Genomic DNA, 1,150,248 nt, shown 5'->3' with positions numbered 1-1,150,248 from the left:
AGGCCTTCCAGATCAGAGCTTCCCTCCTCCAAAGTGCTGGGTTTTGTTCCTCCCAGGCAGCACTGGGGATGCTGTTTCTTCCCTGCATGTCTGGAAGGAACATCTGAGCCTTTTTGGTCTAGAATTTGTGGATAATTACTAAGGGTCCATGAGAGCCAGTTGAAAATCCCAAATTTGTGTGTGCTGTAGAGCAGTGCATGGATGTGAAAATTCTGTAGATGTCCACTGGCAAGAGGCCACACTTTGCAAAGACTGTAAATTGTCACTTTATTAATCGATAAGGCCCTATTTTTATTTTTTTTCCCAAGATTTCTGGGCAGAAGTGAAGGAATGTGAAATATGCTGAGTTAGGAACGTAATAACCCCTTGCCCTCACATGTGCACTCTGCTACAGACTGAAACTGATCCCACAGTGCTATTTGTATTTTATATGTGTTAGTTTCTTTTATTCTTTTTATGTTGACCGAAAGAAAATCTTTCATGGGAGTACAGCGAATTTATTTTAAATGATGTATTATTTACACAGTGGTAATGGCTTCTTTGTAAAGATGTCTTTTGAAACATTTTAGCATGCATATTATCATTTAAATTCACACACAGAGACTATTTAAAATGTGTATTACACTGTACATGTGTATTTAGAGGCTTGTGTATATTATTTTATCCTAATGGGTAATCCATCTTTTCACTGTGTATTTAGGGACACTTAAATCCATGGATTATTCAGCAGTTGAGCATGCACATTAGCTTTGCAAGCTGAAATTCAGATGAAATGTTACTGTGTTTAAAAAGAAAAAAGGAGGAGTAAACTAGCTTTCCTTGGACTGCTCATGGGGAGGGGGACCCTCTAAGAATCAGTCCATATTTTGTACCAAAAGGTATTGCCTTTATGTCAGGGAAAAAAAAAAAAGAAAAAAAAAAAGAAAAAGTCCTCCCATTAAGAAGTACTGCTCTTACTCCTCTCCTGTCTTGTATTTGCATTCCCTTTGACTTCCAGACAAACAGAGAGGAACTGGAACACTTTTAATTTAAGTAAAAAAATTTCTCTTGATTTTTGGCAGTAGCTCTGCCTGCTAAAGCAGAGTAGTGTTTTCTTTGTCAAACCTGCTTTCATTTGAAGTAGGGGCAATTGGCAGTTTTGGAAAACTCTTCTTTATGGAGACTTAATTTTCAGGCTTCATCCTGGTCATCTCTTGGATGGAGAAAAGCCACTGACAAGCTCAGTTCTGGTCTCATTTTGTATGTGTGTTTTCACTGAGGCCATGAAAAAGCTGGTTAAAGCTGGCTTGCCTTTTTTTTTTTCCTTTTTCTTTTTTTTCCATCACCCTGCAAACCCAGAACTGCTGACACTTGGTGGAAAGCTTTACTGTCTAGAAGAAATAAAAATTCTGCTTTTCTCTCCATTTTGCTTGTTTATTTCCATGAGTGTTAACCTGAAAAGAGAATCTTTCTGGATAATTTGTCATCTTTTGGGCAGTCTTGAGCCACAGATAGCCATCAGTGCTGCTTGTTCTTCAAGGAACACAGAGGAGCAGCGAGCTGAGAACTTGTGCACATTTTAAAAAGCAAATCTTGGGATTTTGGGGTGGATCAGGCTGATGAAACAGGAAAGAAAGCAGACTCCTGTGAGGTTCCTTCCCTTGCTCAGTGATCCCTGGCACGGAGCAGCAGCGTGTCCTCGGGACAGTCTCCCACCTGAGGAGCTGCCTGCTCTGGGCTTTCAGTGGTTTGGGATTTTTTAAAGGATCTTAATCCATGAAAAACCATGGCAGCTGCAGCTGGATAGGTGGCTGTAATCCACTGTTTTGTTTTTTCTTTTTTCTTAAAAGAGCTGTGATTATTTTTGCTCTGAAGTCCCTTCAGAAGTTGTGTGGATGTCCCAAGCAGCTGAAGGAGGTGGGATGTAGGAGCTCCCTGTGTTCAGTGTGGTAGCAGACAGTTTGTGAGCTCTGTGCAGGTGGAGCATCTCACCAGGCTTGGACAGCAGCCTGTGAGCATGCCTGCAATCCTGCTGAAATCAACTCTTTGATATGCAAAAAGGAATTGGGCTCAGCCATCCGAGACCAGGCAGCTCAGGCAGAGAAAGCACAAGCGTGTCCCGAAGAATGAGCCACTTGTACCTGCTGGAGTCAAGCAGGCAGATGTCTTTCTGCTCTTTGTACCCCACGAATATGGTATTTGCTGCTGTATAAGCAGCTATGCAAGCCGGTTGCTGGGAGTATCTTTTCATCAAATGGCACAAAACTGATAATCAGCACAGTTTATTTCAAGGAGGAGGGCATGCAGCAGAAAAAAAAGCCAAGCAGTAGCTTTTACTGAGTCTACAGATGCTGGACGTGACCTCAGCCAAAGTTTGTACTGGCCCCCTGGGGAATTGCAGTTGCTGCCATCTGAAACAGTGGAACTTGGGTCTGTGACTTTTTTTTTCCCCTTATTTTTCTTCCCCTTTCCCCCCTGGAATATTATTTTTATTATCTTCCTGACTATGCAGTTTTCCGGTACTTGGGTGCATGCAGAGTTTCTCTTGGTGACAGCAGAAGGACTGCTATCATAAAAATAGTTTTCAGCTCTAGGCTGGTACCATTAGTCTCCTGTGAAGCGTGGATAGAGCAGCCCAGACCATCAGTCCTGCTGGTGAGAGCAAATGCCATTCCCTGGGAGTCTCTTTTGCTGGAAGTAGCTGAGCTTGGTGAAGGGAACACCCAAACTAAAAGTCACCGTTCTGCTCTTTTGATTTTTGACATAAACACTGTAATTAACTTTTGATCACCATCAATTTTCATGTGCCTAATTCCATGGAAATGTTAATGTACGAAAGGCACAGATATTTATCAGCTCTCAACCAAGTAATGGAGGGGTGTCTGTTCTGCCAAGAGCGTCAGGTTTTTGATACCAGTGTATTATTTACCATTTCCCCAAATATCCCATAAAGCAGTGGTGAGTGAAGAGACAGCAATACCAAAGCATTAAAGTGTGAAGCTTTTGACTGTCTTTAATGGGTCATTTTGAAGGCTTTTCTCAAACCTCAGCTGTTCTAAATTAAGTGCTGTTAGGTAGATGTTACAGAATTTGCCTTCTGCATGAAGAGAGGGGAATTTTTCCACCCCCACTTCTCAGCCTACTATTACTGCTACAAGAGGTTTGTCATCCTACACTTCTTAAGGAAGCCAGATTTTTGGCTTGGGTTCAAACATATGTTTCTCTGCTGCTGCCTTGTGTGCTCTCTGATCTGCCATTGGAAACCAGTTTCAACTGATGCTCTTCCCCAAATTTCCTCCCCCCACTCCTGAAATGTTGCAAGCATCTATGGAGTACAACTGGTGGATTGACAAGGAAATTAATGTCTTCTCAGAAGACTGAACTTTATTATTCCATGGCCACTTTATAGATTTTTCAGTCTCTTTAAAATAAGTATTAAAAAAAATCTATAGCACTGTTATCCCAGACATCAGGAACCTGTATTAAAAGAGAAAGGGACTCTATTTATTAATAGCAGTATTGTTAGTATTGTTTAAATATTTAATGGAGAAATTATAGACTGTTCACTGGCTGCAGTGCAGGAGTTTCAAGGACCTGAATTCCCATGTTAGCAATTTGTCCGGGTCTGTGGTGCTTTCTAGTCTGTGTGGATGTGACCTGCATCTAAATGAAAGCAGCTGGTGGAGGCATGAAGTGCAAAGCATGGTGTTTAAACACATAAAGGCTGCTCCCGTGGGCAGGCAGTGTCCTGGGACCTTTGCCTTCTCAGCTTTTGGGAGTTTTAATAACCAGTCTGGGGGAGTAGCTAAAGCAGCAGATGCTTTGTCCTGTGAGTTTGTAACCAGGCCATCCTCAGATTGTTTCAGCCTGTAATGAAGTGTCAGTGAAAGGATGCTCAGTGGGGTTACTGGATGTGATTTTATAGAGTACTTCTATATGGAGCAAAAAATGTACTCTATATGTAGTAAAGAAAAAGTACTCTATATGGAGTAAAGAAAAGCCCCGGATTTGGGCCATGGCTATGAAAGAGGAGGCTTGAGCTCTGGGAACTCCTGTGCCACCTGGCTGCCAGCCCTGCAAACCTGGCCCTCTGCAGGGAGGGTTTGGTGCTCTTGATCCCAGTGGGGATAAACTCCTCCAGCCCTGTGGGCTCTGCACCTCAGTAATTACAGAGGACTTGATCCACTGAGCTCATGGTGACTCTGCTGAGCCATTTCTCACCCTGAATTTCTCTAGTCCTGAATCTGCACCTTTAATGAGGAAGCAGCAGTCAAACAAAAGCATAAATTCAAGCAAGAGCAAGTTAAAACTCAGCAGGTTTTTATCTAGATTCTCTGAAGTTTGTGGGCTGCAGAGAGGTGTTGGGTCACCTCTGGCAGCTTTTAGTGGGTTTGTTGCAGCAATCAGAAGAACATACCCCTCCTGCTCCAGCACGTGTTTGCCAGTCTGCAGAGCTCCCTGGAGCCCCTGCCTTACCTGTTCTGAGTATCACCTCTCTGCTCCTGCCTGCAAGCTTCCAGCAGCTGCATCACAGCTTCATCTCCCTGTTATGGCTCAAACACCAGGAAACCTCTGCCAAAAAAAGACATTTTCATGTATTTATTTACTCAAGGTTAAGGTTTCCAAGAAGGCTTGTAAAAATGCAATAATGGATGTAGGCACATGGATGCATTTTCATAAAGGCTTCAGAAAGACTTTTTAAAGTAGATGTTGAGTGACAGCTGTTGCTGTGTTTGGAAGTTTTTGAGAAAAGCTGGAAGAAAATATTTAGATCAGGTTTGGTTTTCTGGAGGTTTGTTTGTTTTTTTCAACAGGGGTATGTTTTGTATTTGTCGATTCACAAGGTTTGTTCATTAAGTGATACTTTTTCCACAGTATTTGAAATTCTCACAACAGAGGGAGAAAATCTTCAGTTAGCCCTTTAGCCTTCCATTCAAGTAAACAATAGTGGGCATAGCCAAAAATCTTGCTAACAGGCAAAAGCCTGTTTTTACTGCTGCTGAGACAAACAATGTTAATTACATCAGAGAATCAAGAGTGTACTTTTACTCCAAATCTCTGTTTGAAAGCTCTCAGCCTGTGACTGGAGGTGTTGCTGCAAATGCAGCCCTGCAGTTAAAGGGGTTTCTTTTAATCTCTTTTGACCATCACCTTCCCAACTTTTAATCTTGTTTTGGCTATGGTTCTCTGTGGTGGTAGGGGTGTGTGCATGTGCTTTGTGTGCTTTGATTTAAAGGAGGATTTTTAAGAGGAATAATGATAAATATTTTCCAAATGATGTCAAGATCTGATACATTTTTCGTCAGCGTGACATTTCAGGATAGAAACAGGATGGAAACATCGTGCTTCAATAGGATCATCACAATGATCTGTGTAATGTTATCCTTGCCCTGAAATGCCTCGTGTGCCAGATGATGCACTTGCATGCTTAGATAAATTTTCCAAAACCTTAAATTTTCCTGTTTTGAAGGAAAAGTAGTAACAAATCGATTGGAAAGAACAACAGAAAGAAACACCCATTAAAAAATTCCATGGTCTCTCAGTCCCAGGAGTGAGTGTGGGCAGGGCCTTGGCAGCCCTTTCCTTTGGCAGCACCTTCCCACAAGTGTCCTGGGGCAGTGGCCTGTCAGGGCTCCAGAGCAGCTCTGGCAGGGTCACTGCTCATTGTGCAGGGAAGGAGGTGAGCAGCTTTCAGGTCCCCAGCACTAAGGAGACGTGGTTGTTACTGAGGAAAGCTGTTGGGGTTTCATTTGTGCCTTGGGTTTCAAATTGAGGACTAACTTAAGTGTAGCTTCCAAAAAGTTGAAAGGCGTTGTGGTTGGAAATGTAGATCAGTAGGAAAATGGAAATGACTTGTTCAGGAACCAAAGGTCTTCACTCTGACAAACCCTTGTCTTTTTGTTCCACTGACCCTCTCCAAGACTAAATACTAATGTTTCTTCCAAGTGCTCCTCCTGCCTTGACCTTTCTGCCTATGCTGATGAAACACTGTCCAGGTCCTTCTCATCTCTTGATGCCTTCAAGCCTCTCACTGCTGACCTCTCACAGATTTTATACCTCTTCTTTGTCTGCTCTGCCTGCACGGTTGTTTAAGATGCAATTTAGACATAATCTCTGTCTTATCTCTGACTGTGCCATCCCTGGTGTTGCTGCATTAGTTTAAAATGAGGAAGGGGACCAGCTTCAGAACTGGTGAGTAGTGGACAAGAGGTTTGTCCTAGAAAAGTCTGTGTGCTTGCTGAGTGGGGAGATCCCAGCCAAATCACTTATTTATTCATTCTTCTGTTCCCCAGCCTGCCTTGGCTGCAGGTGTTCTGATATCAAAAAGGCTGGTTACTCTACTGGTGGCAGTACATGTTTGCTTTATCTTTAACCTGACAAGCCATTTGTGCTCCAGGGCATGTGTAAGAAGAATTAAATGCAAACAGTCAGAGTCCTCTGCAGGTTAGAGACAAGAAAGATAGTGCAAAGGGATTAAGGATTAAAGGGAGAACAGCCATAAGCAGGATAGAAGGTTCATTTATGCACTTGGCTCCAACTAGATAAATATTTATGAGCAAGGGGAATGGATGGTTGTAAGAATTTCTGGCGTTTGCATAAGCAGGGCAAATATAAAATTCTTGAAGATTTTGGCACTGTTGACGTTCAGAGATTATTTTCCTAGCAGTTTGAAGGAGTTAGGAGCACAGATCCCATTTAAAGCCCTCATTAGCTAGATATTTATGGCCACTCCAATTCTCTTCAAAAGTTTGAAAATATTGTATTTCTTGGTTGAGCTGTACTTGATCTGCTTTTGGTACTCTTTTCACTTGCTTCTCTTCAGAGTAAGTTTTTTATTCACTGGTTTTCCCTATGATAGGTAGATAATACACTACTCTTGCCATACAGTTTACAATTTTCAATTTATTGTGCAGATTTCAGTTTATCGTGGAACTACACAATAAAGTGGTATGAGGTGAGAGGGACTCTTTACCTGGGTTTTTTGTGCTTTTTTTTCCTTGTTTTGAAATGAATGACCAATGGAAAGACATTGAGAGGAGTGGGAAGTCTGTTGGCAATGGAAATGAAAGGAAGAGTCTTTGAAAATGAAATGATGACACTAGGCCAAACTCCAGCAAAGTTTCAGGGAGACACTTGCAGGGAAATGAGGCTCGTTAATTGTTTGCCTTGAAGTATTAAATGATTAAGAGAGAATGCTTGCCCTTAATGATTTGATGCTTTGGCTACTTGACTGGCAGCAGCCATTTGCTCAGTCTCAAGGGTCTGGGTTGGGCTTAACCTGCCAACTTTTGCTAGACAAGATAAAGGCTTTACTGGCATGGCTAAAAACACTGGCAAGCATTGAGAAAGTTAATTTATATAATTTTTGTGATAATTCTTATGAATATATTCAGAACCTCATTTTGCAGAGATGCCTCAAATCAACAGGAGTGTTCAAACAAAAGCTTAGCATGGAGTTGTGGTGCTTTCAGAGCTGTTACTGCAGCTCAAGGAGCAGACCAGGAGGAGCTTTGCCTGGTCTGATTGCAGACTCACTTCAAGAAGTCCTTGTGGTTGTTCCTGCCAGACAGAATAAGGGGCCTGTCAGCTCTAGTGACACGAAAGCCACTGAAAAATGACGTGGCCAAATTCGCCAAGCGCTTTCCTCGGTGGGCAGAGCATGAGGACAAATCCCTGGTGAGCTTGCAGCTGCTTGCAGAGCTGTGTGGGACTGACAGGACAGGAGGGAGCTCTCAGCTTCTCCTGGGCTGGATGTTGCAGGAAAGCTCCCAGTCCCTGCCTGCCCAGGCTCCCTGCCCTACTCCAGGCTGTTCCTGCCAAGTGCAAGGAGAAGCAGCACTCTCCTTCAGCCCTGGGATGTGCTCAGTGCTGGGAATAAGGAATAAGGTGCTGTTCGGGCTCTCAGTGCTGTGTAATCTGCAGTGTTGCCCATGAAACTGCCATTTTACATTGATTTCCTACACCTCTGCATGAATTTATCATTAACAGCTTTGTCATGCTGTTCTTATGAGAAATTCCAGATTGTCGCCCCTGGGAAGTTTATCCAGGGCTATCTTTGCAGCTCTTTGGGAAGTGGGAAGAGGAATCTAAGCATGGATTTAATTTCTTTAGGTGTGGGGATTTAGAGGCACCTGTTCTGCAGCTAATCTTAGATTTTCTTTGCACTTAAATTTAATTCTATGCCTTTTATTCTCATCCTTAGTCCAGAATCTCAGCACTGACAAGGACCAGAAAGTTCTAACCTCACTATTTTGCAGGTGAAGTTGCTTTTTTTTTATTGGTGTTACTGATTCCTTACAGGACAAACCCCAGAAAGACAAAGGATGTGCCTCACTCCTGAGTCATCTCTGCCTTTGTGTGCAGGTGAGACTTCACAGCAGACCAGAAATCCTTTAAAAGTGTGTCACTAGTGTGGAAATTAGGCATCTTTGTGGCATATGTTTCATATTTTTCCTTGCACTGGCTTTTTGGCAGCATTTGAAGTACGTCATTTCCAGATCTTAGATTTGGAGTGGCTCAAGATCAGGGTAATTTGAGAGATTAAGGTATGTATCGTTTTATGCCATCAGGGCACTTCTTAAAGAATAGAATTGGCTTTGATTGAGAGCAAGCAGTGATGTAGGAGACAAATGGTAGAATTTGGCATTGATTTCTGCACTGTGCAGGTGTGTGGTGCTGCTGGGAGGACAGCAGTAGTGGGCCCTGCTGTCAGGAGGATGAATTGTGTGTTTTAGGCCCAGAGGATTCAGCTGTGTATATTTAGATATTATTTAGATGCATTCCTTGCATCCCTTTTCTCATGCTTGCTAGACTCTCAGGGACTTATCTCCATCAGGGCTTGTAGAAACATGATGTTGGCTGTGGTTGTGGCTTTTCAAAGAGACTGCAGAGCAGCAGAAGAACTTTGCAATTACGGTATTTTGATACAGAGAAATCTATTTTAAGCACAGAATGGGGATGTGAAGTCTGGTTGGTGGCAGGTGGAGGTACTGGCTGGTTTCCTGATATATTGCTTTGTGGAGATGAGGGAGGAGGGGAGTGCATTTCATCACTCACCATCTAGTCTGGATGACCTCCTGTACCAGTTCTCTAGGATTTAGAAGAAACTGTGCAAAACCCCATCAAATAACTTGTAATGTTATGGATCAGCAAGCTCAAATACCTGCTTTTCTTGAAGTGGGGCTGCAGAGCGTGGCTGTCCTGTGCAGCTGCCCTGGGTGGGTGAGGCTGGGAGCTCACGGTGGAGCTGCCTGAGCTCTGGGACTGCTCGTGCTGTGCAAGGCATGGGGCACATCCTGCACAGCCTCCTGCTCCTCTGGAGAGCCTTGTTCTTGTTGCTCTGAAATCTCCTCCCATTGCAGATACTCTGATTCTGTCACGGTGGGATTGGGGACCCCACTGAGGGAGCTGAGGGGAGCAGCTGCTCTGTGCTTCAGAGGCACAGCCCTGGTTTTTCTAATCTCAGAAGGTCACCCTACATATCCCTGAGGAGTTTGCTCTGGGAGCAGGAGTTTTCCCTTCCTCTGCTGGGTGTGCTGCCAGTGCTCCTCCCAGGCCCGTGGCAGGTTTGTGACATCCCAAATGTGCAGCTCTGCTCTCCAGAGGGACACTGCAGGTAGATGAGTGTGGACACTCTTGGACACTGAACAACCTTTAAGCTATTTACGTGGTAGTTGGGAGCTCTGTTTTTCCCGGAGATCTGAAAGCCCCCGGTGCTTGGTTCAATATATTTTGAAGTTGAGGAGATTTGTCCCAGCATTATTATTTGTTAATGCAGATACTGAACAGCAGCAGCATGAGAGCTGCATTCCAAACTGTCCCACTGGAAGGTTTCAAAACCAGGCAGACAAAAGCAGTCTCCAGAAGGTATGTTTGTACTAGGTTCTTAGCATAGCACTATTTAACTTCTTTTAATCAGTGACCTGGAGCAGAAAAAATAAAACCATTACTCATAAAGCTCTCAGATAACACGCAGATTAGGTGGAGTGCAAGATAAGGCAGGGCCTGAGTGACTGGGATCACTCTGTGAACAGTGTGTTCTGATGCAATAAAATGCCATACTCTAGAGACAAAATGAGGGCCCTTCTGGTATAATGAGGAGATGGAGGAGGGATAGCTGTCTCCTGGGAAATGGCTAGCCTGAAAGAGGCTGGCCTGTCAAGGCAGATAACCATCTGAACTGGAGTTTTCCCAGCCTAACTGTGCCCAAGATTGAATATGCAGACAGGGAAGTACTGAGCTGAGTAGGTCCAAGGTGGTTGTAGCCCTGTATTTGGCACTGACACAAGTGTAACCTGAATTCTGTATTCCATCCTGATGCTTGCAGTTCAAGAACATTGGTTAAAATTGGAGAAACTTCAAGAGAAGTGTTGTGAGGAGTGTTAAAGATTCAGAAAATCTCTTTGGCAGGGAAGGACTCCGGGAGCTCTGTCTGTTTTACTGTAGGAGGGCAAGGGGTGACATGACTACAATTTATAACAGCCTGTGCAGGGCAGAGAAATTTGATAATAGAGAGCTCTTCTGTCTGGCAGTCAAAACTGTAAGGAGATCCAGTGGCTGGAAGGCTCTAACACTGATACTTTTAGACAAGAGATAAGCTGCAAAATTTTACTGGGGTGAATAATTAATGACTGCAGCAGTTTACCAAGGGTTGTGATGACTCCATCCCTGGATATCTCTGAACAGAACCTTTCTAAACAAGAGGCTGTGTTTGAGTCTGGGATTAATTCAGATAAGTTGGGTGGCCTGTGTTGCAGCAGTGTGCCTGCAGTTTTGAGGCAGTAATTTTTTCTCTTACAACAGTCTGGGAATTAATTTACACCTGAGGAGACAAAGCTGCTGCCCAGGTATGTGAGTTTTAAGGGTTCTCTGTGCGCTTACCATTTTTGTATGTCGTTCTCAAAGATCTTGAACAGTTCCAACTTGCAGATGCTGCTGCAGCTCTTGCTAAGAAAATTGCATTTTTGAGGTTAGTTGTGCACCAGAGAGAAGTGGATCTCTTTCCCTGTCATGCTTCTGCTTCTCAAGATCCAAAACCATTGGGGGAAGCAATGTTTGCTGTTTTCTCCCTGATACTGCAGTTGTGTTTTGTAACCTGATGAATGCTTGGTTGGAGCTTTTGAAATGGGAGAGATGGGGACACCTGGCACGTTTGATGCATTGGTCCCTTTTGTTTGCAGTGAGGAGGGTCTGCACTGAGCTACACTGATGTTTGTGCTGAAGAGTTACCTCAGTTTTTGCTTTTGACCTCGTTGTAGAGGATCCTGCCTGTCTCCCTTCCTGTCCAGGATTTTGGGGGAATATATTAACAACTGACATTGATGAAACATTGTAATATAGGTGCATTAAAATTGCTGGGGCTCTAAGCACTCTAATCTCTCACTTCTTGATGAGGTTTGTGCTTGTTTTGCTTATGTGTCACCAAGTGGGTCATGACTCAAATTCAGCCAGCGCTGTTAATGCTGGAGCAAGTCTCCAGCGGGCTATTTTTAGCAGCCAGAGCTGTTGTTGAGAGCTGGGAATGCCTTGGAATGGTTTCCCAAGCGATACTCTCTGTGCTGGAATTCGCGCACCAGCTGTCTGTCTTGGGGCCGCTTGATTGTGTTGACACGAATTCCCTGCGATTTGTCATCCCTGCCTCCGCTCCCCGTGGCTGTGACAGGCGCGCTATCGGTGTCTGATGGCAGGAGGGAGGGCTCGGTGACAGCAGCAGCCTCCTCGCTGACAGCTTGGGAGGCGCTGAGGTGGCAGGGGGACCTTGGCCTTGGCTCCTCCCGTGCTGCCCACCTCGCTGCTGGGTGGGAATGGCACTGGGAATGTTTATCTCTCTGCTCTGGGGTGCCCTGACCCCCAGGGGAGCACTGACTCTGACCCTCATTCATGGAGAAAGGTTCCTAGACTTCAGGATAGACTGGAATCCACAAAAGTGTGAAATAGATTATATGGAGTCGTGTATGTGTGTCACTTGGTGAGAAATTTGGGTTTTGGGATTTTTAGTACGTTGCGGATGGAAGCAAGATGGGGAGAGCACAGGGTGTTGTCCTGGGTTTCTTCTTCATGCTTCTTCTTCTTTCTTCTTCATGGGTTTGGGTGGCATTTTGTACATTGGACAGAAAGTCTGCATTGCAGCTCTTTGGGATCAGTTATTGGGTTAAAAGGGAAAATAATCTAGGTGTCAGTTCTTAATTGGATAGTTTAATCTTAAAAGACCCTGTAACAAGAGATTGTTGGCCATTTTGTGCCTTCTAATGAAAAGCTGCCAAAGTCACAGTAGTGAGACTGTTTTACTGACAAGAAATAATAAACACTTGAGTCTAAATATTAACTACTATCTCAAGTGCCTTCAATCCAGACCCAGAAACAAAAACTGGTACCACCACAGCCTTGGAGCTGCTCAGCTGCTTTGCAACATCTCCCTGGTTTTAGTGGGTTCCTCTACTGCTGGGCTTTATTTTGTTGCTGGGGGTGGCCTTCTGTCCTAAGCTGATAGGATAGATGAAATGTAAACCAAATTTTAGAGAATGCCCCAAGGAGCAAGGGTTGATATGGGGTCTTTGCAAATTGTGATTTTGGGTCTGACTTGTCTGCTGATTTCATGTGTAGTCTTTGTGTGGTTCAGTTCTCCCACTGGAAGTTACAGGGTAAAGGAAAGATATGGGGTTTATAAATTAAGTGTTTAAGTTATTAAAATTTGTTACCTAGTGTATGTCTGGGGTAGTTTTTAACCTCCCAAATAAAAAGGAAAAAAGACTTGCTAATATTGGCAAGTGCCCGTGCTCCTATAAACAATACACAGAGATGTGAAACTGCACCTGTGACTATTTTCTAAGTGAAATTACTAGTTCAGTTAGGAAAATAAAAGGGTGTTAATGCTTATCCAGGGATTTCAATGTGTTGTAAGTCCTGGAAATACAGAATCGTGCCATGCCTTTGTGTTTTGTGACTGAGAGGTGAATCAAAGCTGCTGTGATTAAATGATTATGAATTCATTTCAGGACTTTGTTTTATAACAAATCCACTGATGAATGCAAACAGTACAAAACTTTCAATTCACAGACCTTCAAAGCAACCCTTTGCTCTTGTCTTTTGAATCTGAAATATCCTACTGATTTTTTAGTGTTACGCAGATATAGATTTCAAGTAAATCTGAAACTATGCAAGGAAGGCAAACAGGCAGCTAGTGATGCTGTATAATGCTGTAGGATTTTTGCCTCCAGAGACTTTGATGCAAATCTTGGCCTAAGCCTATAAAGGAAATTAGTTTGGTTTTAGACTAATTCTTAGTGGATTTTTGTCCCTGTTACAAATTACGTGTGGCTCGTCTGGCAGTCATAAGCCTTCCCTGAGTAAAGGCTGAATTAGAGAATGTGTTTTAATAAGGCTTAATGGGGAAAAGTGTCTGCATGAAGCTCTGAACAATTTTCCACCACTTGTTTTTATAAACACCAAATTTGGCAGAAATTATTTTAAAAGGTGGGGAGGAGGGGGCAGAAACTGTTAGTGGTGATATATTTATAATTTGCTGTGGAAGAAATCAGCCTCTCATTATGAGCCTGTTAATGGTGTTTGTGCCCTCTTGTTTGATATATGCAGTATTGTATTTCTGTCCTTCAGCTCCTGAGTTTTGCCACGTGGGAGGGGCTGTTCTACCACAGAGGCATCTTTCTGTTTTCTGTTTCTCTGTCAGTCTGAGCCCAGCACTGAGGCACCTGTCCTGAAGGTGAAGCACCAGCAGCAATAAGCAGTGGTTGAAAATCCCAAAGCTGGCAGGTGCCTTGTGTTCTGCTCGCTCTTTCAAGTGAGTGCCTCACCTGAGAGCCTGCTTGGGGCTTCTGTGTGCTTGAAGTGATTTCAGAGGAAGGCATTTGAGTTGTGCCCAAATAATGCGTGCCAGAAAGAGCTTTAGGAACAAGACAAGTGAAACCTGGGGGAGCAGTGATGTCTCCCATTGGGGAGGTTTTGTGAAGGGTGCTCAGCCCCAGTCCCTGCACGGGGGTTTGTGGTTTGACTGCTCAGCAGCAGATTTCTGTAGGGGCAAACTTGCTGGAGAGCCCAGATCCCTTTTCCTAGAGAAAAGTGAGTGCACATGCTGCTTCTAAAACAGTGTTTGCTCTTTAGTTATTGCCATGAATCTCTGAGTTGGTGCTATTAGTTAATCCTTCTAATCTGTTTTAAAGAGATTCAGACATGGAGCTCTGTTTATTGTTCTTTTACCTCCCCCCCTAGCATCTTTCCATTCAGTAAAATCATAAGTCACCATGCCATATTCAGGGCATCAGGAATTTTTAGTTCCTTGTGGAACAAGGAACTTAGAAAAAGGTGCAGTGATAAGAGTTTCTTATTCAGATTTTCAGCCACTTAATGCAACCTCTGTCTGATAAGAGTAGAAATAAAGTATATACATTTTTACTGTAGTGTCCTTAAATACCCTTAACACTTGAGCAAAAGCTTATGAGTTTATTCAAAGAATATTGAGAGCACTTGGATTTGGTGACCTTTTTTTCAGTCAGACACTGGTGGAACTTCATCATCTTCTGAATGAGATGATTTGACCTTTATCAAGAATTTAAAACCTCTGGACCCAGAAGAAGAATCCAAAAGACCTACTTCTTTCAGAGTAATTATAAGCATATGGCTCGATCTAGCAGTGCCATTTCTTTTTTAATTGGAGTAATGTGCTGCACAGGAATATGTGCAGAATATGAGCACTGCTAAAGGAGACTCAAGTGCAAGAAAATTCCTGGGCTGGTTCTTGTTCAAAGTAGTTGCAGAAAATGCAAGTTTTCACAGTATTCCAGTTTTTGGGAGTTATTTTCTTCCTCATTAAAATGCTTCCCTATGGAAGCCAGATGGGGGCAAGCAGCATGGTTATTTACACAAAGAACTTAAAAACATGCATCAGAAAGAAAGGCAGTGTATGGGACATCCAGGACTGTGCTGGATCAATTTTTGCAGGCAAAGATCCACTTTCCCCCATGAAGAAGTTATGAGGGTCTTAAAACAATGAAATGCTGTTTCCTCATTCCTTTGTCAGCCCAAACACAAGGTAAAATCAGATACTTTTGCAAAACTGTTCCTTAGGAGGAGAATGAAATCCACACGTCTGAATGAGTCAAGTCAGCTGGAGTAGATTATTTCCTCTTCCTTTGGTGCACAACAGTGCTTTGCTTGCTTGTTTAAATCTGTAACCCATAATAAATCCTTAATTTTTGTGTGGTTAGCTTGAATTTACAGTTCTCCTTTTTTTTTTTTTTTTAAGTTTCCTTCATCTCTGTAACCAACAAGCTGCATTAATCCTTTCTGTATACACAGATTTATAATCTGTTGTTGAAGGTATTATCCTTTGCTTCTAGGGATCAGATGTCAAAAGCAGAGTGTTTGGAATTCTCTCTTTTTCCTCAGATTGCTGCAACTGTAGGAGTTTTTCTTCAGTGAATGTAGGGTAAACCACTCTCTTCCTTAAGTACTGTCTGAAAACTCTAGCCCAACATAATGGTTTTAACTTGGTAATGAGGGGTTACTCCTCTTTTAATACATAAGAAGCAAGGGCAGAGAGATGAAGGATGTGGGTTCATTGTCCCTGAGGGCTCCTGCTCCAGCAGCTGAAGGTGATTTAACTGTGATCAATTTACAGTTTGCAGTAATCCATCAGGTTATGAACCCCAGGGGCTGTGGGCTGGGTGAGCTCTGTGCTCTCAGAGTGGTAAATTGGAGTGGTAAATCTGCACTTTGGAGTGGTAAATTCCAGCAGGAGGGCAGAGCTCTCCCAGCCACTGTGATGAAATCTAGCCTAGGTCACAGGGACAGGTGCTTTAAGGACACACCTTTGCAGCCATCAGTGCCCAGTGGCTTGCTGGTGGCCGTGGCACCCAGGTCAGGACGCCTGCAGTGCCCCAGGTGTGTCCTGACCCTGTCCCAGTTGTGTGAATTTTGCAGCTTTTGTTGCACAGGTGGAGTTTGGGCAGTGGAAGGAGCTCACTGCACTTGGCAGCCCTGTGGTACCAGCCAGCATGAGCAGCATCACTTGAGCCAGCCGGTAAATTGTCCTGCCCAACCCCAGACTTTGCCCCTGATGTGTCCTGCCTGCCTTTCTGCCAGGTGCTGCTTCTGCCTGGAGCCTTGGGAATGGTTTTCCTTCGATGGGCCTGAAATTTCAATCTCAATTACTTTCAGCTGCACTTCTCTGAGAACTGTGCTTCCACAGTACATGCTAAATTGTTTGGAAGGACTACATATGCCTCAGGATCAAAATGCAACAGGAAACGTCAGCAGCATGTCTAAATAAACATCTCTGTCTCTCTTACAAGAGTGTTTAGCAGCTCCGTTGGCAGATGTTTCTATAAAATGTTAAATACTGTGCTTTCCAATCCTCCAAACTGTTTGTAATGAAGCAAATAGCAAAGGACAGGGAAACCAGCTGAGGAAGGTATGGCTAAGAATGGGAGAACCCTGAAGAATTAGAGGTTCTGTAGAATCAAAAAGCACAAGTCCTGGGAATTAGTGTTTCGTTGATAATGGTGTTGTTTAAAGCCCTTTGTTACTGAAGTGCTTTGGTTTAGATGTGTAAAAGTATAAAAGGCAATAGGTTGGTTTCATGCAAGTAAGGGACTTTGTGACTGATGTCTGATTTTAATGTATTGGGAGTTTTCTACGTGCATTTCTGTATCAGTAGCCTGACGTACCAAGTTTTAGAAGTGTAAACCCTGAACAGAACTTAGTGGTCTGTTTTGTAGGTTGTTTTTGCAGTTGTTATTTTGTTTGGGGATTATTTTTTCCTTGTGCATCCCTTGCATCCTTTTAAAATACTCTTTTTTTCTAATTCTACATTGGTGTGCTCAGGGAACAAGGGACTCTGTCTTTTTCACTTCCTCTGTGTCTCTTCTGTCTCTTCATTCCTTCATCCCACAGTATGTTTCAGCTTAAGCTCAGGATATGATTTTTTTAAGGCCTTGTCCGTGACTTTGCTGGCTGGGGCAGTCACAGACACCTCGTCCCCTGCTTGCCAAGCTCAGCTGTCCCTGCCTGGTGCCAGGGCTGCTGCCTGCTGACCTGGGGCACCAAACTGCTCTGGGTCAGTGCTGCTGCCCAGATGTTTGTGCTGCTGCCCAGATGTTTGTGCTGCTGCAGCGGCAGGGACTGGTAAAGGAATTCTGAGCTGTCCCACGGGTACATCCATCCCCCCTGATAAAGGGAAAGGCTTTCCCAAGGTCGCTCTCAGCAGGTTTGGGCACAGCTGGGATGGGTGGCAGGGATGGGACATTGCCCCAGCACCTCCTCCCTGCCCACAGGGACAATTAGCGCCTTCCTTCTAATCTCCCTGGGTGCTTCTGCAGGCTGTTTTTCTTCCAAATGCTTTAAATGCCAGACCCGCGATACTGTCAAGTGCCAGAAAGTGAGATTAGATAAGGGGAAGTAGCAAGAGTGAGCTGAGAGCCGGTGGAGGTTGCCTGGATGGAGCCTTTGCATGGGGACAGCGCTGGCTGCAGGCTGGGCTCTGTGTCCCCATGTCCCCATTCCTTGGCTCTGGAACCACTTGTCACACTTCAGGTTTAAGGCAAGTGCTGGATCCTGAAAGCCCAGGCCAGGCATTAGGGGCTGGAGCTGGGAGAAGGCTCTGTGCTGGCAGAGGTATCACTGCAAAATTGGGGAAGGGATAATTGGCCTGTTCTGTAAAGCCAGCTGGTCTCTGGGAATGAATGAAAACAGAGCAAGGCTGGACTACTCCGTGTGAAATACTGGGTTTTTAAAGGTGGGTAGGTTGTCTGTATTTCCCTAAACTGTAATAGGCATTTGGTCTGATTACTCAGTGATTCCTGGGGTTTTTTTGAGTTGGCATAAGCTAAGATCATGATTGTTCTCTCTTCTCCACCACTGTGACTTTCCTTGTCTCAGTGGAGTTCACAGCTGCATAAAACCGTGTAGGTGAATGCAGAATTGGATGGTAGATGTGATATGAGACATCCCACTTGTTCTCCTGAACAGATTGCAATTCATGCTGTTACCTAAGTATTCTCACTTCCTTACTGCCAAATCATCCCTGAAATGCTAGAAACTGAAACTAGAACAATCTAGTGCATTGAATCCTGGTAGCAGGAGAGAAGGAAGGAGTGGCCTGTGCCATGGCTGGGAGGCCAAGCTTTAACAAGTTCTAAGCCATGGCAAAACATGTTGGTTTTCTCTGCTGTGTGATGCCAGGAGAACATCATGCAAGAGTGAATGTGAAAATAGAGGTGGAAAAATCAGGCTTTTAAACTTATGGATTAGTTTTGGGGCAGGAGAAGAAATGTGATACCCTCTGCTTTAAACATACTCCAGGAAAAACATTTTGCATTTTTGTTTGGTTTTGTTTGTGGGGTTTGTTTGTTTGTTTTTCACTGCTGGCAATGTTTTCTATAAACAAAACAAATGCTTACCTGGATCTTATCTGCATGAGAAATTCTCAGCCCTTCTATTGCCCTGAAGTCACTTAACTGGCCCCGTGTTTGCAGCATGCTGAGCTGGCTTTGCAGAGGCTGAAGAGATTTGGAGTCTGTGCTGCTGCACTGATATGTCACTTTATCTGTCAGCCAGGAGTCTCTTCTGTCCTCTTTGTACACACATGCCCGTGCTGGCCAGATGGTGCTGGGTTTGGGTGCCATCCAAAGCGCTGCATTGGAAAGGCCAGGTTATGTGTCGTATTTCAAAAGCCAAGAAATGCTGCCAGTTCTGCTCCTCTGGTAAAAAACAGCTTGACTTAATATATTGATCGTGTTGTCCTTGCTATTCTCAAGCTGATTTGATCTAAGACACTCAAAGGGATCTAAGGTTGGAGCTGTACAGACAGCACCTGTTGCCCACTCTGTAGCTAATATCTGCATTTGCACATACTGTGTGTCCTAGAAAAATCTGCTCCCTACCACCACCATGAAACCCTTCCCAGTGCCAGAAGGAGATTTTGACAATGTTTGACTGTTGCTTCTCCTGCAGCACAGTGTGATTAGGAGCTTGGAGATGTAGATTTGCCAGAGAACTGATGTTTGATTTGGGGCGAGCTGCTTTGCATTTGTTAATTTCTCATTCTGTAAAAATAGAGGTCAAAATGCTGATTCCCTTTGTGTTGTGCTTTAAGAATTGCTAATGAGAAAAGCTTGATAAAATCCAAATTGTGATGTTATTTATAAATTATGAAAGAACTTTCCCTCACCTTCTCAGCATGCTTTGTCTTGGTTTTTTTTTTCTTTTTTTTCCTAGAGGCAGACTTTTGCTAATGGGATGTGAAAGCCACAAACCCCATCTGTATCAATAAGAGAGTCATGTGGAGAGAGAGAGATGTGGTGTGGAGAGAGATGGGGAATTAAGTGCCATTAAGCACGTGTTAATTAACATGGCCTGCACTCCCCGGGTTGCTGCCTCCTGTGGGATGGGTGCACACTGAAGCCAGTCTTTCTGGTTCTTAAATCCTTTATTTTGTCAGCCCAGATCTGTAAGGCCTATGAATACACTTGCCTCTGATATATTTGCTGGTGTCTCAGTCACCTGCTTTTACAGATTCTGCTGAAATCTGAGAACTAATGCTTACAATTTTGCTCGGTCACAGTGGGGAACTTGGGAAATCCAGATCCTTCACTGGAAACAAATACCTCAAAACCCCAGTGTTTTTAAACCCCTTTCTGCTTTAGTGAGCACTTCTGTTCTGATGTGTGAAATTTCCCCTTGTGCCCTTCTATCAGCTTTTTGAAACAGAGTACTCCTGATATTATCTTTTATCAGCAGTTTTTTACTATCATAGGGCTCCCTGAATTCCTTGACCAGAGCTGCTTTGCACACAAAAGCTGGATTATCAAAGGCTCCAGGAGGGACCCGTTGGGTGCCGGGTTTGGGGACAGCACTGAGGCACAGGGGGCAGAGCTGGGGGATTTTGCAGGCATCCCGTGGCCCTTGGTCTCTTAGCAACAGCCCCCCGAGATGGAGGTGGCAGAGGGGACACTGGCCTGCTGCACCCCAGCATCCCCTGCTCAGCTCATGCTGAAGTGCTGTGGGCACCAGGAGTCCCTGGGTTACAGCTGTGATGGAGATCTGAGCTTTGTTAACAAACACGAGTTGCAAAAATGCTTTCATGGATCTTTGTCATCTTGGAAGCTCTTTGTGTTGTATGGTTGTGTTCGAGGGTCCCAGGATGAGGGAAGAGATGAGAATCTTGACTCCATGTTTCAGAAGGCTGATTTATTATATTATGATATTATATTCTATTAAAATGCTATACTAAAAAGAATAAAGAAAAAAGATCTATCAGAAAGCTGGAAAAGAAAACAATGAAATGATAACTCGTGACTCTCAGAGAGTCTGACACAGCTGGATCTTTGATTGGTTATTAAGTAGGAACAATCCACATGGACCAATTGAAGATGCACCTGTTGCATTCCACAGGAGCACGTAGTTATTGTTTACATTTCTTTCCTGAGGCTCCTCAGCTTCTCAGGAGAAAATCCTATCAAAAGGATTTTCATAAAATATGTCTGTGACAGTGTTGTTGCACGTTTGAGATGTGCTGAAGCTTTTACCTGATTTTATGAGCAGGTTTTAAAACAACTTTCAGACCAAGTATCTCACACGTGAGGTGTGCTTGTTCTCTGTTGCTTGTGCTGTTGTAGGGTTGTTAGGCTCTGTGTGTGTGTGTACAATGTAACTGCCATGTCAGCTTTTCTGTTTCTGGTTATCTGCATAAGGAAGCAGAGAGCTGGTGGAGATGTCAGCTGTGATGTGGGTTATTAAGAACTACAAGACAGAAGTAATCAGAAGAAACCCTGCTCCCACACAGGCTGTTCCCCAGAGTCTCTGGTGGCATCTGTTCCATCTTAACCTTCTCACATTGACTGGGTATTTTGGTTCTTGCCAAAGGGTTGTGCCTGTTTGAACAAATAAATGCTGTGTGCTGCATCTGTATTTCTCACTCTGTGATGTTTACTGTTGACAAGGTGCTGTGAACAGTAAATGAGAGGCAAAGTTGAACTCTCAGAGATGTACAAGAATCAGATGTTCAAGTGCTCTTAACTAATTTCAATGGGTTAGCAGCGATGAAAGTTGCTGCTCTGTACCATGTTTTAATTCCCTATTGTGTCTCAAAGTTGAGGGCTACCAGAAAATGGAAAAAAATTGCATGAATGCCCCTTTCTCTAGTCTCTCACTGGCAAAGTCTTGTTTCAGAAAGGAAGAAAAATGTCCTATAAGCCAGCCAGCCAGCCTTCAGTTTTGGGTCTGGGAAGTGCAGATGGATGTTTCTGTACCTGAAAGCTAAGCATGAAGAGAAACTTGTAATTTAGCATGGGAATTGAGGAAATGGTTGGAGAGAGATACAGCTTAGCACCTCTTGGCTGGGGGAAGACAGGTCCTCTAAGCTTGCTGGAGAGTGTGAAAGCTGATGAAAACCTGGAGCACTGGCTCTGGCTTTGGGGAGAGAGCGTGGAGTGGGTGACAGTGTGAGCTCTGTCTCTGCAGTGGCTCTTTGTCCTGGCAGCTCTGCCTGCCCCAGGCTGATCTGACACGCTTGGCTGAGTGGATCACATCATTCCCATGCTGCACATGTTCTCCTCCTGCAGCTTGCTGGGTTTGTTTGCTTTTATGCTTTGATTGTCTGCTGTCCTCGGTGGGTGTTTGCTTGGCTACTTCTTCCTTCATGGCAAGTGGGACTGAGCAGGGAGAGTACAGAGGCTCCTTTTGCTCAGGAGCAGTAATGGAAGTGCTGATTTATCTGTTCCTGCTTGCATGGCCTGTTGCAAGCTGATGTAGCCAGGATCTGGTGGTGTCATTTGTCAGTCTCCAGAAGTCTCTCTTCCCATTAGCACTGCACTTGCCCTCCCTTTCTTGCTTTCAATTTCATGTCCCAGAGGAAACCAGGCTGGAAATGAGAATGAAATATGGGTTTCCTTCTTAAAAAGAAAATAAACCAAACCTTAAGGGCTTCCTATTGGAATGTGATGGGATTGGACTCCTATCTCTTATCCTTTGAAAATCCCAGCTGGAATTATTTAATGTCAAAGCCTGGAATTTCCCAGTGTGAAATTCATGGCTGGCTGAGGATGCACTGGGGATTAGAGAGACATCACTTTGCCAGGGTAGCACTGCTGTCACTGCAGGAGACCTCAGCCACACAAAGGGACATTGCTGGTCTGTCCTGCTTCAAAGCTGAGTCTTGGGGATGAGATTCCTCAATTCCCAGTGAGGTTACATGCTGTGTGACTGACAGCTGGATTGGGGCAGAATAAACCAGAGCGAGTTACACTTTGCACTGCCTGGGAATAGAGAGGGGAAAAAAAATGAGGGAGATGAGCAAAACATAATCTGCTGAATTTCTTATGTGGTAAGAGGATAGTTTGCTAGTGCACATCCAAAATTTCCCTGAGACACCAGCTGGGTGATTTTGCTCATTTGGCTGCATGATAAAAGAGTCAGATGATTACAATAATTTCATCTGCTCCAAAATTACAGTAAAATAAAAATCTATGTTATGGGACCCTGATGTCTTGCAAAGCTTTAGTTTAGATAACAGCACTCTCCTTAGGAGAAATCTCTAAGTTTTGGAGGATGTCTTCTCAGTATCAAAGTAGTTGTATAAAGAAAAAACAGCGTATTTAAACACGATACTGGGTAACCACGAAATGCTTTTTTGTTCCCCTGATCAAGGATGAATATTTTAAGTAGGCATCAATGTCTGTATTAGGGATCTATAAAGGACTCAAGTAAAACAGAAGCTGGTGGCTGGATGTGCACTGACTGGTGAGGTGTTAACAAGGTGTTATTTCTGAGACTCATAAATCAGCAGTGCTTTAGGTGATGGGGGAGAGAGAAGAGCAGCTCTAAAAGCATAACCTCGCTGGCCTCTTTTTCTAAACTGTTGATCTATCTCTAAAAGAGGATTTGCCCTGCTGTTCTAATAAGAGTGATAATATATGTGTAATTAGAATTTAATAATTATTTGTGTGACTGGATCTACTGCGTAAGCTGGTTCAAGTGATTGTGTAACCTTTGCATTGTGTTCATTATCTAATGTTAAAATAACAGCTGGAAGTTGAGAGACTGACATGCAGTTTTAAAATTACAGAGCTTGAAATTGCTGCTGTCTGTAAACATATGAAAATCTATTAATGACCTTTGAGCTCTCTGACTGAAAATGTTTTGTAACATAGAACACATTAAAATTGCCTGCTACTATAGTGCTTCCCATTTCTCAGCAATTGCCTAGGATATAAATGAATGTTTTGCCTCTGCCACAGATATCAGACTATTTGAAACTATTCTAGGAAGCCCTGAGGATATATTGAAACATTTGGCTGCTCATTGTTTGCTCAAGCAAACCAGTTATGGAAGAGCTGCTCAGGAGCACGTGCTGTGCTCAGCCCCTGGATGTGGGAGAACATCTCTGCTGGCCACACTGGCAGCTGCACTGCTCAATGCATCTCTCCAGCAGCACAGCAGCAGAGCAGGGGTGGCCAGGGTGGCACAGGTGCTCTGTCCTGGGCTTCTCATTAGCACATCTGACATTTAGGTGGTTAGGAAGGCACCTCTCTCTGCTAGAAGTCATCCTGCTCAGAGCTTTCCCCTTAGGTTGCAGTGATGTGCCGTGGGCAGCTGTTTCTGGAGGAGGTTGGCTTCTGCATATTTCCTCTTGTTGAACCATTTATATTTCTTGTTGTTTGTTTCCCAGCCAGAAGAAAACCACCAGAGGACTAATTGTTGAATACACATTCTAGAGCTCATGACAGCTGAACTGAAAATTGTTGCCTACCACTGAGGGCAACTGCAGAGTTGGTAAAAAAAATGCCTCTAGTGTCATGGTGCTTAAATATAAAGGAATTTATGAAGCAGCCAGCACTGGGGGATGAGGATGTGGCTGTTTTTATTTCTGGAGACTCTCACCCCTAGAGAAGAGTTGGCAGGAGCGAGTTAGTGAGCGCTCGTCTGCCCTGGCTGAGCCCAACTGCAGAGCTCACAGCCCGAGGAGCCTTCACCCCTCTGTTCTGCAGCACCCCTGGGAGCTGCACCTTCCTGCAGGGTGGCAATAAAGAGTGTAGGCTGGGAGCAGAGTCTAAGTGTCTGCAGTTACTGGTAGAGTGAACGTGTTCGAGGCTGTCACTGTGGGAGATTCGTCTGGAGCTTCCATGCTCTAGGTGCTACTGCCTTAAGAGCAGCAGATTTTTCATGGCTGTGTTTTAAAAGTATGTACCATGAAGTGAACATGTGGTGGAATCCTAAAAAATAGGGAAAAACTTGGTATTTAGCAGGTGGAAGCCTTGAATTACTTGAGAAATCGGGCTGAGGTTCTTGAAGTCATGACCAAGCTACGTAAGGTTACAGCTGCAGCTCTTCAGTCTCAGTATGAAGCTACTCACGTGGGAGTCAGGACAGTCATACTGTGGTTGTTGTGTATTTCACACTGTGAAGATCAGCACTTGAAATGCAGGAGCAGAGATGGAGGAGAGCAATTTAGGCCCCTGCCTTTGGTAAATGAGCCATGTGTCCAGTCCATCTGCCCAGCCTCAGCTTGGCTCAACTCCATTTCCAGAGTCCAGCTCATGGAAGCATGACATCCCCCTCAGCAGAGGTAGAAGCAGTCAGGTCTTCTCCTTTTGTTCCTAATTTTAAAGAGAGATGTAGTATTTCTAAGCATTCCTGTCTATAGTAATAAATAGGCTGGAGGCATTTTTACTCAACAATGTGTTTCTGGTTTTATCTGACTAGCTTAGCTGAAAATTGGTAATGATGAATGCATCCAGCTGCTGTACCAGTTTGTCCTGGTAGGATCTCCCTGCCTTTTCCTTTGGCAGCTTAGGGCCAGCTGGGGACTGGGGGTTGTGTTACCTTCCAGGCGAGACTGGAAATGAGGGATGAAATGCCACATCTGGCTTTAGGGAAGGAGCTGCTTCTTCAGGTCCAGATTCTGCCACTTGGTGGGAGCTGTTTGAATTCAAGGAGTGCCTGTTTGAATAATCTGGGGAGAGGAAAATTCGTTCAGATTAAGTGTTTAAAGGCTGCTCTGTCAAGAAGCATGCGTTTGCTGGCTGTCAGCAGTGAGGGCTCAGCAGTGTCCTTGGATATTGGCACACTTGAGGAATGTCTTCCCAAAACACTGGCTCTGGAGTGTGTGCCTGGCTGTGTCACTTTGCTTACTTGCTGGACACCTGTGGAAGTTACTTGAGATGGATGGCCCCAGGTGACATTCTTCAAGATGGGGATGTTTTTGCATAGTCTGTCACTTGTGGTGCTGCTGCCATTCCTGACGGGTCCCTTGGGAAGGAGCTCCTGTGAGGATGGGAGTTTGCAGGAAGGGTGTGCTCAGCACTCACTCCTGGCAGTGCAGCGATCAAATCAGCTGGAGAAGGTGCTGCCTGACAGGCACAAACTCTTTCCAGCTCCTTTGTACACTACATAAACCAGGCAGGCTGAGCTCCCAATCTTGGCTGCGAGCAGCTTCAGCCAAAATGTACTTTTTATCTGCAGTGGAAGCTGGGCAGGGTGGCCTGCTGGTGCATGGGCAGCAGCACCTTTCAGCACTCCTGCAGCCTGTAAAAGCTGGGCAGGCTGCACTTGCAATATGCCTCATTTCACCTACCTGAAAATGGTGCCCCAGCTTCCCTTCAATCATTTAAGCTCCCTTGCTCTCTGACACACTTTCCGCTGACAGTAATTCTGTGAGCGCTCGTCGGGCATTTACTGCCATCACTGGAGGAAATACTGATGGCTTCAAATGGGATCATTTCCTTTCTGATGGACAGCGAGCACCTGTGGGAGCCCTAATAGCTGTGCAGTGTCTGTGAGCAGGCAGCGAGGAGGATGGTGCAGTTCTCTGCAGCGAGGCACCCGCAGGCTCTGGGAGGAAATTGGAGGAGAGGGAGAAAGTCACGCCTGGCTGCCCCTGGAGTGCAGCTTCACACGGGAGATTTTGCGTATCCACCTCCCCCATGGGTGATGGTGGACGAGGGTTTGTACCAAAAACTGGACAGCTCACATTCATGGGGATTTCCTTGGCCCCTTGCTAATCTGAAGGTGTTTGCTGTGTGCATTTTTATTTTTATTGTCCCCCAAATGAGTGTTAAACACTCTGTTTCCAGGTACTTCCTCCTCCTTCTTCCTACTAGGAAGGGGAGGACTTGGTTTTTCCTTGAGTAACTCTAGCTATGATATTTTATGCAAAATCTCTTTTTAGGATTTTTTTTTTTTAGGGATTCAGCTCTCAGGAGGGGAAAAATCCTAGAAAGAGATTTTCCATAAAATATCATAGCTACAAGTAACTGAAAAGGAAGGGAACAGTATCACCCCCTTTCTCCTCAGTATTTAAAAACAATTACTGCTCAGCACTGTATCATTATTTATTCAGGTCATGTGCAAACAAAAAGAGCAATCAAAGCCTTGTAAATTCAACGTGGATTGAAATACGTTTAAAAGAATAGTGAACTGACCTTCCTTTTTGTGATTTTTGACTATGTTTTGTTGAAGTAACATTTGTCCAAGCTTTCTGTACTTAGTACTGTGTCTTTGAGGTTCTAGAAGCAAAAGTCTTAATTCTTGGGAGACATAACAAGTGGGCGTTCAGCAGAGTATGGCAGCTTGCTCTTCAGCTATTCATAGGTGACAGGAACATATCCTCTGGTAATAAATTTGAGTGTTTCAATTACAGTAAGTTTCTTGGTTCATCCACTTGTATTTTTAAGTTAAATCATGTATCATAAACCTGCAAACCAGTGTCAGCTTCAAATGTCTTAACATTTCCAAATCTGTCTTGTCAAAAAGTCATCTTATTCTTGAGCTAAGCTTGTGACAGGGTCAGAGCAAATGTGATGCATTTTAAAAAGCAGGACCTAAACTCATCTGGAATATGTCAGCTGTGAAAGGAGAATTGCAGTCCAAGGTTAAACAAGCAAGGATTTCATTTGCAATCATTTTAATTGATATTGATTGCGCTGCTTGAATGTCGGGTCAAAACAAAAAAGTCACTTCAAATCTTGACTCTTGTTTCTGCCTTTTAAAACAGCTTTAGTGTCTTTGGCTGAGAGGCTGGGGGGGCTTGAGTTATGTTTGCAGTGAAGTTCGCAGTGGGGGAGAAGAGAGAGCTGGAAAGTAAAACAAACAAGTGTGTGTTCTATTACAGGAGAAGTGAGAACTTGCCCATGGGTGGAAATCCAGCTGTGCGGCTGGGCATGCCAGCAGACTGCTTCCCAAAGTGCCCAGGGCTCTGGGACTGTGAGCCTGGGCTGGCATCCTGCCTGGGGGTTCCAGCAAGGAGCCCCAGTGCTGAGCTGTGGGCCAGCCCTGGTTCCACACCCCTGCCCCTGGCTGTCCTCTCTGCCAGCAAACCCTGCCCACAGCTCAGGCTTCTCCCCTCTCCCACTCTTAAATGTGCTGCTACTAATTTTCGAGGTCTCCAGTTGTGTTTGCTGCCTGTTCACCCTTCTGAGTTCAAATTCAGTCACCTTGGTGTGGTCCTACCTGATGCCCTTCAGTGGTCCTTTCTTATCCCTTTTTTCTTTCCTTATTATTCAATCTCATTTCATTTGCCTGTTGGCTATTCATCTCTTCTTGTGCTGGCTCCTGTTCTTGCAGTGGTTTCTCTCTCTCTACAGACCTGTCTTCAAATCCACACTTTAAAGTTAGTCTTTCATGTACTTTTCTCATGTATATCTCCACTATTATCTTTCCATTTGAATTACTGTCTCCTGTGTTCCCTTTATGCAAATAAATGGTAGGTTTGTGTTAGTAGTAGTCCTGTCTGTATTTGTAATGTGCTTTGTCTGCTTAGAAAGCACAAGAACATTGTCAGCAATTGTTTCTGTGGTGCTGTTCTATAAACTGAATATTAGGTCAGTGGGAATAGTTAAAAAATAACCTACTTAAAAATCTGTTTCAGGTCCTTTCTGAGCTGGGATCTCTCCCTGAACTATTAAACAATTGACAACCCTACTGCTAATTGCATGCTGAAGTTGATGCAAGGATAGATGGTGCTCAGATCCTCAGGGGCTTTTCCATTGCAATTTTTTGAGAGAAGCTGGAGGCAGAAACATGGGCAAGCAGGGTCAGTTTCAGAGGCTGTGGTGTTTTTTATTTCCTTTATGTGGATCCTTCTCCTGTTTGATGTTCGGTAGGATATTTCACATTGCTCAACTTAAGGAATAAGTGCTGCAGTGAAGAGCTGTGGAGAGAGAAGCTGGAGGCAGTCTTCCTTCTGGGAAATCAGCCCATATAATCTTGTGCAGTTGGCAGAGGCAGTCTGGCAGGAATGGAGTGTAACCAGTCCTTGGCTGAGCCTCACAGTGTCCGATGGGCCCTGGGGATGGGGGATTGTAATGGACTTGATTTTGCACCAGGGCTGCGTTTTGAACTGACGCTCGAGGGCTAAGGATAGTTATTTTATTATCTGTAGGTGTTATTTTTTACCCTCTGCATCCCAGCAGCAGACTCGAGGGTTTTCATCTGGCTGTGTGGGTTTTGGATGTTTTCTTCAGGTTCTTTAAGTGTTCCCTGTGTATGAAAGGTATTTACAACCACAGCCTTCCCCTGCACGCTTTCTGAGATCTCAGAGCTGTGTAAATTCAGAGGATTAAGGCCGAGTTTGAGCTGGGCTGAGCAAACAGGCAGTGATAACTCCAGCCAGAGGATGGCTGTGGGATGTGAGCTTGTGCCAGGCTCCTCCAGGGCTGACCATTATTTCCTGATCAAACAGAAAACGTGGAGCTCATTGTGCAGAAGTGTCTTGCTGTGGCATTTTAGGGGTAAGAACAGTCTCATTCTGGAGCTGAGGGCTGTGCACCCACATTATTCCCAGCTTTACTTATAAACTGGGCAGTGTGTACCTTGAGTGTCTTTGGAGACTGCAGCTGTGCCTTGCTGACAGAAGAAAAATGGCTTTTCAGGAAGGAGTGTTCCAAGTGATTGAGGGCTCCTGCCAGATCTGCTGCAAGTAGAGATGCAATTGCATAACTAGCTTGGGCTGACTGTGATGGAAAAAGAATCACAAAGGTTTTTATAGTGGACTCCCAAAATCTGTTGGGTTGCCAGCCTTTGCCAGGGTCTTTGTGAGCGACTCTTCACAGCTGCTGCTGTGAGAGGTTTTCCAGGCAGAGCTGGAGGAGGTGCCACAACCCCATCTTCAGCTGAAGTGTTCCTTGGTGTCTGTACATCCAAATAAACAAATAGGGAGATAGAATCCGTGTGTTTCTTGGAGGAACTGCCAGGAAAGAGGCTCTGAAGAAAGGCCTAATTCTTCCTTATCTGTAGCCATGCAGCCAATTAGAACCATCTGCACTCCATCTGCAGCCCCTTGCCTGTCTGGGCTGCAGATGGAGAGGCTGTAGCCTGCCCTGGAAGGTGTCAGAGAAACTCTGAAGTGAGGACAGGTAGGAGACAGTCCTGGAAGCAATGACTAGTAAGGAACAAAACAGTTTTCTGTGTTCTGGAGCAAGATTAAGCAAGATTAAGATTAAGTCTTGTTTCTGGAACTGAGAAGAGAGAATGGGCCTGGACCCACCAGCCTTCCCTGGAGAAGGGGATTTACTGCACTGTCACCTTTGTGACAGCAAAGGTGGTCACATCATTAGGCTCCTGGGCTGGCCAGAAACCACAAGGCTGATGTGAAGACCTATTGACTGTGTGGTCTGACTTCAGATACTGTCACTGTGTGAATCTGCAGGTTTTACCTGATGTGCAGAGGGTGAAAATATCTTCTGCTCTGGGCTTGCCTTGGGGGCAGGCTCCAGTGGGGCAGTTTGTCAGGAGGCCAGTCTCACCTGCAGGCTGGGATTTCTGGATTGAAAGTCCAGTCAATGCACCAGTCAAGGTGCATCAATAAATGTCCCCTCTTGTGATGTACTGTATATTCTGGATGTGCTTAAATTTTCCAGCAATTGCCTGTGCACAAGCACAGATGCACATCCAAAAATAGTAAGCTCTTGTGCTAAGTGAGGTCCCCAACTTGGAGGTCATAAACTTTAGTAAAAGAGCAATCACTGGAAGGCTCTTTTAGTAGAGGAAATAGAAAGGAAACAAAGGAGGCAAGAACAGAAACCCCATTAGCCCCCTCCTGCTCTGTGCCTGAGGCTGCAGAGGTCTGCATTTAGCAGTGCCTGCTGTCACCCTCTGTCAGCAAGGACATGCTGAGTTCAGTGTCCTGCCTTGCCAGGGAAAACTCCTGTGGGCTGTGTCCTCTGCTGAAGCAGGGAGAAAAGGGACTCTGGAGTAGGTTTTCTTGTCACACAAACGTGGCTTTGTCCCTGTGGCTGCCCCAGGTCTCCCTGCACTGTCCCCCCACTGGAGTCAGGAGCAGCCTTGGGGCTTAATTCATGGCTGTTTGGAAAGTGCTTGAGATTCTTGGATGGCACTACAAGTGAATGAATTATTTCCTTGGCTTTGATCCAGCTATAACTGTATTTCATGAATTAATTTTGCTAGTAGCTCAGCGATGAGACAAGCCTTAAATCTCCAGACAAAATAGGGATGAAAAGCTGCATTTCGAAGTAGGGAATTTTGTAGGATTCAGTAAGGAGAAAAACAGAGATTTGCAGACCAGTTCTGTGGTGAAAGGAATCATCTGAAAACCTCCAGTGAATGTGCTGTGGGTACCAAGGGAAGACTTTCCCTAAAGCATTAACAGAGGCCCAACCACCATGTGAAGCCAGATAGAGTTTAAACCAAAAAGGTAATTTATTGGCTTTGAAGGCATCCTTAGAAGTGAATATTGCCCCTCAAGCCAGGAGTGCATGATTTTCTGGTGCTCTCAGGTGGTGGCATTTCCCTGCCCCAAGCTCCTTTCTCCCCCATCAGGGGTCCATGTCACCTCATGCAGCACCTTCCTTGCACCTGCTGCCACATCACAAGCTGCATCTGGCTTTGTGAAGAAGTGCCTGTTTGTGCTGATTCCTGTTTCTAATGTTTTGCTGAACATCAATTAGCAGATGCCATTTCCACGTGACAAGTTTTTGATTAGTTACTGAAGATTAGCGATTTGATTTTTATCTCAGTAGCTTCCCAGTAAACAGCACAATATGACCTTCTTCAATTGGCATCTTGAACTGCTACTTTAAAATGTTATCTTTAAACTAAAAAACAAAGTGAGAAGTTCACAGTGATTTATATTCCTTTATCATTCATAGATAATAATGCCAGACAGGTGTTTTCCTTGCTCTTTCCCTGGTAATGGACTTGGCAAGCTGAGCTGTGCTCTGTGCCTCCATGACAATGCTAGTTATTTTAATTTTGGTGGAAAAGTTGTATCTTTGGGGGTTTTCAACTTGATATATCTGTGTGTTCCCTAAGAGCAGCCTCCAGCCCCACAGGACTCCTGTGCAAGCTGCACTGGGGTTGGGTGCTGGCTGATTCCCTGGGAGCCTGGGCTGGAATTGAAACAGCTGTATTTTATTGCCTTGGTTCTAGTTTCAGTGTGTCTGTGACCCTAAAGTGCCAATGCATCATCTCACTTCCCAGGGAAGGGTAACTCTAAACAAGTGAGTGATTTGGAGTGGAATCAGCATGTTGCACACTGAGGCAGTCAATTCACTAATTAAAGGAGAGGGGGAGGAAGTAATCTGGAGCAATCAGCAGGGCATTTCATTCCAGTTCCTAATTTTCTTTTTTTGTTGGGCTTCGGTTTTTGAGAGACTGGAGAGCTAATGATTTTCATGAGCTCTTTTGCAGCACTGAAGGTGTGTGCATTGATGTGAGCAGTTGTATTGTGATCTCCATTCATGTAAGATACAAATACCTGTCATGTAACTGCTTGAGTCAAAAGCGAGGCATTTAGAAAAATATCTGGGGCTGAGTTTTGGCATAATAAGCAGTGCTTTTAGGGTATTTCCTAATCTATTTACCTCACATTAAAAAATAATTGGAATAGATATCCTCCAAAATGTTCCCATAAGAATTCAGTTTTTGTCCTTGAGTTAATAAAAGACGTAAGGGACAAATGTATCTAGCTGTAGTGACCCAATGTCACAGTGATTTGTCATATTATTTCTCCAACTCCTTTTCCACACGGTGTGCATATAGAGAGAGTTTGGTGCACTGTCACTGGAAGTTCAGCTTCCAGTCCTCAGAGATGCCAGAGATAGCAGAGCAATCCCTTCTCTGATCTCACTTCCAGTGTTAATCATTATGACACGACATACCTGCTTTTAAACTGTGCTTAGATTGTGTGCTACAGCCTGGTTCAGGGCAGACACTTAACACTTCCAAGTGTTCAACCTCTGTTGTGTGTTTGGATCCCATTGATCTCTCTGGCTCAGGGAATTTGTGGTAGGGCTTTAGAAGTGCCTTTCTCCATATGAATGCTGCTGTGAATCTGAGACTGTCAGCCCCAAGGGGGGTCTGATACTTCTCAGATCAGAAACAAAACAAAACTCACCTCTGTTTCAGTTGAACAGTTGAAGGCTTCCCTTCAGGATGCTGATTTGTTCATGTGCTGTTGACTATGGTTTCTGAGTTAATCTGAAGTGAGCTCATTTTCATACCCAGTTTCAGCATCACTGAAATTAATCAAACACATAACCTGGAGAATATTCATCCTACTGTAATCTAAAATTACTGTTTGTGTTGTGCATGCCTAATTATTCATCTTAAGTCATCTCTGCAAGATACATACTGTCTTGTTTGTGGTTTTATTCAGTATTTATACAGCTTAATGCTTAAAGGTAGCTGCAAAGAACATAAAGAACTTACAATTCTCTTTCTTAATCTCCTTTACAGAAGGACATGTCACTAAAGCCTCAGGAGCGGAAGGAGAAATGGGAGAGGCATCCAGGCAAGAAACCTCGAGAATCTGAGAACTGTGTATCTGCTGAGCCAAGTGAGAATGGCCATAACAACGATGCGGGGAGCTCAGAGAGAGAGGCAGACAGAGGCAAGGAGCGGATGAAGAAGAAACTCCCCTTGAAGCTATCCAAACAGGTAGGGAATACTCCTCACCTGAAGAGACTCTCTTGGCCTTGGGCACTGTGAAATGTTGGCCTTGCTGGTAGGTGAGGCTGTCCATGTAATTGGCTTCTCTGGTTACCTGTGCTGGTGAAAACAATGAAGATTTGTGGCCAAGTGCATAAATCCTGTGTTGAGGGCAGGTTCCATAAGCCAGGTGCAGTGAGAAATGCAGGCAGGAGCAGATCTCCCTGGTGCCTGCAGCTTTGAGACAGTGCAGTGGTTCATACAGTAGATTTGTGGCCCTGATGGTCTTGAACACAAGTGGGAATCATCCATCAGATCAGATTGTAACCTCCTTTGGAGGATTTGTGCTGGGCAGTGTGCACCTGGAAGCTGCAGGCTTCTGTGTCCGTCTCATGACTGGAGTTGACTTAGCCCAAAACAGAGTTGAGGAGGAGAGACTGTTTGAGTATTTTAGAAGTGGAAAGTCATTTTGCAGGAAGCTGTGCTCTGGGCAGTCTTTCCTGTGTATTCCTGTGCATTATTAGTTTTCCTTCTAAAATGTGGTAGAGCATTAGTGAAGGAAGAATTGTGATGCTGGAGGGAATTATTCCAGAGACTCCATCTGAGCCACAGCGTGTGCAGGGGGGCAGGTGACAAAGAAAAGGCACTGAGGCTGGCAGGCTCTTTATCACTTAACTGCTGCTCAGCAGGGAGGTTTGTTAGTGACTTAGTGTGCATTCATGGCTGGCAATCCCCGTGGCACAGCAGCATCTCTCCGTGGACACTTTCCCAGTTGTCCTTAACAGGGTGCCAAGTGGCAGCCAGTGGGAGCACCAGTGTACTTGACCTTCCAGCATTTGTTCCGAGCTAGGAAACACACTAAGATGAAAAAGTGGGTTTTATTCTCCATTTCTCCAGCAGAAAAAGAGCTGTTTAACTTGAGCCACCTTCTGTTCTGTGAAACTAATCCTATGTGTGTGCCAGACAGCCAAAGATTGAATTGTCCAGTTACTGGAAACGTTTTTTCAGACTGGCAATGCTTTAAAATTTAAAAAGATGGTGAAGGTTATGTCATGAAACCCTCCCCTATAACTTCTCCACCACACACTCTTTTGTATCAGCATATTGATTTAGAAGGGCTTATCACATGTTAAGTTAGAGATTCTCATGGTCTGGTGAAAGTTGTTTCTTCAGTTCTATTACACTGCAGGAAATCCAGTGCATGGCAGGGTTTTACATAGTTGTGGATGTGTGAGACAGTGGGGAGGTTTCCCCTTCCTTCAGGAGGAAAAGGTTGTTAAAAAAGACATCTTCTACATGAAATTTAAAACTCTGTTTCACATAGCTGTGTCCACTAGGGATTTCATGGCACTTCACTGAAGCCTCTGGGGTAAGAGATTTTGTTCCACTGGCAGACCCTGATTTCTCTCATACTCTGCTGCCTTAGTTTCCCAAATATTTATTTTATTATATTCAGCTTTGAAAAATGAGGACGTTTTAACTTATTTCTTCTGAATAGTATTTGGCTGCCATCAGTGGTTAAATAGGGGATTTGCTGCCACATTCAGAAAAACCTGAATTCAACTTCCATTGCTTACTATTTTTTAAAAAACCTGTAAGGATAAGTAACAAACTCTAAAAAAGAGTGAGGAGCTTGCACAAAGAGTATAAAAGAAAACCTGTGATGAGTGACTCATTAATACCTGGTGCCTCTTTAAATACGTCACACTTAGAATTCCTCTCTTGTGGGAAAGGGAGATTTTTTTGAATACCTGCTATTATCCTAGCTGATACAGTTGTGAAAACCAGACAAGTTTGGAGGTCTGTAAACTTGATGAAAGTAGCAGCAAAATCTAAGGTACATAAACTAGGATATTCTTAGTTCAAACTCATTATGCAAATGATATAGACAAATTCAATAATTTTTCTTTTTAGTAATCAAAAAATTCACACCTAGAATTCTGGCATTTCCTGCCAAGCTGTCTGGACAAATTTTCTGTAATATTAAGTTTCCTGGAATTTGGGGGGTGAATTTTGCATCTCAGGGTTATTAAATATAGATTTATACCTATTTTGGATAACTTACTATAATTAATGCTAATTATATTGAGATGTTGCTTAGAAATTACTGTTCAATTTGAAGCTTCCCTTCTACTCTCATCCCTTCTCTTCACAATGCTACTGAATTGTCATCTTTTCTATGCAGCCTCCTCTAATAAATCAAATTGGGCATTATAATTATGGCATTCTGCTAATCCTTGTAGAGAGGTGCAAAGTGGTAAGCTGATTTCACTGCCAGGTTGTCTGCTTTGTGTAGAAAATTAGATTTATACTTCACTCCATTTGACAAAGCATCCAGATTGCTATTGCTCCTGAATATTTGGTTGTTCTGTACCTCAGGCTATGGGGAGAGGGCTGCAAGAACCAATCTGTCCTTTCCAGCCTATTACTCCCAACTGTGTATAAAAATCATTCAAACACATTTATCTCTTGCTGTAACTAAGCAGAGGGAGAAAAAGGCATTTCAAATGGTCCTTTAGTCCAAGATTTGTCAGAGTTTGGGGCTGCTGTCAACACATGTACAGAGGGAAAGGCGCTGACTTGAAACTGCTGCTCTGCAGTGGGGATCAGCAAAAGCTCTTGCATTCACCAGCATCAGGTATGTCAAAGAGTGAGAGTGTTCAGAGCCGTGGTGTTTTGGTGTAGCCTGCAGTAAATCCAGCCCCTCTGAGGGGCTGTAGCTGCCTCCAGCACAGGAGCATTCCTTGCAGGTCGAGTTCATTGTCTTTTCCAAAGGCCATGTCCAAAGCCAACCCAGTGGGTGAGGGAGAGGAATCCCCACCACAACTGCAGACAGTGCTGGTGGGGGAGAGCAGCCTAACACCCCCTTTAAGGGATTTAAAGGGTTGGATGTATAATTTGATTAAATTAAGAGGTGCATATAAGAGGAAATCCTGTAGTTCCAATGCTCCCTTATGTCTCCTCTGTTGTTCTTCTAGTTTTTGGAGAGTCACTCTTTGAACTTTGAGTCACTCTGATTAGTCTGAGCTGAGCTGTTCTTCTCTTTTCTGGTTTCATTTTTGGAGTTGCTTATTCCTCTGAATGTCTGAGCACTGTGGATGTAGAACAGTTGGGGTTTTGATTTTTTCCCTTTTTTTCTCACCTTTAGGACACGTTGCCCTTTCTGTACAACGACCACCTTCTGAAAAGAGTTGTGGCTAATAGGAAAGAGTTGCTGTTATTTCCAGTCAGCTTAACCTCGAGCTCTCTGTTTAGTCAGCTCGGGAGCATCATGGTGTGTTGAATATATTTAGCTGTTAAATGTGGCTGTAATAACACAGTGTTCTGCAGATAGTCATTTGTCACGAAGATTAGTGTCTTACACCTCCTCCTTCCTTTTCTCACCCACTGTTTAAATCACCCGAGATGAGGGAGAGCCTCAGAGGAGCTGAGGAGAGCAGGGTGGTGCAGCATGTATTTAGTGCTCATAAATAGCCTGCTGGGTTTGGAGCCTGCAGGAGAGGGCAGGGGAGTTAACAGGGTCGTGCTGCTCCGGAGGCGTGACACCTCTGAGACTTCAGCAGAGCTTCCTGGAGAGGGAGGGAAGGCACAGCTCATTCCCGAGCCTCATTCACTCCCCAGCCTTCCCCAAAATGCTGAGTGTATTGGTGATTAATGTATCGTGTTGCTGGACTGGAACTGCTAAATTGCATTAACAAGTTTGATTACCTATTCATGTGGTTTCTCTGTGATGCTCATCATCTCGTTATCCAACATTCATTAATGGCTGTAACACCCTCCCTGCCCCCCAGGAGGGCTGAGCTCTGGGTTACTGCTGATCTGAGCTAAAGGTGATACACTAAGTCATTTTTTCCATCCAGGATGCACGTTGTTTCATCTGATGTCTAGGTGAAAATTGATATCTCCTTTTCAAAGCATTTACGTACCCTTAGCCCCATTTTGTGCCTGGTGGTGGACTGAAAGGCTGTGGGGCCTTTCCCAAGACAGGTCTAGAAACTCATCTGCATAATGAAATACTGTGGAAAATCTCCTTTGGCATCCTACTGCTCATGCTGGCAGTTGGGCAATAGGACTGTGAGGCTGCTTGAGTTTTGCTTGTATTTTTCAGATAATGGTAAACAGTATTTATCATGTTCAGATTTGAAGCCACCGGTGGGCTGGAGGCAGTGTGTGCTCCGTGGTGCACGGTTCAGAGGCTGAAATGTCCCTTTCTTAGCTGAGGTTCAGCAGCCACGTAGGAGAGTGAGTCTGAAAAATAACCTTTGGAGTCTTTGTCTTTAGCCAGAGGACATGGATATGCCTATTCTTCCATGGCTTAATAACGTAGCATTTGGAAGCTGAATTGTGTCTAAGAGGGTCTACATATAATAGTAAGTTATTCTGTTACCTTCAGTATCTCAGCTACTAAAACCCAGTGAATTCTAGGCAGTCAGCTTACAGGGGAAAAAAGAAAAGAAAAAGAAGAAAGGTTGCCTTTAATGTGGGTTTTGGTGATTGGTTTGGTTTGGTATGTGCTGCTTTGGTGTTTGCATTTCACTGCTTTTGAACACTGAAATTATACAAACTAGTTTCTTTTTGTTTCTAATTGATGTTACCCTTTTTGTTAGCAGATATTGTTATTTAAACCTTCTTTGAAACTAAACAACAAAGCAAGAGGAAAAAACGTCCATTTTCTTTTAATCAGCAAAACGTTTCTTAAAAGCAGTATCCTTTTCTACCTTTGTAAGTACAAGAATGTACAATCTGGACATGAAAGCTCTTGCACCGATTTCTTTTTTTAAGCAGGGAGAGCTTAAAAAAAAAAAAAAGTGTTGAATGGGAGAGCAGGGCTGATAAGGCAGTGCCATTACCTGTGTGCAGCTCTGTCCCAGACTCTGGCCAGGCTGTCTGGCCAGGAAAACCAGAGTTTGGCTTCCCCCAGTGCTCTGGCTCCATCCAGAGTGGACGTGGCTGGAGTGGAGGTCACCAGGCTCGGTGAGCTGCGGTGCTGGGCTCCAGCAAAACCTTCCCAAGCACCAACTCCCTCCTCAACCTCTGAGCAGCCTGGCTGCTCCAAAGCTCCTGGGGAGGGTGTAGGGCAGCGTCCTGGCCCCGGGGATTTGGGAGGAGCCCTTGTTCCGGCTGAGCAGATGGCCCTGCCCTGCTCTCTGAGCTAATCTGCAGCTGCAGAGGCTGCACAGCTGCCGGGGAATGCACTGGGGAGCAACGGTGCAAAGCGCTGAAATGGGCAGCACGGCATCCAGGCATTAGGTTTGCTAATCCAAGGCCTGAAATCAGCCTCATTTCAATCAATAGCAATCTGTTTGCACTGTCAGGAACTAATTTAAAAATCTGCTTTAAGTCCTGGTTAGGCACTTGGTATTCTGTTTTTTGGATCAAAGTAGAGGGGAGCAGTGGGCATAGCACAGCAGTGGCAGGAGGAGGAAAAATCCTTTGTAAATAAAAAGTGGATGTTTATTTCCCAAATGAAACCCTGCTATTACAAAGAAGCGCTGTTGTTTTTGCTAAATTTATCCAAGAATTCATCAAGATTCTTGAAGTGGCTGCAGAGCCTGCTCTGCAGCAGAGGGAGAACTTTGCAGTGTGTGCAGTTTGTTTAAAATGCTGTACCAACACTAGACCATTAAAGTCTGCATTATAGCTGTGGCACAGGTAACTTCATCATGGGATTGCAGCCACCTTTAGAGAGCTACAGCACAGCTTCCATAACAGATTTCTGTAACACACTGCTTCAGGAGTAGTGCAAAACAGTGCCATAAACCCTCTGGGAACTGTGACAGGAGGCGGCCTCTGCTCAAGCCAGAAAAAATGTATTTCAAAACCCTCTGCAGTTCTGGTAGGGAAACATAAATGGAAGAGATCTTGCTCATTAGAATTGTGGGGTGTCCAATTATTTTTAGACTAATGCTGAGGCATGAAACATAACAGTATGCTGGATTTTACTACACTGCAAATATTATTTTCTGAACAGTGATGTAAAGCATGTTTTGGCTGCTGGAAGTGTGATATATAAGAGAATGTGGCTTTGTTTTTTTTCACTGAGTGGTGAAACACTTGCTTGTGTGGACCAGTGGGTTCCCCTTTTGTAGCTGACCCTCCTTTACCAGAATGGCTGCTCCATGTGCCCCACTTGTCTCTGCTTTCATAGAGCTCTCCTGATTCTTTCAGAGAGGCTCAGTTGCCTGTGCTGGGTTGGGCAGGGCTGGCTCACCTGGCCAGAATTTCAGTGCCATGGGCTTTTCTTGAGTGGGGATTTGTTCCTGGGTGTCAGAGCAGGCAGGGCTTGGGGCCCGTGGGGATGGGGATGCAGTGCTGCAGTGAGTGCCCTGCACCTTCACTCAGTTCCCTGCTGTGTGTTTAAGGATCAGACTGCTGCTGTTACACATAACCATGCTGTGCTCACAGCTACACCCCAAGGCTTTGCCTGCAGCACTGGATTCTGCTTTCTTTGTCCCTGCTTTTCCTCTGCTCCAAAATTCCCATCTGTCCCCACTCACCTCTCCCACTTGCCAGCATCTGGGCAGCAGCAGGGTGGTCAGGCCTGCAGATGGCTGCTGGCACTTTTAGGACGTGTTGGAGTAGATTTTGGTGATGAAAGCGCTGGATGCTACCAGTGCTGCCTGTGCTGGGCTGTCTGCAGTGACTCCAACCTCCATCTGGGCTCCCCATGCAGCAGAGGCAGGAGCTGCAGCCCCAGTGCAGCCTGGCTGAGCAGGGATCTGGAACTGGAGTTACACATTTTTAGGAATTTCCTGCAGGGGACAATCCAGGGGAAGCAGCTCTCATTAGGCAGGAGTCATCCCCAGCAAACAGGGCTTGCAAACCTGATATTCCTGGTGGTTTCAAAGTTAAGGCAGGTGGGAAAATTCAAGTGGTAGGAGGATAGTTAAGCCACGCTGGTGCAGTGTTAGGAAGTGATGTTACATGTGTGTGGAGAATCAAATCAGTTAAAAGCTCCATGTTTTAAAACTCCTGCTGGTCACCTTTAACTTCTCTGCCTGCATTGAGATGACTGATAAGGACTTTAGGTCACATTTGCTTAAATATAGCCTCAGAGAGGAGCAGAATAAAGGGAAACAAGGCGATCCTCTCTTCTCGATGACAGTCTGTAAGTAGCTGTGAATGAATCTCATTACAGCAGCTTCTTTTGAAAGGGAGAAATAAAAAGGAAATTTCATTGCTAACAACTTATGTGGCATTAGATGCTATAAAAAAGGTTGGTGGTGGTCATTGGTTACATTGTTATAAAAGAAGAGCTAAATGGTCTGTAATTTAGAGAAGGGGATTTAATTACATGAAGTAATTTACAGGAAGCTATAACCACTTGTATCTTTTTCTCTGTTGAATATAATTGGTTGACACAATGCAATAAGTCCTCTCTTTTCCTTCTTCCTTCCTCTCACTTTGTTTTGTGGTTTTTTTGGGGGGGGAAGGTACCAAGATAAAGCACTTCTGTTGGATCTTGTGATTTTAGCAAGTTGAAAAATGGAGTAGTGTGGGATATTTGAATAGATTCAGAGCCCTGGCTGGAGGTTTTTATTGTATATCTCTCCATAGCTGTGAGCCAGGACATGTTCCAGGTGTCCTGGGAGATGTGTAGAGACATTATTCCCAGGTTGAGTATGGATGCTGCAGGAGGAGCTAGGACCCTGAAGGAGCCACAGTCTTTTTGGATGTTGTTTTTCTGATTTGGAGAAGAAGCATCTAAAAGATGACTTCATGTTGATTTAAGCATTAGCTGCCCAATATTTTAGCTAACTTTGCAGGAGAGGCTGGGATCTGTTACCTAATTGTAGCCTCTGTTCCTCTGCTTGCACCACATGTCTGCATGATATCTGGGATGATCACAGGTATTTTTATTGGTGTGAAATAAGCACAATTGATGCAGACAGCCAATATTCTTCTCCTAGCACACTTCTCAGTGTGATGACTAAACCATCTGCGCCACACCAGTCTAAATCAGAGCTGATTTAAAACAAACAAAATGACATCCCAGCGTCACACGTGGTTGAGGCAGGATAAATACCTTTTTCATGAGGTGCTGTTAGTTTCCTCATGCAGAACTTGTCCTTGCTGCCTGCTGGCCGTGGATCTCAGCTTCTGCAGGAGGCTGCAGGGATACCTGGTGTGCCAGGATTGCTTTGGCAGCTGCCAGTCCTCGCCTGAAGTCATCAGTGGCACTGGCCCAGCTGACTTGGCTTTCCTTGTGGAAGCCTCAAAGCTCTGCTGTGTTCCACCTCTCAGTCCTCTCCCTCCCAGGCTGCAGCCTCGGGCAGTGTTACCCACATCCCTCAGCCTCTTTCTGGGTGGATTCTTAAGGGAGAGAATTTTCATCCTCCTGCCTGATGGATGGTTCACACGAGCTGCTGAGAGCATACACAGCTTGAGTGAGTACATCTCTGAAGGCATCTCTTAGGTAAAATAAGCTCTTGCATTTTTCCTTCAAACAAGGTTATTAGTAGCTATTCAGGTGAATGCCATTGCACAACTGGTTTGGCAGAATCAGCCTATTTTCCCTTATGTTTTGTCTTAAAGGAACATCAATATTAACTAAAACCAGCACAGGTTTGTGATAGATTTAAAGCTCTTCCAAACTTACTGGTTGGGAGAGTCCTAAGATGTAGTTGGGTATGTATCTTTTAACTCAAGAGGTGAAATATGTTGTGTCTGTATGGAGGTTTTTCCAGCTATTAGCACTCCAAGTTGATTTGAAATTTTTTCTGAAGTTGAGCCTTGAAATTAATTTATTTTAAAAGAAATTCTAGCAAGGTTTCATGTGTTAATTTTAGGAATTGTACTTGTAAACTCTTGTTATTGTTAAATGCAAAAGTTGGTGGGTTTTTTCTTGTAGCTTTCTTTCAGCTTTGCTTTTTTCTGCAGTTGGAATTGTCGAGATTACAAAGCATTCCTTGGGTAGCTGCTGGATTCTAAACGTTGGTGTCTAAAGTTGTGTAAATAAGTGCAGGTTTTTCAGTTTAAAACCAAATCTTTTATCTTCACGTTTTCTTCCCCATTCTACTTTCTTCTGGTTAAAGGGTTTCAGTTCAGCTCTAGGGAAAGGAGCACAGGCTCAACTCTTCCTTCATCTGCAGATCCATTGCCAGTTGAAGCTGAAGATTAGCAGTGGCTTTCACTTTGCTCTCTGACATTTCCTCTTACAGCTCTGCTTGACTCATTGAACTAAATAGTAAAAACAAGGGAAAAAAAAAAACAACCCTTTCCAGAGGAAATCTTATCCACTGGAATAATGTTGCTAAAAGAATCCAGGGAGGAGGTAATGGATCAAGTAAGGGGTGTTGTCCAGGGCAGCCTGAATAACAGTGCCATGATGAACAGCCCTGTGATGCTCGAACATTGCAGCCTCCTGGAAAGTGGTGCTAGATCTCATGAAGTTGTTTTTCTCTTGGTTCTCAAAGCTTTCGAGTGATCGTAGGGCAATATTTTGTAATTTGACATGACATTTATTGGCTGTAGTGTCAGTCAGAAATCTCTCTTTGGAGTTAGAGCTTCAGTCCTTTTAGGATGGAAGCTGGAGGTAGCTCAGCTGGACATTGTGGAGTACATCTGCAGCTTTAACATGAAAAAAAAATTAATGTTCCAGTTTCCAGTAACTTTTTAGCTCCCGTGGAGCAATTGCAGTGTATAAAGGTGTAAATGGGGATGACAAAAAGAGTCGTATTGTGAGTGTTGCCTGAACTGAGGGCTTTGAACTTGTTCCACATTTGTACATATGCTCCTTTTCTTCCTGATTCAGACTGCCAAAAGCAATGATATAAAAATAAAGCAGTTATCCTTTCCTTACTGCATAGGAGAGAACCATAACAGCTGAGCAAAGCTGAGGTCCTCAAAACCCAAACCCCACCCTGCAGAGCTGGATTTGGTGTTTTCCCACCACGTGTCCATGCCCTCTGTCAGAGGGGCTGGCAGTGTCACCTGCAATGTTCCTGGGCCATGGTGGTGTCGTGCCTGGGAGCCACTGGGGATTGCTTCCCCATTCTCGTCTCTCACTTTCCTTGCCACTGCCTCATTTTGTTCATAAAGCAGCTTGTAATTGAGTGTTTGACAAAGAAGTGTTTACAAGCAGTGTTTCTTGTGCATAACTGCCTAGCTGAGGGGAATAACAATTTGGGTCTGAATTTCAGCCCTCCTTTGTCACTGTCGCATCATCGTCAGTGGCAGGGCTGTCTCTGCTTAAAGAGAAAGATGGATTAAAATTGTTACAGGGCATGGCACCCAAATGGAATTGTGTGGTCTTGGAAGAAGCTGCCAACTTTTCCTTGTGGCCCCTGCTCATCCTTTGTCACCGTCCTGATTTTGAGTGCACGGTGTGTGCTAATTAATTACCGGGTGTGGTGGCTTAGGGTTTTTTGCATGTAGAGTCTGCAATTTTAGGGGGAATTCTATTCTGGCCATATGAAATGTGAAGGTTGGAGTTCTGCCAGATTTTAAATCTTCTCTGGCCATTGTGGTGGGCGAGATGCTGTCCTAATCTGTGTGGGGTTATGGCTGGAGTTCAGTCTTCATGGGTTGAAACTGACAGTGCAGATGGGACCTGTGTAATCAAAATAAAAGCCACGTTTAGCTATCACACAGGAAGAAAGGGGCTCTAGGATTAAGCTTTTTAGTTCAGGCAGCATGTGGGTGTTTCAATTGTCCATGCTAAAACCCTTCTGCAAATTATGCCAAGCGGGCAGGGTGTGAAGGGAATAGAAGCAATGAAGTTATGCATGAGTAAGGAACAGCTCAGGCTTTATTTAGACCCATTATAGGCCATTAGCAAAGGGGTTTTTTTTCTTTAGAGGGGGGTGTCTTTTAAAGGGGCTGTTTGCAGGAATTAACATGTTTGTTCAGGAGTGATGGGAACAAGCAAAGGCAATCCCTAGAATCACCCACAGATAACCAGAGGCACACGGAGTCCAGGCTCACTCCAGGATGGGGGGCTGAGTGGGATGGTTCTCCTTAATGCAGGTGCCAGTCTGTGACTAAAACCCTCACACAGACAGAAAAGAAAAAAATCACAACATAGGAAACAGAAGTCATGCAGTCAGGCATGAGTAAGAGTGGTACTCAGCATTGTGGCCAGCGAGATTAACTCCTTTCCTGCTGCTTGATGCAAGCATGAAGTCATTTCTGTAGCAGGTTTGCCAGGGTCAAATCTGCTTTTCTGGGTAGAGTTATTGCTTTTTGGTTGATACCGGTGTGTTGAGCAAAACCAGACCAACAGTCAGAGCTTTACTGACCAAAGTAGGAGAGGGTTAATGTGATGACTGCCCTGCTCAGAGCATCTGTGAATTAATGCTGTTGCTTGTCAGAGTTATCTGACTGTAGCAATGTACTGAACTGTTAAATTCTGTACGAAGATCACCACACCACTCTCATATCCAGAGTGACTTTTATTTGTCCTCATGCAAAGTACTGCAGGTGTTTTGTTAAGACATCTTCCAAATCCCCATAGTCTTGTTCTGAATCATCCTGCTGCTTTGAGTAGCTCGGTAAATAAACAGTGTGGTTTTATATGCCTGTACAAATGCTGGTCTCTTACAGCTGGGTATTTCCTCCCTGTTTACCTGACTTGTCAAGAGCAGAGGGAGAAGAAAAATGTCTTTGTGACAGCTTTTTTTTTTTTCCTTATAGCGAAGCAAAGGAATAAAGGGATTATTTTTTTCCCCAGACAGTCTACCCACAGCAGCAGCACCAGGGACCTCTGGTAAATTGATCAAGGAACACATTTGACCTTAGGGCTGCTTGTTAGAGAACATTGTTATAGGCACGTTGTAATAGCAGATGTAATAAAGTCTGCATTGTCCCAGAGAAAAAAACAAAACAGCAGAATGTTTTGTGGTGGGTTTTTGTTGGTGGGGTTTTTTTGTCTGTGTGTTATTTAGTAGGAGCTGCATTGTCTGATAACCTTGGGTCACCTCAAATAGGCATAAGCCTAAGGCAGAGCCAGAAGCAGATATTGTGGTAGTTAGTAGAGGCTTCACTGACCCAAGAAACAGGGAAAGAATATTTTTCAGGAATTGGCTATCTTTGTAGTGCTTTGTGTTCATCCAACTATCACGTAGCTTTGTAAATATGATTTCAAAACCCTTTTATATTGCTGCAGCTTTTGAGCCCTAGCTGCTTGAATTGCATATTTTTCTTAACTTTTCTCCAGTTATACAATTACCACCACTCTGGATCTCAGCATTTACTGACCTGCCAGTGTACCTTAAGAATAGGAATTTATTTACAGTCCCATGATAGCTGGTCATCATAAATGATTATTTTTATATGAGAGTGTTTCAGTGGCTTGAAACTTGGTGCTTGTGAAGTCTGAACACATCTTTTGTGTTCTTCCTATGAATTAAAAAACACAGAAGAGGATAAACTTTGCTGGGAGTTTCTTCCCTGTGAGGGTGGGGAGGCTTTGGCTCAGACTGCCCAGAGGAGCTGTGGCTGCCCCATCCCTGGAAGTGTCCAAATCCAGGTGGAGTGGGGCTGAAATTGCCCCCATAAGGATTCAATTAGTTGAGAACATAAATCCCAGTGACTTGTTGATGCAATGTTCCCCTCGTTCACTTCAGCATTTACACAAATCCCACATACCAAGTTTACTCTGATTTCTAATTTCGTGTTCTGACACTAGAATAAATGTCTTTCTTCTAGTTTGACAGATCCAGGCACATAAAACGTACAAGCTGTTTTAAGATGTTTGTTGTGCTCCATTAATGAGACTCAAAATAGGATTTCTCATCATTCCAGAGGTTTCCTTCTGTGGCATCACGTGCTCATTTTCCCGATAGTTATTATTTATTTATTTTGGCAGAATGTCTGTAACTCCCATAGGCAATACCAGGAATTTCTACTGCTTCAGCAGCGTTCATTTGCAGGATGTAGAACAGGAGAGGATTTTTGCAGCCCTCAGCAGCCCGTGGCCCACATTGATCAGGTGTATCCTGCTGTTCAGAGCTGTGGAGATGAAACTGTCATGGCCTCAGGTGGATCTGCTAAACCTGCTAAAAACCTGAAGGGCTTCTTCACTTGCTTCCTGCAGCCAAGGCTGTTAACACAACTAGACAAATGGGAGCCCTTAGTTAACTCCTGGTTAGGTATTGACACACTTGTTGACTGGGAGCTTGTTCTGACAGAATTTGGATTTAATCAGCAAAAGTCAATCTTTTCTTTCTACCTATCCAAAAAGTGAGCTGTTTTCAGTGCTGAACTGTATATGTTACAATAGAAATTAAGCAAGTGATACATTCTTTTTCACTATCAGATAGTGTCTTTCACCTAGTAGTCACTCTGTAAGGAATTAACTTGTACATGATATTTTTATTTCTGTATTGAATATTAATTTTGATCTCTAACATAATGGTACTTGGTGTCTGAGTTGGGTTTTTTTTAATGCTTCCAGACTCTACAGACACATAATTCTAAAACCTCTTCTCTTTGTTCTCCTCAAAAAATAACTCTGTCTGGGAGAGGAGGAGAGGCTGTATTCTTGCCAGTAGTGCTAGCTGGTAAAGTTGTTGAGTTTAAAGGATTTCTGCTACCAAGTTGTGCTGCTAGATTATTGGGCAAGAGGATTAATTGCTTAGCCATCCTTTGTGGGGCTGCTTATCTGTAATGAGGAGAAAATAATTTTTACTTCATTTTTAAAATGGTTGCAATACACAACAGAAAAGTAGCAGGGGACATGATGATTCTTGTATTACCATACAGGAAAATACAATACTCTATTTTCAAGCTTAAGAAGGCAGAGAGGAGGTCATTGCTGTAGGAGTCTGTCTTTCAGGATGCAAGGGACCAGCCTTAAGTTGTGGAACCTCATCATCCACAGACTTGTCTGGATTTGGAAACAGCACTGGCACATCAGCTCAGAGCTGACTCAGAGCACAGCAAGCTGGTTCAGATGGAGGACAGGAGAGAAGTGACTCCATCCAAGTCAGTATTTCTGCATCATGCCAGATGAATGTGCCAGGTCAGGTGCCCAGGATGGATGCCAGCATCAGGTTTCAAGGACTTGCTTAGAGGTGCTGAGCACCATTCAGTGATTTAATCCAGCAAGAACCTTGCAGAAAGCTCTGGCAATTGCTGAGGATGATCTAATGCTGGTATTAATCATCATCTCATGATTGAGAACTAGGTGTGAGTACTGAGGGTGTTTCCACAGTACAAACCCAGGCAAGGATCTTGATAGCAAACTCGCTGAGCCAGTTTTTAAGCCTAACCATTTTCTTTTTCTTAATTATATACCCTCTAAAAGTCTTTTAGGGTGAAGAGCTAGTTAGGAGTACTGAAGGTGTAATTTTGTGGTTTTCTGTTCTTGGTAACTGGCTTCTTGGATAGCTTTAGGAAGGAATAGATCCAGTTAAAGAAGCTTGAAATAGGGCTCAGGTATCTACTGCTCTGAAATAGCCCCACTTGATGATGAGCTTAGAGTATCAGATGTACATAGAGCTGATTGCAGTGATCTAGACAGGCTTGCCAAGAAAAAAACAATCTGCAATTCAGTGTTAATTCATTTATTTTATTCTTCCCAGAAGTGGCGTTTGTTTATGTGTTGCCCTTAGCTCAGAGACCCAGACCTCCACCTCTCATGTGGTCCTCCTGCAGTGAATGCAGGAGCCCTTTGCTTTCTTCACTGGCCTCAGGTGGGAAGTGGCAAAAGGAGTTGTCAAGGTCTAACTGGGTGTGAGGGTGGCAGATCTGTGCTTCAGGGGGTTTGGCATCCAAAAGATTTTTCCTACCAGAAGATGGGAGGGAAATAGCAGCTGCTGGTGGGTTGTGTTGGCACCTCCGGTGTTGGTGGCTTGCATTCTGTTTGCTGAAACTAACTGGAAAACATTCCAAATTCTTAAAATTCTGCCTGCCCAGCAAAATCCATGGGGAGTGTGGCATTCCTAGGCATGGGAATGATTGCCTCATTTAGCAACAAGTAATGACTATTCAGTGGCATGGGCTTCAGCAGAGAGGAGGAGCAGGCATGCAGGCCCATGGGGATCCCAGCGTGTTACCCTGGCTGCCTTGGGCTCTGCTGCCTCATGTGTGCTACCTGGAAGGAAATCCGGGGTGCATTCATCCATGTCACAGCCCAGCCTTGGCTTTGCTTCCTACGTGTTCCCTTGGAGCTGCTCATGTGGAAGTGGGACAGTTGGGCTTTGTGTGGATGTGAGTGCATGTGCACGTCTGTCAGGTTTACTCTTGCAGCTTAACCGTAATTCATTACATAAAGCCTGTTTGTCACACATGACTTTAAATATCCACGGGCCAGTCTCATGTACTAACTGCAGTGTCAGTTGTAAACACAGCGAGGAAAGGAGTGAGTTTACCTCAGATCCAAGCACAGAGGATGAGGTGGCCTGTGATGGGAATCCTGCTCCTGACCCAGTGCTGTACCTGCCTTCACTGAAGCACCAGAGGTTCAACTGACTTGTCAAAGGCTGCAAAGCAAGGGAGCAGCTCCACTGACATTTGATATCAGGAGCCTTCTGCTTCCCAGTGTGCTGCTGATTTACACTTTCATCCTTCAGTACACATAACTGCTGCTTGAATTAAGCCATGACACATCTTCACTTCAGTGTAAAATGATTTCAAGTTAGACCTTGCAAAAGGAGTGTTGTTCCTTCTGCAAACACCACGTAGGTTCATCCCGTTCCCACCTGGTCCGTATGCCAGTTCAGCAGCACCAGCTAATAAATTCCAATTATTGGGGTCTCAATCCATCATGTCTGAGGCATGGTGCTGCCTGTTCCACTGCATTGACTGGAGCCGTTTGCTGGCTGCTAATGTACTGTGGTTTTACTCTGTCTTGTCCCATAATGATGGCATCCCTTGTACCAATTTGAATCCTATTAGATTGCAATTAATTTCTCTCTGCTGCAAACTGAGGCTGAGTCAAGTGCTGTTCAGTGCAGAGCTTACAACACTGATATATCACAAGGGTGAAGTGCTAAGAACCCAGCCTGAACAATTTTTTAATCTGTGCTTCATGTTCCCCAACTTCCCTAATGGCACTAATTAGCAAAGCAAATTCCTTGCTTTGGGAGCACGAGTGTGAGCAAGTGAGGAGCAGAAGGATATAACTGGTTTGAGAGTGAGAATAAGAAAGGGGGGCAATTGCAGAAAGCTGTTCTTGTGGGGGAGGGATCTCTGCCTGCAGGTACAAGAGGTTTTTATTTCACTGCAGTGGGACATTGTGCTACAAGACTTGTTGAGCTGGCTTTGTTTCACAGTGAGTCATTTAATGCATGGAAAGCTCTGCTGCAGGATCCATGAGGAGCCTATTCAGGCATTGCTTTGATGTTCTTGGTAGGAGAGTGCCTGGGCAAGGTTAGTGCTGTGTTAGGATCGATGTTTCTCTGGCAGGGCAGTGCAGGTGTAGCCTCATGGGCACAGTCAATACACAGCTGCATTGAAACTCCTCTCTGAGAGGGAACTCCTCAGGGCCCCAGGAAATCTCGAAGTGGTCTTCCTCAGCTCTGTTTCTGTAAACATCCTGAGAATGCCAACACACAGTGCAGTTACCCGGAGAACAGCTAAAGTAAAGTAGCTCCATGGAGGAAAATTGAGGAAAAAACCCAAAAAACTGTCTTGGGACAAGAACCCCCATCTGTCCTTCTTGGTTGTCAATGCGTGCTGGAGCTGTGCTTTCAGTGCTAAATAAATATGTAAATGTCAGCATGCAGTCATAAAACAGTTTTGTTTTGTTTTGTAGTTCAAGTCCAGATTTTGCAGAAGAAGCTTGATTGCACCATCACAATGCGGTTTCTACTGGATAGATTGATCCTTGGAAGCAAACTAGATTAATACTAGGAGGAGACGGATTTAGAATTCATCCTTCTCTGTGGTTTCTATAAACTGAGCAATACTTCTGGGCTCTTTGTTGCTCTAGCAATTTTCTCTCTGTTGGATGATGACCCTTTCAATAAGTGGTCATCCACATTGAATTTTTCTGACTCAGAGCTTAAAAAACAGGGCTTTTTATTGACTACAGAATTCCCATACTGTAGCTTGACCTCGCTGTCGGCTTTCTTTGGAGACTATACAGAGATTTCAGCTAATGCCAAAAGAAGCTGTTCACCTTTTAAGCTTTCTTTTCCCTGGCTCATAATCTACATCTGAGTGAAATATAAAGTGTTGCTTATCTCCCATCTGCAAAGCTTCAGTAAGCTCTGGGCTAAGAGTGCTGCCTGAAGCTCTGACACTGCTCTGCAGCACCCGAGCTGCCACGGCCCTGGCAGACACAGCTGCAGGGGCAGGCAATTGCTCAGACAAAGTGGGCATATTGCCTTAATTTTTCTTTACTTATGGAACCACTCACATTGGAAAAGACCTTTAGGATCAAGTATTGCATGTAAGCTTTGTGAACTTACTGTCTTTTGGTAACTTATGATTGCTGTCACATGTGACGCTGAGTCCACTCAGCTCCCTTCAGGAAAGGGAATGGATTTCTACTCAGTTTAAATCCAAACAAGAAAAAGAAATGCTGTTACATATTAATATTTGCAGTTTGTATTTGAAATCTGACGTTGTTTTTGTACCAAATTTTTTGTTGGCCTTTCACTGAGAGTTTACAGCTCTCTCGGGATATCAGCACAGAAAATATATTTGGGGTGGGATAGGAAGGAGAAGGAGTGAAGCAGAGGATGCAAAGAAATTAAGAAAGCTTCTACTGAAGTACAATTCTAGTATTGTTTGTCAAGCTGAAATGGTTTTATCTTTAATTTTGAGGCAGGCACTCTGAATTTCATATGCTGCTTTCCTCCTTAATTAAGTAATTTTGTTCTACTGCATATTTATACCGTATCTTACTACTGTAAGTAAGTGGCTACAATATTACCTCTAAGCAAGGCTTCTTGAAATGATTAAAAGTTGATGTTTATGTGTACCTGTAGTTTTGGGGCCTTTCCACTGGAAAGAAATATTTCACCCTGATTTATGCTACATGAAAATCATAATCATAGCTGGAAGAAAGGTGGTTTCTCAAGTGAGGTACAGAAGGTGTATGGGTCATCTCTAGATCCACATATGACCTTCAGCAGGTTATTTAAGGTACTTTGCTCCCAACTGTTCTGTCTAAAGCCAGGCATAACACCTTCCTGTTACACACAGGTGTTGTAGGTTGACATTTGTGACCATTACATATTCCAATATTGCTGAGACTGGGATAGCCTATAAAAAGAACCACTCTAACCTTCCATGTGCTGGGAGTAGGAATTTGACTTTCAGACTCCCTTCAGGACACCCCTAATGTAAAGCTATTAAATCTGCATGTCAGATTACAGAATAGTGTAAATGGTGGATGAAGGGTACAGATGGCAGTCTCTGGACCCTGCCAAAGTGCTATAAAACCAAACTTGGAAAAATGAAGGTTTTGAGAGTACCTTGTTAGGTTTGTGTGGGGATTTCATGCTGGGCTTTTGCTTTGAATTACTTTGTGCTGCTTAGCAGAGAAGTGCTGACTTTCCAACTGCACCCATGGGCTGAATGCAGCCTGTGAGACATGTAGGCTTTTTTCTCTGTACGTGGAAGGTATCCCTGGATGATGGACACTGGATTTGCCCTAAAATAAAAAAAAAATGTAGGAGAGGGTAGGTCCATCAGCTAACCCACACTGATTTGTGCTCTCTCTGGTGAGCGGGAAGGGAAGGGAAGGGAAGGGAAGGGAAGGGAAGGGAAGGGAAGGGAAGGGAAGGGAAGGGAAGGGAAGGGAAGGGAAGGGAAGGGAAGGGAAGGGAAGGGAAGGGAAGGGTGGCACAGATCAGCACGTTGAGGTGGAGCTCCAGGGAAGCAGAGCAGGGCAGGTCTCCATCCCCATTCCTAGCTTGGAATGCCGGATTTCCCCACCATGGCTTCTCCTCCTGAGAGCTGCTTTGCCTTGCAGGCTGCCCCAGTGGCTCCAGTGAGTGCTGGAGACTGACTGTGAGCTGGTTGCAGTCAGAGGAGTTATTTGCACAGTTTGCATTGCCCGAGGGTCTGACCTGTGCTCCCCTCTTTGCAGCTCTCCCTCCTCTCGCCGTGCCAGGGATGTGAAATCCAGAACTTCTCCTAAGGTGCACTTGGCAGTTTGTTCTGTATCTCTGCAGCTGGAAGGGCAGTGGGGGTTGTGTGCATTGATTGCTGACCCTTTGAAATGTTGGCTCTTCCGATTGCTTGAATTTTTAATAAATATTAAGTCTCTGCATAAATGATCTTGTACAACTTGTACAAAGCATAAAAGAGGAGAGGTTAAATTGAAAATGAGGTATATTGGACTTCAGAGCACAAAGATAAATACGTATTTAAGTTGAAGTTTAAATGAATAGTTCCTCTGGATATGTACTAGTGGGTTCAGAGGGTAATTTTTTTTCTTAACCTTAATATGTTCCACTCTAGCCGTGCAGATCTAATTAGTGCAAGCAGCAGTAACAGGGCTGAGGCTCTGTCACTGTGCAGGCAAGCTGGGCAAGGCAGAAGGAAACCAGAGTCAATATTCTGGACTTTCTCCCCATTTGTCATTAAGTTTCATTCATCTCAGTCCCAGCAACTTGCTGATGTTCCCCATCAGTGGCCTGGCCAGGGAGGATATTCCTTGTGCTGCATAACCCTGGATATCACTGGAAAGGGTGGGCACTCCAAATGTACTGCAAGCTAGTAGCTCTTGGATTATTTATCTTTGTTTTGGTTTCTTTCTTTTTTTCTTTGACTTTTCTTGAGCTACTGGTTCTTAGAATAAGTGATGCATGAAGACAGTAAGTGATTGCCAGTCCTGTGTTGTCTTCAGTGGTTTTTAGCTGGTGCACCTTCATGGATGTGACCATCTCTGTTTGTTCCTCTGCCACTGGACATGTCCTCTTTGGCTTCTTACAGAAGTACCAGATTTTGCATAGATCCATCTGAGTTCTTCTTGGGGCCCTGTTTAGTGAACACATTTTCCAGGCAGGAAGTTTTTCAAGAGTACTGCTTTTACAGTAACACAAAGCCCTTGTGAATATCCTCAAACAGCAGAGGTATTTTCAGGTCAGAGAGGGATTAAAAAAGTTTAAAGGACCATTTTATCATGTAAGAATTAGTTGATTGTGATTTCTGCATTATTCTAACATCAATCACACCTGTTGGCAAGTCATCACAATTGTGCAGCTCTAACAAAAAAGGGAGTTAGGCCCATGGCTTTGAGAATTCCTGTGTCTTTGTTTTGTAAGCAGTCATAAACTGTCTTAAAAAGATAAACCAATGAAATATTTGGGTTTTGATCTAGAGATAAGGAAGTCCTGTATGTAGGCTGTTCAGAGTTATCAAACCTAATGTTCAGAATCATAATATTGTCCTCAAAATAGATGATACGTCACCATAAAATATTTAAATCTGTATACTTGGCATTTAGGTGCATAACTTTCAAATCCTGCAGTTATGAGGGCTGATTAAAAGGCTTCATGAAAGGAAGACAATTTAGATTTTCAGATCCCAAGACTCCAGGGTGTTGAATTTGAGAGAAATCTACTAAATATCAGAAGACTGCCAACTCTCTTGAGTTAATGACTGTGTTCTCCTGTCACAATGGTTGTGCTTCATTTTGCATTATAATGTTGTCTAACAGCAAGTGGCACTTCTGATTCTTTTGTAATTTCCAAGCAGAATGCTGTTTGCAAAATAAACATGCTGAGCATTTCCTAAACCTAATGTCATCAGCAGAAGTGAACTGCATAGCTGGGTCAGTCCTTTGGTGGAACAGAGATGGCTGGCTTCTCTTAATAATTCTGCACAGATGTGAGCCCCAAATTGTTTTCTTCCTTCCTTCAGCTTGAGCAGACTGCAGCTGTGCTATGTCAATTTATTGCTGCGCAGTGGAGAATGAAGCAAAACCTTCCTACTTTGCTGCTTTTCAACAGAATTGACAGTAAGACAAAGCAGAATTGCTGTGCTGCGGTTCTTGGAGCACTGCTCTGGTGAAATGGCCCGAGGATGGCTGCCCACCACGGGGTTTGAGCACCAGCTCAGGACAGATCTGGTCAAGGGAACTGAGCCATTTCTCCTTTGTATCAGCCCTCCTTAGGGAAGGGAGAGAGGAAAAACAAAAAAGGTTTTGCTTGACACCTATTGTTGTGGATTGTTCTAGTATTTAATTAATATAATTGTCTAAATAATATAACAAGAATATATTATGTATTCTAAACATAAGAATATATTATGTATTCTAAATTAAATAAATTTATTGTATTCTAAAATATAATAAATGAGGGAGGTGACAGGGTGGGCAGTGATGCAGGGACGTGGTATTTCTTCTCTGCATCTTCTAATGCTAGAACAATTCAGGCTAGAAATTCATGTATCTCTAACTGTGAAGCTTATATAGCAGTGGGCCAACTTAATTGGGATGTGATCAGAGGGATTTTTTGGCCAAGACTGAGTTTCTTCCTCAGAGAAGGCTTCAAATTTTAAGGGTAAATGCCATTAATAAGCATGGTTACTGTCACCTCTTCACATATGCAGTGAAGTTTATCAGCCTTGTGTTTGTGAAATACTGCCCTGGATTAGATGAAACCTTGAAGCTTGAGTGCAGAACATAACTCTCGGTAATAATCAAGAAGCTACAAAATTTACCTTTTGCTGTCAGTTTCTTCTGCAGAAAAGTTCTTATTGCAGTGGTACAGATGGGAAAGTGAGGCAAGGCTTGAGGTGGGGCTGGATTCACCCTGGGTATCCAGCCAGCAGACAGGGGAGGGCTGGGAGCTGTGGTTGTGTTCAAGGGTGCCAGGATGAGGGAAGAGATGAGAATCTTGACTCCATGTTTCAGAAGGCTGATTTATTATATTGTGATATATATTATATTAAAATGATGTACTAAAAACTATACTAAAAGAATAGAGAGAAAAGGTTCATCAGAAGGCTAGAAAGGAGAGGAATGATAACAAAAGCTTGTGACTCTGAGTCGACCAAGCTGCATCTTTGATTGGTTATTAAGTGGAAACAACTCACATGAACCAATCCAAGATGCACCTGTTGGTAAACAATGTCCAGACCACATTCCACAACCATCAGTTAGTTAATTGTTTACATTTCTTTTCTGAGGCTTCTCAGCTAGAATAGGAGAAAAATCCTAGCAAAGGATTTTTCATAAAATACCGTAGCTACAGGAAGCAGCCTCCAGCCCCCTGTGCTCGGCTGCTCTGGTGGACTGCATTTCCTCCCTGCTACCGAGCCTGCATTTGGAGTGGAGATAACTTTGAAGAGCAAAACCACAGGAGAGCAGTCAGGCATGCAGTGGTGTTTGAGTTTGTTCCTCCACGCGGGCGATAGCTGCTGGTAGTTGATAGCACTGGAGGAAAGCTGCGGGTAAACGTTGATTCATGTGTTTGAGGGGATCCGCTGCGGGAGCGGGGGAGGCACTGGAGTTGTCTCTCTGCCTGTGTGTAGGAGGGATATTAAAGATCCAACTTGTCAGGGTGTAAATTCATGCCAGAATGAAGAAAAGAGAACGCTCCAAGTGGAGGCTTGCTGTATGGTTAAATTCCCGTGGTGCATCGGGGGGACAACAAAGGTGATGTAAACCGAGCTCTGAGGTTGGGTGAAGCAGAGGAACTGGAAAGGAAACCACAAACCCCTGCTTTGTGCAAATGAGAGCAGTAATGGCAGTGAGCATTCGTGCCTTCTGAGAAAGCTTCAGTGGTAGGCAGTGTAGAGGGAGTCCTGTCTGCAGGTCAGGGTGCTGGACCTGCTGGGCTGTTGGTAAAATTGAGCTAAAACACAGGAAATATCTTAAAAGTTTGCATGTCATCTACTGAGCTTTCTTGGAGCAGAAGTTGTAGAAAGAAAAGGGAACTAGGACAAAAAGCTAGTCAGTAACCCTGAGAGATTGAGGTTTCTGTTACTCTTGTAGAGCACATCCCACTTAGAATGAGCAAATGGCCTGGGCTCTCCTGTGTGTGATGTCTGCCCCAGCACACACTCCATGGTATCTTTTGGTGACTTAATATTTATGGCATGAGCCACAGGCCATCCAAGCCAGTCAGACCTAGTCTGGGAGAGCTGAAAATATGACAGCCTGAGTAAGTACCATTTGAGAGTATCAAAGAGCTATAATAATGTGGATAGCATTACATTAGAAAACCAAGGTGGGAGGATTACATGAAAGCAAAACACACAGACAGGCCCCAAGGGGAGACCATCCACCACAAAGGATAATTTCCTATGGGATTCAGCCCCAAGAGCACATTCCTCTGAGGCTGCTTTAAAGCATCCAGGCAAGACATCTAAGGAGAGAGAAAAAATTCATAATGCTTTTCTTAAACAACTGTGTGTAGCTGGAGCAGATGCAGCAGTGCCTGGTCTACAGCTCTATCATTCGTCTGGACTCCTACATGTTTTCCTCCCTGTGATCTCCTTTTCAGCCTAAGAAGGATGTTTTTGAGATTTTTTTTTTCCCTTCGGGGAGAGAAGAGGGGAAACATCTTTCATCTGTGTTTTGGTTTTGTTTTTGCTATGTAGGCAGTGCTGCAGCCAGATCCAGGCTGTTCCCTGGGAATTGTTCTGACTTTGCAGGACAGCATGGCAGTGTTACCACAGCGTTTCCCACAAAACAGGAAGGGTTCTCAAAGTACCTTCAGTGCTTAATCCTGGTGGTTGATAACCTAAATCCAATAAGTAGTGATTTTTGTTTCCCCCTCCCAAGTTAGCTGCTGTTCACAGCCTTTCTCCCAGACGTCCTTTGCAGTAACTGAATCGCTCTCAGACTCGTGTGCGTGCTTGTACATGCAGTGTCTGTGTGCATTGCCACAAAACGTTATGAGCAGCCTTGGACAGGGCAGGTTTAGACTCTTTGTAAAGCTGTTGCAGTGCCCTTTGGTGTTTGTGTGAAGGGCCAGGAGGAGAATGCTTGGCTGTGTTTCTCCTTTTCCCCCTCTAGTCCATGATGGTGCTGCAGTTCAGACACAGTGCCCTGGCAGGAGGGTTGGGGTGTGTGGGGCACAGGTTCCTCCTGTGACAGCAGGATCTGCCTGTGCAGAGCAAAGCTGTGGTGCACTTTGTCATTTCAGCTCCAGGCCTCTGGGAACAGAGGGACTTTTATTATGGGGAATGTGCTGGGGAAGGAGCAACAGCATTAAAAAAAAAAAAAAACCTAAAAAACAATCCAGTCCCTCTGTGTGACAGTAAAATATTCAGAGAAATATGTGCTCTTTATCCAGTAGGCATCCTGAAACAAGGCATTGGCACCTCTATAATACAGGAACTGGAGCAAGATGTTTGGAAAAGACAGATAGACAGCTGGTTTGTGCCCAGCTCATGGTTGTATGCAATCCATCACTGCCAGGCCTGAAAACGAGCAGGAGCTCACAGGCACTGACTTCCTGGCACAGTGTCTATTCAGCAAAAGCTCAGTGGTGGCACTGAAGCTTTTCAGGGCTGTGGAGAGATGCAAAATCCCTTCATTCTCCCTTTGCTGGGGAAGCTGCTGGTAGGTGGAAGCAGCTGAAGTTTTTGAGCTGCTGCAGGCCTGGAGGAGCTGAGATCAAATGTGTTTTTCCTTATGATCAGTCTGCACCACTGGCCAGCTGCTGGGATAAGCCAAGTTTTCAGGGAAAAGGAGAACAAAGCAGGAGGATTTGGCTTGGGGAAGAAGGTTGTGTTAGAAGGTTTCCTAAAAACTCTTTTACTGTTCTTGCACAAAATGTGTTGTTGTTATTATCACTCCAGAAGCCTGCACTGTGATAAAGATTCCTTCTGGCCATAGTGCCAATACTGTGCCCTCAGTGGTGATGACAGAAGAGTTTGTGGGACCATGCAGCTGACGGATATGTCTGTATTGAAATATCCATCTTACTGCCATGAGTCTTGGGACCAGTTTTTCCTTGTTACCTCGTTGGCCTGAATTCCATAATTCAGGTATGGACACCAGGCTTTCTTGTAGCTCATTGGATATTCAGCTTAGATATTCATAGTGTGTGTTGTGTGTGCACTGAACTTGGTGGATGTGAGGATTTTCTGGGTGATTTTTGTTTTTGTAAGGACAACAAAACAGTCCAGTGTTTCTTCTGCATCTCCATCAGTACCGTCCATGGTGCTGTGTGGTTCAGAGCATGCTGAAAGCAGCAGAAAAGGTGCCTGTGGACTATGTAGGATTTGGAAGCCAGCCAAACACGACTTTATTGCAGATTTCATGTATTTTTCTTAAGATGATTGCTACTGGATATATGTTCAGGCCTGCTGCTGATTAACAGCCAGCAGGGAAATATCCTCTTTTCCCAAAATTGTTAATGATTTGCAAGCTGGTGCTCACGTTGGGAGAGGTTTTGGTGCTGGGCTTTGTACAGAATGGGATTGATGTGTGGTGTAACTTCAAGTATCTGTTATCAACAGTTACAGCTTCTGTAAAATAATAGAACAGATAATACAGAATCATGTAATTAAATATCCTGTTACAAGCCCTGAAGGCAAAGTATCGAACCAAGGAGAAGGCCTAATTTTTTTTTAAATTTTATTTTATTCTAGAGCCCACACTTTAACTTAGCTGCCTTGTACAGTTCTGCTCTCTGCCCTGCAGAAGCTGAATAATGTGTCTCTTCCCTGCAGCAGGTGAAGAAAATATTTGGGGAATTACTGTGGCTTGGACCTATTGACTTCAGTACAGCTATTGACGTATTTGGGGTTCATTCTTTGTTACTTCAAAAGCAGCAGTCTCTGGGTTTTGGGGTTTGATTCTTTCATACCCCTCCTCCCCAGTCTGCTATTACACAGATATTACACAATCCCTTTGATCTTCAATTGCTTTCTTGCTCTTTATTTAAGCGTGTTTATGACAGCTTCTCCTGGGTTGGAAGGATGGTTGGTAATAACGTACGTTCCAGTAAAACATGACACAAACAAACAAGTGATTCTGCAAGAAGTCCTGCTCAACAAAACACGATGAAAAACACAAAGCCTGTGATACTGTGTCTTTTCCTTTGGCAGTAATTGTTCTGCTCTTTGTATTATCTTACACAACATGACCACACCACCCGCTGCTGTGACTTCTGAAAAAACAAAACTGTTCATCCATGAGCCAAGAGGAACCAGAGTGATTCTAAATTACATAAATCACAGAGGAAATGACTTGTTCAGTTGGGCTGCTTACTACTGAAGGAGCTTCTCTTCATCTGCAGCATGGCATTGACCAACTCCACGGAATTCTGTTACCGTGGGCTCCTCAGAGCTGTTGGAATGGCAGTGTGGAGGCTGCTGGGGTCCAATCCAGGTTCCAGCTCTGCTGAGTTGTTGGTCTCCAGAGCAGTGCCCTGGTAGGCACAGGCACAGGGTTTCCTGGCAGGAAACCCCAGGACAGCACTCCTGGCATCTTTACTGCCCTGTCTGGCCTTCAGTCAGCTGCACGGCGCTGCCAACCTACACCCCACATCCCAGCTGTATGCAGATGAACCAGAATTATGGCAAAACTGTGCAGTGATTGGTTGTCCCAGCGTTTTACCTTGTTGCCCTGTTTTACCTAGAACAGCTGTGTGTGTTAGTTGATTCAGACATTCTTTTTTGTTGTTGTTGTTATTGCTTTTTATTGTAGCAGTTGAAAACATCTCAACTCCCAAGGCTTTTGCTGGAAATTTCTTCCCCACGCACTGTCTTATCACACATCCTCCCTCATTCTCACTTTGCATCCACTGTGAAACGACAGTTTCCCAAAGGGGAATTCACCTTAGTGGTTGCTAAGCTGTTTATTTCACTGGTCCCTAACACCCTGCAATTTCCTGCAGACAGCTGGAGGGTTTAATTTGCGAGATGTCTCTGGTGGGTTGTGTCCTGCCTTTGCAGGGGATGGAGTGTGTAATCTAATAGGTGGTTTGTTTGCTTTCCTTTTCCAAGTGCTATGGTTGTGTTTCTGTTGGAATACCTTTTCAGTTTTTGAGGGTAATGAATGTTAACAAATCACTGGGAGTGAAAATAAAAATAGAGAAGGAAAGTAGGTGAGATTACCACTGCAAGCTTGGCTTGTGCTTCGTGGATCCTTTTTTAATAGCAAAAAAAAGTGACATCAGCTCTACTGCAGGCATGAATTAAAGATGAGAACTTAATAAAACTTGTTGGAGGGGAGAGGGAGGCAGGAAAGTGGAGCTAAAGCAACGATGTCTTTATTTTTAAGCAGACAGCACCACCTCTGCTTCAGCTCTCCGAGATGGCGATGGAGAAGAACAAAAAAGCAGCCTCTGAAGTGGTCTGTGAATCAAAAGTGCCCTCTGCTGGGAAAACCCTGCATGAGGGAGCCTTTCCAGACCATACCCGAAAGCCTAATTACCCTCTTTTGCCGGGGAAGAGGCTGGATGTGGTCCAGGATGCTCTCAGCAGTTGCCTTTGCCATTACATGCCCTGTCGGGATTGCAGTCTGAACATGTCACAGGGTATTGGAGCAGTCTGTGATTTCATTAGGGCTTGACATCACGTGTGTGTGGTTGCTCAGTCACTGCTCTGCTCCTCGTGAGCAGAAAAACAGGGATTTGCATTTGCAATATTGCCACGTGAAGGATAAGAATCTGGATGCCAATCCTGTGCAGATAACATCACCCTTGGCAAATAAAAAAGTGATAAGATGGGATGGAGCTGGGAAGGAGCCTTCAGTAGCCCTGATTTAATTCTTATTTGTTTTATGTGAGCAGCATTGATGAAACACGTGGTGTCTGTGCCAAACTGCACAGCCCTGCAGGGAGCCCTTGTTCTTCTGTGCCTCTGGCACAGCCCTGCCCCAGTCTGAGCCTGCTGGGGGCTTGGCTGTCCCAGCAGGAATATTCATGGGGTCCCTGCTGCCCAGCCCCGTGGTTCTTCTGCATCTCCATCAGCTCCTTCATGGGACTCTGCAGCAAGGGCTCCAAGGGTGAGGATGAAGGGCTGTGGGGAGGACACTGGTGTGAGGTCCATGAAGTGAGTCAGGAGGCAAGAGCTGGGACATTTCCTGTGGGTTTCATGGGGTTCTCTGGGGGTCCAGCCCTGCTGATCTTGCAAAGCTGCATGCAGCCTGCACATCCTTCAGATTTAAGGAGAGTGAAGGCTCCATCTACATGCAGGTCCTGTGGTTCAAAATTGTCATGAAATGAGCTATTTGTTTGCAAAAATACAGCTCTCACAAGTTGAGCTGCTTGCCTTCTCCAGCTGGGTGTTGCTGTTCCAATCTGTAAGTGCACAGAAGCACAGGCAAGAAAAATCAACAGAGAACAATAAAAATCCAATTGAAAAAAATAAACAAAGAACAATAAAAACCCAATTAAAAACATCAACTTAAGTGTACAAGGTTTCAGTGTTAGTACTCTGTTCTGAGCTTCTTTAGCAATTTCAGTGACAAGGGCTGTTTCTTATCTAAAGTAATTTATCTTAACATCTGGAGCAAAAAGGAATTGATCTATCTTGTTATTTGTCATCACAAAAGACTGTTTTAGAAGATGAATAGTCAGAGATATAAAAATAGCAGAAATCAGAGCAAATAGCTAAACTGATTTTAAAAATACGGTTAGTACTGGTGTGCTGTTTGTGCCCCTTGGGAAGAGAAGCTGCTGTATGATGCATCATGTTGATCTTATATAGCAGCAAGGAGTGATATTGATGAATTCTGAAAGAAGAGCTGGCCAGGAAAGGAGGGAAATAATCCTTGTGGCTATGAAACAAGCTTGAAATCCCCTGGGGTCTGTAACGGAAGCCTTTTTTGTCAAAGGAGCTGTGGAGCAAGTGTCCCAGGTTTCACTCTGCTGGCACTGGTTGATTTTGGCAGGCAGGTCTTTTTCCTATAATTGTCCTTGAGAAGCCTTTGATTGTTCTGCCTGCACTCGTGGGTGGGAAGGCAGCTTTATTTAAGGAGGAATAAATATTTATTCTCTTGGAGCGCTTGCCACAGCTGCTGCTTTGCAAGAAGATGGTAGTTTCAGTTAGAAGCGAGTCATGCAAACTCTGTGCTTTTATGAATTTGCACCTGCTGAGCTGTGGTTTGGGTTTGAGTGAATCTAAAATCTCAGAGGTAAAGTTCACCAAAAGTGGTAAGTTTTGACTGTCTAAACCCAGTGAATTATTCATTCCTTTCTCCCAATACCACTGAATTACCACCTTATGCTCCTGCCGGTGCTCTGAGTGGATTTCTGAGTAAATTTGGGTGTTTCAGGTGCACAGCAATGATTTGGCCCGTTTTCAGATTTGATTTCAGAAGAAATGCAGAGCTAAGTCTTGTCATCCAAAATACCTGTGAATTCAGAAACAGGTTTGGTGCCCAACTCAAACAACACATTGAATTGACAGCGTGATCTGTGTCAGTTTACAGCAAGAAATGGTGGTTTTAAACTATGTGAAATGCCTGTTTGGTGTAGAGCTGTTATCTCTGAAACCTGCCACCAGTTGAATGTCATATTGCCTGTTAAGAGTGTGGTGTGTGCTTGGCAAGATGTACTTGAGCAAAACCTGGATTGTACAGGAAGTATTTACACAATACATATGCTCCTAATGCTATTTGGTTTCTTAGTTACTGGGTGTTTGTTGGTCTGTTTTGGCACTTCATCCTGTCATCAGCTTTTGGATCCAGACTTTCAGGAGTGTCCTTTTAGGAGCTGTAGGAATGGAGAAGTGTGCTGCAGAAAAAATACAAGTTCAAATCCCATGATTGTGGGATTTTTCTAATTGGTTTCTTCAGAAGTGGGGGATTTAAGTGACTTTGTAATAGTTACTTCTTAATTCACTCCAGTTTCTTCCTGCTTTTCCATGCACAGTTCTAACACAGAACTTACAGATTGATGCTCCTCTGTGCAGGTAATGAATATAAATCAGAAAACTGAGATAAAAAAAAGGAAAGGTCCCATATTTTAATGATAGATTGCTTATTTCTAAGCACTATTTGGTGCATGTATAAGAGTGGCAGTGATGTTTTCAAAGGGATTAGGTGCTCAGTTCAACCCCAGGCTAGCATTGTCTTGTAATGGAGAGACTTATGCTGGGCTTTTGTAAGAAGGCACCTGCTGCTGAAAGCTCCTCAGGAATGGTGTCCAGCACCACACTGCCCTTCCTCTTCCACTCCGGAATCTCTGGATGCTCCGTGTTGCTGCATGCAAGGCCTGAGTCAGTTCCACCTCCAAAGGGGAGAAGCAGCAGCTGGCAGTGCCCGGGGCAGTGCCAGCCTCATGCCCAGCTCCTGTCCCTCCCAGCAGGAGCAGAGCTTCAGCAGCTCAGTGCCTCAGTTAAGGGTAATTGGGTGTGCCTGGGGAGAGTGCCAAGTGCTGATGGCATGGCACAAACCATGGCACAGAGCGTGCCAGAGGCTGCTGGTGGGTCTGGACAGGGCAGGATTTGGTCTCAGTCCACCCTGGAGTTTTCTGGAAAAGGGGCAGGGGGTGCTTCTGGTCACAGTGAAGGTGTGCACCCAGGGAGGGGGACATGCACAGGGTCTTCTCCTCTGGAGCAGCACATTGCCTTCTTCACACCTCAGCGAGAGGGGATGCATTTCAAGGGATTGACCCAGTGATTTGGAGTATGTGTTAGTCAGCAAATGGAAGGAGCTCAGCTGAGGGAACTGCCTTGCAATCTCAGCATGGGTCATGGAATGAGATCTGTGAAATGACTCCTTGTTAATCTGTCTCATTAGCAAGATGGGGGGATGTATGTGATGCAAAGTGTTCCTTTTCTGTTGTTCCCCACGTTGGTGATTTCTAAGTGTAACAACCAAAATTCTCTGTGCATAAGCAGTCCCTGAAGACAGCTGAGCCTCTGGTGTTTCTCATCTCTGCACCTCACTCCTGTACTTCTGCATGGAGAAACAACTGCTTGTCTCAGTGTAGAAAGAAACAGATTAAAAAGCCACATTTGGTTGCTCTTTTGTCAGTATTTCAGCATGGAATTCCTTCTCAGAGAAGTTCCAAGTTCTGAAATCCCTGAAAGCTGAAGCAGGATGTGCTGCTGTCTCTGCCCCTTGCTGGGGAGAGAGGGCAGCCTGAGCTCCAGGCTGTGCACTTGCTGAGGTCAGACTTTCTTGTCTCTTCCTTCCAGGGCTTTTCATCTTTCCATTTTCTGATGAAATGAGGCCATCCTGATAGAAAGGAATGCCATGTACTCTCGGTGTGTCTGGTTTGTTTGTTTTTTAAAAAGCTTGAGTTTTTTTCATATTTCAGCAGTGCTTTAAGAAGGAAAATAAAAATTCATGCAGCAGTCTTCATTATTTTGATCATGATTCTTTTCAAAGATTTTTCTTTTTCCTAATAAGAACTCCTGCTGTGTACATGTGTACATGATGTTTGATAGTGTTTGGTCATTAAAAATAAACTTTATGAGGAAGTTAAATTTTAGGAATTTCCTCTTACAGTGAAATAACAGATTTTGCTTCTGATAGAGCATTCTGAATACCAGCATGTGAATTGTCACCCCAGCTCATGTCCATTGGTCTGCAGCAAAACATGAAGATGGGGAGGCAGAAAGAAAGGAGATGGAAATGTTTGGTTGCTTTGTTTGACAGGGAGACTGTGAGATAGCATCCTGAAGGCTGTGAGCTTGGTTTGGACATTCAAAGATGAGCAGACACAAAGGTGTTGCAAGATGCACTGTAGGTCTCCTCCTGCTAAGCTGCATCTCTTTGCAGGCACTGCTCTGTCTCTGCTCTCCTGACCCCCTCATGGCTCCCTGTAGCTCATCCCTGCTGCTCTACTCCTTGGGCTCTCCTTTCTCAAGCACTTTGAGCAATGGACACCAGAGGTGTCCACCAGCTGCTCTGCATGAGGCCTTGTAGTCCAGTGCCAGTGGAACAGGAGTTTGAGGGATATGCATAGAAAGCTCACGTTTTGGGGGAATGGTCATCACTTACCCAAAGAATACTGCCAAGTGAAATGAAGAAAGCAGCAAATGTAACACTAAGTTTAAGCATCCTTGAGTGTGAAACCAATTAAGAAACTCAGCCTGAGTTATTTTCTATGCATGAACTGAGCCGGGTGTTTCTGGAATAACATTTAACCTATTGATACCTGTATCGGTGAGCTTTGTTTGAGTGTGAAGTGCTGCTGAGAACCAGTCCAGCTGGGGATCTGGTTTCCTGCTGGTTGAACTGGTATTTGCAAACACTGAAGGATTAACAGTGTTGTGATTTGCAGAGCTTTGCTCTGCAGAGGGGAAAGCTGCTGCCGTGGATTTGCCTGTCCCACACTGGTGAAGTGCTTAAGCACCATCTCAGGCAGATCCTCACTGTCAGGGCAGTGTTAAAACAAGATGCTTAAACCCTTCTAAAGCTGCTGATTATTGAACAGAAACACTGAGCTCAGGAAAACTATTAGTATGCCAAACCAGCCTTGTTTTCTCACTTAATTTTAATGTGAATAACTTTATTTTAAATTGGTGCTGGTAAAATCAGGGAAAGCTTTCTGAGAGAGTTTTTTCCTTGCTGTTAGAATAACCTCATTTCAGGCTGTGCTGTGAGACTTTGTGGCAGCTCCTTTTTGTTGGAAGGTTGCCCCAGGTGACTTATGGTTCATGCACTCTTGTAAGTGCTATTAATTTGTGAGGTTTCAGTGGTTAGACTGAGCTGCTAAGTGGGCTCTGAGCAGATAATGAGGTCAAGCAGGGAAGAGAGGAAAGAATTCTGCAGGTTCCCACTCGGCATTTGTACCCAGGTTGCACATTTTATGGAGATTTTGTCCTAAAAGCGAAGTTCCTGTAAAGTCATCATTTTGCAGAGGTGATTTACAACACTTGTCCAAACCTGAAAACAAGCCTGGTTGTTCATGCTCCGTGGTGCTGCTCTTGAGATCACTGCTGTCACGCTGAAATGCAAATTTACTGCTGTTTGTTTTGGATCATTTTGTGTTGCATTAGAATGAAGAAACTACTCAAATGCTGGTCCTTATTCTCTGAGGGATTTTGTAAGGTAAGTTGCACTGTTAGTAAGGTGGAAAAGCTTAGGACAAAACACAGGTTCTGAAGCATAGGAGGGTGCAAAACTAGCTGTAGAAGGAGCATTATTGTCATGTATTCAGTCACTGGAAAGCCTCAAATACATTAACTGAAGCAGTTTGCAAACAATTGTCTTCTATACTTTACCCTAATCAGCTCCCTGACTTTGAGCTTTTAATAATCTTTGTCTTATATCACAGAGGTCCTAGGTTACACAAGGATTTTGTATCATTTCTGGGATTTGATTATCCATTCCATTCACTCTGAAAGTTTCAGATACAGTCATTCAGCACGTCCAGGGTGGGAGGTAGCTGTAGGTACCTCATGAGAGGCTCTCTTTTTGCATTTTGAGGCGGGTGCATGACCCTACACTCTTCAGAGTTGACACAAATGGAGCCTTTGGTGGATGTTAAGTCAAACCAAGAGTTAAAGGAAAGTCCCAGTGCTTCTGGCACTGCACCAGCAATCCTGTCCATGGAAGCTTTTTTGTGTAGCACTGAATTCTTGCAGAAGTTACTGTTTACCTTTCAGGTGGTATTTCAGTGGGATTACTGATGGTGCATATAGCAAAGTGCTAATGTAGGATCAAGATCATCTTTAAATCTGCTCCTTGCAGGTCCAGATACAAACAGAATGTTCTGCAAAAGGGGACTGGCAGCACTGGTTCTGGCCTAGAGCCAGCTGCTCATTCACCGATGAATCAAAGTCACTTGAAGAAACCAGGTCTTGAAAGGATCTCTCTCTATTTCTGAAAGCATGATATGATTTTTAACAGCTGTCTTATTGACCCAGGCGAGGAAAGCTTCAGTCTTTTTTAATAGAGCAATGAGAACATGCCTGTTCAGTAATACTGCAGATGGCAAATGTTTCTGTGCTATGCAAAGTCTGTTGGGCGAAGGTGACCGTGGTAGTCATAAGACGTTTTCTGTAATAGCACACTGTGGTTTCAAAATGTGCATTTACGCTCCCTTGACACTTATTTTTTCAGTGCTCAGGGTTTCATTAACATTGTAGTGATATCTTCAGTTGGATTTGATTTGCATACAGAATACTTGCTTAAAAAGGGGCTCATGGCTCAGTCTTCTGTTGCTTTTTGGCTGGTGTGTCTTTCCTCCTGAGCTGCAGCTCAGTGAACAGCACAGGAGTTCAGCATTGCACAATTTCACTTGCCATTAATTTCTTTGAGAGAGGAAATTAGCATTGTGGCAACCTCCTGTTCTGTAAGCACAAATACACATGGAATAAATGCATCACTTTGTGACTGTGGGTCTTTTCCAAGACCTACACTGGGTGATCATATAATTTGGGTTTTTGCAATGTGAGCAAGTCCGTGCTGGAAAACACGGGTTGTGGGGAGACTGGGGAGGTGTTGAGAGTCGACAGAAGCTGTTCAGGTTGGTGTGGAGGAGCACTGGCTGAGGCAGTGGCTGAAGGAGGGGTGCTGGGGCCCTGCAGTGACAGGGGCAGTAAATGGCACTGGTGTCCTGGGGCCAAGGGAGTGCTCATGGAAAGAAAAGAGAGGTGTTGGTACAGAGAAGCAGAATGTGTTCTAAAACCACTGTGGTTAAGGAGATACAATGTGTGTTGGCTGTGGACAGGCTGGTGCTGGGGTTCAGTGGCAAGCTGGGATGCAGGAGGCAGAAAGCATTTGGGATGCTGGCGCTGTGTGAGCAGTGTGTGGTACTCCGAGCTGACTTCAGAGTCATCCTTCTGGAGTTACAGGGCACACAGCTCTGCAGAGGCACCATCCAGCTCTCCTGCTTACCTAGGCAAGGCACAAATGTGTCTCTTCTAGCTCAAGTGGTTCGAGTGCCCCATTGAGCTCTGTGAGGAATGTGGCTTTCCCCTCAGAGCCGCTCTGGGAAGAGCTTGGAGAATCACTTGTTCCTGTAAGCATGTCCTTAGGTCTGGATGTTGGAGCATGTGACAACATCTGTACTTTGCTTTGCTCAGGAACCTGCTTGAATAGAGTGGGGATATTGATAATAAGTAAATAAATGTGTAAAAAATACTTCATCCAGCCTGCAACACTCATTACTGTCAGTGTTATTTATAGGTGGTCTTTCAGAATCCCCTGTAAGAGGTGGGAGCTGATGACACTGAGCAAATTGCAGCCTATTCCAGGGGGGGATTTCTTATTTACATAGAGATACTGATGCCTAGAAAATAAAGGAGGTAGCTTAGCTATCATCAGCTGAAGTCACAGTGCTTGTTAATGCCAGGGTTTGGATATCAAAGTGTGCATCAGCAAAGTAAAAATGTGGAAACTTAGTTCTGTGTGCCTCACTTGTTGTCTGTTGCCAAATATTAGTCATAGGCTACCACAGCAGTAAACTCAGCTCCTTCCTTCTAAAAGTATAATCACTTGCTATAACCTTCATAAGTTTTAATTAAAATGAGCATGCAATGATTTTGGGATTCAATCCAATTTCATATGCTGTTTAAATGAAGAAATAAAATTATTTTCATCAGGCTTTTAGTTCAAGGCTTGTGACTGCTGGATCATTTCCTTTTTCATCAGTTTCTGAGTTTTAAAATGGCTTATGAACTTTGGTGAAATCATTTAGAAAGGGATTTTATGTGGAATAGTTAATAAATGGATAGCACAACCATGTAGTGAAATGAATCTTGTTTGCATCTCAAGCAGCACAAATTTAAATAAAATGCAGGGCTTTGCATAACAGCATTTGTTTTTAATGCTGGCAGTATTTTTCAAGCCACCTCCAACGTCCTTCATTTTTCACCAGGATATCTTTGGCAGCAAGGAGGATTTTCAGGGGCTGATTCAAGGTACATAATTGGAGCAGTGAGAGTACACACACAAAGTGTCACTTAATGGATGAGACTGGTTTAACTGCAGGCTGCTCAGAAATAACCCAAGAAATACTTCACTGGTAGCTAATGCAGAGGTGTAATTAGACTTCTACACGAGCGTAATTAGTCTGATTGCATAGAAAGAAAGAGAGTTCATAAGGTTTTTTAAATGTGTGCAGAGACATTTTATCTCAACTGTCTTGTCCCTAAGCTTCTGCTGTATTTGTGTTGAACTTGAGTAAATAAGCACATTGCTCTTTAGCTGACAGTTACCTGTAATCTTCCACCCTTCCACAGTGGGTTTGACATTGTTGTTTATTTTTAAGGAAAGCTCCAGTGCTGCCATGCCCAGGCCAGGGTGAGGCTGTGCCCATGTTCAGCTGTGGGCCTTTAAAGCAGAAGGGATAGAGAGTTCTAGGGAGAAAAAAAGGGAAAGCCTGTTTTTTGAGGAATGGTGTCTAGGTTTATTCTACATTTGTTTAAGCAGTGGTAAAGAGGAGAATGCTTGCAGTAATCTGTAGTTGTTGCCAGTCGTGAGCATACAGAAATCCAGAGGAAAAGCAGCCCTGAATCAGGAGCACAAAACACAGGGCTGTTTCTAGCAGTATCTAACAAGGGAAACAATTTCTACTAAAAAAAAGCAAATGTGCTGCACAGCTGAGGGACACTGAGGAGATGCTGTGGATTTCTTTACATCAGCATGAATAAAAAAGTATAAAGCCTTCCAACTGGTATTGTGTGTTCTCTGGATTTGGCATGACTGATGAATAGAGGTAACATGCAACATGTAGGGCTTATAAGCTGATGTTTTAATGAAAGAAACCCACATTTTAATGAAATATGGGCTATGTCCCCACTCCTGTTCCCAGCATCCCAGTGCATGGCCCAGAACCCCTCTCTGGACTAAGGTTTTAATCTTAGTTTTAGAGAGACTGAACTGGAGATCAATCAATTAATAACTTTCTAAATCAACCAGGCATGAGTTCATCCCTAGTTCAAGTTATTTACTTCCCTGTTGAGAATGGAGTTAGGTGAAGTTTCAGCATCATTTTGCTGTCTGTGTGCTAAGGTAGGTAAGTAACTTCAGTGCAAAATGAGTCTCACAAAGAAGCATCTTAACTTTGCTAGCTTTTATTTCCACACTAGAGCATCTCTGAATGCTTTTGTGGAGTAAATCCCAGCATATGGCTCAGAGCTGATTATAAAATACAGACACTTGTGTGTGGTTATCTGGCTCCATTCTTCCCCCAGCTCGGTAATGGCCATAACTGTTCTGTCTGACAGCTGTGCAGTGACTTACAGAACGAGACAGTGGATCCAGTCCAGCTCCCAGAGTGCCAGCATCTGCACTCCTTGGCTCCAGCTTGCTTTGGCAGTCCTGGCTGAGAAACCACTCATTCATTCAGCAGAGAGAGTGAGGCTGAGTCTGACCCTTAGAAGAGCTGCTGCTGGGTCCGTGGAGACCCACACTGGTGTTTTAGCAAAGTTCACACCTTCAGGTCTCCTGCTGTGCTTTCCTGTGTGTAAATGTGACTTCAGCATCCTGGAGTACCTGTGCAAGAGCAGGGCTGCTGCCTCTGGCACCTCTGGCTGCAGTGGTGCCCTGTATCACAGAGGAAAGGCCCAGGGGTTTGGTCATCTCTAATGCAGGCTTTGTCTTTGCTGCAGAAACAGAAGAAGAGGGAAGAGTTCCCATAACCAAAGTTAGAGAACAAGAAACCAGACTACAGCAAATGGGGAGGTGTAACAGAAGTACATGGTATGGAAGGGACAGAAGCAAATCTCCTGTACCCTCACATTGCTAGTTTTGGATTAAAACCTTGTTGCTGTCTCCTGCTAGTCCAGCTTGCTCCTGTGTGACCCTTAATTTCCAGCCTTTGCCTTCTCCACTCACATTTTTACTTTTTTTCCTGGTTACTGTGGGATGAAAAAAGCAGGATGTCATATGTGCTTTAATACTGGATTACACTCATGACACATGGGCCCAAAAAACAGCTAGGGCCTTTATGGAAATGGTAAATATTTATTTCCTGTCCTGAATTGGTCACATGTCTTAAGCAGAAGATTCCTGACCAAATCCTTAACTTTGGTGGTTTTCAGAAGACCTCCCAGTTGTTTCCTTATCCAAGATAACAGGATAGGATGCAGAAGAGCAGATTCCTGAGTTGCTGTTGCAGGCTGGCACCCTGTAGCTACCTTTAGCTGAGGCTCTTGAGCACAGCGTAGCTTATTTTCTCTAGTTTTGTTAAGTGGTAGCATTTATTATCTGCCAGGTGCTGGTAAGTTGTGTGATTACAGCAGCTTGTTTGTCTTTGCCCTCTAGCTCAGATGGCTCTTGTGGGCCTCCATAAGTGAAGAAACACCATCTGGCTGCTGCTGCAGGATGCTGGGAGATTTCCATCTTTCAGTTCTTTTGAGCTGGAGACTTTTTTTTTTAACATTTTAGAAAGCCTAGGGACACTTCCAGCTCTGTTTTCTCCTTGTTTCTTTCCGAGCTGAAGAATGTCTCATAGCCTCTTATTTACAGCCACTTGCTCCAGGCAGGCATTGTCAGGGAGCATTAAGTGCTGGGAGCTGACAGAGCTTTCCAGGGCTCCTGCCTCCCTGCTCTCCTGGTGGTAGCTGGGTGAAATGCCTGACAGAGAATTGTTTTTCTGAAACGCTGCAGAGGTTGTGGAGCTGAGCAGGGGTGGGTGTTCTGTAATTCCCCCCACACACAGCACCTAGGGCTGTTGTCAAGAGGAAAAACCCATCTTCAATGAGGTGGGTGTGTGTGTGTGTGTGTGTCAAATGAAAAGTTATATAATAGCAACTCAAATCTGAGCAGGCTTTTGGGTCTAAATTAGTGTTTATACCAAGAGGGAGAGAGAGAGAGAAATAGATGTAATGGTTATTGCTCTGCAGAGATAAAGGTAGCTGGGGGAGCAGCAATATTTAAGCAGGTCAATTCTCATCCCTCTACCTCCTCTGCAGCTGCATTAAAGATGTTTTTTAATAAAATACCTATTGTCAATCTAATGAGGTAATGTAATGTATCCATCTCTGTGTATTAGCTGCATAATTACCGGCAGGGTAACTTCAAGAAGGAAATGCAATAAGATAAATGGGAGAATTGCTCAGGACAGGGGGGTTAAGGGTGAGCTCTGTGGGTGGGAAATGTTTGTGCCTTTGCATATGTAATGCTGCCTGAAAACCACCTTCACAGGTTGTTTTTCCCCATCCACCCTTCAGTGGGGAAAACCAGGGTGTTATTTTCTCTTGAGAAATATAAAATGTTTGAGGCTTCCCCCATCTCCTCATGCTAGAGGCTCCTGGTGGCACAGTGTGAGGGAACTGCTTGGAATTGGGCTCCTCCAGCCCTGAGTGTGTCTGTGCCTCTGCCATCAGGCTCCTCCAGGGTGAGGATTAAAGCTGGCTGGGACAATGACAAAGCTGCTTTGTTGCAGCTTCTGAGATTTCAAAGTTTGTTTTGCTTCAATGTTGCAACAAAAGGAAAAGCTTTTGAATGTTGTTTGCAACATAAGAGTGTGTTGAAATACCTAATTTTGGGCAGCATGGGTGAGGATCAGCCATGGAGCTGCCAGATGTAAAATGGCTGGAGACAGCTTTGTGCTGGAAGAGCAGAGGTTGTATTTTATTTGCCTGGCCTTTTTCTTTAACACAGCACTCTTGGCATCAGAGAAAATCACATTCTTGCTTTGTGGGCCAAAAATAGCCACCTAATAGCCACCTCCAGAATGGGTTTTCTCCTTCATGCTATATGGGGGCCACTTGTTGCATCAGTTCTGGAGCAAGGTGTTGTTCAGGCACTGCAAAGCAGCACTGCTGCCTCTTTCCACCTGGCTTCTCCCTGATGCCAGCTGCTCCTTGGGATCACAGTCAGCTGGGTTTTCTCTTAGTGGTTTAGTTTTGGTTTTGTCTTTTTCTTCCATGTTTTGGGGGGTTTTTTTAGCCATACCAGTCTCCTGGTGTCACTATCACCTTTGCTGAGGTGCAGGAGCAGCAGTGAGCCTGAGAAGATCCCACATTGCTGGTCTCTGTAGGGTGGTGTCATTGAAGTCCCTGTAAAATTACCTCCCTGAGGTTGTAGTAGGTACCAATGTTTTACACTCATTAACCTCTTGAAGTTGAGAGATATTTGATATTAATAAGTCTTGGGCAGATAGAGGATTTAGAAGAGAGGAGGATGAATTGCATTTAATAAGATAATACATCTTTCTTTCTCTCCAAGCCCCAGTATTCTGCTTGGAGCTGCCTTCTCCCACCACAATGGTTTACAACAGCTAAAACAATCATAGGTGCAGTGTGATTGCAATGTGAATTGAGCAATTCTCTTCCACTGTGGACAAGACAACCTGCAGTTTTATCAGCACATTACAGAGTTTTTAGTTTTCAGGCAGTACAAGCTATGACAAATCATGATTTTTTTCAATTAAAATCAATAACAATGCAAGCTAAATAAAAGATTTAACAGCAGGTGGGTGGTTCAGCTGGTAAATTGATTTCCTTTGGGTGCAGGTGAATGTGCATCATGGTGCTTCTGTCATTAAATAATTTCTGTGGTGAGAGACACAATCAGCTTTATTAATGTGAGTATTCTTGTGGACATCTAACATAAATCAATGCCTGCTGGAAAACTTTGTGTAATTGGTTAGAGAGATGTCAAAGCAATATATTAGAGAGCAGTTTTCTAATCTTTGAAAAGTGAATTAAAAAGTATGTTGACTGGAGAGGAGTAGTAGATGTTCATGCTGTCCTTTTCAGAGTAAAATCAAAACAAAGTTTACACAGGCTTAAGAAAAAAAAAACCCTACAGGATTTACAGCTCTGTGTTGGTGCTACTGTGGCTTGAATGCATGATCAAAAACAAGATTGTATTGTTTTAGTAGCACAACTGAACAAAGTTCTGGATACTTCACATTTGGTAATAGTTTGCAACTGTGGAAAGATCACAAAGTAACTGGGATATTGTGAATCAAGGTGGTTAATAATACACCAGAAGTGATAAGATATGAGGCTGAAAAGTCCCTGAGTCTTTACCTTCCTTATCTCTTATCACTCTCCTTAATAGTTATAGTTTTAGATTAAGTAACCTCTCATATCATAAAATAATTTACGGTTTATTGGTGCACGATACAATTTTGCTTCCTATTGCCTTTTACTGAGCTTTCAAAAATGTCAAAGGTCAGCTTTTTCATTTTGTCCCTTGTAGCAAGTGCTTTTCAATGCACAAGTAAGAATGTTGTTACTTAAAAGAAACTGATACTCACTTTCCTGATCAAGGTTTGGAGGAGGATGAACCAGAGCAGAGGACTTGCAGTCTAGCAGGAAAGGTTAGAAGCCAGACACATTTTATTCAGGTTGCTGTGCTCTTCTCTGGCTTTAAGAGCTCCTTCCTCACCTCAGTTTCCTCCTCTGCAAAATGGAAAGAAGACTCAACACTTCCCTTACTGTGGCTCTGCTGGTTAAACATTTTTAAAGATTTAGGGGATGGCAAGTGTTCAGGTTAATAATTAACCTGCCTCTCTAACTGTCCTATAGTGTAGCTTTCACTTCTCCAGTTCTACATTTTTCTTTCTCTGCTCATCTTCGTGACTTCCACCATTTCTTGTTTTCACTGCAGTGAAGGACAAACTTTCCCTGGCTCTTGGGACCATGCAGGGTTGTGTCAGCCCAAATGATCAGACCCTGGTGCTGTGGGAGCTTCAGCCAGGCTGGGGCTGGGCAAGGTGGGCTTTCCATGGCAGTCAGGGACAACAGACCTGGGGAACTGAAGGTGGGAGGTAGGAAGGAAATAGTTCTGGTCCTGCCTTTCCCTTCAGTTTCTCTGTTGTGTGGGTGCAGCCAGCATGTTTTGATTTCAGTTTGGTGAGATGATGGAAGATAGAAGTTCTTTTTTTCTTGTTTTTTCTTGTTATTTTCCTTATTTTCCAACTTACATGGTTTTGTTGGGGTGGTAGTTGGTGTACACAACACTATGCTGTACTCTAGAGATCCCAGTTCTGTTTTCAGTCCTTGTTTTTACTAAGAAACATTCTAGTTATCTCACTGGAATGTGAAAATGCAGTGCAGACTGTTCTCATTGCTTGTGGCAGATCTGCACCTGAAGGAGAAGCTTGAACTGCTCAGTGGCAATAGACTCGTGTTCTGATGGGAGATTCTGCACACATTTCCAAATCCTCTATCAGTTTGTGAGTCATATTAGTATTGATTAAAAACTGTTGTGGGGTGCAGAGCACTGAGCAGGGGTTTAGGATGGTGATGGTAGTGTCTGACTCTCTGAATACAAAATTGGTGTTAATGAAAACATTTCTGGAGCCTGTGGAGTTAAGATCACAAAGGGGAACAAGAGTTCTGAGTCTCAGCTGTTCTAACATAGAGCAGATGGTTGGCTTGCCTTCTAAATCTTTGCTAAAATTGAGTAAATTCTCAGGACTATCCATGATCTTTCAACCCATTCCCAATTCTTTTTGCATGCTAGGAAAAGAGTAATTTGCAAACCAGATCCAGGCTGTGGAAAAAGAAGGATTTTGCAACAGTGAGAAAGTGTGAGTCAGAAATAAGACCTCAGGTTCCACTTGCAGCATTTTGCCTGCTGCAGGTTGGTTTCCTGGAAGCTGGGAATTCTGTCCTTGAGGCAGTGTGGAAGTGAATTGTTTAATGCCTCTTCTCTGGTAATCTCAGATGAAGTGCAGTGTAAAAATGCTTAGTCTTGACATTCTTCAAATTATCCCAGCAACACTGTGAGAAATAATGTTATTCTGAGATATTCTTGCTTGTAATATCAGTACTAATTTCAATTTCTCTGAAATTTTCTGTTCTCTAGTCTCTCACAGAACCTTGAGTTTTGTTTCAGCATTTCTCATGCATTTTCTTTTATTTCCTTCATGAAGAATTCAATTTGCTGCAGCAAAATAATCTTAGTACTGAAATAATAGATATATTAAAGTTGGAATTACCTTGGTGGCAATAAAGGACAGGGTTTTATTGCTTGCTTATCAAGGGGGGTTTGTGTTTATGAGTTCTCTGAGAAGTAAGTGCATTACATTAGAACTAAATTTAACCTGGCTTGGTAACAACAGCACGCATAGGTAATCCATAAAGACAGTTCAGATTTATATGGTAATATTTTAAAGAAGTTAAAAAAATAATTCAAGGGCTTTAATGTTTTTTTACTTGATGATGAAGTTGTCAGTAGTATTGATAAAACAGATGAGTAGCTTTTTATAAAGATTTCCACAAAGAAAACCCAAACAACAGCTAATCGATAGGAAAGCTCTTGTAGATGGAAAGCATTCCTAGTCATCCGAGGAGGAGCTCAGGCTGCAGCAATTTGGATAATAATGATTAAAATCCACCTCTGTCTCTTAGGTAGAAATGAATGTTTTTTGTTCCAGACTGTACAGCTCAGCAAAATCAAGTGTTGTCAGCAACAGATTATAGGCCCCAAGTGTTTTATTCTTAGATCTTGTAAAAAGTAGAGGGAAAGAGCAGACCACTTTACAGGGTAATTCCATTTTCCAGGTTAATTTATATCTGATGAGCTAGAGCTTTTAGAAGGAGCAGTCAAATGTCAAGATTAGAAGCTTGGATTGACCAGAACTGTATAGTGTAAAGTGGTGAGTGAGTAGCTGGGCTGCTTCTATTGAATTTTTAAAAAGTCATTATTCACTGTGATAGTACTGACTGCTGCTTTGTAATCTGAAAAACCTGATTTGAATTAAAAAAAAAAAATCAAGAGGGTCGTTTTCCTGAGTTGAGCAACTTCACCAGCCTTGTTCCCTGAAGCAGAGAAGTCTTTGGTTGGTGTGAAGATCATCTTGGCAACTCAGCAGCTCAGCGTCTGAAATTCTTCTGATCCTTTGCAATTTAGGAATTTTCATGTGTGAATGTGTGAAGGCACTTAATAACAATTGTTTCAGGTAACAGCATGAATAACCACTCAAGACACCTGCTCTTCAGTCTCCATCTGGCTGCTGTTTTTGTGGGTGCTTTCCAGTGCCTCTGCTGTCAACTTATGGATGGAAGATGATCTAATAATGATATCAACTGTTAAACAGCAGTTAATTAGAAGATCATTAATTATGTTCGTTTAAGAAAGTTGCATCCAACCTATTCTGTTTGAGGTGAATACAGAATAGTTAATGCTATTGTTGCTTTGCCAGTGAGAGAGTAAGGCTGTGGTTTGGGACAGAGCAACCACAGAAGGAGGAAGAACTCATTTTGTGTGGGGAAGTGTAGCTTCTGAAGGAGCTAATAATTAGTCAAACAAATATACTCATTTTTTCTTGCTTGAGGAATGCCCTTGCTCCTGCAACATGACCTGACATTTTTAGGCAGCTCTCACTAAAGGGAATCTGAGTTCTTTTCTGTTTTGTTACGGGTGTTTCCTTTCATTTGTTAATTCAGTTAACCAAATCACCATCAGCAGCAGTGTTCTGCCTGTGTTCCAGTGGCTGTGCAGACACCTCAGGCTCATTCCTGCTGGCTGTTGACCTTGGTGCTGTCCCTGGGTGCAGGAACAGCCCAGGGGACAGGCAGTCCCCAGTGCCACCACCCGAGCAGGTGGGCACGGCTGAGGCCGGGGTCGATGCTCTCTTTGTCCAGCTCAGCACAGCTGGGTAGGGAATTGTTTCCATGTGCTCTGCTTTAAAGGCAGCCTTTTGCCTTCAAGGGCAGGCAAGGAGGAAGCAAATCTACAAAGTCTGAGCAATGTAGCTTTAATTGGAGTTGTACATCTTGATGGAGCAGAGGTGAAAAGGAGGAGACCGTATGGTGTAACCTTTATTTTTGTTAAGTTCCCTGATAAGCCATTGATTTGATAAGAAATACTGCTCCATTGGCTGAACTTGCAGGGTGCAGTTCTCTGATAAGCATGTGTTTACTGACTGCCATAAATGCCTGAAGTGACAGTTTATGGTGGGCTGGATTGGATGTTTTAAATGCTGAGTGGCTGCATCATAACTGTGCTTTCACAGGAGAGCTTGCTGTGCACTCAGGTTGGCTGAAGAAACAGGTTGAACTCTTGATGTTCATTTCTCCTTGGAGCAGAACAGTTGGACCCAGGGTAATGCACAGCACTTGGAAATATTACACAAAAGGAACTTACTAGAACACAATATCCAGCCCAAATAACCTCCCAAAAAAGCCTTGCAGGAGGAACACAAAGATGATGAGTATTTTGATAAAAACTGCATGTGTTTCATGACTAGATGATCACTTTCTTCGTGTGTGGTAGACACTCATGCTGTCCAGATCTTGATGTCACCCCCTGTAGAGCAATATCCATACACATCCAGATTTTCATACCCAGTGAATCAAACTGGTGGGTTTCCTGGATGTAAGAGACCCAATGCTTTCCCAATCAGAGGTATTCAGGGATGAAAAAAGTATTGGTTTTCACAATGTAAGAGAAGGGAAATAACTCCTCTCTCTTTGGGCCAATGGAGGCTACCATGGTATATTTATGGTTCTGTTCTTACCTGTGCTGGATAGTTTTTCTGGAACTCAGGATATATTCTGATTAAAACTGAAGACACTCTGTTATTTCTTTAACCACATTTAAGTCTTGTAATGTAAACAAATTAGTTTGTATTTCACGTCAGACACTGATTTATAGAGGAAAATGGGAGTTTGCATCCGGTATGTCTCTTGAATCATTAACTTTTGATTGAAGAAAGGTTTTGAAGTAGGGTGTAAAATAATTTTCCATCTTTAGCAAAGGGATTTCTTGGGGTTTACAGAACCTGGTTGGTTTCTTTTCCCCCCTGGTGTGCATACACCAAGAAATCTTGAATTCCCTTTCCTGATTTTCAAGCTCAACCTGAGGGAACTGAGCAATTTCCCTAGTTCGCAGTGTTCACTTTCTGTTCATATGAAGACGACACCCCTGGCACACTCAGTGACAGCACCCCAGAAGGGACCTGGCCCCAGGCTCCTCTGGAGCTCCCCTCTGGTCACTTGGGTGACTTTGGTGGCTCTGCTGCACTTGCAGGTGCTGGGTGTGCCCAGGGCCATTGCACAAGAGCTGAGCTGGCTCCCCAGTCCCGTGGGAGCTGTGGAAAGGCCAGGGTAAACTCCTTTGGTTCTAAAGCTGCTCTGCCCTGCCCTGTGTACATAAACATTATGTGATATAGGCTGCTTAGCGTTGGAGTCATGGCAATGTCCTAGTAGCTTAATATCACTTCTCTGCTCCAGCATAAAGAGAGAAATAATTAGGAATTGTGTCAAGGCAGTGTCTAGTGACCAGAGGAAATTGCATCAGATGGGCTGATGCTTCTGTCCAGTAGAGGCAGTTGGTTTTATTTTGGTTTTGTATGTCGTTTGCCAGCTACATTTAGCATGAATGAGTGTTTTCAGATGTCCCATATAGCAAAGTCTAGCCTGATGTAAAAAGTCTATGGAAAGAAGAAATGTAGAAAGAGACACTGGGTGTTCTGGCCAGTGAAGATGAGCCATTGAGCTAATCCTGCCTTGTGGGTGAGATGTTCTAGGTAGAAATCCCATGGGACTACAAAGAACATATTTCTGCTGTGTTACACCCAGTCACGCCAGGACCGGGGCTGGTCCTGCCTCGTGTTTGCTGCCTTTGATTTCCCTCTCCTCTCCCACACAGCGGCTTGTGACAGATGCAGCCACCACTTTTAACGGGACCTTTGTCAAGCTGGGGAGAATGGCCACTTGAGTTCAGAGGGACAATAATGATCCTTTTGATGAAGCAAGCCGGCGTTGGTGGCTGGGCAGAGCTCAAAGGGCACCTGCCTGTGACAGCAGCCGTGGCAGGAAGTGTGCCTGGCTGCAGGGGAGAAAAACTGGCCTTGTGTTTGGAAAGAACAGAGGAAGAGAGATTAGAGGTTAAACTGGAAAGGGTGTTAAAATATTCTCAGTGTATGATGGCTGTAGCAGTGGATTTAAATTGCTGAAATTACCTTGTCAGGATGCCTTATCAGCTGCTGTTCTAGTGATTGTTTGGTTTAGATAAGAACTGGAGTGCGATAAAACCTTGATAAGAGTTTAGAGATTACAGCTCTTTTGAAACTGCTGGCACTTGCCAGGGGCTCTGAGCTGCAAGAGCTACACTTGGATTTATTCCACTACATTTTTTTTTTCTCCGCCCCCCTTCTCTTCTTTTGTTTCATGTTTTTGTTTAAGTGCTTAAGCTGTTGGTTTAGATCCTCCTTATTTTGAGCCACGCAGCCTCTTCTGAGCGCTCCTGGGGAATGTGCTGGAGGAGGGAGCCGTGCTGAGGAGTGGAGGTGAATGCTGAGGGAGAGAACAACAACAAGGTACTGCTGCCCCTCTTGCCATCCCATCCCACTGCAGGCTCAGGGCAGGGCAGTGTCACTCGCTGTGGGGATCCAAAGGCTGGGAGCTTTCTGCTGGGTACTTCCCCAAAGTTCCTGTAGCAATCTGTTCCTTTACAGCAATGCATTGAATGGGGATGTAAAACAACAGCCCTTAAAAATCTACACTGTGCATGTGGCAGCATGGTTGTGTTCTTCATGTTGTTTTTGGCTGTTTTATCTCTTGGGGTTTGTGATTTTGTGGGGATATTTTTAAATACAGACTAGTAACAAGCCTCCAGTTGAACTGATTCCATCTACATGCAATGAATGGGACAGAAACGGGGTTACAGGAACCAGTGTGGTGTTTTTGTCTAGTTCCTATTGAAGGTGATTTATATGGTATGGCAGTATGGCTGCATTTTGGTTCTGCTTTTTCTTCTAATAAATTAGGCAATCAGCAGCTCTTGCACATCTGAAAGCATATGCTTCTTAGTTTTCCAGAATAATTCCGATTGGTTTGTTTTTTGTGTAAATATAATTTGAAAGGAGGAAGCAGAGGAACTCATAAGTACAACAAGGAAAAATTTGAAGTTGTTAGGGCTATGGTTAACAAATGGAAATTGAGGTTGAATTTTTGTGGTGAAAACCCTTTGTAGTGTTTGCTTTCAGATTTCTGCTTCTGCTTATTAGGATTAATAGTAAAACAGTGTGCCCAGGCATTCCATCTCTACTCATGTGTTTTTAGTCTGTCCAGCCAAAGGATAAAGTTAAAACATTATGAAAAAAGCATGAGGAACAAATACTGCTGCTGTAAGACAGGTATTCATCCTGCTACTGCCGTTGTGTGAACCTGGAGCTGCTCTTGTCCTGTGGTTATGAGGTGTGGCTCTGCCAGGAGCTGTGTTCAGCTACAGCTGAAGTTACAGAGAAGTGAAGGTGTTGGTGCTTCCTGATCTTGGTTGCTTTTACTGTTCATCCAACCAAAGAGTCTTGACATGTCAGGGTGGTTGCAACTCGAGCCTGCTTCTTGTACTGTGCTTGAATTTGGTTTTGCATTTGGTTGTGGTTTGTGTAGCTGGATGATTTTTTTTTCACCTTTAGTAGCAAATGTGGTGTGTCCCCTGTTCCCCTGGTCAGTCAGCCTGATAACACACAAAGTCTGCTCCAGTTGGCTCAGGCACAACATGTTCTACAAAGCTCACAACAAAACTTTGGACCACATAAGTTTGACTATCTGGGGATATGTCAATAATTGCAACACAAAGTACCAGGGGAAGCTGTACTCTGGAATAACCAGACTTTGCTTCATTGTTGGCTTTGGTTTTGCTGGGTTTTTTTCCTTTGTTTTTAAACTGAAATGCTTCTATTTTTCCTATAATATGGGAGGAACTTTTCTGGGAGTTGATTTACTGAATGTATGCTCATGCCTGCCTGCAACTGCTGAACATGTTGTGTAAAAGCACCAGTAAATGAAATTTGAGGGATTGGTCGTTCTCCATATGAGTATATCTCAAAACATCAGTTTTAAAATATCACTGCAGGGTGACCACCTGAATTCCTTTGGGTTGTAAAGGAGGCAGCAGATGAACCACAGCAAAAATACCACTCCAAACTATTTGAGTGATCAAATCTAATCAAATAATAAGAATGAACAAATAAGCTATCCAGCAACCGAGATACTTAATGAGCACTGGTTTAGAGTCTTCTTAATTGTATTCAGGCACTCATGGGCTGTGTTTGCAAGTCTGTGTTTATGACTTGAGACTGTACACTTTGTTTTTTCCTCTTAATGAAAGCTCAACATTTCTTTTGTTCCAGCAAATTTCAGAACTTAGAAGATGATGCCAAATTATCACATGCCTCACTAGAAAACAAAGAGCTGGCAGCATTGCCTTCCTAGGGGAAACTGGAAATATCCCAGGCTTGCTCCTGCCATGTTCCAATTTGAGGTTTAACGCTCTGTTAACATCTGCATCCCTCGAGTAGATGTGGGCTGGGGCTGCAGAGAGCCAGGAGCTCTGCACTGCATGGGATGCTCAGAGCCAGGAGCTCAGAGAGAACTTGCCCGGGGAGAGCAGGGTGGCTTTTACCCCCCAGGCCAAGCTGTGGGTGAGGGTTGCAAAGTGAGCTGCAGTTTGGTCTGTGGTGGGGTGATTGACAGTAAATCATCCATCAGAAGATTGCAGTCACTGGCTTGGCTGAGAGTGGCCCTTGTGGGTCTTCCCTTCAAGATGCAGTTTCACAGAGCTCCTGTGGACACAGTCTCACTGGTTCCTGTGCAAGAAGAAGGTATCAAAGCCAAGGTGTGAGGCATTTCAAAGCGTTCTTTGCAAAACTCAGAAGTTTTGCTTTTTACCTTAAAGTTTCATTTTGAATCTCAGCTCCATTTCAGGTGATGCTGAAAGTGAAACTCAGCCAGCTCTTCTGGGCTGGAACTTACCCACAAAGGTCTTGCAGCTCACAAATGGTTTGCAGTGGGAAAAGGCAAAGGTGATGTCATTCTTCTGGTTCTTAAGAAGCGTCCTAGGGAGAGTTACAGTTCTGCAGCCATGAAATCTGGATGTTCCTGCTCTATCCCCCTGCTGCTCTCTAGATGGTTCAACTAGGACTTCTTACAGAAGGAGATCTCAGCTTACTGCTTCCTTCAGCACATTCTGCTTTGGCAGTTAGGAGGTAAACTCTGAATTACCTCTGGTTGATTTGGTGAAAATAGTGACAAGACAGTGGGGTCCCTTCCTTTAGAGCCTGATTCTGAGTTATGATGATACTATTCTTGAAACTCTTTCCATATCCTACATGCAAGTAATTCTTTTACTGTTCTTTACCACCAAAAAGGCAGTAACTCAAATTGCACAAAGGTTTTAATACCAGTCTCAGTGGTTGCTGTGGGCCCTAGCACCACATCTGTCTGGAGGAAAGGCTGCTGACAGAACTGCATCCCCTCAGTTTGCTTGTCTTCCTCTGTGTGTGTGTGAAAATGGAGCACATTCATGAGGAGGGTCTAACTAGTGAAACCACAGTGCTGTTACGAAATGCATGGAGGCTCAGAAGTTATGCCTCTAAAGATCTGGTTTGTGACCTGCTGGTCACCTTTCTCATGTCTCTTAAGGCATGAACAGTCTTACAGTAAAAACTAAATGCAATTACAGTGCTCAGAACAGCTTCAAAGCGGCCTGGCTAATTTTGGGTTCGAGTTTGACCCCAGAAGCAGGTCAGTTGCATGGGATGGCAGGCTTACATCTTGAAGATTATGACTAAACCACACCAATTTATTTAGCTACAGTGAAGAATTTGAGTTATTCAGGGTTGGTTTTTCTTTTCCTTATAACCTCTCAAGGAAGGCAAACTTTAAGCTACCACACACAGCTGGTGTTTCTAATAAGACACAGATGTGTTTTGGGATCTCTTCCCATCTCCTGCAACATTTAAATGTAGATAAATAGAACTTAATCAGCTATAAATAACAGCGTGTCATGCCTGTGGATCACTAACCTTCTCTGGGACTCCCACAGGACTGGGGTTAAGCTTAATTACTTCAGTCTACTGCAAACAACAGAATAATCTGCTGTTGGTTATTGCATGGGGAAAGGTGGAGGGAGCATAAAAAGCAAGTCAACATCCCTGGCCAGTGACTTGATGCCCCAGTGCTTAGTGCAGGATATTTGAAATGCTTCAAGACCAAGGGGATTCTTTTATTCCCTGTTTTGGTTTCAGTGCACAGGAGGTTTAGTGTCAGTACTACATCTGTGAGTGTTGTTTTAAAAACAAACTCAGGAGGTGCCTATGAACTCTTTTCCCCTCTCCGTAGGGATATCTTCTTCCCCTTAGGGGTAACTGCTCAGACTTGCCATATAAAAAGGTGGTGATTGTGGTTGTTCAGCTCTGTTGTAGATGAAGGCAAGTTATTCCTTTGTGGCCACTGCATATTGCTAATTTGGGAGGGCAGATTGGTATGTCTGGTCTGGAGTGTGGTGGCCGTCAGCCACAGGCAGTTCCAGGCTGGAGGAGCCAATGTCTGTCAGCTCCCAGCACTGGGCTCTGTGTGTCTGGCCAGGCTGGCCTGCATGGGAATGTGTTACAGAGCTGCTGTCTTCTAGCAGCTTTCTGCTGGAGCAAATGTGAGGCAGATGGTGGTGAAACCACTGAGACCAATCGTCCATTGCTGCTGGGCCCTGCTCCTGTCCAGGCCCTGCTCAGCTCTTTGCTCAACACACAGCTTTGTTTCCACACTTTGGAGGGACCAGGGGCATCACTCCTCCAAAGGACAGGCCATGACAAGGGTAACTGTGATGTCCCAAACTGCTCATTGTTGGCATTTGTACTGGTATTTTTGGCTAGTTGCCACTTGTCACAAGAGCACCAGTGAAAATATATTTGCTAGACATTTTTCCCTTCTAGTTTCTGTTCCTGCCTGATGGTTAACAGAAATAGGGCTTGTTATTTCATAACCTTTTCCCAGCTACAGTAAGCTTGAGCCATAGGTTTGGTTTTTTGCAGTAGATTTGATTTACAGCAAAGCTGTTTCTGCCCCGCATACCTGCTGTCCAGTAGCACAAGTGTTGGGCTTTGCTGGGCAAAGCCTCCAGTGATTCAGCCAGGAACTGGGGCAGTCCTGAACAAAAGGGCCTCACAAGGGCTGTCTGCTTGAGGAAAAACTGCAGTGCCTGGCATTCAGGGTGTGATTTGTGGTGTGGATTGCATGCAGTTCAACTGCAGGGACTCTGGGTTGGCTTTGGCTCCACACTCCACGGGTTTCAATGTCTGCTGCTGTCCCTGCCCTGCTTTTCTTCCCAAAGAGAGAGCAGGTATTGGGTGTGCAACTAACACAACATTACCTCTTTGACTTTTTCTCTTTCCTTGTGTCCCTGTAAGCTGTGTTTCCTTGATGGAAAGGTAATTAAAGGTTTTATGAGGGAGGAGAGCCATACCTGGAGGGCTGTGCTGGGGCTGAGCTGGCCCATGGCAGCCCCACCACCCCTTCCCACACGCAGCCCCTGCTTGTTTGATTTCCCCTGCTGCGGGCCAGGCTCAGAAGACAGGGGAATATTTATTTATAAGCTGTCTGTACAGATGTTTTCGTTGTGGTTTGCGGTGCATTGGTGCCACTTAGTGGGAGGAGAATTGAATTGACAGCTTTAACGGTGCAGGGGAAAACAAGGAGAGATGGGTTTCATATTCCAGCCCCCCTCCACCTCCCAGCAGTATTTCTGGGTTTAAAGACAAATCCAAATCTGCTGCTAGCCGCAGAGCTGTGCTGGGTTTGGGAGCTGGCTGGAGGCAGAGTAGTGCAGGCAGGCTGGGCATGCACTGACCCTCATCCCAACAGGAAAGCTGCATGGAAAGCACTGCAGAATATTAGGCTAAATAGGCTTTGCAAATAGAAAAAGCTAATCCAGCCATGCCTTGTGTTTAGCAGGTTTTGGCAGACTTAAAAATCATCCTCTCTCTGTTATGATTTCTGTTATTTTAGGTGTAGCAGGAAGGATGATGGATCAGGATGGTGTTAGCTCTGATTCAGTTTTGGAGGAGCCAATCTATACAAAACGTTAACAGTGTTTATTCAAAATCATTTAACTAGATTTTGTATTGATTTTCCTACAGAAAGGCCTGAGGGAAAAAAAAAGAGAAAACCCTGTGCTGTGATATTTGTAAGCAGTCTATTCTGCTCCCCCAGATAAATGCTTAATGTTAACTAATGGTACCTGGAAGCAGGGTCTATGTCTGCTGTTGGCAGTCATGGCCATCAGCCACATGTCCCCGTGAGCCTGGAGGGTGATGGTGAGGGTGCAGGGGAGCACTTGGCACTCAGAAGCCTTTGCAGCATCCTCTGATGTGTGTGGGGGCTGTTCTACCTTGTGAAGATGCTCAAGGATGTCTTGTCTTTGATTGGGATCTGTGTATTTTTGTCTTGTGTAGGACGGGACACCTCAGGCTGGCTTTACCTTGAGTTGAATTGAATTACTGAATTGGATTTTTGCTGTTTGCTCATGGGCTCCTTATCCTGTTGAGTCATTTCTCTGTGCTCCTCATGCAGTGCTGCATGTCCCTGAGCTCCAGGGACTCTGAGCCTGGTTTGGAACCTCTCCATGTGGAGAACTGCTGCTAATTTTAGCGAAATTCCTGGGCACGGAACAAGTTCCACTTTGAGTCCTTAAGAAAACACGCTGTGCCCAAGGATTGTGCTTACTGGCTTTAGTCATACCTGCTGTGGCTTTCATCTTAGCTGGCCCGTGACCCTCAGCAGGAGAAGCAGCCCTGGAGAGGCTGGCACGTCCCAGCTGTGGAGCTGTTTCCTGGAGCCCTTGGTGCTCCCTGGGTGCTGTGGTGCTGGAGGCTGGGACGGGAGGCAAACCACAGCAGCTGTGGGTGCATGTCCTGGTGTCACCCTGCGAGCTCTGCTCCAGCCTGGCCCTGCTCAGTGCCCCCCGTGCCATTCCTTCCCAGCTGGGCATCGCCATGCCTGGGTGATGCTCCAGGGGCACAAACCCTTGGATCTTGTGCCTGGTTTTGAGCCCGTTTGTGCCTCTGTTGCGCTCTCACCAGAGGGCACTGCGCAACGTGTCGCAGCCTAATAAATAACCTCTTAACCTGCTTAGCTGCTTTATGCTCAGTGGCATGTTTTACAACGTTACCTGGAGTCCTTGAATGCTGGTTCCCATGGCAACTTGATATAGCATTTTTATTCTTTATTACTATCACTGTTTTATTGCTGCCTTGTTCAAATGCGCTGTCATCTTTATTTTGCCTTGGTGTGTGCGTGCGAGCCACAAATCTGTTTCTCAAAATTATATTATTAAACCATTTAGTGAATTTAGAAAAAGGGTGGTGATCTGTCACTGTCGATTTAATATTAAATGGAGAAGCACACCATAAATGGAAACAAGCTAGAAAGAGAAATAAACTGGCAACCCAAATATTGATATAGAGAGCTTAGGATGTTTGATGGAGGTGCAGATAGTTGGGTAAAAGCAAATTAATTGAAGAAATGCAGCTTCTGTAAGGGAATGTAATGGTCCTAATTTGCATGAGAGGGCAAATTGACAGTGTCCAGATGTTCTTAGGAGTGGAGTTTGGCCAAAGATTGTAACAGGAGCAAGGACCTCAACTGTCTTAAGATAAAGGTTAAAACATCCAGAGAAGCTGTATGGACTAATGGGGAGCAGACATTAGGCTGGTAGTGTGGCTCAGGTTGTGGATAACTCATTGTTTGTACCATACTTATACTCCTTTACTCCTATGGCTGATGTCTCCTGCTTCTCTGCAAGGGTCAGGGAGGATTTCTTCTGGGTGATAACTGGGCTTCAGGAGTGGGGCAGGAGACTCAGCTTCACTGGAGGATGAGGTGGAGCTGGAGATGGGGTGCAGGTGCTCCCAGGGATGCTCAATGTGAAGTTGCAAAAGGCAGCCATTGACAGATTTGGTGTTGGGAAGGATGGTGGGATTAACCCAGACCTGGGTAAAGAGTTTGCTTCCTTCTCAGTGCAGTGTTCATCTGCTGGGGGATTGTTTGGGGTAGCTGTGCTTCCTGTGGGGCCAGCCCTGCTGCAGCCTGGCTGGAGGGGGCTCCTTGGGGCTGGTTAATCACAGCTGACAGCAGGAGGGGGTTTTGTGCAGGGCAAAGACTGCGTTTGAGGGAAGGGCAAAGCAAACAGAGTTAAAGGCAGGGTGATGCTGTGCACACAGGAGCCAGCTGGCAAACCCCAGATAACAGATATCTTCCCAAGCACACGTCAGGAGCAGTGCTGTTTTCAATGGCTCCCTTGTACATGCTGTCGTCTTCCCATCCTGCTCGAAGTGTTAGGGGGCTGCTATAAAAATATTTGTTCTTTCTGAGCTCCTCTGCCCAAGTCCCTGTTTCCCATGGGCTGCTGCTGTGAGTGAAGCACGGCTGCAGGATGTGAGTATCCCCTGTGCAGAGATGTTGAGAGGACTGGGGTCAGGGCTGACTCCTCCAGGGTGATCTCCTGTATCTGAGCAATGGAGAGGCATCATTTGGAAAGGTATAAATTATCTAGGACAGCACATAGAATTTTACAGCCTGTACTTAAATCCTTCATTATATCTTCTGCCAGCAGCAAGGCGGATTCTGCAGCCTTTTCTAAGGACACTGAGCTGAAGATTCAGATGCTTTGGAGGATGTGTTGTTTGTCCTTCTAGAAAAATCTGAGAATGTTTTTTTTTAAACCCCCTCCCTTCATTCTTTGCCACTTCCTCTATTTTGGGGCAATGCTTTGTAACAGGACAAATTTGGCTGTAATACTTTGGCAAGAAAATTTCTTTTAAGAGCTTGAAGTACACCTTTGTTCATCTCCAGAACCCAAAGCAGAACAGATGCAAACTGATCTGTAAGTGGAATTCAGTCCTTGGGAAATTTAGGAAATGAGTCCACCTGGGCTGAATAGCCTTTCTAAAACAAAAACATTTCTGGATTGCCAGACTGCTGATTATTAAGAAGGAAAGTAGGCAGAGCAGCATGGGGAAGACAATGGGTTTCGGGGAAGTGGATTTCAGTCAGCTCAGAGCTGCAGTCTTGGCAAGCTGCTCTGAGTGAAGAGGAAGTTTGGGAGAGTTAAAGGTTTCTTAGAGAAGCAAATTCAATGCACAAGTAGAACTCCCTTAATGGAGAGGACAGATGGGAAACATAGCAAAAGATTACTTTAGCTAAATCACAGGGTCTTTAATGACCTGAAACTCAAAAGCAACATAAAAATATTGGAGAGTAGGTAGAACTATTGAGAATAATTTTATCATGAACATGCAAGGAAAATTGAGAAGCCAAGGTCCAAATGAGCCACAATTGGCAAAAGACAAAAAGGGCAGCCAGAGGGGTTTCTATGCATGTGTTTGCAGCAAGAGCTGGGCCAGGGAATGAGTTAGTCCAGTGCTCAGTGGAAAGGAAAAGCTCTCAGAAGATGGAAGTGAGAAAGCAGAAGTACCAAATGACTTTTTTATTCCTTCTGTTCTTCCTCAGAGGGTCAGCTGCAGCCAGCTCTCAGAAAAGAGGGAAGGAATAGGTTTGAATGCTTAGCAGAGCCTGGAGGAATTCAGCTCCCGATAGTTAGAAAACTGGCTTAAGTGATTTCAGTGCCATTAGTGATAATCTTTGAAAATCTGTGGAGGACAAATGAGGCTTGAGAATACTGCAGAAAAGAAAATGTAATGGGATATCTTTCAAAAAGGGAGGAAGGGAGGAGCTGTGGGCTGGGAAGCCTGTAATGCCTAGGGAATATTTTTCAGGAAAGTATGATAAAGATGATGAAGTTGTTTCTAAGCACATGGAAGGCAGCAGTCCCTGGAAGAGGTGGAGCTCTCTCAGCATTCTCCATCTCCATTAACACTTGGAAGACACTCTAGTGATCACAGTTACCCTGCAGGTCATGCCAAGCTGAGACAGGTACAAGCACAGCCAAGTTCAGGACCAGGATCCAGGGGATTTGAAAGAATAGAAAAATAGAATCTGAAATAATCAGAAATAATAGAAAAAGGTGGGTTCCAGCTTAGCAGTGCTAAGCAAAGAAGCAATGAACTGTAAAAGACTAGAAGTGGTCAGGTGCCTCTTTGACCAGAAATGCTAAAATAAAGTGTGAGTGGAGCATTTGGGGAGCTTGATCACTAAATACCCTGGGATCTGCAATGGCATCTTTTTGTAGGGGGAAAAAAATCATCACAAAATAGAAATATGGTTTCCTAGAAAATATTCAAGGCACTTAGTTCCCTTTATTCAGTTCTGGTGGTGGGTGCAGTACGTTTCATTCTGAATATCAGTGTTCAAGGAGGATCCAGGCTGCCAGAAGAGACATGAGGAGAAATTTGCAGCACGAGGGCTGGTTCAGCATAGGGACCAGCTTCCCTGGGGAGGCTGCAGCTGCAGTGAAGCAGGAGGACCCTCAGGTGATATTTCAGCTCAAGATAGGAGTGATTTATTTATTATTTTTTAAATCATTCTTTTACGTCATAGCAGAAAAGCTGAGAGATTTATTCATGCCCAGGGAGTAGTAATGGTAAGTAAATGAAAAGAGAGAATTCCAACCTAATTGGCAAAAAAGGGGCTTTTTTGGGTATGCAAGTTATCAGGTAAGACACAAGCTTTGGGCATCTCATGTAAAGGCTGTGTACCTGGACACTGCTTTTTCCTTTCTTTTTATTTTTACCCCCAGGTAGCCCAGCTGGATAATAATAGTAATAAAGCTCAAACTTCTTGTGACTTTCACTTGCCTGGGATCCTTAAATTGTTACAGTTGAAACATCAACAAAACTGTAAAATGTTTTTGTTGTATTCTTGTACATGAAAGTGGAATTTTCTGATTTTATACTGTGGGTTAGTGAGAGAGTTCCCTGATTTAAATACTGGTTAAATCTCTAGTTTAAATGCTGGTTTGCATTATGAAATGCTGAAGCATGATGCTTGGAAATTCCTTGGTTCATTGTTGATTTTTCATATCTCCTGTCTAGCTCTAAGGGTGCCTGAAGACCTATAAAAACATAAAACCCGAATAGACAGAAATTAATACCAAGTTCTTCAAAAGGGAAATGGAGAATATAAGTGGTGTCTGGGGTGACATCAACATTTGGATTCCCCTCTTTCAGTCTGAAATCAGGCTTAGGATGGAGATGAAATGGCATCCAAGAGTTTTCATGACAGGAAGAGTCTTCAGACATCAGAAGACTCTTTAATTATGGGCAGAGTGATTCATTCAGTGGTCGGCATCTGTATCTCGTTAAAGTCTGAAATCCTTCACTGTTTCTCCTTTAAATATGGAGGTATCCCTGTTTTATCTTTTTTGGCTTAGCAGAGCTATATTTTATGTCAGGTCAGTGCAGTGTACCATTCAAGTGAGCCTGAGTTATGTGCAGATTATTTAATGCTGAAAATGTTGAGCAAATGTAATTCACCTGTGCTGCTTTCTCCAGAATCTTTTCTCCTTCAGCAACCAAGCGCAGCAGAAAAGCAGCTTGAAATTAAATTGGAGGATTCATTTCAAATTATTTGGGGAATGGGAGTTACCAATGAAAATAAAATATTCTTTGTGTTTATTCCTGCTGAGCCCTAATGAACAAGTAAGGATTTTCCTGGAGCAAACTGTCTCAGTGAGCCCAACCCAACTCCTGCTCACATTGATGGAAGAAAAAAATCTCCCATGGACTTCAATGGGAGCAGCCTGCTTTGAACTAACTTTTATTGTGGTGGGGAAATGTGCATTCTGTCTGCAAGAGATTGACCATAAATATCTGTGCAGACGAGCACAGCAGCAGGGAGATGCATGAGGGTCAGGCAAGATAATCACAGGTGGAAGCATTTTGTTACACCTTCCTTTCCCCCATGCCACCAGAAAACTCCAAGGTATATTTTGGATCAATAAAGGAGGATTTCTTAGGCTAAAAAATATAACTTGCCAGAATTTCTCAATTTTTTTTCCACCATCTTGCTGTGATTTTTTTTTTTAGATTTTTGAAAATGAGGTATGTGGACACATACAATTTTACAACCAAGTAGAAGCAAAAATTAGTTTTCTTACATCAGTCGTGATTAGTGCAGAGGCTTTCTACTCTACTGCCTCTTTCCAAAATGCATTAAGGCTGTCAGATATAAATTGGGGGCATCAAAGCACTTTCTGCATAGGGTTATGAGCTGGTCTGTAGTGCAGCTTGCTCTGAATTTTCCCAATGTGTCCAGTGCCAAGCGCAAATTGCATTTTAAAAGCAATGTTTTGTTTGGCCACCATGTATTAATGTAACTGCATTCAGCAGCTGTGTGGTTAAATTCTAGTTTGCCAGTTGGCTTTAGGGTTTAAAAGAGAAACACAGCAGCAACAGGTTTCTCAGCCTCGCCTGTGATAAAGTGGTGCTGGAAGGAGTGGGAGAGGAGAGAGTGTGGAGATGCCTTAATTCATCAAGGGCAAGCACTGAGCCACGCAGGCGTTTGTTGCTCTTTGGTGGGTGTTATGATCTGCCCAGAAATACCAAAAAAGAGGGAGACCTAGGTGGAAAGTTGGGACAAAAATATATAAGGAGCTGGAAAGAGGGCTGACTGCCAAAATCTGTGGTGTTACAGTTGGCCCCCAGCTTTGCTCCTTGCTTGTCTTGGCACTGTAGTTGCAAGACAAATATATTTGTTTTACTGTTGTTCATGAAATCTGGCTGGCTGCGGAGTGATGGTGCTGAGCAGCAGGGAGACTTCATCTCATGAGTCATCTGTGAATGGGGAGCCAGGATGGAGGGTGATGATTTGGGTCATGCAGGCTGGGAGGTGGGGGTTGGATGCTCTCTTTCATAAGCATTTCAGCAATAAGAAATAGCCCCCGGCTGAAGGCTTCTGTCCTGCAGGCTGGAGCAGCAATATCTGCTGGAGTGGGGCTGTCTGGTAAAGGAGAATGTGGGATGAACCAGGAGCAGCTTCCTGCTGTCCCAAGAGGAAGCAGGTGGGGGGAGTGAGGCAGAATCATTCCAGCATCCTGATTCAGGAGATTAAGTCTCCTTGAAGCAGCAAAGAGCTGAATTCAGTCTCCAAGCCCTGTTCTTTATCTGTGCAACAGAAATCACGTCAGTGCCCAGCTCGCCAGAGCACTGTGAGGATAAATCCACTGAGGACTCTGAAGTGCTCAGATAAATACCTATGAGAGCACAGGGAGGCATTTGTGCTTGTATGAGGGATAAGTGCTTTATTAGTAATGACCCAGAAAGGACAGAGCTACTTGCAGGTATAGTAAGCACAAGCAAGTACCTCCTATAGTTGACAGGCTCTTGGTATAAATCATTTGTGGAATAAATGACAAAAGAAAATTCATGCCTCCTAGAGGAGAAGGGAGAAAGTCTCTGCTGAGTTTAATAAAAATGAAAATTTGGTAATGGATAATACAAGTCTAGAGAGGGTCACAGTCTGCTTGACAGGAGCTGTAAGGTCACAGATTAAGTAGGTGCCCAAGTCCGTTGCAGCAATATACAGGAGATTATTGAAGGGAGATGCATCCTGGGAATCTCTCCCACAGAACAGCAAGATCTGGAGTAGCTGTAACCGAGGCTTTGCACAGCAAAAATCAAAGTAATTATTGCAGAAAACAGCTAATTGTCTATTTGCCATCATACCTTCCAAACCACCAGGCTGGGCTCCACCCTCATCCTCCTCTGATCTTTGGAAGATCCCTGTAAAACAGGGCAGGCAGAGCTTGCCCTCTGCTGTGCTTCCAGCTTGGTCTATCTTACAGGGAGAGGGGTCTCCAGCTCCCTGCCTGATGGTTCTGGCCACATGTTCCCTCTCCCTCAGCCAAGTGTTCATAACTGCTGGAGAGAGCTCAACCAGCCAAAAGCTAACATGATGAGAAAAAAAAATTACTTTTTGGGGGGCTAATTTCCTGAATTGTCTCACCACTTAGTCATAAAGGTACGGGTGCAAGAGAGAAGGTGGGAACATATGGCTGGGGGCAAAGAGAAGAGTGGGAATTGGATAGCTTATAACTCACATCACCTAAAGCTGCCATGGGACTGTCACGTCTGGGCTGTTATGGCTCTGTCTCCTTGGAATGGAAGAAGTGCATCAGGCCAGGGTGAGGTGTTCCTTTGGCGTGTGGCAGCCTGGTGCTGCTCTGTCTGACACTCCTGTGTTCTTCCAGGCCTGCTGCAGGGAAGGAGCAGTGGAGGCAGCATCCTCCCAAAAAAAAATGGGTTGGCTGGGGAGTATCAAGCAACTGCTGCTGCTCTGCAGTGGCCAGAGCCTAGGAAAGATACAGAAATGTACCTGGGCAGGTTCCATTTGTGGGAAAGCAGGAATTTTAGCTCATTAAACCAGCAAGGCTCCAAATGTTGTAAAGCTGAGGTCAGGAAGTGGCTGCAAATTGAGTGACTGGAAAGGAAACCCAATTAGCTGCTTGTCGTTGTTCCGGAGCTCCTGCGTGGAGGTCGTGCTGGTGCTCGTCACAGCAAAGGCCTCCAGGTTGGTGCAGTTCATCTCAATCGATAGAGCCTTTCACTCTCCTGCAGTCCTGTTCCCCAGCACTACCTTGAACTGCAGGAAAAAAGTGTTTGAAAGAAGGCTTCTCTTCTACATGGCTGGATTTTCACTGTTACCGTAGTTCAGGCTTCTCCTGTGAGTCTGATTCCTCCTGCTCTCCAGAATTCACATTCTTCAGGCATATAGCAACTCCTACCAGTTATTTCCCCCACAGTGATCACTGTAGAGCCAAGTCATACATCTCATGTTGTAGAAATTTTCTTTTAAAAATACGTTACTTCAGCTCCAGTAATAAGTGTTTGTTAGTTTGGGGTTTGTTTTTTTTTCTTCCAACAACTTTATTAGTGTCTGGAAGACTGGCCAATGTACAGAATTAAGATGCATTTAGGCTGGAGAGGTGCAGCTCTCTCCCTTTTCTGTGCAATGGTGGCTTGTTAGAACCTAGCCAAGATTTTGCTTACCCAGGCACCTCACTTCATCTTGCTGCACAGTCTTGCCTAGATTGCAGTTTTTCCTCACCACCCTGGACAACTCTATGTGCCAGATGCACTCATGGTTCTTGAGACACAAAGCCCAGTGGTGGAGCTAAGCTGGGAAGACGCTGGCTTGGTCACCTCACAGCCAAACCCAGGGGTTTGTAACTCAAGAATGAAACTTTCACTATTACCCTGAAAACAGAAGCATAAAAGGAATCAATTTGGAACGAGCTTAATGTAAAATGTTTATATGCCACCCTGCTGCCAAGATACCTTGCCAGCTGGGTTGTTGTAGCATGGGGCTTAACTTCTCTCTCTGTATGCCAACAGGATGACTTAACCTCTCCTCTTTATCCCTGAACAAAAGAAAAAGCTGATGATTTGAACAGATGTTTTGCAAATGAGGAGCTGGCTGTGATGCAGTAGGGGAGTGGTGTGGTCTTTGAACCAAGCTTTGTCGTTTGCCCCTGGTGCTGTCTGTGCCCCCCACCTTGTGCCTGGCCAGGTCCTTTCCCAAAGGACAGAATTCACAGATTGCCAAAGGGAGAGACCTCCAGGGCAGGAGAAGCTGGCAGCCTGTGCCTGCTCGTGAGCAGCTCTGTTGTGCTGTCAGGAGAAGCAGCAGCACAGCTCTGGGGTGTGGGAGAAGGAGTCTCGGTGCTCGTGGTGGGAAGGCAGCAGCAGAGAGGAGCAAGGGCTGGAGATGTTTGGGACTGGAATTGCACAGTGTGCCTGGACAGGGGGGATATGGCAAGGTTTTGGATGTGCAGTGAAGAGTGGGAGTCTCTGGTTGTGCTGGCTGGAATGGTTCATCCCCCAGGGGAAGCCAGGGCTCTCGAGGCCTCCTTAATCCAAAGAAATGGCAGCAATTTAGCAGCATCATTTTCTGAGTACGTGTAGTTAAAGTGGTGCAGTTCCTTAGCATGAACACTCAAATTGGCTTAGGAGTGGCTGAGATAGATCAAATGTATTGGAACCAGCTAATTTGAGAGTGTCCATGCAACGGGGTTACACCAATTTAACATCATCAATTTCAATGCCTGTAGCTGCATTAGTGCAGTGTTTGCAGGCTAACAGGGACAGCTACTAGGAAATGGCCTGAAGAGGCATTTTTCACTCAAAAAGTGTGCAAAGCTACTAAAATTAATAAAACCTTTGTGGTTTTATTCATAGCAGAAACTTGTGATATGATCTCAAAGGGACTTGATCTTTCTGGGGACAGAAGGGATATTGTTTTCTTAGTTTTTATGGAATGAATAGCGAAGTGCATGATTTCCATATTTTATGTGTGTATCTCCTAAAATCTTTCAGAAACATTCTCCCAGAAATGCAAATTTTAAGACACTGAGAAGTAGATTAGGGTCTGCATGACAGGTGTCCCAGCATGTGGGGTTATAGTCAAAAATGAAAAATTAAGTCTAATTTTTCTGCACATGAGTGGTTGGCATCCCTCGAGGTTGCTATCTTGCCTAACTAAAGTTGGTTCTTTATGCAATGTATTTCTTCCTGCACTTGAGAGATCTCTTCCCATCCTCCCCCTGCTCTGTGGTGTTACTGCGCTTCCCCAACCACAATTAAAATGTTGACACCTGGCTTGGCTCTGCAGATTAGGATTTGATTTTCTGTAATTATATGTTATCGCTCACATTCAGTAGCAATTTTGCCTTCTGTACAGTATGATAACACTTATTAATTCAATAAAAGAAATCAATTCACAGGCAATTTCCAAATGTAACACCTTGGTAACTGAGTACTAACCAATCAGATTATGCATCTGACATTGTGCCTTGTCATTTAATCAGTAATGGGTGATTGCAAAAGCAGATATATGTCAGATGTTAATTACAAGTAACACAGTTTGGGACCATAATGTTAGCAGTGCCTGTTTTGTTATGATGCTGTGCTGAATATAGCTAATATTTGACTTGCACTTAAGTATTATTTACAGTAAATGGAACGATAAGGATATTTATTCTGTTTCTGTGTTCCAACAGATGTATTAAATTTTCTTTTTAATCAGTGGAACACTGAGTGTTAATGGACTGCCACATGGTGCATGTGTATGTGGGATGTGGAGGTGGGTTTGTTTATAGTGAACATGCTCCATCTTATCTTTTAGAAAGTTATACATTGCTTTTCCTGTGGCTTTTAAAATCTTTTTGAAGTGTTTTACTTGGCATCTGCCAATCAACTCTTTCCATCGGATTATTGTTATACTGTGGAAAAACACACGTGAAAGCTGTGGGTATGCACTGCCTCAGGACCTGCCAAGACCCTCCCACCTCCCCCTCCTGCCCCTTGCACCAGCTCCCAGGTGAAATCTGTTCTCCTTCAGTCCTGGAGAGAATTAACTGTGGGCAGGTGGCTGGAATCACCATTCTACCTGGCACTTTACCCCTTTTGCCTTCACTCCTTTTACACCTGATGTTTTCTCCCCTTCAGGATGTCTCCAGGCTCACACATGGTTCACAAGGCTTCCTCTGGGGCTTGTTGCCCTCCTGGCTCTGTTGCTTGTGCATTGTCTGTCCTTACCCTCACTGCTGGATGGGCACTGGGTGCCCCCACTCTGCTCTCACTGGTGATCAAAGACATGCAGGACCTGGCCCTTTAATTTCGTGTCTTCACTTTAAAGACCCATTTGTTCTGTGTGATTAGTACCTATTAGTCCACTTAAATCAAGATGAGAGCAGGTGAAATACGCCTGAAACCGACATTTCAGCCTAGCCAAATGTGATCGTGCTGACAGAACCTTCCTTTCTGCTTGGTAATTAAGTTAGAGACAAGGCCACCAGCTATTAAACTCTACAAAGTAAATATATAAGATGCAAGGAATCTCCAATAAAGTTGTAAACTTCAATTAGATGGCACCAGCCCAGGGTCCAGAGGTTTCATTGGATATTTACCTAATTTTATTATAACAGCAGCATTCTAAATAAGCAGCTCTGGGGCACAGTCTATTAATTTACCACTCTGCATATTCATTAAATCTTACAAACTGGCATCAGTGTTTTGTTTTTAGCAATTTATTTATTGAAAGAGGGAGGCATATTCAACGTTAGATCACTTACATTTTCTGTTCACTAAACCACTATCATTCAGAGTTTGCCTAAAATGAGGAAATTCATACAAGTTGGGGTAAATTTTCCCATTTTAGTGATTTGCTAATGGTTGATAGAGCAACATGGAGCTTGTAAAACCATTTGGTGTGAAATTTCAACACAAGTTTCTCTTCTGCCCCAAGATAGCATTTTCAGAGAGGTGAAAAGATTGCAGATGGAGATGGCAAGACATTTTTCAGCCATAGCCTCTTTCCCCCTCTCTCCATTTTACATACAGACAATGTAATGTTAATTTCTCTATTTTTATTTTATATTAATCATCCTTAGAGAAGAAAAAGGTGCTTCAAAATAATGCTCTTCTATGTAATCCTCTCTGTTGTGATGAAGAGTACTTGTTTTGACTTCTCTTTTCATTACTGTCCCTCTAGAATTGAACCAGTGATGTTAGCAGAGCTCTGACAACTCAGATCCTGATGTGTGAATCTTGGCTTGTTACTTGTGTGGCTCTCTTGAACTTCTGAGGAAGCAGGGTGTTTATTTTAAAGGTGCATGCCAGTAATGAATCAATTCAATATTTAGGAATAATTGATGAGAAGAGTGCCTGAACCTTGTAAATGCAATTTTTGAATTGTCTTGTTGCACAGGAGTTTAGAAAATACCTTGTCCCTTCAAGAGATCTTAATGTGCTAAATATGTATGTCTGCAATGAAAGATAGTGATGGTCTTAATTCTTTTATGAAAAAGAACAACTTAAACTATTTTATCATGAGAATTTGCATTTCTAGTTTGGATCTTCTGCAAGTTTTCTCAGTGTCCTTAAGGCAGTGAAAAAAGGTTTCTTCCTTCCCTGCAGCTGGGCCTGGGGAGCAAAGTGTGACCCTGGTGTTTCCTGGCACAGTGTAACTGATAGATAAATTAATACTGGAAATAATGTGGAACCACTGAAATTAGGTCGAGCTGCTGGTTTGTCTGTGATACAAGAGGCTTCTATTTCTCCTTTAAAAAAAGGATTTATAATGGGATTCTCTGCATGTTTGTGTGTATTGAAGGAGAAGCAGATCATGGGCTGCAGGGTTTGATCAAGCTGGGACAGAGCAGTGATTTTTAAAAGGCAGTGCTGGCAGAAGCAGTGAAAATTTTATGAATGCACAAGTAACCTCATGTCACACAGGGATTATTCCTTTAATGTGTTTATGCCTTTATCAAGGATGGGATGGCTGTGTTGCCTAGCTATATAGCATTAACTCGCTACTATCTGAGAAATAATACCCATTAGTAAGTTCTGACTTAGGTATTTATTTCCCATGTTCCTTATCTGCTATAAGTTGATATAAATCCTTCTCCTGACAAATCAGAACATGGATGAGTTTCCTCTGGCAAAAACTGATATTGCAGCTCGTCCTTTAGCTCTCAGGCCTCACGAGTTTAACATCAGTGGTTTGACCTGCTCCCATTCTGAGGATAGCCTGAGCACTGCTATCTGTGGAGATGCACGATGACAGAGCAATCATACTTGGTGCTGAAGATTACAGTGCTTTTGGCAGTCACAGATAAACTCAGCCTCACAAGCTGAGCATAATGACATTATGTAGAACTGGTTTCTATTTAGGGAAGGGGGAAAAAAAAAAGGAGGGAGGATGATAGTGGAGATGAATGTGCCTGATGTCAGAGCTGGGGTAGAACTTGACTCTGCCTGTTTGCCAGCCACTGTGCTGTCCTGGCTGCTGGACAGACGGCTTGTGTTCTGCTGGATAAGCAGATGTCCTGGAGAATTAGGGATTGCTGTCGCAGCCCTGATGGCAAGAGTCCAATCTGCTCTTTGACATGGAGGCTTTGCCTCTATTATCTCTCCATATGTGTATTTTCCTGCCCAGGGATTTTGTGGCAATGAGTGTTAGACATGGGGATGGGCGAGGCTCCTCAAGGTCACTTTGCTCTGTGAGCAGGTACGTGGCACTGCCACCCACACTGGGCAAATCGAGCCTGCATGGAGCTGTGGTGAAAAACACAGCATCACAGAGCTGAGAGTCTTCCTCCAGCAGGACCTAGACCTTTCAGTGAAACTGGAATGCAGAGGCATTGAAAAAGCACTTTTAAGTACTTACTTTCCTTCCCTATATCTAAATTCCGTTACCACAGTTTTATGTTGGAAGTCTCATAGCCACCGAGAAGGTTCACTGAGGTTGGTTGTACTGATTTAACACATATAACCAGTTACAAAGCAAGTGAAATTTTGACCTGTAATAAGCTCTTCATTTCAACAAAGAGTGTTTCAAGACTTCAGCATTCTCAGATAGATTTGAAAGGATACAATATAGATCTTAAAATGCACGGTTGATTTAGTTTAAGCTGTGATAGTAAAGATGGATAAAAACAGAAATAAGCTCTCACTTCCAAGGTCATTATTTCTCAGTTCTAGGTCATTTGATTTATTTGCCAGCATACTGTAGGCTCTGAGAGCTGAGTAGATGCTTATCCATGGTAACAGTTTTACTTTTCCCTACCCAGTGTTGCTAGTGATTGGTAGAGTAAAACCTGGCTTTCAACCACCATGGAGGGGCACAGAGATGCTCAATGGCAAAGCTGGAATCTCTGCTTTCTGTTGAAGAATGAGGTTTGTCAAAGAATGGTGTATATTTTTACCATGCTGGTTGGAACTGGCTCTTTATCACCTGGTTTTCCTTTGGGAAATCAGAAATCTATGATAGCACCAAAGGACTTCATTTTAAGGCAGTGTGTAGGTCTCTTGAGCAGATGGGAGAAACTTGGATTGAATTAAAACCATATTGTGAAAGGTGATCATTGTACTCCTCTCTGCATTTTCTGAATTTACTTAGGAGGATGTTTAGGAGAAGAGGGAAAGGATTTAAAATACCAAGTTGCCATCCTTGGAGTGTAATCCCTGGGGTGCTTCCTTTTTTAAGGGGATTATACACCAGAATTCAACAAATAATTAAAATTAGTCCTCAGAATGCTGACCATGGCACAACTATTCCTGCCTCAGCCGTGCAAGGAATGTCCCCTGCCTTTCTGCCAGCACCTCTTCTTTCCTTTCACTGCCCCTCCTGTCTGTCCCCTGCTGGGGTCCCACTGCAGTCCCACTTCAGTGAGGCTTTCAGGGCTCCCAGCCAGCATGTGAACCTTGTGCTCTGTGTGCAGCTGTGGCTAATCCCAAAAGCATGTTCCAGGTTGCTGTTCTCATCAGAAACAAGGGAGAAAGCAGGGCTGGGAAGCTGGGAGAGGGCTCAGCATTCCCACACATGACAGCAGCCCTGTGGGGAGGGAAGGAGAGTGCTGGCTTTTGGGAGAGCAGCAGCAAATTTACATCACTTCAGCTCTGCTTAGGGCTGTGGCTAAAACTTCCAGAAGTTAGAAGTTCATGTGACCAATCTGAGAGACTCCCCTGCCAAATTATGTGATAAAAAACAGAGCAGATGAAGTGAAGGCTCCTTACAGATGTCCCTTGTACAGCCACCCTGCTCTTGGACTGATCATAAGGAATTAAAGAGCCTCTGCAGTGGCTGAGCAGGGGTGTGTGCCTTTCACAGCACCACGAGCTGCTTACATGGTTTATGTTCCATGGTATATCAGCAGCAAAGCAGCCCGGGTGCAAAGCCTGTGTGAAAACTGATCCTCAGTGCAATGGGAATTTACAAATGTGGTGTGCTCCTCTCAAAAATAAAATTGAGCTTTACCCGTATTACTATTAAAGTATAAAGCTTTAATTATGCCCTAAATCCACTTCTTTAGCTGGGGGGCTCACATGATTAGCAGCAAGGAAAAAAAAACGGCATCTGGAGAGGCTGTGTGGTGCCATGTTTTCCCATATGTGAAATTTTATACAGTACAAATTATTAAACACCAAACCTCCAGAGAAAGATTGTAATGAAAAATTTAGCACTCCCCCATCAGGCTGCAACTAATTTGCCTTCTGACTAGATCTGAAAGAACAGAGGGCTGTGCTGGTGGTAGCCCTTGATGAGTGGCTGGCAGGAGGAAACAAGCAGTATTATAATATAGTGCAACAGGAGCTGTGGTGTGATGCTTCTGTGGCCAGCCTCTCTGAGACACATTTAAGGTAAACATAAAATAAAAATAAATCACTGTTTTCAGCAAAGGCCTGTGGGAACATATCCTCTTTTTTCTATTTTGATTTTGGCCTCAAGCTCCCAGTTTTCATCCTGCAACACTTGTTTGTAACAGAGATGTGCAGGAAAGAGGAGACCTGGACCAGGTGCTCTCTGGCTCACGTGTTGGGGTGTCCTGTCCTGTTCATTCACCTTCCCCTGCCCTTGTCCTGCTCACACCTGAAACATCCAGCCCTGCACACTCAGGGCCTTCGGATGTGAGAGCAGGAGGAGCTGCTCACTGCTGTCAGGGGCTGTTCCCCAGGAGACAGTGATGGTGCTTATAGAAACAGGCAGCTAATGGTGGACTGTCTCTCTACCTGCTTTACATTTTTTTGCAGAAGAGCATTAGTTAGCATTTTCTTCATGGATAATTTCCCTTTTTTCCCTATCTCTTCTCTCCTCCCACCCCCTTTTTATTTTAAGTTTAGCCCTGAAGAATTTTGAAGGCATGTAACTTGACAGGTAAAGCCAAAAGGATGCTGAAGGTAGCCTGATGTGACTGGAGGCACCCACTGTGTGCTTCTCTGTGATTAACCATTGTTACACTCTGCTAGGTGCTTATTACAATTAAATTCTTCCTTCCAGAGCAGCCTGTGTCATCCTGATTGGCACGGGGGAGAGCTGAAATGTTACAGCAAAAGGTTGGACTCTCCACGAGCCCCTGCTTTTTTTCGGGGCAGTTTTTTCCACCTTTCTTGCTAACAAAGGAAGGCCCTCTGTGACCCCATGGGCAGTTTGTGCTGTCTTGTTACAGCTGGAACACAAATTTAACAACAGGGAAGTAACCTTGTCATGTGCAGTGTGTCCTCTGGCTCAGAAAGCCTCCCAGTTCCTAATTTCCTTGAAGAATTTACCCCACCATTCCTAAGTTCATACTTGCCCCTAAAAGCCAGGGATCCACATTGCCTGGATACTGCAGAAGCAAAGGGCTGTAGGCACAAAAACCCTTCTCCTCACTGAGCCAATCTAAAATCCAGATTTTACAGTCTAAGTCCAAGAAAACTCAGCACCAGCAGATTGCTCTTGGCCCCTGCCTGGCAGGGTGTTGATTAATAATTTGAACCTGCAAATCCTTTTTCAACTTCTGTGAAATCTAAATTGTCCATCTGAGGCTTGCTTCTTTCAAAACAATTCTACTGTGATTTTCACTGCCAGCATAATTCTTTGTAAAATAGATAACCCTGTCAGTGGCAAAGCTGTGCTGCACACCTGGAAGGCAGCACAGCTGCCTGGCTCTGGCAGATGAATGTGGAGAGCTGAGAAGAGCAGAATGGAAAACTGAGCTCAGTTCAGAAATACCCAGCTGCATTCTGCTTCATTTGAGCTGTATCTATATGTTTGTCTGTTTCAGAAGCTTTAATTTTTTTGGTTAAGGCTGAAATTTTGGGGGTAGACCAGGAGAGATTGGAATCCCAGTAGGAGTCAAGTTGTGGTTAGAAAATATCACTTTTAGGACTTGCCAGAAAATAATGGTGCAGCCACTCAAGCAAGTCACAGTTTGAGGCTGCTCCTGCCACTGCATTGTCCCTGGGGCAGATGGAGGTGGTTTAGGGGGATAAAACAACAGAGGTTTCTGTGAGATGAGTTACAGGCTTTTGGAGCGGTGGCCTGGGAGGTGGGAGCATGCTGGTCCTGCTGGGTGAATGGTTTTTAGGAGGGACAACACCAAGCTTTGACAAGTGTGTTGTAGTTTGTGAACTTAATGGAGTTGTGAGATGCTTTCATGTTTTCTGCTTAGCTGTTCTGTTTCCATTTTGGCTCCTTTTTTATAGCTTTGGTAAAATGGTATGATTTTACTCTTGCATCAGTGCAAATCCATAGTAATTCTATTAATGCAAGAAAAAACAACACCTGGTTTTAGAAACCGTGAGAAAAGCAATTGCTGTGGTGTTTTTGAAAAAGGACCTTGTTTGCCCAGTAATTCAATATTGCTCTATCATCTCAATAATGAGAGTTCAGCTCATAATGGCAGCACATTTCAAAAAAAGGCCATACAATTTAAACATGTTGTAAATCCAGCTAATAAGTATAAATTGATTTTTAAGGGGAAAAATGCATAAAACTAGTCTTTTACCATATGTTTCAACTCTACCAGAAACCTTTCTTGAATGGTATTTCAATGTGCTTTACCTATTGTGCTGCAAACTTTTTCAGGCTCTGTCAAGTTGTACTAAAGCTTTTAAAATACAGATGGTGGTAAAATCCCCAGTGGAAAACAGACTTCTATTTCAAACTTCAGCACTGTTTTTTTCTCTTCTAGTTCATAGCAGATTTTGACAGATCAGAAGAAATATTCACAGCTTGATGCAGCTGGATTCTTCTTTGGCATGAGCAGAAACATCTGGCCCCAAAACAGCACATTTTACCAAAGGGCCAAAATACATGCACATGCATCTGTTGTGCTAATATATTTTCCTGTGAACTCAGATGTTAATTGCTTTGTTTTGCTGAGACAACACTGTTGGTTCAGTGAATAAGATTGTTTCCTTTAGCCCTCTGTTAATGGCTTCCTTTAGCAAGTAATCCTGTTTTAAATAGGAAACTGCCAGGTACAGTGTGAGCAGCAGTAAGATGCAAAGTGTTTTGGGCAAGGGTATTTACACTGCAGTGGTACCTGGATGTGGAGTGTTATAAAGAATTTGCGTGTTGACTGAGACAACTATTAGCACAAAAGCTCCATGTGAGACCAGTTTCACATCTCCAGAAGAAATGTTCAATTTCTGCATCAATATTTTAGAGGCTTTGGCCATCCCTGCTTGCTGCTTCTATTGTTCTCTTTCTTCTCATCTGCAGGCAGCAACAAAGGAGCCATAAAATCTGGATAATTACCTGATTATTTAGCTCTACCCATAGAGCCTTCATGAGTTTTGTTGTTTTGGGCTTTGTTCCTTCTCCCACACTTGCTCTTTCAGGAAGAGCTGTGGTTCAGAGAAGTCCTTTTCCTGATTTCTGGTCCCTGGACTGAGCTTTGTTCCCCCTGGTTCGGGGCCCCAGTAAAGATCCCGTGGTGAGACAGACCTTGGTCATTTCCCAGGTCTGTATCCAAGTACTTGGAAGCCTCCTGCCTTGGGCAGCACTCAGACACAGATCTTTGTGCCACAGTAAAACCTCACTGACCCGTGTATCAGGAGCACTCCTGAATCCCACCAAATCTTCCCAGTAGCAAAGGCCCTGCTCCCTTATCCCTTTCTCACAAAACCTGCCTTATCTGGTGGGTTCATTTTTTTCATGCTGTAACTCTGTGTCTCTTTTTACTAAAATATTTCCTGTGGAGGTGTAAGATTTCCATGTAATATCCAAGAAAGCAGCAATTCCTCTTTTTTTGCTTTCTCAGCAATATCTACTCTATTAACATAATGCTTTCATTTTAAGAAATATTTGCTTACATGTCACCCAGGGAGAATCTTGTGGTTAAGATGCAAGATGGTTGCTGTTAAAAGCTGCAGTGCTTTTAGCCATCCTGTTTTCTCTGTAGTTGTAGTCCCAGCCTTATTCCAGGTTCATTGCTTGATGTTCCCAAAGTCATCTGGTCTTTTCATCCCTTCCGAGAAGGGATGATAATACTACCCACTGCACATCCTTGCTATTTAAATTTGATGGGTATTTGCAGAGTATTTGGAGATGCTCTCAGGAAACATTAGTAGGATCATTAATAAATGCATCTTGCTATTACAGCATCCTCTAAGGTGCTGTGCATATAATTCTAGACTTTCCCACTGAACAAGTAGAGAGAGGAGATGCTTATTACTGTTTAAAATACCTTTCTGCACCAAATGTGACAAGGAAGATGAGCATTTCCTGAAGCTAAGACCATCCTTATGGGAAGGACTGCAGCAGGCTCAATTAACTGGGCTGTTACTTTAATTTCATTTTAGAAGCTCCTGTTCCAGTTCAAGTTAAACTGATTGATAACTTATTTAACCTGAACAAAATGAAGGTTTTGGCTTAAAACTTGACAAGCGTTTACAATGCTTTAAATCAACTTCAAATCAGCCTTTTAGTTGAACTAGTGGACTTGTTTACTTTGGGCTTTGGCAAGCCTTTGTGCCCTCTGTGAAAAGTGCAGGTGCAATGGCTCACATTTCTCTGAGCCTGCCTTAGGCAGGCTTCCCCTCCTCTGGACCCAGCTCATCTCCAGGCACAGCCTGACCCCTTTCTGGAAGGCACCAATTAGATTTTTCTCTCCAGAATCGGTGAGGAGAGGCTGTCTAAACTCACAGGGAGCAATTCAGGCCAGCTGGATAACCCTCAGTGTTTGCCTGGTGTCTCCTCTGCAGTTTGCCCTCTCAGCTGTATCAAAGCTACAGTGTCAGCCAGTCCTTTTGTGACAGAAATGGTAAAAAACCACTGTTTTAGGGAATGTGTAGCTACTGCCAAGCCACTCCTGTGCTGCACATCATGACAGTACAGCCAGGGCCAAGAACAAGGATTTTTCTCTACCATAAACTACTGGAATCTGTGGGAGGAAGGCAGGGTAGGATCCCAGTCCATTTGCACTGGGCTTTTGGGGCTGGCTTTAGTTCCTTGCACGTTTGGGAAGTGCCCTGTGTCCCTTGATGGTAGCCAAGTACCAAGCAGGTATTTCAAGGAGCTCTGGGCTCAGCCTGACAGCAGAGCTGCCTTCTAAAGAGCTGCTTCCCCTTCCTCAGCTGTGAGCATTAATCTCAAAGTTCAGTGGTCATTAGCTGAAATAATTGTCACCCCTTTTTAGTTACTCAGGACTGAAAATTAACGAAGGGTTTCACCTTAGTTGCTTAGCCTCTAATTATTCTGAGATTTTTGTTTTCTTCAGGATGTCAATCAGCAAACAGGATGTTCCCTGGGTAGTTGGAGGAAATTGCTTCTGTGTTTCCTTGAGGAACTGGCTGTGCTTGCTCTGGTAGTTGCAACACTTTTCTCAAATCAGAAAACTCGCCCTGGTGGTGTAGGAGCTCATGGCCTTACTGAAAGTTTCCTTGACAACTCCAAAGTGTGACTGGTCATAATGGATGATCACAATGGATGATCACAACCAGACATGCACTGATGTTTCGAGTTGCCTCTGCTTCAAGTCCAGGCCTGCAGAGGTGTGAGGTTTGCTCTGATTTTTGCCAGAGTTGCCTTGGTTCATCTGCTCGTGCAGATTCAAGTGGCTCTGGATCTTGTTGAAGGGAAGCAGCTGTGGTCAGCTCTCCAGTGCCTCTGGGAGAGTAGGGACAGCTGTGGGACAGAGACCTCTGCCAGGGAAAGGATAGATCCCAAAAGCCTAGACAGAGATCAAGGAGAGGCTTTGTAGAGTTTGAATTAGTAATGAAAGGAAATTATAGGTCTGGCTTGAACAAGGTAGGAGCTGGAATAAAGCTGCTCATGGTGTTGTGCATGGGAATTGTCTCTGCTTTGCTAAGTTCCCACTGTGCCAGCCAGCCACCAGTTCCTTCCACACTGAAGTGGTGGCTCTCCTCTTGCCTTCAATGCCAGCAGCTCCCCCAGCTGCTGTGAGGCTGGAGCCTTGCTCCTGGGTTTCAGAGGACTGCCAGCCATAAAAGGGACGTGACAGTGGCTGGTCTGCAGAATAACTGAAAACACACAATGTCAGCCAGATCCTGGGCATGGGGGAGACTCTCTCCAGTGCTTTGAACTGTGCCACTGCAGCTTAACCTCACCCCAGTTCTGGGCAAGAGAACTGGTTTGGGATCCATTTCTACTCCATGGGAATTGCCAGGCTGTGACTGTCCTGCTGGGGGTAGGGACCAGCACGGCTGGGGCTCTGCTCAGCACTGTGATCTTTGACAGCAGTTTCTACAAAATTCATTATTCCCTAGGCAGCCTTTGCATTTATTTATTTACTTTGTTTCTTTTATTTTTTCACTTTGGTTTATTAGTTGCACGTGTGGCTTTATCTGGATAAAAATGCATGCAATTTATGCATGCCTACAGTAGCATATGTTTTATATATTGGGTTTATAGGGATGGTACTGATTCCTGAATTAATTTGAACAGCAAATTGTTGTTGTATCTGCACACAGTATGCCTTTTCTTTTTTTAACATGTATTATATGACACACATCTGGTGGTGTTTTAATTGTGTTATTGTGGTGCCTCAGAGTCCTAGAAAGGAATTTGAAACCCAACTGTACTAAGCACAGCTTTTTCACATGGGACATTTGGAGGGGTTGAGCGAATTGTTGAGCAAGAATGTGGGTGTTTTTTGTCTCTGCCTTGAATTGTGGACAAGAACCCAAAGGAGTTTGCAGGCTGCCTTCACTGTCAGGCAGCTTTTGTGCCCAGTTCTAGGTAAGGAAAGACCTGCAGTGCTCACATCTGGAGAGTTGCTGGCAATTTTTGGTTTTTTATTGGTGGTTCAGTTGGTCTCTGTGATGCCCTTAAGAAGGACTTGGACCAGTTCAGGACAACTCCCCAGGTTTGTCCATGGGTTAGGCTGTACCCACCATGGGTTATGTGTTCAGTAGAGCTGTGCCTTGCTGGTGCACTGGGGAGGCTGAAGACCTTCCAAAATCATTCCTGTCAATGCTGTATCCGAGAGAAAGTGGCCTCTTGCCTTGCTGAGGGGTTGGATTAGTTCCCTTTGGGTGTAGCATTATGCAGGAAGACCATAAGGACACACTGGTCCATGTCACCTCCCAGCCTTTCCCAGCAGGCTCTGTTTGGCAGCACAGCCTCTCCTGCAGGAGCTGCAGGCAGCTGCTCTCATTCCTCATGACCACAGTGCAGCCCTGCTTTGGGAAGTGTTTTTTTTATCCTGAGGTGTGTTTTCCACAGAATTCAAACTGCTGCCTAAAGCTGCCTTCCCCTCCTCTTTCTTTTTCATTCTAAAAAGGTATCATTGGCATCTATGAATTTTATCTGCAGTGGTTTTGATAACATTTTTTCTCAGATATTGATGTGACTATTGAATAGCTTCAAACCTTGTTTAAATCCTTTTACCTTCTGTAGCGAACATTAATGTTTATTTATTGACACTACTTTCTGAGAACTCAGCTGATCTGGTCTCCGCTTAAAATATGCTTTATTGATATTTATATAGCACTAACTTTTATCAGAATGCCTTGTAGTATGAGTGCATCTACAATCCTAAATGTATCACATTTATCCAGTTTCCTTTTCAGCCAAACTTATTGAAGAAATGAAACTAAGCTTATTCAAGAAGATTAATTTTCCAGAAAACCTTGTTGAAATAATTTGAGCCAATTTACTCCAGTTCTGGTTTTCCTTTCTTCTTCTGCTCAGGCCTGGTATCACAGCACTGTGCCTGTAGCAGCCCAGCCAGGCCTGGTTGCTCTTCTGAAATATGTCTCCAATACTTGTCTTTTGACTGTTTTCTCAGTGGATATTCCAAGATCAGCTGAAACATCTGTGTGACGTGATCTCCCCTTCTATTGCTTGTGCCACAGGTCTGGACTTTCTTCTTGGCAAATGTTGTCTAATGTCTTCCTTTAGCTATCAGAAGGCTGAGGAATGTCTGTTTTCTTCCCAAGGTTGAGGCTGAACTGCACTGAATGCCTTGCCTGTCTGACATAATTAGTCATAAGTTTACCTTGCTTTTTAGGATCTTCTTTTATTAAAATCACTTTTGAAGGTTATCATCACCTTTCACATTGAAATCAAAGTCCTCACTTTTGTGGAGTAGCATTACCAGAAGAGAACTATTGTAATATACAGAGATATTTTTCTTGGTGGAATTTCCTAATATATTTTGAAATATTTCCTGCAGCTTTGGACAATTTAATATGTATATTAAATCTACTTTTGCTTTGAACATCACATCTGTTGATATTAGCCTTTAATAGATGGTATCTGTATGCATAGATGGCAGCAATGTTAAAGCTGTCAATTCTGATTGCCTCCTACATGGTGTTTAAAAGCATCATGTAAGCTCAGCCTAATTTAGTCCGTTGGCTCCAGCTGAACACAGCTCTCTCCTTGCTAAGTGGATGCTTAGTCAATCATCCCTCTGTCCTGCTTGGAGCTACTTCCCTTACAGTGATCCTTTTGCTATGGTCCGCTGCACCAGATTGGTAACACTTGATGCATCTGCTCTAAGAGTTCTGAGCTCATCTTCAGTGTATCCATTTCTTTCCCATTACCAAAAAAACCCGTGCCAAATCAATTTTCTATTTGATGCATATTGGATGGCATTTTATAACCGAGAGTCACAGGTCCAAATCATCTTTATGTGAAACTTGAAGCTACAAATCTTATTTTCAAGAGGCACGGAGGCTTTCAGCTCTGAGAGGCTCAGAGGCTTTCAGTTCTCTCATGGGCTATTTACTGGATGCTACTCTTTGAGACCTGTCACCTCGTTATGATCTTCACCACAGGCTCCAGGGCAGCTTCTGCTCTGCTGCCTAGAGCTCAACCTCCTGCACTGATTTGGAGACTGCAGGGCTGTTTATCTCACATATTCTCACTTCTCTCTCTGCTGCTGTGCAGCAGCTTTTCCCCTTCTTAACTGTGTTATTCCAGAGGTGCTGCCACCATTGCTGATGAGCCTGGCTTTGGCCAGCAGTGGATCCCTCTTGCAGCCAGCTGGCATTGTCTCACCGGACATGGGAGAAGCTTCTGGCAGCTTCTCGCAGAAGACACCGTGCCACCAAGACCTTGCCATACAAACCCAACACATGCCCCCTCTGCAGCCAGCCTGAGGGCTGGTAGGTGCCATCTGCGTGCCCTGTTGTGGAAGGCAGCTTTAGTTAAAGGGTTGGGAATGCTGTTCCCCCTCGGCAGTCCCAGTCCCGCTCGCGCTGGCTGCTGTAACCCGAGCAGGCCCACGCTGACACAGTTTGTCACTGACGTATGTCAAACCCAGATTGTCCCAGCTGTCTGCTGCCATCTGCCAAGTGCGGCTGGGGGCATGCAGAGTGCAGTTTGCTATGCAGGCCTGATGGCAGCTGTAAAATCGAGCAGTTTTGCCTGCTTAAGCACCAGCTTTTCTCCAAAATAAGCATTAGCTCTCGCACGGCAGCGAGGCTCCTGATCCTGAGAGCGCAGGCCGCGCTGGGGAAGCGGAGCCGGCTCTGCTCCGCAGCCAGGCCACCTGCCAGCCCAGAAGCTGTGAAAAATCACTGCAGCAGCTCCAGAGCTGCAGAAAAGCCAACCCTGCTGCTCCATACGGCCTCTGTGTGCTGGGCACAGGGGACAAAGGTTTCTCCAGGCCCCCAGGACGCTGGCCTGCTCTCTCCATGGCACCTCACAAGAACCATGAGGTCAGGCAGAGTTCCTCCCCAGGCAGAAGTGCACCAGCTCTGCAGAAGTGTCTCCCAGAGAGCTGAAGCTGAGCTCACTGCAGGATGTTGCCCTGGATAATACAGCATCAGACAGAAGTTCTTCCAAAAACTGCAAAGACAGCTGCCTGTGCCAAAGGAGCTTGGGTTTCATTTGCTCTTAGAAATAGAAGGTGACCCTCATATCTGGTTGCAAGCATTGAGATGTAAAGTCAGGTTGTTAGTGAGTAGTTACATGTTGCTCATGTAGCTGAGAAATTATCAGTGGCTTTTGAATACTTTGGTTTTTCACTGATAATACTTTTTATTAGGAGAAATTATTGTACTTGCCTTGACAAGTACAGCAGCTGACTCAGTCTAAGCTCAGAAATCCTTTGCTAGCATCAATTCAAGTTCTCTGCATCCCAGGGAGGGGTAAAAATGAACCACTGTGCTACAGACTGCTTGACTGCAACACAGGTTATTGATGTAAATTAGCCAAAAGAAACTGGTAAACCAGGAGTAGGGAACCAGTAGTCTGCATAGCAGGTAAATGTGCAAACACTAACCTTGGAAACGTCATGGAACTGAGTGACTGTCAAAAAAAAGGACAGTTTTCCTTCAGTATCATAACACTGCTGCTGTTTGCTTCTTCATCACAGTAAGTAAAAATGGACATGTCCTGTTTAAAATGAGTTATGGCCAAGATAACCCATCACAGTATCCACAACAGCACCACCCAATTAGAAAAACTACTCCAATCCAACCTGATGCTACTGTCATTTTTTTAAAATGAGCCCTACTTCAATCATAAAATACTCAAACCATAACATTGCTTTCTATGCCATATGTCCTTATTTAGAGGGGAGAAAAAATGATTGCACCCTTAATTCAAAGGAAACGTTTCCCTCTGAGCCAGAACTCAATAAAATGTATCAAAAAAAATTGTGGAAAAGGGCAAGCAAAGAAAATCAAATTGTAGCGTGTGAAACGATTTAAGGAGGGACCTAGGGAATACATAATCTCCAAACTGCCAAGTTAGAGCAAGTATAAAATATACAAACAAGCTTGATATTTTTCCCAGTTGATCTCATTATGAGGTATGCTTGGGATAGATAAATTTTGTTAGAATGCATTAAGGCTGGATTTTCAAGGAAACAAATCAGAAGTAATGTGTTTAGCCGATTCCACCTTGTTTTGATACGTGGCTCTTTTCAGGTTTAAAGAAGTACATTTTTAAAGCCAAATGGTTTGTTTTGTTTCAAACATTAAAACCAGAGGCAACTGGGTGACTTCCCCCCCACCACTTTCTGGAAAACAGACGTTTATAATTTCAGCGTGGTCTTTAATCATTGGGGTAGAGCTCTGTGCACTATGTTTCACTGCCACTTATTGTTGCCTGCCTAAAATACACTGAGTTGGCCTTGAGTGCAATCCCTTAACAGACTGTTTCATCCACAAATAGTACTTTTTCCAAGTCTTCAATATATTTTAATTAAATTGTCCATTTGTATTTATTAAGGCAGTTTACTGTCTCCTGCTGCAGAAAGCTGCTATTGCTGATAGTCTACCAGAGAAACATGAGCTTATCTGGGCCTTGATAATAAAATGCAAGCATATGTTAGCAAAAAAGTCCCCCAAAATATTGTTTAAGCATCCTTTTCATCCTTTGTTGGGAAGGGGACAGGCCATACAATTATTTTTTGATAAGTTTTTGGAACAGTTGGTGTTATCAATTCTTGTAGCCATAGGAAATCATGATCTTTGTTCAGTGAAATGTTACCTGCAGGAATTTTTTCTTCAACCCTGTAGAAAGAGTTGAAAAAGGGTGCTTTGGCAGAGCTGATGATAAAGTCATTACCTGCTGATGAGATGTAAAGTGGTGTTCAGCAGCATTAGTTTAGATAGATGAGCATGATAAGGTTGATTCATCCCTGTCTCTGGTGATCTGAAAGCTTGGACCTAAACTCTGGGACTTGGACGCCTCTCAGCTCTACCCACTTATCTCCAAGTGGCTCCTGCCAAAATAGATTTACCATGAAGTCAGTAACATGGAAATCCAAAGGCTGTGTTTGGTCTGTCCTCTCTCTCAAGACAAATGAAAGTGGATCTTGCAGAGTTTTAAAAAGGAATTAAACTTTCTTCTCAAAGTTAATGTGTTCCTGAAAGGTGATAACTTGGCTCAGTGCTGTGTGGAGCTCTTTGCCCTTCTGATCTGGAAGGGCAGCTTTGTTTTCATGGACCATTCCTGGCTCCAGAGTGCAGCACAAAGTCAGTGGGTGCCATTCCTGCTGGTGCCTGTCCACTGGCAGAGGTGACAGGATTAGTGGATTAATAGACCCATCTGAGCCACCAGAACAGGCATGTCTGAGATTAATACCTTCATTATGTCTCTCCCTGAGGCTTCTGCTTTCTGTCTTTCCTTCAGAACTGTGCAGAGAGAGATTGCTGGGAATTTCTTTTCCCACCCTGTGTGTATGCAAGACCCATTTTATACAACACAGATACAAACCCAAGCAACAGCGAGGGGTTTAAAACGAGACTGCTGTGACTTTAAGAGCGAGGGGGAAAAAAAAACTGTTAAGGAAGGAAAATAAAAATCCCACAGCCTGTTGTAGCAGCTGTAGCTTCAGATCGTGTGGAAAATGAAGGCAGATGATTCAATTTGGCCTGTGCCCCGAGTACATTTCCAAATGCTTCTGTGTGTGCGCAAGATAATGAACAAATATATTGAGATGGCACAAGATCAGTCCGAGTTTGCCGCTGCACAGGCCGTGGAGCTCCCAGTAGGAGCACACTAGCTGTGCTGGGTTAATGGGGGTGAGGGTCGGCAAGCCCAGCACCTTTCAGAACAACTTAAGAAAAGAATTTGTCTCCTTTTGCCCCAGGCTCCCCGTGGCACTCAAATGGAGCTTGTGATAAATCGAAGTGTATTTATTAATAATGAGCAGGGGCAGCGTGCCCACGATGTGAAAATAGGTGTGCCAAATAAAAACGTGCTTCCCTCTGACATCGGAAAAGCTTAAGTAAATGGAGAGCAGGCTGATCTATTATGATTAAAAAGCGGGGGCTGAGAGCCAACACAGTGGTAATGAAAAAGCCCTTTTAGGGAAGCAAGGCCCATTCTGCCCATTCATATATTCCTCCACCCCCACCTCACAGGAAGAAGTAGGGAGGGGGAAGTTGGATGGGAGAGATGGAAAGGCAGCAGCCTTCCAGGATAGCAGAGCTGGAGTTATTACCAGGATGAGTTATGGTATTTAATCATGCTACATGATGTCCAACAGCGCAAGGTTCATAATTCTTGGCTCCGAACGTGGCTTGGGACTGTCCATGAGCACCTGCAGGATGCAAATTGATCATGGCCTTACAAACCCTCTGTACCTGCCCTGGTCCTTTCCTGCCTGCAGCCCTGGCCCGCTCCCACCGAGTTGGCAATGTTCTCCTCCACATTCCCAAACTCAAATCTGTCCTTCCTGGTGAAAGCTGACTGCGGAGAGCCAGGATTGCCTGCCACCAACTTTGCTCTGCGGTGTGTGGTGGGTCTGAGGTGTTATTTATCTTGCAGGAGACTGGATTGGTCTGGTTTTTAAGCAGCTCTGGGTTTAATTAATGCTTTTGGAGAATTCCCTACAACAACGAAACAGGCTCTGCTGGAGTAAAACTTCAGCACCTATTCCATGTTTCAGTTCACATGCATGGACATTAATGTCTTGCTGTCTTAGGGTTTGGAAGAGATAAATTAACAAATAGCTTCAGTTGTCCCCATGTACCTTTTTATTTTCTTCCAGTTTTTCTCTCCTGAAATGACACAGTAGTCAGCCTTTGTCTAAGACAAGATTCCCTCCCACCTCCAGCCCTCAGGAAAGGAGGCTGAGGAGCACCTTTCCAAGGCCCTCTCTGCAGAGCTTTGGGCATCGGAGTTATTTTGAAACATTTTGCTTCTCAGATGGCTGCCAAAATACTTTGAGCAGACTTAAGGGCAGCTGTATCAAACACACTCAGGTTTGCCCCACACACTTCCTTCCTCCTGCTGTTCCCCAGTCTCTGTTTTGGCTCTGTTACACTGGCTGGAGCCCTCCAGTTCAAGTTTGGATTAGTCCTGCCTCAAACAGGGCAAACCCATTCACAGGATTGTTTTTGCCCAAGGACCTGGGCACACTCAGTGGGTAGTGCAGAGGGATGGGGACACTCAATGTGGTCTCAAAAGGATTGGATTTCAACAGCCTGTAATGCTGAATTGCAAATGTAATTGTGGTTGCTGAAGGACATTGCCACTGTGTGTAAAGACCCTGGACAGCCAATATGGGCTGCTCAAGTTTTAGCTGGGATATTTGGCTCATCTACCTGAGGTGTTTAATCCCCATGGCTGGTGTTGCATTAATGCCTCTGGAAGTCCCTGGCAATGTGTAGTATGAGAGGGCATAGTGTGTTTTGCCTGTGGATTTGGGGAGCTGGTTTGTTGGGTCTGGGCTGAGCTGGACATGACATCCCCAGGCTGGGAGCAGGGCCAGGAGCCCACTTTGCCTCTGGAACAGTAATGACTTTTTCCGAGGGAGAGGAATACTAGTTTTTATAGTAAAACTCAATCAGGGAACGTGGTCAGGAGGAATTTCCAGAACTCAAGCGAAAACACCCAGAGAAAATCACTAGAAATCAAGCAGCTGAGCCGGTGGCAACTTTGGGAAAGAAGCTTTTGGCCAGTTTGCTAATACCCAGGTCTGCCGAGAGTGCCCCTGAAACCAATGCATCCATTTAGCAGAACAACTTGTCCTCCTCCTTGGGTCCTGCATGTGGCTCATTAGGGTAATTACTGATGAATTAAGGCAGCTTGGCTGAGCGCTGGGGCTGCGGGTGTGCGGGCTCCCCTGCTGGCAGGCAGCAGGTGTAAATGAACAAGATCTGTCAAAAAGGCTGATGACCCTCTTAATTCACAGCAGCAAACTGGGGACAGAGGTAGTGCAGCAAGTTTAATAATTGATATTTACTTGGAAAGGTTAATGGCAGCAGTGATGCTTCTAATTTGCTTGCCTGTGCAAGACCTTGTCAGGTCAAATTGTCTCAATTTGTTACTGTGTGTGTAGGTGTAGTTTTCCTTTAATGAAATTTGGAGAAAAGAAACAGGTGGTGTTTGGAGCTGACTGTAACTCAAGAAAAGCAGCAAAAGGATCCAGTCTGGTAATAGGTTGGGTGAGTCTGTGCTAACTTTAAACAGCTGGCAGTTTAGTCCTTTTGAATTAATTCTAGCAACCATTTGCACTTGGGAAGGTGAAAGGATTTGGAATGGCATAATTTATTTTTCCTTTAATTTGCAGCTGTCTAGGAGTTGTTTAGGTCAGAAGTGTAATAATTTTGACAGGCTTTGATGTGTTCCTAGGTGGGAGGGAGAAGGTTATGGATCAGAAATCAGAAAGCTGCAGAATTCAATGGGCATTTCTGTACTGTATTAGGGAAATTGTAATTCTGCCCTGTAATGGTTAAGTGGTTCCTATTTCAGGGCGAAACAAAGCACCTGCTGTGTCTGGAAGGATTGAATTTGGCAGGTCAGATACTTTACATCCAAGAGTTTCAGAAGAGCTGGCTGATGACTCGAAACCAGTGGAGTTGGGTTTTGAGTAAGTGTAGAAAGACCCAGATGACAGAAAAAAGCTGGAGTGCCAGTGTTATGAAAGGCTGTAATTAATGGGGTATTACCATTTGTCTTATTGGCTTGGCATCAATCCTAGGCAAGATAATGGCATAGCTGAAGTAGTAATTGCTTAATAAAGACCTAAAAAAGAGTAAAATAAGTGAATGACAATCATTTAATGTATTTAGGAAAAAAATCTTACCAAATTTACTTAATTATATGTGGAATTTAAAATTTGATGGCTTATGGCCAATATTGATGTAGTATAGTTAGATTTCTCTTTTTGATGTTGTTGACCTAGTTATTAAGGAAACAGACAATATGGATTGAACATCATGAACTTCAAGTGGATTATTTCTTGCCTTGATACATGGTGTGGATTGTTGGAAATGCTTCTAGCAGATCCCAGCAGGAATTACCTCTCATTGTGCTGTGCTTTTGAACATTTTTACATAGGAACCAAGATGAAATATTGATCTTGATAAAAGTTTTCAGGTGGCCAACATATTTGAAAGGTGGTGGACAAGGAGTGAGACAGAGCACTGCACTGAGAATAGTGGTTGTATGATGAGGTGGCCATGAAAAAGATTTGATTTCTATCACTTAGATGTGTCTAAAAGTCTTATCCTGCAGAAGAAAGTGTATTGGGGAGGTGTAAAGTGGCAGAAAGGCATGCAAAGCAAGGACATTAATTAGAAATTTATTGAGTATATTTTCTTTCTACTTCTTTTACTTCTGGTACCCATGCCCGTAGAGGGCTGTGCATTCTGAATGAGAACTGGAGCTCATTCTCCACACAGAGAACATTTCATTAAAATATTGACAGACTGTGGGGCACTTAGCTGGCAGAACTGTCAAACATCCATGGCGTGCAGTGGTCAGTGCTCCCAGCACTCAGATTGCTGTGCCCACATGGTGACAGCATGTCCAGTGTGCCCAGTGCCACAGGGGCAGGGCTGCAAGGGTCACATCAGCACCAGGAGCAAACCCTGCTGGCTGCTAGCACCACCATGGAACAGGACAGCAAGAAACAAAGGGATTTTATTGCCATTAAAAATACCAATTTGTACAAGCCGACATTTTAAATAGTGTAATTTAAATGGAACCAAACTGATATGAATAGAACCTATTAATAAATTAAACACTTCTTTCCACCCAATATTTCACGAGGGAATTAGCAGAATAATTTGTTAGTAAATGAGCCCAGGAATGAAGCTGTGAATGACATCTATCCTACCCCTCTCCTCCCGCTGTAACACTCTTTGCAGATGTAGAAGGAAGGTTGCTGTGATTTCAAACATTGGCTCTCTCACTTCTGTCCAAACACAAGCACAACTTCAGGTGAAGGGAGTGGGATGATTCAGCAGTCAAAGCACCAGCCTTGGCTGTAAGAGTTAATCCTGATGTACTCTAAATTCTGTGTAGTATCTCAAGCAAGTTGTTTCAGCAAGTGTCCCTCAGTGGCCACCATGACTTCTCTGCAGTTCCTGGGGTGGCCCCAGGGCACATCTCTGGGCGGGTCAGGCAGCCCCAGCTGAGGAGTGCTGGGAGCAGAGTGAAGGGGGTCTGTCTGTCTGTCCATTTCCCCCTCGTGTCAGGCCCTGAGCACTTTGGCACAACCTCGCCTGCTCCCAGGAGTGCCAAAAACACCCTCCCTCCCACGCTGGTGGAAAGGAGCATGGACACACGTGGTCAAGCCCAACTGCAGAGAAGCCCCCTGCATTCCACCCCTTCCACGGTGCCGTGGGCGTAGGAGTGAAACATTGACTAAACTGCTGTCGGCAACCTCGGGAACAGGTGGCAGAGCAGTGCTTGAAAATCTCCTTTCTCCCCCTCCTTCTTCTCCCTCTAGATGAAGGTCCCTACAAGCAGAAGTGGCAGAAATAGCGAGGAAGACAGCATCAGGGAGGCCACAAGCTCTCAGCGGAGCAGCTCAAGGGACCGGCTCAGTGATGTAAGTACCGTTCAGGAGAAAGCGTCGCTTCATTGCAGCAATTCCCGCTGCTGACATGGCTTTTCATAAATCTTGCTGAACAAATGTTGGCATCCAGAGGTCACTGTGTAATAACTTTTTTTTATGTCATGATTGAGTGTTACGGCGTAAGTGGTTGAGCTGCCTTGCAAACACTATAATCATGGTGCAAATAATATGATAAGCGAAAGATCAGAGATGGGAAAACAAAATGGAATTGTTATTCCTTGGGGAAAAATGGCTTGATGGTTTGTTTTGTTTTTTTTTCAAAGAAGTTGTGTTAAAAAGCTTTTTACAGCATCTTTGGGTTTAACTGCTGCACGTAATCACATAGTTTGGGTGCAAAGTTAGTTCATCTAATTTTATGCTTCCTGCCGCCAAGATATGAGAGGGTTTTGGGGGAAAGCTGTCTTTCTCTCAGGAAATTCGATGGTACATTGAGTGAAATGTTATGATAAAACAAAAGCAAATGGTGCCTTAGTGTGTAAACACACAAATGGGCTTTTGAGTCACCAAGAAATCAATGGCAGTGCTGGGATAATTTTATACGAAGGCTTTTTGTGTTAGCAATTAGCATTTCGCCTTCATTAAAACATGATTTTTTACTAATTAGGACCTTTCCCGTTAGGAGAGATTTAAATGAAGAACAATAATCAAACGCTGGCACGAGCATGTCTGAAATATTAAATTTGCCATTTCAATGGCAAGCCACAGAAATCCCAGAGCGAGTGGTTTTCATGTTGAGTTCTATTAATGTAAAATATGCTTCATAACTAAAACCTGTCACAGAAAACGGCTCACACCAGCTAAATTCAATTGGACAGTTAATTTAGCTTTAAAATTGAAAACACTACCTCCGCTTCAGGATGCAAAAGGAAAAGGGGGGGAAAGCCTTTGATAAGTGTAATGTATTTGCTATTAAGGCTTTCAGAGCCCGTTCTACAGGAGGAAAAGGGAGAAAAAGGGGAAAAAAATGGCTCCCACAAATGTGTTTAAAAGCTGAAAGTATTTATTAAAAATGTCAGCAGAAAAGTGCTTTTGGCAGATTAAAGCGGGATTCAGCTTGACAGCTCTGACAGGGAAATGTGACGGGGGAAAATTCTCTCTACATGTTTGGAGTGTGAATGGGGTGCTGTAAACAGCCGACGCAGTGGGAGGAAGAGAAAAATAACATGTCCTGTGATCTGCTTCCAGGATTGCGAGCCCACGCGCCGCCGTGGGGCCAGGCAGCCGGGGGGGCCCCGGGACACATCCCCTTGCTGTGGGACATCTTTGGCTGTGCTTTAGGCAGTAATGGTGGTGATTTTATGTACATGTACACTGATGGGATGTCAGTAACGGTGGTGATTTTATGTACACGCACACCGATGGGATTCTCTGCTTCCCCTCCCCTCAGCCGCTCCTGATGGTGTGTGAGCAGGAGAGCCTGGGAGCTGCACTGTAGCTGTAGAGTGGGGCTGCAGGAAAGGAATAACATATTCCAGCTTAGCCATTAGCTTAGGTCAAAGCGTTAAGTGGTCTTGGAGACTTTTCTTGTTAAGCCGATGCACTTCCAGTATTTCTCCTCCTTTCCCTTTGCCCCCAAAGTTGCAGGCTGAGCCTGTAGGAATTGACTCCAAGTGCCTAATTCCTGCAAAATCTTCAAAGCCTGTTCAGCAGCCAGTGAAATTCAGTGGGAAATAGGCACTCTGTTCTTTTTCTAGTCAGAGGAGATGTTTGGGCAGTGCCTGGAGGCCGGGGCACACTTCAGAGCTTTGCTGAAGCTGCTCTTGTGACCTGGCGACCCCTCGCAAATGAGAATTTTTCAAATTAGTAATTAAACAGTTTGAAAAGTAAGGTTCATGAATCACAGAATGCTCTTCGTTCGTTATTTGATGAGTGCAATTTAGCTTTAATTACATATAACACTGCCTCGTGTACTGGTACACGTTCTGTAGCCTATTTAGTGACTGTCTCAAAGTCTTAGGAAGTCCCACGGGTGCAATCAGATGGTTTTCCCCATTTCTGTGCAATGGGATGAGGAGGCAGACTGGTTCTCTCACTGTAGAGAGGGAGCAGGGAAAGGGAGAGGAGACAACAACACACTACTGAGTGTTGATTCCTGCAGGATTTTCTGTCCAGCCACGCTTGGTCCCTGCTGGCTCTGGAGCTGTGTGTCCCAGCACACAGTTTCAATAGCTGCTGTGCCACTGGAGTGCACAGCTCCTTACATGTCCCCAGGATCAGGAGCACAGGGCAGTCAGGATGTCCTAGGAAGGCAGGGATGGTGTTTCCTTGAGGGTGGTGGTTACAAACTGATGCTCCAGCACCCAGGAATTCCCTGCAGATGGATGCTCTGCAGCAGGAGGCACCTGGGCTGTTTCTCACTCTCCTGCTGTTCCTTGGTGAATTTGGCCTTCATGACTGCTCTCTGTGCTGCCTTTCCCCACTAAGTGGGGTGAACAATGGAGTGAATGAGGCAGGAGGTGACAGGTCTGGCTGCTGCAGGGTAGCACACAGCAGGTGTGGTGGGAAATGTGCCTGTCAAAGTGTCAGCTGCAGTGGTGCCATCTCAGGAGCACTAGATCCTCCCTCCAGCTTCGCTGGTCCCCATTTCAGAGGTGCTATTCTGAGCAGCTTAGCCCCTCTGTGCCATTTGTTTCTTGAGGTGACTTGTTCAGTGAGATGCCAGCAAGTTGTTCTTTATTTACATTAATGCATGTCATTAGTCTCTAATGGACCGTGAAGTCAAGAGGTGGCCTGGTCTGTCGTGAAATAATTGCACTCTAAAGAAAACTGAGGCAAATGATTGATTATATTGTGCACACACACAGACACAAACAGCCATTGGTTCATCCACTACGAAACCCAGAGCATTTTGCTCCTTCCTTGCCACAAGTGAAAATTCTGTGGGGAGAGAATGATACAATTTCATGGTGAGACAGTAATTGTCTGGCTTGTATAGTAAGTCTTTCCAGACATTACACCAAGCACCATTTATTATGGGTCATTGAGGGAAAAAAATGCTTATTATGATCTAGTGAAATAATTTCTGGCTGCATAGATGGTTTGATTTGTTGAGGCTGGGCTCTTCTTTGGGATGATGAAACTTCAGAGTAGAAAAAAAGTGAAGTTTTAGCCCAGGTTTTGTGGTGCAGAGAGGAGATGGGAATCTGCCACTTGTTTATGTTCCCAGTGTTGATGTAAAATTCCCTTAAAAACTACTACAGAGTTGACATCCTTGTTACACATGTACTCTCAGGTCTTCTACAACCAAACAGAGTCAACAGCCTTTCTCCAAAATGGGATTTTCCTCTGCTGCTTTTCAGTGTGAGGTAATTGGAAGTTGCCAGAGAATTAAGAGCCAGATAAGCCATATTGCTATTTTGTTGTGTTGACCCAAGTAAAAGTGGAAAGCTTGGGCATTTTGTTTTGGTTTTCCCCATGTTCCATAATTGTCCTAATCTTTTCTGATGTCCTGAACAGTCCAAAAATCCACACAGAGCCTTGTATAATGGCTTGAAAAAAGGGTTTTTATCTTTTTCTTGACCCATCAGCTTAAGAACTGCCTGCTTTTTAATGGATTTTCTCCCTCACTAAATTGAATGGATCGTCCCTCATTATCATTTAAATAGAAGCCTCACTCCCTGTGAACATGGAAAATTTGAATGTGGTAGTAGAGCTGTGATAATTTGAAATATTCGGAAGGTGGGGGCAAGGAGGGGGAACAGGCGGCAGAGTGCAGAATTGCTGAATGTAATTGTCATGGATTCTCAATTTTGTTGCCACAAGATGGGAAAATAGACTAATAATTGTCTTCCAACCCTAGTAGAATAGTTGCCCTAGTTAGCTGAAGCTAACACTCTAATTGTCATGGGGGCACAGAGATGAATGAGGATGTATGCAGGGCACAGCCAGGGCTAAATTGAGTGATATACTAAGGCAAAGAGCAAATTGGCAATTATTGGCCCAGCTGAAAAGGTTGGCAGGTGTGCTGCTTTCTCAGGAGCCCTTAGGGGGAAATTGGAAATATAAAATATCGACCATAAATACTCGCTGATTAGGAAATATGTTGCAAGAGGTGCTGGCCACTTAAGAGTCAAAACTCTCCTTTTCAAGGGATTGGCTTCAGCTGTGCATAAAACCAGCAAGCACTGCTACTAAGTTGTTGAGAGCCTTTTTCTCTCATCCCCCAGGCTATCTTTTCTAATTTTTCATCATCCTATCCTCATATGTTTGTTTGTTTTTCTTTAAACATAATAAACGAAAAGCAGTCTTTTAGGAAATGCAAAGATTTTCCTCTCTCTAAATGTTCTTTGATAAGTGTTTAGCATATTGTATAGGCTGGATATAAAATTCTCTCTCTGGCAGATGAATACAAAATAACTTCTGTGATTTCTAATTCAGGCAGTTCACTGTGATCTGCTTTTCTTTGTGTGCCATCACAGCACTGTCTCTCCCTTCCCTCCTACTTCTCATACCATGCTTCCCCTCCTGGGCACAGGGATTAGAGCAGCAGCAGGGTACAAAGCTGGAGGTCCCTCCTGTGTGCCTCAGGCTGAAGTACCTTGCCAGAAGCACAATCAGATGAGCCTCTGAAGTGAGAATTGAACCACAGTCACACCACATCTCCACGTTTATCCGCACTGTAAACTTTGGTGCGTGGGGGATGCCTGGTCTTGGCTCCGGCAGGGTGGCAGTAGCACCTCAGAGCCATGGTCAGAGGTGTCACAGAGCACATTGAAGGAGTGTTTGGAAGGCCTGGGGTTGTAACATGTGGGCTGCAAACTCTTTGTGGCAGGTGCTGTTCACTGTTCCCCATGTGTTACACACTGGGATCTGATCTGCAGTTTGAAGAGTGGAGTAAGACCATCCTAGTCAAAAAGAGTAGCAACAGGATAGTTTTAACACCCCTTCCACAAACCATGACTCTTGGGAAACTGGTTTGAATATACATGGAAAGATCATGAAACCTTGTAAATCCCGTTCTTCTGGAGGCAAAAATTCCCATCCCTTCAGCATGCTGTCTACTTTTCTCTGCATCCCACAAAACCCCAAATGCTTGCGTGGAAACGGCTTCAGCAGAAATTTAAGTTCTAATGACTGGCACGAAGTTTCAGTGAGGGATACTCAGGAAGAAAGAAAGTCTGGAGGAGTTTTGTGAAGCTGGCAGAGGTGATGGTTTGAGCAGGAGCAGCACTCCTGTAAGTTCTGTGCATTTCTGTGAGGTCTTTTCCTGTTGTTCCTGGCTGACTGCACTCAGTTTGTTCATTCCTGGTCAGTGGGCATCTTTCCTTCTGCTGTCTGCAGCCATCACCTGTAGGAATAACAGTGTCTTGTGTGGAAGCTGTTCTGTAGCTTTTCAAGCCAGTTACAGATGTTCAGACCTTGTGTAGTTTGATATCTTACCAGACTGGTTTTGCAGTGTTTCTAAGCACAACACTCTCTGTTTATCCAACAGAATAGAGTCAGGGAATTCAAGAAGGAGCACATTCAAGCATTGCACGACATGCAGCTCGTTCATCACGTGTTGTGGTTATCTTGTCAGGTCCGGGTTCTAATCTCAGTGAACATCAGATGCACTGGTGACCTTTGCCATGTCAATTGAACTCATTGTATCAGCAGACAGGAGTGTGGCTATGGAAATTAATTGCATTAAGAGTCTCTGTGTTAAGGTCTGGCATATCTACTGCCCTTGGCTCTTTTTGTCCTCCTCTCCACTTACCCTTCTCATTCCAAGATATTTGAGTTTTAGAAGGGATTTGTTTGGGAAGGAAATATGAGACTTCCCCAGTATTCTAAGCTGAACCCATATTCTGTTGTTGAATGTTCTATAAATGACCAAGGGGAGGGTAAACACATGCAACTCATGGTGCCTCTGCCCTCTTTGACTGGAATTGGGAAAGAGTGGAAGATGGGTGCAGCTGAGGTGAGTGTCCTCCTGAACAAATGCTATAAAACAGAATTCAAAATCAGATCTCTCTGTACATACTATGGATTACCTCTGCTGAGTGCTAACCAAGCAGATCAGGCTTTTGCAGCACTGATGTGATAAGTTTGGGCCTGTGATTTGGCAAGGCAAGATTTGACACTAAATTGGAGCTGGGAATTCTGCCTCAGTTCCCTCCTCTGCTGGGGGCTCCTCAGGTGCCACTGGGCACATTTGACTCTTTCCTGCCTCAGTTTCTACACCACACAAGGATGGCATTAACAGTAGTGGTTGGAGGCTGGTTTTGGGGACTGTCTTGTGCCACCTGGGAATAGCTATTGGCTGAAAACAGCCATTTCCACAGCTGATTTGGAGGTACTTGATACACTCTTGGTTTCAGCCAATGAAATGGCACATGTCATAAAAGCAGGAATGAACTCTTGACATTTCTGGAATATGTTAATTTGTGTCCTTTAGCCAAAGACGATGGAAGGGAGCACTGCAAACGACCTAGTTTTGTGGTTGTGCTGCCATCACCTGCTTTTAACTAATCCCCTTATAGTTAGGTTTTATATCAAGGACACAAAAGATCCAACTTGAAACCTGCCTGACCCATTGAGAGTGGGGAATTGGCTTGAGATGCCCTTTTACCTTGATTATTACTGGATTTTAAAGCCCTTCCTGCTGTCTTTTGAGTTCAATAAGTAACCCAATAGCTTTAAGAAACTGAACAGAGGGTGTCTTAATTTCTTTTGCATCATGAGAATAGTGGAAGGCCATGCTTTTATTTATATAAGGGAAATAACTTTTTCTGTCAATTTAATAGACAATCTTGGAAAACCTGCTGCAGGTTATTGGTGAGATTTTCTCATTATTTTCTTTTCTAAATTGCAGTTGCCATTTTTTTCACAAAGAAAGAAAGAAATCTTTTAAATATAGTTGCAGGTAGCAGTGTAACTCAAGCTCTCAAGGACATCACTGGGGGGGTAGTAGAGTCTTTCAGCAGTAAGATTTTGCCTTTGCTTCCAGAAAGGTGTATTTTTTTTTATATCCAGTGTAATTAACATGAGAGCTATCCCAGGGTAGGAATAATTCACTCTATGAAATGTCTTGTCTGTGCTGTCTGGTTTTGTTTTTAACCTTGGGCTTAAAAGGAACCAAAAATCTTTCGTTGTAAAAGAGCACATCATCTGCAAAATATTATAAGCCATTTATCTTTATGCACAAATGCCACCTAGCAGTGCAGCTCCACTTCTGCATCATTAAATGCACAGACCATACTCATTTTGCCCCTAACTAATAACAGTCTCCCCTAGGAACGCTGGGTATTCCAAACAGCCCTGGAAGAGGCAAAAGTTGGTGCTCAGCAGGCAGAGAGGCTGCTGCCCTCCCTGAGGCTCTGCTCAGGGCTGCTGTGCAGCTGGAGCCAGAGGTCTGGGATTCAGTGTCGGGCTGCAGGGAGCTGCCTGGGTGGGGTCACAGTCCTGCCTTGGAACTGTGTGTTTGTCAGCCCCTTTCCTGCCTGCTGTGGTTTGTCCAGGCAGCGTTTGAGGGTCAGAGCTGTGGGTGCCTGTGTTGCAGCTGGTTTGGGTTTCAGTCTCAGGTGAGCCAGAGGTCCCAGGCAGGTGTTGTGCTGGTGGCAGCAGCACCAACAGGAATGTGGCTGGCTGGGTACCACGGGCATCATCGTCCCCTGCTGCTTGAGGCCCTTGTGACAAGGAGAAAATTGACCAAACCAGCAAATAGCCTCTTTGGAGAGTGAGAGTTGTCTGACAGCCCTCCATGTAAGTGCTGCTGTCCTTGTAGGTAAGAGCCTTGGTAAGTTGTTCCAGCTGAAGGCTTGCCCCAGTAATTACTCCTGCCAGACAAGCACTCATTCACTGCGAAAGGAAGTTTCTTCAGCATTGGGTAGATGCCAAGTTAAACTTCCACTAAGATTTCTTATATTTGCAGCCACAATTGATTACTTTTCTCATTATTTGATCTTGATATAGAGACATACAGACTGAGCCGTGTTTGTATTAACCCCCAAAGATTTTTTCCTTTAGGACCATCCATCACAGTTGCATGCAAACTGTTCTGCTCTGGCACTCGTAGCTGATATTAGCTGGGTTGTTTTTAGAATTGCTACATGTGACAATTGGTATGGATTTGCCTAAAGAGCTGCAGTGTTCCCAGCTAACCAAAAAAGCAATAGTGGTTTGTTAGATGTGCAGAAAAATGCATGCAAACAGCCCTGGAGAGTGTGGGGTATGGTTGTGCATAAACCTAATTGTTGGAAAAGATTTTACGAGTTGACTCCAAAGTATTCACCAGTAACTATTTTATATATGCAAGAAAAATTCTGAGGGAGGGGGAAAACCCCACCCTTTTTCACCACTGATTTTTCAGGAAATTTGATGTTAAAACTTTTAAGAGAGAAGAGGCTCTTGGATGTGAAAAATACCAGAGTCAATTTCCATTCAGTTTTCATTATTTCTGATGTAACACTTTACCCAACAACTGGTTTTATTGTTTTCTACTCAGTGGTTTTAAATCAGTGGTCTGCAGATTCCTGGGGTTCTTGGACAGCTTGGGATGCCTGAAAGTTGTCTTAAGAAAAGCAGGTCTGTTGTTAGTGTGCTTGAGTTTGTTGTCCAAGAGTCTGCTCCACCCCAGGAAAACATTTTGTATGTGCACAAAGCTCAAAGATTGGAAATAACTGTGAGAGTAAAAATGCTCTGAGGCTGTTTCCCTAGAGAGAAGCTTCTAATGAAACCTCTTGTTTCTGTTTTTGGTTATTATTTCCAATTTGTTAGACCTTGTCATTCTTGGTTAAATCTCAGTTGATGGAGGGCTGGAGTGAGAACTTCCACCCTTTTTCCTTTCCTCCTCCCGCTTTTCCAAGCAGGTAATTTGCCTCCTCATCATTCCTGTGTTTACTTTAGGTGAACTGCCTGGTCAAGCCCTCCAAAGTGTCAGAACACATAATTGTGTTCAGCTGTTTGACATACTTATGTAGATAGCAGGATATTGTTATTAACCTTGTTCTATACAAAGCTGAATTCCATGAGTACTTTGGGATATAGAGTATGTGGAGAGAGGGTAAAGTTTAACGTAATTTCTCAAAAATAGAGGTAAATTCCACTGCCCTTCATTTCACTGGTCTGTAGCTTTATTTCTGGGCAGTTTATATTTAGGAGGTTTATAATTAAATCCCAACTTTTTTTTTGTAATGCATGAAGGCAGTGGCCAAATCTGTGTTCAGTATGCAGAAGGTGGGAATTCAGATGCTGTTATCAGTGTTGTTGCTGCCTCAGGCTCCCCTGTGGAAGCTGTCCCTTTCCAGCAGCTCTGGAGCAACAACAGGACAGAGGTGCAGGTGTAGCATGCCAGGGGTGGGGACTGGCACCCAGTCACTCCTTGGCTGCAGACCTATGCGTAAGAGCTGGGTCACACCTTTCCTTCTGCCTGGCACCCTTGTTCTTGTGCCAGCTGGTGAGAGGGTTAACAGGGAGCCCTCCTCCCACAGCCACATAATTCTAGGACTTTGCTCTTGTCTCTTCTTTGCTTTGGGAGCTTTTCTCCAGGGGCACTTGGCTGGAGAATTGCCTGTCTGGTGTCAGAGGCAGGTGCAAGCCAGTGGCACAGAGCTTGCATGGGCAGAGCAAGACAATTGTGTCGTCCACTGAGAGCAGGAGTCTGGAAAAGGTTTCCTGTGTACAGCTATGTATCCTCTGATCAAAAGGCTTTCAAACTGCTACTACAAAGGGACTGTTATCTTGCTGGTGAAAAATTACAAGTATTTGCAATCAGTTTGCATCAATCTCTTTGGGGTATTGTGCTGTGCTGATTTAGTAACGTGATAACTTCTGGCACTGCTGCAAAAAGACAAAATAATCCTCACCATCAGCCTGCAACAATTCGGTATTTTTGGTACCCACTAGAACATCAGTCTTAGAAACAGGACTGCTAAGACTCCCTGGATCTTGTTTAATAAAATCATGTAGTGAGGGCATCATGATTATAAATCACACTTGGAAATTGGCCTGCAGAGTACTTGCTGGGTTATGTGGTGTCGTGTGTTCCTGGCTCCTTTTTAATTTCCGAAAAGAAGGCATATAGCAGCTGGAGCTAGAGGTGGAATTCATTTTGCTGCTTCGAGAAAGCCACTGCCAGCAAAAACCCAGCAGCTCGACAGTCTTTGGTCGTAGAGAGAGGAAAGGGATCCAAGTGACTGGAGCTGGTGTAATGAGAAGGAAAAGAACCAAATGATTTGGCAGCATGTGAAAGAGGTAAGGATGTGGTAGAGAAAGGAGCAGGAGGAGCTGAAATGAAGAGCAGGAGTAAACAATGTAATTTAACTTATTCAAAAGGGACAGAGTGCTTATTAAAGCTCTGAGAGATGATAAATTAGTGCTTTGCTGCTATTGTTATTTCAGATAGAGTTGTCATATGGTAATGCTGCAGCAGTGAAGGCTGGAGGCTCACAGATTCATGGAGGGGAATGGAAAGTGGGATATTTGGTTACATGATTGAGAGTTGGAGTCGATGAGGCAAAATGTGCAAGCCTGGTTCTGGAGAGCATCCTTACATGTGCGTGCTGTTCCCAGGAAGGCGCCGTCGCGTCCTGAGGAGGGATGGTTCAAAGTGTGTGTCCTGCTGCTGTGAAGACGTGTCCCACGCTGAGAGCTTTAACCTTGCTCGGGAGGAGCTGTTGAAGCCCTGCTCTGGCTTATGAAACCCTGCCTGAAATAGCCCCAGAGCCCTCACCTGGAAGTGCTCTCTGCCTGTTACTCCTGTGACAGCACACAGAGTATCAGGAGATCATTTGAGGTTGTGGAGTTTTCCCCCAAGGAATACTGGGCTGGGGGAGGGAATCGCAAAATGATTCTTATCTTACATTACACAGAATCTCTTGCATTACTTACTGTGGCATATTGTTTCCTCCCACAGAGTTCTGCTCAATCGCTTTCAGGAAGAGGCTACTCCGTAAGTCATTTACAGCTAATTCTTTCACTTCTGTTGATGTTGATTGCAGAGGTTTACACTACCTATTGCACAGCCACTGACATGGAAGAAATGCAGAACAGAAACAGGGTGAGAGCACAGGGCTGTCATGCACCTGGCAGGGGACAGCCCTGACATGTGGGAGTGCATTAAGAGCCTGGGCACTTCTTAATTTAATATCATACTTATAGGGAGGAGTTTTTTGGTCAGTTTATGGTGTATTTCAGCTAGATAGTCACCTCTGGAGAATTACAAGTCCTGAGTGGGGAGTTTTCAACACCAGCAGGAGATTATTCCCTCCTCTCCTCCCTCCCCCATACACGTTTTCATTTGTGTATTAAATACAAGAATCAAATACACAATTACTCCCATTTTACAAAGAATTGCAGCCCTCACCATTGTGGCCAACGAGAAAGTCAATATTCTCTTATTTACAAGCCTCTGAGTTACAAAACAAGCTCGCTTGTTTTCAGGGGAGGGTGTTGCTGATGTTTCCTTCACAGGAGTGCCACAATGTTCGAGGGTGGTGTTCAGGGTCAGGACACGTCTGCCTGTGTGTGCAATGTACCAGACATGTTTAATTGTCCTTTTCTGTTCATATGTACCTTATTTGTATGTGCAATAATGACATTTCTTCATATAGAGGTGGGTTAATTGGTTTGTTTTGGGTACATTTTCTGCTCAGCTGTCCAAAAAGGCAGGCACAGACATCACTGAGTAGAGTAATACAGAAATAGGAGAGGGTGTGAGAGGCTTAGCAAAGTCAACATGAAAATTCCTGGAATCACATTATATCTGACTCTCAAAACAAATGTATGGTGGGGAGATATGATACCCTGGTTGTTCAGACAGCAAGTCATGTGGAGTGCAAAGGTTCTAGATGAAGGTATATGCAAATCTGAACGTGGATGTCTCAGTTCAGCAAACAACTCCTGCCTGCACTGATTGACAGTAATTGCTGCTTTCACAACCTCTACCTTGATAAAGTTTTGCCTTCTAGGTGAGTGGTCCCAAACTGTTTCCTACCAAGTGCTAAAGCTGCTCATTCTCTCTAGAACCGGAACAAGGGTGGATTTTATGTGCTTCAGGAAGTTGATGTGGAGGCCTGGAAGACATTTCTTTTACTGTAATCACCAGAATTATTTACTTTCAATAATTTATGTTGTAAGTTTGGGATGATGGAACTTGCTGAGCTTCTATCCTTTGCACAAAGAGAAAAAATTGCCAGGCAGTGCAGAATTTATGGTCTAGTTTCATAGCAACACTGTCCCATGCTATCGTGCATATTATCAGAAATTCATAATACAAGATTAAGTACATTTTCATCATAAAACCATTACAAAATAACATATGACTCGAAAAGCCTCACCGTTTTAATGAAATAATGTCAAAAATTTTTAGACAGTAGTTACATGTTTACTAAGTATCCTCCAGTATCCCAGGTGAGTATCATTGCTTAATTCATTGAGGGATGAGGAATATTTGCTACAGGACCCATTAAGTGCTGCTTTCCGTACATTTGGAGAATCAGATTCACCTAGGCTTGTAAAGGCAGATGCTTTATCTTCTATTTGTCTGTAAAATGCCATGCATGCCCATGGCACCACATAAATAATAATGAATCATCTTCACAGATTTTATGACTGAGGGCCTGGTTTGGGAACTAAACAATTTCCCAGTGGCTGTAACATAGGTTGCAAAATCATAATGGAAAAAGGCCAAAGAATTCTTCTCAGAGTCTCAAGGCCAATAAATCATAGGACTGTTTTCTTCCATTGCTGGCTATTCAGAAATTTACTTTTGTTTCTCTGAGAAATGATTTTGAGAAAATTACCAGCTCCTTCTCTGTGCATGTGTGGGGACAAAGTTCTCTTATTTTGCCAACCCATAACTTCTCAAGGGAGGTAAGGGCTTTCTGCATGCCAGGGCAGTATTTTGAGATCATGAGTAGTGTGAAATGGTGTTGCTTTTCTTTATGGATTGTCATTTTCCCTGTTAAACTGCCTTCTGCCCCACCACGAGCCAGCTCTTGACCTGACTGTTTCCCCCAAGACTCTGACACTGCTCTAAACTGATTTAGCAAAAGTCAGAGACTGCCACTTCCATTGGCCCAAACTCCCATGGGAAGCTGATTCTCTCAGGTGGCGCAGAGATGTTCAAACCACCAGATCCAGACAACTGGCCCCACAGCAGGAGTTGTCCATAGCATCTATAACAGTTCTCATTTTCTCACGAAAACAGCTGTCTGTGAAACATTAAGTCACTGTTTTGGCTCTGCCCCTGTTCCCCAGACATGGTGAAAGCAGTGGTAGCAGGAGGCACGGTGGAGACACTGCTGTGCTGGGTGTTCCTCCTGATAGCTGTGCTGACGGCTTGTGTTGTGGAAGACTTGTGGAATGATGATCTGTATCGTTACTCGGTGAAGTTCTTGTACTGGGTTCCATCAGCAGCTGTTTAAATACCACAAACTATTTTGTGCATGCTCAATTTTAATTACCTCGTTCTGAATCCACACTCTTCTCCATTCACTTGCGTCAGCTGTCCTTGCAGAGATGTTTGATTTCAGAAACGTTTGTAGGAAATGCACATTTTAAGGAAATGAGCATTTGCCAAGAGAGAACTTAAAACCTACAGTAGGAATCTTGCATGAAAAAATCTCAGTCCAAGGTTTGGCTCATGCAGCTGAGCCTTCAAGGCCTGTCCAGGCAGTCAGAGCAGGCTCATTGGTGAAAAACCTCAGCAAAATGCCTTGCCCATGAAGTGCAGACTCTAGAGGCAGGAAGAAAAGTAAATGCAAGTGTCTGAATAACTAACTCCTGAGGGTTGGATATTCCAACTTCCTTGACTTCAGGCTTCCCATGGAACATTAGGTGCATAAATAAGGAGCATGCTTGAAATAGCTGTGAAATTTTGGTCTCATTGAAGTTACATCTGATGAACTCCAGTTGCACCTAGATTTAATTTGAGCCTCGAAACCAGCAGTAACAGTGACCTGGCACATAGTTTGAGTCTCCTGTACATACCACGGACAAAATCTCTTAAAACACTCCCAAAATTAATTTTCAAATGGCGTTTACTTTTACTGGGATAGGTCGAGACATTTCTATGTCTGTACTGCTGCTGCAAGCTCTTTCTCTCCTCAGCAGCATGTGTTTCATATCCTTATCTCGTTAAATGTATACTTCCGCTGTGCTGAGAAATAGAACACGAGTTTGTTTATGGAGGTTAATATCTCATTCCCTCTATGACTTGATGGTTACATTTGTGTGATAAACTACTCCAGCCATTTGTCACATTTCCTGCATGCACAAATGAGATTAGTGATCTTAGTCAGAGAGGTCTGTATGTCTTCTGAGCAGACAAAACAGATTCTCTTTTTGGTTACAGGATGAGAGACCTGTCTACCTGAAAATGCACTGATTTGTTAAAAAGTACACAGAGAATCAGAAATTAGAGTTAGAACTAGTTGAGGTTTCTGTACATCACTGATACATATCCACCCCGTGGATGTTTGTCAAGTTTTTTTTCTGATAGTTAACTTAGAACCAAACAGAGTTATAAAGGAGTTACAATGAATATAATATAATACATACAGTTTGTTATTAATGGCTAAAAAGTTGCAGTTGTTTATAAGGTTGAGCACACTGTAGAAACAAACCCAAGCTGCAGCTGAATTTGACTCAGTTTTGTAGAGAGGATGGAAAAGGATAGAGCTGGGGAATATGTGGTAGCTTAAAAAAATAAACAAAAAACCTCTTCCAATAAATTATGTAGTTTATTTATAGAGCATCTGTGCAGCTGTTCGTCTTCTGAACTGGAAGGGGCTAAAATATGGGAGTGAATGAAAGAATAAACTTGAAAGCATATGGCAAATGGATAGCCAGTGAGCCAACCTGTCTGAGTGTGCCTTGGAACAAAAGTACAGGAGGATGAGACGTCTTTGTTTGGTTTTATTTGTTCTTGAAAGGGTTGGGTTTTTTTTTAAATAAAAACAGTAACATACACTTGGCTACAGCAGCAGCTGATTTTTATTCTGAGCTTCTGTAAAATATCAAAGTCTTTGTAGCCTAGTCAAATCCCTGGCAGCTGATCAAATTCTGTTGATTTTACATCTTCCTTGTTGAGCACAGGAAACCAGTGTCTCAGATAACTCAGGCTGGAGCTCGTGGATAGAGAGAAATGTGCAGAACACCATAAGGCTTGCAGAGACTCTTGGGTCATCCAGAGTCACATCAGTGCTATCTGCAACCTTCATTCCTCTGCTTGGTGATGTAGCATGAGAACAGTTATCTCATCCCCTGGGTGAAGCTGAACCTGAGGTGACTCAGGCAAGGGCTGGGTGGGCTTTGAGCACCCTGAGCCCACTGCACTGTCTGCCTGGACCCCAGTCTGCCCCTTCCTGGCTGTTCTATCAAATGATCTTGTTCATTTTTGGAACTGGCTTTCCTGGCTTTGCTGGCAAAGATCTTTACAGCCATCCAGGACTCCTCTCCTGCGCTGTGTGCTCAGTGTTGCTGTACAGTGGGGCTGTTGCCCAACAGAGCTGCCCACAAGCACCCTGCCCCTGTCAGATCTCTTTGGCTCATGCCCATGAGTGCACTTGCTGGGACAGCCAGTTCTGAGCTGCATTCCCCTGCTATGTAGCACAGAGATAGTGCCAAGCTCAACAACCTCAGCAGGAGGGAGGACAGGTACAAATGGCTGCAAATGCTGGGAAGTCATCAGCAGAGGAGCTGCTGACTCTGCAGGTTTATATCCCCTGTAAAGCTCTTCCCATGGCCTCTCTCAGTTTTGTGCCAGCTCAGTGCAGCTCTGTGAAGCCCTGAAGCAGATGGTGCCTGCTAAGGAGGCTGCTCTCAGGCCAGAAATCCTGGGTGTGAGCCTGGGCAGGTTCGTGCCTTCGGTGCAGTGGTTACAGGGGCTCACTGAAGATCCCACCAGCAGCACTCCCCAGTCCACTCTGTGCTTCAAGGATGTTCTTGTGCTGTTAGGTTGGAATCAAATTATCACTTGGAAAAGTACCTTCAACAGCATCTTTTCTGTACAGACCTTGAGTCAGTACCATTTCCCACATGGATCCCAGGGATGATTGTATACCTTGACATCTTCGAGATGGAGAAACTGATGTCCCAAGAAGGATAAATTTTTATATAAAGATAAAAAAATTATTGCAATGAAGCATGCCATACTTCTGTTTGGGAACTCCTGAGCATGCTTCCCTCATGGTGTGGAAGCATGCTCGGTGACCAGAGGCACATTGGAATTGTGACAAACAGGGCTTTTCCACCTGCAGCTCTGTCACACACTAATGAAAAATATCTTCTGTAGGTGGGTAACATATCTTGGTTGGGCTGGAAAATTCATTGTATTTTAGGGTCTCTGATAAATTAGCATTTTTCTGTGCCAAAAATCAATATTGGAAACAGAACTCTTGTTATGACTCTCAAACTCCTTGAGCTGGAGCCAAACGTAAATGATAAAACTGAATTTAATATGTATTTCCTACAGTAGTGTGCCTGTGGGCTGGCAATGTGAGCAAGACTTTCTGGACAAGATTTATGAATAAAGGAGTATTAATTCCAAAATAAGTATCAATCTTCTTTTGCCATGGTGCCAAGCATAAAAGAGGAACTCTAATTGTCTTTTTCTTCTGGACAAGAAAAAGAATGGCAGATAGGTCCCCTTCAGGTGGAACAATACTCTGTCTTCTTTGAAGGAAAAGGAAAAGGGACTATAAAAAAGTGATGTGGCCTGCAAGTGCAATGACAGCACAAAGGATTTAAAAAGATAGAAAAATAATAATATGGAATAGAAATGTAAAGTATTTTGAAATAAGTTTTCCCTGTAAGATACCAGGAGTTTTAGAGAGCCATGAATAAAATGGTGGGTGTCAGTCCAAAGCATTTAACTTCTGCTGGTTTTCTTTTCCCATGTTCCTAAATAGCCTCACTTCACAAAACTGTCCCCATGCTTGAATTCACCTGGACAAGCTGAGTTCACTGAATAAATAGAGATTTGTTTGCTCTTAGTGCTGTGTGGGATGGAGCCAGGTTGCTGTAAACCAGCTGAGGAGCTGGACCCTTGGCTCCAGGGACTGTCCATAAGCCATGAGCTCAAATTGAGCTGAGTAATTAGTACACATATTATTCCAGATCCGTGGGAGCTCTTTTGAGGGTTTTTGAAACGTCCCATGAAAAGCTTAAGCAGAAGTACAAACATAAATAAACTACATACTTCAGCTTTACAAATACTGAAGTCCATGAACTTCCTTACAACACATTTTCCTTTAGAAGTTCCCTCTTCTGAAAGTCTGTTTCTTCTTAGATGACCTCTGCTTTTAATTAGGATGAAAAGTCCCATGGATTTTCACTCATCTCCACAGCCATAAGCAAGCACAAAGGGCCCTCTCTGTCTGAGTTTCCCCCTGCCTGAGCAGTGGCCTTGGCAGAGGGGCTGCCTCGGAGGCTCAGCAGTGGTGCCCCTTTGTCCCTGTGGCCGGAGCAGGACGGGCTGATCCTGATTTCCATAAACCCCCCAGCTGCAGGAGGCACAGCCAGCTGACACCGGGAGCCCCTCGAGGGACGGGACATATGACTTGTGTGTGATTTTTGCCCGTGTTTTTAATCTCCCTGCCGCTGCCCTGTGCTCGGGGCACCGGGGGGGGAGCAGACCTCTAATCTGACTAGAAAGCCGCTATTGTTAAACAGATGCATCCCCCAAAATTCCCAGTGCTCCTTGGCTTTTGGGCTGGGATAACCTCGCTGTCACCGGCCTTGCACGCTAAAATGAAAAGTTGTCCTAAATCCATCTTGAATTCACCAGCCTGGAAAGGATTACATCCTGCTGAAGAGGGAAAGGCAGAGGATTTTGAGAATATCTGGTCTTTATTTCTGGACCTTTTTGATTAAGACTGTCCTGAAGCAGTTGTGTCATATACGTGCTGGAGCTTTCTTTGTGTAGCAGGGCAGGGTATTTGCTTGTCTGTCTCAGCTGTTTTCACATTGTTGTTTGCTCTCATGACTCTCTTTCCTTAGAATCCATTGCCTTGTTTTAACTCTCTTTCCTTTCCCTTTACCAAAGCCGACAAAAAGATGATTAAAGCAGACAGCTGATTAGGATCAGGGCTCCTTACCTAACTACCACAGTGAGCAGGGGTTAAGTGTGGGGCCTCTTGGGGGATTTGCTTTTGATTTTTGTTTAATTCTCTGATAGTCTTGCGCAGTGAGAATGGGCAGTTCTGGTGTTTTATAATTAGAGAGAGGGTTAAAGTAGTCCATTTCTGAGGGCTGCCCATGCACTGGTGCTTGTTGTGCTGGGTGCTCTGGTGGGTTCCTCAGAGGAAACTCACAGGGGTGGGTGGAAAAGGGGTTCACACTCTCTTGTTTTATCTCAAATTTCACTGCACCCAAAACCATGGCATGTATGGGGAGTAACAGAGGAAATAATAGTGCCACTGAAGGATGTAATTCTAGAAATAAAAGATGAACATGTTTTGTTGGCCTTGATAGTTGGTGAACAAGAAAGATCAAGGAAAAGGGATCGATTGCATCAACTTTGTGGGTGTTATTGGCATTAGAGAACACTGCCTGTCATCTTGAAGAATCATAAATATTTAATTGTGCAGCTCAGTGGAATACCCTGATTGCTATCAGTCCCAAAATGGTTTTCCCTATGTTAAACTGTATTGAAATAAAATAGTCCAGAGAGGGTAAGTTCTTTGGGTGATGGTAAAACTAGTCACTATACATCCAGAGAGTAGGGAAGGGTTCCTGTAAGTTGGTGGGTTTTACTCAATTTCACCACTTGTATTTGTTCCTTGTCACCTTTTTTTTTTAATTGGGATTTGTTATTATAGGCGAGAGAGCTCTTTCGTTTCTTTCCTGTCCTAACAGAAGGCAAAAATGCAACTTTAATTTAGCAAAACAACAGATGCAACCCTAAGTCAGCTCTCACACCAAAGAAAACTTTTGATAACATGCTGAAGGTGTGGGGGCTCTGCTGTGAAAGCTGCAAATGGGTGGAAATCTGCTGTAGGCTGAGGTTTCTCTCCTCACTTCGTGTTTCAGCCTGGATGCAATCGAGCTGGCTGCTAAAATGTGAATATACTGGGCCATGTGGTTCCTCTGCAGTGGGAAGGCAGCTCTCCTCCATTCCTTGTGGGGTGAGAGAACAGAGGGGCTCCGTGCTGGTGTGCCTGTGCAGGTGGCTCAGGCAGGAGCCTGGGCTTCTGGGCTGCCTTTCTGCTGCAACAGCAGAAGAGTTGGTGAAGAGCAATTTTTTAATCTGCAGTGCTTGCATGGCTGGAAGAGGAGCATTCAGATGGAAACCCTGTGAGATGTTTTCTACACAGGGTCAGTGTTTTCACTTCCTGCTGCCTCAGCATTTCAGCATCACAGTTACTCGTGGTCAACACAAGCCCGAGTCACCATGATCTGCTGGCTACCTTTTAGAAGGTGTCTTTTCTCTTTTTTATAGCAAATAAATAAATGGAACTGTAAGAGCCTTCCTGTATGATGCAGAAGGACTAACTGCAGTTCTAGAAAGCCAGGGAATGCAGGGCAAGGACAGAAATGTCAATGAATCCATTGTAACTTGGGTGTGAGATAGGAATCACACCAGGGTGAGAGGTCTTTGCAATACCATTTGGCAAGTAGTAAGGCCAAATACTGTCTGATTGCTCACTGTCTCTTTGTTTTATTAAATACCTTCAGGGAGGCAATGGTCTAATTCTGAAATTCCAGCACTGCTGTATCCTAAATTTGTTTTAAAATCCTTCAATCAATGATACTTAGTTTCATGAAGAAATTTTTAAGTTCCAGTTCAGAATACCTTGTGTTTCAGCATAGTTTTCAGGTGATTGTAACTGTTCTCTCTTTTCTAAGCTCGTCACAGGTCAGAAACTCAAAGGCATTGAGGTTGAGTAAAACAATTGTTCATCACTCTGAGCTCTGCTTTGTTTTTGTGGGAATTGTCTGCTTCTGTAGCACCTTCTGTTGCATTAGTTGTTATAAAGTTTGGTTTACTAACCTGCTCTAGGAACAGATACAACCACCAAAGCTGCTTTTTAATTAGCCCTGTGGCCCATCCGGTGTGGATGTGCTGACGTCCTGGCTGTACAATGTACTTCCAATGAAAGGGAACAGTCTGCCATAGAGTCTTGTGACCTTGAGGTCAGTTTTGTGCTCAAAATTGCTTTTGATTATGGAGTTAGTATGTGTTTCAAAAATATAATAAAAAATCCAGCAAGCACTAGCGATCCATACACAGTGCTGCTGAGTTACACGCTCAAGTGGTATCACATCTAGATTTTAATGGAATTAACAGTTTTATTTATAGATACTTTCCAGATGCCATTCTTCTGGTTGTGAATATTTAGAGGTTTGCATGCAGAACTATGGAAAATTGGCAAACAGTTACATCACTGTGGACATGGCTGCAGTGGTTTCTACAGGAATGCAGCCTGATTCATACCTTTACTGTCTGCATTTCATCTCTGTGCTATATGATGGATAAGACTTTGTGTGTCTGAACACTTACAGCCTAGATGTGTAGTATTATCCTGAGGAATTTTCTTGTCTGATTAATTCACCACATGTGTTCACCAGCAAGCCTCAGGACACTGGCAGTTTTTTGGGAAGATGTTAGATGTAGCTGCTGGGTGCTTACAAACCACAGTTCAGTTTTTTTTAGACTGGTACTTTATCTGTAAACAATAAGAAATTTTGGAGTTGATTAAGAAGCTATTGTGTGGTTCTTGGGTTTTCTGGACATGGGGTTGAAATGGTTCATGCTGCCCTTGAAATCAACTAATCAAAGCAGGACAATTTTTGGACATCCTGTAACAATTAGAGTGCTGTAGATGAGGGATGGTACAGACTGTGTAGTGTGTGCTTTGAACTCATGCAGCAGCATTCTCAGACCAGTTGGTAATCACCAAAGGAAAAAATTGTTGCATTTGAGTTGGGTAAAGTATAGATGTGTTTTACTGGATTGATGAAATTCTGCCATCACCTGCAGGGTAGCAGCAGCATTGAACAGCTGAGAAGCTAAACTTAGTGGGATATTTGTAATGAACCAAAGACTCAAAATTTTATCTCAAAAATCACTTGTCTAAAAGGCTTTCTCTGCAAGCATTCCTTATAACAAAATATGAGAAGGTGTTGACACAAGCAAGGTTATAAGGCTCGTGACCAAAGTTAGATCAAACCAGGTCGCAGAACACGTTTTCCCCATGTATTCATATCTCTTCCAAAGCTGCTTAATAGCATCTAGTAGCATCCTGGTTTAAGAGAAAACGATTCTAGTCACAAAGATTAGGATGTCAAAGTGGAGATGCCCGAGGCTACAGAGCACTGTGTAACTGGCAGGCATCGAGCTGTAACGGGTGCAGGGTGCTCACAGCCTTTACCTAAGTATCCTTCCTTTCCTCTAAAGACTTGTTCTCTGAGGAGCCCTAATTCAGTTCATTTCTAGAAAGCTGGGGAAGAGGGCAGGAGAGAATAATAAATGGTCCCTTGAAAACAAGAGGCAGCAATAGACGCCACACGACAACCCAAACAGCCTATTTAACTGCAGCCAGTTTCCTGCTGAAGATTCATTTCGAAGAGATTGCGAGAGCACTCGAACAGGAAGCTGCAGCTTCACCAAACGGTTTCAGTATCACTGTGTTATCTGTGGTCATTCCCCTCCACAGCTTGCGGCTGGCTTCTGGTTAGCAGAGACAGACACTTTGAGCTGAGCTGGCATCAGTTCCCACCTACTTAATCAGTTAAGTTGTGAGCCCTGTGGTTAACTCGAATCCCCTGGTCGTCTTGTGGATTGCCAGTGACAGGAAGGGGGAGATGCATTGAGTGGTTCCGGCAGGAATAGCTTGGTTATCTGATGGTCACCCCAGAAACTGATAAAATTATGTGAGCTCTTTTCTGAGAAGACATCAAAAAAGCAGAAACTGTTGTCTCTAACCACCTGAAGAGTTTACAACGTCAAGGGAAATTTTGCTTATCTTGAAAGCCTCAAAACTGTTAACCCGCCTTCACCACTGCAGACCACAGCACTGCCTCAGACTCGCAGTGCGCACAGTGAAGTGCAGACCGTCATGTGCAGAGCTGTAAATTCTTACTGAGGAGACATTATCGTTCACATCTTCCAAAACTACTTTGGCACTTCAAATTCAGAGGTGAACAACTTGAAACATACGGGAGAACCGGGCTTTTCTGAGGAAGCGTGCTCTGTATTTTTAGAAAACTTGGCCTCCTTGAGTCTGTCATGTTGTCAGGAGTTTGGGCATGCAAAGTGATGAATCACTTTTCAAAGTGCAGCCTGTTTGATGAGCCTGGATTGATCTGAAGCCAAAGTGATGGTGACTGTGACAAGGGCTTGCAAAGGTTAAACAGAGAAGGTGGTCATATCCCGGGGATGACTTAGGGGACTCGGTTTGTTTTTGGCATGTGTTTGCTGACCAGACTTCAGCATCAGAATGGATTTCAGAGAGAAACCTTAAGTAAATGAGATTTTAAATTAGTACTTTCAAAGAGGCCTTGGGCAGCTTCCTCTGAGCTTCAGTGCCTGAGTGTCTCTAGCCTTAAAATGGCGTAGTGATACTCAGGTCTTTTCTTGAGGTGTGTAGATGGGAGAGTGTTTTACTGAGTATTTACTGAAATAGGCGAGGTAGTTTGGAAGATCCACCTAATTTTCTTGTCTTATGTGCCTAGAATATAAGGGGCTGCTTGTCCCATGTCCCTGTCTGATCACCCCTCTCTTCAAACCAAGCCACTAAGCTTCTGTCCCAGGCCACAGCTTGCAGCCAAGCTCCCCATGCTGCAGGTGCCTGTCCTGGTAGTGGCTGTGCTCCTGCAGATGCTGCTGAGCAAGCATGGGAAAGGCATTGCCTACTGCTGGATGTTTTTTCCATGGGGGAGAGGCTCCTGTGGCTGGTCCAGAGCCCTCATGCCCATCACACCAGCCCTGGGCATTCTGGCCCCTTCCTCACTGCTGGCCATGGAATAAAAGCAAAGGTGGGCATGGCAGCCAGGCTCCATCAGCACAGCCTCACCCTGTTCCTGCACATCTCAAAACTTCACACTGAATTCACACAATACAATGTGTGATTTATAGCTGTAACCGTCACCATGATGAAACCCTGCTCGTCTGCTGCTTTTGTCCAGGTTTTGAAATCAAGGCTGGGTGTTTGTAAGGGTGTGTGTCCATACAGGAGGCATGAGAGATGCTTTAGTCTGCTGATGTTGTTTGGCTCAGCCTCTGTCAACGACAGCCACAGCAATCAGTGCATTTTGGACTCAAAGCTATTTCCTTTCCTGCTGCAGATTATGTCTGGTATGCATAACATGTTAATTTAACAAAGCAGTTCTTTTGATACAGCTTTAATTTTTTAACAACAGCTCGAAGGCAATGATGTACAGATTATATAGTGTCAGTTTCCCAATTAAAGTTTTACAGGAAAATACTCTGGTTTTGCTTTAAGCCTGTTTTGAATTCTTCCTTCTGGCACTTGTGCAAATGGAAACTGCGCTATTGCAAAGCATCCATTTGAAACCTTGAAATATTTATTGAGGCTGCATTGAATACTGAAGCAGGAATCTTCCTGTAGGCTTGTTGATGTCTGTCATATGCATTTATTTTGTAATTAAATGTCTGGAAGCTTGTGTGTGTGCCTGAGTGGTTGGTTTCTTGTGTTTTATTTTTTGCAGGTTTTGTTGTTGTTACACTGGTTTTTCTGATAAATGCTTTTAACTCACCACTTTTAAGAGTTCTATGAAAAATTATCCACAGCCAGACTACATCTTTGATGTATAGCAATGAACCTCCTACTAATTGTTGTGCAGAACACTGAGGAGGTGGCTAAACCGCTGCCCTTCCTAGAACACCAGACCTTGTGAAGCTCATTGCTGCAGCAGAATATGCCTGTTTGAAGGCTGGGGGATGGAGAGCACCTGAAGGGACTAGCTGAGAAGATTTCATTCTTGAAACGTGTGGTTCACAAACTGAACTATTTTATTATTTTTTTCCTTCCCCCTTTTTTCTCTTCTTCCTTGCCCTTTCGCTTGGATAGTATCAGGTCAGTGTTCTTTCCTGTTTATATAGGCTGGCAGCAACAGAGACTGATGGTGTCTGAAATTGCCCCTAGAGTGGGTTCCAAGGTTTGGGACTGTGTGAACCTCAGAGGGCAAGGCACTGGCATTAGACAGACCAGGAGTATCAGCTCTAGTGACAGTAAACCATGCCGCTGTGAAGCTGCACAACCACATGTTCCTTGGCATTTCCCTTGGCCCTGGTGGCTCTCTCCAAGTACTCCCCACTGCTCATCCAGACCCGAGACATATCCCTGCTCCAGGCGTCTTGCTCTCTGGAGATTGTGTGATCTCAAGAGCTAGAGTATCAGACACCTAATTCAGATTAGTTTGCAGCCTGGAGTGGCATGAGTTATTGCCCAGATTTGCAAGGCAGCAGGGTAGTATGAAGGTCTCTGTGGTTGCATTCCAATCCAGCTGCTTTTAAAGGATAGGGAGCATGATCCCTGAACCTGTGCCCACCCAATGGGCTTGGAGCTGGGGCAGGCAGCTTCTCTGCCCTTGGAATGTGCTGAGAGTCTGAAGAATTCCCTGCTGCCAGAGTGCCAAGGAAGCCACCTGGCCCACTTTGAAACCAAATGCTGCCTCTCATGTGTTTATCACTTCCCTTGTTTTCGTTCTTTTTCTGTTTCCAGCTAATCTCTTTGGATTAGTCCTACTGCTGGATAATTATGACTTTCATATCTACATCTATTTCTCAAGCTTGGCTGCATTATTTTTGGACAGCTATTTAAGACTTTGTTTATTTTAAAAAAATATATTGTGTCTGTATTTGCATTTCAGAGCTCACAAACAATGGTACTTCTCACAGTACATCATTCTTCAAATATTTTTCTTAACAAGTAGAACTTTTTCAGGCATGCCAGAATCAGCTTCATTATATGAATTCTATTCATGGATCCTATTTAGAGCATTTGTAGGGAGGGAATTAAATGAGCTGTTCTCATACATACATATATCTGGTCACATGTGAGAAGGAAGGGTAAGAATTAGTTGATATTTCAAGGAAATTACAATAGTTACTGAGAAGAAAGATCCTTCCTTTTTTTTCCCCTTTCCTTTTTTTCCTTCCTTTCTGGAAATAAAGTACACATTTATGTGGGAAATAAAAGCCAAAGCCTTCATTATCAACCCCAAAAGAAATTGATTCTGCAGCAGTGCTTTAGTTCGGTGACTTTATTTGTATAAAGGCCAATGAATGATGTAAAGATAATGGTTTTATCTGAAGGATGTTAGCACAAGCTGACATGTACCTTCTGCAGCACTGATGGGCTGCACCTGGTTGGTGCAGAGAGCACAAGTGTGGGCAGAGTGGTCTGTCAGGGTTCATCCCTCACCTCAGGGGATTTTAAATCATCTTGGGGAAAGGGGGAAGCAGCAGCTCAGCCCAGGGATTTTGGAAAGTGTTTCTGTTGAGTTCCTCAGTTGAATGATGGCCAATGAGCTGTTGGGTTGGCAGAATCAATGTGATAGTTGGCTTTTGGAACTGAATAATGAAATTTGCAAATGTAAAGGAAAATGTAAAGGAAAATGTAAAGGAAATCAGTTCCTCAAAAGTTTCCAGTACTGCTGCAGAGAAATTATCAAAATAATGGAAATTGGTTTAGGCAATGCAGTTTGAATGAAGAGGATGTGTTCAAACATGCACGAACAGCAACGCAAGTGAACTTTAGATTGATCTGGTGTTTAGACAGGAGGAGTTTGGCGTGTTTTTAACTAGAATGTCAGCATGGTTCCCATCTTGTTGGGCCAAAGTGCTCTGACACGCTGCCTCAGTGACTTGTGCTTGTGTTTCTGTTCAGGTCGTTGGGTTACCCATGGAAACAGGCTCAAGGGGAGATCCAAGGGGAAGGCAGGTTCTCCAAGGAGAGACAACAATTAGAAGGACAGTTTCACAATAATTTTCTTCAATGCTATATTGGACAGCCAGGGAAAGAGAGCAGAAGATGGTTGTGTGGAGGTATTGAGTAATGCAAAAACGTGCAGAATCAAAGCTGCTTTGGGGGCTGCCTGGCAGCTCTGAGGTGTGGGGCCCACAGGATGATCATCATGAGGTGTGTGAATGGTTCAGCCTCTGCATAGCACATTTGGCACTACCAACTGGTTTATCTAGTTGGGAGGAAAAGGAAAGCGATTTTAGAGTTTTTTTCCCCTTTGTTTTGCTTGAGAAATGGAGTGTGAAAGAAAGATCCTCAGTAGGACTAGCTTCTGCTTCACATCACGGACGGTTTACACCTGATCTGACCAAAATCTTATCTCTGATCTGTCTGCCTTGAGCAAACATCCTTGTGGGTATTCTGTTCAGGTAGCTCTTTACCTCACTGGCCTTGGACAATGAGTGGGAGAACAGTAGGATTTTCATCTCTGTCAATGACAGCAGTAGAAAATTGCAGGAATCCCAAGAAAACACAATCTGGAGAAGGGAGTGGGTCTTTGTCAGCTCAGCAGGACCACAGCGTGGCTGTGACTTGTGGCTTTACTGAGTGTGGTGTTTTTCACTCACCAGTACCTTCTCAAGTTGATTGATTTTGTCAGAATTTGCTTTAAAAGGAATGAATTCTAATCGGTGGTTGTGAAACTTAAGGCAAACATGTCATTGAAAATAAGCTTACAGTGGTTTGATCAAGATCCCATGATTTGAGGTTTCCAGACATTTAAATGTGTTCAATTGCTGTGAAGCTGGAAGCACAGGTAGGAAAGCACTCTTAATTAAAGTTGCATGGTGAGGAGCCAGATTCAGAACTTCCTGGAGCCTTGCTGATGGCATTTTCTGATTCCAGACTCGTAGTGATGTGTTTATAATATTTATTTGGGTTTCAGTTTGGGTAAAGTCTGTTGCCATTTTACCCAAAACTCTTTTATAATAGTAGGTTTCTCTCATAACTCACTTGGAGTCTTGCTGGTGGTTTTCAACCTCTTCCAATTTGCAAACAACCTAAGAAAATCACCACTAAAGTTGCAGAGCCCTATATTTTGAATGGAAAGCCATCTTGACCACAGGCTTGCTTTTCTTAGCTACCTTTTTACAGCTCATTTAAGAAGTACTCAGCAAAGCTGGAGGTCTCATGTCCCAGGGCTGAAAACCAGTAGCTTAAAGCAGTGGGGCCCCGTTTTTGGTTCCTGGCTCTGCTGTATCGTAAATACAGACTGTGCAAACCATGCTTTACAGAAATTTTGTTCAATAAAAGTTTGTCTTCAGAGTCAGTGCAGACGCTGTCTACCGCAGTGGATTTTCTTCCTTCTGACTGGAGTTGGGGTTGGATTTGTTTGAATATTGTGGTGCCTTCTGACGCCTATTTAATTTTGCTGGAGTGGTATTTTTGTGACACCATGGTGCTGTGAGAGTTGTAAATTATTCTTTTACTCAAGTAGACTTTGTAATTTGGTGGGAAAAATTGCTTTCCAGCAAAACTCAGCCTGAAAGTTAACATGTTCATTAGTCACTGCAGTGGCCCACAGTAGTACAACTTGCGGATTATTTTACAATATGTACTTTTCTGGTTGCTTGCACAAATGTAATACAAAAGTTGCTTTTATATTAATCTTTAAAGTTTCGGCCTTGAATGCTTGTAATTTCTGCATCCTGAATATTAACCAACAAAGGAAGCGAGGTTTTGTGTTCAAAGCCAGGAGGAGGAGACAGGAGGTCTGTGCTGTATTCCCAGCGCTCCCGTAATCTTGCTCTGGGATCTGGGGCGTGCTGTTTGCTGAGCCTCAGTTGAGCTCATGCGTGGGGCAGGGAGACCTTCTGGGTGTGTTCACTGGCCCAGTTGTGTGGAAGCTTTGATGGGATTGCTGGTGGAAAAACGTCATATTGTGTTCAGCGCGCAGGAATCTGCGGGTTTAGAAGTTACCCCAACAGTTCCAAGTGGCATTTCTTCCACTTCTGGCCAGGGCTGGCATCTGCCATGAACACCCCCATCTTCACTGCTATTTTCCCCCTTGTACGTTTTCCACACAGGAGCTTGAGCTGGGCTTTCAGAATCAGTACAACCACGGAAGATGGTTTATCCTTCAGTTCTGTGTGCTGTCCTCCAGTATCCTGGTGTGCAAGGGTGCCTCTCCCCAGAAAGTTCCTGCAGAAGCCTGGCACATTGTGTTACAGCCGGCCCCTTGTTAACTCTGAATTTCCCTAGTTCCTTTGCCTTTCCAGGTTTGAGTTAGACGGCTTGATGTTACTTCAGAGCCGTCCTTTTGATGGCTGGAAACGATAATAGCCTGTGTCATCTGCCCTTTAGAGGGAAGGGTTATGCCTCGTCCTTTATTCCTCGTCTCTCCTGACAAAACCCGTCCCACAATGCGCCCGAGCCGCTCGCAGGTGTTCCCGCCGCTCTGCCCTCTCACATGCACCGCAAATTAGTAACAGAAGCTAATGGCCCAGCATGCGGCCATCAAAGGGCTGACAATTCCAGCCTTTGCAAAGGGCCCTTTATGTCAGAGCCCCCCACGAGAGCTGTCCGGCTGAAAAGGCCGTTTGTGTGTCCCTGTGTGCGGGCCGCTGCCGCGCCCCGCCGGCCGCGGGCCTCACGCTGCGCCCCGGGCCTGTTGCTGCTGGCAACAGATAAAAATCGCTGTTGGCCACAGCGGGGCCCGCAGCACATCAATCATCCGCCCAGATAAAGGCCTCGGGCCTTTGGCCCCATCCCTCGCTTGTTCCTAAATAATTTCCACTGGCTGAGCATGCTATGGTGTAGGCTGGGTAATTCAGTCCAGAAAACTTCATTTCACTAAAAATGCTTTGATTCTTTTTTTTCTTCTTTTTTTTCTTTTCTTTTTTTTTTTTTTTAAAGACTGTTTTTGTTCAAATAGATGTTTGTTTCGAAAGGGGGAATTTAACTGATGAAAGGGATGCCGTGAAAGTTCAGAGTGAGAATAATAAATAGGACTGTGTGGTTAAATGTAAAGTACAACCAAGCGGGAGCAAAAAGAATTAGCATTTACCAGGAGTAACAAAGCACCTTCGCACTTCATGAGACACCTTTCAGCTTTGGCATCATTCAGCTTCCTGAATTTATATATATTTAAATAGAGATTAATCTTTATATATGGATAACATCATTTCCACCACACCTTTATTAAAGAGATTTATAGCCGGGTATCAAATTACACTTTTAATATAGCCTAGTTGATTTTTTGGTAGCAGCAAATCATATTTGTAACTCCGAATAACTAAACAAATTTGACAGTAGCAAATTTTCTCCTTGACACAGCTAATTCTTCATCCTGTCCTAATGTTCTGCTGTAAAGCCATAAGAAATTGTGATGCTTAGAGCCTGACAGTCATAGGTTTTGTTCTTGCCACTTAGCAATCCTTCAAAGAAGAAACCATTGCAATTTAAATTGAGGGACAACGCTCTTTGTAGATAAGCCCTGGTTTGTAATCTTGCTGGCTTGTGCTGTAAGGATAGCGTAGGTGGGATATAGAGGAATATTGAAGGTAAAAATCAAGTGTTAGGTCACAAATAAAATTGCTGTGGAAACGCTAAAAATTAAATCTCAGCCAGCCTGCCCTCTGCACAAGCATCTTTGCATACTAATTGCATAGGTCTTTGTAATATTGTAGATACTAATTACCAGTAGTTCTCAATGGGAATTGGACACCTAATTCTCTAATGCTGCTTTTAACCTCCCAGCTTACAAGCCTTGCATCTCAAGGCACCTAAATCCCGCTGCTGTCTTCCAAGTACAGGCTTGATCCAGCACACAGGCACTGCTGCTGCTTCAGTGATGGAGAATCCTGCAAAATATTGCAGGATTGGCATCATCTCAGGGTTGGATGTGATGATGGACTTCAACAACGGCTGGAAAAGCTGGCTGAGCTGTGATTCCTCTCTGAGTCTGCTGCAGGCACTAGACTGGACTTTACTTTGCCTTGTTGCCTGTATGGGTGTGTTAAAGCTAAAAAGGACAAACAGGAGAGTTAAATTCTCACCTGAATGGTATTCATGGGAGCAGAGCCTTTCCTTTCACCCCAGCAGGACTTCATCTAGAGTGCCCTAACAAAGTGCAGGCTTCTGAAATATGACTTGTTGCTTTGTAGAACCTGGTCTGCATTTCACACTTCACTGGATGGATGTGATTTATATGAAGAATTTGAGAAGTTTTCTGTAGAAACAGGAGAGATATTGGCCTGACAAAGTATGCTTGTGTGCGATGTCCTTCAGTATCTTCTCTAAAAACAAAACATTTTAAGATTGATCCTGTTGGATTTTGAAATAGGTAACAGTGAAATAGTTTCCATCCAGCAAGGTCACTGTAAATGCTGGCATCAGATCTGAATGATGTGCCACTACCCTTTTCCACTTCTGCTTCTTTTTTTTTAAAACTCCTATATAATGCTGCCTAAGAAATATTGCAGGGAATGACAGAGAAGGGTAGGCTTAAATAACCCTGAGGGTGCTTATCTTCCTTGGCATTAACTTCATATCCACATTCATTACATGAATGGGCCAGGGAAACTGTTTCTGTGACAAATTGGAGTGCAGGGTAGGTTGAACAGACTCAGTTCAATTTTGGGTAATGGTATACAATCATCTCTATGGCGATGCGTAATGCATGGTGTAGTTCCTCATTTAGAGAAGTTTGAATGCATAAAGCCCTATAAGAAACACTGAGATAACTCAGCTTCCTATTTTCAGAAGGAGTTGCAGTGTGCACAATTAGCTCCTCCATTCCCTCCCCTTCCTCTTAATGCCACCAGAGAGGAGCTTCCCTTCATCTCTAACACTGCCTTGTCGGGGCTGAGCTTCCATCGCAGCCGCAGTTGTGAGGAAGATGGGGAGCACGTGAGAGATGCTCAGGCAGGAGATGGACAGGCACATTGACACAGCCATTATTATTCCATGGCAGCCAGGATGGGTTACTCTTCCATCGCCCCGCTGCGTGCATACATCAGACAAAAGACAGCTTCAATTTGAATGGGAAGATGAGTGGAGTCGCTGCTTGGGGAGAGCAGCCTCCAGAATCTTAACTAACACGTCTGAGCCTCGCTGTGCAACGGGGCTGGGAGTTTGCTGAAAGGTTGCTTGTGGAAAATGGAACAGCACTTGTTGATAAATGTTCTTCGTGCTAATTGACCGCTGTGTTTGCAGACAGATGCGCTGACCTAGAGCTTCCCACGTGCTCGTGCAGATCCCTAAGATGGGCTAATTAACTTCTCCATCTTCATTTCCGTGGCAAAATCCACTAAACAGAGTTATGCAAAGCAAGTGAAAGAAAACATTGGGCTGTAAGGAGGAGGAGACCTGGGCTACATATATTTTGTGCATTAAGAAAAGGCCAGCACTGGGTATCTTCAGGGCAAGACACAAAATTTCCTCTTTTATGTGTATAAATGAGAATAAGGAATGATCAGGAAGTCAAGAAAATTGTTCTTCCTACCAATTTTTAGATTTGGATGTCATTTTATCAGCCAAATCTAGAACCTTTTTCCTGCTTTTTAAGGCTAGGTACCCCATGGAAGGATTTTAATCACAGTGACGGGGGGAGGTTTGCTTTAATTTTTTTAATTAGGTACAGATCCACTGGTAATATTTTCTTCTATTTGTGTTAGATGGATGCCTGACTTGACCTAAATGGTTCACAACTGTTCCCAGTATTACTGCCTTAGTTTACTGGTGTGCACTGGTTACTGGGTGCTGTACATTACCCTGCTGATGGCACCTGCTCAGCGTTGCTGGTTACACAAGATGGTGAGACAGTGTTGTTGTGCCTGTGATCTGTGCAATATGGGTGTGCTAATGTTTCAGCCTGCCTTGCCATTTCTTTCAACATGGTGTGGATCCCGCCACCTCGTGTGTTTAAATTATTGCTAAATTGCAGTGTTTTGAAGCCACAGGAATATTGCTTAAAGAACTCTTCTCATAAAACAGCTCATTAATATGTGTGATATTCAGGGTTTGCCAAAAGTTTTGCGGTCTGTCTTGCCTCCTCCACTCTTCACTGCTCTCTGCCCTCAAAATGTCTGCAGGAAAGCGTGGGCAAAATTCATTCCCCTGTGGCTGTTTCAAACTACACAGTTCGGGCTCATCCTTTGATCCCTCCTCATGACTTTATTTCATTATCCCTTAAGTATAAGGAGGAAAGTTAATGACATCATAAAAACTAGAACTCTATAAAAGATGTTTCTGCTGATTTACTGCCAATGTACTAGCAGCATGTCATATAACTGCCCATTAAAGATGGTGAGTTGCTCTCCTGCCTGCAGCTTTCCTTATCACCAGCCCTTTTATTTATGACCAGATTATAGGGATTGGGTGTGCACGGTAAAACATAAAACTTATTTTTATCATGCATATAATTAACCCTTTAATTATGGAATTAAGTTGCATCCATCCTTCTTTTTAATTTAAAAAGGAATTATTAAATGTTCCTGTTTTTCTTCAAAGAGCCTAATGTGTTGCTGGGAGAGTGCAGTTCATGTTTCTGGTTATAACTCTCTTTCCCTGTCCAAGCATTACCTAAACAGTTATGATCAGTGAAGAGGACAGGAGGGACAGTAGAAGCTTCATTACTTAAATAAACAAAATCATTTTTTTTCCTGTTCATGGATGTTGAATTTGGCCTGTGGAAACCCTGATCTTCTTGCTTGCCTGCTTCTTAAACTCTAGTTCTTTATACATCCCTCCTCATCCCCTTGGGGTACAGAGTCAGCTTGGTAAGCAGTTATTTGCCATCACAGAATCCTTCGCCACTCTCACTGGGAGATGTGTCTGGTCATGCAGCTCCAGGCTGTTGCTTTGAGCAGCATAACATGAGTGATTTTATAGTACCCTTCCTGTTGCACCCAGTACCTCGTGTTTGCAAGGAAAGCTTCTTGTTTTGGCTACCAGGAACAATTTTGAGTGCCAAACACTCTCTCCCTCTCACCTACAGCTCTAGGTACTTCAAGATAAGCTTCCTACTCTGAAATTAGGGCTTCTCTTAAAGCATCTTGAGTTGTAGACAGGAGTGAGGAAAAGGTTGGGTGTTCTGACATGACTCGTTGCTCCTGAGAACCTTTGTCAGTGAAGTTACTTGTTTAAAATTAATCATGTTCCTTGTGCATCAGGCATCTCTATTAACATGACCATGGTGGTTTGTTTGCTGGATCCGAGGCGTTGGATCTCGGTCTTGGGAGTGCGCTGTGATCGACTTTCTACATTATTAAAAGCTGTTTGTCTTTTTGTCTTTTACCCAGTTAGTTGTTCTGATTTTGTTTTGCTGATTATGAATTGCTGAGAAAGAGCAGACATTCCTCAAGTGAAAAGCCAGAAGAAAGCTTTGCATTCACACCGTCTCTGTTACCCAGGCTTTTTATTAATACTGGCATAGTTCTTGAAAACATCTAAGAACAAATGCTCTCTAATAGCTGTTCTGCTGGGTTTCTCCTTGGCTGTAGTAGGAGTTTAGGATTCCCACGTGCAGAGCTGATAGGCTGTTGTAGGGAGATGATAGTGAGTGGGACACTGTGCTGGCTACACATTTGCCACTTGTCTCAACTGGGAAATTCTCTCTGATTGTTTCAGTTGTTTTGAGCTGGCTTCCTCCCCCTCCTTCCAGGAAGGAGTGGGAAATGTGATGTATGATTGCATAAGATCATTTTTATTCATGTGAGTGATGAAATAGGAGAAGTTCCAAATGAGGAAGTCATAAAGAAAAATAATAAAGGAAGGAAGCAATGAATTCAACTCTCAGTGCTTTGTTGTGTGGCTGTGATTTATAAAGAGGTATTTATTTATTTCTTACATCTCTGCATAGAGTAAGACAAATTATAATAATGCTTAAAAATAAAGTATTTCTGTGTCCATACCGGCTCCTGGCTGCCTGTGATCTGCTCACATTCATTTTATTTAGGATACAGTAGGTACCTCTAAGCTGACAGTAGCACTGATGCTCAAAGCCTAGGCAACAGACAGCGGTTTTCGTTTTTTTAATATCCCCATTTTGTGGGTAGTAAAGAATAGCAAGTACCACACTGTTCTGAGGGAAAGGTATTGAGCATGACCCATTCTTAATTACAAAACTGTTTTAGTTGATCTGGTGGCTTTAAATGATGCAGAACAATGCCATTGCCTTTGAGGCAAACCTAATTGTAGAACTCTGTAATAGGCGGGTGTTCAAATTGAGTGGAGACTCCCAGGTCCCTGGGTGTCTATGCCTAAGACTCAGAACCTGTCAAACAGCAAAAGGAAGCTTTTTGCATGAACCTCCCTTTGCATGCTGGTTTTAAGGGTGGTGGTATCTCAGTTTGTTGGCTTGATGAGGTCTCCTAAATCATAAAGGTCAGATATTCCATGTGTGTGTGTTGGACCAGATATTCCATGAGCTCCCCTCCCCCTCTGGGCTTCCAAAAATCCTGTGCTCACTGAAAGCTTAATTAATTAATAAGTAATCAGTTTTCAGCTCTCAGGTATAAATTTGAAGGAAAATTTTATTTTCAAACCCAAATGTCTTCGACTATTTATATTTTGGAACTACTGTGCATGTTAAAGTCCTATTTAGAAAAGTGTGCAACTCCACTCAAGAGCAGGCAGCCTGAGGAATAAATTAATTTTTACCCATCAATGGATGAGTGTTACAGAGAGCTCTGAATATCAGTGTGCTGGTGAGAAGGAACCTAGTGATTCTCACACCTGAATCAAAATTGGCCAAGTATTTAAAATGCACATTTCATTGCTGCCAGACATTTACCTAGGATGAACATTAATAGGATGAGAGGGAAAAAAATTAGAGGTTCAACAATAATTTGAAGTTCTCTGTTTATAATGTGAGAAATCATCAATTAATTCCATACCTGGAATAAAACATGCCCTAAGGCCTACCATCTGCCCACATTTAAACTTGAAGATAATAGATTTGGAAGAGAAGTTTGTAATTATTTGCTAGGTGGTTCTGATTAATTTACAAGGAAAATTGCTAATACCGATAGTATATTACCCTGGGGCCAAGTGGAAATCACAATATTGCAGAAAGGGATAACAGGTAAATGATGGCTTGTGTGTTATCTGTTAGCCTGATTGGACAGTCTGATTATTTTTTCTTAAGCCACTAATGGATGCATATAAGATTAGAGTGTGCTTTGGACAACATGACTATAATTCTCACCTAACAGGCTGTAGAAAATAAGAAGTAAATATACCCCAGTGACATTCTTAGAAATTAAAAATGCTAAAGGCTAGATTGTGGAATTATAATAGATTTACAGCAGCGTGACTGAGATCAGAATCTTGCCTTGTAGCACTGAAAAATACATTTATGGGGTGATCTATATGAGAAAGAAATTACTACACAGGGAATGCATGGGAGCAGCCTACTCTGGCAAGTGCCTGTGTGCTTTCAAGATGTGCTGAAAAAGCCACTGCAGAGTCTTGTATTGAATTCAAGTTGAAAAAGACTTTGCTGGATTGTAGCCCAGTGAATATGGAAGGAGATAATTTATTTTGAACTCTGAAATATTTAGTTCTGGCTGCTATTTACTCTCTTTGGAGAACACTGTGGACCTTCTGTGCACCATTACAGTTACAGCTGCGCAGCTGCATGATTAGAGACTGACCTTTAAAAAGGGTGTGAATTCCGTGTTGCCAAGGTACAACTGGTGGAGCACAAGGCATGTGTGATGTAGAGGGTCCTGCAGTAACAGCAGAAAATTGGTAAGGTGAGACAGAGAACTCGTCTCCCTGGGTGTTGGCCAGAGCCACTGCCATCAGCTCAGCTGCTTCTCCAGTTCACTCCTGCTCCTGTGTGGGTTGTTTCACTCAGTGATAGCAAAAGCCAAATGGAGAAGATCTCCTAAAACGTTTTGGGTGGGTCTTTAGGTTAGGGTGAAACTGTCTCATCAATTTAAAACAGGAACAAGCCCCAAACAGTACCTCCTTCCCTTTCATAATGTTCTCCCATGTAGCTGGGATCAAGCAGAGCTGTGGGCCCTCAGCAGCTTGTGTGCACATACCCTGGTGCCTGGTGACTTACACGGATCTCCCTCAGTTCCATCAGACCCAGTAACTTATGAGTCTCTCACAGCCTGCTGCATTTTTAGAAGGAAGAGGTATCAGTCATAACAGAGGGGGAAAAACCAGACTGGAATAGCTTTTTGTTTTCCCTTTCTGTTTCCCCATCTTGTGTTTTCTCTCTCATTGTAGAACCTTCCCTTACCTCCTCCCTTCTGCTGGGAGCTCTCCTGGCTGCCACTCATCTCTAAATAGTTGTGATAACTTGCAACATCGGGTTTGTGCTGGTGGATTGTTGCCATACGCCACTGTAAGTTGTCAGTGAGCATCTGAAGCTGTCAGTCGAGCTTTTTCATCATTACTCCTTCCAAGTCCTGCTGCTGTGTGAGCCTGAAAGCCTCCCCAGATGCCCCTGCCTTCCCCCAGGACAGGGCTTTGCCCAGGCTCAGCGTGCTGCTGGGATGCAGCCAGTGACAGGGATAGCTGTGCTGCCATCAGACCTGGCAGGGATCTGGGCAGGAATTTATTTCCATGGTCAAGTGCCTAAGTTAGAGGAAAGCTGGTGCACCAGCAAGAAGAGAGGCTGTGGCAGGTGGCGGAGACAGGCTCCATGGTGTGGGACTGTCCCCATGCCATGGGTCAGTCCATCATCTGCTCTCTGCCGTGGCTGTGGTGCAGGGGAATTGCATCCACCCCTCCTCCCACTCAGGAGAGGAGTGCTGGGAGAGGCTGAGTGTCTGTCTCATTCTGCTTTAAGTTTGGCAGAGTGTTTGGTCATGATCGCCCTGATTTAATTGTTCAGACAACCATCTATTTACCATCATCCTGTAAAGAGCTTTCTTTCAAGCTAAACAGACATATGCTCTTTGTCACTGTCACGGTGTCAGCAAAGTTGCAGGCACTGCATTTCCAATACTTCCTTTTATTGTCCAAAAACTTCTGGAGAAACTGGAAGGAGCTACCTGCATTGTCTTGCCTGGATCTTCTTAGTTACACTTCAGCCCTTCATATTCAGGGAGTTTTATCTGAGAGTAATGTAATTTTTTTCCTCTGGTTACTTTTTAATTAATATCCTGTAACTGCTTCAGACTTGGGAGGAAAGTGGTTTTGGATTTCTCTTTTATCAGGTAACGTTAATTATTCACACCATTGACTTCATTAAGTTAAAACACCTTAAAATTATGTGTGAAATGATGATCTTTAGAACAAGACAAAAAATTATTCCTAATTTTTTGGAAGCAAAATGGCTTAAGTGCCACCAAAGCCACATATCCCTGCTGTGAACAGATGCTACATTACTCGTGCTTTGCTGTGTCCCAGTGGGTGATGCCTGCAGTCTCCCCTCCTCTGCACTGACCCATGGGGTTAAATACAAATTGACATTAAATTAGTTCCTGCTTCTGTTCGTAGTTTTTCATTTCTGTTCCATAGCTTTGAGACTAGACCAAGGAGTTGATAGGCACAAGAGGGGCCATTGGAAGCCAGTGTGGTGACTTTGCTGTGTGATTATTGTTCTTCATCCCGTGACATCCTGAAATGCTAGTCATTAAAAGACTTTTGATTTAGAAAAGCACTTCCAGCTTTCAAACTGAGGCATCTTAATGCAAAAAACTTGAGCCTTAGTTATATCTCACAACATCAAAAATTAAAGTCCTCTAACTGGCAGGATCACAGTCTCCTGCCTTTTGTTGTGAAATTCACATTGTTGGCAATATTGCAAATGAAAACCAGAAAATACGGGGTGAAGGAGCATTGTTCCAGCAACTTCAGTGCTCCCTCAGTTGTATTCATTTAGATGTTGCCTGTGGATTTGGTTATTTTTGTGTTCCTGTTGTTTTTAGCAATTGTGTTGATTGTGGCAGTGTAGAACGACCACACTTGCATGAACTGCTGTGTCCTCTGTTGTTTAGGACTGCATTGTCCTCTTCATTTCTGCTGAACTTCCACTGCTAATCCTGTCATTCCTCAAACTGGCTGCCAAAGACATTAGGATCTTTTAATAATTGTTTGCTTATGGTTAGAGAAGTACCAGGATCTGCTTTTCTTGTGCCAGTGCAGATGGGGCACAGATGAGAAGTTAATATCCGTGTCATCCAGGAACCAAATAACCTCCAGTACACACCACATCTGGTCCAGAAACTATGATCCAGGGCAGTTCTTACAGCCCTCACAGATGGATGTGCACCCACTGAGTGGGCAGCTCCATTTCTGCCAGCAGAGGAAGAGTTGCAGCTGAGGATGGTGTTCCTGTCTAGCTGTGGGTGAGATGTGTGCTGGTGGCAGGGCTCTCCTGCTCCTAAAGCCCTGGACTCACAGCTGGGAAGGCACAGGGTCACAGCCCTGAGTCTGCCAGGCAAAGCCTGCTCCCTTTCTTGTGCAGGAGCCCTCTCTGAGCCTTGTGCTCCCCTTCAGAAAAAGGCATTTTAGTTTAAGTGCACCACCGTATCAATACAAAATTATCCTGTAGCACAGCTATATACTCTCCCAGTTACCTGTTCTGACTAAGTACATTCATTAAAATGTGATGGTGGGAGCTGTCTTTTAAAGGAAAATCAAACTGAGAGCTGCAGGCTGCCCTTTACTCATGTAACAGTCTGGTCTAAGGTGCTGCTGGGTCCTGTGCCCTAAAATCCTTTCTCAACCAGGGCAAGAAAATTAAACTTGCAAGCTAATTTGACATTTAAATATATATAGAGATATAAAACCAGGCAAGTAAGTGTGCCCAAATCAATCCTTGAAAAGTGTGTTTTGAACTACAGAACATTTCTATCCTTGCAGAATGACAGGTAAAACATTGCTGTTAAAGCAGCAAACGGAAATTTCAGTTGCTTGTCAAAACAAGCAGCACTTTCCTTCTGTGGAGCCGAAGATGCTGAACAATAGGCAGCACCTTGCAAAACGGCATCTTCATTATGCAGGCAGGTTTCTAATTCATCCAGGAGCAGTGTATTATTTCTCCATAACGCTTTGTAATAAGTGGACATTAAATTAATGCTACATGACAATGGAATTCCTGCAGAGTTATGTACTACCCTGAGGCAAGTGCCAAAGGGATTTGGTGCGATTAAAAGGAGACAGTGGAAGTGGAAGGAGGAGGGAGGGAACTGATGGCTTACAGCAGGCGCCTCAGCTCAGCTGAGGATAACAGGACTGTTGGAGGGTTTCAGGCCTGAGGGAGGGCTAAAAAAATCCACAAGCCCAAACCTGAATTCAAACCATAAATGTTAGATTTTCTGGCTCAGGTTCTTGGGAAAATGATTAACATCCTTTGCTGCATTCTCACAACTTTAATCATTAAAATCCCTTTGTCTTAAATGTGAGCAGGATGCATATGTGAATTTGGCTCCATGGATCAGAGCCATGGGAAGCTGTAGCTGAGGGGAGAGTTTCACACACTTTGAACTGAAAAGGATGGGAGAGGATCACAGCTGTCTGATGTCCACAGGGAGATCGTGCCAGTTCCTTAGGAGATCTGTGATGGGGCTGTGCCACATGCATGAAACCCTCGTTGGCAAGAGATCTTCTTTCCTCCCATTCCTCCTATCCAGGGTACTGAATTGCAGCATGGTGATTAAAAGTGTTTTTCAGAGGAAATAAGAACCAGGCATGAAAAAGAAAGCAGCAGCATTTGCTGTCTTCTTGACCATGATGGAGTCCCTTGGACTTGATAACTGAAGAGAACACAAGGAAAAACTTGTGTTCATCTCCTCCATACAAAGCTGAATTGCAAGTAACAGGTAGTCCTATATTTCTCCATTCCCATTGTCCATCCAATGTGCTGCCTCTGAAAATATCAATTTGAATCCAAGTGAGAACTCAAGAGCAGCATATTCATGGGAGAAAAAGCGAGTTGTTTTTCTCATGAGTATTTTTACTAGGCAGTGGCAGTCAATAGGCTTTTTCTGTGTGTGCCACAAAGGCATAGCAGACAGTTAGAGAGCAGGCATGCAGGCATGCTGTATCATCATCCCTGCAGAGAACAGAAGTAGCAGGCTGTTTCCTTCCTTCATGGCAGAGAGCCTCTAAATGAAATCTTCTCTCTGAAGACATAGCAGAGGCCAGATGGGAGAGGAAACCTAACCTGGAGTGTAAAAGCAGCGCCCTGCTGCTGACTTCTTGGAGGACAACAAACAGTCGGAGTCAGCCTTTGACCAGCTCGGTTGGTGGTAGGTGCTGATGAATAATTGGGCAGAAGGCAGTGAGAGCTGCTGTTTCATGTCACCAAGACACGTTTCAGTCTGAAGCCGGAGCCATTTTCTCATTGGTACAGCAAGAGCTCTGTATTCCTTCTCTCCTGGGTCTGCAGCAGCACTGACCCCAGGGGAAGCTGCAGGGCCCATCCTTTCCCCTAAAGAAAACGAGACTTGAACAGTTTGGTCCAGGAACTGCAGCCCTGTTTGTGTAAAGGCACGGTGATTTCTGCTCCCAGGTCTGATTTCTCCACAATCTTTACAGGAAGAAACTGTCATTGTACGTCTGTGTAGCCTGAGCACACACTGTGGGAGCAGGTGTATAATTGGTTCCCTGTTTCACTGAGCCGTGACCTTCCAGGAAGAGTCCCTGCATTTGTGCAGCACTTGATAATAGTTCTCATACTCAATCCCAAAATCTCACTTTGGTTTGGAGTAATCACAAAAATGAGTTTCTGTGAAAATAAATAAATAAAGCTTATCCTTGTTAGCAAGTGCTACCTGAGGCTGTCAAATAGCCACGCTGACAGGATGTTCTGTTTCCACAAAGCTGTCTGTATTCACGAGGGTATAATGTGCAATTCACAGGCTTGGCTGCTGCTTTCCAACTTTCCCTAAAAGATCTGCAGTCTCCTCGTGAGCAGATGTTACTAAATCCCAAACCCCTTATAAAGTCTTTTCAGGTAACTCATCCTTCTCTCTCCTGTTTGATGCTCTGAAATATATTTTTTTTAAACAGCCACATTCAGCCAAGAAATACGACAAATAATTCAGATAGCACAGAGCTCTTACTTCTTGGTGCCTTAAAGTTAACAATGCCTGCCAATGGTGTGCTCATGGCAAATAAATATCAGAAATAGGATAGTCTAAAAGGATGTCTCAGAAAAGGAAATAGAGATAGGCAGAGACACAAAGATAAGTTGGAACAAAGAAATGTCACGAGCTAATTATTCTCAGCACATTATCAGAGATGAATGGCACATACGTCATGTGCAGTTACCTTCCTGTGAACCAGAAATTACAGATTAGCAGCAGACCTATCTGGTAGGTCTTGATGGTCTGTTGGGCTGATCAATAGCATCAGTCCTATCTTCCTTTTCTCTAGATAAAAATAATAATAATGCCTTGCAGTTGGGTGGGCACCTTAGCTGCTGTGAGAGCAGGGACAGGGCTCTGAGCCAGTCTCTGTGGATTTTCTTAGACACTTTCCATTACAAGTTTACCTAATTGCTATGGCAGAGTATTACTGGACAAATAGTAGCAACAAGAAACACAACAGACATTATTTGAAAGGGCTTGGATCAGCAGGGGTTTTGTTTTTAACTGCACAGGAGTAAATGCAACATATTGTGAAGGAAAAACTAGAGGTATTTAACACATACCTACGAGTAGATACTTGCTGCATAATCTCATCAAAGGACAGTATGAATGTTTGCCTTGGGAATTACCTTCCCTTTCATGCTAACTTAGAATATTTTTGTTTCATGCTGAAGTCTGAGCTATGTCCATGGAATTTGCCAAGCCTTCTTCCCTCCCCTGCAGCTCAGCTCCAAGCCTGTGTTGGCAGCAGGGCTGCAGGAAACAGAGCCCAGGTCAGTCTCTGACCGTGTCCTTGGCCTGTCCCTTCTCTGCCCTCAGTCCATCAGCGAAGAAGGTGCAGGTCACACCTTCATTGTCTTTTCCATCAAAATGCAGGTGTGTCTCATGCTGGTAGTTGATTTTCTTCCCCCATGCCCTCTCTTTCATTTCTGGTATTCCCATGTCCTGACTTCCATCCTTCTGTCTGGGGATTTCTAGAAAGATGCCTTTGTAACTTCATGCTGAACTGAGTTTGATGATGCAACCTGTGCAAGTGGAGTAAATTAAGAGCACAGGTTCTTCCCCATTGCCTTATTCTGGGCTGTGCTCTCTGGTGTGTGACTTGGAAAGTAAAGGTCAGGATGGTTCATTGCCTCTCTCAATCTTTTTTGCTTGTAAATTTATGCTTTCTTCCTCCAATTCAGCTTAAATTTCAAAAACCAATGGGCCAGACCTTTAGCTGGAGTAAATTGTCATAGCTCCATTGATTTCAACTGAGTGTGGCAGCTTTCACCAGTGAAAAATCGGTCCTGTAAGCCGAAATTATTAACTTACAAAAACATTTGATTATCACATTTGTAGTTTTCTACTGTTTTAATGTACTGTGACAGTCTTTAGAAGGATGGTAGCTCATGATTGAATTATCTTTTTGTCCTTTCTAAAAATGTAACTATTTTCTGTTCTCTTAAGGAGAGAGATGTCTGTGTTCAGAATATTTGTTTTGTAGAGATAATGCTTTTCAGATGCCAGTAAAATCCTAGTCCATGGGAGTTGAGCAGGAGCTTCTCCTTTTTAGTTATTACTTTAAACCTCTGCCGTGAACGATTGGGTTTTGGTTTGCACTGCAGCTGTGCATTATCTGCAAGTTATATGGGAATCCTTGGGAGATTTTGGGCTTTGTGCAGCAGGGCAGGTCAGCAGCTGGGATGACTGAGCTGTCTTGTCTCTGGCTCACACCAGATGAGAGTCTGGACCAACCTATGAAAATGATTGTGGAATAATTTCCATGTAACTAAGTCCTAGCTCTGTGTGAAGAGCACTTGGGCTGATTTGCTGAAGTCTGTGAGCACTGGGTAATCACAGTGAGGATGTTGTTAGTGAGGCTGTGTCTCCTGTCCTCCTGTGCCATGTGCAGCTCCAGCCATTTCTCTGCAGAGCTGAGTACGAGTCAGGAATGACAGAGAAATATAGCTAAGCAACTTAAAATAAAGAAATAGAATAAATAAATAAATAAATAAATAAATGTAAGCAACTTAATGCTTAGATTTCTTGTACACAAGGAAAACCACAGTTTTGCCTGTGCTTAGTGCTTGGAAGAATTAGTTATTCTGATTTTCTGCAATACCTTTCCCCACACCGAGTGACACAGGGCATTCGTCATTTGCCGTTTGACCTGGGTTTTATAGAACATACTTAAATGCAGTTTAATTTCATCAAGATTTATGCACAGTAAATTTCCAATTATTACTCATGTCTTAACGGCTTCGTCCAGAAAGCTTGAAGCTTTTCCCCAGCATATGATCAGATGTTCTTTAGCACTATAAAATTAGTTAGAAAGTAATTTTCTTAATTTGGTTTCTTGCAACCAAATAAATGAAAATCCATCTCCAGCTGAAGCTGCGGGATTTAGGGTTTTCCTTTATTAAAGAGAAATTATAATCTATAAAGCAGGGATGTGGCTGGGGACGAATATTAACTACTAAAAGGCTTATCTGCCATAATATCTTAGAGATGCTTCAGCAACTAGTAATTCCCCATTGACATTTCTTATATATTTTCCTTGCAGCAGGAAATAGGACAACTCTTATGTATCCTAAGGAAAAAAAAATGGAAGATTTGGTTAAGCACTCTTTCTTCTTCATGACTTACATGACATACTGGTATAAAAACAGCAAGGACTCTGATTTAATATAAGTTTGACACCAATTCATGGAAGCATTTAAGCATTTGCTTAAGTACATTCTTATTCAACAAAGCACTTAAAACATTCTTGGCTCCAGGCGCTTTAAGTCCTGTTAATTTTAATGAAATTTAAGCGTGTGCCTAACTTTAAATAGATGCTTAGCAGCTCAGCTGAGTGAAGAGCTGCATTTTAGATACATGACACTGATGTTCTTTTTCTGGTGAGAAGAGAAACAGTAATTCCCTGTGGTTATGGTTACTGAAAGACATGGAGACATGCCATGATTGACTGGAGTAGAGGGAGAAAAATGAGAGTGCAGGTGCTGCTGACAGGACCTGAAGTGAAATTAGGAGCCTGTGATCCCAAACTCCTCCAAAACCTTGGGTATCTTCAAATCCTGCCTCATCAAGGCTGTACTTTGCACTCCCAGCCTCTCTCCCAGTGTCAGTATTCACAGTGTAAACTCCTATTCCTATGGAATAAAGTCTTGTCACTTTCCTCCATCATCTGTCTGTCAATTTTTCCATGTTTTGTTGATTGACAACATTATGTAAGCTGACCTCAAGCCATTTCCATAAGTACAGATGATAATTGGGGCACCCAGCAGCCAACATTAACCATGCCAGCTCCCTGTCTTCTGCAGAGAAATACATAAAATGTGATAATGAGTAAATGAAGTGTGAAGGCTTTCCTTCCTCTGATTTATGTGCAGAAGTGTTTCTAATTTTCCTGATGTTATCTCCCTTTACAGGATATAATTACCTGATTTACTTGATTGCCTTCTGGGAATATTTTTTATAAATTGACTTAAAATTGTTTATACTGTTGCAAACTGATAATTTCATAAAGTGCCTGCTAATCTGCTTGAGTTGTTTGTTGTATTTTATTTTGTATTTTTCCTCTCTGCCCTTCATTACTTCCATTTGTAGTTATTATGGGAAGTTGATATCATGCTTTGGACTAAGCTGGAAGTAGAACAGCTTGTCAAGACTATTCATGTTGTTGCCTCAACATGTTACTAAGAATAGAGCCCCTTACTTCACTTTATCAAACAAAACCAGGGCTTTAACTTTTAATATACATGACAGCACCTCAGGAGGTCTTAGGAGAAGTTCTCCATGTGAAATGTGGTGCGTGAGATCCCTTTTATTCAAACAGATGTTGGCGAGAAACCATCTCGCTTCACTTGTCTCAAATTCCTGAAAAATTGAAGGCTTGGACTAAGCAATAAAACATGTTTCCATGTTTCCATTGTCCTTCAAAGACATTGAGGAAGGGAACATCTGGAGGAACTCTTGGGCTTCCTTGAAGTTTATGACAAGACAATAATGGGCTTTTTTGTTTACAGTCATTACATAGGCACAGGGTAGCGATTTATCCTTTGAAATATGTAAAGCTGGTTTTGGGGACAGAGGAACGAGCCCGTTGAAAAGCACTGAGTATTGGGGTTGTATTTTACATTCCTAAATTGCTTGTAGATGTAGTCCCTATGGATGCCTCAAGGATCTTTGTATTTTCAGAGAGGAAAGCAATTTCAGGAGATGCTTTTTGTGCACTTCATTCTGCAGCCAAGAGCTCAGTGGTCGTGATGCTCCCTGGTACTGTGGCAAATGGGTCATTTGGCCCAGGCTTTCATGGTGACCTGGCTGGCAGTTCTGAGCCATTTCAGCTGTCACCTCTCAGCCACATCTCTGGCTCTCATGTTCATATTCCATCCTATTGCTCAGTGCCCATTACCCCAGTGTGAAGGCACCTGTGCCAAGAACGTGCCAGGAGCAGGGATGCTGTCACCTGTCTCAGGGCCAAGCTTATGCAAATATCCCCACAGATTGTGGTGATGTCTCAGTAACTTTTAGTACCCTTATTTTGGGTTTGCATCTTCAGATGTGTTATGTTTAGAGAAGAGCTAGCAACTGCTTGGTGCTGTTAAAGAGAGGGATAATTATGATTTTATTTAATAGCTTCTCTACCATGCTGCTCTATCTGATTAGCATAAACTGAGCACTAAGCGAAGTGAAGAAGCCTCTCCGTCATTGCACTCGCTGTGTTTATTGTTATTGTGCCGTGTCCCCCCTCTGGAGCCGCCTTGGGTTGATGGCTTGCATTTGTTCAATGATACTTTACCTCCAGCTCTCCCAAAATGGCATCTGTTGCCCGGAGGCCACATGCTCCTCCCGTATAGGCAATTGTGTGATCTGTAAATAGCTATTAGACTGGCATGGCCTAAATTAACTGCAAATTGACAACTCAATTGTAAAACAAAAAATGACCTAGTAATTAACGGGATATTTCCATAACGGCGTAATTACCATTTAGCAGGCCGCTAGTTGTACTTCCCTTTATTCTAATAAAGCCTCTTTTTATTTCATCCTTCTGCCGCAGAAAATATTATTGTTCCAATTTTTATCAATTTTTCAAACTGACTTTAGGAAAATAAATGAGGATGACTAAGTAGTCTGAATCTGTCCTCCCCTTCCCTCTTCTCTGGGGAAGAGTCAAGTTTATTTGTACTAAACAACCTTCCCTTAGTGGGGGTTTGGTTTCTTTGTTTTAACTTGGCGATAGCATCTTAACTCTGCTTCTCAAAGTTAAAGGCCTTTCTCCTTTTGTCACTTACAATCACTGGTATATTGGGCTCTCCCAGCAGCTCTTCCCCACCCCCTCGTCCTTTCTCCTCCCCCAGCCCAGGGAAATAATGGCACTGATGAGCTCTTATCTTTTTGTCACACTCCTGCCAGCAGAGGAGACAAATTGATTTATGTATGTGGCATCCTACTCCTGATAGTGCCATAATTTACCACTAAATATTGCTTTGACACAATAGTTTTGTAACAAATACATAATGCATATTGCTCTACTTTCCCTCCACCTCAATCGGTTTTTGAATTAATGGAGTGAGACTCCCTCAATTCAGAGGAATCTCTTGTCCAACGCCTGCGTGGAGCCTCACAGAATACCAATCTGCTGCCTCTCCTCCTTCTCTGCTTAGTGTCACCTTGAAATGAAGCTGGCTCCCCCATTAGGTTTTTTCCCCTTCCTTGCACTGTCAAATGAGGCGGTTCTTCACTCCTTCACAAGGAGTGATGCTTTACTCAAAAAGGCCTGACTTGATTTATTAGATAAAGAAATAAATTGTGTAAAAGGCTGGAAGGCTTTGCATGTCCTTGCACGGAGCTGAAGTGCTACATGGGAGCTCGCAGCCGCTGGTTTCATTACACTGGAGCAACACACTTGGAAATGCAAAATCCTTTTTGAATAAAAAAGGACAGACACTTTCTGTCTGACTTGATTGATAGACTGTCTCTGCCTCCCCGTCCTCACCACCACAGAGAACAGATCCCACGAAGGGGATTCTTCATCCTCAATAATTATTCAGGCAAGTGAACAGTTCAGTGCTTTTTTTTTTTTTTTAAGCAATACCATCCATAATGATTCTATCACTGAAACCATCCTTGTGTTTCCTTGTCACTTGGTTTAGGAGCAAAGCAAGAGAAGCAAAGGTGAAATTGGGAAGTGGAGGTGTTGAGGGCCTTTCAGAATATGTGGTATAAAACACAGGCTTAAGTTGGAAATGACATAAACAGCTGGTTAACAGCAGCAGGCTGTGATGATTTTCTCTCCCTTCTTTTTTTTACTCCTTTTGAGGGTGCACATCTGATAGAAGTACATCTTTCCTCAGTTAACCTGATGAGTACTTAGAAAAGCCAAAAGAGGACAGAGAAAGATTTCTTTTCCTGTATTATTCTGTAAGTATTTTGAAGAGCAAGGAAGACTGTGCCCCCATGACAACATTTGAAATTACTCTGCATTTGTGTGACGAGCAGTCTGCTGAGGCTGATTGAAACCACATCCCTGCCCTCCAGAGCAGTCTGTGAGATGCCATGGTTCCCAAAGTCTGCACACTCGATAAAAGCCCTGGCATTTTTATGTTTGCAGGTTTTCTCTGCTGCCCCTTTGCTCTCTTTTTGATTTCCCATTTCTTCTTTACCACTCGGGGCATAGAGAACCTGGAGGTGTGGGGGAGAATTGTGAGGAGCAGCTGCTTAGCAAATCCATCAGTGACAGGGCAAGCCTGGCAGGGGCTGAAATGTCATATTTAAAACCAGGTATTTTACACTGGTTCCTGAATTCAGGTGTCCTACCCCACCTCCCTCATCCCCTCGAGCAGTTCAAAGCAGCCATGCTCCTGCTTTGTTGCAATTACCCCACACTTACTGCTACTAATAATGGATGTTTGCTCCCTGCGGGTCTTGTACTAATTTTCAGTCAAGCTCTATTGAAAAAGAGGAACTTCTGAAATGATTATGGGTTGTAAACTCTATCTGGCAAATTACTACATATTTCTAGCACAGTTTCAGTTGTCAAAGATACTTCTCAGCCTGTGTGCTTCCAAACAGTCCTATCAATTATGTTCCTTTTGACGTTTGAGTGGAGCTACTGTCAGCTCACTTAGCAGCAGTTTCTCTTTGCTTTTGCAGTTTTCTTGTGTAACCAAGTACACAAAGCCCAGGGGAGTCTGAATCCTAAAGCAGTCATAAATGAAAAGTTCTGTTTTCTATGATTTTTTATTTTCTAGCTGGGAGAGAGGTTATTTACAGGCAGGTCAGATTTGAATTTCAAATGATGGTGGAAAATAGAGACAGAAAAGACAGTTTGTCTAAGTTTGTCCCATTGCAGGTGATCAGACTGTGCCCAGCTCTGTACATGCAGCCTGGCTGATGGTGGCCAAAGCAGCAGCAACCTTTTTGCATTCCCCTGGGAAAGCTGCTGAACTCCTGCAGTTGCTCTAAATTGTAATTTATCCAATGAATCTTAGTATTCTTCCATTGCAGACAAGCCAGAACAACAGATTTAATGTTTCCCCTCTTTAGGTGTCTATGTTTCAGTATATTGTTGGCTGTAGTTTTTCTTAACAACATACTTCCCCTCCAGCATGGCATTTTTGCATGGCTGTTGCTGTCAAGGCCTTCTCATTCACTTCATTCTGTCATAAGTCATGAAGGGATTGCTTCAGTTCCCAAATTATTTTTGCTGTTTGATTCTCTCCAGTTGAGCAGCATTGTTGTAATTCAGCAGGGTCTGTTGCTGACCGTGGTCTTTGGGCAGTGTCAAAGCTGCTAGACACAAAATGATGGATTCTCTCCTTCTCTGTCATGTAGTGCCTGCTCATACGTCACAGTGATACATCATTGCTGTAAGTTTTTTCAATGTATTGAGCTGAAAATGCATGACCCAGCCAGCTGGTCTTAACCAAGACTGATGTTAATGCTCATGATTTGGCAACAGAAGACAAAAATATTGCAGCATTCCATGCATGTGTCCAACTGTTCTCGATGGGCAAAGGAATAGGATTTTGTGAGGCTGCCACACATGTGTGCTGAAAATATGGGACTGAATATAAACCCTTGAACCCACTTTTACTGCTACCCATTTCCTGCTTTTATTGTCTCCTCTGTTTTGAGGAAAGGTCTCTTGCAGCATCTTTGGTTTTCTATCATTTTATTGCTTGACCTCATGAATTGTCATGTTGTCAGATGCTCATGCATTTTGAGATGGATGCTATTTGATGTGATTCCTTCAACTGTAATTACATATGGCCAAGAAAATTTGTTACCTGAGCCAAACAGCATTCATAGATGTGAGATATTAGTATTTCTTTCAAATTCCACATTTATAAAATGTAGAAAGCCATGCTGATGAAAATTATGTGCAGTGTTTAGCAAAGACAAGGCTGTCAAGTACTGGATTACTGCAGTTTTCTTAAATCTCTTTTCTCCTTCAAAATCACAGCATCAATTTACTATAAACATTGCCTAAGTAACCAACACTGAGCCAACTCTTCCATTTCTCTTTTGTTTGAGAAATCCCTTCTTGAATTGCTCACTAAAATTATAGCATTTAGGAGTGGGAAATAGCTCACAGTCATCAACATTATCTCTTCAATCTTAAGAATACCAGTGTCTTATCACTCAGGCAGTTGTTGAGCAATTCATTTCTCTGCCTCTATGCAAGAGGAAACAAAACAGCTGGGTGCCTATCAGAAACATTCATTATAATGCCAGAGTAATTAAGAGGTTCTCTTAAATGATAACTTTGCTGATCTTTCAGATGATCCTAAAGTAGGATGCTTGCTAAGGCTGCAGTGTAAGGCTCTGTTGTTGGTCACAGTTGGTTAATTACTGTCCTACAAGTCATTAAAGTTTAAAAGAGGAGCAGTGCTAGTTGCCACTGGCTCTGCGTGTGTTTAGTAGTGCAGCATCATGGAAGAGAGCACCAATGGAGGCACTGAGCATTTCATACATTTGGAAGGGTTGATAGGATCTACACTACTTGTAAAATATTGATAAATTACTTCTTTTAAACCTTCTATTTGTCTGTATCTCTTCTTCTCCCCTTTCATGTGTTTCATGTCCAGAAACTATGACTGAGATTTGATCTTGTCAGAAGGAAAAGAGGCGAAGTTGGAAACTGTTGTTTATGAAGTGAATGTTGTAACTCACAAAATTACTGTGTGTGACCACAGGTAATCCCCAGTTAAGGTTTTAGTTGACCTTGTCAACTGCATCCTTAGTTATCCCCAGGAGAGTGATATGGGTGACATTTACCTTTGTCCCATATTCTAGTCTCTCTGCTTTCTCCAATCTTCCCTTTCACATCTTGCTGCTGAAGGAAAGTTTAGATGTTTTTCTACCCACATGGTTGTGCTAATTTTGTGAAAAACTGTAGTCCAGGTCACAAGAATTTGAATTCTAATCAGGACCTTTTAAAATTAAAGCAGCCTTTCCCGTTTCTCACAGTAAAGGTCTCCCTCCTTTGGTATGGGTAAGGCAAATCAGCTTGTTCTTCATAAAATCATCCAGAATTTGTCTCATGTCAGGAAACTGCCAAACCTTCAAAGTATGGACAGTCAACAAGGTATTTGTGCCGTGGTTCATGGCCACCTTAATATTTCCAATCAGGGGTAGTGACAGTTCAAGTACAATGCAGCCAAGTGCACTGTCTAATAAGGTTGTATAATTTTGATGTAACAGCCTAGCTCTGTTGTACTATTAAAGCTTTAAAATATTAATGCTCGTTAATGGTGTCACTCAGCCATTTTATATGATTAGTTTTAAGTCTCTCTTGGGTAGGCAAGAAGGGGAATTTTTAATGAAATGTTCCCTGCTCATCTGACCTGCTGTATTACTGCATGAATGCCATTTTTATGAGGCAGGTTTATGACGTTCATTACTCTGCTCCTTGAGCCACTTCATGGCTGCTGTAATTTTTAAAGAAGAGATAAAAATAAGTCAGTTCTTTCTTTGCAGTCAAGAAGCTCTGCATTCTAGCTTTGACCTTTAAGCTGTCATGCATGGATTAATCACATTTCAGCTGGAGATTGTTTTAGACTTAATACTAGCAGTGGACTGATTAGCTTACTTGTCTTACTGGTGACTTCTTAAAGAGGTTTGTCAATGATTTAGACAAAAAAGACAAATAGCTTTGTTTCTAACCTGCCAGCTTTGTGTGTCTAAGTTCACATAGGTATACTTGCACATGTCAAATCTATGTGGTAATGCATATGTTCTGTATGTAGATAACCTTACTGCTCCAACTACAGGTTCTTAGCATGGAAATTTGTGATTTGAGCAGCCCTGGAACAGGAACCAGAAGTCCAGAGTCTCCCTTAAGAGCTGTAACAAAAGAAGATTTTTCTTTGGGAAAAAGAATTAAACTAAATTTAAAAAAAAAAAAAAGTTGCCCCAAAACATCAGCACTTGAACAGCTGTTTCCAGGTGAAATGGGATCACACTGTTATCTACTGTAAATGGGATCAGAAGTTTAACTGCAGCCAGCAGCTGCATACAGAAATTTGACAGAACAATAGCACAGAGCTGCTGCTGTTATTAGCAGCAGTGTAAGGTTTATGACCTTTGATAAGCAAATCTGGTGGGAACACTACAGTGAAGTACTCAGGACTGGCAGAAATGGTATTTCATGATTCAGTGATCATTTAAAGAAAGTTCTTGAAGTAGGATAAGAAACAAGTGCTGTCTCAGTCAGAATCAAAGTGTGGGAGAGGGAACTCTGCCGTTGGAAGGTGCAAAGACATAAGGAAAGCCTGGATACAACATGCAAAGTGAGAAATTTAAAAATCTGGGGAGTCCTTAACTTTTATAAGGGACTGCTTGTTTTTCTCTTTGGTGTCAGAACATTCCTGTAAGCTCTGGAAAGTACACTTGCTTCCTAAACCAGATGTTCTGAGGACGTAGGTGAGAAATCACATTATAAAATCTTCACTTACACAGTGAGAGCTGTGGCGTTGCACAGTAAGTAGAGTTTTAGCCAATGTGTCAGGCTTGAATGTTTTCTTGTTAAAAAGTTCCAGCACCTCAGTGCAACGCAGCTCTTCATTAGCCAGCTGGGTGAAGACTCTGACTGAAGTCTTCTGTTGGGGACAGGCAAGAAGGGTGAAGTCACTTGGTGACCCTTCGTGCCAAGCATCAAAAAGCAGTCAGCAGGACCATGGCAGGTGTTCACATGGAGAAATGCAGAAATGAGAAGAGAGTCGCAAAGCTCAGCTCCTCGATGGAGGAACAGCACAGCATCCTTGTGCTGTGCTGTAGTGTGAAATAAACAGAGCCTGTAGCTTGTCAAATGGCAGACAAAAGATTCCCTTGTATGGGGTTTTGGGGTGGTAAAATAAATCATGACAGCAGAGGCAAAGCAGTGTGTGCATTCAGCAAGAACCCTGTGATAAAAATAAAGCTGCATAATACATATTTTGTAGATGTACTTTACTGTTTCATACTTGTATATCATTGAAAGGTGAAGATATTTTATTCCAGCTTCAAAATTTCTGTTTTCAAATGACTGGAAGTGCTTTTTCCATGGTGCCATTGCATTCATGTGACCTTCTGTGAGCTCTTTTGTCTCCACCACTGCCTTGCTGCCTCCCTCATATTGCCATGATCTGGGGAGGGGGACTGAAGAAATGCTACTGCAGTATAGTAGCCAATTTTTTCTTCAATATTTAAGAGCTCTAGTTTTCATTTGTGACAGCAGTTTGAGGAATGTTACCGTGTGTTATCACAGTACATGGTATTACTTAGTGAAATGTAAGGCTCTAAAAGACACTATTTTAGAGTCCTGGTTAAGAAACAAATGTATTATGCATGCCTACATCTGCTTTTACTAAAGTGACAGGTACTAACTGTGCTGCTCTCCTCTTCCATTCACCTTTTTAATATGATTATCTGACTGTTTCAACAGAGCATAATTTGAAGAATGGATTATATACTGAGCATTCTTAATAAGACATGATAAAAGAGCAATTCATTTACTCCTCCCTTAAGTTTCACATGAGCTGAGTGAAATTTCTGCCAGTGCTTCTTTTGTGGGAGAACCAAAAAGCATTGGTGCTGGGAGCTGCTCTCAGTCATCCTGGTTTCTTTCTTACCTTTATAGGTAATGAGACAAAACATGCTGCAAGTGTTATCACATCAATTAGATTCAAAGGAGGGCTGATAAGGCTAATCCTGTTTTATGGACAAATAGAGTTGTTATCTCATGTGGCTCATAATTATGAAAAACAGAGTTAAAATAAGGAAGATGTTCAGTGTAGCAGGGATGGCCCTGGTGCAGCTGAGGATGGGGTCAGGGGTATGATACTTCACTCAGAGGACAGACCTGTCACCATCTCTTGATGATAATGTTTAACCACATCTGCTCTTGGATTTGAAGCCCTGCTAGCTTAATCCTGACCTTTTTTTCCCCCCACCTAAAATTGATTGTGCAATTATTTCCTCTAAAAGTCAGTAGCTGTAGCCTTATCCTTTTCTCACTTTGCCTACCATTGAGATGTCAGTAAAAAGCTTTCTCAGGAAAGGTTATGGAAGAGGTGAGGTACCTAGACAATCTTTTATTGGACAAACTGCTGTAGCTGGAGAAAACAGACAAACCCCTCTTTAGGTCTGGAGCAGAAGTGTCAAACTTCCTGCTGAGTGCAGCTTAGGAACAGGTAAATGGGATGAGCTTAGTGTGTTCAAGCACCTCCAGCCTTATTAAAAAAAAATGGAGAAGCAAAAACAAATCCAGCTTAATTTCTCATGTGGGAGCTCACGACACGGCATGTTTTTCCCTTGCTAGGTGGTTCTGTGTTCTCAAAAGGCATTAGGTATTTCACACAAGCACCAGGCAGAACGTGTGCCACGTGGTTCAAAGCTCTCTCAACTTGGCCTCAATCTGTGAGGGCTCAGCTCTTGAGGAAAACAGAATAATTATCCTAGCATGGACAGGGAAGTGGCTTAGTGTTAAGTGACACAGAAAGTACTTGTTATGCATGCTGAAATAGCTATTTTCCAAAAAAAAAAGTCTTTCAATCACACTCCTCCCTGGCCATGATAGCTTCTTCCTCCCCTTATTGCTGGTGTGGGATCTGTACTGGAGCACTGAACCTGATGCAGGTAGCACTCTATTATAATGTACTTAAAGTTGTATAGCTAGATACATAAAGGAATATAAATTTAATTTAATGGAATTATGAAAATCAATAAAGTAAAGTTAAACATGCAAACTCATCAAACACCCAGTCCTGCATACACAGTCTTTATCTTGATGTTCACTTCTGTGTATCCCCAGTTGCAAACACTATAAAATCTTCCCAGTGTGACCTCAGACAGGGTGCTCACCATCTGTGCCTCCTTACCTCCTCTGCACATCCTGACAGTATTTGCAAAGTGCTTTTTGGGGGGAGGGGGGGTGAGTTTTGCAAGGGCAACTTTCTAGCAATTAATTATTTTATGTCAGCCACATGCTTTTCTTTGTACATTGTGCTCTTATGGGCTGAAGATTCCTAAATACTTTGCAGCACATTGTGTTCCCTCTGTGGGCACCACAGGAGGAATGTGGCTGTGCTGAGCTGTGTTGTGTCTGACCCTCCCAAGGGAGCTGGGCAGTGCAGGTCTTTCCAATGGACAGCTCAAGAAAAGAGAGTGATAATCCTGCAGCAGAAAACTGTGTTTTTAGAACAATAAATGCTCATTGCTTTCCCTCCCTTGTCATGCTCTCCAAGGGACTCTCCCTGCTCAGAGGAGCTGCCTGTGTGTGCACCTTATCCTTGCATAGGCTCATAAAATTATTCTAAACACAGACTTTGTTCTCTGTTACTTCCCACTTTCTAAACAGTGCCTATCACCCCTTTCCTCCAATAAAATAATCCTGGAAGCCTAATTGTGGTGGCCTTCCCGTTGAACTGTATATCATGCAGCTGTCTCTGAGACAGCTATAAATTCCAGCATTTATGTACCCTGAGCTTCCAAGTATCTTTAACTTTTATTGAAAAAGACAACATTAAATTACAGAGTTGGAGTAGCTCTCCTCCTCTCCTCCCATCTGGCAAGAGCCTGCCCTGCCTTTCCAAGTGGGCAAAGCTTGCAGGGACCTTTGATAAATTCACTGTTGGCCTCCTGAGGTTGCGTTTTCCTCCACGATGCTGAGCATTTATCAGCCTGTGGGACCTTTTAACATCTCCCCTGTTGTGGCCCTCACAAATAGCCCATATCAGTGTCTCTCTGAAGGGCTGGTCAGGAGCAGGGTGCTCTGTGCAGTCCAGGAGCTCTCACCCAGCTCAGAATGCAGGAGGGTTCTCTTTGTGGTGCCGGCACCTATCAGCACGCTGCTAATTACCTCCACGTTATTTATACCTCACTTCTTGAAGTCTGGAACACAACCCTTCCATTTTAATTTGAAGCCTTATCTTGGAGCTGAAAGATAAAACCAAAACATTACATTTGCATGTAGATATCTGTTAGGAAACAATTTGGGCAACAATTAAGATACAGTCAGAGGGGGGGAAATTCCTCATGCTGTGGGTCTTTAAGGAAGCACCAGAAAAATTTTTTTTTTTTATTTCCAGGGATTTTCTGTGCACTCTGAAATGGCAGAGTTGCAGCAAGCAGGCAGGGCTCATTTCATCAGTGTTTCACTGAAGTCTGTACATTTATGTGCCCTATAGGACTGTACATTGTCCAACTCAAGGGCTTGCCCTCTGCTTTTTGCCCAGTGGTGGAGAAAACCTGCACATAGCAGATGTGGAATTTGGCTTGACCAGTCCTGGGTTTTGGTTTGGGTGATGGTTTTTCTGCCTGTGGTGGTTTTTCCTTAGCTGGAGTCTGCAGTGGGTGTGCTGCTTTCCATGCCTGCCTGCAGAGCCTTGGCTGTGCTGGTGCTGCAGCAGTCCATGCTGTGGGCTGCAGAGGTTTCTGCTTTTCCTGGGATATTGGCAGAAAGGGCTGCAGAATATCCCCACACAAGACTTTGAACCAAACTGGAGCTGGGGGTCAGTCCTGCCTGGGGGTCTAGGCTGGTTGAATGAGCTCCCCTTCTTGCCATGGGCTCCCAGCATTTCAGGAACTCTCTGCCATTTTCTTCCCACAACGTTAAATAGCTCTGCATTTCAATTGTATTGCTAAATCATGTAAACCTTAATAATTAGAGTCTCTGTTGAGCAAGATGTTTGTAGGTCAGCTGCACGTATTAGTAGAGAGTTCCAGTTATAAACATGTTTCATTTGGTGATGTGCAGCTCTGCACTCAACATGCAAGTAAAGATTTCACTGTAGCTGCTTACTAGTAATTATCATCACTTTATAGCCTGTGTTCTCTCTGTTTCATTGTTGCTTCATTAATATATTTGCTCAGAAAAGTGGATGGGCAGAGGAGTAAGAAAATCCTCCTTATCTTCTTTCCCAAATTATATTTTAAAACTAAAAATCATAAGTTAAACTTAAGTTAAACTGCATCTTGTCTTATGGTATTATTTTCCTGTCATGCATGGTGAAGGGGGAATCTTTATTTAAGGGGTTTATAGACAGGTTAATTGACTTCTGACTTAGTAAAAATGCATGTTTCCCTTGGAAGTCTTGGATTCTAAAACTGATCCAATTGTCCTAAATTTGAAGAAAATTGTGCTGTTTTCCCTTTAGAGCTCTCCCATATGCTAATTCTTATTTTATATCATAAATATGCAGCGACAGCACTCGTGGGTTTTCTCTTTTTTCACACCATACATTATGTTACATGTTTGAGAGCAGAATTCATCATTTACACTCTGAGTGACTGGAAGGATGCTCAGTGCTGTGCACAAGTTGTTTGGGTGTCCCTGTCAGATACTGGAGGCAAGGACTGCCTGTGCAGCTCTTGGAGGACCTACTTTATTTCTAGTTTGTGTGTTCTGCTGAGATTTTAAATGAACTTCAATGATTGCATATTTTCCATTTAAAAAAGGAGAGGGGGGAACAATATGATGGCAAACCAATAAACCCAGCAAAATGAAATGAGATCTTGGTCTAAGAAGTCACATCAGGAAGAAGGGAGAAGAAGTGGGACTGACCAATCTGAGCAGTTGCTGTAGCTTCCCTTTTATTTCCAGTACAACAAGCTGTAGGTCTTCCTTGCAAAGCACTTGTTTAATTACAGCTTCAGGAACATAAAGCCTGTTATTATTTTAACAGAAGGAGCTGAGATTGAAATAAAGCTGAGCTGGGCCCATGTCTTTTCCTGGCAACTTGTAATTTCATGGATGGAAAAAACACCTGTTCAGTGGGGAATCCTTATCATTATGTTTTAGATTTCCCCATTAATTTATTTTACAGTCTTTAAGCACATATACAGATGGAAAGCAATCACGTTTAAGGCCTCTCATCACTCTCTCCCTAGGAATTATGGTGAGGATGTCACTTCTTCATTAATTTGCCACAGCAGGCTCAGGATTTACCTGTGCAGTGAGTGCTGGCTGGGGACAGTGGGACACAGGGACATGCCCTGCAGGATGCCAGGTCAGCCCCATCCCTGGGAGGAGCTCAGCAGTTGTCCTGCACCCTTGTCAAGATTAAAACCTTCACCTTCAGCTACCACCACAGTGCTAGGAGTTATAAAAGTATTTTACTGAAATAGCTCAAAAAATCAGACTCAAAAAGGCACCTTTGTGTCCTTGTAAGCAGGATTTAGCAGCATTTGTTTTTTGGAGGTGGCTGCCTTTAGATCCTGACCTCAGGGCAGGGTTTGAGGGTGTGCTGTCCTCCCTTGCTGGCAGAGGCAGGCAGGGTCAGGGCACAAAGGTGAGCTCTGTGGCATCACCACGTGTGACTTGGAGCACAAACAGGAGCATTTCCCAGAGCTGGAGGTTGGAGTCACAGCCATTGGGCTGGGTTTGAATGAAAGCAGCAAATCTATGAAGTGCTGAAAATGCTGATTTGGTGTTCTTTGGTCTTTTTTTCTATAGAGGAATACGTGGTTTTATTTTTTGTGCTGTCAAAGTAGAATAAGGTTTGAACATTGAACTGAAGTGACCCTTTGCAGGACCACAGAGAACACCTGGAGATGAAGGCTGAACTCAGTTTGGCTTGGAGCAATTAGCTTGTATTACAAATGACAAAATGAGATAAGATGATCATGAGGTCTTCCCAGCTCGGGGAACTGCTAGTGCGATGCAGAAATTTCCATTTTCACTGGGCAGCTCAAATCAGAATCAGTTAAAAACTGTAGCTGCCTGATGTCTATTGAACACTTGAAATGAAATGCTGTGGGTGACAGCAGCGTGTGTCCCAGCGGGTGGTTTGTGTTATCCACATACTCTGGCAGTGCCACTGGCCCCAGGGCCACTGGGCTCTGCTCTCTGAACCATTTATTGATACACAGAAGAAACTTGTAATTTCCTGTGAGGGTGCTGAGGCAGTGGAAAAGGTTGCCCGGAGCAGCTGCCTCATCCCTGGAAGTGTCCAAGGCCAGGTTGGATGGGGTATTGAGCAAGGAGCAGCTGTGGTCATCCCCAGCGTGGATGTGGCCACATGGCAGCAAGGGAGCAAGAGCCTCCCGTGGTGTGCAGTGAATTTTGTGCCACTTCTCCAATTTTTTAGCACCACCTCCATAAAGGTACCATGTGGGCAAGAGGCTGTAGGGTGGGCACGCTGCTGGTACCGTTCCTTGAGCAGGGCCTGGGAAGGCAGAGGATGGAGTTTGTCATAGGATGGACTGGAGTCCAGCTGTTCCAGCAATTTGTTGTTAATAAATATGCATAAAGATTGAAGCAAAAGAGTATCAGTGCTACTTCATGATCATTTGACTCCACATAAATTTCGTGACAAAGAGGAAAGTAATCTGTTGTGGGGGAGAGCGGGGAGGCTTCTCTTCTTTCACCCTCCCCTCCTTCATTCCTCTTTTAATAAAGAAAATCACTTTTCTTTGTCACCATTTTAATGATTCCCAGGGCACTTCACAGCACAGACATAAATCTAGAAATCAGCTCTCAGAAAGAATGAGAGATTTCTCTTCTCTAAATCACAAAAGTATGCTGTGCTCTTTGTAAATCCCCACAACAATGTAATTGCGGTTCTCCCATCATTATGTGGAATGTTTTTGGTGGCTTGTTTACAAGCTAAATAAATAGCTGTGCAAAACATCTGGAACCACAGTATGTCTTAAAAAGCTGCTTTTGGTAGGGCTTAGAATCTCAGTTATTACTGGGTTTGAGTCTTTCTGATATGATTGGCATATATTAATAAACTGTATGGAAATATTTGCCTGAAATATGATTAATGCTCTTAATTATTTATAGTGAGAGTTGGAATGATTAGTGTTTTATGGGGAAACGGCATTGATCTTTCTGTATAGTAAAATACCCACAAAACCAAGGCATAACTATGTTGTGACCAGATGGTTCCACTGTCCAGCTGATGTCAATTATTTAGGAGCACAGGGGGTTAGGGCAGAACCAAGAGAGATAGAGGTGTAGGAACTTTCATCAAAATCTCAGGTAAACTCTTGGTATCCCAGGGTTTTGTTGTTGTACTGTGGAGCAGTGTTTGGGTTCCTTTAGCCCTGCAGATACGTTTCTCAAGAAGAGAAGCTAAAATTCTTAAAGTGAAAGCTAATAAAATGAAGGCTTAGCAGATTAGTTTGTGTAAATAATAATAATAATAATAATAATAATAATAATAATAATGAGTGGCAAGCAGTGTGGTCTCCTGAAGTCTTGGCTGAAGTATCAGGAGACCTGCAACTGCATCCATCAGCTCATGGTTTCTCAGCTACTGAACCTTCAGAGCTGATTTTGAAGATCCCCTTACATTACTGGAAGCCTAGCCAAGCAATCTCATTTCAGCAGACTTTTCAAGCAGGGTGGGAAATCTCATAACTAGGTAAACCTTTTCCTCTGGGAGAACACCGTAATTTTTTTGTCTGTGATTCACTCAGTTGCCTTTGTATGGTCCTGTGTTTAACACACTGAGGACATTTGGGATCAGAAGGAGGAAGGGTCTGGAGTGGAGGGGCTTCAGCTGGAGACCTGCACTGGGGATGCCCCTGCACTCTGAGTACACCAAAACAGTTCTCATTTGAGTTCTGCAACATCCAGTGTAAGTTTCAGTTCCAGCACTCGTGTAAGGACTAAGTAAATCACCATGAAATGTATGATAGTTACTGTACTGGTAAATCATGTTGCCTGGGTCATTGCCCACATTAGCCTAACACAGTAGCTCTTGTGATTTGTGTGGGGTTGTCAGTGCAGTGCTGTGCCTGGTACAGGTCTGTGCGTTGTTTTCCGACCCAAAAAAAGAAATTGTGAATAGGCTGGCCCAGAGCAGAAATTCTCCCCTGTGTTTTTGGAAACTGAGCACATGAAAGGCTTTCCAAAGCTTTTGGAAAAAGCAGAGGTGCTGGGGTAGGTCACCATCCTTCCAGCAAAGAGCACAGGAGCCTTGATCCTCCTAAGAGAAAGGAGGAACTAGATGGTCCTGTCCAGAGCTGGGATGCTGGAACGCTACAGGGTGAAGTTCTTCCCAAAAATCCCAGCATATCTGGTCAAAAACCAAAGCTGGGTGGGGAGCCTGGAGTCTGCTACTTCTCACTGTTTGCTTCATTCTTCTAATTTTTTGGGACTTCAGGAAACATTTGGGATTCTTGTCAAAGTTGGATAGTTCTCTACAGTACTCCCTATTTTTTTGAAAAATGAGGTTTTTACCATTGCAGATGAGGATTTCTTTTTTCCCCCAGTACACAAGGGGATAATGGCCTCTGAGAGCAAGTGCTGCAACAGCCAGAAACCTTTGAGACAATAGACCAGCCTTCAGAAGACTTTGTGTGACTGTGGGCCATTTACTGGGGTTACCAAAATGTTGAGAGAAGGGATAATTGGCAGATTCCTGTCCTTGTCACATGCAGGGAAAAAGGATTGACCCAGAAACATTAAGTACTTTTGCCTATCAGGTATTTGGGAATTGCTGTAGCCGGCTCACAGCCCTGTGAAAAAAATTATTAAACTCAATGAAAGCAAAACAACTGATATTAATATGTGATTAAAACAAGCTTTTCTAGGCTTAACACTAGTCCTTGTGCTGGTTATTGAATACAATGGAAATTGCACCGTAAATTTTCCATGCAACATTGAGAAAATAATACTTACAGTATGTTTGATGGTCTTTTACACTGCAATTAGCAGGGAAAGATTGCTTTGGGGAAGGGTTTTCCCTTTTAAATACAACATTTCAGGATGGAATAAGACTTTGTTTACTAGTCTGGCATTGAAATGATTACTTTTAAAGTGTGACTTGAGCAACCCTGATTGCCTCCTGCAATGAAGGGGGAGAGAATGAAATTCCCATTTTCTACCACAGCAAAGTTTCCTTCCTTGTGTCGCTTGAAGGATCTGTGGTGCTCAGCCACATGAATTGAGTCCTATGGATTTCAAAAGTTTTTCTTTTCAAACTTGAGAGGAGCTGCACCAGTTGTAACTTTTATGAGGAAAAATCTGTTATAGAATAAGCCTAAAAGGGAAAAGAAAACACGTCTGTCCAGACTGGCCAACTGGCACGGGCCTGCGTAGTAGTAAAATGGGTAATTTTCAGCCACATGGGCCAGGGAAGATCCAGAGCTTTTTCCCTTCCTTCCTTCTTTCAGAATACTTTGGAGACTTCTAAAATAAACCACAGTTCAGTCCAAAAAAATAGCCACTCTAAAATCACTTCCATCCGTGGCCGGGGGTATGTCATGCTCGAGTTTACTGGAGCGCTGTGGAAAGCCTATGCACTTGTCAAAAAAAACCAACAAAAAAAAGGGAGCAGGGGATCTACCTCATCTCCTTTTTCTTCCAACCACCCCCTCTTTCATGAGCCTTCCCAAATCTGTCATAAAAGGTATCCCAAGGTGGTTGTTAGTGAGCTCCCCTCATGAGAGATGATTAAAGCCAGATGAGTCGGAGCCCCAAAACACAGTCCCTTTGTTAGGGAAAACAAAGGCCTTGGTAATTGGATTCACATTGAGTGAGGCACTTAAAACAGCAAAGTAACAAGAAAAATCTGCCGGGTTATGTCATAACTGCCAGGGTGGGTGTTTTGTTATTTTAAAAGAGCATGACCGTCTCATTTTTTTACTAGCTTAGTCTGGTATATTGAAGTGGAAGATTAAAAAAATATATATATCCCCAATTGTAACATATTTTATACAACCAACAGAGAGAGTTTGGGACATGGGAAGCAGCAGGATCCGGAGCAGGTCACTGTGCTGGTGCAATAGCCATAAAACAAGGAGCTGTTTCCATCTGTTTGCCAACGCTGCGATGTGCTGCAGAGGATATACCCTCCCAGAGCCTTTGGTGGGGCAAAGAGTCAATCCCAGCGTATCACTCATCCTTAAATCTCACTTGTTTGGCTCATGGATAAACTATTCAGCTTCCAGTTGGCCTGTAGAGTCATTTTCCATAGCTTGGGAGCAGGCGTGCACAGATGGGAATTAGTCGTCACCATCTTGTGCTGTATTTGGGGAAAAAGCTAATAAATACCAAATTGAAGGGAGACCTGAGCTGTCTTGGGGATTTACTGCAGGAGTGCGTGTCTTCCAGACCTTTGATCATCGATTTTGCTTGGAGCACTAAGAGCATAAGGAACAGCTGAATGTGCCAGGTTATCAGGCCTCCAAAAAAACAGGTTGGTGTTACTTACAGAGGTGCTAGTGAGATCTTGCAGGAAGGATGTGAAGTGGCTTTCAAGAATTGCTTTTCACTGTGTCATGGCAAACAATTTTAGATTTAATATGCAAATGTCTGCCAAAGAAAAGTATCTGGTTTGGCAAAGACTGATTTATTCCATCATAGGCTCCAGAGTAAAAATAAAAACAACTACAGAAAATAATCTGCTCTGAAGATCCCAGCGCCTATAAAAGATTAGTCTTAAGAAGAGTTAGCAGAGTGTTGAAAAATGTCGTGTCTTGTTTTCCATTGAAACTTGGCTGGCAATCTTGGATGGAAAACCCAGAATCACACAGCCTAACACCCGCAAAGCTCAGCACTTTTCAGCTCAGATTAAAACACTCGTCTGCTTTCTTGTTGCAAAGGCGTGATGCACACAGCTCCTGGGAAGAGCAAACCTTTGATTACCAAGTCAGTCATTAGGTATGGGGTAGTGCTCATTCCTCACTTTGGAGACAGTAGAGATCTTCTTTATTAAAATTTCACAAAGCTCTCGGGGATTAAGGCACCCAGTTTCCATTAATTTGAACTAAGCATCCAGATCCTGCTGGTAGCTTTGTAAAAACAGCTTTTCTTCCTCAGAGTCAGTGTACCTGTAGTTCAGAGGTTTTTTTCTGGATCCCAGCATTCCCAGCAGGAGCTGGGTTCAGTGTGAGGCTACAACAGGTTTTGCACACACAGTCAAGCTCCTTCCCTGTATCAGGCACTGAGGTGATGCACAGCTGAATGACAGGACTGCTTTCCTTTTTCCCTTTGGCTGGGGTTACTCTCCCTTGAAGGAGCTGCAGCATTTGTGCTTCACAGGGTGTCTGTCTTCCTCTCCCCAGCTGCACAGTCACTTGTCTGAGCTCTTGATGTTCTCCATCATCCCTGTTGAGAGCTGAGTTCTTGTGGAGGTCCAGCAGCAGCAGCAGCTTCTCTCTGTGCTGGCCTTTCTTGGTTCTCATTCAGCCTCTGGGTTTGTGCTCCCAGGGAAAGTAAGAGATCTTGCAGGACTAAGGAGTTCCCACTTCATTCTTTACTTAGATGGGAACGAGCCAAAGGGATTTAATTCTCTTTTTGCCCTTGCTGACTCTGAGAACAGAGGGAGAAAGCTACCAAAGCTGCTCTTTGGCTGAGTTGTTGCAGGATTTAGAGCCTAAAGCCATGTCTCATTTCTATAAGGCCCTCATGCTCTGTTGGTAATCTCTGAACTGTTTCTTCAGGGATGAACAAACCTCAGTCACTGAGTCTGAACAGAAAAAAAAGGTACTAGACTGCTGCTGCTTTTCCAGGAGCTGTGAGCACAGGCTGATGTGTTCCACCAGGGAATAGAGTCATTTCCCTCCTACGCATGTGTTGTTACATCTCTGCTCTTGGTCCAGCACAAGCATAATTTCCCAAGACTCTCCTGCAGGGAAGAGTTGTGAATACAGCCCTTAAGTCCCGACTGAGCCCTTGAATCTTAGGCCTTAGTAGGGTTGGTGTGATACAAATTAAGCCTAACCTGTAAATCAATCTGCCAGTTACTCAGAATTGGCTGGGGATAGCAGTTGAAACCCACTTTTACAGCAGCTGCAAATGATGGGGTTGTGGAAGCTCATGCATTTGGGGAGCACACAGGGAGATAGAAGGACTCTCACCTGGGAGAGACCAGGTGGAGGGGCAAAACCAAGAGCCAGCAGTCTTTGGACAGTCTTCCCAGGCTCATTCCCCATGGTTCAGGTGTAGCAGGCAGCTCCTCAGGGTGCTCAAAGCACAGAAGGCTTTGCGCGTCTCCGTACCAGCCTCGCTCAGAAATGGCAATAGCAGGGTAAAAAACAGCTCAGCATCTAGAAGTGTGCTGGGGAGGAGGGAGCCACAGCTCTCCTCATCCCTGCAAACCCATTCCACGTTCGTCTGCAGTCAGGCTTATTGCTCACAGAAACCTGAGCTGCCTGTAATGCACCAGATGTGCAAAAAGAGCAGCCGTTCCTCTTGCTATCATAGGCAGCCACACTTACAACAACAGTGACTTGTGCTTTGATTGCTTGTCTAAAACTAAAATTCAATTATGCAGTGCAGGCAGGCTTTGCTGTGACACAGAGGGTTAGAAATTAATGTTAACACTGTTTCTGGTTAAGACTTTTTGTGTTGATAAATAATTCATAAGGCAGTTAGCTCTTTGAGTCTGACAACACAAGAATATATTAATACAGTAGACTCAGCTAAAGGTCAGCCCTGAACAGTGAAGCATCTGAGCCATCTTTTATTCATTTTCTGACACAGACTCATTAATTATTACCACATTTGAAGGTCTGCACGGGAAAAGTGCTAATGAGAAAAAGGATATTGGGTTTGATATCTGACGCTCACTCTTTGAAATTACTTTAGATTAAAAAAAAGAGAGCAGAGAGAACAATACAAAACAGGCCAGGTAAGACCTTTTCTTTAATAAAAATTAAAATTAAAAAATGAAAGACTAAAGATAAATTGGGAGACATTATTCAATCAAAACCAGATGCTGCTGGGCTGCCAGTTTGAGTGGCTGATGGGTGATGAAGTTTTTAAGAAAGCATTAATAAAGACATGATTAAAATATGTCCCTATTTAGGTGAGATGTAGTTGCTTTGACTCTTATTTGTTGCCCTCTGATTTGTTTTCCATATTTTTCATTTTGGCTGACCGTTTACCTTCCTACGCTGTTTATGATCAGAAAAAAAAAAGGGTTATTCTGGCTTTGTGCTGTTGCTCCTGATGGTTTTCCATACTTTTCCCATGCCATGCTGGTTTTAAATACCTTCCAAAACCTACCTACCTTATATGTACAGCCATCTACCACCAGAGGAGATGGTTGCTTTTCTCATTTAGCCTGGTTTCCTTAAGAAAGCACAATCTGTGCAATCACATGTCCTTGTGTGTGTGTTTGTATTTCCCCATTCTAATAATTTTTTTAATCCCATCAGAGAGTTGGTCTGTCAAATTTGATGGAGCAATAAATATCTCAAACCCAGTAAACTTGCAGTGTTTGTGGGTGAAAAAAAAAAAAGAAAAGAACACATCTTCAGTATTCCCATAGGGAAAATGTTGAAGCTTAAGCTTACTCCTTATTAGATATCAGAGAATTTACACAAGAAGGAACTCTAAGCACAGGCCAAAGGCAGTGGGGCCTTGTTAGCAATTCTGCTTGGGGAAGTGTCTGGGGACAGGATGTGAGCAGAGCTCTGTTTATCCATAGGACAGATGAGGTCTCCTCATGCTTTTGCATTTGTTAGCACAGGTGTGTCTCATATTTATTAACGAACATACAGGAACCAACCTGGGCAGTTGGTGGAATTCAGTGGGACTGTGATGATACCAGCTTGAAGGTTTGACGTGTGTGTGTGTGTGTGCAACTTGAAAAAAATATCTATTTCCAGCTCCTGGACTTCCAAGTATGGGCTTGTCTTTAACATCAGGTTAAAGTCAGGCCACGACTATACCCAATAATCTTTACTGCTTACAGCATGTTTCCATGGAGCTCCTGGGGAAATGCAGCAGCCTGGTAGGGAAATAATGCACTGCTTACATGATTTTGGTCTATGAAACAATCCTTATTTACATAGTGCAGCTTTGAAGTGATACTATGCCTGTGAAAGAGGTGAACTAAGGGTTTTTTGTGTGCTGGTAGATAAATGGAAACCTGTCTCATATGGGCAGAAAGAAATGATCGATCTATTTTGAGTTTCATTTAGTCTCACTCAGAAAAAAAAATTCTTTAGCTGTGATGAAATGGTTGCTTTACAAATAGAGCTTTTCTCCATGCAATCAAAATTGCACTAAAAGATACACCCATTATTGATGTGAAAATTGAACCACACTGAAATACAGATATAATATGGTGGGTTTGATGTAGTCATTGAAGGGAAGAGAGCACGGCAGTTAAGACCAAACTCTTCCTTAGCTTCCATGCCACTGAGCTTTGTGGCTGCTCTGTGTGCTGGAGGGAAGAGTTTGCTTCTAATACTGCACCATCATTCAGGGCTGTTTTGCTTCCTCACAGGTAATCCCATCTGTCTCACAGGAGTTTACAGAAACATCTTGTCTCTGCACGCAGTAAAATGTCCTCATCTTCACAACCCAGCTGCCAACCTAAAACTTTCAGTACAATGTCACCTGCTGCAGAGAACAGCTTAGACTCCTGAAATAAGTGCGATTATTTGTTGAAAATGACTGAACTGTGATTTCTTCCTAAATTAAGGCAAAATTTAAAATCTTATGGTGAATATTACTCACCTTGGTTAAAAGCCACCTGATTTTTCAAGAAGGCTTTGAGGTACAGACATCCACTTCTCATCCATCCCTGGGTTGTAGCTGCTGGTACAACGTGAGAGACCTTCCCTTTGTCAGAGCTTGGCTGAGTAAACTGGCAAACTATTCACTAAACCAGTGAATGATGTTTCAAGGCTGTGAAAATATTAGCATGTAATGTAACATCTCTGGAAATGTAATGTTTGCTACAGCTGTGTATAAATTTGTTTAATGGGTCTCTAACTCACCATCAGACTCATAAAGGCAGCCACTGTACAGGCTATTAGGCTGCAGTAACTTAATTGCTCGTTAATTGGGTAATTAGTGCTTTGTTTTGCTTTAAAGCCTAAACACTCATAAAAAGTGAATTAGCTGAGTAAACAAGAATGGAATTTTCATGATATGCTGTCCCAGTTATTGCACATAATTAATCAACCTTTTATTATCATTCCTTTTTTTTTTTTTTTTCCCTCTTGGTGACTGCCTCAGGTAGGTTGGATAAACATCCCAGTTCAAAGCCCAGGGAAGGAGTCCTCAGTAAATCTCATTAGCTGAGGGTGGTGCCTGTATTCCATGGCTAAGGGGGTTTGTGTAGTGCCCCCAGCAGCAGAGAGGTTCATGGGCAGCTCAGGTGGCTGGGACTTGGTGGAGCCAGTTGGCTCTTAGGTGGGAAGCTGTGCAAGAAAGGACTGATTTACCTCTTCCCATTTCCTGGTATAGTGGTGTTCAGTTCCACAGCTCAGACTAATCTAGCAGAAATGTAAATGAAAACCCAGCAGCCTGGAAAACTGGTTTATTTAACCAAGATGTGCATTAACATGAAAGTATTGCTGTACTATTAGGTATTTGGGCAAGAGATGGGCCTGCAAATGAATGTTCTTAGCAGTAAATGGCCCCCTGGCTTTAACACAGGTAGTTAAACTAAATATTGGGAAAGGAAGAAGTTAATGGAAACCCTGTTTGCACCCAACTGCAGGAAGCTTAATTTGCACTCCCAAAGAGGATCACAGCACCCTCATCCCTGCTAGGGTCGTGCAGTCCTGAATGCCAACAGGATTGCAGTTGCCATGCAGCTTAAACAGTGAACGTCCTTAATTGGGATGACGGCCGCTGCTCTAACGAGCGGCTGCAGTCGTGCTGTAGGTGCTCCATGCTGCCTTCCATTGCTGGGCCTGGCTGTTTAATGATGTCTTAATTGGCTTTGAGAACTCCTCAAGAGGAGGAGAGCCAGAAAGAAAGGAATTGGTGCATTTTTTTATATGTTTGTTCTTGCTTTAGAGAAAATTCTGAAGGGAGGACAGCTGAGGTAGAATAGTGCTCTTGTCGTGTAATATTACACATAGAATTTTATATGTGAAGAACATTTTGCTTCCAATCTAAAGCAATGGAAGTTAATGCTGGATTTCCACATTGAAGGGAAGTTAAGTATTTACTGGTAGATGCAAATGTCAGCTGCCTGAGCGTTGACTGACTAAGGCTAAAAGATTTGGTGCACAAAGAGAGCACGAAACGCAATTAAAGTGAGTCCCAGTAACTTTTATATTTGGCACTTGTGGTCAGATGTTGATACTAAATATAAGCAGAACTGTGCTGTAAAAATTAGACCTCTTTTATTGCAGAGCAATTGAGGTTTTACGAAGAATGGCACCAATCCATGGAGACTTTTTCCTAGTGAGCTGATAAAGGGAACAGCTGCAAAGTTTGACGCGTAGAAAGTTTGAGTTATAAATCTTTGATCTGCTTGAATATATGAAGTTAAACACTTCTTTCATGCTTCACGTTTTCCAGATTCAGCACTGTCTATGGTTGCTTTCTTGGCTGTGCTCTGTACAGGCATCAGTTAGCTGAATGGTCTGTGAAGGGGAGCACCAGTCTCTTCTCTGCAGCATCGTAGGTTGGCTCTGGATGGCCTCCTGGGAGCAGAGTTTCTTGGAGATCTGGTTTGGTGTGTGCTTTTATTTAAAACCCATCTGTCTGTAACATGCAGAAGTTTGCCACGTAGTTGCTGCTGTGTTGTGAGACACTGGAGCATGAAAGGGCTTGGCTGGTGGTGTGGCTGTGGTTTTCTAGTGCTCAGAATCCAGCTGAATGTGGCCTGGTCCTTTTATTGATCATGAGGAGGGCTGGGGCTAAAGGAAGGACTGGCCAGAGTTAGGAACCAGGCGCCTGGAGTTACAATAGCCAGATGAATCCTGTCTTCATTGTCTCTCACAGACCTGGCATTTCTTAAAGTCACTAATTGAGCAATAAACATTCCTTTTCTATGTTGACTGCAGTAACTCCACTAGACCATCACTTATTGTTTTTACTTATTGAGAGATTGTGCCATACCAAACTTATAAAAACTCAGGAAGAGACTTTGCTGTTGTTATAAAAAAAAATTAGAGGAAAGAGTGATCTTAATGAAAAGAATGAAACTATTTGAAATACCTGGCCTTTCTCTAAACTTTTTTTTCATGTATGCTGCAAAATTTCCTACAAAAATGCTGACTAAAAAAACATATGTGAAAGGTGTGTATTTTTTTCCACGTAATCTTATACCCTCACCATTTTTTTAAGTAGCATTCCAGATAAGTTTTAGAGAATTGCAGAAAATGTATTCTGTAATTTGTACTATTCATGTACTTCAAGGGTTTATTTTTCCCTTTTGCAGAGATTTTTCCAGTCTACAAAGAAATATTGGCTCCTCCAAAACTGTGCAGGAATTTTTTAAATTGGCTGAAGGCATAAATGCCGGGAATTAACAGGTTTCAGCCTTTCTTTATGAACACATATTTAGCTATATGTAAAACATATATTTCTCCCAAATAGCAGTTCATCATCTATTAATGCTCAGGCTGCAGTGCCTGGCACGTGCTGGAAGGAGCAGACAGCAGGTTTCCCGTTAACCACTGCTTGGCTCTGCCCATGAAATACCTACAGCCACTTTCGTCCCAAGCAGGGTGCAAATTTGCAAAGCAGACAGACTGCCAAGGCAAGGCAAACGTGATTTATTGTTTCACAGTTGCGTAAGTTCTGCTTGTGTTTCGGAAACTTCACTTGCTCGGTAGCTGCTGAGGAGAGGGGGAAAGGAGGAGACAACCCTGTAAGCACCGGTGCTCAAGAGTTTTCTGTGATGGTCTGTTAGGAGCAGTCAACATCAGTCCAACAAATTGGAACCTCTCATTGAAGGCTCTTCTAAACTGAAGCTCCTTGTGGTTTTTTTGCCTTGCATGCAAGCGCACTATCACATTTATCTAACCAAGTGAAAAGCAGGTTTCACGTTTAACCTCTAATCCATGGCCTAATGAAAACTTCTCTCACTTTTGCTCAGGATCTCCATTTTCTCATTTTTTCAGGATTATATTTTCCGTCTTTCATTTGTGAATCACCTTCCTTGAAAGCACAGTTCATAGTGGAAAAACTTTCTAGCTGGATGCCGTGTGTTCCGTAGCAAAACTGAGCCTGAAAAGCAAAGTGAGCATTGATGGAGCTGGGGGAGGATGTTACCTGGAAGCTGGCACGAACTTCTTGTCAGCTGAGTGCTCTCACGGGAATTGGTGAAGTTCCTGGCAGGCTTGTTATTAGGTGTGGCCAATTAATAGCAAAACAGATCGTAACGGGGTGAAGCATTATCATGGAAGAGTTGTCCTCAGTGAATCCCCCAAATGTCAGAGGGAATTCTTTTTTCCCAAGTGTCTTGCCCCCAACCCTTTGGACCTAACCAAGGAAGCCAGAAGAGAAGCATGGAGACATTTCTTCTCCCTCCCAGATTTTCTGCTGAGATAGAGTGGTTCAGCTAGATGTTATTGTTACTTCTGCTGGTATCATAATAAGGGTGGCAGTTTTGTCAGGGAGGGATACGGCCCTCTGCAGAGCCCCACCCCTGGAAGGCTGTGACATTGTTTGGCATCTGCCTTGATCTCTCTGTTTCAGGGAGTTTTCAGGTGGACTGTAAGGGATGATAAAGGCTGACAGAGAAGATCAAGCTGATAAATAGTCGGAAAATTTTCACATACAAAACCCAGCAAATCTGAAAACAGAGCCACAGCAGCAGAGAGATTTATGTATTATGTATTGAAAAATACAAGCGTGGCATGCTTTATGAATGCTGAATGGCTGGCTCTCCTCAGCTGGGCTTTCCAGTCTATTAAATTACTCTGGGCCATAATCTGTTATAATAAATCGTTTGCATAGCACCTCTGGAGCACACTGCCAAGCAGAGAAAAACAGGAGACTTTTCCTCTGAAAAGCCTGTGGCCTGACCAGGGAGGAGTCACAATGGGGCAGTGGTTCAGGAGAAAGGAGATGGAAAAATTATTAGGAAGGGGGGTGGCAAGGGAGGTTTTCCTGGGAGGGTTGTTTTTTATAGTGGCTGTGTAAAGGATGAGAGTTGGGGCTGAAAGATGAGGAGGGAAGGAGATGCTGGAAAATAAAAGAAGAGAGCAGGATGGGATTTCTATCATTTAGCCTCCATGGGATCAAGTGCATTACTGCTCTGAATAATGCCCTCGTTTAGCTCCATTGTGTGATGGATTTGAAGCTTCAAAACATAAATGAAACTAAGGGCCTAGATAGCCTAATGCTGTTATAAATTTTGAAGACTTGGTTTCAAATATGATTCAGGGGCCTTAGTGAAATGTGTTTGGGGATCTCTGCTCCATCCCTGTTGGGTAATTGTGCACATCACAGAAACATCACATCCTGGCATGATGCTGGTGCTCTGCCAAATGGAGGCTCTGAGGCTGCAATAGCAAGGGCAGCTGCAAGTTGTGATTTAGGAATGTTGGCTGGGAGATGTGGAGGCAAAGTCTACAAAGTTTCTGCCTAGAAAGCATTTTAAAATAAGGAAAGAAAAAAAGAATCTCCAAGTTAATTCTCTTGTGGAAAAAAGCATGTTGGGAAAGAGGCAAGTACTTTGTGAAATTGCCAATGTCCCATTTCCCTGGGTTATAAAACTTCTGGCAAAGACATCAGCTGTATTCCCCTCCCCTTTCAGATTACATGTAGTGTGTTTGAAATAACTTTTTAACAAATCACAACATTAGAAAGGAGGACAAAAGTCTGAATAGTATAGCTCTAGCTAGGTCAAAGATAAAGTGCTGGCCTAATGAACAGCAAAAGTAGCTGCTTCCATTACTGTTGCTATTCTAAAACTCATGGTCACTGGCTGGTTGTGTCCACCACATGGGACTACTATAATTTTTCTCTGTCATCCAAAAACGTAGAAAAACTTAGGCTACAAACATCCTCAGCTCTGTTTGAGTAGCTCTAATTTACATGACTTAGGTAGGCGTAAAAAGTGAGAAATGACCTTTTCAACATGACTTCAGATATTAAAACGATCTTACAATCTTATTATCATGAGAACATTTCGCAGAGTATTAAGCTCAATAAATTACCTTTTCCCCAAGCTGCTAACCCTCGATCCCTCAGGGGCAGCTGCAGCAACGATGTTGGTTCACGGCCTTCTTATTTTAGCTGAATTGCTTAATTGGTATGTGTTCTACATCCCCGATTGAGTATTTGGAGCACAAATGAAGGTTAGAACCTTTGCGCTAGTTATCGACTGGAAGAAAATTGATTCACGCTCAGGAGTGCAGTTGGGAGACAATTCACAATCCTCCCTTGGAAGGAAAGATTCTGCTCTTTTCTCTTCCCCTAGATTTCTTGCAAAGGTCACTCCAGCTGAACACGGTCATATTTTTGGTTTGGTGGTTGCTTTTTACACAGCAAATCACTGTTAGAGAGACGGAGTTTGAGTTTCCTGGATGTGTTTGTAGTTGAACTTGAAATTGAGGTGCTGGGGATGTTGTCCTTCCCTCTCCCTGCCTCCCCCTCGTCTTTGCACTCCTGCATTTTCTGTTCTCCAGAGGAGATGTCCCTGCGTGGGGCATCTGTGAAAAAACAAGTTATAATTCCCCAAGTATTCTCCCCCTTTGTTGGATCCAAGAGAAGGGAGGAAAGGGTTATAAAGAACGTCACTGTTTCAGCTCCTAATCTCAAGATGTATCCCATAAGGTGACTTCCCGAAGACATCTTTCCATTGTGCTGAGCATCTTCAGTTCAGTGAGTGAAAATAAATCCTTAAGTAAAGGTCATTCAAGACAAAGCTCAGAAATGCCAGAAAGCGACAGCAAAATTTACCAAATTGCTGTGCTGAACAAATTTAAACTGAGCACGTGCTTTGTGCTGCCTGATAATTGATCTTTTCTTTGCAATATGATCAAGCCCTTCTGCATCAGCTGCTACAGAAGCCCTTGGTTTTTTTGTGATCTTTGTAGCGGGAACCTGAGCTTTCTTGTGGCCTGTATTAATAGAAACATCAAAATGGCAGAGATTCTGCTTTATTTTTAATGTTCATTAAAGGGCAAACATGTGACTTAGCCGGCCTCAGCAAGATTCCCTGTGGCTCCATGAGCATGCCAAAAAGAGAGGCAAGGCAGCCAAGGCAAGAGGCATTCCTGGACTACAGAGCATGTTGCACATAATCCAGAAGGGAAATGGAAAGAAAAAGCTTAAAAGTCAGACAGGCACGGAGGGGGCAGCAGGATGTCAGCTCAGCATGTTGACATGCCACAATCTGTTAGCTCAGTCTCATTAATACAGAGGCCAGTGAGAGAGGAGATAGACAGGATTGGAGGAGGAAATTTGGCAGCATCAAATAAACCCAGACAGAGTCACTGAGATGCCATGAGATGCTTCGTCTAAGGAACACTGTAAAATTAGAATAGAGCTCTTCAGTTCAGCAGTGAGCAGTGTGCCACCTTGAGTGCTTTGTTCAGTGGGTGGTAACTAATCTGAGCACTGGCAGATCTCCCCCGTTGCTCCAAGGGACAGCAGTACAGTAGAAATGGTGATTTTTGTATAATGCATGACCAGGTACAATGGGAGAGCCCATTTGCTGTGACAGGTTTTGCCTCTGTAACTCACTCACCCCAAGGGCTCTGCAGAGTTCCAGTGGCCATTGGCCACCATCCCAGGGTCTGTGGCTTTCCCAGGCACTGCAGAGGTGGAATGTTTGTGGAAGCTTGAGCAAGTGAGACAGCTGATATCTTAAAGATAACTCCAGTGCTGGCTGTTGTCTGAAGGTACGTAAATGCCATAGTCTGAAGGACCCTGTGGAAAGCTGGGAGTATTTTTATTTGGCCACCTGCCTTTATTTTTTCTATTTTGTGGCATCCTATACTTTATTGGAAGCCTTTGTATGCCACCGAGAGTCTTAAAACTTGTGGTAAGCATTTTGATGGTTTAAATGTGTAAATTCAGATTTGTTCTTCTGGCAGAAGAATAAGTGTTTTAGCTACTTGCATAGGAGATTGAACAGAAAATTAGCCACTGCATGGAATGTAATACAGAAAGATATCACTATTCTAGAAATCTGTAAGGTAAAAATATAAAATATTAACTACGAATCATCATTCAGAGATAGCAACAGTAGTTCTGTGAATGTCTCAGTTTGTTTTTGGATTTACCCAGAGTTGTGTATTATCTTTATTTTAACACAGCTAAGATTTCAGAGCCAAAGACAAATATCAGCATGATCAGTGACTGACCATAAAAATAAGTAAATGGAGCACTCCCCTGATTCTTGGCACTTCTGCAATGTTTTTTCTTGGTATTGTTTGGAAGAGTCTCTTGGGACCTTCAAAATGAAAACGTTTCCTTATGTTTTCTCTTCCATTAAAGCTGACACTGAACTGGAGGTTACTCTTGCTGTCAAACTGTTAGTGTTCAGGGCTTTTATTTTGGCTCCTTTTTTTTTTTTTTTCTGTGGGAAAAGTAAAAAGCTTTTCAGTAATTTATTTTAAATTCTCTTGCATCTCACACAGTTAAAACAAGATAGGCAACAGCTCATGACTTAAGCAGAAGAAGTGGTATTTGCTTTTTGTGTCACAGTACTTACCTCAGTTAGGTTGTTCCAGGTCTCCTGCTGTGCCTGCAGGAGGTGAGAATGTCACTTTTCTCTGTGCAGGAGACTCCCTCCCAGGGAGCAGCAGCAGAAGGGCCAGCAAAGCCACACCAGGGTTTTGCCAAAGGAAATCCAGCAAATGTGAACGTGTTAGGAAAGATGCAGTTGTGTCATGCTGGAAGCAGACGTGGTGACCTGCCCTGTCCCCAGGGAGCATCCCCAGGACAAAACCCTCCTGATGGACCACACGCTCTCCTGAGCTGTCACAGGAAAGAAACTCAGTTCTGATCTTGGGCCTTCAAAGATTATTGTCTGTTTCTCTTTTTCTTCACAAAAGAAATCCACACACACATGGATTTTGTGTGGTCTAAATGTATTTATAACTCTTCTAATAACCCACAGGGTTATCCTGGCTGGGTCTGCCCTACGACACGGCTGCAGCTCATTTTGCCATTCTGATAAAAGCAGCATAGCCCTTAAACCACTTGAGATCTCTGTTGGCTGAAAAGAAATATGTTTGTTATTAGGCTGTGTGGGGGAACGTAAATAATTGTATTGGGAGTGAAATAATATTTGTTGCTTTTATTTATATCGTGAATGCTTGCAGTGAAAGGTCTAAGGAGCAAATGAGCAAATACCTTTTTTTCAGTGTCTGTATCACGCACATTGTCTGCAGATACCAGACATCAATTCCGTAACTTAAAAGTTATAGAAAGCTAACTGTAAATATGTCAACATTTTCTTTGTCATCCCAGAGCACTCAATAATCTCTTAGATAACTTGGATGTAAGCCGGGGAGTGCCGTAGCAATAAGGTCCAAGGCTTTGAACTTGATTCAAAATTGTATGGAAATTTAGTTTAAATCAAAGATTTTTATATTCTTAGAGTAAGTTCTCTTGCCAAAGGGACAAATTCCAATATTTTGTATTACTTAGGATTTTTGAGTCTTCATGCCTAACATGCTGTTGGTTCTGTGAGCTACATGGCAGCATTGAAACTGCAGTCCAGCTTCCCTTCCCTCTTGACCATGTCCTTGGCACTGCCTCGATTCCACCCCACGTTTTTACCTTTTGTGTGTAGATCTTTCATAGGAAGAGAGAGACATTAATGTACAAAGTGTCCAAGTTTTCTGTGTCAGCAAAACCCCCAAAGTGGTGGCAACTTGGAGGTGAAGCAAGGTTCAGGTTTATTTCCACCTTCTTGACATTTATTCAGTGGTGGTGAGTCTTCAACAGCCTCTTCAAGGCAAAAGAACGTGTCCCATCCTCCTTTAACGTGTTTTTCCCTTGTGCCTCTCACTTGGTTAGCTGCTGTCATTGACTGGAATAGCCAAGTACTGAAAAACCAGGAGTCCTGGCCGTGTTCCCCAGGGGAAATGGGGAGGCAGAGACACCCCATGTTCTCAGTGCCATTGCAGCAGTGCCCAGGCCAAGCCGGGGGCACAAGGTCCAAGAGGAGCCGGGATCGGAAGCATCCAATTCTCACCCTGCCAGCTCCGGGCTGGCAAACCTCCCTGCTGGCAGCCAAGCCACTGGGGGCAGCCTCCGATTGAATTTCCCAGCCTGGAAAATGTTCTAAGAAAGGAAAAGGAGTTAAAACAGAAATAGACAAAACATGCCAAATGGCAGCCAGGAAGCCGAGAGCAGGTTCTAGGCCAGGGGCCAAGCGAGGCTGAGCGCAGCGGCGTCTGACAGGACGGGGACAGGGCTGTCACCTTGCAAAGGAGCAGCAGCCACCAGCACTGGTGGCACTGAGGTTTTGGAAAAGGAAACAGCCCTCCAAGTCTCCTTCTAGGAAAACCTCATTCTCGGGGCAGAGGGGATGACTTTTTAAGAAAAACCAGGCAAGCCAGCGCAGCATTTGCAAGCGTGAAGTTCTGGATTCTCAAGCCAGTTTTTAATTATTTCTTTTTGCCATTTTTTCACATCTCGATTTTTCAAGCAAATGTTTAAATTTCGGGACGAAAGTGATCCCTGTGACTCAGGGAGCAGCCGTGGAGGTGTGAAATGTGGGGCTTGTGGGTGTGAGAGCAGGCTGAGCACAGGGAGGGTGCTTGCATGAGTGATGCTGAGCAGCCAGCTCACAGTCAGACTGCAGGTGATCAAATACAGGTGGCCAAGAGCTTTAGGGAGTTTTAAGCCAACATAGTAAAGTACAGAATATTCTTTCATAAAAGAGTAGTTTTCAGGGCCAGATGGAACCAGTTCCTTTCACACTTTATGTATAACCCAAACCAGGTAATTTTATTCCTTCATATTGTGAGTGTGGTAACTTGGGTTTGGCCAGTTCACGTCATGCTCAGCTCTCCTAGGCTGGGTCAGGAGACTCAGAGCAGTGATGAAGCACAGCAGCTAGGCCAGGGAATGGGGCAGGGAGTGTTCTGGGAGGATAGCTGGACAGACACCTCTCGTCTCCTTTCCTGTGCATACTGCATATCACAGCTGCTTCCAGCCTCGTCCTCAGGAGGGTTCAAATCCACTGTTTTTCTTTCTGCTTTTTCATATTGCAGCAGCAGCAGCGGCCCACTATCTTGCACCAGATTTCTGAATTTGTCCAGTTTTACCATCCCACCATTTCTTGTTTAGTTTTCTGTTCATCCAGGAATAAAAACAATTATATTACCAATAAATCTCTTCAAACCCAGTGAAGGAAATTTTGAAACAATAATGATTAGCTTATAATCACTGTGGTCCTAGCTTTGGCTTAAAGCAAAGAAGCCCTTGTGTCCAGCATATGAACAGATACGTAATTCTAGTTTCCATCTTCTGAAGCTCCTGAATCAGCAGTAGGAATTCTGCCCAAATGCAGAGGGCAAGTATGAGCTCAAAAGCTCTGAAATTCTTGGATCTCTCTTTTCCTGGGAAGGGTGGGAGCAAAAAGAAGGCACAGAATGTTCTCATAAGCTTTCACGGGAAAAACAATATGGTAAGATTGAGAAGATACACATGTGGAAGGAATGTACTCTTAAGATCAAGGCACTCCAGAGGGAGATCTTGGGTACATGTGTTTCCTTGATTAATTCTCATTGCCTGCACTTGTGGCAGAGGGAAAAAGGGGAATGACTGTGAGCAAGGTGGGCTTATGTCTTCTCTACTGTGCTCTTCTGGTGCACCTTTTTGTTGTTTTGTTCCTCAGCTCAGACATTTACTGCAGCACGAGGAGATGCCTGGCTTACACCATCACCCAGGCTGCTGTGGGGTGTATTTGTCACTGGTTTTCTCTTGAAGTTGCAGTTTTGCAAAAGCCATTTCTTTTCCATGAGTTGAGCAGGTTTTCTCCTCCTGTTTCTTAGAAGGATAGCAAGAAGCAGCCGATCAGGTTGAAGCAGAAACTGAGAAATGTTTATTAACACTTGCTTTGAATATGTTTTACTGCAAAGAAGCTAAAGAATCAATATATATTTTAATTCTGCTAAGGAGGAATGGGTGACTCACTGACAAAACTCCACTGTCTGTGTTGGGTGGAGTTTTGCAGGTTTATGCTTGTTAACATTAGTATCTTCTAAATTGACAGTTTTAAATAAAAAATCCAACTCTAGTCAGAAATTTTGTTTCTTTAATGCAAAAGAAGTCAAATTTTGCAAAATAGTTTTACCAGTTAAGATCAGGATGTAAGTTTATCAGATAAAAAGTAAAGCATACTTTTCTTTGTTCTTTAATGGAGGGCTGGTTGTTTTGAGCACGTAGCCAGCCCAGGTCACTCAACCACAAAAGTCTTTTCAAAGGTATTTAAATTGACAACACAGCCTAACGCAAAGAACTTGTTTTTGTTTCTGTTTTCATGACAAAGAATTACATTAAATGAGGGAAGTTATCAGGCTGAATCTTTGTTATCCTAAACTTATGTTTGGAATAGAATAAATTACAGGATCAGGTTCTTCTGTAGTTGTTGCTGGATTTAGTGATTGTGTAACTGAATATGAAATTATGACCTAGTTTTTTTGGAAGTGGTCGAATACACAAATACAGCCAAAGATTTCTTTGATGTGGTCTTTTTTTTTTTTTCTTTCTTTTTGTAGTTGTAGTTTTTAAACACACAACTAAGCTTTTCTTAAAAATCCGCAGGACACAGGTGATGATTAGGAACCAAAATGCTTGACCTTGAAAGATGAGTTAGATCCAGATTTGCTCTTACTGATGAGATTTGGAAAAGGAAGAATATTTGGTGATAGCTTTTGATTCTTATGATGTGCATTTAAAACTGGCAAAAGATGCCACATTCACAGAATGTAAATGACAAGTATGTGAAGAGGGGACTGTGCCCCTTATTACAGATATGGTGTCATTCCTCAGACTGCCTGTGTTTTGAATAGGTGGGTTAATTTCTTGTGTTTGGGATGTTATTTGATACCTGGATGATAAGATTTTTTGGGTCTGAGGACTGTGTTTACTCTGGAGGAGCCTAAAGTGGCCAAGAGAGAGAAAAAGAGAGTAAACAGTTAATGTGTTCAGGAAACAGACTTCAAAGTTTGCTGTGAGAGTAACATTCTTCCTCCTGAAAGTTCAAAATGCCAGACTCTAAAAGCCACTCAGTACTTCAAAAGCAAATGTATCACAGTAATGCATAACCTTCTAGATAAGGTGTCTCCTGCCAGCAGGAAAAAAAGAAAGTAAGCCTGAGTGTGTGCGAGACAGACAGAGATGCTGGGTGTGGTGGGCAGGGTCTGGGTTCCAGCTGTGTAGAGATGGTTTTTCTCAGTGAAATCCTGAAGCAGGGCTGGAGACGGAGCCAAGAGCTCCTCAGTGGCACTTGACTTCATCCCATCTCTCTGAATTCCTCATGGCAGGAGGTGTGACAGAGTGGGGAGCCATTAGACCCCACTGTGCAGCTGCTCCTGCTCAGTCCAGCATTTATAATTATCCTCAGAGATTGCATGTGCTCTGTGTCCTCCACATTTCTCAGTATTTCCAGTCCTGTTTCACAAAACCATGTCTGCACCAGTTTCACCAAGAGCACACACAGAGCATTTGGCAAGTGTGCTGCTACATGCAGATTTTTTTGGGAAGCGACTCAAAGTGGGAGTAATGACTTTCATGAATCATTGTGGTAATAGAGAAATTCTCTTTATTGACCTGTGTGGCTGGCACTGATATCAGTCAGTACTCTGTGGGGCTGTGGGAAACCTTATGAACATCATTCATTTAAGCAATAAACAATAAAAAGAAAAAAGGCATCCAGACTGCATATTGTTCCCACTGCAGCCTCTTAGCACAGAATTGTCTCTAGTCCACTGCAACTGTGTAACATTTCATACATATATGCATTATTATTCTTCCCCTACTTTTGCAAAGACATTTTAACTGTTGTTTTCCATAATTAAAGGATTGTTCTCATCCTCCAAAGAGAGCAAAGTACAGAAATCATGGGATTGTTAAGGTACGAAAAGATCTCCAAGATCATCAAGTCCAGCTGTCCATGTAGCACCACCACCAAATGTTTACCACTAAACCATGACCTCAAGTCCATATCCACTCATTTTTTTAACATCTCCAGGGATGGCAATTCCACCACTTCCCGGGGCAAAAAGTGGCTGATGGTCAAGCAGTAGCTGTGTGGCAGCAAACCCTGTACATTTGTTTTTTTACAACAGTAATTTCAGGGAGACCTTTTCCTGCAAGAGCAAAGACAGCTTTGCCCTCTGATGGTGGTTTCCATCCAGGTGCTTCATACACGCTGGGATAAAGCTTCTTTCCATCCCTCTGTACTTGCTCCTGTTGTCCCGTAAAGAATGAAAAGCCATCTCTGAAGCACTGGGCATGAAGTGGTGGTGGTGGTGGGTCTGTTAGAAGAGCAGGACTGAGAGCCTTCAGCTCCACTCCAGAGCTTCTACAACCCTGCACATGGCCATTCCCTGCTGCCTCTTTAGCTTTGGAGCAGCAAATGTCTTTTATGATGTTTTGGTGTGGCACATAGCCAAAGCTTGGGCAAGGGCAAATGATGAAGTATTTTTTCCCACTGTATCACCAGACAGGTAGATGGGTGAGTCAGTAGATAGAAGGATAAGGATGCAACTAAAAGTATTTTCTCTCTTTCAAGATGTAGCAATCAGCCAGTCTTTTTCCACTGATGTGTATAGGTACAGATAGGTACATAAAACCATACAGCTTCTTTTTTCCTTAAAGGCCCCTTCCCACTTGAATATTCTGTCCTGTTTTCAGCAGCAGTGCAGCTGCACCAGGGCTAACAAAATCAAATGCTCGTGTAGACAAGGCCTATCCTCTCAGTGCACTCACAGGATTTTTTCATGGCATTGTAGTAAAAACACCTGAGCCCTGTCTATTTTCAGATGCACAGGGCTGTTGGGGAGTGAGTGTGTTTTGTAGGGTACCAGAGACTTGCTCTATAACAAATACCACTGGAGAACATTAAGCAGCAATTCGCTGTTTCATTGGCAGGAAATAGGATGTTTTTGAAGTGTGACAACGTGTCTGCTTAAATTTTGATGAGACCCAGGTTCACAAAAGGTAATAAGGGTTTGTTAACCATCCTGGAGTGCTTGCTGCAGAGGTGAGTGTCTGTTTTCAGTGTCAGCTGATGAGGAAGGGCTTTAGTCAGCCAGCGTGTGACTCGCTGCTCGTTCACTGAATCTGGTCTCCATGTGCTAAGGAGAGGGACAGAAAAGTGTCACTGGCCACTGAGCATTTCTCACGGCTGACCAGCACCTTGAAATCAAGCTATTCCAACCTGCTGGAGGTATGCACTGGAAAGAGTCCTTAATTAAAACTCACTTGGAATTAGAGCCTAATATGAGCCAGATAGCTGAAGAGCACTGCAAAGGAGTGAAGGCTTCTGGTGTTTTACATATTAATTTGTAAGATATGCTGTAGGGCAAGCCTTGTCCTTTCCTAGGTGTCAGAACTGATGCTTTTATGATCTGGCATGGGATTTCTGTGTACTAATTTCCACCTCCCTTTGTAAGGCTACTATCCTGGTGTTCAGATTGTCCCTTCAGAGCAGATCTGTGCTTCAGGAGCACTGTGGGGTTGTGTGAGTCTTGCTGGGTTATCCCATGAGCTTATTTTCACAAGGTACATGTGAGTTAATAAGGCAGCTCCATTTCAAGTCTTAGGTGGCTTTATCCTCATTTTGTCTTCTGCTGGGATCTGTTAGCAGCATTTACCTTCTTCTTTCTCAGATGTCTGAGATGTACTTTGGACTGTTCCACATTTTTTGTTTGTGTAAAGTACAGTAAAAACTGCAAACAGGAAGGATGTATGTGATTGCCTGCTGGTTATGAAAGCTCCTGTAAGCGCCAGCTTGGAACAAAGGAAGCACTGAAAAAGGCAACTGTAAAGAAGCAAAGGATTAATTTTAATGCAGTTTAGAAATTCCAGCAACTTTTTTCTGAGTGTAGAATAAACATTTTAGTGAATCGAGTGAAACAATCTGGAGGAAACAGGGATTTGTGTTCTTCTTGATGGACCTGATCCAATTTTTAGTGGAAATTATCCTTCAAAGCTTTACTGAGGCCCAGATTTGAAAAAAGCAGCCCTTCCTATCAAGCCTGTTCCGATGAATCATTGTTCACTATTTGTGTTATACATTAATGTGTGGTTGCTTCCATCCAGATAGATGTTCTGCCATATGCAAGCACATATTAGAGACAGACTTTGCCAAGAGCCTTCTCGATAGCTGAGGGGGGAAGCAGGATGGGAGAGGAGGAGGAGGAGGAAGGAGGGTTGGATGACGAACCAAGCGCCAACAGGGAATGTGATTTCCAGAAAAAACCTCCACTGAAAGTCTGCCAATGTAAAACCAAGGTTGCCTCCCCACACATCTTCCTCTAATAGCCCATCATCCATGGACTCCCAAGACATTTGATTGCACCTACCTCCTCCTGGTATGCATTTCCTTAGCTGGGAAATCACACTGTCTCTGAGCATGATTTATTAAGGCTCAAATTGTCATAAATAATGGGAAGTGACTTGGTGGAGCTGTGCTGCTGTCCAGAGCACCAGCATAAAGGTCACAGCACATGCAGAAGAGTGTCACCTTCACAACCCAGCTTCTGAGCTGTTATTCCTGGACCTAACAGTAGCCTTAGGAGGAGAACTAATAAAAACATCATGGCAGAATGGATGTACAGCAGCCTGAGTGCAGCACGTCTTCATTTGATTCTGCATCAAATGCAGTCTATGATTTTTATCTCCATCACCTCAAAGCAAAAATAAATAAATAAAATACAGATTTTCCCACCTGTTATGCATTACTATACTTATCCTGTGCAATTGAATCAAAAAGAGATGAAAAGAGGGTTAATTACCATATGTCAGTGTTTCAGATTCCACAGATTCTGAGGATTATGACACTATTCAAAAATTGCCAAAGATTCAGAGATAAATATTTTTGCTCCTCATCAACACTGCCTGGAAATATCCCATCCCTCCATCCTACAAGATCCTGTACTGGAGCAGTGGCCGGGATCAGGGAAAAAAACATTGGAGTGCAGAGTAATTCCTGTAGGCACATTCCATTCCATAGATTCAGTGGGCCAAGCACATCACTGGATGCTTTGCAGCTGAGGAATAAGACAGCAGAGGTTTTATCCCCTCTCTTCAGAAGGAAGAACCATTTATCAGGACTCCATTCCTGGTTCCTCATGTGCTCCAGGGGGGGCTGCACTCAGCCAAACGTGGAGGGGTGTTGGAGCACTAGAGATAGTTTATCTTTCACTAAAACATCCGATCTTGATTTTCAAGTGTTACAAGGTATTATGGTGTTAGTGATGGACTGCCACATTCAGACCTTCTGAGTCTGGCAAGAGCATGCATCTGCCACATTATCCACACTTCACTTCTTTTTGCTCATATTAAATACTTGAATTTATTCCTAATTTCTGTAGGTAATTATAATTAACTGCATAGTTTTTCCTCTCAATTTTTGCTAGTTATAATTAGATGTCTCAGTGACTGTATGTTATTGTTCTTATAACTTTAGGAAGACGAAAAACAGTGATATAATAGCTTTCATTCCTATAACATTTTCATGCCGGCTTCAGAAAACACAGAAATGGTGAAAGATCTGAAACTCCCTCACTCACCAAGAGGGAAAGAGAGGCACAGCTGAGTTAGGTCACTTGCTCCACTCCCAAGTGGTCATGGCTTGGTTCAGAGCAGAGATTTCACCTCTGCACCTCAGGCTCTCCCAGACAAACTGGGAGAGTGATAGGTACTCTGGGCTCTCACAGGGGTTTTCAAATCTTATTTTTACCTTTCTTTTTTCTGAAGAAAGGTGTAAAATAGGGTTGCTTTCATGAGATGTGCATAAAGAAGGCAGCTGTTACTGAGCTCTGAATAGACCTGATTAATCAGATGTATCCACAGCGGGATGTTGTGTGTCTTGTGTGTAATTTGGAGTTGGATGTTTTTACCTCTAGCACACCTTAAAAACCTCTCTGGATAATTCTCAGTAAGTCTTCCATCGATCATATGGAATTTTTCAGCTGAAATCTGCTTTCCATTTACTTTTCACCTTCAAATTGCAGTTCCCCAAGGTCCTTTATAGAGAACTATAAATTGTAGATAGACGTTTTTGATTCTTTTTATTCAAGCTTAATATCTTGCTCAGTTAGTGAACCCTTAGGAATTGCCGTGTGGCCCCTTATAACCGGGGTGGTAATAAAGTGGCGGATTTGCAGAAACCCTATAAAAATGTGTGCAACGGTAAATTGTATTTAGGCTACTACTGGGGAGAGAGGCATGAATGTACAATTATGAGAAGGATGTCCCTGAAGAGAGATTTCAGTCCGTTGCCATAGTCTAAATCCTCTATCTTGTGGTGCACAAGGTAATTCAGGCATAGAGCAGAGGATTTTTTTTTTCTAAAGAGATTATATTACCCATCTCCTCTGTTGATGGATTTTATTGCACAGGTTCACTGAGAGTTTTATTATTGCATTACTTAATGTGTTTTTGAGGTTCCTGAAACATTTAAAATATAATAATGAGTTCAGCTGTATGCCTGCACTTGGCTCCTCTCAATCTGTGACCAAGGCAGAGCTGTGACCCCGGTGAGCGGCCGGCCCGGCAGCTCCCTGGGGACTCAGTGGCTGTGGTGGATCCCAGAGCCCTGATTCCCTGGAGAACGCCTTGAATGTTAAACAGACTTGTCAGATATCATCTAAATAACAGATTCCAGTCCTCTGCCTTCTTTTGAAACAGGGCAAGGGCGAGTTATGACAAAGATGGAGCGATGGCTACGGGATGTGATTGACAGGCTGCTTCTGCCGCCGGAGTTCCTGGTGCCACATCTCCTTCCCAAAGCCAGCTGCTCAGATAACAAAGTGTTGTTAAGAGCCATGACACTTGTCACACCATTTTAAAGAAGTGTTGTGGTGCTATTAAGAAAAAAAAGCATTCCCATGTGGAAATCGTGGCATAACATCCTTCTTAATAGTGTGATAATGTGGACCACAGTCTTAGTTCTCTTCAAATAGATAAGAAGTTCTTCCTAATTAGAAAGAATGTTTATATTGTGTTGATAGCATGATTTTTGAGACTTAATCCAGAGCATTTAAAAAAAAAAGAAAAAGTGTTTCTTCATTACAGGGTTTTTTCATAGAGAAAACAGAAGATTTTGCCTGCCTAACTGCATTTTTTTCCTGTTATTCTCAAAAGAGTGGGAATAGTAGATCTGTTGGAATAGTTCAGCATTCATACATTGTTTGCTAACCCAATCTAAAAGCAGCCTGGGAATATAGATCTCTATAACAGTGAATTCCCATGGTGCTAATGTCAGAAATGATACAATATTTTGGTAAAAGAGCAACTTCCACTACTAGCAGTAGGAAGGCTCCAGGATGTCAATTATAAGACAAAAATTAACAAAACCACCATGACTGAACCATCTCAGGTGATCTTTTTTAAGGTTTCCTTTGGGCTTTGCTAGGCTGTGGAGTGCTGGGCAAATCCTGCCATGGCTGAGACAAATATCTGGGCAGTCATGTTGGATTTCTTGTTTGACTTTTCCCAAATGGATACATGGTTACCTGCAGCAGCACAAAGGTCTCGCAACAGGAAGAATTTTCTGCACCCTACAGGGCTTAATGAATCCAATTTTCAGCCATTTTTCCATTAATGGGACCCTGAAGTAGTTTAGTAGAATGCACACAAGTGCAGGCTTTTTACAGCCTGGTAAAGTCTCAAATGAGTTTGCCTGAAAGTTTGTATTCATAGCTTAGAGAGCAATGCTTAACATGAGTAAGGCAGTAATACTGGATAGGGTCTCCTATTTAAGTCTTTTTCAGTCTCCTTTCCAGTGAATTATGTGGATCTAGGGTTTAGGTTGTGGCATCTGAATGTGGGGATCAACTGAGGCCATTTAGCTCAGTATGAAGATGATGTAGCATCTGGAGTTTAGAGGAACTATGTCTCTAAACTCCAGAAAGTTGCTTTATTTTTTCAGTATATCGAAAACAAATCTACTTTATTCCCTTTACTGTTATTGCCAAATACACTTTTGTGTTACCTGTGCCTTGCCGTGTTTCTGATGCTGGTGAACAGCAAGTATCTAGTGTTCAAAGGTTCCTTCAGGATTACATTCAGTACACCCAAAGCAGCCCACCTGTGCCTCTGAGCTCTTGTGTCTAGTAGTCTCTATATGTAGCTATAAGCCAGATCTATGAATGAAAAAATCCTGGATAGGCAGCTGGAGACAAGGGAAATGTTCTCCTGTTGCATGGCTGAGGACAGTTAATCTGGCAGCCCTCGTTAGGCGATGCTTAGCTGATAATGAGCCTCAGCAAATGGCCTGCATTCAATACAAACTCCTCTGTGTGTTTGAATGTTTCACCAGTCCACAATATAGTTTAAGCTTTATGCTTCTAATTTTACTCAATGGAAACCAGATGAAATGAAAACAAGAATAGTCAAAAGAAAACACTGTTTGAAATACAGGCCTGTGAGCAAGGAAAAACCCTGAATTCTTTCTTAACCCAGATGAGTCACCAACCCACTGTAAGAGATGCCTCAATCAGTTGAGTACTCTCCATCTTTTATTAAGCTCAGCAGGAAAAGAGCTTAAGCCATGATAAAACTGACCCTGCAGCTGCGTTATTTTCTCAAATCAGCCTGGGATGGAGGACACTGTGATTTCACAGATCAGGATGGTGGAGGTTGGCCACGTTTCACCCAGCAGATTAGTCACTCTTCTGGTGGCTTTGCCTGGTACATTCCCCTCTGCTTAACCATTGGCCACGATCGATTTGGCTGCGTCTGTGTCGAGTTTCCTCTTTGTGGTGGATGTGTAGGAGGCTGAATTTTGGTTCTCATGAAAGCGAGAGAGCGAGCGGTAGCCAAGCATGGGACGTGCAGGTGCTGCTGGGGAGATCAGTCATCACTCAGAGCCTCAGCTGGGACCTGAAACTGCCCCAGCTATTTAGGGTTTAACTGCAGCCACCATGGCCCCAGCGGGACCGAGGTGTCTCGTGTCTTGGGGACGTGGACACGCTTCCCTGGAGATCAATCTGTGATTCTGAATCTTATTTGCATTACTAGTAGAGACAGATCGTTTTTTAAACATAGATCTTTAAAATGTCAAGGTAAGATATCAATGCAGTTTAAACATATTAGTAAGTAATAAACAGAAATAAACCTCTTAGAGGAAGGAAATCTGGGAGCAGACATGCTTTAGATCTTCTCCTCTTTGGTGAAGGATTTGTCTTTTCTATCTCTTCAATCAGACTTTATCTTGTAGATTGGACCCAAACCAGAAAAATAAATGTGCTGGGTAGTAATTTAAAAATACACAAGCAGAGATGTCTGAAGGTATAAGCAGAGACAGACTGTGGTTTGGTACCATGGAAGTTCCCCTTATACCTAAAGTAAATGCCTTTTCCATGGCAAATGATAGGCCAGCTTTAAGTTAGTTCTCTGTTTACTTTTTGAATATGAGTACATTTTAATTTTTTGCAAAGCCATTGCCAGCCATGTTTCAGCTCAAGCTCTCTGTTTCTAGGACTATCTGGGAAAAACATGAGGGATCCACTGTTTTATATACAGTCATTAGGTTTGTCTTCTCCCTTGGAGGTTTAGTTACAGGATGTCTGGTAAAGCAGAAACCAAATTGGTCATGCTGGTAGTACTGGTGACTCACATAGAGATATGTTCTTATTTAAAGCTGGAGCAAAGTGGTGCAGTTGCTGGGTCTGCAGCTCAAGCTTGATGAATGTTTTGGGCCAGCAACAGTGGACAAAACCTGCTCTCATTTGCTCCATTATGTTCTCAGTGAGGAGCTCCAGAGCACAAACCAGCTACAAATTGGTCCAGCTGAGATACTGATATGAAAATCTACAGGACACTTTTCTCTAGTCAGAACTTCTTTGTGCATGAGCTGCTCTGTAATATAAGAGATTTCACCTGCAACATTGTGGTGATCTGAAATGAAAGACAGCACTTGCCACCATGGCAGGAACAGACAGGAGTGCAAGGGAAGAACAGGCAGGGGAAGCGACAGCTTTGTTGGATATAAAACAAACAGAAAAAGAAGGCACTTGGCAGGAGTGAAGACTGAAACAAAATGGTTTGCGAAGGATTCGTGCTCACTGATACTGAAAGTGAGTGGTGGAGCCCAAACACTCATTTCAGAAGGAAGCTGGTCAGGATTTCAGTAACCTCAGAGAGGGAGGAAACTCGGCATCAGTGCAGGATTGACACCTGAACCCTGCTCTGCTGTTCCCCAGTGCAGACTCAGAAATTATTATGGAGGTATATTTATTTTTTCTTTTTCATTTGTGGGTCACCACGGTGTTGCATGATGAAGAGGTGCAAGCTCAGGTCTCAAGAGCAGCAAATAGAAGATTTTGAATTCTCCTGGTTTTTAACAGGCCAGGTGTTTTCTTAGCAGTCACAAAGTACTGTTCTGCTAGTCATGCTGAAATCAGGCTCAGACTGGGACCAGAAACTTCCAAAATGTTCCACACCCAGTGCTGAATTCTGCATGTGTCTACCAAGCACTGAAACAGCCGTATGTGGATGTGATTTGAGAGTGTAGGCTGTCCAAAAGACACAGTGAGTACAGTGTCAGCTTTAGAAAAGCAAAATTAGTAATTTTACATCAGCTGTCTATCCCCACTCGCTGTTCCCAGCAGATTTAGAGTGCAGCTGAGAATCCATCCTCACAATTTTGCCAGGAAGGCAAATCTCTGAAAGACACTTCCTGCAGCAAAAATACGCGTCCCAAGAAGGAGAAGATTGTTTGCTCAGAGGAGTGCAGCCAGGGAGCAAAGCATGGGGAAGAGCAGCTGGGAAGAGCAGTGCTGTGCCTTGCTGCACCCAGAGGAGCTGAGAGGCAGCGGTGCTGGAGAGCTGCGTGCCTGGAGCGGGGTGTGGGAGCTCAGGGCCTGTGGCTGTCACACAGGGCACTGAGAGAGGCATGCTGAGGTTAAATGCACTGCTTCTTTCTTTATCACCCAGCTAAGATACAGAATTGATGAAGCCAGTGTGTTTATTTACTTTGCCTTTGACTTTACATCTCTTGTTTACTGTGTTTCCTCTAAACATCAACAGATTATCTTTCAAAGGCCAGGATGGCACTCATCAGCAACAGTTTATAAGAGAAGAGAAAGAAGCTGCTAGCATTCTTTCCTGTCACTTAATTTTAAAACAAAGACTTAGTATTCTTAATAACGTTTTGCTTTTAGAGTAGAAGTTGAATCCCATTTCTTTTCCGGGGGAGGGACATGATGGCAAGAGTTGAGTAAAATTTTAGCAGATGTGAAGGAGAAAGTATATTGACTGAAGAGTTTGCTGCTTGTAGGTGTTTGTAGTTCTTGGAAACTTAAAACTTCCTGATTTTGGTTGCAGACACTTTTGGGGATTTGACAGCATCGCTCATGAGTGTTCAGAGTCTTCTGCTTTAACTGATGGGCTGCAGCTTTACTCCTACTTCCACAGTACTGGGAAACCTAATCAAGTATTGCCTTCCAATTCCAGTGTCATTATTAGAAAATTCTGATAAGTACCTCTGTGACTGCCAAAACCCTTCTGCATTTAGTGGCACCAACACTAGCAAGAGAAGAACCTCCCAGGCTCTTGAATCACCAGCAGCAATAAGGTGTTACATATGAAACTAAGCCTAACACAGGTACAGGGAACCCCTGCAAACCATTCAGACCAGGAAATTTGGGGTTCTAAGGAAGTCTCATTTCAAAACAGTGCTGTGGGAGAGAATGAGTATACATTTGTGAAGTTTTGGCTCCACTGAGATCTTAAACACACTGCCATGATTATGAGAGGTTTTTCCTTGTTTAGTAATATTTTTATCTGAAGGTTCTTGCCTAAGTTCAGAGACTTAAGCATATGTTAAATCTGTCTACTTGCCAAAAAAGCTTTCTGGGAAGTGAGATTAATTAAGAAATTACCTCAAATTCACAATTAAGGCACCTCTTCTTGCAGCATGTTCCATGCTTCTGGTGTGTGGTGTTTTTGTGAGATCAACACAGACAGAGCTCACAGGCTGTGGTAGGCTGTTGGCTTGCCTTTTCCAATGGTCTGTTCTGGAAGAGGTGGTATGTTGAGAATTTTTATGCAGGAGAATTTTTAAAAGCATGGAAGCACAGATTAGGGAAGTTTTTGATTTGAAGAGTGATTCTTAGTGACTCACCTGAGGGGTTTCTTGTTATTAAACTAACAAGGAAAGAAAACATTGAGCGGTTCAGACTTTGAAGGCCTCGTCAAATTCCTGCTTCTGCTGTGGTGAATTTGATTAGGGAAGGGAAGGAAAAGAGTTTCACATGATCCCAAAAGCTTTTGTGTTACACTTGTTTCTTGTTAGTCCACTAAACAGCCTTGTTCTCCTTACACTTGATCTATGCCTGACCTACATGTCAGCAAACAGCAATTCCTTTTGTAATCTTAAGGAAAAAAACACCTCAGCTGAGTTTTAATAAAGCTGCAGCCAACTTGCAAAGCATTCGTGTGTCTAAAGCCAGTAAGTTGAAAAGAAGGTTTAGATCTTAGAAGCCATGCCAGACATAGAGGGATCTTGCTTCCCATTTAAAAGGTGACATTTTGGACTGTGTAGAGTCCTGATAAATTTTTTTGTGACCGACAAAGTTTCCCTGGAGCCCAATATCTGATTGTCAGCACAAAGGTACATTTGGACCATTTCAGAGCAATATGCAGACATCAGCATTTCATGACACCAGATGAACCATCTTAGTAGCTGTGTTTTGGACAGGTTGGTGTAGTGAGTGCTGTGCCCTTAGCAGAACAGCCATTTCAGTGTTCTCTTTTATTGTAAACGGAGTGAATGATGCTGGAAGACGCCGTTGGCCAGTGAAAATACGTTGACAAGGTCACATGTAGCCTATAAAACTCCTGTTCCTTTTCGATCCAGCTGACAGGCATCCTTTAGACTTGAATATTGCTGTGTAACCTTCCCAAGGACCTCCAGAGCTGAAATATTTGACAAGAAAACTGAAGCTCAACACCAAGGTCTTCCCTGCTCATGAATTTTTCATGTCTTTGTTTGAAAAATGCTAGGCAGTAAAACCCTCTCGTTATCTCTGCTGTAAGGCACGGTAATTAACATTCACACTGGAAAAAAAAAAAACCAAACCAAAACAAAAAGAACTGTCTTGTTTCTGTTGAAGCTTAATTGCTGTGTTGATTTTATCTTTTGGGTTTGTGTGTGTCAGTGAAGCCCCCACTCGTGCTCTCCTCTTTCTCTTCCTCCTTCCTCGCCCACCCTTTCCATTACAGATCCCAATATCAGTCTCATGGCAGCCAACAAAACACACACCATTGTCTGTGATCAGATCAGGATTCAGCCTTGAATCCTGCATCTTCCCATGAAGCAGGATGAGTTAACTATCCCTGCAGGTAGTTGTTGTTATCAATGCCCTCCTTGGCATTTAGGTGCTGCTAAACTCTTTTGTTGTGATGGGTTTAATACAAGCTGTGGTGTCTTGGACCTGGCAGCCGAGACTGGAGCAGCCCTGTTCCATCCTGCTGTGCTCCTCCAGAGTGATACCCTGGGTCACAGCTCATGCCTGCATCTCACACTGGTATCCAAAGAAAAGATTGCCAGCCCGAAAATGTATCCTGGGAAATTGTCTAAATGCCCTTTAAAATATGGAAGAGTATTGTTCCCTGTCCTTTAAGGGAATAATGTTTATCCAGTGAGAGCTTTGGCACATGCCAGGTGTCACTTTTCTCAGGAAAGGAGACCTGATGCTTCCCAGGGCCTTCTCTGATCCATACCCATTAATAAACAGGAACAGAGAGAAGGCATAGCTGGTCTGTGTTCCTCAGGCTTTCTACAGTAGCTGAAATGAACTTTTAGTTTTGCTGATGAACCAAGGTGCTGTACAGAGCCAGTCATGTTCACCTCCAGTACCCATTTTAGGCACTATGGGAAAATATGTGGCTGCAAAATGTTAATGGAAAGATAACAATATAGCCTGACTTAGCTTTTTTTTGGTGCAAAAAACAATATATTGTGATAAATGAGAAACTATTGTGCATTATAAAGTAATATGATGACTTTAACACACTTACTAGTGTGCCTACAGCAGGAGTGTAGGAACAGGTTAACCACTCCTTAGCAAACTTTCTTAACCCCTGATTGTTAGCTGCTTTATCAATGAATACCTGAAAAATCCTTTTTTTAACCAGAAAATCCTGAACTTAGTCTTTATTGCTGCTGAAAGGGAAGGGAGTATGCTGATTTACCTACATGCCAGTCGCTCCATCAATGCAATGTAGTAAAACAATTGTGGCTTGGAAAATTTGCAGTTCATTTGTATTGAGGGTGAAAAAAAAAAATCTTTATTCAAAGATAATTATTGCTTAAGAACTTGCTACAAAAATACCAATGGATTTTTCTTTTTAAATATTGTTTAATATTCATAATATGTTACACAGAAGAAAAGTACATATCCCTACCAATCTGTCAAAGGTAGGACTGGTGAACAATAGATACTGTTCTACATGGGAAGTGCAAAAAGCTTTAGCTAGGATAAGGGTCATTATCATCATTAGTATTATCATTTTACTCCTCCTTAAACTCTGAAATAAATTGAACTAAGACTTTTCAACAGTTAAGAACCTGATGGAGTTTAATTAACCCGTTAAAGAAAATTCCACTACAGAGTTGAAAACTGATGAGGGGAAATTTAAATTAATGTATTTTAGTTGATCAAAGCACAATCCGTGGAACAAAAGCTTCTGAACATAATTTTTTTAGCCTCCCCTAGATGTTGAAGAGCATTAAGCCTGTAAAAATTATCATTAATGTATGTCAACTCCCCCAGTTTCATCTTCTGGTGACTTTGAGCAGATGTAGTTCACATTTATAACCAGCATGATCTTCATCAGAACATTCATGATTTTATGAAACAAGGCCCTTGAGACATAATGTTTTATTCCCTCAGGGTGAGATGTACCCATGAAGTGACTCAGATGGAAAGCTTGTCTCTGTTACACTGACTAAACTTTCTCTCTGTGGTGGCACCAAGACTGTCAAATCAGTGGGCGGCGTGGTGTGATTGGCAGTGCCGTTTTGAAGGTCGTTTTGCTCAATGTATTCAAAGTGAGACAGATGTGGCTTTTTTTTTTTCACTTCTTACTCTGATTAATTGCCTCATTCAATTTCAACTCTATTGCAGTTAAACATTAATTCAGTAGGACTTAATAATGTATTCATTTATGATCTTGCTTGTGCATTAATGACAATGATTTGCTGTTTTTTTAATTATAGGGATCCATGCAATGCGTATTTTACATCCACTTACAGGAAAATGCTATACACTCTTGTTCTTTTATGTCAGATAAATTAAACACTCAAAGAAGTGCTGAAGTACTTTATGAAATATTTCATTCTAAATATTTGCTGCAAAATATGTGTTGCTACAGACTCTAGCTTTAAAAACACTTGGCAAAGATTTGTATATACCTAGGGATTACATCTTTTCATACATTATGTGAGTGATAGTCCTAGACCTCTACAAGAGCCCACTACAGACAAATGTGCATCCTGCATAATAAGAAAGTGCCTTTGTTTCATTTTAACAGTAATTAGGAGGTTTGCTTTGTTTTGTCTTTCTTCTGCCTCAGTTCTTTTCAGTAACTCAGGCACTGGAGAATAAGTGGTTTAATGTGATTTCTGCATCATGTCAGTCTGTCTTCCAGCCATAGGGTATCACTAGGGGACCCACTTTCCCTGGTCCCCAAATACTATTTTTGACATCATCCCACAGAGATTTTGCTAAGCTGGAAGAGCAACTGTGATGCGTCTGTAGTGTTTTAATTCTGCATGGTTTTTGTATTACTGGGACGTTCCTTGGTCACGTTTCTTATTCCATTAAAAAAACCCAGTTTTTGTTCTCTGAGCCTCCATTCTGTTTCTGCATCATAATGGAGTTCAAAAGTAAATATTCACACACTGAGTATTTCCTTGTTTTGTGCCTACTGTTTTGGTAGATTTCATCTTTATTTTATTTCAAACCACGACACACAGCGCCTGCTCCCGCAGATGTGGTTACCCAATCTTGCTCAGTGTTTTTATAGGATTAGAGCCACACGTCTTCCCTGCATTGCACTGGATACAGCTGCCTCCTGGGACCTCAGTCTCCATTCAGACATGGCTGGAGCTGCAGGTACTAGTTTGCCTGGTAATCCTCAGAGGTTACCAGATTGGGCATTAAGAGCCTTCCCGTTGGCCACATTCATACTACTCGTGGTTCCTGCTAGCATAATTACTTAGTGTAGCTTGAAAGGTCTGATCACCTACTGCTAAAATGGCACTTTAATGGGGATTACAGGTTTCCAGCTCGAGTGTTCAGTGGCTTTAATTAAGCAGGAAAAGGCCAGATCAGTAGCAGAGTCAACATCTCTCTGTTGGATGGCATTCTGGTTTGATCCTGGGCTCTGCATTGGTCCCACGAGAGTGATGTATTGGGATGGCCTTTTGGCTGTAAATGATTTTACATATTCTGCCACATACTGTTCCTCTAATGCAGATTTCATTCTCCACCACCTTACTGAAGTCCAGTTTCAAAATTTCTGATGGAAGCTGGGCAGGAATTTCTTCCTTTCTTTTTCTTTTTTTCCACTCTCCATTCTGAGGGTACATCCTTTTTTCCCCTTGTGCATGACAGACTAAATATTTTTTTCATTCTCATTGCTACAGAACAATTTTTGGAAAGATATTTGTTTATGTTCCACTAAGGCCATTAGATTTTTGAAGTTCAGCAAATGTTTACTGATTCCTGAGATATCTCTGTATCTCACAAACCAATGGGAGTATTTCTGGTGATGGTAGAGGGAGGTAAAACAGTGTTTTTGAAATAATTATCAGCCCTATCTTTCTGTCTTAAATATTTTCATCTATCTATCTTAAATATCTTCACTGGGGCATTGAATACGCCTTCTCTCTCCCTTTTATACATTTGTTTATCCACTTGAAATTTAAAGCATTTCTTTACATCTCGTGGCTTCTTCAGTCTTTGGGCAGATAGTTTAAACTTCTGCAGTTTCTTATTTACTGATCTGGATTGCATTGGGACATCAACCAGCCTAAGCCAGAAATTCTAATTAGCACTTTACATCTTCAAAGCATTGTACAAACGTGAACTAATCATATATTAATCATGCTGAATTTTATGTTGGCTTATGTATTCTCTCTCATGTGCTGTGTGTTATAACCATCATACTATGAGCCATGGTGTTGGAGAGATGGATCCAAGCTCCTCAGTGTTGTGTACTTTAGAAGAAAGGCAGTTGTCTCAAAATAGCTCCTACTGCTTTTTCTTCCTTTTCTTTAACATTTGGCACTATCAGTAGTCATTTGAAAAATGACTATCCTTATTTCTATGGATTGTCCAATTATGATTGCTCTAATCTGTTCACTCTGATTTTTGCTTCTGATTGTTGCTTCACTAAGCTGTTTTCTCTCATTATGTGGGTCCTGGAGTTGCTAAGTAGAATGTACCACTGGTTTAATTTTAAAAATACACCATGTAGTGTTTGTGCCCAAATTGATTCTTCTTCCCTAAGCCCATTTAATTAATATGGAATCTCTCTCTTGCTCCTTACTATTTGTCTCTAAATGAAATAGTAAGGAGTTGTTAGGATACCAGTACTGGTGGGTTCAGTGAGAGCATGGCACTGTGCTGGGCTGTCTGTTGCAAATGCAACCCTGTTGTGCAGTGGTTCTGATCACATTTTGTCAGGTGTGGCTTAACTACAAGATCTACCAAAAATAAAAATGCAGCAGATTTCTTTTTAATAGTCACTCCTTGAGTAAAATAAGTGAATTTAATTGTGAGGGAAATTAGCAAGAAAGCATCCAATCAAAGTGTCCTGGTGTCATACTGTGGGTAAATATTTAGAGCCTGGTCCTGTAGCATGTGAGTGCTGTCATTTCCCACCATCCCACCAACCATTTGCTCTTGCAAAAGCTGTGTCCAAATGATTTCCAAGCTTCAGGACAAATCCTTGTGGAGCTGTGCTGAACACCACAGGTTGGTAAGGAGCAGCAGAGCATCTGAGGTGCCAGGATGTTTGGCAGGTGCTTTAGGATCCTGAAGGTTTTCAGGTGACTGGGTGTTATGGAAACTTGTAATTCCTGCTGCCTGTGCTCAGAGGAGTATTTCTGATCTGAACCTCTATTAACTCTAGCATGATGCAATTTGCTTAGACATTACCATGCTAATTACATGTTAACTTTTCATACTTACCATGTACTGTACCTCCCAGAGGAAAATACTGTGTTCAGAACAAAAAAGATTTCGTGTTCATACACTTAAAATAATGCATAAGACTTTGGCAGGAACAGAGTATTGAAGTAATCTATCTTCCTAATAACTAAAATAAGCAGCATTGTGTTGTTGCTGTAGGAATTTTTCAGTCATCCTTGGTTAGTTATTTGAAATATGGTAGGATGATGGTTCCCACTCATATATTTCATTTGTTTGTCATCCTTTTCAGAATGGAAATTTCTGAGAACAGATTGTACTGAAAACTTCTATGAACTGCTTGCACAAAGTACAAAAATTTGTGTGTGGACTAAAGTTACAAATACACTTCAGAGCGAAGTATAACTTTTTGTTGACACTTAATAGTTTAGTACTGCATTTCTGGATATTACATTAAATCAGATCAATACAATAAATGAGGAAATACATCACACTGTGGATTTATCATGTGTGTCATTGTCTTTAGAGGTCATCAGATAAGCAAATAAGAAAGTGCTTTCTCATTTCTTATTTTCAATGAGCAATTACTAGTAATGTTGAAGTATATTATGCATCATTACTTATTTGGTGTCCTTTATTAAAAAAGAAGTGTAGAGGTTTAATGAAAGGTCTTTAGATAACCAGAAAGTTGTAGAAATATAGGGAACTCACTTAAAGCAAATTTTTAATGAAAATTAAATATTATTGCTCTTCTCTTAGCACTGTGTTCTCAAAACAGAACAGTGGGGTGAAAGATGCAATGCTGTTGTCCTCCAAGAGTCAGGAAAATCAAGGTTCAGAACCACTTAGCAAACTGTGGTTCAGGTTAGGAAGTGAATCCAGTTTTTGTTTGCACTCTTGTCTTCTGACCACTTCACTGCTTTCCAGACCTCCACTGTACGAGCAGCAGAGAGAAAGGTGAAGTGGATGTTTCCAGTAACATGAACAGGAATTATTTCATTAACTCTGGCTCAGTACAGGAGAGGCCTCCCTCCATCCCTGGTGGAGGAGCAGCCAGGGAAGGGAGGCAAAGCTGGAGCAAAGGTGGCTGATGTGCAGAGCCATGTCTCACTCTGCTGCACTAATGGTAGCCATGGCAACCCCAGGACATTAACTTATGCACTGATTGCAAGCCATGAGCATCAAAGCAAGTAATTAGGGAGACAAATAGGAAGTCTTGATGGATTCTTCCATCAAGATCAAAGCTTTATATAAGTTTTTCGTTCATTTGGGAACAAGCACTGAGATATTTGTATGTTCTATTAGGCTATCAATGAAAATTGGGACCAAAGTTAGATTGTTTCATAATTTTTCAAGGAAGGGCCACTCAATTGAGCCCAAAACCATTTAATAGCCATGATGTTAAAGCAGGAATTGGACTTGTTGAATCAGGCCATTGGAGTATTCAGCACACACCGTGATATTTTCAGGAGAAAATTGTGCTGAGCTAAGGTTTTCCATGTCATTACCAGGAATGTTAACTGTAACTCAAAAATTTTAGGAATGCAATTTTTAATCCATGACATGTGCGTCTAAAGATTCATATGATTAGGGGATTCACTCTGAGTATCTTCAGATCCAGAGCAGAGGAGAGTTACTGTCTGAAGTGTAATGACTTGTGCTATGTGAATGCTCTGAAGTGATGCTCTGTGTTCCCTTCTGCCTTTATACTTTAACACGTCTTCTGTAATTAAAGACACAGGGCAGCAAAAACCCTGTGGGCAGCATGAGGTCCTCAAACCAGAGGGGAGAACATAAATGGAATGATGCAACAACAACTAATTGTAGCGTAGATCTTTGCACAAACTTTTGGATGGGCAAGTTCTCTCAGTACTGGACATTTAAAGTGAATTTCCAAACACCTTATTTCCTATTTTCCCCCAAGTGCACACATTTCAATAACCATAGGGTCTATTTCTCTTTTTTCAAGATTTGCTTTTCTGAAAGGTAACTTGTCTAAATCAGGCAGGAGTTTTTCAAATCAGAGGAACTTCCACAGCACTCCATTGAGTACAGAGCTTCATGTGGGATGCAGCGATAGTCCCGAGAGCACCAATAACTTCATTTTGCTGGGATTTTAAGGCAGGCATTAATATTTGGGTTGGGCTTTCATTTTTAATTGATGAAGGAAAAGACTATCTGCCTTTCTTTGCTTCTTGATAACGCAAGCTTCTCTTTAGTAACTTCAAACACCCCAATTCCTCAGTTAAAGGCGAATTAAGTTTTCCTGTATTTAAAATTAGCTCTCTGAGGGTGGTATCAGCTCTCTTTCTTTTATGTTTTAAGTCCCAGTTCTTTAATCTGTTTCTAATACATTCTGTTCAGCAATTTTGCATTTCTGTTTTAGTGGAAGCAATGCTGATTAATTCCTTCTTATGACATCTGTGGCTGCATCCTAGATTAAACCTACTCTAATACAGAGCCTATCATTAAGTGTTAAATATTCTTGCAAGGCTACTTAAATTAGATTCAACATCAGTGGATCATTTAGTAGAGAGTCGTTAATTCTCCATCTTATGGCAAGGCCACATTCTGGTGATGCTTTTAATCAGAAGATTATTGAGGTATGATTTGAAAGGGATATGCTGCCCATATTTTGCCTTTGGGCAAATTATGAAAGGTCAAGTTGCCAAGGAAACAAAACTAAGATAACATTACTAATTCCTGACTCCAAGAGTTGTCTTTCCTGATCATATCATTTGCTCACTGTACATGCTTAGAAAAGATACCAGCTGACAATATCTCTGCCATTTAGTTCAACAGAAAATGGCTTTATAATTCTTGCTCCTCTAGATAGTGTTCACAGTGATGACAAGGCTCACCAGAATACTTGGCCTCCATGGAATCCACAGATTGGTTGGTTTGTTCACAGATAAGGTAAATTATTCCTGATTTATGGAAGGGAGAAGAAGGAAGGGAAGGGTTACAATTTACATATTCAAAGATAGCTGCAAAGTTAAGATGTTACCGGTTTTGACAGGCTAATTTACAGCTCTTTAGAGAATCCTGATGTTCATAAAGTGAAGAGCACTTGATAACACAACTTCATTAAGGCCCCTCAAGTTAAACACTCCATTGCTTCTTCTGGTCACTGGTCAGGCCAGTGGGAAAGCCAGGAAGATTTCTCCAACATTTGCTGCTATCCTGGGTGTCATGCTTCCTCTTTTTCTGTCATTTTCTCTTCTCCTTTCCTATTCCAGGTGGGAAGCAACAGTATAGGATTGGCTCTGGTGCAAGAGAGGCTGCATGGAGCAGCAGCATGTTGTGATGAGTCTGTTCCTGCCCCTTTCTCCTCTCCATCCACGTGTGTGTGTGTGTGTATAATATGTGTGTGTGCATGTTTCTGTTCAATTTCTCGCCCTTCCTTTGGAGAACTCATGAGAAAGGAATCATTTAATTCCCTTAAGTATCAACAACTGAGATTGTGGTAGATTCTGTCCTTAAATTTTCACTGGGAGCTGTGCTGTGTCGTAGGGCACTGCATAATGAATACGACCCTGCCAATCAAGACACTCTGTTTTATATCACTTATTACTAAATTGAAAATGGTGTTTTACTACAGCAATAAAGGGCTGGTACAGCATGAGGTACATTTTTATACAACTCTATGAACTTTGTCATTGAAAACATTATAGCCTTGAATTTGAGAGCACAGTGGAAGGCAGTATAATTTGATTACCTATATTAATCAAGTAGAGTACAACATATAAAACCAGTAATGCATAAGTCTGACTGGAGCCAGATAACCCTCTTGTGCATCTTAGAAAGATTTATTTTCTGTAATATAATTCATTTGACATGAAAGTATCATAATTGCAGTTGCTAGGAAGGATTTCTTTCTTTCCTTTTTTAGGGAAAAAAACTATCATGCTTTCAAAAGGAGTTTGTTCTTCTAAAGCTCTGCTTACTGAAAATTGAAAACAAAGATTTGTTTTTGTAATTGTGGCAATTATTCATTAGCCAGCTGAGCTAACACAGTGGTTTGTTTTGAATACTGCTTCTGCTTCATGAACAAGTATTAGGTGTGAATCTAAAAGAATATTTTTTGCTGTACATTGATTATTAGTGCTGTCATTCTCAGCCTGTGCTTCTAAAAACTGCCCAGAAGCTCTTGAGCCTTCAGTTACCTGTGCAAGTACTTTGCATAAGCTCTGAAAAGAACTTCCCCTCACTCACTCCATGAAGAGTCTTTAAGGCATATTTAAAGACACCTGATTGCCCTGCAGTCTGTGAAAACCCCCGTTGTTACTCGATATGCAGTAGGGACACGTACTAATAATAGCTTTATCGTGAGCTGCTGTTTATGCATTTTATTGCTGAGTGTGGCTGCAAACCACACGTGAGCGGGTTGGTGTATCACAGCTGATACAGCAACATTCACAAGTGAAAAAAGAACAACTGACTGTGCCACAGCTTCCCTTGGAGCAGGAAAACTTGCCTGCTTCATAGTGACAGTGCACACAAACTGAGAGAGGTTGAAATATCCTGGTCAAGGTATTTCCAGTCCTTCAAACAGATTTCACATTTGCTTCTGTTCATCATAACTTACTGGAAAATAAAAGGTTTGTATAATTCAGTGTGTTCTGACTCTGTGACAAATACATAATAGCTTGTTCCAGCTAATTATTATTTCCTCATTGTGCTAATGAAAGGTGATAGAGCCCATTCTCAACAGTGTTGGTAGCCCCATCTCATTATTAGTCCACAGAGCAATAAGTTGGTTTTCTCCATTTTTACTCTGTGATGGGGCATAATTCTCTAAGAGTGAATAACCAAGTTGTTATTTTCTTATCAAATTAGCTTGAAGTCTCTGCTATATTCTTTAGATTACATTGAAGATACCCAAATGTATGTCCTAGGCAATACTTGTCCTTCACTTGCAAGACTTACCTACTTTAATATTTCTAAGATCTAAATGGAATGGAAGGAAAAAAACAGACTTAATTTGCATTGTATTAATGCTAATGACAACTGCTGGATATTGGGGGTGTGGGGGTGTGCAGAGGTGGTTTTTAGTTTTCATATTTAAAATCTTTTTTATTTCTCTCTTGGTGAATTTCTTTGTTCCAGAGTAGATCACCTGTGGTGAGTGGGGCAGCATCCCTTAAGGTTTGTTTTAAAAGCAGTGGTTGAAATCTGTAAGCACATGCTCTGGATTTCCTTGGAGGAATAGGCCTTCTGTAGATGTCTCAATTCTTGTGCTAAATATTTTACCAGATTTGAATTTTAATGTTCAATAATGCAAACATTAATGGCAGCTATAGTAAGCTTAATATTTTTTACCCATAACAACATAAACCTTGCTATGAGTTAAATAGCAGTGGAATTAAATAACATTAATTATTACATTAATTATATATAAGTATAGTTAATCTTGTCCCTGACAGCAACAGGGACTTTTAGTGACTAAAGGCATTTGGCAAAACAAAGCAGCTGATTCATATAACCTTCCTATATTCATTAAGTGAAGAATGAGAAAGTTCTTTTCACTGAATTAATGTATTTTGAGAACACAATAGGTGCTTTAGATTGTTTTCCATGTTCAGAATCCCTAATGAAACAGTGCTCTGAAATATTCTATTTACCAGGGTGGTGGTGTGTTTGCAGGTGTGCAGCTGGCCAGCCCAGCCTCGCCCACCTGAACTCAGCCTGGCTTCAGCCACTCCTGCCAGCTCCAGCCTAAGGCACAGCAGAGATTTGCCTTCACACCTGAGTCATGTCAGCTCTGGTTCTAAAATTAGTCCCCTCTTCATCATGTTCATGTTATACATTTTTGGGCCTTCAGCTTGAATTTGAATGCAAAAAGCTGTAATATATCTGTGGGGGAACTTTAGGGTTCTCAGAAGGGTGTCTTCATACATAACCTGGTGTGTTCTCTTGTTGCTGCACCACTTGGACTTAAAGGGAGAAGTAAGGAGGGAAGGAAGTTGGCAGCAGAAAAAGTGTGTGTGTGTGTGTAAATATATACATCAAGAAATTAAATATATAAATGAAAAAAAAAAAAAGAAAGCATTCATGTGAATGAGCTGTAAGAAACCACAGCAAGTTTGATAACCAGAAATCCATCACCCTGATTCCAGAGGGTGGCTGTCATTAAGCAGGATAGGGAGGTATTTGGAAATGCCTTTCCTCCTGAGTTCCATGCTGAAATCCTCTCTAACAGCTTCCTGCAGCTCATAATGGTTCTGCACAGAGGGGAGACAGCCATGCATGCTCTCTACTAAATAAATATGTAAATGGAGCTCCCAAACAGAGTCACATACCATGGAGTCACATAGCTGACAATAACTGAATGCTTTCCATTAGAGGAGGGTACTTTAACAAATTCTGTTGTTTTGTACTGGCCCAATAGTTTTTGGTGACTCCACAGTGATGTGGACATGGCATAGTAATAGACCAGATTTGCAATCCAAATAGAAGAAAACTGATGTTTATAGTAAATGGGGAATTACTAGACAGGTCATTATGGTTAAAGTGGCTTTTGACTATATCCATATTAAGTCCTGAAATCCTTAATTTTAGAGAAAGCTTATAACCCCCTCTCCAAACAGCAGCAGCCGCTCATTGTTATAAATAATGGCTTTAAGCCATTTTTCTTCTGTTGGACATATCATCTAGGCATCCTTGCATTAAACAAAATTAGAGTTGCTCTGTGCAGTGAGCCACTGCAAATCCCATCTAGGTTTCTGTTCCTCTCAGGAGACCATGAGGGACCAAAGCAGCTGGGGCAGGGGTCCAGGTAACTTTGGGCCAGGAGGCTCTGGTAAAGGGGAGACAGCAAGGCAAAATGTCTCTTGCAAGCACTTGGTGTTAGTCATAGCCTAAAACAAGAGAAATAGAAAGTAATGGGTGTTTCTCTGGGTTTTTAGTAAAAACCCATGTACAGCTTCTGTAATGTCTCCAAGAGTGTCTGTCTAATGAAAAGAAATGAGTGACAGGTGACACAATGCCCAAGTGAGGGAAGAGTAAAAAGAGCTTGTGAGCACTTCAGAAGAGAAGCAGACTGCATCCCTTTTCTTGTCAGAGTTACCTCTGTTTTGTAAATTGGTGAAATGCAGTGTCAACCACTCAACTTTGTGTGCACTGTTCTTTCAATTAGCCAAGTGTGGCTGTGGGTGCACCACCAGAGATGGTGTGGAAACAAGGAGAGATAGGAAAGAGGTGAAAAAGCTTCAGTTCATTATTTGTGTGATCCCTGCAAATGCTGGGCTAAATGTAGTCCATAATTCACATTACCCTGTGGTGTACTCATAGACAGTACAAGTGAAAATTACCTCCTGCATTGTCCAGTCACTCTCCTTCTCAGCAAACATGGGCTGAAATTAAGCATAAAATTGTATGCTGGGTTTCCCAAGTTTTCCCAAGGGTGCAGAGATTCTGCAACCGTAGATATAATGAGTCAATCCCAGTCAGTAAATGGACTTCCAGGCAGCTACATCAGCCTACCATTAAATACTTAGAATGAGTCCAGATAGTGAAAGTGAGGGAGACTATATATTGAGAGAAGTGTATTATAGGGGGATGGATGGATGGATGGATGGATGGATGGATGGATGGATGGATGGATGGATGGATGGATGGATGGATCTACTTTTTTCTGCCATTGATTAGAATAGATTGATTCTGGAAAGAGCATCATTAATTCACCCAAAAATTATGGCAAATAATTCTCGTGGTGTATTAAGGCCTGAAGTAGGAGGTATAATATGGTAAACCAGCCAGGAGGCCTCTCCTGAGGGTGGGACCAAACTCTGGTGTATTGATGGCATTGGATGCTAACTTTTCTACTTTTAATCAATGTGTCTTTATTAAGCATTTAGGTAGGAACATTCTGTGTAGGCACCAGGAAAAGACTGCACTATGGAAAGATTTTTCTACCTTTCCTATTGGGGGGAAGGGCGGAGATGTGGGAAATGAAGAGAAATCATGTGGTCTTACAGCTTTTTCAAGATGGGTTGGTCACTCTCTCCCTTGAACTTGGTAATTTTTAGACTTGGCTGGAAAGTAGGGAGCTGTAGATCTTATTTTGTAGATCTCAAGGAATAATTTCTGATTATCCCTTTATCTCCAAAGTGCTTTCCTGTGTATAGGTATAATAATAAAGAAACCATTTTCAGCATAAAAGATGTGCTTGTCAAACCACAGCAATGATTTTCCAGTTCCTGGCTTTTTAGTTGTGCAGCCTTCTAATATTTCTGCTTGAATTCTTTCACGACAGAAGCAAATGAAAATTACACCGTGGTTTTTAGGTCTCTGTTCCCTGATTTTTGCTTGTCATGTCATGAACTTCTTCGAAGCAGTGAAATGGCAGCCCATCTCCCTGAGAGCTCCAGACAGATTTCTAAAGTTGTCTTGTTAACAGCTTGTCAGAAACCTACATTTCAGTCTCGCTGAGTTTATATCATGCAAAAAAAAAAAAAAAAAAAAAAAAAAAGTTGCTGGAAATTATGATTTTTACAGGTTCTGACATTTTTCTAAAGAACTGAAATGCTCAAGGCTGCTGTCTCCCTTAACAGGCTGTGCTGTTTTGGGTAATATTCTGCGTTGCATCAACTGAACATCAGAGCAACATTCAGTTTCTTCCCTTTAACATGTTCTTTGAATTATTTAAGGTGTTTTGATGTTGGCTAGAATTCGTAACAAAGTCCTCCAGCTTTTATCCTAAAATATCAAAAAGGTTGAGATTTTTTCCTTCCCCCTCCTCCCTTTTCTCCCTCTTCCCTAGCCCTTCCTCCCTCCCTCCTCCCGCTTTTAATAGATCCTTGCATGGATCATCAGGGGACTTTCTTTTATGTTGTACAGCATGAAATGACTTAGTCAGGGTCTTCCTGATTAATTTATGAGTGCTATGAAAAAGGGAAGGGGGGAAAAACAGTCCTTGAGGGATTGACCCTAAGCTGCAGCAGATCAACTCAATTTTATGGAATGAAAAGAGACTTAAACAGTATTTTTAGCGTCGGTTTCTCAACCCACAGAGGTGGAGAAGCTCCCTGCATCCAGCAGGCTGGAGCAGGGCAAGAGGTGCCCATCTCTCCGGGTGGCTGATGGAGTGGAGCTCGAGTCTTTGGAGGCACCGAGCACGTTTAGAGTTAAAGCTGTGACAGATTGGTGGATTAATGTGCTCTGCCTCCAAGGGACAAATGCTCTTTTTTTTTTTTCCTTTTCCCCTTTTCCCTTCCCCTTGCTCCCTCCTTCCCCACTCTGGGCTTGCAGATGACAGCTGTTGGTCACTTAACAAAATGTCCTCTTGATTGCTGCTTCACAACAGGGGCCCCCTCAGACCAAACAGCACATAGCCCATACAATGCATCACTGCCCCTCAAAATTAGTTATAGTGCTCTGGGCTATTCTCGGCTGCCATAGCTAATACTCTCTTGCTGTTCTTCTCTCTCCCCCTCGCCCTCCCCCTCTGCAGACAAAGGCTCAGCCTATACATCTGTAGTGCTCATAACCTCCCCCTTCCCCCAGCCAAATGCTGAGGAGAGAAAGGGAAAAAAAAAATTGCTGCCCTGAGGCTCAATCTGTTTCTTACAGCTCTACCCCGGCACTTGGAAGCCTGAGCTGGTCTAGCCATGGGGAGGCCCTGACTCATTTCATCAAGCTGTCAGGGAGGCAGTGGAGCTAAGAGGACTCTGCTGCCTGGGGCAAGTTCAAGTCAACATTCGATTTCCGTCCTCCCCCCGGCCCCCGCCTTTTGCTTGGACACTTTCTGTGCTCTGGATCTAAACTTCTCCCCGAGCTGCAGCAGCTCACAGCTTCTTGCCAGGAGGAAGGACTTGTGGGACCTTATAAAGGACACAGTGGCAAAATTGCTGCAATAAATCAGTGGCCCTCTGACACTTGGCGGTAGCTTAATGTTTTGGCACTTTCTTTCCTGTGTATGCCTCAAGTCCCATTAGCAAGCTTTTCTGTCAGTCTGGCTCATGATAAAACTCTCTCTTCCTATCATCTTAAGCAAGCCCCTGCAGACATGAATCTGATGCCAGGCTTAATAGGAAACAACACCCCCCCCTGCACACTCAAGCGCGCATCCATACGCACCGCCACGGCTCCTGGGAAGTCAGCTCAGAGGGCATGGAGAAGGGAGGGCTCTTAAAAACAGGCTTGATTTGCCTCCTTCCTTTAAAAGAAACATTAACAACCCGGGATTTAAGCTTGGTACTTCCCCAAGCCTTGTTATTAAAAGAAAACTCAGTAACTAAATATGGTTGGAAATAATAAGATAGCGGTAACATGGCTGTGGCGTGGGTGTGCAGCTGCATAGGTGTCTACACTGTTCAGATATTCTGTGCAACTCTCTTCATACATATTCTACCCTGCCAGCTTTCATTGTAATGTTATAGGCAGTATGTTTAACATTTTGTCTCCTCCTCAGCCTTGCACTTCCCCAGACAGTTCTAGTTGCAGATAGACTGGTTGGATTGCATGTCCCTCCGGGCTGGGATGTGTTTTCTCACATGGCTAGCTTAGATGTCTATCACCCTCTGCTTAATCATAATATAAATAATATCTATAGGTATGTGTGTTTATGTGGAGAGGAAAAAAACAAGCCTTTCTCTCTCAGCTGTCTGGGCAGGAACCTGTAACTCCTGTGCTGTGCAGTGTCTGGCACAACGGGGCCCACAGCCTTGGGACTGTGCAGGCACAACCTAAATCAAAAACCACTGGGTTTGAGTGAAGTAGGAGATAATCATCTTTGTGTGGATAATCTGAAGTGACTTCTCAAAAGCTTGGAGGAAGTGGCTCCATTTGAAATAACCATATTTCTCTGCACCGATTGTGACATAACATCAGGTATTGCCAGTCTTGTTGCAATCTTAGGAGACTTGGTTGGTTTTGAAAGCTCTTATTCCTGGTAATACACAGTTTACATGACTATGTGATGTCAGGTTTTTTTTTATGTGAAGAAAAGCTGGATGATGTAGTAGTTAAAACATTGGGGTTAAGAAAAGAGTCGAAGAACATTCTCCTGATTCCTAAACTCACCAGAAAACAACTAGAATCATAGTACAGCTTTAATATAGCTTGTAAGGACCTGAATGCCAATCTAATGGTAAGAGAAGATCCTTTTCCAAATATGCTGTTGCCTGTTTTACAGTAGCCATAAGTCCATCTTCATCCCTCTTGAGGTGGTTTGTAGAAGGAGGTGATGGAGTGCATCACAGCTCATTGCTTGGTTGGAAAGCCATGATGGAGGGGGGTCTTGTAAAGAGAGATTTCATCCCAGGCATCCCAAAACTGAGAAACCACAAGGCCCTGTCTACACACATGGATGCTCCATCTGTGATTCCTGAGTTTTGTGCTGTCCTGCTGAACCTCACCTCATGGGAGGCTTCCTTCCAACGGGAATCTATCACTGCAAGAAATTGTTTCCAAAAAGCTGCGCAATTAGGGGTTGACTTTGCAAACATTCTTGTTGGAATTGAGATACAATTGGCACAACCCAGTGAATAATCCCTTTAGGAGCCTTTATGAACCCTGTACAATGGCTGTTTACAGTCCTGCTTATAGACCAGGAGTGTTAACAGGACTTTAGAAAAATCCAGGTAATTGAAGCTTTTGTCTTTCAATGAGCCCCCGTTGCTTTCAACAGTTGCCATTCTCCACATTTTCTTTAACTTTTTTTTGTTTTGACAAGGGCTTTTGTCCCTCAACAACAGCAGCGTGGGAGGTGAGCCTGGCCGGGTGGTGGCCTCAGCCTTCGCAGCATGGCCTCCTCCTCCTCCTCACACAGGATAAGTTGGCTTTTAAGGCACGGAAAAACCTCTGAGGCCAAACCAGCGTTTCTCCCGTGACTGCATTATTCATTCCAACACCCCAGGGATGCAGGGTCCCTGCCTCAGCCTCTGTGCTGAGCCGGGGCTCTGCGGGGTGAGGAGGAGGCTGGAGGAGAGCAGGCGTGTGAGGCCGAAGGAGTTCCCACAAAAACTGAACCAGCCCCTCGAAACTGGGGCTTTTCCACACACACACCCCGGCCCAGGGGAGGGAGAGGGGTCAGCAGTGGTTCTGCTTTTCACAGCTCTGTCTGGGCCCGTTTGGTTTTGCTGGCGTTGGCTTTTCTGTGCTGTTGCTCGTTCAGCAGCCTCTGGGTTCCTGTTTCTTGGTGCAAGTGTGGGAACCTGTTCCTTTTACATAAAACAAAGAAAACCTGTGGGAATTCTGAAGCTTGGGGCCTTTTCCACCAAAGCTGGTTGTATTTTCTTCAGGGGTTGGTGGGAGGTTGGCATAGATTGGTAGCCATGAGTCTCAAGTTTTTATTTTCTTGTATGTTAAGCAGAAGTCCAAATTTTATAAATATCAATGTGTGAATTCTTCCCCTCATCCTGTAGGCAGTTTGGAACATTCTCACATGGATTAAAATAAATGTTTTGGTGGTTTAAAGCCAGGTAGGAACCAATACAAGGGACAACTCGTGTGCGTGAGTGATCCCACACGGCTGCAGAGGGGGCAGAGGATTTGCTTTCACAAGGCAAACAAGAAATTAGGCAACTCACTGCTACAAATGCAGTTTTTAAACCACTCATCTTGCAGTCACAGCTTCACAGAAGGCTCTGTGTCCACACGGAGCCACATTCACATGTGGATCTGCATCCACAGCCCTTCTGCCTTCTGCAGTTTCCAGACTGATGCAATCATGATTAAAGTAAGGAAGATGTAAGCTAAAATGAAACAAAATTCTTTTCTGTCTTTTCCATTTTAAAAGCAATTAATTATGAAGTCTTTACAGATCCTGAATGGGGAAAAATGTATCCTCAGAGAGCAGATGTTTGCTTCATTCATATGTCTGTTTATAAAATCTAGCATGTGGATTTGATGGTTCACTGGCTTTTTGCAACTTTCACTTATCTACATGAGACAAAGTTGCATATTGGTACAAAGCAAAATTAGGCACCTAAATAAAGCAGTTCTGCACCTTTTAGTAATGTAAACCATCTGTAAGAGGGCTTTATACTCATTATAGGTATACAAATTTTGGAGGTCATCTGTTTTCAACAAGAAAAACCCTCTTGTCTTTTTTTTTACCATCATAAGCAGTAAGAATTATGAAGACAAGTTTTGTTACAAAAACCAGAGAAGACTAAAATGCTACTTTGTATTTGAATAATAATGGTTACCAAAGTTCAAAAAATTGTTTACATCTCAAATATTTTCAAGCTAAATTTGGTAATGTTTACAGTACTGAGGTTTTATTCAACCAGGACTCATAGGCAGAAGTGTCTGAGACTTAGTGATCATTTTGAATGCTTTCTAGTCAATGGATTTCAAAGTTTAATTTATTTGGTTATTTTATTACTGCAGTGTGTAATTTTTAAGCCCCTGTTAGAATTAAAATTTGTGTTGATATTGCCTAAGCATGCAATTTGAAGAAACCCATAGCTGAGTGTGCTAACTTATTTTTATGCCATTCGTGCAATAGATGTAATTCTGCTGTAACATGCTTTAGTCTGAACAATAAATCACAGAGTCAAAATATTCTGCCTCTAAAATATGAACGTTCATGTGAATGAGCACCAAGATTAAAATGGTAACTTAGGATACTTCAGTGTAGACAGGCTTTAAAAAGGAAAATAGCAAGGTCTTTGTGACCCACTCCATTATGCCAATAATTTGGAGGAATGCACAGTCCCTGTAGCATTAGGGCTTGATTTGAACTCCCCCTGGGTGGAGGTGAAAGGCTTCCCTCCACTCAGGCAGTGTTTCTCAGGAGCATGTAAATAATAAGAAGTGGACTGCTGTGACTGCATCTTCCCCCACCCCCAGCTCAGTTTTGATGAATGTGTTGCTCTGTCAGCGTGAATTATTGCTGTCTTGGGCAAGCACAAGTGCAGCAGGTACTGGGGCAGCCTTTGCCCAGCAAACCTGTTTCAGCGTGTCTCAATGTGATGGACAATTAGTCCCATTCCAAGCCCAGAGCAGACACTTGTAATTGTTTGTGGTTGCGTGACACGGGTTTGGGGAAGTCAGCAGATGGCTGCTCATGGTGATTTATCATGATTGAGTTCACTTTTGGTTTGTGGAAAAAAAACTAGAAACTGTGTTTTGTATGATAATTTCCAAAAAGGTCAGTGACAGAATAAAAGTCACAAAAAAGGCAAAAATGGCTTGTGGCAAGGTATTTACTAAAGACATGGCTGTCTGATGTTCTCGCCTACTACAAAGCAATTGGCTGGGACTTTGTACAGTTTGCTGGTATTAACTCTGGTTTTTCCCATAGAACTTGCCCACTCACAGCTCCAGGCCCCTGCAAGGCAGTGTCCTATTACTTCTTCCATTTTTCTTCAGGTTCTTTCTTTTCCAGAATGGTTACACATACAATTAGATCTGTGCACATCCTGCTAAACAGTCAGATTTCTCTGTGAAAAACATGCTGTGGATCATGTGGGGCAGTGTAAAATGGTTTCCTTTTGAAAGAAAAAGAGTTCTCCTTAGTCAAGACTGTAGAAAAACAGATTCCTTAAACCAAGCATTTTCACTGCAGTAAAATGGGAAGAAGGTGTCAGTCGGGAAGCTGAGCACTCTTCACTGCAGAATCACTGAGGGAGATTCCTTCAATATATTGGGGCTGTTTGTGTGCTTTGCGTGTTTCAGAGAATTTGATTAAATATTGTCTCATAAATCAGCAGAAAACTGAGAATGTAACAGCTGAAATTTCTGCTGTGTGACTTGAGGATTAAAGAACGTGACAGGAAAGATTCCCCTGCCCCACTCCAGGAGGAAATCTGGGCAAAATGACCAAACAGATCTATTCCTGTTACATTCATGACACCGAATCAGGTGTGCTCTCATGGACCATTTCCACATTTGGGGTTTGTCACTGCTGGCTTGCAGAGTCCCCTCTTGTTGACCCAGTGAACTCTTTAGGGTGCTGCCAGTTACAGAAACCCACCAGGCCATCCCATCAGCAGCTGGCTGAAGGAGAAAATTCCCATTGGGCACCAAGGCTACAGAACACACTGACCACTTCTGTCAGCATAACAGACACCAAGAGATTTACTGCTGCTCCCAGCTGTAAATCTCTCTGAGCTCCAGCCAGCAAGATGTGCATGTCCTGAAATGTTCAGTGCTCAAGTTATCTTTCCATCATTTGTGCTGTGAAAATAGAGCATTTCATTTTCAGAGCCTGAAAGAGATTGCACTCCAAAACTCCTTAAGTAAACACTTCCTCCTGGGATCGTGATCTCATTCAAACTAAAAAATGTACCAGAATTTATGATGTATTTTAATTACTATTCTTGGTACCACTCATTAAATTAGAAATTGATTTCCAGTTTCACAGTTTCCTTGTTAGATGGCAAAGTGCTTATCAAGGTGAAGCAATGCAAAACTGTTACTATATATTCCATGATTTGGGATGATAAAAAGGCATGCTTTTTGTTGTGGTACTCATGTTACAGTGGTTGTTATAATGCATCACTGAATGTCTTTTTTGTTTAAAGTTTGCTTTCCCCCATCCAAGTAAGAGTACACCATACATTTGTATAAGAGAGGATATGGCTTTCTGTGGTTTATGCTAGCAATGTAAAAGGCATTACTGCTGACATCAGAAGTGTGTTTCATTGAACTGTGAACATCATAAACAGCTATCCTAAAGATTTAAGAGGATGATGCAAAAGATCCCTATACAAAAAGGTGTTTCTCAAAATCTTTTTTCTCTCTCTCTAATCCACAGTGTGACAGCGAGAGCGATATTGACGATAAGGTAAGACTGAATTTTCTTATTTCATGTGCTTGGAAATTCCCTGATAGTCAAAATAAGAATGAATTTGAAAATAACATTTTCCTCCAGTCTTTATGTCAAATTTAAAAATATCTACAATTGAATGAAAAAGCATCAGATCTGCTACTCTGTGATCTTCACTAGCTTCTATTTGCAGAAAAGAGAGTCCTGTTAACATAATAGTCTTTATTGATTATTATGTGAGCATTTTGTGAGACCTGAGTTACAGCATTAGTGCTGTTTCAGAGGAAGTTTCCACTGATAACTTGTCAGGAGCCAATATTGTATATATAGTAACCTTTGAAGATGTCAGCTGTGTAATCAGTTAGAAGATGGGACCTGCCCTCCCAAGGCAGTGTGGTAACTGTCAAGGAGTGTTTTGTCATGATGCATGCATATTTATCACAGAGCAATGATTTTTCTGACCTTCTTTTGAATACAGAGGTTGGTCATTGAAAGGTTGTAGTTTGTGTATGGGGATTTCTTGTTCACCTCTGCAAGGAAAACAGACAAGTTCCACTGTGTAGCACCAGTGGCACCATGCTTTTAAACATCAAATATATAAAAGACTTGAGTATTCCTTGCCAGCTTCTGGCAGATCAAACCTGTCAGTCTCAGGTCAGCTCTTCATCAAACCTTTATTATATTTTGGCTGTCCAGTGTCTTGCATTCATTGATGAGAGGCTGTGGCACAGTTTTCTCCTGGATCAGCATTACACAAGTGCAGGCTGACTTCAGGTAGCCCTGTGTCCCCAGCAGCACACCCAGCTGCATCAGAGGTTACCATGAGTTCAAGAGACTGCTCTGAAAGCTTTTTGTTCGTATTGTTAGAGCTTTAGAAACATTAGGCCTTCTTCAACTTCTTCTTTTAAAAATCCCATCAGATACTAAATATTCTTGGAGTGTGGCAAAAGCTGTGTTTTGAGATGGCGGCTTGATTGAAGAGAAACATTTAAATAGTGTGTTGAATGAAAGATACTGTACATATTTTGGTTTATATTATTTTAAATTTATATAAGCATATATGTATAAAGTCACTCGCTGAAACCACCCCTCTCCCCAAGTTCTGTTTCTTACAAGGTTACACAGCAGCAGAGCTGACAGCAGGGGTGGTGAGGGTGAAATATTGTTCCCTAAAAGCTTAGATACCATGGGGTTAAAACGTTTCTCAGACTGCCCAATCAAAGGAAGTAAAAGCAATCACTTAGAAAACTGTTTAAAGATCTGCCAGTCAAAGCTCAGATGAAGTTGTAAGTGACATGTAGTTTTATTATACAGCTATGCTATTAATGATTATCTAAATTACACTGGTAGACCCAGCTAGAGGCATTACATCTGAGACTGACGTTTGTTAGATTAGGTTTGACTTCACCTTGTAGAGAAGAAATTGAAATCTGAACAACATTGATTAGCTTTCAGAATGTGGGATCTGAGGTTACCTTCAGAGGAAGCTGCATTGTGTTTGGCTGGTAACTTGCTGTCCTTTACAGCAAATGAAAGGCTATTATAGTGTTCCTTACCATTAATATGACATTTCTTTACATTTCTGTAACTGTAATTTGACTTTCTAGGCTCACCTATTTCCCAGCTACCTTTCCTTAAGGTGACTCTGCCTTAATAATAACAACATTTCTTTTCTTCATAAGGAGAGCAGCACAACATCATCATCTTTCTATCTCTTGCCTGATCTGCAGAGATGTGAAACATGACACAGTACTGTTAAATAGGTGTCTGGAATTAAGTGGGGTTGTTTTTCTTGTCAGCAAAGATGTGGGCACATGCACATAAACTCACCAGGGTTGAAGTGAAGTTGCTTCAAACCTTTCATGGGGATAATGTGAGTGCAACATTGCCTTCCAGTTGGGGGAACACAGGGGCAGCCTGACTCGCTCTGCTCATACCTGACATTCTGCACTCCCCTGGAAACTCATTCAGTGTTTGTCTAAAACTTAATCTGACTGATGCAACAAAGAGCTGTAAGAATTTTGGTGTGACTGTCCTGAGGGACTACACTCATTTTCCTCCTCCCTGTGATGGCAGAACGTGTCTCCTGCCAATGCTCCCAGGCTATTGCAGCCAGGTGGAGCATTCAGCACAGTGCCTAGCCCAGCACCAGCCTTCCCAAATTACCTGGTGGGTCGGCTTCTTTCCCCACTGCTGCAGAGCAATGCTGCCTGGTCAGCAAGAACCAGCTTTTTCAAGGTACACCTACACATGCTGGCACCAAGGAAGGGCAGGGCAGGAGTTACTAATGTACTTTTGATTTGCATGACATTTTTTGTTAGTCATAAACAGCAGGTCAGTGTTGCCTGCATAAAACTCACAAGAAAGCAGACAAAAAAAGTTTGTGTTCAAGTACAAACTGAGTCAGCGACTGAGCTAGAAGCAAAACTGAAATTTTCCACCTCCTACTTCTCCCTCTGTACCATGCTAGTAATTATCCACTATTTATTTAGTTCATAGGTGTATGGGCTATTGAGCTCCTAATGTTTTCAAACATAGATGTTGGGGTAAAATTAAGGTTTTACCTTCACTGCATTGTAAAATATAAACATACTCCTGATGGTTTGGTTTTTTCCCTTGTGCAGGGCTCCAGGGGAGAAAAGCAATTGAGCATAGTCAGTCACATGTACAGTGTATCAGAAAGAGGAGCCATTACTTTAGTGCAAGGTACAGTTTCACAGCAGATTGTGAGTGTTTCCAAACATTGCACTGCTGTTTTTAATAATTGGAGAAGAGGAGCTGAAGGCAGGGGACTTGTCAATCCCATCTACTTTCTGAGAACTGTCTCTGGCCAAGTAATAGCCTTTCACTTCTGCATCACTGCTGAAATCTCAGAGGAAGTAAGTGGGATGATACTTTCTCACACCTATCATTCTGTCACCATGTGCTCCTCACAGAACTGTTTGAGGTACCCAAACTAATAAAGTGAGCTGTCCAGCCATTTAATCAAGCGAGAAACTTAGCAAATCATGCGTTCCCCGAGATGGAAATGCAAATCCTGTTTCCTTTACTCTGTGCTCAGTGAAGGACATTGGTCTGGGCTCTGCAGCTGTAAGGAGGATTGCAGTGCTGCTTGCTGAAGCTGGGGAAATGATAGTGTGCTTTTTGAGAGGGAGGAGGGAGAGAAAGGGAGTCAGTCTGATACTTGTATTACACTGTCTCTTCTCTGTGCACTAGCTGAGATGTGGAGCTCACGGTCCATAAACATTGTTACTGAAAATATATACTTCCTTTAATAGCAACAACAGCATTAACAGATAGCAATTACCCTTCATTTTCAGGAACTATAAAGTCTCCATTAATTCAAGATTTATGTAGTTATAGCATTTAGCACAGGAATAACACCACAGAGAATTGGTTTATACACATGTAATGAGAGAGCTTATGGCATACTTTAGTGAACATTAACATAATAGAGTAATATAAACCATCAACAGTTCCACTTATTGTCTCTTACCTGCTTTAGCATCACTGTGAAAAGTGGCTAGCAGCTTGGTAATGTGCTCTGTTAAATGGTATTCTGCAGAAAGCCAAAAGTCAACTTGTGTAAAACAAGGGAATGAGTAATCTCTGCTCGTTACTCCAAAATGTTGCTCTCATTTTTTTAATAACAGTGTTCAAGATTGCATTAAAAAAGGCGCCTGTTTCTTTCTTTAAAAGTAATTCAGTGTTCATGTTCTTTCAGTCTTGGACTTCTGTCTGCTCTGTGTGAAATTGTGGGTTGTCAGCTTAATTACACGGCCCCGCCATGTAAGTGAGCTCTCCAAATCAGGGGTTAGATATCAAGCATTCTTCATTTAATGTGGTACTAAGTAAGTTGTGCAAAAAATGGAACTGTATTTCTAAGTTCAGTCAGTATTTACAGTATATTTGTTCTGTAGTTGATGTTTTAGCTGTAGCAAGCAACTTCTGAGACAGGCAAAGTTAAATCCGAGGTGGAGACAAAAACTCTTGAAGTCATTGTTTTCTCAGGACTTTCTGCAGCAGCCCAGTGAGTTCCTTAGGCTGTGCTTGTGGCAACGTGAATCAGCCTTGCTATGCTTTAATTTGCTAATCCCAGCGTCCCAAGAGGTGCCTGGAAGTCAGCAGCAACAGGAGAGCAGGTGCAGTTTGGCCTGGGATGGATGGGGGGAGCAGCATGGTGGTGCTGTGATCCTCCACCTGGGGCTGGGTTCCCATCCTGCTGCTGTAGGAACACAGAACAGCTCATGGCTTGAGGATGAGATGGGAGAGAAGGGACCCAGGTGAGTGGGGGGACACTTAACAGCTGCACTGATCAGTATGCCAGCAGCCTCCTTGTTGTCCAGCTCTGATTTCATAGGTATTAATCTAAAGAGGGTATTTTTAGGCATTAATGTTTTAGGAGGCATTTGAGAGGGAAAGTCAGGTAGCTTTATGGCTGTGAATGGGAAGTTATTCTCAGTAGCAAAAGGCACAGTGGTGAAAAGTGAGGAGGTGCTCATTTGAAAGTTTACCAAGGGGGTGATTGAATCAGACCAGTGAGAGATGGAGGTTTACAGCAATGCTGAATGTCACTGCTGGGAAGAAGTAAGCTGTGAAAGAGTCAAAACACAAAGAGTGATAGTTTGCCATTCAGGAGGTGAGAAGCTGTGTAGGAAGCAAAGCCACAGACTAGGGAAATGATCTTGCAGCAACTTTTCCTTGGCACAAGGACACAGTTACATCTTCTGTCACCAAAGGGAAGACAAAATGGTAAATGAAGGGTGAGGCAGCTTGACCAAGAATGTAGCTGTGTGGATAAACAGAGGATGCTCCTTATGTTACAGAGAACAAGGATACACAGGACTTAAAACATAAGTTGAATATTTTGATGTCAGGAGTATTGTGAGTCAAAGAGAGTGCTGAGAACTGTGGGTTTGAGTGAGAGATGGAGGTGATAAGAGTAGAAGCAATGAGAAGAATAAGCTGTATGGAAGATCTGGGGGATGAAATTATCACTGTTGTTTCAGCTGTGTTGACCTTGAAAGGATATCCACAAGCCCACAGGAAAAATCATAGTTCAGGCAGCAGGAGAAAGGGATGCAATAATGAAGAGAGGCCTAGGAGTTGCTCTAGCAGGAATGGTCACTCTGTTTGTGTGTGTTTGTGTCTGAGATTACCCAGAAATAAGAAAAGCCCCCTCCAGTGCTATTGCTGGAGGCTTCTCTTCCTTTGCTCGTTATATTTTATCTGGCAATGAAAAGGGTGGCTTCCATCTGATTTGTTTTTGTGAGGCTGGAAGTTTAGTTCCCGCTTCAGGTAATCTGTTATTTGCTGGTTTTGAAGCCTACCCAGACCAAGGTCCCCAAACTGGTTTTGTCCATCATTCAATTGTCCTTTTCTCTGAGAAATTAAACTTGGTACTTTCCCAGAAATTGAGATTCATACTGGTTGCAGCAGAAGGGAAAGATCAAACATGGAATTGAACTGAGGGCTTTCACGTGGCAGTATTTGCACTTCTGTTAGCATTACACTTCAGTCTATGACAGTTCTCAGCTGTGGCTAATAATGAGAAATCTCCATTTGCCAGTTACTTCCCAGCTGGGTTCTCAGACAGAACTGAAGTGGTTTTGCCATAGGATGCTCTGGCTTATGGACAGCAGTGCTGAATGTCCTTGTGGAAGTGTGTGCTGGGCTCTGCTGCAGGCTTGGCATCCTGCAGTACTGTTACATGTATGCATATATACATGCACAGAATCAGTGCTTCTGCAAAAGTTTATTTCTTACAGACAGAAAACCCAGTGATACAGAGTGAAAACTAGTGAGAAAGCTCTCTCCCATACAGTAATAACTGGGTAAAGACTGTTAGTTCTCCTAATGGAAGAAAGCCTCTGTTTTACAGACAATCTGTGTGTTGTTATTAAAAACAGATCTGCTTTTTAAACAATATCAAAATATTGAATTTAAAATAACCTTGTAGCCCTTGAAAGATTTGGGTGCTATAAACAGGCAAATGTAATCTTGTTGCCAGTACAGGAAGACAAAAATTCACCACTCAGTGAATTTGTTTTATTTAAATGTTCTCCATGAATAGATTTACCAGAAAAATAGCATCCTCTAAGCCCACTGCATACCCAGTTCACTCAGTTGTTCTCTGGGAAATGCCAGATGGGGGAGAGACTTGGCATGGCCTGGGCTTCCATCCTTCCACCCACCATGTGCGTGGAGCAGACACAAAGGTTCCCACTGAGACTTGGGGCAGCTGAGTTAAGCCCTGAAAGTTCTTCCAGAGGGAGAGGAGCGTTCCAAGTTGTGCTTCTCAGCTACAGCTCTGGTAAATATTATTAGTAATAATAGCTCTCCTTGACCTTTGTATTTAAATAAAGCAAGAATGCAGTTAAAAAAATGAAGCAGAGTCAATGCTTCAGCACCAATGTCCTCCCCTCCTGCTGAGATTTTGTGGTTTTTTCTTATCCAGACAAAAACTCAAATTTTAAGTACATTAGTCTGTATATAACAAGCTGAGTCATCACAGTCTGTGGTGCCCATATTCATTCTTGAAAATGTAGAAAAGAGTTTTCAGAGCAAACAATGAGAAGAGCCTTCTAGTTTGATGAAAAAAATCCATCATTAATTCACATAAAAGGCTTGAAGAGATCTTATGTAGAGCTTTTGGGCACAACAGGATAATACCAGTTCTGTTGCTGGCAGTCAGCATGTCCCTGGCCCCCTGCTTTCTCCATTGTTTGACATCTCCCTGTTCCAGTTCCCCATCCAGGAGCATTTTCTTATCTTACCAGGGACCTTGTGAAGAATCTTTTCAGATGTGAGGCAACAGAGAAGAGAGCAGTTGTGTACAGCTGTCTGCCCACATCAAGAAAAGCCATTATAACATTGTCAGGTAGTCTGAGTCCAAAGGGCTACCTGTGCAATGGCAGGAACTCCCTGGAAGGTGATCAGATAGAACATAACAGAGTAGGCAGGTGATAGGAATTGGCAACTGAGTTAGGCAATTCAATTAATTAAATCGAATTATATAATTAACTGTAAAGATGCCAAGGAGATGGGAATTCTGGAGGGTGCATACTCCAATAGCCACAATTGCAGGCCCTCATTTGGCTTGCAGAGTTTCTCATTCCTGTATTCCAAAATCATTTGCCAGGCTGGGTAACACAGAAGGGCACAGTGTGCAGCACCGTGTCCCCTGGGCAGGACTAAAGGATACAGCTCAAGTGGGCTCTGTTCCTGCCCTGGCTGCACCTGGAGTGGGAAAATGAACCTTCCTCTGCCCTGCCCACCCTTGATGCTCAAAGCACATGATCTGCAAACTTGGTACTTTACCCTCTGCATGAAATTCAAGTTAGAATGTCACTTCTGATTCCATATTAGTCATTATTGGTTTCTCTGTGTGTGCTGTAAAGATTGTGTAATTCCAGTTAATACTTCATACTTTTTAACGTTTCCTGATGGTCTTTAATACTGAGTTCTACCCAGCTGCATTTTTCTTGAGAAGGAAAATGTTCTCCTTAGCAAATGGCTCACATTTAGTTTTGTGGTATCTGAAAGCTTCACTTGATTCCTGGTACAGCTCTTGGTCTTCCAAAGTTTCTGCATTTTCATGAGTTTGCTCTAATTTTGTTTGATACCTCTATGACTGTTGAGGAGTGTACATTCAGTCAAAGCTGTGCATAAGTTCAAACCAGAGCAGTGGCTTGAATGAAGCTTTTATGAGTTCTTGTCTGCTTAAGGTGAACTCTGCAGGTTGTGCTCTCGGCCAGCACAGCTCCCACCAACCCTGTGTCTGGAGTGTCAGAAGCATCAGCAGGTCTTGATTACACCCACTGATGCCAAGTCTTCCACTCTTGGATGGTCAGTTTGAAATATCTCACATAACAGGCTCAGTTTCCAAGCCTTTCCTCGGCCTTTGCCACACCTGTGTCAAAATTAGTTGGAGATCTTTGCCTAAATCTTTGGCAGCAGCTGACTTAATTTGTGGTTTACTACTCCTGACAGTTTATTGGGGAAGCAAAGCGTGCCTTCATCTCCAATAATAAACAGCCCACCCGCCGACACTTTGACAGACTTAATGGTTTTTTTATACAAAAATGGACAGACTTAATGTTTCAACTGTAGCGATCATCTGTCCTGATCTCCTTAATGAAATTAGATTAAGTGCACCTGGGAAAATGCTGAGACGGCACATTGCCTTCATCACCTTCCTTAATTTAAAACCAATTTGCGGGGAAAATATCCTCTGAAGCTGAGGGAGGCAGAGAGAAGGGGGAGGGAAGGGGATTTTAAAATCTATCTGGATAGCTACTGGCAGTTTTAATTCCTTTCCCTGCTGGCAATGTGAAATATTAACAGCCATAAGAACTGAGAGTTTAAAGACTTACCAACCTTTTTGCCTTTCTTAGGGGAAACAGAAACAAAAAAATATCTTTACCATCAAGATTACATCTAGGAATAAAGTCCAGGATATGCTGGGGCTCAGAGTTGGGGCTGGGCAGGGAAGAGAGGAATGGCTGAAATATGAAAGTGTCTTCTTCCAAGAGCTAGACCATGTTTTCCTAAAATATATTGTAACCCCTAGGTGTTGGTGGTGCTTACTGTCTGCTTTTACCTTGATAATGATTTAGTTGTGCTGAAAAATAGTCATTTGCCCACATAGCTGTGAAATCAGCTGCAATATGTGCAATATAATGTGACCTGAAAACGACTGCAAATGTTCCTTTGGCTCATTCTGAGGAGAGCAAGAAACATGTCTTTTTAATTAAAAAGAAAACGTCGCAAAGAATAACAATAACTTTTCTTTTTCTCCATGAAGGATGATTCCTGTTCTCTCACTGACTCCACTGATTGGAACCATGCTAGCAGTTAGCTCAAGGTCTTCCAGTGCTGAGGTGGTCAGAGAGCACAGCAGTCTGTGATAGGCTGGAAAGTCTCCTTATAGCAGAATTCTAAATGCTTACAGCCTTTGTTATTTGGACTGTTACAGTCCAAGCTCAGCAATGCAGTTGATTTATCTATCTCCTGTCTCTGGTTTCAGTGTTTCAGGAAGAGGAAACTTCACACTTGGAGGTGGTTTTCTTTATTTGCTTAGAATTGGCTTTGCTCTTGGTGAAATCTTTCCCAGCCCAGGCTGGGCAGAGATGTCCACCTCGTGTCTGACTACTTTCAGGATCACTGAACCCACACCAAAAAGGGAAGCCCCATCTAACCCAGAGCTCTAGAAATGTCTGGTGACAGGCTGGGGTTTTGTGGAGGTAATTGATGCACAGTCACTCCTGTTCCTCCAGCTGCTGCTCATCACCCCTCAGGACCTCAGTCATGGTGACCTGTGAAGAAAAAGTCATTCAGAACAACCATGTTGAAAGTCTCAGCTAAATTATATTAATTAGTGGAGGTGGGGCCCTATTTTCAAAGTGCTCCTTACCCTAATCAAAGTCAGCAGTGTCCATGGATGCTCTGTGCATCCCAAAATCTGTTCAGCCATCTTCATCCACTTGACTGGTCTATCAGTGGGACTCCTTCTGTAAGGAGTTTGTATGAGTAGCCCAATTGCTGTCAATGAATAATTTAAATGATTTAAGCCTCAGATGTGCTTCTTAATAATGAGGGAAATCAGCCCCATATGTCCTTGTCCATAAATACTGGAAGATGGGGACAAGTCACTTTTAAATGGGATTCATTTATTTTTAAATGGAATCATGATAAGTGTTTTAAAGGTAATCAAGCATGTGTCGCTATCCTGAATATTATAAATATAAAAGAATATTAGCCTAAAATTGAAGGGGATCCCATTCATATATAAACTCAATTAAGGTATCATGCAAGGATAAAAGCACAGAGTAACCTTAGGTAACCAACAAAGATGTTAAGGTGTCTGTTCTTTTTATTAATTGCCACAAAGGTGGCTGAAGTGACCAACATGTGTTATGCATGTCACTATATATTATGAACACTCAGATCCCAGTTACTGAGTGACTGCAGCCATTTTCAACCCTTTAAATTTGTAGGTAACCTCACCCTGCCTGCAGAAGGTGAAGGAAGTAAGAATTTTTGTACTGTGATTATTGAGCTTGTTCCTATAAAACAACATATATCCTACCAAAAAGGTCTCCTTCCTATCTTTGTATTTTTAGTCTCCCTTTTTTTGGTGAAACATGAGTTTCTTGTCCTTTTCCCATCTCTCAGTTTTTGTCTGACAGCATCAGTGGCACCTCCTCTGCTCTGCCCGTGCTCTTGGCCCTGGGCTGTGAGATGCCAATCTCTTGCTGGTGGTTTTCTCATGAGGCAGGCTGCCTTCAAGGACCAATCTGTGGCTCTTCCCCACAAAACCTAACAAATGTTATGTATAGGATGGTGTGCAGTTAGTGATTGTTTGTATTTCTGGTGTTGCATTTTAGGATCCATAAGACAGAGAATCCACATTGAGACACAGGGAATGGGAGAAATATGCCTGCCAGTTATTTTTAGTAGCACTATAAAGTCAATTAGAACTAAAGCAGATGTGTATTAGAGGTTAATTCATATTAAGAATAGCACTGCACTAGCTACCACTTTCATCTGGAAGCAGGTGCAAGTCTGTCTGTGCTACTTGCTTTTAATGTGATCTAGTGAAAAAAAAAAGGATCTTTTTAAGCCATCTTATTAGCTTCAAAAGTTATTATATCCCACCTTCTTAGTCTGTAAGATCACTGGTGTTGAATTGATTTGTCAGTTCTGCCAGTTTGCATTGCCATGGATGTAAAGGAGGCAGGAGGAAGGACAGTTCTTGCCTGGGCAATCTTACAGTTTCCAGCTGCAATTCTTGGCTGTTCAGCTGGTGGGTATACTTGGTACAGCAGCAGTGTTTGAAAACATTTCTAACAGGCCTGTAAGCCCCAGTGATCATTAAATCCATTCTGTCTTATAATTTCAAACTTTCTTCTCCCTCCCTACCCTGTCTCCCTTTTGTCTTCCCTCTGCCTCGTGGTTCTTTCAAGTTAATGCTGTCCAAGGCAGACAAACAGCACACAAAGGACTGAGTGGAGCTAGGAAAGGTGATGTTGTTGCCTCTCAGTGTTACTCAGCAGAATGACTGAGCAATGCTAATCATGTACCTAAGTCTCCTCTGCATCAGTTTAAATTCTTGAAGAGCTGTGAGAAGTGGATTAAGCCTGTGCCCTGGTGCCCTGCTAAAACCAGATCTGGGTTTTCACTCCCTCCCAAACACACACAGCCCGGGGGCAGTGGGATCCTGTTTGGAGTGGGGGCTGTAGCAGCACAAGAGCCATTTCTTGTGGCTGAGTGCTGAAACTCGCTGTTCTCTGACCTTCAGTTGTGGCTGTGTCTCAGGCTTGTACCTCAGGCAAAATTCCCATTCATCCTGCCATTGTAAAGAGCAAACATTGGGGGGGCAGAATAACTCTGCGGCGAGAACTGGATAATGTAGTTCAAGTCCGTGGCCTAATTCCTCTGATGATGTTGTTTAAAACATTATTTTCTCATTACCCTTTGTGAGCTGAGCTTCAGAGCTCTCCATTAAAAATAACAGCAGTGACTTGAATTAATTGGTTAGAAAACATTTCTTCTCTCAGCCATGTTCCACAACAAAACCTGAGGAAGCCAAGAAAAATGCTGGCCCAGATTTGGAAGAAGTTTTGTTCGAGGCCTGAAGCCTCCACGTTGCTCTGCAGACAAACACACACATCCCTGGGTCTGTTGTAACTGCCTTGGGTTTACAGGAAAAGAAGCCAGGCCGGCTGCAGGGCTCAAAAACAGTTGCTTGCCAGATTCTGATTTATTTGACAGCCTCCATAATAAAGTAACTATTTGTCTAACTCTTCCTGATTAGTCTGAAGAGGTTCTGCCAATCTGAAGAGGATTGACTAGTCAGGAAACCACTGGTATTTTGGCCTTTTTTTTTTTTCTTTAAGGGCTGTGATATTATTTGCAATAATTTCTCCTTTATTAAGTTTGGCATTTCAAAATTATTCACTGCTGCAATGTGAACATTTTCCACATCAACAATAAGTCTATTACGGAGAAATTTACAAAAACAAAATGACTTCATATTGCTTGCAGATGTATTCTGTAAAAGTAATTGTTTTTCACTAGATTTTAATGTTTCTAGGCCTTTGTAAACATAATGCCTAAATACTTTTATTCAATAAACGAGACCCATTCAGTAATTGCTTGCACATTTGAAGTCCAGTAAATAAGGAGCAGATTTCGACCAAAATCTGTGTATCATTTAAGCTGCTTAGGTCACAGCCCTAGGGCAGAAAAGAACTGGTGAGAAACTTGTGTTTTCAGAAGTGGAGAACTGTGACTTCAGAAACCAAGACAAATAAGCCCCATTTCTCTTTAATTAGTGGATTCCTGCTTTCTTTATTCTTCGTTCAGTAAGGCTGGGAATTCAAAGGAGGCTGGAGATGTTAAGCATTCTGTTCTCTGGACTTTCTTTATAGTCTACGGATACCAAAGTCCTTGAGGCTCCATTGGAAATCCCATCACACAAATCCATATTTTTTCCTTGAATGCATTGTTTTCAGGTTGGAGGCACCATTGTGCATAGACAGAGAACATACACGCATGTGGAATGGAAATTGTGGCTGGTATCACTAACTGTGTGCCTTGGTTTTATATGTATTAGGTTTAGTATGTACTATTTTTTAAATGCCAGAAGTATGGGAGACCTCATTGAAGCTAGGAGAACCTCTAGGAAGTATCTTGTCTTCAATTTGGGCAAAATGTCAAAACTTAAAACAAAAAAGGCAGTGCATGAATAACTGGATATTGCTTGTCATGCAAGAAAAATAACTTACAGAGCAAAGTAGAATCCAGAAATAAAATTGAAATAAAAACAAAAACAAACAAATACCACATGTATTGTAATTTTTGTGTGAGACGTGTTTGGTGGAGTCCTTAAATCAAACAGCTTACAGACTGCATTGATGAGCTCTCATCGTGCCTGAGGAAAGTAATACCCAGTGAAGTATTTTCTGTGGTGGTTTGTTTTCCTCTACAGATATTTTACAAGGCACAGGGACCTTTTAATGGAATCAAGGAGGGAAAAGGTCTAAAAGACAATGTGTAGTTTTTCCTTGGACCTTGTTACCTTCTGTTCTCCAGACACTGTATTCTCATGGGTGAATCTCTGGCCTGTTCAAAGGCAGCAGTAAAATCCTGTTTCATTTAAGTATGGCCAAGATTTCAGCTAGTCTCAGCAAGAATGCCCCTCACTGTCCCTTAGGCCATCATGTTCCTTTAACATGGGTGCTCAGGTAAGCAGTAGCAAAGTTGGCTTTTCTCTGGATGAAGGTGTGTGCAGGTAATGAGCAGTCATCTCCTGTGGCACTGGGGATGTGGGGTGCAGCAGGTCCCACTGACCCCCTGCCAGGTGACAAGTCATGAAAAAGCAGACCCTTTGAGAAAAACTGGCTTTGTATATATCAGCCCTTAATCTTTTGCTCGTGTTTATCACGGGGTGTTTCCCTGCCATCACAGGTCATTCCCAGTCAGCTTGCTTCATGTCTGATTCCCTCTCCTTTCCCCCCTCCTATCCAAAGAGCAACAACCCTAAAAGCCCATAAAGCTTTGCAGCTGTTTTCACACATAATTAAATTGTCCTGGGTAATCCTTGCCGGTGGCTTTCGTACGGCGGTGGGGGAATCGCATTGAAGCCGCCGCCGAGATTCGATTACTGGGATTCCTGTCCACATCAGCTGCTCCACGAAGGCCTCTCTGATGTTTCCAGGGCTCAGTAAAGCTTCACACAGGGAAGAGACATTCCTTGTTCCTCACAGCAGCTGCCTCTGCCTGCACAGGGTGAAGGAGACACACAGCAGGGAGAGGAGCTTTAGGCTCTGTACCTGTGGCTGTGGATGTTGCTTGTGAACCCTCCCTGACAGACCTGGACAGGCTGCTGTGGTCTGTTCCGTGTAGAAACTCCCTTAGTGGTTTTGGATTTATCATTTTCATTTGGCCAGAGGTGTGTACCTGCTCTTCCACCTGCACATCTTCCTCTCTTGTGCCTCTAACTTTTGGTTGTTGCTTTATCAGATATTTCATGTTAAAGCATAGTGTGAAAAGCATCGAGTCAAAGGAAATAAAGGGTCATTTGAAGTGACCCTTGAGCATCAAGAATTGCAGTTTTCTTCTGGAATTTGCAAAGGCTGTAGCATTTTTTAGAGCAGGAGTAAGCTGGAAAGTATTCTCTCCGTCAGAAAAGCCAGGAAAATCAGTGTAACAAACAGGGATATACCAAAGCCTCTTCGTCTCACTGGGTATTCTCTCCAGGGAATTATATATGCTGAGTATTGCCATGATACATGCTCTTTATTATGTCTCTCAGCACACAGCACCACTGCTGAAAGTACTTCCATTCACTTGTTATCTAATCTCTGTCATCAGAGGTCAATGGATACAGCCCAAGGTCCTCCCTTGGCTTATTTCCAAGCAAAAGCCCTGCATCCCTTGCAAAAGCCTGTTTCAAATGGAGTATAAACAGGGACTTGCCTCACACACTGGCCAGGAGTCCAGGTTCTTCAGTGTCACCTTCCTGGGTCATGGCAGTCAGTCGTGCAGCTTTGTCACTGATTTCCAAAGATAGCTCTGTGGGTGATGCTGGAAATGAACTGTGTGTTGTATTAAAGCCCCCAGGAGCTCTGGCCAAGCACCACATCCTCACTAGGATATTTGGGTCACCAAAAGGCTGTCCCCCCTACAGGTAGCTCATGCAGCAGGGAGAAGGCAGAGAGTGTGCATGGGCTCCAAAGAGGTCCCATAAGCCAACAAGGTGAGGAGTGGCTCTGTCAGACCTGGAAGGCCTAAGAGCTGTCTGTGGCATTGCCATTAAGGTAAATTTTGAGCAGGATAAGGAGGCAGGTCTGTAGGTGTCAGTGGGAAGCTCCTCCCAGCTGCGAGGGGAGGCTGGAAGAGAGCGTGGTCCAAGAGGTGGGTGCAGGAGACTGGTCTCAACCTGTTCCCACTGTGCTTGGGCATGGAGGAGCTCTCCAGAGAACTGGGAAGTGATGAGAGGAGATGCAGAGGAGGTGCAATGTTGTGTGCAGTAGCTGTGTTTTGTAACAACCTCTGTTATTAGAGGAGCAGAAGCTTGTGTCCCAAGGAAAACACCCAGGCTGATAGGCTATCCTGCAGCCTGACTAGACATTTATACATGAAGGGAGGTCACATCATAGTAATTGGATTACCTAAGAAATAGCTGGATGTGGGCCTGTTACAGACAGGGAAGGCTTGCAGAGCACTCCCACTTCTTTAATTGCTGCTTTAGCCTGCTGGTAGGAATTGGGAGGTGTTGGGAAATGACACAATAGCAGTTTCAGGAGCATTGCTCATGAATCACTGTCTGAGTACATCCTCTGCTCCAGTCTGTCATGCAGCAAGGGGGTTTTATGACTATTTTGTTTGTTCCTATGATTTATTCCTAGTATTCTTCTGAAGCTGCCAAGGCAAGGTAAAAGATGCTTGTCTCTCAGTGTGTTCTTGTAAGTCTAAAGTTCAGGGTTATTTTTTAAAGGCAAAATGAGCATGGAAAATCTTGTCCAATCTCTGCAAATTTTTTTTCCTTGAAGCAGCATTTGTCTCTGTCATGTGCAGCTGACTTCATTCTCTGCTCAAAGCTTCTCACTGGTAAGCTTTGCTGTCATCCTGGATACACAAATTATCCTTGTTTATTTTGGAATAGCTTTGGAGACGTGTTCTCTTCATTCTGCTCAGAGTCACAGAACACAGAGGTCTTTTCCACCCTCCTGTAAACAGGATGGGAAGGAAAGCCAGATGTCAAGGTTACCCTACAATTTATACCATGAAGCCCTGTTTTTACATGCTTACAATCTGTCCAGACTTTGTCATTGTGAATTTCCTTATTGAGAGTCTTCTTCAGACTGAATTATTTGGGTGAATTTCAGCTGAAACACTTCAGCAGAGTGAGATCTTCCACTTAGTTCTCCTTGCTGCCAGCAAAGATCTGGAGCAGCGAATATGGTGGATGGCAAAAGCACATCCGTTTACACTTACAGCTTTTCCTGCTGGCATCCAGCAGTGTGGAAGAAGATGACAGGTGCTGCAGGGTGGAGGCGTGGGCCTGATGTGGTGCTGGGGAACCAGAGCCTGTGAAGGGATTGCTGAGGAAATGTGGGAGCCAGATTTTGAAAACAAAACACAGCTAAAGCATGTGTGCAAAAGGGAGCTAAACTAAGATTGCATGGACAACCCAAAGTATTTTTTCCCCAGATTTTTTGAAATGCTTTACTTTGCATCTTTAAACATTTGCTTTTTTCATGCCTGGTTTTATGGCACTTGAAATAAGTGAGACTATATAAAAAGCAGTGTTACATTTTGTATGAGCTAGAAAGCCATCCTAAAGTGAGAAGCAAGAAAGTGTTTATCAAATGCCTGTGTATGTTGTTGGGTGCAAACAGATGTTCTCTATGTGAAACACAAGTTTAGCAAAGCCTTCTCTCATCTTTTGCTGCTGCTTTTAGGGATGTATCAGCCTTCCAGAGATCAGGTTCTGCAGATGGTACAAACCATTGTTTTTTCTTAACAAGGTTTGCCAAGCTCATCCCTGATTGTAAACCTTTATTTCCTGTAATTTAAACAAATGGTGCATTTCAGAAGTGTCTCAGTTCCTTGAAATAAAGATGTATTTCCACTAGCTGACTAGATGGAGGCCTGGCTCATCTGTACTGCTGCCTTTCCCAAAGCTGCTGCATGGGCCATAATGCTGCATGCAGCTCATCTCAGCTTTGCTCTGAATACTTCCACAAGCTCTTTCATGCCAACCCAAGTCTGAAAGAGTGTTTGGGTAAGTTTACAAACCATCAATGTTTGAGTGGATTGGCAAAAAGCAAGGCAGTTGTTTCTAGAACTCCAGAAGAGCAGGCATGTTTGAGATGATCTCTGGCTTTGTGTCCATGCCAGATTACTCAGAAAAATTAATGCAACTCAACTTAAATGATAAAGCCAAAATCCAAGTGAAGGCATGTCCACATGGAGAATGCCTTTTGTGACATTTCATTACTGAGCTGATCTGTAAAGGTCTAAAGTTGTTTTGAGTTGTATAACTATTTTAACTAATCTGCCTTGTCTTTGAACCTTTGCTTGCCTTCCTTTGCCTTTCTTTACCATACTTCTATTTTGGGTATCATAACACTAGTCTGATGCTCAGAAAGTTCTGAGCATTACCTCTAGTTAGCATTCATTCTTCCTTCTAACCTGTCTTACTTGCTGCCTGATAACTCATTAGGCAATTTTTTTTAATTAGCAAGTTAACTGCTAGTTTGCAGTGCCATGATTAAAAAAAACCCAAACTAAACAAAACTCTTAGCTTCTCGAAAGTGTGGATTAAGTTATTTACAATACTCCTTGTAAACTTCTTAAGTGTATTTATTAAGAATGAGGCACTTTTGTAGCTGGTGGCCTCCTTGTCTTGTCCCGTGTGTTTGGTAAACAGGAAGAAAGAAGACGATGTTTGCTTCTGTTTGAAAAACCCCAAATTGAGCAAATTATTGTCTAGAACAGAGATTTCATCCGATACTTGTGGTCAGCCAGAGAGATTTGCACAGGCCTCAGACACCTGCATAAGGAGAGCTGCAAAACCTGTTGATGGAATGAATGACATGCAGAGACTCTACCAAAACTCTCCTTAGATTTCAGCATAAGTGAAAACAAATGTTCTGCTGTAAATATCCCCCAGGTGAATACATTTTTTCTCTTCACAGCTTTGAAACACGCTTCAGGCCAGAGAGGCTCCCTGGAGAGGGAATTTAGCGCTCAGAGCTAAAGGTCAGGGTCAGGTCACTCTGCTCCATTTGAAATTTGGCACCTAGGTACATATGGCAACTGCATCATCCCAGGGGCTAATTTGCCAAATCAGATTGCATCCTCTTTCATTGCTGTGTGCCAGGCTCTTATGTCAGTCTACTCCCTGCAAAGTTGAATGTCTAGATCCAAGACCTTCTTGTAGCACCAGCCACTTTCAGCAGCTGAGCTCCCTTGGAAGAAAACCAGAGCACACCTACCTGATAATAAGAACAACATTTACATGGTGGTTTTGATTTCAAAACTTTATTAAGCATCAAAGGCAAAGTTGCACTTGACCCTTGGAGGCATTTACAAGCAGCTCTCTTCCTTGCTCACGCACAAGAGCTGTGGGATCAGTGGATGGAATTGCAGCCTCCATAGAGGCGGGTGCAGACCCTGGCTCACACCCTCTCCTGTGAAGCCAGCACCTCCCAGGAGTTCCCCAAGAGCTTATAATGAGGGCACACATGGATGAGAGAAGGAAGCAGAGACACTGGAGTAGGTAAATGGTGAGGATAGGGGTATCCAGGAGCATTTGTTTGGCTGAGTGCAGAATCCACGATGCTCTCGGTGTTATCGCGCTTCAGTCGGAGTCAGGTTATTACAGAGCCCCACTTGGGATGCCATGGTTATCTTTACACTACAAGTTCTAGCAGCTTAATTAGGTTGGTCTGGGGTAGGAGGAGATTGGCAGAAACTCCTGCTGCACGTACAGTTATGCTGAGAAAGAAGTTTTTTTCCCAGTACAGCTTTGCTTTGATAGGTTTTGTTACTGGGATGAGTGTTCCTGGCATTAATACACATGAGTTGTTAAGAGTTTCTAAACATGGATGTCCTTTCTTCAAGACAGAAAAGAGGAGTCATGGAAGTGAAACAATGGAAGAACTGCAGTGAGCTTCTGCCAGTGATTATACTGAGATTTGGGATGGTTTTGTTCCTGCTTCTGTACCCAGGCAGCTATAAAAGGCGTCTCTGTTCTGTCAGTCATCTGGATGCTTTTGCAGAGGCTGGGGCAGGGAGGCCGCAGGGGAGGGCAGAGGAAATGCTGAGATAGAGGGGGAAACTTTGGAAAACCCAGAAGGTGCTGGAGGCTTCAGCTTGCTTCAATTAGTGGAAGTCATTGTGCACCTCCTTCCCTCGCTGCCTCCCTTTGATCTTTCTTAAAGGTGTAATGCTAGAAACAGATTTAATCATGATACCAAAAAAAAGGGAAATGCAGTCTGTAGCTTTTATGATTATTCCCTCAAAAGGGCCTTGGAGAATTTCGCTTTCCTTTTCTTCTGGCCTTGGAGAGAAACATGTTCATATAACCCTGCTGGTTTATCATTCCTATCAGTAACACGCCTGCTGCCAAGATCAGGCATTTCCTGATACAGAGGCTGTGCCTAAAAATTGCCAGCTCTGAGGGGCTTTTGAGGATGATGGTTGTTTTCTCTGCAGACGGGTGTGAACAGAGGTTCTGGAGAGCACATTCCCTGCTGGATAATGCTGCACCCACCCTTTGCCCTCTCTTTCTGCTGAGCAGTCAGTTGCCCTGATTTGTAGTGCTCTCCAATGCCTGTGCTCTTTTTTCCTCCCCCTTTTCCACATGACAAAAGGTTCATGTGTTTAACCTTCAGAGGCGTTATTGTTGGTCTGTGTTCCCCTTGCCAAGAGGATGGGGATGTTTCTGAATAATGAAGTCCAGGAGCGGGATGGGACTTTGGACCAGAGGGTTGTGTTTATCTGCAATGGCATCCTCACCACAGCCATCCAGTTGGGAGGAAAGATAATCTTGTATTTTGAGTGATTGAAGCCTCCTAACAGGAGATAAAAATACCTCTCAGAAAAATAGCTGGCTAAATATCCATTGGTATTATGCTGTGTCCAAAAGTCAGGGAAGAATTTTTAGTCTGTCAAGCTACTGAGAGCAAATGTGAGCCATGTTTTACCCTAATTCAGTAAAAGAAAAAACAAGCCAAAATGTTTTGTAAAAATTAGTCTTTGATCTCTCCTAATGTGCAGCCTGTGTTAGTGGTCACAGCTGTCCAATTCTCTCAGCCTGTTTCTGTTCTCCCTGATGCCATTTTTACATTGGTGCAGTTTCAGTGGCGTCAGTGGAGCGGTTCCAGATTTATACCAGCAGTTTGGCAAACGCCAAATGTTTAAAAAAATCATGCATCAGGATCCAGAAAATAATGTGATTTTTTCTTAAAAATCATTATTTAGAACAACACATTGGATTGGGGGGTATAGTTGTTAATTTTCTTTTGAGTGTTTCTGCTGATGGGTGCAGCAGGTTTTCTTTAACCTATCTAAGGTGTGGAAGATTAGTTTGCAGTTGCTTGTGGAAGCTGTGACTCCTGCTCGAGCACAGCACCCTTTAAAACTTGTAAACTTGGAACTTTTAAAGCAGAACTCTAGTTAGAATTTCTTCTTGCTCTCTGGGCAGCATTTGCAGGGAAGTCTCTTTTCTGGACCATGCTCTGAACTCTAACATGTACATAAGATGTGGTAATTATTCAACACAATTAATAATCCCAATTATAATCAATATAACAGTGATCAGTATTTTATATTAAAATCCTGAGAGCTGTCAGAGTTGCACTTCAGTAAGAACAGAATGCATTGATTCACCTCTCTGTTGACTGATTCTTACCAAGCCTGGAGACAGAGCACAAAGCGTCCTACCCCGAGCAAGTTTGGTTTCAGCTTGGAACCACGACACCAAGAATGCAGCCAAGTGCTGGAGTTCCTAGTGAGCTAATATTTTATACTCCTGGTTGGATTAGTTAAACTGCTCGGCAGGACAGCCTGTGTGTGTGTGCTTGCACGGATCTAAACAAAGCTTCCTCTCACACACACAGGAAGCCAGCCAGCTCCTCCATTGATTGTGGGTTTGTCTTTCTGTTGCCCATGCCTGTGCCTTTTATCATTTATTTGGAAAGTTAATGAAAACAAGCTTAGTACAAGGAAAAGCACCCAGCAGAGCAGCCATCAATGCTGCAGAAGTTTCTTCTTGCCTGCTTATAATTAATGCCTCTTCCAGCAGAGAGAGACTTAATGTGGCAAAGCCAGCCAGCATATGCATCAGTCTGCTGGAACGGTGATTATTGATAGTGGCTGGGAGGGAAAGCTGCCTTAGGTAGAAGGAAGACAGCATGTCTTACCTTGTGTCAAGGAAAGTGTGAAGACCGTAATTCTTTTGAAAAATTATTTTAAAAAATAAATATTTTAGCTGTTACAATGATACCAGCAGCTCTGGAAGGTGTTGGCTTTGCTGTAGAGCTGTTCTGAAAGACCTAACATGGATTAGAAGCCCAGTCTGGCGTGCTGGTGCACAAATGCCACTTGTGTTGCTTAAAAACAGTGAGCCAAATGTATTTTGGAAACAAAAGATGAACCCAGTATGGCATCTCTGGTTAGTGTAAAGCATGGACTGAGTGAACTGGAATTAAATATGCATTGAGATTAATGAGGAAAGTTGTAAGCAAAGCAGAGGAGTGATGGATGATGATCTCTACTGAGGTGGTCATGCACATCTCCTGGAATAAATGTCATTACAATTCATGTGGTTCATAGCACCAGGCTTACCACAGACTCCTGCAGCTCTTGGCCTTGGGCTTTGGAGACACTGCCCCACACAGAAATGCCTTCAGCCATACTCAGACCAGCATTTTCCTGCCGTGGGATTTTAGAATTCTTGTGTAGATGGTGAGTTAATGACCCAGGAAATTAATTGCTTCATGAGGCTGCATTAATAATTGATGTTCTCTTACTCCTTTTCATATTATATACAAACTCTCTGTTCACCATCTGCAACTAAAACAGGCAAAATTACAAAATTGCTTATAATCCCTCACTGAGCATGCTGCTCTGGCAGGATGGGTACTCAGGTACTGCTTTTAGTGCTGTACCAGGGAAATAAATTGTATCAACAGGATCTGAAGTTGCAGGAAAACTTGCTGCCCAAGGGGTAACGAGAGGTCACTATTTCAGATTCTGGGTTATGCCTTTCTTACAGGAAGCTGCATTTTAGTTGATACCTGCCTGGTGTCTGGAGGAAAGAGCTGTGAAAGCTCTGACTAAAATCCACACCAGCAAGAGAGCACATTTAATTGAGAGGCCTTATCTACACAGAGTATTGTAGGCTGTGTGACTTTGTTTTCTCAATACATATTTCTTATTCTTGCAGCTCTACCTTTGAGACCCCCTGATAACAAATCACTGTGTCACTTAATTGTCTGGGACTGTCTCCTTCCTTCAGATTATTAAATGAGGTGGTTTAAACATTAAGAGCAGGAGATCACTGATGGGCCTCTGTTAAGCTACTGTACTACTGGGAGAGATAACTAGAGACACAGAGACGTGTTTTCAGGCAGAAACAAATATTTTTAGGAGGAGGTGGATGTGGTAGTGACTGGTGTTTAACCTGGTGTGAGGTTTGATGGCAGCTGATGCCCCTGAGCATCAGCCATCTTCCCTCTGGCACTACCACCACTCTGTGTTTGTGCCATGAGCTGCTCCAGGAACCTCAGCTAGCTGAAAAGTTGGAGTTTTGGGGTACTTTGTTTGTCTTCTCTTCATCTGGGACAGCTCTGGATGTCTGTGTTATTTCATGAATTCCAGTGCTGGCACTGAAGAGGAGATGGGAACACGCGACACACAATGAGGGAGCCCACGGTGTTTAAAGTTCCTATGCCAGAGCATCTAGGTATCAAAGATGAAGGAAGTTTATTTCTAATCAACCAGTCTTACATTTCAATCAAAGAGTTTAAATTTATACACATAAATAATTCATGCACTTATTATGCTGCACATTCAGAATGCGGAACGCACATTAACTTGTCCTTGTCCCACTCTAACAGATATGCAAGTGTGATCATCCCTGTTTTATTAGGGGAAAATGATACCAAAGGTGAGATCTTGGTGCATTAAAATTCGTACAGACCCCCGCCCTTTGCAACTAGATTTTCTCTTGAAATAACTGAGGTGGCTGACTGTTGCTCTGAGGGTAGTAGTGGCACTTTCTAGCTCCAGTGCAATGATTGTGTCACAGAAAGGATATTAGGGTAGTTATGTAGCAGAAATAAGTGAGCGTGGCATTGCCTCAGTGCTCCCAGGAATTAATAACCCCACAGGGATGTGAATGACTTACCTGCTTTGCCATTTTTAGTCCACGGGGCAATGCCACCTCTCATCTGTAAAACAGAGATAAGTGTGATCACTAATGCTTTATGCTAAGAAAGTATATCCTTGCCACTTATAGAAGGATAAAATTTATTATTAAGCTTGATTGTGTTAAATTTAAAAAATTTGGCTAGTTCCTGAAAAAAATTATTTCATCTGGTATACATGAGTAAGCCTTTGGCTTGGGGAAAAGTGTTGTGCCTTTCCAGTTGCTGCTCAGTTTTGTGGTGCTCTAATTCATTTTCTTTGTTTGATTTTTTTTATCTTGGCAAGATCCTGACTTGTTATTTCGCAGTTTGAGGAACTAACATTTCCTTTTGATTGAAAATATAATTTAATATTATATGTAAACATTGTATTGCAGCAAGTGTCACCTAAAATGTCTAAAGTAGACTCCAAATCCGTATGAATAATGGGTGAGTCTTTCAAGTGTTATGGAGTAACCATGATTGATCCATCTTCCCCTGCTGTAAAGCCCCCCAGTTGTAAAGCTGTGCCTTCTGCACTTCAGCCTCCACAGGTAGCCATCCACTCCCAGCACACACCACAAATCACTGCTCCTGACTCATTCTGAAGAGCTGCCTGGGAGAGGGCACGGAGCTGACACAATGTCCATGCCTTCCTGGCCAGGCTGCAGGTGGAGCTGGAAGCCCAGCCCGATGTGGGGATTGTCTGGCACTTCCCTTGCAGGGCTGTTGACAATTGCCTGTAGCTTTGCCAAACTTTAACCGTCGGAGCTGAAATTTTCCATGTCGTGTGTCTGCCTGCAGCTGATTTCCTTTTCTTTGAGAGTTCAAATAGAAAGATTTGGCTGCCTGAAAAAATAAGGTAGGGAGAAATAAATCGGTTTGGTCATGTTATAAGTGCTTGCAAATAGTTTGCTAGAGAACTTGCACACTTGCATACTTCAAAGCAAGGATGTGAAATTTGGCCAGGACTTAGTCCTGTGGAAGACAGATGCCTTTTGCTATCTCTGCAAAAGTTGCATAATCCTGCCAAATCAGAATACATTCAGAAGGATCAGTTTGCACATTCTAAGAGTTTCAGGAAAACACAGGTAGGCTTTTGAAAGGAAAATACCATTTCCTAAGTAGTTTGCTGGATATTCTATATATGGAGTTTTCCAAAAGACAGCCTCATAAAGACGTCTTCCATCAGGAAAAAAGTGAATGCTCAGAATTGCTTAGCAGCCAAGATCACAAGAAACCCCAAGTGTACTTAAAGGGCACCTGATAAGATCAGTGAAAAAATACCCATTACTGCCTCTTGCACATCATGTAAATCTGTCTGCACTTGCCTTTCACACTTTTAATTGAAACCATAAAGGGGTGGGGGGAGCATTTGAGCAGATTAGCTAATTGATTGATTATTTACAAGGAATCAAAATTAGAGGGACAATGAAGTCTTTTTAGAGAGGCGTCAAGGCAAATTATATGATTATCAAGTTACCCATATGCACAGTTTGCTGTGCACAAGGCTGCAGCATCCGTTTGCACACAGACCATGCACCAGGGGTTTCCCTAGCACATGTTAAGAGAATACAACGTGCCTTTCTCAAAACCACAAAAGCAATGGCATTGTGCATTAAGAATGAGATATTTAAGTCTGGCAGCAAGCGCTCCTCTGCCTCGTGGATGCCAGCAGAGGTTTCAGTGCAGTATTGACCATGGCTTTGCTGAATGCTCGGGGGCCAAATCCCTCTCCTGCTTATTCCTGGGCCAGAGACAGGCTCATGAAGAATGTGTGTTAATGTGCACCATATTCTCAGCCATCTGTTGACCCCATCTGACTTGCTCTTGCCTGTGCCTGTGGGGTTGCTCTCTGGGGAGAGCCAGCAAAGGTCAGGAGGGCACCCAAGCCTTGTTGTAAGCTGCCGAGTGACAGTACCATCTGTAAGACTTTCTTCCTCTGCTTCTGTTCCAAATCTGCCTTTTTGAGGGCGGTGGACAAGTATTTTGATATAATTAGCTAATCCTGAAAAAGCCAGCCCCATCCCTGACAGCCAGCAGTCCCGTCCTGGCTGGAGCAGACCCGCCAAAGGGAGGGACCTGCAAGTTCATTCTGGTTGTGCTGCTTGCTGACAGCCCTCGAAGCCCATGGGGATAGCTTGGCCAGAAGTGATTCCTTGCAATGAATGGTGTGATTTGAGCCAAGTGTTCTGAGACTATCTTTTTTTTTTTTTTTTTTTTTTTAAATATTCATGTATTCAGTACTTTTGTCTGGGCATGGACAGCCTACCATTTTGGCATTTTGAAATTTAAGCACCTTCCTTAGTAGCAAAAGGCAAGCTCTCAAACGTTTCCCCTGGTGACATTCACTCTTGGATGTCTGTTACAATCTTGGCAAGCAAAGATGATGGATCAAGCACAGAACCTGGCCTCCTCTCCAACTTGCCTTGATTTCTTATCTCTGAAGCTGGATTATTTTGCACAGATCTTGCTGTTTCATAGTTTTCACGGTCCTATTTCATTTAATGCCATCCTGGGGACACATGAGCCCAGTGTAAAATGTCATCACAATGTTTGAGAGTGGTTTTGAGAGTCTGTTCTGCACATATTAAAAACTGTGTCAATACATAGTCAGCCTTTTGAAAGTGGTGTTTATAGCACCATAATGACTCTGTATCTAGGTCCTGAATCAGAACAGGGTGTGGGCCCTTTACAATGCGAATACAATAACATGTATTAAATAACATTGAGAACTTACTGCCAGTGCATAGTAGCCAATTTTCCAATGTTAATACCTGAGAACAACAAATCATGAGTGAGGCTGGCCAGGCTGGTGGCCTTGGGCCAGCTTTTCCCCAAGCCAGTCTGTCAAGTCAGCCTGGCTCAAGGTGGGCTCAGTGCTCGGTGGGGCTGAGCTTTGCACCCTGTCCTTGCCCCTGCAAAGGCAGGAACCCTGCCTGGGCTGCCCCTGACCCCTCCCCAGGCTGCCCTTGGATGGCTGGGTGAGGGAGCCAGACTTTAGAGACCCTGTTGTGAAAGTGTTGATCTAGATCCCCAGGAAATCCTGTTAAGCAACAACAGAAGTGCCTGGGGCAGGGGGAAAAAAATAAAAATCTGTCTGCTTTGAGCTGTGGCCCTTTCATTTGCATGCAACATATGTCCTCTTCTTTTGCGTGTCAAAATAACCCTGCCCCAGTTGCCTCAAGCAAAGAGATTAGATCTGGGGAGGAGGCTTGCACCAGGACAACTTTTAACACAACAAGGAAATTCTGAAAGAGTAAAGATAATTAAAAACAAGAGATGAAAGCTAGCTCAGTCAGCTTGCTTGACACAGCCAAGTATCTCCCAATATTTCAAGAAACCTCTCAGTATCCAGAACTGTCCATCATCCACCCTGTTTTCCCCTGCCAGCACGATCTGGCATTTTAAAATTAAAATTGTTGTGCTTGTCCTGCTGACTCATATGTTGTGCATCTCTCTTCTGTCCAGATTTGGGATGAAATCTTGGCCCTGTGCTGTAAGCCTGTGTTATGCAGGAGGTCAGAGCAGTTAATCAAAATGGATCATTCTAGCTTTATAGCATAAAAGTCAGTTAAGTCATTGGCAAAACTCCTGCTGATGCCTATAAATGTGGAATTCAAACTATATAACCCCAAGATATCCAAGTGGCTGGCTGTAAGAATCTGAGCTCAGCTCTTCTGTTTAGAACTCCAGAGCCTCTCTGCTTATTTACTTTCCTTTTTTCACACACGTCCCATGGATTTGAAGTGCTGAGATTTTTGAATGACAAAAGTAACGCCTTGTTTCTTAGGATTAAAATGTGGTTTCAATATATCTTTTTTTAGCAGAAATTAATGACTTGAAAATACCTCTAATCCATTTCTTACCTTTTTCCTTGAGAATTTTTTTGTGCCATTGCAATAAAGCAAATTTATTTTTAATAGGATCGAGGGGAAAAATTCTAGGATCAGTTTGCACCATATTTCTGCCTGCAGCTGAAATCTCAAATCTAACGTATAAACCCTTAAAAACAGTGAGGAGGAAAGGATCATTAATAACCTTAAAACTAGTTTTGAGACTCACCATAAGAACATTGTCTGTAAAGGCTGCATGTTGGTTGCACTGACAGCCATAATAAGCAATAAAAATGAAGCATACTGTAAGGCTGAAACAAGCATGAAAGCCTAAAATGTGAATTTTGGAATGTTCCACAGTGATGTGGTTGACCAGCGCTGCTGTAGTCAGGGTTTCTGCATGAAGATATACCTGCTGTTTAGCACCTTGCCCCCTGCTTTGTCTGGAAGCTCTTGCTCCTGCTTTTCATTGGCCCCATTGCTGGGAAGTGCAGCTGGGGCTGCACCACAGGGGATGTGGTGGTTGATGGACCTGGGGGACACATTTTGCTGTACATAGGTAACCCAGCAGACCTGCAGTTTAGGTGAGTCCTAACCAGAATGAAAACTAGCCTTGGATCAAATGCACAGTTACCTTTGTGTCTTCTCAGGGGGCTGAGAGCTCTCCATGGGGCAGAGAAAGCTGGAGTAAGTTATGCAAACGCTATTGTGTGAGACTTGTGTAAGGGCTAAATCATTTTAGCCTCTGGGCTAAATTGTTTGATTGGATGGAAACCATTTAAGATGAGACTGGGTTTTTTTTTCCTTGAAATAGTTTATTCCCTGACCACATTTTAAGTAGCTAGAATGTTTTGCTTGGTGGAGTGTATGACTGTGGGGGGTAGAGAGCAAGGGAAAGGGAATTGGGATTCATTTTTGTGGATATCCCAAAATAACCCAAATGAAGACAATCCAACCTGAAATGTAAGAATTCCCAGAGGCTGCTTGGTCACAGGATATATTTCCACATTGTATTAAAGCAATTCCCTGAACTGGAGAAGACAGAGGCAGTACTGGCTGACTTGTAGTTTTACTGCCCAATTGTTTATTAGCAATCCTGCTGTGCAAAAGCATTGAAGAAATGGAAGTTATTCAGAGGCGACTCTGAGCCAGACTTGATTGTTAGCAGCTTTAGGGATTTGGCTATTAGCTGGTGCGTTCTGTGGTAATGGAATATTGTAAAAATGTTTATATAAAAAAGTGCAAATGTCAAGGCAGTGTGTATGTGAATAACTCTTCATACAGTAATAGCTCTTAGAAGCAAAATTTACCAGAAGTGTAACAGTAAAAAAAAAAAAAAAAGTTACTCTGACAGATTTGGTTAGTCTTTAATTTACTTTGCTGTAAAACCAAGTCCTTTACCCTAGCCTGCACACTGGGCCCAAATTATAGAGTTTGGAACCCCAGAACTGTCTGACCTGACTACTGATGATCAAGTCAATTCTTTTTATTACTGCCATGAGGTTTGCAGTGGGCTGCAGGGTTGTGCATTGAAAGTACATCAGTGCTTTTAGGGTGAACTGGTGTTTTAGGTCGATCGGTAGGAGATAAATTGGAGCTTTCAGCACCCACTAAAGAGATGGAGGTAATTTTTTTCCTCTTTTTCATCAGCAATTTGCACAGCCATTTCCAGTAATGGGGATAGGGCACATCACAGTTTGGGGGCCAAGGATGACTTCAGCAGCAGAGCACGAATGTGGAGCCCTTCATCTCCAACACAGCAACTCGCATCTGCACCTGACTGCTCTGCTGCTCCTGTCCCCCAAAACTGCCATCCTTTTTGGACAGCCACAGAAGTGTAAATTAATTAAAGCTATCATTACACAGTCAGCCAGTTGTATTCATCTCCAGCCTGTGCTTGGTAGGTTTCTGAATAAATGCCCACTCGTGCTGTCTCAGGGTCACTGTTCCTGCCTGTTTCCAGCCTGGGTAGCTGTGGTTGCGTCAGCTCATGCTCCAAGGTTATCTACCCAACCAGTAGGAGTACAAGGGCAATATATTTCTTAATGAAAATGTTGATTCTGGAGTACAGTTATAGGGTCATTTACATTATTATGCACATAATCTCTTTCAAAGCAGGGGGTCTAGAATGACCTTTTAAGGTCCCTTTCTGTACTGCATTTCTATGATTCTATGAAGCCCTTGCTGAAAACAAATAAATGTTATCAACATTCCTATAAATTATTCATTTTTTAAATCCACTGGTCATTATAAGATGATTGGCATAAGTAATAATCTGTGTTAGGGATGCGAAGGAGAGCAAAACAATAAAAAGCCTCCTTGATGTTCTGCTGCTGTTTGTCATCCTTTTGGGAGAAAGAGGGGTCTGACAGCCCTCCAGCTTTGCCCTCAGAGGACCTGGGCACCAGGCCCTGCACTTCCACTGCTTCTTTTGTGGTCTTGACAAGTCATTAGGGAAAGACTGAAGCAGTGTTTTCAAAGCATCTTAGCTGCACTTCAGCTGGCTGCCCTGCTGCTCCCATCCCCCAGACTGCCCGGCCTGGCAGACTGCATTAATCAAAACTGTCCGGAGACATTCAGCCACTTGTATCCATCTCCAGCCTGTCCTGCTTCTGTTTGGCCCACAAGCAGTTTTTAAACGTGCTTCTTGCCTGTATTTTGATTTTTCCAGGTTTCTGAAAGACCTTTGCTTTGCATTTCTGTTTTCGAACACCGATTGTAAAAAATAGATATTCGGTGTGTAAACACTGTGCCCCAAAATCAGCTTTCTTCTCCTTCTGCTCACTCTCATCTTCCAGGGGAGCTGCTTGCAAGTGGCTCAAACTCATCTGACCAGACACCCAGGGCTGCAGCTTCATTGTGCTGTGCCAGGTCAGTGGAGTCACCACAAATACAGGGCTCCTCACACCCCTGACCAAACTGTTGCAAAGCACAGAACAAGAAATAAAGCTGCTCGTGCTCATTTGGCTGCAATAAATGGGTTTCAACCATAAGTCTTTGGTTTCCTCTGCAGACACTTTCAAACACTATGCCTGTAGTTATTATTTTTAATCCCTATGAACTCACAGCACGGGCTGGATGTTGGTGACCATGGTGGTGTGGGTTACACAGCTCCTCGAAATGTTGATTTTGAATCTCACTTTACCAAATGTTGCTGGTGGGCTCAGATACGTACAATTAGCTCACTTAAAATGATGCCTCCGGTGTGCTAAGACACTTAAAATTAGGACCAGAAGTTAGGCAGTTAATCTGTAAAGCTCAATAAAGCCCCCTGTTTCATCCAAGGGTTGTCAGAAAATTCGTTCCACATCTGTACAGAAAAAAAGCGAGGTGTAAACTGCCAAGAACCATTTTAATGATGGCTGGAGAAAAAAGCAGCCAGATGGCAGGCTCTGCTGTGGCTGCGGTTGGTATTTAACTGCTTTTTTATTGGAAAAATATGGGGTGAAAAATTGTGTGGGACTCATTAGGCAGCCTGCTGCGATTCTGATCAGCTTGCCAATCTGTTCAGTGTGGCAAAGATCCAAACAGCCATAAATTTTTAGCAGAGGCTTATAATCTATGACTTGGAGCTTGTTAAACCTTCTCTGCTCCCCCCACTTTTGTACACTCCTTGGTTTTGGTTTTTTTTTTTTCCTTTTTTATTTTTTAATAAAAGCTTCAGGGCTCAAGCTGTGCTGGGAAAAAAAAAGCGGGGGGGAATCAAATCTCTCACAAAAAAGCTCCAGTGAATAGCACATCTCTTTGCTCCTTCTCAAAGTAAGAGCCCATAACACAAGTTTAATTTTCCTGCATATTAACTAAAAAACTGGGTGTGCAGCAACATCTAAAGCAAGAGAGTGAGTGGTGTTGTCTTTCCACTGGCATAGAGGGGCAGAGGAAATCCTCCTGCCCCTCCTTTGTCATCTTCAGGGGCAGGAAGGCTGTCGGAGGAGAGGGCTGTTTTTGCGGGCAGGCAGCTCCGCGGTGTTTTACCTTTTTCCTGAAACAATCCCAAAGTGAAGAATATGCAAATTTCAGGATTTCATAGCTTGGAGCAAAGTGTTAGGATCACAGCACGGCTGGCGCTCAGGGGAGACGGTAAACTGCTGGCAGGGTTTTAATTTTCCGTCGGAGTGGTGTCTGGATACCGGAGGATTCACAAAGGATCCTAAGAGGAAACTTAAAGCTTCCTTTTTCTTAATATTTGCATATTACAGAAATCAATTTCAGACAAAGGAAAAAGAGGTTTTAGAGGCTGCTGTGACATGTTTCCAAGTAACATACACAGAGCTATTGATCTGGCCACTTTTACGGAGATGGAAAATAAGCAGCCAGCACTCCTTCATGGGAGTATAAATATTGGTTTTGAAAGATTTATGGAAGTAAGAGGCCAGCAGTGGTCTATATGGTCTCTAGTATATCTACTGTTAAAAACACTGAAGTATTTCTCAGAAATTGCCCCAATAAGTGAAATAAAATTATAAGCTATGGAGTTTTGATGCTTAACTGAAGCACTACCCTACTGAAATATTTTTATAATGATAACACTGAACTCACACGTGCATTTATATCTGGGCATGCATGCTGCACGTATGCTGTAGGTTCAAGGTTATTTCAAGGAAATGTTTTAAACAGAGCAGTGAGCCAGTTAAAAAAGATGGGTATGCAAATAGATCAGTGTGCACAATTGCTGTCACAAGCAGCTAAACCAGAGTCCTTCTTGCTTGGACAAGGCAAAGGTGTTAACTTGACTCCTGCAGAAAGTGAGCAGCTGATTAACTTGGATTTTTCGTGCAATTTTAAATATGGCAGGAGCGTTAAAATGAGCATCTGTACAGCCCTAGTGTCAAGGATTGAGATTTCTTTTTATTTGAACTAGCATTTCCAGTAGCACGTCTCTTCTCATTATATTTTGGGACAACAGTGCAACAGAAATAGAGAAGAGCTAGCAGACTTCTTGCAAATGCTACTGAATTTTTTTTAATGCTGGCCAAGCCTTCTCTAGCCAGCTGTCTGCACCAAAATCAGAGCCCACATGGATGGATGTTCTCCTGATTTGTCCAAGTTTACATGTACCTATTTCCCTCACCTTCTACTGAACATGATGGCATTTCTTGCTACTAGTTGATTTCTTCTATCTGTTGTCTTTGTCTAGAGTACATATGTAAATAGGGAAGATAAAAGGTGAGTTCTTTCTTTCACAGAATTTATTATAAAAACAAGAAAAGCACACTATGAAAAAGCCTAGGGATGTTGTCTCATATTTGCTATAAACATAATACAATCAGAAAGTCTGTGTTGTGAAAAGAGGATAAATGAGCAGATAGCAGTAAGAAAATGCAAGGGTGCAGTGATCTACTTGCAGTCTTCCTCCTTTTTTGTGTTCTGCCAGTGGGAATATTTGTATATTCCTGTTCAAAGAAAAACTGTCTGTTTTCTTCCTAAAGTAATAATTTATGATGCACGAAGGACACTTTTTATTCATATTGACTTGTCTGTGTTTAGAGAAAGTTGTGTTTTTCCTTCTCCTGCTGCAGGACTTAGGGGTTTTGGGCTCGGGCTGGTTGTGGGTTTTTTGGGATATTTCTGCCACTTGGAGTGGGTTTTCTTTAAACAAAAAGTTGAATCACGCCTCTGTCTTCCCAGCTGGCCTCAGACTTGCAAAGACAGCCAATTTTTCTTCACTTCCAGGAAACTGGTTTATTCCTTCCCCTCCCCACCTCGACATACACACATTCACAGCACAGCTCCTGCCCATGGAAAGCCTCCCTCACCCTGCAGCACACAGCATCTCCTGAAGGTGTTGAGAGGACTTTACTCTGCCTCGCCGCCTTCTTGTTTCTCTTTATGCCTGTCTGCGGGGTGTGTAGCCATGAAAACAGCCTTATCACAGCCTGTCTAGCAATAAGATCCATGAATACTTTGGCTGTTCCCCAGGATGGTGAGAGCACAGCATGCCTGTCACTCACGGCAGAGCTGCAGGGTGACAGCCGAGTCGCTGAATTTTATTTGGTGTGGGAGGAGGCTGAAGAGGGACTACTGGAGTGTCACCAAATCTTATAATTCTGCTGCAAAATGTATCCTTAAAGGCACAGCTCCTGGAAATCTGCAAAATAAGGAATTTCGGCTTTGCTACAGAAAATGAATTAACCCATGCAGCCACCAAGGAGACTTGGCAATAGGAGTGACCCCACTGCAAAGTCAGCGAGCAAATAGAAGGAATGCTCACTGTATTTATTTAATTAGGTTTTCATCTTCCAAGTTTGAAGCCAATCTTCTGATTTGTTGGGAGAAAGGGAGGAAGGCAAATGGACAAAGATTGATTTGAGTTCTCTACCCTTTGGTGATTCATTGGAAACAAGAATTGCCAACATGCCTCTGGTAGTTCCTACTGGGAAGAGCTTTTCCTCCTTGTTTTGAAAAAGTAAAAAAATGAATGAGGATAGGATCTTCTCACACACCACTAATCTTGCTTCTGTCTCCAGAGGCTTCTATCAAAGGCCAGCTGTGGTTTTGGGAGGTGAATGCTACATATGGGGTGGATCCAGCCTCTTCTCACAGCCTCTTTTCTTCTCACATAAACATCACGTAGAGACTGAACTCAATTTATGTCAGTAACCTAGAAAGGAAGGACCAAGGTCCCCAAAAGTTTTTTCTTATTGCACAGTACAAAGCCTCACATCCTCCTGGCCAGGCTCTTCAGCACAGGGCAGTGTGGCAGGTGATGCCCTCAGAGCTGCTGCGATCAGGGCAGGAGGCTCCCGAGCTCTGTGCTGGGAATGGGCAGCAATGCCAGCTCAGAACAGGTCCCAGCTGGGCACAGCCATGTTCCAGACCAGGTGCTCACCACCATCACCTGCTGCATGTGCTGTGGGTGAGCAGAGCAGCATCTCCAGGACTAGCCTTGGGTTAACAAGTGGACAGGAAAGATCTCTCTGGAGCTGCTATTATTTAACATACAGCATGATTCCAGCTGGCTGTATTTAGTGAGTGTTATTTTTTTCCTGTGCATCAGCAATGTACAGAAAATGTTGTTTGCCTTATTTTAAATGCTGTGTTTCTATACACAGCAGCTTTGTGGGGGTAAAAAAACCCTCACCAAAGCTGGGGTCGGCAGTCCCTTCCCTGTGCCACCTGCATGAGCAAGCTGCTGTAGCAGCCTCACTTTATAAGATGCTCTTTTAAATAAATAAAGACAACTCCCAGCAGGTACTAGCCCTTTACTTGCTAATAACACTCAAGTCCTTTTGGCTCTCCAAAACATCCCTTAAGAGAGGGGATTCTGCATTAAGCAACTTGTTCTGTCAGGAGCGATTCGCTCTGCGACAGGTCTGGCCCGCGGAAGAGACGGTCGTCATCTGTGCAGCCTCTGCCTGGGGAGGAGGAGACACAATAAATGAAACAGATTAGTCATCTACAGGAGGACTTGATCGTCTGTCTTCCCAGATCTCTACGCTTCCAGTGGAAGATCTAATTTTTCAATAAAGATAATTCAATTAGGAGGTTTTAATTAGGGAGTTGAAGCTGATTCCCCCCCACACTCCTTCCTGTAGCTGGCAGCCTCTGCGCGGGAGCATCCGTGCCCCTCCATCCACGCTTCTCTTTTATTCATTTTTTTCAATTCCTAATCATCCTGCTGGAAGAAAGCAGGGAAGGGGGAAAGATGATGAAGGGAGAACAGGGACATAAAAAAACCCCAAAATAAAAAAAGACCCACAGCATGTTGTGTCATTAAAAAGTGCCTTGTATTACCCGGGAGCTTCTCCATCTGCTTTCGGTGGGCATCCCAGGAGGACTTGGCGATTATGAAGGAATTCTCGGAGGCCATTACTGGGAAGAGGAAAAAAGGCTTGCTGCAGACAGCTTAATGGACTAATTTGTAACTGTGAGAGCAGGAGAAATGAGTTGTTGGCCACGTTTTAATTTGACAGCGAGTGGCAGAACGAATGCGAAATGTGATGAGTGAGCAGGCGCGCTCCTTTTCGCAGTGCACTTTGCAGGGGCCCCTTGGCTTTCCCCTGGGGGCTGTCACTATTATTTTTTGCCTTCCCCATCCAAGCGAGGATGGTGGGGGCAAATTGGTGGGAGGTGCAAGGGGTGAGGACAGTTTGGAGGAGGGGAAGCGTGATCAAGCAAACAAGGCTCAGGATCCAATTTTATGCCAGCGTGAGGAAGACAGGAGGGGACAGCTAAAGAAATTACCAGCATGTCTTAATTCTTTGTGTGATGAATGGAAGGAATGTGCCTTACGAAGAGCATTTTCTTTGTACATAATGACTTTGTTGTCATCTGACGTATGTGCAGCCCTGCCTTTAGTGATCCATGTGTCCAAAGGTGATGACCTGCCAAAGCAAAACTTGGTGGTCTAGTCAAGAGAAACTGGAGCTCCTAATTAGGCTCATAAAGCTGATGTGCTGTTGTTGACTTACCCAGAATTTGTGTCCTTGCTACAGCCACTCAGAGGCCCTTACCCTCCAGTGCTTCCCCACCTCCCAGGGACCCCCTCACTGCTGTGACACTGCCCAGTCCTACCTGTGCCCTTTGGGGCATGGCATTAATTCAGGTGGTGTCTGACATGGAGCCAGGAACGTGTGGCAATTGCCACCCCTGCTTGCTGCCCCCGTGACAAGCCCTGATTGTGGTCTGATGGGCAGCTTCAGCACCCAGCAGCCTCCCCTTGCCCTCAGGTGCCTCTGGGCACATCTCTCACCCTTTGGACTGAGGCTTCTGCCTGAGGGCAAAGGCAGAGCATTGCCTTCCCTGCTTCGCAGGCCTCTGTTCCACACTGACATTTTGTCAGATCCGTTGTTCTTTAGTTTGTGATGTTTAAAAATCAATGCTTCCCCACCCAGAGGCTATTGCAGAGCAGCTTGTATGAACTGAGAGATAAATAAGCGTGGTTCTGTCCATGCTACCTTCTTGGCAGCCAATGCTCACCAGAGCTGCCCGTCATATACTGTATTCTTTCTATTACGTGTTCTTTACTGAAACTCATATAAGGGAAAGAAATTCCAATTGGCTGCTGTGTTTTCCACTGGGTTCTCTTCAGCGACCTGTTATGAAGGTGTTTGATTTAAAAAATACTAATTCTGCCAGAAAACACACATGGATTGCTAATAAAATTAATTTTTATATATGAGCTGAATGTTTATGGTTCTCTTCCCATGCTGCACGGTCAAGGTATGATGATATAAATTGCATGAGAGTTTCTTGCGGGACAGCAGGCCAGATATCATCAACCCTTGATGGGTTCTTGGAGTTTCCAGTTCCCTCTCCTGGACTGCTGTTCCTCACAACTATGTGCTGTGTGAAGGGCTCCCCTATGGGCTGGGGGATCCACTGCATGGCCCCTCTGTGTCATGTCCACCTTTAAGTGCCTGTAAAACCTAATAGGAGACATAAATCTTCCTCAGAGCTTTTACTAAGCACCTAGAAGGAATTTGACATTGCTTGAGTTGGATTACAAGAATTTATTTCTATTACTGCTGATGGCAGGTATACAATATCCAACTCGCCTTCATTTTTTAAATGTTTCTTTAAAGATAGATTGACCTTGTTTGAAATCTTCATCTTATTCACCTTAATTATGTGTAGCTCTGGACTTTTAAGTGGGGTGGGAGAAAATCTAAGACAAAAGCCCACACTTGGTCATGGCACAGAGAGAAGATGACAAAGGAGACTATTCTTACAGTACAAACATTGGCTTTGTGCCTCCTTAACTCGTTAAGCCTCAGCTCTTGCTTTGGTGTTTTGATAGAGGGTGACGGGCAAAGGACCTTTTCAGTGCTTGTTTTCATCTCACCTACTTGCCTGTTTCATCTCTATCTCTGGACATGGATCTCCAGAAGAGAAGGCATTGGGATTTCTTCAAGCTGTCACCCAGCCTCAGGATGTGATCAGTCTAGGGCAGCAAGGAAACTAAATATAAGGAAGATAGAGTGTGTATGGCTGTATTTATCAAGAAGACAAAGTGAATGAAATCCATATTGCCTCCAGGACTTCTGTTCACACCTCAACCTGTCCCCTTTGAATCTAGAAACATGGCCCTCTGGTTTCAATCCTGCATGCACAGGCAGATGAATGGAAACTAAAATTCCTAGATAGCAGCAGCCAAGACGTTCATTTACAACAAACATGATCTTATATGTGGGATTCCCACTCCCACTGGGCTGTGAGTCCACTGTAAGCAGACCTGGAGAGCTGGGGGTAGGGAATCTGTAGGCTGTCTCATTCCCAGGTAAAATCTTCCTTTTAAGGCTCATGTAAACTTTTGGGGGTCCTGTGCCCTGGGTCTGTGGCACCCCAAAAAGCAGAGCTGGAGCTCGGTGGCTGTGTGAATTCCTGCCTTGCAGCAGCTTCCCTTCCCAAGGCAGCAGGGCTCCCGCTGCTGCCGTGGCCGCTCGCCCCCCTTTTACCTTCCAGCTCACTGCGTCTGTTCCTGGAGGCCCCGGGAGGCTTTAACAACCACTAGATTGTTAGTGACAGTCAGACACTTTAACACTTAAAGTAGAAGGTTTGATTTAATCGCAAGGCTGTCATTTATTATTTGTCTGCTGTGTTCCGCCGGGGCGCCCGCTGATCAACTGCCTGCTCCCAGGAGGGCTTTTTTTTTTTTGCCTTTTTTTTTCTTTTTTTTCTTTTTTTTTTTTTTTTGTTATGTCTAAATCCTCAATACAAATTGCAGCGCTCCTAGATCTCCCAGCGGGACCCATTACCGCCTGTGGGGCATTAAGGATCATTAATAGTGCTGTCAGCAAGCTAGCCAGTTGGTTAGCTTCTCATAAATAGGAAATTAATCCATCTACTTCATTAATAATGCCGAGTGTAGCTATTTTGTTGCACTTGATGTAAGGGGCCCTGTGTTTGTCTGTAATGCGATAAGACAGGACTCCAAATTAGCATTGAATGTCTGATACAAGAGTGCAGACTCAATTACTTAGTGGAAAGGTTTTTGTTTTGGTTGGGATTTTTTTGTGGTTTGTTGGTTTTTTTTTCCCCCAAACCTCTTTAAAGTTCTTGAGCAGAAATGAAAAATAAAAACAACAACACTGATTTGCTCTATTATTTGATTTTACAGGTTCTGTTTCCATTGCTTGTTTGTGTTTTTAGGAGTAAATTGTTGGGGAGGGAAACCAGTGAGTGAGAAATGGGGCCACACCTGGCAGGAAAAGCAAAATGCATTAATTAAAGACAGAGCTAACTAGCTGTGCTCATCAAGCCTTCTGCACTGAGGGCTTGGGGAGGGGGGTTTGCTTTTTACTTGTGTCTCTAGTTCAGGAATCATTACTCCACTGATGGATATTATATTTCACTTTGGAGGAGGAGGAGAGGAGGAGCAGTAATAGAGCAGGTTAAAGGAGAAAATGATCCATGGTAAGAGTCGTCCAGTTTTTTATGAGAAAATCATTTGCCTACCCAGCAAACGCAGAGTCCCTGATGGGTGGTATTGGAACCACTTAGAGGATATGAAGAATTCAGAGTACATTTATCTGTTGCATTTCTAATTAGTTTTACTTAATAATATCCAAGCACCAGGAACAAAATAGAGAGTTGCATGGCAATTATCCATACAAGTACTTCATCCTATGCTTCTGTACTGTTTGGATCTTCCTGCATTTCCTTCCTTCCTATAACTTTCTCATCGGTGCATGGGAAAATACAAGTAATTTTTCAGCCCTAATTATTAAAGAAAAGCTTTTCAACAGGGGAATGGTTTCCCTCTTGCCCTGGAAAGACTGTACATTTGCCTTTTTGTACTTCAGCCTTGTGAGTTTGTTTTCAGCCAAACAAAAAATTCAGCTCGGGTGACTGGCTCTCACTAGAGCTGGAGTTGCAGTATGGGGAACCACTCAGTTTCATGGGAATTTTATCCAAAGCTTTGGGGAAACTTTGCTGGCAGTCTCCTTTGTGATACTTGAAGAAATTGCTTTCACTGGCTTTTGAGCAATATGCTGTTAAGTAGCATGTAGAGGAGGGATTATAAACATGTAACCATATCAGGTCCCTGCCTCTGTCTGGGGCTCCACTGCACTGCCACAACATAAATAACAATCATTATAACTAATTACTGTTTGGGCATTGGGGAGGGAAAGCACTTGTATTTATTTTTATAATGGGAGGCAAATAAATTTCTGAAATATCAAGAGGAGGGAGGAAAGAGCTTCTATAAAGTGATGTGATAAATAGATTTGGAAACATTCCAGTTCTCAGAAGCCAGTAGTCTGGAATGGATATTTTCTGTTTACAAACTCTTCAAACCATGTGAGCTGTGCTGTATTTATTTACATTAGTTTTGCAGCAGAAATGCATTTTCCAAAAGTGGCATGTGAACGAAGAGGTACAGTACCACAGCAGGGATGATCCTAGAAGGAAAAGATGTGGAGAATTTCCATAGCAGGCAATGGAGAAGTTTGCATTTTTTGTGCTAGATGCACATTGCACAATGGTGCCATCTGAGAAATAGCCCAGAAATGCAAAATATACAAAGAAATACAGAAAGCATAGACCCTCTCTCTAAAAATGCCACTATGGGCACCTTCAAACTTTACAAATATTCATTGTCCAAATTCCAGCGATGGTTCTGGATTTCACAATTGCCCTCTACGACAAGCAAGAGCAAAGCGATAAGCCCAAACAACTTTGAATGTAGATTTGCACTGTGGGGGGAAGGAGGAAGTGTTGGAAATTCATATATAGGAACTGTACAGATTGACTCAATTTCCAAAGCATAATATTTTTTTAGACTGCTGCCTTCTCCTGTTAGGCACTGTTTTGTGGTGTACAGTGAAGTGAGTGGCAATCACAGCAAGCTGTCTGTCTCCACGTCCCCTCACCTATGTATTATTAGCAGCCGTGGTGCCGAGAATCCAGTGGCCGTAAAAAGCCCAGCTGCAGCCAAAATCCTAATGCACTTCCAATTCCCAGTGCATTAAGCTTGGAAGAGTCTGTTGTGTATTATCCCAGGCTCTGTCCAGTTTCTCTAGAGGTTTTCTGGTGCTAAAATCTTTGCAAGCATTTTTGTCAAATGCTTAATGCTTTAAAACTTAACCTCATTACACTCCAGTCTATTTCTGTATTGAAGGAGAAGGGAGCATGGGAAGGATCTTTTCCCTGAAATTAAAAAGTCCAGCCAACATAAGTTAGATGCTTTGGACGTTCTTTTATTGTAAACTACAGGAAAGGACTTTGGCCATGTGTTGAAATTGTTAGATTAAAGCTTTCTCCTCCATCACGCCCCATTCTGCCATTAAAGACCAATGCTGCTGTAAACAATTTATGGCTTTCTTAAAGGAAGTCAGATAATCCTGGCTGATTTGTGGCCATTCCTTTATTGCCTTGCCAAACTCTGCTTTGTCATTTCTGGTTGGAGGAGAAAGCACACACAGCCACATATGTGCAAGTTTCTGACTTCATTTTGAATGTTATGAGAGAGTGAGCAGATGTGTCTTCGGAAAAAAAAAAAAAAGTAGAAGAAAAAATCCTAGAGTAAAAGAAGAATAATTTCTCTAGTAATTATGTTTTTTAAGAAATATGGGGTGTAAAATATACCATTACTGATTTTACAATCACTTGGCCAGTCAGGCAGGCGAGCTGGCTGACCCAGCCTAGCAGAGAGCACCACTCCACATTAGTGTCAAAATGGATGTTTAGTCGTGTGCAGCCATGGTGAAATTGGAAGTGGAAAGGAGCCAATGCTTCTTTCAGTGAGAGGGGAATAAGAAACCCTCCCTCTTGTTTTACAAATCTCTCCAGGGATGATGAAAATGGCTCTCTTCAACATTCATCTCGTCCTTAGTTCTAGATCAACACATGTGGTAGGAAAATGTGCAGATATGTCATGGCTTCAGAGAGACTGTGAAAATAAAAGGGGCACATTTTTCCCCTCTGCAGCCCTCCTCCTCCTTGCATTGTGAATAATTACGTTACCAATTAGTGAATATTTATTGTTATAAGCAGAGCTTGTAGTTGAGCATATAATGATGGTGGCTGGCACGTTTCTCTAGATGCGCTTTGCGGTAGCAGGTGTGCACTGCCTGTGTCTGTCTGGTCTGGAGTGTGGATACACCGTGGGTGGAGATTAAACTACTTACGTTTTAGGATGGCATAGGTGTCTGAACAAAGAATGTAGTGAAAAGCAAGAACTGACAACATACAAAAAGAGATTGATTTTTAGACCTGTCCTCTAAAATACCTGGCGCTAAGATTGTTGAGCACTCGATTCTGCTGTGACCACTGGAGGGATTGCAAGTGCCCAGCTCCTCTCCAAGCTGGGCCAGAGAGGTTTCAAGAAGTATATCCAGAAATTCAGGGTTACTGGACTACTGTGCCATTTTTATTCTTAGAAATTGTGATTCTGAGAGTTGTGTCCAGAGCCATATGGAGAGACTTTGATGGAACCAGACTTTCCACTTCCTGGAGTCTACACTCTTCAAACTTTCTAAAAAGCAAGAATGTTGAGTCTTTTACCATAATGGTGAATTGCTTCATGAAATCTGAATCTGAAAGTATTTTGAAAAGCTGGTAGTGAGGAGATTCTGATTTATATTGCTCAGAAATGGCTGCAGTGGAGAAGGCCTGCACTGGTTTTAATGCCACAGTGCTGCTACAGACTTTTCAGATACCAACTTCATTTCTCTTTCCTTCTGTCCAGTCCAACTGTGCATGAAGCAGCAGACTAGACTGGAGGTAATTGACATAAAACAACTTTTGGCAAACTGTTAAGATCTCTCCTGAACGGAGCATAATCCATGTTTGTGGTGGGGTTGAGCTGATTATGTTTTGAAACAGCATTCGATGCAGAACAAAGTATTGCCACAGCAATCATTTCCAACATCCAGCTCTAACAATAAGTCATCCCCAGATCCCTACCACAGAGGGCCAGGCTCTTTGTTTACAGTCAAAAAGAGAATTGTGAGACTGCAGCCCTGCTTGGCTTAAGCAAGAGCTGTGGCATCTCACCAGTGTTGTATTAATAAGAAAACTGCTAAGACCCTACATGGATGGGTCGTGTCTCCAGCCTGCCATGACCTCTCTCCTGACAGACTTTGTCTGAGTGGGGCTTCTCCTTGGAGAGGATCAGCAGAAGGGAATCTGCTCCTGAGGAAGCAACACCTGGGGAGGGAGAGCTGTGCTGAGCTCTGCCACATCTCAGCACTCGCTGTGAACACACACTTGGAGGTGGTTCCTTTCTCCAGTTTCACTGCTGAATTGGAGTTGCAGGAGCCCAGGGCAATACAGCTGTAGTAACACTTCGGTTTTTTCAGAAAGTCATTGGTACGTGAACTAATCCTTTCAAAACACATGTAACATCTGTAGGTTCTTAACTACTTTCCTTATTAATACAACAATGGTGAATAAAGGGACAATGTTGTTGTAGATTATTAGTAATAAACATGTCACCCCTTGAAGTACATATACTTTATTAGCCTCTTCCTAGCCTGTGCTAGCCTTCCTAGCACAGCCCATTTTTCAACTGGTTATAATTTTTCCTACTTATTCTTTCCTTCATAAATTTTAGAAGACTTACTATGTGCATGCTTGCAGTAGTGAAAATAGCCTTTGAAGATAGCTATGTGCCTTTTTTCAGCCCATTTTTGAAAACTACTTTATTTTGTGTTTAGGAGGAGTGATTTTGTTTTTGGTTTTTGGTTTTTTTTTGTTAAGCAATGAGGACTTTTTTGGTTTTGAAGTCATAATCAATAGCAATTGCAGAGGAACCCAGAGAGCACTCTGGATTTGTAATGCCAGGAAAGCCTAAATAGGATTTTGTGATATGATTCATTGATATCTGGTGATGGTTTAACTCAAATGATAAAGGGATTTTCCCTATCTCCCTGTGTTTCGGTGATGATGTTCCACTTCTTTGCTGGCTTGTATCTGCCAATTTCCACTACCCACAGAAAAGAGAAACAGTAAATGAAACACCAACAAATAGGGGATTTTTCAACAATTTCTTTCAACTACCAGCTTCAGCAGTGGCTGTTAGATCTCTTTAAACTGAACAGTCTCCAGTAGGAGCACATAATAATAAGTGTTTGGTGTCTTCTTCAGCCTCTTGGAACAAAGTTGTTTCACCAGGTCTTGTTTTCTGATGGTGTTTGTGTCCAGTGGTTGTTACTGAGCCCATTTCCCTGCATTTTGGGTTGCACCAATTGAACAATCCCACGCTGCCACTTCTTTATTGATACTCCGGATGCATCAAGCTCATAAAATTTAACTGGATGTGAAATGCTGCAATTAGGCTTCAGTAATATATGTGGTTTTAACACGAAATCATCACTGGTTTAATCCTGTCCATTCCTGCTTTTTCATATCCCAGTGCTTGCTCCTGATCTTTGGAAATGTAGCTCCCTCTGCATGGGGTGGGAGCCATCCCCTCCAGAGCAAACCTGCTGCAGCTGGGTCAGGGCAAACCCCATCTGGCTAATTTATGAGCAGCACTAATGGGTCCTCGAGGGACCCCATCAGGAGCCTCATCCAGGATGCAATGCCCATGACACAAACCTCCAGGGGAGGCTGGGGCTGGTTTTAGGAAGAACCTCAGGATGAGTGAGGGCATGGGGAGCAGGAAAGCACAGGATATCTCTGGGGGATGGAAAAATTATCACCCCCAGAGCTACCGTTGTTCTGTCTCTCGTGATCTCTGAACAAACGTCCCTGCATCATCAGGTCAGAAATCTGCACAAATAAATTCGTGTGACATGTTTTTTCTCTCCTGTGTTTAATGGCTACCCAGTCAATAAATAATTATTAAGCAATGATAGAAGAGCTGCGCTCTCAGAAAATTCAAAATTTAGTTTCAGGAAAATGAATTCATCCAGGAAAAACACCTTTGTGCAATAAAGAGTTGAGAAAGTAAAATGAGATTGAGGGCTTTCTTTCCCCAGGCTTGGATATTGCTTTATCAATACAGTTCTGTCAATAAGCTGTGAACAAACGCAGACCTTGTCAGATTTACTAACTAATCACAGAAAAGTGTTGGCAGGGCTTAAAGGATTGAGTGACCAGACATAGTAACTCATTTTAAGTGTTTCTGCTTGCTGAATTTTTTTTCCTCCTTTTTTTTTTCCCTTTCCTGCTCCTTACTTTTGCTGTTTTAAGTGGATAGGACAGCAAATATCTTCTTCTGGCACATTCTGTCACACAGAAGGGAAAGATGTGCAAACTCCATAGATTTTGCCTGTCTTCAGCCTAGTTCCTGAGCCACAGACACAGAAATATATATGTGCCTAAATACTGTCATTCATTAGGTGCATGCAAATCTTTACAAGCAAATATACATATTACATGTGTGTGCTGCCTGTCTAAGCACATGGTAGATTTTTAATTGAAGGCATTCCATGGCTCTGATGGCTCTGCAGTGATTTCCACCCTCAGCTTTAGTGGAGCTGCTCATTTGGGCTCTTGATAACAGGTTTTCCTTTAGCTGAAAAGACGAAACGAGTACATTGGAAATGTTTTTTCCCTCTTCCTCTCCATAATTTCTGTCATGAATTCCTCTGTTTTTGCTGTTCGTTCCCTGCTGGCAGTTGCCATCTGTAGCAATTTTTCTTCTGCCAGAAGGATTGGCAAGCAACTCCCTCCAGTGCCCACATCAGTGATGCCTGGGCGACAGCCCGGGTGCCAGAGCGCTGCACTACCTGCACCTCTCCCCCCGTTCCCCCACCCACACATTCATGCTCACACAGCCTCAATATGTCACTTTTGGAACAAAGCTGTGCTGCCAGGGCCCCCAGATCTCTGCCAGCCTGCCTGGGGACTCCTGGGGTCCAGCCCTGACGTGCTCTCCTGCAGCCTGAGCACGCCCCAAAGGTAGGGATGCTTTTCCCTCCACCTTTCTCTGCAGGCACGGGAGGATTGTATTTCAGTATTGCTTGCTTGAAAGGCACTGCCTGGCTAAAGCAGCTCCAGCTCACATTTGCTTTCCTTTGGGAGATTCAGACCTAAAGTTAGAGTTAATTAAGTCGATAGCCCCTGTTAGAAATGCCGCAAAGCAATGATGGTGTGAGGAGAATCCTCCCTCAGAAAGGCTGGGGTTTAGATTGGAAGCATTAATCTTTGCAAGAGTGAGGGAAGGAAAGAAAGAAAGAGAAAGAGAAAGGGGGGGGGGGAACTAAGAAAGAAAGAAAGAAAACATTATTCAAGTATGAACGGTTTTTAGATAACAAACAAAAAAAAAAGAATGTGTGCGTACAAGAAGGAGCAGATCCTCCATTTTCTAAAAAATAGGGGGGAAAGGGTTTTATTGCAAGTTTAAAATAGTTTCATGTGTGTGAGGGTTGTGATGGCTATGACCTGCTGGTTGCTGATGTGATTTGAAGGATGGAGCTGGTGTTCTTTGTTCAGAGGCAAATTTGAGATTATTTGCTGTAAAGGGACAGATGTATTTGTGTACACATATATATGAACAAGATACATGTTTCCATGTGGTCTTTCGCTTTGTTTAAAGCACCCATTCTGTACTCCTAATGCCTGAGACTCTGCATCATCTTGAAAGAAGTTCAAACAAAGACAACCCATAATTCAGCACAGAGGTGGAAGGGATCTGGCAGCTGGAAGATGCGTTGGGGTTATCACAGCTGCCATAAATATCCCCGAGACCTGCAAGGAGCCTGATGCAGTAGCTTGGCAGGAGGGGCAGGCAGGAGCCATCTCGTGTTGGATTTTTCTGTCAGAGCCAGGGTGAGCAGGAGTCCTGCTGCAAAAACATCCTGCAGAGGATTGCTGGTGCAGTTTAACAGTGGGCAGTGGTCAGGGCTGGTGTTCATTTCTCTGTGTGTGAGAACATGCATATCAACCTCAGTGTGAGCAAATGTTATTTCCAAAGCTGAAAGAGGAGCGTATCCAGGGAATTCTGAGGCTCTGGTAAACCAGGGCTTCTTGTTTGTGGTGTGGATGAATTTGGCCATGGGACAAGTGGCTGTGGGTCTCACAGGACCTGCATGTATCAAGCCTGGGTGCAGCTCCCTGTGCATGGCTTGAAGGGAAGATCTGGCATCGCAAGCCCCATCTCCCTCAGCTGCTCTCCTCATTTCCAGAACCCCCAGAGCTCTGCCTCTGGCCATGTTTCACAGTCAGGCTTTTCTCCTTGTTTCCCTGGTGGCAGCCCAGAAGGACCTGAACTTGGCTACCTAGCTGCACCTAATGGAGAGAGCAGGGCTCCTGTTTCAGGCAGAGCTGTGCAGCTTTCCCCCAAAGTCTCTGCTGGTGCAAGAGCAGTTTCAGTGGCTCAGGCTCTGGTGGAAAGACTAAGAGCCTCTCTCTCCCCCAGCTGTCAAGGAAACTTGAGGAGGCATTCAAATGAGAGACACATGGATGTTTATAATTCACAGTTTTGCCATTGTTGTCACCAGAGATTTGTTCTTCCTGCTTGGTGAAGGGAAAAAAGGAAGGATAAAATTGGTACCATAACATGGCCAGACATAACTTGTTTGAAAGATGGGCCTCCAATTATTTACTTAAGGAAATAGTGGGAGATTTATTAATAACCTCTGGCGACTTAAATAGCTCTAGTGATTTCCATGTGTGACCTGAGGCCTCAGCCTTCCTGGCTGATTAGACACGAAACTCAACTAAAGAGCTGACCTGGTTGGTTTCAAGCGCTCTGCTGGTTAAGTCCCAGATGTGAGGCCGAGGAAAAACAACGTCTGTCAGAGCCATTACAGAGCACTCTGCTACAACAGATTTAATCTTGCCCCTGATTTCAGAGGAAACTGTGCAGTAGGAGGGCTGAAGCTGTAATGATCTCTTAACACAAAAAACTATTCTCTTCCATGCATCTGAGAGTGAGCAAAAGCCCTCATCTATCACTGCCTGCGCCGGGAAGTCTCCGCTGCCGTTTGTGGATATGTCACTTTTTTCTTCTCGACAAAAAGAAAGATTTCTTTTTAAAATATAAAACCCAGAATAGTATATTTTTTTCCTGGCTATGTGTAGTAGTATTTCCTGGGGCTGGTATCCATATTGCTGCTGGATGGCTTTGCCAGATGTTGTCTATATAAGATAGCTGGTGACCCTGAAATATCTCTTAGGCTTTACGTCACCACAACAGGATCTGCTCATTCTCTTTGTTTCTCTTCTTATGGAAGCTGCCATGGGTTGGAAACAAAACTTCTCTTAAAAAACACCGAACAGCCCTCTTCCTGCTTTCCCATTGCCTCCAAATAAATAGAAGTACCCCATGAGGGGACAAGAAAAAGAAAACCAGAGGGAGAGGTTTGTTGGGGACCACTGCCTCTCCTTGGCTTTTGCTGGGGTCACCACACTGATTTCTGATGCTTTTGAGCACAGGGTGGATAACTTCTTACAGATTCCAGTATGTTCCCAGCTGACGGGGATGAGAAGAAATGTTAATGTCTTACAGATTTTTTGTGGGACTGGAAGACTAAAAGCAAATTAGGGAAAAACAACAAATTAAACCAGCTAGAATTGCATTAGCATAGCATGGCTCTGATTGAAATTAAGGAGGTGTTCAATTACCAAATGGTTGCTGGTATCTGACCTGAAAACAACTAAACCTGATGCAACAAACTGAATAAAACAGCACTGAAAAATAATTTAGATCTACTTAAAGAATATGCTGATGGTGTGGAACTTGGTGCTGTGTTAGCATTCATCTTGATGTCTCTCTTCAAATTGGCTTCCATACTCAGGCCCTGTTCATGCCTTTTCTTTAATTTTGCAAAATTTATGACTAATAGAAACTGAAAGGAACAAATGGTGGTGTTGTTTATAGGTGGTAGCTTTAAAAAAGAAAAAAAGAGGCTTAAGTGTTTTCCTGTGATTTATGAAGATAGCCAAAGGCTGACTAGGGGAGTTAGGGGTTTTGTTTGGTCTGTAAATCTTGGTTTGATCTGTAAATTTTCTGCTAGTCCTGCATTGTCCAGCTGACTCTTAAGGACTTATGGAATCCATGAAATTACATGACCAGGAAGGCTCATCAGATGGAAAGCTTAAAAGAATAAAACAGTTTTACTCAAGGTTTTCAGGCTTTCTACTGCTGAAGATTCTTGTGTGAGAAGTACAGTGGATAAAATCTCTATAGGTATATACATGTATTGTTAAAAAAATGTTTTGGGCCATCTTTGTACAGCACAACAGCACAAAGTAATAATAAAAGCACAAATGAGCCTTTGTTTTTTAAAAAAAATTCTAATAATTACTTTTACAAGTGCTAAGAAGTAAAATACATTCTGACTTTGTCACTGTTTGTATTCACAGTTGTACTAGTCTCTAACTAAGGACATGACTTAAATCATTGAGCTTAAACTATGCAAAACTCAACATGGACTTTCTTCTTCCCTTTTAAACCAGGATTAAATAGATTTGTCTTGATCTTAATTTAAATTTGCCTAGGCTTAAATCAAATTGAATTTGCAACAACTGATCTAAGTTTTGCCATGCATTAGCAAAATTGTTTTTTAAAAGAGTGGAAATTTGTATATAGAGAGGATGTTACTGTGAATTAGGCTATTTAATTAATTAGATGGCTTTGGCTAACTGTTAGCCAAGGATTTTGGATTATGATGTTTTCATTGCGTCTTGCAGCAAACTTATACAGGTTAATTCTAAATCTGGGCTGTGCTTTGTAACTGAGATATGAGACTAAAGAATATGATTAAGAACTTACACCATTTGGGGGTTCAGAGAATATGAAATTTAAGTTACATGTGGGTGCTTGCAATGTGGGACTTGGTTGAGTCTGATAAATAGATTTCAGTCACTTCCTCAAATGTCACGTTTCCCAGAAAATGTTTTGGTTTTAACAGGGAGGTCTTGGTTTTTAAATAAGGTCTTTTTCTCTGCCTTACCCCAGTCTTTGGGTGATGAGGGAATGCATTTAGATCACATTTTTAAGCTTCACAGTGCTAGAAATTTATCATTTTCTGTTTCATTGAACACCAAGATTCCCACAGAATTACACTTAGAGATGGGCTTCAAGAAAAACAACAACAATCATAAGACTTAAGAATTGCATTGTGAATATAAGTCAGAGAAGGAGCTCTAGACCTCAGAATTATGTCCCTGTTCATCTGCACCCTATTGAAGCAAACTCCTCCTGCATAAAATGCCATAATAATGCTACTTTTGGAAGACATTTGGACACAGCATTGTTTAAATTACTTAGAGGAATAAGAGTCAAAAAACTCTGTTGAATATGTTCAGCTGTTTCACCAGAATTTGATCACAGTAATAGAGCAGCTGCACGATACCCATAGGAATAAACAATTTATTCAGTTTAATATCTTATTTGGATCTTCTTTTTGAATTGGAATGGCAAGAAGTGTGAGATATTTTGTCACTGAAATGATTAGTAAAGCTTGTCTTTTATTGAGAACTGTGGAAAACCTGTGAAGAATTTGGGAGAAAAAAAAAAAGGCAGCGTTCTGCATGTGACAAATTTTAGAGCTTTGTTCAGATCCAAACGTTGTGGGGGTCAGAGGAATCACCATATGGGGATGGTTTGTCTAGCACAGAGATCCCTGCTCCACCAGTGGTCTGCAGGAGAGACTTGGGAGGGAGTGTAAGCAGCAGGACTGTGCAGGGTGAACCTTGCCCCAGTCTCGTCCTCGCGTCTGGCAATCGGCACTTCAGGAACTTCCTGAGCCAGAGGTCGTGTCCAGACCATTGTGTTTAATTGCCACTGGTGGACTTATCCCCCGTGAATTTGTCTAATCTTTTTTTTGAACTCATTTATATTTTTGGCCTCTGCAACATCCTGTGGCAGTGAATTCCACAATTTAATGACATGTCAATGTGGAAAAACTGCTTCCTTGTGTTTGCTGTAAAGAAAGGTTTACAGGTTTCATTCAGCAAAACTGATTTCAGCTCAAACATCAGAATTAGCACTTTTCTGAAATGAGGTCTTGATTCAAAGCTCTCTAGAGTCAAGAAGCTCTGCATTATTTTGTTGCAGAATTAAAAACATTTTAAGTTTCCAGACTTGTTTGACACTAGCAACATATTTTTCTGTCAGTCAGGCAAATTATGTGAAAGAATTTGGTCATACCACTCAAAAGATGGATTTCTGTCTCTTACAGCTAATTCAGTTGCTGTTATTGATGGTGTTAGTAGTAAAAACCCACTAATACCCAGCCTGAGCAGAGTGATAGCCAACATATGGTGCTGCCTGAAGTCCCTGTTTCCTCAGAATTTCATTGATAGCAAAAAGCATTCGAGCTGGAATTAGCCAAGTGTTGTTTGTAGTGGAGTATGTTTTACTTCATTTTGACCACTTCAAACAAGTGTTTTCCTTTGGCTTTCTCCAGTTCTTGGTGACATTTCAAGATTTCAGTCAACCAAGAGTTGGCACAAGAAGTGCTTTGGGGCTGGAGAGGGAGCAGATTTGGAGCCTTTCAAGAGAAAGGAGCACACTTCTGTTTCCTACTGTGTCATCCTCCCAGCTCTGCTTCCCTCCTGTCCTGTGAAAAGAGAAAGGAAGCTTGTCTGGGAGTCCTCAGAGAGCTGCTGGCTGCATCCAGAAGCCTGGAGCTGGCAGGCAGAGCGCTCACTTGGAAGTGGTGGGTCCCTGACAGCAGGCATCCTTTCAGAAAGGAAAAGACAGGGAAAACACAAAGAATAACCAAAATAACACAGTGATCCCAAGTGTAAAATGGAGCATCAGCCTCCTTCTTCTTTGATGGGATAGAGCAAGGCAGGATGTGGAGGGAGGCAGAGGGTGCCTGGTGTTCAGCCAGCTGATGGAACTGCAGGAGAAGGACAAGAGTTCTGGCACATGGCACTCACAAAAAGGCCACTGCAGAGGATGGGTGTTCTGTCCAACTATTTAGTACAACAAAATAATTTACTTCTGCCTGTAAACCTCACTCTATGCTTGTGGTGGCACGGAGGGGTTAAAGTGATCAGGAATTGCAGGTCACCCAGCAGCTTCCCTCCATGTTGCCAGCTAGCTGGTGTCTCCACACAAGGCTCTTGTGGCTTTTTCTAAAATCCAAGCGTGACAACTCATGCATCTTTCTCTATTTTTTTCCCTAAATACTCCAGCTCCTAAATATCTTATTATTAATGGTGGAAGTTTTTTTTCTGCAGCTGTTTGACTGGAGTTGCAGAGGGCAGAGCTGTCCCACAGCTGGTCACCTCCCTACCCAGGAGTCCCAGCAGAGCCAGAAAGGGAGCAGGTGTTTCCTAAGCAGGGATTTCATTTTGGGTGTTGGTATCAGCAGGTTTAGTTAAATCTTTGCCTCTACTGTAAATTCATTAGTATAGGTGTAAAAAGCTAAGAACCAAAATCCATTTTTGAGTTTTCAATTTGTCTTGATTTTCAGAGCTCCTTATCTCGTATTGACTTAGGTATCTAATGACCCAATTCATCAAGTAGTTTAAGCATGTCGCTAATTTTAATCAAGTGCGTAATCCCACATTTAGTTAGGCACACGTGTAAGTATCTTTCTAAATGAAAAATGGGTATAAAGCCTAATTTAAGACAAATCCCTGCTTGAACGTGTTGCCTTTGTTCTTCCTGAGGAAAATGAAAGCGGGAGTATTTCTGTAAGATGTTTCCAGGGCAGGTCTGGAGTGAGGAGGCAGAAATGCAGGTGAGCTCTTCCCCAAGGGCCGTGTGTCCCGAGCTCCGCCCCGTGAGCTGACCCTCGCCTCCCTGACATCCATCCCCCTCGCCTAACAATGACAAATGGAGTTATAATATTGGTTGTTGAACCATAAGCTGTAGATAAATGTGCTTCTGAGAACCACCATTAAGTCCCTAAATGGATTATATATATTTGGTTTAGAAACCTAATATTTAATATTAGTGTACTCTCCAGCGGTTGGCTTTATTTCTCTTGATAATCTATTCCCACTCCATTTCCTTTTAGATTTCTAACCTCATTAAACCTTTCATATCACAGTTATTTTCTGTTCTAAACAAAATTAAAGACACACCATCCCCAGGTTTTAAGAGTCTAATTTTACTCCCGAACTGGAGGAAACACAGAGATAAACATTCTTTTCAGTGATGAATTTTAAAACCGCTTTACGAGTCAGCTGAAATTGCTAACCATATTGAGGATTGTAAAAGTCTGTGAAAGGCAGCATAATAAATGATGCTTGAAATGGCATTTGTTGTATGGGAGTTCAGATGCTTACATGCTATCTTCCCCTTTTTGGTTTTGTATAAAATGGGAGGCTGTATCTCACGTCATACAGTACCTTAAGAATTTATAACATTTTGCTTCTGGTCTGATTGTCTGCAAGGAATCTCAGTTACCAGCAGGGGTTCCTTAAATTCACATGGCCAGGAGAAAGCTGTATCTGTGTAATACTCTGCTCCCAGTGTGCACATTAAACTGGTTTTTCTTGATCGAGGACACATTTCTTCCTTATCATCAGGCACTTTGGCACATTGCTTGTTCTGATATATATAAGTATTGCACTCTGCCTTACTAGACACATTAAAATTGTGTTTGACCATTCTTCTTGTTATACAATGCCCTGGCCCCTACAGTGGCTGCTGTAAGAAAAAATGCAATGTATGTGCCATTGAAAAGAAATCTGCAGGCTGGAGGAAGCTCTAAAACATATCCTTTATTTGCTTAAATCCATTTCTCTTTCCCTTGTTTTCCTGTAAGGCCTATAATACCTCTGCTAATTATCAAATTGCATTAATGGCATTAAATCAGGGTTATACACTTCATAGCCTGCCTGCTCCTTCTCTTTCCACTTCCACCAGAGTCCCGTGGCTGAATGATGACATCCCACCAATGTGCAACATTCCCATCACAGCTGATGGGGATCTCACAAGCACAGGATCATAGGGAAGTCTCTGTTGCAGGCCTGTTGTCTGTGGTGTAACAGCAGCTCACATAGTTCTGCTACTTCTAATTCCAGTGCTGAGACCTGTTGTCTGAACTAATAATTAGCACTTTGCATCTTAAAAAAACTTGTCTTCCCTTTGCCTTGTGGCAGACACTGATATTTTCCATCCCTGTTGTGCAGGCAGGGAAGGTTGAGGCAGGGGCAGGGTACCCAGGGTATTATGCTGTGCATCAATAGCCAGAATTACCACCAGCAGCTCCTGGCTCCCTGTCCTTTGCTCATCTGTTAGTCATAAGGTGGGAGCTAACATTTTAGGGATTTAAAATCAGAGACAGGGGGCTCTGCAATTTGCAGAAGCTCTCAACATGCCACTGGAGCAGGCCTGGTGACAATAGGCATTTGTTTGACATTGAAAAAATGATAGTGAAAATTGGCTGAGCAGTTTCTGATCACTGAAGTCCCTGCTGATAGCTTTGTGCTACTCTTGTTCGAATTCACTGTAAGAAACAGCATGGTGCTAATCGCTGAGAAGCTCTGGGAGAAGGCTGGTCAGCAGGGTGCTTATATGAAGAGTGATGTGATGAAATGACAAGGAAATAGGTCTTTACCCTGACCCTTTTCCTTTCCCTTCCAATTGCAAGGAGCAGTTAACGATCACCAGAAACTTCCCTGGCAAACTGACCCGCCAGGTTTACATTTGTTTTCAAGGGTTCAGCATCTTTGATAGGATGCTCTCATCTGGGACTTGGTCGTGACTGTCTATAAGGTTCCTACATTTATGCTTTTTCTTCCACCATACATAACATCATTCAGATGAGGACAATGTCCTTGAGTGCACTGTGATGCAAGCGGATGCATTATTACCACAAGGGCATTTTGAGCCAGTTTCCACCAGGATTATTACACCCTGTGAATTCATCAGGCTCCTGCTCACCTGTTCTTGGAGCATGTGACAGTGTTATCATCCTCCTTTCAGAGGGCAGGAGCAGGCTGCTCAGTTTTAAGCTCTAATGGCTGCTTATTTAATATGCTTTTGTTTTCACCCACCCATAGCAATCATCACCTTAAAAATCACCTCCGTTATATCCATTCTGTTCTCCACTGCTGAACAAATCAATGCACCTCTGACAGTCAGAGGCTGTGTGAGTGTGCGGGAATCCTGAGGAATCAATCGCACCCAGGTGCAGCAGAGAGGATTAGAGGTTTTCCCCGGGGAGAAACAGCTGGTGATAGAGGCCCCCTGTTCTCATGACTCAGCAGCTCCACTCCAATTTCCCATTTCAAACACAGAACAGCAAGCTCTAAATCTTCCATGCCTGAGTGCAGAGTGGAGAGCCCAATACAAAGTTACATTTCAGTTTGCACTGACAGATGGGAAACCGTAATAACGTCCCTTTCTCCATGAGGAGTGATGGGTTCCCACAAGGCAGGAGAGATCCCGAGTGCTGCTGCAGAGGCTCAGGCAGTGCCAGGAGCTGGATGCTCATGTGAGAATCCAACGGATGTTGCGTGGTGTCTCGCCCTAGGTGGGATAGCTGCCATCTGTTCTACAGTGATGCTGCCTCAGACTGTTTGCAAATCTTCTCCAGTACCCCAAAAATGCTGGAGGTTGAAGAAGGCAGGGGGAGTGAAAGTCTTTAAGGGTTGGGATAGATTTCAGGAGGAGATCAGGGGTGGGAAAGCATGTTTCTACTCCACTGCACAAGTGGAGACAAAGGATTTTCGATGTGGGCTTGGTACATCTCACCGATACTATACTTACTCTTAGGGGTTAATATGGGGCATCTGAATCCACCAGCACTCAGCAGGCATCAGGATGAAAGAGACAGATCCTTATGACCATAAAATAGTGATAATCCAGTGCCATAATGTTAATGAGCCTCAGGTTTCCAGGCTTGCCATATGCAACCCCCCGTTGGCTTTAGCAGACACTACCATATGCGTCAGATGTCCAGAATCAGGCTTTTTTCCTCATTTCCCATGTTGGAAGAGATGCCTTTCTGCAGGAAAAAAATCTGCAAGTTTGCCTGTAGGTCAAAATAAAAAGGTTTCTCATCAAAGGAACAAGTTTCCTTCCAGTTTTGCTCACTGGTGCTTTCAGAAGCTCTTCTCATTTACGTCCATCGTGCCAAGTCAACTCTCGGTGTTCCTGTGCAAGAGACACTCAGCCTGCCTCGGACTGACTCTGCGAGTTGGGAGCAGATGTTGGCTCCGTGACAGGTCTGTGTCAGCAACGTGTTTTGATAAGAACAGACTATTCCCAGCTGGTTTCTGAAGAGTTTTTCTCTTTTTCTCTGTTTTCCTTCTCTCTTGCTTTGAGCCCTTCATCAGCCTCAGAGCAGGCATTCTGAAAAGATGTGCCCAGCTCTTTTCTTGATGTTGTTTTATTTTCTGCACATTTTGAGGCCTTTTAAAAAACATTATCCTTCACATGGTTGGGAATCCCCCAAATTCAGCTTTTCCTTTGCTGACTAATTTCCATGGAAGAAAACTCTGTGTGTCTTTCAATCAAGCCAGAACATGAAGACATGCAGTCCCTGTTTAATGTGGCTCTGCCACCAGAAACCAAATAAAACCCCAGATTTAACACAGTTGGCTACATCCTTTCTGGGAGCTCTTGGTGCTGAGCTTTGCTATCACTAATCTGGGCAGGCTGTGGGAGATGGGCACAGCTGAGCCCAGGGAGTGTCAGTGGTGGAGAATCACGTCCAAATGGGAATGCATTCCCTGCCTGCAGCCCAGCAGTACTGTCAGCCAAACCATGGGTTTCTGTCAATGTGTTACTGGCCTCCAAATAAAGACTTGAAGAGGAGGAAGCTTGTGATGTCTCTCTAGATTAAATGTGGGAACCGAAGTTCACCCACCACGCTTCTTATCTTCGATCAGATTCAGTGTTAGATTAGTGTCAGAAGACTGAAGACTGTTGGGATAATTTTTTATTCCACCTCCACCTTCATGCATCTGCTTACCTGGTTAATTGTGGTTGGAAAATCCTGCAATCCCTTATTTTAAATATATATGACATTTCTGTTGCCTCAACAGGGCAGGAGCTCTTGGCTGAGCCCACACTCCTGGAGGATTCCTCAGAAAGAGATCCATTGGCAGAGCCAGTAGCCAATTTCCAGGCTCATTATTGAAGCAGTGTGTGAACAAGTTACTTGTCCTCTTTATGCTGTGAATCTATAAAACCAAGGGGAAAGCAGAACCTCTTGGAGCTCCAGACAATTCACACCCTCTGTGTTCCCTTGGGTTCCAGTAAAACTACACAAGCCACGCTGGCCCAAGTAAATAACTCCCCTTTTTTACCAGGAGTCTGTAAGACCTGGTTGTTCATTCAGCTACTTTCTCCTGGGGTCTCAAACTCCCTGCAGCAGTTTCTAGGTGAACAGCAGGCTTGGGGACTGTGTTGTAATGGGAGACCTCTGTTTCCCTTTTAACCAGGACTTCAACCCTGCAAAACAATCAGCTCTTCCCTTTCCATTGAGAGGCAGCAGTATCTAATCAGGTTTCACTCCTTTGTTGTATCTATTGATCCTCAGCACTGTAAGATGCAAATTGCCATGCCTGACAGGATTCAGGGTGTTTTATCATCAATGGAGAGTAATTATCCTTGGCTGCACCAATATTGGATTGTTAAGCCCCAGGATAATGCACAAGGTAAAGACATTTAGAAGGCAGTCCACCTTGGGGATTTGTGTAAATGTGATGGATAGAGTGAGAGCAGGATAGCTGAATTACAGCCCCAGGGACTGACAGCTGCATGGGGCTGTAGCCTTGATAATCCTTACAGAGAAGCTGGTGCTGCAGTTGGTATTGAGACACAAAGTGTGTCTAAAGCTGTAAGTTTCCCTTTCTGTTTAATCCTTGTAGTGTGTATGTGCTGAAGAAGAATACTTATGCAAGATTTTAAATGGATTCTGTGCTCTTGTGAGAATGGCCAAACAACTACTTCTGTTCATTTATTTATTTAACCATACTTCAAGCTTTTGAATTGAGCATATTGTAGAGGCAAATGGGTGTTCAGGTGCTTATTTCTTTGTGGATTCCAGTTCAATACTAAAAGCAGAATTACAATTTAATAAGTAGGAGATGCTTTTATTTTTTTTTGGAAAATATGCAGTTAACCATTCCAATATTCTGGAGCATAAAGTAGTTAAGCTGTCTTAGCTGTGGGGAGAAAATGTATGTCAACAGAGATGCCATGTTAGCTGACTAATCCTCAGCTGATAGCAGCAAACCTGAAAGTAGTCTCAGGGAAGAAAATCTCTTTTTCCAGAGTTATCCATATGAGCTGAGTCTTATACCTGTCACTTTTTTTCTTTTTTTTTTTTTTTAACCGACCATTTCTGTAGCTGTGAAATAAATAAGAACAGAGATATAAAGAGGAAAATGAGTGTTGGTGCCTGGAAACTGCTGAGATGAATGTTGAGGGTAGTTCCCAAAGACCTTCAGGCTTCAGGTGCAACACTAAACTTGCAAGCTGCGAGTTCTGTGAACATTTTTTAATGTTTTTAGTGGCAGTTCTTTCTTGTCAAGCAACTCCTTGTGTTTGACCAAGGCCATGACTAAGATCAGCCAACTTGCTTGGCATGCAAAGCACGCTTTATTCTTGTTAAAGCTGCTAAGGATACTGCGGAGCAAATGCCAGAAACTTAAGCAAATATTCCATGTTTTACCAGAACTGGGCCAGATTTTGCAGCTCTTTGCAGCCCTATGCTGGCAGCCCGTGCCCTGTGCTGCCACGGAGGCGCTGGGGTTACTGTGCTCCACTGGGATTTTTCTGACATCCTTCACAAGCGCCCCTGGCTGCTTCATTTCACACATTATCATCAAAGTGTGCAACAAGCTCCTTGCAGTGCTCCAGACCTTCAGACAAGTGAGAGAGGGGGTTTGCTCCGCAGTCAGTCCTGACTGCAGTTTGGAAATAGGAGAAAATGGAGAAAGATTAAGAAAATTGTCTCACATACCTATGCCGTTTGTCATGTTTTTAAAAGGGAACAAGCCTCACAGATGTTTTGATTGCCAAGTCAGAAATGCATTGCTCAGGAGGATAGAATCCAGAGAGGTCATGTTGGGGGACAGAATAACCCCCCAAGCTGGGAGGGGGTTCTGCAAACAAAGAAAAACGACGCAGTAGAAGCTGATGCTAGTTGGGCTTCTCCCCCTGCCCTTGGCTGCCCAGAGCTTTTGGGATGCCCTCCAGGGAATGCTGCTGAGGGAAAGCAGCTCCTGCAGCCCCATCTGCCCTGTGCTGCTGAGCTGTGCTGGCCTCGGCCACATCCCTGCAGGTGCTGCTGCTGCCGGCTGTGAGCGCAGCAGCCCCGCAGCCGCTCGGGCAGATGCTGCAGGCGAGCAGCCTGGAGCCTCAGATCCGTAATTGGCTCCCCGCAGCGCTGCAGGCAGCTCCCACCTCGCCCTGTGTTTTCCTGGGAAGCTGCAGCACCACTCTCCCTGGCAGCCCACGGCAGGCTGGGCATGGGACAGCCATGCCCTGAACCCCCCGAGTGTGCCGGACACGCACAGCCTCGAGCAGAAACACTGAAACAAATCCATATTTCAATATCTCCCTGCTGCACGGGAGCACTGGGGCTTCTGCAGGCTGGCCAATTTCTGGAAATGTCAGTGTATGTAGGGCAGTATCTTTGGGGAATTTTGTTGCGTGCTCCCTCTTCCCCACAATCCCTCCTTTTTTCCCCCAGAAGCATCTCAAAGCTGTGCAGTTCTCCAATTGAAATGTGCCACGGCTCATAGAGTTCCTTGGGATGCAGAGAGCAGCTTTGTGGCCAGCTGACAGGGCTAACCACTGTACTCGTTGGGGGGATCCACAAGCAGAGCCATACTGTAGCTTTTAAAGATGAACTGGTGCTAAAATTCCAAACTCCCCAATCCTGGAGTTTGGGGAACTCAAGATCTAGACACCCATTTTGTAGCAGGGCCTGAATCTGACTTTGACCAAGCCAGAAATCGTGTGAGCTGAGAGGTTTGGCCCTCGGAAGGAGGAAGATGCTGGTGCAGAAGCAGAGCTGAGACCTTTTCTGCTCCATGGCATCGTGCCACAGCACAAAGCCTGCAGAATCCCGTAGTCAGTACAGATATTTTAGGTGAAGTATATGTGAGTGGAGGATCAATACCATATGGCATGCGTGTTAAAATAAAAACATGCGTACACTGAGGGCTGGATTTGCTGTATTCCACACGAAAGCAGGGGTTTTTTATTGGGAAAATGGTTAGATTTGATGGCGGTATGTAATTAGTAGTTTGCCAGCAATAATTACAGGGCTGTGCTCCAGAATAAATTATGTAGCATTCCTGTGCATATAATATGGTATACCACAAAATAGGAGTTGGAAAATTGCAACATTGCTGGATCATCATATATCTGACATGTTGAAGGGGTTTTTTTTTGCTCTGATAGTTTATGAAAAATAGTAAGTATGGTGCACTGTGAACCAAAAGGCTTGCTTTGTTAAATTAACCACAATTGCAACCACAAATTATGGCTTCACAAACTATAGATTTAAGACTGGCTTTTCATAAATAGAGCTTCTTTGTGTTACAACAAAACATACATGAAAGAATGGAGCTGTACAGTGATGCCAAAGTAGCACTTTCAAAATCATCAGCCCATTCAAGCCTTTGGAATACAATCATAATATTTGTTTAAAGTTTAATATACAGAAAGGAAATTCATAGAAATCCCATAAGCTTAACACAGTTCTACTGTAATTTTGGTGTGCCTTAATGAAATAATAGCAAGATAGCAACCTTGAAAGATAGGTTTGTATTCATTTGAAAGTTTGTGTACATTTGAAAGTTTCACTTACACGAGTGAATAATTTGACACTAAGTGACTGAGCAAAGTTTCTGCAAAATGAAACAGGATAGATTAATCCTTCTGTGTTTTTTACACATAACATGTCCATATATGCTAAGGACCCAAATCTTTCCAAGTAGAGGGAGTTATGCCAGTTTCTACCAAAGGTAAATGTGCCCAAAAAAGAGTTTTCTCCAATACAGGATGATAGCTGTAGACTTCTCCAAGTTTTAAAATATCCTGCAGATTATTGGCATGCTGATCCCAATTTTGAAAGGCATACTTTTGGCAGCAGCCAACTGAGGAGGGCCATGTGTTAACATCCTGGTTTAGCAATATGTATTCCCACATGCTAAGCTCTCGTACAAATGTAGTTTTTATTGCTGTTGACTTCAAACAAAGATGCTTTGACATCTAAAGTTGTATATGTTACAGATGCGATGCCTAACCATAGCCATGCTGTATATTTTAGGATGAGCTGGCTGTGCTCCCAATTATCCCATGGAGTATAAACACTCCTAGGATGCAGGGCCCCATGGGGAGTGTCGCTTCCCTGTGTTGTGCTGTGTTGTGCTGCACTGCAACATCTTGCCGTGTCTGACGTTTTGTACTCCAGCTCATTTGCACATTGTTGCTTAACACAATGTATAAATAACATATAGAAGCAGGCAACATCTCTTGTAGTCTGCCTTGGAACGTGGAACAAGGATAGCTTGAGTTGCTCCCAAGTCCACAGGGTAGCAGGCTCTCCCTTACTTTCCCATTCCATGTTCTCTCATCCTCACACTAACAGTGAGAAGGAGGATAATAACCCAGTTTGGAAGTGTTTCTAAGGAAAAAAAAAAAAAAGTGTTATTTATTGGCCAAAATCTTTATTCTAAGCAGTTTAAGGCTTGCCATTTTGAAATGGTGTTTGGTGTTGGCTGTTCCTTTGCAGCACTAGGTTGTTTTTCTGGAAAAAAATCCTTTAAAAGTTGAGTAAATAATTATTCCCCTTCCATCACTGTCCTTAGCAGGAAACCAGAGTTCTGCTTTACTTCTGCACCCATCTTTACAAGTAACCTGAGCCCAGAAAGGGCTGGCTGGAGCTGTCTTCTTCTGTCCTTGTGAAAGCTCCAGGTTTTGTCCTAGCTGCCATAAGAGCTGTGCTGGGTCTCCAACGCAGTAAAACGACAACTCATCCACTACCTGTTCTGTTTAGACTCTCCCAGCTGTAGAAATCCTGCCACTCCTTTCATTTGCATCCAGGAGGTAGCTGAGCCAGCACTTTGGAGGTGTGGAAGCACCCCCAGTGTCTCAGGAGCATCCCTTTGGGGATGGTTTGCCAGGAGGGAGTCTGTGAGGGCTGACAGATCCATGGGAGATGGGGAACCCCGGGGGCTGCACCACGCTTGGCAAGAGTCCAAACAAATACAAGTCTCACCCGTCTCCTTGTGGTTTTGTTCTTCAAAGGTAACTGGATTTGCACATAAGGTTTTCACTCCTGTGGCTGGCAGTGTGTGTACAGGAGTTCTTGTAATAATAATTAGCTGTAAATATTTTGCATCTAATTCTGAAAGGTTACTTCAAAGAAACATTTCGTCTTATCGCTCAAGATCTTTTCTGATGTCGAAATACACATTCATGAGTGAAGCACTGCAATTACAAGGATGTTTAGAGAATCACAAAGGTATTTATTCTTGTCCTGGCTAGTTTATAGTAGCAAAAATTGCAAGTGGAAAGGCTAAGAAAATGTATTCTAAAAACAAACGTGTAATTGTTTTGTTGAGAGTTAGAGTCAACAGTGTTTATTCATGAGGCTTAGCTGCCCCAGGCGAGAGCAATCAGACTGGAGGTACCACCTCCTGTATCCTTGTTCTCTTTAATTGGAGCCATAGCCTTGGATGCCCCGAGGCAAAGGGCCGTCTCTAAATGTATTCTGTTCGGTTTATGAACATTTGAAAGTGCAGTGGAAAAAAACATTCTTTTGTTTAGACAGTTTCAGACTTCCCCTCCCTTTGCTGTTCAGCAAGTGAAAATTGTATGTCAAAATTAAGCTCTTGAGCAGCTATAGATTTTGCATGTAATGTGATCCTCCGATGGCTAAATAGTTTTGGAGTGTTGTTGGGCCTGGGAGCGGAGCTGTGCGTCACCAGCAGGCTCTGGGGTGGATGGAGAGCTGCAGTCCTGCTCCAGTGCTGTCTGCACAGCCCCTCCTCACTCCCTCGCCCCGCACACACCGGCTTTGAGGCAAATCAGAGCATATTTTAACAGTTGCACTGCAAATTCCGGTGTAACTTCACTTCTGCTTTAGGCCCTGTGAGGGTACCTAGCACAGCCCCAGCCTGGGAGCAGGCTCAATAACAGATTCAATAAAACTCCTCTCCGGCTGCCTCCCAGCAGAAGCCCAGGTGGGGACACACAATGCAGGAGGCGGCAGCATCTGTTATTGAATCTCGCCCGGAGTTTATCCAAGCTCTTCCTGAGTGTTTTTCTACTCTCTCTGCTGTGTAATCCTGATTTCCTCATGATATCTTTATGCAACACAATGGTTAAGTGCTTTCTCCGTCTGTTGTCAGCACTGCCTGTATCAAGCTGCTTGAAGCTTTTAGCTCCAAAATAAGAAGTGTGCTCTGTCTCGGGGTGAGAGTCTTCCGTGCTCTCTTCAAGCATCAGTCTGGTCTGATGGATCCTGTCTCGAGGGAGAGCTCTCCACTTGAGACAGATATGCTGGTGGAGTGGATGGCTGTGATCCTGCAGCCTTGAGTCAGGCCTGAGTGAAAACAATAGCCCCAGCCTATCTCATCTCATCTCGTCTCATCTCTGAGAACAATCACGCTGGCCCCACACCCTGGCGTCCCAGCACCTTCAAGCCATCAGCACCAGCTCAGTGTGCAGTCCCTCGTGTGGTCTGCTCATGCTGTGTGTGAGGAGTTGGTGGTCAGATAGCATCTTGAAAAGACGAGAAAACAAGAATACACCCCATCTCAGCGTGGCTTTCACATTGCCCTAGCCCGGTGCCTGGCCGTGGTGCTCTGAGAGTTCAAGCAAGCAACACCCAATGTTGTCATCGTGGTTTGCACATTCGAGGGCTGAACCGGGAGCACCAAATGAGCATCTGATGTTGCACCCTGTGTGCACTTAGCCACCAATCCCGCCTCTCTGGAAGGGTGTTAAGTGGTTTCCCCTGCCATTGGTGCTACTTTAGGTTAATTCTGTGCTGCTTCAAACCACCTTTGTCCCCATTGTGTTCTACTGCAGTCAGAAGTAGGCAAGAAGGGAAAGTGGCAGGTGACTGATGGGATCAGTGCATGGCTCCAGAACACTTGTCCTTCACTCATCATGTCTCACTGCCAGTTCTTCTGTAGGTCCATGCAAATAGAGGTTTGGAGCTCTTTAGAACCCTTTCAAGAGAATGGCCTTTCATTTCCCACATCCTCTTAAAACAATGTTACTGAGTGGTTTACCAGATAGCCCAGATTTTCTAGGCTATCACTCCAGTTCTATCTTCACTGCAGCAAATAATGAGGCTTAAAAAGGCACCTGTTTATTTAGTTATTTCATACAACTGGCAAGGCTTAAGTCCTGTCCCTGAATGGTATCAATTCTACTAAGAAGTATGTCATAGCCCTGGAGACTTTATCTAAATAATCACAGCTTTCTGGAGTGCAGTTTTCAGATTTGAGTTATTAGATTTAAACTTCTGGTCTTCTTAGCAAAACACCTTCCCTTCCATCCTGTTTCCTTGCCCCTGATCCAAGGTTGAACTGTCTAGAGGATGGCATAATATTTGCTGCATATTTGCCTTGACAAATGGCTAATTCCCACTTGGATCCATGGGGGTTTGCTGTGCACCAGGGACAGCAGGCTCCTTGGCTTCCTTGCTGAGAATATTTGTTTAAATGCAGCAAGTCCTTTCTCCAATGTTGTCTTTGCAGAATGTGGAGGGGTGAGCCTTTTGATGTTTGTATTTACAGTGTTTTCACATCTGGATGTCATTTGTGACACAGGCTCTCCTCCTTCTTCTATCCCTGTGTCTTCCTGTAAAATACATTTTGAACATACAAGCTCATGTGGCTTTAATGTGTGGTAGTCGGCCAATGCATTTAGCAGGCCTGTAGTAGGCCAATAAAGAGGTACCTTGGGTCATGCTGTGAGCTCTTGTAAATTTATCCCGAATTAACCCTGATTGGCATCCAGCTCCCCTGCTGTAAAGATACAGATGTGCATGCTCTCCAACATCTGCTGCTTCGTGAGGAGCTGTGCCATAAATCCACAACCCCCCCGTGACCTGCAGTCTGGGCTGAGGGTTTGGGGATGCTCGTGCTCCCCAGTCGGGGTGGGTACCTGCAGGAGGCAGGTGGCAGCTCTCCTGACACAAGGGCAGCTCCATCCCTGAGTTTTCACATGAAAACCCTGTTGGTGTTGCAAGAGGGTGTTCTTCCCCCAGAGCAACACCAAGGTACAGCCTCCAGTGTGGATCCTTCTTGTGGCTCCCCGTTTCACGCAAGTGGTTTGAATATCCTGGTCCAACAGGTTTCTTTGGGGCTCGTATTAATTCAGCTTCATCTTTTAAAATGCAAACTTGGGCATGGCAGAGCAGGCTCTTTCTGCTCCTTCACTTGCAGAGGAAAGCCGGGGGATGAGATCAGTCAGAGCAGCCAGAGCGTCGCTGCAGTCCTGCAGCCAGCAAAGGGAAAAACATACCCATCAATTTCTAAATGTCAGCTGAGATCCCCTGGAAATTATTTATTGCGTCTGCTGTCGTATTTAATGATTTAACAATATACTAATAATCATAATATATTAACTTTGTGTAGTGATATACCAATCAATATAAAATAATGAACACATCTAATGGATTTAATAGTATACAGATGTTTACCGCCTTTCTCCCTGAAGATTTTCAGATATTTTCTGCAGGCCAGTTGAAGACCAAGCTTGGGCAGCTCCTTTCCCCTACCCCAGGGGCAGTCACAGTGCTGGGGCCATTTGGGGACAACTCTAAAATCCTGCTGAGTGAGGGCCAGCAGTGCAGACCGTGGTGTTGGGGTGTAGGCTGAGTGAACAGGGGCTGTGGTGGGGTCTCGAGGGAGTGACACCCCCATCCCACAGAGGGAGAGGAGAGCAGGGGCTGGCCCCATCCCGTGAATCACATTTACTGCAGCAGGTGCTAACCAGGCATGTCAGGCAGCGGGATTGCTGGCCCTGTGGCCATTGATTAACCATTTATTAAAGCACCTGTGAATCACGGCAATAGTAATTATATTTTAAATATACCTACTAACAACTGTTTTACAATGGGGAAGGTTAATCACGATTAACATTTCCTTTGCTTTTCTCCTCTCCCTCTGCCCGGAACCAAATCCCCTGGGGGTCCAAATGCATCTCAGGGACACAGGAGGCTGCAACTGACATGGAAAACAGAGGGAAAGCAGCCCAACCTCAGCCCATCCACGGGCTGGTGGGGGGGAGGGAGTGTGCACACACACGCACACCAGGGATGCACAGAGCCGGGCATTCAGAGAGCACTGACACGCTTCATTCACCCTTCAACCCTGCACACACACACACACACACACACACACACACGGGCCATGCACATGCTGGCTGTGCACACAGACACGGCACACGCACTGCATGGAGCCACAGACCATGGACACAGACTGGACACACGGACATAGACTGGACACATGGACACAGACTGTGCACACACAGACACACACTGTACACACGGACACAGACTGGACACAGGGACACAGACAGTGCACACAGGGACACAGACTGTGCACACGGACACATTATACACACACAGACTGTGCACACACGGACACAGACTGTACACGCATGCAGTGCACGCGGGGACAGTGCACACACACGGCTCACGCACACCTGCCGCGCAGACACACCCCGTGCACCTGGACGCGGGCCGTGTCCGCACGGCCCCTGCGCACCTGCGCCCGTGCGCGCGCCCAGGCAGCCCCGGGGCCGGCAGCGGGCGCCGTGCGCGCGCACACGGTGGCTGGCGCTCGCGCCCCGCCGCTGGGCCCGGGCTCCCTCTCGCCCCTCCGGCGTCCCCCGCCCGCGCGCCCCCGCGGCGCGCGCCCCCGCGCCCGGCTGCCCCGACGGCGGGTCCCGCGCGCCCCCGCGGCGGGGCGGGGCCGGGGGCGCGGCGGGCGCGCGCGGCGCGGGGCCGCGGCCGGATTGGCCCCGCGGCGCGGGCGGGCGGGCGCGGGGCGGGGCGCGGCGGCCGCGGCCGCGCGGAGCAGTCGCGCCGCGGAGCGCCCGGGGAGCGGCACCGCCGCCGCGGAGCGGAGCGGGCTCGGCGCGGTGCCTCCCCGTCCGTGCTTGGGAATAATGGCTACCGAGGCGTGAACCACCAAAAGAAAGAAAGAAAGAAAGAAAGAAACCCGCCGCCGGGGGAAGCCCCTGGATGGGGCCGGGCTGGCGCTGCCTGCGGAGCTGAGCGTTCCTCTGCTCCCTTCCTCGGATGCCGGCCGGAGTCGCCGCCTGGGTCTCTTGCTTTTTTTTTTTTTTGCCTTTTTTTTCCCTGTATTTTTGGCTTTTTTTGGTGCGTCCGTGGGCTTTTCACCCCTTGGTGTGTTTTTGGCCCCGCGGGTGATGGACCCGTAGCGCCGTCTGCGCGGCGGCACCGGAGCTGAGTGGGCGCGGGGGCGCAAACTTTGAGCCCCGGGTTCGACCGGGGGGAGCGAGGAGAAAAAAAAAACAACCCAAAAAAACAAACCAAGGGGGGAAAAAAATAAAAACAAGGAAAAAATCGAGGAGACTCTGTGCCTGCAGCCCCAGGAAGAGCGGAGGGAAGGAGCGAGCGGCGGAGCACCGCGGCGGGAGGAGGAGGAGGCGGGGGCCGGCGGGACCCCCGGGGCAGCTCCGGGCCGGGAGCCGCGTTGTGCTGCTGCGGGGGGGCCCCGAGCGGCTCCGCTCCGCGCCGCGCCCGCCCGGCCGCGCCCGGAGGATCATCCCGCGGGGGCCCGGCGGGCCGGCGGGGCTCGCCATGGTCTGCGCGCCGCGCGGTGAGTAGCGGCCGGGAGCCTCCGCGCCGGGGACCCCCCACCCAGCCCTCCCCGAGCCCTGTTCTCTGGCGGGGGAAGTGTTTTCCAGCCGGGGAGCTGGCGGCTTTGCGGTCAGCCGAGGGGAGGAAATCGCCGCGCTTCCCGCCGGGGTGGCGGTGGCTCCGTGCGTGCGGTCTCTGTGTGTTTCTCTTTTTTGTTCTTCCCGTCTTGCGCCGTTTTCGGTGCAGCCGGAGAGGTCGGCTCGGTTTTCCCGGCCCCGCCAGCCCCGGTGGCTTCCCCGGGGCGGCTCGCCCCGCGTTCTCCCGAGCGGGGGTCGGGATGCGGACGGGCAGGAGCCGCTCGTTGCCCATTCCCGGAGGCGAACCGAGGAGCTCTCCGAGCAGCATTACGGAGGGGTTTTTTTGCGGGAGAAACTGGGTGTGTTTAAATAAAACAGAAGACAAGAAAAAGGCGCAGCAGCGCGGAGCTGCTTGGATGCGATGCGCTCCCGAGCTGCCCTTTTTTTTTTTTTTTTTTCCTTTTTTTTTCACCCCATTTCGCACATTCCTCCAGTGCGACCGCATCCCCCTTCCCACCCTGGCGGGGAGCGTGAATAATAAATATTGAAGCTCTGCCTTCTCCGGGCGGCAGCTCCCGAGCCGGGGCAGCGCGGGTGACCCGGGGGACAGGGCTGCTCCCTCCGGCCCCCGCGGGTGGCCGTGCCGGCTCCCCGGGCCTCTCGGTGCCCCCCTCGAGCGGAATATCGCCACTTGGCTCTGCCGGGTGTTGCGGGCTGGCTGGCGCTGTAGCCGGCTGCCGGATGAGGCCGGTGTTGGTCTGGGATTTCTGGCTGTTGAAATCGGTAACAAACTCAAAAATCCGTGCCCGGCGGTTTAACCCCTTCGCTGCGGCCACAACGCCTTTACTCGCAAGGAACAGCGAGTCTGAAAATGGTCGTCGTGGATTTTTTTTTTATTTTTTTTTTTTTCCCCCGTGTGTCTTTTGGCCGGAGGAATCGCCGCCGCTCCCGGGCCGGGCAGGTGGTGCGGGCCAGGCTGGATCGCGGGGTGCGGGGCTCCGCTCCCCTCCCCGCGCCTGCTGCGGGGCCCCTCTGCTTAGCCTGAATGAAAAATTTAATCCAATTAAGAAATTAAACCTTGTATGTTTAAAGTGACAAATTTGAGAAGGGGAGGGGGAGGCGAAATAAGATTTCCAGGTCACTGGTTAACTAAAGATGGTTTGGAGAAAGGGCTCGGGAATAAGGTGAGGGCAGAGGGAAGGAAAGAAGGACCTTTTTAAATGGCAAAGGCTTGTTTTCCTCTCTGGAATTTAAACTGGTTTTTAGGCTTGTAAAATCTTCTTGAAGTTGCGAATTTATCTCAGGAGGCTGCTTGGCAGCTAATCTTCTCAAGGCATGTCCTGATTTTTTGTAACGTTACAGTATCTGAGGTCCTTTTAACCTAATTTTGTAACAAAGATAATTTCTTGTTATGTAAGTTACTGTTCTGAATGATTGCTTTGGGTCTTGGAGAGCGTCCTTAACTGGTCTCCCCTGTGCCGCAGAAAGTGGAATTATTTACTTCGTTATCAATTCTTGAAAGAAAGCCTTGCTCAACTGGAAGAGGCTGCCAAGGTATTACAGGAAAACAGAGTCTTACCATTCTTCTTTCTAGAGAGTTAAATCTTTGGTCATCCCTGATCAGAATTTACTTCAGAGGTTTATGTTTATGTATAAATCCGATTTTCCCCACATACAGACTTACAAGGGTGAGCTGCTTGAATTATATACACGGCATTAACTTCCCACAAGTGGCAGGCTCCTAATGCTCTCTTCAAGAATTTTCTTCTTTGCTGACAGCAGTTCCCTAAAACTGCCCTGTGCTAAAGCCAAAAGGCACCAGCTTGTGATGCCTGATTTTCTTTTCCAGTGGAGATTAATGCTATAAGACAAGGCAGACAGTATTTTGTTTAGCCGGATACCAAGTTTTCACTGATATACAGTGGGTTTTTTTTTTTTTTTTTTTATTTTGTTTGGAAGGTGGGCTATTCTGAGTGAAACCTTAAGCCTTGTTTATCTGAGAGGGGCAGTCTGTTCTCATAAACAAACGAAGGAGTAAAATATATCCCAGTGTTATTCTATCAGGACATGCAGTCATCTGCTGGACCTTGTGGCCTGGGCTGGCTAAATCAAACAGCAGTGTCACACGTAGCTCTGGTATTTTGAAGTTTAAAAAGGGATTGGAGTATGTCTCCGGTTCCAGTGACAAACTACAGATATTTAGCAGTAGTTGATATTTATTTTCCTCTGATTTTCAAGAATGTGCCGTCTTCAAGTGTTAACTTTGAGCAAGGGGTATAAACATTAGTGTTTGCTGTTGCTGCTTTTTAAAGTAAAACCTGGTGGGATGTTTGGTGGTGATGTGTTGACAGAAGTGGCAGTGAAAAGGGCTGCATTCTTCAGCTGGCTGGTCTGTGCAGTGTGGTACTTTTGGGGAGCACAGATGTGTATGTCATTTTCTGCCTTAAATACTTTCTTTTTTTTTTTTTTCTTTTTTATTCCTTGATTCCCTGCATCCTTATGTTGAATGACCCGCAATATCTAGGGCTTGTGGTGTCTCAATACACTGGAATATGAAACAGTCTTTTAAAATCCATTCAAATAAAATTATTTGTATCATCAGGTTAGGAAATGTAAGATGGTTAATTTTAATGACTTAATGAATTTGCAATATCTGAGGTCAGGCAGGTATAAGAATGTGTTACTCCTTGCTTAGTAGCATGTTTGAGGAAAGATTGGCATCATGCATCAGAAATGGAAATTTTAGGATCTCCTGGAAGTTTTTTTTTTTTTTTATCCTTCTGAATAAAGATGGAAATTCTAAACTAGGTAAAGAAACATATGGTTTTACCAGAAATGATTTCCTAGACTGATCAATTACTAGGAGATGTAATGAGAAATATACTCCTTAGGGGGAGGAAGGAGGGATTGCCATTACATAATATCCCTTGGGAGAATTTCCGTATCACATAATGAGGTTGATGATGGAGCATTTGGGGAAAATGCCTATGGATAGGAATTTGTTCTTCAGATTTCCATCAGGAAAACATATTACTGGGAAACAGGCTTGTTAGAAGTAGTACTGATATGTTAGTAGGTGGGTGCTTTGCCTCCATACACATTTCTTTTGTTCTCATAACTACTGTGTAAGAGATTAGGTAACTCCAGGATTGAAACATCCGCAGAATGAGAGATGCTAGTGAATAATTTCCTCATTTACTTAACACCAAGGGTAAACCATTAAGGGCTTATGTTCTGTTCTAGGCTTTGTTACATTATTTCTGTTTGTCTATTTACTTCTAGGAGAAGTAAATCGCTAGCCTTAATGGGAGAAACTCAAATTGCATTACTCTCATGCTGATGAAAATGAAATATATAGAAATAGAAATATATAGGTGATGTGTGGATTCAGCAAAACTTGGTAGCTGGACACATATTTTCAGAGTCTTTGTGATATCCTGAGGATCACCTAGGAGTTGTCTTTGAGATGGAGAAGCGAGCGCTTGTTAAAAGTTACTTAAATAGAGTCTTACTCTTTTAGCAGCAGTTGCCTTAAGGAGGTAAATAATCCATTTCCACACACCTGCCCTTCAGCACTGTTGATGCTCGGAGTCCGGAGAGGCTCCAGGAGCCACAGCCTGGCCCAGAGGTGTTAAAACCAACAGAGGAAAAGATGCACAACCTTCGCACCTCTGTCACTGCTGGGGAATTTGCCTAATTTGAGCCGCTCATTTAAAAGCTCGAGCGCTGGTGACTTTAGCAGTGTTTCGGACGGCTCGGCCGGCTTCTGTCGCTGGAGTTGCAGCTGCGCTCCAGCTTGGGGCGTTCGGGCGCGGTGCCCGCCGCGGTGCGGGGCTGCGGGCCCGGCGGCGCCACCGTGCGGCCACGGGCGGGCACTGCGCCGCCAGCTCGGGCACCGCCAACGGTGTCACTGAGCTGTGCTCAGTGCGACATCCTGCCCCTGCTCGGGCCAGTGTCACTGACCTGTCCTCAGTGCGACATCCTGCCCCAGCTCGGGGCACCGCCACTTGTGTCACTGAGCTGTGCTCAGCCGTGAGATCCTGCCCCAGCTCGGGCACCGCCACTTGTGTCACTGAGCTGTGCTCAGCCGTGAGATCCTGCCCCAGCTCGGGCACCGCCAACGGTGTCACTGAGCTGTCCTCAGTGCGACATCCTGCCCCTGCTCGGGCACTGCCACTTGTGTCACTGATTTGTGCTCAGCCGTGAGATCCTGCCCCTGCTCGGGCACCGCCACTTGTGTCACTGATTTGTGCTCAGCCGTGAGATCCTGCCCCTGCTCGGGCACCGCCACTTGTGTCACTGATTTGTGCTCAGTGCGACATCCTGCCCCAGTTCGGGCACCGCCAACGGTGTCACTGAGCTGTGCTCAGTGCAACATTCTGCCCCTGCTCATGCCAGTGTCACTGAGCTGTGCTCAGTGCGACATTCTGCCCCAGCTCATGCCAAGTGTCACTTGTGTCACTTACCTGTACTCAGTGCGACATCCTGCCCCTGCTCATGCCAGTGTCACTTGTGTCACTTACCTGTGCTCAGCTGCGACATCCTGCCCCAGCTCGGGGCACCGCCACTTGTGTCACTGACCTGTGCTCAGCTGCAACATCCTGCCCCAGCTCATGCCAGTGTCACTGAGCTGTGCTCAGCCGTGATATCCTGCCCCAGCTCAGGCCACTGTCACTTGTGTCACTTACCTGTGCTCGGCTGTGCCATGCTGCCCCAGCTCATGCCAGTGTCACTGAGCTGTGCTCAGCCATGAGATCCTGGTCCATGGAAGCACGAAACACAGTGCTGGCCACTCGCTGCTGATGGGTGTCTTACTGTCCAGGTTTGTTTCAGGGCTTGGCTTTCCAAAAGTTACGAGTGTGGTGCTGGATTTAAGCACTGAGAGTGTGCATGAAGGAATTAGTGATGTTTCTGCACCGTGTAGAAACCATTTCTGCACCGTTGCCATCAAGGAAGTGGAAGATCAGCATGAGCGATACTGGTGTCAGGACTTGATTGCAAGTGGTGATTTTCCTTGCTGCCTGTCCTGTTAGGGCTTCACAGACAGGAACCCCTGCATTGACCATCTCAGAGGCACAGGTAGTGACAGCATTTCTCAAGGTAGCTAATGTAATTTTGAGCACAACCTGTGATTGATTGTTCTTCGAAACTTCAACTAGAATGGTGCTGTTGGCATGGACTTAAAAAACAGGTTCTTGAAAACACCCATTTGTGCCTTATATGGCTGCATGGGAAGGGTTAAAGATAAATGTGTGATCTTGATCACTATAAAAATAAACCTCCTTTTCTGGTGGGTGGTGAGAGAAGAGCTGGAGTTTACCCAAAGCCAGCATTTCAAGGTGGCTGTTGTGTTGTTACCAAAGATATTTCTAGCTTGCTTACAAAATGGGATTTTTCAAAAAATGCTTTTATTTTTGCAAGTACTCAGTCTAGCTTTTGTTCTTGTATAAAACTGTTACAGTTAAATTGCTGTGGAAGGTAGCTGCAAGATTTTTAATATTGAGTTGAAGCAGTCTGGGTACATTGTTTGCCGTAATGTTTCTGTGGGGGGTAAAAAACATCTGTACACGGATGCTGTTCCTGCAGTAACTGCTATTCCAGAGGAGAATCAGGGACAATAATGGATATAAATCTTAGGGTTTTTTTCCTGGAGGAATCGACAATAAAAAGTGTTTAGGCTATTAAGATACCTGCAAGAATATCCTCACTCCAGAGCTGTCTGTTATAAAGTTATAGTGCATTCCGCCTTCAAAATGGTTGGAAATCCGTCATAAATATCTCTTTCCCACATCCCCTCTATCTCCCTGGATGATTGGCTTTCTAGCAAAGCCTTCCGTAGAGGGTGTACTGTAATCCTTTTACGTTACTCCTTCAGTGCAGATTACGCAGCAAGAAATAATTAGGAGATTAATTTTCACCTGTCACTGCCAATAATAGATAACCTTGATACAGTGACAGGGCGAGGAATTTGCAGGGGGGAGCGGAAAAGCGTTTAACCCTCTAGTGCTGGCTGCAGGGACCAGGCAGAAAATGGTTGCCAGAACATGACCTGCCTGCTGGCTGTCACGGGAAGGCAGAGCCCTGTGGGGCTCTGGGCTCCCGTGGACGCTTTGCCGTTATCCGCGAGCGAAGGCGCGCCGCGAAATCCGCGCCGTGCCGCAGTGGTGCCGCACGCGCCTCCTGCTAATCAGCCCCGAGCAGCCGTCGGAGACCTTTGTAGCTCAGTCTTTTAATTCAAATGCAGTTCTGTTGCTTTTCATGATTTCAATTCCCAATCTGACTGGTATTCCTAGGCTGCGAGGGAAAGGAGCAAACTAATGAAGATGGCTTCATTAGGCAGAGCGTGGTTTAGACCTTGCTTCTCTCCAATAAATGCAGCTGGAAAAACATCCCAGAAGTAACTGGGGTTTTGGTCTTCAGAGAAAGCAGAGCTGAGGTGTTTCTGCTCCCTTTCAAAATTAATTACTAGCTCTCATCAGGTGAGCTTAAAAATGCAGCCTGTACTCTAAGGCGCTGAAGGTAAATGGGAAGGAAAAAAAGCCACACACACATACTGTCTTCTTTTTTATTTTTTCTCTCTTTTGTGCTTAAGTTTACAATCTGTTGAAAATGGAATGGGAAACCAGCCTACAGAAAATGCCATTATTCATATCATCGTGAGCTCATTTATTTTATCTGCAATAGTAATGATAAGACAGACTGCTTGGCAATGCTGATAAGCTGAGAAATATCTTAGAGCTATTTGTAAAAGTTAAAGCAGATCTTGGTACTGAGAGATAGGGAAACTGATGAGCCTTTGGGCAATCTGCAGAACTGAAAGCTAATAAAGATTTTAATAGGAAGGCCTCATTAGGATTAGGGAGATCTATTATCTGCGATTTACACAACACAAACAGTGGGGCAACTTCAATTTTTGCTTCTTTGTTCATTAAATACTATTGCTGAATGTGAAGCCTTTTAACTCGGATCTGGATCTCTTCCTCTTCAAGGAGCCATCACCAGTTGATGGTTGAGCAGAGATAAGAGGGGCAGCTGATGAGGGAATGTGTTTGGCATGAGAGCAGTGCCAGCAAGCCCTCATGGTCAGGGACCAGTCGCTCGTTGGAGGTATGGAAATGCAGTTGTTTGTAGGTGCCTGGGTGGCAGAGTTCTCCTTAGTGTCTTTTTTTTTCTCTTATGAACAATATTTGTAAACTTCTGGCCCTGAGCAGCATATTTAGAAAGAAATAAATGCGTTGCTGTGGTGCTGGTTCCCACGTGGTGATGCTGAAATACTGCTGTGGATAGCTTGGCCACCCAGCTCAGCCTGGTGCAGTGGGTCCTTCATTAATCGTGATCACCTCATGGATCTGTTCTAGTAGAGGAGCTGTCTCCAGTGCCATTGGGCTTGCTATGGTAGGAGCATGTGCCGTGGTTTGGTAGTTACACACAGGACTGATTTTAGCACCAGGTGCATTCTTAGACATTTGATGTAGAAAATCTCACTTTTTGAGGTTGTGCAAACACCTCATGGGCTCAATGGCTTTAGTCCTCATACGTAACATGGTGTGTAAGGTGCATGTAAGCTGCTGAAAGAACATTCCTTTACCTGGGTTTACAGATGTATTTAATTTTTTTCCCAAGGACCATTCAGGCATTTTTTATGGTTGAACTGAATTGTAAAGCAGGGGCAGAAGCTGTGCTGGAAAATTCTTTGGTTTGCATTTGAGGTTGTAACCTGATTCTGTTAACCTGCAGGTGAAATCATTTTTACACACCAGTGATGAGATCTAACTGAACCTCTAATGCAGATGAAGGGCTTTGTTAGGTGATATCCATGTTGGATGTGAGAGGCCGCGTGTGACCACAATTGTGTTTGGGAGCTGTCTGCTTTCTTCTCTGTGTGGAGCACACCTGTGTATAAGAGTCTTAGCTTCTCTCTATTTTCACAGCACAGAGCAGCTCCCCTGCTGCTGGCTGGGTCAGATAACCCCAGTGGTACCTACAGTAACATTGCATCCATGGGACAGTAATATCTGGAAAGCTTGTTCTTGTATCTTCAGCTGCCTTTAATATGATGTAGCAACCAAAACCCAGAAAGGACTACAGCACCACCAGTCCCAGAGAAATCTATTCCAGACTGTAGTTTGAGTTCTGCTGGTTCAAACCAGTGCTTCATAGGGCCTACAGAGAACAGTGCAATGATGGATTTAACTCCAAGTATTCCGTCCTCCAAGTGCTCAAGGAACTCAGAGCAGCTGGAGCTGTAATCCCCTCCCTTTGCCATCAGCAGTGTGGAGACATGGGCAGGGCTGGGAGCACCTCCTGCCCAGGACTAGGAGGAGTTCCTCCCAGTGGGTTGGTGTCAGTCTGTTGTACCTTGTGTGTGACTACTCACAGCTTCTGTCAGCCAAGCAGCCTGGCCTCCCAAGGAAGCAGCGCTGTTTGCACCTAACGTGTTGCTCCAGCAGGGCTGCCATTTGAGACGTTTCTAATATTTATGTTTGATATGAATGAAACTTTTTGTTTTGTCTGTAGACCGCAACGGAACTGGAGCTGACTCGTATCAGGAGTGCCTTGATAACAAGCAAGGTATGAGATCAAGTCTCTCCAACATGGGCACTTGGGACTGATTTAGCTTGATTTCTTGCAGCTGAATTGGTTGCTGTCTCTGTCTCTCTCACTCTGTCTCCCTTTTTTTCCCCCTCTTTTTTTTTTCCCCACTGTCTCCAAGCCAATTCACTGTTAACAGTTCCATGTCAGCTAACCTGTTAGCTCAGGGTCTCATTGCACATTCGTGATAAGTCTTCTTGTTTCTAGCACCCCAAACCCTCAGCTATAAATGGAGGAAGTGGGAAGACTGTAAAACAGAAGTAGAATGTGCAGTTGCTGCAGCTGTCTTCTTCCTTGAGGTTTAGTTGCACAGCCAAGCAGAAAAATATTAAAGTTGAGCTAAGGGAAGGCACGTGCTAGGCTGGGTTACCTTAACACCAGACATCCTGTTATAATTTGTGTGCTGACGTGCTGCCTCAGACTTGTCCAGCCTGCTGTCTTCTGCCATGCTCAAGGTGGTAAGAGCTGGAAGCATCTCTTGTGATTTACAAGAGATTGATGTTGGTGAAGGAGGAATCTATTATCCTTTTGCTCTAAACCTGGAAACAAGAGTCACATCAGTAAAAATGAAAATTGTAAAAAGTACCTCGGAAACAGGACTTCAATGGCAAAATCATGGATGTTGGATATAGGAAAAGGGTTGGCGTGTTGTGTTCTGCTCAGATACCTCTCTGAGAACTGCAGTCAGAAGTGCCACTCCATCTCTGTAGCCATGTAGTAAGTGTTGAACCTTCTGGTAATCAGGGAGCATAAGCACCCTTCAGTCCAGAATATCATTTGTCATAAGCTGCAGCAAAGAGATAAGAGGAAATGCTTATCCTAACCAGGTTATAGGCATCAATTACAGGTCAACTTTTACCCTGCTGTTGACCCAGATCTGTGACAATAGCTAGAATGATCATTTCCTGAAATTCTGATCCTTCTTGCATAGATTTCTAAAGTAGGACCAAGAAACATAAAAAACCTGTCCCAGTTTTGGTGCTTGCTTGGGTTTAATTTTCCACAGGTGTCTCTGCTTTCAGTACCCATCAATCAGTGTTACATGTGCTTTAAGTCAAAGCTGCCATGAAGTGCATCTCCCCTTGCTTGTTGTTGGATTTGGGATGGGATTATTTGAGGGGTGGGGGTTGGGGTTTTTTGCTTGTTTTATTTTCCTTCTCTCAAAAAAAAAAAAGAGGTACATTGTTTCTTTGGTGGCCTTTATGGTCATCTTTTACTTCACTATTTTTCTCTACTGACTGTAGTAAATACCTAATCATTGCTAAGCTTTCATTTCAGAAGTTACAACTGGAAGACTAATGTGGAAGAACTGTAATCAATAATGGCAATTCTTATTAGATTGAGTTTAAAAGTCTTGTAGGCCGGTGTAATTCAGGAGGCTCCTTTGATAGATAATTTGTTCTTAGGAAGAACAGTTTTCTCCAGTAACATTTTTCTCGTTGGCTGGGGGAGGCTGATCCACTTGTCATTTTGTAGAAAGCAATCAAGTTTCAGGTTTAAAGAAAAATGAGTATTCTCATTTTTGGAAACTAATTGCAGTCCCTTTGATGTGCCAGTTACCCTGATTTATCTGACAGGTGGTATTAAATGGCGTTGTATCCATTACTTTCATTTGTCTGTTAATACTCCAGATTTTTCTTGTAGTGTGATAGGTTTCTTTGGCTTCACTGTTAACACATGAACAAACTGTGTCATTATAAGTACTTTCAATCCAGTATGAATTTGATCTGGTTTGGGTAATTTACCCTGTCCATGCTCCATCATGGTGTTTAAAGCAACAACCTTTAAGAATGCAGAAGTTTAAAGGAAAAAGTATACACAGTAACTTGCAGTGAGACTCTTACTGACTCCATTACACTTTTTTTGAGCATGCCTTCGAGTTGAATCCACCATTTGCAACAATTTACAAAATATAAAATACATAGCTGACAGTGGGCCCATAATTTTGGCTGTTTCTCTTACGCTCAAAACAAAACACCACCAAAGGCTGGAAGTAGCGGTGGCTTTTTAAAAGTATTAAATCTTCAAGCTACGTGAAATGCTATTGCCATGGATTCCTTTTATAACAGCATGCTTGTCTCCTGGAAATTATGCTATAATGAGGTTTGGTTTATATATTTTACCCCTCTCCTCATTAAAGTGCTGTCTCTCAGAAGAAGCGCTTTGTGTTTTGAAATACTGCGCGGTTAAAACGAAGGCAGGTTTATAACGATTTAATGTACTTGGGAGCCAAGGTTTTGCAGCTTTATGGCAAAGATGTTTTAACAAAGGGCTTTATGGTAAGGGTGTGCTGTATTTTAGTCAGGCAGTTGCTCAGGGGAAAATTTTCAGTGTGAGCACGTCACAACAGCAAGGAGAAATTCAGAGGGAATCAGGCTTCTGAGATCCAGCTTGGCTGATATTAAGGCTTAATTCTTTGCAGTTTCAAGCCCTGGTGTTTGGTTTGGTTTGTTTTGTTTTTTTCTTTCACCTCTTCACTCAAGAAAGACAAAACCTTGTGCCATATAATGTAACATCACAAGCAGGCCATTCATGCTTCCCATTTTTGTGCTTCAAGGTAGGGTGCAGGAGAGCGTGCTGGGAACAGCCACAGGTGGGATTATCACACCCTCTCAAGAATAGAGCTTGCTTTTTCAGCCTTGTAACTCCAATATTCATTATTAAAATTGTACCCTAACAGCAAGGCATTTTCTGAGTGTTTGTGGTTTGGAAGTAGAGAGGGCAGCAGTTCAGAGCAGTTGCCCATCCACTGCAGCAGAAGACGTGTCCTGGATCTGCCTGTTTCTCTGGGATACACTTAATATCCCATGGTTTCCTGAGAGCCAGGGGGTTCTGCCATGGAAAACAGGTATAAAATTACTACCAGACAGTTGTTTCTGGAGCTTCTCAATAGGAACTCGCTGTTATAGTTATTAAAACAGTGCTGATGTAGAGGTTTAGGCAATGAAAACCCTTAGAGAGGGCCCTGGTGGCAGCCAGGAGATGTCACTTCTCATCCTTGCAATGGTGGGTAGAGAAATTGAAACTGATTCCGAGTGTTTCATGTTATCTTGTGTAGCACCTTCTCTTATTAATAGAAAATGGTGTTTTACTTTGCTTGAGCAGTCTTCTCTGTGTCTCTGGTCCCTCAGGTGGGCTGGTAAGGGATATTTTGCCCTAGTGGGCTCCAGCTTTCCAAGCAGAACTCCAGGTTCCTGCTGGAGGAACCCAATACCTTTCACTTTTCCTACTTGTCCTGAGGAGTATTTCCCCACAGATGAACTAGCTGGTATTTTTCCAAGATGAACATGTCTTCATCTTTTTGATGGCATTATTAACTCTTTCTGTTTTTCTTTGGATATGTTACACCACTTCCTGAGTTCTGTGCTGCTTGCTGCTGATGGATTTTGTTAGCTGATCTCAAGAGGGAGGATGAATGTCACTTGGAGCGGTGTTTGGGGGCCAGGAAGAAGGATGGTTAATCTTGGCAGGGATCAAAATGTGGCTGCAGTTGAGCCAATAGCACCTCTTTTTGAGGTGGCAGGGGACTGAGTGCTCCCCTGGGTTTGTGCTGTGAGTGGATCCCAGCTGGACTGCTAAGCATGGGTCGGATGTCTGCATCATCAGGCTTGATTTTGAAGTTGTGGCAATAAACCAAAGACTTTTCATCCTGTTTGCAGTCCCCTGGGCTGTGCAGTCCCAATGTGTGTCATCTTCTATTAGTCTCGATGCAACCAATGACCTTGTTTGTGTGAGCACATTAAGCACAACATTAATAGCTAATTTGACTACTTTGGATTCAGACAGGCTGCAATCCATCACCTGAACTCTCCTGATTGCAAATATGGTTGGATGGGATTAAGGAGAAAGGATAAAATGCCTGCTTGGGCCATAACTCTAGGAAATTAGAAAACTGCTTGTGAGCCTGCATAGCTGATGTAACTGTAGCACTTGGTGGAAGCATGTTCTTCACTGGGAAAAAAAAAACCTGCAAAAGTGAGAAGTGTGTGGTCTCCATAGATGTTTGTTCAGCCCTCTTCCTGCCTGTCAAATACTGGCGTGGTAAATGAGACCACCACGATACAGAGGCATCTTTTAGAAGATGTTATTGGGGTAAGTTCTAACCTGTTCCAGGTTTTGGATCCCTTTTGATCCCTAACAGGATTAGTTTCAGGATGGCAAAGATGAATTATGAAGCAGATAAAAAATGGCAGACTGGCATGTAGCTGGACTGGAAAGTGCGGTCAAAATAGTTCTGTCACTGAAGATGTTATTTCCATTAAATGTTTTAAGATTTAATATTGATTTCAGTGAAATTACCCTTGAAAACAGATTTCCTCCAAACCTTTTTTTTTTAACATATTTGTTTTGGAACGATTTTAGGAGGCAGAAAAATGAAACTCCAGCTTCAAACAGTTTTTATGTTTTGAAATGGGCTTTTTTCACTGTATGAACAATTTTTTAAATATTATTGTTATTTGTATTCCAGTCATGCCTGTGCACTCTAGTTATGGGCTGAACGTCATTTTGCCAACCACAACGCAGACTGGGGGGGATCAGTTTCTGCCTGAAAATGCTCTGGGCGTGTATTTCTGTTGGGCTGCATTGATTGCCAGTGCCTGTTTGAAGAAAAACCCAACAACATTCTCATTTTACAATATGTTGGCTGCCTTTTTGTTTAAAGAATTATAAATAAATCAGCAGATTTTCCACAAAAACACATATGCTTTCTTCCTGATGAGCACGATGATGCACCAAGAATCCTTGCAAGAGGCCTTGAGTTTCCTTCAAGTAGAGGGCAGGGCTGAGGTTGAAACTGAAATTTTTAAATAACTCTTTAAGAAGAATACTGCTGGAACCTTGTTAGCAGAAGAATTGCCATCTTCTGACTAATTTTTTTTTTTTTCCCAGCATGGGAACAAAGAAAGAAAGGAGGAGGCAGAATAAAAGCCTGTGTGAGTGTACATACAGAGGCTGCAGCTCTCTAGACTGGTAATGGTATCTGGAAAGGGTCCAGGCTGTTGTAAATATGAACTTTTGTCAATATTCCCCAAGCTTCTTTGGACTCTAGGGTGGGCTTTATTAGCTGAAGGTCACACCATTGTGCTGTCTCCCTCTCCTGAGACCTCTGATACCTTCCTGAAAGGACAGCCCATTATCCCTGGGCTTAGAAGCCAGCTTTCTCTTCAGTGGCGCTGAAGCTGATAAGCTTAAGAGGCATATTTCATCCCCCCACTGCTGCTTTCAGGAAACAAACAGTGTTTATCATTCCTGATTAATTCCAGTTGAACAAAAAAATAAAATAGAAGGCATGTGTGTCTGCACACGTGCACAGGGACGCAGAGCTGAATTTTTTGGGGTGGCTGTTCTTGTGTAAGGTCAGCTCATGGCACTGGCTACAGCCAGCAGTGTCTGGAGCTTTGCTTTTCCTGGGTGCTGTGTCCAAAGATGGATTTAGTAACATGAGAGGATCCCAGGCTGCAATCAGTGTGAGGAGAAGGGTGGAAACAGGGATGGGGTAGCAGCAGCCTGAGCATCAAGGTTGGAATTGATTTGTGGCAATTAAGCATTAAGGTCTGCGGGAGCAGGCCCACCTGCTGGGAGATTGGCTTTCCATCACCTGGGGAAGATGAATGGCCCCAGGAGAAAAAGGGGCAGGGATTTCGTACTCAGCTACCTGGAAAGAATCATAAAACCCCCATATCTCGCTTCGGCATCTCACAGCCCTTTTTATCACAGCTAAATCCCTTTGCTGGGAGTTGTATGCAAGCGAGTTGGAAGATAAAAATGCTGGTTGCTGCTGCATTTCTGTCTTTGGCTCTGGCTTGAAATTTGCTAGGAAGTCTCTTACCGACTTTATTGTTAGTCCTCTGTCAGTAGAACTGTGTTCCATACGTGGCTCTCAATTTCTTAGGGTTATTTTTCCCCCCTAGTACAGAGATTCAGGGTGTGGAATTAATGACAATGAATGACACAAATAACCTATTGTCCCTCTGTGCTGATGCAGTATGGAAAGTACCCAGGTGGTGTGTCCCAGTGGCCAGGTCACCCACCTGTGCTGTGTGCTCCTCTCCAGCACGCCCTTGATGGGCAAGGCACTCACCTGGCTGTGCATCTTGAGGCTCTTGAGTGGAGAATGGGAATATTTGCACTTCACACAGTCCTGTTTGTTTGGATGAATGTGTAGCTGCTGCCCAGGTCACTTCTTTTGGTCACAGCCCAAGTTGGGACACAGATCATCTAAGTAATGTATGTTGCATCAAATTTTTATTTCAGTTCCAGCATGAGATGTGTTTAAACCAGATTCTTGGTACTGAGGTTACAACTGGCTTCATTTCCTTTGCCAGAACAGAGATGGAACAAAATTTAAAAACAATTTTGCAAAGCTATATTTACTTTTTACCAGTGAGGACCATATTTAAAGACAGATTTTGGTATTATGGCTCCAGTGCTAATGTAAACAGGGTCTTATGGGAAAGGCTGGAAAATAACAGGGCTATTGGTCATGTTTGGGGGAAAAGAAATTTCCATAGTAGATTTCAAACTGGAATAGCTCTGAAGGTTTGGCTGGCCAAACCCAACTAGCATTTGTGATTTAAAATTGCTATGGTAGCATGCAGTGGAGCGGTGGGCCACTAGTAGCATTTTTTCAAAGCCTTTGTGAATTGGGTTAAACTTGTCATTCTTCAGATGAAACAGAACACATTTAAGTTTTAGATGAGAGCCTCCTTAGATATACTGCAGACTCCTTTCTAAGGACAAAGCAGATTTGAGGAAGATAATTATCTAGTAATCTCAGTGAAAGCTGCATATATGGTTCTTTCTCCAGATGGGTTAACGTGGTGGAAAGATTTTTATCAGTCCAGTCGTGCACCACAGACTGCAGTAGCATATGTACTTGCTTGGACCCCGAGTTTAGTGATAAGTGAAATGTTAATATGTGCTTGGCAGAGCAAGCTCTTAATTTCCCTTAAAATGGAGGGGGCAGAAATGATCTCATCGGACAAGATGTCTTTGGGCTACTGCCCACTGTTAGGTATGTCCTAGACAGGGTTTATTTACTTGGTGTAGGCAGATTATTTCCCTTTCCCTCCATAAATCTGGCCTGCGGTAACTGTTAGCAAAAGAGCTTTCCACCTCCTGTATTGCAGGAAGCATTTAAGCTCTTGTTGAAATATGAAGCTCCCTTCCTTTATTAAAATTAAGAACCACTTTCTCACATGGCAAAGTGATAATAAAGACTGAAATTGGATCTATAACTTCATGAAAAGAAGAAGAATTTTTTTAAAGACAAATCATGCATGGTAATGCCTTCATTGTTCTCTGGCTGTGTTCTTTGTATTGCTTAACTCCCTGCGAACAAAGAACCCATAACTGGAATTGTAAAAATAATCCAAGCATTTAAGTCAAAACTCAAAAGGCCCTTGGGAATCTCATGCGAAGGTGTGCCCTTGAAATGGTGGTTTATGAATTGTCTGAACAGGTTTGAGCATCCTGGCCCTGAGGAAATCTCTGGGAATTTTGCTGCTGACTTCAGCGGGGTCAGGATTGCACCCTTGGCGCTTTGTGCCGGGCATTGAGCGGAGCCGCCTTTCAGCCTTTGAGAAAGTCTGACTCCCTCCTCACAGGCAGGCGGGAGATTTTCTACTTGGTTGCACTTGTGAATTCTAGTTAAGGGAATTGCTTTTGGTCCCTCCATCTTTGTCACTTACTTAAACAAACATGCAAACTGGAAACATGCACTTGCTCAAGCTTCAGCAGCGAGTGCCTCCTCGAGATCTCTTGTTACTGATCTAGAACTTAAACTGATTGGGAAAGTGGCTTTAAGATGAGGTTCAGTCATGCTTAAATGAAACCAATTGGGCAGAGAGATGAGAAATCTTACTTGTACTTGCCATTCAGATGTCTGAACCCAGCTAGTTTGAAGGATGAAGGTTTGGTCCCTGAGCTTGAACACAGATCAGTAGGGAGGTTGTAAACTGAAGCAATGAGTATTTCTTCAGCAGTTTATTGCAAAATAATGGGGTTTTGAAAATACAGGGCTGTCCAGGGTCAAAGTCACTGGGAAAGAAAGGTACTTAAATAAACAATGAGGGAATTAGTCTGAAATTTGCATGCAAACTCAGATAACCCATGCCCTTTAAAACCCAATTGAATATAGATTTAGCCCTGTAGAGGAGAAGACCTCTCCCAACCCCTCCTGCTTCAGTGATTCTGATCAGACATCTCATCCCTGCCAGGGTATTCGAGGAAACCAGTGGTTTGTCTGGCTCTGATTGTTATAAACGTGGACATTATCTTCCTCTGTCGTGTCACAGTCCAGGGAGAGGAGGGGGGAGTTACCAGAGTTGGAGGGAATTTCCCCATGTCCCCAGTCTTCTACATTCATGGTGCAGTGGCCAGTGACATCATCTGTTGCTTAAGAACTGCTGTTGATGAAATAAGCTCTGTATTTAATGAAAAACACAACCCAAAGAAACCATATTCCCCAGAAACATGATCCAGGACTCCAAGAAAATTGTTACACTTCAGTTGCCTCATCCTAGTTCTCCACCAAGAGAAAAAGTTCAGGAAAAATTACTAGAGAAAACTTTCTAAGCTTTCAGCAACAATATCCCACAGACTCTTGTTCATCCAGAGTAACCCCACAAAGCTCAACAACCTGGTTTATAGCAAACTTGTTTTTAATTATTGCTAGTAAAATTAGGTCCAAAATGTGGGCTATGTGCACTCGTGTTGCTCTCAGTAGCTGGAAGGGGGAGTTGGAAAGCTACATCCCAGGTATATCACGAGAGCTTACTTAGACTTTCCTGCCGCTCGGGATCGCAGAAATGTTGCAGTGGCAGAAAGATTGGCTGTAACCTTTCTGTGTTTAGCTGTAATGGAACGTGCAAAAGCTTGACAATTTCGGGAAGGTGCCTGCAGAGGCCTGGCCCCTGTGTCAGCAGGAGTATGCGTTGAAAGCTGCTCAAGAGAGGGACATTTCTTAGAATAGTTTGCAAAAAGTAACAATCACTGCCCAGTATGGACAATTAGAGAATATTAGAAGTAAATGGTTAATTTTTCTCTACTTTTCTTGCCCAAAAAATAATCTTGGTTGTTCCTCACTATAGCTGTGTCTTGAGGGCTTTCCTTAATGAGCCATCTCCTTCTGTCCAGTATGGAAAGAAAAACAAAAGAGTTAGAGACCTCCCTTTGTCTCCATGTGATTTTAATCTGATTCATTCATTCCTAATCGTCTTGAAGGATTATAAAAGCAAAACCTGTTAAATCTTGATTCTTACTTCTTTTCTTTCTCTCCCAAACATAATCATTTGTTCTTTTATCATGTTGCGTTTCTTTACCCGTGAATCAGCTGCCTTTTTATTTTTCCTCTCCACAACAGAAGTCGGGCAGGGAGGGAGGGGGCGATGGGAGCGCTGCTTCCTTTGATTCGCTCCACACACAAGTGTTCCTTGGCCTTTCATACTGAGGAGTGGATGCAGCTCTTGAGCAAATTGGACCTACTTGTTTGCTGGCCTAGGCCATCTTGTTATCCAGCCAGCTGTGTTTTGATCTTGGAGGGCCATTTGAAGATTAAATTGAGACATCTTTTGTTACTATTAAGTGCAGTAATTAAATCAGCTCAGTGTTATTTAAGTGTGGAAAATGTCGCTTTGCTGGCCCATGGGTGTCTGAAGTTGCCATTAGACAGCTGTGTTGCTTCCAGTGCTAATGATGAAGAGGTAGGAGAAAAGAGCCAAGTGCTCTCTAAATAATTTTCACCTCTTTCTGGGTTATGCTGGATCCCCTCCCCACCTTTTTGTGTGCCGTTCCTCCTCCGTCTCCTCAATTCATGAAGAACAAGGTTTTTGAGGGGGAGCTCGAGCTTTGTCGGGTGGAGAGCTGGCAGCCAGTGCCCAGTCCTGAGCAGAGGGGTGGAACATGCTGAGCTCTCTGGATGGCAGCTGCTGCCCCATCTCTGAGTTTGCAGTTGTTGGCTCTGTGAACAAAGAGGCTGACCTAGCAGGGTGGATGTAATAAATGAGCAAAGTTGACTGCCTCCCCCCCTTCCTCTGGGGTGGGAGTCTGCCAGTCAAGTCAAGCACGGCGAGTACATTTGTTCCCATGAGGGTCATTGTAATACAATTTGCTGGTGCAGACTGGCTTGCCTGTGAAGTGCTGGCACCTGGGAGATGTGAACTCTGGCTCAGGCCAGGGCTGGTATCGTTCAGAGGTCACCTGGGGCTTACTGGGGCAAGGCAGTTGCCCTTCCCCAGCCCCCTGTGCCTGCTGCTTGCTGAGCAGATTGCTTTGAGAGAGGTGGCTGGAGGTGATGATTGGCAGCAGGGAGCGGAGCAGACAGACGCTGGAAGAGAAAGTGAGAACCTCAGTGGGAAAGGCAGTTCTTCGGAGGTCGAGTATGTTTTAATGCTGGGTTAAGTTGCACAGCAGTATTGGCTCATTGCTACTGGCAGCACTGATCACTTGAGCGTTGCCTTACCCTTCCCTTCGTGCCCTTTAGAGCCCTGTCTCACCTCCTGTGTGCAGATGAACATTCTCCTTGCTGCTCTCGCTCCCTGGCAGGAGCAGCTGCCGGGTTCACTGCGCTGCCCGTGCCCACCGAGGCAGAGCGTGCTGCTCCCTGCAGCCCACGCTGCCAGCCTTCCTCCTCCTGAGCCTGCCTTCCTCCTCCTAGCGTGCCTTCATCCTCCTGAGCCTGCCTTCCTCCTCCTGAGCCTGCCTTCCTCCTCCTGAGCCAGCCTTCCTCCTCCTGAGCCAGCCTTCCTCCTCCTGAGCCAGCCTTCCTCCTCCTGAGCCTGCCTTCCTCCTCCTAGCCTGCCTTCCTCCTCCTGAGCCAGCCTTCCTCCTCCTAGCCTGCCTTCCTCCTCCTGAGCCTGCCTTCCTCCTCCTAGCCTGCCTTCCTCCTCCTGAGCCAGCCTTCCTCCTCCTGAGCCAGCCTTCCTCCTCCTAGCCTGCCTTCCTCCTCCTGAGCCAGCCTTCCTCCTCCTAGCCTGCCTTCCTCCTCCTGAGCCTCCTCGCTAGCCTGGCCTCCCGGATGCACCCGGCTCTGGGCTCCCACCCCCAGTAATTGCCCAGCAACATCTATTTGCATTGCTTTTTACGCCGCCGTGTTTTATGGAGGGGGAAGTGTGTTTGCACTTCGTGAGCGTTTCTGAGCTGTGGCAAGGGCAGAAGAATGGCAGATGGGTGGGGATGAGAGAATCGGGGAGCGTGATGAATCTGTTTTTCTTACCTTGTTTAAAACTGGCTGTTAAAATTCAGCAGCCGCACCTCCGATCAGCCTAATGGTGTCTGCCATGTTGCGAATACACAGTCATTAGTTGGTCCAATTCATGCATGCTGAGGTAGGAGGGTGATGTGAATGCAAAGGAGCTGCAGAGAATGGGAGCTGGGGGGGCAGGGGAAGGAGGGGGAGAAGCTTGGTAATACAGTGACAATGAAACATACGGTAGTCACACTGGAAAACTTTCTCCTTCATTAGCAGGGATCTGTTGAGTTTCTGCTCACATTAGGGTAATTAACACAAGTACAGATTGTTGAACATCTGTGCAGTTTAACTATATGGCCGGTTCCCAGGCTTTAAACAGGGCTGTGAGGAGCCAAATGCAAAGCAGTATGAAAAGCCCACACACTATTCATTTTACTGAAATTAGCATTTCTGGATGAAAGCTGATGTTGCACGTCGGCTATAAATTTTCTCTGGTCTGTTGCCAGGTTGGCTAATGATCTGAGGTTAGTGTTTGTTAAAAAATTTTTAAAATTTGTTACTTTTAATATTCTGGAGGGGAAGTTTCTTAAAAGGCAAAACAAAAAGCAAGCAAAACAAAGCATATGGGTATATTATATGTAATGTTCTTCTAATCTTTTTCCAGTGGAAGCTCAGAAAGGAATTGCTGGTTCAGCCTCTCTCAGAGGCTCTTGGCTCTGTGAAACTACCAAGGGTTTTTTAGTATTTCGGACCAAACTGCAGTTTTAATTTTCTAGCCTTGTAAATGCCTGGGAGGCTCCGCTTACTGTGTGTTGTAGATATGAGCTGTGTAAATGAAATGCAGAGTTCTGTCTGCAGGATGGTGACTACACAGGTATTGCTTCTCCAAGCATCACCATATTTATGGACAGTCTTCTGCAGTGGTTATCCCAGAGGAGAGTTGTGTTGCTGTGGCATCTTGAAGCTTCCTCCTTGCTCTTTTTACCTTGCCCAGCTGAGAGCACACATTTTTTCTACAGGTGGAATTAAGTGTTAAAGGCCAGGCTGGAGGGGCTTTGAACAGTTTAGTGGAAGACATCCCTGCCTATGGCAAAGGGGTTGGAACTAAATGGGATTTCAAGCCCCTTCCAACCCAAACCATTCCATGTTTCTGTGGGTTGCTGTGAGATGGACAGCCCTTATAGCTGGGACAACAATTAGTGTGCCAGGAAATCTTGTCTTAATGGAGAAGATTTTCATGTATGAAGATAAAAAGCCTACCAATGTTTGTAGAAAGAACAATGCTCATTAGCACTATTTTGTTCTTGCTGTTTTCACTAGAGTAAAAAAATTTTGTTCATAGTGGAGTTTTTTTAATATAATCCCTGTTGGCTGATGTGAACAGAGCTGACCTTTGAAACACTATTTAAATTTTAAGAGGTTTGTATATTTTTTTGTTTAATTGGGAGAGGAAGGGGCTTGGTGTCTTGCAGGAAGTGTTATTCTTACCAAGAGTGAGTGATCAGTCAGTTCACCCTCAGCTCCTGCTCTGTAATTGGCTTATGTTCCAGCCCAGAATTTAGTTTGGCAACACTTGAAATTGTTGGTGAAATTGTTGCACTCACCAGCTCCTAAAAAGTCTGCTGGCAAACATCAGAAACTGTCAGAGCTGCATATTCTTTGTGACTAAAAAACCTTTTGGGACCAAAATCCAGTCTTCAGATTCAGTCCTGCAAATGTCTCAGCCTCAGGAGCACCATCACCCTTGTCCCAGTAATTCAGCTTCATAAATGGTTTGTCATTGAAGGATCTCTTTCAGGGGTGAAGGTGTCCACACAAGACAAACTTGCTGAATCATACAAAACTCTGGAAGTTCAGTTAAATATGTGGTTTATTTCTGAAGCACTAATGTAGTTAATCTAGTCCAAAATGAAATTTTGTAATAGCTTTTCAGATAATTATGTGTGTATATGTGCACACAAGTGCACACTGGTTTAGTTGGGAAGGCAAAGACTGAGTGAAATGTTCAGCTACATTAGACTTCTTACCTTCTCCACAAAGGATGTCAGAGGGTGGATGTTGCTTGGTCGGAGAGCATCTGTTACAAGAGGATGACAGAGGGCATTGGCCCTTTCAAAGCAGGGTTGCACTGAACTGAGCATTGAGATTTCCTCTGTGGTGGTCTTGCCAAAAGGGTCCTGACTCCTTGGATAAGAAGTACTTGTTTAAAAATAAATTGGAAGAAAAAAGTATCCTTACTGTTACTGTTTGGTTTTTCCCTGGACTCAGTAACAGGGTTACTTTGAGTACTGGCAGAATAGTGTGACTGAAGTTGATGAGCATGTTCAGTCTTAACCATGCTTAACATCTGTGCTCCATGGATTTGTACCCTCTGTATCTCTGCAGGTATAAAATCTTGGATTTTATTTTATTTTGTCTCATTCAAGGAAAACCCAGCTCTGTGCAAGAGAGTTCAGAAAAAAAAAATCCCAAAGAGTATTTCTGTTAAAATAAACAGACAGACCTGGATTATTTTCACTATTAGGTAAATCAAACTCGCCTATTTGGGTATGTGAAACTGACCATGAAATTAAAGGGCTTTCATATCTACAGATACACAGCCAAAATGAAACAAAATTTTTCTTTGTTAATGCCCCATTCCATTTCAGCCCTCCTTTTTGAGAATATTTTCCACAAACTGGACTTAAAATGCCAGAAAATGGCAGTGGATCCAGAGGAGTGGTTTCGTGATTTTGGTAGATAGGAAAACTGCAGCTGGTGAAACGTGTCTGTCAGCCTTCACTTACATGGCTGTATCTGAGAATGTATCTATAATGATTTTTCTAGCAGAATTTTCCAGTGTGTACTGGAATGCACTGAGGAACTCGAGGACATCATTTTGAAGGCCTCCCAAAGTTTCTTTGGAGTTTTCACTTCATGTATCACTACGCCAGCTTCCGTGAAGCAGCGAGTTCTCTTGTGCTCCTGCTTTGAGCAGGCAGATGTATTTATTGAGATACCTAAAATAAGCTCAGAGAAGTTGACAGTGTTGTTTGTGCAGGCTGCACATCCTCAGGATCTCTCAGACCTTTATCAGACTCCAAACTGAGCGTGTCTCGCTAACTCTGCAGTTGCGTGGTTGGAATTATCTCCATTGTGTAGATGGGAACACTGAAGCAGATTGGAAATTACTTGCCCCAGGCCATCTAGTGCTGACAATAGACCACACAGTCCCTCGGCCTCTTTCTGTGCCAAAACCATTCTCTTGTGCCTGCATATGGAAAAAACAGAGTAGCTCGAGCAGAGAGCGGTATTTGTTGTGATAACAATGTGCACTGGGTCCCCAAAGGCCACCGGACAGTGATGGATACATGGCTGTGAAATTAAAATCACCCAGGGATGCACAGGAGGAAGGGCTGGAGTGGTCTGTGGGCAGGGGAGCAGGCAGGGAGGTGCAGGCAGCAGCGGGTCCGGCAGCCCCTGCGCCAGCAGCACATTTGCATTCTCCTGTCAGGGAGCTGGAAGCTGCCACCGAGCAGTTTATGCTCAGCCTGTGCTGGCCTTGAATTATGCATGACCAATTTATCATGCCCCCAGCTGAAAAACTAATTGTGTCCCTGGGATATATTTACTAGAAATTGTAGTTTGCTGTGCTGGGGTCCCCGGAGTGTCCGGCAGAGCAAACGACTGGGAAGTCGGAGCATGTTCAGAACAGGACTCCTGGCTCCCCTGGAGCCCCCGTGCTGTTGATAGATTTTTCACTTCGATTGCCTTTCCGAGGGTTTTCCCCCTCCTTTCTATTTTTTTACACTGCATTACACTTAATCGGGCTGCAGGAGTCCTTCCAGTAGTCTCCAGCATTAAAAAGCACACGATGTGCCTGAAAAAAGGCAGTTTATCCAGGAAATGCCAGCCAGGTTGGAAGAAGGGGGCTGGTTTCCTCTGTGTGTGGTTTTACTCTTTTTTTTTTTATAAGCACAGTGTGGCTTCATATAATGTCTCCAATTACCGTGAAAGTCCCCTCCCTCTCCAGGTCTAGAGTGATGAGATTCCCTAATTACTGTCATTTGAGCAAGAGGTTCAGGAGGAGAGGATTTCTTTTCCTCATGCAGAGCTTGTGGGGTAGGCTGAAGCTTGCAAACCATTACCACCAGGTCTGTTGAAGGAACATACAATGTCCCGAATGGAGTTTCTCAGTGGTGAAGTGACAACTGCCAAACCTGTAAAACATGAGGCTGTAAACCCCTCATGAGGTGGTGCTAAATCATAAAGATATCAGTGGGGGCGAGGTTTGAAGGGGAAGGAGGCAATTCACTGATAAATTAATCACTGAGTTCAGTCTGTCCTCCCCCACTTGTCACAGAAGGAGGATGTCAAGGAGTTAATCACGGTAAAGGAGTCAACAGTAACAAGATTCAGAGGCAGAAGAGCCCTCTGGAATCTCTTGTTCCCTTTCTGTTCTCCTCCTTGTCTGATCTCATACAGTTCTGCCTGATGCCATCTCCAGGGTCATCAGGAGCCGTGCCAGCTCTGCATGGCTTCACTGCTGGCAGCACAGGCAGGCCTGCTCTTCTGGGAGCCTGGGAGCCCACAAGCCAGGGCATAGGAGACCAGGATTGCTCCCCTGCCCCTCCACATTGGGCAGGAACCTTTTTTCTGACCGTGCTCCATGGCCAGGCTGGGCTCTCCCACTGCTTTGATGGGATTTACTGCATGTCCTCTTGGGAGCAGAGCTGCAGAGAGTGTGAGCTGGGCTGGAAGAAAGGTGCTGGCTGAGGTGCTTTCTTAAATAAATCTAGGATCTGTGAAGTAGTTTATGCAAACTCTTTGTAACATGGGAAGTTGGAAGAAGTGAAGTTGGTTTTACGTAGTTTCTGAATGCCACAGATCTGGATCAGCTTGTAAACATTCAAAAGCTCTCTACAGCTTACCTCTTTGTAGTTCCCCAAATTTGTATTCATCATCAGTTCCCCAGAAAGATCTGGTGAAAAGATTTGTTCAGGTGACTACACGTCTTGCTGCGGAAAAATTAGAGCAGATCTACCACGTGATGAAACCATGCTGCTCTTTGCTGAAATACGTGACACAACCAGCATAAAAGTGGATCTGAAGCTTGTAAGATCATTTCAGAAGGAAGGCATAAACAGGTTTGTCCCTGTATGCTGCCAACCAAAGCAAAACCACTGCAGGTTTCAAGGTTGGCATGAACTGCCAAAGCAGGACTACCCATGGTGTATTTCCTCAAACCCTGGTGAATGAGAAATAGTCACAAGTCAAGAGATGTCCTTGCAGATCCCACACTCTAAGGTTGCCTTGCTCCCTTGAAACTGCTGATTTCCAAAGAGCAGTGGGCTGGTCATGGAGCTCAGTGGTTCAATGAGTCTGTGCAGAGGAACAAAGGAAATTCTTGAGCTGAGCTGTTCAGTGTTTGTTCCAGTCTGGTTTTCTGGAGGATGTTGTAGCACTTATGAAATTACTGTACTTTTTGAACAGTGGGGAGAGCACAAGACAGGCAGATTGGCAGTAGGATGGAGTCCACTTTGATGTAGCAGCATTTGTACTGGTATGGAAAAGGTAGGGTAGCGTGCATCACAGCATCTTTTGTTAGGTTTTTTTTTAGCTGTGGCAACTCAGTGTCTGGATGCCTTTGCCCTTTCATGATTCAGAATGAAACACTTTAGTGAATCCAGGTTATGTTCCTTTTGCTGGTGGTTCTTGTTAGCTTGTTAATGATCTTGCTAGTTTTTAAGTGCCTACAAATGTGAGTTCATGGATAACTTGATTTCAGGGCAGACATCCTTGGCACAGTGTCCTGATTTTTACTATGAAAGTCTTCCATGTTTTGTTCTATTCCAGCCTCTGTTAACTCGTCATTATAAATAGGGGGAAAAAAACACTGACGCTGTGTTGCCTTATGGATATTGCTCTTCCCTGAACCTGCCTCTTATGCTCTTTCCAAGGGAGCTTGTCTGGCAATTCACAGTTTCTGAGTGGCTCTACTGGGGTTTTTTTCCTCAGTTTTGTTATTCAAGCACTTTTGGCTTTGCTGCTTTTTGTCAGTCTGTTGCTGTGCTGTGTTCAAGTTGCCTGAGCTGTTTGGTTTTCTCTCGGTTGCTTTGCTGCTGCAGTGGGATGAGAAGCTGTAGTGTTGCTGGGGAGGGTCAGGTGCAGAGGAACCCACAAACAAGCCATGGCAGCAGCTCAGAAGATGCAAAAAGGTGGTGAAATCGTGGTAAAATAGAAGTCAGTGACTGTTTTATAACAGGCTACATGACACAGACTGACACTCCCCTCACTCTCTTACATTCTTCTCACCCAAAGGTCCTGTCCTCCATCCTTTTCTTCCTCCTCCTCTTTCCTTCCTGTAGCTAGGATACACTGCAGTGTCAATTTTCATTTAGTCCTGTGCCTAAAGTTATGTAAATAGAGAAAAGCAAGTTGTGATCACCAAAGAGAGATGTGATTTTAAGGAGGGGCTTTTTTTTTATTAATGCTAAAGTGTTGAGGGGAATTACACTAACATCAGCTACAACTTGAACACAGTACTTGTTACCACAGTTTCAAGTCAGTGTGAATTTAGCTAAAACACCATTCTAGCTTTGGAATTTCAGTGGGGGGGTTGAATGGAGCCCCATGTTCTGAGCATTTTTAAAGTGTCACCACGTTTCTCCCAGTCAGGGATGAGAACTAACAAAAATAGATGGAGGAAAGGGGGCAATGCATTTTTCTCACAATACAACCATGGAAGCATCTCTGGAGACGTGTGCACACACAGTGGCACATCCACATCCCCGGCTTAGGGAGCTGTGGAGGAATTCTGAGGCAAGGGAGGGGAGGGAGGGTGGCGGGGAGCAGGAGAATAAATCTCGCCGCTCTAAGAAATCCTGAAAATGTCCATCAGAAACGCAGCGAGTATTCGGAGGCTGCTGGAAGCGTTCCAGTACCGGAGTCTTTGTCTCCATCCATCAGAGGCACTGCAATCTTTGTGCCCCCAGCTTCAAACAAGGGCTTCACGCTGTCCTTGCAATCTGCCTTTATGCAGCGGAGTGTGGAGGCTTCTAATTACGAGGCCGAGCGGCGCGGCGGGTGGGGAGCCGTGCTGCGCCCCACAGCCGCGCACCTGATTATCCGTTGCTGAGGTCGTTAGAAGGGTTACTCCTGAGTTTAAGCCTGCTCTGCAAGACCCCTAATTATATGCTGCTCTGCAAGTTGCATTAAAAAGAAATTGTTGAAAAGACAAAGGACAGAATAACATTTCCTCCCTCGTCTTCCCCTCTCTCCCCCCACCACCCCCCCGCGGCACACACAGACACACTCCCCCACCTCTCCCTGCTGGGCCCAGAGCTACTTCTCACGCTTGAGTTGGTGCAAGCTCTGATAAAGCCATTGAAAGATGCAGCAGGGAGACAGAGCGCTCCCAGGGACAGAGGGAAGCAGAAGAGGAAGCCGAAGTAAAATGACCCCCTCCCAGGTAGATACAGCCAGGCGCTGCTTGCTGAAGGAGTTGTCCCACAGAGCAGAATTAGAGAAGAGATTAACCGTCCTTTATTGTTTTGTTTCACTTCCTAGGGAGCAATGTAATGTGGTTTCTTCCATCGTGAAAAACCTGCTTCATCTGGAGCTCCGGGAAGCCTGAATCACTATAGATAAGGCATTCAAAGTGCAGTATCCCTTGCACATGCTGCCAGTTCTCATTTTAATCTCCCCAGACATCAAAAAAATTAAAATGTAAAATTCTAAGCTATGCAGTTGAGTGACATGAAGGCTGCATTCGCTGCAATGCAATTTGCAAATCTGGGACATGCACACATGTGTCCATTCCTGTCAGAGATAACGGGTTTATGTGTGCTTTCCACGAGCCCATGAAGTGTACCACTAGCAGAGATAGAGAATTGAATGGGTTCGTCATTACCACATCTCTGGGCTGCTAATGAAACTAAACCCAGGTTGATAACAGTAGCACTAAATATTTCCAGCACTTCCTGGTGCAATGGTAACATTTTCATTATGGTGGAGATTATTACAGGGGCATCTGTAGTACCAAGGGCAATGTTTTTTTCAAGATTGTTGTTTCAAGGGTAGATGTTTTATAACTCCCTGTGTTATAGTCATACCTGAAGGCCTGAGTGGCAGACCAGGATTTCACCACACTAGGTTCTGTACAAACATGGTAAGGGAGAAAGGATTCTGTGCTGCAGATTGGGTTTTTTTGAGACATGGCTAGGACATTTTTTCATTGCTTCTGTAGCTGTAGAGAAACTCATATTTGAACAGGAATTTCAAAGTCAAAATGTCAAGGTTGGAGTCACTTCTGCACTGGAGTACCTTGCCAACTCTGTCATGTTGTACTGTGCTCTAATCGGTGAGCTTTAAACCTTGCTCAGTCTCTTGGATATCTCAGCAGCAGTGCTCCATTGTATGCTCTGTGTTTCTTACTAGTTTGGCTTCATTTTCTTCTGGTGCACAGCACTGGATTCACTACCCACCCAAGGCACTAACAGCAGGGGAACTTCTGCCCCTCCTGTTTCACGAGGCAGGATAAATTAATCACAGTATTGTTATTTTTTTCCCCACCCGTGTTTTCATGCGTTCAGTTTGTCTCTGTGTAGTGAGGAAGGTCCCTGCAGCAATCTCTGGGGTTCTCATGGCTGAAGAGAGCAGAGGTGCAGCCATGCTGGCAGCACACCACATTGTTCCATGCCTTTGCTGGCATTGCCTCCAGAGCTGTGGCTCAGGCACCAGGGAAGCGTTGAACACACTTCTCATGGGCACCCTGTGCTCACCCACATCACTCCCTCCGAGGCAAGACCCCAAACCATTGAAGGATCACTTCTTGTGTTTGTGTTTAATGTGAACTCACTAGCCTCTCTCTATGCACAATGTGAAATAATCCCAAATCCTGAATCTGATAAACCCAGTTTTTTTCTCTGCATTAACTTGACATACCCCTTTTGCTCTCTCATGCCCTGCTTTTTACTGCTGCCTCTTGAAACATGTCTTAGGTGTGGTTATTGTGGGGCATCATTCTGGCTGCCTACCCAACAGCAGGATGAAGATTGCCCTTACCCCAGCTGCAGTTTTATATGGCTTTTATGTTTTGGCAAGATGGTACAACAAAGCTCCCTAAGGTACTCTAGAGAGCAAAGTCTTTGTTTCAAACGGTGTTTGGAGATCTTAGAGTCATGCCTCGTATTTTCATGACATCTGTGCCTTAAGATAGTTCCAAATCTCTTTGATTTAAAAATGTCATCTCTTTTGGGCTGGAGGTGTAACCTTGTCTTCAGGCCAGGTGCAGGAGTGCTGGTACCTGTTTAGTAGCTGTGGTACTTTCCTTGTCCTGCACACTCTTCAGTGAGCCTCTTGTTGGCTTTTCAGTTTTTGTTCTGTGATATCTCCCTGCTTTAAAAGGTGCAAAGAGCGATCATGGTGTTTTCATGCATGGTTTGTCGTTTTTTCAACCCCAAAGTCCCCAGAGTCTGCAAGTTGAGTCATTTTTCTGCTGCCAGAGCTGTGCACGAGGTTTGCCTCTGGAGACAGCAGAGAGTCTTGAGGCTTCAGCCATGCATTGTTGAACAGTCTCCAGAGTAAGTGTCAGTTTGAAGTAAAAGAACTTGAAATCTAGAAGCAGGGAAGATAAAAGTGTATTTGATTATATTGCTTTTCAACCACATGCATAGGCAAGATAATGAAGCAGGCAGCATGTTCAGCCATAGGTCACTTCACTCATGTTTGATACCATAACCCATGGCCGTGGCTGCTTTTGGAACTCAGCACTCTGACTTCCATCTGCCAAGGAGGGGTGGAAGGAACCTGGTATCTCACTTGAGCCATGACACCTTTAATGTGATCATTTTCCCTGTCTCAGAATCAAAATGTCTACATTCTTACCTGTCATCTCAGAAGTCTGGCTCTGGTTCAGAGGCCACCTAGATATGAACTCAGACAAGCCAGATATGGGTCACTCCCTATAGACTGGGGAAAGGATAGCTTATTATTTTTTCTATTTTACCGTGCTTTTCTTTCCATTGTGTGAAAATGGTTTTGGGAAGCAGATAAGCACTAGCTGAGATCAGGTGTATGTTTGTACTAGTGGAGGTGAACAAAGAGTGCTTTGATAGAGCTGTATTTCTTCATTAATTACTTCCCTGTTATAAAGGCTAGATCTCCTGGCTGTAGCCCAGGTAGATGTGAAATATCCACCACAAAATGCTGCAGTAGCAATGCAAAAGAAGTACATTTAGCTTTATATGAAACAGTGATAAAATGAGCCCTTGAAAACACAATGTGCCTGGTGCAACCCTATAGCTGGTGTTCATACTTGGTGACCTTGCGCACCAGAAGGATTTGCTGCCATGCATTGTGACTCCAGTTCCACCCTGGGTCCTTCATTTCAGCACAAAAGAACTGAATACTTTACAGTGGCTACTGCAGATTTATGTTAGGATGTGTTTGTGGCAATTGTCTGCATCCACTTCAGTTTGTGGTGTGGTGAAGTGTATTGAAAGAACATGGTCTGCAAAGGCTTGGAGAGATCAGGGAGCAAAGGAAGGGATACAGATGAGTCAATGAATGCTGGCAATTATCTGAATTTCAATGGAGTGTCTTAGCTGGGACTTCCAGAACAGTTGTGAATTTTTCTGTTTGAAAAACTCAAGACAAATCTCTTCCACTCTTGTACAGCTAAAGAAAATGTTTATATTTGAAGTGAGGGATGAGCAGGTGAAAGAAAGTGACTCCATTAGTGCCAGCCCTCAGTCTTACTGTAATAGAAAGTGTAAAGTCATAGAGTCAGTGGTCATGATTGAGAGTCAAAAGGTTACAGGGTAAAAAAGAAGTGAAAAAAATAGAGTTCCTTTTTTTTGCCTTCTAGTAGTTGAGTTTTCTGTCTGGCCAGCTGCCACAGCCTTAGGACTGTAAGCAGCCTTGTGTAGGGAAGGTTTTCTTTTCTTTTCCAGTTGATCCCTGAGTTTATCCCTCCCACTCTTTAGGATTGATACTAGGGGAAATATGTTTTAGAAACATTGTCAGTGGCTGCTGCTCTCGCCTTGTCTTCCCCAGCACTTGTGCTGTGGCTGCAGCTGGTGGAGCTGGGATGGATCAGTTCAGCAGAGGTTAATGCCACTGGTGTGCCACAAGAGCCCCATATTAAATCTGAACCTTGCAAAGAGGTCTGGAAGCCAGCAGAGCGGGTGGCTGGAAGATTAACTCTGCACAGGGACACTTTGGGGAGCAGAGAGCCACAATAGCAGTTTCAGTGCCAGCTTTGTCCCAGCTGCCAGAAGGGATTTTGTCAGGGGAGTCCTCTACCATGGCACTGCTCCCCCAGCTGCTGGAACAATTGCTTGAGACCACTGGCATTCAGCATGATTAAAGCAGCCTTCAGGCAGCTTTATTTTACCAGGGCAGCTATCCAGGTCCAAGGGTTGGCTTGGCCTGGAAGGATGCAGAAGGAAGTTTGCTGTGTTGTACCCTTCCACATCTCTTCTTCATCTGTGTTGAAGGGTCAGGCCTGGCTTTGTGGTTCCTCTATAATCACCCCATGTTGAGTCCATTAATGCTCCCAGTATCTCTAGGTATTGACTGATCTGACAGGACAGACTGTTTTTAATTTGTACATAAAGGTGCCATTTAATTGAATTACTTACCTAATCTATTGCTAGATGAACTGGGATTTTAGCTGTATGAATTAATAGTACAAACAAGGAGCACCCTTAAAACTTAAACCCCTTTCCTTTTTCTCAAACTGGGTTGCAGCTGTTAGATCCCATTTACAAACCATAAGTAATGCAACTGCTGATAACACAGTTATCAGTTCTATGTTGGGATTGAACTGCAGGAACCAAACAAGGCTGCTTGCTCAAGCTTCAGTTTCTTCCTTAGACCAGGTAAAGCCTTTCCTTTGTATTTTGAAAAATGGGAGCTAGGAGGTATGTTTACCAAAATGGATTTATGTCCCTATGGGAATAGCCCTCTTTTGCTTTCCTCTGCTTTTTATATGTGAGTATGTAAATATATGTAAATGTATACAGGGGCTTGGATTTACCCTCTTCGTCTCCCCCTCCCATGTATAATGTATGTGTTAAACACGTAATCATTAATCAACTTTGTGGGGAGTGGAGACAAGAAGGGCTCTTTGATGATAGATGTATACTTGTGACTGTGCTTGTATGCCTGTTTATTAGGCAGCACAGTGCTATCAAAAGAAACTCCAGGTCCCCAAGGATAAGAAACAGCACAGGGAACAAATGAAGAGGAAAAAAAATCCAACCCCTCTTACTGTAAAACCCTCTGTCTTCTACCATCTGTCTCCTTTTTTGGAGTGAAATAAATTGGGGAGAGAGCTTTGAATGAGGTGCTTATTTGTAATGCACTGAGACACTCATGAGGAGCAGAAGCAAAGTTATGGTTAATGTTGCCTCTGATGGCTGGGAGTGTTGGAAGCAGGATGACATTTCTTTTGTCTGTACATGCTGGAAGTGGTTTAGAGAAAAAAAGCCTTCAGGATACCATGCACAAGCATAACTATTTCTGAGGTTTTAATATCATATTTGATGTTATGGAAGGCACAAATTAAAGGTGGTCATTGCCCTGAAGTGTTCATAATAAAGACAACAAAACCCACAGTGGTTCTTTGTGAGTATCCAGCTCAGAACATGCTTCAGGCTGCTGTCTGTTGCTGGAGGAGGACTTGGGGCTCTGGAATTACATGTCTGGAGATGAAGGTAGAGGCATAGGGATTGACTTCTTTGCATTACTTGCATGCAGCAGAAAGTCTTGGGACCTCAAAGCTTTGGGCTGGATGTAGAAAACCAAGCATTTCCTTGGTTGTGCTAGAGGGAAGCTCAGTCTGGTAGAATTGTGCTTATGCTCTTGCACAAAATTGTGTTGTCCAAAATGATAAAGTTGCAACAAACATGTTTGGGGGGAAAAATTAAAAATCCAAAGTATTTAGGTGCCTTAGATTATTTTTTGCTGTTCTCATTTAGCTTGTGCATACAAGTGCCTATTTTGAGAAATACCTAGTCAAATAGATATTTTAAGTGAGCTTAAGAAGTGGCTTTGGCTCAGTGGGTGTAGAACTGCTGCACGGTTTGCTTTGTGCTCTTGCAGAGCCGGGCAGGACTCACCAAGGTCTGCTGGACTGTGTAGGCAGCAGCAGTCCCAGCTCCATCAGCCATCTGCTCCCAGTCCAGGAGCCTGCACCAGCCAGGGCACAGGGGAAGGGCTTGCGACTGTGCTCATGGGGAGCAGCAGCAGTGAGACAAATGGGAGGCAAACGGGAAAGCAAAATTCCATTTTCTGCAGTCTGCTCCATGTAGAGAAGCTGATGGATTGGCTGCAGCGTGCCAGGTTTGTCGAGGTGTATCTGGTATTGTTTGAGCAAAGGAAAAAAAACAATAAAATCCCAGGAAGGTTATGCTCAACAACAGAGACATACATCTGCTTTGCACTAAGCTAGGCTTTGTTTATGATAAGATACCCTCATCCATTCTGCTATTTTTCTTTATTTTCTATTTATTTCCTTCTCCAATTTGCCAGAGTCAGCACTTCCAAATTGTTTTACAGATAAGCCGAAAGCCACAAAAATTAAAAAATTTTCTAAACTGTTGACTCAGGTCTACATTTTTGGTTTTTGGAGGTCTTTCCACCATTTTATTTTTCACAGGAGGAATAAACAAAGCTTTGGTTTAGGAAAGTGCTTCAGCTACAGTGAGATTAAGCACATACATGGAGTTAAGCATTTGATCAAGTGCTTTTCTGAATGCACTTTCTAGAAAATTAATGTCCCTTCCACTGCTCTTGCTAAGTTAATCGGGAGATGCTGAGGTCTGATCAGAGCCTTTTGTGCATTTTCAAGATAGTGTCTCTGGAGGATCATTACACACATCCCTCTGCAGAGACTACAAGGAGATTGTCACCAGGAAAGTGTTAGTCACTGTGTATTAACATGCAGGATTATTCTGCCTCTTTCTTCACTGTAAGCTTTTCATCTCCTTACTAAGCAAGCACAGTCATGTCTGGGCTGAAATCACAAAGGTTTCTTACAATGCTCCGTTTGTGCTTCCAGTTCAGAAATAAACTCCGGTGAAATGAGCTGTTAGCGGCTGTGGGGCTTTGGAAGAGAGGCAGGGAAAGGGCAGTGGCTTCAGCCTCTCCTGCCACAAAGAGCCCAAAGGCAGATGGGCCAGGACCAAGGCACAGGAGCCCAGCACTCAGCTCCTGGAGGTGCAGTGGTCCGGGGGGTTTCATGCCCTGACAGCTGAATGGAGTTGTCGATGCCTTGGCCAACGAGCAGATGGTCAGCCAAGGAAGGGTCGAGTACAGCTTGCTCTCCTGTTCCTTCCAAAAGCATCTCCCATGCAAAGTGGGGGTTGAACACACACCAGTGATGTTCCTCCTCCAACTGGACAGCTTTCCTGCCCAGAGCCATGGCCGTGCCTGTGGGAACAGCAAGGCAAGCCATGTCTGTGAGTGTGCTGGAAACTCTCCAGCTGGTGGCTGAGCATGGCAAGCATTAGTCAGTGACTGAAATACATCTGCCCCTCAGACATCACCATGAAGGGAGAAGAGCAAAGCCAGACCAGTGGTGCTCTGCATATTTACAGGTTCATGAGCAAACACAGTAAAGAGTTTTAGAACACAAAACAGACAACTATCTCTCGCCGCAGGCAAATGAAACTTTATGGGTGAAATTGTACTGGTGTATATGGAAAATTAACCTAGTAATTGCCCTGCAATTGTGCTTCATCAAAGCAACTGCTGTTAGTTGGTGTGTCCTGCTACACCACCTTCCCAGTAAGTCACACATCTACACTTACAGCCTTCCATCCTTCTTGAGGACCGCCCGACTCCAAGTGGAGCAGAGCCATGTTTTTGTTGGAAATAGCTGGTTACTGATACAAGCCAATTACTGGAGATGTTTCTTATAGTTTGTGTGTGAGGAAATGACCTGGGTTTCTGGTCAGCAGTTGGCATGGTATGCATTTGACTGCTTTAATAGTTTTTGCAACCCCACCCAAATATTCGCTGTAGTACAAAAGAAATAAATTTGGAAGAGCTGCTTGGGTGTAGCTGATCACATATTCACCCTATTAGCTTCAGCTGGCCCGCAGAGTTCTTGTACTCAGAGCATTAAGAACACACAGCTTTTTGAAATAAAACTAGCTGTTCCCTATGTCAGATCAGTTCATGTCTGTACAGATGGTTTCTCAACTGGAATTGCCAGTAACATCATTGGCAAAGGCTCTGAATGACATTTTTTGTCCATTTAGGTTTGAGGCATTTTTTCGTTTTGTCTCTCTGTATTCATAAAGGAAAAATTGCAAAGAAAAGAGTCAAAGGAAAGTCAAGAGGCATTGTACAAGAAGGAAAAGATTATAGCAGGGAGGCATAATGTATTGGAAGTGAAAGACTGTTCCCATCTATTGGGAATTTTCTCAAGAATGTGAATGTACACATCTACTAGAAGAATGGGGAAAGAAGGGCTGACACTTTGTGGGGTTCAGACAAAAGAATATAGATCCTTTTCCCTTTGCATCAAGTGGTCCATGGAAATTAAATTGTCCTCTAAATGCAGGGGGGAGTTCCTGTCCAGAATGGATCACAGCATGGTGGTGACTGTAAAGAGGGTTTCTCTTCTACTACCCCGCTCCACAGGGCATTTGCTTGAAGAGCATAATTAGGATGTGCATCTGAAAAAACACACCGCCAGACAGAGATACAGTAACACACTGGAGCTCAAGTGTATTTTAGTCTGCTGCAGACGATAGAAAAACTGAGATGAGCACTGGCTAAACTTACTTCCCATGAACTTTCTCTCATCATTTCTTCGCATACTTTGGCTTATTCACATACAGACCTCTTTCTGTAATGGAGAAGGTTGGGTTGTTTAAATGCCATGAAAGAAGTTTGGTTTAAGAGGAAGTTTTAAAAAGAGAATGAAGGCCTGGCTGGTGAGGCCAGGAAAGCTTTTCGTGCTTTGGACAGAGGGCACAAAGAGCCTGGGTAACTCTGCTGGCCCAGGGTTTGCAGTGTGGCTGTTGGTGCCACAGCTGGTTTCTCAGAGCTGGGAGGTGCTGAAGGGAGTTTGTTGTTGGCCAAGTTTGTCTTAGATTGCGGGGGGTGGCGAGATGCAGGAACTGAGAGTCTTTTAGGATATTTGGAGACAAGGATGAGAAGATTGTTTGTGAAAGCAACTGGAATGGGGCATGGAAAAATCCAGGAAGGTTGTTTTACCCACGGGTGAAACTCTCTCTTTGGTTTGGACTATAGCCAGTGGCACAGAGTAACAGAAACTTTTGAATTCATGCATCTGCTGCCTGGCCAGTCCTCGCTGGAGGCTCAAATGGAGCTGCCTGTTCTGGAACCATTTTAGCTGGAATCAGCTCCCAGAAGAAGGTCGTTAATAACTCATGTCTCATCAGCCCTCTCCTCCTTCACTCCACTCCCTACAAACTGGGCTGGGAGACTGCAGGAATTCAGGGTCTCCCGGGCAGGCCAGCAGCAAGGTGACAGGCTGAGGTCATCTGCTAAAGCCATCGCTGCCCTGCAGAGCACAGCCTGCACTTTCTGTCTGTTTTAGTGCTTTAAACAGGGCTGTGCATTCAGCAGTTATTTGTATAAGCATCCTCCAGGCATTTGAAAAAGACTTCTGTTTTCCAGAGAAGAGGAGGAGAGGGGCCAGAAGGAACTACGTGGGGCAGAGTAGGGGAGCAGCCAAAACAGAGGGGTTTGGGTGAGCTCAGGGGGTGGCTGTGGGCAGACACAGTGCTGCACACAGGCTTGATCAGGCTCCCCCACACCTGGTATTAAATCAGAGAAAAGCCTTCCACCTTCTGGTGCTGGGAGTTATGCTTTTTAGAGCCGAGTTCGACAGTTGTTATTGCAATTTTGTGGTGCTCTTTTGATTTACAGCTGTTTTTACGACCATTGAGGCAGCCACAAATCGAGGAAATCTCATAAAACAGAGAGTAAACGTCTCCTTCACAACCCAGGCAGAGTTTTGGCATCCGTGCTTATTCCATAGAGCAGGATGTGTAAACAATATTGTGTCCCCTGAGTGGCTGATATCAGTACAGTTAAGTGGTAACAGCTTGAAAAATGCATTTCTCGTATATTGGTGGTAAAATTCGAAATGGGCCCCCAGGCTAAAGTAAATTGGTGACATTTTGCAGCAGAAAGGGGGGGAAAAAGGGGAAAGAAAAAAAAAAGAAAGGGCAGCAATTGGAAATGCAGAGCCCCAGCTTTGAAAGCAGTGGGACTGGAGCCAAAGTTGGATTTATCTGCATTATTGCAGTATGGAAATAAATGGATCCACCACACTTGTTGCAAAGCATATCTAATTGGAGAAGACAGATTATATGTTGGCTGCAAATGGGGGACTGCCCCATTCACCACCTTCTTATGCAGAAGATGAGGTCAGTTAATGCCATATTTAATCAAGGTACAAGAATGAGAGCTTCTTTCTTGACTTGCTGTATAGCACAGGAGAAAAGCTTGGTGACCCTTTCCAGTAGAAAGTAGGTGAGTGCACTTCACTGCCCTTGAATGAGTGAGGGATAGGAGGCCAGATGCTCTGCAGATGTGAACCATAGGCTTCCTTCCATATTTTCTCCTCTGCAGCCTCCATTTGTAGGGAAATTTATATGCTGTCCTTTTCTAAGGTGTTCCTAATCCCTTCTGTTGGATCTTGAAATATGTGCCCACAGTGGTGTGCCTTCTGTGGAGGGTGAGGGCGTCCACGAGTGGGAACAGAGCTGTGGGGAGCAGCCAATCCAAAGGAGATTTTTTCCCTAAAATGCCAAAACACGAAACCTGAGACAGAAGGAGAAGGGTTGATGGGCAGACTTGATAATGAAGTTAAAAGAGTCAATCTAATAAACACCAGAGAGACAGCTTCTGGAATTTCACCATGTTTTGGGATTACCGCATTCATATTGTTTACCTAATGAATATTTGATGTTTCCTTCATGGATAGAGTTGCTGTTACGTGGTGGGGGTGACAGGAGGTGTAGTAGTCCTGTAGCTTCTCCATCTGATTACCCAGGGTCTGCTGAGCATAATGAGTGGGGGTCCAGTCCAGCTCAAATTAATCTGGTGTCTGTTGGCGAAGGAGAGCCACGAGAAGACCTTGGGCAGCTGTCTGCTTCACAGAACCTGGCAGGGAGTTCTCAAATAAAAAAGCTGTCGTTCCTTTCCTGGACTCATACTCAGCATCTACTTGCCCAGTTCTAATTAACCTAATGGATGGTGTTAAAACTGGGCATCTGCAAGGGTTCACAGACCAATAATCCAGGTGGTTGGGGAAATAGTTTCCTCATTGGATCAAGAGAGGAGGAGAAGGCAGATGATCATTCATTTTTTTTTGATTTTGCTTTCTGGTGCTGTCTGAAAAGAGCTAGTCTGAAGATGTTGAGTTAGGAGGTGGCAGCCTTCTATTTCTGCAATTTCCATGGGCAAAATGGGAATGGCTGTTCCCCAAGATCATGCACACACCCAATGCTGTTGTGCTAAAGCTGTGGTGAATGACACTTTTATCCAGAGGTTATTTGTAAAATTCTTTATTGGTGTGTTAATAGAAAGCACTGGACAGGAGGTGATTGCACTGTTGGCTTATGAATGTCTTCATGTTGGTAACATTTTTATTAAAATGTTCCCTTCTGGAGTCATCTTGCTGCATGGGAATCTCAGCTTCCACACATTTTACACTTCAAAGGAAAAATCCAGCTGTGTGTCTTGGTCTCAAGGATTAAACTTGAAAACTTAAATTTAGAAGTTAATGTTGACAAATGTAGACAGATGTCCAAATTGTCTTCCTTTAAAGTTGTATTAGATTTTAAATCTTTTTAATGTGAATCCCCTTGGTTTTATAATTATTTTGCATTGCCACAGACACAGAACTGGAGGGCTGCAGCAGGTACTAGCACTGAAGCAGAGGAGAGCAATCCCTGAAGCACAGTCCAGTAGAGGCAAATCTCCAAAACTCAGTGTTCTTACAGCAGCTGAGGTGCTCAGAGGGGGCAGGGCCAGCCCTGCTCTGGTGTGGCTCACATGCCTGTAATATTCATCTTGTAATAAGAATCTCTCCTACGCATAATTCTGGTGGGAATGACAATTTCCCAGTAAACCTCTTAGCAAGGCTGCTGAATTAAAAAGAGGAGATACTTCTTAGGTGGTGAAGCCTGCCTGAATCCCACAATCTCTGCAGGAGCTGTGCCTGCCAGTGCTCCCCTGCCCGGGCACATCCTAACGCTGCCTGTCAGCTGCTGCTGGGCCAGTGGCCCCATCCGAGAGCTCTGAGCCTCATGGGATTTGCCTTCACGTTCAGTACGAGCACATCCAGCACGCTGCAGCTGTGGGTGAAGCCAGGGATGTGCTTTGTGTCCGATCTGAGTAATCTCCTGCATGAGAGGGGAGCCCACTGCAGCAGCCCCATCCTCCTGGGCTGCGCAGCTGTGCAAGGAGTGGACCTGGGGAAGAACGGTGCTTTTGTGCAGCACAGTTATGTGTTTAACATAATAAATGTTTATTGTCCTCTGGAGCAAAGGAGCAATAGGCTAAATTATAGCCCGGGGAGGGAAAGCTAGAATCATGAGGTATAGGCTGTTAATTATCTTTTTTTTTTAGCTGTCATAATGTACTGGCGTTTGTCTGCAGCTCCCCCCTCCCACTGCTCCATCACCTCCACCACCACTATCTCTAAAATATCTGCTTCCCCTACCCCTGGGCCCTCCTCCTCTCTGGCCTCCTGCTCTTTCATTTGTAAGGCATCTCTGGCCTCCTGAGAGATTTGTGACTTCTCTCCCAGCAGCCGCTCACGGTGATAAAGGCCCTCAGACTGCCTCTCTCTGATTAATCAGCCCTCGTGCAGCCTCGATAGGGTGTTAATTTGTAAACTCAGTGGACAGGCAACTGTGATAAGCCTCTGCAGCTGCTGTGTGTCTGCCGGGGGGATGGGCAGATAAGGCTTCAGCCCTGGGATGCAGCCAAGAAATATTTTGGAGCAGTGAATTAGAAACAACAACAACAAAAGAGCCTTCTGCAGAGGCACTCCTCTGAGGTTGCTGTGGGTAAGACAGCAAGTTTCAATGGCAGCAGATAAGAGCTGCTTTCCTGATAAGCTCCCTGACCCCCCAGGCGCAGGGAAGGGCCAGGTCAGGATGGCATCCACAGTGGGAAATGGTGTCAGAGGGATGTGCTGTGTCGCATGCCATGGTCTGGGCTAGGAGGACGGTGCCATCTTCCCCGTGCCTCATGTGTCACTGCAGTTAACCTGATGCTTCTCAGAGAATTTGATGCTGGTTTGTCAGGGCTGTCTGGCATGACACGTCACCTGCAAGGAAGGGATGGACACTGAGGGTATACAGAACAGCATCAGTGTCAAATGATTTCTGAGCACCCCTAAATGTTTCCTCTGTGATATGGTTCACATAAAATTCTATATGGCGTTCACTGTGTATCCAGTGTATGGATTAAAAACAAGAATACAGCATTTTCCCTAGACAGCAGACCATGCTGAGTGGTCTAAGACCACAGAACAGTGCTCTGAGAAATAGCAAAGCTGGGGTTTAAGCTCTGGAATAGATTGGAGAAGGCTGTAGTGACGACAGGCATATATTCTGTTTGTCTGCTCAAGGAGATTACGTTGAATGTTTCTGGTGTGCTCATGCAATTTTCCCTTTTTTATTGATTTGATTATGTTTTCTTCAAAAATTGAAAGGAGGAGATATTTCACTGAATTTTTATCAGTGCTTTGGTTCAGCTGAATCCTAATGATCCTGCCATTGTTGGCCTCCCTAATTGTTCTAATATTATCTGACAACATGCAACAGACGATGGAAGCGGTTCCTTCCCTGTCTGCCAATGCAGGTTGTTATTCAGTTCATTTTTGAACTGCAGCAATCCTCAGACAGACAGTGACCTTTTTATGAAATCAAATGTCTTGCAAAACCCTCTTGGTCTCTGAACTGTGATTTATAGCCATTTGTGTTGGAGAAAGCTGCAGGTGGGATTTGGGTGACACATAATTGGTTAAAAGATAAAATAAAATGAAGGTTGCCCTGCTGGTACAGTGATGGCAGGAGCTACAGGAATGAATTGCTTGGCAGTGCAGAGCCTGGCCCTCCTCCTCCCGCCCTCCTCCGTCGCTTGCCAAGTCCTGTCTGGCAGGCCATTACAATGATAAATGCAGGTAGCTGGCAAAGACCACAGCTGAGAGTTTGTTCTAGCATGCCAAGCCCTGCTTGGCATTCCCAGTTGGTGCCAGCATTTGCACTCTTACTCAGTTTGACGGAAACCAGGACATGAGGTGTGAATTTATGTCCGCATCCTTCCAGGAGAGAGTTGGGATAATGAAATGCCAAGGCAGCCCTGGGAGCAGCAGAGTAATTTGGTAGGTACCAAACAACAGTCTGCCACCTGTCATTCGCAGCACAGTCCCTGCTCTCCCCCATCGCTCTTCCTGCAGTGCAGCCTTTGAATTATAAGAAGTTTTAGATAGTTCTGCAAAGAGCACTCGCCGTTCCCTTTGATTTAGTGCAAATAAAAAGCCATATCCCTGCCAAATAGATGGGCTGACTAGATAGGATCAAGCTGTAATGACAATAATACAAACTGCTGTAGCAGTGTGTTACACAGCATTCCCAACCTTTCCTACCTGAAGGTAGGTTTTCCCTTACATTTGTAGCAAAAGATAAATCAAATCTGTGTTTGCCTAAGTGAATGTCTGGGCAATGAAAAAAATTTGACTGTGGAAGTGTAGGCTGAAGTCTGTTTTGGGAGGAGTTCAGCTCTCTGAGAAAGGCATGAGGGCTCTGGAGTTTGGGATGTTTTAAAGCAGACCACACAAAGCTCTTTTCTCAGTGTGTCATGGAAAACTGTGTTTTCCTGACTGTGGTGTGTATCAGTTGCCTTTAACATGGACACATCACTGCCTCCAACTTACACTGAGAGCTGCAGCCTGACCCAGTGGCACATCCAGACTGTCCTCGGGGTGCCATTCCTAACCAGAACACCCAGGAGCATATGAACATGTGTTACGGGGAAATCAGTGCTGATTAAAGTGGAAAATAGCAGGAGTGTAAAGCAAAGGTAGATTTGGTAGTGGTTGGGGAGCTGAGGTTTGAAGAAGGAAGATCCTGAGATAAGGACCAAGTGCACCCTAGTTTAAATTAGGACACACAGGCACACTAACATTAGGCAAGCATTTTGGCTGGTTTTAATGAGGGACAGCTGGAAATTTTATTTTCATGTTGGTGTCTCTGGAAACAACTGAGGAGCCTTCTGCAGCTGTCTGACGAGGTGAGGTCCAGGAACTCCCCAGCTTCCTCCCTTCTCCTCCTTCACTAATTTTTTTTTTCAGTACATGTATCTATTTATTTATTTATTGGAGCTGAGCTGGGAAGGAGAGGGAGTTTGATCTTTTCCTTTGGGAGACAGCAACTGCTCAGAGGAAGATGAATCATAAAGCATCGCTAATGGAGGGGATGGCAAGGGGAGAACTCTGGGCTGCAGCCATTCCCCAGGGGCTGGGGGGACGGTTTGAGGAGGGAGGGAAGAGGAGTTAGCAGGCCTGTGCCCCGAGGCTCTGATGGCAGACATGCTGTAGGTCAGATGTCCCTCTGTGTCAGAGGATTCAGTCACCCTTTGTCACAGGAAGAGGCACATCTGTGCAATAACCACCACAGCAGCGCGTGTTTAAGAATTACTGCTGCTGCTGCTCAATTGAAACTACTTTGTTCAGTCCCACGATGGTTGTAAAATGATGAGGAACATGCTCAGGGTTCAAAACATTGTCAATTTACGCTTACCACTGTCTTGCCAAAAGAGGACCAAAACAAGATGTGGAACTTTGAAGAGCAATGAGCTTGGTTCCTCACTGCCCTGCACTGAGTCAGGCTCCATACAGCGTTTCCTTCGGTGCCTTCCAGTCCTCATCCACTTTGCCTCCCATTCCACTTGCCATTGTGTAAAGTCAGTATAATTCAGCGGTGAATTAGGGCCAGTGATCTCTGCTTCTAGGCTCTCTGTGGCCTAATTCAATCTGTGTTCCGAGACTCCTGCTAGCTCCTCAAAGGGGCTGTTGCAAAAAATCAGTCATGGTTGTATAAACTGCTGAGAGAAATGAGCGTTCTTGGAAGAAAAAGTGACAAAGAGGCGAGTGCATGGTGACAGTCCCTTCCAGGAGCAGAGCAGTACTGAATATGTGTGTGCTAAATGAATGTAGGTGGGAACCTAAACAAGTGTGTTGCTGTATGGAAGTGCAGTCCAACAAACATTTTGTTTCTGGTGAGCATTCTATAGAGTAAACTCATGAAAGATACAGAAGCTACCTCTCAGAGATGGTCTTGAATCATAATTGAACTAGAAGTACCTGTGGCATTTAAGGCATTGCCAAATCAATAAGTAGTTGCTGGTTTGGGGTGTTTGTGCTGTGTGTTTCACTGTGGTGTGTTATGGTGTAACTGAAGGTACAAGTTTATCTTTAGGGTTGCTAGAAAGGTGGAGACTCTTGCTTTGGGAATATTATTTATTATTAGTCCTTATTCGTACTGGAGGTCAAATGACAGAATTTCATAAATGATCACAACTATCAGCTGTAGGCAGATTTTTCAGAACAACCTGGTCACCATTCAGGTTTCTAAATTGATTTTTGGAAATACTCTATACCCAGTAGCTCCAGTCAGGCTGATGCCCCAAAGGCAGCTGCTGAGTGCTGAGCCCTCTTGAAAGCCCAGTCTATAAATTCTGTGGGAAGATAATCACAGTGTGGATTTGTAGAAGTCCTGTTCCCTCTTGCTTAATCCCTCACACAGCTGGGCTGTGCTGTGTCCCAGCCAGCTGTGTACCACAAAGCTGGATATTCCTAGAAGGTTCACAAAAATGACTGAATTGGAGGTCTAACTTTTCTTTTGTCTTCCTAACTGAGCTGTGGTTTCTCACCAAAACTAATGCAGGTTTTGGAAAGACTGTAGGCTACCTTGAAACATCCCCTCACAATGCAGGCAGTGTTACCCACAGGCTGCTTCTATATCCTGAAATGTGTTGAATACTTTGTTGGTCCTAAGGGGGATTTTTACTTTGGGGTTTTGTGTGCATGTGTGCTATTTCTAGGCTTCTCTTGCACCTTTCCATACGTATCAATTTCCATTTCCTACAGAATAATCACAACCCAAACAATACCTTCCTGTTTTAGTTATTGTTCTCATATTACTGGATGAGGGGTCTGGTATGAATGACTTGCAGAGTGAACTGCAAAGTAGTAAAGCAGTACTGACGTGCTGAAATTCTCTGCTGGACAAGTGATCAAGTGGCATTGGAGTGGTTGGTAAAAGCAAGGGATACAGATCAAAGGAAAGAATGAAAATCGATCCAAAATTTTCAGGTAGTGTCCATGCTTTATGCTAAAACTTTCTTGAAGCGTATCCAGCACTTCCAGTTTGGAAATCTCAAATAGAAGGGTTTTCTTGTGAGCTTTTTAGTGCTTGCTAAGTTCAGTAATTGTGCAAACAGTCTTTCTTGAGACTGGCTTTTGGCTGTCTAGTAGATAGGCAGCCATCCAGATCTAAAATATAAACTGTATTTTACTGTCTCCTTCTTCTGCCTACTGTACTGGACTCCCTTGGAGGGAATGCTTGGCTTTTGCCCTGTATGTGACATACATACCAGCTCCCTAACATTGCTTTGCTTGTTCCCTGTGAGCCAGACCTGCAGCCTTATTAGCAGCTTCCCAGTGTCTTTCTGTCAGGCTCCTGGAGTGTCAGGCTTGGATCTGGCATTTGGTGCTCCAGGAGATGGCATGAAGGTCCACAGAGCCTCTGTTGCTGGTGATGAGGAGCAGTTCTGTTCCCTGTTAGCCATTTATAGGCTACGGATGAAGGGGACAAAAAGAAGTAACTGCTGTGAGGCCTGACATAATTTATAGTGCTGTCTTTGTCAGATGATGTTGTTCTGTTATATATAATCATTAAATTATTAATCTGCAAGAGCTTTTGCACCTTTCAGCTGCCTTGGGTTGGTGGGAACCAGGGTGGATGAGGCATGGACTTCATTATGCCTCACTGCTCACCTTCAGAGGAGAGGGTGTGCTACATCCTTTGTGGTTACCACCTCAGATTTGAGGAAAAAGCTGCCTTTGCTGAGCTTTTAGTAGTGAAAATTGAATCAGTGTTTATATGTGCTGGGTTCAAGGGGAGGAAGGGGGAGGGACTGCAGCACCACTCCTCTGCTTGCTCTCCACAAAGCAGAAAAGGGCAGAAATGTTATTTTCCCCTGCAGTGCATTCAGCCTGGTTTTAAGCTGTCACAGAACTGGGGGGAGGCATTTTCCCCTTTAGGTCTGGAGTAGAAAAGAAGGAAAATCAAAAGGTGGTAAAGGATTGGTAACTTCACTGAATAGGCCACAAAGGCGACCTGGGGGGCTTGGTGTCATCAAAAGGGTGCTGGGTCTTAGAGGTTTCAGCAACATGAGGTTACCTCAGAAACTGCTGCTCTGGGGACAGATGTCAGACATGCTTCAGGTGCCACAGTTACAGGGGTGGGACTGTGCAAGCAGCATTTCTGTGAGCACAAGCCTGTGGTGGGTTCTGTGGCCGTGGGCTGTGCTCCGGGGCAAGGGAGATGAGCAGCCACTGAGCAAGGAAGGGTGGAGGTGTCTTCTGTCTGTGAGCTTCAGGCTGGGCAGGTCTCGCTGCCTCACGCAGCAACAAAAAGGAACTTGAGGGGTTTGTGAAATGGTCTTTCAGATGGAGACAGGCAGGAGGCAACGAGAGGGGAGAAAAAGGAAATTTTTAGTTTCATTTTGCAATCAAAGAACATGTGATTTCCTGTGATGGCTTGAACTCTGCATAAAAGACTGGAAATGCCTGGTTTTGTTCACAAGGGAAGAATTTCACTTTATTAATATTATTTTTAAATCCCTTCTTAAACATATGCAAATTATTTGCTTGGAACAGCAGTATTTGGGAGGGGACTTGTTTTAGCAGATGTGTTGGTTTGCTGGATTTTTTCAGTCATTAGTGGGCTCCCTCAGACACATAGGTTTTATTGTACGCTTTCTTTAAAGGGTGACTGATAGGGTTGAATGATGTATTCAGGCTCTTCCTCCCCCAGCTTCCCTCCTGCCTTTACAGCAGCTCGCAGAATATCCTATAGCACAGGCGTTCACTGTTTCAGAATGGTGCTCGTGCCAAAAACTGCTCAGATCTGGAGCTAGAAATCACCAGAAGTGAGAGCAAAAGTTACTGTAAACTCTAGGTGTGAAGGTTTGTGTCTGTGAACTGAAGCTGCGATGTTGAAAACGCTGCTCTGTAAATGTTGACTCTGATTGTGGAAGGCGGTGGCACATGCTGATAGCAGGAGACTGAGCAATAATCCGGGTGTTTTACTTTGTCTTTAAAGTGAATTTTCTGGCTTGACTTCCTTAAGCATTGTTTTTATACAGTCTGGACCTGCAGCGCTGGGACCTTTATCTGCCCGCGGTACCGAGGGAAGGAGTGGGCTGGTGGCTGCCACAAAGTGGGGCTGTGAGCCCGGACTCTCCAGACCTGGGGAAGCACCAAGCTTCTCCAGCTGGGGAGGCTGAGCAGGTCCTGCAGCCGTGGCTGGCTCCCCAGGAAGGGCTCTCCTGAGCAGGCTCCTCTGGAGCTCTGCACACCCCGGCAGCTGGACCCGGCATTTAGGATTTGTGGCTCAGCGGCCGATTTACTGCTGGGGCTTTAGTGCAAGCCACGCCGAGGTTTCATTGCCTGTAAAATGGGGGAATCTTATTTATCCACCTGCCACGTGTCCGAGTGCTTGTGGAGTGCTTTGAGAGTAGGCCCTGGCTCTGTGTGAGCTGTTAGCATGGGTGAGTTCCCAGAGCCTGCAGATGTGTTCTGCGTCCGTGGTGACTTGGTGTTGATTATAAGTGAAAAATCTCCTAACAATGGGTTGTAAATTCAGAGTTGGCTGTCAAACGTTTTATGCACCACTGTTGTTGCTGCTGTGTGACTCTGTTACACTTTCTTTGCAAACCAGCCTAGGCAAAACATTGTTTAATCCTGGTTCTTCCTCTTTTTAATCCATGCAGTGAAGGGATCGTGCAGGTAACTGATTTTCCCTAAGATTTTAGGATCTTTTTGCTGAGCTGTGTAATGATCATACATGCCACAGCTACACGTGCAGCTTTGTCGTGGACATAATTCAGAATTTTTTTCTTATGTGTCTCAGCCTCAACCTATTTTTCATGTTGTTTTCCCTCTCTTTTTTATACATTTGCATTAAGTAAGACATTCAGTGCTTGCAGTGCCACTTTTCTTAGAAGTAACATTAATGGATCACTCTTGCTTCTTACTATATCTCATGCAGAACTTCTTGCATTTTACTATTTGTTTTTTTCCTTCTGAGTCGTCATATATATTTAAAATATATAGCAATGTAATACAATTTGTAGTGCTCTTTATCATGCAAATCTCCCAAGGCACCTTAGAATAAAATCAATAAAATCAAAAACAAAATCAACTTCGTTCAGCCATGTGTTGAATTAATTAATTGTTTTTAAAGCAGAGCCAGGGGAAAAAGGCTTTTTTCACTTTCAGTATCTTTTGCTCGTCAGCTTTGTACTTCACCCATTTTATTCATGCAGCAGTCAGTGCTAACACGTTGATGATACTTTCTTGTAGATGGTAGTAATGTTGATCGTGCTCCTGCTCCCAGACCAGCTTTGATTCTGGAGAGGCTGCTTGCTATTTTATCAGATAGCGAGGAGGAAAAGCTTATGCTGAAATCGGTTGACTGCTTGATATCAGCGGGGGGAGGAAAGGAAGCCATCAAATTAACTCATAAAAGCTTTAGTTACGATGAATGGACTTTTTTCCCTGTCTGTCGTTATCATCTTGTCTGTAACCCAGTGACCCTGATTATCATGAAGCTGTTTACAAGGTTTAGGTTAATTGGATTTCTTTAACTGTTTCCCAGAGCTGTGAGGAGCACAAATACACTGCTGTGAAGTTCAGACAGCATAGTGCAATCCAGTCTGCAAGGATACGGGCTTCTTCCAAGAGGAAGTCGTTTTATTTCATACTCAACTAAGTGCATAGCAGCATGTACCTATCATTTGGCATAATATTGAACAACACCCTCCTTCATACAGATGTGTTCAGTTGCAACTTGTGTTTCCAATACACAAATTACATTTTGCATGTTCAGCAAGAATTGAGCTTATTTTCAGTGAGAGAGCCTTTGAAATGTGTTTTGGTTTCTTTTTTCTTTTTTTTTTTTCCTTCAGCTTGATAGCAGTTTCACTGGTTTTGTTTTTATATGAGGAATCATGGATAAAATAGCTGTGCATTGCATGGCTGCCTAAACAAACGAGACAGGAGGATGTAGTTGGGTGAGATCAGGACAGTCCTCTTGCTTGGCTTTCATCTCCTCAGGATGCATGCTCGTTCTTTAATGGCACAACATTGCACCCTCCAGGTGCAATGCGCAACTGCAGGTCTCCAGATAACCCACTTGTTTTATGAGCTGTGTTTTTGTGAGCAAGCCTTCCGAATTTCTCCTTCACCATTATTCACCCTCTCTTTCTCTTTCCTTTTTCAGGCTTCTGTAGGCTCTGAGAAGCTGTTCTCCCCTGCAGCAAATAAAGGTAAGTGATCTGGAGAAATGCTTTCCTTATCTACAGCGAGAGATTTGGGTTGTGAATCCGTGTCGTGCGAATAGCAGGACATCAGTTTTGCCAGAGCCTGTAGCTTGGCCACACACATTGTCATAAAGATCAGCTTTACAGGCTTGTGATGATTTAAGTTAAAATTTAGAGCTGCATTGTCTCAGTGTGGGGTGGGACTTCTTCCCTCCCAGTAAGATTTGTATTGAGGGTCTTGGAGAGAGGGATTACTGACAAAGAAGAAGTCAGTCCTTACTGTAGGGGATGTGCTTCTCCCTCTAATACAATCAAATCCTCATTTCTTTTAAACAAATCAGTATTTCAGTGCTGTCTGTGTCATCCTGACAAGGTCTTGCACATCCCTCCCCTGCCAGTGCCCACGGAGCATTTGTGCCTGTACACCTCTTTTCTCCAGGACACAGAGGAGGGTGCTCAGCACGGCACAGCTCCACTCCTGCTGTTAATGACAGTAACCTGTGAGAGGCACTGGGTGTTGCTAAGAGACTGCCTCGTTCCACAGCCCCTTGGGGGGCATAGCCTCGGATCTCTAAATACGCCCAGCCCTCCTCTGAGGGCTCGGCACAGCCATAAAACCGGGCTGCTCTGCTTTCGTGTGTTCCCAGGGATAATCTCACTGAGATGGATACCGGGCAGAAATGCCAAAGAAACAGCCTGGGAGAAGGCAAACTGTGGTACACGGTGAAAAACGTTGTGCTGGGAATGGTTTCACCTTGCCATGCTAGGAGGTTTGTGTGGCTCCAAGTTAGTTGCCAGGGCTTGTGGCTGTCTGCAGCATCCTCTGCAGTGAGCTGCAAAATAAAATCAGTTCACAGTAGCAGTGGATGTTAGGGGCATGCAAATACCCCAAAGAGGGGAGATGAGGCCTATCAACAAGAACTGATGAAATAAACTTCTTGCATTATTTCAGTGGGGCCAAGAAAGGAACAATTTGCAGTTGTGTAGGAGTAGGTGCCGGACATGGAAAGGCGTTTTGGTGGCTGTGTGCTCCATCACCTGGATCCAGGCCCGGTTTTTAGCTGGGCTCTTCAGCAGCAGTAACTATTAGGAATTCTCATTCTTTCCAAGCTTTGCAGATTTTCAATGCCAAATGTGGAAACCGATGACAAGCCCATTATGTTATTACATTTGTAGATATTTTTACAAAAGTATGCAGCTTTATCTGGGGGAAAGAGGGAAATTTAAACAAATGGTGGGGAAGAACATTTCTCTTCTCTCACTTGGCTTGCTGATAAGGCAAACCAGATTGCCCATATGGCACTGCCTCGGCAAAACAAAAATCTTGCCATCCTGCATAATGCCTGGCACAGAGATCTGCTGGAGAGGCTTATGTTGAAGCGTTAGCAGCTTTGTTGGCTCCTCCTTGTGCTGAAGCCCAAGATCCCCCACCTCTTCATATCATGGAGCAGCTCAGCAACATGAGTTTTCAAAATACCTCCCTATCAGGAAGTTAAATGTGTGAACGCCTGTGAATTTGCTGTCTTGAAGTTTGTGTTCAATGCTGTTTATATCCCTACAATTTCAGCCTGTTCCTGTTTGCTTTAATGTGGGTGTAGACATTGCCAGCTTTGGGTTCAGACCGTGGGTTTTGTCTCAGGCTTCTCTTTTACCCTGGCCCTCGCTTATGGCATGGCCTGCCACCGTGGGCAAGCTCTCCTGGGGCTACCTCAGCATTTGGCACTTGGCTTGGCAGGTGAGAGAAATTCGCCTCAGCAAAGATTTTGTGCAGAAACCCAAACAGTGCTAAATTTTACCCCTCGCCCTGTTATCACTCCCGCAATGCAAGAGCCAGATTTGTCTCTTGCACATGCAAATGAACGCCGCTCCTACGCGACCAGGCTCGGGGATGCCATATGGCCGGGAGAAAGTGACTTTCAAAGCAGTGCACTTAAATTCCTTTTGTGAGATAAGAGCGTTGATTTAAGGCCGTGTTCTCCGGGGCTGGAGCCCTGGTGGCTCTGTGGGGAGGGGATTAGCTCAGCACGGTTTCCTGATGGGCACACGCTCGTCCTCTCCCGTGGGCATTTGCACTGTGCCCTTCTTTTGTAAACACTGGTGGCCTTTTTGGAGAGATATTAGCTAGCAAACATGCAGTATCCGTGCTGCAGCTTTTATTGAAGGTAACCAGGCTTCTAAAACACATAAAGTGGATTCATTGTCTGGTGCAACTCCCCGTGTTCCGCGTCCATTGTTTGGTGCAACTCCCTCGGTTCCCACAAACTTTCCCTGGGGATGTGTTTGGCCCTGTGTATTTGTTTTATGCCGTCCTAGTTTATCAGCAGCTTAGCAATGCAATTAAGTATTAAGATAGGCGGGTTACGCTTATTTGAGGCTGGAACAGCTGTAAAATGTAACCTTTGACCGCATTTGAGAGCTCCACAAAAGGCCGGAGGAGCAGCGTCTTTTGTCTGGGGCTCTCTGGGTAACGTTTGCCTTTGCCCCCTCCCCGTGGTGGCCGTGCTCCTCCTGCTGACACCAGTTCATCTGCAGCAGCAGATGCACGGCGTGGATGTCCACTTCGGGGACCAGGCACTATTGTGGTGCAGAGAGAGGTGTCCTGACCCGGGGTGACCTCAGTAGTCACAGCTGTGAAATAGGCTGAATGGGGCACTTTGAGCTTCCAGCAGAAGAGGAGATTAAATCCTCTGTGTAAGGAAATAATAATTAAAAGTAAGAGCAGAGAAGGCCTGATCTGCTCTGCTGACAGTCTTTGTTTTTCTGACGCAGAAAAGTGTTTGTTTGGCCAACTTGTCACTGCAGTGCAGAGTTACAAGGGCATTTGCTGCCGAGGGCCGGGTGTTACATCCTCCTGGAGAATAAATCAATAAACAAATAATAAAGGTCTGTTTGCTCTCTCATGCAGCTCCTTTCTCACAGGAATCTGCCAGCCAGCCCTTCCTTTTTCTGAAGGGCAAGTACCAGGAAAGGCAGGGGAAGCCCAGGCAAAAGCCAAATGTGTCCCTCTGTCTCCAGGTAGGAGCATGAGGCAGAGGAGTCATGGTCTGATGAGTTGTGGGGCTGAGGAGGTGAGAGGGACAGTCACCCCTAAGTCACTGCAAGGACCTCCTCCTGCCTGCTGTGATCATATTTTGAAGGGTGTAGGGTAGGATAGTTGGTATTTTCTGGGCTTGAGTGTTGGATCCTCACTGCTGCTCCCTCCAGCTGTGGGCTTCCCTCGTGGGTCTGGCTGGAGGCATTGAGCTTCCTTGCCCCAATCCTTGCTCCAGAGCTACTGTATGCCAGGGAAAGCAGGAGAGGTTTGTACCACAATAGCCTTGCAGCTGCAGCCCAGGTGACCTGCTGGGTCCCCAGTGTCTGAACCCAAGGCCACTGCAGCAGTGAGAGTGAAATGGATGTCTTAAAGGAGGTGTTTCTTTTGCTTGGTTTGATAGGTCAGAAGCTCCAGGGAGGAAAACCTCCATCGAAAATTGGAGCCTGGGCAGCAGCCAGGGTTTCTCCATTCATAACCCCAGACAGGCTGTGGGTGGGGAGGTGTCTGTGAGATGAAAGAGGTGTCCAGGAGCCCATGGGGCATGAGATGCCCATGGAGGAGCCAAAACTGCACAGCCCCGTCTGCCCTGCAGCCCTGGGAGGCACTGGGCAGCACGAGGGGAAAAAGAGCTTTGAAGTGTGTTGAGAACAGTATGTTGCTCCTGTCTTTGGATCCGGATCAAGCTGGGCACGGAGGGAGCAGTGTAATCCATCTGTCTGGTGGCACAGAGTGGCTGGCCAGGACCCAGCCCTGCCCTGGCTGCTGGGGGCTCGCTGAGCTCCACGCCTCAATTTCCCCCTCCTGCAAAATGAAGACTAATTCTTGTCAGCCAAGTGCGCTCAGAGACTTAATTAATGAATGTTTGTCAAGCGATTTATCAAGAGATCCTTTTAATGAGAGATTCCATAAACAGTGCAAGGCTTCATTTTCATGGCAATAATAAATGACAGTGAAAGTAAGTCTTATCCTTCCCCTGCATATGCACCCCCCAGGAAAAAAGATTGCTTACCCTCCGCTCTTACTTCTCCCTGGGTTTCTAGGCAGAGAGCTTTGAAGTGCTATCTTTCATCATGAACTGTACACATCCTCAAAGCTCTAAAGCTCACAGCCTGTGTCTTATCCCTCTGACAAGAGGGAGGCAAGCTTTCTCGGCATGCAGGTCATAATTGTCAGCCATGGGATGTGCCGCAGCCACCCGCCCCAGCGGGCTAATGCAGCTTATGCTTCTTTGAAGTTCCCTCCCTTTATTTTCTGTCCTCTTGACCACAAAACTGTGCCTTGGGCCAGCAAGAGAGATTTCTTGTTCAGAGACGACACTGAGCTCTGACAAGCACATCTGAACCAGAGAAGAACCCTTGTTCCTCTGAGATCACTGCTCCATAATGTTGTTGCCTTAAGGGGACTGTCTCTCCTTTTTCTCTCTGCTTCTTCTCTTCCTTTCTCTTATTCTCTTTTTTTTTTTCCTTTAATTCAGCACTAAACTGTCACACTAAATCATTTTAAAAGCTAGAACTACAAAACCTCCAGTGTAGGACATGCTGTTAAAAACTGATGGTTATTACTGTGAGATGGGGTGAGAGGGGAAAGGAGGGGCAGGGGCAGGACAGGAGAGCAGCAAGTCAGCTCTCCAGGAGGAACCTGTGAGTGCCCAGTGAAGCAGAAAACAACCTGAGTGCAGCTGAGCTCAGAACACCGTGCCTGGCACAGGTTTGCAGCAGCACTGACAGGGGAGTCAGGAGCCCAGTGCTCCCGGGCTTGCTGTGCTGCCTGCCTTGGTCCTGTCCCCCAGCACTCTGTCTCCACTTGGCAGGGTCAGAGACTCCCTGTCTGGGCTGGGACAGCATCTCCAGTAATCAAGTCCACCTCTCCTTCAGGGCTTTACCTTACTGTGCCAGGAGAGAGAGCTTTCCATCACTGCAAGGTCTGCACAGACAGGGCAAACGAGTCTCACCGCACCCGGCCAGGCACTCAGCTGTGTTTTACATGAATGGAGGTCAGGAGAGGTGCCATAAATTTTCCCAGTTTTCTTGTGTGGGGTCCACAGTGGGATCTGAGCTGCATCCTGTCTCTTGATCTCAGTTCTATCCCCATGTTCTGGTTAGATTTTGATGAGGTCACCATCTTGTGCTTGATTACCTGCGCAGCCAGGGAGCTTGAGGGGGATGATAATTTACAGCTGAACCTTTGGACAAGAGTCCACCATGATTACAGGCATGCAAAAATTTCCACAGCAGCATCTGTAATAATAAATAAAATAAGTAATGCATTTATTTAGATAGCAACCATATTGCTGTGATTTATACAGTGCTCAGGATGCTCTGCAGCTGCTCTGCTCCCCATGCTGCATCTCTGGTGATTTTATCACAAGCTTACAAGACTCTGTTTTTTTCATGAAACCCAGGCCCTCAGAGGATTGTACCAAAATCTAAGATTTAATTTCATTATTTAGGCAAGACTTCAGTCTTCCTGACTACAGAGAAGAGCCTAGAATTTTTGATTCTTCTGTGCTTCAGAGCCAGCAGGCAGTCATAAAGAAGCCCAAATACTTTGGTTTCAACCTTGTTTTAAATACAGTTTGTGATCTGTAAATGCTTCTGGGGTTGGCAATACTGGATACCCTGAGTTTAATGATAAATCCAGTGTGTGACCCCATCCCAGCATTCTCTTTTTGGAAAGTTCTATCTAATTTTGCCACCAGAATGGGCAAGTCAGCTTTCTTGCATGTGTATAAACATAATTATACAGTGGTCTGAGAAGGAGGACTTTGATTTTCAAAAAACATGGGCAACCAAGATAATCACCCAAGTCGCAGCCAGTTACCCACATTTCAAATCAAAACTAAACACAGAAAATGGTGCAGTGGGTGCAGTCTTTTAGTGCTGTAGTTTTCTGATTTTGCAGGCTAGGCTCTGGAAAGCTCAGCCTTCTCTTTGGGAATGGGAATGCACTCTCTGTCTCCCCTGTTAGCTATTTTGTGTGTATTTATTAGTCCAGGCTACAGCCATCCCTATCTGCAGCAGCTGTCTGTGAAATGATGATGGACAAGCAAGAGACCATTCACCGTAACCACACTGCCCGGTTAGTTTGGTAAAACTCAGACTGCAAAAGTGGATAATTTATTAACTTTGACACAAACTGAGTGTTGTGTGCCTCCCAGAGTGAGAGCTGCCTCGTGCAGGCTGGCAGGGTCTGCTTGCACCCGTGGCCATATGGTTTGCACAGCCATCTCCAGGCTTCTCCCCTTCCACTGAGCCAGCATAGAGCTTTCTTTGTAGCTTCAGGCTGCAGCCAGGAGAGTTGAAAAGTTGAATTATAAACATTTCCAGGCCTTCTGGTTGGTATCTTGTGTTTTGTTTTGTTACTTTAAGGATGTGGTGGAGTATGCTGCTGCATTCCTGTCAGTGGGATTAGAACGAATAGAAGCAATACTGTAGGAGATAAAATGTGTTTAATTATTTATTTGAGAATTACAGACTGAAATTGCTTTTTGATTTAAAGCTTCCAAGTCATGGATATGTTTTTGGAGTAGAGAGAGACTCACAGAAACATATATATGCACAATTATCTAGGGTAATGTAAGAAGTCTCTTTGCTCAACTGCCCTTCCTCCACAGAATTTGTTAATTTCCTTAAAGATTTTAAATTTCAAATGCGGCTTTGTTAAGTATCACAGAAAGCTAACAGCATGCTGTGCCTTGCCCACCAAAATGTAAATAAAATAAATAAAGTCTTCGTTGTATAAATGTTATGAAGTGGGTGGTTTATTTTCTTTAATTATACTTTTTATTTAAAATAAACTATAAAAGCAAAATATTATTTATCCTGAACGGGCCAGCACAAGCTCATATTGATTGAGTAGGCTTTTCTACATTCTAGCTTTTCTCAGTTCATGTAAAAGTAGATAAAAGGACCATCAAACTGTAAATCAGAAGAAAAAGATAAAAATTCCTTCCAAGTGCCTGTAGTAGTTTACATTGCCTAGGCTTTTAAAGGATGTTTGAAAGATACCATCTTTTTACTCCTTGTTTGTAGTTTGTTTTTCTTTTTTCTTGAGTATCAAAAGCCAATGGGTAATGTCCCAGCTGTGGTCCCTGGTTGCATTTCAGCACAGAAGGATGCTGTAGGGGGGTGATGTTAAGAGCAGCAGTTGCAACCCCCACAAAACTGTTGGGTCTTCTCAATCCTGCTTTTAAAATACCTCAGAGACATGTTTTATTCATGGAAGATTTTGTAAAGCTTCAGTTTCTGAGAAAATTAAACGCTGGGTATAAACCTGATTCCCCCTTCCAAAGGGCGAGCAGTGCAGGATGGTGGGAGGTGTCTGGCACGGGTCTGAGCTGTGCCCAGCACATCCCCAGGATTCAGATCAGCCTTGCTCCGTGGAGAGTCCTTGTTCTCTCCAGCTGCCCAGCCTGACACTCTGCTCAGCCCAGGCTTGTGCTGGTTTTCCCAGCTCTGTGATGCCCCTTTGCGAGCTGCTCTGCAGCCTGGGCTCTGTTTCTGTGCCCATGGAGCAGTTTGGGCTCTGTTTTTGTGCCCGTGGAGCAGTTTGGGCTCTGTTTTTGTGCCCGTGGAGCAGTTTGGGCTCTGTTTTTGTGCCCGTGGAGCAGTTTGGGCTCTGTTTCTGTGCCCGTGGAGCAGTTTGGGCTCTGTTTCTGTGTTCGTGGAGCAGTTTGGGCTCTGTTTTTGTGTTCGTGGAGCAGCCTGGGCTCTGTTTCTGTGCCCATGGAGCAGTTTGACAGGGTACCTGTGGGCAGCTGTGCTGGGCTCTCTAACAGCCCATCAGAGACCCCTGCAGACACAGCAGCCCCTCACAGTGCAGGTCTCCAGCACAGAACAGGCCAGCCTGGCCATCCTCCAGGGATTTGACAGTGCTGGTGCAGGGGGAGCTGGATCTGACCCCGGGGTCAGCTGGTGTTTCCTTCTGGGCAATCCATGGGAGTGATCAATGAGACCAGGGCGTGCTGTTTAATTGCAAATGGATCTGGCTACTCTTTTGTGTGCAATGCTGGCGAGGTCTGTAAGTCCCAGCAAGAGACCTCAGGAAGAGGATGCTGTCAGCATGTCGCTGCTTTTCGTGCTCCTCTCACTGCCCCTCTGGAGACTGACTCCTTCCTCCTGGGACAGGGCTGGAGCTGACAGCAGGACCCTGCTGTCCCGATCAGCCTGCAGCAGTTCATGCTGTTTCTGGTTTGGGCTTGATTTTTCTGTATTAGCTTCATTTGAAATCAGTGCTGTGAGTGATGGAGCTCTGTTCCTGTCCGGTGGGAGGGGAGGAGGGAGGCCGGGTTCGGGGTTTGCTTTCAGCCATGGGGTTCCTGCCGTTTTCTTCTTTAATAACTGTGCACGCATGTGCTCGCTGCTTCCCTCACCTCCGTGCTTCGCTGGCCATCCTTCCTGCTAACAAGGGCTGAACACATTCCCCGTGGAGCCTGTTAATGTTGCTGCCGAGCTGCCTGGGGACTCACAGCATGAGGCTTTCCTTCCATCTCTGCTGCTCCGGGCACTCGGCCCCGGCTCCCGGCCTCGGTTCAGCCAGGTAAAGCCATACTGACTCCATTGACTTCCCTGTATTTATTTGGGTTTACACCAGTGTATAAGAGCAGGACTTGGCAGAGTGTTTGTGTTTGCGTGTCTGTGTTTCTGAAAAGGATACTTGTTCTAGTTTGTTGGGTTTTTTCCCCAAACAGTAAATATTTTCTCGTAAATCGCTGGGAGAGAAAAGTGACTACAGTGCTTTTAGTTCTTGTAGTTGCTTTAAATGGATGGCAAAGACTTGCAGGAGGTAATAGGAAATTAAAATCTTTTAACCGTCCTGCAAAATTTATTGCAGAATTCTATCCCCACTCTGGGATTCTGTCGGACAGTTCAAAAAGCCTTTGGAAAGGTTCTTGTTCGCCATTAAATTTTTAAAGTTATTGAAGTAATTTTATGGAACCCTATTAAGTTTCTGAAGAAACACACTGGTTTCATCACTAATAAATTCTTAAAGGCTTATCGTAAGGGAATAGTCAGAGTTCCAGATCTCTCTCCAGGGAAATGGACATTAACATTTTGCCCTGTTGGAGATAATATTCTTAAAAGTATCAGCAAGGTGAGTGGCAAAGCTGGGAGAGCATGATTGCACCCATGTACATAGTCAAGCACTGTGTTAGGTGCTTTGCCAGTCAACCCTGGTGGAGTTAGTGTGGAGAATTTAGAAAGTGGAAGTTTGCATTAAAAGGTAGGGAAGAAGATTGCAGATACATCTATACAGATAATCCTAGTGTGGTGCTAAACTTAGACCCTGGTATCTGTTTCTGGGCACCATCATGTTCAAGAGAGGTTGCAGCCTTCTCAGAAAGAGACACAGTGAAGCCTGGAAGTGCCTGTGTCTCAGGCACTTGTGGTGCTTTCAAAATAATGCAAAATAATGCGTTCACTGTGCTCTCGCACCGCACCCAGAGAAGCACACAGAAACTTCCTCCCGGTGAAAGCAGAGCACCAAGCTGGCTTTGTGCTTCACTTAGTGCTCACAAGCGCCTTTGGTGAGTGCAGAGCCACCTGATGCACAGCAAACGGGCTAGCAGGGAAATAAAATTGTGTAATTGCCAGTTTCCTTCAATTCCGCTCCCTCTCCCGTTGTGCATAAAGGAGCCTATTTAAGTCTCAGCTGGAGTGAGGCTTGGTAATAAGCAGACATCTATGAACCTGCATCTGCTGCTGCTGTCTGCTAGGTTTGTTCTGTATTTCCATATTTATTGATGATCCAGTTTTGGGAGAGATCTGCCTGAATGCTCTGTGTCCCGTACTGTGAAACCTGTGGAAGATGAGTTTGTCCCTTCAGTCCCATGAGTCCTCATCCTTGGGACATCTTGGGAAGTGCAGGACCAGGCAGCATCACCAAAGCTTACATCAGAGTCTGCAAACCCACCCCAAGCTGCATTGGCTTGCAAAGCCAGAGCTGCTTCCTGGGAAGTTCTGTTCAAAGCAGGGTGGCAGAAAAGGGCCAGCCTTGTTGGATGAAGCAGCTAGCATTTTAATGCTCCTCAGTATTATGTGATTTGGCTTCCAAACAGCTGAGCTGTCCCCAGCCACTTGCTTTTGTACATGGCTGGCCTTCTCTGGGCACAGGAGAGGTGCTCACAGTGCAAGCTCTGCAGAGACAACCTGATTTAATACAGACTTAATGGCTGGAGGAAGAAATTTACAGGGTGAGCATTGAATGTTTATACAATAATGAACATGCCATTATTTTTGTTATTGAACCAGTCCTTGAAACTGAGCTAGGAACATGCAACCAACAACTAGGATGTGTTCATTGCAGTCTGTACTGATTAATTTAGTAACCAAAGTAGAGCAGATTATTTAATGCCTTTCATTGTATGAACAAAAATGTTCTCTGAGCATAATGTACCTTTTGGCCTGAAATATTTTTGTGTTACAGGCCAGTCTCTGGGCTCTTTATGTCATTCTAGCAGTATGTGCTGTAAAGCTGCCTTCAGCAGACATCTGGGGACTCCCCACTGCCTGGCAGCACGCTCAGCCAAGCTTAGTCCTGGGGCCAGGGCAGAAAAGGGCCTGACTCAGTGGTTGTGAGCAGCAGAGCACCCTTTTGCCAGCCACACAAGTGGGAGTAATTCAGAGACCTCTGAAGGTGCTCCAGATGGCTCTGTGAGCTGTTCCAGGAGTTCAGATGCCCCCGAGAGTCCGTGTCAGTCATCTCAAGGCTGCTCCAGTGGGAGGTACTGCCCGGGCTACTCTGCTTGCAGTCTCTCACAGTAACACCATCGCTTCACACTAATAGGCCAGCATGGTACATGAGGAGCCAGAGCCTGAAAACACTGCCAGAGAAGCTCTCTCCTTTTCTCTCATCAATTCTGTCCTCCCAACGATTGAATAGAGCTGGGTCTAGGTTTTTGGCTCAGACCCCTGCCTGCTGCATACATTTCCTCCACCAAATGGACACAACTATAAACCTCTTTCTGCATCATTTCCTGCAGGCCTGTACTAAACATGCCACCCAGGTGTCCCCGTGTAAAGCCACTTCTTGCTGTGTCTGCTTCTGTTGCTGCTGGCAGACTTGCCTTTGCGTGCTCACGGCAGGGCTCCCATCACAGCGTGTTAATTTTAAACAAACAAAGACTGCATTTTGATTTGGAAGGGACTTTCCCATCGGTTTGTGTCAGAGTTTCTTTTAAAAGGAAAGGCTGGATTTTGTTTTGTTTTATTTTCTGTTTTCTTCTCTTTTAATATGATCCCTGCAATTTTGTTTTCACTGAAATATTGACTGGCAGCATTGCAAATTGCCTGCATGCAGTCAGGAGCTTGCCAGCACTTTCTTACTCAGCTAGCCGTCAAGGTTGTGGATTCCACCACAATCGGTGCCAGGAAAGCTGTTGATCAAAAATATTCCTAACATCTGTGAGTCCTCTCCATCCAAATGAGATGTAGTTACATTCTCCTTTTCCCTACGCTCCTTCCAAAGTGTTGCTTCAGACACCTAGAAAGCCCTGGTTGCAAATCATAAGCTGATCTCTGTTTGATTTGCAGCTCCATTTCCAACTCTGTCGAAATCCAATATAAACTTCGTAGTGCCCTTCCCCCAAGCATAATAAGTGAAAAATATCTGCCTCCAAAGGGAGAGCAGATGGGTTTTCTTTGCCCCAAGCATCATTTGATCCAGATGCTGTCCCATGCTGTCTATGGCCGCTGTGGTCACAGGCCAACAAGGAGGGTCTTGTGTGGGTGGGGAGAGAGGACAGGGAGCAGAGGAGGCTGCTAGGCATGCCCAAAGCCTCACACACACACGTGTGTGTGTGTGTGTGTGTGTGCGCACAATTCTGCCAGCGCAAGGAGGGGACTGGGGGCAGGAGGGAAAAGCCTGATTTCCCTTCCCCCCTGTTCCTACCACCACCACCAATTCACAAGCCAACTATTAAATAATTAACGTACCCAGTGGGGCAGGAGGAATCAAAAGCTGTTGTGTTCCCAAGTTTTCTCTGGCTCTGAAAGGCACGTCTCGCTGTGTATTCTGGCACCTCGGAGCGGGTTTTCCTCCCTCCTTCGCCTCCCCCTTATTATCCCGTATGTGTGCTGGAGAGGGAAGTGGCGTTCCCAGCCCAGCGGGGGATGCCTGTTATTTCAGACTAGCAACAGGGGAAAAGGAACAGCCTGTTGCCTGATTGATGTTTGTTTTTTGTGGACAGACACCAAAGGTTCATTAGAGACGGAAGGTTTGGGAGGAGGGGAGCGGCAGCGGGGGAGACGCTCGCTCTTAAGGAACTATTGTACCCCTGTGCACTAACCTGGGCCTGCACTTTCTTTGACTCCTGTGAATGTCTCAGCTGTACCATTTTGGCCCTGGCAACTTTAGGAAAATATACACGCCACAGAGGTTCCAGTGAAAGCTCTGCAGTGAGGGGGGGGTCAGGGGAAAAGGAAGGAGAGGAGAGAACAATGCAGTAGGTTTTGCTGTAATTAATTTCAAATGTGCTGCTCATCTCTTCTCCTCGGGTTTCAAAGGGAACAAGGGGAGCTTGCAGGGCTTTTCCTACCACATCTGCATCTTTCCAGAGGTGGGCTTGGAAAGGCATCTTTCCTTCCATCTGTGGGTTTGACCAGTCTGGCAGTGTGGAATGCCGAGGGCAGCACAAACCGACACTGAAAATGATGTGCTGTCCAGAGGTGGAGGAGAGGGAGAGGAAGGAAGGGTGTGGAGGAGCTTCTCCTGTTACCACACTGGGTGAATGAAGCTGGAGAGACTGAGGAGGTTGGTACTGGGTAAAGCAGATTCCTCTGCAAAGAGTTAGGAGAGCACATTTGCTTAAATAACAAATGTTGCTATATGCTACTGTTGGTCGTGAAATGCTGCCAGGTTTTGGTGCAGGTGAACTGCTACAAAGCTTTTAAAGGTTTGGGTCAAACCCTCAATGTCTTGGTGACTTCAGGCCTTTGAAAAATCTCACTTCCCAATTGGGTGGTAGCTAATAAGTTTAGTGTTAAGCTTTTGGTATTATGGCATCTTGAGTAGAAATAGTTTCTTCTGATTGCTGTGTCTGAAATCTCATCTGTTGGACTGTGCTGTATCACACACAAAATAGGAGCTTGGCATCTACCATAAGGCACTGTCCTTGTGTCCTTTGCCTTCAGGTCTTAGTATCAATGAAGTCACACAATTGCAGCAGTAAAGAGAAGCAAAATGGGCCTGTTAGACTATTGACTTCACTCCTCTCAACAAGATAACCAGATGCTAATTTGATAGCACTATGAATCTTAGCCAGAAAAATCAGTAAAACAGAAACTTAAATTACACTAAATTACTGTTGCTGCTTTAACAGCTCTATTTTCAAATTGCTTCTTGCTTAGAAGCTTGCACTGAACCCTGGTGCTGGTGGATAATGACCTCTTGTTTAAACACGTGGCTACTTTACGACCCTTAGCTCTTAGAAAAACCAACCTCAGTATCGGGCGGTGGATATTTCTGAAGTTTGCCCATAAGGAAAACATTTCTGCAGGGTGATTGAAGAAAGTGTTCTCTTTTCTGGTCAGAAACCAATTCAGTGCAGCCACAACATGCTGAATACCCCAAAGGTACTTGAGGTGGGCGCTTGTTTGTAATACAGTCCTCCCCAGGATGCCAGTGCTGGTGTGTGACAAGTAGAGCGTGACCAGACAGTGATAAATGTTTCTGTGGTTCTTTGCAAGGGATGTAAATACTGCAGTGCTGTTCCAGGCTCTGTAAAGGAGTGTGTTGGGTTTTGTAGCCTCACAAACTAAATGGACTTCCTGGCACTGGTGTGGGGCTGGCTGCTGAAAAGCTGGTCAGTGATGGAGTTTCACCAAGTGTATGTGCAGTGCATGGGGTGGGGTGGGCATCACTTCAGGCTGTGAACAGGCAAAATTGGTATGGAGAACCAAAGATATGGGGAGAAGCCCAGAGCTTCTAAATGTGGCATATCTGTAGAAGACTGCAAGACCTTTTTCTCTATACATTTCTTGTGGAGGAAAGGGAAATCACATTTGGAGAACATTCAAACCCACTGCCACCCCCACCTTGTGGAGAGAAACCCATATGAGAAAGGAGGAGGAGCTGAGTCAAGTCCAGGTTTAATTTCCTGATCTTCCTCCATAGGAAGAAATATCCCTTCCTTTTAACTCTTGAACAAACAACTGCATTGGCCACATCATAGTGAAGTAGCCCTTAGATCACATCCAGATAAACCTGGATTCCAGCATTTGCTCCTGATCATGGATGTTTTTGCACCTTGTGCTTGCCAGCAAATACAGGAAAGAAGCAATATCTGAGGTCTCGGCAGAAAGCACATTTATTCCTCTGCCTCCTTTGCTTGTAGCTGGATTGGAGACCATATCCTAATTCCCTGCACACAGGGAGCAGCCATAACAGCACTTTGGAGCACAGCAGGGGTGCTTTGAATGCTCGCTCTGAGTCTTGGCCATGCCTTTCCAGCTTGTCGCCTCTCCCTTCATCAATTTTGACAATAAGGGAAGGAGAAAGGCGGATGGCAGGGCTGGAGAGAGGAGCTGCTGTCCCGGGGCTGCAGTTCTTTCCAGGAGAGCTGCTGTCTCCAAGTGCCACACAGAGAGCCCAGCCTTTGCCAGCCATGTCCTGGGGGTCCTTTCCAAGTCAGACTTCTTTACCTGTCAAGTATAAGGCAAGAGATTAAGGTATATTGTTCCCCTCCAGTGTATTGTGATGTTTCTCTCCAAGGCTGAAGATCAGAAAGTTACTGTAGAGGGGTTTTGCTAAAGAATAAAAGCAAAGCCCCAAGGAGGGTTTTGCAGGTCTGGCTTTTTGATCTAGCACAAAACTTCGTTCAAACACTGGATGGTTTCTATATGTTTGAAAAGGATAGAGGCTTTTGCTGGTTTTGTGAAGCTAGATCTCAAATCCAGGGCAGAAGACGGGCTCAGCCCTTAGCCTGCCCCATCAGGCTCTGGAGCTGGTGCAGTGCTCCTGAAATGCCCCATAAAGCAGGCAGAGCCACCCTGCTCCCTGGCATCCCGGGAGGCAGGGGTGCAGGGACAGGGATGTTCATCCTGCCTGTCCTGCAGCTGCAGGGCTGGGGTGCCAGGGGGCACAGAGCACACAGGGCAGCAGGATGTGCCTGCCATCCGAGCGACTCCCAGGGGTGCTCAGTAAAACCACAGGAATCGGATTTTTCCTCTCCTTTTATTGGTTACAAATGGTTTTTCTCTGCTTTTGAAGGATTCCTACCACCTGCTCCTGTCAGCCAGCAAGATTTGCTTTAGAAGCTCATCTTAAAAAGGGAGAAGGGAGGGATGGGGTGTGTAGGGAGCCTTGAACCACTGAGAGTTTGCCTTTGGAGATTCACAAGGGAAGAGCACGAATAGGGAATGCTGTAGGGAGGTATTAAATGAGGCCCTTTTGTTTCACTCCTTGTAGAGCATGAAAATGCCCAAGGCGTGAATACTCTGTTAAGATTATTCTTGAACATTTAAATGTCTGTTCTGGTAATTTATAAAATGAAGGGGAGGGAAATGCCTTACACAAGGAAGAAAAGGGAGACCTTTACTGGCATCCAGCACTGGTAACTGGGGAGTTGTTCTCTGCTGCTGTGGGAACAGGGGGAGAAGGTGGATTTATCTTGTGGATGCAGAAAAGCTTTAGTCCCCAGAGATGTGGTGTGGCATTGGAGAGGCTGACTGCTCCCTCGGTGTCTTTTTCCTCCTTTCATAATGGGGAATATCTTTGTTTCCTTCCTGCCACTCATGATTGTGTTCAGCCTTAGAAGAGGACAGGATTTTTCAGAAATATGCAGCACCCAGCATAAGGGGAATCTGGCTTTGGTTTTAACAAATTCATGGGAAGAAGCATGCTCATTCAGAGCAGGTTCTCTGAGCCTCTGGCAGGCTGAGCTCGTTGGGAACAGCCCAGCTCAGAGCCAGCCTGCCTGCAAAACAAAGGGCTGAGGAGAACCCTCTTAAAAACACAGGAGTACTTGCTGTCTGTGAGACATTGTTCCATAATTTCCCCTGCTTCCCATCTCTATATATAAAATAATGGGTGCTCTGCCCCTCCTGGCCTAATTCCTGTTTGTGGAGTGACCATAAGGTAGAATGTGATACCCCAGTCATTGCCATTAGCCATGAGCATAACCTGTAACAAAAGCCCTGTTGCTTGTGTTTTTCTTGTGATGGTTACCCCACTGTGAGGTCCACAAGCCCAGCATGGACCAGTGCTACTATTTTCTGTCTTCTGGGAGCACTGACAGTGCAAAGCAAATATAGGTCACTTCTCTGCTAGGGTGAGGAATCAGGAGGATGGTGTGGATTTTATTACTTTCAGATATTTGGGCTAGAGGCTCTCTTGCTGTCAGAGCTGAATCAACTCTCAGCCAGTTTGCACGCAACATATGTGATAGATTTTGCAAATGAATATGTTAATGTGGGAGGAGGTGGTTTTCCCTGAAACCAACTGCTGGCACTTTGGAGTGTTGTCCTCAAAAACAAAACCATATTGTGTCCTCAAAACCAAAACCAGTGGCACCAGCCCTTGGATTCTGCCCCTTGAGAGATGAAGCATTTCATTTGTAATCGTTGAATTGATTAACCATTTTGAGGTCCATTAGAAGAAATGCATTTCCCCTCCCTGCAAGGATCTATGATGTCATCTCCAGTTAGTTTAATATCAGCAAAAATACCTCAAACCATTGCTGCAGGCTGAGATGAGGAACTGCATCACTGCACTTCCCTGTGATCTTCTTTGGTGCAGAAGCTATGAATTGCTTCTTACTGGGCTAAGATTTCCTATCAGTTGCAAATAGTTCTATTTCTCAGCCCTGCCTCGTGCAGAGGCCAGCACTCCTCCAGCCTGTGGGACCTGGAGTTGATGGGGAGCCAGGTGGCTCTGGGCAGAGATGCAGAGGCTCAATTCTGACTTCACAGAGAACTGCTTGAAAGGAAACACAGATATAATGAGTGAATGATGATATCTGATGTGCTAATGGGGAGTGGAAACTCTCAAGAATTAGCTGAGACCCCACTTTCCTCTCGTAATGTGCCAGAATCTGGGAATACAAGAATTTGCCAAACCCAAGTAGCTGTTTAGTACTGGACTCTAGGCATGTTTATGTGTGTGCAGTTTGGAAAAACTGTGACATGGAGAGGACTTGAAGGAAAAACTTAGAGTGATTTCAGTGGGATTGTTGGTACACATGGCAAACATGTAAAAACAAGATTATGAATTATGCAGCAATTACTGTCTCGGAAAAGTATCTGCAGGCTAAGCCCACATACTTACTTGTCTCTTTCCTTTCACCCAATATTGAAATGAAAATGTGCAGCAGTTTCAGACCAGACTGTTCCTGTGATTATCTTTGCAGAAGCCTGAGCCTGTGCCTGTTTTTTGCCCGGCACAGAGGTTGCATGTGGCAGTGCCTGCCCAGTTCCAGCTCACAGGGTAACGTGGGGATTGTGAGAGTTGTGGCTCTGCCTGGGCAGGGGGAGAGCTCAGGGCTGTGTGCTCTTGGGGCTCCTGCAAAGCCCAGGCACCAAGAAAGACAAATGCCTCAGTCAGTAGGGCAGTGAACACTCTCCTGAACAACTTCCCTCGCTACACTGAGTAGTCTCATGCCTGTCACAATCACAAGGCTTTTCCATGGCCTTGACAACCTGCGGCAGATTCCATCCAGCAGCCTTGTGGAAATTGTTGTGCTTGATGATCTTTGCAGGGCCACTGCAGTGGATGTAAAGGGACCCCAAGGAGTCAGTGGGAAGAGGAGTGTAGAGCTCACTTTGGCTTTGCAAGTGCTGAGTGACTGCTCCAGTCTTTTTGCACATCCAGGCTGGCATTGCAGCAGTTCGTGCTGCCTTGCACCCTCCAGCCTCATAAGACTTTTTTCCACAGCCATAAACCCTCACACAAGAAGAGATTCAAGAGCACCTTTTCATTAATAGGGTGTGATTCCATTGCAATGCACGGCACAGTGTTCCTCTGTTAGGTCTTGCTAGATGCCAGATCATACATTATCCTCCAGCCTATCCAGCACTAAAATATTTCCAGAATTTCTACTGCCCATTGAAGAATTCACACTTCATCAAAGGAGAAAGCTGGAAGGAGCTTTGCAGCTGCACTTCACACACTGAGATCATGCTGGAGGAGTTTGCCTTCTGCAGTGCAGTGAAGTGTTCTTTTCTTTCCCTTATTGCATACCAAACCACTCTTTCCTGTTTAGAAGGAAAAACCAATCCCTCACATTTTCCTTCTTGAGCCTTTTGCAAAGCCATCCCTCAGATGCTGTTGTGTTCTCTCAAGTGTGGTTCCTCTTGAACCAGGTGGGACAGAAAAGATTTTTCAGAAGATGCAACACCTTCCAATGTGAGGTGTGGAAACACTATCACAAAAAATTAAGGATTGAGAACTGAAGTGAAGGAAAGCTCCTCTATTCTAGAACTTTTGTTATCAGTAGTTAATAACTGTGATTCATGTGCAACACAGTCCAGTTTTCTTGATAGTGGGCATGTTTAAAGGTAGAGTGAACCTTTTCAATCTTAAAAAGCAAAAGGCCATCTGTGACTTCCTGATGCTGTTTACAAACTTTTTTTTTTTGCCTGTGCTGTGCTGTCAGTAGCTGGATTTATTCATTTCTTACTCTGTGAATTAAAATGTTGAGGCAGCTCCTGACATGCTTCTTCCAGCATATCCTTTTGGAGTGAATTTTTGGTTGCCATAGGGACCAAATCCAAAGGGCACACACCATTCAAATAAATGTTCCCTGATTAACAACTTGCAGCTTGTCCCTTAAATATTTTAATTATCCATGATGCAACTGGAAATGTTGTTGAATGTATTTAGTCTGTTAGTTTCAATATCTCAATTTTTTCTTAAGATGCCATTCCAGCAGCTCAGGAGCTGGATTTTGACCACGCAAAGAGAAGCCTTAGTGCTTTTAAACTTGCAGGAAAATTCTTCCAATTTCTCTTCATCTTGACCCTACATTCTCAACCAAGTTAATGGAAAGAGGTGTTACTTCACAGCTTCTAGCAGAATGGAGGCAAGTGGGTAACAGCTGAACATGTTGGTTTAGGGCAGTGATGTGCTGCTGCTCAATCCATGGGAGGGGTCTGCCTGAAAGGGGCCTGGGAGTGAAGAGGGACAGTGGGAGAATGCAGGGATGGGGAGCTGCTGGTTGGAAAGCAGTGGCCCCACTCGACAAGCACTCGACCTCAAGTGTTGTTTTCACAAATTATGAGCATATTAGCACTAATGTGACAGCAGCTACTGAGCTGTGAGGGCTGGACATAACAAACAAACAAACAAGATGGGATTTTGCTAATTTGTGCATGGTGGGTCTCTCCTCTTGGCTCCTGCTTAGCAGAGACTCTGTCACCTTGCAGCACAACTTTGCATTCTCGCAGTTCCAACCTCAACTCTCTCTCACTGGGACTGTTTCTAAACAGATCTGTTTGCCGCCCTTTAGGGAGGAAGAAAACTGGTTTTGGGCTCTTTCTGCCTCTGCTGCAGGGGGGAATAGATAATCTCCCTGCCTTCCTTTGGTAAAAGCTGCCTGGTGGTGGGAAGCCATGGTGACACCCCAGCAGTAGCACTGCCCCTCTGCTTGCTGCTTTTCTTGTGGTGCCTGATCTGGTGCATTTTTCCATGCCAGCAACAAGGGGAAGCAAGTGGGCAGGAGCCAGTGCCCACAGGCTGAAGGGTAAGGTATGAACTCATCTTGATTAGCTCTGTGGTGTGGGTCCTTCACCACTTAATTGGCTGCCAATAGCTGCCCTAATGAAGGATGATGGATGGGGCTCCAGGGCTGTGGGAAGAGGCCAGCCTGTCAGAAGCAAGGATGCTCAGGGAAACATATCTCACCTGGAAAGGACGGGGAGCCAAGAGCTTGAGCACGGACAGTTCTTTCCTTGCATCAGGACAGGCATCAGTTGTCTTCCAAGGCAGAGATGGGGATTTCTGTGACCCTGCATATGCTTGGCTGGTTAGGACAATCATCTGTTCCCAGCAGAGATGATCTGGTTTTTCAGAATGTTCTTTCTTGCCATTTTCTGGTTTTGGTTAGCAAGTGTGCTTTCTCAGCCAGACGTTGACTTAACTTCTCCAGGCTGGAAGATCCGAAAGGTCACTGACGCTCCTCCGGAACAGTCTCACTTTCTGATTTTACTTTAAATCATTCCTTGGGAGTTTGGAGCTCTCTGATGTCATTTAAAAAAAAAAAAGAATCAAAACCTTCATAAGACTGTGCAGATGAAACAAAATTGTTGTCTTAGCCCACACAGGGTATTATGCAGCCTGGCAGATCCCTTCCTTGTAGCAATAAGAAAAGGATTTGGCATTTAACCTCTTGAAATTAAACCAGAGTGTGAACTTCAATAGTTCAATCTTATCAGGGCTTTGCTAGAATAACAAATTGTGAAAAAATGTAATCATGTCTCCAATGTGACCTTGGCAGATCTGCCTCTGTGATGTGAGAGATTAGGTAACTCTAAGCAGATGTCTGTTTATTTTGAAAATAATAGTTATAAAATCTTTCTTTCCCCAGTTTGTTTGCACTGCCTGTGAAGGATATGACAGAGAGAATTGTGGTCTGCATGGAGCTCTGTGTTACAAGCTGCTCTATTATGCTGAGCAGTAATTGCTCTTGGAGGTTTGAGTTATCGATCTATTGGTGGGGGTTCAATTTCAGTGTAAAGACCTGTGTTCATGATTTAATTGGAGTGATTAATAACTCACTCGCAGGCTAGATGGGAATCGATATGGATTTCACACACCAAAAGTAGTACATTTTCTCTAGTAATGTAGTAGTTGATGGTTTATTATTTGCCCTTGTTTGCCTAATTAAAATCAAAAGATTCCTTGGTTTATAACAGTTCTGTCTGTTAAAAAGCTTACAGCTGGAGTTGAGGATGTGTGCTTGCTTGCTTTTATATTGGGGGAGTGTCTTATTTGCCTTGTTGCTTGTCTGTCACTCAGATTAGGTGTACAAAAGGCCATCACACGTTAAAAACAGAACAAGACAAACACACCTTTAAGTACACAACTACAAGAAGCTTTAGTAATGTTTTCTGGCCAGGGAGGTAGAGTGGCTCCTACGTCACTGGTCTGTAGGCATTCAGCATCTGCTTAGGAGCATTGCTGAAGAGATTTAACCCATTTGATCCAGCATTATAGCCCTGGATTAAAAAGCCTGTATGAAACTTTCAATCTCATTACAACGCCAGCATCCACAGTAGGTGATTTAGCTGCAAATCCAGTTCCAGCTTTGCATTGAGATATTGCCAGAAGCAGCATTGCTGGGAAAATGCAGTGTGACTTACTTTGGGGGGATTTGAATGGTGATCCTTCTTCTTTATGCTGTGGCCCCAATCCTTGTGTTTGGCACCCATTTTCATTCAGCTCCTGCAGCTTTGGTGTGTCATCATGCATGCTTACAGCTAACATGCCTCGATAGAGCATGGAAAGCTCCCAAATCTCTAGGAATAAAACATCCCATTAAAGAACCATAGAGCAGCAAATAGGCATCAAGTCCACAGATCTTATTGCTGCTGCTCCTCAGTTTCTGCAGGAGGGGGTGAAAGCTTTCTGTGCTTCAAGCTTTCTCAACAAAGGCTCTTATCTACAGAGCTGGCTGAGGAAAACATTCTGTGTAGCGTGTTTGAATTTTCTTTTTGATTTGTAGAGTCCAGTAAGCTTTCTGGTGGATGGCAGATTCCTGTGTTCAAATTAATTCTAGTGATGGCAGACCTTATTGGTTAACATTCACAAACATCTTGGTGTATATGTGAGCTGCAGACTGAAAACACTGATCTGGATGGAAGTGTTTTAATTTTAAATAGGTATTTCTTTAAGGAATCCTTCCTACCTATTCTGAAACAATCAAAGTAAATGTAAATTTGCCATGCTTGAGGTCTTGGTTGGGGGAGAAACTTTAATTATACAGAGAGTGAGGGAATGCAAAGCCTTAGAGGTGGTCGGGGTTCCCTGAAGCCTTGGGTTTCATCAGCATTTCCAGGGTGTTGGTGACCCAGAGCTGGCTCTGGGGAGTGCATGGATGTGTCCATGTGGGTGCAGGAGAGAGGAACTCTCTGCCCAGGTGTGCCCCTAACGTGGAAATCGTGGAGCACATCAGCCCTTCACTGTTGGGAGTTGCTGGCTCTGTGATAAAAAGGAGAGCTGCTTTCCTTGTCGTGACATTATGAAAATGGCTTGAAGATATTTCACTTTTTAAACTTGGGCGCTTCGGAAGGGAGGGAGGGGGAAGATACCCTTGGAAGTTAATTCTGAGGACCAAGCTGACAGCTTTTTGCCACTGTTGCTTTCTTCTAGGTTGAAAAGCTGAAGGCTTGTTACAGCCCCAGCATACAGCAATCTAGCAGGTTAAATGACTTGGGCAACACAGTTTATTAAAACTGGCAAGTGCTCGCTCCAGTTCTCCTCCTGATAGTCAGGGCTGCCTGGGAGAGTAATTGATAGTGGCAGCTGTTGGGAGGTGTTTCAGATTGCAGCAGGCAATGTGACTTGACAGACAGCTCTGTACAAATGAGCTGAGTGATAGGGGGCGAATCCGGGCGGGCTGGGAAGAGCTCCCCACTTGTTCTTGGGATGGGCTCTGGGAGCTGCACTGGGAACAAAGGCCAGCTCCATGGCACACGGGTTCAGAGCCAGCACAAGGGCCTGTGCTCACAGTTTGCTTTCCTCTGTGAGAAAACACTGTAATTTTTCTATAAATTCCACCAGGAGCCCATGATGTTCAGAGGAGCCCGTGGCACAGGAGAACGCAGTTTTGGCACAGCCTGATGTGTAGTACTGCTGTTGTGATGGAAACTTGGCCTTTGCTTCTCAGTAATGTTAAAAATCCTCGTGTTGCACAACCTTGGACCCTTCAAGACAGTAGTTTTATGTGCAAGCCCCACGTCTTTATGTCTTATCTTGAGCTGATTTGCATTAAAATAGGTGGAGGAACTCTGTGCTCCCTTTGTTGGGGAGCTTCTGTGCTGTAGCTCTGCTTGCCTTACCTTTGCAAACAGCCTAATCGCTTAAAGTCTTAAGTAGTGCTACTCTCCTAAAATGCAATGAAAAAGCCATTTATATAAAAGCAAAAGCCATCTAGGGATAAAGAATTAGCACTTAAATATTGATTTTCACTTGTAAGCACTCTACCAGCATCAGTGTTATCGTTGTCAAAGCAAAATGCTTTATTCTCTCTTCTGCTTATTATATGTTCCATATCTACAATACATTATGGAGCAGCCTAAAAGTTCAATTTAATTTTTTTTTTCTAAAAACCCACAAAATGTTTACTGATGTTTATTTAGTTATTTCTTTGTTTTGACCTCCTGCTGAAAGTCCTGCCCTTCTTTACTCTTTCCCCTTGCTGATGTTTCAAAACTCTTCTCTGGGACTCATCAACTCGCTCTGCAATTCTCAGCTTCTTGCCATGTGTAATTCCTGCGGTGCTGCTTTTCCAGTGTTTCTTGCTGGAATATGGAGCAGGGTTCACCATAGCCAGTCTGGCCTGTGTCTGTTTTCAAGGATATGTGCAGGGCGGATAGATGGGCTACAGATGGTGGTTGTTGTGTTTCTTGGGAAATTGCCATTGGTAAAGATGTCATTGATGGATGTAGGAGAGGCATTTCTTTCTCACATCACCCCATCACCCTTGCTGTTTGAATGCAGCAAGGGAGGCTGCAGAAAGACGTCTGAATGACTCCACTTCTCTTTTTTTCAAGAGACAAAGGAAAGGCGTGCAAGCAAGATTAGATTATTTCCAATCACATTGTACGTGTGTTGACAGTCCCCTTTCAGCAGCAACCAGCAGCTTGCAAAGAGCAAGAGGCAGGGCTGGAACTGCTGTTGCCCTAAGTACTGTTTGTATAACACAGTAACTGCTTATTGGAGTTCTCAAAGCAGCCTTTACATGTTTAATCCCTTGCACTTGAGCTACTCTTAATCAGCTTGAAAGCAAATTCCTGTAACAGAAAGGTTTAATTTGTGTCTGGGACTTTCTGTATTGTGCTTAGCCTGCAATGCTGTGTAGTTACACACTGGCAGGCATGTCACCCTCTGCAGCCTTGGGGATGGGCAGTGTTCACTTATTGCAGCCTCAGATCCAGAATTCAGGGAGCTCTCAGATGGGGTCTTGGCTGATGGTCTCTCAGCTTCAGGTAATTCCTCCTGAAGCAAGCTTTATACAGTAATTTAAGCTGTTGTTGACTTCGGGGTTTCCCTTAAACTTCACCTCCGGTTCCTACAGATTTACACAGCAGGAGCTAAAGCTCTCTGGGCTTTTAAAAATTGTTACGTTTTCTTCTTTACCGGTTGAAGTTGGAATTGGATGCAGCCCAAGACGTAGGGAGGTTAACCTTTTGCAACACTCCAAATGAACAAATTAGTCGATCAGGGAGGCAAGAATTACTAATCCCAGGTTGTTGAGGTTTTTTCCTTGTTAGAGCAGTTTCAGCCTTTTCTTCCCTGTCTCTCACACTCAGTCATCATTCATCCCTGTGAGATCAAGACATGTTTCACTGTCTGTTCATTTAAGAAAACCTCTCAATGGAAGAAATCCAAGGTGTTTGGTTAGAAAATAAACAAAAGTTGGCATGCTCAAAAGGGGTAGCGCTGTGCACGGTGGAGAGTGGCAGATGTGATCCAGCCTTCCCGTAGCATGGCTGGAACATGAATCATTACAAATGTCAGATTTCCTGTGAAGGGACAAGCTGAACTGACATGCGTTCAGGTTTAATTAAGGTTGAATTATTGGAGCTGACTGTCAAGTCTTAGGCAAATTGGCTCAGCCTGTTATCATTAAGCATGAAAATTACTCTAGGACTTGGTAAAAATAAACACATTTTTGCCTCTAGAACATTGTGGTGTGGTCGGGTGGGTCTGTGTTTTTGTTGGGGCAGTTGTGCTCAGCTCCCTGGGTCCATCTGCTCAGGAGGGCTGGATTAGCAGCCCAAGAACAGAAATTTCTGAAAGGATCTCAATGCAACCTGATCCAGCTTGCTCAAAAGGGAGTATTTGGTTGCTTTCCTTGGGATATTTCCATATGTGAGCAGCAGTCAGCCTGGTCAGAGCTTGGGCATGCAGGAGTGTAGTTCTCTTCGGAGGGATATTCAAGTATCCTGCAGAGAAACTACAAAGTTCAGGATCCTGATCAGAATGGGCAACATCCCTCACTAAAGTCATTAAGATTAACTTTCTGAGATATTTCAGGAAAGACAGCTGAGAGACTTCCATGTGTGCATTGCAGCCATCAGGAGGAAAAATGACAAAGTCACCAAACACCAGGATTCTCCCCTTCCTGTGTGGTGTCCGAGAAGGCTTGGGGGCTGCTCCCTCAGATGTTTTTCCCCTCTTGCCCATGAATCCACATCATATCTTTCCCTTCTCAGTGCTTCTGCTTTTGTGCAACATGGCTGCAGAAGGAGAGAAGATACTCCCACTCGTGCCTGTAGCTTTTCTGGCGAGGGGGAAACTGGCATGTGGATATTTTCATTGCTGTTGAGAACAAAAGGCAAAAACATTGTGGTACTGCATCCTGAGAGATGGAAGTTGGCAGCAGGAATTAGTCATGTACCCCTAGCACTAGCTAGCACAACCAGGCTTGGCTGGTCAATTCAGTCAGCAAGGGAGACTGAGCTTTTGCTTTGAGAAAATTGCAAATGAGAACTAGTGCTGAAACCACAGGGAATCAATAGTTGCACATAAAACTGGTCAAACAGCTGCTTTTAATGTGGGACTTTATTGATTTGTTTTGGATCTAATTGACTTTTTACTCAACTAACTTTCGTGGTGCCAGTGTGTTTTGAATATACACCATTAGTCTGCATTGCCTATAATTACACAATATGAAGTTTAACTCTGTAGGAGGAGGCCTGTTGGATGCAAAGAGCTAATGGGCTCTGAGGAAACCTATGCTCAGGAATGAAACCCAATTGCTTTTAATGGGTAGCTCCTGAAAAATAGTGGAATCTGCAGCTGTGAACACACTTGCTCCAAAATGCAGTGTGGGGAGCCCTGGCTTGACTAGGCAATGACAATTTTTCAGCTGTTAGCAGTAAAAACTGAGGGAAATTTACAAACATATTATAAAAAATAATGACGCGCAAAAGCATTGAGAATTTTACTTCAAAAATAAAGTCTGAATAGCATTGGAACCAAGTCTAGCTACAGCACACAACCAGGTTACCTGTGGTGCATGAATTCATATTTGATAAAGAAATTCACTGAAATAAGAGGCTTGTTTTTGTTGTAGAGATTAATTTAGGATCTCCAGACATTGTGTCAAACCTGTAAAGATATATAAGGTGCTGGAAAGTACAGTGTTGATAGTACTTGCTGCCAGCCAAAACACTGGTGCTTGGAAAGGCTTCTGTTCCTGTTACTTGTGGGTTTGAGGCCCCAAGACCTCAAGACATTTTCAGCTGATAAATATAGTTCTTTTGTTTCCATTCGTCCTCTTCTTGCATTCTGAATTCATACAGTGATGAGCTGACTGATTGATGGCTGAGGGAAATGGTGCATTGGTGAGAGTGCAGGCAGAGCCAGAAGCAGTGTGGGAAGCTGCCTTTTATCTCAAGGGAGGGGATGCCATCACCACGTGGGCATTCTTGGGTACAGAACATGAGCTGGTGTGCTGCAGGCTCTGATTCACTGCTGTCCTCCTGCCATCTGATGCCAGCTCTCAGGCTGTGGAAGTGGCACTGGGGACTCTGTCCTCGCATGGGCTGGTTCACAAACACTGGCCACAGCTTCTGCACGGCCAGAATTAGCTCACAGGGTGTGCTGTGTGTTATTTCCACACCCTCCTACATCAGGAACTGGCTCAGTCCTTTGATGACATGGGAGAATTTCAAAGGTGGAATTAGTTTGTGAGGGTGTCGGGAGCATGTTAATGAGTGTAGGTAGCATCTCCTGCGTGTCTGCAAGGCAGCCAAATGCCAGCAGCCCCCGGCACGTTTTGGTGGGTAACAAAAGTGTCTCCTAAAAGTCAGAGGTGCTGTGTGTGCACAGTGGGATGTGCGTGAAACACACCACCAACCCTGTAGCCCATGAAGAGCTTTTCTTGTTATTGTGGGTATGTGTGCACTTCAGGATCCACAGATTAGGGTGAAAAGGGAGTTACAGTGGGAGTTGAATTGCTTTCATGTTGGTCTTTTCAGTTGTCTACAACCTTTTGGATACTGCTTGATCTGAAATATCTCTTCTTTCCTCCCTTTTTCCTTTGCAGCCTTTTAACTCTTTGGGATGCTTTGTTTAGCTTAATTATGAAAAATGTCAGGGTTTGGCACCACAGAAGGAGTAATTCCATATGGAATTCTCTCTGTAGGTGCATTTTGCAAGGTTGCAGCCTTCCTGATAGTTTCAGCATGCTGAGCTTACAGATATTTACTGTTTAGGGTGAGCAGGACTAGATTTGGGTGCCCACTGAACTTCTGACTGGATTTTTCCACTGTTCCCCGTTCTGTTCTTAAACACAAGTGTGTGGCCAGGGGACAGCAGCTTCACAGCTTCTCTGCAGAGCTGTCCCCTCCTTTGCTACAGAGATCCCAGGTAGTCTCCATCCTAGAAGACAGATAGGGTTATGATTAAGGATTGATGCTTGGCTCCTGGTGTGTTGGAGCTGGAGTTGAACCTAAATCCGATGTGGGTTACCTTGAAAGGGCATTGAGAAAATGAAATGTCTTAATGATGAGGCCTGTGTCTCATGAACATAAAACTTGCATTGAGCAGGAAATACTGTAGCAGTAACTTGAGACGTGTTCACTCTCCTATTGTACATAACCTCGGGCCCCTGAAGAAGTCACAAAGCTGTGTGTTCTCTGCAGTATGCATTCATTTAATGACAGCTAAGTCTCTTGCACACATGCTGAAAGTACTGTGGACCGGCCAGTCAAGGACAGCGGAAGGACAGACTCAAACACACATCCATCTTGTAGCAGCAGCGCTCCCACGGCGCTCCCACGAGCTGAAACATGACTTGTTTTTTCCCAGGCATATGCTCCACCAAGCAGAGAGAGAAACACAAACCTTTCAGCACGCGCTTTGTTCTTTCTCTTGTCTCTCCATAAGGTCCCACCTTGAATGACAAGCCAGAAGCGAAAGCAGCCAATGTCCCAAAGGTGTCTGGGCTAGAGCGGAGCCGGGAGCTGAGCACCGACGTGCCCTTCGCCCTGCCCATCCCCAGCCCCCAGCCCGTCGCTGCCGTCGTGACTTCCACTTCCTCAGCACCCACGTCAAGTGCCAGAGCAAGCCCCCTGCTGAAGAAGGAGCCAGTGATTTCAGCACCAGCACCACCCAGGCTCACGCCTCAGCCGCAGCCCCGGCCGCAGTCCCAGCCGCAGCCCCGGCCGCAGTCGCAGCCTCAGCTGATCCCCGACCTTCGGAGCCAGCCTCCCAGCCACATCCCTCCGCCTCTCAACTACCAAGTGCATCACCAGGTGGCCCACAACGGACTCAATAACATCAGGTAGGGGGAAGGGATGCTCACGTCATCTTCAGGCTGCTGCGGGGCTAAGGCTTGTTCCCAGTAGGTAGAAATTGTTGGGAGGCAAGGGGAGCGCTCCCCTGGGGTGAGATAGTCCGAGCTTTGGGTATTGGACTTCATGGGCTGACTCCAGGCTGGTTTTTCCAGCTGTGGTGGATCAGTGCATAAATCCACGTGATAAATGAGGGGATAAATGCACACCTTCTGCAGAAAGGCACGTGTTCCTTTCAGTCCAGTTTCAAGGAAAATTTTGCGTGGTCTTGTCTGAGCTGGCTAGTTCTTGACTTAGAAATTTAAGATGGTTTGAGTTTGAGCAACACCTTTGTTCCATATTTAGAAATGCTTCCATTGTTCATGGTTCTCAGGTTTTTTGGCTCACCAGCATCAAAAGAGGGATATCTGTCTTGGACTCTTATCCTTGTGGGTCCCTTCCAGCTCAGAATATCCTGTGATCTGTACTGGAAAATGCTGTGTCCCTGGAGACCAGGGCTCCTGTGTGGGCTGAAAAATCTGCTTCAATCTGACATGTTCAGATCTTGCAGGAGGCTTAGCTCTGCTGTTTAAATTGCCTCCATCCAGTCAGGAGGGTGGGTGAAAATTGTAAATGGATAAAATGTTTCTAGAGAAAAGAGTTTAGTCAGTCAACTGGAACCTGTATAGTCCTTTTGCTGGTACAGAAAACATGACTTGCCTCCTGAGCAAGAGCTAGACTAGTTTAAACAAGATGAGAAAACTGATTTAAAGCATAATATTTGACTGCACAAAGGTCAGAATATGAATACAGAGAGCTGCCATTAATGTGTATTTCACAGTATCCTGCATACTTAGGCTCTGTTGTGGTTTTATCTTGTAAATGCCACCATAGAATAAACGGTGAATAATATTTCAAGCTATTCAAGATCTCTCTGAGGTTTAACTTGCAACAGATATTCAGTATTGTGGGAATTACACAACTAATAACTGCAGTGATAGTGTGTTTCAGCCCACGAAACTTAGATCACTTGCAATGGAGTAATAATAATAATAGAAGAAGATGTAAAATACAAATTACTATGAGAAACATTATTAACATGGTGTGCATTTGCATGCTTGTGTGACTACAGCTGCACAGCACATGTGCAGCAGATCCAGCGGGGTCCCAGTCACTGGTGCTGTGCAGCTCTGCACTCCCAGAGCAGCAGAAAAAGGAATTGGTGTCACTGTGTCCTCTGGTCACAAGGATCCACATGGACACTGCAAGGTCATCAGAGGCTCCATAAAGGTGCAAAATCCAGCTGCCTCTGTGGCCCTCCTCAGTACTTACAGATAGCTCTGAGGATTGCAGCACTGGAGATGTCCCTCCAGAGAGCCCAAGCCCGTTCTGCCCTGTTGGAGACGTTCATTAAGATTCGTTAACTATCTCCACTGCCATTAAGACCAGCAAAAGCATGAGCCTGGGGAGATCAGTGTTCCATAGTTGTGTTGTCTCTGGTAGTGTATTTCTTGCACCGTTTCAGTCGTGTATTGTAACACACTCTTTGTCTGTCTGTCTCTCTCCCCTCCCTCCCATCTCTCTCCCTGCAGCCGGAGCAGCAGTGCTAGCAGTGCAACGAGCATCAGCCTCCCGAAGCACCTGCCCCTGTCTCCCCAGATTCCACCACACCATTCCTCCGGCCCAGCTCTGCCCCTCTCCATCTCTAATCTTGCTACCTCGCACTTCTCTCTCAGATCGCAGACCCAGCACCAGCACCATCCGGCCATGTTCGCCACCCCACCCACGCTGCCACCTCCACCAGCGTTACCCACCAACAGCCTCGTGATACCAGGGCACCCTGCGGGTAGGTCCCTTCTTCTCCAGGGCTAATCGGCCATGCATGCACTGGAGGGTGTTGAGAGATGGGCTGGCTGGTGGGCAGGTGAAATCCCTTGACACAGACCCCTCAGTGTGTGCTGGAGCTGTGGCAGTGCTCATGAAACAGGTGGGGGACCTTGACATGCTTTACCAGATGAGAGATTGTAGACACATCACTTCCTATAGGAAGTCTTCAAAACAAATGCCTAAAAAAAAAGTCCTGTTCAGGGCATGAGTTGTCCAGTATGGCATTCCACAGTCATCAGACATTTTTTAGATTAACAGAGAAGTGATGCACAGTTTGCCATTCTCCCCTTCTCCCTCCCCTCTCCAAAGAAAGCTGCTGATGTTAGAAGTGGTGAGAAAATACTGTTTCTACAACTGTTCTAACCAAGCACTTGAACATCACTGAATCCCCTGCCTGGTCCTTCGACCAGCAGCACATCCTGCTGGCAGAGCAGGATCCTCTGCCTGGAGCAGCACAACTGCTCTGTGCCCATGGCCCCATGGCCTTTCAGTCTGAGTCAGAGACAGCTCAGCTGACAAGCTCTGCTGTTCTGCTCTCACTGTCTTTGCATCCTTTTAAAAAGTTTCCTTTGTTCACCCTGGCCCCCATTCTATTGTCACTTCTGCCCTAAATGCCCTGTTTATAGCTTATCCATTAGCCTACAGCTGTCCCTGGAAGAGACCCTGGCAGCTGGAGACTTCCCAGCAACTTTCACTTGCTGGGGCCTCCTTTTGATCCGGCATTTGAATCCACAACTAACTCAGCAGGGATTAAACAGGACAAGCATTTTGCAGAAAACACACTCTCTGCTTCCTATGAAGTCAGTTAAAGGAATAAGGAAATGACAGATTTGCTGTGGAAAAATCTGATGGTCTTCCATCCCCCTTTTTTGCTTCCAGGAGCTAAATAATGTCTCATTATTTATTACTGCTTCTCTAAGTGAAAAAAATAAAAGTACAAATGGATCCAAAGTGAGCTCTGAGAATGATGGTAGTGCTGTGGGTTCCCTGCCAGAGACAAGACCACATAGCCAAAGCTGGCAGCTGTCACGAGCCCTGGCACCATCTAGAATTTCAACCACATGGCTGGGAAGATGTTGGCAGCACTGTGGGAGACCTATTCATTGCTCCCCTGTTTAAGGCACAGGACTACTGTGATGGAGACTTTGAAAGCATAGCAAAAGGAAATAGCAGAGCTCTCACTAAAAGCATGATATTGCAGTCACTGAAAGCAAGTATGTTTTCACCATTAACTTCAGGAGATGCAAGATCAAGTGACCTATTCACATTCAGCAGCTTGCCAGGAAACAGTAACAGTCTTGCTCCTACTAAAAGGATTTCTCCTGCAATTTAAGTAGGAGAAGCCGAAGTTAGTGGAGGGAAAGGTCTGGGTGTCTAACCCTGCAGACAGTGAAATGTCTCTTGTCTGCACTATATGAAATGCCTGCAAAATGGCACATCATAAAATCAATACAGAGTGCTGCAGAGCCAGGAGCTTCTGTTGTCATTCACATAAAACTTCCTTAAAAGCAAACAATATTGCTGAGCAGCCCTGAAGAGCGAGACAAGAATGTGCTTCTGGTGGCATTTCTCCCTTTTGAAACCTAAAGCTAACAGAAGCAACTTAGCAGCAACGCTTGCTGGGCTTCTGCTGTCTGCTCAAGGGCTGCCCTGATGTGGGATACCCAGAGGAAGCAGTGGTCTGTGTCTCTCCTCTCCTGAATGTGAGGGCACTGTGAGCAGGAGTGACCTTTTTGTGCCTTGCCCAGCTCGTGTGTGCACACAGGACAGTGGTGGCAGGTCCCCAGGGCTGCTCAGCACCCTGCTCCTGCTGTGTGACCGGACCTGACATCACTGGCAGGTGCAAGAACTGAGTTCTGATCCAGACATTGCTCAGAGCCCCTCACAAACTGGGCTGTTCCTTTTCAATTCCTTCCCTACTACAAAGCAGCCACTCCTCCAAGTGCCACTCAGCTTCTCCAAACATCTCCAGGCCTTTTCTTTTCCTCACGGAGGCCAAAGCTGTGGTAGAGGGCTATGGGCTGGAGCCAGCTGCAAATCTATCAGTCTGACTTCCAGTCTCTTAAAGAAATTGGATATCAGAGCGCTTACAACTGCCAACTTGCTTTTATCTCTCCCTCCAGAAAAGTGGATTATCTTGATGCTAACAGAAGGATTCAGTTTCTTTAAGCCATGCCAGATTTAAAAGTGTAAACACACACACACACGTGAAATCATGCTCATATTCTCTAAAGAGGTTAGGTTTTGGACCTAAGTGCTTTCAGCCTATGCTCAATCCAAGGAGAACCCATTATGGACTCTTTTGCTCCAGTGACTTTGGCTTCAGTATCACAAATATTTTCTGGTTTTGTATTAATTATTATATGGATTGTAGCAGTACACAGTACCTGCTCTTAGCAGTACATTTATTACTGAAAAGTAAATTACTTAGGACCCAAAATTTGCTTTCAAATGTGACTTTCAATTGTAGGCTTCTAAGTGGTAGTAGAGACCTTGAAGTTGCCATCAGAGTGCCTGTTTTTAAAGATCCCCATGTCACTTCAGAAAGTGATTGATTTGGACATTTCCAATGTTTCTGTAAAAATTAAAGTGAAAGAAATCCCTGCAGAACATGAAATAAAACTTTAAAGTGCAGGTGTTCTTTTGCCCCTTTATATTCAGAACTGTAGTTTAAAGAGGCTGTTACAGTGAAAGAAGTGGATTCACCTAAATTCAGAAGCAAGTAGATCAGTCAGGACTGGGTGTGTGTCATCCACAGCTGGGGACACAGGTTGGTCTTCGCTTAAAAAATATATAACATGTTGGATGCTAATCCCTGTTTGAAGTTCTTAAGCAAAGCCACAGATAGATTTAATTGTTATACCAGCAGACATTTTGGAGAAGTGGACATTGGTCCTTATTGTCTTCAGTGACATTATTTCTAAAGCACTGGTGTCTTCCCCGCCCTGAACAACATTCACATTCAATGCAAGTTGCTGTTCCAGAGGAAGATGCTGAGAAGAGGCCACGTCATATGGTGGAACATTTTATTTCAGCAGTCATTGCAACCTTGATGAGATCTTGAGCCACTTCAGTGTTTCTCCCCCTCCGCACTGATTCCTCCTCTATATTTTCTCAGAGGACAAAAACCTGGAGGCAACGACAAAAAAACAAGAATTACAGCCCATTACAAACTGAGGAAAGGACTGCTTCCTATTTAAGATCTCAAAAAAAAAAACCTTACTGCAAAGAAGGCCTTGATTTATAGGATAGATGTTTCTGGTTACTGCGTTCATGTCCTGGGGCTGAGAAGGGAGGGATGTCTGAGCAGGCACTTTCCAGCCACCCAAACCCACGGTTAGCTCATTGCACTGCAGATCTTACCAAAATTTTACCTGTGAAGTGTCTCATTGTCAGAGCTTAACACACATCAATTCTCAGTGTATGTGTGTGTGTGCCTCTGACTGTCACACACCCAGAGGACGAAGGTCAGTACTGCTCATTTCAAAGTGAGCTGTTGGCCTCCAGAGTTCTCCCCAGCACCTGGCTGGTGCGGGAAGGTGCAGCTCCCAGGAGGTGAGGCTGGACACCCAAGGTGTGACCCAGAGGTGAGGCTGGATCCCTGAGGTGAGACCCCAGAGATGAGGTTGGATCTCTGAGGTGTGCCCTAGGGGTGAGACTGGATCTCTGAGGTGTGACCCAGAGGTGAGGCTGGATCCCTGAGGTGTGCCCCATGGGTGAAGCTGGATCTCTGAGGTATCACCCAGAGGTGAGCCTGGATCTCTGGGGTGTGACCCAGAGGTGAGCCTGGATCTCAGAGGTGTGACCCAGGGATGACCCTGGACCCCTGAGGTGTCACCCAGAGGTGACCCTGGACCCCTGAGGTGTCACCCAGAGGTGACCCTGGACCCCTGAGGTGTGCCCCAGGGGTGACCCTGGACCCCTGAGGTGTCACCCAGAGGTGAGGCTGGGTCTCTGAGGTGTGCCCCAGACACCCCTGGCTGCAGCAGGTGCCGGGAGGAGCGCCGGGCGGGGCGCGGGCGGGGGCGGGCGGGCGGAGTGCGAGCCCCGATGATGTTTTCTGCTGTGATGACTCATGGTGTTCTCTCTTGTCTTTAGATACCAGCCTGTTGATATCATTCAACCAACCAATCATGTATTGCCAGCCTCATTCGGGGATTCTGATTGGTACTTTGTCACAGGCATCTCTCTTACCTCCACCAATGAGTCCTCACGTAGAAAACCACCACAGCATGACCTGCAGAAACAGGGAATGCCAGGTGAATATTGACTCTTTCTCCTCCGTCTTTGTGGTACTCACAGGCCCACGGGCCTCTGTGTCTTTTTTTTTTCTCTCTCTCTCTCCTCTAGATCACGAACTGCTCAGGCAAGAGCTGAACAACCGGTTTTTGGTTCAGAGTTCGGACCGGGCCGCTGCCTCACTTGGCCCGGTGCCGCTGCTGAGAGCGGAGTTTCACCAGCACCAACACACGCATCAGCACCAACACACCCACCAGCACACATTCACTCCTTTTCCATCCAGCTTGCCCCAGACGCCGCTCATGCCGCCCTCTGCACCTCCCATGGTGCGTACCCCAGCCCAAAATGTGAGGATAAGTAGAGCATCTCTGGTCAAAAAGCCTAACCCGCTCTTGTCAAACAAAACCCAGCCCTCTTCATTTCAGCCAGGTGTGCTGTCCCTGCCCTTCCCACCTGGAGGTCAGCAGTCCCAAAGGGACCCCTTTCCACCCAGAGCCCCCACACCAAGCCTCCTGGTCCCCCGTGCTGCTACCCATGAGCAGATACAGCACCCACGAGACAAGTCCAGAATCCCTTTATTTTCCTTTTTGTGTGTCCTGCTGTGTATTTCTATTCCCCTTTTCCCAGAGCCAGCTGCCTTGACACATCAAAAGATGACACCAGCCAGGATGGGTGGTTTCCAGCCCCAAACACTGTCTCCACAACTGCTGGGTGCAGGGCAGACCTTGCTGGCTTACCCAGAGCTCTCACCACAGTGCAGCATCTCTTCTGATACCAGCTCTGTCCCTCTTCCTCCTAATGCCTGATCTGTATTGATTTAGGCATTTTATTACTTGATTACATCAACAAGCACTAATTTGTGTGTGGCTGGTTCTGCTGGGAGAGATCCTCCTGGCCGTGTAATAAGCATTTGGTCATTGAATTTGCTTGTAGCACAATGGGACTTTGCTGCAGCTGTTACAAAATTGTTAGGGATCTGCTACAAATGGATTTTGTCAGTACTTTAAAATGCACTCTCTCCCCATTTCTGGCAATTACTTTGTGAGATTGAAAGCACAAGATTGAGCTTTTTTTCCCCCTCTCAGTTTCACACTGTGTCCAAAATGCAGAAACAACCCTGTTTAAGACTAGCAAAAGCAGCCTTTGGGAAGAACTACCAAGGACTCAAGGAGCATAATGTTTTCCACTTTTCTTTCCCACTGCTGGCTGCTCAATGGCATTATTGGGTTGTAATCTGCTTAGCAGCAAGACAATTAAAAGCAATATCATCCACCCAAAATCCAGCCCCAGGTGTTTGCTCAGTGTACTTGTGTGTAAACACCTTCCCTTCTTTGCTTGGTCTGTGTAAAACAATCCTGAATCTTTTCTCAGAAGTCTCCTGTGTTATTTAAGAACTGTGATACCCAAGCTTGTGAACAGCTCCCTCTCCTCCCACCCGTGCCCATTGATGACAGCCTTCAGACCAAAAACAACTTGCAAGGCTCTTTTGTTATATTTCACTCACATCTTATATTCCACTAGATCAGGTCTGCTAATCCTAACACCAGAGAAGAGTGTTGAAATTACAGCTGCATGTGTTTGGTAATTTACGGTATTTACACTGGAGGGGACATGGCTCCAGTAATAACTGTAATTAATGAAATTACAAATCTACTCTCCTGCACACAGAGGAGTGTGAAACAGCAGCTGACTTGCCAAATAAGCAGCTTTTCCTGAGGTCCTGCAGCTCCCTTCCCTGCCTTCCTTCCCATTCCCTCCTCCCCAGCAGAATGTACATACTGTTCAGAAATGCAATGTGTGTGTGCTTTGGGTTTTCTTCCAAGATGGTACAGGACAAACAGGGCACAGACTACACACATGGAGGTGTTAAAGCCCCATGCTGGAATAGGAAAAAGTTTACAGTCACCTTTTTTCTGGGGACCTCTCCCTTTTACAGGGGAGGGCAAATATATCAAGATTTGTGTATCTAAATTAATTCAGCCCTTTTCCAAAGAATTTTGGTGTTTACAAGAACCCAGGAAACTGGGAATTGGAATTGGCTGCCCCACAATAGATGTTGGGGTCTTATGGAAAATGTTTCTGACCTGCTAGTCTGTGATCTAGTTCGGCAATCCAGGGGCAGATCCCAGTTGTGGACCTGGAGCTGAACTTCCCTGTGTTTCACTGAGCTGCAGGATCAGGACTGCTCTCTTCCCAGGGCAGGAGCCTGGTCATGCAGTGCCTGAGACAGGTTCTGCAGTGAGCCTTGGCAGTGCCCAGCGTGGCCTGGGGGCTCCTCTCTGTTACCCTGGGGAAATCAGTCATGTCCCCAGTGAGCAAGTATGGAATAACCAGTCAGTTCTGCTCTGTTAAATGCTTACACATGGGCCATGATTATTTGTCTGTGTTGAAATCCTGATGTGTCTGCTCCTGCCAAAACCAAACTCACCTGTTTCCTTTTTTTTTTTCTCTTTTCTTTCCAGTTTGACAAGTACGCTCCCAAATTAGACAACCCTTACTTTCGACATTCCAACGTGAGTGCTCACCTTCCTCCTCGGTTTCTTTGTTAATGGTTCTGCTTGCTCTTCTTTTGCTTGTTTTCAATTGATGAGTAGTGTTTTGATCCATTCATTTCTAAAGCTCTTTTTCCGTCTTGATTTTTTTTATGTTTTTAAGGTACCAAGTTTTCTTTTGGCTCTTTTTATTTTTTTTTTTTTAATTTTATTTTTTTTAAATTCTCTGTCTCCTGCATTTTTGCTGCTGCGGCTCTGTATGGCTGTGCCTGGGATGGCAGGGAATGCGCAGGAATTGCTCAGTCAGTGGTCACTGCAGTACCTTTGCAGCTGGTGCTTCTCCCAGTGCAGCAGCCCGGAGTGCATGGCTCTTTCACAAGGTTTTGCTCAGGTCACAGGAGTAAGTCAGACTGGTGGTTTCTTCCTGGTGCTCCCCACTGCTCCAAAGCACAAAAAACTACATGTTTTGGGACTTGTAAAACTGCTGTGTGTGCTCAGGAGAGGCCTAAGCAAAATTTCACCCAGCCTACACAACTACAAGGTGGTGTGCATGTTGCCTGTGGTTAGAGTGCAGTGCAGCATCTTGTGGTTCCTTTTGCTTTAAAAATTAAAGCAGGTCACATTTCAAAACAGGATCGATTTGTTTGCAACAGCAGAAAAATGCAAAGTTAATGGAAAGTGAACATAAACCCCAAATTATGCTCTGTGCTTCCTGCAATAGTCCACAATTTTTAAAGGCACACTCATTCAGCACTATCTAAAAAATTTATCAGATGAGTGCATTTTTCAAGTTTTGGCTTTGCTCTTAAAAATTTTGAAAGCAAATTTATCATGTACTTTCACTGTGGCACTTGTTCAGCACAGTACTATTTTTGTTTGTGCCAGGCTTGGCACCTACCTCCATTATTGTTCAAGTCATCCTGTGACATAAGCATCTCTTTTTCTTTTGTAGTTCTTTCCAACCTATCCTCCAGCAATGCCTGGAATGCCACCCATGCTTCCACATTCAGGTCCCTTTGGGTCACTTCAGGGAGCATTTCAACCGAAGGTACAAACTTCTTCTTCTGAAGGCTTTGTTCTTTTGCTGGGAGAGAAACTGTGTTCAGAGTCTTGTCTCTGGTGATTTTGCAGCACATGATTTGAATAGCAGAAGTGCAGCACAGGGTTGGAAAGGATCCCCCCGCAGAGCTGTGAGCATCCTCTGCACAAAGCAGCCAACACTTCAGCAGAAATTTTCTCTTGGCACTGCAGATCCTTCCTTGGAAAGGATGTAGTGGTTCACTTGGGAGGTCTGCTGAAACTGGAGGAGAAGCATACAGTGAAGTGCATTATTTTGATTGAAATATTTACAGCTCATAATAGACCGATGAGTCCCAAATCATTTTATAAATCTAATGGTCTGAGATTGCAAAAGATAAACTGTGTTTATTCCCAGAAAAAACAATGAGAATTTGACTGCACAAGTGTGGGAACAATAGGGAGAGACTGCTGGAAATGGGTAGAGCAATTTGAAGGAGCTGAATTTTTATTCCCAGCTCCAATACTGTCTGACCTTGGGCAAGTTGCTTAAACCTTCTGTTCCTCAGCTTCCTCATCTATAAAGTTATCTTGCAGTGGGTTTTATAAGGGTTGATTAATGCCTGCAAGCTTCTTTGAGATAATGTGTTTGAAAGGTGCACTGCAGCTGTGACATGTCATTACAACTAGCACTGATTGGCATTTGGAAATGTTGACATCATAACCCCCATTTTTTGGCAAATTCTGTGGTGTGCACTGCTTTTTTTTCCCCTCCCAGAGGTGTACTTTTTATTAACTATTTTTAAATGTACCAAAACTGTTAAATCTCTCCAAACAAGAAATAATGGATTGTGTCTATATAGCATTTGTTTGAAAATGGAGCACGTACTTCATTTGTAAGGTGACATGTTCAGCTTCCTCATATGCTGTGATTTTAGAGATTTCTTATCTTGAACGGCATTTCCATAGAACTCTGCCACTGTGTAAGAAGGCATGAAAGGAGCAGCACCATAGCCAGGCCATTCCTGTTTGCAATTGGAAGGTGATTTCCATATCCACACCAGGCAGGTCTGAGGGATGTGCTTCCCTCAGCAGTCTCACTGGTGTCAGTGGAAGTCAGTAATTAGCAACTGCAAATAAGGCCTTTTATAACCTTCCCCTTAACTTAATGCTCTTGATGGAAGCCAGAGGATTTCCTCAGTGCCCATCGAATCCTTGACATTATTTTGGTTTAGGAATACATTACAAATAGCAAAGTCTCTAAAATGGCTTTGTTCAGAGGCAGTTTTGTATGTGGTGGCTGCAGGCCTAGAGAAGGAGCAGTTCATGGAAGCAGAGGGAACAAGAGGGGCAGAACATGGCCATCCCTTGGTGGAGTTTGTCTGCCAGTGTTAATTGTTGTTACTCTAGCAAGGGGTGAGGGAGTCCCTACAGACCCTGAGTAGCCAGGCTGTGAACTTGATTTTGCAAGAAAAGGAGCTGCAGGAATAAGGTGGAATTGGACAAATTTTGCTCACGTGCAGCCAGGGCTGTTTTGCCATAAAGCTCCTTCCTGCTCATGAGGAGCTGCTGCTACACCAATGGCACATTCTTCTGCTTTCCATCTCCTCTGTAAAATACCTTTAGGCCAAGGAGCAGTTACATAGTGAGAAGGAAAAAGTGAGCACAGACCCTTTGCATTTTTGAGCAGTTCCTAGTGCTGTTAAAACTACGTTTTAGTTCATTTTGGATACATCCAACATTTGCTAGCTTGAGTTTAAGCAGTGCAGGGTCACACTCTGGTGCTGTGGTTAATCACTGACATCATTTGATCTTTGCACAGTGCAGTATTTACATACAATCTAACGTCTGAAAAAGAGAGGGATAGGTTGAAAAATGTATCTGCTGCTTTGGCACATTACTTTCCAGTTTCCCAGAGGAGGCAGAGCTGAACTCTAGGCAAAGCCACTCCAGTCATCGTTACTGCCTCGGTCTGCCGTGGTCTCTCCCTCCCAAGCTGTGTGACTAAAGCCTGCATAATCACTACAGACCTGATGATTTGGCTTTAGCACTCTGACTCCTGCACTTCTTGCTTTCCAAAGCAGAGATCTTGGTTTTGTTTTTCCCCTTCCCATGTCATTTGCCTACAGCTGTGCGTGTGAGTCCACTGCACATAAATCCAGGCTGACGGTAAATTTCTCAGTGAGTTTCCCGAAGGCCATTTCTCACAAGCTAAGAACTTGAAAAGGTCAGAAGTATTCAGTTTACTTTGCTGGAGGAAGCATTCACGTCTTTCTCCAGGGGACAGAGGGACAGGATGACACCATACTATTAACATGTTGTGATCTTTAAGCTCTTGCCTGTATGAAAGCTGTAACTTATTTGCCACCTTATATCTACCTCAGCTGTCAGAGAAGCCTGAGAGCTCCCATCTGCCTGGGGAGTGCATTGACTTACCTACACACACACGAGAATTCACTTTTTAATGAGTCTGGAAGTTACATAGCCTTAGACAAACTAAAACCTACCTTCCCTCCTACACCCAGGATTATACTCATGCCTTGTACTGTTTGAAATCTGCTATAATTCGACCTAAAACATGAGTGAAATGATCTCTTGGGGAATGAGGTTTAACCCCTCTGCACTCAGCTGTGCAGAGGCACCAGGTGCAGTTGCTGTGGGAGTGGGAGATGGATGAGTGCCGGAGTGAGGAGATGAACGAGTTCTTGGGGATCATTAGGACAGGACAACAGGTGGGATCTGGAGGAGGAGCAGCAGGGATTCGTTCAATGAGGTGTTTAATTCTTGCTGGAAAACGATGGGGTAAACAATGCAAAGCTATAAAAGACCCACAAGCACCTTCTAAGGTTTCTCATTTTTGCCTTGTCGAAGCAGATAGATGGGCTGTTGCTGGTTCAGGCATTGTGTTACCTGGCCCTAGTCAGAGAGGGGCCGTGGTCCAGTGTGTGGAAAATGGGACTGGGATGCTCAGGTTATTCTGTTCCTGTCTGCTGCCTGGAAAATGGAGGGAGTCAGGCCACCTCTCTTGTCCTCTCTCCTGCCTCCTGCCTGTTTTGTCCAAGGAATAGGCTCGGGGGGCAGGGGCTGTCTCTTCCCATGCACATGCACAGCACAAGGGGGTGTGATCTCAGCAGGGCTTAGGGGTGCTACTGGAATACTGTTATTGCTGCTCAATAATAATAAATGACATGGTGGTTAAATGCTGTTGGCTGTCAGTAAGAGATAACATTTAGCACTAATGTAGCAATATGCGTGTTCAAAGCGCAGTGCAAACATGGACTAATTAATGCTGTTAACATCAGATAGAGATGTTAAATGTACCACTGGTGTGATGCAGTATTATTCACGCTCTCTTCTTGTCTTTCAGACTTCAAACCCTATTGATGTAGCAGGTAGACCAGGCACAGTCCACCATACGCTGCTGCAGAAGACTCCAGGGGTAGGCAACAATATATAAACTTCTTTTCAGCTTATCTGGGTGTACAGTAAGCACAGTGATTGCTGATAAAAAAATGAGAGTAGGCTGGTGAGCAAATTGGCCTTCTAGACCAGGAAAATGCAGTGAGGAGAGAAGTTGTCTTTTTCTGGTTAGACAGCAATCTCCACCAGTCATGAATTCAAAGGGATGTATTGGCTTCTTTCAGAAGTCTGAGGAAAATGGGGCAGGAAACCCCTTCAATGTCTTTCCTCTAGGTATTGCTTGGAGAGTACTTTAATGCGCTCCATTTCAGAATAATTACAAGGTTCAGAAAAGCACTGGCACTGTTCAGTTGCTGGCATGAAGCTGCTTTGTTTATCATAAAATTCTGCTGAGTTTGGTTCAAGGAATGAAAGAGAAGTTTTAAGCCTTCTTTAAGCCTTTTAGGTTTCCCATGTCACAGGGGACTTCTCTGGAACGTTGCTTTCTAAATGCTTTCACTTGTTCAGAGGAAGGAAGTTCCCCACCTTTCTGTATATTGGCTAGTTTTAGAAAGACTGATTGTTTTATTTCTGCTTTTTCCATAGGTGTCAGACCCTTATAGGCCTCCAGTAAGAGTAAGTAAGGTTTGTGGGGGATTTTATATACATATTTATACACAGACACTTGGAATATTGTGCATGTGCTTTTGCAATTCAACATGTCCAATTGAAAATCTCATGCTCATCCTTTACTTCAAGCAAAATGTCAGTTAGCTCTCTGCCACTTCTGATTAATAACATTTAGGTTGAATCCCAGCCTTGTTTTGCATCCATTTATGTGCATTAATAGTTCACAGTATGAAATGAGGGTCACAGAAATAAATGACTGTGAGCATGGGCAGACATTCACCAGTGAACAGATCCGTGGTGGCTTAGGTCAATGTGCTGATGTTCCACATAAACAGTGGAACAGTGAGTACCATGGCTCAGCTTAAAATAGGGACTTGTTCAGCTGTGGCACTGCTCATCCTGGGGATTGTTTGTCCCTACCCTTTCTCTCCCCTAAAGCCAGTAGCCATAATAACCACGCATGACTTAGCCTGCAGTGCAGCAGGGGTGAATGAACAGGGCTCTTTTCAGAAACAGAACTCTCAACCATTAGTTGCTTAAGCATGGCATACTGTTCTTTGCTGCCATTCATTTCAGTTTGGGAAGGGGGGAGTGCAAGTAGGAAAGAACAAGGCAGGATCTCAGATGTCCATGAGATGGGGAAGATATCCCACATTCTTCCTGTTTCCTTCTTAATTTAAACATCATCTGCTGCAGTACAGCAGAAAATGTTGATCACCCATTGTGCCGTTTCAGTAATCAGCCTTTCTCATTGCTTAGCTGCCTGGTTGACAGTAAGGGAAATGAAATGTTCTATCTGATGTAGATTGCTAACGTATAAATTAATCTAAATTCTTGTGCTTTCCACTGCAGAAACCCGGGAAGTGGTGTGCGGTTCATGTACAGATCGCCTGGCAGATCTACCATCACCAGCAAAAGATAAAGGTAATTCAGATGGTTTCTGGAACAAAGCCAAGTCTTTTAGCTTACAGATTGTATTTGAGTGAGTAATGGGCAGGAAGCAGTTACTGTGGTGATTCTCAAGCTTGCCTGTATTGATTAACTAATACTTACACTCCTTTAACATTTATTGTAGCAACTGTAAAGTTTATCTGAGGGCAAAGGAGCTGGGTGGAAGGGTGTACAGCCAGAAAGAGGGGAAGAAAGTGAGGGGCAGAGTAATTTCCCCAAGTCAATCTTTTTTTTTTACAAAGCGTGCACATTTAATGTCGCTTCCCTTCTGCATTAGTACCTCCTGTGGAGGAGGTAATGAAATGGCCAATGCAGTGAAGAACATTACAGAGCAGAGAGCAGCAGAGTGGATTGATAACATCGGTGTTAGAGGTTGTGGGGCTTCCTGTGCTGCTGTGATGGTGGGCAGAGGGAGGGGGTTTAACACTCGAGAGGTAACAGGATGTAGGTACCCTGGGGTGCTGCTGCAGGCTTTAAGACTCCCCATGGCAGGTGGAATAGCTGATAAAGGGACTTGTGTAGATTTTATTTTTTCACAGCTCCTAGAGTAGTTTTTTTGTCCCATTAATGCAGGCTATTCTCTGCTTAAGTAGGTGCCTCTGGAAGGGGTGTATGTCCATATTTTTTTTTAGCAAATACATAATCTTTAAGCTATTCATAGGCTTCTATGACTAAGGTGCAGTTCTGGCCGTGCTCACTCTTACAGGGCAAGGATAAAAACGGTCTCTGGAGGAGCCTCATAGCTTCCTTCATCCTTTGCCCCTTGCCTGCACACTGAGCTGTCCTGGCTGCAGGAAGGGCACAGGATGGGCTCATCTCTCTCAAACTGGAGAGGCAGAGCAGAGGAGCCCATCACCCAGCTCTCGAGGCTCCTGCTGGCAGCTTTGTCCCTGCAGAGTATTTTTGTCAGGCTGAGAGCACCGGCTGCTCCCGGGGCGCCAGGCACTCAGTGTGTCCTGTTCCTGCTGCAGCCTGTGCTGCAGGGCCTGAGTGCTCCCTGCAGAGCTCAGCCTGGCATGGGGCAGGCAGCTGAGGGGCTGCAAGGTGGGGTGGCCCTGCAGAGCCTGGCAGGGCACGGCCACGTGAGTGGGGACGCTGCTGTCGCTCTGGCTAACGCTCCCTGCCAGGGCTAAGGGGGAATGAGCCTTAACTCCCTCTCTTGTTTTCCCATAAAAAAGGAAGTGTGTAATGAGATTGGTTTTATATCTTTTGACAGCAAATGCAGCTGGATCCCCACAAGCTAGAGATAGGTGGTAAACTTGACCTGTTCAGCAGACCTCCCGCCCCTGGAGTGTTTCCAGGCTTCCATTATCCACAAGATCTTGCCAGGCCTCTGTTTTCTACCACAGGTAAGGGAAGATCATTCCTTGTTGATTAAAAACAAAACAAAACAAACAAAAAGTCAGTGTATGTCATGCATGACTTTACAGCTACATGTGCCTCAAAAATAGAAGCAAGGTTGGTTCAAGGGGTGCAGAGACTCTACTGTGACCAGGGCTCTGCCACCACCTCCAGTGCAGGATCCTCTGCACATCTCTGAGCTGCAGCAGTTGGCCCACAGTCCTGTGTGTGCAGCTGGTTCTTACGTGCCTGATTAGTAGGCTATAGAGTGATTTTTTTAAACCAATTTGGGCAAAACACTTGAAAGTGTTTCCATTGCACAGGATTGGAAGTGGCCCCGGTCTCTTTCTTGCTTTTATGTTTGCCATGTTATTCTTCTCAGCTCCTCCACTCACCAAGTTTCTGTTTGTTTTCTGAAAACAAGGGTTTTTTTTAAAAGGAAAACTTCAATAACAGCATTCAAAATATCACAGAAGGTGTATTTGTCAAGTGTTTGTTTTTTTAAATAGAAAATTCCTCTATGTGTTACAAAGTTAAGCAAAGTCCAGGGCTCAAAATGATATATTGAATTTACAAAGAGCTCCAAAGAATTAAATACAGTTTACACTGATCGATTGTTTTCCAATCTGTTGGAGAAGTAATTACAATTACACAATTACCAAAGAACAGTAACCTTCACTGTGTTGTTCTGGATGGCTCTGACCATGGGAGACTGCAGCTCTCCCATTCTGGTCTAGGATGCCAGTGTGGATTCGTGTGGACATCTGTCTACCAAATGCTAAATGTTGTTTTTATTCTCAAACTTAACTTTCTTCTCAACATTTTCTGTGTTTGAGATGCCAAAGTCTGCATTCTGAATGAGCTGCATCAATTGACGAGATGTAACCTAGCTCTTTATATATGTAATTAATTGGAAAATAATGTCATTTTCTTCCCTAATGTTAGTCTGGTTTTATGATGCAATATTGCACAATCACTTTAACTCAGTGCAGACATGGTCATATTCAGCCTTGGTTCAACCCTGTGGAAATTAATGACTTTAGGTTTGAACTCAGTCCCAAATATGACAGAAAAGCAACAGATGACAATGAGCTGAAATTTCTGTGAGAATTGAATTTCAAAGGCAGATGCCAAATAGCCTTCAGAAACTCCACCAGTGCTTCAGTTTGTCTTTCTGCTCTGTCTGTGGATGGAAATTCTTAAACATCAAAAGCACACTTCTCCCACATGTCACTTCTCCCAGTCAGTGCTGGCACCAGCTCTACACTGTAGGGTGCTACCCTGCATTTGGTCTCTATAAAGGTGTTTTGACAGTACAAGGTCAAGATACTTACTGCATCTACTTGGATGCATAAGCACTGCTTATTTACAAACCCCTGGCTGTTTTTCTGTGGCAGATGTTTCCTTATCACTGTCCTGTGTTGTCATTACAAGAATCTTGTTTCATATCTGGTTTTGCTACTGTAGGCTGTTCCGGACAGAATTACCCTAACAGACAGAAAAGCACCAGTCCAGTTGATATCTGGAGTTTTTTTCCCTTAAAAGATGCAAGCATGGCTTGCTTTTCATTCGTAAAAGCAAGAGGGAAAATAGTATGAAATAGAAACATTAAAAAAGGCAAACTAATAAAAAACTTTCAGTAGAGAGAAACAACAACTTGTCTGTGAGTATATTAATCACAAGAGCCATCACACAGTAAATCCAGGTAAAGAGTGCTGTCAGTGTGAGCAAACACTGCAGCTGGAATACGTGGAGGAATAAAGCTTTTACTCTGGAATATCTGAGGCATTCTTTTCACCTTACTGAGCACGTGTGCAGTTGGTGTGAATCATTGGTTCTGCTGCATTGCCTGGTTACTGGGGGAGACATAAGTTATCTTAGGGCCACCTGTCTCCAGGAGGGATGCTGGCTGCCTGGCAGACGGTCTATTTAATAACTGCCTGACAGCCTGCAATGCTGCTCCTGGCTTTCTCCAGAGGATTTTTTATTATCAGCCCATGTAGTGGAGTTTGTAAGCCGTCTCCTTTGAAGAAATCTCCCATCCATTATACACCTTCTGAAATCTTAAAGGATTAGAAAGATGACAGTCTCCATCCGTCTTGAAGCACTGGAGCAGTCAGAATGTTTATAGAGAGGTGCTAGATGGGTCTCCTTCCTGTGGTCTCTCTTAAGTTTCTTCAGCTCATTTTCTGGCTGCTTAGGTTTGAGGTGCCCAAGCTGGTGAGGGAAACAGAGCTCTGTCTCCCTCTCAGGTTTCACAGTTTGCTCATGTTCTGGACACATGAGTGTGTTTCACAGCAGCCATCAGGGGTTGGTCTCTGTCTCAAGGAAGGCCAGGTCAGGGGCTGATCAAGTACCCCTGTGACAGGTGACACCAGTGCTTTCACACTGAGGTTGTGAGCCTGTTCAGATTCACATATGCCTGCCTGCAAAGGAAGAAAATCTCTCCTTTTCTGCTCTGAAAGCAGAGCAGAGTTTTCTGCATGAGCCTGGTCTACCTTGAAATACAGGGCAGACCTGCTTGTTTCACCCCTTCCTTCCCATCTCCTCAGCCTCATGTAATCCAGCATGCTCAGCAGTGGTGTTCTTTCCCACAAGAAGTGTGGCACCATGGCAATGAGCAGTGTCTAGGAAAGGGAAAAAATACCAGGGGGGAGCCTGTGGATGCAGAGACAGATGTGAAAGCGTAGCTGGAGCTCTCATGGGAGAAGCATGATGGATGTTCCCTGTGTGCCTGTCATTAACTGGTGTTTCATATAGACTAATCAGTCACTTCTGAGCACCTTCTGGCTGGGCCCATAACCTGGGCTGACCCTTTTTCATGTAAACATGGAGTAATGACTGAAACTGTCAGACAAAGAGCTTGGCTTCCCTGTTACTCCAGGTGAGCAGCAGCTCTGTGCAAGGTCTCCTCCTGCCTCCAGTGCCCTGTTAGACTCCTTGGTAGGGCTCTCAGGGAGATCCATGTTGCTTACTCAACCAAGGTTTGGGGTCTTCCCCTGCCTTTGTTGTTTAAATGTGGCCTTTGCATCCAGCTCTTGAATGTGGTGGCCAGGAGCTCTGTGTATACAAGGAGTCACTTGGCCCTGAACTAAAAAGGGACCTTGTTCTCACAGGTGCGACGCATCCAGCCACCACCCCTTTTGGTCCCTCCCCTCACCACAGCAGTTTCCTGCCTACAAACCACTTGGCAGGTAAGTGTAAGTAGCCCTGCCTTCACCTCTGTACCTCTGCCCCTTCCTGGCTCTCAGTGTGGTCCTGCACTGTGGCACTAGGGGAGGGAAAGGCTTAAACTGCCTGAGGATCCCAAAGCTGGCCAGCTTCTCATCCCTGCCAGCTCCTAGCACATACCCTCACTGTCCCCCAAAGGAGGGGACAGTGCAGAGCTGTCACATCTGTCACTGCTGGGACACTGCACCGGAGCCAAAATGTGACCTGTAGAGTCCTGTGCTCCTGAATGTGCCTGAAGAAATGGGGGAAATTTATGCAAAGATACTTCAGACAAGCTTCAGCTTAAAATGGGCTCCTCCTGTACCATTTTCCACCTATGAAAGGTCTTGACTAGGTTCTTTAAAAGAGTTCAGGGAACAGTTCCTGGCAAGTAGATGTTCTGCACATTTTGCCAGACTTTCAGTTTCCTAATTGGCAGTAAGTAGAGCCTGATTTTGTCAAATTTCCTCATTTTAGAAGCTCACAAGCAGCTCATTGCCAATTAAAGTTCAAGCTCTGTTGATTAATGTTTTAGTAACATTCATCCAATCAGTAAATGTGGCATGCCACATGACCTAGTAGACTTTTTTCTCTCGCAAATACCCAGATTTACATCAATTCCTGAACATTCTGTCAAAATTAACTATCTCTACCGAGTCACTCAGCCACAAGATCAAAGAGGAAGGGCAAGAACTGTTTTAAATAAGTAAATAAGCAAATAGCTGTTTGCTTTAAAATACAGGCTATTTGTGCCATTTGCCTTGATATTTTAAATATCTGTGAGGAAGTGGAGAGCAGCATTACCTCCTGTAACATGGCAAGTTAAGGGCTTGAAGGGGACAGTCAAAAAGCCAGTGGGCAGGAGGAGTTGTTTAGAGATGACCAGTAGGAAAGAAAACAGGTACACTGGTAGGATTTAACCCATAGCTGTCTCTGAGACAGGCTGTGTGCTCTCAGAGAGGAACCTCTTCTGGTGATGGGTGCCTTTACTGGGAAAAAAGTGCAGAAACAAGACAGTCATGTCCTCAATGCTGGCCTAGAGCCCTGCTGAGATTCTTCTTTCAAGGCAATTGCAATGTTTCTACTATTAGTACTGATAAGGAAAGAGAGTTATAGCTCAGCAGCCTCCCTAATTTCAGCTATTAGACCTTAATTTCTAACTCACTTCTGACGCGCATACAAAAGTTTATTACAGCACCTGTTTGCAGAGTGAGCACTGAATCCCTTCTCCATTTTAACATGATGGGAATTTTCTGTGCAAAGAACCTTGCAATGAGAAGGATCAGCTTAAAGTCTGGCCTAATCCTACTTGGATTCAAACCGTTAAGAAGGGGAGGGGTGCGTTTCATTCTCCAACATTCTTGGCTAAATGCCTGCTAAATCCCTGTTTGCCTTTCCAGATCCATTTAGCAGGTCAAGCACCTTCAGCGGCCTTGGGAACTTAGGCAGCAATGCCTTTGGAGGATTAGGCAGTCATGCTCTGAGTAAGTACTGGCTGGGTTACTGCAGACAAACATCCCTTCCAGAAAAGCCACATGCTAATATTTACAGCAGCTGGTGGTAGTTTTTAAAGAAGTTTAATTCCTAACCTCCATTCTCCTATCTGAAAACACTGCACCTAAGATTTCCAGGTCTCTGCGGTGGGAGCTTTTCTGCATGTCACAGAGATCAGTAGCTGTGCTCTGTGCCTCCTCACTGCTGAGGGTTGGTACCTTATGTGCTCAGAGAGGCACTGGAGCTGCAAATCCCCACCGAGCTCTGGGACCCTGTGGGCACCTAAAGTAACACCCTTCACCAGCGAAGATGCACAGTGGAGCAGCTATTGATACTCCTTCCAATTCGTGTAGACATCCTCTGTAACCGTTGGCTGAAGTTTAAATTACCTGTATAAAATAATTCTACTTCAAAAACATGTTACCTGTAGGCGAAACATGCTTGAGAGCCACACATAAGAGAGCATGCTTGTGCATCTCATGGTGCAACAGGAATCAGCTGAAGATGGATGGAGGAAAATCGAGTGACTGTTCTGAAAAGCCTACAGCCAAGCTCTGTGTTTATACACACACATACATACCACCAAATAGTCTGGGTTCTTCAACAAAAAAACGTCCCTGAAGCCTCAGCTGCAGGCAGCTGATTGCTTGTAACTACCCACAAATTAAAGTTTCTGCCAGAGAGAGGAGCTGAGGAAAAATACTGCTTTTGTGCTGGAGCCCTTGCCTGGGGTGGGGGGAGAAGAGAAGCTGGGCATTTTCAGTAGTCTCTGAGTTACTGAAATGTATAAAGCTTCCTCCAACAACAGCCTTTAAAGAGCTGGTGGATCTTACACCCAGTGTTGGAATTATCTGTCTCCACTCTAACTAGTAGCTCCCCCTCACCATTAAAAAGCCTTAAAAAGACAGTTCTGGTTGTGACAGATATTGTGAAAAATGTCTGTATAACGATTGGCTTTGAATTATTTCTAACTCTTCCTCCCCCTGCCATTATTCTAGCTCACAACAACATTTTTACTCACAAAGATGGCCCAAACCTGCAGAATTTCAATAACCCCCACGAGCCATGGAACAGACTGCACCGGACCCCGCCGTCCTTCCCAACCCCTCCCCAGTGGCCCAAGCCCTCGGATTCGGAGCGGAGCTCCTCGGTGACAAACCACGACAGGGACAGAGAGCGGGAGCCCGAGAAGAGGGATCTTTCTCTGAGCAAGGACGACAGAGACAAAGAGAGGTGAGCACTGTGGGCTTCTGGGCCCTCCCTCCCAGGGCTGCTTTTCCTCTGTATTTTTTGTGTTTTCCCTAAAATGTTGCTGATCCTTAAAGCAGCTGATAGGCATTTTGCTCAGATAAGCACAAGTACCAGCAACACCAAAAGCATTCCTCTTTGCCTTTTGGGATTTGTCTTCTGTGGAAATACAGTAAGCCAGTCCCTACTAGTCAATTAACAAAATCACACCAGGCTGAGGAATTGAATGTGTTGCTGTGTTTTCAGTGTACTGAAAACTCGGTTGTTTTCAGTGCAGCTGCTTTAGGATTGCTGTGTGTTCTGAAATTGTGGTGGGTCCTTTGGAGACAGACATAGTTCTCATTAAGGTGCAGATATGCTGATGAGTTCAAATGTTAGCTGGACATTAATGAGATAACAATGCAAATGCCTGTATCTGGAGCAGTGTGCATGAATCCATTAGCAAAACTGATTTTAAAAAATTGCATTATGGGCAAATCCTTATTAAGGATGACAGGCCTGTATCACCTGGGCTATGGTTACTTCATTAGCTCCCAGTTACATGATTTTGAAGATGTGAAGCCCTTTATATTTCAGAGCCCAGTTGTCTCCAACAGGCTACTTCTTTGTAGGCAATAACAGCCTGCAAGTCTTAGATGTGCATGCTTGACTAGTGATAGGGGTTCATAGTTTGCTGGAGTGCTTTTAATGAGATCTTCAAGCAGTACCTGTGAACAAGATTACATGGCAGCAATAGGCTGAAAATCTTCTTGCTTTACATGTTAAATTGTCTGAAATCCTTGCACAGATTTCATTCAGGTAGGGACGGTATCCCTTCTTGGCTCTAATGGAATTCATTTGCAGACCAAGGTTACTTTACTCTCAGGAGTGTTCACACAGGGGTTAACAGCTCTATTACACTTCTATTAATTTAGCTTAAGCTGTCCCCAGCATCCCTGTTTGGCCATGTTTTTAATAAACCACATCCTTGACCAGCAATCAGGAATACCACAGAGGAAGAAAGCTGGGTTAGCAAATGTAATCATAAGGGACAAATACTTACACAGCTCCCCAAAACATCTCCAGCTTTCAGCACTCAGGTATTCAGCTCTCAAAAACAAATACAACATAAAACTTAGGCAAAGTGAGCCTCTCAGCTGCATAATGCAGTTCTCTCAATCACAGGATCATATTTTGCATTTAAAGTGTCTCTCATTCAGAGCAAAGTGCTTTTAGAAGGTGAGCATTATTTATTCCCCTGTTAAAAAGGTGGGATTAACTGTGACTAATTGGCTTGCTCAGAGGCAGAGGTGCAATTGGAAATGTAAACCTTTGTGCCTCTCTTTCTAAACCATGGATGTTGTCATCAGACCCCTTGTTTATCACAGCAGGTCCTCTTGAAACACAGCTCAGTTACTCAGTTTCGTGGCTGATTCAAGGATGTTTCTCCTGAAGCATCTGGCTTACCTGCAAGGACTGCCAACAACAAAAGTCTTGCAGTTCCATAGGAAAATCAGCTTCGCCCTATGGTTGCTTCCAGTCAATGAGGCTGACTTGGGAAGGACCTGCATACATTTCTGTAGTTTTCTGTTTTGTGTGTCTGGATCCATGTTTTAGGAAAGGAACCCAAGTTTTACAGCTGAGAAGGTTGTCTGGCAGCAAGATGTACACATGAACACACATTAAAGAAAAATAAGCGGTCTAGAATTCTTTTTTCCCTATATTTCTCAGTGAAATGGTCTTAGGGTGAATATTACCAGCCACATCCCCAGTTTAGTCTTACACTTGTGAACGTTTAACTTTTTTTGGTCTTTAAAGCATGTAAAGGCAGATTGTGCATATCACTTACAATAGCATTGCAGCTGTAGCTGATGCTTGTAGAACTTTCCAAATCCTTTCCTGAGCAATCTCAAAGTGTACAACTGGGCACAGCACCGTGCATGCCCAGCATCAGGGGTGTGTTTGTTCACACATAACCAAGGATGTACCCTCTGTCTTTTTACAGAGACCTGATGGATAAAAACAGACATTCGAACAGATCCTCGCCGGCATCTGCCCCCGTGACGCACCAGATAAGCAATCTCATCCGCAGCAACAGCCAGAGCTCCAGCGAGCCCATCAGGCAGGTCAGCCTCGGGGACAGGGAGAGGTCCAAGGAGCCCGAGCGAGAGCACCCTGACCGGCTGAGAGAGCCGCCCATAGCTGAACACAAGATCAAAGAGAGCCGTTCCCCAGTGAAGGAAACTCCAAGCCATGATAAGAGACCCTCTGAGGACAACACAAAGCCAGTAATCCAGTCTGTATCCCCATACAGCAAACCTGCACTAAGTGAGAGCCTGAAGCTTACCAATCTAATGAGCAAGGACATGGAGAGAAAGACAGAGCTTCCCAGCGACCTCCAGAAGATTAAGAATGACATCAAAGTCAAGGAGGAGAGGAAGGAAGACAGCGATGTGCTAGTGGTTGGGTCTGAGCCTTCCCAGCACTCCCGGTCAGTGGAGCATCCCCCACCGCCCACTCTCCATGGATTATCATTGCCTCACTCGATGGCTGCCTCCATGCCCATCTCCATGGGCAGCGTGCACCAGATGAACAACATGAATGTCCTGGACCGCAGCAGGATGATGACCCCGCTCATAGGCATGAACCCTTTGTCAGGAAGAGAGAGGCTGCCGCATCCCGGATTTTCCTGGGACCCGATGAGGGACCCCTTGCGAGATGCCTACCGGAGCTTAGACCTGCACCGTCGAATGGACTTCCAGCTCCGGACAGATCCTATCCATAGGTTTCCTACCACCTCTGGCTTTTATGACCATGAGCGTTCCTACAGAGACAGGGAACCACACGACTACAACCACGAGAACCTTCTGGAAGCCCGCCGAGAGCAGGAGCGGTTGCGGCAAGTGGAGGAGCGCGAGCGCTTGCACTTACGGGAAGAACTTGAGCGTGCCAGAATGCACCACTTGCACTCGTCCCCCATCGAAAGCCACCTGGCACACGTGCCATCCTTCATGCCTCATTTGAGCGGGATGCATTACCCCAGACTGAGTCCATCCACTGCCATGCACAACGGGATTTTGAACAGGAACCCGCCGACCGCAGCGCTGAGCGCGCCGCCGCCTCTCGTACCAGCCAGCAGCACCAGACCTGCCTCCCCTCGCAGGACTACTCCACTCACAAACTCAGAGTCCAGGGACTATTCCCCCTCTAGGAACCCCAAAGAAGTAGAGGCACGATAGTCCCCAACATTGAATTTTAAACTCACCTGTACATAAAACAAGCAAGCAAACAAACAAGCAAACAACGAAAAGAAAAAAAAACACAAACAGGAAAAAAAACAACAACAAAAAAAAGAAAACAACAAACCTTTTACAAAATGCACTGCTGTAAACTTTTTTTTTTAATGTAAAATTTGTAGAAGTTAAGCACATTTCCATAAATAACGGGGTTGGGGACTTTCCAACAAGAAGGTTGCTGAGAATGGGAATTTAATATATAGGTATTGATTTTTGGTTTTGTTTTTTGTTTCTGTGCTAAAAAAAAAATGAGTTAAGAATATCAAGTTTGTACATTTTTTCCCAAATGTGAGAAACATTTTTAATGGATTTGTATTTTTTTTAATTTTGTGCTCTTTATTCACTTAAAAAAAGAAGAAATTTTGCTTTTGTTTTTAGTTAAATTTGCATTTTAAAGGCCTCAGATCCTTAAGAAAAAAATACCCAGGGTTTCTTAAAAGTATTATTTATGGAAATACTGTAGTTTTACAGTCCACTGTGAGGTTCCCTTCTGAGGCCAATTGATCACTTACCTTGGTACTTTGGAACCGAAGTTACAGATATATATTAAAATATTAATAATAATAATAATGTACAAAACTGTTTGTTTTTTGCCTTATTATATTATGCAGAAATTTAAGAGGAATTTTTTTTGACTTCTTGTTTTAAACAAAAAAAAAAGAAAACAAACTGTAAATATTCTGTTAATATAAATGTACACCAATATTAAATTCTTAACATAGGTAGACTTTATAAAAATGGTTTCTAGAACCACTCTGGTTATTTGTTAACATGGTTACAACTCATACTCTTGTCACAGTCAGAAATTCACACTCAGAAAGCTCAGTACGGCATATATACTTCAACTATGCAAGAACTCGGAGGCAGGTCTTAGTGGATGTTGGGGGGAGGAAGGTTTTAAAAAAAAAATTAAAAAAAAAAAAACAACCCAAAAACAACCAACTCGCAACTCTGGAGACAGAATGGCAATGGCATGTGAACAGGAAGAAGGATGCTTGTGTTTAACAAAAAAAAAAAAAAGAGAGACTGAATTTTTTTGTACAAACACAAGGGACAGTTCGTCAAGGAAAGAGAAAGACACACGCTCCTGGAAGGGAATTTTGGTTTCCTACTTTTCAAGCTGGCAAAAGCAGATGGAACTGGCACAGTACCATGCGGCAGACCCTTTCCTTATTTTTTTTTCCTTTTTTTTTTCTCTTTTTTTGTGTTGTGGGCAGGATCGCTGGCAAGCAAGGACAATTTTCCGTGGACCCCTTGTGCTAATTGTGCAGTGTTCTTATTGGAATCTGTATACAAGACAAAGTAGAATTTTAGGAGTGCAAAAAAAAAGTCTAATGGTTGATTAAAAAAAAAAAAGAAATTCTGATATATTATCTATAGTACATGAAGACCATAAGCAAATGTTTGTTTCAGTGTGGTTCTGCCTTGAACTGCTTTTTGGCATGATTTATTTTTTATTTCCAATTTTACTTTTCATCCATATGTAAATTTTGCCATGTTTTACTTGCTGTACCATCCCCCCTTCCCTTATTTTATTTTTCAGTGTCCATGTTTTATATATCCTGGGCTTTTTCTCTCTAGTTAATTCAGCCATCCGCTACTATTTTCTTGGCTCTGTAACTCTTGTTTCCCCCCCCTCCCCGTCCTCCCCCCTGCACCCCCTGTAATTTTAAACATTCAGTTTCCTTGTAGATCAATGAAGATAAATACAACATTGATTTTGGATGAAAAAGGCAGTTGAGTGTTTGTGTGTCGTAGCCAGCGCTGTTGACTCGAGGCTAATGGTTTATTGACGGCTGGGAGGAGGCAGCTGGCGGAAGGGGCTGGTGCTGGGACAGGCATTTGCTTCTGCCTGTGAATCCTTCCCAGCAGAAGGAACGCGCTTTGGAGGTCGGGATTTGGGGGTTTGGGGAGGAGAGCAGAGCAGTGTCCCCAGCCCTGCAGCATCTCCACCCCACAGCCCAGGGCTCTGCACCCCTGGGGCTGACCCAGCATCTCCTGCCAGGGCAAAGAAGGACAGCAAAGGAAGCACGGCCTGTGTGCAGCAGCTGCTGTGGAGGGACCCTGCTGCCAGCACCACCACGGGAAGGTTGTCACCTCCAGCGCTGCTCTGCACCTCCCGTTTGCTTCCCCAGGCTCTCCCTGGGCTGAGCTGTCTGCAGGGGGATGGAGCCGTGCCCCGAGCCCCTCGCGGCTGACGGAGCGCGCGGCGACGGGGCTTCAGCAGCATGGTACAGCTTCTGGGTTTAAGTCTGCGTGTGACTAAATTACTGAGCGTGAAAAAATGAAATGAAATAAAATAGCAGGGTCCTTAATCTGATGAAAGGAGGCTTAAAACAAAATAGGCATTAAAAATCAGCACCTGCTCTCCCAGCTGAAGTTGGAGGAACACAGAACACATGGTGGATGTGAAAAGTGTGTTGGACTCAGCATAAAGATTCATAATGCTGGCTCAGGGGGGTTGTAATTCTCCTGGTGCCAGTGTCTAACATGGGATCTTGTTTGACACCATTTCTGACATGGATCTGCATAAATGAGCCCCCCTAACCTCTGTTAAGAGTCCATAGCTGCATGTTCCTAATGCAGGTACATGTGAGCGAGGAGGTTGTTACTGCAAACTTCAGAAAAAAAATGCAAAAGTGGGCCATACCCTTTGGAAGCATTTGGTCTGTGTATGACTTAAAAAGTGAGCATTAAATCAATGCTATGCTCCCCTGGCATTCCTGAAGGATTGCTTATTGCAGCCACCCTGGTGCCAGAAGAATTCATCATGACTGATGTTGTGGTGGTCTGAATATTAAAGGAAAATCAGTGGTTTGCCATTTACTGTATTAGGAGGCATTGCTCTCACGCCTTCGGAGGATGACCCATCAATAATGCTGCACTACAGTGGGATTCCTGTGGAATTACACAGTGTCGAGTATCAGCCTTCTTGCAAAATGGTTCATCATGATTAATGGTATTATTACCTAAACAGAGAAACTAATTAATTCAGCCTTATTCCTTTAAGCCACCCCAGCTGAGCTGCCTTCTGCTAAAAGAACTGGTACAGAAGGACTTCCTGGGTTTTATGCATTTACCACTGTTCAGCTTTCATTTTGTGCCGTTTTCACCATTTTTATTCTACTTTTGGCTGTCTCCCCAAAGATTTCCCTCAGTCACCAAAAAAGGGTGGAATTGAGCAAACAAATGACAGTGGGTGGGAGGGAAAAGATGGGATTTGGAAGGTTCATTGCTTGCCTCAGGCAGCCTGTGTTTAAAAAGATACTCGGGAGGGAGGGAGACCAGTGGTTGCACTTACATTACCTTTTGTCCAAAATGCCACATGCCCATTGGGGCTCCATGGAACCAGCTTCAGTTAATGGGGGTCACTCTTGACCCAGTCAATAAAATAGACAACCAGCATATCAGGGAGTGAGGAGAAAAGCCAGTCTGTAAAGCTGCAACACATCCTCAGATCACTTGTCAAAAATATTAACTGTTCCTTGACAAAAAAGATCTAGTGCTTCCCTAAAAGGCCAGCTTCATTGCCTAAAATAAGCATATGGGAATTGTCCTTTCCAGCCTATGTAGATACCATAAATATGTAGTTAGCTGTTGGTGACCTGGAGTTAGACAAACAGAGGGTTGATGCAGGGGAGCCCAAGGACTCTCTGCACAGGCTGAGCTTCCACGGTCAGGTCTGCAGCACCAGCCCCACCCGGGCCCAGAGGAGGGAAAGCAGAAGGAGCCAACGAGTCAGGAATGCAGTGTCCTGAGAGCCTAGGGAAGAGCGAGACACACCAGCTGTGCTTCGGGCAGCCCAGCAAGAGCCAGAGTGAGAGCAGGGGTAGAGAAATCAGTGGTGTGCAGTGCAGCTCAGGCTGGAGACGAGGAACCGTCAGCAGAGGGGAAAACAAGATGTGTGTTTTCCTTAGCTTGTGCCAAGCAAAAAAAAAAAAAAAAAAAAAAAGAAACCTTTCCCTTGCCTCCCTCAGGAAATTCCTTTTTGCCAAAGTCTTCAGAAAATAGTTGTGTTGCAGTGTTGGGGCATTTTGGTAATGGTCTTGTGAGAGGCCAAACTGGCATTACCCATCACCAAAACCTGGGTGTCCCCATGCCAGCAACCCTTGCAGAGCTCTCCCCAGTGCTTCTTGGTGCCCCTTTGCACAGGCAGTTGGCTTTGGGGAGAAAGCCAACAGCTAAGGAAATAAAGAGAAATGAGGCTTGGGCAAATAAATTCAGCACTTTTGCTCAAATCTTGGGGAGCTGCTAGCCCAGGGCTTGGCTCAGAAGCACGGTGCTTTGGGAAGAGCAGGGCAGGTCACAGGCTCAGCCTCAAGCTGGGCATCACTGTGGGCAAGCAGCATTGTCCAGGGAGCCACTTCTTGTCCACTTGTGTCCAGCAAGATGCCATCCTCCTGCTGAGGCCACGGCTCTTTCACAGCACCAAGATCAATACTTTGTCAGGAAAATGCCTTTCCTAGTAGTGCACTGTATTATGTGAAACCGAATAAAAAGCAAGGAGTGGGGGAAGGCTACACCAGGCCTAAATTACAGGCTCCCGTTTCTGAACATAATGGAGAAAAAGAAAAATCAAATGATGTTTTGAAGTTTAACTCGGAAAATATTTTTCCAAAGCCTTTGAGGGATGTGTGTGTGAAGTAAAAAGGTCGGCTCCCCTCATCCCAGCCCCTGCTGCTGCGGCACAGCTGGAGGCTCCCTGCACAGCGGCTGGGACCTCCTCGCAGGTGTCGGCACGGCAATTCCTTTGTCTTCTCACAAAAAACCTTCTGCTCCATTAAGCTTCCCTAATTGCTGCATTTATCATCAGCCATTTTCTGCTTGTTCTCTTCCTCATTCAGCGAGGATGTGTCAAAATAGAGATCCAGCCGCCGTCCCTCGCAGATGAAGCTGTTGCAGGCAGCGGCTGCTCAATTGGCCGTTCAGCAGAAGGTCCCTCATTACCGGCTCGTGTGTCACACACATCGCAGCAGCCGGGCTCTGCTGGCCGGGTGTCAGGCCCTTTGCACCGAGCCTTGATAAATAGCTGAAAGGAGAAAAATACAGGGCTTCTTTTTTGACTCAAAACCCAGCCAGCTTCGTCCTCCTCCAGCTCCTGATTGGGATTCACGCAGCGAGGTGCAGCTGCCCACAGCAGGGTGAAGCCCTTCATCCCCCCCAGAGCAGGCTGAGGAGCAGAGGATGTGTGTGACACCCAAAGGAGATGGCCCAGCTCACTCCTCACACCCCAGCAGCAGGAGGAACCCTGGAAGAAAACCACAGTGGCTCAGTGGGGCGGGCAGGTCTCTGCAGCTGCTTTCCAGAGGAGTTGCTCTCATATACGAAGTCACAATTAGCTCTTCTGCAGCATTTGCTCACTGTTTTATCAAAAACACTTTTGTTAATATTGTTATTGCAGGAAAAGGAAAAACCAGTCAAGACACCGAAGGAAGTGACCGGCTTTTCAAAAATGCTCAGTTCCCTTCCACAGCCTCCCTTCCCTCCAGCATTTCCAGCTGATGGAGGGCCAGAGCCCAGCGAGGCTGCCCAGACATGCTGGTGGTGGTGGGATCACTCAGAGGAAATTGCAAAGCAGAAGAATTCTGCAAATCCAGATACAAAGTGCTGGCCAGAGAAAAACACAATGGTGAGGAATTAGTTTGGGGAAGCTTTTAGGTTTCAGTATTCGAAAATCTTTCCTTCCTTTTTGAATGCTATTAAAAAGCCTCCTCCTGTGGAGGGAACAAAGGAAAAGGGATTAATTTTATGGGGCTTTTTTTTCAAAACTAAGATGGTTCAGGATTTTTGGTTTGTTAATGGACATCTAAGAAACTACAGAGAGTGAAAAATGTCTGACAAAGAAACCTCATCTGAGGGGTGATTTGCACTAAGCCATTCTGGACAAGGGCAGTGGTAGTACCATAAAACACACTGTTACAGCTTCCATTTAAAAGAAACCCACCTTAACTCCCAGCACATACCTGAAAAGGCCAAAAGCTGTGCTCTGCTGTCATGGGGCTCTGCAGGTTAACCATGTGGCTGCAGCTGGGAAAGCAGGGACCCAAAGCAGCCTAGCTATTGAAGGAATTAATTCAGCTGCTGGGGCTGGCTCTGGAGATCACGCATGGCCAGATTAGCCTTTCCAAGAGCTCAGCATTTTCTGCCATGTCCTGTGGAGCTTCACTTGTCCAACTCTGCAGAATTTAAAGGTTAAGCCTCAGGCACGACGCAGCTGCTTTGCTGTCAGATACAGAATCACCACTTCTCTGGCCAGCACACAGGGGCACTGGGCTGCTAATGGCCCGTGCCCAGGGCACAGCAGAGCCACAGGAGCAAGGACACCCTCTCCCACCTGGGTCTGCAAAGTCCACAGTGGCCTGTTTGGACCATTACTGGCAGATCTTGTGGCAAAGGCACAGTACGGTTTTTCTACACCCTGCCTCCAATGTGTTCACTGGATGACTTCACGCAGCCAGACATGGCCAAAAATGTGCCTCTGTGAACTAATGAATTGGTTTAATTGTCTGCCAAACCTGAGAGCAGCCAAAAGTAACAAATTAAAGTTTACAATCCTGTGGTCTCATTTACAAGGGGATAATACAGCAACTGTTTATTTTGTGAGATGTTGGAGTGAGTCGGGAGAAAATTACAGCCCCTATATAATATTAATAATAATCAACATCATAAAAATACTTTTAATAGGAAACACCGATGGTTGTTTTGCTCCGTTAACTTGCACTATTGTTCCAGTCTGGCTGCCAGCTCGCAGGCCAGGGGGTGTTGATTCCCTGGAGGCCAAGCTGGCTCCACAGCCACAGCAGCTCACAGCAGCTTCACACTCAGAGTTTAATAATCGCTCTGGCTGTAGCACGGCAGCACCCATGGGAGGATCCACAGGGCCAGATGATGCTTCACAGGGCCATGGAAAGAGCTCCAGGGGAGGAGGGAGATGCCAGGATGCCTGGAAGCTCCAGGGAGAATATAGCTGAGGTCCCCAGCCCAGAAGGAGCAGGCTGGGCAGGGAGGTGGGAACAGCAGCTCTGCAGCTTTTGGAAGCTCTGTGAGCCACAGTCTTTGGGGATGGAGGTGCAAGATCAGGCCTGATCACCCCTGTAGCCTTGTTCCAGGCAGGAGGGAGAGCCCAGCAGGCCCAGGGACGCATCCCTGCTGCCCTGGCACATGCCCCAGAACACCCCAAGGGCAGCTGGTGTCAGCCCATGCCATGGCAGTGGCTCTGCTCCTGCTGCTCTCCAGGACAGGGCAGCAGAGCTGTGACACTGCCAGGGCAGGAGCAGGAGCTCCTGGGCTGGAGACAGCCACAAGCCCAGCGCTGTGGACACCAGCACAGGCTCCAACACCACAAAGCAGTGACCAGCTGAAGCAGGTGACAACATCCTAGCACAAGGGAAGCTCAGGCTTTCAGCCTTTTTCAAGCCACTGTATCAGAAGCCCTGGCTGCACCTTCCCTTGGGCACGGATTGCAGAGTGTGGGGTTCCCCTGGGCTCTGGCACCCCGTTCACTCCAGCCACAGGCTCCAGAGAGGTGGGGGCTTGTAAGACAGGCTCTGGGATGAGGGACAGTCCTAAATATGGGAAAATTGCCACAACAGACTTTTTTTCGTGCAGAAGGGATGAGGCCATATGAAGCTCAGCAGCTGGGTGAACGGCTGTGTTGCCAAAGGCAGTTGAACGGGAATGCAAGAGGGGGAAAAATAAATAAATATGTCCGTACATCCCCATGAAATGAATCCCTCCCTATTCAGCCATTTCCCTTTATTTCTTCCTTTTAGAAGCAAGGTTATCGGGTCTAACATCACATCCAAACATTTCAGCACTAGCATTATACGGGATGCTCCAAGGTCAGCGCCTGCAGCTGTAAACTCATTAGTCTTGTCTTTTGTGAGAGAAGAAAGCCTCTTCATTCCTCTCTCACCCCCTTCCCCCCTAATTAAAATTAAAGTATTTCCTGGCCAAAAGTCATTTCTGCATTCATTCATCTCAATTCTTTTCTGTTTGGATAAACCACCCTTTGGTACTCCCAGGGTGTTATGTATACAAACTATAAACTCTTAATGGTCCTGCAGTGTGTTATGACTGGCCTAAAGAGCTAAAGCAGGCTCCGAAAAAGTGGTTCTTGGCAACGCTGTGTATGGAGTTCAGGCTCATCAGTCATATGCAATTAGAGATTAAAAGTGCTTGATGGACTATAGGGGAGACCAGCACAGAGGGAGATTAGGAATGTAGGAGAGAAAAGGCAAACAAAAGCTTTTATCTCAGCACAGCAGTTGCTACTACAAAAGCAGCAATGGAAGGACAGTCCCCATTTTCCAGAGGCACCCATGGCCTTTCCAGCTCGAGGGCCCCAGCATGCCCCATCCCCGTTCTGATGACCACCCACACTCCTGCAGGGCGATGCAAGTCCTGAGGAGCACCAGGGCTGGAGGCTGCTGCCCAGGCAGGGCTCGGGCCAGGCTCTGGAGGAGGCTCATGCTGCAGCCCAGCTTTCCAGATCCTGCTGCCAGCTGCCTGCAGGCACAGTGCCTGGCAAGCCAAACCCCCCCAGGGGCTGGCAAGGACCAGTCTGCCCAGAACAGGGGCACCTGGAGGCATCCGAATCCTGGTGGGTCTGTAGGGATGGAGAGGGAGTAGTAGCTCTTCTTCTTAAAACGAAGGGGTGTTTTCCCCATTAGGGTCCTCGTCCTCGTGCCCTGAAGGGGAGGTGGGTGGATGGCATGTAAATGCTTTTGAAAGGTTTGTGGCCATTTATTTCCTGTTTTGCTGAGTGTGGGAGCCTGCTGCATGCTGAACAGGCTATGGAGTACAGCAGCTCCCTGCTGACCATCCCTGCTGGACGCTCCCAAACACAGGAAGGAGCAGGACACAAGGGTTGGCGGGGACTGTGTTCCCCTCTCCTTCCACATCCTCAGCCTCTCCAGTTTTGGGCAGGCTTAAAACACTGGGTAACATAAGGTACGGGGAGACATAGAAATTATGTTTCTTCCAGCAGAGAAATACTGGGGTTTATAGACTGGAGGCAGTTTGTGCTTTGTGTAGGGGGAAGGTCTGAGCAGCTCTTCAGAGCACAGTGATCACAGTCTGATAAATTGATTGTTACAGTACCAGGAGATGCAGGTGAGATGCATTGTGCCCTTCTTGGTGAGGCTCAGAGTGTCAACCCTGGAAAAGCAGGGAGCCTTCCCTCCTTTCTGTGCCCACAGCACAGTTCTGCTCCCATCCATTTGTTTTTCCTACCCACAGCTAACAAGAGAGCCATGGAAGCACTTGGAATGCCCGGCCCAAAGGAAGGAGCTGACTCTTTATGGAGTTTCATTATAGAAGTCTCAATCAGCCATTAGAGGTTCATTTAAATGGGTTTTCTTGAGCATTAATAGGATATGGTAGTGCATTCATAGCCAGCTTTCCTCAGGTTTTACTGAAAGTGGCATAAGTGGGTTTCTTCAAGTACATGTGATTGCTCATAGCCACTGAAGTTGATTTGAATCACTTGCTACCAGGCTCACCAATTTAGCCTGATAAATTGTGCATTATTAAATGGGGGAAGGGAACAAAGCTGTGTTCTCCCAGAGAAGAAAATGCAGGATTTCTCATCAATGAAGGATGATTCCTCTCATCAGCACAGACTGAAAAATGCCATAATGAACCATTTGCACCTAAGAGCACAAGCCTTCAGTGTACTTCATTCCTGATCCATCCTTGTGCTCTGAGATTCAGAGATGATGGGCTCTGCCCAGAGCCAGCCACGAGGGCAGGTAAATCCGACCAGCCGCTCTCTGTGTTTAGCTAAGAGTGTGCTTGTATCAGTGCTGCCTGGCTGTGCTCATCAGCCATCAGTGTATCCTCTGTACAGATGGCTCTGCCTCTCAGCTCAGGAGCACCCAGGGGATGCAAACTGCCCATGAAAAGGGATTCAACCCCTCACTCCAAGCATTAGTTCTTGATAAAGAAACAAACATATTTGGAAGGCTTTTTTCTTTGTGCTGAATAGGAAGCATCTGCCCTGCAGGAAATCACTGTCTGACTCCGGGGAGCTGGTCTCACCCTCAGCCACACAAGATGCTTGCCAGGGTACTCGTGATCACACAGGAGGTCATGGATTGGGGTTTGGGAAGGGGCTGGTCTCCATTACTGCTGTAATGACAGTATTGTTTTGGGTTGATCTTCTGAAATGCATTTTGGGCGGTTTCAAACCCGACCCCAGCTGCAACAGTGTCTGGGTATGCAAACAACCCAGTCTGCTTGGATGACACTGAATTTAGTGCTTTTAATGCGCTGCGTAAGCACGAGGCTCTCTGGATCCCACTGCTCCATCAAGGCTGGCATCCTGCTTAAGTGTCCCAGCCTGCGTGGGGCTGTGTAATCAGGCACCGGGCTGCACTTCCCCATCTCAGCAGGGCTGTGGAGCTCTCTGTGTGACAGCCCCGTGCCCGGCTGTGCCGCAGCCCCGCGGGGCCCCGTGCGGCTCCGCTCGCACTCGGGGCTGATGGATGGACCCGGGCTAATGAGCTCCGAAGGGAGCCACAGGAGCCCTCCCTGCTGCAGGCACAAGCCTCTGAGGGAGGGAGTTAAAAGGGGGCAAAAAAGAGCAGTAGAGAAAAGGGATAGACTCCAGATAGCTCCTTTGGGGACGTGAGGGTTGTGCTTGATTAAAAGCAGTGCTTTATGAAAATGTTATTTGCTATGCTTGGAAGATGACATTCAGCGCAATAAGAGCGTGCAGCAAACCTAATATGGTCCCTGTGGAAAGGGCTGGGGTGTGGGCCTGGGAATGCATCCTGCCCTCTTGTCTTTGATCACTCCTCTGCAGTAGCTGGGTTTTTCCTCCTGGTGCTGGGAGGTTCCACTTCCTCCCAAACACACAGGCATCCTTACTCTGTGCCAGCGTGCAAGGAATGATGTGGAAAACCTCTTCCATGAGGAGATTCTCACAAGCAGAGGACTGTGACTGCCTCTCTGGGAGACAAGGATGACTGGTACCCAAATCCCAACGCTCCAATCCTGTCCTGAGCTCACAGGGTGTATTTGTTTTGGCCGCTGTCAGCTTGGCTGCACCAGCACAGCTGGAATGAGCCTTTCAGAAGGTGATGCACAGATCTATTTCCAAGTAGTTTGCACTAGACTTTGTCTGGATGTGTTTGGTTTTTAATGCTTTCCCAGAACACTTGTAAATTTTTTATTTCTGCTGAGAGCAGGAGAAACTAGCTGCTGTGCACAGAATAAAGTTGATTGTCTACAAAGTTTAATGCTGTTTTCTTGCTCTATTATTTGGCCGTTCTCTGTTTGTGCAAAACTGGTTTAAAGCTCACTCAGAGCTCCTGGGCTGTGCAAGGAAGAGAAAGGGGAAAAGTTATTTCTCTGCTCTGCCAAAATATACAAAATTTTATGTACCATGATGGAAAGTTAAGGTGAAAAGGGCTGGATCTGAGACAAGAAACATTTCTTTAATTTTCTCTACTTTTTTTAACAGGATTTGCTGTTGCTTTGAAAGCCTCCTGCTATTTTACAGGCAATAAAAAAGAGAGACTGAAAGCATTTATTTCCTGAGACCTGCTTGTTTCTTGAGCTCTGTTAAACCGAGCTTGCCTAGCAAAGGCAGGGAGCAGCGTGAGCCCAGCAGAGCCTTCATCCAGCTGGGGAGAGCAGCCTCTGCCTGCCTGGCCATGACAACTGAAAGCTCTGTCCTGCTTTGCAGCCCTGGTGCTGTGCCCTGTCCCACGCAGCCCTGGGAGCTCCTGAGGATGGGAGCTGCCTCCTGGAGCCAGGTGAGCTCCTGGTGCTGAGGCTGGGTGGGTGAGCAGCTCCCTCCTGTGTGCCTGCATCCTCTCAGGCAGGGCTGGAGGTTTTTCCCAGCCTGAGGCTGCACCAACGCCCCCAGTGCCACAGTGCCCTCCCCGAGGGCTGCAGGGTGCAGCTGGCACAGCCTCAGGTGTCCCATCCCCAGCCTGGGGAGGCACAGGAGCTCCTCCCGTGGCACAGGCTGTGCCAGGCTCCAGCAGGACAGGGACCCTGTGCTTCCTCCAGTGCTGGCACATCCAGGACATGAAGGTCAAACCTGCAGCTGCACTCTAACATTCACAGACCATTTCAGATGCGTGTGCTGTAAATGAGAGGATGTGTGAAATCAAAAATATTTTCACATGATTCTCATACAGTTTAGCCTTCCTTTGACCCACAGCTTTACTTTCACTTACTGCCATTGTTTTTGGCTGAAAATTACAAAGCTGAAAGAGCATCTGTTCCAAATAATGCTGGTCAGGCTTCTGGATAACAGCTTGGCAGCTTCCTGCCAGGAGCAGTTGCTGTGGCTTCTTGATTACTCTTAAGTATTCAATGTTTTGAGGAGGATAAGAAAGTATCATGAGGATATCATTATCCATTCCAAGATATTTATTAGCAAAAATAATAGGAGTATAGCCACAAGTTGTACAAAAGCTAGTATTTTAGCTTTTAAACAGAATAAATAAATAAAAATAAAACCCATTGCTGAGTTTGTGACTTGATCTCTCCAGCAGCAATAGCTGGAGACTGGGAGTTACTGAACCTACAAGCCCAGGGGTTGCTGATGGGATCTTGTGTACACAGATCCTGTGCTAGTCTGCATTCCTGCCAGATGGAAATGCACAGCAGGTTCCTTGTGTTTCTTGGGATGGGGTAGGAAGATCTGGTTTTCTCCTGATTTACTTGCCTCCTGGTTCCTCTGGTATCTTGGATGACTCTTGTTTGTGAACATGCCTGAAATTTTCTCAGCAGTTTTTTTTCTCTGCCTCAGTTCAGATTATTCCCTAGCTCACAGTACTTTTCTATTATCTATTCAGATGGTTAAACTAGAAATTAAATGGAGTAAAAAGTTATTACATTTAAAAAAAAAAGAAACTTATAATTTTTTTGGCTGAATTCCCTTGACTAAATTATATGGGGTTTTTATTTGCTACAGCAGGTCCCCAGGCTCCTGACTAATGGTGCAAAATGTTAGTGGTTTCCCTCACTTTCCTGCACTCTTTCACCCACCCCCTCAAACCAATATCATGGTCTGCCCATCCTGAGTGGGGTTTTTGGTTTGCTTTTAAAATTTTTTTAAAGACTTTACTTCCCCATGGTAACAATGCTAGTGCAAGCACACATGGGCCATGTGGTTACCCCTAGGCTGCCCAAATCTGTACCCTAATCTTTACAGGATGCAGATTATCAAAGAAATTATAAAAGGGAAGTCAGTCAGATTGCCATACTTGTCACAAATTCACACCCATGTGTAAATAAATATTTTCTTGCAGTCATGTTGCTAAGCCTGAAGATAGGCAGCTGTTTTATCTTTCAAGGATAAAACTGATCTTGCAGTGTTGGGCTATGAAGTGAATTCCTGGGATCTCATGGTGGAGCAGGCTGAAGCATGCCAGGAGGCTTTAGCCCGAAGGTTACATCCTCCTCTGGAGTGTTTGGGGTTTGGGAATAAACAGAGCTTCCTTGGCAGAGACCAGCCCTGAGTTAGGGACAGACCCAGGGTGGGAGAGGCTCCAGGAGCCACTTGCCCAGAGCACAGTCCCCCATTAATTACCAGGAAGGTTTCCATGTGCTGCACATTCCAAGAGGCTTTGCTTGGCAGCCCTGTCAATCATTCCCAATGCACTCTGAGAAGGGAAATTTGGGCAGTTTATAATTCTGCTGTGTGTTGAGCACAGACTTTTGCACCTGCCCTGCTGGTGTACCAGGCAAATGCTTTAGTGGAGCTGCTTTGCCTTGGGACAGGGCATGTGAACAGCTGGCAAAGCAGAGTCATATCCCTCCCATTCCTATGTGCTGTAGAGGCCAAAACCTTGCTGAAATGTTCATTTTTCTAACACCCTGCAAGACATGACACAGCCCTGCATTCTGGGGCTGTCATGCACAAACCAGCTGCAGGTGGAGGGAGGGCAGACTACAACAGCATTGTTTTAAATCTTTGTGCTTATTCCCATACCAAAAACCCTACAAATATTTTTTCCCTGGGTTTTCCATGAAATGAAGCTCAATACTTCCAAGGCAGTGAAAAAAAAAAAAAAATATATATATATAATATAAGGGAATTTTTATTCCCCAAACAAGCATTTAAAATGTAGGAACCCACCATTTGAGCCACATTTTAAAGACACTGCTCTAAAAGCCTAAGCAGAGCACAAACAAACAAAAATGTGATTTTATGGGTATGACATCCCCAACAACCTCAACCTGACCCTGCAGTGACCCACAGAATTGTGATTTAGGCTTGATCACTTCAGACTGAGCTTTCCAAGCAATGGAATGGTGGGGGATGTTGTTTTTTGTTTCCTTGACCCTTTTTGGCACTGCTGTGGGCATCTTTGGTGTGAAGCAGCGGGACAAAGTGGACTGGAGGTGCTTTGCAGCTGCAAAACATTTCCACAGGAACATGGAAATCACTGGAGCTAAAGCCAGGAGTTTGCCACCACAGGTCACCCTCTGTGAGCTGTGCAACTCCTGCAGTGCACCTGGTGCTGGGGTAAGGGCACACCTGATGTAACTGGGATGGATTGGTGAATGTGGAGCTGAATTTGGAGCTGGTTCAGTGATTTATAGACTATGCCAGACCCTGTACCAAAGGCTTCAGTGCTTTACAGGGGTTGCATTCCCACTTCAGTTTGTCCCCCTCAGTAGTGCTACCCTAAAGCCAAGGAAAGGGGCAGCCCTTAATGATCAGGTCTGGGGCACTGACATGAACTTAAAAACAGGGGCAGCTGAGCCAGCTCATGTCCCAGAGCATCCCCTTCTGATGGAGCACTGCCTCGTCCCAGGGCCATCCTCCCCTCGCGCAGACCATCAGTCACAGCAAGGTGGTGAGAGGCTGAGTTCTTCTGTCATAATAACTCCACTTTCATTCCTTGAGGTTATTTGTAGCCTATATAATCATAGCAATTACATACAACCACTCTTAGCTGCATAGCTTAATTACAACTAATGCACGTCATTTCAATTAATTTTAATTATACGGAAAATGTGAATAGTCTGTTATTCCATTGTTAAAATCATTTGGGACAAACAAGACTAAAGTGCTAAATTTCATAGAGGACCTAGTTATTAATTTTAACTCACTAATGAATGGATGTATCTCTAAATTCTCTGAAGATAGAGTCTCTACTTGAAGAGTAAGTGCTGTAGATTTATGGATATGCCAGCTTGCACAGAAATATTCAGTCCCAGCTTTAAATGCAAACTACTGCTGTCTCAAGCAATACTACCAAAGTTATTTCATGTTAATTAAAATTAACATCCACTGTTGCTGAAATATCACTGTGTGGACATACTTCTGACAAAATAAATGTAGGCATGACTATTTACTTGGAATAATTTTAGCTTCTAATTAATCCAACAATTTTCTAAGACATTGAAATCTACCTCCTACTAGCTCATTTCTGTTTAGTCTTTGAAAGAAAATGTTTCATGCTCCTCGGGCAAGTTTGGAAAGTCTCATTTATGATATGTACTATTTTTATCTGCTCTTAACAAATACAACTCCCTTAGAAATAAAATGTTTCTGGAGTTTGCTACATTAAAAGGAAAAGAAAACATAGCAGAAACTTTGAGTCCAGTTTTAAAGCATAAAAGGGTTTATCTTATCTAGAGCCACCAGTACAGGATAACCAGTGTTATCTTATCACCACATATTGATGTCAGGGTTTAAAAGGACTTGAGGCTGTTATGCTACACGGAGCAGAACTCCTACACTGATAAACACTGATAAAGCTGCAGTGCTCTAATCTAAACTACACCTTCTTTCTGCCCCAAATACACATGAGAAGAGCCAGAAACATTTTTTCCTTGCACAGCACAATCCTCCCAGTGAGGGTGGGCTCCTTGTCCCACTGGTGCTGCCAGGGAAGGCCCAAGGCTGACAACAGCCTTAAGGAAAAGAAACAAAACCTGTCTCCTGGCTGAGCTTTGCCCATGGGGATTGCTCAGCTCCAGCCTTACAGGAATAACCTGAACCCAAAGCACAGGGTTTGTCAAAGGGTGATGCTCATGTGAGAGGGTAATGAATGGCCCCAAACCCAACTCCCTTCTGTAAGTGGCAGCAGCCTGCACTCTCAGTGTTGACTGCACCAGCTCCAGCCCTTCACCAGCCTGGCTGGAATCGTCTCCAGTTTCTCCAGGAAGGGATGTTCAGCCCTGAGGACCTTGCTTGGAGAAAAAGAGGCACACACAAAGTGAATCAGGTCCTGCAAAGTGAGAGCTTGTCAGGTGTGGGATGCAGGCTGGGACCCCAGGCTGCATAAGTGGTTTCTTCTTGTCTGAGTAACGTGGGTGCCAGTGACTGATGCCAATGCAACCTTCCTGTGTGAGGCCATGCAATCAGCCTTCAAAAGGAGCAACACGGATTCCAATTAATAGAAGGATGTTAATGACTTCAGGGGTCCTGCTTTGCCCTGCACAGCCAGGTGCTGCACTCCAGTGTTGCTCACTCACAATACCAGGCTCTGGACATAGCCTATTGCTGGCCTAAGTTTGCTTCAGGGTTTGCTTCAGGGAAGGGGTAAGGGCATAGGTGTGACACTGATAACTCTGAGGCTGTTGGAGCCAAAAACAAACCAAGTCATGGACTCACCTCTGTCTGCACACAGCCCGTCAGTGGGAGTGGTGCAGTGCAATGAGGCAAAGGGCACGAGGGTGTACAATAGAAATAAGAATGTACAACATCAGTAACCAACATGAAAGCTCATAGCAAGGACCAAAGTACAAGGCAGAGAGAGTCATGCTGCAGATGTTCAAAATGTAGTACATAGGACACCCACACAATCTATGCATGAACTCAGAGCTTGACACCTCTTGCCTGTTCGTGCAATTCCAATTAAATTTGGGTGCATTAATCTCTCTATTCTTAATAGAAACTCACTTGCTTGCTCTCTCTCGCCTCCATTTTCTGCCAACTGCAGATAAAACGCCGTCAGCCCTCTGCTTATTTGATCCTAAGGTGAAGTGATCAAACAGGCTTGCAGCCTCGCTGAAGGATCACACAGAATGAGAAAGTGGCCTGCAAGGCAGATTAGTGAAATCACTTCCATTACAGCTCCAGGCACGGACAGTTGCTGTCTTGGCACGTTTCTTTTATGACAAGCCCAACTTTTCCCACCTTTCCCTTCAGTTCTGCTGTGGTGTTGGTGTCCCTTTCTCTGGGTGCTGAGGTTAAAACCCCACACCTGGGAAGCATGGCAGCCTTGAAGGGCCTGATGTTATACTTTACCATCAGCTGCACCAGCTTCTTTTATTTCAGTAGAGCTGCTGTACCCAGATGTAGGTGTCATGATGCATATGGTACAATATATATCTTCTCTGTGTTACCTTGAGCTGACAGAGTGTGATTCCCAGCCGTGTGGCAGCAGAGCCACTGCTCTACAGTCCTGGGACCAAGATTCTGCTCACTCTTTCCACACTTTTTTACAAACAATATGTGGCAATTTTACCAATTAAGTGTGTGGGGAAGCAGCGAGTTTGGATCAGATGCACACAGCAGCTGCCACAGCATGACTGCGCAGCACAGAGAGGCTGCAAGCACTTAAGCAAGACAGAATTATCATAGCACAAGATTAGTTCAGATATCATAAAGCACTGTTCCAACAGCTCCCCACCAGGAAATCTCCACCCATCCCTGCAGTGAGATGTGTATCCATCTTACAATGTTAATTGTGCTGGCCCTGCCACTTTGCCGTGGTTTCTGTAGGTAACTCAACATAACAAACCTGGACAGTAAGGGCATCCCAGTCCTGGAGTGCACAGTCCAAAAAGGAATAAATGTAAGTCATGTAGTTCTGCTGAACCTGTGGTTTAAAGCTTCTAATTGCTAACTTTCATCTTTTACCAGCATAAATAATAAATGTGGCATGTTCCCCATTTTCCATCACCACCACATTATTAAAGCAATAAAACAATTTCAAAGGTGTGGTTATCATAAGCTAATGGCACCTCTAGGGGATTACTAACACCCCAGGAGACTTCTTAGTCTTAAAAAACCCGATACCCACTGTCAGTCTCCATTAGCTCAGTTGTGTGCCAGCACTGCACAGCGGGCCCTGCCCGTGCGATGCCACTCGGCACGCAGGACAAGCCAAGTGACACAACTGCAGGCATAATTAGGTCAGAAGATGCTTCCAGGCAGACAATTAAATAAAAGAGAGGAGCCCTGCAATCACACACAGTTCAGATGATGCACACACGCAGGTAACCCAGCTGCCTACAAGCCAGCTGCAGCTCCTTCCAACCCAGTTCGGAGCAGAGGGAGAGAATCCCCTTTATGGGGAGAACTGGGGAGCAAGAGCTCCCTTGCAGAGCACTGCAGAGTGAATGCTCTCCTTGCTGCACACCTGAGAGCATCTCCTCAAGAGCAGGCTGGTGGGAAGGGAGTGGGTGACTTTGAGAGAGCCACCCTGCAGGCATTGCTTGGTGGGGTTTTGTTGTGCTGACAGCAGAGCTGTCTGTGAAGATGAGACTCCCGTCTGCCACATCGGGTGATTTGGGAGCACTCCTTACACACCACTGCCTTGTGGATACTCCTCCCGTACCTCCCCACTCTCTGTAATCTTGGGATGACATCATCGGGAATTAGTTAGTTAGTTTTAGTATCTGCTGGGGCGTTAAGCCCAAGCTATTTAGCACATCAAAACAACAGTATTAGCAAACAGACCTTCCTTTAAGGTAATTACGCACCAAGGAGACTGCCTTATCTTTCATCTCCTGTTTATTTTGCTAACAGTCACCCAGATTCTTTAAGTAATACCTTCCCTGCTATCAGTTATCAAAGCAATGATGGAGGTGGAAGACAGCTGAACGCTCTAAGATCTAACAGCAAAAGCCTCGCAGGTGGGAGGAGGAGGAGGAGGAGGAGGAGGAGGAGGAGGAGGAGGAGGAGGAGGGACAGCTGAATAAGGATGAGGGATGAGGACTGTCTGTCTCTGCCTTTGTCTGCATGTCAGCAATGCTAAGCTGGGAGTTCTGATCCTACAGGACTTTGCACAGCCTGGAGCAGGGATGGGATTTGGAGGACATGCCCCACACTCTGTCATGCCACGGAGGCTTTGCATGAACACAGGCTTTTGCAAATTGCTCTTGCAAATGATCACAGCGAACCTTCAGTTTCCACTGTGCCCACACTTCACTATCATCCCAGTGAAAATAAAGGGGGCAAGAGTAGGAGGGTCTAGAGAATGGGCATAAGGCAAAGCACAACGGCCTCAAAGGTCAGGATCAGGCTAAGCAAGGTCTCTAGGTGAGCACTGCCATCCTCCCCTCACGAAGGATGAATTCACTCTCTGTGGAAGGCAGCAGAAGGCACCAGTGTCTTGGCCACGTCATCCAGAATGCATGCTGGCAACTGACCTGCTTGACCCCATGCTCTGCTTAAAAATAATAACGAACAAAGGAAACTTAGGAGCATTTAAAAGTCCTGCAGAAGGGAGTGCAGTGAGTCATGTGTCTCGGTGATATTAAAGCAATGGAGTACTTGAGTTTGGGGAGAAGTATTGCCAACTGTCTTGTGGTTTTCATAGGCCAAAAGGCCAGTTCAAGAGGTAAAAATCCTCTTCCTGTGACTTGTCAGAAGGACACAGTTGCTGTGACTCTCAGTGGAACACAGTACCTGTGTCCTGCCTCTCAAGTGCATTCGAAAGAAAGAGCAGTGAAATGCCTTGAGAGAACAAGACCTTGGAGAAAACCACAGTGCAGTGCTCAAATTGCAAACCTACCAGGAATAAGAGCGAACACGAGAGGTAGGGTCTGTCTCCATTAAGAAAAGAGCAGAGGAAATGGAAGTGGCTCTGGTTGTAAGCAATGCTGGGGCACGAAGCAGGCAGAGATGAGAGCGTGCCCACCAGCAGGGAGCTGGGGGAGTGAGCACTGAGCCAGCTCCCTCTCCTCACTTGGGGCCAAGCAGAGCTGTGCAGACCAGGAACAGGGGCTGGGCTGCACTGGCACTCTGGGCAGCTCTGCCATCTGTGTGCCCTTCAAGGGGAGCTTTCTCCCAGGCTGTCACAACAGGGAGCTCTAGGGGCTGTGGCAGCCCCAGCTGTTGGCACAGCCACAGCCTCCAGCTCTGCTCTCTTTTTTCAAGGCAGGTTGTGTAGAATTTGACCTCAGAGCATGAGCGTTGAAAATAACAGCATATCTGGATGAAATACAGGAATGCTGACAAGAGGAAGTGTGTTTTGGGGACACAGTCTACATATGCTTTCATCCTGAATTCAATACATGGATAAAACAAAGGGCGGAAAAGGTACTCTTGAAATTCACTCACCATCTCATTTCATTCTGTTGTTAGATGTGATTGCTGCCATTCAAAATTTTTCTTTTCTTTTATGGGCCTATTTATAATGTTATATTCATGAATTAAAGGACAAAATAATATTTTCTGCTAGCTACAACTAAGCAATGGACAATTGATATTATACTGGCAGAAAATAGGGCGAAAATTAAATATCCAAACAATTTTCAAACAGGAATCAAAAGTAATCTGGAAGTTACTGTAAGCTTATATTTAGTAAAATAATGCAGATACTAAGAGGAAAATCTTTCAACATTCAAAAGATAATGCAATTATGGCTGATAAGCAGAACAATTGGGGGAGTTATTCTGCTTTTTATGGCTTTTTCATATGTGACTGATGGAAACAGTAATTTAAATCCTTTTGGGTATTGGCACAGTCATGCAGATGACAAAAGCATGAACTGTAAACAAAGGACTGCAGGAAGTGAATGCACTGTGTTAAAGAAGGACATCCAGGAATGTGTGATTCATTCATAGTTGAATACAAAGAGTAAATTGGGATAGCAGAGCACTCTGCTGACTCCACTAAATGGGGAGATTTTTTAATGCACCTGGAGGAATAATAACAAAAAAAGGACCTAGATAGACTAGAAAGCAACAAAATAGGGAGATTTAATGTGGAAAAATGTAAGTAAATCTGTCTAGGGAAAACTAATCCAAAACACAGATGTTTTCCTGGAGAGAGAAATCTTGAAAGCAATCATGTTAAAGCAGACAAGGAATGACAACAGAGTTAATGGTAAGTCCCTGGTGCAACAGGCAGCACAAATTAGGCTGGGGAGTTTGTCTGCATGGACTGACAGCCCAGCGTTCATCCCATACTCCTGCAGAGCACAGGAGTGAAATGCTGCTGTGAAATGCTAATTCTAGCTGTGCCATGGGCATAGACACAATTCAGAGGCGAGGCAACCCTAAGAAGTAAGGGGATAAGACAGGGGATAAGCCCATTAATTCTGAAACTGAAATGTTCCTTGGCATGGCAGATCTAAAAACTAAACAGAAACTAGAAACCCAGTGGCAGATCATGTCTGTGTTGCAGAGTTCAGGGTGTCCTTTATCATTCATCTGAAAATTTCCTCTTAAAAACCTGCCCATGACTGACAGATAAAACTCCATCCAAAGGCAACAATAGAAAAGGCTCCGTCTGTGACTTTTTATTAAGAAAAATGCTTTCCCTTTAAAGAAAAATTCACTGGATTAAGGGTGATTAATAAAATGTCCAGAAACCAACTCTCAGAAATGCTATTCTGGACTCAGGAAAGGAAATGTTAACCCTTTCTGGGCAGAAAATCTGCAGAAGGCAGCTAGTGGTGGCAGTGCCTGGCGGTGCCCAGGCTGGTGTGCCCCAGCACTGCCTGCAGAGCTGCAGATATGTGGCCTGGTGGCAACTGGGGCACAAATGCAATGCTGGCACATGGGTTTTGTGCCCCACAGTGTTTTCCATGGATACCATGGGCCCCAGCAGCAGGCTGGGCTGGGCTGGGCAGTGAGACGCTGCTCCCCTCGGCAGGAACACGGCCAGCACTAACGGGCCCTGCTGCTGGCTGCAGCTTTTATTTCCAGAGATGGATAAAATCGAATTTGGGAAGGGAAGCAGTTGTTGGAGGCACAGCCACCCAAGCCGCATTTCTTTCCACGTTTTGCCTGAGCTCTTGCGGGGGCTCCAGGCGGGATGCAGGGATGCAGGCAGCGTGCAGGGATGCTCAGGGGCGCCCAGGGGAGCTCACCCACCCGGGCTCCCCCAAGGCTGCCGTGGCAGGGCTGCTGAAGAGCCACATTGCCATCTAGCGCCGCCGGAGCACAAGGACAGCCGGCGCACAGGTGGCCCCGGGCCGCTGCCCCGGAGCCCTGGCTCCCCTCGCTGCCGAAGCCAAGGCGGGGCCCTAAATCTTCGGCTGCTCTGCCAAAACTCAGCGAGTCATGTGCAGCCCTGCCGTAGATGCTGCTTTGTCCCACGGACACTGGAGGGCTTAAGAAATGTGCAAATAGCTTGGCTGAAGAGCGAAATATTACAGCTACTGACAGCTCATCCTAACAATGGAGCAACTGAAGTAAGGTTCAGCAGTGTTTGAAGCACTGAATATTTCTGTTTTCACTGAGCTTTACATGCTGGTGTACCTCTTACCTACCCACCCTCAGCCTGGCTGCTGTGGCCCTGCTCTGCCCCGGTGCCAAGCAGGGCTGGGTGGGTGCAGGTTTAGTGCCCAGAGGAGCACCGAGGTGCTGCAGAGGACTTTGGTCAGGTAACAACAAATGGTGACAGTTCTGGTGAGAATTGGGGTGAGCTCTGGTGAGAATTGGGTGTTCACCTCGGTGCCCTCGGCAGGATCCGGCTGCCGTAGCTCAGCTCTGCCAGCCGCGGTTTGCCTGCAGGGAGAAGCGAGGGAAGCAGAGGCTGAGCAGGCTGGGTCCTGCCCTGCTCCTGGAACAGACCCTGTGTGTCTGTCCTGGCAGTGCTGCTGCTGCTGCTCTTGTGCTCTCCACCCAGAGGTGAGCACGTTGCACCGGTAAATCTTTACTTCCAAAAGACAAGGCTGTAATTAGAGTATTTTCTGTGGCATCCTTCCACACCAATCACTTTTATACACAAAAAGGCACATACTAAGTATTTTTCATGGGACTTCCCACCATAAGAGATTGAACTGTAAAGTGTTATTAGGTGTGTTACAAGAACACCTAGAAGCCTCGGGTGAGACAAGGGTTGCAGTGTGCTCAGTAGAGTATGCATGTTTAATAAAACTCAAGGCTTGTCTGTGCAGAGCTGGCAATCTGATTGGGACGGGACAGAGGAGTGAACACGGCACAGTGATTTGTTCCACATCATAAAACAGTTCAGTAGCTGACCCAGGTCTCCCAAGTTTCAGCTTGCCAGCCAGTCTTTTCAGCTAAATGTTGCACATGGTGGAGTTAGTTTATTTTTCAGACTGTAGTCATGCCCTTGTAATAGAGGACTCCCAGAAAAAAAGAGCCCCTCATGGTTTCATGGATTCAGTGATAGAGGAGAGACCCTGCTCACTTGCCTTCCCTTCTCCTGCTGTAACTGGGAACGCTGAGCACCACTTGGCAAAGGCAGAGAGATGTGGCACACTCAGCTGTAAGGACTCCTTAGTGGATCCTGAAAATTGTACCAAGGTACTTCATGACAGAGTGCAGTTTCTACACTTCAGCTGTGAAGTGACAATCTGTGACCAGCAAGAACTCACAGCTTTCCAGCAATGCAGGTACAGCTGATGAGGTGCAGAGCAAGATCAGCCTGCTCTTGTCCCAGGAAGGGTGAAGCTTGAGGGCAAAAGTCCTCCTTGCATATCTTGGTCTTCTTCCAGGAAACCTCATAAAGAAAAAGCCACTCTAAAGCATCAACTGCTTGTGATCAGCTACTCAGCCCTGAGGGGAGTGTATGTGCTCTGAGGGTCACTCACCAGGCAATGGAAGGGAGAAAAGAGTACTCTTTTGGTAGCTGAATGTTTGCAGGTGTTCAAAAGACTGAGGGGAAGAGGGGGCTTAAACTCTTTCCACATTTTGCCTAGGAATCTGTCTAAGGTCTTACAGGTGGGAGACAGAGGGGTATGCAGGGATGAATAGTGATGCTCAGGAGAGTCCAGAGGTACCCACCTCCCCTTAAGTTATTGCTCTCTGGAAAAACATCACTACTGAAGTCCTATGAGCAGAACATCCTTTTATGGAGACAAGCAAACTTTTAGAAATCCAGTCACTGTAAAATCTTTCACCCCTACTATCAATTTTTCACTAAAATCTGTTTATTTTAGGCCTGCTGTGTCATAACAGATCCAAGTGCTGCATTTTCTCTTGGAAAGAGACAATGTTTTGTTTAAAAATATTAACTTTTCGTGACATTCAGTCTCAATGTCTATACAAGCTTTTAAACTCTGTCTCTCTGGTGCAGATGAAGGAACAGCTTCTTCCTCAGTGTAATTCTGCCTAAGCCCATGCATTTACAAGGAGGGGGGGTGAATTTTGTCCATAAGGTTTGTGATTCTCAGGCAGAGGCTTATTGACAGGCAGTGTGCTGAAGATATTTACATTCAGCAAGGCTCATAAGCCACTGAACATCTGTTCTCTCGTTAGCAGCCTCCTCAGCATTTGCCCTGTAGGCAATAATCTACAGGACAAGTTTCCCAGCATCTAAACTACTGTAGGATAATTCTTTAACTAAATGGAAAGCAAAGCCCAAGGCCCTGGGAATTCGCTTTTGTACAATAATCTTTTGTGTGCATACAGTGGAAACCAGAGGATTATGGAGTCAAATCATGAGAATTCAGGTCAAGTGAGATTTGGAGGGGGGAGGAGAAGATGACAGAAGCACCAGTGGGAAGGTAGTGATCCCAGGGGAAGTAACGTGACGCTTGCAGATAAGCCTGTTCTGCTGTCATGGTTTAATTTTACACATCAGTATTAAAATTTCTGAGCATTGCCGAACATCAACTCTCCTTTCCTGCATGAGGTCCCTTTGTGTTGGTTTTTTTCTCCTCTATCAACTGTGTTATTTTGGAGTATCCCTATGTCTGAGTTATTTTCCTGTAGCATGCCTCCATTTTCTAGCTCTTTATTATTTTTTTTCTACCTAAGAATGTGTGTGTTTAAATCTCCTTCCTCCATTCAGCTCTGTGTTATAGTAGATATTTTCACCCCTGACAAAGGAGAGGAATGATGGGGGAGGACTCCATCTTATCAGAAGGCTAATTAATTACTTTATTATACTATATTACTCTATATTATATTACATTACATCTAAACTGAATCTGCCAAGCACTCAACAGCACTCCACTGCCCAGCATCTCGTGACTGTCAGGCGACAGTCCCGGCACACACACACCTGGATCCAATGGGTCAGTGAATCCAAACACTCACACCGGAATCTAATTACCAATTCCCTTCAGGTAAACAATCTTCCATGTCCACCTGTGAGCAACATTGCAGCAGTACATGAGATAACTGTTTTTTCTGTCTCTGAGGTTCAGAGAATGTGAAACCCAAAAATATTCTTGGGAATAATTGTGCTTTGCTTTTCTCTGTGAAGAGAAATGTGGTGACACCCTTATTTTTCTCATTCTTGCTAGATCAAGGGTTTCAAAGATCCTCTAGATACACAAAGCAATTCATTTATCTCCCCTGGACATTTGCTTAATGGAAGGAAGGAAATGTCACTAAAGAAAAGCACTATGAAAAATGTGATGCTGCTTTTTCTCTTTCTGGCAAGGGATTGATGTGGATGTCCAGACCAACACCCAGAAACTCTATTCAAATGCTTCTCTGCTCTTCCCACAATGTAGAAATATCCAGCTGAATCCAATCAAATGCTTAATGTGCTCTTGGCTGGTTTACACTGCTAAGCTGATGGGAGGATGTGCTGTTGGGCAGTGACTGCTGGGAGAACAGTGAAATAGAAAGTGTTAAATTAGACATTGGTGTAAGCAAAGGAAAAAACAGCATTGAGGAAAATTCACAAGACCTCTGCAAAACTGAACAGCTGTACAGCTCATCTGAACGTGAGGATTTCCCTTACCTTAGTAAGAGACAGGCAGTATGGTAGAAAGGTGATGTTCTACCTGTGGCCTAAAATCCTGTCTCACTTGTGAGACCTGGAACAAAATACCTCCTCTACTGCCTTTGTGAAATATAACATGCTAAGCAAGACACTGCAAAAAGCAGCTTTACTTTCTGCTCTGCAGTGGTGGTGGAAGCAAAAGTTTGAGTCTCTAGGTGTTTGGAACCATGAATGTGCTGCAGATTGGGAAATGTAGGGGGAAGGGGTTTGGTTGGTTTTTGTGTTGGTTTTCTTGGGGTTTTTTGGTTTGGTTTTTTTTTTTATGTTTTGTAGGGGTTTTCTGGTTTGTTTGGGGATTTTTTGTTCTGGTTTTATTAGGGGTTTTTTTTGGTCACAGCACTTTTGCACTTCCAAGAAAAGAGTAAATGAACCTATCAGGATGGGATAGACCTAAGGCTGTCCAAAGAATTGTAATTCAGTCTTTGTGTGTTATGATAGACCTGAGCTGCATGCCTACACAGTTTTCCTTAACACCTCTGAGATATTCTGTGTTCTTGCTCTTTTTCCGTTGTGTCCCCTTTTTAGTTGTTTAATTCATATGATCCAAATGAGGACAGACTGCATGCTGGGCCAGGGAGGGAGGCAGGAGGGATAATAGAAGCCTTTGTGGGGAGTAACCCACAGTTTGGATGTCATATATTAAAAGTATGATACAGAGTACAGATGTTATGGGTTGTATTAGCTTGGTCTGCAGGGAATGACATCCTGTATTGGATGAAATGGTTTGACCTCTTCTATTGAAATGCTAATGTTTGACCATTTCCTCCAGCAAAGTGAGTCTCATTATTTCTCATTGTAGCCTACATTTACCCTTCCTCCACTCTGCACCACCCTGACCCCAGAGTTTCTGCTTTTCCAATATGCACTTAAAATTTGTCTGCTATGTGATCGTTTTATGAGGTGATATCATGAAGCATAAGTATGTGTTCCAGCTGTGTTAGTGACCCTGCCCATAAAGCAGGGAGGTTGGCTAAGCACTCTCTTGCCCTCTTGCTTAATGTGACTCGCAACAAGAAGATGCAATGATCCAGACTGCAAATGTGAAAGAGAGTGAAAAATCCAGATTAGACCCTGGAAAAAGGAAACTCTAAGTGAAACTGACTTTTTATCTCTTTGTGTCTTCATGTTGACACTACATTAGGAAGGCTGACATCAGATATCTCCAGAGGCCCAAATCCAATTTTGAATCAAATGTAAAAGACCAGCTTGTAAAGGCCAAGAATGAATTGGTTCTGCCAGAAGAAAAATTAGCACAGAAACAAGCTTATTTCCAGAGAATCTACCGAAATAATGACATGATGCCTTAATAGGGATTGTGCTTGTCTGATTTTTTTTTTAATTAGGGAAAGTTCACCCTTTGAAACGACCAATCTATATAAGGAACATATCCATCTCCAATTTTGTTGCATGCCATAATCTGTATTTAAGATTACTTAGTTAGCATTGAGACAGACTGCCCTTTTTATTCTCTGTGTCTGTTTTAACACTAATCCCTGAACAAATACAAAGGCAAAAAGGATATGTGCCTGTCCTATTCCCTTCCACTTACATCTGTGAGAAACTGCAGCAATTTTGTGCTGCTTAGCTGTCATGCCATTTCTTAGTGCCAAGTTCTCATATTGCTGCAGTTCTAGGCCATTTGCTGTTGCAGGAGAAGATTTAGGTCAGTGGTTTTTCAACCTTTTTTGATTTGTGGACCCCTAAAAAATTTCCAGCAGTAGTGCAAACTCCTTTAGGAATTTCACATATGTAGATTGCTGTCTGGCACATATGAATTTTCTTTTTCTCAATCACTTTTTTTTTTCAGATTATTTAGAAGTTTTTCATGGGCTTGCCAGGCTCTGCAGACCATAAACTGCAAACCAATGACTGAGGTGAGCTCTTGAACGATTGCTTCTCCACAAATACACTGCTGTAAAAGATGAGAATGCCATAAAACGAGTAACAAGACCAATGTTTTGGGATTGTGACTTCCAGTACTTTACAGTCTGTCAAAGCTGAATGCAGGGTATTTAAGTAGCCATGGTTTATATATGAAAAACGACATGGTGATGGTGTGCCAACACCCACGCTGTCCCATGCTCTCAGTGGCTGTGGTGTTGAGCTATGGGTCTTCCAACACCCCCATAAATCACAGCCAGCTGCCTCCAGAGTTAGCCAGCAGATAATATAGGCTTTTTGGCTTCTCAAAGCCTACCCCAAATAATGGCCTCCAATTTGATTTCTTTGGACTGAGATTAGGCTTAGGAGGCAATGTGGAAAAATGGAACAAAAAGCTGATACAGACTGACAATGTGGCAGGTAGGCGGTGAGCTTTGACTCCTAAAAGTTCATTAAAATGATAGGCTGGATAGACTTGGGGCAAAACAGGTCTTGGAAAATTAATAGAATAGCTTTTTCCTTGCTGCACTAAAGAATGGTGAATCAAAGGAGGGTTATAAATAGAAAGTGATTTGGTCAAAGCAGGCCACTGGCTAGGGGATGGGAATGGGGCAAAAAACCAAATGACAAAAACAGAGAGAATAATGTAGCAGTGAAGATGCAAAGCACAGAGAACATAATTACGGATTCCAGCTCCATGGATGGAGAGAAAGCATGTATCTGATTTGGTTTACAGAAAGAAACTGTAAATGTGGGCATCTTTTGACCAGGAGTGCCAAGAACGAGGATGAAGTTGATGTCTTGACCTGCATTTCCTCTTCCTCTCCTTTACTTGGCCTTTGTTGTAAACCTACTATTCTCTAGCCTGACACTGATCTCAAGGTCACTGTTTTCATTCTGCTCTTATCCCTCCTGCCAAGAGGTTTATAGAACTTGGTGTTCTTTATAATGAAAGTATAGTGCCCATCAGCCAATATTTCCAGATTTTCAATTTTCTTTTTGGCCTCCTAAGGCTTTAATATGAAGCCTTCCATCTCACTGTCCATCAGAACTACTGCTCCTGAATTATGGCCGATTTCCTCTTAATATCCACAGCAGGGATTTTTAAGAAATCAAATAACAAATAAAAAATGTTGCCACATCCCCCAGGGTTGACTCCCTGCCAATAATAAGCCAGACAAGATGTTATGGGACCTTTTGTTTCTGTACAGGACACAGAAGACAGAGCCTTCCCTTTCTCAGGGGACAGTTGAGCATAAACCAGGTTAGTTTACAACTTACTGCACCAGTCTGCACCTACAAAGGTAATGCCAAACAAAAATAGAAACGTGTCTCTAGAATATGGCATTGAGAGAAAGTGAGGAATGAAGTAAAATGTTCCATTAATCCCAGTGTCTAATCTGAAGATCATGCTATTTAGGGTAGGGCATGTTATCATTTACCAAAACCATTACTAGACTTCCAGGTATGTACTTCAAGTGATTTTTAATTATTATGTGTTGTCTCTGCTTCAGTGCCTACTACCAGACACAGCTCCCTGCATGGCCACAGTAACCACTCCCAGAACTCAAGGCTTTGGTTCATGAATTCACTGTGCTTCCACAGCAATTCAAAGTCTACACAAGTGATCATATTTTTAGCTGATGCAAAGTTGCCAATCAGTGACTGCACTGGAGCTCCACTGTTATAAGCAGCTGAGAATTGAGTGAAGTGACTTTTTGGAATAACAAGCATCTCTTCTGCATTTCAGTAGGGTGTGAACTGACAGCCCTGGGTCCACTATCACTCTAATAATGGATTAATATAAAATTCAGGTTCTTCTTTCATTCTGACATTGTCCACGCTTACATGATATTATGGATTAATTATGTTGGTTTTCACTGCTAGTGTTGACTGTTGTTGCTAATCTCAAAGTAAGAAAAGTAAAATTGCAAGTGGTCAAATTAAGTATATATCAGAGATTTTGTCTTTTAGTATTGGACTGTCACAGAAATTTTCTCCTTAAATACTTATTCAGCAGAGATCTTACTGTCAAGTAGAAGATAACCAGGCACTCTTTCAGTAGTATTTCTGTGGGAACCAGAATGGCTTGACTGTGTGATTATTTTAGCTGCTGTGTAGATAAAAGAAAAACATGAGCAGTGAAATGTTGAAAAGTTTTTGATATTATTATATGACTTCTCAACAATTTTCTTTTTTTTCTTGCTTCTTTGTCTGGAAATAGTGATTAGATAAATTTCCCTAAGAGTAAAGCAGTTCAAGGCAAAGTTTCTGTTTTAAGTGACAGATTTCTATTTTCTGAGCCAGTGAAACTTCTCCACTGCTCTAATGACATTTACAGACATCCTACTCATAGCTGACATTCCCTGCAGACCTATAGAAAACCTGATGACACTCCTGACCATGTTTTCTCCAGCTTTCCTGGGTCATTTTAGTTCTTGTGTCCAGGTTTCTGTCCTCATTCATAAGCTGGTTGAAGCTGCACACAGCTACCACTGCATTTGTTATTCTTCCTTCCCAAGGTCTCTTTTTTCCAAAGGCTGAGATGGATGTCTTTCTCCACTCAGCCACTCTTAAAGCTCTCTTCTGAGGGATGTAGCCTATCTGAACTCGGCAGAACATGTGTGTGACATTAATTGTAGGACCAGTCAGCAGTTTCTGACTTCAAGAGAGTTTTACAAGTGAACAGCTGAAAAATTTCACTCTGGACACTGGAGCCTTTGGCTCAGGCTGGAGGGGTGCATTATTCACGAGGTACTTTGAAATGTGCTGGATGGACAGTTCTGTCCTTGGTGTGGATAACTCACACATTGTTATTTTCCAGTAGTGTTAATCTGGCACCCCCTGGAGGAAGTATATTTCAAAACACTCAAAGGAAAGAAATATTTTAAAAACTGGCTTTGATACAATCAATTCTGCAACCAGAGTATAAATTTCCCCAATTTTCTATGGATTCTTTGCAGAAATACTAATGTAATTTTTCTGTAGGCAGTTCTTCATGCTGAGATAACACATGCAAATTTTTTATTCCTTAGACTAAACATGTCAATCTAAGATTTACTGATGAAGTGCTCGAGGTCTTCTCAAACTTCATGAATTATCGTGATCAAAAAGAAAACTGGACTGTCACCTATAAATGACAAGAAGAACCATTAAAAAGGTCTGTGTGAATCTGGTCCAAGAAAAGTGAGAGTAAGTCTGTGTCCATATTCTTGTGCCCAGGGTGGGCTCCTGTCAGGTAAGATGGGGGAAGACTTTACTGTAGGGCTAAGCCTGGATCTGCAAAAAAACCCCAAATCCATGTCTCGGAAAACCTAAGGCTATTAGGAATAGTTCTATTTTTCAAATCAAGTGGAATTGCTTTCTTTATTAGACAGAAGAGACCATCTGCTGGGGCTTGAAAGCTACCTATAGAGTTTGATGTTTGTAAACTCAAAAGTGCCAAAGGCAAGAGTTTGAACTGCTTTCCCCCACCAGCCTGGGGGGAAGAAGGGAGTAAATAATGCCAAAAGATGTATTTATACAGCTTTAAAATTCCACTTGAATGTAACAAAATAGTCGTTAGCAATTTCTAAGTGTCAATAAGGTATTGTTGTTGTTGTTGTTGTTGTTGTTATTATTATTATTGTTGTTATTATTATTATTATTATTATTATTATTATTATTATTATTATTATTATTATTATTATTATTATTATTATTATTATTATTATTATTATTATCTCTCTTTGGGAAATACCTGGCTGCATTTACAAAGTGGTTTCAAAGACAGCTGGCAGTGTTGTTGATCAGTGCTGCATCCAATGAAGCTCACTGGGGAAGTGTGAACAGCAGTTGCATTATTTCTGATCTCTGTTTGCTAGTTGGGCACAGATCAGCCTCTCCTCTTTGCTCCTTCTCCCCCAGCAACAAAACTCAGCCGTGCTCCCTGCTGAGAGGATTTTCTCCCTGGGAACTGCATTGCATCCTGTTTCCTGCACTAGCTCCCCTGAGCATGATTTTGGTGTGTTGGTTTTGTTTGCTTTCCTGGAAGGTCCTCTTAATTTCCCAGGGAGTCCTTCCTTTGGAGATACTTAGGCTCATTGCTGCTTAACTTTGTAATTCATGGGTAATTCCATGCTGGTTTTCCCCACTCTGAAAGTGTCCCAAACACTAGCAGTGGTCAGTAATGAATGTCTAGAAAAGGACACAAGTGACACTTTTCTTCTCTCCTTTCCATGTGATGTCTCTGTCTGCCTTCCTTTCTCACCACATAATAAGGAAGAAATCTGACATGGAAAACTCTTCATGTTAATAGTGTATTCTCATTTATAGCATAGCAGGAACATAGATTATCTGCAGGACTGGGCTATCAGTATTTGCAAAAATGCTTGAGTAAAAGCCTGTCCTTGGTATGTTTTCTTCTGCACTACAAAATTGTTTTTTTCTTACCTACAAACAAGCAGCCAGTGGTTGGAAAACACAGCTGAAGATGGCTGTGGGATGGCATTACTCTTGCTGGCTTAGGATGATTTTAAATAATTTATTTTCCATGCAAAGCACAGAGTTATTAGTTTAATAATGAAATATGTTTTCCAAGTTGCTTTTTCCAGATCTGATATTAAGAATTTAATATTGCTTTTTCCAGAGGTGAAAAAAAAAATTGAGGAGAAAATTGAATAGCACCAGTCTTCCTGAATGTTATCTACAGGGTGATAGAGAGTTTCAAACATTGATGCAATACAAATACATTTGAACATTTACAGTAGGATTTGAGTAGCTGCCTTCAGGTCCTTTTCAACTGAACTAATTTTTATATTGCACTTTGTAAGGATGTCCTAAATTTATTTTGCTAGAACCACTATCAGAGGTGACAGTTTCTAGCCTGTACCCCTCCATCCACGATGGGGTATTTTCAAACTGCTGGTCTGTGTATCACTACTTGTAGGGAAAAATGAAGTAATATTTGTAGCTTCTTTTTCTCCTGGTATATGTGTACCTACACAATTCAGAGCCTGAAAACTAATTCCATCTAGAATGAGCTTGAACAGAGGAGGGAGGTATATTGCTAAACAAACATTAACTGAGGGAACAGATGGGAAAGGTGATCTCTAGAAAGAGATCCTCTCCATTCTGCCCAGCTCTGGAGGGTGACAAGTACAAAATGGGGCTGTTGAGAGATGGATTATTTGGGATGTGGTATAAAACTACCCTGAGCTGGGAGGGAAGTGTGGTGAGTGTACATGGAGAGCAGTTACAACAGTCAACTGCACACAGCAGATCAGTACATCTCTAATTATTATTTGTCTGGCTGGCTAAGCAGTGCAGCATTTAAAACCTAATTTGTTGTATAATTTAATTTTAATTGAGTCTCCTATCCACACAGGACTCGTTAAGCTAGCTGTATGTTTCACTTGCTGTCTTTTTACATGGATACTCTGGGAGAGCTGCAGGAGCTGAACCAATCGTGTGCTTCCTCTGTGCTATCACCGAGGTGCAGTAATTCCTTGGTATGATTGCAGAGGGATCTCTTGGCAGGAATATTTGGAAAATACATCTTCTCAATGCCACAATATAACAAAACAACTTCTTCTCTCAGCTAATGCTACAGTTTACACAAAAGATTTGGTTGTTGGGTTGTTAGTTGCATCTCCCATGTACTGGTATTTTCCTCTGCCACTCAGAGATAACAATTACCAGTCACTGTGAGCAGTAATAAAAAACGAAGCACCACGACAATGCTTTTGAGTGATTGTAACTTCCATTGATGTGCCTCTCTTCAAATGTATAAAAGGCTGTATTCCTCAGTGAGGAAGAAGTTGAAAGCAAGCGGGGTATTTTACAGACAAACCCTTGTGGAGAAATGTTTACATTCACGTCTCAAAGAAACATTTTTTTTTCAAAATATAATTACTAAGGAAAGAGTTACAGACTAAGATCAATACCACAAAGCTCTTAAGTACATGCATCAATTTTGACTCATGTGTGCTCATATTTTTTACCTCACCTGGGGCTCATGTGATTGGCACTGTGGAACGCTGCAATGTTAGGCATCAGTTAAAACTGCAGATCCAAACACTGAAGTATTTCAATGTGTTTGCTTATATTTATGGCCACATCCAAATATCTTGTACAGGCTGGAGTTACTGTGAGATACCTGTGGCCAAACAGATTGCAGGGTTTCTAGAAAAGGCAAAAAAGCAAAACCTGAGAGATGAAACCTGTGAACCAAGTGGAAGTATCAATACTAAGAACTCCAAGTGGTTTTGTTTTTTAATGTAACCCTAAACCCACCCCAAGGAACAAGGCTAACCCGAGGCTGAGCAGGAAAAGCAGCCTTGGGCTAAGGCTGGTTCCAAGGAAAAAGATGTGGAGGAAGCCACATTGTAGCAGTTTTTTGTTCCCCTTGGGATGCCTTTTGCAGCTACAGTGTGCCTGGAGCTCTTTGTGGTTTTCAGAACCCTTACCAAACTAATGTGGTTTTTGTTGTTTTTTTCGAGGTTTTTTTCTTCTCATTTAATCCGAACTTTTAAATATTTTAAATGAAGGGGAAAATTGCGTCAGTGCCTCTGTATATATTAGATGACTAATTTATGAAGCAGGGACATCCCGTATAGCTCAGCTTCTTGTTTTTATGAACACAAAACTGTTTGGGGTCCTTCAGATGAATATGATAAAGGGATCTGTCACTAGAAGAATGCTGCGCAAAAAGGACCACAATTCATTTGGCTAGGTAGCCGCTTTATACGTGGTGGTAATTGGTCTAAAAAAATTATGGTGCATGTGGTACAAATGTCCCACGAAAAAGAAACAAGACCTGTATAAACGACCAGATCAACAAGTGCACAGCAGTGACACTGTTTTACACAAAGGACTACCAAGTGAAGGACATGGCAATCAGGTGGTCGATGCGATAAGAAAGAGACAAGGGATGAGTCTCAAAGTTCAGAAAGCTCTGTCCCTTGCTCTTGTCCCCCATACTGCCAGGGTTTACTTTGGAAGAGTCTCCTGAGGAAAACTGGGGCTGCCCCCTCCGTGTGTGGCCCCTCCATCAGCGGACACTGATCCTGCCTCAGGCCGAGCTTCTTTTTTAAAGCCTGGCCCTGGAACAGCAGGGTGTGCTCTTTATTTAGCCGCTGCTGGCAAACCAATGCCTGCTCGACATCCAAGAGTTAAACTACAACAATTTTTTAGTGGACGAGACCGCCGAAATGACCTCAGCCGGCCGCCAGTGAGGTGAGGCGACCGATGTGCCCGTAACAAAGATGGCGACGCCACCCTGTCTCGCCCACACCCAAGGTGTCTGCCCACACCCAAGATGGCCCCCGGGGCGTCGCCGCCACCTCAGCCCTTCAGCAGCCCTGCTTTTCCCTATGGGCGGCGCGCCGCGCGGCCTCACCGGAAGCGGCGGCGCTCCGGCCGGCGCGGCGCGGCTCGGTGGCGGGCGGCGGAAGGCCCGCCCCGCGCGGCGCGCCGGCCAATGGGCGCGCGGGCCCGCCCCGGCCGCATCAGCTGCTGGGGCAATGTCTGTTGACAGGAGCCGCCCGGGCCGCGGCGCTGGGGTGAGGGTCCGGGCCGGGCCGCGGGGCCGCCGCTCCCCGCGCCGCCCGGCCGCGCTTCCCCGCCCCGGGGAAGGCAGCGGACGGACGGAGGCCGCCCCGGCTCGCTCCCCGCGGGGAAGGGGGTGGGCTGGCTGCGGGGGCCGGCGGTGAGGGAGGGTTTGGCGGCGCCGCACAAAAGGGAGCGGCGGGGCCGGGGCAGCGCCGGGGGTGTGGAGGGGCTGCGGGGCAGCGGCGCGCCCGGCCCGGCCCCGGCGGTGCCCGGGAGCGCTGTGCCGCCCCGGGTGCCCTGTGGTGATGGGGCTTGGGTTGGCTTTGTTTGTTTTTGTCAGATGTGAATCCAAATGGAGCGGTCGGAAGGAGGCGAGCAGAGCCAGCAGCAGCCGCAGCCCTGGGGGAAGCTGATCCGGCTGGGTGCTGATGAGGCGGAGCCGCACGTCCTGCTGCTGAAAAGGGAATGGACCATCGGGCGGAGGAAAGGTGGGACAGGGCCGCGCTGCGCTGGCCTGGGCGGTGCTCGGGGGCAGCAGCCATCCCCCTCCGGCCTCTGCAGCGCTGAAACTGCTTGGGTTTGCTGCTTTTAGCTGTTGGGAGGTGCTTGCCAGGCCCCCCTGTGTTCCCAGTGTGAATGAGTAGTTTTGTGCTGACCTTTTCTTTTTCAGTAACTTGTGGCACGTTTTAGAGTCAGTGTGCCTTTTAGGTAGTCAGCGGCAGTTTGCGTAAATAAGGAAAGCCGGTTGTTGATTCAGAAGTTTCTGTGCTTCAGTCTTGTTTGCGTTCTAGTTTCGTTTCTGTGGTTAAAATAAGTTGGAACTGCAATGCAAAATGCTTCTGCTTCTCAGAGAAGAAAACACCCACATAAAAGCCCTTAATTCTTCTGGCCTTATAAAGACTGCCAGCAAGTACTGAAAGTTTCTCTGAGAGTCGATTTGAAAGCTTTATTCCCAGAGTCTAGGACTTGTACTGCTTGCCTTTATTTTAAAGGGTTTCAGGCTCACTGTATTTGAAATAAGGACTGAAGTGTTTTAACTTTCTTTTACACTGCCTTGACAGTGCTAATTTTCTTTTTCCTGTTCAGCAGTTCAAGCTGTTTGGCAGATCAGTCACTTCCTGTAAATAGTTGTGAACAAACACCAGATGCTATAGCTCTATGAGAAAGGCAGACAGTGTCTTGTAGGAAAATTGTTTTCCAAATTTCAATTGGTAACATCTATTGAGATTGCTTGTCATTAAGCTGTGGGTAAATTCTTCAAGCTGATGTTTGTTTGAGTCTTGTCTGGCAGAAAAAAAGGTGAATTCTTTCATTTTCAGTTGCTCTCATAATGGTTTGCTAATGGTTAGTTAAATGGATGGTTACTGGAATACCAAATTGTGACTTTATAAGCAATATGAGGTAGTGGCTGTTGCTTTCCTGCTGGATCTGTTGTTGAGATCAGTTCACCCACAGTGTGAATAGGTGGAGGGGAATCATGGCTGTTAATTATAACTTTGGTGTAAGCTGGTGCTTTGAGTCCTTTGTGAGAGATCAGTGGAGAACTTTGAGTGTTGCTTTGAATATTCAGTGCTAAAGGGAGGTAAAAAGACAAGATTTTCTCAAAGCCCTTGAGTTGGAGGTAGGAAGGTTTTTATCACATCGTCATGACACTTCTCCTGTGTACCCCTAAATCTTAGTCCTGGATTTGTAATTCTCTTCAGCTTTATTGGCATAATAATGTTGTCAACAGAGATGAGGAAATTTTCCCTTTTTAAAAACAAACAAAAGACTGTAGGATGGAACAGTGATAATAATTTATGGAGGTTTTTTTATCAGTTATTGGTTCCTACTACTTCCCCCCTATACCCCAGAATAAAACAGAAGTTAAATCCAATGAAACAGCATTACAATGATGTGGAAAAAGAGCTGAGTGCTGTGGCATGTGTGCCTTTAGGAGTTAAATTGAGCACTTCAGATATGTGTGGATATTCTGTAGCTCTCTAGAACAGAGTAATTGTGATCTGATTTCCATCTTTGAAGGCTAGGATTGAGGGAAAAAGGAACTGAAGCATCTTCAAATGGTTGAAATGGTTATATCAGCACATGGGGCTATCTCACCACTTGTATTTATGTGTCTCAGACTAGGCTGTGTTGCTGCCTGTGTGACAGCAGAAGTTTTGAACTATTGAAGATGTACATGAGTCAGTTTATGTTGCATTTATAGCCATGTACAATGCTGATCTGACTGTGTAATGTGTATTTTTAAGCTTGCTGGAAAATCTTTCTTTTTAAGGCTGTGACTTATCTTTCCCTGGCAACAAGTTGGTGTCTGGAGATCACTGTAAAATCATAGTGGATGAAGAGTCTGGTCAAGTGTCATTGGAAGATACAAGGTTGGTTTCTCAGAATGTTCTTGGAGGGACTTTAGTCAAAAGCTCAGCAGGTATTTAATCCTGAGCTACCATAGTAATGTATTTAATTGCCTTCTGGGTTGAAACAGGGATCCAACATGACATCCTTCAAAACCTCAAATGTGAAACTTTCCTTTTCATGTTTGTACATCATGGGTACATTCCACTGGCCTGCCAAAGTGCCCCTGAAGGCAGCTCTGCCCCTGTTTTGTTGTCATGTGCAAATCTGATGAGAGTGTATTCCCTCTCCCCTTCAAGGTTGTAATTAGAGATAGGTCCAGGATATCCAGGATGGATTCCTGCAGGGTTTGTACTCCCAGAAGCTGTGGGACAGAATGCTGAATTTTTGGAAAAAAAAAATATTAGCTGGGATGTCTTGGAAAGCTTTATAGTTGTCATTCTCCAATATAATCCTAACTTTCAAGATGTTCCAAACAACAAACCAAGCCATGTTTGCCTATCATGGCAGTCTCAGAGTGTAGCTGTAAATCTCACTTGAGAAACTGTCCCTGGCAGAATTGGTTTAGACCAATATTATGACAGAACAAGCCAAATAAATTATACATGATGCAGAAACATTCCTGCTTTTTTTTTCCCCTTACCCGTCCCCTGAGGCAGAAGGTGCAGCCAGCAGAAAGCTAGCAAAGCCAAATTAAAGTTAATTTTGTGTATGATAAATTCATGAAAAGGTGAGGCTTGTTCCAAGGTAGTGCAGCAGAAAGGCTGCACCCGTGGAGCATTGCCAGGGAGCTGCTTGTGCCTGTTACAGTTCCATGTATCTAACAAAGAGTAAATGCCTGGAGTGCTCTCCCTCTTGTGAGTTGAAGTGTGGCTGCCAATTGCTGAATCAAGAAACCAAACAGGTTTGATATGACTGCTTGCAGAAAACTCTTCTGGTTCTTCTGGGTCTTCCAATGTCTGTGCCAAATAGCAGATGAGTCCCAAAAACGAGGCTGAAAGAAGATGGTTCTTGAATGTTTGAGTTGGCAGTACAGATGCTCAGAGTCACAGAAAAATACTGCAAGGTCAGCTTTTTCTTCTCTGAAGTAGAAAATAATTTGGAAACATAGCTGTGGTCAAGCTCAGATTTTTCTGGTGAAGAGGAATGCTTTGGAAGGAGGCAGTGAGTGTGGGACAGTCAAACTGAGTGGACTTTGTTTCTCTGTTGTGTCTAATCCAAAGAATATAATCAAGTGTATATAGACAGCCAACATTTTATCTTCTCATAGCATAATAAATTCTTGAATGTACTTTGAAAGAATTACCCAAAATTTGCAGGTGAAGGAAAATGTGTTAAGCTTTCAAAATTATTGACTAAATAAAAGTTTGGAAGAAACAAAAGCCAAGAGTTAGCAAATAGTAAAATAAAATACTCAGACCCGCCCTCTTTTGGGATATGTTTCTGCTTTATTTTCCAAACCATGCACTAGTTGCTTTGCACTGCTTGAAAGAAAACAAATTGTACAAGCTGACCTAACACAGTGGAGGCAGCAGTTGGATTTCTCCCAGTAAAAGCAGTTGTAAGATTCTCCATTTTAAAAAGAAATTTTAAAGGCAACTAGTGTGCTTTCTTGTTATTTTCTAGGATTTTTCCTTTTTAGATTCTAAGTAGTAGGTGATGTTTCTGATCAGGAAACTATTTAGACAAGGCTGATACTCATATCACAAGTAAGCAGATACTCCCTTTTTGTGGGTACATCAGAGGTTGATGTGCAGTTGGTGCTGGTGTCCCTTCTGCTACTGAATTCTCCTCACCCTCCAGTCAAAACTATGTCCATGAACATTGAAAGAGTGGAGAATTACAGTATAGAAGGGATTCTGTACCTTAGTAGAATTCAGAACTCATTTCACTTTACAGTGTGTTCAGGATTATAAGCACTTTAATATCAGATAACTATTAACCCAGAAGCTTTAACATAAACTACATTCTTTTCCTGGATGGATGCAAATAAATATTAGAAATTATTAGACTGGCATTTTTCTTGGAAGAATATGAAAGTTTCTTACAACACATAAATCATTCATCTACTTCAAAAGTAACCCTGTTCTGAGTGAAGCTGTTCATTTCTATTCTGCACAGCAGATGGGACTGGGAAGTAAACAGAATTTATGGTTCATTGATGAAACTGTGGAGTTATCAGCCACACTGGAATTGAGTCAAGGCCTGATTTTTTTTCCTTCACTGTTTGAAAAAGTGACATTGGAACCTTTTGTGACATAGTTTCACAACACAGACAGTTTATATCTGATAGTACTGTTTTTCTTCTCCCCTTGAAAAATGGTACAGCCAATTGGCATAATTTCAATATCTAGTTCTAATGAATGGCCTTCATATTTTGGATTCTCATTGTACTTTCTACTTATTTTATGGGGAGTTTAATTTGAAACATCAGAGGAATGTACAAATGTCATAATTTATCATGTGTGTCTGGTTAAAAAATACCCAGAGCATTAATCTGGAATGTCACCATATCTGTTAAAAGCCTCATGCTAAAGTCTGGAATTGTAAGTGAAAGGCTGATACAATTATCTGGGATAGCTGAATAATTTTTTTTCCCCTTTGGTTGTTGGCTGAGAGATAAATACAACTGCTTTCATTTACTAATGCATTGAAGAAAAGCTTATGATTTTCTGTGTTAAATGATAGCCATTTATTCCTATTTCATTTGGGTCCATGTGTGCCAAATAATTCATTAGTTAGCTCTTATTGAAGTCTGTGTAACTACAGAACTGAAAAGATTTGGCTGTCTGTGGTCAGTTTGATGAGTAGGGTCTTGCATAGCTATTTCTGCATCTTGTTTTGTGAAACCAAGCCTGAGTGGTTACTAGATGTGTGATATTGTAGGGTTTTTCTTTTCCCCAAAAATACCTTGTGTTATTGTCCCCCAGAATACTCTTGGAACTTGGCAGTCATGACTGAGCTACTTCATAAAATACATTATTGTGACATTTCTCCCCGCCTTGTTTAGTGAAATGTTGGGGCTAGGAATTGCCTGTAGAAGTTAAAATTCAGTAAAAGACAAGTCTTGTTACTTGAATTTAGCTGATTTGTTATAAAAGAAAGTGTAGAACACTTGGGGTAAATGGGAGATGCCTTCTGGAAAACTGAGGAGGTCAAATTTGATGTTTCCTAGTTTTGCTAAATGACATCTCGCAGGTTTCAGAGGTTGGTGTAAACTTATTTATTTGGCAATTGAAGGAGATAAAATTGTTGCTTCAACATAATCTTTTTAAATGTTATCACTACAATCAATATGAAGTAAAAAATCAGTGTTGTTTAACAGACTGACTAAAATTGTTTTCCTCTTAATTGCTAAACTTTGCCAATCATTTAGTGATTCATTCCTCTGTTCTGCTGGTTCTTCAGTGCTTGTGTCTCTCAGCCTAGTCAACATCTGTATGCCTGAGGGGAAGAGGATAAGCTATGAGTGGTTTTCTTGCTTGTAGGAGAAGCTTGAAGTTTCATCAATGTGGCCCAAATTTTTTTTTTCATTTCTTGAAAGTTTAAAGTAGCATCTCATTTATGTTAGATTAGTCAATTCAACCACATAGACAGTGGAGGCAGCTGCAGCAGCAAGACCAAGAGCTAATACCTTGATCACGACTTGCTGTAGTGCTTCCAAAGGACTTGGTTTTCCTTTTGGACTTTTAATTCATGCTTTTGTGTTAGAAAAGAGAACGGGGAAGGTGCTTATTTCCAAGTAACTCCTGCAGTGAGGAACAGTCCCCAGTGCCCTGGGCACGGGCCGTGCCTCCAGGAGGTGGCAGCACAGCTTTGCTGTTCTCTTTTGCAGCTGCTCTGCAGAGGATGGAAAGCAGATATTTTCTGTTCATTCATATTTGGTACCAGTTGCTGAGATTTTGAGTGGCAGAAGCCTGAAATTCAGGGCTGCAGCCCTGAAGGATGCTTACTGCAAGTGAGCTGGAATTATTCAGTACTTGAATAACTTGACTTGGTTATAAAACATTAATGGCTTGTGTATACAACATCACCCGTAGTTAAGGGGATAAAGAAATTAATCAGCAATGCTCTGCATTTTCATTTTCCCTAGTTTAATTTCTTCTACAAGTATTGAATTTTTTATCAATATCAAAATAATTCATTCCAATTCATCTTTCATTATATATCATTTTTATCCACCTTGTTAACTTCTCACTTTCAAGTTACAAACAGTCCAAGTAGCCTCACAATTTTACGTTTTTTCCTTTTTGAAGGAGGAGAGGGGAAAAGTTAACACTGCATGGCATCCCTGACTGTACAGAGGTTCCCTTGTCACAGAACATCTCAGGAGATTTCCAGTATTAAGTAGAAGGCATGGCCTGGAACTTTTTGAACAAAATTCATATTGTCCTTTTGTTTTTATACTTAAGGGGTGGAGACTATTGTACAGAAACAATAATCTAATTATTTGGAGACATTGGCCAAATATCAGGGTCTTTTGTCTGTCAACTGCCATCTCTTTACGAGTAGCTGCAAATGAGCTTTGACGTTCCAATAGTTCTGCATTTCTGTCTTTGGGAGAAATTTTTTGTTTCTAGACTTCCTTTTTTTGAAAAATATTTTTTAGTCCACTTACATTTTTAGGAGGCAGCCAATAGCCTTTCTTCTTTAAACGTATCTTGTGTTTTCCCTTCCTTCTCCCATGTAATTATGAAAACATTTTTGCTAAGTTATCTTTTCTTTCTCTTTACAGTACTAATGGAACAGTAATTAATAAACTGAAAGTGGTTAAGAAGCAGACATACCCATTACAGACTGGGGATGTGATCTATGTTGTTTACAGAAAAAATGAGCCAGAGAACAGTAAGTGAATAATACTTTTTTAAATGGTGTGCTTAGTCATTTTCTTTTGAGTCATGAGGGAAAAGAAATATCAGTATAATAAAATTGAGGAGTTCTGCTTTAAAGAGAAATGTGTTTAAAAACAAGTCTCTAGAGAAGAGGTCATGGATGTGCCAGTTTTTACAGAGACAAATCTGAGCAACTGTCTGAAATTTAAATGTGCCTAGAAGTAATTTTGGTAGAACTAATGCATGGATGGAATGGTAAGTAATGAGGTTCTAATCACATGTCCAGTGCTTCTTTTAGAAGTCAAATTGCTGGGGTAGTTAGTGATACTTTATATATCCCAGTGAAGCAGTTTTTAGCACCAGTAGGAAAGGCTGCAAAAGCTTTTTGTTTTGTGTGTGTGGGTTTTTTGTGTGTGTAGGTTGGCTTTTTTTGTTTTAAAGAGGGAAGAAGCAAAAGTGGGGGGGAAGATGGGGAAAGCTCTACAATGAAAGTAGCATTAGTAAAACTGGAACAATGCTGTATTTACAATTTTCATACAGTAATAAAAATATAAACTGTTAATTTAAAAATTCTAGATACATAGTCACTGTTTAAATACTTCCTTTATGAAATTGCTGTTAATTTATATACAGACAGACAGATTTATGCTGTCTGGTGTAAATGTTACATGAAGCAGTGATAAGCTGTATTTTTCTCTCTGTGGAGTTTATCACACAAATCCTTTCTGAGTTGGCACTATCACACTTGATGCTACTTAGATGAATCACTTGGGTGAATTTTCCAGGCAATGAACTGAATCACTGATTGCCATTTGGGTTAATAAGTAGTTAAATTACCAAACCTCCAGTTTTGCTTTTTCAGCTTTTCCATCTTCAAACACAGAGCAGAATTTAGTTAGGGCATGCCTAACTAATTTAGTTTGGCCATCCTAATTCCTACTGAAGGAGACAATATTTTAACTTTTGATCATATGAAGGATTGCTGTAAACTCTTTGCTTGTAGGTGGTTGGAGATGACAAAAAGGTAGAGGAATTTTTGGAACAATATTAAATTCAAGTAAGATTGAAAAGAAAAGGATATTATCCAGTTGGTTTTATTAATAGATTCTAAATTAGTTTCTGGCTGAAACTTACAGCATGTCTCCATCTGTATTTTTGAGAGTTCATGTATCTCACAAAGAATTGAAATAATATTCATTGAAGAGGTTGAGAAGTGTGCTCAGAAATAATAAGCTTCTTCAAAGAACTTTGATTCAAGTATCAGTAAAAATACAGTCTGTTCTGACAGAGCAGATTTTAGGTTTTAAGAAATGATTAAGCCTCTGGTTCCATGGCTGGCACAAGTTAAACGTCACACAAAAGCTGCTCTGCCTGGTTTCCTGGGAAGAAAAGATCTTGCTGTGCTGCTCCTAATTGCCTCCTAAGTAGGAGTATTAACATGGTGCTATTGAGGTGACCCCTCATTTGCCTCTTCCATTGTCAGACACTTTAGGGATGCAGCCACTTGTGAATAGAAGTTGTTTATGTGGGATTAAGTTCAGTGAATTTTTGTTTAAAGAGCATAATTAATATTTTTAAATCTCTTTCAGATGTTGCTTATCTTTATGAATCCTTAAACACAAAACATGATGCAACTCAAGAACCAGTAGGTAAGGAAGTAATTCAAGATCCATGAAGAGGAGCTAAGCTCCAATGACTAATGTAACCCTCTTGAGAGAGTTTGATTCCTTGGAATTTTGAAGCCATGATGTGGTGACTGTCACAAAGATATTTTTCTTTCCTTTCCCCCCTTCCAACTGTAGAAGTTAATGTAGAAAACCAATGCCATGTGACCAAAGATACCTCAAGTACAGGAAGAAGTAATGATGAGTCCCAAATTACCTCATCACTGTCATCTACTCAGTCTTGCTATGAGGAACCACAGCCATCTACTTCTACATCAAACCTCTTTAATGCTTCTCCTACCTCTCCAGTTGGGTCTGCATCTGTTCAACAGGATAATCCATCTACATCTGGTGAGACTTGGGTCAACTATTTAAAGTTGGATCACACAGTCATAGAATATGTTGAGTTGGAGGGGACCCATCAGGATCATTGAGTCCAGCTCATCAACTTACTCCAGTTTTTAATGTTAGCAGATTAATCTCTTGCCCGTTTCTCAGTCTAGAATTTGCTTTGTAAAGTTCTAGTGAAAATACCAAGTTGGATATATGCATTTTAACTTTCTCTCTGTGGGCAGGCAGGGGAAGTCGTGATGGATGAGTGAAGGAATTGTGAGAATTCCTGTATGCATTTGTCAGCAGTTCATTGGGACCTCACTGGAAACAAAGCTTTCCCTTTGCTGTGATCCCAACCTGTTACGTATGATCAATATTGCATAACCCTGGCCTGGCATCTTTGTCAGGAAGACCTGGTGTGGATAATAGTCTTAAGAATAAGAACTCCCCAATTGAAAGAGGAATGGGGATTTTAAGTAGGGTTACACAACTAATAGGTTGGTTTTCCCCCAGGTTTTCCAATTAGCAGATTGGTTCAGAGTGTTTAGTAAGTAGTTCTGCAGACTTTGCTTTTCTGCTCCACTTTTTCCTATTCAGATGTTTGGATTGATGCATGTCAGGGTTTGAGTACCTTTTGTTTTCACACATCTCACAGCTGCGTGCAGCCATATTCATGTTCTGGTTTTGTTTTATAGGATCACAGTCCTCAGTTGTCACTCCTGTGCCTGCTTTCCCCATCTTAGAATCCATGTGTGTAAGAGCACTGCATGACAAGCATGAAAAGGTGGATGTGAATGCTGAAGCTTCTGCAATTGCTCCAGAAATCACTGACAAAGAAAATGCAGAATCAGATTCTCAAAGAATATGGGATGAGGAAGGTTTGGAACCTGCTAAGAAGAAACTAAAAGGAGGCTAGTATACTATAGTATTCTGCAACCTAACCCTCACCCCTGCCCCTCCAAACTGAATTACAACAGCTGTCTTCAGGCCTTCAGCTTGTTTCTTGTGTCTCACTTACTTGATTTCTGGTCCCATGAAAATATTGATTTCTGGTCCCATGAAAATGTCTTCAATAGCAGAAGCTGTAGTGTGTAAAGCAAGAACCTCTTTTGGGACTGTTGCCAGTGAACAGTGAATCAGTGCAGATCTTTCAGGGATTTTTTAAATACTTGAATAAAAATAAGTTTAAAAAAGCTTTAAAAACTATCTCCTTCTGTCTTTGTAGATGAAGATACTTGTCCAAATCTTTCACCAGCAGCTCCAAGTGAATGTATAATTAAAATTGGCTCTGAAGATGCAAAAACATCAAATGTGAAACCAGATAAGATGGAAGAGACGTTAACTTGCATTATCTGCCAAGAACTGCTGCATGACTGTGTAAGGTATGTAAGAGTGACAAAAGCTTTAATCATGTGGTAATAACGCAAGACATTCAGTGGCAGCTGTTTCAGGAGGTCAGGATAATCAGCATTTTCCCAAGCTCTCTTGGTTTTCCTTTTCCTACCCTATGTAGATAGTCAAGTCAATGCTAAATAGTTTTTCAGGGTTATGGATGTATCTGAAAAAATGAAAAATTTGTATTTTGACTCCATTTCTTTGTTTTCCAGCTTGCAGCCTTGTATGCATACTTTTTGTGCTGCCTGCTACTCAGGATGGATGGAAAGATCTTCTTTGTGTCCAACTTGTCGTTGTCCAGTAGAACGTATTTGTAAAAATCACATATTGAACAACTTGGTTGAAGCTTATCTGATTCAGCATCCAGGCAAGTTGAACGGTGTCTGTGGCAGAATCCAATGGATTTCACCTGCATAACTGATGTCAGAACACACTGTTGTCTGTAAAATACCTGTGTGGTTTTTTTACCCTGCTGTTTTCTCTGATGTGGCTTGTCAGAAAACATGTCCATTTAACATCACATAATAACCTGTGGAAGGTGATTTAAGAATGTGAGTGTGCTAAGAATGCTTCATTTTAATTTGTTACTTAATCATGGGAAGGATGCTTTTGAAAAATATACTTGAATGTAGATTTCATTAAGTTTGATCATGACCTCTTGAAAACAAAACTTAAGTTGCCTGATACTGGACCTCCTTAACAGAGAGGGGACTTTAACAAAGATGATCTACAGCTCTCTCATCCAAAAACAAGTCTTAAGGAAATGAAAGCACAATAATGGTAACTGCATTAAGAAAGGAGAGTGTAGATAAGGGATGTGAGGTGTTGTTTTCTCTTGAAATTTGAATTTGGTTCTCCTGCCAGATAAATGTCGCAATGAAGATGATGTTCGGAGCATGGATGCCAGAAACAAAATTACTCAAGACATGTTGCAGCCTAAGGTGCGGAGATCTTTCTCAGATGAGGAGGGAAGTTCTGAAGATTTACTGGAATTGTCTGATGTAGATAGTGAATCCTCAGATATCAGGTATTCTGTTTTTAAGTTGTGTACCGGGTTAGATGTGCCTGTGTTTGAATGCACAGACCCACAAACGGAGCTACTTTCACAAATGCTGTTATTGCTGATAGTGTTTCTGTGATCATTGCCAGAATCTGTTTGCAGATTAACTTCATTCTTGACAGTAATTAACTTGATAGTTTTGCTGTCCATCCTTTTTGTCATCCTTGAGCAATCAGCAGAAATAAGAACTTCCTAGAAATCCAGCAAAATTCAGTTTGTGACCAACAGTTCTATGTTGAATTGTGCAATAAAAAAAGACAGGTTTCTGGCTAGGATCTTATCAGGAGATAAAGCCATCTATGATCCTGTGAATGTGTTTGCAATTTTTGGCTTTCTTATGTGACTGGAATGCTGCGTTCACTTGGTGTATGGTACCAAAGCAGCTGACTCTAGGAATTCCCAAGTACCAAAAAACCTCCTCTTTCTTTTCAACAGCAAACACACTTTGCTTAGTGTCTACAGAGGAACAGAAGAATTCTTGTAGATAAATATTCCAGCTTTGTTCCTCTCTCTCTTTCAGTCACAATGCTCTTTTTTTTTCCTTTTCCTTTTGTTTAAAACTTCTTGAGGAATACTACAAAACCCAAAGTTTTTCTCTGTCACAACTACAGCAGAGCTAGGTACTGAGATACATAAGCTTTCGTCTGTTACCGACTGAGGAAATGCTAAATTTAAACTTTGAGAGTCTGACCAACCTTGTCTAGCATAGTGACCTAAGTTGTGTTTGCATTTGTTTGCTATAATTTCATATTGTTCTTTCAGTCAACCATATATAGTATGCAGACAGTGCCCAGGGTACCGAAGACACTCTGTTCCAACTGTGCCTGGCACAGGCCAGGAGACAGAGGCAGGAGGAATGCAGGCTCTGGGAGATGCTCCATCAACCTCTGCCAACTTCCCTGCAGGTCAGTGTCACATTGCCCCAGCAGTGCAGCACTAAAATGCTGCAACTCAGACACTCAGGGCAGAGTCACAGAATGGCTGGGGTTGGAAGAGACCCTTGAATATCATCTCCAACTCCCCTGAGCTAAGCAATGAGCTGTGCTACAGCAATGAACTAAGTTAGCCCTAAGCAAGCTCCCTCTCACAGGATTGTGAGAGCAACTCCACACCAATGTCTTTGTCAATACAATGTTTGGCTGTGATTGTCCAAAATGGGTTGCTGATGATTGAAAAGTTCTTAAGCTTTTCTACATATTGAAATATTTTACACACCTGTGCAGTTCAGAAGTCTGAATGCTGTTTTTCTGGTGCTTCATAGAGTCCTTGTAAAAAGATTGCTTGTTACATTGAGATTTTTATGTTGTTAATATTTACTAAGGTTCCTTATCCAAATTGCAGTTGTGTAAATTGTTCAATTTTTTTTTCTTTTTTTCCTTTTTAACTCATCCAGCTGTTCAGGAATATGTGTGTCCTGCTCAAGGAAGCCATGTAATATGCACCTGCTGCTTTCAGCCAATGCCTGACCGTAGAGCAGAGCGTGAGCAGAATCCTCATATTGCTCCTCAGCAATGTGTGTACACTTTTTATTTTATTTTCTGCAGAGCTCTCTCCTTATTTATTATTAAACTTAAATTTACTTGGAAGACTGTTTTTTTGGTATGCATCTTCTTTATTTGGACACTTGTAGTTGACAGCATGAAAGAATCTTCCTTTATAGAATTTATTAGTCCTTTAAAGAATGTATTTTAAATGAGAAAGTTGTACCTTTTTTAAACCAAGTTTATTAGGGTTCTGTTGTTATTGATTTATGAGATGATAACTGTTGAGTTTTGTTGTGTTCAGGTCCTTACAGGGCTTTCTTTGTTATTTTGCAGGCACAGTTTGTCTGCAGCCCTTCTGTCACTTGTACTGGGGCTGCACTCGCATGGCGTGTTTTGGCTGCTTGGCACCATTCTGTGGTATTGTGGAGTAATTTTTTGCTTATCAGCTTGTCACTTTGTAATGATGTTTGTGTTGAACTTTAACTTCAGAGACATAGATTAGTTTGTAGCACAGTCATGCAAGAAGAAGTAAGCCTGTGTCCTCACATCACAAACACAAAAAATTGAAGTGGTGTGTGTCTTAACTTTGAGAGGCTTTAACTTTGTGTCTTCATACAATACTAGAGTGAGAAACTATACTTGCTGAGCACAATTCTTTCCACTATAAAAAACCATGGTCTATTTCAGTCTAGTAAGAGAATCATACAAACCAGTGTAAAAGCACTGAACATCTGATGGTATTGGATTCGAAAAGAGCCTTGCTCTCTTAAACAGGCAGACTTCTGAAACTCAAGGTTTTTTGACATTTAAAAAAAAAAATAGAACAGTTGGAATGTCTTGGTTGCAGTTTGGAGCTAATGGAATATGCTTTACTAGCACTGGTGATTTGTGCAGCTTGGTAGTGTTTGTGGACTGAAGCTGTAATTTTAAAACCTCAGTATCTTGTCTTTGCCACTAGAAGTTACAAATCACATGCATTAGCACATGTTGAATGCAGTCATGTACTTGGTGCTCACATGAGCCTGTGCATGTTATTTCAGGAAACAGAAGAACCTACAGAAAATATGTGAGGGCCACAGAGTTTGGGCAAGAAATAGTAACTTTTCTTCTTCTTGTTCTTCTGATTAGAAATAAATCTTGGTGATAAGTGTTTAGATGGCGTCCTGAATAACAACCACTATGAATCAGATATCCTAAAGGTATGTTTAAAAATCATTGTGTGTGATAATAACAAATGCACAAAGTTTAAGATGTACTCAGTGATGAAACAGAAGTGATGTGCTGCTTAATAGTTACAGTGGCAGCACTGTGTCACTTGTAGAACCTGATTCTAAAAGGCTGATTAAATGAGCTCCAAATGATCATCCAAAAACATGCCAGGAAAGCAATGCTTGTTAAATATTTTGTCCCACACAAGTTAAATGTCACGCTAACTTGTATGGAAAATATTTTGCCCATATTATAACAGGGTTGCCTAAATTAGGTAAACTGGATAAAATCTTAATTTGAGGTAAATGAGAATGTGATGGGAATTAATATATTTACAAACTTTTGGAAAAAGTGGAGGTCTGAAAAAAAGATACTTAGTGGAAGGTTTTATTGGTGGTCTGTATCATGCTAATTAAGTTAGAGGTATTTAATTTTTATTATAATTTTAATATTTTTATTTTCTGAAAATGTTACTGATTTTGAAATATTTGAGAATAAATTGCTTGCTTACTCTTTAAGATTGGAGATTTTTCTAGATTAAACACTTAAATTGCTCTTTTCAGGATTACCTGGCATCCAGGGGTCTGACATGGAAAAATATGTTAAATGAAAGTCTCTTAGCTCTTCAAAGAGGAGTTTTTATGTTGTCAGGTACGTGTTCTGTTCAGTTTGCATGTGCATGACTCCTTTTCTGGATGTTATCAAGAAGTTTGGAGTTCTGTGTACAGAACCAGTGCAGTCCTGGCTCTTTAGTTAAACCTGATTAATTAAGCCTTACATTTTTACAAACTGGTTTTCTCCCCAGATTACAGAATTACTGGGAACACAGTGCTTTGCTACTGTTGTGGCCTTCGCAGCTTTCGAGAACTTGCCTACCAGTACAGGCAGAATATTCCTGTTGCTGAATTGCCAGGTGGGGATTGTTTTGCACAGTAAGGAGGAGAAAAGTAATTTAAGAGTTAACATGAGTTTTATCTTTGTATCAGTGTTCTTTTGGCATTTTTATGTCGCCCAGTGCAAATCTTGTTGCAGGGCTAATGTCTTAACTCCTTTCTTTACTTGTCACTAAGCTTGTGTATTGTTATTTTCAGACTCCCTAATGGAACCTTTTCTTTCAGTATCATTTCTCATCTGTAGAATAGGTATATCTGCAGAGTGAAAAGAGGAACTCAGTAAAATCAGAATATGGTCAACCAATTAGCAATATAGGAACCAATGGCTGTATTTAAATATATTTTCCTGTTTAAAGACATAAAATTATGCATCTTCTGAACAATTTAACATTTTACCAGCTCTCAGCTGGGAACAAGATTGCTTTCATAAATTGATTCTAAATCTTTGCACATACAATTTTAGTATAAAATGGCTCGCAAGCAACTGTTCCTCCTTCAGACCTAAATTTGTTTGGGACAGAAGCTGCTCCAACAGTTTGCTTTTAAATATTACTTCTGTCAACTTAGTTCTTGCTGTTAGCAACAGCTTTCCAGTCTTAAGTTTTTGAGAACTCTGCTTGTGCTGCTGTGCATAATGAGCAAAAATTGTGTACCTGGTTTGCCCTTAGCAAAACCAAAAATGGCTTTTCAGTCAGCTGCTGGACAGCTGAGTTGTAATGTATGTGAAGGTGGGGGAAAGAGCAAACTCTACCCAAATTAAGAATCATTCTTTTGTATGGAAATACATCAAGACAATTGCTGAGTGTCTAATCAAGTCCATCTCTATTAAAATAAATGGTAAAACTTCAGTTGACAGCACTGAGAAGCTGAGAAGCACTTTCATCATAAGTCTGAATTAACATTAAAAACTAATTTTTTGTCCTTCACAGAGTGTTTGGTTTGTTTCCAGAAAGGTGAAACAATATAGTTCTACAGTCATTTCTTGCCAATCATCTGTTGTTTCTGATGACTAACCACCATTAGCAGTGGCTTAATAATCTGGGTCACTTTAATGACTTTGGTAATAAATGCAGCATTTCATTTGCCCTTCTTGTAGTGACTGTCACATCACGTCCTGATTGCTACTGGGGACGCAACTGTCGAACTCAGGTCAAAGCACATCACGCCATGTAAGTTGTACACTTCAGAACGTGGTTTTGCTTTGTGTTCCTTAAAAAAAAAAACAAAAAAAAACAAGCCAACAACAATCTAAATGCAGCCTTTCAAGTGCCAGAACTTGCAGCATAAAGCAGGATTGGGTGAGCATTGGGGAATTTTTTGTCATTTTTGTTCTTAACACAACTTTGAAATGAGCCCTCCGTGCATCTCAAGGGCACTGCCAGCACTTGTAAGTTGATGTAACCCATGGCTGACACTTCTTGAGTCTGTTTTTCCACCCACTGGGTTGGAAGGATTCTTTTAGTGAAGTACAGCTTCCATTGAAGGGATCAGTTGGTGGGAATAATTAGCAACAGGAGCAGCTTGGAGTATGTAACATAATCCACAGCAGGGTCCTGAGGAGTTTCTAGGTCTTACATCTCTGACCCAAGGAATCTGGCATGCCTCAAAAATTAAATACTGAGCCTGAAAAGAGATTAACCCTCTACTTGTCAAGAGTTTTAATACCAGCCTTGGACTCCAGGTACCTGGTGAGAAATGTCCTTCCAAAGTAAATCAAGCTTCTTGAATAAAAACATCAAGGCCTCTGATGACCAATGCAGTTTTATTCTTATAAAAAGATGCACATGTAGTAAAGCAAATTTTAAAGACTCATAAAACAAAACAAAAATTTTCTCCCTAAGAACTAACTGGTTTCAGGGAGGGTTGAAAAATCTTTCTTGCCTTATGAATAATTCTCTAAATTCTCAGTGTAATTTAAGATAGAGGAGCTGTTACCCCTTATTGAGAAATTGCCTTAATGAATAGAAGATTCTGCAGTATCTTTCTAATGTTGCAATGTACATACCCGCTTAGCATAATTCCTTTAATATTTCAGGTACTGTGGGTTGAAAATAACCAGTCTGTGCAGCTCAGGCAAGCAGATCATAAGACAGACTTGTAAAATATTCATCTGCAGTCTCTTACAAATTCAAGAGTTTTACCAAATAGCTTTCAAAAATAATTTTGGATTTAAGTTGCAGATGTAATTTGAAGTACCACTGCTATCTGTAACTTCACATTATAGGACTGTCTGTGTTCCCAAAGGAGATTTTGTTTTGAAATGTTAGCGTTAATTCAATATCAAAGCACTCACCAGTCATCTTTGTTCATGTTGTGGATAATTTAATCTAAAATAAAAATGACTCAGGGTTTTTTTCCTTTTTTTTTTCCTTCTTTCTTTTTTTTTCCCCTAGCATTAGTCCTTCCTAGAACTTTACTGGCTGCTACTCTTAGTTCCTAAAATCCATAAAAGCAAACAATCCTGTCATACCACTCCTTTATGTCCACATAGTATTTTAATTTTTTTAATTGAGCTAAATTGTTCTGCTAAGTAGTTACATTATGTGAGCAAGATTTTTTCTGATCTTTGATCTAATCCAGCTGAGGAGGGAAATGCAGGGTCTCCTTGGCACTATTTCCTCCACATGCAGTGACACACTCAACACCTCAGCTTCTGTTTCAGTTGTGTGTGAGGGGCCACATGGCCCAAGCAAGAGAAAAACAAGGAGTGAACAGTGAAATGTTTTTGAGAAGTGGGAAGAAGTGCTTGGTACTAAATTATGTTATCTGTTCAATCCATGAAGACAGGTTTGCCATTCCCATAAAGCTTACATAATATAGGCTGAGAAAAACCTTTTCTTTCCAGAAGATTCTAAGCCACTAAGAGAATGTGTTTATGTTGAAATGTAAAATTAGCCTAGTTAATTCTAGTTCTTAATGACTTGTGTAATGCTGTCTCCTAAAAGTTACTAATATCTTGCAGGGGAAAATTAAATCACCGATTCCTGTTTTAATTGCCTTCTGGGTTTGAAGTATGCAGAAGTATAGAGGAATGCTTTTTAATAACAGGTTTTCTGTGTGCATAATAAAACTAATGAGGGTTAGGCATGAGAGATGTTGAAAATCCTGTTGCATGTAAAATGACAGTAAAATATGATCTAAACAGGTTCTGAAAAAGAGATTTTAGTCTGTAAATGGTCTGCTTTAGACTATTTAACATTTAAAATACCCTGTGCAAACTGCTGACTTTTGTTGCCTGACTTCTGAGAACTTTGTTACATTTTAATATTCTTATGTTTTTCTTTATTTTAGGAAATTCAATCACATTTGTGAGCAAACAAGATTCAAGAACTGAAAACTTGTAGTCTGTAGAGAGGGGACAAAAGCCTGTTACACTGCTTGTACAGTTTGAGGTTTCAGGGGATCTGCTCAGTTCCCCCATAGCAGGGAATCATAAACTTTTCCATCAGGTAACCTGATGTGAAATTTTTAATTTGTAGAATTTTACAGCTGTACATGAACAAGGTAGATTTTTTTTTTCCAAGGTAGTCCAGCAAGCATTGCATTCCATGCTCATGACTACAGTGACCCTGTGTCACTTCAGTGAAGAACACAAACAAATCACACTCACAAAAACCAGCCATATCTTGGGATGACCTAAGAATAAGGAGTGTATTTGCACTACTTGTGAAGAAACTAAGAAAAATCATTAGACTTAAAATAGAGAAGTTTTGTAAAAGTATCTGATGGGTATTTCAAGAGCCATTAATATTTAAGAGGGATATTGTCAGTGTATATTTGTAACTGCATTTTGCGGTAGTCCAATATTTTGTTGCTACCCATTGCATTTGGGCTGGAAACCACATTAATACTCCTTTTTAAGAAATCCATCCAATAAACAGCTGTTTCAACTTAAAGCTTCTACCATATGTGCAGTGTTACAGTGGAGGTAGTACAGTTTCCTTTCTTGATTTAGACATGTTGATGTTCTTATTCACGTGAAATTACAAAAATAATTGCACAAAAGTTTTAAGATCACGTTTAAAGGTGGGGTAATACTTGAAGCAGAACAGACATCTGCTAATATTACTTCTGTAGTGTTTTATATCAGAAGACCAAACAGTGCTTTTGACATAGAGCAGCCAGTAGGACACACTGGTTCATTCTTTTGTATTTTTTTGGTTTGATACCATGTGCTAAATATGTACCTCTGCAATGCAGCTGTTCTCTAGCATGCATACACTGGTGAAAATGTAGAAAAGGCTATAATTTAAGACAAAATATAGCAGCTTTACTGGAAGGAACAATCTTACAGAAAATGAGTGAATTTGGACAAATTGTAGCAATATGGAGGCATTTCTGGATAGAGATAGGGATCACGAAGGGGCACGCTGGTGTCACTGACATAGGAAATGTAGATTTTATTTTCATGCCTTCTGCAGAGCTCATTCGGGAGATGTCCCAGGTGTCATTAAAAATAAAGAAATCCCAACTTTTCCCCTTCCCTACAAATTGCTATGATCATAATCTGGTTGCTGATGTTGACAAACCTCGACTGGGACCAATTTCGTTCTCAGCCTACCTAGAAGAGTGAAGCATGAGAAGAAAGCATACAAAGTTACCTCTGCAGAGACCATGTTGTTTTTAAGTATGCCTTATTTTATGAGCAGGATTTATACTTGGATGTTAAAGAGTGTACACACAGTATCTTGTGATATAATGGAGCACAAATGATGCAGCACATCGTGTCTACTGGTTGCAGTGAATTAAACAACTATTTCCAGTAATGCACATCTTAATAAGAATGCTAATTAGAATGATGTCTTTCTGTTTAGATTTTTTATTTTTGAAAATAGCTGTTGCAAGGATGGGTCTGTTGACCATACCCTTATGCTATTAAAATACACTTTGGTGTGGACTTCTCTTCCTAATCTCTGGGCATTTTCTCCTGTGAGTAGGATTGAAATTGGATCTGGAATATTACTTGAAACTTCTTTTAACAACAACAGTGTGTTTCTGTCTTTTGGTATTATTAACAATGTTCTGTTGCTTCTGTATTTGTATTTTATGTTTAGATTTTTAAATGGTTATTGTATCTTCTCAGGACAGCCATTCCCAGCTGGTTTTGATCTCATTTCATCTCTGGCTGTGCATGTAGCAAATTGAGTGCAGTTGTGGAGATCAAGCCTTTGCACATTATATGCAGAAATGTGCTTTACATTCTCATTCACCACTCCCACACCCCAGATGGGCTTTCAGCACAGCCTTCTCACTGTGCTGGTGTTCAAGCCTCTTGTGCTGAAGTTGTTTTGTTGGTCAGGAGTAACTTGCACTTACTCAAGTTATGTTTGTGTAGGGGTGTCTTGTGTGACCATAAGAAAAAAAAATGGGGGGAAAAACCCAAACAGCAGAACTTATGTGCTTAACATCTAAAGTACCTGTGCAGTAGATATTCTTCAAATTCTTTTTCTAAACCCCTCTTCCTTCTCCCTGTCACAGGTAATTAATCTGCCTTTCTATGCATATAGGGTTGCAGTAGTGCAATGGAATGAAGGGATTTTTTGTCATTTATATTGTACCAGGAAGAGATCAGAAATTGACTTGCAGATGGGGAGGGTGAATAAATCCTGATCTTTATATGCTCTTAAGTAAATAAGAGTATCTGTCATGGGTATTACATACTCTACATTAGACCTTTTTAAATGTATGGTTACCAGGTGATAGTTAATGTGATAAATGTATGAACTATGCTTGGTGTAATTGTTTAAATACTTTAAAGTTGCAGCATATTTTTAACCTGTCTAAAGCACATCCCCACCTCCTTTATAAGAGATGTTTGAAAGCTGAGCATGAAATGTGGTAGAATAGATGTGGAAACCAAGGTGATTTTGATAGGATTTGACATAGTGGTGAACAAGGTATATAGTCTTTCTCTTTGAGAAAAGTTCTTTTATAAAGAAGGTGGAGAGTAGTTCTTCCAGTTCTCTTTTGTGGTTTATTTTTTTTCCTGAACGAAGAAGTTATTAATTAAAAAAAAAGAGAAAAAAGCTACTGAAGTTGTCTGTGTTTCTTCTCTGGCATGTACTGTCACCGTAGAAATGGATGTATGCAACACTTGCTAATACTCAGTGAAGCTGCTAAATATTTGAATGTTGAGATTTTACAAGCAAATGCCATCCCTGAACTTGTTGTAACTGAAAATTAGATGAGTTTTTTATGTCATTCTCAAACTTCTTAAAAGCATCAGATGATACTGCAAGGAATCATCAGTATCCCTACAGGATGTATAATAAATCATTTGAGCAAAAGATTATTAAATAGAAGTAAGAGGGCTTCAAGATGCTTACAAATTAAAAAGCTCGCTACTTTTAAAAAAGTAGTTACTATTTTAGTTTTTTGCAACACCATAAACACTGAAGTGACAAGTATTTTACCACCTGCTTTAACAGCAGCCTCGATGAAATTACTGTAATACTGTGTTCATCTTTATTACAGTTGTATAAATTACAAGGTTTCAAATGACTACTGTTAGTACAATATTTTCTAAACAAAACCTTAGCCTTGCTGAGTAAGTAGGAGGACTTGCCTGCACCCTGTTGTATCTGAGGTGCAAGACAGCAGTGCCAGAGTTGTTAAGCTTCAAGTTGCAGTTTAGCATCCCAGGATTTTTGTGCTGCTGCCATTTCCATCCTTGAAGCTGGATACCCTTTAATGTTGTAGCTAATCTATGTTGCTGTCCTTAAACCAGCTGTCAGGCTAAATTTAAGTGAAACTCAAACTCGGGTTAAGTATTGTAAAATTGAAAACACGGTCTTGTTCCATGCACCAGAAAGATGAGCTGATAGCCTTTAAAACTGGTAATTTTGGCTGGCCCTGCACTCGCAGTGGTGGATTTAAATGTTTTATACTCCATTATGTCCACAAATGACTTGTAACTAATTTAGTTTGAGGAAGCTGCTGCTTTGGGATTTATGCACTATTGAGAGATCAGGTCTGGCACAGCCAAAGCTCTTCCAAGCACTTTCTCCATAAAGAATAAAGAAAAATGTTGGTGGGACTGAGGGGGAGAAAATGTTTGGCCACTGGCAGCTCCTAGAGCCCTTGGAGTGGCTCAGGTACTTGAACTCTACTGGATAATTTCTGCTTGAACTCTGAAATTGTTTTCATTGTATTTAACAGGAAAAACTTGGTGTTTGACAGTCCAAGGTTAATCATTAGTTCTTTCATTCAGCAAACAAAACACATGCATTTGGTACCAATTTTTGGTCTTCAGTAGAACTGTGTGGGGCAGATGGCTTAGCCTGCAGCAAGAGCTTAGGGAAATAAGTTGATTCAAGTAAAAGGAGTTAGGAATTTGGGAAGTGAATGCTTATTCCAAATTATGCTCTGAAAATCTGGTTTCTTATGGCCCCTTAGAAGTCTGCTGGAAAGGAGCCTTATTTTTTATGGTCTGCCCTCTTAAAAATAAGTCAACAGTCACTGAAAGTTAGGAAAAAAACATCTTGATTTTTAGAACATGTGAGGATTTTGCATTTTTCCACCTATTTTATCTAACATTCTTTCTGCATGATGTTTGGGAGCTGAAATACCACTTATACAATTCCAAGGAATAAGTTCTGAAGAAAACTAATTATACTATTTCCCACAGCAATGCTTAATATGCAAAGATTGCTTCTAAATCTGCTTTCCAGGTCATCCTTCTTTTCTTCACACTTCCATTTTGACTTTCAATGAGGTAATTTCACCCTTAAGCTCATTAGTTTCCATAGGAAATGAATTATAAAAAATGCTAAGTGTGCCATATGAGGTTTAACATCAAAGACATTTCTAGACAGACCATGAATATATGTTGAAGCTGTATTTAGTCTCTGTTGGGTATTCTTTTCAGTGCTGCTGAGTTTCACTTGCTTTCATTAGGTAACTGTTGGCTTAGGACTTACCTTTTCTTTTCCCTTGCAATTCAAATTAATCTTTAATTGTTTAGAATAAAATCTACTGACTGGACTGTTTGAGTCAAATGTGTTTTGTTAGGGCTCATGTGCCACCCTCCTCAGGGGAAAAAAAAAAAAACAACCCAAGACAGTTCTGAGTAGAAAGAGTTGCAACCAACTGCTCTTAACAAAAAGAGTTCTGAAAGGAAACCTCAGTTCATGTTTTGCTACTAAGTTGTAAGTGGATTTTTCTGGCTAAATGGTATTCTAAATCTTCCAAGTTAGGATGCATTACCTGGATGTTAAATCTGTTGTTTTTCCTTTGAGCCTCCATTCCCAACCAGTTCAAGTACCTGACAGTAGAACCTCAGCACACCAGATTCTTGTCAGCTTGTATAGCTTCAGGCTTTTATTTTGGAGCACTGTTTGTACAGTGAAAAAATAGGGACCCACATATTTTTGTCCTGTTTAGTCTACCTAACACATTGGCTAGAGGGTTTGCTAGTATATTCCAGAAAAATTCATTAAAATAAAGGTGAATATTACTCCGTTTTGTTGAAAAGAATACTTCTCTTTGCTAGCTCTATAATATTTTTTTTACATTTCCCCCCCATGCAATTGTGATTGGAATGATTTTCCCCCCCTCTTCAGTGAGTGTTTGGAGTGCTTATCCCATTCACTGCTTGGTTACAGAACACAGAATCACACAGCAAACCCTGCACTGCACAAGGGTAAAACTGAATCCAAGCCCATGCATGAGGGATGAGGTTTTCTGTCATTAAAAGTGGCAGCATAGCTCTCCAAAGTAATAATAGCTGTTAGGACAAAATAAATGCCATAAGTAATACTATTTAAAAACTAATCCTAGTCAATATTTACAGCTGAGAGTATTAAAGTGCTTTATTCCACCCAGAGCTTTCAGAATTTCTTAACTCTGCGCTGTGACTTTTTTGAGGAGTTTAGGTAGAAGCTGTTTGTGTTCCTGGGGGAAAAAGAAAAGAAAATATGAGAACTTCAAAACAGTTGCTTTGGCTCTAAGAGGAGGCAAATATTTTATACATTCTTTGAAAGTACAAAATACAACACAAATACCTTTTTAGCAGTTCATTTTAGTGATCTGCTTAAAAAAAAAAAAACAAAAAAACAAAAAAAACCTAATCAAACAAAAAAAACTTCAAAAGGCAGGTCAGGAACTGAAGTCTCCCCTGGGGTACCTGCAGCACCCACCTGCAGGCACGGGGCTTCAGCATCTTCTAGTGGCATCACCTTTAAATAGTTGGTCAATCAGCCACCTCTGTTCAGAGAATAAGCAGCAGTGTTCAATATTGCATGTTCATCAGGAGCAGGGCCTCTCTCACCACATATATGTGTATATATATGTGTATATATATATATATGTGTGTGTGTGTGTGTGTGTGTAGAGCCCATGCTGCAGCCAGGGTGTCTGGTGCAGTCCCATGAATAATTGCCCATATGCTGCTGCAGCAGGCACTGGTGGATCTGAAAGGAAACACAAACTCCCACAGAAGCCTCCTGTGGCAGCAGTTGACAAACCTGGCGAGCAAAGTCTGGCCTTTGGTTATACAACAGGTAGTGGAGGAGGTCGGTGTAAACAACCACCTCACCTTCAGTCTCAGAGAAATTGGGAAGGATCTGAAAAGGAGTGTTTGCTTTTCTGCTCTTCTGCCACCACTGGGGTACCCCACACGCTCTCCTGGTGCTCTGAGGCACAGCTCAGGCTTTCAGCAAAACAAATTAAGTGTTGTTACACCATAGAAATGAGTGGTTAAACATGCTTTTATTGAAAAAGCCACTTTTTCCAGCCCTTCAAGTGTAACTATTGTCAATAATTGAACACAAGTACTTTTCAAAAGTAGGTTTTAGTATTTCAAACTTTAGAAATGTAATAAGTAACAGAACATTAAATTACAATGTATATGAATTTAATGCAGTGGAAGTTATTGTTAGAGTACTGAAGACTTCTAAATATTTTTAAAACCATAAATATATTAATCTCTTCCCTTTGAATCAAGTAGCATTAATTTAAACAACAACAACATCACAAAAAAAAAAGTACCCACCAAAAAAGAACCAACCAACATGGAGCCAGACTTTGGCACTGAGCACAGTCTGGAAATAATAAATGCAGAGACTTGTTTGCTGTTCATGTTTGAGTCAACTGCTAAAGGGCAAATGTGTTTTTGCTTCCACTGCTACCAGCTGCACAGCTTCTATGTCTAGGTAGACATGTAAACCCACAGAGAAAATATAAGGCAAAACCTACAGTCTTGTGTTGCATATCTCTGACATTAATGGTGGCAAATGGAAGCTGTAACAGCAGGTGAAATCATAAATAATTCAGTTAAATATTTCAGCAATCAGTCTTAAATGCCTTCACAGAGAAGGATTAAGATAACTGGATGCACACTGCAGCTAATACAGGGGAAGACTTGTGCAGAAGATTTCTTTCTGACACCTGTTTTATGACATACTATTGCTTTAAAACAATGTGCTGTCTCAGCTGCAAAATGCAGCTTCAGAGGGAATTGTTTCATTTAAGAAAGGAAAACAATTCTGAATTGTGGGACAAACATGCAGGAGTCTCTTGAAAAGATAGGAAAATGTCCAGGAGGAAATTAAAATACTGATGGGGTTATTAAAGGCAATAGGACTAGCAGACTTCCCTTTGGTTCAGTGTTCCATTGAATGCCCTGGATTTGTACTCAGGGAGGCACAGCCACCTAGGGTTAATTTCTAAAGAAAGTGAGCACTCAAAGTTTGCCCCACCTTAATTTTGTCTTTCAAGTCTTGCCTGCTAAAGGAAGGGGAATAGTTCTCTAGTCAATGTGCGTTACCAGCAATAAATAGCTGGTGAATATAGGATCAGAGCAGCTGCAAATATCCAAGTGTTGGATGCTGAAGACTATTCCTAGTATTTCAGTGTTTTTGTACACATGCTCCTGTTGCCATGAGGAGTCATTTAATGTAGTGGACTGAGGTGTTCTAAGCCTATGTAGACCTAACAAAGATAAAGCTACATCAGACTTTAATAGAACAAGCATCTGGTATTGGGTTGCTCAGCTTGTCTGTACACTTCTCTAAAGAGCTAGGAGATGAGATAATCTTGCTCTTTAATATTAGAGTTGCTAATGCTTGGTAAGCTTTGTGCTAGACTGCAGAAGTTATGAAATACTTAAAATGAAGTTTACAAAACTGTATGCAAACATGCATGATTGAATTCTTACCCTTGGCTTGGCAAGGCTTGGATTGTACAGGCAGAGCTATAAACAGAAGCTAACTCAGAGCTCCCAACAGAAAGACTCAAGTGATGCCACAGGGACAGGGACTGGTTGACATTTCAGATATAAACCATGGTGTAACTTTCACTCCCGTCCCAGAAAAGGGGTTCTGCACTCTGAAGTACCTTTCCAGAGGATGCTTTCTTGTACAAACTACATCCAGGTCTCATGCAGGAGAAGCAAGATGAGGTTAGTGAGCTGAAGGGGAGTTGGCATTTGTGCTGTGGTTTGTGTCCTTGTAATCTCAGTCCCAACGTGTGGGAAGCAAAGGCTGCTCTCAACAAAGCTGCCACATGTGACTGCCACACTCAACTGCTCGGCACAGCTTCTGCTCTGCTCGTGTCCCTGTTCCCTCTGGCTTTGGGAACTGATGTCTCTGTCTCTCCGAGGACATCACTGGGCTGAAGCTTGGCACAGCGTGGGGGCAGCGGGGGTGTTGCAGTTCTGTGAGGGCTCAGCACTGTTGGCATCTCCACCTGCTGAGCTCTGCTGGTCCCTGGAGGAGCTGGGGGCCTTCCCCTGGCCTTTGTATGATGTGGGGGATTTTCCCCAAAGGGAAAGGCTCGAGGTGAAGGGGGCAGAGCTGTTCCTCTCCGCAGTCAGAGCCACCGGCTGCTTCTCTGGCACGGCTGGAGCATACACAGCATTGTGCTCTGACAGGTGATCTCCACACTGACTGAGGTGTTCTGCCAGGACCAGAGGCTGCTGATCATCCCCTTCTTCAGAAATAACAAAAACGGGTTTGTTTTTATCTGTTTCCACCATAAGCTCCTTTGTTTTTGAGCCGTTGACCAAGTTGATTTTCAGTGGGTTGGAGCTCTCTAGAAGATTTTTGGGGCTTTGGCTGTTAGCTGGAGATGCTGCCCCTAGATGTCTTGAGGGATCCAAAGACCTCATATGTTTGCTGTCAGGGGAACTGGCTAAAAATCCAAAATAAGGGTTTCCAAATCTGGATTTCTTCAAATTGCAGGAGGTTAACTTTCGCTGCCTCTGTGCAGACAGAGTGAGGGGATAGGAGGCATTACTGGCAGATGAATCAGAGTAAACAGTCTCTGATGCTCCCTCTATCTCAGTGGCTGAGATTACCTTTCTGGTTGGCACACCTTGGGGTCTTGCAGCTGTAGAAAAACCCTGCACAAAATAGTACAAAATTAGCAGACATGCCATGAAAAGCAGCTCTCTCTTGAAACTTTGATTCCGGGAGAACTAAAAGTTAAAATTCCTGGTTATTTTAGAGGTAAGATGCATTCTTTAGCAAAAAACCTATGTTATTACCTTAAAAAGGAAGAAACATCCTTTATTAGCTTTGTAACAAGCTGTTGGTTTGATGACTACAGTCAGTGAGACCCAGATATCCCTGCCACACCTACGGATTCCTTGCAGTGCAATAATAATACATCAATTATAATAAATTCAAGGCATAACCAGGGGAAAAAGCACATGTCAGAACACTCAATGAGATAATCTTGTCTGAAGGCATTTTTTAATGTTCTTCTGGACTGGGGATAATTTCTTAACCAGGTGCCAACTGCTGGAAAATACAGCTGCTTAATATTGTAGGAAAGCCTGGCTAAATTACAATATAAATAGGCCAGAGACTTTCCCATACACCAAGGAAGGTGGACTGAGACGTGTTTGCACTGCAGGACAGAGAGGTGAGGCCCTGGCCAAGGCACAAATGTGTCCCATCAGTGAACAGTGGGGAAACACTGGAGCTGAGACCCCAACACCCTCCCCTCCCTGCAGGACTCACACTGCTGTCAACCAGCTTTGTGAAGGGGCTGTTGGTGCTCCAGCTGCACCATTTCTTCTGTAGCTGTGGTATTGGAGCCAGGAGGTCGTGGAAGGTGCGGGCGCTCCAGGTGCGCTGCCTGGGACAGGGATGCTCCAGCTGCACGTTCCCCTTCTCAGCAGCCTCTGCTCCTGCAGCTGTGGGGTGGGAGCTCAGCCAGTCAGACACAGAGGCCGGGCTTGTCACGCTTCTTTTCAGGTTTTTGTCCTGAAAAGAGTAAATAAAGATCGTTTGTAGGCATCTTTCATCAAAACATTTTTAAAACAGTGTGGAAACAGGCTGTTGGTGCAAGAGAGTGATTGATTCAGTCGTTCTCAGAGGACTCAGGAATGAAACATCTCTTCATTGTTCTTCCAGTGTGCTGAAGAGCCTGAAGCTCACTGGCTTCCCTGGAGGAAAGTTTTATCTTGCTCCCCCAGTTTCGGGTTTAAAGCTTAAGTGGGAAATTTCAGTTATGTAAGATATAGTCCTACAACCCTCACTAAATATATGAAATATCTACAGCTTAATTTTACTGGAAGTATTTGACAGATCAGAGCCATAAACTTCACTGTGTAAAACAGAATTCTTCTGCTCTGCTTGGTTCTTGGAAGGCTCCAGATGTGTCTGTCTGGGGAAATAAAACTTAAGGGGGATGGAGCCTACTCAAAGAAATCCCAAAGCAAGCAAGAAGAGAATCAGGAGTCTCAAAAATGCACAGTTTGGGAGAAAAGACTGAAGTAAGTGGTGTTCTCTATCCTCTGTAAAGGATGAATTAAAAATAATAAAAAATAAAGAGAAAGGAAATAATCTGTTATCAGCATCTGTGCTGAATAGAACAAGAAGCACAGGAACTGGATTGGAGCCAAGGAGATTTGCATTTCACATAAAAAATGTTGTTCAGGTGGACAACATGCTTTAGGAGTAGAACAAGACATCCAGACAGCTGTAAAATTGGCATCATCAGAAGGTGAGACTACACTAAACTGCTGTCACCAGCCCTGTCAATGAGCAGAGTTGATCAGACATGGGAATGAACTATAGACAAACATCTCTTCCATACTTTATAAGTTCTGATGTTGCATTTGAAATCACAATTTTTTTCCTTAATATTTGATATGAGCTTAGAGCCAGGAAAGTTAGAGAATTCCTGACATTCCTATGAATCTCCTTTCATTCTTACTAACACTTCACCTGTTATTTAAGCCTCCCGTTACACAACTCTGTACATATTTTTAATTTTCAGCTGTGCGAATATGGTTGTCATGAGAAGAATGCAAAATCCCTATTCCTAAAGTTTACACAGTCCTTAAAGACTGTCTGAAATAAATCCCACAGTGTCCTGGATTTCAAAATCCTGAGAAACCAGAAACATGTAATTCGTTATTTCTGAGAATCTGAATCTCCCGAGTTTCTGCAAATCAAAGAAACTATTTAGTGAATGTGTCATATTGGAAATGGATGGGCAGGGAGGCAAGAAATTAGCACTAGATCAGAAAAAGAAACTCAGTGGGAAGCCAGGAGAGGCATTGGGCTCAGGATAAGTTGGTTTCAATATTAAGCTCCTAGTCTAAGATTTTATTAAAGGGACAATCTTTATTTATAAATTTTTAAGCTGCCTGTCTTCTCCTTAGTGGCCCCTTCAAGCTGTCTTGGGATTTATTATTCTAATATTATTATAAATACCTCAAAAGTTATGTAAAAATTAGCCACTGGTATTGAGATAGGTACACTGGAGGTAACTGGGAAGATAAAGAGTGTGTTTTCTAGACTTTGGAAAATGTTTTGGCAATAAATGTTTGTAAAACTTCCATGATCATACCCTTTACTCAAACCTTTGCATCTGAAACTTGCAGTGTCTGATCAGAAAACAGAGATCAGTCATAAGTCAGCCAAAGGGTGAATGATGCCTTAAACCAAAGGGGATTTAGCAAGCCATGACTACTGGAGGACACCTGGAATCTCCCCAAAAGCCATCCCACCCTCCATTTCCTCACACCAATCACAAACAGGTTTTTTTTTGCTCTCCCAGCTCTTCCCTCACAACACAGGACTGGTGTCTTCAAATAGGTTTGAAAAGCTGCAGAGCAAAAGCCACTTAACCACTGGCTCAGGCCCAGCTGAGCTCAGGCTCACACTTGGTGGGAGCACAGAACCAAGCAGCCACACACAATTTCTCAGGGAAGAGGTCAAGATATTTTTTTTTAATGAAAGCTCCTTATAATTTAACAAATTCTAGTCAAGCATTTTGCATGAGGTGAGTCTGCTGGCATTATTTACTGTACTGTGAAGGCTCAGGATTTCACACATGTTTTCACAAGGGGATAACTGCTCAGCTCCTGCCAAGGAACGGGCTGTGCTCCAGCAGATATCTCATCCCACTGCCTGGTGCTGGCCACAAAGCCACACACCACATCCCCTGTGAGCCTGGAGGCTGGCTGGCCAGCAGCATTTCACACCCTAAAAATACACACCTAAAAATTCAACTGTAAACACGTCTGACATCCAGGAGCCCTCAGTATCCAGTGGCCTGATGAGAACCTGTTTGAGGGCAGGTTTGTAATTAGTCTGCTGTGCTCAATTTCTACAGGATGGTCCTCAGCTGTGGGAAAAGACCCAGGGCTTTAAAAAGGCCCTGCCATGCTTCCAGCCTTGGTTCCTTGAGGAATTTGGTTGGGAGTATTGCCTCACTTGTGTGCTGCATGGACATCACTGAGGAGATGCTTTCTGACTTAATAATGTGCTTACTTTTTTTGCTTATTTTCACTGTTTTAGCACTCTTTTATTTTTTTATGTATAAATGCCCTCTGAAGGCTGCTTGCAGAAGCAATATCAGAATAGAAATGGGGTGTGTATGTGTATTTGTTCCTTCTGACTAAAGTGGAGAAAAGGGGCAGGAAAATGGTTTTCCCTGCTGCCTAGAAGCTGGATGTGTGTGGGGTTGCCACCAGGTGAAGCTCTCTGCTTTGGAAAGGACCAGGTTTGTTCAAGGGTGCCCAGTCTGGCTACAACTCCCAGTGCCCTGCTCCACAGAAGGTCAGGTTCAGGCAAGGGAAGGCTCCAGAGCTATTTTCCTTTCTTTCCCCCTCTCTGTTCATCAGGGTGGCCAGCTGGAGGCAAAGCTCAGCACGTGTCTTACACCAGTGTAGGAAAATCCTGACCAGCCTGGCCTCCTGGCTAATTTCCTAATCAAGTGCAGGGATACAGAATGCTTTTGTTTTGTAAACTGTGACAGAAGTATTACACAGCCTGTCCTGGGCATGTGAGTTCCTTGTGCTGGTTGTTTATCCTCTTGTGGGAAAGAGACAGGGCACTGGAGAAGAGAGTATTGACCTGGGAAAGGCTTTGGCAGACACTTGCAGTGGATGTGCTCTGTCTGCACTCACTCGGGGTTGAAGAGGTGACAGCCAGACCTGAGGCTTCTGAGCCATCATCTGTCTCTAAACAAATAAAGGACCAGGAGTCCAGGGGAAAGAGCTAAAATAAGAGAGAACCTGCTGGATCAATTCAGGTTTCTGTCTGTGAATTTGTGAGGGCCTCAGTGCTTTCACTTGAAGTATTTGATTTTTTTTTTTGGAGCCTAAGCTGTTAATTTTCACATCAGCTTGGTGAGAGGCTTTCTGGCAAGCTGAGGAGCTGAGTAACTTCCCTGATCCCTTGGAGTGGGGGGCAGGAGTAGGTCTGAATCTCAGGTCTTTCATTTGCTACAGGTGGTAATTTAATGGAACATCAGCTTTGCCAATTAACACTTCTGCAGGTTGGTCCTACTGTCTGCTGGCAAGCATCTCCATGATTTGCTAGTAGGGTTCTGCATTTGATCTTCCCAAAGCTGGGAAGATATAGACTCAGGGATCACAGCCCACATCATTTGATGACAGCTCAGCTTGAGGGGTAGAACTGCCTGGTTCAGTCCCTGCCTTTCTAGAAAGTGTGAATTAGGCAAAAATGGACAGGTATGACAAGTGCTGTCCAAGAGACACATCCTGCAGCCTGCTAGAGATGCTGGGGAATGTACCTGTATCCTGTAGGTGGTAAAGCTCAGCCCACTGGTGCCAGGTCCAGCAGAAATGATAAACACTTCATCACTCCCAGTCTCAGTGGTCACTGCAGAGATGGAGGAGGGCACATCTGGGTCAGTGTCCTGAGGAGACCGTTCTGTGCTGCCTCTGCAGGAAGTGACTGAGAAAGGAAAAAAATCAATAAAGATTTTTGCTCTGCTTGCAAGTGTCCAAAACATCTGTTTCCAACTCCTCCATAACAAACCCTCATCTCTCCCTCCCTCACCAGACAATCTAGAACAGCCTTTGGCTGGCTGTTGCACCAGCCAGAACAAAATTCAAGTCAACTGTTTGCTCTCCTGAAACTGCAAGCTTTTAAAAACAAAACAAAAGAGAAGAAACACCCTTGGGTGTGCTTTCTAATACAAACAGACATGAACTGAAATTCCTTGTGTTAAACACATGAGGCTGTGCTGCAGATCAAAAACTTGCAAACTTGCTCAACTCATTATTTATTTTTATTTACTCATACCTGCTAATATTGGGAGCTGTGGTTTTTGGTTAAACCCCAGTGAATCTGCTCCTACAGGCAGCCTGATGCTCCAGGGACTGACATGGAGGGGGAATGTGTGTCTGCATGTGTCCCCAAGGCCTGACCTCTTGTCCAGGCAAGGAGAACTCTGGCCACAGCTCCTCAAGAAGGAGATGGGAAGCTGTCATGGCTGGAAGTACAGAATTAGCTTTTTATGGAGGTACCCTTGTGAGAGCTGAGTGTGTACCATCACTGGGAAACTGAAGGTGTGTCACAGCACAGCATAAAGCCACTCCCTGATGGCCTCCACTAACCAAAGGGGCACTGGGACAGTTCATGTGTTGTGACTCAGAACTGCAGCAAGTGACATTCTCTGCAGCTTGGCTGGGATGCTTTTTCCTGGAAGCACACTGTGAGGTAAATGTCACCCAAAGCAGCTCCATCCACACAGACCCACAGAAACAGGGAGCTCTGGGAGCTGGAGTTGGCCAGAGACAATCTGAGCATTCTAAAACCCATCCTTTCTGGACAAAGTTAGGCCCAGGGCAGGTGAAACTCCTCCCCAGTTCGTGGGTCTGTGTAAGCTGTTTGTGGCAGCCTGAACCCAGCACATTTGCTCTGCTAACCCAGTGTCTCTGCAGTGCCATGTGCTGTGACAGCTTGTGTTGGCAGCGCGCTGGAGCCGTGCTTGCGCGAGCTCCTTGCCAGGGGAATTACCCTCCCAGGGAGGGGGAGCAGCAAGGGACAGTGCCCACAACAAAGGCTTTCTGCTGTGGAGCAGCTCTCCAGCTGTGCATGGGCGAGACAGTGGCCAGGGCTGTGGGGAAGGAAGGCTCTGGGGCAGTGCCCAGGGCTGCCCTGACCCGCTCCGGCCCATGCCCGCACTCACCCGCCTGCTCCCGGCTCACAGAGTGGTTGTTGTTTTCATTCTCCCGGCTTGGCACCACCAGCTGGAGCTCATTGATATCGACAGTGGAGCTCTGGATCCTGTTCTACAACTCAGAACATGCCCCAGTAAACATCGTCAGATAAACAGTGCAACAGCCAACATGAAAGAGAGAAAGAGAAATTGCTGAAGCCATGAGCACTAACCTCCTGGTCACTGCATGCGTTGGATGAGCTCCTTTTGGGGCACGTTCTCTGCCTGAAAAGGAGAGACAGCAACAACAACAACAAGCCCTCGAGTGAGTTAAAGATCCACAGCAGGAAAGTTCTCGGCTCTGCTCATCCTGCGAGGGGAACCCAGCAGGTTATGAGCATCCAAAATACTTGCCAAGACTCAAGGCAGCAAGGCCTGTAAACAAGGGGAGAAAATTATATGCTCATGTGGTGGAAAGTCAGCTGAAGAAGAGAAGAAGCTGTCATGTTCTTCCTCTGCTCACTGCAAAAGCAGGAGCAGAGCTCAGACCTCTGCCAAGTCCCACCAGGCTCCCCTGACAGCTGCTCCTTCACATCAGTAACTGAACAGCAGGACTGAGATCCTTCAGTCTGGGCAGTGACATCCCTCCTGTCCTGCTAGACAGAATATTTCATCTGCATAGCTAATACTGCATACTGGGTTATATTTAGCAAGCACAGAGCATCAGATGCTGCTCATTTGTGTGGCTGTTTCAGTAACAGGCAGTGCTGTGGCAGTGATGATGGGATGAACGTGCCTCTTGGCTGAAGGGAGACACACGCATGTTCTTAGCCTTTTTTTCACAATTTTACTAAAACTGAGATTATGAAACAACTAGTGTTATAAACTTTTGGATGGATAAGACTCAAAGATATCACAAAGAAAGGCTGGCACTGGTGATGATGACTGAAACAAGAGTAGTCTGTGCCCAATGGTTCTCCAGGGGACACTGCAGACACGGGCGAGCACTAGGCACTGACTGATGGGATGCAACCCAGGTTATTGCAAAGGGAAATTCTGACCCGAGGTGATGGATGGGCAGCAGGCAGTGACTGGCAGGGCAGCTTGGGTGGGGAGAGATGGCAGCACTGAAGGCTGGATGGAGTCACTGCACACTCAAGGGTTGGGAGGCTATGCAGATGTAAAGCGCAGCTGCAATTCATGGGTTGCAACCATACAGCAAAAGTTTAACTGCATGGGACAGGATTAAAATTAAATAAAATGGATGTATCTGTTGTTCCTGGGGCTTGGGAAAGAAAATAAAAAATCCCCCATTACTCGAGCCAGGCTTCATGGCCAAAAGTAATTAGAATTATTGGCCAACTAACAACTGAAGCTTTCATTCCCTCCCCAAGTAGAAAACAAAAGCTGCAGTGTGGCAGAGACTTGGAGTTTCCCCAGAGAGCTTTGCCCTGCTCAATGCAATGAGCCTGAGCAGATACTGCTGATGACTTGGTGCACTGGAGTGGCAGTGGCTGCCAAGCCCATCCCAGGCCATTTCTACTCCTGGCAAGGCTGAGCCTGCTACTTTTAGCTAAGCAAGAGCAGCAGATAGAAATGGGAAAAAAAAAATCAACAGCTGAACCTGGTACCAGAGGAATAAATAAAGTATGAAGAGAAAAGAAAGTTGAGGGCAAGTTTACAAGGCCAAGAGCTTCCAGGTTCCTCTTGGCATCCCCTGCAGTGCCCAGTCCAGCCAGGACAGTGTCCCTGTGCCTCAGGGGGGTGGTCCCAGCTCTGGGTCTGCTGCACTGGTAAAGCAGCAGCATCCCCCCCCTCAGCCCACCCCGTGCCACCCTGGCATTTTCTGCAGGGAGGACAGACTGTGGCTAATACACATTTGACACCTCATTTCAAGCCCCTATTTAGGACAAGAAGCATAAAATAGAGCTTGATGGGCTCAATCTAAAAGAAGTTTAATGCTTAGTGCTTAATGGTCTCAGCAGTCTTATTCTGAGCTGCATTAAAACCCCACAGCTGTGAGCTGTAGGCGAGCTCCAACCAGTGCCAGAGGTTCTGGGGCCAGACACCAATACCCTTACAGCAAAGAGGGAGAAAAGGCTCTTCCAGTGCAACACAGGTGAGCTAACTCAGCACAGGTCATGGCATCACTTCCACCTGGTCTCACTTAAATGCTCTGACAAAAAACAGAGTGGTGTAATCGAGGCTTCCCAGGAACAGCATGCAGGGAATACAGGAGGCTGGGACAGCAAACACCCTGTCAAGAGGCTAAAGGAGCAGGGGGAGTCTCTATTTACATTATTTACATTCAGTCAATAGCTGGCTGAGGTATAGGTATCATCTTAAAAAAAAGAAAAAATAGTTGCAGAGCAATGAAGAGTAATAAATGCCAGTGTTAAAAGAAGCAAGCCTATTGCTGTGCCATAGGGACCCCTGTAGGATGTATTCCCAGTGACCAGAACACACAAACATTGGTGTGTGGGGCTGAAGCCCTGAGAACTGTTTTTTCTGTTGGTCAGCAAGAGCAGAACATTATTTTGTAAACATCTAACAAGCAAAAAGCCAAACTGTGAATGTGAGCAGCATGGCCTGACTTTCTAAACAGGCTTTGCAGAGGAAACCTCAGCCAGTGGAGCCTCAGATGGCCAGTGCACTTTTTGGGTTGAATAATACTCTGCTTCATGGATTGTTACAGTGAAATTAAATAGGGGTATTGGAGCAAGAACAGCCTACTCAACATGTGTATCAGCCCAGACTGCTGCCATAGCAAAGGGAGCCTGTTTCTGTCTCTTTTGAAGATTGGCAAGGGTATAAAAATAAAGTATTTGGTATCTGGAAGACATTTTCCACCAGACTTTTTCCTTTAGAGCTAGCAAAAAATTGTGGTCTAAATTAGTGCTCTGCAAGCTCTTTAAAAACAAAAAGGTTAGTTAAATGTAATACATGCAAGTTTAACTCTTACAGCTGCAGAAGCTCAGACCCTGAAAGCAGGAATTTCTATATATACAGAACAGAGATGATATTTAAGGTTCACCACTGTGCCCATGTTCTCTGGTGCCCAGTGGGATTGGCCTGCATTTCGTGTTTATTCTGCCAGAGCTGAAATGCAGCCTCCATCAGGACAAGGAAAACCAAATGGCTCTGCCAAACCAGCCCCGGTGTCCAGGGGTGTCTGGGCAATCCTGAGCCTCTGGGGCTGGAGGATTCACACTGGATGAGGCAGGGGATGCAGGAGGGGAGAAACCAGAGCAGCTGCTTGATGGCTCTGGGAAATGAACACTCCTGCCAATACCCAGCCCAGAGTGGAGCCCTGCAAGGGGCACTGCTCGTTTCAGTTTACCTGATGTTTTCATGGAAGTCAAATCATTTGGAAAACGGTGTTTATTTTGACAAAAACCTGGGGAGAATGGGCTCTGTTTTGAATTTGTTGGAAGGGAGAGGAATAAATCACTGTTTCTACAAAAATGTTTTCACTAGGGAGTTGGAAAAATGCAAACATATGCTGGGGGGCGGAGAAGTGTTCCTTGGATAGATATAGAGAAAAGAAATACATAAAAGAAAAGCAATTGACTGGAGAGGCATGCTTGTGTAACTGTTAGCATTTAACTAGTTAGCATCAGGACCTGGAAAAAACCCAGCCTGACCACCAGCTCATTTGACTGGATTGTTTTGGATTGCATTTGGGAACAATGAGAGCTACTGCAGCATGGCTCTGGGCTCTTCCCCAGCATCAAAGGGATGTGCAGATCACACTGAATGCATTGGATTTAGAATTTCTGCACAGTCTCTTGGATAAAATATGCTACAGATGGGAAAATATTTTTAAATCTTAATTCTATGTGGTAATGCTTTGGTTATTATTTACTTTTCTGCAGAGTGCTAGTGATAGTTAGTTGGAGCCAAACTGTGGGATCTCTGTGAAAAGATGCAGTGACTGTCAGCTCAGACTGCTCAGGAGACTCAGGGAAGGATGATCTTTCTCTGCTGATTTTGTCCATCAGCTAAAAGCTGAGGTTTAAAGGCACCACTGCCATTGAAGCAAAAAAATGTCCAGGAAAGTCCTGACTATTCAGGTATTTCTGCAGGAAAAAGAAAATAAATCTGAGGTACAGGAGCTGTAGAAGTAGGAAAAAAACCAGAAGCCATGGGCAGGAGCAGTGAGGGACATTGACTTACTCTGTACCCACTTCACCACATTTGGAGGACAGCAGGAGTTAGCAGAGCAAAGGAAAGGCAACTCTTCTCTGGAAATCTAACTCTTCTCTGGGAATGTAGCTCTTTTCTGGTCATTTCCCTGTGGATAATGTCACACGCTTCCAAGGCTCTGGCATCACCTTACCTGCAAGCTACGCAGAGGGCAGAGAGCAAAGCAAGAGCAAAGACAACAATCCCTGTTCCAATTGCCAGCACCATCATGTTTTCCTTCCTCTCCTGCCTCACAGCATCCACAGTGCTGGGGTCAGTGATGTTCCTGTACTCGAAGAGCATGGCAAAGCCTCGGCCCCGGTCCGTGGTGGTGATCAGCTCCATGATGACCTCCACCATTTCCAGAGAGGAACCAAACACCATGGTCTTGTTCACAGGGGAATTTGGGCCGCAGAAGCGAGAGGAAAATGTGATGAGATCAGAAACGTATAATACATCATGGGGACAGACATCCACTGCTGACTGAGGGCTGGAGGAGACCTCCACGGGCAATGCTGTTGAGGGAAGAGCCCAGGTCTCTGCTGGGACTTCATCTCTCTCACTAGCAGCTAGGTGGGCAAGCAACATCTTCCCTTCCAAATCCTCTCCTGTTTCCAGGCCACTGGTATTTTGCCTCTGCACTGAGGCACCACCAGCCACAGGGAATGGCAGCTCCTCTGGCTGAGCCTTGGTCACTGCTTTGGGTTCCTTCATCTGCTTCCACTGGTTTTCTTCAGATGCTTGTTTGGCTTCATTTTTTTTTGAGATGGTTCCTGGAAGTTCATCCAGGTGACCAGCAAGGTCCTTTGCCTGGTCCCCAGTGCTGCTCAGATCCTGAGCCACCTTTGATGTCGAGGTCCAGAGAGAGGGTTTTGTGGTGTGGACAGAAAAGTCCAGGTTTTCCTCAAGAGAAGGCATGTCCTTATTTTCTGTTGTAGCAGGGGCTGAAAAGCCATCCCAGGGGGTTGGAGTTTCACTAGAGCTCTCAAAAATGTCAAAGTCAAATATTTCCAAGATGAGATGAGTTCTCATGGGAATGAAAAACTGCCAGACACAGTGTGTCCCTGGGTAGTAGTTGTTTGGAAAACCTGGTGACAAAATCAGGCCTCTTTCCATTGATTCCACCACTGCACCACAGGAGTAATACACCTGGGAAATAAAACAAAGAATCTTACATCTTGCCATAGATTATATCCAGAATTCAGTCTGCCAGACCAATGGAAGTTCCAGCTCTTTTCTTTCCCTTCAGAGACTGGTTTAAGATACCCCCAAGACAGAGAAATTCATTAAGCTTGTGCAAATTTTAGCTCCTGCTTTTGTGGAGCATCAATCTAATATGGGAAGGCACTCTTAGAGACTAAGGAAGTGTATATTGGATGGTCAACCTCCAAGAGAAATATCACCCACGTAAGTAATTCACATAATTCTCACTTCCTACTACTGGTAATTTGTGCTGTTGGCAAACATACAACTTTTTGACCACACAAATATGTTGCCCTAAACAGTTGGTTGTGTGAGAAAAATCTTAAGAAGCTAAAGGGAAAATGTGTCACAGCATTTAAAACTCTGTGTTATTTTCATTACAAAAACATTTTCATGTAAAAAAAGAATCTTTGCATTGATGATCACCCATGATTCATCCAACCAACTCATCTTCTGTTTCAAGGGCACTCAGCCTTATTTACTTCAGTAAAATGTAGCTGCTTTTGATTGGACAAATTGTCTCTTTTTCAAATGCAAAGCCTCTCAAAATAGTGACAGCAGATACCAGCTCTCACCAGTAAACCAGCAACCAACATGCATTTTACATAACACAGTGACAGTTCCATGCAAATCTGCTATTTCTTCCTTCTCCGCAAATAGCCTCCAGCCTCCAAGAAGGAAGGAAGTCCATAAATGGTGGCACTAACCCCCATTCTGTGCTCTTCTAAAGGTGCATGAGGCTGCTTTTGCACATCATATTTACAACTACCTTCTCCCAAAGCCACTCTCAGAGCCTTTCCTCAAGATTCTTTCATAAATTTGCAGAGCACAGAGCCCAGTCTGTGCCTTAGGCAATTGTTTTTGAAAAGGGAAAGAAAAAAAAAACAGAAGTGCTTAGGTCACAAGCCTGGTCTAGAAGCATGGGTTTATGAGCATTAATTGGAAAAGAAAGGGAATGCTTTGGGTTTGGTGTGGTTTTTTATTGGAAATTATTAGTTGTCTTGGTCTGTTATCTATTTAAACACAAAGGAACTTGGCAGTAGAACAAACGAAGCTTATGAAGTCCATATAAAGCCACAAAGATCAAAATACTCCAGATTTTTTTTCTCTTGGTCCCTCCCCTTGGCTTATATTGAAATAGAAAGAAAAAAAATGCAACACCAAATGTTAAAAGCTCTAAAATAGAAACAAAAAGCCAGACCTGTTCTACAAGGCACAACCTTTGTTTTCCAGCAGGTGCTGCTCATATTCTGGGGGATTTCAGGGTGGATGCAGGATGGCCACAGAAAAGGACCAAAACAGTAACGTGGGTGGAAACTGTGTTCTGTATTCAACTTGGAATCCAATATTTGACTTGTAAAAGTGTCATCTAAATCAAAGCTTATGTTAATTACAGTGGAATAAACTACAGGCTGCTCATTTAAGGCACCTGGGCTGGATTATGGCTGGAAGTCTCAAGTGGAAAAGAAACCACATTCATTGCCACACACATATTATTCTCTGCCTAATGCCTTAGGAGTCCCACATGTAAAACCAAAACATATTCATAGAAATGTACTAATCTTTTCTCCAAGAGGTAAAATGTTCAGTTTCAGTATGGATTAGTTAATTCATGGGGAATCCAGGGGAAACAAGCAAAACTTTATGTCAATTTAAGAGGCTACAGGTCATAACAGATACATTTACTAATTCACATCAGAATTATAGTTACAGTTGTTGCCACTTGGATTTTACTGAAAACTTGCTGGTTTCCAGTGAATATACTCCTCTTTCCTCAGGGAGAGGATGCCTCTTACACTTGGAAGAAGAATAGAGGGATTTTCTGTTACTTCTCTTGTATTCCTTCCCTTCAACCCAGCATATCAGTGCAGTCTTGCCTTTGTTCCACACTAATCAGCTGAGCTCACTTTTGAACAAGTATTTGCACAGGAATAAACAGTAAACACCACCCAACTTTTGCACTAAAATATGTGCCCAGTTTAGGAGGCAGAATGTGCACCAGAACTGCTGCCCTCGCAGGGCGGCACTCCTGGGTGTGGGAGGATCACAGATTGGCTCAAGCCTCCTTAAATTAGCAGTGATTGAGGGCTGAGATTTTGTTTTGGGGAATAAGTGAACTGATCCAGTTGCCTTTTTTCAGACACTGAGAAGGCGCTTGGAGGCGTTCACAGCCCCTCCTCTACTACCAGGAGACTTTGTTCACACCCCAGAGCTGCAGCCGCCAGATCAGAGGGTCCTGTGGGATTCAGCTCCAGAGTGCTGAATGGGGAAATGCATCCCCCCCAGATCCCTCGCCCCCACCCTCAGGATAAGCTCCTTTCCTGCCTTCACTTTCACTCAGATCTGTCAAACTGTCATCATTTCAGGAGGAATATCTTGCACATTCTGTGTACATCCAAGGAGTCTCAGATGCAAGGTGCCTCTTGAGCCACCAGCTGGTTGCAATAAAAACCCCAAGAGCTGCCCTGCACCCCCAAATCTGGGCAGAGGGGGAAGTGCAATGTGTGAATTCCAGAAGTAGGGCTGAAAGGTTGTGGGGGAATTGTTAATTTATTATGGCTTCTGAGACCAAAAAGATTCGAGACTTGCTCTGAGATCAGGGGAAAAAACCACATGGGACAGAAAATGCAAGATAGATCTGAGGGAAGGGGAGGGGGAAGGATTTCTGATTAGTTTATAATCCCAACTGAATGAATGACAAAATGGTTTTGTTCATTTGAATCACCCATTATGAACCCTGAGTTTTGCCAATTAGACACAGATGTTCCCTTCTGCAGCAAACTGCAGGCTTGTGGGCTTTTGACAGATGCATGCGAAAAAAATTGGCACATTTTTAATCTTTGCAAATGATAGGTTGTTTTCTTTTTAAAAACAACACTTGATATATGCCCACACCAATTAGGTGAATTATGAGCAGGGAGAACCAGATTACCAGTCCTGTTTGTCTGCTTTCCAGTACTTTACTCTCTGGCCAGAGATTCCAAATGTTTCCAACAGTTGTGTTGAACTGAATCTCCAGTCCATCGTGATCAGACAAATCCCATCTGCCTTCTGTGCTGGGGGAACTGGGGAACTGCATTTAGTATGTTTAAAAGTAACTCAAATCTCAGCTACTGCTCCTTGGCCATAGACACAATGGTTGGCTATTTCAGAGCATGCCAAGATGTTGCATTTCCCCCTTTGACACTACACAGCCCTCTCAAAAGCTTAAATCTTGTGCCATTACTAAAAAATGCCCCATTGTCATGTACTTACCTCCTCCTGTGCTGGTGTTTGGATGAGAAGTTAATATTGACATCAGCTTTGAGCTATTTTAGATACACATGTGCAAAGAGTTATAAGGCACCAGGAAACACAGGGCTGAGGAGTACAAGGAGGACCTTGTGCTTGTCCCTCAAAGGTGACAGTGGAAGTGGTGCTCTGGTGGTGCTGAGAGTGCCCTGCTGCCCTCTGAAGAGCACATCTGCAGCAAACCCATGTGTGATGCAGCTGTAGGGAGTTTTTCTTACAAATAAAGCTGGGCTAGAACAGATGTGGCCAGAAGTGACTGCACAACACTGCTCAGGAATCTCACTGCACACACCAGCTCCCAAAGACAGAGGAGCCCCTGCTGTGTTACACAGGGGTGCAGCACAAAGCCAGGGTGTCACAGCTTCAAACTGGATTCTGTACATCAAAGAGCTCTTGAGAAGCAGGAGGCACTGATGAAAAGCAGAATTCCCATGCATAAAAAGGAGAAAATTATTGTTTTGGGCAGATGGGATTTTACCATAAGGCCCACCCAAGAATATGCACTGGGAAGAGTAGTTGTCATCATCTGATATATAACATAACTCTTAACTCTGCTCTCCACTCACACTACACCTACAAATGCAGGCCTGGAGCCTCTGCATTCTTCCTGTAGGAACATTGTCAGGGAATCAACACATTCTAAGGGAATCCTCCTCTCTACATGACTAATTTAATTTAATAATGTAATTATCTCCCTTGAGTCACAATTACTGCCAAAGGCACCAGGCTAGAGCTGGACCAGAGGCATGCTCAGAACAAGCTCCTCACTTTGCCAGGACAGGATAAGTTCTTGCAGCAGCTCAGAGCAACCCCATGCTCAAAACCTGCAGAGTCCTTGCAAAAAGCCAGGAAGGGCAAGTTGTGGCAGCCTCTAGCTGCCCACAGCCTCCTCAGTGATGGGTACCAGCCTTGCCTGAACCACAGGCAGCAGGCACAGCTTGGTTTCACAAGCTTCCCTGTCCTGCCTCTAGGAGAGAAGTGCTGCTGGCCTGAGGTGATGCTGGAACCCAGAGGGAATGTGGAGGATGCTGTGACGTGCAGCTGGGAAGAGAAGGTGACCGTGGCCATGGCTCAGCTTGTAGAGATACAAACCCTGCTGAAGAGAAGTGGAAACAAAGTGATGCAAGGCCCTGGGTAGGGAAATCCTCAGCCCATTTGTGGTCTTAGATTTTGCTTCTCTTTCTCCATTCCTGTTAATGCTGGTAACAAGGAGCTGCTGGTTGCAACATCCTAGAGGACACTGTCTCACTTACATCCCAAAGACTGTTTATTTTTAAAGTGTATTTACTTCAAAGAAGGGGGAGGAGAACATCCTGTCTTGATGTTTGATATTCCTCTGTGAGCACGATCTCAGATTCTCTGGCTTGGGACCTATTCAATGTAGCTTGTTTTCTTTTATAAAATACCCAAGAAATAGCAAGTTCTGTGGTGCATACACAGAGTCAGAGCCCAGCAAAGGAAACTGGAGACACAAAGCTGAGCCACTGAATTTCCACTACATCCTTGGGGCCAAAACGCTCACCTAATAGAGATACCCAGCTGCAGGCTTGCAAGGAAATGATGTGTAAAGTTCATAACCCACTTTGCCCTCATTAATGATTTATGCACATCTCAACTTCTGTGCATTTCTCACATGTATTTTGAGTTTCAGGCAGATTTAAAAATGTCACTTCCACTTCTTTTTAGAAACAAGCGTAGGAATAATCCACTATATTTCAAACTGACTGAACATTAAGAAGTGCTGCATTTATTAGTCTTTTCAAGCACAGATGTGTATTAACTCCTTATCCAAGTAAAAAGGCTTTTTGGTCTTTGCTTGAAGGGGAAAAAAACTAGTATTGGAGTAATTAGTGGAGGTGAGGATAGAAGCTTTTCATGCAGACCTTAGGCCCTTTAAAAATCATTCTGAAGAGAGGATATTTGGTTATGATCCCATGATTTGAATCAGAGGGTTATTTTATGTTTTGTCCCTTCCTGTAAAATAGCCCCACTCCGTAAACATTTCTAAGAGTAGAAAAGAAAGAACTCCTCTACAGATAGATTTTTTTTTTTTTTTTTGCTTAATTTAAAAATCAAAATCCACTGCACAGACCCAGAACAGGGCAGAGTATGAGCATCCCACTGTAGCCCTATCTGGTCAGCCTACAGCTGATTCCACAGAAGCCACAGGGGTAAGCAAACAGTTTCTGCACAGAGATGGATGCAGCCTTAGAATCCAAGTTTGTTCAGCCTGGATGATTAAATTTAACCATCTGAGCTCAACATAGCATCAGTGGGATGAAAATCCAGCAAGCTTTATTTGGGATCACTCACCCCTCCAAAATTAAAAACATCTTATGTGCACACATGCACACACACGTGTGTTTCTTTCAAAGAGCTGGAAATGCTTCAAGGCTCCTCCACCAGCTCCTTCACATTTATCCTGCCCAAGGGACCTCTTTAAAACTCTGGTTACACCAACATCTTTGCTCAAAACACAGAGGGAGAGGTATGGCATCCCAGCTACTTCCCCCCCCTCCCCTCCTAACATAGGAAGTTCATTCCAAGTTAAAGATCACTCGGGCTCCTGAGCACATTTGAACAGAGCCAGCCACCTGGGATGAAATATGAAGTGGCCCAAACATTCAGCCAGAGCAGAGAGAAAATGCTAAACTTGAGGTTTAAAAAGCAAATGAGAAGGAAAAAGGGAAAGTTGTCATTCCATAATCCCAGCTTACAAGGGAAAAACAAAACAAAGACAAGTCTTTACTTGCTGACATGGCTGGAACTCCCTGAAAAGCCACCAGAAATACAATTCTTGTGGTTCCCAGCAAAAGCCCCAAGTTTTCCTCTCACAGTATTTCCAAGCTAGGGAAGTCTGAGCTTTTTGGATGCTCATCAAATACAGGATCTGAGGAAAGACTATCCCAAGAGTGAGATAGAAAACTCCAGTCTGTTGGTTTAAGAAGTGACCACATTTCCTTCACTAGCTGACTGATCTAGAGATCAAAGCTGGTAGGACTTTTTCCAAGCACAGGACAAAGTTAATCAGAGACTTTGGAAAATTAGTGCTCTATTTAATTTTGCATTTTCAGCTCATCATTGCATGCAAGGTTTATTTTCTTCCATTACAATGAACTAGATACAGCTGCAGCACATATAACCTATTTTTTTTTCCACCTGGCAGTACCAGAGTTCCTAGAAATGCCTTGGAATCACCACTTCCCTCTCTGCCAAATTGCCTTTGCTGTTTGAAGCATGAGGCAACAGCAAAAGGAGACTCCCTCATCCCACATTAGGGCAGCTCTTCAGGTGTCTCTGGATGGTTGAAAGTAGCAGAGTTAGCACAAGCAGATCAGACATGGGTTTGACAGACCACAACAAAAATTGCTGATGCTTTGCTTAGTTATTAGCTTCCCCTGTCTCCTTTTTTTAGCCTTTATTTGTAATTATTTTTCAGCTTGATCTCCAAAAGAGTTCCCAATCAATTATGAGAGTACCCTGCTTGCTGAGGGGTCTCCCTTGCCCTCCCCATATCCCTGTCCCAACACAAACCCACCTTCTGCACACACATATGTTCTCCTTGCTCCCTGAGCCCGTTCACACAAACCAGCTCTGAACAGGGTCAGTGTGGGACTCAAGCTGGGCTGAGCACACATTTGCTTTTAATACATTTATGGTACCAGAGCAGTTGCACTCATGTTTTTAAATGAGGACCTAATATTTCTTGAAATGAGTGCAACCTGCTGGATTTAAGCAAAACCAAACCCACATTTTTTAACAGATGCTCTGTTATTTTAGTGGTGGGCAGCAGCAGTTCCACCACATGAAAGTGATTATGGATGTGACATTTCCACTCTGCAAATCCCATTTTCAGGAAACGGACTTGTCTTGTATTCCTTCTTGGCACACATCAGACAGCTTCACAGGGCCCTGTTTTCACATTTATCTTTGAGTTTTCTATTGTTTTTAATAATTTGCAGGACATTTGAAGAGAACAAATATGCAGGTAAGAAGAGAAGGATCCTCTTACTGAAGGAGACAAGGAAAACAAAAATACTGCTAGAAGAGTAGGAGAGGGAAGCAGGAAGGCAGTTCAGCAATTACAGCAAAGAATGCAAAGTCTGAATGAGAATTGAGGACTTGGAGGCCAAATATGCCTCAGACTGCAGACATGCTATTCTCTCTTATTCTTCCCATATGTGACTCTGCTGCAGCTCAAGCATCACAAGAAGATTGCTGGGAAGGCACTGCTTTATTTCACTGGAGAACAGGCAATCTTCTCCTCACTTCCTATGAAAAAAAGAATAATCAGGGAGAAAGGAATGTTTTCATACCCTTGGATGGAGGCAAATAAGCTCTGCTGGGATGGAAAGAGGCTGGCAGGGCTCAGGGTACCCTCACCTGCTCTAGGTCTCCAGGGTCAGCTCCCAGAGCCTGCCTGTGGATGAAGCATTCCCTGCAGCAGCTTTCCAAACCGTTAGGCAGGCATGGCCACAACAAATCCCTGGGAATCAAGGCAGCTGCAGAAGAAGTGGCAGGAGAAGGTCAGTGATCTCATTAGAGCCAGGAGGCCAGGGCCCCCAGCCACAGCGAGGTCCCAGCTCCACAGCTGCACTGTGTTTTGATACCTGGCTCTGGCAGATTGCATAACTGCACCATGAGGTCACCATCCCTCCTCCGTGATCCTCGCTCAGAACAGGAGGTGGGGAAGAGGAAAATCACAAAAAAACAAACACGGGCACTCCGACAACCACCAGGCACAGCGATGCACTCCAGCTCTGTGGAGAACAACAGCCCTCCTCATTTAACTCCAGAGATGCTTGCTCCCAAACAACAAAAAAATGCTTGTTCCCAGGGACACAAGCAGGGGCTGTTTGCTGAACAATCACCCATGGAACAGCCCAGCTTTCCATAGCATGATCAGCAGTATATGCAGCCTGAGCATACATTGACATTTCGTGCTTGCCTTCAGAGCATGCAGAGTAAAGGCAGCAGAATGATCTGCTGCTTTTGGGAGGTTCTGGTGAGGAGGAAAAAACCAATTCATCCTCATTAGGACAGAGATGCCAACCTGCACCACTGCTATGAGCAGTGGGCAGATTTTTCTGCAGCAGCCACAGACCTTTTTGAGTATCTGCTGCAAGATTCCTATATTAGATGAGGAACACCCAGCTCTGAGTGCAAGGAATGCTGGCTAATTTAGCTCATTTCCCTCTGCAGGCAGAAGCCAGGGTTGTTCCCTACAGAGGGAGATTCAGAGCAGTAGTTAGAGGTGGTCTTAACAGCCCTGTTGAAGAGTGTGTCCCCCTCAGCAAAGGTGGGACTGCAGGAGGCTCATTGCTAACTCGGCTTCATAAGGGCTCAGAGGTGAAGTCTCAGAACTGAAAAGTTTACTTCTCCCCTTTCAATTCTCTAATTAGGATGGAGTTGGATTCACCTACAAGATCTCTCACAAGATACAGCTATGATCTATATTTTTAGAGCTAGAAATGCTTATGATTAATAGTTTTTCTCTGGGCTTGGCAGCTCATGGGTACATTTGCTACCTGTCAGATTCTCAGACTGAAGTTATCATTACAGAAGGGATCTTAGCATTCACTGATTACTCAGTAGTTGTTGCATGTCAAGGTGCAGAGATGTTTATAAAGTGGACAAAATGTTGGTAGAGCGTGAAATACAGATAGAAGTGCTCTGGAAGAGACCTAAGCCAAGGCACAGGACATTTTTTCTTTAATTTCCTTTACATCTCGGTGCTTTTACTAGAAACTAAGTGCCAGGTCTTATTCTGAACTTTTCTCTATCCTGACTGCAGTCCCACATTACAATATTAATTTCCTTCTTCTCATTTCAGTCTGAAAGGACAAAAGCCAGACTGTTTTTCTATCAAATGATTTGAAAAATCTATTTAAAATATGCAAATCCAGTGCTTGGAAAGACTCACTTGACTAGGCAGTGTTCCCCCAGGGACTGTAACCATTACACCCATAAAGCAGAACTATTTTAAGTAGAAACCTCTCATAACTGTCTCATAAATTTATTGTGCTATTCACATGCAACAAACATCATCAATGTCCCTAGGAGAGCAGGCTGAACATTGGCTTTCCCCTTTCATCACAATGTCAGCTTTTATGCCCAAGGAAGCATAGAACATATCTGACATAACATCCACCAGGGAGTGCTGGAATTCCCAGCCTTTTCTTGTGGACCTTTCAGACTAATCCTTGCAGGGGGGGAAGAACAAAGCTAACTCTTGTGACTGGACACTCAGCAAACAAATAGAGATTCTCCAACAAAGATGCAAGATCCCCTATCAAATCAGACCCTCCATCTACACAAAGCTGCTATCCATGTTCTAGTTTGTTGGGTTCCTTTTTCAGAAAATACCCTCATTCAAACATACAAAAAAATGTAAAGCCTTAGAAAGAGAAACAAAGGCATCATTTAGAGCGTCTCCTCAGGCAAATAATCCTGAATATGATGGGACCATGGTAAATAAAAGTAAGGCAGTGTAATGAAGAGTTCAAGATGCCATGGCCATTTGCTTCAGGGCTTTAATAGGTCACATAGGTCTATTCTCTACTGGAGCAAGTTCTCATTAAAAAAGTGTACACAACACACCATAGAAAAATTAATAGTAAATGATAGGGCTGGTGGGAACTGGCAGGGGTGATGGGGCAATTTCCAGAAGATCAATCTGGTTTTCATTTTCTATAAATTGAGCAGTTTAAAGCAGCTCAAATTAAAGAGTAGAAAACATGGTCAGATTGTTTTCTACTGCTTGGTAACCAGATGGAATATATAACAAAACAAAAGCTATAGTCCTGCAGTAAAAGTTTGCTTGTGGAGTTCAGTATGAAAATTGAATACCATTGAATAAGTTATATATACCCATAGGAATCTGTAAAACTAATATTCCCAAATTAACTTCATATATATCACCTCCCAAATACATGGCAGAGATTTAAATAATCAAATCCAAATGCACCTTAGGTGCCCAAAAATGCTTTGTTTCATTTTGAAAGGACAAGAAACAGGAGAAAGGAGAATTGAAAGGCAATCCCATGCAAAATTTGCTGGCCACTTCCTGGGAAATAAACATGCATTTTTAAAAGCAAACAAAACACACATATACGTGTAAACTGGCCTGGCAAAAGAAGAGCTGTTTGTGCTTGGACTTCCACCTACGTGACCTTATTGTTTCATTCAGACACTTCAGATGTTTCACATGCTGGAAGCCTATTGTACAAACATATGGAGAAGGAAACATTCCATATGTGAACACCAAACCTGCAAATGTTCTGTGTCACCATTACCCTGCTGCAGAGCTGTTATCCCAGCCTTTTGGGAGCCAGGTTGCTGTGTCACTAAATGTCACTAGCAGGTGGGAGGGCTTGTGCAGAAGACATGGGTAGTGATCTTTCAAATGCAAGCAAAGAAAAGCTCTCTCCCTTTCTTGCAAGATTTTTAGCTGGCCTTCCACATGAGCCAATGCTGCAGCTGGAGCTGCAGGGGTCTGCATCCAGGGGTCTGCTACGGTCTGAGTGCTCATCCTTACTTTTGGATGGTATACAAACAGCAGCACCTCTCTCCACCTTGTTCTCCCAGGATTAGTCTCCTCTTGTGCACTCTGGAAAGGGAAATTTCCAAGACTCTGTCTTTGCCAGGATTTCAGAGACCAGGATGCTTGTAAATTTTACTTTATTGCTTACACATAAGGAGAGACCATGAGGGCACAGCAGGGAGGGCTGGGAGAAAGCTGAAAAAATTATCACAGATACTGCAGACAGAGGAAAAACTTTGCCTGAGTTTGTTGTTACAGGGTCCCAACCAGTGAGCAGTTTGTTTTCCTAAATAAATCTGCTTTGCAGACATCCTTTCTTCCTCCCCATTCAAGTTCCAACCAGGAAACCTGGAATAAGTTACTGTTGATTTTAGAGGCAAATCAAAGTGTTCAGCCTGCTAAGCTCACATTTAAAGGTAGTCTTGATGAGCAGCTCCTTGGGGCCCTTGTATTCAAATAGTGAAGGCTCAGGTTTACCTGAAGTGCCCACCCATGCAGATCTGGAGCACAGGAGGAAGTCAAGGGCATGGGCATCCCAGGCTTTGAGCCTCAGTGCTACCAGTAAAGGTTTCACATTTTCAGTCAAAAAATCCCTTTAATAAAAACTCAGTCTCTAAACAGTGGAATATTTACTAACCAAGACCAGGAGAGAGATGGACTTAAGTAGAATAAATGGATTAGATCTCCCACTGCTAATCCCAAATGAAGCACAGTACAGAGCAGGCACACTGTCCTTGCAAAGGCTGAGTGACCAGCTTTCAGGGATTTGGCTCAGGCTGGACCTTCAGAGGCATGTCATCCCAGAGCTCCTGTACCCAGGAAGCTGTCATTATTTGCCTCCTTGGCACCTGACCCTAGCTAAGTCCTGCTACACCTGAACAGAATAAAGAAATACAAATACTACAAAAACAGATCAGTAAGAGATGGATGAACTTCTGAAATCCCTTCCTAAGAGCTGACAGTAGTTCTGAATGGAGGCTTGTGGAAGCCCATTTTGTTGAGCTCATTTGCTGTTGAAACCTGGCTGCTAATATAAAGAAATGAGAGGAGTAAAACACAGGATGAAAATGAGATGGTGTAGCAGGTTATGGCTTGCATGTGAAAAATTGCTTTTGTTTTGCCACTTTGAACAACACCCACCCCTGCTTTCTATTGAAGCATAATGGTACTGCCTGTACTCCCCCCAGGACCAAGGATTTCACTTAGTTTAATAGTTTCTGTAATTAGACATTTGTGAAACTCTGAAATGCTCTGATGAAAGGTACTGTAAAATTATTACCAACTCTTCCACCATGAAAGGGCTCCACCCAAACCCAAATACAGATGCTGTCCTCAGTGCACATCATTACTAATCCAAGCCAGCAGTACTTATGGCCTGATTTAAATCCTCCTGAAGTCTCAGATGACTTCTGTGAGCTCCAGTAGGGCTCCAAGAACTCTAGAAAGGAAATACAGGCAAATTAGCCTTTGCTCCTCTGAAAATTGGAACCTCCTTTCCATTGGCAATGACATGAGTAAGGATATTCAAAATGAACCATGGGACCATTTGCTGCTGAGAGCTTGTAAGAGGAATGGCAATGTTCTTACACTGAGTTTGAAAACCAAGGCTGACAGTCAGGCTTCTCCCTGCTGCTGTAAAATTGTTACACATATTAATGCAAGTCCCTACAGTGCCCTGTCCCTACTCCACCCTTCTCCTGCCATTATTTTGTACAAGATGACTTTTCTACTTAGTACTTCCCATATTCAAGCAAGCATCTAAACACCAGGCTGAATACTTATCATTTATAGATCTGGGATATCAGTGCATACAAAGAGCAGTGTGCAATGGCAAGAACTGCTTTACCAGACCTGGTCTAGCTACACTACTGCTGGGTAGCAGCAGTACAAAATATGCCATGAGTTCCCTTTTTTTAATGAAGAAAGGGAGGCAGGAAGAAAGAGACCTGAATATTTTACCAGCATTCCTGGTCTGTCACACAAAACATCAGAGGAGAGAATAGTAATAATTGGTTACCACAGGAAAGTTTGATTGCTGGGTCTTTGCAAACCAGTACAACAGGACTATTTGCTCCAACCTCTTAGGTAGTAAGAAAAAAAATTATTTCAGTGTTTTGACCCCAAGGATGGTTGGTATCTCTACCAGCACTACAGTCTTTTAGCTCCTTCTGCACAAAGATTACCCACATAATTCCAGAAATCTTCTGCCACTGGCTTGTTTCTCTTACCTTGGCTGCTTCCATCGCTGGCCTTGGTGAACAAGAGAATTATGGTTCAGCTCTACAAAGAGAGAATCCCCTGTGCTGTGCAGGACTTGAGGCAAGCCTTGTCCATCTTCTCAGCTTTCAGCTTCTCCAGTGCTTCCGTAATTAGAATTATCAGGACTAAAACACTGTGGACATTATTGCTGCTTAGCGTGAAGCTAACAAGCGAGCGCCAGATTTATAACACTCTGGCCAGACAGAATTAAAAAAGAGTTACAAATCATTGCCCAGTTCCAGGGATATGTACTCCAGGATCTTATTTTGCCAGAGACTCCACGTGAACTTTAGCCTCTAGAAGAAATCCGCCTGCAATTTTCTAATTTAAATACCAGTCAGACCAGTGGCGGGATGTAAACTAACATGCATGAAAAATAAGGGTTCAATGACCCAAATCAATTATGTTTTAAGGGCACTGCTCTGGACTCAGTAGGAAATATTTTAAACAGGAAAAAGAACTAAATAGGATCATTCATTGAACTGACTTGGAAATGAGGCAGAAATTTGGTAAATAAGAAGTCCAATGCAAGCCAGCTTTATGAACCAAATTTAGTGAATTAAAAAAAGCCAACAAAACAATAACAAAAAAAAACCCCAAAAAACCAACCAAAACCAAAGCCAGAAAAAATGAACCAAAACAACAAAAAAACACAAGTCCAGATAATTTTTAGACTCAAATAATGTTCCAGGCTCCTGGGTACTAAAGTGAACAATGCAATAAAACAAAGCAATGCTCACGCCTTCCTTGAGCCCGGGCAGTTTAACACTGTTTACTTCCAGACATTAGGGGAAAAAAAATAGTGGTTTATAGAAACCCTGAAACGGCATCTTTATTAAAATAGGACAACCTGCAGGTCTTCTGTATAAAGAAAAATTAATAATTTAAAGAAAAAACAGCTTCTGAAGTTCAGAACCAGCCACTTTGACTGGATTTTAAAGCACATACATAGGGGCTAGGGAAAAACAGCTCTACTGTTTTAGAATATATGAAGATAGCTGCTCCCCAAACTGGCCAAACATCCAAACTCTCTGCACCGTAAACATCTGATCTGCCAAGATACATTGTAAACACAATAGGATGCAGTTATGGCAATTAATCAAGATACAAAGAAAACAGGAAAGACCTATCATTTCTCTGCTCCTCAAGCAAAGAGTACTTTCACAAACAGTGAAGAGAATAATAGATATTAAGTCTACTGCAAACAAAACTTTCAGGTTCTTTGAGGGTGCCTTATTTGTCTTGACTGGCTTCATCTCTTGAGACAGAAAAACAGCCTGGTGTGCATACCCAGTGCTTTACAGTGAGGAATAAAGCAAAAGCTACCTGGACCTAAAAATCCCATTAAAGTGTTACAAAAATAACCCCCACACCTGGTAGCTGCTGGGATTGGAACCAGATGTGCAGTACATCTGGTAAAAAATGGGACTGCTGCTAACAAACACTGAGCTATTTGAGGGACATACTTTTCCAGTCCAGCAAGGGTCCAGAAAGACTTAGTAAAAGTTACTTATTTTGCCCCTACTTTTCTCAAGGCAGATGCTGACCACTGACAGACCTATTGTGTGCCAATTTAAAACCTTTGAGACCTTCCCTACCCTCCTGCCCCAATCAGAAGTGCATATTTTGCTGCTCCAGTTGCATAATTTACTGATTCAGCTGCATGCTTGGTTGATCTGGTAGGAGACTAGTACAGTAGTTGAGATTCTGGATACATTGCCAACTGTGCAGCGTGCTTTGTTGATCAGGGCTGTAGAATTTAATAGCTGAAATTTCATACACTTTACTAATCAGGCCACATTCTTTGCTAATTGAGGTGCATATTTTAGTAGTTGATTTTTTTTTTAATCTTTCACTGATCTTGGGAAGGATCCTGCTCCCTCTGAAACCAGCAGGAATTTTGCCATTGTTCTTGCTGGGTGAAGGACTAAGACTTTCACTAGAGGGTCTAGGATTGCTAAGAAGAAATCTTAAACAGAACAAGAAAGGCTTGATTTTTTTTCTTTAAGCCAGCAAGTGAACAGAAGAATACCAGATGAAGGATGGCACTGGCATAGAGAACTCCTCCACAGCGATTTGATTAAACAGATAATATTTAATGGACATACAGAGACATAATTTTGACTGTGTTACTCTTTCATCAGGCTTACATTCTTCCTTCAGGATAAACAAGCCGCTTATCTGCACATCTTGTTCCATTTGATACAGACACGCAGGAGGAAACATCATGCACCTTATCTTCAAATTTTCTTTCATTTGATCTAACTCCTACTTTTAAATTGCTGTAGTACTTGGTGAAGGATTCCAGAGAGAGCTCTGCTTTGCCACAAAACATGTTGCAAACATCCACGCTACCTTACAACATCACAAATTTTGTCAGCTCTTACTGGCAGAGACCACCTTCCTGGATGAAAAGAACAATTCAGTTCCCTGTACCTCATTCAGACTTCGCCCTTGCCAAGGGAGTTTCTGTTATGTTTTTACATTGCTAACTCTAAGCCAGAAGACAAAAAAATTCTCATAAATCGTTGAATACCTTTTTTCAACTGATAAATTGAACTACATTTGAACCACTAACTTAGAGTGGGATGTATATTTCTTTACTAGCATAGCAACACTATCAGTGTAGCCAAAAAGATAAAAATAGTGACGCCTACGCAGCACAGTGCAGTCCTTGATGAGTGAAGAGCAAGTGCAACTTACTCCAAGAAATAATAAAAACAGGGAGCAAGAGATGTACACACAAGTCTGTTTGGACACAGAATTCCCTGTCACATCGGGGAAGATAAGCAATAGAAAATGCTTTTCACTCTGCAAAAGAAATTGTCCAGTATGTTAAGAGCCTATAAACAACGTGATCAAAAGAATAATTGACACAGCAAGAAGTCAAGTTGGGGAAAGCAGGAAGGAGACTGCTGCTTCTTCATTAAGGAGGCAATTCCTTTTCTACAGTGCTGTTGGTCAATAATTTAGTTCGGTTACTGCCTCGTGTGAAATCAAACACTCCTGATTTCAGAGTTAGAGAACAAATGAAGTTGACTAGGAAACATTAGAGAAAAATTAGCAAAAAATAGAGAGTTTGCTGATGCATTCAGAGTGCCTTTCTCCCCCAAATGCACAGCACAGAGCCGGTACTTGTACAGAACTGTGCAGGCAAAGGCAGAAGAGAAGCAGCACAGGAAGGATGCAATAATTCAGGGAAGAAAGCAAGTTATGTAGTTTAATAAGAGAGGTATGCAACTGGATGAGGGTAAGCTTGCATTCTGCAATGCAATCCTGACTTGAAAGAGAAACAAAATACAAAGCCCCACAACCATACAATTCAATAGATCTGGGTAAAGTTAGTATTTCAGGGCCAGAAATGTGGCTTAATTAAGTTCTCACTGTAGCTATCTTCACTAGGATACCAAAGTGAGATAAAACATCTTCATTTCAAACACAGTCATTGCTGTGTGCTGTGGCAGGGAATTACTTTATCAGGCAGAATTATAATGCCGTTTGCCAGCAGAGAAAGCAACCCCACACCCTTTTTTTTTCTTTATATATACATATATATGTAGCAAGCCATAAATGTATGGAATTATATTTTCTTATACTCTCGTGGATCATGTTTTATAGAATTGAGAATCTCTACTGGAAGTGTCAAGCCGTGGTTCTATCAGGGTCCAAAGGAAAAGTCCCACTGCCTTCAGCAGGACCAGGACTGCTCATCCTTCCCAAAGCTCAGAGCGACTGCCCTGCAGCTGCTCCTGGTTCTGGGGTGCTCCGTGTTTCCTGCTCTGCCTTTCCACCGCAGCTCGGGTGCCGCCCGTGCTCAGCCTCTCTCAGCTCCCCGTGCCCGCTTGCTCTGAGCTCTGCCCGGGTCCCCGCCCTGGAGCCGTACCTGGCACGGGCAGAGTTTACCTGCTCCCCCTGCTCCAGCCGAGGTGCAAAGAGCGGGGGCTGTAACCAGCACGAGGTATTTGGTTTGGACTCCCCAAGCCAGGCTGTGCCCGCGGCAGGGATGCCTGTGGGCAAGCGTTCTCATTTCTGCTGGGAATCCGTAGTGATTGGGCTTTCACCGGATTTCGGGTCCGGCTGTACCCAAGCGGGGGGGTTGATCCGGAGCATCTCTCTGCACGTCTCGCGGTGCCTTTCGCACTCCGAGGCGAGTCCCCGGCCAGCCCTTCACCCCAAACACCGAGAGGCAGGGGCCGAAGGGACCCGCGGCCGCCCCGCTGCATCCTCCCTGCCGGTGTCCGCGGCGCATCCCTCGTCCCGGGAGCACCAGCGCGCCCCTCACCCGGGCTGCCGGCAGCTCTGCCGCACCCCTCGCCCCGGGACTCCCGGTTCCTCCCCTCCTCCCGGCGGGGCTCCCGGGCTCCCCATCCCCGTCGGGCTGGCCGCTGCCCTGCCCGGTGCGGGTGCCGCCGGTGCCGGGGTTACCTTGGCTCCCGCCCCGCCGAGGCAGAGCGCCGCGGCCGCCGCCAGGACGAGCCCCGCGCCGGGGCCGCTGCGGAGCATGGCGCGCCGTGCCGAGCCGTGCCGTGCCGTGCCGTGCCGTGCCGTGCCGTGCCGTGCCGTGCCGTGCCGAGCCGAGCCGTGCCGAGCCGTGCCGTGCTGAGCCGAGCCGAGCCGTGCCGAGCCGAGCCGTGCCGTGCCGTGCCGAGCCGTGCCGTGCCGTGCCGAGCCGAGCCGTGCCGTGCCGTGCCGAGCCGAGCCGTGCCGTGCCGTGCCGTGCCGTGCCGTGCCGAGCCGAGCCAAGCCGTGCCGAGCCGCGCCGCGCTCACCAGCGGAGCTGCCGCGCCGAGCCGTGCCCCGAGCGGCGCCGCTGACAGCGACCCCCCGAGCCCGGCCTCCCCGCCCCTCGCCCCCTCCCCCGGCCCCTGCCCTCCCCCGGGGGTCACCTGCGGCGCGGAGCCCGGCGGGGAGCGCAGGGCGCTGTGGGGAGCGGGGGTGGCCCGGTGCGAGCACCCCTCCCCGGGGTGCTGTGTCCTCGGGGGGCCTGGGAAGCGCCGGGCTGGAGGCAGCTCAGCCCCTGCGAGCAGCGGCGGAGCGGGCTCCTTGCTGCGGGAGAAGTTTCTCCTGCGGGGCCGTGGGAGATGGAGGGGCTGCGGTGCTGGCGCTGAGAGGGCGGCTGCCCTGGGCAGAGCACCCGGCCGCTGCTGCAGACCCCTGCCCGACCCTGGAGCCGTCAGGGGAGTGAACGGTCAGGGGAATGGGAAATAGGAAAAGGGCTCAGGTCTTTCCTAGATAAAAGCACCCCGGCTTCATCTGAAGGGACAGGAAAGGAATATTCACGGGCATCCTGGGGAGCCCAAAGCACAGGACCTGCACTAAAAACAGCGGTCAGGGTACAGCAGCCACTCAACCCTTCTGAGGGTGATGGGAGGACAAGGGACACTCTTGTTTCTGATGCAGCTTTCTGGTTTACACTCTCGTGTACCCCGTGGACTCACACCACATCCTGCAGTGAGTGTCAGACAACAATTAATCAATGGGGAAAATGGATAACACCTTCAGCTGGTGTCCAAGTGGGTGCACATAACAAGCACGAAGTTGGAGGGCTGGGGTCAAAGAAAACTTTTTTTCCTTCATAAATGCAGTCTTGTGTTGAATGCATCCTGGCACTGACTTCATGTCTAGTCCAGGCCATTCACCTGCTCCATGGGTTTGGTGTCCTGATTGTAGGAGATAATGCCTGAATCCCAAAGAGGTGAAACAGATCTCTACCTAATCCTTCCAGTGCTCCTGAGATGAAGCTGCGTGTTAGCCCTTACTGAACACCTACAAAAAGTAACAACACAATTAGCCTAAGGCTGAGGGAGGCTCAGGGACAGGACTGCTCACTGCCCACAGGGACCACGCTGCCTCCCTGGGAAATGTACATATGCTAATTTAGAAGTAGCTCTTCTATGAAAGGACACATAAAGAATGTCTTGATAGCTTAATTGGCGTGTTTATACTTCTTGCACTGAAAGCAGAAGATGCCTAAAAGTCTTTGTGTGACCAATACTTATTTTACCCCTCTATTTTTCAGGGCAAACTCTTGTAAAGGGCGTTCCTGGGCTCTGACCTTGTCAGTTATTTACTGTGACTGCCTGTGTTTGAATTTACATTTTGCTCCTCCCGGGTAATATTTCTTTGACTTACCTGTCAGATGAAAAAGCATATATCAGAGAATTTATAACTACATTTTATCTGTTCTGAATAAACACAAAACCCAGGACACTTGGCATCCTTGGCAGGAGGGTTTTTCTGAGCAGAACACTTCTGCCTGAAGGGCAGTCTGGTCTCTGTAGCACTGTGGCACATTGCTTTTCTCAACGCTCACGGTTAAATCTCAGGGCAATGTCACCATAAATGTTTGTTAAGCTTTGAAAAACCCCTGAAACAAGAAATCTACTTTTTTTCCACATGAGGCTCAGTGTGACAAGAAGTAAATGCAGAGATTCCATCTGCTGTTTCCTTATGCTGATACACAGTTGTTGAGGATGTAAGTCAAGGACTAGCTGGCAGAAAAGGACATTCAAAACGCTTCCTTGCTTGGACATTGTTGGAATAATAATATAAAAATATCTAAATGAAAGAGAAAGAACAAGTCCAAGTCTAGCAGCTCTCATTTGAAGGATCTTACACCCCTGATATTTGGATTCCTTGCCAGGGGTCATCTGAGTGCAGGCACCTGTAATCCTTTGGAGACAAAGAGGGTGCTCTGTGGGCTACGCTGCCATTCCAAGCTGTAGACCTTGGGCATGTAGCACAGACACAACTGTATGCTGATTTCCCACATTTGTGTTTGCCCTGTTGTTGGCCTCACAAACTCTGTCAGTACGTCTTTGTTCCCTTATCTCAGCATCCCTCTGCTAGCAGAACCTGTCCACACCACATTTCATCACTACGGCTTAGCAATGACTTAGCATCTAGAATTAAGCATCAAACGTACAGTAGTCTGCCCATAAAGTATTTCAGCTCACGTTGTTGACCCTTTCAAACCCTATTTTTAATGAGGATTATGTTTTATATTTATGATTTCCTTCTGTGAGCAGGCAGGAGGACTGGAACAATTTCCCACAGTGGGCAGCACAGAAGACTGAGTCCAAAAAGTGTCTGACTGCCCACAATGAGCACGGAGCCAGGCTTGCAAGGGATACCTGCAAACCTTTTCCAGGTGAGCTGCCTTCCTTCCCCCAGTGTCACTGTTGCCTGTTAGACAGATGTGCCAGGCAGCTGCAGGATTTCCTGGGAGGATCAAGGAAGGACAGAAGGGTAAAAGGCACTTTGCTTCCTGCCGAATCTTTATTCCCTGTCTCCCACTCCCCACAGCTCACAGAGCTGCCACACAGCCCAAATCAGAGCTGTAGCCCATTCTCACCACACATCAGGGAAGGGGAGACACAGGGGCAAAAACTCTTCATATCCCTGAACAAAGGCCAAGCCTCTTCTACAGTCCTTGAGACATCTTTAAGAAAGCAAATGTCCTGTTCTCTGTGTTGGACTCCCTGTTGAAAACTTCAAGGTTTTCGTGCCCTTTTAGCAAGTCCTTCCAAGGATAGTGTTTCCTATTGTACCATGCCATTTGGAGAGCTCCTGAAATGCTGAAGCAAGCACCAATTTCAGTAGAATAGTGACATTTATGAAGTTAGTGGATAGGAATTGTGTGTGTAATGGCAGCACTTTCTTAACCAGTAGCTCCAGGCTGGGAAAGTAATTTCCAGGAAAAAAAAATAACTAGAAATTTACTGCTTCCAGACTGGCAGCAAAAATCATTTATTGTGGGAAATCTAAGCTTGAAATAAACCCCAGTAATTTCCATCAACTCTCTCTCTACCACACACACAGAGATACATGGAAAGAACTTTCTGAATTAATTTCCTGGAATATTAAGGCATCCTGATACCAAAAGTAACTCTCCTCGCCCAGAGAGACTATTGTAGAACACCCCACAGAAATGAATGCAGCTCTTAGCAGTTTCTGTTTTTCCAAACAGCTGGTGTGACCAAACTGAATCCAGATTTGAACAGGAGGAGGGCATTGGCAAGATCCTTTCGGTAACAAGGCCTTAAATCTTAGTTTATTCTCTGTATGCAAGAGCTCCCATATGCAAACCTTATGGTTACACAACGTGGTTTTTATGTTTTCCCAGCCTTCTCTTAGGTATAGTAAAGGTTGATTAAATTCATTCTGAGCTATATAGTTATATCAGACACACCACAGTTGCATCTGTCTTCACTGTTTATAGAAATGAGTCAGGAAAGCAACATTTTAAATACTTATCCATGCTAGAAAAGACATGCTAAAAATTGCTTAGGTATAATGCTGTAAAAATGTTTCACATATAAAAATAAAATGTATGGGTAAATAAAACACATAAATTAGATATTAAGGCAATGTCTAATAAAACATGTTTCTGAAGACCAGCATTCTAGTTCCATTGTCTGTATTTAATACAAAATCATCTTTTTCCTCAGTGGGTGTGAGAGGCGAGCTGGATGCCTGAGTCTGATTGCAATCTGCCAGTAATAGAGCTATTTTTATGTGGTTAGCACAGGTTTCTTTTTTGATGAAGTTTTTGCAGACTGAGTGACACCAAAAAGCAGAAATATGTAAGCAGAAAAACATGCAGTAAGTACAGGGAATTGGAACATTGTGTTGTCAGTGGCTAGAGAGCAAGAACTTCCCTAAGGAAATATTCAGAAAAACGTGTTTGTAGCTATAAAAGCTGTAAGTGGAAAGGACCACGCATGGGCCTTGTGCTGTGCAGAGAGTGCCACCCTCTGCTCCTGCAGAGTATGGAGCCTTTCTCTGCTACCTGACTCTTCTTCTTTCACTAGTGCAATTCTCATGCAGTGAGTTACAAAACTAGCCAGCTGGACAGGAGCTCCACAAATGGCCAGTATTCCCTGGTAATTTTGTTAGGTCAGCTCTTTAATTGCATTATATACCATCTTTTTTTTAATTATTTTTTTTCTCAGAGGAAAGATGAATAAATTTCCCTTCCTCTTTTAGGAACAAAGCCCTGAAAAAGACAATTTCTATTAAGGTGTGACAGATCTCACTTGGGAGAGAAGGCAGCACAGCAGCTCCTGTATGCAATCTAGTTGCAGGGTGAGAGAATGCTGCAGCTGGCTGTGGTTGAAGAATTTGTTGTGGTATCTTCTGATCTTTCTTCCTGAAGAATTAAAGAGTGCTCTGCAACAAGAACTCTAACAGGCTTTGGGATAAGCCATGGGCTCTTTCACTGCTGGAGACAGAGACTGCACTTTATACAAGTTGTCTCCTGCAAATTTACAGGAATTCCTTCCCTTAAAGTCCTCATTTGTGATAGTGTTTGACATTTTTTTCTGCCTTTTTAAATCATGACATTCCTCTGTTGTGCTAAAAATTACATTACTGATGACAGACATCTTTCAGTATGAAGGATTCTCTTTCAGCCTGGTTAAGCCTGTTGCAGCTTTGTGCTATATTTGGGCAATAGTCTCCAAACAAGTGGCTATTCCTGTAGCTGGGCCTTTGGTGCTATGTGGCAGAGTAGCAAGTAAAAAAGAGGTACTTTGGAGCTTTACCCTAGCATTACATGGGTTCTAGAGAGATGGGATCAAAGTCAAGAAGCAAACATAGACAAATATTCCAAATGAAGAGAAAAGCTACTTCAGTGACTCAACAACTGAGTTCTGTTAGTTATTGTTTTCTGGTTTTGAGTTCTCGGTGAGGGGCAAAACTCCAAGCTTTTACATTCTTATACAAAAATCAAAACCAGATCAAATGAAGATCAAGCATTCAAGTATTTCTCACCATATTGTTTTTGACATCTTCTACGTAAAAGTACCCAGTGAAGGTCACTACTAAAGATTTGGAACACTCATTCACGCATGCAATTTTCAGGGTTTCCTCTCATGTCTCAGCAGAGCCTCGCTCTCTTTCACTCAGCTCCCCTTCACACATTCAAATGCCACATATGGTTTATGAGCTCAGTGCCAAACGTGCATGCAGCCAAGAAGGTCAAACTTCATTGTGGGATTGCCCCTTCATACCAGCATCTGGCTCAGGCAGCAGAACAGCAGGAGACTGTCCTGTGAATCCAGATCCACTTATCCAGATACCTCTGATCATCACGATGGGAGCCTGTCTTACATCCATGCATTTGCACATGAGAACAGTCCTGTTCCTGACTTAGTTTGTAAAGTAATGGTCTATTCCAAATAATGCCTAGAGGGCTGTGTAATGTGTGCAGGAAAACACCCAGTTGCTGGCAATATCCAGGAGCTCGGTTAACAGGTTTGCAGTTCAAACAACATGCTGGTGTTTTGGTTTATCAGCCCTCTTGACTTGTGGAACAGCCTCCCGTCTTCCTAGAGAAACAGCTCAGAGGATTCATGTTCATAATACGGATAATTTGGAAAGGTTGATAACGGAGGAATATCTGGCAAAGCGAACACTGTTTACCGGGCAGTGATATTAAGGGTGGCAGTATGATGTTAGCAGTAGTTTTCATTATGAAATTATGTGCTCCGATGCACCAGCTCCCAATACCCCAAAGGACTTGTAGGATGCTCGGCTCCAGAAAGACGCTGGAAACTCTAAGGACTGATTTATGAGGAAAGGGCCATGGGGAACGCTGAAAATGTGACATTTACAGGACACGTCACGGGACTCTCCTGACTCAGACCCTGTAAAAGGCAACGCTAATGCAGGAACATGAATGACGCACTAAAACATTGAGCATCAACAGATACACGAGGCTGCGAGGGGCACACCACCTTCACAAAGAAATTTTAATTTTTAATTTAAGCACAACTTAATTTTAATTTGTGCACACCGCTGCCAGCCCCAGGGTCCCGGCGGAGGAGCCGGTCAGGCCCCCGCCCCTCAGCGAGAACCGGCACAGCCCGGGGCGGGCTCTGAGGCGGCCCGGCCCGACAGCCGCTCCCCCTCCGTGCCTCCCTCCCCTCCGTGCGCTGCCGGAAGGGTCCGTCTGGAAAAGCCGCCGCTTCTCCACGGGCCCGGCTGCCCCGCCGCCGCCTCGGAGCGCCCGGGGCTCGGCCGCGACTGTGCCCGGCGGGGGCCGCGGCCGGCGGCGGGGGGCGGCAGAACCGTGGGGCCCGCGGGGGCCCGCGCTCGGCAGCGGCGGCGGCGCCGGGCCGGCGGCGGAGGGAGAACCGCGCTGCACCGCCCCGCCCGCCCCTTCCCGGCGCAGGCAGCGCCACGTCTCGGGCAGGAGCCGGCGCCGGCCGGGCGGCCTCAGGTCTGCGGGGCTGGCCGGGATGGGGGCGGCGGGGCGGCTCGGGGCGGGGGCCGCTTCAGGCCGCGGGGCGCTCAGGGCTGCCCGGAGGAACGGGTAACGCCCGGCCCGGCTCGGCTCGGCTCGGCCCGGCCCGGCCCGGCCCGGCCCGGCTCGGCTCTGCTCCGTGGGCTGAGGCCCCGGGCCTCCCGCTGCTTCTGCTGGTGCCCAGGACGTGCCCGGCCCAGAGACCCCGCGGCCGTGCCTGCCGGTGCCTCCTGGTCTGTGACCGGGACCCGTTGTCGTCCTGGCCGTTCGTGCTTTAAGCAAAATCGGTGACTTTCGTACAGCTCTTTCCATATGGGTTTATTGCTGTGTTCCCGTGGCGTGCCTACATCTGTGTGTGTGTGTGTGTCTGCCTGTGCGCAACACAGGGATACAAAAGGCCTCGGAGGCCAGAATACTCCTCCGTTTAATGTTGGGAATGGGTTGTACAGGAGAAAGCCATTCTTCATCACCTGGATCATTTAAATGCGTTTTATGACAAGGACAATAAACCACCTCATGTTGGCTGGATTTTGACAAGGTGTAAGGAGCCAAAATCTTGCTTGCCTTTTGTCTGTGATTCTTCTTGGTAACCTGTCACATAGCATCTATTTGCTGTACAGTGGCAGTTATAGGAGTTTTATTGAAAGCTTTATTATACTGAAAATCTTTAAAAATTAGTAAGAAATCACAGTGAATATATATATTTTTTTTTTTTTTTTGTTTGGTGGAAGTTTCCCGCTTGGAAAGGTATTGCAGGTTTTTGGCTCCTTCACAGCTCATCTTTATAAGGGTCACATAAATAACCGTGTTTTCCTGTGTGTCCTGAGCTGTTTGCTGCTTCAGTAACATCTTGGAGGTGATGGTGGTGTTGCAGGGTGACCAGGGCAGTGTGGCACAGTAGCAGTTACACAAGTGCTCCCTGGAGATATGGAAGGAATGTTGTTCAAAATGTTTGTGTTCATGTAAAAATGCAATCAAAATATTCCTGATGGAAATCTTTTTCTTGGCTGGTTCACAGGAGAAGGCAGTGTTTAGCTGCAGTCCACGCTATGTTCTGACTGCCAGCTTGTGCTGTAATGAGTAGTTCAGAGTCTGTACAGTGATTCATACTTGTTATTCTGCAGACAAGTAAACAGTAATGATGTAACTTAATTTTTAAAAAGTTAAATTTGAATTCCATTCTTGATCTTAACAAAATATATTGAAACTCATTCCTTTAAATTAAATATGTGGTATCTTTGCATATATATGCTGTAATTTACAGAGGAGAATACTACTGTGTTACTGGCTTTGTTCTTAAAGCAGAGGCCAAAGAGGTCTTTCCATTAAAAGAGACAATGATTCTAAATCAGCTGCCTTGCTAAATATCTGTTGCATCCTTCTACAGTGCATCAGTCCTACTAAAATAGTGAGCATAAACAGATCACTTTTTATCTCTAGATCTGGGTACTTGGTTGTATTTCATTTTCTCTGTTGCTACTGCATGTCCTGGTTCTGTCTGTGGGCACTACTTTATTTTTAACTCATATTTTCAGAGCTCTAGTAAATGTTTGTAAATTCACTACATTTTGTTTCTAGAGAATGCAGCTCCTCGGTGATTACGACTTTGGCTGTGAGCTGTTTCCATGATGTGGAGTTAGCAGCTGCCTGCTGCACACCAACAGCTCTACAGCTCTGAACTCTGCTCTTGTGTGACACCTTGATGCTGTTCTTGCTGATGGAGAGAAACAGGACTTGGTAGTTCACTTGGTGGCAAATCGTTGAGAAGAAGAACTTTCCAGGGATCTGGATCATTTTTACCATGGACTCCTCAGCTGTCCAGCAGGATGTTCACTTGGAGAGCAGAAGCAGTAATGGGGCTCCCAGCAGCTCTGAAGAACTTTTGGATTGTAAAGCCAAGTCACAGCTAGTTACTACAGATGAAATTAACAGTAAGTTATTTAATATGCACCAAATAACTTCCTAGTCTTACCCAGGTTTTTATCTAATCATCTGTGTTATTGTTCAAGTGAAGTTTTTCCTTGGGGTCAGGAAGTTTTTGTACAGCGGTTTTAAGCAAGTTTGGTGAAGACTATAGGTCTGTGTGCATGTAAAACTGGTTTTTTTCTGTAGAACTTGTTCTTTTGAAAGCAAGACAAAACTATTAACTTAAATACTATCAGCTGTCAGGTGAGTATTTATTGTTCAGGGTATCAGACTGTCTTCAGATAATGTTTCCAAGAGTGTACACCTGAAACTCTCTGGAACAATCGGTTCTGAAATGACTGTTCCAGAGTAAGCTTGTGACTGGAGTACTTTATTCTGGCAGAAAAAATCTTCCTAATAAATTAAATCACTTAGGCAAAACCCAAAATGTCTGGCTCTGCTTCCCTTTAAGAAAGAGAGATGCTGGCATGTATTCTCCAATTTATCTCAAAGTAGTTTTTATACGTAGACAAGCTCTATAATAAAATAATCATGCATCTGTTTATGAGAAACTATGTAGAGTCCACTATCTGAGTAGATTATAGAATCAGACTTGAGTTGGAAGGGAGCTGGGCAGGTTATCTAGTCCAACCTGCTGCACTGAGCACACCTAGTTCTGGAGCAAGATCAGGTTGCTCAGGCCCTCGTCCTATTGAATTCTGAAAGTGTCTGTAGAGGGAGGTTCATCAGCCTCCCTGCCCATTCTAGTATTTAACTGCTTTCATTGTGAAAGTATTTTCCCTGCATTGAAGTGAAATCTCCATGATTTCCTGGCAGGAGTCTGAGGATTTGTTGGTGTATAGGGGTGTGGGGGTGGCTGGGTGGAGAGGTGTTTACATTGTGGCTGCGTAGATACACAAAACCACAGTGGTTCCTTGTGTAAAAGGAGGTGAGGTTGGGGCCTTCTGGTACCACAGGTTTGTCACCTTGTCACAGGCAGCAGAGAGGAGCCCTGACACTTTATTTGCTTTTCTTACTCTGCTTGTTATGAGTGGCAGAGTGTGATGATTCATTCATCTTTTCTGAAGTTGGACATCACACGTTCTTGTCATCTCCTGTGTTGGACAATCAAATTGTGACTTACAAATAGATAGTGTCTTTCTACTGTTTTTATCCCAATTGCATCTCCTTGCCCATTGTTCTAAAAAGACTGCAGCTGTATTGACACTACTGCCTTTAAATTACTTTAGTTCAAGGAGTGTTTAGATTGTGAGTGTCTCCTGGCCTCAGGAAGTTGCCAGGAAACCATTCCTCCAGAATTTTGCTCCAGCATCCCTTTGGTATATGCATACCACTCACTGCTGGGAAGAAAAAATGTGAAAAAAGTATAAACCTGATGCAGTTTCTGAGATGGGCAAAAACAATATTTCTGAATGTATGTCTTATTTTTGACTTCTTATGGCTATTCTTAGCATTGACACCTATTTCAAATGCAGGTTTGCCAATATTCTAGTTTTAAAATGTTAGTCATTAAAAAGCAGTCTTTCCCTCTGTCCTCCTTTACATCTTGTTGAACTCACTCCTTCTATCATGTCTGCAACTGTTTTTGTTGAGAACATGATGATATAAATCAGAAGGCTAAATAGCCTGAAATGTTGTCTGTATGACAAATAAGATTCTCCAAAGTATTTTATTCAAATCTTAGAGCTGATGGGTTTTGGCAGCCTAAGTCTGAAAACTTTGTTACCCAAATTCAGTTTCCTCATTCAGTTTCCTCCATTCTGGTTCACACTGAGCTGGCTTGAGGGAAGATGCCTTGCAGAGGTTGAAACTTGATTTTTGCACTTGCAAATACTTTGCAATCATAAATGTTAAATATTTTCCACCATCTTTGGAAAAAAAAAATCTTGCTTATTATTCCAGTGAGTTGCAGTTACTTCAGTGATAACATGGTGTGGGAAAGGACAAAAAGGCAGTGGCTGTTTCAGTGCTCTGCCCATTTGAGATATATAATAATTAATTAAAAGTTAGATACATGGGGGTTTTTGCAACAGCAGGTTCATAAATGTTAGTAGTCCCCAGCCAAGTGAAATAGAAATGAGAAATCCAGACTCTAAACCTGTGAAATGTTTATCTGGTTTTGAATATGCATTTTTCCTGCTGGAAAAGAAAAATACCAGTAAGTGGGGATAAAATTGGTGTTGAAGTGGTTCTTGAATTGCATTTTAATAGGTAGGTTTATTATTTTGATACATATGAGCTTTGCTACTGTGCTTTTGATGAATGTATCCTATTTGAAAAAATGTAAGCTCGGTTTCAGATTGAGAAACTGCTTGGGCCAGGCTGGCAGTCGGGATGGTGGATGCTTTCTCCCCAGTGCCCAGCTGCACATCAAAGAGCTGAATCATTCAGCTCAGGCCTGCAGCTGCTGAGCCTTCCTTGTAGTAGATTGCCCTTCAGAGTTCCTTACACTCAGTGTTTCATGCTTCTAAACCTAACAAGATTTAAAAACCTCTGTAAAGATTTGAAGAGATGTTTTATGATGACTTTTGAGGTCCTGCTTGAGGGCAACATAGTAAAGCAAATGAAAAGTACTGGTTCTGGTCTCTTAAAGCAAAGAATCAAAAATCCTCTATGAAATGTCTCCTGCCAGTTGCTGTCAGCAGCAGCTTCTATATCCATACAATGTAAGGGCAGTAGTGCTGGCATTGTATTTGGGTGGAGCTGTGAAGAGGAATTAAGTGGCTTGAAGTTGTAGCTGAGTAAAACTTTCTTTTGCAGCTACCAGTAATAACATCAACGAAGTGCCAAATGAAGAGGGAAGTCTGGAGATAAACAGCAAAGTGGATGCCTGCCAGAACGGGCCAGAATCTCTCTGCCTTGACTCTCCTGGATCTTTTGATCCTACCAGCAGTGAGCAGGGTGAAGAGTCATCCCCAGGTGTGACTGGTTTCCATGACAGCCTAAGGAAGTCTCAGGGAACTAGTGCTGAGGGCATAGCTCTTAGAAAAGAAGCTTTGCAGTCTCTCAAACTAAGTCTTCCCATGCAAGAAACTGAATTGTGTAAGCATCTGTTTATGGTGGTGCCCCTGCTTTCTCTTGCTGCATAAAGCTTTTTACTCTGAGCCTGGCTCTGGACTTCTGTAACATCATTTAAGCTTGAACTAAACTTCATTTTTGCAGTAAACTTTTACTTAGAACTGCACTTCATTTTCTTTCAGTAAACCACCCTCTGCTACAGCTAAGGCACGTGCCTTACCATTTAAAACTGGCTCTTCACTGGAGGGGAACTCACGCTTTCTGGGGCTGAAGCTATTCTAATCTTCTTGATTATTAGGAGTAACAGGTGACATTAAAAAAAAAGAACAGCAGAACCAGATGATTTTAAGCTAAGAAAAAAAGGCAAGGAGAGAAGAGCAATGAAGGAGGGGAGAAGGGAAAGCCTTTATATTAAGGTGTCTAAAAGCCTTGCTACAGGAAAGGCTTAATGTGAGTTAAGGTTTGATGTGAGTTAATAAAAGGTAAGAAAATATATCTAGGGAACAATTTTCCACTGCTTGTAGGGAATGAGTGGACTGCGTAGGTCTTGCTTAGTTTTATAATTTTAGTCCTGTCAGAAATGCAGGACAGGTGAGATTAAATGACAGCAATATTTTTTTTCTTGCTGTATAATCTCTTGTCATGGATCTGTGGAGGAACTATTAACATTTGCAAACTGAGCAGTGGAAGTCCACAGGCTTTATCAATGCTTACACAAGGATGTATTTGAAGAGGGTCATTTGAGGTGCATGTCAGTGGGCTTTCCTTTTGTTCCTTGCTTAAGCATGAAGCATGTTGCTGATGGTAGAAGGGGCTTTTACCTTTTACATCCCTTTCACCTGTGTAGGAGTTTTCTGTTTGACTGTGAAGATGCCTTTCCCTTACAGGCTCAGTAGAGTCTTCACTGCCACTGGAAAATGAAGAACAAATCAGACTTCAGGCAAGAAGGCGTCTGGAAGAACAGCTCAAGCAATACCGAGTGAAGAGACACCAAGAAAGAGTGAGTACTTCTAGGTTGTGTTTTGTTCAGAAGCTTGAAAACTTAACCATTTCTGTTCCCTGAGTTAAAACATTCAGTAGTTTTCTCAAATGAGAGAAAGCATTTTTGTCTTCTGGCAAAGAAGGCAAAATTTGGTTCTGTTACCTCATCAGTAATGTACCATTTTGTGCTACTTAAAATAGGGGAGGAAAAAACAGACACCAAACTTAAAGTAACCTGAATGTTAAATTTTGCCTATATTTTTCAGTTACCTTTTGGAGTCTCATATGAACATTTTCAACATCTATGTACTGAAGCTTGATAGGGTTGGGTGCTGATATTATTTACTTTGTTTATGAAAGGACATATGTTTAATATCAGTGTAAAAGTGTAGAGCTTTATATCTTAAGTTACTAAGTCTTTGATGCTATTTCAGAGTTAACATTCTGGAATTTATTGTTTTAGTCGAGTCAGTCTACATCCAAAACCCGGCCCTCCAGCACCCTGGATCCTGAACTGATGTTAAATCCAGAAATTCTGCCAAGAGCCAGCACTGTAGCAATGACAAAAGAATACTCCTTTTTGCGGACCAGTGTCCCCAGGGGGCCAAAGCTGGGTAGCCTGGGACTTCCAGCATCCTCAAAAGAAAAAAGAAGCTCAAAATCTAAGGCCAGCAAGATCCGGTCCTTGGCTGACTACAGAACTGAAGATTCAGATGCTCGAAATGCTGCTGGGAATTCTGTGGCTACTGACTTGCCTGGGGGGGCTCTGATGCAAAGCAGAAGTGGCCCAACATCAGTTGTGTCAGAGATCAGTCTGCCCTCTGATGTGGATGATCGAGTAGAGAATTCCTCCTTGGCAGGAGACAGCATTTCAGAGATTGATGGGAGTGAGGTGGGAATGAGGCTGGATGGAAATGAGAGTGACAGCTCTACCTACAGCAGTGTGTCAGGGAAAGGGCTGTATAGCAGTGTGCAGAATGCAGAAGGCAAACAGGACACTCCATATACAATAAATGGCCAGAAGATACATCCTGAAGCAATGGGGCAATTTCCTTCCATCAGTGAGGTGCTGCAGGCTGCAGCAGTGGAGCATCAGGCCCAAGAGCAAGAAGTTAATGGAGAGGTACGGAGCAGGAGAGACAGTATTTCTAGCAGGTAAGAATATCTATTGTTAGTTAATGATATTTTCTTGGAATAGGCAGCCCATTACTTTTCTCTCCTACTAACTTTAGATCCAGTTTTAACTTACACTGTTATTGAGTCTGTTGTAGCTTACAAATTGTAAAAGAATCTGAGAGTTGATTCACTTGAGTACCTATTTACTAAGTATATCTTTAGAGAAAGATATTTTTGCCACTGGCTGTGTTAAATGTATTGCAAGCAGTTGTTTCTGTCTGTATAGAAGGACTTCATTCGCTGAATCACTCATGAGCCTTTGTCTATAAAGTCTGGAAGTATAGACTTGACTGTCTCAATGATATGTAGTATTGTCTTTTTCCTAATCTATGCATGTACCTTTCAGACCTCACATAGTTAAGAAATGCCAAGAGTCTTGTCCTAGATATCTTATCCTCTTCAGCCCTTTGAGAATGAGATTTAGTTTCCCAAGCTTCTGTGTATGTGACAGGTATTAAACTGATTCAGAAAGCAAGTGCATAACTGGTGCAGCCCTTAACAATGTGTGCTTTTTATCAGTTGTCTGCAGATGCATATTTTATATGTCCTACTTTTGAAATTACTTCCCCCTGCTTAATTGGAATAAAGTGTCATGCCCAAATATGTTGAGGTGTACAATCAATTGTTGATGATTATTCTGGCTTAGATTTATTTCTTATGGTAATGAGAAGATGTTTTTCTCCAGATGCCTTGGCTGTACAGCAGGGAATCAGCATAAGGAATCCCTTGTGCCAAATACCTGTTATTCCTTCTTTTGCGGCAGCTGATGGCATTTCTCAGGCACATTAAAGCAGACAGTTATGAGAATAATTGTGAAGGTTTTGTGATCCCATCATGTCCAGCTGTTGGCTTAAAATGGCATCTGTATATACAGAATATGATGAAGTCATTGATTGCAGTTCTGAAAAATGACAAATACATGGTGCCACACTAGATTCTAGTTACTGCAACTACAGGAAACTAAAGTATAAAACCTTAGCATGAATATAATTTCTTTCTCTTTTTAACAGAGTTTGTTACACTGTGTTCTGCATCTATCATAAACCAGAAAAAATGTCCTGCAGTCTAAGCCACAGGGATTCTGAGTAGCTCTTAATTTCAGAGTCACTCTTCTTCAATTAGACAAGTGCTGTATTCTAACCCTGTAACTGTGCTTGTGCTGTCTCTGTCTCCAGTGTTTCTATGGAAAGCTCTATCGCAGGAACTCATGATGAGATGCTGCAGGTTATGAAGGAGAAGATGCGACTTGAAGGGCAACTAGAAGCACTCTCACTAGAAGCTAATCAGGTAGAAAATTAATCTGGAATTCTGTATTCAGCAAATCAAAATCAGATTTTAATTCATTTTCAAGAACCTGTTGCTCATTAATTGTGGAATTGTGTTTTGTAAAAAACATTGTTGAATGAGGTACTTTACAAGAATGCCATGGTGGGCTGACCCTGGCTGGATGCCATGTGTCCACCAAAGCTGCTCAGTCCCTCTCCTCCTCAGCTGGCCTGGGAAGAAAAGGAATAACAATGAAAGGCTCATGGGTTGAGATAAGGACAGAGATGGGGAATCTCAGCTCCAGAGCATGGGGCACCTCCTTTGTCCTTTGCCTTATCAAAGCCACTTTGCTGGGCATCTTTTTTAGTCACCCACTAATATATTTTCTCATGAGACTTCTGCATTTTGGTTTTCTGGACACATTCAGGCTCTCAAAGAGAAGACTGAGCTACAAGCCCAACTTGCAGCTTTGAACATGAAGCTTCAGGCACAGATGGAGCACAGCCAAAACAGCCAGCAGAAGCAGGAATCCCTGAGCTCAGAAGTGGCCACATTAAAGCAGTCTTGCTGGGATCTGGAACGAGCAATGGCTGACCTGCAAAATGCCTTGGAAGCAAAGAATGCCAGTTTGGCTTCTTCAAACAATGATTTGCAGTTAGCAGAGGAGCAGTACCAGAGACTGCTGCAGAAAGTTGAAGATATGCAAAAAAATGTTCTCACCAGAGACAGTACAGGTGGGATGATGAAAATGTCAGTCTTTAAAATCTGTTGTTCCATAAATCATTTTATTTCAACTTGATTTTGAAGTCCAAGAAGAAGAAATTTAAGCTTGTGTTTATTCGATATCATACTAATAAAATGGTCTCAATTTTAAGATGTTTGGTTTTGATTTTGTGTCACAGAAGTGTCACAGTTTGCAAGCTGCCACTGCCAGCCTGGATAGGGAGGCATAAATATTTAGTCCAGACAGTGGCCTAGTTGTTTTTTTGGAAAATTGTACAAATGCTGATTTGTAATGATGACTCTACGTGCCAGGACACCTACTTCCTGATGTTTAGTTAGTTCATATTTTCTGCCTCTAAGGAGCTGTGAATGCTTACAGAAGTGATTCATTTAGTTTAATTTTATTCTGCTTATGACCTGGTACTTTGGATTCTAGCACTTTGGCAGGAAAAGCCAATCTTTCTATAATTAGGCATATGTGCTTTTGTTCATCAATTAAGGAAAAATAGATAAAATTACAAATACAGCAATAATCCTTGAAAAAAGCGTGCATAAAAATAGCACAGTGGGGTGTGTTAGTCCAATTTCTTTATTTTTGTGTTTCTAGTTCATGACCTGCGACAGCAGTTGGCTTCCTTGCAGACCCAGCTTCAGAAGGTGCAGCTGGAACGGACCACACTGACCAACAAGCTGAAGGCATCTGAAACAGAAATCACATCCCTCCAGAACGTGAGGCAGTGGTACCAGCAGCAGCTGGTCCTGGCACAGGAGGCCCGTGTCAGGCTGCAGAGTGAGATGGCCAATATACAGGTATTGTGATTTATTGCATATGGGAGAACTGAGAGTCTCTTCTTTGTCAGTTTATCCACAGGACAACCTAGTGGCCTTCTACAATGGCCTGACTGCACCAGTGCCATGAAAGCAGTAGCGGAAACAAGGCACACACAGTTTCAACATGTTTTTTTTTTCCTGAAACTCTTAAATTCTGTTGGTATTATCTGGGATTTTTTTTCCTTCCTTTAGGCTGGGCAAATGACTCAAGCAGGGATGTTGGAACATCTCAAACTAGAGAATGTGGCCCTGTCTCAGCAGCTGACTGAAACACAGCACAGGTCCATTAAGGAAAAGGAACGTATTGCAGCACAACTACAAAATATTGAGGTATGGTTGTAGAGGGTTTTCATAAGTTATGTTCTGTCTAGGTTGTGTATTTATGTTTTGCAAAATCAAGATTATTCTGGCAAAGAAATCTAGAATATAAATATAAAAGCAATAAATATTTCAGAGCAAATAAATTTGCGTGGCGTTATGAACAATTAGAGGGAACAAGGCCATATATGCATTTTCAGTTCTGGTATTTGTTTTTAATTGAACTTTGAAGGCAAATGTAAATGTTGTCCTTTGCCCATCCATTAACTTGTTCAAGAGGAAATTTAATTGGTAGTTAGTCTAAATCAGTAATGTGCTTTTTATGTGTTTGTAATTGCTCAGTAATCAGGTTTGTCCTTCCTTCCCTCCAGTAAGAAAAGTTGGGTAAAATCTGAAGTGCAGTCCAGTCACTTCCAAAGCTCTTAGAACCTTAAAATCCCCTGATTTTCAGTGACATTCCTGCTTCTGAGTCTCAAAGGAGAGTAAAAGCAGCAGGTTAGTGGTGGAAGTACCCATCTGCAGTGTTACTGATAGCTTGTGTAAATGACAGGACTGTTTCCTGAGTAGCTACAGCATCCAGGGAGTCCCTTTTGGTTTAGAATTTTCCCAAACAGCTTAATTTTAATAAAGATTCTTCATGTCTTGCTCATCAACTGAGAAAGGACAAGGTATTATTTAATAGGAATTCAGATTGTCACAAGTATGCAAGACATTCACTATTATTCTAAGGTGTTTTAAGTATAGGAATGAGTGACTTCAGTAAAGGCATACAGGTGTGTAAGGCAGAATCATCAGAATTATTTTTGTGTTTTTCCTCTACAAATTTTGTTGATAATTTACTCTTTCCCCTCCATTGACACTGTAGAAGTTGATTCCATGCTTTTTCTATGCAGGCTGACATGTTAGATCAAGAAGCTGCCTTCATGCAGATCCAGGAGGCTAAAACCATGGTGGAAGAAGACTTGCAGAGAAAACTAGAGGAGTTTGAGGATGAGAAAGAACAGCTTCAGAAAATGGCTGATTCTGCAGCAACTTTGGAACAAGAATTGGAGCAGGTAGACTGTTCTTAATCAACTTCCCAGGAATTCAAAGGGAAATACTAGTTTGGCAGAAAAAGCAATAGTAAATAGATACTGACCCCTAAATTTCTTTTTGAAACCTGAAAGATTGCTGCAAAAATGAAGTGCATACTAAAGTCATTCTGTTCCAGGTGAAAAGGCCTTTTTTTCCAACTGTGTCAGTAATAATACTTTTTAAAAATTTCATAACTACTGTCTTGCCAGCTGCTGGGGGTTTTTTTTGTGAATTCAGTGTGTGATTATTGTAAGCATAGACAAAAACCACAGATCCATGTTCCAAGTTGTTAGGCAGTCAGGATATCATTATATACATTTACAATTACAGAGCCCTGCTTTAACCTTGTAACCTTATGTAGGCAGCATGTCAAGGGCTGCAGTGACATGAAGTGTGTGATAGCTATATTCCATATAATTATATAGTATTATTAATAATGCTGAATTTACCTGAATTTGCTGTGGACACATTTTTTCAAGTAAAACTTTTGAATACAATGAATATTATTAATATTTTAGGTTTGTCATTCTGGTCATTGCTTAGCCTGTAAGATAACAGATGCTGCTCAAGGCAGTCAATACAATTAACAGAGCAAATACAAGTGGCCTAGGAAAATTAAAAACATTTTCACCTTCTGCTATTTTCTCCTACAGGCTGAAATATTAATTATAATACTTGATTTTGATTAGAGTGCTTTTGCAAAGATAACCTTTGTTTTGTATTAATTTAATTTTGAAATATTTCCTGTCAGGCCAAGTTGACTTTGCATCAGCGAGATCTGCAGCTGGAATCCTTGCAGCAAGAACACCTCGACCTGATGAAGCAATTGACTCTAACCCAGGAGACACTGCACACCAAAGAGCAGTCCCTGGATGACCTGCAAACACAGTATGATGAACTGAAGGCCAGGCTAGAAGAGCTTCAGAGTGATGCTGCTTCTAAAGATGACACGATCCAGTATTTGCAGAACGAGAAGATTGTGTTGGAGGTGGCTCTGCAGGCAGCAAAAGCAAGTAAAGAGCAACTTGATGAAGGGGCAACACGCCTTGGAGAAGATACAGAAGTAACATCACAAATGTTGGAGCAGCTGAAGCAAGAAATGGCAGTCAAGTCAAGCCAGGTAATGATCTTTCTGAAATCTTACTAGTTTTAAAACACACTAATTTGGAGCACAGGTCATAGTTTGGGTAGTAATTTTGTAGTGTACTCTTTTCTGTGGCACTGTGGGCCAAACATCTTTCTTATGCAGTAATTTGGTTTCCAGTGTGGTGACCTGGTGAGTGTATTTCTGTATAAATGTTGTGTTATCTAACCACTGAGATGCTTAGTCAGAAACAGGATCCTTGTTAGATTAGGTAATCATTACAAATCACACAGATAAGCTCACCAAAGAAATCAGGTATAATATGACATTTGGCACATAAAGCAATGTTTGCTTTTTCCCCCTGTGGCAGGTGAAAAATCTGCAACAAGAAAATGCCAGCCTCAAAAAACAGCTTCAAAAAGTGAAGGAACAGTTCCTGAAGGAGAAGGTAAATAAAACCGAAGAAATTTCAGATACATAAACCCAAGGAATACACTTTTTTTTTTTTTTTTTTTTTTTTTTTTTTTTTTTTTTTTTACAGTGAAGGCATGTACTTCTGGGGAGGTTTTGAGGATATTTAGATCTGTTTTTTGTATCACAGAACTTTGTGACATTAAAATACAAAAAAATGTATAACTTTCAGTTGAATTTCTATCTGTAACTAATGTGAAAGCTGATCCACCAACAAATGCATGCTTTGATAGAGCTTTGGCCTTTGCCAAGTGATCCACCATAGAAAATCTCTCTTTGATCTGTTGATTAGGTTTGCTTTTGCAAAAGCACTCATGTAAATCTTCCAAGTGTTGTCATTTCCTTGCAGCTTTGAAAAATAATAGTTGCTTCAGTAATTAGATGGTAAATAAGTGCTTTACTGCAAATTTTATTCTGAATTTACGCAGTTTTGAAACAGTAATTTGAAATGGATATGTCATTAGTGTTGCACATACATGTGTCTTATTTATAAGGTGGCACCATTAATTTGCTGCTTGATTGCTTATTACCTAATGTCAAAGTTTGTTTTAGCTTGTTATGTTTTAAGTTTGGGAAGGCTTTTTAAATTGTCAGTCATAGTTAAGCCCTCTTCTCATGGCAAAAGTTACTAACTATGTGTGTAGGATGGTTAATTTTTTACAATTAGTTTGGTTTTTAAAGTGGCACATAATGCAGTTTCCATAAAGAATGTGAAGAAGAGTATCCCTTACTGCAGAGAACACTGAGATGTTTCATTTAATAAACTGCTAATATGAACTGTTATTTGATATCCAAGCTTGCATAAAAGCCTTTGAACCAGAGTAAATATCTTACAGAAGATATTTATGATGCTGGTTTGTATGACACCCCCACCCCCCCAAACTAAAAGAATATCAGTAAATACTTTCTAGTAAATTAGTCAAAAATTTGCAAAGCTGAAAGTGAGGTGGCATTGTCCTCTTGAAACTCTTGTGTGCCAGGTCATGGTGGAAGCTTACCGAAGAGACGCGAGCTCCAAGGACCAGCTCATCAGCGAGCTGAAAGCTACAAAGAAGCGCCTGGACTCGGAGCTGAAGGAGATAAAACGAGAGCTGCTGAAGATCCAAGTTGAGAAACAGTCACTCGAGTCTGAGCATTCAAAACTACAAAAAGAAGTATCTCAGGTTCACCAGCAGATGGTGGAACTAGAAAATCACCTCCAGTCAGTGCAGAAAGAACGAGATGATATGGAAACACGCCTACAGGTATGGAAGGTGTAAGGCTTTGGAGAGTGTTACATCCAGGATACGCTGCTGTTTCTGTTAACTTTGTAAAGACACAGAATGACCACCTCCAAGTTAATGCTCTTGGTAATGTATTTAAAATAGTCTAGAGATTTCAACATATACCTACCAAAATTCTGTAAATGCATGACTGCTTACTAACATCTCGTGTAAGTAAGTGGGGAGAAACACTACAGGAGTGGTAGAAGACTGATGTGGAAGCAGTTTCCTTGGTCCTACAGTGAACTCCATCTGAGGACAAGATCCAAACACTTCATATGTATTAACAGTGGTGGCCTCAAAGGAAAGAGAGAAAATAAAAGGGAAAGAGGATATGGAGGACTGGAGAGCAATTTCTGTTTAGAGATGGAAGTAATTTTGAAATTTCATTATTTTTCTTTTATAATCAAACATACCCAGCAAACATGCTTTTGTTCTTACACTCATGGGTCTTCTTTTCCTTCCTGTTAAGTCTTTGCAGTTTGATAAGGAGCAAATGGAATCTCTTGCTGAGGCAAATCAGGCATTAAAACAACAAGTAGAACAAATGCAAGAAGAAGCAAAAAAGTAAGTGTTCTTCTAGCACAGACAAAAGCACTACAGCATTTGGTTTTCATATTTGGCTTTCAGATGTTGGGTTTTGTTGGGTCATGTGAAAAATTAATCTTGTAGTACTATCTGTCAAGCAGCTTTTGTTTTTACCTGGTGTTTTCTTTTCCTTTCACACCAGGGCCATTACAGAGCAGAAACAGAAAATGAAGCGTCTCGGGTCAGACCTGACGAGTGCTCAGAAAGAGATGAAAGCAAAACACAAAGCCTATGAGAATGCAGTCAGCATTCTCAGTCGGAGGCTGCAGGAATCTCTTACTGCAAAGGAATCTGCTGAGGCAGAGCTGAGCAAACTAAAAGCACAAATTACTGATGGTGGGAATGACCAGATTGCTCAGGTATGCACATGTCCTTTGACATTGTACAAAGACAGAGGTCTGTGTCTTGAAATACTATTTCACTCTGAAGTGATGAAAATATTTGGAAAATAAAGGTAGATAAGAACATGCAGTCAGGGTTCTGAGCACTGAGAACTTCCTTAACCATATTTGAGAGAGGTGATTTGGCTAGCTGGGTTTACTGATTAAATTTTTATTGTTGGTTGTTTTTGTGGTGGAATTGTTTAATCTTTTGTTTTTAAGGATTAGTTTCTGAAGGTTTACCAAGATTCTAGCTCTTACTGTTTTTTTCTCATTGACAGCTAAAAGTTTTTCAAGGTAGCCATAGCTTATTTATATATGTTAGGCCTGTAATAAGAAAATTAATTTACTAAGGGAAGCTCCAATTTCTTGAACCAGTGGAGCAAGATATCAAATACACCAACAGCAGTAGCGGGATGCAAAGGTGGAAAACTCAGAGCAAGACCTTTAAATTAAACACTAGCACCTTGTTTCATATTTGCTAGAGAAGCAGGCTTTTTAACCAAAGCAGAAGTGACTCCTGAAGATGGGTGATGCACTAACCACGTGTGGCCCCTTTGTCTTTAGGAGAAGATTCAAGCTCTGAAGACAGAACTGCGAGCTGTGAGCAGCAGTAAATTGATGCTGGAAAAAGAGTTGCAAGAAGTGATTTCATTGACCAGCCAGGAGCTTGAGGAGTACAGAGAGAAAGTGCTGGAACTTGAGGATGAGGTGATTGCTTGAATTTGCTTGGTAGATGGGCATAAAACAGTAAAAAGTGCCTGAAAGACAGGGAAAAATTTTAGTACCAAAATTTTATTCCAATGATGGAGAAAATCAGAATCATGGATAGGAAACATCATGTCAGTGGTACTTGCAAATTTTGTTGCCTTTTGCTGGTTCTTTGTGGTTTCATGAGTCATTGTCATATAGGGAAAGAGGATGAGAGGGAAGAGTGGTTCCTGTATTAGATACCAGCTGTGTGTGGTCATGAGACAGTGAGGATACATGAACCATTAGCTTTTGGAACTACTGGGAGTCATGGATCCCCAGTGATGCTGAGGGCCAGGTGATGGTGTTCAGTTGTAGAGTAGCTCAAAAAAAAAAGTATATCAACTGCTCTGGATGTGCACCTGAACAGTACTCCTGGATTCTCCTTTCTAGCAAGCATTTTAGTCTTCCAACAGGAAAAAATACCAAAGTGAACTTATTTCTTAATGTTCACCTAAAAAAGAAAAAAAATAAAAAAGAAATCCCACTCTGGAAAAACAAGACATTTACTGAGTTCAGCTCACAATTTTTTATGATAGTATTGTGAAGCTGTTTGGTTATGTTTGTTTGATTTGTGTTTTTCTTTGACTTATAGCTTCAGGAGTCTAGAGGCTTCAGGAAGAAGATAAAACGTTTAGAAGAAATTAATAAGAAGTTGGCCCTTGAACTGGAACATGAACGTGGAAAACTTACAGGTCTCAGCCAGTCCAACGCTGCTTTGCGGGAACACAATAATATCCTCGAAACAGCATTAGCAAAAAGAGAGGCAGACTTGGTACAACTGAATCTACAGGTATTTGACTTTTTGATGCAATAACTTCAGAAGGGAATTGGCTCATATGATACAAAGCTGGTGCATTTTCTTCAGCTCTGGGTCCCTCGTGTGTTGTGGAACTGAGTCAGTATGGGGATTGAACAAGAGATCAGAAATGGGACTTGGCACTGAACAGTTTTCTTTAGAAAAAAAAATAAAATTGCACTACAATATTTGCAATAGTGAAAGTGTAGGTAGTTGGAACATACTAAATCCATATGTTACATGTGTTATACATGGATTAATTGAGATAAATAATTTTTATTCCAGTAGTAATACATTCATGTGGACATAGGCGATGGGCTACCATTTAACCATAGATACTTGTAAGGTTGAAGGTACTGTGTGGAAAGAGTGGTCAGTGAACAGCAGAGAGTTGTTCTGCAATCCCTGGATTGGCTTGTGTTTCTATTTCCAGTGAGCCCACACAAAACGTGCATTTGTTTTTGTGATTGTTACAGGTTCAGGCAGTCCTAAAGCGGAAAGAGGAAGAGGATCAGCAAATGCAACAGCTTATTCAAGCTTTACAGGCTTCCCTAGAGAAGGAAAAGTTAAAAGTTAAAGACCTTCAGAAGCAGGTAATGACTCATCTTTTATTTACTTACCAAGTGATTTAAAGGTATTAAAAAAGTATCTTGAAATGAAATATTTTTTGTAACACACTGCTTCCTGCAGGGGGTCTGTCAGGATAGCCAGTGGCTGACAGATCAGTTGATGTCTTCTCTGTTGTGTCCTGTGTTATCTCCCTTTATGATTCACCTGCAGAGAAAAAAATAAAGCAAAACTGCATCTTTTTGTCCTGTTAGGAAGCAGCAGCCAAAGCAGACGCAGCCCATAACCGGCGACACCACCGCGCAGCGATGCTGGAGCTCAGTGAGATCAAGAAGGAGCTCCACACCAAAGAGCTGCTGGTCCAGGCCCTGCAGGCTGAGGTGGACAAGCTGCAGTAAGTAAATGCCTCAAAAAGAACAGTCATTAAAACAAATCCTCTGAAAAGGCCATTCATCAGTGAATTTTTGGGAGAATTAGTGAATTTTGCCACTTTGGGGTGGATTCTGTTGAATGTTCCTCAGCAGAACCTGACCATGCATGCTTGTTTGGACTCTGAGCAAATACCTGCATTTTTCTCTCTTTATAATTCAGTTGGACCTGAAGGTACACTGTTTCTAGGCTTCACTTTTGCTTTTTCTTTCACTTTGACCACACGTTTCTACTATTTCACATTGCTAGTAAGAATTAACACTTTATATATACTATGATTCTTCTCTTTTACATCCCTGAGGAACTACTTATAGAGAATTAATTTGATTATTGGCTGTGTTCCACAATGTATTAAAATTCAGTTTGCTCATATATAAAATTTTAAATTATAAGAATTCATCAGACCTACATGAAAATGGATATAATCTTAACCCTATTCCTCCAAAAACAAAATTGCACAGGGTTTGGTTTGGGGTTTTTTCTGCATAATCTGTTGTTTGTAATTGGACTATTACCAGTGCTAAATAATTTCATAATTTTTTTTCAATATTTAATATTTATACATATCTTTCATAAAATCTTCTTGTGATTTAACTCTTGCTCTATGAATGTGTTGGCAAAGCCCTCAGTCAAAGCTGTGATTAACCAGGTTCCATGCACAGTCGTGTCATTTATAGTTAACTGGCTAACCCAATGAAGTTCTTGTTTTAAAGACCAGATTGAGTAACTGCTGTGTCTGTTAATCTTGTTGTTCAGGGTAGAGAATGAAAAACATTCCCAGGAGGTATCTCAGTTCCAGCAAGAGCTGGCAGAAGCCAGATCTCAGCTTCAAGTTTTACAGAAAAACCTGGATGACAAACTTAGTGAACAGCCTCTAGTAAACCAAGAGGTAAAAAGTGAACACTTCCTGTGTTTATCTGTATTTCTATTGCATTGTGTGACTTTGTCTTCTTAAGAAGGTTTGTTCATGAGACATAAGAATATATTTCAGATTTTGTGGTTGATTACACCTGTAGATAATTCCAATTTTATGTATTTTATAATATATTTTTTTGCCCTGCTAGGTGGAAGACCTGAAATGGGAAGTAGAACGAAAAGAAAGAGAAATTGAAACACTTAAGCAGCAGCTGGACATGACTGAACAGCGCAGCCACAAAGAGTTAGAAGGGATACAAGTTGTCTTGCAGGTATTTAATCTGCCAATTCTGATGGATGGAAATTTTGATTGCTGTAGGGGGACAATTAAAACTATATTTTTATTTTTTAAAAGCATACTTACACTTTTTTTTGAATTTTTATTTTGACTCTGCTGTTACCTTTGTAGTTCGTCAACCTCTATGCCATTAAAATAGGCTACTGACTTTATTTTAACCTAATCTCTGATTTTCTCTGAAAACTGAAAAGATTATAAAAACATCAGTTGGCTGGAATTTTTATGCTGTTTCTCTACATCACACTGATTCTCTTCCCATTTAGAACATCAAGACTGAGTTAGAGATGGTGAGGGAAGACCTGTCAGCAACTCAGAAAGATAAGTTTATGCTGCAAGCTAAAGTGACTGAACTGAAGAACAGCATGAAGTCACTGCTGCAGCAAAACCAGCAGCTGAAGTTGGACCTGAAGCATGGCAAGATGAAGAAGGTATGTAAATAGGAAGAACACTTTTTATAAAGCACAGGAAAGTTCTCTGCTAATGCTCTTAAATAACCTAACATGAATGTGCCTGTGATTATTCCTGCTCCTTAGTGCAGATGTGCACCAGCAGTGTGATGTGAGACTGATGTGAGACTCTTTCTAGGTGGGAAAAATTATATTGATGAAATAAAACTGTGTTTCTGACTCCTTTTTTTCCTTTAACCAGAGGAAAGAACTGAAAGGCGAGAATAACTCTTCCAATCCAGTGACTCCAGTCAAGATTCCTGATTGTCCAGTGCCTGCTGCCTTGCTGGAAGAACTGCTGAAACCAACAGCTGTGAGCAAGGAGCCTCTGAAGAATCTGAACAGCTGTCTCCGGCAGCTAAAGTATGGCCTGTTGTTTTAAACCATACTAAGGAATCTTAAAAATGTTTTCAGAAAACCAGCTGCCACCATGAGGAAAAAGGGATTTGTAGAAATAATTCTTTATTGGGAATATATTTAGGACAGTTGGATGTTCTGTCATTGTAAGTGCTTGTTTATATGGTCATTGCCATAGTGAAAGAAGACTTTATAACAAGCCAAACAAAATGTCCATCCTGAATTGTGCACAGCAGAAAAAATCAAAACCAGCTATTAATATTTTTAATTAAGCACTTTGTTTTGCTCTTAAGACAGTTCCTAAGCTTCTTGTAGATTTCTCTCTCTTGTATACAGCTATATCTTAGGTAGTCTTGGAGTAGGTATCAAGAATCAGAAAAGTAATTTTTTGGTCTTGCATTTAGCAGTCAGTTTTCTGCTTGCTAATTTTGCCTTTTTTTGTTCTCAATACATTCAAAGGCAAGAAATGGACAGCCTTCAGCGCCAGATGGAGGAACACACCATTACAGTACATGAATCAATGTCTTCATGGACTCAGATTGAGGGCAAGTTAATGGACCTTACTTCTACAAGTCCTACAAGTGCATCAGACCAGCAGGAGACTCCTACTGCAGATGAAAAGAAAGAGAATTGTAGTGTTAGTGACAAGGAAGCTTTGACACTATAACCTCCTTATCAGTTGTCTTTCTTCCTATTGCTTTAAGTATATAAACAAATCTTTATAAAAATTATTTATTTCATTTTTTAAATGGTGTTCAGAGTTGTGCTTTTGCCTGTAGAAGCAAAGAGCACTGATTTGGGAAACTGATGGAATAGTAAATGCAGAATGTGCTATTCTAAGGGTTTGTTTGAAACAATTCTGTCATGTTGGGTACTGCCAAGTGGTGAATCTAGCTCATTTGAGGGTTTAGTAAGAGATTGAGAGGAAGATTTAAAATGAGGTCAAGAGGAGCATGTAAGTGGTTTCAAGTATGTAAGTGTTCAATCTGGGTGAGTTTGTTAAGGAATTACTGTTAACTATGTAACATCTAGGTTTTCTTGGTTTTTGGTTTTTTTTAATTTGTGGGAGTAGGATATATTTTTTTCCCTCATTTTGGATTGTAGCCAAACTACAGAGAAAAATAAGATCTTCTCATGTTCAGCCATCAGCAGTGGTTGAGAACTGGATATGCTGAGTATTCTCTTGTCCCTGCTATAATCTCTTATTCTTGAAATTCAGATTATATATATTTGTATTTGAAGGAAAATAAGTTACCAGTTTTGAAGATGACCTCTGACCTACAGCAGAAGAAACAAGACTGTAAAGACAGGCAACACAGAGCAGTTGGTATCTTTGGCAGATTGCCTGGCACATTTGCTGATGTTTTTCTCTTACAGTCACAGGCCAGTAGTGAGCTTTGCTTCACTGCACAAATACTTTGCACCTTTTTATTTCAAGTTTTGAAGTAGACACCCATTTAAAAGTATGTGTGTAAAATATATATATATATACATAAGAAAAAAATCATACTTTTGTGACTTTGAATATCTGGTTTAATATGCTTATATACTGTAAGTTAAGGCTACAATGAGGGGTTTTGTTACTGTCATGGTTTTAATGTTATGTTTAAGTTTGCTCTTCTTTGACATACTGTACAAATGGCTTAGGGAAATGAGCCCCTAAAGCCAGAGCTTTTAGAAGTGTAATTATTTTTACTTTAAAGACATAATTATAATGCCTATAAAATTATTATTTTTAATAGCTTTATCTTCTCCCACACACTCCCTCTACTTTTTGCACCCTCTATTCCAAGGTGTCCACCATGAATGGAAGTGTTGGTACTGTGGCAGTCCCTCTGCAGAGCACCTTGACTAAGTTATATTTAAAGCAGCTGCAGTTTACTTTAGTTTCCTTCATCTTTAGTCCTGTTGCTCCAGGTGCCTCATAATGCAGTGACAAGCCAGCCCTCTCCTCACTCTAAAATTCAGTGTTAGGGTATTTGGAAGATTTAGTGCTTACTCATGTACTAGAATGTTTTGGTCCTTAAAACAAGTCAGTTATATCCACTGTAGTTTGGTGTTCACCAAAAAAAACCCCTCTATTAAGTACAAGTTGATTCAAAAGGCTGGAAAAAAAAAATTGTAGTTAATGTATTTTTCCAAAAAGGCTGTCACTGGTTTTGGGTTTGGTTGCTGCAGAAGAGGGGGAAGGATATTGCATGGTATTTTTACTGAATGTTTTCATGCCCTGCAGCTACTGGATTTTAACTTGGATTTTATTGGGATCAAAGTCAGGTGATGCTGACAGTCAAGGTTTTGCAACTGGTAAAGGAAGAAATGCATTGATGTGGCATTAGATGCCCATCACATGGATTTACCAAACAATTCAAAACCAAAAGCTTTACAAACTAGCTTAAGACATGTCTGCACACTGCTGCAGTCTGCTTTGTAGAGTAAATGGTACTGATTATCTCGCTGTTGTCATGTTCTTGAAGTTGCCTGTATATTAAGCTCAAAGAAGAAAAAAGCCAAACCACAGTATTGTTAAAGAAAAAAAATAAACTGTAATGAATAATATATTCAGTACAAGAAAACTACCAAAAGTCCAGGATTTAAAATACTACTCGTGCAGCGTTAATGTTGCTGTTCACTTTATTAAATACATTATCTACAGTTCAGAATCACTATGTTCTAATCTGTTAGTTCAGCAGTGGTTGTATGAATAAAGGTTTTATCTGGTATCAAAGAAGCCAGAATTTTTAGAAACTTTCCTAGTTGTTCTGAATGTCAGCTCTCCTTTTTATGTCCATCCTGCTGCAGTTTCTCACTAGCTCCTGAGGACATCTGAGCTTGCACAATCAAGTAGCCTTAGATGTGTGTTTCCCTTTCCAAGATGAGGGAGCTGTTGTGGATTAGATTCCTGCACTGGCACAACTGCTGCTGGCAGTACCTGGACACTGGGTATTGTCCTGTGATATTCACCATGTGCTTCTTCTGCAAACACCATGTCATTTACTTAAATGAAGGACAGTGAGACTTTAAGAGGGTCTAAATCTGGTGAGGTACTAAGTGAAGTTACAGAAGTCACTGGGAGGTCTTCTAGAAGGAGCATGCAGTGTGTGATAGAGGCAAGGCCTTTTCTTTGGAGCTCATCAGCTGTGTTTTTAATGACCCAGAGAAATAGTTGCTGCTTTATTAAAAAGCTGAGCATGCTCAGTCTGCAAAGCTTCAGGTCTCTGCTGTCTAGGCAATAAAATAACTTAGCTGTAGGAATGAAAATTGTCTCCCCTCTGCCTGTCACAGCACTGCCAAATAATCAGGAAAATCTGAAGAATAATATCTTAAAATTTTATTGTACTTTTTCAAGCACTGCAATAGAATGTATTTTCCATGTTTCTTCACTGTTTGCTACGTACTAAACCAAATCTAGTTAATGAAGGAGAAATGTCACTGCAATGTGAGAATGTTCCCCAGTGCTGAAAGCTGGTAAATGGTGCAGGATTATTTTTTTCACATGATGTTGAGTTTTTGAGGGCTCTTGAATAACTGTGCATTTAAAACAATATCACAACAAAGACCAGCAAACCCTACAATATAATAAAATGTTATTGAGTCTCTGGCATTGCTGAATATTGCATAATGCTCCATTCTGTTGTCTTCCAGGTTTCTTGGAAATATTTGTGCACTGTATTGGGATCAGCTGAGCCCCCTATCCACTCATGCAGTGGGAGGATCTGATCCCATAGTGTTTATTCAGGCATTATCCTAGCAGAAATCTATGGGATTAATATCCAGGATGAATGTTCTACTGTTCATATTGTCAAGGATTATATATTCTTCCTTAGGGGGACAGAACTGCAGTGGCACAGCTACTTTAGTGTTAGCTGTGACAACATCAAAGGTGTGCTGGGGACAGGTGGAATTACCAATATAAATTTACCTTAAAGATGACAAATTCACTCCTGGTGATGCAGAAGCTTGTGATGTACATTTTATTAACTTTGCAGGGAAAGTGGGAATAGTTGCATGTGATCAGAGCCGTGAAGTATTTTCCTGTGAAAGCAATTGCTGTCCAGAGGAATTACTAATGCTCATCAGCTGTCGTCCGATCACTCTGCCTCCTGCTAATGAGCAACACTCGGGTATTGGGCAGCCTCATTTCCAATACAGATGCACAGATTTCCAGGGGAGGAAAGATGTTCTGGATATTGTAAATGAAATGGTTCTGTTTCATGTATGACATTCAGTAATGTCTGCTTAGGCCGTATTTGTAAAGATAGAAGTTAACAATTCCATGTTCTTGAAGAATGGATAACCCAGGGGCTGGAGGAGTTACACTATGTACAATTAATGTTTATGATCATACAAAGCATGTTGATTATAAAAATTATGTGCATAGGGATTCCTTTAAAAGTTTTGTGCAATAAACTATTTTTGCTAAAGGGCCCCATGTTGTTTCTGCTTCGAAAGAGTTACCATTTTCTCTTTGGTTTTGGACAGTAATTTTTGTGTTGGGATCCTGAATATGCTGTGTAGCCACCTTTAAGGAAAAAAAAAAGTCTTATTTTGAAAGACAATATTATTGTGTATTGATTTTTCACACATCTAAACTTCATTGTGCTTGTATTTCCATTATATTTCTTTTTCTCAGTTAGCTGAACTCATTGGGGAAGAAGCACAATTCCTTGGCCTGAATTTGTCAGCCTGTGGAATTTGAGTATACAAAATGGAACAATACAGAAATGTCATCTTCATTCTAGTTTAGCCAATTAAAATGAGGAGAGAAATTCCTGTACCTTGCTTGCAATACGAAACAGTGTGAGTTAAAGTGATACCATTTTCTTCTTTAAGGACAGCACCTTAAACCACCCAAATGACTGCTCATAGTACAGGCGCCTGTACCCCTAAGGTGGGGATGCTGCACTTGCTGGGAGGGTTGGTTCACATCTGTGCGGGGGATTTTTTCTTCCCATGCACTTGCGCCCTCCTGCTCCCTGGTTTTCCATCTCTTATGGCTCATACGAGACTGTTATTAACCATTTAAGGTTAATAACGCGGACGGAACCTTTCTTCAGCGGCCCCTGAAGTGCCTGTGCGTTCCCCAGGGCTGCTGCAGTTCAAACCCTGCCCGCCTGTGTCGGCCTTGGGCAGCGCCCTCCCCGCCCGGCAGCTGCGGCTGCAGCGCGGAGCTCCGCCGCGTGTTCCGCCGCAGCCGCAGCGCCGCCGCGCTCCCCTCGGCCTCCGCCGGCCTTCCCCGCCCGGCAGCGGCGGCCGAGCGGCGCCGCGGTCACGGTGAGGCCCAGGGAGGCGGCGGAGCCCCGTCAGCGCCGGGCGGAGCCGCCGCCGCGTCTGTCGGGGGGCGGGCGCGGGGCGGAGGAGGTGGAAGCCGCGAGGCCGCGGAGGTACCGTCCCTGAGGGCGTGCGGGCACGGCCGGCGTGCGGCGGGCGGGCCGCGGGCCGGGCATGGAGCGGTGGGTCGGGGCCGCCGGGGGCTGGGATTCGCTGTGGGGAGCCGGCTGGGGCCGATGGCCGTGCTGGGAGCTCCTGGCCGCCTGCGCCGTCATCGGCGCCGTGGGCTGGCTGCTGCGGCTGCGGGACAGGAGGCCGGGCGGCCGCCGGGCGGTGGCGGCCGCCATCTCCTCCCCGACCCCCATCGCGTCCCCGGCTCCCCACTCGGCCCCGGCGCCGCTCGCCGCGGGGAGCCAGCGCTGCAGCGGGAGCCGCCCAGGTGAGAGACTCGGGGGAGGCCGGGGATGGTGCTGCCCTCGCCCCGCGGAGGGCCGGGAGCGGGGCCGGGCACCGCCCGGGGAGGCCGCGCGGCCCTGCCCGGCTCCCTGCGCGCCCGGCCCCGCCGCCCCGTTCCCCTTCGCGCTTTGTCACGGCCGGGCCTCGGCGGCAGAGGCGGCTCCGCCCGCCCCGGCCCCGCTCCCGCATCCCCTCCCGCGCCCTGCCCGGGCCGGGTCTAGGCATAGGTGTGCGTTTCTCCTCCCTGAAAAGCTGTCCCTTTTTCCTTCCTTTTTTTCTTTTCCCGTGGCTTATTTCAAGTTTGTTCAGCAGTTCCCTTTCAGCCACGTAGTTCATAACCGGTGGCTCATTTGCCCACAGGCGGTACAGACAAATCACCCCATCGCGGAGCCACGGTTGCTCTAACATATGCAAATCCTCTCAGCTGAATACAGCCCAAGACAGGATGGGACTCTCCATTTCTCTCGGAACGAAAAGAAAACACAGCCAAAAAGAGTGCTTTTCTTATATTGTTCATTTATGGAAAGATTTAATGAGAGTAGTACAGTAAAATAATACTGCCATCCTTAGAGAAGTCAGTCGTTCAGCCTTTATGTTTTTTTGGAAGCAGATTCTGCTGTTTCATTCTGACCCACTGAGATAAAGGCAAATACAATTCTTGCCCATTCTTCCAGGTTTTGATTGATTTGGCAGAACCGTTGAACATGTTTTTGTTAAAGCATGTTGTTGTTATTCATATTTGCAAAGGTAACTCGCAAGGCCTTACATGCTGAACTAGAAGAGGTATCATCCTCAGTGCTGGCTGTGCTCTGGATCATTTGTAGTTATATAATACATTTTACGGTTCAAATAATCTCATTTTGCACCTGCACATAACAAACGGTCAAAGGATTGTCTCAGAACAAGCAGTTGCTATTTCTTGGGTTTTCAAGTCTCACGTTTTGTTTTGGACAGGTAACGAAATTAAAACCTAATAATGCTCTTTGAAGTTAGCTGAAATTTTATTGTCAGAACACAGATGGATTTTGTGAGAGTTCTGTGTTGTCACTCCAACAATGTTTTCCCTATTTCCACACCAAATGCCCTGTAGAAAACTCTTCATGCTAACAGCAGATCTTCAACCGGATTCTTCACTGCTGGTCTGCTTTGCCATCTCATTTAATTCAGTTGTGCCAGAATTGTAATAGACACACAAAATAAATAATTTTTTTAAAAAACAGACAAAATTTTGAGCACTAAGATTTAGGTACCAGGTTCTGTCAAAACATGAGGAAGCAGAGAAAATCACTCCCTCACAGCATTTTTTTTGGTTAACCACAAGGCAGGGAGGATTTTTGCGTGTTCCTGTCTACTCTCCATACATGAATTATACATAGGTACAGGTCTGCTCTTCTGGAGAATGATTGTGCTAATTCTGAACCCTAAAAATAGGAGCATTTCTCAGCTAATTCTTTAAGGCATTACGTTGACTGCTCAAAATGTTTCCATTGAGCTGTTTTTCCAGTGAACTTTCTCACCCCTGAGTTTCCATCTTTCTTGTGATTTTACAGTTATGCAGTCTCAAAAGGCAAATCCTTATGATAGCAAGTTTGGATATTTTAATTGACCTTAGAGGCACATCCCTTGATCAAAACATACTGGTATCAAATTTTATTTAAGAAATAGAGGATTAAGAATTGAAAACAAGTAAGAGGATCTTTCATATCTGTTGTTGTAGTCTTGTGGGCAAGTCAGATAATCGAAGCAGTGAGGTTGCTTGGAGGCTCAGGAGTCACAGGGGAGCTACAATACTTTGGGGAAGTGGCTCAGCAGCATCAGCTGTGGCTCTGCTGCTGTTTGCTGGGGTTCTTTAATTGGAAATGTTCTCATTTCCCATTGTTAATACTTGTGAAATGTTCAGACTGAGGGTATGTTGTTCTCTAACCACAGACATTCAAAGTAAGATGTTAATAAAAAAGAGACAGCTCCCAAAGGAAACGTCCCTCAAACTCACATGACTGTTTACTTGTAATAATTGAAGGACTGTTGAAGTTTGCCATTAAGTACATTTTCATAGTGTTTCCTAATACTAGGAATGTGTTTGTTCTCACTCAGATTGCAGTGAAACTTAATGTGGGGCTCTATTGATGGCTGCTGAAAGCTATAAAAACTTACTGTGTGCATTTGGGGTTTTTAAACATATGAAAAGTAGTCTTAAGTTTCACTAACTGAGGATGAAACCTAAAATTGAAAATAAAGTATTAAACCAGCCATACACCCTGTCCAAAGCAGTACAAGCCCCATGAAGTGGCTCAGCAGTGGAGGAGGGGGCAGTGCAGGGCAGGAGTGAAGGGAAGCTGGGGGAATAGCACAGCTGAATCATTCCTGTCTGCAGCTTCCCTTCCTGAGCAGAGTGCCAGGGGAGTCACAGCCTGCCTGCAGGTACATGGCTGCACTGCCTGATGAAATCATGTGAAAGCTTCTTGCATTTTTGAGCTGCCCAAATCCTGTATTTTTCAGCTGTGTTTTTCAGAGCAAGGAATTTGTGTTGGCATCAGCTTGGTTTCAGTATGTGCTTGCTGACCAGTGTGGATTACATGGAGGGATGTGAGCCTGGGAATTGTATCATAGCAGAGAGAAGGATGTTCCTTTGGAAATGGAGAAGCTCTCCCAGCTTCTGTTTTTTGTTGGAGAAGGAGAAAATCAGTTGTTTTTGTCTTCTGGCCGTTTGCTCTCAAAACAGGCCTGGGAAACAACATGCTGTGTACATATTTCCAGCCTTGCATCACAGCCAGAGAGAGCCTGCCCTGGTTGCTGCATTGTGCTTGTCCCCATGACTTCTGTCAGCCAGAAAGTCCCAAGGAAATACTAGAAATAGTTCTGTGCCTTTAGCTGGAGGTGCAGCCCCTTGTCTTGGGGCTGGCTGGTGCTCGTGTCCTTGTATTGCATTGCACAAATAGATTGTGCCTTCTTGTCAGGAATCAAATATTTCTCAGCCTGTCATAAATTTTAATGAGTAAATGCTCTAGATTGAATTTTCACTCTAGAAGAAATTGAAAAAGGACTGCCAAGGACAAAATGTAAGCTGTAAATATTCTTTTAAGTAGTAGAGAGAAGAGGAAATAAACTTGCTATGGGTCTGGTAGCTTAAAAACATTGAATTGAAAAAATATTTTGTCTTCTCTGCACTGCAAGGATCTCTTCAGAATCCCTAGAAATTGCTAAGAGGCCTTTTTGTCCTTGGCTTTAATACCCTATTTAAGTAGCAGAAGAAAAGTTTTGGTTTTTACAGTTTTTCTCCTTTTTTGCCCTTCCTGTAGGTGGAATAACAATGGATACAATATTATCCCGATTAAAGAAGCTCAGCCACGATGAGCTTAGAGAAGAGATTGTGAGAGCAGGACTGAAATGTGGGCCCATTACTGCAACTACAAGGTTTATTTTTGAAAAAAAATTGGCTCAGGCACTGTTGGAGCAGCAAGGAGCATTGGAGGAGGAAGGGTCTGCTGTGGCAGAGGAGGCTGCTGGAAATGTCCCAGTGAATCACAACGGCCATGGAGGTGCTTCTGAGGAGGTGGACTTTGGCTACTCTGTGGGTCTGAACCCTCCAGAAGAAGATGCTGTGACACACATGAGCTGTTCAGCTCCAGCCTGTGGTGCTGACTCACAAATCACTGCTCAGACACCATCCAGAGATCCTCCACTATTCTATGGTGTTTGCCCAGTGTATGACGACATACTGGCCAGGAATGGTAAATACTCACTTCCCTTCTTTCCAGTGATAGGCATTTTAGTCATGTCTGAGTAGAATTCTTTTATGTAACAGGTGTTCTGAGCACCACTGCATTAGTGTTATAAGCATTGTTTGAAGTGTTTCTTTGTTCCTATAAATAGTGTTTATTCCGAGGCAAAGAAACAGCAGTTCAAGACATCCCAGGTGTTTGCCATTACAGTTCCTACATAAGAGGATCCTCTACTCTGTGTAGCTCAGATGAAGAAAATGATTTCTTATTGCTACTCTTGGACCCATCCTGTGCCTTTAATCCCTCTCAAGAATAAAAAATAATCCTGTAAATAAACAATCAAAAAGCTATTTATATTGTCATCAGTTGAAGCTTAAATGATCTCTTCTAAAAGTTTTCACATCTTCCTTTCTGCTCTTGACAGGAGCAGAGGATCATTTCCTCTGAGACAGTAGTAAGAATTCTTACTAAGAAAAGGTACATTAAGATATCCTTATTTGAACAATATCATTTTAAGGAGAAGAAGGATTTGTTTATTTTTTAAGATTCTCTCTAGAGATATTAAAGTTGTGGATCAGTTACAAAGTTGGACTTTCTGAACAAGGCAGGATCAAAAGTAATGGAGGGTGACTAAGCTCTGAGTTTGCTTTTCCATCTGGAAGTGAAATGCTTTGTTGAAGGTGGCCCATCCATTAAAAGGGTGTTGATGGATGGGAATGGCTGAGCCCTGTGCAGGGATCACCTGGCATTACCTGGAGTGTGTGGGAGGCTTCTACTCAGTTTCCAAGAGACAAGATTTAAAAGGATTTTTGACCTTTATGTCATGTTTGGAAGAGAAATTATCTGAGACCAAAGCTGGAATGAGAGTCTTAAGAATTCTGTAATCTGTCTAGGAATTGAAATGTGAGATTATTGAAACAACATAACTTTGGTGGCTCTTTGTTGCAGAGAGGATACATGTGTATGAAGATAGGAAGGAAGCTCTCCAGGCTGTTAAGATGATTAAGGGTTCCCGTTTTAAAGCTTTTACAAACAGAGAGGATGCTGAGAAATTTGCTAAAGGAATCTGTGATTATTTCCCATCTCCAGGCAAGTCCTCTTTATGTTTGTCTCCAGTGAAAATGGGATCATTTAACAGAGGTAAGTGGGGAACTTCTTCTCGGTACAGTAGATGCAATAGACAGCATTGATTTTTTTTTTTTTTGTAAGAGAGGCAACAACTGCTTTACCAATACACTAATAACAGAAAAAATTCAAAGGTGAAGCACTGAATAAATTGAAGTTTAAAATAACTTTTATTTTATAAAAGTGTAGAAATGTTGAAAATGTGGAAAATGTTTTAAATGTAGAGTACCATTGCTACTTTTCTAAAGGTGAAATGCGGGAAATGGTCTGCAAGGATACTTTGCTTAGCATTCCATGGTCATATTTGTTAGGATTCAGTTTTACTGATGGACTTCAGGATTTTCAGGTTTCGTAAGACGCTGATAAAATTGCACAGTATATTAAAACTGTACTCAATTCCTAAGTCAATTTGTGAGTTCAGAAATAAAATGGTAAGCACTGATCATATTTCACAGTGTTTCCAATTGCTAAATTAAAGTGATTTAGGAGTTACAGAACTGAAGAAGCAGTTTTAATAATCAGAAAATGGTTGTTTCTTGCTGAATTTTGCTTTTAAATTTGGATGGGAGCAGGCTGGTAATTACAAAGTTTGCCAGTCCCTGTTAATGTCTGAAACAGTTTTACAAGTTGATTCATCATTTTCCTCTCCCTATTACTAACTACTACTGTATTTAAATGCCATGTTGTTGAGTTCAGTTTCCTTACTCCTGTATATTAAAGATGCCAAATTAATACATGGTTTAGATTAAAAGCATAATTTTCATGGCCTGGTGTACAAGCGGTGATCACTGGAAAGAATGTATCTAGAAAGGAGTGATCTGTGTTTTGATAGATGGTTTGTGCTCTCCTGAGAGCGACACTGCAAATAAGGAGAGAGCCAACAGCTACAAAAGCCCACGGACTCAAGATCTCACAGCTAAGCTTCGGAAGGCTGTGGAGAAAGGAGACACAGCAACATTTTCAGACCTTATTTGGAGTAACCCTCGTTACCTGATCGGCTCAGGCGACAACCCAACGATTGTACAGGTGAAAAACCAGCAACAAAACAGGAGAATCAGGTTCTGGTTTAGTGATGGAGCTTTTGGGGGCTGAAAGCAGAAGGGGAAGGAGAGATGTTTGCTGCTCCTCCTTCAAGACACCTTGTTCCACCCAGGGCAGCGTTTCTCTGTTCGTTGGCAGCAGCTGGGGCACTTCTCTGTAAGTCACCCCAAGAGCTCCCTTTGCTCCAGCAGAGCTAAAATCTGAGTGTGCAGTTCTTCAGGGGAGGAATAGTTGTGTTCAGTAGTGCAAGAATAGGCTTGTCTTCTTATTCTCTGGTTTCCTCCAAGTAATTGCAATCTTCTTTAAAACAGACTGAATTTAAGGACCAGGGTAGGGCCTAGGCTGTAATTAGGTGTTCCTATAGCATTGCTTACCTAAGCACCTCTGTTAAATTCCAAAATCATGTATAAGGTGCCATTTAGCAAACACTGACAATCTTACTTCAACTTGTATCAGGCCAGCTTTGTGAAGTTGTTGAATTTTTTAATGTAATATAGCAAAGCAGCAGAATTTTTTATGTCTATACCCATTTTCCTGATCTTTATCTAAACTGAACTTCCTAACTCCCTTTATTGTGTAATATCTTAATGTACCTTTTTTCCCACATCCTTTCCTTGAATAAAGGCACTAACTGAATGCAAGAATAATTTCATTAATTATAAGAGTAATATGGGTGTAAAAATCAGTTACATCTCTGGGTGTAAGAAAGCTGCTTAAATTGAGGTTCATTCTGATATTGGGGTTTTTTCCAGGAAGGGTGTAGGTACAATGTCATGCATGTTGCTGCCAAGGAGAATCAGCCTGCTATCTGCCAGTTATTGCTGGACACTCTGGAAAATCCAGAATTTATGCGGCTGATGTACCCTGATGATAACGATGTCATGTTAAAGAAACGCATCCAATACATTGTTGACCTTTACCTGAACACTCCAGATAAAATGGTAAGATTTGGGGGCTTACCTGTCTTTATTGTTGCTGTTATTATTATTGTTGTTGTTGTTATTATTATTGTTATTGTTACTGTTATTATAACTGGAAAGGGTTAAGGATGTGTAAGGGAGACTGAAAGAGAACAGAAGGGGAGCTGACCATGAGGTCTGTGGGTTTTGGTAATCATTATTCTGAGCTATGGTGGGAACAGATTTGTTAAGAGCTGATACAATTAGTCATGACATGTATTTACTTTCCTTAGTCTCAAAATTAAGTGTGTGGTATTGACTTTATAATCTTTCTAAGTGCCTGTGAATTTTTCCTTTTTTCCCACAGTGGTTTGATACTCCATTGCATTTTGCTTGCAAGTTTGGGAATGTGGATGTGGTTAACGTGCTTACCTCACACCCAGCCATTGTAAAAAATCCAAAAAACAAATATGATCAAACTCCAGCAGAAGTAAGTCTCTCCATGTCCACAGCAAACCCAGAAATGTTATCCTGATCAGCATTTTTCATATTCAGACATTACTGACTACCATAGATGGAAGACTTGTAAGGGTCATAATTAAAGAGTAAATTCTGTATAAGATTAAAAATATTTTATGTTGATTGTGTTTTTGGAAAAGTTTTAGAATTTATGGAGTTGGATGTATTTTAGTTGGTCTACTATGAATTAAAAGTACTGGGTGAGATGGGTAGGGGCCAATAATATGATTGCTCAGGAAGAGCACACACTGCAGTGTGCAGTGAGGTTATTTGCTGCCCTAACAAGTACAATTATATTAACAGGTAGTTTGTGAAAGAAGCAAGAACAAATCTGCCGAATTGAAAGAAAAGATAAGAGAGTACTTGAAAGGTCTGTATGCAGAGTTTTGTACTATGTCAGGCATGTGTTTTGGCTCTTGGATGTCTTCTGTTTGCTTTCTGTAGCATTTGAGCTCATAAATGATGCTGCTGTACAGTGCTCTGAAAACCAAAGGGAAATTGTAACATTGAGCAGGGACAGAGAACTTTTTGTCTTTTAAATGACAGTCAGAACTCTTAATGTATGGGTCACAAGGTTGCCCTCATGGCTCTGTAATGTTTGCAAGGCCCTGCTTCCTTCAGCCTGGAGCGGTGTTCAGTCTAAAAGATTGAACTAAAGAATTTAAAAACCTTTTGCAGGGCAAGAGGTGTATCTGTCATGCTGGGGAGTCCTGTCATTTTATAATTTCCTTGACAAAGAACTTTCTCTGTTTTGTGATGTGTGTGTTTAGGCATTTGCAGAAGGAGGTTGTGAAATTTGTTAAAGACCCTGAGGGAAGGGCTCTATGGATTATTGCAGGTGTTTGAAAGAGAAGGGAACCTGCACTAAAATGTGATCTGTAACCACTGAAGCAGCGAGTCTGAATTACAAGTAGTTTTACAAACGAAGTAAAGTCAGATGGGTCAGTGTACGGGTGCATTGGCAGTGCAGGAAGAAGCAGCAGGCTGATGTAACATAAACTGAATGAGAAAGCTTTGTGTGATTTATTTTAGGTCACTATTATGTCCCACTCCTGAGGGCAGAAGACAATTCCTCAGCTCCGGTCATTGGGGCACCGTGGTCGCCAGACCAGACGGACGATGGCCCCCAGAGAGCTTGGCCCAAATACCCTGGCAGCCCCAAAGACCCAGTGCTGTCCATCAGGGCTTTTGCAGGCCCCATGAGCCCCTCAAAGGTGAGCAGAGAACTCCCTGTGACTCCAGTGCCTATGTGAATAAATTCCTTTTTGTGAATAAAGAAGATCCCCGCAGGGTTCCTGGTGTGATGTAGCTTGCTCCTGGTACAGGTTGTGGCTCTCTCTTTGCTGAGGAGATGGATCTTCCTCCATGGAGAAGCACAGAAGCTTGTAAATATTTTTTTATTGCTGAAAACAGAAATGTGGTGTAAATAAGAAGAGTAGAAATTGAGTCAAACATTTTCTTTTTCCTCTTGAAATCTACTCAAAGAGCACGTTTGACAAACCTTTCATTTCTTTTAGATTATTGCTGTAACTTTCTAACCTGAAGCAAAGCCTTTCAAAGCAATTATGAATCAATTTTTAAAACCTTGACTGTATCTTTATCTCATTTCTAGAAGTTGCCACTGGATGTTAACCTCTGCTTGTTGAATTAACGTAAATATATTTTCCTAGATGGAAAAACTGACAACCAAGTAGTAGGTGTTGGGATGGTTTTGGAAATGTATGGTTTATATAGTGGAAAAGCAAAATCTTCGGTTTTCAGAAGGAATACTTAGATATCTGTTAAATATATTCCAAACTTACAGGTGTTTATTTGACTCATTTATTTAATATGAACATGCTGCAAATATGACAGCTTTAGAAACAGTGAATAAATGCAGTGGAGGACTGATGATTGCATTCTTTAAGACTGAGTTCTACCAAAATGCTTAATGCTTTTTCTCCTAAATGTTCTTGATCAATTTTCTGTTCAACTGACAGAAATTTAAATATCATTTATACTCCAAAAATATTATCTAGGGTGTAAACAGTTCATAATTTTGATTGCTGACATGTATTTTAATGTCTGAATGTAATTCTTAGTCATCGTTGTGATCTTTGTCACATAAGTGAAGGGCAGGATTTTGTAAAAAATTTCCCGAGACATTCCAACTTCAAAATAGACAGCAAGAATTTATTCTAATAATTGTAGCAAGTCTGTACATTAAAAAATATCCCCTTTGTATCCTAGAAAACAACGACCAGGAAACATTTATAATTAAGGAGGACGAGATGCCAAAATCACAAGACACTTCTGTTTCCTGCTGCACACGCATTAAAACCAGGCAGATGTGGTGTCTGTGCGGTTGATTTTCAGATGATTGTACATTATGGTCCTTCTCTTTGAGCAGTTAAGAGATCACAGTAACCACCAGTAGTGAAAGGAGTAACTTTAGCTCCAGTGTGAGATCCTTCATAGCACTGTGGACAGCAAACAGCTGAACATCTTCCAGGCCTGCAGGTGGATGTGTAGCCAGCACTGAGTTAGTTCATACTGTGAGGGGTAGTTTTTGAATTTGTTTCTGTTTTTTAAAGGCTGAAGAATTTCGCAGGCTGTGGAAGACTCCACCTCGAGAGAGAGCTGGCTTCTTTCACAATGTCAGGAAATCTGATCTGGAGAGAGGTGTTGAAAGAGTTGGAAGGTATCTGAAAGACTGTCAATACATAAAATTAATAATAGAGCATGTATAAGCAAAAGACTGTGCTGAGAGTACAGTTATTACTCACTGCACAATACCTTGGGGCAAAAACTACTGCAGAAATATTTAATGAAATATTTTGCAGTTGGATTTTTATTGTATATTTGTGTAAATAAGATAGTTAAAATGTGAGACCTGGCTTTCTTAGCTTGACAATAGAGGTATTTTAGCTGTTATTGATGGTATGTATGGAGTGCTTTTCACAGACATTTACTTGCCTCATTTGTCACATCTAAAATTATGCATAGCCTGTTTATTCTGTGAAAGTGAGGGATTGTTAAAAGGGAACAGAATTAAAAGATCCTAATAGAAATTTGCTGTTTTATAAAAGCTGTGTGTGTGTGGTGTGTCCTTGCAGCTAAAATACCTTCTATCAGCAACATATGGGAAAAAATACTTTGTTAAAAGCTGACTGCATTTCATTCTTTAAAATGATCCCTCACTTCCTCCTCCCTCTGTGATTCCCAAATAGAAAAAGCTGGTGCATGCAGTATCAGTGGGGATTCTTCTCTGTCTGATGTCTGGATACAGTCAGCTTAAAGATAGCAATGTTTATGCTGCCAACTGTAAAAATAGTAGATGAAATGTGAAAAATGCTCTAGAACAAATGAGGTGATACTATGATTGCTAAGGATGTGTCTGTGCTTTTGCAGGCTGTTGGTTGTGGTGGGATTATGTTGCCTGATTGCTCGTTTGTGCTCCTGTTTGTAGCTGTTAAAATGTGATCAGAAAAGTTGTTGTCAAACTAATATTTATGTCTTCACAAATGATTCGTTTTATTTTATTTATTGCAGGGAGTTAGCTCATGAACTGGGGTTCCCGTGGGTTGAATACTGGGAATTTCTGGGCTGTTTTGTTGATCTGTCTTCCCAGGAGGGGCTGAGAAAATTAGAAGAGTACCTGAGTCATCGTGAAATGAGCGAAAAGGCTCAGCCAGAAACAGGGGAAAATGAAACCTGCAATAGATATAAAACTCCACATCCCTCTGGTAAGAAAAGGGCAAATGCTGCAAACAATGGGTTGTACCTGGGGAGAAGAGGGACAGAAAAAGCTTGGTGCCCAGGGGAAGCAGTATTCACCTGCTGTGGTTGCTGTTATTCATCTGTTATCCAGAGAGTCTGAGTACAGCATCAAAAAAAGAGCCAGCTGTGAATGTAGCAGTACAGTCTTTATCTTTCATGTGAAGTAGTTTGTTTGAGTGTAGCCCCAAAGGAAATCCCTGTAAGAAAACCTCCATCTTCAGTATGTTTTCATTCAGAACATTTGGGCATTCATCTTAGAGTATAGAATTTTTTAATCCACAGATATGGAATAAATACCATTTTACAAATAAAAGAATAATTATTTACACTCTGAGTGTGAAAAGACACAAGCAGCTAAACCCAGGAAAGTTCTTATACCATAGACCACTGCTTGCCATGTGTGTTTTGCTTTTGTGGCTTTACTCAGGTTAGTTCATGCTGTTACATAAAGTCAGAGAGGTCTTCAGGAAATAGAGTAAGGCATAAAGATAGTGTATTTTTTCCTAGCCTTATATACTTGACGTTCTGACTCATTGAAGTCTTCTTACGTATTGCTCTTGTTAAAATTGTTTACAGGCAAAAGCAAAAAGTCCTGCAATTCCATTTCTGTTGGAGCATTTTTGGATGAGGATGATGATGACATGAGCTTAGAAGAAATCAAAAACAGACAAAATGCAGCCCGAAATATCAGCCCCTCTCTGGTGTCCAAGGAGCCCAGCATTGATGCCATTGGAAATGCTGAGTGTGATATCCTGTCCATGGAGTGTGCAGGAAGCATCATAGAGACCTCAGCTCACCCTCGGCACTATGAGAAGGGGGCTGCTGCCAGCAAAAATGGCTTTTGCAGTCCTGTGTCCAGTAAAAGGATCATCAGTGACAGAAAGCAGCTGCGTGGTGGGTCAGAATGCCTCATGTCACCTGTTTCCAATTTGATGTCAGAATTTGAAGGCCTGTCATTCCAAGAACAAGAGGTTGCAGGAGTATCTCATAAAATTACTGCAAAAACTGAGAATGAGGGAATTCTGGACAAGACCTGCTCTGCAGTGTCACTGGCAAGTTCTTCTGAGCCAAGTGTTACAGGAAAACATGGAGAGGCCAGGTTAAGGACAGACCACAAAATACCATTAGAAAAGGAAAGAGTGTCCAGAGAATCTGGAATTCAGACTAAGGAGCCACAACAACGTCAAGAACTTCCTTCCCAGAAGTTTGTTTTAAAGACTTCACCCACAAATGACAATTTAAAGTTATTCCTTCTTGGGTAAGAATTGCCTTTTTTAACTCTTACTTGCACAGACAATCTCTTTGCTGATATAAAACTAAGTGTTTTGGAATTGGGGCGTTTCATTGCCTGAATAAATAACATAGTTCTCTTTTCATCTAGTTCTGTTTCCATTCTAGGGAGCAGCCCTCGAAGCTGGATGTTGATGTCTTAGCAGCTATAGAAGGAGCAGAGATTGATCCCCAGAAATTCCCAATGATTTACAAATGGAAACACGCAGTGCAATCCTACTCCTCATCTGACAGGCAAAGGTATTGCTGCAAACTCAGTCACAGGAGCTGAAGTGCATTTTTAGCAGGTCAGCTTCAATAGCAGAATTTCAGGCCTTGTTGCCCCCAAACCCGTATTTTAAATTCAGCCGAATTAATCTCTGTTCTGAAGCTAATCACAAAGCCTTTTTTTACTGATGTCTGTTGCTAAGGAGTTTCCTGGTGCTGCAGTCATGTTCTTTCCATTCTACTGCTGTTCCAGGTAACTTGAGCATGTCCCCACAGACAAATCAGACCTGACTGATTTCCACTTGGCCAGTGTCTCACTTTGCTGATTTGGTACTTGGATCCTTCAGTGGACTCAGTGATAGTTGTGCTGTTGGTTTGTAATTCATCCCTGTTGCTGATGCAGTGCAGGAATGTTGTGTTTGTTGCCTTGTGGTACTTAGATTGTGCTGAGAGATATTAAGGTGAATTTATTATTAGTGTCTTTATTTTTACCGTTTATTACCCCAGTCCAAAAGAATTGTTCATGTGAAGGATAGTGTGTGTCGTTGTGGCCATTTTGAAAGAAATTATATCTTACTGATCTGGGCAACACATCTATATAGAATATTTCGTGCTCTTCCTGTGCCTTCTCTTCTCCCAGACCTGTCTCTTACCAGACAGGATTTTTCTCAGCTGGTGCATTGCTTCTGAGATAGATTCTCAGTTGGCTGCTCTCATTATTGCAGTTTCCTCTAAAACGTGTGCAATGACTTCTGGTTTCTTTCAGTTGGCCCAGTCCGGCGTTGAAGGCAAGATTCCAGTCCCAGTCCATGGCTGCTGGCTTTGCAAACGCTCCGGTGTATCCGAGCTCGGGAAGGAGCAGCCCCACGGCGGGCAGTCCGGGGAAGCAGAGCGCCGCCTCCTTCCCTGCCGAGCCCCGCAGCCCCGGGCGCTACAGCCCCGCCTGCGTCCTGCGCTACTTCGCGGAGCCTCCTGCCCACTAGAGTGCAGCTCCTCATCCTGGGACTTCCCTTCTGTTCTCATTGTTAGTGGAGGAAAAACTACAATGTTACTAAGGTGACATGAGGTTTGTACTCAGCTATTTATTTTTCCTCAATTGAGGACAACTGTATGTTTAAACAATGGAATTTATGTCTTAATGCCACATACGAGGTAGATTGTTACTGGTGATAAGCAAGAAGTTTGTGACAGTGCAGTTGTCCAGTAGCTGAATTAACCCTTGTTGCCAGTACCACAGTGGGCTGAACTGTCCTTAGCAATGGTGGCAATTGCTATCACTACTTAACCTCATTGTAATGAACACACAGCCCTCAACTGCCTTTCTTGACCTTGGCTAGTTTAGGAAATGCATCATCAGCAAGGAGAATGTGGGAGAGGAGATTGATGGCAGAAAGTGAAACGCTCTCCTGCTTGCAGGGGGAAAAGCCTAAAACGTGCCTGGGAATGCAAGGACAGCTTTGCAGTGTGGAGCAGGGATGTGAAGCCCTGTGCAGAAGCAGAGAGTGTTTCCAGCCAGCTGGGCTGGGCAGTTGATACCCACACCCACCCTCACCTGTCTGTCCATGTGTGTGTGCACAGATTTGCACAGAGACCCTCGAGTCTCTGCTTGCTCTGAGGCAGTTACAGACACTGAGACCTCCTGAGTGCTTTAGAAACAGGGCACTGTAGAAACTGTTGGGATTCTTTTAGTGGTTGTGGGAAGATTTAAGGAAAAGAAAACCTTAAAAATTAGCTGGTTATTTTTTCCCCAGAGAAGCTATTAACACTAGGAAATTTGAATAGTTATTACACAAAAGCACATCAGCAATAATCTCAGCAAATTTACCAGCAAGATACCTTATCTTAATGGTCTGGTTTGTAATATATTAGCATGGTAGCCAGTGGCCCAGGAGGTGGCTATTTCCCAGCTGTAAAGAGAGAGGACTAAGGACAAAATATTTTTATGAAATCTGAGCTTTTACTGTGTCTCTAGTGTTGATGTGGTAATGAGTTTTTGTTACAGCAGTCAATAATTTTATTCTGCAGCCTTCTGTAAGAATGACTTGTTGTGACAGCGTGATGCTGAGAATAAGAAAGCTTTTCAAAACTCCAGAGAGTTTTCCATGTCAAGCCTAGTGCTTGTAATGTTGCATGAAAGGCTTCCAGAAACAGCTCTCTAGGTTAAAAAAAAAAAATAAAAAAAAGACCTATCTACTGTTAGAAGCTAAATCTGATCAGAAAATGAAGTTCTGCAGGACTGTGCTGGCGAGAAGGGATGGATTGGGCTGGGCTGGTGCCACACAGTCAGGGAGAGCTCGGAGCCACCTGGCAGGGCAGGAGGAGGAGGGCTCCGAGCTGAGCCAGCCCGGTGGGAGGCAGGAGGGCCCGGCCCGAGGGTCCCTCCCACCCCTCGGGCCATCCCGAGCCGGGCTGCCCCAGGCAGTGACTGTTCTACACAAACTGCACCCTCACAGCTTCGTGACTGGTACAAACCTAAACACTGCACTTAATGCTTTTTGCAAGCTCAGTAGTGCCTTTTGTAATATATTTTTTTAATTAAATTTTTTGTTCTTTTGGAAGTTTTTAAAAAAAAGTGGCATCCACTTACTATGGGCAGATAAAATACAGTTTTTCTCTGGGCTTTCTGAACAGGATGTCTTTTAATGTCTCTAAGTTGGATTATTTGGTGCGATAGCTCTCCACGGGGGGAGAGACTCCTTTTAGAAATTATTCTTTAAAAAAAAACCAAAAAGGCTTATTTTGCTCTTTTGTTAAAATCAAACATAGTTCCATGGAGCTGGACATTAGGAAGAGCTACTTTTCATAAATGCCTTTCATTCATGTTCCAGACAAGTACCAGGGGCCTGGGGGGTGTCATACTTTAGGAAACATGTTTAAAAAAAAACCCAGAACCAAAAACCTAACCTGTTACTAAGTGTATTAACTGACTTTTTTCATAAGGGTTATTGTTTTTTAATTTTCTATTTTTATGTAGCAGGCTCCATGGTCTCAAAATATTTTTAGATCCCACATACATACAGTTTTACTCCAAAAGGTTTGAGATTGGGTTTTTTGCTGGGTGGTAGGGTTTTTCAATAATTTAATGTAAGTTATGTCTTTATCATTCTGGAGAAATGGATCAGCTGATTGCCTAATACCATGTTAGAGCCAAACTGCTGGGGTAAGTTGCTGTGGGTGCAGCTGCTGTTCTCCACTCTGCTCCTTCAGAGCTGTGGCACAGCACCGTTGCCCTTTTGCTAAGAGTTTGTTACTGAGCCAGGAGACTGACTAACATTTTTGTTCATTGTCCTTTTTACTTTTATTATGCTTTGCTTTATTTTTTTAATATTTAAATGTTACTGGTATGTACATGTAGCCAGACACCGCCCACACCCACCCACACACCCACCACACCCTTGCCTTTCACTTTGTAATGTTGTTTTGGTTCAGTCAGGAGAGTATTTTTTTAACTGTGTTAATGTGCATTAGTCCAGCTGCACTTCACTTAAGAGGTCATTTTTCTAACAATGTGTTACTTCAGCTATGACAGAAATAGCAATTTGATCATTTGTGATTTTGTGAAGAAAGCCCTTCAACACTGAGCCTGTGGAGACACTTTAAATCAGAGTGATAGTGCTTGAATTGTGTTTTCTTGGCCAAAAGTTCACTTTTAAAGGTGCAAAATAGCTGTGTTTTTGTTGGTTGTTTTTTAATTAGCAAAGTGTAATGTTAAAAATACAGAAGTATCCCACTTTCTATTAAAATCAAATGAATAGCTGAAAGTGTCACCCTGTGTTCAATATGGGATGTGGGGAGAAGGAGCTGGGCATGACAGGGCAACCCAGTGGCTTGTCCAGGCCTTGCTGTACAATAGCTGCAGTGACAGTGACAATGGACCACACCACCAAGACTTAACACAGGGTTGAAGAGACAAGAACTCAGACTGTGGTAAAAAGACATAATTTTAAATTTCACACTTTCCACCCCCACCTTGAGTGTCACCAAAACTACTGTTAATTTCTGTACCTGTGCAAAGAGGTGTTGTGTCCTCTGGATGACCACCAAGAGCTCCTTCACTGACACAGGGGATGTGTGTGAGGGTCCATGTGCACACACACAACACTAAAAATCACAGAATTTTCATCTCACAGGTGCTGGTGCTCCTGTTCCTCGTGGTGGTGACACAGTCCTGCAAATGGCTGTGTTTAGGCTACAGCAGTTCCCCTCAGCTCTGTGGCTGATGACAATTAACTACTCTGGCTCCCACCTCCAGTTTACATTTCAGGTGGCTGTGAAAGAGCCCTGAGCAGTGTGGGACACACCAGGTCCTGCAGAGCTCCAGCCACACTTGCTACAGCTGCTCATGCAGCCATTCAGCTTAAGAGACAGGAAAGAAAGACAGACCAAGTATTTTATTCAAAACTTTTAAAAAGTTAATAGACAAAAACTGATAAATTATTCTCATTGCATCAATGAGAGATACGTCATGATGGTTTCCTCTTGCCCCCCACACCTTACACTACACAATAATCAGTTTGTTCCCTACCAGTCCCTGTTCCTTGAACTTATCCTGATGTAGCAGCAGTTCAGTATCAATCCCTTAAATCCTCTTCTCCATAGCTGTGTGCCCTGATTATGCTTCATACAGCTCTGACAGGAGTAAGTTCAGCATCTCATCAACATCCTTATTGATCAGAGAATCTGTCAAACAGGTTAGTTATGTCTGCTGTCCTACTATAAACTGAGCCAAGTTTCTACATTGGCTCAGGGTAGCCAGCAAGCTTCAGAATGCTTCTGAGCCCTCCCACAAGCCCAGCAGCATCAGAGCTGTCTGAAGGGAGCCCTTGAAGCATTCTGCCCAATGCCTGTCCTACACACTCACCCTAGACAAGCTGCCCCATGGCCACCTGCTCTCCATTCTGGCAACAGCAGGGCTGCAGCACCTCTGACCTGCAGCATCACTACCCTGAACCCAGTGCTGGTATTGCTCTGCTCTGAAAGTAAGGTATCAACAAATATAAATCAATGGGAAAGAGCACTCAAAAATATGTCAGGAACTGAAAGCATTTTGAGAAGATTGCTGCTTTCCTTTCTTCCCATCTTACTGCTACAGTCTCATCCCTACAGCCTTCTCCAGACCATGTTTTGGTTAAAGGCTTTACAAGACAGAAAAATATTCTTAAGAACATCTTAAAGGACATCCTGAGGATCGTGGAACACTTAATATAAGCAGCAGTTAGTTCTAGCACCACAGCTCTGAGGCAAATGGTTTTTACCCTCTTTCCTTTATGCTCATAACCTCCAGGCACAGTTTACATGGGCTTTTTGGGGGCAGAGGGGAACAATGACAACATCAACATACACACTCAACAGCTTACAAAAACTGAAGCTTTATCCCTTTGTCCTTTGGACAGCAGAATTCCCTGTTTGTCACTTCTGCAGGAGCTGGAAGAAGCTGGCACACCTTTTGTTTTAGCTGCAGTGTGATACAAGGCTGTTCCCACACCAATCGCTTTCCTGCACAAGAAAAATACCCACAGGAGCAAGCTTTGGTTAGAGACATTCACAGCAGGGTGAGGGAAAAGTCAGTGCTCTTGCAACTGCTGAGCAGACATTCAACCTGTATTCCACAGCTCAGCTTTGAGTTTTGGGAAATACTTAAGGACTGGACGTGTTCAGGCTTACACAGGTTTCTTCTTTTCTGGACTGAAAGGCAGACATGAATATGAAGGAGGAACGGGGCTAAAGGACATTTGAAGACAGCATCACACCCCAACATAATAAAAATCTAGTGGTACTGTAGCAGAATGTGCTAGTGCAAAGAGACAAGAGGCAGCTCCTGGACAGGCATTCATCCATGTGGCTCACTCAGGTGCGTGTGATTTTGTCTGGAGGCATGAAACCTGTGTCACCCAGTGTTCGAAGGGCCACTCTGCCGTTGGGACGTATCACCAGGTGGGTGATGCTGCCGTTGTTGAGAGACAGTCGCAGCCAACCTTCTGGGGGGAACTGCAGTGCTCTGGTGACAAAAACACATGCATTAATTAATGAACTGTTGGATTAACAAGCCCTCACGGCATCACCTTCTGTCCCAGATAAGGAGGAGAAGGAGGGGGAAGCTCAAAATTGCTGGGCATTGTGCAGCTTGCACACCAATGCCCCCAGTCAGCCTTGGAAAAAAGCCTTTTCTTGTGGAAATGCTGTAAAACCACAGCTTTGGTAACTGGACCAGGGCCAAGAGTGCCCTTGGTTAAGCAGAGTCCAGCAGATGGGTGTGATTACTGCTGACAGGATTAGTTCAAGTGGACAGAAGGCAGCAGCTCCTGCACAGTGAGGCTGCCAGGAGTGCTCTGAGCAGCCCCATCACAGCCCAGCCAGGCTGCAGCACCACAACCCCTGTGCAGCTGGGACAGGAGAGCTGGCTCAGCACCCAAGGGCTGCCCGAGCAGAGAGGACCGGATGTGGCAAACAGTGGCTGTCACACTCCCATTTCAGCCACACCCCCACAGCAAAGGCAGGCACACAGGATTCCCTCCAGTGGCCTGCACTAGGTGAGAAATTCACTGCAACTACTTTCCATCAGCTACATCATTCCCCAGGAAGAACAAGGACAAGCACCTTGTGCCTTCCACAGAAACACGGCATCACAGCTGGTCTGCAGCCATTCTGAATTTCCTAACTCAACAGCCTCAGGAGCTCCATCAATTGTATTGAACAGCTGGGAAAAATACCATGTTGCCTTAAACAGCTTTTGCCTCTGATACTGAGGAATAACTTGGTTTTGGCACTTATGACAGTCTTGTAGAAAGCCCAAAAAATTAAATACCAGCTACAGCCAAACTAGATTTAAAGGAAATGTTACATGGATTGTGTTCAATTGCACTATCAGATTGCCTGGAATTGAAGACATAGAAGAGACATTAAAATGAAGAGGAAGGCAACAGCAAAGAGAAAAGGTATGTAAGTATTTCAAATAAAGCCCTGGCAGGCACAACATGGTATTTTTTAGCACAGGAAAGAACAGCCTGCTTACCTGATCAATAATTTCAAGTATAGCAATTTTGAAAAGCTCTAAAGCAACCCACAGAGCAGACAGGCCAGCATTTACCTAGCTCAGCTAAATAAAGCTAACTGAAACTGTTGTAGGTATTGATCAGATTAAAGTTTAATCACATCTGTCCTGCTCACGACAAATTATCTTACAGACAGTGCTTTGCTGATGGGGAAGAGGAATAAAATAGATTCAGCTGACTGAACACAGAGACAGGCAAAGATCCAGAACTGTTTTCTCCTTTATGAACAACCCTGATGTTATCGGAAAGATCCATTCTTATCCAATACTGGATGGTACTGCAAAAACACACTAATGCAACTTCAACATAACTCAAAAAATATCCATCAGTAAAGAATTCCCAAAACGGAATCAGTTTTTAATTATGTAAGCTCAAATTCATGTCACCTCAAAGAGATGCATCCAGTAATGGATCTATTTGTAATCTTTTCCAACAGGCACTACCCTCAGGTTTATGGAAGCAGAAGCATATAGTAATTAAAGTAACTGTCCAGATGTACAAAAAAAGTTTAAATTTCACTGACTTAGCCACTTTTGCTTTAGAATTAGAATGAAAGTCTTCTAATTATCAAATGTACCTTGATAAAGTTGCAGCAGCAGCTGCTCACAATGCAGGCACTGATCTCCAGCCACTTCAAAGAAGTGAAATGAACAGCTCTCCTCCCTCAAGGCAGCCCTGTCTGAGCGAGCCCCCCTGGGGCAGCCCCGGGGGCAGGGCAGTGTGCCCGTACCTGCAGACGATGTAGCGGATGACGTTGGCGTGGCACACGAAGATCTCGTAGCTGTCCTCCTCCTGCTTGGCATCAGCTCTATGAATGAAGTTCCGAAAGGCAGCCTCAATCCGAGCTCCATCTTCGTAATACTGCTGAGGGCACGAGGGCACAGTTACACACAGCTCAGAGCAGCACTGCCTGCACGCCCGGGGCCCTCATCTCCTAAGAGCTCCTGGGTGCACACTGGGCCTCAACTAATGCTCAAGGACTGCAGGTTATTTTAACTGTTCTGCACTTACTGAGGAGGAGGAAAGAATGCAATTATCTAAGGGCTGTGATAGCAAACACCAGCTCAGACACTGCAAGTTATTGCTACTGTCCATACAGAGTATAGGGAGAAAATCCCAAAACCATAAATAAAAAAAAAACCTTAAAAGAAAAACTTACCACAGCTTCTGGTTTCCAGTGGGAGACTGGTGGGTCTGGTTCTATAGGTGCTCCCTCTCTCAGCAGATCAGTACTGATTTTTTTGACTCCTGAAATATTACATACACATTCAGAAACAAGTTGTTCGTGTCCCATTACAAACAGCCCCACAACTCTACATTCAATACATTTTCACAGTCTTTCTTTGAGGAAGGCTTACTCTCCAACCTAAAGTCCATTTTAGTCAACACACTTCTGTCAAGGGATGTGAACCTCTCCATGAAAACTGTTTTGCCATCAGCAAGACAAATTATTCCAACTGAACAGAATGGCCCGTTACACTTTGAAAAAGTGTATTTGTACTTTTAAAGATAAACTGGAACCAAGCAGAATTACGGCTGTAGGTTTCTTTATAAATACAGACATTCACACAGGGCTGGGAAATGGCTAAATAACATCTCATCCTTAAGGACAAGCTTAGAATTCTACTGGAAGCAGTTTTAAGGATCAGAAGACAATTAAAAATTAAGGGAAGTCTCTTACCTGGGAGATGTTTGCTTATAATTTCAGTTGTTTCAGTTGCTCTAGTCATGGAGGAGTGGATAATCTGATCAAATTTTATTCCCAAACTTGCCAGCCTGCGTCCAGTCAGTTCAGCCTGCTCTCGACCTTAAAAAGCACATTCATTACAGAAATTGGTGACACTGCAATTAGAACCTCACACAAACTACCAAGAGAGTTGTCCAGCAGACATAAAAAGTCTACATCAATGCTGGACTTTTTTCTTTCAAAAAGCAACTGGAAAACTCTCATCAGAGCCACTACTCAGGCCAAGCTTACTGGTTGGACAACTTCAAGCCATACTTGCATCAGCAGGAAAAAAATTATTTCTTTCAAGCAGAAAAAAATAACAAAAACCAAAACTTACTCAGCAACTTTCACTGAAGTACTCAATATCCCTGCTAGCCCCATCCCCAGGAAGCAACAATCCCCCTCAGGCCTGACAGTGTGTTGTTGTTCATAAAGGCAACACCAGCTTGGCACAGTTCACAGCGCCTGGGCAGCCTCAGGAAGGTTCAGCCCACCTTTCAGGCAGGCAGGTGAAAAGACAACAGACAGGTTAAGTCACTTACTTAAGGCACAGGATGAGACAGGATTAACATTACGCTTTGTTACCAGTTTAAGATAGCCCTTGAGGCCTGCAATTAGCATTTCACTCCTGTTTGCACACCAGTAATTGAGATGTGGGTGGGAAAAAAGTCCACAGTAATAATTCTTCCCCCTCTGAAAACAGTGTTGGCAAATATATAATCAAGGAAGTGTTCACTGCTTGTCAAGTACATTATTAAAAGTAACACTAATTAGCATCTGAGACCTAGTCAGAGGATCAATGAGTTAAGATTAACACAAAGGTTATCCTCATTTCATGTAAGTGATTAGCAGTATACTCCCAGAAACAGTGACAGCAGCAAAAGTGCAATGTATTTAATTATAAACACTCCAGCTGAAAGTCAGAGGCATTTTCTTTTTAATAAATCAGCAGATTAAATTAAGAGAAACACAAGAAAAATCCATCTCAATGAAGTTTAAAAGCCACAGCCCTTAGGAATTACATCAGCTGCCATGAAAGTTTGCTAAAGCAACCTTAAGATAATTTGGAGTTCCCTTTGACAAGTTTCTTCACAAACGAGCGTATTTAGAACTCTCTAAACCACATCTTAATGTTTGGATCAAAACTGCAGAAAACACACTTATTCATGACATCTTACTGCCACAAAAGAATACAGGAAGCAGATTAAGGTTTGGCAGCAAGACCCAGTGCTGAGTTCCTGACCTGTACTCATCAGGTAAAAAATAATTTCCTCCAAGTGCAAAGCACGATGCTGCTGGTGACACCTACCCAGTGGGGTCAGAGTTCTGTCCTTGTCAGCCCGGCCATCCAAATGGTACTGGGAATGCCGGATCAGGAAGATGTGCCTGGTGGCTTTGGCTTTGCAGTGATCCAAGCGAGAGGCAAGCTCCTCTTCCCCGGTTTCTTCATTTTTCTTCTTGAGGTTGATCAGAGCCAGTGGTTCACGTCTAAACAAACACATTTAAAGAGTCATTGTTAGAGAGGGGAGACTGACAGGCAGGGGAATTTTACAGATATATAGTCTTGATATTCCAGACACAGCTAAAGAACTAAAACTGACAGTTTAGCCACTTGTATCATGAAACTGATTCAAAGCTTTGTATGAAAAGTAAAAATAAATGCCTGCATGAAAAAAAAGTTAATGTCATGGTTAAAAGGTGTAACTTGACATAAGTAAATTTGCCACACAGTGCCAGCCACCTGAATTAATTCTTAGGGGAAAAAAAGCAATGTGCAACAGAAAAAGTTGTAGGGTGCAAGAGTAGGGTTTTTGACAAGAAAAGCTAACCAGGAAGGATACCCAGGAAAAGAGGAAAAGGTGTTGGCTGACCATTAAAGAAAGAAAACGTTTTGTATCTAAAAGGCCCTGTGTTAACACCTACAAAATTTGCACTTTATCAATCCCATTTACACCAAATGACTAAAAAATCATCCCTCCAACAATATCCTAGAAAGACTCCAACCTTCTGCAGTGCACATTGAGAATTATTTTGTGCTTTAAACTAGGTCACATCAGTTCTCTCCAGTAAAACTTTTTATTTTTCAGCCTGGAGTGTTTTATTTATCCTTTCATCTTTTCAGCACTCTCTTCCCTCCTGCCACTTTAATCTCTGTTCCATTTGTCACAGTGCACAGGAGCACCCTGCTCTGCACATCACCCAGACAGCTGCCCTGGTTCCTGCTGAGGACACGGCTTCTCCCCTCTCTGCTATCACAGGTTTAGTGATGCACATCTCCCACCTCCAGCACCAACCCTGCCCAAACCTTCCCACGTTAGTCTGGGCCCCTCTCTGCACTGATCCTCCACCCCATTGATGCAAATCCTTTTCTATGTCACTCCACCTCAGAGCGTATGTTATTCATACCACACCTCACTTCTTCCAGTATTAAACTTGCTTATTTTATGATAGTTTTTTTTAATGGAAAATAATTTTTATTTGGTCTGGAACAAAGTAATTTGTTCACAGAAAATTGCTGCTTCCCACACCTGTTTCTCAGGGAAAGACTGGCTGTGCAAAGCCCTCCTGCCTCCACTCTGCTTTACTGAACACATGATTTCCAATAGACAATGAGGCTCTAAACATTCCTCAAGCTGTTAATTCCTCAGAAAGGCATTAAAAATTAAACAACAGGCCAGTAACAAGAAGTTCTATTGCTACTTTACAGGATACTTTTGATCCACTGGAAACTATACTGCTGGCAAGATACAATAGGAAAACAAAAAAATCTTTAAAATCAATTCAAGCACGTTAGTAAAGCAGCAAGGGGAATAACTCATCTGATGTCTGCCATTAATTATTCCACATGAATGAAACTAGATCTACCTTCTCCAAGAACTGAGCTGCACAATTCCTGGGCAAGTGGCAGAGACCAACATTCCAACTGTGACAGGCTGTCATACCAATGACAAGTTTGATATTTGCATTTGTTTGTTTCAACTTGAAAAGCCATTGGTTGTTAAGAATATTGTAGTATCTAGTTATCTGCTGGAGACTTGACTTTCTAGACATTCCAGATGGTGGACAGATATGGTGTGTATTTATAAACAGTGGTCAGATATTCTGTGTATTTATAAACCATTTAACGACTTTGCACATTAACTGCTTCTGCCAATAATCCAAAAATCAAAATCAAGATTTCAAGCAGGCACAACCTAAGCCACAACTGGCAGACCACAAGCAGCAGAAAACAAATGGATCTGGGGTAAATAATATATTCCATTGCCACTGTTTGCACACTGAGGAATGATGGTTGGCTATCCTGACCTGCCAGGAAGCATTATCTGGCCATGTTTGCTCAGGTAGTGGTGACAGCTCTGTAAGCTAAAGCACAATCTCTACTTCCTGGATTGGATTAAAAAAAATTACTTGAGTCTAAAAGTACTGTAGAATCCTTGAAGAAAATCAACCATTTAGCAGAACCAGGAAGGCCTGGAGCTGCAGTTAAACAAACAGCTTTAGTACCTCCCTCAGTATAATTGTGTAACCAGCTGTAACCTTATTTAATGAAGGTATTATTTTTATCACGGGGGTGTACATAGCCCTATTTACATGACCATTTGATCCTGTAGCCTCTCAAAAATCAAAATGCTGTATTATACACTAAAAATCTGCTAGTGCTTAGGTTTGGATTTAACATGATTAAACTGGAGCCTGACATAAGTCTCCCCTGGGAGATAATTCTAACAGACTGAAGCCAAATGAGCCAAAGCTCCACGCAGATATCTGCACGGTCTAATTAAAGATTCAGAAAAAATGTAGTCAGCCCTTGTGTGAATGTGTTTGGACGGTGGAGAACACGATCGAGCTGGGTTCAAAGCCAGGCCGCCTCCACAAGGCCTGAAGCCCGGGCAGCTCCAGGGGCAGCGGGGCCCGAGCCCGCCCAGCCCCGAGAGCGCCGGGCACGCACCGGGAGCTGCTGCCGGCTGAAAACCCTGGTGCAGACACACAGCAACACCCGGGCACGGCCGAACATAAACAAAAAGGCACGCTTCTGCTCCGTGCTTACATTTATCACGAGCCTGAGGCTTGGCAGTGTCGCTGGAGGAAAGCATCACAATAAAGGGATCTGCACAGGGTCACTCTCCGAGCTGCCTGAACAAAACCCAGCGCTGGCACACCCCTCCAGCGCTCCACGGGTGCTCACCAGCTTCAGCTGGATTCTGCTCTGAGCAGGTCACCACACGGGATTTCCCCGGGAAACGAGCCGGGGCTGCTCCCGCGGGGAGCCGGGGCCTCCCGACCGCGGGGGCCCTGCCCGCCCCGAGCCCCGCGGGGCTCCCCGGAGGGCTCAGGGCAGCTCCCCGATCCCCCCGGCCCCTCAGCACAGCCGCGACCCCCCCGGGCGGGGAGGGGCCCCGCACCGCAGCCCACCTGTCCCAGTTGCTGTCCCAGTAGCTGCCGCTGCCCGCGGGTCTCTCGATCCAGCCGGCGGCCGGCGGGCAGGAGGCGGTGGGCGGCAGCAGCAGCAAGCCGGGCGGCGCGGAGGAGGGCACGGCGGAGCCCCCCGGGCGCGGCTCGCTGTCGCCACCGCCGCGGGCCGGCTGCTTGCCCACGACGACGGCGGAGAGCAGGACGGAGCCGCCCGCCAGCCCGCAGGCGGCGAGCGCCAGGGCGCGGCGGACCGACATGGCGGGGCGGCCGCGTGCCCCTCACCGGCGAGCCCGCCCGCTCCGCCCCGCCCCGGACGGAGCGCGGTGCGGGGCAAGATTCCTGCGCGAACGGGGAGCGCGGGGCTGCGCGGAGCCCCCCGGCCCTCACAGACCCTCACGGCCCGGCCCGGCCCCTCGCCCACAGCCGCGGTGCCCGCGGAGCTGCGCCCGCCTCAGCCCGGGCTCAGGGGCCGGCCCTGCCCCGCCGCTCCCAAACCGGTTTCCACCCCGGGCGGGTCACCGTGTAGGAGTCGGCAGGGGATCCCCGCCAGCCCTGCCTGGTTTAATCGCCTGATGCCGTGATCAATCCTTCAGGGTGGAAAAGACTTGTACATTAACCTGGCACTGCCGAGTCCGTCATATTTAATTATAAGCCCTGAGCCTTATCAGTGTGTCCAGCTGCTCCTCAGTACAACAAAGACCAGGAGTGCTGGAGAGCGTCCAAGGTTGATGAGGGGTCTGGAGCATCTCTTATGAGGGCAGGCTGTGGGAGCTGGGCCTGTCTGGTCTGAAGAGAAGAAAACTCTTTTTCACTGGTGCCCAGTGACGGGATAAGGCCTTAAACTGGAACACAAGAACTTTAACCTCAACATGAGGAAGAACTTCATGTTGAGGGTGGCAGAGCACTGGGACAGCTGCCCAGGGAGGAGCTGGGGAGACCCCCAGCTGTCTCGGGGTCTCTGTCGGTGGAGACATTGCAAACCCAGCTGGATGCGTTCCTGTGTCACCTGTTCTCAGTGACCCTGCTTTGGCTGGGGGGTGGGACTGGATGATCTCCAGAGGTCCCTTCCAACCTCAATGATTCTGTGATTCTGTCATACTGGAACAGATCTCTTACAGGCAGCACTGGGTCTCTGGCTTTGGAAACCAGAAACCTGCATTTTGGGAAATAAAAGCGGTTACCAGCCAGGTGGATTCAGCAGAGCCGAGCTGGCAGCACCCAGCTGGGCATTCCCGTCCCACCTTGTGCCGCTGGCCTGAACGCTGCTCCCCTCTTCACACGGAGACTCCCTTCAGAAGCCAGAGCTCATTACAGCTCCCCACATTGCTTTCTGCAGAATAAGGGCGTGGTGGAACTGGAATGTTAATTATCTCATACTGGAATGTTAATTACCTGTAGATGGCCAATGGTGCTGTCTTAACCTCATAACAGACGCCTCAGGGAGAGAGAATCAGAATAGAGCCCCCTTTTTCTTAGCTGACATCCCAAATTCAGCACTGGTTTCTACCTGTCAGATTCAGTATTTTGCAAATGGTGACAGAACTGCTGCTGAATGTGGACCTTGGCATGCCAGCAGATTCTACAGATTCCATTATACAGCCTTTGCTTATTTAATTATGCATTTTTACCCCTCCTGTCCACCTGTTCAAGCTCCAACTCCATACCCACATTCCCCACACCACAAATTCTATAGTACTATTCCTGCTATTCCACTGGCATGCCAGCTGGGCAGACAGTTTCCAGCTGCCAGATTTCAGCCAGTGTGAGTGACTCCAGAGCCACTGCGAGCAGAGCCTGTCCCCTGCTGAGCACACAGGGATGTGTGAGCCCGCAGTTAACAGGCTCGGGCTCCTGTGGCACTGACAGCAGGGCTACAAGGACGCTGTGCCTGCCCAAAAGAAAATGATCTTTCTGTTAAAGTTAAGCCAGCTTCCAGCTTTCCCAGTGGAGTGTCTTTCCCCTGCCCACCACTCCGTGTCTCTGTCTCATGCACATATGATGCAGAGGAGGCACATCTGACTGGAGCACAGGACCTTTGGCTCTGGGGCATTTCACAGACCAACAGTGGCTCCCAGGGGTCACATAAGTAAATCAGACCCTGATGAAAATCTGCTACACACCCTCCTTTATCCTTCTTGCCTGCTTAGTCTCTGAATTTAAGATACTCAGCTTTCTGTTTCTTCTTATATAGGTTTAAAATGTTAATTTAATTCTTTTTCTTCAGCTTATCTCATTATATAGGCAGGTGTGTGTATTTATACTGTACATGTTCTTTCTTACCAAGAGCCCAGAAGAAAAAAGTTTGATTTCAAAACCTCATATCGAATTCCTCCTAAAGCAGCACGGTCCCTCTTCCCCAGGTCTCAGTCTCCCAAAGTCCTGTAAATGCTTTCAAAATCTTTTCTCTCATAATGCCTTTTCTCTTTTATCCCTAGTAATACTTATTCTCCATTAAATACTCCCACTTGTGTCCTACCTAGTCCTCTCCAGCCTGCCCTCTAACCTGAATCCCATTTGACCTCCAGCATCTCAAAAAAGAAGGAAAACACTGCAGTACACATCACTGCTCACCTGGGGACAGGGACAGGCTGAAGCTGGATTGGACAAAATTGTTTTCCCAGCACAAAAAAAGTATTGCTGAACATCTGGGCAATCTCATGCTAGAAATGAAAATGATAATATTGATTGTTTGCCTCAGTGCTGCATTTTGGCTGTCATTCTTCTGCACTAACACTTCACCATCAGGAATCTCCTGTGCCTTTGCTCCATTCTGCAGTTTAATTTTGCTTAGGGTAGGTACTAATACACTTAGACAATTTATGTTCAAAAGTCTTTTGAGATTACCTTAGATTTTCCTCAGTATGTCTAAAATGTTATTAATTAGATTATGTTAACCATTTTTTAAAACTTGCAATTCAATTAGATAAAAAAAGTCTCAAAAATAATTTGTTGAAGATTACCACTAGCTTGAATATACAGTCCTGTGTTCCATCAATAACTACCCAGTTTCTTGCTCTTTGATCTTTTTATACGTATTTATGTTCCTGCTATTTTAATCCAGTTTTATTGTGTTGTATTTCATTTGTAAGCAGAAAATCCATCTAAGAGGATAACAACCTGCTGATGCCCACTAATGGAATTATTCTGTTAGTGAAAACAGTAAATGCTTGTGCTACTGATGCCATAGGTCCAATCCTCAGGGATGATTCCCAGGGGCTTATCCCATTTCTGTGGTTTGATGCAGAGATACCTTCAAGGAGGATGCCCAAGGTTAGGGCAGCCTCTGAACTGTGCTGTGACCAGAACAAAGAGAGGTCAGAAAGCCAGCAGAAGGTTTCAGAAAGGTCAGCACAGGTGAGCCCAACAAATGGTTTCCCCTGGCAGGCAGAAAAACCCTGTGGCTAAAGCAGGCCCAGCAGCCCTCGGGGTTAACTTCACCAGGAATACAAACAACTCATCCCTGGATGGGACTTGGATCAGCACAGGGATGAGTCAGTGTTTGGATGTTTTACCAATAGCTACAGCGAGAGCAAGGGCAGGTCTCTAGCCTACAACTGGCAAGCAAAGTTTATGAACTTTCAGGTTTGTTTTTTTTTAGACAAAACAGAGTAATAAAAGGACATTTAAAACAAGGAAAATGTGGTTTTGAAAAGCCTCTTCCATGACCTCAAAAATTTTTACTCACCATGTATCACCTTCCCACTATTAAAAAAAAAAAACCCAAAAAAGTGTAAATTTATTCTTGAAAGAATAACAGAGAGAGGAAAAAAGCTAACATTATGTCATTTGAACCACATGTATTCAGACATACACTGAGGACTTACTGCTGGCTTTCTTAAAGGAAATATTGATGTCATCCTGGCCTGCTTCAGATCCTGCAACATTTAAATGATACACTAAACTTTTGGGTTATAAAATGATGCTACTTAAGTTCACTTAATTTTTTATTTTTTTTTTAATGGAGCAAGAGAGAATACTGGCTTTAGCAACTTTGGTTAGCATGATTTGATTAGTTAAAAAAAAAATGGAGGCAGATGCTGGCTTCCTGACTGTGTCTGACTGCATCACTGAAGGGTAACCAGGACAAATACTGTGTTGGTTAAATCCAGCACAAAATTTTGGGAGACTGTGGCATGAAAGAAACTCTACATATATATATATATATATATTATAGCAGTGATTCAGATCTTGAATTTAATCTAGGTGGTGTGAATCACCTACTAGAGGATTCTTCAGATTTCCTTTGACCAGAAAAAAAATGAGAAGCACATTTAAGATGAAAAACTTGTCCTCTTCCCCAGGCACACTCTCTATAAGCACATTTAAAAGCAGGCTTTGGCTTATCTAAAGCATACAAAGTCTTTGTATCATGAATGATTAATCTATTTCTTAATTTTGCTCTCACAGTCACCATCTTTCTACCTGAAGTAGATTGAAAAATTCTTTTAGTAACAGTGGGCATCACTGGTAAACTGAAGTATCTGAAATACACCTATAAGGAACTGCTCTTCTTTCCTGGACTGAATCCTTTTCCCTACTCCTTTAGTAAGGAGTGAGTGAGCCTCTTCAGTACACTGGGACTGAGAACTAAAAAAAAAAAAAAGTCTCCTTGCAAGGTCTTGTACTTCTTAAACTGTCCCCAAATTGTTGAGACTGCACTGACAGGACAGTTCTAACCAAGGCCAGTCTTCTGTCTATTGGCATGTGAAGCTTTGCCTCTGACAGAAAGCTTTAAAAAAAAGTTTCTACAGAGGACAAGAATGAAAATGTAGAAAATTCCCTCAGATGTGGGGTATTACCTGCCAGATCTTTGTGTGCTCTAGAATCATGGGGTGTGCCTTGAATGCTACAGGGCACTGGAGATTTCTGGAAATGGCTGTCACCCCATCGTGTGCAGGGACTCTGTTCCTAGCCTTAGGTGTCTCACAGTTGGTTGCTGACAAGTCCTTCTCAGTACCTTTGCTTTCAGTCATCTAAAGTCAGAAATTTTCACTCTACCAAACACATTCAGAGCTGCAGATCAAGACACACCAGAAATGTAATTGTGAAAGACCTATAAAAAAGTCATTTCTGAACTGGAAAACCAGTTTTATTAACAGTCTCTGGCCCTTTCATTAAGTAAACACCTCGGTTGTGTCCCTGAAGTCACACTCATGAAGCTGAGGGTTTATAACAGCCGTACTAACACTGCATTATCTAATGTAACGCTCTAATAAATGATGATGTATCCTGCCAGAAGGGTTTAATTTGAAACAGATGGTCTAAAGAATGGAAACATAAGCAAAGTATTTCACTGTAATCATTCTCCAGGAAACAAAAGGGGATTTGATATTATTGCCTCAAGGAGCACCTGCCCCCCCCAACGTTTTTGTCTTAGATAACAGTAAACTTTGATTTTGCTAATGAAGCACAGGTGCTGCTGATAGCTCCCAACAATGAAACAACTCAGGCATTTCTTCTAATCCTGATTAGCAAGTGAAAATTTGCTTTTGCAATAGCACATGCTGCTTTTGCAAAGTTCAACTGATCTCCCTTTACATTGTTTTCCTTTATTTCTCTGTTTTAGAAAGAAAAATAAATAGTTGTTGTGGTCTTGACAGTGTTTGCTTCTATTGCATTTGATAGTAACCGTCACTACTGAGCATTTAATATTTAGGCACTGCAGTCTGTAAACCCAGCACTGCTTTTAGGTGCCCTTGCAATCCACAAAAAAACCTGCTCTGCAAAATTCCCTTAGCAGGAAAGAGAGTGCTCTGCCTGCAGAACCATCTGAGACACCGTGACGTACATAATTACACACTTTAAGAGATTTCTAGTTCTAAGGATCCCTTTAATGCTTTACAAGAAATACAAAGGCAAAATTCTAGCTCCCTCAAATATCCTTTCCTATCTCTCTGCCAGGAGCTGTTTTAGATATTCCCTGCTTTACTTCAAAAAAATCACCCTAGGGATGAGCTTGGCACAGGCTGTCTAAACCCTGCTGATTCTTTTTTTGGCAACAGCATTTAAATGCAGTGTTTTCACATACAGGCTGCATTGAGGATGTGTAGGCAAAACCCTGGGATGAAATAGTTTTGGGGGAAATGATGCTAGCTCCAGGTCTGGAGAGCCTGGGACATACTCAGCCACACAGGTGACATTCTCTGCTGGCCACAGGGCACAAATATCATCTGTGGCAGAAATTTAGCCAGATGAGCTCTCCCCTTCAGAGAGACCAAGACCCAGGCAGAGCCAGGCACTTGCTTACACTGCACCCACCTTTAAATACATGAATAATCTTTCTGAAGGCACTGGACCTTGTCAGTATTGTGCCAGAGTTTAAAAAAACCCACACTTGGAGAGACTCCATTTTTTGTATTTCAAGCTTCTCTCTGCAATGCTGAAGACTGTTTCTTCCCCTCACCTCTAATGAAAAACTCAGAAACCCCCAAAGCAACCATTTACTTGAGACTGCAGGAGCTTCAGGCCATAAAAATCCCAAGCATTGTGAGACCAGTCCAAATAGCTTAGAAGTAAGAAAAATTAATGGGATATTCAATTCTTTTAACACAGATGTGTGCTTAAGTGTCTCCTACACATTAGTCACACTATCTAGTAAGCTTGGTACAAAGCCAGGAGCTCAGAAATCTTTAATATTAATGGCTATTCTCCTGACTCACCGTGTGACCACTCTTGTGTAGTAACTGGCTGAGAGCATTGTCCTGGGTGCTGTGCAGTCTGTGTGAGCACAGGTGCCCTCCAGACCCTGCAGGGAGGAATTCCACACTGTGCTCACTGCATTTACACCTCTAGGGAGAACACCAATGGAAAGGTGAATCTGTCCCAGGGACAGTATCTCTTGAAGAAAAACAGGGATGTAAAATACATCTACATTGCTGCTGGAACACAGAAACAGCCTTGCCTCTGCTGACAGAGGTGAGGAGCAGAGCACCAGGCTGCACAGTGCTCTCTCCTGACGGTGTGGTTGTGAGCACTGCTTCCACATAAAAGGACTTAATGCAGTTCCTAGGTCTGATCAGGGTTTGTTTTTGCCTGAACACAAGCTGCAAAGTCCAGGATGGAGGAAACAGAATCTCATTTCAGTTATGACAGTCAGCACCTGGATCCTGTGGAAGTATTCCAAGCTTCCCCTAGTCTGAGACCTCTCCTACAGCATACTACACAAGCTCCCAGTCTGAATTTCATTGCTGGGAGGAGCACATAATGATGTTATTTCACCTGAGAGGGTTTTTAAAATTATTTTTCTCTCAACAATTAGAAAATCATGGAGAGTATCTTCTCATATTACAATACTCATTACTACACATCCCGTCTTGCTGTCTCATCCTCAACATTAATAAGCACAGGACCTAATTATCCCCATTTATAAATAACATTCCTCATCCTATCTCTGTCCAACAATGTCTTGGCAGGCATCCTCAGCAGAAGATTTGAAATTATGTCCCTGCCAAAAACGATTGCTGCTGATGAATCACAGCACACACAATTGAAAGGCTGTGGTTGGTTTTATAATTATCTGGGCACATACATATATATGTAAATGTATGTGTATCTTTATATGTGTGTGTAACAACTTGGAAATTGCTATAGGTATAGATCAGAAAAAATGGCATTGTGGCTCTTCCTCCCTTCCTAATTATGTTACTGAACTTATTCCATCAAATTTCCACTAATATATTCATGCATTTCTTAGGGAAATGTTAAAGACCCTCAGGTGAAAATCAGCCTGCTGCATTGAGCCAGTCTGAGCACCACATTAGTGTAAGTTATTCAAGTCACTAGTTGTAGGATTGAAGTGATTAATTTATCCTTAAGCCTAGGATTAGGCAGTCATGGAGCATCCAAGGAACTCAGCTTGAAAAATCAAGTCATGTCAACCCAGGCTAAGGAGAGCATTGCTTTCCCAACCCATGCAGGGGATTGCTAATAATAGCAGCAGAGTGTATGTATATTCTTATACATATAGAACTGAACCAAAAGCAGAGAGCACACCCCAAGTCCCTTATGCCCAAAAAGGATTCTTTCCTTCATTTGTGTCACAGTGCTAAACGCAGTCCTGCAGCATCCAAGGCTTCAGAGATACATAAACAGAAGCTGTATAAACATCCCTAGAATCTGAGTACATATAATAAAAATATAATTCTCAAAAATAAATTAAAATATTCATAGAGAACCACATTAAAAATTCTGTTAAAATGAGGGAGAAATATACTAAATTTCTATGATATCAATTCATATGAAGGTTTTTATGTGTTTTAAAAATGTAGCTATTTTGTTGTTCAATCTAAGTGGAAACAATTTTTTTTTGCCTTTACTATTAAATAAGCAAACTCATGTAACTTCTGTTTACACATGGACACACTTATTTTTTCCCATTCCCTAAATCAGGATGTGCTTTCCTGTGTTAAAATCTCAGGAATTAATAATTTCCATTTTATTCCTGCTCCTTGAGTGAAAGACCATTCTAGAAAAGGAATAATTTTGTGCACTAATAGACATTATTCCTTCTTTGACAAGCTTTATGTGCTGTTAATTTGACAATGTAGATAAATGAATACGAACTTCTGTATAACACTAAAACAGACACAAAAAAAAGACAGAAATTAGTAACATTTTTCACATGGCAACACAACAGCTCAGTTATTGCCTTCAAGAGATGTGAAAGCCTGGGTTTCCTCAGCTGCCCACGACATGTCAATGGCTGTGGAACTCAGCTCTTGATGTGTTCTGTGCCTCACCAGCACATCACAGTGTCCTCCCTTCTTGAGGTCAGCCAATTTCTTTTACTGCATTTCTGCTCATCATTTTGGATATTATTATATATATGTACAACTGTTCCAAGAAGCAGGCAGGGGAGAGCAGAACTGCTTAAGGCAATGAAGCATATGGTCCCTTGGAATGAGGATTGTGCTGTGTGGGTAATGTGCAGAGGCTTTGGGTTATAGGGAAATATGCAGGGAGTCAATGGAAGGATCAAGGCAGAAATGTCTTTATCTGTTTACTAAAACAGCTTGCCAAAGTCAGCGTGAAATACCAAGATTATTGTCAAAAACACCCATCACAAACATCCAAAAACTTCCTCCTCAAGTACATGACCTAAGTGATGCTTTCATTTGAGGCTAAATGTGTCTCAAATATGCCCTGCTGCTCCAGGGTGGCTATGGGAGGCATCTGCCTGTCCTCAGCTACAGAGCTGATGGCAGAACAGCAGGGCTTGAGCCTCTCACAAACACAACACATTTGTGAGTCAGCAAGTCACATCCCCATCCAACATGGAGCAAAGAGGCACAGAAAGGCAAACGAGGCAGCAGGAATCTGCAGTGAGTCAGGAACTGGAGCCAGAATGCCTGAAGCCCATTCCTGTGCCTCACGTGCAGCCCGTGTTTGGAGGAGAACATCTGGCTGGTACCTCTGCCACTGTGAGTCACAGCCCGAAGCTGAGGAGCTCCCAACAGCAGCAGTGCAAAGCATGTGAGTTCTGATGGAGGAGATTGTGGCCAGCAACAGAGCAGTTTGTCTCCACTGTGTCACAGCGTGACCAAAAAATTAGTCATAACCAAGTACTACCTATTTATAACTACTTACTTCTCTGTTTTTAAGTCTGTTGTTTTAGGTATCTGTCAATGAGACAATAAGGGCTGATCCCAAGGCCAGATGGATCCATAATATACAGGCTGCAAAAAATGGATTATGCTGTTACTCACTGAATTTACTCAGACACTGCAGTTTCTAAAAGATGAGTTTTTCCTAAGAAAAAGTAGCATTGCTTGTATTTAAAAAAGGCCCTCAACAATCCTTTCACCATCTGTTCCAATGACTGTACAAGAGAAAAAGCTGACAGCAAAGCTGTATTCTGCTAAACCACCTGTGCCTGTGACTAGAACCAGAATATAATGCAATTTTATGAGCTTCCACAGTCAGCTCTGACCCCAAGATCCCCATGTGCTCCGCTCCCATGTAACTGAAAAAGGCTTTCAAGATATATGAGTGTGCAACTGGCACACCAAGAGCCATCCACCTCATATCCATGGGAACAGTGAATGAAACCACTGCCCAGGAGCCAGTCCCCTGCACACTGCATGAAAGGACAAGCCAGAAGGCAGAAGAGCCCATACTGCTGCTCCACCACTAATCCCAAATTCCTCCTTGCTGCCTGCCACTCAAAAATCCCTCCATGAAGACCATCTCTGTTCTGTGGAGCAGGGACGGAAGTTGCATTAAAAACAGAGCTGACCCCAGAATGGATGTATTTATGAAATTTCACTTTTCCCTTTGTGCTGTTGTGAGAAAAAAAAAGATGGCAAGCATTTGATTTGCTCCAAGTCAGAGGCTTGAAGAAGTCCTAATGTCAATGAACTACAGCAGAGAGCAAATTCCTGTGGCTGCCACTCCTAATGGCATGTAAAGTATAATGAGCCACTATTAAAGGAAAAACTACCACTGATTTCAGGTGAAGTAAGATTTCAGTGTGAGCTAGGCATGGCACTCATGAGCTCCATATGTTATTGTTATTCTGAAAACAGGAATTCTCGGTTTAGGTGTTTATTTGGGGTATCAAATCTTGTGATTTTAGTGCTGAAAGCCCTACTTCAAGTCCTCATGGCTAACTGTGGGCAATGGTAAGATTTATTGAAGCCAAAACCACGAGCATGCTTTAGTTCCAAAACAACAGTGCTAACTAAGGACAATTCTTCACTTGTATGGAAGGCAACTTTTCCCTTAGAGAGTTCCAGGCATTGCTATTTCTCTGGCTAACCACACATATCCTTCCCATTATTTCTTTCAGTTACCACTGAACTCAGTGGGAGGGTTTCACACACACAGACAATGCTCAAATAAATCCTTGAAAGTCCTGCTCTTACCCCATATTGAAGAGATAGATGGATAGTCCAAGCCCCATGTGGAGGCTGGAAGTCAAAAGGTGTGAAATAAACCTCAGAAAGCAGCACACAACCTTTATGGCTTTTACATGGCAGATACTTCACCAAGTCTGCTGAAAGAAAGGTTTTTGAATTACTAATGTTCATAAAAGAATTTTATTTCAGAAAGAGGATTTTTTTTTAAATAAAAGACTTACCTGTGGTACTCCTTTTTTTTCTACAATGCAACTAAACCCCTAGAAAAGCTCCTGGTTGGGCAGAATCTGCTGCCTAAGCCATGTTGTGAGCTTCTGTCATGTAGTCTGATCAAACTGGCCCATGCCCACAAAGGCAGAAATTACTTCCATTAATGAGGAGCAGATTAACAGAATATCTTAACACAGTCTAGAAATGTTATTAAACCTCAGCATTGCCCAGAGTGCTCACTGTCCATCCCAGGCCAGGGGTATTCTACACCCAATATCAAATGGACAGGCGATGTCAATTACTGTCTGAAAAATCCACACAGGGAATGGATGTGGAAAAGGTGAACAGGATGGCAACACAACATCTAAGGCAATCTGCTGTTACATATTGTCTACTTTCTCCAAGCTTCCAGCACTACTTCTCTTCTCTCTGAATATCCCTTAAAATGGTGAGTTTGTCTACCAGTCTTCCACAGCCTGGAACACAACCACTGGCAGACACGCTGTTTCCAGTCTACTTTATTTGCTAACATTTTTAAAAAGTAATTTTGGTTTTGTATTTTGGTGCTACTACAACCATTTTTTTCTATCAAGACAGATCAGTTCTATTTAAAATATATCAGAGAGAGACACCTGTAACTAGTTTTACCTGACTCTATGTACACAGTTACATATACATTATATACATATAGGCATTATATATATACATATGAATATATACACATATATATAAGGCACTGTAAAATGTACCATCACTTCTCCAGGACTGTTTTAATCTGTAAAAGTAGATAATTTTTCATCATATAATTTGAAATGTTTTTAAACATTTAAAAAATGTTTCAGGGTTAGAGATATCAGCTGTGAAATAAGCCTTATGTTAAATTTCAAGTTATTGTGACAAGATGAACAAAACCAATTTTGACAGTAATTCTAATCTATTTATTGTAAAAACGAGTCTCTCTTTTTAAAAGACATATTCACCTGTATAAATAGTTTCCTTTGTCTCTCCTTATTATGCTCCAAAATGTGAACCTAAACTTGTCCTGCAGAATGAAAAATAACAACAATGAAAAAATGAAATACAAAATTGGATAATTTACCCATTACTTAGAGAGAGGAAAGCTGAGATTGCTGTAAGCCAAGATATCTTTAAATAAAATGTATTGAAACAAATCATGGCCTTATATAATCCTGGTTGATGTCAGCAACACCCATGGAGCCTGGTGATTACAGTTTGGGCCATTTCATATAAAAGGTAATCTCTGCCACGTGAAGACACAACAGCACACAAATATGACTGGCATTTATAATGAACATGCTCGAATGGATCCTTGCTTAATGCAATTAGCCTATATATGCAAATTATGGCATCAAAAATCCTGCAGCAGCTGCAGGGCTTGGCAGCTGTGTGTGTTGTAAGACAGTCTGACAGATCAAATGGACATATTTCCAAAGACTAGAAACAGATAGACAGATGAAGGCAGATTAAGAATTGCGCATGTTTGGGATTTATAAACCCACATGACCTGGACAGAATGTATTCAACAAATACCGATATAAAAATTTTTCCAGTTACTCTGTGGCAGTGATTCAAAACTGTGCTGGACCACAGGATCCCTATTAACCCCAAAACTTAAATAAACAGTACATAAAACTTCATTTAGTGTTGTTTCATGGACCATTTGCTGTAACCTCCCAAACATGATTCATTGGTCACAACTGGGAGACACTCCTTTAAAGACTCACCATATCTCCTACTCTACCACAGGCATCTTGAAAATGAGATTTAACATGCAGTCACTTCTTTTAATATTTTGTCAGTTTTGTCCTTTGCACTGGAACTGGCATTTCCAGTTCTGCTCTTCCAGTTCAGGTTTGCACAAGTGGAAGTGAGAAATGGCAGCGCACCGTGAACCATCTCAGCAACCAAATGCAGCTGAGGCAGAAACAGACACTTGAAAATACTGAAGTGACTCAAAGGTTTAAAAAATATATATGTATTACGAGAGCCACAAAAAAGGTTACAGACAGAGCTCCACAAAGCCTGCACAGATACATTCCAACAATTCAAGGTGGCAGAACAGGTGAAATACAGACCATAAAAACGGTTCGACATTAACTTTCCAGACTGTCAGAGACAGAAAAGCTTGACCCCATCTTTCCCACACACACAAAAAAATATTGACTATATATATATCTCTCTATATATCTCTAGTCTGGACCACAGATATAGTCCAAAGAAAACCACATTGCAATTTCCATATTAGGCTTGTAGGAGAGCAGGCATCATCTGAGGAACGTCCACTGTAAGGCCCGGGAGGGATCCTCGGGGGCCGAGTTGACACAACATCACGCTTGGTTAGAATTAGAACAGCAACACCCCACAGCTCATGTGCTGCACATGGCTACCAACACAGAGCTCTGTGCAACCCCCCGAGCTGGCTGAACCAAACTGAGTAAATACATTTGTTTTGCTTAATTAAAAAAAAATAAAATAAAAAAAAAAGCCGATGTAAGATATTAGGGCAGTTCCTGCTATCACCTTCCTTAAAAATTCAAGACTTGAAGACTTCTTTAATGTACTTGCTTACAGACATGTTTTGAGACTGTATTAATGATCTTCAGGAAAATATGCCACCCTGAGGCTTTTTCCCTTGTTCACTTCAGGTTATGTCTGCATCCAGTTTTGACATGGGGGCCAAATGCTGGTTGTCTGTCAGTGCAGTATTTGGCCCGGAGTTTCAAAGTCTTTGCTATTCAGACTTTCCTATGAGGTCAACAAACAAAGTAGTAAAAAAAGAAAATATTAAGGCTTCAAGTAAAAATATTTTCTCTCTCTCCCACCCATGTAGTAAGGTACATTTAATTCCATAATACTCAATATATTATACAACTAAAGATATAGAGATCCAACTTTTCAAGGCAGAAAAGTACTACAATGAAAACCTGGAGGCTAAATGGGAGCATATGAACAGGGAACAAACGGATAATAAAATGCAATATGCAATGAAAACTGATGCGTAAACTAAAAAAAACCTATTGCTCTTCTTTAAATAAGTAATACAATCCACAGCTACAAATAAAAACATGTCGAAAATATTTAAGACTTTTGAAACATGAAATAAACATGACAAAAATAAAGAAGCTACTTTACAGGACTCATGCTGGATTTTCATGGCTGATCCCCACCTACTATAAATTAGCATCAATTAAATGAGCTTTCATGGAGCCACACCAATTTTTACAAGCTGAAGATTTGGTCTGCAGTGTCCATAAAAACAGGGTGTCTTGACAGAAGAACCTTACTGCTGATCTGTAAACTGCTTAAAGAACTATGCCTTAATATGGGCTGGATTCTGCTCAAAAATTAGATTTAATAAATAGGTCCCCAGTCCCACAACAGGAACTATGGAACAGACACTTACATTTATGAGTAAATAGCTGCAGGTTCAGTGCCTTGGATGGAAATGAGGCTGGATTTGCTGCATGCAATCTCCTGCTAACAGTTCTGCTTAGATTATTCTTTCAGAAAATCTGAATCATTTACTCCAGGCTATGTGCACTGAATTAAATGCAAACCTCAAACGGAAAAAAAACGGAAACTTTGGTACCATTGTAAACCTATGAAAAAGTTGAGTGTCTCGCAACTGTGGGCAAAACTACTCACAAAATACGTAATCCTTACTGCTGAACCTGTACTGACACAGTGCATCTTTTTTTTCTCCCTTACCCCTTGTGAACTATGTCAAAATAACCCCTGGATATTAGTGCTTTATACACACAATACTGTGTTTAGTCTTACTGAGAAATTCTCTCATGAACTAATGTAGTTAACTTCAAAGGCTCTTTGGCCCTTCAAGTTCCTCAGTAGCTTTTTCATTTATAAATGCAAGAGAAAGAATGATCAAAGTGGAGCATCACTGGGATGCAAATCTCAAATATTACATTGGTGCAAATTTTCAGCCTTGCTTGCATGAATTTCATGTACGTATTCAAAGATACATGATAAAATGTGCCCTTGTCTCACTCCCTAATCCCATGTGTTTCCTACCCCCTCTTTTTCAGGGCTTACATATGGCATACATGATACTTTAAAAACAAGTAATTTTGTGATACTCTATGCACCAGAGTGAATTCCAGTCCTTAAAGAAGTACTGCATCTTCCTGAGGAGTTAACATCAGGGTAGACTGCAGATTAATAACAGTTAAAGATGGAAGAAATCTGTAAGGCCATCTGGTCTACCCCTTGTCCCTACAGATTCAGCTCTTAAAGAAAAATTTTAATGACTTTTCCAAATACAGTTTGACTGTCCTAAACAGTTTGTCCAAAACTCTGCTTGGAAGACTATTCACTGCCCCTTCCTCTCCATCTTTCCTGTCCCATTCTAAATGTAGACCATTGGTTACCAGTGACAACCCTTGGATTTACCTTTGGTTTTACAACTTTTAAGTAACATATTTGTAAAGTTATGATATTCAATTTCCACTTCATTGCTTAGTCAGTGGCATGTTTTAGCCCTTTAATTCTTCTCATTAGCCAGCCCATCCAGTTCTTTAATATATATTGCTCCATCTATACCTGATCCAGTTTACCAGCATCCTTCTGGTACCATGGTGCCTCCAACTAAAGACAATGTTCTACATGCACAGAAAGACTATTGCTTCTCTGCTCTGCAATATCCCTACACCAGGCATTGAAAATACCACCAAGGCAATAAAATGCACGCTGATTTTCACTTTGCTCTCTCAGAGCTTCAGCCTATTGCAGAAGCATTGCTTTCCACGTTTCTTCCTTCAGGCAACATAGAGCGTTACACAGAGAGATGATTAACTTTCTTATGTTCTCTTCAACCTTTGTCTCCAAAAAATAATGTGATATACAAGGGACATAATAACCATGTATTGCAGCAGATGTCAAGATTCATCAAATCAAAATATAAATTTTCACCAGGCAAAATTAAGGTCAATATTTGCGTTCTGGAATAATTAACCTCAGCATACATGAAAACAAATAAGATATTATGAACGCATTCTGAATTGCTATCAAATACCTGGAGAGCTTTCCGTTATAGTCAAGGACTGAAAAGGATTTAACCCCTTGAAAGGAATATCCTGAAAAATGATGGATTTAGATCTCTAATCAAAACTATTCACCAAGAGAACCAGGTGGGAAGTTGAGGTCTTGTATGCTGACTGACTCAGTGGTAAATTATAATTTTTAGTGACTTTGGCAACAGTCGCTCAGGATATTCTTAATTGCACACATGATCTGGCAAGTTAGCGTTGGTCCAGATCTCAGTACTTTTGACTTCTGAGGTGGTAACTGAATGGTAAGGAAAAGGAGATAAGGAATAGAGAAATAAAAATCCATTTGTCCCAAAATTAGCTTTGCCAGAGTCCTCATATTTTTGACAAAAGTAATGCACCCCTTTCTTGTTTTTTATGGTAAAGTTGTCCTTAAATCCAACAAAGTAAATGTAGTTTTCTGGAGACAGGAGAAAGAAACCTCAGAATGTTAAATAGATTTGATTGATATTATTTTAAAAAGTTGTTCCCCAGGGGGGAAAAACCCAAATTGAAAATCCTTTGTCTAACAGTATTGAAGACCAGAGGGAATGTGCTAGTAATTAGGCAGACAGAAAATTTATATCCTTTAGATGCACGCTTGGCTCAGTTACACACACTGTAAATTCGACAGCTTATGATAACCTTGCTGTGGGATTACACTGACGGCACCAGGGCAAGGCAGTAAACTCTGTTATTGCCTAAATCCAACAGGTAAGAGGGTGCAGAGAAAGCAGCTGATGGCTGTTTAAAATATGTTTCCATCTGAACATTTCTTTTCTTATCTGCTTGGTTTTGTTGCTGGGTCAGAGAAGCCTTTCCAGCCCAGAGGGAGCAGGAGGTCAGAGTGGCAGATCCTCGCCGGTGCTGCGGTCCTTTTCCATGGAGACAAACACGCGCACACACACACACAACTTCACACACAGGGAGGCCAATGGCAGACAGGGAGAAGCTGTTGCTATCCTTTCTCCTGCCCCCATCCGGGACCAGGGAGGCTTTTAAAGAAAACACGGTGTCTGCAGCCCAAGTGGCCTTGCCTTGTTCCTTCCCAGGAGGAGGAACCTGAGCTGCAGCGCCCGGGGGATGAGGAGAAGTTCCTGCCCAGTGCAGGAACTCTGCTTTCCATGTCAGCAGGAAAACAGCAGTTGGTCCTCTAGCTCCTGCTGGACACATCGCTGGCCAGAAGAACTGGGAAGGGGCATGGGAGAACTGACTGATCCTGGACTGACTGAACTGTTTCACAGCACAACTGGTACACAACAGAGTGGTTGGACAGACACGCGCGCAATGGCTTTAGCGCTCTCTTGCAGGAAGGAATTCCTCTCTGTGGTGGTCTTAGGTCGTAGCCAGTTCCCGCCTGTCGGTTCAGGAAGAGTCTGATAGACTGTACAATTTTATTATTCCCTCAAGAATAAGGCTGCAGCTGGTTTTTGGCCAAAAGAGAAAGATGAAAACAGAACAAACCCAAAACAAGAAAAGGAGAGTGGCCGACTGCTGCTGCTCCTTCTTTGTTGTTGTTTGAGTCTTCACAGTGCTCCTAGCTTCATGGCTGGCTGAGTGGATGGCTCTTTGTTTTTAATTCATTTTATTTTACACTGAAATTTCATAGGTTGTTCCACCAACTCCAGACACCTTCTTAACATTAGAGTGTCTAGCAGGGCTGACTGGCGTCCCCTGGGAACTTGATGTTGAACCCAACCTGGCTATTCCTTTTGGCTGTCCATTTATTTTACTGTGAGGTGTCTTCAACTGCATGTCATCCCTGCATCGAAAGAAATATCAAAAGATGCAATATTAGTGACAAAGTGTGACAGCAGAATGGCTTCATTCAGAATAAACAATTACCCCTGTCACCCTGAGTTCCCAGCACTGCAAAATATTCAAGCCTGGGAGCAAGCTGGTTGAAGCCAGTGCATTCGATGAAAAGCCACTGAAATGAGAGAATTAATTTGGCCATTAGGTTAGTGGACCACGCCTGAGTAATATTTGTTAATTTAATTACTTGCTTAAATGCTTTGTTGTTCCAAACTAATTGCATAGGCATTTGTAGGACGCAGAAGAGTTTAACTGTTACCACTGCTCACCACTGACCTCAAGCCAAACTGTTTTAAAATCAGAAATAAATTCTCAGAAAAAACATTTCCCAGTTAAATATCCAGGTAAACTTTGTTGCTCATCTCTGAAACAACTTGTTTGCACTTAACTTCAGGAGATCTACAATAACGGTTCTCCCACATTTCAGTACATTTTCCAAAGCTGTTGGATAACAGGAGAGAGAAACCTGGGACCTTAACCAGAGGCCAGCACAGCACAGGAAGTACCAGATACAAAGGAAACAGATACTTCTGAAGAGCAGCTCTCCAGGTCCCAACTAAGCTGAAATACTGCATCCTCAGTGGGATCATGATCCTTTCAGGCTTTGCAAGGTCCACGGCTTCCAGAAGGAAAACGGAAGCACATGCAGAAGCTGCAGCTGAGCATCTTGCTCAGGTGGCAGTTACCAAGGCTTTTGGCACAGCAAATCCTTTCTCTCCTTGCTTTCTCACAGAAAGGAAGGAAGCAGCAAGGCCTTAAGGTACTGCCATGAAGCTCTGTGCTTTTATCAGCAGTTCTGTACTATGGACACTCAACACTGCTAAATACAGAGCTCTCTATGCCAAGCACCAGGACTGGTCTCAGCCTGTTTCCCTCACTGCAGGGTATGTTGCACAAGTAGGATCCCAGCTCTGCCCCAGTAACCACACAATGTCTGGGTCAGCCTCCCTTTAAGCTACAAAGTAGAAGAGTTCCACCCTTTTGTGCATAAGGGGAGGAATAATCTGCCTCACACCTTGGAAATAATTCTCAGTTCGGCTATGACACCATATCACTATGAATTTACAGCAAAACTGACCACCTGCAGTTCAAGGTACAGTAGAAGTGCAAACATTTTGTTACAATGAGGTTGCTGTGGGGGTGTGACAAAAATGAAGAGCACCCACAAACCTCCCACCCTCATAGCCCACAGCAAACACCTCATCAGGGCGTGCCTCCAGCGCAGCCCCTGCTCAAGCCCTTACTCACAAGCAGATTCCCACTGCTCTCAGCCCCCCAAGCAGTACATACCTCTGTGCTCCCACTGACTGCACCTCTGTGATTTCCACAGTGTTTACAAATGACACAGCCTTCGGGCCTCCGTAAGAGGGTGACCTAGGCATCCCTGTGGGGGACGATGGGACCTGGTGGCCTGGGGATTTGTAGGAGCCATTGCTGACCCTGCCCTGTAGTGCTTGATGGGACTGCACATTATTATTGGCTAAATCAGCTTGCAGAGAGGTTGTGGAAGTCCTTGGGGCTCTTGTCATTGCACTTGAGAGTGAAGACACTGAGGACTGCAGTAGAGGGTTCCTTGTGCTAAAGCTGGTGGCAGCCATCAGATTGTCCCTGGATCCGTATCTCATGGCCATGCTGCGCGGGTCTTCCGAGAGCGTGCTCACTTGCTGCAGGCTGTAGGAGCTGGGCGTGTCATAGACCCCCGAGTCTGCAAACACCGAGTCAGGGTGCGAGTGGAGGAGCTTCTCCCTCTCTTCCATCTCTTTCCTTTCCTGGATGGATGCCATAATTGTCTTGGAAAGGTTATCGTAGCGCACTGGGGAGGGGTCTCGCTGATGCGGGGCCGGGCTGCCCAGCACGGGGCTGAAGCTCTGCGGGGGCTGGCGCTGCAGCTCGCTGCCCCGCAGGTGGCACATTTTGGCTGACAAATATGGGGAGTGGTACCCGACAGAGCTGACTGCAGAGTGGGCAATGCACTTCCTCCCCGAGGGAGACATGGGGTTCAGCAAACTGTCATATGAAAGACTCCCATTTCTGTTGGACAGGGAATTGGGAGAAAAGATGCTTTTGTAAGGGGTGGAAGCCGCCCCTTCGGACTTTATTGGATGAAGGGGCACTTTGTCTGTCCCTCTCCTGCCAGCAGATTTCAGGCTCAGGGATCGTGAATTGATGGCAAAGGAATCTATCTGGAGTGGGGAAGACTGGTAGGTCTTGTGGAGGGAGCTCTTGCGGTAGCTGGGGATGTCCAAGCTGGGTTCGGACTGGTAATCAAGGCTCCTGCCATCCTCTTCTATCAGAGCCCCTTGACTGTGTCCCTCCTGCAGGGTGATCTAAAACAGAGGTGAGATACAGAAGTAAGTAAGTACAGGTTTTCTCTCTCAGTGAGTGCATGGGAAGGACAGAGCTGAAGGTCTTCCCTCTGACTGTCAGCCCAGGTTCGTTACAAAAAAATCTCCTGACTCCTGTTCAACATATGGATTAGCACCTTAGAAGCAAGGAGGAGTTATTCACAGCAAGTGCTAAAGAATATTGACATTAAAAGTAAGCTAATACATGGACACTGAAAACACTGAATGAGACCCAAGCTGAGACTCAAGTCTCAGTCAAGGTAAATCAGATTGTTATCTGATAATACTGCCCTTGGAAAAAGCACTGCACTTCACATTCTACAAATAGCTCTTGAGTTGAGGGATGTCTGGTCTTGTGTGCTGAGACAGAAATACTTTGAGCTTCATTTCAACACACTGGGGACCAGCACACTCTTATCCACTCTACTCTGCACTATGAATATTCAGTAATTCTGAATTTCTGGTCATAGGTCTTTAAAATTAGGCACTTAACCTTAATTAAAGCAGAGAGGCTCCTTCCCATTATTTAGACAATGAAAAGAAGCAATTTTCTCTTTTTTATTGCCTGTGTAGGAGAAAGTGGCCACGTCAGAAAAGGAAACAAAGCCCATAGATTATTTATGTGCTCTGAAAACAGATAGGACTTCATTTCGTTTTAGTCTGTGAAAATTGCTCAGAGTTCTGCTCACTTAAAATGCCGTTCTGTGGTAAGCAAATATTTTTCACTGTTATTTTTAAGGAAGAGTTTGCCATAATGCACAATAAATTGGCTACACTGGCTGTGCAAACAAAGAGTTATTATCAGTCACATATTTAATCAGAAATGCAGTTGGCACAGCTTGTTCCTTAGTTTCTTTTAAAGGAAAACTATTGAAAAAAATAAACTGAATGACAAACACCTGGTTTATTGTGGATGTTTTTAAAAAGCTTTTTCCTTTCAGCTAGAAGATAGAGAAATATGCAAAACAGCTCACTCTCTTCTAGAGCATGGTGCTAAATTTGGCCTTCTCTGGAAAAAGGAGACCAAGTGACAGCCTGTAAAGGAGGATGAGAGCAATGACGTAGCTTTTAAGAATATTTGTGCTACTTATCCTTGTGTCCCAATGCCTCTTTCCTAGCAGCTTTCACTGCTCAAAAGCAGAATTACACTGACAGGCTGAAGAACTGATACAGAACAGACACCATGGCATTCCTCACACAGCTCAGTCTCTTTCCCTCTGTACCTCCTACTTAGGCTTGGCAGACAAATCCATGCCCTCCTATCCCCTCACCACGTGACCCCCATTTTATGATACTCCCAGCTGGTTGTGACTACTGTAAAACTGAACAAGGCCCCAGAGCTTGCACACCAGTCAGCAACAGCAACAGCACTGTTTTGGGTTAGGACTGAAACAGCAACCTTCAGAGTGAAGGTGCTGTTCCCTGTTATCATTTCACAGCACTGCCCAGTCCCCTGGCCTAATCAGAACCTGCCCTGTATCTATATTGCATCTCTGGCTGTGCCCTCAATGAACACAACAAGCCCACCTTCCTTGGCTCTCTGACTTTTGGCATTATGACTCAGAATGCTGTGGCTTCCACAGCTCAAAATTGCTAGATGATGCCTGTAAATAGACTATTTTGAACTGGATATCAAGCCATTTTTTCATGTAATAAAATGAAAATGATAGGATATTAAATTTTTTGGATACAGTGAACACACTGTTGTTCTTGTGTTCCCTCTCATAAGCCACTCTTTTCTTCATCTTATTCAGAGAATAAGATTTACCATTACTGCAGTAAGACTAAAACTTAAACTTGGTCATAGCTGGAATTCCACTATCACCATCTTTCTTTTCAAAATGAGAAGGATTCAGGAAAAGCTTTCCTCATCATATAAGGAACATTCTGTCTTATTACAGTGTTGCTACAGTCAATTGCTTTTATCTACCATATTCTCTTTTCCTTACTTCTTTCGTAATACTCCTTCCTATAACCCCATTCTTGTTATTCCTGGAGTGATACTGAAGGTCTGATGAAATTAATTTTGAGAAAACTGCACTGTGTGTGCTGTGTGTTTTTTAAGGGTGTCTCCACTGGTGTGTGAAGACTTGGATACACATTGCAAATATACAACTTAGACCAGTGATTTTCCAAATGCTGTTCTCGGGTCCCAGGGGCCAAGGAGTATTTGCAATAAACCCATGAGAAATAAGTTTCATAACTTCTAAGCAAAAGAGAAAACTGTGAAAATCCACAGCAAATCTGTGTAATTGTTTGGACCTCAGCTTTCTTGATAAGTGAAAATGATGCCAAGAGTTAGGAAGGTGTTTTTTTCCAAATAACCCAAATGCACTCAATAGGTGCTAAGGAGGGTCACACATGAGGAGTCTTCTGTTAATTTTCACTACAATATTTCTTGGGATGCTTCAAAAGTTCTTTCTATGTTGCATGCTGACATCTTAAGAAATCAGTGAGTACACTGAGTGTTGGCTAAAGGGTCTGATCCAGAGAAGCACTCAGCATGCCCAGCTCCCTCTGAAGGGAATGTGAGGTGGCACCTCTGCCAGGAGAAGCCAACGGGAGGTGACACTTCTCAGCACCCCAGGATCAGGCTGGGACACAGCAGCAGCGGCAGCGCACGCCTGGCAGCGGGACAGACGTGTCAGCAGGGGGAAGCTGTGAAACCAGACATGCTTCCAGAAGGAGCACAGTGAAAATAATACACTGTCACACAACAGTGCCAAGCTTTGTTGTTTACTTTTACACTCTGAATTCACTAGAGCCCTGCAGTGAATTCCTGCTCAGCTCCACAATGCCTGCTGCTAGCTGGCAGCAGAAACTCGCGGGCTCGCTCACCTGCTCGGCCGTGGCGTGGTAGTGCACTTTGGGATTGTTGCTGAAAGCTGGTCGGTATTTGTACATGGCAGGAGTGGGAGGGCTGATAAGTTTGGGTGAGAGGCCTCCTTCTGCAAAAGAAACAAAAAAGTACTTTCTATTAAAATGTGTGTGGACAGAAAGCTGTCAGCCGTAATTCCCTGCCATCCACCATCCTCTGCAAACGGATCTGTTCTGAGAGAACAGAACTTGCAGTACTTTTGTGTAGCATTCCACCAAAATCAATGGAGTCTCTATGGCAGTTACAGCACATTGCTGCCAGATCAGCCATCTACAGAGAAGAAGAAACAAGACACAATATATTGAGGGGGGTGACAAGTTTTGGTGAGTAGAAATTTTGCCTGATTTGAAATACTAAATGTTTGGGTTGGATTCAGCTACTAGTTCTGAGAAAAAAAAAAAAAGCTTTTTTAATAGTATCAAAGCATGAAGTTCACATTCTTACAAATGACATAATTCAGTTTGCAATGCCTAAGAATTGCGTGCTAATATTTCTGATTCCTTAGATTCCTTAGACATTTATAATTAAAAAATTGATTTAAGAAGGGGTTTAAAAGAGTTTATAAACACTGTAAAACTGACATGAAAAATTCAACCTAGGCTTGCATAAACTGCTTCAAGCTGGCTTTTCTCTCCCTTTCCTGCTGTTAATTCCCCTAGTCTGGAAGTCTTATAAATAGAAAAAAATCCTTCACCCAGATCCCATGTTTTGAAAGAATACAAGAAACATTTCCAAGTGACTAAAATAGTTTCTTGTAAATAAAAATAAAATACTGATCATGCAACTATACCTTCACTGGTGCCCAGCTGCCCTTTTAGCTCAGAGTACTTGCTTGGATCTCCTTTGGCTGGGAGAGGTGGTTGCACATCCATACTCTTATCCTCCAGACCTTCCAGGCTGATTTTAGACTGAAGAAATAAAAAAAAAAAAATCAATCCTTACATGAAACTTTGTTAAATAACAGCATGTGGCAGAGTGCTGGATATACCAAAGAACCAGAACTATCTATACCTATAATGACAAATGGGATTTAGCATCCACTGCAGGCAAGGACTGTCACATGAGAAATTAGCATTGTCATAACCAGTAGAATTTTAAATGCACTATCCTGGTCTACTTGGCAAACGAAGTACTATAATCATCATGCTAATTAATATGTGGTAGAAGACAATAGTGCTTTCTAGCATTTTTCAGCAACTTTCCAGGTAGCTCTCAGCAAGCAACAATCCAAAGCTACTTCCAAAGGAGTAACTATCCACAAAAATCTTGCAAGTTGGCTATGTTTGAATCCACCACTTTTTATGGGACTAAATAAATCCTTCTCTGTTATTCATGCCAGGAGAAACTGAAAAGAGGAGAGAAGAGAACTCAGCTTCTGAGTCAATATTCCTTGCCCTGGACCACAAGCCTTCCTGCAGCCTGGAAGCTCAGAGCATTCTCTGAAGTAGAACAGCTGATCTAGTCTGGTGGTACAAGGGTTCATTAAAATTAATTTGAACACCAAGAGGTGACAGCTCTTGGAACAGAAAATAACTACTGCAAAGAACATGCAACTCTTCCAAAAGAAGCCCAGAGGGATTCCATGCCAGGGCTGCCTGTTACTGGATCAAGAGCTGCTGTTACTGAACCTGTGCTACTTTCAGAGCATGAAGTATATGACAAGGACTCAAACTCTACTTTCTGCATCATCTCAAAGAAATTTGTCAATGAGACTCATTCCCAGGCTTGGTAATGCTCAATCCATGCCCTCCAGAAGCAGAGCTTGGAGCTTTCCTCACCTTGCTGCGGTTGAGGTTGGCTTGGATGCCGTTGTCGCTGATCTTCACGGTGATCTGCCGCTCAGACAAGTCCGGTCTCAGGAAGGGAGGCTTCACACTCACAGCTTGCTTCTTCTTGGGCTCAACCACATACCTGATTAATGGTGCAACAGTCGTCATTAAAATAAACAGTAACCTAAGAACATGGCTTAAAAAACTTCCCACTTCCAGGTTATGATTTAAGAATGTGTCAGAATCTAGGTAAGAACCTCCATTTATTTCAATGTGTGTAATAATTAAGCAGCAATAAAAAAAATAAGAGTTAGTGAGCGAAAGGAGAGGATGCATTAAAAAAATCAGCAATTCTTGAAGCATTAATGGACAAGAGCACGAAGAGAGCAAGAGAGGCCTGCCACCAACTGAAGTGTCTGACTACATCATCCCAGTTAACATGAAACAGCTGCCTGTGGTGGGAGTCAGTGATGGGGAACAAGACCCAGCACATGGGGAATTACCATGGAGAAGATGATGTGCTGCCAGTTCTAACTTACCACATGGTGACTTGTTTCATGTTTAGTGTTCAAATAAATGGAGGTAAAAGAGACTGCCAAGTCTATAGGAAGCAAAAAATCTAAGAGGAAATGGCTGACTTTAGATATCTAATTTCCCTCCACTGGAATAGAATTCTCTAAGTGCAATTGGCCAGTGTCTGTACAATGCCTAAATATCAATACACACACAAGCTTTCTCTGTTTTATGTAGTGAACAGGACATTCTAGTAGTGATGGCTCAGGGACCTTCAATATACAGAACAATCTGAACAGGTCTTCACAAAACACAAATGTTCTGCTCGTTACAGTTCTGTGAATAGCCATGACGACGGTACTCACAGCCCCTCTCTTAACACAAGTGTCTCACAGCGTTTAATACCCAGCTCTTCTCATCCACCTTGACCTGATTTTTATGTTTTGGAAGGTTTGAGAAACAGCTACTCCAATGTCTTTAACACATGTAACAGTCCTTTAGAACTTATTTGTTGTATAACAAAGGGGAAAAAAAGGCAGATAAGAGTGTCAGGGTCTGGAATTTGTTCAACACCCTAAAGAGGCTCAAATAAGTCTTGTAGTAAGATTATGAATACGTTTGCAGGCTGGACAGCTCAGGATCTAGAATTATTTATAGTCCATCTGATCTACTGCATTAAGATCCTGATTTCAAAATGTGAAACGATAAATCCATTTCCCCAAAAATAGAAAGCCATAAATAAAATCTCAAGTTCTGTGATGTAGATCTCATTGATAATCTGTTTTATGATAATGAACGTGCCAGTGAGATTGAAAACTACAGCAGCCTTAAATTAGATTTAAGTCTTAAGGAGAAAGGCTGATTTTAGCTTCCTTCCTTTTCCCCAGCAGACTGGACATTGCCTGTACAGTATAAGAAGTAGTGTGGGCAATATGATAACATATGGATATTTACCTTGTTACTGAAATCCACTGGATAAACAAGCTGGTGAAGACAAGGGTATGAGCTCAACAAGCTCATTCCAAAACAATATTTCTGGGATAAAGGTGGTAATTACAGATTACAGCCATGCAGCAGGGAAGCAGCTATCACAGAGCTCTACCTTCAGGACTGTTTTGCTTTGCTTTCCTCTTATTCCATCAATGATCCTTGGCTTGTGAGCCCAGCCAAGCACATTTCTTCCCCTGTCCCAACAGGGGCTCTTGCTCCCTCATTCCCAGCTGAGAGCATCTCTCTTACCTGGGAGCCAAGGGGCTGCAGAGCACATGTTCCACATTTCCACAGCATCCGCGGGTAAAAGGATTCACTCCCCCACGGAATTTCCCTGTCACCTGCAAACATGTTCAGGACAGTGCTCAAACATCTGGTTACATAAAAGTCATCATCCAAGCCTCAGAAAGCCAAGAACAAGTCTGACCCTTCTGTCCTTCCCAAACAGATCATTTTTCTTTGAATGCTGCACTTTTTCTCTCCAGCTCTAACACACCACCTCTGTCAGCTAATTCCAGCTAGGAGGCACTCAACTCAAGATTCTTCACAAAAGGACATTGCTGAATGTGACTGGGTTTCAAAGTGATGTGTTCACCTCTCCATGCTGCTCCTGCACTGGATTTGTGTCTGCTCCCAGCCAGACATCCTGTCTGGGTCTCTTTCATTCCCATCACTTCCCCTCCTCTGCCTTGGCGAGTCCCCCCCAAACCAACAGCAAAGTTGAATCAGCGTTCCCAAATGCTGGATAAGATCAATGTTTCCTCTCTCTCAGATCCCATCCTGAGCAGCAATCACTACAAACCACTGCCTTATGTGGGAGGGTGCCAGGAACTCCCTGGTGATTACAATGTTTGCTTGTAAATGAGCAGGTTTAATAAAAGCCAAGCCTCATTAGACTGGCGGGATCCATTCAAGGCTTCATAAGCATTATAAAGAGTTTGTACTCTACAGGCACATGCTCAAAAGTCACCATATGGGGATAAATACCAATAAAGCCTGGGAGATTAATGGTGGTTGCCATTAAAAGCATTACTGTTGTTGTTTGCAAGTAAAGCATTTTAATCAGCTCATAGTTCTGATCTAGCAACAAGTTTACAGAGCACCAGAAATACTTTAGTAACTTGCACATAAAATAACGATGAAATGATTCTGCATATATTATGCTGCCTTGTTGATATAACATAAAGCTCTTTAAGAGGCCAAGAGAGAGAGGCTGGAAGATCTGAGATTTGGAAGAGCAACCTTTTGATGAAAACATGGGCCTGGGACATTTGGCATGTCTGCATTCAATCCTAGGCTCACACTGACTTGTGCCAGATGCTGGCAAAGCATTTCATATCTCTGTGCCCATTTTCTCAAACACAGTATGAAAATAAAATTTCTCCAACTCACAGATTAAAGTACTAATTATATCAGTTTGGTTTCTAAAGTAGTTTGAAAATCACTGCTAGAAAGCAGCCTAAGAAGGAAGGGTATTTATTTACTCTATTCAGAAACTAAAAATACCAGGATATGAGCAGATGTTGGGTTATGGGTTATTTTCATTCCATAAAAGAATTTCAGAGGCATTCAGAAAGCTCAGAAACATTTAAACCCAGCCACTATGCACTTTTCAATCACAGTCTGCCTACTATGAATGCTCAGAACTTACAAACTGCAGAATTAATAAATACCAAAAATTTACAGTAAAAACCCAAAAATGTCTGTACTACTGGCCTATAAAATGTACTGGAAAAAGAGAACAAGATAAGCTGAGCATATTGCAACTGCAAAGCTGACAGTAGATAACTACCAGTGTGAGAAAAGAGACTGAGACTGAGATTGCAGGAGAAAAGGGAATGTTTTAGAACAGTGGCAAAGCCAGGAGCAGATCTCATATCCATCTCTCCTGGTCTGGTGCTCTAATTACTTAGATATGCTTCCTCTGAAAGGACTTCAGGGCTGGGAACATCCATCCCTCAGTTACAGATAACCCCTACATATGACTAAGCAGAAATTAAGACCAGATTATATTTAATTTTCAAAATGGCATGGGAAGATGTAATAAATCTCAAGTGGTTTGGTAGCTCAGGAAACCAAACCAAGTTAGGAGACATTTTCCAACAGTTATTTTGATCACAGAAAAATCCTCAACCTTTCCAAATTCTAGTGATCCACAAATACATTAAATTAAATTTTACATTTTTTAAAGTTAAATTTTTTCTTCTTTTTCAGCCTAAAATTTGCATGAAGAGTTTATATCACTGCATAAAGACAAGCCTAAGGCAAACCATGATTTGGGCTATGAGACCAAAATGCCCTTGTTTCATGCTACTATTGTTAGCACTATCAAATCTAATACTTGGCCAAAATTAATTTTAAAATGAAGAGCAGATGATTCTGAGCAGGACAGAGAAAAGCATCTGAAGATGACAGCTATGGAAGCTTGCTTTGTTCAAAGGCCATGTTAGGCAACTGTTCGGGATGACTTCAGATTCCTTGCTTATGTAAACCTCCCACACTCTTCTGGATAAGAGTTTTTATTGTCTCTTGTGGGATGGAGACAATGTCATCTCAGTTTACGGAGGCCTGGCCTCAGACAGATGTTTTCAACGCTCACAGTCTGCCCAGGAGCCAGACAGCTCCACAGCATGGAGCCATCAGCCCCCAGGACAGCCAAAACAGCTCAGTGGGAGCTGCAGAGCACCCATGGGGGCAAGGGCAGCAAAAACCCATCTGAAAAAAACCCAAATCACAAGGGAAAAGAAGTATGGTGGGAAAAAATGTGAAAAAGCCCAGATGTGAGGGTCACTTTGGAGCTGGAGCTGTGGAAGGGAAAGCACTGGAATGCACAGAGTTCATGAACTTTGGGATGAGGGCTGAGACCAGTGCCACACCTGCAGACCTGCTATTGATGCCATCACCCTGATCTCTATCAGCCACACCAAGCCATCAGTGTGCACATGAATGCAGGTCTGCATCAACCACAGGGACTGTGGCTCATGGACAGTGAGTGACTGCAGGGGAACTCGAGTTTTACGGGCTTTTTGGCACAAGGTGTCATGTTGGCACTTGGATTGGAGAAGCAAAACAAGCTGGGTCCAACAGCACTCTGTGTGTGTGTGTGAGAGTTCATATGCATGAGAACAGAGGGAGACAAAGAGCTAACTCAGACCCTGTTATGGGCAGCGAGGGCTTGCTGGGGGAGTTCAAAATACCAGGAGAGAGGGCAAATGATTTCATCTTTTCCTTTCTTTCTTTCACTCAATCTCATGGATTGTTCAGTCTGACTCAAAGTTTGAACTTCTGGGGTTGATGGTACTTATCACATAAAACCTATTTCAAGGCCATGAGTAGATTTGAAATAATAAATAAGCCTGGGGTGATGCTCTGTGACTAAAAAGGTGAAACCTTTGTCTGCAGTGTATTAAAAAAAAAATCTGAAAATAAAAAAATAGGCAATCTTCCTAGATCTTCACAAAAGCTCCAATAAGAGCATTACTGGTAAGATCTAGACCATCTTTAGCTTTATCCAAGCTGACTTGTTGACTTCCCTTCCCACCTCAACACTTTAGCCACAAACACAGAGAAAGGATTGCTTCTTACCTGTTCATTCGTTGTGCGCCCTCGGGCCACTAGAACAATGTGGAAGCCAGTGAGACCAATGACTGGGATAAAGAACAACCCAGCCACACACATGACAGCCATTCTGTATCCAAGAGTTAAAGAAACTGGGATGAGTGAAGGGAAAAAGAGTCTGTGAAAGACAGGGAGAAGAAAAGGAGAAAAAAAATAGGGGAGTGTCACAGTGTCATAGAATGGTTTGGGTTGGAAAGGATCTTAAAGATCACCTAGTTCAAACTCCCCTGTTGTCAGGACATATTTCAACATTCCAGGCTGCTCTAAACCCTGTTCAACCTGACCTTGGACACCTCCAGGGATCCAGGGCCAGCCACAGCTTCTCTGAGCAACCTGTGCCAGGGCCTCATAGTGAAGAATTTTATGCTAATAACTCATCTAAACTTGCCCTCTTTCAGTTTGAAGCTGGTCCCCCTCATCCTTTCACTCCAGAGCCTTGTCCAAAGTCCCTCTCCAGCTCCCCTGGAGCCCCTTTAGGCATTGGAAAGGGCTCTAAGGTCTCATTACAACCTTCTCTTCTCCAGGCTGAATAACATCAACTCTCCCAGCCTGTCTCCAGAGCACAGGGACTCTCTGAGCATATTTGTGGCCTCCTCTGGACTTGCTCCAGCAGCTTCACATCCTTCTGATGTTGGTACAGCACTCCAGGTGGGGTCTCATGGGTGCAGAGTAGAGTGCTCCTCACCTTTAGCAAGGTCTAACTAAATTTCATCTCAAAGTTAAGTCCATCTGCTCCTAGTCTGGGTCCTCACCCTTGAGACGGTTAAAAAGTAATGTGAACTCAGTGATTCTGGCTCTACCTTTCTACCTTCTAAAGAATATTCTGCACTAACCTGTAAGAGCAGTATGACCCCTCAGAGCCAGCAATTCATGTGTTACACCAGCATGCAGGGGGCTACTTCCAGAGCACACTCTGCTCCAAAGCACAGCAAGAGTTTTAACACAGCAAACAGCAGTGGAGAGCTACACCTGCTTGTAAGTTAAATTCAGGGAGGCAGCTCATCCTTCTGCTGGGTTGTCATGACAAAGATTGAGAAAGACAAAGGGTCACCTACAGTTTCTGGAGCAATCCATGCTCACAGAGGTACAATGGGAACAGAGGAAAACCTGCACTGAGCATTTAGAGGAGGAGAGCAGTGGGGGATCAGGAGAGGCTCCACCAGGACAATAAGCTGGTCTCTCAGGAGGCTCCTGGAGAACAATATCCAGATTCATTGTTGCCCATTTTCCTCAGTCACCTTGAGTCTGGAAAGACCAACAGGAAGGATACGTAATGGTAGTGTGAGCTGCTCCCAGCTTTTCCATATGGTTTAGTACGAAGATGAGCCCAAAGGTGAACACTCCAACCATGTGCGTACTTAAGGACAGCAAGAAGAGAAAAAAATAGCGGTAGTTCCTCCGTCCTATGCAATTGTTGACCCATGGGCAGTGATGGTCAAAATCCTTGTAAAGAAAGGGAGAGATAGGGAAAAATATCCAAACAGTGAAAGAAAATACATTGCCTTAGAGATGAATCTGAACCACTGTCATGTAGAATTACATCAGACTAGTTCTGCAGCTTTACAAAATGCTTGACTGCCTTTTATAAGACCTTTTAGGACCAAGTTGTTTCTCTGCCCATGAATGGAGAGGTACTTGAGTGTTTATAGGGTTTGAAGAGAGGATATATCAAACATAAAGGACAGACTATTTATCTGCTAGCAGCAGAAGCCCTAATTTTTTATCATCCTTAGCATGAGTCAATTACAATGAAGTTATTATAACCTAGAATGGTTTGAAGATGCAGTAGTGCTCCAGAATGCCCTGTCCCACATTTCAGTATTTATACACCACTGAATGAGTCCACTTTGAACAATGGACATCACAAAGTACCTTTTTATCAAGCAGGTCACAAAGAAAAAGAACAGCAGGATCAGACAGAGGCAAAGTTATGCACAGGTTCATTAAGTTATGAATCCAAACCTATTTGTCTCAGTCACAAGTCCAAAGTCCCCTACAAAGTTAGATCCCTTTTAACAGGAGATTTAATAATGAGGGCAAGCCACAGACACCCTCCAAGTGCCTTTACACAGTTCTGTAAGCATGTAAATCCAGTGTCTCCAATGGGATTATTCCTGACGTGAAGACAAGATCAGGTGCAAGAAATAAATCCTTCTTACCTCTGTGTTCTTCAGAGCAGATATTACACATTCATTGCACCAACAAATGAATTGTTTATTCTTCACTTTGTGGCAATGCTATTTTTAAGCACTGCTCAATGATGACACAGGGGGTTTTGTATTTCTAAGTTTTGCACAGTGCATTTACCAAAAATTTACAAAATACAGAAAAAATGGATTAGAGCGTTCTCAAAGCACATTAGAAAATGACTGGGGCAACTTAAATATTAATGTCATTTCAGGCTATATCTGAAATGCTGACATAACATCTGTCTGTTATGCAAATCTGGCTGTATGCAGCCCAAAATACCTATGGATTATGAAACTATGTAAGTACTCACTGCAAACATTTCAATTAAGAAAAAAATCTGACTACTTTTGTCACAGATTTATTTTTGGGTCCCTCTGGTAAGAGCATGCTTTAAGTTTTAATTTGTTTTATTTCTGCAAGTGTTGTCTGCTTTTGCTGTTTATTTATTTTTATCAAATTGGTTCAGAACTTTTATATTTGGGGAAATAATTCTGACTGTACACTCTAGACTGACAGTGAAAATATGTGAAGTACAACCCTGAGTACATGGATCCTACATGGAAAGCCAGCAGAGTCACTCCTGTTACTGTCTCAAAGCTCTTCTAGAATATGACAGGTGAGTGGGAAATAAGCATCACAAGAATCAATAAAACATGTTTAAGGCCATGATTTATTGATTCAGAAGTCATTAATACTTTTTGCCTACATTCCTCCACAGCAGTAGTAATTTAATTACAAGCAGAGCTCTTTACTTGTGCACCAGAATAGTAGGGAACATTCAACTGACTTGACTATGAATAGAACTTGTGGAGAGCTAGCCAGAGTCACCTTGCCTTCTGCTATTTTATGCAGGTTCCTTTTGGATTCCCTCCCATTTTCATTTCTGCTGCAGAACTGACTCCCATGGAGGCCTTACATCAGCATGAAACTTCAAGTGTTTATACCACTGAGTTTTGAGCAATCTTTTTCTGAGAAAACTTCATTTCCTGAAAATGAATTTTTATGCTGAGCCACCGGGGAAGGTGGAAGAAACAAACTCCATGGGGCAACTGAGAATTTACCATCATTTAAACAATCCTCAGAACCTACAATTAGTGAAGACATTTATGTTTTAAAACTAGTAACGTACGATTCAGGTTTTCTACCAAAAATCCAGCTCTGTGCAACAATTCACAGCAGTCTGAACAAACTGTGTGTCACAACTTACAAATAGCTGTGGCTATTTCCCTCTACCCAGGGACCTTAGCAGCTCCTCACTCTCAGGCTTCTAAAATCCCACATCATTCTAAAGCCTTCCAAAACAGGACAGCCTTGTCCTATTTATCAATGGTTACCAGGCACAGCCCTGCTTCCAGATAATTATAACTTAGATATATGACTGACACAAGATAAATCCAGGCAGCCTTTCTCTCACTTGTAACTGTGCTACTCTCTTTGGGACTATTCCCTTGCTTATGGCAAAGAGGATTAGGACAAAGGTAGTGTATACAGCATTCCAGCTGACTCTGGTATTTTTTCCCCTTCTGATTAGTAATTCCTTTCATTTTAATGGCACAGCTGAATATATTTTAGACATATTAAGATTTCATCTTTCCATTGAAAAAAAAAATAGACCTTGCAGCAGAAATGATCCCTTAGAAGTAGAATTTTTAGCTCAGCAATAAAAAGTCCCCTGGCAATACACGGCTGTGAATACAGTGCTCTGTACCTACATGTCTGGGAGATGCTTACAGCCCAAAAGCACATCGTACTGTTTAGGGTTATTTTGTAAAAAACCTGTGTGACTCACCAAGACCCTAAGGGTAACAAGAATCAAGAAAGTCCCCTAATTCAGAGCAATCAACATTAGAAACATGAATAAGTTCATGTTGTGAGCTTGGATGTTGAAAAACACATGGGCTCCTTCTATTGACTGGAGAACCATTTGCTGAACCCTGAGTTTGGTTCTCCTGAACTCACACACCATTGTGGCTTCTCTGCTTGTCCACTAATGTAGGCACCAGTTTGCTCCAAATTAAATGATGAACCTTAAGCTCACAGATGGCAAGTTCAAATGGCTCACCCTGAATTTCTTGCTCTCTTGAACTCTGCACCAACCCTCCCATTCACCCCTTTTTTTTACATTCACAATCCCTCAGCTACTTCAAGGCAGACGCAGCCAGCATTATAAATTTTTACTTTAATCACCACTGCCGACAGGGCTGACATCGAGCATCGCCGCATTTGTCACACACACAACTGAGGGCCGTGCTTCGAATGGCAGTGCTCAGCAGGAGCCACTGCAGCTGTGAACCCCCCAGAGCTGCACTCTGGGCCAAGGCAGCAGAGCAGGGGCTCGCCCGGCCCGCGTGGCCCAGCCCGGCAGCGTTACCTCCACGCAGTTGTCGCAGACGCTGCAGTGGGAGCAGCGGGGCGGGCGGTAGAAGTGGCAGGTGGCACACCACTTCATCCGTACTTGGATTCCTTTGATCTCCACGTTCTTGTACAGCGGCGCGCGGAAGTCGTCGTCTTTATCCTCGTCTTCGTCTGCTGCTCAAGGCAAAGCTGAGAGTTAGTGCAGGTAGCAGAGGGCAAGGAGAAAAGAGCTGCTCCTGTCAGTGCCCGGGACACAGGGACACTGACACAGATGGTTTATCCCCTCTGCCCTGTTTAAGAAAAGAGTTCATTAAAACATAAATGCACAAAATAAAACCCAGTCTGTAACAGACAAATATACACTGGGTAGAAAAAATATGATTCTAGATTCCTGCGATCTTTATTTGTTTCCTCCTGACAGAAAATCTAAGACGTTCACATCTATTTAACACCTGGTTAAACATTATAGTGCAGCTGCCATTGGTTGACTGGCTCCAAATTAGGTGGAATTTGATAATGTTGTCCCAGAGGAACATCAATTACTGTCATGCAGTTCTATATTAAATCTTCTCTAGATGTGTTATCATGATCCAATTTCCATTGACTTCAGAGGGAATTTCTCCCTTCACCTAGATGAGCTTGGGATCTGGCTCAGCTACAGCATTTATCTGCAAGAGTATTCTCTGGATTAAGGTTTGCGTGTGGAAGCTGAGTGCTGTACTGGCACCATTCCCTATAATTTTCCTTCCTAACTAGTCAGTGGGACTCTTAGAGAGAGCCAGACTCTAAATCCCTTAGGCACTTCTATAAATACAGTCTGTAGGTTCTCCAATACCATTATAAACCTGCCCAAGCTGTGTAATACATGTGGGCAGAAAACAAGACACCGGAACAGTCACACCATTTAAGCTCTTATAAAAAATCTGACTCTTATAAAAAAATGCTGACAAAAAGTCCGTACATTATATATACCTACATGCATTTAAGCATGTTCCTTTTGCAGAATTCAAACACAGAGTTTGTACAAAACAGATCCACATCAAAAATACTGAAAGCCAATTGCAGTTGGTATGATTAGCCAGCAAAAAACATTGCCAGTCTCAACCTAGACTGTAAATCAGATTTTTCAAGGCAGCCCCAATTTCAGTTACTTGATACTTCCTTTCCTACTCATTCATTCTGGTGTATTACCAGAAATTCACTCACACAGAGCCAATACTGATTCATACCAGAAAGATTCAGAGAGCCAAGAAATTTAAAAAAAAAAAAAAAAAGAGTAACAGATCTGGGAGTTTGATTAAGCTGCTCTTCAGCAAGCTGGGTTTCTGCAGCCCAACTTTTATAATTTCCCCCTACAGGCCAGGTTCTAGCTGCCAGACCTGCAAGCTCATATAATATAGCTAGAAATGTGTTTATTTCCAGTTTCCAGAGACCTGAGCAGAAGAATACATTGACAAGGAATGTATCTTACTACACAGATTCTCATACACTGATCCACTGACATGGAGCCGCCAAGTCTCATATTTTTCTAACAGATTTTTGGTGGCTTCCTTAAGGAATTGTGATATTTCATTAGAGTCTCAGCTTTTGTACTACTTATTTGTTGTTTTGGTTTTGAAGTAAATTCCTAACCATCAGAAATGTGCTATGAAGCTTGAAAACCAAGAAGACTAAACCTAATTTCAACAGCAGAAAGCAAACAGAGTGATTGTGCATTCATTTTAAGTCACTCCTACAATTCCTGAACTCCTTGCGCTGGCAGCTCTGCGGGTGGCGTGGGGTGGTGATAAGCTTTTTTTCACATGCACACTTGTGATCTGAAATAACATCTGCTCCTCTTTCCTCCCAGCACTGGTATTTATAGTCTTTTCCATCTTTTCCCTTATAAGTTTGCTTCCTTCACACATCTAAACTCCTACTCCATTACCTTCTCCCAGGACGAATGCCATGTCTTTTCTCTCCCCTTGCTCCCAGCATCTTCCTGACAAAGCACAGGCACAGAGATGCAAGGCCAAGGCCACAAATAAAGTGAAAGACAGTAGAGGGTGAACTTTAGGAACTCCTCCTCTTCCTGCTTTGCTCCTGACTCCCTTGTGTAAAGGGAGAGGGGATGGGAGGGAAGCTGATGAGAAAGTTTCTTTTTGATCTCCCTGTGTGTTTATTCCATAAATGCAAAGTCCAAAATGAAGAACTTGTTTGCAAAAGGAAGTTAGAGAAGCCCAGAGGAAGGTATGAACTGACAATACACTCAGCACTGATCACTCCCAGGGCCTGGTGATGTCCAGCTCTTCTCTGAGGGAACTGCCCTGCACAAACACACTGGATTCTCAGACTGATAATGTTCCGTGTTGAAATAACCACTGCTATCTCTGCTGTGATAAAGAAACTAACAAGTCCAGGAAACTCCTCAAAACTCCACCAGCATAAGTTATTTTGAAAGTCACTAGCATTTGTAGCTTTAAGTACCTACGTACTGTATCAGTGGATCTTACACAAGTGACTGAATCTTGCCTCTGCCTTAGACTGCCTTTACACACAATAATTTCCTTAATTGGAGTGCTGCAACACTTAATCAGGGGTTCAGAAGCTTCAGCTGAGAGGAATGGCAGAGAGATGCTCATCATTAGACCAAGCTACCTTGCTATTCAGGGAAGCCAGCAGGACTGGTACCTTGCTCTTGTCAGGTAGCAATTCAAAACAGACACTGAACTTGGTGAATAGAGGTGAGGAAGCACAGCTTGCAGACAGCACAGATCCATTGGTTTAGACAGACTGCCTAGAGCAGTCTCTGCTGCAAACTGCATGTGAATAATTATTGGAAGACAGATAAAATGAGGTGATAATTCTCTCATTAGGATGTGTTAAAAGAGATAGCTGCACTGTGGTTCCCATTACAAAAGCTGAGTGATCTCTATCCTATTTAATCAGCTGTGAATCAGTACTAATTTAAGAAGGAATATCTTTCTAAATGTATACATTTTTAGACACCCTAAGGCAAGCCCTAATCATTATCTGTTCTAGCGCTCAATGCTTCTGCATTTCTTTTAAGGTATTCTGGAAGGACTGCTTTGATGAAACTTGCAGAAAGTTTAGCCTCTCCCCTCTGCCATGCTCTGCTACCTATTGTGAAGACAGTGACTTAAATCCAGTGTGCCAGCATGACAGAGGGGATAGCAATCAAAATCACATCACTCAGGAGAGCTATCCAAGGAGAACTGTTCTACACAACCCTGTGCCCTCCAGTGCCAGCCTGAGCAAGTGCGAGGACACCCAGGAGCTCAGAAGAGAGCTGGAGGGTACCCAGAATTTCACTGCCATCCCATCCCTACTGACACTCAAGTATAGTAAATAAATAAATACAGTCTACAAGATTAATCAGCAACTTCTGTGTTTGGATACCTGGCACCTCCTTTGGATTGGATTTTCAATGTCCCCTCTCCCCCCACCCCTGCAACAGTCCCGTTTCTGTTACCTCGTGGGAAAACTCCGGGGTCCATGAAAGTTGCCATGCTGAAGTTTGCCAGCACAAACAAGAAAACGAGTCCATTGTACACTGGGATGGCTGGGGAGATGGCTTTTGTCAACCAGGGGCACCTGTGGAGAAGAAAAGTTATGGGTGAGGGCTCTTTCAGCTGTAACACATGGTTTGTTCCTACTCACTACCACCACACAGAGAAGTGCTCTGGGCCACCCCAGCCATGCAGCAAGGCTGAATTTGCAATGTAACAGAAATTTCCAGGGAGCCAGTTTCAGTGATCACTGCAACAACACCCTCTGTAAAGCTGCTTTGTTCCAGAGCACAGAAAGCCCTGATTGTTCACAGGGCTCACAGGGCTTTGCCACCCTATTGCCTTATCTGCAACCTGGCGTTTTACTACTCTGTGTAGCAGCTTCATCCCATTGTTGCAATTCTTTTACCTTCTCTACTGCCTTGTTGCAGCTGGGGTTACTTTCAATTTTCCCTGGTGTAAATCACAATAGGATTCAAACCATTGATCCCCAAAGCAGGGGCAAAGAGAATCACATTTGCTTCTCACTAAGCTTCCATGGTTTTTAACACTCAGAACCAACACTACAAAACCTCTCCTTGGGGGAAGGCTTTGTCAGACCAGGCTTTGCAGGTGTCAGCAGAAAATGCAATATCAAAAAGAAAGTAGATGGCATATGCCATGTGAACAATGTACAGAAGCACCAGAAATATTTGTTGCTTACCCAGTGAGTGTAACTGAGAGGAATTGAAGATAAAGGGTAAAGGAGAACGAGTAGGAGACTTTGGAAAGAGGATGGGGAAATGCCTGTTAATTAGAGGAAAATTGTTCAAACTGCAAACACTTCCCACCAGCAGAGAAGGGCATGATGAGGCAGAATAGAGCCTGCCTTACAGGCAGCTTCACCAAATAAAAAGCAGTGTGCATTCACTCAGCCATTCACAATCTTTGAACACCCCACCAAATGCATTTCTCCTGTCTGCAGGAGGAGGTTTGGTGTTACAGGGCCACTGAGGAGAAAAATCTGATCAATCTCATAATACTTGCAAATATAAATAAGGAAGAATGTGGGTCAAAGTATGTAATTGAAAAAAGGACCCCTCACTGAGTAGCTCCTTAGATTTCCACTTGTCTTGACAGCCAAGGGCTCTCCCAAGGCTGCTGAGCAGGCAGACATTCAGCAATGCCTGCTGCCATTAGCATAAATCTGGCCCATGAATTCTGGTATTTTGCCTGCATTACATCTACAGTTGGATCTGATTGTCTGCCAGGCTGAAGCCTGTGCAAACAAGGAGAAAACAACAAGCAAGCAGCCTTCTTCCCCAAATTTGCACTGGGTTTGCTACCAAGAGGCTGTTTTGAACAGCTGAGAATGGTGTTACTGACCTTGAAGGGACACTGAAATGTGCTCTTGTGACCAGTGTTAGGAAGTCACCACGTTTTCTTCTCCTGTTTCTTTGTGGGCAGGCAAAAAGAGATTGTTTTGCACTCCCCACCTCTTCACAGCTGGGTTTTTATCACTGCACTGCTGCAAACTGCTTTTTAAAGGACCTTTCCTTGTGTGTGCTTCACTCAGCCTAGCCTGAAGTGAGGAAAAGATGGACAAGTCCTACCCAGGGTGAATGAACTGTAAAGCCACGAGCAAGACACGTCTGTGGCCAGGGCCAAACCTGCAGGCTGACTAAGGGAGAAGGAAAAAAAACCAGCCAAAGACAGCTTGACTCCAGGAGGCAGCTACCCTAAGAACCTTATGTTTCCCAAAAGGTGGAATTTCAACAAGTAGTGAGGTCATACTGACTTGCTGCCTTGCTCAGTTTGCCTCAGAGCAGCTGCTGATGACTGAAAACCAAAGCAAGGCACAAGTTTCTCACTTGCCAGGAAAGGTGCTGCTGCAGTGACCTTGCCAAGCAAATTGCAGGCCTGCCACTAACAACAGTTTCTGCCACATCCTCTGGAGGAAAGCAAAATAAGTCCTGAAGTAAGCGGTTATAAAATCAATTCTGCTCAGGGAAGAGTTCTTCCCTCTAAATTATAGTAAAATTAGATTCAGTAATGGGCATGACTGACTTAATTTCTTCCCATGAAGAAATTGCCTACACAGAAAGATTATGAAGTTACCCATTGCTTGTCAAGCATGGAGGAGAGATGTCCTTGGCAGTAAAGTCACGTAGGTTGGCAAATCAAGGGACAGGAAACCCTTTCTTACAGATAACTAGTTACGCTGAACGAGATTATAATGAGAGAGACTGTCTCAGATGATTAATGTAAGCATTTTTTAACATTCTCATTTGTGATTTATTTTGTCATATTCCAAACAAATATATCAAAATATTAGGTAGAATTTTAGCCATAAGATAAACTGCACAGCTCATTTAATGGGTAAACAGCATATCTGAAAAGACCTCACGGAAGTTGAAATAAAGAATAGAGTGAGTCACTGTACATACTAGCCACAAGGTCAGCTCACAATCCTTCCATTTCTTCTTCCCAGAATTGTTATGCAGCATCACAGATTACATAAAATTAGATGGGACAAAAGGGGCCTCATTTGTAAACTAGACTGGCTAATAAAAACAGATGTGGAGATCAAGTCCTGGCTCATATCTGTAAAGAGATCTAAAAAAAAAATTCCAATAGGATTCACCAAAATGATGCAGCCTTCTTGCCCCTCACTAATGCACATATGATTTTTGGCAAAATGACAGAAATTCTAATCTAAGCCTAGCAGGTTGTTTTATCACTAATCCGTCATGTGAAAGCCTGACCTCTGCCCCTCTGCCTCAAGCAGAAAGCTGCAGAAGTGTTGAAGCAGGACCTGTAGCAAGTTTCTTTTTACTCTGTGCATATTCTCTCTCCAGGAGATCTACTTCCAGCAGCAATTATGCCTATTATATAGGAACAACTATAGCTGAAGTTTTCCTTTCCTTTTTCCTAACAGAAGTTGTTCCAAATCCAGACAAACAGCACACAGAATTTAAAACTTTCTTTGGCTGGTGAACCCAAAATTTCAAGAGGCTACAGTTTTATGTCTTTAACTCATCTCACAGTGATGAGTTAAAGTCACAAATTCCAATTCACAGTGGAATTATATACCAGAAAGGGTACCACAACTTTTATAGGGCTCCATGAATTACATAGAGCCAAGACCAGTGTATAATCCCCTAATGGAGCACCACCAGATTTTTCTCTGAGAGAAAGTAATTGTACAATGTGTGTCCTCTTCCAAGTTAATTTGGATCCCTCCCTTGAACCAGAAGACCTGCAGGGTAATGTTGCAGGTACCAGCCATACTGCATCAAGGACTGCTCCAAAGAGAAACTTCCCTTGCCTTTGTTTACTGCAGATTCAGAGCCAGCACAGGCCACCATGACATGCTGGGGATAATTATGGATCTCAAATTTTTCCAAACAAAGCACACAATTACACAGGCAGCATTTCCCTCATAATTATACTTCTCTGACACAGAGAGATTCTGTTCATAACTCAGTGGAGAGTAATTCAGGGCGACAGATTTAATCTCATTTATCCTATTTGCTCTGGAAACCCTATCCTAATAAAATGGAAAGTTAAAAAGATTAACAAATAGGATCACACAACTTGCTAGGTGTCAGATAGACTTAGCATGATCAGCTGCCTTCCTCTGCTAAATTAAACAACAAATAATCCTTTCTGCTTTTTTGCCTGGTGCTTTGTAGCAAGACATGTTTGTGTCTTACAATTATAGTTCACCTATGATTAAGTAATTGAATGGGACATTTTTCCCGAATCCTGCTCTAAATTAATATTTTGCATTTTTCATTAAAACATTGTTAAGAGAGACAGTAGGCCACAGAGAATGGAGGCTGGGATTTCAAGAACCAGGTTCTAGTCTTGGCTCTGACATTGGCCCACAAGCCACCAAAAGTCACCTCCTCCCCCCAGCCACCCCAGTTACACATTCTGCAAACCCCTGTCAGACCACCTTCCCCACTACAGGGCAGAGAGTCTGAAAGTCTTAAAGCATCTCTGTTAGGGCCAGGCTGGTGGCCGTGGTGTTTGTGCCCCTGGAGGCAGCTCTGGGCACCCACCAGCCTCCCCTGAAAGGGGCAGTGGTGTGAGGAGGGGTCTGTGATATACCCAGCAAACAAGGCTGGCTCATTTTACAGCCTGCCTGCAGCACCACAAGCATTTGTGAGCACGTCTGGAGGCCACAGACAAGGAGCAGGACATGGGGCAGGAGGCTACAACCCTGCCTTTTCCTGAAGCTGCTTGTGCAGTGCAGAGATGTGGGAACCTCAAGAGATGGGCATCCAAGCTTTGGACACAAGAAGATCCTCAAGGATTGTCTAATTGGCTGCTCAAATACACCTAATCAATCTGAGATTACCACACATCCTTCCCCTCAGCCTCAAACAGATGGCTGATGCACAACAAAACAAATAATTTCTCCACAAATCACAAGGCATGGGGTTACTACAAGGAAAAGAAAGCATCTCTCAGCTCAAATGTACTTCTGCCATCATTACAGTGGTAAAAGAGGAATGTGGAATAGCTGATTCAGTGCATGCAAGTAGAAGCAGATCAGCAAAGTAGGAACTAATTAGATAAGAGGGGTCAACAAGCAAACATAATTTGACTAAGAACAAGTACTAATTTCACTGGAAACTTTCAAACAATGTCCACAGACTGTAGAAGCCTGTCCCTGATTCATTTCCAAGAGTTTCCAGCCAAACCCTGAGTGCTCAGAACATGTTTGCAGTGTAAAATCCATATAAACAATTTCTAATCATCTAACCAAAGATTTAACATTTCTAATATCAACCCTAGGAGCTGGAACCAACATCCTGGGCTGTCCAAAAGCTGCCCTACCCTGTAAGGTAAAAGAGTCAGGAAGGCTGAGGGGACACACCAGAGCAGGGACAGCTCCACAGAGGTAGAAGTCCTCCTCAACCAGCACTGCACCAGCTGGAACATAAATGAAAGGGCTATCAACTGTCTGATTCTGAACACCCACACTGTAGAAGGATTTGGAGTTGGATGTAAACTCTCTACTTCAAAAATCATTCCACCAGTTTGTATGTGGAACAGAGAAGGTGCAAGACACATCCTGAAGGCTGTGCATGGCCCAGTCTGCACCACAGAGCAGAGAAGGGCAGAGCTCTCTTAGTCTTTAACAGTTTTAATCTAAAACATTTCTCACATGTCCCAGTCTGGGCAAGATTTTTCTATTTATACACTTTTTCCTACCCTGAAATTACAGAAAAGTACCTTTCTGGAATAGTAACAGAAGAAAAAAAAATTGCTCATTTTCAATTTTTTGTCACTATCAAAGACAGCATGAAGATTATTGTATATCTAAAAATATTTTCCAAGGTGCTGAGACATCTGTAGGTTTAACAAGGCATCACTGGAAACAGTCAGAAGAGAATTTATGTGAGTGTCATAACCAATGTGAAACAGAACAGCAAGTCTTGTGAAAATAGCAGGAGGTTCTGGACTGTCAGGTTCTTTGCTCAGCTCTGCACATCAGATTTTGATAAGTGAACTAATTTCTGCACCATATCTTACTCACTGGCAAGACTGCAGATAATACATCGTTGCCATAGCACTACACTCTCACTGTGAGTATGGCAGTTGTACTGACAGAAAGTGATATCAAAGTAAAGGATAACAAATCCAAATGTTACCAAAAAATGGAAAAAGGACAAGTAAATACTGGAAAATTTATTAGTGAAAAGCAGTAAATTATGAGAGCTGAGTGTTGCATAGAACAGCTCATGCTGGTGATAAATAGGACTTACCAAAACATCTGCCCTGAGTTTTCAGGTGCAGTTTTCCAGCAGAAGAGGCAAAAAATCACCCCAAATCCCACCACCAAAAACCTCATTAATTTCATGAGTCCCCTTGCTCACTGAAATACAGATGAACACTAGAGATGGAGGTTCAAATCCATCACCTGCTTAACTGTGCTTAATTAATCACAAGAAATGTGCTGGAATTCACTCAGGTTTAACAAGAGCTGATGGGGTTTCAGTGAACTTTCCATTACACTCTGGACTCCATCCAAAGGCTAGTGGTTCATGTCTGGCAACTTACAGATCAGAGGAGCTAAATCAATTAAAAAGCCAACTTGAGATGTAATGGTCCTTGGTGAAAAATCTTATCTGGGCTATACATCACCCCCAAAGTAAAACACAATCTACCCTTTTCACAAAGCTGCCTGAAAGCTCTGGATCATGTTCCCTTCCTCCCTTTTTTAACAGACTCCAAATACCTGAGAAAAGCCAGTATTGTCATGTGAACTATGTGGGAGAAACACAGAGAACGAACAAGAATCCCAATAACCCAATCTGAGTGAGACCACCACAGGTGTGAGCCCACCCATCAGCCTCAGGTCCAGAAGCTGTCCAGCCACCCCAGACCTAGTGTCCAGGCACAGGCTGACCCTGCAGCCAGCGGGCAGCAGGTGCTGTGTGACACTGGGTGACTTCACATCGTGTGCACGATGCAGACAGGCCTGGGCTGGGCTGGACTCAGTGCTCAGCCCTGCAGAGATGCTCTCTGCACACTCAGTGAGCCCAGGAACCTGAAAGAGAGACCCCAGTCGTAGCCAAGCCATTGGCTACTGCCAGGAGCTGCTCTCACACTGCTCAGAGCAGGGCTTGGGCAGGCAAGGACTGGGCTCACCTGCAAATACACAGCAACCCAGCAAAATCCTCCTTTAAATGTGCTCTGCAGGGAGTTAAGGACCCACTCAGCTTGCAGTTACAGGAAGGCCCAGGACAGAGGTTTTGATGTAATTGTAAAGGAATATGCTGTAATAGTGCAGCAGCACTTGAAATGCCCAGCTCTTGGTTTGCACCCCAGATGGAAGGCATTCACTGCACACTGATCTGGGGTACAGCCAGGCTGCATTTCAGAGCACACTGTAACATTTTTGTATGAGGAGAAGGATGATGCTCACAGCAAAGTGAGGCAGTAGGTCTTCATGGCACTTCAAGTGTCTAATGGGCTGTGAGCAGCACCACTCCAAGCAGCAGAGAATGCTCTGGTGCCTCAGGAAAGGAGCCAATTGCCAGTGCTTGGGCAAATCACAGATTCTGGGTGCAGGCACATGGGGTGAGCACACAAATCCAGAGACAAAAACCTTTTGTTTGCTTTTTCAATCCTGGACTTTGCAAAGCCTAAAATGCCACACAAGCTGGAAGAGGCAAGGACAAGTCTAATCCAGGGCTTCTCAGACATGCATCAACCTTTTATTAGTACCATGCTGGGCAGCTGGAAATGAACTCTGCTTTTTGCAGCAGCCAGTAACAGAGCTGAGTGCATGGGTAATGCTGGGTCATGACAGAAGAGAAAGGCAATAAGGAGTAACTGCAAACTAACCACAGCAGGAGAGACACTAGTTGCCGTGTCACACTGAAAGTTTTAAATTCACCTGGTTTACAAAAGAAGGAGCTGCTACTCAGTAACATTCCTGTGCAGTCCAGTCTGCACAGGGCTGGCCACAGGCATTGCTGCAGTGCAACAGCTGAGTGATTTCCAGCCCGTTCCAAAGGTCACACAAGCCAGTCATCAAGCCATGGAAACCTTGTTAAATGGGAAATCAGAGAATTATCTCCAAACGATGCTGTAGGAACCAGGAATTCATAACACAGCAGAGATCTCAGTGCACGAGGCTGCACTGCCCTGTCTGTGCCCCCATGTGCATCACTTCCAGCAGTGACAGTCCAGCTGCCCAGGCCAGTGTCCAGAGAGGGCAGAAGATACCTCACAGTGTCTGAAAGGGACACACAGCGCTGCACAAGCTTTTTCTGAGCATTTTTGAAAACACCATGTGGAATGCAAACCTGTGCTTCCTATTTGTAAACATCAGAACTATGAAATTAATGTCACACCGGCTGCAGCAGCGCTATAAAGGACAGCCCCTCATCCTGAGTCCTCCAGAGTCCCATTTCCCTGAGTAATGAAGAACATGGATTATTTGGTCACCACTAGTGACTCTCGTGACCTTCCAGACCTCTCAGCAATCAATAACACAAGTTTTTGTTGGATAGAAGGAAGTGTATTTCCAGATCCCAAGATGGAAAAAAAGCACAGGATAGCTCCTCCCTGGCTGAAGGATGTTCTCCTGTTTCTCCACTGTCTTCATCCTTGTCAGTACACACATGAATCCAGCAATGTGGAAAGCTAAAGTGGGCTGCTGCTACAGAGCTGCTTTTAAAAACACGTTTAAATTATCAGCAGCCTAACTCAGACACACTTGAGGTGATCCCAGCTACTGGCACTCAAGGATTTGTACACTTGCTCACTGTATTCCCCAATACAGTGGCAGAACTTCTAGTACACATTCAGTGTTTGAATTCATGAAATAGTGAGGTAGTGGAAACAAGGCAGCTCATTTTAAGTATCTGGTGATGAGAGAAACAAGTAAAGAAATATTATGATATAAGGAGGGAGGTAGTGACATCAGTGAAAAGGCAGACTATATTACCCTGGTTGAAAAGTTAATTTGATTTTTTAGATATTCCTTTTCCACATGAGCTCAGTAGAAAGAAATTAAACTTCACAAGATACCATCCCTTTACAGCTACTGGAGCAATTACCTAACTAAAAGACAGCATCTATTAGATTAAAGTATGTGCCACTTAAATTAACAATGAGCCCATATGCATAAGAAGCATTCAGTGTGAGCTCTGAACTCTGTGATCATGTCCTCGGTGGATTAGCAGGGAACAGGGTAACACCATGTGCTTCCAAAGATGCAGGGAAAAAGAAGAAAAGCAGGAACACCAGCAGAGTGTCCCAGTTGTCTGAGGCTGATCCTGGGCAGGCAGGGAGTCCTGGTGTCCTGGTGCAGTCACAGGGCTGCCTGGGGGAGAGGGCACTGCCAGGGAATATCTCACTGGAGGATCTCATCCCTCCACCACAGGTGCCACTCTGCCAAGAAGCAGCAGTGAGAGCCCAGCCAGCCCTGCCAGGGATGTTGCATGGCCAGCCCTGGAAGGAAGGAAGGACCATCCACTGCAGGTGAGCTCTGACACTGCCCCCACCACCCAGGTGTCTGGCAGGGCAAATGTACCAACATACCAGATGTACCAATGTACCAAATGTACCAATGCACCCAAAACCCAGCTGGCCCTGACAGATCTGCCAGCTGCTCCTTGCAGGGCTGGGGCACTACGGACACTTGGACAGAGGAGGGGCAGGAAAATCCTGCCAGGTGGGTGATAACAGTTAAACTTCTTCCACAGCTGGAAAATACTGTTCAGGAAATTTACAACTAATTGAGAGCAGGGGTTCTTGTACACCTGTCTGGATCTTGTATTGCCTTTGAAATCTGGAAACAATACCTGTCCATGGCCTGAGTAATGCTTCAGAGCTGCTACACAAGGTCATTCATCTATGCAATCGCTTGCCCATGTGGGGAAAGGAAACCAGTTCCAATCTGAACTCTCTTGTTTCAAGATTTCTAGACACATAGAGCAGCAAAATTACTGCAGCTATTGCAGGCTTCCCCTGTGTGAACCAAAATGATTAGGGACTTCATATTTTACAGAAGAGATGAACAAAACAAAGAGATAAAGGCACCTCTATTGCAAATAGATACAGAAGATAGGGTAGAAAGTGTAAACATTCTCATATATCAAGTACTGGAGCAAATATATAATAATAAAACAAAAGTCTCTCTTAGAATCCCATTTTTAATTTCCCTCTGGAATATCCTCTTGAAGGGGTTTTATGGAAACCTGAACTGGGAGCATGACATATTTATACCTCATTCTCACTACACTGAACATTCGCACAGCAGGTATAAAGCCTTAATATAATAAGATTTTAAGCAGGGAATGAAAAATCAAAATTATTTTAGCTGATTTAAGAAAATAAAAATATAAGAGACCATCACGTTTCAACACATAAAATTTTGCATTTGGAAAGAACATGCTCCTGTGGCCACCTGCTTTGGGATGTTTCACCCATTCTTCAAGCCACCAGCTTGAAGGTACCAGTCACCTTTTGAAACTGGACATCAGAGGAGAATCATCAGGGATTCAGCCTATTCTGGCAACACCTTGAATCATTAACTGGAACAGACCTAACATTTATGGCCAAGGTAACAAAACAGACCAGGACACACCGTCCATTCAGCCCCCTGCTAGCACAGACCCCACGTGCACACCTCTCCTGGCCATGCACTGTTCTGAAACCCAGCAGCACATTTTCATACCCACACCTCTTCCCTGCAGGATGGATGCCAGCAAAAGCAGGGCAGAACTGGGGTCCTCCCAAACTGCTTCCCAGCCCATTTCTGCTGGAGGTCTGGGACGTTTTGGGGCTCAAGGACAGAGCTAAAAAAATCCTCATTTCTTCCAGCAGAGGGTAGTGGGACACACAAGCCTGCAAGCAAATGTGTAAGATTATATTGCAAGTGAGAGATACACACAGTTCAAACCAATCCAAGGGTGCAAAACACAAGTCCACTGCCTAACCTGGTGGAAATGTTACAAAACTAAATACATTTCTTCATTTGTTTTCATCAAATGAAGAAACACATCAAACTCAGCTTGTTCTCATTACCTCCACCCTCCCCCAGTAACAACATCATCTTCATTCCCCTTTCTAATTTTGGGAAGGACACCCCCAGGCAGCAGCAGAGTCAAAAGAGCCTTTTTCTAAACATCTCTACTAGAAATCTGCCTTCTCCTTCCCTCTGTGGAACTATTCTCCTTTCCTTGGATCTCCTTGACTTTCAGACACTGTTTCATCTTCTCTCCCTCCGTTTGTCCTGTTCTAAATCAAATGACTGAGCAGTCCCACACGTCCTCCTGCAGCAGAGCAGCACGATGCAGTTGCTGCTTTAATCTGGCTGTGTGGCCACCCAAGGGCATTCTCAGGTGCCTCCACGGCTCCGGAAGCCCATGGGCAGAGCTGCACACACATGTCCCAGGCTCAGGGCAAAGGTGACACATGCAGAGGACTTGTGGATCTTCCCATGCATTCTCTCAACAGATACCAAGAAGAATAACTAAGGGAGAACAGTCACAGCCTTCTCAAACTATTAAATCACTGTCCCAAGACTCCCCTGCCTGCACATCAATGACTGAAACATCTCTGCTTGCCATCTAACAGGATTAGGGCAGGCTTCTGGAGGCAGCTTCTCCTGCAGGGAAAATCTTATTACAGAACCCATCAAAAACCAAAATGCTTTTGGGGAGCAATAAAAACCTAAAACAGACCACAGCGACTGTCACATTAACAGTAATTTTTTTATTTAAATGATGAAACCTAGCAGTATCACCACCTTAGGTCTAAGTGTCTCTGTCAACTTAGACAAAATATAAAGCCAGTCTTCCAATATTTGTGCTGGAGCACAGGTATTCAATTCAGGTTGACAGAAAACAAAATTACTTTCTTAGAAAACATCCTATGAGGGGATAGCATCTTAATTACAGAGACAGGGAAATGGGATTCAGGCTGGTATATAGATTTGTTTCTTGTCAATCCTACTCCAAAGTGCACAAGGCGAGGATCCCCCCCAGCAGCCACAAAGGTGGGGAGGTGTCACTGCTTTACCTTTGTATTATTGACTATACCCCCAAAGTCAGAACTTTTAAAGGCAGAAGAATAGCTTGCTCACACAGTGCAGGGGACACAGGGTAGCTGTTTCCCCTATTAATCCCTCACTGTTCACTAAAAGCCCATGGGTTTTGTCATTTTGGGGTGTGTTTCTTTGGCAGAATCACAGAGTAAACAGAAAAGGTACAATTATGCACTGGATGTGATGAATGAAAACCCTTCCAACTCTGTGGCCATAATTCAGGAACATAAGCTAATTACAATTACCTGAGATGCATTAACAAAGCTCAATACTCCCAAGTCAAAATGGGACAATTAGCAGCTCCAGTACCAAAATAGAAGAATGGAAACGACATATGTGCCACCATCTGCTAATGATATGCAATAGGCAATCCAATTGAGGGATGGAAAAGAAAAGAAAAATAAAAAAAGAAACAGTTTCTTGATGAAACTTGTTCCCATTTCCAAGAATCAGAGTGAATATTCAGCTTAAACATTACACTTTCCAGATTCCCAGCTGGGACCAGAATGAGGAGCGTCAAGCATCTTATGATTTAACTGTTGGGAAATTTCCAGGCCAAATTTTCAAGCAAGAGGTCTGGCTACAGATCTGAACTGTAGGAAGCTTTGTCTGGAGTTCTGTCCTTGCTTCCAGTGGCAATAGCTTGCACTAGTATGTGTACTTTTTAAATACCCAGCTGTTCCTGAACTTTGTTAAGTTCTTAATTAATGTTTTTTCCCCTTGATTTAATTTAAAGAGTAGGGACCATCATTTTGCTTTTCAGAAAAAAAAAAAAGAACATTTACTTCTTGCTGAACAGGTGTCACAATGCAATGCAATGAAAATAATTTACTGTTCAGTTTTTCTGAATGAATCCCTTATCCCTCCTGTCCTTTCTTCCTTGAATATTTCCTGAAAGTCATAAACCACCAGCAAACTAATTTTGGCTTATACTAGAAAACTTCTTTAACTCTGGGATACCTCAGTGTCCTTTACATTCCTCTTTAAAAGCAGATGAGTCTGTCACAGTGGACAGGGCAAGTGTGGAGCTGCACATCACAGAGACATAAGCAAAGCTTGCTAAAATGAAACTTCCCCATCACCTCCTTTGACTGGGGGAACAAAATAAAATAAAAAAAGAAAATCAGAGTAATCAGAAAATCCAAGCACAGAGCTGCAATTCATACTCTGAGGGGACTTTGAAGAAAACTTGTAATTTCTAAAATTGTAGTACAGTGCACCTGATTCCACAGGTCAAGAACAAGGTAGAAATGAACCATATTCTGGGGAGTTAAATCCCTGAAGTACCCTTTGGTGAATATGAAAAGCAATTTCTTTTTCAGAGCCAGAAGAGTGGCTTTTTAATGTTTTAATTCCAGGATGCACATTTGAGTCATCCAGATAATACTTTTCTCACTCACCCAATGGACTAAAACCAGGCTCTTGCTTATTTACCTGAAGAAGCATGGTCAGGCATTTTGCATGACCTGGTTGGGGGTTATTTTTTTTACCAGTTTGCTTATATATTCCACAATTCAACACTTCAACACTTTTTTTTTCCCTCTGGAAACACCTCACTTTTAACATTAACTTCAGCATTTTTGGAAAGTTTTCCATTTAAAACAATACAAAGATATGTCAATAAAAATTAACTCGAAAATATTATAGCCCATCCCAAGACAAGTTCACCAACTAGGGAAAGAGATTTACTAAAAGAATGGCTGAAATGAATGACTCTCAGCAAGAGACTGGTACATCCTTAAACAAGAGATTTACACTGCTGCAGGTTGGGCATGGAGATGCAGGTGAGGAGTGGGGCCCATCCTCTTCCTCATCTTCTGTCACAACAGCCCTCCCAAAGCTTCTTCCTTGTGATATTAATTCTGCCATGCTTACAGGCCTGCTTCCACACACTACAGAGAGGAAAGGAGCCTTTAACATTGTTTATTCTTGGACATGAGTGACACACTCATTTTATCAGCCCTTCAACATCTGCTGTTCAACAATAAACAGAGATATCAGCAGGTTTTATTTTTTTTTACAATACCAGATCCATCAAGTCATTGACAAGTTAACAAATGTGCTTGCTTTTCATGGTGCTTTGCTTTGATTTTTTGTAATTAAACATAAGATTGTTTGGATCTTGTCATTTCCCTCAAAATGGAGCACTGCCATGCAGCAGTTTAACTCTGTATTTAACTTCTAAAGCAACATATTTTCTCTTCTCCCTCCCCACAACAGCTCAAGGCAAACCACAGTCCCTGGGACATCTGGAGGTTGGGGTTTGCATCCCTTCCTGCCATGAACAAAAGCAATCAGCTTTGCTGAATTAATAATGATTTAGGAATTGTTAGTATTTCTGAATTGCAAAACTCCATGCTTGCAAAAGCTGTAGGGAACACAGCCTTCCTTCAGAAGGTTATTGGAAAGAAAAGCTCCATGTTAGCTGTCTTAACTGTGTAAGATGAGAAAATCCATCTGCCTTGTTTCTTTAGTAACTACTATGCAGCAGCTCCTTTGGTATTCCTTGCTTCTCTCAAATTCACATAACCATGGCTTAGTTTAACCAGGGACTTTTTGTGGATGTTGGAAAAAAATAACAGCTAGAGAGAATGATATGGTTATGCTAAAGATACAGTAAACACAGCCTGCAAGAAAATGCAAGTATCCTCATTCTGAATAGGAACAGATGCCAAGACAGCCTTGAACTGGAAATGTTTTCAGTTATTCACAATTTGTGCCAGCAAAACAAAAAAGGGGTTAAAGTGAATTCAGAACATCCTAATAGATGTAGAAAAAGCAGAGCCTGTGCAGAAGGTGCGCTCCCCTGGAGCTCCTGTGCCAGTGCTCCCGACACTGAGGGGCCTCTCAGTGATGGTTTAACTGCATCCGTGCAGTCAAACCATCGTGCCCTTTGGAAAAGCCAGCCTGGGTGTGCACTTCTGGCAGAAGGGCTGCCTGGGCAGAGGGGAGGAGCAGCCAAGGAGAACAGATTCTCTTTCTACCAGGATTTTGTTTCCTAAGTGTTTGATTCGACTGCGAGCCCTCGCCTGCACAAACACGCGGGCGTTGAATTGTTCAAATTACACAGCCTTGTGTTGCTCATTTACAACAGCACAGCCAGTGACAAAGAAAAGAACTTAAAGTGCTCAGCGCCCTTCAAACAGGAAGAAAGCCCGTGGTGACAGGCTAGAGAATGCGTGACTTGTTTTTCCACCACCCCACGATGCTCACACACACCACATGGAGTCCAGAAAAGTCTGCACACAGGCTCTCAGTTGTCTGCAAGAGAGTTAAACCTCCAGCTCTCCCTCCCCGAGTTAGGAGCACAAAGCACGAAAAGCAGAACCTCTCTGGAACATCTCTCTTGCAAATTGTTGTAATTTCCCATCTGTCTTCAGCTTGGATGACTTTGCCAGGTCTACGGGGAACGATTTCCAGCATTGGTTTTGGATTAAGGGTTCCCTCGCTGTGACTCAGAGTAAATGACCTGCAGCTGCCTCACAGCGCCGTGTCAAACGGTGAAAGTGCCACTCCCAAGGGGCTCTGCTGGTGGGTCCTAAGCCAGTTAAAATCCAGCAGTCACCACCTGATCTCAAATTATAGGAACCAATGACTGTGTCAAGTTGATTTGCAGACTGATAACAATGTGAAAGATATGTTGGATAACCTCCATCAGAAAGGACAGGGTTTGCTCATGCTTTTTTTTTTATAACTAGCAAAGTTGTTGGCTGAACCAATCCAATTCATTTTTTTCTGCTAGTGAAATCTATTGTTTGTCATTTGCTTTTGTGCTGAAAACTACTTCTAACACCACACCTTGCTTTGTGTGCAAACAATATTACAAAGAGTTGTGTTTGGCTTGACACCTAGTCTAACTGCAGTGTGACTTCACAGAAGTTCACAAAGACTAACAGGCATAATAAGAACAGCATCTCCTGGATCAAAAATTGTTTTCACAAAGGACACATAAATCTGTTCATTATTTCTCTGGAAACTTCTGGGTTTTGGAAATTTCTGGACTTTTCAGTAGGCACAAAGTCCTTTTTCTAGTGAATAGGAAAAACATGTTTTACCTTTGTCTTTTATGATGACATTTTCTATATACTCAGTGAAAGCCAACACTACAATACTGTGTTACTCAACCTTCCCCTCAGTTTTCAGTTTCCATACATTTTAGCCAATCAATGTTGCTGTCTCCAGTGCTATATGGACCTTCCTGTACTGTAACACTCACAAGTGAAGGCCAGGCTGTGAGAATCACCTTGAAATGTTTTGCTCCTTAAGCATCCCATCTCTGCAGAGTGGATACACCCTCACAAGTGGATGCTGCCAGCCAGTATTGGGTAATTAACTGCAGTCTGGTAGAAAAATTGTATTAGCACAGCCAAGCCTAACATCGATCTACCAGGTCAGTGCAAATCTGCAATGCAGATGCAGAAGTCTATTTAGTCAGTTTGCTTAAGTATTTTAATTTCAGTAACTGAAGCAACTCTACCAGTTTGCTACTCAGCTTCTTCCACACTGTGGCAGATTCTGCAAAACGGACTTTAACTCTTGGTCACTGAGTGCTTTGTGTTGAAACACCCGTGTTTGAAACAGGGGCAGTGCCTGCAGTGTGTGCAGACTGCTCAGAGATTCAGACACAGCAACTAAATAAGCATAAAGAAACACAGTGCTGTGGTATTATAATCATTTAGTGCTCCCTCATCTCCTCCCACTACAGCTGTGTGAGAGGAAAATGGGTCAAGGAAAGATACACCCTCAACTTTCAGATACTTCCAGTTATGCCCTGTCTTAATGTGGCTGCAAACTCTGGCCCCTCAAAGCTTTGGCAACCACTCACTGCAACTCCACTGTGTCAGACTCTACTCCATATTCTCATTTAAGCCAATTACAATGTGGACTTTGCAATTCATTGATAACATAAAACAGACTAATAGACTAACATGTTGCCTAAGCACAAAGGAAGACAATTTTCCCTGGGTATAAGTGCATCCCTTCCTTCTGATCAAAGATCTGACAGGAACAGGACTGTAGTACAAGCACAGGAAGCAAAAAACTACCTTCCAGCACAGCTGGAACTGAGCACCAGCTGGAGCCAGCCTTGAGCCTGGTCAAAAGGACAGACAGAAGCCTCAAACCTTTGCCTTCTAGAGAAGATGGGCACCAGCACTGTCACCAACATCCTGCTTACCAGCTGGCCCTGTCTCCAGAGCAGCAAACAGAAAGGAAAGCAGGACTTCTGCAGCTTTTCCTACAACTTCCATTTGCATCAAGGAGTGAACTAGTTAAACCACTGCTCCATGCCAGCTGATAAATTCTATTCAGAAACCAAGTAAGCATTTTGAAAAAGGTTTGAATACAGCTGCCTGGGGGCCTGGCAAGATGCAGGAAACTTATGTGACCCACTTATATTGCTGATCAGAAGCCTCTTCCCAGCACACGGTGAGATGGTGCAGGCGGACAGCCAGAGAAACTTAAGGGGAAAGCTCTGTACAGAAATATTCTGACATTCATTGTCTCCAACCTTCATTACTATCACCATGTAGCATCACAACTCTTCTGGGCCTTTTTCCTCATGCAATTCCTCTAACTTTTGATTTGAACTTGTTTCCTTCAATTGAGCTTTTTCTTAACTCTGAAAAACTCTGCATACTAATAATGTGTCAGGAATACTCCCTGTGCATAAAGAATTTACATACTATGCAGCAAGAATCTTTTATAATTGTTTACTTCTGACCAGAAAGAAGGCTCAAAAAGAAGCCCCTGATGGCTCATAAGTGGCAGCAGTGGTAAAGTAGGAGTAAAATTCTGCAGCCATGAAAGAGAAAAATAATGTAGTTGAATCATGAAGTAGATGCTTGGAACATATGTCAAGGCCAGATCAAAACAGCCAATTGTTGCTATTATCTACTTAATCTTCTGTTGTGTGGAAAAGGGAGTTAGGAAATTCTTTTCAGCCAACGCGTCTGTCTAAGCCAATGCCCAAGGCAAATAATGCTCTAAACAATAAGGCATTTTGTTTAACTCTGCAATAAATATTAAATTTGCAAAGACAGCTGTTTGGTTGCAGTCTACTCCTGCAATTTCCAGTCAATATTTCATATTTACACAAATGCATAACAGTACATAATCCCCCCACCCTCAAGTCTCAGCTCCTTGAGAGAGCAGGCAAAAGAGTGGAAACTGGGGCTTAGAAATTTAATCCTTGAAACAAAAAATTAGGTCTCTTCCTCGACAGCTGCCACATGGTGTCTGTTCTAAAAAGCGACATTTGTAAATTTTTACTTTACAGTTATTGAAATATTTTCACAAGATTATCAATCACAGAACAGTTTCACTATAGAAGGATCTCTAGCAGAAGAATAAACTGACAGGAGCAGCTCTTGTGGCATGGGAACTTGGAACAGCCATAGGTCAGGGCAGCAATCTTTAACCTTTGTTTTCAGGGGAGCCTGACCTTGACAAATTACCAGCAGCATCTGGCTGTACCATGAAGTGATCCCTGATCTTTTAGCAGCTGTATTATTCATACAGGAGATCAACATTATTGTTTGCCCTATTGTTTGATTGTGAAAAGCTAATAAATCAAATTTGGCTAGAAAAGTTACATGCAAATCCATGCTATTATACTGAAGATGTCAGTAAAGCAAGTCAAATCCAAAACCAGAAATCTTCATTGAAAGGGACACTACCCTTAATGTACACTTATCTTCCTCTAAACTCAGTAAAGATTTATCATCTGTCTCTGACCACTGGAAACACAATATACATTCACAGGATACAATATAGACTGTAGAAAGACAGAAGCATGTTTTAAAATATTTAATAAGCCTCAAAATGCAGGGTTCTGGAAGCTCACAACTCTTTGCCAAGCAGTTATCCATTCTTGCACTCACACCAAACTCTGCTAAATTTTCCATTGTAGGACCACCAGAGTCCCTTGAATAAAGATGAACAGACATGGCTGTTTGCAGATACAGGAGCAGACAGACAGAGCCTCTCCACCTTAAGCATTCCCAGCCATGAGAAGATTTCTGCATGATGGCTCAGAACACCAGGGATGCTAATCCAGTCACTGCTGAAAACTCTAAGGATAAAGAAGTTTTGAATCTAACATCATCCTTCTGAAAAAAAAAAAAATTTTCCTGTGTGATTCAATGCAAGGCACAAGTCTTTGTATTCAGTGGGATGAGTTAAAATCTTTCACTTGATTTGGATCCTCTGCCATTTCCTTTTAGAAGTTAACTTGCATATGGCCACACTAAGGCTAAAATAAATACATTCTATGGAACCACTATCCATGGACTGGATCTACAGCACAAAAACTCAGGTGTCTGATGTGCTACTGAAACTGCAGATGCTTCAAATGTGAAAGGAGGAAAAGCACGTGAGCCCAGCACAGCTCTTGCTTTCCCTTCCCTCCCTCCTCGGCAGGCACACAGCCCATGCCTTGACAAGAGAGTTCTCCCAGTTTGCTTTCCTGGGAGTCTCTAATGGCTGCACACCCAGCCAAATGTTCACTTTGCTATCAACATAGCCAGGGGGCTTAGAAATGCTCGCCAGCCCTTGTTCAACCACTGTTTCTGTTTTACAACATGTCATGCTTGGTGATATTGAAAGGAAAAGCCAATAAAAGGAAAAATTAATCTTGTGATTAAACAAAACACTTTGGATTGCTGGCTGCTGACACTGGCACCAAGCCACCTTCTTCGAGGACAGAACAGAACCTGCCTGCTGTCTTCACCAATAAAAGGATTTTTACAAAATAAGGGTGTCTTGCTATGAATGATCAAAATGAGCAGCTTGGCAAATGGACCTGGCCAATCCTCAATTACAGCTTTCTTCGACTCCAACTTAAAGATGATTTTGCTCAGTTCCAGAATGACATGATCCTACTCTTGCATGCCATATAAATTACATCTAAATTCACAAAACACAGAATTTATAGCAAATTTGTAAGAGAATAAGAGTCTGGAAATTTGTTTTTAAGGTATTTGCATGTGTCAATGCAGTGTACAGTTTGGAAATCAGAATCCTCAGGGCTTGCTAAGCACCTGCTCCCTCAAAAGCAGGCTTATGTGCCATTGAAAGATTTGTGCTGGCCCTTTGGAAAGGGATTAATTCCTTTTCAACTAAGAATATTTGCATAGGGTGCTGTGTTAGTTATACCAAAGTCCTCTTTGATACTTGCATAAACTGTACTTTTTATCATCATTTGTACAATGTTCCTTTTTATTCTGGCAAATGCTAAAGTTTAATTTAAACACTGCTTAGTAGGTCTCTCTTAGGCAAATTCAGATATGCAAATAAAATTAATGAAAACAAAAGAGCTCATAAACACAGTCAAATCAGAACATGCTCCTGACTGGCTTCTCACCATTGCTGTGCTAGAGAAATAGGACAGAAACTCCATACTATAAGCAGCAGGGGCTGGGTCTCTTGTTTGAGCTGGAAGATCTTTCCCAAATTCTACGATCTATGTTTCTATCTATGTCAAATCACACGAGCAACCAATATAACATCACCACCAGAACCATCAATACCACCTTCACACAAAAAACATTTAAAATGTTATGAAATCCAACACCCAAACACTGTAAGACCTCTTGTTTTTTTAATTTCAATCTGGTTGCTGATGTTGCAGTGTACCCATTAGTCTTGGCAGCACCAAGGCCCTTCAGTGGATTGGTGATGAATGTCACTTCTTACAAACCAGCTTTCTAAAAACCAGTTCCATCCAGCAGCTGTACACAGCTGTCTCCCAACAAATGTGATGACAAAGCTGCTTTCCAGTAATAAATGGGAAAGATACTACTGCTTCCCCAAATGAATGCTATCTCTATGAAAACCTCTCCATTTGTTTTTTTTTATGATCTTCAGTCACTCCTAAACTCATCACAGGGGACACTGGGAAGTTTTACTGAGAGGCAAGTTTATGAAGACATAAATAATTTGATCAGAAGAAAACTTTGACCAAATCTTTGATGGCGGATAGCAAAATACCAGTTTCTGGAATCAATGTCTCAAACTTGAAATGGTTGTGGCAGACAGAAATGGTTCAGAGACATAAATCCCATAATCTGACATGGAGTACTACCTGCCTGTTTGTGTGCTTCCCCTACCAAAGGAACTGTAAGAAGCTTTTCTGCAGCTCACTAGGCAGGAAAAATCATGTGTTGATAGAAAAGTTGTGCTACCTAATGCTGTGAATCTATAAAGGTGATGAATAGCCCAAATGTTGATGCAGCTGGTGAGAAGATGCTGTCAGATCATTAAGCACAGCCAGGTGATTTGTCAGTGTTCAAAGACGCAGAATTTCCTATCTTCCACTTCCTCCCTCAGGCTCCTTGCACATGCACATGTCCTCCAAAGCCATCTTTCATTACAGCCTGAAAATCATCTTTTATCTCCTCTTCACCCAACTCACAAATCTGCCAGGTTTTCAGGGATGATTTTCAGCTCAGTCTCTGCTTTCTCAGAGAGGCTGGGTCTGAGCACAAACCTTTATTAGCTACTTTAGGCCAACACACTGCACTGTGATTATCACGTTCACTGCTCTAAGGAAAGTCTTTGCTGCTGCGGTAGCTGAAGGCATGTGGACTTTTTTTCTCCCTCTCTTATGGCTACAGACAATAAGCACTGCTGATGAGTGCTTTTTACAGAGCAGCAGATTGATAGATTAATTCTAAAACCTATTTTATCAGATTAGTTTGATTAGCTTGGATTTCACATCTGTTCTGTAAGACACACACAAAATCTCTCTCCAGTTTATGTTCTGTGAGAAAAAGCAGTGAATTCACAAATGTATCCTAACAGAGACATAAAGCTCCTCCTAAAGAAAAATCCAGAAGTGAGAGGCACTGAGGCAATGACAAATGGAAGGAGTAAAAGCACAGATAAGCATGAGGAAAGCTCCTCCAACAACACCCTACACCATCACCAGTGTGTCCATGACTTTGTTGAACAGCACTGCAAGATCACATTGAATTTTTTTACTCGTGTAAGCAGTCCTGCTTGGGCCAGAATGACTGAGCAACCTGGCAGGGATGTTCATGGCTTAGTCCCACAGACATGGGTAAGAAGGTAATTGGAATATTCTCCATGCTGCTCACAGGATGGATGCTCTTCTGACTTATCCATAATGCTTTAAGTGAAACATCTCATTGGAGGCAAGAGAAACAGATACAAATACAGTGTGAGAAAAGGATCTTCAAAAACACCATACAGAGCAAGTGTTTGTCACACTTGTGCAACTAAGGTAATTTCTACTGGAAAAATCCATCCCGCCTGCAGGCTAACATTTTGCATATTATATATATATAATATATCATATATTATATATTTTGCATATAGTGAACATAACCAGGAACATGGAAATTTCAACTATGACGCACAGAAAAACAGATACCTTTACATTCTCAAAGCAAGCAAAGTTTTGACTGGCTAGGGGAGAGTTTGAGACACAGGAACCTCATTTTTTGGTCTCAGCTGCCTGCCTTCCTGTAACTCAGCAGCAGCTCTGCACTGCATTAATCTTACTTTGCAAATGCTCCACAACATGGACTGGCTGGGCTTCAGGACAGTCAAAAAAAGCTCAAGTGGAAACTGCTTGTGTTTGCTCAACACTTCATTTTCAGGCCACTTGTCATCTTGGTATTAACAATGCCATGGCAATTCTACTGTGGAAAAATTTCTTATAAATATGGATTTCCAAAACTGAAATGCTTAGATAATAAAAACAGCAGAGACACAAACCCACAAGTAGGATCATGTTTAAGACTGGTTGCAAAATGTGACTTTACTGACAACTCTTCTTAACATCTTTATAAATTTCATATATAAGAAATATGCATTTAGACAATACAGTGAATTACAAAAGTAGCATTGGAAGACTCAAATGAATGCAAGTCGCAGAAATGTAAATAGAGTATTTTATTATTGCATTACATTTTCAGGCTGCATAAATAAGTGTACATGTATTGGCGGCTGTACTAAGCCACTGTGACAACTATGACTTTATTGTGGCAACAAAATGCCAAAAAGTCCCCGGAGATTTAGCAATATTTTCTGACACCACAATCCTGCAGCGATCTCCACAAGCAATTAAATGAAAATGCTGCACTGCCTCCTGCTACATTCCAGAGAGCTGTATCAGGCAATTCAGCCTGCCTAAGCAAAACACTGACAATGTACAGCCAGTGACTGACAGCTGCCAATCAGCCACAACCTCCTGAAATGGTTCCAATAGGCTGGCAAGAGAAATACTACACTGCATTACCCCATAGATGTCAAGAATACCTTCCAAACAGGTTAAAAGGAAAACTCTATTCTTCAAAGGGGAAAAAAAATACAGTTGTGGAAGATGCCAGGTTGGTTTGCACTTTCTGTGCCAGCCCTCCCTGCCACCTCCACCACAGAGAGAGAAACTGGGCCATGGTGTGGGGAGCGTGGCAGCAGCCACCAAGAACATCCAAAGGGGAATGCTCAGCTGAGTCCAGTCAGGCACACAGTCTATTGCTGTCAACTTCTCACTCAGCTGGAGGAGAGGGAAGCTTGCAGCTGGCTGAGATGCACCAGTGCTGGCACTAAGGAAGCCCCTGGGAAGGGAACAGAAAGGATGTAGATGTTTCCCAGGGAATAAAGCAAAAACCCCAGTTAGAACTGACTGCATTGGATTAAGTGTATTAAGGAACAGTAAGTGAAAACAGGGAGAGATATAGAGGAGAGAACAGTGAGACCAAAGTACAGAAGACAGAAAGGAAAGAAGGGTAAAGGAGGTGGCTGAAAGAGCTGCAAGAAAACAATAAGACTGTTTTCCACAGCAGTGACACACTGCAGGCAGTGTGGGTAATTTTTGTTCCAGCAATGGCTTTGGGGAAGACAATCCTTCCACCTTCTTTCCTTCCAGTGTGATGCTGCTCAGTCAGGCACAGTAAAAACCTCTGCCTCAGAAGGACCAACTAAGCTTGTCCTTAGAATAAAGCAGGGAGCTGAACATGGAATGGCTTGGCATCACACAAGACAGGTCATTGAATGCTGGTAAGAAATCTTGCACATCCTCAGGCTCAAAGCTACCAAGGGCACTTCCACAGTAAATTTACAGCATTTCAGTGGTCAAGTCAGAATCACATGGCCTTTAGCTCTTAGAAGTTATTCAATGACCAGCTGCAAATTTTGGCTTCTCTTTTTGGGGGGTGTTCTCCTGCCTAGTTTTGGCTCTATGTCCACTGTGAGCTAGGTTAAGCCTAAAGAGTTGATAGCTCTGCTCTGTCATCCCAGAGCTGGAGTTCACAGAGTTGCAGCCTGTATGTGTTGCAGCCTCTTCCTTGGATTGTTCAGGCAATTCCTGTGTGTACTAAAGGACATTTGCTATGCAGGAATCTGACACACAAGAATTGATTCTAACACATTATCTAGGATTATGTCTGTTTTCATCATGTGTTTCTATTACAAGCAAAATTACTTTCTGGAACTATTGAAGGACCTGACATCAAATAAAGCAGAGCCTCAATTCCTGCCTGGAGGGTCCATGCTGCAGCACAGACTAAATCAAAAGGCAAAGTTTGCTCACAGACAGCCAGACTTTTAAACTTCGTTTGCTCAGGCTGTACCAGAAGCATCCAGCACTAATACAATTCTAGCAAACATAGCAATCATTTGTTCTGCTTGACAAAGGTCACCAGACATCAGCTTCAATCACTGAAGTCCCTTCACCAAATTCTGCTTCAGTGGCAGAACCAAAGCTGGTTCACAATGAGCTGGGGCCCATTTTTTATAGTAAGCAGTCAAGAACATTATGTGTTTTTTATAGTCTGCAATTTTAAATTTACAGGGTATAATCCTGAAAACTAGGATTAAGTTTAATATGCTTTGAATTCACATGATCTCATTACAGGATGAGATGATTCTAGACAGACTCTGCACAACTGCATGGTGAATGTACTCAGGGGCCCAGCATGTGACAGCTATGCACGTAACTCAGCAATTCTGCCTGGAAAGGAGGGTTTGTATAATTTTACTCAAAGAACCTTTTGATTTCAGTCTTAGTCTTTTGGCTAACTGGCAAATTCTGAACACTAAAGTAGCCTGCAATTTAGCAGCAACTTCCCTTAAAGCTCTTAGATTTTATTCTAGGGCACACAAAGGTGCACAGTTTTAAAGAACTTTAAGCTGGTCTCTTTCACTATAGCAAGGTATCAACTTACTCTTATCTTGCAGTAGGATTAGCAAGGTAACAGCAGGTTGATCCCTTGTCTAATTCACAAGTGCAGACTTATGTGGCTTGTGTGTCTAAGTTATACACGGACATTTCCAACTTTCAAAGGGGAAACTGTGATTTAAGTACATGATTGTCTGCCAAATTCCTCAAACAATCACAGATGTTTCATATATGTCTGACTTAAGAGGGCTGACTGCTGAAACCTAGACTTATCCAAACCACTACAAATTCCTCTACAAGCCATTTGTCTAGAGGCAAAGGACGAGATCTAGATTTATGGATCATGACACAAACTTATAAATCTTTGCTCTTAGTTTACGATTTAAAAAACATTTAAATATGGAGTTTGTCAGTCGAAGTAGCTTTTGGTCCTTTAATTCTGAGCTCCAGTTTAATGGAGCAGAAGCAGCACTTGTGTTTCCCTGCCTTACTGTGCACTTACAGGTTTTGTACAGTGCCAGTGTCTGCAGCATGGACACAAGTAACCAAACCGGCAGAGTTGTGGGAATGCAGCTGCCACCTCCACCATGGGGAACAGCAAAGATGAGGAACCTTTTCCCCCCCAGCCTCACCAGTGGGAGGAAGAGCCTGCAGGGTTCCCTGCAGAAAACTCTGCTGCTGCCACAGCAGCTATTGCTTCTCCATCCTCCTGAGGAGGTTGCCTGGCATGGAAGGAGCAGACAGCTTCTGAAAACCCACCTGCCCAACACACTGAGTCTGTGCTGTGTCAGTGTCACTCAGCTGAGGATGGGGTTTGGTTTTTCAAACTGCTTGGCTTGATAACTGTGGAGCAATCCCAGAACTGCCTCATGTTCAGCTTCTACTCTACATCAAGTTGCCCTCAAATCACTGTTGCTTGACAATTCCAAAAAAAAGAACCTGCCTTCAGTTTCATCTGATGTACCAAACTTCAACAATTTTGGGGTGACTGAACATAAAATTTTCAATCTGTGACAAATGCCTTTTTCAGTTAATTTCTTTAACAAGCAAAAGAAAACCACTTTTTGCCCAGTTAAAATCCAGTATCTTAATCTTTATGATACTAATGGTGATGATGTTTGGGGCCTAAAATTTGGCAGGGTGTTGCCACTGATTTCTTCAAACCAAAACTTTTAATCATATATTATCCCAATTTTTAAAATAGCTTTAGCTGGTTCAAAACACCATTTTTTCAGTGAATGAGTTATTCAAAAATCCTAATCAGGGACCCATTTTACTAGAAACTGTATAAACACAGCTGCTAGAAAGGCTCTGGTACAGATTGCAACAAAATGATTTGAATTCTGTTTGGAGAAGAACCTCACAGTGGCAACTTAAACATGTCAAACACACTTCTGTGGCCCCAAAAAGTAATGTGAAATGGTTTGATTAAAAATAAACCATAACAAGTGAAATCAAATACTGAAATACAAAGAGCAGAAGGTGGAGCCAAAGCAACCATGATGTAAGTTTATGAGAATTTGCTCTTGAAGAGCAACACTCACGAGTAAAAGAGGAAGAAGAAGAGCTGGCAAGGAAAAGCTCTGAGGAAAGAGAAGTGAAAATAACCTGAGGCAAAACCAGAGCCAAGGAGGCCACCTGAGAGGTGCTCTGCCTGTGAGAGCACTGCCAGCCCTGGCCATTGAAGCATTTGAGGAACCACTAATCCTGAAGGGAGGCTTCCAGGATATAGCATAACATGTGGAAGACTCTTCAAATTGCATTCTGCTTCAGTCAGGTCATTTTCATTCAAAAGAATTCACTGCTTTCAGGGTTCAGGAGAAACCCATTGTGGAGCCAAAACCAGATGGGAAAATGCTTAACAACGTGCAGAGTACTCAGTGCCAAGAGAAAGGCCCAATGCAGCCATTTGGAGACCAGGTTCATGAGGCTGCAGGTGGAAAGCAGTGAGAGGGCTGCTCCAGGTAGCTGCTTCCACAGACTCTTCTGGATGCTGCAGAAAAAGATCAAAAACAGGTTACACACACTCTGCAGTGGTTTTACTGAGTGGGGTGGGGAATGGGAAGGTTGTTTGGTTTATTTGCTCGGTGTTGAAATAGCTCTCAGTTGCAGCTACAGAGAGCTATAATCCCTGCAATCATTTTATTGTGTCACAGAAACATATATTTGAGGTAGTCTGGCTGGGATTTATTCAGTACATATAACAGCAGCAAGGAGTTTTCAAAAAGGGGTTTGTGATTGGATTGATGGACATGTAATCACTTTGGAAGGCAAGATGAATCACTCAAACTAGTGGGGTGAAGCAAAAATACACACTGAATTCCCCTCAGCCAAGGAAACAAAAGAATAAATTATCACATTCTACATGAACTGGGTAGAAAAAAAGGACCAGAAAATTTTCCAAGACAACTGACTTCAATCAGTATTTGAATTTCATATCCAAAGGATTTCTAGGAAGAATCTTTTTGGAATGGATGTGAAATTTGTAATAACTCACTATATAGCTTACCTTCTTGCTGGTACTTTTATTCTCATTCCTAGGAGAAAAGAGGAACATATCAGTGTTGCATCACTGGGCTGAAGCTGGGGGTGTACTTAAGGGAATTTTCAAAAAGATCTACTTACCAAACTCTGTGCCTCTCAGGTGAGGAAGGTCCCTGTAATTTGAGTTCTTTTGGTGATCTTCAAATTAAAAAAAAAAAGGGAAAAAAGAAAAAAGGGGGCTGCATTCTCAGGTTGCAAATGCTGGAGTTACCCCACTTGAACAATCAGTGATGGCTGCTGCAGATGAAACTGGCTATGGCAAAGTATGCACACTGCATAGCAGACAACTTAAATCTCTTCTCAGGCCCACCTGTACCATACAAAGAGGGGGCTGCATTCAATTCCATAACCAGGCTGGGTTGCTTGAGCTTTCCCTTGAGTATTTCTGCTTGTTCCTTAAACTTATCAGCTCTTTTGACTGGACAATTTTGTACAGAATAAATGGTTCTTCCAAAAATTCCATTATAGACTATGGATTTCCCCCCCCCCCCCCCCCAGATTCTACTTCTGCTGAAGTCCAAGTCTTCTCTTGGACTTTCCCTGCTGGCAAGGCAAGAGATCATTGCTGTCCTTTGGATTGTTTTTGCTTTCTTGTTTATAGGAAGCAGTCTGGGCTTCCTAATAGGCTGCACCTGTGAGAGATTTGCCCAAGCAGCAAAATCACTCCCAGGAAAACAGTTCTTAGCCACAATACTTAATAATGATCTTTGGGATGTACTGCCTGAACTGCGCATTTCAGCATGCTGACTCACAAAATGTTTCCATGAAATGGAGCTTTTGGTCTTATCATGAGGATACTTCTTGCTGGGAATGATCTTGATGCTCATTTTCTTTATGCAGAGATTGCTAATTTGTGGAGGGAGATGAGGATAGCCAAGGAGAGCTCCAGGGGTCAAATCAAGGACAGGAGCCAGGCCACACGGTAGGGTAACTACAGATCCCTGTATTTTGCTGCAGTATTTGTACATCCAGCACTGCATTAAGAAATCTGACACAAAACCACAAACGCTGCACCGTGTTCAATTCTGGCAACCTAAGTGAGCTATGGAGCCCAAGCCCAGCAGGAGGAAACCTCTACAATATGTTTGACAGATGTTTGTTCTTCCACAGCCCCTCCCTGTAATGGCACCCATAGACTCCAGTACTTGAGTGCATGGCTCTCTGTTTGAGCTCAGTTTTGGAAGGTATTTACAATCCTGGCAGAGAATCGTATTTCTACCATAGCAGCTACTCAGACTCTCTGACAGGACACAGGACAAGATGATTTCAGGCATAAATTGACTACCAGAGAGATCAATGTGTTTATTTTGCAGCTTTATGAAGAAAACACTGATGGATTTTCAATGCCTTATCACATCTCTTCCACGGCCATGTGACTGGCATTACTTTGGACCTTTAAGCAAAGAAAACTTTCAACTCCACTAATAGATATGAGCCAAGAAATGTTTTTTGGACCTCACAGGACTGCTTACATGTTAACTAAATGCCTGTAATTACTGATAAATTCTTAGCTGGGGTTGAACATAATTAAGATTTCTGTTGATTATCCAAATCCTTGGAGACCTCTTAACTTTGCACAGTGTGTTTATTCCAATTGACATAAGTCAGTTTTCTTGAGCCTGTAAGGAAATCCTTCTGGGATGGATGTTGAGTTGGTCAGAAGTGTTTGATTTAATTGTAAAAGCTGAGGACTTCTGCCTTCCTCAGTGCAGTAAAATACAGTCTAAGTTCAAGTTTCTATACTTGCTGTGACAATTTGTCCTTTCTATCCATTTTTTTCTTGCTAGCAGAGTCTTTGCATGCTTTCTCAATCTCTGCTGAGATTAAGCTGCTATACTTTAACAGACAATACAAGCAATATTCAAGCCAGTAACTTAGATATGATGGGACTGCTTTGCTAACAGGATTTTTCAGGAGGATAATGGAGATATTTGTTCCAGTCTCAAACTCTAAAAGTTAAAACCTACAAGTTAAAACTTTCTCTTAACTTCTCTGACTGTCAGCCACTGACAGCACAACCAGAAGTACAAGGGGTGTACAGTATGATACTACAAGGGAAGAAGATAAAACTGTGTGTCTACAGTCAAGTGCCTTTCCATTTTCATAAAATTGACAGAACCTTGTCTGGTTGATTCTTTAAAGAACTCACCTAAGGAATCAGGTAAAAGATTAACTTATACTAACTTCTGAAGTAGAAGAATGAAGTTACAAGTGGGATATAGACTGTGTCAAGTTTTGATTTTTCCTTACTTAAATCCTCTTGCCAAATATGATTAAAACATTGTTTAGGTTGCACTTATCTTTTTTTCATAGTACCAGAATACAAACACAAATTTAAATTACCTCACAGTTCTCAGTATTATCTTAAGATGGAGCTTAAAACCTTCTTTCTAACATATACCTTTGATTATCCTAGGTTTTGATTATTAACAGCAAAGTTATTTTTGGAGAAGTAAATGTTTATTTCCAAATTAAAAAGACAAAAAACGTTGCTACTAAACAAATTGCTTCTCTCCGTAATCAAATTCCCCTGTCAAAACTAGACTGACTCTCAAATGAATGACCTCTTACATCAAGACTCCAGCAATAACCAGAGATAAACTGACCATTGTCACAGCACAGAAAGAGTCAAGTTTCAAGACTTTTTTACCACCCCCTTTCACAAATAGAGAAGGGATGCACTGAGGATATTAAAATACTTATCAAGTATGAAGGTAATACAAATAAATCTTCTTAAAATGTTGTGGGCCAGTTCCCACAGCTGGGATTTAGCTTTTATGTTGAAAGACCTTGGTTCAAACGCACAAACTCTTTTGGGGTCACTGCATAAGTGCTTTAAGTTTCCAAAGATAAGTAAAAGATCAGGTTCATGGTCTGTTCTCCTTAATAAATAACAGTAATAACATGAATCATTCTCCCCTTTCTGAGTCAAAGCTTCCCAGAATCATTCCAAACTTCCCCCCTCCAGCCTTATTTTCTAATAGAAATCCCTAGTAAAGTAAAATGAGGAAATTCAGTGCTTGTTTGCAAGAAGTATTCCCTCCCACAGAGCCAGCATTTTTCCACCCTTGGAAAAACACTGCTTCCCAAAATGGGGCACTGCATTACATCAATATCCCTGTACATGAGCAGGCAGAGGCATGAATTCCCCCTGTTTCTGAGGGCAGGGCAGCCCCCAGTGTGATAAAAAGCCTGAGCCAGCAGGTGTCCATTCCCAGCCCAGGATCAGCCCAGGTATCTGGGGACAGAAGTGCTGGAGCTGTGCTGCTCTGCCAGGGAACTGTGCAGGCCAATTCCCCACCAAGTCTGTTCCACACAGGCACACACAGTCAGTCTCCTGGGAAACCTCTCCCTGCTTCAGTTCTGACAGCATTTGAAACTCTTAATGGAGTAATTCGACTCAGCCTTAACATAATCAGATTGATCAGATGAAGATGTAGAAAATGGTTACCAAAAACTATTAATTTCAGTGTTTTATCTGGCAGAAACAAAAATAAGTTCTGGTAAGGATGAAGATGTCAGGGGAAAACATCCCCAAAGGATGAGAGAGAAACTGGAGTCACAAAGGCAAACACATGGTAGAGAATCAGAAAATCCTCCACTGGGTTCCAACTCCTAAATTAACGGTGTTCTGACGCACGCCAGGGAAAGGCTGCAGTGAGACAATCTGGTTGTTCCCTTTATGAGATGAAAACAATCTCTTCTCCTTGCTCAACCTTTCACAACAATCCCATAAGGAATCGCTCCAGCCAGGCACACGCAGAGCCAGCACACCCCCCCAGCCAGGCTGCGTGAGGCAGGTTTTCCCCACCACCAATCCCCTGGGTCCAAAGGGTCACTCCACAACCTCCCAGCTCTTCCAGGGACTGGAGTGTGGGTGGAAGGCACAACTGTCAGACCTGCAAACCCACCTGCAGGACTCCATGGCATGTGGGAATGGGAGGAAGGTTATCTTTTGACAGTAGAAAAGAAATGCAAACTTTAATTGTTATATAGGCAGTGCCTAGCACATGTGAGCAGGGATGATAAGGAAAATACCTATAGCAGTTCAAATTGGGTTTTAAATAGAAAGGGCTTAATCCATTTCTAATTAAGTCCCACGAAGTAGTGAACTGACATTCTAAGTGTATGTATGCAAAAGCAGCTGAGAAGGGAAGCTGGGTAACTCCTCTCAGCACAAGCTGGATCACTTCTGCAATCTGTAACTCATCTACGGACAGCACTCACCGTGCCAAAACTCCACGTGGCCACTTGGAACTGGAAAAGAAGCCAAAAGCAGAGGACAGGCATCCAAAGGGAACACAAAAGCAGATTCCAGCAGCTTTGCTTAGGGGCTCTATTCACGCTGCTTAACCCCACACAATGCAGCCTGGCAGCCCTTGCCTGACCAAATTAGCAGCGTGTCCCTAATGAGCCTGACATGTCAGGATGCTGCCATTAACCAAGGAGTCGATGAGACTTCCCTGCTGCCTGCCCGGGTGACAGACCTGTCCCTCTCACACATGGCCACTTCCTTACGGGCAGGCCGGTGACCTGTTACAGAGGGTTGTGATTTTGGATTTTTACAATGGTGTTTTCAGTTTACAAGTAACTACAGCCTTAAGCCAAAGGGCAGAGAAAGTGCTCAAATAGTACTAAATTTGCTGAAATTATTTCTGCCCATAGAACTGTGCTTAATAAAAAGATACAGAATGGGAATATCCCTGCATTGATCTCCACTCAGACACTGCTCAGCCAGCAGCTGTCCAGGACTCTGGCAGCCAAACACCATCGTGTCCTTCCTCAGGGAAGCAGCCCTGTTGCTTGGTCTGATGTTTTTTGTAAGGACCTCCATCCCTCCACACACTCCAGTTCCAATCTCCAATGTCAGACACTGAAAATAAGAGCCTTCTTACAAGCATTCCCAACCAAAAAGGAACTGTTTTGGTAGATCTGAGCCTTCCTGACCTTGAATTTTTTGATGGACATATGATTCAAGATGAGCTAGCATCACTACTGATCTAAGCTGTGAAAAGGCTTGGATAGAATTGTTCAATATTTAATTACAAAGTTTAGTCTCCTGATATATGATGTTATCTAGATTCAGAATTCCATGGTCTACTTCTATTCGCCTCTTTCCTCCCTAGTGTGTATTCAAGGGCTCTCACAAACAAAATTTTCATAAAAACAGAACCATCAGCCTAAAGGACACTTCAGCTCTTACAAACCTCCCTAAATGTTTACAGTGAAAATGTAGCATGGGAAGCTTCTCTAAATTAGAATTCAGCTGGGTTGATCTCTAAAGCAGTTCAGACAGAGATTGTAACCCCGAGGATTTTCCTAGGCTTCATCCTCCAGCTGGCTCTTTCACTGAAAGATGGAGCGTTATGATACTGCAAATTCAAAAGCAGGGTACTGGGCATAAGATACACACTCAAAGTGCCTGCAAGGATCAAACATAAAAGATACAGAGCACAGTGCTGCTTTCAGAGATATGAAAGATGATGATGATATTTGTTCTACGTTAGATTAAAATCTTCCAATATCAGGTCAGCAGCCGCAAGACTTGGGAACGCTGTAATGACACTTTACTCACACTCTACACATTGGGAAGGCAATTGCCACAGTAAGGAGACCTCAGCTATCCCAAACTGCAGCCTCTTTAACCTGCATTAGTTAAACTGCCTTCCAGCCTGTGGGTCTCTCTTCATTATTCAAGCACAGACAGGAGGAAAGTGCACAATTTCCAGCAGCATGGAAGTTGAAATAGCTCACTGAAATCCAGAGCGACTCCTGGTCATCAGAACAGGACCTGCACATCTGTGTGAAACATGGGCTCCAACATGTCAAAGCCAAAGTTTCCAGCTCTAAGAGCCTCATTCTCCAATAGACAAATTTCACTGATAACAATTGCTTCTCCAGACCACGACTGTCTTTCTTTCTCAAATCCTTGTTTCATCTCACTAACAAAGCAAACAGTACTTAAGCAGCCTGGAGATGTCATGCACAGAGAGTTAGGCAGTCTCATGGAGCTATTTTACATTTTAAAAAGCACTTATATTTTTACATGTCTAAATGTTATGACTTACATTAAAAAAATAAAGTCAATCAACATTTCCATCTGTTAACACTACAAAAATGTTTTTAAATTTTACATTGGATATTTTTTCTTAAACTCCTTTGAGCAGCAAGTTTCAAAACTAATCTGAGTGAAATTCTGGGGGGACAAAATTCTGAACAGAAGACATTTTGCTATTTGCCCCAACACTGACAAAAGTGTGACAACAGCAAAGCATACAACTCACTCTGTCCAAATGACACTTCTGCTCACCTTTTTTTCACACTTATTTAAGATGCTATGAGAAAAGTTGTAAAAAAAGTATCCTGATACATAAATCCTAAGTAATACCAAAAATAAGGAAATATTCCTTCAAGGTAGAGTTCTTAAAAAGCCCCAAGCAAACCCTTCAGTTTCACCTATATGTGAGCTTTCTAAAAAGAAAGTATTACTGAAGAGTCTTATCTCTTATAAACTGATCTGCAATTAAAGCAGAACAATAAAAAACCCCTCAAACACCAACAAAAAAGTCCTCCAAACCACTTTTGTGACCCTTTTGCACTGCTGACTCTCCAGAGAGAAGACTTCAAACTAAACACATCCATGAAAGCAGCAGCACACATTGGTTTCAACTGGTTTTGAAATCCCACCTCCTTTTCCACCAAACAAAAAAACCACCCTTTTTTGCTTAAGCCAAATGAACAATAATTTGCTTTCACACAAGCTCAGATACCTTACAATAATTGCAATAATAATTCGATTTTAGAAGTTAATTTCTCAGCCATATTGCTTGGGGGAGAAAAAAAGGGCAAAAGAAACCTCCAAAGCATGCAAAACAGTAGTAACAAAGACATTTGGGTTCAGATTTCTCTGAGATTGTCAAAAGTGTATGTGAGGCACTAACCTAACCTTATTCTTGCTGGTTTAGTGGCATTGTTCATCCTTGTTTCCTACATCTTGCAGAGCAAGAAGATATGGGAGGAGACGCAGATTTTTGTCTCAAATCTGCTACTGTGGACTTTAGACCAGAAAGAATTTCTGGATGGAAGACAGAGAGAGAAGATACATCCCACATGACACAACCCAACACCACACAAAATACAACCTTACTTAAGGGAGAAAAATACAGATAGGAAGCTGTATTTAATTCCTGTCCATTTTACTAATTATCCCAAAGGGTATGTCTGTGCTCAGTGTTGCTAATCAGAGTGTGCAGAAACAATACCCTCTCTGCACTTAGAGCCAAATTTGGAGGTCTGCTGTCCAGTTCATAATGTTTAGGGTTTCTATGAATAAGCTTAATTAAGCCTTGGAGAATATCCAGGCTTCAGGGCATAATTCCCACACAGAGCCTTTGAAATAAGATTTCAGCATCATTCCTCCAGGAGACAAATGGATTTGAGTGATACAGCATCATATTTATTTCTCCTTTAACCTGAGATAGCTTAAAATGGAACATTGTTATTGAGCAGGAGCCAGGTCTTCCTTTATGTATTTTGTGTATTATGTCCTGGAATTTATCCAGATCCACCATTAGAAAGCATCCAGAAATAAAATGTGGAAAAGAGTATATGAGCAGTCCCAGGCTACAATGAATAGCACCTTACCCTTGTTTTTTAAAAAACTCATCCCATGTACCACCAAACTGCTGGAAAAACTCTTTCTTCCCAAGCCCTCTCTTCTCCCTACCTCATCACAGGTTCCCATTCAAGGCCAGTGACTCAACACCTCAACAGGGAAAACAGTCCAGGCTGAAATTTATACCCAACAGGATGGGAGAATGTTAAGATCATTTCAAGGGGGAAGGAAGGAAAAGCCATTAGCAGTCAGAAAGGAAGCACATTTCAATAAGGCTCTTTTGTCTTTAAAAAAGGGAAAGCAAGCTAAGAAAAGTTCTCCCCACTACACAGTTGTGCTTACATAGATTTCTTGCTTGGAAAAATCTCTGATTTTGGCAAAAATGACACAAAATAAGAAAAAACACTGAAGTGCTTAAGAAAAGAAACCTTCTAAATAACAATAACATGGATCTGTTCTGGAAGAGATCTAAATATTTGCACCTTCCAAGTAAATAGGAGGAGCCAAGGCCTGAAGGTGCCAGATAAAGAACATGCAGAGTCATTTTTCACAGGAGCAATGACCGACTGTCAGACTGGCTCTGGGTGAGTGGCTGGGCACACACCAGGGACACGGTGCTGATCCTTCTTTTCTTTTCTGTCTCACAAAGAACATATGACACAACACCCCAGTGTACCCCAGAGGCTTCTCTCGTTGCCTCTGTGAGCCCACCAAGGTACAAGAACTCTTTATCATGCAACTGTCCACTCCAAAACGGAGAATTCAGCAGGGACACAGGCAATGAGGTGCTGCTGCAAAGGAGGTAAGGCTGAGCTCCCTAGTACAGGGCCTGCAGCACACTCCAGAGATGTAAGACTTGGAAACATAAATAAGTCTTTGATTCACTTTTCTTCCACTACTACAGTGAGCAAATCCTGGAAGCAGGCAAGGGTACAGAGCTGGGAGAAGTGCCAGGCAGGTTCCTCCCCGAAATGGCATCTCCCTGAGCTGCAGGGGCTGTGGGACCATCCACCCACTGGCACGGAGCTGAGGCCCTGAGCAGAACAGCACTGCTGTTCTTGTGCCCCTGCTTGCAGCACATGCCTGGGTAGCTTTTCCAGAGAAGTTGCAGCTCCTCCTGCAGCTGTGCCCGTCCATCTGTTTCCTGCCTTTGATGAAAACTCTGCAGCTCGGCTACACTGGATTTGAGCCTTAACAGGGATTGTTTTACTTTCCCCCAACCCTCTCCAGTGGAAATCAGATGCGTAAGCACAGCTATCTCTCAAGATCACAGAAGATAAAGTATTATGGGTTATCATATTAGCTCCCTTCCATCTGACAGCTCCAAGAATAGGAACATTATGTACCTGTCACTGCTTGTCCCCATTGAACAAAGCCACAGTACTTTATGCTTTCATTGATAAGTTTAGGCCAAGAAGAACAAGTTCAAAGCACCCCCAACGCAGGCAGTCCAAACCACCCAATGGTGGGTGGCACCAGCTGCAGCCCAGAGCACCTTTGCATGCACTGCAGACACAGCTTGGCCTGGTTCGTGCCACCACACATAATGTGCTCCTCAGAAAAGGGCCAAACAATAGAAGATTTGTGAGATAATGTACTGGAGCAAAGCTGAGTACTTAACATTTTGAAAAGTACAAGGGCCTGATGGGGCCGAGCAGAGGCACACACTGAACAAAACCTTTCAGAGGCAGACTGGAGCTGCCCACATGCTACCAGCCACCGGCCTCCGACAGGCACGAACTGAGGCTCGATTGTGTAACGCAGATCAGAGGCTTTCACCACAAGTCTGGCAAACTGAAAAGCTCTCTTAAGTTTTCAACAGCGGGGCTGTTAGCAGGAAGCACAGTTCATATGACCCTCACAGCCTTCCCAGGAAGAAAAGCACCAGCATAGAAATGCAATGGAGAGTTGGGATCAGCACTTGTGTGATAGTAAAACAGATCCTAATAGCATCTGCTGCCCTTCACTTTATTTGAAGAGGCTTTTCCTCTGCATATTTCAACTCTCGGCATTTGCTGAATAGTTTTTGACTACAGAAGGTGTTCTTATTTAGCATAATTACAAAACTTATTTAGACTAAGAACCCATTATTCTTCAGTTATGCCCAAAACATAATATTGCTTGAGCTCAGGAAAGCAGACTCCCTTCCCAGGCCTGCTCCGAGTAGCTGTGGTGTGGGACTGCTGCCCAGGACCTGCTGGTGACGAAGGAGCCACACGCACACCTGAGCAGACTGTCCCTCCCAGCCTGGGGACCAGCACAGCTTCTCCACGGAGACAGCTGGGGCTGGATCTCCTCCCTCCACACAAGGAGCCAAAAGCTGGCAGCCCCAGCCCTGGCATGAGCTGTGCTGCCAGGGCACTCTCTGCAACACTCTCTGTGATCCTTGCCTGACACTGTGCAAAGAAGGCACCACTGCTGATTTAAGAGCACTCTGAGCTGCAGTTGTGGGAATCAGGGACAGTATTCTGGCCAAGCATCTCATCTGGCTTGTTCCAACACTCCTTTTCAGGGAACTGCTACTGGCTACAGTCACAGACAGGATATAGGGCTAGGTGGACCCAGCACAGCTGAACTCATAGTTGCAAAAGAGCCATGTAAGAGGAAATACATATCAACACAGATTAAGTTTTTAGGTGTCATACTGGGAATAATTTGGCCTGCAGAACTTTGGCAACAAGGGTTGAATAGCATGCTGTGACTTCCAGATCTGCATGCCTGACAGAGCTCCTCAGTCAAACAGCAATTCTCATCAAGAGCCTCTCTGGTCATTCACTGTGAAATATTCTCTTCAGAGGAAAAACTGCTTTCAAGTTAAAGCAGGGGTTTTTAATTTAAAATTATTTTTAAACCTACTGCTTTTTGGCCTGAAGCCAGTAGACAAAATTCCATTTGTATTTATAGATCAGATTACCTTCTCATCATTCACACATCCATCTGTTTAGAAGGTGCACTTTTCATTTATACCTTCTTAGGGGAAAAAAAAAAAAACAAACCCCAAGCCTTTTAATTTTTTCAAAGCCTTTCAATGACTATAGCTGAAATTAACAGCACCCACTTGTGCATAACTTCATTTCATTGCTATTTGTCATATAAGCCTACATACTGTAACTACAATAACTTAGATGACAGCAAGAAGTAAGGAATTGGACAGAAACCTGTAGAAATATGAACAGCCTGTAGAAAGATGAATAAACCTGGGGTGGGTTTGGGCCATCTGATTCTGAATGGATGGGGAATGGAGCTCCTGCCTGCCAACACCCTGCTCGCTTCCCACGCTGCCACAGCTTAACACCACACCACAGGCTGTAAAACCCAAACCAGGAAAAAGGGAACAGGCCAACACACTGCTGTACAACTAACAATCGCTTTTAACAAACACTACTTGGATGGATGCTACAATCAGAGAGTTTTAAGATTTGGGATTGTCTTTAGGGTTTTTTTTAAGTAAAAGCTCAATCATCTGCCTTAGATACATAAGGCATATTCATGTCACAGACCACAGATAACAAAAAATGTTTGGATAGCTCTCTTTTCAGGTGTACTCACAAACAAGAACAATATATCAGTACTCTCCACACAATCATCCCCCTTTGCAGTTACCTCAAAATAGTTCAACCTGCAGAAATTCAAACTTTACTATCTGCTGCTACAGGAAGCAAGAGGGAACCATGTCTGAAGTGGAAATGTTGATTATCAAAGCCATTCATGCTTTGGACCAGATTTTGGCAGGGGCAGCTTAAATCCTGCCCCAAATATCCCCCTGCTGCCCCTGTTTCAGCCCAGGCACAGCCCCACTGAGCAGAACAGCCCTGAGCTGAATACTCAAGAGCCAGGTCCCCCACTACAGCTCTTCCCAGAACCACTGTCATTCCCCATTACCCAGGCAGATTAAGGATAATAACACTAATATGAAAGAAAATATTTACTTAATGCTGTAACCTCAGCAGTGATTGTTCTGGAATGAGCAGTGGTAACAATGCCTCGATCACTGTGAGCAAAGGCCTGTTTTGCAGAGCAGCCTTGGAAGCCCCACCTGCAGCTCTGAGCTCACCTGCCAGCAGCTGCAGATGCTTAGTCACCTCCCCAGCACAGCAAACAAGCCAGCAGCCTCGTCTGTGCCTGCTCTGATTTCATTTGCAAAGTTACAGATGTGCCTACTCAAAAGCACCCTTTACAGGCAGCTCCTCACAACATTAAAGCCCCTTTACACCTTCTGAATAATTCTAGCTGCCTGTACAGCAGGGATGTTATTTGTTATCCCATCCTTAGGGATTACAGTGGAATTACTTTGCTGTATATTATTCTCTACCTAAATATGCAAAAATCACGCTGACTGCTTGTCTGTGCAGGAAGTAAGAGTTTCAGCTGTATCAAAGGGGAGGAAAAATCCAAGCTGTGTCTACAGTGAACCTCCTCTAACATCCCTCCCCCCACCTGGTACTGTGCAATTTCAATGTCAGCACTACTGTAGTTCAGCCAGACTGCCAAAGCCTGCTTAAAAACTGAGCAATGGAGATTAGAGATGGAGTGGCTCAAAAATGAAGTTAAGCAAAACCTTTATGCATTTATCATAAAATGATAGGCTTCATAGTCCATGAGGATATTACTTGGAAAACAATCTGCAACTGTGATGAATTTCCTTAAGCTTCTGCAACCACAGGTCTGTACAAAATGGGATTAATTCAAAACCTTATCAGCAAAAATTCATATGGCCCAGTTCATGGATCCTGCTTTACAGGGTTAAAATTTAAGCTATCTGGTATACTATGGAGGAAAAAATTGTTTTTATAACCACACTTATGATTCTCAGAGCACAATTCTGCCCTTGAGCAGGTTTGCTATTTCACTGTTAATAATGAAAGCCTAAAGGAAAAGCTCAAAGGAACTAAAAGGAAAAAGAAGAAATTAAAACTATTTTTTTTTTGCATTTATGTCTTCTGCTGACATTGCCATTTCCCCAAAATAAATATTTATTATACTCCTTAAGCAAAATAAGATTTAATCATTTAATCCATGGTTCAGCTTTGAGATAATACTGAGCATGCTATGGGTTTTAGTTCGAGCCTTGTTTTCTTGAGGTACAAGCCGTAGGTGAGAACACCCTGAACAAGTGTTTCTTGTGCTGCTGATGTAGAAAACAAAGCTTGGGCATCCTGGGGGACTTTTTTCAAGTGCAGTGAGCCACATGCCTGTTTCTACAGTGATATGACAGCACCAGCCTCTCCCATCACTCAGAGAGGCAGATCCATGAAGCAGCAGCTTGTGTTCATGGGCCATCAATTGGATTAATCCTGCTGTGAGCAGATGGCTCTCCCTCACCTTACAGCATGGAGGCTGTGATAAAGACATCAGTCATGGATAATTCAAGTTATCAGAAGCTCCATCAGAAGCACGTAAAGGGTGCTGTCTGCACACCAGCTGGCTTCAGGAAGTGGGTTTTGACTCAAGTTTGCACAATTTTGATTTCAAACCAGCCTTTTCCTATTTTGCAGAAGGCTAGCAAGATTAGTAAAGGCAGATTAAGATTAGTAAGGATGGATTTATGCAAAACTAAAATAGACTTGATTTTAAACTCCATGACGTTCTTCCCACAATGTAAGAGATTCTTCTTTCAAAATTACAGTTAAGTGATATGGATTTGCAAAGAGAGAAGCCCTTCAATATTCTGAAATTTCTTCAATATTATCTTTCAAGCAGAAAAGTTATCTCATCAAATCAGCTCTACTTCTCCTCCCAAACCCTCAGTGTGTGATGTTAACAGTGAGATGCTCTTCCCAAGATACTGGGTCCTGGGAAGCTGCTGAAACAGCCACTGAACTTGAGAATCTAAAGCAAGAGATCAAGCTGAAATCTGCAGTAACCCCAGCTTAATTTTTGGTTACCAGGCCAGTTTCTCCACTCAAGGAGCTCTAAGATTTAAAAAAGGCACATTAAGTTTAGCTGAACTGTGATGGGCATTCCTATCTGGGAACATTAATTAACAACTTCTCTTTCCACTGAAGAAAACACAAGAAGAAACTAGACTTGTGAATCAAAGTATAAACAAAGACATCAAGTACAAACACTGTTGTTTCCAGAGATGCTGACCTCTGACAGGCACTTGGAACACAGAAGCACAATTACAAGAGTCACCAATGTCTTGATGGAAGCCAGCAGCCTGTGATCTATTTGAAAGACTTTCCTCACCCAACACTTAATGTATCAGCTCCAAATTTTCCAGTCTGTTCGCAGTTTTTAACAGCATTAACCAATACTCAGCCTGCAACGAGTTCCTTTTTAAATGTAAATCTTACTGGATGCAATTCTCCACGGTTCCCAGAAGAAATGACTTCTAACTTCATGCCTTGGCCACTGGAACCTCATTTGTCCAAAACCAGTGCTGGACTGAAACTGAAAAATTTGCATAGGTTTCTATTAAAGGATAAGAATGCAACTAATGGCAATCTCAAGGGGTTTATGATACCAATATGCAAACAGAACTGATTTCAGAATTTGAAATCACATTTGGCTGGTAGAGTTGATTGAGTACTTAAGACTTTCAAGGCACGTGACTTACACCACATGATATTCTGACTACAAATTTGGCTCGTGTCAATAAAGCACATGCTAAATGGATTAAGGGTTAGCTAACTGACAGATCTCAAAGTAGCTGACAGTATAAAGTCACTGGGGAATGAAATTGCTTTAGTTTGGTTTTGCATTTATCAGAGTTATTCAAATGCTCATGCAGATACATAAAAATGCTTAAGTCTAGATTTAACCAGTTCCTTGGAAAAAATGTTCTGCTAACACATAGACTGGCAGAATGAAATAAAAAATAAAAGTATAAAGAAGAAAGAAAAATGTGCACATATTCAGTCCACATCAGTTAAAACAGGCAAAGCCAGAGACAGAGCTACACCTCTGGTAACACAGAGCAGAGCCAACTGCTCCAGGAAAGAGGGTGTCTTAAAGAACTTCAGCATCCTGACAGGTGAGTGACTCAGGAGCAGCCACTGCCGCAGCACAATGAATAAATGACTCACAGAGCCTTCAGCTTTCTGAAATAAGGGAACAGAAAGTCAGGATGTGATTGCATGGCACCACTGATGTATTACATTCAAATCTTAGTATCCAATTTTTAAAATTTGCATTGGAAAATTGAAGGTGGCAGAAAAGAAGCCACCATGAAAAAAATCTGAGTGTTGAAACTAAAGGTTTCTATAGGAGGCTTTAAACATGCTTTCTGCTGGGACGTGACCATTATAAACAGCAAGAAATAATCCTGAGGAGATGCTAAAGGACTCTTGACACAGTGGGGCTCAGTCCCAGAAGCTGCTGCACAGTTCAAGCAAGACAAATTAGAAATATGATACCAATTTATGGGTGAGGCGAATTAGTTACCAGAAGAAAACAAGAAGTCAAACAGCAAATCCTTCACTTGGTGTCATTAGATCAAAACTATCAGCTTTTCAGAAAAATGTACTTTAATCAATAAGGATATGGGAATGCCCATGGTGAGAGATGGTGAAAGAAGATAATTGTTCCTTTTAGCTGTATCTTTTTTACATCTGTGCCAGATCCTGCAGAGACTTTCAGGTATACTTGTGGGCATGCAAACCTGTATCATTCTAGTAAGGGTTGGATATGAAATAAACATTGAGTTACTTCAATATTACATTTGAGAGTGGAGAAAGAAAAGGAAGTAATTCAAGGCTATGATGATGACAGGGACAGAAACATTAAGTAATTAAATTAATATTGACATTTTCTAGACAGAATTAGCACTTGGGAATACCAAATCAATATTAAAATCTCCCCTGAACACTATAGAGGACAAGAAGGTATTAAAGCTAGCTGGATTTTATATACACATTTACATAATCTTGCGGTCATTTCCTTAGACCCTTATCACACCGTACCTTTAAATATTAAGTTGAAGAGCTATGTTTTCCAAATTTCACATGCATTTTGAAAGCTTCCTGTACCACAGCCTCTTAATTACATATTGTACGCCTACAATTAGGTATTAAAACAAGTAAGAATGAAACAGGAAGAGAAGCAAAAACTATGCAGAAAAAAACCCAGCAAAACTACCTGCACTCATTCAAAAACAATACTGCAAGGCAACTTTTATGTTTAGACTACTGGGCCTCAAATTTCCATTATGTGAAGTTTCAATTCATAATTCAGCAGCCAGTAGTCAGGTTTTGTTTGCAGCTAAGTCCTAGCCTCTTCTTGGATTAAATCCAAACTCTAAAAAGGGCAAGGAGGCCATCTCTAAGAAGGCAAAAAGACATTTAATCTATTCAGGAGCTTTCAAGACCTGTCAATATTAAAAAGCATCACATGTTCCTTGTCCAAGGCTCATCCAATATGATCCCCTAAGGAGTAATGGAAAAGTTTAAGACCCAAACCTACTAAACTGGAATATTTACAAAGGAAAAAAATTAAAAAGTTTAACTAAGAGATTATTCCACTCATATCTGCCCTGGATATTAAGATACAAAACACTGCCTCCCTTTATTTCCTTATTAAATCAGGAGTGGACTCATCATCCAGCTAGAAACAGATGCACCAGGATCATGTCAATGTTTTTACTGCTCACAAAGTTTTAATGTCAAAAGATAAAGTGACCCCATATGTGTGTTTGTGCAAGTGTTTGTAAGATCAAGTTTTTAAAATTCATGAATGTTAAAGTCATGAAATTTTAGACATTCAAATTAATCAAGGAGGGAGGAAGAGCAGTGAACCAATAAATCAGCAAACTCAGAAACTATTTATGGTGAAAACATTATTATTCATAGCACCAAGCTTAACTTGTTTATTTGCAATTTCAGATGTTCAAACTGGTCACATTTGCACAAGTGAAATCTAGAGATCCCCCTAGAAACTCAGATATTAGACAGATGGTGGATTCAATCATTTACAGTCTTAAACCTTGTATACACAAGTCCCAATTCAGTCTTTTTCACATTCAGTCATGCCTTTCAAACAAAACAACAGAATCTCTACTAAAGATATAGACAGCTTTACCAAGTTAAAGACAAACCCAAACATTTTGTTTCCAAGGTGGTGTGTAATGAACCTCTGATCATCTCTCTGCACACCTTCCAGGCCTCCTTCAAAATATGACTGTGATGGAGCAGCCTCCCATTTCCACAGATATTCTCTGACACTTGAGCACAATGGAGGAAAAAAACATTTGCCAAAGCTGCTTCCCTCAGAAGTCCAAGGGAGAGTGGAGCACGGCTGACAGGGGCAATGTGCAGCCATCAGTCCTTGGGTGAAGGGAGCCAGCGTGAGACAACACGAGTGCTTTGTTTGGAATTGCAGCCTCCTCCTCCTCCTTGGCCCAGGCATGATGCATTACAGCAGCCCAGTCATGCAGGACCCCCCTCCTTCCCCTCCTCTGCTTCAGAGGGAGAGAGGATTTTCAAAATTCTTAAGAAAATAACACTTGTTTGATACCAGTGCATGAGTTCAGCAGGCTCAGCCTCCTGTCTCTGACAGCAGCCAACAGCAGATGCTTAGGAAAAAACCCCTAAGAACTACTCATTCATCACTTCTTATCTATTCCAGCATTCTTGTGCCACTGACAGTAAAGCTCAGGGCAGACAGAGTCAGCAAGCTCATAATTTAGCACCAACAGTAAAATGTTCCATTCTCATTCAAAGCAAGACATCTGAGCTATCAGAAATTTGAAGCAGTTCAAGACACAAGATGAAGGGCAGGTACATCTATCAACTGTGCTTTTGGTTGAATGCACGTTTTTCATAGTGCTGGATTTGATGACCCATGAAGTTCCTCCCAGCAATAATATCAAATCAAACAGCACTTTGTTTTCTTTGACTTCAAGCAGTGAGATGAGCCCCAAAGAAAAACAACCCAAGCATCACGGCTATATTTCAGAGGAAATGTGTTTCAGGTTTGAGGTAGTCTCCTTTCTGTCATCTGGTCTCATTTGACATGCTCAGGTATTTCTTACAGCTCTTCCCATTGTTTTAGAGATATATGTGTATATAGTTCATATATAAAGAGACAAATCTGAGTAAAGATGACCTGTCCACACTGGCCAGCTCACTGGTCAGCTCCTGCCAAATGATGTGCAACAGCTAAATGCTGCCGCTTCCTCCTGAGCAGAAATGTTCACTTCCATTTCAGAAAGAGCAATGCTGTTCCAGGCTTCCAGTTCTCTTCTCAAACATGAAAGCTGCCCAATGAATTCAGAAATCGTTCAGCTGACAGGGCAATTGCAAAATCCTGGCATTTCCTTAGGAAGCAGTCAAAACAGAGTAAATAGCCTTATACAGTATTCAAATTCAATCTGGGCATCTTTGGTTGGAATACCAAAAATAGTAAAGAGAGATAAGAAGTTGCTCAACAGAAATGTCTTTTTAAAAGCAGAAACTAGGAATGTAACATTTGCAGATATCTGCGAAGCTGGGAAATACCAATATCTGAATCATCCCAGCAGCATGCAAGCTCTAACTGTAACATTCAGTGGTTTTCAGTACCAAACCCCTGGCAGGTTAGTTCTTACCATCAGAGAGCACCCACCTGGAAACAACTTGCCCTTGGTAAGTCATTTCAACCCTGGCCTAACAGCATATTAATAGTTTCCATTGTCTTTTAAGGTCAATTTTGATTTAATCTCTTCTGCAGAATAAGATGATTAGAACTTGCTCAAGAAACATTTCTCATTAAAAAACCAGAAACCATAACTAGGCTTCCTACAATAACACCACACAGCATGCCCAGGTATTCACATCTGTAGTTTTCACTTCTTACACAATTATGCAGCCTGCTTTGTGTGTTACTAATTAGGCAATTTTACCATTCTATTGCATTTTATATAAGGGCCATTTATATAACATCTAATCTCACTAAGTGTCAGAACTAAAAGCTTATTGTTCTCAGGCAGGAAGGCAATAAAATGATCCCAGCAGACAAGGCAAAGGCCTCCAGGGTCAATTGCCAGGGGCCACTAACCAAGCACCTCCAGGCTTTCCACACACCTGAAACAAAGCTGTGCTCTGGAAATGGGCCTCCTTATGAAGGAAACTGTGCAAGGAGGTCAGAAAGCAATGGCTGCCTCAGGACCTCAGGTTATCACTACAGCAGAGGCTATTTCTGTTCTTTTCTTCTATTCTTTTCACTGAGATGAAAGCAGTTGATGGAGACACTGATTAAGCCTACAGACATTTTGTACCAGTTACTATCACAGGTTGTTGTTCTAAGATTTATGGCACATGAGCATTAATACAGAGGCATTGACAAACTATATCAAAGAAACAAAAATCATTATCAGTGAAGGCCATGATAAAGCAGCATCAGACATTTTTCCAGGTATGCAAATTTTAAAAAAATCCTTCTTTCTGTTATGAAATAGGACACTATTTAACAATTTATTTAACCAAATACTTTCCAGTTCAGGAGTGAAGTTGTATAGGAATCAGGCACTCAGATTCCACTTTAACTTACAGCTCAGCAAGTCGGGTGTAGGTGTGGAGGGAAGTTTGAACCCAGATGTCTATTTGTTTAGATACCTCACTGTAACCTACTTTTTGGCATTCCTAAAGGTCTCAAATACCCACAGACAGTGAGCACTCAATCTTGCCTTTCACTGCCTTCCTGCCAAAACACAAGGCACAGCAGATATGACCTCCAGAGCTGCTGCTTATTGTATCAGTCCTGCACAGTGGAAGTGAGAAGCAGTTGTAAACAGTCCAATATGTTGACTTCCACTGTCAGAAGTGGAGGCACATCCTCCATTCCCTTCGAGCATCCCTGCTGGCAAAAAAAATGGCCTTGGAGGGCAATGTCATTTTGTAGAGTCAACTAGGAAATAAAATAGTCCCCAAGTGAGGAAAGCTTGCATCAAGAATCTTTCCCACCTCCAAATCTACATCTCAAGCACCAACACCAAACATATTTCAGAGCACACATCAGCTGTTGTACAGAGAATTCAGGCTCAGTCTCCTAGCAGCACCACTATTAATAGAATCTGTTTAGATTAATCTTCAGTTTCAACCTTACCGAACTCTGTGGACTGAATTCCAAAAGCCAAGATTATTTAGGTATCCACAACAAAATTTTCCTCCTCAGTTCTCTACAATTGATGTATGCAATGTCAGAATAAGTCTAAACAACAACATCCTCAATAAGTGGCTGATCAGTCCAAAAGACCAGAATAAGAATATTTCACCTTCATTACAGATTAATTGGCTCACAGGAGCTTGTGTTTTTGCCAACATGCCTGTTCTATGGCAGAGATGTTTAGGAATTGTATAGTTCTACAGAGTTACTTCTAGAATTAAAGCAACTCTAATGCTAGCGTGATGCCTTTGAAATTAAAAATATACACATGCTGACATGTTTTCAAACTTGTCAGTTCCCATCTGGAGCTGCATTCACTCATCTCTGCCTTCAGCCTTAAAAAGAGTGCTGTTTGTGGAACCACAAATGGAAAAGCACTGTGTGCACAACCCTGGGCCACACAGCCCAGGGATGGGATCCATTTGAAAAGTGCAGCAGAGACAGCAATTGCAGCTGTATCACACTGACAGGGACTAACACAAGTCTGACTCCTTCTACCCAGGCTCCCAGACAAAACTCCCTTCCAACTGCTCTCTAATGCTCCCAACTCCCAGAAGGACACGTGCTCCAAGCTCCAATGGCTTTTAGGTCCTTGGGAAGCAGAGTTCAGTGGAGAGGTACTAACTACAAACAGCCAGTTTCTACTTAATAAACAATTAAAACACATACACACAGCTGCTTCTTTCCCCCATGGTTTTAAAGCACTCAAACCACTACAAAGCCTTAATTCCTTACAGCCTCTCTAAGTGTCTATCCCTCAGCTTAACCATTTACATATTGCTCAAAACTGTCTGTAATATCTCTTTGTTTTGGCTGTTTCCCCTTCAGTTCTACCACACCTGAACACCATTTATGACAGCTAAAAATATACAGAGATATTACTGTTCTCTGAAAGAATCTCAGAGCTGCCTCTTACCTGCAGTCAAGCGTGCAGGAGTCGGTCACGGATCTTTTCTTGGCAGCTGTTTTGCTTACTAAGCTACTTTTGCTCCCCCTATAAAGAAAGGGTTTCTTTCTTCCACTCCTCTTGTATCCTGAACCTTGAAACGTTGGTACCCTCTGTGTCAGTGTCACCATGACTCTGGAGCCTCCAAACCAGCACATTCTGACCACTGGTATCTGTTGGTGCAAATGACTTTTATTGCATTGCTTCTTATTCAGATGGATTTTTCATTATATCTGCAGTGCTTTGTGCATCTTCAAATCCCACCCACTGCACCTCTTACATCCATAATGACACCCTCATGGCTCTCTTTGGTGCCTTACATCCACCAAGCATAGGACATTTCTTTAGGGTAAAGCATATTCTACCTGTTATTAGGCACAGGATAAATGATGATTACATTTAAAAAGGGACACTGTCAAATTCAGGCCCTCAAAATTTTAGACCGTTTTCAAATGATCATGGACTAGTGATATTTCTTTTGCATTCTTTCACTGTTTTACCCTCTCAATATCCAACAGCACCAAAGACAGACTCACATATTAAAGATGTAACCCACTCCTGGGATCACTAGTTCCTGTGATGCAGAACATCAAGCTCCATGAAAATCTTATGTTGTTTTGGCTAGCCACTGAATCACAATTCTAGAAAATGGCTTATTGGTTATTTTATATTCACTCTTTAATGTAAAAGGTAAGACTATCTCTAAGTCAATATTTATGTGAGACATTACATGAGCTCCCTAAAGGTTTTGGACAGGTCCTTTTATTTTTTTGTTGTTGACTTATACAGCCAGTATATGACAAATGGAAGTAATTAATTCAAATACAAGTCTATATAAATAGAATTTTAGGGGTGAAAAAAACTTAGCTCTATAAGACTGACACTAACTCAACACAAAAACAAAGGTGTTTTTGATCAACCTCCAGCTTAAAGGCTTGACACTGAGAATTTCCGTTTAAGTGGGGACACAAATCTCTGGGTAGGTTTAAGTACTATCTGCTTGGCTGCCTTATGCCCCATGGAATCTAGGAACTGACATGTTCTGAACCACTTGCAAGCCTGGTTGGATTGCACAGGCACAGAAGAAAGAGCAGAGAGCAGAAAACCACCCCATTACAATCAATTCACCATGTCTATCCACTTGAACTTGCAGGGTGGCACTTTGCTCTGAAGAGGAAGTAAAATAAATCACAGCCACCTATACAAAATCCTCCTTCTTCTGAGTTCAGTTTGAAGCCAAGGAAATCCAAAGGAGAAGAACACCAGTATTTAAGCTGAAGAGTGAATCTCACCCTAGATAAAGGTAATCCACCCCATTAGGTCTGACTTTTATCCATAGCTGAAAAGATACTTTGAAGAGAGAATGTTTTGTATTTCAAATGCATCTGTTTTGTATTTCAAATGCATCTCAATTCATACAAAAGACCATGCAAGGCAGGATGTCTCCTAACCCTCTCCACAAGAGACTGCTTTTCTTTACAAATCAAAATGAGGACTGAACTGAACCCTGGGATGTGGGTAAACCTGCAGTTCAGACACTTTGGGGTTTTACTGCTCGTGAGTAAATCACCTCCTGGGAAAATGGGGAAATAATGCTTCCTATTTGCTGTACTTCCATCAACAAAGAGTTGGGTTTTTCCTGTAGTGGAGGGACGAAGGAAGGAAAAAACCCTCAAAGAAACAGGTGGCGAGCAGAAAGAACTGGGTTTACCACTTATCTGTGCTTAGTGGGACACTGTGCTAACACCTTCTGGACCCACATAACCACCTGAAAATCTCTCAGGTGTTTGCCTCGTATGTTTAGTTCCATTTTCAGTATCTATCCTGTAAACTCTGTTCACCTGACTAAATGTTGCCTCCCTTTCCAGACCTTTCTCTCCTGTGCTTTAAGAGGGGTACAAGCAGAGGATGTTTCAGAACATCGACAGTCAATTACCACAAGCATTTCCTTCAAAAGTGTCACCGTGGCACACTTGGTAAAAGCTAATTTTATGTTGAGCATAACCTATTCTATTGACAGAACAACAAACTTCAGCTTTCAGCTTGTAAAACTCACTAAATTCTCAATTTCTACATTTGCATTTAGACATCGCTGGCAAGAAACTTTGTACAGATCACCTAATACAGGAAGTTTTGTACTTTCCAGGCACACTTCTTGGGAAGAAGAAATTAGGTCCACCAGTGCCCTGTCCCTGAAAGAAAACGACTGGGGGAAGTAAGCAAACATTAGGCAGACTGCATGTGATCACACCTTATGTCATGTGCTTCAAAAGCCCAAGTTATTGCATTATTTTGGGGGAAATATTAGGGAAATAAGGCCTGCAGTTTCAAAATGTAGGCCAAGTTTTCAATACTTGAATGTTAAACTAAGGCAGTCTGTTCTATATTGTTTCAGATATAAACTCCAGAAATAGAATATGCAATTACATGTATGATCGATATTTAGTGTCAAGGAAAGCCCATTGGGTATTTTATGGAATTTAGAAACAGATTTACAGTCTTTTAGGAATGAATACAGAGATACAGACTCTCTCTGGAGAAACTGATGCATGCTGTGGGTACTCCACAAGACTGAAGCACAGAATTTGGGAGTAAGTTTCAGAACATCTGAGATGTTAATAAGGATTTATTAAGCACTTTTCAAGATTTCAAGTCCAGTGAGTAGGGAGAGGAGGGAGAAAGTATGAAACCATAAGAATTTGTTTTGCCATCACCCAAACACACACAATATTGTGTAGAATCTCACCCAGCCATCTTGATAAGTACCGCCAAAATGGCCTAAAAGCACACTCTAATCTGCTTCAAAGGTTTAAATCTATTTATTTTTATGTACAGATACCTAAGTAAGCAGTAATTTTGGCATTATTACTCCAGTGTATCCCTGATTCAGCTCTGCAACACTTGGGATTCCTTACGGTCCAGGTCTCAGCAGGCGAATAAGACAGAGCCTTTGGTCTGAACACATTGGCTGTGACTGACACCAATTTACTGTTGGATCAGCTTTTCCCAGATCTAAATTGATAATTTCAATTCCAGAAACAGGTTGAAATCCATACTGTTTGAAAAGGTTTAGAAAAAGACAAAATAGAAGCTGAGCTCTGAAGGAAGCAGAATTACTACAGAGACTCAGAAGCCTATGCATGATCTTATTTGCTTCAACTGCATTGTAAATCCACCCACCATCCCACAAAAATAACAGATTGCACTATTCTGCTCTTGGACAAGATTTTAAAATACTTTTTAGTTGGCCAAAACACACTCCAAGACTTTTACTAGCAACTTTACCAGCAGAAAAACTGACACGCCTCTGGTAGCACTGAGAGCAGTCCCGGCATGAGATGTGTAATAAAGCACTCGGCCTTTCAGCCATGCAGGCAGTTCAAAGTCAACACTGCCAAATACCCATCTTGAATGTGTTAGCACAACACCCCCGGCCAGCAAATGATCTACAGAGCATAACTGCATGTTTGCATGAAGCTTCCAGATTTAAAAAGTATCCACAGGTTTGTTTCCATGTACTAAAATTGAGTAAAAGCCCTTCTTTTAAGTATAGCACTCCTTGTAGATGAGACCTTTCATTCCTTTATTACATGGTTCATTATAAAATTATATACAGCTTCAATTGTGCTAACTCATAAAGCATACATTTGATTTCCTGAACATTAAAATCTGAAACAGTGGGAAGCTGGTCAGCAGTCCTAAACCAAATCCTTCCCACTAATACACCTTCCTGAGCTCTTCTGCAGAATTTTGCCACCACAATATTGAAAAGAGCTCCTTTTGAAACATCTCTGGAGTGGCAGCTCCCAGGCTAGAGTTGTGTGAAAATACGGGAGTCCTGTAAAGTCTCTCCCTAGACCAGTACTACGCAGTGTAAACTGCAAACTTCTACAGAAACCTGATGAGGAAATAACACTTCTTGGTACCTAATGAGAGCACAACCTGCTATTGAGCCAATGAAGTCCTGTACTTCTCCAGATCAAAAGGCAGCAGCTGGTTATGCTCATCTATTGACTGAGATTTGGTTCAAGCTTTGCAGAGGGCAGCCTTCACAGCCTAACACCTTCCTGCTGCATTCCACAGCCAGCAGATTAATACAGCAGCAGGGTCTCTGCTAGGTTAGGAAGCCAGAGTAATTACCAGTCATTTACTGCTAATGGCTATTCAAACTCTCAAGGTAATGTCAGAAAAGATATTAATTCAACTCCTGCTTTTTGCTAACCAACGGCCAGTGAGTCTGCCCTGTGTTAGAGTGAAGAGTCTATTTAAATCCCACTGGAAATAATGGGGCTAACACACGACAAAGAGTTAAGGAAATGGAACCCAGACTTTAAAAGAAGCACAAGTATTGCTGATGCCTTCCTTTAATGCAGGTTTTTTTCTTGGAATGTCATCAGCCTTGCACAGCAGTCTGAGAAAAGCTCAATTCAGAAAAAGACCTCTAGAAAAATTCCTACCTCTAGAAATCAAGACTTCAGCTCAAAGCCCTGATTATACCAGGGATACACAGGAAAGAACATGAGGTGGCTTTGAGCCATTTCCCACTCTATCACTGTTTCTTCCCACTGATCCTGAGAAGTTCCAAGTTTGCTCAACACTATTTCAGTTATTGCTTGAATAAAAACGCTTTTGCCAAAGCAGAAAAGAGAAATCAATCTTGCAGATTTTTCTCTAACTTTGTCTAGTACAACCACTTTTATTGCAGTCCAACCTGAAATGACTACCCATGAAACAACACCCTTTTGAGAAAGCCACTGTAGAAGCATATGCAGTCTTGGTGTGTTTTAGGACAGATTGCAAACAAGTTGAATCATAGTCAAGAGTGATTTTTTAAGAATTCCATTGCTTAGTTCTCCTGTAGCATCTCATATTCATGGACTCTCCTTAAAACCATCAAGGGAATTTTATCACTGACAGAATATTGAATGTAATCACAAAGATAACAACAGCCTGTGAAATAACCTGGAAGCAACTACAAACTATCTACTGGAAAGTGTTAAGACCAGTCAGCCAGGGAAGGGGAAGAAAAAACTGAAGCTTTTTTGTGTTGCATACAAAATGCAGTTCATCTGGGTCTACTTTGCTGCCAAGATTTTATCACGGCTGAGTTTGGGTTTTGTTTTTCTCTTCAAAAGATTAGTGTCCAAGCATATGAATACATGGTATTTGTTTTGCTGTCAAAACATAAATACCATGTGTTTTATCCAGCAACACAGTTCACTTCAAAGATTCATCAGAAATGGAAGACATACCATAGCCTAAGACATTTCTCAATTAGGCAGCAGAGTCTGAGGCAAAATTTCTGACTTCCAGCTCAACCTCTAAAGGCTGGTTATTTTATACTCCACAAGAAAGTACTGATACATTCTTTGCTCTTCTGTTGTTTGAGATCCACTCAAAGTCTCCCAGTGCATGTGTTTTCTTTAAAATTTCATCCCCATCCTTAATTACTTTCTCAAAGGCAACTGTCAATGTGAAGAGGCCCATATATTTGCTCGATTTATAGCCTTTTATTAGCTCCCCCTGCATGTGATGCCAAAGGCTTTTTTTTTTTTTTGCCAAGTCTCTTCAGTCCCTGCCTTAAAGCAGAAGCAGATGCTGTGCATTGTCAGCACAGAAATATATGTTCTGATTTAAGCCACCCTATCCTATTATTTATAGGTAATTTCAATTCTTGCAGAAGCTTGAATACCACTTTCTCATGGACAGGACAAGAATGGCTTAGGAGTTTAAACTAACTTGTTCCCAGATCCCCTCTCCCTATGAATTATTCCCTCTACATCTACAAGCAGCTCATTTCAGAGTAGAGCTAAGCAGGGGAGGATTTCCCCCAGCAGCACAGCCCAGATCTCTCACTACAGTTCTGCTGAGTGTCTGGCCAAAGCCCTGCCTTTTCCCCAAGTACAGCACAATTAAACCCTAAGGCCATTGCATGTGCTGATAGACTGGAGAGCCCTAAGTTACCAGTGCTCCAGGTACACGCTGTCCTCTAATCTTTCTTCTACACAGGTAGAGTTCCTACACTTCCACTGCAAGTTTGAGTCCGCTCAAATTTCTTTCTCCTCCTTCAGAACTGATTTCTCAGTCTTGGTACAGAATAGTCATGATAAAGAGCATGTGTCCATCCTCAAGGACACAAGAAGAGTCCCATTCTTTTCAAAATCTGCTTGCCAAGCAAAGCCTGCAGCTTCAGAGCCAGCAGCATGCAGCTCCTGGATCAGCAGTTAACCAGCTCCCAGCCATGGTAGACAGCTTTGTGCACATCCATTCCATGGATTCCATTCCTTTCCTCAATCAGAGCAAATCCACAGCACGTGCCAACTTGGGTATTGTTCATTACTCCTCTTTTCTCTGTGTATCCTTCTCATTAGTGATCCAATTAGCTCCACTCATAAAGAAAAAATAATTTGTAGCACAATCCAAAATAAAGATATTAAAATCAATTACTGGCTATGTCCAGTAACATCACGATCGTGTTAGAGCTTTTTCAGTCAAGTTTCCCATCCAGCATATTGCCCAGACACCCACATCTTCTTGTACCCCTCTGGACCAAAGTCAAACTGTACATTAAAAGGACGAGCCCCTGAACACACCTGTAACACTGGTACAGCCTCACTTAAAAATTTTCCATAGGATCAACACAGTAGCTCCAGTTGCCTTGGCAAAAATCTCAGTTACGCAGGCTGAATGCTTAAACTCAGAAAAACAGACCTCAGCCATCAAAATTCACCCTGGAGATTTTATTACTAAGAGAAAAAACCCCACAGCTTCCTTTTCCAAACCAAACAAAATCCTGGAGTAGTTTCAATGTACTAGTCCAACACCTGAAAAGTTCAAAACATTATCTCCTGTTTGGACATGGCTTTCACTCACACATCCCTCATACACAAGTTATTTAAAAAAACCATTTAGGTGCAGCAGAAGGAGGCAACAACAAACTGTGCTGGATCAAACACAGCAGTGAAGAAACAAAGTAGAGAGAAATGCAGGTCCTGCTTGATGGGTTTGGAACTGCACAGGATGAGGAAAAAAATGAATCGCTGACTCTTCTGAACAAAGTATAATTGTCCTACTTCTATTATGGGTGTTTTTATTTACATACATATATGTGTGTGCATGCATATATTTCATATATATATGTATGTGTATATGTATGTACGTTAATGCTGCATAAACCATTGCAAACACTATAGAGAGAAGTTCATTTTCCCAGCTCCCTACCCAATTACCTCAAACCCTTCCTGAAGCATCTTAACAGGTCCCAGAAAGCCAAAAGGAATCCAAAATGACATTTTCTTAAGTGTTTTAATTTCAGAAACATGACCACAAGAAATGGGGTTCTATTCACAGTCCATTTAGACCTCAACCAATGGATCTAGCAATATTTTTAAGTCACAGAGAGACATGAGAGACAGGATCCCTCCTCATTCTTTACTAATACTGAGGCTGTCTGGAACTGAGCTCTGCAGCAATGCATTTCTACTGATGCTTTATTGGCCCAGCAAGCTATTTAAAGGTTTTGACAGTTTTTGACAGTTATAAATTTGCAGTAATTTCTCCCTGCAGCTATTTTCTGATCTTTTCTGCATTCTGTCCCCTTCCTTCCCACCTGACTCCTCCAAACATCCCAGCAGCTGAACAGCAAGTGTACAAAGCCACATCTTAATCCTGCCTAATAGACTCTTGAGCAGGCACTAAGAATGAGTGGGTCAAAAGCAGTAACCTTCAGGAAGGCATTGCAGAGGTGTTTATGCAACAGTGTCTCCCTCAAAGAGCATTATATAAGCACAGTGATCACAAGGGCTGCCAGAAGAGTGAGGCATCAGCAGCTCTTGATTCCCCAGTCCAACACATCTGTAAGCTAATTTTACACCCAAGACTGTTTAAACAGTTATGACATGTGTGAGAATATTCACCAGTGTTCTAGCAACGCCTCTGATACAACTCAAACCTTATGAAACTGTAATTCTCAGATGTACATTGAAGACATGCACTAATTCATACCCAAACCTACTTGACTGCAAAGAAACTATCAAGAGTATGAAATTGGCCTGGTCAGTCAGGCCTACACAGATAAGAAAAGAGTTTCCTAAAACATGTGTCCTAAACACATCCTCCCACTTACAATATACTCGCAAAACAATCTGATATGACGGAAAAGGAAAAATAATTCCTTTAACATCCTATCTGGGCAAACCATTTCCTAGCTTTTTTTCCAGCAAGGGAATATATTGCCAGTTTTGTAGCTACATCTATGCTGTTCTTTGTTAGAAACACTCCTCCAGTATCTCAGAAAAACAGTAAATATGTGAGAGACACAGGAGGGAGATGTTGGCAAAAACAAACTTTAGAAAAACACACAAAGAAAGCCAAAACATGCAAAGTCTGGAAGATCTTACAGTTTTTACACCGGTACTTTGTCCTGCTTGCTTCATGATGGATGTTGAAGAAGAGAGGAAGGACGTGAGTATATAAAACAACAGAAGCTTGGGCTCCTGGCCCACAGGAGTGGAACTGAAGTCTAAGATAAAGCACAAGCAAACTACAAAAGAACCCAGATGTGGCCTTGCTGGAAAGAACTGACAGATGCTGAGGCGCCGCCCTTCATCATCTCTTTGCTAAAAGTACGGCCCAGATCCAGAACTCTTTCAAAATGACTGGAATCACTCCACTTAAATTCAGTAAGCTTTGGATCAGATCTTTAATTGGGCCCAAAGCAAACTCACCATTTGCTGATCAAAGCTCAATAAGAGCTTTCAAAACACATACTTTCCTTGGTAAGGGCAAACAGCTTCTAAATTCTCAAAGTTCCTACTGAAAAAGCAACAACCAAGGCGATTGTTGGCTGATTCATTGGCGTCCCCTCACTGTAGCTCGGGAATACACAAAAAAATCTTTAGCACTATTATAAGCATATTGACTGCACCACTGCCATTAAATTGAAGCAATAAACAAGAACTTATTAATAAAAATAAAATTTTTGAAAACTTAGAATTGTAAAAATCCTTTAAAATTAGTATCCCAGTGAAACATTTCTCCAAGCTGTAACTTGGACAAAAGGCTCCACTTATATAGAGTGGCTTTCTTTTTATTTGTTTAGAAAGCTTTACAACCATGGTCTGTTAGAAATCTTGAATAAGCAGCCTCCCCATAATGCACTTTTACACATAATTTACAGTCCTGCTAAAGCAGGTCCTTTTCCTGCAAACACATTCTTGTGCTCCATACCTAAAGAATAGGACATTACTGTAAAACATGTGTGCACTAGGAAGGAACTGTTATGTTTCCAATACAAAGTGAAGTGCCAAAGACTACACAGAATATCCTCCCAAAAAAGAAAACACTGTTTAGCTTCCATAAGAACCCACAATGAACTTTGCCCAGTGGACTGGCTGGCACAGAGGTGTATGACCTCAGTGATACTAACACAACACCATTAGTATGAGAGTGAAGCCATTTCTTCCACTGGATATTAAACAGCAAAATATTTCACTGCCTCTAGTCCTTCCCCTAGAGGAAGATAAATCACTGCTGATGTGAAGTTTTCCTCCAGAAAATGTTTTAGAAAGCATACTTTAAAAAAATAAAAAAGTGCTGCTAAGCTGTCTTATTTCTACAGCTCTGCCAGAGAAACTGCTCTTGCTATAAAGCTCTTGTTCCCTTGGACAAAATATTCATTCTTAGCCTCAAAAAGAGGGAGAGTTTCTTACCTGCACAACTTGTGCAGGTATTAAAACCAGTTTAAAGTTCTCTCATTGAAAGATGCAAGGTGAAACAGCCTGGCAGCTGGATCTGTAAGCAAAATGAAGCAAGTCCAGGAGCAGGGTCTTCTAGAGAACCCTCAAGTCTAAATGGGAGCTGCTGCCAGCCTGCTTTTGCCAACTTTTGAGGGGGAATCAGACCCTCTCCACAATTAGGCTGTGTAACACAAATGCAAAATGCTTTGGTCAAACCAAAAGTGGTGTGTCCTTTATTAGGGACACACTGGAAGGGACTTAAGGAAAACAGCATGTCTGTCCTTCCCCTTCTTTCATGACTGAGGAATTGTTTAATTGTTTCTATAGACAAAAGCGTTACAAAAAGGAGTCCAAAGTTAGTCACACACTTGTACAAAATTGTCTGACTGCCTCCTAATAAGGCAAATTCACAAGTGGAGAGGAAAGACGAGCTCTCTGGCCCACACCACTTTCAGTAACTCAAGGGGAAAAAAATGTTCATCAGTAACCCACAGATCAGAAACAAGCCAGAGAAGGGGCAGGGAGGGCTATAGGGCCTGTAAAGCACAGCCCTGCCAAGTTTAACTTTTTCTTGGTTCCAAACCACCCCAGTACTCCAGGGTTTTCACCAGAATAACTCATTTCCAATGAACAATAGCATTCTAGCATTTTTATGGTCACACCTGCACACACATTTAGGAGGTTCATTTCCTGCCTTACTGTATACAGGCTCAGAGAAGCTCCTAATTTGTTTATTGCTCTCCAGACAATATTTTTACACTTATGGAGAAATAAGATGCCCAAAGTGATTAAAAAAAAAAAAGAAAATAAAAATAAAAAGAGAAGGGAAAGATATGAATTATCCTAACTGCTGGTAGCTCAGGAAATGTTTGTGATTTACAAGTAGGCAGCCCAAACACTTGATGTGGAGACAGCCACCTTTGCCAAGAGTCCGTTTTTTAATCAAACTGCCCAAAACTCAGGCATTGCAGGACCTCCAGCATTAAAAAAATGTCAATCGTCCAAAATACTACACAGCACCCAAGAGATCTTATCTTCTGGGTGTATGCAAGCATCTTTTGCTTAGTTCCTCCAGCCTCAAGATTCCTGAAAAGAAAACTGGCCAGGGGAATGCCTCTCAGGATCCTCTGCTGTGCTCCTCCCCAGACTCTGCCTGGCAGACTCACACAGAGAAGGAGACTTCCTTCCTCTGATGGAAGAAGTGCAGCACATCGCCTGGACATCACCTCATGGCTGCAAGAAAGGGGAGGAGATCTTGGCTTCTTTCATATTCCCTGCACAGGAAAAGGGATTTCCCTTTGTTGATAGGGACACATGAAGTAGTAGCCTGGCAGCTGGGAAAAACTAACTGCAAGGAAAAGGGAAGCTTTAGAATGGTGGTGACCACAATCACTACATAGATAAATGCAGAGAAATCAACAGCACATAGATGCTACTATTGAGCCTCAAAGCAGTTGCAGTGTTGCTGCCTCTCTACATTTTCCATCACGATTTCTTAATACTCCTCCACTCAGAACAAAAATAGCCTCTTCAATATGCCAAATGTGCATGGCAAACATATTTGGCTTCTACATCTCATTTTATAAGCAAAAAATTAGGAAATGGGACTGATCTGTGACAAACAGCAAGACAGTCCAGTTTAGCATGTTCTCTCTTCAGTCTTGGGAGACTACAGATAAGGACTTAGGAAAGGACATTTTAGCATAGCTTCAACAGAAGTAGATTTTTGACGACAGCAATAAATGAAATGAAAGATTTCCCTCCCATCAAAGCTGTCAGCCCTTTCTAAAAATTATTACAAAGACACAACATTCTCCAGGACGACTATCATAGCTCAGCTTTGTGAGACAGTGTCATTCCCTTCTCATTCCTCTTTACAAACACAGGACTATCAAGTTCACTGAATTTTATTAGTTGTGCCTCTAACCCCAACTACCTGACTACCACTCTTTAAACTCAGTTCAGATAGAGATCAACAAGTTTGCTTTAGGGAGACAAGCTCTTGCTGCCCAGCTACCCTGCACTGTTCTGGAACCTCAGCACTGGCTTACAACAAGACAGGATGAAGCACAGAGTAAAAGACAGAGGAAAATATCTCCTGTGGGTGGCCACGTGCTTGGAATGAGCAGCTCATCACTTCCTGAAATTCTATCATTTGTCTGATCTTGTTTTCCTCAAGGTCACAAATCAGCTTTAAACTAGATTTTGTCCTTTCCTACTTTTACAGGAAATCACACCTCCAGCTGGTTAGGATTAAGCAATTCCCCCATTTATAACCCAGGAAATCATTTCAGTAGCATAGCTGCATTCACAGTAAGAAACTAGCACATCTTAATATGGTTCATCCCTTACGCTATTTTTAAAGAAGTCTTTCCTTCTAATTTAATTACTTGGAAGTGACTCCAAGTTCAGTTCCCTCCAGCAAGCCTGAATTTAAAAATACCTCAGACTGGTCATTCATCAGTGGCATTTCTGTTGCTCTGCAAGGCACAACGGCTTCTTTTTATCATTTCTGATTAAGTTGGAGGCTTCTTTTAACAGCAAGCAAAAGAGAGTTGTAAACTGAACTGATGCTCAAAATCCAATTAACATTTATATTCACCAGAAATATACATGAGCTCTATTTGTTTTTACCCTCCAATGTTGCTCTGTGTCATGAACAACCCACCAGCCAAAAAGTAAAATATTTCCACTTCTAAAGCTCTGCAGTTTCCCTTCTGGATTGCCCACAAAGAAGTTCACACAATAAAATAAGCCTTTCTGCATGCCAGACGATGAAAAGAAGTATGAGCCCTTCTTTCAGCCATTCTACACAAGATCTGATGAAAATTTGGAACCATACAAACAAAGATAATTATTTTTAAATACTGCAGTATGCTGTTACTCAATGGAAAAAGCCATGCAATTCTTTGTATATTTGGTACAAGTTCAATGATTATTCCAGGCTGTGAAATTTTTACTCTACACATTCCTGGAATGAGTTCTCTTAGAGGTAGAAAGTTGCCATTTGTTTCCACTAGAAAAAAAGGGATGTTTCCTTTAGCTGAACCACTTAATGTTTGCAACAAAACACTCCAGGGTGCGGTGACAAACTGTCTAATAACCACCACACCTACCCGTGAATGAAGTCAGTGTGTCCCAGCACACATTAGGTGTGGCCAGGCTGGACAACCTCATCGTATCCTGTTGTAAATTATTACTTAATGAAAAAAAGCATAACTGGGGGCAGGGAGGGTTAAGCGATGCTGGAGTCTAAAACAACTCTGCACATACAGTACCCAGCATGGAAACATGGAAGCAGACAGAAGGATCCATGTGCATCATTTCCATTTGCAAAGTTTGCCAAAAAAATCCTTTCCTAAGTGTAGACTATGCAGACTTTTTCTTCCTTTTTCCTCCTCTTCCCCTGTCAAAAGAGGTTAGAATAGCTTTTTTTCTGGTGAGATGATTCAACACTTACTGAGCTTTTAAATTTCAACAAACAAATTACATGAGAGGGAGGAGGACAAGCAATAAACACAATAAACTATTACAAACCCTCCTGAAGTCAAAGCAATGCTTAATTTGGTATTGCAGATCATCTTGACATTGACCAAAGCTCATTATGCTTTTTCTTGCTAAAGCCAAACCAGGTTTAACGTTTATATGAAATTTAGATTAACAGCAAACTCCTGACATGCAGGAGTTGAACTGAAAAATCCCACAGCTATGGACAGGGTGGCTTGGCATCTTAAGAGAATATTGTGCTTCATTCTGGAACTTTTCTTTCCAAGAAAAGTCATCCTTCCCTGAACTGTTCCTCTAGCTTGAATTCTAACAATCACAGTTTGAACTCTTTACCCATAATCCTACAGAGAAAAGAAACAGGACTCCTACTAGAGCAACAGTGATTTAAAACTTGTGACTGTTTCACAACAGACGTTCTCAGTCTAAATGTTCTTTTTCAGTATCATAACAGTTTTCATATGTTTACACTTGAATCAATGTAAGAGTGTCAATTTTAAGCGGCTGCTTAGAGCAATAATTATCTTTCAAAGTAAATGGTCCAAACATTTTCTCCTGCCCTCTGGGAAATGAACAAGCTTTAAGAAGATGGTTGGTTGCTCAAGCAGCCAGGAGACATGGAGGCGACAGCTGTCAATACAGACAGAAACCCACAATTCTCATAATGCAAACCAACAAACATTAGGATATAAAGAAGTCTAAATATAAACCAATTTGATTTCTTTTCTTCCCAAGCTTCTTTCTTGCTATAAAGAAATATAAAGAATAAAGAAATTTTGATTATACTATTCCAGACTGGAATTGTAACCACTTTCTCAGCAGACAAGTCCTCCCACTCTACTCCTGTCCATCCTTCCCACTGCTGCTACTAACCCCAGTTTGATTCCTTTGGGAACAAAGTTCCTTTCTTAGCCATTTTTAAAGATCAGAATTTCATGGAACCCAAAATGTTACTAGATTTTTTGCCTGCTTAGTCTTCTTATATACACTACATTTTTTATTCTGAAAACAATTCTAAAGATTTTTAGAGAATTACATTTAGACAAGAAAATATTTATGCTTATCTCAAAGCCTGAGAGACACAGAGTTTGGCTTTTTCTTTTTCCCTAATCCTTAAAAGTACTAGAGAAAAAAAAGGTATCTTAAATCTGTGCAGTAGGACTTTTAGGACACAATACCTTCCTTGTTTCATTGTGCCACAAAAACATAGTGATTACTCCCTCTCCCCTTCCCATCAGGGACTGATTTATTTGATTGATTAATAGCTTTGCCTGTAAGAATTTGAAATCCCAGTTATTTCTGCCTCAAATAGTTGCCATGCTTGTAATTATTTCAAAGAATAATAATTACTTTCACCCAATCTATTTGAAGTTACAAAAAATCCACCAGTTTTTGAACTCTAATACATAAAACCACAACTTGTAAAGTCATAAAGGATTGCAAAAGAGTCAAACTTAGGAAATATTATACATCATGAAGAATGCAAGAAGGCCTAAGGCTTTGTTCTTAAAATATAAGACATATTTATGATACTGCTTAATACATCATACAATCCCTTTTTAGAAGTGAGAGATGGAAGCATCCAAGATAGTCTTGCAGAAATGTGACCACAACAAACTGAAAGCCATACTTCTATTTGTAAAAATAGGCTGTAGGCTAAGATTAATAGACTTTACTGTAATTCCTGGGGAAGCAAGAGTTTTTCCGAATATTTCTGCATGCAGTAACATCTTTTACTTGCTCCAAGATCAGCTGTGATGATTCTGACAATAAAGAAGAAAAATGCATTGAAACAATCCAGATCAATCCAAGGGAGCCCAAGTTATTCATAACCTTTAAGCTTTTCCACTTTATAGATATAATATCGGATTTCTCACCTTCCTCAGACTAATAATTGAGTGAGGAAAAAAACCAGCCCCAAGCCCAACACTTCTTTTTGCAACTTGACACTCTAAGTTCATATTCACCGTTATCTTTTTAAAATACATTAAAGTGACAACACTGGCATAAAGGCAACTGCTCAGAAAATTGGACCGCTGGAATAAAACTGTCCATGAAACTTTAAAGCCACTTGCATGTAACAAGAGGGCCAAATTTAATCTCTTTATTGCCTGTATTCCCTCGAGGGCTGCTGCTGCTCTGCATGCTGGCTGAGCAGGTACTGCTCAGGATCACTGTACCCCACCAACATGTGGCCTCGGGCCATACTCGCTGCCTGCCGTGCACATTCTGTACTCAATATAGAATTGTTCTCCTTCTGGGATGCTCTGGTATAATTAACCTCATATGAGTGCTTTGCTAACATCAGCACTTATCATTTTAACACCCCAGGAGTTGTTATCATCTCTCCATCTCAGTCGGATTTTGCAGATGGGAACCCGAAATGCTGTGTGTGCCCCAGAACCTGACTTTTCAGGGACCTTGGCATTGACAGTGAAAGGGGCACTGCCAACACAACATGAACTTGGAATTGCTCAGAGCTAGAAATTCAAAATGACACTGCTCTGCAAACAAACCAAGACTGCAGTCACTGTGAGATGACTGAAACCAGCTCACCCAGGTGCTCACAGGCTCTTTGCCTTCCCCTGCCCAGCTCCCTGACTGCCCACCTTAGAAGCACTGAGAAAACACACAACTATTTCTGAAACATCTGCTTCTGCCCTCATTTCTGCTGCTTGCAGGATCCAAAATCTGGGCAGAGTCCCACATCTCCTCCTCAGTGAGCAGAGCTGCCTCCTCAGGGCACGGCAGGGCAGGGCAGGGCCCTAGGCTCCAGGTCATGCCCTGTGAGGGTGAATATCAAGAGACTGTAGCACTCTGCCCATGAACACAAACCCCACTGCTCCTCTAGAGGCAGAAAAAGTCCAACCACAAAAGCAATCCTGTTGTCCCATTTCAAGTCCCTAAGGTTTAGTCTCGCTGAACTTGAAGATTCTGATAGGCAAAACAAAATTTTTTTTTAATCATTCTGGTTTAGCTTAAGCACACAAAACCCCCTCAGTGTGAAGCATATTTCTTCACCCAAATGACAATTTCACAGAACTAAACCTAAGGTCTCATAGTGCCAGTGTTGGGGATAATTAGGATTAAGGTACACTGCAACCTGCAATTTAAATTTCAAAGCAGTGATTTCACGCGCAAGGGAGGCTAAGGGCACAGTTCACAAAAAACTGGTGCCAACAGCAGAGAGAGCACAGAACCAACCCTCTCTGCTATTGCTTCCACAGGAACTGAACCACAGCAGCACACCTGATGAATGCCACCGTCAGTGCTGGCACACAGTGGGTGTAAAGGGATGCCATAGGGTGCATGGTCTGGTGACTTTTTCAGAAGCAGCACAGGGTAAGTCACCTTCTGCAATCATGAACAATGTCCCAAAAACTATCACAGCTTTTAGTAATTCCATTGTTTGCTTCTGTCTTCCACTCATGTCAGAATCCATTTCACTGCTTTCCCATGTTTTCCCTCCTATTCACACAGTACTCAAAGTGGCCAGTAAAAGTTAGAATCATAGCCTACATATTTTGTTTGTTCAGTTTCCTTACTTTTGGAAGCTTTCCAGATGGAAGCCAGGAAAACAAGTTTTAGAGACAGGGAATACTGACCAAGGGCTTAAGAAGCATCTAAAAGTACTTGTTTTTAAGAGGACTACATTACAACTACTATTTTTAGTCCAGCAGTAGAAAGCTGGGCAGTTTTTGATCCAATGCAAGCCTTGGTGGCAACACAGAAAGCTCAGATTTGGATAAGTGACCTGCACTACTTTGACAGAGCTAAATAAATACAGAAGCTAAAAAACAGTAAAAAGAAACATTAAATAATACCTTGGATCTCCTGTCTCATTAACCTATGAGAAACCTGGGAATGTCAGACAGAAGGGTTCCCCCTATGAAAGTGTTCTATTTTAGAAGTAGTACATACAAACAGTGGCTTCCTACAGCTTTAGTCATCTCATTTCCAGACAAGCTTGCTGCTCAAATGGGAGGACAAAGAGCAGAAATTACAGCATCACTTCACACTGCTGTGATTCTCTGGAGCTGTGGACTCTGCTCCCTCATGCCCAGGTGCCAGTCCCAGCTGCTGCAGTTTGAGGGTCTGCAAATGGAGCCGCTGTGGAAGGGCACACCCAGACTCTGAAGTCCTGCTCAGGAGTGAGGTGACAGGGTCTGCAAAAATTGCAAGTCCTTTATTTTAATTAAACACATGCAGATCAATAGTCACTCTTCTAGATATGCATAGTCTTGATTTAATCAAACCAGTTAGTTCTTTTCTTTCCACAGCAATCAATGAAAACCATTTTCATTAATTAACCCAACGGTATCCTGGCTCTGAAGAGTTTAGTATAAGCTGAAGCACTGAACAAGTAGGCAATATACAGGGGAGAAGAAAACCCACATGTCTTCAATCTTTGAAGAGAATTACTTAATTTGAAGTTCTGTTTGCTTTCCAAACAAGGCTATGCTGAAAATAACTATGGGCCATAATATCTTTTTTGTTTTCAAAAGAACACTCGGCACAAGAGTTTATCATGGCCAAGTACTTACTCCCTTTCACCAGAGAGGAGATAAAAAGGACAGACAAACTTCCAGCAAGTGAATTGCACTTTTCATTAGGAACATAACTTTTTGAGAACCTATATTTTCAAGTTTTGTAACCAGAATATAAAAAACGTGCAGTAAACACCAGTGATCAAAGAAGCTACAAATTACAACACAGAATTTTCAGTTCTACTCTCCATTCATGCTAGCACCCACTTATAAAGACTAGTTGTTCACACAGCTACAGGAATGAGACTGGTAATCATTGCAGTGCAGTTTATCACTTTTTTTTTTCAGATGAAAAAAATGAGCCAAATTTAAAAAAATAAAATTAATTTGTTCTGTACATATTTGCTGTTCAGTGGCAGACCAGGTATGCAAAAAACCCATATTGTAACTAGGTCTCCTTTCTTGTGTTAAATACCATGACAACTTCAGTCCTTTGCATTATTTGCTGATTCAAGTATTCATAATTCGCTCAGTATAACACAAAGAGACACATTAGTTCCACTAAAATTTCAAATACTCTTTTGCACTATCTTAAATCAATGAAATTGCTTGTATAGAGAAAGAATTAAAGTCACCAACAGGCACATGAGAGTCACTTCATTTTTCTAATGTGTTTTAAAATAGCTAATGAAGGACAGGCTTTTTATAAAGCTTGGCATGTGTGTAAAAATGTTTAAGCCTTAGGATCTGTTTTATTAGCCTCTTCTTTTGGACCTCTGACACTGCCCACCTGTCTCTGGTCACTCTGGATCACATTTCACCCCAGAAACAAAACAGGAGGCAGCAGGATAGACTTGCTTTCTTCCTGCCCAAAGACTTCAAAGGAAGGGCTCTCATGCCTCATTCCTGGGGAGCAAAATCTCCCTGCTAGCCCCTGAGCACCTTTCTGAAACTGCCAATGCTAAATGAAAATCCACAACAGTGACCAAAGCACTCTGATTCACTTTACCTCTCACTCCCTCCTTTCTCCTGTGCAGGTTTGTCCTGTAAGCCAGCAAAAACCACTGCTGTGAGGAACAGCACTGTTGAAAAAGCACAGATTAAACACTCCATGGTTCCCAGTCACTCCTCCCCAAAATTAATTCATTTGGGCCTCACCTACTTAGGCAAAACTCATTCAGATGAAACAGGGATAGTCCAGCACACCCCAGAATGAGACCACAGGGATGGGGTCCTGTCAGGTGCTCAGAAACGGCCAGAATCCTGAGATGCAACTTGGTACACAGGGATCATGTTTGTCTGCCTCAGGAAGCTGCAATTCCTGCTTGTAACAGAGTAGGTTTAAGGTCCCAGTGAGTCATCCCTGAGCAATATTGTCCTTCCTTTCACAGGTGCTGCAGGTGCCAGCCAGGGCTGTGCCTCAGAGGAGCTGCTGCTCTCCGAGCAGTTTCAGCACAGGAGAGGGAAGGAGCGTGGTGAGGAAGACGAGCAGTTTGCAGCACCAGCTGAGCACTGTAAACCCCCCAGACAGACAGTGGGCTGTTAAAGCGTGCACAAGGACATTCCTCCCCAAACCCCCAAAGTGCTTAAACAATCTTCACTGTCAATAAGGAACAGGAGCGTTCTTCGAAAGCCCAGGATGAGTTTGCTACAGGAGGATTTTTATGCTAATAACTTATTGAACGAGCCAGCTAGGCTCACTACATACAATTTGGACTTCAGATACTCAATATATTCCTGCCAACAACTCTGCTACGTACTGAAGGAGCTCCTACTCCAGCAGACATTAGTTCCAGTTGTAATTTTAAAAAGTAATTCATTAAAATGCTGTCATGCTATGATAACAATGTTCTTAATAACCTGTAAATCATTTAAATGCCTACATTCTTTTGAAATTCAGGAAGATTTAACTACTGCCCATAGTATACAGGGCTGGCCAAAACACTGACAGAAGAGCTATTCTATACTCCAAATCAATTTTCTTCTCCAGTCAGCCTTTAAAGCTCATTGCTAATATTAGCTTTGGGACTGCATGAGATTTTAAAAGTGAACACAAGAGAGGCACTTTTCAGAGGCACACTGGAAAAGTTTGGTTCCTTCCAACAGGCACTGGAGCAAAATTCTCCATACTCTATGTCAGTGAACTATCAGCTGCAGCAAAGCTTTTGCAGTGGCTCTAAGATTTGGGAGAGCAAGGGAAAAGGATGATCACTCTTCTGCATTATCCAGGCTGTGAGAAAGAGTTGACAAGTTCAGTGGTCTGAGCCTGGACAAAAAAGTGATAGTGAGCACCAACTCCTTGCCAGCCATGAGTAACTGGAGCAGGAGGATATTCACATGGGCAGGAAGAGCAGATGTGGCAAACTGGCTTTTAAACCTTTTGGAAACAAATTGTGACTTTAAGCAGCAAGTTTGATTTAAACAACTCCAATCTTGCACGATCAGGATTATCTCTTTAATGTTTACAATAATTCTTGTGTTTCAAAACTAACTTATAATTTATGTTTCAATATTTCTCCCTGTGTGGAAGATATTTCTATCAGAAATAAAACATTCTCAAAACTGTCTTCCAGTTAATGAGGTCTGTGCATCAAGCTAAAGGCACTTCCTTTGGGAAAGCGTGAAGAGTAGGAGATTAAACCCTGTGCATTAAAGTGGATTGAAAGGCCACCAGCACAGTAAAGAGCAGCTTATATCTCACTTATATTTGCTCCAGGCACTCACAGCAGAATTATAACCTCAGTTCAAGGCAAACAACACTATTATCATATACTTGTATTTCTTGCATCTAAAACATTAACCAGATTTCAAAGTTAACCTGGAATTCGTGCTGCACAAGTAGACAGCAAATTAAAATGGTTTCTCATCAAGTCATCAAGCTTAAATATAGATGACCTAATGCAACTGGTGATGTTCACAACCACTGGTGTTGATAAGTCTGACCAATGGGCACCACAATAACAAGGATCACTCTATCATGTGCTAAGGAAAAACTGCTGCTCAAACTTAGCTTAGGTGGCATTAACTATTACTGCAAGCCAGAGTCTGACATAAATACATATTTAGAGCGCACCGGCTTTTTCTATCCAGCCATGAGGCACTGAAATCTTAGAGAGGAGCCTCAGCTTGTTAGACTGTGCAATAAACATAATTCCAGCAGTCTGGATGCTGTACCAAAATAAACAGAGGCATTAAAAGCAGTTCTCCAGTATTTTTAAAGGGGCCCAGGAAGGACAGTCAATTTGGTTCACACACAATGTGTTACTGTTTGGCATTATTTCTAAATTTGGGGGGGGGAAAGCTGGTAGACCTGAGCAAGTACTAGAAGATGGGCACAAGCCACTTCCCTTCTGGCAGGGCAAAACACATTGCTGTCACACTACCAAGTTAAATGCATAACAGTGTCATCTCTTGACAGGTGTGTTATGAGCAAAGGCAGTTATGATGGAGTGCTTCAGGACAGCGAAAGAGACAACTGCGAACTGGGCTGAAGCTTTAGTGCTTCTGCTCTGGAAACTTCATTTCTCAGAGTTTTTGACCTAGTCACTTTTCCTGACATTGACAGAAGATGATTACTTCTCCTTGGCTCTTCCTATGTACCCAATAATAGGGTACAGCTGCCAAAGTTACCCAAACATATCCCTGTAAAACTGTGGTAAATGTTTCACATTTTGTCCTTCTGCTACATGGATGTTAGTGTGGGCAGTTGCCACATCTTTAAACCTTTTGTAGTCCCCAGAGAAGAGGGAAAGTTTTCTGGAAAGTTTCCTCTAAAAATCTCAGCCCTATAACCAAAACCCAGCATTTAAGAGGGGTTAAAACTAACCCCATCAAGTTTTCTCTGGGATTAGCAGGAGGGACAAGGTTTTTCAGCAGCAATGCAGTTGGCTCGTGAGGCTACAAAATTAATTACCTGTTGCCAGCCCCTGGTGTGGGGATGTTTTCAGCCACAGCCTCCCACCAGTGAACCCTCTTGACCAGCAGCTTGTAGAGCACAAGAACAGATGGGCTTTGTGTCCTGTGCTTGGCCTCCAACAACCCCAGACCATGACAGAGAAACTACAGTGGAACACGCAAATGGAGGATCCTCGAGTCACAGATAAAGAAGCCACATTAACGTGACTCATAGAATCACAATGGAAATTCTGAGGAATTTCATAAATCAGAGTGAGCCATTGCTGCACTCTGACATTCAGCAATTTTCCTGAAGCGAGATTGTTAAGCGCTAGTAAAAAACAAGTCTTTCACAGGCAGAAAAAATGGGCAAATCAATTTTCCTCCCAACTTGTTTGACTGACCTTGAGGTACAGGTGGGGATGATGAAGGTCAAAATGGTATTTTTTGGTAACAGTCTTCTTCTCCTTGATGTAAAGATTCATTGAAATGTAGAACTGCTGGAACATCTATGTAGAAATGTTTACTCTTTGGGGTTTGGGTGCCTGTTCCCAGACGCTGAGGGTGCTGGGCCTCTGTGAGGGGAGCCCTCAGCCAGGCCGTGGCATCTCAGAAAAGGGCAAAACCCCCACAGAGTGTGGGGAAAAGTGTGAGAAATGTCCCTGCGGTGAGGGGAAAAGTGTGAGCAATGTTCCTGGGAGTGGCTGTGCTGGATTCCCTGGCAGCCAGCACAGAGCAAATCCACACTGCAGCCTGTGGCAGAGCCTGTGCTGAGGCAGGGGGGATTTCCTGAGGGAGCAGGGCAGCGGAGGGGAACCGCAGGCCATGGAGAGCCCACAGAGGAGCAAGAGAGGGGCTGAAATGGACTGACCCCAGCACACATTCCCCCTCCCTTCGGCCCTGCTCAGGGGCAGGAGGAAGTAAAGGAGCTGGGAGCAGAGGAATGAAGCTGAGCTTGCAAAAAACAGGGTGTTAGTGGAAGGTGTTTAGGTTTTATCTTTGCCTTCCATCATCCAAATGTAATTTAATAATTATTAAATTAATTTTCCCTGAGTTGAGTTTGTTTTGTCTCCGATGGCAACTGGTAAGTGGCGTCCCTGTCTTTATCTCAACCCACGAGGTTTTTCATCCCGTTTTCTCTGTCCCGTGAGGGGGAGAGTGCCAGAGTGGCTGGGTGGGCACGCAGCCGGCCGAGGGCAGGGCAGAGGGAGAGCTCGGAATGGGAACCGGCCCAGGCTGCTCCACGCTGGGCTGCGAGCAGCACGAAGCCCTTACACAGCACTAACTCTGCTTTGTAGCCATGGCTCCAGCACCTGGAACAGGCTCCCTGCACAGAATATTTCCAGTATCTGCAGCTATAAACCAGCAATTCCATAGGAAATATAAACAAGGGTGCATTTAAACTGCTGTCAACACCAGCTCTGATCTTTCATGCTGACATTAACTACCCTCACAGTCCAAGACTGAAGGAATGGATGGAGGAGTGACAGGTCTCACACAGAGCACTGAGGAAACAACAGCTAAAAAAAAGGAAAAAATATGCTTCAAAGCAAAAAAAAAAAAAAAGAGAAAGATGATTTCATCAAAAAACAGCCAGATTTTATTAATCCTGACTGTGCTTGCAGGATCTCCAAAGGACTACAGACTAGTGCACTCCTTATGTAATTCCTGCCAATCACCTCTTCAAGCCAGAAACACCAGACAGAAAACAGTGTTACTAAAAAAAAAAATTAAATGGGGAAAAAAATCAACTTTTTAGCTTTAGATTTAATAAGATACTGGACTTAATGAGGATACAGGGAAAGGAGATAAGAATTGAGAAGAAGTAAAATGAAAAAAAGGCAAAACCCCAGCATTGGTTTGAAGACTGTTTATTTAAAATTGTTGCTGACCATAAAATGAACAGAAGTAACAGGAAATAAAATATTGCTGTATCTAAGTGCCATGTTTCCATGATAATATGGAACAGCATCATATGCTGCAATAAAATGTTTTAGCTGATAATTTCTTGTCTTTTTGGCACTCTGCTGACACAGTTTTAAAGTGTTAATTAAAAAAAGAGTCAAATCAACACCACAAATTGGATAGATTTGTGCCCTACAAACAGTCTCTTCTGACCAGTAATTTGTGGAGCTGGGGCTCAGCCAACTTCCAATGAATCTGTGGAGAGTTTCCAGCAAACTGTCATCGCAGCAGGATGCAGTTCTTGATAGGGTGATCATACATGGCAAGTGAAGTGATGCTGAACTGTCACTAAACAAGTCTATTTTATTGTGCCTGAACCTTCCTTTAAGGCTCACCCAAATATGGAGATTGACAGTTTATATCCAGATAAGCATTTACACCATAATGCACCTAAAGCCCCATGGTATCCACATGGAAACAAGCTTTTCGGATGATTGTCATGTTGTGGGAACAACAAAGAACACTGGACCAGCCACAGCTCTAGAACACAAACATTTTTTCATATTTATAAATCAAATAGGCCATGACAAGAGACCTGAACATGCAGTACTTTCCCCTTAGGGATTCTGACTTGTTTCCCTTCTATTTTCTTTAGTTTGAAATAAAGAATTTTAGATTTAATATACATGAGAGCATTTTAAGTGTGCCTAGCACAGCACTCATCCTGTATTCATCTATTGCTAATACTTTTAAAAGGCTATTTCCAAGACACAGGTAAATAAGCACAAAAAGAAAGCTAATCTGCATGTAGAATAACAGTAATGTGGAAACTCGGTGCAGATGTATTGACTTTTGACAGGTTTCTGCTTTCTGAACACGGACACAGTTAAGGCTAGGCAAATACAGAGTGAGAATCAGCAGTCTAAGTCTCCCTTGATGCACCTTCTCTCCAATAGCCTTCAAAATATCACAGGTAATGTCAGAAAAGTGATAGTGAACTGTTTGTGTATTCTTGGAGAAAATAGAAAATTCCTTCTGTGTTACTGCCATGGAAATCAGAATATCCCTGCTCACCCTGCAACTTCTTCCTTAGATACATAAGATGGGGGGGAGGAGGAGGGAATGAAAGAAATCCTTGCCTACTGCACAATAATTCATAATAGCACTATTTTATATTCTCCTGTCTTTCCATCCTGCCCCTACCACTTAAATGGGTGCAGACTGCAAATTGTCTGAAATGTCTTCTAAAAGAGATAATTTAGCTTAAAATCACTGTTTTCTGAACTCAGAAGAATAAACAGAGTAAACAATGCATTTTCAAGACTGTCACCCTATGAAAGAAGCAGATTTAAGAGGACTGACTTTCAGAGGGAAAGCTCAGTATTTCCTAAAATTTAGAAAGACCAACTTGAAAATGAAGGAGTGAAGAGAAGCATCTGAAGACTAGCAGCCACTGGAAAAGCTGATGGAATATGTTTAGATATCTGTTGATGGGACTGAGAAGGCACAGGTATAAAACAATATTGCATATTTTCCATCCTGAATCACTTTGCCAAATTAACTGTTAGGCTGCAACCTCTCTGCTACCTCTGCCCTTAAAGCAAAGTATTTGTCCCAATTAAGGCTTCAACCAAAATGATTCAGATGTTTCCAAGAGAAAGCTGACAAATGTTATTCTTGTCTCCTGTTGAAAAGCTCATCCCTTCAGAGCTACAGAACAGGATCCTCTCCTGGGCCAGAGACAGTTGTCTTTCAGAAGGGTAAGGCCCAGGACATGTGCATGCTAAAGGCTGCTCAAGGAACACAAGCAGCCAAGTCAGGAGGACCAAGAGCCCTCCAAGAGATCTAAACTAAGCATGCATCCTTGAATACCTTGGAATAATCACTTTGCAGTGAGATTTCAATGGGCAGGTCAGGAGATCAGATTCAGGTTCTAGCTTTAAATGGGCTTCAACCCATCTCAGTAATTCTTATACAGCTTCATCAGGTTATTTAAGTAGGCACAGTTAAGAAAAAGTGAGAAGGAAACTAAGAGGAGAGATCTGAATTAATGCAGGCTGTTTAATTAACTAGCTCAATATAACTGTAAGCTTTTTTTATTAAAAAGGAAAAGAAATGCCTTCCAAAAGAAGAGGCCAAACTGGGACTAAAAGACAGAATGTATATTAAAACCTCAAGTTTTCTAACTGAGGAGTTGGCAGGACTCACATGCCCAGGGGAATCAATCCCTCATCAGACATGCAAGCATTCACCCATCACACATGCATACTGTGCTGCTTTGGAGACTTATCACAAAATACACAATGGCAGAAGCAGCCCAAAAGAAATGTATTTCTAAGGGAACCAAGAAAAAAACTGGCAAGAAGAGACACATTAAAAACTCCAGTTTTTAATGATGCCAAGTCGATAGTACACTCAAAATAGCTTTTTCTCATTTCCAAAACAGTTGAAGCAACAAAAATAAATAACGTCACTCTCAAAGACACAAACAAAAGCACAAAACATATTAATCACAAAAATGCAGGATCAGTGCCTCACTGCACTAAACACTCCACTAAACAGGGCTCTCTTGTGTTCAGAAGAGGACAATGTAACTGGCAAATTGCTACACATCTTTTCTCCTTCCACCAGGCAGCAACTTAGCTTACTGTTCTGGAGCAAATAAATTCACAAAGAATACAGAACTTCTTAGTGGGGAAGAAGATAGAAATACTGGTCAGCTTCTTTGGAGAGGATGCCAAATATGTGTGAGTCACAATCAAGACAGTGGCCCACTGAGAGCACTTACAGTTTCAATACAGAAGAGTTGTTTCATCAACCCCTAAAAGCCACCCCAGCTCAACAGATGGGATTCGATTTTGAATTGCATCTTGTAAGGCCTCTCCTCTGGCATTTCAGAGGGTAAACAAGCAGTGGATCACCCTTTGTGTGATTGGGCAAAAGGGCCTTATCCACCTGAACAGACTGAACTGGAGATCACCTGTGGAGAGAGACAGAGAACGGCAAAAAGACCAAACCAGAACAAGAGACAGACAAGATGCAGCCAGACAAGCCCAAAAGATCCTGAGTGATGGAAAAGACCAAACATAGGAAATGAGAGATGTGTTCTGTAAAGGGCTCATAGCTTAGTCCACAGCCATGCCTCTCCCTGAGAGGTGGAGTGGCTGGAAGCAGCTACTCAGGACACTTAAAACCCCAATAGTTCTCCATTTCCTTCTGCTGTCAAGTGCCTCTGAAAGGTAAACCATGTTCTTGGGTCATGGCAGTGGGCTGTGACAGCAGCTGTGACATTTGGGGTCAACAAAAGCCCTGGGGCCAGATCCTACAGAGGATAAAGAGTCTCATGTGGGAAACAAGAGGTGGAGAAAATGTGTGTCTGGAAACCTTCTTCAGGAGCACTCCAGGGCCCAAAATTCACAACCCCCCAGCACCCACCACAGGAAGAATTAAAAAATACCCCACCTACATCTAAATGGAGAGATTATAGTTGGCTCAGAAGAGAATGTCTCTTATCAGATATGAATTATAAATCAAACACAACAGGCTAGAGGAGGAGTCATTAATTTTTCAGTTCTCAAACCATAGATATCATGTTTAGCTCTATCCCACTAGTCATTGTAATACAATGCAAGAAAAATTACTTGCAAAAGTAACTAGTCATTGTGGAATCGCATACAAATAAAATTTTAAAGACTACAATGTTACCATTAAACTTTTAAAGAAAGACAACAAAGCTTTTGTACATGTATTCTCTATTCATACATTCATGCAGTGTTCAAGAAACAAAACAGTCCTGCTGCATGATGGATGGCCCAAAATGACATCAGATGGACTAGAAGCTGTAGAATTAAGCAAATCTTCAGAAGCCCTCTCCAAAAGAATGATCTCCGTTCAGCCCTGGGCTGACAGGGCTTCAGTCTGGAGTTGGCACATCTGTGCAAAACTTGCTAAGCACCAGCACTCCAGTTGTACAGCGCCTCTCTGCCTCAGTTTAAGAAGTAAACATAGCACTGATGACCTTATCCACATGTTGCACTACCAGAGATCAGTAGGGATGGAGACTTCCTAAGGAGCAGCACAGCTTTGCCCCAGCAAAGTCTTCTCAACTGAAGCAGAGAGGGAAAGCAGATGTTTTCCAACCTTTTTATCATCAGCAGCAGGCCAAATTCAATGCCACATGTAAGACCTCATATCTTATTATCATTGCAATCTATTTGTCAATCTATGCCTTATTCTAAAAATAAATGAAGATAACACAAGCAGAACCATTTAATTTCAAGGAACCAATCCTTCTAATATTATAGAAAACCTGTATCTGCCTGTCCTCCTCCACTGTCCACCAGATTCTTGAGAGCACTGCTCATACAGACTGGCTTTGATTTCAAAATTAATAGATTATGTAAGATGAGGGAACATTCTCAGCAGAGCTCTGCCAAGAGGAGCTGAGGTGGCCCTGGCATTTTATTTCTGATACAAAACTATCCAGACATGGATTAGAAGTTTTGCTTCGCAACTAAAAAAAAAAAATCACATTGATTCAATGCCTGCACCCAGAAAGTCCTGTTATTTCAATCTTGCATTGTCTTTGCACTGAAATTTCTGTAGCAGATATTAATTTCCTTTGTTGCTGCAGATGCTACAACTTCCATACATGATTTAGAAGTCATCAGATTCAAAGGCTTCATATCTCCTTCTGTTTCACTTGTGCTGTGTATCAGAAAGCAGCCATTTTATATACCTCTTTCTACAGAATTCTCAAAACCTAGTAATTAAAAAAAACTAGTGCCTGTTGATGCTCTTACTGTTTTTGCCACAAAGACTCATTAGCCATTTACACAAGATACAGTATGTGCAAAGCCAGCTTCAAAAAGAAGAGAAAGATGTGAGACTTAGGCACCACACAACAGAGAAATTAGACAAGCACCTAGAGATCTAGAGTTACTGGTCAAAGCCACAGGTCTGAGCACATGAAGATGACCATAAAGACATCCTCCAGACCCTGCTCCACCATTGTGCCTTGGAATGTTGGAGGATAAGCCAAGTTAACAGTGTGGTTCCACAGGGAAGTCTCAAGGCAGCAGCTCCTGAGCCCAGTGCCAGACACAAACCCCATGGAGGGAGAGCTGCCCAACTCATGGCTCCTGCTGCTTGGAGCCAGGAAACTGCATCATCAAATGCTGGGGCTTGGTAAAACACAGGAGGTGGTTCAGCAAGCTGCTGACAGCAGACAGGGGTTAACCGCAGCATTATTAGATCATAACACATCTGGAGAGTCTTATTGCTGGGGCAAACATTAATCTTCAGAGAAAGCTAAACATGCAAAATGAGATCTCACTCATGAGGAAGAACTGAAAGGGACGTTATACATAATGAAAATAATCCTAAATAACTTTTGAAACTAAACTGGCTGAAAAGGGAGAGAGGAAGTGTTTTTCCATAAGAAAATACCTACCTCTCTTTGCTGACTGGAATCAGAGTAAGCAGAAAAGTCTTAAGCTGAACTTTTCCATTTTGAAGCATTTCTATGATTGACCCAAGTTTAAATTAAAATGATGCCTGTTTATAGAAATGTCCAAGCTTTCCTTATTCCCAGAACTGTACTTAAATTGTGTTGATATAGATATTACGTTACATTATTTCCCTGAAGACATGAATAAGAGCTAATGTAAATGCCAATTTAGTTTTAAGAATCCTTGGAGGGTAAAGCTTTGTCTGGCTTTATTTATGAAGGCCCTTATATATTTAAGCAGTCTCAAGTTTGCTTTGTTGGGCTCCAACTTAAAAAGTAATTTGTTCATTTAAGAATATTTTGCAATTACTTTAGTCTGAGAGTGTACCAAGCTTTTCTGGAGAGTAATCATTTCATGGTGCACACGTACACTGGAAACAGCTGCTTTGGTGTTTAGATTTCAAATTCTAGAGATATTTTTGTTGCACCTGGCACCCCTGCCTTCTGTTGCTGGATGATCTCAACACACAGCAGTAGAGTACAGGTATTTCATAACGATTTCACATTTGAAGTGCACAAATTCTGTGTTTACACTCCCACAAAGAACCATGGTAACCACTGCAATATCTAAATATGGGTTACTGTATAATTTATTCCATAATATCCATCCTGAGAAAAACACAGAATCAGGTACCCACTAGTGTTTGCATAATAGTTTAGAGTGCAGAATTTTAGCCACTTTGGACAGCTTTGAAGCTAGTCTAGTTAAATTGCATTAGTAATTGCAAAAAAACAATCAGTGACTAATTAAATCCTCTTTCTGGACACAGATTACTGGCTGAAGATTTATGTAGTAGACACTACACTGTAGTGTACTCACTGGAATTATTTTTTCCAATCACCAAACAAGGATTCCTAAAATTGCCTCTCCATGGTAAAATAAGATCAAGGCTGTGTAGGTTTTTCCAATCTATGGTGTTTTTTTAAAAAAGAACAATACAGAATTTCTATTAAAAACTGCAGCATTTCTGTCTCAATCCCCATGCCTCTTCCTCTCAATTTCATTAGCTGCTCCCAGTGACAAATGATCAACTAATAGTATCTCTGTAACAGTGCAGCCAAATTGAACATTACTTTCAGATTATAGAGAAATAAGTGTTGTATCTACTGGCTTGAACCAAAGGACAGTAAATCAGTGTTCCACTTCTGCACTGATTACACAAGTGCATCTCGTGTAGCTTTACAATACTTCTCCCCCACTGCAGTGTGCATCTCCTTCATGCTCTAAATTGGCTTACACCACTTTACTGCTGTATTTCAGACATCTTCCAATGCAAACTGAACAAAGTTCATGGCTTCCCTTTGCTGGCCTTGAAAAGTTTACTTGTAGCTTATCCACTACATGAGCACATATCTTGTTCCAGGTCATCTCTCACAGGTCCCCCAGAGATCCCCACACCACAGGGCCCTACAGCTGATTTCATCTGAGAAGCAGACAGTAGCAGAATAAGTTGTTTACACAACAATGTTATGTGCATAATTAGTGACTATCCCAGGTAATGAATCTCAAAAATCAGATCTCCAAGGTCACCACATGTATTTATCTCTCGGTTTAAGTTTTGTGTTTTTGGCAATAACATTCTGTAGTTGATATTACTAACAAACCAGCTGAGCTTGAACAATCTTGTAGAGATTGTTTCTATTTATAAAAGGATACACATGTGGCATACTTGGACAAACAAGGACAGTATTTAAATCAGCATCTTGAAAAGGACTTTAGACAAAAAAAAAATTGCTTGTATATTCTTGTACAAAGGCTGGGAGGCCCACCCTGATCTAAATGAGACGCTCATTCCTATTTCCATATGACCTTACCCTCTGCTTATTAGGAAAAATAGAAAGGAGGTTGCTACTGGCATAAATCACACACTGACTACAGCTGTGGCCCACGTACAGCAATAACTTCCATTCCAGTTGCTTTTCTGCCTTTTTCAAAGTGGATCTACAGTGAGCACTGAAATGCCACTGCAGTGGCTGCAGAAAGCTCTGCATCCACAGCTGAACATAGGTAGCCAAACAAACATGAGTCTCCTTTTTACTTTCTCAAAGTACAGGAAGAATATAATATTCTCACTGATAAGAAATATCAAGATTTTTCCTAGAGGAATTAATTTCAGTAGCTTTCAGAAAGGTCCTGTGCTGCCAACTTTGCTGTTGGAAGCAAAGATCACTGCCCCTGGAAGCAAAGGTCATAAAATTAACTAGCTAAAATGAGTAAAAGTGAAGCTTCTTAAGGCACTAAAAAATAGAAACCAAAAACTTTTCACACTTCAGTTAAATATATTTTCCTGTTGAGACTGCCCATTTTATCTAGAATGACAAGCTTGTCTACATTCTATTTCCAAAAATTTTATAGCAAGATGAAATTGCCACAGCTTAAAAGGACATTTCTTTGTCATAACCAATGTAAATATTTTTCAGAAGATTACAGACATGACAACTGAGATGACTCAGGTCAACTAGGCAAGCATTGCTTCTTTTAGACTGCAGGTAGAGTGGACAGGAAAAACCTGCCATTAAAAATGCATTTAACATGGAAAATGTAAGGTATCTCAGGAGGACAAACTGCACTGCTTGAAATCAGTATGTGACTGTGAAGTCAGTTTTAAAATTCACCTGATTAAACTGATCCACACTTTTTTGCACATTCTTTTCCCCCTGTATAGTGTCACCTGCATGGCTGTCAGTGAAGCTGCTCCCTACCAGTTGCAGTGATTTCTTGGTTTGGCATATGGAAGGCAAAAAAATAAAAGAAAAATCAGAAATACATTAATATTCCAAGTAGTGAAGAATGGTGTGGAGAGAACATTCAAGGAGTGGGGAATTTGTTCTGTTTCATAATTAGCATTACCACTATGAAATGGACCCCTAGCTAGAAACAGACAAGGCAGAGGAGCTCTGTGCTCCAAAGTTTTCAGAATGCCAAGGATATCTGATATGACCATCTGCTTAGGATGGGGGGAAGTGGATTTGTGGAGTGGCAGTTTCCATGTGCTCTCATCCAGACCACAGCACACCTGGAGCTTCTGGCATCACACAGCACAAGCAACTGCCACCAGAGCTCTCCCAAATCCTCAAGTCCAGCAAGTTATTGGGCAGAAGCCAAACTGTAAGAAGGATGTAAGACCACACTCTAAGGCAGAATTCATGCTGTCCAGCAGCATATCAAGATAAAACAATCTGAGCTACAATTTTATCTTTATTTTCTTTATTGTGCATCTACTTCTCAGCACTCAGTTCTGTTTCCTCTAGGCTGGTATAAAACACACCTGTGTTACAGATGAAGCTCCATAACATCTGCAATGTACATTTTAAATCACATTTTATCATTTGATCTAACTGAAATCAGAACACTGAACTGGCAGAAGTGAACATCTGCACATCTGGAACTAAATATTTTAGGCAAGGAAAACATCTTTGGATACAAATCAAATCCACTAAAGCAAAGATGATCTTCTATTAGCTTGGCCTTTGCTAGTGACTTAACAAACCCAAGTGAAAACAGCAGACTGTATTTTTCCCTTTGTGAATATATGCAAGTCATGGGAGGAAAAGATCTAACAGATAGTTCAAGAACTCTAGGTACACATATCACTACATTTTCATTAACTATCATCCAGGATGGTTATGATAGTTTTGAACTTTAAAGTGCTATTATCTGTGTATTTTAAGGCTGTTCCAGGGCAGGGTCAGATAACTGCAGGAAGGGGGTAGTGCTTATGATTTAAGGAGTGAATGCATCATAAGTGCATCTGGATTCATACATGTCTAACTACAGAAATGCTGAGTGTTTTTAGTCCACGAAATGCAGTAACATGCTATACAAATGTAGGGGCAGCACCAATTTTTCTTTAAATATTCATCAACCAAAGCCAAGCCTTCCTCCCTGTTAAGGTAAATCCAGCAGCCCTGCTATGGAGCAGTCTTCCAGCCATTCTTCCTCCTCCTGCCATCTGAACAGCACAGGTTTAGGCTATTTCTCTATTTTTCTTTCCCTCCCTACTGCGACATCAACTTCAATTGCTCTTCCACACCAATTTATCACTCCTCAATTGTTTCCTGAAGGTTATTAATATTAGACTCCCTGTGCCACAGACTGCATTAGAGTGCCAATTGCACATGTCTGTGGTGCATATCTATGATTATCTCCCATTAGGACTCTTAAGAACAAAGTTGTTCATATTTTCAGTACCGACTGAATGAGTTTTCACCTTATTTGTGCTTTCACTTCACCCAGAAAATTACCCATTTTATTATCCCATTTAAAGAAATAATATACAGCAGTGTTACTACCATTACATCAAAGAAGTAGTGGCACCTAGACCTTTGTTAGGAATTACATGTTTCCTCTGTGTTTCAAAGATGCTCAAGAGGCTGCATGCTACAGAAAATAGTCTGAAAATGGGTATTTTATGAGAAACATCAGGCCTACAATATTCAGTGAGAGAATGATGAGCTTTTTTCTCCTTACTAAAATGAGCCACAGTTTCCCCTTAAAACCATATGCTTTCAGCTGGCTGTGTAACCTCCAGACACAGGCACTGCAGCTGCTGAACTATCTCAGAAGTTCTCAGCACCAACACCTACAGTAAGCAGCCAATTTAAGCAGGTTAAGAGAATTATTAACTCCAGAATAATTAGAGAATCATTTAGGTTGGAAAAGTCCTTTTAGACCACTGATTCCAACTGTTCACAGGTGACATTCTGCTTGCTGATAATTAAGCTGCATTCCCTGCTGACACTGAAGTTGCACAACCTAAAATAAGGTGGGAAGTTCTTGAAACTCAGGGTCTTTGAATGAACACAATTAGGTTTACATCACAGCACTTGGTAGTCCAAGGCATAAGAGCCCAGACTTCACTGAAATAGGTTAAATTGCTACCTCTAACAAAAAGTCGTATGAGAAATATGAAGAAAAAATTATTTTAGTAGAAATAAATTCAGGTTTGCTAGAACTGAATCACTGCATTTGTCCTACACTAAGAAGAATTAGTTCTTCTTTCATTACACCATTTGATTTGCTGATATAAGTAAATTAACTTAATCATTCTATACAACATTATTGATAAGTTCCTTCATAATGCTTAGAGTTAATGCTTATTTACTCTCCCACTGTGACAAATTAGACCACCTACTCAGACGCTGTATTTATTTCTGATGGAACACACATGGAGTGCTAAAAGCCTGCAATAATACAACTCCAATATTCAGTTGCCTTTCCAGGCAATAATCTTGATAGCTAAATAGTTTAGTTCCCCCTCATAAAACCAGAAGAAATATAGCAGTGATACAGCGAATCCTAAATGCTCAGCTGAGGGAAAAAAATAAAGGAGAATCTAAAATGGAATTTTTCTGAAGTATAACAGTACCAGTGATCAGCACCATGAACTCATAGCGTACACTGTGTATTCCAAACACTCTTTATGTGCTGCATTTTAGCAAAGGTATTTGGAAAAAAGTTAAAAATAAAGACCACATTGCTAAAAAGCTAACCCTGGCCTTCAAGTTCAAAGAGCTTTTCATCCAGCAGAAGACACTCATAATGTGTGGCATGAGACCACAAACGTGTCTAGAGAAAAAGCCAAGTCAGAAGCTGTTTTTGTACACGTTACTCAGAAATGTTTCCAGTGCCCTAAAAAGCTTATTTTTTCTATTCAGTAAGTGGTTTAAAAATAGTTATTATTGCATTTTTCCACATATATTATCCTCTATTCTTCAATTCCACTGCACTGAAGTCGCTCCAATCCCTGACACCCCATTGAAGTGATCTGCACCCAAAATTTGATAGGAATCTTGTCCATCATCAGATTAATGTATTTATACACAGGTTACTTTATTTACAGACACAGCAGCCTTAGAGCTTAATGACACAAATAAGTAATTAATAAACACACATGTATATCTTCATCTGATTCAGTTCTTGTGCTATGACAAGCAAGCATGGATTGTATCAAAAGCACTGCTAAAATTGCTAAAACAATTTTAGGCCAGTATTTCAACTGCTGCATATCAGAGCTCTGTCCAACATCAAACGAGTTGAACAAATCAACACACCTGAAAATTCAGGTCTATCTCAGCCTTTAATAACATATTACAACAAAAAGATCTTCAGGAGATAAAGCATTGCCTGTGGAAAAAGATAAAAAATGGAAATGCTCAGGAAAGGGGAAAAAACCACTGCCACACAGAAGAAACTAATCACATGCATATGGCTTGCTTTGATTTCACAACAAAGATTTTACTAACACTGCTCAGCATGAAAAACAACACCAATCCCGTACAAATTCATCTGAGTTTTTTTGAATGGACAGGACTTCAGATTCTGCCTGACAACAGTTGCTCAATTATGTGTTACTTTTATTACACATAAAACTTGGCAGCAGCAGAGAACGTATGTCTGGGACAATCCTCGAAAAATTACTAGCACTTCAAGATACACAGGCCAAGTTACAATATGGAGAGATCCTTAAAATACTTCATTTTGCATGTAATTATTCACTGATAACAGAGGGAGCAGAGTGAAGTATCAGATTCAGTAACAGATTAGAAGTAATTGTTTCTTCTGTACAAATTGTAAAACTGAGATGTTGAACATCTCAGTTGATGTCCTGCTGCCAAAAGGATGTTTCAACAACAATTGTGTTACCAGGAAAGCCTTACATCACTATTGCACCTCTACACTGGAAGTATCATATGAAAACAAACATACAGCTTCCAAAACAACCTTAGCATACATCCATTCCTCAAGCAGACAGAAATATAAATGCTGGCATAAAGGTCCCTTTTTTTTCCCCACCACTTAATATTCACCACTCCAGTGTCAACCAAGTTCATAAAAAAAAACCAACTTCTGTCCTGTGTTTGACTGTGAGCACCAAGCTATATCAAATGCACTGAAAACAAGCAAGGAAAAGAATCAACACACATTAAGTCAAGAGCAAAACTCAGTGTCAAAATCTGTTCCGATTTCAGAAACTGTTAGACAAAACAACATTTACGTTTTATTCTGAAATCCTACATTGAGATTACCATACCAGTGACGAGCATTTTGAAACATCGAGAATCATATCGCAGCCAAACCACAAAAGATAATGACACAGACACATACTCCCACTCTTATAGAGCCTTCTGCTTCCAACAGCTTCACTAAGCTCGGTTAAAAAATAGCAACGGCAAAACAAGGAAAACAGAGTTCCAAAATAAGTGAAACAATAAATCTTAATATGCAATAGCCATGTATTCACCTTCCCAAAGGCAGCTTAGTCAAAGCTCCTTTCAGAGCAGTTTTGTAGCATCTCTGGGAACACGGACACCTCTGCAGGGAGGGTGCTGCTACCCCCGCACAGGAAGGGTTAGCGAGCTCCAGAACTCGAGTGCACGGAGAGGGAACAGCCGGAGCACTACAGCTCTCACATATTAATATAACCACAGGGGAGCTGCAAGCCGACAGCCACAGCTCCATGCCGCATTTAAGGGAGAAGGGAACGGAGAGAGAAAAAGTTTCCTCGTCTTTCCTTCAAGCAAATGTAAATCTGTTCATTAGTTCCTCAAGCTTTCAGGAACAGTTACATAAAAATATGTAAAATCGGTAATGCTGAGAATAGGATTCCTTCCACTTCAAAAAGGCTGTGCCGGATAAACCCTGAGCCACAGGAGAGACTGACGGGAGAGGCCAGCTCTCCCTCCTGGAGCAGGGAGACTCCGGCAGCCGAGACACGGGCTGGATCCGCGCCTGCCGGGGCTGCGTTCCTCTGCCGTACACCAGCCCTGCACACACGGGCTGCGGGGCTCCGGCATCTCTGATGCACACAGCCGGCAGCTGCGGGAGGCTGATGGGGTTTTACGTGCCGTGAAATGGTGGATCTGACTATCAGGCATATTTTATGATAGGGAGAGAGCGTGAGCCTCTGCAAAGCAAAGCCGGGCAGGGATAGCAGGAGGCAGGCGGGGAGCAGGACCAGCAGCGGCAGGGCCTGGAGGACTGTCAAGCCCAGCCGCCTCCCCCCGCCTGTGCCGGGCGGCCCCAGCCCGGGCCCCCCCTCCGACAGAGCGGTACTTACGTGAAAACAAAAAATAAAGTAGTCGAACCCACTAATAAGGCAGCTGCTGTGGAGACCGGGATGTATTTCGTAGGTTTAAACCTCTTTCCAGTGCTGCTGGGCATCCTGTAGTTTACACATCACTATGTAAATCCAACCCGAGAGGAGGGAGCCGGGAGGATGCGGGTCCCTCCGGCGCAGGGAGAGCGGGACCCGGGCGGCTGGGAGGGACGGCAGAGGGACGGGAGCAGCTGACCTCCAGCACAGGAAATCCCACCCACACCGCCCAGCCCACTCGGCTGATGTCAACCAGCCCCTTAAGGTAGCGCTGCGGGGAGACGCGAGCGGGGCGCGCAGCCCCGCGGAAGGGTGGCCGGGCCGCCCGCAGCGGGGCAGCCCCTGCGGATGGGCGGGGGGCTAATTATATTCTTTCTACAAGACAACCCTCCGCCACCCCCGAAAAGAAACATAGCAATGCAGTGAGCTCCACAGGGCGCTGTGTGGGACGCCGAAGCTCCAGCAGCAGCTCCCCGAGCAGCGGGGCTCCAGCGGGGCTGCGGACGCGGCACCGCCGCAGCATCCGCGGAGCGCTGCGGACTCCGCGCGGGGAGCGGCTCCGAGCGGGCCCTGCAGGACACGGCCAGCTGCAGGCCAATCCTGCCGTGCTCGATCAGGGAATAAACCCTGCTTTCCATTCTGCTACACCCAGAGTCACAGCATTAAGGGAACTGCTGCACTCTGCCAAAGGTAGCTGATTCCAAGATCCATAACTGAGTGCAAACATAACTGAAATTACACTCTACTCTGTTGGTTTAAAATCTATGCATTAGCATCAGGAGGCAGACAGAAGAGGTAATTTAAGGTAACAACAGAAAGTTCACCGAATCAGCTTCCCCAAGAGCAGTGTGAGAATGGCTCCTCTGTTCACACTCGGGGGCACCACCCAGCAGCTCTGCTGTCTCAAGGAAACCCTCTGATGGGAAGAAAGGTTCAAGGCCACTTGGAAGTCTAGAAATCAAGACCAGGAGCTGCATACATCCTGCTCCCTCCCTCCTGCTTTCTTTCTCAGCTAATACCTTTTCTGCAGCTGCCAACATGCAGATAAAGTAACCCCTGCCTAACACAAAAGGCACATTTGCAGCATCTGCTGGGTGTTGTTAAAAGCAAGCTTGCCCTAGAAGGCACACACTGCAGTGCTGTTCAGAAAGGACATTTATAATTTCTCATTTTAAGAGACTTGATTAGTTCCACAGTCCTAGAAGTCTTAAGAAGAGAACAAGTAAAGCCTGACCAAAAATCTGTAAGGGTCCTCAACTTTGCAGTTTGCAAAAAAATACCCCCACAACCACAAACCAAACAAAACCCCAAATTTTCAGCATCAGCTTTAACGAAAACAAAGCCAGCAAGTTCCAGCCTGAGGATATATGGCTATGTGAAATCTCAGCTTTTGCTAACTGCCCTGCTTCACAAAAAAAGGAAAAAAAAAAAAGAAAAAAAAGAAAAAAAAAATCCCAAATAGATTAAAGCCACAATGCAACTTAAAATCATCTCCAGACTTGGATTTTTAAAGAACAGGAAAGAAAACATCTACCTAAAGTTAGTTATTTTTGCATGCTTGGGGGACTGAATGTTTCCTATGCTTCACTACTGTTTGTCATGCCAGCTTATTGGAATTAATTATTCTCAAACCCCTTGTAACTAATCAAAAGGTCAACAATTTTATGCAGAACCAGGCTCTGTGTAGGAAGCTGAAAGGCTTCAGGTGCAGCTACATGAGCGTGTTAAATCAGATCAAAGGCACACCTGGGAAGCAAATCTCTCACCTCCACTTACCAGGTCTGATGTGCATTGCTGAGTGGTCTCCAAGGAACCAACTGGGTCTCTTTTCAACAAAACTGGGCTGGAACATCCATTTCAGGAGCACACCTAATGCTCTGGGCCACATGTTAGTTTAGCACCACTTACTTGACAAAAGTAGAGATTTCATAACTTATATCAGTTTAATCACCTTCCTCCTTCCCACTCAAGCAAGTCTGGGTAAAGAATTTAAGTTGCAAACAGAGCTCTGAATAATTTTCTAGTGATATTTTTATTTTAATCTAGAAAATGTTATCATAAGCAGCATTATAGACTGTTTATGAAGTTGGGTGAATGTCCTGTAATGGACAGCATGAGATTTACTCAAATGCATTTCTTAGGTCTTGAAAAATGTAAAGAAGTTCTCTCCCAAGTGACAATCATATCTGAATTTTTAGCATGGACCTGCAAGTTTCCTTTCTAGGTGAGCCACAAAAGCATCCTGTCAAGTTTCTAGCATGAGCTGGGAAGCAATAGGCACAAGTTCATTTTAAAACACATATCTGGATTTTGATGATTTATTTAAATTTCATTCTTTTTAAAGACAAAGCCTTTCTGGGACAGTAACACTCCCTCATGTGAATTGTGGAGTTATTCTTAAGGAGACTATGCCTCCTCTGCACCTCATTATTTTCAATTGTATTTTCCCCTAAGGACTCTTTCCTCTCTAGAAAGTCTGCTTCTCAAAGACAGCTTTGCACGTGGGGAGGATTCAGGACTTCTGCTCATTGCACTCTTCAGAATGGTTTTCCCTTCATCACTGACACACTGATGCTGATCCAATCTTGCTGTATCAGCCCCCATTTGTGGGGCCGATCTTTCAAGCCATTCCTGTTCTGAAAGGAGGCTCTCAGCAGCAAGCAACTTTGGCTTTTTTAATATCCCAATCACACACCACTTCTCCAGAGGGCGACTAAAGACAACTGTGAGTTATCAGGACAGAAAGAATTGTACCTTTCGTAGCAACAAGAAGAGGTGCATCTCCAAACTGAAGAGATCTTGAAGATCACAGTGCCAGCCGGGTTGGGGCTGCACAATCATCCTGTGGGTCACAACACCTGTGCAGTGCAGTCATGCAGACCCAGCATTTCCAGAAGAGGGCTGAGACATTCCATGTTACAAGGCTACAGTGTTATGCTGAATTGGGCTTTGGGATTACTTTTTTCTGGTGCACATGGTAGATTACCTATCACAAAGCAGTAATTTTCTGTAATTTTGTGTCCAAGAGTTCCCACAGCTCACCTCATTTCCTTCCCACTGGCACTCCAGTTCTCAAGAACGCTCTGTTTTCAAGCCAGCACAAAGCACTGCTGAGCAACACTCAATCTTGTTATTACAAGCCAAGTATATTTAAAGCAGTCAGATGACTTTACCTGTCAAACACTAAGGATGTCTGAGGAGGACTTGACTAAAGCAGAACAGGCATGTCTCAGAATTGCTCTCCTGGAACACCTTTATTTCAAGGACTGCACTTTCTGGACTCACACTACCTTATTAGTGTGCCAGAAGATTTTGGCAGCACTGAGGTAAACAGCAATGGCAGCATGAGTTAGGGAAAGATTTAATGACAAAGAACAAACACAGCTACAAAGAACAATCTAAAAATAATCTGGCAGAGCATGGCTAGTAATTGTGTGTCTTCTTGCAAGATTTTACTCTGAGGTTTTACCCCAAAGGAGGAATGGCCAACCACAGAAGCCGTGTTGGAGCCACATGGCAGGGTACCCCTCTCAGAGATGGTAAGATGAAAGGAAACTTACAACAGAGCAAGAATCAAGAAAGCCTGAAAGCCATGCAATTTTCATATCAAGTCACTCATTTTAGCTGGAAATCTTAGCTACATGATTAAGAAAATTATTTTATTTTGCACACTTGAAAGTACTGAATATCCCTGGAATATTTTATTGGTCACTTGCAAGTTAGCTCCTAGCACGAATTTGCTGTTGCCATTTAACAGTGGCCACGATAAATAATTTTTTCTTACTACAACTACAAATGTTGTTGCCAGAGTCATTGGGAGAACCTTCAAGGATCACAAATTCATTGTTTAATAAAAGCTGGTTTTCCCCTCAAATTTACAGTGCTCAGAACAGAGAAACCTGCATTATCTTGTGCTGCACAGTGCTGCCAAAAGTCCAAGCAAGGGCCAGACAGTTCTGGGTACAAGCCAGGCCTAGTAAGTCACCCACTGGAACTTTAACATAACAATTTTCATTTAATTGTTCATTTCTTACCAGATAAATCAAGAAAATATTGCCTAATAGTGACCTCTCAGTAGCCTTAACAGATTTATGACAAGATTTATGACAAGATTTTCTAGGTGATTCCAATGGATATTTTTTGTGGGATGGCATTTGCTCAGATCTGGTGTATTTTCCAACAGCAGTGATGTGGAGTGTCAAGTTGCATTTACTATGAGACTTTAGTAACTCTGCATATTGATTCCTAAATGATCCCCACAAAAAACTACTTACATGAGAATGAGGTAGGCCTCCAAGCAGTTTTAAAGATTCACTAACCATCCTGTTTAAAACCATTAGTAAAGTGCAATTCTCCTCCTCTAAATGAAATATCACTGAAAATGATGCTGCTGAAACTCTGCAAGCCAACAGTGTTCATAAACCAGCAAACAAGGTGTTACAACTGATAAGCTCTATTTATGTGAAGCAATGTAACTTTAATTATACCTGTTAGAACAGTCTTGAGAAATATCCTCCAAGCACACAAAATATTCAGTCATTTTAATGTCCAATCCATCTTTGTTGATGTTTACAATAGCCATAATTGCTTTTATGGAAAAATATAATTAGAAAATTATGAAATTTAAACTACTTGAAATGAGGCCAGCCAGCACAACATGAATAGGCAAGAGCTCATGACACTCTTAGCTTCTCTCTGGGTTGTAAATAAATTACACATCATGATAACAACAGTTCATATCTACAAGACAGTGAATCAGCTCATGTAAACTTGTAGAGTCAAGACTGAAACAATGAGCTGGACTTTCCCAGTTTGAAAGTTGGAAACATATTTAAGACTGTAAAGTTGATGAAATACTTATGGTAGTCAGACATGTTCCACAAAATAAAATAAATTTGCTGTATGCAACATCTAATCCAGATTTGTGCTAGCACCTTCTTTGTACTTAAAACATTATATTGCTGTAACAGACACCCCACAAACATTACCTGCACCACTGATGCCTAAAAAAAGTGCATTTCTACAAATAAATTCCATTAATTGTTATGGAATTTATTCCTATCTGATGTAGGTTGCATTTTCACTAGACTATAGCAAACTAATTTGACAAGTCTTACAAACATGAACTGGTCTTAAGTCAGTGGTTGGTGTCTAATGTGACTTAAGTGGACAACAATATTCCATACCCAAATTTGCACATTATAAAAATATAGTGGTCACAAAATCTGATATATAGCTGTAGATACTACTCAGCCCTTAAATACTAGGAAGATTTTTGCTCCTGTGCTTGTCAGTTTTCACAACCTCAATATTTATTTCCTTATTCTTACTTGCACAAGCTGCTTACTTGAGAAGCACCTTGTTTTCACACAAACTAGATCTGAGAAATCACTTACATGTGGAATCCACTCTACAGCTCATTACTTCAAACTTTTCTTCCTCAAGCAAGATAATTCTGATCTGTTGCAGTTAGATTTTCATTAGCTCCTTACTCTGAAAATGATACATTGTCAAAGATTTAGTTAAGGTTGGTAAAAAACTGGTAATTCCTCTTCTTTCCATTTTAAAGAGTAATTCTAGCTAAATCTAATTAGGAAGACCTTTAAAGTAGATCCTAAATAAACCATCATAAAATAAACCAAAATCCTTTATACACAGCTCACTTGACTGAACTAGTGTAAGTTTACACATGACCTCAGCAATGTAAAAACACTTTGAAATTAGTTTGGCTAATCAAAATTAAAACATTGGTTTGCCATGGATACCTCGGAACACAGAGGTTGCTAGAAACAACCTGGAGCAGCCAGGACAGATGGGTGTCCTGGGAACAGGAGGGCATAAATAAAGACAGCAATGGGAAGTTAAGTGGAGAGGTTTGGGGTTGTTTAAATAATCACCCACTCTTTAAGCCAGTGGCAATTTGTACAGATCAAAACCAAGGAGGGCAGTTTGTAATGTGATCTCCACCACTGTCTCCATTTCTACATAAATAGGTGCAATTTAATATTACTAAGGTGTCAAGCTGAGTTTTCTGAACTCTGATTCAGAGTCTTTTCTTTAGAGAAAGGTTTCCAGTAACATTAAAGTTCTTCACTGAGCTCTGTGAAGGAATGCCCTGAGATGGAGCAGCACAAGGCCCAGCACTGCTGAGGGACATCAGAGTTCAGCACAACTCACTGTGAGCCACACACAGCATCCCCCAGAGGACACAGCACTCAACCTGGTGACAACAGTTAGCAACAAAATCCAAAGAACTACTCAAGACTCATATTTTTTCCTTTACATACAGGTATTCCTTGAGCATGTTGCATCAAAATTAAGAATTTACAACATTCTCCTATCTGCATAGTGTTGAGAAGAATTTTAATTTTCTGAGGTTTTGGTATCACTGAGAACTTGTATTTCATACAAGCTACCTTATTATACAGGGGGGGAAAAAAAATCAACATTTAGTGTTAAAACACAACAAATTGGGAGCGTTTACAATATGTGAATGAGACATTTAGTGTAACTAACAGAAACTTAGTCCTGGAGGAAAAAACCCCAACAGATTCATGTAGTCTTCAAAATAATTAACATGGGATCTAGAGGGAACTAGTTTGAATGAATTTCTTTAAGTAGACTTCTTTAAGACCTGAACTAGCTGTTAAGAAGACACTATTTTGATGCTTGTGAAAATGTCACAATTTTTAAGTTCAATTTATCACTGAGGAGTCGCAGACATTCATCCATTCAGCACATAAAAAACCATTCATACCACCAAAGACTGGGTCACTAAGCCTGGCTATATAGCATCTTTCTAAAACTGAAGGAAGCAGAAAATTTGTATGAATTGCAGACTTTAGCACCCAACAATGTTTTATTAACCCTGCTGTATTTTCCTTCTTTATAAAAAATGGATTAGGACTTTTTAAAAATCTTCACTTGGCAGTCCACTTTACCTACAGGCAAGTAAAATCATTACAATGACTTGCACAAAACTAGCCTTATTTCTGTGAGATAACTTTAAAAATACTTACTGCTTTTTAATGTGTAGAACAGCTAAAGTGATCAGAACACTGAATGACCATCCTTTAGTTTAGAGGACTAAAACATTCTTCAGCCAAATGTTACCCAGAGAAATTATTTTACTGAGTGGTCTCTCTTAACTTTGCTCTTTGAGACTGAAGACTTGCAAGGATGGTTGCAATCCAAAACTGTAAACACAGATCAGTTAACCTAAACAAGAATGGAAACATCTTGAAGTCATTTAAGCATGCTGAAGTAAGAGGGGAAGAAGAGAGGGTAACAGCATTAAGCAGGAATCATCAATAACTAATTAAGACAAATTAAGGCATTCAGGTGCTGCCCCCTCCCTTTTGTACAATGTCTGACAGTGAAATGCAACTCACCCATTTTGCTGCCTTCATCACTTGGCCCATGCAGACTAAAAATGCATTCCCAGTAAGAGTTCTCAAAATAAAAAGCAAATCCTTTAAATGAAAATTTAAGTTTATTTTGAAATTTTTCAGTCATTTCTATCAATTTAGACACAGTTTGACATTATCAGATCATTTACAGTGATTCATGGATAAAAGATTTGGCTTTTACATTCAAATGTTAAATACTTCAAAATAGCTTTGTCTTGTTACTTCCAAACCAGAAACACTAAAGAGCATTTTATTTTGCCTTTCAGCCATCTTTGTTAATTAACAGACTTTTGATATCTGCTGTAGTTGAAGGGGAACGTGCAAAACACCAAAGGAATTATTTTGTTTGAATGAAGAGAGTACCTTAATTACAGTTCCAGATTTAAGACTCATTCACTGTAGCATCAAAAGGCAGTGCTAAGAAGAAAGACATGATTTATTTTTAAAAAATATATTTTCCTTAGGTAGACTGCAGAACCTGACTGAGTTAAAAGCCTCTTTACGAAGGCCAAAAAGGTCTTGCTATCCCATGTTAACATCATTCAGTCTTACAGTTCAGCAAGTTTCGTCCAGTTTTCATAATTATTTTGGAAACTATTATAAAATTTCATCTCTATTCCTAACACAATCCTTGTATTAGTGTTTAACAACAAAATTCAATTTATCTACCAGACATAATTGTGTTGATTTTATTGCTTGCTATAGTTCATTTTCTTACTCTCTAGCACTAATTTGAAATTGGATAAACAAAAAAGATATGCAGGGAAGAGATTTGACCAATTTGCCCATTCTGGCAAGGAGGGTGTCCCTCAAGCATGTGCACCACAAATAACTGTTCCAAAGTGAATTCCAGCCTGCAGCTCTCCAAGGACAGCCTCCCTACCAAACATCTGAGAAGTTCAAAACTCCTCCAGTTTGTAAAAAACATGAGCTCCAAAGCCCTGGGAAAAAAGCTTATACATTTTAGACCTCTACATTCTTGAGACTACAAGAATATGCTGGCAAGGGGACTCTCACAGGAAGGTACTCAAACAGCTTGGATTCCTTTGCACACACCTCGGCAGGACAGGCTGCTGCAGCTGCCTTCAGTCAGCAGGCAGCACCATGGAAGATCTGGGACAACAGCAGGAGCTTTCTGCTAGAATCAAGCCTTTGTAATATTAAAATTTGGGGCAAGGCGGGGGAAGCACAGATTTCATTTTGTGAGAAGAAAATGCTTCTCAAATCTGACACAAGAAATTTTGTCCCCCACCTTTATTTTCACTGTCTGAGGGATCAGCAGCAGCAGCAGTTTGCCAGGAATGCTCTTTATTGCCTGATTCCAGAAGTCTGCTGCACTTCAAGGAGCACAGGCACATTCCCTGCTCAGGTACACACAGCAGCAGGTGTGAAAGGTCTGTTAGATTACAATTTAGAAGCCACATAAGAAACACAAATGCAATCCTAATCTTCCCTGCTGACAAAGTCTATTAATCTACTTAATCCACAGGAATGATGATATGTAGCTCAATTAACCAAGTGTATTCATAAGCCTTTACAGTATACAGAAAACTCAGTTCTGTCCCCTGATGCTGTTTTCAAGTTTGTTTTATTCACTCTTTTGGATGACTGTAAGTAAGTGTTTCCACTATGGAAAAGAAAGTTAGCACAGTACATTTTCATGACTGGGGAATTAATTTTTCTGAAGACACCTTCCAAAGGGCAAAAGCCTAGAAAAAACAACGTGAATGTTGAATGCAGTTCCATATAAAGTCCCTTGTAAAAATTAAAAAATAACCAAACAAAAAAAAAACCAAAAAAAAAGAAAAGAAAAAAGTAAAGGAAAAACTGCAAGGCCCAGGATGATTTTATTGCTTTTCTTCAGTTTTTTCCTTGGTCTCTTTCTTCTCAGATTCTTTGCTCTCTTCCTTTACAGAAAGCTCTTCTAGTTTTTCAGCAACTTTATCAGCACTATCATTTTTGTCTGTGCCTGCTAAAAGATTGGTTAGGAAAGGTATTACATACAAGCAGTAATGGATTTTCCTGTTAGAAAGAGTAAAGAAGTAGAGGGTGAGGGGGTGGGGAGAGACAGCTGGTATTGGGCAAAAATAAAGATATTCTTCACTGACCACTGGAGTGACTCATTCCATCTCTTTTCCTCTGGTAATTACTTCAGATGTCAGATTTCAAGAAACACCACTCATATACATTAATCACTACAAAAGGGCTTAATCACAGGAACTGAGGAATGTGTAACATCTGGCCAGCTGTGCTGCTACCAATAAAGTATCCAGACAAACCCTTAGTTTCTTGGCTTCTTAACAAAAAAAAACAAAACAAAAGTCAAGTTCCCCAGTTTGAAAATGGGGCATAGGAATTCCTATGACTGGAAAATTCCAATCTAAATATCTTGAATGCTGACTGCAGACCACTGGTAGTCTGTACTTAATAAAGATAGAAATGTTTATTTTATTTACATGGTGACATACCTCATCACAAAGGCAATTCTAAAGGGAGATGCAATAATCTGTTAGAGACTTGTGAACAACCTCACACACACACTAACAACCATAAAAACCATTAAATATTACACTTGCATGATTATACATTTGTGAAATTTGGGAAAGGGACCTGGAAGGAAGAAAGAGCACTGATTGCAGTGATCACAGCTCATTTGTTTACTATAACCCATGAATATTCCCTTGACAGCCTTTCCAAAGCAGCCATGTCCCAACAGCAACTGTGACAGCCTTCCACAGGCAAGAAGGCCATCGTCGCTCCTGTGAGCTCTTACTCTCGCAGACAGAAAAGCACCTGAACTGAAGGCTGCAGTTCAGCACAGAGTGAGTCTGCTGGAACACGACACTCCAGGGTACTGTAACCACTCACACAGCCCAGAAATGTGGCACCAATACACTCAGACTACCTTACCTTTCTTTGCTGTCTTGCCTACTTCATTCCTGCATTCTTCAAATTTTGCCTTGAATTTCTGTGCATCTGTTTCAGTGAAGATAAAATATTTTTTCATTACTTTTACTGCCTCACAACATTGAATAGTTCTAATCTTGAAGAAAGATACCCCAGGGGAAGCTTTGTGTAAACAAAATTTGTAGGGACATATGAAGTAATCTAGCAAATCATACAAGATACAAAATTCTTCAATCACATCTTTGTGCAAAAGCAATTAATCTTCTTCAGCAAGTCTACTAAAGCAGTTTATTTTGCAAAATATTCAAAATGTAATGCCAGCAGGAGCTGTTTTGTAGTTATTGCAACTCCCAGCTGTCTGTAGCCTAAAGGAATAGGATGTCAGAGACTGCTAACATAACTATCTGTATGCAAAAGACTGAAGATCAGCTTTGAACTGCTATCCTTGCCAGCTATGGTACACCTTAAGTCTTCCACAACCTGACCATAACTGGGGGGTCTCAGCATCAGCAGAGGAAGATAATGCCTGTTTCACCAGTGCAGCATTCAGACTCTGCACCTGAGGGCTATTCCTCCCTGCAAGAGCCAACAATGCAGAATCTTCATTACATTCTGGTCTAAGCCACCACTCGATGCAACAACCATGCCAAGCAGATGATCAATTTCCAATAATGTCTCTACACAAGTAATACAAGTAATGAGGGACTGGGCAAGGAGCTTCCTGACACCAGAATGACCAAGGAATGACCTGGAATCCCAGGCTGGTCTGGCTGACCACAGGAGGTCACTGTTGCCCCACAGGAATTCTGAAGGCACTTAGTAACTAGGCCAGGAAGTGTTTGTACCGATTCCTTCTCCAGCATCTCAAACAGGAGAGACACCTGAAGGACGAACTGAGGTCTCTTCACCTGTCATCTGCTTAGTCAGTACTGCAAAGGGCAACAGGAAGAAAGGACTACTCCCTCAAGACAGAACACTGAATAAGCTGAACAGCCTCTACCAGAAAGAGGGAAAGACTTCTCAGAGATTAGCAAATAGTTACCCCTTCATTTCCTACCTGATCATGAAGCAAGCACTAAGCAGGTGGACCAGAAAGTTTATTTGGCTAAACAAAATTACATTGGAGACTTAAGACATACTAAGTTCTTTCCTGATACAGTTAAATCCATCAAGTTTTAAAATATTCAACCACTTCATGATTCATCTAGTATGTAGGGAGACAAGGAGGCTACCACACTAAACTTGTGTGGCAAATTGTAAAGCAAGAAATGCAACACTTTTTCCTTTTGCTCCTTTAAAAAAAACCAAACCCAAACCAACAACAAAAAGCATAAACCCCCTCTGCTTCCAAACACTTCTTTGATTTAATCCTAGCTCATCCATTATTAGAGTTACTTTTCTGATACTCAGTGTAGTCACTCCAGAAAAACCCCCCAACTAGTATGATGGGTCTGATTTGCACTTTTTACTGAGGGTTCCATTTAATCAAAACAAAGAAGATACCACATACTTCATTAAAAAAAGAAAAACCAACCTGGATGTTCTGCTAATGCAGACTGACCAGAAATATCAGGTCAGGATTTCCTTGTTTCTAATGCAAAAATCTCATATTAACTACAACTGAACACCTGAATTACATGAAAGTAAGATGTATGTGAGTCTCTTAACTGCCTGTATTTTATTCTAATTGGCATAGCACTAACACGAAATGGCTTAGGTTAACAAAGTGTCTCAGGCAGAAACTGTACCAATATTACTGCAGACCTAATTACTACACTGTCAACAGATATGGTTAAGTGATTAACAAGCTTCTCTCAGATAAAGAATTAATTAGCTAACACTACCACACAGGGGTGAGATAGAGCACGTCTCCAGCAATGGTTTAGAGCAGCATTTAGCCAAGCAGGGTAACATAACAGTTTACAATGTGTGCAAGTTCAGTGCCAGTCCACTCACTCTCTGCATTTAGAAATCGGATTGCCAGAAGTTCAGGCTTGGGGCTTTCATCTGCAAAGTCAGCATGTGTGTTCCAGACCCACGCCCTGTCGCTCCCAGCGTTAGGCTTCAGCTCCATTAAGGGTGTGACTGAAAGGAAAGCAGACAAAGATGTACAGAGCACAATAGCAAATGTTTTCCACACCAGCCTCCATAAATCTCAGTGAAAACGGGCTGTGATGGTTACATAAAGCACTTGACACAGAATTGCTTTGGGATGAATACAAGACAGTGGTGTTCATATATATTTTTCCTTACATTGTCAAATAAAATTATGCAAAGCCATTACTGTGTGAGAGGATGCTGGATTCACTACTGTTAGGAAAAAGAGCTGGATTCAATTTTTGCTTAAAACAGATGAGTGTCATACCAAGAGATGCAGTCACTGAGCTCTGAAGTGCAGACAAATGATTTAGAAGGAAAAGGCATCCAGATGGATAAACAACACTCATTCTTCTGCACACCAAAACTATCACCAAAGTTAATTTTGAAAAGCACTTTTCCTTCAATTAGTCATCAGATTAATTACCTCTCCCATCAGTTTAAAGCTGTACTACAAGACATTACAGAATTCTGTGGTGCTGCAAAGTGTACACATTGTCTTTCCAATCTATTTGCTCCCTTGTAGCAAATGGGGCCCTGTCCCTCCAAGACACCACAATCACCTCACCTGACTGACAGCAGAAGTTGAAATGTTACTTCCCACAGTATCTTAAGACTTTTTACATTACAGACATGCAAAGTCTAAGCAGGGCTTTTTATCTCCTTGGGCCCTGTCTAGTACAGGGGAAATCTGAAGAGTTTACTCCCTTCCCTGCTTTGTTAACATCTAGAGATCAAAATACATTTTGCTCCATTTAATGCTTTGCAAAAATGAAGAGAGTTCTTTTGTCTGACTGTGAGTCAGCATAAATTCAATAAACAAATCTATATGGAGAACAGCTTTTCCAGGGGAAAAAAAAAAACTTAAATAACTTTTGACATGAATAGTATAAATTCATCAATTCTATTTTCCTATGTGCAATATTTATTTCCCTAAACAAAAGGTTTATTCTGGCTGGTTGATGGCATTACTGAAGTTTGCATTAAGCTACTTCTTATTTCAAATTATCTAAATGTAGTTTAACTCCATGGAACACTATAGATTCCTCATACAAAAATCTGAGTATCAGCAAGCTGGTCTACTTGTTGCAAGTTGTACTGACTTTCAAGCCTGTCTTGCTCTTTCATGTTGTTTTTTAATTCAAAGAGGATTCTTTTTTTAATGAGTCAGCCCAATACAACACATTCATTTCAGTTTATTTCACAAGCAGAGAAAGGCAGACTCAGATTTGCTTAGCACCTCAGTCTGTTTTCTGTTGGTTAAGGATTGGTTTTGGAAATTCAGACATTTAACTCAAAGTAGTAAATTATTACATCTTGTTTTTTCTCATTCTTTTACAAAAGCAAGTGTGCATACATTAAATTCTTTTTTCAAGCAGTATTAAGGCCTACATGTTCTACACTTTATTAATCATTAAAATAAAGCACACACACACAGACACTGGAAGCAATCACATAATGTCTATCACAGCTAAATTTTAAAGTGACTTTTGTTAGTCTTATAGCACTATCAGACACTTAAAGAAAAAACCTCCAGCTTCCTTCCATCAATAAAAATAACTGCTCACGGGTTTTGATGCCTGAAGCCTTGTATGAAGAGTAAGAAAAATCAAACTTTAATTCTACAAGCTTATTTATAAAATCAAGAATAAGTATAGAAATGGAGAACATACTGTAATGGTTTGCACAGATTTTTAGGGTTTTATCCCTCCTCATGAGGAGGCGAATTGTTCCCTTCTCCTTGTGCTTCAGGAGTTTCACATCACCAGTTCCTCGTTCTTTCCATTCTGGAAGGTCATTCTCAGATGCAAACCGGAAGAGCTTCGCTCGCCTTGGAGAACAGAACATTTCATTAGCCTGCCTGCATTACAACACCACACAGCTGACCAAACAGCACAGTTCTTTTTAAAAACCACACACAAGAAGGAAACAATTCCTTTAATAAGATCCCCTCTTCTGTTTCAATACACACCTTCAGAAACTGATATGATAAATTAAAATCTTATAATAAAATATTAGGAATTATGTAATAACTGTATTAAAATTCAACAGGTTCTGGACACTCCTAGGGGATGATAAACATATTTGATGTAGGCAAACCTTTAAATTCAGGTAGCTAATTAACAGGTTTTGCTACAGCCAGAGCTCACCACACTACCTGTCAGAAACCTGTCATCACTATAGTTATTATCAGAATCTGGACAAGGAGAACTGAAATCTCTCTTCCAGATGAGCAATACCATTCTGTGATTAAGCAAAACCATAATTTTTTAAACCTATTTCAAGCCAGCACACCAAGGATCAAATTCAAAATGCTTCTTAAGCCTTTAGACTACATTTTTCTTCAGGCAGACCAAGCCATCCTGATCTGACAATAAGCATAACCTAAGGATAAACTGTATTGAAGACAACAGACAGAAACTGCCACAAATGCCCCAATACTGTGCTGCAGCTGTTGCTTTTATTATTTCAGTACCTTGTACATCACCCTTTACCCAGGAATGCACAGCAGCAACACCACATACATCTCATTTCCTTCCTCCCAAGACACTTGTTTCACCTTCTGTGATCACAATTTCAATAATTATTACTTGTTGTCTTCTTTTATGTACACAATGCTAAAGCCAGATTCACACTATCAGCTCTCTTCTGTGGTTCCAGATTTCATTTTCTTGGGGCACCATCAATCACCCCCACTCAATCTCTGCCATCACAGTGCAGACCAGCCAAGTGAGCCTTCACACAGAGATTGCTGCAAGTTATGCAGCTTTTGATAAACACTGTCAAGTTTAAGCCTAATGAACATTCAGATAATAGCGAAAAGTATTCTACTCACATCTTAAAGAGCTCTTCCTCATCTTCTTCCAGAGTTTTTATTTCTTGCTCTGGAAGGGAAACTATGGGTTCAAACTGAGGATCATGGTTAGAGTCATCTGCATTCTCAGTAGAAGTATCATGCTCCTCATGTGCTTCCTGAGGAGAAAAAGAGAAAACACAAATTTGCTATACACTCCAACTCTGAAATACATCTGCTTTTAAAACACTGATGACTTTGCAGCAATTAGATCTTAATAACTGTAGTACCCCATAAAAGAAATATTATTATACCTGAAAATAAATCACTTCCAAGTTAACATACAGGCACACTAAGAAAAACAGGTGCTCAAACAGTGCAAGGTGTTTTAATCCTACCACTCCTTAATTGTCTAGAGGCTTGGCCTTGGATTAATAGCTCTGGGTTATGGAAATATCATTTCATCAACAGTTTTTCCTATGTAATATGTTTTGTTCTAATAAACCTCTACTATTTCTTAGTGCCTAATGACCCATCATTAATGGGAAAATTGGAAAAAAAGCCCACACAACATCCACCCAACCCAGCTTAAGGGACATATTGCATCCCAAGTTCATCATTCTGGATTATGTATTAGAATCACCCACAGTCAACACAGTTAAAGACACTTTGAGGCACAGCTCTACTGCTCATAAAATGATTTAGGTTTCTTGCTTTAAGACTCCTCAAGGAACTTTAGGTTACAGGCAAATGGCCAAAATAATACTTCCTATTTAAGTAGTTTAGGAATCTGTCAGAGACTTCATTAAGCTTAAGAATGGTTTTTACTACCATCACTAGTAGGTAAATGATAAACATCTCTAGTACTTCATACATATGGACTGCTAAGGAGCACTCAGCACACAAGCCTAGGAAGGAGATTCATATGCAAGTTTAACAAAGCCACAGAACAGCTATCTCAGGTCTAGGCAACTGATTTGGGTTTGGGGTTTTTTTTTGTTGCTGCTAGAGCAACAGAAAGGAAAAAGTCTACACAACACTATACAAGACATTTAAATAATATTTTTATTTTACAAATGGAAGAGACCATTCTTACAGGCTCTATTCACAATGTCCTTTACAGAGTAGGATATACCACGTGTGCATAAAGCAACAGAAATAAAGCAAGCTATTTTTACTAAACAAGAGAAAAAAGGGGGGGGGGCACAAGGGAAAATTAGGTAAAAAATGGTGCAAAAGAAAATCTAGTTGTATCAACAACGTCACACCAGCTACCGCCAATTTTATATTCCCAGTGTTCCAGCAAAAAAAAAGCGAGAAATTAATTACGTCACATCTGTTTCAAAAAAAGGGAAATGTTAGCCAAACTTTTATACATTGTATCCATGCGTGCAAGTAGCACATCCCGCACGGCGATCCATCACGCGTTCTGCGCCCGAGCAAATAATTACAGACCATGAGAAAGGCTCCCTTCGCAGCGGCCACACGGACACCGCGGCTCCCGTTATCACGGCACGGAGCACGTGAGCAACCGGTGCGGCACGAGGGGTCCGGCCGGGCCCGGGGAGGGCCGCGAAGAGGGAGGAGGAGGAGAAAGGAGGGAAACGGGGAGAAGGACTGCCCGAAAGATCCCGGCTCGCCCTCACACCGGGGAACGGCCAAGGCGGGTGGAGGGGCCGGCCCGAGCGGCCACACGCGCCCGGCGCGGCCGCAGAGCCCAGGCCCAGCGGGCGCGGCCCCTCCGGCCCCCAGCGAGGCCCAGCGTCCGTCCCCCCCCGCCGGGCCCTGCCCGACCTCGGCTCCCCCCGCCCGGGCCCCACCTGTTTCCGTTACTCTCCCACCCCGGCCCTCGGTGCCGCCCTCTCCCCCGCGCGGCTCCCGGCCCGCGGCCGCCCCTCACCGCCGTGTCCGCCATGGGCCCGCTCGCCGCGCTCCGCTCGCCGCTTCCTGCCGCGCGCCCCGCCCGCCTTTACCTCATTCCCGCAGCCCGCGCCGCGCCGCCGCAAGGCTCCATGGGAAACGCCCGCTCCCCCTCAGCCCCGCGCCCCGCCCCCGGCGCGGGCAGAGCGCCGCCCGCCCCGGCCCCGCCACACCGATCCCCCCATGGGTCCTCGGAACCGGCCCTGGTACCGGCCCTGTCACCCAGCCCCGGTGCCGACCGCCGGCGCGGCCCCTCCGCCCCCCGAGAAGCGTTTTTGTTGTCCCGTTTCCCAGGCGCCTTTCCCATCGCCCCCCGCGCCATGGCGGCGGCCGCCCGCGTCCGGGCCCAAGATGGCGCCCGCGTGAGGGAGGGGGTGATGTGTGAGCTGCTGTTTCTAAGGTGTTTAAGGGCCGCGGGTGCTTCCAAGAGCGAGGAGCGGCAGCGCTGAGGGGCAGCGCTTAAAAAACAACCAGATCGTTCCTCTGCCGTCATTCTCATCGCAGCGGCCCGTCCGTGAGGCTGCGGCCCCGCCCCGCGAGGTGCGCGGGGTGGCTGAGGGGGTGGCGGGACCATGGCGGAGGAAGGCGAGCGCTGCGACCGCGACACGGCTCCTGTGGCGGAGGCTGGAGATGGGGCTGAGCCGGACAGCCAGGCCGGGGAAGACCCCGCGGAGAGCCCCGACGTGTACAGATACATTAAGGGAGACTTGTTCACCTCCGAGATTTACAAAGTAGAGATACAGAACCTGCCCAAGTACATTGGGTTTAACGATGTGAAAAAGTTCCTTGCCAAGTACGGGCTCAACCCTCACAAGATAAAGCTCTTCGGGAAGCAGACGTTCGCCTTCGTGACGTTCAAGAGCGAGGAGGAGCGGGACAAGGCCCTGCGGGTGCTGCACGGCGCGCTCTGGAAGAGCCGCCACCTCAGCGTGCGCCTGGCCAAGCCCAAGGCTGACCCCATCGCCAAGAAGAGGAAGCGAGAGGAGGATTCGGAGCAGGGGGAGGCGAAGCGTCCGGCTCCCTGCGGAGAGGAGCCTCTGAGCAAGCGGATCGCGGACGTGGTGACCCCGCTGTGGAACGTGCCCTACGAGGTGCAGCTGGCCCAGAAGAAGCAGGAGTGCGAGCAAGTGCTGCAGAAGCTGACAAAGTAATTCCTGTTTGTAACGTAATGTGTGCAAGACTTGGCCTTGTGATATAGCTAAATTCACACCAATTGATACCTCTAAACTGAAGTGAGTTAGAGGTAGGTCAAAACTCGGATCCCCTGTCAAAGTAATTAATTGCAAGATAATCTGCGATGCTACAGCTTAAAAGCTGTTCCATCTGACAAAACTTGCTATTGATGTTCTTGGTCACCTTCAAAAGATTGCTTAGTGAAGGGGAATTGGTTTTAAAGTCAGTTGTTCCATAAGCAGAAAGATGTATGTGCCCGTAAAAAAATAGCCAATGTCACATGGTGTGAGAGAATCAGTCTGTAGAGATGGCAAATTACTACTAGGATTTCCTCTTTTAAAATCCCCTCAAACTTCTATGCCCGGTCTTTGAAGATCACAGTATCACTTCTGTCTCGTGCCTTCGACAAAACTGGCATTGATTATGATGCATGGGTACATTGATAAACCCAGTACATAACCATAATGTAACCAGTACATTAACCCTTGCCTTTTCAGGTTACAGCTCTTATGAAGTTGAAGGGGGTTGGCCTCCAAATCTGGAAGAAACACCCTTCCATGTGATAATCTGGTTCTTTTTTGTGCCCTACACAAAAAAGAAGTCTTGTGCAACTCTTGACCTCAATTTTTCTAAATGTGTGCTTTACATTTTTTGTTTCTGATTTGGGCAGGGAAATAGGAAATAACAACAGAGCTTTATTACCCTGGTTGTTCCTGCAGAAGCAGAAGTTTAATAAATTATGTTGCCCAGTGGAGGGAGTGAAAGCATCACCCTTGCAGGTAATGTAATCTCAGGTAAAGTGTGGAACAGGGTTAATGAGCTGAGGGTTATGTTCATTATTTGGTCTTGAGAAGACAGTGGACAAACTGAGTATTCAACTTTGTCTTGTAATAAATGATGAATTTTAGATGTTGTTGTGTTTCATGTAAATTCTGTGTGGAAATATTAACAGGAAGCAGAAAAATTGATAACTGGATATTATAACTTTAAAATGAATATGCTGTCTTTGCAAGACTGTGTTGTAAGCTAATATGTTCCTCAACAGAGGCAATATTTTGCTTTTTGGATAATAAGATTTACTAATACCTTTTCATTATTACTGTTAGTTAACACACATCAAAATCCATCAGTATTGTCCATATGAGCTAAATGTCCCGTGTCCATTTTCAAATGTGTCCATTTTTAACCACGTGGGTTTTTTTCCAGGACAAACTTGGCATGTACAAATAAATGCTGTGTAAATATCTTACATAACTTTATTTTAAATCTAGACTGAATATCGCAACAAATGTGAGTTCTTGATTGGGATTGGTGTAAATCAAGAAGACAAAACTGTGGGGTGTCGTCTTGGCAAATATAAGGGTGGTACATGTGCTGTAGTGGAGCCATTTGATACTGTTCACATTCCTGCTATTGCCAAAAAAGTAGTAAAAGCTTTCCAAGACTACATAAGGTGAGCATAAGAAAAATGAGTTATTGTAAAGGTTTTGATATCTTAATCAGAAATATGTGTAAATTTAATGAGTGTTTGTTCAGAGCTTTGAGATCTAAGACACAGCAGTGTCCCATTTTAGCGATTGTTTGTTTCTGCCTTGTGCATCCTGGGGAGTTTTGCCCTTGCTCCTGCTCAGCTGCTCAGAGATGGCAGCTGAACACAGCCTCATTGCAAGCAAAGGGATGTGTAAGTCTGCAGTAAAAAGTGTGTGTTACTCAGGAGCTTTCCACTAACTGTAAAGAGGCACTCAGAAAAACACTTCTGCAAGGAGGGATTCATTAACCAAGGTCCATTGTTTTCTTGGATGAGAAGAATCATCCTGCAGAAAGGAATAAACCAAAAGTTGCACATTTAAGCAAGAGTACTTTTTTAGAAAAAAGGATGCATTCTTTAAAAAGCAGTTAAATGCACAAAAATGGAAACCTCAGGAGAACCATGAAGTTGGAAGATTTGAACTTGGTGTGAAGCAGAGAAGCTAATGAAAGCATTACAAAAAGTTATGTCATTCTCTGAATGCAGTGAGAAGCTGCCTCTTGCCTCTGTAATTTTGCATGGGTTAAAACGGGCAAGAGGATTGTGTGAAGGAGGGACAGGGTATTTTGCTTCAGGAGATGCTGTCCATCAGTCTTTCTGAGCTGGAGGCCATTCTTTGTTTGACAAGTGAATGTACCCTCTTTTTGTACTCAGCATTTCTGCCATCACTTCTTTTGATGCAATGAACTGTTTAGTGTTGCACACACAGAGAATTCTCTGTAAGTAACCAGGCTGTGCCGTTGCAGGTCCACTCCTTACTCGGTGTACAGCCCCGAAACCTACGAAGGGCACTGGAAGCAGCTCACGGTGCGCACCAGCCGCCGCGGCCACATCATGGCAATCGCGTACTTCAACCCTCAGGTATTTCACTGACAGCTAACGGGCAGCCCAGGCTCAGCTTCAGAACTGCTTAAAGTGGATTTTGTGAATTGGGCGTGCAAAACAGAAATAGAAGAATTACTTGGTGTGGTTTAACTTGCTTCACTGCTCTAATTCTATTTAGACTAACCTGATACATGGAAATGAACAAGTAATATTCTTATGTAAAGCATGCACTAAATCATATCTTGAAGTCACTGAAATGATTATTCTCCCTTCTTTCACATTAAAACTTTAGAAATTGAGTAAAGAAGAGCTAGCTGACCTGAAAATCTCTTTGGCAAAATACTTCACAGAAGGGATGGGAAAGAGCAGTGGTGTTACTTCGCTGTATTTTGTGGAGGAAGGACAGAGGTGAGAGGGTTGACTTTGCTTTGGGGGATTTTGGTGGTGTCTGGATTTTTGGTGTTTGCAAATTACATAGCATTGTTTGTCTGCTTCATAGAAGTAGTAGCAGTTGTTACTAATTTGTTTCAGTTCTTCACCCTTGCCACAAGAAACTCCTGAAATTTCCCATTCTCTGGATAAAGGCAGCAAGAGTTTCAGTGGGTGAACCCACCAGCCATTGCTGGCTGTGAAGCTACAGAAGTGTTTACTGCAGTAGATGAATGTTTGTGTTTATCAAGTAACTTCTGCCCCTCTTCCTTCAATCTCCCCATCCTCCATGGAGCACAAGGCTCACACCATCTTCATCTAGAGATGGTGGAGGTCCTTGCACACTGAGACATTAATGGCCAAGGAGAGTCTTCAAGAGCAGATGATGAATGGTACTGCTTAGGATGTAGCTCTGCAGTTTTTAGGATGATTACAGCTTTGGTAAAGATTGTAGCAAACATGTTTGTCTTCTTCTTTTGGTTTTGATTCCCCCTCTATTTTGTCTCCCCATTCCTCCCCAACCCCCAGGAAATCTCCCAATCTAGAAGACTTGCCTTTGGAGCACGTGGCTGGTGATAAGTACATATATGAAGAACTCCTTGGCCTAAAATTTAGAATTTCTCCTCATGCATTTTTTCAAGTAAGGATGATGGGAAGCTGCTGGTTTAACTGGATCTGCACAAATGCTCTGGAGCTTGACTAATGCTGTGGAACAAGACATTACATACCTAGAAATTTAACCTTTTATATATTTGGTGTGATTAAGTAGCAGTAAGTGTTATGTTTGGCTGTAAAAGCAATGAATGACTCTAAGCTTGATGGGAGCACAGTGAAGACAAATTTTTCTACTTAATAGTTCATTATAATTTCCCTCCTGTTTCATGGCAGCCTTTTGTAACACTGAACATAAAATAATAAGTTTAAGAGTCTTGTATTACTAATCTTTGTTTGCTTTTCCAAAACTTTTTTCTGCCCTTTGAACACTTTAAAATGTGTTTTTAGTATATAATGATCTGTTCATTAGAAACAAGAACACATGCTTTACTAAGACTCATTAAAACATATTTACTGTTTACGAAGAAGTAGATCTATTGGAAACTTGATTTCCCAGGTGAACACACAAGCTGCAGAAGTGCTGTACACTGCCATTGGGGAGTGGGCACAACTGAGCCAAGAGAGCACCGTGCTGGACATCTGCTGTGGGACAGGAACCATTGGGATTTCTTTAGCAAAGGTTGGCAATTTCTCTTTCTGGATAGAAGCTACTTTTTACCTGTGGCTAGAAGGGAAGAAAATATCTAATGTGTGTGAAATGCAACAGATTATATCTTCATTTTTTGAATTAATTTGTAATTGAGCTGCCTGCAGCTGCTTTACCACATCATTATGAAAGCTCAGCCTTATGTTGAGCAGCCTAGGTAGGATCAAAGTCACTGTTAATTGCTGATGCTATGAAAAATGGTTAAATTCACACATACAGACCACAGAGGAACCTTTTCCTTTGATTCTACAGAGAGTGAAGAAGGTCATTGGAATTGAGCTCTGTCAGGAAGCTGTGCAGGACGCCAAAGCAAATGCCCAAATTAATGGTGAGTTAAGCTGAAATGCTGAAGCCTTTGTTTGTTAAGGAGCTGTTGCAGCAGGTTCTTCTTTACCTTATCTAAGCAGCCTGGAATTACATGTTGTTGATAGTGATCTTGTCCCATTTAAACACTTAATCACTCTTGAAAACAAACACCTTGTTAGCCCATGAGATCAATTTTCCAGTGGAACAGCTTTTTTTTTTTTCAATTGAAAAGCAAAACATTTATTTCAGTGTAAAAGTGAGATGAAACCACAGCTACCCTCCTAAAGAAAACATGAACAGAGCTGGTGTTTGTGGGCTTTTGCTTTAGTCCAGGTAGTGGAAGATGCTCAAATTACTGTTGTTTGAATAGTCTGAAGTTAACAGTCATTGTTTAAATTACACTGATTCCAGGGTAGACTAAACAATTTGGAGTTTCTGAGGCATCAAAACTTAATATCCAAGGTAAAGAACTGAAAGCTGCTTTGACTAGACATGTTCACTGATAACATCTTTTATTTTTCTTACAGAACTGAATAATGTTGAATTTTATTGTGGGAAGGCAGAAGATATTGTTCCTTCCCTGATGAATGTTTTAGCTCCTCAGAACCTGATCACCATTGTAGATCCACCACGAGCAGGGCTGCGTAAGTTCACCTGGGGTTTAAGTCTGTTCTCTTAATGGGTGTTGGGTGGGAAGCCAAAGAAAACAGCACTGGGAGCAATTAAGTGGAGGCTTCAGGTATAGCTTGGAACAACATTGCAGCAGTTTTGTTCATGCTGAGTATAACGTGGCATTTTTCTGTGGGGCTCTTGCTGCACACAGAACCAGTAAACAGCTGTTGTGGTTTTGATCATCTAGATTCCAAAGTAATTCTTGCCCTGAGAAGAGCTGAACATCTGAAGAAGCTCATCTATGTCTCCTGCAATCCCAGAGCTGCAATGAATAACTTTGTGGAGTGAGTGTTTCTTGCATTAAGTTGACTTACTAAATGTGGAAATATGTTTTTTGAGGAGGGGGAACCATTGCTGGATTTTTATTTGCAAGCTGTGTTCCTTGAGGCTTATCTTTCACCAGAAGCAGCTGGGAGCTGCAGCAGCTGGCTGGGAATGGTATTGCCCAACACACAAGTCATAATGGAAATACTGAGGGTAGGGAATAAGCCTATCATGGAATTGAGGCTTGGGGAAGGAAAAACCTCTCTGAGAAGAGCAGCAGGGATGAGCACTGTACTAACATATTCATTCCTTTCTTCCTGCTCTGCTTTCCCTTGCCCATCAAGCCTGTGCCGGGCCCCTTCCAACAGGGTGAAAGGAGCCTCCTTCCGGCCCGTGAGAGCCATGGCTGTGGATCTGTTCCCTCAGACCAGGCACTGTGAGTTACTGATCTTCTTTGAGAGGGTGGAATACGCCAACGGCAGCTCTGCAGCAGCAGCTGCTGCCAGCGAGAGCCCAGCAGCAGCCTGTGGCACCCAGGGCAGGGATGGCACCAGCCCAGCAGCCAGCGAGGGGAGCCAGGCAGCTGCTGCCATGGGGACTGCAGCCCAAGAGAGGGCTCACCCCAGCTCCTGAGAGACTTTGCAGAAACTACTTTTGCTTTTTAACTGCATCGGTAACACCCCTCCTGTAACATCCAGGTAATAAATCTCTGTACAACAGAGTAATTGCAAGGCTTCCAACTTATTTCATCATCCTAATTTGAATTAAGTTTCATTATCATCGATTCCTAGAAGGGTTTGTGTTGGAAGGGATCTTAATGAACATCTCATAACCACGCCTTAGCCATGAACAGGAACACCTTCCACTCAACTGGGTTGCACACAGCCCCATCCAACCTGGTTTTGAACACTCCAGGGACACGATGTTACATACAATTAGCCCAAATCCTTTTCTCTTCCTGCCTAGACACATACATGTATTCATATACAGACACCCCCAATTCCCAGAGCAGGTACAGGGACCTGTACCTACAGGTACCTGTACCAGGATCTTGCTAAGGAACCTGGACCCACCTGTCAGTACTGTATCATGCTCTGGCCCCTGTCAAAACTGTGCCATGTTTTTTCAGTATGCAAGTTAAGATTAACCCTTTAAAAAAATTACTTGCTAAATCTTTATTAGGCAGTAATAAACTTAGTCTAATAAAAATGCTATACTTGTCACATTGAAGTCAGTCTTGCTCTCAGACTGTAGCATCACTGACAAGACAGTAAAGGCTGTAAGTTTCCTGCACCATACAGTAAGGCTGAGATGACTTTGCTCAAGGCAGGCCCTCACCACTGGAAACGGCCAGTACTGAGCTGTGCCAACACCAGCAGCTTACACTGCAGTGCCAGTGAAGACAAAGCTGGCTCAGGAGCCCCAGGAGCTGCTCTCCAGTCAGCACTCGCTGCAGCCAGAGGCTCAGCAGCTGCCATGAATGGACTGGGATCCACACGACAGGACAAACAGCAGCACTGCTGGAAGGAGTGACCACCTGCAATCTCAACTTACTTCTAATATACATTTAGCATGGCCTAACAACAAGAGAAGAATTCTACTACAGCCCATGGCTTTGCTGATACCACACCTTTCCAGTGTTTGGTACCTGCACCCAACACGTACCAAAGCCAGCACTGTGGGCTGTAACATTTCCAGCCTTGCCACAGTTTAAGTAAAAATACAAATCCTAATTCAAAAAAAGGTAACTTAATTTCATTCCAAATGTTTAACCATGTAAACATTCAATTCCTCACTAAAAAAGTGATTGAGTATTTCCATGATCAACTAGGCTGCACTGATCTAATTTCTCTTTCAAAATACCTAGAGGACTTGAAGAATAAGAGCTCCTTTCTCTAGATATGCTTACACTATCATGATACTGATCACACTGGCACATTTTATAATATCAAACTTTATTGCTCGAAACTAATTGTCTGAAAAATACACATGTAGTACTCAAAGACCGAACACAGAGGATTACATGATTGTGCAGAAAAAAAGCAAGCAGAGGCTCAGTGAAAATGAGGCTTTATAGTTGTACCAATTCAGCACTGGCACCAAGCAACTGCACCCAACACAACTCAAAACAGCAACCATTGTTACCTGCTGGGGCAATAAGGATGAACTTGGTTTTGTTTTCCCATGTTCTCAGATACACATTGAAATACTGTCACTGATAATTTTATTTGGTTAATAACAGCATGGCTTCTTGCACTTCACATTTCTTTCTTCCCACAAAGTTAGGAGGCTATCACTTCCTGAATTCCATTCCAGAACCAAAGTACAGTTTAGTGAATTAGTAAGATAATCATGATGCTTTTAAATACTTGGACGTTACAAATATTATTTGTATAAAGCCTAACAGCATCACAGGAGAATGGAAGTTTACATACAACAGTTAAGTTTATGCATAATAATCTTTCCAAAGTTCTGAGTACCCAACTAATTCAGTTTTGTCTAATAAATATGTTCAAAAAAGCTGATGACTGGTGTTTCAGTAGGTAGCATCTGACTAGTCACAGTAAGTTTTCCGTCAGTACCATGAAGATTTGAATGCACACGAATTTAATCCTTAAAGTCAATATACCACACTTTTGTCGAGAAGCACATAATATGCAAAGCAAAATCTGTCTAATCCCCAAAGGATGGAACAGTTCTTAAAAATACACTCCATCCCTAGAAAAATACCCATCTTCCCCTGGATATAGAAGGGATAAATAACAAGTATCAGTGACAAAAGCAGCAGTTTTATGCATTCATACAATCAGATCTAAACCTTTACAGCCGATTACCTAGAAAACACACAAGAGTTACAAGACAAGTTTAGGATACATCTTGAATCACACTGTAAGTGTTCATGCAGAAGCTGAAGTTAATGCAATGGTCTATCCTCTATCACAGCAGCTCGTGCTTATGTGCAAATGCAAGACTGTTACACTCCAAACAATAGTAAACATTGAAACACAAGAATACTTCACAATGACATAAACAGCAGTTACGTTGTTTGTTCCAGCAGTTATTGCGCTATTTTCTGGACATCTCTCCAGTTAAAGGCTGCAGCAAGGTCTAATACCATCTTTTTACGTTTGTTTTGTTTAGAATGCATAATATACGTTCTAGGCTTTGGTTCACAATGAAATCTCTGGATGTTTTAATTAAGGGCAATGGTCACCTTGTGATTCTGATAGTGGCAGACTGAGGTAATACAGCAATCCTCTTAAAATTAATGAAAACAAATTGGGAAGTGAGGCATCTATGGATATTCTGCAGGTGACCTGCAAATGCATTGACATTCTGATTTCAGAAAAATAAAAAGATCTACAAGGGTGATTTGTCTTTTACAGTGCCATCCAAGTACAGATTTTTCTGCTGAAAACACAAGCTGAAATAAAACCTATCTAAGAGTAATACATTTAGGCATAGAAGATAAAAGCCCTGTCTTTATGAAAACAGAAAAGTCCCAATAAAAACAATGAAAAGAGACAAACAGCAATCACTGCTTGTCACTACTGCACCAATATTATATACCCTTCAAAAGATGGAGATTTATTATTAAAGCTATACAAAAAAAAAGCAGAGGCAGTGTTTTTTTGTGTTTTTTTTCTTTTTTTTTTAAGACAGGCCACTTCTTTAAATAATAGTTTATATATTGTCTTCCAACTACCCGTATCCTGTTGTAACAGGATTACAACTCATCAAACTAAAAAACTAAATATAATAATAAAAAATGGGTGGATTCATATTTGCAGAGACCTCCAAGTGTATCATTTAAACACAGAAACAGGTAAGACTCCATGACTCCTCCTGTTTAACCTCTAACATTATATGCAACACATTAGAGAACATTAGTTTGAAATAGAAATTAAAATCCACGTATTTCCAAAGTAATGTGTGATGTTAATAGGAGGTCTTACAATACTGATGCCAACATTTTTTAAATCCAGTAGGCACTAAATTCAATATACTGCAGCACTCTCTATGTAACATGGTAAATTAAAAACAAAACCACACCAAAATCAGATTAAAAACAAACCAAAAAAACCCTCAAGCCCCCAGATCCCTGTCAATACAAGTACCAGGAGCTGCAGCAGGTACAGAGAACTGACCTTTCATTCCCAACAGGAGCAGAGGAGTGTACAAATGGAGCAGTGCAGCTCCTGGGTAAGTCACTGCAGCCCTGCCACCAGCCTGGCTTTCGCTCTGTTCTTTGAGAGCAAACCAAAAACGGCTGCAAGAGAAGATTCCTGCAGTGACCCCGTGTGAAGAACGAACCACGAAGCAGTGCTTCCACACAGCCACACTATTTCTTTTGTGCTTGGCTTGACAAAGCCTCAGATGACACAGTGAGTACTGCCTGTTTGCCAGGATTGTATTTTAGAGTAGTTGCATATTTGTGATTTCCTTATTTATGAGCATAATCGGTTATGGTCTCATTCTACTTGTTACTCTATGTCATATTCCAAATCTACATTCTAATTTTCATTGCAGAAGTTACATACTTTCTTTAAAAACTAAAAATGTAATTAAAAAAGTAAAAACAAAAACTTCTTAAAAAAATCTAAATTGCTGCAGTCAGACTTAAGGGTTGTGTTGATTTTTTTTTTTAAAGTCTTTGCGTTTATGGTGCAAATTAATTAAGACTTAACTGACCAAGTCAGATGCAATCTGACACCAAACAAATGAGAAATTGTTTTATTGCTGGGAAAAGGGAGTGGAAAGTCATTGGCAAAATATCTTCAGACTATCAACCATCATCAGCTGCATTTTGGCTCCAAGCTTTGAAAACAGCCTTTCAAATGACAGTTTTTATTTTAATCATAGCAGTGGGGCCACATTTTCCCTGTTCAACTGATCTGTAAACTAACACAGGCTCTTTTCAGTAATTTTGAATCTCCAACCTGTTAATGCTACCAGGTATTCTTGTTCTTTTCAAGTAATAACAAAATCTGCATCCTCTCATCTCAAATAACTAAGCCTGGCTGGAGACAAGAAACAAGACAAAAAGAAACAGCTTTACTGGCCTAATCCTATGGCATTAGAAACATTGCTCATCACTTTCCTGTATTTGTCACCAAAGTGTCTTATCAGTGCATATTATTATGTGCTGAAATGCAACAAAACTTTTCACAAAAATAGTTTTAGGCATGTTCATACAAGAAGATGTACATATACTTCTTTTATATATACATATATATGAATGTGTATATATATAATATCAGCTTCAACCTGTACATAGATATTCTGAATTTCATACTTAAAATACATCCATTTCAAACAACATGGATGGCTTTCCAGGAGAAAGTGCTTGATTGGTTTTATCCTGTGTGAACATGCCTGTCCTCTGTGCATTTGCCCCAGTAGAGATCTTTATGATCAATTCTTTAAACGTACATATCTCAGAGGTATTAAACAAGGAAAAAAAATCCAAAGAAAAAGAAACTAGGAAAAAGTAATATTGCCCTGATGATGCAAAACGAACAATGCATAACTGAAGCAGCTTGGATTTTAAAAGTTATCTTGCATTCTGCAGCAAACAATTTTTAAATAATTGTTGAAAATCTAGTTCTTCCATTTGTGTTATTGCTCCCCACTTGCACGTTTTCTCATTAAACATCAACAGTACAGAGAGGTTCACTACCAGGTTGAGCTGATTCCACTATTGTCATCTTGGGTTTCTTTCGGGTTTCCTCCTAAAAAATACAAAACAGCCCCCACCACACAGTCATAAAGAGAACAGAATCATAAAACAGTTAAAATTCTAAACCACTGTAGCCAAACACGTCAGTTGTTGCAAAAGGCTAACTAGGGCTAATGTCAAAAATAAACGTGCAGAAGTAGGTACAATCAAGTTATGAGCCTGTCTAAAAGACAGCGTAACCACCTCCCCAGAAGTAGAGCTCCTATCAAATTTTAAAGAGCTCAGTTTACTTAAAATACTGTGTAAAATAAGCAAAAACCCCCTGATCATTGGCACACGTGACCCATGACATTCATGGGGTTTGTAAATACATGAGAACATAGACTCACTCTTTCCTGTGCCAGTTTTTTCATTTCTTCCTGTAGCTTGTTCAGGATGTGCAGATTTGGCTTGTTCTTTTTGGCATACTGCTGAAGTTCTATCACACTTCTATCAGAGGTTTCCTATTCAACAGAATCATGAACAACAACGGATCAACTTCCTTTATGGAAAAAAGTTAATGTACATGGAGCAAACCTTAATCTGTTGTGTTTCTGTCTGTAATGAATGTAATTTCTGAAGTAGGAACATCTACTTCCATGAGTTAGTTTAATAGGTTCTTGAATTTTGACATGGGAGATGCAAGATTAACACAATTATTACTGTCAATGTAAGCCAGGCCCCTCAAAGTTTGTTGTAACTTAATTTACAAATCCAGGAAAATCCAGAAGCAAACCTGCAGTCCCAGGGTAGGTTATACTCAAACGAAGGCTGCTCACCTGTTTAACCAGCTTGCTGTTCTCTCTGCCATACATTCGCAAGAGAGAGCCCCAATTTTTCACATGTGGATGCAGTAGCTGAAGGATTTTCTGAGAAGCCAATTGCTTCCCTACTCTTTTATTTTTGCCTGTAACAATAACCATGGAAGTGTGTCAATACCAGCACGTTATGTGATGATAGCCACAAATACTCTCTTGAGTTAGTCAGAACAAATACCAGAGAAGAGCATGACAAGCACACAACAGGCTCAGTGGCTGAACAAGCACCCTGAATGGACACAAAGGAGAACAGGAAGAGAGGAAGAGAAAATTCACACATCAAACCAATTATTGTACTTACACCAGCCTCGCACTGTGTGCTTGCCGCAAGTCATGACATATTCACTCTTCTGATTTTTCCCAGGAATCACTTCAAACTTTATGGATGTATCACCCATTCCGTGGTTTCTTAAGCACAAACACAATCAAGATCACATACTAAGTAAAACTACAAACAATTGAATGGTTGCAGTTATCATCTTGGACAGTCATTGCCATGAAATTAGATCTATTAATAATAAATGTCAATACATTAAAGATTTTTTTACATTAGTAACTTGAGTCAAAAGAAAAAGCAACCCTGTATGAGAGAAAACAAAATACATTTGTCCAACAACTACATCCTGATCTCCAAAGAGGCACAAGCAGCAAATGTGAATTAAAGAGGACTCAGCATGAACCAGGTCAGCCCCACAGGCCCAGGGAGCTGAGCAGCTCAGGCAGGGTCACTGACCAGCACCTCCCAGCACACACGGGTCCCCAGGCTGCAGCCCTACCTTTTAAGGCACTCATGGAGAATCTGATATGGAGACAGGAGTCCAGCTTTACTGGTGAGTTCATATACCCGTGAGTCCTCAATACTGATATGGTTAAAATACTGCAAAGGAATTGAAAAGGGTTATTGTGCTTTGTGCAAGGAAAACCCTAATACTGTCCCTAATAACCCTAATTTCTCCTCTGCTACATTAAACCAATTCTGTTGCTCTGTGCTTAGTAGTTTAAAAAGTGTTTTTAAATCTAAAATGGTTTAAAGGCAACATCATTAAAACTGTCCCAGCTAATCAAACATTTGGAGACAAAAATTTTAACTCCAATCTTACATTATTCAATATGTACATAAAAATAACAATATTATGAATTCTTTATCATCATTTCTCCCTCAGGACAAGGTTATTTTAGCAAATTATGAAACTCTATTTACCAAAATGCTGTGGTTTACTAAAAGAGAACAGAACAGCTATTGGCACATTTGGTATTTTATTCTAAAAGAATGGAAAAAAAATTGTCTGCATATCTTTAATGCCCATTTCAGTAGTGCAGGGCATATAATACAGTTCAAAGTCAATGCAAGGGTACAAACAACTCCTGTATATTACTTCATTTTAGGAAACATTCCTTTCAGGCTGATCACTGGTTTTCCCTTTACTCCTTACTGATGGTGTCACTGGTCAATGAACTATTTAATTCACCTAGTACCTGAGAAAATAGCACAACTCTCCTCTTAAAGAATTTTTTCCTTTGATTTTCTCCAATGTCACTGCCCAAACTATGGGATTTCACTGTGTGGTAATAAAAACATCTCAGAAGCCTGAGCACTTTTACTTCTTACATGGTGTCCTAAGATGATCACACAAAAGCAAACAGCACCTAGTTCTGAACATTTCCTGGCAGCAACCAGAGGATTCTGGAAGGCAGGGCAGTACAGGCAGCCTGGTGCCTTGGAACGTCCCAGCTAAGTGACCAGCTGGTCAATAAAGAACCAGTTCTCTGCATCAGAGTGATGAATTTTTCTATTCCCATAGAAAAAATAGTATTTTCTTTGCCCCAAGTCTTGCTCTAAATGGAGGATTTTACACTTCCATTTGACTGAGAACATTTTACTAATTTTCAGTAACATTTCTGACATTAAATATGCAATGTTTCAAAAACAAACTCAAATGACTCCAGCCACAAAGCAAGAGCTCAGTACCTCAAGTTCTTGACTGTCTTTGGGCTTCTCCTCAGAGGTCTGTTTAACAAAGTCAGGAATAAGGATTTCCAGTGTAGCTCGAGCTGCAGAAAGTGATTAAACATCTTGATTAGGTTTATTTTAAACAAAAACATCTCATCTAAAAATTGTCAGGCATTTTCTTCTGGTAAGAAATTTATTCACTTACACTTTTCAAGGGAAAAAAAGTTCTACTAGCTCAGCTTGATAACAATTAAAATAAGAAAATACTTTTTAAAAATGCTTTCAAAAGGAAAAATATTCTAATCTCATTTTAGAAGTGACACAGAGCCTTTAAGACCAAAAACTAAAGAGTTATAATCACCCCCTAGTTTCTTACAGCCAAACCCCAATATTGAGTCACTATGGCCCTTGGAACCCCAGAATGGCACAAAAAGCAATCAGAAACAATTCAGCAGTTGGTACTGAGAAAGAAAAATAAGTTACCAGCTTTATTCTTGGCAAGTTTTTTGCTGCTGGCAGTTCCTGCCCCATAGGTTACTCCATCAATAATCACTGAGGCTCCAAAAGGTTCACTTGGGTTCTCTGGAAATGGAGGAGGAAAGTAAAGAAAGCTTTCTGGAACTCCTGACAAACATGAAATATCACCACTATCAAGATTTGGTTTTGTTATTTCAGCTTCAAAAGGGATGAAAATGGTATTCTTCATGAAGACTGAAAAACTGTTTAACTAACAGTTTTCCATTAACAGACTTAATCACCATATACTTCACTCTTCCAAATACAGAACTTACAGATTTTAAGAGACCACTGGTAATCTGCCAGAACTCAAATATTAATTCCAAATTGTTTGCATCATGGTGTGAATACAAGAGCTACACACTCTGATATAGAAATTTCAGTTGAATTATATACTGCGTATACAGGAATAACACAATTCTGAATAATTATAAGGTACCCTCAAAAGAACCCCAAACAAACAGGAAAAAAAAAAGAATTAATGGAACATACATTATACCACTTAGGGGAAAAAACCCAGTATTAACCTAATTCCAGTTCTATTTTTCATATACACAACATTTTTGGATTCTTGATTAAGCATAGAGCCCAGGATAGTTGTTTAAGGAAACAGACTTACCACATTCAAAGAAATTGTAAACAGGGCGAACCTTTAGGACTCGTTGCATATATTCATGCAAGATGCAAACTTCAGACTTCCCATTGGGATTAATGACAAACTCTGCAAAAAAGACAGGAAGAAGGGAAGAAGCTCATTAGTTCCAGTCTTTGAAAAATAATTTCTGTTACAAACAAATCAACACTGAGCAGCATTCAGCAGTAACAAGAGCTGGAGGTAGTCATTACCTACCAGGACTGTAACCTTAAATAATGTTGTTTAGTCTTTTGAAGAGGAAATATATTTTGACAATATTTTTCCTTTCCTATGTAATATACAATGGGTCAAAGAATACAAAATACTGGATCAGGAATTAAGGGGACTTATTACAGGATTTATTTTCAGTCAAGCTTAGAGCTGCAGTTAGTCTTCAAGGCAGCCTGAAGTGCAGCTAGACCAGCTCACCTTTCTTGATAGGTGCATCCTGCACAGAGAGGGTGATGAGTTTCTGGTTGGCCGGCAGGATGGGCCGCTCGGACTCCGCCTGCTTCCGCTTCATCTCGCGGTTGAACTGGCGCCGCTCGGCCCAGGTCCGGAACTTCTTCACAGTCACTTGTTCAAAGTCAAAACGCTTCTCCAGATAGCGTCGAAAATCCTCCAGATCTGAGAAACACAGCCAAGTTACTCTCTCTGCTTCACCACTGAACAAGCATTAAGTTCTCTATTTCCACTGTTTTAAATGAGCTGTAATTATTTTTTTAGACTTGGAGCAAAAGGTTAAAGATGCTGTTTTGGACTTTTGAAGTTCTCCTATTATATTAAATTAGATTAAATGCAAAATATTAGTGCAAACCAGAAAACAAAATAAAACAAAAGACCATTTTATTCTGTCACTTGATGATTTTACTAATCCCTAACCAGCATTAACACCCAACACAATTTGCAGCAAAGCACCAGTAACTGGTCTGCCTGAACATCTAATCACCTTCCTTTCACCTGAGGCAAGGTACACAGTGAGTACAGTGGTTGTGATTTCAGCCTCAGCTCCCTGAAGCCAAACCCAACTGCTGCTGCCTGCCTATTATGCAGTGTACCATGAAACACTGCACAGTGATGTGCCATGAACTCCAGGGGTATCTGCCGCCTCTGGGCAGAATTTAACACATTAAATTCAAGTACAGAGTACTAAAAGATTGCCCCCTTTCAGTACAGCTGCTTCTCCTTTATAGAACAGTCTGCAAATATAATTAGCAAAAATAAAGAGTAGTATCCACAGATGTAAACAAACAAAAGCAAGCTGCTGGTATTGTTTCCTTCCACAAGGAATTCCAAATGCAAGTCATGCTTATACTCTATCACTCAGTATCTTTTTCAGTAATTCAGAACAGATCCTATTTAAAGAGAGAGATAGACAGGTGAACTTCATGTAGAAAATTTAAGTGCTTACTGGTTTGAATTTTGCAGCTAAATATTGATTATTTGGGGTTTTTTTTACATCCTTTGGCATGTTTTTTGGACTGGACATGACACATGTAATGACAAGGACAAGTTTTGTGTCTGAGCACTACAAAGATAAATGGCAGCCTATGACCCCTACCAATACTCTGAGCAGCAGCAATTTACAGGGGTGGGATTCTTGGGTATGCAGATGTGGTAAGATTCAGTAAGTAACACATGAGCTTCCTCCTCAAGTTCCTCTCCATTGGGTGGTGACTTTGGCATGATGTCTTTAGGCAACGTTTTGTGTAGAGGTTATCAGATTTGTATAAATAAAACAATGAAGCATCACACCCCTCTTATGAGTGCAATTATATTTGCATGACCTAGTCTGCTAGACTTGTGCAAATACAGAAATAGAGTTTAACTACATCATTTACCTTAAGAGATCATCCTGAAAGTAGACATAACTCAGCCAATACAGAGAGGGCATAGAAAAGCCTTCCTTGAGGAAGTCACATGAGCACATTTGACAACAGCAAATGAACACAATGACATAACTTATTCTTATATTGAGATAAACTGTCAAAATGTTAAATTTTTGTGTAAAACCTTTCCATGTGGACTCTCAGGGCTTCAGGAAAGATTATAATTTAGTAGCTAAGTCTGAAATAAAATTTCCCAAATGCCATTACCCCAGCTCAAGTCAAGAAAAGACTCTACTTCCCATACATACCTACAGATTCATCTTTACATACTTCAACTTTGGCCTTAACTTGTCCCAAAGCTCCTTGTGCTGCATCTCCCCCAGAAGGGTCTTTGTCATCTAAAGGCCCAGAATCAGCAGCAGTGGAATCTGGTTCTTCTGTTTGGCAGTCCAGTTCTGAGGATTTATCTAGATGCTTTACAGGTGATACTTCCCCATTTGGGGTTATGTCATTGTTTTGTTCCCTTTCCTCATTTTCCTTCATTTTTTTGTAATGAAAGCAGGGAATGCTACTAAGGGGAGGATCATGTTTCTGCAAATATAAATAATACAGAAGGTTTCAGTATCTCAAGGTCACCAAAAGCAAAACTCAAACCCAAAAGATGCAAGCAAGATGGAAGCTGTTTGTATTCAGTCTAGGCTCAAGCTCCCCTTTGGTCAGTAAAGTCACTCTCCTCAAGAGCTGAGCAGGGCCACTCCTGGGGGACCCTGACACTGTGTGACACTGACACAATCCTGCTGGCTTAGCTCCAGCCTACAATCTGTTCAGCTACATGCAAATGCTCCATGCTGTCATAAAATCCATTGAGCCTTCCTGAGGCATAGGCCCATGGCATTAAATCCAATTTCTGTAGATTGCTTGGGTGCAAGAACATCATATCCTTACTTATTCACATGTGGACCATAAGCCACTGCTCAGATTAATTTATAGCTACAAATAAATGATCCCTAGATATATGCCATGGTGCAATAAACCCCCAATTTTGCAGCCATACTAGGAAAAGTGAAGGCACCAAACAAGATAATCTCATTCACTTTAACTGCCCAAACAGTAAAAAAAAAGCACCTAAGAAAAATCATACTGGATTTTCAGACAAAAAAAATTCACTTTTCAAGGATCTTAATTCAAACACTGGAAATAAGCCTGCCAAAGCAGAAAAATGTTCAACTGCTTACAGGAACATATCTAATTTTTTAATCTTAGTAAAGTATTTAGAAAATTGACAGCTCTCACCCTTATGCTTCCTGTTCCCAAAAAATAAGGTCTAGACCAGGTAACAACTCTAGATTCTCTGTGCAGATATACAGGAATGCCCGAATTATGGAATGTCATGATCCATCCATCTGGCAAAGGTTCTGTAGGAGGGCGGCCACGACCTTTAAAGCAAATAATGGCTTTAAACTTGGATAGACTGCTTAGAAGAACAGAAATAAAATCCAAGCTTTTATTTATTGCTTTTTCCGTCCCAAAGATTAAAATGGCACTGAACAAGATTAATAATGTTTTGCACAGAGATGTCATTTTAATAACAAGGTGTATGCCTCTAACCCAGAATAAATCCTACAAAATTAGAGATTCCATTATGTTCTAAACTAAAGGCAATAGTAGCAATAATTTTTATATAGACTGATTTGCTTGTTACATCACTGAATTCTCTTTTCTTTAGTCTTTTGATACTTGTCACAAGCATCACTGGAAAGTATTTACTGGAAAAGTCATACTTGCTTCAGAAACACTTCATTTTCCATTAAAAATTCTAATTTGACACTCAGGAATAAGTTTGCATCAAAATACCACCCAAACAGCCAGCAAAGGGCTCATCACTAAGCCAAGGTCTCATGTCTCTCTAATCACAAATCAGAGACTATTCATCTTTGCTGGAAGTTTCCTGGCAATCCTCTGTTACTATACAATTTTGAAGCAAAATGTTACTTGTTTTTTTTTCTTATTTCCGAATACAGTGAAGCTGTAAAATACTCCTCTAGTACATGTTTAAGTTTTAATTCTAATTCAGAATATTTTCCATTACATTCTTCTGAATGGCTTTGTGTTCTCAGCTTTTCTTTATTAGTAGTTTCTAACACAACGAAATTGGATAAATGTAAGCCACTGACTTTTCTTGCTATTATATTTAACCTAGATTGCATTCATAGAGACCTCAAATGGGGCAATTTCAACAGCAGAAGTTATGTAACTGAAGCAGGAAGAAGGCCAGAATGTCCAGAGACCAAAGCCCTAGATCAGCCTTCTTCACCTCATTATTGTACACAAATCCACACACTAAAATATATTCTTATTACATACAACAGATTAAAAGCAAAAGTCAAATTCACTGTTTAAGAACGTGAAAAATCATATTCCACAATGAGAAGCCTCCCAACAATAAAATTCTCCAACACATGAACAATTTCACACAAACTGCTGCCTCACACTCTGCTTGTTGATGTATTTTGTGCTACAGACACGAGCCATGAACAGGACCTACAGTTATTAAATGCACATGAACTTACTCTTCAGTACAGTTTTAATTTTGGTCATCATTGGCTGCACACTTGTCTCTCCATCAGACTGGTGATCACTCTCACCACCGTATTTCTCATTGTCTAGTCTCCTTGTTTTGGGTGCTCGGAGTCCCTCTTCCAGCAGAGCATCCACATCATTATCAAAGTCATCCTGAAAGAGACTTCATCAGATACCATCCTTCTGGGCCTACCAACCTCCCTTTTCCCTTGCAAAGAGAAAGCAGACATTTTTTATATGCACTTCCACACAGAGAAACTAGAAATTTCCAATGATTCCAGTAAAGAGACTGAAAAATAAGAAAATAAGTTTGTGATGATAAAATGGACTGTAGTTGTGTGAGAAGACTTTTAAAGGCTGTTTTTACAGAAAACTAGAGAAGCTGCAACACAACTCAGAAGTTTGACTAAAACAGCTTGCACTTTCTCAGCCGAAGGTCCCTAAAAATTCTGCAGTTTTGACTCGGGTACTGCACACTTTTCGAAAAGATTGGTTTTTTGCAAATTTTTTTCTAGCAACTTGGAAACCTCTCACCCAGCAGACCTGTGGATTGACTTACCTCATAGGAGAAATTCAAGGTTTCTTCATCCACTTTATCTCTTTGAACGATTGCTTTAGATGTGAACCCTCCTCCTTCTTCATCTATTTCCATCAAATTGTCGGTAAAGTCTTCTAGCTCATCCAGAACTGCAAATTCCACTCTCTTTTCCTGATCAATATCATTTTCATCATCCTTCTTGTCATCACTTTCACCCCCTATCCCTGCAGCTTTACCATTACTACCACCAAAAGGACAAACATGCAAATCCCCATTGACATTATTCATACCAAACTCTGTATCTGCCTTATAATCCTGCTCAACTCCAGTGTACAGAACCTTCCTATCTTTGCTTTTGCAGCTTTCTGTAAAGCTAACACTAATCTTCACATCCTTCAGTAACTTAAGATCTGGGGTGAACTTTCGAACTGACGGTGCGTGACGAGCAGTTCTCGGGCTTTGGTCACTACTGTTGGGGTCTATGAGGAGACGGCTTTTGTAGCAGGCAGATCCCTTTGTGAGCAGCTGTGTTCTGCAGAGACTGTGCGTGTCCCCAGCAGGGCTCTCTGACTGTCCATCACCACCAGAGCCAACGTCCATTACCTCTGCGTCACTGGACGTTTGCAGGGGAGGTGGTGGAGGCTGTTCGCTGGGCGGCAGAGGTGGCCGACAGGAGTGATTCTCCACATTCATTTCTCTTGCAGGTTCTTTAGGGAGGGGTGGTACATTTTCATAGTTCTCCATTTTTAAAACTACTGTTTTAACAAAAACAATGCTTTAATAAATGTTTATCCCTATTTTCCTAACATGCATAAGTCCATCAGGATTGGTTTATCATGTCCTATTCAATATGCAACACTGATGATTCAGTTAAGCTGACTACATTGTTCTTTTCATTAATGTAGACAGCTTTCAGAATCACTGTCTCAATTATTGGAAATCACAATGCATTCAGCTTAAATAGCTGAAGACTAAGAGTGCATCTTTCACTGGACAAGCTGGTCTCCTTTTCTTCTTTCAACCTACAAGAGGAAACAAACAAAAAAAATGTGTTACAGGAAAAAAATGGAAATAGTATCCCAAGCAGAAAGAAAACCTGTCACTACTTCTAGCATCAATTTCAAGTAGAAGAGTGACACTTTCACAGTGAGAAAAGCAGGGTACCCAGATACCATCTTGAATGAGGCCAAAACTAGAGTGGTTTTATTGCTCAAGCTGTACACCAGCACAAGAATTTACTAACACAGATGCCTTTACCATTAGTTGACTACCTCTGCTTTGTTAGCAGGCAGGGCATTAAGCATGACAGACTAAAAACTGCATTTTGGGGAAATTCTCCCATAATCTGAAACAAGCTGGTATTCGAGCCATACTTACCCACACAGCAGAAAGGATAATTAGCTTACAGTTTAAGACAATCTGCAAAACCAACAAGATTTTAAAGACTATGGTCATGGCTTTTCAAAATTTAAGTTATCAGCTACTTCTGAAATCTCACCATTTACTAAAATATCACAGAAAATTACTTTCTAGATAACCAGATATTAGACATTTGATCTTGTATTTTGCACTATTATGGAACTATTTATTTATTATGCCAGCCCAGGCAGAAAAAACCAACAGCAACACCCAAACACCAACTGGGGCAAGGCACAAAGCTGGCAATCAGAAGTTGTAATGGGATCGATTAAAATTCAGCAATATGCAGAAGTTACCTACCTGGAAACTGGAAGAAAGCAGAATGCAGAGCAAACTCTAATATGGCAACAAAGCAAGTTTTGCTGGGGCAGCAGAGGAATTCATATTTTGTGGGTTTTTTGATGTGTGTAGGGATTTTTAAACCTACACAAAATTGTGACACATCCAATTGTGACACACCGAGTTTGACATGCATTATAAAATTACTAAGGAAAAAAACCTGGTAAGAACTCTAAAATAATCCCATCTTCTCTGATACCAACATATTAATTCTCAGATTGATAAATGGCTCATTCACCAGTAAGACAATCATTTCTATGTATCTAATTCCATTCTATCCTACAAGATGACCTCATTACAAAGACCAATTCCTCCATCTTTCAACAGGTTCTGGAATGTATAATGTGGAGAACACCCCTAGAGATAAATTTGTCTATAGATTTCCTCCTCTTCAGATTAAAAAAGTTTAAAAAAAAGTGAATGACAAATTATTAAATTCTTCACAGTAAATAATTAGTTTCTTAATTCTGAACAGAAGAATCAAAAGTTACAGCATGAGCTCAATAACTCCTGGAAACTAAATGCCTAAATCATCTCATTTTTCCATCTTAAAGAGTCTTCTAAAGACTCTTGAAAAGAGCAAGCACAATTCCCACAGAAATGGAATACTGAAGTCAGCATTCTAGAATTTGAAAGAGCAAAATCTTCCCCTGTGTTCAAGGAGCTCCCTGGTCCAACAAGAAAGACTTATTTTTGACAAGGCTAAGACAGGATTGTGAATGTCAGTTCCAGACCCCTGATACATGTCCTGCTCCTATGCTAAAGTGTTTTAATAATACCAGTGTCAAAACATAACTTAACCTTTACCTGCCCAGCTTGGGTAGTTCACTGATACACCACCTCTGCTCTTTGCAGGAAAGATGTCCTGTTATTCTATTCAAGCACTGGTAACAATTATATTCTTGTTGTCTTCCCTTTCTTGCTGGCTGTGAAAGGATGAATAGCTGAACAATGAACAGCAAGTCACAGCCAGGGATTGTCTGCTCCTCAGCACACACTGGCTCAGGAAAAGTATTAGACCAAGATGGGTTCAAAGGAGCTTTTTCCATTTCTAGCCATTAACCTGCCACATCCCTAGGGTAAGATAACTGTCTGGTAGTGATGCCAAAAAGATTTTTGCTTTTTATATTTTTTCCATATATTTACAGATCTCTAGACCACTATAATATAGTTATATAGCGCCTTAATTAACTCTGGTACTTTTCCTACACTTTCCCTTAGATTTTAGAACAATAAGCTGACCTTCTAAACACATTCCTGGAATATTGTTTAGTCTTATTCTAAGTAGGGGACCTACAATAAGACATAACAAGAAGCGGGCAGAGAACCCTTGGACCAGCTCCAAGGGGCTGGCCCAGGGATGGGTTACAGGGGCAGCTGAATCTCCTGGATGTACCTGTTATATCCTAATTAATTACCTCTGTAATAGTAGAAATCTGGTGCCAGGTGTGCCCATCATGACCAGACACCTGCAAGCTTCTGAAGAAAGGTCTGTTTGTTACTATTCTAACACTAAAAAACAAGGGTTTTTTCTCTTTGATGATAGTTAACAGTAGCTGTACAGTTCCAGTAGACTACAATACCTGCCTGTAAGCCACAAAAAGCAAGGCAGAAGCAGTGCAACACAGGCCCAATTCCCATCTACTTCCCTGCCAGCTGACATTACAGTATGCCCTTTCTATCAGGGGCTGGGAAAAAAAAACAACAACAGAACAATGCAACAAAACCACTGAGCTACCAGGTATTTGAAAAGACAGAAGGGAGAAAAGGCAAAAGGATGTTAGATGAGCTTGTAGGTTAAACAACAGCCAAATGGGCCTTAGACAAGGGAACGTAACAGCCACACACAAAAGGCTCAGCATACCAAGTTACAGCCTAACATAAGTCAGTTTCCTACTGTCATCATCCTTTACTGAATTGTCCTGAAATAACATATTTTATTCTCCAAGGCTCCACCAAGTTCCATTAGCAGTTTCCACAAGGATTCCTTCCAAAGAGACAGAGCACCACTGGCAACTGCACCAGGCAGTACAAACACTGAAAACGTCAGTGCTCAGCTCATGTTCTGCAGATCACCAGCACAAGGAATTTCCACATTTTTAACTGCTTACTCTTATTTTAGCTAATCATTTTAAGAAGTTTCATGCCACAAAGTAAACTAAACAATGCAGATACAGGTGGGGGCATATTAATGTAATATAGCAAACCACAGAGGTCCCAAAGAAAGCAGAGTAATCTTAGCCTGCTTGTCTTACAGATGTCCTTTAAACACAGAAAGGAACAAAACAAAACTACTTTGTTTAGTAAGTACCACTGCCCATTGCCACAAATTGACAGACAAGGAACAGGAGAGAAATACACAGAGAAAAGGGTATCCTTTTTCAAGGCAGAAAAAAACCAGAATCTTAAAATTTGGACATTTCAGCATTGCCCAAACTCAAAGAAAAAAATCCTTTCAGTTACAGCAGGTCAGCAATCTAGAAACAAATTTAATAAAAACCACAATTTCTTTGCAAATACGTGTAGCTGCAGCAAGGAACAGCATACCATAGATTCTCTCTTCAAAAAGTCACTTTTGAAGAGAAGCTATGTCAGAGACTGTTTACTGCACATTCAGTGGACCCCAAGCAAAGTGTCCTCATTTGCTAACCAAATACAAAGTCCTCCTCCAGCCCCAAATGGCAACTCAGGTGCTGATCCATTACTCCATATCAAAATAATTCCCCACTCACAGTCATCTACCTTCTTTTCATTACAGCTAGTGTGTCTTTTCAACACATACAACTCAAGAAATAAGTTAATCCTATTTATTACCACTGCTAAAAAAAACCCCAAAACCCACAAACCCAAAACAAAACCTGAAGAGACTGGATTTATTTTCTTTAAACCAGAACAGAAAGTACCAAAAGAAAATATCCTTTAAGATAATACTACATGTAAGAACTCAGTTCTTCTCATTATCAGCTTTAGTGTAGAAAGATTCTGAACAAAACAACCACTTTGTGTAAGTCAGCACCAAGGCACTTATTTCGTGTAAGCAAGACACCAAGAAAATGCAGCCAGAGCCCAACAACAACATTATCAGTGGCAAATAGAGACAAGGCTCAAGAAATCCTCTAGTTCTTATCACTTTATTCCATTTCAGCACGAACAGAGTACATAATTTTGGAAAGCCATCCTCAGAAATGGCAAAACAACAGTTGCTTTTAGAGCTTGAGCAGTTTTCTGGCAGGGTTTAGATGGCTTGATTAATTATGTAAGACAAGAAATTGATTTTTAAAAGGCAAAAATCAGAGCCTAGGAAAGAGAAAATATATTCTTCCTTTCCTATCATATGTAAGCTTCTTACTTGAAAAGAAAAACAGGAGACATAAGGAACCAAAATCCCTTCTCTTTCTCTATAACAGCGAAACAATCCTGATAATGACAAAGAGCTGCCTAGTGACTCAACTTCGCATCCAGAATTTAAAAAAAGAGCCCCCGAGTTTAATTACCCAAACAGAACGACCTCTCAAATCACAAAACAAAAATTAAAGATCTAATTCCAATACCTCTAACTCGCAACCTAACGGAATAAAGAAACTGAACGTGTTCACCCAATTCCAGTTTATGGTCGAGCAACGCCTGGGTATTCAGGTCTCAGCGGGCAAACAAACTTTGCAGACAAACCCGAAGCCTAAGAAGAGGAGGTACAAAAGAACGAGCTGTTTCCAACAAAAAAAAAAAAAAAAAAAAAAAAAAAAAAAAAAAAAAAAAAGGTGAAGAAAGCTGGGAAAATTAACCCTTCAGAGGCTGATGGAGATAATTTGCTATTAATAGAAAGAACACATTAAGAAGAATCCTGAGAGTTACAGAGACATCCCGTTACCTTTAATGTACCAGAACTAAAAGAGCCCCCGCGTGCCCGCACTCACGTCGGTGCCCTTTCTTGCCGACTCCGCTGCGGAGCTGACGCGCTCCGGGCCGGCGCTGCGTGCGGCAGAGCCCCGGGCCCGGCACACCCGGAGCCGGTACCCCTCACCCCGGAGCGGGAGGGGCCGAGGGCACACGCCTGGCGTTCCCTTCCCCAACACAACCCCAGGGAGGGGGCTGGGGGTAGGCGGGAAACGGAAAAAAAAAAAAAAAAGTTCCCCCAAAACAACCAAAGAAAAATCCTGAACAAAACAAAACAGCGGCTCTGAGCAGAGGCCGCTCAGGCCGGGCGCAGGGGAAGCGCCGCACGGCAATGCCCGGCGGGCAGGGCGGCGCCTTGCAGCGCTGGGGTGTCGCTGCTCGGGGAGAGGCTGCTCTGGGCTCCGCGCCCGGGGGCCGCTCGGGCAGGCGGCAGGAGCGCGGCGGGCCCGCTGGCGCTGCGGCCTGTGGGGCGGAGGGGTTGGTGCCCGCGCAGGCCCGCCCTGCCCGCCACCCCGCGGGGCCCGCACCCACCTGGGCCATCCCCGGCGGCCCCGCCGCTCCAGTGCCGGGGCTGCGGGTGAGGGCGAGTCCGGCCGCCTCACGATCGCCGTCCCGCACTCCGCGCTGCCGCCATCTTTAAACGCCTGCGCTGGGCCCCTCCGCTGCCCGCGGGCGGGACCTAACGCGCGCCGAGCCAATGGCGTGCGCAGCGTCCGCGGTCACCGATTTGAAATCCCGGCTGCCATTGGTCCCTTCCCGTGCCCGTCACAGCGCTCCGCCAATAGAAACGCGAGAGACGCCCGCCCTCACGGGCCCGGGCCATGGCGGGGCGGGCGGATCCTTTGTGTGGCCCGGGCACCGCTCGGGCCTTTTCGCCCCGTACCCTGCACCAGCTACAACAAAAAAGCCACTTTTCCCTGCAAACGCCGTTTTGTGTGTTTAAGCAACAAAATTACAGCATTACTACAAGACTGATTTACCTAAAAAGGATAAATCAAAGTAGGGCCATTTCTGCTGGTCTGTGTACCAAGCACTTGACAGAACAAGTCCCAAATCTGACTGTAGAGTTTAGACAGAATTACTAAATAATAATTGAAAACATCTTACATAATTTATGTAAAATTATTTCTAAAGCGTCAATGAACATTTGCTGTCCTAATTTGCTCTATTATTTTACAACTTGTGGGCGATACAGAGCTTTTACTGACATTTATAGGGTTACTTTTGTCATTCACTGGTTTGAAATCAACATCAGACACAAAATATTGTGATAATGCACCCTGGTTTCATCACCTACAGTAAGTTTGTGCTTGTTTCATGTGTAACTTCAGGACATGAGAATCTTTTAGTATTTCACTAATCTCATGTCTTTGAGGTCCCCAAATACTGCTATGAAAGATATCTTAATAAACTTTTAAAACTTACTCAGAAGACTGCTGTTAGGTCTTTCCATATTTGTGTTTGTCTCACTGCACCACACATCTAATGATAGGGTGATAATTTGGAAATAACATCAGGATACCGTGTCAACACAAAGATCAGGTTACGGAAACTGCTTTAAATCACTGCAAGCTGCCCTCAAAAACTGAACACAGTTTCCACTAAAATTTTAATTCCTCGTAACAGGCTTCTGCACTCAAGCCATTATTTTAGTGATTTTTAAATTATGATTGCTTTTATTAATGCTAAAACGAACCACTTCAGAATGTGCATTTCACAAACACCCACGGTTTGCAGAACAACCACTCACGTCACACTTCAACTGTCAAAGCTGAGGAAAAAGATCTCACAATTAAGTAAACAGCTCGAGTTGATGCTGGCATTTGCTGTGTCAGGTCACCTCAGATTGCTAACACTGGGACAGAAGATTGTCCCTCTCAAAGGGCCTATAAAAATGCAAGTATTGTGACTCACTGGCATCCTATTTATGTGCCTGTATAAATGAACTACTGCAGTAATAAGACCCCATACTTCAGAAAACAGGTTACATTTTTTTTGTATGTACATGAACAACAGTGCTTAGGTTGGGATCAGATGAGGCACACACAGATTTTTGCACAGAGTTGGAGAATCAAAATGCCAGCAGTGCTTAGAAAATAAAAAAAAAAAAACAAACAGTTCTAGTTTTTCTAATGTGCATCTGTTTTCAGAGAATCTTAATAATATGTCTTAAACTAGTGGTGCAACAGCTGATTCTTTGATACACTGACACTACAGGGAAATAGACTTCTAACTTTTATGAACAAAATAGTAATAATCCATTAACAAAACAATGTTTTCATTTAAAAAATGCTCAAATTGTGGTTACATTTTTAAACCAGAAGGTTGATATGACCTCTGGAGAATTAAACCTGATCTGATGTCATCTGCTCTAATAAGGTGCAAAATTCACCTGAAAATTTTCATCACCTGGACTTCTGATGGAAGACTTGTCAAACATGCACAAAAATCTTCAACTTTTGAATTAGACATGTACAGGTCCACCTGCATGGTGCAATCAGGATTAACCATAATACCATGAAGTGCCATTAGCAACAAAATCCATTCCTAATGACAAGGAGATTTTCATATAGAAGACATTGAAGGCTGGACAGAAACTACTGCTGTGAACACAAAATACAGCCATCAAGCCTATAAACACAAAACTGAGCTTCCCAATGAAGTTAACAGGCTGCATTCATCGGAATGGAAATTAGGTGGAGCCAGTGGCTTTTTCATATTCCTCCTATGTCAGTAACTGCAGCACACACTGTGCTGTTCCAGCAGCAAAAGCTGCTGCAAGACAAGTTTTGTTCAGCCTTCATTACTTTTATTTCAGTAAAATAAATTGCACTGCAGCTTTTTGCTTTTTTTGTGGCATTGGTAAACTGGTATTTGCTTGCATTATATGTCTTTGTCTTTCACTTTTTGCTGCAGTCTGCTCTCCTCAATCTAATCTCTGTCAGACATCACAGCCATGGAAAGATGTCAAAAGGACTCTACAAGCCATCTCAGATCAGTTCTCGGATGGCAAAAGAGGTGGTTGATTGCTACAAAAAATAATCAAAGTAGACAGATTCTTTGTCTCAAGGATACCACAGAATTACCAATCTTGCTCTTGCCATTCACAGATTCAACATAATCTAAATTGTGTTATCTACAGAATCACATATGACTTTTGATTTTCCTGTTGGAAACACTTCAGCCAAATGGTTCTCCCAAGTTTCAGACTCCTGGCAGAATTTTCCCAATAATGCAGACATTTTTCTAAAGACAGTATTGCTTAACAAGGGGTATGATGTCCAAGTGGTCAAATGAAAAGTAACAGCTTTGCACTAAAATCAAGAAAAAGAAAAATAAGGCAAAAATCAAGTGACCTTCACATTACAAACTGGGTTGCACAAGCCATGCAGAAGGAACATTGTGTTCAACTGCACCTGCACCAGTTGCACCTGGGCTGGTGCTATCCTGCAGTGGCTGAGGCTTCCCTTATTCTTCATACATAGAACAAAACTATTCCTATGGCTGAAGATCCTGCATTCCTAAATACACTCAATTTATCTAGGGGGAATAATAGAAAAAAAGAGATATTATTCTGGGACAGAATAGTAGTCTTCAAACTTTGATTTCCATAGGTCCTGTCATCCAAATAGTTCAGAACACTGTGCTGAAATAGGCAATATTTATCTGCTCTTTATAAACTTAAATAAAACCCAAAAAACATCCTCTGAGTCAGCCTGGTGGATGTTTGCACATCGTGCATCTCCACCAGTTAAACCACCCCTGCAAGTCAATCTTACTCACTTTGCAGAGTTGTGGTAGCATTGCACTGACAACTACTTCAGACATTCTGGCTTCTCCCCAGCTGCTGCTGCATGGTCATTTTTCTTGTGAGCCACGATGTTTGTACCTCAAATCTGTGGTAACAAAGCACACTTGGTTGTACACACTTTGTGTGAACTACAGCTAAGAAGCTGCTGCTGCAATCCCTCAGCCTGGGCTCCTCTCCTCACTGCTGGCAGAGCACAGACGTGAATCAGGAGCGTAATCTTCGGCTGTCAAAAATCCAGGTGTAGGTGCACTTATATAAGTAAAACCATAAATGTCAGTACCGTTGTTTTCCCTGACAGAGGCCAAATAAATTACAGTTCTGAAAGCACAGTTGTGCTGCTAGGGCTGTTTTTAATGCAACTGCCATCCCGGGATTGCTTTGCCAGTCTAAACTCATGCACATTACAACAAGACAGAACTCAGACTTGACTGGCACAATATATTGCTAAAGAAAACAGAAAAATTTGCAACTGCCATATTGCAAAGACAGTGATGCAACACATCTATACATGCTATATCTGGAAGTACAACAGGCCAACAGATGAAGATTTATGCAGCAAAACAACTGGTGCAGAGAATTTAAATCTTCACGTGGGGTGCATTTCAGACAGTTTTTCTCAGGTTAAACTCATTAGCTGTTGGGAACACCTGGTGCATTCCTCAAGCACACTTACCTGTTCTGCTCCATCTGAAACCAGCCTAGACCCTGGCACATGAGGCTGCCCTGAAATGTGAGCCAAGGCACAGTGAACAGGGACAAACAGGAAAGCCATGTAAGGGCACTAATCAAAGCAGTGATAAGGCAGACCCATCTGTAATTGAGAGGACAGTTAATTCCTCTCTGAATGCCAGTCATTCCAGTGAGACATGGGAAACAGGAGATGGATAATGCACCTAAGATGTGGTTTTACATAGTTATTTTGAGTAGCTATTGACAGCAGAGATAGCACAGGGAAAGATAAAAAAACCCTTGATTTCTCATTCACCTTCTTCATGGAAGAGTACATTCCTTTAACAGAGGCAAAAACCTCAATCATTGAATACTAATTATAATAATGTACCATAAGAAGAGACACTGCTGGCCCCACATATTTCCCAGTATATTATTTAATATATGTTAATTAACATCTGAAAAGTGATGTGGTTTTCTCCACAGAACACAAGCAAGCAACGTGTTTACCCACTCTGGCAAGTTACTGACCAGGGCTGGCTCTGTGTGTCAGGTGAGACACGGATGGAAAACACTCCTGCATCACCAGAGGGAAGCTGGAAGGCACCCGAATGCCTTGGTAGGCACTGCCTTTCTCAGAGGCCTCAAAGAGAACAGGATCACAAACCAGAACATCATTGTGTGTTCTCTGTTTTCCCCTTCCTTTCTCCATCTTCTGGTCTGCATTTAGCTTTCATTTATTTTTCTCCATTTATCTTTCTAATACAAAGACACAAAAATTTAATGCACAGCAGCAGAGATACTGCTTTTTTTCTCATTCATGTTGTGTGTGACTCATGCATTGTCATTTCTGGTTATCGTGCTTAACATTATAATATTTATTATTTCTCCTTCATCTGTTATCAAAAGTTCAGTGCTTATGTCTTCAGTTTTGAAAGATATGGTAAATTTAAGCATGTCAGTATGATACAATACTCAGCTTCTAAGCTCTTGATACACAATGTTACAGAGATAATTTATATATATTTATATATATATGAAATATATTCAACATTTCTTCACTCTGTTCACCTTAACCTACATTTTGCAGCATGAGTCACACTGATGGGTTCTGTAATTCTCACAGTTCATGCCTCTCCAGCTGATTGCAGTACTGATTCTATTTTCACCAAGTGAAGACTATTTCCCAGATCCTCAGAAGCTATCAACAAGACTTCTCTGCAGAAAATGAATCAGATGAAGAACATCAGCCATGTCCTGTTACATCAATCTGAATGAAATAAAACTAATTCCTACTAGCTAATATTCCATATAAATAGGGATGCTTGCTAAGCCATAAATGTGCATTAAGTTCTACAGGCTAAAATTGAAATGTGAGATACTTTAATTATTGCTTAGTATTTCATAGATTAATTCCAAAATTACTGATTTCCTTACAATATTACAAAAACAGTGTTCTCAGTTTTTATCTTAATTATTTAGTTTGGTGTACTTCATTAGTAACAAGAAATATCAATCAAGCTTTGACACAGTGAGGACCTCCAAAGGCCCAGCTCCCCCTCCTCTGCTCAGATGTGTTTTATTAAGCTACTGCAAGGGAGATGGGACAATTCCCCTCCACTGCAGGGGCCAGTGCAGCAGAACATTAATGCAGGCTCTACTCAGTGTAACAGGAGAGTCTCAGGTCTGCCAAGGATCCACTTTTCCACAGTGAACATGGATTCCCATCCTCCAGTAGAATTTTGTGAGGCTCCACTTTTCCCTAAGGAAGAATTGCTCTTTCCTATCTTTCAAATATTTTCAGATTTCTTACCTGTATAAGACAACTATACAATAGCACAGAATTAGGAAATACCTATAACAACATAAAAACCCCAGAAAAAAATATAGCACTCTTAAAATGGAATTAAGTACCAGAAATAAAACTTAAATTACAGCTCCTTCATTGTTAATATGGCAATGAAGATTTTACTTCATTGTATCACACCAAATTACAGGCAAATGAACAAAAACATATGTGCAAAAATGCACAATCTACTAATGCCAACAAAGACTGGTCACCAGCTTGACTTTATTCTGATTCTAGTTTTGAACACACATGTAAACAACAATTATGACACAATTTTAAGCAAAAAACCATAGCTGAGGTTTTACACATTCTAAAATTTCTTCCACTACCATTCAAAAAAAAATTAGGAAACAAAAATCTCTTTCAAATATATGACTTTAAAGAGATGGTATGTATAAGCAAACTTAGTAAAATGCCATGCAGTAGTTTCCTATATACACCTTTTTCCTTTATATCCTTTAAAACTGGTATTTAAAATTCCCTTTTATTATTAAAAATACATTTATAAAAATAAAACACTTTCTTTGTTAACTGTAAGTACAGTATCCTTTTTCCAGGGGATTCATTGCAACTCCAATTTACACAGAGTAGATCATGCACATCACAAATACCTCATCACTTCTATGGTCAAGCACCACTTGCTGATATCTGCACAGCAGTCCTGATCCTGTTTCCACTGAAGCCAATAACAAAACTCTCACATAAGCTTCCAAAGAAATTAAAAAACCTCACTTTATTAGCTGTTCTGATCTGATAAAAAACAATATCCTAGGTTTGGGCTCTTTCCTGTTTATTTTGTCAGAAAAGGCAAATCCCAGATTCAGAATTTTGATTCAAGCATATCAAAATACATTATTATAATCCATATTTACATCTAAGATCTGACTCACCATTCTTTGCCTATATGTAAAAACTAAGAATAAATTTTCATTATTACAGGACTGCTATAAATACTGAAGTTTACAAATGCTTTTAGCATGATACTGCATGCATTCTGCTTGCCTTTATGATGTCTTCAAAGAGAATGTTCATGTTTAAATATCCACTATTTGTAAGTAGATATAAAAAAGTTTGCTATGCAAACTCTCAGAGCAAGCTAGTGAGGCAGGGCTTTGCTTCTAGGAATGCATGTGTCAAACTCAAATTTAAGACAGCTTTAGCTACTTCTCTGCATCTAAAAATAACAGTTAACATTTTTATCCATACAAATATAGGGTTTAAGAAGTCACCAAAAAATTATAAAGGGCTGAGCATTTGCTGCAGCTCAGAAGGACAGTCTGGAAGGCTTTGAGTTCTAAGCCATGTACAACCCAACATGATTGCTGATTGTCTTGCAGTCAAGGTGGTCAAAAAGTCATTTATACAGAACTGAATCCACAACCTACCACTAGTCAGGTAAGCAGTCCTGGTATCTAGAAGCTATTTAAATATGCAAATCTAAAGAAGAGATTTGACTAAATGCTGCTTTAGCATTTCCTGACAAATACAAATCTGGGAATGGCCTTTCACTGTGCTTCACCTCAATGGAAAGTCTCATTTACTGCTGCCTCCATTACACACACACGTGAGAATGCCAAAATACACCAGCTTGAGTACAGAAACACAGCTGCACATCTTCCAAAGAGTATCAAAAATCTGACTACTTTGCAATAATTAATTAAAATCAGAGGCTTGTGAAAATACAGTCAGCATACCTAAAGGAAAAAAAATAGTGGTGATCCATTACTAACCTAATATTCAGTATTCAAAAAAAGTCAAAACAGAACATCAATAGAAACAAAAATAGCTTAGGGTTTTCAAATATCCTGTTATTAGCTAGAATCTTCCATTACCTACACTGGCACTGAATAATTGAAAAAAGCATGCATTTAAATAGCTTTTTAATTCACAGGTGTTAGAACATAGGAAGTACCTCTTAATATTCAACTTTTTCAGCAACATAAGACTGCAACAGTGTCACCTTACAACATATAGCTATTTCTATTAATAATCCATGAGATGGAATCCACTCTAGGCTGTAACACATGCTATCAACAAATAAATTAATCTAAAATTTTATATGTACAAAACAGCCAATACATGAAAACCTCATCTTGAGCTTCTGTCTGCAAACAGGTACCTATTCCTTACCTGCTTGATGGAGAAGAAAATGACAAAACCAGTGCTGCTAATTAGACTATCAGGAAACAGGATGTCACAGCACAAATAGTTTTATTCAGGTCAAAGATATGCAAGTCTGCCCCCATGGTTCTTTCAGTAAAAGTGAACTGAGACTGAACTAAATTCCCTACCTTGACTCTCAGATCAAGTTTTAGAAATAAGATCTATTGCTATACTATCTATAGAAAAACAAATGTAAAGAATCCCCCCTTCTCTGCCCTCCCCAGGCAGAACATTGCACCATGGCACTGAAAAGCTTAAATGAGACTAAAGCACTTAATTCTACCAGGATAACATACATTCATTTAGTGCACATTGGCATCAGCTGTACAATCTTAACAGCATATGTTGAAGGTAAAGCAAAGTTTGGTAAAACCTTCATATAGAACAATAAAAGCAGCAAATATTGCCCCACCATTAGAACTAAAAACAAGTTTAAGTCTACTTATAACATCTTTAAAAAAATCCACACCTACAAAAAAAACAATGACTTTGTCTTGGACAAAGATGGCCTTGCCCTGAAAGTAGGGTGGTATTAAATAAAATATTTCTGATTATAAGTTGCTACTTCATGTAAAAAAAAAGCATCTCCATCTGGTTTCATCCAAAGCATTTATGAGCTTGATAGGGTATGATACCATTTTATTTAAACTTTTGCTTTCCTTGCTATTTTTAGTTTGTGGAGGCTGGCACAAAACATTTACTAGAGCTTAATGGCTTGTTGTCTCATTGCTGTTATTACAAACCACTCATGTGGAAAGTTGTTAACTGTGCAGCTTGAATTCATAGGTGCTTGTTTGCCACTGGTTGACGTCGGCGTTGATCATGTTGCGCTCGGTGAAGGTGACGCATCCCTGGGAATCGATGAGCACCACCGTGTTCGTCCTGCGGAGCCAAGGGCACAAGGTTACACCTGGGCTCCCCCACAGGAACCTCCAGGCTGCCATCCCTCACTCCCACATGTTTTAACCCTTTTTTTTTTTCTTTCCTGAGCACATGCTCAACACACGAGCAGGGCAGAGATCATCCTGACAAGTTCAAATGGGCAGTTTGTCTGTTCTTGTCACGCCACTGCTTTGATTCCCTGCTGCACTTGCAGCAGCTGACACACCAATCTGCTCATTGCAGAGTATGGGAAAAGCTGAAACTTAGTGCAAAGTGCTCCATTCAGAGAGAAGTAGCATAAAACTAAGTTGTTCTTCACACCCTACATGTACCCATAAGGATTACTGATATCAATAGTACTCACTTCATTCCTTTCTTTCAAATCAATTGTTATGTTAATTATTATCACAGGACATTGATATGTGATCAGGAACAAGGTGTCTCTCTAGGAACAATCCAAAGAGGAAATTTGTTTTCATGAGAAGCAGGTGCCAGTTGTGCATCTATTCCACTTTGCCTTGGCTAAGGTGTCATTTCTCCATGGACACTGCAGTACCCCTCCACAAAGGGATGACTGACAGGAATTTTGCACCATCCTGATCCGGTGGCCTTTCCCAAGTCACTTTGCAGTTGTCCAGTCATATGAAAAAGAACTTAATTTACTCATAAGAAAGTGAGGCCCAGTTAACAACCTCTATTCACTAAGCCCTGTTGCTAAGGGAAAGGTAAGTGTGAGCATACAATTATAGCAGTAGGGACACTTGGAATGTGTGTTAATTCACCAGTAGAAGGTCAGTATTTCTACCAAGCTATCCCTGTTTCCTTTGAAATGGCTGGACTCCAATCTGTGAAGCAAGGGGAGGAAGGTGCTTTGCTATCATGTTAAGTCTTCATTATCCTGTATTTAAAATGTTCTTTTAATAAATTTAAAGAAATCACTATAATACTGAGTATCTCTCCCAGAATACCAACTTAAAATGCCTAGAGCAGTGAGCACTCTGCTTATCAACTCCCATCTCTACAGAGGAAATATTATGGCTGACCATGCCACAGACCAATCTGGCAAAATTATTGGCAGACTTTTAGAGCAGCAATTCCCTACCATCAGCAACAGGGTTCACCAGCAATTTTGTCCCATTGAAGATTAAATGAAGATTTGCATTGCATTATTCTATTCTTCTTGCAGCTTTGGTGGAATAGTCAGAGCAGAGGGTAAGAATATCTCAGTAAAAACAGCATCATCAGTTAGGGGAGAAGTGGAAATACAGGTTGTTCTGAACAAGGGCAATAGGTTCTTAATGTATGAAAATGGCAGATCCATTTTATGGTGCAATTTCTAAGGAAAACTCTGATTTAGTAATGCAGGTGACATGATTCCTGCTCGTGGAGGAGAAATGTCTTCTGCAAATCTCTGGTAAGATCAAAGTTAGATGTGCTCAGATCTGCTATTACACTGGGGAAGCAGGAGAACTGTATTGTCTTGTCTGGGACAAGGTAAAGCTGTGCTGTGCTCCCCATCAAAGATGAACCACAGTGTGAGCTTCAAATGCTCTTCAGCAGCAAATCCCAGACACTGACCAAGGAAATAAATGACTGAATTACAACAGATTAATAATTTTTTTTAAATTAAAGCAGTCACTATAGAATTTAATTAATTTCAATAGCCCAATTTGATTTGAGATGCAGTACACATCCCTTTCTGGCTAGGAGGTTTTACCTCGTTCCGTAACCCGGGCAGCGAACACACAAAGCCGCGTACTTGTTCAGGATGGGACGGATGTAATCCTTCCCTTGGTCTTCAATTGCAGGGTCTGGTAATTGACTGAAAAAAAGTAGGAACGTAGTTTAAAAAAAAAAAAAAAATCTCCAATATTGAACACCTCTTGATCTGGAAGGAGTTCCAGGACATCCCTGAGAACACAGTCAAAGGCAGGGCTAAAGCAGAACAGAGGGGGTAAAGGATAAAAACCCATCAGGAAAGAATGGAATTCTGCGATTAAACCAACCTCTGTACCCACTACATTCCTGTAATATACACTCACAAAGAGATCATAAAGTAATATGAAACAGGATATTTTAAGGAAGTTCAAAGCTAGTGCATATCCACATGTTCATATTTATTATGAAAAGATCATTTCATCTTGAAGTGTGATTTAGAAAGATTACAGGCTTAGTTTTAAATATTGCTTTTTGTAAGTAAATATTTCCCTTTTATAGTCAGATGGTTTCAGATGAGATCAAATGGAATTACTGAACATTAAGGGAAGATCATTTGACTATATTGTATTTCATACCTTTGTCTTTTTACTAGTGAAAGGTATGAAGTCTAACAATTTTAAAAAAATCTCTTGATGTGATAGCAGATGAAAAAAAGCTATTAAGACAGCTTAGCAGACTCCCCAATTACTACTCATTGCTCAGATGTCTGAGTTCTTATACAAAACTTTAATTTGAACCACTGAAAAATGCCACATTCATGAATGCCAGCATTAAAATTTGCTGTAAAATCTGGGAAATTGAATCTATATACTAGAAACAGCTTTGCTTCAACTCTAATCACTTCCCAAACATATAAAAGTCAAGGTAAACATGAAAGTTACCAGATGGTGAGCAATGATATGAATTTGGACCACAGCACCTTCTGTACCCTACTCCATGTCTGCAGAATGTAGTCCTATCAACTTCCTGTCCTTCTGAACATCCAGCTGATGGGCTCAGGTTCACTGTGCCATCAAATGTGAGTGCAGGAACCTTCCTCAGATCTCAAACTCATCTCTTGGGTGCTACCCTGACTGAAAATTCCTTGACTGCAACTTTCTTGACTGAATTGTACACATACTTCCTTTTCTCCTTCCCCCACTTAGCCTTGAACAACTGTACTTTTGAGGAAGGCAGCTGGGTGTACTTTGAAGTGTTGCTTTTCCACCTTCTGTCTACACTCTGAGCAGCAATACAGAACAGTAAAACCTACTAACACAAACCTGCTCACCACCTCTGAGGGTGCTGAGGCCCTGGCACAGGTTACCCAGAGAAGCTGAGGGTGCCCCATCCCTGGAGGTGTTCAAGGCCAGGTTGGATGGGTCTCTGAGCAACCTGTGCTAGTGGACAGTGTCCCTGTCCATGACAGATGTTGGCACCAGGAGATCTTTAAGGTCCCTTCCCATTCAAAGCATTTTATGATCTATGTAAATAAGTGCTTTCTTTAATGCAGTAACCAAACCTATGTGAGCCTTCAAAAAGCTGACAGCAAGCAGCTTGCACATCCCTACTCGTGCACTCATTGCCCTTATTAAGAAGTGCAATCTTTAAAAAAAAAGGGCCCAGAGAAACCAGTGCACAGATGATGAGGTCTAAAACAGCAGTAGCCTTAATTGTGTCTCTGGCTTAAAAATCAATACTGTTGAAAGCCAGGCTCTGTGAGAACACTACTTTCAATTAATATGAAGGTAAAGTGCTTTTTCCCTTCAAAACAGTTTTTATATGCAGGTTTTTAAATGGGTCATATTGTATTTGAGTAAATTCCAGCTATCATGTTCTTACGGCTCTTGATTATTCATCACTGTAAGAAGCTCCTTCACCAAATCTTCTTTGGTAAGGTCTTGACTTCTCTTGACCACTTCTGTGAAAAGCTGCTTCCCATACTGAAGTTTCTTCCATGGTGTATCCAACAAAGAATTACTCAATCCATATATTCCTACACAAATACACACACAAAAAAAATCCCAATTTAATTGGAAAGTGCATTCTGGTGATTTCAGTTGTCATTACATATTTTAAAAAATTTTAACGAAGTCCAAGTGACTCCCCAGCTAACCTTTACCTTCAGGTGTGTCATAAACCCACAAGCCCCATTACTGAACAGGAGAATACAGCAGGCTCCCATCTTATGCTGAGCTGTGCTTAAACACTCCCCGCATGCTAATGCTCAGTACTTGGTCTTAGTTGTGCTCTAATTCATATCTACAGCAGTTAGTTTAAATTTCTGGTTTGCTAAACCATGAAGGAACAAGAGAATTTTATAATTTCTGCAATCTAGTCTTGTCCAGTGTAGAGATAATAAGCATAAGTTATCTTTGCCTCTGATTTTACTCTTGAAAAACACTTCAGAGCAGCACTGCATGACATGAAGGACCCTTCTCTTTAGAGGAATCCTCTCACCACAAGCCAGACAAGAGAGATTACCAAACATCCTCTCCTCTCAAAGGCAGCCACGTACACAGGAGTCTGATGTCTAAGCAAAGATCAGAACTATTTCTGGTACAGTCTGCAGATACCTCGAATTTGTGACTGAGTTTCTCATTACTACATGGCCAGATTTTAAACTTTAAAAAAATGTCTGTATTAAAATCTGTTTTATGTTTGTAGCTGTATCTAACAGTTGTTTCCAAGAATTTATGCTGTAATTGCTACAATAACAATTTGCCTACTGGCAGCCACATTTTGACCATTAACCTAAGCAGGCAAAGTAAGGCTCTGCCATCAACTGTTACCAACCAGTTGCACTGCTCAGAGCCTTCCATGTGTCCTGGTTCCATTTAAACTGCCTTTTTGATTAATATTTCTGGAGCACTGTTCTCTGTAGCTAGCTAGCAAAGAACCAGATTTTAAATCTTTTAAAATCTATTCACCTGATAAGACAGATTGCATTTTTTTAAAGCCAGCTCTGTCCCCGGGGGAGCACAGTCATACTGTGACCTTCAGACTGCTGGGTAACGGGAGTTAGGGTCAGACCCTTTGAAAATTCCATTTTCAAGACAGATTTCTGTCCTTCTGCCAGTTACCTAAGCAGCATTCCACTAATTGCACTGCAGGTGGGTACATACACTGACATGGATAGAAACTTTTAATGAACTATTGATTCTTTACTGCAAGTTATTAACAAAAATGTGTATGAATTCAAGGACATTTAGTAATATTTTCTTTTAAAGAATGCAAAGGGAAAGTCAGGGAAGACAATGCTTAAGCAGCTAAATTACTAGAACAATACACAGCTACATAAGAAAAAATAATATTCAGACCTTTCTGAAGAAAACCTACCAGCATTTAGGAAAACAGGTTCTGGTTCTCCTCTGTTTCCATAGTAGCAAATTACATCTCCTTTGGTGGTACTGAAAAATATAAATACAAATTTCTCCTTGAAAAGCCATCAGCTTCTATATTTGATTATGCTTTAATTTCATGCAATCTTTGAGCACATTAAGATGCTTCTCCCACTGTTGCTCCTATGATACCAGACATTGATGTGTTTTATTACTTTCCTCCTCTCAAAACACTGCACCATTATCAAGAAGTAGCATTATCATTTTTAAACATAGCTGCAGTAAAATTCAATAAAACCTCATAACTTCTGCATGGAAGTAGCCAGGGTTAATGACAAAAACCTGGTTCTGATTAACTGGAGATTTAGTTGCTTGGGAGAAGGGGGCATGTGAAAACAAAGGAAGTGTCCATCACAACAAGTACCCTTTCCCCCATCACTTCTTTTGAATCCCTCTTGCATTCTAAGCCACTGATTGCTGCGGGCCACTTTAGATGGCAGAAGTGCACTTCAGGCCCACTTCCAGCAATGCTGCAGGGCAGAGCTGGGTCCTTTGTGCATTTCTTGGCTGTCTTCAGATCACTGCAGTCACTGAATCTCTCTCTAATTGTAGGCACTGGCTGCAGCACTCACTCTCTCTTGTGCACAGAGTGCAGGGAGGGTCTTGCACAAGGTTCAGAGACAGTTTCCAACATTGCAAACAACTCTCATTTGACAGAGATGGTATCAGCATATCCAAACAGCAGGGCCTACACAGTCACACTGATACTGACAACACAAACACCAAACTAACTGATAAGAGAAAAAAAGAGAAAGTAAATCATCAATAAGCCTTGTGTGTCCTGTGGGAAATGGACTGCCATTAGATGGCTCACTCTCAACATCCCTCACTTAGCTGACATGAAATAGTGATTCCACAGATCACTTACAGTTGGTGGGATTTGATTTTTTTTTTAATTTGGCAGAATACAGCAATGAGATCTAATTCTGTATTTCCCCCTAGTGATTTACATGCTCACAGTTACCAACAAGCACATTCTGACCATAGTTCAGTTTTTAATTTGTCTCCCAAGTTCCAGGTCCTCAGACAGCAGATAGAGTTTCCAAATTGGAAAAAAAGAAACCAAACAAAAAACTAAACCAAACAAATGCAGTTAAGACTGAATTTGGATTAAGTAGCATAAAGCATAATACAGAAGAGAAATGATTTCCAACTCCCCATTCTTTCCTAAGATAAAAAGGAGTATCTCTGTGCTGATGCAAATCAGAGTATATAGAATGCAATCTCATTAATGATGTACTGGAACTTAAATTGCTCTGCATAACTTAGCATCCGCTACTCAAACCTTAATAACAAGCAAAACAGTCTTGATTTAGCTGTTTATATTCTTCTTGAAAAGCCATCATGAAAGACATTCTACAGTGTCCTTTGCAAGACAGCCAAATGAAGAAGGAAATATTAACTTATTAATTATAGAAGTCAGAGGAGTCAAGAAGAGGAATAAAAAAAAAGCCCATATAAAGCAAAAATAGAAATGCCTTTCTCTGTGCACTACTCTTCCTCCTCCCAAATCCGTAAGGGCTTTCTGGTACCACACAGAATGATCAAGTTTTTCAGCAGAGGCAGAAGACAGCAATCACAGCAAGCATACTGGGTACACTTTTTATTGTTAAGTATTATATAAGACATAACATCAGTTACTCAATTCGCAATTTATTGACTGTTGAAAGAAATGTGTAATATTTCTGAACTTTCCTCTAGTAGCTTAAAAGACATTTATTTTCCTTATCATCCTTAAGACCCTTGTTCAAATTTATTTATGCTGATGTCAAGACTTACTGACCACCTGAAGCCTCCACAGACAACAGGCCACCTTAGGTTTCTTTAGTTAAGACATCAGAAATCACACAAACTATTGTATTGGTGCATTAACTACTCTCTTTTCAAATACCTGCTCTGCAGAAGGTCTGTGAAAAGATCAGAGCAATTGTTATAACCTGAAGTCTCACAAGACAGTGTTAGATGGAAAGGTGGACAAATGGCCCAGGGAAGCTCTGGAACAGAGCTGTAAGACAAGGCCTGTCACAGATGAGACTGCAAGGTGAGTAAGCTGGCACTGCTGACTTCCTTTAGCACAGCTTTTTACATGAAAGAACATAATCCTCTAGCATCTCTTCCAAGATTTGTGTCACTGACAAATTCAGTAACAAGATCCCCTGGAGTTTATCAAGAAGATGGGGAATACATACAAACTGCAGGGTCACTAATCCAGGACATCTGTATTTTGTAGCATGCACACTCTCCCAGATGAGTGCTTTCACTTACCTCCACTGCAGCACTGCTGCTGCCTTCTGTCAAAGGAAGACTAAAGCCTCCCAAGAGACTTCTGAAATGGGGATACTTTCAAAATTTAGTTCACTGTGCCAGTCAGCTGCTCTTTCTTTTATCATTTGGCTCTGCCTATTCCCTTCCTACTGTTTACAGGTACTCAGTACTGAACATCAAAGCAGAAGCCAAGATGAAAAAAAAATCACTGTAAGCTTGATCGCAGCAAATGCCTCAAAACACTGGCCTGTACTCAAGATTCTCTTCCCTCCCAGGCTTACAAGCATAGATACCAATTTCACTGCAGAAGTAATAAAGGCATAATTAAAGTGATGACAATAGGACCCAATACACATATTTTTAAATCCCAGCCATAGCTGACAGCAGAAAGAAACTAAAATTATGCTCTTAGATACATCATTCTGTCAAAAAAATGTAAGCAATAATAAATACTCTAGGAAATATTCTAGGCAGCACAAATCTCAGCAGTAATAGAAGCTTCACAGGAACATGAAAGCCATACAGAGTTTGCCACAATCACTTAATGCTGATGAAACACAAGCAATGTCCTTCTGCACTCCTGCCCTGCTTCAACTTCAAGGTGGCTCCAAGTCATGACCAACAAAACCTCAGAATGAAAGAAAAAGGAAAAAAAACAGTGAGGCAGTAAAGCTGCAACAGAGTGTGGTTATCAGCAAGTGATCACTCCCCTGGGCACTGAGCTCTACTCTGCTACAGACAAGGACATTGGATTGTTTTATGAATAATCTGTGCATGTATTTTTTGTGCAAGGACAAAAGATGAAACTGGCAGCAACACTGAAATGCTGTACAGTAGTTTCCAATAAGTAGTATGGTTCACAGATTCATTTTCTTTTCTTCAATGTTCATGATCTAATCAGATAACTCTTTCTGTTCTGAAGCTAAAAATAAACAAGCAAACACCAAACCACCAACTATAAAGCCCAAACATTTACCACCTACCGCCAAATAAAACGGTCAAAGAATTCTGCCAGATACTCACAGCATACAAAGTCTGACTCTGATTTTGTTGTCAGTGTCTAAACATTTCTTTGGCACTGTCCTAATATTTTGGGTGGGGCAGAAGCTAACACCGGAGGAAAGAGATAAAGAAGTTTTTCAGAAGCATTTTTCTTTCTTTTGACATTGGACTGTCCATCTACCCACTGGAAGTGACTAAGGAGTTATGCAGAAATACCTCATTTTCATGAGGGAGCCACAAGAAGCAAGGCAGGTATACACTGCAAAAGGTGATACTGAGTTAGGACAGTGCATGGGATGAAGAGGAAACGAGCTCATAGAGTAATCCCAGGGACTTGGCCATCCATGTTGTTTTCATAACAGCACTCTGACCCAATCTCACTTTGAAAAGGCACCTAAATCCAGTCTCTGGAGAGGAATCAAATCCTTCCCACCCAGCCAGGTAATGGAAACCATGCTGAATGAGAGCCTGCAGGTGATGGTATAGTTTAGTACACTTTCCCTGCAGGGACTGAAAACTGCCTGTGACAGGGGAGAACAGACAAGCTCACCCAAAAGGCAATTTTCTGCAATCCCCTCCAGCTGACTTGTTTGTAAGGCACAATTTGTCTATTCATCATGGAGAAAGTGATTCACTCCTGTTACACAGGGATCTTACTGCACATGAACTATACGGGTTCTAACTGACAGCCTGTCAGAGACTACACTTGCTGGGTGGGTGACAAGAAGCTGCCAATTTGTCCTGCAGGGCAGTCTGTATCACACACTTGGCTGTAAGCAACACAAGTGAGATGCTGCCACAAAAGCCCTGACACCAGTTTGAGGTACCCGTGAAAGCCTAAGTAGGGGTAGCAGCAGATTTATTGAACACAGGTTTTCCTCAGGACAGAAATGATGTCCTGATCATCAACAAAAACAGCTCGCTGCCTTCAGGTATTATCCCAAATGGAGAAAGAAGGAAAACCCCTTTGAATATTGAGCAGTATTTACTTTACAGAACAGTCCAGCCTCTGATAACCTTGTTCCTTCCTAATCAGACCTACAGAGAGCCAAAACAAGAGGAGTGGCAACACTGCCTTCCTGGAAGCCAATTTTGCAGCTGCACAAGATTCCAAACAGACACTGTTTGCCACATGCTATAATTCAACATAAAAGCATGTTTAGCATAACTGAATAAATATTCATGACTGTCATACTCAGCAGGTACACCCAAGATGATAAACTGAAAAATCAGAAAAATAAAAGTACTAAGTAATTTTCTTAAAACAGCAAATCAATAGTGTTTAAATTGATATAAAGAGATGCCACAGAGTAAACAGATTATTACACTGAAAGTGTCAAAATCCATGCATGTTAAAAATAAGAGTCACACTAAGCTGTGGAAATAAACAATGAGATTTTACAACCTGTATAGCTGTTTCCAGCTCCCCTTCTTGTATTACTGCACCTGTCATCTAGCATACTGTCATCATAATCATACAAGAGAAAATAAAATTTCTTTTTCTGAAATGTGTACCTGAAGATTCAAAGATTGTAAATCTCTCTAAATATGCTACTTACATTCAGCAGAATCATGTGCTCAGGTACACCCCTTTCCACCAGTGCTTCATTTACACTTTCAGTCTGAGTTTCCCCTCCATTTCACACACTCTAACAGAGCCAATCACTATTTGTTACACAACGGAAGAACACATTAAGGATAGTCCTCAATCTTTGTTTTGAACAGTAACACAGCCCAACAAAATAGCATCAACTACAATACCATTTTCTATTTACACAGAGAAGTAGCTCCCGTTCATATACCACATTTCTCTTTGGAGTAATTCTAATTTCCTAAAATGACAAGTTTACAAATATTATTGAAATTGCTCTGCATCATTAGCTTGCCAAGAATTTCATTTCATCAGAGTATCCAAGGCTAAGGACATGTCAAAGCAGTGAAGTTAATCAACACACACAGCTTTCAGAGTGATACTCAACAAGGAATTATGACCTGTATCACCATGGAAAGACTATTCAATTGAGCATACAACTCTCTATCAGCCCAGCATGAAGGAATAAACAAACAAACCCCACACAGGAATGATTACCTTAAATAAAATCAATCAAACCTACTTTGATATCATCATACTAGCAGCCATTATGACTGTTCTCTTTTCCTACATTACAAGGAAGAAACTCAGACTTACTGCTTGCTAGGTCACACCTTGAATATGTTTGCTTGAACACATCATTTTCTTCTGTTGCCTTTTCATTAAAAGACAGCCTTCCAATTTATGCAATCCAGCCAGGCAGCAACATACAGCAGAAAGGTCAAAAAGTCAAATCCTCTGACCATGGTAAAAACTAATTTAGGCAACTGAAAAATGTTCGGAAGTCTCCAGTGAGACAATTAACTTTATAAAGCAGAGAGTAAAAAGACCAAAAAGCATCAAACTCTCCAACTGCCTGGCCATCTTCTGGATTGAATTTCTGGAAACACAACCTATATATTTATTTCTAAGCAGGCCCATCAAGCAGAAATACACTCATGGTGTCTTCACAGAACTGACTGGCAAATCTGAGCCATCAGCTGAAGGTGGTCTAATATAGAAAGTGAAAAATGTAAACACAAGGCCAGTTAGCAAGAGGGTGCTAAACATTATTTCCACTGAAAACAGTAAACACTCTGGCCTTCTGCTTTAAGTGCATTCCCAGAAGCTTGCAGAAAAGCTGAGTGGGAGAAGGCCCTGCACCATCAGGTTGTCTAATAAGATTAATGCTCCTGCACCAAGTGTGCCAAAGCAGCAGTGTGCTCCTGGCAGTTTAGATGTGCTCCCAGTCATGCAGTGTGCATCCAGCTGGGAACTGACACAGGGCCTGGAGATGCCTTAGCCCTGGATTTCCCTTCTTCTCCATCAGGCAGAGTGCAAAGGCAAAGCAGCAGATGTACTTGTGTACAGACACATGCACAAACAGTGGAAAGGATTGTGCCAACCACACTGATTATAATCAAGCATCCAACATCCTTTCTCAACTACAGAAACTTTAAGTTAATGTTTATTTGCCTTGTGCTGATTTTTAATGTTTGAGGAAAGATTAATGACACAGACACTCTGACAGGAATAATGGCTTGAAAGCTTTCAACTGTTCTAATCCTGCTGCAGCATGTCAACTCTCAGAGAAAAAAAGGTGTCTGAGAAATTATGAGCTGAGGTTTTGTCTTCTCAAAATACAAACCCCAGAGCCTCCAGGGTAAAGACTGGCTACAGCCTATCAGGGAGTTGCAAGAAGTTTTGTGGGAAGCAATGGTTAGAATTCAAGATAGCTCTCCAGTGTCTGAAAGATAAACAATAACAAAGGAAAGGAAGACTACAATAAAATTAGGGCCTTGCATGCCAATTAGCAAAAAACATGAGCTCTAACTTTAGTTTGTGACAGGCTTTGCACTCTGCACTTTGGATTCTATGACTTGTGTGTACAGCACTGTTATTATCTTTCTCCCTCTGATATTTGAACTGTGATGTTTTATAGACTTACTTCAAGTCAGCTGCTAATAAATTAAATCCATTGTAAAGATGTCCCTCTACTGAAACTTTCTTCAAGTAAGAGTAGCTGTCCAGATCTGCAGTCAAGAAGTTTGTTACAAGAGCACCTAAGAAAGAAAAGTACATAGAGCAACTTGTATGTGTGTGCTCACTATTCTGACAGCCCTGGTAAAATAAATAGAAAGATAAAGATTCGTGTTGCCAACAGGTTGCAACAGTGGAAGAAAACCCCAAACCACAAAATCAACCCAAATAATGAACCAACCTTTAAAAGTCTTACATCATTGTACCAAGTTCACATTAAGAGCATGACTTTTATTCTGAAGATCTCAGTCAAAAGCTCTTGGTGAAATTTTAAGAATTCACATTTACTAACTATTCTAGACTGGATGCACCTTTCCTCTCCCCCCACCTTACAAATTCTTTCTTGTCTTGCTTCACTTCCCTGATATATGACCCTAAAATGAAATACAAATGACATGGTTCATTTGTTTCTCTATAACATGTTTTGTCACTGTAATATATTCCCAATCCAGTACCATATGACAGTTACAAACAGATCTATTTTTACTTTAAAAAACCTCACAAATGTGCTGTTTTGAGCATCCTCTTTGAAAGAGGGTTTTTTCCTATTATTTCTCCTCCTCTGATTTATCAGTGGGAAAGAAGAATCTTTTAGGCTACCTCCAGCATAATCCAAGTTGCATTCCTTGACAAAGGTGTTTGAGTAAGAATATACACTTTAAAAAGTCTACTGTAATCTAAAACTAGCTCAATGCTTGGCTAATTGTTCTGCCTGTTAATTAGAATTACTTTGCTTGTATGAATGTGACTTCAGGCTCTAGGCACTACATCTTGTTTTCCTTATGCCTGCTTGATCAAGAAATCATTATCCAAGTCAAGTTCCTCACATATGTACTCAAACTCATCAGTTAAAAATTTCTGTTTACAGCACATAAACATTCTTTTTGTCCATAAAGCTGTGTTAAGAAAATTAATATTGTAATCATCACTATTTTACTGGAACATCAGGGCTTGTTTGTCCACTTTCTTTTTTGTTTTTTATTTCAACTCTTCCATACCTCTTCCTTTCGCGTTTTTATCAATATTTGGCTGCATGTAGTTTGTCAGGGCTGCCATCTTGCCTTTCTTACTGATTCCCAGCCATGTCCCTCCTTCTTTTCCCTCCTCCATATCCAGACCTAATGGAATAAGTAAGAGTTAGGTTATTAAATACATTAAAATTAAAAAATGTTTCAAACTTACAATATGTTTTCCTTAGATGTATAAGGAAGAAGAAAATTTCTTATTAGAAAGGCAACACCACCACTCTAATAATTAAAAAAAAAAACATGCCATGATTCCCTTATATAATAAACCACTCAAAACAGCAAGACATACATACCACTAAGGATCTCATTGCTGCTGTCCCAAAACTCGGCTGATTTGGATGGTCTGTGGTAAAATTCATCCCTATTAGCTGCTAGAATAAGCCTGTAGGACACAAGAGGAAAAAAGACACTATTACTTACAAATTGGAACTTCACAGTACAGGCAGGAACAGAATCCAATTTTTTCCAGAGCATTAACTCATTTCAAGCATGAAACCATCCTTTATCTTCCACCTCACCTTTATCACTCAGTGTTAAAGTTCCACTGACATCTGACAGCAGCCTTCTCTCACTGTCGTGAGACACTCAGCAAGTCCATCTTGGTGAGTGAATGAGGCAACTGGTGTTTTCAAAAAAGAATTCTTACAATAGAAGACACTGAATTAACATCACATAAACGACCTTAAGATTCCTCAGCACAAAGTTACAGCTTAATTAAAGAAAATTATTCTTATTATTTTGAAATTATTTTTTAAGTGTATTTTTGTTGTCGAACATCCTCACCTGAGGAGCAGGTAATGGATCTGGCTGATCCAAGTAAAGGTAAAAGACAACGGTGACCCAGGAAAGCCCTGTGTGGAGGCTCAGGGCAGGAGGTGACTGCAGCCAGACCTGCACAGCTCCAGAGCAGCTCCCAAAGTCCTGCTCATCAGTACCCACAGCATGACTTGCCTTTATTTCAACTGCGAGACAGTGAACGCTCCCCCCTTCTCTCCAGCTTTGTTGCTTAATTTAATTTTAATGAAATGCTATCTTTCAAAACCCTGCAGATTTTCTTAACCAGTTCTCCATAACCTCAGTTATCTTCTTCACTGTCAGTTCCTCCCAGCAGCTGCATCCCAATTACAGCTGCACAGCAGAAGACAAGTTTGCCACTGGAAACTGAAGAGAGACCATACAATTTTAATTCTAATTTTTAGCCACAACACACGAGAATCAATTCCAATGACATCTCATTACTTTGTTTGGCATTCAGATCTACTTACATTTTCTGCAGGTTTCTGAACTTTCCTGCAAATTCATCTCTTCCCTAATAAACTGTTTTAAAAGAGGACTGCAAGGTACAAGTTGCACATTAGAAATACTACAGAAAAAGAATCATAATCAACCATAGAGAAACTAGAAAAACCTGACACTTCAATGGCATCCTTTCTGTAACGTAAGTGCTTAGTATTTTGCCCAACAAAGATATCATCTGTTGGAAAGCAAACTGCATGTACATTTTTATCTTTCCAATGCAAATATAATATTGTTCCTTTCAAACTTAGATAATTTCTCTTCTTCTAGCCGATTCTAGTCTTTGAGCTACAGGCTTTCTGCTGGTTTACCAAATTTCTATCATCTTTCTTCAACATGCTCCATTAACAGAATGCAGCCTCCTTCCACAGATTTTTGTTTAAATTAGTATCTCCACTGTTAAAAAATAGTTTGCCTGAACGGCACTTTTCATCTCCTGAGGCTTCAATTATACTTTGCATTCAATAATTCTTGACATGAAACTACATAGTTTCTATTACATTAAACTTCATAGTTACTATTTGTTTATAGTATCTAAATACTAAAAATAAGCAAAGTCTTTTTTGTGTGATTGAATATTCCCCATCTCAAGTTTAATGCAGGCCCCTAAATTTAGCACAAGGCTAGTATACAAAATCATAATAATAAAAATATCTTTATTTTGTCATTTTTGAAACATAATTATAGTGAAAAGGAGCAATATTAAGTGGCCCTCATCTTCTAATAAATTGCAAAAAGCCTATTCAGCTATTTTTATAGCTGAAATAATTCAACTGTATTAGGATTTACATATTAAGATTTATTTTAATATTGAGAGAAATGAAAACATGAGAAATCATTCCATTAAAGCGATTTCCTACAATGCAATTCAGCTCCAGAAAAGAGCCTGTGATTATAGCTTTGAAGCCTGAAACATTAATTTATTTGTAAGATGTACACAGTACTATTCAGAAAGATGTAAAGGCAGCATATTACCTCTGACAATAATAATGGACTACAGTAAAGTGCTTGTTACTCTGCACTAAACTTCACCACAAACAAGCCCCAAGAGGGAAAACAGAACCAGCTGCAAATGCACAGGCAGATGGATTTGTTAGTGTGTCACAAGGGTGAGCTCTTTGCTTAATTAGGTGCTCAAGAAAATTGACCAATATATTGGTATAGAAGCCAGAGTCTACTTGGATGGAAAATTTTCTCAAGTGTTATAGAGAACATGTTTTAACTTGGCCATTTTCTTCTAGCAAGTGAACTCAGTCAATGACAAGCTGTTTGTCTTTTCAACTTTTAATGCCTATCACTGACGCTTTTTTTCTGTCAGAGATGCAAAGCACAGAACAGTAAGGAAAGTTTAATTGCTTCTTTCATGATGGACAAAGGAATTCATGTCTGCAGGTGCAGGAATCCCCTTTTGGCTGGGAAAACTGTTCCAAGACCTCACCATAAAATAAACAGAGATGCAGCACAGTGATGCTTGAACTGTCAAGAAAAATCACCCTTAGCAAGAACTTGAAGAGAGATGTCTCACTTGGTCCAATGGCTGTAACACTGCTTGGAATTAAGAGGGCTGGTGGTAAGGAAAAAAAGGACTAAAGTTATGTATCTGATGTTAAAATCTGACACTGAGAACACTGCGGCCTGGCATTTATCACCCTAACAGGTAGCTCAGAGTGATTTATTTCAGGTATAGAGCAAGGCACTGCTTAACAAAAGATATAGAGGAAGTTAAATAGAATTAAATACTCCTGAATTTGGGCCAAACATCTCAAAAGTGTTGTCCTGTCCTGACGCTGACAGCAAGTTGTTTTCTGATATAAATTAATAATTTCAATCTTGATGCAATTTTTTATAGTAATCAAACTACTCCAAGTTCTGCTTTTAAATATTGATCATGGCAGAAAGTTCACTTGGCAAGCAACTGCAGTTTACACCCAAAGGATTTTCCCAAGAGGCATCAAATTGATGAATCTGTCTTTCACTAACTACTAACACAAAGCAAGTCAGACCAAATAAACAGATATATTAATTCAGCAGCAGTCACATCATAAACAAAATCCCTTTTTAGGCAGGCTCCAGATGCAGGAAGGAATGCACTCTGGACAACTGAGGTTTCCATTCTCGTTTCCTCTCTTTCTACAGAATGGCATCTGCTTCTTAATACAAAAGGACAAGCAAACAAGTCAGTGAAAGGCACAACGATTTACTGAGCAGACTGACTGATGGTTTCTGGGTGAATACCAATACTTGTGCCCTACAAGGTAATATGGAACCTATACAGTATATATAAACACAGCAATAAACCTTCATAGTCTGTTCATGGTCTGAAGTGCTTGCTGACTTTTTATTACATACTCAGTGTACTCAAAGATACTGATGTTGCATATGAAATTTTAAAAGGATAGGCTACAATGAGAGAGAAAATGATTACAGGATGTTTAATACTTTGGAAACTCACTGCATGACATAGAGAAATTCTTATAAACTGACCTAGAAGCTTGCAAGCTTATTTTTTCTTCAGTTTTTATCTAAATATTTCATACACATGACTTCATTTATTGCCTACAGTTTTAACTGCAAGCAGATTTTGGGGAGGGGAAAGGCTAGGACACTTTTAAGTTCCTCGGTTGCAAACTGGAAGCCTTAAATGTATCGACCACACTGAAAGCAGGGGACAGCTACAACTGTGATGCCCAACAAACAGGATTCCCTTTAGTTTTAATAATAAAGTAGAAGGCAGGACTTCCAAACACTAGAGTACAATATTTAAAGGACTTACACAGCACAGATCACCAGCAAAGGTCCATGATCAGAAAGCCAAGACTTCTGATATGGTCTAAAACCAAAGGGTTCTAAAAAGGCTACAGTAACTCCTCCAATGGGGAAAGCCATGAAGTTAAACACAACAAAAGCACAACTGAACACATAATACTGATTTGAGCTTGTAATCCACACACACTGGCTACAAAAAGGAACTGTGTAAAATACTCCAGAAGCAGGTCTGTTTTAACTACAACCATCTTACCTGTATGCATTTTTTGAAACTGGCCGTGGGTCAAATTTGAATAGAAGGATGCACATTGAAGAACTGATGTTTAAATCTTGTTTCTTCCACAAAGGCTCAATGCAAGGTCATTCTGTAATAACCTAAAATGGCAATAAAGATTATCTATTACACTGCAAATTATAAAAAGAGAAACTTGATGCTGTGCTGGAGTTTAAGGATTGCAATGTACTGACTAATAGCTCATGATACAAATACATAAATAAAATACAACTTCCAAAACAGAATCGTTCTAAAGACTGATTTACTAACCAAATTCTTATAGCAGTTCTTTCAAAGTTATGCCTGGCTAGTTCAGATTTTTAGAGAAAAAACCTGCATCAGGAAAATACTGACAAAGTGTAGAGTGCTAGCAATACATGAAAAAACCACTGTTATGCAATTTTCTACTCATTACCAATAAAGCACCTTTATTTTTTCCCTCTCTTAAGGAAGGCAAAACGCTTCTTTTAGAATAAAGGAGAAAATAACACTCTAACTGTTGCAGAAGACAGAAAAAGGCTCATTAAAGACCTGCAAATAAAGTATAAATTAGGCTAAGCTACTACCAGTATCCAGGAGAAATTATTATTGTTTAGCATTGGGTAAAAGGTCAGGAACAAACAGAAACACACTGAAACATTTTGTGTCCAAAGTTTACATTTTGATGAGGAGTTTCCAGCACTTGTGCTATATTTAAAATATTGGCCATGCAGATGGAATGACAAATGTGCTTTCCATTTCAAACCAACAAAACAGCTTTCAAATATTTTGTGTTGTCCAATTAACATTTTTCTGGTAATAAAACTGCAGTCTGATCTTTACTTTTTGAGGCTGCTCAAACAATTATCAGAATGCCACACAACCATTTTTACTGTTACTGAGAGCTTTTGCCATGCAAGGACTTTCAAGGTAAGTCAAGGGGAGAGGGAGGCAGAATTCAACACCACAATTCTAAGGTCATCTGAGAAACTCAATAACTGAAAAAACTTCTGTACAAAACCCAGGATTTTTAACTGTACTTTCAAGATATGTGGCAAATGTCTCTCTTGCCCTTTAATTGCTACATAATTTGTCATAAGAGGTATCAGGAAATGGATCATCTTGACTACATTCACATTACCAAAAACAGAGCTGCCAGTGCAGCATTTATACAGATTTTTTTCTCAAATTAACATCTTGCCCATAGCTGCTGGCTCCTGTTTAGTCACAGTTCAGCACCACAGCCAGCCTGCTGTTGTTGTCAGAGCACAAGTTCAGTCTTGCAGCCCAATATCCTGCAAAGAGACTCTTCTGCTGCAGGACATGAAATAACTCAAAAAGAGGCGCAACACTCCTGACATGCTTGACAAGAAAATTAGTGCACAGGAGCGTGTGTGTGTCTGTATATATATAAATACACCTCAAAGTATTTTAAATTCTGTTCGCTGACAAAAGGAATTTCCCTCCCAAGGTGACTCATAATCTATGAGCTAAGAGCAGCAATAGCAGAGCTATCCCAACTATTCTGTGTTAAATAGGTTGCACAATAACACACTGCTGGCTTTCTTTGCCTCTGTCAAGTCAATCCCAAAATAACTGCCTTAGAAATTCATCACAAAATTAAGATCCAGTCTTGAATTTTGGATAACTGATTGACTAGCCAGGTCTTTAAAAAGACCATAGCCAGCTTTATAGAGAAAATGTAACCACTTTTGAGAAGGTGATATTCCCATTCTCAAGACTTCTATTGCTGAATTTTCAGTAGACTGCAATCATACTGGACTTGAAATGCCAGTACTGGAAGGCTTGGATCTTCTACACAAAGACTACTTCAAAAACAACACTCACAGCTCAGCAGAGATCACCTTCAAATCTATGGGTTTAGAGGTTCCCATCTACAGCACTACGGTGAGTATGGCAGGGAAGCCTAAAAACTTTTTTTTTTTTTTGCAAATTGCAAAGAAGCTCACTTGGTGAAAGCAGGGATATAAAATACAATTTTAATGACAACTGTCACTGAGTACTCTTGCTGACTATGGAGATATGGCTGCTAGGTGCCTTGCCAGATAATTAAATGGATTACTTGATAGAAAACTGTTTGCAATTAATCACTCATAAGACCCATATTTTAATAAACATGTTTCAGGCTCTGTTGGCTGATTTATTGAGTTCTCTTCAAATAATCAAGTAGGTCCAGCTGTTCATGCAAAGTTACTGGCCAGCATAAAGATTAAACAAAAACTGCAGGTCAGAAAACAGCTGCAAAATAAGTTTGCAATACTCATCACAATTATCTAGAAGGACAAATATTTTGAACACTTCAGTACCTTTCTAGAATCCCCAGTCATTATGATTAGGTACTACTGCTTTGACAGAATGTTTTTGTCCCCCCATCAAAATTGCTTGATCTTATTACAATACTTTAAGTTACATTTATGTTTTTATTAATCCAAAATATCAAACCAGCATTTTTTATTTTTTATCTCAGGCTCCACCTGCCAGCCTTGAGACAAGCATAAATGTTTATAGGTCCTATATATACAGACCAACTTTTTTTTTTTTTTTTTTTTAAAAAGACAGAAGTGTTTAAGGCAGATAAAACAGAGCTACCCCTTAAAGTAGCAGCAACACTTAACTGGCAAAGGAGGCAAGCAATGTATTTTGGTAACTTCTTTGATTAAAGCTGACATTGCACTTGGAACACCTGTTGTGGATATTACCCTTAAATTCTTACATAGAAGCATACAGGAAGTCAGACTCAAATTTGGATATTCTGAAATTTAAGATAATTAACAAAACACTAAGAGAAAAAAAACCACTGAAGAGAGACTGTCACAGATACTGTAAGTACATAAACATTCAATCAAGAATTCTTTATGCAGGTGCCACTCTCTGGAGCTCATACATAAAAGCTGCTGCTGTAACCACAGGGATGAGATGAGCACATTGCACAGAGCTGGAGCTGCAAAGCACATGTGCTCAACTCAGCTGAGGCCCCACACACCAAGGAGAGGAGAAGGTGAAAAAGATTAGGCCAGCACTGACTTCCACTTGCAACTTGATCCTACAGCAAGTCCAAAGCTAGATCAAAAGCTGATTTTCAAGCTCCATTTCTGCAGAAAATGTGTCTTCAGAACCATCCTTAGAAATGAAGGAGGTGCCATAGTTTAAAGAGTTCAAATAGAAAAGGCTAAGTTGTGGTACAACACTTGCTTTCTGATTTTCTTTTTGAGGAGAATACAAGACAGAATATACACACTATGCAACATGACAAGGTCTGCAGGAAGGGGGGAGAAACTCTGGCTGGAGACAGCGAAGACTGCTCTCTGGATAATGAGCTTTCATAACTTCTAGTTTGCTTATTCCTACTCAATAAGACAACAGTTACCAAGGATGACATGATAGCAACAATCTCCTATTTCTGTCATGTTTCTAGTTTGCTGTCCAACTTATGCCTAATACACACAAACCAGCTTGTCAAGAACCAAAAACATCCTGTAATTAAGCGTTCTGCTCCAAATGGCACCGCTAATTTGGAAATGACATTAAAGTAACTAACATTCTTGTTCTGTGCTACAGTACTCTGTTAGACAGCACAGTGTGTTGTTTTGCTCATTTGAAGGATCTGTTAAAAGCCTGAGTGGATACAAGCCAACATAAGGTAGGGACTTTCAGGAGACCCAAGCATGATAGATTGTGTATGGTCTTTTCATAGGGTTCTACCATCATTTGGTTGATTAGAAGCAATCAGTTCACAATTTGGCAGAAAACTATTTTACCCTAAGAATTCCCAGTAGCAGCCTTTGAAAAAGGAAACCACTTGTTATGTATTTTGTATTCACAAATGAAGCATCATAAATCTGTGATCTATCAGTTATCACAGTGGTCCCAACTGCTTCTCAACTCATCCAAAACTATTGTTTAGGTGCAGTCTAAAACACAGCTAAAAAACAGTATTCACTGGAATCTGCTAGTTCTATGTATTACAACAATAACTTGTGTTCAGCAGAGTACAGAACTATTTTACTGTCTCTTTTGAGTATGTCCAAATAAACTAAGCACTACAGTCCTCAAATGACCATAAAATACCACAAAATTGGATGCATTTTCTTGCACTAGTGAAATGTGGTTTTTAATAGCAAACTTTAAAATCATCAAAAATAAGAGATGCTTGATTTGTTCTTAAAAGTAATCTATTTTTTTTTCCCTCAAAGAAAAGTGTCTTCTGGCTGCATTTTAAAAGCATTAACTGGTTCATTTTTGCACTTCCCTTGTGTACCACATGCTCCACAGCAGCAATACCAATAACTACAGATGAAGTGGAACAGATGGATCAATAATTTGATGACTTCCAGATTGTTCCCTATGAAGAGCATTTGTAAGTAACCCAGGCTTTGTAACCCTACCAAGGTGAAGAGCCAGTCTTCCCTGCAAGAGGCAGCAATGCAAAAGTACAGCACTTAAGAAACACGGAAAATAACATGTAAGGTGAATGACACTCCCAAGTTTAACGGGCTACTTTTATTTTCAGCTGCTTGATTTCGTGCTGGCATTTTACTAGATTAGGTCCGCAGTACTGCTCCCATGAGAAACAAACGCCAGTAAACATAACCTTTCACCACATCATGTTTTAGAAACATTTACAAGAATGGAGTAGAACAGTCTTTGCCCCAGTTTCTTAAGAGCACGATCAGCAACGGATCTGCAGACTCAGAGCCTTTTGCAGGGCTTGTTCCTTAGATAAAAGCTGTATTTTTAGCTTGTCCAGTTCTTCGGTTTTCTTCAGGGAGGAACCACCAAAAGACATTAGTAGTTCTCACTGTCTAACTGTGACTATTTCCTGAACTAAAAGGGTAACTACATATTAAAACTTAATTTAAAATTACTTTAACTACATATTAAAGCTTAATTTAAAAATTACTTCATTACTCTTGTACTCTAGTACACTTACAATTACTCCTGTATGTGACGCAAATACCAACCAGCCACCACCTACGCAGGAACGAAATGCCATCGCATAACCAAGAAAAACAGGTGCGAACTGACACCTGAAAATATCCCCAGAGGTGCTGCTGGATAAATTTAGGCTAAAAACCTTAAGCAAATGGCGCTCAGGAGCAGCACCTTCCTCGGCGGGGAGGGCCGGGGCTGTGGCGGTGGCCGGGAACGGCACACGCAGCCCCCAAACCAGGGGCCCGGCAGCTCCCGGAGGCTGCTGGCAGCCGAGGCGGCCCCGGGCTGTGGCGCAGCCCGCCCTGCAGGCACGGCGACCCCCGGTCCCTCACTCCCTCCCGCGCCGCCCTCACTCACCCACGGCCGCCGCACCGCCCGTCCCCCGCGCCGCTTCCGGAGGGCGGCCGGGCCCAGCAGCGCCGCCCCTCCGGGGGCCGGGCCCGGCTCCTCCCGCCGGCGCTGCCGGTACCGACACCTTCCCTGTGCCTCTGGACCGGGGCCCGCCGGTACCGACACCCTCGCTGTGCCCCTGCAGCTCCGCGGGGTGTGTGCCAGGGGCCGGTGCGACCCCGCCCGGCATCCCCCAGCGCACTGGGGAGTCATCTCACAGTGCCTGAGCTGCTCCTTGGCTGCCTCAGCGTATCTAGTTTCAAGCTGGGACGAGAAATTCGGGTAGTAATACTGTTAGGGTGGTCAGGCATTGGAACAGATTGCCCAGGAAGGTGGCAGAGCCGCCAGCCTTGGAGGTGTTTAAATGTGGTAATGCGGTTCAGTGGTTTATAGAGGTTACAGTGGTTAATGAGGTTGGACTTCATGATCTTAAAGGTCTCTCCTCACCTTGCTGATTCTATGATTCTGTGAGGGTGTGAAATAATAACATTACTGATCTGAGCTTCAGTGCTCATACCTCTGAGGACAGATAGTGCCAGGCTGCTGACCATCGCGGGGGGTTTGGATGCAGCTCCTGACCCCCCAGAACACGGCCCCTGAGGGGATGCCGCTCCCCTGACAGCCTCAGCCCAGACTCTGCTTCCAGGAAAGCCCCAAAGTCACTGAGCCCCGAGCCCGCAATGGCCTGAATTCCAGCCAGGACAGCTTTCCTCAGCATTGAGGGAAACAAAAGTGACAACATCAGATTTGCTTTCAGTTATTAGCACAGCATGATCAGAACTGATAAACAGACATTTAGTAATTTTACCTAGATCTGCAGATTTGGGTTGGGATTGGATCTGTGTCACCTTTTTGTCCTACTGAAATATTTTATTCTTCAAAAAAAATCAAACTTTATTTCTGACTATTTTTTTCGTGGGTGGCAATAGAGGGTTTCAGTGGAGCCTGCAAATTACAAAATGTTTTGTAGTGAGGTCTGTAAGGAAACACCATAAAAGCCTGGAGTGCTCTTCCAGGTTCTAACACTGATAAACACAATACACACAAGATGTGAAACAGTAATTAAAAGAATTCCCAGGGGTATATGGATGTGTTAGGTGGTTTGTCAGGCAAAACTAGAGACAGAAAACCTGAAGTCAATTGTTAGGTGTAGCAGTGCTCTGGCAGATGACATTGAGCAAGTTCACCTCAATGCTTTCCTTCTCCATCATCAACAATGGGATGATCACATTGACCTTTGCAAGGTCTCCTGAGATCTACTGATGAAAATTACTGGGTGAGTGTATGATCATCATTCTTTGTGCTACTGCTTCTGAAACACAATAATAGATTGCAGTTATTACCTTGAGACATATAAACCTAGAATGTATTAATGTTTTCAGGTACAGAGTTGTTATTTAAAGCAGTTATCTGGTGACTAAATAGACAAATTATACAAATCTCTGTTGCATTAAAATTGGTAAAATGCATGCACATTAAATGTAATGTATTGTTCTTTTTGGCACTCTGTTTGAGTCTTAAAGTATAGACTCATCACTGTGACCAAAGATTGTTTAGCTTCTAGGCTCAATTCTCATTTAAAATCTGCAGATGATAATCTGCATACCTTCAACAGCAGTCATGTCTATGGGAAGAAGAATGTGTCCATAGGCTTAAAAAGGAAGTGTTTTTTACTGTTTTTTTTTTTTTTTTTGTTTCTATTTTTAATACATATGGGAAATAAGTTCAGAGTCCTTTAAAAAGCCTTTTAGGAGGCTGAACAAAAAGAGTCTACTGCAAGAATTTGTGAATACTGGATTTGGTGGCCATTTTGACTCTTCCTTTTATTCTTGTGTCTACCTTTTGTTCTGCCTAAACCAGCTTGGTGATTGTTGTCCCTTCTAGATCCTGTCCTAGGGGATCAGTGTATAGCTCCCATTGTTTGTCAAACTTGAATAGACTGATCCCAAGCAGGCTCTGATTCTGTACCCACTTTAAGAGTGGTACTGTCAGGGCAGAAACTCTCTTGGAGAAAGCTAAAATGCAAGCAGAAGCTTAATGAAAGGGTTGTAGAATTGTCCTGAGTTGGTTTCAAAAACTAAAAGAAAAATAGTCCTGACATTTGTTTAAAGAGTTTGTTCTTCCAGTGCTGGAATGCACATTATTTAGAATGCATAAAGAACATTTTAGATGGATTAAATATCTTTTCCCTGAGAGGTCTCACAAAGCAGCTTTAAAGGGGAGACATCAGGGACCCTGACAGTGTTCCAGAGATGGGTTTTTGCCCAGATCTAGTTTGATATCTCTACCAATTGTCTAGATGATGCAAGATATTTATTAGTAGATTTTATAGTCTAATAAATGAGTGAATAATTCACAACTGGTTACAAAATCATCTGATGTGCCCAATAAGTCATCCCAGTCCAGTAAACTGCATTTTTAATATCAGAAAATGTGAGAAAATGCATCTGGAAATAAAAAAAATGCAGGAATAGAGCTAAAATGGCAAAAAGTACCTCAAAAAAGAATTTAGTTGTTACTATTTCAGTGTGACCTCTCAGTAATACTGTGGTAAACTGGACTACTCTAACCATTTACTGTATAAAATACAGAATATATAGGGGAGACAGGGGAGTGACACTGTCTTTGTCCACAGCACAGGGACACTGGGAGGCTGCACCACTTCTGGCACCCACGGTTAGGGAGGGAGGAAAACCACAGGAAATTATTCAGAGGAGGAGCATTAATGAAGGGGATAACACGATGTAAAACAGTGGCGTAGGAAGCTCAAGCTATTCAGGTTACGGAAGACAAAGCCGAAAGGCGAGGATGGCAGCGCACAGCAAGCGGCGAGAAGGTCAAGTCCGACACATCCCTGCGGATCGCGTGCCAGCATCACCTGGCTGCCTGCACCTGACGGGCCCTCAGCCGCCAGCTGGGCCCGCCACCGCCGTGCCAACAGCTGTGCGAGGCGAGCGCAGAAACCCTGCACGGCGGAGCGGGGCGGGGGCGCGTACCCGTGAGGGGAGGTGACGGTGACGGCGCCGTACCCGCCGCTGCCCCGCGCTCCCGCCCCGCGGCTGCGGCCGCTCCGCCGGCCACGCCCACCGCCCGCCGGGGGCGGGGCCGCCGCACGTGACGGACAGGCCCGCGGGCCAATGGCGCGCGGCGCGGCCTGCGGGGCGGGGCCGCGCTAATGGCGCTCCGGTTGCCGGGCGCGATCGCGGCGGCGCCGCCCAATGGGAAAATTCGGCGGCGCGGGAGGCGCGCGCCGGTTCGCGTGCGGCCGCGGGCGGACGGCGCGCGCGGGGCTCGGCGGCGCGCGGCCCCTCACGCCTCTCGCGCTCCTGCCCCCAGGTGCGGGTGTTGAGGAATGTTCCCCGCTTGGAAAAATAAATAAATAAATAAATAAATAAACAGAGAGGTGGGCGGGCGGGCGCCGGCATCATGGTCTGGGCCGGGCAGTGCGCTCCCGTCTCCCCGCGGGCCGCTCCGGTTGTTTTCCGAGCAGTAGTTTGGGGAGGGCGCGCGTTTTCCAGCCGTGCCCTTGGACCTTTTTGCCGGAGCGGCCTTGGGGAGCGCCGGCAGCGGCCAAGCCGGAGTGCGGGAGTGGGGACTCCGCGGGCCAGATGGCAGCGAGTCCATGTGCTCTGTAGAGAAGGGGAATTCCCCTGTGTGCTCTAAAAATCACACTAGAAAAGGTAAATGAAAGAAAAGGGTTAATGAGTACTTCCACCTCCCCCTCCTTCCTCCCCCACCCCCCCCCCCTTTGGATAAAGATGGTCTTGGATACCCTTTGTAAATAGGAATGTGGAGGTGGGAGGGGAAAATCAGCCCGGCTCCGACTACTGGGCTGCTCGGTGGGTGAGCAGGCGGGAGGAGCCGGTGCAGCCCGGGCGCTCTCCCGGGGAACGCGCGGGGGACGGGCGGGCACCCGCGGGGCGGGCACGGCGGGAGCGGCTCCTGCGCGGGGAGCGGGAGAGGAAGACAAGGGGCTGACATGCTGCCCAGAGCCTGCCCAGCGATTTATTGAAGAGTTGGGGAGTCTCCCCCTTTTTTTTTTTTTTAAACATTTTTTTCTTCTTTTTTTTTCCTTTTTTTTTTTTTTTTGTACGCCGCCTCCTTGAAGCCAGTAGCAGCAAGGAAAATAAGCTGAGGACAGAGAAATACGGCGGAGATGGTGAGCAGATCGCTGGGTTGTGGGGGAATGAATGAGGTTGCCGGGCTATTTTCTGTGAGGTTCTTGCAGGGTGTAGTACGTTTTGGGGTGATTTTGCATCACGATTCCGGGTGAGACTTCTTTGTTTGCTAAAGGTTGCTGGTTCAGGTTTAACAGCGTTCATCAGTTTATTGTGAGATGCGCAACGAGGAGTTGATGTATGCGAATGCCTGAATTACATACGCAAGCCACAAACACAAGCAAGCCCTAAACAAACCAACACTGTAATAATCCTGCAGTATGATGGGCAGCTCGTGTCATGGAGGGAAGTCATTGCTCAGGTTATTTGTGGCATGCATAGGAGATGAGTCTCTTTGTAGCAAAGACCAAACAAAATTAACCTATTTTTTCACACACGCGACATCCATTAGAGACTTAATAGCCAGAGTTAGGGGTTATTATTTAATTTTCGCTTTCCCTGTAGTATTGAGATCCACGGTTAAAATCTGACGTTTGTAGAAGTTGAAAAACTCTTTGAAATGTTCACTTCTAGTGAATATGAAATAATAAAGACTGTTTTTCTTGCTTTTTATCTTTTTTTTTCATGTAGGCACTTGTTTGTGTATGTGAAAGGGGGAATTCTTAAAACATGCGCTTTGCTCGTACGCTGTACTGTTGTGCCTTTAGGTAGGTCACAATGCAAAACGTGATTCACAGTGTGTTAAAAAACAAAACCCTAAGCAGATTTTTTTTATCAAGTGAAGACCTGTTATCGTACCAATAGCTTAAACCCTAAATAGAAGTTCTGCGAGGGGGAGGCGGGAAACAGCTCTCCTGATTTGTATTAATGGGAATGCTTTATGGTAAAAAATCCTGCTTCTAAATGACAGATTATTGACATTGCCTGATTGTAACTTCCTGTGGATAAGGTACTGCAGTCTGCTGAGTACACTAGTCCTTTAAGGCTCCATAAATTTAGACATATTTTGTTTACAAAATTGTGTAGCACTGCATGGTGCACTAGTAAAATATGAAATTTTAGTGATTTTAGAAATGTAGCAAGGCAATGCAAAAGAGAAAATATGCACCTTCCTATTAAATCTCCTATGGAAAAAAAGGAAGAGGTTTGTTGTAATAAGGTAATACAGGATATGCACGGTGACTAAAGTAACTGCAGGGGCTGGAGAGTTTTGAGTTTGTGTGGAAAAAACAAGTTGTGAACTATGCTGGGGTCGTCATCCTGCAAAGTATTTGGATGGATGATTCTTAAATTTATTTTAAGCAGCATCTCTGTCAATTCTTGTCTGAAATACTTAAATTATATGCTCCATTAGGCAAATGGGTTTATCTTCCCATTGCTTGGCCAAAGGAATGCATTAGGAAGGCAAGAACAATAGTTTGACTGCATGGTTCATCCTTGTGTATTGTTCAGAGATCATAGTTTGCATTTTATTTGACATTGGTGATCTTTATAAAGTGGACTTTGTTTATTATTATGCCATAGTTACTGTCAAATAACTGAATTTCAATTTATATAACCATAGTTTTGATGTACTATTTGGCTAAAAAATAATTCCCTTCTTTGAATTTCGTCTCTTAAATTCAAAATCTCTGCAATTGATTTCAGTATCAGAAAGTTTTTAATATTGGGAGAACCAACAAAAGCTACAAATAGAGGGAGTTTCCCATTTTATTGAGTTAGGACACTGTACTAGAAATGGCAAAATTCCTGCCTTTTGCTTGTACTTCAAATTTTGTACAAACTGTAGTTTAGATTAGATATCTTGTCCTGAAGACCATCTGTATGCATATTACAGTTATATAAAACTAAGCTTCTGTACTTCATTTTATGTAATGCAACACATTCTATCTGCAGTGCTTTTGGTGGATCTTGGGTAGTGTCAGAATTGATACACTGCAAGGAAAACCTGTTAGAGTTCTTGTGCTACCAGGTTTATAGTTTGTTGCTCTTAATATTTTATTGTGTGAGTATAAATCATTGACATAGACATTGTAAACAAATGCTGTACCAGCTGAGTGTGATTTTACATTTGGCTCGTGTCTTTCCAGTTTAACCAGAGTATGACAGTATTCTGTCAGATGTGGGGGTATCCTAATAGCCAGCATAGTTACCTTCAAAGCGCTTAGGTCAATTTTTTAACTTTCTTGTCTGTCTCTACAGCACAAGGCCAACTCTAGGGTTACACCAGTATGGATAGGGAAGGAATTAAACATATGTTGCATGCAGTTACCTTATTCACACTTCATGTGTGTCTCCTGGAAATTAGCATTGAGATTTTAATGATTAAAATCCACCTATTTCTAGAAAATGTGTTCTTTCCATAATGCAAGACATTTAGAGTATACGTGTAAGTTCACAAATATAATTTCTTTGCAGAAGGGCATTAGAGGTTTAATGGGTTTAAGCATTGAAATAAGAACACAGAGATTTTATTAAATTTCAGGAAGGATGTGGTCTACCTGTGAGCTGAAGCAAGGCAGGTAACCACCTGAGCATCTGAGAAAAGAAGCAATCACCTTAGATAATGAAGTGGCTTTTATTTCCTTCAGCTAACTTGTGTAAAACAAAGCCAGCCCCAAAAAACTGTGGTGCAAGTGTTTTGTTCCCTGTTTGTCTTTTTCAATCCTACCCTTGGATTTCACAGGCAGTCCAAAACAAACTGAAAAGCTACTTCTGGTGCAGTCTGCTGAGGTTCTAGAGTCTACATTTTCTCCATTAGATTGGGTGACGTTTGTTTAAGTAGTATTTAAGAGAAATAGCTAATTCTAGTGAATCCAGTTATTTTTGTGACTGATTTTGTCAACATTCTAAGAACAGACAGCTTAATTTAGTAATATCCAATGTTTTGAAAGCCTGAGAGTCAACCCTCTGGCATTCACAATTTCAAGTAGCATTTGGTGTGTTGTCTGTAAATGGCTAATCATTTAATAGTAAGTGGACAGCATCTATTACTCAGTAATTTATTTACAGTGATCAAACCAAATAATATTTTGGAGTCCTGATGAAACTCGTTGATGGCCACTGTTTCAGGGTCTGACATTTTGACCCACCAAAATAAATGCTTTTATTGGAATATCAGTTAATCTTACGGATTAAAGAATGTGTAAGATACCCAGTAGCAATGTGTATATGGGTGGCATTTTTAAATATTTTAACATTTTGTAGTGAATACTTAGATTATTTACTTAATGAAGCTCGTATCTAGTTACTCTTCATTCCTACAAAGAACATACATTTTCTTACAGTGTTGTCATTATTGGGAGTTTACCATTGTTGGAACGAATGTGTCTTTCTGGAAAAATGAATCTTAACTAAGGCATTCAAGAGCATTATACTCTTGAAGTGACTGGCTTCATTTTTTTTAACAAGTTACTTTATCCAATTCTATAAAAATTGACACTGCATTTGTGTGTGTATATATATGTATACATTTATATATATACATTTATATATATTTTTGTATTGTAGTTATATGGGTTTGTTCCATCCAGATAAACATTTCTGTGAAAGGCATCTTGGTTTGATTCTGCAAGTCTTAGTGCTCTATATAAGCAACTGATGTTAATTACCATAAGTAGAGTGATTTTTGACTATAGTCAAATATATATTTTGACTGTATAATTAGAAAGAGTAAAATTGTAATATTCAGGTCACAGATTCCAGACTAAGTGGTCCAAGAAGGCAGTTCTCATCCACCACTTGCATAGTGGTGATGCTGCTGCTGGCAGTGTTACAAGGTACTGAGATCCATTGAGAACATATGGGCAGGGTTGTGCCTCTGTCTCGCTCTCCGGTTTATATTGCACTGGGAAGACCTTTCTGATCCTGAGCACATGCAGTATGCTTCATCTCTTCAGATATGATGGCTTTCTTAGACAATTTGGGATTTTTGTTCCATAAGGTCCTTGACTGGGTTGTCAAAATCTTCTGTGCATGCTTCAGTTGATGTTATTTATAGTTATGCTTTTTCTGCATCTCAGAGCACATGCATTTTGTTTCAGAAGCTGCGACAGGGTTTCCATGAGATACTGTGCAAATATACACCAGTGCACCACTAATCTATTAGCTTCTGATTTGTAGGTCAGGGAGGAATTGAGATTTTGCAATCTCAGCAGTATCACCTCTTTGCTGCTTCAGTGCTTACGTGACATCTCTAGTTGGCTGAAAATTAAAAGGACACTGTCAAGGTATCTTTGACAATTTCATTTTTTTAGTTTATTTTGTTTGCCTTGTTACTGCTGTCACAAGCCATTGGAAACTCGAAGTCTAGTGTCTTAGCAACAGGCCTTTGTCCTCCAGAACAGGTACTGTTTAGCTACTTATGGTTTATTTAAGAGTTGTGAAGCATTTTCTGTCTTCTGAAATGCATTATTGAATTACAGCTTAAATATTGCAAGCGAGAGGGAAGAAGTGAATAAATCAGTTTGGGGTAAGTTCTGACATTCTGTCATTACAGCAAACTCAAAATATTTATTCTTTTCCTTATTTCTTTCAGAACCTAGTGATTTGGAGTCTAGAATTAGGCATCAGTGCTTCCTTTGCACTTTTATCCTTGAGAGTAGACTTCTGAGGGGATCAGTACCAAGACCTGCATTCTGGTTGGATGTAGTTGGAATTACCTGATGAAGTGATCTGTATAAGAATTCTCACAGGTGCAGTGATACTGATTGAGGTGCTGAGCAGTAGTTTTACAGGAGCTGGGCTTTGTATATCACAAATGCCTTTTTTCTGCTCTGAGCTTATTACCTTCCCCTCTTATTTCTGCTCTCATAAAAGGAATGATCATGTTTTTTTTTTTTTGTACAGAAAAATGTTGCCCTAACTTGTTCCTCTATGAAGAAGTCTTTTATTAACTGATTGACATTCATTGCAATGTAAAGTCAATGAAACTAGACCTACTGTTTCCAGTAATTTAACTGCCTCTTCTTCATCTGCTCTGGTGGTGGAAATTCTACCCATGAGTTAGAATACCTCCATGGAACTTTCTCATTCCAGTAAATATTCTCTGTTTAATTTGGGTTATGCAGTGATAAAATTTTAAGTAACTGCTATTCAGACCAGTGATAGAAGTGATGGCACAGGCTTTTTTACTGCATTACCCTGTTGGTGAGAAACTGTGTTGTGATGTTTCACTATCAACAGTGTCCATGCCTACTGGATTCACAGCTTGGTGAGAGCTGAATGTATATAATGATATTCGAGAGTCAAAATTTTGCATGTTTTAAAGGTGAAAATTACAATCTTTTTAACAGTACGCAGAGTAGCAAAGCTTGCAGAGATCGCCCAGAGGAAAGCAAATTGCAGTGTGACTTAAAATATGGTTCATAAAATGCTGGCTGTCTTGGGGAAGTAGAATCTCAGTTGTGAGAACACTTAAGTTGGGGTACCTACAATAACTTTAGGCATGTCAATTAAATGCCTGATTTAGAGAGAGCAGCCACTTCTGGCTGTGGAGTAAAACAGTGGATACACCAGACTTCGCTGGAGGCTGATCCAGTCTATGAGGTTGAATCAAGTCTTCTAATTGGCATTTTTTGAACCATCTCTCTGCTGTGAGGCAAGTATGGGTATTTTATGGAGACTGTTTTCCAAAATAAGGAATTTAAAAAGCTGAAATTATCTAACATTCCTTCTACAGTTCATAATCTGGTGCAAGGAAGCTTCAGTCATGTTCATCAGTAGAATGTCAATAACCACTCATAAAGCTTTGATTCAGATTTGCATAACAGTATTTGTGTTCTGATGGTCCCAAGGTATTGAAAACTGTTAGTGTATGTAGGATCCATAAATTTGAAAGTTTTCTGGAATGTTTAAGACACATGTGAATTTGTTTTATCAGTGTAATGTCAAGTGAAGTTTCAAACACAAATCCTTGAAAACTTAAACTGGCAGTATTTTGCTTCTTTGCACCACAGGCTAGGGTCAAGCTATGCTGGTATAACTTCTCCTCATATTTTTAGACTGGTTCTTTTTTAATTCAGTGTGACAATACAAGTAGTGAGTTATTGATGGCAGCTAAAGTGAGACCATTATGACTGTAATCAATAACATACCTGCATAGAATAACAACTACTACCGGGGACATATTTTGTATTGATTCAGAAATTTATGCTGTCTCCACTACACCCAGTCTGCTACTTCCATAATTTATGTAATAAAATCTCTACTTTAGAGAAGCTGTTACTAAGTTAAATACCAGGAAATGATGACATATCAAGATGTAAATTACATATTGAAGATTTTACTACAAGCAGAAATAGCACTTGCTAAATTCCTGTGGGTTCTGATTCAGGACCAAGGCACTTCCTTGCTGAAGGCTGGAGGATAATGGAAGTCAAAACCATGTTCCCTCTCCTGAAGCAATATTTTAGAGCTGGAGGGTAAGGTGCTGTTTGTAATATGCTGTGACGTTGGAAAATTATTGAATTATACAATCCATAAGTTTGAAACCTACTTTTTTTTTCCTATGTTTCATTGTGCTGTGTTCCTGTAGGTGATAAACAGTCTTCAGCTTTTATAGACTACTTGCTATGCTGGTGGTGGGATTTCTGAATCCCAACCCATGCTCATCTATCTAGACAAGGAAACGACCACCTCATTTCATTTATGATCCCACAAACCACTTTCCATTGTGTTAGAAGCAGAGAAGCAGTATGATAACTCTGATTTTTAGGAACCTTAGTATTTAAGGTTCTGAAGAACTAATGTTAAACTGAACTGAAGCTTGTTATATGTAAAAGGAACATGAGAGAATCTCAGTTACATATATAAATAAATTGTTTCTTTAGGTGAGACTTCCAGTGATCTGTTAGGAATTTAGGCCCGAACTCTCAAAGGGAATTAGGCACCTAGTGCCTATTTAATTCCTTTATATTTCTTTACAATATTGTCACTGAAATCAGGGGTTTAGGAATCTTTTCGAAAGCTTAGATCAAAGATGTATAAACTTCCTTGACTTGTTTCTTTCAGGTTTGTGTGATTGTTACAGCTCTATTTTCAAATACAGATGGATTAGTTTGGTAAGATGTATTGATGTGTATTTAAATTATTGGAACTATTTTAAAAATGCACTTACAAATCAGTTTAAGAAAAATGTCAATCTCCATGGGCTACTACCAAACATAAAGAAGCTCTGAGCATAAAACTTGATTTGTGATGTCAGCATATGTGAGTATTTGTATACATTTGGATTTGAAAGACCTAGTAAACACAAGAATTCCATGGCCTTTCTCACCATTCTTGTTTAAAACTGCACAGTTTTGAAGGCATTTAGTACATCCCCAAAACCTGAGAAAATAATTGACGTACATACAGCTGTGGAGAGTTTCAAAATACAAAGTTTCCATTTATACTAATGTAAACTGTGTAATTAAGTCCAGTTTCCAGTTGAGGTTGTATAATTCAGAGAATATCGAACATCTACACTTGCTTCAGGCTGTCTAGTGGACTATATTGCCCACAATTAAACAGATGAATGCACAAATAAGGATAGGCATCCTTCCAACCACTTATAGCTATATTTAGCAAATTCTTCTCATTTCCCTCTCTGTAGGAGTGTGATGTTGGTATCCTTAACATTGGCCAAGAGAGCTGTCAGTGTCTTAAGCTCTGCCCTACAAGGTGTTTTACTTTCCCATATTGTTTTGACCTTGTACTTGCTCCCTTTCTTTTGGATTAACCATTTATATGTCCTAAATGAAAAAATTGCTTTACATTATGCATCTGAAAGTAGAAAGAAGTAGAAGGTCATTCTCTATGCCACAAGGGATTAGGAAGATCTTTAAAGTTTCACAAGGTAAATGTTCTGAAGTGCATTAAAGGTACAACCAAGGTGGGGGAGCAATGCAGAAAAATCTCCTTTTTATGGAAATCCAAAGTATTTTTTGTAATCTTGTATTTTCTGTAATTTTTTTACACCATTTTATGTATCACTTTTTCAAGAACTACAATGACTCATGTTGAAATGTAGCAGCCTTTCTATGTAGTACTACCTTTAGAAAACACAGGATTGGGCTGAGAGAAGTCCTGTAATTGGCAATAGACATTTTAAGCATAAATAAGACGGTGTTGGCCTATTATAGATATTTTTATTTTGTAATACAGGCTTACTACCTGTGCAATAATGAGTAAATACAGCTGTGTTTTGAAGGTGCAGTGTTTAGCCAAAGAAATTGGCTACTGATCCTGGTAGTGAAAGAACTTAACAGGTGCCAAATGCAGATGTGTCTGTCGCAGTAATGCAGTTGGGCAGGGATTTGGTGTATGTGGGATTGAACTGTGTGATTCCACCAATGATGCAGAAAACAAGGCCTGAGATAGGAGCCTTTTAGCCCTTGATTAGTTGAAGTAATGCAGGATATAGTTTGCCACAAAACCAGGGAAAGACTAATAAGAATTACAGGATAAGCACAAGTATTTCTTGTGAAAAGAGGTTGAAGTCTAGGGGAAAGCAGCTGGTCTCACACAGGAGAGAGGGATATTTTAGCATTTTATTTTTTTTTCTTTGATGTGCTAAACCAATGTATTTTAGAACTGTGAAAGCTTCAAAAACAGTTATAGGTATTTCTGTTGTTTCAGAAATAGACAAATTGTGGAGCTGTAATCTGTAGGAAAAGTACTGATCTCACAGTTTCTGGTTTTGGGTAATTTCATAGGGATAAGGCATGTAGAGATTTCAGAAGCTTTAATGTCTACATTGTAGTTCAGCTGAGAAAACTAGAATGTCACACAGTGTCTGATTTAAATGAGCTGTCTTCTGTCTGTAATCTGTTAAGTATATCTGCATGTACCTATGAGACTGCTATACAGAGGATATAATTATTTTGTTTACCATTTTGAGATTGATGTGGATGGAATCAATACCAGTTACTTTGCTTTTCATTACTGAAGGCATCTGAAATGTTGACCAACCTTACCTTCCTTGTGTCAAACAGATCACAAAGCCCTTATATACACACCATTTGACCTTCTAGGACATTCTTCAAAGAACTGGCAGGCTTAGCATGTCACTTTTTTCCTCACTTGAAGAAATTAAATCTAATTAGGAGGATCCTACTAATACAATGTAGATACAGATTACAGGTGCACAGTGTGGAGAGTCCAGAATGAAAATAGCTGTAATGGAGAAGCCGGGGGAGGGGGAAGACCCTGAAATAGGCTGACTTAATTATCAGTCTTGTACTCTAAAATAAGAGACTTCAGTAGCTGCACTGATATAAAACATTTACAGCAAGTTGGAAAATTCTGTTGGGGAAAAAATCTCTCAAGGCATTTTCTTCTAGACAATATAAAATGAGCAAGGCATTATGCACAAATGCAACAGTTCCACAATTTTAGTATTAGTGATTAACACCTGATACTTATTTCCTCTTCTTCACCCAGGTGTGGTTTGACTGGGTACACCTGAATTATCTAAGTGCTTTAAGAGTGGAAGCATGAACAGAATTGACTTCTCCTTGGGAAACCTTTCACATTTCACTGGCGGTTAACGTTGTCCTTCTTACAGCAAATGTCACTTGAGACTTTTGTAATAGAGAACAAAAAATATGCTTGTGCATGCTTGTCATTTCACATGAAATCAAGTGACTGATTTTTGATAGAAATCTCAAAAGCATTGAGTTCATACAAGTTTATCACAGATTCCCCTCAGAATAACTGGGTTTTGATCATATTTTTTTGAGGCAAGGAGTATTAATAGTAGATTATCTGAGAAACTAACTATTTAAATTACCTTTGATACTGTGAAATTGAGAGAAACTTAACAAGAATGTACAAGACAAAATCCAGCCAGTTTAAAGTAGGTGTAATATCTAGGACTAAAAAAATAAAAGTGTGCTTGTTTTGCGTGTCCTTGTGTGACTGGGGAATTTAGAGCAGTCATTGGAAGATGAAGGAATCCAACTCTCTGCATTATTGGACCCAGAGGCCATACTGTGTGATTACTAATGCATGCAGGCATGGTCAATAAATTTCATGGTTATACATCTCATTGTCATTTTTGGAGCTCATTGATTTAAGCAGCTTGTGCTGATCAAGAATATTACAACAGGCAGCACAGTGTCATATGCTGACAGGTACAAAGAGTCTTACTTTAGTCAAAACTGAAGAAAAATTTGCTGTTAAGTGTCAACTGAATGCTGGAGCAAGTTGGCCAGAGATTATAGAGATCATGTTCCTGGAGATTTTCAAAACCTGACTGGAAAAGATCCTGAGTAACTTGCTCAAATTGACTCTGCTTTGAGTAGGGGAGTTGCCAGGTGATATCCAAGGGTATTTCCAGTCTCAGCTGTTCTGTGTCTGCTGTGCGAAAACCAGAAAGTAGTTCCAAGGTGTGGATACATAGAAGGTAGGAGACTAGAGATAGTGGTGAAAGTAATCTCACCCCTAAAGAGTTACAGCTGTGCCAATTATCAAGCATTAAGAACAAGCCTGCCCTTAATAGGCCACAGCTGGATCCAATTAAGAGGGGTATTATAAAAGAGCAGGTTGGCTGGTCGAGAGGGGAGATGGAGTTTGTTGGCTGTGCTGAGAAGGAGTCAGTGCTGTGAGGAGCTGCTCATGAAAATCACCAAGAAGGTATGAAACCTTTGCAATAGGACAGCAACACCAAGGTTGCAAGACAATATCACTTTATTTTTCTCACCAGTGAGGATATGGCATCAGTGACTCTCCCCTTGCCAGTGCTGGCTGTGAAGGGGGAGCTGGATGGACAGCTGAGTCAGGCTGTGATTTGGCTGCAGGTCTGAGGGCATCGTTAGCAGCTGCATTTATGAGACTGCAATTTGTGATTTTAACCAACTTGATTGTGTCTATTTAAATTAACATTTAAGGTCAAACTTCTGCCATTAGTGCAATAAAGAATTTTAAGAGGTTTGTTCAAATTTAATACTTCCACTGTCACTTTATACAGCTGGCTTCAAAGCATATTGACTTACATTGAACATAATCTTCTAATGAGTTTTTGTTTTTGTCAGGAGATACATGTTTCTTCCATTATCTTGTTTGCTTCTATTTTGTACTTTGTGAGTAATATTTGCAATTACTTTTCTGCAGTACCGTGTTGGTAACAGCAGCAGGAAGCCATAGTTAGCTCAGCTGGAACATTTTGGCCTCTGGAGTTCTTGTTACTGCATTCAGAGTAAGAAATAACTGTCTGCTTATCTTTGTGGCATTTGGATACTCTCATACAATTTTTTTGTTCAATATTTCTTTATTGGTTAGACTTAAGACAGCTGGTAGGAATAGTAAATCCCAGTTGATTGTAACAGATATTGTCTGACATTGGCATGTCTGTAACTAGGAAGATGAAAACAATGTGCAGTAAATGTTTTGGACAAGCTGAAAGAAGTTGCTAAAATAATTCTTAATTGTCCTGCTGGGCTAGACTGGATAAACAAAGTGAGAATTATTTGCTTTTATTTGTGCGCATTTGCAAACAGCCTCAGAATTGCTGTGATGTTGTATTGAGCTGTATGTCTGCTCAGTGCTTTTGTGGACATGTGTCATGTTACCTGTAACTTCCGTCAGAGCAGTGTTCCTGTGGAGAACGTGTCCTTTGGCAGCTGTGGGACTGGGACAGCTGTGCTCAGTTTGCACCTCAACAACTGGTCTGCATTAAAGCACCTTGAAGACATATTTGTAATATTTAAATAAAGGTGCTTAGCCTTTGCTTAAAGTCCTGTCTCTTTGGAAGCAGGTTACCTAATGAGCATGTTTTACTCATCTCAGGGGGACAAAGCCTGAGCTGTTAAATTTGTGGCAGCAAAACGAAACAATTTTTGAACCAAGTCATCATTTTCAGCATCAATAGAAGGTGATGCCCTTGTCAGCTGGCATTGGTTCAGCATAAGGTTCCAGTCAGAATTGGCTGTGTTAGGCTTTGAGCTGCTCTTTGAGAGACCTTCACCCTTCACTCTGTTGGAGCTGCTGCCATGGTGGGTCTATTGAATATTTATAAGAAACTATTACGAGACTCCTTCTGCAGTCAGAGTGTAAACTCGTTAGTTCTTGTCTGGCAGAATGAAGCTTGTTCAAGCTCATGACAGACTCTACTTGCATCATTTCTTCTCTGCTTGCTGTTGTGTGTTAAGCCATGATACTGATTTAAGTTCAAAATACAGCTCCACTTGTACTACTACAGTAGTTTCAAGGTTGGCTTGGTTCCTGAGAAACTCAGACCTTGTGGGACCTGGAGTTTGGCAGACTAAACTTTTTAAACAAGGTTACGAGTGAAGGCTGGAAAGCTTGTTCTCTTGCTCTGCTGCTTGACTTAATTAATGCTTTACTCAGCTGTGTACAGAGAGAGCCAAAATCACACTGAATCCACACCCCTTTCAATTTTAAGAATATGACATTGCAAAAAGTTAGGGAACTGCTTTAATATTAGGTGGTTAGTCTCATCAAAAATTTTTACAGTAAACTTGAATTTCTCTTCCCATGAACATCTTGAGATGCTGGAAAGAGATGAATTTTTAACCGAATGTAAATTACCAGAATGCCAAACACACTTTGAACAAAGCTGCTCATAAAAGAGAAAAAGGTATAACATACATAAATGTAAGTTTTAGATAATGATAATTTCTTCCTGAACTCTTCTTAGGTCCTAGAGGCATGTGTAGGTAGCAGGGTATCCAGATTAGTAGCTCAAGTGATACCTTGAGCTTATATAATCATTAAGAAATTCACTGATTATTTACTTTTTTTTAAAACAGACGATAATTTTCCACTTGTTTTAAGAGTAGAAGCTTTTAAAATGACTCATACAAGATAGACATATTCAATTAAAAATAATTTTAGAAATGCTGTTTAGGATTTGTTGCTATGTTTTAAAATTTTATCATGCTATTAGTGGCATTTTTTTAATATGTAGTATTACCCTACTGAGATCTTTTTAATATTATTTCTGATTATTACTATAACTGCGTTTCTTTTGGTTAAGAGGAAATAGTGTGTTCATTTTTTTTCTTGGAAAAAGGGTTTTTAAAAGGGCAGGCATTGGCAAGATTTTGCTTCTGACCTCTGGATTCAGTTGCTCATCAGACAAAGTCTGAATTGCTAATGAAAATGAAACTTTTGAGGGAAATTCTTGCCTGAGGTGGGATTTGCACTGATTCAACGTGTTTTTTATGATTAGACTATCTCCCTCAGTGCTGCTTCTGGAACAACGTGACCCTTTTAATGAATTTTATTTTGTGACAAACTGAATTTCCGTGTACGTGCTCTACTTGCCTCTGTATTTCGTGGTAGGGTTTCTCCTTTGTTCTGCAGCACTTAAAAGATTTACTTATCAGAGTTGAAGATAAATAAAGCATCCTGTTAGTAATTAGATAGATTTTCATTGTGTCATCCTGAAGGCCCTGGAATTACTGTATTGAGACATAGTGTTGTCTTGCAACTTGTAAATTATGAAATGAAACAAAATTTACTATGGAAGGTGATGACACCTGGGGAGAAGATACAGATTTTGGGGGGCAGCCAAATGCTGACTTGTTTAAAAGAATTGGGGGACAAACCCCAAAGTCTTCCTTCATAAAAACAGTCTGCAGGTAGTTTAATTAATATTTTTTACATCACGTAAAAATCAGTTTCTCAGATGTAAGAAGCTGTTTTTCCAACTGAGTTCACATGCATCCTTTGTGGATCAGAGTGTTTTGTCTGGTATGAGTGGGTTCAGGTGAGACCTTGTGGGTGAGTACTCTTCATCCAGAGCAGTAACCTCCCCCAATGAAATAAACCCTAATTATTTGGGGGATTCATTACTTAAATCACTGCTGTAAATCCCTGTGTCAGTGTGAGTGTCCTAGAAATCCAGTGCAGCCAGTGGTAGAAAGGTCAATGGCCACTGGTGCTTTGGCATTGTAGTGCTATAGCTACACTTGGGCATTGATTGATTGATTTATATATTTATTCCAATCACAAATGATTTTTGGATTTTATGACCCAAAGCTGTCAGTAGAAACTTTGCCACATACTAGAGCATTCAAACCACATAGACATTTCTGTCTTAAACTTTGATTTTGGGAAGTAGGAACTCAAGGCTTTCGTCCATCTCTGGAGTTCAGCTGTTTTAACTAGGGATAGCAGTGCAGTTTTGGAAGGTGTCTGGGCTCTGAACTGTATAGGAAGTTGTCTCATTCCTCAGGTCAACAAGCCTTTAGTCACACTAGTTAGAGAGTTTATTCAGAGTTTGAACTGCCTCTTATGTTTTTCAGGGATATCCGAAACTGAGTTGTGCTTTATGAACAAGGGGAGAGGCCTAACAACTCGCCTGAAAGGGTGGTAAGAGTTGGCAAGATTTCTTACATATATTTATATTTCTGTCATTATTACATGTGTTTGTGTGTATGAAATCTAGAAAGAAAAATTGTCTGGGACAGTACATAGAAAGATTTAAAAAGTAGCAGTCTCACAGTTGACATTCATTAGTCAACAATAAATTGATAAAATGCTAAATTCTTTTTATAGTAATAGCCTGTAGTGACCTTCCTCTCAAACAGAAGGACTTTTGAACTGAGTATGGCTAAAATATGCAAGAGTTTAAGTTAGCCTGCTTGGAATACCAAATCACCAAACAAAAACAAATGTTTGTTATAATCAAAATGTACAATAATGAACTGCATATAATGTAGCTAATAATAAAGCTTCCAAAGCTTTATAAAGGGGCCTTGTCAAGATGTTTTGTTCTGTTGCTGCCTGGCTTTTAGACAAGAGGTGAACTGACTTCTCCTGACTGCCCCTCCTCAGCCCCAGTTTTGGATTCAGTGTACAGGCAGGTTTCATCTGGGGCTGTTCCCAGAGCTCTCTGTGCAGAAATCTGTGGCAGGGAACGTTGCACGGTTCTGAACTCCCTGGCTACCTCCAGCATGGTGGGGTGGGGGCCTCGCTGCCCCAGAGCCTCCCTGCTGTAAGGGAAGGGCCCCTGGCAGAACAGCACAGTCAGTGTAGGCAAAGAGCAAGCAATTTATTAATGTGTATGACTTTCACTGATCTTAGAAGTTATTCCTGAGACCTAACCAGGCAGGAGCTTCCTTACACAAGGAAAAGTAATTTACATTGGTATAAAGGAACATAATTAAAAAAACCCTGATCTCTTAAATTACTAAAACCAGAAGACGGCTGTTCTTGCTAAATGAATAAAAATGATCAAATAATTCAAACTTATAAAAGCTTTCATTTCTTTTTATTAGTCTTCTTTTAAATTTGTTTAAGGGAAAGTAGATTTTTGGGTAAAAGATGGGAATACAGTTTACACAGTACAAGTAGAACTGAAAACTACTGCTTCTGAATATCCTAAGAAGTATAGAAGAAGTGGGAGATTTCTTAGGGGATTTTTCACTATAATAGTCAGCCTGAGGTAAAATTCATGTTTCAGTGAACTATTTAGAGCAAAAGAAAATTATTGGAGGGGTGAAAGGGAATAAAGTATTAGGAACAGAAGGTGTTATCTTTCACCACACAGTCTCACTTACTTGTTCAAAATTCGGTAAAAAGGTATAAGACAATCAAATGAAATGCTGTTGGTAGAGACATGACAAACGTGTATCTATTTTTATTCTGCCATATATTTGTGATGGTAAGGAATGTACAGCTTTGAAAATCTTCCCGCTTTTTGTACTCTGAAGATTCAAACAATACTTATTCCCCTATCATTACCAAAGGGCTTTTTTACAGAGTTTTGTGTCTAAGACTGATGTCTTACTTCAGAATTCCTTTTAAAGAGCATGTCACCCTTAATCAGGAGAGCCATACATTTTCAGAATGATGGTGCTTTCAATTTATGGCTTGTCAGCCCTAAAGAATGCTAGTCATTTTCTTTACAAGTGCAACTCATTGACTGAGACTGCTAACTTATAAAGCAATTTTAGGTTTATTTTGATTGGTTATTGGTTTGTGGCTTTTAATGATGAGATTGAATTGCATTTCTGTGCAATAGACATTGTGGTGGAAAATCTGGAAAGTTGGAGCCATTTGGAACTGCTCTTACTCCCACTGAGGTCAGCAGTAGCATTTCTGTGGCTTTCAGTGGGAGTAACATTATACTGTCTGAATGTGAAGACTTTTCTTTCAAAAACCACTTATAATAGTCTGCTTTAGTTAGGGTTACATGAAAACTAAGTAACTATTGTACTGCTTGTTTATGGAAAAAAAAAGGTATTTCCTAATTAGGAGAAAGAAGTTGTAACCATTTCTGTTGTGCCAGCGTATTGGGTTTTTTAGTACCTACAGCTCTGGAAGTTGTTGCACCACAAAAATTGGTTATCTAGAACAGTTTTGATTATATCCTTCAGTATGTTTTACTGTATTGTCTGTGGGAGTAGATTTGAGCAAACTGAGTGCTCAAGGCAGGGAGTGTTGCAGGATGAATCCTTGCAGGTATTAATGATCATGTAAACAGGGAATCTGGATTGGAGAGGAGGTGTTATCTGAATATATGTAATTTTCAAAACTGTATATTAGTTCTCAACTTTTAATAAAAAGTTAATTATTATTAGTGGCATTTTCACAGATCATTTGAGAAAAAGGTTATTTTCTACAAAGGTGAACGTTTCAAAAAGTGAGATGCTATGTTTGCTGTGCAATAACTGTCAAAAGAATTTTTTTAAGCCCTTCTATGAAGATGCTGTTACAAGTGAACTTGGCATAAAAGCTTCTAGCCCATGGTTGCCCAGAAAAGATGTCTTAAGCATTAAAAATAAATGCCTTTTCAGAAATTAATGCTAAATAGTCATTTCTAGAACTGTAGTTGTGTGATTTAAATGGTCAGTTTTGCTTGCAGTATACAAAATGGAGTTAGCCTGCCAGATTTCAGGCCTCAGCCGTCCAGAATGGGTCTTTTTAAGCTGTTAAGAACTTTTCTTTTTTTTTTTTCCCTTGTAATTAATTTTCTTTCCCTAATTCATTGCTTGTGGATTTATGGCTGCTTATTTTGGGTTTCTACCATCTTTTCTGGAATGATCAAGAATGATGAATTAATCTTAATTGATGGATTACTACACATTAATCAAACTCTTACTTAATATGCTTGATATTTCTTGTGAGTAAGCTATTTCTTAAAAACATTGTCTGTAGTTTAGTTTATTAAATTAAGACTTGAGCATATAAGGGTCTTTGTCACATATGGGAAGCACAAGTTATGACCCAAATACTCAAATTACCCAAAGTTAGCATTTTGTTTTATAAACATTTGCAGCACAAACAAATCTGAACAAAATAATTTTAGAAAGGCATTTCCCCTCCATATAGTGTGCATTATATGTAGATGTTATATTAGGGACTTTTCATCTGTGGCTCTTGGAGATTATTTTTATCTGGTTTGTCTGATGCCAAGTCTATTTATCTCGAATGGGAAGTTTTACTATTGTCTCTGCATGACATGGTTTACAGACTAAGTCTGATGACTCTGTGTTGTGTGCCTGAGACTTTACCTCTACGTGATTATCACTGGTTAATGATTGTGCAAGCTTTCCGCAATTGCTGCTCAGTCCTGATTTTGCCTTCATTGTTACCCACACCATGGGAGTGCCTTCGGTGCTGTTGAATAGATATAAAAAAGTACATTGAATTCTTATGTACAATATGCATGGATTTAATAAATTATAATTTAGAGAGTATCAGTACTACTGAAATACTGATGACTGAAACAGGAAGATTTTTTTTTTTTTTGTATGATGTCTGCTAAATGTTTGCAAAATTCTTAACCTCTCTGAAGCAGAGTTTCATTGAATTGCCTGGCTAAGGATGGCCTTAGAAGTTCATGAGATACATCATTGTGTGCTGCCCTGCTTTCTGCTTCATGGCTTGGGGAAAACCTGCTTCATCTGAAATGCATTTGTATTCAAAACCTGGATGCTTTTCTGGACTCAAAGGACTGATAATCTGTATCTGGGATATGCGTGTGGAAACATGCTAATGCACGCCTATCAGTGGAGCTGTACCTCTTTGCACACATTAGTATTGAAAACAAATATGTAACTTCTGATCCTTGAGATCCAGCTGCCAGTGTTTGTGTTCTGGTCAAATGTGTGATGCAAATCCTCTGTCACATCTTTGCTGGCATATTCCCAGATGCCATACCAAATTTCTCCATGTGGATCCAATGAGGAGATAAATTCTAAACTTGTAATCGGTACTTGCATAGCAAGAGTCATGGTAGGTCTTCTTAATATTCATTCAGTGTTCATGGAGACACGTCTGGCAAGATGGAATAAGATGGGCATGGTCTATTAAAACTATAGTGAATAAAACTTTAGGACCCAGTCTCTTGATTTACATTTCTTACAGCAACATCTTCTATAGAATTGACAAGACATTAAATATTAGACAAATTTTCTCCTTTTATTTAGGTTCATAAAAGGTCTTTCCAAGCAGATAAAACAAACTTGGATGGTGAAAATAATTAAACAAAAAATATAAAGCAATTATCTTAGAAATATGTTATAATACCTGCTCCTTAGTATGCCAGAAACAATTCCTCACAGACCAGGTACAGTAGGAATTGAAATGCAATCAATTTATCTGCTGCACCATCCCATGGTGACTGTTTTTTAACTTTTCCTTCAGGTATTAAAAGGTATACTTCATACAAGAGGACAGGCAATTTTATTTGGCTTTGGGCTATTTCGTGATTTCTTGTAGTTTCAATATTAATCTCACATTGTAAACTTCCATGCCTTATGGTAAGCAATGTTTTTTTGTTTTTTTTTTAAATTTGCTTTATATGGTGTATTAATTGGTGCTGGGCTTCAACAGGGATGTACATAGAACAAGTCTTCTGAAACTGATTTGCAGCTGTGATGTAGAAACACATTGGAAATTCTCAGGAAGAATTTTGTCAGAATATATTTTGCATAACTTAAATTAAGGGTCTTCCTGTTGAAAACCTCATGACTTCACTGAATTTTGAGATGGGTTGCAAAATACCTACATAGCGAAGTCAAGAGCATTTGGACTCTAATAAAACAGTCCCCTTTGCATTTTAGATTTAAAGCTGAATTTTTCTCCATCTGGAAGGTTATGCATGAACAACTGCAGAGATGTGCTGTTCCATGAGAGTTCTGGCAGGGATTGTTTCCCTGGAATGGTGCAGTCAGGAACAGAAGGGAAACGTGCCCTGATCTGTCTCAGAAGCTTAAAGCATCTCTTGTTCCCCCTCTCCTTCCTGACTGGAATTCCAGTAATTGTTGTAGCTTTAGCATCGCCCACATCAGTAGAAAGGAAGACTTTGTTTCTTGCCACTGCTCCCTACCCCTGCCAAGATGGACCTAGGGCATTTCTGATTGGGGTATTTATCCCATTATCATATCCTTTTGTTGACAGTATCTTCAGCGTGTTCTTTCTTTTAATTAAATTGTAGCTTATTGTATGGTAATTTTTTTGCTTTCCTGAAGTTTCTTCTCCTTAAGATAGGTATCTGTACAGAATCCAAACTGACAGCTGACAGAAGATTGACTTCATAATGCTGTAATGGATTGCAGTACTTCTTGTTTTGAGCATTTCTTTTCTTGGCACTAGGTATTTGTGAAAATATTTGCTGGAGTTTTTTTCCACGTTTTTCTATATACATGTATAGGATTATATTTTGGCACAAAAATGTTACACTTCATTTAGTGACAAAGAAAATTTTCAGCATTCTTGGAGAAAGTTGGTATGTTTGATAGTTGCATGTCAGTCTCAGGGTATTTATAGGTACAGGGGGCAGCACAAAGATTAGATGCTTTCCAGCATGTGTTAATGCAGCATTATATCTTTCATGAAGGTTTTTTATGGAGCTGAGTTTAGAAGTATGTTTGAAAACAGCCTTGTCACACATGTCATCAAGGTCAGAAGGGAGAGAAAGCAGACATTTCAACGTTCCAGCTAAGTTTTTTGAAAGGACTGTGGAATGTTAGTGCTTGCTAACCAGTCAACCAGTCTCTTCATGCCTCTTCAGCAGTCCTGCAGTAGAGATTATGCAGTTTATCCTCTCCCATGAAATTTTGAGCTTTCACTTGGGAGTTGAAGGCTAAACTTTCAGGTATTACAGTTGATAAAAGCCCCTGATTGATTATGAACCCAGTGGCATCATATGAAAGCCTGGGGTGCAAGGTATGGAAAAGTCCTCAAGTGAGGTTGGGAGTATGGTGTCTGTACTTGGGAATTCTCTAATTGTTGAGGTAGTGGAGAACAGTGGTTCATTCTTGCTATTTATAGACAGTGGAGGCTTTTTTGGCCTTTTTATTCTGGTTTTCCATTATGAGTTCTGGAGAAATATGAATAGTTGGTTCCATGTTGTAGCACCTCATTGATGGTGAATACAGTTCCTTGGAGTGCTGCTTTAGAACACATTTTAATTTCAAATAAATATCCAACTGAAAAACTTTGCTGAGCACTGGACCTAGTAGTTAACACTATCATTACATGTTTCTGCATTTTAGTAATTTAAGCTTATTACTTACAGTTTCAGAAAGCTGATGTGCATGTTGGTAGCATTCACATGTTAATTAAAAAATACATAAGTAAGTAAACATCAGTTAGACCAATACTATGCCCCCAGACCTGGAGGTGTGCAGCCTCATCAAAAGCAGACTTTCTGTAATACCCTTGGTGTGCCAGTGACATTGAAGGATAATGCTGCTTTGTATTATTCTTATAACTTGAAAAAAAAATTCTGCTGATTTATTGGATTTATTCCAGACTTAAACTCCTGTAGAAGTATACTACTGCTGTGTAAACCCTTTCTGCCAGCAGGTGGAAATGTATATACAACTCATCCTTTGACTTATGTCTTCCACTGGCTGATGTTGCTTACCCAGTCACTAAAGTTGAAGGTTAGTAAAAATCCTGTTTAAAATTTCAACATAATGGATCTTGCTGTGCCAAAACTTTCAAGTTCTTCTCTAACAGAAACTGGAGAGTCTAGACTTTCTGGAAGGTAGGAATGTTAGAATTGTGTTCTGTATTACCTGCTACAATAATTAAAAGCTGTAAACATTGGTTAAGATGTCTGTGGTATGTTTCTGGAATGATTTTTGTGGCATGGGGATCTCTGTTGACCTTGGGACTGCTGTATTGCAGTAAATATACCTGTGGTGTAGTACTAAGCACATACAGGCATGGTCTTTGCTAATGAGTTTGTAGTTGGCACAAAGCTTCACTGGCTTTTCATGGCAGTCTTTGCTGGTTGGAATTCAGAACTAGTCATGCTATTCTGGCACAGTAGGACATTTAATTGAAAATAACAGAAGTAATTTTTCCTGTTAGACTTTACATAAGATCTCAATTAGATCTTAGCTTTGTATTTGAGATAGAAGTTTTGTACTATTTCCATTACTATATAAATGTTGTATGGTAAAGAGTTGTTAATATTTATGCCATTTCAGTGGAAAGTCAGAATTTCAGGTCGGGCAGAGTTGTGGGATAATAAACTTGACAGGGCACTAGGTGAGATATTGTAGATCCAGTTTTTAAGTACTAAAAGACAGAAGAAGACTGTATTTAAGTCAAGACAAGAAGAAGACTATTAGAGGTATTGATACTTGAGGTTCAGAAGGCAAATTCTTGAATGGAATCTGAAAGGCTTTGAATGCTGGATGATAGTGGAAGCAAGGGATAGAGTACATATCTGGAGTTACAAAATGGCTAAAATAGCTGTTTATTTTTATTGCAAGTGGTGACATTTACAGTACAGCATTCAGGTAGTATGAAAGCTACATCGAAGGAAGCTAAGTAAGAAAACTCATGGGATTTTGAAGATACCATTCTGCATTTCTTTACTGTCTGTGATCCCACTCCAAGGTGAATTCTCAAATATGGAGAGTTTGCAAGCTCATACTGTGTTAGGCAGCTGACAGGCTGAATGAACTACTGCATGTACTCAGTGGTGTGCATGATTTTCCTGAGCTGGAAGGAAAGAGTTACAGACAAACTTAGAGCCTGTGGAAAAAAGGTCTTCACTCACAATGGAATTTGTCAAGCAGACACAGATATGCCATGGAATTTTTCACACTTGCTAATGGCTAATGGACTGTCTGGCAGCTCAGTTTAACTATGAAAACTCGTGCTTCCTTTTTTCTGTATAGCACCACATGAGGAGAAAGCATTGCTGCATCATCCAGTGCTTTTGGGGTGTTATATTGAGAGCTGATCCCACCCTGATTAACCTCTGAGAACACACAGCTCACAGCATAACACTGTTCTCTTTTTTTAATTTATTTTCCACTCTACTTTCCTGCTTGATCAGTATTACAGCTATTTCTGCCTGAAACACAGAATTATTTCTCTGTACAGTTCTCATTGAGAGATCCAAAGGGCTTCTTTGCTAGCATACCACAATTAAATAGGAAAAGGTTATCTGGCCTTTCTGAGAACTCATTTAAAATGAAGGAATAAGAATATTGTTTCAATTTTTTTTCTGAATAATAGCGTGCAGAGATTACATTTTGCACCTTGGTCCAAAATCCAATAAATTCCTTTTTATTTCTGTATGCAGCATAATTCCTTGGCATTTGAAGAAGATGGCACTGGAAAACAGTGCATATGGGTTGGGATTTTTTCTTTCTATAAGCAAGTTATTTTGGTGTAATCAATAGAAGCTGATCCTCTGTCAGAAAGAGTTGATCAAATATGAATTAAATAACGAGACTGTATTAAAGTCTGTGACTAAAATGGTAAATGTTAATATGATTAATTCAAAATTGTAGGTATAAAATACAGTAGATAAAAATTTATCTTGGTCAGCTAAAGTCAAGTTAATTGGAAGAAGGGCGGTGCAGAAGCGGGTGGCATTTTGTTTTGTCATATTGTGACCACAGGGTGTTTCAGAATAGTTTGAGTTTGTTAAAAGGCAGATTTTGCTGGAAGGGATAAATGCAGGATTGTGTTTTGTCAATTTCTAATAGGAGTGGAATTTCATTAGCACTACTATTCATTTGTGTTGTGGGAGGAAGAGTAAAATAGATTCTCATTGACTTAAAATGTCACTGTCAATTCTATCTGCTGGAATTCTCTGCAGTTTGTTGGCTGAATATATGAAAGAAAATAGGACTATGGGTCAACCCTGTTCAGTCTAATTAGGATCCATGAGGTTTTGTGTGGGCTTATACATTTGTGGGTTTTGTTGCTGTAGTTGTATAACATTGTGCTTTTGTCTTTTCTTCTAACACCCACGCATTCTTTGCTTTCTGGTAGTGCTTCATATTTATTTCTGTAATGCAAACTCTTCTCTTGATTGCAGAAGCATAATTTGTAGTGCCCATACTTCATACCTTTCTGTCCCTGATCTCTTGGAAAGTCCTTGACGTTTCTTTGCTTGATCTATCCAACATAATGTTTACATGATTTTCTTGTCCCACTGCTGACAGTCCTTTCTTCAGCGTTTTTCTCAAACTTGTGTTTGTCTTCTCCTTCAAAGAGCTGTGTGACAAATCTATGTATCCCTATTTCTTTCTCTGCACTCATTTTTCTTCTGTTCTATCTTTCTAAGCTGTGTTCTTGTCACAAATTTCAGAATACTCCTTATAGCCTTTGAAATCAAAGTCTGCATACTGGCAGAAAGATATATGTGATTAGTTTTTGCTTTGGTTTAAACAGAAGAATTACCATCTCTGCCAGTTTCAAACACGTAGACTTGCAAGCTGGCTACTAAATTCTAAACTTCTTGGAATAAGGTTTCTTATCTTCTTTGGTTTTGGTGGAAGTACTTAGTAAAGATTACTGGTAAATTCTGTCCTCCCTGCTCAAAGTAACAGATGATATTGATAAAGAATTTCCTGCTAGTTGTTATGAACAGCCTTCAAATTATGGCTGCCATGAAATTCTGTATTAGTGTGCAGTGAAGTGACTTGAAAACAAAGCTAATGAACTCAGAAATACCTTTGTTAATCTTGCATTCAGAAGTACCACATTAGCTGAAAATAATTTCACTTTCTTGTGCCTTTTTGGTCCTGTAACTTGTAAAGATAAGGTGTCATTCTCCTGCAATCATTTTCTTTATCTTAAAAAAGAAAATTTTGTGAGGAAAGGCTTTTGTTTATAGATGATCAGTCTCTCCATCAAAATTTGTAATAACTGCGTTATTTTTTCCTGATTTTCCTGCAAGTTTTTAAACTTGCAGAATAACAACCTACCTTCCCTCTTCTAGTAACCTCAATGGCAATTACATTACCTGGAAAGATTTCATTGCTTGTTCTCTGATATTTTAAAGTTACTGTCAGATATTGAAGACTTCATCTTTACAGGTCTTTGAGGAAAAATGAGGTGTCCCTGCAAACACTTGGGTACTTCCTCCTCACTTCAGAGAGAAAAGTTTGATGTCTTTATAGGAGCAGTTGTTAATGGCAGTGTGTTCAACAAGGAGGGTTATTTCTGTCATTCCAAAAGAGCACATTTTAGACATAAACAATTACAAATACAAGTATTGTTAATCCCCCAATTGTTCTACAGTAAGTAAAGTCTAGCACTTCCTTTTTATAAAACGGCTTTAGTTGAACTCCTGCTTCTCAAAATATTTCCACTTATCTCTGAAGTTGTAATTATGGTATTCATCATATTTGAATATAATTGCTGCACTTTGCATTCTGTTCAAGTCATAGGACTTCAGTAAGGAATTAATTTCAGCTATTGCTTTCTTGCCTGCTGGAATCTGAATTTTGGACTTCATCTCCTTTGGTTTTTATCAGTTACAGTGTAATGGTTCTAATGAGGCTGTCTCATGCATAGAGTATTACTCTGAAATGGAACTAGACATTTACAAAATAATAAGTAAATACAATGTAGGTGGTTATCAGGTGCACAGAGATTTCTGGATACAGCAGCTGTAACAGCTCCATGTTAATCCTGCTGTATACAAATTCTCCTAAATTACTTCATCTCTTTTGAGAAAAATATTATCTCTGTATAACAAGACTTAATTAATACTTGTCAAGTGCTTGAGGTGCTCTGCTTTAGAAAAGGTATTTCTGGGTAGTTAAAAATATTTATTCTACTGGGTACAATAATAATGAATAGAACAGACCAGTAATAAACACATGCCTCTCTCACATGTCCTGAAAGAATTAAAACACTCAAAAAATAAATTGGAATATTTCAAGATTGTGCTCCTTGTAGATGAGGACTTTATGAAGCATTTTCAAAAGCTTGATAAATGCAATAAACTGCAGATGCATCAGCTTGCTGCACTGTGTGCTGCCAATCACACAGAAATTGGGACGAAGCTTTGAAGTAATGTAGGACTATATAATAATATTATTCTGTGCCTTTTTGGAATGTGTGACCTCTTCATGGAAAGAATTGCACATCTGCACTCTAAAGTTTGGAACTGATTAGAAGAGAGTTGCTAAGCCCAGTCATTTTCTCTTACAACCATGGTGATTTATGTATTTCAATGTCACAAATTTCCTCCTAAAAATAATTAGTGTTTGTGTTTTGTCCCTCTTTATTTGATTTGGAAAGGCTTTCTCTGATGGGTAAAATTGTCCTGATTTCCACCAAAATGAGCATCACGAATAGCTGCTCATTTTAGAGCAATAGAGTTTGAGCTCTCATCAGTGAGAGCTTTAATGGAACATGACGATGCTTGACCTTGTTGTCCCTGCCACCTTTCCCCTTCCTTATCTCCACTGAGGAAGAGAGGGTGAGTTTTGGGAGAAGTTGTTCACAGCTTTCTCTCTTGCTGCCTCCCCAGTGCTGGGTCCCCTCTGCTGCTGCTGAGCCATGCCTGGTGCTCTCTGCTTTGCTGGGCAGTGACATTGCTGCTGCACACACTGAACACAGCAATGTGCAAGTCAAAGGCAGTGCAATAGAGAATGGGGCCTGGAAGGTTTTTAGAGCATCCCCAGCTCTCTCCACCAGCCCAGGGTGAAGACAGGCTCAGCACATGCTGAGCACAAATCATTCTGAGGCTCTCTGCACATTTTTCTGTTCTTTATCAGTCTTTTACTGGGATGCTGTGAAGTTTCTTAGTCCTTGGGTATTATTTCCACGTGCAGCCTTGCAGCTGAGCAATTGTAGCAATACCAGAGTTCAATTTAACAGTATTTCTTCAAGAGCTTGGGTCCTTGACTGATTTGTAGAGGACAAATGAAAAGAGCAATTGCAAATGGGTTTCTGTGCTATTAGAGCTCTAAACAGCCTTCCCTCTTGGCTGTGTGTCAGATCATACCTCAAGGAGGGAGAGGTGGGCTATGAACCTTAAAAAGATTTAAATACTTAAGTGCAGGGTCAACTTTTCATATCAGTGGGTGTCTTTAGCTGGTCTCAGAGTGCTCAGCACTAATAATTTTCTTTAATATTTTCAGGTAGCATTGAAGGTGGTAATTGAGTAGCAATTGAGTTCTTACATTTCTTAATATTTCCCTGTAATTTACTTAAATTCACTATAGAACCTCAGTTTTGGATTAATTTTAAAGAGAACATCGTTGCAGCTTGTTGTGCTGTGGGGAAGATATGTATCTAGTATATCAATAGCTGCACAAAAACTGGTAAGCCAGAGAGTGAACCAAGCCAGGAGAGGAAGAGGTTGTAGGAAGATCTTTTAAAGGAGAGACATTAGCATACAACCTTATTCATTGCTCAGCTATTTTAGGGTATTCCATCAATGCATAACATTAATCAAGGGAAAGGGAACTGCTTGCTTGTGGCCTCTACCTTGAGGTTGTGTAACCTCTCGTTGCATACAAATTTGTAGAGTTAACCTGTTTCTGGAGCTGCCAGTTCCAGCATGCTGCAGCACTGGCCATTGTCCTCAGTGACAGCCCCCTTTTTTTGCTTTATTCCTCTCAGGTGTGCAGAAAGTGGCAGGCTTGAATTGATTCTGGCAAGAAGCCATAATAGTTGATGCAAGAAGGCTGTCATCTTTTGTTACACAGAAGTGGTTTCCAGATGTGAAATCCATACCCTGGTCCTCTGCTTCACCTGGTGTTTCAGTGGCACTGCTTGGGTTCAGTCTGTCACTGAAACGTTCCTGCTTTGTTGTTTACAGGTGGTTCTCTGTGGCTGATGTATGACTCGGTGGGAGTCATTTCTCTATTATTTCACCTATGAAAAGGATGTATTAGCCACTATTAAAGAAGTAGCCTTATCAAAGAGAAAAGATAATTACAAATCACCATTAATGTTCTTTGAGGATAGCTAATTGTGAGAAATTGGGGGGAACAGCAGAATGGAAAAGTTTAAGTGCCAGTATCTCTGGCCTCCTGTTTAAGCATCAAGCCTGCCTTGTATAATAAAAGCTATTTATAAATTGCTGCTCTGTTAAACGTGTACAGAATTTTACGATGCATAAATTGGGAAGCAGAGCCAGCTAAGGGACTTAGCAGAGTGATGAATGGATGACAGGGTGCAAGACTGAAACTGTGTTTTATTCATGGATTGTGAGGTCAAGAAGAAGAACTGCTGGGAAGGGCTGGCAGTTGAAGGAGAAAGATACAGAACCCAAGAAACAGAGAATCTAGTAATCTGAGAATTATCAAGCCACATTGTCACGCGCTTTTTTTGACAGTTACAACTCCAGGTAGTAGCTTTTTATTTTTACTTTGCTACATTTTCATGAGTTATTTTTATTCTTTCTTCCAGTTCCAATTGCATCACTGTCATCAGCTACTTTCAGTGTTACTGCCCTATTTCTCCTAAATCTCAGTACTTTATTCTCTTACATTTTAAGGAACAGGTAAGAAAAGGGGGTTTTTCCCACACACACACATTTCTTTTGATGTAGCCACCCACACCCACCTATTTACAGTGTAGAAGGTGTGTGATCCTGCAATCCAAAATCATAGTCTTGATCTGGGGCCCAGCTAGAAGTTCATTAATCTGTTCAGTTTGGGCTGAACATTTCAGAGCTCAAAAGACTGGCAGAGACTGATAACTCATTAAGGTGCTGTTTAATTCTGTTGGTCACGCAGGTATTCCTGAGCAGAATGCAGTTAATTCCAAACACATGAGTTAAGTTCATTGGTTTGCAATCATTATTTGTAGCTTTGTCACAGGATACATTCAACCTGCGGGTGCATTTTATATCCACAAATACCACAGAGTAAAAAACAAATCAAGATGAGGCTAGAATAGAGCTGCTTTGGACCTATTAATGAAATCTGATTTCCTTTAATAAATTTATTATAGGGTCTTCCTGTATTTAATTTAAAATTGGTGGATAGATTGTTTAAGTAATAAGTGGTTACACTTAAAAATATGTTGTTCTCTTATGTGTTCTCTGTGTCTCCATCTGTAAGGATTTCTGCCAAAAAGCATTGGAAAGGAGGTTAAACAGGCACTCAAGAAAATCATCACACAGAGAAGAATTCCCTTACCTGGTAGCAAATGGGAAAATATGCCTATTAGTTTTACAATAGCAGTAGCCTTTAGTTTTCTTCTGGTAGCTTGCATAGTATTTGAGAAAACCGGTGAAGTAAAGGACACAGATGTTTGGGGAAATTGCAGTAATTTTTTAATGCAGAAATGACAAGAGATTTACTTTTCCAAGCCCCAGTATCCTGACATACTCTTGCTATTGTCACATTGTAATGCTGTAATTTGAATTTTAAAATAACATAGGCAAGCGGTATTAAATAAAAATACTGCTTGCCTGTGTTATTTTAAAATTCAAATTGCAGCAAAATAAAAATGTGATTCTTTATAAATGAAATATGTTTGACAGTGCCTGTAGTATTGGTTTTGGTCTAATTTGTGTGTTGCAGACTAACAGTATCTGCTGGCCAGATTTTATCCTGCTTTTGCCACCAGTGTTGCTCAAGACCCCTGTAGAGCATGGAGGGAATGGGTTGAGAGTGGGTTCATTTTTTTCATAGCACCTTTTACAGTAGAATGATATTTTTATGGGAATGCCTTTTGCTCCCCAGGCTTGCTGTATCAATGTGATCAGCCTGTAGTCTGGGAATGGATGAGTGGGATACACAGCAGTTACTCCAGTGGAGCTGGCACCACATGGGCACTCCTCTTCTCTGGAATTGCTCTGGGTGCTGGCTGGTGTACTAGGAAAACTGGCAGTGCTCTTTGAAAGGTTTTCCTCAGCCCTCCCTTAGTTCAGCAGTATAGCCTATATCTTAATCTGCTAATTTTACCTACATGTTGATCCAATATGTGACAGACTTGTTTGGTGCATCCATCCTCACTGGTTGGACTAAGGTTCTTCACCCTACAGTGAGTACTTGGATTTTTATCTTTTATAGCAAGTGCAGTTTGAGGGGGATATTAAAGTTTGTTTGCACCAATAGTACCTTGTGGTTAGAATAACATAAATGTCTGTTCTGCAAATAATGGCAAGTACAGTCTGCATACTAAACAGAATGCAAGAGGAGCATGGCAGTTGTTCTTTGAGGGATTCTAGATCTTCACTTTGAAGTTAGGGAACTGTTAGCTCTATGATAAAGTTAATATTTTTGAAAAAGAAGTTAGGCCAAGTTTTTTCCCTAATAGGAATAAATTGATTCTTGTCTTCTAAACGGTCATTGGTGTTTCTTTTAGGGGAGCATATTTTTGCTAGCTATTTATTTTATGTGTTATGGTAATACATATGTATGAATATTAGTACTAGTGTTAGCATTGCGCAATAACCAGAAATTATTTTCCCACCAGTCTCAATAAAATGTTAAGATTAGGTGTAAGAACCAGCCTTTCAGTTTGCGAATTAAGCAATGTGAAGCAGTACATGAGATAACCTAGTCAATTTTTCACTTTTTACACTGTTCAGAGTAGGAAACCATGTTGCCATGGAATAGGACTGGGTTTACAATAGCTGGTAACAGCACTTTTTGGAAACGCTGCAAAGATGGCATTGCCTGTTTCCACATATCACAGTTGGCTCACTAAGTGCCATATTTTCTCTTAAGTGCTTTCCCTGCTGTTATTTTCTCCCTGAAAAGTTGATGGTTGAATCAGTCCCTAAAAGCAGAGTGCCCCTGGGGGAAGCTAAGGACACAAAGGAAGCCAGCTTATTCTCAGTACAGGTGTTGGCTCATACATGAGCTGGGTTTATGTGCTGTAGTACAATCAGATAAAATGAAGAAATGAAAAGAATTCATTTTTTTAGTGTCTATTACTTTGTGCTTTCTGTCTATGGGATTTTTATGGAAATTAGTGGACATGCAGCATTATGCATTTGGCTTGAAACATGAAGTGGGAAGGAGAGTACATGATGTCTTACACAGAGCTCTGGAAAGGAAGCAAATTGCATGCCTACCTGAAAATAAAAGGCTCACTAGCATGGTGTTGAATTTGTTTTCCCAAGAAAGCAATTACGTAGTTTAATCCTCAAGTCTATGAAGTATATGCATTACATGTGTCACTTCTGTATACATTGTTTTGCTTCTCTCTGGATTTGACAAATTAGACTTAGTTTGGACCTCAGCCAAATAATATGAGCCAATTTCAAGCCTTGTGAGTTATTGAAGAGAATGTTTGATACCTAAAGCTTCAGTTTGCTGGCTCCCCTCCCATTTCTCTTAATCCTTTTGGGAATCTTAGTTATAACTCTCTTTCAGAGGCTCAGTAATTTCTGAGCACTGGGTTACTATGCCAGTGGAATGGAAGGAATTTTAAACATGATCTCCCTTTCCCCTGACATTTGTCCCTTTCTGGTTTGCAGTCTCCTTTTTGCTAATTCTAGAGAACTATGTGAGATCAGAAAATCTTTGCTTTGGTCTTAATGGATCTTAATGTCACAAAAATCACTATCTGAACATGGGATCAGAGGATGTTCAGGGCAGTAATTTGATTTTGTTTTCTGTATGCCTACAATATATTTATTAAAGATTTCACGAGCTGTTATCTTACTAAAGCATGTGTTTCTCTTTTGCTTGATAAGTTTCCTTATGAGGCAGGGCTGCTGTCTTGCTGCTGTAACAGCAACATGAGGAAGGCAGACAAACAAGTAAATTTGACATAAAATCGTGTTGGTGGAGTCGAACATGCTTTGGACAAATGTGGTGAAATGTGAGCTTTTAAAATATTTTAGGGGTGGGTTTTGTTGCATCCAATCCAATGAATTGTGTGAGTTTGTGAGATGACATATATATAGGGGTGATTTTAAGAGCACTGGAGATGCCTATTAAACTTACCTTAAAAGCTTTTGTTTTTAATGGTCTCCTTGTACTTCCGTTTTATTTCAGTTTGCTAAGGTCTGAAATAGCAAATATTTTAAATGGGAGAAGATATGTATACATGTACTGAAAATGTATTTGTGAACCTCTTTGGAATTTTTTGGGATATAAGTATAAATACAGAGCGTCTGTTAGAGCATTTTGAAGACTACAAAAAGTAGTTTTTGTGGAAAGAAAATATTAATTACATAACAAAGTGAATGTATTGATCATACCTCAAGAAGTGAAGGTCAAGATTTTACTCAATTTACACAGGATGCTGCATGGAAACACATTATTTAAAAGAAATTAAAATCCTGTTAATGCTCACCATCTAGAAATGTTTGTATAGCAGCTTTTGCTTTTCCCACATAGGAGATGACTTCTGTAATCTGTGTTACTGATACACTGTAGAAAGTTTAATAATAGTACAGCTTTATTAGTGCATAAATCTCTGTTATTGCAACATAAATCTCCTATGACAAACTTGAGACAAAATCATATTAATTGTGTCCTTCTGTTGACTTCAGCTGAGTCATGTACAGATTCTTTGACAAAATTAAATAGGAAGAAATGCAGGGAGGCTGCTTATCAGCTTCATCTATGTAGGCAAAGTAAAATAACTTAAAATAGGGAGCAACTGTGTTAACACTTCCTGGAGAGAAGGCGGTGTATAGGTATTGATGAATTTGCCTCCTTCATGATCACAAAGTCCTCAGCCTCATTCCTTGTGTAACTGGCTTTAATGTAGAAAGAAAGCAATCTAGTGTAATATAACCACAGTAATTGAAATTAATATTTTGTAGTTGAGATTCCTGGCAAGATGGGCTGGAAGATGAGTGAAATCATAATCTGGTAGCATAAACTCCTGAAGACAAATCTGTATCTCTTCTCAGTGTAGGTCACTGCCTGTGGGGAATGTCATCATACTTTCCTCATGTTGCAAGTGGCAGCCACTAATATGGACCTTTGGATCAATTGATTCATTTCTGACTGCATTTGCTTACCCATGGTGCACTATAATGAGCTTATTTTCCATAGTGATTGTATTTAGGTGGGGGCAGTGTAGAGAGAGGAAAAAAAAACAACTGGAGGGATTATAAAGAAAGCAAAGAATGGGATTTAAAATCCTTCATGTGGAAAGAGGGGCTTAGAGATTCCTCTTTTTCCTAACTTTTTGCATGGATACTCTTCTTAATTTTACTAGCATCTCTAATTAACTAGCTCTGTTCCAGTGGCCTTCAATATACAGGCAGGGATTTGCATGAAAGTGATAAAACTTAAAGAGGTTAAAATTTGGCTTTAGCTTCTACTCAGTCTGGTTATTTTGGTTTTATTATAAAGATTTAGATTCTAAGGATAATTACCACAGCATCTGATGTAGATTAAGATCTGACAGGAGAGCTATTTTTAACCATGCTGCTAAAAGTTCCAGTAAATTATTAATAAATTCAGTATCTAATTTGGCAGAATCTGATAATACTTATCTTCAGTGTTCATAAGCTATGTAGTAGACTGTTGAAGGAGTTTCTTTAGAAATTAAGGAGAAATAGCAATTTATAAAGGAAAACTACATTCTTTTTCTTCTCTTTTAAGGGTGTAGGTAATCAACTTCAGCATTGTGAGTAAAAACCCAGAACAAGTGTGGAACAGTTTTTGGTTTTACAGTTGTTATCCTCAGTAGAAGCAGCTTATCTGTCTCCATATATTCTGGAAAAAAGGATCTGTATTAATTGCAAGTTCTCAAAACCTTATTTATTTTTAACAGACTTGTACTGTGCTACAGAGGTTAGATGTTAGGACAAGCAGCATATATTGAATGAAAGGTGGCAGGGTTGGGATGTGGGACTTGAGGCACTTTAAGAGAAGGATGTACAAAATACTTCTGATACCTGCAGCCAGAGACCATCAGTCAATGACAATCTGTGTCTTGTCTCTTGGTAATGCTGCAGCTCCTTGTTCTGAGGCAGAGTTCACCTTTAAGTTTAGACACGTGAGCTGTCACCACGTGTAATCTGGTGTCAAGAGACATCAACTGTATGTGACCTTGGGTGAATCATTTGTCTTATGAGGAACAGAGGTGTTATTTAAGTAATAAAGTTATTGTCTCAAAAAGTCTGGAGCACATCTCCTGCAGCTCAAGATTATGAGTATATAAACATTCAGGTATTTTTAGGGACTCCAGTGGGTATTCCCACTCATTCAGCATTCCTTTAATGAAATGTGCTTTCTCTTTCTTCCCTTTAATATGATTAGTCATTTAATAACAAAAATAGATTCAAGAAGTTGTGGGAGAACTCAGAAGTCCTATGAGCAAGTTTAAAATACATCATAACTCTGATGTTTTCATCTAGCCTGGCGTTTGTCAGCTGCCCTGTCAGCTGTCACCTGCCTTAGCATCTGGGCAAAGCAGAAAGTTTAGAATTACTGTTCTCATGTTTGTGTTTTGTCCTGGTTCCTCTTTCCTCCTCCATATGAGAACTGACTTCCTGCTTTTTCATTTCTTGCTGCAAAGTGCAACATGGTCAAAAATGCCAAAAACCCAGGATCTGGCTTTATAGCTCTCCTTCCTATGGACATGAATGCTTCATCCTCAAGTGAAATGCTGGGCAGAAATGATGCTTAATATGCAGGATGTTACTACTGTACAAGAATGCAGGGAATGTTTTGGTATTAACTATTTGTGAAAAAAAAGTTGAATAGATTCATCTATAGAAATACTGAGATTTACAAACCAGAAAAAATGAGGCATCCTTTGCCCTTCGTCCCAGCATGTGCTGATCAGGGCCTGGGGAGTGGGAAACCTGATTCAGCACAGAGGCTGTAAATCATCCCTCTTCCATCTCAGGCAGGTGCTTACTCTAGGGTTTGCTGGCCCAGGCACTCTCAGTTTCTTTTCTTTTGCTTTCTTCCAAGATATTTAAAATGTCCCAGCTTGCTTGCAATCTTCTGTTTGAGTTAGCTCCAGAATAGATTTGTGTGTCAGGAGACTTGAGTTCAGAAAGTTACCTTGCTGTGAAGATTGGCTGTGCTCTGGTCCCATCACTGGAGAAGATTCACTTTGAATGCTCAGTTTTGTGGTACATCTAGTCTAGCCCATTGGGCAGTGCACCCAAAAGTTCTCTCTTCTTTCAGTGCTGCTATGTTTGACAGCAGGAGCAGGGGAAGGGAGGTCGGGACAGCTCCTATCACCACGAGGGAGCTGCTGCCTTGGCTTGGCCGCCACTGCCAGTCACAGGCACAGAAGGAGGAGGCCCCCAGAGCTTTGCTATCAAGGGGAGCTCCTCTTTCTCATCTCTTTTTTGTGAATCTGGCCTTCATTTCACAGCTTTTGTTGAAATTGAATATGTCATGTCAGAATGAAATTTTGAGAGGGTTTGAGCAAGAAAAGGAGATATTTCAAATTCAGTTCAATCTGCCGAACCGAGAAATCAATTATTCACACTGCCTGAGTTGGGACATAAAATGAAATAGTGTAATGTCTTCACTTAACTTTTCTCTCAGTAGTTTTAAGCAGGGTATTTTAGCTCGGACATGGGGTTGGGGGAGGTGTTGCTGTTTGGGCTTTTTTCGTTAGTTGTGTGTTATTGTTTTAGGGGGTGGTGTTTGCTGGTTGTTTGTGCAGTGGGATCTTTGGCAGCTCGAATGTACTGAGCATTGAGTGTGTGGGATGGCTCAGTGCTAGGGGCCAGAGGGGGGAAGGACATCTCCATTCCCAAGGCAGCATAGTGAAAGTGTGTCTGAGTGTGGTGTGAAACTGAAGCCCCTCAGGCTGAGATCTGATGAGGGCATGGTCCAGGGTGTCGTGGCTGCAGAGCCGACACAAATCAGCCAAACATGAGTACAAATGTGCTTTCAGTAATGCCTTGATCTGTTTCACTATAGGAAAATAGGTCACTGAATAGCAAGAAATGTAAAAATTATAAACTTTATATATTTCAACAAATGTGGGGTTTTTCAGATCTAATATAAGGCTCTCAGTGAAAGAAGTTTTTAAATTAGAATTTAAAATAATTTTTAGCACTTTTTATGCTGTCTCTGAAAATATGCATCATCAATGGCTGGTATTAAGACAGTGTGTTCTGCATGCTTAGTCTTGCATCAAGCAGTTCATACCCTAAAGGGATATTTGACTTAAGGGAATAGTGCAGCAATTAATTTGAGATAATACACAACTCTAATGGTTCCTTTTAGTATGTTAGTGAATGTAGAAAGGTTTTAGCCAATCCTTGCAGTCCGAGAGGGTAAAAAGTGACTGTCTGCCCTCCTGAAGACCCATCCATATAGAGATGGAGTCATCTTTGTTTTCTTCATTCAGTACCCCAGGCCAGCATGTGTCTCAGGCTCTTGCTGGGATTTAGTGCTGCAGCTTGGAGCTATTTATATTGGGATAGGAGGGAGTAAGCTATTCATAGCTAGGCACAAGTGGAAGGAGATACAGGGAGGCAGAAATGGTGTTGGGATTAGGATCCTTTCAGTGGGCAGTGACTTCATAGCTTTTCAGCTCACTGCATTCCTGTTTGTAATGAACCTTCATTTCCCTGGTGTCATGTCTGCATGTTGTCTAGGATTTGTCATTCCGTCCTCAATCCCTTTTTTCCTTGAATTTTTGTCTTCCATTTTCACTTTTCTGTAAGACTCTTCTCCCTATCCATTTCACTCCAGTTTCCTCATAAGTTTTCCCTCACATGGAAATAATGTTTCTCACATGTCCCTGTGCTGAATTCCACAACATTATTCTGTTTCCTGGGTTAGGGTGTAACTTTTTGCTAACACTTTAAATTACTTGTGCACTTACATGATGTTGTTTTAGTTTTCAGAGATTGGAGGCTTTAGGTGATAGGGAGCCATCATGTTTTATATTTTCTAGGATACTGATACCTTCTAGATGATGTATTTGTTGTGCCACCTATCAGTGATTTCTAAGCTGGGGAGAAGGAAGAGTCTTCTGCTTTTCCATGAAGTTCCCATATTATGCTGAATGGGGGAGAGAACTTCATTTTATGTTTAAGTAGTGATTCACAGTTGTAAATGTGGTTGTATAAAGCTCTGACTTAATGTTCCCATATATGAAAATACCATACGTTAAAGATGCATTGGGAGATGTAGCCAAATAAAAAAACTTGGTTCTCTTTATTTTTAAAATTGACTTAATTCCACTAGAAAAATGTCATTTATTAAACGAGTAGGTGTCCTGAAACAATTTCAAACCTATTTACAGAATTTGAGTAGAGATTAGATCTGTTTATAGAACTTCACAGCTTTAATGGCAAAAATCCACAAATGTGGTCGTATTCTTTCTTAAACTCTAAATAGTTCTTCCATGAGAGATGTGTTGTTTTCTTTTCTTTTGGTTTTCTCTTAATTTTATTAGTCATTGGAATTTGCTAACATCCCTTGCATTTAAGAGATCTAAAAATTGAATCTAAACCATTGGAAATGGTCTTCTGTCTTCTTGTGCTTTATCTATTTACATGGAAAAGTCTGGGTTATTGACACTATCATATTTATTGTAGGTTCCTGGATCTTGTTGCCATAGTTACATCCGGTAGTCAGAAAGAGTTTTGCTGGGCTCAAAGTTATGCTAATTGACAGTTTCTTAGGGAGAATAATCCTCAAATTTCAGGGAATAATCATTCTTTCTTGCTGTAAAATTTGAGGAAACTATTTAGTTTTCAACCACAATAATATCCCCCTCCAACCCAATTAGATACCCATGCTGTGTGCAGTTAATTTTTCTCAGAGAGTGTTATTTATTCTTGGATGCTTTTTGCTGTTTGATCAGTCCTCCTCTTGCTTTTCTCCTCTTCCCGCATCTCAGAAAACAATGGCCCTTTTCTCATGCTAGTATAGATTTTTCTGAAGAAGTGACAGTAACACAATGTCTGCCTTGAGTTTCAAGGTTCTGCTTTTTGTGGATAATGCAACCTATTGTCCAAGGAAAGATAATCAGAGTTAATCACATGGAAAAGCAAAATATTATTACTGATGCACCATTAATCTCTCTTACATGTTCTTAAAGGAAATTTACTTACTCTTACAAAAGGAAGGAAAAAAACCCACATGCAGAAAATCTCACCAGAACTTTGTTATTTGGTCCTGGACTTTCTCTCTTGTTATTCTCGAAGGAAAGAGAAGCCAGATTGGTGTAACTGAACAGAGGCATTGTACTGCATTGTACTGTTCCATTCTGAACAACCCCTGGTCTGTGTAAATGGTACCTAACAGAAAAGCTGGAGTTTCAGGATTATCACAAAAGCCCAGGTTGTGATAAGTTACAGAATTCGTTAATTTAAATTGTTTGAAGTTATAATCAAGCTGTATCTACCTTCAGATTCCAGTTTACTTACTCTGGTGTAAACTGATTTGTAGCATGGTAAGTTTTATCTTGTTTCAAGAGTTTTACCTAGTTTCAGTGCCTTTTGCAGTCTTTGCCACTTTCATATGGTCGGCTAAAATCCTCTTACAGGAAAGGCTTTATTGGAGCAGACATTTAGATTTTATGATGCACTTAGATTTTATATATTTGGTGTGTAACACTACTCATCCTGTAGTAGACTGGGAGAAAAGGAACAGCTGCCTGTCCAGCTTTTCATTATAATGTCCACTTAGTGCCATATATTCAAGGTGTTTTAAACTTTAGTCTTCTGGATGATACCCAATTACTGTGTCATACCTTGGGCACTTTTAAGTCACCAAAGTTATCAGCAGAACTTACAAAACTAGATAAAGTCTAATTTGTCTCAGTGAAGAGGCAATTCAGAAAGGAATTACTGCAGCTATGTCATTAAGGGCATTTGATGAAAGTTCTGATTTACCAGCTTTCAAATGCTTTTTTTGGACTAGTGATAACTAAAGACTTTGCAAAGATAAAATTTTTACTGAGGAGCAAGGTGGGGTCTTTTGCATCTGCTTTCTGAACCTCCTCACACAGCTTCACTCTTGAAGGGCTGGCATCTTCTGCCTACCATGACTTAGCAGTGACTGAGAACAGTCACAGGGTCTGTCTGAGCCCCCCGTGCCTCTGAAACTGCTGAGGCTGACGGTGTGGGGGCCTTCAAACAGGGAGAGATGAGTGGGGAGGTTTGGGATGGTGTGTTTAGGAAACGAGGGCTGGGCAGACAAGGCTGTAAGTATTAGTGTGGGTCTCGGGGCAGAGCAGGGCACTGGCTGGCATTGCACTGATGTGCATCCCCTCGCCACGACTGAACTGCTGTCCAGGCATTGTGAGCTTTGGACTTTTCCTGTGTTCAGGCCACCCTTCTATTCCTGCAGTGTGTGTGTGCATCCTGTTCTACTTCTGTTCCTAGAATGCATTTGTCAGGCTGCTCCTGGAGCCCTGGAATGTGCTGTGCAGGAGCTGGGCTGCCCAAGGGTTCTACAAATGTTTGGGGTTTTCATTTAAAGCTTAGTGACTCACTGGGAGTCCACAGCATTACTGCTGAAATCAGAGCCATGGTCTAGTGAGTTCAGAGCCAAGAGGTCTGTATTCTACCCCTGGCTCCTCTATTGATTTCCTGCAGCATTGCACATTTCATTTTTACTGTATGAGTCTTTAATGACACTTTTTTTAAACAGGAGAGAAATATGAAAAGGGATAGCAGTGATGGCTTTAATAATATTTTAAAGATTTTATGGATTTAAGTTTAGAGATACTGGCAGTCCTTGTCTGTGGAAGTGGTATATGATAAAAATATTTTTACTATAATTTTCTGTTGGAATTTGATACAGCAAGAGTGGTGTTGAGATTGGCAGGGTTCAAAGGGTAGCTTACGTGTTCTGAGTTTGAATTCAAAATATAGCCTCTGTATTCTGTCCTAAAGCTGTAGTTCCTTTTTACTATTGTTAGGCAGCAATTGTGTGCCTGTCTCCCCTTATCACAGTCTCTGAAAGGCTGCTGTTCAAAAGTGGATTAATATTCTTAAATTTAGTACTTTGTGTTAGCAATTTAAATTTGTAAGTTTTTTTTTTTCCTTGATAATAACATGATATATAAATGTATAGCATGTTTTTGCCTTAGGTAGTTTAAATTGCTTTGTCTTGGTATTTTTTTTTTTGGAAGGCCACTTTTTTCTGCTCTTTCAGTGCCCTGTTCTGTCCATTTCTTTCAGAGAATTGGTGATTTAGATTCATGTGTAAGAAACAAATTTAGTCACAGGACAGTGTTAAAATAATCTTGCAGTGCGCCAGTCCTACTCTAACTTAACTTGGCTTTATAATACCTTTTGAGAGAAGAGGACAATTAACAGAAACCTCACAAAATGTTGGCATTTATTTGAAGAAGTACAATTAATATTTAGCCATTGAAGTATTTAGAAAAATGCACCTCTTATAATCAATGCAAATTTAAGGTTAGCATCCAGTTGCTCCATTATTTTCTTGTATTTGCTACCAGCTAAAACTTGTAATCAGTTCTCTACTGCAGGCATTCTAAATTTTACAAATTTAGTTGAATCTTTGCCTTTTTTCTCATGTGTTGCTTTAGGGCTTAGTTTTCTTTGTAGATTTACATAAAAATAAACTCTGAGGCCTGGGGAAAGGGCTCTGTTAAGAATGTAGTGTTTCTCAATGCCTGCTTCTTAGATCCTGTACCAGTGTCATATAAAAAACCCAGAGAAATTAGCTTATGGTATTGTTTTAGTTATGTAACAAAAGTGTGATTTCTCTTTTTTGAGTGCTGGATTACGCAATGACTTTAGAGGCAAATTTGTCTCTTTTTTAAACATAGTATTAAATTACTGATTTTCCACTACTTTGAAGCTGCCTGCAGATAAGCAGATCTTAGAATTAAATCATGTTTAAATCATAAGGCCACTGACTACGTTGAAGCTGTAGGGATAGGACTGAAACTTTCCTGAAGTTTAGCAGTGTTTGAATTGGGTATTTCAATTCAAGCACATCTTTTGTTCCTGAATTGGACAGCAGCCAAATTGTGCTGTATGTTTCTGCTCCTTCAGGGAATTGTAGGCATTTTCAGCTTTATTTTATGCCTTAGTTGAACATGCTCCATTCTTTGGGTTTGCATAAGGGAAGAGAAGGAGGGAACCAATCTCTGAATACTCAGGCACAATACAATAAGCTGTAGACCATTGATAAGGAAGGATTTTTACTGACTTAAAATAGGTGTTCAGTAGCTTCCTGATAGAAGCCCTCAGATGTGATAGCTGCTTTTTAAAGCTGGATGGTTTTATAAATATGTATCTCTGTCTCAATCATTGTGTCCCCAACAGAGAGATGTAAGGCTCTGCTATCCAGACCGTGGCTGTGAGTGTAACAGTACGTGGAACATAACTTTGCAAACAGCTTTGACTCTTCTTCAGTCTTGACTGATGTGGCACTGCTTAGGTTTAATTAATTACTGGAGTTTTGTGGTTGTGTATAAATACTTGAGTCTCTCAGCCTGTAATAAGCACCTTGCTTTTTCCTTTACCTGCTTTATAATTTTCTTCAAGAATTTATGTGTGTGTTTATTACATTTCACAGGAAAGAAAAGCAAATCAGATATTAATTTCTCCTGTTGAATAAAGAAATCAGCTTCATGATGTTTTAAATATAAAGTGTTCTTGTATAACTTAGTGTTTCGATTTATGGTGTTCTCTTTGCCTGTTCATAGCCACCTTCAGAAATTGGTTTGTGTGTCTGTCTCATGATTTTTTAACCCTGTTCTGAAGGTCACACTGGCTGCTGGTCGAGGGGACCTGCTGCAGCTCTGAAGTTATGGCCTAAGTCTATATTACATGATTTTGATGCGTGATGATCTGATTATGCAGTAAGCTACAGTGTGATTCATGAGATCCAGTTTTGTGGTGCCTAGGATGTTACTGAAGCTGGTGCTCTGATTATGACTTTGTGACATAATTTATGACATTATTTCCAAACCCAGTTTTTCTTCCTTTTAAAAGAGCACCAGTGTATATTCCTATCCCACATGACATTGAGGATCAGGTCATGCCCTTAAAGTGACATTAAAATTTATCTTTTTGAGTATTAGAGAGCATTAGATTCTGAGTATTAGATTCTGAAAAAAAAAATAGTAAGGTGTTAAGTGATACTGGATAAACAGCAGAAAAGGATGGGCCTCTCGTCACTTATAAAAGTATCTGTCATGATGAAAGTGTGTGTATGTGCTTATTTTTACATATGTAATGTTTGTAATTTGTTCACTGTTTCAGGAGATTGATAAGTAATCTTAGGCCAAGATTTTTGTCTCTAGAATGCATTAATCACATATATATGTGAGCATATATATGAACGTCATCAATGACCTAATGTACACAGCAAATTTGGAAGCAAATTTAACTTAGGCACAGCAAAAAATAGGGAGTTAGGAAACAGAAGTGCATTTTTTGATGTAAAGTGCAGTATGTATTTCTTAATAAAGAGGGCTATAATATAAAAATGTTCAGCTAGATTTTTCAAATGTCAGGTGTGCAGTTATGTGGAAAAAATATGCGTAGTACGTAACTAATGTGATTGGGATTCAGGGATTTGTTATGTAACAGAACTCAGGGATTTGTTATGTAATAAATGCTTTAGATGTGCTCACAGCTGCAGTGGAGTTAACGTTTTTTCAATAAGACACATAATTGTACACACTGCAGGCGCTTTTTTGTGTGTTGATCTTTGCTGAACAATATTGCTAAGTAGCAAAGAAGCCAAGTGCTATAAAAGCTTTTGTAGAAAATATCTTTATCTTTCTTTTTTACTGTAATAACAACTTACTTTGGTTAGAAATATCCATATATGATTTAATGTAAAATATATGTATTTGCCATAGTCTGTAATGATATAGCTCCTTATGCTTAAACTGAAGTAGCAGGTTATAAAAAGTTACTCAGGCCACTTGATGTCATTTCCCTTCAGTACGAGTGTGTTATTTAATCTTTGATCTGCTGTCACTGGACCAGACCTAACCTAGGAGTCCCTGTATCAACCCATGAGTACATAAACTCATAAACACTGTTGTGTTTGTCTCATTGAGCAGTTGAGATTTAGTGCTAATCTTATTTTATGTATTATATTGAGGATAGTGAAAGCTCTTGGGTTGCTTTCATCTTAATCCAGTTTACAATTGTCAGAAACTTCTTGAACCAGTAAAGGTCAGGCTTTGGCCTTTTTTTAAAACTCCCGCTTTGCACAGTGTTCATATTATTTGTTAGTGATTTGATAGAGCTGCATATGTTAAATCATTCCTCAGTTTTTGAAGGAGCTGTAATCCAATGCAAATATGAGTGTTTGAATTGTTTTCTGTGAAACTTAGTTAAAATAATTGCCATTTGGCTTTTGTATAACTCTTTCAGGCAGACAGTCCCATAATACTGGAATCCAAAAGCATCTTGTGTTGGCTGGATGACCTGGGTCTTAGTTTATCTGGGCAGTTCTTTATGTCTAGCCAGCAATGCTTGAGAATTTTCTATTGGTTCTTTGTCTCTTACAAACATGGGAATATTGGAGCTACTTACTCGCTCCCTGAAAGTCAGTGGAGGTTGGTTAATGAGGGAAATGCAGAGCAGAGTGTGATGGACTCCGCTGCAGTTTTCCTTTGGGTATTAATTACTTGCTGTGCAGGGCTTGCTCTTGCTCAGGGCAAGGTGCTGGGAACAAAGCCTCAGGGTGTTTTTGCACCAGCAATTAGGCCTTCCCTCCCCTCTCAGCAGAAACCAGGGGGAGTTCTTGCATCTTCTGAAGTGTGCCTGTGTCTGTCCTGAGCAGGTGGCAGAGTTTGGCTGCTTTGGCTGCTCCGAGGCTGGGGCCAGGTGGGCAGTGCAGAGATGCCTCTGTTCACCCTAGCCTGTGCATAGCCCTGCTTCCTCCTGCTGCTGTGACCCCAGGGCTGCGATTAGGATTCCTGGATGTGGCTGCTAGGGTAAGGACCCTTCATCTGAACAAAGCAATTGCTGTACTGAATAAGCAGGAAGGATGTGGCTGGCTTGTGTATCCCAGTTAGGGAGTGAAATCTCTGGTGGAAGTTAGTGGCAGCAGGATGATGTTTTGCCTGAGCAGGCATCCAGCTGCATGCTGCAAGAAGTCTTCTGGGAATATTTGTGTGTCTTGGTAAGGTCTAAAAAACAAGTTCTGCTTTCAGATTTGTGCTTGTGTAAACTTGAGAAGTTACATGAAGACATTTCAGGTGTTACTTTATGGTTCTATGGCAATTTACTCAATACAGATTTTGGAAGCAGTTCTGGCTCAGGCGGGTGCATATAGGGTATAGGTAACCACTTTGGCTTTACATTCTTGTACTTGTGTAAGAATACTCCTTTATTAAAGTATGTGTCTGACTCCGGGCATGTACTCTAGTTCCAGTAACAAGAGATGAGATTTAGGTACACAATTAATTATCCCACTGAAATGGTGCCAGTTCACCAAATTTCTCAGTCTAATTCTGCATGTGGCTGTTTCTTAAGTTTGTATTATTGCATCATAAAATACTTCTATGTTACATGGAGCAACATTTTTTTTTTCATTCAAAGTAAGAATATTGACACTACTTCTATTCTTTTTAGCTCACAAAAAGGCAGGATATGAAGTATTAATTAATTTTAATTTTTATTTTTATAGGACAGTTAATTCTAGTGCATGGTGGAAAATTGCTCTAAGTTACACACTTTTTTAATAATAGAGGTTCAAAAGTTCCTCCAGCCTTTAACTCTACAAATAGCATAATCTTTCTGTATGCATATTATCTATAAAATTCTGCTTTCTAAAAGAAAGTCTTTGGTCCCTGAAGAGAGAATTAATTGAAAGTAAATTGAACACGTGTTTATTTAATGTACAGAACACATTTGATGCAAAGTACTATTTTTGGAAAATGTAGCTGACAATATAAATTCCAGTTTCCTTTCCAAATAAACTGAGGAATTTAAGGATAAATAAAACAACTCTCTAAATTATCTTTCATTGTTTTTGTGTGCTATAGCTATAATTAGTTGGATGTTTGTGCACCAGGAAGAGTCCACAATGGTATTACTAGAATAAAAAGGTTTAGCATGTTTTCCATTCTGGCGTGGTGGCTGCCAGCCAGCCCTGGAGTTAAATCCTGACACGGCGCTGACGTGCCTGGGGCTCGCACTGACAGCGCTTCCCTTTGATTTGTGTGCAGGGAGCACTTGTGGTGAGGAGCTCTGCTCCTCTGACCTGGGCCTTCTCATCCTGGGAAAGCAAAGTGGCCACTTCTAACCTGAAAACACACAGAACAATCTGGTAGGGAAATTCAGTCTGGATTTGCTGCAAGTTGCACTGATTTATGGGTGATCAGCCACAGCAGCAGTGCTGCTTTGCTTAGCATATTGAATAAACCAAATCAACATTTCAGATCTTCTGAATTGATGGTCATTTTTGACCAAAAATAAAGATGGTAAATAAAATAAACTTCCTTTACTAGAAATCAGGTATTTAGCTTTTTTTTTTTTTTTTTTTTTAATTTAAACAACATTATGCTTGGGTTCTTCTGATACCGGTGGGACATTGGTGCTCCAGTCTCAAATTATCATTCCGAATATAAATGTCATTGTTCAGATGTGTGGTTTGAATAGCGCTAGCAGAGATCTTCTGTCACTTCTCTCTCTTTGGTGGTGTAACAATCAAACTGCATCCATAGCAGGTATTGCATTCAGGTTACTCAGCTGCCTGAGCAGGTGGACAGCTATCTGTGTGAAATACAGAGCTGACTGAAATACCTGGCTGCATTTGACTTGGAGGAAATATTTGTTAAAGGATCATGTAGACAGAGCAGGCAGATTGTCAGGAGTACCCAGGGTATCAGTAAAGCCAGACCCATCCATCTGGCAGTCCAAGTCAGGGCTCTTTTCCCCTTAACATGCACAGTTCAGATCTTGGAGAGAGCTGTACAAGCATGAAATCACTGGAATTCTTCAGTAATGTGTGTGGATTGTAGATACAAGAAGTTTACTCTCTGTATATTCATAAGCCAGTCTAAATTTGATTGTACCCTGGAACAGTCCCTTAGGTGTCTTGCTGCAGTTCCATCTTTTCTGGCACACTCATTAATCTGCAAATGAATTATCTGGGACAGAACCCAAAAACTCTGGTTTCTTCAGGGGCCGTTTCCCCCTCCTGAACAGATGCTCTTTTGAACTTAGTGGTCTTTGCTCTGTGCATCTTGTGTTTCAAGTTTCCCCCTTTATAATGGTTGAAAAAATTTAAGTTCAAGTTACTTTATTACCTGTTGGTTTTCTGCTTTAAGTACTAGAAAGAGAAGCAGCCTGGCCTACTCCTCTCTTCATTTTCAGATTCCAAGAGCTTTAAAGTATTCTTATTGGGTGTCTTGCTTTTTTTTTTTTTAACTTGATTTGCACCCCTCTTGCAAGTCCTGCTAAGCCTGCTTTTATTGAAGAATTAGAAATCTGATTATGCAGCTTTGGAAATACACATATGTTTATAGCCTTTATGCATGTCTTGTGAAGACAGGTTTTTTTCCTGGCACACTAGGTTTGCCTCTATTCTTTTCATCTTTCCATTTCAGTATTTCATGATATCAGGTGTCTACAGTAATGCTCTGCACATGGAGTGAGCACGCTGCTAACTCTTCCAGAGGATTTCATCAAATTCAAAAGAACTCATCACAATAGTGGGCACTGTGCTGAGCTTTTCTTTGTACACATAAATTACGAGATCCACAGCATTGGCTCAGCATCTTTATCTTCTCTGTAGGACATAGCATGTTGCTTTAGCACCATGTACTAAATAGTGGTACTACCCTCTGCCTGTGGAGAAGGCTTTATTCAAGATACGATGTGTTTAATCCATCTGCCTTCAAGGCAACACCACTGGAACATAAAAGTAAGGAATTGCATGAATATTAATACCAGCACTTGATGTGACAGGTACCATAGCTTATGTGCATAGTATGGTACTTACAGAATCTGAGAGACATTTTTAGATTAAAATGAATTTTGACTTTGTCTGCTGCTGACAGATTAAGGCTATTTAAAATGGATTATTTTTCAGTTTTGGGGCCTTCTTGCAGAATAAGTATTAACTCTTAATTTACCACAGGAGACTAAAATACAAAAGTTTTTTCTGACAGGTGCTAAGTTTCAGTGTGAGACTTTGACATGCCCCTGCTAAAAGCTGTTGGCATGATGTTGAGGAAATAGTTCACATCCTGTCATGAGCAGCACAGTGGTCTGTATTGCCAGAGGTGGGATGACAGCACTCTGTTGGAACTCCTCCATTTGAGCTCAGCTGAGAGCCAGCAGCTGTGTTTAACTATATTAATTTGGAGAAAAATAGTGAGCTTTCATCAAATCACCTCAGCAATTCAGAGTTCTAAGTTACTTTCCCAACATTTGCTGGCCAATTCGCTGAAAATGTTTAAGATTGCAGATTGTATTCCTGTGATTCAAAAGGGAATGTTTCTCAGTTTTGTGTTGGGGTTTTTTTTTGTTCAAGACATGCTGGATTCTCCTCATTTACCTGATGACAGCTGTGATAAATTAGGTCCTTTTTGTTCTTGACTGCTGAGTGTAAATCTTACGTGATGGTTTTAGGCAAGTTATGTAGTGACAGCAGAGATGGCTAATAGTCATTGCTCCTGGCTTAGTGCTGTATTTATTGACATGACAGAGCTGTTGACATCAAGAAACTGATTTGCAAGATCAACTGTTAAGATTTATTTGGTCAGTCCTTACAGAGGAGATTTACTTTCACATAGTAATAGCACATATTCAGTAAATTAACCAGAAATACAAGGCCATCCTTTTTAAAAGAAACTGCAGAATATTAAAAAGTATTCATTCCTTCCTCTAAGGAACTGAAATGAGAGAGCACAATATTCATGGTGTAAACATCCTTTCTGTGTTTTGATACTGTTAAGGAGAGGACTTGATTAGCAGGTGTAGGCTTTACAAATCTGCACTAGATTTCACATTAAACCCAGCCCTGTTTAGTTCTGCTGCACTACAGAATCATTTTCTTGACAGACTAATTCTTTAAAGGTGTCAATGATTACTTGTCCAAGAGCAGTGGTTTCTGGACAGAATCTTGAAAACTTCTCCTTGTCCATAAAAACAGGGTGAATGATGTGTCAGACCATTTTAAAATGCTTTCAATAGCATTTGAAATGAGAAGTTCTGTTAACATAGGTAATATTCCACAAGTGACTCGAGAATTTGCAGTTGGTCTTTTGATCTAAACTTGAATATTTTAAACTGTTCATTTTTATGAGAAATTATAATCTGATTATAATGAAACAAATATGTTTAACAACCTAAACTGAGGTATTATGAAGATGCATCTGCTTGTCTAAGAGAGAAGCTGTACTGAGCAGGGAGAGAAGACTGTGCCAAGTCCTTGCCTGTTGTAAGGATAAAAAACTCTGTAGGAATTGCTGAAGGTACAACCCATGCCTGATGTTAATTGCCTGAAAATTTAATACTACACAATGTGTCCCTAGGTGAAATGCTGTTCAGACAATTCAGGGACTGCTCTGGACTACATTTGTCTATTATGTTGTGGGGGGAAAATTGTGGTTTTTTCCTCTCAGCAATATGTTTTGAACAAACCAGTGGACACAGTTGGACTCTCAGCAGGGAGAAAACCCAAGGACTGACATGTTACTGTAATAATGGCAAGGTCAGCAGCACGTTTGATGCTGTAGTACAGCTGAAAGATTAATATCAAACAAATCTATTTTTACCATGAAGCATAAGATAATCTGTCTTTAGCTGCAGAATATGTTAAAATACATTATTGTAAAATTACAGGGCCTTGTTATCTTTCAAATTTCCATCAAGAGGTTTTTATAAATCTTATCATATTTAACTGATAAATAGATTAAGTTTTGCAGAAAATAGCCTCCTTGTTAAATTGTGAAGATTTCAATCAGATTAAGTACTCCATATGAAAAATATGTTAAAAATTTAAGTGCCCTTCTACTTGGTTGGTTGTGCTCTGTATTTAGGAAGAATGGTCTTAAAATTTCCCCAATTTGTAAAAATATATCACGTCAAATGTATCTAGGTGTGACCACCTCTTCTTGTACAACTGTCATTAATATCTGGATATGCAAAAGATGCTACTTGTTTGCTCATGTAATTAAGATTTTGTCATAAACTCATTAACTGTAAAGCTTTCCAAAAGTGATTTTAAGGTGCAAGTCCATGGCCATTTGTCAGTATTGAAGATTCCAATGCTCTCATAAAGACAACTGTTGCAACACTGAAGAGTAGGGAAGGAAAGGGGATGAGGAATAAATATTTTGTGGTTTTTTTCTCATCTGTGTATTGGGGTGCTCAAATTGATCATGAGTGTGAACGCTTGATATAGTGTGTTTTTTGACATTTAAAAAAATCCCAAAGACTGGCTTGCCCACATTTCCACTTGAGGAAATACATATGAAAAAAATCTTTGCAAAATAGTTGGAGTGACTGACATGAAATGAGATCAATTGCAATATTGTTGACATTGATTGAGGAGTGTTAAGTGAGGGATGGAAAAAAACATATTTGATCAAGATTAATCCTTTTTCTGCCAATGCTCCTGAGACATGTATAATAATTTTTTTTTCCCCTGTAAAGCTGCCTACGGAAGACTGAAGGATCATGACTTAGGAAGTCCATACAAATTCTGGACACAAGGATCTTTGAAGATTGCACAAAGGTCTTTAAAGACTTTTAATATTTATAGCTGTGCATCTTTATTTCAGCTGAAACATCACTAGATGCTGAAACCATTTAGCATTTTGGATGCATAGTTTTGTCTTTAAATCCCCTTTTCTCATGCCCTTGGGAAAACAGAAGTGGAAAGTAAAATTATAAATGCTTTGAAATGATTCGTGTGTTTAAGTGGAAACCCACCCACAGTTTTCCCAGAGTGCAGGTCACTGAATCCTAATGCTTCTCTTAAAGAGAAGGGAACTTCAAAAACTGCCAGAGATACAATTTAGAATCTGAGTGGGAAATGAAGTTGCTTCCTGTGTTCACTCAATGCCAGTGAAATTAAGTCTGTTTTATTTGACGTGTAGTTGAAGAGTTCCAAATACAGAGCTAATGTTTGAAGTTATCTCAAAGCAGATTTGGTTGCAGGGTTTTTCTGCAACAGCCACAGAGTCACATGGAACTCCTTATGTAAGTCTTGGATAACATGTACCACCTCCAGCTCTCGAAAAAAAAAAATCCCTCTTTTTAGTCATATACCACCTCTTTATCTTTTGATCTCTGTCTTACTGTTACATATAGCAGAAAGTGTATATTAACCTTGGTAATGAAATGGACTCTCTTTCTTTTTGCATTATGAAAATAGGGCAGTTTTTGCTGACTGTTGCGTGAAAATGCTTAAATGCTGCAGTTGTCAGCATTATTCAGTTTCAACAAATACCTCATTCAACTTGTGGTAAGTCATTCTTAAAGAGGGTTTTGCCTCTGTTTTTGTGGAATTCCTGACAGCTGGAAATCCCAGATATGTCCATTGCTTTTACAGACATGCTTCCCCTTCTTTGCTGCTGCCCAGGGCTCTGTGGGAGCCTGCTGGGTTTCTCACAGGTGAGCAGTGTGTGCACAGCACACAGACAGTGCTGATGGAAACTCTGGAGCTGCTGGATGTGTGCTCAGAGGGCACAGCCCCCACTCCTGTGGGGTAAATCAGGGGCTGCACAGCTCCCTCGGAGTTTCCAGATATTCCTCTGTTCCAGGCACAACACAGCCAGGCAGGAAAAGGCCTCTTTTGAGAGTACCAGATTTCTATCAAAAAGGACCCTGGCTGATGGCAGCAGATTATAGCAATTATACATCCTCAGAAGATAATGGTCCATTATAAACCGTGGGGTTTCTGGACCCTTGCTGTCAGAGAGTTACTCAGCATTAAACCCCGATCTGTTTCCTTCCACTGGAATTTTGCAAGGGTTGGAGCTGCTTCTCTGCTAAAACCAGGCTCCAAGAAGGTTTCTGATAGTTTCACAACTGTAATGCCAACAGTGGGGATTTTATGGGCACATTGAGTCCAGATAAATTAATATTTTAATTAAAAATCCACAATGACTTTGAAAGGGCCTTTGTCTAATTTAAGGTTAGCATTAACCACCAATTTGACTGTGACAATACTGCCAATCTGCCCTATTAAATTTTTGTTTTTAACAGCCAGCTGACCCAACTGGAATAGCTGGGATATGGAAATTTAGGCATAGAGAGCATCAGTTGCAAGTAATTGGATGTTGTTGCCTCCATGCTGATAAATGGATTCATGTCCCTGTTGTAGTGTTTGTCTGACGTGATAAAATGAGCTGTCCAAATGAACCACAAACGTGGTTCATGTGATTCTTTAAATTGGATGAAGCAAATGAAAGCATTTCATAAAATCCAAGATGGGATGGGAGTTTCTGTATATTGTAACAGTATCTGAAGCATTATCCCTTTTCTACCTGTTGGGGATTGCCCTTCAGTACTCTTACACTGAAGTGTAGTGATGGTTGCTGTTTTAGTAAGAGGAAAGCTGCACACTGGAATCTAGTCTGCTGGGTAACTAAACCCAAACTCTTACCAGTGGAGTGAAATGGCTTGTTATCATGCTGTTTGCTTCCAGTTTTTGCTTGACTGTTCTTTGAACTTTGTTTCCAAAGGGATGAAGCAGTCTGCGCTACTTATTTTGTATTTCCCTATTATAGGATTGGACATTGAATGTCAGGGATTGAACAAGTCTAAATTCATATGGAAGAGAAATCAAGAGTTTTAAATTATTTTTTTACCTCAATACTGATAATTTTGAAATTCAGAGCAGTAAATTGAATTTGTGGAGTGGAAGTGTGGATTTCTGTTAAAGGCACAGAAATCTCAGATTTAGACTTCTGTGGACCTGCTGGTAAACGTGCTTCTTAGGAGATAGGTAAGAGGTCTCCCTCTGAAAACAAAAAATGAATCCCGGTGCTTTCTAGAATAGGTGGAGCATTCTGTGAGCACCTGTGCTCAATTCTTCCGATTCTTCTTAATGCTGAAGTGTCTGTAAACTTGTACACAGATGGATGTAAAGACAGGTTATCAAACTTTTAAATCAGGACAAAGCTTTGTCTGCAGAATCTGTTCTGCTTGTCTGTGAGCACAAGTAGAATAAGGGAAAAGCCCATCACAAGAAGCTGCTGATTACACTTTAAAAGTTTTTGTTTAAAAAATAGAATGCTTCTGTCTGTTGTAGTTTTTCTAAACTCTCTTGGCTTTGCCATTCTCTGAGGTTTTTTATTAAGCTCAAATTCCACTGACATTTTTGCTTCCAGTTGACTTGTTTAGAACTCCTTCTTCTGCTGTGAATGAGACCACCAATTTAACACTGGCTTGCAGTATTAATACTTCATTGTTAATTGCCTTGACTTGGTCCCTTGCAGTGCAAAATTAATGTCTGTGCCTTCTCTTTCTGCAGTCTTAATTGTAGCACGGGGAGGTTTAATCCAGACTGGAGCAGCGGTGTCCGGAGTGAGCGGGGCTCTGTGGAGGGTACAGCCAGAGTTTGGAAAGGGCTCCTTGGGATGGGGCAGGAAGGCTTTGCTGTGCTCCAGAGCTGGTCCCACTCGCTGTTCTCCTCGCTGGGACAGTGGCAGCGGTGGAGGGAGCGGTGGCACAGCCGGCTGTGGGCGAGAGGGGCTTTGCTGGGGCAGCGCAGGGCATCTCCAGCTCACCCCGGTGTGTGGCCCTGCTGGGATCCTCCCTCTGCAGCAGCAGCAGCAGCAGGGAGAGCCTCCTGCCCTGCTGCCGCTGCTCCTGCTGCTCTGCAGAGCGTGGAGCTGCCCTGTGCCCCACCCGGGCTCTAGGAGCTGCTGCGCTTTGGGTTTCTGGCTGTAATGCTTTATGTGGAATATATGATCCTACAGTATAACAGAGACAACCCAGAGAATATTTTTAACGGTGCTGGCGTGGAATGCTAACTTAGAGAAACATGTGGTTTCTGTAATCGTAGTTAATGGTTACAAACCAAATTAAGTCTAAATATTTGAGGAAATTAGCCTGCAAAACTGGATGCGAAGGAGTGAACACATACCAAATTGTTCTGACGAACAGAAATTACCTTCTAAAGTAATGTGAACTTGGGATGACTTTTTGCTCTTTGTGTAATGAGGGGAAAATGGTTCATTTTTGCTCTTTAACAGATGCTGCCTTTGAATTGTAACAAGAAGGGGGGAGACAGATAATGATTTCCAGTGAAGTCTAATTTGTTAAAAGGCACAATTAAGCTTTGAGATAAATGATTTAGCTTTTAAAACACTGAGAGTAAAGGAATTAAACTCAATTCTCACCCACTGCCTGTAGGGTAGCTTTTTGATTTCTGTCAAAGGGAGCATTGTGATTTGAAAAAAAAAATTTTTTTATGGTTGTGTTCTGTCTCCGAAACCACACATGTGCAGTGACAGCTATTTTGCATCTGTTTTAGGGCAGGGTATCTTATTTGATTCTTCTGAGAAGCTGAGCAGGTTGCTATAGCTACTGAGCTGTGGCACTGCTGAGGTTTTTTCATCAATTTCTAAATGTAATTGTTGAATAAGTTTAGTATAAGGCCTGTGATATTCTGCTGTTCATTGCACTTGGATATTTTTATTTCATTTTTAAATTTAATTCCAGCAGGTACATGGAATCATGTATATACTATTTATGTACATATGTAGCAGTGAAAAAGGAATATGCAGGTTTTCCACACCAGCATTTGCCTCAGAAAGCTCCTGCATTTCTTTTGTTCCTCTTGTGGCTGGGTGTGGGTTCCGGTCTCTATCCACAGTCCTGCAGGGTGAGATACTGGACAGGATTCTGTGTGAACCATGTACTCAAATTCTGTTCTTCCAAATGATCTTTCCTTTCTGGTGTTCTAGATCTGAAACAAATGCACAAGCAAAAGAACTGCTGCTAACAATCCATTGCAGCAATTAGGTACAGGTTTTTCACATGTGTAAAGAGCTGTTCAGAGCAGAATTAGTGTGTCCTCTAATTTGTAAAGGCTGCTACCAGTTCTTGACCCTGCCTGCAGCACTTGGTGATGCTTTGTTCCCTGCAGCTGTGGTCCAGTTGTTACACTGGCTGTACTGATACCTGACAGCATCACTAAAAATGTACTGTTGGTTTAGTCATACATGGGTGTGGGTTTGGGTATTTTCTTTTTTTCAGCCAAAGTTCACCAGAGGTCCGAGTCCTCTGTTATCCTTATGGTGGGGTTGTTGAGGCTTTATGTGTAGTTTTTCAGCCATCCTGGAGTGTGGCAGTTGGGGAATTTCATCTGCCAAAGCAAAAGCTGTAGTGCAAACCTATTGCAAGGAGGCCACAGTGGTGTATGTTAGCTGTTAATGGCTTCTTGTCAGGCAGCAGTCAGATGGAGAGGGAAAATACCCTGTAAAGGAGCACCATCACTGGAAAGCCAGGATATAGAATATGAGCTGGGCATTTAGGGACTGAAAGGTACAGTGACATTTTTCAAGCTGCTGATGTTGATTAATACTCCAGTGCTCGTTGACATACAGAACTGGAGGCACCCTTGTCTTGGGCATTTTAGTGAATTCCAGAACCTGTGTATTTTTATCTTTAGCTGTTTTATGAAACCTGCATTGTGAGTGATTGACAAATTCTCTGGTAGCAATGGTGGATTTAGTGGCCACCTGCTGAAGCTGAGTGCCTGGGATGCAGTGCTTCCCAGCCACTTGGGACAGTGTAAATTTATTCTTTGCACAGATTTTATTCAGTTAAGATTAGTGTCCTATTTAGGCTGAAATAGCTAATTCTGTTGCTGAATAATTTATTCTGGAGCTCATAATTTTCAGAGAATGATGTATGTGCAGCTGTTGTGGTCCTGTTGGATAACACTAGGTATTCTGAGAACAGGAAGAAACTGTATTGAAGCTGTTATAACAGAATAAAAGTACTGGGGGTTGATACTGCAGACTTCTTCAGAGATGGACTTAGGTTCATAATAATTAAATTGGTGTTACATTTTTAGCACAATCAGTCCACTCACTGTTGTGAAGAAAAATCCCTATTTCAGGAAAATCCCTTTCTCCAGACTTCCCTCTTGAGCAGTCTTTATTTACCCAAGGCCGAGGTGTTGCAGTTGTCTGTGGAGGGATGAGGTGTAGATCTGGTGGTGTAGGACCTCTGCTGCAAAGTGCTGAGCTGCAGTGATGACTTCTTTGTTCAATGCCCTCTATTTCTGCTCAAATAGTTACCACAGTTTTAGGGAACTCCTACCAATTCTGCAGCCAGGTACACAGATTTAACCTCTTAGGACATCACCACTGGCGGACAACTCCTAAAGTGGGCAGCAATTATCCCTATAAGGATTTGGATTACCTCTGTACTTATTCTCAATTTTTTCTTGCTGCTTTCCTGCAGTTCCTAAGATAGAATTATGCATGTAATCTAGGAAGTGAACAAATGAATGCAAATCCTGGTGACCTAAGAGATTTTTGATAAATGGTAATTGTGAAAATATATTTTTTGATAGTCACCTCTCTTGCTTTCTGACTGCAGTATTTGGTTTAAAATGAGTAAACCTGCAAAAGTTTGAAAGATTTATATCCTAATTTTGGTCTTAGGTAAATACTCAATTATCTGATCATTTAGTAAAATGTTCTATTTTGTAAGATTGTCTCACAGGACTGTTAATGAACATATGAACATGAGAAATATGTAGTGTCTGTATTGTGTCTAAATGTGTGCATACAGGTTAAAATAGTCAGTTACACAGGCAAATTCCCATCTCAAAATCTTAATTACATTAAGCACTAAATTTCAAAATATTCTAGTCTAATGAATTCCACCAATTCTTTAAAAATAGTATGGATATTTGCATGCATCCATAATCACTTAAGGTGCTTATCCTGTAATTTACTGAGACCTATGATGTGAGAATTCTTGGTTTATAAAAATCCAACCTTTAATGACTACTGTAAAAAATAATTGTAATTAATTAATCACCGTATAAAATGCAGATATGTTTAAAAGCTTACTTTTGCTTTCTGACCAATAGGTGGTGTAGAATTTACCAGAGTGCTGCTGGTACATTACATTGCCAGCATTGCAGGAACCTAGTAATTTCATAGTAAGAATTAATTGAGCAAATCAATATTTTATTGTCAGGAATTGACTGAAGTACTGAATAAATTCCTGAAATTTTTTATTATCCTTTCTTAAGAAAAGTCCCTGTAATATATAAAGTATGCAGAGCAGTCATTGATTTACAGCTGAAATGCAAGCAGCTTTGGGAGAAACACAGAAGCTGTTTAACAGCAGGACTGCTCTGTAGCTTAGGGCTGGAAAAAAGGATGCTCCTTCCAGTTGGAACTACTGGAGGTGTAACACGCTGCTGAAGCCTGTTGTGTGATTTCTCAGTTGGCTGCTCCCACTATCAAAGAAGAGGCTGTTGCTAGTTCCAGCTAAAAGAATTGCTCATTTCAGTCAGTCGAACCAGTGCTGGTGCTTTGATGCTGAAGATTAAAGTTCAGTGCCCACTGGCAGTCATTGGGGTTGACTAGCTTAGAGTGTGTGACGTTGTTGCTATATAATTATCTATGCTGGGATTTGTTTGTGACATTAGGTTTGATATATCTTCTCTTTCAAAGTCTGCTGTAGGTTCACTGGCTGTAAGATAGCTTGGATTTCATATGAATTGCTGATTATTACCTTATCCCTCACTTCCATTGGGAAGAAGCTATTTCACAGAATGAGGAGCTACTTTTCTAGTACAGGGTAAATTTGCAGCTCTTACTTATATAGAGACATAAGAATTATTTCACTCAGTCATATACTCATTTGAATACTAAAAAAAAAAGTGCTTACCTCCTCTTTAAGTGGTTGAATACTGCAGTTAGAAAGTAGATAAATGGACAGGGATGGATGATGCACCTCTGTTACTGTACTAATAGCAACAGCCAATTCCTCAATTAAAAAATGCATACTTACCTTTCCAGTGTCATTCTCTTCCTCTCCCCATTTTATGCAGAAGTGCATAGAAAGTCCCAGGTTGATTTTAAATTTACAGTGTTGAAACAAGAGACAGACATGAATTCTGCAAATAATCCTCACAGAGCTGCCCTGCCAGTAACCCTGATCCTATTGCAGGGGTGGAAAAATCTCTTATTCACTTGTTTTCCTGATCCTATCAGTGACAGTTTTGCATAGACTGATGCTGGTATCAGTAGTGGAAACCTTTATCTTTGCTTCATCTCCAGATCACATAGTGCTGCCTGAAGTATTAACTTTGCTGCAATCACTTAACAAGACAAGTATGTGTATTTTTGCCTTTTGTAGATCACAAATTGTTCATATTTGGATCCTCTGGAATGAAAATAATCTTAAAAGTTTAAGAACATTATAATTCACTGAAGTTATCTTACTTCCCATTATGTTTTAACTTTTAAACTTTTTCTCCATGCCATTTTGGACATAATTTTTGGGAAGGGCTCTCCATGTGTTTAGCCCTTACATTTGTGCAGAGTCCCTTGGAACATTCATATTCAGAAGCTCTCTGGAGGGCCAAGCCTCTTCTTTGTTCTGCTTGTCAGAATGGCTTGTGATTTTCCTGCATTTCCAGTAGAGCTTGGAATTATTCAGATACTGATGTTCTACTGAAACAAGCATGGGAGTCAAAATTAACATGGCTTTTATTTGTAGCTTGTTTTGTGCATGGTGATAATCTGTGACATCAGAGGCACAGCGCTTGCTGCGCTGCCTTCCTCAGGCACCTCGTGTTGGTTTGTGGCAAAGGCAGCTGGGTGGCACTGCCTCCTGGCAAGTTCAGTGTGGCACAGAGCCTTGCTTAGTTATGGTTGTGTGGCTTGAGGGTGGGCAGAGGCTGCCCTCCAGAAAACACTGATGTGAGTGCAGAGGGAGTACAAGGGATCCTTACCTACCTCTGTGTTTGGAGCTGCTCTTTATTAGTATCTCAGTAGTAAATGTAAGCCTGGGTTTTAAGAGAGGAAAAAATTTGAAGGAGGTTAAGTTCAAAACTTTTGATTAGAATTCCCTGCCAATGTCTTATTAAAAATAGAAACACAAGTCTCTGGTTTTTTATGACTCCCGTCAACCTGCAGTTGACTCCTTTACTCCTGCACATACATCATTTGTCCACCTTGCCCCTCACAAGTGCAGGATCATACTTGAGGCATAATATATTGGAATATTGTGCCAATGCTTTCATTGTCACTGACTGTACCCTAAAATGTAATTATAATTCTTCATGTTTTCCTGGTGCCTCAGAGTTAGAATGTGATGAATGAGAGATGTTTTTGCATGTGGCAATTGCATGTATTAGTGTTTGCATGAGCAGGTTGGGTGCAATTAGTGACTGTGCAGTAAGTCATTCATACTTTGAAGGGACCATCCCTGAAGAGTTGTAGGGGTTCCACAGTGATATTTTGGATTAAAGATCTAGAATTTAGGGGAAGTTGACGCAGATGTACTGAAAAATTGAGTGGGTTTAGTAAGAATGAAATAATCCCTACAAATCTGTGGTCTTTATTTTCTACTTTTTGCCATAGTTCTCTGTTCAAGTACCTGGTGATTCACTGCTACTGATTGCAGAGTCCTGCCTGTGTGCACAGACACCTTCACTGTGTTTTGGGTCAAATACTTATTCTGAAGCTCACACATGAAAATGGGTGATTTCATAGAATTAAGTGTAAGCAGAGCAGTGACCATTGTGTTGACTACAGATTGGATTTAATAGGTGGTGGTTTATTGTTTGATTGGTGTGACACTGCTGCCAGTGAAATCTGGTACTTTATGTGCCTGTACTACACTTTCAGTGACTCTTATTGATTTTTTTCTCTTTTCCCTTCCTCTAACTCAGGGCCTTGTACAGTAAAAGCTGGGGAAAAAAATTATAGCAATAGGTGTTTCTAAGACTTGCATACCAAGCACATAATTGTTTTTATGCCTGTTTGAAATAATTGCCTATGTCCAGCAATAATGATACACCAAGGAACAAATCAGAACCTGGTCAGATCAGTACCAGAGTTTTTCTCTTAATGAAAAGGGTATATTCTTGCTGCACAGTTGGTTGCTAGCTCCAAGAAAAGCTGGAAAGAGCTGCTTGTCCCTCAGAAGCCTCTCCCTGCTGACATGGTTTTGATGAGTGTGTGAAGGGAATACCATCTGCCTTAGGGATGGTAGAGGGAGCTGTGTAACACAGGGCTCCCAGGGGATTACAAAGCTGTAGGACAGCCTCAGAAGTGCTGAGGAGAGAGAAAAGAAGGGCAAAGGGAGTCTTTTCTGCTGAGAAAAGCAGGGTTTTGAAGCAAGGTGTGGGTGCGATTTCTCTTGTGTTTTTGTATCATCTCAGTACATCCCAGCTCTTGCCTCTCAGGAGTTTTACCAAGCTGCCTTCTTCCTATCCCCATAAGTCATTAGTGACATGATGGAGCATCCTTTCTAGCCTCTGCAGACTTAAGTGTAATTTAGATCACTGCACCAATATGCTAATTGGCTGCTTCCTCCTGTTGTCGTGTGCAGACTCTGTAGGTGTCCTTACTTTCATTCCTCATGAGTTTCATGGTTCTGCAGTCTAGAGGCAAATGGTTGAAAGGGCTCTCACAGGAATGCCTTGGCTTAGAAATGCCACACATTTTCCTGATTAATTGATCTCTCCCATAGATTGTAGAACTGATCTTCTTGACCGAGTATACTGATTATTCAGATCTCATGGGATCTCTATTGGGCTTACTTAGTTTCCTCTGGGGTAATTTAAAAAGGAATTTCACCTCTGTTTGATGTACTGCTGTTCCACTTGTCCTGCAACATCAGAACTTTATGAATGTCCAAAAGAAAACCCAATTTTATTAGGAAATTATGAAACTGGAAAAGAGCAAATCAGACAAAATTCTGTAGCTAATGTACACTCAAGCACAAGTGTTGTGGAATAACTAACACTGTTAATGATGGAAATCATATCTGTATTGTGGTATAAGAAAACCCTCTTTGTGGACCATGTTGCTTTATTTACTGGTCAGGAGGTCACAGACTGTAAATCCCCCTCTTTGTGTAGGCCTGAAATAGGCAAGTGGAAATGGAAGTGATTGTGTTTGGGAGGATTGAAGAATTGCCTGAAAGCCTGAAGTCACTCTAGGGCTGACAGAAGGTTGTGAAATAGTGAAGCATTTGGGGGATACTGTGCAGTGAGCTGCTGATAGAACAGATCCCACCCATCCACTGAGGGAGAATGATGCAGGACTCAGTAACCCAGTGTTGTACCTCTGGGTAGGTACACCTCTGGCATCAACACATACAGACAAATCAAAACAAGAACAATACACATTCAGCCTTCATGCACTAGGTGGTGAAATCAAAGCAAGAGCAAACCTCTTCATTTTACATCGGAGTTAAAAATAAACTTCAATCTTTAACCTTTACATTTTCTTTTTTCATTACAATACTTCATAAACAGACTTAATAAAACCTCAATTCCCATGATTATCTCTTCAGAGATGGCACAGTGTATCCCAGCTGCAGAGGAAGTTCTGCATAGCACTAATTATGCACTGAAAAGAAAGCACTTGACATTTTTCCCAGATCCATATTGTGTCGTTTTACTGGTTTTAGGTTTGGGAGTTTTTGGCATTCTCTTTATTTATTCAAAAAATGGGCTTTGAAAACCTGTTCTAGGACTTGCTTTAGATGTACAGGATTTTCCCTCACTGATACATAATGATCAAAGAAAATGGTTATTTTCTCTCCCTGAAAATTGTTTAGAGCTATATCTGGAGGACTGTAGCTAAACATGACTAATGAGATCATTGGCAATTACTTCCTGTGTTGCCTTCCCTGGAAACAGCACAAACAGAAACATTTTGTTTGTCCATTGGTTGCATTATTATTAAACCAGTAAATCAAACCTGCTGATCCTGTTGGGTCCATTCCAAATCAGCAGATTCTGGGATTCTCTGCACATTACCATTTCACAGGATGGTCAGAATACTTTGATTTTGTAGCACGCTCAGGAGCCAGTTACATTTGGGGTCATATGCATACACAGAGCTTTATTACTGTTCATGGCTTATTTACTGTTCATTCTTTCAGGACAATAGTAAGTACTGTATTTTGAAAAATAATTAGCCTCAGTAGAAATCAGAGTAAACTTTTACACAGTTGAGCTGGACCTCTAAGGGTGATGCTCTCATTTTATAAATAAGAGAAGGTATAGAAATAAAAATGAAGCTATGAAGACAATTGGTAACAGTGCCACTGATAAAAGTTTGCACCATGTGGCACAAAGCCTGTGACTCAGAAGACTTGAGCTGCAAGAAGCTAGATGGTATTTTTTCCGTTTAGCCTGGAATACTGACAGAAGCAGCAGCAAAATGGAACTTCTTGATTTATTTCCAAATTTTATTTCTTGTGTCACAACAGAACAATTATAAGTAATGAATGAAGTTGTTCTTTTACGTGTTCTGTAACAAGTAAAGAACAAAGGTTTTTGAAGAAATAAGAGGAAACCTTTTAAGAATTCTCAGCTTCTCCTAAAACGCAAGTCTGCTCACACTTCCACATGAATTGCTGTTCTGAGCAAATCAACAAACCCTAAGTGAGAGCCTGTGGAGTTTCCACAGCAGCGGCATCTTTGATGCAATTTGTCTGAGAAGTTGGCAACATATCCTTTGTCTCGGTGATGTAGGTCCTAGTGAGTCCAAAGAGAGAGAGAGGATCCTTTGTTGCCTCTTAATGCTGGAATTATTTTGAGTAGCCATCACCCGTCTCTCTGTTGGTCTTGATCTCCATCCCTTGTTGCTACGGGCAGCAGTAGCCGTGAGGGGATTGTGCTGTGGCCAGCGTGGAGCAGGATTCATTCTGCATGGAATTTCCATACAGAAATGTGATGAAAGGGTGGCAGTGGAAATGAAACTAGAATGTGTTACTTGAGTGCTGCAATTGCAACAGTACTTCAAAAATACTTTGAGACTTGTAAACAGATTTCATTTAATTATATGTTGGCCTGTCAGTTAAAAGTACAGGAAGGACTCTTCCAGCATGATGTATTGTGTTCACTGTCACTCTTGCAGAAAGGTAAGTTAATTTGCAGTGATCAGCTTGGACTTTATGCAGCCTGGGTATAGAATTCACAATGCTGAAACTGCTTGTTAATCTCATTTTACCTTTACATATCTGGCTTTAAAATAAAGCTTCATGCTGTATAGTGGAAAGCAGGGGGAGCTCTTTCTGTCTGCTGCATTTAAAGAGATCAGTATTTGTGCTAGTTCTGAGTGAAAATGTTCCCAGCCTCCTGATAAAAGCTGTAATTAGTAGAATGTACCAGCTCCTTTCCATGAAGATATATAGCTTTGAGATTATCCCATGATTAGTTGGTTTTGTAGGTGGCTAAGAACATGGAGTCAGCCTCTAAGAGTGCCTCTCCTGTTCCTGTGCTCTGATTCCACTGGGTAGTTGTAAAAGGAAGCGTTTGCAAGCAGATGAGTAGGGTAAAGAAGCATGTCTGGTGTGGGATGGAGACTGTGTGTGAAGGAATGCTGGGATGAGAGGGAGAGAGGCAAAGAAGTTATAGCAGAGTTTTTACACCAAACCTGTCTTCATTATAGTAGTCACACTAAAATCTCTAAATCACAACCTATTGAAGGGGTGAGGGGCTGTAATTTCCATTGACTTCAAAGGAATTGCTAATGCTCAATTTCTGTCAGCTTTTGACCTCCTGAAAATTCAGAGGAATAAAGCCTCAAGGTGTGGGTCTTTTTTGAAGGCTTTAGAGACCAGAATGTGTTTTGTCTTAAAATCTTTGAATAATATATGTTGGAAGGGACTTTTGGAGGTCATCTGGTCCAAACCTTCTTGAAAGCAATGTCTTTAAACCTTTTATGACATCCGTGTAAGACTGGGCATATGTGAGTGGTTTGAAGCTTTGTCAGATTTCACTCAGTCATAAACCATAAACTATAACCCTTTTAGCTGGAGCTAAACAGTAAGAAAACCCCCATTTTCACATACTGAGCTCTCACACTCTCTGTGGCTGACACACAATGCTGACTTAAATATGTTCAGTGTTGAAATGTAACAGTAATAGTTGGCAGGATCGTTCCTGTGGGTGAAAGTTGGGGTTCTTCCCATTGCATATTGACCAGGCTGAGGGCATAGAATGTGTCCACTCCTATAGGATGTGTTCTTTCTGATAGTCTGTGGCCAACTTAATACCTTAAATACATCAGTTCAGTTTTAGGAGGATGTGCTGCCCTGCATTCCTTGTGTCAGAGGTGCTGAAGTCAGACATTTGATTTCCCTTGCCCTTCTCCATGCAGGGAGAGCCATCTCTTGTAGGGCACCACAGCTCACACACACACAGCAGAGGCACCTAATGGTACTTTCACATCATTATCTTTGCTTAGCATTACTGTCACTTTGTTGTTTGTAAGGCACAGGTCAGACAGACAGTCCTGTATATGCTCATTCAGATTCTGGAACTGATGGATAATGCATCTGTTTCCTCTAAATTGGCCTGCTAAGATGAGAATGTGAGCAGCTAAATAACTGGAGTCAAGAATAAATGCTTAGCCCTTGCTTGGGTAATCAATCTCACAGACTCAATAGGAGGCATGGTACAGAAATAGCAGAAAAGAGAATCTGAAAAGATGTGGGATGATTTCTTTAGTGTAAATGTGGTTTCATGTCACTTTATTTCCATGATTCACTATATCTAATATAAACAATGAAAGACAGAAGAGAACTGGCTTTCTGAGGGTGGAATCAAATATGAATAAATTTAACATTTAAGCTGCAGAGAGCTCTACTAGAACTTTTTGAGTTATGTCTGACACTTATCCTTTCATTAGTGGCTGGAAAAGAAATGTTTCAGCCTATTTATTCAGGAATGCTGGGGAAAAAAAAAGGTGATTTTAACCCTTTGTCCCTCTGCTGTACATAGTTTTCCTTAAATGCTGTTCTTAGGGAAAGCTGAGTATCTCTTGGAACAAATAATAAATGTAAACTATCTCCCCAGGCAGAGATAGTAACAGAAGCAAGAGAGAGAATGGAGGAGTAAGCAATAAAAACCAGGAGTAAGCAGCTATTTTAAAAGTACAATCAAGGCATGTTTACCACTGGTGTGGTGCTTTATCCTCACATCTTTCAAGCTGCCCTGTAAAACCGAGGAATTTTGCATTGAGAACATCACCCTGCTTGTTTGGTGACTCGGTTGTAACAGTGCCTGCAGGCCCCAGTTGGGACTAAGACCATACTGTGCTTGGCGCAGAACAAATGAGGAAAATTAAGTCAGTCCTTTCCCAAGAAACTCACTAGAGAAGAATCCAGCTGTGGTTAAGTCTCTGTGGATGCATACTAAATTTTAAAAAGCCAGCTTCTGTTATAAAGAATATAAAATACAAAATATTCCTCTTGCTGTTTCACAATTGTTTTTATATGTATCAATGTCGGATAGAGGACAGCAGAGCAATCTTCTAGAGAATATCCACATACACAACATGCTTATTTTATTTGTCATGCATTGTGATTGTACTTAGATTAATATTTATTTATGTGGCACACACTTCAGGCAACTCTGTGAAGGTGTATTTTGTAGGTTTATCTGATGAGCATGGCAGGGCAGGCACATCTGTTTTTTCTTGTTTCATATCCCCAGCATTTGGTGGGAGAGGGCTTTGCAACTGGAGCATTTTCTAACTGCAAGACTCCATCATTGCAGAATTATTTTTTTCCAAGTAATTCCTCTTTACATTCTGCTCTGAAATCCCACTGGGTGCCTGCTCAGCAGTGCTTTAACTTCTGAATATTGAAACCAGCAGGTATGGTGAGAATGGAATATTTTAAACAGCAGAAGAGACCCTTGGTATAGTGCATAATATCTGGCTTTCTCTATGCTGCACTGGAGACAAAAGCTGTGTGAGAGTCACTTAGGGTACAGCTGTTTATGGACCAGTGACACGGACCTCCAGAGTATATGAAAGCTCTAAAACAGGAGAGTGGTGCTGGGTGCTGGAATAAAGGGGAAACAGAAAGACATCTCTAGGTTGGTAACTTAGCTTTTAAGATAATTTTCTAAATAAAAAAAAATTTTGCTTGGCAAAACTGTAAGATGGAAGACATTCATCCCAAGGTAGACATTTATGGGTAAAGCATCTTATTTTAGTGCCTGTCTGCTGCATAGTGTGGAGATCATTATAGTAAATGCTTATCCTTTTAGATTAAGTTGTTGGCTGTGATACAATTGGAATTAGTTACGTGCAAAGGTTTTTGTAACCAAGTGTGGCTTCCAGCAGAAAAAGAAAAATGCGAGAAACTGCATGAGCATATAAACTAGATTTGTGTAGGTCAAAGAAGTAGAATGAAGAGTGATTTGGGGCTAAAATATTGATAGCTCCTTGTCAAATCCCTGAATTAATGCTTTCCTGGGAAGCAGGCATGTGGGCATGTGTAGGGGTGTTTGAGAAAAGTGAAATACATTACAATCCAGAAATGGGATTCTTGAGCAAGGTGTTTTTCTTTTTCTTGGATGGGAGAAATAGCTGAGTAGTTACTTTCCTACAAAGTCAGAAGAGGCCACCTTTGACATAAGGTCTCTATGGGGAGCAGTACAGAATGTGAAAGAGAAAATAACAAGGGAATGTTATTTAAGGGGTCCGTTTCTTTTTCTTATGTGGGTTATTGAAATAGAAAACCTCCCTGAGCACAGCAAAAAGAAAATGCAACTTAATTATGTTACTGATACTCTTCTTCTGAAATGCCTTTCTTAGTTGTCTAAAAAACAGGAGAATAAATGCTAATTCTGCAGTATGATTGTTTCCTTGCTATGCCTAATTTCTTTGTATGTTTAATTCACTCTGACCCTTAAAAATAGCTTTCTGGTGCTTGCTTTGCTGGCCTCTTGTGCTTTATTTACTTTTGAATTGATTTTCAAGCTTTCACTCACTTCCTTTTGGCATGAAGATCTGTAGGGATAAGGGGATTGTATCTCTTCCTCTGTCCTCTGCTGCCATGCTTCCTCCCTTTCCTCTGTGTCATGCAACACTGACCTCATCAGCTGGGTTTTTAATACTCCAAATGGAGGAGTTCTGTGATGGGACTTGGGAAGCAATACTGTCATACAGTTGGCCTGTATGACTAATCAGTTAGATAAAGAATTCGGGCTGCAGAATAGCAGAGCCTTCATGCTTGATTGATGATAACAGCAGCCAGCTGACTTACTGCCCTTACTGCCAGCATCCCCCACACTATTAGAGAGGATTTCTAGCACAGGACAATAGATTTGTCCTAGTAAGCATAATGCTAGGGTTTGTAGTGCATGACATCAAAGCCAAAAGGAAAGCAGGTCAGAATGGATGGCTGCCTGATTATACTTGGAAAAGCAGGAGTGGAAGAGTCTGGAACTACTGTGTGCTCATCTCCTACCTGCACACTTCCTACCAAAAGAAGGGGATTAGTGTCTGTACTCAGCACAGCGTAAAGAATCTCTCTCATTCCTAATGACCTTTACCATGGAGCTTGTTTTTCCTTGGCAAAGCTCCCAGACCATAGGCAGGGCTGATTTCTTTGGCCAGCAGAAGTTATTCTCTTTGAGTCAGGGCTTATGAAACTGCCATTACACATAAGGGTAGGATATATGGAAGGAAATAAAGTAAGTTTTATAGAACCCATAAGAAAGAAGGGAAGGCTACACTTGTTTAATATAAATGTATCTTAATTTCTTTTGTCTTACAAGCTGTAAACAGCTCTCAGAAAATCGTTTTTGCTGTGGGGTTGTGGTATTTTTTATCTAGTGATGTGAACTTGCTGTTCTATCCACAAAGCCATGGATCATACAGGTTTATTGAAGCTGCAAAGAAGTTGAGGTGGGAAAACTTTTTTTGTTGCTAAGAGAAAGATGAAAGTTTTCCTGGATGAAATCAAAATCTGTTTATGAGTCTCAGGAGAGCAATTCCATTCTCCTGCTTTACAGGAGAGAAAGGAGCCAAGAATATGGATGTTTCTAACACATACACATAGTAATACTTTTTATGGATACTGTGAGCTTACCGGGTGTCAGGTGTTAGCAGATTGATTGCATTCGGTGTCACTGCAGAAACCAAGCTGTACTTTCTTTTTAAATATCATTGTGCCCACTGTTCTCATTACACCTACTAAAACAGAAGCAAAAGGCACCTAAAATAGTATCTATGTACTGGATACTTTATTTAGATTGATGTAGGTGCTGTTGGAGCAGAACTCCACTGAGCACATAAACTAATATTTAAGATATTTCTGTAATCAGACTTCAGTTGCTGGATTGAGATGTGCAGATTAATGTATTATCTATACAAAGGAATTGACTAAACTGTAAATAGCTGGCAATGCTTTCTGCCCAGAATTTGAGCTTCATATTTGATTTAGTACATAAGAGGGAAGTATTAAGCTCCACTACTGATTCTGATTTGAAGTTGAATGCTGAAAATTCATTGTGAAGTTGTTAACAGCAGGGAGCTTCTTTTGTGAAGAACAAAATTAGAAGTTTTCAAATCTTTCAGTACTGACACACTAAATAACCTCAGCAATTGATGAAGTTTTTATTCTGTCACTGGCTCATCAATAGCTGTCCTTCTTTTCTAGGTCCCTTATTCATAACAAAATTATTTCGGCATAAAAGGGAGTTTAACCTTTCACAATTAGCCTTCACTTCCTGCTTGCTTCATTCCCACTTACCACAATCTAAGCCACAGAAATACAATTACAATATTGAATGACAAGAATTTACGAGACAGTTTAGTTCTGGAAGTGAACTTGTTGTTTGTGATGTGGGGCCTCGTGTGCGTGGCTGAGGGCCGGATACCTGTGGCAGGACTGACAGCCGCCCCTTCCCGAGCAGCTCCTCTGCTGGGAGCCTTGCCAGGCGTGCAGCCCTGCCTGCTGCCTGCCAGGGCTTACTCATCCTTGGCTGCTTCCCTTCTGCTGCACGTGCCACATGAATTTAACATCCAGCTATCACAGAAATGAAAATGGGGCGCCGTGTGTTAACCTGCAGCTGAATCAAAGAGCATTTTAATGCTGTCATAAAACTGCAAACTCTTATGAAGCTTAAAATATCCCAGATTGCATCTCTTAAGCTGTTATGCTAATGTTCTGTATTTATGTATGTGCATTACCTAAAAGATGCGAAGTTCTCAAATGGAAAATAAAGTCTGCAATATCTGCTCTGAAGTGCATCTGCACCATCTCTTTATGAGGTTTGAACTGATGAACTTGCCTTATGCTGTGCTTCCCAAACAGATGCCAGAGACACTCAGTCCAGTTACAGAGATACCATCAGGATGGTACAGCTTGAGATGTTCTATATTCAGTGCTTGTCCAAGTCCACAGAACTCAGTGGAGTGGCATAGGGGGGAAAAACTCTTAGATTTTGCCTTGCCAGGATGGGTCTTCTGGTATGTTCTGGATATGTGACAAATATGAAGGTAGAATTTGAAGCCATTTTGCCCAGCAGAAGCAGTTATGCAATCTACTTAATACTAATTTTTATATTTTTCAGGCTAGAAGGCACATTTTAAAGACAGCTCTGAATGGAAAATTAATTTTACTTTAATCTTTTGTAATTGACTTGGTCTCCTGGGTCTATAAATCAAACCAGTTGGTGTTTAGCTTTTTTAAAGTTCAGTCATGCCCAGGCTTTTGATACTGATGAGCGTTTTAGCCATAGAGCTCTGCATCAATAAGGAGCAGATAAGGCAAGAAACATTCTGCCATTTTCATTTTTCTTTGGAGAAAATAAGCTGGGGAAAGGATTGTAATCCCCCCAGTGATTTGGGTAAATGGATGGGTGGTACAGAACCAGAGAACAGTCTGGAGCAAGAAGTCTTTAACTGAAATATTACTGAGTTAGTTGTGGTTTTCTGTGGAAAGTAGGGGAAGGAAAGACCAGACAGAGAACAAGAATTGTGCTGGTTGGAAAAAGGAGCAACACTTGAGATGCTCCTAGTGAAGCATTCCTGTTGTTGCCAGTGGCACTCGCTGTGAGCTGAGTGAACACTGTCCAGTGTCTGCCAGGAGCCAGTTCTTCCTGCCCATCTCAGAGCAACAGGTCCCTCTGCAGGAGGGGATGCATTTCCCATTTATGTTTACTTGCTGTAATTCCATATGGGGAAATGTGCAAACATGGGCAGTGTCCTTGGGACAGTGCAGAAGGGGTGCAGGAGAAGGGAAGTAGGAAATACAGTATGCTTGAGGTTGTGTAAGATGTGTTAAGGATCTGTGGTAGGTACAAGTTGTGTCTTTAGAGTTCCTGCACCTGAAGGAAGAAAGTAGAGTCTTAAAATATTGCAAAGCAGTTAAACCAGTAGAGAAATAAATAATTTTTTTCCTGCTACACTTGAAAGGTGTGTTTCATATTTTACCATTTCCTTTGCACTTTCAGTTTTAGAGTTCTTTAGAAATCTTTGCTTGTATCTCTGCTAAAGTCTCTGCTTTAATCTTCAAAGAAATCTTAGAAACCTCAAAGACACTCCTTCCTGGTTAGTCCCAACACAGGTTGTTCTGCCAATGCATTACATCCTGACTCAAGCCAAAGGTAGTGGTTCTGTGTATTTATCAGAATTCACCATTTTGAGCACTGACAAGCATTTTATCTCACAGGAGGTTCAGAAGGAGACAGAATGTTGCTTGGATTTGCCAGGAGAGGGCACGTGTTAGCTGGGGCAGGCGATGGCTGCACCCCTGACCTGCTGCTGCCAGACCCCTCTGGGTAACTGGAGCTGGAGCAAATTCAGACACTAGCCTCCCAAAAAAAGGGCAAACAAAAAACCCTGTCATTTTCCCAGTCATCCAGGTAGGTTACCTGCTCTTACAGGTAACATTCCTCATGGCAGTTTGCCCTCACAGTGAAGAGTGACCACCATAAAAAGAAGCCTTAAGATCAGCTGCGAGGGTTTTTAATCTTCATTCTGTTTTATCTTGGCAGGGTTCCAGGGAGATGTAATTTCATTTGTGTTGTGTGGCTTGACAGGTACAGGAATATTAATAAAAATTTCTTAATTGTAAGGTGTACTGAATTGCTAAAAGAGGAGATAATATCTCCTTATGACATTTTTGGGCATAACACAGCTAGCCTATCAGATTAAAAGGGATAAAAATAGTAATTTGCACAGTCAGATGTTTTGAAGCCACAGAGGCAGGTAACAAGATTTCAACATCATTGATTCATCTGTGAGCAGAACCAGAGTACAGGCAGGGAGATCAGCAAAATAACCTGCTGGTGTGTCAATTAAATCTCTCTAGTAAACAATCCAAACAAGTGAAATTCTCCTTCAGGCATTTGCTGCTTCTTTCTGTAGCAGCAGAAATTCACTACTAGACAATTCTAGTGGTTAAAAAATATCTGTCTGGGTTTTATCTTCAAAGTACTGTCTATCAAACCAGATTTTGCAAGGACTGTTGCATGAAATTTCTCAAGTAGTGAAATTTTAAAGAGTCAGAATAAATAGCAAGCAAAGTTTTAAGTGACAGGCAGAAATGGAACAGAAGTTCTCAGACATAGTTTTTACTTTTTGGACTGCTGTATCTGAGCAATACTGAAGATGGACATAAATCATTACATGTGTTGAAAAAACAGGTGCATTGCACCAATTTCCTTCATGTCCTGAAGACCAGCCAGATCAAATTATCAGAAGTTGGTTGCAGACAAAGCAGACAGCTTTAGGAGACCCAGCAGAAGTGCAAAACACTGTAAATATGTGTGTCTTAGCTTGTAAAATACGAACAAAAATAAAAGTCATTTTAGATTACGTCATAGTAAAATGTAGGAGAAAGAGCTCTCTTGACTGAAAGATTCCAGGTTCAGAGATCTAAGAGCAAAGCCCTGCATTGTTGCAGGGAGTTCAGAGAGCTCTTCCTGTGCTGCTCAGGCTGTGCTGTCGCTGCTCCTGCTGCAGTGGGGCATCTGGATTCTTACCCAGGATGGCAGCCCCCATTCCTTCTGGGTGTAACTCTATCCTGCAAAGCCCTTCTGTAAGTTCCTCTCTGTGCTTTTCCTTGGCACTGTTAGGGGTCTGAGTCTGAAGTGCTGGAATAGCTGAAATATTTAAGGCCAGTCTTATACTTCAGTAGACTTGTGCTGATGTTGAACTTGTTCCAGCTTCTACATATTTTTAGATATTGTGGCATAAAATTTCATACCCCAAAACCGTGGCTTCAGGGCAGTTAGCACTCTTGGCCGGTTTTCCCAGCTCCAGGAAGGGCTAATGGCATGAGTACAGGGAGCAGTGCTGCATCCGTTCCTTTCTCATTATTTAATAGAACATGTTAGCTGTCATAGCTTTGTTCTTCAAAGGAAATTCTGACAGAACCTATGCATTTATTTATGAATTTGATGTATCATGGGGAAGAGTTCTCTGTGTAACAAGAATCTTCAGTAGTACCTCTTGTCTTGGGCAGTTTGTGTCTTAGAAAGGGGTGGAGAAGTTTAAGTCCAAGAGCAGCTGCTGGTGAGTGATTCTGACTAAATTGATCTAATAGTCTGAATTGAAAGCACAGCATGTAGAGTGACATTTTTAGCTTTGTTCATGTGTTTCTGAATAAAGAGGATTTTTTAGTGGTCTGATTTTTTTCCAGGTTGGAATCAGAAGAGCAGTTCAACACTGAGAAGGAATAATGTGAAGATTATGCAATTTTACAATAAACATAAGAACTTTGAGGGAAGGGAATAAAATTTCTGGGCTATGACTAGGTACTTAGATACTACTCAAAATGAACACTGCACCCAGATTACCTAATTTGATGTAATTCCTAAGTCTTTTTATGAAATGGGAATAGAACATGAACAAATATTCACTTAGGGATATTTGTCTCTAAAACCTGAAAAAGTATTTCTGTACCCCTGAAATTGGTTTAATGTTTTTTCTGTTCAGCTGTGGTTTTCAAGAGTCCCACAGTTTCAGATACAGCTTGACAGTCTTGGTTGCTTTTATTTTACTCCAGTGTTCTCCCAGATTGGGCTGTATCTGCTATTGCCTCAGTAAGTGTGTTGTTGATGGGTGTGAGTAGCTGTCCATCCCTGCTGCTGTTCCCATCAAGCCTTTGTGGGCACAGTGGGCACACGCACACAGAGAAGGGGTCATTTTTCTTGAGACTTACTGTAAATGGTGTGAAGGCCTGGTGGCCCATCACAGATGGGAAATACTGTGCCTGCCTTGATTGCAGGGAGCAGCACACCAGACTCTTGTTCACCCATTCGCTCTATTATTGCCTCACCGTGTTTCTGCAATAGGGAGGAAACTGCTCTGACACTATTTAAACAAACCAGCCAAACCTCAAATCAAGAAAAGTGAAGGAACACTACCCCCCATCCCAAACCAATACCCACAGCCCTATCCATTCCTGCTTCTGTCCTGGATAAAGTATTTAATCTGGTTACATGTGGCTGTGTTAGATTTTTTTCCCAATAAATAAATTCTTCATCCGTTTCTTTTATTCCCAGTTTCCCAGATTAAGCCTGGGGACTTTCTGCAGTCTAAGTCTTCTACAGCTAATTAAAGGTGTCCAGTTTTATAGCAAATGCTCTGACATGATCTTTTTAATTTCTGTAATAAGAAAAAATCATAGAAGTTTCATAAATTAAAAAAAATATTACATACAGTGAAGTGAAACAGCCGAGTGTAAAGTTACGTAGAAACTACATGAAAACAATCTGTTCCTCTCATAAAATGACATAAGATTTCAGCAGCACCCTTGTAATTTGGAGTGTACCTATTAATGTGTCTTGGTCTGCCATAGATATGCTGAAAATATTGAAGTTAAAGCCTCCAGCTGCAGTTTGGCTGCTCAGGCACCACTGCAGGCTCTGGGCACTCACATACACCCAGACTACAGCTAACGAGCACTAAAGTTAACATATTTTCACAGATACTCTGAAAATTACTTCAAAAGATGTTTGAACACACCAGTTCATATGTGCAGGAAATCATAACTGCATGTGGAAATATGTGCTGTTATCTACAGGTTTGGATTAATGGAATTTTTTTGGTTCCTTTGGAGCTTCCCCATTCTTAAGAGTCAGCATAGTGATCAAAGAATTGGAATAGGGTTATGAAAGGAAAAAAATCCTTTTAATTCCAGCTTTTGCTGTACATTTTCCTTGGATACATCATGGTGTGTCTCCAGTAGCAATTACTGGTGCTAACATTACTTCCCTTGGAAAATACATTGATGTTTCAAGTTGAAAATCTCTATAAATGTAAAATATTCTCTGTAAATGTAAAATATTTGCCTTATGATATTAACAGTGGTGTTTCATTAAGTTGTTACTGATGAATGGAATTATGAAGTTTATTCTACTTTCTGCATTTTCAGCATATTTTTATATTTTTTTGGACATCAGACACTATTTTGAGTTTTCTTAGGGATTTGAAACTTCTAGTTGACTTTGCTGACAGTAGCCTGTGCAGGTTAGGCAGAGGACTGAGACAAATAATTCAGTGAATTAATTTTCTGAATTGTCAGTTTGGAATGTTGTGAGATGTCTGATCACTTGGTTCTGCTTCTGGTGTGACTGACTGATTTCAGAAGGGGATTAAAAGCTGCTGATAGAACTCCTGCTTTCAGTCTGATAGAGCTGGGATCTGGAGATGCTGCTTGGCCCTGCCAAAGTTTCTCTGTTAGACAGTTTTCTTTCTCCTTCCCTTGACGCTTGGGAGAGGGGCAAATGCCACCCTTTAGACATGTCTAAATGTTACTGCACATTCTTCAAATTCCTCTTCTTAGTGTTTCACAAGTGTGGAGTTGGGTGCAGCTGCGAAATGAAGATGTAAAAAGAAATGCTGGAGTTCTCTGTGGTGTCTCTATTGTATCCAGGTTACATATGCATGTAAATTAGTATAATTAATTATATCTACTCGTTTCAACAGCCAGCTTCTGAAACTGAGCTCACAGTCAGTCAGTCTAAATAATTTCCTTTTGCATGATTATGTCATTACAGATATTAAGGACCAAGCATTCTCCTGATAGCTCTAGCTTAAATACAATCAGAATAATGCATGTTTTCTACAAAGAATTTAAGTACTAAATCTGTTTAATGTCTTGACAGAGCACTGTGTCCAGTAGCATGGCCATTACTGTAATTCTATTCAGCTTAATATATGCAAACCAGAGAGTTTCAGTCAATTGCAGCAATAAAACTTTTGTTTCAGCTGCCAAGTTAATAATTTGACTCCTCATGGTTGTGTGTTTCCATGACAATTGGGTGGGTTTATGATTGACATACAAACAATTAAAATATGCCCTTCAAAACTGTACATCTCAGAGACCTAATGAAAGCTCAGTCGTATTCCTAAACAACTTTTCATTAAAAGAACGGTGGATTGTGACTTTCAGCAGCAAAGAGGCTGCAGTTTGTAGGTCTCAGCATCAGTGAACATGGCCGAGTAATGTTAAGATTTATTGTGGCCTTAGCCTTGGGTTTAGATCTCACCTAAATGTGGACTTCTAGTCTCTTATTGATTTAAACTTCTCTGGCTTTAGTGATTTCTTTTAATTAACATCTAGAGTGAAATTACGTAGTTCTTCCACAATCTAATTTCCTGTTGCCTACATGTAGACTGAGTGTGGTTAACAGTGAGAGAGCCTGCTAGAGTTTTTAATAATAAGGTTATGCATGTACCAACTCTTGGAAAATACATGCTAATGGCTTTACCAAAATTTACAAAAATTTATGGGCACTTCGGTGGATGAGAAAAATCTTACTTAAAACCATAAAATTCACTTTATGTTATTAAAACTCTGGTATTGTTAATCAAAGTAGGTTAATAACAGGGTTTCAGTGGAAGGTATATTTGCTTCATGCTCTCTTCTAGTGCCTGGCTTCTGGACACATGAAAAAGTCCATCTCCCTTTCTGAGGGAGAAGAACAGTAGGACTCAGATGAGGCCTAGATGGAATAGCAGCTTATTTTATATTATCATGGAGATTTATTTGCATTATATGAGCAGCTGAATATATAGAAACTTTTTTTTCCGACTATTCAGGTTGATTACATTTTTCTAATATAAAGTATATCATTACTTGTTAGTTCATTGCAGTTTTTCTAGCAAGTCTCAGACAAGTATCTTTTTTGTGCAGTTTTGCAAGTCTGATATGGTGTCATTATATTTGATACTGTATTCATAGGATCTGTTTCATTTCTTTATGTTTTGAGATCTGAGAAGTGCCTAATGCCTGTGACACTGTTGTGATTTAAAATCAAAATATCTTGCTTGTTTCCAAGGTAGTTGTATGAAATATATTTCCCTTCTCTATTAACTAGTCAAGCTGAGGGTTTTTTGAGGCTGGTGTTTTTGGCATCATCAATCCTTAGCTGCATTTTTGACGCCACAGAAACGAGAGACATCGCTGAATCATTCAAGAGGAATAATAAAATGAGAGGGGAGAAATCTGGCAGCTGAACCTTTGTGGTGTGCCCCAGCCCTGAGGTGCTGGAGCCGGCGCAGCCCCAGTGAGTGTTGGGACTGCAGGATCCGCAGTTGCTTGGCTGCTCCCATCCAGTGGCAGCCCTTCAGATTGAAAGAACAGATGTGCAGCCAGATTCTGTCTCTTAAATCTACACATTATAAATATTTAAGATGCAAATAAGACTTGTGTGATGGAGCTGCTGCTTCTGTGTTGCTGGCGGTCGGTCCTGTTCATCAGTTTTATCGCACTTGGTGCTTGTTGCGAGGACACTGTCCAGGCTGGCAAAACTAAAATTAGATCTGTCAGGTTTTTACTGCTGTGTGGTTTCTCACGTTGTGTTAGTCCCTGTTCTGCTGCTCCACTCCCTGAGCCTGAGCTGCAGTGAGCAGAGTGCTCAGCTGAAAGGGTCTGCAAGGTGTGAGATGTCAACGACATCTGAGCCCAGAGATCCCAGTGTGGCACTGTGCATCCACACCTCCAAATGCTGTGCCACTGCTGCTTCTGGGACCTCAATTGTTCTCATTTATGTGGTTTTTATGAGCAAAAGGGGAAAGGTTATATGATACTGAAAAACAAATTCAACAGGTGTATCAAATCTATACTGACAAATAAATAAAATTTTAAAGCAATGCAGTTCCACGCTTACTGTTCTTACCAGGAATGGGTATTAATCCTTCTATCAACATGGAGAGCAGGAACTGTAGCATGGAGCAAATGTATATGAATTGTTTTGCTGTTTATTTCTCTTCTAGTAATTACCTGTTCCCTTTCCTGACCAGCAGTGTCTCCATAGGACAGACTCAGTGTGTGCTTTCTTCACTGTTCACCTTATTTTCCTTGTTTGTTTGCGGGCATGTGTTTTTTTCCTTCTTGTTTTCCTCTGTCTAGCTACAGAGACAGTTCTCTGCAGTCACTAAATCACATATAAAAATTAACATTTAATATGCATTAGTCCTTTGCTGCTTCAGATTTCTGTCCAGTACCACAGCAGCCGCATGAAGCCCATCCAGCGAGAAGGATAAATACGGCGATTGAGGCTCTCTGGACAGGAGCTGGGACCCTGCTCCAGGGTCACACCTTGGCACACGCTGCCAGGGCCAATTCACATGTGGCACTGCTGTTCTGTTCACACTGTAAATGTGGCTCTCCTGAGTGCCTTTCCTTGCCAGAATTTCTGTGTTCTTCCTGCCCACAAATGTATTTGGTGTCAGTGTGTTTCGCTGCCAGGCTTTCTAGCATGTGCTCTTCTCCTCAGTACTACACTGCTTCATTTGGCCTTTCAAAAACCTTTGCTCTTTATTTGTGTGTCTGCTGGGAGAAGAATGCAGAAATTGGGACTCTGAGGTCACGTTGTCACTGAAATAGATTAGGCAATTTATTGTAATTACCAAATTTCTAGTGATTGGAGTTTACTCCCCTTTAATTAGCCTTAAAGATAAATACAAAACAAGTAGTTTATTTTTTTTTAATATAGATCTAAATAATTGATTCCACTTCTTTACAGTATATTTGTAATAAATTTTCTATATCAGAAGAGCTACAGTAATACATGAAAAAGATGAGAGCAGTCACCATAAAAAAAGGAAGCAGTGTGGCAAAGCAAATAATTTTGCTTCAGAAGTGCCTGGATAACCAAATTCCTGCTGCTTTCATGTTTTAATCCTCTTAAAAGAAGAGGCTGAACTCTTTCAGTGTTTAAAGACCAGATTAAATCCAACAAACTGTTACAATTCTATGATTGTTAAACATATGCACTGAAAACATCAAGAAACAAACTCTGTTAATAAATGTATATATTTACCATGCTTCAATTAATATAAGATTATAGATACTTCCAGAACTTGCATGCAAGTGTGGGAACACATACTTCTGGAAACTTAGCAGTGCATGTTTTAGCTGCTCTTGTTTGTCCTGGGAATTGAGAGATCTGTAGCTTAGTGCTTGAATATGTTGGTGTATCTTTAAATAGCCTGCGTGCAATGACTGCCCAGGAGCCTGAATGCATTAGAAGGAAGCAAGAGGCTCGTAAGAGTTCTGGGACTTGGAATAGAAATATTCGTCATATTTCCTTCTTCCTTCATTAAACTATCCCTGCTTTTTTGTATGAATTCCCAGGTGGCCAGGAAAGGTTACTGAGCTCTCATCTATATCAACTGCAAATGATTGATTTCTTCTAGATATTCTTCCCTAGATATTCTCCCTACCCATCTGTTTTACATTCTTAGAGCAGCAATTTTGGATGCTATTTATATCTTTCATTGGCAATTGTTTTTCTGTTTAGATTACTACAGTAATTCACCTTTAATTTTGCCTTTGCTTTATTGAAGCAATTTGTATTAGTGATCCTAATCTGTGCTAATGTCACACTGTTCCATGGGCATGACTGAGTAGAGGCCTTGCTTTTTCTCTTATGTGAACTTCTGCCTTAAGTTCATCATTAATAAACAGAACTTATTAAATTATTTTTAAGCAAAGACAAATGGAAACATTGTTATGCAATTAAATAGAATATACATAATTGTTGTCTAAGTCAGATAGACATGCTGTGCTCTTCTTGTCTCATGCAGGCACAGATCTTGCATTCTTGCAATTTCTACTGAGAAAACCTCATTAGTCAAATCAGTGCTTCTGTGGAACATAAAGTTTAAAGAATGCCAGCCCATCTGAAATGATCTGACTACTTACCATTTGGTTTCCTATCTGTTTATATGTATTTTGTTACTTTGGTAACGTTCATTAAGTTTACCTGCATACACACACATCTACCTTGCCAGTGTTCTGGAAGATGTGTGCAGCTCCTACTACCCAAGAGAGTGCTGTAGATTCTGCAGGTTTACTACAGGACTCCCCCTTTTTCAAGCTACTTTTCTATGTACCTGTTTAAAAAAAAAAAATTAAAATCCTGCTTCATGTGAAGAACTGTAAGAGATGTGACTGAGGCCTCATTCAATTGTGTCTTTTCTAAGACAAGAGGAAGGCATCACTTAGGTGTTAAGGATTACTTCTGAGATTCTGGAGATTTGTCACTCACAGCTCTTGACGTCCAGGAAATTGTTCTCCCTGTCAATTGTCATTTCTCCAATCTTACCTGTGTTTTTTTGTTCCTTTCTTTTATCTTTATTAGCATGTGATAGTAATCTGTCTGTGGCAGGAGGCCTTATGCGAGGATTAGGTGCTGGTCTAGCAGTGACTGCATGTGGTCGTTCTGGTGGTCAGCTTAGACTATTAAGAGTATTCAGATTTATCCCCAGCAATGCAAATTATCAGGAAAACAGTTCTTAAGTTAGGCTACCCTATAATTTTTTTCACAAAATATTGTTAGTTAAGCTTTCACTCAGGCTGATTTTCTTCTTCCGTTTGGGCACAGAAAGAGCTGGACATTTTTCAAGTACATATTTTTGGTAAGAAATTTCCTAGCTTGACAAACTGTCTGGTAGCTGCTGTTGTTCCGAGTTGAGCCCCTGCCAGTGCAATTGCCGTGGCAGAAGCTGTTGGCCAGGGGCAGTGAGTGCAGCATCGTGAGCACGCCAGGACTGCCAGAGCAGCACAGAGCACCTGAGGTGCTGCCCGGTCACTGTCACCCCCGCGGAACTGGGACAGGGCTCTGCTGTGCTCTGTGCCTGCAGTAGGATATTGATTGCAAATTGCAGCTTTCCTTTTTGAATTAAAACTGTGAACAGAGATTCTTCTGAAAATTCCAGCTTGCTTTGGAAAATCTGCTGTCTTAACCTTATGTGGTTACGGGACTGGGTCTGGCTTGCTTGAGAGAGGAATTTCTACCCTGGAGAATACAAACATCTGCAACCAGTTTCCCACAGTTGTTATGAACTTTGTTGGCACTAATATATTATTACTACAAGCAGGATTTATTTTTTTTTATCCTTCTTTTTCCAAGAATAAATTTCATTATAGAATTTTGGAAGATCACCTTTGCCTTCCATTTAAATGAATAAATTTATCCTCTTTAAAATGAATAAATTTATCCTCTTTCTGTAATACATAAAAGGTGACTTTGGTTACCCCATGAATGCTATCAAGTTCAATTTAGATACCCTTAGTATAGTAGAAAACAAAATTAGATAATTCATCATCTAAATTAAATGAAACTCCATATTAGCATGTAATATTACAAAATTCCTTTCAAAAATTTCATAAATAGTGATAAACTACTGCATTTTAATTTAATTGGGTGTGATGAATTCTTATGCATATTAGGCTGTAAAATTTTAAATTACATTTTTAAGTAAAAGGTGTTCAGTTATGGTTTTATTGCTGTGTAAGTTCTTGAAACAATGCTGTTGATAAAGTCTCACTTAGTATATATGTATCTGCACCAGTGTGGTACTAGACTGTGTATACTTTGTTTTTCCATTCCTAAATGTCTGTTTGTAATGAGAATTATTAGGAACATAGTACTAGCAGCTGTCAGCAGGCTCTTGATAAGAAGATTATTATGTGTTAACTTTAAAGAGTTAGGAATGTATAATTTATGGCTACTTGGTGGATTTTGCAGATGTCCCAGTTGTACAGAGTTGCTAATCGGAATGACAAGATGGAAAACAAATCTTGGGAATACTGTCATTTAGGTTTGTTGCAATCAAGAAACTGCTGTTTGAGTGCAACTTCTCTTTTTGATGTTCAGGAGGAAATCTTAGTCCTGTATTAAAAAACACTAAACTGTCTGGGCTTCTTATAAATATTAATTTACCAAATGCACAGAAGTCTGTGACATTTCCTTCAGAAGAAAGGATTAGCTTTAATTTTGCTTGTATCATAGCACAGCAAAGTGAATCGCTGTACATTGGCTTTTGTAGTTCTGTATTTCATACATTTTCTTTTAATATTTCATGTTTTTAGCAACACAGCAACACAGTAGAGGAAATAGGTGCACCTGGTTTGGCAGAGTTAGTTCAGCCATTGTTTCGTAATAAATTATTTACTTCACTGGTAGCATGTAATGACTTGAGTGGCATTTTATAGGCTGTTGTACATTTTCAGCCCTGACATTTTAAAAAGCCACAGTTCTTATCTGTGACATGTCTGTGTACTGATGCATGGGCTCTTTACTACTTCTGTAATATTTATATAAAATTTATTGGCAGTAACTGCTATTACCCAGTGCATCTCTTTTGAAAGGTCTGTGTATCTCTCCATGTTGACTGAGCTGTTCAGAGGGGGTTTGGAACTTTCTGGGCATTTTGCCACTACTTCTGTCTGAACTTTGTCTGCATTTGTATCAGCTGCTTTAGTTAGTGGTTGCTCGCTTGATGTTAACATGCTGATTTACCCTATAATTAAGAATGAGTAGGAGTTTCTAAGGGAACTCAGAGCTCCTAAGTAACACAAAAATAATGCTGTTTTAAATAAATTTCTAGAGATAATTGAGTGTCAGTATTAAAATATCAAACAGCTTGAAGTCCACCTCTTTTGATGGAAAACTTTGTAATGAGTGTGCAGGGTGGCTGCTGTTCATTATGTTTATATCACATCTTTAAGAGGAGAACCCTCACTTCCTATGACTCTTTCATATGTTTTGATGCAAGTTGTGACAAAGCATATACCCACACACTGAGTTGTGTAATGTAGCTATCTCATGTTTGCCATCTGATACCTTACATAAAAGCAAAACTGTGCTGTCAGTCAGAATACCCTACATGTCTTTGTGAAATAAAATAGCAGTTTAGCAAATGAAGATGTGAGGTGAAGGAAGAAAATTCTTTCTTTTCACCTCCTTGTCTCTTAGTTAAGTAAATCAGAGCAGATACAAAATACACTTTGTAGAGCTCTATTCAGCTCTGCCCAAACTTCTGGTGATTTATCTGACACAAGAGCTTGCCAAGGAAAACATACAATTGGAGGGTATCAGCTTCTTGCAATCAATAAAACAAAACATGGACAGACAAATTAATCTGGGAGTAAGTGAGCTCTTTTCCACTGGTCTCTTTTCCATTGGGGTTGCTGTTGGCAAATGAAGTTGTGCTGACTGCAGTCTGCTGCTCTAAGTGACAGAAACATTTGTTCCTTGAGGCTGCTTTGAGGTTGTAAGTGTGCAGTGAGGGCTGGAGCCATGAGTCTGCAGGTAATTTTTCTGCTACCAAATAAATTACATCATCCAAATTTCTTATTACTTATTTTAATGCCAGAAGTGCCAGAGAGAAGGTGGTTTGAGTGACAGAGAGAGCCAAAGATAAAGACTTTCCATTCATACCCTGGGCAAGATTTTACAGTGTGTGCTTATAGTAGTATTGCAGCTGAATTGAAAAGCAGTCTGCTTGTCCATCAATTATTTTGGACTACACTGCTTGCTTGCCTCACACTAGGCAGTGTTCATATCACCAGTTTCTGTGCAGAGGTGAGGGATCTGCTCTGTACCCCAGAACATGTTCCATCCGAGGAGAAGACTATCACACAGACCAGGCGTAGCTGATGATAAAAAATAATACATTAAGAAAAAGGAATGGAAGAACACGTTGCTACTGTACTTCCCATCATGCTGTTTGTGTAAAAGTGCTCATCTGTTGGCAGTGCACACATTTGCCATGGTGCAGAATCAAAGTTTGTCCCTAAGTCTTCCTGTAGTCCAATAAGCTGCTGACATTGTCACCATGTTAGAAAAGCTTTAATAACTAATTATGTTCACTGGAGTAGGACAAGAGTGAAGTATGGTGGGGATGCAATTGTGGAACTTGCTGACAGGCAAGAAATGCTTGCTGATAGATGCTTTACTTTCCCAGACATTTTTGCAGTGTCAGTGCCTTGATATTCTGTTAAGTTCTTTCTTCTGAAAATATTTATCTTAATTAGTTACTATAGCTAGAGACTAATTGTCTGATTTTTTTTTTAGTCATTTGTTGGCGAGTAAACATAAAACCACTCAGTCTTTAACAGTGCAACTGTTGTAATTAGTTACAAGTGAGAGATAACAAGCAATCTGAAAAGGCATTACAGGTTTTTCTCCACCTTGCCCATTTGAGAGCTGTAAGATACTTGATTAAAATCAGCAATAAAAGTATATCACTGGAGTGAAGCAGTATTTTTGTAATGAAACACAGGAGTTTTATTAAATGTAATGCCATCCAAGCTGGTGGGTTTTCCCCCCTGCACCACAGGTCACGTTATCAAATGGGCAGCACCCAAGGGCTGAAAAGGGGCTTTGCAGGATGGCCATGAGCCCTCAGCAAGCTGCAGGCTTCCCAGGATTTGGGCTGAACTCTGAGCTGGCATCTGCCAGTAGCAACCAGCACTGGGCTTCCTGCCAGCGCCCCTGGGAGCACAGCATTGTCTGCTCCTGGGGTTTGCCAAAACCCACACAGCACATCAGGGACTGGCACTGTCCGACAAACACCCTGCTCAAAGAGTACAATGAAACACCTAGATTTGTCTTAAAAAGACAAGGATTTTTTTTTTTGTAATCAACGCAAAATTTCAGGCTAAACAGGTGTGATAATCGCTAGAAGACCACCAGTAATACTGTGGGTGTATATAAGAGTGCTGATATTTTATATACATATTTTGGGATCTTGGCAAGTAGGCAAATGCACTTTATTCCCAGGTTATATGATAAAAAAGATTCAACAATCCCACAGCTGTACCTGAATGCTATAGTGGGACTGGGTCTTACCCGGGACACCCCAAGTCTTAGGCAGCTTGTCTTCTTGACTCTGAATCAACATGAAAAGTACAGGTGAAAAAGGAGGAAAGAAAAATCAAGGGAAGTATTTTTTCCTGTAGTTTTTGTCTGTTCCAGGTGACACTAAATGAAAAGCATTATTTCTTTCTGGCTTAATAAAATAAATAAAATTAGCTTACTTAGAGGACATAAGTCATATTCTTATGAGACAAAAGCTAAAAGAAATTAGGCTTCAAATAAGTTCTCTTCTTACATCAGAGATGTAGAATTTTCTTTTAGCACCTCTGTGGTTACAGTGAGTCTGTGGGATTGAAGTGCTTTTCCTTATTTACCATTCAGGTGTTTATTTGGCCACCTTGTGCCATCCAAGCAAAGGAGGAGCAGTGAGGAAGGGTCTTGTGATGGAGCTGTGTGTTGGTGGAAGGGCAGTGGCATGTCTGGTTTTTGGGTAAACTTCACCCGAGTGAGACCCAGCAAGGCTGATCTGCAGGAATCAACTGCTTGAAATGTTCTTGCTCCCAGAAAGAGAGTAGGAGAGTGGAAAGCCAAGGATCCTGCTGGTTAACTTTGAGAAATTGCTAGGATAAGAAATGCTGTGATGGGAATGCTGCATAAAGCTCTAACAAAAAAATGATATTTTGAAAAACATTGAGTTCTTCGTGGTGAATTTTCTGTTGTAATTTCTCTTATTCCCTGCTGTTAGAAGAAAAAATGTCAGACAGGATGAGGTGTATCTGTGGAACCACAGTTGACGTTTTTAGAACCACTAGATGGCATTTAGACCTGGATGAGTGAAGATGCTCTGGGTATGTGCTTATGAGGGAAACATTTTTTGCTTTTAAATCTAGGAATTAATGGGGAACTAAATATATAGTAGATTAAATTTTGAGTTTAGGAATGTGTGATTTATGCATGTGTGAGTAGCACTGGGACAGAAATCAGGAGGATCTTTTAATGGAGTTTACTTTCAATACTCCATTTTCATTTCAATACTCCACTTACGTTCTTGGAATTTCAGTGTGGTGGAATAGATGCCAGAGCTAATGGTTTTTTGTAAACCAGCATGACTCAGGAAGGGGAACCAAGGAGAGATACAAATAAAAGACTTCCAAAGTATTATGTAAATGTTATCAGTTATTCAAAAATAATCCCCTCTTCCTATTTCCCCCTGATGGAATAAAAATCGTGGTTATTTTCTTTGTTTCTCTTGCAGAGTTATTATTGAACCAAGGGAGAATTTCCATCTTAAAAGACACTACAAGAAAGAAAGATTATAAAAGGTACTGTATTTCTGCATCTGGGTCTCTCGAGTGTCTTGTTACTATTTCATTATGTGTGTTCTTAAATCACTGTGCTTTTATTAAATCGTCTTTACACCTCAGAAATTCCTTCATTTGCATGCTTTTGAAGGCCAGCTAAAATTTGTTTAACATAGTGGTATAACAGTTGAGGAGCAGAAAGAAGGGAAATACCCCTGTGATATCCTGTAAAACTGGAGCTAGGACAGGACCCTGCCATCACTCCTTGTGTCCTGAGCAGAGGCAGTGGCAGGGGAAGAACACAAGTGCAGCTGAGGAAAACAGGGGTGACAGTTTCCTCTTTTGTGCCTTCTCTGATGCATCTCTCCCTTTTCCTATGACCATGGAAATACTCATTTAGCTTCATTCTGACAGAGCAGGGGATGTCTCTCAGCTGTGGGACTGCTTCCTGCAGGCAGTAAGGCTGAGACTCTCAGCATGTCTTTTCCTCTCTCCATGCCCTCCCTGCCAGCTGTACCTTATTCTTTTGATCTGGAATCAAAAGCCAATCTTGTGGTCTCTTAGAGGATGACCATAAGCATTTTCAGCTGCTCTGAATTCACCTCAATACTTTGGTGTGTCTGTTTTAAATCTGGGGACTTGAAAATGAATAATGGGATTAAATATTAAAGTACTCTTGTTTGTTTTCCTGAAATATTGCTCCCTTCTGTGTACTGCTTTATTTTTCTCAGTGTAGGTGGATTACAGTTTTAGCCAAGCATTCCTAGAAAATAATCCTCTGAATAACACATATCATGTTACTGATTTTTATAAAGTTTTTTCCATTTTCATTTGATTGTTTTTATATTAAACATATATGTCAAACTAAAACATTTTATTGAAAATAAATAGCGCATTTCAAGTTTCAAAGCTGTTTGTAGGAAAGATTCTCAGCAGAGTTTACATTGTATTTACTGTCTGAATTGTTTGGGACTTACCTTTGTTACTTTCATAGTTTTAATGAAATGAGTTAAAGTGTTTATTATAGCTGAAATGTATTCTTGTTTATACAGTGCAGGATTTTAATTTTAATATAATACAGAGAATGTGCTGTAAACATTTGAAGTGGTTAGAAAGTTAAAGCAAAATTGTTATTTTTCTCTCTCGGCAGTTGTCAGCAGGATGGTTATTAAAAAGGGATGTTTGAATAGAAAGTTGTTTCTTGAAGCAGATCTTCAGTGATTTGGAAGAAATATTTCTGCTTCCAAATAACTGTAATTAGGCAGTAGTGATAAGTTTGTTCCTGGAAATAGGAAATATTCTTGATGGGGGATATAAACTACAAAAAGCATTAAGATTTAGTCAAAGATAAAAATGTAGGATAGGCTTGGAAAGGAGTGAGATCAGAGTCTAACTATAGCTATCAGGAAGAAAATTACATCTCCAGAAGACCATTGGTACTGACCCTCTAAATCCAATATTTTTCCTAATTCCTGCAGATTTTCAGGTCAGAGTCACCCTCAGCAGAAGATGTGATTGAGATGTGGTAGTTGACCAGTCAAACTGGAGGTGTATGAGCAGGTCAGATTCAGAGCAGGTGTCCCACGCAGGGAAGGGGGGCTGTGGGGAAGGGGGATCCCTGCAGGTCTGGAATGGTGTTGGTGTTGCCAGCCCAAGGCTGTGGTGACCATGCCAGGCTCCCACCGCCTGCAGGGCAGCCTGCACACCACTGAGCCCGAGGGCTTGCATGCTGATAGAGCCACAAACCAGGGAATAAAAAGCTCTTGTAATAAAGATATCAATCTTAGTCTTGGAAGCTGATCCTTGCAGTTCTGCTCGTGTATGGCTGTGGCACTGGCAGTGCAAGCACAGCACGGCGTTGCTGTTGCGTGCGAGGGAAGAGCTGAAGGAGTGAAGAGCGCTCGAGTCTGGACTAATCAATGGGGTTACTATGGCATCTTGATTTACCCAGGGATAGGAACCAGGCCTGTCCTCAGTCTTATTCTCTGAGGGCTACTTTGGCTGTCAGTTTAACCCACAGATGCATGGCTAATAGAATAGGAAATGCTTCTCAGGGATAAGGGTTTCTGCCTTGAAAATTCAGCCACACCTTGCACCTGGAAACAGGGGAGTTCAACGGGCAGTTGTGGCAATGCTTCTGCCCCTCAACCAGGCACCACCTCTGGAGCAGCACCTTTTGCAGTGTGTAACAAAGACTGTTCTGTTGAGAGGTTACATGCTAAAATCCATCATATGGAATGATGACTTTCTCCAAGACTTTCATTAAAATGTATCTGTTTTTCCTGTCTTTATGCATGAACTGAATGATTATTCAAGACAGCAGATGAGTTAAATACTTTTATTTTGCTCAGAAATTATTTATTAGTTCTCAAATGCATGTTTGCCTTGTAATACTAAAAAGCTGTGGTGGCGTTAATCAGCACAAACTTGAATTGCATCCTAAACTTACAAGGGTAAAATGAACTTGGATTGCATTTTAAATTTACAGATGCCGAAACAGTGAAGGGTGTGCTCTGCACATGCCATTGTAGTAAGCAGATCAACAGTTTTGGTCTAAACAGAGTAGATTTACTCAGTGCCTCAGGCTTCCAAATGTAGCTTGATGAAAAAAAATCCTGGATTTAGAATGACACAGATGTTACTGGAGAGAATTAAAGCTAGTGGGCCTTATTCTATTTCTTCTGTCTTTGCGTTGCTTTAATCTCTTCATTGATACTGTTCCTGGTTTCAAGCAACATAAGGTGGAAATCTGATTGTTTTTAATGAGAGAGGTTGAAATATGGGAGAGTAATGCAGTAAGATTGGTTGGTAAGCAGCTAATTAAATTATTTTGATTTACTAGCTTCAAGAATTATACATGAACATTGCCATTATGTTCTTTCCTGTTTGTGCTGATGTTTTCAGTTCCCTGGTCGAGCAAGAGACTAGCCACAAAATCCTCTAGGTGTGGTTGTGAGAGGTAAACAAGACTCGTATTCTGGAAAATAGCTGAAGGGTTTTGGTTTTGGTTCTGTTTTCTTCCTGAAAGCAGGTGAAAACTACAGGGAAGAGGCTCACTCTGAACACTTCAGACCTGTGAATTTTTTTCCTACAAGTGCCAGTTTATTTATTGGTATAAAATTCTTTGGGAGATACTAAATATTTGATTCAGATTGGTTAAAGAATCTGTTTCTATTTGATGCATTTATTTGCATTAATCTTAAAAATAGTAATTGGAAATGCCCTCATAAACCCTGAGACTGGAGCCCTAGAATTAAAAAGCATTTGTTATTACCCAGGAATGTAGCTGTGCAGTTTTATTGGCCTTTCTTCTACTGTAATCTATGGATCTCATTTAGCTGCATGCAGCCCTGTTCTTCTGAAACATAAAAGGAAGGAAATCTCTCAATAGCCTGAAATCAAATTATCTCTCTGTGTTAATCTACATGTAAGACATCCAAGCCCACTTCTTTAAAGGAAAATAGTTTTACTGATAAGCAGAGCTAGACTGTCTTCTTTGGATACTAGAATTAAGTGGATTTTTTTTTTGTCTGCAGAGTGCTATTTATAGCATCAATTAACTCCTCATGGTTGGGATAAGTCATTTGACACATCTGTTGCTGAGCTTAACCACTCCCTGTTCTATGGGGGTCACAGCTAAATTTTTTTCATCTCAAAATGTGTAATGAAAAGACAATTTTCTACCTAATGGCTCTTAGGCTGAATATGCTGCCTAAACACACTGGCTGATGCCTTCCAGGGGCATTTGGAATGGGTGGAGCTGTTGGGCTGCCTGGCTGCAGAGCTGACCTCAGCTTTGGTGCTTGCCTTTTTGTTATTTATCTGCTTGATGATAGCACAATAGTATCTTTTATGAAAGAGTTATTCTGAGCTTCTGCAGGATTTTCCAGCCTCCCTGTAATGTTTCAGTTGCTCTGTTTTGCCTGTGACACACTGGCCTGGCTTTGGGAGCTGCTGCTGGCCCCAGTGACTCTTGTTCCTGTATTTTGTAGAGATTTAATGGTCCTAAATACAGGGCTGGGCTCTGCTGTAGCTCCCCACACAGAGCCAGTTTCAGTCACATTCCTGGCAGTAGCCTTTCTCCTGAAATGGAAGCCTTTTTGCCAAAACTCTAAACACCTGAGAGACAAGAAAAATGAGAATTCTTGTATATTGTTAAGTGAAATCTCTTAAGTGTTCTGTGTAAGTAACTGCATGAGCTTATAACAGTGTCTCTATGTGTTTGGCTTATTTGCAGCCAGATTGGATTGGATATTAATGAAGCCAAGCTTTAGAATATGTGGGAAAGAAGGACAGACTGGAGTTAGGAACTGTGCTGCTTTTGATCTTAATCTTTCTCTCTTTCTCATTGAAATAGCCCTGTTCTGAGAAAAGATGTATTGATTTTGGGTGGCTCTGCTTGCAAGGGAGGCTCTAGAGTAAGGAAATCATTTCTGTTGAAAACGTTGCAGCCTCCATGGTTAATTGAAGGCCTGATGCTATTTAACAGTCCTACGGGCTGTTGGAGGGGTTTTCCTTTGCTTGGAGGACATTATTCCAGTGAAATAGTTGTGGGATTTTCTCTTGTTTCTGCTCGGAGTCATCAGTGGCTCAAGGTTGTGCTGGTGTGGGATGGGATCAGACTGGGGTCAGGGGAGCTGGGGAACGTGGAGCTGCTGCTAAAGGCAGCTCTGAGAATACTTGGAAGCCTGGATATCCACAACTCAGAAAGGAACCACAAAGTGCAATCCATTTTTAAGCAGAGCTCCTTATTGATTTCAGTGGGGAGACCTTTGCAAAATCGATGGCACGCAGCAGCTTTAGTATGCAAGGACATGTGTTCTGGGGTGTTAGAGATCGGCCTGTGAACTAATCAGGCTGGTAGCACTCATGTCTGGCAAGTTCCAAGGCAGAAGGAAAGGTGTCAGAGCCTCGAGATGCAGCAAATTTGCTATTCATATTCCAAGAGGGATTGCAAAGTATGATCTTGTTAGTTCTAGCTTTGACTTTCAAGTTGCATTTTATTTCTATAGAAAAACATAAGCTACAAAGGGAAATATAAAAAGTTTTTGTCAATATGTAAACATGGGCCTGATTATTATAAGGTATAGCGTTAAACAAATAGAATTGCTGAAGTAATCAAAATATTTTGCTTTTTTCCATGAGAAACCATCTCTGCCTTGTTCACTCTTTCGGTATTTACAAGATTATTACAAAAACTATTCCACCTAGACACTCTTTTGGAAATATTTGGGGAGTGTTTGTTTACACAGAGAATTTACAGTGCACAGTGTGAATTTATAGACTATCACATACCCCATTAAACCTTAGTGTGGACACTTAGTAGGTGTGAAGTAATATGCTGCCATTTTGCTGTGCTGTTTTATGCTTAATTAACACAAACACTGATCTCTGAAGGAAGTGTGGCATAATGAGTGCTGTGATGCAGGAGTTCAGCTTATTCAGTGTAGACAAGTCCTTAGGTCCCAGAGAGCAAGAGCTCTGCTTCAGAAAGGTACTCTCTGCTGTTCTGGTCTATAAATGACAAATTTTAGGAAAAAATAGATTTTTTTTTTTTTTGCATTGGGTGAAAGTAACCATAGGCTAAAGCATTTATTTTAAAAATTGCCCTTGTAAAAATATTTGTTTCAATTTTACAACATTAAACTGAATTATTTATGCTGTTATATATATGCAGTTGTGAGAAGGTGTTCTGTATTTCCATAATTTATTTTCTTTTCCATTTGGAAGAATATAGCAGTTGAAATTTACCTTACTGGGGAAAGAGAGCTACAGTATAATTAAAGCTGTGTAGACACACAGTATCAGCAAGCCTTGAAAAGACTGCATGAAATTCTGGAATGAAAACCTGAAAAACTCTAGTAGCAAAGTGCTGAAGTGAAGAATCTTTATCAAAGGGAAGCTGTAGAAAGAAGACTGGTCATCATTTAAACATGCAGTGATTAATATATAGACATTGAATTAGATATAAGAAAATTTTGGGGGTTTTTTTGGCTGAAAACTGTATATTTTCTGAGGTACTACAGTATGATTTCAGTGCTTCTAACAAAAAGGCTAATTAAATTATTTATTTTTAAATGGACTGGGAACCATTTTGGTAAGATTGGAGATGCTGTGGTGCTATTGACCAGAGCCAGTTGAGTGGTCAGTTTAGTCTTGGAGCTGTATTGCCTTTACAAACATATGTTTGGATGCTTTTGTTGATGTTGCTTAACCCCGTTCATACTACAATATTCTGCAAATTTATTTGCAGGATTTATTTATTTATTTATACAGAATTATTCCTGCTGGATGATCAGATGGAATTTCTTAGTAATGTAAAAGCTCAGATATTTCACGTTGACTTTTTTTTCTGCAGTATTGGAAGTGGGGAGCTGCAGCATTCATTGCAATGTCCTTAAGATGCAGAGTTCCTTCTCAAGGAGGTCTCCTGTTACCATTTCCACTGCCCTCGTTCATTCCCTGGTTTAAACGTTGTTTCACAGACTGCCTCTGTCCAAAGGAACACAAAACCCCTGACCAGCTTTTTTGTTGTTTCTTTTGACACCAGCACAGCGTGTCTGTCTGTGCCTACCAGAGAACTATATTGAAATAGCTTTCTTTGTGAATTCCTCATTGCTATTCATTGGTGGAGGTTGTCACATAAGGGTCAAATTAGAACTCAGTCAACCACAGCAGTGAGAGGACGCAGGCTCAAGATAGATTTCAGCATAAGGTCTGAGAAGATGTTTATTCGGAATGTGTTACATGTATTTTTTATATGTGTGTGTATATATCTATATGTATAAATATATATATATATACATGTCCAGAGTGTTATTCTTTTCTCTCCAGAAACTCAGTTATGTTTAATTTACTCTCTCTGGTCATTTACTTGAGAATTAGTCTTTCTTTCACTCTGCCTCCTGACTTTCATCTTTAGGCATATCTATGCACACTTTTGTTACAGGTATATAAGTTTTGAGCATAGAATTTTCTTCTGTTAGTTTAAGAAAAAAAGAGATTTCTGGCGTGATGGTTCTGTGCCCTTTGAGGTTGGATCCATGCAAAGAAAGGATCATATTTCTGGTAATTTGGCTGAAACACAAGAAATTGTGTTTATGCTGGCTTCAGGAAGGCAGACAGTACCTGGTCAAGCAAAAAATCTGCCAGGGCAACATTCCTCTCTGAAAATGTTCAAAAACACTTGAACCAGCAGTGTGAGTTTGTACTGGCTCTGCATTTTGTGGCATGTGGTTGCAGCATTTTTGATGTGGTAGTAGCTTAAGACTGGCAGTGCTGCCTCACAGAACCATGCCTTCACCAAATGGGTTCTGTTCTGTACGTTCTCCAGCAAAAACAGGGACTCAGTTGGCAGCTGCTGACCCAGAGAAGTTTCAGTGATAGATGTTTTAAGACGACATAAATCAGGGATTTACTGAGCTACACAGATGACCTGATATCCCAAAAGCTTCTTTTGCTTTGGTTTCATACAGGATCAGCTAGATACACATACAGACAGGGAGAAGAAGCTATTGTGCTGTGTGCATCTCTTAGAAATGAATGTCCCCTCTCTAACAGGGATCTGTGAAATGATCTTGAGCCATTTTGGGCTTGTATATCTGACAGGGGCCTAAAATTGTGTGCCCAAATAACAGCTCTCATTTCTGAGAGCATCCTGTTAGGTTTCTGTGTCTTAAATTACCTGGCTGCAACATCCAGCCTTGCAACATTCCATCATCCTCTTTCCAATCTAGAGTTTTCCCTCTTTTAGGACATCAGCTGTAAATCTCACGGGAACATGCAGGTATTGATCAGTGATAACAAATTATATTAATCAGGGTGGGTTTTATGTCTTTAGGAGTCTGAGGATTGGCTTCTCTGAATATTACTTCTTTTACTACAAGTTAGGAGGAAAACAGTGCAATGAATAATTTCTACAACACAGTGAGAAGAACCTATGTATAGAAGAGGCTGTAATACCTTATTAACTAACTCTGTCTCTCTTTCCTCTCTCTTGTAGCTGACTCTTCTTGAGGCTGCTCTCCTGCTTTGTCTGTCCTGTTCTAGTCTTAGTGGGTGATGTCCCAGCAGCTCTAACCCTCAGACTTCGGCACCTCACTAGGTGTGTATGGCTCAGTTTTCTCTGCATGCTTTCTGGTGTTGCATGGGGGCCAACATTCATGTTCTGCTACTCATCTCTCGTGGCACTTGAGGCTGAGGCTGTCATTAGCATGTGTTCTGCTTCAGTTCCATGGATTATTTAAGTCCCATTTTTGCTTTTATTCCACTGGTTTACTTCCCTGGAGAAGCACAAAGCTGCTGTTTCCATGCACACTCACAGGCCGTCGTGTTTGCTCCTACAGCTGCCTAGCAGCACAATGAACTTCTTGATGCTCATAGAAACATCTCTTGCCAGCAGGATTGATAGACTTGGACTGGTTTTGGATAGAGCAGTAGTGGGGCAGCTGAGTTCAGCCTGCAGACTGCTGGATGAGAGCAGCCCTGTGAGCCTCTTGCCCTGCAGCTGAGAGCAGCCTGTGCCGTGTTGTGCCACTGGCAGGAGGACACCGCGCTCTCCAGAGGCAGCTCCCTCACAGACCCCATCTCCTTAGGAACACACAGGGCTTTGAAGTGCAGGGGATTTGAGCTTCTCCATCACTGTTAGGATTTAGGTGCCCAAAGCTCACAGAACTTGACCCTTCTTAATCTGAAGGGCTCTTCAAAAACTCTTGACTATCACTTACATCCTATAATAGCAAAATTAGCATGCGGAGTTGACTCAGGTTTTTTGTGGAGCACCAAGTGACCCTTGGAGTCTTGGCGGTGTTTCCAGGAGACTCAGACTCGGGTGTGAGCTGGGGTATAAGCAATGAGCAGGACCCCTGTTTTGGCCCTTTGCACTGGGGTGATTTTCATCCTGGGTGAGCACTCAGGTTGTATTGACTTAGAAGGGGCCTTCTGATGCATTAGTGGAACAGTCAGAATAAACACCTCTTTACTTTGCTCTAACTCCAGTGCAGCACTAATGTATTTAGAGTCACGTAGGCAGGAGAGAGATTTGCTGCTGTCAGCGTAGCCTTTGATACTCTGTAGGCAACAGTTTGCTGTGTTTAGAAGTGCAGCCTAAGGAATAATTTTTACCTGGCTGCTCTGGGTCTAATATTTTCATTTATTGATACCCTTTTCAATGCACTTTAATTTATTTACGAATGGTAGCAAATTGCAAGTGGCACCCTGAGTAACTGACTCATGAGTCAGTACTTTTATTTTTCTCCTTCAGTCTAGACTGCTGATAATGTAAATTGCTGAAACCCCGGGTAAATAATTAGGGGTGCAATCAACAGCAAGCAAGTATTTATCTGCTAATAAAACATTTGAAATGCAGAAGTCTGTCTTCATCCAACAATACTTAAAAGGCAGTTATTGGTCCTACTGCTGTTTCTGCATAGCAATTAGGATTTTTGTGGTCACTTATTGTACATCTGAACATTTATACCGTTTATTTTCTGTGTGTGTTTTTCTTTGCAAAGAGAAAAGAAGCACAGTATTTATGGTTATAATGAGGTTAACACTATACTTTCTGCAGGAAGATCTCTCTAAATATTTTAACATTTACAGAACCCAAATTTTCTAGGTTTTCTCATGTGTGGCATCAAGGGCTCATATGTCCTTAAGGATTTTGTGAACGGGACCTTTGTCACATGATCAAAATGTGACTTGAAAGTTATATACCAGCTCATTAATGAACTTGATTTTTATTATGAAATCTGTAACTGTTTCTGGAGAGGGACTTTATTTTTCTTGCACTGTTGCTAATGCTTTTCCTTAGAACAGAAACTTGCATTATATGTTCTATAAGAAACCTGTTTGTTTTAAATTTAGTTACTGTAGATAACATCTTTTCTTCTTCTTTCTGTATCTCACCTGGATTTACTTTTTGAAATCAGTCCATAGACATACCCAGCCTGTGGGACCCCCAAAAGATGACTTTTGTGTCATATGATGCATGTGAGAAAGAGCAGTTTTAGCTGCAGACAGTCCCTGAAAGCTGGGTCCCTGTGAAGACCTGAATTCCTGCTCTGCAGCACCTCGAAGGAGCCTGTCCCTGTCTGCATTCGTTAATCCCTGACTGATCCAGACTCTTCTTGGGCCTGGAATATCCCCTTGCGAGGTCTGTTTGGTCTGTGGCAGCCAAGGCTGTTGGTCTGCTCTAGCATGAGGGCAGTGATGATCAGTAACCCTGGGGTTGTCATCAGGAATGTATGGCCAAAAATGCCATCCCCACCCCCTGGTATATTTCTTCCAAAACCTGCCTTGTGCCCAGGTCATTGCAGTCCCCCTCTTTCACACTCCAAGGAGTCTGTGAGCATGCCTGCAACTCCTGGGAGTAGTGACAACAAGCAGAGCTGTCTCCATCTGTGCAAAAGCAGGGAAGCACAAAAGCAGAAATGTGGAACTTGGCTGCACACAAGCCAGCTGAGGTCCAGAAAGTCTGGCTGTGTTCATGTCTAGCTGTGCCAGGGCCAAATCATGCTGAGATAGAGCAGGTGAGTCTTCCTGTGACTTCCCATGAATCATACTATCCTTTAAGAGGGTTGTGATTCTCTTTTGCAGAAACCAATGTACTCTCTGTAGGTTTTATAGACTTTTAATAATCTATTGGAAGGTCTCAGAAGTTGGCAGTTTGGTCTGTGTTTGACTAGTCTGTGACATCTGGAAAACCCTTTGGTGGTTTTTGGTTTTCTTTCAGAATTTCAATAGAAGTTAAATCAATGCATAAATGACAAAACTCACTTCTGCCTACTGGTCTGCAAACATGAAAGGCTCAAGTCGTGGTTATAAGTAAACATTATGAGATTAATACATGATAATCCTTACGCTGTTCCTAACATGATTTTATATTACTCCAATTCCTTTCAAAAGCAACTCTCTAGGGGTTAACATTGAACACAGAGCTACTGGCAGGTTATTGCCCATGAAATCAGGGTGTATGTTGTTGGATTTGGGTCTGTCACTACTGCCCCAGTGGCTTTTTGGCCTGTTGGGTGATTTCATCCATATTAGACAAAAGCAAGGAGACCTTGAGCCTGCTTAGGAGTTCCCAACAAACTGTGTAAAAACATGCAGCTTAATCCCTACTAATACTCCTCTTTGGGAACATAACAGTATTAGGACCACATTATTATGAGCTACCAGAGAATCTGCACAGGAGAGACACCTGATAAATGTAACAGTCATGGAAAATGGATCAGTCAAGAGTGTTCATCATCTAAAGGCACTGAATGATGAATTGTGAAGCATCAGGAAGCAGGGAACTATCTGTGCTCATGGAAATCCTTGTTGATAGATGGAAAACAAAGAATCTTTGGCAGCAAATCAAGGGACAATTTCTCAGGACTTAACTCTCAGCACAGAACATGAACAGTTCTTGAATTACAGGAGCCTGAGACAGTTCTGCCTCTGCTTGTCTCAGAGGTGCTTTAAGTATAGTAGTAAAGGGGCTACTTGTTTAACTTTGATGAAGGATTCTGTTGAGGCCATAATTTATGTTTATATTATATTGCTGATTTCATACTCCTAGTAAAACATTTTAAGTGATGTTCAGGTCGCAGATCTGTGGAATCAATGGGTAGTTTTACTGCATGTACCATACAGGTGAAGGTAGGGTTTTAAATGAGTTTTTTCATAACCCTGCTGGGGAAGACATAAGGCAGAAGTTCTAACCCACCTAGCTGGTTTCTGAGTTCATTTCTCTGCATTGAAAGACAAGCAGTCCTGTGTGTTTTCCATGGAAGATGTTTGCTTTTTCATTTGCATTATTAGCAAACTGCTGCATGAGGGACTGTTTCATTGGCTGAAATCATCAAGCGTTTCAACTGCAATTGCACACTCTGCATTTAAAAATGTTTTCCATGTTACAGTGTGCTGCTGTCATTTAAATATGAAAGCTATTTTCAACTACTGCTGTTAAGTTTGGGGGGGTGTGGAAAAAATAGACAAAATTATTTTCTTCTGCCATGAGGTTTCTGTCCTTAAAAATGTTAAACTTCTCACTTATGATATTAAAGACAAAAATTCCAGGTGTCTGTAGTGAGAATGTTCCTCATTCCCTCTACAGCCATATCTTTTTTTATGTATTTCTTTTAAGTACATTATTATTTGCACAGTGAAATTAGCTCTGCAAGAGGGATGAAAACCCTTGTCAGAGAAGTTTTAGCAAAAAGATCAAAGGAATTAAATACAAATTCTCTCAAAGGTGAGCATTTTTTTTTCTTTTTTGAACAGGGAAGTCCCTTAGTTTAATTACTTTTAATTTAAAATCAGATCAATGAATGGAAAGGTGGATGCTTTTCAAAGAGCACTGCAGTTTGCTTCTTAGAGCGATCAGTGTTTCAGCAAGGTGACTAACGATATGCATTTTTATCTTTAACCTCTGCCCCGTGCCCTCCCCACCCTTTACCTAACCCTTTCCATTTGCCCTGGTCAGTTAACAGGCAGGAAGCATTTGAAAGCAGTCATGGATGACTATGATATCAGGTCTGCTGCCAGCATTTTGGCATCTGTTAAAGAGCAAGAAGCTCGTTTCGAGCGGCTCACCCGCGCACTTGAGGAAGAGCGGCGCAATGTCTCCTTGCAACTCGAGCGTGCCAATCAGCCCGCAGACCGCATGAGCATTTGCAACATTGGCAATGGTCAGCCCCTGGCAACGGCCTGGCAGCAGCTCGTACTGCAGGTAAAGCCTGCTCCCTTCACTGTCACTAGAGTCCCCCCTGGCGCAGGGTCCCATCCCGGCCGGTCAGTGCATCGGGTGTTGTCAGCATTTCATTAGTGCCTTGTGTGCCGCTGGCCCGGGCTGGCTGCAGCGGGTGTGCTTCATCGAGTCGGCTGGGAGCTTTGGAGCCTCGCCCTGGAAGTCGCTCTTAGCTCATGGGATACTTTTAAAAGTATGTGCATACTTGAGTAAAAACCCTAAGAAGGGATCTTCACACCCTCCTCTAATCTATGCACTTGCTGTAAGTCTGGTGATGTGCTGGTGATTGTAAAAGAGGGCTGAATCATAATCTCCATAGCAAACAAAATTTCCATTAGAAATAGCTGGACTTTGAATAGAGGGAGCAGCATGAAAAGCAGGGATTTCCCTCCTGCAAAGCCTTATTGTTTGTGTAGGGAGGACTTCATAATTTGTTTCTCATGTGCAGTGAATTGATAGACTATTTTAATGATGCAAACTGGCTTTGTGGGTAGCTTTAGATTTCCAAATACTGTTTTGCTTGATACATGTTCTTTAACTGTTTAAATGTGCAATGACAAACTACTTATGTCTCTAAATTACTTCAGCTCTCTACCCCTCTGACACACAAGGTAAGTCATGCAGAAGCAATAGTACCATTTGTGAAGGTCTGTTTCCTAAGAAAACATTGTTTAATTCAGAAGGAAGCTGTGGGCTATGGGGATTCCAGAAGTTGTTTCCCAGTTGTACCAGACTGTTTTACAATTATACTTGCATTGAGTGTACTGGGGGAGACTTTACATTAAATTATGGCAGCACTGCTTTTCTAGTAACAGCTGCCATGTTTTTTACATGCAGATGCCTGAATTTGGGATTCCATGTGAAAGGAGCAGCTTGCACTGGTCAGGGTCAAAGTCTGACCGTGTCTGGTAGGAGCTGTAGGTGGTTGTCCTCTGATGAGCAGCTGGGCTGGGAGAGGGGAGATGTGCTTACGTATTTTTTATAAAAAAAGGACAAGTTCACCTTCACTTTTTCTGAATGACTTTGTGCAAAGTGTCTGATTAATAGCTTCAGAATGAAATTCCTTATCCACAAAACTGATGAAGCATGAGTTTTCTGCGGTGTAATGGCTTAAGGTCTAACCACTTCCAAGAAAACTTAATAAAAGAGTTTTAAGTTACTGGGGTCTACGTGACTCTTATGGAGAAGCAGCCCCTCTAAGTGACCCCAGGCTGGATCTGCATATGCTCAGCTCCCTGCCACTAGGTTAGGGGAGCTTTAATTAATTGATAACTAGCACTGAGGTTTTTATAGTACCTTTTATATGAAATAAAATGGTTAAATAGCTAAATATGCACAATTAAGAATCAATGTAAGGTTAGTTGTGTGAATTTTCATAAAATATACCGAGGGCCAAATTCTTCCCTGACTTACTAGAATTAAAAAGTGTTTAACTGAAGGATGAAAGCTGTACCTTCAGTCTTATGCAGAACATATAATATTTTCATCTCTGGTGTTCTGTGTCACATTTCATAGTGCAGAGTACACAAAGCAGAAGGCTGTTTGTGCTCTGCTGGCTGTGGGGATTGCTCACACCCTGCACTGAAATCCAGTGAGCACTGGCTGAGTGCTGCAGACCACCCCAGTCACCTGCTTGTTGTAAGGAATATGGCAAAGTAACTCAAGTAGCAGCTTTTCCATTTGGAACTTTTGTGGTGATTATACATAATCTAGTTAGTCTGAGTAGAATTTGGGCAAAAGAAATGAGTGTTAGCTCCATTTTATGAGAGTGACAAATAATTTTTAATTATCTTCACAACCAGGCATCAGTTTTCCATGTTGTTTGTTTGTCAAAGTGGAATCTGCCAGAGGGATTTGTTAGGGCTTTGTAAATAGAGTCTCTCTCACAACTTTTTTTTAATATACAATCCCACACTTACTCCCTTTTTAGAACAGAAAATTAAGTCTTTTTTTCCCTTTTCATTTTAGACATGGAAAAGTACTATATATGTGGGCAATGTGCCAGGAGTGTAGCAGTGTTGTGAAGTTCTCAAAAGACAAAATCAAGGTCTTATGAAAATATTGATTCTAATTAATGAATACTGGAACTCTTATTTTAATTTTAATTTTTTTTTTTAAAGTAGCAGCTTTATACTCGTTCCCTAACAATAACTCCTTGTCCTAGACAGCCCAGTTAGCTACTTGCTGGTGAGTTCTGCCTGTTCAATGTGAATTTCAAATACTGGAATGGAACATGTGAACTCTGGTGCACTTTCTGACTTTTTCTGTGAGTGTCTATGCCATTGTGTCTTGTCTTCTCTTCTTAAAGAGAAATACCAGATCTGCAAATGAGGTCAGGGATGTGCTGCAATTGCCGAAAAGTATGTGCATAGGCTTCTTGATTTTTGTATTAAGTGTGGATATTTTTTTCTAAAAATTACCTTAAACCTTAAAAATTACCGTTTCGTGGGAGAGGTTGATTACTTGAACAATCTAAACAAATCATGAATGTTTTGTTCAGATATTAGAAATAGCTGAGATTATTCTTCAAGAGGAAGCTTTCTCAGAGGAGGGATTTTTGGGAAACACTGTCCTCGCAATGAGAGGTCCTAAGTGTTGTTGAAATGTCTCCCATTAATATTAGTGAGAGTCTTTTACTCCGGTAGTGGCCAAGGCGTTTGTGTTCTCATAGCCCACTGCAGAAGGCAGTGCCTGCCAAATCTCCAGGCTCTGCAGAGGTTTGTACCCATCTGTGTCCTGCAGGAGGCTGTGAGCAGCTGTGCATAGGGACAGTCCCCTTTAACCCACGCAGGCTCTGCTGAATGGGGACAAAAGTGCCTTTTGTGCTTAATGCGCTTGAACGACGGGTAAATGTAACTTGTGCTCTGTGCAGCTTCCCCAGGCTTCTACTGTAGCTGCAATTAGAGTTTGTTGCTGAGTGTGCAGCCAGTGACATGAATTAGGGTGTTTCAAGTCGAGAACTTTGGGAAGATAGCAGCTTTATACATGTGTTACTGCAGATTCTGGAGGGTCAGATGAAGTGCTCTTTCAGACTAAGAACCCTCTGGACAAAAGGTCATTAGTTACACAGTGGAAACCTTGGCATTAGTCTGGAAAATGTAACATTTAATGAAACTTTGGCCACAGATCTTTTATCAGGGTAATAAAATCTCCTAAAACTCACTGCAGGTTTTAACAATGTTCTTGACTGTCTCTGGCCTTTGAGGGGTGGGAGCCACGTGGCTGATCACTGCTCTTGGGTTTTGGGAGGGAAACTCTGGTTGTGATAAAGACAGAAGAGTGGTCTGTTAATGTGTGTTTGTGTTTGCTTCTCTGACTTCTGAGGTAAATCATGTACATTGGTTATTCCAGTATTTCAGGCCATGGAAGTCTTGGCAGTCTTTGCCCCTTTTCCAGGGCAGGCACAGTCCAGTAATTCACTGGTGAGTAGCGCCCATCATGTGTCTTCTACATGTTCAAGTGTCTAGCTGATAATGTTTTTTACAAGCCTGAGAAATCTTACTGCTCTTCATGTGTGAAGTATAGTTTAATCTACCAGGTTTCAGTTAACTTCTTTCCAAGTCAGCCTTCTCCTGCTCTTCACAGTGGGAACTGAAGTTGGGCAGGAAGGAGATACAGACGTGCCCGTGTGGGGTATGTGCTGTGACAGGCTCACACAGAGATGCGCTATTACCACCACAAAACATAACCTACTACTAATAAAGAATATTCTTTTTTACATATATGTATACACACTTTTATTAAAACATTAGACATGTGATACTTATTAAACACAAGGCTATATCCTGACTTGGTTTAAACTGGCATGGCTCCATGGGTTTCAGAGAAGCTCTGTCAAATCTGATCATCTGGGGAGCTGAACAAGGTTTGCATTCAAAGATTGTTTCCCATCAGTATGTGGTGACAACTTCCATTCCTGTTAATGTTGCATAGCCAAAATAAAGTACAGCATTCAATAAACCCCTGTTGCCAGCAAAAGCACTGTAACAATACTTGGACTTCAGAGATTCTGTAGTGCCCTATAGGGATTTGAGAGGGGTTTCTAAGTCAGAAAAAGGCATTATCCCCCTTCTTACAGGTAGGAAAGCTGTGGGAATTGCCAAATCTCACACGGTACAAATAACAGAAATCAGCCCTTTACGTGCTGGTGCAGGGTTTTACTTGTCAGATACACTGACTCTGATGTGCCTCTGAGAAGTAACATGGGTTGATCTGAGAAGTCTTCACACTCACAGGATCATCCAATAATTAAAAAGTTACTACATTTGATTGCAACTGTGATTCTTTTAGGTTCCTAGTGGTGGGTTTGTTGGGATGTTACTATATAAAAAAATGAACCAAATTAATAAAATTATTTTTTCCTTCACTTTGCAAACATTATTATAGCTGTTCAAGGAAAATTAGCTTATGGAAAAAAGCTACAGAATATTTTCATAGTTACAGTTTGGATCATTTATATAAAGCAGCTTATGTTCCAGAGAAATAACACCTGCTTGAACACAAACAACCGCATTTGACTTTTTTTTCTTTTTCAGGCAGGTATTTTTAAGCCCTAATTAAGTACCAATATTCTTCAGTATTTTTGTTAGTCTGAGGTACCTGTGACTTCTGCCAAAACAGAAGTTTTGACATTTAGCGAATTGAGGGTTATTTTCAAATAAAAGGTGAACTCCTAAAGCACACCAGAACACATGGTGAGAATTTAAAAAAAAAACAAAAAACACAAGACGATTAGGTCGAATTGCTTTTCTAAGAAAATACCACCAAGTTAACCTTTCTGAGTCAGCCTAGGCAACAATAGCACTTCTGTCTGTATTTCATTACTTTTATTTAAGATTCTCTGCTCCACACTGATGTAGTACAGACTGAATAGAATATAGAGACTGTTTCCAGTGCTTTGATAGTAAGAACATGGTGCATTAATATTGTATGTAATGGTTGCTTTAATATTGTATATATGTTTAAAGGTATCCAGAAAAGAAGCAAAAATGGGTTATGGGCTTCAGTGAATCTTCACTTTGCCTTTTCTCTCCTCTGCATCTCATACAGAATGCACTTCATCTTTGCATGTAAAGTTTCATGTAATTAGTTTGAGTTTGTAGTGCCTCTTGGCTTCCTGTGTTATATAACATATTTGTGCTCACATTAAGGGACTGACAGCATGGAAAATTCCTTTTTTTTTTTGCCTTACAGGTAAGGTCAGGTACAGACAGCAATGCTGTCAGTTCATGACTGCTCCCTGGTGTTACAGTACTATTTCCTGCTACATTGCCAAATACCAAGGAAAAAACTCATTGGTAGTTAACCCATGGAAGGTCTGCTTCTGCCAGTAGTGATAGGTAGCAAAATGTTGAAATAACTTGCAAGAATAATCCTTATTCCTTTATAGACCCATAGAAATGTGCATTCTGCTTTGGGGTACAACACGGTTTGGTGTCAGTCACCTCAGACCTGATTTGTGGCTGCTGCTGCCCCTGCCCAGCTCCCCTCACTCTCTAATTTGGCTCCTGTTCCTTTGGCCTGCAGGTTCCTGGGAGTTACAGGGGCACTCGCTCTGCTCTCAGCCTGACCCTGCACATTCAGTGTGAGTGGAGTTACTGAGCTTCTAGGAGTGACCTGGGTCAGGTTTCAGCTTCTGCATATGTGCAACTATTCAGACGTTCCAGGGGGAAGGAGGGGGGAGATTTGGGAATATGATTCCTATGGGAGAATGAGTTCTTAGATCAGAATTCAGTGGGAGCTGAGAGGTACTTAGAGGACCTAGGGATCCCAGCAGCTAGGAACTGCACCAGGAGCCATTACTCAGCTCCTTTTCAGGGAGATGTGTCCCTCCGTGGCTCCTCCTCTGTTGGACATGATAATAATTGCATTTGGCTTGGAGGTTGGAACTTGGAGCATCTTTTTATTGATGTTGTCCCATCTGTGTGAAAGCATCAGCTCCTGGTTCAGAGTGAGAGCCAGGACCTTTGGCTGATGGCAGAGCAAGAGTGGAAGCTGAAGCAGGAGCTGGTGCTGCTCGGGCCCAAAGCCCTGCAGCTGCCGTGGGGCAGTGCCAGAGCAGGAGCTCTCCTGGAGTCACTGCAGGTGTCAGCTGGAGACTTCTCAAAGTGACAGGGGGCATATGCACCGCTGAGGAGCTCCTACTGTTTGCCTTTCTTCTGGGATCACCCAGATTCCAAAGGAAATCCTACAACCTGCTTCATGTATTGCAGGAGGCATTCCATAGCAGAAGCCAAAAAAAAAGAAAAAAGAGTTCGTGCAACAGGCATCTTGGTATATATCATATGAGAGGCTCTGAGAATGGACTCAAGTGGTATTCTAGCAAGAATTAACATTACCTTGTTTCTTGAATAGTCTCACCCTTATGATTTATTCTTCAGTCTTCATTTAAGGCCTTAGATGGTAAAAAGACAGATACAAGGGAATGGGAATAATAGTATCAATTTCAGCAACAGTTAAGGAGCTTTGACCAGCTGAATCAGAAGCTGTGCAGTTCTTTCCAGAAGGGATTTATTTGATAAGCAAACTACTTAAACCCCACTTAGGAGAGTTATTTGGGGCTCAGAACTGCTGGCACGCAGCTGAATCCACTCAAAATCTGATGTGTTATCTGAGAAGCATTTGTATAAAACTTTGTCAGCGAGTCTAGTTTAAAAAGTAGATTCCAAATGATTCAATAAGAAATAAAAAGGGAATCCAGCAACTGAGAAACTGACCCTCTGTCTGGAGGAAGAATGACTTTATTCTTTATAAGATTTGGGTTTTTTCAAAACTTAATTACATACCATTTTATAGCTTCACATGTGCAGGTTGAAAATATACTTCCAGCTCCAAAAATCACACCTTTGCAGAAATGTAATTTTTCTCTCTGTCATCAAAAGTACCTCACATTCACATATCACACTTCATCTGTTAAATATGTGCTGGGGAACTCTCAGTGGGAACTGCTGAATTCCAAAGTGCCATCTAATGTTTGTCTGCAGGACAGCAACTGCTTTACAGTAATGATGATAACAGTGCAAGGCAATGGCCATGTCTGCCCTAAGCATCTCAAATATTTTTGCAATTTCAGTTGCCTTGATGGCTCAAAGTCCTTTTGTTTAGTGTAAATTTTTATTGAATGAGGTTTTGGAAGCAACTGAAAAGTAAGGATTTTCTTATTTTGTTTGACAAGACTTGTGAAAGAATGACTTTTCACAACTGTTAGCCTTTCTGGCCTGGAGCTGTGCCAGGTTTTAATTTAAAATATTTAAATTGAATGAGAAATTCACTGTTCCATAGTAATTTTCCATGATTTTACATTGCTTTACCAATAGAACTATGTTTTCTTCTGGGAGAACGTATAAGAGAAATACATGAAAATTAAATTCTGATTGCAGTGTGTTCTCATTATGTAAACAGGCATCTAGGTTTTTCTTTGCATGATGTCTCTGAGTGTTACAACATCAGCAAGTATAACAGCAAGTAATTATTAAAAAAGTCTTAAAACAGGAACATAAAATGTGTACATTAAAGAGTAGTATCAGGTTTAACAGGATTTTTTTAAAAAACAAGTTTCTAGTCCCATTTACCACATTTGCTTCTTGATAATTAACATGAATCATCTTACATTAAAGTTGTGATTTATTTTTCATGTCCTGCTGCTTGTTTGTTTCTCAGTTCAGGCAGCAGAACATGATTAATTGTCCTGACTTTTTAAGATTTTTAGTTGTCCTACATTTTAGTTCCCAAGCACACGACTCTATTAGTTTAATTGGGATATCTAGGAAGAAAGATCTTTTTGTAGTATATCTCCCAATTTAATGAAAAGATTTAGTTCCTAACGCAGGCCTTGATCCATAGGGGGGCACCGAGGAGAGCTCCATCCCTGCGAGGCGTTGCCCAGGAGCTGCTCAGCCTTTGTGAGCTCTTCCCTCACACAGCCACGTGTGCCTGCAGAAAGGTTTTGCAGAAACTTTAAAACCACCAAGCAGCCAACCTGGCAATTTCCTCTTCCCCCGAGCCTTTTGGGCTTTGGACCTGCAGGGTTCAACCTCGCCTTTAAACTCAGAGATTTTCTACAGTTCCCTTTCAGGTGTCTGCAGTGTCTGAATGCTCTTGTGAACTAACTGAAAGAGCCCAAAACGGATCTTGGGTTATGATAACATCGATAAATTACTGAGTCTTTAGCTAGTTTAGGCCATCTTGTTAATGGTTCAAATGATGTTCCTGCTTGCTTTGTCACAGATGTGGAGTGATTCACTGAAGTCATCACTGTGACTGAGAACAGAATGGCCAAAGATGGCCACGGGCAGCCTGCGGCTGTGTGCCAACTGTAATTAAAGCCTTTGATTTAAATGTATGTCACAGTTTACTGTTTATTTAGGTATTATAAAAAAAAATCCAAAATACAAACCAGCCAAAGAAAAACAAAACAAAACCCCAACAACTGCTTCTTTTTTAAGCTACTAAATTACTAGCTGGAGAGAATATTTTTTATCCGTAGTTGTGGTGACTGGGAAATGCTGTGGAATACCATCAGGGTTCATTTTAAGGACTTAATGTAAAATGCTAGCACAGGGAATTTTTAGAATACTGTTGTTAAAGATTGAAAAGAACTATAGAGTCTGTGTTTCTAACCCATCCGATTAGCTCTTCTTCCTTTTTGCAGTCTTATTTTCATATGTAACTATTTAAAATACAAGAAACCTGCTCTAGAATGAATTTCCTACACAGAGACCTTAATTCTCTCTTCAGAAGGGACTGCAAAACAGCTTCAGGTTTTTGTTTGAAGAGGACAGTAATTACCATGAAAATGGGTAGATTGTGCAGACAGTTATCAGTCCAGTCCATCATGGCAAACCACATTTCTGCTTTCTGGATGAGAGAATGACGTGTTAAGCTGATACCTTCTGAGCAAGAGTTTGTAATATGCAGCATGAAATACAGCACAAATCATCTGGAAAATCCACAAACGAAAACAGAATCTGAGAAATGAAAAATGGTTAATACTGAGTCTTTCCTGCATTTGAGTCTTTGTTTTCCTTTCCAATAACTACAGCATGAAATTATGGTCACAGTACCAACCTAAACTTGATCTGTTTTCCTGGCTGTTTTCATTCTGTTATAAATGTCATGGTAATTATTTTGTTTTTTCATAAACCATAGAAGGTTTTTTTATACCTTTAAAACATAGTTGATTCTTACCTAAATGAAGCTGCTGGGATGAAACATAGGTCATTCATTCAGTTGTGACCTATATGCAGTGACATGTACCTTCCTCTGTCCTTTGTTTCTAATGTAAGCAGTGCTGTCACCAGACTGTCCTTGTTCTCATCCTGTCATATGACAACTTAGATGAAATGGAGTTGACTGATACTAGATGTAGCAAGATGCAAGCTGTGTTGGTATACAAATTAAAAATCCCCTGAGCTTACTGAAATGCCTAGTGGTGTCAGCCTGTAGAAAGTGTCTGCTTTGCTGTATTGTTCTTCAGCCTTGTGATCCTTTAGACGTCTTTTTAATACTGGTTTCTTAAATAAAGAAGACACCTAAAATTGTCCTCCATTTATACAACAGCTCCCTATTGAGGCAAGCTGGCTTTGTTTCCATTTCTAGACTTGCAGTATGGGAGCAAGAAGATTGTCAAAACCATGTTCATGGCAATGTTAGAAATACCTGGGTGGATGTTTCCCACTACAGTCATGCAACCATTTAGGAGCAAGTACAGATGTTTTGAAAGGGCTCCTGCAACTTTTCAAATACATTTAAAAATTATGATAATGCTAACAGGAAAAGATTTCAAAATGTATCTTGGAGATAGAATGTCCTGTTTGCATTTGTGTGGATTAAAATCACAACTGTGGGGCACTCTGACACATCCCAGTGTGCTGTGCTTTAGTTCTCCCACTTACCTTGTTTATTTGCTGCATGAAATTCCCAGAAGAACAATAAAATACCCTTGGCATGGAAGCCCGTGTATGAATACAGGCTCTCTAATTCAGAGAATTGCCATGGGTGATGGTGGTGCTTTTGCCTGGGATTCTTGATTCATCTTGTGCCTTCTTGCTCTGTTGGGTTTATGGAAGTTACATATCACTGAAGCCATATGTTATGATCCCAGGCAGAGCTGTAAACCATTTCCTTTTTACTGCCTCTGAGAGCAGATCAATCTATAGAGCAGCACTAGTGATGGGGAATTTTTTAAGGGTAATGGGAGAAAGTAAGAAAAGAGAGCTTGGCTGAGATACTATACTATTCCATCTTCCAAAGAATTAAATCCCTTCCTATTTATAAATTTTTAATTTCTCACCAAGAAGAAAGAAGGTTTTCACCCTACTTTTGCAGCTGGGAAAAAAAAATAAAGTCAGATTAAGAATTTAAGGTTTATTTTTTAAAAAGAGGGGAAGGTTGTGATGTAGTCAGCAGTCTGATACTAATGGATAGAGTGTTTGTTGGCAGAATCTGGAAGTTCAGTTTAACCTTAGGGATCTAATCCATAACTCTTTTTTAGGTAATTAGTTCTTTTACTTCACATTGCCAAATCTGAGCATTCAGAATTGTATGAGCTAGTAAAATATTGCAAGAGGCTAAGGGCACTTGAGATGTAATTTCCCTTAAAAAAAATCTTTTAGCTTTGAGTCAAAACATTTTCAAAATTTACTTTACAACCAGAAGGCCTACAAGCATCTATTTTATATTTTAGAGGAAAAACATGTTTTTAAATAACAACCTGACTCCAGCAGGTGGGACTTCAATATTCAGCAGCACTAATCTTGCGTGGCTTGCACAAATACATGTGGGTTTACAACATGAGAGACTTCTTATGTGAGTAAGAATTGGCAAGCCCATCCAGGAAGGTTTTCAGTTTCGTTGCTTTGCATGCAGGAGTAGCTCCTTCAGTGCCCTATGGATATAGGCTTTACACTGGTTTTTTCTTTGACAGGGTATAAAGGTCTGGCACATAGCCATGTGCATGGCTAAATTGAATGGTGCTGTTCTGTGCCAGCATGGCCTCAACAAAAGTGGAGCTATTTTAGTTTGTTAACTGAAGAAAAGTTGGACAAGGAGAAGGGGTGGGAGAGCACTGTACAAAAGTACAGGAGACTTGTACAAACCCCATTCCTTTTGCTTTGGCCTTTATGTGTTTTATTAATGGCCACTACAGTTGCCTCTGAATTATTCCGCTGTAGATAGAATACATCTTTTCCCTCCAGTGAAGCAAATCACTTCAGCTAAACCTTGTGCAACATCTGCCATTGCCCTTGTCAAACTTTACAGCATTTATTTCTAAACAAACTAGGATGAGCTGGGTAAAGTAGCTCTGCCCTGTTCTCTGCCCCTAAAGTACAAAGCTTTAACTCTAGTATACATCTGGAATGCTGACACTGGCAGTAGTAGGAAGGCTGAAATGAGAATTAAATAGGTCTGAAACATTTCTTCCACTCTTAAATGTCTGTATAGGAGATGCCACTTTTTCAGGTTCCTCTGGTAAGATTGATACAAATTGACTGTTAGTTATGGGGACGCTGGAAGGATGTTTTAAAATTTTCAGGCAACCTGAAGCTGGGATGAAAAGAACCTTTTGTGCAAAGCTGCCTATTCTGATAATTAAAGACAATTCAATTGTACCTTTCTTCCTGGTGTATAGCTGGTCTCCCTGGCTCTGACTGTGCCTGTTTTCCAGGGATAGTCTCTAATTTGATGCCAGCATCTTTCAGTCCCTAATTACCATTGTTCAGCCACCAGCTGTTACAGTGTCGGATTTACTTATTGCTTTGGTTTGCTGCAGGAACCTCGTAGGAAAAGGCAGAACACCATTGCCTCTTGGCTGGTGTCTGCAAGCAGTGCTGGATTTCCAGCACTTGGGGCTTCGATCCTCCCAGATGTGGTCAACAACTTCCATGGAAGGGCAGGGCTCTGGTTCAGGGCTGGCTGAGCTTCTCCTCTTGCCCTGTTGTGGCTCCAGGGGGAAAAATGCTCAGGTTTAGTTAAGGTTGGTTTATACATACCAAGCTACATCTCTTTCTTTCAAGACTTGATGCTGCAATTTTGTGGAAAAAGCAGAAAGAAGGATCAGATCCTAGAATAAGAAGTATGGGAAGGCTCTCCTTCTTCCCAGGTATTTCATAGAGGTTCACAGCCTTGTTCAAATAATGAATGTTAAGAACTAGGTACTTCCAGTTTACTAGGAAGAGGTGGATGTGAGAACCGTGTTGAACCATGCTGTGAAGTCCCAATTTTTGTTGCAGAATGTGGTGGATGCAAGGTGTAGTACACCTGGCATTCATTTTGGTAATGAGTAATTTATCCAGGCAATCTGCTAATGAATGTGGGACAGGTTTGTGGGCAGGTGAATGGCTTTAAAAAATGAGGCCAGTTGCACTTTTCAGCTCTAAGCCTCATCGCACCTGTGTAAGGTGTAAAAGGGAGGAGACGGTGATGGAAGATCATAATTCTCTGGTGTTGGTGCATTAGGGATGCCATCAATCTCGAAGTGAAGTGCAAAAAGTAAGCAAGCGAGAAGGTTTCCTTTCTTGTGCTTTCTTGCAGAGCGCCCTGTAATTCCGGAGGCAGCTGCGCTCTCCGGGCAGGCGCTGTGGGAAGGGCTCTGTACCGCCGGAGCCGGCAGGTTACAGCTCTGAGAGACGCCGGGAACAGGCGGCTTCCCTCTTTGTCTCTGTAATCCATCGGGAGAGATCCGGGGGGGCGGGCCGGGGAGCGGGGGAACCCCCGGGGCTCCGGGCGCGCAGTCGCCGGCAGCCGGGGGGACCGCGCGGCGGCGCCGGGCACGGCTCAGGCTGCAGGGGCACGGCCGAGGCTGCTGGGGCACGGCTCAGGCTGCAGGGGCACGGCCGTGGCTGCTCCGCAGCTCTGCCGCTGCCCGGCCCTGCCCCTCTCCGCGCTGCCCCGGCGCGCCGGGCGTGGCCCGCTCCGGCTGCGGCTGCCCGTCAGTGCCGCCCCCCGCACGGAGCCTCCCGGCGCCGGGCAGCGGCGGCTCAGCCATGTGAGAGCGGCGCGGACGCGTCCCCTGCCGGAGCCGCGGCGGTGCCGGTCCTGCCGGCGGAGCGGGGCTTTCCCCTGGATGGGCTCAGTCCGTAGGGAGGTTGCGGAGGGGCTCTGGGGCGCCGAGGGTGCCGGTCCGGGTACAAAAGGAGCGAGCTTCGCCGGGGGAGGAGGCTGCGGAGGCTGTCAGAGCAGCGGGCTGGGTCCGCGGAGGGGCTGCGGGCAGCCGGGGGTGTTCCGCGCTGGGCACAGCCGGACCTGCACCTCGCATAAATGCCTGCGGAACTCAAACAGGTTAGTGCGAAACTTGTGTCCTTCCCCTCGGGCTCTGCGGCCGCGTGTGCGGGTCCTGGTGGCGTGGGGAAAGCTGTCAGCGCTGGAAGGGGTTGTTGACTTGTGTTTTCGTTTTTAGCTGAGAACTAAGAGCAAAAGCTGAGCTGCTCTTTCTAGCAGAGCATTCGAGAGAGAATCTGCTTTTGTCTCTGTTGTGTTAACTGGTGAAACACCCAAAAAAGCAAGCCATTGTGTTCTTTGACCTTCTCGTCCTGCTCAATAAATCTAGGGAGCTCTTTGACACGAACAGCTAGAAATAGTGCTTTTAAAAGAGAAAGCTTTGCTATTGTGCTTTTGTTCAATGTTTGCTTTTCCCATACTGCGTTCCCTAGCTTTCTCTTTGATTTTGTTGCTGGACATACCAGAGAAATAACGGTGGTTTTTCACTCTAAATGTTATCTTAAACATAAAGTTCTTCTTGGCTGTCGTCTTAGTAGTTATAATGGACTTACAGCTTAGTGCAAAAATATTTCAAATATTATTCTTTACTTTCAAGTGTCATTGGGTAATCCAGGGCAAAGCTGTTGCAGACTAGATTTAAATAAATAGAGATCATATAGACTCCTGTAATTCATAGGTGCTTTTTGTGGGTAACCTCCTTCTCCTACCTTGTAAGCCTCAGGAAACCTGATAAATTCAGGTGGTGGCAGGGTAGAGCTGACTAGGATGAGGTTGTGCCTTTTTCTTAATCCTCTTTTTTCTTCTCTGCCTTTGTAATTTAAAACAGAGTACTGTAGAATAAGAGAATGCCACAGTAATGCATCACTGATAATACATCCCTGAATTTGTTTAGGCTCATTGCACTGGGGTTGTTAGAGTTTCTCTGGCTTGGTTTAATACCCTGTGCTTTGCCCACCCATCTCAGGAACAGAAGGCTGAATCATTTCATGATGCAAATAGGATGCTGATTCCCTTGAGGGGAAAGTAGCCCTTTCAGCTGGGTCCTCCAGTGAGCATTTCTTTGTCTGTAGGATTCCCTGGAATCACAGTCCTGCCTGCTGGAGGTGGCTGAATGCTGGTTTGTTTGGGTACTTGTTTGTGTGTCATGCTTCCTGTGGGCGTCTTAGGAAGGGATTTGATTTGTCTGTGGTGCTGTTCATGTTGTCTGACCCACAGCTACTGTACCTGTCAAATTCTGTGCAATGGATTGTTGAGTTTTAGATAGATTGATCTAGTTAGTAGCTCCAAGGGATTTTGGTTTTGTCTGTGTTTTTTTAATACATAAAGGAAAAAGCTGGAGGTAAGGAGCAGAATGCTGGCAGTAAAAAAAAAGGTGTATTTCATGTCTTTTGACCCATGCAATACAGCTGTGCTCGTGTCTTCTGGGTTTTCAGTGTTGATAGGCGGAAAAGCTTGAGTGAGAGTGGAAGGTTGTAGTTAATCACTTTAGGTCATGCTTTTCAGTTAGCTTGTAAATTCTTCTTCCATATCAAAACAAAAAAATGTCATGGTTTTAATTTTCACACTGTCTGTCATAGCTGAGGATTAGACAGAGATGTGGTATTTTATCTCTTCTGTTGGAATAATGGTTCTGGATGCATTCTGAGGTCTTTTCACAGAATAACTGTTCAGTCTGGTAGCACAGCAGTTTATTAGAACATGCTTTGCTTAATGAAAGGTGGTTGTTTTAAGCCATGAGTTGTCAGAAAAATTTACTGTGCAGTTACAGGGCCTCTAGAAAGTAATTCTTCAGCTGTAATGATCACAATTAAGTAAAACTGAACCAAATGAATAAATGACTTTGAGGTGGATGACAAGTCTATACAATCCATCCAGATAAAGATAGGGGAGATACTACAATGGACTTCTGCCACATTAAGTGAAGGCCTGTTGTATTTAGATAAGGCCAGCTGTGAAATAGTAATTAAAAATAATGAAGAATAACTTCTAATCATGCTTTTGCTGGGAATAGTCACGTTTCCTGAAGTTCTGGGCCACAAAAGCAGCATTGTACCTGAGAACACTGGTAGAGGAACAAAATGCTGAAAACCAGAAATGTGGCTGTGATGTGTGGGGGTGGGTGTCACCTTCTCGAGTCTTCCCTTGGCCATTCCCCTTCCTGCTCATGAGGGAGGAAGGCTGTTGAAGTTTGTGCTGAGTATCTGCAGTGGCCTTGAAAGTAAAGAGTTTATGAAACTGAGAAGGATCTTGAAGTTTGGAACTGTTAAAATATATGTTCATGCAGTATCACATACAGCTTTGATCTGGATCTGAAACCTGAAGTGCTGGCTTGCCTCAGGGCCATGAAGTTGTGAAGGGGAAAGGAGTCACTTAAAGTGACTTTTGCCAAAAGCTCTTCACTTCTCTGTTATTCTTGCTTAGGAGAATACTTTATTAGCATTCTGGATTCAGGCATTGACCTCAGTAAAGCTGGCCTTCCTCAGCACTTTGTTCCTGAAGCATTTCACTAGAGGATAATACTGATGTGAGGGAGTATGAAATTGTAGATCTGGCAGGATGAAACAGCAGTTAATGCATTAGTGACATCCCTGCTGTGAGTCCGTACCAATGAAAGCTTGTGGAAGAAATGTTCATGGCGGTGCAGCGTGCAATAGAACCATCATTTTCCAAGGAATTGGTCAAGTCATATTAGAAAAACCAAATAAGAAGGGAGTGTGAGGTTTGGCATGGATCTCTGTAGGGATTCACCCATGGGTTCTCACATGACAGGCCTGAAACAGGTCTAATGCGCTCTACTGCCTTGGAGTGAAGAGATGCAGCAGTCTCCACTCCTGAGTCCTCCTTGCTCCCCCAAGCATTCCCTTTGGCAGCAGCTGTGACCTCTGTAGGAGAGCTGGGCAAAGGAAATGTGGTTTGGGACTTGCTGGGGTGTTGAACCATGTACAGGAGCAACTGAATGGCTCTGCCACAGAGGCAGTAATTCTCTACAGGGTGGTGGATTTTTGAACTCTTTGGGCAGTTATTGCCCAGTTCAGGTGTGGAACATCAGCTCAGATGCCAGAGTGTGCCTTTACCTCTCTGGAGGAGCTTGCACAGCTGAGCCCTTCAGCATAACCAGGAAGCCTTGGGGCTGCAGGAGGCCACTGGTGTATGATGTGGAAATGGAAGTGTTCTGTTTCTCAAAATGCCTCAGTAGGAACTGTGCTCCTTTAACAGTGCTGTTGGAGGTGCAAGGGCCTATAATGTCCATTTTATGTCAGTGCACAGCTTTGTAACAGCATGGACTTACCAAACAAAGCATTCCAGCAATTGCACTTCCCGAGGCTGTGCAGCTTAACCACCTGTCCCCAAGGTCTGGAGCTGTTGTACATGGAGCATCAGGCTGGCTGAAATTTTTGCTTGAGTTACATTGCAGTTACTAAAAATAAAAACATAAAAATATGTTTTGGTGGTTTTGGTTGGTGTAGTGTGGTTTTTTGTTTGTTGTTGTTTTTTTTTTTAAACAAATTTTAAAAACAAGCAGATGTGTGCACTCAAGGTCTTTCCAAATGTAGGAATACTGATTAAGGAAGATAAAATGGAGAAAAAAGCATGTTAAATAATCACATTTGAAACTGGATGGACTGGATGTTTATAACAAGGCTACTCACAAACGTTGAATTGCAAACACTTTTTTCCCAGGAGTTCATTCCTGCCACTAAATTAAGGTTTGATTCGGTAGGAGTAGGATCAAGGCCACTGGTGAAGTTCTGTCCTTGCATTTGAGTGTTAAAATAACAAAGCATTTCACTGAATATAAGGATTTTAGCATATTCTTAGCATATCTTTACCTGTTCCTGCCTTTGTTCCTCAGTTGCTCTAAATTATTTCTTCTGTGCTACCAAAATTCTGTAGCTGTGATGCAGAGAAACTTTTAAAAAGCTCCTGCTTCAGAGTGCTTCAGAGTGCACCACTGCCTCTTCTCCTTTGTGGAAATATTTGTGGATATTGCCGTGGTGTGAGATGGGAGGTTCAGCCTTGGGGTTCAGAAAATCCTGTTCTTTACTGCTGCTGGCTGTTGGTTTCCCAAAATGTGCAACAAGGTAATGCACTCATGTTTGGGAACCATTCTGGGGACAGAACCAGTGCAGCTGAAAAACTGAAGCAAACGTCAAAGCTCCATGAAAAGAGGAATGGCATCCTGAACCAGGCTGTTTGTGGCCCTTGGAAGGGTTGTACCTCCCTCCTGGGCCTGAAACAGGGAGGAGAAGTGGCTCTGCATGAAGTTCTTGGGAGAAACAAAAGGGCAGGGCATGACCGGGAGCGTGTGGGCAGGAGCTCATGTGATGGCTCTGCTGGTGAAACAAGGTGACAGTGCAGTGCAAAACCTCAGTGCCTTGGCCTGGGTGCTCTGTGTGCATTTGGTTTGCTCAGATCTTGCCAAGGACAGACCAGAGCAATAAGAAGGCTGTATTCCTCAGGTGTTTTTAAAGCCACTGTTGTTTCAGTAGCACGTGAGAAGTGAAACACAGGATTTTGCTGGTAGGTTTTCTTTGGTTTTGTTTTTCCAGTGAAAGTTTGAAGAGTAAATGGAGTTCCTGAAATAAATCCTGAGACTAGAGAGTGTATTTCAAATTCTTGGATAAAAAGGAAGCTGAAACTCAAACATTGATAGTTTTAAATGTCACTGTGTCCTTTGTGTTTTCTGTCTCTCATTAAGTTGCAGCCAGGCTTTGGGACCTTTTTTTAAATTTGCCTTTATACCTAAGAATGAGCAACTCTGACTATACCTGAGAGAAGCCAGATGAGCAGCACTTGCTTTCTTAGGGCAGCATAATCTTTTGTGTCTAAGATTCTGCCACCCACCAATGGGTGGGCAGAATCCTTTCTGTTGCATTAAGGGGTGAAAACTCCATGAACTTGGTGCTCCCTCTGTACTGCAGCAATGTGAAAATCCATAACTTCAGTGGTGTTCTCTGCCTCTCTGATGAGTCAGGCCCACACTTGCTTACAGCAGGAGATTGAAATACCAGTTTTCCCTTTTATCCAATCCTACATGTCTATCCTTAGCATCACAACTCCTCAGTGTTCAAAAAATAAATTGTTTTAACTAAACTTGAAGTATTTTTGAGCTTTGAAATTTCTGCCTCTACCAGCTAAATCACTTGGTGCAATTCTGAACTTTCTTTTTCAGTAAAACTTTCTCAGTGAGACTATTGTAGTGTTCAGAGAGTTGTTCTTGAACGTCTGTAATGAAACCAGAGTCAGGGCTTATTTTTGTACTGTAGAGACTGTATTTTTGTGTGTGTTTATATATATGTGTGTGGGTATAAAAATACATATGTGGAGATGAGATGATGATTTAATTTAAGTAGCATTACTCTGGATGTGTGTAGTGTAAGACTGATCAGAAGAATCACCTAGAATGTTCAGCAGTCCTTTCAGAGTACAAGCTTGTAATTGATTAAGGAGCTGGTGAAAGAGATGCAGCACAATTTGTTTATGGATGGCAGAGCCCTGAGATACAAACAGATCCTTTGTGTGACCAGGATTATTCTGCTCTTTGAATTGTAAACTTCTGGAAATTATTTTAGTAAGTTTTGCATCTGAAGATATTTGCATCCCACCCTTTTGATATGATTCTCAGGTAAATTTGCTGTTAAGGGCATAAAGACCCTTTTGGCTCCTGGGCATGGCAGTGAGTGGGCCTTGGCTGCTTGGGTGTGTGATACTTCACAAAGACACAAATCAGTGTCTGTACCAGAGTTATGCAGGTATTAGAGCTACAGATGTGAATAAGATAAAGTCACTTGTTTAAGGAGTTCAATACAAGCCTTTGAAAGTATGTTAATGGAGAAAGGATTGATAAAGAAACTGGTATGAAAGATTACATATGGGGCTTCACACAGTACTGCACTGCAGTAATGTGAAACATTTGTTTAGAATGGACAAAATTACTTATTTACAGAGCAAATTATCTGGGTGGCTAGATTTTTCTGTCAGCACCTTCCTGAATCCTTGTTAATCACTGATAAACCAAACTAATTCTTGATATTGAAATGGTATCTAGAAGTTCTTTTATGGCACCCAGTGTCTCTTATATTGGCATAAATTCTATTGAACAGCTGCTCTGGTTCTGCATCAGGTCGTGCTGATGTTCTCCCAGGCACCTTCCTGGTGTGACCTTGCCTTACTGTGGCATCCAGAATGGCCATTCCTAAGTCATGGAAGTGCAGGAACTGGAGGTGTGCATTGTGCCTTGGTTTACTCGTGCCTTGAAGCTCCCAATGCTGTGACTTCAGAAGGGCTTGCATCCTTCATGTGCTGTTCCAGCTGAACCCACTGGCTGATTGGCAAAGTTCTGGTTTCCTCCCCAGGAAGGGGGACAGTGGCAGGGTGCCTCCTGATGCTTGTGGTTGGATGAAATTTCAGTGGATCAGTCATGCAGAAAGCCTGTCCTTGCCTTCTAGCACTCCTAGGCAAGTCAGTAGATACTTTTAAATGTTTGGCAGCTTTCTGAGGTGTGCTGGTTATGGTTTAATTCACTTCTGCAGGGTGATTGTGTCCCAGCACTAAGAGGGTCAGAACCCAATCCTGCAGCTCCTGTGTCTGTTTTTCAGTAATATATTTTTTTTTCACCCATATGCTTTAATAATCTTATTATACTTTCCAGGTCTTCATTCTCCTCTTTGACCAACAGGAGTGGTCTGTATTTCTGACTATAGTATGTTTACAAGAGTTTTAAAAAAAGTATTCCTCCCATTAGCCTATGTAAATGTGAGTACATGTGTGCTGGATGAGGAACATGTCACATTTGTCCTTAGCAATTTCATCTCATCTGGGCAATTCTTTCAGGCAAGACATGTTATTTTATTACCTGAGGTAAGAATGTGGTCATGGTGACACATTTATCTTATGTTTTATGATGCAGTCTTATCACATCCCATTTCTTTTTTCTTTCCTATTCAGCTTTTCATCTGTCATTGACAGCCATGACACTGGTTAGTGGCACAGTAATACCAGGGCTGTGTATTAGTGCACACTGCTGGCAATTTTTAAGGGTAGTACTTTGTTTCTAAGGTAAAATATTCATTTTAGCAGGTTGTTTCTGGAGGGGAGAGCCATTTGTAATTACATCAAAACCAGCAGCCATCAGTCATTTTACTTGTAGGAGATGCCAAAAAAGACTTACTTGGATAATGTTCAGGACGTATGAAGCAAACAGAAAGTGACACTGCACCCACCCTTCTTGCACTGCAAGGAGTGCAAAGAAGCACTAATTAATTTTTTTATGTACTGGTGATGGACCTTCATATTTACAGTTGCAGCTTTTATATTTTAACATACAGAAATTATTATCGTCCATCAGCTGTATGAAAAAGCAAAGTGAGAGGGAGAACATTGTTCAGTTCATTGCTGAAAAAGTTGTGACCCTTCTTAATATGTTGGATTAAAAAATTTATTTTCCCATGCCATGTCTTCAAGGGCCAAATCTTCAGAGAAACTGCTGCTATATAGGTAACCAGGATTGAGGGACAGACTTTCAGACATTTAAGCTAGTATGCACCAGCTGCAGATACGATTAGAGATCAATTAAAAGGTGCTGTGTCAATCTGCTGAATAATTTGGAAAACTGACTGCTGGTTTTGATGTGTAAATAGGAACCGAAGCATCTGCCCGCAGTTTCTCTAAATCTAGTGTGGCACACTGTTAATCCTGTAAGTTTTTCTTCTTCTTGGTCTTTGAGACTCCAGTCAGAATCATCTTTGTTTCATTTACATGGGATCAGTTTTATTTTTCTTTTTCCCACAAAGCTGACGCTTCAAAATTTCAGCTTACCAGTGCCAGCGCAAACTTTACAGTACTCAGATAAAATTTAATTTTCTTCCTTCACTGCCTCCACCAAGAGGCATAGCAGATAATGTGTAACACCCATGCCTAGCTTGGCTGAATTCCAGAGCCCTTCCAGAAAAAGAGACCCTGGTTAGATCAGCATCTGCCATGTAAATCGAGATAGTAAAGGAAGAGTCATGTCCACAGCAGCTGAAGTGCTGTGTATGCTTGCAGAAAGACACTGCAGATGTGTGGGTGTATTTCATGAATTGTTGCTCTTTGGATTTTTTTGTTCCGAGAAACTTGGCTGAGCTACGTTATGTGGATACTGTTTTGGCAACTAGAATTGCAAAAATATTTACGAAGTCTGTTGGGTTCTTCCCCCATGCTCTTATCCCTCTTTCCTGTATTTAAAATTCCCTTAAGTGTTTTGTTTTAGTCTTCTAAAAATTCAGTTTTCCTTTAAAGGGACAAGGAGATTTAGTTTTCTCCTGATTGTAAATTACAAATAAATGTTTTTGAAAAAGTGCTGTTTAAGTTAGTTGTGTTGAAACACACACTTAAATGATTTTTTTTTCCATAATATTTCCTGTAAATTTTTGAATTGTAAAAATTTGCGAAAGGTACTTCCCTCTTAAAATGCCGCTCGTATGTTCTCCTGAGGTAAAATGTTGAGATGGCTTTGTTGAGCACGTCATGAGATAGCCCAGATAGATGCCCTGTGGTTGGGGTTCTGCTGTGTTGTATTTCCTGTAGTGGAGGTGGGAGTGCAGCCCTGGCTGCCCGAGGATTCCATGGGCTCCTGGTCCCATCCCAGCTGAACACGGGCTGCTCACCGTGCTGGGAGGCAGCTCTGGAACACGCTGTGTGTGGGGCAGGCAGTGGGGGGTGATGAAAGTGACTTCTCCATTGGACAAATGAAACTCAAATATTGGCCCTGGCAACTCCTGAGGTCCATTTTCTCAGAATTGTTGCCTGGTTGAGCAGTGCACTTCAGCCTGAGGTTACAGGCTGCTTCTCGGTTTTTTAGCTTGTTCCTGAATTTCTCAGCTCAGTTCTGATAGTGTACGAAGCCATTTAGAGCTGGTGTTCTGCAGCACTCATATCTCGTTAGCTCTGGAGAAGCATAGTCCAGATTTTGGCTACAGGTAGGTCCAAGACTCTATACAATTATGTCTTTGGATTTAGGTGAGAATTGAAGGAAAAGGAAGAGTGTCATGAACAGATCAAGTCCATTGGAAATGAAAGAGTTAAGAACGGAAATCTGATTGCACAGCTGAAACCTCAATAGGAACTTGTGGTCTCTTGAGAGAAAATGCCATTCAGCACCGTTGCACAGAGTTATTTCATTCTTAATTTTAATTGACATGTCCCAGAATGCAGCTTTCTCTGACGAATCCGGGCTGCACAGAGGCGTTGTGAGTCTGTCTCTGTGTGGGCGATTGCTGTGTTTCAAATTCAGGTCATCATTAATTTCCCTTTGATAGCAGCATCCTTTCTGCCTACCTTATTCATTCAATAGGCTGATGAAATTTGAATGAATCTTCCTCTAAGTAAGATAGATGTTGGTCGCCTCCTGGGATTTCAGTGTAATAATCTTGCCCTGCTCTTTTTATCTTTTATGACAGTTTTAGCCCCTTGCCTTGTTGACAGGGATATCCTGTGCAACTTCAGTAACAGGAAAGTAATTATTTTATTGTTGTAAAAACTGGGGTGCATAGGTGTTTCAACTTTTTTTGGTGGGAGGGGGGAATACCTCAAGCAAAAATTTGTTCTGGTGTAACATCAATTTTTCATAAATCTTCTGGGTTTAATCCAGATGCAGTTAGTTATAAACCCAGCAAGAATAAGGGAACCATGCACCTCCACCCTGTAGTAGTTGTGAGAAGTAGAGATATCTGCCTTAAGTATTTCTTTAATATTTTATATCTCCAGTATTGATTGCATTTTTTAAATAAGATGTATGATTGACCAGTATTGGGATTATTCCAGAATTTACAGAACTTTCTTACAGCTTTATTCTCTGCTTTGTATCCAATAGGCAGCGGTTTAAAGAAAATTTTGCAAGGAGCCTAAATGCACACAGTAGCCACAAATGCAGTGGAAAACTTGGGCTTCAGAACATCACCTTGTGATTTAATTTCTTCTTAACCTGTAGGTGTGCAGCTGAGGACAGCTGCAGGTACAGCTGGAACACTGAAGGTTTCATTGGGGTGTAGGCTTGACTACCACTCCAGCTTATGGATAAGTGTCAGTGTTACAGGTCTAAATGCCTTAAAAATATAAATTTCCAGGGTGTAATTTGTTTCTAGTTACATTTTATGTATTGTTATTCATTTTCTCTGTCTTCTCAGCTTTTTAAGCTGGTACAGTGTTTTGCTGTGTAAAGAGAGTCTTCATTATCTTTTGGAATTTTGCATAACATCAGCTCCTTCATGGAAACCTGCAGTGTTTGATGGTGGTCATGGTGATGATCAAACTTACTGCATCTGTAGAAGAATGTTTGTTTACAAAGGGTCACTCTCAGCTTAAAGACATTAATTAAAGTCTTCTCAAGGGTTTGGATTTGAACCCACTGTTCACCTTTTGCAGAAAAATTGATCAGTGGTAATGAAGGTAGACTAAGGGAGGACAAAGGGCATGATATGATACATTCTTAATTATTTATATTTTCCCTCTGAGCATAAACAGGATCTGCTGTGTTTTAACATACAAAATGGTTTTGTATTTTTTTTCTACTTATCAACCTTGAAGTAAGCTACTGTGAGTTACCTTCCTAGAAAACCTGAGCATTGCTCCTGTGTAGAATTCCTCACTTGGCACAAATTAACAGGAGCCAGTTGTTTAGCTGTTTCCTGATAAGATTTGAATGCCCCTAGATAAAAGGAGACAGAGCTCCCTGAATTTGAGGGGTGGGTCAGCTGTGGTGTCCAGACAGTGCAATACTCCAAGTGATGCTGGGGCTGAGTGTGCAGTACATGGCCCCTTTTCCTGCTTCAGCCTGTCTCCAGGCTGACATGAAGTTCATGAACCCATAGCCTGTAACCTCCATTGCACTTCTTTCCCAGATTTTGGTCTGTGACACCGCACCTGGAATATTTCCTGGATGCAGGCCTTCCCCTCCTCTCTGGTTGCTAAGCAAGTGAATTTTACTGCTGGTGTGCTGCATAGGGTCCTGTAAAACTTGCTTTTGCCTGATGTCAGTCTGTTTATTGTAAAGCAAAACATGCAAGTAATTATCATCTCTGATTGGGTGTTTCTTAGGAGAAATTATCACTGCTGGCTTAATTTTCCTGAAGTTTCTTGAGTCTGGGGTTTGAAGCAGAAAGGGAGCCTACACAGGTTTTGTCCATCAGTGGTTTCAGGAGTAGGTGCTGTGCTCAGATGAAGTGTGTGATTCAGAAGAGAAATAAAGTTCAATCCTGTTACCTGGTCTCCTTCTGATATTCTAATTTTTGAAAAAAACTTGATTTTTAAGCAAGTGAGTTAAAAATGCTGTAATTTAATGTGTTTATACTGTAGTACAGCTGCCTACCTGCCTTAGCTGGGGTGGGGGCTTTATTAATAATTAAACCATGGATTTGTTCAGGTTTGACCAGCCTCAGCACAGAAACAGCGTGCTGGAGGTAAGTATGAGAGCTTTGTTCTCAGCAGAATCCTTCTTCTTGTGTTGTTTCCTCAATAACCTGAAGGTTCCAGAACCTCTAGGTGTGTACATGTCTGTTCCTATGGTAGAATGTGCATAATATTGCAAATATGCTTTACAGGGACTCTACCATGCAAATCTGGAATGTGTCCCTGTGTATATTGCTTGTTTTTTCTTTCTGAAATGTTTTTTTGCTTCCCTGCCCACAAATGCCCATATGCTAGAGGTTTGGAGGAAAAACCCCAAAGCCCCACGTTGTTTATGTGCATAGCCTGTTGTTCAGTCCCAAGTGCCTATTATCAATGGTCTCATGCTTTGCTTAAATATTTTATAAGATCATTGTGCTTTACTGCTAACCCTGCCTTCTTTCTATTGTCTGATTGTGTGTTTCCACTTAGACCTGGTTAGTAATCTAGACAAGCTTGAAATCTCTAAGCTTTTAGCAGATATTTGATTTCAGAAATGCTTTGTTGTAAAAGTTCCCCTTTGTTGTGGTCAAATGACAGAGCTTTGAGTAGTAAGGGGTTTTTTCCTTCTTGTCTTCTGGTTGTACAATGCTGAAGTAATCCCTTATCTGCAGAGATCTCCTGCCCCCTCTTGCCTCCACCATGAGCCAAAAGCCATGCAGGTGCACAGCAGAGGATTGGATTAAACGTGAAGGCAGGTTTCAGAGGCAGGTTCAAGGAGTCCTGTCCCAGCTGGGTGAGGAGTGTCCTGTGGCAGGGGGGTCTCTGCACAGGCACCTGTGTCCCCTGGCGAGGCAGGGCTCTGTGTGCAGGGGAGCTCTGTGCCCTCCTCTGAGGTAACGTGCCTCTCTTGCTTTGTTCCTTGGATTTTGGAACACTGCCCCTTCTAGGAGGACACCACAGGGTAGAAGAATAGAGAAATGCTGAAAAGAAAATAATAGGAGCTGTTGGAAGTAACCTTCTCCTGGCTCTGGGTGGAGAAGGGTCTGTGTGGTTTCTGCCTGATCTGAGTGCAGCAGCTGCCTTGCTCTGCCCTGCTGGTATTTCTGCTCTGGTACCAGCAGGGCAGTGCTTGATCTCTGCTTCCCACTTCTCTCCCCGAGGCTCCAGTCATGTATTAGAGAAGTTTACAGGAGTTTTGTCTCTGCAGTGACAGAAGTAGGTCTGGACTGTCTGCAGCTTCAGTAGACATTAAGGCTCCTGAGTTGGGCTCCACAGTGGCTGATGTTGTAAGCAATAATGATGACCCCTGTTTTTTGGGGGGTGAGATGAGTTTCATTCTTATTTGGGCCGGAACTACTTGTTATTATGGTGGGGTCATTTACCCTGAGGGCAAGTGAAAGCAACTTGTTACTTGCGTTCAAGCTCCAGAGTTTACTGTCTGGTGACATCAATTTCTGCTTCTCCCCATTCAGGCAGATTTAGTGGAAGGGACTTCTCTACTCTTTGCTTACAAAGTTCTTTTAGGGTCATTATTTCTGAAGGTGATTAAATTTACAGGAAACACATTCAGCTTCTTGCAGTGTGTGCGTCAAGAAAATTTGAGTACATAATTAAACTGAGGAACTGGAAATTAATTGGGAGGGAAATTGTTGCTTTAAAGATGTGCTAAATAATTACCATTTTTCTATTTTTAGCTGGCTGTTGAAGTAACATAAGACGTAAAGAAGATAAATATCTATAGCCCAGTACTCCTCATTTTGGAGGGACAATAATTCAAATATCTAAATATTTCTTTCGTTAGCTCACTGAATTTTGTAAGTGCAGAAAGATGTCAGCTGTCAGAAAGGTTTGGGAGCTACTCAATGCCTCACTTGTAATATACTTTTGAAAATTTGAGCTTCCTTAAGAGTTTTCCATTCTGTGTCTTAAATACTGCAAACTGTCAGACTAGATCCGAGCTCTGGGTTGTCTTTGGGATTTCTTGCTGTAGGGGACAGTGAGTTGCCACCAAACAGAAGCAGGAGGCTGTTAAATGGAGGGTGTTGATGGCACAGCAAGTTATGTGTGCTGGTGCCGAGTTGAACTTTTGGCCATCTGGTGATGATGGTGGCACTCTTGAAGTCAGCCTTATTGAAGTTTAATTGAAATGTGATGAATGAAGATTGTGTGCAATGTGTCAGTTGCATTTTTGTGGCTGGCCATAGCAAGGATCAATTTAGTGAGAAGCACATTAGAGCACACTATGGCTGCTGATTTAGCATTTAAGTGAGGACCATTTGTCTCATGAAGTGGCTGTGAATGTCAGCATATAATAATGTGGGGTGATGTGTTAGTACTATGGAGACAGTCTGTCAGAGATTACATGGAATTAATTCTAGACAACAATGATGTAAAGGTTAAACAAGCACAGAGTATGACAGAAAGCAGGTACCTGTTAGAGTATTAGGAATATATTGCAGGTATAAAGAACATACATGAGAACATGCCTCTCTTACCCCTAGTGGGGACCATGTGATTAAAGGTGCCTGATTTAAGGGGGTTGATTTGCCAGACAGGAACCTCAGGAATCTGTTCTTTAAATAAGTTAGGTCACATAGGCAGAGAGTGGAGAGGTTTTTACAGTGATGACTGATGAAGAGCTGGATTTTAAGGAGCTTTTTAAAAGGGAGATTGTGAAGGGTATGTTTGCATGCTTTGGCTTGTTGAAGCAATTCCTTTAGCAGCATCCTGGGAGGCTGAAGGTGAGCAGAGACAGCTTTGCCAGGCCATCCCATCCAGCTGGACAGTGGGGAGATGAGACAGACTGAGCAGGCTTTAGCACATCTAGAGATAACTCTGAACTTTGCTCCTTCCGTTAAAGGAATGAATTCTGGAGGGATTGTCAACACTTTGTTACTGAGATAAAGGTAAGCAGGTCACAGTTCCTGGATGCTGCACTCCGCACTGAGGAAACCAGGGGATGTAACTTCAGGGTTATCTGAGGGAGAATGTCAGTGCTTCTGGCATTTTGAGGGGTGTAGCTTTCAGCCCATGCCTGAAAATACAGCAGGATGCTTTAAACTGTATATTTCTTATTTTATTTTGTATCACTTAAGATTATGACCTATTAATTATTTGGACAGGTGTGTTTTGGATGGGGTAGATATCCAGAAGACCAACTCTTCCAATGTTCCAGACTAATTTTTATATGTATTTGCCTGTCTGATGAGCAGGAGGAAATTCATGGTCTCTGTGCCACAGTTAGAAAGCAGTACTGAGTGAAGTCTGTTTATTTAGCCCCAAGTCAAGCTGATCATTACTATGCATGAGTTTATGGCCACTGCAGATTTGAATGTGGGGGAGGCAATTCAGAAAGGCTTTGAGGTTTGTTTTTCCCTGTTGGTTTGCTTTAGGTGGGGAGTGTCTGGAGAGGAACTGGAATGCAGATTTATAGTTTAAAAAACAGTAGAGTGTATTTTGGAGGAAGAGAATCACCAAGTGGCTGGGGTTGGAAGGGACCTCTGGAGCTCATCTGGTCCAACCCCTGCTCAGGAAGGGCCACTTGCAGGTGGCTTTTGGATGTCTCCAAGGACCAACACTCTGTAGCTCCCCAGGGCAATCTCTGCCAGTGTTCAGTCACCCTCAAAGTGTCTGGTGTTGAGATAAAGCCTTCTGTGTTTGAGTTTGTGCCCAAAGCCTCTTGTCCTTGCCCTGAACACCACTGACTCCATCCTCCCTGCACTATCCTGTCAGGCATTTCTTTACACTGATGAGATCCCACATGATTTTTCTCCTTTCATGCTGACATATCTCATGATAAATATTTTTAACCAATCACCAAGCATGCCAAGATGCTGAAAAATTGAAGGGAGAAACAAGTAAATTAAAACATCATAAGGTTCTAAGCTCAGGTGATGCTGGTGAAACCAGTCAGCTGGTTTAGTAGGGTGGAAGTTGATTTCATGCCACAAAGAGGAACCAGAATACTGATTTTGGTGGTATTTTGTTTGTTTCCAGAATTCCTCTGTTCAAGTGACCAGCTCAAAAAAGAGAGGTTGTAAGGCATATCTGCTTTAGGTTCTAGGAGATTATGTTGCATGCTGCATGTTGTCTTTTCAAGTAAGCTACTTATGACTTCCACTTGAATGTTGTTTGTTATGGAAAATCTCCTGTAAATAAATTGGTTTTGAATTTAGTAACAACAGGTAAAGGGAATAGGCCTTTTCTGCTGTAATGGGTGCACAGTCTGTGCTAGCTCTGTTGCTAAATATGTAGGAGTTGACTTCTTTCCTTTTGCCTGTTTCTTCTAGAGTTCAACTTAGTGCTCTTCCCTAACCAGGCATTTTGTGTGAGCAACGTGACCTGTGAGTCAGAGCAGTGATGTGCAGAGCTCTGCAGCAAAGGCTCAGTGTCCTTTTGTACCATTATTTTGCCATACATGGTCTACGTGTTGCTTACCAATTCTGTGTGGCTGTGACCCCCCTCTTCCAAGTGACCTATTTCTGCATTTTTCGTGCTGTGGATTTCATTGAAGAAGAGGCTTCAGTTAATGGCAGTGTCTCCTTCAGTCGCTCTGGCTGTGGGAGCTGAAGGCAGTTGTATCAGACAGGAGGCAGTTGTATCAGAAGGACAACAATTAAGTTTCTAGGATCGACATTTATCTAAATAAAGATAGTTGGAGTGCTAGGAGAGCCCTGGAGACAGGTTTTAAGAGCTTTTATGAGTAACAGAACTAAATTGATTGAACTATGTCTAGAAAAACGTCACTGTTTTTGTTAGGAGAGTGATACATTTATTTTAAACTCCTGCAAACTTCCCAAATCGACCATGGCCAGTCACAGGATGCAGTGCTGGAGGGGCAGCTTTGCAGAGGGAATTGTTGGTCAGTGACTGGGGGACTAACACTTGGTTGTTCAGCAGTGCAGTTGAGCATATGCCAGCTTTTAATTGGGGTATCTGGATCCTGCTGATGTTTCCAGAGGCATTTGGAGTGACAGCAGACGAGTGAGCCAAGAGCAGGAGGATCATTGCTGAGGAAATACTCCCTGTTAAATTTCCAGAATTTAAGGGAACAGACAGAGAATTTTTGTCACCCTTTAAATGTGACAGATGCTAATCAAGTGGAGAAAGGTCAAGACTTATTTTTCCCTGGAATTGATGTGAGATTTCTATTCCCATAGGTTTGGAGAATTCCAATTCCACATTTCTTACCTGCCATGATGTATTGTGGTGGTGATGCAGCAGTGAGGCACCTTAACTGCACCATGGCTTTTGGAATGTGGTTATTGGCATTGTTACTGCCCAGATTAATGCCTTTGTTTTTCTTTTCTTGTGCTTGGAAGGTCTACAGAGAACAGTTAGAACCTCCTGTGTCATAAGGCTCCCAGGGTTTGTTTATTTTTCTAGAGAAAAAAAGTCTAAAAAAGGATCCTAGACTGTTTGCTTTGTCCTCCCTCTCTCCACCTTCTGTCTTGTATGCCTTGTTTTTATTAAACAGAAAAAAATTAGTCAAAAAGCCCACACATTCTCTTGCTGCTGAGAGTTAGGGCAAGCTTTTGGGGGCCCATCATCAGGCTGAAGAAGGGTTCTATAGTGGTTTTTGTCCTGGGGATCCCTACTCCAATGTGTTTTTTAATGAAAAGTCTGTTAGCTTGGCTGTGGGGAACTAATGTGGGATTCTGTATGTTGTTGATTACCTCTGTGAGAATGTCAGTAAACAGTTATTCTCTGAAGTTTCAGATAAGTCAACCAGAAATTACTCTTCCCAGTGGATGATGTGATTTCCAAGACTTCTGTGTGCAAAATCTGAAATGATAAAGTACTAAGTCTGATGATTTGAATCTAGATTTCTCAGATAACAATGTCAAGAGGAAAGGCATGTTGGGACACGCCATCATGTCTTGCCCCATTCAGGGATCTAGACCTGGAGTGTTGCCCCTGTTCACTCCCCTTTTGTTACTGCTAAAGGCTCAGGGTATTTGCCTCTGCTGCTGTCACTCCAGCCAGGCATGTTCCTCACAGAGCAGAGAGGAAAAGGAGCTGTAGGAGGTTTTTTCTTTCTTTATGATGACTAATTTCATTCCTCTCCCCTGTGGGCAGACAAGTGGACAGTCCTTGGGCAGGTTAAATGTCTCTGAATGTTTTGACAGAGTAAATAGCACATGCCCTGTGTGGGCTGAGATGAGAGCAGGCACTGTGCCAGGAGCACCCGTGGCTGCAGGGCTGAAGATTGGACCTTTTGCTGTGTCTGTGTTCCAGCAACCATGAGGAGTCCAGATGCTGATCCCTGTGGATTCAGTAGGTGGTAAGAGACATGGCAAGCGAGACATATGTAGTCAACACTGCCCACAAAGTCCAGCCAGTAGGAGTTCTTGCACATACATGGCTCATCTGACCTGTTTCTGCTGGATAGTGAAAAAACAAACAGGAGGAATTTGTAGATAAATGTGTGATGTTCCTGTTCAAAGCAGCTTGTTGGAGACAGTGTCCAGTTGCTGTCCTGACTGCTTCTGGTTGTGTTTCCAGTTTGAAAGCTCTCATTTGAATACCATGGTACCTCTGTCCTTTCCATTTTTTCTGGATTATTTGGTAGTATGTCAGAGTGCCCATGGATGTGGTTGGTTGTACAGCCAGGTGTAGCCTGGAGACCTTGGATACCTGAGAGGTTGAACAGGCAGAACTGTGACTGCTGTAGAAACAGCAGGTGCTGAGGTTTACCCTGACAGTTCTGCTTTAGTTGTTGGGGAGCTCTCACAGGCAACTTGCCCTGTTCCCAGGCTGATGTGAGGCACGTTCTCCCCAGAGCACTGCCCTCAGTGTTCTTCCTCTGATGGCTATCAGGAGAAAATGTGACTGCCTGTGACTTACTGAGAGGATTGGTCTGTAGAGAAGGTTTGGACATGAGGTCACTCATCCTGAACGTCTTGCCCCTATGCTCTTTGTCCCTAAAAACCCGCTGGCAGCCCCTTAGCTTCTGGTGCTGCATCATTTGATTAATGCAAGACAGCTTTGGGGGGCTGTCTCAAGGTTTCTGAAAGTCTGAGGAGATTGGAGTTATTTAATAGAAACTCTATAATTCTTCCTGAGTTGCATTGAGCTTACTGATGGATGCATCACAAGCTTGTATTGTTTTTCATAATGTACCTAGCATTCTAAAAAGTGAACCTAAAAAGAATTTGTGCAAGTTCAAGCAGCATTTGGTGTCTGAACTGCTCACTGTCAAATTTGTACCATATCCTATCAATTTTCCTGCTCAGTGGTGCCATGAGAATGGCCACACCAAGAAGGGAGTCATTACTCACCTGAAAATCTCTTCTGAAAGTTGATTTGTAACTTTCAAAAAAAGTTGGTCTTAAATAGGTGGAGGGAAGGAGAGAGAAATACCAAATGCTGTCAGCTGGTTGCAAACAGGAGGCTTTATTTACTTTAGATAAGCCCCTTTCCTGTCTATTGCATAATTTCTGTCATAATCTTGTTTGCTTATTAAAAAAAACCACAGCAAACACAAAAACTAAAATGAAGTGGCTTTAGTGAGTAGTTTTCTCCCAGGGATGATATTCTAGATTACTTCAAAGATGTGTCCTCTATATTGAGTTTTGGGTGTGTATAGTAAACTTTATCGATTGCTTGAAATGGATTGGTTGGGTGCTGTTCTCTGGGTAAAACACGTCAGCTTTATACAAGTTGTAATGCTCTTGGCTAGGACTGAATGGAAGTTACTCGAGTGAGAATTTCCCTGTGACACTAGAGGCTGAAAATTGGCATTGTGCAATATGCCCGGTTACAATGAAGCAGCTTTACTGGAATACAACAAAAAGACTGTGTTCTTGGTTTTAAAAAAATAGGCAGATTTGATTGTTTTACATCGGTGATTCAGAAGCTCAAACTTTCTTTTTTACAAAAAGCTATTAAAGTATCCTTTTGAAATCACTGCAGTGAGTAATTCTTCTCCTGCATTCACAGTTATCCCAATGAGTACACACCAACTAAACTCACATATTTAAAATTCCTGCATCAGTGCCATTGGTGCAGTAATGACAACCTGCACTTGCTGGATTGGACAGACTTCATCTGGACAAGAGATAAATGGCAACCAAAGAAGAAGGTGGGAAGAAATATTCAGAGATCACTGGTAAAGGATCTTGGCTATTCTGTTATCAAAGCCATGTAGGAGTCGGTACGGTACCCAGGACAATGCAGCTGTTGGGGGAGAGTGTTTTGGTTCAAGACAACATTTGAAAGAAATGGGAATTCTTGAGGGAAGATAAATCCAGTGAGTATATCCTGTTATTTCTTCCACTCACCTGAGGGGTAAGAGAGAATTCAATATTCAGTACTGGTACTTGGCCCACAAAACTGGTATGGTTGGCAGACATATGGGGCCCAGGTCTGGACCCTGATTATTTGCTCTGAGTCTTGTTTTCCTGATCTTTTACCATTTTTACATTTCTGAAGTTCTTGCCAGCTGTCAGTGCTGCATTCTGGTTTTAATCTTTGTTTTTGAGCATCAGTTGGCATGTGGAATCCTCTGATTAACTCAGGTCAGAATGCTCTGGTTGTGTCCTTATGGATTATGTGCCTGTAAATTTCTTGTAATATTTTAAAAAGCCATAAATAACTAATTTTATTTTAAAATATACATATGTGATTTGCAAGTGTTTGGGGGCAGTAGTAAAATACATCATGCATGAGTAAATTATCTACAGGTTTGGGGGTTTTTAAATTTTTTTTGGTGTAGTAGAGAACTGTGTCTGCTTTTGGCTTCAGTGATTTGCTGTCAGGTCCTTTGTTTTCTTTGATTATATTAATTTTTTTATGTATTTCCTGATTTGATTTTGTCTTGGCTGATGCTGATGGATCCCTGTGTTTTCCTGCATCCAGCTCCAATTACTGAGCAAGCACAAATGATAGCAGGATTCCCTGCTGTCAACAGGCTTTCTTCTAGCAAGCTGACCTTCTCTGCAGCAAATATCTCTTCTTTGCTGGATCATAAATGGATCATGAGTTTTGCAAGAGCTTATCTGCTACTTCATGACCAACCACTTCTGCTACTGCTGAAATCTGAAAAACATTTGAAAACTAACCTCTGTTCACATGACCATCACACAGCATTTTCAGTAATTAAATGCCACTATGAAGTTAAGTCCTGGAGCTGGTGATCCGTGAGAAATGGTGTGCTCAGAGGAATGTTGCTTTGTTAGCCTGATGTTTGGTATTTGCCTCACTGAGAGGTTGGCTTCATTCTTGTTCTCCCTGTCCAGTTCGAGTCACTCTGCTGTAGGCTGGCAAAAAAAGCACTGCAGTTATTAAACCCGGAAGAATTGTCTGAAAACTTCTTTTCTCTCAACTGGACTGCAGGAGAAATTCTTCTGGCAGTTCTGTTAGGGATGGGAAAGTTCAGAGGGTAAAGCATGTGTTTGTTACCAAAGCCATGGTGGGTGTCACTGGGGCTGGAGCCATGAATCCTGCTTGTGGGAGCAGAAGGGACATTGCCCTTGAACTGGCACGGGAACAAGGCTGCAGCTGAGCTGCACATCTCCACTTCTCCATGTGCTACAAGTTTCCTTAGCCAGGAGACCTGCAGAAGTGCTTGACTTCCTCTCTGCTTCTGAGACTTCTCTAAATGAATAGGACCCACTTCTGTTAAATTCTTTAACTTTTAAACATGTTTTTATTCCCTCTCCCCTCTTGTCTTCCTTCCCCAGAGGTAGCCCAAGTGTTTTAGAAACAACATAGTCAACTGGAGCTCATTGAATAATTCAGCTGTTGCCTGAAGTGATAGGAAAAAGAGGACGACCCATTTAATAAATCAACCAGAGCTAAAAGCTCTGTGGTTTGTAAAAATGTTCATCTGCCCTCCCTTTGAACTACCCGAATTTCTCTTGTGAAGCGTGGGGGTTTTTTTTCCTCTCAGTTGGATGTTCCCTGCTCTGGAAGGGAGCCTGCTCTACCTGCAGGTTATCCTCACAAGTTGATTCTGTTAAGCAGCTCTTTTCCAGAGAGTACCAGGGGTGTTGCTTCAGGGGCATGAGGCGCTGTGAACCATTCAGGCCATCCCCACAGTGTTCCTGGATAACTTCCTCTCTCGTGCCTGCTTCCCTATTATTCCTACTGAGGGCTGCTGAAATATTCTGTCAAATCACTGCTGCAGCAGGAGCTCCCCAAGAGCTACCCATCTCTGAGGTTCTTTGGCCAGTTTTAGCCCAAGAAATGAAGGCATTTTGGGGGCCACTGAGGTATGCTTTCTGAAGCAATTAAAAGTGACCTAGCCTTTTCAAATGTGCTTTTGCTTCTCTTCAAATAAATAAGGATTCTTAAAGGGAACTTTATTTTCTGTTTGTGCATTGTGCCTGTTACCTAAAATGGGTCTAAATGCAAGATACTGTCTTTAAGGGACATTGCTTAGAAATATGACTGTCTAGGGAAGTTCATAAACCTTCTGCTAAAGACATTCTTCTGTCTGTAGTCTGTGTCAAACATTCATTTAATCCCTTTGGACAGGCGCTTGCCAGTATACCAGCGTGTTACTGTATAAATTGCTTTTTCATTGTTGCTGTAATTGTAAAGTAATCCCTCTATTATACCCACCCAGTGATCACTGCATTATCTTTTTGCTGAGCTGCAACATTTCTTGGTGCCTGGTGGTGTCCTGCCTGTTGAAATGAGAGATGTTTATTAAATTGGCTTTTCAGTTGTGGTTCAGTTGAAGACCTGGCAGAGTGATCGGTAGGAGAGACTTGCCACATGCCTTGAAACATCATCGACTCTCTTGTAGTTCATTGCTTTGTTTTGTTTTAATGCTCCTTCCTTCAATCTCTGTAACTGGTCTCATGGAAACCATATCAGGTTACTGAGCTTTGTGTTCCAGGGGCTGCTGGAGATGAATTTGTGAACACTGCTGTGCATAAATAAATGATCATAGGTTGGAAATCAGGGTCTGGGGAGAAATGATCTGTTTGCTTCTGTTGCCTGTTTTGACCAGAGAGCTGAATTAGCAGCTGAAATGTGTGCTGTGGTGTGTTAAACAGCATTGAATGGGAGGCTACAGAGATAATCCTGGGGAGAGGCCATTGAGGCTGGTACTGAGCCTGGATAGGCTTTGCTGTTCTCAGTGCTGAGGTGGTGGCTTTTTCAGTAAAATTTTGTGCCCTTTGAAGCATCCCAAACCTCTTGCTTAATCAAGAGGTAGATTGCAAGGTAGCACTGTGCTTGATCATTTTGAAGAGCTTTTGGCTGGTTTTGTTTTCTGCTATGTTTCTTATTTTGTAGAAGGTTGGATTGCTTTCTCTGTAGCTGTAAGGCATTGCAACAAGAGGCTTCTTCCCCAGTCCTTCTCACCAGTGTATTCAAAAGTAAATTAAAAAAAACCCCACTGGGTGTTTTAGTTATTTTTTCTTGAAACACTGTCAAATTCAGATTGCTTACTCCAGACATAAGCTAGGGAGACTGAATAGTGTGTCTGGATTTTCTTGCACTCTTGTCTTCTGTCCAAGCTGGGACCTGCTTGCATGCCTTGGTTGGTGTGCTGTTGGCAGCCTGGCGTTCAAAAATTCCCTCGGGTCCAAGGGGGAAGTTTGAAGCATTAAAAAACCACGAAGAAATGGAGGCACCTCATGTCTCTTAATACATTTTTGCACTTCAGCCTTGAGAGGAGCTCTTAAGATTTTGTTTTTGAAGCCTTTCTGTAGAACCACAGTATTTTCCAAAGAGAGATCAGATATTTTTTTGTTTTGGTATGGTTTGAAGCTCCATTTAAAGCTAAGCCTGCCAGTTTTCACAGATCAGCTTTAATTTTATTTTCCCCGCTTGCCATACCAACAGCAAGATATGTTATCAAACGTATGACCAGGCCAAGTCAGTAAATTCTAAATGCATCCTAAATTATTTCTGTCTGCCTTGCACATTTTTATGAGTTTGTTGAAAGGCTCACTTGATGCGTGTTCAGATGAGCAGGGGAAATTAAATTGTTTTCCCCTTTCTTTTCTCTTCCCTCCCCATGACAGAGTGATGTGCTTTGGCTTGAAATTACAAAACGTCTTTTAAAGATCTCTGAAGTAGACAACAGAATTGGTCTCAATGGTCCTTTTTCAAAAGGATATCTGGAAATGCTTTTTTTTTTCCTCTTCAGTAACTGAAAAGCTGATGGGGGTTTTTTCCCCATGAAATACTACTCTACTACTGAAAGGCTGTCCTTGCCTAATGGAAAATCCTTTATGTTAAAAAAGGACAAAACATTCAAGGTGTATGATTTTTCTGCTATATCACTGTGATGTAGCCATGTTATTTTATTTTTGTATTATCTTATTGAGGAATCAAGCACATCAGGAGGTGATGATGTTTTCTAGTGAGTGGTCTGCTGTTGGCTGCAGCACAAGCCTTGTGTCCTCTCACACTGCTGGGTGCAGCCATGCATCTGCTTGGGCTGCTCCTGTGAACACTGCTTCAGAAACACTCTGCTCCATCTTTCATCACCTCTGTAGATCATTGTTTCACTGTTCACACTCTCCTGTGCATAGGAGATGAAATGTGTTTCCATAAGGTCTGTTTGGTTGTTGTTATTACAAGCAAAAGCAGAGTTGTGTTATTTCCAGATGTGCTTTTGCCTGCGCTGGTGGGAGGAATACCAGGCATCAGGAGAACTTGAGGGCTTCTGAAAAGTTGCCCAATAAACTAGGGAAAAAACTAGAAGTGATTAAGCCAGTAAAACTAGAGCTACCCAGTGATTTATTTAATCCACATCAAATCAGCTTTAAAACAAAGAAGTATGGTATTGTTCAACCACTACACAATAACTTATAAAGCCCCTCTTTTGACCAAGAAAATGGCTCTTTGCTGTACACAGCTGGTCCTTGGCCTGTTAGTCTGTCAGAATGACTGCTGTTGTCGTGCTTGGCTGTTTGACAGCCCAGGGAAATACTTGGGCAGGTTTCTGTAGGTAACCCCTGACATCCTTCAAGTGCAAAAACGTTTTGTTTCGAAGCTCAGGATACATCTTCATGCAGAGCTAGTGGAGCAGTTTGGATGGCTCAGCTGGAGAGCAGTTGCTGTGTGTTTGTGGGAGAAGGATGTGGCATTTTTAAGGGAGAAGGATGATGCTGCTGGAAGGGCAGCAGCTCTTTGGCTGCCTGCCCTGGAGCCTGCCAGCAGATCCTGTGGCACCAGCCAGCCTCACCAGCACAGCAGATGGACACACCAGGGCCGTGGTGAGCTGTGCAGTAACGAGGAGTGATGGCCTAGTGAAACTCATCTATTGATTAATTAACATGGAAAGCAGCAGCAAGGGTGCAAAGAAAAAACAGTTTTCCCCAGAATGACCTCTATAAAGTGAGTGAGCTGGGGAGCCACAGAAAGGACTGAAGAGGCTTTCTAAGAGAAGCGTCTATGTACAACAGACAGTCAAAATTGGTTGTAAGACTAGAAAAAATTACAGAATGGTGCTCTAAAATGAGTTTACCAGCTCATGTCACATGACTGGGACATTCCTTCAGGATTTGTACTTGTTACAACAGTCACACTTTTCATACTGTCCACATAAAAAAATAGGGTTTGAGATTTGCTCTATCAGTGTATGTAGAGCTGGCTTCAGTTTGAGACTAAACTTTTCTTTACTTTCTGAGAAAAAGGTTTTTTAAAAGAGCATGAATCATCTACAAAAGCAGAAAATACTTGAAAAGTTCATGTTAATGTTAAGATTGAACTGAGGGACTTCAGTCCATTGGAAAAGGCTTTTCTCACTGCGTAGGAATAAGAAATATGTTTCTGAAAGACTTATTCTGCCTTTGTAGATGTGGAGTTTTCATTTGCTTGTCAGCTAAAAAATAAGACTTCTCTAAGCTGGGTTGTTTTCTCCTTTGTAGTTTGCTTTTTGCCTTCCTTTGTTATTAGCCTGTAATAAAGAGTCCAAGAGATTATTGTGTTGATACTTCCCAGGAGGAAAGAAACTGCTATTAATATACCAACTTCAGCAAAATTTTAGATTAGGCTTCTTGGAGTTGAAACTGAAGCTCTACAAATAACCTGAACACTTACAGCTTGAAAAGCTTCTTATAAAGAAGATAAACAAGTGTCTCTACCTCTATTGATGGATGCCATTGGGGCAGTTTCTGTACAACCCTGTTTCTCAGGCTCTCTGTTATGCCATTGAAGGAGTCAAGAATCTCATTTTGTCATCCTGTTCCCTTTATATCCATCCCTGAAAATGAGCAATCCCTAGGACAGGCTGCCAAGTGTGCTAAGAATAGCAGTGATGGACAGCGTGTTGCAGGACTAGTAAGTGAGATGGTTTATTTTGGCCCAGTGCCTTTGATTGAAAAGGGATTGGTAATAAAAACTGAGGCAGTGCTCTGTGAATTGTATTTGATGGTTGGAGAGGTGAGGAAGAAATGGCTCCTGCTCATGGTGGAAGAAGTGGCTTTTCACAGTTACTGAATGGGGTCTGAGTGCTTCAGGCACAAACTGAAGGAGATGGATGTTGGTGATCACATGCTGAGGTAGGGTGGGCAGTGAGGAGCCAGAGAGAGAAAATGCTGAAGGAGATTTGAACCTCTGCAGAAATAATAGCTCACTGATGTGAGAATTTAAGAAAATTGACTAGAATCTAGAGTGCCTAAGGAAAGTTTAGCAAACACATGAATTTCAGCTGAATTGTGGGGGGAAAAGTGTGAGGGGAAGAGGACAAGGTGCAGCCTACAGGTTGTGTTGTTTCACTGCTGGATGTTGGGATATTCTTATTGTCATGTGAGGGAATTACAGTCAGTGTTCATGGCAGTTTAAAGTCCAGTGGAGTTAATCCTTCTTGTTTGAGTTCAACAACATTTTGACTTTTAGCAGGAGCCCAAAGTGATATGCAACATCTGTGTAGAGCATTGCTGAAATTCCTGATAAATTAGTTCCAGAGGCAACCTTCCATTTGTGGGACATTTTACAAAATCTGCCACACAGAAAGAATAAACTTTTTCAGCTGGGCTCTTCAGTGGCCTGAAAAGCTAAATAACCAGAGTCTTCTCTTTGGATGATGGGAGAGACAGGAGTCGCTTTGTCAGACACTGATTTCAGACTTGCTGCTGTCCTGACCATCAATGTGCCATGTAAGCTCAGGATGACTGTAGGCACTGAAGCACTGGGGAATAATCTCTTGACAGTCTGTGCCTCAGTTTCCTCTGTGAAATATATAGCCTTTAAAATGAATGTTGGTTTTGAATTTCCCATGATGGTAGAGGAGTTAGTGATTGTGAAATGTAAAATATTGGTGGAAGGTGGTTGAATTATTTCAATTTATATAATACAAATGGAAACAAGGCCTTTATTTGCTTGGGACATCTCCTGCAATATTGGAGAGCTGGTGATATCCCTGCTTTTGTAGCAAGGTTACTTCTGTCAATACCATCCAGATGTGTATCCTCAGGGTTTGTCCAAACATGGTTTGCACTGCGTGGTGTTAATGGCTCTTACGCTGTTTCCCAGCAGGGTCCCACCCTTGTGCTTGCACCTCTGTATTTATGCAGTTTTATGGCATTCACACTGCTTTGTCTTCCTCTTTTCATCTGTCTCGTTTCAAAAAATGTTGGGGGAATAAATCTTACCTAATTTCATTTATGGGAGAGAAAAAATTAGAAAAAAGACTAAGAAGCCCATCATAGAATGACTGTGAATAGGAGTAGACCTGAGCATTTTTGTCTCTGACTCTTTGTAGCAGCAGAGAAGCAGTAAAATTTTTAATAGGTAAAAGCAGGTTAACTGTTCTACAAGTCATCTTATATTAAGATACTTGTGGTATTCCAAATGGATTGATCTCAGTGGAGAGAAGCAGGGGCTCAGGCCTCCATTCAGAGCACAGTGTCACAGCACTGGCAGTACCTGGCTAGGTGCACTCAGGTATTGCAAGACAGGAAGGTCAACTGTGTGCTCTTAGATGACCTTTTGTCATCCCTGCTCTTGCTTCTGTTGACAGGTTCCAGGGGATTTTTAGTTAAGCTCAGGAAAAGGTTATGAAAGGTTTTTCCTCTTTGCTGCTGGTGGAGAAGGGACGCTGTGGATGTGCAGTGTGGAGGATAAAACCAAGCACGTCCTCTTCAAAATGTGGAATGTGATACTGCTGTTGTTCAAGGCATCAGCACTGAGGTCAGTGTAGGAGATAAATGCTTTGAGCCAGCATGGCCACATTCCAATCAAAACTTCATTTTTTGCCTTATTGTGTTGGCCTGAGCAAGTCAGATGTTTCCCAGTTTCCTGACCCAATTCTGTTTGTGCCCCCGGGACAAGGTCTCTTGTATGCTTCTGTCTGTTCATTGTGTTTGTGAGAGTTCCAGAACCATTTCAGAGATGCAGGAGAGTAGTATAGAACTCAAGAAAAAGGATAATAAAAGCTTCCAGTTGGCTTTTTTTTTTTCTACCTCTGACTTCTGTTTTCTTCTGATGTGTTTTTCTAGCTGAGGCAAAGTTGCTTCATTTGAACTGTTGCCCTGTATTGGATTGAGCAGAGCTGTGCCTGAGACATAGAGGTTTGGATGATGGCTCAGTTGAGGTTTCCTGATTAAAGGTGTCCTGCATCACCAAGGGATGGCAGCTCAGGCTGGGCTTTCCATTTTAGGGTAGCTGCTGTGGTAGTGACCTGAGTTAGACTGCTTGAGCTTCCTACAAGATCTTTAAAATGAGGTGTGAAGAAATAGAAAGTGAATCCCATGAGGTCATGAAAAAACAGCTTCTGAAAGATCAGAATGCCTCCTGGGGTACAGGAGTGGGTGACAGGGGAAAAGCTTGACACCACCCACAGCTGCTGATGCAGCTTTCAGAGTGCAGCTGCCCAGCTGCAGAATGGGAAGCAAGCACATTTTTTCTCAGTTTTGAAAAGTGAAGTGGCTGAGAATCTGTAACTGTATGTTATGTTTAAATGCTTAACTGTAATGAAGTTGTAATTCAAAGATGCCCCTTGTCATTGTGGTTTATTTATCCTGGTTTATAACATCCAATTGGGAAGTTTGTCTGCCTTCAAACATTTTGCTTGCCTGATACTTAATTGTGCTTTGGTTGTATGAGACTTGGCTCCCAACTCATATGATGCCACATTCATTTAATAGATTTGCTGGAGATGAATTTTCCTCTCAGTGCTAAATCTGGGACACGAGTCAAGTAAGTTCTGCTGGCCTAAACATAGGCTGAGCCCTTCTCTGCAGGGTCAAAGTTCTGCACAGGGTTTTGTAAGTGCATAAGAGCTGCTTCAGTTTTTTTCTTTCTTTCTTAATAACACAGCTGCTCTAAATAATGTGCCTACACAGCAGTTGGGAGGAAAAAATTTACAGACCAAGATGGTTGGCTTTTGTTTAATGTTTTTAATTGGCACTTGGTATGCTGTGTAAATTCACCCTGGCTGTCCTAACAATATTTGTGCAGATTTAAGTCTTTCTGCTTTCTCACACCCAAATTACTATAATTTCTCAGAAGAGTCTGTTGTTTCATATCAAATTTGTGTACATTTTACAGTTGCACTTCTGGCTATATTGCAATGTAGGTTTTTGCCTCCTGTGTAAATCTTGAGATTAACAGCCCTGGTGCCTGCTGAAGTAATGATCTGCATCATTTCAGGTGCTCAGTGAACAGTCAAGAGGATGGCATTTGGCAGTTCCTATGCTGTTGCTGCATGGAAAATCAGTTTCACTACTTTCAAATGCTTAAATTCATTATCAGCTTAAGAAGCTTTTCTTGCAGAAATGGAGGGATTGGTTAATTACTCTGCTTTAATTGCAGTCACAAATGGTACATACTTGCCCCTTCCAGGGCACAAATGATTCCATGGCTAAAAACTGCAGTGCGAGGGAGGGCAATTAAAGGGAATTATTTCAATAAACAGTTTGTACTGAAGCCTTTGACTCCCCACACCCACCCACCCTGGCCGCTGTTTGGAAATACTTGAGGAAAACACCACTCCCTCAGTAGGAACTCAAGCGTGGCTGTGGCTTTGTTTTGATTTGTTCCAGTTGTGTTTTGCCACTTGGAGTGATGTTGTGATGGGCTTGTCCACCAAGAAAAAGGTCCCAGACACGTTGCCATTTCTGTTTTTCTCCAAGGCTCCAGCTATTGTACTCCACCTGAAGATTAGCTAACTCCTCAGAAATGGAAGAGATCAGTGTTTGAACTGCTAATGCAGCCTCTCAGGCCAGTCCATGTGCTGACTTCAATTACCATCTCCAAGAAAAGTGCTCCTGTTTGAGGAACGCTTAATCATCTGCTAACATCACCAGGAAAAGGTGCAGTTATCTTCTGAGCTATATAAATGCCAAACTGAAATGAAGCATAGAAAGGTGGAATGTACTTTTTCTTAAGGGAATGACAAGTGCTGTGCCTTTCTGAAAGGGAGTGGATGCAGGATATAATTGAGGTCGTGTGGGAGGTGCAGGTGCAATTCCTTGTGCCCTCTTGAAGGTGTGCTGCCCTTGTTTCCCAAGTGACCTCTATTGTGCCTTTATAGACATCCTGATTTTCAGAAGAACAGTTGTTGCAGCTGTATGCAAAATAATTAATTCTGAAGCAACAGGTGAAGAGAAGGGAAGTGGATTAATAATGAAAGAATTCACCTGTTCTCTACCATTGGGAGTATTGTACTTGTTCATGCTGGAATGTGACCTTGTTTCCTGAAATAAAATTAGAAAACTGGAGGTAACCATCCCAAAATCCACACAAAGGCTATGAAGGAACTGATGGTAGAAGAGACAGGAAGCTTTCATAAAGCTGTGCTGTATTGAGCTGTGGGGTGACTGAACGTGTCAGAGACCCCATAAACCTGGGCAAGGCTGCAGGGGACAGACCCCAGTGGGCAGGAGGGTGGGTAGGCTGAATGGGTGTCTTCTCTGCCTGATCTTGGCTAATGCTGAATGAGCTTATTATTTAGATGCTCATAATGAATTAGGTAAACAGTGAAATAATTAACAAAGCAGGCGCTTAAATGGTTATTGCATGGTTTAGAGCTGACTTTATTTAGATGAATGAGGTAGTTCATTCTACTATTAGCTGTGCCCTAGCAAAAAGGATTTTTTTCCCCCCTCTCTTTTTAATGATTAAACACCACAAACAGAAAATGCACTGTGGCTTTTGCTGGAAAGACAGCACAATGGCCTGCTTCCTTCAGAGGGAGTTCATCAGACTCCCAGTGACTCACATGCAACTTCTGAAAATACTGTCTTAGTTTTCTCAAATGTCAAAAAATTCTCAGGGTCTTTGATACAATAGATCATCAAGTCATGAAATGTGGATTTTTGACTTGCTGTCTAATTAGTGACTTACTGTCACGTCTCTAGCACAGTATTCCAGGTGCTGTTAAGATATACTTAGAAGTCTGTCTTTATTTTTGCCATTCTCTGAGCTGCCGAATGTTTTTCCTCAACTAGTTTTTAGGCCCATGTAATCAGTCAGAGCAGCTTACCCTGGAATGCTCATGGATTCTTTCTGTAAGCCCTGGTCAGCTGTAGGACTGCAGATACCTCACACTCAGTTACTGGGCCCTAAACTGCAGATCTTTCATTTTTCACTGTACCTCATAATCTCTTTCTGTGTTGTGTGCCTTTCATGGTTCTTACTCAGTACAGATAATTTAACAAGACTTGCAAGCTGTTTGCTTTAGCTTTCATTCTTTGACACACACCACGTGTAGCCCATTGCCTCTGCCAGTGAAAATGAAAAGCAGTTACCAGAGCTGTAGACCCCTGACCTCAATTCTGCAGGTTTTCTCTTTTACCTGTTGCAGTACAGCATCCTGTCTGTGCAGGGCTTGGATCTTGTGAGAAAATTCAAGGGCAGCCAGAGGGGTGATTGAGATTACTGCAAAAGCTGACCGAGTTTCTGATGCTCTAAGGTATGTCACACATGGGATTTTCCCCTCCTTCTTTTCTCTTCTTTTGAAGAACAAAGGGAGAAAGACTTACGACATTGACCATGACTGTGCAGACCAGTCCTTAGAGTGGATGCTCTGTGTACTCTGTCTGGCATGTTTGTTTTTTTTAAGGTGTTACCAAGAGACAAAATCAGCTGTCACACAAAGCCTGCCTTGGGAGAACATTATTAGTAAATCCCTAGATGTGAACTGTTCTTCAGAAATACCAGTCAAGGCAATTTTATTTCCCTGTCTCCTTTTGCCTGGCGAGGTGTGTGTTTTCATCTGGCCTTCCCTTACTAAACTCTTCAGCCTTTTGGTACTGCCCTGGTCATCTGGCTATATTTTGCTAAGACTGTTATTTCCCACCATTCCCAGAACATCTCAAAGATCTGGAAGAGCAACTGGATGGAAAAAGGTTTTGTCATTTATCATGGTGGACTGCTTCATCAGAAGGCAAATTTCAGGCAGGAAACAAGGCATTCAAGCACATTCCGTAAAAATGCTTGATTTTATTTTTTATTTGTACTTCACTTTCTTTCTGTGCTCCATATATGAAATTTTCAAAAGTTTTTGGTATATTCTCCTGAATTCCTGTTGCAGACTTCTATGTTGAGGAAAAAAAGCTGTGAATTTGGATAGGTGTGCTGGTCTGTGTCTAAGTGTAAATTTTATACTTTACAGTTGTCCTTGCATGGATTTTATTATTATTAAAACTGTCTTCTCTCCAGAGTAATTGCTCTGCTTTACTAGTGGTTTAATTTTATTTCAAAAGAGCATTGTTTTTCCTTCAGGACAGTATTTGTGTCAGGAGTTACACCGAGAAGCTGTAGCTGTACCTTTCCCACAGTCAGCCTCCAGGTAATGTAGAGCTACAAAAGACATCAAGGACTCATCTGACAACCTGTACTGGGAAAGAAAAAGTTGGACTCGGAAACTTTTGGAGAGCTTTTGGTATATTTATATCTCACAAGAAGTCACTTGCACTTCTTGTCTGGGGAGATCTTTGCAGGAAGTTCCCTTTAACTCTGTTGTGAAAAACCTTAGTAATACTTTGCTTTTCAAGAACAGAGAAGCAGATAGGTGAGGTTAAATCTAAATGAAATTTCTTGGTTCTACTGATAGCACAAATGTGGGTTTAGCGATAAATTCAAATGTAGCTGTGGCTTCTTCCCCGTTTACCAGACCCTGATAGGTGTGTTCCCCCTCCCTCTGCCTGATGCTCTCACGTTGAGGCAGTTGAGCTGCAGTAGCTCCTCGAGCCTGCTGGAAGAAGCTCCTGTGGATACCTTGGGAGCAGGAGCTGTCTGCCAGGCTCTGAGCTGCTGCTCAGTGACGGGAGCACGGGGCACTTCTGTCCCCAGCTGCCTTTCAGCCATTCCCCAGAGCTGCTCTGCAGACATGACAGAACAAATATGACATTTTTCAAAGGACCAGGCAGGAGTTGTTGCGGGTGTCATCTTTCACCATCAACTGAATTGTCTCTGCATGCAGATCTCACTTCAGCATGGACCTCATACAAGTGCCTCCTCCATCCTCAGTGTCCGTGCTCACAGGGTGAAGCTGACAGTACAAATCACTGCTTCACATCTCCTCACCTAGTCTGATTTAGTTAATAAACAGATAAAATTATGTTTGCAAATTAGTCCACTGGATAACAGTTGCCTTGTATGACAGAAGACAGGATTTGATCTGGCACCCACTTTGTGTATTTGAAATAATTTTTCCTTATCCTTTCATCAAAACCTTTGACTCCCCTGCTATTCTACTGAGACTGAAAAATACTGCAGTGTTTTAATATCTCTAGCTGGATTTTGCGTGATACTCCTGTTCTTTTTTCTTCAAAGCAAGCAATGAAGAAAGAGAGGAAAAAGGAGAGCCCAACAGCTGTGTAGAGTTGATATGGTTGGAAATTAATCATTAATGTCTTGCAGGTGGGCAGTAAATGTGTTATGAAGTCTTCTGTATCTGCATAGGGTAGTGAACCAAAACTAAGTGAAGTGCATGGAAAAAATCCCTTGAAGCCTGAATCCTTGAAGAGCAAATAGGTGCCTCCAGGAGCAGCTCAGTCTGTACACAGGGGGTTATTGAGATTCTGCTGATGTGATGTTGTGCGTAGTTACTGCTTCTCCAAGTCCTTTCTGTAGGTTTGGGCTCTATCAGAGCGTCTGGAAACAGAACATTTACCATTTTTTGCTGTAGTATGCCTTTTACTAGCATCTGGAAGAGAAATATGTCCTCCTAAATTAACTGTTAAAGGACTTAATCACTGGGTGGGGCAGATACGCTGAATTAAAGAGGAGCAGTTCATTGCTTTAAGAGAGGTTTGCCATCTCTTGGAAAGATGAAATGCTGTACATGGTGCCATGTGGCATGTTGCAAATCTTTCAGAAACAGCTCTCCCAGACAGGAGGAGTCATCCCACCTTTTCCATTTACAGTCTTATAACCACTGTGTTGTGCACTGGTGTTTTATGTGGGTCACTTCAAAAGTCTTGCTTGTCATATGCCCATTATCAAGTGAAAATATGTTTGCCAGACAGGTAGCACAGATCCTGCTGACTCTATTTACAGCCTGCCTTACAGAGCTCTGAAGGTAGCTTTAATTTTTGTTCTAGTTATTTTGTACTTGTAAAGAAATTATGAGCAAGGCCTCTGATTTAGGAAGGTGATTTTGTGCTTCTCTGTGGCATCTTCTGCTGCTTACCAGCATGACCTGCTAAGCATCACCATCTTCCTCTGCAGGAAGCTGTTTTGAACACATCACAATCACACCTGTTTATATTGATAAATGTTTCTTTTGTGATATACTTTAACCATTTCCTGCAGCAGAATTGAAGTTGTACATTTAGGCTGTCTTCAGCTCCGTTTTAAGTTGAAGAAACTCAAGCCTGTGCTAAAATGTGTTTACAAGAGGGTGGTTATAGGACTGTTCTCCCCCCCTCTGCTACTGCAGGCTGATCACAGGCCATGTGGAATTAAATGATGGCATTATGGCTGCACCTGAGACTTTTCTGTGAGAGAAGTTTTTGTCTCAATGATGTCAAATGCCTGGTCCTTGGGCCTGCCCAGCTTGCAGTAAGCAGTGTGTTGTAGTGTCATGGTACAATGGTAAAATCTTGGAGCACAGTATTTTTATACAGCTGAGACACTCCTTTTCTATTATAGAGCCCAACTTCAGACAGTTTCTGCCAGGGAGCCAGGGTGCCCAGTGTCACCTGTCAGGGATGCTGCTGCTGCAGGCTGAGTTCACTGCTGGGTGTGGTAATTACAGCTGTTGATATTCAGGTTTCTGAATTGGGCTGAGTGGGTGTTGCATACGTGAGGGAATGCTGAAATTGGAGACCTGGACTAAATAAACATCAAAGGTCTCTGAATTTGCTAGGAAGGCTACCATAATGAGTGCTTGTCCTCCCATACTCTGACAAAGGCTTTTCTGGCCTCTGCTGTGTGTGGGTGTATCCAGGGGGTTTAGGAGAGGTGGCATTGCAGTGGAGGGGGGATGTTTTGGAGAGTAAATTGTCTCTCTCTAGGATGGGGATGAACAACCTGTGCTGATGTGTGCTTAAAAGAGGGAGGTTGCAGGACTGCTCTCCCCCTTCAGCTACTACAGTCTGAGCTTACACAGAGAGGCTGGTGCAGGATGAGTGCTGGAGTACCAGGAATGACAGGAGTTATGGTCCCTGCCAGCTGACACTGACCTGTGTTGAATAAAGTGTCTCATTGAGAGATTCGATAACATTAGAAAAATTATGTCACTGCACAGAGTTGTGCCAGATGTAGTCAGAATCCAAAAATACCTTTCCTGCACTGATGAAAGGGAGTGGGAGAGGATGTGATGGAATGGATGTAAAGGTTAGTTTGGTAGTAGTGGCAGCAGTTGCTAGAACAGGTTGGTGTAAGGAATGTAACATTTTGAGAAAGGATCAGCCAGGGTTAGTGCAGGTGAAGAGCCAAGAGATGAGTTGATGGCCACAGATGAGCACCTCCTTCTGTGCTTCTGCTGTGTGTCACACTTGTAGCTGAAGTAAGTGTGTGTTGGCTTTTTGAAAATTATTATGGATTGGAGATTTTAAATGTGTTTTCCATGTCTTTAACCATAGGTGGATACACTGTGAATTTGATGAATACAAAAACATAATTCGTTTTTCAGATTGACTGAAGTGTTCTGATGAACCTCCTGGGTAGTCACCACGCCTGACACCTTTCAGTAACACCAACAGGGCTCCAGTTTTAGAAGCACAGCAGAGCATATGGGGAACCAATTAATTCAGTAGATACTAATTAATAGACACATTTCCTCTGGGGAAAACTTTTTAGCACATCCACTGTTTGGCCCAAGATTGCTTGCACGCATGAACGAATAGCAAACATGCTTTCCTGAATTGTCACTTGTTATTTCTTGATGGGCTGGGGAGTGCCTCCCCCAGACTGCTGCTGCCAGGCTTTGGGAGAGCAGCGTGCAGCTGATGCTGGGTGTGTCTGAGCCACCGGCGCTGTCACACGTGCGTGGTGCCAGCACACACGGCTCGCAGCCCGGCCCCGCTGGCTGAGCTCTCATCCTGTGGAGCTCCTTCATCCGTGTGTGCACTGGAATGATCAGCTCTGGCACAGCTGCTGGGTGTCCTGAGACACACTACACACAGCTGCTGTAGTGGGCTGGCATTGTGCAGCCTTCCTCTCCAGTGAGCAGCTCTTTGCATCCTCTGTGCTCCTGCACTGGCTGAGCAGGGCAGGCTGGATAGTTCATACACACTGCAGGGTAATTCACCCGAGTTCCAAACCTCCACAAACTCATGTTCTTCTAGAAGTAAATCCATTGTTCTGCCATCACGTTCATATTGCTCTAAGGGTAAGAACAGTGAACATTTCTGCTGGAGCATGGTCATTGATGATGAAGACTTTAACATCTCTCCACCTGCTCCTGATAATGAATTGGTTCTCTAGTAAAACTTTCTTAGGAGAAACAAGATCCAAATGGTTTACAAAATGTTTTTTTGACCATTTGAACTTGCTTGACTGCTCAAACTGGAAAATGCTGCATATTATTATAAGAAATTATTTTCACTGATGCTCTCTTCTGATGCGGGGTTTGCTGCAGGTGTGATGTTGAAGCAGCTCACTCACTGATTTGTTCTGAAGTTTCCATTTTAATGGTGTAAAATTCCATTTGATTATTTGTGAAGACTTGTATTGCAATTTGCTTCTCTTCCTGCTCAGTATGAAGACAGAAGCCTGCTCTGGGAGTGCAAATCCCTATGATGGAAATCCACCTTCATTGCAAAACATGGCAGTGCTTTAGAATGGGCAAAGTGCTCAGATGTGCCCTTACCAGTAGAGGACTGGACCAGAAGTGCTTGCTACCTTCATGGTTTCTTAGGTTCTTAACATTACATTAAATACTCTCCATTAAAAAATTGTTTTATTTCTTGTGGTACATGTGCAGGTGTGAAGTTGTGAAGAGGAGAATTTTTTTCATGCAAGTCTGTGAAGAACATAGAGGCTTCTCTGATGATCTCACTTCCTCTTAAAGAAGTTATGGGTATAAAATGCATGATAAAAAGACTTTATCAATTATATATTTTAAAATAAGTAAAATTTCTAAAGCAGTTGAAATTTAAATACGCTACTTGAACTTCAGGGAAGAAATAGTCAAGTGCCCCTTAAGTGCTCATTCACTGTGTGTATATTTATCACCTGGCAAAATGTTACCTGTCTTTCCAGCCACATGGGTAACCTTTCCTACTTGGTGCTTGCAGCCTGTATCCTTAGCAGAGAAAAATACTAATCCCTGATGAGTGCAACTGAAATGGTGGGTGAAGTCAGCAGAAATCTTTCTACACAGTGAGCTGGCGGGGCAGGTTTGTAAGCCAGCAAACTGCAGTGCTTTGCAAAATATTATGGATCCAAAAGCACAATGAATTATGTCTACCAGATTCACAAAGCTGGGATTAAGAATAGCTGTAATGTCTGCTGCTGAGGGTATATAGAGGACATTATCTGGTCTATTTTCTGGGTTTCTAAACACATTTTAGATGTGTACTAACAACCTGTTATAACATATTTGGTGGCTTTTGTAAAGTGAATGATACGGTTATACTTTGGTTTCATGTAATTTCCCAAATGGAACCGTGCTCAGTCTTGGCAAAAAAATTTTTTTTGTGTTTTTTTCTGTGATCGGAGTTGCTGATGATTCCTTGTTCAGGAGTCAGTTTAATTTCTGCGTGTGTGAACTGATAAATGGTGGGAGGCTGTAAATGCTGATGTGTTTGGTCACTGTTGACATAGATAATTTAATTAAGTGTAGAATCAGGCTAGCATTCTGCCTGTGGGGTGTGAAGTGTTCATGGTGTTGGACACAATTTGCTGTTCAGGATGGATATCTTTGTCTTCCACCCGGGTAACTAGATGGGTACATTTGCTCTTCCTGATGTGCTGTCATCCCTTGTAAGCAAGATTTATTAATTTGGCTCCATCTTTGTGTTGTGTTGCTCTTGTGCTTCCCTGGTATTCGTGGCTCGGGGCAGCATTCTCTTGGCAGTCCTCAGCTCCTCTGCCAGAGCTGTGAGCTGTCCTGCCCGGGGGCTGGAAGTGCTGGGGCTGGCACGGGAGCTTCTGGTGTGGGAGGGGGGTTGTGATACATCTGCGTCTGAGCTCTCCTCCCCTTTCTGTACTGCCCCAAATTAATTGCTCACACACCACTACAGGACAGTTCAGACCCGTTCTGTTCATGCTGAGCAGATCCAGAAGTGTCCCCAAGTCACACACAAGGCATCGTGCTGTTGCCTGAGAGTGTTCACTTGTGTCAAATCAAATACTGGGCTTGTGCTCAGGTTTCTTGTGTTTTATAATCTCTTCCCTGTCAGTACAAGATACACATCTAATGAGAGCTTAGCAACAAAAACATAGTCTAGGCAAACCACATAAAAGCCAAAGAATGACATTATGGTGTTTGGAAAGCCTTAATAAAGAATCTTAATATACTGCCGTGTGTGGAGGGAGCTACTGCTCGCCAGAAGATTTATATGGTGAACAAAAGCAGTGTTAACAGGATGGAATTAAAAACTGAAATATTTCTTTCATTCTTTCTCCCTCCTTCTCTTTTCCTGCCACTTTTTTTTTCATGTGAAAGCCACTGATTTGGCTTCCACATGGCACTCTTCTCATTTATGGGTTCTGTCTCTTCTCATTCTTATCTGTCCTCCCTTTTCCATGTCGTGCTTTATTGTTTGGTTTTTCCCTCCCTGGATAGCCTCATGCATTTTGTAATGCTTTTTGTCCTCTGTTCATCTTTTTCTGGTGTTCTTCAGGCTGCAGCATTGCTTTTGCAACTGTTTGCCAGACTTACCATCTTCTATGCATACGTTTATCTGTTACTAACAGTTATACTCCTGATTTAGCAAGCTGAATTGTAGAATATTATGGATTTCTGTCAGATTAATTTATTTGATAACAATTTGTTGATATAATTGAGTGATGAGTTAGTCCAAGTCAGCAAATCTGACTTGTGACTTGTGGATTCAGCAGCACCTTTTTGAAGGTGTTTTTTGCTGCTGGAGCCTCTGGGAAGGAATTAAAAGACACTGGCTTTCTCTTGGGAAAAAAATAAACCCACAAGCTGAAAACCAAAGTAGGATGAACCCTGCCAGTGTATGTTCCTGAGAATATTCCCAGTGCTGTGCTCAGGGTGAATCCTGGAGGCAGGAACAGTGTTTATGGTAGGGTGTTCGTAGTGGGTGGTGGACTTGCTGCTGCTGGATTTGTAGTGATTGAGTCTGTTTTACTGTTAAAAAAGGTGGGTGGGATGACTGTTTATCTTTGATTCCTTGTAAAGAATTGTGAGAAAAATAAAATGGCTTCATCTGAACTCTGGGAAAGACAGCTGTGTGAAGATGATCCCAGGACAGCTAATGCTTTACGGAGGACTTTGGTTCATTTCTGCCAAAATTTTAGTGGTGGAGGTGGGAAAGCCTATAAAGGAGAGAAGGCAAGACTGGGTACCTGGGTGCTGCATGCTCTGCCAGGAGAGGTGAAAATGGCATGTCCTGTGCAGGCCTGATTTACAAAAGGAGTCTGTAACAGAGAGGATCCTGTGTGTGAAAGGGAGGCTGTCGCTGCTGCCAGCGTGCATGTAGGGATTTAGGCACTTTGAGGGGTTCTGGCCAGGGTGTGAGCAAGCTGCCTAGGAGTTTACTAACACACCATATCCTATTTGCAGCCTCAGCTTGGCAGGGCTTCTCTGGAAAAATTAAAGTTTCTGTTTTCTGGCGTAAAACCATAACAAGGAGTGGGAGGGAAGCGCAGCTGTCCTGTCCTTAGGTTCAAACAGCTTGTCTTGCCAACTGCAGAGAAGTGGAGCCTTCAGAGCACGGGTTTAGCTTTCTGACTGATGGTTGTTAATAGCAAGTCCCTAATTTCATCCTGATCTCTTGTTTTGATCTGTGTGTGTTAATAATTGAGAAATGGCTCTATCTCAAAAGCCCTCTGAGAACCTGCCTAAAAGTGATTTAGACTGCTGACTCTTGGGCTGCATCTTGTCTCAGTATTCATCATATTTGAATTCCATTGTGAAGTCCCAAACAAAAACACATCAGAAATAATAATAAAAAGGTACTATGTAAATAATTGAGCGCTTGGCAAACGTGATAGGATTTTACAATTGGAGTGCTTTAGTGTAGAAGAGCTGACTGTATTCACAGTGCCAGGAGGAGTGAGTGGTCATAGAAAGATGCCTATTTCCAGCAAGTATGTGGAACCATTAGCCAGAGCTGATGACAAATGGAAAAAGCCAAACACATTTAACTAAGAAATTGAGAACTATTTTACTTTGCTGGTGAAGGTATTTACCTCTGGGCAGTGACTTAAATGACTTAGCTTAAATGACTTTTTCGTTTTTGAGATTCATGCTGTAATAGCAGTCCTTGCTGAATGGGTGACTGTCGATATTGAGCACTCTTATTATAAACTGAATGGAGCCAGTGGTTTCCCATTAATTTTCTAGGTGACAGTGCCTGGATAAATGGTGCTCCTCTCTTTTCCCCTTCACTCACTGTTCCTGCTATCCCACAGCTAGTTCAGTTGCGCTGGCACAACAGGTTTTTGGGAGCTCTGCTGTAGACAACAAAGGCTGGGGAATGGGACAGACTTCCTGGGCAGTGGTGGTTTCTCAGTTAACACAGTGCTCTGGTTTGCAATTTGGCCTTGCTTGAAGGGGTGCTTGGCAGCTGAGAAGGGGCTCACTGGTGGGAGGAGAGGCAACTCCGTAGGCCAAAAGATGAGCAGGCATCATTAGCCCCTTCTGTGGCTGACAAAAATCTCTTGACTGCATGAAAGTGTAGTTTGCTCAGGGCAGGCTGGGGGGGGATGGGGAATTCCTTCACAAGCTTTAAATAATTTATTCTTAGCCTGAAAAATCTTCAGAGTGTTGTAGCAGTCAAGTGTGAACAGTTGTGTGCACCACTCCATTATCAGGTTTATGAGTACAAGGAAACATATTTCTTTAAAATAATTAGGCCCAACCTGTTCAGCAGCAAAATTCCTCCATGTGTTTCTTGTTTATTTGCACAATTCACACTTGCTGTCTTAAAATTAAATGTGTGTGTGTGTCTTGTCAGTCTCCATCACAGACACTGGCACTGGTTAAACCTTTCTCTCTGAAGGGCTCTCCATGAGCTTTCCATTATACCTTTAGGCACTTGACTTGTAATCAGATCACTCCTTGACCTTCTTCTGAGGTAAATCACTGGACCTTGGGTGTGACAGAGAGACCTCTGATCCTGTTCTGTGGCTGCTCTGTTGGGTGTGCTCTGAGCCCAGCAGTGCATCCACATCCTTCCACAGCTGTGGGTATGAGAACTGGACATGTTCTTACACAGCATTTTCTCTAGTATCCAAGTGCTCACTTTCTTTTTTGTTTGTTTTGGGGTTTTGGGTTGTTTTTGTTTTGGGGGTTTGTTTGGTTTGGGGTTTTTTTTCCCTTTCTTTTTTTCCTTCCATACTCTTTATTGCTAGTTTAGCCCAGGCACTTGCCCTCTTCCCAGTGTGTGAGGTCTGGCCATGTACAAGCAGGAGTAATAATGTCAGTCTTAGGGAATAAACAGAAAATGTGTGAAATAAACAGACTACTGGACAAAAAACCATCGGTGAACTCTCTTGGGTAGTTGAAATAGCGCAGTAACTGCATTGCACTTGGGAAAACTGTCTTTCTGCTGGAATCTCTTCCATCTGGAAGATTTACAGCAGTCAGAGCTGCCTTTGGCTTTGTTGATTTTTTTCGTGTCTTTTGGTGTTGCAATGGATTTGTACCTATCCAGGGACCTCCTGCACGGTTCCTTTCCTGCTGTCCCTTTTGTGCTCGTGGGCTTGCAGGAGCCAGGCTGGGTCAGAGGCTGTTCCCACGTTCCTGCTGTGCTGGGTGCAGACCACCGTGGCTTTTTGTGGGGGCTGGAACAGGGTGAGATGCAGAGGGAGGAAGCAGTGTGTGATTTAACAGGGGTCATCTCCTGGGGAGCTGTTTGGGCTGACGCAGTCCTGCTGCCTCACTGCCAGGCAGACCTGCTCTGGGGCTTCATAGTGGGAGACACTGGCAGGCACAGTCCTTGTGAGATGGCTGATTGGATTTATTGTCAATTGCTTTGTATTCCCTAGAATGAGAAATAATTTATTTTAAGAAATAGCTTTCTTGGAATGCAGGCTTAAACAATCATCAGTGGTCCATTTGTTCTGTTTCCCTCAGGATTAGAAAAGTTTTTTTGTTTTTTGTTTGTTTTTTTTTTTCTTTTTTTGTTGCTTTTGTGTTGTGTGTTTTTCCATAAAAAGCATTTTTATTGCGTAGTTCAGATCTACCAGCAAGATTGTGAGTGGGTGAGGAGATGAGTTAAATTTAACACTGATCTGATATGGCTCCTAGGACACTCAAATAATGCCCCAGCCTTGGTCGTAATTCAAAGAATGCAGAGATGGTTTACATCTGCCTTGAAGTTAACAGCAATTCTCCAAGGTGGTTCTGTAGCAGTGCAAGTAGGCGTGTGTGTGTCAGCCTAGAACTGGCTGTGTCTGGCAGGCTTTGCTTTAACTCACTAATGATGTGTGAAGGTGGCTGGGGTAGAGTCTGGGACACACAGACTGCATAAAGAAACCTGCTCTCACCTGCCAGACTGACAGTTGTTTTTTTTGTTTTAGAGGAAGGACCTAGCTTGTACTTCTGACTCCCATATGCATGTAAGTGTGTGGACTTGATCTCTAGTAATACGTGCATCCATTTAATTTGTGATCCAAACTCTGTGGGACCTGGAAGAAATGAAATCTGAATGCTTGTCTTGCAGAAAGGAATGTAAAATTAGTCATCCACACCACCCTTAATGCCAGTGCTGTAGAGGCAGCAGGTGGAGATGAAGGAAAAAACTTGGTGGAAAATTATAATCCATGATATAACATCGTCCCACTAAAAATTTCCCTAATTTAGCCTTGGTTAGTTCATCTGAAAGACTCCAGAGAGGAAACAAGTCAGATCTGTTTTGGGTTTGGTCAAAGATTAGGCATGCAGGTTTACACTGTATTTGTCTTTGGGAGGTAGTTTGGCAAATGGCAGTGAACTCTGTACAAATCTTGGTGAGAAACAGTCATTTCCTGCTCAGTTTCCTACTGGGCAGGCTGTCCAGATAAACACTGGCCATGCTGTCGACAGTTAAGGGAAGGAGAGCTCTCTGTGTGCCAGGTGCTCTTTCTTGTTTTGGTGTTTTGGGGTATGGTTTTTGTTGGTGGGGTTTTCTTCTTTTTTTCTTTTTCTTTTTTTTTTTTTTTTTTTTTTGTTTGTTTTTGGTTTTTTGTCCTGTATAATTTTCATATTAAAATAATGGCTTATGTTTCTCTTTCACTATTTGATCTTGCTGAACTACTGGGAGAAAAAGGGTTATGACTAAGGGACTGAGTGATGACTTGTGATACCCTTGACCTGTTCTGGGTTCTACACAGAGTACTTACATTGGGGCTTTGAGGCCTGGATTCATCCTCCATCTTTAATGCTGTCTTGAAGCACTTGATAAAATTTCTGTGCAGAATCAATGGCAAGAGCTGGATATGTCCAAGGAAGTAATTTAGTGTGTGCAGGTTCTGTTCTCTAAGGTGCCTACTCTTCTTTTTGACTAACAAGAAAGAATTAGGTTATCCTGCATTTAGATACCTTGCTAAGCTGCCTAAAGTTAGGTGGTGTGAATTTGAACCTATCACTCATCCATTTCCCCATCTGGAAGTTGTGTGTCCTCAGACTTCCCAGGAGCTGTTGAGGTGAGCAGACAGCTCTGTCACATGGCAGCACTGTTGCCCTTTGCAGTGCAAAGCTTCTTGTGATGGTTTTGTTCCGAAAATCCAGGGCCATGTGTGGTTTCCTGAGCGTTGCCTTAATGTAGTGGCACTGATTAAGATGCAAGTTTTAAGTACATATCATCACATCTGTTGAGCTTGACTGAGATGTAATGTCTTGACATCCGTGGTTAACACCCAGGCAATCTGAAGTGCAGGGCAAGGCAATAGAGAGCCCTGAGAGACACCTTGTCAGAGTGACAAATTGCCCTTTCTGATTCAAAGGACCAGCTTGCATGGCAGGGCTAAACAGCTCCTGGAGAAAGGGGAGGAGAGCATGGGAAAAATACCCGATTTGTTTAGGCCTTCCCATGTATTTGTTGTTTGTTGCTCAGACTTGAAGCTCTTTGTTTTCCTTAGTCTGAAACAACTTAACAGCAGGTTGAGAGGAGCAGAGCCTCTGGGATTCTGCCTCTCCCACTTCTCCTTCTTATAAACTGTTTACAATCTCCTTCAGTTTCCTAGCTTTGTATGGAAAAGTTCAGTGGGTCAGCTTTCCCTTTAGCTTCATCCATCATTCCAGTCAATTAGAAATAGTTGAGGGCCAATTGCCCGGTCTTCCATTAACTGAGACACTTCAGATTGTTTAAAATAGCATAAAAGGGCTCTTTGTTGACCGTGGGGCAGGCGCTGGGTTTCCCTCTTGATGGGCAGCTACCGCGTGGCTGAACAGAACCCCAGTGTGTCCTGCTGGACTTGAGGGATGAATATTGCTGCTCCAGGCCTTGTCTGGGGTTTCATTCCTTCTCCTTCACCTCCTCCTCTTGCTCTCCCTGAAAGGTGTGATGCCTCCAAAGGGTGAATTACCATGTCTGCTTCCAAAAAACCTCGCTCCTCTTTGTGGCTTTTCAGAGCTCCTGTAGTTAAGGGTTTTTCTCCAGTTGCTGAAATGTTCCCTTTAACCTTGGTGCTTTAAAAGCTCTTGGCATTATTTGTTCGTTGCTTGTCGTGTGTGTTTCTGAAGGACAAAGGAAGTGTGTAAGTGTTCAGGAAACAGTTGGTGCATTGTGGTGTGGGGCTGAGTTCATTCTGGTACCCCGTGCCAGGACTGCCTGCTTTCATTTGGGGCTGACGTTTCCCTTCTGTTCTGAGCTGACCAGCCCTAGGGGAGAGCTTGTCAGAGCTCTAGCAGAGCTTCGAGCTTTCTCATAGGTTGATGTGTTTGGGTTCACATGGAAGTGCATGGAATCCATTGTATACACACATAGACATAAATATATATGTATACAAATATATATATTTATGTATATAAACCCCACATTTTGTTTCACATGAGAAAACAAAAAAGGAAGTTTACTAAATGGAGGTTTGTTTATCTGCAGCAAAGTAGATATTTATGTATTCCCATATTTAAGTCATTGTCTGTATTACAGACTCCCTTCCAGCATCATGTGTGCCTGGGTTTCAGTGCAGGCTGGTCCGTGTGCTTTTTGTTGTTCTAGAGCCATCTTGCTTGAGTGTGCCATCTTTTGATTCCAGTTTTGGCACAATGTTTCTTCAGACATTAAGAATTTGAGTGGGTCTGGCTGTGTAGTTGTGCTTTGGTGCTGAAGACTTGGACCTTGCTGTGTTTTTTGAACTGGGGGAACAGCCTGTGGCAGTCCTGGAACCTCAGGTCTCCATGTGTTGCAGAAGGTGCCCTGCCTTGCAGTCATGCAAGCACTGCAGTGAACGAGAGCTCACCTGATTTTGAAGAACAAATTAAAAAGAGTGAGCCAGTTTCCTGTCCTGGTGCTCCTCAGGTGACACAGGCTCAGTGGTGGGCACGAGCTGCTCAGCCTGGAATCCAGCTTTTGCACTGCTGAGATGCACAGAGAGCTCTCAGGACAAATCAGGGCAGAGAGACAGCAGAGATCTTGAGGCTGTGCTGAAAGAAGGGCGCTCTGACAAGGCAGGAGGCTGTGGTAGCCAGATTTGAGAGTCTTCAGCTGCTGGGGAGTTTGATCTCGTACTAGAAAAGGTCTACCTCAAGTATACCAAGTGCAGCAAATTCCATCAGTGATTTCCTTCTTCTCTGATGTTCTAGTCTGATGCAGATCTCAAGACAGACTTTTTTTCAGCAGCTGTGTTCCTGCAGATTTGCCTTCTGTGTCTTTCTCCACATGCCTTCAGCAAATAAAAGCTTGAGGACATGACTGAGCTGGAAGTGCAGACCTGAGTGGGAAGGAGAGCATTGGGACACAACATCAGCCTGAGACTTGACTCCAGCAGAGCCAGTGTTCACTTGCTTTGCACTTGGAAATAATCTTGTGCTTTGCAGAGATTGAAGCTCTAACAAGTAATTTAAAGAGTAGTAGAGGAGAGAGAATCCACATTTAATCCAATTAGCATTGTTGTCCAATGCCATTAATTATGCCCAGACTTGTAATGTGTTTCACAGGAGCTGATACACTTGAGCTTTGTCTGTGCTGAGGTTGGCTGAGGACAAGCATGTCCACTGATGTAGAATCCTGCCTTTGTGCTTTGCAAAAACCCTCAAATCTGGTATCTGACTGTAGCCTGGAGTAAGGAGTAGCCAGAATAGCCTGTACTGCAATCTTCAGAACAAAGGAGGTCTTGGGAAGAATGAAGATTCGATGTACATGCTTTCAGTGTTCTTGAAGAGAGGCTGTTTTAGTGGAAATAATAATCTCCTGCAATTTTATATTATTTGCAGACTGTTTAAAATTGTTCCATAGGCAGAGAATAAAGAACTTTGTTTACTGTCTTGAAGTAGAATGTCTGATGCTCCTGGGGGAGGTTATTCTTTTATTAAAATAGATACAAAATAGCTACTTTGATGGAAATACAACGCTAGGAATTGAAATGGTGATGATTACAGAAACTATAGTAGTCTGATGCAAAATAAGCCTTAGGAGATATGTGCCCTAAATGATAAATCACTGTTCTTTAACAAAACAAGAATTACTGTTACTTTATGTTTCTTGCTTATTTTACAAGGTCTTTAGCTGTTTCATCTGCGCTTAACTTTTACAGGCTGGAGGTAAATTGATTGTTGCTTTGTGTTGTAAATAGCCTGGCTTTTTTAAAGCACACTGGAGATGCAAGTACAAATCAACAGGATGGGATTTATTTGGTCTCAAAAAAGTAAAAGGAAGAGTCATGACTACTGACACCACATGCAATAACTGCACGGGTATCTGTTCTTATAATTTGGTAGAGTTTTGTAATCACATTGCTTTTGCTTTGGAAGCCTCCAGTAAGGTAAATGAGTATATGTTATTTTGAACTAGAATTAACATCCTTCTAGCAGGCAGGGAACTACTGGTAGCATTATTCATTAGGGGTGTCATGTTCCAGCCCTATCCAGCAGCTTGTGCTTTACTCTGGATAATTAGGCATACCTGCCAAATGTTTGGAATCTGAGATGCTGAGGTGTATTTAGCAAAAAAGAGTGTCCTAAATACTGGCTTCGAAGCTGAGCACAGAGGAAGTAGTTGAAAGGGGTAATGTGTCCCAGTTTCTGCAATTTGTGATGACCTGAAATCCTTAATGATGACATCTAAAAGCAGATAACAAAACCTTTGCATCTTTTCTACGTTAATGTTAGCTTGTGACAGCTCCAAGCTAGCAATGTAGAGAAAGTACTGGGTTTGGAGATCAAAGAACCCCCTGGTTCAGGGGTAGGCTGGGTGACAGGCTGTCCCTTGGCTCACAGCATTCCTCAGTAGCTCCCATGGTAAGAGGGAAGACACTCAGTGCTGGCTGGGAACCTGTCTGTGTTGAGATATCTGCCTTGAACTTGGCAAGCTTTTAGCCATTCTGATGCCTAGGACAGTCTCTTGCTAACAATACTTTTCTCTTGTAGGAACGCAGATCTGTACTATATCTGCCTGAATCTTCATTTTAGAAGCAGCCAGAGGATAAAACCCAGCACAGTGCTCATTTAAAGTCAATATGCTCTAGCTTGCAATTTGCTCATGTTTAAGTGCCTTGCTTTTAAGGTTTCCTTTGCCCCACAGGCAGTCAGAACACAAAGGCAGGCTCTATTTTGTTGGTTTTTGCTTTTTTTTTAATAAAGAAAAAGTATTGCAAAAGCTCAAAGAACAAAATATTTCTTTCCACCTTCCATCTCCTCAGGTTTATTTTCAGAAAACAGAGGGTGCCTGTATAAAGTCTAAAGGGGAACAAAGAGATGCCAGCACCTCAAGTGCAGCTGGAAATGAAGGTGGTGGATGAGCTGTGTGTGTACATATATGTGTGAGAGGAGTGAGAAGGTTCACCTTGAAGCAGTGTTGAGCTTTACAGGGATGAGGTGTTGTGCAAAAACCCTCTACACATAACTGATTTCTTTGTTCTTGGTAAGGTTTGGTTGAGTGAAGATGAATATAAGTTCTGAGTCTCTACTGCAGTATTGTGTAAATTATTGTCTTTGGAGAAAAGCTTAAATGTGGGGTGTGAGAAAGGGAGTTGCAGTTACAACACAGTATCTTCAAGAAAAATGTGAAGAGAATAATGTATTTATTGCAGGAGTTCCCCTTCTGGAGCCATACACAGAAGGCACCATGTGCCATCTGAACTCTACCATGAAGAATTCAGCGTGTATCAGAAGTTATTTGCCATTAATGATTTGAATCCTGCAGACTGGAAGGAGGGATTTTCTTTAGGAATTCAGAAACCTTATACTCATTGATTCTGTAACCTGAGTTATTCTGTGATTCAATAGAAATGGAAGTCGTGCCTGCTTGTATCACTTCTGGTGCCTTACCTTTGAAGGTTGTCTCTGTTGCATTTTGACTGAGGTGATTGGCAGAGGCTTTTTGTCATGGTCTTGGTTAATATTAGTGCTTACCTGAAAATGGGAGTGGCTTCCTTACTGAAGTTGGAGTTCCAGAAGGTCAGAATACATCTGTAAATACAGGAAACCTGGGCAGGGACATCTCAGCTTGTTTAAAGAGAAATAATAGATCATGCAAGAATTAAATGTGCACCTTAATGAGACCTCAGCAGAAAAAGTCACTGGGGGCCTGCACGAAATATGGCACAGCAAAAGGGGAAATCCAAAGGCTGTAGCTGGGTTGGAATGCACTTTTTCTAAATGATACAAAATGTAGTGTTGTAGTTCCCTGGTGATGAAGCTGTTCACACATGGAGGATATTAAAACCTTTATGTAGTTAGGCTGAGCACCTCTATTACAACAGGTTCATCCCAAGCCTTTTTATTTTCATGTGATGTGAAGAGATAGAGTGGATTTGTCCAGACTCTGCTTTTGGCAAAGTGTGTGCAATTTGCAGTTTTGGGCTCTGTGTCATTCTTCTTGGATTTCCTGGGTTTTGTTTTTAAAATATATGTGTAAAAATATGTGTGTGTTTATATAGTCCTTAATAAAGGATATTCTTTGCATGTCTGTTTGACAGGATGTGCCAAGAGAAGCCCTGCTTTGGCTTTAAAGCCTGTGTAGCCAGATCCCTTCAGGGCTTGTAATGAAATGATCGGTTTGTAGTTTCATTTTACGTGGCTGAGGATTCATAATGCTGGGCAAAAGTCTGAGTTCTCAGTGAGTAAGCTGGTTCTTTATTGGCCTCTTGCTGGGAAACTTCTGAAAGACATTCGTCTTCCACAGGGAGCTTCTGTGATTTCTGTGCTGGAACACACAATTGCATAAGAAAAAGGAAGGTTCAGACGCCGGTGTTGGCGAGCAGCAGAGCGTTCTCTTTAGGCAGCATCCCTGCAGGAACCCGCCTGTGATCTCCCTTCTTTCTGTTTAGATTTTATTATGTTGTCTATCTGTTAAAAATTTAAATAAGCTTGTATCCAGTTAGACCTTACAGACTTTGTGAAGATGTAGGAAGGGAAGAACTTCAGTGAATTAATCTCTAGCCATGAATTTTTTCTTTAATTATCATCACTTTGGGCAGTTTGAGAGAGGTGTCTATTTAATTGTAGGTGTTGATGCTTTATAGCCTTCTCTAGTCTCCAACTGAGTGTACTTTATCAAATGTAAAGAAACTTTCAATGGTGTGTAAGATTAACTGCTCTGAAAGCCAGCAGGCCTGTTCACTGCAGAGCTGAAAGAATGTTTTTGCAGACAAAAATTCCACTCCTATGCTGAAGAAAAGGAGAAAGCTTAAAGCAGATTTAAATATAAGATAGTAATCTCTTAGTCTGTTGCCTGTTAATATGAAGTACTTGATAGATGCTTCACATGATTTCTATTTGCTGCACTGAGCCCAGTCATACCAGCACAGTTGCAACAAGCTTGTCTGAAACAGGAGGTACACATTTCTCTGAATCTCTGCTTGCAGATTGTTGGGTAAAATGTGGTTTTTCCAGTCAAAGAAGCTGAAATCAGTAGAATAGTTATACCATGATGGTAGAAGTGAGAAGTTAATTTTTTTTTACCTGCTTCTTTATAGGAACAAAGTCCCAGTAACCAGACTTCAATAGCAATGATGCAAGAGCCTCAAGAGATGGTGGAAGAGACAGTTACTGTGGAGGAAGACCCAGGCACTCCCACTTCCCACGTGTCCATTGTCACTTCTGAAGATGGAACCACAAGGAGAACTGAAACCAAGGTGAGAGGTTAATAACCACTGAGGAGAATGGCAAAGTGCCATCTAATCGTGGAATAGAAATAGCAGGGAGTAGCCTGAGTGGTGACAATCATGCTATTGTGATCCTCGTTGGTTCTGAGCATCGTGTTTGCCAGCAGAGCTGAGTTCAGGGCTTTTTCAGTTTCACCTCTGTGTCTAGATTGCTCCCTATCAGCTGTGCTGATACTGCTGTTCATGGAGCTGTGAACTGAACAGTAGAAATTATCCAGGTTAACCAAACAAAAACACCAGAACCCCTTCTCAGGCTGCTTATTCTTGTAATATTCACTTCATTCTACTGAGGCACTTCTCAGCATTGCCCTGCAAACAAAAATTGATTAATTGGTAGGGCTTGGCTGAGGAAAATATGTCTTCAATTAGTGACAATCTATAATAACATTATGTGATTATGCATTTGTCCTGTAGAACAAGAAGCAGCCTGTGTAAGTAAAACCATAGCATTTAAAATCTGCAACAATCTTGTGAATGGCATCTTACTCCTAATGCATGGAGAAAGCTGGGTGTGCTCTCAAGTGACTGTACCTCAGGTTTGGCTGGATTACAGGTGTGGCAACGTTCTAATTTTAATGATATCTTTTTGTGCCTTGTGTAAGGTAGTTGTACAGTCTCTGTTGAGCAGGTGCTGTGTGTTCGTGGCTGCCTTGCATGCTTTCAGTACCACTGGAACGTTACAAAGATAAAGGGTGATTCCTTTTTTAAAAACTTCTAAACAGGACTGATTTTTAAAAAATGGGAGAGGATTGTTCAACTGCTTTCTGTGTTAAAAGGACTTGAAGAGAGGTCGCTGTGTAAATTAGTGTTTATTTTCACTGAGGTTCCAGATTTGCAGTCCTCTAGGATATCTATTCAGGACATCAGATCCTGAGGGTGAAGTAAATGAATGTTGATTTCCTGAGGTCAGTAGACCTGTACAAATTATAATAAACTGAGTATCTGGTTTAATAGTTGTTGCAGTTAGTTACAAGGTAAATATAACTGGCCTATTTTCTCACTATTGGAAGGAGATTAAGGTCTTAAAAATAAAACAGATGAACAAAAAACCCCCGCATTTTTATTAGCTCTTCAGCTAATCTAATGTATTTAATTTGTTACTTACATGAAAGAAATGCTATTTTCTTTCTAGTGGCAGCAACAACAACTGTTACTTGCAGGAAGGAAGTGATAAAATTACAGTGGAGATGGACACCTTTTTATATGTACTAATAGTAGTGCATAGTTTTAGGAGGCTGCAAGGGCATAAGATTATAGCTATGACTGTAAAAATAGAGGTGAGGCCATGCCTCACCTAGATAACAGGACCACATGGAGTGAGCAGTTTGTCTGGAATGGTTGTGGCACTGATAAAAGCTGCGTGTTTGTCACGGCTCAGAGGTGTGATTTTCTCCTCTGTGCCGGGGACCTCCTGTTCTTCCATCTTCCCACAGGAGAGTACAGTGGCAGCTTCAAAACAGGCATTGTAGCTGCATATGGGGAAGGAAAATTGAAAAAACAGCAACCTTGGAGCTGCTGTTCCATTTCAAAGAGCAAGGCTTTCTTGTGCTACTGCAGGTCATTGTGGGCACTGAAGTGTGTCCAGGACGGGGCTGGGATGTGCAGATGTCTTACTCTCCATTTGTGTTGTTTCAAATAATGCCTCTGACTGCAGCTTAAGTACTACCTGGAGCTGTTTCCTAGTAATTCATTGCTACAAGGACCAGCAAAAAAATTCTAAAATCCCAGTTGTTGAGAAAAGTGATTCTGAAATGTCAAAACACAGCCTGGCTTAACCCTGACTCTCAGAAGAGGTGCTGAGACTTTGCTGGGGTTGTTGCCTCTGATATGGTTTTGTTTTGACTTCTCCTTGCTATGATAAAAAGGCATAGATTTAACAGCTCTTAGATACTAGTCTCAGGTCAGATTTTACACGTTTTTTACATCACTTTGGTCTTCAACTTGCATTTTGTTTTGGTAGGGACTGTGAAAATGAAAACTGTGTCACTGGGGCTTAGTAGCATCAGTTAATTGCCCTGGAGTTAATTGTCATTGACACAATCATTTCTAATAGGTGTCATCATGGTGCTTTCATAGCTCATGCTATTATGTGTGGGAGCCTTACAGAGAATGTTACATTTCCTGGTTCCTCTGTGCAGTGGCAGAATTCTGACTTTGCTGCTCAGAGGAGGGTGCTGAAGAAATCTTCCTGGCATGGAGATGCTGCTGGCCATCCTAAATGCCAGGAGAAGGAGATGTTGAGCCCAAAAGCTGCAGTTTTGTGTCTCTGCCTGTTCCCTCACAGATCTAAAGAAATGGAAAATACACTTTACAAATCCCCCCCAAACCAAAAACCCCCACATGAATCTTGCCTTGCATTGTGTGCAGGTGGTACTTGTCCTTGTAGAGGAGCAACATTTCCTGTGGTGGGAATCCTCACATCCCTTTTCAGTACTCTCCAGTGTGTGAAGTTGAGATGGTCACACTGTGCTCAGGGGAGTAGGTTTGTGCTCACCTTTTCTTTTTACTCTGAGCAGTGGCCTTTGGTGCTCTGCATTGCTGTGCATGCTCCAGGCCCCTTTAAGGAAGGATTTAGAGCCTGCTTTTGTTGTGTCTGTAACTAAGGGCTCTGCTGGGCAGTGGCAGCCACAATCTCCAGCAAATCTGTCTTGCAAAGAAGGTGGTGGCATAAGATACTTCCTCTGACAGAGGAAATAACACAGGTCATGGCTTTTTAAGAGCCAGAGAGACCAGAGATGTTTTTCAAATGTATTCTTTCTTTGCTGGATAGTTTATGTGGGGATTTGTCAACCTAATGCCATTTTTTGATTATTAAAAGGAAATTATCACTTATTTTTGTTAAATTGTGTGAATTTCTGGCTTGCTGGAGAGTGATGCTTCTGAAATTCTTCCTCTTGAAATGCAGCACAGCAAAGGCTGTAAACGTGAATGCTCCTGGATGCTGCTGTTCCTTTATTCTGTTCCTTCCCCAGTTGTTTCAAACCCATTATTTATAGAGGTTATTCTTTTCAATAGTGTATTAAGTAAACAACCTTAATCTAGATGCATTGACAGTTTTGCTTTGCTTTTCCCTCATCTTTGAGAATGCCTGTAGCAGTGAAGCAGGAAGAAGGCGTAATAGAATTTAATATTTGACATATTTTAAATAGAGAACATCTGCCTTTTCAAAATGAGATATCTCTGGGTAATTTTCTCCTACCTGTTATTCTTTTAGTGTTATACTAAGTCCCTACATAGCATTCATTGCACAAAAGATGTGGCAGATAACACTTCATTTCAACTTTATAATATCTCTGGAAGCCAAATACCTATCAAGCTAAAACAGTGAAAGTCACCTTGGGGAGAGACTTCCACTTCTTGCTGCTGGCTGGAGCACTGCCAGGTGTTAAAGGGAGCCTGGTGTAAGTGGCACAGGAGAACTCAGTAAAGCAAGTTAGAAGTGTGTGTGTTTGTGTAAATGTTCACTTTTTTTTTTCTTTTTTCAGGCACCTTTTATTTTTATCTTTGAAATGCCAAAAGATTGGAGAGATTTAGGTCACTGTTACTCATTGAAATTGATATTTTATCATAGCAAACTGGGAAATCAATCTGTATACAAAGTTGTTTAATTTGTAGTCCATCCATTTTCTCTGAGCTTTCCAATACTCAGCAGGTCCATCTCATTCCCAGCAGTGATTAACTGCTTTTCCCAACACCTGTTGATAAGAAAGTGGTTGTTACCAAAATTCTGGTTGTGCTGGTGCCAGGTACCCCAAGAGTTCTTAGCAACTTTGCAGGAAATTCAAAGGAATTAGGCAATAGAGCCAGAAAGGATTTTAGCTGAAGTTGAGGGCCCTTTCAGAATGTGAAATACTAGGCTTGAAATTGAAGGGGAGAGATTTCAGCTGTTGTTTTGAAAACCTGCAGGGTGAGTTCTTCCACAGCATTTAATAGAAAGGTAATAGCTTCAACCTGCATGGGCTGATAAATTTTTACAGCCCGTAGTTCAAAAATATGCTCACAGAAATGTCAGGATGCTCAGATCCTCCTGCATTCCTTCTCATCTGATTCTTGGTTTAGGAGAGTTTCAACAAGATTGTTTTCCCCTCAGCTTTTACAATGCAGTTAATTTATTTTTTAAAAAAAATAGAGGCAAAATAAAACCAGCCTCAAAAACAAAATGGAAGGCAGAATTACAGATAAGATGACTGCATCTGACCATGATAGCCCAGTTCCACAGAAATCTTGGTACTGTCTTTACACGTCTGTGACTGAGCACTGTGAGGCACTTACTTTTACCATATGCACAGGCATCCAGTAAGTCCAGTTGTTGCATAGTTTAATGTTTTTTCTTCCATCCTCCTACATAAATAGGAGGATGAGGGACAGAAAAATACAGAAGCTGCTTCAAATGTGTGACTATTTCCTTTATGTTCCATTGGCAAATGTATTTCCAGAAACAAAATTAGTAAAACCATTATCATGGGGCCTGTAAGGGAATTATTTACTAAAATAATTGTTATTTGTGGGGTGAACAATGTTAAGGTCAGTAAACCTGAATTATACTTAGATTTTGGGGTGTGGAGAGTAGCAATGAAAGCACTGACTTGAGGTATCACAAAAGTGTCCTGTAGCTGAAATCTTGGTATCTGTACAGGGAATAAAGCATTACAAATATATTGTAAGCATACTCAGACAGCCTCTTCATAGGGAACTACTCTGAAGCTTTCTTCTGGTACTCCGAGATTGGGGCATTTAAACAGTTGAGCATCTTTGATTTGTCATTGGGCTGAAAATACCTTTTTGCACAGGTTTTCTTTAGGGATAGAAAGTAAACAGAGGAAGTCAAATCACACTCAAAGTAACTTGTAACTCTCCATTTTTTATTAGAGTACATCTACAGTGAGGAATTGATGCAAATAAATCTTTTTTAAGATTGGGTGCATCTGAAGGATCAGGTGTCTCTCAGATAAGGCAGTCTGTTGGGACTTCATTTGGAATAGCTTCATTCTCTCTGGCTAATGCATCAGTATTAAGGAAACCACAAAATGTTGGGAGAGAAGATTAGTGTGCTGTTAGCTGCTCAAGATTGTCTGTGTTCTTTTGAGAAATACAAATGAAACATTCCCTTAAGCAGGATTTCCTGAAATAAACGTGTTTGGTTTGTTGGTTGGGTTTCTTCTTTTGCTTGGAAACCTTTCATTAAATGGACCTTCATCTGTGTGCTGGCTAATTGCTGCCAAAAAGCTTCCCTTTATTGTCCTGTCAGCAGCAAAATCTGTTTATCACATGATAAATCTTCTGTCTCAATGCCTCTCCTGACAAATGAGGCATGAGTGCAAATACTCCTTCTCTTTCAAAATATAGAACAGCTCTGTTGGATTGCCCCAGTGTAACACCTTTAGCATTACTGAATACTTTCATACTATGAGAAACACGTACTTTAATGCTTGAGTGAAATGTTCCTTTTTATGTGTCCGTCCAAGGGGGTTTTGATTGTCCTGATACTTTGTGTTTGCTGCTGGGTGCAGTGTTCAGAAAATAGTAAGAGGTGAAGCTGTGCTAATGCTGTAAACTTGTTTTTACATGTGCTGTGCTGCCTGACACTGAGTGTGGCTTTTTGATGAGCCACAGCCACTGACAGCCTGTCTGTGCTAGTCTGAAAGACAGGAAAATAAGGCCAAGTAGATACAAATTGCAACTAATCCCTTGCATTCTGTGTTGGCAATTTAAACTAAAAACCCAAATCTCTGTAGAATGCCAGAGCATGGTACAAAACTCACTGAGGGTAACTGGCAAGTCACACATTGTCTAGGAGGTGATTTTCAGTGATCTGAAATTCTGCTTTGTGGTTTTTGTGTACATGTAGCAACTGTTGGAGACAAGTCCTGTCTGTAATGTTTCTGTGATTGTCACCTTGTCCTGCTTACCAATAACATGGAGCAAGTCTTTGATGAAGGTGCACCTGATCCTGCAGGACAAAGTTTATTCCTCCTTTTGTGCTGTTGCTGCAGCCAGAGGAGGTGTGCTAGGTACTTCCCATTGTCTGATCTTAACAGCTTTAGGAAAAATGACACGTGACAAACTGAGCAAGCATGGCAGCTCGTGTCTGAAAAGCAGAGCTTGGGCTTGGATCTGTTGTGTAGTGCTGAAAGAAGGAGCTTTGTGAGATTATGCAAGGGCACTTCTTGGCATTTAGAAAGCTCCTTCCTTTTTCCTTTCCGAGCATAAGTATCCATTTCTGATTCATCAAATTGCTGACATCTACCTTAATTCCTGTTCTTCCCATTACTGGTTCCCAAATTCAAGAACACAAAGGCCCAGCGTTTTGCATCCAGTTTTGTCATGGCTTTGCAAAACTCACATAATTCAGGCCTGAGAAATGTCGCTTTTTCTGCTCTTAGAAGATCACTTATGAATATGGTACTTTGAATAAAAGTATTGTTTCTGACTTCAGTAGGAGAACACTGAGCTGTGTTGCTTTGTGTGTATCCACTTCACAAAGAGCTACTGTAAACTCTGCCAGCTCTTTCTGTCCTCTCACTGCTGAGTTTATAAAAGCTGTGACAGTGGTCACGCTGACAACTGAGCGGAAAGGAGCAGTATTGTACACAGGTAACAAGCAAAAACCCCGTTTGGATTGTATGTCATTAAATAAATGTTGATTTTCTGGTTTCCTTTCTTCCAGTTATTAAAATATGTACTTTGAAAAAGGGAGAAAAGACTCAGAGGCATGGGAGGATAGCATTTTTCCTGATGTTTACTTGCTGAGGAAAATCCCTTTGTATTGATGAGGAAAATTCTTCCAGCTCTGGCTCAAATTAGATGCAGAGGTCATGTTGGTACCTGGCAATGCTGCATTCAGCATCGTGTTGCTGTTAATTACACTGCTGGTGGAGAGGCATTTGTGCTGCTTGCAGTCTTGTAGGATTTCATTACTTCATTATGCTGAAGTATCATTTGCTCACAGATGTGTGTAGGAAAAGAAAGGCTGTTTGGGTGAATCTTTTTTCTGTTTGGGGTTTCTGTGTGAAAACATCTGGCTAGAGGACATGTCTGGAGCCACTTCAAGAGATCTAGTCTAATTATTTTGCCTTGTAGTAGCTTGGCTAATCTGTTGCAAATCTAAATGTTTAAATCGGAGCATGTAGGTCAAAATACTTATTTGGACTTCAGAGCCACTGAGCAGTCCAGGGATACATGTTGTGGGTTAACGTTTCCCTTGAATGTAGCATTTCATTCTGAGACTTACATGAAGAAAAGTGTCATTTGCTGATGCTTATTTATATCTGTAATAGCTTAGAAACCCCAAATACCTTTTACCAATTTTGTGTTCTTTCCCGGGTATGTGCAGTGCTGTCAGGTAGGTTGATTCTCCCTCTCATCTTTGTGGATGTGCTGTTTTGTTGCTTGGTTGGGCTGAAAAGTCAGCACTTACTAGGGTTAGGGTAACTTTATGTAGGTTAAAGTAATTTTTGGGGGTTAGGGCTACCAAGGATAGACTGGCATGTGCTGGACTTTTTGTTCTTCCCAAAAGAGCTTTTTCTGGTCACACTGGAAGGCAGTACAGAAGTTGATGGAGCCCAGATACCAACCCAAACAGAAGGCCCTTTGCTAGTTTGTAAATACAGTGGCTTTTGTCCAGCACTGCTTTAAACAGATTACCAGACGTTTGCCACAAAGGCAGATGGTTCTTGCAAAGTTTTAAGGACTCTTTGTTCTTACCCTTCAGCAAGAAACCCTGAATGCAAGAGCCCTCTGGACATTTACTATTTTCAGATTTTGCGAATTCTGTTTTGAAGTTAAATGTGATTTATGGAAGTGAAGGTAAAACTGTATTTGTATGCAGATTTTTCTTCAGTGTTTTAAACAAGTTTGTCTAGGATGTTTAGGTAGCTGCAATTGCAAAAACAGTCTCTTGTTAGTGTTCATTATTGCAAATTTTTTAGTCACCAAAATAATGACAACAGCTAACTATTGGGCTTGTGTGGTGGTTGGTGGATGTAAGAAGATCAAAAAGAGAAAGCAGGTGTGTTGTCCACAATCCTGAAGCCCAAAACTTCTCTGTTCGAGATCATAGTTTCCTAAATATTACTGCCAAATTTGAGCTCTATCAAATTACACAGAGGTGCAGACTTGATGCAGATCAGGCAGAAGCACATAACTCCATTTTTGTTAAACCAGAGAATGTGATGTGGTATTTATGCTGTAGCTGTGGAAGGACAGGCTGTAGCTCCACAACATAGTAAAGTTTTCTCTTAGGACAGATGTCTTCTGAAAACGTTTTGGGGCAGTTTGAACTGGTATAATGACTTTGTGCTGCTTCCATGTGCTGTCATATGACTGCAGTGATTTTGATTTGGTAGTAAAGAGCACAGAGTGCTTTTTTCCGAGGTATTTTTCCACTGTTCATGCCAAAAGCTAACAGCTGAGCTGATTGCTGCTCCGGTGCCACAGGCACGGCTCAGGAGTTTGCTCGGTGGTGCTCTCTCCCCATTCTGCTCCTCCACCTCCCCGTGTCTCACCACATTATGCAGCAAGCAGAGCATTAACACATCTACTCGCTGCTTCCTGCCAGGTTACCAAGATGGTCAAGACGGTCACCACGAGGACGGTGCGGCAGGTGCCGCTGGGGCCGGACGGGCTCCCTGCCATGGACGGCTCCTCGCCCATGGGCAGCTACACAGACTCCATCGACAGGAGGTACCTGAAGAACGGGGAGCGCTTCATCACCCCCCAGGCCTCGTCCACCCTGACCCGCTCCTACAACAGCTACAACGACTCGTACCCCGAGAGCCACGAGGGCCAGTACCGCCCCTACATCGGCCACGACGGCTACGGAGACCTCTCGGACAGCTACGGCAGCTTGTCCCGCGGCGTCGGCTACCGGCCCCGCTACGCCTACGTGCCCGGGGGCTCCTACCGGCCCGACGATGGCAGCTTCACCCTGCCCAGCAGGAGGGAGAACTACGGCCCCGTTGCCCAGCCCCAGGTGCCGGTGGGCAGCAGCGCTGACCTGAACCGCTCTCAGCCCGAGCGCTTCCAGCCGGAGCCCTACGGACTGGAGGATGACAACCGCAGCCTGGGAGTGGATGATGAGGGCTATGAACTGGATCCCGATTACTCCACTGTGAACAGGAGGACGTCTGCAGGTGTGCCAGAGAGAGGAAGGCCTCACAAAGGAAGGTAAAACCCGTTTGTTTTTTACAGTGCTGTTCCGCAGCTTTTGCTTATTTGATCATGTGCATTCAAACTCTGTGATTTGGTATGTTCTGGAATTACTTGACAGAAAAAGCAGCCCATAAATGACTGGAAAACAGACGAAGTATGGAAGAGAGGGAGGGTACCCTTTCAGTGATTCTGGGCTGCTTAGTTCAGGTTGAATTTAGAGAGAAAGATGACCTTGTACAAGAAGACAAAGTTACTTTTTTTTCCCTCTTCCTAAAAAATAGTTGTGAATGCACTGTGTCGTCCCAGAGCTGTGCCACGCTAGCAAGGTGAAAAGAGAGGTTTGTGATCTGTGAGGCTCCTGACGGGTCTGGTTGTGTGCACATCTGCCAAACAAAAGCTTTGAACAGCTGGTTGGGGTTGCAGATGAGCTGATCCCTGGTGGTGAAGGGGTGCCAAGCTGTCTTGTGAGGTGTATGACAGCCTCTGCCCAGATCCTGTGCTAACCACACAGCTGTCTGACCAGGTTGTACTGAACCTCACACATCTTAAAGACTACATCATTATTTTTTGTCCTGTGCCTATAGAAGGGGAGAAAAGAGTATCTGTGTTGTTTTCAAAGTGACCAGTTACAAATGACTTCTGGTTCAGCCCAGTTTCTAAGGAATGTTCTATTTTATGCCATGTTTTCTGGTATTAGTTGTTTGTGCTGTGTTCACAGCTAGCTGCTCTTGCATTTGAGAAAAAAACCCAACAACCCCCAGGCTTGGGAAAAGTGTCCTGTTACTCAGCTGAAAGTCATCTTGTACAGACCTGAAAAACTTGTAATACTTTGTTTTTTAAGGGGTGTACAAATTTTACATGTGCCTGCCTGAAGTCATATCCTCATGATTCGTGTTTTGATATGGATTTAGTTCTCATTCTTTTCCTTTTAATTTAGAATAGTTTCCAGAGCTGTAAAGAGTCTGGATTCACCTGTCTCTGTGTGTAGACAATCTTAGACTGAACATTTCTGACCTCAGGCTTTGCTGCATCAGCAGCAGTTGTTGGAGGGATTTGTGTTGGCCTTTTCGTTCTCTCAGAGTCCTCCTTGGAGACGCTGTGTTATTCATGCTTTTGTGGCTCTGTTTTCCCTCCCTGTTCTGGAAGTTCATTCCAGAGCTAGAATCAAACACTTCCAGGTTGTCATCTGTACTTGTGAGAGTTAAAAAAAAATCCAGTGAAAAGGTGTTAAGGCATATCTCCCCAAACACCCTTCAAGTCTATTGTGACATCTTTGGTTTTGCAGGCTTACCTAGCAGTGGAATCATGTCCCTCCTGTTCTGTGGGGCTGAAGGAAATACCTGCACCCAGTGGGTGCCAGAATGCTGCTCAGTGTATCAGACTTGTATTTGTGCTTCCCTGAACTAAGCAAGTTTACAATTCTTGCTAAAAGAAGTCAGGCATCAACACTTTTAAATTTTTATTAACATTTTTCAAACTGTATGCAAAATGAATAATTCAATATATTCTTAGAACCTACCCATTTGCATTTTAAAATTTGGTGTTTTTATTAAACATCCCTTTGATTTATTGTTCCCTGCAGTTTGGATAGGACCAATTCATAATTTTTCTTCTACGTTTCTTTTCTTGTGAGGTTTTTTCCATATTTAATGTGATCAAGAGGCTTTGACAAATAATTAGCCTGACTGTGGCAGCAAACTTTAGCTGTTGAGAACATAAGAAGATTGTATGAGGGCCTCTTCATAAGCAGTTACTTTTTGACATTTCAAAGAAATACTTGAACAATTCAATAAACCTGCATTTCAGATATGCTACTGATCTGCAAGAAAATAAAGACTACAAGTAGTGCTTTGTACTAGATGAGGGTAATTGCTAATTTATTACTCCTCTCTAGTTTTTTTTAGATTTTTATTTCTGTGAAAATGATTAAATGAATGTGATTAATTGATGCCACTTTTGATTTCAAAAAGTTTGTATGTGCAGAGCAGGTTTAACAACAACTCTGTTGGATGCTGTTCTGTGTTGCACCGACTTTCAGCATCTGAAAGCATCAGTGTCCTGAGCAGAATTCCTCCACTGAGGACTCACTGAGCATTTGTCTCGTGTTCTTCCCAGTAGGTGCTACTTCATTAGTAGTTTAAAGGTAAAATAAGAGTCCTTACTCTCAGTTGCTGTTCTGAGAGGGCTTGAGTGGAGGTTTCTCATGGGAGTCTGTGCTGGTGAGTCTGATTCCCTGTGTGATGAGGAGGCAGCCCAGCTGTGTCTGGAGGGGTTCCTAGGCAGGGGGATTACAAGTACAGATTGTTCTTTCCAGCTCTTGCCTGCTCCATTTGATCACAGAGATAAATACCTATTTGTGCTTTTCTTCTGTCATCACCAGCCTCATTTTAAGCTACTTATATTTCATTTTAAATTGGGGAAAAATGTGCCTCCTCACAAACATCTCCAAATCCAGATAAATGCACAAAGGCAAATATTCCCTCTGCTGCTCGTCATTGCTTGTGGCTGGGCTTTCTTGTTTTCCTTCATACTGAGTCTCTCCTCATGTAAGATACATCATTTTCTGCAAGAGCACCTGGCACTTCCTGTTCTTCCTCTCTGCTTATGCTCTGGTTTGGTGTAAATCAGGTTCATAATAAACTGGGGTTAGAGAAAAGTATTTGGGGTGTACAGTATTGAAGTAATGTTACTCAAGTTTACTTATGAATGTATTTACACATCTTTAATTGAGTTTGTGCCTTTTTTTCCTTCATGTGATAGGTTCCCTTTGTTATACTAGGTGTTTTATTATATTTTTTTAAAACATCTAATTTTACTGTGTGCTGGATATTTTGTATACCGTCCTTTTTGCAAGAGAAGCAGGAAGTACTGAATACTTTTATCCACAAAAAACATCCCTACTACTATTTGAATATTTATTAATCATTAAATTGAAATTAACGCAGACAAGCTGGAAAGAAATGGCAAGTCATAATTCATCTTACTGATTTAAATAACTTCTGTTCAATTTTTTCTTGCATGGGTGGTGATTTCTTCCCAGAGTGGACCACTGCATTCTGCACTTGTATGAGCATTCATGGGACCTCTTTTTTCCTTAAGACCTCTGGAGCAGCTCTTGCCAGTGTTACTGTTCCAGACTAGACAGGGTATAAATTCTTAATGTTGACTAAGTCAACAACAAAACAGTTTTTTACTGTTAAATTATCTATGCCAGAAGTCTGATTTAAGACACTGAGACTGTCTTTGGTGGTCACTTCATGGTCCAAATTATTACTGCCAGGAAATGAGCCAGATTTTAGATGAAATACCTGTACAAGTGGGTCTGTTGCTGCTGTTGTGTATAGACAGTGAGAGTATTGGTAGCACCATACATGTCAGTCTTATTCTTCTTCTGGTGTTTTTTTAGTACAGAATAAAAAGACTTGTAATTGTAGTTAAAACTTTCATTCAGCACTTTTGGCCTACGTTCACTCATTCCAAGTGTTGTATATGGGCAACATGAGGGTGTTGTCTGGTTTGGGGCAGGAGTTTATGGCCATGCTGGGCAGAACAGGGTAAGGCAAGCAAGGTGGTCAGTTTGAAAAATACTTGGGTTTTTTCAGAGTGTCTTCCTTAGTGTGAATTCAGTTTGATAGTGTTCTGGTAGCAGAAGGTGATGAGTGGCAGAGTTTGATGTGGCAGGAGGCAACCCGAGTCAGCTCATCCATTGGCAGTTCTTAGGTGCTTCCTTTAAGGGGATTTTGGTGTTTTAACCATATGGCCCATAACTCGGGCTTGTCTCAGCAGAGGATTCACTCCAGTTTTGAATCCCCCTGTGTATCCTATCAGGGAACAGAGCCTGGCAAAAGTAGAATCTCACTCTGCAAGGTCTTTACGTCTCCTCTTCAGTGTTTGGCACGAAGTTTCCTGCTGAAATCCCAAGCCTTTCTGGTCTTTTATCCAAAGCAGACACCAGCTGCAAACTGTAATGAATGTAACACTTGTAGAAGTTGGTGAGGATTAAATGTTTAAATCCTTCACCTGTTTACTCAAATGTGCCTGTGTTGAAGCTGTAAGGAAGATGATGAATCCACAAGCTCTCTCCCAGTTTTTAACTATGCTAGAATGTGTTTTGATCAATTCCCTGAGACAGGTGATTAGTGAGACCCATGGCATCCTGAAAACTCAGCTGCCTTGGTACAGACAGACGGAAGGCAAGATGTTTGCAGTCAGCAACTCTGGCATAGCACCAGTCCTGAGAGTAAGGAACTCTTGGGCTCCTGAGAGCAGTATCTGCTGAGGCTCTTGTTAGTCCTGTTTTGTATCAAGTGGCTTTTCCTTCCCAGCCTAGCTGCTCCAGTAATGTGAAAGTGAAAAATCTCATTTAGCCCACACCAGTCTGACTCTAAAAGAGGATTTCTTTACTCACCCAGTGTGTAAATGTGTTGGTGATGAGGGTGTGTGTAATGCCCTGATAAGATTCTTGCTTTTGACTTTCTCGCTCTGCCATTCTGTTCTTCCAGCCCTTTGTTAAAGGAGGGGTGATGGGGCTTGTGGCACTTTTGCCTTGCTCTGCCTGAGCAGTTGTTTTGCTCCTCTACAGATGACCTGTTTTGGTAAAATGTTTCCCCTCTTGTTTTTTTTTAACCTTCCCTAGCCTTGATCAGTGCATTTAGTCATGTGAATCTGAAGTAGTGTGGTACTTGCCTTGGCTGAGCTTTCTTGGACACCTCTTGGGTTCATACAGGATTCAAGTTTCTACGTAATGATTTGGGGTCTTCAGGGTTCAAGTGTGCAGGTGTTTTCTTTGCTGCCAGGTACAGTCATTGAGTTGTGTCACTGGGGCATTAGCAGTGGCTCTCAGCACTGCTTCATCCTTAGAGGAATGTTGGATCTGGCCTGTGAAGGCTTATTCTAGCAATTGTGGGGTTTTGTTTTTATCCTCTTCTCTACCGATTGTTGAGAGATGCTGTCTTGTTCTAAGGCAGGGCTGTGATCTTATTTAATTTTTCTTCTTACTTTTAATTATTAATTCTTGACTTCAGGTATTTTCACTCATTTAATAAGTAGTGATTGACAATTAAAATTAGTGCTGTTAGTACAAGACTTACGTGGTACGCTTCTGTCATGACAGTGTTGCAATTTGAAGTTCTAACTCTGAAGTTTTCTTTTGACAAATGTAGTGAAACCAAGGAGCTTTATGTGGCAAAGGGAAGAGGATACAACATGAGGAAGACAGGCCCATCTGTGTGGTTCTGTTTGGAAGGCTTTGTGGAGATAAAGCAAACAAACTGCATCCCAAGACAGTAATTATCTTTGTGTACTTGCACGGATGAGGCGGAGAGAGAAAATTGTGCAGGTGTAATTGAGGTGGTGCACAGTTACCTCGTGGGCAGCTCACAGGACTGAGATGTTCTGAATTGCAAGTTACCAAGTCAAGCAAGGAACAGCTGTGCAATTATTAAAATTAATCTTCTGCTGCTTTTATGAAGTGAAAAAGAATTTAACATGAGGATGGGTTTGAGAAATGAGAATTTGTTGTAGTTTTAATGCTGGTTATCACAAATTTGCATTTGTAAAAACAGAATTTTGAGGAGTAGCTAAGGGGTTTTGTTATTCCTTCTGCCCTGTGCGTATTCACAGAAGTAAATTGTTTCAGTGTTGTTGCTTTCTGCTTGGAGTGATGGAAACATCTTTGTTCTGTAACAGAAAACATGACTGTCCAGAGAGTGTAAATTACTGTGTAGAGCAACTGCTGAATTATACATATACAAATAACTGCATCAATAAAAGGATTTCTTCAGATTCATTCTGAATTTTGGATACTTGCCCATTTTTATCCTTTCATTCAGTTTATGGTTTAGAACAGCAATTAAAGCAACGTAAAGTCAGGAGAGGCACTTTTAACATTAAAAGCGTTAATTGTACAAGGCTAAGTTCAGTCTCCACCTCCGGTTGCTTTTCTCCCCAGAGCCCAGTTTAATTATCAGTCCCTTTGGGATGACAGCAAGTTCCGTTTTCTTCTGACTTCTAATAGGCTATACTTCAGCATGACAGTAGAAATGGTTCAATAACATCACTCAGTGCTTTAGATGAAAGATTTTAAGAAACATTTTGTAGCAATTAGAGCCACTTGCTTGACTGAGCTAACTGCAGTACTGAGACAGTAGCAGACCTGTCCAGGAAAAAACTGTAAAGCAAAACGCTGCTGCTGGTTTGAAAAAATACATCTATAAGAGGGTGGTTTATGGCAATATCGATTAAGAGTAGTGTTTAGAGTATGCTTGTCTGAGCATCAACATGGAAATGTAGTGGAACTTGTCAGACTCAGGGAAATATATCTGTGGTCCCTGCCCAGGCCTTGAATGCCTTTAATTAGAGTTTTGGTTTGTTGCAGAAGTAGCAGCATTAATGAAGATCAGTGTTTCCTACTAAATGTAATCCAGCTCTGTTGTAATTGCTTTGCTAAGTGACCAAAATGAAAGCAATCTGTTTGATGGCTTGCAGTTCCTGTCATCATTTCATTGCTAGCCAAACAAACACTGTGCTGGAGTCCCATCACTGCTGAGAACTCAGCTATGGTTAATTTTCAAGTTACTCCAAATAAACTATTGGAAACTGTAAATGTGCTGCCCCAGTGATGTTTGTGATATTAAAATGCTTGCTTGGGGCTGAAATCTCCATATTGATTCAGTTACAAAGTGTTTAAATGTGCTTTTTTTTTTGCTTTTTTTTTCCCTTTCTTTATCTTGGCACCGTTGCTTCTCCCAGGGGCTACGATGACCCCATCGAGACGGAGATGGTCGAGGAGAGGATCCCGTACCTGCACGGCGGCTACGCGGCGCCGCTGGCGCAGCCGGAGCGCGGCAGCATGGCCAGCATTGACCGGCTGGGGAAGCGCTCGCCGTCCATCGACAGCATCCGCAAGGACCCGCGCTGGAGGGACCCCGACCTGCCCGAGGTCATCGCCATGCTCAGCCACCCCATCGACCCCGTCAAGTCCAACGCCGCGGCCTACCTGCAGCACCTGTGCTACGAGAACGACAAAATCAAAAAGGACGTGAGGCACCTCAAGGGCATCCCCATCCTGGTGGGCCTGCTGGATCACCCGAAGCCTGAGGTGCATCGTAAGGCCTGCGGGGCTCTCAGAAACATCTCCTATGGGAAGGATAATGAAAACAAAGTGGCTATAAAGAACTGTGATGGGATCCCCGCATTGATCAGGCTGCTGCGAAAAACAAACGACATGGAAGTCAGAGAGCTAATTACAGGTCAGTGTCTGTGATTTCGTTAATGGATTAGTCTTTAGAACAGTTCTTTCAGCTCTAGGAACAAGAATTTCTGGAGATTACAGCACTGAAGGAGAATTTAGAGCACTGGCTGCAGCTGTTGTGTAGCTGCTCCACGTTTGTGTGGTGAGAGTCTGACACGTGCCCATCAGGAGGGGATCGAGATCATCCCTCTGTGTGTGTGTGGTGCACTTGGGATTCCCTGGATGCTGAGGGATGGATGCTGCTCCTTGGGTGTAGCATGCAGTTGCACGTGCTTGGGGTACTGAAGCTGAAATGAGTTACAGCAGCTCCACTGACAGGTAATTTGTCGTGCACGTGCCCTCAGCGTGTTGTAATCATGAGGTAAGATACGCTGAGCTAAATCTTTCCTTGTTAATCTCTTATAAAACAATCCTGCTGCCATGTCCCCACTCCCTCATATTTAGAGAACAGTCAGTCTCCTCGGGAACACTTCCAGCCTGGTGCTGAGGACTCTTGAGGCTGTTTATGAAGTTGAAGCACTTCTGGGCTGGAAAACTCAGATTTTAGGGAGCATTGGGTCTGCTCTGGACATGGATTTGCTTATTGCAAAGGTTGGAAAAGGGAGAATTACATTTCAGGTTACTTCGCAGGGAGTTTTCAAACACTTACAGCTCCATTATTTAACCTGTTTTTATTTGAACTTAGTCTTGGGCATCATCCAAGAAGAGCAATAAAGTATATGCCAAGTTTCAAAGTTCAGCCATTAAGTGGGAAAGGGTGGAAAAGTATGTCAGCTCTTAAAGTAAGGAGAAAGATATTGTTCTTCAGTCTCCCATAAATCATGAGGAGTGAAATGGATTTCCCTTTCTCTTCTCAGAAGCCGCAGGGGATGTTTGGATGGAGACCAGAGCAGTTCTGATGAATTTCTGTGCCAGAACAGAATTTTTCCTGAAAGCTTTTTGGGGTTGGAAATGGGTCCAGGGCTGAAACTGTTCAGCTGCCTTATCAATGTTGGCTTGTGCAGGTAGACCCTGTTGCAAACATTGATTAAGCCATTAGAGGTAAACATCATAATTCTGTAATTTCCTCAAAAATTATAGTAACTCTAAGTTTTTACTGGTAATCATAATTCTCTGAGATGAACAGGGGCCTTGGGTGTTCCATCTGTTCTTCCACAGCCATTACAGGCTATTTAGCAAACTAGGTCTAAATATACAGTGTTGAAACTAGCAGGGGTATTTTTCCAGCCTTTTTCCAGTGAGCTGGCAAAGGAGAGCTGTCTGTTTTGTCAGAGAACCTCTGAGTCGCATGTGCTGGATGTGCTTTGAGAGCTGTCTGTGCTCTGCCTCAACATGGAAACTCTGCAGGTGGTATTTATATTCCATTTGTTGCACTCATTTAATGTGATGGCAGACCTTTTTTTTTTAAAATAAAGAGTATCTGTTTATCTGCTGTTCTAGTTTAATCAACACTCATTTCTGGAGTGCTGAGAAGCAATAAATTTATTTCCTTAGATTCAAGAAAGGAGAAGCCAGTCTATAATTTACTCTGAAGGAATATCATTATAGTGCTAGGTGGTAATCAGTCACTTCTAAGATGCAAAAGCAAACTGGATGTTTTTTCTTTTCACTGTAAATGGCGATTGCTTTGGTTTCCCGTTGCTTAATTAGCTTTAGAGTTCAAATGCATTTTATTTGGCAGTAGTTTTTGCCAATTAAATGTAGTATTTTTATTCCACCTTGGCTTTTGTTACTTAGAGCTCTTTATTTCCCTTTCAAAAACACCAGGAATACTAAGGGCATTAACCTAAACAGATGTCCAGTAACAGATGATGTGCATTTAATCTCCACCTAACCAGGAATAATTTCATTCCCCTTCTAAAATGATAGCACCAGATCCGGTGTGAGACATTCAAGCATCAGCACAGAAAAGAAGAATATTCCAGCAATGCCTGTGTGGCTGGTGCTGCTGTACTTGCACTGTGTGTTCAAAGCTCTGGCTGATAATGTGGAATTGTCCATTTGTAAAATGAGCTCTAAAAGTCAGCAGAGAGAAACAAGAGCCATCTTGAAGTGCAGAGGGAGTATTCAGGCAGGGCTGCTACAAAAGGACTGTATTCTGCAGCCTCAGAAATTCAGATCACAATTCCAATGTTCTCCTGGTAGCAATTGTGACTTCCTATCTGGGTGCTTTTCCCTAGAGATAAACCAAAGCCTGCCTTTGCCATGAAAGTTTTTCAGTTTATCTGGAGTGAAATGTCTGGGGACTTCATCAGCAGTGCATTAGGAAAAAGAAAAAAAAAATACAACAGCATACAGCATTTGTGTTTATTTCTTTTAACAGGCTCAAAATTCAAGTTTGGTATGACATATTGATTTTTCTACAGTTTCATCTTTCTTTAACTCAATACTGGCTGCTTTTCCAAAAGCTCAGTAGTAATCACCAGCTGGTCATCCAGCTAAGGACAAATAATAAAATAGTCCTACTTTCCAAAGAGATTCAGATCATTTAAAGAAGTTTAAATAATTCAGTTGTCTGAATTCAAGAGCAGTGCTGGGCTTGAAGTGTTGTTTTTCTGGCTGTGGAGCACTGCCTGCCTGCAGGACAGGAGGTGCCCAGGTCACACAGTAGGACACCCTGTTTGAGGCAGGGCTTTTTGGCAAAAGAGACCATCGTTCCCATCTAGTGTGAGAGTCAGCCCTTGACAGCTCCATGCCTTCTCCTTTGCTTGGTCTGCAGCAGCCACAGCTGGGTCTGGTCACTGTGTTACTGGAGTGGGGGAAAAGCCACACCAATGAGCTGAAAACACCCAAGGGTGGATGCAGCATCCAGGGAGGAATCAGGTGTGGCATCAGTGCTGAGGGAGTCTGGCTGTGCTGGGAGTGTGTTCCCTTGAGCACTTCCCAGGATGCACGTTTGCAGAACACAAGGTAGACAACTGTTTTGACAATAAATTCTGGAAGCAGGCAGAGTGTACTGATATACCACTGCTGCCATATTAAGCCAGTGTGTAGATTTTTTTTCTTACAGTTATCACTGGTTTTAGCAGAATTTGAAAAACTTCTTTGGGTTAGTGCTGTCACTGTTTTACCAGGTGTTCTTGACATGCCTGCAAATGGCACTAAACATGATGTCCCTCAAGGTCAGAGATGTGTGAAGTGTGCAAAAACTGCCTTCTAAACTCAAAGATACATTCATAAAATACCACAGATCTCACTTTCTTTTTGAAATGTGGAGGTACAAAATGTTTCCTAGCTACTGCACTGCCAAAAGCTTAAGTGTTGGAGTGTCCATAAGTAAGTCATGAGTAGAGCTGTGTTGAGAAATACTCCATAAAATTCTTCCTTCATTTCTTGCTAGGCTTGTAGCTGTACTGCTGTACTCTCAGTGGATCATTTTCTTGAGAAAAAGAGAGAAATGAGGATTAAGCTGATAAGGAATTAAATCTGTTCTGATTGGGAAAGCAACAAAAGTTTTATCTTGAGTGATAAGGTTTTTGTGGAGGAAATGTTCCTATCAGATATGCAAGACCAAAATTTTATTACATTCTTTGAAAAGCAATCAGAAATTGGTAGCTTTAATGAATAATTTTGTTCTTTGTGAAAACGTTGGAGTAATTTTGTTGTTTAATGACATTGCACTGATTTTAAGTGGTGCAGGACGTGATTCTTCAAATTGGTTATAATTGAAAAATGATTGACCTTCAAAATGCTCTGCAGATGAAATATTTTGATCTAATGCTCAAATAGCAACTTGCAGATAAATCAGCTGGCTCAGAAGTGCCAGCTCTGATGTGTGCTGAGGTCCTGCCAGCTGCTCAGCCCTGGACTCCTCTTTGGAGAAGTACCCTGCTCTCTTCAGCTTGCTCATCTCAGATGAGCTTTCTCCTTCCATTTTCTACTCAGGGCTTCTCAGAGGAAGGTCCTTGTCCATGCTGTGTTCTGTCACACACTGGCTCACATCGAGGTGCTCAACTTGACCACTACTGAAAGGAGCACAGCTCCAGTCTTCAGGACTTTGATCCAAACAAGTCTGTCAAACAAATGCCCCCCAGACCAGCATGCAACAAGAATTCCTCAGGGAATATATTACAGACTGCTTATTTTTCCAAGTGATAAACTGTCTCGTATGGACCACAGAAAAGGAATTAAACTGCTTCTAGTTTCTTGGTGATATTGGATTTTTTTTTTTAAATAAAAGCTTGTAGTTCTTTTCCTTGCTTAATATGGTGAAAAATCAAGGTTGATGGTTGAAGCTAGAAGTACATAAGTACATTACTCATAGTATTTATGAATAAAATACAGATTGCTAGTCATCATGTTCATGTTCTGAAGAGCAGTACTTCATCTTTCTCTAGTCCTAAAACTCATGCAGTCTGTGGTCAGAAAGGCCAAGGCTTGTCACGAAAGTGCATGGAAACTTTAGATAACTTCATTCACCTTGTGCTGCTGTGTTAGTGACATGATTTCTCCTGAGTGCTGTTTATTTGAATTTATTAGAGTTTTAAAAACAGTGTTTCCAGCTTTTTGAAGCATTGGTGTGTTATGCTAAGAGTAACAGTAATATTTAAAGATGGATGTCAAATTTACAGCAATTTTTTTCCCTCCGATTTTTTTTGTGCTGCTGAATGCTACATTTGGATCTGAATTTGTTCCCTTAACCTAAAGGCTGTCACTATCAGTGACTTTCCTCTAGCACAGAAAGGATGCTGGGATTTAGGGCTCTTTGTTTCATAATTTTGAATAAGAAAAATGTACTGTCAGTGTGCTTATTTTCTATATCCTTTCCTGTGAAATATTTTCCCTATGAAGTCAGTGTTCAACCTGAAGTTTTTTTCTTTCTTTGGAACCCCAGGAGTCCCTCACCTCTGTTTACCTTGTGCTGCATTTCTTTTAAGGGCTGGGCATTTTTCCTTGCCAAATGCTGTTCAGCAAAGGGATTCTTTTGCATTTCCTTATGCACCATCAAGGAGAATATTATAAATTTAAGTGCTTTGACCTTTTGAATAATTTGAAGTGTTTGCACTAATTTTTTTAATAGTAATGCTAACTTTTATTCTTCCTCTTCTTCAGTTTATTGTTTTGTATGAAAGATTGTGGACATGGGAGGCAAATGAGAAATTGAAAGCTTGTGAAATGCTGGGGGAGTTTTCATCAAAGAGGGTGCAGGAAAGGTTCTGTGTAACTCCAGTTCCCTTTGTCTGGTAGTCACTCACTGAGATTTACAGTCGAATTGTGTTTGCTCTAAATAGTTCATTGCCTAAGTTTCAGCGAGCCCCTTGATAAAAAATCTTTGTATGTGGAAGAGCTGCTTCCTTAGGGGCAGGGGGTTCTCTTGGTCAGGGTGGGGTTACAGCATTAAAGCTGGTGGTGGATGGGCAGGTTGGTGCTGCAGTCCAGTTGGAACTCTTCAATCCACAGTTGCATTTCGTCTCTTGAAATAACCTCTGGTGAATGAGGATATAGGAAGAGTTTGGAGGTGGTGATTTTATTTTGCATGTTGTGGTTGGAGGTATTGAAGTCTAGATACAAATCTCTAAGTCTTAAAACAAGGAAAAGGTTTCAGTACTGGAAAACTTTCATACAATCCTGTAATATTAGAGGTCTTGGAAATTTTGTAAGTATTCTTGACTTTTACTTATCTATCTGCCTTGTTCTTCTTAAGCAGTAAAATTTGCCTTTGTAGTTCCTCTCTAGAAGAAATAGATTACATCACTGCTCCAGGAAAGATTGAAAGGGGCTGAAACAGAAGGTTGCACTTGTGTTGTTCTGTTGTGGTTTTTAGGTGTATATACAATCAGGTGGAGATTTACAGTTTGCACTGTTATCTGCACAAGTCCATAGTAACACAGGGAGCCTCAGGCTGATATTCGATCTGTATAGGAAAGATTCCTTGTGTGTTTTGGGGAATCTGGGTTTTCTGTTTGGGCTGTCTGAAAATTTTGCTAGAACTCACACTTTTCCTTGGAGACCAAAAGCGTGTGTCTGGCTCCCTCCAAGTGTTGTTGCTGACATTTCTCAGATGGTACCAGGCTGGGTCTATGCAGAAATTCTCTCTGAAGTGAGCGTTCTGTTTTAGTCCTACTCTGATGAGTAATAACTGTCAGGACACTGATACAGGTCTGCTGGGAGGCTGTATCACTTATCTAACACGGGGTATTTTGCAGCTATGAAGTTGTTGTTCTGTTACTCAGTTTTGATGTTTGACTTCTGTCTGCTTTGGCTCATAATAGAGGTAAAAATGAAAAGACAGTGGAGTTTTGGTTTCTGGCTTCTTCAAGAAATCATATGCTTGTGGCACCAGGAGATTTGAACACAGATATTGCTTGTGACAGGAAAATGTGAAAATAAATAATAGAGAGGAGACTTGAATGAAATATTATGTTGTGAAGAAGATAAGCATAAGATCAGTGATCCTCCAGAAATTCATCTCTCCTAGGATTTGCTCAATATACTTTGCTTCATGGGATGAATTTTTACTTTTTGAGGCATAGTTAGACTTGAAAGTGTAACACAATTTGTATACAGCAGAAAAATCCTATTAATCTCCCATAGTACATCACTTTTATGTACTCTGTGTAGGGTTTGAAGAGTTCAAAAATATCCATGTCTTGATAAAAGCGCTTTCGTGCTCTGTTGAAGAAGCTGTGGGATTTTCCCTAAGCTGGTTCTGGTCTGGCATCTCATCAAGTTGCTTCGCCTTCTTGTTTAGTTTTATGATTTAACCTTCAAGCACTTCCCTGTGAATCCTGTGATTCTAGATTTAATATAGTTGTTACACTCTGGCTGTTCCATAATCCCCTGCAGGCACCCTGTGGAATTTATCCTCCTACGAGCCCCTGAAGATGGTCATCATCAACCACGGTCTGCAGACGCTGACCAACGAGGTGATCATCCCCCACTCGGGCTGGGAGAGCGAGCCCAACGAGGACTCGAAGCCGCGCGACGCCGAGTGGACGACGGTCTTCAAGAACACCTCTGGCTGCCTGCGGTAAGGCGCGGCCGCGTTGATTCCCCGTCCTTTCTTGGGGTTTTAGTGAAGAGTTTGAGCCACTGACTGTTTAGGATTCAAAGTGGTTTTTCTAAAATTCCTTTCTAAAGGTTTCTAAAAGGAACCTTTTCTGGTTTCATACTGTGTTTGCAATTCTGGAAGAACCTTGAGAGCAGGACAGTTCATGCTAAAAGCTGGAGTCAGGAGGAGTCCTGATGCAGTCTGAGAAACCTGAAGAATCAATGTTCCCTAAACTGAGTGGGTCTCATTTTGCTTTTCTTTTCAGAAAAAATAGTTACGCTCAGTTTAGATTCTTCAGCTTTGTGAAGAAGTGAATTCATTTGAATAAAACTAAAAGATTTGGCATTATACCTTCTCTTGCTCTTAAATGTATTCCTGTCAGATTTCTACTGATTAATGCATCTTCAGAAGTTTGTTAATTTCTGTTTCTTGGGCTTGTGGTATCTAAATTGTAATAGCTATTCCCCCAGGTAACTTCACAAATGAAGAAAGTAATGAAAAGTGTTGTGGAAGGGCCCATTACTGAAATTATTTGCAGTCCCACTGGAATCTGAGGTCCTTTAAGCAGACTCCAGACATCATAGGTTTTTACTTACTAGTGTCTCATTTCTAAGGGTGTTCTGCAAGAGGAAATTAGTCATGGTGAGGGAATAAAAGGATTAGCTCAATGAATATGAGATTCTCCAGTAAGTATAGACAATAAATTGGTCATTAGTGGACTAGCCTAATCCACATCATAAAATTTTATTAGTATGTGGATCCACTCAAACTTCTGTACTCCAGGGTATCTCTTGGGTTTGTTGATCAGTTGGGTTTGGACTTTTGCAGGTTTTTTTGTTTTTTTAAATTTTAAAGTAAGGCACTGGTTTTACAGGAAACTCCAAAGCTTGTGCCCTTTTTGGACATTGTATTCTTAAAGCCTGTGAAGAAGGGTGTGAAACATAGTACTGAGATGTTAAAAGAATTTAAACTTCTGGTATTTCAAAGTGGTTCTGATAGAACCTGAATTGCATCAGGCTGACACCCAGTGAATGGTAGCTGTTTCTGCTGTTGAACAGGGAAATGTCTTTCAGTCTCTGGTCTCTGCTGTCATAGTCAGGAGGGACTTGGTGCTTCCTTGTGGAAAATTTGAAGCTTCCATCAGATGTGGGGCAAGGTGATCTCATGCTTGACTTGAGGCTGCCTAAGGTAGATGGGGATGTGAGAGCAGGGAAAGGTAATCTGTCCATGTCTGTGCTGAGCCATGGAGACAGCAGCCTCTTGCACAGGAGCTGGGAGAACTGCCCTGCTGTCTGCCCACTTTGTGCAGTGAGGGGAGTGAGTGCAGGAGCCAGAAGGTGCAGGAGCAGGTGGGTCTGAGCTGCCTTGGATTGTGCTTCCTGTTCCCCTGTCAGGGATATTACACACACTGTTTGTAGAGCACTTCCAGATCTAGGGGTCTAAATGGACACATCAAAAGTAATTAACATTAAAACTGTTGGAAATGATTTTGTGTTGTGTGTTGAAATCCTGTGCAGCTCATCTTTAAAAGCAGCAGCAAGATGTGATAGTTAACACCAACAGAGAATAAATTGTTGCAGCCATCTGTCTGACAGACATCAGTCTTTAAAAACCCCTTTGCCTACACTTCTCTCACTGACTCAGTAGCTGGTCCTAGAAATTCAATTTTCCACGAATGGAGCTTATTGCAGACTGCAAACTGTTCACCAGTTTGATATTTAATTGGGAGGTTAGGCCTCTTGATTGTGTGCCAGCCTCCCTTTGTCCTCTTTGGAAGTGAGCCTCAGGTGTGAGCTGTGTTGTCTCCCAAAATAACTGGAACAATCTCTGAGCTTCTGAGGTTTCAGGTGTCATTGCAGTTTAGGTGTCTAAGAGAACAAGGCACTGTGCATGCAGCATGGCATTCGTTTCAGTATCATTTTTTCAGTTAATGAAGTTTATCAACAGATGTGGGTGAGTTTGTTCCAAACTCAGTGATTCACAGCATGAACTGCTGGTTAATTATTACTTGCCTTTTTTTTTTTTTAACACTGCTTACTCATCTTTACTTTGTTCTTAATCTAGGTTTCTCCTTTGATAATGAGGAGCCATGGAAACACTCATTTGAAAATAATTAAAAACAAGTAATTAAAAAAACCCACACTACAATTATTTAGCTTTACCTCTTCAGTTCCTGGTCCATCCCACTTTCGTTTCCAGTCTTACCCACTTTCCCCTGTGAAACTTGTGTCTCTCCCTCCTCACTTTGGGGGTTCAGGTGCTGGTGTCTGTGCAGGTCTGACTAGGTCAGGGTGAGCTACGTAGCCACCTTGGCCCAGTGCCTCAGGGTGGATTAAGAGCTGCATTAACAGCAGGGGTGGGGTGTGTGGTGTGGTGTGGGATGGAAGGATGCTTCAGCTGCAGGCTCAGTGATTGGGGCAATACCTGAGCAAAGATCAGTACCTGCACCAGGGCTGGGGATTAACTTACAAGATAACAGCCACGGTCCATGCACTCTGCCCTTGGCTGGAGCTGAGGTGGCTTTCTGGCTTTCTGTAGCCCTGATTTACTCCCTTGCTGGAGTAACAAAACTCCCACTGTGATGCTGAATACTGATTTTGGTTTACTTGCACCCAGCAGTGGACCTGCTCTTTATCTGTGTCTGATACTGAAAAACATTGGAGCTGGTTATTTGCAAGCTGGAAATCAGAGAAGCTGCTCACAGTTTATCATCAGAAAAGCCATTCAAGAAAGCTGTTTTACCATGTTATTTCATTCTGGCACTGCCTGGGACACTCAGTGGTGTCCACTGCAGGCTGCTGTAGCTGACTACACACACACAGAGTCAGTGGGAATCCAAGGAGGAAAAGGCCACTGGTGAAGGTCTGTATTGACTGTTGTTTATTTATAGGGCTCTTTCTGAAGTCAGGCTCTCTCCTGTGACTGTGCCCATTGTAGGGATATTTTGAATCCTGGTATCATCTGGAACACGGCTGATGGGTTCTGTGTCCCATCTCGCTCTGCTCTTGACTTGCCAAAAACTCTGTTCAAAGAAATGTTTGGGGGAATCCTGTATTCTCCTTTGAAAACTTAGCAGCACATCCATGATGATCTGATAATAAAATTTATTGGATGCTCTTTATAATCTTGACACTGAAGTTTTCAGAAAGTAGTGCAGGTGATGGTAATTTTGTCTTCATTCTCATCCTGAGATCAGGAAAAAGATGCCTCCTCTTACTTTACTGTGTTTCCAAGGGTAGACACAATATGATGAATAGATCTGCAATATCCATAATCACTTTACTGCTGCAAATGGTCCCTAGCCTTGTGAGGGATGCTGCCCTGGGTGTCATTTTATAAAATGAGTATTACTGTATTCTGTTGAAGCTGATAAAAGAAACATGTGTGGTAAAAATCTGGAAAGGAACAGTAAAAGACAAAGTGGATTTTTGGTTAGTAAGCAGTAGGACTGGGGAAGAAGTAAGGAAGACTTCTGCTTACCATAGGAGAATCATTAAGTATGCACAGATGTTGCTTCATTTCATTTACAGTGCAGGTTTTTATGTCTTCACATTGTATTTTATTCTTTTAGGTATGTGGAGAATGTATCTTCTAATTACTGCCTTTTTTTTTCTTTTTCTTTAAACACTTTAATCAATACTGAGATTTGCAATCCAGAAGCATTTGTCTTCAAATTGCACTTCTGGTGAAATAATGGAATTATTTGGTGCATCTTCATGAGGCCATTTCATGATACTCCCTACAGCTTTTACCCAGACATTGAGGTGCTTCAGGAGAAGAGTATGAGTTGAGCTCTTGCAGGAAACATGGATCTGTGGTTCATGAACACCCAGGCAGTACCAGAGACCTTGCCTGGCTCCTCTGGTTTCTCCTAAAGTGCTTCCCTGCTTTGCATGGAAATTGCTGCATCTGTGGGTCAGAGCACTGTTGCAGTCACATCATCTTGTTAGTTGTCTGTGGAGATGCCCACCATGATTCCTAGTTCTTCTGGAAGCAGCAAGGATTTTAATGGTTTAAAAATTAAATTCATTCTGAGCTTAATTGCTGGTTTCTGCCTAATTACTTTTAATTCTCTCTTGGATTTTTTCACTTACAAGAGGACAGAGTAGAACTTCATTTCTAAATTGCCAACTTTCTAGCCTGATTCCTGTGCTAAACTGACCTGCTGTCAACAAATGTTAAATGAATTAATTTGCATAGCAAACAGATGCAAAGTGCTCCTTTTTCCAGGGGTACCATCTGTAGTTGCAGCATTTCTTGTCAGTTCTCCAAGTACACAGAAATTCGCATTCACAAATATCCTCAGGGTTCAGAGCCCTGGCCGAGGTGTATGAACACAAACAAACTGCACCCACCTGACTTTCCCTAAAAACACACATTCTTCAGCTGGAGATTGCACATAACAGCTTGTCCAACATCAGCCCCTGAGAAGGGAAGGGACATCCTACATCCAGCTGTACCAGGAGACGTGAGAAGTGTGGATTTATTTGCTGGTGTGCTACTGCACTGACATAATTACAGGCAAGATTAATGGTATAAACCTTTTTGTGGTCTAATTTTTAATAGCCCTGTCTCCTTCTGGCTTTGGTGAGGTTTAGGCTGCTAAGTGCCTTAGGGGATCTGGACTTCACTGATCTTCAATCTTCTGTCTTTACTGTGGGACTAGTCCCTTGGTATGTGCCTTCCCCTGAAGTTGCTGTAAATATCAGTAGTTCAAGGATTTTGTAATGATTCATCCTACAGGCATAGGCATAACTGGGAATAAGCAACTCCTGTAGGTGTAAATTAAGGGTTTGGTCCCGTGGAATCAACAGCTGAGAGGTTTGGTAAATATGAGATTCGATGCTCAAAGACATGGTGTAAGGACTCGGGGAATTCAGAGCCAGAAGTATGCTCCACCAGGCTGAGAAATGATGTAAAAATATCTGCAGGCCCCTCTTAGGTGCTTCAGAGGAAAGGTGGCTGCAGGAGCTTGATGGTAAATCAATAATACTTGGGATGTGTCAAATCCTTTTTGTATGGAAATAGTCTGAGCCTTTTTCTGAGGAGGACAGAGCGTTGTGGTCGGTGCCTGTACATCCTGTCCTGCAGATATCACTTGCAGTGTTTCAGTCACAGGTAGCTCTGCGAGTGAGTCCTGGTGTCTTTGTATCTCAGGAGCACATGTGTGTGCCCAGACACAGCCTGCACGCACTGTTTGCAGCAGGAGTGTCTGTGAGGCATGTGGAGGAAAAGAAGGCTTGTCAAGCAACATGTCCTTGTTTGGACAGAAAAGGTCTCTCTCTTTGCCCCTGAAAACACTTGTACTGAGTGTATCAGTGATGTTGGTGTGCCTTTTTTTTTTCTTCCCATCTCTATGTGCTGAATTTGAGGAACAAAAAAAAGTAAGGTCGTCAAAACCAGGTTCTTATGCTCTCCTTTCTTATTAATGATTAATGTGTGGCTTTTCTCTGAAGAAGAGTGCCTGGGAATTAGAGCTTTCAAAATGCATTACTTTCAAGCTCTATTCATCTTTAGATCCTGCAGGCATGATAATAGTATGTGGTGACAGTCACCTAATACTTGTCCTGTGTGCACTCATACACTGGAGGCAGCCTTCATGTGGCTGAGGTAAGAAGGCGCTGAAGTGCAGCTCTGTGACCTGGAAGTGCTGCCCAGTGCAGAGCAGGGCGCAGAGCTGAGGCTCGGGTGGCTGCTGTGGTGCTGCCACACGAGCTGCCCCTGGTGTCAGGGGAGCTCTGCTCACTGAAGCATGGCACAACACAGAAGGCAGAAACTAAAGGCTGGCACCTGAACTCACATTTCTGTCTTTTCTATCAGCAGCAAATTTGCATTAGTACAGAGCCCTCCTCAGCAGCTACACTTCTCCCCAACTCTAAAAAAGGTTGTTTGACTAAGTCATTTGTTTGACATTCCCTCTTACTCTGTGTGTTCTCCTATCCTAGCTGTAGTAGTCCTTTCCTGTGCTTTGCAAGGCAGTTATTAACCAAGATCATCTGGAGAGGACTCCTCCCAAAGGTTGATGCTTTGCTGTCCCACCCAGGGCAGCTGAGGGCAGATGCTGAGGCTGCTGTGCTCATGTTCAGTGTGCAGCCTGTGGGAGATTGATGCTCCAGGTACTGGAGCTAATGATACTGTCAGTCTTTTGGTGTGCAGCAGGTGCTTTTGAAGTGAACTTTGAGAGAAGGAATAGTTCCAGAAAGAGATAAAAAGGGAACGAAAATTTGCCTGTGAATCTTCACTTTAGAGGTAGCAAGTAGCACGGAAAGGGAGACGCTTATCTGCCCAACCCAGACTGGAAAAAATCAACTCAAATTAAAAACCCACACAAAAGAGAGGAGTGAGCAAAGGCAGTTTCTTAATTAGCTTACTGATACTGTGCAGGATCACAGCATATGGCTGTCCTGGGGCTTATATGATGAGCAGAGCGTTTAATTCGTGCTAGTAAGGAGCTGTTAGGGTTCCTCCTGACAGTTCCTGATGTTTAGCTTGTAATATAAATAAATTATGCATAGATTTTAGCAGCAGAGACATAACCTAGTTACATGCAATCTTAATGCTTTACAATCATATCTTGAGGTATAAATTTAAAGTTGTGCACTTGCTTACTGCCTTTTGTCATTACTTAGGAATGAACCTAGGTCCCTCCTACCTTGGCTGTCGGGAAAGGGAATCTGCAAAAATGTCTGTTGTTGTGGTGGGGTGAAGAGCAGCACTGCAGCAAAGCTCCTGCAGTCATTCTAATGCATGTAGTCTGCTTTGGAAGGCTTGTGAGCCCTGATGCTTTGTTACATTAGTGCCACGTCCTTTCTGTATTTTTGAGATTCTTTGTCATGGCAGCAAGCATGTGTGGTAAAGCAAGCCAGAGTCCCTTGGCCTTTCCTCCAGGAAGAGACTGGAATAACTTGGAAGCTAAGTAGCTGCTGGGCATCATGGAATTCTCGTGCAGTGGGTTTCTGCATCGTTTTGCATTACAGGAGAGCAAGCTGAGGCCCTCCAAGTAGGTCATGCAGGAAGTAACCAGTCAGCATTTTACAGAAAAGGCATTACAAGGTGCTTTGGGTATAGAATGCCACAGATAAGAGATAGATGTCGAGTCCATCCTTTGTTAAACCATACCCTTGAGCCCCAGCCTGTTTCAGACAGGCAGTGCACACACAGATATGAAGTGTGACAGGTGCCCTGTAGATTTCTTGCTCTCTGCCATTGCTGCTGGAGCACAGACTGAGCTTGTGAAACCCTTTTTCAGGGGTGGCTTTTGCTGTGTCCTCTCAAGCATTTGGTCAGCTAAACAAAACCAACCATTTTATTTAAATAGGTGGAAGGGTTTGCATGCAGAGAACCTGGGGCTGCTCTGCTGCTTCTCTCCTGGGTGTAACTGGTCAGTGAATGCTGGAGTGGAGCAGCAGTATCCAGTGAGATCCCAGGTCTGACCAACTACTACCCAGCTGCTCCCATAAATCAGCATCAGTAGAGCTCCTCTGGCTCTGTGTGCATTTCATTTAGACTTTGGCTTCTTTCTGCTTTCTTTACCATATTCTCTGCTTGATTTCTGATGGAGCTCTCTGCTGGCAAACTGCATTGTGCTGTACAGGGCCCTCTGACCAGAGCTGCCTGGATCAGGCTATCTTTGTGTCACAGGCAGCTTCTTTCTTTTTCTCTCTTGTTTTCAGAACAATGAATTTTAATACCAATTAAACTTTCTGGTACTTGATGTGAACTGAAGTATGGAATCCATTCAATTTCTGCATGAAATGATGGAATGATTTTTAAATGTTGTATATTCCTCCTTTGAGACATAGCAGGCATAGAAATACACTTGGAAATAGAGTTCATTTACTACAACTCTTATTGATCCATCTCCTTTGGCTGGCATCCAAATAAAAATTTCTTTATTGTGAAGCAGTTTGTGGGTGTGGAAGGGTGCTTGTATAGCAAGGGTTCTGCCTGCCAGAGTAGGTGGACAGAACAACTAATATATTTTAAACTAGACTTGTGAGAAGCTGTCTTTTATCAGCTGAAGTATGCAAACAGTGTCTGGACAGCAAAGCCTCAGTGATGGTGCTGGTCGGAGTCTGGCAGGGGGGTGGAAAAAGCTCTCCACTGTCTTGGCTTCAGCTCTCAGCTGTGATTCTTCCAGGGAAAGGTGGAAGTGTTACTAGGAGGATGTCTTAAAAATTTCCAGTTCAACTTCCTATTTGTAGAAAAAGCAAAGTCTCCAAGCTGTTGTCTTCATTCCCAGCTAGATCTCTAAACAAAGTGCTTTTTACACCTGCTGAAGTGAAGCAGGAGGGGAAGTGTTCAGTAACACTCCAGCCTTGGCTTCATCTGCAGCACTGTGGGATAGCATCTGATGGTGCTCTCCAGGCAAGTGACAGACAAAACAGTCCTGGAAGTAGTAGTTTTAATTTTCAGAGCTGAAGGTGTCTGCCTTTTTTTCAAGTTTCTCTTCATCATTAAAAAGAAAACAGTCCAGCAGCTCTCCACATCTCCACTCTGTCAGATTGTTAGGGAGAGCACAGAGGGGGCACTGCCACATGATTGCATTGAAAGAGTGCAAATTAAGTACCCTGTACTTAATTACTTTAAAGTCTTTTCTCTTGAAGATAATTCTGGTGTGTGGCACAGACAGTAGTAACAGCTCACCTCACCTAAGGGTGATGAATGCCAGTTCCCTTCTGCAGATGTAAATGTAGCATTCAGAATTGCATATTATTAAGACAACTCTTTGGTGGTAATGATAACCTTATCTAAGGCGTGAACAGATTTCTCAGCACACTCGCCCCCATTCTCTGAAGTCTTTAATAGCAACAGACTGCATTCCAAGCCTGATGAGTTTCTGTGCTCCTAGGTATTTACTTTTATTTAACATTTACTTAGTGGTTCTTTGTTTTGTTGTTTTGGTTTTCTTGGTTTTTTGGTTTGTTTTTTTTTTTTTTTTCCCAGGGAAAGCATATATTTGCAACATCCTTACAAATTCTCTTTCATTAGTCCTGGCCACAGTCTGGACTCCAAGAATTTGAGGAAGAATCCAGGTTGCTTTTTCTGTTTAAAGGCTGGAGATGTAAAATCTCTGGAATGAGATTTCTGCTTTACTGTAAAATCAGTCATCATGGTTTCTTTCCTATGTACCTGGAGTCACATGGGCAGTAATTCTGTATTTTGTTTCTAGAATTGTTCTTCAGACTGTTACAGGAAGCACACTGAAGGCTCCTATTACCCTTTGCATTGTGACATAAGAAAGACACTTCTGTTTTTAAAATACATTTGTCATTTAATAGAGTCTTGGTAAAGTATTGAAAAGCAGGCAAGTCAGGGAAAGCAGCAGAGACCTCCCAGAGACAGGACAAGTGTGCAGAACACTGGGGATGAATGGCAGGTCTCATTTGTCACTGGTTTGTGTAAAAATAGTTTGTGTAGTTCCCCCTCATCATTCCCACCCTTCTCAATAGGCAGTCAGCTTTATTGTAACAGGATATTTGCCTGTCAGCAGTGCCTCAAAAGCCCTGCAGAGCTGTTCAAACTTCAGTAAGTAGCTTTGACTTACATCTACTGAGGTTCTTGATATTAATTTGCCCCAGCAAGAAAGTCAGTGAGATCATTTGTTTAATTGCAATATCTTCTGGCCGTTCCAGGTCTTGCATGGCAGCCTGTCTCCTGAGTAACAGAGTTAGCAGCACCTCAGCTGGGGTCTCAGCTGCCTTTCTCTTTGGTGTCTTGTGTGAAACAATCCATCCCCTGAAGAATTACTGCTGGTGCATAGCAGTACTTGTGTCATGTGTAGAAAAGTTAAATGAAAAGCAAAGCTCTCTATTTTCTCCAAGTCTGGATGCCATATGTTACATATCTCCATTGCATGAGTTTCTGGCCTGGGTGAGGCTCTGCATTCCTTCTGTGGAGTGTTGCCCTGTGCAAAGGGACTGCAAATCCTCTGTTGACTGCTGGAATCAGTCATGTTTGTTGATTTCCATCACTCTTGGAAGAAGGGTGTTCAGAAACCTTGCTTTGAAGGCTTCCTTTGGACAATGCTTTGGTTACATCTTTCATTGCATCACGTTTAACAGATACAAGATGGAATACAATCCCAGTGCAGATGTGAAATGGAAAGAGATTTTTCCTGACTCCTGTCAGTGGAGTGTGCTATCAGGTTGATTATTCCATGGCAGTATCTGTCCTTTTTCATGACCAGTGCCAGCCGTAGCTCTTCTCTCCATGTCATCCCTTGTGTTTTCATGCTCCAGCCCCTCCTGAAGACCCAAGATGAATTTGACCAATGACTACCAGGTAATGCTTTTCAAGGAGGTGGATGGTAGAGTCTTAAGGCCATGGCAGAAATGCAGCCTGACATTTTCCTGGGTTGCATGGACTTGTGAAGGCATTTTTGGATCATGGAAACCAAACCTGGCAGCACTTCTCATGGGATGGTCAGATGAGAACTTAGTCAAAGCACACTGTCATTGTTTTCATGGGGCCTACCTTAGTTTAGAGCTTAGAGGTGTCTGGCATGGGTCTGAAATGCAAATATTTCCATGGGGTTTGGGAGATGTTCACTGCCTTTTGCAGTGTTGGAGCAGCAGGAAGGGCAGTCTCGTGATGCAGGTGCTGATCTCCCTGGGCTTTGTCTGTCTGAGGTCTGCCTGGACTGCTGGGACAGGAGTGGGAGCTGAGCTCTCCCATAGGCTGGGGTGCAGTTACAGACAAGGAATGGGGTTTGTTCTTCCATGGCAGATAAATCCCAAAGACTGCAGGAAGCTCAGTACCCAAGGAGGGAGGACTAACAAAATCCAGAGCTGTGTATTTATAGAGCAGGTGTTCCTGCATGAGATGCTTGTAAGGATACATTTTGTGATGTGCTGGTTAAAACATTAAAACTGCAAAGTTTGATGTCTGGATAACTTAGTCATAGCATTAATTAGCTATTAACTTGATCCTGCAGAGTTTTCATGCTTATTTATGTGTGATGTATGTGGTAATTTTTTCTCGAGGCATTAATTTCCAGTAAATTTTTCTGTAGTTGAAGAGACAGGGGTATCAGCAGGCCACACTCTTACTGATACAGTATTATGTTTTTCAGTCATAATGTTATCAATGTCTACCTTGATATTAGCCCCAGAACAGATCAAGAAGTAAGAAAGCAGGATACACAATACTGTGATGCTGTTGATAACCAAAGTGTAAAACAAATGTGGTGCAAATGTGATAGCACAAATGAACCAGAGCAAAATCTCTCCTGAATGGGCCATAGGGCAAGGAAAGTGAGAAGGTTGAGCTGTTCTGCTTTTAGACTGGCAGTGCTGCACGAGAATTCTAACACTGTGAGACTTAATGAGGGAATAAAAAATGTGATACACAGCTCCAGATAAGACCATTTATAGTGCATTTCTGTCACCCTGAAGCTTAACAAGCAGTGTTCCACATTAATAGATGTGCTTGAAGGTGGAGCTGCTATCATTTATTGTTGTAACTCCTGAAAGGTATCTCAGAAAATTTGAATTCTAATTTGAGTTTCATAAAGACGTAGCATTAAAATTCACATTTGTGTTTTTGATACAAAAGGATTAGTACAACTGGAGATGAGAAAACAGCATGTAGAATTCTCTTCCATCTATCCTGTGGAATCGTTTTAATACCCACTTTACCTGCCTTCTATCATCCATTGCTAGAGGTGAAGCTGTGTTAGGATTTGAGAAAAGAATTTGTTTATCTGTGCATTTCATTTCTGTTCTTAATTGAAAGTTAATGTGCTGTTACAGCAACCAGCTCACAATTAAGTGCCTTCAGACTTTGAGAGGTCTCTGAGAAAATGTGGGTTTTCTTACCTATCCAATTAATACAGCAGCCTACCCAGATGACCAGGACACAGGAGGGGACCATGATTGATTTGTTAATTACTTGGAGATTGGCAGTCCCTCTAGTTAAAAGCAAAAACTGACTGCAGGATTCTGATAACAGAAGGTAATGATGGTGTCCTGAGCTTTTGAGAGGTAACCTTACATGGCTTTGTGGGATTCAAGGACCTGAAAGTTGAAAGGTTGTCTGTGTTATTGTTGAAATTATTGTGCTTCAGCTTTGGGAAGAGCTTCCATACAGGTTTGGTCAGTGAGCACGATTAAGAATAATTTTGTCACTTCATTTTCCCCCTAAAGAAAAGGGGGGGCATGGGGGAAGGCAGCATTTGGAAAATTCACTTGAATTTTATTTATTTTTTGGGTAATGGCAGATTGATGCTTATGCAGGGCTGGGGTATCAGTTTGTGCTCTCTGGATGAGTAAGGCCAAGTTCAGAGGTCCCCTCTGACAGGTTCTGCAGTCATTGATAAGTGTAACAACTCCAAATAGCTTTCCACTGTCTTGCTTCTTCTACCTGTGCCAGTCTCTTGTGCAGTTTTGAGAAATTCAAAGCCGTGTAAACTGTTGTCCTTTCCTTACTAAAGGTGACTGACCCAGACTTTGTAATCAATCTGCTGCACACAGCTTTTTCAGTTTCTGTGGCCTTGATGCTGCTGAGCAATCTTGTGATTTATCATGTTTTTCCTAAGGTAGTGAAAGTATCTTTTAGTTTGGAACTGCTGGTTTTCAAATTAAATTTTTGGTTTGCATACTCTTTGTTCTGCACACACCAGCCTGGTTTAAGATGAGTCCCTGGGCTCACGAGCAAAGCAGAGAATGTGTTTGTAGGCACCTCTGGGATTGTGTTCCCCTTTTTGTTCAGGCTCAGAAGGTTGCAGATGTGCATTGCCCATACTTTACTGAGATTTAGTAGGTTTGTCAATCTACTTGGCTTCCTAATTTATCATCCAAGGTGATGAGTTCTTAATAATTGTAGTATAAACCAATGCACCTTTACCTTTATACTGAAGGTTATGGGGCTAAATTTTCTTTCACCTGTCTCCTGTCAGGAATGTAAGCTCAGATGGAGCAGAAGCACGCAGAAGGCTGCGGGAGTGTGATGGCCTGGTGGATGCCCTCCTTCACGCTCTGCAGTCTGCAGTTGGCAAGAAGGACACGGACAATAAGGTGAATTTGAGTATTAAAACATGGTGGATGTTTGCATCGATTTATGCTGAAGTGTTGCACTGGGATCCAACTTCTGTTTGCTGGTGTCAGAAGAGGATTATGCTTGCTCAGAAAGTAGAGTAATTGTCCTCCTCCCATGTCTGGTATCAGTGGTAGAGCTGATGGGGTATCAGCAGGATGCTGCTGTGTTCCCCTCTATGGCTGATGAGGGGAGCAAAGGCTGGTTGCTGAGAGGGGCGAGGAGACTCGTGCTTTATTGTCAGTGACATTACTGGTATTGTTCTGCATTGCTTAATTGGCATTTATAAGTGCAGTCTCCAAATCAGAATTGAGTCCCATTTGCACAAAGCAGCAAAGGAGTTAATTCCCATTTTAAAGAATTTATTCAGCACCATCTCTGAAGACTGAAGTGCTTAGACATTAAGGAATGTCTTCAGACCTGCAGCACTTTCACAGTGTTTTGGGGTTTTTTTGGTGCAGATTTTATTAATCTGTTTTTATCATCATCTCATCCCGTGGCACTTGAAAGTGTATTTATATGCATGAGGAATATCATAACTTTAACCTGTTTAAAAAAGAGCATGCTATTTCTTTATAACACCAGAAGACTTGTAAAGCATCGTTATTTCATTCTGTGTCTCACCATGTGATGGCCTGAACAAGGGGGTTACAAAGCCCTGTTACTTAATCAGGTAATTTTGGAAGTGGATTTTGTAACCACCTGGTGGTTTCCATTGCAACCTACAGAGCACTGCTCTTGTCAGAACCCGATGTGCTGTGGATTAGCTATTACTACAGGACAACGTGTGTTCCATTGAAATCCTCACAAGGCCTAGGTTTTGACCCAGAGAAAATTTAATAAAATGGGCCCCTTGGAGATTGTAAATGTTGGAAGAACGAGAGAGAGACTTGGATTAAAATAAGATCCTTATATGATCATTTTCTGCTGTGTGTTTGATCTTTTGGTGAATTGTATTCTTTATGTTAAGATCAAGTGGTATTTTTGATTAGAGAGTTTTCATTTTGAATGGATACTATTTATAAAGCGCTTCACTTTTGGAAAAATAAAATGGGGTTTAGAAGAAGAATGAACTTTAGATTAAGGGCCTTGACTAAATCTTCCTTTGGAGCTACATGGTTTTCCTGGGACAGGTAGCCTTCTTTTTTCAATTTCCCCAAGCCCTCCTCTGTATAATATAGTGGTTTGCAGGTAAGAGGGTGCAGTACCTCATATAACATAAATTTCTTTGTAACAGTCTGTGGAGAACTGTGTGTGCATCATGCGGAACCTTTCCTATCATGTCCACAAAGAGGTCCCTGGAGCTGATAAGTACCAAGAACTAGATGCTGGTCAGACTACAGGCACAGGAGGCTCCCAGAAGAAGAAGAAAGATGATGCTGGTTGTTTTGGTGGAAAAAAAGCTAAAGGTATGTGTTGCAAAAAGACAAGAACTAGAAATGGATTTGGGGGTAATGTTGCTGTGCAGTCCTGCTCTTGCAAACACATTCATTGTGTTCCTTTAGGATGATGCAGTTTGTGGAGTGCTTGCAGTGTCCTGGCACATGTTTATCTCCTGTGTTGCATCACTATTGGATGTTTGCGACTCTTTTTTTCCATGATTGCTGTAATTTTGTTTGGCTTTAAACAGGAATGCTGCATGCTGACAGATGACATTCTGCTGTTGGAAAAAGGTGGATGTGCTCTGCCTCTGCTCTGCATTGCTGTGTTCTTGCATCTGTCACATCTCTGCTCAGTCCCCTTGCTGGGCTCTGTGGCATGTGTGCCCTTCTTGGGAAGCCAAGCCAGCATGGATCCATCCATCCATCCGCCCCCTGCATGGCACTCCTGCCTGTACATCTTCCATGCCTCCAGACTCATACTTGAAAACAAATGAAAAGCCTCCCCTCCCACTCAACCAAAACCTCCCAATTCAGTCACTATTTCAGTAATTTAAATTGCAAACACGATTTTGTAGCTTTTAATTGTCAGTCACTTTTAGACCTGTTCTCTCCTCTGGGGCATGAGTGTTGCAAATGAGTTTCATTATGAGAGGATTAATAGTCTCAGTAACCCCCCTTCAATGTTTCCTTTACAAGGAGACACTCAAATTATATCCGTTTTCTTTGTTGTTTTAGAGAAATTACTATTCTAGACTGAATTCTGTTTCCTTTCTTAGAGAAATTACTATTCTAGATTAATTCAGAGATAATTAATTCCATTTTCTGTCTAGGCTTCATTCTCCTCATTCATGTGTACACACATCCTGGCTTGTTATTTATAGCCAGGTACCAGGAAGGGTTTTGCCCCTAAAGAGCTGATAGGGAGTTGTTTGAACTTGGTGGACTGAGTGCTGCACATTACTCTTTGATCTGACCTGCACAAGTTATTAAAATATTATGTGTTTTCATATGTGTTAGGGAAGTCATCACAGTGTGAACTTGCTTTTGCAGACTAGTCTGTCATCAACTACATTTAGACTGTTTAAAATAAAAAATTGATGGGAATCTTCTAAAGACTCGGGGGGAAACTAAAGAAGTAATTCTGCCTGCCTGGCCAGCCTGTTCTCACAGGGACTGAACCTGCAGCCTGAGCCCCTTTGGAAAGCTTGCATGTGTGCTGACTCCAGCCTGCTCCCTGCCACTTGCAGTCCATGCTGTGCTTTGCTTGAGAGCAGCACAGTCAATGGAATCCCTTTCAGCCCTAAAAGCTCTGCCTGTGGTGGGAGGGTGTTGTGCTGAGGGAGACCCATCCTCCCCACCATGGTGGTGACAGGGGCTCTCCCAGGTGTGTGTCCCACGCCAGGTGTCTGCCTGGGCCCACCTGGAGATTCCTCTCCTGGGTACTTTCTGTTCATCAGCTGAAGCACCAGGTCAAGTCTTTCTGGGCAAACTGGTCTCAGAATCATCTGATGCTGGAGATGAGCCTGTGGATTGCAGTAAGCAGTGCAGGCACTCAGTGGCAGCTTGGGTTTGGCTCTGTGTTTGGCAGGAAATGACAATATATTTTAATGGGTTTTTCCACCTTTTTGCAGTGCTCTTTTGAAAGTGTGCTGTTCCCCAGAGGGAAATCAACTGTTTTTTTAATGCTGAGCTCACAGCTCATAGGATGTAGATCAAAAGAATAGAGGGTCTACAGACAACTGTTGTGCTTAAAAAATAAAAGTTAAAATCCATTCATAAATGTGCTTTTAAAATCATAAAGAGAAGCTCCCTTGTCTCACTGTTAAATTTATGTGGGTACTGGTCTGAACCTGCCTTAATTTTCTCAGTCTAGAACTTCAAAATCGATCTGTTCTGTCCTTTCTTGTTCACTTAATCTTGCAATGTTTCCATGTTTATTTTATTTCATGGTCATTGATCACAGCATTTCAAACACCTCTGCAAAGGGCTAGTCATCCTTCTGTCCCCTCAATTTTGTGAGCACCTTTTCATTTAATAAAAAGAGAAAGAAAAGGGGAAAAAAAAAAGCTGTGCAAAGAAAGATTGGGGGTTTTTAGGAGTAACAAAAGGGAGAAGGCAAAATACCTTGGTTTGGTTTTTTAATTGATGAAACTTCTGTAGTCTTGTAATACTCAGGTTTGGAACCTGTTCTTTGAAATTCTGCCTCTTTGTGACTGTTCCTTTGTATTTTCTTCATCCTGTAAATTTTTGTTTTCCTTTTGCTGCTTTTCTGGTAATTAGAGGAGTGGTTCAATCAAGGTGAGTCTGCAATACTTTCTTTTCCTCATCACCATAACATGCTTTGTTTGGCTTTCCCATGCAAGGCTAAGAGCTGAGATCAAGGTCTTCTTCATCCACCTTCTCCTGCTCCCCCAGTGCATCCTCCTGTTCATTTCAGCAGAAAAATCCTCTGAGGGAGCTTTTGCAGTTTGGTGTTTCCATACCACAAATGGAAAGCACAGGGATTTATTCATTCTTGGTGTAAGTGCAGTAGGGAATTGCTGTGCAGCCGGCCTGCTGAGCCCAGGAGAGCAGGAGCACCAGGGGTGGCTGTGTCCCTGTCCCCAGCCCTGTCAGAGGGAAGGCTCTGCTGGGCTGCTCTGGGGGGTGGAAGGAGCTGTGAGCTGCAGCAGCTTGGGTGTGCTCTCAGGGGTGCTTGGTGCTTCTTCTGCTGGGGCACGTGCCTGGGCTGCTGCAGCTCTGTTACTGGCACACACAGGAGCTGGAGGAAGCCCCCCAGTACCTGTCTCAGGGGATAGGCTTCAGTTTCTCATCCCAGCAAGTAAAATTGCACCTGCAAGGCACAAGTCTGAGGCTAAAGCTTCCCTCAGCTGGGAAGTTCATAGGCTGTGGGTACCTGGGAGACTCCCTTGCTGAGACTGACTTGGGGGGTGAAGGCAGGGGCATTTTCAGGTTGACACTTGCTTCAGATCATGGGTTCTGGAGGGTTGGACCAAAGGAGAAACGTTGGGGAGGGGAAAAAAACCACCCAAAGTCTAATTGCTCCACCCAGCAAATGCTACTGGGTGGTGTTCTGCAGAACACTGATTTTTGGGCTGTGAGTGGTGAGGCTGTGGATGATGGACTTTTTGGCAGGACAGAGCTCAGCCCTTGGTTTCTGTCACTCCTTTGTGGCCAGCTCAGTGGCTGTATTACTGAACACCAGGGAGGATAAGGTGAGATTGTTATGAAGAAGCACTTTCTCTTAAACTTTTATTTCAACCTGAAAGAAAGCATTTGGAAATTAATCCTTCAGCAGAAATGGTCTGGCTACACCATGGTTTGATTATATAGTAAAGCAAAACGACATTTGAGGAAGATCAACAACAACATTAGTGGTTAATAACGCTGGGTCACACTTCAGAGTCTGTTCCGAGTTTCTGACAGATGGAAAATGCTGAAGGTCATGTTTTGGTTATTTCTTATATAATGAAAAATAGCAAGGGGGGAGAGGGGAAGAATTTTAATCCCTCTGTTTCAGAGACTGTAAATTGCATCTTACACAAGCAAGTCTCATGTCAGGCAATTTTCCCAAGCCAGAGAGCTGTGCCAGTGCTGCAGCCAGGTCTCATAAAACAGGCCTGTCAGCAGGCATGTTCAGAATGGTCTCTTGGCAAAGTTTGGAGCTGTGCTTCTCATCCAGCATTGGCTTTTCTCTGACACACCTCAGGCTGGAAAACCTGGAGAAACCTGGATATGGGTGGAAATTGAAATGTACACAAACAGATCTTAAACTTCTCTCCTGCTGCAAGCACAGTTTGTGCTGTGGTTTCAGCATCTCTGTGGGGCACAACCCGATGGTGAAGATCCAGGCAGGGGTGTGCTCCATACAAATCCCAGCCACACGGGTTGTGTGTGTGTGTGTGTGTGTTCACATCCCTGCTGTGAACAAATGCACAGGCTCAGGGCAGAGCAGAGTGTTCAGAGCTACAGAATCTGGCAGTGATGCTGATTTTTGTGTTATCAGGGGTGCATGGGGGTGGCTGAGAAGGTTTTAATAAGTAGACTCCTGAATTGCTACATTTGGTCAGCTTTTTAGAAACTCCCTAGTGTTTGTGAAAATCAAATGGGAAAAATAGCTGCTGGGCCTCAGATTGAAACCTTTGCTTTCTGGGTGGATTTGGTTTGAATTTTTTTTGCAGCTTGCTCACCTTGTCTCTATAAGAAAGCCCTGGTAGTGTAGGTCCTTGGGGTATTTCCAAACACAATCCATTTGATTAAGCAAGTAATTTGTAGAGTTGAAATCCCCTTGGTCAGAGTTCTGTGTTCTGTACTGCTGCCATTGGCAAGCCGCTGGCAGCTTCTGCGTTGGACAGATGGGCTTTGGGCTGCGAGGTGGAGTTCCTTCCAGGGCCGAGAGCAAACCAGCAGAGGCTCCTCCAAACCAGCCAGTGTTTGCTGTCTGGCCCAGAAATGGAGAGACAGCAACTGAGGAGTCCAGGGCACAGGTGGAGGGTGCTGTCTTTGTGAAAGATAGGTCTGTAAATAGGCAGCTGCTTTGGCATTCCCAGCTCAAAAGTAGCAGCCAACACTGCACTCCTGGACAATTTCTCCTTAACAAGTTGTGCACAGCCACGGTGCTTACTAAACACTGCCACTGGGAAGAAGGGAGCTCTTACTGTGCCATCTCAGTTCTGCAGGGCTGATAGAAGTGCCAAACCAACCTTTAAATTATAGAGAGAAATTTTGAAATGAGTAGTTGTGTCGAGTCAGGTCTGGCTCTCTGAGAACATGTTCTGAGGTTTAAACTGTCTAATGGCAGAGACATGGAATTTGGGGTCATGTGAAAAAACAGTTTGTCCTACTTAGAGATAAGATGGAGTCACATTTATGGGTCTGCTTTAAGTCTGTAATCTTTCCTACACTGACTTCCTTCCTTGAATGCTTTTTTTCTTTTAATTCCCTCTGTCCTGCTTTTCCCTGTCACTGCCCTAAGGGTCAACAAGGGTTTGCAGCCAGTAACTGGGTTCAGCTGCCATTATGAAGTGCCAAGTCTTTTGGTGATGTACAGCACTTCTTCTTTCTGGTATTTGGTTCCCCAAGCAATGTGTTGCTCCTTTCACAGAGCAGAAAATTGATGGAAGGCTGTGGAGTGCCACTGATTCCTGTCCCTTCCTTTAGAAAAGATACCTTTCATGGAGTGCTGTAGTACCTGGCTGCATGACCTTTTGGCAGCTTAGATGGGCTTTTGCATACTTCAGTTAAGGAAATTACTTCAGATCAGCAGAACTTCTAGGTGCATGTTTTGTTTTCAGCAGTTGAAGTTGGCTGGTATTCTGTGTTGGCATTTCAGAAGAAAAGGGTGTGATTCCATCCCCTCCCAAAGAAAGGGAGAGGATGGAACACTACCTTGAAGGGGGGGGGGGGTCCCTCTTAGTGTTATTCCTAAATATTCATGATGGTATTTAAAAGCTCTGATTCTTCTCTGTACAGTAGTGAGTATTTTTATCCTTTTGTCAAGAGGAAAGGTACAGCAACCACTTGAATTTACTGTTCATGTACCATCCCCCTGCTGTAGCAAGGCAGGGACTGGCCTTTCCCATTTCCTGACCTGTTGCAGTCAAGACTCAGACTCATCTCCCCATTACATTTTCAAGGACTATTTTCTTGTTTGCTTTTAAGCAGCCTGACTGGTGGAGCTTCCAGTCCTTTCTGTAAAACCTCCATTAACAGCCTGGTAGTCCCTGTGCAGAAGCCACTTCTGGCAGCTTAAATTGCATTGTTTGAATTCACCCCATTGCACCTGCCTTCCCTGCTCTGGAGGGAGAGGAACTGAATAACTTGATTTTTTTTTTCCCCCTCAAAATAATTTGGGAAAGCTAATTTGTACACTGCTGTTCCCAAAAGCCATGCAGATTCTTGCACTGCCTTCCAAATCTCTCTCTCTGCTGCCAGTATTCCTCTGATGGCAAGATTCCTGCTTATCCCACAGCATCCATGTGGGCTTACCCAAGGCAGTACATCTCCTTGGGGGCATGGAAACTAACCCTCCCCTCCCCCTGTGTTTACATAACCTTGAATTCTCAACCTAACTAAAAGTGCTGGTTTTGTTCTGTTGTATAAATTAAAGCTGATGTAATAGTTTGATACTATTTCTTAGCAAAAGTATGGCATTATTTCCATTAGCTTCTAATAAATAGCAAAAATGACACTTTGTCAATTGAAGGGCAATTCAAGGTTAAGTTGCTGGCTGCTGTCTGTACAATATATTAAATCTAGGTCTTCCTGCCTGGTTGTTGCCTAGAGAATAGAAGCTGCAAAGCTGTTGTTTTTTGCTCTGCTGCTGAGTTTTTGCTTGAGCTAAGCTTCAGGTCAAAATTCCTCTGTGAAAACAACAAGTAAACACTGGGCTTCTGAGGGAGGGGCACAGCTTTGCAAGAAGGGAAATGGCACAATTTCTGCAAGGTTTAAAGCACTTCTAAGACTCTCTGAAACACTGGTGCTAAGCATGTTTGCAGATCAACCTGAAAGCAGCATAGGTGTTTGTGCCTGAGTTTGCTCATGCTAAAACCACAGCTGTGCAGCTGGACTGTGACCAGATACACAGTTATGGATAGCACTCTGTGATTTATATTCTGGGTCTGTATCTTCTCCTATCTTGTAGATGCACATGACGGTAACTTACCTGTCAGTGTACTGACAATCTTCTCCATCTGTTGTCTTCTTTTTTGCACAGGAAAGAAGAATGGGGATTTGGACAGGAATTTTGATACACTTGATTTGCCTAAGCGGTCTGAAGCAGCAAAAGGTAATGCTAATGTTTGTGCTTTTGGAAATAACAAGCAGCTTGGGAGCTGTAAGCTCTTAAAGGGACTTGAGACATGAGTGTATCAGGCTCATCTCTTTCTTTTGTAGCCAGTTAATTGAGATAATGGATATATCTGTGCATGCTGTTATCTAGTGTTGAATACTGGATACAAATTTTTATCTAAGACTGCTGAATTGGTGGAATCGCGTAGAAGCCTGTCTGATTTGGTGTTAGGTGATTGTAACTCCAGAGAGGGGTGAGTGGAGGCTCTCCTCCTCTACAGCTCCATTTGCAACCCACCTGCACCACGCCTGACTATAAGGAGTGTGAAATGCACTGGGTGAGAGTGCTCGGTACTAACCCTTCTCTTCCCTGGCATCTCTGTCATTCTTCAGCGTTCTCTGGAATTGGGTGACAGCAGGCATTGGGGATTTTTGCCTTTGCTGATAGTCAGTCTTCCCCTGAACACAGTATTCCTCCCTGTCTGTAGTGAGCAGTACTTGTGGTTTTCTAAAGACTGGGAGGTTCACAGAAAAATTCTTCTGCATTGTGCTTTTGTATTTCAGCTCTGGCAGAGGTGGAATCTTTCACAATCTGCATTCCCTTCTTGCATGCATGGTACTTTTTTAAATTGGAGATTAGGAGGTGATTTGGGATTTTGTCAGAGTTCTTAGAGCATTGGATGGCGTTTTGATTGGAAGTGTGTGCAATGTCTCTGCAAAGATCCAGCCATTGTCATGGCAACTGCTGCTGTGCCACCCTGTCAGCCTCACCTTAACGAGCTCTGAATACCCAGAACTACCTGAGTATTCCTCAGAAGAAAAATTTTAAACTCTTCCCACATCACACAGAGAATTTTGGAGAGTGTAGAGAGACAATCTGACTCAGTGGAGAGATCCATGGACTTGGGATACCTGAATTGCACTCTTTTGGTGACCTTGGTCTAGTCCACATATTTGTGCTTCACTTTCCTTACTGTTAACTGAGAGCAGCAACAGAGGCCATGCCTGAGCTCCTTAGAGATGTGCTGGTAGTGAGTAATGGTGTAATAATTATACATAGATGGTGCTGCACTCAAATTCACAGTGAAACTCTGATTGATGATATGCAAACTAAACCTAAGATGTAAATGAATCTAATCTATCTACAGACACCCTTTATAGTGGATGCAGTTTCTAGTCTCATGTCTAAACACTGATTTTCGTTTGGTGTATTATTGCACAAGATCTTCTGTATCTTGTGAAATAATGCAAGATACTAAAGAACCTCTCAGAAGCTGCAGTTCCATCCTATTTAGAGAGCTGCAGGAAACTTCTAACCAGCCTTCACTGGCTGCCATCAGTTCAGGCTGGGAGCTGATTACAGTGCAGAGCAAGGAGACACCTTTAGGATGCAGGAAAAGAAAGGAATGCAAAATATAGCAAAGTCTTCAGCATTTGCATTCCTTTCTGAATGTGACTGGAATGTAGGTGCCACTAGAGGGAAAAGATGGAAATCAGGAATTTCTGCAAGGAAATGTACGTTGCATAGCTTTCTTTTTAAAATAAGATTAAAAGCTTTCATGTGGCTCTGTTAATGGTAGAAGTGATGTGCAGATCTGATGGGAGATGGATCTGTCTCTGAGCTTACACAGCTTGTTATATTCCATTGCTAGAAATCTCACACTCTTGAAGAGGTTGTTTGATAATTTTGAGATACCCCCATTTAATCAAATAGATCACATATCTCATGATAGATAAGGTCAGGAGATAAATCCCACAGCATTTTGAAAGAAGCACTTTGACATGGAAAATGGCATATTTTAAAAGTAACTATTGACTTGTGTGCAGAGTAAAAAAAACCAAGACATTGATGCATTTCTGTTCACTTTCTTGCCAGCAGTTTCCTGCCAAGCATCTCATTTACTTGAGAATTCCTGGATAGTAAAGGTTCTAACAAGGTTGCTTGAACCTTAAATTGTTCACTGAAATAAAGAAAATAAAATTCCCGTTTTAAAACCCTGCAGAACTCTGGTCAGATCTCTTCTATAGAGGATAATTGACTCTGATGAGATCAGCTCTCAGCTGAGGCAGAACCTCGTTACCGAGATGGAAAAATCATGCAAGTTTTAATGATCAAAAGCACTCAGATTGAGTGACATGATGAAGTGCTATTTCAAAAATCAACAATTATAGATTAATCTCTTTCATGTATTATTAAAGCCATATTAAAGTGAGTTTTCAGCTGGAATCTTTGTGAGCAAATGACACTGCAGTAATAAGATTTGTTCATTCAATGCAGCAAATGAACATTGTGGTAGTTAACAAATATTGGGATGTAGTGTTGTTAAGTTTCCTGTAATCTTATGGTCAACATCCATGGAGCTTATCTGGTGTGTCTAAAGATGTGGTTTCAAGAACTTGGCATCATAGTTTCCCTTCAAGATGCTCCTAGTTATGACCACTGAGCTCAATTGACAGTATGCTTATGATCACTTGAAAAACCATGGACTGGTAGCAGCAGAGTAGCCCAGACCTATTTTCTATCAGTTATGGAAACTTCATTTTGACTCCAGATTACTTTAATGGCAGGAATCTCTGCCTGTCTTTCAGCCAAACATCATAAAACCAGAAACTTCTGTCAGTTGTGGATGGGGACTGGCTGGTGTCTGTGCAGGGTGCAGAGGTTTCTCAGACCTTCAGAACATCTGTCCTGCTGGTACATCTTAGGAGCATCTTCATCTCCTGAGCAATCCAAAGGAGTTGTAACCTAGTTTAAATGCTGGCACTCGCTTTTTGCCTCCCTGAAATTTGTTCTGGTGAGGAATGAATGAAGGAAGGCAGTTCTCTTTTTCAGAGTGATGAACTACAGTCTCTCCCTGATGGTTCCTGGTTTTTTAATGGGAATCAGGTTTTGCTGCAGCACATGATTTGAGCAGCCCTGAAACCATTTCTAAGCCTTTAATGATTTTATGTGCTAGGCATTCTGGCAGGGGAAAGCTTCTGGTTCAGGGTTGTTATCTGTGGTAAACTGGATAATGTCAGACTGGACAACTTGCAGTGTTTTCAGAAGTTGTCTCATCTGATATTAAAAAATTAATATATGTGCCCTGGCAGTGTCCAGAGTACTCCTGTCCTCATGAGGAAAGATTGTGAAAGAGAAGCTTCTTGTTTCCTCTTTGTTGAAAAGAGCTTTTTTTTTTCCTGACAGTCAAAGAGAGAGAGCATAAATTTTGGGGAAAGTGATATGAGCTTGCATAGAGAAGGGAACAGCACTGACAAGAAATTATGAATGCTGTCCTCAGAACCTTGCTAAATTTAGGACTTTCAAAAATTGCTGCTTCTGTGGCAGCGGGGGGAAGTCTTACTGAAATCCCTTCCCCAGTCTAAAGTAGGTCAGTGATAGTGGTGCTGGCTGCCTGCTCTGCACTGCCACGGCGCTGATTTCTCCTGTGTACACATTAAATGTGTAGCATAGTACAGCTCCTGTGCTTTGTTCCCAGAGTCCTTCACTTCTGAGCAGGAGTAGTGGCAGGAGACCCAGGCACTGGGGGAAGATGAGGATTAATCATACCTGTGCAGGGGAAGGCAGTCTCAGATGGCACTACCTCTGCAATAAGGTTTTCTGAACTGATCAGGCTTGATGTGTGTCAGCCCCCCAAACACATTACAGGGGTTTTAATATTTAATCCTCCTGCATGAAAGTGTTGGACTGTCCACTTCAGTGCTGAAGTATGGGAGGAGAAAGTCCAGAAGGGCAGAACAGGTTTTTTATGTGGAATCAGCATTAGGTTATTCCTAATTAAATCCAGACCTCTGTGCTGTCTGGTTTAAGCACGTCTCATGGCTTGTTGTTTATGTCACATACGTGTGAGGGCAGAACAGTAGCTGCTCTTCGCAGCTTTGGGTGTTGAAGTTCAGCTCTCATTTCAGTTTATCTCATTAGGGAGTTGAAAATCTTCAGCCATAACGAGACATGCAGGTAGATTTCAGCCTGGTGGATGAACTAGCTCATTTTCTCCTTGAAAGCAGTTATTAAGCTGTTTATTAATTTCTCTTTTCCTTTTTGATTACTTAAGTTTAATTCAATTTTAATGGGAACATAAGTTTAGGAGAGAGTTGCGCTGAAATACTGAACTAGTGTTAAAAATGCTTGTAATTGAAGAAGTCTATTTTGTTGCAGTGGGGACGTCAAAGACAAGCTGAATTTATCTGAAAGCTCAGCTTTGTGTGTAGGCTTACCCTGGTCAGCAGCCTATGTACGCAGGGAATGAGATTTTGGATGAACTTGTCAGCAGGTGAATTTTTTCTTCTCCATTATCTGAAATTCTCAGTCACTTTCCATGTAGCCTCATGCTGATGATAGATTTTCTATTCCAGAAGGCGAGTGTTTAAATTCCCTTATAAATCTTTGTATTACTGCTCCAGGAAATTAGACTTCCTGGCACTGTCAGGGTAATGACTTTAACTTAGTAGATTACAAAAGTGCCAGCAATTTGTCTTCAGCTAAAGGCAACATGTAGTAGAAGGAGAGAGAAACTTCACTTTACTCTGGCTTTAGTTTGTAATTAAGATTGGCTGAAGTTCGCATTTCACTGCTGCTTTAATTTGCTTTCTTTAAATCTTGACAAGTTGACTCAAGCACTCACCTGCCCTTTCCAGCTCCCTTCCATCATTAGTTTTGATTGTTGTATTGTGAATAAGTGAGTAGAACTGATTGATTAATGGCACCATCCACACCCCTCCTGTGCCTGCTGCTGGAAATTCAGGGACTGGGAAGATCTCCTCTGTGAGAGCGAGTAACAGGTTCTTGTATTAACATCTTTGGAGCATTTCATGCACATTATTGAGAATGCTGATCAGAATTATTAAGTATCTCTTATTTCTGTTGCTTTCCTAAGCTGAGTATTCATTTTGGTCCCATGTGTTTTTCATAATTTACAAAGCAGTGAAAGGTTTCTCATCTGTCTTCCAGTGCTTTGAGTCAGAGAAGATTTATTGCCTTGAATAAGAAAATTCCCATATGGAACCTGCACTTGCCAAACTTTCTCTAATCTGGTACCTTTAAATTGCCATTCTTTTTCCCTATAGTTTCAAGGAATTCAGAGCAGGCACCTGTGAATTTTTCCTTTCGTATGTGCACAGTCTTTGCATAGCTGACTGCTAATTGTTCTGGAATTCTTTGCCTTTTTTGTCATAATCTTCTCTGATTCTTACATTCAGTGTTCTTACTTGTTCAGAGCTGGTGGACACATGCATGAATTGCTTCCTGGCCTGCTGAGCTGTGCTCTACATGTGAAAACTTATTTGTGATCTTCATCAATCTGTTAAATTTAAATATGTAGAACATAAATTGTAAGTTTAAGGTTGAAACTCAAGGCTTTGAAAAATCCTATTGAGGGGGGATACAGTTGGAATGTGAATTGGAGGTCCAGGAGTACTAGTCTTCCTCTGCCACTAATTCTTTTCACTTGGTAATACAATTCTATCCTACAGTGTTCTTACTTTGGAGACTGTAAGGAAGAAAAAAAAAATTCTAAGTGAAATACTAAATGATATGCCTGAAACCCTGTACAGTAACTGTGTACAGCAGTGCTGCTGAGACTCACAGCTCTGCTGTGTGGACTTCAGTTATTCCACAAAATCATGTGAGATGAATTTGAGACCGTTACAGGACCAGCTCTGGTGTTATCTGTCTGCTCAGGAATGTGAAGAACAGTTTTGGCTTTGTGTCCTGGTAATTGCTGCCACGGTTGTCAAAGCATTGCTCTCTGGCTTCAGAGAATGCCTTGACATTGCAGCCCTGAGCTGTGGTTTCCAGTCCCTTGCTTCATCCATAGGGACATCCAGCAAAAATTGTGTTTACAGGTCAGACAGGCTAGATTCCTGGTAGGGGTGAAATGGCATCTGTGGAACGGAAAAGCTCTTGCAGCTGAGTAAGGGAAAGCACAGTGTTTGTGTGAGTAGATTATGCTGTGAATGGCCCAGGTGAGAGATTGTGGATTGTGTCAGGAAGATTTGAGTTGGGGACTTGAAATAGTTCTGCTACATGGAGGATATAGAACCAGTATAAACTGGAGAAGAAATTTCAACTGTGGTATTTAAATTACACTAACACCTCCCCACCCCAGCATGGACACTCCATAGTGTGAATGTCTTTCAGGGTTAGGACATGAAGCTTTGAAGTTTAAGCTGAGGGACCAGTGGGAAACAACTGCTGGGGCATGGAGGCAGGAGGAGCTTTTGTAATGATAAGAGAATTCCATTCAGCTCTGTATTTATAGAAGCTGAAACTCTTTGTGAAGCCATAAGCTGGTGGTTCTTGTCCATCTCTGTTTGGCTCAGCTATAATTTGTTTGTAGAACTCCTGATTTTTCCTTTGTCTTCCACCTCTGTCTTAACAGCTAGAGGTCACATGCAAGATGAGTTGACTGCTTTGATTCTGAATCATTTCAGACTTTACTTCTGAGAAAAAGCTGACTCACTTCTAAGATACTTTGATTATCTTGGAAATAGTGAATCAACATCAACAGCTATTCCTCTTCTTTATCCTTCTGTAGCATTCTCAAATGTTTAGTCTCCCTTAGTACATGAGGGGGAAAAGGTGACAGTTGGAGGCAAGATTCTCCCTCCCACCTTCAGGCCCTTTCACCTGTGGCTCTCATGGGACTCTAAAAAGACTCCAGTAGTCAGCTTCCAGCTGCTTCTTGCCTGAGGTTGACACCCAGGGATATAGATCTGTTATAATAACCAGCAGTATCTTCAGAAGACAGGAATCCCAGGTGGTAAATTCCTTTTCCAATTTGATGTGAGATTTTGGCCAACTTAAGTGCACAGAAAATGAGATTTAGGCATCTCAAACAGGAAGAGCCTATATATACTTGCATAATAAAGTAGCCTACTAAAAACTAAACAGCAGGAGCTCCACTAGAGCATATGGTAATTACAGCAGCTAATAAGGAGACAGAGTGATCTGGAGCTTCAGCTAAAGACAGAACTGGAAGGAGAAGAGTCTGATTTTCCCAGTCCAGCATTGCTCCTGACTTTGAGTGCCTGTAGGCAAGTTAATAGCATTCAGTTGCTGGGGTTGTAGTGAACCTGTTCATGAAGTGCCTGCTACTTCCACTGCCTTCACTAGAAGAATCACTTCACCAAAATAATAGCTAGAATAATTACCTTCACTAAAATAATTAGTGTTTTCACTGCTGCTGTGATAACCAATGCAAATAGAGTGTATGTGGTATATTTATAAAAACAGCAAGATTCTGGTGAAGTATGCTGTATCCCAGCTGTTGCTACAAGTATAGTGATATAAAAATTAAATTAAAAGTTAATTTCAGTTAAAGGTGGATGGTAGAGGTTTGCCCTGGTGAGATGCTGTGGGAATGGACTGAGGCTTTCATGTTACAGAGAGAATTTTGCAAGTATGTAATACTGTGAATTGCTTTGCACTCTCAATATGCTTATTGCACTTACTGTGTTTTTTATTGAGAAGTTCAACTGCATTATTTATGATGCTTTGTACAGAAAGGTGTATACATAAACCAGTGCATAACTGGAAACCTTGGTAAGTTTTACTGCCCAGCTGCATTTACTTCAGTTATAGCAGTGTATGCTCTCTGGCAATGCAGCATCTTAACTCTTCAACCACTGATTGGATTTTCTTGTCATTTCCACTTGGCTGATATTTTTGATGAAGAAAAGTTAATGTTGGAAAGCTATAGTTGCCAGTCATATGTTTTTAATTTTCACAGCTTTTCCTGTACTGTTTGCCCTGCTGAGAATGATAAATTGTCTTCCCTCCCCACATTTTAGGTTGTGTGTATGTTTTTGCATGTCCCATTTAGCATTTCTATTCTACAGGCAATTCTAATTGTTACTCTAAAATAGAATGCTTGTTATTACAGAACATAGCTCATTATACAGATGCTGCTCCAGGACTGTTTATAAAATGAGAATGTGCCAAGAAGGCTGCCAGGAATAAAAGCAGGAGTTAATGGGAAGGTGCTTATCCCTCATAACTGTAGCTGCCTCAGTCTTGGGGCTCAGTCACTGCAGTGAAAGACTCACTCCATCCACTGATCCATCACTGTTGCATTATGTCACCTTTTGCCATGCCACTTAGTTTCAGTTAAGAAACAATAACAATGAACTCTCTGAGTCCCCCCCCTCACTTTTAGCATAAGCGTAAAAAATGAGATCATCATTTGAAGAGGGGTGCAAATCCAAAAGTTGTCCTGGTTGCCCAGCCAGTATCGCCAGGAAGCTCAGGGAAGAGGAACTCTGCTCCTGTCAGAATTTAGAGATGAAATCTCATGTCAAAATCAATTACAAAAACCTTGTTGCAGGAAGTTCCGGCTGTCTCTGGTGTCCATCAAAAGTACCGCAGCGAAGTTGTGCTGACGAAGCTGCTTGACAAGTTAAGAGAACTGCAGAAAGTTTCAGAACAGCTGAGGCAGAAAAATGGTGTAATGTTGATTTAAATCCCTTTCCAGATTTCCAGAAGTAGTGTGAGCAGAAGAAAAGGGGGTAGTTACAGCTCTGGGTGAGTGTTCTGAAAGCGCTTTAGGAGCAGCCACAGTGTGGATTTCTGGGAGCCTGAGGTGACTCGGTGCTTTCAGACCTCAGCACTAGACAGACATCACTCGAGTCTCACTGAAAGCATCTGTCCCTTCTGGTATCCTTCTGCCCAAAGAAATGGAGGCTAATGCTACATAATTGGGCATTGGAGGAGGTTTTGAAGGGTTCTTTATATCACTGAAGCATTTCAAGACCTGACTGGACAAAAGCATAATAGCTTGGTGTAATTTTGGCATTGAGCCTGCTTTGAGCAGGAAGCTGGCCCAGTTGACCTCCTGTGTTCCCTTTCAGCTTAGTTGTTCTAGTGTGACTCTCATTAACTGATTACAGAGTCAGCCAGGAAAAGTATGTCTTCATAAAACCAGCACATTTTTCCAAAACAATCCACAACTGGTGGATTAGGTGACTCAGATGAGAAGAATGAGAAAGTCCATTTACCCATGGAACCTGACAAAGGGGCATATATACAAAATTGAGTGTATTCAGGTTGCACCTCAAGATATGGCTTGTTTCAAAGAAAAATATATTTTTACTTACAATATATACTTTACTGGTGCCAGCACAATAAACCATAGAATCCTCAGAACACTTGATAATCAGGCTTTGAGGGTCTTTTTAGAACAGCTAATGATGGGGGAATGAAAGGGGAATGAAAATCAGATAATTGTGTGATTCTGAACTAATTGCAAATTGTGGTACTAGAGATCAGGCAAGGAGACCTTCCTTACAGTGCAGCCAAGACAGGGAGGTACATGCATTTTTTTTCCACTTTTGCTTGAACAGTATTATAGTTAATGGAGAGCTTTAATCATAGAGTTAATCTGGAAATTAAAACAAACTGGAATGTCAAATAACCTGGGCATTTTAAATTGCAGAAGCCGCTGATGCTCATTAGTTGGGCTGAAGCTGCTGTCATGTTTTGCAGAAGAGCAAATAAAGAGAACCAAAAAATTAAGACTTCTGGTTTTGCAGCATTAATTTCCAGTGAATGTACCTGCACAGCTGCTGCAGCCCTATTATCTGACTCATTACTTTGTAAACCACTGTGAGGTATCTTGAATGTGAAAGCTGCTATGTAAAGCCATATTTATTTCTGTAACCCCGAGTGCTCTGCACAGGCTTAAAAGCTCCCCCCCTTCTCCACCATGACAGGGGAATTACAGGACTTAATGTGCCATATACCTCTAACTGTGGATTGAAGAAAAATGACCTTGAACTGAGAGGCAGGCATTTTACATGGTAAAGCAGTCACTTAAATTTACCTGTCAGCTAGAGGCAGGGGGAACCTTGCCTCTGCATGGTTTAGAAAGCAATGTCGATCCAACTGCTGGTTGCTCTGAACCCACTGAGAGCTTGATTGCTGACCCAGGCATTTCCAGGTGATCAGTGAGAATGTTGATCAGTATGTGGTAGAAAGGACAGCGTTTTTATTTCGGCCTCACAGACCATTAGTTTCAGCCCTGAATTTTCTGTGTCGTGATCACAGGGAAAATTGGAAGTCAGTAATAGCATGAAATGTTACTTGTCTGTGCAAGAATAGACCCTGGTTCAGGCAGATCTGGAAGGAGGCAATGTGGACAGCAGTCCTTGCACCTCGTGCCCTATTCATTTGTGTTTTGCACAAAACATTCTTTACTAAAAATCCTGTTGTTTTTGTCGGAGATGTCTAGAGCAACTCTGTGGTTTTTTACCACTAGCCTCAGTAAAGAGTAAGTACAACACACTGTGACAGTCCACTTGAGCTGGCCAGCTTGAGATAAAAGCAAGACTGAATTTGTGTGGGGAGAGAAAGAGGATACCACTACTGAAGTGAGTTGTGCAGTTAAAGGGCATTTCAGTGGCACAGCTGGGAACAGAGATGAGATTTCCTGATTACTAAAGCAGTATCTTCCTAGATTGCTCATGCTAGCAGCAAGCCCACTCCATTTAGAGATGTCAGTTCTTCTTGTCCCTCTCTTACAAAGCCAGGAAGAACATTTAATCTAATGACTTTTGTTTTGAGACTTCTAAAATCACAACCAGCAAATCTGTAATCACAATTGAGCATATAATTGCATCTTATCCTGCTGAGAGCTTAAAAATAATGAGCAAGAAAAACATCTCCAAAGACTCATTCAGAGTGTGAGGGGGCAAGAGAAAGGTCTAGAGAAAGGATCTGCCTTACCTGGAGTGTCCCCAATGACCTTTAAACACTTAGGGAATTGGAAGCCTGCGTTCCTTGCTGATTCAGGTTTGCTGCTTCCCTTTTGGGGCTTCTCTTCACATTGAGTAATAAAGTGAGAGAGCACACATGGCAACCTGCAGATGTGTGAGAGAAGTGGGAAGAATGGCTGAGGTGTGTTCAGAATTTCTCAAGGAATGAGAAACTGAGGGTGTCAGGAGCATGAGACCTAATCCCATTTATTCAATTGCACTGCTCCTGGGAGAGTATTTCAGGTTAGTGTCCAAAATGTAAGAATTGGGAAATGCACATGAGACTTGAATTTGGGCAGTTTTGCAAGGTTTTGCTTAATAGTTAAATTCTGACAAGCACATCCCTTCCAAATCCAATATCCCTGTTTGCTGAAAACACTGCTGAGATTAAACCCATGGACAGTAAACTGTATTGGCAGTTTTCTGGGTGGCTGGATCCTACTTTCCCTAAAACACTGAAAATTTGCTGCCAGTTGTTTCATTGAAGTCTGGAGACCTATTTCCAGATCAAGCTCTGGACTCATGGCCCACGAGAAGCCCTCAGGGCATTCATAATATTGCCTTACATGGAGAAATGGGTGTAGGCCCTAACATGATGGAAATTTCTATACTCCTGAGGAAGTATCTCTCCTTATTTACATTTATACTGACCTTTTCAGAGTTTTCTATAGGCATGAACAACCTCCACAGTAAATGTCAGCTTCTGCTTAGAATCTTTTACATGGGTAATTTTAAGCTCAATTTTTAATTGCATAATATTACCATAAGAAAGCTGCATTGAAATTGAAAACTCTCCTAGACAAAGTGGCTGTTGGGTTGGGATCTTTCCACTGTTTTAAAGGCAATGAAGTGGTTTCAAAGAAGCTGTCAGAGTTGCTTTGTGGTGGTGGCTTCTGTGGCTTTGTTGTAGAATTTCTCATATGATTTTCTGCTGCTTTGTGAATGCAAGACGTTGCTGTAGGGTGGTGAGTATGGGGCAGGCTGCAGTTGGATGCTGTGTAATATTCCCCTTTGCCTCTTGAAAAATGTCTGTGCTCCCTCTATTCATTGCAGCAAAGTATCTCATTCGTTGCTGCACACTAGGGCCCAACCTCTTCTTTCTCTTTTCAATTTGCAAATAGATTATTTGTGGTTGTATTGTGTGTGTGTGTGTTTAGCCAGCTAAGGCTTTTAGGGAGCTACTTCTCTCCAGATCATGTTGTCTTACCTCGCATTTTAGTCCAGCTTTAAGCTTTACAGCAAGATCTGTGTTTCCAGGAAATCTGTTATTCTGTAGGCAGAGCTGGTTTTGTGTCAGTCCTGCCTGTGATTATCCAATATTCGGGCAGTGCACCGAACAGCAGGCGAGTTTACATTTAATAGAAACTTCCCTGGTTTTCCAGAAAGCTGCAGAGAATGGTTGGCAGGAAGAGGGAGAGTACCTGTTCCCTCAGTACTTTGATGTGGTATGATCCAGTGTGTCCCAATTTAAATGAGGGAGGAGCAGCAGCATCTTCTCTTGTCTCTCATCATCTGTAATCCCTGCCTGGATATAGTGCTTTGAGGATGAGTGCAGAATCTCTGTTCTTTGAAGCATTAATGTTTCTAGCTTACGCTGAAATCCGTGAGAATTAAGTACCCAAATATGGTACCTTTAAAAAGCTGGGCTGCAAGGTACAATTTTTTTATTAGAGAAGTTAAGGAAAACCTTTTGTGCTGCTTCCACTCTGGCCTGACATTCATTTGACATTGAAAACATCAAATTCTTTTTCTTGGATGCTTGGGAGATACTTGCCTGACAGCAGCACAGTGACTGTAATTGAGACAGATTAGAGGCACTGGGCTGCCTTTGGGTGCATGAGGCAGCTTTCATGAAATGGAGAGAGGAATTGAAACACACTTTTGACTTTGGAAGCTGGAGCAGGAACTAATTAGCAATTTCAGGACACAAACAGGATTGGAGGAAGTGTTTGGGTTGGCGTATAATAAATTATTTATTAACGTGGGGGAGTCTTTCCATATGTCAGTAGCTTATAAAATGCTTATAAAGGCAGGGTTGCAGGACTTCCCATTTAATGAACCAAACAGGCTTTGGTCCCAGTGATTAGGAGCCACTGACCTTTCATTTTTACAGACTGAGACTGGACCTGGTAGCCTCTGCTGAGCTTGAATTCTGCTAAGCTTCCCCCAAAAAATATAAGTTGTTTATATCAAAATATTTCCTTCTTACTGGGATGTATTTTTAGATGTTTGATATTTCTGTGAGGGTATATCCACTGGAGAATAGAAAAATTTATTCTGCCTTATTTGAGGAATTCAAGCTGTGGAGTTCTGCAGCCCTTCACTGCCTTAAGCAGACGATCCTCTAACAAGCAGCTGAATTGATATGAATAACCAAATACCTGTGTAATGGCTTATGACCATTTATGAGACTTTATATAAAAATCATGATGAGCAGTGGAAGTGTAAGAGGACTCGGTGAAGCATGAGTAACCCAGAAAGAAGCTTTCAGTTTGGCTTCTAAGCGTATTTCAGTGTGCATGAGCTCTGAAAGATTTGGGTTTTTTTCTTGACGTTGTTTTTCCCTTGGCACTGAAGATGAAACCCAGGCGTGCTGTGAAGGGGAGAAGCTGACAGGTGCCAGCCCGGGTGGAAATGCTGTCAGTCGATCCTCGTCTGTCGCAGCTCCGGCTCTGATCCACCCAAGCACTTGTTGGGACCGCGTGGGCATTCAAACCCGAGCAGGAGGTCCCTCAGCAGCAGGAATGTTTTGAAGCAGAGTCAGTGGAAACCCCCTAAGTCCCACATCTGACAAAGTAATCCTGTTTCTGTAAATTCCTGAGTGATGGAGCATTTGGGTTTGCCTTGCTGGTTGGTTTTAGTGCCATCACCCCGGTGTGTAACAGCACAAAAGGGCTGACCACAGAAGGTGCTGTGTGTCCTCCCACACCTGGGCTCCCTGCAGACCTGGTGGAAACAGCATCTCTGGAGGTCTGGAGGAGCGTGGCTGCTGTGTCCAGGGAAAGCACTGGTCACTGCTGCAGCCACCCTGAGCCCAGCCTGGCTCCAGGACTGCGGCCGCTCCTTCCCTCGGCTGCCGGCGCTGCGGAGCCACCTCACACCTCTGCTCCGAGCGCCGCTGCTGCCTGGGGCTGGGGCCCAGGGCCGGGGGTGGGTGGGCTGCTGGAGCCCACAGCTCTGGGCAGGGTGGGCTGCTGGAGCCCACGGCCGTGGCAGGGTGGGCTGCTGGAGCCCACAGCTCTGGGCAGGGTGGGCTGCTGGAGCCCAGGGCCGTGGCAGGGTGGGCTGCTGGAGCCCACGGCCGTGGCAGGGTGGGCTGCTGGAGCCCACAGCTCTGGGCAGGGTGGGCTGCTGGAGCCCAGGGCCGTGGCAGGGTGGGCTGCTGGAGCCCACAGCTGTGCACTGCAGAACCCTGCAGCCTCTCCTCTCTCCACAGCCCCTCACAGGCTTTGGTCTGCTGGGCTTCTGTGGCTAGTCTCTTGTGGGAGGGGAGGGCACTTGGTGGGACCATACCTGGCCTCACATTCCGGCATGTTTCATACACCGTGTAGAAGACAGGAGGGGAGACAAGTAGAGGTCTGCAAGGTAAGAAAGCATTTTCTGTGTGTTTTATACCTTTCTTGCATACCTCAGTAGTGAATGTAGGAGGGTGTGTGGATATTTCAACTAAGTACGCATTACCGTGTAGGGTTTTTTATTTTGTCGTGCAGCTATCTACTGGAGTGTTTCTTCCCTTTGCTGTGCTTCTTTACTTGCTGGCATTTATGACAAAGTTTATAAAGCTGTTCAGTATCTCAACAGTTCTAAATAAAGACAGAATTTTTTTAATAAAATAAATGTGCTCAGGTGGCATCTGCAACCGAGGACTAAAGCACGACTCCTTTTGCAGTAAGTTTTTCTCTGCAGACAGGTTTCTACTGAGCTGGGAGGAAGCTAAAAGCTCGTTAGGTTCCTGGAGTAAGAGCAGCTGATTGGCATCTGGAACTGCAAAGCTGAGTTTTACAGGGGCTTGAGGTCAAAAAAGGGCAATTTGGAACACATGATCCTTGGTTAAACACACACAGAAGACCAGAGGAAAGAAAATGGTAGGCTCAGGCAGCCACAAGTTAAAGGAAGCAGTCTCTTAACAGTGCTATTGATTTTCAGTGATGACTCTAGTTCTGAGACATTTTTCTGTTATGAGGCTCTTGGACTTGTTGATAAGATACTAACAGCAGCACTTTGTATTTTACTAGTGGACATAGCTGTGGTGTATTTTTTTTTTTTTAATGGGCTTTCCTTCAGGGAATCACTCAGTATCTCTGTTTTAATAAACACATTTTACACACTAAGCTCAAACCTGCTGATGGTTGGGCTGGACAATTAGACATCTGCACCAGTAATGGCAGTGAAAAGAGTTTCAGGTCTCTTCAGCTGCACCACATGGCAGCTGTGATCAGAAAGCTGTGTTGTGCTTCATGGAGCTGTAGGTGAGGGTTGTAAGGAAAATATTTCTGCCTGCATTTGGTTGTTTGAGTTCAAGGAAAAGTCCCAGAAAACACGCATGTTCTGGCATGAATACGTGAATGCATAGTTGAAAAAACACATTTGTTTATCTCATATGGAAAGTAATAATTTTCCTCACATTCCCAATCCTCATTAGCTTTGCCAGCCATCGTTTTATTTATTTTGTTCCTTTGGGAAAGCTTAGCTAAATGGAAAATGCAGTATGCTCCCAAAAGCAGTGGATCCAAGCCCTACTGAGGCAGAGAGTAAGCATGTTCAGCCTAGAGATTCCTCCCTTTACAACCTTTCCCCATTAGGAAGAAAGGGCCACTTCCCACCTGTTTGTACCCAGATGAGGCATTCTGTAGTGTCACCTCGTTATGTTAGGAAATATTCTTGGACAATGTTATGGGTTTGGATTATTGTGGCATCCCCACATATTCCTGGCTGGAGTTTGCAGCTCTGAGGTTGGTAAGCTGGCAGTTCCTGAGCCTCTCCACATTTTCTACTGGTGTCACTGGCCCAGGCACCAGGAGCCAGATAAGCCAGGCAGGCTGGGCAGTGTTATCCTTTCTGGAGAGGATTGTACAATTCCTTGGAATTGCTTTCTCTGGCTAAAACAGACGAGTGACAAAATAGAGCTGTTTGGTGACAGGAGCAAGGAGACACCCCTCGGGGCCTGTGGGCAGTCACCAAGCACTGCCATCTGGGTCCTTTCAGAGAGGAGAAAGAAAAGCAGTCAGTCATGTAATTCTGGACCCTCGCAGAGACAGGAGCAGACATATCAGAAGCACCCATGGCCAATAGGAGCAGCAGCAGCACTGAAATCTAAAAGAATAAGCATGGATGTTTGACCTTGTCACTGTTGTTCAAATATCCCTGTGATGTAGCAGACAGCATCTGGAAATTCAGGTTTTCCCTCCCAGGGAAACATAACATGATCAATGACACGCTTGATATTGATCTTGTATGCATTGTCTGGGTTGCTGTTTAAGGAGTCCCCAGTGCAGTGCACATCATCACTGTGCCCAGCTCCTTTTGGTATCAGCTGTTAGATGTGTGAGCCCAAGCAGGAAGCTTCAGGAAGGAGCTTCCCTGAAGGGAGCAGGCAGGAATGCTCACATCTAGGAGCATTGCTGCTCCCTTGGCACATTGATCTGCTGTCAGTGACATCACCAGCCTGATGAGCATAATCACTCTTTTGTCTTGAAGCACTGTAGGAGAACACTGTAGATTCCAGGGGAATCTCTTACTGGCTGAGTAAGGGGCAACCAGTAAGAGAGATTCCCCTGGACACAGCCATTCTCCAGGCCAGAGGGTTCATCCCTAGCTTAGAGCCCCGGGTGTGCCTGAGCTGCCAGAAATTCCATACCCCAGCATGGCTGGCAGTTCACACTCTGAAACCCTGCAGAGCTGGCAGACCTTTGATGCAAATTAGTTTCGTACTCACTTACGTATGTGAGCCAGGATTTTGAACCAAGTCCCACTTTGAGATGTTGCAGTGGTGATGCAGGGCCTGGGCTGCATTCTGGGAGCTTGCAAACACCATGGTAAGCTGGTGGTGGGAAAAGAGCAGCCTGTCCTTCCAAACAGTTTGCATTTGGTATGTAGCTCACAGCCCAGAGACTCCAGTGTGTGTGCTCTGTGTGCAAGAGAGAGGGAGAAAATTTTATTTAATGTTTGATTTTTAGATACAAACTGCATTTCAAAACAGATTTGCTTTTGGAATAATATGATTGTCCTGTTCTCTTTAAAAGAAACTGCATTCAGTTATCACTTTGAAGTAAATAAAAATAACTTTGAATTAGAGAAGCTGGTGCAAGAGCAAGTGTTAACATTTCATGCACTGTACTGAGAGCCCCCAAGGTCAGAGGCAAGTCTTCTGGGACTGGGGTAAAGAAAGCTATGTACATGAATTCTCCATTTTAATCATTCAGCCAAAGGGCTTAACATCAACTCCAATCCAAAGCATTGTTGCTTGTGACAATGGTGTTTCTCAAAAGCAAACAAAAAACAGTGCCAAAGGTGACCTAGAAATGCTTAAATGTGCTGCAGTTCACCCTCGTGTCTCCTCTCCCTGCAGGTGCAGACCTCTAGCAGCTCTCCCATCCCTTCATCAGCCTGGCTGCTGAGGATTCCCTGTCTTTGGTGACAGCCCTGGGGGACAGAGCAGTCCCCTTTTGAACCAGTGGCTTGGGTAGTGCTCCAGTTATCTGCAGCAGCTTTGAGATTCTTATTAAGTATTGGTCCTCCAGAGCCTTTGCTACTGATTAGTGAGGAGGAAAGGCTGTTAATGGAACATCTCCAGTTGCCAGGAGACTCGGCTGCATGTTTGGAAAAAGACTTTGTATTGGGCAGTGTGTCAAATGCTGCTGGGAGAAATGCTGCTTGCAGGTCCTTTGGAAAGGGAAAACTGTATTAGCTCTAAAATATGTGGTCACAGAAAACAAGTGCTAGAACTGATACAAGGTCAAAATGGGTTGTGTTTGATTGAGACACCTCTTTGTTGAATTGCATATTCTTTGGGTATGAAGTGGGATGTAACCAACCTTGTACAAGTCACACTCTCTATGAAGGTACTTTGATGACAGCTTGTGGAGCTTGGGAAATGTAAAGAGTAATAGAAATAGCAAAAGACAGTTTGCTTTCCCAGGCATCCTTTCTTTGTCTTGCACTGCCTTGCCCTCCAACATTTCCTTTCCTCGCTGCCTTTCTGTCTTCCCTGCAGTCATCCTAGCTCCCTGTGTTGTTTTTTTGCATACCTCACTCTTGGTAGTGCTGGTAACATTCCTGTTCCATCCTTTGAGCTGGGGGTTTGTTTGCTTCCCTTTTGGAGTAGTGTGCCAGTGCTGCTGTCATTGTGGGAGTATGTGATAAGCTGGGAAGAGTTTACATCATTTTAGAACTTCTGTATGACTTAGTGGATTAGTTGGAAAGGTCACACAGTGTGGTGTTCGTTTCCTAAATAGAAAACTCTTCTTAAACATTCCCTCAAGCTGATTCGAGTCTCGTGTGTCCCACGTTATTCTGTTGTTCTTTTCAATACTATTCAAAGGCTGTTCTGTCTGTCTTCAGAGCTGCTCCTCAGTGGTGGATTCTGCATTTGTGATTCAATCTCTGCAGTAAGCTCAGTACCTGTCCTGACTTGTGCCGTACCTTGAAGTGAAAGCCACAGGGACTGTTCAGAACTTTCCACCTATTACTTCATCTTCATTGGTTGCAGAGTTGGCTGTGCCTGTGCTGTGTGACACTCAGTATTCTGCATGTATCTGCATCGAGCTGCATTCTCGGGCAGTTCTGCCAAGCGTTTGGCTCTGCTGGAGCTGGCTGCGTTCGCGCTGCTGCTAAGCCTTTCAATTAGGAGAACCTTGCAAGTTTATGTTGGCATTCAAGCTGCTCTGTGCACTGGGTGCTGAGCACAGCGTACAGATGGAAGGGAGCTGATGGGTCAGGTTTTTTAGGGATCTGATTACTGTTTTTACAAAAGTAACCGGCTGCCTCCCCCAGCCTTCTATGGGGCTTTTCATGTAGTCTGCTGTAAAACCACACTGCAGGGTGAGGGGTTCCTGGAAGGGGAGAGTTGAACTGCAGGACTGATCTGCTGCTGAAGCGTTCTGAAAACATTTTTGTAGCAAATACGTCGGAGCTCTGGTTTAGACCTCGCAGACAGTGGAGTGCACAGGCTGTGGTGAAGGTACCGGCCGGTTGTCAGCAGAGGGCAGGAGTCCAAGGGCTGCGGAGCTTTTCTTTCGTGCAGATTGTTAGTGTTCATTTCTTTTACTGTCATGACTCTTTACTTTTTTGGTTTGCTTTTTTTTTCTTTTGGTTTTGGCTTTTGGCTGAGGGAGATGCTTTTTCACAGTGCAGAGTGTTTTCGGGTGACCTTGCGGAGGAGGTGCGCTGCGGGCTCCTCTCGCTCCCTCTGCCGGCGCTGCAGGGCCGGCGGCCCCGCGGGGCCGTGCGCCGGCAATGCGCCTCCTGCTGTCCTGGCAGCCCGACAGGAGCCCGGGTGCTGCTGCGTCTTGTGCCGGGCAGCTAAGTGCAGTAAGCGGGAATTGTGTCTGCACGCTGCAGGAGTGAGTAGGTATCAGAGTTCACCTCAGTGATTCCCCCCCAGCCCTGGTTTAGGAGTTGCTTAGGTTTTTTCTACAGTGTTGCCAACATCCTTCCACTTGCTATTAAATTTGAAATTTGATGGTTGTTTTAAACCAAGAGATCTTGTGAGGATAGAAAATTAAGCGGTGTATTTCTGCTGCAGCAGCAGGAGATTCCTCTTCTGTCTAGCATCCACATGTGTATAATTTCCCATGCCTGTGGTGGGAGAATAAATCCTAAATGGAATGGGTGGTGAAGGGGAATAGGTTTGGCAGCCTTGTTCCAAAAAGAGTTGTCTGAATTTGGGATTAAGTGAGTGTATCAGAGATAGGCACCTGGTGCAGTATCTTATGTTATTGCCAGAATGTAGCTAAGTATAGGCACAGGATCAGCATTGCCAAGATGAAAGCAAATAGTTTTGTGGAGGAGATAATCCAGGAACTGCTGCATCACTCTCAGCACAGGGACTAAGGGCTGAAGGGATGGAGATGGCTAATCAGCCCCAGCTAATTCCTCAGGTGTTTTCCATTCAGGATTCAAATTGCTGTCACTGTTCTTTGGGCAAGTAATCTACTTGCCACATCCTGGTAATGTGAACTTCACACAGAACTGGTCCCATGTGCCAATTCTGAGCAGTTCTGCTGCAGAAAAGCTCATCTTCTATTTCTCAGAATGATGAGACTGCAGTGTGTTGGAGATGACTCTAATATTGAAGGTACTCCTCTGTGACACCACCTTCTTGTTAGCTGGAGGAATGCTTACACACTGCAAAAGGTCTGATGCTCACAGTGACATGGCTGTCCAAGGCATTTCTCTGAAAGCCAAAAGCTAATTCAGTGAACTTGTTTGCTTTGCTTTCTGCAGCAAAAGAAGCAATAAATTACTTATCTCCATGCTTTTCCAGGAGGAAACAGTGTAGATTGCAACTCAGCACAAATCCATAACCAATGGAAAAATCTCATTTATTCCAGGAAGATTATCTTTTTAAAGGCAGTGCTAAATCTGGGCTATAATTAAAACAGCTTTTTAAAGAAAAAAGAAAAACAGTGGATGCTTTTATCGTTTGATGTATTCTCTATCACTAATGACCCTCTTTTCTCATTTCTTCTATCCATTTTTAAATGGGTGTAAGGAGTTAGCTGTATATTGCATAAAAGTAGCGTTACCTGAAAAAATTAATTAAGATGATCTTGAAATTAAGGAAATCAGTTTTGAAAAGAAGCAAGTGCTTAATGGAGGTGAGACCAGCTGTGCTTCCCAGGAACGTGCTTGAAGCGCTTCATGGAAAAATGTACAAGGCCTTCATGCAACACTGGAAGGAAATTCATAATAATTCAGACAAATTGCATCCTATAAATAGCAGAGCTGGATTCATTAGGACAGGAGGCAGATGGAGAAAATCTAAAACTTGTTTGTTTCTTTTTAAGACACTATAATGCTTATAAAAAGTGTCAGCTTGCTGTCAGAGAGGGAAAACCCTCCAGTGCAGCAGCAACTTTCTCATTATTAGTTTTTCATCCCTGCTAATGAGCAGCCTCCATGAGGGGAATTTTTGGTGCTTGGCTTTAGAAACTCCTGCTGCTTTTCCCTGGCATAGCCAGGCTGACCCAGACGAGCTGCAGTGCTGGGAGAGGAGCAGGGGAGGCAGGAGGGAGGACAGAGATGTGTGTGGCACTGTTTGAGACAGATGCCAGTAGGGCAGAGGAATAAATGTAGTTGAAAAGATGGGAGGGAGGGATGTGGAGTGAGGTGGGAATCAGCCACCACCTGCTAAGGAGTTATGCCCCAGAGCAGGAAGGTACTGGTGGTTGGTAGAGAAAATGCTGTGCATTATTGAATAGAGAAGGTGAAGGTATTTTTGAGATGCTCTTACAGTAGTAAGTAGGAAAAAGGAGATGCTTTCATGCATGGAGAGAGGTAATGACAGAGAGCGGGTGAGAGGTGCGTGACTGGAATGCAGCTGTGGCCACAGGAGGGGAGCAGAGGTGAGGGGGGTGGATCATCTCAGCATTCACACACAGCAAGGTGCTGAGGAAGGAAGTGTGTCCAGTCAAAAAGGACTGTACAGACTGACAGAAAGGGCACATCACAGACTGCATTTAAATAACAGGACAGAGTAACGGTGTGGGGCTGTTCGCAAGTGTGCCAAAACTACAACCAGGTACTTCTAAACAGAAGACTGGCTGAACAATTGCATCCTGTTGAACCACAGGCAGTCTGAGCTCAGACACAGAAGCAGAAAATGTTCTGTATGAATATTATCTGTTAATGAACCTGCCTTCATCTCTTCTGCTGATCTGATTTACATTTCAGCAAAGCTTCCTTAAAAGATAACAGTGTCAAAATTCCAGTAGGCTATCCTAAGAGATTTTTAAGTATTAGTGTTCAGGAAAGGAACACCAGGCACTTATCAGCAGTGTTTTTTCTTGAGAAGTTCTTACGTTGCCAATTCACCTTGTGGAGTGGCAGGGGAAAAGGGTGATATGAAGGTTGTACTGGAGTCAGATAATCACAGACTTATTCAAGGAATGGAGAAAAGCTGTACAACTGTTCATGCTTCATGGCTTAAGTAACGATAGTTTTTCCTCAGCATTCAGTATAGAGGGCAATGATCCCAGTGCAAGGGGAGGACACTCGAGAAGAGGAAAGTCAGTGGTATGGATTGGCAGGATGCCTTTGGGGGTTCCATCTGTTGCAGCCTGCACGTATCCGTAGGGTGTCATGTGTAGCAGGCAAGTGGTGGCATTCACACGAGGCACGGACGTGGAGCAGGTTCAGTGTCCGGTCACTGCAGGAGGATCCGGGCGTGCTGGGGGCACGTGGGAGGCTGAGCACGGAAAGTATGAACCAGTGCATGGATCCTCATGGATCCTCGTGCATAGATTGCATTTTTGGTATGGAACAGACCTTGGCTGATGGTGTTTGCTTGCTTTCAGTGGTACCCGCTGTACAGCCAGGGGATAACACAGCTTGTGTTCATAGACAGTGTTATACAGGGTTTAGAGGGCTGAGTTCTGAGATCTTGACTCAAAAAGCCATGCAGCCGTATGAAGGATGTGGAGCCTTGTATTTCAGGAAGCTTTTAGCAGTAGGGAAGAAAAAAAAATACATCCACTGGATAGGACAGCATTGCTTGAAAATGTCTAAAATATGATAATCTGTGATGTGTGTATGAGAGATGGGTGATTTTGAAGAGAAAGTGCTGAAGAGAGAAAGTGATTTGTGTTCAGAGGTTTCCTGTCTTGCTAGTGGAAAACTTGCTTTGAATTATGCTATAATTCTAGGACAGCATCTTGTTATGTGAAGAACATTCTTTTCATGTGTACAAATAATAAGAATTATTTTGCTCAAAAGAAGCTTGAAATTGCTGCTTTGCCCAGGCTTCTTCACACTTTCATGCTTTCTTTGATGTTATGTTTTTCTAGAAATCCTCTCCTAGGTAATGCTTGCTGCATTACCTAATGCTTACTTACTGCAAACATCCCAAAGACCACCAGACAGCTACAATGACTGCAAATGAGTCACATTGACCAGAGCTTGCTTGTGCCCTTGTGCACTCACCAAGGCAATTTAGGGGTTTAGTTTTTTGTTCACATAACCTGAACAGCACTTTGAGATGGTTTGTCTGGCCAGTCCTTTAAGCAGATGCTTGGCATACTCCGCCCTTATTGATGCAGTGTGTCATGCTACACTTAGTAAAGGAAGATAGGTAAAAATTGCTTCAAATTGTTCAGCAATTTGGAGTGATGGAGTTCTTGCCTGAGATCCTTCTAAGGTGGGTAGATGCATAAATCGTAATCCTGTGGATGAGGAAGTCAGGACACAATGGTACCGTCAGTTACTCAGCATCACGAAAGGAAATCCTTGGCAGAGCTGGGAATAGCTCTCATTCCTGTCATGCTTAAACTGCACAGCTGATACAGTGACTCTGGGGATGTGCAGTGAACAGATGTGGCTGTCACAGTGTGGGACAATGCCAGCGTATTTCTGTGCTGAATATTTGAACTAGAGTCAGTGTTCCTCCTTGCCACTCACACTTGGGGGTTCTGGTCACTTTGATATCCTGCTTCTTCCTTCTGTCCCCTGGGTGTGTGCAGGGCGTGGCTGACAGGATGGTGCAGCTCACTCTGGTTCTGCTCTTTGTGTCTCTAAAAGTATTGAGTGATACTAGAACAAGGAAAGGAGAGCAAGGTGAATTTGCAGCCCAGTCTAGAGATGCAGAGTAATAATTGTGTGTCGCAGGCAAAAATTGTCTCTTGTCACCACCTGCATGCTGGGCAGTTTATAGCATAGCACAGACTCCAGAAAGAATTGTCAACCTTATGACAAGCAAAGTGACCTGCAGCCCAGGTGAACGTTTCTCTGCATGAGTTGCTGTCTCCACCATTTCCAGCAGCTGTGGATAGAATGTCTTGGACATGGCAGAAGCTCTACTGTCTGTGTTGTCACAGCTTTCACTTGGTCATTCTCTTATATTATTAAATAGGCATATGTGTTTATTTATACATTGTGTTCTCTGCTTCTCTTGCTTCTGTTCTCCTCTTGCTCCACCTGCAGGCTTTGAATTATTGTACCAGCCAGATGTGGTCCGACTGTACCTCTCCATCCTCACTGAAAGTCAGAACTTCAACACTCTGGAAGCTGCAGCAGGAGCTTTGCAGAACCTTAGTGCTGGCAACTGGACGGTGAGTGCTGTCTTCAGTCTTTTTTGTTTCCTTTGTGCAAGTAAAGAATAAGGGGATGTCCCATTCTAGGTGTGTTGTTACTTTGTACATTTGTATCTCCTTTAAAAAGGAGGGAGGTGGGAATGTCAAGGAAATTACTTCCATTTTCTTATTGAAGATGTTTTGCATCTTCTGGACTGGTGATGTTTCCATAGTGGAACTATGCTCAGTGCCACCACTTCAACCACTTAAGCATTGCTTTGTCGGTTCAGAAAAGCCTGATATTGGGTATTAGATAGTTAGGTGTTCTGAATACTTAATTTGTTGGATTGACAGTTTGCTGAGGAAACTGCCCTCCAGAGTGTCCCCTAACACCCTCTGTGAAGCATCCCCAGCGCTGATCACTTCTAGAACCGCTCAGCAAAGTGGGACTGATAGCAGCCTGAGGGTTGGCAGGGTGGTGTTTCACAGCTGCCTTGGGTACAGCTTATTTTAAATAATTCAGGCTTGTTTGAAAAACAACCATGAAACAGAATAAAACCATGAAATTGGAGGAGGAGGAAGATAACAGATGCTTTAGATGCCTTACTGTTTCTTCCAAGTGACCTCTTTTTTCCTGATCCAGAGGGATGTGTTTTCACACCAAGGTGTGCACAGAACAGATGCTGGCAGATGATGCTCCTTCCTTCTGTTCCTGCCCTCTTTCCCCAGAAGCTGGAGGATGAACTTGTACACCCTTTCTTCCTTGGTTGTTGGTGAACTTGAATGAAGGGTTAAGGCAATGGGATAAATCAGCACACACAACCTTTGCAGGGAAAAAAATGTGTTACAGCACTGAAGTAAATGCCAGGGGCAAGGAAAGAGCAGGTGTATGAACTCACAGCATTTGGTGCTGTTTCTTTTCCCTCGTGCCCCGATCAGTGGTCCACGTACATCCGCGCCACGGTGCGCAAGGAGAGGGGGCTGCCGGTGCTCGTGGAGCTGCTCCAGTCCGACTCGGACAAGGTTGTGAGGGCTGTGTCCATTGCCCTGAGAAACCTTTCCATGGATCGTCGCAATAAAGATCTCATAGGTATGTCTGAACTTCTCTAACCGGCCTGGGATCTTGGAGACCCTTGAGAGACCTCCTGTTTTCTGTCCCTTGTGCTGAGGATTTGTTCTCTCTGCAGTTTCCAGCCATGCTGTCTGGGATTGGCTGTAGCCACCAAGTGGAGGGAGAGCTGTCAGCTCAGAATGTATTTCCAGCAAGCTGTGGCTTGAGGGAGATCTCTAACTTGGGAGTACCATTAGGTGTACATTTCTGCAGGAGAGGAGTGTGTGTAGATGTGCAGAGGGCTGGATGGGTTCAGAGGTTTCTTGTCTTTTCCTTAGCTCTGGCTGGGGTGGGACTTGTGCTCATAGATGTTGCTCCTTAGGCCTGCCTGCTATTCCAGTTAGAGTGGAAGTATGGCCTCTGTCATGCTGAGCCAACCTGGGGAAGTGCAGGGTACTCTAAAGTTGTACCTTTGGTTTTTTTGCTTCCTCCTTCCTTTCTCATCCTTTTGCCTGGTGGGTATTTGTAGAAGCTGGACACTAAGCAACTTACTGTTCTTCAAGTTGGTGTTCAGCACTGCTGTAGCTCCTATCCAAAGTGGTACCTGCCCGTAAGCAGGAATTTGAAAGATTGAGCTGAGATGAGTTTTTCTCAGATGACTTCTGTATTTAACTAAGGTATTTGTTTAAACTCTAACCTTGTCAGGCCAGGAAGTACTGGTGACCTGTTTAGGGCCATCATTGAAGTTGATACTGGCAAATAGCAAGGTGGGATTCTACCTTAATATGTCAGGTTCTCATTTTAATAGTTCAGAGGTGGAGCCAGGCAAATGGTACGGATAGATACCTGAGAATGATAAAATACAGGTTCCCTGTTTTCTCTCAAGTACTATACATGGAGAAGACTAACTGCACCCAGGAGGAAACACTCTCTTACCTTTGTTGGAGGTTAATAAATGCATGGCTGCACACCTTGCCCCAGAAGGCCTATTACAAGGCTAAGTTGAGTAAACCATGTGCGTGTATTAGCATGAATACCTGGCATTAGCAGCTACTGGATGCTTTTTTGCCTCAGGCTTTGCAAAATATGATAGATGTTGGCTGTAAAATTCTCAGTAAAAATGCCTTTTTTTCTCTCCTCAATACCTTTCAGAATCCATGATGAAGGACTTTTTTATCTTGGCTTTATCAGCTGTCAATCGCCTTGAAATACTGAATGAATGATAAATACCCTGTGAAGTTACAGTCTTGTGGTTTTAAAACACATCCATTATAAGGGGATTTTCAACATAGCAAACACCATTGACTTTTATCATTTAGGATGGGAAGCTTAAATTATTATTAGGGCTGCCTAATGGTATCTCTTCACCTTATCTAGGTAGTTATGCCATGGGTGAGCTGGTAAGAAATTTGCCCAGCAGGCAGCAGAGATCTGCAAAGAACCTGGAAGAGGACACAGTGGTTGCAGTGTTGAATACCATCCATGAAATCATTACTGACAGCTCAGAAAATGCAAGGTCTCTGATCCAGACACAGGGCATTCAGAAGCTGGTAGCTATCAGCAAGTCAAGGTAAGTGACAGTTGAAAGTAAAATGTATAAGAACTCCTTGCAAACATGAAAATGTTACTGTGAACAGCAGCTTCTGCTTTGTGAAAGTATTGGAGTATCCCAACCTCTCAGAGCTGTAATTTCAGCATTAATATAAACAAAGTAAAAACAGCCAGCACCTTTAAAAGGTACGTGTTGAAGAAGGTTAATTGATGAGTCACTTCAGTCATGTTAAGACGTGCTCTCTCCTTGTCAGAGTCATCTTAGCACCATGTATGCACTTACCAGGCAGCATTTGCAGTGAAACCCTGATCTCTGGTTTTAGTTTGAAGGCCTTTTTTCTGTGGCAGTGTTCCACTGCTGGAATGCCAGTGATGAAATCTGTTTCTTTCAAGTGAAATGGTTAATGATATGTGGTAATTGTTCTGGCCAAAGGGCTGGTGGTCCTGGTTTGAAGTGACAAATTTTCTCCCATTTAAAAACTCTGTTCTGACTGCTGTGGAGGAAACTTGGTTTTGTGTAGTTAGATGTTGTGTGTTTGCTGCAAACTTCTGGGAGAGTGGCTGAAGTATCCATCTTGGGTTGTATTGTTACAAAATATGAGAGCCACCAAAAATCTAGGCCTGATTTGTATTATAAAAGGTGTCTGTGTACTGACTTAGTAAGGAATAGATAAAATTTCATTTTCAATTTAAAAACAGCTTACTTTTTGTGCTGACCAAAATTACTGTGTAAGGTATTTGAAACCATGGAGCAACTTCATTGAATTGTGAGGAATAGATGTACATTGCGATGAAGGTTTGAAAAGTGGCTTAGAACTTTTTTGGGGGGATTTTTATTTTGGGTTTGTTTTTTTTTTTCCCTGAATAAATCCAGGCAGAATGGAATCTGTCTGTTCTTTGTTAATGACAGCTACAAGACAAAAGTGTCACCATGGCCTCTGACCTGACCTGACTGTGCTTGTCCAGCAATACATGTGAAAACACAGAAATGTGCAAAATTCATAATATTTTGATTTCTGGTTTTGTCAGCAAATACCTATAGATATTATGAAGTCACTGAATGATTTCACATAATTCCATTACTTATAGGTTGAAATACTAGCTGTGTGGATTATTAGGTATTAACATACAAATAGTTGGACATTGCTTGATACTTAAACTGTAATTTTATCTTGCAAATCAGCCAGTCTCCCAGAGAAACAAAAGCAGCATCTCACATCCTTCAGATGATCTGGAGCTATAAAGAACTACGAAATGCCCTTCAGAAGGATGGGTGGAACAAGTCACACTTTCAGGTAAAGATCTTAAATAAGTTCTGGAAATGCCTGAGTGGAGATGTCTTTACTTAGGCCAGTTTGCAGTCTGTAGATCTTCTGTTCTTGCAGGTGAGAGCACAATGGATTGTACCCTGCTCAGGAGCACCATCCTGCATAGAGTTGCTGGCTGTGCTTTGCTGTGGTCTGTGGAATGTACCTCTTTAGGTTTGGGGAGTTTGCCATCCTGTGCAGCCCAAATTCCCTGATTTACTGGTGGAAGAATTAGCATGTCTTATCTTAGTTGTGTCTCCTTTGAAATATTCTGTACAGCAGCCTAGGGCAGCCACCTCTGCTTGATGCAGCCTCCTCACCTTTTCTTGTGGAAAGCTTTTGCTTTTTTCACAGGACAGCAGTGCTGCCATTGAGAGAACAGGGAGAAAATTCCTCCATCAAATCTATGTGAAAATGAAAAATGCTCCATTCCCTATTATCAACAGAAGGGGGGCTTAAGCACATTCCATAATCTCTCTCTGTGCTGTTGCTTCGTTTATTTTTATTATTCAGTTTCCACAAGTAGCAATTTGGTGTTTGTGTGTTTTTTGTCTTGTAGTCTGTTTCTGCAGCTCCAAAGGGCTCCAAAGGTACTGCTGGCAGGTCTGGCTATGACGACAGCACTTTGCCTCTGGTGGATAAAAGTCAAGGTCAGTTCTTCTCTTTACCACTTGTCATATAGTGCTTTACTGGTTTTCTGGATTTGTTGTAACTGTGTTACAGCACAAGGGGGTAAAAATGCATTATTCATGTGTGATTTTTACCCCACAGTCTCAGAATAATCACTTCCTATTACTTGGAGAGGGATAGAATTTCTTCCCTTACAGTGTAGTAGAATGTACAGTACTGATACTGTTTTCTCAACTTGGATGAAATGTTATTAGTTAAATCTGCCTGCAAGTGGGGTTGACCTTAACCCTACTCTGTACTGGAGTTTTTCCCTTTTAAAATAAATGTGCCCATTTTGGCACAGCCTCTTCCTCTACCATGCAGGGCTTTTTTACTGGAGATGAGTTTATTCAAGCTTCAGCTAATCCTGTCTGTGCTTTTTCATGAGGCACAGCCACACCAACACCAGTGTAACACCAGCTTAGATTTCACCATGATTGCTGTGTCTCTGGGCCTGGCTCTGGTTGCTAAGAGCAGGATTTGCCTGGTGCATTTTCTCTGGTTTAACTGCAGGTTAGTGCAGAAACAACAGCCCCACAGTGCCCTGCCTGTTTCCACCTTCCCTGTCTTTGATCAAACCTGGCACATTATGCAGACAGAGGATGATTTGGGTCAGCTTGTTGATGTGACAAGAAACTTGTTTTCTTTGTGGATTAGTTTTCTGTTGGCTCAGCAGGCTGCTGGATTGGCTGGTGTGCTATGAGAAGCTGCACCTTTACTTATTTTCCTTCTCTTTTATTCTGGAGAGACCAAAGAGAAGCTTGTTAATCATGGTAGGTAGTCCAAAGCAGAACTGTGGTTTCTGTTGGAGAGAGAAAGCCCTGTATTACAGTGCCAAAGCAGAAAATACATGGATTACATGTGCTCTCTGGAGAATTTGATTAAAACTTCCCTTTCTGAATGGATAACAGTTGAATAGTTTGGGAATTTTTTGTACAATAATCTCTGCATTCAGTACTTTATCAACCTCTCTGGTTTTGTAACTAATTCAAAACTACCAGGTTTTGAGAAAAGCAAATGTACCTCAAGTTGTTGCAATGCTTCTGTTTTCTAGATAATGAGAAGTCTGGGAGTCGTGATATGATACCTATGGATGAACTTGGCCCAGGTAAATTCAGTCATAGATCAAACTCTCTGTCTGTTCCAATAGAGCACACTGTCACTCACAGGAAAGTTCAGCTATTTCTCTAGGAGATATTATTTCAGATGGATAAAGCTGACATTTAAAAACAGAGCATTACCTCACAAAAGATTGGTCATCATATTTTTTTTTTCTTTGTACACATGTAGAGTGCACACCAATTTCCCCCACTACTTAATGCATGTATTGGAGGTACATTGACCCAGCTTTCATGCTACTCTTTGGTCCCTGAGGCAGCTGCATTCCCTATTACAGATCTGGAAGTCTCCAGGATTCAGAAAGAAAGAGTTGAAAATTTACTTCAATGTACTGCTTGTGTTTAAATCTGTTCTGCCTTTATTTTTGTAGGTAAAACAAAAAACAGGTTAGTGTGTGTGATATTTATGACTCTCCATTTACCTGCATCTAAACAACCCTGGCTTTTCCTCTAGACTGAGAAGAGTCACTGACTGTCGGTGATGTGCTTTGAGACTGATAAGCTCTGTAGTGTTAAACTTCTTTTTTTTTTTCTTTGCCAAGGTGGATAAAGGTGCTGTGTGGTCTCTTGAGAATTTGCACCTATTAAAATGCACCTATATGAATGCCTCCAGATCAAACAGTTTGGTACACTGCTATTAGTAACTGTGATTGAATAAAATAGCAAGTTAGAGCCAAGAAAAAGCCAAGCATGTTCAGAAAGTAAAAGAACAGGTATATATTACCTTTTGTATTCTTGGAAAAACGAGATGCCACCTGCTATGAATCAACTGTCCATCTGTATTTTGCCTTAGGGAACACTGAAACATTTGTTCTCACAATGGAAGAAAATCTCTTCGTAGAGGATTGCCTGGCAGGAATAGCTGTGTGCTGGCAGGTGCTGCAGAATGGGCAGTGCTGATTGTTTATAGTCTCAGTATTAATTGCTGCCTTATGCTCTCAGGAGTTACTGGTACAGCCCTGAGTACAAAACAAAATGCAAATTTACAGCATATGTACACCATCAGGCAGATTCTCTGGGCCATGCTGTTCTCCAGTCTTTTTATCACCTTTAGAAGATGAGATCTGTCAAATTTTCTTGATTCCAGCTCTTGAGTGCTTTTTACTTCCAATATGACTATGACTTCAGTCTCTTTCCAGCTGACTTCTGAAATAACACAACTTCATTTATCCAGTTTACTATCATTAATTCCAGGGAACTGGAATAACAACATTTCATCTCTTTTCTTCAGGCTCTTCCAAATGCTGCATGTTTTTTGTCTTATGGGCATATTAATATGAGAAGGCTGCTCTAGAATTTATTTTCAGATTTTATCTTTGTAGTGGACTGTTGTGTTCTGGAGTGAACACTGGAATGAACTGGTCCTTCCAGCCCAGTGTTCATCCCCTGCTGAGTGCATGCATACAAGACTGATGGTTCCAGAGCATCCCACCTGTCTGCCCCTCTTCTGTGGGTTCTTCTCTCCAGTGTTCAGGTTGTCCTGGTGCCTGGGCCTTTCCTATTAACCCACATGGCTCTGCCTCAAGGTCACAAAAAGAAAATTGCTGGTGCTGTCTCAGCTTCTTTCCTAATGCTGTAGGAGTCATCCTTCTCACCAGAGGAAATCACTTTGCTGTCATTGGTTAGGGAGCAGAAGGATACGTTCCCCATCAGCTGACAGTACTAGAGCAGTCTGGGGCAGTGGAACAGCCTGGGTAGGGTGTGGATGTGCTGGGAGATACAAGAAACAACCGTGGGATGATCAGGTTTGTCAGGTGTCCCCAGCTCCAGGCAGGCTGGAGAGCAGCAGTGCCACTGGCACCATGTGCCTGGGGCCCTGCCCCTGAGCTGTCTGCAGGGGCAGCAGAAAGGTGACCTCTAGTCTGTGCCAAATCCCCCAAAACTCTGTGTGTGCCTTAGTTAAACTGCAGGCACTCCCATAGGAGCACTGTGGAGGTGAAATTGTTCAGACCAGAGACAGAGTTCAAATGCCATTGTCCTCCACGCCCATCTTAGGCATCACTTTTCCTTTTTCCTCCTCTTCCTTGATGGGTTTAGAGGCTTGATCTTTTTTAAGTTGAGAACTGTGTAAGGGCACAGATGGACTGACAGTGGCAGGCATGTATTTAGTCCTGTAATTTGTGATGACATAAAAATGTTGCTGTAGAGTGAGGGGGGGAGATAGAGAAGCAATAGAGACAGCAGTCAGCAGGATGCCGAGAGAGGGAAGTAAACAAGCCAAGGATGGGACATTCTTCCATTGATCAAAGTAATTTTGGTCTATACAAGGGATTGTATTAAGTCAGAGTAATGTACTTATACCTTGGAGCAGCAAGATCTATATAGATCTTTATGCCACAAAGCAGTTAATTCTAATTGCCTCTTCAGATGAATATGAAACATGAGCAAAGCAGTTTTCTAACTGCAGATTGCTGACTTCTTGCAGAGCTGTGGTTCTCGGGGCAGTGAGGTATTACTTCTCTAATGCAAACTCTTTCAAAGTATTTCTCATTTTATTTGATCAAATCATGAACTTTCTATCTCTGCTGCTGCTTATCTTGACAGAGGCAAACACAGTGTGTGGGTTTTGGACATGACCTGTAGGTGCTAGTCAGTGTGCAGGCCAGGGGCCCACAGGACAAAATGCAAAATGTGTTGGAGTTCAGATGCAAAGGGCAAAGTTCTTGAGTGTTCTTTGTTATCAGATTATTGCCACTGCAAAACTGGGATTTTCCTCTTGCTGATGTGTCCTGGCTAAGTGTGGGAGTTTTAATTTTTTCGTAGCATTAAAGATACATTTTGGTTTTTTATTTTTTATTATTACAGTTTACTAATGATCTTGCTCCCGGGGAAGTATCACAGCTGCCATCCTTCACTTAGTGGCTGTTGCTTTCTGGGGGTAGTTCAAAGGTTTCCATTGTGTCTTGGCAATTCCTTTTGGAAGTGTTTGTCAATCATCCATGATGATGGCACTACAAAAATGCAAAGTGATCCATTGCATCCTTGTGAGTATAGTTACCATGAGATTGTAAAAAGCTACCACCCAGTTGCTGCAAGTTGGATATTCTGTTTTTCCATCACTTAATACATACTTCTGGGAAGTATGTTGTCCTAACTAAATGAGGAATCTGTAGATTAGGACATAGCCTACTGGCAGGGTTCATGTCTGTCATTTGAAAGAGAATTATCGGTCGTGCCTTCTCCACAAGTGCTGGCTGGGTAGCTGGGTGCAGCTGGTTTTTTACTTTTTTTGTTCAAAAGGAATAGCTAAAAATGTCAGGCATCTTAATTGTCAACAAGTAATTGTAAGTTAAGTGTTTTGTAGCAAATCATGCTTTATGATCTGTGAACTACATGTATAACTCCAGAATTCTTCAGTTATTTTTGGTCAGCGTGGTTAAATCATCTCTTACTGCCCTTGATGTCAAAAATACATCCTGCCTCAGGTGCTTGTTTGCTGCTCTGTGTGCCCTTGGGTGTGAGGCACACAGAACACTGCAGCTTTTCTCATTTTGACCCGGCTCTGTGTGCAGTTGTCATGTGGGCAAACAGTGCCACAAGAAGCCCACAAATACATCACTAATTTTTCCTTAATAGCCTGTTACAGGCAAGTAATAAACCGAGAGAGAGGCATTTTGATAGTTCATGTAAAACTTTTTGTGGTATTCTAAAAACACAGTTTGTCAGGACAAGAAAACATTAATGATCCCTCAATTACATAGGGGAAAACAAAAGCCTACAGGGAGGTATAAATTTGGGTGTTGTTTACTCCAGATTACAATGCTGTCAAAGCAGAGCAGGCAAGGATCTATTTGTCACTGTTAATGAGGGAAATCTGATGCATCACGAAAATAAATTAAGTTTTGCATTGTCTGACAATGATTCAAAGCAAAGGTTCTGAAATAATTACAGCCATTTCTTTATAAAACCCTCTCACAGTTTTCTTCCTTGTGTTCATCATGCTTTCATGCAGTTCCTTAGTTGTCAGGAGAAAAGGCACCAACAGGTGCTGCTTGGTAATGAAAGACAGCCCAAGCACAGCAGGGATTGCATTGAGATTTCTTCCAACTCGACAGGCCCTTTTTCTCAGTGCTCTGACGGGGACTCTTCCAAATTATTGTCATGTCCTGCTAGTAGTCAGGCTCAGGAAGAGTGGGAACAGGCTGCAGAGCATTCCGAGAATGAACACAGCCAATTAATCAGGCTGCTAAGCCAGGAACACAGGATTTGGGCTGAATTTGGAGCTCATTAGCCACAGGGCATGAGATGACAACTTGCTGCTTTCCTTGGGCACACTAAAAAGTGCAGCAGGCCGGGATGAAAACAGTGCTGCTTGCTAATGAGTGCCAGCATCTGGCAGTGCTATAAAAAGAAGACTTCTCTGTTTGTTTTTAGCTAGTAAAAATGAAATTTCAGAGCTGGAGCACATGAGAAGCAGGCTGCTGGGGTTGTGGTGGTTTGTTTTCCTTTGCTGAACGATTCTGCTTGCATCAGCTCTGTTTCTGCTCTTGTTTTTGCTTCATGCCTGCCTGTTGTGTTTTCTCCTCAGATGGATATTCCACCATCGACCACCGAGACAAGGAGCGCAAGTACAAGAGCAGTGATAACACAGGAGACACGTCCGAGAAGGAGCCGTTAAAAGTGAGCTCCCTCTCACTGCTGGGGGCTAGGTAGTGCCCTGGGAGAAAGGAGTCCAGTGTCCTCAGCCAGAAACACAGGGTAGTCACTCACCAGGGGGATGAATAAAGGGTCTTTTTTTATTTCACATAAAGGCATTATTTTATAATTTAGCACTTGGCTAACTAGAAATAAAAACAAAATGTTGCTTTCCAGTGCAGGAGCAAGTGCAGGTAGTTGCTGTACTCTTGTAAATGGATGAGGTTGTAAAGATAGAAAGTGTTTTTTCTGTTGCCCTTGTCCAGGCAGCATTCCCTGGCCCTGAGCTGTGTAACTGTACTCAGACTTTGTTCTGACAAGTCTCTTCAGATTGTCATGCTGCTTTACTGTCTTCATCATGAGAAATAGGTGTGATCTCGTGTGTCCATGTCCAGCAGTGTGGTGAATAGTACTCATTTCTGCAACACTCATTCACAGTCCTGATGGTGGACCATGACCATGGGCCAGAGAGATGGAGAGCGAAGAAGAGACATGCACAGTTATGTGTGTGTCTTCTAAATAAAATTTAGACTGCTTTCTAATTAAAACCAATTCTTACTTTACAATGCTTTTTGTTATTATGGGCTGTGTACAAATGTGGCTCAGTACGCTCTGTGTAATTTCTGTTGCACTTCTCTCCCTTTTCAGAGTAAAAAGTCTGTTAATGCTGTGGCCACCAGTTCTCCCTGGCCTTAACAAAAGCATGGGTTTTCCCCTGGGGAAGTAATTTCAAGAAGAAAAATGAGAATTCATTGAAATAAGAGTCAGTGGTAGGAGACACTGTTGCTGGTCTGCAGAAGGCTGTCCTTAATAGCCTTCAGCACGTTGTTGATAATACCAGAAAATCCAGGTGATTCATGCTGAGGGAAAACAGTTAAACTTCAGTCAGGTGAAAGGCAAACCCACCATCATTGAACAGGGAAGTAAAAAAGTGGGATTTGGAGAAAAATACTTCCCATAGATGGTAAACCAGGAAGACTGCACCAGCTTGTCTGTTTTAACTTGCCTAGTCAGGCATTTCCTGCTGTGTTCTGCCTCTCCCAGGAGGTACACCCGGCAGAGTGGCTTCAATCTGCCTGGACTTTTAAAGCTGATTACTGAAGTCCTACAATGTGTCCCTCTCCTCCAATTGGCAAGAGATGGTCCTGCTTGAGCCAGTATCAGTCAAATAAGCTTCCTAGTTCCCTCATTACAGTTCAAGTACATTTTTGCAAGGATGCAGCAGGAATGGATGCAGTAAGTTATATAAGAATCTTGATCGATAGGAGCTTGGCAAAAAAAATGTCATTTCAAGGAAAATAGGATAAGGTAGGAAAATTAACAAGTACTTGTTATTTTTTTCTACTCAAAATTCATTGAAGTGGTCCAATGCAACCCTCAAAATCACTTCAAGCAGCCCCAACTCCAGTGTATGACCAAAGTGAAGCACAACCAAAGTTCAGGAAGTGTCAACAGTGTGTGACCCATAGCCTGTGCTGCCCCTTGGTTCTGAGCACCTGGGGTAGCCTGAATCCAGGCTGGTGTGCACAGCAACGGTGTGCACAGCCCTGCCCTCACCTGGGCACAGCTGAGCAGCTGCTGCTCTTCCTCTCTGTGCTGCCAGACAGAAATGTGGCTGTGGGGGTTGTAGCTCGTGAGCTGTGTGAAAGCTCAAGGGAGGCTGGGAATCCAGGGAAGTGTGGCCTTTTGGATGTTGCAGATGCTTTTTTCAGTATTGTGCCTTTGCTGATCTTGTTTCTTTCTCTACCACTAATTTTCCCTTGTGCTACTTTAAGCTGACTTGTTTGGTGGTTTTGTTTGATTAATCCGCTCTGTTTTGCTTTAACTCCTCACCCTGTGCTGCAGAATGACACAAATAGGAAAAACATTAACAGGAGTAACAGGGCTTCGGTGAATCTGGTGGATGCCCGTGACATTAAACCCCAGCCTGTTGACTCCTGGGTCTAATTTGCATGCATGGTAGGTCCTTTTAATGGTAATTGGGGCTAGTAAATAACTTTCTCTTGTGTATGATCTGTATAGCTGTGGGATCTCTTCAAATCTAACTGCTAACTTAGAGATAGATGAAAGTGCATTTGGAAAAAAAAAAGCAGTGTTTATAATATCCAGTGTATCTGTAATGAAATGCAACCAAACACCACTGTGTGATTAAAAATAACCTGTCAAATAGCCAGGCAGAAAATTAATATTGTGAATGATTGGTTGTCAGCTGAAATGTGAAATATTTCTGCTGTTAGGCCATGGGAATGAATTTGAGTAGTGTGTTCCTGCTTCCAACCATTTTTCTCCCTCAATGCTCATTATAAGGATTAGACTGAGACTTAAGAAAAAACATATCCTTGACTATTTTTGGATGTCCCCTAAGGTTCCCACGAATTACAGCAGGAAAGCTGCTGACTGTACACAAGTTACTTTGCAAGGAGAGATTATATTGGTTACACAATAAACAGTGACCCACAACTCCCACTTTTCTTTTTTTTTTTCTTCTTTTTTTTTTTTCTTTTTGTGTGTCACTAAAGAAAGGTGCCTTTTTGTCGTGTTCTAGTTGTCTGCCTTTGCCATGTGCCAAGTTCCTCAGTAATGTCACCGGCCTTCCTTCACTCCTGCCACTGCTAATCTGTGTCCTGCTGTCTTGCTTGAGTTACCCCGGCGATACCTTCTGGCACTCTGTCAGAGGATGCTGTGTTTGGAACAGCAGGTGTTGTGCCCCTGGCTGTGACTAAAGGAAAATTTCAGTGACTGTCACGAAGGCACTGAGCAACTTTCCCGTCAGAGTGGGCAAGAGACTTTAAAGGCCCAAATTCCAAACCATGAATCGTTATCTACCCCCAGAATTGTACATGGAAATCCCTTTCATTAGTGGGTGAGAAAATTCCTGGATAGTCTTTCCCCTCCTTCCTTTCAGTCTAGTAGAAATGCAGGGTGTTAGCAGATGGTTTCTGTTTCTGGTTGGAAGCACCTGCCTAGAGGAGGCTTTTTCAGCATTTTGAGGTGCTGTCACAGAGCAGGTCCTGGCACCACTGGCCTCCCACGGCTGCTCAGCGCTGCATGATCAGCCATGGTGGCTCAGGCACAGGGTGTGCCTGTGGTGCCTGCTTCACTCCTGCACTCTGCTCTGAGAGGTGAAGCCCTACCAGGGGGTCCTGATTTTGAAAAACCAAGTCTGTGCTCGTTTTCTCCCAGACGTGCCCTTCAAGGAGCCCATGTGTTGGCATAGGGTGGCATTTCCAGTCACTGTCCTACCACAGGTGATGGAGATCACCAAGGCCATGCTAATCACTGGTATTAATCAGTTCTGACTTTATTTTGCAGGGCTAAAGTCCAACCACATTTTTTTTAATTGAGGGGGGAGAAACAAACATTGAATCGACCCAGAGGATCTCATCAGTCACCACTGCCATTCAGACTGGGAGGGCTGCAGGTCCCAGGAGGGCGTGGGGAGCGAACCCACCCGAGTGCCATCGCCCGGAGCACGATGCCTTACAGCGAGACACTCTGCTGCTTAACTCCCTGACATTCCCACCAGGAACAGCCACCGCCTCCCCCTCCCTCCCTCCCACTCCTGCAAGAAGAAAAGCAAGAAAAGAGAATCCAAGCTTCCATGTAGCTGGCTGCGTTCTTAGGTGACTCTTAGGTGTGGATGGTGCCAAGTTGGAGAAGCGCACATCGCGCGGCAGCTTCACAGCGCGAGAGGAACTGCGGGATTTGAAACGATACCGTAGGTGTAGCCTTGAGGAGAATAGCACTTTTCTGGTTTGGGGTTCATTGCTTTGGTTTTTGTTTTGGGGGATTTCTTTTGAACTGTGACTCTTAACGTTTTTGAAGGCTTTCTGAAAAATGTTTAGGTTTTCTTTATTATTCCCACAGAAGGTGCAGGAATGTTGAGTGGCTTTATTGGATTTCAATGAAGGGAGAAAATGCAGAACAAAAACTATTAAATGCTAGTTAAATGAACTGGAGAGTGGATAACAAAATTGATGCAAGCTGTATAATCTGCTTTTAGAGTAAGCTATATCAATCACAGTGCTATATTATCATTATAATCTGGTGTACAATACTTCTGCCTTTTGAATTCTGTAATGTCTCTGTTTTTATTTCTGCATATTGAAAAGCAGTTTATGGAAGGTTTCAGTGTCCCTGGTTCAGAAATATGTGCTGGGAAATGGAGTTGGCTGGCTTTTTATTTTCATGTTCTCAAAGATTGCAATAAGGAGCTTTTACATGTTAAATGTATTATTGTTGCATTGATGATAATGAACTATTTTTGCCACAGCTGTTAAGACATTGAAGGAAATAGGAGCTTTTTTTGTAGGATGTCTCATTCTGAACACCTATAAATTTGAGATGGGTCTGTCACTTACATTTGATAGTAAATTTTTCAATGTTGGATCCATGTTTTCTTTGGGCTAAAGATCCTGATGAAAAATGCCACAAAGGGAACTGGTTTGGCATTTTAAAATCATTGTTTCTGTGTTTCTTTGCTTTTGAGATTGCATATTTCATGTGGCGTGAAAATCACCTGTGTGCAGCAGCTCTCCTCCAGGATGCCAAGGCCTGCCTTCTGTAGGGCATGTTTACCTCAAGAAAACGTACTCTGCAAATGTGGTATCCGGAAATGCCAGGAACTAAAATGATTTCAGATCACTGATTTTCTCCAGGCATTGGTCACGGGAGGGCAGCAGATGAGAACAGAAAGCAAATATCTCAGTATCAGCATTGAGAGGACTTTTGCTGATTTTACTTGGTTGCCACTGTTCTTTGATTGCCACATTTAGTTTTAAACAAGCTCCTAGAAACGGTGTGACTGGAAAGCACATCCTTGAGTCTAGCAAACATCATTTGCGGTTTTCAGTGCCTGCCATTCCTTTTGTAACTAAAAAGGGGAAGTATCTAACAATCTCACCTCCCCCAAAATATTACTGTAATAGTAACCATTGCATTTTTTGTATAAAAAATTTAAAAACTTTAAAAAAAGGCAAGTACCAAGAGCTTTGTATCTTCTTGAGTATATTAAAAATTTGACATGAATACATATATATAAATAAATAAAAAAGTCTATATATCTATATATATATATTGTTGTGCAGAGAATAGGTTAACAAAACCATGTAAAGTAGTTTGCAGGAGAGGGAAGCATTTGTTGATTCAGGGAAAAAGACTGATGCCAGAAGCTGTCAGTGATTTGGATGATACGTGTGCTGCTTCGCACCCTCCCTATTTGACCCTCATCTTCCACGTACGTTGCAGTGTCACTTCTGGATCCTGGGGAAGGTGAAGTTGCTTGGAGCAAATCAACATAACAGAGATTTGTTATTTCACCTGCATGAGAGTCCTATTGGGCCAAAGATGCTCAGCGGATCAAGGGAAGCAAGGAGAGGCACCTGTGACCATCTGTGTCGGGCAGTGTCTCTCTGTGTAGACATAAAGTGTGGCAATGAAACCAGATACATCGTCTGACTGTATATTATATCAATGGTGCTCTTTTCATACTTGTTCTGCCAATACGCGGAGACCCTTTTAACCAAGCTACACAGAAGAGTTTTATATCACTTTTGGTTATGTACTTGGTGTATTCTTTTTGTATATGAAAGGATTTTTTTAAAAACGTTCAGTAATTAGCAATGGAACCTGCTTTGTAGCTGACTAGAACAGTGTAAGAGAAGGGCCGTGCTGTCAGTCTGTCCCTGATCTACTTCAAACCATATATTTACCAAAGGAGTCTGAGAAAAAGTTCACTTAAAATAAAGACCTGACTGTTGAAAGGAGTCTCTGCTAAGACTTTGTGATTTAGTTATTGTGCAGATATTTCAAAGCCAGCAAGAAATTAACAGAGAAAACCGCAGGAAGGGGCAAGTGAAGTGACTGGGGCCAGTTATGATCATGACTTCCTAGATATCCCATGGCTCTTACTGGGACATTACAGGGACACTCAGATCTGGGTTGGAGTCTACATTCATCTGTGTCATTATTGGGCTAAAAACACTAAGGACATTTGAGAAGCAGATTCAGACCCCATCTCACTTCTCCCAAAAGTCTTTTTTGGTATTTACACTGCACCCTGAACTGTCCCTATCAAGTTAGATGGCACTGGCTGCCCAGGTCATCGTAGCAAAGTGTTCTTTGTTTTCCTGGGGGTGTTACAGCAGCCAGCAGAGTTGTGAGCTGACAACATGGTTTATTGCTGCAGAAAATCAGAGGATGGTATGTCAAGAAGTTGATGGGCCAAGGCTTCCCCTGGGAATCACACTTCAAACCCCTACCCTTCCCATGCCTTACATTGACAACTAATTCCCAAGTATGTAGCAATAACCCATCCTCGCCATTACTGTAGGGTTTTTTCTTCTCAACAAACTGTTGTTTGGATGCTGAGAAAGGAAAACAGACTGGGGGATGACTTGTATGTGAGACTATCACCTTGTATTCTCAGCCCACCTGCTGAGGTCCAAAGCAGGGTGCCTTGAACCAGGCCTGGTGATTTAATGTCCTTTTTGTCTATGGCCAGGGGCTCACTGGTGGGATGTGTGCCCATCCCTGCCCTCACCTCTCCCCCTGTTGGCACAAGAGTGACTGGCTGTTCGAGCTGTTCTGGATTGTGGGTGTATGAACCCGTCGTTGTTGTATTTTGGCAGCTGGGACTGTATGTAAAGAAGGGAAAGTGGCAGTGTGTGTTGACTAATGCTGCAGTAGGGTCTAGAGTCTCCTGCTAAAAGGCAGGCAGTGCTTTTTAGGGCTCAGGTATGTGACCTCCTCTTTTACTGTTGACTCCACTGTGAAAACAGGAGGGAATCTGCCTGCAAGGGGCTGGGATAGAAGAGATTTCTACCTGCAGAAATTGTAGTGGGAGGGATGGTTGTGGAAGGAAGTGAGGGTGTTGCAAGACTCTTGATAAAGAGGAGGAGGAAATTTGATGGCCCAGTCAAGGCTGAGATAACATGGGGGAGAGGGAGACTTCTGACAGCGTGTGATTACTGTAGAACCTTCTTCCCAGGAAGGTGGCTCACATGTCTCCCAGGCATTTTCACTGAGCTGTGCAAGTTGAAAGAACACTGTGTGCCAACTCCCCTGGAGAAGCAACAAGTGTGTGAGCAGTTGTGCTTTACAGCTTCCCAGGTCAGTCAGTGTGTCTGCAGAATCCAAGGAGGAGAGCAAAAAGGCAAGGCTGTAGGACGTTTTGATTCTGTTGTGGATTTAAGTAGCAATATAGCCATGCATACAACTCAAGGTGTGTTGTCAGCTTGAAATGCTCCCTAGGGAACAGCTTGGGCAGCCATAGGTCCCAGTCTTCAGTGTCTTCTGTTCTGGCATAACTGCTGCCTATCCCAGATGTGTTCTCACATGCTCAGACCTTCTGGTTCTTAATGTGCTTCTACCAGGAAAGCAAATCTGGTCTCTGTTGCCAAGATGCCCCTGGGGACTAGGAACTGACTTGCTGTCAGTGACACATGAAGAAAGCCAGGGGTGGCATGTCTGTTACAGAAGTTTCCTAAGTTTGTGCCAGCTCTGAGGAGAAGTTTCAGTAATGCTTTCTAGCAGGAAAGCTTTGTGCCAGGCAAAGCAGTTTTCACTCCTAGAGCAGTTCCGTGAGACTGAAGGTAGTGAGTTACCTTCTGATACCTGCCTTAAGGTTGAGCATAGGCTCAGCTGCCTGTGAGGGAGGTGCACATGTCAAACCCTCGAGTAAGCAAAGCTTCAGAAGCCAAATGGGCACATGGGAGTGGTTATAGCCTCATCTGCTGAGCGCCTGCTGGCTCCGTGAAACCTACAGTGTGCCAATACCTTCAGCCAGCAGGTTTGTGCTGTTGGGGTGGAGTTTTTGAAGGTGTTTATATAGGTGTAGTTTCTTGCAAAATTTCCTTATGATGCCCCTAAAATCTGGTGTTTCCTTATCTTTGACAGAGAAAAATCTCTGATTTACTGATACAGTAACTAACCTAGTGCATTTAAGGGGAAGGTATTATGAGCCTTTGTTTTCTGTTTAAAGTTTGACATCAGGGTAGGATGATCTGAAGTCCAAGGTGAGGAGGAAGATAGTGCAGATACTACAAGGCCTGCCAATCTGGTTCTTACTGTTCAGAAAAAACAAAATAACTAGACTAAAAGCTTACTGGTAATTAGTAGCTAATGTGTTTGTAACTATCATGTGCCTTAAAATTTTCATGGTAGGAGAATTTAAAAAAATCAACAATGTGTTTTCTGTAATAACTGCTCAACATTCTCTCTGTAGATTAGACTGGTGGGATTTTGCATTGTATTTACACTGTACTATAAACTGAAACACTTAGAATGGTTTGATTTTACAAGTATGGAGAGGAAAAAAAGGTGAATTATGCTTTTCATAGAACAAATATTACCGTGACAGAATGTATTATTACTATGATAGGATCTTTCCATAATGCAGACAAGTAGAATGCTTGTTAGAAACCAGGTATGTAGGATAACAGTTTGGTGTGTTTTCAATAAACCATGCCTGGAAAGAATACATGTGCCATTGGTTATCTTTTTGTTTCATCAGGTATCTCAAATACTCTTTGGCTTTTGCAGCAGCAGTTTTCTGTGGCAGGGGATTACTCAACCCTAGTTCAGGTCAATGCTCTGTGTTAGTAAAAGGTCAGTGGTAATGAGAGGCAATTGAAATATCCTATAAATGAGTAAAGCTTCATTTTTGACTCATTGCCATATGCTGGAGTTCTGGCACAACCCTGGACTGTAGTTTGTGGGGTTTTTTTATTTTTTTACTATACAAGCATATTTCTGTGGGAAAGACATCTGCATCACTGTTCAAGGGCCAGCATGTCTGTGAGCACAGAACTTGCTGATAGCTTTTCCATTTGGGAAGTTACTAACCTTTCTCAATTAAGTCATAAAATCTATGTAACTTTACAAAGATTCCACATTTCTGAAATGTGTGTAAGAAAACTAAATTGTAGCAGTGTATGAGGTTTGGTTGACATGAGAAATTGTTGCTTTGAGGATGTGCCAAATAATTTACATTGGGTACTGTGGAATGGAAGAAAATCCTGATAATGAAGAATCACCTATGTATTGAAGGTAACAGCCAGTTACCAACAGATGCTCATTCTCTTGAGGACTGCCTCATCTGTGTTTGTGAGATCAGTGACTGGCACCTAAACACACCATATTCACCACCATGTCTTCATGAAGCCTGACAAAACTTGATAAATCTCCACAGAATGTTCTGTGAGGTCTTAGAGAATGGAGGTCATGCTTTCTGAGTGAAAGGTTGATGAATCATTGCTAGTAACATAGTTTGCCATATGAGAATTCCTGACTGTACCATTCACAGCACTGTAAGGTTTCACTTACAGGCAAATGTTTGGAAACAGAGCTGGGAAGGTCATCTCCAGCTTACCTTCCCTCCTTATTTCAGGTGTTCTAAATGCAGCCCCAGGTGTTTTGTAAAATCATCTCTGGATCTGTTCTTACAGCTGGAGGTTACAGTTTCACAAGTGCTGTGATAAGATGTGGGCTTCTGGACTTAGCATCCTGCAGCTTGGTGTCATCATTCTTCCACCGCAGTGAGGAATCTTATTTTCCCTTTGTGGGTGCACTAATATGGCAATGAATAGCAGATGCTGTAGGTAAGGTACTGAGCTAAAACAAATATTTTGGTTTTACAACTGACATTTTATAGCTGTCAAAATGACTTCATTTCCAGCTTATCACAGGTTGGGCAAACAGAAGTGGTAAGTCCTGCAGGTAAAAGGTTAATCTGGTAACAGTGGGCAAGAAATACCAGCCCTCATCTGTTTCAGGTTTCAGCAGTGTCTTGGGGTAATGTTCTGTCCTCAAGGGTCTCTTTCCCAGTGTTTTTCTTTGAAGGTCTCTAAGCACAGCAGTGGTAAGATCTTGTTGTGGTGCAAGCTGATGGGGGATCTTTTGAAACAGGAAGATGCTTTATAATGTCATTAACTGAGCTGTAGAGACAGAGGCAAAGACTGAAACTCTGGTACTCAGTTCATCTTGTGTGTGCACAGCAATCATAGCTGTTATTTGTAAGGTACCTTATAACTGATTCCTGATTGACTGCTCAGCCAGGCAAGGACACATCACTGCCCTGCTGGTGTCACCTTGGATGGGAGAGTTGGGATCTCAGTGGTCTCTCTCTTCTTGTGGCTCTTGTAGGGGTTTCTGTATGTTCCCTTCACTGCATTTAGTGTTTGACTCATTGCTCAGAATTCTCCAGTGGGCTGCTTTTCACTTCCTCATGCCAGTGGGAGGAGGCAGTGGCTCCTGTACCCTGCTCTGTACTCAGACAAGTAAATTCTGATGGAAGGATCACTTCCATGGGTGCTGTTATGCAAAAGTCAGTAGTGCTAGGTTTCATTAGATCTTAAATCCTCCTTCTTTCTTGTACACAAATTGGTTCAATATTTTGAAAGGTGGTATCGTGTCCCTTTGAGGTAACAAAGAGGCTCTGGCAGAAACCAGACCTCACTCACGTACTGCCTGAATCACTAAGACAGCCTGGACAGTAACTGTCATCTGGAGAATAGGTGTAAATTACCAGTATTTGGTGATATTATGTCTTTCAGACGTGAGCTGTGAGAATTTGCAGAGATCCATGTATGTTGTTTTAGGGAAGTTCTTCCCCTTGTGAGCTTTTTAGCAGTGGTGCACTCTCATGGGCACTCCTTACACACGTGCACCATTCCATGCAGTTTGTGCAAGCATAGGTTGTGTCTTCTGACTGTACTAGGCTGATGTTGCAGTAACACTCAGCAGGTTTTTAAAATATGCTCGAATTAGAAGATCCACTGTCTGCCTTTTCCTTCTCCCAGAATTTAAAGTGTGACTTTATTTTGAAAAGTGCCTCCTTTCCCTGGGAGATTTCACATTTATGTGTCAGTGACTCCAGATCATATTTGCTCAACTGACCAAAAGCCTTTTTTCTAATTGTCAGTCATGCAAACTGAGTCAGGCTTTTTTCTTTTCATCCCTTGCCACCAATAATTAAGAACATTTTAAAAATGTAGTGAAGTGGAAAAATTATTCTTACATATGGAATTCTGCAGATATTCTGTTAGAACATACATTGTGTTTATTTTTACAATTTGCCATGTAGGAGATGTTTTCTAATGAATTAAAATACCTTTTTATACTAAAAGGTGGCTGTTACATTTGCCATATGTATTACAAATACATTATTCACTACTTCATCTTTTGAAATATCCACTCAACAGGTTCCCACCTTTCCTAATCTTCTTGACAGTCTCTTGAACAGTAATTTTGGCCATTATTCTGATCCTCTCTTGGAAAGTGCAGAAGACTCTACCTGTTTACTCTTACTCATCCTTCTGAGACTGGTTTGCTCATCAGCCTGTGGGATGTGCCCTGCTGTGACAGGAGTGTCTGTTGGGTGCAAAGGTGCTTAGGGCTAAACACAAGTGAGGATTCTTTGGAGTCAAGGCTTTAGATGTACAGACAAATTTTCTGGTAGGTATCCAGATCCACTGTAGGTATCCAGATTTTCCAGTTTTCCCTAGAAACTTGTATATGCCAGTAAATGTACTTGAAGATTATTTTGCATTGCAAATTTTGCAAAAATTGTTTCCAGCCACCTGAAGGACTTTGGTCCAATGACTTGCAGTTGTGCTGAATACCAAGAGGACGTGCTGCTGAGCGATGTTACAGAACTAATCACTGACAGTACAAGATGGAGCTGTTAGAACTCAGTGGTGGCTCTGCACAGAACAGCACAACACAGTCACCTGAGGCTGCTTCTGCATAATCTAACCCACTTCAGGAACTCTTGTGTCTGTTATTATATATGACAGAGTTACCTTGTCAGGAAAACTCTGATAGTGTTGCCTTCTCCCGGCCCTGTGAAATGCACACTTTACAAACTGGCTGGGTCACCGTGGCTTGCTTGGTCCATTTCTAAGCTGACTCTGTCACCTTAGCCTGTTCTAGTTTTCTTTTGGTGATCCTCTGTTCCTTGCTAGTGTCCTGGAGGTGGATTTTCTGCAGCACACAGGCCAGGGCAGGGACCACTGCAGTAAGGTGGGCTATACAAGGAAGAAACTCATAATAGGCTTGAAGGAATTCACACTGGGAAAGACAAGAATGGTTGTCCTTGATTTTCACTCTGATTTTCAACTGTTGGAACTTTCTGCATCTGTTTCACATCTGGAAGCCTCACGTGCAGTACAGAATTCATTGGAAAAATGAAAGTCATGCCCCTGCTCTGTTGTTTCTTACTTTTTATTTAGAAATGTGACTGTTGCTGCCTTATATAATCACAGCAGGACATGCTAGGAAATGCCACGGGATTTCTGCATTGTTCAGGTGAGTTAGAGACTTCCTATTTGGCTTTGAATCTTCTCAGTGACAACCCACACTATTCACATGGTGTAACAGCACTGAGGTTAACCAGGGCATGCAGGACCCACCTGCTAAAACCCATTCTCTCTGGACTTTATTTCTGTACAGCATCTTAAACATAGCCAGCATTTCAGAGTAAGCAGCTTGCCCTGCCCCTAAAAGCACATACTATGTTATGTAAGTATAATGAGGGGAAAAACAGCATTTCATCAAGGTCAAATATTATGTAGTTTTGTATTCTTTTGGAAAGAGTCTGCTCCTTTTGTTACCTGTTACTGTATTTATTTTAATCTGTTTATTACTTCAATTTTCCCTGCCTCTGCATGGGCAGATTAATAATTTTATTTGTTTGTGTTTTCGAAATTCTGTTTTGTTGTTCTCATCACTGCATGGGTCTGCCTTCTTCCAGTGTGTGCTCTTTTCTCTCACATAGAGATGATTAACTTTTGCAGTAAATGTGCAAAGAAGTATCTGATCTCACAATAGGAGCCTTCACTGCATCAAGATGCATGCTAGTAATTTAGCAAAAATAGGGCACATGAGATGGTCTTTTCTTGCAACATGGATTTTTTTTCCACTCTTGCTAATGATTAATGAGTTTAGCTTGGGGACACAAGTCTTCAGAAGTTGCAGCGTATTTCTCCACCCTAAACCCAAACTGTGGTTAGTCACGTTGAGTTCAAAATGCCAGACTGTTGTTTGATGATGTATTGGTCAAGGCAAGGCAATCTGCATCACCTTGGGTTTGCCAAATTAATGTGGTACCATGGCACAGACCAAACTCACTCCATATTTTGGTTTCTACCTTGCCTAAAAAGATCCCTAATGCTTGTTTAATTACACATTCCAAAATAAAAAAATAATAGTAATTAAAAAAAGGTAAAGCATAGACAAGTTAACCTTGTGCAGTTGCATTTACATAATTTGAAACAAAAGTTGATTAATGACTCCTTATCCCAAAAACACAGCCTTCTCCATGGCATCTTCCACTTGCATATATTCCAGATGAGATGGGTAGTTAGTGCATTGGAAATGGGGGCTCTTGCGGACATAGTTAAGGAAATCTGGAGCTCCTGGGAAAATGATATTGTCAGCCAGAAGAACTGAGCCCTTCCTCAGCAAGTTGCATTCCTAGAAAGAAGAGAAATGGCTTCATAGTGGCTGTTAAGGAGACATAGGGTTGAATGTAAAGTACTTTCATGTTAACCAGGTATACTCGTGTGCCTGCATCCCAAAACCCGTTGTGGCACAGGTCTGGAAGGTCAGAGAGACAGGGGAGAGGCTGAGTAACTCTTGGATCCTTTGTGGTCATTTGCTAAGTTTTTCTGTTTAAGTGCAACATTAGAGGTGCTGATTCTGAAATAGCAAATCAAGTGGAAGTGTGTACTTTGCTCCTCAGCTTCTTTCCAGCTATGTCTGCATGATCAGTAAGGTGGCTTTGTTTTGGCTGTCATGCCTCATGTTTAAAAATTTTTTTAATATGGCATTAAACTGTAGTGGTAGCTCTTTAGGTCACCTGCTTTGGCCAGTCTCAGTCAGACTCCAAAACTGCTAAAAGAATGAAAGATTTTCTGTGCTTGTTTTCCTTTCATCTTGAACAACTTCCTGCCATTTTGTTTGGGATCTGGGCATGAAGCGAGGTTTTCCCACAATGAAGATCCCTCTGACAAATTTCCACAAGACATAACTAACTAAAAGTAGTTGCTTCAAGTGCAATGTTTATCCTCAGTAAACCTAAAAACCTAATTTTTACTGGTATTTTTTGTCTAGAAGAAGTTGCTTATCTGGGCTTACCAGCTGTTTTAAAACAAAGTCTGTAGCTAAATCAGCTTGTTGTTATCCTGTGGTTACAGGCAGTAACTGTAGCCAAACATGGGGTGGTTTTGGTCACTCCAAGTCTGTGAGAGCAGTTCTGTTGATGAGTGTCCTGCAGAAGCCATTGTGCTTATTGCTCTTGCCTCTGGGGACTGAACACCAGTCAGCACAGCAGAAGTGATTTTAAAGACAGGTCAAATACCCTCCAGTCTGTTTCTATTGCACAGCTTACAGAAGCTTAAAAGAGACAACATACTGGATTTTCCACTGGTCATCAGGATTTCAGATGCTCTTCATGTCTGGCTTTTTTGTCTGGACCACATCCAATATATACAAATTTAATCTGAATAAATTCATACTTCATATTCACCATTCATACTGCAATACCTGCTGAGAATACATTTTAGAAAGTTTTTGACATCTGAGAAAATCTGAGGATCTTTTCTTTGTCTTTTGCCTCCTGATTTCATGGGAGTTTTTTTGCAACTTTGTATCACAGTTGCATCAGACTGCCGCCATGGAACTAAACCGTGTGTTTGTTTTGGCTGTATTGGGAGGTTAAGTTCTGATAAGGATGCACTGTGGAAAGAGCTCAGTCATCCTTACACAGGCAGTTTAAAAGAAAGCATTCTCTGAGAACAAAATAACTGTACGGAGGGAACATTTTCTTCAGCTACTGCTGTGTAAATTCAATACTAGCTGTTCATAACCCCAAACAAATTTCCTTTTCAAACAGCTTTCTGGAGGCCAAGGCTTAAAACCAAAAATACAGGGAGGCTGGGTTAGAAAATAGTGTTGTAGTCCTCAGGCAGGGGTCAGGAAGTATTTGGCAGGTTCTCAATCTGAGGCAGGCTCAAAAAAAGTAGATTTATTTGTGAAGAAAATAATTGAAAAATGGCACTTCCATAAAAGTAGGCAGTAGAAAATTGTAGAAAATTCTGCCAGCTAGGAGAATATATGTGCTGTGTTGATAGACACAGATATTGTCAATCTCAGTTATTTAACACCTGAAAATACCTTTCTATCCAGAAGTCCTTTGCCACTGCCTACTGCTGTTACAGCCAACTTATTTTGCAATACCCACAGCAATGGTTAAGGCAGCTTGGGAAAAAATAAGCATAATTTTTACACATTTGGGGCTGGACATAGAGTTGGACAGCATTTCCCTAGGAAATTCGTGGCTGGGCCAGTCTGCACTCTTTTTAACATTGCTTTGCAGCCAGTTAATTAGGTGGAGTGTAAGGACTCCAAGACAAGTCATACTCTGTGCTACCATGGCCATGCTACCAAAATGGCTCTGCTGCCACCACAGACCCAGGCCAAAAAAAGGGTACTGAGGAAATTAGAGAGATGGAGCTGGGATGTGCAGGTCCCAAGTCTCACCTGCTCCCAGGAGCAGGTTGGGCTTTGGGTCACATGTTCTGGTTGGACACCATGCACACACTCCTGGGAGTGTAAGACTCAGGCCTACTCCTCCAGGTAGGATTTCCACTGCACACCTGTATGTTCAGGAAACAGAATGGCTCAGCAGTACTCACTGAGTCCTGAGCTATGTAGTGTTGGCACTTGTCCTTAACAAAAGTTTAGGGTCTGTCCTTCAAATTATCTTGTAAGGCTCCTGTTTTGGCTGCCAGACTTCATTTTACATCACATGAGGTCACTCATAAATAGAGGCCTCACAGACATTAAGATATTTGCTGCTTTACTTTTAAGACTGGAATTGTGCAAACTGACCTGAAGCAGGATGGTGTCTGGTGTGTATCTGTCTTTCCAGTGGTCCAGGAAGACAAAATCCAGAGTATCCACTTCATATTTTTTTTTCAGCTGGGGAATAATTTCCTCTGAAGGGCCTTCTAGGAGTTTTACCTGAAATACAAATCCATGTGATGAATTGCAAACCATTTAGAAAAGTCACATGCTCAGATCTCATTCTGAATTGTAGGCAGACATTGGGGATCATGTTTATAGCTCAATATTGTGTCAGTTGAATTGTTTGGTAGGGTTAGGTCAAATGTACCTTTTTCTTTTTGACAAACCAACTCAGTTAAATTTCAAAATACGAATTTCAGTGGTTTGGATTTTGTTGGTTTTTAAATTAACAACAGAAAAAATGACCTGTTTTTTGGGGTTTTTTTGGTTTTTTTGGGTTTTTTTGTATAATGTGTGTCTTTACTGGAAACATGGAAATCTCCTGTTGAAAACAGTGATTTTAATTACTTTTTTTTTTTAGTTACATCTCAGTTGAGTCTTGTAGTCCAAGGGAAGCAAAAAATGCAGAGAACAGGTTAGGTTAGAAAAAAGATGGAGGCTACAGTATGTAAAATTTATATGGCCAGGAGAGGGAACAGACAGGACAGAGGCTGTTACATTTTCCTCAGAGGTTTATTGGAGTAACTACTGTTAAACTGAAAGCAGCTGCTGCATGTGGATTTTTGTTAGGCAAGCACCATATAGAGGAGGAAGAAAGTGGTAAGGAAATGTCTGTTTTATGACTCATAGCTGATCAGGAGATTAAGTCAGATGGGGAAATGCAGTTTTAGATGTCACTGGTACTTCAAGTTCTCTTCTAGAAGTTAACAAACACATTAGAAGGTCCCTTGGTGGACTTATTTCCTCCAGTGTTTCCAGCTCCATTAAAGTGAGATGTCTGCTGAAAAGAAGGCACTTCTCAGGTACAAATCTCCCAACCTGGGGGGATATAGACTGGAAACACCTGCATCTCAACCAGCTATAGGGAGTCAAGACACCTCTGACTGCACCAGACTTAGGTATGGGTACTGTGACCAGCTAGATTTGGGTAAACACTTCTCATTTGAAGTCCACTGCACATAATACAACTGATTCCTGTGAGCTTTTGTAACAAATTGGACTATGTTTTTTTTGTAGTTAGTCTTGACACCAATTTGAACCTTTTAGTTTATATTGAGAAACCCAGTATTCTTCTGGCTTTTGTAAGGCAACGTAGTGAAGTCCTGCTGTGAGAGGTCAGGCACTGTAACTAAGCATGGAGCTGGTTAAATTTATAAAGGCCCATGGGTACAAGAAAAAACAAAACAAAATCTAACCAGTTTTGCTGTAGTGGTTACAGGCAAAATGGTATTTACCTTATCTTGTACTCCAGCAAACTCAATCATCTGTTTAGCTATAGCAGCAAATTTTGGGTTGAACTCCACAGTGAGCAGACGAGCTCCTGCCTTCAGCAGCCGAGAAATCCTCACTGCTGAGTAGCCACAGTACGTTCCCAGCTCCAGGGCAACTGATGGATTGGCCTCTTCCACTGTCCTGTCCAGAATTTTACCTGATTAAAATGGGAAAAGATTACCTATTGACAAATCAAGCTGGTTCATATACACAGGAGCAAGTTAGTGACAAGAAACTTTAAAAATCCATGTACTCAGTTGCTCAAGACATTCAAAAATTAAGAGTTGATGTCAAACTAGATTCTGTATCCTTTGCAAACTGGCTTGTGATCAAGTTAATTATGGATGTTTTACGTTTCTAAGTGCAAACTTTCATCTAAAAGAAATCTCAGTTTCACAATACACACATTTCTGAATAAGGAATTCCCTGAATTAACTTATATTCCCTGAATATAACTTATGTATTCCCTGAATCAACTAATTTATAGTGTTAGAAGGGGGAAATGCAGTCATTTTTTCCAAGAATTTACTGCAGAAACTGGCCATATTTGTGAAATATACAACTCCTGGATTTTGTGTGCTCATGTTTGTTGCTAATGTTACATGCTGTAGTCTGATACAAAATTTCTTATTCCAAATACTCATCTTTAAAGGAAAAAAGAAAAGTGTACTTACAAAGCTGCAAAATATTTGGTTTCACTGCATGAATTTGTGGGGTGGAAAATATTAGTCAATTGTTAACAACAGAAAATGTTCCCAAAAAGAAGTGACAGTGACTATATTCAGTCCTTTTGAAGGAAAGGATTTATTTGTGAGAAATTTCCTCTTATTTGTATGGCTAGAAACTTGATAACTAAACTCAAAAAGTGGTGGAAGTTTAAGTATTCCTACTCAGCCATGACCCATAGTTCTGCTCCCCTAAGCACCCCAGCCAGGTATGCTGAGGAGCTACTTTAAAAAACTGTAACATGTCAGAAGAGCATTTTTATTACAATGCTTACAGTTGTTTTTCATTAGCTATGTTAATCCCAGACTACGCAAATTTCCCCAGAAATTTCCCAGCAAGAGGTACTTTTGTTTCTAATTCATAAGGGAACATATTAACATTTTGCCACTATAGTTTTTTGAAAAGATTGCTGCTTTCCTGCAGCTATAAAAAAAAAGGGTTTGTTCCCATGTTTTTCTTTAGGAGACAAGAACAAGATGATTTACTTGCTAAACAGCAACAATGTCCGATATTGTATGACATGGACAGGATTTCTCCCTTCTACAGAAACTTCTAATTGATGCTTGCATACACGAAATTCATACAGTTAAACACAATGTTGGGGTTTTTTCAATTTGCTATCTTGTTGTTAAGGATCTGAAAGCATTTAACATAATGAATTATGCCTTGAAGGCACCCTATGTAAAAAGTGAGGTATAATGCAACCCGTAAGTTGCCACTCTCTGCTTACACACTTGCAGTGTGCACAACACAGAAACCCACATCTGGTGCTGTGACTTTCTGGATGAGTCACTGGATACCCCTCCTCAAAAACTTCTGCACAAGCAGGCACAACTGTTCACAGAGCTACTCTGCTGACCACAAGGCTCCGTGGGTTGGGGTTTTTGCAGCAGCAGATGGAAGTTGCCATGTGAATACAATCAGATGTCCTGTACTGTCCTGTACTTGAAGGATCTTTCAGATGCTGACCCCTGCTGCAATTACCTTTCTCATCGCCCACGTTCATGGCCCACTCCTTCTGGGAGCAGTATTTATCTATAGTGTCCAGCACACTACTGGGGTCTCCTCTGACTGCATTCTGCAGCACAAAATTTAAAATCCTCTGCTCTTTGCTCTGACTCATGATGAAATTGGTTACTTTCTCCCGGATTATTTCATTCCAGACAAGGGCAGCAGTGGCATTTTTCCTGATGAGCAACACAATGAGCAGCAAAATGAAAACCAGGATGAAGACAATGAACAAAGGGACTGAAGAGCTCTCCAGCATCTGGAAGAAAAGAGGAAAACAACCGAGGGTTAAGGTGGCACAGGAGAGGGCTGTCCTTTTGTAAACATTGAGCTAAATAACCCAAACCCAACCGTACTGAACAGGAACACACAGAGTTTAATTATGATTGTGTCTAAAGTAGCTGCAAAAGGCTCTCTGTCACTTGGTAATGGATGGTGCTCTGTAGCACTTCCTTTAGAAGCCAATTCTACAGGCAGTCAACAAGTAGCTTTATTTAATGCTCTGGTCCCTTCCCCCACACAGCTGCTCAGTCCTGGCTCCAAGCATGCCACTGCACGAGGAGCTTCCAGCTCCAACAGGAGCTACAACATCCTCAAACATTTTGCCTAAATTAACCAAGACCAATGACAAAGGGATTATCTCATTCTAGGAGATAACAACATTCCTCCAAATCTCTTCCTACTTGTTCTTGCTTCTCTTTTTTGCTTCCCCAAATATTGTTCCAGAAAAATCCTATTTTTTATGGATGGTCTGACCTCCATTCTGTAGTGGGATTTGGCATATACACATGGGGAAAATCTATCCCACTACTTAAATTTTGAATCATCATGCAGAGCACATTTGGACTTCAGAAGATGACTGAGTTTCCATGGAGATATGCTCAAGATACAGTACAGCTGATTTTGTTCAGTCATTCTCTTATCTTGGTTGCAGAGCAAGTATGATTTGTTTGGAGCTGTTAAAAGTCTATTTCTTTTTCTTTCAAGCAGTCACCAATGTTAACAGTTACCCCTAATGCTTTTCTTGCAAAGTCTGACCTGAGACCTTTCCTTTCAGAGCCTGTCAGTGTCACTAGCACATTAATATTTTGCTTCTTGGACCTTCTGAATATTTTTTTCCTAGCTAATATGAGCCTGCTTCATTACTTCAACAGGATCATGAAGGCCTGGATGTCAATTTTTCTTCTTTCCCTCTGTGCAGAAGTAGTTGTACTGACCAGGCCCAATTGTCCTGCACCTTTCAGATGGGACTTCAGTTCTTTTTAGTTTTCTACACGAAAATGTTTGACATTATCTCTCCACTAAAAACTTCAATAGAGCTGTGGAAAGATCATTAGTTTAACATTAAATATCTCTCCAGCTTCACTTGACTCATGTTTCTTGACTTTTCATGGCTTAGTTGATTGTATGGTTGTTGTTGATGGATTTGGATTACTGACACAGGTGAGAGATAATTATTCTGAACTGCAATGAATGGATGGGGCCCAGAAAACACTTCCTAAGGCCAGCAGATCTCTAACTTTCCTGCCTCTGGACACGTGAAGCTGGGACCCTGCAAACCCGTGACTCGCTTGGTGGCAGTCCAGCCACAGTCAGGTCCCTGTAGCACTGAAGAGGGCTGGCATTCAGCATTCCTGCAGACCACTGCCAGACATAATTCTCTGTTACAATGGATACTTTGGCATTCTCTGAGCAGACCTTGCCACAGGCTGTTGCTTCAGCACTATGAGATCCTGCCAGCATGTTTGGGGCTGCCCTTCAAAGATCTGTCAGACAGCAAGAGTGGATGGGAGCAGCAGCATGAACTAGGTAGTGTATTTTTGGGGGACAGCTTTCCTCCCTTATTGCTTAGCATTGATATGAGACCATTTAATGAGATTTCTCTAAACAGGGAGACAGCCTCTGTAGGCTAACTCAGCCCTGCTCCCTGTCCTGCAGGAATGCTGAGACTTCTTTTTCAGACTGACTGAATCAAGTACTCAGAGGGATCCACTTTTGACAATGCCTCAGATCTTTGCACTTGAATCCCACATGAATGGTACCACACGTAAGAGCAGAGCCCACCTGCCTCCCCAGAGGCTGGCCACAGGTAGAAACAACCTACAGAGTACATGCTGATTTTTTCATTCCTAGATGAGTTCACTTATTTTTGACGTATCAATGGTTTTCAGCTACTGGAATTTTTTTATTATTAATATTTCTGTATAACATCCCAGCACCTTCACAAACTGGCAGTATGGGTTGTTCTTAGCAGAACTCCTTCAGGAGGCAATTATTCTGAAAACCACTTTCCAGAGAAGTACCTTCTAAAAAGAGAGAAGAGGACACTTTTGGTTTTCTTCTTTTCAACACAGTATTTTTCAAAGTTTGTCCTTCTTAATTTCTATCTTCTTAGGTGTGAAAATAAATTTAGTGACAGCAGTAGACTGTAAAGGCAGTCTGCCAAGAGCAAGAGGCATGGTGATGGTCATGCACCCAGAGGGAAAAAAGATCTGTACCAAAATAGGTAATTGCTTTCATATTCTTAGCTGGAAAATATTTGATATGAAAATTAAGTGTGTAATTCAACCAATTTAAAACTACCACTACCTAGGAGACAGTCGTGTTATGACAGCTTTAGAAAATGCAACAGTAATTTTAGCTTTAATGTGGATTCATGAGCTTCATTAAGTATGCAATAAAACTTGCATACAGTCAAGTTTCCCATAACCACTTATTACAAGGCAGCTACTCTTATTATTTAAAGCTTATACTGAGGTTCCAAATACACAGGTTAGCACTGCAACCTCTTCTGTGCTTTAGAAACACCATAATAAAGGGAGCCTTCTCTTTGAAAGCTAGAATATGAAGTGGAAAATAGCAGGCGAATGAAAAATTCAGCAAGGGAATAAACAGAAAATTGGAGGGACAACATTATGGGAAGGAATGAATAACACGTATCAGTACATCTGGTTTTGAGAAGACAGAGTTTAAAAGAAAACATATTAAAATTTCATGCCCAAACCTGTCAAACTACTGATGGGTCTTTCTAAAGCACTGAGTTATTTTCTTATGCATCTAATCTTACTCATTTTGGCAGGTTTCATAAGACCAAATCATAACTTGATAATGCAGCTCAGCAGTTCTCCCCTGATGTACACCATAATCAAACAATCAGCATTTGAATGGGAGTACTTCTGTTTCAGTTTACAGAGATTTAAAAAGACATTTTCCAAGAGAGAAGCAGACACAAAATGTGGGAATCTGCTGCCCCAACTTACCTGCCTGTGGAGATGAAACACCTAAGTCATTCCAGTGTGTTTAAAAGAAACCATGAAAACTGGCTCAGACTTAGGGATCGGCTATTTTGCCAACAGATGTCAAGTTAGGGGATTCAGTATCCCCTTACTCTCATATGATAGTAAGTTTTTCAGTTTTTCTAAATCATAAAATGCCCATGTGATGGAGCCCAAACCAATACATCCTGTTCTTTATTCTCATGCAGCTGACTCCAGCCATTTCACCAAAGGTTACAATAAGGATCTTTCAGTAATGCTATTTATCAATCCTTCGGGTACATTTTCCCAACCTCTGCTAAAAAATAATTGTTCCTAGAATTCCCTAACGTGAAAAAATAAGGATTAGAACAATTGGTAACATCAATTTTTAAGGTAAGTCCAAGTAACCAGACTGAACTGAGATATTTTTCAGTGTTTCATAAAAAATGTACAAAGTTTTCATAGCACTGTTAGAGGAAGGTGTACGGAAATGTGATGTAAACTACTGATTGCAACTGCTTCTCTGATTCCAAACCAACACCCCTTTGCTAAAAACTGATGTTTATTGAGAAGAAAAATAAGAATGTGAAAGTAAGCGCCTTTAAATTGTCTAAGTTTTAACAACAGCATATACCCTAGTGAGATTCACACTCAGTGGATTAAAGAAGTTTCAAATTTGACTATTTAACTATTCTGAAGCTTATATTTCACTACATTATGAGTAATTAACAAGATGTCATTTCCTACAGATGCAAAAATAAGAGATGACAAATGTTGAAATACTTGTGAGGTGGAAAACTGCTGATAGAACATTTTTCTACTCAAGGTGAATCCTACTAAGCCTAATTACAGAGCTTCTCATTACAGTTTTAGCTTGGATAAACTGATATTGCTTTGCTTTGTACTGAAAATTAAGTCCTAAACATTATCAGAAACTCCCCACCCTTTTGTACAAAGACAGCACATCTATTAGCCTACTATTCTCCAGGGCTGGAATGAGAGTAAACTTTGTGACCCTGAGCCAGGGGATTTAGCTGTGAGTCTCATTTTGGCAATGTTTTTTCAAATCTGGCCTTGATTAGCTGTTTTATCATCCTCTGTGTTGCCACAAGAGTTAAAGTTACTACTACTTGTGTAAACTTTCAAGGCATTGTAATGCTGAATAAATCTTTTTCAGAAAAGTCCCTGCTATGAATATATGGATAACACCTGAGGAAAGGCAAAATAGTTTTGTCTGCACAGCAAATGCCTATGTGACATTATTATTCTTGAGTTTATGAACAACTGGGAAAATGTGGAGACAAGCAGTGCTTGAAATGCTTTCCTGAAGGGCTTTCAGCCAGCTGACAACTCAGGCCTTTGAGGAAAGATGGTACATGCAGTCTTGCTGTAATTTTTCATGCATTTAATCTAACTGCCAAGTACTGGTTGGTTGTTTAAGAGTTCATTACGAGTCTCCACGCATCCAGACAGTACTTTAGCATTCTGGTGCTAAAGGGGTTAGAATCTAATTTGGACTTTATTAACTCACATAACCTGGTGAATGGGGAGCACTTGATAAGTTTATATCATTCAACCTTTTTCAGCTTCTGCTGAAATTATGCCTTTAGACACTGATGCACTGAAGTATGCAGAGGATTTGCACACTAGTAAGGATATATTAGCTGTTTATGAAGCATTGTGAAAACAATGCACAAGAGTCAGCACATTTCTACACATATTTTAACAATGTTCTGCACTAGGCCAGAGGAGATCTGTGCTGTGCTGGGACTGGAGTTTCTGACTCTTAGTCCTATGCTGTCTGGAATGAGGCAATCTCTCTTTTGTGGCCTTTTGTTTTTCTTGATGTTTTCCCAGAGAAAGAAAGGCAGAGTATTTTGGTCAGAAAGTCTAAACTAACTTCTGCCAAACATATTGTATCCTGTTGCTGTAGGCAACACAATTCAACAGCTTCGTAATTTAGTACATTTAAAGGTCAAAAAAAATCTTTTTACCTTCTATTCTTTCGTTACTGTTTATGTATTTTCAAGTGAGTGCAACTGTTCTGTGAAGAATAATCATCATATTGCCAAATGTGAATAGCTTGTATTTCAATGGAAACTAAGTCTGGGAGTCTGACATTCAGATTTTCCACTGACATCATGAAAACGATCTGAACAGACTTCATATAATTTTTCATTATTTCTTGCCTGAAATCTAGATCTTCCTCTCAGTTTTTTTCAAATTACTGTAATTTAGCTTCACTGCCATGACTACAAAAATTTCTGTCTTCTATAAATGCAAAGTTCTGATGATTGTTTTCTGCCCCCATGGCCTTTTGTCTTCCCTCTTCTCAGGTTGAAAGGAAACAAATACAAGTTACTTCTTACTGAATTAAAGGAAGAGAACAGAAAACTGCACATTGCCTACTTGGGAGCCCCATCAAATAAGCTTCATAAGGGTGTTTAAATCCATTCTCCCCACATAGATTTCAATTAGGATAATTGCTACCCACTTAAAACTCCCTTCCCAGTAGCCATTCTCTAGATGGTATTCAGTGCTATTACCCAAAGCAGAAGGATTAAATAAAGCTTGTGTGCCCCATAAAGAAGTGCAGTGTTTAAAATGAACTGGCCACACAGAGAGGCCTCATCTCCATCCAACAAGCAGGTCCACAGGAATTTGGAGCATTCTAATCCAGACTGACCTAGTGAACACACTGAATGATTAAAGCCAGAGTTTGGGGTAAGAGAATTCTTCAAGGATAAGAAATGCACTTTACTGAGCCTTAAGCAAAGACAGCTTTTCAGGAATAAGACCCGTTCAGGTACCCCTAGGGAGTGTTTGTTTCTGATAGTCCTTATTCCTACTGGAGCACTCCAGATGTGTTTGTACTATTTGTACCAGGGTTTCAAAGCAGTGGTTCGGGTGGCTCAGCAGAACTGTACAAATCCTGCCTGGGAGGCAGTGGAGTGACAAAAGCAGAAAGTGCTCTGCCCTGACAGCACACTAGGAGCTGCTCTGTGGAGAGTTTTCTAAGCTGAGATTTTCATGTTCCCCAGGGAGTAAAATCAAGCCGTTATTGAATGATTTTGCCCCAAATGAAGGTAGGGAGAAGGGGTGGAAGAGGAAAGACCAAACTGCCTAACTGTTGTCAGGACAGACCTATTTGACAGTCTCTTCCTTATATCACAGGGCTGAATCCTCAGTGTCCCAAATCCCCACTGCACGCTCCTGCCCTGCTTCCAAGGCTACCAGCTAATCTACTGTAAATCTGTCTCTCTCCCAGCACAGCTTTCTGCTGTCCACAGGCTGCTCTTCAGGCTGGGGGGAATGCATGACTGAAACTTGGTAGTGAGGACACCTGCTGAGGGATCTGAAGGATTAGGAAGGAAATCTCTGCTGAAATGATGACTTATTTCTATGAAAATTAACAACTCTAACATGCCAGGCAAGGTGGGATTCACCACAGCATAGCAGGTAATCAAACACTGTGTGGGAAGAGGGAGCCTGAGACAGAGCAGGGTAGGGATTGGCTTCAAATCCTGAGTGAAAGCTCCCCCCAGAAAAGTGCCTGGAGTGGGCATAGAGGGTCTCTGTCTAGAAATTGCTTTCTGAGAGAGCTTTAGAATGGCCTCACACATTAAGGTCTGTTTTCAAGGACTGCTGCCAAAATTATGGTTTTTTTTAAAAAATTCCCAGTCACTTTTAATTCCAGTGATCCTGAAGGAATGCTGAAAGACAACAGTATGAGACTGGCAGATGTAAACTGGGTACCAGACTGCTGAGAAACATTGCTAAACATGGGTGGTAAGTAAATTGCTTGCAGTGTTAATGTGATCAAACTCTTTTCTCATTAATGCAAACTAAAGCTGTAAATCAGGAAGTTTTTCTTTTGTATTTCAACACTGCAAAACTGTGCAAATGCTCGTGGTTCTGACCCTGAGGGCTTTGTTGGAGAAGCCCATGACTGAGTAAGCAGAAGTGCAGAGACAAAGTAAAGGTTGTTTATGGTTGTTTACAGAGTTTATCAGTATGACGTGGTTGACAGTATTGGTAAATAGGAGTTTGTTTGTAAAGGACAGAAAGTAAAAATATCCATTATGGGCATCAGAAAGATACTCTATAAGCACCAACAGGACAAGCAAAAGTACTCACTTTTTGTCCCTTCTTCAGAGATATTTTTGGAGTAGCAGAACTCCCTCTTGAGAATGAAAACCTCCATAAAATACATTTGCAGCAAAACACTTAGAAAAGCAGCTATTCAGCCAAATGATGTGACTGAACTTGAATGTGAAGCTTGACTTGCATTCAGCTTTTACTTCGATATAAATGAATACCAAATTCCAGCATACTTATAGCCATAAATTAAATTTTCAATTTAGTCAGGGTTATCTCATCTCACTTCTTTCAGCTGTCAAGATTTACGATACAGTACAAATGCACTACACACAAATATGTCCTACTCTTTCTCTGTGAAAGCTGTTGCTGCCCACAGACTGGCTTCCTGACAATGAGTGCCAGTCAGAATGTGGAAAACACCACTTCTTTCATAAGCACCACTGTTTAAAATAGTGACATTATCTAAGATAACACATCATGTCAAGCCTGACAAATAAGAAAATATAAATATATACCTTTCTTAGTACAGCAGAAGCTGTTCCCTCCGATCTTTTCCTGTGCTGCTCTCCTGTGGATTTTACAGAATAAGAGTCCAAGAGCCTGCAGTATTCAGTCACATTCGATCACATCACAGGCATAGCTTATCAGTTCTGTTACACATTCTCTAAAAGGAGCAGTGTCCTTTTCCCCAACTCCTCCTCTCACAGATTCTGCACTCCTTAAAGGTGCTCGGTGCTCTAATAACCGTAGAGAAAGCTATTCATCTGTCCCCTAACGACAGAGCTCTTGTTACTTAGTTACAGCACAGTGACTGCTGACAAAGTCAGGTGTGAGCCAAATCTGTGCTCACTATAAATGCAATGTGTTCAATCAAGCAACTTCAGGAATGAATTTGGCCCAAGGGATTTAGTGCTTTTTTCAGCTCAGACGTGGCATGCTACAGCCAGAGCAGAATTGGTAGGAACAGGACCTAGGCATGTGGGTTAAATATAGAGTGCTGCTGGAGGCAGGCGAGGTATGTATAGCAAATGGCTTAATAGCAGCTACAGGAGGAGCTGCAATCAATACATTATAAATAGCACATTTGAATCTCTGTGCCTTCTAGTTGGAAAAATATTCTTCTACAAACAGCCCTAAGATAAAAAAAGAGGCTTATTCTAGGAAACCTGGTTCCCCTCTTGTCTGTCTATACTATTTCCTTCAAGGTAGGAATGATATAATCCAGCTGCAATTAAATTGCACCATCGAAGAAAATCAGAAGAAAACCAAAAAAATCCCAAACACAATATGGCAACAGCTCTCTCCTGTATTCTCACTGCAAAACTCCAACCTAGTCAGCAAGTGTTTGAAGCTCAAGCCTAGAAACTTTTTAAAGACTTATAGAATGTGTTTGTACCAAATGTGGCAGAAACAGGAGCTGAAGTTCTGAGAACTTCAGGCTTTGTCAAGTGATAGGGGAGGTCCTTGAAAGAATTAGGGACCACCTGAGAGCATGACAAGAGAAAACCAAATAATTTTAACCACAGTAATTGAATAAAGAATTGTGGGGGAAAACAGGTGGGTGAAATTGAAATGTTTCTTGTAGCTTTAAACAAAACATAACTAAGACCCTGCAATACAGCACAGTCCCCAATGTCAATATAGAATAACTTTGAACTATCCCTTCCATGTACAACAGAGCTTTAGCTCTGCAAATATTTTCTTATAATCCAGATATCAAGCACAACAAAGAATGAAGTAAGCAATACTGCAGTCCAGCTTCACTGACAGTAATTTCCTGTCTGGTCAAAAGCTGGTTGTGTCTGCATGATCCCTGATGCCTCCCACAATTCAAATTAGCAGAGAAATTTTTTTACTGCTGGGCTGTGGAAAAAAGAGTTTAAAACAGCAAAACTTACTCTAAGCACTAAGTATAGAGTTTTACCTTGTGTAAGTATACAGCAGCTCTTTGGAGAAGTCCTTGCAGTTAACTACAGCTAGTTGTGGGTGGTGTCAGCCCAGCTTCTGCTTAGCAGCATGATTTAGTGCCAATACTTCCCAGATTGAGCAACATCCCATGGCAACACTTTTAAAAGTCTTCTAACTTGGAGCTGAGTTATATTCTTCAGGCTCGAAGCATGGGAGGAGCAAACTTGCTTCTGCCTGCCCACAGCTGTTTACTTGTGTGATAAAAGCTACGCCTGCAAGTAACCCTTGCTGTTGTCCACATATTTCATTGCATAAGTAAAAATGGTGAATGGCAATAACTGCAAGTTAGACAAGGCTAGAGGGTAAGTTGGTTAAGCCACCCAAACTGTGTGATAATGTCCATATATTGCTTCCAAGTTAACAGAAAGTTGAAACCTTGTAATATGTTATGGGGTATTTTCTTCCCCAAGAGAAGTTTCTTTGGTAGGCTGATAGACATTGGTTTATGCCTGTCTTTAATTTACCTGTTAGCCCAACACATGGTCTATATAAGTATGGATATTTTTGCAAGTTTTTTTATTAATGTACTAACAATGCTACAAACTCCACAGAGCATAAATTTATATACTATCTATATGACTTATCCTTGTCTAGACAGTAAAAATCTGCCCTGATATTAATACACATGATTATTATCTGCCTTGAATATTAATGCAGAGAGCTACAAATGTATTGGTTTAATACAATGTTTATGTAGGGCCAAGATCTTAAAAGACTTCAGAATATCTATGAGGTACTGGATTCACAGGGCACATCCATGGGAAGGTGTAGAACCAGGATGCATTAGCCTGGGAGCAACATCACATGAATGGCAGCAGCTCAGGATAAGTGGCAGGTTGAGGCTGACTCACCCTGACAGTCGCCACTTCGGCTCTGCTCTGGCTGCACAAACTTGAGCAGACTTGCTCATGGACAGAGCTCCCAGCTGCAGTCACACGGTGCAGCGTGCAGGGCCATTCCCACTTGCTGTGCATAGCACGGAGCCAGAGCTTTTCCCCTAAATCCATGCCTGGCACAACAACAAATGGCATTCCCTTCTTCTAATCATCCCGGACAAAGACTGGTTTTTAAAAGCTGCAACAAAGGGAGGCAGGAGAGCTAGCACATTATCATAAACCCCACAGATCATGTGAAACACTGAGTGGAAGAAAATTCTTTTGAGCTTGCATTTTCAGAATAGCAGGAGGGATTTTCTTTTATGGGAATTTGCTGTTTTCCACAGTCAAATTAGTCTGTCTTGCTGTGAAACATGCAAAAGAGGAATTTTGAAGAAAGGAAGCACCACTCATGCCTGAATCAGGAAACTGCCCAGCGATATCTAAAACAGGAAACAGCTAAAAGAGAAGAAAGGTGGCCAGCAAAGTCATACTCTAAATTTGAACAGATAATACAAGCAGTTAGACTATTTTGTGTTTACAGTGCCTCTTAAAAGGTTATGAGGAAGATTGAAAAAACCTTTCAGCTTTCAAAGATGTTTTAACTCGTCACAAAAACTCTGAAGCAGTTAAGTCTATCACATTTCTCTCTTTTCTACCCTCACATTTTTTGGCAATATGTGCTGAAGCATTTGAATGAAGCCAAGAGCTTGTGTTACTTGAAGTTTCATCTGTTTCTGCTGTTTTTTTCTCTTACTTGCAATCAATCATTTGTTCAGGACAAACTATGAACAGAAGATCTATGTTAAGGAAGAAAGGAAATAATAAAAAGGCATAAATTAAATTCTGAACTAGTCCTACTCTGAGACAAATTTCTGAACATAATTCTTGAATAATCTTTTAAAAAGAGAGATGGTAAGAAACCAAAAGGTCCTACCTCATGCAGAGACAGCTTAGTTCAACCAGTGATCCAGCAGAGTTCACTGACACTTCTGTAAATTATTCATTAGGTCACACCACAAAATGCAACCTCTGAGAGAATGGATTTCCCACCCCACCCACTAAAAGGGACACAAAGTGATGACTTCCAAAGACAGTATCTACCTGTCACCTCTCTTCTTCCCCCCACCCTCCCTGGTTGCTGATCTGGGAATGTGAGACATGAAGGAAACTATGCCAGAAAAACAGGAAAGACAAGAAGATGTGCTTGAAAAGTCAAAATTTTTAAAAAGTTTGGTAGAAAAAGTATTTGGTCCTGGTCATCTTCATGAGGGAGAATTTAAGTAAGCCATTGATGAATGTAATAAAACCTATTTCCTACTAAGGAAACAACATACAGAACTGCAAGCTGTCTTTACAATAAATTCAAAAGGAGAAAGTTTGCCTGCTAACAAAAGCAATTCACAACTTACAAAGCACCTTTTTTTTGTTGAATGGATTTGTGTACATTTCCGATACCGGGTGTCTCCTTTACCCTTTTAACACCACACTCTTTAAAGTATATTGAATAAACATCTCTGCCTGGAAATAAACCAAACCACAACTAGTGCATAAGTTCATTTATGACTTCAAATTTGACAAGCTACAACTAACACAATTCAGTGGAAATATGATGCTAAGTCTGATAAGTATCTTGGAAGAAGTTTTTTTCATCTCAGTTTTGGAAGTATATGCTTCCACTGCAGAAACATAAGACTTTATCTAAATGATTCCTGATAATAGAATGTATTTGCTGCTAAAGAACTTAATACTTGTTCTTGTTTTCTTAAAATAAATTAAAATATATTTTTAATATATAAATGTCTATCACTAATTATCTAATCAACATAATGCTAACCACAAAATAATTAAATTAAGAGTCAAAATAATTAAATTAAGAGTAGAAAGCCATATGAGCTGAGCCACAGATACAGTAGAAAGCACATTTGATAACCATTATCTGTCTCCTGTCCCTGAAAAAGAGTTTTGAAGTGCAGCACAGACACACCTACTCAGTGCTGACAGGAGGAAATACCAGGGGCTCTGCTCTTACTGATGCTGTCCCCATCAGCACAACCCACTCCTATCACCCCTGAGGATCAGCCTGTGCCAATGAGCAAGAACAAGTGGAAAGTCACAGCACAGATTTTGGACTTTGTTCTGAAGCTGGCAGTCCTGATGGGAAAGCCTGTGGAACTGCACTGGGCTCTATCCTGAGCTGTGGGATACAGCCACAGGGCTGGGCACACCCCAGCATCACACGCTCACACAGTGGCACAGCACCAGCTGACTTTCTAATCTGAACCTCCCTTAGCATTTTAAGCTCATTTCCTCTCATCCTTTCCCTTGAGACACAGCAGAAGAAACCAACACCCACCTTCCTTTCATTTGGTTCAATGTAGCTTCATTTTGCTTTGCCACATTTAAGGCCTTTCCTTGTTAGCAGAACACCATAATGCTGCAGGGACATCTCCTCATATAAACTTGTTTTGTGTTTGGGGAGAGTTAATTCTACCCTTGATCCTACATGTCTGAACTAAAATCTGTGTGAAGAGCATATCTCAGCACTGCCTGATTCAGCTCAGAATAGTGCCTAACATGAAAAGCTGAAACAGCTTTGCATGGATGTACCTTGAAAAGCATGAAAGATTATATCTGAATATGCTCGAGGTTTCTCTAAGTCAAAGGCCTCTCAGTATGCTCTAGTCATTCCTTTCTACTGCTGTTGCAGTGGGTAACAGTGTTTCTAGTGATAACAGGGGGGTTGCCTTTGGTTTTCTTGTATTTTGAGGTGGGGGGGAGATTTAATGTCAGTGGATGCTGGAAAAAAGTCATCATCCACTTAGTAAAGTGATAATAATTCCTCATTCATGTATTTTCAAACATTAACGGGGTGAACAAAAATAATGAGATTACATTGGAGGTGAAGTGAATTCTATAAAACTTTCTTGGAGTATTTTAATTTCCTGCCATTTCTCCTCAGCTGTGGACCAGAGGATTGACGTTTTCTGAAATAAAATGGTTGGATGCTGCCCCCTTGTGAGCGGGGCCCAGATGCAAAGCCTGAACCACGACTGCCTAAAACCTTTTTTTTTTTTCTGTAGAAAAAGCATGTGATTCTCTTGTCCCAAACACTGCTTTTGGCTCTGGTGGCACTTAACACATTTGACCCACTACCTATGGCAGCAGCAGGGCAAGTACTGAGCTTCAGCAAAGGCCAAGCCAGCACCTCTGAACGAGGAAAACTCATTCTCTTGATTTGTTTTGATCAATGCCAGCTTTGAGGCCTTTTACCTCAGGCTGTCAGAACACATCACAGGCATTATGAACTTTCACAGCTCCCATTCAGGATAGGTCAGCAGCATTGCCCTGGTTTAATCAACAGCAGGCAGGTGGCACAGGGAGAGGGAGTGCTGCTGGAGGCTGAGGCACTGCAGGCACTCTGAGGCTGTGCTGAGCAGATATCTGTCCCACCCCAGCCCAGCCGTGTGTGCAAGCTGTTGGTGCAGTTTGGGGTCACTGACCCACAGCACTTGGGCCCCACTCCAGCATTCCAGCAGAGGAACTCCTTTTTCCAGACCCGAGTCCTGCTCACAATCCTGAATGTATCACAGTCACAGGAACATGGAGCAACACCTCACGTGTAGCCCCTAACATCTCAGGGAAGGTGCTCTGTTCAAACCTGCTCAGAGGTTTCTGTCAGCCGGTGCCCTGCACCTGAGGAGGGGCTGTGGCAGCTCCTGTCACACACCTGTACAGAGGGATGGCTGGTTCTGATGAAAGGACAGGTCTTGGATATCAGTGCAGGTTTTGGGCAGTCACCATGCTCCTTGTCTTTCCAGAAAGGCCTTCCCTGAACCCTTTCTACAGCAGGATCTGGGGGGAAGCCAGTCAAGCAAACTGTGAGATTTTTTTTTTTCCTTCCAAATGTCTAACGCAGATTTTAACTGAGGAGCCCAGAACTGGAATACTGTGTCCAATTCTGAGCTCTTCGGTGTAAAAAGACAAGGAGCTACTGAAGAGGGTCCAGCAGAGGCCATGAAGATGATGCGGGGGCTGGAGCATCTCTTATGAGGAGAGATTGTGGGAGCTGGACCTGTTTAGTCTGAAGAGAAGACTGAAAGGGAATCTCATTAATAATATGAAAGGATGAGAAGCAATGGCCACAAACTAAAACACACGAGGTTTTACCTCAGCATGAGGAACAACTTTATGTTGGCGGTGGCAGAGCACTGGAACAGCTGCCCAGGGCAGTCGTGCTGTCGCCCTCTCTGGAGACATCCCAAACCACCATTCCACCTGCTCCAGGTGGCCCTGCTTCGTACGGGGGTTTGGACTGGGTGGTCTCCAGAGATCCCTTCCAACCCTAACGATTCTGTGGCGGTGTGTGTGATTCGCCGGAGCCCGTGCCCGCCTCCCCCAGCCCCGTGAGGGCTCGGGCCGGGCGCTCCCCTCAGACGGGGCCCCGCCGCCCTCCGCTCAGGCGCCGCGGCCAGCCCGCAGGGTCCTGGCGGGCGCGGGGCCCTGTGCCGTACAGCATGGCGGCGCTGTGGCGGCGGACGCGTCCCCCGGCAGTGTCGGGGCTGTGCCGTACGCTCCGAGCGCTCTCAGGTACGCGGTACCCGCGGGGCTCGGGCCCGCCAGCGGCCGCGCATTCGCCGCTGTCCGCGGGAAGCGGCTGCCCGCACCTTCCGACAACCAGAGCGGTCCCTCAAGCCTTTTCCACGACCCGTAGATCACAGACTGAGCGGCTGCTGTGGCGACCGGGCCGCCTCTCCGCTCTACTCCGAGGCGGGGCGGGCGGCGGCCGCCTCCACCCGTGAGGGCTCTGGCAGCCGCGGCGGTGACGGCCGAGCCCGTCCCTCGGCCCCTGGGCGCTGAGGGACCCGCGGGTTCCGAGCACAGTGCAGCGGGGTGGGGGCTCCGCAGTGGGGCTGGGGCTGCCCAGAGACAGCCAAACCTTCCCTGCGCCAAAGGGCGGCGGCCCTCCCAGCCCGCTCGGCAATTCCTGGGCGAGCCCCCCCGCCCGGGCTTGGCTGCTGCGCGGGCTCGGTGCCCGCCCTGCCCGCGACGGCTCCGAAAGCAGCAGCGAGCCTGTGCTCTCACTGGAAGGAGTCATCGCTCACCTGCGGCCGCTCCCGCCGCCTCTCCGCGCCGGGAGCCGGGGCCGCCTGTGCCGGGGCCGCCTGTGCCGGGGCCGCCTGTGCCGGGGCCGCCTGTGCCGGGGCCGCCTGTGCCGGGGCCGCCTGTGCCGGGGCCGCCTGTGCCGGGGCCGCCTGTGCCGGGGCCGCCTGTGCCGGGGCCGCCTGTGCCGGGGCCGCCTGTGCCGGGGCCGCCTGTGCCGGGGCCGCCTGTGCCGGGGCCGGGCTGGCAGCAGGGGCCAGCTTCCCTCTGACCGCGTCCCACGCCCCGCCAAGGTGCGCACGGCATACAAAGCTTGGGAGTCCGATAAGGTGACCCCGCGGAAAAAATATCTGCGTAAAAGTCGCTGCTGTAATTCCCAGCCAGAGACCTGTGCTGGATCTCAGTTGCATTAATTATGGGCCTCTTGGGACACTGTGTAAAAATTTAATCTATTTTTTCACTTTGTTGAAGTGTTTCAGTTTTTGTATTTCATTCACAAAAACCAGAGTAGATAGCTTAATGGACAAACCACAGTGCAAGAGTGAAGTGAGGAAGACCCAAATCAGCAATAATCAATTGTAAAAATTGGTGTACTCTGATACTGTCTTTCTTACATACCTCTCCCATCTTCCTGGTCTGTTTCTAGTCCTTTTTTTCACGTCCTCTTCACAGGAAAGAATGAGTATGATCTTCTGGTCATTGGTGGAGGGTCTGGAGGCCTTGCTTGTGCAAAAGAAGGTTTGTATGCATAAGTAACTAACAGAAGTTTTGGTTTAACTTCAGTGGGGTGTAAGGAAACTAAGGGAAGTGTTACTGATAATGTTAAAGCTTTTTAAGAAGCACAATATGCTCGATACCTGCACATTAATCATTAACTTAGCTCCATATGGTTTATCTGCAAATTGATGCACACCCTCAGATGGTGTGATCTTGTTTGGCTTTCCTCCCAATCTTTTAAAAATATTTATTGTCGTGGGAAAAACTAATAAGCTTTAATTTTGCTGTTGTATTCAGAGTACCTCCACAGATACTGTATTTTTAAAAATACCATTCCCATTTATGTGTTAAAACAACAATACCTTCAGATGTTTCCAAGGACTAACTGCTGTAGAGAACCTTGCCCCCTTTGTGTCTCAGGGTAGCATGTTCAACAACCCACAGTGTTCTTAAACATCTCATTTGGGGTCAAATTGCATTTTTAGGGTCAGTGGAAGCTGGAGGCCCCAGTCTGGGTTGTCAAGAGTCTTCCAGAGAATTTGCTGACTACATAGGCAGGTTGGGCCTCTGGTCTGGTGTCTTGAGTTAGACAGAAAAAAACACCAGCTGTCATCTCCTGTGTTTTATCTGTATCTGTGCTACTAAAAATGTTTGTTTATGTATTTCTCCTTCCTCTAAATACGTTACTTTGCTTCTTTGTTTAAAGCTGCTCAGTTTGGAAGAAAAGTGGCTGTTCTGGATTATGTTGAACCTTCCCCCCGAGGTATGGAAGAGAAATAAGAGGGTAATAATTGGAAATGCATATAATTCAGCTGCTCAGGTGAACAGCTCCAGACAGCAGTGTCCAAAGCCACACTGCCTGTTTTGCTTGGAGTAAAAGTCCTGAAGCCCAGCTTGTGCCATGGCTCCTTCTCTCCAAGATGAAACAGCTGTGCCTTCTCCTGTTAAGCTTGTTAGCAGTGCTTGCTGCTACCATTCAGACTTAAATAAGTGAGAATATTCCCTCTGTCAAAATGTTATTTACAATTTCTAAAAATTACTAATTATGTCATGCTGGGGCTTCTTGTACACAATGCACAAAATGAGATCTACAAATGTGAATGTTTAGTTACTGAATCTTCTGAGTTCTGAGAAAAATCTTGAGATGGTTTGAATTTTAGAGGAAAAATATACAGAGATGGTTTTTATCAAACAAATGAGCACAAAGAAAGTTCTAAACTGATCTGTAGGAGACAGTAAACTGTGTTGTTACAGAACTTTTTACTTCCCATGGACCCAACTGCATTGTTACACTAATCTGATGGATTTACTTTTTTTTTCTTTATTTTTTTTCCCAAGGAACCTCATGGGGACTTGGAGGAACTTGTGTGAATGTTGGCTGCATTCCTAAAAAGCTTATGCATCAAGCTGCCCTTTTAGGGAGTGCCCTTAAAGATGCCCAACACTATGGCTGGAATATATCCCAACCTGTTCATCATACCTGGTAAAGGCTGCTGCCTGTCTCTGCTCCTGTGTGCTGCAAATGCTTCACAAGAACCCTTTCCCAGCTGCTGTTTGTTATGGGACAGTTAGGGAAGTGAATTTTGCATGTGAAATTTTAGCCTAGTACTTGTTAAAAACCAGAACTAGTTTCTGGTTTCTCAGGGCAGAAATTATGTTGATTTGGACTTGATAATTTGCTTTTACAACAAAAAATACTGTGGTTCATTGCTCATTTTCAGCAGTTGCCTATATCTTTGTGTTGCAGAACCTGCCTTTGTAATAGCTGACTTCATCTTCAGTTTCTTGTTTTGCGACAGGTCTGTGATGGCACAAGGTGTTCAGAATTATGTGAAATCCTTGAACTGGGGACACAGAGTGCAACTGCAAGAAAAGTAAATAAGACTTTGAAGTTTGTATTTCTTCTCACAGTCCAGGAGGTGCTCTTGCCCTTGTAGAAGTGCAGAATTGCCTCTGAAGTTTCTATCTAGAGCTAGTATTTTGAGGCTGTAAGTCCTTTCTTCTGGGATCTGTAAGTGCCCTTGTCAATGTAAGTGGTCTCTTCCTCTCCTATTGTCCTTTTTGGTGAAATAGTGGTTGACACTGACCATACACAAAAGCTTTCTAGCAGTGTAGTGATGCTCTCTTTAGTCTGGAGAGGTTTTGCATCAATATGAAGCAATCAAGGTTTCTTAAGATACTTTTGATCTTGTCCCCCAAAATTTCTATGCCATACAAAGCCACAGCTAACACTATGCTAGAGCAGCAGATGTTTTTTTTGCTTTCAGTGCAGAAATGGTTCCATGTTTTTCAGCATGCAGTTCCTTTTATAGAGAAATTATAACAGAAAATTTAACAGATTCTGATTTTGTTACTTCTGCTGAATCACTGTGTGTTCTGAAATGAGCATGAGAAATTCTATAGGTAATACTAGTGATGCTATGGCTGACAGAAAATGTCTTTTCTGAAGGGGTCAATAACCTGGTCTCAAAGTTTGTTACAAGGTTAAGTTACTTTTTTGTATAGAGGGTTAAGTGTGACAGAAAAATTAAGTGACAAATTATGATAGAGCTGCAAATAGCTCTATGAAATGAGATTCCTTCCTTTTGCTGCCCTATGCCTGTTTGCTACCCTTTTTAGCACTTAAATACAGAAAAAGTGGCTGATTGTATTTCATAGCTATTCTTGTTAAGTGTGCATTGCTGATACTGTTTTTTCTAAACAGGAAGGTGAAATATTTCAACATAAAAGGAAGTTTTTCTGATCCACATACAGTCCGTGGTTTAACAAAAGCAGGTAAAGAGGTGAGCTGCTGTGCTGATTTCTGCAGTGTTTTTGAACATTTCAGGTCATTTGGGAGCGAGATTGTCCTTTTGCAAATTGCTTGAAGTATTCAGTATTGTTTCAGTGAATGAGATTTGCATTTTCCACTTAGAGAAGTTTTTTTATGAACTTGATTGGTGCCTGCTGAGTGCCTGGCCTGGCCTGTTAGATGCTATTGCTTTTATCTGCCGGTGGAAATGCTGAGACCAAAGATTTTTGTTTGATTCAGTCTGTCATGCTGATGCTTACAGAAATGTAAGTTCTGAGAATTAGATTGCTCTGAGCTGTTTCCCTCCTTCAGGTGATTTGTAGGGGTGATTAACTCGGTAATATCAAATTGTGTGTGGGAGGCAATTAGTGTGAATGCACAGCTGGGTCACATAACAGAATGGTGGCCATTGCTGGGTTTTAACAAGGCCTGAAAGTGCCTTTTTAACACCTTTTTGTGGGTAATTGTTTAATGTTACTGATTAATATCAGCTGTCACGTTCTTGGGGGTAGGTGCCTAGGATTTTCTAGAAACATTGTCCTTTTGAGGTAGCTTAACTCCAGGCCTGAGACAGAATTAATTACTGCTGTGATCTCTGTGTGTTTTATTCTGACAAGAAATTGATTTTAAAAGGGTCATTTGTGCATAACTACTGCTTCCAAGTAGTCACCAGAATCTTGCACAGTGTAAGAACAATTGCACAGTTAATATTAAAACAAAACCTAGTAGAGAATGGGTAGGAGAAATTCTGCAGGTATTAGTTTATCTCCATCCTTTTTTTTAATGCATTGCTGATTATTGTCTCATAAATAGCAGATGATAGTGCCAGTTTTCTCACTGATCACTCATTTTTATGTAGAGGAAATCCAAAGACAGGTAAAAGGGTTGCAAATGCTTGATTTTGATTTTTCATTTTTGTTTGTAGATTGTTGTTACTGCAGATAATATTGTCATTGCTACTGGAGGAAGACCAAAATACCCTATGCATGTAAGTTACCCTTCCATTTGACAACTCCAGTGCTTTGCTGAGATGCAGAACACAGTGAAGGAGGATAAAGAATGTAAAAATAAAGCAACATATGAGAGATTTTTGTACTTGTGTCACGCAAAAAATTGTCTTTATATAAAGGATGACTTTTTACAAAAACATTTCCATAGACAGCAATTTGCTGTGATTCAGTATGTTGGTGTTGCTTAGAGCTGTAGAATAATTCAGGTAGGAAGTTGGCAGCCCCAGATATATTCCCCTTGGTCTGTACTTCAGTCAACACAGCCTGAATTGTTATTAGCTTTTATTGCTGACAGGATTAGCATTGTAGATTCACCTGTGTCATCATAGGTTGCAGGTGCACTGGAGTATGGAATCACAAGTGATGATCTCTTCTGGTTAAAGAAATCTCCTGGAAAAACGTAAGTTACCTTACCATGGCTGTAATAGATGCTGGCATTCCTACCTTTTCTGTATGGCAAGGTGAAAAATGTTCAAAATTACCTTTTGTACACCAATTTTCCTTCTGTTTTCCTTCTGAAAATCTGCTTTGCAATACAGAAATATCATACTACCAAACTTCATTAGTAACTGATAGATCTTCCCTCTCCTCCTCTTATGAAATTCCTTTCTAAAATCAAATTAAATAACGTTTTTCCGTGTTAGGTTTTGCTGTAGCAATTACACCCCAAGTCACAAGAGGGCAGCATGAACTCACCTGGCGACTGCTCAGTCCCCTTTCCTTGATTAGGGGAGAAACTCCAACATAATTTTGTGTTCTCCTAAGTTGTGGCAGTTCTGATTTAAAAAAAAAAAAATGAAGAAACATTTGGGTTACTTTTGCTTTGGAAGCTATTGTTTAACTGAAAAATTAAACACTAGTTTTGAAATACTAAAATGCCATAGTGGTTTTTTACAGCACACAGCACAGTAAGATTCCAAGTCAACACTGAACTACAGAGCAATTTCCTGATGAAGATAATTGGGATAGGAAATGCAGATTTGCTAGCCTGAAAGTCAGATAATGCTATATTTTTTCTTCTCTATTAAGGAATTCTAGAAAAAGCAAAAGTAACTTCGAGCTATAATACTGGTGTTTGTGCAAAAAAACATAGTTGCCATTCATGGCAGTGACTTTCTGCCATAAAAATGCACTGTGTTAAGCTAAACTTCAAATAGGAAAATGAGGCTTCTTGGTACAGTTTTAGAAAGAAAGTACATTTGTTGTTGTTTGTAGTATATCAGTCACCTCTAGAATTTTGAAGGCATGATTTATGCAAGGAAATTGTTTTTAAGAAAAGCAACACCCTCCCCCAAAAAACCCCAACAAAATCCCAAACCAAAATATGAGATTTATCCTTGTAATATGTTTCTGTGAAAATGTGGCTCTTGTCCAGTTGCTGCCAATGCAAGTTGTAACAGTGTAATGTGGGAGTCTAGTGTTTATATGTTGCATTCCTGAGATTTAGTCAAAATAAGCCTGCAGGGGCTACAGTAGCATTTCTGTGCTTTATCAGGCTGTGTCTTAGCAAATGAAGGAGGGAGTTGTTAAAGGTTTGTTTCTGTCGGATTTGTTTCTGTTATAAATATTCCCAAGGTTCAGTTTAACACCTTTTGTTTTCAGTCTGAGCTCTGTTGTAGTAATTCTTTCTTTTCTCCCTCTCCAAATGTACATATCTCAGCTACAAATTACATGCCTGGAGGTTATAGAACTGTCAGTCCTGCAGTTATTCTTTTTTTTTTTTTTAAAGTAAACCATTAACCAACTTAAAAGTCCCATAGATATACAAACATGGGGAAGAAACTCACTACTGAGATGAAGGCTTTTGGCAGAGTGTATTAGAAGAGATGCCTTGAAATGTGTTGAGAATGAGTAAGAAATTGAGCAGGTGTGAACAAGGTTAGGTTTTGCTTTCCTAACTTTTTTTTTTTAGACACTGACAATGCCCAGGATCCCTGTTTTGTACAGGAAAGTGTGAATAATATGGGGCTGATGCTATGAGTAAGTGCCAGCTGACATCCATTTTTCATCTCATGAAAAAGAAGAGCAAACATATGCCCATATTACAGAAATTCTCATTCTTTTCCCTGTGAATCTCCAGTAGATATTTCTTTATGGGCAGTATGTGGCTTTTTGCAGCACTTCCCAGAGCTGCATGCTAATGAGGGTGTGATCATTCATTCACTGATGAATCAGATGCCCTAATGCTGCAAAAATTATTTCCCATTGTGTTAAATTTTTTGCCAAGCATAAACCCCAGACTAGCAGATTTTAATCACTTTTACTCAACCTATTCTCTGTACACCTTCAGAAGTTGTGTGTTTTTATTGTAAGATAGAGATGTTATCTGGAGCCTTTTGTAAGAAAACATGTGTTGTACTGACTGTGCAGTCCCTGGGGCTTGCAGAGCTGCAGTCTCCATGTCTGCACTCCTCAGAAGTTTAAAAGCATTGCTGTTAGAACTGGGAGATGATGCAGATTGGTTTAGGGTTAGGCATAGGCCACAAGTCTATTCAAAAACCTAACAAAATACTTTGTTGTCAGTGAAAATACTGTGTGGGATGCCATCTCCAAACTGTGAGATGTTTAACAAGTCTGTATAAGACAAAAACAGCAAAGGAGTGCAAGTGCAGCCTGTCCAGCAGCTGAGTGTTAATGGCTGCCTGGCTGGAAGTGCTTTTCCCTGCAGAACAGGGACTGAGCATTCTGCCTTTGGTACCCAGAAAATGTGGAGAATTGAGCATGTGGTCAGGAGAGAGAGGAACTGCTGCAGTGTAGGGATCAACTGGGGACAGAGATGGGAACTGCTGTGCTGGAGAGCTGATACACTTCATAAATTGCAAGTGTTGATGGACAATTTCAGTTATCTTCATGATTGAAAGGGTGTGAAATATTGGGAGAGGTGGGAGCTGGGGTTTTATTTAAGAACTAAAATGGATATATTTGGTAAATACCAGTCTAAGTAAATCTATTAAACCCATTTTCTGTAATAGCGTACACAAATGTTTGAAGACAGGAAGGGCAAATATTTGGCATTTGGAAAAACACAACTATTAAAAAGCAGATGGTAATAAATCAAAATAAAATTTAGCAATGAATAAAATCTTCATTGGGAACTGTAATCTGCTTGGTAGGAAGACACAATCTAATTGATAGACCATCCCCGTGTGCTGAAAGATGAGCTGTCAGGGAAGAAGATTGGCCTGGCTGAATAGAGATTTTGGCTGGAACTCAGGGAAGAAAGGAGTGTTTATGCCCCTGGGAGAAGAGGGAGGACCACAAGGATACTATAAGGTTGTGCAGGGAGGAAATTAGAGGGGCCAAAGCCCAATTAGAACTTAATCTGGCTACTGCTGTAAAAGGCAATAAAATGTTTCTATAAATACAGTAGCAACAAAAGGAGGGCTCAGGAGAATCCCCATCCTTTATTGGATGTGGGGGAGGGGGGAGAAGCACAGTAATAAGGATAAGGAAAAGGCTGAGTCCTTCTTTGCCTCAGTCCTTAATAGTAAGAGCAGTTGTTCAGTGGGTACCCAACCCCTGAGCTGAAAGATGGGGACAGGGAACAGAATGAAGCCCCCATAAATCATGAGGACTTGGTTAGAAGCCTGCTACAGCACTTGGACATGCACAAGTCCAAGGGACCAGATGGGCTCCACCCCAGAGTGCTGAGGGAGCTGATGGAAGGGCTGACTGAGCCACCCTCCCTCATTTACCAGCAGTCCTGGCTAACTGGGGGGTCCCAGCTGACTGGAAGTTGGCAAATGTGACATCAACATCAGAAAATAATTTTTTCTGGTTGTGCAAAAATATGCACGTGCTTATTCCACTGCTTTCTTCTTTTCTTCCTTTTCTGGAACAGGTTGGTTGTTGGAGCCAGCTGTATCCTTTGAAAAGCCTGTGATGATCTATGATTATAACTAGCATAGCTGTCTTCCTATGAAAGTTCAGTTTTCAGAATTCCTCTGCTCATGTCATATAGTTGGCATGATAGTTGTGTTGGTAAGAGAATAGTAATGGTTTTCTATGCAGTAGCATCATGGAAATTAAGATCAGCTGAGGATAAATTCTCAGGATCTTAAATCCAGTGTTAACTGTGTTAACTATAAGACTTCCAAGTTTTATTCTATGTACAAAAGCAAGCTAAAGATATCTGTGTGAGGAGAACTTGCTATCTCCAAGTGAAAAACCCACTTGTATACTACTCATATATTGTGGTTATCAAAATTGTTGCTTACATTTGCTTAACTGGTGTGTCACCAGATGTTTCCCTTGAGTGTGCTGGTTTTCTGACAGGTATTGGATTGGACACTACAGTCATGATGAGAAGTGTCCCCCTTCGTGGGTTTGACCAGGCAAGTACAGAATATCTTATGTCTCCTTATCTAGCAAATAAAGGAAAAGATAGATTTTATTATTTTTAGCTCCTAAAGAAAAAGTGTTGTTTGCATCTCCAAACATTTCCTAATATGTGCACAGTTTTTGAGGTGGGAGTATTGTTGCTTAAGTGGCAGTGACAAACACCATCCATGGTAGTGACACCAGTGACAGCTCCTGGTTGTATGCCACCCTCTCCCACCCTGGAGTGGCTTCCTTAAAACTAGTGGCTTGTATGCCTTAAAAGTGGTAGCATGAGTTTGCAAAACATTGAATAAGGATAACTTTTGGAGTTTCCACTCCTCATTGAAGAAATCCACACCTGTAACAGCATGAGGTCTGAGCAAGCAGGGAATAATGTGTGTGTAGCACCTGGTCAAACACTTACAGTAGGGCTTGCTCTGAGAACTTGATCCTCTGTAAGCAGGAGGAGCACAATGGCCATACCAAGTTAATAAAGTATTAATGGAGATAAAATAATTATGTCCAGTCTGCAGCCACACTGAGTCTGATGGAAACTGATTAATGAGCTCTCATGTTTCTGAAGAGACATAACCCTGCTGTTGCCTTCATATTAGTTAATATCAAGTTTGAAAATAAAGTTTTGTAAGCTGAGAGAGCTTGTGTGGAGTTGTTCTATGTAAGTGGTTTTGTAATAATATCCTTTAAGTAATAAACATACTGTGGCAAGGTGCAACCTGAGTTCCTGCAGTCAAGAGCACTGATGTCTTTGGATAAACCTGTTGATGCCACATTTTACTACTTCAGTTTGGTGTGGCATTATTTCAAACAGGCTCTTAGGACAAAAGTGGTTTGATTTTTATTTTTTTTTATTAGAACTTTCTATGAAACCTTAGTGATTCATAGTCATTGCAGAGAAACGTCAGGTGTTACAGCAAAAGGAAATATCTTTCTCCCATTGTTTTATGAAAGTATTTAATTTTTATCAAACTACTAGAAAATTGTAATTATGGTAATGGTAAATTGAATATGCTCTAGATTGTGTAAGTGACAAATGCTTTAAAAGCAACCATTTTATTAATATACTGTTATAATTTTTTGAAAATAATTTGAGTATTCAGGCGTAGGTGCCTCTTGGAATGGAGTTGCAGGTCATAGTGGCTCCCTAAATTATCATGTGTTAGCAGTGCATAGTAACTAAGTGATAAAGAATGTTTGAAATGCACAAGGTGTTTACTGGGGCTCCCTGAACCCTGCTGAAGGAGGGGTTTACATTAAAAAGGTCATGTATGGAAGAAAAACCAAATTTGTTTCACTACTCAACAGCAAATGGCTTCTTTAGTAACTGAGCACATGGAATCTTATGGCACAAAATTTTTAAAGAGATGTTTCCCAACTAAAGTTGAAAAATTGGAGAGCGACAGATTGCAAGTCACTTGGAAAAATGCTGACCTGGACACAGAAGAAACCGATTCTTTCAACACCGTTATGTGGGCAGTAGGTAAATATGATTATCTTAATTTTAATTTGCAATGCTTTCCATTCTGAAAGTGAAGTCATAACAGCCCCCCCCATTAAATGTTTAGTGACTTAAACATTGATGGTTGTTTAATTCCTTTCTTGCATGCCTGACTTGTTCATTTACAGTCTAAAAACACATTAAAGTTGCAGTGAATGGAAGAAGTCTGTGGTAAATATTTTTGGATGAGCTGCAGTAAATGGGAGACCATCTAGTCTTTCTCACTTTTACTAGAGTAAGAACATGAATTTCAGCAAACTCTGGTTTGCAGGTGGTGTTCTCTAAATTATAAATAAGTGCATATTTATCCTGTTTAAGAGGCTACCATTTCTTCTAGGATTTTTTCTAAACTGTGCTGCTGACGTTTGTTACTGCAGCCATCATCCAATTCAGAGAAAGAGAAGTAACTGTCTCTAAAACACAAACTTTTGCAGGGAATCTTGAAACTGTATAACTTTTTGAAATCTGGTTAGGGACTTTCACATATCTCAGACCCCTTGGAACTGACATACGATGACTAAGAGTAGATTGGTTTAAAAGAATGCTGTGATAAATGTCTATGAGCATAATCACCAAAAATGGGAATCAAATCTGGGGTTTTCCTCCTTTGAGACAAATGCTGCTTCCTGCAAGGACTAACACACTAAATTATGTACAAGGCTCCAGCCCACAGGAATGAAATACTCCTTCAGTGTTGCCTCCCATAGCTGCTCATTTGTCGCTGTTACAGGTCTGGCCTCAGTCTCTGTATTGGTTCAGATGGGCTGTAAACCCACCAGAGTAGGAGACCTTTCGTCTTTTGTGCTTATAAAGCTTTGTGAATATCTGGAATTCTAGATCAGTAATGCATGGCTAAAGGTAGCAGTGGTATTTGGCAGGCAGATGATATCTGGCAAACAAAGTAAATAGGCTTAAATGTCCTGCCCAAGAAATCCGTTTTGATGCAGACAAGTAATCAGTTTTACTAGCAGCTTTAGCAATCCTCTCGACTACTTTATATTCTTTTGATCTGGCACTTCTGTTTTAGAGTAGTGGGAATGCATTACTCTTTCATTTGTTTACAATATTAATTTAAATTCTTGTGGCTGTAGAATAGATCATTACAGGATCAGAAACAGATAATTTACAGCATTTTGTATTTTGCCCAGTGGATTTAATCTACTGTCCAGTTGTTCCATTTCCCTGGTTAAGTCAGCTTTATATCTTCCTAATACCCCAAACAGAGAGCAGGTTCTGCATTATGACAAATGTTTTCTTTTCCTTACTGTAACTAGTACTCTCTTAGAAGTGCCTTGGGCTCTACAAATTGTGGAAACAGCCTGTAATAATGGATTATTCTCATCAGAACCAATCAAACATACTAGTGCTTGCCAAGAGGAAAAAAAAAAGCTCATGCTATCTGAACACATAACAATCCTGTAGAATAATATTCATGAGGTGAGATGAAAACGTTTCCAAAAAGTGGGTTTCTAAGTGCTGTATTTGGTTTTTCTTAAGCTTTCTGGTAAAAAAACCCAACCCATTCCGTGGTTCTATGAAAAGTACACTGAGTTGGAGACATACATGTCAAATGTCAAGTCAATTTGTTTACTTTTGTCTAAGATGGAAAAAAGAGCTATTAAGTTGAAAAATAAAAAAAAAAATCTTGGTTTGCTGTTAATTATAATGGAATAAGGTTGCATGATAGACTGTTGCAATTCAGTTGTAACATGAGTCTGCTCATTATTTCAATACAGAGGAACTACATGTATTACAATTTTTGTCATAGATTTGAGTTACAATCCATATTTAGAAACAGGAAAATGAATAGTGTGAGGATTTTGTGTTGCCTTTTTTTAGTGTTCAAATTGGCATTCCACCCTTAAGGATAAAACACATTAACAGTTGAAGCTGGTTAATTGGTGTGCAGTCCATATGATTCATTGTTTTGCTCTGTATCAACACACCCACACCAGGTGTCTCAGATAATAGGCTGGGAAACTTAGTGGTGTTGAGGATTTCCTGTCTGCAGATGTGCCAGTTATAATACTGATTGAAGCAAGTCAGCTTGTAGAGTTGGTTAAAAAGCAGCTGCTGTCGTTAACTAATTGTAGCCTAAATTGTAGCACATATTTTCATAATTTTTGCCAGTGCATCATGGAATTTTAGTAGGATTTTTTTTAACAACGTTAAAAATAGTTGTTGATAGTGGGACATAGTTTAATAAGCTACAGTACTATCTCTTAATGTCAACCCTTTAAAAAGAAAATTAGATTGTGTTTCTGTGGCGAGTTTTGTTTTGCTTTTGGAATGTGTGATTTTTCTGCTTGTATGGATAAGCCAATAAAAGCAGGCACAATGCTCCCTTTGTTTTTCTAGCAGCTTTTTTGAACTAGTCAAAATATTTGAGGGGAAAAAAAGAAATCTCATTTTGCAACATTTTAATGTAATTTAAAAGTTTCTGTCCAAAGCTTTACAGGTAATTAATGGATCTATCATCCTTGCTGAGGGAACTGCATACTGTTATATTCCATCTCAGTGCAAGAGCTTGTTTTTGATGTTTGATTTTCCAGTTTAGCTCTCTATGTCCTTCTGTCTTACTAGTCCTGTCTTTGGCTTCTAGAGAATTCTCCTGAAATTATCAGATTTTAAGGTTCTGTTTAATGTAGAACCAATAAACTTCTACTACTGTATGGTATTCTTCCTGCCCTTAAGGACATACAAAAAATGTTTGTTAGATGCCTAATTTACCTGAGTTCCAAAGCAATGGTAAATATGTCCATGTTCAAAGTAAACATGGGGTCTTCATCCAAAGGAAAGAGTAGAGATTGACACCTTTGTGAGCAGATGCAACTGCTGAGCTGCAGGGCAAAGTTGCAGGAGATGAGGCTTTGTGGAGAGGGTTCATTTCAGCTGTTGAAGGGCTGAAACCTGTGGCTGGCGTGCAGCAGTTGCAAACAGCTAATATACAAAAGGAATTGGTAAGTAGTATTTATGTGAGTTTGCAATACATGGCAAAATATCACTTCTGTAAATCAAATTTGATGATTCACAAGATCCTTAGAAAAGATAACTGGGCTGCTCCATCTCCAGTGGGGTCCTACTGTGCAGAGGAGCAACACTGAATGGATGATTAAACTAAGCAGGTATTTGTGAAATAGCCTGGAATGAGTTTGTCAGAGAATGGGAGGTAGTGTGCTAGTAAACTGTGACAGGAAGAGCAATGACCAGCAGCAGATTTTAAGTTTAGCTTTTGGTTTAGGACGGCTTTATAAGAGTTTTTTCCCTCATGAGGGCAGTGGAACAACCATTCTCAAGTTGCAGTGCATTTGTAAACTTAGAGGATTCCAACTGTGTCTTTGAAATAATATAATCTTTGCTGTAAAAAAGAATTACAGCTCCAGGTCATTGTAAAGCTGAACAGGTATCAGGTGTTGCACATCATTGTTATCAAGCACATTGTCCTTTGTGCCACACTGGACATTAGGCAGATTTTTGTTGTTCAGTAAAACAGAATCCTTGTTGTTCAGTATCAACAAAGGGTAAAGTACATAACATTTTTTGTAATAGTGTTCTTCAAGGTTGGGGTTAACAGGGGAAACAGAAATTTTGTTAGGAGATTTTCTGTGAAAAGTCCCACAAGGTAAAATACTGCTGTGATCTCCTTTGAGCAAATCTCTGCCAGCCCCTGTAGAAAAGGGAATGGGCTTTAGATTTGTCTTGGCAAACACAATCTTGCCATCGACTTTTTAATCTTTGAACTATTCAGTGAAAAATAAAGCACCTTTGTTGATCTCAGACAACTCTAAATGCTAATGTGCTGTGGTTTGCTGAGGTTCTGAGCTTCCCATGTCTGTCTCTCTTACTAACTTAAATTCATTACTCTCTTGCTTAGATATGGTTTCTGCAATCCTAAAGAAAATTGTCATTCCCATTATATCAGCCAGATATTTTAGGTTTTTTCCCAATATCTAATTTTAAGGACATTCAGTCAGACTTTATTCAGCACGGCTATTTTTAATGTGCTTTTCCGTTTGTGTAACCAACCCCAAAACTTTGAATGTAACTTTTATTTTATGCTACTTATTTTACCAGCATGTAACTACAAAAATAACTTGTTCGTGTGCTAGGCTATACCTCTAAATCTGCATGTGAAGAACATTGGATTCAGAACTATTTCAGCACTAAGGTGCTCTTTGAGTTGATAGGTGATGCTAACCTTTAGCTCAATGATGGTAGAAATAGATTTTAAAATGGCAGAAAATTACACTGAAGTAATTTCTTGAAAAGAGTATAATAACTGTGACAGTTCATGCAGAAAACAAATTCTGTTCAATCATACATGCTGAGGAGACTGAAGCCAATGACCTGCCTCTCTTGGGAATGGTGGTTGAGTGCTTGTTTTTGAGACTGCAAAGCCATCCTTTGAAACCAAGCCTTTGGTTAAAGCAAGCTTTGTGCAGGAGAAATAATGTAAGAGTGAACTGTAGCTTTCTTCTCAGAAAATGTTACTAGCCCTTCTCCCTTTTTACAGGACATTGAGAACAAGAAAAGTAGAATTTTAGAAGTCTGTCCCATGCTGTTTTTAATTTGATTACTTGTCACTTGGAGTTGCTTTTGTTATGAACTCCAGGTGTGCACTGGATGGCCACAGGCAGGTTTCTGCTCATTGCACCACGAGCTTTCTGCTGAGAGGACTCTGTGTAAAAATTGTCCATGCTACAGGAGAGTACAGTGAGCAGCCTTGCCAGAGAGCCAATTGCTGCCCTAGTATTGACTAAGGGCCAGATTATTTTCCAATTGTGGCAGATATGCTGGAAATTTATCAGTAATGGATGTAATGTTCAAAAGCATCCTTGTAGAAATGGTGCATGCTGTTATCAATGTGATAAAGGCTCTGAACTATTTTTAACCTTACTTAATCTTACTCTAGTCAATATTTTCCTGTAATCTGAACAGTAGTTACACTGAAGTGGTTTTTATTAGTCATTATCAGCTGGTTATATTTTAGTGAACATCTTGTGGGTTTTAGGAGACATTTGAAGGAGGAAAGGACAGTGGTATTGAAACTAATTTGGGGAATGTGTCAGGCACTCAGAATGAAGAGAGTATTGAGTCTGGCAATGCAGACAAGATTTTGATTAAGGTCAGACTGAGGTCAGATTGGGTAAAGTTATAAGGTGATGTGCCGATGTATAGGGAAGAAGCGGAGAAAACTATTGGGTTGAGCTTTATTCCAGAAAAACTCTCCTGTCACCCAGCAGTATCCTCACAGTGGCCATCTACAATAAACTGTGTGCTTGGTCCAGTTTGGATTTTTCAAATGTGGGGAGGCAAACAGGCATTCTAACTTCTGAGGTTAAGAAACTCTGGAAGACCCATTATAAAATTGTGCTGTCAGCTGCACCTTTATCACCCTGGGAAATCTTACTGGATGTAAGAGTATGCTGTCACTCGTTTACCACTGCTACTTACCTGACTATGGCTATTCCTCTGAATTCTGAGTTCAGCTGCTTCAGTCTCCACTGTTGAAGGTCCTGCACCTGAAGGTCACAGTCTGATACTTGTTCCCCTTGTTCTGTGTTCAGGTGTAATTACCAGAAGCCCCAGGCAGCTGATGGGACACAAATGCCACACCACAACACAGCCACCCTGGCCACTGTCTGTGATGTGAGCTTCAGCCACTCCCCTGTCACCCTCTGCAGTGGAGGCCCCTGGCTGACAGCCCCCTTAGGAAGCTGTATTGTTAGATTTTACAAAAACAGATCAAAAAGCTGCTTTTTTTCTTTTAAAGTTAAAAGCAAATGGGGGCTGGCACTGAAAGCAGGGCTCAGTGTGGTTTTCACAGCTGTGTGGTAAGTGTATGGGTCTATGAAAGATGAGATTATGGTGTGCTGTTAGAAGTGCAGGAGGCAGGTAACCTTTTTAAGGGTCAGATTTGAGTTACACCTTTCCTCTAGATGTCTGGCATACTCTACTGTTTTGAGTGAAAGCTATATCTAATCTTGTGTCCTATAAATTGTACACTCCTGTTCTTTGGCAGTTTCAGAACATCTTCAAACTAAAAGCACATGTGCTGATTTTAGGCAAAGGGTTTGTGTGCCCGATAGGATTTGGGATCTTAGAAATAAGCTATGATGTCATGCTTTCTTGAAGTTGAAAATGTGGAAAAATCAGGAGGTATGGGTATAAGATGAAAGTCCTTCTGAGAAATTGTGTGAACTGATTTTCTAATAGTAAGTGAATGTTAGGAAACATCTGAATTCGGCACTACAACCTACCAAGACACAATGTATAATCATGAGCCTAAGCTACTGAATTTGAGATGAAGCAAGATCAGTAAGTATAATTCTTGTTTATGGAGGTGAACCTACATGGGGCTAAAGGCCAATAAAGCTTCAGTTCAGTGTTTAAAAATTCTGATTTTGCCTTCAAAAATAATAGTTAGGCAGTAAAATTGAGAGAGAAACTTCACTATGAGAAGCAGCACATTTTTTATAACTCTTAGCTATTAATACCAAGCTGTACATGTGTTAAAATTGGCTGCAATGGAAAGGTTAAGTGTTATCCTGCAGGTTTGATAAACTCCACTGTTGTTGTCACAGGTCTTTAAATGACTCTATTGATGGGTTTTCTTTTTTCCTCTTTCAGTGCCTGCCATTGCGTGCTAAGTTTTCTCTTGGCTCTGCCTGGCAGGAAAAAGAGGAAACTAGAAAACCCCATTAGTTGTCCATTTGCAGAATACCCAGGCTTTACTCTCAATACCCAAAGAAATACAACGGTAGGAAGTTGTTTCACATCCGAGCCAAGATAAGGTCCTGGAGGTTTATTATTTTTGTTGCCTGATAGCATCAGGACTGGGGAGCAGGGGGCAGAGAAGGAACAGCAGATCAACATCCCATGGGGACAACAGAAGGGAAGACAGACAGATAGCCAAGTGCCGACAGCTTCAGTCAGTGCTCCCAGAGGAAGTGTTGGTTTCACCAGATGAAATTAATACACAGAAGTCTTTACAGAGGCATTCAGATGTGACATTGTTTGAGGGGCCTGGCTGTATGGAAGATGTATAAAGCACTGAATCATATGTTTACATATAATTAGGTCTGTATTGACAAGCCAGGTTTTCCTTTTGTTTAATAATTTCCTACATTAACATCAAAGAGCTTGTTTTTATAATGAAAACACGTTTCCTTTTTTGTTTTGCTTTGCTATAGCTCTGTATTAAATTGAATGCAAATCATGACTCACGCAAAGGTGACTTGTATGTGTAGAGATTTAAAGCCTCTAAAACAGACACAATGTTAAAAAATTTCCTTCCTTTGGATGTATTCAGGGTTTTTGGTTTTTTTTCTGTGTGATCCTGGGTAGCCTTAAAAAATTTGTGGCTAATACATAATTTAACTGTGCTTATTAACTTTCAAACAAGTTGGATAGGATTTAAGATTCCAATTTCTGGGTCAGGAATTGCTTCCTTAGACAATCTACAGAAAGCTCAGTGTAATGCTGTTAAGACTTCAGTGATCTGAGGGGTAACTATGCAGAAAACACTACAAAAAATATTTTTTAAATATGAGATAATTTGATATCATTGGAATAGGAAGCTATAATGAAATCTGGGCTTGGTTGGATTTGCCTCATTTATTTTTAAATACATTTAAAATGTTTCTAAACTCTACAGAAATAGCTCAAATACAGTTTGAGATAACTAAATCAGCATTTAGGACTCGAGAGGAAAGTTGATAAAATTTTTCATCTAAGCTGAGGGAACTAAAAGTGTTTGAAGATAAGTATATTCAGATTACAAGAGGAATGTTATTAATGTTAATAATTACAATGAATGTTTAACACTGAACAGCATAATTAATGATTTTTATTCAAAAAATATACACAACACATTGTTGGCACTGAGTGCCATTCAGTTAATGTTTATTGGAAATTTTAATTGTAGAAGTTGCTTTGTTTTTATGTGTATATTTGTGCTACATTATGAAACTGAATTTAGAATGTTAAATAAATATGCAATCCTGTGTTTTTTGCACTTTTTCCAATGGGTGTTGTCCTCCATATTTAAAAAGGATCACCCTCTGATGTCTGAGCAAGGCAATAGTGATCGAGCTCCTTTCCCACAGAATGTCATATCCATGCTTTCCACCCCTGCAGCTCTCTCAGTATAAGTTTTCTCATATTTCTACTTGGACTGTCAAATAGAACAAAGTTCTTGGAGACCCACAGTGGAGGATGTCAGCTTTTTAGATTTAACTCTGCTGAAGTTTTACAATAGCTTTTAATGTAATTTTTTTTTCCTTAAGGCCGAGCCCCTGACACCAAAACTCTCAATTTGGAGACGGTTGGAGTGAAAACTAACTCTGAAACTGGAAAGATTATTGTTGATGCCAGTGAAGCTACTTCTGTTCCTCACATTTATGCAGTTGGAGACATAACAGAGGTACTGGGTCTACATAAACTATTTTACAATAACAGGAAGCCAACTTTGTTCCTGACTAATAACTAGTCCCCAGATGTAGTCATGCTCTAGTGTATATCTTAGTGTTTTGCACTTTTTCACTTGGCAGGGCTGGAGTGTTTATGCCAGCCACCTGGGTCAGTAATTTCCTTCACAGAGATCTTGTGAAGTATCTCAGCATGAGAGATTATTGCTGATGTTTATCAGGGAATGCATCATTGGTCAGAGGCTAATAATGATGTCTTTATCACTCTTATTATCTTTCTAATAATGTTTGTATCACTTTTGACATGACTTCATGCTGCCTGGGAATGCTGAGTGAAAGCAATTCTTCTGTAGCTAAGTACTTTTGCTGGGAATGACCATGACAAGTTCTGTGACTGCATTCGGGGTATTTTGGGTGTTAATTGAGACTGATCAAAAAACAGCTTATCAGCTCCCTGATGCAAAATACTTCTAAGTACTTTCCTCTAGAATAAGAAAAAGCAATTGCTGAAAGTACTAAATGCATTTGACTTTTCTTCATGAATTGGGAATGATTATGCTAAACAAACATGAGGGGTGTGGCTTTTTTGTTTGGGTTTTTTGTTGTTCTTTAAGAAGGGGACATTATACCTTAAGCAAAATAATTTACTTTTTAGAGAGGTAAAACCAGATTCTGTGGTCTTATTCTAGTGCTATTGATAATCTGTAGTCATAGATGACAAGAATGGCTTGTCATGATAAATGTGCACTTAAATACTTTCAATCTGCCAATTTTCATTTTACATATGAACCCAGATTATCTGCTGTAAATTGGGCATCCTCAAATATGTTGATTTCATAAAAATGTTTGGATTCTGAACTGTAGAGTTACAGGAGGATGTTGTCATCATCTGCCTGCTGTGCCTGGAAAATTTGGGCAATATGTAGAATACAGAGCAATGCTGGGCATTGCAAGATACAGAGTTCTCTCACCTGTTACTGGAATTGAGGCCTTTCTATCAAGATTGTTTTTTATATAGTGCAGGCATCTGCCTTACAAGTCTGGTAAAGCTAAATACTGTAGCAATATCCAAACAGTGTATATAGTATAATTTTAGAGAACTTTAGAAAATTTCTCGTTCTGCTATGTTTAAAATATTTTAAAGGTCTCTCAAATGTATAAACCTTACAGGTGCTTTTAGTTTCTGAAGAAATTGTAATGGATTAAATGATGTCTTGGGAATTGCCCTGCAAATTTCTGACTGGACTCTGGAGCTGCCAGAGACACTTAAATCTCATAAATCTGCTGACCACTCCTGACCTCTTCCCTCTGTGTAGACATGTGTTTCTTCCTGTCTGTCTCCATCTTCATGTGGACTTGCCATTTCCTTTTAAATTGTGTTTAAACTCTTTCCTTCTCAGATATTTCTCCTTTTTTTATTTTTTCCCCCTTGCTCTACACAATTTCTCTCTCTGGTTGTCCTGTCCAGTCACTCAGAGCTTTGGGATTTTGTAGAGTTCCTCTCCTTTCTTCTCATTTCACATGCAGATCCCCTCTGTATTTGTCACTTCTTGCTCTCAGATACTTCCTAAAGTCCAGTTTCTGCTCACAGCCTCCTGCGCCTGCTTGTTCCTGATGTATATGGCTTGGCTGCCTCCTGCTCTCCAAAATTTTCTTTTTAATTTTATCCAAGAAGCAGTTGTTAGCGGCAAAGCTGGCAGGGCTTAGAATCTGTTGCTTATTTTGCTGCCAATCTGCAGTGTTATTTTGGGCAAGTCATTTCCTTTTGGATGCTTTTTGTCTTCTGCCCTTTGAGGATTTAGGTAAATAAGACATATAAAGTTGGAGGCAGGATGCTCTCCTCTTTCCTCCTCTGGATCTAAAAAATCATGTCTTCATTTATTTGTCATTTTCATTTTGTTGTTAAAACTTGGATTTCCTTTTCCTGCTTTTGTCCCTATTAGTGCAGATTTTTGAACCTGAGTGGTTCAATAGACACTTCTAAGTGTAAGTGTTAAAAACAGCAGCACAGTTCTATGCTGTGTCCAGTGTACAACTGGGGGAAAAAATGAAGTTAAGTCAGTGCTCTGTAGAATATTCCCTTAAGCTTTTATCTGTATATTGGTTCAATAGAGGGAATTAAAGAGATCATCACATAGTACTCATACATTTCAAGTGTTTAGAGATAAAAAGAAATACTGCCACTCTCTTATCTGCCTCCAGCACGTGACTTGTGTAATTCCACTTGCTAAGCAATGAAGTTTATTTTATTTGAATACTTAAATAGGTTTAGTGGGTTTTTTTTTAAGCAGAATTAATTTAGATAATAAATTTCATTGGCATGGGAACCAGCACTGAAATAAATTTCTGTGTTGGTGCTTGTCTCAAATTAACACATGAGAATCAAGGGTATCCTGCAGAGCCTGGTTGTGGTACTTCCTGGGTGTGACCTGCCAAAAGAGCAGGAAGGGGAATCTTGTTTCCTGTGGGTGAGCATCAATGATCCCTAAGAATCATTATAAAAATTATTTTTTCTTCTGGTGTTCCTGCTCAGGATTTCTCTTTGCTCTGCTCTGTCCCTGTTAGAGTTTCTTTGCTACCATAAAGTGCTTTTGCTCAAATTTTGCAAGTAGTTCCCAAGCCCTCCTCCCTCCTTTACCCCTCCACACTCAATAAATACTGAATTGCTACCAAAGAGCAAGAACTGCTTTTTTTTTTGTTTGAATTCAATGCCCTGGCTGGAAGGGGAGTGAGTGAGGGGGCAGCTGAGTTTCCTGATTGCTCAGAATGACTGTTTTCATTTCAGAGTCCTACCCAGCTGGCATAAATAGGAATCTGTGTGTGCATGGGTGTCTTGTTGCACCCCTGTATGACAAATGGAATCCTAATGTTACCCAAGATTTCATTTGGAAAAAAAAAAGGGAAAAAAATCTTCCAGATGTGAGTCAGTTTGTGTACCCTCAAAAAAACATTATTCAAGTTTTGGCAAAATATTATTTTCAACTGGCAAGTGAAATTGCATTTCAGCATTTTCATCTTCTGTAATCAGGATCAGGAAAATCAAGTTGCAATTTTAGTGTAAATTCTTTTTTTTTAGTGCTGATATAAACTCTCTGTGTTAAAATCCTTCCTCCAGTAGTGTTCTTGTTGAAAAGCATGGCACACACTATAAAGACATTTTCTCAGAAGGAGGTTTATGGTCAGGCCACTCTACATCTGTCATATTTCAAAGGGTGTTACAACAAAGATGTGTAGAGAAAGTGGAATGTACAGTATGTTGCTTTGAATAGAAATGAGACCAAAAAGAGTTGTGTTAGAACAAATACACATTACTTCAAAGCTTTTTAAACTCTCTTAGGACCATCTCAGTTAAATGTATAATCCATTGGAGGATTCTTATGAACAATTCATATCCATAATTATCAGCAGAGTAGTTCTACACATGACTGCAAAGTGAACGTTCATTTCAAATATTTACCAAGGAAGGTCTTTAAGTCATTGTTTATGAGGAATTGGGCTTTATCTGCATGGATGTTTTAGTAATTAGTTGGGTTTTATGGAATGCATGGCAGTGCTTTCACAATTTTATCTCTCGTTCCAATCTTCTATTCATTTCTGGAATGCCAAAACAACATATATTTCCTGCTACAGAAATGATTGGCAGACATGTTTCAGGCAAATGTGTGTAAGAAAAAACAAATTTCATCTGGTAAATTACATTTACAGGCTTGAAAGTCAAAATGCTGGATTTGAAAAATTGTGACTTGAGGGATGTTGGAAGGAAAAAGGGATAGACTTGCAGCTTTGTGATTTGTCATGAGCTGTGGAGGAAAAATAACATTATTTATTCATTAACAAATAGAATTGTGATGTCTGTTATCAGGTTAGATATAATGTTTCAGATTTTTTTTTGCAATTGAACTTTTAAGTTATTAGTACAGATAAAAGCCTAGATGCATATTAATGTGTAGATAATTAATATGGTATGTGTGCTGAAGGAAATGGCAGCTAATACCATGTACAGATTCTGTCTGCCAACACACAAAAAAAGAAAAGCTGGTAAAGAGGAATGGATTCAAGTAAAAACCTTTAGGATAATGAAAAAAAGTGAAAAAACTTTGAATGTGTGTGATGGGGGATAATTTTATTTTCTGCTGAGAACTTGTTTTGAGAGGTTTTGAGAGCTTATTGAATGACTGCCTCGAAGTGGGGCTTTGCAGGAGTGTGATAAGTGCTGTATCTAAATAGAACGTGTGGGAATCAAAACTTCACACATTTTATAAAGCCACAGAAGTGTTTCTCAGTTATGGCTTTCTTATGTTTTCTCATCATTCCTTCTGAATTTGTGACCTCTTTTCTCATGTCAGACAATCATTTTGATTATATGTCTTGGATGACTCTTAAACAATGGGGTTTTTATTAGATTTATGAATTTTGTTTAGTCTTATTAACCTACATGGACTGTTCTTCCTTGGGCTTGAAAATATTCCCTCGCCAATACCTTAATTCAGTTTTCAATAACTTTCAAGTTCTTTAAAAGCAGCTCTGCAGTTCTGATGCTCCAGCAGTGCTGTGCCAGCACTCAGAATTAGGATTCTGGCACATGCACAGCCCTGTTTGGATATAAAATGTACTCAGGACTCATGGCTTGGACTGGAGCACACCCTGGTCATATCCTGCTGTCGTTCCTTTTCTCACTTGCAGGAAGTTTGCATTTGCCAATAGCAAACCTTTCAAGCCCCTGTGTAACAGCAGAGCCTGAGACCAGGACCAGCTCACCCTTTAGGTCACAGCACTAGCAAAAGAGCTTTCCACTTTTCCAGTCCAGGACCAACTGAGGAAGTCAGTATCAGTGTCTACAAATAGCTAGGTTTTGTGCCTGTGTTCTGTAAAAATGTGTCAGACAATTTTTTTTAAAGGTCTGATATTATAAAAACACTGTTGCTTTAAGCTAGGCTCATCTTGCTTTAAAAAGACACTTTGAAAAATTTCATCATGGCTTACTTTGGAGAGAAGGGGAGAAGTGAACAGTCAGCATGTGAATTTGTGCTGCTTTTCAAGAGGTGCCATGATAAGATATAAAGATTTGACATATTTGTGGCATTTCCCCCCCATTAGTACAGATAGTAAACTCAGACTTTAAAGCATGTTTGGACAGAAATTATTATTGCTTTTTCTATTTGGAGCCCTGGCTACCAAGCTGGAATTCCAAAGATTTGGCTTTCCTCTGACCATTGTCCCAGGAGAAATCCTTGGATGCCGCTTCTCCTTGAGCTCAAACAAAGCTCTGTGCTCTCTCCTCAGGGCCGTCCTGAATTAACACCCACAGCAATAGCTGCAGGAAAACTGCTGGCTCAGCGTCTCTTCGGCCAGTCTGCAGAACTGATGGACTATGACAGTGTGAGTTATGTCTTTTTGCAGTAAGAACAATCTTTGGTTTTTTTCTTTTAAAGAATTTTTAAGGAATTTCATTTTGTCACCTGGAATCCAGCTTTGACAGCAGCCAAGGTGGAGGTGTGTGCCTGTGCTACACCTCTCAGTTATGCACAAGTGTCTGCCAGGCAGCAGCTCACATGGTTCTGCAGTAACAGCTTCTGCTTCCTCCCAAGCAGGTGCCTACCACAGTCTTCACTCCCTTGGAGTATGGTTGTGTTGGTCTGTCAGAAGAAGCAGCTGTGCAACGTCATGGATCAGACAATATTGAGGTATGAAAGCATTTTTAATTTTCTAGTTGGTGTCAGAGTTGCTCTGTGGAAAGGCAGAATTTTTACTGCTGTATTAGGTAAAATGTTTGGTCCCCAAATACTGTGTTTATAGTTAGTGCTCAGAACTTCAGTAGTATTGCAGCAGGTCACAATGGGAACTGTTGACTATTGGGCTTAAAATCACTAATGGGGTGTGACAGCTTTAAAGCAGCTGCCATTTTAGCAAGTTACATTGTGCAGTACCATTAAATAATGTTTATGTTACTTTCTACAAGTTACCCTTGAAAACATATATTGTGTTACTCTTACTTGGGAAAATTATTAATGAAAAAATAAGAATTTACTATTCAGAATGCAAAATTACAGTTTGTATTTTGTTGTGGGATGCAGTATTATAGATATGTAAAGATTATTGGATCTCATTTTTTTTTAAACAAGTCATTGAGTCTTTGGCAGAAGCTTAAAAATGCTAGGTTTTTTCCTTTAATTTCGTGCATTAGTCTGAGTAGTATTATTTGTGAGGGGTTTTTCAGTTTTGTTTTTAATCTAATGATTCTCTGAGAAAGGTTTGTGTTAATTTCTTACTGTATTCTCCATATTTTTCTTTAAAATAACTAACAGATTATAAATGAATTAGTATTTGTGCAAAGATATAAATATGTAGTAATAGTAGTTGTTATAGTAAAAAGTACCAGGTTTTGCCATAAGAGTGTTGTCTAACACCACATGTTATTGTTTTTCCTACCAGGTATACCATGCATATTATAAACCTTTGGAGTTCACAGTGGCTGAAAGAGATGCAACTCAATGCTATATGAAAGTGAGTTTTGTGGGCTTTTAACTTGCTTTTAACTTAAAATGGGATATGGTACAGCCAACTTTAAAGAGCACTGTTTGCCAAAAAAACATCTCAAGATGGATTTTTTCTTGGTGACAGGCATCTTGAAATTGCTTTACAGATATTGGCATTTTTCAGAACTGACATTCTGTTAATAAATACCATCTTTGAACTGCTTTTAAGGTCCTAAAAAGTATTTCAGCTTCAGATCAATCTCTGCTTCTCCCAGCAAAGTTCTTAACTGGTTACATGAAATATTTATATTGACACCTCTTGCCAAAAGTATGATACCTTCAAAAATTAAGCATAGGGCTTATGAAACTACAGCAGCTATTCAGTTTCTACTCAAGAAAGCAAAAAGCTCCTGGTTTAGACCAAAGTGTCAGACCTCAAAAGGGCCTTCTGCAGCAATCCAGTTGCTCAGTGTTGGAAAGGTTTTTGATGCTCTTGCCTACAGTAGAGGACCTTAGCTAAGATGAAGTGTTGGTAGAATATATAATATTTTCATTTTCTTCCTTTTCTCCTCATCATCAGGGAGCAGTCATTTTTAAACACACTGATAAATGTGTTTCTCAATTAAATTATACAATATTGTATTGTTATGTAAGGAATGTCCATTGTCATTAATTGCAATCAGTTTTTCTGACTGTATTTTGTCCTCTCTGAATTATGTAAATGCTTGCCTTAAGTGTCCCAAGTACCAGTGTGACAAAGGTGATGATATTCAATTTTATATATTCCCTTTGAATTATGTCAATTAGAGTAAATATTTAAGGGTGAAGTAGTAACAGGATAATAGTTGTTGGATTATGTTTAATATAGTACTTACTAAACTCTCAAAACATATAAACAAACATTTAACATGAGTCTTTCAAACTCTATTGTGATAATTATTCCTTTAAAATGCCTTAATATTTAAAGTCTCACATTAGGATTGCTGCTTTTGCTGACATTCCTGTTGAAAGAATTTAAGCTTTTACTGAATAGCAGAACTTAGTAGCTTAGTGATAATTTAATGTCTGATGGGAGGATGCAGGGACAGACTGACTTTCTCTTCATAATTATAAAGATGGTGTCCTTAAAGGAACTAAAACGTTTTCATTAAGTTCACTAATAAAAGTTAAATGTGCAATGACTCAGGCTGTCCTAGATACTTATTAACCTCCATCTTTGGCTGCTTCTGAGGCTCTACTCCTTTTTAGGTTATGTGCCCCTTGTGGTAAATGTATCTCACCAAACATGTATCTCACCAAAGTGCTTACTGACTGAGTCACAAAGGTACAAAATATCCTGGAACTGTTAGTGGACTTCTGTGAAAATACAGCTGATAATGGTGGGGATCTTCTGTGAAAATACAGCTGATAATGGTAGGGATCTTCTGTGAAAATACACCTGATAATGGTAGGGATCTTCTGTGAAAATACACCTGATAATGGTAGGGATCTTCTGTGAAAATACAGCTGATGATGGTAGGGATCTTCTGTGAAAATACAGCTGATGATGGTAGGGATCTTCTGTGAAAATACAGCTGATAATGGTGGGGATCTTCTGTGAAAATACAGCTGATAATGGTGGGGATCTTCTGTGAAAATACAGCTGATAATGGTAGGGATCTTCTGTGGAAATACAGCTGATAATGGTGAGGATCTTCTGTGAAAATACAGCTGATAATGGTAGGGATCTTCTGTGGAAATACAGCTGATAATGGTAGGGATCTTCTGCAGAAATACAGCTGATGAAAACAACTGCACAGGCTTGGAGAAGTGCTGAGGTGGCCACTCAGTGGGAAAGAGCACTGACCTGGTCACCAGACTACAGAAAGTACTTTGAGGATTTCATACAAATGGCAAACAACAATTCCAGAAATTATTGATGTCAGTGGCTCCCTCAAGTCTGAAAGAAATACACTAATAAAGCTCCAGTTCAGGAAAGTGCTTAAGGACAATAAGAGTAAGAGCTATTGAAGTCAGTAAGACTTAAGCAAGTGCATAAGTTTTTGGCACACTGGAAATAAACAGCTGAACTAGGATCTTGGGCCATTCCAGTTTCATTTAATTCATCTTCATGCCTTATCTGTAAGTGTTCTAAGAAAAGATCTTTTTGTGATGTATTGTTTTCAGATGGTGTGCTTACGAGAGAGGGAGCAACGCATACTTGGCCTTCATTTCATTGGACCAAATGCAGGCGAAGTTATTCAAGGATTTGCTCTTGGAATCAAGTAAGTACAAAAGAATGTCTCCAGCTTCTAAAGCCTGCTTCTTAAGTTATTGTAAGATTATAAAAGATAGCTGCCTAGTTTTGGCAACACTATAAAGAATGCATGCTTTTTGTTACTTTTATGGAGTATTGCACATATTTTCACAAAAAGTACTGCAGTTCTTCATTAAGATGTACTGGATTTGGTTACTGTAATACTGGATGTAGTTAGGGAATAACTGAGGAAAATATATTATTGATTTGATATCGTTAAAGCAAAAAACAGAATTAAGCATTAACTTGACTAATGTTAATTTCTTCAGCATAGCTTCTTCTGCATTATGTGCACAGGATAGGAAATCACCATACAGTTTTGCAAGTTGCATAGTTTGCATATTTAAAAATATATTTGTGCTTTTCAGAAAAACCTTTCTTTACACCTGCCAAGCGTTTCCTTTCCTAATCTCATCTTTAAATTTGCACAGCCATGGCTTCTTAAAAGTTCAGCAAGGTTTGCATGAATTCTTATATTGCTGGGGTATAAACAAAATATAATATAGTAAAAAAGAAACTTCTATAGGATGATGGGAGAGGGAAGATAGTTTATTTGAAGCGATCTGATAATTGCAATAAAAACATCCTTTGTGATCTAATCTTAAGATATTACTCAAATATTAATATAGAAGTCCTCCATTTGAAGGAGTAATCAGTGATTCTCAGTTCTCTCTGGTTAAATGGAAAAGCCTTGCTATGCTTTTTGTGTGCTACAATTATTTTATTTGCTTTTTCCTTTCCCCTTCTTATTGCTGATTCACATTTTCAGAAATGTTAATTCCTATATTTACATTACAAAATTGTAATTTTTAACTCCCTCTTCAAAGTAAGTAGTCTGGAACATCATAAATCATTGCCAGTTGTGGTGTCAGTTCATTTTCCTAAATTTGATCACAATTTTACTGCAGTTTTAGTCCTGCAGTTGTGAGTGACTATTATAAATGAAAAGCAGAAAGGATTAAGAAGGCAGGACCACAAGTATCATGTGAAGAATATCTTGGAAATCACTGATTGCAGTGTACCCTCAGTACACATTTTCAACATGTGTTTGTAGTCCATTAATTGCCAGTGGTGTAGATTGTAGAATACATTTTTTAGGATGTCATTGTTTTGAAGTTTTATCCAAAATAACCATTGAAAAGGAAGCACATGAAACTGGAGTGCTTTTCTGCCTTGCTTGAGGGAAATGAAAACTTCAGCCACAGTACGAGGTTCTCAGCAGGTCAGATTCCTGTATTGCTTTCTATTGCATTTCACAAATCCAGAGCTTTCAGTGTGGAACCCCCACTGTAAAAGCTGCTCTTCTCCTTTGTCAAATACTTCTTCAGCTTCTCTGAAGGATGATTTTTCATCTCCCCACCCAGCACTCCAGTAACATCTATAGTCACCAAAGATCTTTTGCTTGTCAGTGCTTTTTTAGATGTAAGTGGAGACACCAGAAGGCATCTGTAGCTTCCTTTCCTGTATTTTGTAGAGGGAGATAACATTATTGCATAGAGAGCTCAAAACAATCCTTAAATTCAGGGCCATTTCAGCTATTCTTACAGCATGGCCTGCCAGGAATAGCAGTTCAAAAGAAAGTCATCAAGTCTTAAGAAGGTTACTGGACAAGTAAGGGAATTAAGCAAGTGGGATTGTAGCACAAGGGAGTTTTGGTGGGTTTTGTTTGCTTGTTATGGTTTTTTTTTTTAATAAAAGGCTTTTTTTCCATGCTTATAACATTGATATGGTCAGTGGAAGCACCAGAGACTTTAAGTTCATGGAAGAATATTCTGGTATTATTTCCTTCAGCAGATTCTTTCCAGCAGTTCCAATTAAGATTTTCTTCCTCTGTGTGTATGTGTGCATTTTTTTCCATCTGGAGTTAGTGAAACACACATGTATGTACAAGAAAAGCTGAAGGTTGCAGTTTTGTCATATGTTTTTGCCACGGGCTCAGTTGTGACTTAGGGTAAATTGCTTAATTCTCTCTGTCTCAACTCTTATGACAATTCTTTCCTACCTCAGAGCTGGGAAGCTGGGCGTCTACATGTTGTGTAAGTGCCTGAGAAATAATAGACAGTATTGTTTGAAGAACAAATGCAACTCCTCTACGTGATCAAATGGACAAGAGCAGAATTATTTTGATGTTTTAGGGCCTTTTAGCTGCTTCAGGTGAATAGCATTTGACTTTGTGGGTCATTTGTTGTTGTTGTTGTTGATTTTTGGTAGGTGTGGTGCTACGTATCCTCAGATGATGAAGACAGTTGGCATTCACCCCACCTGTGCTGAAGAAGTTACCAAGTTGCACATTACAAAGCGTTCTGGCCTGGATGCAACAGTCACAGGCTGCTGAGGTTAAATACCATCCCTGGAAAGAAGGGAAAAAAGCACAAAACATATTTGTAAAGAAAAGGGGCACTTAAAGTTGAAACAGCTTTAATGGTTCAGGTTACAGGAATCTTTCTTTTTCTCCTTGTAGAGAACTTTTTCTTACAACCAAAAAATTTCCTTGCACCGTCACAATTCTAAAACCAATGTAGTCCTGCTGCAACAAATCTCTCTTTCTAAGGGCCTAAAGCTCTTCTGTTGCTGGGAGCTAGGGAATAATCACAGTATTTTATATGTAAATATAACTAAAGCTTGTGACATCTGAGGCCATCTGCAAATGAAGCAGTTGTCATTTGGATTTCCCTCTTGGCCAGCAGAAGAGTCTCACATGCTGGGAATCAGACAGGACAGAAGTTTGGTGGGATGCTTTGTCCTGCATGCTTGGATTGCTCATTACTGATCCCATATTGAACACTGAGACTCTCTATTTACTCCTGGAAACAAGTTTGTGGGGTGCATAATAAAGGGTAAGCAGTCATCTTTGGGTTCTTTCCTTTAAAATGTAATATGTAATGGAATTGAATAGAAAATCACCTGAAGCTGTTCTGCTGCTGGAAGGATCACAATGGATTAATCAGTAGCAGCCTGGTCACAGTGTTATGGAGAGGACTGAGAATGAATGATCTCAGAGGTGCTAAAGAAAGAGTTGAATTTTATGGTGGCGTCTCTGCCTACTCCTGAAATTTTTCGTTCAGCTCAGTCCAAACTAAATTGACACATCTCACAAATTACTGTTTGAACAGTGTATATTAAGCTGACAAGTAGAGTAAAACCCTCTAATAATCCACCTTATGCAGCATTTTCTGTTTTATAGAATGCAGAAATATGGCTGACACTGAAATATTTTCTTGGTTTGTTTTTAAGACTTTCTTACTGATGAGCTGGAGACTCTATCTGAACTGACTTATGTCTGGCTTTAATAAAACACATTACTTAAGGGAACTACATTAAGCAGTGATCCAGAAGAGAAATGGTCCTGCCCTGAGCAGAGATATAAAATAATCATCTGCAACTTTTTCTCTTTTTTTTTTTTTTTGTGTACTGGCCTGAGTATGAAAGCATTACCCTGTTGCAAATTCCTGCTTATTTTTGTGCTCTCCAGAAGGGGGAGGTGCTGGCTCATCTGTGGTAGGAGAGGAATAAATCTGAGTGAAGCAGAACTTCTTGTGCAGCACCCTGTTAAGGAGGCAGCCTGAAAAAGGCACACACAAACCAATCTGCACTGAATTTCAATCCCAGTCACAGTTTCATACACCCTTTACAGCAGAATAGTGTTCATTGGAAGACAACAGCTTCAGGTGAAACAAAATATATCCTTTTTGCAGTCAGTTGATAGCAGTGTTTTATGTGTGGAATTTGTTTTCATTCCAAACTTGTTGTAGTTTTGAAGAATAGTCTGATGATCATGTATATATTTGCTGTTTTAATGTGATTGGTATTTCACTGCTGCAGCAACACAGACAAATGGTTGGTTTATATCGAGTGTGAAACAATTTTTACCATAGGAATTGTATACCTGCCTGAGAAACTATTAGACAAAAGGGATCAAAACTGCCTTGTAAAATAGGATTTAACAGCATTTATCACACTCTCATTGATATGAGAATATTACTTTTTTTTTTTTTAACTTAAACAACAACAAAAGAAGTCCTAAATGTTTTCTCTACAAATTATCCTGATTTTTTTTTTTTTTGGTCCATGTTTCTGGTTCATAAAATAGAACGAATTGATACAGTTGGACTCCAAGTGGCATTCCCTATCAGACCTGCTGATGCCATTTTTCATCTGTGAAGTCATCCATAAGTTTGTAGTTGACAAGAAATATTAGGATTGGAAGTGTTTTTGAAACAGTGCCTGAATTTTGCAGCTGCCTTTAGAAGAAATGATGAAAACTTTATATCTATATAAATAGATATAAACCTGCACATTCAGAAGTCTCTGTTTCCTTTAATAAAGGGCCTTATGAGTATGATGCAGCCAAAACTCTTGCTAGATTTTCCTCAGCTGTTTACAAAAAAGGAGTTCAGAGTAAATTAGGGTTTCTTAAAATGTTTTACTTAATATTCCAAAATATAGACATACAGCCTAATAGAGATTTTGCTGTGAGAAGCAGCTCACCTCTGACAAAACTCCAGTGTTCATGCATACAAGCTTTTCTTTCCAGTGATTATCTGTTATAGTTCCTTTTGTTTTCCAAAAATGAAAGCACTGGTGTTTAACCAGTAAAATCTGCTTCTCCTCTCTGCCCTACCAATGCATCCAGCAGACAGAGTTCTGTCCCTACAGACAAATCAATGGAAAGATGAGTTAATTTCATTCATCATAAAGTTCAAATTAATTATTTGGCACAGCAAATAGAGAGATCTCAAGGAAATATGTCCTCAGTGCATATAGAGTGTGAAACTAAGGCATGTCATGGTTTTCAGAAGAAACAGAACTGTGTTGGTTTTAGAATTGCTGAGTGGCCTGCATGAAATTGTTCCTGTCTCATCAACAGCAGCCTGGTTCTGTTCCTCATTTAGTGGAAAATGCTTTTGCGCCCTGAAGTAAAACCAAACATACAATCCCACCTACATAATAATGTCAGAATCAACAGCAAGACAGAATAATGACAAATATTGTGATTGTGCTTTTTTCCTGAAGGATTCACCAGGGATGGTGCTTTAAAATTGTTTTTAAAAGCCTGACCAATGTAAATTGAAACAATTGATGTACATTGCAACTTCTTGATTGCATGTGAAAATGTACAAAAAAAATCTAGTCAGGCTTCTTAGGATGCCAGCTGATGAGGATTTGTTTGTCAAACCACACCATGGTGCAAACAAGTCTGAGCTTTTCTGGGTCCCTCATATGTGTGATCTCAATATTTATTGTGTTATGAATCAATTAATAAATAAAGAATATTTTTTTTTCTAGTAAACGTGTGATTGCATTTGCTTAACTTTGTACACATGATTTCTGCTTACACTAGATAGATTTTTTGATCTTAATGCTGTCTCTCTTGGTTGAAGTATGCATTAAGGAAAATAAGAAAAAGACTCAGACCTTTTATTAAAGGAATGTTGATACTTCTGTATCTGTGTGTAACAGAATAACCATTGAGATTTTTCCAGATTGGATGACCTCATATTTTAAATTTAAGAGAAACTGTGGACTCGGTAAGTATGGTTTCAAATACTGTCTTTTTACTCCTGCTAATGAGGTCTAACAGGTATTTGCATTGTCCCTGCATGCTGACATGCTTCTTGAAGTCTTGTCAAGAGTAAACTCCCCGAGTGCAGTCAGAGCATTTTACAGGGCTACAGTATTCTACTTGAGCTGCTCACGTTGGGCTTTAAACTAGAACACAGAGTGGACAAAATGCAGTGCTACAAAGCCAATTAGCAACTGTGGATACTGCTAGGTAAAAATATTAGAAAATTAATAGAGAAAAGACTAGCAAAATGTATTTAGAGCTCTGAGCAACTTCTCTGTCAGAAAAGTGAAGGAGCACATTGTTCAATTCATCTCAATTTTCTTTTCTATCTTTAAGTCCACTGATTTTGATGAGAAGTTCCCATTAAGTCAGTTGAGCTTCTGAAACAGGGTTCTTTAGTATTGCCTGAGTATATGCCCTGGATTTAATGCTGAGAACAAATATTGACTTTACTCTATGTAAAGGTATTTCTATTTCTGCATTTTTAATTATTTTAATTTCCTAAAATATTTCTGCAGGTTTTAACTAATTACGATCACTAATAACAGTCCTAAAAAATGTAATAAGGTAAGCATAAATCTTTTTTTTTATTTCCATATACCCCTTAATCCCAAAGCAAAAAGAATAACAGATGAGCATACAGACAAAATGAATTTGGAATAGAATTTAGTGCATTATTTATATTATACCTAATGATAGCTCGTTCTCAAGGTGTTGTGCACAATTAAGTTTTGCTTTTTCCAATTTCTGCATGTACTGTATTTTGTTACATCTACTGAAAAGTTTTTTTACAGTTTAGATTATTCCAGACCACGAGTTGCAAAAGATACTTCAGTACAACAGCTACACATTGTTTTGCTGGCACATTTATTCTGATAAAAACATAAAAGCTGTGGATGCCATAGTGTTTCTAACCAAAGCAGTTGAGTGTTTTAAAGACTTTTGAGTTTGAAGCCTTCTCTTCAGAGGCTCGTGTCTGTCCAACAAAGTAGGCAATTCTGTGCCCATATAAATTGCCATTTGTCTAAATGCCAGTGACATCAGTGTACTCAAAGTTAAGGCTGGCCATGAATTTCAGTGGGATGCAAGTATTTGTCTTAAGTGCTTTGTTAAAGGGGAATCAATATAAGCATATGCCAAAATGTCTTTCATTATTACAGTTGGGGAAAAGGCTGCAATTATGATTCAAGACATAAAAGGTACAATAGACATCTATGATTAGGCAATGAAATATGCCTTTAATAAGCATAGTGCAGACAGTTTGTTTTGCAATACGTAAACTTGTATAAAATTCATTGACTTTTTCATTCTTTCAGATGTGTGTGCTCTCTTTTAAGAGAGATTTTTACTTTAATGCATTAAGTTTTCCTGATGTTCTTCCAGCAGAAAGGCTGGGTTTGTATGCATTTATTCTAGTGCCAAACTTGGATTTTACTGGGAAAAGAGGAAACAGCAAAGCAGACCTTTTTTTTTTTTTTTTTTTTCCTTTTTCCCAGGGCAGCATGCAACAGATATGCAGTAATTACTCTGATTTTTTTTTTAAAATGGAATATTTCTGTCCACTACATGTCAAAAAGCTAATTATGTTTCCGTTGTGGTACTCAAAGTCAATATTGTCAGCTCTTCTTAGTTCTAATCCTCTACATAGAATTTTGATGGGCCAGGTGAAATATCCCCTTCAGCACCTTACTGCAATTCTTGTCAATCATCTTGCCATGAAAAACATGCATATTACAAAGGCTTTGGCAACACTGCATCTGATTTCAGTCTTTAATCTTATATGCACCTTAAGAAAACATCATTCCAACTACTGACATTCTGTTTGGGACATTAATGGGATCCTATTTGCTGTGGGAAACAAAAGAAAATTATCTAATCCTTAATGGATATAATGGAACTCTTTGGCCTTCACAGTGTAAAGACTTAGTAAACCACAGATCTAGGAAGAAAACAATTATGATGAAGAAATTAAGCAGAATATCTCAGGTGAATAAGTAAGAAAAGGCACATTTATTTATTCATAATGCAATTGTAAACAATCTTGCTTCAGGCACTGTTGGACTGAGGAGAGTGTCTTTTTTTGGAACCCCTAGACTTTCTGTGCAAGGAATGCTGCTCACTGTAGTCCATTTCTTAGCATGGTACTGTGTGTGCCACTTTTTTGTTGATTCTTATAGACAAGATCTAGCACATCTAAAATCTTCTGGTCCTACAATGGAAAATTAACATCATTCCCTAAGAAGCTGGAATATAAACTAATAAGGCAGGTTTCCAGAATCTGATTGCATCAGTCATAAAGATATAGTATGAAAAGTGGATATTCCCTGGGGGAGAGTGTGAAATGAAGACCAGTCTTGTTTGAACAAGGTGCTGTGCATTGTTAGGGTAGAGATATTGGGAGCTGCAGCCTGTCAGAACCAGCATCTCCAGGGAGGGGGTGGGTGAAAATTTTTCCAGGTAGAAGTTTCAGCAGTTTGTAATAGAGTATGTCCAATCTATTAATACCTTTATTTAAGGAAAGCCTTTATACTCCATGAAAGATGAACTATACCCCTACTGCACCTCCTGCTCTGCTTTCTTCCAGATCATACAAACACCAGAAAGACTGTTGGGGTTTTGCTGTCCTCCTTTCATTTACTTTAAAGCAATATGGGAATTTGGCTTGGTATTCCTTGTTTCAGCAAAAAGCCAAAGACCAAGATCCCTCTCCTTAAATCTTTCACAAGGAGACTCTTTTTCCCAAGGCTCTGCAAGGAATTACCTAGGTGGTAACATAACTCAAACAAATCTAAGCTGTAGATACCTTTTCAGTCCTTCTCTATTAAAATATTATGTAACTCTAGTATAATAAAACATTAAGGGAAAGAAAACAGTGAAAAAAGACAGGCTTTAGGCTTTAAACAAAAATTGAAAAAATAAATAAATGTTCCCTTCTTTGTTGGCTCCCTGTGAGGAAAGGCCCAAATGCATTTTTTCCATGGTGTACTCCCAACAAAACAGTTAAAATTGAAAGCTTGTTTTACTGTTACCTTTTTCTAATGTGTGAATTAACTGTAATGCAGCCAACCAGTATTCTGTTCACACTGTCAGAGCAACAGGTTAGAAAGCAGCTTTTAGCTTTATGCAGGAGGTTGAGCTCAGCAATCTTGCTTTAAACACCTTTGTTCAATGGGGACAAAGGATTGAGCTTTTTGGCATTTTTATTTAATCTTGATAATCTTCCTTTTTTTCTCTCTCTTAAAGGATCAAGAGGAAATGCATTAATTTTGAGCTTCACGCAAAGGCAAGTTGTACAAACACAGCTGAAAACATCAGGAAATGCAAGCATTTTCTTTAGAGAAATGGAGTTAAGCCGTGTTCTGCTGGCAGGAGGCTCCTGGATAATTGGGATGGTGTTGTTAGGCACAGCAGTTCGGGCAGCAGGGTGTGCACACTGATAGAACTGTTCACTTTGGCTGGCCTAGGTGAATGACTCCTGTAATGTAGAAAGCAGAAATTATTAACCATATGACAGGAAGTAATTTAAAGAACACAGGCTGCTTTGGAGACTTAAGAAATGGCTCTTAGATTGTCAAAGGATATTTTTAAAATTAATTTAATTTACTCCAGACCAAGATCTAATTAAATCATGGCAGCAATTTTTGATTTTTATCTCTTTACTTTTCATTGAATTTATTTCTTAGACATATTTCAAACATAGGAGAATAAGGAGAGTTCTCTTGATGCTTCAGACTTTGCTTGCATTTCTGCCCTTGTTCATTCTATGTATATCCAGAGTTTCTAAGAGTTTTAGGTCAGGACTTTGGTTCTCTTTCTTAATTAAGGATTTGTTATCCTTGAATTTTTCTTGTTCTACCTTTTTGTAAGAGGCTCATTCTATTTTACTTAGCTGCTTGTAGCCCTATTTAAGTGTTAATAAATGAAGTCCCTTTTGATGGGGTAAGAGTCCAATGTATTCATAAGAGAGCATTTTGGGATTTTCTGCTTGCATCTTCGTTTAACTCCCTTGTACTTCCCAAATCTGGAAAGGCCACAGCACAGAGAAGGCAATTCTGAAGAAGTCCTGTCCATAGCTGTGGTATTGCCCACCTTGAAGAATGAGACCAACCATTTGAGTGTTTACAGCTGGACCTTCTGAGGGGCATCATCTTTCCTTAATGACAAAATGCATCAGATTCACAAGCTGTGACAGCAGTGCCTCAGGGTTCCCATGACAGTGGCAAAGTGGAACATCTGATGAAATTTGCTTGTGAAATGCAAGGCTGCCTTTTTTTGTCACTGAGGTTGCTGAGAGAGAATTCTGAGGTGTTGCAGTTTTTATATTGAGTAGCAAATTCTCAAAATGCAAAAAAGCTACCCTGGAGTGATGAGATTGCTCATGTGTGGGCTTAAACAGCTTTGTGAGGCCACCTCATTGTCTTACGTCTAATTCTGGAAGTCCTAATATTTCCCAAGTTCACAAGCTGGGTGAACATTTGCTTTAAGCCATTGTGTTGATCCCTAGGAACAGCAGAAGGGGGTGCCCCCTTGGATCTGCATTATTGATTGAAGCACTCTCCCTCACTGTACTTCAGTGAAGTGTAGCCAAGAACAACAAGATAAGAATTAATGTAAGTGACAAGGGAGTTCCTCAGACCCTGCCAGTGCACATTAGCCTGGCTGAAGAGAAAAAGAAGCTGATACTTGAGTCTTTTGAGTTGTGAAGGGTCTGGTCAGCCCTTGAAGGGGAAGCACATGAATGGCCCAGTTGTCATCGCATTTTATTTTTCCTCCAACTTTGACTAATGGTGCATTTCCTCTGGCCTCCCACGGGCCATCCATGGCTGACTTGCTTTGTCACTCTTCACATCCAGTCTCTGCCTTTACTGTCCACGCCGTTCCCATGGTGGGAACCCAGTGTCCTCGAAAGAACGCACAGGCACAAACCATCTGTCATTCTTCCACTCCTCTTTCAAGCCACCACTTCCCATATTGTGTGGCCTTGCAGGCTGAAAGCAATCTGCCTCCCCCTGCATGCCTGGAGTACATGCCAGCTCTCACCCCACTTGATAAGGGACCTCCCAACACTCTGCCTGTAAAAATACTAATGGGCATCTCCCAGTTGATAACCAGCTCTGCCTTTTTATTGTGCTCATGGGATGATAAGTTGTCTGGATCAACAAGGAATTGTCCCCTTTTCAGGCAAAGTTATTAGGGTCAAATTAGGTGTGAGTTGTGAAATTAATCATTGCGACCACAAATAATTTGTAGTGTGCTATGTACAGAGGAGAAAAAAAGAGACTAGAAGAAAAAATTATTGTAGGGCATAAAGAACCAGAGTGACTGGAAGGAGGGAGGAGAGAATGGCTGACCATGCTGTACAGGGTGTTGAGCCAGGCATGCAGGCTCTGCTGGATTTGGTCTCATGCACCTGTGGACTGTGAAATAATAGAACAAGGTTCTTTAATGTCATTTGAGAGTCTGAATTAACCCACACACAAGATGTCTTAGAGAGAGGAAGATACCCGACTTTGCACCAGAAACACTCCTTTTATGCATATGCAAGTTGATTATATTCCTTGCACATCTCCAGATCATCTGAATCACGTGAATCTAGTCTCTGCTTGAAATGAACAATGTAACATCTACTGAAAAGCCTCAATTTTGTTTTCTGGGGTGAGAAGCCGGAGTTTTGTGCCGAAAATACAAATCCAAAGGTGTGCTGAATTTGCTTGGAAATGCTGCAAAGCTATTCTCATTTCCTGTAACTCTTGCAAGGTTGGCCCTTTTCCATGGCTAAGCCCCAATTCTTAGCCAGCCAGAATGAAGTGGCAGGGGAAATTCACTCTCTCTTTCATCTTCTAATGTATCTAGGAAAGCAAGAACCAAGACTTTGAACCATTAATTCCTAAGTCTGTGACTTGATTTGCTGCCGTAGAAACTGTGTTTTAAGGGTTTTGTCTTCTCTTACCAAAGCTAATTGTTAATTGCATCTTCTTTTATCCAGCCACTGCCACAAGGAATCAGCCTTCTGTGCTGATGACAGATCTGCCCCTCTGCTATCAGACACTGCTTTTGCCATCTCAGTTTCCTAAGAATTGCCTCTGCCTGGGAGCCAGTGGAGCAGCCGTGCTGGGGGCAAAGCAGTTCTCTGAGGAGGATGATGATGGATGACAGCGTGATGCCCTTCCACGTGGCTAGGGCACTGAGGTTGTGTTAATTTTTTATCCACTCCCCAGTATCCCCCTTCTTCTGCTCTAGATTCTTAAAACAAATCTTGGCTTTACGTATGAACAGCAGGCGGATGCTATAGTGACTTGAAAGAACATATTTTATGACACAGCAGCAGTGCATCCCTTGGTGAAAATTGTAGAAAGAGATCATTGCTACAGGTGGCAGAGGCTGCTGGCTGACCATCAGAGGGTACACAAGGTATAAATTTGAATGCTTCTGCCAAATTTTTAGTATTTACACCAGCGACACGGCTTCTTTTTCTCTTTTTACTGTCATGTATGTGATTTTGCTCCAGTTGTCATACTGGCCTCTTTCCTGTGCTTAGGGAAGAAGCAGGTCTGGCATTCCTACTGCACTGAGGTTCTCTTGGGCCTTAGGGAATGGGTTTGCAATGATGTAGCTCCACTGGCACAAAACTCTGGCCATGTACCAGCACAAAACAAAGTTTGGAAGCAACTTGCTCTGAAAAATATCTGTAAGCAGTACAAATGCCTTCATGGAGATGGGTTCTCAGGACTGGATCTCAGCCATGTTGAGAATCAGCTTTGTGTTGATGTACTTCCCTGAAATATTCTTTAATAGTTGAACAGCCTTGAGCAGAGATCATATTTCCAGTTTGGGATTCCCTTTATACATCTTTCATTAATACAGGGATTCTCTGCAATCAGAGACCAGCACCACAGAACAGCTGGATCCATTTTGGCTTGACAAGGGGCATGGGCATTTTTTTATATATATTTATGGCTTTTGTGAACATTCAAAATGCTTTTTATAAATATTAAAAATAATCAAGAGTTCTGGAAAGAATTCATCCTGCATTACCATCATCTGCAGGAGTTCTTCCATCTTCCTCTAGAATATGTATTACTAGCTGACACTGTGAACTAACTGGTCCAGTCTGGGAATTCCTAGCTACAGCTTGAGGAAAAGGGAGGCTGTGAAGGGAATTGGTATCTCTTGATCATCAGAGAGAGCAAATACAATACAGGCGGCAGTCTGGCTGCCCCTGGAGCAAGTCAGAAGCAGAAACTTGCAAGCAGGCACCTCAGAGAGCTCCCCAGGGTTTTGCTCTGCCTGCTGCACCCGCTGTGGTTACTTGGTAGGTTACTTGTCCTGCTTGTCTTGAGGTAGCTGGAGTTGAGGCATCTGTTTTCCATTTGGAGCTTGGAGGATGCCCAGGTCTGACTTGGCATGCTGTCTGCACTGGGCATCAGCAGTACAGATGTGGAAACCACAAACCCGATTAATATGAGCCTAGAGTAAAAACTCAAATAAGCTTATAAATAAAACCAGACTTGCAGATTATTTGTTTCCATATTAGCCTATAATAGACCCTACTCAATATGTTTGTTTTATTTGGTTTGGTGACCGACATAGGTATTTATATTTCCAATAAAACTTTAAATCAGAATACAACAGATGAAGTAAGCTTAAATTATTTCTACAGAAGATGATTGCAACTGTCTGAAGCATGTAATTCCTTACATGAAATGTTAGCCTGCTTTGAACAGAAATGTGGCAGACTTCTCTGTATTTAATGTACCATTCCATCATAGCTCCATATCCTACATTTATATATTAAAATAGACTCCTAAATGGACTCTAATCCTCAATGAATAATCCAGAGGTGTTGGATGACTTGGTGAGTCTAATTCTTGGTATGAGCACCATCTGTGTGATCTTGGGTGAGTCACTAAATGATCCTCATGTCCTAGCTTAAAGTGGTGACTCTTTTTATCCCTGCCAGGCTCCTGCTGAGCTCTGAGTTTGATGACCTCAGGTGCTCCAGTGCAGGTAATGAAACATCTAGAGAAGAGAGTTCCAAAGGACCATCTGAGAAGATTCTTCAGCAGTGCTGACAGATATTTTACTCAGTGAAGCAGATCTCTTCCTGGGAACTGATGGCTCTTAATCCAAGGGTGAGATTACCTTGATTCAGCTCCATTTAACACAGCTGTATCAGAAAAATTCTATGGTTCAGCAGCAGTAGGACATGTAGTTTATTCTGCCTGCATTGTGACACTCAGGATGGGACACCTGCACAGAGCCTGACCAATCTCTAAGGTCAGGCCTTGTACACATCTGTGCTGAGCAGTATCTCCAGGTGACCAATGAGGCCTGCCTGGCTTTCAGATATACCATAGTGACATAACAGGAATTGTGCCTCACTCCCCTAAACCTCCTAAATAGACAACAGAGGGAAATAAGCACTTCCACATGTTGGTTTGGATCTCACATGGACTATCAAGGGAGCAAAAAGTTCCCAGTGGAATGAACCTGTGCCTTAGATAAGGACTTGCAACTGTCAAGTGACTTCTTTGTACTCATGGAGCTCTAAAGCAAATGAATAAACAAACAATGCTCTCTTCCCATCTCTGCCTTGCAAAAACATAAGGGCAAAAACTTTTATACCTTTTGTTAGGATGTCAGTACCAGAGTAAAGACACCAGTCCTTATTCCATTCAAATGTCCAGTTTTCATTTCTAATTGTTTCTCTGGAATCCCTTGTTTTCCCTTCTCTTCAGCTGGTTGAGCAATGGTCTGTTCTTATAAAACAAGTTTTCAGCTTTGTAACAGTCCTGACTTCTCATTGTTTGAAAGGCAAGAGGGTCACTCAAAGTAAACTCTTGTGTGCAAGATAGTGTTTTTCCACATGGCAATGTTGGAGGGCCACTCTGTGCTGTCAGCCTAGAAGGGCCAGAAGATGCCTTCAGCTTCCCCAGGTGCCTCTGTGTTTGTTTTCTAATGTTATTGCACACACAATATCATTAATATTATGTCCAAAGCTTGTCTTTATAAACAGAGTCAATACATCTAACTTATTACTCAGCCACTGGGAAAAAGGAAAGGATTAAGTCAACATTGTGAGGAATTAACCCTTTTCATTGCCCAGAGAAGAAATCAAAGATTATACAATCTCTTGAAACTACAAAAGAGACTTGGTTATTTTCTCTCACAAATTAGTGGAAATATTTCCTCTCACTTTGGCACTCAAATATAAGAGGTGTCCTGCAGGATCAGAGAAGACTAGTAAACTTACAAGACATGATTTTCTTTCCCATGGCATAAGCCATTGAAGGGCAGGAAATTTCCCTCCTACCCACCTTCTTCTTTTTTCAATCTCCATTTCCCTGCGGGCTGCCTCAGGTACTGGGCTAGGCTTGGCATGTAGACACAATTAGAAATAGAGGCGAGACTGCACGGAGCAAAGTGTCCAAGCGCTGAGTGAGTGCCCAATGGGCCGTAGCAAAATGCACAACCAAGTCAAAGAAAAATGGAAAATATTCCATAAAATTCATCTTTGCATCCCTTTTTCCTCTCTTGATATATGGCCCCTTATTCACAGCTGCCCGGGCCCCGGCCTGCGTGTAAATATGTCAGTGCAGCAATGAGACGGAACACGGGCGGCTGCTCCCAGATAAAACACTGCCTGCAGCCCAGCAGTTTATTGTAAATAAAGATCAAGGCAGAGCAGCAACATTTCTGTTCAGCTCCAGCTTGCCAAGCTAGTCCAGCTCCTTTCACAACTACCACATGTCCCCATGGATTTCCCCTTCCAGAAAGGGACATGTTCCTCTTCTCACAGCTCTGTAGCCTTTGCAAGCTCCCTGATGCTTCCCTGTGTTGCTTTACAGTGACCTGGAAGCGCTGATGGCAGATGGGACAAGGGGTGGGCATGGAGGTGAACTGTTCTGCTCTATAGTGCTGTACCTGAACGGTCCCTTTGTGGGCCTGGGACACGTTAATACTTAGTTTGGCTCTCCTCAGCAGAGGGCACTGGATCCTGTAAAGGGGAGTTGATGCCGGGAAGCACGAGGGTCTGATCACTTTTGCAGATGGACTGATTTTTTTCCTTCTGGATACTGGTGGTGTGGAAGAGAAGTCTGCAGCTCTTTCTGCTGCATGCTGATTGACTGAGAGACAGCCATGGTATGTGTTAGCAGATGATAAACTTGTCCTTTACGTATATTTTTTATTTTAATTAAGAGGTATCTACAAAAACCAATTATCTGGAAATCAGGTTGGCTAAAGTACCAGCCATCTGGCATCCTTCTGAAAAGTAGCACCAGCCAGCTGACACAATGGAGGGAGATGCAAACACCTACAAACCAGAGCCTAAACAGCCAGGCTGGGGTGGAAACTGGTTGAATTGTTCAGGCTTGTTGCTGCAGCCCACAGAGAAAACACAGCAGTGGTCTGAGGAGAGCTGCCTGGATCAGGGAGTTTAGCATTCTTTGATCCAAAGTCCTCACAATTTCAATATAAAATTATCATTTGTTCAGTGGGTTCATCTTGTTCCCAGCAATACCCACAAACAATGCACTATCAATCCACTCCACTCTCCCTCTTTCATCACACCCTTTTCTGTGTGCTGGGATTTGAATTTTCCTCACTGACGGTTCTGATGAGCTGTAAGCCAGAGGCACTAACAAAAAAAAAATTAGGAATGTATTTTTTTCAAATTATTTTTTAAGTTTAGATGGATCTCATGTATGTATGTTGTAACATAACTCTTCTAATAACAGAAGTTTAAATGCTAATAAAGAACATATATTTTAAAAACTTGCTAGGTCTTCATCTGGCACTACTTTAATATGTTGAAGATTTGGCACAATTTGCTCATAAAATCAAGAATAAGAATTCATTCTCCACACTGACAGCTACTGACCTCTAAGTTCTTGAGCTGACCTAGGATGCTTCATATTAGATGACAGCTCCAAATGCAAGAAAATTGAATACTACCACAATATATGCTTTAGTTCTGCTGAAGAAAACGACAAGGCCGTGCTGTCTCTCAAAAGCAGCCAGTAGTTATTCAAGGTTTTATACTTCTATAGCAACTCTCCACATCTCACCACACCCTAGCATTTGCCAGACCCAAACTAGAGGTTAAATGCGCTGGAAAATGTGGCAGAAGCTTCCAGCATTAAATGATTCCTGAGCTTATTAGGACTCAGGCATGCCTTGCAGAGCAGCAAGATCAGTTTCAGAGCTGGGAGAGAGGAGCAGCTTTTCTTTCACACACCCTCTCTCCACAAGTCTGAGCCTTTGCCTTGGCAACCCAGCCTGTGGTTCAAGGGCTGCCCATGGCCTGTAGTGCTGTGCCACTGTTCCCATTTACCTCAGAGAAAAGGCACGACTGCTAAGGGTTGTAGGTTTGATCTTTTTTATTAAATAGGTCAGCAGGCCCTAACAGTTGGCAGCCATCTCCAGTGCCAGAGCTGTGTGATGAAAAGCCATATCAAGGCAGGCTCCAGTGTATCTTTCTATCTGTCCTGCCTGGTACAGCATGTTCCAGGTGGAGACTGGGAGGTGCTGCTGCTAAACCCTGCCCTGCTGCTGTTCCCTGGTGACAACAGCAGTATGCCATGTTCAGACCCCAGCTCCCTCTGCCTGCCATGGAAACTGTTGCTCCCATCACAGTGCTTTAAAACATAGCAAGTTTCTGACCCAGGTGTTATTCTGGGTTCTTCTTCTGTTATTCTGGGAAGGGAGAAACTCCTTTGCAAACAGATGTGCTCTTGAAGTGCTTCCTGTAGTCTTCACTAAGCTAAACCAAGTCTACATTTTACAACTTCACTTTCCACTGCAGAAGCCTGATCCTGTACCTTCATTTTTGGTACTGTACATCATTATTCCTTAACACCACTCAGTAGAGAAGTAGATAAATTATAAACTTGGCTGTAAGTTTTGTTCAGTAGCAATTTCCCTTAGCAGTTTTAAAGTGTGATTTTTTTTTATCAGTTCCTTGGCAGGTTAATGGGGTACATGGACAGGAGACTTCTGCTTTATCCCCTGCAGCCCTGATAACTTGGGGTGTTGCCTGGCTCAGCTCCTAGATGTCATAGGAAGGAATAACTTGCATTTCTCCCCAGTGATTTCTTGATGCTACTGGTGGATTACAGATGTGATTCACTCCAGAAGGTACTGCTGAGTGCCCCCAGGTATCTGATCTGCCAAGCAAAGCTGGTAGCATCAGGTCCATGAGAATTCCCTCTCCTGAGCAGAGGCCAGTGGCAGCCCTGGGACCTGACATCCAACAGTGCAGAGTTTTGTTAGAAGCCAACTGAAAACGTGGTGCTGTTATTATCTGACACCAGCTGAAACAAAAGCCAAACGTTGATGAATGTCTGATCCTAAAAGTAAACAGTTTGATTTTTTTTTTTCCCTTTGCAAGTCAGGGGCCCTTTAGGGTTTTATCTGATTTTGGCAATCTCCTGCACATTTTGGGGCCTGGAGCATGGTTTTAATTGTTACATCACAAAAGTTGCCAAATAATGTTGGATGCTTCTTAAAAACTCTCTCAATTTTATGGAACTTCTCAACGGCTTGACTAATACAATAATTACTGGAACTCGGCTATGTTGCCTAGTGGCAAATGGAATTTTTTCATAATGATCCTGTCTGTCGTTAATAGCAGGATTTGTTCTTTCTCTCAGTGGGAGAGAGGCCAGAAAGCCATGGTATCTGTCTTTTTTAATGACAGCCAACAGCAAACGGATAAAATAATCAATTATATCCACAGATAGGTAGATAAAGTATAATTTATCATGTCAAAAACAAAAATGTTTTTAATTGGGCTGTTAATCATTTTGTAATTTTAACTAAAGAAATGGGGACTCTGCTTTGTGCTCAGACATCACTAATATTTCATACAACATTTGCTGATCTTATTATAGCTTTAATAATAGTGTTTACCACTAACTGCCAAAATATAAAATACCATTTCTACTCTCATTAGCTGGAGCCTTTGCAGTTAGAAAAAGATGCCCTTCCCTTTTATTTTTCTTCCTCTAGAAAGATCCGGGAGATAAAAAAGGGGGACCAGTGTACTAATCAGCTGTTTCTAAAATATGCTAATCTTTTAGTTTGATTAGAAGTACCCATATTTCAACCCACAAACATGTTACAGAAACATGTTGAGTTTTTTGTTGGTTTTTTTTTTCCAGTAAAGCATATAAAGAGGTTAATATAACACAGCAAAAATTGGAAACTTTGAGTTTTGATTTCTAGCCACACCTGTGTTGTCTTGTGGGAAGCTGGGCAAATAATCCCTCCTAACTTGTTCTTCATGTCTATAATGTAGGTATTAGATAGCTGCATCATCTGTCTGCTGTACAGTATGTAGGTGTTGTAAGATACATGAAAATTTGTAATAAAGATGGCAAACATCTGGCTGGCTGCAACAGCAGCCTCTCTGACAGGAACCTCTTTGAGGAAGGAAATGGGAAGTTTATGGCTGGACCTAAATCTTCCCCATATTAGAACTGAAAATATCATCTTAATGCTGCCTGATTTCAGGATCAGTGAGGAATCATCTGGCAGAAAAATCTCTCAGCACCAGGTACTTTGGCTGTCTACTCTTGTTATTATTCCTGTATGCCATGAGCAGATGCCCTGTGTGGGACCAGATCTGTATTTTACTCATAAATTCTATATTAAAAAAATACTAGCCATCTAAGAAAAGAAACGTGACTCTTGACCATCCCTTTGCCTCAAATACACTGAAATTACTTCCCAGCGTCTGAAGTGTTTCACAGAAGAAAATTAATCTCCATTCCTCTAAACTTGGTTTCCTTCTGAGCAGCTCTACTTTCCTTAAATGCAGATGCAGCCTCTAGAGTACTTGCCTGGGAGCAGAACAGGCACTTTAGGTAGTTTGGCAGGAGCAGATTTCACTTCCAGTGTTATGGTGAATGTTTTTGGCTATGAGTTTAATTTTATGTTCATAGCATCTCCCAGCAATGGGTGTAACAGAGTGGGGCAGAACTGCTCTTCCTGGAACTGCCTTGGATGTGGGGCAAATTTAGTGGCTAGAGTGGGTTTTTTACAGGTCTAATGGCAGGATTGAGGCTGTATTTAAACTGAGAAGCAAGGAGGAGAAGCTCTGGTGCTGGCTTGCTCAAGCATAAATAAATTGGAGGTACATGAACATTCAAAAAGTTCCCAGAGAGTCACATTCCACAACTTAAGGGGCCTGGTGCCTTCACCTGTGCCAATTTTATGTGACTCTTAACTCTGGTCTTAAATAAAAATGAGACTTGCTCTAATGACATCAACAGCCTTCAGTGAAGAAAATATGCTGCTACTTTGATACAGATCCCCTTATAAGGAGGACACTGTAGCCAGCCAAAGCTCTTTTTCCCATCTGGCAGGTGAATGTTACGATTCCCTGCTCAGAGCTGTGGCCTCAACAACAATTCTCTGCTTTCAGCATTACATTAGCTGATTTTATTAAGAATATGGTTATCTGCTGCCCTTGCTTTTGCCACTTGATTTTACTGTCCCTCTCCATTACATGAAAGGATGGAAAAGGGGGATGTGAGTTGACTGGGGGAGGGGAGACAATAGCATGAGCAGGGGGTTAAATGAACCAGCTGTTATGTGTGAAGTATCTGCTTTCTAATTGCTTCTGTTGGAATTCAGGGGGAAAAGGCACTGGCTTCAGTTAATTAATAAGGCAGGACTCACATAAACTCCAGCTGTGAGCACAGGACTGGTCTTTAAAGGATAAGCTCAGGAGGTGGGGCAGAGAGTTTGATTTCCTTGCACTAAATCCCATCACAAGCTGCTGGTTCTGTGTGTGTCCACTTAAGCCTTTTGGTTGGCCTGTCTGGACCAGACATGAGGGATCTGTTGCTGTCCACGTGCCTCACCCCAAGAAAAATGATCTCTCCTCAGAAATCAAAGGTGTGAGGCTATATTTCAAGCTAGGGTGAAACTGCTGTGTTTTCACTTGAGTTTGGAAAACCTAAAAAGTGGGGATGTTTGGATCAAAGGTTTTTTTTCAGACTTAACAGAAGCTTGGGCTTTTGCAGCTGGACACAGATACAGGTTTGCCATTTGGTTCTCTTTTCTGTCTAGTTCCAGAGGGTTAGGATTTGGCATCCTGTCAACATCTCCCTCATCTGAGCCCTGCCTCAGAAGCTTTGCTGGAAGGGTAGCACTGATGGGGAGGTTGTGCAGCTGATGTCTCCAGACCATGTCCAAAGGCCATTTTACAGTGATCTCTTTGAGGAGAACAATGCCCAGTTCATTTCCTTTTTTTTTTTTTTTTTTTTTTTTTCTGAGAGGGGCTCAAAAATATCAGGACTTTTTCTGAGTTATGGACAGTGCCCCTAAAACCCACATGAAAGTGCAAATGCCACAGTGTTTCCTCATTTGATCGTGCTCCAAGTCTTGCTGCCATAGGACATCAGTGCAAGGTCCTTCTAGTCAGAGAACAGCTGGGGGTCTGTGCTGGGACAAAAGTCTTCTCCCACTTCCCATGGGATGGCATTTCTGGATTTCAAAGCTTGTTGTTTAAGTGTGTTATGTTAGGAAACAGTGGAATGAGAAAAAAAGGGGATATTCCTATGTGGTTAATAGCCTGCTTTTCCTCTCTGAGTGTGGAGGGAAATGAACTTCCTGCTTAAGGTGAGATGTCATCTTCTGCATGGAAACCTTTGTGTCCCTGCTCCTTTCAGTGCCACTGCTCAGGGGAGGTCTCTTCCAGTGTGACTGCCCTCCCTTCCAGGCCCTCTCCTTTCCTGGCACCTTGCTCCTGCCTTGCATCAGTCCTGATGCTGCTCAGATGAGTGCTGGGGTCAGCACGCGGGAGGGGACATCACTATGTGGCTGCAAATGGGTTGGGAAAGGAGGAGTGCTCATTTTGTCACAGAGAGCCCAGCTATTTGTTCTCACCATACCCTTCCTCACACACCTCAAGGCTCAAGCATCCAGGAGGATTTTGGCATTTCATTGTTGCAGATTCAGTGACAGCTCAGCCTGGTGTGGGACCAAACTCACAGACACATGAATAGCCCCAGTCCTCTGGGCTGGCTGTGCTGAGCTGGACTTCCCACCCAAAGAGAAGCAATTCTCAGGTGTTACAGCACATTTCCAAGCAAGCCAGGTGCTGCCTTGCTTGGCAAATATCTATAAACAGCAGCTCTTTGTCTCCTCTGTTTCTCTTCACCCTGAACTGTTGCTGTTTTCAGAGGTTGGTTTCAAAGTGCTTATTCACAGCCACCAGCCGTATTGTTTTATCTGAGGAGATTAGGGCTGAGAATGTTGTGGTTTTGTACTGAAAAGACTCCATTGGAAATAGCAGCATATTTGACATGAGACTGTTATTTATGCTCAAATAACCATCTTGTTTAAAGATGAGGAGTCTTTTATTTTTTTCCTTTTCAAGTTTAGATCAATCATGTATGAAGACCAACTCCCACTCAGCCTCCCCTGGCCCCTAATACTTTCATTTCATTCTTCTTTTGCTCATTATTTTATGATTTTGTCCTTGACTGGAACATTTCTCTCTTGCTCTTCCTTACATGCACCATTAAAGAAGGAGAAAACTTACATTTAAAGCTCAAGACTTATGTAGCTCTTAAGCCATAAATAATGTTTTCTACAGATTCTAAGATTATTAAATCCCTTTAGTTAGCCTCCCTCTTATTTTACAGCTCATCTGATTAGAGGGGGCATACTCTTGTTAAACTTGATTTAACTATTTCTGTTTTGCTTTTGCAAGCAGACATGAGAAAACAGGACCTGGCTGTATGCACTGCTGATCAGAACACTTGGAACATAGGAATGCAAAGAAAAGTTTGCAGCAGGAGAACTCATTTTTGGTATGGCAAAAACCTCCAGAGAAGCCCTGCAATTCTTGAGATATAATTAACTTTCTAAATACAAGCAAGTCTACAAGCAAAGCTGAAATCTGTTTATCTGGGTAGATAAATGCAGACAAACTACATTTTCTGTAGAGGGCTGACAGGCACAAAATCCATGAAGGGAATACTTCAGTGTGAGGAGATAGTTATGCTCAGGTAGTGACTGATTTAGGGCAGCTCTAGGAACTGAACCACTGGGCACTGTGCTTTGCCTCCCCATCTTTGGCTTCTGCTGATGCCAGGCTCAGGTTTGCTGAGCCAGGCATGGGCTTTTCCCTACAAATGCAGCCAAACCAGCTGCTGTGGTTTGCAGAGATCCTGATACTGCAGCAAGGAGCTGCACTTGTGCTTGATGAAATCTGCTCAGCACAAACAGTACCTCAGGGGATGGCCAGGGAGTCAGGCCTTGCCGTGTTACCAGAGACAAAGTGAGTGAAAAGTGCTGAAAAGCCTCACAGTAGACAGCCTAAACAATGAAATTAGTTCCTCCATGGTCATCAGTGAGGCAAATGCCTCTGCCTCCTGGGCCAGACAGGCCAGTGTTTTAATGGTAGGCATAAATCTATTGCATTTTTCTCCTCATGACCTAGCATATTTTGTCAGGCCAATGCATGCTCCAGAGGAGACGTAGAATTTATGTGTACAATAAAACAATAGAGTTTCAGTGATATCAGCTGTTTGACGAACTTTAATATACATTTGCTATAAAACAGGCAGAAATTACCAGAATGTAATACCCAAATAAAATCCATGATCCATTTGCACGACAGATCTTCAATTTACTCACATTCATGTGAAAGAGACACATAAAAATGATATCCATGCTTAAAATCACTTAAAAGCAGTCTGAAAGACCCCACAGTTGCAAGTGATACCTCAGTACTTAGCTAGTACTCATGTTTCGATGGCTTTGCCTTCATGATTCTTCCAGTGGTTTCTTTATGTTTTCTGGTATTTTGCCAAACACCTGTGAATCAGTGCACAACAAATACTCCTGCCATTTAATTTAGCCTTGCACAGAAAGGCTATATTAGGCCTGATGCAGACCTAATCCCAAACCTCTAAAGAGGTTTAAGGCACTCTGGTTTCACCTAATCCCGAAACCTAAACCAGAATCATTGAAAACCTCCATAACACCACAGGAATGGGCAAATAGTGAGTTTCCACTATGAAATTATTAAAAGGACACAGTGTATCTTTTGGATTTGAGACCTAAAGCTTTGCCTAAGGAGCTTGGACTGTCCACAATAAAAGTGTTTATTTTGAAGTTAGGAGGTTGAAAGGTTTATTTGACTAGAGGGCTGATTTCACCCCTCCCACCCAAAAAAACAAAGAGGGGTGATCACCCAGAAGACTGGAAAATAGGAAAAGGGATGAACAAGTAACAAGGGAGGGGCAGCCCAACAAAGCACTCAAAGATGAAACCCAGGTTTCTCTTTAAGCTCAGTCATGTTCCCTTGTGAGAAAGAGCAAGAGCACAGCCCCTTGTGCACAACTGGGCTCTTGGGACCTGAACTTCCTCACAGCAAACTTGTAAGGAAAGAGTTATTTATGATATATTAAACACATTGCTGCTGTTCAAAATAGAGGATTTGCTCTTTTGAGATTTCTTACTGATAGGAGATAACATGTAAAAACATGCTGTAATGGAACTTTCAATTACAAACTGCATGCAACTGTAGTAAATTTGATCTTGCATTAACTCATGTTAAATTAATTGGATTCTGTCATTCCTGAGTTCTAGTAACCACCTTATCTTGCCATACAACTCATTATCTTTGTGTTGTGAAACAGGTATTTATTTCATTTTCAAGGCAACTTTAGGGAATAGTAACTGTACCATAGTCTAATAAACGTTTACCCCTAACAAATTAAAGACCTGAAGTATACTGCACATGTGGTTCCGTTATACATAGCAATTTATAGCAGTGATCTGCTGCTCTAAATCTCTTAATTCAAATAATTTCAGCAAAACATATCGGGAAATATGGGGCTGTACTTGTGCATTATACAATACAGAATGTATTTATCTGTGCTCAGGACATTCCTGGTTATGTTCTCATAACCACCACATGCCATTTAAAGCCCTTTAGAGCAAGGATTTGGGAATCAGTGTTCCTACTGATGAGAAATTTGATATGTGTAGAAAAGCAAGCTCCAGATTTACCTTCCCAAACTCACAAAAATCTTCATGCCTTTGTTTGCATCAATAGAAGTAGAACAGAAGAGCACTCATTTAACAGCATTAGATTTAATTTAGCATTGAAAGACTCTAGTTCCATAGGCAAAAATGGTAGGAGAACTGAAAAGCATGTTTTATGAGGTACCAAGCTTTCTACCTGGAACTAGAACAGGACAGCTTCCTGACAAACTACATACATGACACAGCTTTTAACTCCTAGACAGGTGACACAAGCAAATGATGGTTTATTTGCTTTCCTTATCAAGTCTCAGTGTGGCTGGAGTAACGGGGCTGTGGGAGGGGGAAGAGTACGTCTGTCTGCAGTGCTGTCACTGTACACGTCTGCCTTCGCTTCCCCACGTCCTGCTGGGGTGGATGGCTGCAGTAGCACGGTACAATTGCAATCCAGCAGTTTTGTTCCAACAATACACACAGGGTTATTCACCTGTTGCCTGATTTAGTTCAGTTGTGACACCTAACTAGTAACTTCCTTTGAGAACCATTCAGAATGCAACTTTTTTGCTGTAAGGAAGCTCTCCTGCACAACCTGAGAAACTTGTATGGCTATGTTGAACTGAAAGAACAGGGTTTTTATCCCACAACCAATCCAAGTTCCCAGTGGCTCCTGGAGAAGACAAATTACTTCAGGAATGCGCTAACCCCAAGCACAGCAGAGCACCCGATAAATGGATGCTGTGCAAGCAGAGCCCAAGGCGCGGCCACTGATCGGCCTTCCCAAGCAGCTGTGGGAAACCGCCCGGGTCACACACGGACTGCTGCCGGCCCAGCCCCTGCCGGCTGCTTCACAGCCGGGCTGCACGGAGCAGGGACATCTCCCGGTGAAGGCCGGGGGCTCCGGTTACGGAGCGTGAGGGAGCGGGCAGGACCCTCGGAGCGGGGCTGCAGGCGCTGCCGTGAGCGGAGCCCCGCGCCGAGCCGCGCTCGCTCCGGCCCGCCGGCCCCGACAGCGCCTGCGCGCCTTCTGCCGGCCCGTGACGTCACGCGCGCGGCTCGGCGTTCCTGCGTATCCGCCTGGTTCCCGCGGGGATCGCCGAATAATCGCTACTACGCACCCGCCCCGCCGGGGGGAAGGGTTCTCGGTGAGCGGGGGAAGGGAGGCCGGGGGAACCCCGCGCTCGGCCGCGGGGGTGGCGGCGGGGTCGGATCAGGCTAGGAGCTCTCCGTTGTCATCGGCGCGGCGCCGCCTCACGGGCCGGGGGTGGCGGCCGTGCTCTGCGCATGCGCAGGGCGTCGCCAGGGCAACCGCGCGCTGGAGGCTCGGCCGCCGCGTGCAGGGCGCGCGCGACGGAGGCAACGTCACCCACCGCCCGCGGCACCTGAGGGCCCTCAGAGCCCCGCACGGCCCCTCAGAGCCCCGCACAGCCTCTCAGAGCCCTGCACGGCCCCTCAGAACCCCGCACGGCCCCTCAGAGCCCCGCACGGCCCCTCAGAGCCACTCACGGCCCCTCAGAGCCCCGCACGGCCTCTCAGAACCCCGCACGGCCCCTCAGAGCCCCGCACAGCCCCTCAGAGCCACTCACGGCCCCTCAGAGCCCCGCACGGCCCCTCAGAGCCCCGCACGGCCCCTCAGAGCCACTCACGGCCCCTCAGAGCCCCGCACGGCCCCTCAGAGCCACTCACGGCCCCTCAGAGCCATTCACGGCCCCTCAGAGCCACTCACGGCCCCTCAGAGCCCCGCACGGCCCCTCAGAGCCCCGCACGGCCCCTCAGAGCCACTCACGGCCCCTCAGAGCCACTCACGGCCCCTCAGAGCCCCGCACGGCCCCTCAGAGCCCTGCACGGCCCCTCAGAGCCCCGCACGGCCCCTCAGAGCCCCGCACGGCCCCGCAGAGCCCCGCACGGCCCCTCAGAGCCCCGCACGGCCCCTCAGAGCCCTGCACGGCCCCTCAGAGCCCCGCACGGCCCCTCAGAGCCCCGCACAGCCTCTCAGAGCCCCGCACAGCCCCTCAGAGCCCTGCACGGCCCCTCAGAGCCCCGCACGGCTCCAGATCCCCTCATGGCCCCAAAGCCCCTCACAGCCCCACGGCCCCTCGGAACTCCGCGCGGACTCTCAGAGCTCTGCATGGCGTGTCAGAGTCCCACACGGCCCCGCATAGGCATTCACGGCCTCTCAGAGCCGCTCATGGCCCCTCAAAGCCTTGCACGGCCCCGCAGAGCCCCACGCAGCCCCTCTCCAGCAGGGGTGGGAAGAAGCTCAAGCCAGCATGGTGAGGGAGGTATCGCATCTGTGGCTGATGTGAGGCATCTGCTTGAAAAAAGAGATGTTTGATTATGGTCTGCGTCGTCTTGATGCTCTACAGCAGTTTGCCTGGAGAGTCCGTGCAGGATCTCCTCTGGCAGCGGTGATGTGTCTTGAGTTCCTGATACACCCATCAGACATCAATATCAGTGGTGGTGATGGAGCTCACAGTTCTAGTGTACTGAATTTTACAACTCCCTATAATAATCCCAGTGCTTTTATGACCAACAGAATTAGGGGTTTTTTAGGTATTTAAGCGACACTACACTGCTTGAGCAGACAGAGGTAAGGCAGGAACAGCACTGGCTGAGTACTCATTATGGTTCTGTCGAAGCAAGGCACAGCCTCAGGTGGGTCTCTCCCCACCATTTGCAAAAGAGTAGTGTCAGTCCTCAGGAAGACCTACAAATGCTTGAATACCTTTCAGTTGGAAGCATTTACAAAAGAAAACATGTTATTGTCAAGTACAGTATGGTAATATGAAAAATAATGTATTTATCAACCGGTCAGAGCTGTCTGGGCCCGGTGCGGGCTCGCAGCTGGCTCTGCCGTTCGCTCGCTGTGGCCCTCTGGCGGCGGCGCGGGGCAGCGCGGCCGCGTTGTGCCGAGCGCGTCCCGCAGCCTCGGGGACTCTGCGCACTGACCGGGGCGTTCTTTTGCTGTGTTTTTCTCGTCACTAGTGCTGGTTGTTTAAAATAGCGAAACTGCCTTGTACAACTCCTTTAAATGCCAGTTTAGAGTAGGAAACAATCCCGGTTCCAGATTCAGCAGCTTCGTTTTGAAATGGAAATGGTGAAAGCAAGCGTGGTGTGTGCTCTGGAAAAACAGACCACACGAGATGGAAATATCTGTATAACTTTTTCCTCTGGGAATTGTTTTGAGGAGCATTTTGCCACTTTTTAGCACAGTCTCTTTCATCCTTCTGAAACTCCTTCCAGTAACCCCCAATTTTAGCAGCTTTTTTGTGAAGCTTTTAGAGAAGGCTTCATGACTGGGAAATGTCTTAAAAAATATGTCCTCTCTCTGTAAGTTACAGAAGTAAAGGAATCTTCAAAAATTTTATTTGTAACTAAATTGCTAGATTTTTTTAAAAGCTATTGGAGCAATTTCTTGTTTTTTAATGATTCCTATTAACGTTTCCATTGATTTTCACGTAAACTAGTTTTTTCTTGTTTTAAAAATACCCTGTGATCAGCAAGTCTAACTGTGTTTGTTCTGGCTTGGATGTGTGATTATCAGTTATAAAGATTCTGCAGATGGAAATTATGTTGGTGCGTGCACTGGAATAGATGCCGGTTTCTAATATCAGATAGATTGTCTGATTTTGGTTAATTGGTGTAGAGGCTTATTTTAAAGCACTGGAATTACAATGTTGGAATTGTAAGGTATTTGGGGAGCAGACCTGTTGACTAACCACGTTTACGCCTTTTCTGAGCATTTTAGAGTACTGTGAGTTTCTTTTTGCAAAGAATTGTTGAATTACTGACCCGTATATGTTATTACATTCTAAGGAGACACATTTTTTTGGCTCTCTACCACAAAGTACATCAGGCTGTATTGTGCTTTGTGTTTGTATAGGTCTTATTTTTAATTTGAGTACTGTTTCTCTGCAAGCTCAGCCATAACAATGTCCTGTTTCATTGGATCAGTAGTAACTGTAAACCAGTCATTGCTAATTAGTTCAGATGGGGAATTTAACCCTGCAGATTCTGATTTTTTAAAATTATATTCTATGAAGCACTGTCTTCATTGGGAAAAAATAGCTATTACAACTGCTCTTCTGTAATAAATTGTCTTGTTGCACCTGGATTATAGATGCATGCTAGTGCTATTTCTGGCTTTCTGAAGACAAACTTGATTTAAAAAAAGGTTGAACTTTGATTTTTGGATACCCTTGTCAAGTTGTAGGGCTGATACTTCTGTACAAACTCGGAATCTCAACACAGTATTACATGTTTGTTGTGTTTGTATGTCTTTATAAAGGAAAAAGGTAAGTCTAGTGGCAATAATAGAGTTTTCCTCCCCAGAATATGTGGGGATGCATTTATGCTCTCTTTGTAAAAATGCAGTTTGACTGCACTAAAATGTACTTGGTAGTACAAATGAAGGATTTCAAATCAGTAATAGGCTGAAAACTGTTCAGCTACTGGGGTTTTAGTTTCCAAATACTGGTCTCTGTGGAGCAGTGTAAGTGATCACAAAACAATGAGAATGAAACAAATCTTCAATAAAACCTGCACAATTTTTTTCCCAAGCAAGCCAGCTTCCTTTTGAGCTCTGTGCTGGCACAGTTGTATCATTAAAAGTGCATTTTTTTTAATTTTCATAAGCAATAAAATAATTTCACAATTGTAATGAATGCACTTCCTATGGTACATTTTAATTATATGCAGCTAATGCTCGTCATTTCAAAAATTGTCTCGCTGGCATTTATGGCTTGGTGTAAATGCTCATATATCATGGGATTATTTGAAAGAACTGAAACTATGAGCGATGTCAGGTTTGCCGTGTTGAGGAAGGTGACTCACTAAACAAGAGGTGCTGGTTAGCAATGGGAGACTGTAGAACACATTTAGGCTACAAATCTGACAGTCAACAGATTTACTTAAAAAAGCCATGCTACTGGATGTCCTTTAAAAAAGGGGTGTCTTACCCTTGAAAGCTGCCAGACTGCTAAACTGGAGGATCAGGCTACAAAATGATTCAGAAGTGTTTAAAATGGGAATCAGTCTCTTCTGCATCTCAAAAGCGAAAGTTCCAGAGGAAGTCACCTTTTCTGTAAATGGATTTACCAGCACAGGTTTTAGAACCGTAACATGACACTGTGAGCAAATTAAGAGTTTTAGGAGAAAAAAAATCTTTTAGTCAGCAAATCTTCTTTCTCGTGATTTATTTTTAAAGGTCATAAGGTGACCATTACAGTAAAAAAATAGTTGTTTGTGCAGGATAACCTTCCCAGATGAGATGCAACCCTGTCCTAAACCTCTGGGTCTGCAGCCCAAATTTCCCAGAGCCACTGGGTGACAGTTGAGTGTAAGGTAAAGCGGAGCAAGAGCTATTTCAAAAAGAAACACAGACTAATGTTCAGCTTTTCTTTTGGTTTTAGTTATTCTATAGTTTTTCAGTAGATGCTAAATTTCTTTGATTTAGGGGAGGGCAGGATTTTGCTTTAAAACACCAGATAGGAATCTTAGGACAGACTTTTCACACTCAGACAGCTGGAGCAGCTGTAGATTCCCCACTGAAATGAAAATGCAACAATTCAAGATTTAGAAAGGCAAAAAGTGTGACCAGAGCATTAAATAGAAGGGCCATATGATACCAAAATTAAGCTCTGTGTTTATTATAAAGAAAATCCTTGTTTTAGAAGGGAAAAAAATGAACTTGTTCCACCACTTTCTTTTTTCCTCAGGAGAAAACACAGAATATATCCTAGGTAATAAATCTGTTTTATGGCTCACATGAGAAAGGGTGGAGAAACTCCCATTATTTTCTTCCCAGAAATTGAAATACACATGAGCTAACATGGGAGACACTGGGATTTTCATCCAACAAATGCACAGCTGGCTTCTGCTTTTATTATTTTTCTAAGCCTAATAATTTTTCATTTGATTAGCTGGTGGCTGACAAAACTATCACTTGCACAGTGTTTTGTATATTTAGTAGGGTAGGTGTGATGCGAAAAAGATACTGTAATGTGTGCCCAGAAGCACAGCACGACGTGTTCAGTCGAGGAGAAATTTCTGCTTGCCTCTTCTTAAAATGCAAGTTTCTATCATTGACATTTGAGTTTGAATATCCAGAAAGGAACTTCTTGACCTCTAGAAGTAGGAGAATTATGTAAGATTTGAGGATTATTTTTTTCTTAATTCACATTGTAGAATTGTATGATGTTGTGCACATAGAAATAATTTGTTAGGAGTCAGTGTTAAGAGGTGGGAAAAATAGAGCTGCCAACAAGATTTGTCAAGGACTTTAAGTGTGAGCTGTGGAGAGACCCATGGACACACTTAATGTGAGAAGAACAACAGCAACCAACCACAAACCCACCCAGGCAATGAGGTAAAGTGAGCACAGACATAAAGGTGGGAGAACAGGAGCCATGTAGGAATGAGGTTCCTCAGAGCCAAGTCTGAGGAGAGGTCTGTAAAGCCATGGATTCCCAGTTTGAAATCAGGAGGGAGAATGGCACACTCCTTCGTGTGCCTTCTGCAGAATAAAGAAAACATGTTCAAGAATCCAGTATCCTGTTTTGCACTCACCATTGATGCCAGGGACAAAGCCAGGATGGTTTCTCCTGTGCTGGCTCTCCCGGTGTTTGAAGTGCTGAGCTGTGTTGCTGTCTGTGTGTTCTGGGCAAAGCGATGATAACACCTTCCCTAAGCAAGCAGCAGGGGAAGACTGCAGTTTTATCCCAGGTTGGTAGGTCTGTACTGTCCAAGTGTTTTAGTGTGTTTCTTGTTATTTTCAAAAATTCCAAAACAATTTGACGTGTTCTGGGAGCAGGAGAGAATGTGAGCTATCTGCTTCCACTTGAATATTGTGTGATGGCATCATGAGCCTGTACGGGGATTGCCTGTTCAACTGAGTGTGGCCCAGTGCAGAGGACCAGGAAGCAGTCTCTCCAAAGGATGTAAAACCAGTGTGGCCAATCTCACTGTCTACCTACTTTTTGCTCAATCTGCCTTGTTAGAATTTGCATCTCTGTCCTGCCACTATTTAGCTATTTGTTGTAATAAATCTCCTCTTTTGTAATGAGCCTGTTTCACCTTCTGAAGCTGTGCTTGGAGTTCTTGCCCCTGTGTGCCACACTGGTTCTGAGCTGGGTGAACCATGTTTCTGTGTTGAGTGGAGGGGATGTGTTGCTGACGTGCAGCTGGGGATGCTGCTGCTTAGGAAAGGCCCTTGGAGCAGAAGTGTTTGCCCTGGTAGCACCATCTTTCCTGCAGTGCAGCACCGTGGCCTGGTTTTGCACTCTGATCCTTTGTTCCAGGTGCAGAGGGCTCCTCACCCAACTTGCAGTAGGTTGCAGAGAGGGAGAGAGTCCATAGTGCTGTGCCAAAAAAACCAAGAGATAGTGTGAGCAGGGTCTCCAGCCTGCTACAGTTCCACAGCATTTGTGCTCTTTTGCTCTTGGTTACAGTCGGACCTTATCGAACCAGGCTCTCAAATCTGAGAGTAATTGGGAACATGTGACACATTGCAGAACTTTTTTAATTTAATTTTTTTTGTAGTAGTGTGTTTAGGCCTCCCTGCTTTCACTTCAACAATTGAGGGTGTTGGTTGCTTCCTCATGTTTGTGTAAGAAAAGCTTTTTATAGTCCATTTTTCCAGTCGGCATATGTACTTCCTTCACTGTAGTGTAACACATCATTCTTCCCACTCCCTCCCAACCTCTGAAGCTAATGGAAGACCTTCAGGTTGTTTTATTTCCAATAAAAATGGAACTGTGGGGCTGGGAATGGTCATTATTCTTGCCTTAAAATGTGTTCTTCAACAAGTTTTGTTTTGTTCTTGGTAAATGAGAAGGATGTAAGGAAGCAAGGAATAATCAGCCGTATTTAGTTTATAGGACATTTAGTTTGAACTGGAAATCTCTAACTCAATTTTTGTTTTAGCTGAAAATCTATCAAGAAAAGCAAAAGTTTGTCAGAAACATGAATGGAAGTGGGCTGCATTCTTTTTTTTTTGACAGAATTCTTAAAGTAACACCAAATGTGAAGAATTTTTGAGTATCATCCATCCCAACTTCTGCAAGGTAACAGCTGAGTGAAGGCAGTCTAGAAGCTCCACATCCATCCATTATTTTGCCCTGTAATGGTGAGTTTGGCACACTTACAGCCCTGGAGCTTTGCAAATTTGGAGCTGTGCTGGAGTTCTTTCCTTTATGTAACATCAGTTACACCAAAAAGAAAAGAAGGTGGCATGGCCACTTTCATATCACTGACTGACAGAGTCCTGTCCCTGGTCAGGACAATGAGCACAGTCCTGCTTAAGGGTAGTACAGCCCCTGGTTTGCCACAGCTTCACTTGTGCTTGCTGGTTGTTTTTATCACCAGTTATCCAGGAGTGTTACTTAGCCCCAGAACAGAATTAGTAATATTTAATGTGGAGGCCTTTTTTCAGCTGCCTGTGACAGATAGATTATTGAGAGTATCTACTGGGAATGCCCTTGATTTCTAGTGATTTGAATGCTATTTCTCAGGAAACATTATATTTTGGAACTATTTTTTTCCATTTTAAATATTTTTATATAATCTTCCAAGGTTTTCCAACACTAAGGAACACAGCCTAGGTCCTTCAGTGGAGGGGCATGTGCAGACGTGGCCCCTGTGGATTGAACTGCCTCACTGCTTCAGATCTTCACTATTTTGGGCCTCTATAGATGCCTTTGTTTTTTCCGAGTGTCTAGTTTTAAGGTGATACAGTAACTAACCCAGTCAGGGCAGAAATTCACTCTTTTCCCATATAGTAGGCTCCACTGTAAGCTTGCAGCAAAAAAATGGATCTGAAAATCCTTGCAGTTTAAATCTTACTATGGGATGTCTAAGGTCCTAACAGGTAATTTTTAAGTTACTTTTGTATTCTGCAATTTGTCTACTAAAATAATGTTTTAAAGGTATTTGCTTATTGTATTGCTCCACTGCTAAATAATTGAAATCAGCACTTAGCATTTAATTATTGTGATTTTTTTATCATAAATATTGTATAGTGTCTGATGGTGTGATTAGGCATTTTTATAATAAGCCCCTATATTTTAAAACAAGGGGGAAAGCTCTGAAATTCATGCAGGCTTGTGCCCATTAAATGTGGTTATCATTATCTAGTGACGACATATGTTCTTCCTAACTAGGATTCTCTTCTCTTTCATGCTGATGCTATCTCCACGCTAGATTATTCCTGTTCCCAGTAGCACCCCGGGGCAGTAGTGAGAAATAAATGTGTCCCATATGGCCGCTTCAGACAGCAGTTTTGGGTGTGGGGAGATGGGAGAGGAGAGACACTGGGGTGAGGAGGGGTCTGTGTGCCCTCACTGCCCCAGAGCGGGGCAAGCAGAGGGGAGCAGGGCTGTCTGTGCTGTCAGGCTGGCCGGCAGTAACGTGGGACAGGCTGCAGCTCTTTGTTGTGCCATGCGGGAGGAAGGAGCCAGGGAGGAACTGCGGCTGAGTCACCCGTTCTTCCTGGAGCGCCTCCTGGGGTGGTGCTGCTACAGGCAGCCCAGTGCAAGACTGAGCCTGAAGGCTCCAGCGAGCTGATTGCAAATATTTTGCAGAAGTCTTATTTTCTGCTAATTACTTTAACATGATTCAGTGTTTTCTCTTTTGTCTGGTCTTGTTATGAGCCTTCTTGCCTGATCCTTCGCCCGCTGTCGTGGGAGCAGGGCGAGTGTTCCCACAGCACATGTTCCATTCCTGCTGTCTTTGGCCTCTCAGGTTCAGTGGCTCTGAGGTGCTGTTCAGTACAGCTGACCAGTGATGTGCCCTTTTGGAGCAATGACTGATCCTGGACCTGTTCCTATGAAGCCTTTGAAGCTACTCAGGTGTTTCAGCTAGTGGGGTTAGAGCAATTTGTAGAATTGGGGTCCATGTACTGATTGCTAGTTCATGTTTCTAGTGATTCGTGAAATTAGAGCTCCTGTGGAAACCTGGAACCTTGCTTCTGAGGCAAATGTTGTGTATGAACTGAGTCCAAAGCCCCAGGTCTTCAACAGATATATGAAGAATGGCTAGGATTTAGGTTCCAGTGGGTCACCAACAGTGTTTATTAGAGACTAATAATAACAGTGAACAGACTCATTCCATTCCCAGTTCTCTAGGGTTTTAGAAATACAGCAGAACCAGCAAAATAGCTAAAGCCCAGCCACTGAAACCCAGCCAAGTTTTGTAAAAATTACAATGGTATCTTCAAATAAATTGTGCTTTTAAATGTACAGTTTATTTGAAAACAGTTATTTTGCCAAACCATAAATGTACCCAATAACTAAACCAAGAAATACCCATGGTTAAGAAACCTAAGATTATAAGGTTTAGGAAAAAACTTTCTGATATATTTAGTGTTTTTGTTTAACTATGATTTACATTTAATCCTAGTTAGACTAACTAATACATACATATCTTTATAGCAGACCAAACACTTCTCATAAGCAACTGACTGGTTTGTGTTATCACATTTGTTCAGTGAGGGTGGAGGGAGAGAGGTGTAGAGTATAACTCGCTTGCATAATCTTTTGCAAGTAGTAGAAAAAATATGTCTCACAATATAGCTACAAGAAATACATGGGTGCTCATAATTCATATTATCCCATAAAATTTAGAAGAGCATTCAGAGACTGCAAATGAAGGTAATTTATGTGTAAAACCTCATCCATGAAGAATTTATTGCCATAGTAGGTATAATATACTTTGGCACAGACTTCTTCCGTGAAACTAGTATTTGCAGATTTGAGAAAGGAACATACCAGAGACCTTGCAGGTTAAACTGTAGTCTGGTTTTATACAAAACACATTATAATAAAGACTTTTCTCTTCTGAGAGAGCTAAAGTCAGTTAGTTGATAAGTTAATATGCCATGGCTGTTGATGATGTGTTTGAACATCTTCACTGTGCGAGTAGTCTCTTTAAAATCAGTGTTAGTTTAGTGGTGCTACCTTTGTGTAAGTATTGATGTTTGTAAATATTTTGAACCTTAGAGGGAACTGAGGAAACTGCAGAAGTGCATTCCTACAAAACATTTTAATTTGCAGTATCTAAAAATGAGTGTATGCTTTGCAGAGGTTGTTTGCCAACCATGTTGTGAAGCCCAGACCTCATTTTTCTTGTGAGGACTGCACTGGGACATGGGGCCTCATCTCTCTTTCTACACTTGAGCACAACTGCCTGGGATCCATCCATCTCACTGCCACTTTGACTTGGGCATGTGGTGGCCAAAGTGAGGCCAAGGCAAGGCTGTGGTTACGTTGCAGTGCTGTCGTGCACAGCCTCGGGGACACGTCAGCACTGTTCTCCTCAGTGCTTGGGTGGCTCATGCAGCTGGAACAAAGATATATTTCCTTTTGTTCCTGCTGCTAGACTCTGATTTCTGTTTTCTTTTGAGATTACATTGTGCACATATGCTTTTATAGTTGCTGCCTCTCTTTGACCCAGATACTTCCATGGAAGTTAATGACATTAAATGAAAATCAATGCAACCCATTGCCACTCCAAGATTTCTGCTTAATACAAAGTAAACTTACAATAGGGAAGGATTTGTTATACCATAGACTATACCATTTAAGTGGATGTAGCTGGGAATGGAGAGAAGCAGCTCTTATTTGGCCCCCATGAGCAAGGGAAGCTACAGGGCATATAGCTATAAAAATGGACCAGAGGTCTCAAGCATCGATGTAGAGCAGATAGGACCTTTAAAATTTTTCCCTGAAAGGTACACAGTGGTGTTGGGCAGAAGTCTGCTAGGCTTGGATTGTCAAAGAACTTTATCAATTCCTCTGGAATTTTAACTATTAATTCCAGGAAGTCTAGGTGTTTCAGGAAGTGCTATTCAAATATTATGCTGTTTTTTCCGGATGTAGCTCCTTGGACAGTACACTTACACTTAGCCTTTTCTCTGTCGGCTTGCTCTGCAGGAGAAATCCCAAACTATTGAGAACAAAGATAACTTCCTGTGCCAGGTGTATTAGCTGGAATTATCTCTGTTGTACAAAGAAATAACTTTTCTCTTGAAAGTGACATGGGATTTTTGACATTAGTGAAGATTTATCTCATCCAGGATGTCACTGTGCTACTAATAAAAGCTGATTGGACTCATATCAGAAGTACTGTGTTCAGTTCTCTGCTTTTCCAGATGGATTTAGTGCAGTTACAGATGGTGCAGAAAATGGCAACTGAAACAATTTGGGGAACTGGAACAACTGTCATATGAGGAGACATTGAAAAGTCTGGTACTCTTCAGTTTAGAGAAAGACAGATATTTATCATTGAGATTTACAAAATCATGAAAGTGATGAAAAAGCCAGATGTGAAACTGTTGCCCTCCAAATCCTGCAATGGAAGAACTAGAGGGCACTCAGTGAAGGTAGGAGATAAGGTTTAAAACAAAGAAAAGAAGGTAGTCCTTCATTTTTTGGAACTCCAGGTAGTGAATTTTTTTACCATGGTAGGTAGCAAAGGTAAGGGTATCAGCAGGTTCAGAAGAGGTCAGATAATTTCATAGATAAAAACAGAACTGCTAATGGACAGTAAGGTTGTGTGCCCTGTAACATCATTGTGAATGGGGGAGGGAGGATGGGGCAGGAGGAATGGACCCCAAAAGCAGCCAGGCTTCAGACTTTTCCCTAAACAGTATCTTTAAATAGCACTGGTGGAAGTCAGGTCCTAGGACAGATGGGACCAGTCATCTGACCTTGCAGGGCATTTTTTCTGCCATACAGTACCACACTCTGTTCTGCTTTGAAAGGGTTTTATTGTTAGAGCATTGAATTCTCATAAGGATAATCAAGAAAAAAAATGGTAGCGTGTTAATACTCCATTGTTGATACCTGAAATATTAATGTGTTTTTAAGTCTGATCTATTGATAGTCAAATGCCTGCCTGTTACTGTGCATGTCACTAACGTGGCATTTGATTGGAAAATGTACAACTTGGAAAATGAATTTTAAGTTTGTATGTTTATTTTTCTTGGCAGTGAGTTTTGGTTATCTCAGAAGGGAAAAGCTATCCAGGTGCAGTGAAGCTGTGTGGTGCCACGAGTGCTCTGGCAGGAAGGTATGCAGGACAAGTATGCAGGGAGCTGGATCTGAGTAGTTTCTTCATGCTCCAGTTCTGTGTGCTACTGAGATGTCTTTGTGCTAGTTCCAGGTAGGCTGAATTGAACCAATGAATCAACAGGGACTTAGGGCAACCACATCCCCAGATCAGGGACCCAGCATTTGGGTCATGGTCCCTATTCCAGGCACTGGGCTTTAGTGACACTCAGAGCACTTTGGAGCATCCTCCCCAAGCACCCAGTTCCGTGCCTGCCCAACTCCCCCACAGGCTTCAGGCTGCTGCTTCTTGTGTAGCAGCTCACTCTTTACATCTGTAGCATTTCGAGGAGACCTGCAAAGTAGGGGAGGGGGGCAGAAATCACTATTTCACTTTAATATAGGACACAGAAAAGTTATTTAATATGTGTTTGGGTGGAGGTTTTTTGTGAAAGATATCTGTAAAAAAGTCTCCTGTATGCCTTTTTTTTTTCTTGGTAACGTTAAGCATATTAACAAAAACATTCTTTGCTTTAATCAGACAATATGGGCTTTGTTCATATGGAGACTTTTGAATATTATGTGTAGCTCCTGTACTCTGGGCACAAGCTTTTAGCAGGGATACTTACATGAGCCATAAACTGAGTGCAGCTCAGATTGGCTCACTGTGTCTGTGGAAACTGGTGGTACTCTGCAGTTCATGAGAAATCCACCATAAACAAATCCTCACTCCTGGTCTCAGGTGTGTAATTGGGAAACATGTTTGGCTTTTAATCAAAAGAAATGGAGTGTTTGGTTCTTAGGAATATATTTTCTCTTGTTTCAATGAAGTAAATGTTAATGCAAATAAAGAGCTTAAAGCAGTCTGACTAAAGCCTCAGCTAATTGAGGTTTGGATCTGTGAGAATTTGGATGTCATCATCCTTTTCTTTTCCACTTCTCTGGGGAAGTACTTCAGCTATATGGCAAAAATAAACAAAAGAAACCTTTTAAATCTTCACACTTAAATGCATCTATGAATATTTTTAGTTACTGTTTACTCCTTGCAAATTTATCTTGGTCTGAAAAAAAGTTTCAGATGTATTGTTTTCCTAACAAAGATTTGACCTTCATCTTTATACACAGTTTCACTATTCTTCCTATCAGCATTTAGTTCAAAGGAGCACTTCGAAGCACGCAGGCAAAAACCAGTTCCATTGTGTAAAATAGAAATGTGTGTTTTATATCACAGGAGTTTAGAGAACAATGCAAAGGTCAATTGTGTTGCTTGCTCTCCTGTCACATGATGTGGGTGTGTATATGAATGCATCCCTGGAATTCCACTGTGGGATCTGCATCTTTGAAGCTGATGCTAAAATTACTGCCGAGGCTCTTCCAAAGGCGGATACTGATAGAAGATTCAATGAAATCGAAGGTCGCCAGTCTGGTAGGCGTTGAAAGATACCTGGCTATGATACTATTTCTGATTTAATAATGCGAATGGGAGGCTAGCCCTTTGTAATAATTAGGACTAATTACTGAAGAGGTGTTGACAGATGGGCTAAGAGGAAACAAACTGCCTTTATCCAGTGGCTTAGAGTCAGATTACTAGTCTTGTGTTATCTGTTTCTCAGAAAGTAGAAGCTTCAATCATTCACTAAGTCTTCAAAGGGGAAAGGGATCCTAACAATATACAGGATTTGGGATGAAGCTATGAAATAAGTCTTTGACTCAAAATGGCTAAATTAATCTCCTTTCCGTAAATTATCATACTTTTAAAGTTTGAGTTACAGATGGAGAATTTGATTGTACTGAAAAATATGCGAAATCAGCATTGATGACTGTCCTGTTGCTGCTTCTGCTCATGGATTAGTCTAAGATTGTTCCTTGCTGTTAATTATATTAATATGAATTCTTTGATTCCTTCTTATGCCATGCTTGCTATCCAGCTGAAACTGAGACAAGGGAAAGTAATAAGAACTCTTTCATTCAGTGTTTGGTTTATGCAGATGTCATATCTGATCAACAAGCAGAAAATACATCTGCTGAAGTGAATTACAGTTATTTACCTTTTTAGGAGACGAGATCACACATATTCCAGGAAGAAAACAATATATTACGATACAATTGCATTTAGTGAGAATGATGGATTTCCTTAAAGAGGATTTCTTCTCTCCTTTTGAATGTAGTGTCCATCCAGCACATCTGCATGAAGTAGACAAAATTGTCTAATGTGAATGGAGTTAACAAAGACATTCAGGGATTAATGCTTGGTCACCATAGTGAGCACTCAGTGTGACTTTCTGTAGGCAAATGATTTAAAAGTCTAGCCACCCTCCATCTTCTCAAATGACTTTTAAGTGCTTTTCTCCCCACTCTCCACCATATTTAGAACTTGGTTTTCTTAGACACGTGATAAATGTGGTTGCATTCGATAGCTCTTATAAGCAGAGATAGCTTTCAATTATTTATTTACTTTTAACAAAAGAGGCCATTTAATTAATGTTTAAATATTTATAACAGTTTTATTGTGCTGTAAAATCGGTTATACTTTGATCTAGATTTTCTGGTTTGAGATAATAGGGTTGGTAAAAGTTTTCCTAATGAATTTGGTCAGAACATGACATAATCTGATTATCTGACGAAAGATTGACACTTCAGTTCCTGCCAGCATAAAAGCGCGGTACAATGGGGGCTGTTCAGCACAAATTCAAAGGCTGGGAGTTCAAGTTCAGGTACGGCAGAATTGTTCAAAGTTTCAAAGTAATGTGGTGAAACAGTGTTGCATTTTTCACTGTATTTTTGGTCAGGAGTAATTTATGGTGGATGAAAGGAGTGAAGCTTGAAGTTAAATGTGTAAACTGCAATTCCAGTCTGTAAGTTTGGGTTCATTTCCCTCTGTTTGCTAAATAGTAGTTAGTGTTAGTTGTTAGAACATCACAGACACAGGAGGCAGTAGCAAAAACTGGGAATTAAGCATCATCAATATTCAACCTGTTAAATGTGGAACCAGTTTTTTATCAATATCCCTCATATTTTAACTGTGTAACATATGAGCAAATGTTTGTGTGCTTGGAGATGAGCATATTTAACTAATGCATCCTACATGCTTGTGAAAAATAGATGTAGATTTATGTGGTCTAACTGGCATGAAAGAACAGTTATGTCTAAAGTGTAAGCTGAGCCTAAACTGTTAAAATAAACATAAAGTTTTTTTCATTTGGTATTCAGGTAATCTTTGCTTTGTAAATGCTGTCCCTGTTTGCAGTAGAATTATAGTGATCCCTACTAAAGTTCTTGGACTGAGTTGCTGTCCAGTAACTTGGCTTAGCGGAATAGGGATCCTAGTAGACAAATGATACATACTATTAACAATTAAGCTTGAATTTTGGGGGATATTTCATAACATAAAAATACTTAATAATCTTCTATTTTGAGTCATATATTTAAAAGTGGTGTACACAACACTGAGTCTTTTCTTTCGTTTCAATGCTGCAGGGGTTCTTGGAGAAAGTAAAGTGTTAAGTGCCAAATGTGATGGTCTTTACTGAAATACAGTTTGTTTCTGATCTTGAGACCATTTTTTCTGACCTGAATAAGGATTTAATGCTTTAATCTAATGAGTGGATACAGACTGTCCACATTGCTTTGTTTCTTAAAATACCACACGGCACGTGAATCTCAGTCCCTGGGAAGGGACCATCTATGCCTGGAGTCAGTGAGTGCAGTCCTAATCCCAGTTCTGGGGACTGTGCCACCTTGGGAGGTCACTTACTGCCCCTGGCACAGCTTCTCCATCTCCAGAGGACGTGGAATAACACTGGTCTCGGAGATGTGTTATAGTTTACACAGAAGCAGAAAGCTCCTAAGGAGAAAATGCTTTATGAAATACTGTGTCATGAACAGACCCTGCAAACCCTCCCTCGTCTGAGCAGTCTCACCATATCACTTGGTAGTTTGGACAGGCATAGATCAGATCCAAAGTCTGGATTTCAAAATACAAGCTGGTCACAAATAGAAATTGTCCTCGCTTATTTAATATTTTTTCTGTGTTTATGTCAATTTATCTTGTTTGCTATTTGCAGTTTTAAAGTATATTTTTAACTGTTATGAAACAAATAACAATATAAACAGGGGCTAGGCAATAGGTAAAACATTCTGATATAAATGCATCTCCTACCATATGCTGCTGAAGTACGTAGCCTGTTCTGCTAATTGCAGAGTCTTTTTTCTTCTTTTAATGAATATTTATTTTGTGAATGTATTTGGTACTTGTCTTTTTAATTCTATGAAATGTAGACTGTATCATTAAAGTAAAAGAAATATTTTGGAAGCGCTGTCAGAGCCCAGCTTGCAGTGCAGTTAAATTTAATTGCCTGCCTCTGCACGGCATCTCTGCCATGGTGAGAGCACACAGTGCAGGGGTGTTTCACAAGCAGAGGGAAGCATGCGGCCAGGAACACAAGCTAAGGTTTTAAAAGTACATGAAAAGTAGATTGCTTCATTGTGTCTTCATAAAGTGTCACTTCTCAGTCTCCTCCCAGCAAATGAGTGAGAGCTGCCAACTTCAGGGATGTTCATACTTTAAAAAAAATTGCAGACTTCTGACTGTAAACAACAGTCATTTTTACCTCACGTATGGCCAAAGCAAAATAAAATGCAACACAACTAATTACATGTGTAATAAAATATTTGTATATATTTATTGCAGCTTAATCCAAACATAATATTTACAGAATAATGAAAGAATTTATACACTTTTGTTTTAGTTGAATCAAAGGTGACTTGATGCAAAATTAAAATGCAGTGGCTTTTAAACTTAGGAAGATACTGAATTAATATAATTTTAAGATTGGTATGAAAATGGGATTTGGTCACTTTCTCCCTTTTTGTTGACTGCATCAAGCCAGATCTTGAGCAGGCCTTAATGTTCATGGAAATAACTCCATTTCTAGCAGCTCTGGACATGGTCCTGTACATCATGAATCAATTAACAAGTTATTGATAAATGGTGTATTTTAGAAGTATAAACTCATTTACTATTGGTTGTATTTTATTATATAATATCATGTCACAAAGACTTTTCCTTAATTCTTGTTATACTTCACACACAAGAGTGAAAACTCTTGTTATACTTCACACTTCTAAGAAGAAAGTATAGAAGACAAAATGTCATCTGATTTGTGCTGTATCTCATGTTCCTATGCCCTGTGGGAGGAAAGGAAAAGTAATAGAACAGACAAATAAATAAACGTGGTGTTGAAACTGGCATGACAGTTTCTGCTCTTGCACAAAGGAACTGCAATTAATTTATTGTCTTCATTGGTCAAATGCCAGAATAACAGTATAATATTATACAAGAGTAGATTAATTAAAGTGTAATTAGAATGGAATAAATTAAACAATCATAAAAGTTTGTCATGGGAAAAATATGTGTTTAGAATTAATTAGTTTTCAAATAAAGTGATATTTTAATTGCTCAGAGTTACAGAATCCTTAATTGCAGACATATAATTCTGGCCTAAATAACTTCAGTTGCTGTAACAACTTGATATATTTCTTCTCTGTCAATTCTTTTTAATAGTTTGTTACCAAACAAGATTATTGCCGGAATGTCTGCGAAAATGTCTGGAAGACGTTTAATTAAGCCCATGCTATCTGAGGACATTATTAGCTCTTGGAACCACGAGATTTGTGGCTGATGCTGCACTGTGCAGCACCCCTAATTAAGGAGGATGGGCAGACAGAGCCCCGTGGCTGACAGATTGCTGTGCATGGCTGAACTGGAGGCCACTCAAAACAGTCTTTTGATGGTCCTTGGCTCATCAATTTGCTGCTAGATTTCAATGATTTATCACATGTAAAAACTTAAATTCATCCTAGGTCTGATGTTATGGTGAGGAGAGACTTATATAAATCGTTTTTAAAAACTTACTTTGTGTATATATAAATGCATATTCATATTCTTCAAGTTTTCAAAGTGATTAATCATTTGTTGTCTTTTGTGTCCCCAGTAATTTTACGCAGTGTGTTGTAGAGCTGAACTCCTGTGGGCTTTTATGCTTGCTTTCTCCAAACAAGGCTGGCTGTAGCTACATCATTGCACTTTTCCAAGCAATTAATGGTTTCAGAAAGTAAAACAGATGGGTGTCTTTTCCCTCATCTGCAAATTGAACCTGTTTATGAAACACTAGAATTTCATCTGTTTCAGCTGTATTTCACGCTGAATTTTGGGCTCCCTTATTAAAAGCTAGTGCAATAACATGAGAGGCAGGGGCTCTCACGTTTTCATATCCCATATTTTTGGCATAAATGTATCCATGACATTTGTCTGTCTCCATAATGTTTACTTCAGTAAGATTTGCAATGCCCAAAATGTTTAATTGTGTTAAAAAAGGTCAAACAGCTGATAGCTGAAGGCACATATGTCAGAATGAAAGACTGAAAAAAATTATCAATCTGACACAGGGGGAGTATTAGAATGATTAATGTTTATGTTAATTTATGGCTTTTACATATTGATTAATAGCTTTTTGTTCCAGTGACCAAAATGTGCAAGTGGCAATGAGATCCATATGCTAACTCAGTGTCTTTCAAATGATTATAATCATTCTTAGTTTTGTTCCCATGCTGAAGCTATGTTTTCATATAGAAAGTAATTGTTGTACAGTGACTTTTTTTAAAAATTGCAGATGGAAACATTTGAAATTGAACCTCAAGACACAAGCTTGGGTTTCAGTATTCTTGAAGGTTATACACTGACCTTTATATACATTTTTCTTGCAAACTTCATTACTTAAAATCTTCATATATTGTGGTTTAGTTTTTTCAGGTAAGGAATGCTTACAGACAAAAAGGGTGCTAATGCTGGGAGGAGCCATTATCTGAGTGGAAATCATTAAAAATGCATTGCGTTGCACGACAGTTATTAGTCATTTTCTCCCCTGCTCCCTTAAGATTTCTTGGCATATCACCAGTTGCTGATAAGCAATTTTGTGTGCTATCTGTCCATTGACTAATACAATTAAAATGTGGAAACCTCCATCATTCATTGTCTAAATGTCAAGAGAGAAGGTAATTTTGGGGATCTCCTGAGAAAGGATGAACTGCTAACTTTCCTCGGAGTCACTGGGAAATGGAGGTTCTCAAACGGAGACTTTTGAAGGGTTTTTCTGAGCAGGCAATCATTGTTAGTCATTAGAAATGATTTGGTGACTATTTAGCATGAAAGCTCTGACAGTATTTAGTGTTCCCAACCTGTAAGAGGAAGGACTCTTGTCAGCTGTAATGTTGGCTGTGTGGAAACAGGTTTATGATATGAGCTAATGAAGGATTCTGTAAGTGGGTCATATAAATCACTGCATTCTCTTTGACACTGATGTGTCGCTAACTAGCAAGTTTTGCAAGCAAGATAGAAATCTGTCTACAGTATCTGGATATGGTATTTTCTAGTGCAAGCACAAACTAATGAATGCTCTCAGTCCACTGTTCTGGTTTTTTTTTTTAATTAAACATTGTTATTATCATAATTAATTAGGTTTTGAAGTCACAAATCTACATCACTAATCACTAGTTTGGCAGTCATAAGTAAATAGTAATATGAAAAATAAATAATTCAAAAGAAAGCATTTTGTTATCCTTACCTCTGAAAATTAAGAGTGCTTTATTAGTACATTTACTGGTTGAATCAAAAATTTCCACTAATTCTTGTTTGTGCTTGACATCAATTTCTTGGTTAAAAAATTTGTACTGTTTTCTAATTATCACTTGAAGTAAATTATTATTTAAATTTGCTTTAAAGAAACCCTAGAAGTATAATACAGTTTCTATCACAATTTAGCACTGAAGATAGAAATGAGAGTTTTAAACTGAAAGCTGCATTATTATGTGACTGACAAATGAATTTCCATATATTCTGAGGCTCTGACCTTTGCAGCTGTTTGTGCAGCACTCCCTCATCTCGTGATCAAGCTTCTGCTGGTTTTACTTTTGCTAGTGCGCATTTCTGTCTTTTCACACAAGACATACCCTGTGTTTCAGGCAGCTGGGGTAAGAATCAGAAAAGCAAGGTGCCTGGCTTTTAGTTTGGGATTTTCACTGTTCCCTAAGTGTTTTGTGGGTGTTGCCTTGCTGCAGGACCCAGCAAGGCATTTCTTTGTATCGCTGAATTCCTTTCACCTCGGTGCAAAGAGATTCCTTCAGTTTCACAACATCTCTTTGTATTGCTAAATTCCCTGTTTCAGTGTGTTCTGATATTTTTTATTTTATACATGCAAAATGAAAAGCTGGGCTTAAAAATTTGTCACAACATGCCTGAAGAATTGTTTACCAAATCAAATACCTGCTTTCAGACCATTTGTAGTCAATAACCTATAAAAATTTCACTTTTGCAGTTGGTTGAGGTGAACTTCAGCTCCTTCAACTTGCATGGATTTGTCTGGCCTCTCTTTTAACGAGATATGAAAATGTTACTGATCAAATGGGTTCTTGTAGCACTGACTTCCCATTCTCGGCTTCTGAGAAGTGCCACAGAACCAGGCAGCATTTTGTGACAGCCAGGGATGTGTAAGACACTTCCCAGTGCTGCTGTGTTCTGGCACACTGCAGTGATGGGCAGTGGGTGCTTTGGGAGCCTGGGGTTCTGCTGAGGCTGTTGAACCACAAGGAAAGGCCACGGCACCCCAGCAGCCCTGCTATGGGGCACTGCTTGGGCTGAGAGTGGTTTGTGGTTTCAGCACTGAGAAACCTCGCTGGCTGCAGTGATTGGAGGCTGCAAACGTGGGAACATTGCTTTTGGAAAGCTCCTACTGCAAGGGCTGCCCTCTGGATTTCAATGGTGGAGATTGCAAATGTAATGGAACAAACAGAATTGTTTGCATTGCACCATTAACTTCAAGGAGGCTGCTATTTGCACTGACTGCCTCTGCAGCTGCAGCTCAGGACCCACTTCCTAAACACCCAGGCACTGGAGCACAGAGTTCGGGACACAGGGCAGAGTTTGTCAGGGGGTGCAGGTGGGCACAGAACTGCAGGCTGAAAAAAGGGCTTTTGTATGAATGAAAAAGCCTGGAAAGGGGGAAGAACAATTTATTCAAATCTTTCTCAACTCATTATTTGCTCTGATTTTTCCTTTGGGAGGGTGGCACCTGGTTGACTGGGAATTGTCAAAAAATAACAGGGATTTCATGTATCTGTTTGTGAGCACACCTGGATGTGTTGGATATTTTGCAGTAGTAATTATGTCTGCACACCTGCTGGTTTCAGTCCCAAATCAGTTTGCCAGACATGCCTAGGGAGATTTATTTCTCCTATACCTGAAAAAGCTCTTTTACCACTGAGGTTTTACTACTCTAAATAAGCCTAAAGAAAAATAGAAGAGGATTTTTTCCTGTCTTTGCTTGAGCTGTTGGTATCTCAAAGTGAACTGTGGAGTGTGTTAGGGGGAGGAGGGTGTTTGGATGATATTTTAATAGCAATTTGTTTTTGCTTCAATGTGTGATAGAAATATAAGTGACAGGAGTGGGAACAGGAGAATTGCTGAATTCTGCTGGAATTTTTCCTGTGGGAATCTCTTAATGTTTTTAATTCTCTGAGAGATTTTTCTAAGGTAATCCTTTTGACATTTACATATTTTAAAGGACTCTCATTAAATAAAAGCTTAACTTTTTTATATCAAATGCTGAAGTGATGATACTGAAATACCACTGCATAGAAATTCAAATGGTTTGAGGATTATTCTAATTGCAACCTAAGCAAAGTAAGATTTGTGAGGGATATTAATAGTGAATTGTTCTTTAAAATAATGCAATTTTGAAGGAAATTTAATTGTTCAGGCATTTAGCAGATGCATTTTCTTAGACAAAACCCTTTTTGGTACCTCATGTGGTGCACTCAGCCACTCACTAATTGAAAGCCTCATTTGAGCAGCTGGGTTTCCACTCCCCACTTGTGCAGCAAATGTAACTTGTGCAGGAGCCCAAAGGTTTGCAGTGCACTCTGTGAAAAATCCTTCTTGTCTGTGCCACATCAGTGCAGCTCAGCTCCTGAAGGACGGTGCTGTTACCAGCACAGGGAAGGCTGGAAGAAGTAAGAAGTGGAAGATCTTTTTTAAAAAAACCCCAAGAGCTTGATGGTTAGGTGTTGCCTTTCTTGCAGGTGACGCTGTCTTGCAAGCAAATACTGCCATGAGCAAAATGATTCATGTACTCTTGTCTTTTCACTCCTTCCACAGGAGGCAGGAGGATAATAACACAGGGACAAACAGATAGTGCAGCCCAGAAATGCCTTTAAATGAACTTTATTCTTTAGCTTGCATTTTGCTTGTTCAAGCCCTTGAGCCAGAATTTGCTCTCAGACCAGACTAAATACTAAGCAAATTCATTTAATTAAATTTGTTGCAGATATCCCCAGTTAACAAGAACAGATTGGTCTCCCTGAGGCTAGATACAGTTAACAAGAAAATAAATGTTGTGCTAATTAGTTAACTCATTTTTAGACACCTGGGGTGAAACTTTAAAAAGTCCTAGAGATGTAGGATTGAAAATTCATTTGGAAATGAGTCTTAGGCTTCTAAATCACTTAGGCACTTTTGAAAAATTTCCCCAGAGGCTTTAACCATCTTACAATCATCATATTTAGCAAGTTTTTAACTGTCTGCTTAGCAAAGCACTGTATAACTATTATCTGTTTGAATCAGTACACCACAACATACTTCATTTTCCCTGTAAGGTAGAGACACTGAGCTACCCAGTGAGCTAAAGGTAGGCTAAGTGTCATTTTTTTGAGCATGCTTGTATGTCAATAGGAACTGATTGATGCTTTTTTTGAGGTATTAAACTACCAGTACCCCAAATTTCCATCTCTTTCCAACCTCATGGGACTTTCTGTAGGTACCTAACAACTTTTTATTAAATCTTAAGTGACTTGTCCAAGCTCATGGCTAAAAAAGACAGCAAAGATGAAATTTTATAGCTCAGCACCTGCTGGAAGAAAAATGAAACACTAAATACTGTCACATTGCCATTCATCTGCCAAATCATGATAGGAAGTAATAAGGACTCAATAAACATTATATTCAATATTAAGCCAAATTTCCAGATTCACATAGGATTAGCAGAAAAGCAAGGAAGGAACCAGACTCTGAGGAGCAAAAAGTCCCTTCAATAGCTTGCAGCTCAGAAGTATGTTTTCAATAGGGTTTTTTTTTCCTGTAACTGGTCTGAGATTTTTCTGAAATATCATCCTTGTAAAGACATGCATTAGTAGTGTCTGTTTCATGCCAGGTAAAACCCTTCCCACAGCCACGCACACACTTGCTGTCTGTCAGCAAAAACTTCTGTGTCAGTAATTAGAAAAATGCTATTAAAAACCTGGTTTGTAATCCCAGATCGCCTCTGGGTTGCCTCAGTTCTATTTCCTTGCTCAGTGCAGTGAGCCAGAATTGCTCCAGTGTGAAGTGGGACCCTCTAACAAGCTCTTAGCTACTCTTTCGTTTATCTGGTTCTACAAAGTGTTGGTTTTAAGGGCACCAGCACTCAGCTGTGGTGCCCAAAGAGGTTTCCCTTGGTGACAGAGTCCTTGGTCTGACAGGTTTGTAACTCAGGTGGGGCGTGTTGCAGATGGGCTCTGGGAGCTGCATCTCACCGAGGGGTGAACATGCACATCGTGTACATCTGAAATTTCCTCCAGCCTGCCATGAGTCTGGATCATCCAACAGCTTCATAAATGAGATGAGTCAGGGCCCTAAAACACAGGGGGTATCCACTGAGTTCATTATTTTCATACCTAATTACACACTGCTATTGAGAGAGAACTGCACATTACACTGAAGAACCCTGTTTCATCACTAGCCCTAAAAGATAATTGCACTTAATTAAAACCTATAGATACCGTGGTGATAACTGATCTATAAACACTCAATGTAGACCTGCAAATGAGGTGCATTAGCAAGTGCATCCATTAAACACAATTTGAAAGCTGGTACTGAGGTGAGATGGCAATGAAAAGTTGGGCTGTTTTGCCATGTAGCTCTTGCACTCCCTTCTGATTCTGTGCAATTCCTCTGCTGGGAACCAGTAGGCAAACACCTGCTGATCATCCCTTACTGAATTTTGAACACTTTTTGTTTAATCTGGGGTAATATACACATCTGTGGGAAACAGTGATGACAGGTCTCACTTGCAGTGGCAGAAGCTGCCCTTTTTCTTTGTGAGGTTAGGTCAGAAAGGAAGAAGCAGATATACAAGTGTGACTAGTAATGCCACAGAACAGGGAGGAAACACTTCTCATGGTGAAAATATTTCTTGTAATGGACATTGTAATGCATTTCCCAATGAACTGTAAATTATACTTCCAGCTGAATCAGCTGCTGGTTGCTTTGTCTCAGCACAGGTCTGGAGGGTCATTTGCAACAAGTCAGAACAGAAAATTTGTCCTCATCCTTCTCCAGTGTTTGTGCACAGCTGCCTGCAAAGCTGTTAGTGTGAAGGGAAATGGCTGGTGAGGGGCCAGAGCAGTGAGTGCCTGTGGGGATCACACAGGCTGTCCCTGGGAGCGCATCAGGAATTGTCCTCTGCCAGGAGTTTCCTGTGTGGGACAGGGCAGCCCCGCCCCCCATATACTGGCAAGGTCACTTGTAATCCCTCCTTCTACACCTACAGTTTGGACATCAGGAAAAATCTTCTACGGAAAGAGTGATAAAGTACTGGAATGGTCTGCCCGAGGAGGTGTGGAGTCACCATCCCTGGATGTGTTTAAAAAAGACTGGATGTGGCACTCGGTGCCATGGTTTAGATGAGGTGTTAGCACATGGGCTGGACTCAATGATCTTGAAGGTCTCTTCCAACACAGTGATTCTGCAATCTGAAATTCTCTTCAGTTGATATGTTCACTGCAATGCTTTTCTGAAAAAAACCCCAGAAAAGTAATGTTTTTGTGGGGAGGAAGGGGAAAGACTTAGCCAGGGGGCTAAAGCAGAATGATAAATCGCTTGCCCACTCAAATTGTGGGTGTCAGGTTTCTTGTATTTATCTCCCTTTAGCACAGGGAGAGCACTGAGCGATCTGGGATTCACAAGTGTGCGAGAGGTGCGCGCGTGGCCAGCTCAGCACCTTGCTGAGAGAGGAATGCAGCAGGGAGCAGCTCGGGCACCTGCTTCGTCAGCTCATCTTAAGGGGAAATACTTCACCCTCAGCTGGTGGTAAATAGAAAGAACATCAAATAAAGAAAATTCAGAGAGGAAAGAGCAGAAGCAAGTGTCCTGCACAGAATATATTTAAAGTTGTCATTTCACTTTAGGCTGCTTTACCCTCTGTGATATCTGTGTCTGCTTCTCACCCCTGCAGCTCCCTGCTCCGATGGCTCTGCCACCTCCGGATCCGCAGTTTGTGCTCAGAGGTACCAGTGCTGCAGTCCACACTCTGCATTTTTCCTGTGGAGGCCCAGAACCTGACATCCCCCTTCTTTTCTCTGGGTAAATACACCAGGATTTCTGACTCTGCTGAGTGTCATATGGTTGTTTCCTTTTGAATTGAAGTGTATTATTTTGACAAAGTGTATCTGGGGAAAACAGCAGCATTCATGGTTTTGCATAATGGGTGTGTTACTTGTGCATACAGCTTCAGTTGAAACAAAACAAACAAAATGAGAAGCATCAGCCTCTGATCACCTCCATGCAGTGCTCACACTAAAAGCATCTCTTCCTACTGCCAGGTCTGAGAATGGGTTCATCCATGTCTGGAACCTGAAAACACACAGAGTGGACACAGCATTGGATGGCCATGGAAGAAAATCTGTCTGCTGCGTGGAGACAATGGGTAGTAAAGACAGGCTTCTCAGGTTAGCAAAGCAGGCAAAAACCAGTGAAATTATTCTTGTCTCTTGTGTGTGATTGAAGGAAAAAAAAGAGGGGCGGGGACACAAAGGAGTCTCTTAATTCTGGACTCAAAGTTTCTCCAACACTTATGGAAATGTACTGAAGTAAAAAAAAGACAGAAAAACTCTAGAACAAGAAGTGTAGGGGGGTGGAGGGGGAAAGATGCAATTAATTTATTTATGATGTGTGTTATGATATCATAACAACTTGGGACCGGTAGTGTCTTTACTAAGAACAGGTGAGGTCTTTGGATCAAGGAAATACACTTGGATTTGAAGTTGAGGAACATTTCACTGCTGATTCCTGGGAAAGATTAAAAACAAAAGAATTTATAAATAGAGGGGAGATGGAGAAAAGGGAAGGAAGAAAGAGAAGAATCAGAGATGGAGAGTGGAAGACTGAAAATGAGCAAGAATGCTGCGTTTCATGCTTTTACTTTGTTGCAAAATACCTTCTGTTCTTGTTTAGCAAGGGAAAGTCAGGAAGATTTGTGTACTTTGGATTAGACAGGTGATCTAGAGTAGATGCCAAAGTGTCTGTATGATTAGGAGGTGTTCTGACATGTTTATCTAGAGAAGACATCTCATAATATACAGTGGAACTCATTAGCATTTATATTTCTTATCTGCTTTAGTACAATTATCAACATTCCCCCATAAAATCATATTGAATGAGCATTGTTTGTATAATTATAGAGTTTTTCTGTACCTCTGTTTTTACTGTATAGTTCTAACACTTCACATAGCAGTGCAATTTTAGGACAGCATTTATCTGTATTTTATATTTCTCTCTTGTAAAGCTAAATCACAAAAATTTCTTGCAGTATCACACTGTATGCACAGTGCTATAAATGTTGTGTCAGTTTGTCACTCAGCTGAACAGCACTGGTGTTAAAGAAGTCTCAACAGTCTGTAGATTTACATCTCCTCTGTTTTGGTTTCATGCTTCTTCAGGTGATACTGCTAATTAAAGTAAGACACGGGTATGGGAGTTTTGATGATTCCTTGCCCAGGTGATGAGGACATATATCCTGTGCTAAGGTAGTTTGTGGATTGGAAGCTTTTGCACAGTGCTACTTTGTTCCAGAGCCAGTGGGATCACATAAATCTGCAACAATTGCTGCTGTGCCCTTTGTGTGGCCCCCTCGCTCTGCCTGCCTGGGAGCAGCACGGAGGCTCTGGGATGGGGCTGTGCTCCTGCCTGGCTGCTCTCTGGCCTGGGTGCTTCAGCCACAGCGTGTCCTGGAGCAGTCACTGCCAGTCTCTCTCCGTTGTGTCTCCACACGTGCAGGCTCCTAGGAGCCCTCTGTGCCCTGCCTGTGGCTGTGGGAAGTTGACCACTGAATAACTGTCACTTTTTATTTATCTCTGATGAGGTCTTTTCTTGCTGTTTGTCTTTCAGCTGTCAACGCATGCATGACATTTCCATTTCATTGCTAGGGTGAAAGAGTGTTGCATGTGTAAATCTTGGGGTACTTTTGTTTCCTTTTAAATTAGATCTAATCAATGATAAAATATAAGTATTTTTTCACTGTGTATATATCCAACTGCTCATGAGACTTTATAAATATATTCTCACATATAAATAGCACAACTCAGCCTGATTAAGTCTCTCTGCACAAGGAAACAGAAACTGTGATGTCTGCCTGGCTCCCAAGCCTCTGCCCTCCCAGGGACAGTTGAACCTCTTGGCCAGTTCCACAGTTGGCAGGAGGGTGGTGGTCCTGGGGACACTGAACTCCCCCACGGTTCATAAAACACCCAATTAACACCCCCACAGAGGCTGTTCGAAGCTTGGTCCTTTACTGTCTGTTGAAGCCCCAGTTCAAGTTACTGCCCTGCAGGCAGCCAGGCTTCCTCAGACTGCAGCTCATGGATAACTTGTTTCACTGTAACAGTCAGGGGCGCGACCAGAGGATCTGCTTGTGGGATTTAGCAGAGGGACGGACTTCAGTGACGGATTCTGTCTTCACGGAGCATGTGGGATTCTGCAGATGCTCTCTGTTAAAGGTGGCGCAGGGACGCTGGCTAATGGCCATGGCAGCCAGAAGCCTGGAGGAGGTAGGAAGTGTCTCTTTCTCTGTGCTTGAGAGGTTGCTTTTGGTACTGAAATTACATAGTTCAGAAGGGAAAACATCAGTGCCATTGAATTCTCTGCTCAAGAGCAGGCAGTACAAGAAACCTTTGGGAGTTTTAAACACTAATTTTACTGCCACAAGGATGACTGAATTATATAACTCATGCTTTAATAACAAGGATACCACCCCAAGATTTGTCTGGCATTTAAGTATTTGCAGCTGCTTTACATGCAGGAGTTTTGAAAACTCTTCTGGTGCTGCTGAATACTGGGAACAAGAGTCCTTCTGGGGAACTAATGGCCAGCAGGTCTGTCCTCAGATGGAGGAGCTTGTATTCCATCCGAAGCTGAGTCGGGTTTGGTGAGAAGAGGGGAGGTGCAGGTGATTTGTAATGCAATACATGGTCTTTCACCCCAGGCCAATTCCTTACCTGGAACTGGGGCTGGAAATAGTTGAGTTACTATTACAGCCAGAGGTTTGCTCTGTGTGAGATAATTGCAGGGTCTGTTTCAGTTCCTACTGGGTAAGTCCACATCTAATGCCACTATCACAGCACTCACTGACTGGCAGCTTTGTTGGCAATGTCCACTTCTGCTTTGTAGAAATTACAGTTTTGTTTTCTACAACAGACTGTTTGAGATCACACAAAAATAATACCTAATACTTGACATCAAAATACCAAAATTATGAAAGAAAAAAGTGGCATAAATATGAAACAGAATATGGTAGCTGAATGCAAATTGCTGATGAACATAAAAGTTCACATGCTTTTCTGGACTATAGGTTGTGTATCTTGAAACTGAAATTTGCATATTTTATACATAAAGTAATAAATGCCTACATTGCAAGAAAATGTGATATTTTTATTATACAGAAGTTAAGCACATATTTAAGTACTTTGTTGACTCACAGCCAGAATCTTCACCCTTTCACAGAACTAGATATGCCTGCAGACACAGACACTGCACCAGTAAACACAACCATTCGAAGTTCCATACCTTGTTCTGATCAAACAAAGAACTCCCTCCATTTTAAAGCTGTGCTCAATAATACTTAAGTTAAACAAAATTGACAAGTGCATTCTCGTGTCAGCCGGAGAAGTCCCGCTAATGAAGAATTAAATAATCAACTGACCCAAATAGAAGACGTTTACCCCGGTGTCGCTTACAATTCATCTCTGTTTTATTCTCATTTGTTTGCTTGGGCCCTGCAAGAGGAGAACGATTTGCAATCTCCTGAGGTGGAAGAGTTCCACTCTGTGTGTGAACCTTTGCATTAGAACTGTGTCATGTTTCAATAAATTCACATAAGCTCCCATAATATATAGTGCTTCCAAACAGGCAGCACTGTGTGAGACACAGTACATTTGCAGCTTATGATTAAAATTAAGACTTAATAAGTGTTTATGCTTGGCTGGTGTCCAAAAAAAGACTAATTTTGTCTTAAAGGAGGTTCAGTCCATAAATAATGAGATCTGAACAGGCATTTATTTGTTCATGATTGCATTTAAATCACCAATTATGAGTTACATGCACTTTTCTTGCCAATTTGCCAGAAACATGTTAAAAGCTTTATTAATGTGAAAAAGAGAAAGGGTGTGTTTCCTTGTGGCCAGTTTTAGCCACCCAGGAACACTATTAACCTCAGGCAAAGGCAAATCTTTCTCCTATTAAGCAAAACCAGTATAAACACGGAACTTCAAGTTTTAGGTTACAGTTGTCAAAATATGTGAAATAGTATTTATTTCTAAGGCTCAGTTGCCTTTAACGCAGACAGTCTCTGGAACTGTCAGTCCAGCTCAGGCAGCAGGTCGTGCCTGCCTGCCTTCTGCACAAAGCTTTTCTCATTGTTTTTCTTTGGCCTTCGCAAGCCCAACTGTAGCCCTTGTACCAGTTCATCTGTTTTTAGTCAAAGTAAAGCAAAGAAGGTTTGGTTTTTTTCTTTTAACCTGCAGGAGTGAATTTATCACAGCACACTTACCCTTCTTTATTACATAAAAGTTGCAGTTTTGGTCTTGCCTAGGAGGCAATGCCCTTTGGAGAGACAGTGATGAAAGAGGCAAGATGAGGGCAGGTCATCTTCATATTTATAGCCCATTTCCTGCCACAGCTAACTTGGTCATTATGTTGATAGCAAGAAAGTTGACAAGAGAAAAGCATCTTTTGTTAAGAGTGAAGCTCCAAAGAACCAGAATTCCCAGATGATCAAACTTTGGTCTGTTCCCAGGTTTGGTCTGCAGACTAGATGGCTCTTGGCTGTAGTCACTATTCCTCAAATCTGGAAAACAGTTTCCTGCTCTATTGCTCGGTGGCTTTCGAAAGTGTTCTGTATGTATGTGCAGTACACTGCACTCACAGTCTCAGAGTGCAGCTGGCTTTTGGCAGGCTGGCTGACAGCCTCTAGAAATAGGAAGATGTTCTGGCAAGCTTTGAACTAAAGGTATAGGATTAGAAAGCCATCACAGCTGCCGTGGTCTTGATTGATGGTTCCCAGAGGAGCCATATTTGTGTAATACCTCATCTCAGATGCTTAAGGAAATTTGCACGACTGGGGCTGTCCAAGAGCACCGTTGGGCTCTTGCACATTCTGGAAGAGCCTAGAGTGACTGGTGATGCTGGATTTATCAAATGTTTCAAGTAGTTTAATTTTACCACATAATGCAGACCATTGTTTAGTTAATTAGAAGAAAAGATCACCTTGGTGATTAAGTATGCATGTGAGAAACAGCAACGTTCCTGGCAGCAGGTTTTTGATACCCAAGAGCTTCTGTTTCTCCAGAGTTCCAAGCTTGAGAACCAGCCCAGAGCTGAGGCACTGCCGTGTCAATCAGGAGTCTCAAAATCTTCCAGTACCAAGCTAAAAAGGCAGACTCCCCTGATCTTGCCTGCCATCATCCTGAGGTGGAAATGAGCTACTTCCTTGGCAGAGGAACAACTTGCCCCATGTTAATTACAAAAAAAAAAATCAAAACCACACAAACCAGGTCCATGATTCATTACCATCGGAGCAAGCAACAATGGAAGCTGCTCTGTAGAGAGAACAGGTGTTTAACACAGCATTTTCTGCATTTTCTGACCCTGCTTTACACAGGGTCAGGCATGGTTGTGTTAGGAATGCCTGTGTGCAGACAGTGCTGCAGCCAGCCCTCGCCCATCGTTGCGGGGTTATGATTTGTTAGCGCAGTCAGCAGTAAACAAAAAATCCCCTCTGCATGTGTACACTGCCTGTATTCCCATGCAAGCTGTGTGTTACCACAGCAGCACAGAGGAGAGAATGCAAGCCTTCACAGGTGAATACAGCCAACAAATTAGCAACAGAGCTGGAACAAGGGGAAAGAAAGCAGGGGGGATGTGTTCAGATTTAGCAGTCTGCAGTATTATCTGTTGTGTGCACAATGTCATCCACTGCTTGAAAATAAGGCTGTAATTAAATAGAAGAGTGGAAGAAGAGGATGTGTTCACTCCAGCAGTTTTGTCTGGTCTTTCCTAAAACAATGCACTTCTTTAGTTAGCTGTAGATTCCCCTTACAGCTCCAACTTAGCATGCATTCCTCCATTTCCTCCAGACAGTTTTTACTGGAAGAGCTTATACTAACCTTAATCACCTCAAAAGACTTGTGTTTTTAACAGCAGAATTTTGACCTGGAGCCTGACCAACTCCTCTTGTTTTCCTGATGTCAGGTTCAGATTTTGGAGCTGCCGTCCAAGACATCAGTCTGTACCTTGAAACCAGAGGTGGGTGCCAAGCTGGGCATGCCCATGTGTCTGAAGTTACAGCAGGTAAGGCAAGAGCGCCTGCTAATTGTGAAATGTTTTCCCTGTGATTCATTTTATATGAAGCACATGAATCTTTCTTCACTTGGATTTTGATTTATAATCAAACTAATCAAGTAATTATACTATTAAAGGGGGGAAAGATTTGTGAACATCCTTAATGTAACTTTCAGAGCTTTCCAAGCTTTAATGGAAGATTTGCAAATGCTCAAGGAAAGCTTTGTATCCTTAGGATAGATACAGTTTTTGCATCAATCAAGAGGAAAATGAGTGACTTACCAAAGCCAGTTGTTTGATATGGTTTCTCACTGCATTAAGACTGATGAGAAATGTTTGGGTTGCTTAAAAACTGTGGTTTTAATGGCAGATTCCATTCACTTCAGTGCCCTCAGGATGAGGAAACATTCTATGAACATTTCTATTCCAGACATACAATAGGAACAAAATATTTATGGTGGTACTGACTGCAGACAAAAAGGTAAATAAGAGTAGTTGGTGAAAAAAATCCACATCTGCAAAATATTTAGCAAATAATGTTCATGGGCTGCCAACAGGGAGCACAAGTAATACAAAAAGGTGGCAGTAGAGGGAGGAAGGAGTTCAGGTGATTGGATTGAAATCTCCAGAGAGCTGGTGGCAAAGCTGATTCCCATGTAACCCCCTGGCAACACACTGCTACACGTCTGCAGGACCAGCTGAGCAGTGCCAGGGGTGTAATTCCTGCAGACTCATTGGAACATTTGTGTTGGTTTCGGTTGAAAAGATTATCAATCAAAGTGAGGCCTCAATGTCTTCACCCAAGATCTTGAACCGACTGAAATCTAGAGAAATTCAGTTGCTGACTTCAGACAAAAGCCAAGAGAGGCCACAGTTGAAGTTCCATGCTGTAATTAAAAACTAGGGGGGGGAAAAAGAGGAAATTAAATAGGCTAATTAGGCTTTTGTTAAACAAGGTGCAATCCTAGAAATGCAATCAGTGTTCAGTGCTTGACAGAATTAATGGGTCTTTCTGTCTCCTTGACATTTTTTAATAAGATGGTGATAACGGTGGAAATGTTCAGTGTTGAAAATTTTTCTTGCCTGTATAAGAAGTCCTCTGTCTTGCCATATTTTCTACCTGCATTAATATTGATATTCCTCCAGGAAGCAGAGCAGGTGCAGAGTCTTAATTTTATATAGTTTTTGATTTTGTTGCCAGTGGAGATAAAGCAGAGGACTGGGAACTGGGAGAGCTAAATTATTCCATCCAAATTCTGACTTTGAGAACTCACCATAACTTCCTAGACTGCACCAGGCAAGTATAGATAATCTCTTAGAGTCTCACAGCTGTATTTATTTGCTCTTTTACAAATATGTGCAGCTTGGTTTAAAGGCACGAGGAAGAGGATACCCTCAGGGAAATAATTGCATGTGGTGTACCAAAGTGATGCTCTGCATTGTGCTCTGTGGTTGCACTGGAAGTGGCTCTGAGTAACCCTGTAACCATAAACCAGGAGAGCACGAGCTCACCAGCTGCTCCCCTTCCTGAACAGAGCCCTCCAGGATTCCTTTGTGCACGAGTGTTGGGCAATGCAGACATACCCAGGAGATGAGCACTCCCAGCCCAGCACTCAGGGCTTGCCTAAGAGGCTATTTGATGTTGCTTATGGCACAGTAAATTAACAAGTTGAAACAGAAGCTGACAGGGAGAGCCCCATAAAGGTCTGCAGGAAGAGGGCTTGGGGTGGTTGGCCAGTGAGAGTTTGGGGGCTGCAGCCAGGCACCGTCACATTTCTCTGCAATCCAGGTGAACAACAAACCTCCCCAGCAGCAGTGGGAATGAGAAACTACTATAGAGAAGGCAACTGAGATTAGGTTTGTAGATTAAGCCTCACTGGCTTCTCCTAAGCAGTCAAAAAGCTTGCAGCTATTTATTTTGTTCTTTTGAGCACTTTCCCCCCTTACTTTTCTAGGTTTGTCCTTAAAGATATTAGTTCATTCACTTCCTTTTGAAGATTCAGGTTCTTAAACACATAGTCCCTTCAGTTTCACACCTTCCTGCTATTACTAATTGGGTGGAGTAGGATTTGTAGGAGTAAGGATAGTCTTCCCTTAAATTTTTTGCACTCCTTGGGGAAGGCATCATATTGCATAATGGTGCAAACAAAATAATTCAACAAGAATAATACATGTCGAAACTGGAAATGCCGAGTTATTACTTTATATAAACTATTGCAATTATTCCTGTTGAGTTGACAACAGATCACCTTTTCTTCCTTCCTTGACAGTTATCCAAATGCAACAACAAAATGTTCTGTTTAGGAAGAGGAATGATTTATAATTTAATTTTTCTACTGAAACACAACATGAATGGTGAGACTTCTCTCCAACAGTGTCTGTTATTGGGAACTGAAATAAATAGGCTGTTGTGAAGCACTGCTTGGTGAGTCCAGGCTCAGACTAAGAGCTCCCCTGATCTTTCAATAACTTTTATTGTTTTAGTTCATGTACCCATTGAAATATTACACTTCATATGGTTAGGAAAGTCAGGAAGAAGTAGTGTGGGAGACCTACATTTCATAGGAAACAGTACTTGGGTTTTAAAACACACCAATCTCACTTGCAAATTACTGTTTTTCAAATCTAAAATGCAATTCCCACAGCACAAAAAAGAAAGAAATTGCTTGGCATTCCCAAAATGCTGAGCACTCACCTGTCTCTGCCATCTGCATGAGGGTGAGGAGCTCCTGTGGAAGCCACCACCCCACTGGGAGTAGGGAGAGGAGCTGCTGTGTGTCACTGCCTGATGACAGCTACGACTTCTGTGAAGGCCCAGCTCTGAGGGAGTCTGGTGCTCACAGAAGAGCAGCACAAATAATTGTGGGGGTTTTTTATGCTTAAACTGGGGACTTTCTTTAAACTTAAAAGTACCTATTAAATACTTTGTTTTGCTTTGAAGATTTTACCCTTTATTAAATACAAATAAAATCTGGAATGCTCATTTTATTCAGATATTTTAAAACATTTGATATTTGGTATCCAAAACCAGATATTCTTCATCCAAAATACCTGATGAGTTAACATGAATTCACATGCATCTGATGCAATGTATGAATCAAGGTTCCATTGCTCCGATGTTATATTATTTTAGCAAATCAAAATTTTGACAGAAAAATTGTTCATAATTCTGGGCCCTGAGAAACCTGCTTTGTGAGCCTTTCTAGCCAGAGCATGCTCCCCACCTTTTCAAAGGAAAAAGGATCTTAAAGGAAGGAAGGAGGCTCCTCCAAGATCCCAGGTGTGGACAGACCTGTTCAGAAGGATGATGTAGGGGATTTCCTAAATCTACAAGGATTTCCCCTTGTTTCCTTTTTCTAAGGAGCAATGTTGTTCCCTGCTCATTGAGCTCTATTCCTCAAACACTTTTCTAGGCTGAGTAAGGCCAAGGAACTACATGAGGCTGGTACTTAGAGGTTGTGTTAGTCAGACCACCCATCTCTTGTTAGTTTAACTTCCCCCAGAACACAGAATAACCAGTAGGAGAACAGTCTGGACCATTGGTAGAGCAGTGAGCCTTTGGCCACTGCAGGTTTGTATCATGACACTGACAGCTAGTGAGTTTGACCTCATTCAATAATGTGATACTGGTAAAATTTAATTCTTTATACCCTTTATCTTAATTGAATACTGAGCAAACAAATCCTGTAGGAGCAGACAGGGTTTGGAAATATCTGAATACCCTGTTGGATACATTTCTTAGATGTGCCTACATGAGGTGGTAATAATCCCAATGTCTATTTTGATATTTCTTCTCCTATTAAAGAAATAACTGGCATTAAGAGATGCCATTGTTTTAGTTGCTTTTCATTAGGGATTTGCATCTTCACTGCTGTAACCAGGTACTGCTTACAGCATCATTAGTCTTTTGGCTGGAGCAATGATGAATATTTTCCTTAAGTGTGACATGTAATCCAGTAATGTTCCCTTCTTTGAGTTATTTCAGAGGCTTAAATAAATTAGGTGTCTGCCCAGGGTGCCCTGCCCTTTGGCCTGTGACATCATTAATCAAAATAGCTTTCAATTGGTTACAGTGGCGCCCATTAACCCCTTGGTGACTGGCCCAGCAGTTCCTGCTGGGAGGTTCAGTGTTTCCCTTCAAGCACTGTGGGGTACTTGGGCAGACAATCCCTCTGGCACTGTGGAACCTGGCAGTGTGGAACTGGAATCCCTGAGCATGGCACTTCCCAATGCCCACACAGGCGTGTATTGCGTGGGAATAACTCAGCTGCTCTGTGGAATTTTTTCTATGAAGTGCAAACAAAGTTCAGACCATGAAGTAAACTCCTGAAAATTTCAGTCAGGCTCTTTTCAGTTGTTATAGAGGGCAATAGTTGGATTTTCAGAGAGAAATTTTCTCCTTCTGTATGTATCTATATATATATATGTATATATGTGTGTGTGTATGTTAAATATGTATAATATATATAAAATGTAGAATTTGATATGTAGATATAAAACCTGTAAGTGCATATTACCTATTAGTGCTTTCTGTAAGTGGATGTAATATCAAAATTTGACATTTAGATATCTAAATTTTTTTTCATTTCTACACCAGTCAGCATTTTAATTTATTCTCTTGGTGCTTGGACTAAAACCTACATGGGAATGGTAGTTTTCTTTACAGACTATTTACTTCTCCAACAATTTTATTTTTCCTTAATCAGCTCAGCTGTGGTTCACACCCTGTGCTTCTGGCTGGCTATGAAGATGGATCAGTTGTCCTCTGGAACGTGTCGATGGGAAAAGCATTGAGCCGACTCGTTTGCCACCAGGAGCCAGTGATGAGCCTTGACTTTGACTCGGAGAAGGCCAAAGGGATCTCAGGCTCATCTGAAAAGGTGCTGAGCATCTGGAGCCTCAATGAGCAACAGAACCTCCAGGTCAGGATCACTGGCCCTCTAGTGTCATTTATCCCACTTTGCACTAACAGTTTGATAGACTAAAAAAATATTTAGTCATGAAGAGGAGTTGTTGCAGATCTCTAGCTAATTAATCACAGACTGGTTAGAATGTCTGTGCTATGTGACTAGACTTAGCAAAAGATGGTGAGGATTTAAAAAAAAAGGAAAAAACCCTCTCTCACATGTTTCTGGTTTTGCCGAAGTTGCAACAGTCACACAGGCCTAGCATTACTCAAGCCATTGCCTCTGTATCTTCATTTATCACATTGGTAGTATCCAGCTCTCGGAATGTCCTAAACATTATAAATGAGTTCTAAAAATGAGAAACAAAGGATTGCTTTTCCAAAGGTTCTGCTTGAATGGCTATAGTGAGCTTTCCACTGTGGGAAAGACAGAAGTATTCCATTAAATACTTCACAAACAGAAGGAGTAGGAGTAGCCCAGCTAGCACCGAGAGGACATGAGATTTAGGCACCCAGCTTCGTGTGGCACCTACAGGGTGCCAGAGACACAGAATCAGACAAGTGGCTGCCCCAGTTCATGTCTGAGCTGTGGAACTGCGGATGGCTGGGTTAGGAGGTTGTGTAATCCCCAGCTCAGGCTGTGCTAGGGAATGGCCATAAATACTGCTTTCATTTAGACAACTGGAGCAAGTGTTCCAACAGTGCTGAGGCGTTAAGTATGATCTGGAAATGTAGGTGTGGAAATAAAGTGCAAAAAGGCTCATGAAAATTAAAACAGCCCATGCACAGTCTCTCCACTGCTGGGTGCTTTAACCTTTTAAAGTGGCAGTTGTCCCATGAACAATGGAGAGGGCCTGAATCAGCCCCTGTATGCCCATGTCATCCTTGAGAACACACCAGTTCCAGGGAGAACAATAATTGCTGTTCCAGCTTGCAGATTTTATGGAGTTTTTTTTAAAGTAGTACAGCAAGTTAATGCTGTTTTCTGAATGGTGCTACAGGAATAAAAGCACATGCTGAGACATCCTGTGGTAACTCATCACCTGGGGGGCACTGTAAAGGTGTGGAGTCTGTGAGGCATCACCACAGCACCTGCATTGCTGGGGTGACAGGGCAAACACATCCAGTCCCAGTGAAGTTTGGAGGACATGGCACTCACTGAGGAGGCAGCTGAACTTAATACACAATACAACACAACATGAAAGAGGCACTCTGCTCTCTGAACGAGTAGTGAAGGTGTCTGATACACAATTGTCTTGGTTTGGGTTTGCTGGTTTTTGTCCTGTTTGCCCTGCCCTTGCCCAGCCTCCTCCTGCTTGTCACCATCTGCACCAGGTGTCCTTAACTCACACAGGGGGAAGGAAGGGGAGCAATCCCAGTCAGAAACTTGGTGTTGAGACTCATTCTCTAAGGTAAAGGTGACAGAAATCTGACATCATGACAGGCTTCTTAAATTTTCAAATACTCTGGTGGTGGAGAGAAAGCTGTTCTTCATATTAATTATAGCAAAACTTTTTTCCTAAAATAAAAGAAAATACTGTTCTTTTCAGCACATTTTACTTAGGAGTTAATGGTATGCAGGGCTACAGGTACAACTTGCAGGAGAAACAGTTGTTCATCTGAAATATTGCAAGTATTGTTTTTCAGAAGGTATTCCCATTCCCAGGGGATGTAAGATTAGCTACACCTTCAGCACCTCGCACTGAGAGATAGAAGGTTGCCTCAGAAGAAATGTAATGCCAAGTATTATAAGCTACAAGCAATGTTCCTGTGCTTCATGGGAGCATGAATGCCCTAAAAAAATGCATCTTTCATATGAGCACTAGAGATTGTCAAGGACATAGATTAAGTTTTTTTCCACTATTGCATTAATAATACAAACCAGATGGGGATTTTTTTTCCCTGACATTCCAGGTACCTGAGGTAATGGTAGACGTTGGAAAGCCACTCAGTGGCACATTATTTTTATTCTAAGAGGTTTTAATAAGTAACCGTGGTGCACAGATATCTGCCGTTGGAGAGGGAATGATGCAATGATGGCACTGCAGCTCTGTTTTAAGTGGCAGAGTTCCAGTGTGTCAATGAATAGATGATAAAGGTAACTGCAGAGTTTATTGCTATGAGGAAAGTTTGTATTGTCTCCTACAGGAAAGCTGCTGAATTCATCACTGTCAGCAAATGATAGGATTGGTTATGAGCCTTCTGATTTGGATGAGATAGTGTAATTATGTGATGATGTTTGTGGTAGAGTGTAGGAGGTAAACAGCTCCTGCAGGTGAATAAACAAAGCAGAACTAAGAAATCTGATAACCACAGAATCTTCTTATTATACGACAAGGGAAAAAATCTTGTAAGGTGTACTGTTAAGTTTTCTTGGTTTGGTTGCTGAGGCTTTTCCCCCAAATGCTGAAGCTTAGTCAGCTGCTATTTTGGTTACCTACCTAATAAGCAGAGGGCTTAAAGACATGCTTTGGCTGTAGATGCAAGTGTCCTTGATTGTGACTGGCTGAAAGCAGCTCACCTATTTTTACCTCTTTGTTTTCTTAATTACAAGCTGGTTTTCTGGTTAGGAAATCGTGTTGGTATTGGACTGCTGTAGTCAGTGACTTACTGTAGTAAGTCCTGGGATGGCACAAATCCTGGCAGTAGGAGTGCACCTGGCTGCATATACCTTGAGCAAGTTTCTCCTTTGTGTTGTTTTTCTCTCTCACTCTTGTATTTGCAGATCATGCACAAGTGCCCACTGTTCCCTCATGTTCCATAGCCAACAGGCATCACCATTACAGGCTTCCTTTTCAAGCTGTAGCTTGCTGAGGACATGCCACTGCTCCAGTCCTGATTGTGCTGTATGGATCTTGCCCACATAATTGGCATTAATGATGGGAGCACCACGCCTGGGATTGGTTATAGCCATTAGCTAATAATCTCAGTTACAGAATAAGACCCATCCTACATTTGCCAGGCTGGTGATGTAAGGAATAAATCTTTCCCCTGCCAGGACATTTACACCAACAAAAATTCCACTGAGGCCATGCTGCATTAGGCCTGCTCTGGGGAGTTTGGAGCACACGTACTAACATAAAGCACAGGCTGTACAGTAGCAGCCCCACCAAGAGGCCCCCACAGAGCCTGCTATTTCCCATTAGGCTTGAGCAAAACTTGCTGTCCTCTGTTCTGAATTCACTGTAGACACATTCTTCAGGTCATCTTTGAAAAAGAAATGTATAGAGCATGTAGGAAGCATGTCAAGTTTCATTCAACCTTTTATCTTGCCCAACTGCACAGCTCTTGCTGTTTGAGTAGGTAGCTGGGCAGTTCTTATATAGCTGAAAAATAATTGCATATGGCTTTGTGCCTGTAAGGTTCCAAGATATGTTCAGCTGTATCTGAAACCAACCTTGACCAACATTTCTGGAGTTTTCTACATCCAGTATAAAGGTTAAAATTATCTGCAATAATATGTCTTTCTAACCCTGTGCTAGGTATGCACCATGGAATGTCCTTCAAGGGGGAAATCTCCAAAGGTGTGATGTACTTGTCAATCCCTTCCTGCCTCAGTCAAACAGTAAACACCACACAGTGAATTAAAACAGGCACTGGATGATATTAAGCTTTGGTACAGGACAGCTACAGACTCAGGCTGAAGGAGACAGTGGCATTAAAGTATTGTTTCCAATGGTACTTTTAAATAACAGCAGTTCAGGGCCAGCTTTATAAGCCAAAGGTGTTTTCCCCATTTTGACAGAAGCTGAGCTGTTCCAATACACATACACACTGTCTCTCTTGTATGAATATTTCACACATGTTTCAGAGGCAGGTTGCTCACTCAGACAAGTTACCTGAGGTGAGAACAGCAAAGGTGTGTTACTTTGAGCTTTGTGCCTCAAGAGAAAATCATGTCAGTGAAGCGAAAACTTTTCTTTCCAGGGGCTGTCCTGTGCAGCCCCAGTGCCTCCTGAAGGAAGCCAAATGCCTCCCACTTGAATTGTGTCCCTCTGTGCCCCAGTAGTCTCCAAAGGGTAACAAAACGCTTCCAAGACTGAAATCAATAACTTGGCCATAATCCCCTCCTTGGGTTTGGTGTAAATAGAAGTCTCTTGGGAAGGAGTACTAGAAATACAGATTTCCTGACACTGTAACCCAATTCCTGGAAGCATTCCTTTCTCAAGACTGAGGTAAATACTACAACAGCTTATTGGGGGTTTTGTGAGGGGCCACAGTAGTAGAAATGAGCAGCAGGTAGCTTAAGCATCAGCTCAGAAGGGTCTCAGCCTGGGAATATTGCAGAAGCAGGGAAAATATATGGCCTTAGCTCTGAACATTGCAACTTATACAAGAATAGCTGGAAGAAAAGGGCAAAGCTGTACTCAAAGCCTCAGTTCAGAGCTTCACTTGTGACAATCTATAGAGCTTTAAATGCAAAATAACTAAAAGCATACAAGAGTTTGGTTTATTTTGTGAAAATTGCTCTGGAAATGGGAGGCTCAATTAAGGTGTTTGTCTACTGTTGCTCTTACTAAGCACCATTCACCACATGGTGAAAAGCTCCACGCTCCCTGTGTGACACTGATGTGTTGGGTGGGCACAACACCTGCTAAAGTACCAAAAGATTCCTTTTTCTTCTGTTTTGAACAACTAGAGCTCATTTGTAACTTTTTCACAAAGGTTTACAAAACACACGAACTTGTCAACGCTGGCATATCTGATATCACCATCCGTCCAGACAAGAAGATTTTGGCAACAGCAGGGTGGGATCATCGCATCAGGATCTTCGGGTGGAAGAAGCTGAAGCCCTTAGCAGTGCTGGACTATCACACAGCAACCGTCCACTGCGTGTCCTTCTCAGACCACAGCACGCCCCGGCACAGACTGCTGGCAGCGGGCTCCAGAGATCAGCGCATCAGTGTCTGGTCCATATATGCTCAGACATGACCCACCTGCACTGCCATGGACTAGGAAAACAGCACTGGTGAAGCAGCTCTAGCACTGTCATTCAAACGTGCGTGTGGGGAAGTGCTAGAATCTGTCTCCAGGCTGAAGTGAGAGTCCTAGGTTAATTCTTATGCTGCTTGTTTAAGCTATAAGTTTTGTCTTCCATAGAGGAAAGTGGATTTTTAAGATTCCTAACAAGCAGAACAAGGCCAGTCATAAAGAAAGACCAAAGTTGCTTCGGGTTCTGCTACAGGTTTTGCAACACCTTTCCTTTGGCAGGTTGCTGACATAACTTGTGCCAATATCTTTTGTAAAAACGGACTGGAATCCCTCGAACTGCAGTGGGGGCAGAATATGTCTGTTTGTAAGTCATTTATGTATCCAAGAATCTGAATCAGTGTAAAACATTACTCTTTCTTGAAAATTTATACCCATTAAACCACCTCCAGTGGTTTCTCATTGTCAGTTACTTTTTCTTCCCCTAACTGAAAGGCTATCAGAACACCCTTGATTTGTTCACACTTCTGTCAGTTTCTAACTTAAACCAACAGCCAGGAATGTGACTGGGATGGCCTTCGGGGTTTATGAATTTCATTATGTCTCCTGTCACCTCAAGCCTCACAATTAATCACAAGAAAGAAAGGAAAAAAAATCTTCCCTAACATTGCACTGCAAAGCTATGTAAAGCCTTTTACAGAGCCAGTGCTAAATCCTTTCCATAGACTGATGAGCTGAAGGATTTAAACTCGACAATCCAATTAGCGCCCTTCTCCTTGGAGAGTCAGGGCTAAGTTTCAGCGTGGAAAGTCAGGGATTGAGCTGCACAGCTCCCATTAACATTTAGGGGAGTCGCACGGGTAAATCCTTATCCACACGGTGCAAATGGTTCCATTAACTTGTCATCTCTACAGTCATGGAAACTGAAATTCATTCATCAAAGTGTTTTTGTTTGACTCACAAAGCAGCATTTGCATTCTTCTAAAGCATATTAGACGCACACCAGTGTGTGGGAGCCAGGGTACTGCTGGATTCTGCCACAAAGCTGCAGTGACAACTGTGTCCAGGCTCTACACTGTTGATACTTTATTGGAAATAATTGTTTCTGCTCTGTAGAGAGGTGGAAATCAAAGAAAAAGTGACCAAAAGTGAACAGCAACATCAAAGACTTTGAAAATTATTTCAGAGAAAACACACGTGCAAATTAAGGTTTGGGTCTGTTACCCAGCTGTGCCTTGCAGACAGAGAATATTGCTGGACTGAAAGCCTGAAGCACCCAGCCTGACCTTCTTTACATTAAAACACAGAACCAGGATACTGTTGCCAGGCTTTTCTAAATAAAACGTGGCCTTACACATTTTAGAGTGTGGTGACACTTTAAATAATGCATTTCTTTGATTATTTCTTTACTATTCAGTAGCTGCATGGAGGATCACGTTGCAGTTGAAAGTTAAAGCTTAATTTTGAGTGATCCTGAGTCAAGGGGAGGTGATGGTGTTCATTACATCTACCAGACAGAACTGCACATCTCCACCCATCATCCACCTCCCACACAGAAGAGGAGCTGCCCCCACTGTACAAGCAGCTCCAGCCTCAGCCTTGTGGAATGAGATGCAGTCACCCTCCACACACCTGCTGCTGGAAGAACCCTTTTCTTTTGCTGTTTTTCCCCTTTCTCAAAGTTGGTCAGAATTGACACAAAGAAACAATGAAATAAATAAATGGAGAAGGTGCTGTTGCATGTGGTCCAGGGGCCTGTCCTAGGGAGTTTGCACAGGGAGTTCCCTGTGCCTGAGCTGTCTGGTACAACACCACACGTGTGGCCCAGGGGTGCCAGCATTTCTCCTCCATGGCAGCAAAGAGCAGCCTGCACTGTTGGGCAGTTTGCACAGAAGTGAGCTGTAAGTTTAATGCTCATCCAGCAGGAAAGGAAATGCAGGGCTCACCCATCCTGGGCAAATGGTTAGGGTAAGGAACCATTTTTGATGCAAATACTCTGGCATTGGCACAGTGTGACCCCTCTGGAAAGAAGGATTAATACCCCATGCCTTATCGAGATCAGAGGCTGAAAGTTAGGAATTATTGAGTATATTTTCTCTGAAAATTGCCATTTACTGTCAACATCTGTATCTAAAGCAATTAGGGAGACTCATAAGGGATGTTTAGATTTACGAATGAGTCTTTTGGAAGATGCTCTAAATTTAGATTACTGGATGCTTTCTTCTAAATTACTACCTTTTGATGAGAATTAAATATTTATGTTTGTCTGATTAGGTAGCTTTAAAAACAAATTTAGTCACGCAAGTACAAATTGAAAATGAGGACATGAACTGCATCTCAGACACACAGGTGAGAGTTTCACCATCTTCAGGAGGAAGGACACAGGTTGCAGGGCTGCTTGCAGGAACAGACTCATCCTTTACTTCCCATTACCAAGGCACAATCCATGTCATGCTTTTTCACAATACAATTAATTCATTAACACTTTATATCACTGCTGATTTTATTTAAACACCCGGAAAACAGATTTTTCTTTCACATTATAGTTTCCTTGAAATGAGCAACCAAACTACCCTAGTTTGATTTAGAGTTGAGCCTAAATGCCATGGTTTGATTGTGAATTACAGTCTTCTAACAGTTTATTTGCCTAAGGAACTAACCTGGACTTCCCCAAACAAGAATGGTTTCCAACAGGAAAGACAGTCTGTATCAGTATAGGCTGTAAAACACAATTGTCTGATTCTAACATAACTGTAAAATGCAGATGTCTGATTGCATCTAAGAAATTAATTTCTTTTAATTAAAAAAAAAAAATTCAATTGTGCATGAGCATGGTTGTCACTCAGGATTTCCGCTGACTTGCTAGCAGAAGGCTGTGAGCGAGGAGCCACCTTAAGGTGCTGGAGTGAGCTCTGAAATCTCACCTGCCAGAAGGAACAGGGCTAGCCTGTACCTGGCCTGGAGGATTCAGGAGTGAAGGTGATGACAGCTAAATTATTACAAAAGGCTTCCTCCCAAGAATCACCGTCTTTGGCACCATGAGAGGGAAGAAAGCAACCAGCATTCATAAAGTAATAGAAATAAATCCCAAACACCAGCATTTGTGCAGAATTACATGGAATATTTATCACCACTGGAATGAATGGGATCTCTGACCCTCTAAGATTATATGCAAATGAATCCATTAGTTACAACTCCTTTCCCTTATCAGTACATGAGCCATAAGGTACTGCAGTCCTTAGTGTAGGTGAGCAAGGAAAGAGGAGATTGTGTTTGTAGTAATGAATGAAAAAGGAAGTAAGCTGGAGCCATGCAATGAGACAGTTGTTAAATTTCATCCTTTAGAATGAAATTGCTACAGCAAGCCAAAAAATTACTCTGCAGCTTGACTTGAACTGTTGCAAAGGTTTGAGTTTAAAAGAGCAGATTTTTATAGTTAAGCCAATAGTGGCTTCTGGACTGCTTTTCTTTTTAGCATATTTAAGATGCATCTACAAAGCCAACTTGCAAATTAATAAATCTTTCCTTTAATTCAGTCTGCCAAGAACAAAGATAGAACCGACTACTGCAGGAGCCATGTTAGTGATGTAAACCAAAGAACTGGGGATTAAACGAGGATTACTGAGTGCTAAATCAATGTGTTTCCTTTCCTGGCTGTGTGTCTGTGGTGTGAAAGTGTGGATCATTGCATAAAACATGGCACATGACTGCCTGGATTAATACTAGGCAATGTTACAGCAGCGTTGAGACACAAAGGTTGATGTTTAAGCATGACCATTGTGCTACCAGGAAAGTGACAGCCATGACTAAGGAAAAAGGCAGGGAGGTTTCTGCTAATGCATAATATTCTGAAATTCCAGCCTGGGTCCCCCTACTGTAGCTCTTCCAAGTAAACTTGGCTGTGTTTGTGTATGTCCTACTGTTCTGGAGCATTCTGGAAGTTTGTTTTGTAATGGGGAGGAAGCTATCCAGAATTAAGATCATACTGAGGGGAGAGATGGCAATTCATGTAAGGATCTCACAGTTTGAAATTAAATGAAAATATAATCTCTCAGTTGGGAAAGTTTTGCTCACCTGATTAGTGGTCTGAAGCACAGCTGTACATCCTGTCAGAAGGGCCTTGGAGCAAACCGCCAGCAGTGGCCACATTGTCCATGGGAGAGGGACAGGGATGGCAGGAGGAGTACCTGGTGGAACCACACAGTGATAGGTCTGGCCTCTGAAACTCACACAAACTTGCTTTTGTCTCAGACATATTTGCTTTCACTTCCCCAGCATCCTTTTTTAAAGGTGTCAGTACACTAGGAAATCCTGTACACTACAATGTACACCTCTAAATAAGCCTGTGTTCACCCAGAGGAGAGTGTGTTTATTTCTGTGCTCTGAAGAGTCATAAAAGCAGAAGTTGCAGTGCCACAGGGGATAGCAGTGGGAAGGACTGCAGGAGAACCACCCTGCAGTATTAACTATCTCCTCACAGGAGAGTGACATGGAAGTGAAAATATATTTATTCTAATAATTCTCTGTTACAATTTGAAGTTCTAATTAAAAAATAAAAGGGAATAAAAAAGGTTGTTAAATTTATTTGACATTACAGCTGTTTCCTTCTAGTTTTTATTCTCAGTATACACAAACTAGGGCAGCAACAAACCATTGAAATCCTCACATGCTTTCTGGACAGCAATCGTCTCCCTTTCCAACCAGTGGCAGGATGGATTGAGCTTGATTATGTCCAGATCAGGAAATTTAGTGAAGATGTTCAAATGCTGAACCATTATTCTGCTCCATAGCTCTGGCATCTCACACATGCAAAAGTACATTTTCCAAGCCCCCATGGCACTGCTTGCTAGAAACATGTTCTGACCTAAGAAGGCAGAGGGGGCACTGGGCCTATGGAATAATTTTTAGCGTGACAGAGAATGTGGCTGTGGCGTCTGTCCTGATGGTAATTTCAAAAATTGCTGATACTCAGTGATTCGTGGATGCATTGTTTGTGTTCATGGAAAAGCATCTAGGCTGCTCTTAACATAACACTTAGAGTAAGTATTGTCTGTTCAGATTTTTTGGCCTCAGATATTTTGATGGCATGCAGACTTGGCATCCTGCTAAATAAAGACATTGAGTCTTTATAGTTTTATCTCTTGAGCCCATCTGGTTTGAAGTAGTTGACAACAAGCAGGAAAGGGAATAGAATGAAAGGCTCACTTCACGTTTGCTGAAATAGAAGAAATGTGCAAGGCAGTGCTCAAATAGAAGCAGCCTGGGAGAAGGGCTGCCTCTTCCCACCCCTCCTCTGCCCTCTCCAGATGATGGCTTTGCCTGCAGCCCCTCCTCTCTCATGCTGGTTCTTGCTGCCCACGGTTGGAGCTCACACCCCAGACACAGGGCAGCTGAAGCAGCCAGGCCAGAGCACCATGAGAACCCTGGGACAAGGAACAGTGGGAGCACAGAGCAAGGGAGCAGAACACAAATGCCCATCATCCAAGCTAAAACCAGTGACAAAACAATAGTGCTAACACCTCACACCAAGGTGCCTCTGTAAGTTTCACGTGTTGTTTATTCTGTTTTTCACTTCTAAGCCCAAGGACAGCAGTCTGAGCCCCTGGCACCAGTGCAGTCACTCCTGTGAAGGAGGCACTGAACACAGCGGTGGCACCTGAGGTGTCCTGCCCTGCCCATGAAGCCAGCAGGAGTGCCAGGGAGGAGGAGTGCACTGCAGGAAAACTTCCCTTTCCTTCTCCAGCTCCCAGAGCCCACGGAGAGCTGCTCAGAGTGTAGAAGCCAGGCTGGAGTGGACGTCCCAGGGCACTCGCTCTCACAGTGCCCCTCTCACAGAGCTGTCCTTTGCAGCTCCAGTTGCGCTGGGAGCAGGGGAGGGAAGCTGCTCTGCAGCCTGGCAGGATGTCACAACATGGAGCAGCGAGCCTTGGAAATGTGTAGGGCCTCTTCTGTCTATGCTGCTCCATCTCCTTATAGAATTAGGTCCTAAATGAGACTTTTCTGGCTCTTGTTCTTAATCACTTTGTTACTAGTTCAAATTTATAATTTTAGCCTAAGTAGAAGTGAGTGATTTATTGTAATTATTTTGTATAGGCTGCTCTTAATAAACTTTTTTTTTCTTTTTTAATCTGGAAAAACATTTAATTTCCCATATGGAAAGAACACATTTATCATACTTTACTTGGATATACTTGGCCAACTATTGCACATATATGCAAAACATATGTGACAAATTCAAGGCTGAATTTCATAAAACAGAAATGCTGCGAAATGTGATATAATAAATATATTACACAGACATATGTGGCCAATTTATAAAACTATGGTATCTTTAGTAAATTTATAATAGGTCATTTCTATTAATGGGGGAATGAGGGTGTGTTTTCTGGCACATGCAACACACATAATACTTTGCACAGCCCTCCTGAAGGACAGTGGGCTTTTGGAGAGCAGACTTGTACATGTACATACATTGTGTATATGGGACATGTCTGTGTTTTTCAAAACTAACGTGTGTCTTCAAAAACAGCTCTTCCTTTTTGCACTGATTGTGTGTGCAACATACTGGGCAGGGAAAAAAGTATGAAATACTATTCTTTGAGATTTCCAACCTTTGATACACTATATATTCCCTCCAACAATGGGTGTCACACTGTAACAGCACACTTTATATGCTGAGCTCATGATAATGGCAATAACAGAAATCTTTGGATACAGTCACTTTCCCCTAGTTTTGTCAAACACCTGTGTAAATTATATATCTTAGCAAACAATTTAATTGGAATGATTAAATGAAGAACAAAATGCTTATGTTTAGAAAAACGCTGCATCCATACACAAGTACTGGCAGAGTGGATTCTTAATAACACCAGCTTAAAGCAACGGCTGAGCCATTGCTGGCTGAGTTATCCTCAAGTTGTAACTCACAGGACACTGCCCCTTCTTTTTATGCCAGAGTATTTCAAAGGTGAAATCTTTCCTTTAACCCCCGAATCTATCTTTTCCTCTCATCGCATGTTTCCCAGCTCCGCAAGATGAAGCCCTTCTCGTTTTCCGTGCGTGCCGAGTCCAGCGCGTGCCATGCCCGGCTCTTCCCTCTGGAGGGAGCCGGCTCTTCAGGCAGGGCCGGCCGGGCTGCGCGCCCCTCCTTCCCCCGCGGCCCCTGGGCAGCGATACCTGCGGGGACCCTCCGGACAGCCGGGGCTGTCCCTGCCCACACCGGCACCTCCACACCAACGGTCAGGCCAAAGCACCCGCGGTCTCAACGCGCTACCGAATTTGGTTTCAATCTATCAGGAAACCGAACAGAAGGCAAAGCACAAAGAACCAACTCGTGTACGTGCACTCAAGTGCTCTTCTCCCACCTTCCAGCCCGGCCGTGTTCAACAGGCTCACGGCAGCTTTTTGAGCTCTTTGGGTAATGATGCTGAAACCCGCTTTGCAGGTACTGCTGCGTTGGCTCCTCCAGCCCTCTCCAGGCAGCAGGGCTCAGCTTCTACCCCCAGCCCAAACCTGTGGGTGCCTGGCTTGTTTCTAGCAGCTACCGGGCTCCCTTTACACAGGCAGAACATTACACAGCACAGCTGAACCTGCTTTACTTATTCCATACAGATCAAGGTACAGCTGCTCTTTGGCATCACAGGCTGAAATCCACTTGCTGGAGAGGAGGAGGAGTGCTTGGCAGGAAAGGACAGTGCCCCAGCTGAGGTGGCCCTGAGCCATGTAGCCCCACTAGCCGTGGCTCTGTGTAGGGATGCACTAGAAGCCCATAGCTCATGGGAGAGACACGCTCTGTCCCCCAGCAGCCTGCTGCATGCAGAACACCTTTCTATACCTGCTACAGTCCTCGGGTCATCCTCCGCCCTGCAAGCTGCTGTTACCCACACCGTGGTAGGAAACCAAAGCAGTTACTCCCCAGCCACGGCCATGTGCACGTGTGCTTGACTTTGACTGAAGAGATGCCAACAGCCCAGGATGCTGAGGCAGCTGCTGGGGACTGCCTGCACAGTTCTAGCCACAGAGTTACAGGGTTTCCCTGAAGAGAAGGAAAGACTAAAGAGAACATCTATGAAATGTGTAAAGAGTGTGCATGAACACTGCAAACACACAGGAGTCTCATCCTGATGCTCCTATCCTACACTGAATGTAGTTAATTTCACTGGCAAGGACAGGATAAGATCAACTGCAAAACGCCATTTCTGAAAACTGGAGCTGTCCTCAGTGTTTGGGTTAAGTGATTAAGCAAAGGCCACCCTTGCTCCACCTGTGTGGAACAAGGAACTAATCCTGGATTTATCCACTGAGCTAGGTGATGTGGTTCTCAACCTCAGAAGCAATCACTGAACTCAGCCTGCACCTCTTGAAAATAGAGCTAGATGGCTAATTTGTTCTCTGGCTTGTAACCTCCACACTTGGGCCTGTTTTACAGCAGCTTTTAAAGACACTGTGTGTGTAAGTGCTTTGTGGGACTTGTAACCACAAGTGGAAGCTGCCTGGAAATGCAGCTGCCTTCTTTCCTAGGATGTGCCGTGGACCTTGGTGACAGCATGGGCTGAGTGAAGTTTAACCAGACATGTAATCAAATCATACAAAGTCATCTGTCAAATCAACCTACAATACACAGATAATGCATGGCCTATACATGATACATCCTGACTAACAGGCTGACAGGTAATAGGACATTAAATTGTTACAAATTTTCTGTGATTTTCAAAATACTTCTACTAGTCATTCTGCAGCATTATGGGGTTTTGTTTATTTGAAGTGGATTTTTTCTTGGGATAGAAAAATAACCCTTTTTGCTTTCCATATCTGTAACACTCCCATCCAGTGAGAGAGACATTGTTATGGAAGGAGGGACACCAGTCAAAGCCCTGAAGAATCTTGATTTAAGGATTAAAAACAACATGAACTGGACTGCTAACATGCTTCAATGTGAACATGCACCTTGCATGCATGGTTAGAAACACCATTTCCATAGCTCAGACTGTAGGCTTGACACATCTGCATGGTCTCCTTCCCATTCAGCCTCAGGACCTGCAGTGGTTCTTCAGCACAGAACACACACTGCTGATCCTGAGGGCCCACTACCCACTGCCATTGCTTGAAGTTCTGTGATTTTCTCTTCTTCTAACAAATATAAAACTGAAATTCCTCAGTCAAGGCAAAGACCTCGAGCCACTTTCATTAAGGGCACAGTTTAGTCCTGGCACCTGGGGTCATTCTGTGTGTGCTTACAGAGAACAGGTGCTTACCAAACAGATACAAGCAGATCTGTCTTCACCTGGGAACCCCAACCCTGCAAACTGTTGTATTTGATAGATTACCACAACCACGGGCACCTGCAGCAACCAGGACAGAAGGGAAGGAGCAACCACCTAGGGAAAGCCTCTGTTTGCCCAGACTAAGAACTCTCCTTAGTTAAATAACTGCATTTTGTAGGGGAGACAAACTGACAAACATACACAAATAATCAAACAAGAAATGAAGGAAAGAAAGAAGAGAAAAAAATATTTATAAATGTCACTGTTCAATGTCTTTTCAATTAAAATGAAATAAGATTATCTACATATATCTACAAATATCTACATGTATCTACATTTTGCAGATATGATTCTTTGGTTGTCTTCACTTTTTTCCCTACACTGCAACTATTAAGAAATAAAAGGGTTTGTATAATCTTTGAAGGAAATAATAAATATAACAACTTCATTGAACGTTTGACCAAAGCTTTGGCACTAATCAGTTTACAGATAACAAATCATACTGAAAACTCTGAAATAACAGCGGCAAAGCAACAGAGCACATCCAAGAGCCATTTCCCACTGACTAATAACAAGCACAAGGCTATTTTACATCAACCTTTCTGAGAACATTATGCTTTAGTCAGACACTAAGAATCTCACAATTCACTGCAAATGTCAAATAAAATACATATTTCTTGCACAAGTCTTTTTTTATGGATCCAGATATATTTTTTTTAACAGAAAAAAATACATAAAATATTCATGGTAGCCTGTATCCCTTCTTAAGCCTTTCCAAAAAGGTTTTGGAAGCCCAAAGCCCACTGCCAGAGACAAAATAAACATTGCTATTAACACTGCCACCTGCACAAGGGAAAGAACGTGTTTTAAAGAGTTTGTAATGAAAATGCACAAACATGGATGAATAGATGAGTTTAAAAGAAATAACCCCCATCTTTTCATGGAGTCATGTGGAAAAATCAGGAAAGTGTTCATAATACTGTATACCAACACAGCTGAGGAGCTGCTCAATACCTTCTCTGAACACAAAGGGACTGCCTTTGGTGAGCATCCGACAAAAAAACAAGCCAACTATTCAAAACACATCACTGGAGAGCTGTGATGAACAGGGCCATCTTTTCAGCAGTAAGGAACGACTACTGAATGAAGACACTAAAGGAAAAAGTACTTACCAGCATTAAGAGGGAAGATGCAGCAAGCAGGTAATGCAAAATAGATGCTTTAGAACTACTGCAGTTTGGGTCAGCCAAACATAAGGGGTGAACCAGTCTGAGAAAAAAAACCCTGAAGTCCCTTTAAAAAGCACCTCCATGGGAGAGTATTCAAGAGGTCAGGAAAGGCTGCAGGAAGGCAGAACTGTGTGAGGCTGCCTGGGAAGCAGGTGGGAAAGACACAGCCTGAAAGCTGCAGATATTCCCCCACCCCCAGGCTGGTTTTTAAACCTTTGCAGGTATTGTTGGGAAAACAAGATGCAAACACAGCTGCAAGTACCTGTGCTCTTGGCCACAGGCCCTTCTCAACAGCTCCAGAAAATGCTACTACGGTTAAGGCATCCCAGTGAAGCCCAAAACTTACAAATGGGTCAGGGCCGGAGGAGAAGTGGGAAATTTGTTCTGGCAGTGAGGATTCAAAGCACTCCCTTAAACTAAACTCTGCTTCCCCAAGGATCTCCTCAAAGAACCACCTGAACCAGCCCCGGTGTGCCCCGGGTTGGGAAAGACCGACACGGACAAGTGCAGGACGACACACGGCTCTCGGCCGGCCCCAGCCCCTGCTCGGTGCTCACGCACAGGCCCGCGGGCACCGCCGACACCAAACCTCCGTCACGAGACCCGAAGGGCGAGCGAGAGGGGACAAGTCACTTCACCGCTGCCGCCTCACCGTCCTCCCACCGCATCCCAGCCGCCCGACGGTCCTCGGTGCCCGGCACGAACGGAGGAATAGCGAGATAAGGACATATGGCTTCATTTATCAAAGTGCAGCCGCGGGTCACACCGCGATGGAGCTCCCGGCACCGCCGCCCTCACAGCCCCCACAGGGCGGGGCGCGGGGCGGGGCCCGGCTGCCGGCGATTGGGCTGTCTGGCTATCGATCATGTCAAGCTGACCAATCAGCTCTCTCGTGAGGCGGGAAGAGGGGGAAGGCGGGAAGGGGAGGGCGGTGTCTCTCGTGCCGCCGCTGCCCCGTTACCGGGGCCCGTAGTCGTAGCCGGCGGGAGCTCCGGCCGGCGAGTACATGTTGGCGGCCGCCGCCGCCGCAGCCGCCGCGTTCATGTGGTGGTGATGATGGTGGTGGTAGCTGTGCCCGCGGATGCTGGGGAGGGGGTAGGGGGCGGGCCGGCTCTTCGCGCCCAGGTAGTGGTCGTAGGCGGCGGCCGCCGCCGGCGGGTACTTGTAGGGGTGGTGGTGCAGCGGCTCCGACGCGGCGGGCTCCAGGCGCAGTTCGTGGTGCGGCGGGCTGGGCCGGCCGCCGCCCGCCCCGGCCAGCGGCACCAGCCCGCCGCCCCCGCCCGGCAGCGCCGGGCTGAGCACGCGGGACATGAGCTGCTGGTGCGCGGCCTCGGCCTGGTGCAGCGCCGTCCCGCCCGCCTCCCGCTCGAACTCCCGCCGGCTCTCGGCAGCATCTGCGGGGGCAACAGAGTCAGCGCGGCCGGGAGCGCACCGCGCGGGGAAGAGGCGCGCCGAGGGAAGAGCGGGGCGTGCAGGAGCGGCATGCGGCAGGAACGGGGCTGGCGGGACGGGACCTTCTGACTGCGATAAATGGAGTGGAGTTGACTGACAAGCTGGTACACGCCTGACATTTTTGCAATTGTGTAACACTAAACAAATACAGACTTCCCTTTATTTTGCAGGCCCGGTGTGCGTTGGAAGAAAGGCCTTCGGTTGTCTTTGCAGTTGTTTGCTCTGGGTAATGGAAAAGCAGTCAATGGGCAGAGGTGCTGTTCGACCTGACTGCAGCTCCTGAATGGAGTGGGTTGGCCCTAAGCGCACTGCCGAGGCGCGTTAAAAGGGCAATGCGAGAAGGAACCTGTGGCCAGCACTGCATCTCTGCCTGAAAAACTGAGTTTGTTGCTAAAAAATCAAAAATGGGACTCTATAGGCAAGGGGCATTGTTTTTTAAAGCAGCAAATTTTCTTAAGCAACAACAACAGCAAATGTTGTAGTCCAAGGAAGAATGAACTAGGCTATGAAGGCAGGTATTTTTCTTTAAAAAGTAAGTGGTAGCACAAAGCTCATTAGCAATGGGGCTGTGCACCAGCTTGGTGAGCAAGGCTGGCCCCAAGCATGCATGCACGGGCTGTGCAGGCCAACAGCGCCTGGGAGATGGGCTGGCCTGGCCACTGGAGCTCTCACCTTTCTCTGTCCCGTTCTGGTGGGCTGGGGAAGAGACTGGATTCCGGGATCTGGCAAAAGCGCTCATGAGAGGAAGAGGCCCTGGCCTGTGGTTCCTGGGCCTGCAAGAGGAAGGGGAGAAGTGATACAGAGCTGATGGTCCAACAGAATGAGCAACTGGAGTATTGTCTCTGTGAGCTGCAGCTGGTAAATGGGGCCCAATACAGTGTCCCCCTCCACAAAACCCTTGTGTAAATGTAAGCTGGGCAGATGCACGTGAAATAGGGTGAGTGGGGTATTGCCATAACCAATAAAGGCATAGCCTTACCAGTCCTCAGGGTCACAGTCTCTGAATCCTTTGGCAAAAGGGTTGCTTGCAATCTTCAACTGCGTGATCTGTAAGAAGAAGTGGCAAAATGTCTCAAAGCAGCACACAGGGCTCCCTGGCCAAACAGTGAGTGTATCCCTGAGCAGGTTTTGGGACTCAGCAGTGCTTGGTGTGACAGAGAGGATCCAGGTGGCTGGTGGAGCCAGGGTGTTCTCTGCCACAGAGCACAAACATGTGCTTTCCCTCTGTTAGAAAATGCGGGCTAACATGCTACCTAATATGAGTTCAAGGTGAAGGGAGAGGCAGTCTGAGGCAAAAGCACTTGTAAGAAAATGCCACATTATATGGGTCACCACTGGAGCAGTTAAGACAAATCACTGGATAAATCATACTTATGTATTTATTTAATTCGCCAGGGAGAAGGCAGGACATTTTCTATATTTAAGCAAATCCACGGATAAAGTATGTGATTGTGAGTTTCCGGAATGGGTTGAAAAACAAACTTTAAGCCCCTCAGTGACAGTTCCAGCCTTAGAGGTCAAACTGATAGAAAGCAGGAGAGAAAGAGCAGCTGTCCGGAGCCATCAGGCAAATGCCAGCCGGGGAGGGACTCCAGAGCCCCTTAAAGGCACAGCCTTTCTCTGGCCTGGCCGCCTCCACCGGGGCGAGGTGCGGCCCGACCCCAGCATCCCGGAGAGAGCTCAGGTCAATTTGCTCGGAGCCACTGCAGAGGGTGACACTTGCACCGGTTGCTCAGGGACAGCCCTGGGACACAGCCCCGGCCTGCGCGGCATCGTCGCGGAGCGGGGCGGTTCGGAGCAGCGCTGAAAAGCCCCCGCTATGAAATCGTATTTCCACTCGACGCTGGGATCCCTGCTCTTTACATTACACTGATGCGATTTAAAGGAGCAATTGGATTAACTGCTGCCCAGAGATCTGCATTAGATTGGGGTGGGGGTGTTGTGTTTCGTTTTGTTTCGTTTTTAACGTATAATTGTATTCTGAGGAGAGACAGACCGCTAAAAGCTTAAAACAGTAAAATCGCAGATTTATCCAAACAAATTGTGAGTGACATTTCGCAGCGGGAAGGCTGTAGTTTCCCCACCAGCCCCGGTCTCGGCTTTACATAGGTAATGAGGTCCCCCGGGCGGGGGGAAGCTGGCGATGGGGCTGGAGCCCACGTCGCTTCCCCGGCGCACACCGATGCAGTTCCGCGCAGCTCCCCGGCTATCGGGTTCCTAGCGCTGCCCGGAATGGGTTTAGCAGATGGGGAGGAGGAGGCGGGAATACCCCCAGCCATCCCCGCCGGACACCCGCAGCCCGGCCCCCAACCCCGGAGCCGGACGAAGGGGCCGAGCCAGAGCTGGATGCACCCGCACCCGTGGTTCCTCCAGGGAGACCCCAACCCCCGCTTTCTGCTGCCCCGAGCTCCGCTGCTGCCTCACCCGGTGGTTCTGGTAGGCGGTCACTGCCGTGAAGCGCGTCTCCTCGAAGACGAAAGTTTTGAAGTTCTCCTCCGCGTACTTCTCGCTGTCTTTCCGGGGGTCCACGTAGACCACGTGAAAACGCGGCTGGTATCTGTGCATGGAGTTCAAAATGATCTGAATGATAAAACGAGCAAGGAGACAATAACTGATCCAGGCGGAGCATGGAGAGAGGAGAGCGCACCCCGGCCCGGCCGGCTCCACTGCCCGGGACAGCCGCGGGGCTGGGGCAGAGCCCCCGGGGAGGGCGCGGGCAGGGTCACCCCACGGGAATCACAGCGCGGGGAGTTCCCACCCCGTGCAGCCCCGTGGTGGACATCCTCTCCCGAGAACACTTACATGCCCGTTGTCATCCAGCAAATTGTTGGTCAGTTTGAGCTTATCGAAGGAAACGATCTGCTTCATCCACTGCGCCCCTTTGGCCGGGGAGTCCGGGTGGTAATGCACTCTCCCGGGGGTGGCGGGGTCGGCTTTGCCAGCCACCAGCCAGGAGGAGCTGTGGAAGGCGTACCTGCGGGAGGGAAGGCACCCTCAGCCGCGGCCCGGGGCGCGCCCGGCGCGTCCCTGCAGCGCCGAACGACTGCAGCACCCGGCCCGCAGAGCCCGGCCCGGGACGGTCCCCCCGGCCCACCGCGGGGGAAGCACCGCCTCTCCATCACTCCCGCTTCCTACGGCCACGAGAGGAACGAACTCTTTTCCACAGCCAGAATTGCTGCGGAGGGGATATACTATTTTATCACGTCAGCGATGGAACTGTCGTGAGAGAAATCTGCAGGATGGAGGAAATTTATAGCTACCCGTGTAGATTTGGGAGAGAAGCCGCAAAAGTCTTCCCTCTTCCTCTAAAAAAAAAGGGTGAAAAAAGCCCTCTATACAGTAATATTCTCGCTTTAAGTGAAGAGTGGAAAGTTGTGTGTAGATTAATAGCAGGTTTAGAATTTAGCAGTCTTGTTTCATTCTTTCAAAGTACATATTCAATAGTAACATTTAAAACAGAGAAACCAATCTTCTATACACGTGTTTACTTTAAAAGCCAGTGTTTGCACAGGGGGAATTAGACACCATTGGACTTGAGCAGAAACATTACTTTTTAAAGATATACTCAATTGGATGTTATATATCCTACTTCCCTTGACAAGCAAACATTTCTAGGACGCCCTGAGAATTTGGATATCTGTCTAAATATTTATATATGGGACCCTGCGATTCCTATGCGGGCTGCCTGCTCGGCGTCTTGATCTCAAGCTAAATACATAATGCGCTTTTCACTGTCTTAAAATTAAAGGGGTTCCAAACCAGACCGCATCACTGCCTTGTGAGTCGACAGTTTCCAAGGCCTTCCTACACTGCCGCTGGAAACAAGGGCAGGGTTTTGTGGCTTGGGTGGCTGGTGCCTTTCCAGAGCACAAAACCCACTCTCTTCACCCAAGCACACAGGCAGATCCCCAGCAGGCATGGCACAGCTTCGGGACATGCACTGAGGGGCTACAGCATTCAAAGAGCACCGAGGGGATTTTTGTTAAGTGGCAAAGGGTGTTTGCCGGTGGAGACGTGTAGCAGTACGACAAGGAGAGCTTTTCTGGGCAGGACAAGGCAGCTCCTGCCCTGTGCCCTGAGGAAACCTGCCCTTCTGCCCATGCTGGTCTGGCCCCGGCCGCCCGTGAGCCTGGTGCGGAGGCTGAGGGGGCCCTGCGGTCCCGTGCAGCCGCTCCCGGCCCCAGACTCGTTGTAGGGGTGTGAAAGAGACCCCAGGTCAGCCGCATCCCGGGTCCCTTCCCTGCCTCGCACCGACAGGTGTCACGCCCAGGGCACATCCCCGAACCCCCAGAGGGCAGGAGCAGAGGGTGGGCAGCGACCCACCAGCCCCCACGGCTCCAAGAGCCGCGAGACAGAGCAGGTATTTGTTACTTGCCGATATCGCTTGTCATCCACTGGGACGAAATCCATGAGGAGCATGTAGTCAGCCATAGGGTCCATCCCAAATATCTTCACCTGGAAGGTGGGGAACATGCGCCTGGCACAGAGAGGAGAGAGAAGTTGAGGAGCAGCAGAGAGCCCCGAGGGGCCGGCACGGGTCTCTTGCCCTCCAGCCGCTCCGATACCCTCCCCGTTGTGATGATAAGTCCCCTCGAGGAAACCACTGGCCGGAGGAAGAGGCACATACGGCCAGGCTGTGTGGGGAGACTGGCTGCCGTGTTCTCAGTCGTGTTCCCAGCCCTCGGCAGCATCCCGAAAGGCGAGCCAGAGGGTTCTGCCTCTCCCCCTGGCTTTGGGACCATTCATGTCAGACACCCAAAATGCCCCACCGAGGTGGAACGGAGAGGACAGGGGGAACAAGAGCATCCTCGGCCTTTGCTATGGGGAAATAAAGTGAAAATAATTTCTTCCCCATGGTTTCCCCATAATTTTAGCTGACCTGGCTGGAGGCAAATGCAAGACATTACCCTGTCTGCGGACCCGCACTCAAGCTCGGGAGTCTCAGGCAGCCCGTAGGGGTCAAATCTGAAAACACCAGCCAACGACACGAGGTGATCGTGTTCCTACCTGTGCAGCTTCTGCACCCACCAAACTGCGCCCGTTTGAAAGGAGCCCTTACAGCAAAGCCCCTAGGGCCAGCGGGAGACCTCTCCCAGCCCGGAGGGGCAAATGCTCCCCCTCGGCGGGAAGGGCTGGAGGGCAACGGGGATGTCCCAGAAAGCCCCGTCCCGGATCCACTCCATTGCAAGAGCCAGGTCGGGCTCCCGCTCCCCGCAGCTTTGCGGAACGAAAAGGGGAGCGGAAAGGAGCCCAGGGCTCCGGAGCTGGGCAGGCCAGCTCCCGCGGCTGAGAAGAACCGGCTCTCCCCGGTTCTTCTCCGCGCAGGCCCCCGGGACCCAAAGCTAAGCCGAAACGAGGATCCCACCCTCATGGAGGGCACGATTCTTACAGGGGGCTGCAGTACTAATACGATCGGCGGTGGGCTAAGGGAAGGGGCCGGGACAGTCCACCCGTGCCTCCCTCCTGCATCTGCACACCCGGGGAGCAGGGCCTGGCCCGCAGCTCCCCGGCGGGACACGCCAAAGATGTGCCCTGGCATCGGGGCTCGTTATGCCTTCGTTTTGTTTTACAGAATAGTAAAGCAAGCGAGCGACTGTAGGCAATTATTTCGGGAAGGGTGTTTGCAGCCGTTGAAAAACCAAAGCCCCACTCTTCCCCTGAACAAACAGCCCGATCAAACCGGACACAGAGAGCCCCCCCCGGCTCGTTCTCGGGGCACACGCCGGACCTGTCGATATGTGCCCCTTCTCCCCTCTGAGGGGCGGTGGGTCAGCGCCCCTCTGGCTCCGCAGCTCTTCCACATCGGGCCCAGCCCTGCCGGGCTGCACCGGCATCGGGCAGCTGCGTCTCCCTCTCCGTAAGGCTTCAGCAAACTCTGGAGGACGTTTTCAGTCGCTCCCTCTGTTATTATTATTTTTAAACGTGTAAAAGACCCCATTAGCTCCAATTCCGGTGTTTCTTGTTCTAAAACTTAGTTTTAAAACAAACAACCTGAGATGATAAGACCCATCTAGACAAACAGCAGGGCCAGCCCAGAGGCGCTGGAGGAGAATAGGCTTTGCAGCGCCTTCCCCGAGCCTTTCCTGCTGGTTGTACCCCGTTTTCTCCTGTTTTACTCGCTTGTCTGGAGTTTCGACGGTGTCATAAAGTAAACGAAGAAAAGGGTGGGAGGAAACCCCCCGATTCAATTCGAATTGGTTAATTTCCGAAACCTTTTGAAATGGGATATTTGCAATCCTTTCGCTCTTCTTGGAGAGCTAAGAAAGCCAGATCGAAGAACTCCTGTTTGCAGAGAGCCTCCGCCTGGAGCCTGAACGACCTTTTCCGCTAAGGAAAGCAACGCCGAGCCCGGCGCCGGGCTCAGGGGCCGCGGCCGGAGACAGCGGGCTGCGCGCCCCGGCGCCGGGGCCGGCACCGTCTGCGGGAAATTCCGCCCGGGTCCCGCAACGCAGCGCCGGCTGCTTTTGCACCGGGCACCACGGTGATTGTTTTATTTTAGGAAATTGCTAATATAAAAAAATAACAACTTAAAATGCCACTGCGTACATATAAGTATGTTTCTTTCTTTTTTTTTTTTTTTTTGCACTTTCGGGACCCTCGAAATCGCTGACGGGAGAGGGGCGGGAGCGCACGGCCGCGGTCACAGCTCTTGCCAGACCGCTCGGAGCGGAGTCCGACCCTCTCCCCCGGCCGGCCATCCCGCCGCAGTCAGCCCCGGGGCCAACTGAGAGCAAGCAACGGGGGATTCCTTAATTTGTTTGTTTTTCTTTTCTCCCCCCCGCCGGATCGCTTTAAACGAGGGAAGACTCAGAGCCGGGACAATTCGCAGCTCTGCCGGAGCCTGGCGGGGAAAGCCTCGCAGCTCTGCCCGAGCCGCCGCGGCCGCGGCGCTTCCCGGGGATCTCCACTAAACGCAGTAACTAAAAACTGAATTGGGACTCCTCTTCCCCCCATATGTTTTGCTCGTTCCTAACGCGATCGCATCGGCCGCTTTCTTTGTTCCCTGCCCAGGAGCGGGGTCCTGGCCCCGGAACCGCGCCGCGGCGGCCGGAGCAGAGCTGAGAGGAGCCGCGTTCAGCCGGGCTCGTTACTCGATAATCGGGAAATGCAACAGCCCTGGAACACGTTTCAAGGTGCAGAATTAGGGTCTGTTCGCGTCTCCGCCGGAAGGAAAACATCTGCCCGTGCTAAGAATGTATTTAGCAGGTTTTGCACGGTTTGCGTGTTGTTTTCTTCCTTCCCCCGTATCGTTACTGTCCGCCCCGGGAACACCGTCCTCCGTAAACACGGATCAAAATCCCGTGTGGGGTCACAGCCGAAGGCGCCCGGAGGAGCACAGCGCCCTTTTAAGCGGGAGTGAAACCCGGTGCCCTGCCTGCCGTCCTCCGCACGCCTTCGCCGTCAGCCCGCAGCAGCAGCCGCGCGTTCTTCCGCAGCACCGAGGCCTTCGGGCCGCAAGAGCTCGCAGATTTCGCCCCAGGAGAAGCGCAAGGATCAAATGACGGCGACCGCTGGGTCGGGCCGCTCCGCGACTCGCCCTTGGGCAGCAGCTTCAATCTCCCCCCAAAGTGCGAATTCAACCACTCGCACCGAACTTTCCCGCCCCGACTGGCCTGGGTGCCCGGGTCCGGAGGGAGCGGCTGGAGCGCCGGGGCCGCTCGGGAGCTCCGCACTGACCTGCCTGCCTTGGTGACGATCATCTCGGTGCCCAGCTGGTTGAACTCGTCCCACAACGCCTTCATCTCTAGTTGGACGCTCACGTTGGCCACCTTCGGGTTCTTCTTCACCGGCGCCTTGGCCGCGGTGGCCGCCCCCGCAGAGCAGCCCGAGACTGCGGCCGGCCCCGCAGCGGCTCCACCGGCGCCCTCGGGCTGCTCGGGGCCTGGGGGCGGCGGGTTGGTCCCGGCCGCGGCCGCCGCCGCCCCGCCGAAAGGGTAGCCGTGCTGGGGCTGGGGCGGCGGGTGCGGGTGCTGCTGAGCCGTGCAGGGCTCGTAGTGCGGCGGTTCATGCTGTCCGTACGGGTCCCCCGGGGAGGGGGAGAGGTGGTACCCCCCGGAGGCGTTCAGGCTGCTCAGGCTGTTGGCCGTGAAAGCTGCAACATCGCAAAAATGGGACAGCTGGGTGAGCCAGGGGCTGGAGATAGCTGAAATCATTCCAAAAACAAGCGGTCAGGGCTCCGCTCCGGCTCCCGCTTTCCCCCCAGCTCCGCGCCGCTCCGCGCGGCCCCCGCCTCCGCACCGGCTCCGCGGGGTGCCCTCCGCCTCCTCTCCTGCCCCGCGCCCAGCCCAGCGGGGCGCCTCCCCCTTTCCGCTTTGCTTGGCCCCAGCCCCGCTCCCCCCGGGGCAGGCGGGGAGCTCGCTGCTCCCGCTGCCTGCCTGCCTAGGTTTCTTTTTTTTTTTTCCCCCTTTTTTTTCTTCTATTTTTTTTTTCTTTTGCAAACCCGAGAGGTCTGCCAAGAGCTTCGGCGGTGCAAAGCCCGTGCTATCTCTGCAGGCCTCCCTCGCCACACACCACTTGGGACAAAGCAAACTCCCTCCTTCGCCCCTTTTCAAAAAAAGGGGGGAAAAATAGAAGAGTGGGGAAACTCAGAGAAAGAAATCGGCTCTTATTTCCGTGTAGCTACGCTGCTGCAGGTAACGTCCTTCTCTCTGGAGCCGCGGGGCTGCGGCTGACAGGGGAAGTCGGATCTGGTTTGGCAATGCCCCATTCCTTCCATCCCCGGACGAGAAAGAGGAAGAGGCCGGGACCAGAGCAAAGCTCTGGGTCCGCGCCGAGGAGCACCGGGACGAGCCCGGCTGCGCAGCGCTCGGCCGCCGGCCCGAGCGGGCCCTGCGGGGCATGACAGGCCCCCGGCGGAGCGGCCGGCTCCTTCGGATCCCCTCCCATGCTGGAAGGCTTCTCGAGGTCCCGGGGGTCTCTTGCATTATTTCCGACGCAGCCCCCCGGCCAGACAGGGGCTGCAGAGCCGGTGGGAGCCGAGCCCCGGCCTGCCGGTGCCTCAGGCACGGCCGGCGCTGCCGGGGGATGCTTTCAGCACCTCTGAGAACAAGCGAGTCCCAGCGGCGGAGCCGTCGAAAGCTGCTACAGGGCCACGGGCAATGCCTTTCTCTAAGGGCTAGAGGGGCCCAGACGTGCCGGGAGGAACGGCAAAGCCTCCTCCGACCGGCTCCGCGGGCAGGCCGCGTTCTGTGCGCTGCCCCTGGCCCGGCCGCCGGCACGGGCCGCGTGAAAGCCCTCGGACACGCGGTGCCCGGTGGTCCCGTCCCCGCAGCCCTGCGGGGCCGAGCGCGGCACTCACCTTCCATGTCCCTGGTGACGGTGCTGAAGTGCATCTTCTGAGGGCGGCAGCCGGGGCGGGCGGGCGCGCTGCGGCCGCCGCGGCGCTCCTCCAGCTCTCCTTTCCCTGCTTGCTCGGCGGCGGCGACTGAAATCAGAGAGGCGATACTGAAAGCATTTGCCTTGGGAGACAGAGGGCTGTTTTCGTCCATAGGGGAGACACCAATGCAGGAGCAGCAGGCGCGGCAGCCTCCCACCACGAGCCCCCCCCCTCCCACCCCCTAACTCCCCTCCTTTCTACCGCACCATCCAGGGAGGTGCGAACGAGACCCCCTCCTTCCAGACGGGGGGGGAGGGGTGGGGAAGGGAAACTTAAAAAAAAAATAAAGCCAACAGAAAACAACCTAAACGCTCTGCCCCCCCGGGAAGGGCGCTGGGGAGCAAGAAACTTCCCCGGGTCCCTTTGTAGCTAGCGCCGAGCACCGCAACAGCGGACCGAGCTCTGTCAGCGAGACGGGACCGGGGGGCAACAAATAAATAATCCCACGAATTTCTTTCCCGGGGTGTCCATTTCTCACCACCCCCTTTCAATTCGTTCCCTGCGATTTATTAATTCATTTTCTGTCCTCTCTTCCTCTCAACCACCACCTCCTGCTTCTGCCCCCCTCGTCCCCTCCTTTTCTCCTGCACGAAGGGAAAGTGTGTCTCCCTTATAGGCGCTTTCCCCATTCAGTGGCTGGGAGGCGTCACATGGAAGCCGGGGTGTTTGCCTGCAGAAGTGGCGGCGACGGCGGCGAAAGCGAAGTGAAACTCCTGCCGAGACGGTGTCAAAGGGCTGGGGAGGCCCTTCCCCGCCTCCCGGGCACGGCGAGCGGCCGCCGGGGAGGGATGGGATGTGCTGCGGGGCGGGCGGAGGGGCCGGCGGTGTCAATCACGGCTCCGGGAGCCGGCCGACGGGAAGGGAAGAGCCGAGCCCAGCCGAGCCGAGCCCGGCGTCACGCTGCGGATGTCCGGCACCGAGAGAAGGGATAGCTCTTTTCCTCCAGCTCGCATGCACCGCGGGGCTGGGGGCGACCCTCTGGACTCGGTGGCCGCGGGGACCCGCAGTCTGAGCCGCCGCAACAGGCGGGGTCTGGGCACGTCAGGGTGAGCAGCGGGTGCAGGTACTGCCGGCCGCTTCGCTCGGATGGGACCCCCCTAGCCCTGGGCCACCAAACTCCCAAAGCGCCCGCCAGCGTTCCAACATTTCCTTCGCCCCAAAAAAAAAAAAAAAAAAAAAAAAGAAAAAAAAAAGAAAAAAAAAAAAGAGCAGAAAACGGAAAGCAACGAACGCGGCGGCAGGCGAGCTCCTGCCCAGCCCAGCTTGGGAGCCCGCTTCGTCGGCAGCACCTGCACGGCCCCGTCTGGGCCGGGAGCCGCGCGCGGTTCCCGTCCCTGCCCCGGCGAGGACGAGGCGCTACTCACCGCCCGCTCCCGGCCCCTCGGAGCCCCGCGGCGATCCCCGGGCCCTTCTTTCGCATCGGCGCGGGGCAAGGCGACGCGCCCGCCCCGCCGGGTCCGGCCCAGCCCGGGTACCAGTACCAGTCTCGGTCCGCGCCCTGGTGCCGGTCCCTCCGGGCGGGTGGCTGCACCGAGGTCCCAGGGAATTGCCCCGACGGGGCGGGCGGAGCTGTGGGGCGCGCCGGTGGCTACCGTCGCGGTGGGGGTTGCATAACCCGAGCGATGCGCGGAGAGCCGCAGTGAGCAAGCGGGTTATATATAGCTGCCCTGTCTGTAGCCTGCGGGGCTTGATTCTTCTGTTGAAATATTATCTTTGGATGTGGTAAAAATATTTGCAGAGAAAAATCTAGACTACTCTTACATATTTGAGCATATGTTCCTGCAGCTAACGGCATAAGGGCAGAGCGTGACATGATCGGTGTTTTGTTTCTTTGCTGCTGCTGCTGGCAGCGCGGTTCCTGACCGGGGCAGCTTCTGTCGCGAGCTCAGGGACACGTCACGGAGAAGACAGTCCCGGTACTGACCCGCGCTGCTCACCTGGCGGCAATACAATCAGGAGGGGAAGGGATTTCGTTTGGGTACCCCGGGGCAATATCGGAGGAAGGCGAGGAGCCGCGGGTGCGAACTCCAAGCCGCCTCCGGGAACTCAAGGGCTGATGCGAGCGGGACGCTGATGCCCCTTCCCGAGGTATGCTTGGCTTTGGACAGCCTGTGCTCCAGAAGGAAAGAAAATATCCCGCCTGGAAATTAAGCAAAAAACCGAAACCAGCGCCCCAGCAGAGTTTGGGGTTGTAGTCCCTGCCTTAATTGCCCGCACCGTTTCCCAGGTTTATTCCTTTCTCCTTTCCTGCTCCTTACATAAAGCTCCAGCTGTAAGCGACGCCACGTCGGGGACAGCCCGGGCGTGGAGCGGTTCCTTGGCCTGTCCACCCGGCCGGCGCAGTCGGGGTTGAGCGGTGTCTACCAGGAACACAGGACCCGCCGGGAATCGTTGTCACCTGGGCGGCAGCGGAGCGGGTCCTCGCCAAATGGCGGGGCTGAAGCCTCGAAACCCCAAATCCCTGAGGGCAGACCCCGCCGCCCCGCTCCCGCATCCCCTGCCTGGCCTCGCAGACACGCGGGGTTCCCACACGCTGGGCGGAGCTGAGACAATAGAGGGGGAAACGAACCCTGTCTGCCCTGCAGCAGGGACCCCGCAGGGACAGAACCCACCCGAGGGAGAGGGTGGCACGGCGCTGTGCAGCGACCCCTTTCTTGCACCCCGCAAAGGGCCCGGAGGTCGCGTTTGACAGGAGAAGCCCCGAGGACGCATGTCCCCGTTCCTCGACCGCTGCGCATCGGCGGAGCACTGCAAAGCGCATCAGTCCCGACGCGGGGTGGCCAACCCCGCCGTCAGCTATTGCTGCTGTGCCCTGGCTCTGCATTCGTCCAGAGGACGGGTGTGTTTGTTAGGATCGAGCCCAGGGGTTCTGCTCCCCGCAGCTCACACCTCGCCCGAGCAGGTGGGAGGAGAGGTCGAGGTTGTCCCGCCGCCTCTCCTCCGGAACGGCTCCGCGGGGAGAAAACGCCAAGAGCTCGATGCGGAAGAAGGGCTGGGACACCTCTCCCCCTTTTTCCTCATCCTCCGTGGTCACACATCTGCTTCGTCCCGAAAAGATGCAGCCCGACGGCTCAAAAGCCTGTGTTGGCACCGAGGAATGCAACGCGTGGCAACGACTCACTCATTCCCCACGACGGCAAGCCCCAAGTCCCACGGTGGACCCCGAAGCCGAGCATCGCCGTGTCCCTGCCGCTCCACCACCTTTCCCGAACCCCCCGCAATAAACATCCGCTGGAACCCCCTCCCCCGTTTGGGCTCCGCACCCCATCACCCCCCAGACCTTTCAGGCGAGACGGACACCAGTGGCTGCTGCCTTCGTCCTCCCTCGCAGGGGACTCCCTGCCGGCATCGTTCCCAGGGGCCGGGCTAGGTGTCCCTCGTCAGGGACACTCACACCGAGCCATGGCCCTGCTGCTGCAGAGGTGCCCGGGTCCCCCAAGCCGGGTTCCTCGGCGCACCCCGAGCCCAGGCTATGATACAGGAGCGTCGCAGCCGCGATGGGCTCTCCCCGCGTCCCCGGGGCCTGGCTCGGACACAGCCCCGCTGTGCCGCCTTCTCTCCGCACTCACCCCTCCGCCCGCATCTCTCCACCCGTCCCTCCCGCGATCCCTCCTTTCTGCCCGCTCCCCCGGCCCCTGCCCGGCCCCGCCGTCCCTCCCGCCCCCAGCTCTGCACCCCGGCTGGCCCCCGGCGAGCCCGGGCTTTCGGAAAGGGGGGTGGGGGGCGCAGACTCTGCAGGGGAGCTGGGGGCGGCCTCGCACGGCCCGGCCCGGCTCGGCTCGGCCGTGGGGCAGCAAGTAACTATCGGGAGGACCACGGCAACGAGCCGGGGCCGGGACCCCGCAGGGCCGGGAGGCGGCCCCGCACTCCGCGCACATCAGCGCGCACGCCGTGTCTCCGCACGCTGCTCGCACGAACAGCCCAGCGGCGGAGCCCCGGGGGCCTCCGACGGCCGGCCCGGGAGAGAGCCCCGCGGCCGCCGCCCGCCGCAGCAGCACCGCTCGTGCAGCACGGCGAGGCTGACGCTGCCTCGCTGCTGGTGATTGTGCTGGAGGAAAAAAAAGGATTCGTAGGGGTTCAACTAACGGGAACTGCGGACGTTTATGGATTCGTTGTAAGGGTGGAAATAAAGAGGACATCGGGGACATTTCGGCAGGTGAAAAAAGCCTGAAGTTCCCGCGGGTTCTGGGAAAAACGGGGATTTTCTGGCATTTAATTTGAGACCATTATCGATGAGTACTTTTCTTATATTTACAGCTATCCTCGTTATTACTCCGACTACGGCGACAATTAGTATGATTTTGCAACTGACGTTTTTACCGAAACAAACGAATCCCTTTAAAAAAATCAAATGCGTGAAACACGTCTCACTGAAAAAAAGACAGACAGTGAGACAGAACATAGGGCAAAACAGAGAAAAGACAGAAAGACAGACAGAAAGAAAGACAGAAAGACAGACAGGAAGAACATTAAGAAAAAATAGAAAAAATGCAAAGAGAAAGAAAGAAAGAAAGAAAGAAAGAAAGAAAGAAAGAAAGAAAGAAAGAAAGAAAGAAAGAAAGAAAGAAAGAAAGAAAGAAAGAAAGAAAGAAAGAAAGAGAAAGAAAGAAAGAAAGAAAGAGAAAGAAAGAAAGAAAGAAAGAGAAAGAAAGAAAGAAAGAAAGAAAGAGAAAGAAAGAAAGAAAGAAAGAAAGAAGAGAAGAAAGAAAGAAAGAAAGAAAGAAAGAAAGAAAGAAAGAAAGAAAGAAAGAAAGAAGAAAGAAAGAAAGAAAGAAAGAAAGAAAGAAAGAAAGAAAGAAAGAAAGAAAGAAAGAAAAAGAAAAAGAAAGAAGACAAAAAAGAGGGAAAGGAAAGGAAAGGAAAGGAAAGGAAAGGAAAGGAAAGGGAAAGGAAAGGAAAGGAAAGGAAAGGAAAGGAAAGGAAAGGAAAGGAAAGGAAAGGAAAGGAGAAGAGAAGAGAAGAGAAGAGAAGAGAAGAGAAGAGAAGAGAAGACGGAAGGACAGCCAAACCGATAAAGACGAAAGAACGAAAAGCCAGGCACGGACAGCCCGAGCTCCTCTGCACCGCTTTGCCCACCGGAGCGGAGCGGGCTGGGGGCACTGGCACCCACGGCCCGGCGCCTGCTGCCGTCCCTGCGCGGGGCCCCGCGGGGTCCGCCGGGGCTCCCTGCCCCTCTGCAGCTCGCTGGTTTCTCGGGGCCGCCGGGTGCCGAGCGGGGATTTCACCCGCCTGGCCCGGCCGGCGGCAGCGCGGCAGGTGCGCGTCCCGCGCAGCGCGGCCCGGCCCCGGCGGCACCGGCACCTGAGACCGCGGGGCAGCGGCGTCTGCACGGACCGCCGGGGGCCGCGGCTCCGCACAGCGAGCGCGCCGTGCTCCGCCGGTGGGCGTGTGAGAGAGCGGAGAGAGAGAGGAAGAGAAGAGAGAGAAGAGAAGAGAAGAGAAGAGAAGAGAAGAGAAGAGAAGAGAAGAGAAGAGAAGAGAAGAGAAGAGAAGAGAAGAGAAGAGAAGAGAAGAGAAGAGAAGAGAAGAGAAGAGAAGAGAAGAGAAGAGAAGAGAAGAGAAGAGAGAAAAGAAAAGAGATATTCAAATGGAATAATTGTTTTATAACCAGCTCGATCCTCATGAACAGCAGTGGTTTTCATGCTAATAGACACTGATGTGTCAGTGAAAACTGGGACTTGTGGGACCCCTGGGCTGCCTGACTGATGGGCATGGCGGGGAGCCAGTGGGGCTCCACAGAGTCCAGGGCAACGGGACTGGGCTCCCGTATCTCTCACTCTCCCCACACCTCCCACTGGCTCCTGCTTGCCAGCCTTGGCTCCATGTTATTTGCCATGGGGATTTCAGGCTGCTTTTACAGGGTCACTTGCCTGCAGATCCCAATGTAGAGATCACGCACAGGGAAATTCTCAGAAATAAAACTGTCAGCCACTCTCTCCCAGCACACAGCCGGTGGAGTTTCTCCCTTTCCCCTCTTTTTTCTTTTATTTCCCCCCTGCCTCACCCCCAGGCCCCCACCCTGACAACTGCTCGCGCTTCTCCAGTGAGATATCCATGCTCTCCTGCAGTGCAGCTGCCCTGTGTGGTCCACGGTTTGGGGCTGTAAAGTTTTTGGGACCCTCGCCCAGTCCCAGAATGCAGAGCTCCCTCGAGAGCTCCCGGGGTGGCCAGGGCAAGGGGACCTGACAGTTGGGGTCATTGCCTGGAGCTGTGCCAGAAGCAACCCTTGCTTATCTGGTTTTGAGTGCACCAGGAGCTACCTCTAAAACCAGTCACTCTCTGTCACTCCTGTCCTCATTATTGTTCATTAATGCTGTCAAAAAGCTCTGCACGGGGATGCTGCTCTGCTGCCTGGGGCTGACACACACATCTGTGCTAATAGGTGTGAGAGAATTAGTGCCCATCCCCTCCTACCTGGGGAAGCTCTTGCCCAACTGCCTGTGCTCCCTGGGTGCAGGGAAATGGGGCTGCAGATACAGGGTAATGAGGTGCTCTTAGTCTGAAAGAAGGATTCCCCCCACACCCGGAGTACTGAGGTGCCAAAAATGACTTAGTTAAAATGTATTCATTATCGCAGTACAAATTTGGGGAAGAGGGGGTGAGAAGTCCCACAGAGAAGAGAAGGACACTGCTGCTATCTGCATCCAAAAGGAAAGCAGCTGCCTCACTGCTTCTTGCTAGGTCCCTTCTGTGGAGCCAGAGTCAATTTCAAGCCATCCACTTGCAGTGCTGTCACTGGAGGGAAGGTCAGGCATTTATCCACAAGCAGTTGTGGTTGTTGTGTTGAAGGTTTATATTCACTCAGTGCCACTGCAGCATCCTGTGCAGACATTTATTTTGGCTAAAGGCAGCCTGGTTCTCAGTTGGATGCAGTCACTCAGTCCTGACCCACACAGGCACCCAGAGCTGCTGTGGCCATCCAGGTTGTGTGTGTGTGCTCATTTCCACACAGGGGGGCCCCGACGGTTCCACCCCACAAGGGGCTTCAGTTAGATGAGCACTGTCCTTGCATGGAGGAGGGGTCATTGCAGAGCTCAGTCCTGTCAGGACACGTGATATCCTCCAAAGCTCCCTATTTGCAGTTACTGTAGACTGTCCTGTAAGGATTTTTATACTTGAAAGAACTTTTTTCCTTTTCTGTTAGGCCAGTAAAATAGCCTGGCCATTCCTTGTTGTTCTACCTTGTCTCCTGGCACAGCAAAGAACAGATTGACATCACTTGTTCTGGAGCTCAGATGTTTTCATGGGGTTTGGTGTGGCAGATGATGATATATATTAATCACTAACATAACACAGTATGTTAGCACAAACAAATGAACACAAACAACAAACCACAGGGCTCAGCATGCTAATGGGAGGCTGCACAATCCACAGGAGATCCCACTGGGATAAATCTTCTCCCTGCATTGCTGGATGTTACATCAGACCTGTTGCAAACTTACCCCACAGGCCATAAGGAATGGATGCTTCAGCCAATGTCAGCTGCTTCTTCAAATCCAATCCAGCATAAAAACTGGCTACATCATGGAGATTTTTCTTCTTGCGTCAGTGCTGGAGCTGAACCCTCTGGATTGTGTCCAGCTGAGAGGCAGCAGGCTCTGCACTGCCACTGAGGGCAGATCACACATGTTAAAGTCATATGGGAGAGTGCAGTCTATGAGAGCAGAGACCAGACCTGAAGATGAGCCCAGGACCCTTCATAGAGCCCATATTTGTCTGGAAAAAAGCAGAGGTGCTTCTACCAGCCTGGTCCTTTCTTCTTCGCCTCCTTGTCACTTTACCCACTTCTGCCTGTTCCTAAGGGATTTTGTGATCTGTCCACAGTTCTCAGCTCCACTTGCTATTTCCTCATGCCCTGTGGGAGACCTTGTCTCTTTTGAGAGTTCTGTGGTGGGGCAGGTGAGACAGGAGTGGTGGTCCCTTCTGCCTGCCTGCAAAGCCCCACAGTATTACTGACAGCACATTCCTTTCCCCAGGCAGAAAGATTTTGAGGATTTTAGACCATTGCTCTGACTCCAGCTTCCACCACCCCACCACCCAGGCAGATGCCCTGCTGAGGGTGCTGAGGACAGGCAGGTTGTCTCTGCTGGAGCCCGAGGCTGATGCAAAAGGCAGGCACTGCAGACAGAGCCTGCCAGGCACAGAGATCAGCTGGATGGGTGAACCAGCCCTGCCTGACATGTGATGTACCCTGCACCCTCTGTGCTCCTGCCTGCAGAGCCCTGGACAGAGACCCGGCACCCCTTAAGAGGCATCTCAGGGAAAGGAAGGGGCAGGGACACCAGCAGCCCTTAAGGAAAACCCTTACAATGCGCTTTGTAATCCCTGCACAAGCCCTGCGAAGGGCAATGGTGTGTTACTAAATAAGCACAGTGAAGCAGAGCAGAGCAAGCCTTAGAGCTCCCACTCCTGCCTCTGTGATGTCTCAAACAAGTTCAGCATGGGGTATCCAGGACTGCTTGGCACATCTAAATCCCTTTGCTGTTTAAATCTCAGTGTCCTTCTGTGCAAACAACAGTGATGATGTTTAATCACCTTCAGAGAGCTGTTTGGCATTGAAAGGGATCCAGGATAATCTTGGCTTAGGTTTTGTATAATTTATTTATTGTATTTTTAGGTTTTGTTGTATAAAGCAACACAGCACTATTTCTTCTCTCATGACATTTTGTCATCAGAGAGTCATCTCTTCTTCTTCCTACTCATTAATTACATTTCCCCTTTTTAGTTGAAATTCCAGAAGCCATTCAGGAATGCACATTGATAAGGATTTTTTACATTTCTTGTGATTTTCTCATATAAAATCTTTTAAGTAAAAGGCTGTTCAAATCTAACTAGTTCTTACACAAGTGGTTGCTGCATAAGGAACATCCTCCTTGTTCCACTGGGCTCAGAGACAGGGTTTGGAGAAGACATGTGAAGGTGTACCATCAGACTCCCCAGAGGTGAGAAGCAGCAGAGCTGATTCCTTCTTCATGGCTTTTGCTGGGGAAAACCTGTCCCTGGTGAAGCCAGCAGTGGGATCCCCATGACCTGAGAAAGGCCCATGTGTAAGGGGACCCATGACACACCCGGGGCTGTGCTGGCCATGTCCCTGTGGAGCCCTGGAGGCGAGGGCTCCCACCTCCCCCCGCACGACTCGCTGCGGTCCACAGGCGCTTCCCGTGGGCCACGGCTGGGAAACGCCATCCCTGCAAATAGCACCAAGCCACTGGCACTGAGGGGTGGCTCAGTTTCAGGAACTGCCAATGCTCACGCCTTCCTCTGCGGAATTAGCACAAGGACAGATTAAAGAAAGCCAATTTCCTTTCTCATCAAATCAATTCCTTCTGGGGCAAACAAAGCCACGAGCACAGCGCTCTTGTCCTCCCGTGATCTTGTGGTTTGCTCTGGTTGGAAGAGGCAGCTTTGGAAAACCCAAGCCCATTTCCTGCTCTGCGTGCTGCGGTGTATATCCTCGCCTCAGCCCTGGAAATGCTTTGATGGATATTATTAGGCCCGGAAAGCATTTGGAGCTCCTTTCTTCCGTACGAGCTGAACAAACTGCGATGGGATGAAAGAGGGGCAAATTGGAACGGTCTGTGGATGCTGCAGGCAGGCTGCCTCGCTAAGGGAGCCCATGTTGTGCTGCTGTCTGTGACAGGGACAAAGCAGCCTTGGGGCCAGGGTTGCTGCCAGCCCCTGGGGATGAGGGACATTTCTTTCATCCTCTCCTGCCAAAAGGCAGAGCTGTAGTGGGGCAGCACCAAACTGACAGCAGTAAGGCCTGACCCCTCCTAACTGCATGCAGCCATACCCAAGACTTTGGCCTCTTCTTAAATCCATATACCAGGTCCAACAAATCCCATCGCCTCCCCCAACACACCCTCATCAAATCCTACAAGTGAGGGGAACCAGCTTTTCTCCCCTCTCACAATGACCACTGCCCACCCCAGGACAGACTTGCTCATTCTTTCTCAGCCTTCCAGACACTGGGAGCAGAAGTCTCTCACTGCTCTGAAAGGGAAAGTGC

At 42.7% G+C, this 1,150,248-nt stretch overlaps 17 protein-coding genes, 6 long non-coding RNA genes and 1 other non-coding gene across 99 annotated transcripts in view; 10 read left to right on the top strand and 14 right to left on the bottom strand.

Moving 5' to 3' along the window:
- FBRSL1 (fibrosin like 1) overlaps positions 1 to 400,469 on the top strand; it is a 502,054-nt gene extending 101,585 nt beyond the window's left edge. For 2 of the 22 annotated variants that reach the window (XM_064392661.1, XM_064392678.1), the window contains exons 2-20: positions 32,683 to 32,883; positions 118,103 to 118,204; positions 129,066 to 129,101; positions 230,290 to 230,319; positions 305,223 to 305,276; positions 345,045 to 345,090; positions 373,169 to 373,565; positions 375,147 to 375,400; positions 379,792 to 380,027; positions 382,143 to 382,193; positions 383,125 to 383,220; positions 386,557 to 386,628; positions 387,195 to 387,233; positions 388,071 to 388,142; positions 389,386 to 389,518; positions 392,627 to 392,704; positions 394,121 to 394,204; positions 395,213 to 395,447; positions 397,447 to 400,469. In XM_064392661.1, the coding sequence (XP_064248731.1) occupies positions 32,683 to 32,883; positions 118,103 to 118,204; positions 129,066 to 129,101; positions 230,290 to 230,319; positions 305,223 to 305,276; positions 345,045 to 345,090; positions 373,169 to 373,565; positions 375,147 to 375,400; positions 379,792 to 380,027; positions 382,143 to 382,193; positions 383,125 to 383,220; positions 386,557 to 386,628; positions 387,195 to 387,233; positions 388,071 to 388,142; positions 389,386 to 389,518; positions 392,627 to 392,704; positions 394,121 to 394,204; positions 395,213 to 395,447; positions 397,447 to 398,680 (3,450 nt within the window). In that variant the 3' untranslated portion in view covers positions 398,681 to 400,469. Of the gene's footprint in view, positions 1 to 32,682; positions 32,884 to 79,666; positions 79,812 to 115,706; positions 115,812 to 118,102; positions 118,205 to 129,065; positions 129,102 to 230,289; positions 230,320 to 305,222; positions 305,277 to 345,044; positions 345,091 to 373,168; positions 373,566 to 375,146; positions 375,401 to 379,539; positions 380,028 to 382,142; positions 382,194 to 383,124; positions 383,221 to 386,556; positions 386,629 to 387,194; positions 387,234 to 388,070; positions 388,143 to 389,385; positions 389,519 to 392,626; positions 392,705 to 394,120; positions 394,205 to 395,212; positions 395,448 to 397,446 lie in introns of those variants that run through there. The other 20 variants (XM_064392660.1, XM_064392663.1, XM_064392662.1 and 17 more) reach the window with 20 other exon arrangements.
- Positions 188,374 to 188,857, bottom strand: LOC135282682 (uncharacterized). The gene is made up of 2 exons (XR_010348744.1): positions 188,584 to 188,857; positions 188,374 to 188,496 (listed from the first exon to the last, which is right to left on the bottom strand). It is a non-coding gene; the product is annotated as an uncharacterized LOC135282682 (long non-coding RNA).
- Positions 313,329 to 323,591, bottom strand: LOC135282681 (uncharacterized). The gene is made up of 3 exons (XR_010348743.1): positions 323,412 to 323,591; positions 316,513 to 322,876; positions 313,329 to 315,624 (listed from the first exon to the last, which is right to left on the bottom strand). It is a non-coding gene; the product is annotated as an uncharacterized LOC135282681 (long non-coding RNA).
- LOC135282684 (uncharacterized) lies at positions 359,474 to 362,890 on the bottom strand. 2 transcript variants are annotated; one of them, XR_010348746.1, is made up of 3 exons: positions 362,381 to 362,890; positions 361,782 to 362,032; positions 359,474 to 359,757 (listed from the first exon to the last, which is right to left on the bottom strand). It is a non-coding gene; the product is annotated as an uncharacterized LOC135282684 (long non-coding RNA). The 2 variants fall into 2 exon arrangements; XR_010348745.1 differs by having other exon boundaries at positions 361,782 to 362,029.
- Positions 400,470 to 424,025: 23,556 nt separating the features above from the next.
- LOC135282644 (uncharacterized) lies at positions 424,026 to 429,506 on the top strand. 2 transcript variants are annotated; one of them, XR_010348717.1, is made up of 4 exons: positions 424,026 to 424,542; positions 426,409 to 426,475; positions 427,694 to 427,746; positions 427,997 to 429,506. It is a non-coding gene; the product is annotated as an uncharacterized LOC135282644 (long non-coding RNA). The 2 variants fall into 2 exon arrangements; XR_010348716.1 differs by having other exon boundaries at positions 424,026 to 424,590.
- A 4,383-nt stretch (positions 429,507 to 433,889) lies between these two features.
- On the top strand, positions 433,890 to 455,264 carry CHFR (checkpoint with forkhead and ring finger domains). 3 transcript variants are annotated; one of them, XM_064393070.1, is made up of 18 exons: positions 433,890 to 434,023; positions 434,353 to 434,500; positions 436,288 to 436,387; positions 441,100 to 441,209; positions 442,786 to 442,845; positions 442,999 to 443,211; positions 443,937 to 444,104; positions 444,419 to 444,575; positions 444,801 to 444,955; positions 445,453 to 445,615; positions 446,411 to 446,553; positions 447,042 to 447,161; positions 447,466 to 447,549; positions 448,261 to 448,331; positions 448,905 to 448,992; positions 449,147 to 449,254; positions 450,331 to 450,403; positions 452,526 to 455,264. In XM_064393070.1, the coding sequence occupies exons 2-18, from the start codon at positions 434,365 to 434,367 to the stop codon at positions 452,566 to 452,568; spliced, it is 1,992 nt and encodes a 663-aa protein (XP_064249140.1). In that variant the 5' UTR covers positions 433,890 to 434,023; positions 434,353 to 434,364; the 3' UTR covers positions 452,569 to 455,264. The 3 variants fall into 3 exon arrangements, with proteins under 3 accessions (XP_064249140.1, XP_064249139.1, XP_064249141.1); XM_064393069.1 differs by having other exon boundaries at positions 443,889 to 444,104; XM_064393071.1 differs by lacking the exons at positions 433,890 to 434,023; positions 434,353 to 434,500 and adding an exon at positions 437,290 to 437,430 and having other exon boundaries at positions 443,889 to 444,104.
- Positions 455,265 to 458,923: 3,659 nt separating this feature from the next.
- Positions 458,924 to 490,667, bottom strand: LOC135282874 (uncharacterized). Its single transcript, XM_064393068.1, has 7 exons — positions 490,510 to 490,667; positions 471,943 to 472,937; positions 467,837 to 467,888; positions 467,634 to 467,736; positions 466,230 to 466,393; positions 462,197 to 462,442; positions 458,924 to 461,574 (listed from the first exon to the last, which is right to left on the bottom strand). The coding sequence occupies exons 1-7, from the start codon at positions 490,585 to 490,587 to the stop codon at positions 460,837 to 460,839; spliced, it is 2,376 nt and encodes a 791-aa protein (XP_064249138.1). The 5' UTR covers positions 490,588 to 490,667; the 3' UTR covers positions 458,924 to 460,836.
- A 6,395-nt stretch (positions 490,668 to 497,062) lies between these two features.
- Positions 497,063 to 521,416, top strand: GOLGA3 (golgin A3). 3 transcript variants are annotated; one of them, XM_064393020.1, is made up of 24 exons: positions 497,063 to 497,308; positions 498,911 to 499,263; positions 502,019 to 502,300; positions 503,164 to 503,276; positions 503,721 to 504,412; positions 505,609 to 505,720; positions 506,127 to 506,433; positions 507,030 to 507,232; positions 507,446 to 507,583; positions 508,465 to 508,626; positions 509,397 to 509,765; positions 510,100 to 510,177; positions 511,181 to 511,444; positions 511,935 to 512,029; positions 512,193 to 512,409; positions 512,998 to 513,141; positions 513,776 to 513,973; positions 514,456 to 514,572; positions 514,801 to 514,940; positions 515,732 to 515,864; positions 516,040 to 516,162; positions 516,452 to 516,616; positions 516,837 to 516,997; positions 517,451 to 521,416. In XM_064393020.1, the coding sequence occupies exons 2-24, from the start codon at positions 499,134 to 499,136 to the stop codon at positions 517,656 to 517,658; spliced, it is 4,551 nt and encodes a 1,516-aa protein (XP_064249090.1). In that variant the 5' UTR covers positions 497,063 to 497,308; positions 498,911 to 499,133; the 3' UTR covers positions 517,659 to 521,416. The 3 variants fall into 3 exon arrangements, with proteins under 3 accessions (XP_064249090.1, XP_064249092.1, XP_064249091.1); XM_064393022.1 differs by having other exon boundaries at positions 497,067 to 497,308; positions 502,019 to 502,177; XM_064393021.1 differs by lacking the exon at positions 497,063 to 497,308 and adding an exon at positions 497,483 to 497,619.
- Positions 521,417 to 522,156: 740 nt separating this feature from the next.
- ANKLE2 (ankyrin repeat and LEM domain containing 2) lies at positions 522,157 to 541,094 on the top strand. 5 transcript variants are annotated; one of them, XM_064393027.1, is made up of 13 exons: positions 522,157 to 522,262; positions 526,015 to 526,446; positions 527,386 to 527,577; positions 528,395 to 528,588; positions 529,356 to 529,544; positions 529,870 to 529,992; positions 530,325 to 530,391; positions 531,054 to 531,235; positions 532,595 to 532,701; positions 533,553 to 533,746; positions 534,357 to 535,038; positions 535,179 to 535,310; positions 536,044 to 541,094. In XM_064393027.1, exons 2-13 carry the CDS (start codon positions 526,026 to 526,028, stop codon positions 536,258 to 536,260), a joined length of 2,700 nt encoding a protein of 899 aa, XP_064249097.1. In that variant the 5' UTR covers positions 522,157 to 522,262; positions 526,015 to 526,025; the 3' UTR covers positions 536,261 to 541,094. The 5 variants fall into 5 exon arrangements, with proteins under 5 accessions (XP_064249097.1, XP_064249096.1, XP_064249094.1 ...); XM_064393026.1 differs by having other exon boundaries at positions 522,236 to 522,372; XM_064393024.1 differs by lacking the exon at positions 522,157 to 522,262 and adding an exon at positions 522,379 to 522,698 and having other exon boundaries at positions 527,386 to 527,526.
- Positions 539,650 to 548,790, bottom strand: PGAM5 (PGAM family member 5, mitochondrial serine/threonine protein phosphatase). 2 transcript variants are annotated; one of them, XM_064393037.1, is made up of 6 exons: positions 548,472 to 548,790; positions 545,368 to 545,546; positions 544,011 to 544,136; positions 543,489 to 543,577; positions 543,060 to 543,193; positions 539,650 to 541,275 (listed from the first exon to the last, which is right to left on the bottom strand). In XM_064393037.1, the coding sequence occupies exons 1-6, from the start codon at positions 548,726 to 548,728 to the stop codon at positions 541,125 to 541,127; spliced, it is 936 nt and encodes a 311-aa protein (XP_064249107.1). In that variant the 5' UTR covers positions 548,729 to 548,790; the 3' UTR covers positions 539,650 to 541,124. The 2 variants fall into 2 exon arrangements, with proteins under 2 accessions (XP_064249107.1, XP_064249108.1); XM_064393038.1 differs by having other exon boundaries at positions 543,060 to 543,190.
- An 11,250-nt stretch (positions 548,791 to 560,040) lies between these two features.
- Positions 560,041 to 678,794, bottom strand: ZDHHC8 (zinc finger DHHC-type palmitoyltransferase 8). 6 transcript variants are annotated; one of them, XR_010348862.1, is made up of 12 exons: positions 634,440 to 634,603; positions 586,546 to 586,667; positions 583,090 to 583,247; positions 579,799 to 579,971; positions 578,496 to 578,598; positions 575,160 to 575,251; positions 573,417 to 573,549; positions 572,429 to 572,546; positions 571,599 to 571,708; positions 567,706 to 568,742; positions 562,962 to 566,362; positions 560,041 to 562,303 (listed from the first exon to the last, which is right to left on the bottom strand). XR_010348862.1 is itself a non-coding variant. In XM_064393032.1 (12 exons), coding segments are annotated over exons 2-12 (2,220 nt in total). In that variant the 5' UTR covers positions 677,000 to 677,094; positions 678,621 to 678,794; the 3' UTR covers positions 560,041 to 566,190. The 6 variants fall into 6 exon arrangements, 5 of the variants coding, with proteins under 5 accessions (XP_064249102.1, XP_064249100.1, XP_064249103.1 ...); XM_064393032.1 differs by lacking the exon at positions 634,440 to 634,603 and adding exons at positions 676,998 to 677,094; positions 678,621 to 678,794 and having other exon boundaries at positions 560,041 to 566,362; XM_064393030.1 differs by lacking the exon at positions 634,440 to 634,603 and adding an exon at positions 671,566 to 671,832 and having other exon boundaries at positions 560,041 to 566,362.
- Positions 609,038 to 625,600, bottom strand: LOC135282849 (uncharacterized). Of its 4 annotated transcripts, none has more exons than XR_010348864.1 (4): positions 625,497 to 625,600; positions 613,909 to 613,965; positions 613,793 to 613,820; positions 609,038 to 613,276 (listed from the first exon to the last, which is right to left on the bottom strand). XR_010348864.1 is itself a non-coding variant. In XM_064393036.1 (4 exons), the coding sequence occupies exons 1-4, from the start codon at positions 614,805 to 614,807 to the stop codon at positions 613,072 to 613,074; spliced, it is 960 nt and encodes a 319-aa protein (XP_064249106.1). In that variant the 5' UTR covers positions 614,808 to 617,575; the 3' UTR covers positions 609,038 to 613,071. The 4 variants fall into 4 exon arrangements, 1 of the variants encoding a protein (XP_064249106.1); XR_010348863.1 differs by having other exon boundaries at positions 625,372 to 625,498; XR_010348865.1 differs by lacking the exon at positions 625,497 to 625,600 and adding an exon at positions 625,046 to 625,285.
- A 280-nt stretch (positions 678,795 to 679,074) lies between the features above and the next one.
- RANBP1 (RAN binding protein 1) lies at positions 679,075 to 688,843 on the bottom strand. Of its 3 annotated transcripts, none has more exons than XM_064393041.1 (6): positions 688,709 to 688,843; positions 686,851 to 686,987; positions 685,688 to 685,845; positions 683,874 to 684,002; positions 681,921 to 681,986; positions 679,075 to 680,982 (listed from the first exon to the last, which is right to left on the bottom strand). In XM_064393041.1, exons 1-6 carry the CDS (start codon positions 688,721 to 688,723, stop codon positions 680,858 to 680,860), a joined length of 630 nt encoding a protein of 209 aa, XP_064249111.1. In that variant the 5' UTR covers positions 688,724 to 688,843; the 3' UTR covers positions 679,075 to 680,857. The 3 variants fall into 3 exon arrangements, with proteins under 3 accessions (XP_064249111.1, XP_064249112.1, XP_064249109.1); XM_064393042.1 differs by lacking the exon at positions 688,709 to 688,843 and adding an exon at positions 688,264 to 688,418; XM_064393039.1 differs by lacking the exon at positions 688,709 to 688,843 and adding an exon at positions 688,185 to 688,335.
- Positions 681,711 to 681,842, bottom strand: LOC135282932 (small nucleolar RNA SNORA77). Its single transcript, XR_010348904.1, has one exon. It is a non-coding gene; the product is annotated as a small nucleolar RNA SNORA77 (small nucleolar RNA).
- A 22-nt stretch (positions 688,844 to 688,865) lies between the features above and the next one.
- TRMT2A (tRNA methyltransferase 2 homolog A) lies at positions 688,866 to 698,622 on the top strand. The gene is made up of 11 exons (XM_064393035.1): positions 688,866 to 689,875; positions 690,572 to 690,680; positions 691,173 to 691,354; positions 692,176 to 692,290; positions 692,547 to 692,662; positions 693,212 to 693,323; positions 693,795 to 693,917; positions 694,197 to 694,272; positions 694,778 to 694,894; positions 695,110 to 695,206; positions 695,531 to 698,622. The coding sequence occupies exons 1-11, from the start codon at positions 689,301 to 689,303 to the stop codon at positions 695,817 to 695,819; spliced, it is 1,911 nt and encodes a 636-aa protein (XP_064249105.1). The 5' UTR covers positions 688,866 to 689,300; the 3' UTR covers positions 695,820 to 698,622.
- DGCR8 (DGCR8 microprocessor complex subunit) lies at positions 697,118 to 716,090 on the bottom strand. Its single transcript, XM_064393034.1, has 14 exons — positions 715,955 to 716,090; positions 709,793 to 710,793; positions 709,224 to 709,386; positions 707,947 to 708,089; positions 706,962 to 707,244; positions 705,254 to 705,451; positions 704,810 to 704,911; positions 704,158 to 704,256; positions 703,693 to 703,775; positions 702,500 to 702,600; positions 702,025 to 702,131; positions 701,685 to 701,812; positions 701,256 to 701,369; positions 697,118 to 700,918 (listed from the first exon to the last, which is right to left on the bottom strand). The coding sequence occupies exons 2-14, from the start codon at positions 710,513 to 710,515 to the stop codon at positions 700,835 to 700,837; spliced, it is 2,328 nt and encodes a 775-aa protein (XP_064249104.1). The 5' UTR covers positions 710,516 to 710,793; positions 715,955 to 716,090; the 3' UTR covers positions 697,118 to 700,834.
- Positions 716,091 to 721,954: 5,864 nt separating this feature from the next.
- Positions 721,955 to 747,560, bottom strand: TANGO2 (transport and golgi organization 2 homolog). Of its 3 annotated transcripts, none has more exons than XM_064392970.1 (9): positions 747,427 to 747,560; positions 742,117 to 742,238; positions 738,095 to 738,183; positions 737,772 to 737,891; positions 736,682 to 736,796; positions 729,835 to 729,905; positions 728,338 to 728,491; positions 726,515 to 726,619; positions 721,955 to 724,797 (listed from the first exon to the last, which is right to left on the bottom strand). In XM_064392970.1, the coding sequence occupies exons 2-9, from the start codon at positions 742,170 to 742,172 to the stop codon at positions 724,677 to 724,679; spliced, it is 831 nt and encodes a 276-aa protein (XP_064249040.1). In that variant the 5' UTR covers positions 742,173 to 742,238; positions 747,427 to 747,560; the 3' UTR covers positions 721,955 to 724,676. The 3 variants fall into 3 exon arrangements, with proteins under 3 accessions (XP_064249040.1, XP_064249041.1, XP_064249039.1); XM_064392971.1 differs by lacking the exon at positions 747,427 to 747,560 and adding an exon at positions 747,068 to 747,263; XM_064392969.1 differs by lacking the exons at positions 742,117 to 742,238; positions 747,427 to 747,560 and having other exon boundaries at positions 738,095 to 738,290.
- A 3,481-nt stretch (positions 747,561 to 751,041) lies between these two features.
- On the top strand, positions 751,042 to 998,359 carry ARVCF (ARVCF delta catenin family member). Of its 17 annotated transcripts, XM_064392941.1 has the most exons (24): positions 751,238 to 751,298; positions 751,568 to 751,618; positions 752,208 to 752,284; positions 765,830 to 765,896; positions 834,867 to 834,933; positions 842,915 to 843,016; positions 847,382 to 847,627; positions 910,787 to 910,945; positions 919,533 to 920,140; positions 926,876 to 927,375; positions 934,164 to 934,347; positions 947,267 to 947,384; positions 948,641 to 948,812; positions 951,066 to 951,083; positions 955,501 to 955,572; positions 979,461 to 979,588; positions 980,489 to 980,639; positions 981,978 to 982,170; positions 983,335 to 983,446; positions 984,018 to 984,108; positions 985,182 to 985,235; positions 989,774 to 989,865; positions 991,726 to 991,839; positions 993,193 to 998,359. In XM_064392941.1, the coding sequence occupies exons 7-23, from the start codon at positions 847,412 to 847,414 to the stop codon at positions 991,825 to 991,827; spliced, it is 2,970 nt and encodes a 989-aa protein (XP_064249011.1). In that variant the 5' UTR covers positions 751,238 to 751,298; positions 751,568 to 751,618; positions 752,208 to 752,284; positions 765,830 to 765,896; positions 834,867 to 834,933; positions 842,915 to 843,016; positions 847,382 to 847,411; the 3' UTR covers positions 991,828 to 991,839; positions 993,193 to 998,359. The 17 variants fall into 17 exon arrangements, with proteins under 17 accessions (XP_064249010.1, XP_064249015.1, XP_064249013.1 ...); XM_064392940.1 differs by lacking the exons at positions 751,238 to 751,298; positions 752,208 to 752,284 and adding an exon at positions 751,042 to 751,139; XM_064392937.1 differs by lacking the exon at positions 752,208 to 752,284 and having other exon boundaries at positions 751,228 to 751,298.
- Positions 804,200 to 808,269, bottom strand: LOC135282838 (uncharacterized). The gene is made up of 2 exons (XR_010348859.1): positions 808,091 to 808,269; positions 804,200 to 804,493 (listed from the first exon to the last, which is right to left on the bottom strand). It is a non-coding gene; the product is annotated as an uncharacterized LOC135282838 (long non-coding RNA).
- A 3,727-nt stretch (positions 998,360 to 1,002,086) lies between the features above and the next one.
- COMT (catechol-O-methyltransferase) lies at positions 1,002,087 to 1,025,013 on the bottom strand. 6 transcript variants are annotated; one of them, XM_064392976.1, is made up of 6 exons: positions 1,018,195 to 1,018,395; positions 1,016,786 to 1,016,838; positions 1,008,889 to 1,009,171; positions 1,007,142 to 1,007,335; positions 1,005,772 to 1,005,903; positions 1,002,087 to 1,003,353 (listed from the first exon to the last, which is right to left on the bottom strand). In XM_064392976.1, the coding sequence occupies exons 3-6, from the start codon at positions 1,009,169 to 1,009,171 to the stop codon at positions 1,003,174 to 1,003,176; spliced, it is 789 nt and encodes a 262-aa protein (XP_064249046.1). In that variant the 5' UTR covers positions 1,016,786 to 1,016,838; positions 1,018,195 to 1,018,395; the 3' UTR covers positions 1,002,087 to 1,003,173. The 6 variants fall into 6 exon arrangements, with proteins under 6 accessions (XP_064249046.1, XP_064249042.1, XP_064249047.1 ...); XM_064392972.1 differs by lacking the exons at positions 1,016,786 to 1,016,838; positions 1,018,195 to 1,018,395 and adding an exon at positions 1,024,835 to 1,025,013; XM_064392977.1 differs by lacking the exons at positions 1,016,786 to 1,016,838; positions 1,018,195 to 1,018,395 and adding an exon at positions 1,024,219 to 1,024,354.
- On the top strand, positions 1,009,168 to 1,020,716 carry LOC135282823 (uncharacterized). Of its 2 annotated transcripts, none has more exons than XR_010348850.1 (7): positions 1,009,168 to 1,011,001; positions 1,011,308 to 1,011,418; positions 1,012,098 to 1,012,312; positions 1,012,397 to 1,012,562; positions 1,012,919 to 1,012,995; positions 1,015,438 to 1,015,958; positions 1,020,124 to 1,020,716. It is a non-coding gene; the product is annotated as an uncharacterized LOC135282823 (long non-coding RNA). The 2 variants fall into 2 exon arrangements; XR_010348849.1 differs by having other exon boundaries at positions 1,019,461 to 1,020,716.
- Positions 1,023,599 to 1,057,051, top strand: TXNRD2 (thioredoxin reductase 2). The gene is made up of 17 exons (XM_064392955.1): positions 1,023,599 to 1,023,703; positions 1,024,889 to 1,024,954; positions 1,025,640 to 1,025,696; positions 1,026,272 to 1,026,416; positions 1,026,733 to 1,026,807; positions 1,027,638 to 1,027,716; positions 1,028,650 to 1,028,712; positions 1,029,064 to 1,029,134; positions 1,032,576 to 1,032,595; positions 1,032,977 to 1,033,068; positions 1,034,378 to 1,034,552; positions 1,042,859 to 1,042,995; positions 1,048,283 to 1,048,378; positions 1,048,591 to 1,048,683; positions 1,049,432 to 1,049,503; positions 1,051,642 to 1,051,739; positions 1,053,983 to 1,057,051. The coding sequence occupies exons 1-17, from the start codon at positions 1,023,631 to 1,023,633 to the stop codon at positions 1,054,104 to 1,054,106; spliced, it is 1,536 nt and encodes a 511-aa protein (XP_064249025.1). The 5' UTR covers positions 1,023,599 to 1,023,630; the 3' UTR covers positions 1,054,107 to 1,057,051.
- Positions 1,057,052 to 1,077,178: 20,127 nt separating this feature from the next.
- On the top strand, positions 1,077,179 to 1,121,738 carry GNB1L (G protein subunit beta 1 like). 8 transcript variants are annotated; one of them, XM_064392961.1, is made up of 10 exons: positions 1,077,179 to 1,077,487; positions 1,084,343 to 1,084,467; positions 1,089,328 to 1,089,407; positions 1,090,617 to 1,090,811; positions 1,102,708 to 1,102,835; positions 1,103,075 to 1,103,200; positions 1,105,135 to 1,105,297; positions 1,108,995 to 1,109,093; positions 1,113,791 to 1,114,006; positions 1,118,656 to 1,121,738. In XM_064392961.1, the coding sequence occupies exons 4-10, from the start codon at positions 1,090,689 to 1,090,691 to the stop codon at positions 1,118,920 to 1,118,922; spliced, it is 1,122 nt and encodes a 373-aa protein (XP_064249031.1). In that variant the 5' UTR covers positions 1,077,179 to 1,077,487; positions 1,084,343 to 1,084,467; positions 1,089,328 to 1,089,407; positions 1,090,617 to 1,090,688; the 3' UTR covers positions 1,118,923 to 1,121,738. The 8 variants fall into 8 exon arrangements, with proteins under 8 accessions (XP_064249031.1, XP_064249033.1, XP_064249037.1 ...); XM_064392963.1 differs by lacking the exons at positions 1,084,343 to 1,084,467; positions 1,089,328 to 1,089,407; positions 1,090,617 to 1,090,811 and adding an exon at positions 1,097,758 to 1,097,821 and having other exon boundaries at positions 1,077,183 to 1,077,487; XM_064392967.1 differs by lacking the exons at positions 1,089,328 to 1,089,407; positions 1,090,617 to 1,090,811 and having other exon boundaries at positions 1,077,185 to 1,077,487.
- On the bottom strand, positions 1,105,332 to 1,140,351 carry TBX1 (T-box transcription factor 1). Of its 3 annotated transcripts, XM_064392958.1 has the most exons (10): positions 1,140,162 to 1,140,351; positions 1,138,541 to 1,139,006; positions 1,135,239 to 1,135,340; positions 1,133,666 to 1,133,837; positions 1,133,288 to 1,133,443; positions 1,131,843 to 1,131,910; positions 1,131,536 to 1,131,636; positions 1,130,064 to 1,130,805; positions 1,122,994 to 1,123,106; positions 1,120,011 to 1,120,029 (listed from the first exon to the last, which is right to left on the bottom strand). In XM_064392958.1, the coding sequence occupies exons 1-8, from the start codon at positions 1,140,349 to 1,140,351 to the stop codon at positions 1,130,369 to 1,130,371; spliced, it is 1,692 nt and encodes a 563-aa protein (XP_064249028.1). In that variant the 3' UTR covers positions 1,120,011 to 1,120,029; positions 1,122,994 to 1,123,106; positions 1,130,064 to 1,130,368. The 3 variants fall into 3 exon arrangements, with proteins under 3 accessions (XP_064249027.1, XP_064249026.1, XP_064249028.1); XM_064392957.1 differs by lacking the exons at positions 1,120,011 to 1,120,029; positions 1,140,162 to 1,140,351 and adding an exon at positions 1,105,332 to 1,105,342 and having other exon boundaries at positions 1,138,541 to 1,139,029; XM_064392956.1 differs by lacking the exons at positions 1,120,011 to 1,120,029; positions 1,140,162 to 1,140,351 and adding an exon at positions 1,109,974 to 1,109,984 and having other exon boundaries at positions 1,138,541 to 1,139,029.
- Positions 1,140,352 to 1,150,248: the final 9,897 nt, after the last annotated feature.

Source organism: Passer domesticus, chromosome 17 (genome assembly GCF_036417665.1).
Source record: "Passer domesticus isolate bPasDom1 chromosome 17, bPasDom1.hap1, whole genome shotgun sequence".
NCBI classification, from domain to species: Eukaryota; Metazoa; Chordata; class Aves; order Passeriformes; family Passeridae; genus Passer; species Passer domesticus.
This window is presented reverse-complemented; position numbering and strand designations above follow the sequence as displayed.

Coding starts and splice junctions, on each gene's coding strand:
- ARVCF (XM_064392940.1), top strand. CDS start 847,412: ATGGATGACTATGATATCAGGTCTGCTGCCAGCATTTTGGCATCTGTT. Junction 982,171..983,334: donor GTAGCTATCAGCAAGTCAAG/GTAAGTGACAGT, acceptor CTTGCAAATCAG/CCAGTCTCCCAGAGAAACAA. Junction 985,236..989,773: donor TATGGATGAACTTGGCCCAG/GTAAATTCAGTC, acceptor TTTTCTCCTCAG/ATGGATATTCCACCATCGAC.
- RANBP1 (XM_064393039.1), bottom strand. CDS start 688,229: ATGGATCGCCGTGCGGGATGTGCTACTTGCACGCATGGATACAAT. Junction 686,988..688,184: donor CTTGCACGCATGGATACAAT/GTATAAAAGTTT, acceptor TTTTCTCCTCAG/GAAGCACATGAGGAGCATGA. Junction 680,983..681,920: donor AGGCAAGACAGCAAAGAAAG/GTAAGGTAGTCT, acceptor CCAATCTTTTAG/CAGGCACAGACAAAAATGAT.
- TRMT2A (XM_064393035.1), top strand. CDS start 689,301: ATGGCGGAGGAAGGCGAGCGCTGCGACCGCGACACGGCTCCTGTGGCG. Junction 690,681..691,172: donor TGAAAGCATCACCCTTGCAG/GTAATGTAATCT, acceptor TTTTAAATCTAG/ACTGAATATCGCAACAAATG. Junction 693,324..693,794: donor CTCCTCATGCATTTTTTCAA/GTAAGGATGATG, acceptor TTGATTTCCCAG/GTGAACACACAAGCTGCAGA.
- TBX1 (XM_064392958.1), bottom strand. CDS start 1,140,351: ATGGACGAAAACAGCCCTCTGTCTCCCAAGGCAAATGCTTTCAGTATC. Junction 1,139,007..1,140,161: donor CGTCACCAGGGACATGGAAG/GTGAGTGCCGCG, acceptor GAATGATTTCAG/CTATCTCCAGCCCCTGGCTC. Junction 1,130,806..1,131,535: donor CCAGAACGGGACAGAGAAAG/GTGAGAGCTCCA, acceptor TTGCCCCCGCAG/ATGCTGCCGAGAGCCGGCGG.
- LOC135282874 (XM_064393068.1), bottom strand. CDS start 490,587: ATGCTCCGCAGCGGCCCCGGCGCGGGGCTCGTCCTGGCGGCGGCCGCG. Junction 472,938..490,509: donor TCGGCGGGGCGGGAGCCAAG/GTAACCCCGGCA, acceptor TTTATTTCCCAG/GTGTATTACTCCTGTGGTGC. Junction 467,737..467,836: donor ACGCATGCAGTGACCAGGAG/GTTAGTGCTCAT, acceptor TCTGAGTTGTAG/AACAGGATCCAGAGCTCCAC.
- LOC135282849 (XM_064393036.1), bottom strand. CDS start 614,807: ATGCAGTGCTGGATGTACAAATACTGCAGCAAAATACAGGGATCTGTA. Junction 613,966..614,137: donor CCCCTCTTTGTATGGTACAG/GTGGGCCTGAGA, acceptor TTTAATTTGAAG/ATCACCAAAAGAACTCAAAT. Junction 613,277..613,792: donor ATAAAAGTACCAGCAAGAAG/GTAAGCTATATA, acceptor CTTTTTCTGCAG/CATCCAGAAGAGTCTGTGGA.
- GNB1L (XM_064392959.1), top strand. CDS start 1,089,246: ATGTCACTAACGTGGCATTTGATTGGAAAATGTACAACTTGGAAAATG. Junction 1,089,408..1,102,707: donor ACGAGTGCTCTGGCAGGAAG/GTATGCAGGACA, acceptor TCACCCCTGCAG/CTCCCTGCTCCGATGGCTCT. Junction 1,114,007..1,118,655: donor ATGAGCAACAGAACCTCCAG/GTCAGGATCACT, acceptor TTTTTCACAAAG/GTTTACAAAACACACGAACT.
- ZDHHC8 (XM_064393029.1), bottom strand. CDS start 634,600: ATGGTGACACTGACACAGAGGGTACCAACGTTTCAAGGTTCAGGATAC. Junction 586,668..634,439: donor TCCTGCACGCTTGACTGCAG/GTAAGAGGCAGC, acceptor TCTTCTCCACAG/GTGCCCCTGGTTGACAAAAG. Junction 566,363..567,705: donor CAGTCAGTGGGAGCACAGAG/GTATGTACTGCT, acceptor CTTTCGATGCAG/GGATGACATGCAGTTGAAGA.
- GOLGA3 (XM_064393020.1), top strand. CDS start 499,134: ATGGACTCCTCAGCTGTCCAGCAGGATGTTCACTTGGAGAGCAGAAGC. Junction 507,584..508,464: donor CACAACTACAAAATATTGAG/GTATGGTTGTAG, acceptor TTTTCTATGCAG/GCTGACATGTTAGATCAAGA. Junction 514,573..514,800: donor TTAAAGACCTTCAGAAGCAG/GTAATGACTCAT, acceptor TTGTCCTGTTAG/GAAGCAGCAGCCAAAGCAGA.
- DGCR8 (XM_064393034.1), bottom strand. CDS start 710,515: ATGGAGAACTATGAAAATGTACCACCCCTCCCTAAAGAACCTGCAAGA. Junction 709,387..709,792: donor CCTTGAATTTCTCCTATGAG/GTAAGTCAATCC, acceptor AGTCTCTTTCAG/GATGACTTTGATAATGATGT. Junction 700,919..701,255: donor AAAAACTGGCACAGGAAAGA/GTGAGTCTATGT, acceptor TGTATTTTTTAG/GAGGAAACCCGAAAGAAACC.
- COMT (XM_064392972.1), bottom strand. Junction 1,005,904..1,007,141: donor TTGCTGGAGTACAAGATAAG/GTAAATACCATT, acceptor TTTGTATTTCAG/GTAAAACTCCTAGAAGGCCC. Junction 1,003,354..1,005,771: donor CAGACACCATCCTGCTTCAG/GTCAGTTTGCAC, acceptor TCTTCTTTCTAG/GAATGCAACTTGCTGAGGAA.
- CHFR (XM_064393069.1), top strand. CDS start 434,365: ATGGAGCGGTCGGAAGGAGGCGAGCAGAGCCAGCAGCAGCCGCAGCCC. Junction 444,105..444,418: donor TAAGAAGAAACTAAAAGGAG/GCTAGTATACTA, acceptor CTGTCTTTGTAG/ATGAAGATACTTGTCCAAAT. Junction 448,332..448,904: donor ATGAATCAGATATCCTAAAG/GTATGTTTAAAA, acceptor TGCTCTTTTCAG/GATTACCTGGCATCCAGGGG.
- PGAM5 (XM_064393037.1), bottom strand. CDS start 548,728: ATGTCGGTCCGCCGCGCCCTGGCGCTCGCCGCCTGCGGGCTGGCGGGC. Junction 543,578..544,010: donor TATAAGCAAACATCTCCCAG/GTAAGAGACTTC, acceptor GTAATATTTCAG/GAGTCAAAAAAATCAGTACT. Junction 541,276..543,059: donor ATCCGCTACATCGTCTGCAG/GTACGGGCACAC, acceptor TTTTGTCACCAG/AGCACTGCAGTTCCCCCCAG.
- TXNRD2 (XM_064392955.1), top strand. CDS start 1,023,631: ATGGCGGCGCTGTGGCGGCGGACGCGTCCCCCGGCAGTGTCGGGGCTG. Junction 1,024,955..1,025,639: donor CCTTGCTTGTGCAAAAGAAG/GTTTGTATGCAT, acceptor CTTTGTTTAAAG/CTGCTCAGTTTGGAAGAAAA. Junction 1,026,417..1,026,732: donor CAACCTGTTCATCATACCTG/GTAAAGGCTGCT, acceptor GTTTTGCGACAG/GTCTGTGATGGCACAAGGTG.
- TANGO2 (XM_064392969.1), bottom strand. CDS start 738,275: ATGCTCTGGAAAAAATTGGATTCTGTTCCTGCCTGTACTGTGAAGTTC. Junction 737,892..738,094: donor CAGCAATGAGATCCTTAGTG/GTATGTATGTCT, acceptor TTATTCCATTAG/GTCTGGATATGGAGGAGGGA. Junction 728,492..729,834: donor ACCTGTTTTCCTAAATGCTG/GTAGGTTTTCTT, acceptor GTATTTGTGTAG/GAATATATGGATTGAGTAAT.
- ANKLE2 (XM_064393023.1), top strand. CDS start 522,434: ATGGAGCGGTGGGTCGGGGCCGCCGGGGGCTGGGATTCGCTGTGGGGA. Junction 529,993..530,324: donor ATGATCAAACTCCAGCAGAA/GTAAGTCTCTCC, acceptor TTATATTAACAG/GTAGTTTGTGAAAGAAGCAA. Junction 535,039..535,178: donor TTAAAGTTATTCCTTCTTGG/GTAAGAATTGCC, acceptor TTTCCATTCTAG/GGAGCAGCCCTCGAAGCTGG.